The sequence below is a fragment of the Astatotilapia calliptera genome, chromosome 23 (genome assembly GCF_900246225.1).
Source record: "Astatotilapia calliptera chromosome 23, fAstCal1.2, whole genome shotgun sequence".
Lineage (NCBI taxonomy): Eukaryota > Metazoa > Chordata > Actinopteri > Cichliformes > Cichlidae > Astatotilapia > Astatotilapia calliptera.
In genome coordinates this window covers 3,794,961-4,930,129 of record NC_039323.1, presented here as the reverse complement: position 1 = coordinate 4,930,129, position 1,135,169 = coordinate 3,794,961, and the positions used below count along the sequence as shown (strand labels likewise).

General features: G+C 40.5%; 40 protein-coding genes, 1 long non-coding RNA gene and 1 other non-coding gene across 70 annotated transcripts; 27 read left to right on the top strand and 15 right to left on the bottom strand.

The window, feature by feature from the left end:
- Positions 1 to 16,733: 16,733 nt before the first annotated feature.
- Positions 16,734 to 26,162, bottom strand: atp5f1d (ATP synthase F1 subunit delta). Its single transcript, XM_026158764.1, has 5 exons — positions 25,910 to 26,162; positions 25,038 to 25,191; positions 24,056 to 24,144; positions 17,054 to 17,183; positions 16,734 to 16,866 (listed from the first exon to the last, which is right to left on the bottom strand). Exons 1-4 carry the CDS (start codon positions 26,024 to 26,026, stop codon positions 17,061 to 17,063), a joined length of 483 nt encoding a protein of 160 aa, XP_026014549.1. The 5' UTR covers positions 26,027 to 26,162; the 3' UTR covers positions 16,734 to 16,866; positions 17,054 to 17,060.
- Positions 26,163 to 27,495: 1,333 nt separating this feature from the next.
- On the top strand, positions 27,496 to 43,316 carry cbarpb (CACN subunit beta associated regulatory protein b). 6 transcript variants are annotated; one of them, XM_026159511.1, is made up of 11 exons: positions 27,496 to 27,745; positions 28,619 to 28,819; positions 29,661 to 29,733; positions 30,781 to 30,926; positions 34,460 to 34,521; positions 35,495 to 35,657; positions 36,118 to 36,289; positions 36,619 to 36,741; positions 37,212 to 37,446; positions 37,947 to 38,136; positions 39,088 to 43,316. In XM_026159511.1, exons 3-11 carry the CDS (start codon positions 29,686 to 29,688, stop codon positions 40,604 to 40,606), a joined length of 2,658 nt encoding a protein of 885 aa, XP_026015296.1. In that variant the 5' UTR covers positions 27,496 to 27,745; positions 28,619 to 28,819; positions 29,661 to 29,685; the 3' UTR covers positions 40,607 to 43,316. The 6 variants fall into 6 exon arrangements, with proteins under 6 accessions (XP_026015296.1, XP_026015295.1, XP_026015300.1 ...); XM_026159510.1 differs by having other exon boundaries at positions 27,496 to 27,749; XM_026159515.1 differs by lacking the exon at positions 28,619 to 28,819.
- Positions 43,317 to 65,158: 21,842 nt separating this feature from the next.
- Positions 65,159 to 68,856, top strand: fstl3 (follistatin-like 3 (secreted glycoprotein)). The gene is made up of 5 exons (XM_026159221.1): positions 65,159 to 65,586; positions 65,969 to 66,154; positions 67,776 to 67,991; positions 68,089 to 68,316; positions 68,427 to 68,856. The coding sequence occupies exons 1-5, from the start codon at positions 65,517 to 65,519 to the stop codon at positions 68,477 to 68,479; spliced, it is 753 nt and encodes a 250-aa protein (XP_026015006.1). The 5' UTR covers positions 65,159 to 65,516; the 3' UTR covers positions 68,480 to 68,856.
- A 9,461-nt stretch (positions 68,857 to 78,317) lies between these two features.
- LOC113016405 (E3 ubiquitin-protein ligase RNF126) lies at positions 78,318 to 86,041 on the top strand. Its single transcript, XM_026159220.1, has 9 exons — positions 78,318 to 78,455; positions 81,726 to 81,784; positions 82,457 to 82,517; positions 83,033 to 83,268; positions 83,398 to 83,466; positions 83,556 to 83,625; positions 83,746 to 83,839; positions 84,178 to 84,293; positions 84,407 to 86,041. Exons 1-9 carry the CDS (start codon positions 78,378 to 78,380, stop codon positions 84,584 to 84,586), a joined length of 963 nt encoding a protein of 320 aa, XP_026015005.1. The 5' UTR covers positions 78,318 to 78,377; the 3' UTR covers positions 84,587 to 86,041.
- Positions 86,042 to 87,072: 1,031 nt separating this feature from the next.
- Positions 87,073 to 102,197, top strand: bsg (basigin). 3 transcript variants are annotated; one of them, XM_026158543.1, is made up of 9 exons: positions 87,073 to 87,302; positions 94,706 to 95,056; positions 96,683 to 96,851; positions 97,608 to 97,696; positions 98,385 to 98,524; positions 98,802 to 99,075; positions 100,720 to 100,732; positions 100,860 to 100,932; positions 101,068 to 102,197. In XM_026158543.1, exons 1-8 carry the CDS (start codon positions 87,239 to 87,241, stop codon positions 100,918 to 100,920), a joined length of 1,161 nt encoding a protein of 386 aa, XP_026014328.1. In that variant the 5' UTR covers positions 87,073 to 87,238; the 3' UTR covers positions 100,921 to 100,932; positions 101,068 to 102,197. The 3 variants fall into 3 exon arrangements, with proteins under 3 accessions (XP_026014328.1, XP_026014327.1, XP_026014329.1); XM_026158542.1 differs by having other exon boundaries at positions 87,074 to 87,302; positions 100,708 to 100,732; XM_026158544.1 differs by lacking the exon at positions 94,706 to 95,056 and having other exon boundaries at positions 87,079 to 87,302; positions 100,708 to 100,732.
- Positions 102,198 to 109,619: 7,422 nt separating this feature from the next.
- Positions 109,620 to 153,931, top strand: hcn2b (hyperpolarization activated cyclic nucleotide-gated potassium channel 2b). Of its 2 annotated transcripts, XR_003271271.1 has the most exons (9): positions 109,620 to 110,804; positions 112,188 to 112,611; positions 116,891 to 117,052; positions 127,949 to 128,167; positions 138,519 to 138,665; positions 138,971 to 139,211; positions 142,377 to 142,541; positions 149,051 to 151,194; positions 151,356 to 153,931. XR_003271271.1 is itself a non-coding variant. In XM_026159549.1 (8 exons), the coding sequence occupies exons 1-8, from the start codon at positions 109,957 to 109,959 to the stop codon at positions 150,013 to 150,015; spliced, it is 3,171 nt and encodes a 1,056-aa protein (XP_026015334.1). In that variant the 5' UTR covers positions 109,620 to 109,956; the 3' UTR covers positions 150,016 to 151,300. The 2 variants fall into 2 exon arrangements, 1 of the variants encoding a protein (XP_026015334.1); XM_026159549.1 differs by lacking the exon at positions 151,356 to 153,931 and having other exon boundaries at positions 149,051 to 151,300.
- A 6,739-nt stretch (positions 153,932 to 160,670) lies between these two features.
- Positions 160,671 to 213,945, bottom strand: polrmt (polymerase (RNA) mitochondrial (DNA directed)). The gene is made up of 21 exons (XM_026159254.1): positions 213,744 to 213,945; positions 212,042 to 212,140; positions 211,049 to 211,905; positions 209,633 to 209,766; positions 203,625 to 203,811; positions 201,050 to 201,199; positions 199,280 to 199,447; positions 198,598 to 198,768; positions 196,446 to 196,685; positions 193,032 to 193,817; positions 192,483 to 192,605; positions 190,391 to 190,513; positions 189,128 to 189,307; positions 188,012 to 188,098; positions 185,819 to 185,932; positions 175,807 to 175,859; positions 168,545 to 168,643; positions 168,123 to 168,195; positions 165,461 to 165,552; positions 164,377 to 164,450; positions 160,671 to 161,567 (listed from the first exon to the last, which is right to left on the bottom strand). The coding sequence occupies exons 1-21, from the start codon at positions 213,883 to 213,885 to the stop codon at positions 161,518 to 161,520; spliced, it is 4,002 nt and encodes a 1,333-aa protein (XP_026015039.1). The 5' UTR covers positions 213,886 to 213,945; the 3' UTR covers positions 160,671 to 161,517.
- Positions 213,946 to 220,762: 6,817 nt separating this feature from the next.
- fgf22 (fibroblast growth factor 22) lies at positions 220,763 to 250,026 on the top strand. Its single transcript, XM_026159262.1, has 3 exons — positions 220,763 to 221,727; positions 246,525 to 246,628; positions 248,082 to 250,026. The coding sequence occupies exons 1-3, from the start codon at positions 221,352 to 221,354 to the stop codon at positions 248,274 to 248,276; spliced, it is 675 nt and encodes a 224-aa protein (XP_026015047.1). The 5' UTR covers positions 220,763 to 221,351; the 3' UTR covers positions 248,277 to 250,026.
- A 9,327-nt stretch (positions 250,027 to 259,353) lies between these two features.
- On the top strand, positions 259,354 to 261,162 carry LOC113016428 (granzyme-like protein 1). The gene is made up of 5 exons (XM_026159256.1): positions 259,354 to 259,466; positions 259,542 to 259,689; positions 259,768 to 259,909; positions 260,517 to 260,786; positions 260,877 to 261,162. Exons 1-5 carry the CDS (start codon positions 259,409 to 259,411, stop codon positions 261,042 to 261,044), a joined length of 786 nt encoding a protein of 261 aa, XP_026015041.1. The 5' UTR covers positions 259,354 to 259,408; the 3' UTR covers positions 261,045 to 261,162.
- A 6,774-nt stretch (positions 261,163 to 267,936) lies between these two features.
- On the top strand, positions 267,937 to 269,745 carry LOC113016429 (granzyme-like protein 1). Its single transcript, XM_026159257.1, has 5 exons — positions 267,937 to 267,994; positions 268,070 to 268,217; positions 268,299 to 268,440; positions 268,915 to 269,184; positions 269,276 to 269,745. Exons 1-5 carry the CDS (start codon positions 267,937 to 267,939, stop codon positions 269,441 to 269,443), a joined length of 786 nt encoding a protein of 261 aa, XP_026015042.1. The 3' UTR covers positions 269,444 to 269,745.
- A 4,780-nt stretch (positions 269,746 to 274,525) lies between these two features.
- Positions 274,526 to 275,797, top strand: LOC113016431 (duodenase-1-like). Its single transcript, XM_026159259.1, has 5 exons — positions 274,526 to 274,583; positions 274,761 to 274,908; positions 275,006 to 275,138; positions 275,268 to 275,522; positions 275,633 to 275,797. The coding sequence occupies exons 1-5, from the start codon at positions 274,526 to 274,528 to the stop codon at positions 275,795 to 275,797; spliced, it is 759 nt and encodes a 252-aa protein (XP_026015044.1).
- Positions 275,798 to 285,119: 9,322 nt separating this feature from the next.
- LOC113016434 (anionic trypsin-1-like) lies at positions 285,120 to 286,316 on the top strand. The gene is made up of 5 exons (XM_026159261.1): positions 285,120 to 285,180; positions 285,264 to 285,411; positions 285,501 to 285,627; positions 285,763 to 286,017; positions 286,128 to 286,316. Exons 1-5 carry the CDS (start codon positions 285,120 to 285,122, stop codon positions 286,290 to 286,292), a joined length of 756 nt encoding a protein of 251 aa, XP_026015046.1. The 3' UTR covers positions 286,293 to 286,316.
- A 3,116-nt stretch (positions 286,317 to 289,432) lies between these two features.
- Positions 289,433 to 290,801, top strand: LOC113016433 (mast cell protease 2-like). Its single transcript, XM_026159260.1, has 5 exons — positions 289,433 to 289,496; positions 289,586 to 289,733; positions 289,945 to 290,077; positions 290,168 to 290,422; positions 290,525 to 290,801. The coding sequence occupies exons 1-5, from the start codon at positions 289,439 to 289,441 to the stop codon at positions 290,684 to 290,686; spliced, it is 756 nt and encodes a 251-aa protein (XP_026015045.1). The 5' UTR covers positions 289,433 to 289,438; the 3' UTR covers positions 290,687 to 290,801.
- Positions 290,802 to 295,876: 5,075 nt separating this feature from the next.
- On the bottom strand, positions 295,877 to 298,432 carry LOC113016430 (granzyme K-like). Its single transcript, XM_026159258.1, has 5 exons — positions 298,340 to 298,432; positions 297,998 to 298,139; positions 296,977 to 297,115; positions 296,554 to 296,823; positions 295,877 to 296,477 (listed from the first exon to the last, which is right to left on the bottom strand). The coding sequence occupies exons 1-5, from the start codon at positions 298,392 to 298,394 to the stop codon at positions 296,313 to 296,315; spliced, it is 771 nt and encodes a 256-aa protein (XP_026015043.1). The 5' UTR covers positions 298,395 to 298,432; the 3' UTR covers positions 295,877 to 296,312.
- Positions 298,433 to 305,365: 6,933 nt separating this feature from the next.
- Positions 305,366 to 313,402, top strand: LOC113015830 (myosin-10-like). Its single transcript, XM_026158182.1, has 4 exons — positions 305,366 to 306,889; positions 308,919 to 310,196; positions 311,755 to 311,759; positions 311,937 to 313,402. Exons 1-4 carry the CDS (start codon positions 305,676 to 305,678, stop codon positions 313,343 to 313,345), a joined length of 3,906 nt encoding a protein of 1,301 aa, XP_026013967.1. The 5' UTR covers positions 305,366 to 305,675; the 3' UTR covers positions 313,346 to 313,402.
- Positions 308,572 to 310,307, top strand: LOC113016427 (myosin-13-like). The gene has a single exon (XM_026159255.1). It carries the CDS (start codon positions 308,983 to 308,985, stop codon positions 310,198 to 310,200), a length of 1,218 nt encoding a protein of 405 aa, XP_026015040.1. The 5' UTR covers positions 308,572 to 308,982; the 3' UTR covers positions 310,201 to 310,307.
- An 8,654-nt stretch (positions 313,403 to 322,056) lies between the features above and the next one.
- LOC113016436 (duodenase-1-like) lies at positions 322,057 to 324,410 on the top strand. The gene is made up of 5 exons (XM_026159263.1): positions 322,057 to 322,114; positions 322,192 to 322,339; positions 322,414 to 322,540; positions 322,652 to 322,915; positions 323,007 to 324,410. The coding sequence occupies exons 1-5, from the start codon at positions 322,057 to 322,059 to the stop codon at positions 323,169 to 323,171; spliced, it is 762 nt and encodes a 253-aa protein (XP_026015048.1). The 3' UTR covers positions 323,172 to 324,410.
- A 1,423-nt stretch (positions 324,411 to 325,833) lies between these two features.
- Positions 325,834 to 328,148, top strand: LOC113016182 (duodenase-1-like). Its single transcript, XM_026158800.1, has 5 exons — positions 325,834 to 325,891; positions 325,963 to 326,110; positions 326,190 to 326,319; positions 327,005 to 327,268; positions 327,363 to 328,148. Exons 1-5 carry the CDS (start codon positions 325,834 to 325,836, stop codon positions 327,525 to 327,527), a joined length of 765 nt encoding a protein of 254 aa, XP_026014585.1. The 3' UTR covers positions 327,528 to 328,148.
- A 5,165-nt stretch (positions 328,149 to 333,313) lies between these two features.
- LOC113016181 (mast cell protease 1A-like) lies at positions 333,314 to 334,635 on the top strand. Its single transcript, XM_026158799.1, has 5 exons — positions 333,314 to 333,401; positions 333,480 to 333,627; positions 333,717 to 333,846; positions 333,994 to 334,245; positions 334,345 to 334,635. Exons 1-5 carry the CDS (start codon positions 333,314 to 333,316, stop codon positions 334,501 to 334,503), a joined length of 777 nt encoding a protein of 258 aa, XP_026014584.1. The 3' UTR covers positions 334,504 to 334,635.
- A 3,203-nt stretch (positions 334,636 to 337,838) lies between these two features.
- LOC113017039 (5S ribosomal RNA) lies at positions 337,839 to 337,957 on the bottom strand. Its single transcript, XR_003271370.1, has one exon. It is a non-coding gene; the product is annotated as a 5S ribosomal RNA (ribosomal RNA).
- Positions 337,958 to 338,171: 214 nt separating this feature from the next.
- Positions 338,172 to 343,099, top strand: armh1 (armadillo like helical domain containing 1). The gene is made up of 11 exons (XM_026159388.1): positions 338,172 to 338,759; positions 339,149 to 339,217; positions 339,312 to 339,478; positions 339,597 to 339,793; positions 340,040 to 340,124; positions 340,283 to 340,399; positions 340,624 to 340,696; positions 341,574 to 341,703; positions 342,372 to 342,449; positions 342,524 to 342,605; positions 342,697 to 343,099. The coding sequence occupies exons 1-11, from the start codon at positions 338,554 to 338,556 to the stop codon at positions 342,723 to 342,725; spliced, it is 1,233 nt and encodes a 410-aa protein (XP_026015173.1). The 5' UTR covers positions 338,172 to 338,553; the 3' UTR covers positions 342,726 to 343,099.
- A 4,549-nt stretch (positions 343,100 to 347,648) lies between these two features.
- Positions 347,649 to 409,391, top strand: faf1 (Fas (TNFRSF6) associated factor 1). Its single transcript, XM_026157685.1, has 19 exons — positions 347,649 to 347,980; positions 350,289 to 350,357; positions 352,058 to 352,104; positions 356,410 to 356,675; positions 356,786 to 356,877; positions 357,155 to 357,246; positions 364,214 to 364,319; positions 369,924 to 370,010; positions 379,023 to 379,118; positions 379,224 to 379,347; positions 379,459 to 379,522; positions 379,702 to 379,783; positions 387,487 to 387,641; positions 391,867 to 392,003; positions 392,101 to 392,189; positions 395,762 to 395,842; positions 397,551 to 397,628; positions 400,789 to 401,004; positions 408,793 to 409,391. The coding sequence occupies exons 1-19, from the start codon at positions 347,921 to 347,923 to the stop codon at positions 408,874 to 408,876; spliced, it is 2,025 nt and encodes a 674-aa protein (XP_026013470.1). The 5' UTR covers positions 347,649 to 347,920; the 3' UTR covers positions 408,877 to 409,391.
- A 10,539-nt stretch (positions 409,392 to 419,930) lies between these two features.
- Positions 419,931 to 423,741, top strand: dmrta2 (DMRT-like family A2). The gene is made up of 2 exons (XM_026160117.1): positions 419,931 to 421,664; positions 422,039 to 423,741. Exons 1-2 carry the CDS (start codon positions 421,205 to 421,207, stop codon positions 422,923 to 422,925), a joined length of 1,347 nt encoding a protein of 448 aa, XP_026015902.1. The 5' UTR covers positions 419,931 to 421,204; the 3' UTR covers positions 422,926 to 423,741.
- An 82,708-nt stretch (positions 423,742 to 506,449) lies between these two features.
- On the bottom strand, positions 506,450 to 576,716 carry elavl4 (ELAV like neuron-specific RNA binding protein 4). 10 transcript variants are annotated; one of them, XM_026157616.1, is made up of 9 exons: positions 576,610 to 576,716; positions 575,782 to 575,922; positions 549,565 to 549,651; positions 545,161 to 545,407; positions 533,224 to 533,327; positions 527,919 to 528,072; positions 516,905 to 517,139; positions 510,446 to 510,484; positions 506,450 to 507,638 (listed from the first exon to the last, which is right to left on the bottom strand). In XM_026157616.1, the coding sequence occupies exons 1-9, from the start codon at positions 576,655 to 576,657 to the stop codon at positions 507,311 to 507,313; spliced, it is 1,383 nt and encodes a 460-aa protein (XP_026013401.1). In that variant the 5' UTR covers positions 576,658 to 576,716; the 3' UTR covers positions 506,450 to 507,310. The 10 variants fall into 10 exon arrangements, with proteins under 10 accessions (XP_026013401.1, XP_026013402.1, XP_026013403.1 ...); XM_026157617.1 differs by having other exon boundaries at positions 516,905 to 517,130; XM_026157618.1 differs by lacking the exon at positions 510,446 to 510,484.
- Positions 576,717 to 577,263: 547 nt separating this feature from the next.
- Positions 577,264 to 581,721, bottom strand: LOC113015732 (uncharacterized). The gene is made up of 3 exons (XR_003271151.1): positions 581,658 to 581,721; positions 577,771 to 577,913; positions 577,264 to 577,476 (listed from the first exon to the last, which is right to left on the bottom strand). It is a non-coding gene; the product is annotated as an uncharacterized LOC113015732 (long non-coding RNA).
- An 11-nt stretch (positions 581,722 to 581,732) lies between these two features.
- On the top strand, positions 581,733 to 932,891 carry agbl4 (AGBL carboxypeptidase 4). The gene is made up of 13 exons (XM_026157910.1): positions 581,733 to 581,838; positions 583,099 to 583,221; positions 622,059 to 622,183; positions 725,991 to 726,085; positions 778,162 to 778,378; positions 828,721 to 828,760; positions 895,722 to 895,811; positions 897,410 to 897,524; positions 899,580 to 899,691; positions 914,338 to 914,490; positions 919,330 to 919,492; positions 932,173 to 932,266; positions 932,400 to 932,891. The coding sequence occupies exons 1-13, from the start codon at positions 581,793 to 581,795 to the stop codon at positions 932,485 to 932,487; spliced, it is 1,461 nt and encodes a 486-aa protein (XP_026013695.1). The 5' UTR covers positions 581,733 to 581,792; the 3' UTR covers positions 932,488 to 932,891.
- bend5 (BEN domain containing 5) lies at positions 852,774 to 868,567 on the top strand. Of its 3 annotated transcripts, none has more exons than XM_026157913.1 (6): positions 852,774 to 853,972; positions 855,058 to 855,188; positions 856,217 to 856,694; positions 858,513 to 858,661; positions 861,558 to 861,771; positions 861,950 to 868,567. In XM_026157913.1, exons 1-6 carry the CDS (start codon positions 853,789 to 853,791, stop codon positions 862,144 to 862,146), a joined length of 1,353 nt encoding a protein of 450 aa, XP_026013698.1. In that variant the 5' UTR covers positions 852,774 to 853,788; the 3' UTR covers positions 862,147 to 868,567. The 3 variants fall into 3 exon arrangements, with proteins under 3 accessions (XP_026013698.1, XP_026013700.1, XP_026013701.1); XM_026157915.1 differs by lacking the exon at positions 852,774 to 853,972 and adding an exon at positions 854,000 to 854,211; XM_026157916.1 differs by lacking the exon at positions 852,774 to 853,972 and adding an exon at positions 854,237 to 854,674.
- A 54-nt stretch (positions 932,892 to 932,945) lies between the features above and the next one.
- Positions 932,946 to 950,199, top strand: spata6 (spermatogenesis associated 6). Of its 3 annotated transcripts, XR_003271150.1 has the most exons (12): positions 932,946 to 933,295; positions 936,321 to 936,458; positions 937,470 to 937,518; positions 937,651 to 937,692; positions 937,847 to 937,965; positions 940,364 to 940,444; positions 942,987 to 943,409; positions 944,574 to 944,676; positions 945,718 to 945,758; positions 946,466 to 946,629; positions 948,710 to 949,427; positions 949,559 to 950,199. XR_003271150.1 is itself a non-coding variant. In XM_026157911.1 (11 exons), the coding sequence occupies exons 1-11, from the start codon at positions 933,212 to 933,214 to the stop codon at positions 948,822 to 948,824; spliced, it is 1,359 nt and encodes a 452-aa protein (XP_026013696.1). In that variant the 5' UTR covers positions 932,946 to 933,211; the 3' UTR covers positions 948,825 to 950,199. The 3 variants fall into 3 exon arrangements, 2 of the variants coding, with proteins under 2 accessions (XP_026013696.1, XP_026013697.1); XM_026157911.1 differs by having other exon boundaries at positions 948,710 to 950,199; XM_026157912.1 differs by lacking the exon at positions 940,364 to 940,444 and having other exon boundaries at positions 948,710 to 950,199.
- dnttip2 (deoxynucleotidyltransferase, terminal, interacting protein 2) lies at positions 950,147 to 959,116 on the bottom strand. The gene is made up of 7 exons (XM_026157909.1): positions 958,956 to 959,116; positions 954,572 to 956,595; positions 952,303 to 952,441; positions 951,987 to 952,082; positions 951,672 to 951,836; positions 951,396 to 951,505; positions 950,147 to 950,374 (listed from the first exon to the last, which is right to left on the bottom strand). The coding sequence occupies exons 1-7, from the start codon at positions 959,028 to 959,030 to the stop codon at positions 950,278 to 950,280; spliced, it is 2,706 nt and encodes a 901-aa protein (XP_026013694.1). The 5' UTR covers positions 959,031 to 959,116; the 3' UTR covers positions 950,147 to 950,277.
- A 1,355-nt stretch (positions 959,117 to 960,471) lies between these two features.
- On the bottom strand, positions 960,472 to 966,654 carry gclm (glutamate-cysteine ligase, modifier subunit). The gene is made up of 7 exons (XM_026159854.1): positions 966,015 to 966,654; positions 964,140 to 964,202; positions 963,214 to 963,298; positions 962,815 to 962,871; positions 962,530 to 962,732; positions 962,272 to 962,386; positions 960,472 to 961,780 (listed from the first exon to the last, which is right to left on the bottom strand). Exons 1-7 carry the CDS (start codon positions 966,153 to 966,155, stop codon positions 961,611 to 961,613), a joined length of 834 nt encoding a protein of 277 aa, XP_026015639.1. The 5' UTR covers positions 966,156 to 966,654; the 3' UTR covers positions 960,472 to 961,610.
- A 5,626-nt stretch (positions 966,655 to 972,280) lies between these two features.
- LOC113016853 (C-C motif chemokine 20-like) lies at positions 972,281 to 974,819 on the top strand. The gene is made up of 4 exons (XM_026160009.1): positions 972,281 to 972,393; positions 973,868 to 973,979; positions 974,158 to 974,248; positions 974,336 to 974,819. The coding sequence occupies exons 1-3, from the start codon at positions 972,330 to 972,332 to the stop codon at positions 974,246 to 974,248; spliced, it is 267 nt and encodes an 88-aa protein (XP_026015794.1). The 5' UTR covers positions 972,281 to 972,329; the 3' UTR covers positions 974,336 to 974,819.
- Positions 974,820 to 982,328: 7,509 nt separating this feature from the next.
- LOC113016767 (serine/threonine-protein kinase NIM1) lies at positions 982,329 to 989,207 on the bottom strand. 3 transcript variants are annotated; one of them, XM_026159870.1, is made up of 6 exons: positions 989,104 to 989,207; positions 987,479 to 987,508; positions 987,248 to 987,350; positions 985,362 to 985,664; positions 984,754 to 985,022; positions 982,329 to 983,741 (listed from the first exon to the last, which is right to left on the bottom strand). In XM_026159870.1, exons 3-6 carry the CDS (start codon positions 987,267 to 987,269, stop codon positions 982,989 to 982,991), a joined length of 1,347 nt encoding a protein of 448 aa, XP_026015655.1. In that variant the 5' UTR covers positions 987,270 to 987,350; positions 987,479 to 987,508; positions 989,104 to 989,207; the 3' UTR covers positions 982,329 to 982,988. The 3 variants fall into 3 exon arrangements, with proteins under 3 accessions (XP_026015655.1, XP_026015654.1, XP_026015653.1); XM_026159869.1 differs by lacking the exon at positions 987,479 to 987,508; XM_026159868.1 differs by lacking the exons at positions 987,248 to 987,350; positions 987,479 to 987,508; positions 989,104 to 989,207 and having other exon boundaries at positions 985,362 to 986,935.
- A 95-nt stretch (positions 989,208 to 989,302) lies between these two features.
- pole4 (polymerase (DNA-directed), epsilon 4, accessory subunit) lies at positions 989,303 to 991,666 on the top strand. The gene is made up of 4 exons (XM_026159872.1): positions 989,303 to 989,689; positions 990,671 to 990,755; positions 991,184 to 991,225; positions 991,391 to 991,666. The coding sequence occupies exons 1-4, from the start codon at positions 989,441 to 989,443 to the stop codon at positions 991,402 to 991,404; spliced, it is 390 nt and encodes a 129-aa protein (XP_026015657.1). The 5' UTR covers positions 989,303 to 989,440; the 3' UTR covers positions 991,405 to 991,666.
- Positions 991,667 to 999,058: 7,392 nt separating this feature from the next.
- On the top strand, positions 999,059 to 1,002,421 carry ccl44 (chemokine (C-C motif) ligand 44). The gene is made up of 5 exons (XM_026159060.1): positions 999,059 to 999,338; positions 1,000,203 to 1,000,332; positions 1,001,017 to 1,001,161; positions 1,001,280 to 1,001,360; positions 1,001,477 to 1,002,421. Exons 1-4 carry the CDS (start codon positions 999,275 to 999,277, stop codon positions 1,001,316 to 1,001,318), a joined length of 378 nt encoding a protein of 125 aa, XP_026014845.1. The 5' UTR covers positions 999,059 to 999,274; the 3' UTR covers positions 1,001,319 to 1,001,360; positions 1,001,477 to 1,002,421.
- Positions 1,002,422 to 1,004,978: 2,557 nt separating this feature from the next.
- Positions 1,004,979 to 1,017,684, bottom strand: slc1a6 (solute carrier family 1 member 6). The gene is made up of 11 exons (XM_026159475.1): positions 1,017,131 to 1,017,684; positions 1,010,706 to 1,010,972; positions 1,010,467 to 1,010,604; positions 1,010,059 to 1,010,266; positions 1,009,326 to 1,009,368; positions 1,008,993 to 1,009,121; positions 1,008,702 to 1,008,886; positions 1,008,331 to 1,008,564; positions 1,007,981 to 1,008,175; positions 1,006,663 to 1,006,797; positions 1,004,979 to 1,006,416 (listed from the first exon to the last, which is right to left on the bottom strand). The coding sequence occupies exons 1-11, from the start codon at positions 1,017,135 to 1,017,137 to the stop codon at positions 1,006,218 to 1,006,220; spliced, it is 1,740 nt and encodes a 579-aa protein (XP_026015260.1). The 5' UTR covers positions 1,017,138 to 1,017,684; the 3' UTR covers positions 1,004,979 to 1,006,217.
- A 7,343-nt stretch (positions 1,017,685 to 1,025,027) lies between these two features.
- tax1bp3 (Tax1 (human T-cell leukemia virus type I) binding protein 3) lies at positions 1,025,028 to 1,031,664 on the bottom strand. The gene is made up of 4 exons (XM_026159920.1): positions 1,031,419 to 1,031,664; positions 1,027,530 to 1,027,649; positions 1,026,562 to 1,026,639; positions 1,025,028 to 1,026,419 (listed from the first exon to the last, which is right to left on the bottom strand). The coding sequence occupies exons 1-4, from the start codon at positions 1,031,455 to 1,031,457 to the stop codon at positions 1,026,270 to 1,026,272; spliced, it is 387 nt and encodes a 128-aa protein (XP_026015705.1). The 5' UTR covers positions 1,031,458 to 1,031,664; the 3' UTR covers positions 1,025,028 to 1,026,269.
- A 1,708-nt stretch (positions 1,031,665 to 1,033,372) lies between these two features.
- On the bottom strand, positions 1,033,373 to 1,037,832 carry hsh2d (hematopoietic SH2 domain containing). Its single transcript, XM_026159425.1, has 6 exons — positions 1,037,824 to 1,037,832; positions 1,037,202 to 1,037,392; positions 1,035,342 to 1,035,431; positions 1,035,070 to 1,035,235; positions 1,034,631 to 1,034,891; positions 1,033,373 to 1,034,183 (listed from the first exon to the last, which is right to left on the bottom strand). The coding sequence occupies exons 2-6, from the start codon at positions 1,037,324 to 1,037,326 to the stop codon at positions 1,033,719 to 1,033,721; spliced, it is 1,107 nt and encodes a 368-aa protein (XP_026015210.1). The 5' UTR covers positions 1,037,327 to 1,037,392; positions 1,037,824 to 1,037,832; the 3' UTR covers positions 1,033,373 to 1,033,718.
- Positions 1,037,833 to 1,042,049: 4,217 nt separating this feature from the next.
- On the bottom strand, positions 1,042,050 to 1,048,963 carry LOC113016409 (ras-related protein Rab-8A). Its single transcript, XM_026159227.1, has 8 exons — positions 1,048,512 to 1,048,963; positions 1,047,960 to 1,048,020; positions 1,047,044 to 1,047,104; positions 1,046,453 to 1,046,530; positions 1,045,534 to 1,045,623; positions 1,045,367 to 1,045,432; positions 1,043,278 to 1,043,328; positions 1,042,050 to 1,043,144 (listed from the first exon to the last, which is right to left on the bottom strand). The coding sequence occupies exons 1-8, from the start codon at positions 1,048,633 to 1,048,635 to the stop codon at positions 1,043,055 to 1,043,057; spliced, it is 621 nt and encodes a 206-aa protein (XP_026015012.1). The 5' UTR covers positions 1,048,636 to 1,048,963; the 3' UTR covers positions 1,042,050 to 1,043,054.
- Positions 1,048,964 to 1,049,158: 195 nt separating this feature from the next.
- Positions 1,049,159 to 1,050,804, top strand: LOC113016410 (40S ribosomal protein S27-like). Of its 2 annotated transcripts, none has more exons than XM_026159229.1 (4): positions 1,049,159 to 1,049,293; positions 1,049,988 to 1,050,096; positions 1,050,185 to 1,050,295; positions 1,050,388 to 1,050,804. In XM_026159229.1, exons 1-4 carry the CDS (start codon positions 1,049,288 to 1,049,290, stop codon positions 1,050,414 to 1,050,416), a joined length of 255 nt encoding a protein of 84 aa, XP_026015014.1. In that variant the 5' UTR covers positions 1,049,159 to 1,049,287; the 3' UTR covers positions 1,050,417 to 1,050,804. The 2 variants fall into 2 exon arrangements, with proteins under 2 accessions (XP_026015014.1, XP_026015013.1); XM_026159228.1 differs by lacking the exon at positions 1,049,159 to 1,049,293 and adding an exon at positions 1,049,457 to 1,049,870.
- Positions 1,050,805 to 1,051,682: 878 nt separating this feature from the next.
- On the bottom strand, positions 1,051,683 to 1,083,884 carry tpm4a (tropomyosin 4a). 5 transcript variants are annotated; one of them, XM_026158509.1, is made up of 10 exons: positions 1,083,869 to 1,083,884; positions 1,073,705 to 1,073,946; positions 1,069,961 to 1,070,086; positions 1,055,649 to 1,055,782; positions 1,055,397 to 1,055,514; positions 1,055,218 to 1,055,288; positions 1,055,031 to 1,055,106; positions 1,053,954 to 1,054,016; positions 1,053,650 to 1,053,719; positions 1,051,683 to 1,051,898 (listed from the first exon to the last, which is right to left on the bottom strand). In XM_026158509.1, exons 2-10 carry the CDS (start codon positions 1,073,816 to 1,073,818, stop codon positions 1,051,816 to 1,051,818), a joined length of 855 nt encoding a protein of 284 aa, XP_026014294.1. In that variant the 5' UTR covers positions 1,073,819 to 1,073,946; positions 1,083,869 to 1,083,884; the 3' UTR covers positions 1,051,683 to 1,051,815. The 5 variants fall into 5 exon arrangements, with proteins under 5 accessions (XP_026014294.1, XP_026014293.1, XP_026014297.1 ...); XM_026158508.1 differs by lacking the exon at positions 1,083,869 to 1,083,884 and having other exon boundaries at positions 1,073,705 to 1,073,987; XM_026158511.1 differs by lacking the exons at positions 1,051,683 to 1,051,898; positions 1,083,869 to 1,083,884 and adding an exon at positions 1,052,521 to 1,052,731 and having other exon boundaries at positions 1,073,705 to 1,073,990.
- Positions 1,083,885 to 1,096,229: 12,345 nt separating this feature from the next.
- On the top strand, positions 1,096,230 to 1,128,662 carry LOC113015907 (disintegrin and metalloproteinase domain-containing protein 10). Its single transcript, XM_026158280.1, has 15 exons — positions 1,096,230 to 1,096,417; positions 1,098,538 to 1,098,685; positions 1,098,933 to 1,099,051; positions 1,099,657 to 1,099,812; positions 1,106,147 to 1,106,232; positions 1,107,038 to 1,107,160; positions 1,111,476 to 1,111,568; positions 1,111,840 to 1,112,008; positions 1,118,080 to 1,118,243; positions 1,121,638 to 1,121,809; positions 1,121,937 to 1,122,081; positions 1,122,330 to 1,122,513; positions 1,125,244 to 1,125,343; positions 1,125,709 to 1,125,929; positions 1,127,572 to 1,128,662. The coding sequence occupies exons 1-15, from the start codon at positions 1,096,357 to 1,096,359 to the stop codon at positions 1,127,674 to 1,127,676; spliced, it is 2,046 nt and encodes a 681-aa protein (XP_026014065.1). The 5' UTR covers positions 1,096,230 to 1,096,356; the 3' UTR covers positions 1,127,677 to 1,128,662.
- A 337-nt stretch (positions 1,128,663 to 1,128,999) lies between these two features.
- Positions 1,129,000 to 1,134,298, bottom strand: lpl2a (lipoprotein lipase 2 a). Its single transcript, XM_026158281.1, has 10 exons — positions 1,133,993 to 1,134,298; positions 1,132,964 to 1,133,160; positions 1,132,515 to 1,132,694; positions 1,132,205 to 1,132,316; positions 1,131,877 to 1,132,110; positions 1,131,167 to 1,131,409; positions 1,130,806 to 1,130,926; positions 1,130,289 to 1,130,507; positions 1,129,929 to 1,130,036; positions 1,129,000 to 1,129,837 (listed from the first exon to the last, which is right to left on the bottom strand). The coding sequence occupies exons 1-10, from the start codon at positions 1,134,090 to 1,134,092 to the stop codon at positions 1,129,816 to 1,129,818; spliced, it is 1,536 nt and encodes a 511-aa protein (XP_026014066.1). The 5' UTR covers positions 1,134,093 to 1,134,298; the 3' UTR covers positions 1,129,000 to 1,129,815.
- Between the last annotated feature and the right edge of the window lie 871 nt (positions 1,134,299 to 1,135,169).

Below are 1,135,169 nucleotides of genomic sequence, written 5' to 3'. Positions count from 1 at the left end.
GGGGGTGCAAGGACGTAAATGTACACGACTTCTTGTGGGAGAAAATTGTAATAACTGGATTTGTTTTTAATAGCTGCTTATAATCACTTACAAGCATTTTTGAGCTCTTCTAGTTGACGATATTCGACTCAAAGAGGGAATTAGCAAGAACACAGCTGCACGTCATCTGGAAGCCTGGAAGTTAGTCTGAACTTATCCACATGAAAGCCGTGAAGTGTAATATCACTTCATTGTTTCCTTTTAACTGGAAATTACAATCAATACAATATTTGTATACTCTGGGCCACAATAGGAACTTAGTAACCTTAGTAACCATAGCTCATAAGTTTGAGCGGTTTCTGTCACTGGCCCAGTGAGTGCATTGCACGCACAAATAACGACCTTTGTGGGTCAAAAGACGTGTTAGACCTATAAAAAAAACCAACAAAAAAAGAAGCCAAGTACTTTGATATGAGAGGTAATTTATAACATGTTAGGGTTCACAAGTTTCAGTATTATTTTTAACTAAATGCATTATATTGAAAAAAAATGGATTCAGGTCAAGATACATTTGTGGGGTGGAATTTTTTGCAGTAATTAAAATGATAGTTTATCTGCAGAAAACACACTGAAATACACATTTCTAGTTGGACTTTGCTACAGATACTTTTTAGTACCTCTGGGATTACGCTACAAAAATAGCTAGATCACTCAAAGTAGTGGTTAAATGCATTGAGATTCTTGTTACACAAGTACTTCAGATATAGTGTGGGGTTAAAAAAAACAGAGGGGTTAGAAGTTGAGTGGGATGGGTTTTGGTGTGGACGGGGTCTCTGATCCCACACCTGCAGAAGAAGCCCTGTTTGAAGTGTTGCTCGCTCGCTCTCCCGGCTCACAGCGCAGATGATTGATGACACATCTTGAGCTCTGCTGCTTTCCACACATAAGCAGACAACATGCCAGAGAGAGTGTGAGGAGAAAAAATGAGAGTGAGAGAAAGAATTGTGCAAAACATGCAATGACAAGGGACAAGAAAAGAAAGTGTCACTTCAGACAGATTTACTCACAGCTTACAGTAACTTCTGAACAGCCAGGCCAAGGACAAAACAACCAGACATCCATTTCCAGAGTCACGACATTCCCGACTTTTGTCCAAAAAACTTTTTGTTGAAACTTTTCAGGAAGCTGATAGTTTGACTTGCAGACTCTCTCCTATCTTAGTCAGAAAGAAAAAAAACCAGATGAAAAGAACCACAATATCAACTTGGGTGTGTATTATCAAATATATAGCACTGCTGAGTGAGTGAGTAAGTGAGAAAGTGAGTAACAACTAAATGCAACATCTGTAGCCTGAACAGTGCCCAGAGGCAGACTGACTGGATAAAATCCAAACATTTCACAATCAAACTCACCGTATTCATTCTCTAAAGACAGCACATTAATCACAGAGAGGATGGAGTGCATGTATATGTGATGAGTAACATTCTGAACTCTTTGTGCTTAGCTTCTGTATATCATTAAGAGCACATTGGTCACCCCATAACGAGTCAGTGCATTCCCAAGTGAAACATAAAACGGATGAGGCATATTTTGTGTAGAAAGTAATGTAACCAGAATACTCTTCCTTAAATCTTGTCACGGGGACACTTTGATACTACAGTGGGTTGATCAGCATGATTTGGCAGACTATTTCATGTAATAAACAAGTGATAGTTAAGTGTAATTGTCTTCCTCATTCCTGTGGAGTCTGTTTGTACGGTTAATTCGGTGGCTTTGGTTCAAAAATAAAATTCTTTTTAACCTCAAAGTTAGAAAATCTCAACAGGAAGAGGTAATACTCATATGGGAGCACTGTCTGTGTTCTGTATCTGCAATTATTACGCAATATGCAACAATTCAAACCATTGCCTTGTAGTAGCATATTATTGTGAATCATATATCGCTGCGATCTGAGCCTCCACATGGATCCTGTGAGAGAATACGATGTACTGTTATGGCTTAGCCTATCAAGTTTGTAACAGGACACTTCACACCGCGTTCCATATTCTGTCTGTGTGCAGTGAAACATTAGTCTTGTTCACAGTCTGTCCTGTGTCGAGATGCTGCACGACTCACAGGACACTAGTGGTGCTGTACTGTACTTCCAAAGCCCAGATCTGGGCCTGTCAACCACTTACTGCACAACCTCATCCAAATGGTGTAACTTCAACACCCCCGCAAAGTAGACTTGATAATTGCTGCTTTTTACAGAGCTGGTCTGCTCACACTAAAAAGGCCCACAATAGGACAGGCTGGAACTGGGCTGAATGTGCTAAATAAGCTAATGAAATCCACCCACAGGACACAAGCCGGGCACGATAAGAACCTTTATAGTTGTGAAACTCGGCCAGGCTGGGAGGGTGTTAGTTGTATCTGTTTGTTTATTTGTCTGTTTGACAGCCTATGGCGTAGCGCTAGAGGGACTGGTGGTCCGACAAAGGTTATGTGTTAGCGTGGAGTGCAGAAAATAGAACAGAGCAGAACAAAGGAGGGAGAGCGACTGGAAAAAAACAAGAGTGAGAGTGAGTGTAGGAGAGAGAGACTCGGGGCAGGGATTGTGGGTGGTTGGGTAGGTGGTTTTGGCAATGCAGAACGGACTTCTTGCGTATTACTTCTGGTAAAACAAAGATATGACTTTTGCAAGAGCTCTATCCATTCACTGAGTAGTATCAGTTGTAAAAATTTCACCCTTTGAGGTCAGCGTGTGTAGAGGGGACACAAAATCAGTTTAAGAGCAACCTGTTATGATGTGCACTACTACTCCTAGCACTTTCACACAGAAAAAACCCCAGATAGGAGATAATAGCTGTGTGTGTTTGTGTGTGTGTGTGCGTGCGTGTGTGTGCGTGTGTGTACAGTACACACTGGTGATGAATACCAGATGCAGGCATTTCCTTTGTTGGTGCAAGCAAGTTCCGAACTTGCCAAATCGCCCTGCTCTCCTCCCACGTGGTTGAAAACTTCCACACACTCCCACACACTCTCTAGAATCCCAGCCCACTAATCCTCCTCCATCCTAGACTTAGGGGTAGCCAAAGCTGCAGGCTAATTCAATCTTGGCTGGCGCTGCATTGTTTTATATCTCTCCCGTTGTCTTTCTGTTCTCCACCCTTGGTCCTTCCACTCACACTCTTGCTAATTAGTTTTTCTCTCTCTTCTTCTGCTTTTACCCCCACGCCCCCCAACCCGACTTGTTTTATCATAAAAAGGACTTTTGTCTTCTTTCTTGTCTTTTCTTCTTTCTACTTTAGTTTTCTTTACTTTCTCCTGTTGTTTTCTACGCAGCAGCTACAGTGCCCCCTGAAGCTGGTTTTGCTTTGCAGTTGATACGCAGTAATTTAAGCACTGATAGCGAAGGTCATTAAGGGCCACATGATCGGGCTGGCAGGCTGCACAGAGAGTTGATCTCATCTGTGACGTCAGCCCAGAGATGTGCGCAGCAGCTTTCTCCCTATTACATTCTCAAAATAGCCCTCCAACCCCACTGACAACGTCATGTATTCCCGTCTCCCTCTGGCTCTACCGCCCCCTTCCCTCTCATCCCTTTCTGCAATTTTATCCCCCCCCCCCCCCTTTTTTTCCACAACTACGCCCCAGTTTTCCAGGCTTTGCCACCCCACCCACCTTGCCCCGTTTTCTTCCTCCTCTTGGCCGTCTCGCGCTCTCTCTCTTGCTCTCTTTCTCTTTGTATTTCACGATAACAGCACTAATTCCATAAAAGTAAGGTCACTGTACTTTGTCCCGATTGGTCTCTGTAAACTTAAGGCTAGAATTTTAAAACAGGTTCCAAACAATCTCAATGAAGGGAACCTCCATCCAGACTTTCTACTGAAAAATCATAAAATGAACATGCAAATAGACGCTACCATGACCTCCCACTTTCCCACCAGAAAAAATTCAAGCATACTTTGTTGAAATCAATGAAATGCCAGCATCATTTCGGAGAAGAGGTGCATTTGGACACTGACTGCAGAATGCCACCAATGACGTGTAGTTAAATATTTACTGTGTATGGGTGGAAAGCTGGAAGCTGAAATGAGTCACACAGGGAAGGTTGTTCTGACCCTTTGTATCCACAGTATATAACTAATGATCAAAGGCGAGGTTTCAGTTTAACCCTATACAGGACCGTGGCAGCATTTGTTCAGGCATGACAGCTCCACAACCCACGCACTGGCTATCCTGAGACTGTCATTATCATATACAGTGTATCCTGAATTTACAGAACCAGGAAGGTTCTTTTTCTTCAAACTTTGACAGTCTGTGGCCACTGACAGTTTCAATCCAAGGTACAATAACAGGAAGAGGAAATTGAAAGGCAGGTGAAAACTGCAGTTCTATTCAACAGTCATTCGACAGACAGACAGACAGACAGACAGACAGACAGACAGACAGACAGACAGACAGACAGACAGACAGACAGACAGACAGACAGATAGATAGATAGATAGATAGATAGATAGATAGATAGATAGATAGATAGATAGATAGATAGATAGATAGATAGATAGATAGATTAGAATTATGCACCCAAAAAAATACCATCAGATTTTGATACCTTATTCCAAAACAGTCTGATTGGCAAGTACTTCATTTTTCTGCATAAAAATGATTCCAAACACACTTGCCAATGCAGTAAAAGCATACCTGGATAGAAAAACAGTCATGAATCAGGTTCCCCAGAGCCCAGACCTCAACATTGCTGAAACAGTGTGGAATCATCTTGACAGGGTACGAAGGAGAAGAGTACAAAAGGCAGCCAACATCCAAAGAATAGCTTTGAATGTCCTTCAACAAGCCTGGAGAACTATTCATGAAGACTACTTAAATAAATTATAAGAAAGCTGACTAAGAGAGTTCAGGCTCTACCGAACAATAAAGAAGATCATACTTTCAAGCTTGTCGGACTTTAAAAGCCATCCTTTCACCTCATATACTGTATTTATATTTATATTTGCAGATGTTTTAAAGAGTGAATCAAGATGTTGCACAGTACCACATTACTGATATCACATTGAACTCTTGACTACTTATAAAAAGTTTCCAGCTTCACTTGAACATTGCTCCCACACTAACCGATTTCCACTTCACTCTGACAGGGGAGGAGATGCGATTTTCCCAAAGCGATCACTATTAACCAATCTATCTGCCTCAGTCTGATATCATTTTAAATCACATGCATCAGCAATGCTGTTATATTGGGTTTGTGGGAGTTTTAAGAGTGGAACATGTTCTTACATTTGCTGCTCAGTAGCCACAGCTTGTTGGTTGCCTAAAACAAGGGATCATAAATCACTGTCAAGACACAGCTAGACAATGCTTGGCAGTAGCATTAGTCCAGCCCATTGCACTAACTGACTGCTGCTGGTTCCATGACAGCAACCAGCAGCAGTCAGAAATAGCCATTTAGGACTAGGAATAAGCAGAGCAGACAGAATTCATTAGGTCATATACGAGCCCCGCTGTTTGCTATTGCAGTCTTGTCTCTCACCAGAGTCCTGAACTTATTTCATCAGCATATCTGATAAACCTAATGACAACTAGCCTCACCTCACTTGCTCCACCAGTCCTCATCCTTGTCTGTGTTTAGTCATGTCTATTCTTTCTCTTTGATACTACTTGATACAGCCAGTCAGCCAAATATGAGTTCACAGTTAATTAGTCAGTTGTATCTATTTATACTATACCAGCTGACGTGTCTAGTGTTGACTACTGCTTGTTAAAGATGTGTTTATTGAGCTTCCACGAGCGTTTGTGAAAAAATTATATAATCAGACACATTTCATAGTGGGTTGGCTGTGATATGCCAAGTTCAGTGGCATTTTAAAGGGCAATTTCAGACTACAAATGGGGGTGGAGGCAGGACTTGACTGGTACATAGTACATGCCTATGAAGATTTTTTTTTTTCTTCTTTTTTTTAATATAATCAGGATAGCAAGTTAGTTCAAGCCTCTGAATGTTCTGTTGGTTGTGAAATATTTGTCAAGTAGTATGAACAAAATTGTAAGCTGTTTCCACTCAAGTTACTCTGTGTGCTATTTAAAGAAAGAAATAAGTGGAAACTGTCTAAATCTAGATGTGACAAAGATAATCAGTATCATTAGTAGCCCTTTGAAAATAACCTTAATGACTATTCATAAATGTTTAACCTCTGTCACTGACAGAGCAACAACACATTTAGTAACTTCCTTTGCTCCAGCTTCCTGACTCTAACATTATTAGTGATTTTGATCTTTGAATTATAAGAATATCATAATCATTGACCATATTGTACAGTCTTGCCACATGCCTCATTTCTTTATAATATATTATTAATAATAGCCAGACTGTCTTGTGTAATGTATGTATTTAGAAGGTCTTTCAATGTTTTTCTTTTTTAGACATTTTTCTTCCAGTCAGAGTTTTGGGGGTTTTATTGTTAGTTTGTTGTTGTTGTTTCTCAAGCCACTTAACAATGAACTATGAATCATTCAAGAATAACTCAAGTGATGATAATGAAGATTGTGTGTTTAAGAAATAGGAAAGAAAATGCAGCAAACAACTGACACAGGACCCGAGAGATGTATCTGGACCTTCAGTTGATCCATCTACTGTGTACTGAAGTCTGAAGTGAAAGGGTGGCTGTCAAGAAGTAATGTGGAACAAAAGGCAGTCACTATCCAAAGACAAGCTTTATAATGTTCTTCAAGAAGCCAGAAGAACTATTCCTGAAGACTGCTGGACAAATTACAAGAAAGCTCGCCTAAAAGAATTCAGGTTATATTGAAGACTAAAGGTCATACCAAATAGTTACTTTGAAGTCATACAAACTCTGTTTTTGCCTTATAAATTCATGTTTGCACATAGATTAATAAATATCGGAACCAATTTCCCATTTCTAGCTGTAAGTCTCCAGTAAGGCACAGTAAATAAGTGTAAAACAAGTCTGTTGTAAATAAGCTTATCTCATAGTTTCTAATGAATGCTAGTTTGTTTTTTGACTGTTGTAAAGTGTATATTTTAATATGATGTTAAAATAAAAAATAATTTATTTTAGTGGTGTATGTGTTCACAACTAACAAGCTGGTGTTGCATTTAAACATAGATGTCAGAATGAACAGTAAACTAGAGGTTGATGAAAGTGCTTAAATATTTCAAGTACATGCAGCTGTAACCAAAAGTTTACATCTGCTTATGATAGGCATAAATGTTGTAGTAATTTGGGCCTTTTAATAACTTTAATGACTTGAGCTGTTGTTTTTCCTAGGTGGAATGATTGTACACCACACATCTTTAATGACTTTAAAAAGTGTTGGCTGGACAAGTTTACATTTATTTTGGATTTTCTCTAATCCACACAAGATCCAGAGTATACATACACACCCGATATTACTTGGTTAGCAAATTGAACCTCAGCCAGATGCTTTTGGTAGCCATCAGTAAGCTTCTGGGGTAATTTTAGTGGGATATTTGAGCACTCTGCTTGCCAGATATTAGAATAATTAGCTTCCTGGCACTTTGTGAAATGTACCAATACCACTAGCAGCAAAACAACCCCAGGGGATGATGCTACCACCACCATGCTTAACACTTGGTATAGTGTTGTAAGGTTTGAAAACCTCACCTTTAATTTTCCAAACATACCTCTTAACTGTATTGAAAATTTGTGGACTATGCATAAAAGCCAGCGCCATACCAGGAAACCAACCAGTTCAAATGAACTCCGCCAATTCTGCCAAAGGGAGTGGTAAAAACAAAGAAACAAAAAAACAGCCAGCATTTTTTATTACTGCCAAAAGGTATCACCAGATGATAATTAGCTTAGCTTAGACAAAAAACTGGAATTAACAGAAAAGAAGCAGAAAAATGTGGAGTTTACACATCAGATTAACATTTTTATGACTTCTGTTTTTGCAAAATTAAAGAAATTAAATATGACATGTTTGTAAATGAGCAATGAATGAACTAATACACGCACCAAACCAGAGAGCTTAGAGTGTTTCCACTCTAAGCTAACCAGTTGCTACCCATGGTCTAAGACCTGTAAAAGGGGATTAGTGTATTTTATCAAATGTCCAGCTATTCATTTAACATACTGGTAAATATGTGATATCAGGGTAAAAAATCTCTCTCTTTTCGTCAGACAAATATTAGGGGATGTTTTGTTAAATCATTCAAGGCTTTTTCATCAAACGTGGTATGTGCTTCTGCACTGTAAACCCTCTGACCTTTCCATAGTGATTCAAAAAGCACGTTGCCTATTTGGAGTCATGGAAAACCACACCTCCCAAGCCTCCACGTGTGGAATCAGTCACTAGCTACATTGAGAGCATGCCTGACCTGGGATGAATGCCTGTGGAACATGCTCATGCAGTAAGAGTTACATAGGCTGCAAGGTACAACACAGAAATCAAAAGCAGGATTACAATAAATTGGTTTTTGGTGACATTTAGAAAAGAGGATGTTGTGTTTTTGGATTTCTGCAGTCTACATTCTCAGTCATTGTTGTGCTGATCCAAATGCCTCTGGAAACGCAAACTTAGAAGGAACGATACTAGAGTTAAAGTGGGGAAAGGGTACAGGAAGGTAAAGCAGAAAGAGAACAGTAGCAGAGGGTCACAGGGAATTTACATGGACATCATTCGATTTGTAACAGTAACAGTACAATATATGTTGGGTCATACGTCAAAAATGACACGTCTTGTGCAAAAACTGTTCAAATATAAACTGTTTAAGCACTGTACTTTATAATCATGACACTGTTGTACTATCTCAGATACATTGTTTGTAGTCTGTGGTGTCATTACTCACTGACCATAAGAGGTTTTATAGTTGCATTCACCTCACAGGTCGTGCTGAGGGCCAAAGTTGGTCTGTGCATGTTAGGGGATTATTTCTAGCTTCTCTGGTTGTTCAAGGTGGAAACTAGCCTGCTGGCATATCTTCCTACAGTGACTCAGTGTACATGCTTGTGACCGTCACATTGGCTACAGAAGCGAGTGTCAACCGGCACTGATGGATTAGCTGATCTGGTCCAGGTTCGAGGAAGACGCACTCATCGTGTCATCTAAAAAAGCATTTGAGATGTTATCGAATTTCTATCAGTTGCATTCCTGCTTTTGTTGTGCAAAGCTTACAAGGACATGAAGCTTGTGATTTATCCAGATAGGTAAAAATAGTACATGTATGATGTGTGAAGACAACACAGATTGGAAAGTAGTATGTTATCATTCCAAAGTAATAAGAGAGCACCATATCTGAAGTGTTCATTCTTTAGGAAAAAAATGGTGGGGAATTTAACTCCAAACACATTTGACTATCCTCGCTGTGTGGCATCAGATCACAGGGCATGTAGACAAACTAGCTAAACTTTAAAAAAAATTAAAGTTTGTTTTTCCTTTTCAGCCTAACTTGCATATGACTCAATGGATTAGCCTTCTTTACATGTACATGGCACATGCTAGCTTCCTTGCCAGTGCAAGTTACCACTTGCTAAAATGACACAGCTTTTTTCATTAAATCTGCATATAGGAAATGTCACATCATGAGTGTAGTTTAAAGAAATACAGTGTTAGATGGAAACTTTCACAACAGCACAGGTGGCAGAGCAGATGCAATGACATGAAGGTTTCAACACAGCCCAAGAGGAAGGAAAGGCAACCCGGAGGTGCTCCTCTGGTGTTATTTACACTTTGCCTCATTTCCTCTTTTGGCATGTTGTGCAGCCTCGCACGCACACACATGCGTGCACACACACACACACATAATGCGCAAGAGTATAACTGTGCAGTTGAAAGGACAACAAATAACTAGCTGCACTTTCATGATGAGTGTGTGTGTGCTCATGTGCACCAGTGTGTGAATGCATCCTCACGTGCCCAGGCACATCCACTAGATGTTTTGGAAAAAGGCAACAGAGCAGTTTAAACCAGCTGAGGAGAGTCTGCAGGAAAATGTGCTTGAAAAATCCCCAGGAGGCACACGACAGGGCCTGGCGCACCACATGGGAGTAAGTGATCTTAAGAGAAGGGAAAGTGTGTGATTCTCTCTAAAAGGAAAATTGCAGTCACCAAAGAAGTGACCAACCATGGAAAAGGACAGTGGAGCGATCTGATGATATTTGCACTCAGGGATCAGTATTTGGTCCCATGTTTGGGAAGAACTGAGTGTCTAGGCTAGGATTGCGGCGTGTAACTGGTAGCTTGTTCATGGCTACTCCTGCCCTGTGGGGGTTTTAGGGTGTATCATTACTCTTACATGAAATGTAAAGGTGATCAGTGTGTCTGCTATGGCAATTACTGTGCAATAACTAGGCTTCCAGAACATGTAAAGTAATATTATCCAACAATTCTTGTTGTAGTAATGTGGTAATCTTTGCAATAATTATAATAGTGATAATGTTTAGCTAGATGAATGCTAATATTAGATATATGAGTTAAGGCATACCATAACTCAGACCTCTATAGACTAATACAAATTATGTACTGACATAAAGCTTTAGCTTAATAAATAATACAGTGGCCCAAAACTGAGGTGAGTCCTGTCAACGGCTAAAGTCTCAGTATCAGTGATACAACCAGACAATTTTGATGTGGTTAGCAGACTGAGAATATAATTTATATTGGTGTGGCAGAGAAACTGATGTCTCTTTGATTGACCAAGTAGTCATTTTTTTAAACTTACTCTTTTCTACTTTCATCTTTTATTCAGGTACGACAGACATGTACACCATGGAGTATACAACAGTAAGCTTTTCATGCAGTCCTACATTTAAAAAAAAAAAGATTATGTTTAATCAATTTTAAATAGAAGGCTTGCTATTAAGAGGTGTTCATGTGGATACAGCAGTTTTAAAGAAATTACAATAAAGCCAAGAGAAGTAGGAATTACTCTCTTTAACTTTGTAACAACATTATTTGTGTGGGGTGGTCAGATGGTGGGCACACATTAGTGCTGTCCATGGCCACTCCTTGGCTCAGTCACTGGCCTTGCAATATTTCCATCCTTCTTGCTGATACCGCTAACCATTTGTTTCCTCATGAAAGGCTCAAGTTTTTGGTTTGGCAGCTCATAAACTCAGCGTTCACGAGTCCATTTGTCATACATAAAATCAGAAAGAGAAAGAAGCAGCTTGACTAGAAAAGCATATTAGTTAATATTTTTGTTTCAATTTTGGTGACTTATATATGTACACTTACTGGGGTTCTTCCACAAACTTCCTCAAACAGCAGTCAGACATGCATCATGTGTACGTCTGGGTTTTGTCGGTGATTTAGATTGAGTCACGAGAAATGTAAAGCCAGACTGGACCTAAAATGGAGCTCTTTTTTTTTTGCCCCATGACTAACCGCTGAGATTTGTCTGTTTTCAGCAGAGGCACAAAAGGCCAGACTACTAGCATCATAGAAACAATATATATATGTCTGTGCGTGTGTGGTTTAACCTGGTCCAACCGTTCACTATGAGATTCTGAAATCTTTCGTTTTCATCTGCACAGGTATACACGTTCAGGCTGTACTGTTTGTATATACTGTACACACAAGATGGGTCCCACCCAGCTGATGCACTCCCTTGTAGCATGTGACACCTCGAGTTAGAATGCCAAACAGCCACGGTCCTCACTGTCAGCAGGAAGGCAGATATTTTACACATCTTTCCCAGCGAAAGTGAGCTTCACATTTTCTCGTACAGACACGCACAGATGTGCCGCCTTCACTTTTTTCTTTATTCTTCAAGGGAAGATTAAATTTGCATTGCCTTTTGTTGACAGCTATTGCATCTTTTAGTTTTTATTCATGCATACTGCTGTAAAATGTGCATGAAACCACTCAAATCTGCTAATTAGAGCCTTGAATTGACAAAAAGGAAAGAGTAAATGTCTCTTTTCAGTAATGAGTAATTCAGTGAAGATCATCAAAGCGATGCTAAACTCGAAACAGACTGGGGATATGGAAGAACTCCAAGCTCAATTTAAGCAAATCTACAGCATGTTTTTGCCTCTCATGTAAATGTGCCCCACCTGGTCTGCTTTTAGTAAGTGAGTGCAGTTCTGAGCACAACAGACTTTTTTGTGTCTTGTTGCATTGGTATGGCCCAGGATGTTTCACGGCTCCGCAAATACATCCTTGTTTTGAGTTATTTTTTGAATTCTTTAAAAAGAAAAAAGAAACCATAAGTGGCAGACCAGCGACCGTATCGTCCTTTTGTATACGCACTAATTAATCTTCTAGGTGCGTGTATGTGATACTTTTATACCTGCGTGTCTTTGAGTTGGCTGCTCATTTCTGTGTGAATATGCATAGATACATGCATGAGAACAGAAAAGCACTTTTTCCCTCTCCCACAGAAATACTCAGTGCAATGATTACCTGCCTTGCCACTCAGGGGGCCATTTGCTGTTACCACAAAGCTGATTATCTCACCTCTACAGCAGGCTGTGTTTGCAGCTTTGCAATTTTTCTCCCAAATGCCCACACTTCTATTTGTAGAAATGTTACCTAGCTGGCACAGGCAGAAATATATTTGTGTTTGTGTGGATGTTTGCGTCTGGGTGAGTGTTTGCGGCAGCGCTTGCCTGCGTGTGTGTTTTGTGGGTGGGTGGGTGTTTATGTGGAATGGAAGGCTGTAAGAATGGAGGAATGGATGACACAAACAGGGCAAAGTGGTGGGAGGCTGGTGTCAGGGCCCTACTCCCACTACCAGGCTGGATGCAGTATCTGACAGCTGACTGAGAGTCTGCAGGCCCCCTCTTTACACAGACCCACCAAAAGGTCAGCACTTCAATCAGCTCCACTCTCTGGATGCTTCTCTTTCTCTCTTAGTGCTGCGAAGCCTCAATCTGCCCCCTTGATACACACTTAGCCATGCTTGACCATATCTCACAGGTGGAAATTTTCAGGTTTCGCTTACAAGAATGTGTTTATGTATCTGTACCATTTAACAGCTACTGTATATTAAAGCTAGCTCCAGGGCCGATGATTATGCACACTAGATGATATGTGTAATTTTAGTGCACTTTGGTGTGTGGAAAATTGACATCCTCGTAGCTGGCTCATTGCTCAAAGCGTTTAAATTTTCCAGACCTTTAATTTCCTCTCGGTTCCTTCACAGGTCTCTCATTTGCCTCCACACATCAGGCGCTCTTAATATCCTGTATTCTGCTACCTGCTGCTGGGAAGGATCTACTTTCCAAGTTATCAAAATTGCAATTTAAGTACTAATTAATATAAGACTTCTGGTAACTATACAGCACAGGCAACATGAAAACAACTTATAAATAGCCTGTTGCAGTTTGTTTCTTCTGCTGAAGATGACTTCCTGTAAATGAATAATTCAAGCTGTGATGTGATACCTCTTGTATAAAGGCAACATTTGTGGGACTTTATCATAGTGTCTCAGTTGTCACTCCCCCTCTTACGCACATAACTCCCTTATTATTCACCTGATACATTGTTTTATTTTTTCATTATCGAGCCTGATAAATTAATATTTCTCCCAGCGCTGTCGGCTGCATGAATTATCATTAACACGATGAGTGAAATGTCAATGGTGGCGCATGTGAAGTGTGTCCCGTGATTTCATGAGGCTAATAAGAGCATCGATATAAAGAGAGATGAAGAGGGTTTGGGTTTGAGAGTCTCTCAACTCCGTTTCAAGTCTGATGAGGTTAAAGTCGCTCATGTCCCAATCCACAAAGCCGGGAACTAAGCCTGCAAGAAGTCATCAAGGAAAATCTCACACCGTGTCACAGCCAGTGTGTGTCATGCTGGAGCCTGTGCCAGTACATAAAGAAAATCTTGCGCTTCGACTCTTTCCATTTGCTTTGTGATTCACCCTATTAGCCGCATTACTACAATGACACATGCTTGGACACAAGCATAAGTATTCCATGCTTGTTTTATGGGGTGGCACATTCAAAAGTAATTATGTTATGTCATTGTTATTCAATCTTATATTTGTTCTGGGCTTCTTTAAAGCTGCTCTTTTAATTGTAGTATCCATGTGATCAAACAGCCAAAGGTCCAAAGCAACATTCTGATAGTGAATTTAGTCCATAACTCAGTTCAACAAAGCTAGTGACTTGTGGACACCACCTAAGAGAACATGATAACCAGATCCTGGATAAATCGTAGGCAATGAAGGACAAGTTACTAATACTGAGACTATGACTTTAATTTATAAAACTGCTACTTCAGCTGATCTTTAAATTTCAGTAGGGATGCATCCACGGGCTACATCGACACATTCTTTGTGAGGCATGTTTACTTTTTTGAGCCTGAGCCAAAAAAAAAAGAAAACTGGGACACTCGCTTCATTAGACGAGGGCAAGAGATAAAAATGCTGTGCAGTCTGACATAAAGTGTGACACCAGATCACTCGCAGCTACAGCATGTTAGCAGCTCTACAAAGCTGCATGTATCATTAACTGCTGAGAGCGGTTTGCTCAGCTAACATGCTCCAGGTAAAGTTTACAATGTTCTCCAACTAATCAGACTGCACGATAGCCTGCTAACGTTTGCAAATTAAAAGTAAACAGAGCTACCGGGTGATGGGAATTGCATTTGGTTTGTAGATATTACATTTTCCCAACGGCAATAGTTAGTTGCAGTGCAAGTTTTTTGAACAACCAAAAGTGAAGTAATTCCATTCAAAAGCCACATGAAGAGCAGCAGCCATTCTTTCCTGATAAATGGTCTTGATTATTTAAACAGATTGTTACACAGTAATTCTTTATGAATCAAGCTGACAATGCCGTATTTCCAAACAACACCACTGCATTGGCGCAAGCACTTTAGAAATTACATCATTGCTAAACACAATGATTCACATGGGCTGGTCCCTTTTATTGCCACTGTGGTTGACTCAGTAAACGCAGCCCAGTGAGTTCTCCCAAAGCTTCCAGCTGCTTTGTGTTCGAGTACCACTCAAACATGACACCGTGGACTGTCATAGTGTGTATCATGTTATTCGCTCCTGGGTGCAGACAGTGCAATCTTTTAATTACAGTACGTGGCGATCCATGGGAGATGTGCACTGACTTACTATCACAAACCTGATCTGCTCTGAAACACCACCAAATGGCTCGAGTAAGGGCTCTCACTGGATACTCGTCGTCCTTTGTCAGTGCGCTGCACTTTAATGTTTCTATACCACCAAGCAGCACTTAAACACTTGGGTCAGGCAGTTCATTTGTGAGATACTTCAGTAGTGTGTGTAGCTGAGGAAGAAGTGAATGTTGTGAAACTCAAAATATTTCACTACAAACTCATACAGTAGAAGTTTGAAGCAAAACTAAAACTGGAAGCACTATGAACCAAAAGAACTGGTTCCTCATTTATAGGGCACAGCTCTCCAGACACGACGGAACACCCAGCTGTTTTAGCTGCACGACAGCACACGTCAAGAGAAACGAGTTCGCTTGGAAAGCACACTGTCTTTTTCTGCTTCACTTTTCAGCACGAGCAGCCTTAAAATCTCAGAACACAGACATGATGGTGCAGCTCTTGGTTTCAACATCCTCTATTATAAATCTGGAATTAAGAAGTGGTGGTTTTGACATAACCAATTCATCTTGTTTGTCTGAAGTGTTACTCAGATGTCTCCAAGCCCTGAGGCTAACTGATGAGTTTGTATATTGTTCATGAGTGTGTGTGTGTGTGTGTGCAGCTGGGATGAGAAGGTTTTGATGAAAACAGCAGATTAGAAAGGAGAACAAAGAGCAGGATGTGTGAGGTTTTGTTGACTGTTTCTTTTCTAAAAAAAAAAATATCATAATTAATCAAGCCAAGTAAAGTCTTCACAGCCTACGTCAACTCTGCTAAAAACAAATATATGACAGTTTTGAAATAAAATTGTGTAATTTGCCTTTCCTCATTTTTATTCTGTACTGGAAATGATTTATAAAACTTCCTGTTCCTGCTTTTGAACCTTACGCAGCAGTTTCACCATGCACATTAGTAATTATTCGAACATTTCTGCGTAAATACTTTTACTTGCACCATACTCACACTTCTTGAGAGCCTGCAAGAGTTTTGACATTCAAAATAAACCGGTTGTGGTATATGCTCTGAAAGCCTTAAGTGGGCACGTGAGTGAGGTCAGCGCCTCCTGGAGTGAGTATGGTTATGAAACAAGAAAAAGGCCCAGTTTTCCAAAGAAGGGACAGCAAAAAAAAAAAAACAAAAAACAGACTTTTCCTGGCTTAGTCATGTAAGCCTGAAGTCATCACTCACAACAAAAAAGCCCTGCCAACACATTTAAATGAAGCAACAGAAGCTTCCAAATAACTCAAACCCACACATGGGCAATGCAACAGTAAAATGACTACACTTTCAAATCCAGGAGCTACCACAAATATTTCAAGAGACCCTTTCTTTTGAGGCTTTACGGTAAACAATTTCCTCCAGCCTTATATGAAAAATATGACAGTTCCTTCCCTGAAACTGTGGTTTGCTGGGAAGTAGAGGAAAAATTTGATTATCCAAAACACTGAACTACCTATGATGTCTGCTGCCCTCAAGTGGCAGAATACATTCATTACAGTCATCAGTCACTATAAAAATGAATTAGAAAACCCCCACACTACTTCTTTTGTGAAGCACTTTCCACAACACATGACAACTATTTAATAATAGCATGTAATTGCAACACACTGCTAACTTTGTCTTTGTGCACCAAAAATACTACACATGTGCATTTTTGCAGCATGAGAAACCACCACAAACTCCTCCAGCAAGTAATTCCAAATAAATTTATTTTTAATTTCATCCCCTGTACAAAGTAAGCATGGAGTCTTCTGGACGCCGACGTGACTGAGCTGGAAACACAGATGGGCTGTCGATTTCCATCCAAACAACAGAAAAGATTACCTAGGAGGGAAAATAAACAAGAGCTTGATGAAAATAAAACCTAATGCTGTTAGTGGTCAGTAATTACCTGTTAACGTTTCCACTTTTGATATTATTAATTGTATGCAGTCCTGCATAATTATCCTGTTAAACCAAACAAATTCCAGGACAATAAACAGCTCATGTTAGAGGAGTTGAAAGGTCGTACCACAAGTCTACTCCAGAGCCTTGACAATGGCTTCATTGGCCTCTATGCCGATCTGAACTTCTGCCCTCGCTGCCTCGTCAGTTGTTCCAGCCAAATCAGCCTGGGCCTTCTCTAGGTTGGCTCTGGCTGCCTGAAAATAGAAAAATAGAACGTGTGACTATTTAAAAAAAAAAAAAAAAAAAAAAGCAACACTATAAGATAACAACCAAAAGTCCAGCTGCATATTTTTAGAAACAGTTATAGATTATTTATTTTTCCATCTTATACCACATTATTACAGTAGTGTGCAATATCAAATACACCCTCATCATCTGTGACTATGAAAATACTTCAAGACAGGTCATCACCCTCAAAAAAAAGAAAAAAAACATAATAGAGTATGCAAAACTCTAAATCATCCAACAAACCCCTTTGAGGATGACTGGGATGTCAGGATATCAAGATGGGGAAAAAAAAGAGCTAGTCTTAAGTGAGGAGAAAGACAAGCAGGGAAAATCCCCACTGCCTCTTTGCTCTGAAAGCGCCATTTGTCACAGTCGCGATTAGAAACGAGAAATGCCAAACATAGCTGGAAGTTAAAGGTCTCCCAGCAGGGATTTGACACATCTGCTTTAACTCAACAGTGACTGACCTTTCCCTCCTTATTAACAGACCAGACCCATGTGCATTGTTACTCCAGAGTGGGAGGCGATGAGGAAAAATTAACTCATTTACTGCTATGAAGTCAACTTGACAGTGACTCTGGCACTGCCCAAGGTCAAAGACGCGACACCTTCGAGGCGAGTGCATGATAACGCAGCCTAGCATTAACAAGACTGACATTTAAAAGAGGACTCAACACTGACGTCCGACTGAAACGCCGATCTGATGGATAATCATCAGCTGGGAGGTGCCGAATGACCCAGCAGATCAAATCAGAAGAAAATAATGTAGCGTGGGATCAAAGGATGGTCTCTGCTGTCAAAGAGCACGATCTGGGTGGATAATTAGGAATGATACAAGCCTGAACAAATCGAATATATAGATACCCATCACACAAACCTCATTAAAGCATAAAAGAGACAAAGAACTGACAACCCACTTATGAATACCACTGTGTCAATACTGGTGACACTGTTAAAGAGTAAAGAGTGTGAAAAGAAAAGGAAACCTATTTTAAAACAAGGCTTTCAAAGCTTTCTCACTTGCACAGCTTTTGACAGCGTTTTAAGAACAAACGACTGGCTCCCACCATTTGAGCTCACAGTGTAACACCTGGTCTCCTGACTTGCAGCTGCAAACTTTATTCATACACAAAAGGAGAAGAAAAACAAAACAATCTTTTATTTATCCAGCTCCATAAAAAAAAAAAAAAAAAAAGTAAAAATCCAAATAGGGCTGGGCCATATTATACCGTTCACGGTAATACCGGTATAATGTTAGGCAACGATAGGAAAATGAAATATCGCGATAGAATGGGAGTAAAACGCGCATGCGCAGTGCCTTTGTTTTCATACGCACATGGCCGATTGTTGAGTGAAACAGATGAACCAGAATTGGTTTGTAAAAATGGTGCAACTTCAGTCATGTGGAACTGGTTTGGTGTTTGTCCGTCAGATACACGACAAAGCACATTTTTTTGCAGAACATGCAAGCGGCCGTTGTTATTGTCATATTTCTCGGACTAAGATGCTCTTAAATCTGGGAGTAATCTGGGTCCTAAACTCCGTGTGCGTCAGGTCAAACAACACTGCAGCATCACTTAGAGTTAAAAACTGTCTAAATTCTTTCATCTTTAATAAAACGATCAGCATTGCTGCTTTACCAGGTGTAACTATGAAGTTTAACTTCCAGGCATCCATGAAAACTAAAGTTATTACATTTAACGGAGTTAGACGTTAGCAGGAAGCTAGCGGAAGTTAGCTCGCTAGTTTCGCTAGTTACCTAAGCATGATATAGCATGTTCTGACTGAGAGATTTCTGAAAAAAATCAAACGTACAGTTCTGCTATCACTTCCAACATAAATGAAGACAGGAAACTAAACAGCAGTGACGTTTGTAGGGTTACTGAAGTTGGGCTAGCTGGTATATAATGATGTGCTACGTGATCGCTAGCGACACAGCTATGTTAGCATAACATAAACAGTGAAGCTGGAGGACGAACACTAACACTTTTCCACTTATAAAAGTTAACATGAAGGTTCTTCATGGTTAGAGACAAATGCAATCGCATGGCAGGATGTTGTAAACGGACCAAACTTCAGTCAGGAGAACAACTGAGATAATCCATCCACAATATGAGGTTAGTCATTAATAGACTGCAACAACATGGGAATAGAGCAGCTGCCAGAGAATTCAACATTAATGAATCAATGGTACAGAAGTGGAGGAAGCAAGAAGAATGAGTTTAATAAAGTTTGATTTATCTGACTGCTTTGTTTCGCTTAATGTGCCTTATAATCCCGTGCACCTTATGGTCCGAAAAATACATACTGCACACTGCAGTTTAATGTTGCAAAGCACTTCAGTGGATATTATACATGGTTATGCTCAGGATATGTCAGCCCATTTCTACTGGAAATGCCTTTTGGTTAAACTTTCAGCAAGGAATTTGCATTTGCACTGTTACATTTTTATAAAGCTTTAATGTACATAAAAACCAGCTTCTTGTTTAAGTGAAAATAAATGGAAGGTTGTCTTTTTGCGCTAGTAATGTTGTGGAGTTGTATTTTGTCTCGCATCAATTATATCATCGGTTATATCGTTATCGCAAATTTTCAAATATATATCGTGATAAATATTTTTGGCCATATCGCCCTGCTCTAAATCCAAAGTCAAACAGAAAAGAGCTGGTGAGGATTACAATGCTCAAATACAATTCAGGTACAAAAATAGCTGCTGCACAAAATCAGAAGCAAAACTCAAGAGTGCAAAAGCAATTCAGAGTGTAAAGAAATAGAAAAAACAGCAACCTGTTCATTTAAACAACTTATTTAAGTTCTAACATCTAAATAAACTGTTAGAGCAGGCACACATATTTGTCTTCAATGAAACCAATTTCAAAAAATACTGAGTGAATTAACACCAGAGCACAGAGTGATCATACAGTTCAAACATTGGGGGGGGGGGGGTTATATTGTGAATAGGGCTGCCACGATTTGTCGACTAGTCACGATTACGTCGACTATCAAAATCGTCGACGACTGATTTAATAGTCGACGTGTCGTTTGAAGCTTTGTAAGATCGCAAAAGACGCAGGAATAATAGCAGGATTTAAGAGTGTAATAACGGACTGAAACAGAAGATGGCAGCACTGCACGTACAAGGATTCCAGCTGCCGTTAAACCCCGAAGAAGAAGAAGTACCTGTGTCCCAGAATTCATAGCGCGGCCCAGCTTAGTTTCCAACAATGGCGGTAGCTAGTTAGTTTTAATATTACTCTTATTATTCTTTCTGGGTCACAAAATAAACGTTTAACATATTTTCAGGCGAGAAAGTAGCTGTGTAAACCTCAAATATCGGCTCAGTTTATCAGGACACCACATATTTTCAAAAGCGCTCCGACGTTTTCGGAGACGTCTGTTACCCACTAGCCGGGGGCTAGGTCACTAGCGCCGTGAGAACACCGGACTCCCGGCAAATTGTTTTCAAACCCACCGCCGTCTTTCGCGACTCAGGTTAAATATATATGAGTCACTTAGATAAATTAAAAATGTTGTTGTTTGGCTTTTTTTTTTTTTTTTTTTAGTATTTTATTTGTTCCTGAGTAAATCGGTTTGGCTGAGATTAAAGTTATAGTTTTTACACAGCTGAATAAACATCAAGCAGACAGCTGATTATCAGAAGTGTGAGATGCTGGAGAATTTACTCCGGTGTCCTGTTATATTTTAGATAGCAAGGAGTTTATTAAACTTTACCGAAACAATCTGCAAATTTCATTAAAATTGAATAAACTATCATCTTGTCTTTATTTTTAGTTAGCACCTTAAAAGCTTAAAGCTGTAAGCTAATGATAGTTATATAAACTGTAGTTTTACGTCCAGTGGATGATGATCTGATTAGTCGACTAATCGCAAAAATAATCGGTGACTAGTCGACTATCAAAATAATCGTTTGTGGCAGCCCTAATTGTGAAAAAGCTTGATGGGAAGGCAATTTAATGAATACCAATTATTTGTGTCGGACTGAATCTCAGTCCTTATACACAAAGGCTGACTTTATACTCATTACATGCCACAAACATTGATCATTTTTATTTATAACTTGTTAAAAGTCTGAGATATGAGGGGAGCAATGCACCTATTGGATAATTGGTCATTAAAGTAAATACAGAGCTGCGGATTGCAATTATAGGATCACCTGTGCAATGTCACACAATCAATCAATGAAGCTTCTTTAAATACTGACCTTTGGGAAATCTTGTGAAGCTCAATATGAGCTGGTTTGCAGTGGTGACAGTTTCATAATGACCCTTGCTTTTGTGGCATTTATTATTTCAAAGCACAACATTTACCCATTAAGCCACTGACTGACGTTTTCCCATTATAAAGACCACCTACGTGATACAACACATTACCTTTATCTGTTTCATTCTGCAGACTTCTTGGTGCACACAGAAGTATCCTCACTCAGCTTCCCAATCGAATTTCAAGTCAATTATTGCATTATCTTCTTCAAGTACCAAATCACAATGCGAGTCACCTCGAGGCACTTTACACAGCATAGTGAAGAGCTTACAGTGCTACAGCAGGAAACTCCCACAACACTCTGCTGAAACAGAGTAATGGAGGGCAGATACTCAGCTCAGTGGAATAGCACAAACCATACCCTTCAAGGCTTTTTCTTTGCACTGTGAATGAAATGTCACAGTGAAGGTCACATTTAACATGACGCTTTCTATCATACGCATTCTTGCATAAGTGTAATTTCTCTTGGGTACATTTGTGTACACTGTGTGCTAAAATAGTCATTCATTGATGTGCAGCTAGAGCTTGAGAGATGGGGATAAAAATGGTAACGGTATTCAGACTTGTTCAGTTTTGGAAAACTAGTGCATTATAGCATATTATATATAAGGAGAATTGAATCTGGCTTCATTAATCTGCACTCAGTAATGTAGAATACCAAAATATTCTAGGGTTTTTTCCCCCTTTCAAATTTATATATAATTAAAAAAAAATCAGGATGAGCCTTCTGTTGATTGGACAAAACTGTGTGTATGTAAGGCTCCCACAGCTTTAGTCCAGCATAAAAATCTAACACTAAGTGAGACCAAGTCAGATCGATATTAAAGTAGTCAAATATAGAGAGGCCCTTACAGAGAGCTAACAGAAACTGGTTCACCTATCAGGATGCAACTTACTCAAAAAAGTTGAGAGAAGAGTGGATTTAGGACAAGTGACTGAGAAGCCCAACCAAAGCTCATACTTGAACCTCATAAAAGATATGTGAAGAACCCCGAAAGTGACAGTTCATAGTAGCGTTTGGCCATCTGCTCCATGTTCCAATTGTCTTGGTATCACCCAGGGTGCCAGAGGAGGTTAACGTACCCATAATGCACATGTGGCATAAACACACGTACATATAGAACAAGTTTACATAGAGTGATGAATTATTTAGTATTACAGTAAACAGATAACATACATGGACTTAATACTATTGAAGCTGAGCAGCTGCAACAGTATCACATCTTAACATTTGCTGGTTCTTTGCCGTTTTTTCACCTTAGACCTGTAGTTCTACATCATCCAGTTCTTTTCCATGTATAAAAATCATCTCACCTGCACCTCTTCACGCTGCATCGTCCCCTCCCGACACACAAAAGAATTTTTCCAGAGGGGGAAAATTGAAGATGATCAGACTAACAACTAGGGATGGGTACCGGTATCGGTTCTGACATAAACGGTAGTAACCAGACCGAAAAGCAGCGCACATTTCGGTGCTTTATTTCAGTGCTTCTTTTTCCTGAGCTGTGATACACTTTAGATTCTAGCCAATCATTTTACGTTTCCGAGGATAGTAGGCGGGTCCAGGTACGTACGTTCTTTTAGAGCAGAGCTACAGATTAAAAATGCCCAAGGCGAAGCGGTCAAAAGTCTGGCTGTACTTCACAGCAAAAGATGCAAACTCAGCAACCTGCAACAAGTGCTTTAAGCTGATACTGTGATACTGTCAAAGGAGGTAACACCTTGAATCCGATGAAACACCCGGCGACGCATAGCGGTTTTTTTAAAAGCCGAAAAATGCGCTGTATTTGATAGCTTGCTGCGAGACCTCACACCGTGCACATCTACTGCGGGTGTGGTAACTGTTATCGGACCCGGAGTTAGCAACATCCCCCAAAAACCGGACGAGTACAGTCCTGGCCCCTAGTCCTGCCAGTGTAGCAGAAATGATGACGGATGATGACGGCAGCAGCAGCCATTCTTCTCTGCGTGAGTAGCTTAATGTTGTTCGTGTATAATTTACGTTGAGTAGGCTAACCACGTTATTAAATTAATGCATGTAAGGTGAACTAGCAAACATCATCATAGCTACATGCTGCGGTCTTCTTGTTTGATGGCAGATACTCCCTTCACCCTGGCCAAAAAGGCTAAAATGACCAAAGAAAAAGTGGAAAACATGAGAGGTTTTTGGACAAAGTTTGTGTTTTTTCCATTGTTTAAGCACTGCTTCCAGCCAAGAGTGATACCATATATGCCCTCTAGCTGCAGAAAAGGCTAACATTGTTATCTTTTTACAAAAAAAACTGCTGAACATGAGAGGTTTTTGGACCAATTTTGTGTTCTCCATTCTTTAAGCACCGGTTTGAGCACCGTTTAAGCACCGGCACCGTTTCAAAAGTACCGGTTTGGCACCGGTATCGGATAAAACCTAAACGATACCCATCCCTACTAACGACTATTATGCTCAAATTCAAACCACCAGTCAGGAATCTCCTCCTGTTTTCTCTCATTTGATAATAATGAGGGGTCAGTGTAGCAGCTCCACACACATTAATTTCAAAGTTCACATTATACTTACTGCAATGTCCAGCTGATCGAGGGGAAAAGCTTCCTCGGCAAGCAGTTGCACAGAAGAATCCGCATTGACCGTTACGGACCCACTGCTCACTGTGAATATATACACGCACACACACACACAGTGTAAGTATCCACATGGAATTTGTAGTCACCTCAACTACATATGTACCATTATACTCAATGCAGTGTGGAAGAGCCCCATAGCATCCCTGATTCTTACAATTTTCTCTCAACCAGTTTTAATCACCTCACCAGATTCTCAAATTTTTAATCCCATCATACAATTAGCTGGTTTATCTATAATTGTAACGTTCTCCTCAGGTGTAATGTCAGCCAAGTGCACTCCCACATTAATAGTATTTTGTTTAGATGTGATAAAACACTTTGTTGTTGTTTTTGGCATCAACAACGGCCAAAAAGGAAAAAAGGAAAGCAGATCTTTACCCCCCCCCCAAAAAAAAAGAAAGTGAACATGGTTGACTGTAGTGCGGCACAAGTTGCTTTCCCTTTATGCTGGACGCAGGCTACAAACCGCTTCATAGTAGACAGCCTGATAGTGTTTTGTTAAATGCTCACACTGTACAAAACAAGTGATCTGTGACCAGTGGGTAATCACAATAAAGCCTTCACTGTAGCAGTCATTAATAACATCATATTAATTCAATAAGATGGTAGTTCTTCCACCGAGAGATTCAGTGTTACTGGGTGCAATAGTGGAGATAAAACTGTTTTATTGCCGCAACGGTTTATTTAAAACCACTAAAGATTAAACAACGGTCATTATATCTGGGCATCTGTTAATTCTCTTAATTTTGTACTTTTGAGATAATTTTCTTTTCTGCTTCAAAAAATGAGACTAAAACCAAAATAATTTATTACTATGACTATAATCTCTCTCTCTTTGATTGGATAAGTAGGATCTTGATCCTTCTTTGTGGGTCTGTCTGCAGTCATTCACTCATTTTTCCAAAGGAAAATCTTACCGAAGTATTTGGCAGAAGAGCCATCATCATTAAAGACTGTGACAACACCAGGCCGGAGCACCTGCAGGGTGGGTACGTGGGCAGGGAGGATACCGAATGCACCGGTAAGCGTGGGGACATCCACCTGTTTCACACTGGCCTCTTTGAAATAAACCTGCAACACACAATAATAACACTTTTAAATTAAAAAAATAAATAAAATGAAACATTACACCACCACTTTAACAGAGAGCTTCAACCCACATTAACTGACAACAATTAAGTAAATATCCAGATGCAAAACTAAGAACCAGACTTTTGAAACGAACAGAGCATCACAATAACCACAAGTCTTTTTAATCCATATTAACGCATCATGATATAACAAATTTGTCTTTGCGCTTGACTTTACCTGTTGGATCAAAAACATTGTTTATTCACATTCAGAATGTGAAGTGAACTGCACTGACAAGCTCGTCCCACCGACATGCACTTCAAGGTTACAGTTTAGTATTTAAAACACAAGGGCTCCTTAATAGTGTCACTGAAACTTATTGCACTCCTAAAAAATGTAAATGTGTTTTTAAAAAATGGATCCGGAGTCTTAAGTAACCGTGAAGAGAGCAATGCTTTGTAAAGGACCACACACTGCTTGTCAAATACGGTGAATGACGGCTAGGCTAGGCTACACCAGCTTAACCTCCAAACACAAACGCTAATTTAAATGCAACCGTGCATGTACTGCTCGGGGACACAGCGAGGCCAAGGACCGGCACCAATCTGTTACACGACCCCAAAGGTGCCATTTAATTAAAAAAAAAAAAAAATTCATTCGGTGAGCCGATTAAGCTAGCTGGGCCTGAGAAGCCTAGCCGTTATCGTTAGCCTAGTACCTGTGTTGGTGAGGCGAACGTGAAGGACATCTGCGGGGCACCGGAGGCGGCCTCGGCGTAGCAGCGAGTCTGCCTCAGCACAGGCAGAGCACGGCGGAGAAATCTTGCTGCCATCATCCTTGAAAATGTTATTTTTGTGAAGCACGAGTGAATGACAGGGATCCCCAAGCCCTTGCGTGAAGGCAGTCAGTGTGCGCTTGGTAGGACAAGGACGTCGGGAGGCTACCCATCAGGCTTTGCTGCGACGTAGAGGATGCAGGGTAGTGTAGTCTTGGGGGGAAAAACAACAACAAAAAAAAAAAAAAAAAAACAATTGCGTTAACAAATAAAGGTCTCCCAGTTTATCCATCGTTTAAAAATACTTTGAATCACCTCCTTAGTCCCGTATGCTTTCAGTTCTAGTTGGGTAAGGTACCCTGTCTTTTACTATGCAGTAACACACAGTAAAACAGAATTATTCGGTTTGTTTTATTTGATTTTTTTGTAGTATATTTGTTTACTGTTGATTTAGCACAGTCAATATGGTGTATATTTAGCATAACATGTATAGAACTGGGATAAACTGAGGTTGTTTTGAATGTGCTAAATGTGTATTTCAGCCTTTCAGCTGGTATTCTTGCTGGAGTTACTCGGGGAAACATTTCGAGATTGATTGGGGAAGAGTGGTTAATGTGAGAAAAATAGTGTTTTCCATATTTACTCATTAATAAATATATTTATCGTTCAATATTGTTAAATATATGCATCTATCAGTATTTATTGACAAATAAATGTAATCCCCATTGCGTCAGGAGATGGCGCCAAACCCCTGTAAAAAGCCTGCAAACCGGTGTGTCGCCAGTAAACGCCTGCCAGTGTCTCTGTGTGTTTTTAATGTCAAACATATTTACATATATTGATATACAGAATGTAGTCAGTATGATTTATGAAGGGTTATACATAAAATTAAATAAAAATGGGTCGGTCGTTTTGTAAGTATCTTAATGATCCTGCATTAGTTTACCTCTGTGTCCTTGATTATAATATATCCAGTCCTTTTTGGCCACTATGATATCTTCATAGAACTGTTATGTTATATTTTTTGGAATTTGTGCTGCCCTCTTGACCAGGTAGTTCTAGAAAAAACATATTTGCAGTGTCAGTGAGACTTTTATCTGGATATATGAAAGTCCCTTTGCTATAAACTGATTGCAACTTCTGCCTTGTGAGAGGACAGTTCTTACTGACTCAAAATGAAAGATATGACTGTCTCAGCCACATGTTTGACGATTAAAGGCCAACGAGTCATTATTTGGCAAATACTGTAAATCACCGAAACCCACCGGTAGCTTGGCCGAGGGATAAAGTTTAGTTGTAGTATTCCACTCGCAGGGTTCCACAAACGCAAGCACACACACACACACACGCGGGCGCGAGTAAATGAGATCATATGAGCCTACTTATGCTTCAATAATTTTTCTCACTCTAGAGGTTCAGTGAGTGCATTTGCCAAAAAAGAAAAAAAAAAAGAATAAGTAAGCATAAGAGACACGTTTCCTTGACTGTGTGACATGGTTTATATTAGCACAGAGCAGAGACACTCGGGCTTCCCTGACTCCTCTAACGCAGCTGTGGAGACTAAACTGTGCTTCAGGATATTTCTGACATCCGTCACTTGGGCTTTACCTCACTCCTTTAGTCACGTGATGCGCCTCTGACTGGGTGGTGGGCGTGTGTTAAGCGGTGGGGTTTCATTCATAAATACTTTTAGCCTTAAAGTCCACATTAAAGTGATCACGGAAGAGTTCCGCGTTATTGACTTCGCCCCTCCACTCCCGCATGGACCAGGATAGTTGGGTAGGTGAGTGCTTACCGTCGCCGCGTGCCTACTTTTGTGTGTGCTCGTGCACCCAATTCAAAATCGTGAGCTGCCTTTCTCCTCTCTGTACACCAAGATCTATGTAAACGGCTTTGTTGTTTTCTAACCAGTTTTTAAGGGTGGGCTTCATTTCCTTCGATAATGTGATTACACTTAGAAAAAAAAGAGAGCGAGATTGTTATCGCTCAAACCTTCAGTAGGAAACATCTGCCAGAGAAAATCCCCATTAATTTGTTCCAGGGAAAAATATTGCCCTTTGTAGCTACAAGAGACAGCATTCTTTATGCTTTTTCTACTGCGGCAATCTATTTTAATAAACTACTTATTACATGATTTAAATAAAACGATATCCATGCTTTGTTCTATGGAGGACGGAAACGAGTTAATATTTTTTAAAGATTAAAAATATTAAAGTGAAAACGATGCACTGTATGATAGCAGTATTGCACTTGGTAATGCTTGAATTTTGTTAAGCATGACTGGATACTGACTGGTATTGCTGGGACACCTGTGTCTTGCCATCTGCTATGGGAATACTGCTATCATCGGGATTTGCAACAACGCAAAAGTAAGCAGTCCTCAGTAAAGTGTGAGGATGCACTGATTTTCAGCTTACCTTCATGGATTTCTTAATTTTTGAGTGCAGGTCAATAAAAGTAGTATATCTGTTGTTTACTTCCTGTTACCAAAGACGTGCTGGGAGAGGTTTTCATTGCATTTATTTTAAATTGTAACTAATTTTTGATGATGCTTAATGTTTTAGGAACATCCCAAGAAGATGTTTCATTAATACGAAATCCCTACTATTTGTGTCTTGAACAATGTGCATCATTCTGTGTGTTTGTTATCAGCCATGCAGCACTACCGTCCTGTTGCTCTGAGGCCAGTGGGTCGGCCCTGAGGGGGAACACCGCTGCTCAGGCTCAGTTGGCTGGGTGCGCTGTGGTGGCTGAGGATGCAGCAAGGGAGCTGAGGAGGAGACTCCTGAGCTACAGCCTGGCACACACATTCAGAGCTGCTACTGCTGCTGCTGCGTACTGCCCTCCACCAGGGTAAGATTACTGTCTGATAGGAAGCAGGATGTGGTACAGTACTGCAAAGGAAAGCATTCTGACCACAGACTGATGTGCTTTCTGTAAAACTATTCATGCTTGGACAGTGGACGCAGGGCTTTAGATGGGCTGGCAGAAAAGAGCTCGGCTATAGCTTACAGGTTGTGGTGCTGAAGTTGAGCACCGCAGTGACTGGCAGGCGAGCAAGGCGTGCTGATTGCTGCTGGCATGTTGCTTCTCCCTTGCTGGGTGAGTAGATCCATCCAGGGTTAGTGTGTGTGCGTATGCGTGGGCGTCTGGTGCAGCAGTAGCAGAATTAATGGCTGTGATCTGTAAGAGCAAGAGCCAGCAGCGGTAGTGGAACTCAGCTGCGGGAGCCAGTATTTAGTAAGAGTTGCTGTTTCTCTCTGTTCCCTGTGTGTGCGTGTGTGTCTGTGTGTGGGGGAGGTAGATAGAGTCTTTGGACTGATATGGAATTATGGGTGATGATTAACAGCCAAGATGCTAAAGCTTACATGTTCTGTCGGACTCGACGCATGCGTACAAGAACAACATACCCATTTGGTTTCTTCCTCTTCTTCCAGTCTTTCATGACTGTTTTGAAAATATTGTTATTTGCTGTCACTGGCTGTCACACAGATTACACATTACAATAATTTCCATGTTATTACACATCAGCCTGCATGGCTGTTTTAGGCTTATATGCTCAGTATTTCTGGATTTATTGACACAGATAGAAGGCAGCACATTTGGAGGCTGACTTTGTGATTTGATGCACATCTCCAGTTACAGTCATTTCCTTTGTGTATTTGTGTGTGTTTGTGCATGTGTTATCTCTCAGGGGGACTCTCTAGTTGGCCTGGACCATGAGCAATGAGTCTACCGTCTGGAACAGCCTACCAGAAAACTCCACAGTAAGTCTGCCTTTCACCAATGGCTTATTCTCAAACTTCCTGTATGTCCTACATGTGTGTGTGTGTGTGTCTGTGAGACGCCCAGCACCAGAACCATACTTTCCCCCCATATTCTCTTCTGGCTGGATGACCGGCTAATGGAGAACATCCTGACCTGGACCTGAAATAATTAAATCTCTGATCTAATCTCAGCTTTGATTTCCCCTTGCAGAGAAATTACAGTGTGACGTCAGAGTCTAATGCTCATTAACACTTGCAGAGTGTTCTCCATCGCAGAGCTCAGAACAATACTCCACCTATTCATCATGTTTCTGAAATCAAGTCTATTATCCTTGTATCATTTTGTCATCTATCACTTTATTAAAATACTTTAAAGTACCGTTATGCAGCTGACATGAGCCAAATCAAACTTACGACGGGAACACATTTTTGCTTTTAAAACAGAAGGAAAAAAGTAAAATTTAACTTCAGTGAAGTGTCTCCTAATGTACGCTTAATTCACTCAGCTGCAGTCCTTGCTGTGAGAGCTCTCCCATAGCTAAAGGTACACTGTAGACAGGTTAATAGCCCTGGCATGTATTGATTCATTGCACTGTCGTATTTATAGATTTACTTTATGCAGACCAACCAAACAGCAGGACTAAATCAATCCCGTGGACTCCACGGTGCGACTGCGAACGTAAAACGCCTGCAAATCTAGTCTACTACTGAGGTGTCAGGCTTTTCATGTTTCAATGTTTCAAACCAAAAGACTGTAAAGCATTCAAAGTAAACCTGCACGGTGCACACTTCTGCATGGCGTTGCATATTTGGTGCAATTTCTGCCATCAGGCATGATCTGTATGACTTTATTTTAGAAAGAGTAAAAATAAAAGGTGAAAAATCATAGTGAGAAGAGTGGAGGTGTGACTTTTTTTTCCCTTTGTACCTCTGTCTATCAGCCCAGAACGACACAGCATTAATCATCAGTGAGTGTTTCAGTGCCTACTTTGGCAACACAGGAAACTTCCCTTCTCTAATTTGCAACATGTTGCTCCCTCTTTTTAGACTCAGGAGATCCCACTCGAGGTTGAGGAGCAGCAGGATGGTTATGTGCTCCTCCTGGTGATCCTCTCCATCTTCTTGGTAGGAACACTGACATTCATCTCTGTCTTCCTCTTCGCTTGCCGCCGTGGAGGGAAATGCTGTGCCAGGTGGGACACAAAAATTATGTATGTCTTTTCTCGTAAAATAAAATAAAAAAATCTATCTATCTATCTATCTATCTATCTATCTATCTATCTATCTATCTATCTATCTATCTATCTATCTATCTATCTATCTATCTATCTATCTATCTATCTATCTATCTATCTATCTATCTATCTATCTATCTATCTATCTAAGAACTAATAACCTTATAAGGCTTGTGATGCCCACACTGTATCTCAGTGCGTTTGATTCACCTGTGGTTATTTTGAGTTTAAATTTTATTATAATATTTTAGGCTGTTGCTGTTGTCACTGTTAGCACCAAGCAACAATACCAAACTCTACATCCTTGAAAATTTCCAAAAACTTGAAATCAACAGAAAAAAGAAAAAAAGAAAAGAAAAGAAAAAAGATTCAGGTGCACAGGTGTTGTTTTACCGAGCAGCATAAAAGTATTTTGTTCACAGAGACTGCTCTCATGCTTTCATGCAACTGCTATTTCGAGACAAACCAGTTCTTCTATCAAATCTGTATACATGCATAATAGATAAAGCTTATTGCAAATGACGCTAACAGCATCCTGTAATATTATCCAGTTCTTCACTGTGACGTCATTAACAGGCAAAAAGTGAGCCATCAAACAAATGAAAGCATCTTTGTAACACAAAAAAGCTATATTGCAGTAGGTGGTAAGAAAATAAATGTTGCCCTACTGTGACATCTCAGCATGTTAAAGCAGAACAACTCATTATACGATGTCTTCCATTTGAGTGTTGAGACTCCCATGAGGCTGCTATGAGAACACCTTAGTGGAAAGACATTCAATATTCATGCTTATTTATTTGCGTGTTTATTGTACAGCAAGATGGCTGACCCTCGAGACTTTTTGTCCATCTCTACAGCAGCACACATTATCACGTATACTTGAATACATGAGTGCACAGCACCTAGATGCAGATAAACAAAGAGCTCAGAGGCTGAGGCGTGAAAAGCCTGGGAGAGAGCAAAAGGAGAATCGGACAGACCAGTACAAATGATGAGTGTAATAAGATTTCATAGCCGCCATCGGCAGTGATTAATCTTACGTTTCAAACGAGTGCTGTGTGTGCACCGCTGAGAATATGTACACACAAACTCACGGGCATACCCTGAACGGGAAAGGAGGAGCCACAGAGGAAATGAAAGACAAGGAGAAGCACAGATCTGAGTGGAAAGAAAATTCCCTTAAGTCACTTCACACCCACACAATGCACACCAACATACACCCACCAACATACACACACACACGCACACATACAACTTGTATCTCTGCACCACTCTGGAACAGCTTTCAGTTTCTTTTTTCTGCCTCATCAACTAGACCCTGTGTATGGGATTTAAGCAGCACTGTGGAGGATTATAAGCTACTAAAAACAAAAATTATAAGCTGTTAAAACAAAAAAGGGCTGCATAAAGATATGCTTATAGAGTAATAGACACTCTATCTGCTAAACAAAATGACCTTTATTGTGCATCTCCTCTGTGTCCTTAAAGATGAGTGTAAGTGTACAATCCAATAAAGCATCATGCTTTATCAGTTCAAGAAGTCCCCTGGCTCTGAAGGTTATCAAGTTACTGGCAATGATTTAGGCCTTCATTGATTACACACTCGAGCAGGCCATTTATAAAAAAAGCACAGTGGACTTTCAGTCCTAATAACTTATTCTGATAGTTCTTTGATCGCTGAATTTGTAAGCTGTTCACATGCAAGTGTATTAATAAAGCACAAGAACTCAATGTATAAATGTAACAGTGACTCAAGTGAGAGGCGTGACACTGAAAGAACTTTGCAACAGCAATGATGATGGAGTATAACTTCCAAGGAGAAAAACATTGTTAAAAAACATATTTTGGGACCAAAAAACACCATTTTAAGCAGCTTGCATCAGATTTGACTGGAATCGCAGTTTTTCTGTCCTCCACACAAAACCATGCGTACGCATCTTCCCACTCCAGCACTGTTATTTATAAAAGAAGTATATATGTATGTTTTTGAAACAGTATCAATCCTTTCATGGAAATGTGTAATATTTCCATGAAAGGGGCACTCTGTCAGTGCGCCCCAGGGCAGCTGTGGCTACAATGTAGCTTGCCATTGCCAGTGTGTGAATGTGTGTGTGAATGGGTGAATGACTGAATGTAGTGTAAAGCGCTTTGGGATCCTTAGGGACTGAGTAAAGCGCTATACAAATGCAGGCCATTTACCATTTACCATAAGGGAAGCAGAAAAAACCTATTATGCTAAATTCCCACTCAACATTTAAATTCTTGGACTCTTCTAGAGTAGTTCTCAATAGTCCTCATTTGTCTTATAATGTGTCTTGGAGCAGCTTCTTACTTGATCATCTGTCTGAAATCAGCTGCTTTAGCTTCCTCATCCCTTTGAGCTACCTTGTTTCTGATTGGATGACCCTTACAAACAGAGTGTTTCACTTCTGTAGTCACGGCCAGAGCTATGTGCTTTGGTTGACCATATTAAGTATATCTACTCTGACCAACATCACACAGAGCCAAGAAAGAGAAAACTGTCAGAAACAGAGGGGATGGAGCAGCCTGAGAATTTGGTGCACAGGGTTTACTTGCACATGAACAGATGCTTATTGCTTAATATGAGCAGCCATTGTAACAGCATAATTGTGACAAAATGAGGTAAGCCATAATATGTTACATTTAACATACACAGAGCATGCATTTTTAATTTACACCTGTTCAGACACATACCTCTATTTCAACAATTAAAATGTACCATTAACAAATGTTAATGTGAAGAATGCAGTATGTAATAAATTCTGTGAGGTTCTTATTTATTTATTTATTGGAGGGATAAACTGTACATATTTTAAATAGCTGCTTCTGTAGAAAATTGTTGAGCATAAGGATGAAGGATCTCTGTAGTCTCAGAAAAATTCCTTTTTTTTTCCTTTTTTTTGAACTTACTGAGTTGACAACTTGCATTACTTTTCTCCTTTCAGAATTTTGTTCTATTTGTGATAGCAGAACTGGGACCACCTAATATAATACAGGGACTTTTCTCTGAATTTTACATTTGGTGAAAATATGCTTCTTCTTTGCAGTTGTCTTATTAGCCTTCGTCTAATAATCTGCAGTGGAAACAGCGCTTTTACATCATGAGTGTTTACAACCTTCCATGGATAAGGACGGAGCGAGGCTTGTGCACACGTGACCATTTATGGTGATGGACTTGTATAAAGGAAGGCCACGCATAAGTGCAGTTTCATAAGTCTGACAAAAAAAATGCAACATTTCTGCTTTCGTGCAAAGACACAGTTTTAAGTGTATCACCACAGACTGCCACGCATGTGGCCCCAGGTGCATTATTTTGACTAAGCTGAAGGTCAGATAGTAACACTGATCATAAGGCCTTGTTCTGTGGTGTCCAGAGTGCCTGCCTGCATCAGCAGGGTACATCAGATGAAAGACAGACTTCAGGGGTAATCATGTCACTGCATTGATCTGAATGTTTTTGTGTGCCCCAGGGCCAGCAATGACCCTGAGAAAACCAACAACACCTACTTGGAGGAGTCTCAGCCCACCCATGGTAAGAGAAAAAAGAACTAAAAAAAAAGGAAGGAGAAATGTGAGGGAGGGCTAGAGAAGGAGACAGGAGAGAAAGAGGCGAGTAAGTGAGTGAGGGAGAAGTAATGGAGATGGGGAAGCTGTGAACTGGAGAGATGGGATGATGGCATGGATATTTCTATCATGTCAGCACAAATGTGTAATGTCTATTCCATTAAAATATTGTGATCTCATCCCAATTAGCTGAAATGGCTGTGCAATTCCAGGAACACATTTTGACATTGTGTTACCAGTGAATGCTATCTGTGTCAAGTGAACAAGATATATTAGAGGTAGCATGTGTTTTGTACCACACTACTTTTGCAGTGCATTTAGTTTTCCAGTATTTGGGGGGCATTTTATAGTTTTATTACACAGTGCAATAGAGGAAACGAGTAGGAAGAGAGGTACCCATGGGGACTTGAATCAGACACGTTTTCTTCAGCGCTGTAATATGCTGTGTATTCATCCTGATGTAATATTAAACACCGCTCGTTACATGAACCCAGCACACGAGTCTATGTAATTCATCCCAGGGAGGACATGAATGCTTTTGCAAAATTTGAAGGCAGTCCATTAAAATAACTGCTGAGACACAAAACCACACTGACACATTTCACAGAGGTCTAAAAAACAGGAGATGAAAGTGGGAACTTCCTCTGGGGAGCATGATTCTTACAAAGTTTGGCATCGGCCCATCTTAGGTAGAGAGCAATTTTCATTGAATGAATTAAAGCTGTATCCTGTTAGTCAGATTGGAGTAAAACACACCAAAGTCAGTGGGATCCATAAATGGTATTTCCATATTTCACTTTGTACTAGTGCAGTTTATTCACTGACTGACAGACCAGCATTACAGCTGAGCTCACACACTTACTTCTATTCTTCTATTGTTTTGTCCTTGTGCTCTTGCTATTTATGTAATTATCGTTCTCCTCTTCCTTCATTCTGGGCAGAAATCACCATCAGGGTGGATGAGTCAGACTGCCTGTCCATGGCCAGTTCTCATGACCAAGAAACAGAGCGTTTCCTCTCCACGGGCCCCACAGGCCGTCGCGTCTCCTTCAATGAGGCTGCGCTCTTCGACCACGGCAAGAAAACCCAGGAGAAAGGCCGCAGGTTAGAAAGCCAACACAAACAAAGCAGCCCACATTTGCAAATCTCTGTGTTGTTGAATCGGCATTCACCACTCACTGATGTAGGTTCACGCCAGTGCTTAATTCTTTGTGAGCTCAAAGTATCTAAACCTTTTACTGTGTCCCACATGCGTTTGTTACTTTAGAGTTCAGAATAAAATCAGTCTGCATTATGTATGCTTCGGACACAAAAAGCTCTCACCCTTTGTTATTACTTCACTGCCCTACTTTTCCCTTAAAGCTCCGACTCTAAAATACTAATTTTTCTTTAAGCCTAAATCTAGAAATCACGGTAGTTCTAATGGGTTTGAAGTCAAATATCTCCCCTTGGTCGTTTCCCTCTTATACAAAGATAAGCTTCATGATTCAACACTCATGAAGAATTCATGCAACTCATGTCAGCAATTTATAGTTTTTTAGTAACTCAGCGTTCTCCACCTCAGGTACACTCTGACGGAGGGTGACTTTCATCATCTGAAGAATGCCCGGCTCACAAACCTCCACATACCTCCTCCGGCCCTCAAGATAGTCACCATCCACGAGTGCGACTCTGCAGAGAACACCATCACGATGACAACGCGCCCTGTTGCTAAGTCAGCCCTTTCCATCTTCCAGGTGACAGCCTTGACCTGCCATTCGTACTGATGTAACAATAGTCATTAGTATTCACCAGGGCCAATTAAAACATCTTTTATTTGGGTCAGGTCAAGAAAATCCGGCAACCTAATGAGTCCAAACATAGGGTTCAGGGATCATTTCAACAGACCCAGCATTAATTTTCCATTTAGGTAAAGCTGGGATGACAGCCTAGAAGGAAATCTGTCCTTGAAATTAATTGATATTTGTTACTTTAACACAAAAAATAAACTTTTCTAAAAGAATGTAAATGCACAGCAGTTATGCATAAGATAACAAAGTCTAGTTTTATTTGTGCTTTCCTGCAGCCAATGCTGTGTCCCTTGCCACAAACAGCGTTGACCAGCCTAAGTGTCAGTCCAAGCTGTGCCCTCCCTGGAGATGCTCTCAACTCTGTGGTGGACAGCACCAAAGAGCCAAGCTCCACTTCTGTGAGTGAAATATATCAATATATATTATTCTACATCACCTTGTTAATATGTTTTTGTACAAAGGATGGTGTCACACAACATTTTTATTGCTGAGGAGCCACACAGTAAAGATACATAAATCCAAAGGCCTTCTAGATGCTGAGCATGCATATAAATGATTTGTAAGAGGTCGTGCGATGAAAAAAGTAAACAAGGCATTAGTTTAGAATCTAGGTCAACATGGAGTTTGTGGAATGAATATTTAGTCATTTGTAGAGTGATACATTTTCTTAAGTCAGTCAGTCTTTACACCCACAAGCCAGTCAACAAGTGAGTCATCCACACAGACGTTAGAGGGTCACGTAGCCTGAGGGAGGACCAGCAAGAATGATGGCTGATGGGTAAACAAGGAACATCACTGTCGGATAGGATTTTACACAGACTACTACTCTTGGCAGGTTTTCTCTTTGACTATGTTTTTCTCTGCTCAGATTGAAATGATGGGAGTGGGGCCTCGGGGCAGAGGCAGCAGTGTCAGTGTGGGAGAATCAGCAGTGCTGGGGAGCGGTGCCTCTCCTGCTGGTGGCGGTGCAGGCCAGAGGCCCGTGTTGCAGTTCCTTACTAAACTGCGGCGCCATGCTAGTCTAGAGGGGGCCAGTCCCTACTTCAAGATCAAGAAATGGAAGCTGGACAGCAGCCAGAGAGCATCGAGTCTGGACACCAGAGGTAATGGATGGTATCTCTGTGATATTCTTTTTGAGAAAAATCAGTACCAGTGCAGCAAGGAAGTACAAATAGTTCTTCCTGGTTCTGGACTTTTATTTTTTTGGTTTATTTGTGTGTGAAGTATTTGTGCCAGCTTTCTCTCTTGGTAAACATACAATGGTTAAGCAGCAGGCTTTAGCAACCAACTGTGAGCTGCCTTTTGACTGAGGTGGAGATGTACACACAAGCATAATAGACAGATGGCTCAGTGACGCAAAGATTGGTTGTTCCAAATCAATTTGAGCCCCTGAGTAAATCCTCCACACCGATCCTCCTTATTCTATATACACACTTGTCTGCACGCGCCTCTTCTGTCATACCAAGGTACCCAAAAACCCCCAAAACATCACAAAATCTTCTCCGCAGTTAATAGAAGCTTTCTGCTGAATTAAATGTTACTTCACTCCTGCTGTCATACACCTATAACTCACAGCTCTTTCTTCATGTGTGATGCGAGCCAGGCTCTCCAAAGAGGAGACAGTTCCAGCGCCAGCGGGCCGCCAGTGAGAGCATGGACCAGGATGACAACGATGCACATCATATAGACCTCATCCAATACATTGCCCGCACCCATGACGTCACCTATCGCCCTAGCCAGCCCACCACATGCCTCCTCTCGCCTCCTTCGACACCACCCCCCTCCCTCGGCAGGTATCTTTAATTCCCTTGCCATTCATCCCGTCCACTGCTTTGCTGCCTTGCACTCATTTCTTTATTTCAGCAAGAAAACCTGTGCTAACTACTTGTAGTAATTTACAACTCAAAGTCCTAATTCTCCACCACAGTGCGTTAACACAAAAGTTCCTAAACGAAATAAAACTGTAACTTATCATCTTGTCTTTTTTTAGACTAATTGTTTTTCTATGATCCTTAATTAGATGATATCAGACAATGCAGAGTTAAGTGTGAACACTCTGTAACCAAAGTCTGATCTGTCTTTTCAAACAATGCCATCAGTTTGAGCCACATGGAGAGGATTCCTTGCGGAGAATTGGGACGTGGGGTTTATAACAGGCACACGAAACCATTTCATTGCTGACTTGATAATGTAATGATGTTTTCAAAAGTACGATTATAATATAAGTTTGCAATTATAGCAGTGCAGGTTTTTTTTAGGGTTTTATGTTACGCAACAAAAACTGCTAATGCTCATACATATTTTCTTACATAACTATTTATTTTCTTACACTGAATATGAAACAAATCAATGTTTTTGGTGTACATTTGTTTTATTGCTGAAAATAAAATCCATTTCTGTGAACAAAGAAATGCAATGATTCTTATGCTCATTTCCTCAGGTCATGTTATGCTCCGTGCATTACGTTTATTAAAATTCCCTGCCCTAAGATGAAAGCACCTTTCCAGAGTTTAAGCAGTTTCAGCTGTTCAGCTAAGATCACTTTAGAGACATGCAGCTGCAACCATTGCAAGTCATGATAATCATTCTGTGCTCTGTGAACACGACCATGTCTCAGATTAACATCCTATTTAGGTAAATGCTCACTGACACTTGTGTTGCATGTCTCTTTGTTTCTCTTCTTCCTCGTCTCTTTATTTCTTTTCATTTTATCTCATCTCTCCATCCCTGTGTGGATACTGCAGGGTAGAGGTAGAGGTGATGGTGGAGCCCAGCTGCAGCCATGGAGGACCAGGGGTGATTGGCCTGTCCCCTGATCCCCAAGAGGAAGCGCTGTCCTTGGCTAGAAGGGAAAGTGCAAACCAATCCGACCCCATTGATCCCCAGGATTCCCAGTCACTTTACAGAGACATCTGGACATTACGTGCAACTCTCGAACAGTACGCAGCCTCTGACCAGAGCAGCAACAATGACAGGAACTCAGTCTGCAGTGATGCTGACAGTGTGTGTTCACTTGGTGGACGAACAGACACAGAAAGAGGTCTCCCCAGCTACCCATCCCAGGATTTAGGGGATGAGGGAGAGTGTGGGGAGGATGACAAGGACTTCTTTGTCTATATGGATGAGAAGATGGAGGTGAAGGAGTCAAAAAAGAAGAAACAGAAAAGCACAGACTCAGAGCGAGGGAGCAATGATGGAGAAACGGGGACTCGTAAATTACTGCAGATGGACAGCGGCTACGCGTCGATAGAGGCTCCGTCTCGAGGTCCGGAAGATCTGCGACTGTTTGGGAGCAGCAGCATCACCAGCAGCCCCAAAGACAGAACAGCCCACGAGAAAAGGCATCATTTCACCAATGCAGGGCGAACTGGCACGATAGGTGAGAGTTTTGAATCTCATCTCTTCGAGGAGGAGCCTGAAGATGAGTTGTTGTTGGGTGCCAGTGGAGGAGTTTCCACCGAAACAGGTGCTGGTTCACTGGGGTGGTTTCCATATGGTCATGTGCTCTCTCCTCGAGAAGCTGCGCAGCTTCCACCTCAGCATTTAACCCTGCACCGCCGAGACTACAGCATAGATGAGAAGACAGATGCGCTCTTCCATGAGTTTCTCCGCCATGACCCTCAGTTTGATCAGCAGGAGTCCCCACTAAGAAAGCACCGGTCCCGAATCCACCTACGCAAGCAGTGGCAGCGCCACAAGCAGTGGAGCGATCCTGGTGTCAGACACTTCCAGTCCTCCTTTGAGAGACAGCGGACGCCTCTACGGAGGGGTGACAGTGTAAACTATCCCCTGGACACAAGCTACCACAGTACGCTGCCCCGCATCGTCAGTGCTCCTGACGAGGAGACGAGCGATGGGACCAGCAGCACACCTGAAACTCCAAAGGTAGAGCTCACAACATCTGAGGATGGAGAAAAGGTGCAGGGCGCCCCTGTCAGAGACACTGAGGACCACACAACCTCTTCCCCTTCACCTCTTCATCCCTCCATTTCAGAGAAAGACGGAGGACTGACTGAGCTGCCTGACCCTCAGGATGACAGCAGACAGTCTAGCCACCCCTCTGAACCCCCAGATGAGCGTTCACGTCAGCTGCTCGACTCGTCGGGATACGGTCCACAAACCATCACAGCAGAGCTAACAGACAAACTGAGTGCTAACCTGGATGAGAGGTTGTACACGGGCCTTCGCAGGACCAAGGACACGGCTACAGAGTGTGTGACCGTGACAGCCACACACGCTTCTCCGGACCACAGCCCAGTGTAGCAGGGCTCCAATCGTCCTCCTCATCAACCTCCTGTCTGCTAATACACTCATTTCTTTCTGTTTGGTTTGTCTTGCTTCAGTTTCAATTAAACACCAATTCCCAGATAACCGTAGATACAGCTGATCCACCAGAAATGTATCCACTCTCTCCCTGCAAGTGTCAGCATTACAAAGCTGTTGAGTCTTCCCATTTTACAGCTCACTAACATCAACATATCAAAAATCATACAATTTTAGAAATAACTGCTTCCTCATTAAGTGTTTCTTTGTGTGTGTATTCTCTTTATGCCTCTTTTGCTGTCTTTCTGTCTCTGCTCTCCAGTAAAAGTAAATCAAGCTGAGAGCTGCTATGGCCTCTGTACTCCTTGATCCACTGTGAAACCAGGTGCTATTAGACAAGTAGAAGGCTAGTGAAGTGGACAAAACAGTTACCTACCAGTGCTGTGAGAGTAGATACTGTAGTAAAAACATAGTTGTGAATTCAAAGATTGCTTAGAACTATATGAATCATAAATTATCTTGATGTGGCCTATTGCAGGGCAACACAGACCCTTTAAAAAAGTTAAATTAGTTTAGTAGGCTTAGTTCCTTTAAAAAGATTGACCCAAATAAGGAAGACGCTACGCTACATGGAGTTATTCAGAGTGGTTGTTTAGATCAGTGGTGTCCAGCCTGTTGGTTGACCGGATGACAGAAAAGGTCAAATTGAGGACATCCTCTATCACCAACTGTGTGATTGAAAATGCTTCTCGGCTTTGTGACACATTTCTTGTTTACTTGTAACTTTTTGTTTAATGAGCAGTAATATATTTTTGTATGTCTAGCTTGCTTAGATGACAGCGAAAACTGACAGTGCGGCAGGTTTAAAAATGAGACGTCCTGCCTGCCAACAGGAAGAACTATCAGACTAGACAAGATCCAGCACTCTGGTGCAATGATTCTTCATCAGTCAAAGATCCATCAGCTATGACTTTTATTACTTTGGGCATCACTGCACTAAGAATGAGAACAGAGCCAGAGTTGTGTTTAAAGCCATGATAAGAGAAATTACATAAAAGCTATTAGATATCAAGCTACAACTGAATTAATCAGGCAGGCATGTTCTCTCATGCTTACAAAACAAGCTTTATTTGTCAACATATGACATTCTAATTTCTGCCCCCCCTCCTCTAATTTTCTTGAGAAAGTTGACAGTGCAGCAGATTCCTCCCTCGGGGGCTTTATGGCTTCCTGAAAGGTCATAAAACTATCAGAACAAAGTGTCTGTGTTTAAGTCGACTTTTTCTCTCTCTTATTTAGCTTTTTTTGCAATAAAAAACAAGCTGTAGTTGTGTCTAAATTAAACAAAAAAAAAACATCATCAGATTAAGCTTTTTAGGCAGAGAATTCAATGCAGAATATGCATAAAAGGGAACACTGTAGATGATGGTGTTGAATATTAATTGTACAAGGAAACGGGGAGTCCTCCTCGCGTGCCCCGTCTCCCTTTACTCCCTTCTTTGAGGTTGATGCCATGCAGGCAGTTGAAAGGACTGAAGTGAAATATCCGAGCAGACAACATTATCCTCCTCTGTTTGTTTGGGTGGATGATGATGATGATGCTCCTTTACAGTCTGCCCAAATTAGATCTTTCTCCTCTGTGTGACAGGAGTCTCCTAAGTGGACTCTGAGGCACAGGCTTAGTTTCCTATTACAAGAACAGTGACTGAGAATAAAGGAGATGAACTCAAATAAAGAATAGGGAGCCTAGTGCTTTTTTAATTGCTCTTGTCTTCCCCCCACCCAACCACCCACCCTACACACACACACACACACACACACACACACACACACTGAACAATTATGTCACAATTAAAACCACAATCCCCTGGAGCAATTTTGTGCCATCAATTATTGTTCTTCCTATGTTGGTGCTAGTTAGTAGGAAGGGAAGAAAATATCAACAAATCCCCCTTTCAGTTAGGATGGAAATGACACCTCCATGCTGATAATTATTCATCCCATCCTGACAGTTAATCTTAAAGAGGAAAACCGCTATGTTTTCCACAAAACGCCCCCCAAAAAGCCAAAATGTCTCAAACGTGAGTCAGTTTGAGACAACAGCAGCCACAAAAGAAAACGGCCATAAGGATTGAACTGAAATCAGTGCATCTGTACAAATATTACAGTTTGCTGTGTATACAAGCACAATATCACAATATCTAGACTGTATCAATATCCTTTATTAGGTTTAGGCAGATATTATATAACTGGGGACACTGTGGTAAATGGTGTTTGTATACTAACCAGTAGCCTGACAAATGCGTTGATGCATAGCAATGTGTTGGTCTGCATGAGTTCAAATTTTAGTGCAAATCTTCATGTTTTCTCAGACTAATGGTACCGATCCAGTCCATATTTAATGCTCAGTTGTTTAATGCAGAAGTCAAAACACTGGTGTGACTAGAGATTTTGTATTTTATGGGATTTAAGAGTCATTCTAGGATGCTGTAAACAACGAGATTTTGTGGAATTTATCTCTTTGAAAGTAGAAGTATTTCTGTATTTCTTGCTTGTTAGTAAACTGCTTATTTTCTCAAAGGAAAAAAGAAAAGATAAATTTTCTTAACAACTTTGCTTTTGATGATCTGAATCTATTGAGCCTTGAGGGACCAAATAATTTTCAAAAAGTGTTATTTTAGGCTTGTTTTCCAATCTGTGAATAAATGAATGAAGCAAAATTGGTTATAGCGTGCCTCATTTCTAGGGAATGGTTGTTAATCAAGGCATGGGAAAGGATTGCAGATAAGGTTCCCTCTCATGAATCTCATTTCATGTTTTTTTCCCTGTTGCTTAGGCTCATATTGATTTCTTGCCTCTTCTTATCACTTCCTCCAAATAATTGGGGAGTAAAGCCAAATCCTCTCTGTGATCTACAAAGGGAACTTTTCAAATGGCTGCCTTCCTCTTCACACCTTATAATCTGTCCTTCTGGTATACAACGTAGACTGGAAACGGATCAGTAAAATACAAAAAAAAATCTGTCCCACTGCTTGGTGGTTGGGTGGAAGACACAAAAGTTGATCACAACTCAACACGTAGCCCACACAGCATGTTAGAAACATACTGACGGTACAGAATAACAAAGTTGAGAGATCGCAATAGTTGATCTGTTACTGATATGTCCATTCAAAACCCTAAATGTCTACCTCATGGTGCAACAAAAGGAATGAGCAGAGTAGAGCTGCTTCCACACACGATTTCCAAACAGTGGAGAGGATCACTTCTGAATATTTTCAAGAGGTAGTTTCATTGATATGCATGATGACCGGTGGAAATATTCTGTGCAGACCATGTTGGAAGCAGGACAGATGAAAAACAAAGGGGCTACTAACTGCAATATTCTCACACTGGCCTGATCGGACATTAGTTAGATTATGGACCAGGAAACTGGCAGGTTAAAGGCCATTTCGTGTCCAATGCTTCTAAATTGCACCTTTGTGTTTACAAGTGCTGCTCTATTAAGTAAGTTCAGGCCAGAAGTGCATCTGTGATTCATCCACAACAGCACAGTAGAAGAATTCTCAAAAAAATAATCTAATAACTGTTGAGATGTTTCAGTCATGCTCACCAGATGACCTTTCATGGACTGACGCCACAAAAACAAAATAGTGGCATAATATTTTAATATTATAGTTTTGTTTTTTTCTGTTGCAATCTTAATTAAAACCACATGACAACTAACCATTGCAAGTACTGCTGGAGGAAAAGCATGGCTCTGTATACATTTTTGAGGTTGGGGTTAACTTTAAGGAAACCTCCGGTGAACTTATAAGACTGGGAAGTGATGAAAAAAGAGCGATCCAGATTAATGCAAAGTCTGTCTCATCCTGTACAAGCTGGTCAGAGCAGAAGTCACAAATTATCTTGTCAAAGTTTGGGATTCCGCCAACCCACCAATCAAACCATGTATCACAGTCAAAGTAAAGCAAACTGCAGAGTGTTGCTGGCTGAGGTGGAGGAAACTGCAGGGAGAAGAGCAAACAGGCTCCCAGTTCCCTGCTTCAGTAGGCATGCATCTTAAGAGGCATGAAGAAATAACAAGTCAGGGGCTATATGAGTGCAGACAGTCATATTCTCATGATTAAAATGTTCTACAAGTACTGCAGTAGATATAATGCCATCACTTTAAATAAACACAGAAGAAAATAACCAGTCAAAGCAATAATAAACTGAGAACCAGTGTGACTGTAGTCTGTGTTTTCCTCCCTTAAGCAAGATTTTTTCATGTCATTTGTCCTCGTGGAAAAATACAATTTTCATAATGTACTGTCCTTAGTCAAGTAACTGTCAGTGTGTTGATTTAATACACATCACTTTGTGCTTTATAGTGACAGACAGCAGGGAGAAAAGCACAGACTATAAAAAGTGACATTCATTCAGTAAAAAGTGGGAGGTGAATGTGAAGCTTTGGGGAGTCTGACATTAATCTGCTCTGAAAGAGGGAGACAGCTTTGGTCTCTGACTGCCACTCCTCTGTGCTTTTTTCACTCTTTTGCATCATCCTAAAGCTTACCACCACGGTCCCCCTTATATTTGAGCCATTCACTGAGCCAGACATCTCGGGGTTTCCTTCCGTAGGTGTAGACACTTCATCTTCGATGCAGTGTGGCTAATCCAATGAAACATCCTTTGAGGTTGTTCAAATGGAGTATCCATTTCCAAATCTATGCCAAGTCACCAGCCACCAAGGGAAAAAAACAAACAATTATGCATTTGTAGTGTCTTCATGTACTAAATGATTGTTTCACATTTTGCAGAATGAACAAAATTCATAATCAGCTAGGCAAAGTGGGACAGTTCATCCAAAGCAGTCTAAAAACTAATCGAGAAGTTCAGTGTTAGCTCTTTGACTTTGAAATGCACTACTATGCCATTTACTCTACACTCTACTTTTTACTTTGCCAATCACATAGTAGCAACTCAGTGCATTTAGGCATGTAGACATGGTCAAGACGACCTCCTGAAGCTCAAACCAAGCAGAATGGTGAAAAGAAGTGATCGTCAGTTCTCTGGGCAAAAAAGCCTTGTGATCAGAAAAGAATGGACAGACTGCTTCAAACCACTCATTATAACCAAGGTTTGCAAAAGAGCATCTCTGAAAGACCAGCACACAGAAAGCAGAAGAAGAACACACTGGGTGCCACTACATATAGGAAACTGAGACTACAATTTGCGTGACCTCATCAAAGTTGGACAATAGGAGATTGGGAAAACATCAGCTGGGCCCCTTAGTACCAACTGAGTGTTGTTTAAACACCACAGCATACCTGAGTTGACTGTGCCCTTTTATGACCACAGTGGGCTCATCGTGTGATGTATGCTACCAGCAGCATGACACATCAGAAGCCTATAATCATGCCAAACTGGTTTCCTGAACACAACAGTGAGTTCACAGTACTCAAATAGTCTTCGCATATCACCAGATCTCAATCCAGTAGAGCACCACTGGGATGTGATGGAACAGGAAATTTGCATCATGTGCTGCCAACAAATCTGCAGCAACTGTGTGATACTATCATGTCAACATGGACCAAAATCTCTGAGAAATCTTTCCAGCACTTTCTTGAATCTGTGCGACCAAGAATTAAGGCAGCCAGTCCGGTACCTGCAGGGGGTAACTAATAAAATGGCCAGTGGGTGTACACTGAACTTAAATACCTTCAGATAGACGCAGGCGCTGCTGTGGGGATATAACTCATGACCTTGTGTGCAGAGGACTGTGCCTCTTGCTTCTGTGACTTATTTTTCATTCTTGCTGTGTAAACACGAAGCTGGGTTTGATATTATCATGGAAACCTGTTGATTCTTTGTCACTGGGATGTCTAGCAGACTGACAGACTACAACATGTGAAAAAAGATGCTATGAGATGTTTCAGCTGTCACAGTTTGTTTCAAACTGGTGCAGTAACTTTTCGTCCACAAACACACAACTAAACACAACCATACCATCTAGAACCACAAATAGTGACAGCAAATAGCGTTCCTTACTTTGTGCCCTTGCTTCACACATCCACCCACTCGCTGCACAATTACCTTACACACATGAATGAACACATATTGGCCACCACAATTCCCTCAACCTCCCTGCCTGCTCTCTCACCAACATAAGAAGCCTGTCAGGGAGATGCTCAGTATTCAGGGATGGTGCTAAGAGGAAAACCCCGTCTCTTCCTCCCTCCCTCCTACCTCATCGCTCCCCTTCATCACCACCGCCACCATCACCTGCTCCTCTGTTCCCCCTCCACCCACGCTTTCACCCCGCCTTTCTCCCTCTCACCAGATTGCCTTTTAACAGAGCGGCTCCAGGCATCATTCGAATGTGCGAGCGATGCCGATGACTCATCGGGTTACTCTTTGCTCACGATTAGACGAGTCTTCTCCTTCTCACTTATTATATGTGGCTAAACAAATGTGATGCCAAAAGCTGATAAGTGTGAAATAATATTGCCTGAGCAGACCCTGGCGGTGTGTTAGACAGCCATGAAGCTGAAAAAACAGGTTTCATTACTACAGTGTTGTTTTGTGAATTACCCAGTGAAAAAAAACAAAAAAGGAACAGTGACATTATCAGTTTTATTGTAATAATTTCCTTTTTCTTGCAATTATACAAGAAAAAGGTGTTTCGATATGAATATAACCGCTCTCTGAAGAATATGAAGCACCTGCTTGAAAATACAAGCTTGGATGATTTATCTCTGAAGCTTAAGAAGAAGCACATACGCTTGTGCAACAAAATGAGACATTTGAGCGAAAATATTTTTTTAAAAAAGATAAAAGAAAACAAGAAACCAATAATAGCAAGAGAGCCAGGCAGACAGGGAGAAGGATGATGGGAACGAATAAGTCGGTCAAACCAAAAAAAGTGAAGAAAGTAAAGAGGAGAGCAGGAGAAAACCCTAGAAAGCTTATTATGCACCATCTCCGTCCCACGCATTCTGCCTACGCTCCCTCTCTCCACCGCCTCCTCTTCCTCCTCTCCTTGTTCAGGATTCTGCTCCATGCATCCCTCCCTTTCCTTTCTCAGCTGCGTCATCCAGCTCTTCATTGTGTGCACACCCCCACCCTCCTCCTACCTCTCTGGGGACGGAGCAGAACTCTCCACAGCTTAGCTTTGTTATTACATGCTGGCTGAAGCGTTTGGGCTTTTTGTTACAGCCGCTATGCTTCATGATGGGTTGAAAGACAAAAACACACCCACACACATGCAGACATTATTGCACACACTGGAGAGGCATTTATTTATCAACCGGCATGTAAAATCCGTTTAATTTAACAGTAGTCATGTGTTTCGATGCTTGGTGAAAGATCCCACGCGAGCATTTGGATGCATTTTTTTTATGTTTGTGTAAAATTCAATTTATTCCTGGAGGGCGGCTGAAAAAAAAAAAACCCTGAATGTTGATATTTTCATTAAATAGTTTGAATGAGAGGGTCTCATCATCTGTCCTCTTCATGTGATGATACAAACTCTTTTTTATACTGACCTTGAACCTGCATCTGCAGATTGAGCTGTTTTTCTCTCATGATTATGAGTTTGGGCTTGGTATATCAGCCTGTAGACTTCTGAGTAATCCTCACTATTTAAATATCACTGCTTGTATGCTGTCTTTGCCTCCTTTGTCTACACGACTGGTGCTTCCAAAACAGCTCTCACTTGTCACTTGTTGGGGCATGAATGAAGGGTCTCTCAGGGTGTCTGGCACAGGCTGTTGAAAACAAATTCTCTGGGTACCGTGGGTTGCAGAGTGGGACCCCACTGGGATGTGGGGAGGCTGGAGGCTTGGCTTTATTATGTTTCCTATTTTTAGCATAGCATGCATTTGGGTGAGTTATATATGTAAAAGCAACACCGACAATATGAATGCCAGGACCTAAAGATGTCCCATGAGAAAACTACATTATAATAGCACAATCAGTGCTATTTATTTAACCTATCACACAAGCCCCAAGGCACCGAGTATGATATGAAACCTGCCAATAAGAAATTTATTTTTCACTGCCCTCAAACAGACAAGCATACAAATGGTATTCTTACTATTTTTACATTTGGCCAGTGTAAAGATAATTAACATAATGATGGGTATACCTTTACAAACTGATCTGATGAAGGTTCGCTTGGTACCCAGTGTGAGCTGCTACCCAGTTTATTCCATGAATGTGCAGGTGTGAGTCTCACATGCAGAGCAAAATCTAGAGTTTCCGGTTCAAATAAGGTTGCTGTGGACATTCATTAGATGGCTTGAAAATGTTAGAATTCATCTACAGCAAAGTGAAATCCAAGGAAACCTGATGGAGTAAATGAGACTCACCACTGGTCTTTTACGCACCAGGTGAAAAGAAAAAGGAACTGACATCATTAATGACAGGCCACAACTAGATTTTCTGTTATATTTAAAGCACCAAGCAGTGATGTCATTTGGTGTTAGACCTGTAATGGGCAGGTGCCATGCTTAGGCTGGAACAGGCTTCAGCTGGATAAGTGGTTGGAAAAATGAATGGAAGGACACCTGTTATTGCTCTTAGATAGCAATAAAAATGCTAACAGTGTTCTGCTTCAAACAGGCCAAAGTTTAACCCAGCAACCACACTCCTATCTAATTTACATGAAGCTGATTTATGCCTAAGTACAAAATGTGCTATTATAATTTGTTGTATTCGCAAATCCGTTAAAAACACTTTTGCCACACAAACGTAAGCAAACAAGTCAAAAAGAATGGACCAAAACCAAAAGTAATTTTCTAACACCAGGTGCAAAGTATGAAACCAGACAGCATTTGTGAATCACCTCAGCTCTCACTATAAAAAGCTTTTTTCCAAAACAGCATGTCTTCACCCAAGCTCTGCGACAATGAAGTGACAATGAGGCGTTTGATGATTAATTTCTAAAGCAGGGGTGTAGTGTTAATATTCAGAGACGCAGCTGTAAACTTGCAAAGTCCTTTTATGGGAAAACAGGAAATAATTTCCGGTAATGGATATCAAACAAAGAAAATAAAAATCTCCTTTCCAAAAATCATCTTTATTCAATCAGAGATAACAAGTGTTCTTGGACTAAAATGAGTGTTAGGTGCCCCCTTCCTCTTTCTGACACCACCCGCCTCCTTCACAGTGTGCTTCTCAGCTGTGGGTTTACTGATTAGTCAGATCCATAAATAAATAATCAAAGAGTAAGCGGCGACATTCCGCTCGCCCTCATCATCAGCCTGTGCTATCAATCATGCACATCACAACACAAATGACACAGTGGCCTTTTTAGATCATAATTTTAAGTATATTAGAATACTGGTGACAACTGAGACATTTAGAGACATTTTTTTCCTTATCTGGTGAATTTTTAGAGTTGGAAGAACTCGAAAAGTGTGTCTCAGTGTACGTCCGTTGATGGCGGGAAGGCAGAGGGACAGTGGGATGAGGGGAAAAAAAGAAGACAGAGGAACATACAGTCGGTGTGAGTGTGACTAAACTGACTGCAGCAGAATGACTCACCCTGTTGCTATGGCAACCTAAAGACACGCTCTCCTCTAATGTGCGATTTCAACAACTGGTGGATCGACGGCTAACAGGGGCAGGGGGAATGTACATTTATGGAAATCACTGAGGGAAAAAGGGTTGCAAAGGGCAATGCATGGGTGCAAGGAGCAGACATAAAGCCTCTACTGCAAAAAAAAGCAAGCGATATTAACAAAACCAAAGGCAAAATGCCCGGCACCTCTCTCTCTCCCTCTCTCTGTGAGTCTCTCAGCACTGCAGTATGAAACCCAGCGGCTCCTTCTCCTCCACTGTAGTGGACTGCTGTGTGTGGGTGTTAAGCTTGAATGCCCTTGGTAAGTAAAAGTCATGTAGGATAAAGTCTGGCCTCCCACCACAAAACTAAAACCCCTTTAGATTTCATTTCCAGCCAGAATTTTCTGGTGATTTGTAACCACTGTAGCACTTCCTCTAATTCACATTCCGTCACCTCTGGTGATGCACAGACGTATTTAGCTCAGTAAAATAGCAAATATAAATATCCATAAACGTATTACTTAAAGAGAATGTAAAGAAAAACAATGGTTAAACATAATAAGTACTGAGCAGAGGATGTACTCCTGTCATTTCAGACACCAGACTTGCTCAGTTGACAGAGTGATAACAAATGACAAAGGTAGGAATGTAAATCCATTCTTATATCACGATGTTTTAAATTGCTCATCACTGACTTCCTGAATATTTTACATTTCCCCCACCATAAAAGCACAAAATAAAGCACACAATTAACAACAAAACAGGAATAAGATGATGGAATCTGATTTAAACAATTTCTAAACAGCTACCGGTGCACAAATATACCAAAATGTTTAACATAAATTATAATATGGCACAGCCTCTTGAAGCAAAGACTTTCTTCTTCTCTCGACTGCTCTGTTTAGGAGTCACCACATCATCTGTCTCCCCCCAATTTATCCAGGCTTTGGATCGACAGTAGCAATATGCTGGGTTATGGGCAGCCTCAAAAGATACTTTTATTTCTCAAAGATATAACCTTCTGGGCTATAATTGATGAAGTTTTCATGTTGCAGAGAAAGTTGAATGGAGAAATAAATAAAAGAATTTATTCCAGTGTGATGCGTGAAGCAAATCACAAAGTCCAGTTTTTGTCCTCAGATTCTTTGTTCTCTTCCTCTGCCCTCCCCTCAGCAGGAAAGAAGAAAACCATGATTACTCTTCCACCTTAACAACACACCCCTACCCCCAAATCATTTCTGTACAATCCCTAAATTGTGTTGAAATAATGTGTGCCCTCAGTTCAGACTGAAGAAGAAATAATCTAATTTCCTACCACCACATAAACAAGACTCCAGTCTGACATACTTAACCTGCAATTAATTGGCAATAGAAAATGAATCAGACCATGTCCCTCTTCACGTCCTACCATTCTGGAGATGGGGGCGAAAAGAATGATGGTCCTCATGTTTAATTTAATTGGTTCCTGTGTGCACACAGTCACATTTCCAGGCAGCTCATTAAGCTCTCCTATGGAAAAATAAATGTTCCAATTCAAAAACTAACACAATAAAACTAGACAAGATCATAAATAAATAGATATAATTTCCCATGTGACCCTCAAGACAGGTCTAACTTCAGCTGTATACTGTAATGCAGTGAGGCAAACATGTAATAACAGCAAATAAAAGGATTATTCTCTATGACTTCTGCCCGCCTACCACAAGAATACGCTGCCTGGATCTGTGATTGAGGACGCTTGATTATAAACGAATCTGAAGAGACTGTTGTAATGTAGCCTTTCATCACCACGTTTGACTCACCGCAATAAAGAGTCACTGCAATAAGAATGCTGAATCAGAACGCTCCTATAAAAGCATATTTGCATAAAATCAAATAAAGAACAGTGTTGAAGCTTTTTGATGGAGTATTCAGTCAGAGATGATTGATGGCTGTGTGTCTACACGTGCTTGAACGTGCGCTTGTGAGTTCGTGTTGGCTTGCTTGGAGGGCTGACACCGGCACCATGCTGTAATTAGCCAAACAAGAGACAATGACATATTGAGCACTGCTAGCACCTTCTGTTAGTCAGCCTACATATGTCTCTTCAGGCCATAGCTGCTGACACAACTACATTTAGAAAATAATTCAAATGTAACCCAGTGCATGCATCAAAGATGCTACGCATGACTGTGATCTTTTTCATTAATCTCCAAGTAGGTTTCCTAAAGAGAAGACTTTAGCAAAGACTTGGTTCCTTTCTTATTAGTTAAATCAAAATAGCTGCAATCATAAACTGAGCAGCATGCAAATGTCTGACTTCTTTTCTATAGGCAAGAATAAAAAAGTGTAATGACTTCAATGATTGAAGGGAAAAAACAATAAACAACATCTGCTTAATGTTAATCGATACATGATGGATTTTTGTAAGTAAACAGTGTTCACCTCTTTTGTTTAGAAGTGGTAAACTCCTGCAATCGTCCCAGCATGAGCTTATTTACTGCAAGCCCAAGCAGCTCCTTATTTCGAATTATCCACTCCTATTTAAGCCATTCCTAACAGCGCGTATAGCTATTATTAACCATTGTGGGTTGACGGTTATTTGCATACTGCTAATAATCAAACTACAGGCCTTAATCATTTCTTTTAAATGATCTTGAAGCCAGAATAGCCTGTAGACATACAGGTAATCAGAGACAAACACATCATGTCTCTTGTTTCTAGACACTGAAACAGATAATCATTACCAACTTGTCATTAGACGTGCTCCTGTGAACCTATCTCCTTCATGATGAAGTGTCTCATCACGAAGCGGTGGGGGTGTGGGGGTAGAGCCATTTTCCTACAAGAGCTCCTTCGTGTGATGAGAACAAAAGGTAGCTGCAAAAGCTAGGAAAGCATGGCGGAGAAAAGGTTAAAGGATTTAAGTACAGAGCAACAAAAGTGAGCCAAGGAGTCGGGAAACACTGAAAAGGGACTGAGAGGCTGCGTGTGCGACAACTGAGTGAAAGATGAATGAGACAGCTGAATACGTGTGGGGAGACACATTTGGAACAAGACTCAATTCACTGCATTTATCTGTGCAAAAAGGTCTGGCACAAACAGCAGGTCTAGACAGCTCTCTGCAAAAATCAGGTCATATTATGTAACGGTGACTGTTGATGTTGAGTTCATATATTTTCCTCAAAAAATGCTTTCAAATATTTTTTGAGCTCTTGTGGTTTTCCTGTTTGAGTTAAGTAATGCGCAAAAGAAAAACAAAAAGCTGAAAAAGGGGAAATTTTCTTCTATAGCATAAATAAAAACCAGCTACAACTCTTGTAGCCTAGACATGAAGTGGTTTGTATCAGTGTAAGTAATAATGAATAATAACCATAATAACGACCTATTATGCACAGTTTTGATTACAAGCTATGAGAGACAAGTTATGTAACAGTTCCTCTTGAAAATTTATTACAAATTAACATTACAGTGGTTCAGTGTTCAGCGCTGCCACCTCTCAAGAGGGTCCTAAGTTCGAATCCTATAGGGGCTTTTCTTTGTGGAAGTAGCGTGTGCTCTTCCTTTGTGTGGTCCGACTTGACCCCATCCAATCCACAGACATGCGTATTAGGTTAACTGGCAATTCTCTGATTCTATTTCTAATTCCATTTGCTGTGGGTGTGAATGTTAGCGTTTCTACATGTTAGACCTGTCCCATGATAGCTGGGATAAGCTACAGTGGCAGCAGTACTGTGGAACTATCCTCTTAAGATTCTCACCAAAGAACAGCTTCTTTTCTTCCACAAAATGATCAAAAGTATGAACAAAGACTTAGAACAAATAGATATTTTATTCAGTTTTAAGAACTCTGTGATTTTCACTTTTCTTTCAGAATTTTTTTTCACAAAGCAGTTTTATAAATAACACATCTGCAGCACCGACAGCACATCAACTCTTTGGCAGCTTGTTAGAAGATAAAAGTCAAACTTACAGGTCCATAAGGGCCATACAGACAAATACGTGCTCGTGTGTGTGTCATGCAGTCACCCCGTGACAAATAAAAGAAAGGTAGAAATGACTTTTTTTTTTTCAAACAAGGGTCGTGACTGGTGTCATCTCATCATGAAGTGTGCTCTTGCTCTTTTTTACACATTTCAGACTGTCCGCTCACGACGCACCGACATGAATGAAGCAATGAAGCTTCTGTGGTCTTAATGAGGGGCTTGGTAGAAACAATTGGGACCCATTCAGATTCCTCCCCCTCACTCATATGAATATTAACTTTGTCATTCATGATCATCAAAAATACATTTGAAATTCAGAACACAGCTGGAAGTGTACCAATAGATTCCCCACTTTATAAAAGAAAAGCAGACGCCTTACCACGACTTTGTGTAGACACTTAAATTATGAAACACTACATAACAGCTTGTGAATAGTTTTCTGCTGATGATGATTACATGGTGTGAAAATGTGGCATTAATTTGAGTTACATGTAACAAGGCACATAATCACTTCTACATAATGATAAATTACATAAAGGCAATTTTGAAGGACCTTCAAGTGTAAAAAGGCAGGGAATAGGGAGTGTGAATGATAGATGGTTTCACAATAGTTATATACGCTGTCACTATACGACACGTGTGCTCTGTAGGTGGCTTTCTCCTCTTATGTATCATTCAGTCAAAAAATGGCCTGCCTGTCCTTCCTCTTACCAGAAATATCGAATAAAGAAGACTACAACATGTAACACACAGCATCCTCTCAGTGCGAGCAGTGAGTAATGTTTGGCGATGGAGGGATGTAGACCTTTAGTTTTGTAACAGCTCAGAGAGCATGAGTGATGCCAGCTGAGCCACAGGGGCATAAGGTAGGTAGCTGCGAGTGACTGTGTGTGTGTGTGTGTGTGTGTGTGTGTGTGTGTGTGTGTGTGTGTGTGTGTGTGTGTGTGTGTGTGTGTGTGTGTGTGTGTAGAGAGAGCTTTTTTATAACAGTGTAAAGTAGTATGTGTGTATGCGTGGGCAAAAGCGTGGAAGGTGTAAGTGTAGTGAAGAGTGTTTGATGCGTGGGAGGAGCGTGTGTATGCTTTCATGTAATGTAGATAGTGATGTACACACCAAGCAACGTTGGCTTCTTTGTGCTGCTGTCACATGTACAGTCCATGTCTCCTTGCTTTGTTAGAGTCGCCGCTTTATTTCTTCCCTCAATTGTCAATACCTATTATTTCCAGAAATTCCTTTTTCTTCCTTTTTCCTGAGACTAAGAACTCTTCTTCCCACTCCCATTTCCAGAGTTAAACAACTTACTCCACCACCTCCACCACTGCAGTTATATAAAAACATTTAAAGGGGCAATTATGTGTGACTTTCAGCAAGTTCAACAATGAATTGAAAATATTTTCAGCAAAATGATTGTTGGGCTTATGTCATACTGTACCTGGCGCTTCAAGGTTTAGTTGGCTTTTTTCTCTTTCTCTCTTGTTAAAAAAGGATTTGAGAGACAAAGGCAAATTTTCACCCTTTCCATGTCCATTTCAGGATCTATATTCTGTGATGCCACCAATTGAGAGCTTTCAGATAGCCACGTGAGTCCTAGCACGCTATTTTTAGATTATGTTTTCACAAGCATGGATGCAATTTTTTGGAGGAAAATGAGATTTAGTCATACTGTACTGTTTTTAAAAGAAACACACAAAGAAAAAGATTGCTACCGTCATCAACAGCTATGGAAGTGGGGATGAGCAAATCTTTGCCAGGTGAAGCTCTGATTTGTCACAATCCTTCCACAATTTCACAGACATATGGTGGTTTGTGGTGGGGGTCAATCTTGAACAAAATTAAAATGCTTTTCACTAGAAAAAGCATGCTCTTTTATCCTAGAAATGTACATTTAAATGAAGCAATTCTTTAATGCTTTTGCTAAGTAAAGCAAGTCTTCTTATAGCTTCTGGTTAATAAGTTGCTGAGATAGATGGTGAACAAACTGACTGTAAGCAACCACTGCTGTTTTGAGCCACACCTCCACCATGACTAAAAATACCAATCCTCCATGGTCAACAAAATATGTTTGGCAACCACAACAACATCTTCAGTGTCTCACTGAACACTGTCTCGCTATGTAGTGGATGACCCACACATTGGTCCATGCAGTAAGCTATTATCAGTTTTAGAGGCTTTGTGCTACCCTGTCTCTACATGAAGTGACTCTACAATGGGTTGTGATCATTAGAAGGATTGTTATTTCCTGCTGAATCTTCCTTTACTAGAAAATACCAATTAAAATGACATTCCCTCTGATAGCAGTGTAACACTGAAGGCTTCTGTCTGTAGCCAGCAAACATTTTCCACTTTAAGAGGTGAAGGGCTTTTGCTGCCAGTCATTAATACTGCATAGACTCCAGCATGGAGCCTCTACTGATGAAGTCACCCCTAACATTCATATTTACACTGAATGGGGTAATTAATTCTAAAGACCCATCTGCCCTTTTGCTTGTTTAAATATTTATACAGCAGTCAGTAGTTTTTTTTTCACCTACAATTTATTCCCGTCCACTGTTGCTTGCTCTGCCTACGTCTGCAAAGAAACAGCTCCCATATATGGCAGACAAATTGATTTAATTCTCTGGAATAATTCATTGTTGTTAATGACCAGAGAAGTAGCCAAAGGAAGTTCATCGATCAGCTTGTCAAACATTATTCTGTAACCAAAAACAAGCTGCAAATATCAAGAGCTGTAAAATTAAATCATGCTGGCAGTGACGGTAACCACTGGTAATATCATTGTACACATACTTGACTAATGGATGTGTTTGTTTTCGTGACTTATTCGTGTTCAGACTGAATGCAGTGAATCAAAGTTTCCGAGCTGTCACATGGCTCTCAGTTCTGAAAGTAAGAATCAAAATCTTCCCTCCTCTGTTTCATTTTATTTATCTGTTTCTGACAGCTCTCAGCATAAGAGCAGCAATAGATACACTTCAGTCATTTGTTGCCATGGTAACTGCTGCCAGCATGAGCATCAGCTTTTGTGCAGTCAAGAGTCTTTAAAGGGATAGCTCGCAGACACGGGCTTGGAAGTTGGAAAATTACAATGTGAAAATGAATGTTTAGATGCAGTTGGACAAAATAATATCACCCTTCATGCCAGTGTTTGTTTGTTTGGAAAACTGATAAGTCCCTACAGCACCTGAAATAGTCTTACAAAAGCATTTATATGAAAAAAATAGCTAAACTATAATGTGTAATATTCCTTACTACAGCTTAGTTAGCAGTTTATAATCATGCAAAGCTTTTGGGAGAGATTTCAACATGTACTTAAATAACATAATAGGCTGATATTTCATATCTCCAACATCTCCAACACTGATTAACATTGACCAACAACTACAACGTTAAAATCACTAATGGGCGAGACGAATAGCATTGATTATCTCATTACAATGCAATAATCTGCTGGGAAACCTTAAGTCCTGCCTTTTATGGAGATGTTGCAGAGCAAGTACACCTCCAACAATAGTGAACTGCTCCAACAGGACAGTGCATCGCAGAATAGCCAAGAGTGGCTCAAAGAACTTAATAAAGAGCTTAAAGTTTTAACCTGGTTTTAACCAGGATGCACAATTGGACTAGGAGGTGGTAGGTTTGAGGGAGGGCCTCTGTGTATCAGGATTCACCCGCAAAACAACAAGGATCCACTTCCAACATCCCACTGCCAGACATTGTTTTAGCATGAGGGACCTTCCCAATATTAGGCATGTGGTTTTAATGAGATCCCTGATCGGGTTAATGAGTGTATACAGACTACAGATGCAACTTATGAGTGTTTTCACATTTGCACTGCTAGCGCCTTTGGAGCAGTGTGAAAACTGGCAAACGTGCATTCAGAGGCAGAGGGACGAGATTAGCACAAATCAAAAACAAGACAGCCACAAGACCTACGTTTACTGTTTGGTTAATTTAGGCACCTGAGGAAATTGGAAAGCTTTAGGAAAATAAGTTAAAATAGACCTCCATTTTTTTGTTATTATTACCACAGTGCAACCAATCCTTCCATGAAAAGGCGATGCATATTATATGTAAATACATGGATTTACATGACAATTACCTTCAAAAATCAGCCACTATTTTTTTCTCTGGTGAGATCAGGCTGAAAATTTATGTATTTTTTGGGGGGAAGCCAATAGTGTCATGCTTTCATGTTTGAGCCATGGGATCTTGCAGAGTCTGGCATAATTTGCAGCGTGTGATCTAACAAGTGGTTCCTGCTGTGATACCAATACACTCGATTTCAGCAGAAAACAAGCAACACAAAAAGACACCAAAAACTCCAATAAGCCCCTGTTTACAAAAGCACACACACACACAGAAATGTACCGAAGTCTGTGTCATTTTTGGAGCTTTTGACTCAGGCCTGCATGAGGCTGAGTGACATTGCTGCTTCAGAGGCAAACAGGAGAATGATTACTTACTTATGCTCTGTCTTTTCTTGAATCACGAACCTATCTGCAGGGTCATACTGGAGCATCCTAGAGCAAAGGAAAGAGGACACTATTTTATTTCTGTACAAAACCACACTTTGAGTTCTCTTTTAAGAAGTTTCCACATAAAGATGTTTTATTCTGGGTATATTATTATGGCTACTACATACTTTGTGAGAAATGTATTTCATAATGTGCAGGTATATTGCTCACTTATGTAGGAAAAACATGCAATGTGTGAGACTGAAGCCTTCACATTAAAGACCGCCAACAGTTCTGACTCATATCTAGCACCTAGTGATGACACTGATGGAAATGAATATATTCGCAGCTAAAATTAAAAACATTGATGAGTACTGAAATACCACCTAAATATCCACAAGTTATTTATGCTATAAAATGTCTGAGCACCTCCAGATGACTGGATCCTACACTCACAGAGGTATTGACTTCTGGTCCATGTTTGATCACCTGTGACTGATTAAAAAGGAGGACATTAGGGAGGTCAGAGAGCAATTTAGCTTAAATGACAGCGCTCCAGTCCTCAGGGATTTTATACTCTGCTTTAATTTGAACTAATGAATGTTACTATTTCAAAAGTATCCGATGCCATGGAAGAAACTCATATTGCACATCATTTCAACAGTGCTTTACTTTTAAAATCTGGTGAAGCTGAGAATATTATTATGACTGTTGATGCGCTGTTTTCATCAGGAACCTGAAGTATCTTTTTTATCAGTACTGGAAAACAGTTAATCCCCCTTTTTTTAATGTGTGCTTCCTGTTGTTCTTTCCTAATTCACTTCCTGTGTTTGGTATACATTGCAATGAGTTTTGAGACTTTACCCCTCTTCGCATTACATAATTCTTCACCAACAGTGCAGGAAGTGACTACAGTAAGTGGCAGTTAGCTGCCTACAGTAACTGAGTCATATTGAGTTGAATAGCAATTAGCTGGACTGAATGTGGCACCTTTAAATGAGCCCTGACAAACACTGTTTGTTTAAGTGAGCTCTCAGTGCAACATAAGGCAACTTGAAGTGTAAAGAAGGCAGATGGCTGCTAGCACATCAGTTGCAGTCACAATCAAGCAGGGTATGTAGATCAGCACGTTTGTGCTATAGCTGTGATCAGTACCGGGCTGGAATTTGACATGTGTAGTGCAAAAATTTACTTTGAAAGATTTTTTTCAAATAAAAACATTAAACTCTGTTCTATTATTCTTGTTGTTGTTATTTGGTTTATTATTTGATTCGTGCATACATTTTATTTATGCAAGGGTTTTTGATACACCAGGGGTTGAGTGATATAGTGTAAAAATGGATGCTTTAAACTCTGTTTCACTCCCTGTTCACACAATTACAAATCAAATTTAGGTCAAATAGAGGCCAAACAAAAGATAAAGGACCGGTTTGATTCTTTAAACATTTATGTGAAGGATATTCTTCACATACTAGAATCTTTTTCTTGCATGGACTAAAATAGTTTGCAGACACTTGCTTTTATTGATATCTAAATAAGAAGATATAAAAAAACAAATCAATCTTAATAAAGAGCAATATCTGATCAGCTGCAGCGTCATCTACCATTGTGCAAAGAGTGGAGGCCAGAATAATGTCTGGCTGTTACAGCATATGTTCTCCAATATATGCCGAAAACATATGCTGTTCTTTGCACTTTGTTATTCCAGATGGATTTGGCAATATACACTCCTGGAATAAAAATGATTCTGACACTTTATATAAACACACACACATATGTATATATAGATATAGATATAGATATATACACATATATACACATATATACACATATCATCCCCATGTAACACAGTTGAGGGGAGTTTTGCCTTAGCAGAAATACTCAATGACACTATCTAAGTTCCAGTAATCCAGTAAAACAGTACTCATTTTCATCACACCATGACAATAATTTGACACAAATTATATTGGTTGTCTAATATTTTGGATATATTGCTGATAATATACTGGCTAAATTAAGTATTCAGTATCAACGGTGGAAAAGGCACTCAGCTAAAATATTCTTCCAAAAATGTCTTTACATGACAGATCAATCTGAAATGTGATGTCAGGGGCATATAAGTCTGTTTTACAAGCTTTTATAAGTCCTTTTGAATACAGAAGCATATGACATCTATGGAGAGTATAAAGATTTCAGGTTATTAAAGCCCTCGGGGTAAAAGCAGAGCCATCCGGAGCTGCACAGAGTTAGAGCTAAACAACAGCTACTCTGACACCGAGGGAGATCCTTAGTCACGACTGCATCAGTCTCCGGTTCTTGCAGAGTGAGAGGGCAAAGAGAGGACTCAAGTGAGTGGAAAAGGTGACACGGGGGCAGGAGGGAGGCCAGGGGGGAGGGAAGGAGAAAGGTGAAGAGGGAGCGAGTGCAGTTTATATGAGCGGCGCGTGCACCACCATTAACTCGCCCCATTAATGAAACGCTGGAGGGACTTCTCATGGGCAGCACTGAACACAGGAAGGAAGCAGAGAAGGAGAGGGCTAGAGCGGGGTGGACGAGGAGGAGGAGGAAAGTTGTGCATGCAGACGGACACAAGGTTTGATTCTATCCAGCCTTGTCACTGTTCCTGGCCTCATTGCCGGTTCAATCAGTAACAAACATTAGGAGTAAATTGAGTGGATAGATGATGCAGCTGCTTTCAGCCAGTCTGGGGCGAACAGAGCAATTACCACTGCTGGGCTGTGTTTAGCTGTGTGACGTCCACACCAACACTGTATGACTGAAGACAGGGCAGCGGGTGGAAGGAAGAGTATTGGGTGCATTTCTTTCTACACATCTGATTCGATATGTGTAATGGCAAGAAACAACATGAGTGCCTTCATTTATCCACACAGGAAAGTGTTCTTCTCAGTGACTCAGGAGTGCATGCCCTTTCATATGTAACACGGTACAGTTGATAAGTTGGGATGCAGCTCACGCACTGACTGTAATAATGTCACTGAAGATCAAATCGTGGAATTTCTGGGGGGAGGGGGGCACAATTCAGAGACAAAGGCTTCTGAACCTTAGCCATAGTCCCCATGTAGAGAGTTATTTTACATGTCCCAACCATTAATTAATGACATGGATGTCAGCTGTCTTCCTCCAGGACAGAAACTGAAACTGTATGGTTGGGAAAGTCAGCATGTGGGACTTGACAAGAAAACCAATGAATTTAATGTAAGACTGCTTTAATTTCCCAAAACTGCTGCCTAACGGCCATTTTAATAGCCCAAGATGAGTGGTGAACCTTACAGGCAGAGACAGAGGCTGAAAATTTAAGACACATGTGAGAAGCGCCATCTTGTGGTACTTTTTATCAATTACCCCTGTAAATTACTGGCTAAAGGAAGAAAAATAGAAAAGACAGCAACAGCTTCATTTAATCATATACATATAATATAATAATACATATATTATAATAAATTTGGTCCTATAGTTGATCACAACTTGCATTTCAGCAGATAAGAGGAAAAGCTGTCTGCTTTCTTTACAATTTTCCTCATTTATCCCCACCTCAACCCCTTTACCTGAAGTCCTGTCCTGATTTTCTCATTGCTGATTGGTTCCTGAGTTTCTTTGTTCCTTAACTGAATTCACCACAGGCATTATATAAATAAGGAGTGCATCCCTTCCTGTTCCTTTTCACTCCTAGCTGGGGCAGCAACTGAGGTGTGTTTATATCCTTGGTTTCTTTAGTTAATTAAACCTGTTTTTGAAGAAAACAGGTCTCACTTTGTTTTCTCTTTCAGTCTAGCAGTCCATGTGTGACTTTCTCTTAACTTTGAAATAACTTCCTGATTAACACTACTAGTTAGTCATATTTCTCAAAAAGACTCATGTTTCAAATGCAATTTGTAATATATATTTTTGGGCATGTTGTCCGACACTGTCCTATCAAACATCGGCTAAGGCTGGAAAGCTGGGAGAAAAGCATAAAGAAGACTTGTAGAAAATGGCCTCAGGGTGGATTTGGAAGCAAGTTTCCATATTGGCCTTATGGAATAAGGGTTGTTCTCTTTGCAACCCAGTGAGCTAAAGTGGTATCAGTGGAATGCGTTTTTAATTACTTTGTTATTAGTTGGACATGGGGATACTTAGGCTTCCTCCTTTTTTAAATAGAAAGTTGTTACTTTGTTGCATATTGTTTGTTTTACAGCATAACACAATGTCATTGTTGCGTCAAGTGTAAAACAATATTGAGCAGAACTGAGTATATGCATCAGAAAATGGGATGTTTCTCATCTGGGGATGGAGGGACAGAGGAGGCTTACTCTGTGGTCATATATATATATATATATATGTGTGTGTGTGTGTGTGTGTGTGTGTGTGTGTGTGTGTGTGTGTGTGTGTGTGTGTGTGTGTGTGTGTGTGTGTGTATGCACACACATATACATATAGAACATCTATGTACACAAAGCACTTGAAACAGATGGGCTACAGCGGTAGAAGACTAGACTGGGTGCCACTAAGAACAAGGAAACTGAAGCTAACCCTTACCAAATTAGATACAATACAGTAGAAGATTGGGGTTGCCTTATCTGAGTCTGGATATCTGTTGACATTCAGATAGTAGCATCAGAATTTGGTATAAGCACAATCAATCCCAGTGTGGTGGTGTGGGTAGAATTGGCACATCTTGAGGCCCATTCTACCAACTGAGCATTCTTTAAACTCCACAGCCTGAGTATTGTTGGTGACAATGTACATATTTATGACATTAGTGCATCCATCTTCCTATTTACTGATTCTGCTTCCAGCAGGATAACGCACCATATCACAAAGCTCAAGTCATTGAACATTGTACTCAAACTGCCTCCAGTCACCAGATCTAAATCCTATAGAGCAGCTTTCAGATGTGGTGCATTGAGAGATTTCCCGAGAAATGCCTAGAAATCTGCATCTGTGCGATACTGTCTTGTCAATATGGATCAAAAACTCTGATGAATGTTTCCATTACCTTGTTGAATCTATGCCACAAAGAATTAAGGCAACTCTGAAAGCAAAAGGGGCTCCAGTGAATGCATATCCCTAGTTACAAGCTAAATGTGTGTGAGCAAAGATAAAACCCTGCTATATTATATACACCAAACCACTCCACTAGATGGCAGTGGTGTGTTTTTTTAAAAAAAAATTTTTTTGGTGATCTACAGAATGACACCGAACCCCACACCTGCCTTGTCGGGGATGTGCTGACAAGGCAGGTGTTGACTGTTCCACGATGGAAACAGTCTACGCTGGATTTTTTTCATGGTACTCCAAAGAGCCCTGCCACTTGAAAAAGACTAGAATCCCACAAAAATGGGACACATTAAATTCTCTAATAAAAATCATACAGCGGATGCTCCAAAATTCCCACCATCCTGTATTCATTGTATCACTCAGCAGTGATGATCCAAACCATATGAGGGGCTCAGTGGATCTGCAGAAACCCAGCAAGGAGGCAGGCCACCCACAGCCATTACTTGCTGCGCTCTTTTCGTCTTTCCTCCCCTCCTAGGTCACGCAGCATTCCTTCGTTGCCCTGGGGATCTCCGTTGAAGAAGCCAACATCATTCACCAAGACTCAGATACTGCAGCATATGCTACCTCCATTTCCCCCTCAACCATCAAAAGGGAACATTAAAAATAAAGCTGTGACAGACAGATGGGCAGACTCGCATAACTTTGTCATTACCTCTCAGTGTCAGGGGGTGAATGAGTGCAGGAAAGGAGGAAAAGCAGAGCAGATGTCCTGATCTGACACAGTATTAATATAGATTAGGCTCTACTCGCTCCTAGTGTGCCATTTCTAAAGACTGGGTGGTGTTACATGAACATTGTTGTCCCTGCGCTTGACAGATATTGTATATATGTCCACATTTTTAAAAAAAAATTTATTGAATGTTTTCAGTCTCGCTGCTTGTGGCTGTCTGTGTTTGATCGTAGATTAGCAATGAAAGGACAGACATGTATGTCATAGTTTTGTTTATTGAACTTGATATATTGCCCAAGGGCAGACCACCTTCACTCCCACTCTTTCCTTCGTCTCTCAGTATTATTCTAACCGCAGCTGTACAGCGAAACATAAGCATTCATTGATAAACCCAGACAGTCAACAAAATAAGGAATGACAGTGCTGGCGAGGCAAATTGCTTCATGTATTCGGATTTGCTAGATACATATAATTATAGGCACTGGATAATAATTTGTAGCTTTGTTGTGGGGAACTTTTGCCTTCTGCTGGATTTACACTACAGAAAGAACAGTTTAGGGTCACTTCAAAAGAACAATGAGATAAGAAATAAGTGTGTCATTTCAATGGGCCATGTCCCAAAACCACACAGAGCAGCCGATAGAAAGAAAAAGGAGAATAAGTATCTCCAAGCTGTGCCCCATTAAAGGCTAAATGAAATTATACAAAGTAAAACATATTGGACCCCAACGGGCAACAAAAAGGTTACATCCAAAGGTTCATCTTTTAATTAATAGTATATAAGGAAACACTGCTGTCTTTAGAAAAACTTAATGTTTTATAAAGAAAAGGCTATTAAAAAACAAGCGCTTTTCATGATTTTTATTATTTAGTGTGGTGTAAAAAGGTTTTGTGAGGTCATATAAGTGCCCTCCGTCTAGTGCTGCAGGGCATGGATCATTTCCCGACTCTGGAAATTGAGTCAGAGTCAAACTGTGTCCTGCCCTGGCTTATTACTGGCTGAGAGGATCGCCCATCCCAGCAGCATAAATATTTATACAGAGGGGGAACGACATCACTTATTCACAACACATTCATTCACTTAAGGCAGAGCTACTTGCAAAGTTAACTCAGAGTGATCAGCTCTATTTGCCAAAGGACCATCACCTTTTCTTCTAGGTGTTTGCTGAGACAACCTTTTGAGAAGAAGTTTTTAAACTAACTCAGAATACACAATGAACGTTTTGATTTCAGTTTTGGGGGTGATTCTCGCTTTCTGTCAGATTGGGAGGAATCCTGTTAGTGGTGAGTAGATGTTTTCCATTTTTTCCATATGTTGAACAAAATGTCCTATGCTTTAAAAATCATAGCAGAAATGTTGGTAAAATGATCACTGTGAAAGAAGGATTTTGACAAAACCCCAATCCATTTTTCTCCTGTTTTGCATGTACATTTTTGTAAATTTGAAATAAGCTATTTACTACTGATATGTGTTAAAAAACCCTGACATATGTAATATATAGTGTTCTAGATGGTATAATATTTTTAAAAAGACAAAGATTTGTGACAAGACTTATGAAGTGTGATTGACAATCGTTCATAATAACACGATACACTTCCTAAGTGTTTCTGTAACAAAGATAAATATTCCTATAATAATTAACATCTGTTATGGCACCATCTCCAGCTGGGATGTGCTGGCTGCAGCAGAGTCAAGATCAAAGGTGCGACATGGTGCTGATGAGAGGGGTGACCAGGGAGGAGTGCTGTGCCGGGGGACGCCTGGACACAGCGTGGTCCAACACCAGCCTGCCCATGAATGAAGTCAGCCTGCTGGGCTTCCTGGGTATTGTCTCCTGTAAACCATGCAAAGGTAAACAAACCATTAAGAAAGTAATGAGTTGCATCTGCCAAGTATAAGAAGCAAGTTGCATGTACTGCTCTTAGTCACTGCCATTAACTGTAAAAAGATGCTGCCTAATTCTTAACAGTCATATTCTTTCGAATATTTACTGCGCTTGGTCTGCTACTGTAGTTAGTTTAAGGTGAGTACATGGAATAACAGCTGATACCCTAGATATAATTTGCGCACTTAAAAACAAAGCTTAAATATCATTGGGTTTCGATTAATACACTGGGGATTCCATTGCATAATGTAACAATTGTGTCTCTTGGAGAGAGAAGGTCCATTTGAGTCATTTGTGAGATATTTACACAATGAGTTCCCAGTGCAGCTTTCTAACAAATTGCAGACGAGGATCAAGGAGAGGCATTATACAAAACTCCAGCTGTCCTGAGAAGCTTCCTGCCATGGAATTTCTGCAAGGTTCATTCAGGTTCGCTTGCAGATAAATTCTGTTTTCATAAGCAGAACTTGCATGTGAACAATGTTTTTTTCTTTTCTTTCCATGTTTAATAAGTTCCACTAAAAAGACAAGACTAGCTACTGGCATTTTTGGATACACTCAGCCCCATGTTTGCCTTGGTGTGTCACATGGGTCATCATGGAGAAGTTGAGATGTGAATTCTGTTTAGATAAATTTTAAATAAGCAGAAAGAACACAGTTAAAGCTTTGTTAAAATGCCTCTTGCATAAAAATAAACCGCTGTAACTCATGGGAAATTAATGAGGCTGGTGGAAACCAAAGCTAGTTAAAAAGGAGTCCTGTTTTCTTTCACAAACAGGAAAATGTTTTCCTGCATTCTGAAATTTGCCCAGACACCTGGGAATCATAATGTCCTGCGCTATTTTGATAGTTTGGATTTCTGTAGGAGGAAAACATCAATATTTTCAACCATGTTGTGTCATGCCAAATAAATAACAAGCAATAGCTAGCAACTCTGGACATTAGTGGCATATGCAGAGGACATGAAGAGAAGGTGTACAGACAGCAAGACAGAAAGGGAGAGATTGAAATCAACCATAGAAACAGACCAGGGGAGTCGAGCAATGAAAACACAGCTTTGAAATAAAACAGGATATTAAAGTACTGTTGGAGACAGGAAATAAGTTCCCGATTGTTTACAGAATCCTCGGGACTCGGAGCTCATCAGGAATCATCTCCACAGACTCAGAAACCCGGGAAGAGACCTGTATGCACTGTCTCATGTTGATTTTGCGCTAGGATTACAGATCGTCCTGTGCTTTGACATTATGAGGTGTCGGAATAGCCTGTAGCTTCCTCGTTTTTCAGCCCCTAAACTTTCCTGACAGCTTTTTGAACTCCTTCCTCACAGCCTCCGCACAGTCTGTGTGCAGCCATACACAGATCTGTTATGAAAACACGCCAGCCTCACATTCCATCGGGCGAGACACCTCTGTGTGTAACGGTCAATAAAGAGATGTGATTATTATAAATATTGTGCAAGGTGGGAATTGTGTTGTGATCTGGGAAAAAACCCAGGTTTCCAGCTTGTTTTGTATGAAAACGCAGGTGAATCACCTGATGTCTGCAGTCTTGTTAATACGGTAACATTACACTGTGCTTTTGTAGAGACATGTGAGGGAGTCAGATGTGGTCCCGGGAAAGTTTGCAAGATGAAGACAGGAAGGCCTCAGTGTGTTTGCTCTCCAGACTGCTCTCACATTACCCGGAGGCATCCTGTGTGTGGCAGCGATGGGAAGACATATAAGGATGAGTGTTCTCTGCTTATGGCGCGCTGTATGGGACACCCAGACCTTGAGGTCATGTACCACGGAGAGTGCAGAAGTAAGTTCATCCTTCCCTGGAAGCTAAGCTGTTTTGTTCTTAAGCATTCCAACAATTCTGTTGCCCTAATGCCTTTTATTTTTCTTTATTTCCCCAGAGTCGTGCTCCAGTGTTGTGTGTCCAGGAACTCACACCTGTGTGACCGACCAGACCAACAGTGCTCACTGCGTCATGTGCCGCACTGCACCTTGCCCAATACCCATGCCGTCTGAGCACCGTATCTGTGGTAATGACAACGTCACTTACCCAAGCGCCTGCCACCTCCGCCGGGCTACCTGCTTCCTCGGCCGCTCCATAGGAGTCCGCCACTATGGGCACTGCAACAGTAAGATTGCTCAAACACCTGCCAGCTTCTACTTTTTACCTGTCTTTACATTGCTGTGACATTGTTTGCTACAATAAAGTCATTTATGGCTCTTTTTTTGTTTGTTGCAGGTCCATCTCGGAAATTTCACATCTTGGATGGCAGTGAGGAAAACGCAGTCTAGATGGTCGATTCCTGACGCAGCCCCTTTTTGTAGGATATGACCCGATCAAAAAACATTTTTGCTCCACTAGCTTCCCATAAGGAACTTTTTTTTTGACAATCACTCCCCCCTCCCCCCTTTCTACATATTAATGGTAGATGTGATATGAGACACCTCTGTTGGAACACACACATGCCTCTAAAAAGCTATTTTTTGTTAACTATGTTTCAGTTTGGAAAGTGGAGGCAGATGAATGCGTTTGTCATGAGACAGATATATCTCATGAGCTCTTTGGGAGATGTGTGCATATTGTAAATAGAATACCAGTACTATTTATTGGAGAAGGTATTAAAACTCTATTTATGTTTTTTAGCCTGGTTAAAAAAAAAAAAAATGAAAGTAAAAGAAAAAACAAAAATAGTATACTCTATGAAAGCTCTTTGTGGCGGGGCGTGGCCTGCGATGCTGTGCAGGGAAGGTGGACACACCTGCATGGCATGGCAGGCCACGCCCTGCCACACTCGTGCAAAAAAAAAAAAGTATTTATTGTTTGTTTTTTAATGTACATATATATATATATATATATGAAGTCACTGGGTTTGGCATTTTACAAATATTTTACAGTTTTAAAGACTCCATTCCCCACAAACAAACATTTTCCCTCAAGTTAATGGAAAGCAAAGCTAATTTTTCGAAAGCTGATGCTATTTTGTCGTCTGTTGATGTGGGTTCAATTCACCACAAACAACAACGTGGCAACTACAAGTTCAGCTGCATATATTTCATTTAGGGTGGTGAGGACGGGGTTCAGTCTAAACAAATCTGTATAGTCTCTATTCCCCCCTACACATGTTTACTCTGAATCCCAGGCCAAACTCTTGGCCACCCGCTGATCACCGAAATTAACAGTTTTGTTGTGTTTCTGGGAGTCTCACAAGGCTGTTGGTACAACCCAGAGCCCTCTACAATACCTCCTCTGTTGAATGCTTTTTTTTGTTTTGTAAAATATTTTTTGTACGTCATGCAAGTTAGTTCTGATGCTGTTTTGCTGCTTTGATTTGTTTTGAATTTTTTTGTTTTTTGTTTAAATAACTTACAGGACAGACACATGTAATTAGCAGCACCTGACTTAAAGGAAAATTAAATTTGTCTGGGAATGAAGTACAATTTGGACCAATTGAAAATACCTGATTATATTGCCATCAGAGTCAATCTGCAGAGTCAAGTAGTCAAGTGATCCAATTCAACATATTAAACTCAAAGCAGATGCCTGGATACTCTAAACAGCCTTAATAGTGTACTTTGAAACATGTTAACTTTCCTTCTGTAAATAACAATCTCAAGTGTACCACCTACCCGTGTACCTACTGTGAACTTTGAATGACAAATGCATTAACATATTTTTGTACTGCCGTTGTAAAACAACTTAAAGTTTCATGTGTCACAGTGCGTCTTCTTTCTTTAAAAATCAAAATGTTCTTTTCCCAGCTGCCTTGTTATACCTTGTTATTGCCTCAATTGTAATTTAATAACAATACTTTACGCATGTGAAACAGCATCTGACATGTATTTGATGATATATAAATTTTTCTTAACTGTGTCACCGTCTTAATCACTTCAGCCAAATGAGATCATACTTGCACCCTTAAACAGAACTCATCAGCTGGGGTTTAGGGTGGTGGATCAGGCTCCAGCAGCCAGACAGAGGCTGTCAGTTTATGTGTGCTGTGGTTAGACCTCGTCTTCTGTGCGTGCAGTGGGTGAGTTGCCTTTCTGACATCCCTCGCAAGGCCACATGCGAGAGGAAAGACAATGAAATCCAGCCTGTCCAGCTTTCCTCCCGTCTCCTCAGGGATATCCCCCGTCCTAGAAAAGGCGGGACGGGTCAGGGGGATGAAGGGTAAAGGAGCTAAGGATTGAATGTTTCGAAGCGCTGAGGCCTTGATACTGACTCACTTTCCTGTATAAAGTACCTCCCTTGTTTTTCTGTTTCTAGCCTTCCTCTTCTGAATCCTGCACTCCGCCATGCAGCAGCATCTGGTTCAACTTTAGGCAGATGTTTATATTCCTGTCCAAGTACCCTTTTATTACACTGGGAATGGAATTAGATGTTTTGTTAGTCCAAACAGGGCAAATAATAATGCCACAGCAAAGCTGTTGCTGTGCCCACTCGTAAAATGTGTTGCTTTTTCAGAAATGTACATTTTAACATCGTTAGTATACTGTGTATAAAAAAGACCCAAACTAATTCAAATAATTTGACTCTGGCATTCTTGCATACACATATTGGTCAGCTTTTGTCATCGAGCAAACAGCCATGATCTCACTATGGTTTACTAGAGTTTTATAGACAAAAGAGGTAGCTAGTGTAGCTACTAAGCCAGTTTAGTTTTCCATTATTAATGTGGAATTCACGTTGCCGTAGCCAAAGTAAAGTAAAGTCTATCCCCAGCTCTGTATGGTGTCAAAAAATTAGAAAATATTCTTAATACTGTCATCCCAGGTGAAAAATTCTGCCTTCTACTTGCGAAGAAAGTTGGAGTGGAGCTGAAACAGCTTGCATTTTCTATATGTTAATATATTATAACTTTTAACCAACTAGTAACATATTTGTGTAATAAATATTTTTTTTAAATTCCCACACCTTTGCCATCTATATTATTTACCCCACCAAACTAGTCTCTTTTTTTAAAGTTTAAAATATGGCACCCCCACAAGAATTTGTAATGAATGTCTACCGCAATAAAGAATTTGCCACACTTTTGAGGTACATATGTTGACATACCTGTGGTCTCCCCGTAAAATACACAAGTGGAAAACACAGCGAGAGAGGAGTTTTGGTTCACGTGTGCTGACTAACTACGCTCATTTAGGTACATTTTGTTTAAAACAAATTTTAAAAAAATGTTGTTGTCATTATGACTGTGTAACATCTTCACCAGGAACAGCCTGGACATCATTACCACGTAGGCCTCCAGCTGATGTTGGATATGATGGGCCTGTGTCATAGCAGTGGTGGTAATAACATAACCACAGAGTAAACCTATGAGCCATTTCAGAGCAATTCTAATTACATCTACCGCTGACCTCAGGAATGCTGTGCCCACTTTGCTCCATATTTCATTCCTTTTACTACATGTTATGGTTTGTGGTATATCCAAAGAGGTGTTAGCCTTGCTTCCCCTGGAACACGGTTTTGTGTGTGTGTGGGTGGGTGTATGTTAGTGTGTGTGGGTGTGAGTATGGATTCATCTCTGCTGTTGAAGCTCACCTGTTATGACCAAGGGAAAAGTCATACACGTTACATCAGAGCCCCTTGGTGAGTTGTTTATATCCCTCCAAACACATGCGGCTATAATGTGACGCCCACACTGAAATTTGAAGGATGCGTCATTATCCTGTTCTGATATGTCGAGCTTCTTTCTCAACGACGTCCACATGGTATCATTTCCTCCAACTTGCATTACTACTTCCAGTAACAGCCAACATTTAGATCTGAAACAATGTTGTGATGAAACCCAGTGCTGTGGAGTGTTTTGGAGACCACCCACTCTCTGGATCGCACCACTGGATTGTAAACATCTCCATCCCACAGCTGAAACTAATAGATATCAGATCCATCACTCCATCAGAAAATATCTGCCTCACACATTATTTCCCAGAGTTGTTCTGTTACATGACGAGTCTTTCAAATTTCCACATGTGCGCAATATTTTACGTCTGACAATAGTTTATTATGCTGACACAATAGCCAGTGCATCAGCCTTTTAGTTTATACTTTTAAATTACAGATGATGTTTTATATATTTCTTGGGAAAGCTTTTTGCTTTTTATTGCTTATCTGGAGTAACATGTTCTTTAGAAGCAAAATAATCTATCTGTCAGGGAACATATCACTGCTGATTATAACTCACTAAAGAGCCTTTATAATAAACAGCAATTAATAATAATTAGGCAATGTTTAGAAGTTTTGTTTCATGCCGTAGAAGTGTTATTTCAAAGCTGATTTTCAGAGATTATTTGTGGATGTCAGGTAAAGACAATGATGTCCAGAAAAATTCCCCAAAAGTTCTGAGAAACGTCTGCGATCACCAAAGCCACTTTCTTTGAGTCATTTGAGGCAACAGTAATGTAAAACTGCAGGCAAGTGTAGTGCAAAACAACAGCGTTATCCAAGTACTGATCATCAACAACAAATCAGCAGAGTTAGGAAGTTGTGTAAATGCTAATTGTCCCAAATTATTCCTGGTGAATTGTTTCACTTCCTCATCATGACCTCTGGCTTCTCTGTGGGCTCTGCGTGTGGTCCGGCCCATATGTACTAGGAATCACAGGGAGAAACCGGACAAGCAAAATATACAGTAAGATTCTCTGCAAAATATAATTCCAGACATAATTATGAAATATTGATCCCTGATGAGTTCACTATTATATTCAAAAAACTATTGAGGGAATGTCTAGTCGTGGTTTTTAAAGTCTCTGGGAGCATTTATGCTGGGAAAATAGGCGCTTGTTGTTTCTCTGCCTTGACATTTGACAAGGTACGTAAATTAGCTCTGGTTTGGGTTTGTGCTGAAATATCACACTGCACAAGTGAAAAGTCAGTCAAGTGTGATAATGGGGCTCTATTACATTCCTAACCTTGACTCAAATGAAGTCCAATTGTGCTGTTTGAGGCTTGGAGAGCTACCAGACCACGGCCAGTTTCACATCAGCTTTTCAGGTGGCTCACTTACAGAAACAAGAGTGAAATACCTTTTTTTATTAGCTTTGGCCAGCTACCTGCTTGTTTATCATGGAAAGTTGGATAGTTATGATGGAAAATTGCTTGAGCATTAATGTGCTGTCGTGTGTTACAGCATACCATGTAAATTCAGTAAAGATGAGAATGGAAAAGTTACCTTTTAATTTCATTTCTCCTGCTCATTAGGAACTTCTGCAATAGCCACCAGGACACACCTAATTAAATCACCTGTTCAGAGAACCTTTGTTAGCTGAAGAAAAATGTACCAATGACAAGCTCAGGAGATTCATATGGCATCTATTCCCCAGAATGCTAAGCTTAACATCTTATAAACAAACAGATGGTTTAAATGAACTGACACCGTGTTTAGTGGACACTCTAGTGGTGTATAGCATACGCTTTTGCTGGTACGAGACACACAAACATTGTTGATGCTCTATGAGTATTATGGCACTCTGTAGTTTCATTCATGCAGACAGACATACAATACCTTTACACATCTATACAAAACATGTAAAAGCCATGGACTTTTCTACATAACAGAACAATATAGTGACCTTGATGTCACCCACTGGTTTGTGGACTCTGCATTTAAAGTTTGGGTTGTAGCATTATGGCTGACACCAGCGGCTACATTTGAGCGAGAAGTGAGGGTGCTATGTTTTCTATGCAATGGACTGGTTAGCAACATTTACTATGTATGGGTGAAAATGCACCTACTCAGATATTTTCCGATTAATACTAAGTAACACACAAATGAAATGCTTACATTTCCATCCTTCCTTTTTCTTCCAATTATTTAATTCAGGTCACGGTTGGGTTACAGCCTATCCCAGCTGTCATAGGGTGAGATGTAGGTTACGCCCTGCACGGCTCGCCAATCTGCTGCAGGGTTACTTGAATTTCACTCACCAGATTTCTTGGATGAAGAATCTGTGCAATCAGGCAGCACACTGGTATTTGCCAGCTAACTGCATTAAATAAGCTCTAGAAGCCATTAGCACCAATAACACTGTCAAGATATCCAGGTTAGCGGCTTCCAATAGCTGGGGTGACTATCAGACATAGGTTTTTTTGTTTGGTTTCTTTGTACCAAGTATTTTTAAAAAAGTTTTAAAAAGGTATAGTGATATTCTTTATTGTGGTGTGGGGGGATTAACTTGCTTTATGTCTCAATGTCTCAACTCTGGATTTCCCACTTTACCCAACTCAAAACATTTAGTCATTAAACTAGAACATCTAGATGATGTATTTGTACTGTCTCTTTGACAAACTTGTTAAACTCCAGCAGCTTGAGTGATTCACACATGGCTTATGTTGTCTTTGTAGCACATTCAGTGGTTCTGAGACTGTATTCAGCAACCTATTACTTACATGGTTTCTTTATTGTAAACTGTAACTGTAGCTTATTTCCTCACGGTATCAATACCCACTTAGATTTGAATATACTCTTCATTCCTCATGGAGAATGAGTGACTCAGTGACTCTTCCTTTCCAATCATAGGAGCAAACCCAAAATTTCTATGTTGAAGTTTATGCAGAAAATGATTACAGTTTTTTTTTCCTGTGGTAACACTGATGTTTGACCAGGCAAATGTATGACAGTTCAGCCAGTGGTTCTTAAACAGAAAAATAGAAATAAAAATGTAATGGTGGTTCTTGAGGAAAAAATCAGGAGGATCCAAAGTTAGATGGCACTGAAGCAAATACAAAAAGATACTGATTGGGTCAAGGGCATAAAAAACACACTCTTAGTGATCAGGACTGATTACCACGACTTAATGCAACAACTGCTTGATGAAACCAGACAAAATCAAAGTTTGCCAAAACATCTGCAGTTACCACAAACACTCCACTACAACAAGTCATTTGAAACTAAGTAGCTAATTGTACACATGTGTTCCTCTAGCAACATCTATATTTTGTTAGCTGCTCAGTGATGTAATCCTAAACACTTATGTACTAACGCTGTACCATGGAGGTTTATCCTGAAACATGCAGAGTGGAAAAACATCGCTGGGATGCCTGCTGTGATTCACATATGATTATAAGCTGTGCATATCTTCATGTTCTTAGACGTACAAGTTTTATTTTGTTAAAGAGAGCTTTGACCATCACTAATGTTTTGGCTGTATGTGTGTGTGTGTGTGTGTGTGTGTGTGTGTGTGTGTGTGTGTGTGTGTGTGTGTGTGTGTGTGTGTGTGTGTGTGTGTGTGTGTGTAATGCACAAGTTTTGTGACACATGGCATCAGACAGAGTATGTCTGGAGGAAGAGAGAGTCTTCGATGGGTGGGACTGAAAACAAGTGACGCATGACTAAGAGGCCCAGGAAGTTCCAGCAGGCGGCTGTTATTGCTGAGTGTCTGCATGTGTGTGTATTTATGTGTGTATGTTAGTGTGATTCTGGGGCCCCGGGGAACAGTGTGGGGCAATCCTGGCGGGAATGTCTGGAAAAACTTGATGGAGTGACAAAAGCAGCAGTGTCCCTTGCACCATATCTGTCTGCTCCCTTGGCTGCGACACTTTGCCGTCTTTTTGAGTTCAATATAAATTAAGCTATTAAAAGTAGGTCATGAAAATACCAAATATTGTATTTAGGAGTTACTTCATGTGAATGTAAGCGTGCAGATTAATCAGACTTAAAAAAAAAAAAGTCTTATTAATTAATTCATTAAAAGTCTGACTTAAAAAGGTAAAAGCTGCTTTATCGCAGCTCCATGAAAAAACAGACTAAATTATTTTCAACTATTGCAAAGTTTTAGGGTAAATATCCAGTGTTTAAAAGCAACTTTAAACTTCTATACCTAAAACTATGATGTAGAAGGTCTCTTGGTAGTTGTTTTCTGCTGCCCACATGACCTCATTCTGACCCACGGTCACTCAGTCCCCAGATTGCATTGCTACAATGAGCATTCAACTGCAATGGCAGTGACGCACTGGGTTCAGGGAGACAATAGCTTACCTCAGTCTGGCAGACATAGCAAACCTCGGTGCTATCAGACTCTCTCTAATCTCAGCCCATGGGACAGTCGTGTCTTTCCTGCTCCCACATGGCCAGATCAGACACAACATCAACCTAGAGAGCACATTAGGAACTAACTTGGTTACATTGTTAGCTTTGCTGTGTGGCAACATCCAGCATTTTTTTTCCAGTGATTCACTGTGCCATACCATACTTTAAGCTATTGATTGGTTTACTGACTTTTTTTTGCATAACACATTTACAGATATACATGGTTATTTGTTGTTTGTGCAAAATAGCAAACACTAAACACAAAAAAATACCCGAGGCTGGGTGCATATAGGCCTGTTGTTACCAAGAGCATGAAAGCAAATGTTTTCATGTAAAAATCAGGCCAGAAGGGTTTAGAAACCTGATTGGCCAATGGCTGGTCAGATGGGAACTCCTACTTGCTGTCAACATGTGATGTGACTCCAGACTTATGTGATATGTTTATAGCCATGAGTCTGCTGTTAAGGTAATCTCATTAAGGACACCTGTGTATAATAAAAATATTGCTTAGATTTTAGCTGACAACCTCAAAAATAAAAACAGACCTGAAAACAAAGTGTAATCAATCATTTTGCTCTCCAGCCCTTATGCAACTATGTGATGTCTGAGACCTTTCACTGCTATCTCAGGGCCACCAGATTGATGAAGAATTTAAAACAACACAACCTTTTTTCCTGTGTGAGTGACTACTTATTTTACTGTCTTCTGTCTCAGGTTTGACACTTGATGATATTCCAATAACTGCTGTCAAACACTGACACATGAAAAATACAAAATCCACATTTGATGAAATAGTTTTGTTCAAAAACAGATGCTACAAAACCTTTAAATACTTGGAGCATGCCTGTTGGCTCATAAGGTGGTTGACAGTAATCCAATGGAAAAGTAGCATGTGTCAAAATAAATCTAGTGTGCTGCCAAATTGCAAAAACACATCTCTGGTTGTCATGTGAAGACGGTGAGCAGGGGGGCAATGAACCTGCAGGGATAACACGAGTTCAGTGGAGACACTGTGTGGTGATACAGATTCACTGGGGGTAATTATATTGACCAGTCTCCAGTTCCTTAAGGCTTTTAAGCTAACATATTAGTATGAATCCTCATTTACAACAGGCAAAAACTAAACTGCATATTTATTATTTATCATGGGACAGAAATGAGAAACTTGTCAAGAGTGAGTAGTATCTTTAGTCACTGGCTACACTGTGAAATACCCTCAAGTCACCACTTGATACACAAAAGCACCACCATGTGGTGGCATTTTGTAAACCACATGTGTGAGTTTTTAAAGCACACATTCTAATTGTAATGCATATATATATATTTAATAACCAATAAGTGTCAGATCTATTCAACCCAACTGCCATAATGATATTTCAGGAGCTCATTCCTAGCATTCTTCATGAAACTATACAATAACTCTTTTTTTGTGTGACAGGCACAAGATTTCACACTCATATTTCTGTATCATACCTTCTTGTAGCTGTTTGTCATATTTATTGTGTACATACTATTTATTAATTCAAATTCTTTTTACTCTCTAACTTGTGTTTTTGTTTATTTTTTGTAATCATTTTTGTATATACAATTTTTTTAATACTTTATCCCACTGCTGTAATGCAATAATTTGCCTTGTGGTTGTGGAATCTATCTATCTATCTATCTATCTATCTATCTATCTATCTATCTATCTATCTATCCTTCCATCCTGTCAGTAAGGGAAACTGAATGTTGAGGTTTACCAAGGGCAACATTTATGGCACCATCCACAGTCACTATTAACTTAATTCTATCTATGTTATTTTTGTTTTTATTTTTGTATTTTTTATGGCAAAGTTTTTATATGACAGTGTCAGCAGTTCACTGTGATCTACAATGTTTACGTCTAATATCTTTTGGAATATCGAAGTCCAGTAACATGAATTGTCCCTGTTAAATAAATAAAACTTAACAAATCCATGTAATCTATTACAAAATATTAAACTGACTATAACATTTCATTGCATTCTATGTCGACAATAGCTTTATTAAAGCCTCACATTGTAATATTAAGTGTTTATGTTCACTCACAAGGTCAGCGTCATTTCTAGCAAGTTCGCGTGGTGTCCTGATTGTCCTTTTCGGGGCTCCGTAGTTTTTCCTCTTTACCTGTTTAGTAGCTAATGATGGCTGAAGCTCCTCCATGGCCCAGCCGGTTTTTCTGTCATAGATGCTCAGCAGAGATCAATCCTCGGCTTCCCGTAAGTGTAGTGGATAAAAATTGTAGAGAATAAAATTTGGACAAACTGAAAACGCGATGGGATCGGCGGTACTTTCTTATGTATTGTTTTAGTAAGAGGACAACAATTAGCATGCTAACGGTATTAGCAGATTCCTACGATGTAGCGTTTATCTCGCCAACCCTGCCCAGTTAGTTAGCTACTCCTCTAAATAGAGGATCGGCTGTTATACAACGTCAAACTGCGTAAGCCTCACTGACAGATGGATTTCTAATTTGTAATATCTTTTGAAAAAAATGCTGGTCCTTATTTGATGGGATTTCGATGGGTATTAGCCTGACCGCTAGCTACACTTACTAGCAGTAACTAACGGTAGAATTGGAATCTTTATAATTATAGACTTCGGGACTTTCATAATTATATCGGAAAATTCTTTTCAAACTGAACAGTTTTTTTTAATCGCTTGTGTGCATGTTTCTGTCAGTCCGGCTGAAAGGATCTGTCACAGGATGCTAAACATGCCGTTTAGAGTGTCAAATATCAGCTAACGGTTTGTGTAGGGTGGTGAAAATGACTTGGAATGTGCTGTTGTGTATGTCTCTAACATGTGAACAACTAGCGACTTTTTATTCTTGGCTTTTTTGAAGAACATAATTCAAGTGTAATTGGTTGCAGTTGTTATTCATTCCACTAGTGTTGGTTGATAATATCGAAATTGTACATATTTGTTTTGATATTACTGATATTATATAAATGTACATATTACGATGGATTATATGTAAGCTATATGTGATAAAATTTCATTTTGACCAGTCAGACTTCCACTTCTGTTTTTGATGTCTTCTCAGTTAACTGAGATAAAAACGGGGCACAAGGGACAGAAAATATCTTGAACAGTATTGGGTAATGCAAATTAAACTATACTGAAAATGTGTAGGGAATGACTTTATTCATAATTTTTCCTATTAGAAATAGATTTGTAAATGCGATTTTTTTGTAACAGATGTTATGAACTTCGTTTATCGTTTTTGTAAACCGTGACAAATGCATGTCAAAAACTTAAAGGGAACTCCGGCTATTAAGACATGTTTGCGCTAAAATATGTACTGTGCTTTCAATAAAACATGTGTGATATTAAAATACACCAAATGTTTTCCTTTTAAGCACATTTTATATAAAACCGATTTACCAGTAGGTCGCCATTGTTATTTACTTCTCAATGCACTCTGGGTAGTGATGTCATACGGTTGCACCGCATCCAGTTAGCAGCACACTGGAAATGGCTTCTGTTCAACCTTTCCAGTTTGAACCAGAGCAAACCGAGAGAGAGAATGAAAATAGTCAACCAGCACCTAGTTTAGATGAAGATGAAAACAATCCGCCACACGAGGACGAGAGAGTGAGGGAAAACTACTGGTGCCTATGCGGCTATTGCTTGCCAATGGCAACAGCGACTGAGAGCGTTTGTTGTAAAGCACCAAAACTTTTTGAAGCCGTATGTCTTAATCCACATGTTCTTTGGGCGGCCCTTGTTAGCCTCCATGACCGGTATCCGGTCTTTAAGTGATGACATTATGACAACACAACATTATGAATCGTGTTTCTGGGCCCAAAGTAGTCTGCATTTAATAAGACTGTTGTGTTTTTAACACGTTTCAATGCTTTGTATCTTATTCGATTTAATCTCAACAATCCCCTAAAAACAGTCAGTGATCACTGTCGGCTTCTCACGGTTTGTATTACCGCTAATCACTTTAAAGCTCGGTTTTTAAACCCTTACGATGTAACTAGCCCAGCCGATGCAGCAGCATTATATTAATGACTAACCTTATATTGTTGATGGATTATCTCGGTGGTTCTACCAAATCGTAACCAGGTCACTAATAGGCAAGTTAGTTAATACGGTTGCTACACTTTAAAAAACAAAACAGGTTAACTGAACGAAAGCACCTATACTACCGACAACCAATACACGTCATCGTCCCAGAATGCATTGTGTGCGAAAAAACATGGCTGCTCCCACGGCTCCAAAATAGTTTTAAATAACAAAGATTTAATGAATAACAAAAAAAAATGTAGTTATTCTCAAGTATGTTTTTATGTAGTGGAGATAATTTGTAACATATTTAGAGTAACTTGTAATAATAGTCGGGGTTCCCTTTAAAAAAATAACCCCCCATCCCAATAATTTTTAAACCATGGAACTAAACTGAAATGACCAAACCTACTCCAATTAAGTGAGAAAAAATCTATCTATCTATCTATCTATCTATCTATCTATCTATCTATCTATCTATCTATCTATCTATCTATCTATCTATCTATCTATCTATCTATCTATCTATCTATCTATCTATCTATCAATCAATCAATCAAAGAGACATCTTCTATTTTTTTTTTTAAGCTGACCTGAAACAGCTCACCTAGGAGGGATCCTACTGCGATGCTCATCTACCGTAGCTAGCTTGTTTTTGATATGGAGGAGTAGTGGCTCTGACCCCTACTTTAATGACTGAGCTCCTCATCCTGTCTCAAAGGCTGACCCAAGCCACCCTTCGAAAGAAGCTAATTTCCGCCTCTTGTACGCATGATCTTATTCTTTCAGGCTCTATACCCACGTGTAACCATACACAAGTTAATATATTTATTTATTTATTTTTCCTTTTAGAAACAACAGCAGCACATAGACTGCACTAACACGTCCCACCACATTAGAATAAAATACATTTAAACAACTGTTTTATTTACAGTCCATCACACTTTAAACAAAAGTAATCGGTGAAAATACTTGCAATTGATTTTCTTTTTTTTTAACCAAAACCCTGAAAGTAAGCTTTTCCAGTCTAGGGTATATGTTAAGCATAAGTTGCTTAACATATACCCTGATGTAGCCTGTGGAGTCACTTGCAAATATGTAAGATTTAAATGACAAGCAGTTATGTGATCATTTTTTGATTAAAGGTTAAAGTTGCCTTTTGTCTGTTTTCAGTCTTTTTTTTCTGGATAGCTTGAATGAAAAATAAATTGTATTAATCAATGCTGGCTGCAGATGCATTAACTCTTACAGTTAAAATAGTATGTAGCATTTGCAGATAAATCAATTTATCTCTTTGTAAATTGTGAGTGAGGAAGCAAAGAAAGTATTTTGTAGGGAATAATGTTACATGAATGGCAATAATTATTACACTTCGCAAAGAATGTACATCTTGTTATTAGAATTGAAAGGGTTTTTTTCCTCACAATCAGAGAACAACATTATGTGTTTGCTCATACTACTGTCTTGTTTTACAGGAGTATACATGTCCAAGATGTGAGTCAGGGTTTATTGAAGAACTGCTGGAAGAAAGAAGGTGTGTAAAAAGTGTATATTGAAAACAGTTTAACCCTGTGTAAAACAAATTTTGTAGTTTTTGTTGATATATGTCTGTATATTTCCTATTTCTCGAAAGGAACAAAGAAATAAATCACATCATTTCCTAAAGGGATTTTTAAAGTATTCTGATTCTGATTTTATACATATATATATATATATATATATATATATATATATATATATATATATATATATATATATATATATATATATTAGAAAATCAGTAGGATGAGCATTCCATAATTAGTTGTAGATGATGAAATTTAGGAAACCTCCAGTAGCAGAAATAGAAAGCAAACTAATTCACTTGCTTAAATATAAATGTTTCCGTATATGCTTTGCATATACTGTGAGATGGAAGATTGTGTTATTTTCTTCCATTAAAGGGTGGCCTAAAAAATCTAATAACTAATCTGATGTAATCAACATATGGCCATGAGTTTTTGTCCTTTTTTAGGTGTCTTTAATGATGTTATCCTCTAAGTTGTACATGGTAACAGTTTGCAAAAAGTAAATAATCTAGAAAACAAAGTGAAATGGCAGCAAAACATTACAAATATATAAAAGGATAAAAACGTTGACACATGGTCATTTCCTTTGATGTCACTGGGTCTAAACATAACACTCTCAATGATGTTCCCCTGTTTAGTGCTGACAATGGCTCCATGTCTACCATCTCCAGCGGGCCCCAGAATCAACAACCATTTGAGGTTTCTAACCCATTCTTTATTCAGACTCTGTCTTTATCATCTAACCTCCCCCTGTTTTGTACCGCTCTGCCTCTGTTATGCACACTATTGTGTAACAGAGTCAGCATTTCTTAAAACTGCTTCCAGTGACGTTTGTGCTAATATGTTATCATGCATGATGAACTTTGTCTTGGAGTTTGCACTTTAGCTTTTGAAGCTGCAGTTTTGAGCTTTACAGTGTATTTTATTGAATAATTTGTCTAGCTTTACTTTTCCCTGTTAAAAATAGGCATCAGTAATCTAAAGATTTTTTTAAAAGTGATAGTTACTCAGGCTTTAATGATCAGTAAACAGGGAAATGCTGCAAGTCAGCATTCTGTGACTGTACCATTGGTGAACCTTGACCTAATTATCAACCAAACCATTAACTTTCAAAGTGTTTTTGTATTGAATGTAAAAGTTTGGTGTTTGTACTCCAAAAGCTTCACTTGTTTGTACCAAGTCAGTGTGTTTGCTTTCATTTATTTGTGTCCCAGAATGCGGACCAGCACCTGTTTACATTCCCTTCAGGCTATGGCCAGTTTGCCCTGGGTGTCTTTGATGATAGCTTTGACTTTGGGGCTGGACTCACAACAGAGGATAACAGGGATGCTGAAAACCGTCGGGAAAGGGAAGCTGCATCTCGGCAACGATATGGTGCCAGGCAACCAAGAAGTCGCCATGGTTCAAGACGACAAGCAGGGAGACACGAGGGAGTTCCCACTTTAGAGGGGTAAAGAGTGCAGATTGTGAAGTGAAGCGGTTTTGTTTTGTTTCGTTTTGTTTTGTTTGTGCTTGCTGGGCAATTTATTAATATTCCTGCCTCCTACTCTGTCATATCTTTTTATGTTCTTTTTCATAGAATCATTCAGCAGCTAGTAAATGGAATAATTGCACCTACGGCAATGCCAAACATTGGTGTTGGACCCTGGTGAGTTTGTGAAATAGATGTGTTAAAATAGAGTGGGAGTTCACACCAAAATGTGCTTACTTTGTTCTAATGTCCCATTCTTTTTAAAGGGGTGTTCTTCACTCAAATCCTATGGACTATGCCTGGGGTGCTAATGGATTAGATGCTATTATAACACAGGTATTCTTTTAGAAACTTTGTTTTTTAAGTGATTGTATTAACATTGTAGATACTGATGCGAATGAAATGTGTCTTTCAATTTATCCTCCTTTCTAATATTCTCCTTTCTTTAATGTTTAGTTATTAAATCAGTTTGAGAATACAGGACCACCACCTGCTGATAGAGATAAAATAAAAAGTCTTCCTACAGTACAAATTACAGATGAGCATGTTGGTAAGTTAAAAAAAGTTACAACAGCTTTGCAGGCTATTGCAAGTATGTCATCAGATTTCAGTTGTTTGACTTATTCTTTTTAATCAAGTATGACTATTTATTTGTAGATTTAAGTAAATAACTTTAGGGTATTATAAGTCACTATTTTACTTTAAAAATACTAATAATGGGAATATACTTGCTCCTAACTTAACAAATGTTTCCACTGGATATTAAAGAATATGGAGCTTTTCCTGAAAAATAAGTCCTAATGCTATTTGCCTGTCAGTAAAAGTTTCATGCAGAACTAACTGTTGACCTATTTGCACCATATTTAACTATATTTTTTGACATTTCAGCTTCAGGACTGGAATGTCCAGTGTGTAAAGAAGATTACAGTGTTGGTGAAAATGTGAGGCAGCTCCCATGCAATCACATGTTTCACAATGATTGCATAGTCCCTTGGTTGGAACAGGTACTAGACATCATCTATTCAGTATTCTTTACCCTTACAGTAAATATTCAGTTGTTGCTGACTGAAACATTGGGCTAAATGGGACTCTAAAAAGGTTTTATATTTTTCTCCAGCATGACACTTGTCCAGTGTGCAGGAAAAGCTTGAGTGGACAGAACACAGCAACAAACCCTCCAGAACTATCAGGGATGAATTTTACCTCCTCCTCTTCCTCCTCCTCCTCATCATCATCCTCCTCAACACCCCAGTCCTCAAGTTCAACCAGCAATGAGAACTCCACAGATAATTCGTAGGAAGAACATGTGTCACCCCATGAGCTGTTTTTAGCTCTCAGGCTGCTGTACTTCAGAGCAGTGACCTCCATCCTCTCCCTGCCGAAGGGCCGAAACCTGAGTGCATCTCCCCAGGAGCACTCACGCTGATTCACGGATAAGTGATACATGAGGCCCATGTATTTCTGCCCATCCTGTTGCTCCCACCTTCATCAGGATTCTGAACAAAGGAAGGGCAGAGGCCTGGAGTGCACCTTCAGTCAGGGAGGATGCATAGAAGCATGGATACTTAAAGAGGCTTGATCTGCCTGAATCACCTCATACAAGAAGAGAAAAAAAGAATCCAAAGGTAGAAAACTAGAACAAGACAGTTGCTGTTCTTTTTTTTATTTCTCATTTTTCAATCTCTTGATTTGTTTGTTTTATGATGACCCACTTTTTTCAGTAAAGCAAGAGAATAATAAAGCTATCCCTTTTTAAGGAGCATTCATATCTCGCATATTAAATGACCCAAAATGCACTATAGTGCACTGCTTAAGCGTGCACTTTGAACTTACATTGAAACAATATTATATCTGACCCCTTTAGCTCTTTAAAAAAAAACTGACAATAGTTTCTATAATTATTTTATTGTCAACCTGTACTTGCTATTTTAAGATTACCTGAATCACACAGGTACCATTGTTTGCACTTGAAATGATCTGTTAAATTGCAGTAAATTTTTTATCAATTGCCACATACTTTATGATTTATATTTGCAACCATAAAAGATGTTTCCACATATGATACACGTGATACATTTTGAAACATTTCTGTGCATTTTAATTTAAACATAAATATTTTCAAAAGTTGCCAGTTGAATTCCTCTTGATTTGCAGTATGATCATGTACAGACAAAACTGTCTAACAGATGAAAATAAAGATGTTTGGGTGCTAGCACTCATTTCCTGTAAGTCATTCTTAGGGTGTGGTTACAATACTCTAAAGGCTTTCCAATAAGTCTTACAACAACAGTGTTTTACGTGTATTCATTTTTTTATACTCTGACTGTGGTGCTGTGGTTTAAAAACTAAATGGTAGTGCAGTAATCATAAAAACTGGGTCATTTTAAAAGAGGAGAGGTTAAAACATACCCTCTTGATACCCTTTTGTTCAAGTACCAAATAAAAAAAAAAACTAATGATATGGTGAACTTTTAAGTTGTTCTGGTTCCCAGTCTAAATTATTTGTTCCTGTCATGACGCCTTCAAAGCTGTCCAGAACAGCCAAGCATCAACCAAGGAACAATGACCCCATTAGTGAGCACTTCTGGACCTGTTTTCAATGCATAATAAGATTTTGTGATAATTTTGTACTTTCAAAGTAAGGCCTGGTCCAAAGGCATGCAGCTAGTAAACAGATTCTATATTAAATCCTTCACTGGTGTACTTGCCTGTCTAATGTTATCAAGAAGCCAATAAATTCTGTTTCCTTTAATTGTTTAGCCATATGGGTGTATTTCCTCTACATTGTACTGCACATCAGGGGTTTTATGTTCAAAGATGGCATTGTTATGGACAGAACACTGATCTTACTGGAAGATAGATGAATACATATAGCTCAGAGTTTGCTCTCACAAGGGGAAATTACAGATTCATAATCTTTCTTTAAAAAAAAAAAAACAAACGATACAAAACATTGTTGACCTTGTTGTTTTGCCTTCTAGCTGTGAAGCTGGAATATATCAGGCTTATTAAATATTTGGTTGCTGTAGATTCAGTGGTTCTGGTGCCGGTTAAAAGTCTAGACTTATGATTTTTTAAAAATACATAATGTGAATATGTATTGGCTTTATTTTTCTAGAGCTGCAGGTTTTGCAAATCTTTTAATAACAGAAACCTGAATAAAATGAAAATATTTAAATATTTCATGTTGGAGTATTTTTTATATTTCCAGAAGAATTATCTTATTTAACCCCCGCGACCCTGAAAAGGATAAGCAGAAGCGAATGGATGGATGGATTATCTTATTTAAATATTATTTAATATTCATTCCAAAACTCCATTTGTTTTCACTCTAGCCATTTACCTGTGAAGAACAGCCTACGTTTAGGTTGGATGTGTTTTCCCAAACAAAACTAGTTGAAATTTTTTATTCTTCTTCTAATGTCCTTTCCTCTGTGTTTTTTTATTTCCTGCTTTTGCTTTAAATTGCCTCATAGGCACCGCAGTTCTATTCATACTTCTTTTCTATTTTCTGCTATTGATTCCTTTCCTTACATTTAATTTATGTAAACATCTCCTTAAAAACACTGACATACTTTGAACGTTAATCTAGATGAGTTTCCGTTTCAGACTGCGATTCAGAATGGTGGCGTGATTAGCTTTGAGCTAAACTTCAAATGTATTAAGATATTGTGATGCTAAAACAAAAATAGAATTTTATTAAATGGAATATAAAAATGGAACAAGGTTTTACTTTGGGTTGCATGAATTATACAAAAAAGTAGCCACGCCTCTAAAAACGTCACGGTGTACGTGCTGATCAGGGCGTGTGCGTGAGGTGAAAACTGGAGGACAACCGCATCGGCTCAGCTCCGGGCATTCAGTCCGTACAATCAGCGGAGAGAACATTCAGCTAAACGCGGTTAACGTTGAGGTTATTCGACGACCTAGTAAATATTTATTATCAACAATGAAGTTATTGTGGGCTGTCACTGCCCTTCTGTTGAGCTGTTGGCGAGCCGATGCCTCCACAGGTAAGAATTCTGTGTCAGCCATGTTGTTCGAAGATGTAGACTTTGCATTGACTGCGAATATTATCGTTATTAATTTATTTGTTTAGATTTCAGTGTCCCTGCTTTGTAAAAGTAATGTTTGTCGCATTTGGTATTTTATTTTTCATTCTCGATGTTGAATACCGTTCTATATAAAAACCTAAAAGCTGTCCTTAAACGGTTAGAAACATGATGTCGAAAACATAGGCGTAGCATTGTTGCTAGCTAGCCGATTTGCTTCTGTGCGATACATAAAAACCCTTCCAACCGCTTCGTGACACATGGTATATATCGCTAGTATTACAAATCTCCTTCGCCTCGTTCTTTCTTGTTCATTTAGAACGCTCCTTGTGTCGAACAATTTCTGGGTGATGTTATTTTAAGATTTTCCAAACGTTAGCTAATAGTAAATGTGAGGTCACGTGGGACATGTTAATTTACAACAAATGGTGGAAAATAAGCTTGTTTCAAGTTGCTTCTAATCTTTTACGTTGCTCAAATGTAACTGGCAGTTGCGTAATGTTCTAAACATTTGCTAACAGTTCGTACTGTTCGTTATCTTGTGGGGTTTTTTTTAACGAACACAGGACTCGGTTTTCTCAATCTACTGAAGACTAAAATTGCCCTTTCTGTGTGTCCCTTAATGATCGGCCATGGCTTACAACATCAAAACTGCTCAGCTTGAATACCGATAGCATGTTCATACTAAATGTAGACGATCAGCCGGTTGACCCAGACAGTCTCCAGTATTGGAGGCGTCACAAGACTGTATTTATTCGATGTGTAGCATTGTCATTATGAGCTGGTAATTTTAGGTGAGGCTCTTTGGAAGACTGAACAACTCTGGTCTTGAAATTTCTTTAATGAACTATCTTAAATGTTGAATTTTGGCTCACACAAATTTGATCAGCTCTACTTAGTAGAGATGACTAATTTTCCGCTCAGAATTTCATCACAAAGGCAATCCAGAGAAATGAGGAACTCCGTGTACTGAGACCTTGTAAAATGTTAGTAATTTGATTACCAGTAGAGGATAAAACCACTGGAACCTTAAATTTTGTGGAGCTTGTACCGGTGCACAGTATGTTTGGTTGTTATGTGTACATGCACTTAAGCCAGAGCCAGAAGCCCTCATGCCTTTCATTGTTTTCTGCTTTGGAAAAAACAGTTCTGGAGCAGATCACGAGTAACACTAGACCTCCCATGAGTTTCACCTCCTTGTTAGTTGTTAGTTTAACTTTGGCATGAAAAGTAGGCTACAGAGTAGACGGGTAGATAAGACTGTTGTTGTTTTTGTGTGAGTGAGAAGGGGAGCAAGCAAGCATTAAAAAAGCAATTTTAACACATCAGTTGTTCAGTATTCAGTTCAAGTAATTTTGTGAATGGTGTTCAAAACACACCCATTTTGTTATTGGCCACCATTTTGAGTCTGCTTAACTTGCTCTCAGTAAAATTATGCTTTAATGATAAAAGCGTCTAAGCATTAGTGCTGAAGGTGGCAGATTTTTTTTCTCTCCTATCCATTTGAGTGTTCACGTTCATCCTTTATGGGTCTCCTGTAGCCAAATTATTAAAGAGGACAAAGTGTTCTATTTGATTAGTGCCCTCTAGATCCATAGTCCAAAATCTGGGTGGTGGGTGGGAGTGAGACCTATTTATGTAGGCATATGCTACAGAGGGCTATTTGTATTGAAATTATTTCCAAACAATTTTTTTTCTTTAATACATGCTTAAACAAAGACTTTAAATCACCTGTGTATTCATTGTAGCCGTTTAACAGTTTTGTGCCCATTTTTATTTTTAAATTATTGATGATAATAATAATAATAATAATATTAATATTAAAAAGATGTTACTAGAACCACCACCTTCTATACATAGTTATTACATCAAACCTCCAAGTAAAGTACAAAGCAAGGCTGGGTCTCCCTATTCTAAGCCAGTTAATAGGTCGAATAGCTATTCAGTTGGGACTAGCAACTCGTTTTGTTAACGACTACTAGCAAAATGTAGAGTATGACAACATTTCTGTGTGTTTAGTGGCTTTTTGCATTAGTCCCCATCTATCAATATATTACTGACTTTTCACAAGTACTCGGTAAAGCTGTTTTGATCCTGCAACTAATGATCCATTGACTCTTTGTTTGCTTTCATTCTGATGTATGGAAGGGGATTCTTCACATAAGTATCACCAAACTGGGATAGACTACTGGGAGGACTGTTATTTTTAGTTGTTGCAATACTTGGGTGAGAGCTTTCTTTAGATTGTAAAGAGTTTTTTTTTTTTTTTTCTTTTTTTGTAATATGTTCTGAGCTCTCTTTTCTTCAAACAGATGGAATATTAACCTGAGGTGCAGTACTATGGAGTGTTAAGTGATCACATGCTGGAATAATGTTGTGGCCTCAAGGTCTCCATGATGGTCACGTGACTAAAAAACATAAATTGGGATGAACAGTTCAGTGTAAAAGCGTCAATATATTTATGTGGCTATTGAAAATAGCCTAACAGGTTTTAGCTTATTGTCAAATAATCCTCCACATGTACTTTTTTTTTTTTTTTTTTTTTTTTTTGAGTACACAGAAATGTAGCACGTCAGACTGATTCTCATGTTATTAGTGCAGAGGGCTATTTGTAGTGAATTGGATTGACATTCATGTTGTCACTCTGAGGTTGAGGCCTAAACTATATTTAATTTTGAACTTTTAAAAAGCATGTGCTTTTAAGGTGACCTTTGGTAATCATGGAGAAGCCATTCTAAACTAGGAAACTGCAGCTCTTGTTACAGCGTCACAGATGTTCTTCTTCTGTCTGGTCTATATCTATTGTTAAATTGGAAATTTTGTAGTTTTAGTTGAAGAGAATGTAAGCCTAACTGCATCCAAGTGGTGTCTGGGTAATGATCACATTTAGAGTCCAGGGACACCCCTTTAGACATAGCACTTTTTGCAGGTGGCTAAACTCTGCCACTCTTGGCAGTGGACACTTGAAATATACCTGTTTGTAAAAAAAAAAAAAAAAAAAAAAAAATCTGTATTTCATTAATGTACAACGAAAGTTAAACATGTATAAGATCCAGCAGCTCTTGACACCATTAAGTAGGTCAGCGGCTATGCAAACCCATGCAGTTAATTAGTACTTCTAATGTTGAGATGAGCAGTTTCATACAAGTTGGTTGGGCATAAACTGACACATAACTTCAACCAGGGCAATGCATAACCACATTCTGTACAGGCTGGTGGACACTAACCTGCAAGAACAGCAGGCTCTGAGCGCTGTTAACATTAGCCAAACTCGGCAAACTGATTTAACATGTGGTATGTGCAGTGTTATATGAACATTTCTGTGACAAATGTGTTTATGACACCGGCAGGGGTCATGTAGTTGATATTTTCAAATTCCTGTGTTGGAGTGCTTTAATTGCACTCGAGTATGAATAGTAACACCACATGTCCATCTGCTTATCAATACTTTGGTACTCACCAGCCTGGCAGAAGCACCCATTTGAACTGTTGTTTGAACCTTGTGCAGCAGATGGGTTATATGCCCACAATTTAGTTTTTTCATTCATTCAAAAACATTTTCATTCAACCTCATCTGCTTTTTTTTTTTTTTTTTCTTCATGTTCTTTCATTCATTGTAAATTGTGTTAATTTCATCAAAAGCTTCTGCATGCTTCTTTTGTGTTTTTATTTTTATTTTTTATTTTTTTGTTTGTTTGTTGTTTTTGTTTTTTTTCCCACCTACCTTTAGGGATGACCTGGGAAAGCTTTGTTTTTTGTTTTTTAAAGACGAAACGTTCCAAGGTATTGTGTAACTGCTAATACTTAATGCTGGCATTTAGTCTATGTAATCCAGTGTACAACTGGATTACAAAGACTACACTTGATATTAACAGAGCAATGAATCCTATAAATTAGATTGATCAAAAACAAATGGAAAATACAAAAAGGACTCAAATTTTATTTCAACACATTTCGGCAGTCTTAGAGTCAAGACAATAATTAAAAAAAAAAAAAAAAAATTGACAGAAAATTTGTTTGGCTGTGGCTTGGCTTTACATCAGCTTGGTCATCCCTATTTGCCTTTAATTAGATCTTGGAGATATGGCTTAAAAAAAATCACATTTCAAAACTTTTCAAAAGTTTTTCCTTTGCAGTGGTGCAGTTTGACCCCCATTTCAAAAGCCTAAACATGGTCACAGTTAATTTCAGCTTCCACCAGAATGATGAAAACACAGCCTTTGGCCTGAAGGATTGAAGGATCATTAACGGTTGTCTGCACCTACCTTTGTCAGCCATTCTTGGCAGTCTGACTGAGAGATCACATACTTGGGAAAAGCATTCTTCCATAGCACAGTGGGGGTCATAATTTTATGCTTTTTGTAGCTTAATTAGATGTTTTTGAGAGCGGTGACACAGTGTCCCTCAAAGCATTATCAGAGATTTTTCTTTTTAATTAAATAATTTTCCTTAAATGTAGCTGAAGGAAGCATTAATGGTTAGCAATCATGCTGTAAATGGTAAATGGCCTGCATTTGTATAGCGCTTTTCTAGTCCCTAAGGACCCCAAAGCGCTTCACACTACATTCAGTCATTCACCCATTCACACACTGGCGATGGCAAGCTACACTGTAGCCACAGCTGCCCTGGGGCTCACTGACAGAGGCGAGGCTGCCGGACACTGGCGCCACCGGGCCCTCTGACCACCACCAGTAGGCAAACATGGGGTTAATATCTTGCCCAAGGATATTTGGCATGCAGCCAGGATGCAGCCTGGGATCGAACCACCGACCTTCTGATTAGTGGCTGACCTGCTCTGCCACCTGAGCTACAGCCACCCCATAAGTACAATGGCAGGGGTTACACTAATCAAACTGGACTTTGCTCATGCTCGACACAGAGCCTGTGTGAATACATACAAAGTTACTCAAATTGGTTAATAACCTACTGGGGCCCAGGGTGTAATTGGCTGTTTTTGACTACTTTTTATTTTACCTTTATATTTCACATTTAAAAACTATTTATCTTGCCTTACTTGATCTAAAAACCACAAAGTAGGAAATTTTATTTATTTTTACTTTTAATGCAAAATGTATAACAAATTTTAAAGACTTTTTTTTTTCTGTGTGTACAACCATTTAAAACTGTTACAGAAATTTAAATTGCAGAACAATTAGGCGTCATAATAAGATGCCACACAAATTATCTGTGATACTAGAGCAGGGCGATATGACCAAAAATAATTTATCATGATCCATCCATCCATTCGCTTCCGCTTATCCTTTTCAGGGTCGCGGGGGGCGCTGGAGCCTATCCCAGCTGTCATAGGGCGAGAGGCCTGGACAGGTCGCCAGTCTGTCGCAGGGCCAACACACAGGGACAGACAACCATTCGCACTCACATTCACTCGCACATTCACACCATTCACACAATGGCAATTTGGATTTTCCAATTAACCTATCCCCTCAAGCTGCATGTCTTTGGACGGTGGGAGGAAGCCGGAGTACCCGGAGGGAACCCACGCAAACACGGGGAGAACATGCAAACTCCACACAGAAAGGCCCCGGCCTGATGTTGGAATTGAACTCAGGACCTTCTTGCTGTGCGGCAACAGTGCTAGCCACCGTGCTGCCCTTTATCATGATATACATTTGAAAATTTACGATAACTATATAATTGACACTAGACAAAATACTTTGCAACTCCACAACTTTATTCGTGCAAAAAAATAAACGTATTTGATCAGCTGTTTTTTTTTATGTGCATTAAAGTTATATAAAAAGTTAACAGTGCACATTCCTCGCTGACAGTTTAACCAAAAGGCATTGCCAGTAGAAATTGGCCGACATATCCTCAGCATAACCATGTATAATATCCAAAAAACTTAAAAAGAGGTTATACACACAGAATACTGTAATACTATGCTGAAGCACAGTACGTATCACTCTGCGAGGCTCCGGCCTACGATAGCCGCAACGCTCCGACAATCCATCAAGCGGTGCAGGTTCGTAGCTTAGCAAAGTCGTACTAAAACATTTGACAGATTTTTGAGCGCTGTGTACCACATAAAATCGTTTCGGGGTCAGTAAACACAACCAGAGTTCATACATAAAGCACATGGGATTATAAGGAGCACTGATTTTCAGAAAATTCAGAGGATTGATTTCAAGTGTGCCGTATTTTCCAAAAAACACTGTAATAATGATGGCCCGCTAGCATGCTCTACCAAAAATAGTGTTTTGTTGTGTATCTGATGGACGAAAGCTAAACCAGTTCCACACCACTGAAGTTGCAGCATTTTTACAAACCAGTTCTGGTTCATCTGTTTCATTCAACAATCTGCTTTCGCCCTTTTCATTCTGTCGCCGCCATGTGCGTATGAAAACAAAGGCACTGCGCATGCACGTTTTACCCACATTCTATCGCAATATTTCATTTTCTTATCGTTGCCCGACATTATACCAGTATTACCGTGAACGGTATGATATGGCCCAGCCTTATGTGATACCCCCACAAGATATTTTTTTTGTCCACCACAAGCACAGGAACACATCACAGGCCAAAAACCTGCCAGCTTGACAACAGAAGGTGTTTCATTCATCCTGTTTTCTACCTGGAGACAGATTTGCATTGAAATCTGCCTTTATGGGGCTCTTTGGCATTCACTAGTGTCCTCTTTGTTTTGAGACAGAAAACAAAACAAACGAATAAACTACACTAACTATATACTGCAAACACACCAAATGTCACACATCTTTCACGTCTCAAAACTAGCTTTTTATACTGCTCTTTCACTTTATGTAGCCTATCAAGACAACTTAACAACTTGTATATAGTTTAAATGGAGACTCGGAGTGGCTGCATCTTGTTGCTTGTTCCTCATCTTAAATCGGTCATGTGTTTTGGACACGCCAGTGCGTCTGGGCACCCCAGAGGGTTAAATCTCTAGATGGACACAAGATTAAGTGTAACAGTTATCTAAAACTTGATTAGCTTAAGGGAGTGTTATACTCTATTTCCCCTAGAGCCAGCCCAGTCAATACAAGCTAGTCAGAACCTACAGACCTTATATTGGATATCAATGTTTTCATTAATCTACCCAGCATTAATAAGAGGACAAAATGATTACAAACATTTCTACAGAAATTGGGTGAACATGATGCTCTGATCTGTTTTATTTTTTTTTTCTCTTCTGAGTGTGTGTGCTTACTTTCATGTTTTTATTTCATTTGTGTATTAACTGTTTTTCTTTCTCTTTCCTGCTTTGTTGCTTTTTCACCATTGCACTCTACCATCAATTCATTAAATCATTTGGTTTGCTTTAACCCCATCACATTCAAAAATGTTCAATTTGTTTGCTGGGCTTACTTTAAAACTGTGCTCAGCGGGTTTTATCAAGTCCCCTTTGTCTCAGATGAAGCTAACCAATGACAGTGGAGAGCTGCATTGCGAGGTTGTAGGGAACCCTATTCCTGAGGTGCAGTGGTGGTTTGTAGAGGGCGAGGAGCCAAATGAGACTTTTACTCAGCTGTTTGATGGGGCACGGAACGACCGTGTGAAAATAAATGCCACATATATAGCACATGCCACTAGCACCATACACCTCACTAGCCTGACCCTTGAAGACTCTGGCACATATGAGTGCCGTGCTTCCAACGACCCTGACCGCAATGAACTGAAGAAGACGCCAAAAATCAAGTGGATCCGCTCGCAGGCAAACGTTATTGTGATTGAAAGTGAGTGGCAGAGTGAACCTGAGGAGACCCCCCAGTCAAAGTAGATGACTGTTACCTCCTCATTAGTTAAGTCCCGGACATTAATCTCCTGTTACATACCTCTGCCGTGTTTCCCGGACCAGAACTTTCCATCCTGCTTCACCCAGTAAACACACTCCTCCTCCTTTCCTGAGAAGGTCCAAGGTTGTTCCCTAGTAGAAAATGAACCTCGTCTTATGACATCCATAGCTCCCTAACCCTGTATTATCTGACACAGTACATATGTTCAATCTGATGCCTTTTTTCCCCTCTCGATTTAAGGCTTGGGTAGTATTATGGTAGGTTTTCTTGTATATAATACTGGTCATAAGGTTGGAAATATGCAAATGGCTCCTTCAGGATTATTATTGTACATGAACAAAGTAATATTTGATCGGTTTAACTATTTAGTCATAAAACCAAAAAAGGGGCGTCAGATTAGCTTTGCTTCTTGTTAGAAATTTAATTTGCTTGCATTTTCCTTAATTGGTACTAACACTGGCAATGCCCCTATTGTTCATGCTTGTAGACCATCCCTGTGGCTTATAGCCTACTGAACAGTAGGTACAGAAGATGGCAACTAACTGTAAAAATGGATTCTCAGCCATGGGGCATCTTTCTGCCTTGTGGCCCAGTATTAATTATTTATTTTCTTTTTTGTGAACTTGGAGTAATGTTGCTTTATCCAATTGGAGCTTCATTTTAAACATCTTTAGTTCACCATTATCACAATTGGCTGTTAAACTTACAGTTTTTATTGCTGTTGCTTCTTCTGCATGAATTAAATAATTTTTCCCCATGACCTTTCTGTAGCTCATTACCTTTCCAGTGTAATTCCCATTCTCCCTCCCACGAGGGGAGCTCTCCACCTTTTTCAGAAAGTTCTGTGCACCTGTATAGAACTTGTGCGTGTGTCACATTGTTTTCATGGTTTATTTGTCATCATGTTTTGTTTTATTTCTCCCATCTTATTAATCTTTAAACTTGTAAAGTAGTTTGAACATGTTAAAGCTTAGTTGGAAATCATTGGATTTTTCTTTGACCAATCAACACTCAACAATTGTCTTAGCAAAGCTGACACATAAATGTGTACCTGACAACATTGAGGCTAGTAGGCAAGTTGGATAGTTTGCCCCTACATTTAATTTTAAAGTTTTTTTTAATTTTTTTTATTTATATATTCTTTTTTTTTTTTTTTCCACTCCTTGCTCATTGGTGAATGAGCGCATAGGATTGTCATATACATGGAATTTCTACAACATCTTTATGTTGTAGCCTCTAAATTGAGATGTGGAGTTATTTGACTCGTTAGAATAATCCAACAGAACCACAGGGAATTTTTCACAGGATGTGTATAATTTTTTTCTTTCTTTTGAAGAGGTTTTCTATCATTTTTCCCTCCCTGTGATGTCATCGTGTCAAATAGAATTTCTTTTTTTCTTTTAAAGACAGCTGTTGAGTGTCAAGATCTAAATGTAAATTGTAACTGTATCTTATAAGCAATCAGTGGCAATGATGCATTTGAAGCCAATGCTGTTTGTTACTTGGTATATTTATAAATAATGTGTTATGTTCAATTTTTTTTTTCTTTTCTTTACTCAATTTAAGCACCAAACATCCACACTGAACCTTCTGAAGTCACCAACCAAACCTCTGCTGTGCTCAGCTGCAACCTCACAGATGCCGGCATGTCCAGTAAGGGCTCCCACTGGACTTTTAATGGCAAAATCATTGAAAGCTCCAAAAAGGATGGCAACACACATCACACTACCCACAAGTAAGCAAAAAAAAAAAAAGCATCCATGTGCCATGTAGGCAGGTCTGTCCTGCTGGTCTTGCAGAATATTATGCTGTTTACCATATGCTGGTAAAGCGAGAGACCTTTTCCAACAGAAGCCTTTTGTGGGCCAGACATATTTAACTAATTAGAAACACTGAGTGACTAAAATGATTGGCTAAGTATAATTGGCTTGTAAATATTTACCATTGCTGTGCCTTAAAAAAGTGCTATGTTTGGTATACATGCCTTTTGCTATCCTTCATTTTCTCGTCTTTGTCTACGATCTCCCCCTCTCACTACTTTCTCTTTGGCTTTAGCAGCAGAGCTAGGGGCACCATACAGGCATTTCACTGCTCTTGATTAGCAGAGAGATGGACTGCATAGACGTGCAGCTTTACTGGTAGTCTTGGCAGCCGTGAAAGCTGTGTGCTCACTTTGCTTGACCTTAATTCCCCATTGGAGATAGAATGCAGGATTGTACAGGATAGTAGCACCAAACAAAAGGTCGATTGTAATAAAGGGGGAAAATATGAAATATTTGCTGGGTGGATAAGCAGCTTTAGTTTTACCACGCTCTTGAGCATAAATGGAGATCTATTGTGAATTTTCTACTTGGCAGAGTGGAAAACTAATCGCCATCATTAAAGGGGTTTCAGCAGTGGTCCTAAGTCACTTGTTGGCTACTAATGTCTTAAAGAAAAAACAAAGCTTGTTAAACTATTCTCAAATAAATGATTCTTTTTCTTTCCATAGATTGGAGAAGATCACTCATGCCAATAGTGGAAAGTATGAATGCGTGTTCTTGACTGATCCAGAAGTGAAGCAGACCATTGAAGTCAGAAGTAAGTAGAGAGTTGCATATCAAAGATGTTTTCAGAGATAAGTTAACATTTTTTATTCAATTTCAAATAGTTTTTAAATAATACCCTGCAGATTAAAAATATAGACTTGTACTACATTGCAATATCTTGAACTATTGGTTTAGGTTACAGGAGTCATGTGGTGTTACGTTATGTTGTGCTCTGGTGAATGGTCAAAGGGTCTTTATCATGAATCCATGCTGTCATACTGAATGCTTGAAAATGTGAAATTGACATTAACTGTGTAGTGGTGGGTTTTTTTGTTTTGTTTTGTTTTTTCTCCTCCCTGACTTCTAGAGGAGCTTTGCAGGTTGGGGAGGGAATACACGTTTCCTGTTATTTCTGACTATTTCGATGATGTTTGTTGATGATTGTGCTTTGCTAATATTCACCATAATTAACACAATTATTTCAATTGTTTTTATAAAAAAAAAAAAATCTATATTGTTGGAGCTACAAACTGGGTGGATGTTACTTTCATGTGAGGGGAAAAAATCAGTTTCCACATAACAGAATTATTTGAAGAACTTAAATATGTCTGAGAGCATTTTAAATGATGTATTGCTTTCTGTTTTTAGGTGTCCTATAATAATTATGTGAAATAGGGTTATTTAATCTACTGTTTACTGTCATATTGTAGTTTAAATTAATGTACCATTTCTTGCTGTAGCACTTCCCCATGTCGCTGCCTACAAGCACTCTGAGCACGGCAATGAAAATGACAAAGTTGTGCTGGTCTGTGTGAGTCATGGATATCCACTACCTACTGATTGGCTCTGGTTCAAGCAGAACGACGAGGAAACCCAAGTTGTGAGTTTCTGTCACACTCAGAATGATATTAATGTTCACTAACACTTTAGTTAATATTGTCTCAAGTTGAAATTTCTACAAGCTCTCACAGTGCATACCTGAGCATTACGATTATATTTTTTTTAAAAAAACCTCATTATCATCAGCAGTCTTAATGTTTCACTGTAGATATGGTCTTATTCCAGTTCACTAAACTGTGCATAATTCTGGCTTAGTTTGCCAGTGAATGACAAACATGTTTTGGGTTTTAACCACTTTGTTATTCACTAACCCTCAGAGTATCACCAATGGAACTGAGAAATATGAGATCAAGAATACCCCCAACAAGACCAGTCTGACCATTAACAACCTGAACATCGACAGTGACCTCGGGCATTACATTTGCTCTGGAAGTAACGAACTCGGCGTAGCTACTGACAAAATCAACCTGCGTGTCCGCAGTCGCTTGGCTGCTCTCTGGCCCTTTCTTGGCATCGTGGCAGAGGTCATCATCCTTGTCACGATAATCTTTATCTATGAGAAGAGGAGAAAGCCTGATGAGGTCAATGACGGTATGTATGCTATGTCCCCTACACCACTCATTACATCCTTATTTATTTCATATTGAAATTGCAATTAGCACAATGATGCAACACTGCCTTCATCTTTGATTTTTAGCAATGAAGAAAATGCTGGGATTTCAACAGTTCCCTTGCAAATATCAGCATAAGCTGAAGTCATTATGTAGTGACTCCTCACAAGTATCTTTGCCGGTTGGCTGCAATAGTTGGTGACTTCCAAAACCTTTTGGGCCATTTTGATATTATTAGGAATTCTTAGTAGAAAAAACTACATACCATTTTATTATTCCATGGTTTTTGTGTAATACCAGCTACCGGCTGTTTGTCAACCTGCAGCTCCTCTTTTTGCGGGAAAGACTTGTTCTTTTTCATAAGTCATTTAACTACAATTAAAACCAGAACACTTCAAACTGTAGACCTAGTGTACTAAGCAATGAGATCAGAAAATTGAATGCCCTTTGAGACTATGAAAGCAACGTGTTGGTTTTTATGGAGAGATGCAGGATGTAGTTGAATTTTTTTTTTTTTTAATTAATTAATTAATTTATTTTTAACTATTATTTTTCATTTTGAAAATAAAGATCAGGAAATAGCTGCCACCACTGTGTAAAGAATCTGTGTTAGAAATTTTATTTTATTTTTTTATTATTTACATTTTTACTTCTCTGTTCGCTGCTGATTTTGCATTTTGGTAAGTGAACAAAACTGCATGTCAGACTGAAGTGGTTGAACTGAGATGACCGCGTGGAAAAGGCAGTGGGAGTCTGAATGAACTGCTTTCATAGTAACCACTTCTAAGAGGAATGCGCTCAAAGACTTGTTCACTCTTTCACTGGCCCTTAATCTTACAGCGCAAGCTTCAAATATTTCTTTCACTTTGTTTTGGTTTTTAAACACGTGTGTTTGAGCCAATGAAAGAGTCAAATGAGACACTTAAACTGCTCTAATGGTTTGACATGAATTTGGGTAGGTTGAAAAGAGGTCTCAACTATTTGTTTGCATGCTTTGTGCATCTTGTACTATATGCATGATACATAATAGGCAACCTTCTCAAGATCAGTATATCATATACCATTTGTGTCATTCATCATTTGGCTGCAGAGGTAGCCTACTTTTTGCCATACTGTGAATACATGCTGTTCGGGTGTGAATATGGCCAGAGGACATACAAGGATGTGTGTTAGCTCTGCCACTTTAAAGGTGTTTACTGTTGTTACCACAGCAGTGCACTGTAGTCTTCCTTTAGTCTTCCTTTGCTTGAATTGCATGAGCCTCTGTGATACAAAGGGGGGAATCAAGCCAGTGCAAAAAAAAAAATGTTCACGTTAAACATTATTACACGACATGCCAAAAGCCACATTATATGATATGACTAAGAACAAATGATTGTAATTGTTAAATGGGTTTTATGTAAATGTCAGAAATGCAACAGTTGGGCATGCTTCTATTTGTGTTTAGTTGGATTTAATCATAACACCATTGCAGTCATGTTACCGATTAAAACGTTTGCTACTATCATTGTGGGCTGGGGATGGCGTGGGTTTCTCACACCAATCAGAGAAAACATTTTAACTTTGTTTTTGTTTTTTTTCCATTTGTCATTGATCCTGTTTTGCTGTCCAGATGATGACTCAGGATCTGCTCCTCTGTAAGTGAAATCTTTGCTAATTACCTTGTGAAACACTTTGGTCAACTTTGTTGCTTTTAAATGTGCTATAGCAATAAAATTGACACAAACGCTGCTGTTGGAGCTCATTTTGTTCAATGTGTTTCAGGAAGAGCAATTCTAATGCTAACCACAAAGACAAGAATGTGAGGCAAAGGAACTCTAACTAAAAGCTGAAAGAGGTGAGTTAATATAATTGTTAAAATTAATAATGCATTTTGTGGGCTAGTCTGTGTCTGCAAATTTATTTGTAAGGAATGGGATATATATATTTATTTTTTTCAAAAAATAAAAGTTTCTTCCCCCCCCTTGCATAGATGGATGTCCAGACGACACTCCAGGATTCAGCTGCTGTGTGGCACAATATACTGTGCACCTTGCAATTTTAAGTACCTTTTTGTGCTTGGGTGTTTAATGTTTAAAAGAATATGATTTCCTCTTGGTTTGGTTTCTTCTATATCCCTCTCCATATTGTGCAGCCAGAGAACATAGTGTGAAATTTCTGCTTGAGACTATGGGGCAAATATTGCATGAGTTTTTAAATGCTGTTTTAGCCACGTGTGTTGTTGCAAAAATCATTAGTGTTCACATGAGGAATGCGTAGTTTGTGGTTATTTTCTGTTAATGCTGATGCTTCCTGCACTGACCTCAGTCATCAGTCATTGGTTTTATATTCTCCGATCTGAAATGGTGATCTATAAATCGAACCAAGATGCAATTAAAGGATCTGAGCAGTTGTTTTGATCCTAATGAATCACTGCCACTCTGAATAGAAAATAATGAAGGGCATTTGAATTCACATGTTCTGTCCCTTCACCACAAACCTCCCTTAGCAGAGTTTTACACTTTGCCTTAACAGCCACCATTTCTTGTCTTTTTTGCATTTTGTTACCTACCACTAAATTTTAATGTGTTGCTGCAGAAATAATAGCTAAGATTCAATGTGTGCTACCTTTATTACCACAAGAAACTAGTGTTTTGAATAGGATTTTTTTTTTTTTTTTTTTTTAAGCTTTTCCCTATTTAAATATTTTAGATTGCGTTTCTCATCGATGCTTTTGTTGCCGACTTCACATACACGGTTGAAGTTTAAGGACCAAGTGCAAGAGATGTTGCTTTTGTCAAATGCAACTTTTAATGCTACACACTTATACAGGCAAATTGCTGACAAATATTGGTTTTAGTTTTATTCGCTCAGTGTGATCAGAACTGGTTGTGTGCGACTGTTGGATCCTTGTCTCTTCCCCTTCATTGTATAGATGACTCAGAAGCCATATATTCCATTTAACCAAGAGTAGTGTTGTGATTGGATATTACCATTTCGGAATTGCACAGTTTGAGAGACCTAGTCAACCAGAATTGTGTCAATTGTTGTACTTTCCTTCTACATGGAACAACAACATCTCTGTACAACTTGCACAATATAAATTAAAGGTATTAAAATTTGTCTGGTCTTGTTACTCAACTACAGCTACTCAAGTGGTTTAGAAATGGTAAGCTACAATAGAAAGCAATCCTAAAGTGAAAATACTTGGTCTTGCAATTTAATGGAAACGTATTTAAGTATTTTATTATTGTCGTATCCAAGTTTTATTCTTTGGGGTTTGTAAATGAAATTAACAGCATTATAGCTTAATTGGTTACACTAAAATACATTGAGATTATTTTGGACGGTAAGGTTCATTGAACAAAAAACAGAAACAAATTTTGATATTTAAATGTCAACTTTTATAATCAATTTTGGCAGCAACTTCCCATTATAACAAAAAATAATCAGTTTCTTTCTAAACCAGCTCACTCACTGAAACAAAGTACCTGTTCTTAAGGCATTTACTCTTCACAGAATTCCAAGCTGTCCCCACCAGGGGGCAGCATTTCACTGTTGGGTGTGGAGGTTACTTGATTTTTTTTTTTTTAATTTTTTTTTTTTTTTCAATCATGATTTGAGTTTTCCTGTTGTTATAAAATAAAATGAAGGTATTTTCTTAAGAACTTGGGTTGAATGAAAATTGACTGACCCCTAGTTCAGCTTTACTTATTCCCTTCAACACTGACTTTAAAGTCAGGTTATAACCTGAACAACATGCTATTACTTTGCAGAAATGTACAAAGTCAGTTTGAATGTGCTTAAATTACCAACAAATTGAAACTTACAAAAAGGGGAACTCAGATATGGCAGATACATGAAGCAGATTGTCCACATGGTTGACCTCAAATTCCTGTTCCCAGCTTTTTTTTCTTTTCCATTTTTTTAAGGGTAGTCAAACACACTGGGTCTCCTACCTGCTGCATTTGTAACAAAACAGTAGTGCATAGACAGACACACACACACAATTGTCATGAGTGTCTGTGTTTAATCATTTGTCATGGGCTGTGTGCCAATTAAGAGACCGCACGCTTAAAGTACGCATACTACGTACGAGAAGTGCGGAAGTGAGAGGCTTGTGAAATGGGACGGTCTAGCCTTCGTCGCGTTACTCAGGTTGCCTAGGAACCATGATACTAACCGCGAGAAACGTTTCATACAGCTTTGTGTGACATAAATGAAGGAGAAAAAATGTTTGGGGTTTTTTTTTTTTTTTTGGTCAATCATTTTTGTCATGACATCACTTTGAATAGTTGAGCCAATATTATATTTACTGTCAGATTATGATAGATATAGATATATCTAGATGTGTATGGATGGATAGATAGCAGTGAGCTCGAACTCTGGGTCAAAGATTCAAGTTGCAGTTATTTATATTGCCTATCACCTTAAATCTTCACTCAAAGACAAGTATCTTTGACAGTGTGTGTGTATATATAGATGCATTATACACAAAAAATGTTCATTTAATATGTTGGCATTACATTACATTTGGCTTAATGCTTACATATGTGTAAAAAGAAAATGTATGAGCTGTGAAAACTGTTTCTGATAAAATGAAGAGTAGACTGATATGAAATATTCCTTTATTGGGTGAGAAAATCAGACCTTGTCATAACTGCTTTAAGTCACACAGAATAGATATCAGAGCCTTAAACAGGCTGACTTCTGCTAAATGGCAAAACTGAGCAGAAAGTATACAAACGCATAACATCCTTATAGAATATGATGTAACACTATAGATCAACTTACCTCAGAATGTATAAACAATTACAGCAATATGATGCAACAAACACAGCAGTTCTACTAATCCAAAATACTCAAAGCTTCATAGAACTGAAACATTTATTTTGAGGTCCATTCTGCTGCTGATACATACTTTAGGTTTCTGAATATTAAACATGTTGCTGCCTTTCATAGTGTGTAACAGAAAACACTGGAATGATAAAATTATTTGAACATTACCTAATAAGACTGATTCAGGACAGACAATGAGTTATTTTAAACTTTCCTAGCAGTCCTTCACAAACAGGGAAAAGTCTGTCTATTCTCTCCATCTGTCAGCTGCTGCTGGCTCTTCCTCCTCTTCCTCACACACTGCTGAGTTTGTCCTGGTGGATCATCAGGCGTGCAAAGCAGTCGGTCCTCACTCTGGACACTTGCACTTGGAAATCAAATGTGTGATAAGCTGCAGGATTCAAACATAAGTTTAACTTATAAATACATGTTCATACTTTTATTCCACAATCAGAGAGAAAGAAACAGAGAGAGTGCAGGACAGACAGACAGGTGACAGTCTCAGGTGTATACACTGCTACAAAATAGCACAAGAGAAGGAGGATTTAGTGTCTGTGTTATTACGAGTGCTAAACAAGAGTTCCCAGATTGTACAGTGGACACATGTGTGACTCCTGTGATTAAAGCATCTTTCTTTCTTTCAGCTTAACGAGTGAACCGTCAGCTCGTTCAAACACACGTTAAAGTCCGTTTGGCTCGACACCACCGAACAGAGACCGCGGTAAAGTGAGCCGTCATTTGTGAGCCGCGGTCAAGCCAGCCGCCTCTTATCCGCCGCATAAATTTCCTTGCGCTTTTACACCAGTCTTTACGGTAGCGCCTTTTCGCTTTATGTGCCGATTGAAAGCCTATACCCGCGCACACGTGCGCGCGCGCACACACAAATTACAATGAAACAGCCCGATACAGTCAATACAATTAAGGAAATGTCAGAAATTCATTAAAAATCATCCTGAGTAGTTGATGTCCAACTTTCAACACATCCCTCCTCTGGGAAACCTGCTGTACGTCTGGGCCAAGTTTCAGCCAGATTTACTGTAATATTCTTCAGAAATTGCAGGGAACTTATGTTCAGTTCAAGAAAGGCTGAAAGACGACCACCACTGAACAAGACACACAAGCTGAAACGTCAAGACTGGGCCAAGAAATATCTCAAGACTGGTTTTTCTAAGGTTTTATGGACTGATGAAATGAGAGTGAGTCTTGATGGGCCAGATGGATGGGCCCGTGGCTGGATTGGTAAAGGGCAGAGAGCTCCAGTCCGACTCAGACGCCAGCAAGGTGGAGGTGGAGTACTGGTTTGGGCTGGTATCATCAAAGATGAGCTTGTGGGGCCTTTTCGGGTTGAGGATGGAGTCAAGCTCAACTCCCAGTCCTACTGCCAGTTCCTGGAAGACACCTTCTTCAAGCAGTGGTACAGGAAGAAGTCTGCATCCTTCAAGAAAAACGTGATTTTCATGCAGGACAATGCTCCATCACACGCATCCAAGTACTCCACAGCGTGGCTGGCAAGAAAGGGTATAAAAGAAGAAAAACTAATGACATGGCCACCTTGTTCACCTGATCTGAACCCCATTGAGAACTTGTGGTCCATCATCAAATGTGAGATTTACAAGGAGGGAAAACAGTACACCTCTCTGAACAGTGTCTGGGAGGCTGTGGTTGCTGCTGCACGCAATGTTGATGGTGAACAGATCAAAACACTGACAGAATCCATGGATGGCAGGCTTTTGAGTGTCCTTGCAAAGAAAGGTGGCTATATTGGTCGCTGATCTGTTGTTGTTTTGTTTTTGAATGTCAGAGATGTATATTTGTGAATGTGGAGATGTTATATTGGTTTCACTGGTAAAAATAAATAATTGAAATGGGTATATATTTGTTTTTTGTTAAGTTGCCTAATAATTATGCACAGTAATAGTCACCTGCACACACAGATATCCCCCTAAAATAGCTAAAACTAAAAACAAACTAAACTACTTCCAAAAACATTCAGCTTTGATATTAATGAGTTTTTTGGGTTCATTGAGAACATGGTTGTTGTTCAATAATAAAATTATTCCTCAAAAATACAACTTGCCTAATAATTCTGCACTCCCTGTAGGTCTGTTGACAGAGCTCTGTACAGGTCTGCTCGAGCTGACCTGAAAAGGGGTCCCACCTGTCCAGCAACAACACATGGCATGGAATAACAGACATCATAAACCACAGAGGCAGAACTGTGAAAACAGAAAACCTGAGTGTGCAGCTAGCAGAGGAAATAAACAGCTTCTTCGCCCGCTTTGAAATACCACAACAGCAGCATTCATCTGCCTCAGCCCTGCTCCCATCCTCATCCTCACCTGGTTCCTGCACCGCTCCATTCACTGTAACGGAGCACGATGTCAGATGTGTGTTCCTAGCAGTGAACCCCAGGAAGGCGGCCGGTCCAGACGGAATACGTGGTAAAGTGCTAAGACCATGTGCCCACCAGCTCACCCTCATCTCCACCAGAAGCTTCAACCTCTCACTGGATGAAGCAGCCATCCCATCCTGTCTAAAATCAGCCACAATCATCCCAGTACCAACGAAGTCTCCCATCACCAGCCTGAACTATTATTGCCCTGTGGCCCTCACACCGGTAATCATGAAATGCTTTGAGAGACTAGTCCTTCAGCACACCAAGGATTACCTCCCCCCAGAATTCGACCCCCACCAGTTTGCATACCGTGCAAACAGATTCACAGAAGATGCCATCACCCTCCACTCGGTGCTGAGTCACCTAGAACAGCGGCAGAGCTACGCCAGAATGCTCTTTGTGGACTACAGCTCACCCTTCCACCACTCGCCCATTGAGAGCCTACTAACTTACTGCATCACAGTATGGTACAGCAGCTGCACTAAGGTGGATAGAGCCACCCTCCCAGCATGTTTGCAATGAGTAGGAGATGCTCTGTATCTCACTGTACAACTGTATAGTGACAAAGGTATTCGATTCTTTTCTAAAAATTGCTATAAACAGAGGAATCCAAACTGATGAAAAGTGGCAAATATTTTTTTTCAAATGACTATTTTTAGTGGATTTTTGATATAGAAGCAGAATGACAGAATGTTAAAAGAAGTTACTTTTAGTCATTCTAAGCTGGGCATTGTGTTCTCTGGCTGTTCAAAGCCATGGAACTTTAGACTTTCCAAGCAAATAATGATGGCCATACTGATGTTCTTTTCAGTACATTTTACTTTATGTTCATTTTCATTTTTATGATGTTTCTATTTTTACATAATTCCTCCCACATAGCAAAATTGGTATGGCCTGGATCTGTCCTACACAATGTGCTTACACATGGCCTGCGTACCGCAAAGAATGACGGCCCTATGGTGGCCCAGATCTGGTTTACCAGAGGTGGCCCACACATGAGCCAGCACAAGGCCAGTTGCAGACACACTGCTGGCCCTGTGCTGGCCCAGAACAGTTTCAGCTCTGGCCCCAGATGTCAGCCTAATGTGTACCTTAGCCATGTAAGCCATGTAATAACAACATGTGCTGGAACATAATAGTGCAAAAGTAACATGACGAAACTCTGTTCAGACAGTGAATGGACTGATTCTTATACAGCACTTTTTTACTCACCCATATTACTCAAAGTGCTCTATACAACATGTCACATTCACCCAATCAGGCCAAATGTGGCATGCCATCACATAAACAGTGCCATCTTACCATGCCAGAAGTCAGCCAGCAGTGCCGGCTTGACACCAGATCCAGGCAAGACCCGTCTGCTATGTGGGATGACTTGTTCTTTTGGCACTTTAGTTGTGGATTATGTTTGGACTGTGTCTCTTGCCCTTTCAGTATTGTTTTCTTGTGCTTCTAAGTGTCCCTTTGTTTCTTTTTAGGTTATGTAGTATGGGTTAGAGATATTTTGTATGTTGTTTTTGTTTAATAAATCCGCCTTTTGGATTATTCCCTGATGTGCCTGAGTTCTGTTATTTAGTGTCACTTTGAAAGGACACACATCCAGCATTGACATATAATTGTTCTTTCAATTTTTGATAAAGATTACAGTGAATTGAGATGTAACTTGGCCCAGAGGTACGGTAGTACGCCCAGAGTAAGAAAGTGTTGAAAGTTGGACCTCAACTATTATGGATGATTTTTAATGAATTTTTGAAAATTGACATAATTCTATTGTATTGACTGTATTGAATTGAATATAAGTTTCCTTTAATTTCTGAGGAATTCTACAGTAAATCTGGATGAAACTTGGCACACAGGTACAGTAGGTGTCCCAGAGGAGGGATGTGTTGAAAGTTGGACATCAACTACTCAGGATGACTTTTAATGAATTTTTGAAATAAACATAATTGTAGTGTTTTGACTGTATTGCACTGAATATGAGTTTACTGTGATTTCTGAGTAATATTACAGTAAATCTGGGTAAAACCTGCCCCAGAGGTAAAGTAGGTGTCCGAGAAGAGGATTGTGTTGAAAGCTTGGCATCAACTTTTAAGAATGATTTTTAATGAATTTTTGAATATGCAACCAGACTGTCACGATGGCTGTATTGGGCTGTTCCATCGTAATTTGTGCGCGCGCGCGCGAGTCTAGGCTTTCAATCAGGATATAAAGCGAAAAGGCGCTACCGTAAAGACTGGTGTAAAAGCGCAAGGAAATTTATGCGGCGGATAGGAGGCGGCTGGCTTGACCGCGGCTCACAAATGACGGCTCACTTTACCGCGGTGAACAGAGGCAGCAATATAACATAGCTAACATTAACAGTGCAGTGAATCCTGCTTGTGCTGTGATATTCAGGACTGCAAACCGAGCAGCATCACTGACTTTCAGCTTGTTGTGTTTGTGGATATATGACTGACTTTAATTATCCATAGAATCATCACATTCTCTGTAAGATTAAGGCCGACTATTGAACGGCGTATATTTCAAAGTAAAGGCTTTAAAACCAAGTTAACGCTGAAAGTACAAACATCACTAATGTCACATAACTTTGCCGACATGTGGCCAACAGTAATGTTTTTCACTATTAAACATTCGCACATAAATAAGTGACATGATATTGAGTACTTACTTTTGACAGTTCACTCTTCGGCCGCTCCCTTCTGCCGTATTTTGCGGTAAAATTATCCACACCCACCGCCGCGCTATGAGTTGAGGGATATATGGGACCACGAAGCGTGCACCGGACCACGCTTGATATTTGGGGAAATCGACGGCGCATTTGGAGTACACTTCGGATTGGGACAGCCGCTGTCGCGTCGCTGTGATGTAATAGGTCTCAAAATGCGTACTTCGAGCGTGCGGTCTCTTAATTGGGACACTAGGATTTAGTACAAAAAAGATAAGCTAGTAGCAAATATGATGGGGGTTTTTTCTAAATCTTCACACTGTTCGTGGGTGCCTTGGCCCTAGATTGTGCCTTTATCCACAAGGTGGAGTCATTTCACCATTAAAAACCCCACAACTTGGGAAGGCTGCCAGAAACCAAAGCAACAGGCAGACGCTGCTGCCAGACTCCGAGAAAGTCTAGATAGAATTGAGCTGATACTGGGTCAACTGAGCATGGCAGCATGGGATACTCGCTGATGATTCCTTTTGATGTAAAACTGCTCAGGCCATCACTGCATATTAAAAGTTTTTTTTTTTTTTTAAATCATCATAGTTTTCCATTCACACAAGTTTGAGTTATTCTAAAAATGTATTTGTGCGTTATTTAATTCGTTAGTAAGAATTCACTTTTAAAATCGCATTCACTGACTTTTTGTGTCCAGGTCTGACAAAACTGTTTTCTTCTGTGCGCACATTTTCTTCAGTAGGCTGAAAGCTACCTGTAGGTGGTTGAAGCCCCAGGGTAAAGCTGTTATCTCTCTCCCTCTCTCTACCACACACAAACACAATAACAACAGCCAGGTTGCAGCCATAGCAACGCCACCGGTACGCCGTTAAGTGATGTGAATGGAAAGCAGACGGAGGCTTTGAAGTCCACACTCCTTCCTCTGCCGCCGCCCAGTCTCGCCCGGTTTAAGGTACGGAAGTGTCTGTTTGCCTGTAATGGACGAGGCGGAGGACAGCGAGGAGGAGCCCAAATTCCAGAAGGCTCGACCCTTTCAAATAGCCAGCTCGGCTGGATGCGAGGATCATGGGAGTAGCAGGGGGACCAATATGAAGAAATTCTCGCCAGGAGGCGGAGCCGTCTCTCCTGTGCGAAAAAACTCCAACAACAATGAGCTCTTCCTCTTGCGAGGCGAGGACTCCACACCTTTTACTCCCAGCGGCAGCTGTGCATTTGCTCTGTTGTGCCAGAGGGATGCTGCTGGCGGCACAGAGTCAGACCACAGGAGTGCAGGGGACACAGTGTCTGAGGCGGGCGTGATAGGAGAGGGGGGCATCGGTATGATATGCAATAAAAACGGAGACTGTAGAAGAGACCCGGCCAGTTCAGGCAGTCTTTCTTCTCTCATCTCAAGACAGGAGAAGCAGGCAGATGGAGTAGTAGCAGCTGAAGACGATAAGGAGCTGGCTGCGAGCATGGACGGCTCTGTCACTTCAGCAGGGTCCCTGACACAGGGGCCTGGGGCCGAGGTCAAGACGACGGCAGCAACGGAGAAAAAGGACTCCAGAGTTTCCTTCTCCAACCCCCCGAGTAGTAAAGGACTGGCTCAGCAGCCAAGAAGTTCTGTCACGTTCAGCAAAGCAGAGGACGGCTCTCAGATAGTGCCGGATGATGGAGAGTCCAAGGGGAATCAGACATACATGCAGCGGCAGTTTAGTGCCATGCTTCAGCCTGGAGTTAATAAATTCTCCCTGCGCATGTTTGGCAGCCAGAAGGCAGTGGAGAAAGAACAAGAACGCGTAAAGTCAGCGGGTAATTGGATTATCCACCCATACAGCGACTTCAGGTATGGGTCAAATTGTGTTAGGTCAGTGAAAGTGTTGCTGTAAAGAAGCTAAAGGGGTGTTTTTGAATGTTGCCCAGCGCCCATTCTTTACGTCAAACAACATTATATGTGAAGATTGTGGGAATATGAACATAAGTATGCTATTTTTAAACATTCAATGGTTATCTGGGGGAAAAAGTTGAACCGTACCCTATCATAAACAGAGCTATTTCTCTATTCCTGAAGCACCGAATGATGACATATGGGAGATTTTGTGTTTACACAAAAGCTCCATATTCCAGAGGTGTCACAAAGTTGACTCTAAATGTGTCTTAAAGTGTGCTTGGTTTCAGCACCGAGGACAGCTCCTCTAATAAAATGTGGGGAAACCAGGTTTCTTGTCTTTCTTATTTGAGTACCATCAAATATGTAAAGCCTGCTGTTTATTAACAATACATGGCTTGATTGTGTTAACTTACGGACAAAGCTCAACAGCAGGATGCGCATAACAAGAGTTCAAGTCATGACTCAGCAGCCGCTTCCATTAGTTCCTCTAATATAAGTAGCCACAGTGTCTTCCTCTTATCCTGCAACACTAACAAACATCGTTCATAATTAATCTGCCAGTTAATAATAGGTAAGTTGAGTAAAGTTATATAAAAATACTTACACAATTTTCTTACTTTAATAAACAGAGGAATATTCATAGATGCCTCGCATGGTCAGTTCACCAGCTGAATTATCTTTAAAACACAGGTTCTCATAATTCAGCACCTAATGCTGTGGCGTGACTGGCTATTGTGTGAATGTTTGTTCAAACCAATAAATGTCACATTAACTAACTACTGGAAATAGGTGATGGTGCACAACACCACAGCCGTGAAGGCTGCTTTATTGATTTGGGCTCTGGTTGTTGTTTGTACTTGACTTGTTTGGAGGGTATTCTGCTGTTTTTGCTTTAGTTGTCTTTTCTTTGCATGGTTGTGGTTAATGGGGTAAAGTGAAGGAACTATCAGGCATTTCATAAAATTTGAAAGATTTATCAGTTTGGATTGGGTTAGTTTTCTGAGTGTGTTCAGCCTGTGAGAGTGCATTGCTTCATGACACAGAGAGGGCCGGAAATATGCTTACCCCGTATCATAAATCAAGCAGAATCAGCTTCTTTCCTGATATGTGATATCCATAACATGTAGCAACACTGTCAATGTCTGGACATCAGATTTTAGACATGGTTTCTCTTCTCATATGCATAGCATCAGATTTTTCTCCTTTATTACTTTATTATTACATCTTTTTCTCTATCAGATTTCAGAGTTGTACACATGGCCCTATACTGCCCTTTGTTTGCGTGTGTTGGGATTAAACAAGCGCCTTTAATCATCTTCTACTCTTTCGTCCTGACAGGTTCTACTGGGACTTCACCATGTTAATGTTCATGGTTGGCAACCTGATCATCATCCCTGTAGGCATCACCTTCTTTAAAGATGAGACCACCACACCCTGGATCATCTTCAATGTGGTCTCTGACACCTTCTTCCTCATGGACCTAGTACTCAACTTTAGGACTGGTATCGTGTTCGAGGACAACACCGAGATCATCCTCGACCCCAAGAAGATCAAGAAGAAGTACCTGAAGAGCTGGTTTGTGGTGGACTTCGTCTCCTCCATACCTGTGGATTATATCTTCCTCATCGTGGAGAAGGGGATTGACTCAGAGGTGTACAAAACTGCCCGGGCACTCCGCATTGTCCGCTTCACGAAGATCCTCAGTCTGCTGCGTCTGCTGAGGCTGTCTAGACTCATCCGTTACATCCATCAGTGGGAGGAGGTATGCTGAGTTACAGCATTTCTATACGAACAGGAAAGTTTTGTTCAGTATTGAAGTTTAGCTTGGATAAATACTGGATAAAGTAAGTATATGGGACCAGATGGGGTTCTAATGCACAGTTTATGTAACACTTTTATATAAACAGATAATACTGAAAGGAAACACATAACTTCCACACTGAACATCTCTATTTTAGATTTTTACTCCGTGGTTCTCAAACTTTGTAAGGCTAGGGGTCGCTCACAGGGAATCCACTTTTACAAGGACTATCTCATGATCCTGAAATAGATCAAGCATATGCTGACTACCATTTGGTCCTACCTACTTTTTAAACTGTTCAAATAAACCCTTAATCAATACTAAATACTTGATGCATGTGATGTGTCACATCTTGGGTTTCTACTGGTCCAAACATAATGTAGGTCAGTCTGTTTTTCATATAATTTTCTCATCATATGCATCCCCTGTGGTATAAGGTCTTTTTTTGTTACTGAAATCTTACAGAGGAAGACTTTTTTCCCAAAAGCATCAAAAGAAAATATTAAGTTTTTAACTTCTTCATACAATTATGTATGTTTTTTAATGAACTACTACTACTGCATAGCTTTAATGTCTAAAAAAAACTCATTAGCATCACGTTTGCTACACCTGACAGACACTACAGCTGCATTGATTATTGCTGTAATGCAGAAGTTAGTCAATTATGATCAGATGATCTGCTTACTATTACCCCTCCACTTTCAAATGTGCTCATTAATAATGAGAAACTAATCTAACTGGGCTCTAATTAAGAATTGTGCAGCAGTTTCCAGTGCAGTGGCTTGTTCTGTCAGTATAAGTCATTCTAGTATCACAGGAGAAGGCACAAAAAATTAGGTGTAGAGTTTTCTACTGCAGCAAGCCAAGATGAGTGGATTATAGGTCATCTTACTTGATCATCACATTGTTGATGCATTTAAAACTGTATGAAAGAAAAAAACTTTCCACATAGTAAAAAATGTTTTGTTGCAGCATTTCAACCAATTAAGGCATCAAACAGCTGCAACCACATGCTGAAAGACTTGCTAATGCAAACCCCCTTGCATCTCTAATTGCATCAGGAAATAATGTTCTAGAGAAAAGTGCATTATCATCCATCATATGGCCCCATTTTACATAAACACAGCATTCCACAGCTTGGACTGTGTGTGTGCTTCTTTGTGCTTCCTTATTTGGCCTAAACAAGCATCTTCCAATCAAATGAGTGTCCCCTCACTCTGAAAATAACCACTGCTCTTCTGATTACACAGTGGTAATTTGGGTTTGACGAAAACCCTAATTACTCATTCAAACACAGACGCGTACACACACACACAGAAACACACACACGCGAGTGCTCCTTTGCTTCAACTTGGCCCTGCCCTGATCCTCTTAGTTCAGCTGAGCTCTGCTCTGCTCTGCCTGATCCAAACGGGGGGAACTGTTTGCCTCTTCTGCCCAGCTCAGCTCAGCTCAGCTTAAGTCCGCTCGCTGCAGCACTGTTTCCTAAAAGCTTGTCTTAGTATTGTGATGATTTCACCATATAGATCTATTGAAGGCCAGTACAGAGGTGAGGTGAGCACTGGGTAACAGTCGTGCTAAAAAACCATTTATGTGGAATGATCTCAGAATAAATCGCTTATGCATCTATGTTGGTGATACAGAAGCAGAGAAAAACAATTTGCTGAAGCAGGAAGCTTGCGTTGATGCCTTTTTCATGAGCTCGACAATGATGGGGAATGGACAAGAGCAAATGCACAAGCGTCAGGGATGGAAGGATAAAAAGGTTCATATCCGTCATACGCACTAGTTTTACTCTAAAAGCATTTTAGCAGTCTGACAGAAAGAAGCAGCAAATAGTTTATCTGTGTTTTTCAGGCTGTGACTTGTAGTCACAGTACTATGCTTTGACCCAGATTGTGGTGTGACAGTGACACATGGCCAGGTGCTGTTCTGGTGTTGGGGGGAACATTAGTCCTAGCTCATTAATCATAATGGGAACGCTTTCTAATCACAGGGCAGGGCCTCACAGCATGTTTCCCTTTCTGCGTCTTATAAATGACCCAAGGCCATTAGCCAATACAGGATATACACAAAATGTGCAAAGAAAGTAGTTTCTTTTGTTGATTTTGATTTAATTACACATGGACCCAAAGCAGGCCTGGGGAAGGGATCAAAACTAAATTACTGTAAAGAGAAAAAATGAATATATATCAAAAGAGTGAAACAACCAGGTGCTGATGACATTTTAGAACTGGATAAGGAAAATGTGATGTGCAGCATACAGCTGAAATGCTACATATTTCTGAGGAAATTGTTTTGCACATTTTATAAATTACATTTAGGAGGAATTTAAATAAACTTTGATACAATTGCCATTATCCATCCAAACACAAATCATATGAAAAGTCCAAGAGCTATTTAAACTAGGATCATGCACATTAACAACTGGGGTATAACATGTGTCAGTTTTCCATATTCATGTGACTTGTATGTTTAGGACAGCAGGGCCTCTGAGGTGTAGAGATGTGTGACAGCATGCCCTGACCCTGCTGCTCCCAAACTGTAAATTCTAAACAGAAGCGGCTCCTTCATGTCATCACACGCACACACACATACACACACAAACACACACAAAGGCCTAGTTCACATTTAAGATGAATTTCTCAAGATCTAATCCCCACATACTTGTAAACCTACCCATACACAAACACACACAAAAACACACACGAACCACGATAATTTGGCCTGGCAGATAGCCAGCCAAGCCATAGTGAGTGGTGTTTACAAGGCTGTGACCACATCACCAGCTCCACGCAAATTAGCCTTCTTACCTGGGGTGAGCTTCTTAAGAAACAGCAGCGAGAGCCTGGCCTGGGCTGCTGATCAAAGCTTCATCAGCATCTAATGAGGTTTTATCATGAATGCACATTGCATGCCCTGTGGTCTCACACCTGGTTATAATGGAGAACCTCAGCCTGGGAATGCGAAGCACGTTTTTTGCTGTTTATAAGTTACTAAAAAACTGGTCAAAATTATACCACCTGTTATCATAGTTCATTAAATTGTTCAAATTTTATATAACAATAAATTTAGTTGTTAACAGACACGTTACCTATAAATAAACTGAGATATCAAATCCTAAAGTTCTTCCTCACAGGTCGTCATGTTACCTAAAGCTGCCCTAATAGATATTTGTATATTAGCAAGAGATGAATAACAACCTCTGGTGTGAAAGGTTCCTGTATGAGTGTGAAACTCACAAAAAACTTTCTCCAAACTTCCTTTCAGTTTGTGGATATTGTAGCAACCTCTCCATTGCAAGAACATGGGCAGCTTAACTAGACTTTGGGCTGCATGCCATGGAGGGAGAGAGAGAGCGAGAGAGAGCGATGTTTAATAACAGAGATGTTTCATTGTCAACCAACTTATCAACAGAAAATTTATAAATATAATGTTAATAATATTAATAACAATACAAATATCTGGCGAACGATTCCCTGCCAGACAGATATATTGAGTGATAGATAGCATGTGGTATGAAAGATTGCCTATATCCTTCCTTGTGGCAGCAGAGCTCAATCAGTTTGTTAGAGAAGTTGCTTTGCTACCTGCCTAGTAAGTGTTGCTCATAGTGGGCAGGATTGTCTGTGATGGAGAGCAGTTTGGTCAGTCACCTCTTCTCCATCACAGCTTCAGAAGTGTTATATTTTACTATAATAATTCACTCCCACTGCTCTCACATTACTGTGTTCAGGTAAACCTTTGAGGTTAGCACATAACTAGCATTTAAAACATGGCTAAATGTGAATATTAATTTGCCAGCGTCAACAAAAAAACTACATATGAAAACTATGTTTTCCTCATTTCTGGAAATTTTACAGCTTGTTAAGCTGTACCACGTGCCCAAAATGAATCTGCTAAATTTGCAAGAGTATGATTTATTTTCTTAAAAAAATATAATATAATAATTGTCCTACAGAGTGGATCAGGATTTGCAACTGTGCAAATTGTGCACAAGTTAAAGCTATTTTATATAGTCCCCACAGCATCACTGTTGCCAGTGCTATCAGCAGAATGATAACATGCTGGATGTGCTGTTTGTGAGAGCCGATAGAGTAGTGTTTACCATTGTTTTCAACTCTCGCTCAATCGCTATAAACACCAACTTTTCATTCTGCTCACACATCAGTTCTGGCTTCATTCTGGCCTCCTCTCCAAATCTGTAACCCTCACGTCCCATCTCTCCTCCTCCTGACAGATCTTCCACATGACCTATGACCTAGCCAGTGCCGTGGTGCGAATATTCAACCTGATTGGTATGATGCTACTGCTGTGCCACTGGGATGGCTGTCTCCAGTTTCTTGTTCCCATGCTGCAGGACTTTCCATCTGACTGCTGGGTCTCCCTCAACAAGATGGTGGTAAGAAAAAAATGCTCTGTGTGTATGTTTTTGTGTTCAGTGCGATCGTAAGTTAGACAATCACAGGAAAAGTGTTCACTGCACAACTAGCGTGGTGACACAGCTTATTTATTCAGACTGGAGTTGGGAGCTTTCGTTCAGCTTCAATTAACCCCCCACTAGTCAAACCCAGGAGACACGCCAGTGTACGGCAAGTAGGAGGTGGATGAAAGAAAACATGCTGCTGTCACTCAGTTCATATAGAAGCTCATGCAGTAATTTAGGTGTGCTCTTCTTTCTTTGTCCTGTCAAATGTCCTGTCCTCCTTCTGGGTGGCAGGTGGCTTCTAGCTGTCTGTTGGAAGACAGACCATTAGGAGAGGTTTTCACCAAAATTACTGCTGGCATGCATGAGAAAAAATAAATTAATAAAATGAATGCATACATAAATGTAAAAAGAAATTGATAGCTAGTATTGAAACACACTATCTTCTAATCCAACTGGATAATTAATGAAAAGTAATCATTAAAGTTTTGTTCATTTTGGAAAGCACTTATTGTCTAAGCTATAAAACAAAACCGTATAACATTGACTAAAGAACAGCCTCTGTTTGTCTCTATTTTATTTAAATTGCACGATTAATCACAAGTGTGGACAAATAAAGAGGAGAAACACCCAAAAAATACTGTTTGGGTTTTTATCATTTTGAACTTAATCCCTTTATCCAGTCTCACATGTCATTCTGCTTTGGAGATAACAGATTGGAAGGTGGTGAGTGGCAGTGGCCGGAGGCACAGACAAGTCAGAGGATACAAATACCTTTTATCATAAAACTGTATTTCACACATATATTCACTTTCACACATACAGTATGTTTGTTGGCAAACAGAAAAAGAATTGTGGTGGTTTCAAGGAAGCATTAGTGTCAGTGTCAATCCTGTTTGTCCCACAAAAAAAGAGAGAAACATTAGAATTGGTTTAAATATTTTGTATGAAGTACTCAAGGGATATTTTGGATACGGCAGCTGAGATGATAAGCTTAATGAATGGCTGTGACTCTGCGATTTGTACAGTGTGCGTGCAATGTTGTTAACAGAGAGGTGATGATTGGTTTGTGAGCAGCTGTAAGTAAACTGGTGAAGCAGATTGCATGCAAGCGCAGGAGGAAGAGATCTGCTCTAATGGGTGTAAATAGATTGAGTTATAGAGGACAGTTTGCATTGCAGGGGCTGACTACAGGAAGAAAACAGAAAAAATAGTCTTAATCTTAATTAATTGACAGCAATATCAACAGTCCTAGAAACCATCGAATTATCTGACAGAGCTAAAAGACGTCATTGGTTGGCTGCCGGATGCTTATTTCTCCACATAACTGTAACTGTCTTGAAACCATTTTTTATGGGGAACATTACATCTTTTGCTCCTTCTCCTAAGGAAGTTCAGCATACCGGATAATTCCTTCTTTATGCTTTTGTCAGGCACTGGCTGACTCTGCTGCAGCTGAGAAATGCTTGATATGCTGGAAGAAAACCTTCTAATTTTGGCACAGAGATTTTTGGCATTCAGTTCCCTGAAATACACTGTGTACTATGGTGCTATGGTGTTTACATGAATAGGTGTGTTCTGTTATGAGTGTGTGTGATCTCTAGGAACAGATGGATCTCACACCAATTGACCCTAGGGGAGATTGTTGTTACTTCTCTGTCACTCCATCCCTTTCTTTCTAGTTTCATCTCTGGCCATCCTATTTCCTCTATCTCTCTTTCTTGAATGTATGGATTTGTATGTATGGAAAATTGCTTTATATGTTGCTTTTTCAGTGACTCTTTTATCCTTCATGCCCCACTTCTTCTTTCGCTGATATCTCCTTCCTTATACATTCAGTTTTCCAGAGTGACGTGTGTTGTTTAGGGCTTGTGCCTTTTTCCAAGCTCGCTGCCATAATGCCAGCGAGCACACATGTGGGTGTGGCTGCCTGGTGTGCCCTGTCACTGCCATTTCAGGGTAATCAAGGTCACATCTTCTTCAGAGCTGCTTTGAGTAAGAGATCCAGCGTTAAATGATCCTCGTGCCTCCTCGGGCTGACAGGCTGCCTGCCTGCACTGGACATTTATTGGACTCCACCCTGTTTTGCTCTCTGCGTCATGCATGCACTTAGGGTTATGGAAATAGGGCAAGAAAGCCATTCCTGAGAAAAACATGGGACTCGTTTCTTCAGTAGCTATTCTTATGTGCATTTTTATGCATGTCCCTTTATATAGATGTGTTGTGTTTGGCTGAGATTTGTGTGCATGTGATATATAGTACAGTATAACTAAGTGATAGTCAAAATATCCTCCTTCAGACTGTTTTTTTTCTGCAGTGTATTCATCTCTGCCTCTTAACACTCAATAAGGGAAAAGATACTCTTGCAGCAGACAGTGGTGTTTATTGTAAGTCGACAATCAGGCTCCTGCTGCAGAGTGATCAAGAGACCGGATGATCGTGGTCTGTTATGTAAGTGACTCTCTGTTATGTGAAAGATGACAGGTGGTTTTGTCCCATCTCCCTTGGCCTGATTGGCTGTTATATCAATGGCATTAGAATAAAGACGCTCTTTTCCTCTCGACTTCTTTCTCTGCATCAAAAATGAACTGCGTTTCTTTATAACTGGAGAAGCAGAAGAGCTGCTGTAACTGCAACAGAACACCAATTTGTGAGAACCTATTTATGCATTTGCACTGTATTGAGGCACACAGAGATGCACTTCAAGAAACATTCATGCTTTGGAAGTTGATAACGAGGCCCTCCATTCATTCTGAAGTGACCGAACCGGCAAACAGGCCTGTCAGTGCATATAAAAATAATGGACAGTTACTGTGTGAGGTCTGTGTGTGGAAATGTTGCATATGTGTGTGAATAATAACTGCTGTGTATGACCTGACAGCCACTCTCAGTGCTAATTTGGTACAGATTTTTAAGAAAAGTTAAAGTGGGTGGTGCTATTTACAGCAGGCAATACAACAGAGAGACTTTAAGAAACCAATTGACAAAGTTTAGCTAATTAAATGCATTTTTAAGTCAGAGTGACTGTTGCAGCCCACAGACATGTATTTTTGTTGAAGAGGATTAAAAATTCTTGCAAGGTCAAGTCATGTTGTAGCTAGCTAAAAAAATAGAAAAGGAAAAAACAGCCTCATGGGCTGGTTGGGGCTGCAGTCTTTGTGGGCCAAGTTGCCCCGGTGAAACCAACCCCATTTTATGAAGAAAAGTTGTCTTGTCATTTTTAGCCGTGTAGTAAAAAGCAGTGAATGCTCTTTGCTGCTTTACTTTATAATGAAGGCAAACTTCAAAATAAATACATAAATACAAACCTCAGTGTAACCTGAAGTGTATCCCATAGTTGGTTAGAAATCTAAATGTGGGAGGAAAAGCTTTTGAAATATGCTTAGGATGAGCAATTGTTGGAATACTTATATTTTTCTGAAACCTATCTGCAAAAAGAGAGATGAATATAAGAAAATTGCACACCAAAATGAGACTGATTGCTCCTTTAATTCAGCTCAGTTTTTAAGATCAGTATAAATAAGTAGAATATGCCTTCTATAGCATCATATTGTACAATGCATGTCAGAGACTGAGAGCTGAGTTAACTAAGAAATCTCATAGGTTTGAGAATGTAGTTCCTTTTGTGGGGTGGGGAAGACAACTGTGGCCCAACCCATTTGTTAGAGTGACTAATCACATTGTCATCCACAGACTTGTGTTGCTACCAAGGCTAAAAAACAAAACAGCAAAGCAAATGTCTCTTAAAAATGTCTCGAAGCCCTGCAGAATTATTCTTCCTCTCCTTTTTATTGTCAGTGTTTAAACAACCGAACTTGAAACTTGTACTTGGTCGAGAACAGAATAGATGCTTTTGGGCTTGACTCATATGGCCACAGCTTGCATCATTAACTAGACAGAATCTCTGGATGCACATGGCTGCACACAAACAGCAGTTGTGAATACTACAGCTGCGTCTCACTTTAGAGACCGGATCCTCCAAATGATACAGCCCACGCAGGTGGGGTTTGTTAGAGGACCCGATGGTCTGACTGAACCCTTATTTCTTTTCAGCAAAGACTCCGTGCGAACTTAAAGTACTATCAATCACTGTAGTCCACCTGTAATTTGTAACCTCAGAAAACTTAGACTTGCATGGCAAGTTTTTCAGTTTTGCTGAATGCGCATAGATGGCAGCTGTGATCTTCTCCCGTCCACATACAATACAAACATTATATCAGTTTTATGTATATATATATATATATATATATATATATATATATATATATATATATAAATGGGAGATGTCCCCAAGGGTGGTGGAGAATGACCGAGCTAAGATCCTGTGGGACTTCCAGATACAGACGGACAAAATGGTGGTGTCTAACCAACCGGACATAGTGGTGGTAGACAAACAGAAGAAGACGGCCGTAGTGATCGATGTAGCGGTTCCGAATGACAGCAATATCAGGAAGAAGGAACACGAGAAGCTGGAGAAATACCAAGGGCTCAGAGAAGAGCTCGAGAGGATGTGGAGGGTGAAGGTAACGGTGGTCCCCGTGGTAATCGGAGCACTAGGTGCGGTGACTCCCAAGCTAGGCGAGTGGCTCCAGCAGATCCCGGGAACAACATCGGAGATCTCTGTCCAGAAGAGCGCAGTCCTGGGAACAGCTAAGATACTGCGCAGGACCCTCAAGCTCCCAGGCCTCTGGTAGAGGACCCGAGCTTGAAGGATAAACCGCCCGCAGGGGCGTGCTGGGTGTTTTTTTTTTATATATATAGGCAACATTGCAGACATAGAGGACAGTTACAAGTACTTGGGGATCCCGCAGGCGAATGGGAACCATGAAGAGGCCGCTAGAAAAGCTGCAACCACCAAGTACCTGCAGAGGGTCAGGCAAGTCCTGAGGAGTCAGCTGAATGGTAAGCACAAGATCCGGGCCATCAACACGTACGCCCTGCCCGTGATCAGGTACCCTGCTGGGGTAATAGGCTGGCCAAAGGAGGAGATAGAAGCCACTGACATAAAGACAAGAAAGCTCCTTACCATGCATGGAGGGTTTCACCCCAAGTCCAGCACCCTGAGGCTGTACGCTAAGCGGAAGGAAGGGGGCCGGGGACTGGTGAGTGTCAGCACCACAGTCCAGGATGAGACAACGAACATCCAAGAATACATTGGGAAGATGGCCCCAACTGACCGAGTGCTCAGTGAATACCTCAGGCAGCAGAAACCCAAGAAAGAGGAGGGAGACGAGGAACCATCATGGAAGGACAGGCCCCTGCACGGTATGTACCACCGGCAGATAGAGGAGGTGGCTGATATCCAGAAATCCTACCAGTGGCTGGACAAAGCTGGACTGAAAGACAGCACAGAGGCACTAATCATGGCAGCACAAGAACAAGCTCTGAGCACAAGATCCATAGAGGCTGGGGTCTATCACACCAGGCAAGACCCCAGGTGCAGGCTGTGTAAAGATGCCCCAGAGACAATCCAGCACATAACAGCAGGGTGCAAGATGCTAGCAGGCAAGGCATACATGGAACGCCATAACCAAGTGGCCGGCATAGTGTACAGGAACATCTGTGCCGAGTATAACCTGGAAGTCCCGAGGTCAAAATGGGAGATGCCCCCAAGGGTGGTGGAGAATGACCGAGCTAAGATCCTGTGGGACTTCCAGATACAGACGGACAAAATGGTGGTGGCTAACCAACCGGACATAGTGGTGGTAGACAAACAGAAGAAGACGGCCGTAGTGATCGATGTAGCGGTTCCGAATGACAGCAATATCAGGAAGAAGGAACACGAGAAGCTGGAGAAATACCAAGGGCTCAGAGAAGAGCTCGAGAGGATGTGGAGGGTGAAGGTAACGGTGGTCCCCGTGGTAATCGGAGCACTAGGTGCGGTGACTCCCAAGCTAGGCGAGTGGCTCCAGCAGATCCCGGGAATAACATCGGAGATCTCTGTCCAGAAGAGCGCAGTCCTGGGAACAGCTAAGATACTGCGCAGGACCCTCAAGCTCCCAGGCCTCTGGTAGAGGACCCGAGCTTGAAGGATAAACCGCCCGCAGGGGCGTGCTGGGTGTTTTTTATATATATATATATATATATATATATATATATATATATATATATATATATATATATATCGTTAGCTTCATAGCATAATTGCCTAAGTCATTTGACTAAGTCAATGACTTAGGCACTTATGCTATGAAGCTAACGATATATATATATATATATATATGTGTGTGTGTGTAGAGAGAGAGAGAGCTAAAGAGAAGAGATTAAATATTGCTTGCATAGCCAGCAAGTAAGTGGATCATTTTTATCTTTGTGGAGGGTTTTTCATTGTGAATATGATTCTGAATCTCTCCCTCCACATATTTGTCAAAGGAGAAATTCCACATAAAGGCTAATAAACCCAAAATCCAATAATAAGAGCTTATTGAGCAGGAAGCTTCGATCCACAGAGGCAAATTCTTCTTACAGATCATTTCAATTGGACATATAATTTACAGGCATTCATTTCACATTCAACAAAGTCAATTAAACAATACACAGGAGTATGACTTCAATAAACCAGACTGAAACATAAAATCTGAATTATTGACACATACATCACAAGCGTTCCTTTAATGGGCTATTCCTATAAATTGTAGCCGTACTAGTAGATGGCTAGTATGGCTTTGGGGGATGTCAGTCCCACCAGTTTGGTTTACACTGAAATATTTCAAGAATGTTCATATGGATTTTAAAAACATTAAAGATACTGAATCATATTTGCTGTGCTTGTCCGTCAGCTTTTTACATTTTTACAAAACAAAATTGGTGACGCCAGTTTAATTTTGTGGAATAGCTGCATTTCCCCCCAGAAACGTCAGGCTTTAATCGTGGAAAATCTCTGAATATTAAAGTAAAATCACAGCATGTAAGTGAAGCAAATAACAGAAAATAAAAAAATACTGCATTTGGTTCACCCTTAGGTGACTTGCCCCACACCTGATGCTGAATGAAAAGCTTGTAGTTTAATTAAGGAAAGAAATTAAATAGAATTAGAAATTAAAACCTGTGATTTAGCGTTCATCTGATCTGGCGTCTTCCTCGTTAGTCCATCATTTATCTCTGACACGCTGAAGCTACAGTAGCTTTATGCATGAACACTCTAATCAAACACATTACGCTGTGCTGTTACAGTCAGCGTTCTTAATTAATACTGTTACGTAATTCAAGCAGACACCAAAACATCTTGCAACTTTCTGGACTCATTTGCATTTGAATAATAAATACAAACATGGACCCACTGCTTCTAAATAATGAATCTTTACATTGCTAACAAGCACTTTCATGGAACTTTACATATTAAAGTTTTAAATGTAGGCTCTTTGAACCAAACCAAACTCCCTCTGTCACTTGTAGACTTTCAGAGAGAGGGACTGCAGTGTGTTTAAGAGATGTTCAGCACTCATACAGCTGAATAGATGCTGTGAGCCAAACACCTCGTACACCCAGCCGGGTGTGCCAGCATGCACGTACACCCACTATTCTATAATTACGCCATCGTGCATCATAGATGTCCCATACTCCCTTTGTGCTCTCCTCTAAATGTATTATGTACAATTAGCGATCATCGGCGTTGCTCAGTGAAGACTGATAGCGAATAAAATGAACACAAGCGCTAATTTAATTCGTCCCACCCATCTCACTCCCCACCCTCACATAGGGTGGTATCTCTGTAGAATTAGTTTATTGTGTTATTATGAAGGTTGTAATTTTCAATAGTAACAGACAGCTGTGCACTGTGTCAGTTTTAATCACTTGTTATCACAAACTTGAACACATGCTAACTGCTTGCAGCTGGTCAGTGTGTGTGTTGCTCTCGTCTCAGAGGGTTTTCTTGGTCATGCAGTCACATGCGAGCGAACAGTTCAACACTGAGGATGCCATGATTTTTCACTTTCTTTGTTCTCAAGACTGCAAAATAGCACGCATCACGAAATGCCACCTTTATCTCTAAAGCATCGTATGCCTCAGAATGAGGTTTGCTGTGTGTTTAGAGGACCCACGATGCTTCTCCTAATTTTCTGTTTTCACTGTTACCTAGGAGGATTGTCACGTGTCAGCATATGTACGAGTAAACCCTGTGAGCCAAAACCTCAGGCATACGTTTAACTTTCATAGATTTGTGATCAGGAGTTTACATCCACTCATGATGGGCATGAATGTCAGGGTAATGTTTGGGCTTTTAACGATTTCTTTGAAGTGTTCTTTTTCCAGGATGGAATAATTGAACAGCATTCATCTTTAATGACTAAAAAAAACCAATGAATCTGGTGCACAAGTCAGACAGTTTTGGTAGCCATCAACAAGTTCTGGCATAAATCTAGCTGGATATTTGAGCACCCCTCTTGACTGAATTGACAGGGTTCATTCTTTGGTCGGTTTCCTGGCACTGATCCGGGTTTTAAGGATAATCCACAAGTTTTCATTAGGGTTGAGTTCGGGGCTTTGGAGAGATCATTCCAGAAGGTGGATGAGCCATTTTTAAACAACTGCAGATTTCAACATCATCAGTTTACACACAGCAAAACTGTGTATTTTTTTGTTTACCTCCCTCTGTTTTGTCTTTCAGGTGTTGTCTGTCGTTACAAATGCAGCAGTCGGAGACACTGCATGTCTGATTGCTTCATCCCCGACTTTTTTCCCCACCCCCATACTTCTTCTTCTTCTGTTCCTCCACTTTCTTCTCCTATCTTTAGCCAATGTGGCCTTCACTTGTGTTGTTTACATATACCATTCTAATGTCACAGCAAACTCAGGGTCAGTTGTAGTCTCGAGTGGCACCTGGTGCGGTCTTCTGCTGCATTAGCCTCTCTGCTTCAAGGTTTGACATGTTTTTATAATGAGTGGTAATTTAAGTTACACTTACCTTCCTGTAATGTGGCCATTCTCCTCTGTCCTATGACATAAATAAGGGTTTTTGTTCAGCGACCCACTGCTCACTGTATAACTCATTTTTTTCAGATGATTCTGTATAAACCTTATTGTTGGTTATGATTGAAAAGACCGCTAAATCAGCGCTTTCTGAAATACTTCTGGTATTGCCTGTCTGGCACCAGTAGCCATGCCACATGTAAATTCCATTTGATGACTTAACGCAATATATTTATATTGCGGTGAAGCTCTGTCGGTTGAAATACAGTGTGTACTGTATATTAATGTACACATGTATTTGACTATAGGAGAATAAGCTGGAAACAGGCAGATACATGCAGCTGACTGAAAGAGGGTGTTTATTTCAACACCTTGGGGCTCCCTGCTCCTGCTGCTTATTTACCAGCAATGTGGCCCACATGCTGATGGCCACTCCACGTCTGTTCGCCACCTGTGGCAGTCAGGGAGACTTATGCTTAATTTATGCTAGCCTGGTTGTGTCCATTTGCAGAGATATTTGCCTATGAAGTGCTTACGAGAGGGGTTTTCAGCAACTGCAACCGAGCTCCTGTGCAGTCCTCCAAAATCCCTTGAAACGGATGATGCTGTGTTGCAGTCAAATGCTGATTGGTTGAGAAGGGAGCAGAGGGAAGGGAGCAAAAGGAGAAACCATTAAGGATGAAATTAAAAAATCTGTATTTACAGCACAGACAGTCGCTGCAGTGGACACTTTTTATTGTTCCCAACACTTGATTTCACTTTGATGGACCAACAGAACAAAACATAGCAGACAAGTTGTAGCATATATATCTGACACTGGGGGCAGTCACTGCAGGAAGATGACCAGTCTGCTCACAGACTGTCAATGGACTGCCTACACACTACCTCCATAATTTGTCAATTAGTCTCAAACTCTGCACTTTCATATATTCTCAGGGTTTGCAGATAATATTTGTTATTTTAATGTGCTTAATGATTAATGTTTACGAATTAAAGTAAAGGAAGTATTGTAGTTGGAAGGTGGTATTGTGTAGAAATAACAAAGCTGACATAGTGATGGTTCTTAGAACTGCTGCTTTTAGTATTTTGCATCAGATTATACAGCTCTGTTTATTTCCCTAAACAAAATCAGCAGGCCGAGTGACACAAGGGCACAAGAGTTTCTGGTAAACCCCATCCCTTGAGACCAAGTGCCTTTGAAATTTCATCTTCTTTATTTGCATTCCTCCAAATCACCTTTAAAATGCTAAATTATAAAGACCTGACAGCATTCCTTCTCCAGTACATCCTTTTTTACCTCTTCCAAAACTAGCAGAACTTGAATCTTAAATTTAATGCAAATGCCAGAGAAAAATATGTGTAGTCAATCAGTGGCTGACAGGTTGAGGAGCCGCAGAAGAAACACACATACACACACATACTGTGGTACATGTGTGTATGTGTGAGAATACAGCCATTTGAGGGGAGGATGTGAGGTTCAGTAGTGCCTGTGGAGGGCTTTCTAATGAACCCTAAGGTAGAATGAGTGTGCCAGAACCAATCAAAGACACACTGGAGTAGGTAGATGTATGAGCTCCTCATTAACCAAACACTGTGTTTCCATCTTCTTCTGCGTAGCCAAGGTGAGAGGATGTTTTTCAACGATGATGATTGGGCTAAACCTGAAACAATCACCACACACGGAACCACAGACCACAGGAATGTCTTACTCTTTAGATGGCTCATTCTTTAATTCACCCTCTCTTGCATCAGTCTAATGTGTATGAACAGTATATCTTCAGCAAAGAAGATAAGAAGAGTGTTTCAGGTGTCAAAGCCAAAGCATGAAACCAAAAATATGAAAGTGGAGGTTATTCTAGGATCTTGATTTCTCTTATTTCTTTCCAATCTCTTCAATATTTTTTTCTTTAACTTATATTTTGTTTACTAAACTGATTCTTACCCTCATATTTCTTTCTACAGAACGACACATGGAGCGAGCTGTACTCCTTTGCCCTCTTTAAAGCCATGAGCCACATGCTGTGCATTGGATATGGAAGACAAGCCCCAGAGAGCATGTCGGACATCTGGCTGACCATGCTCAGTATGATTGTAGGAGCCACCTGCTATGCCATGTTCATCGGCCATGCCACCGCGCTCATCCAGTCACTTGACTCATCTAGACGTCAGTACCAAGAAAAGGTAGGGCTCTGACTCACCGTTGGTGTATCACCATTTAAAAAAGGAAAATTTGGAATTCAGGTGAAGCAGACATGTTTGGGACAGTTAGTTAAAGCTGGTATTAATATTAATATTTTAACAAAAGTATTATTTTCTTGTTTGTAATGCCTCTGTTTAATTACTGCATGAAAGGTGAGACACTAGATTTTTTACTCATGTGTGGATGGAGACGCAAAAGTGAGATAAAAATGCATATTGTAGTCCTAGGATAGACAAATGTTTCCCAGGGCGTTTGCCAAATCAGCTTGGTGATGATATATAATGAAGATTCTGACCCCCTCAAAACAACTACTTTTTTGCGAGTTCACAAAATAATTGTTTTGCTTTTTATTTCCCTTGATATTCGATCGTATTTTCAGGACTTTAAAACATTTTATTTTATGTCTTTTAAAATCAATAATCCTCAAACCACACTATCTGCACTCATCTTTGGAACAGTTTCTCCCTTCTGAGGAAATAATCTGCCTGAGAACAGTGGACTGTGTTTTTGTGGATTATCCTGGATTACTGGGACCCCTTTTCTGGAAAGGATTGCTGATGATATTTTTTTCTTAAATTCAATTTATCCCAGGTGTTAGCAACACAAGCAAAATTTAATTTAGTTCCACTTTACCAGTGTGGTAAATCTAACAGCATAACTGAGTTAGCAAGTTGTACTGCAAGCGATACTGTAATTTTTAGTATTTTGTTGAAATAAACAACAAAAAATAAGGGGGTTGAGTTTATCACAGTCTATCTTTAGCTCACTGGTGGCATAGATCAGGGGGTCCCTCTGTTCCTTTCTGATCTCATAAGGAGACTCCAAAAAGAAATAAAAAGTCACAGTTTGTGCCTTACAGCAACATGGATAAGGTTATCACATACTAATGAACAGAGATGGGTCGCTCATTTGGCTCCAACCTATTTTGATAGGAACAGCTTCTGCTCTATCAGTTCGATATTCATGGGTTCAGCTCACTGGGCTTCAGCCAGTCTGTCGTCTCTGTACAACAGCAGATCAAAGCTTTAGGACTCTGCAGACCATGGAGGGGAGCTTGCTCCTGCTTTTTCTTAATGGTGACAGTGTTATTGGTGCTCTGTGTCTTGTTAGTTTCCTTAGATACTGGGTGATGTGAAGATGTCTCATGCTATCTGATCCCATACCGATCCATACAGATATGATAAACTGCAAACATTGCACGGTCACAGAATTGACCCTATTTAGTAAAATAGGGCGATCGTGGCTCAAAAGTTGGGAGGTTGCCTTGTAATTGGAAGGTTGCCGATTCAAGCCCCGGCTCGAACAGTCTCGGTCGTTGTGTCCTTGGGCAAGACGCTTCACCCGTTGCCTACTGGTGGTGGTCAGAGGGCCCGGTGGCGCCAGTGTCCGGCAGCCTCGCCTCTGTCAGTGCGCCCCAGGGTGGCTGTGGCTACAATGTAACTTGCCATTACTAGTGTGTGAATGTGTGTGTGAATGGGTGGATGACTGGATGTGTAAAGTGCTTTGGGGTCCTTAGGGACTAGTAAAGCGCGATACAAATACAGGCCATTTACCAAAAGTGAAACAATGAATTATAATAAAGAAATGATTTGAAATCAACAGTTTTATTCCTTTATAAAGTGTTTGGTAACTTTGTTAAGTGTATCAAATGAAATTAAATCATTTTCACTCACTTTATTAATTGATCATTAGCAAGTGCGAGGATCTCTATAAACACAGAGTTTTGGCTGTTCTGCAGAATTCAGACATGTTGACACAAAGTGATGGAGGAAAGATAATAATAATAATTTCAAAGAATCTGTTATCGCTGCTGCTGCTCATCAATATGGAAAGTGTTGCAAGGCCATTGCCAATTCTGAAGTTAATTACTCTACAATGGGAAAACATTCAACACAGCTGCCAGTCCTCCCAGGAGTAGACGCCCTAGGAAATTCAACCTACACCCAGGTAAAGTGCGAAAAGCCCAAGAGCTCGGAGTCTACAAGCCTTACTTAGCGTGTTTGAGTTGGCGTATAATGAAATATGTATTGCATGAATAAAATTGCCATTGCCAACAAGGCTGAAGAAGTATAAATGATTATTATTATTAGGAAGGGTTTCCAGGAGAAAGCACAGCTTATATTTGTAAAGCATCATCTGAACTAACCACAACACTTCTAGAACAACGTCGTTTGTACAGACAAGACTAAAGAGGCCATAACGCACACCTCTCTGTTTGGCAAAAACCAAACATAGCATATCATACATTAAAAAAACAAGTGCAGCTATGGCCTAGACCTCAGCCAGATTGAAATGCTGTGGTAGAGAGCTGCGCAAAAATGAATGCTCACAAACCTAGATATAAGTTGGGTACAATTCCTCCACAATGGTCCTGAGTCACGGCTGCTTCTGCATTTTAGCTCAGTGCTTTGTTAAATAAATAATGATATGGTGAAACGTATTGCATGTTTTTGTTCATCTCATTGATTTCCTTTTAAGACGTGGTAAGCACTGTCTGCACATTTATCTTTAGGAGACAAAAACATTAAAGCAACACTGCTATGAAACTGACCCTTAGTGATTTTGCCACTAGCTACATCTGGACTGCCCTGTACCTCCTATCAGCCCGAGCCAGTTGCAACATCAGCACAATGCCAACAATTGTTTTAAAGCTACTTACTGAAGCAAGCAGATATAGTTTGCTAAAAGTAGTGATAAAACATTTAAATACTTAAGAGAGAGGTTAGAACTTTAAAACAGGTAAACACTGCTCACATAATCCATAAAACTACTTATAGATATAAATATTGGTTGAAATACTGTTCATCTGACAGGGATATGCTGTAAAGAAAGAAAACATTGGGAAGCACTGATGACCACTTTCCCATTAACACAACATCCCCCTCTTATCTCACACATACTGTCTCTATTTATGATCCAAATTATAGACAGACCAATAATCAAACAATATATGTCAGCTCTGATAAAAGCAGAAAAATGCCAGCATGTCAAACTCCATCCCACAGTAAACAGATCCACATCTCTCTTTGGGCAGTGCATGCAAACAGGAGAAGATGCTTAGTGCGGAAGTTATGACATTTCTGTCTTGACACAGCATGCAAGCGCTAACTGTTGACTTTGTGTTATGTCAATACAAGTTAATGCTGTTGCTAGCATTTAGACTATCCTACAAAAAGAATCTGTTTTGTCAGCTTGGCGAGTTCCAGCTCATAGCTCTGTCTCCAGCCTGTTATCTGTTGGCAGGACGTATTATGAACCGCTGTGATGCACTGTTTAGTTCAGTGGTTAATGATGAACAAACAGTCACGAATGACTGGATGTTGGATAAGTTGGCTCGGTCCAGCCTTGCACTGTTTAGCTGTGCTGTTTATTATTTCACTGTTCTGCATCATGGAAGAATTGTGGATCTGAAAGACGGCAGGAATTGAAGCTACAGACGTCACAGCATTAATAAAACACAGAAACATATAACTGACACAAAGCAGACTGCAGCATGGAGTCAGACTCTCATTTCCCCTTTCTGTTTTTTTCCCCAGTATCTCTTGAGTTGCTGTTAGAGAAAGGGCTGTAATCTGTGTTTAATGCAAGATGGCCTTATTTAGATTTATGGCATTAATGAAAAAACAGCCCAACTGAAACCCAGTCACAATAAAGTAGCATGTATATGTCTACCAAATAAGCTCAGTAAAGGGTGAAAAAAGTTTAAGGTGGTCGAAGATGTGTTGAGGTACAAATGGGAGTGGTGTAGTACTGATTCCAATAAGGCAAAAAAAAATGCAAAGCAAATTCAATTGAAATCACCTTTCTGGCTTTTTGCTAACAGACAAACATGGGCAGAATCAACATAACCTCCTTTGAAGAGGTAGTATAATGACAACAAAAATGAGAAACGTTGAAAATAGCAATTGCCCAAATGTAGTTCACAAAATTCATAACAAGCAAGCAGAAAGGGCAAAAATTAAATAATGAAAAGACAAATGAATAAAGAATAAAATACAGCTGGGAAATAAAAATAGAAAACATGATCAAAAGGAAAAACAACTCTGTGAAATGAAATTAGATTTTTTTTTTTTTTTTAAATGCATGGGTAAGCATCGCAAGGTTAAAAGTTGGCAAGATCAAAAGGCAATCACATAAAAGCAAGTCTACGGGAGTGTATTTTGAGAAGTGGATTTAAAAGATGGTGCTGAATTAGTGATGGATTTCTTTGAGTGGGGCAGTCTACAGATCTAAGGTTGCTGGGTGCAAATGGCAACTACAAAGTACCTTTAATGATAACCGCTCACAGCAAAGACTATGGATCCAGAGAGCCATTGCTTCTGTCAGGATGTTTGAATTCAATTTTTAAAACATTAATTTTGGTTTAAATTTAGTGTATCTGCCTATTTCTTTTCATAACTTCACTGAGGTGAACTTCTGGCCACGTGATAGTCACATGATGATAGTCCGTCATGTGTTTGCAGTACGCAGTATGCAATACAAACTCCCCATTTAATCATTTTAACATAAAAAAGGATCTAACTCTTGGGATGAACCAATGTTGTGTCTACACATAACAGACAGCTTAGCAAAGAATTAACTAGATGCATCTGGAGGGCGAGGTCAGGGGAGAAGTACAACAGTCATCTGTAAAACACGGTGGAGGCCATATCATGTTTGGGGGCTGCATTTCAACTAGAGGCTTTAGAGATATTGTCAATGTAACTCTGAATGCGTAAATGTACCATCTTTCTTTGATCCACCATGCATTCCCATCTGGAATATGCCTACTGCACCTTCATTTTCTCAAACACACTACCAGTGTTGTAAAGTCATACACAATGGAACACTATCAGTCATGGACTGGCCTTCCAGGAGCCCAGACTTCAACTTTATAGAAATAACGTGGGATCATGACAGAGAACGGAACAAAAGGCAGCCAACATCCTAAGAGCTTTTAGACTGTGTTGAAGAATAAAGGTGGTCAAACCAAACATGGACTTTCATGTTTGTTATAAGAATTGCGCAAACCAAATACTGTATGCTTATATTTGCTTATATTTCAATGTATCACTGGACTCACTGACCATTGTTCTTGCAAAATATAACAATATGGGGGGTTGCTCAAGACCTCCGAACAATGGTGTCTCATTCTTTTACAGATATTTGCTGTTATTTTAGAGAGAAAATAGTAGAATATAAATATTTTAGAACATGTTTTAATTTTTTATTTAATTGTTAGATGATATTCTTTTGACTTTTACAGTGTCAAATATCATGAAGTGTTCTTTTGGTGCTTGGACCCTGGATCTTTGAAAACCCTCTTCCCGTCTTCATTCTTCCATCTCTCCCCTGTTTTATGTGTCCATTCGCCCTTGACTGTTGGGCAATACACCATCTGGTAGCGGACACCGCACATGGACAGAGGGCATTAGCCCTTATGTAACTGTACTCCCTCTCCTCCTACCCCATCACTTCCTCCCCTAAAGAGCCACGGAGCAGTGTGTCCAAACAGTGGTGAGAGGAGGAAGATGTGACCCCTGGGGACTCACATGATGAGCAGAGATGCACTTGGCCTTAACACATCAAACAGCGACTTCAAGAACTACTCACTTTATAACCTAGACAATCACTTGAGTCCTGACCTGGACAACTTGGGACCCATCTCTTGCATGTGATAGATCAGATCTACATCATCTGAAGTTTGACCCCCAAAAATATTTTTACTTAGCATCCACTTACTTGCCCTTTGTGGAGCTCACAGACACTTCTCAAGGCTTAAAGTGAGAAATGCCAGACTCTCCTTTGCAGTTGACGCTCATTATCGAATGTTTGGCTAAACAGCGACTTCTGCTGGTTCCGTGTTAAAGTCTTTCTGTAATCAATTAAACATTCATGAATACACCTAAACTTGTGTAAAAATCCATGAAGGCGGTGCGAATCTGTGTCAAAATGTAAATTATATCCTTTGATATAATCATGTGTAATCCTATTTTGTTAGTCTTATGTGCCATTAAGAAATCAGTGTTATCGGTGTAATTTTTGAAATATGTTAAAATCTATTATTATAGTAACAGTAATAATGATAATAACCCATGGGTCTGTCTCCACTCTTCAGTCAAAAGCTAAAAGGGTACAGCTGAAATTGACTTAGGTTTTATAGACTTAGAACAGCTCACACACAGACAGATATAAGACCGTCACATCTCATGCCATGACTCTCAGTGACATGGCCCATTAATACGAGCACCAATTCAATTTCTCCTTTCCCTCTGTGGCAGCTTACAGTGACAGCCATGCATCATGCTTGCAAGCCACCAACTAGGGCTTTATGGCCAATTAAAAAAATAGAAAATCTGTGCAACTTCTGCAGCTATGACCTCCAGACTCTCTGACTTAATTTTATAAAAAAAAAATACTTTGCTTCATACAAGTCCTACAGAAGAACCTGATTTCAGTGTCATCTTTCTCCTTGGGCACACTTTGTAAATTTAGAGTCCATTATTACTACAATTCAGAAGCATATCATCTGCACCTGACGTGGATGTATTTGTTTGTACAATCAAAGGCAATTACAATGATGAAAGAGCAATCTTTAAACAGATGCACAGATATATTTAGGGAAACTATAAATACACACAAGAAGTTGAATAAGGGATAAAAAAGAAAAAGAAAAAGGTAAAACTGACAGAGACATGCAAGGAAAGTGATTAATCCTTTATTTATCCAGGTAAAAAATCTCATTGAGATTAAAAATCTCATTTCCAAGAGAGACCTGGCATCAAAGTGATTAACAAAGTAAAATATACATCAGAGCACAGGTAGATAAACAGGGTAAAGAAAGCCGGGAAGCTATGTATTAACACAAAGAAACAAAGGAAGTGATCAGGCAAAATAAAACTGAAAAATTATGATGATCTTTGCTTGAGACTTGAAAACAAAACAAGCCCTGTTGTATTCAATTTTTTTAAAACTTGCTCTCTTAAGTGGCAAGTATTACATTTGTAAGTGTGCATTAACTGGATGTGGCTATGAACTTGGATTTTCATACACCTTCTATTGTCTCTGTTATCCAGCATGATTGACAGCATTAACCGAGTTCAAACAACAGCCACCGGCCATCTTTCCCCTTTGTTCTTTTGCATTTCCACAACATCATTTCCTAATATATCCTCATGAGAGACCATCAATTGTTTCTTGTTCACTTATAAACATCTTTTTCTTCAAGCATGAGGCCTTTTGAACATCACTCCTGTCCTGCTAACTTTGACTGACGTAGTCACTAATCTGAGTCTAATGCTGCGAAAATCAGAAAGGCAGTAAAGCTCGGCTTCTTCACCAACCAATTTCAAGTAGTAGGAGAACGAGGAAGCAAGCTCGCGAGAGAGTTGTCATTCTAGTTTAATTGAAGCTGTCACATACTGAATCACTGGGCAGGCAACACTTAATTGGAGCCTTCCCGTTTATCCCTGCGCTTGACTGAGTGAGTCAGATATTATGGAAGTTGGCGTAATCTTTATTGTTACTGACACATGGTGAACGGGAAGGAATTTGTCAAGTTAAACCGTTTTTTTAAATCAGGTACATTCATTTTGCAGGAATCCCCCTTCATTATGTATATACCATTTTATAGATACCATTTTGTCGTTGTTTGGATTATGTGTTGACTTTCAGCATATGCTCAAAATCTGAGCAGATGGCTGAGGAAGACAACCTGTAAGGTTTCATTTAGTACTGGCCTTTCATGCTAAATTAACCAAGACCCAAGGCAATTAATTAAGACTGAAAGAGATGGAGATTAAAATTAGTTTACATAAGAAAGAGGAGGAAGCATCAAATTGTTTTTGCAGGTGTAATTTCATTATGCTGTTCATTAAAGTGGGCGATCTACCTAAGACATGGCATATATTTTATCATGTACCTATGTAAGGTAATTCATTACTATATGTATGTACATGTATCTATTTGTGGAGTACCTGCATCGCAGAACAGTATAATACCAGACAGTTACAAGGAAAGAGAATGAAAGAGTATTAGGGAACTCTGAAATAATAAACAGAAATATTGTGAATGGATTATAGCAGATGGAGCGGATTTAGAACAGTCCAACTGCCTCGAGAACTTTATTATGTTTTCCTGAAAACAGGACCAAAGGTGACTCCTTTCTGCCATTGTTGCAATTCTTACATAAAGCCACGTTTTTTTTGTCGTTGTTGTTGTTTTTGTCAAATCCATTCACTTTATATTTGGAGAGAAAACAGTTAAATGATGTCATACTGCGACAGCTAGTACAGTAGGTGTTGCATAAAGTATCTTGTGATTTGCTGTGACACCCATGCCACCAGGGTCAAGCCTGCGTTTTAGTCACAAAGCCATATGTCACTTCACAATGTGGCAAAATGTAATTTCCTGGAGAGCAAGCCATCCTTCCCAATGCATGTGTCTTTGACCACTACAAGCAAGGTCACTGTGAGTGCTCCTGCTGCTGACCCTCCATACATGCTGTCCTTTAAATCTAACTGTGAGCGTCAGGCTAGAATCTACTACTCATTCCACTGACAGTTTATTCTATAGAGGTGTGACTCACAGTGTTTATTACACAAAGTTGGGAGGGAAAGAGAGAGGGGCCTTATGTAACATTAAGCAACCCCATCCACAGGGCCATACTCTCTTTAGCCAGTATTGATTACAGTTCTAGATTCATTAATATTATTCTCCACTTTTATGATTTTCTTTGAGTCTTTTTTTCTCCCTTTTTGTGTGTGCATGTTGCATCTTTATGCATCATTTTGTGTTGGTGTGCCTGCTGATATAACAGGAAGTGAAGTGCACTGCACTGGTTTCATGGGTAATCTTATCGGCTCATTTTTCAAAATCACATGGTCACATTTTCGCCCTCAGGGTGTTAATAGCGTGTGTAGTGTAGAGATTTACATATTTTTTATACAGCAAGGAGGGAAGAGAGATCTGTTATTAGATACATTTTTATATTTTTTTTATTTGCTAGATCAGTTAAACTTCAGAATAATGTGTATTCATGGGCTGGAGACACATTTCTTATCTTTTACATTTCAAATATGCAAACATATTCATTACTCAAGCTTCTCATTGATCATAGTATTAGACTTGTACTTTAGTTATATCTTTGATCAAGAGTAAAGATGATTTACTAGGAAAAGCACATATAGATAAACACTTTTAACATTTTTAACTGGATGTTTCGACTTTTTACCTTCTCTGATGTAATGAGTGCTAAGCTGGGGGGATGTAAGTTTCTTTCATTCCCACCATTCTCAACAGCTGGTATGTGAAACTCCATGGGATCATGGATATTTGTGATATAAATAAGTAAAGCCAATCCAAAAACTGTCTGTGTACAGTGAATAACATGCCTTTCAATTTCACATTATAGGAAAAGCTATGCAGTAGGTCCAGCAGCTTCTGTTTTCACAGGGAATCCAGGCATTAAATGTGTTACAGAGCAACAAAGTGGACATTCAGGCTGCATTTGTTTCAGACAAGCATTGCCGTGCCGAATACGCGATGGTGTGAATCAGTGGGTTCAATTTGACTCTACAGTGAACAAACACGATGTGCCAAAGCCAACCTCTGTTTTCACGTGATTATTTCTAGCCACATAATTACATATTAATCAAGCAAAGGTGACAAACATCTTCCTTTCTCTAAATAGAAACTCTTTCCACTCAAATGCCCAGTTCCACTTAATTATTTACCTATTTCCCCTCAGTCTTCACAGATCATGGAAGATTTGTTTCACGTTTTTTTTTTCTTCATGAAAAATGAAATGCACAACAACAAAACACGTTTCCTTGGTGAAAACCTTGATAGTATTTTCTGTAAATTTGTCATTTAAAAAAAAAAAGCATTTGTGAAAGCAGCATCACTAGACAGAGAGAGAGAGAGAGAGAAACTGGCTTTAGTTGGCATGTATGATCACAGCGTCCTTCTTCTCTGAACACATCAGAGCGGGAGGAATCCTCATGGGCTTTACAGAGCTGTCATGTTTCCTTAACTACTTCATCACAATTTTTTTCCCATGGCTACCAGGTATAAATAGGTCATAGGATCCCTGTGTGTGCAGCGCTGTACATCTCAGTTGCTTTATTGGTCATGCACACCTGAAGCTGATGGGGACAGTCAAAGAAACAGTCTTTTGAGAATTGTCTTTCCAGCTGCTGCAACTTCTGTATCAAGGCCGTGGTGATTCTTTAAAGTCGGACGTACTTTGCAAAGTGTCAAAATTAACAAGAAAGTTGCTGAATCCTCTTTTCATTGATTTATGCTTCTGTTCATTCTCATTAATATTCTCCTATGCCTCTCTCCATCTTCCAGTACAAACAAGTGGAGCAGTACATGTCATTCCACAAACTCCCAGCCGACTTCCGACAGAAAATCCATGACTACTATGAGCACCGATACCAGGGCAAGATGTTTGATGAAGAGAGCATCCTGGAGGAGCTTAATGAGCCTCTGCGCGAGGTATGAAAAAAAAAAATCCCATACATTTTCTGTGATGTACTCACTCACCCGTGAATACACACATGCCTCCACAGATGAAATAAGATGGAATAAATTCAATAAAATAGTCATTTATCCTTGTTTCATCTGAAAAATGTAACCCCGTGTTTAAAATCGATTACTTCCAGCCTTCTCTGTATGTATTTAGTTATAAAATGGTCTAATTCAGACAGCTATCACCAAACCCGTGTTTGTATCTTTAACTGTAAATCCCTGTGCTAAAAATCTGCGCAGATTAACCATTTGTATCTCCCGTTGCCATTTAGGAAATTGTCAACTTCAACTGCCGTAAGCTGGTGGCCTCCATGCCGCTGTTTGCCAACGCAGATCCCAACTTTGTGACAGCCATGCTGACCAAACTGAGATTTGAAGTATTTCAGCCTGGAGACTACATCATCAGAGAGGGGACAATTGGCAAGAAGATGTACTTCATTCAGCACGGGGTGGTGAGCGTCCTGACCAAAGGAAGCATTGGCATGAAGCTGATGGATGGCTCCTACTTTGGAGGTATGTAACTACTCAGTAATCTACTCAGTTCTATTCATTTCTGTTCTTCTATGGGTTATTTACACTTTACTTCCCACTAGAATCCACTGCAGCAGGGATGTAAAACTCATTTTACATCATGGTCCACCTAAAACTCACTTTGATCGTAAGTAGGCCAAAGCAGCAAAACTCCCCTTTCTGTCTGTGTAAAGATAATTCATTACAAATGTAATCTCATTTAATGTGCAATTTCAACAGTAAATCTCAGTTTTCCTACACGATAAAGAAATGCTGCTGTAGCAAATGACAGAAATCAGTCGGCACAAAAATTAAATATGTAAAATTACAGAGAATGTTTTGCCTAGAAAAGGCAGTGAGCTTTGTAGTTTAATTGGTATTGTTTATCTATTATTCAATTACTTTGGTGTAGTGTGAATAACAATGTCTTTATCAGTAGGAAATACTGTAAAACCTATGAAAATACAGTTAAAAGTCCAAAATCTCTGCTCTCTTTCACATTTTCCAAAGCTGTCCAATGGGCCTGATTGGCGTCTTTGTCAGGCCATTTCTGGTCCCTGGGCCTTGTGTTTGACAGCCCCACACTTCAGTAATATCACAGATGTGTGTGTTACTTTTGCAGTTTGCAGATAAACAAAAAACTACCCCAATGTTTTATTTGGACTTCTTGTTCAGCCTTACGGCGACTTCTGTCCCACTTTCCCGGGTTGTTGTTCCTCTGTGGCTGTTTAGAAGCATGTGGTGCTACTATTGCCACGCATAAACCCACACACACACCAACATACACTTTTTAGGTCCTGTAGCGTGACTCTTTGGGCTGCATTTTTAACATCCGATGCCCTCTGCAGAAGCTCTGTCCACTCACAGTTTCGTTGATGTGCCAGCTGCCCAGAGCACTGTTGTAGTGACATGACTGCACAGCACGCACATGCACACATCCATTCACACACTCACACACACACACACACACACACACACACACCTAATTAATAACACCTAATTAGCACAGCAGAATGAAGATGATGGGGCCATTTATAATGTCAGACATCGAGTGTTTGAAGTCATGCCTGCGACCAGGGAGGAAATCACAGGTCTCCATGCACACAGCTAGCAGTGAGCTAAGAACCGAGGGGACAACACGGTTAAACTTCCAGTGGGGTGTGTATGTGTGGTAAAATCTCTGAATAAGTCAGTAGCACTAAGTAGATGGTGATGTCACCATCACCAACAAGCTAATGCACAAAGTGTTTTTTGATTGGATTTACCTGCTTTTAAATTTTAGTATCCGACTTAACCTTAGCCACTGGTAGATTTTCTAACATTAAGGAACCTTTTCGTGGATTTTCTCCTTTCCACACCACACTACATTTTGTACAGTTATCACACACAGATGGGGTAGATTGCACTTTGAGGAACGGTTTTTCCTCTTTTACCCCTATGCCCTTTCCATAAAGTCCACAGTGAATACAGCCAAACATAACCTCATAATCATCATCTGTATTACACAGTGTGTGAGCAGATCCTGTGGACAAGCAGTTTGTTACTCAGATTCTTCTGGTGTCCCAACAAAATCCCAGGGGAACGGGTTAATTCCTGTCAACACATCAGAAAATGAAGCCGTAAATAAGAGAATTTGCAGATATTACATTAACTGAAACAGGAAACAGAGCTGGTTATGCCACAGAAACAGGTTACAATGATCATGATCCAAAATTGAAGCAAAGATCCAAATTGCCACAGTTCACATTAACCATCCAGCCTTTCTCTGTTCTTTCAGTATATTTAAGGATGGCAGTTTCCCCGTCTACAAGCCACAAATGGTCACCCAGTGGTTTGGAAACCCTTTTAATTCAGTGGCAGCAATTTCATTGGTATTATTATCCTCTGTCTGCACTTCCCAGTAGACACTATTGATGCTACCAGTATCTAAATGGCTGCGTTTTGTGTAAACAGGGATATTCCAATTTCAAGAGAGCTTTCTGAACATGATGCCTTTTCCTACAATTCTAACAAAAGTGGATTTCAAGCAACTGCTAGTGATTACCAGCAGTTGCTTTAATATGATGTCAGTGAATTAATATGAATGCACTCTATTGCACACTATAGGTCGCTTGTCTAGAAATGTGTAAGTGCATGTATGTGTAGCCTTACATCAGTACCTTTGTTTGGTGGAAAAACTTTCTTGCAGAGAGAGTCAGCCGGTATGAAAAGAAGCTTATGCTAACGGAGAATCTAATGGACTGTATATATTATAAAAATGTGTATATACACATATATGTGCTAATTAGTCCTCAATAACAAAGTATTAAAATACTTGAATTTCATTCAACTAGCAGACAGGTATCAGCTACAGCTACCTGTGTCTGCCACACCTGTTACTGTAAGCTTTAAGACTTCCCAAACTGACGGGTAACAAAAAATATATAATTTTTAAAAATTACTCATCGTAGACACCAAAACTATTTTTCTACAGGGGTGTAAACACAGATGTTATTGCTGTCTGGTAGTGGATTTAACAGATACACATGGAAATATAACTAACTTTGTGACATTAGAAAGTAGATAAAATAAAATAAAGTGCGACTTCCTTGGATTGCTCTGAGTTTGTGAGAAACCTCATATAAACAGACAGGAACAGTCCAGTGCAGTGCCTGCTCTTAATGGAGTATCCTGGTGCCCCCACATCCCCTTCCCCCTTCCCCAGAGAGTCAGAGGAGGTCAACCTTTCAGGGAACGGAAAAGGAGGGAATATGGTTGTCAAGACAACAGTCAGCTCCAGCCAATAAAAGGAAAAAGTAATAGAGAAGAAGATACTAAAGAAGGGAAGGGAAACAACTGAATGCAATGGAGCACATCTCTATATATGCTATACACTGCTGTCAGTGTAGTGCTAGTGAATGAGGAAATACCTAGGGTTACATTCAGCGGGTCATGCTGATGACACACAGCCTTTGTTCTGAGCACACATTTTCTTAAGCCCAGGAGTTTTCCACAGCCTGTGCGGAAACATAATAGAACATTTTAACATTTAATGTACTGTAACAGTGTTTTGGCTGAGCGTCGCACTGCTTAACAGACCTCTTCTCTTCTTTTCTCTATTGCTGTCTAACGCACTGAAATCTGTGGGTTTGCCATTTTCTGTTCTGACCGTATCTCTCACCCCTCCAGAGATCTGCCTGCTGACCCGTGGCAGACGGACAGCCAGTGTGCGTGCGGACACCTACTGTCGCCTGTATTCTCTCTCTGTGGACAATTTCAATGAGGTGCTGGAGGAGTACCCCATGATGAGGAGGGCTTTTGAGACAGTTGCCATTGACAGATTGGACAGGATAGGTAAGAAGACTGCCATTATGTTCAATATAGATTTGGGTAGTCTCCGGTAGGTGTTTTACTATGATGTGATTAAAAGTTTAGAAATTTAAAACAAAAGCCAAAAGATTAAAAAGATATTTAAGACCACAGCTTTCAGATACTATTCATCTGTTGTAGATAGCTTTTTAAGGCTTACCACTTCTTCCTTTTTTTGTCCTCCATTTGTCCACTTTTCTCAATTTTTTTAAGAACATACTGCACACCAATCAAAGCTTTCAGCTCATAGCTCTTGGGGAATCACCTTGTTAAGAATTTGGAACAAATTATGTGTTTTTGTGAACGGCTGCTGATAACACAATGTCTAAAGATATAATTTAAAACGGGTTCTTTGCTAAGCTGCTACTTGAGTTAGGAGGCCTTTTATGCTCGAATGATTCAGTGTTAAATGGTTCAGCAAACCAAAAAAGAACAATCCTCTGAAAATGGTCAGGTACATGGACAAGACTGAAAATGATAGAAAATGAAAAAGACCTTTAGAAACGGTAGAGAATAAGTATTCAAAGACCACTTTTAAAAATGCAAAAAGGTCAGTTTTTTGGAAGCAAAATTTAAATAAATTAAGGGTGTTGTAAGGCTTTTGTGCAGTACTGCAGCACTCAGGCTCCTCAGTCCAATATCGTCTCTTAAATTTATGCAGAAACATGCTAGGCTACAATAAAGAAAAGAGAAAAAATGTGCGAAAGAACAATAAACAGTAAAAATGTATTTATTCTGACATGATTTATGAACAGAGATATGAACAGAGATTTAGTTTTGGATAATTATGCCTCAGTGATAAAAGCCACGCGCATTGCTGTCTTCATAAGCTTATGAGTCATTCACAAGATGAAATGAAGCATAAGGAAAACATACTCATTCATTACTGTGATGTCTCTGTCAAAACACTGCACGGTCTGACAGCTGGGATGTAGTCTATGAATGATCCCAACAAGGGCTGTGTGTACGGCTCAGGAAAGAAATCAAAGGTGAATATGTATCTTTGTATGTTATTAGGTTCCTTAAGCTCAGTTGTTTTAGTGCAGTTTAACTCTTTTGGTAGATATTTGCCATTTTGGGAAGAAAAGCAAAGCCAGTTAAAACTTTTACTTTACTTGAAATGCATAATTCTGATTTTTTTTTCCAGCGATTGTTCAGTAGCCTCAGTCTGGAGTGAATGTATATAAAACAAATATTAAACAAAAACACACAAAGATGTGCTCATGAATGCTGATTGACAGTTTATATTTTCCTTCACATTAAAAACAACTTTCCGTCTCCCGTCATGCCCCCCAAGGTCAGCTAATGTTACATCCCTCATCACATGACCACACCTCATATGTTCACGAGGCCCTGAATCTGCCACCTGCCAGCTGTTGCCATAGCAGCCAGTTTCCACACATGAGCAGACTTCAGTCAGGCAACTCACATATTTAAAGAGAGGCTTGGATTGTCTGCTTCAAGACCAAACCTCCAATCAAACATTCCCACCGGGTTCCGTGCATACTTGATGCATACTAGTCACTAATGATGAGCTCTTTTAATTGGCTTTCTCAACAGTCTTTCTCAGAAGAAAACAAGTGGATCAAAGACACAGAGATCTATAAAAAGGTGCCTTAAGAACATAAGAGACTAAATAAAAAAGACATGCTTTGTTGGTTAAATAGCTTTCATGATTAAATAAATCTTTAAGCTTAATTGTCTTCAGTAGTTATGTATTGTTTTCTGTGCGGGCATTTATGACTAGAAGTTTGAATGAGGAATGCTGATTCAGCCATCCGTGCATTTTAATGACAACAGTGTTTGACCTGTGTAGGCCATTAATGGAGGCCATAGAGACACTTGTGTGACCTTCTTTGTATGTGTCATTATTCTCTACTAATCAATGGCTAGTAAAAGAAACTCTAGGTGTTACTTGGCAATGGTATTGCTTAGAGATGGCACGATACCACTTTTTTATGTCCGATACCGATACCGATATCATAAATTTGGATATCTGCCGATACCGATATGAATCCGATATAGTGTTTTTTAATCAACAAAACTGTTTTTTAAAATATCTTGCTGCATTTTGCAAGTCTGCAAGTTCATACTCAAGTTTAAAACAACAACTACACTAAAGCTATTCTGTTATACCTGTATACAAAAAAAATATTTCATAGTTCAGCAATACTGATCAATCTAATAAACTTAGACCTACACCATCCTCCCTATTCTGGTATTTTAAAGAGTACTTAGCGTAAATATTAAGCAACCTAACTAATAGGGTTCCAACTCCCAGCAACAACAAAATTAAATAAATAAAAAATAGGGAACCACCCCTCACGCGCCACCTCATGATGCTTAATCGACGTAATCAACCTTAATTTGATGCAGTGTGAAAAAAAAATGCACAGAAATCAATTATTTTTCAAGAAATATTAAATAGATTCAACATCTTTCTTCAACAAAATTGCAGACTGCACAGATGGTACCTTCCCAAAGTAAAAAGTACTATAGCTTACTAGGGTATATATATTAGACTTAATAGTCACTATGTACAGTAATTGACTTCTATTCATTTTACATCAAATTAAAACTTTGGGTGTCAGATAATTATTTATTAAAAGCTGGACATTTTAAATGAGAATAAGAAAGAAAAGTATGTCTTTGTGCCCCCTTTTCCCAGTTAATGCCCTATCGGCCCCCCTGGCTAAACTTTGCTAGATCCGCCCCTGCACAGTTACCAGCCGTCAGCTACGTAGAAAAAGATCCTCGAGTAGAAATTAATATTAAATAAATTCTAACAACAGCTTATCAAGCTTAAACGTGCTGCTGTTGTTCAGCCGCTGGTTTGCTCTTTCTGGCGCAAAGTGGACCAAAAACAAACAAGAGAGACTCAAGACAGAAAAGCCGATCAGCTGATTTAAGCAGTTTCACGATTGAAGTAGCAGCCGGAGAGCGAGAGGCAGTCGCTTGTTAAGCTTAACGTGGGAATGCTTTACAAACATTCAGAGATGGACTTACACACTTGCTTTACTTCTCTCGGGGATAACTTTGTCGGAGATGAAATGCCAGGTTGCTAGCGAAGCTCCACATGCTATCCAGACCACCCACAGGTCCTGCATGCCACAGCTGCTCTATCACGTGATGCATACGTTCTGAGGTGAGTTACAGCGTGTTGCAAGTTTTGTGAGGTGCTTTCGTGATATTTAATGGATCGGATTACATTTTTTATTTTTCTCCGATATCCGATCCAGTAATTTAGGTCAGTATCGGACCGATACCGATACGTAATATCGGATCGGTCCATCTCTAGTATTGCTGTGGAAACAGTGACGTATTATCCGTGCTTTATCTCTGAATTCTGCAGATGAGGGTGGTCCAACTTGCAGTGCCAACTTCTTCAAAAGCATGATAATCCCCAACCAAGTTTGCACTTTAGAGGATGCAATCAGATGGTTGTATGCCTTTTCCTCTTTTTATTGTCATCCATCGCTGCTATTTATGATGCACATTTGATGAGCAGAGCCTGGCACTACAGCATGGCCAGTTTACAAGCACCCAAGGAGGATGTATGACAAGAAACACCACCATATCTATGAGAAATTCCATCTCTCAATGGCTCAGTCACACTAGAGAAAAAACATGGTAGCAACCTCCTTGTGACTTAGACAAATTGGTGGTTCCCTGGTGAATCCATTGAATTTTTTTTTTTTTTGATTTGGCAACTGATTACAAGTACTGTGGAATACACAACTCTTCTATGGGTCTTTTTCCAATGTAATGTTGCACTTAAATTGCTGTCTTAGAATAAGTACATTACTGTCTGTGGAGGAATTCTACGATCTATGAGGTTCTGACTGGAATGTAAGTAGTTGATGTAAATGTACCTCTAATGTCAGTTCTCCAACTGCTGTTTTCCCTAAGAGAATTTCCAAGGATGCAAGCCAACAAATATGCATTCCTTTGTCTCCTCTTTCCAAGCCTCCAAACACCTCAGAGAGTAGCTCTGTGTTATCAGCAGATAAAATCCCCATAAAAGTCAGTGGGAGGAGGAGGAGTTCAACACAGAGCTGGAATGAAGCAACAGTACTTACCAGGAACACCCACACTTTTGATTAATTTTCTCCAAGCCTTCTGATTTTTTGTGTGTCTATATAAAAGCTAAATTGAATCATACATTTCCAGGGCCACACATGTTACAGCGTGTCCCCCTTTTCTGATTGTTGGCATTATCAGGAGAATCCCATCTGTGGGAAAATCTTGCTTGATACACAGAATCAAGCAAAACTGCTGACGTTTAAATATGATCAACCTGTATAGATGTGTTTGCACACTCTAGTGCAGATTTTCATAATCACACTGTAATTCCACTATTAAACTCCCAAGCTGTGAGTGTTTTTATTCCACACATGCAGCAAATGTATCATGCTGGTGAAGCACAAGTCACCAAATCATCATCAGCCTTCCCCTCATGTTCTCCTTCTGGCTTAGCAGCTGGTTGTGGTAGAATAATAATCTTTGTTTGTGATGTACAGTAGATCTCAGGCTTTGCACTTACAAATAACCTAGCTCTGAAGTCAGCTTTCCAGGCTGCCATCCGCACTGGTGAATCGAGCTGACAATACTACAGTTTCCATATGAACACACAAACCTCTCTACATGCTGTGCTCTGCTGTGAGTCCCTTTTTGTTACCAGGGCACAACAGATGTTGGGTCATCTGGATTTTGCTAGGAAGGCTGCCAACATCTTGTCTTTGGTCTCAACATGTCCAATCCCTGCAGCAACACATCACAGTGTCCATCTTTTTTTCTCATACTTCATTGCCTCCTGTTTTAAACAGTATCTAATGCTCACCTGCAATGAATCTTCTACTTTTCTCCTTGAAATCTGACATATTGAGGATTTGTTCACCTGATCTCACCGTTAGTTGCCTTCTCCTCACATGTAAGCCACTGGTTAGAGTGAATAGGTGTTAGTGTTAGAGAGAGAGAGCCTGTTTACTGACTATCAGCCTATCTGGGCCTCACATCAGAGGGAAGGCACTCAGCAGGTATCATACACAATAGTCTCTAACACAGTCATCTTACTTGCCTGACAGCAGTGGGTTTGAACTTGTGCGATCCCATTATTCTCTTCTCTGCAGTACTACTGTGACCCAGGATGGCCCTCAGCTGAAATGCACACCTGCTTTCACCTGAATTACTCTGTCTTAGTTTTATCTGTGCAGACAGTTTTTTCAGGACTAAGTGGGATTCTGCATTTCACTCCTCAGTGGCATACATCATAATGCCTCGTACAAATCTGCCTTTATAATCCCAGCTGGTTTACTGTTTTACTTTTGAGTGCTTTCAAGAGGTTTTGCTATAAGAAGCAGTGCATTTCTGTGAGTCATTTACAGTCTGAGATCACATAAACCAGCTTGATATTTTAAAGCATTATGACCACCACATGAATTTATAACACACAACTGAATTAAGGAATGAACTGGTGCATGCTGGGATGGTTTCTAACTCATTGATTCATGCCCTGTGCATTCCATGTTACTGTAGATCAGAGTGCATATACTGTATTTTTCTTTCCTTGGACAAATTGCAGTTTTTAGTGTCGGATTCATCACGTGACTGTTTTTTTACTTCACCAAGTGTATGCTTCTGCTAAGAAAATAGATCACACATCACTTGTTCAAGTGCGTGTTTTTGGCCACCGCACTCACAGCTGAGATGATGATGGGGAAAAGCCTCAAGTCGGCTGTGCAACTGCTTCTGAAATTGGGGCCACTCATCCAGCATTGGATCCAGCTGTGCTTTGAGCTGGCAAGGCTGGATTCAGTGCTTTGCTGGCAGCTCAGGTTCTCTCTTTTTTTTCACATAAAAATCAGAGGTTGGCTTCCTGATTTGGATGTGGTCTGTTAGCATCTGCCAGCAAACACAAGGCGAGACTCCCCATGCCATATAAACTGGGACACAGACCTTTTCCTCAGATGGTTTCACTAATCTCTCGTTTGCAGTTTATGATGCTTGCGATCATCAAATTTAGCAATAAAGGCATCAGTTGGTGCTGTTTACTGATAACCTGTTAAATTAGCAGTTGCAATAGCCGTCAATTAGCTGCACATATACGTTAGAAATACGTTGAAGTAAATAGTGTTTTCTCCTGTAGGGCTAATATATTGTCAGTGAAATGCTCCCTCTTACATCATATGCACTGAGGTCACTGCAGAAATAATGGTTGCCTGCACCTCTGCATTACCCTACAGTAGGCAGAGGGTGTTTCTGTGTCTGCGTGTCCATCAGTCTTGGATTGCTTGTTTGCAAAAAATGGATACAGGCAGTATATTTGTTTATATCAGTATATATGTGTAAATTAAGCTTTTTTCTGTTTAGCATATTATTAACAAATTGTAAGGTATGGAAATATAGCATTAAAGTCTGTTTTGTTTTTGCTTTAATTTTTTGCATTGTTTCTGTTTGCTATAGCAACACTTCTTCCTTTTTCCATGTCTTTACAGGCAAGAAGAACTCGATCCTGATGCACAAAGTTCAGCATGATCTCAACTCAGGTGTTTTCAACAATCGTGAGAACGAGATGATCCAGGAGATAGTTAAATATGATCGGGAGATGGTTCAACAGGTGGATCTGCCACGCCCACGGGCCATGTCCATGACGCCTCCACTGACCGGTGGGATCTTTACGCCTCCAAGTTCCTCTGCCCACAATTCAGCAGTTGCCACTCTCCAGCAGGCTGTAGCCATGAATTTTTGTGCCCCGATGCAAGGAAACTCTGTGGGATTGGGTAACCTGCAGTCTCCCAGGATGATGAGGAGATTTCAGGTGATGCAAAGTGTATCGAGCCCTGTCTCAGCCTCTCCACTTCAGTCTCAACTCCTTGTTTCTGGTGCCTTTCCTCCGGTCCTGTCCAGCCCCCCTGTCCAAAGCCCACTAGCAGTCGGTGGGCGATCATTCCAGTATGGATCCAGTGCCCTGGCTGGTCCCACCTCAGGCTCACAGCTTTCTCTAGTCCAGCAGCACATAGCCAGCCCCATGCACAGGCCCAGCACACATAAGAGCACCCATTCTTTGCAAATGGGAAGTCTGAGCCAAGATGCCAGGGCACTGTCAGCTTCTCAGCCTTCACTGCCTCACGAGATGGGACAACCAGCTGTCCCTAGTCCACCCCAATCTACACGAGTCTCTTCTACTTCCATCGAGCCCCCTCACACCCCACTGGGTCACACAGGCATCCGGAGCGGCATACCACACAGGGTGGTTCTCCCACACCAGATGTCTGTTGGGGCCTTTCCTGTAGCATCCCTCCCTGGTTCTGTTCATGGTTTTGCACCTGTTGCAGGGGTAGCAGTAGGAGGAGTGGGAACTGGTCTGGGAGAATCGGGACTCCCCAAGAAGGACTCTTTAGTGAGCCTTCCTGAGACAGACCACATCAAAGTCAAATCCAGGCTATCCTCAAACTTGTGAACCTGATTAAAAACACTTGGAGAGTGACTCAACAAGGATCTTCACTACAGGAACATGGGGAGATTTCTGTTATCTCTCCTACAGTTCCTCTTCTCTTTATTCCAGTTTGACTATCCGATCGTATGAATGTCGAATGAGATGCAGCAGGGAGGATCTGATAGGCGACCGTTCTAATATAATAAAGTCAGTATGGTGACTTTTAAAATTGCAGCACTCAGATGTTTCTACTCACAGAAGTACTAGTTGCACAGATTGGTAATGGTACAGTAGTGTTTTTAATTCACAACATAATCCACAACACATGGGAGATTTGCTTCACTACCACTTCCTTCACCTCATTTTATGCAAACTTGGGGTTGGATGAGAGTTAAAGAGATTCAGGGATGTGCTTAAAGTATCAGAAGTTGGCACTTTAGTGGGATCTTATTGCTATATTTGAGCAGATTTTCTCAGTAGGTTGGCTGCAAAAGGCCAAATTTATAAGAACAAGACTACACAATATTAATGATGATATTTCAAAGTATACAGTCTAAAAGCAGTCTACTTTGACTTTTTAAAATCAGACTAATAAGATCTGATAGCCCTTAACTCAGATAAATAAGTCCCAGATCACAGACAGTTAATATCCTCAATGCTGAAATTACGATTGTATTGTTTCTTCAAGCCAAGCCACTGATTTCTACAGTATATGTCTGCCTGTTTGTTTTATTTAAAGCTGCATTAATCACTATACTTTAAATTAGCACTGACTCTAATCAGGTGTTTTTTTAACACCTGCAAGTTTGTTGTACTGTTCAGTCTTTTTCCAGCAAATGATTAATATTGAAATGACCTGCACAGCAGCAACAACAGAGACAAATTCAGCAACAAGCTGTTGAATAATGTTTTAATGACCTTGTTGAGACCAAAACAGAGTTAACCAGCATCCCAGTAAAAAAGAACTGTGATGCAATAATATGTAGTGTAATACTGCTCATGTGAGCAACTTTCTAAGGTAAGTGACGTCAGACTTTTGCCCTCAAGTAGCTACAAACTGATTCATGCGGCTTTAAGTAGATCATAAAGACGTGTAAATATATAATTCCTTTTAATTACATATATATGGCCTCTGATGGAGGACCTGAGCTTGACGAACACACACATCATCCCCTGGAGTGCAGGTTTATGGACTAAAGTCATGTAAGTGGTAATATCCCACAATTGTGAAAATGTTCTGTTTAACCTTACAAATTGTAATTCACTGCCAGCCAAGTAAAATAAATTTTATAGTTAAAATGTAAATTCCCTCATCAAAATGTAAATTCATTCTTTTCCTAACCCCTAATCTCACTTTTCTTTAGTTGCAGTTTGGGCCATGTGTCACTACGCCAAAGTCAATTCACACCGATAATGAAACTCCCGCGAAGCTCAATGCCGCTGCTGATGCTACGGTTTTGGTCCACAGCCAAGGACCGTGCCGATACTTTGCAGGATGTATATTGCAGTGTGCCTCTGTCATTAAGGCTTCAATAAGAGGTCATGGAATACTGGCAATTTGTGTCCAAAAGCATTAGGAAGGGAACCTTTTCTCCTGGACCTGCTATTCTATTCACCTCATCTCACTAATGCCTGAACCATTACTGGGTAATGAGTGTGGAAATTGGAATCCCCCGGGTCTGTTTGGACTGTTATTGTTCTCGTTCAATTGGATTTCATTATACAGTGCCAATAATGAGTTCCTCTCCTATGATCATTTTGCATTTTCATTTTGTTTAGTTTCAGTTCAGGCGTTGTTATCCACCTTGAGAGTTCTGAATGGGACAAAGTTGAAGGTTTATAAGTATTTTTGTATCGTGTTTTTGAGGTCTGTTGTGCTTTTGTTTTATCCCCAAATTATGCCCTGTGGAACCTATTTAGCTACTCCAAAATAATTAATAGAGGCTTGTTATGAGAATGGTATTTTGCTGAACTTCACATTGTTTCCTGGAGGCACTCTGTTAGGACAGGAAATGCATTTGTGACTAAATTAGTTTCTAGATATTTTTACTCTAGTGGAAAGCACACAGTAAAGGATGATGGGGTAACAGAGAAAGAGAGTAAACCAGACTGAGTCAATACCTTTACTCATATCACAAGATATTACTAGCTCAGTTTTAATAATTATAAATAAACCCCATGTTTTAATTAAGTGTGGAAATAGTGAAACCAAAGTTCCAACGATTGCAATTCTTTTGTATGCAAACCTCACAGTGATTTAGCATAAAAATCAGACAACACTCATTCAGTCCTATTGTCTGAAAGTGATGTTTATCACATGAAGCAATAACTGTTTGAAATGGAGTGAATGACCACTGTATGCAGAAGATGTTCTGCCCTTGAGGTGTTAACGAAGATGCAATATTTCATATTTTAGACTGCGCTCCCAAACTTTACTGAGAATTTGTTGAACATCTGTCTTTGAAAACAGATACGTTTAAACCGCGCTTACTGTCCACTCAAACTAACTTGACAGACATGGTATTTCTATGTGTAAACATAGTGTGCATCATGTAAACCAGACTATTAATTAATGTAACTTAGTTTACTGTAAATGTAGATCTGCTATAAAAAAAAAAAAAAAACAGATGAAGAAAATGTTTGAAAAAAAAGAATCTCTTTGTAATCTCTGACAGAATGCATATTATCATCTGGTATGAACTGATATTACTTGAAAATAATAATTAAAGGAGAGAAAAGCTGTTTGTATTACAGAGGATGCATCGCTTGTTTTTCTACAGTTACCACACAGAGTTTGTATATACTCACGTGCCAGTTGCTGTGAGGTCTGCATGGTTTCTTCTACTGTTTGCGTTTTAAGTTAGTTTTGTAATGTCACACCCCAGTCAACTTGCAAAGCCTGGTTCTTTTACCAGCGCATTTTGGGGTTATTTTTTCCCCTGATGAGTCAATAGCGTGCTCCCCTCAATCCTGTAAATGCACTTTTTCTTCTTCTGCAACTTTACAAACATATTTAGTGTTATGTAAATGTTACAAAAACTCAGCTGTTCGGTTTTTTCAGTACACGCTCAAGGCTTTGGTAAGTCAGCTGTGCTTACACACACATGCACGCTCAGTCACGGCAGTGGAAACGGCAACAGAAGCATCTGTATTTGCTTCTTTTTGTGCTTTCTTCATAGAGCCTCGTTTTTCTTAGCTTCAGTGCTGCTCTGACGCTAAACTACAGTATCTACCATTCCAGTTTTTATTTCTCTGAGGTCATCAATAGGAGGAATGCGTGGGGATTCAGGGTGTTTAAAATGTTTACATACAAGGGCTGTTCATAACAACCGAGCGACGATATGATTTTGTGTCATCGACATTATCATAGATGTACAATTATGCGAACGAGTTTGGATTATTTCACTCTTACTGACCAATAAGCAACTAGAAGGTAAAAATATATGATGCAAATTTTATACTGGCTGTTTCTGTGTTTTATGGGATTTGGTGTGACATGATTCGGTTTCTATTTATTATTTCTTTCCTTGTTGTCAGATCCCTGACTTGTGAGTCTAACAACCTTCCATATTACAGTGACTCGGTACAAAGCCAATACTTACAGCCAATCAATACCTTAAATCTACAGACAAATGTAGACAACCTCTTTTCTGGGAAACTCCCTCGAAGCAAGCCGACAATCTCCAGCCGTCACTTTAAGAAAAATCAACAGTGCAGTGCAGGCGTTTCTGAGTCAGGGACCTGAATTTCTTTTATTGAGCCACTCTGCAGTTGTCATGTGTCCTAACATGTACTGTGCATACCTAGTGCCTAGCAAATATGGTAGTTTCCACATACATATACTATATTCTTTGGGTGTGGCTGTAAAAATGCGAGCTCCTCAGAATGCAAACGTCACTGTTACATATATCCCACTACAGAGTTAAACCAATAAATTGTATTTGACTACAGTATGATTCCACTGCCTCATGTTTAGGTGATTTATTTTAGATTAGCATGTTAGAAAAGCACAAACATGCAAAGAGTCAATAATTTTGCGTTATAATAGATTCAGAGCTTCTTAATACAGTAAAAGCAGATGATTGTCTCTGCTCGCTGTAGGTCTTGAAGGTATTTTTTCATTTATCAGAGCTGTTATTGATTTTTACATCTAAAACACTGCAATACTTTTTCTGCGAATTTAAACGCCTTTCTCTAGTTTCTCTCTCTCTGTAGCTTTTATTTTAAAAACACAACTGGTTAAGATTTCTCTTCAGAAATGTGATGTTTATTAGTCCTTTTTGCGCCACTCAACCTAGTCCTTTCCTTCTGAGCATTTGGGAAGTATCAATAATTTACATGAACCTTGGGGTTATTGATTCCTGCTGCACTTCCACCTACCTTGCTGGCTACATGTTGGTCTGAAAAATTCATGATGAATCCAGGTTGTATGTGGAAGTAGGCATGTACCAAATTACCACAGACGCATCTCGCATGTACAGGGATCTTAACGTTTTTACCAAGAAATCTGTCTAGAAGATCCTGTAACAAAAACTTTACGTTGAAAGTAAAGTTATTATTTACAATTCAAATAAAGGTTATCACCTACATATAGGGGTGTTTTAACAGATTTAATATCCATCTTATTCTGCTTTTCTAGCTGATTTAGCAGAAAACCTTCTAGAAAACAGAAAGCGATCATCAAAAATCTTTTGCTCAGTCATATAGTGAATATTAGACTTCAGCTTACTTGTGGTTTTGGTGGCATTCTGAGCGTTTTGACCATGGGCTGGAAGAGGCTCATTTACTTGTGCAAATATTTATTTAATTATGCAAGATATCATTCAGCATGAAGGATTTATTCCACACAATGCTTGTGCTGAGGTGTGCTCCCCTTTGGTAGTCTCGATTAAAAGGCAGATTCATTAACATCAATAAATGCTACCTGTCTAATATATTGTTTTTCCATCTACAGTGTTTGACTTCCACTGAACTACAAATGTGTTTCTGATACAAATATACATTAGAAGACTGTGTTTAATATAAATGCTCTCACAGCTCGTGTGGGGATCTCCTAAGAGGGACTTAAGCAGTTGGTAAGGAAAGCTTACCCAGCTGTTCTACGTGACCTTTCCCTGCAAGTCTCTGATCTAGATAAACACCTGGGACAGGAATAACAAGTCTCATTATGCAATGTAATTATTGTAATTAATCATAGACAACAATAATGTTAACAGGTCAATGTCAATTAGAGTTGAAGTCTCAGTTGTGTGCATTCTTGGTTCCACGAGCTAAAGGTTGCAAAGGATCAAGGGAGCGTGTAATGTAAGTAATCACTGGCAAACGTACTTGGACAAGATACTAACACAAAATGATTTCCCCATCACCACCAAAAAAATTACCCAAGCCTCCAACAACCAAAATTATAGAACATCATATAGTATCATTACTTTATGCTATGGTACCTAAATCCAAGCTATGGTATACACTCACTGGCTACTGTATTTGGTAGACTTTGCTGAGGCTGCACCCCTTTTTCTTTCAGAACTGCTTTCATTCTTCATGCACAGGTGTTCACAACATTCCTCAGTGATTTTGGTCCATATTGACGAACTAGCATCACACAGTTGCTGCAGATTTGTGAGCAACAAGTCAATGATGTGAATCTGCTGTCCCACCACACCCCAAAACGCTGTATTGGATTGAGATCCTGTGACTTTATAGACCATTTGAGTACAATGAACCTACTGTCAGGTTAAAGAAACCAGTTTGAGATGAGCTCTGGGACATGGTGAATTATACTAACAGGAGTGCTGCACAGTGTAGTCTTCTGCTGCTGTGGCCCATCAGCTTCAGAGTTTGATGTGTTGTTTGTTCAGGTATGCTCTTCTACATACTTTGGTTGTAGTGGGCACTTGAGTTATTTTTTTACTTCTTATGAAGCAGTTTGACCTTTTTCTTCTGAAATCTGGCATCAACAAGCCAATATTATCCAAATAAGTCTCATAAAGCACCTTTCTTCATCATTCTGTTGCTCACTTTGAACTGCAGCACATTATCCAATCCATGTCTATATGATTAAACACACTGAGTTTGTGCCATGTGATTCACTGATACATTTTCAATGTGATTGTATCATCAGTATGCCAATATGCCTCGTTTTGTTTTTGCTGCAGGATGAATTTTTACACACAGCGCTCCATAAAAACAGCAGGGAGCAAGGCCAAAAATGCAAAGTCAGCTGCAACAGACATCCAGCACATGGAAGGTGGAAATATATTTAAGTCAAATTGTATGATTAGTGGGCACAGAAGAGTTGTATGTGATCAAACTGAAGAATCATAAAATATTCAGTTGTTTAAAGTAAGTATGTAAATAAAATAATGAATTTGTGTCTTACTTTTTCATATTTTTTTGCAGACAAAATATTCTAAAATTCTAAATGAGTAATCTAAACCATTTTGAAAACCTTCAAAAACTCTCAAGCACAGAAATCACAAAAGTTTCCACTTCTTGACGTCCTTGCTCAGACATTTTTGGAGTGCCATTTCAAAAGCCACAGTTTTCCCTGCAGTGTTGAGACAGATGGTCTCCAAAGGGGGAATTGAATAGACTTCACACTTATTGTGTGAGTTTGCCACTTAGAGGTTGACATGCAGATGATTAAAGAAGCCTCGGAGGGTTTACTTCTTTCCATCTGAAATTTAAAGGAAAATTGATGTTTGTTAATCATGCATCAGCGCCAGTCAGCCAGACTAAAGGTCAGACCAACTAATACTAATATACCTGACACACACTTGCCAACACTGTACCACCCGTCTTCTAAACACCAGAGCACCCAGCCCCCGTCCCTGCAGTGCCTTCTGCTTCCTCTCCCCTGCTATCATAGAGTTACGACCCTGTTTGCTCCCACAAGGGTTGTCTGTACAGTGTGCTCCCCTGCCAGTGCTGCTGAGTGCTGGGAGATAGACGAGGAGAGCCCAGGAGCCTGGCAAGGAAATCAAAGTCCTCTCGGCAAAAGTGAGTGGTGCGGCTATCGAAGAGTGACTACCAGTTCTGGCATGTCTCACAGATAGCGACCAACACTTCTGTGGTGTCTCCTCTCTGATGATGCTGCAGCTAGAATAAAGAGCTTAGTAAAAGCCCTCCACTGATGTCTGATGGTGCTTCTACATTCAGTGACATACAGTACATTCAAGGTAGGCCGTGATAAATATTCGAAGTTTTTGGATTTAAGATTTTTTGAATAATTAATGTATTATTGCTTCTATGCATATATCTTAATTCTATTTCTGGCCATGGTGGGTTAGAGACTATGCCAGAATGCTTAGAGTGTGAGACAGGGGAACACCCCACATATGCCCTCACTTTATCACAGCTCTAATGTAGCCAGTCACTTTCACACTTATCACCAATTTAGAGTCCCCACTTAACTCTAATCTACTGTAGCTGGATTGCCAACAGAAAGCAGACCTCAGCGACTCCTTACATTCACAAATACCCTTCCCGTTTCCATAACATTTGTGAAACTGCCTAAAATATAATTAAAAACAGAATACAGTGATTTACACCTTTATGTAAATGAATGAAATAAGCATCCAGCATCTGGTTAAAGCATTATAACAAACCAGATTTGTATTAGATGGAGGTTCTGAGACTTGCTAGCGGAGGTTTGATTATTAAAAAGTGACTATAAAATAAGGCGCTTAAAGAATCTTGTTTCATGTACATTAAAAGAACATATGTGCAATCTTGAAGATTATGCTCTACCTTTTAATCTCTCTAGAGAGGCCTTCACGTGAAGGGTTTGTCAAACATCTGCCCCAACATCTGCTCGTAATACATATATTCTCTTATGCAGGCTTGTAATGGAAGCTACCTGACTATTTCTTGCTTCAAGCCTTGCTCCATTAGTGCAGGTTTGACCAGCGAAGCTCAAAGGATCTAACAGCAAACATCCAGGGAATCACCTCAGAGACAACACGACAGGCCCATCAAGCCACACGTCAGCTGTAATATCATCTTCAATATCCTGTGCACTCCCTTAGCCAAAGTCATCCACAGTTCTGGCAAACAGCACACCTCCTCCCAACAAAAACAGATGTCTGTTCCTTGACCTCCCCCCCTCTACAGTAACCTGCTAACAGGTTCCACCATTTTTAGTGTTGTAGAGTAATACTTTTAAAGCTTATACTATAGTCAGACATCCCACGCAGGCATCTGGTATGCGGCGCTCATTCATGACCACTCCTTGGTGCAAAGCTGAGGTCAAGTAACACTTTTTGTCAGGCAGTCGTGTTGTGAAACATGATACGTATTAAGTATGTGTGATCCTAAGAGCACTTTACAGGAGAGAGCTCCGTCCTTGAAGCCCAGTTGGGAAAAAAAAAAAAAATCAAAGGAAAGGAGAGGCAGCTCTGGGCTATTGTCTGCTGAATAGAGACCTTTGCTTGGTGTGCATCAGGTTAAGATTAAAGTCAAAATCATAGCTTTCTTTATTAATCAATAAAAAACATGACAGTTAAATCAGAATCACAGAATTGTGTAAAAGTCTTGAAGCAGTTCATTGAATACGTGTGCAAAAATGCTTGGAAATGCTGAGCATAAGTTAAGTTTGTACAAGCTTGAAAGCCAACATTTTGTATGACCATCAATTCTGACGAGTTCTCTAACGCCACTGAGTGAAATGCCAAAACCACGACAGAGCAGCCACATTGTTTTACAGATCGCTGCGGCACTCACTGTTGTGCATCTGTCCTTGCCTTCTTATACTCTGACAGACGTGTTGTCGCTGACTTTCAGTCCAGTTCTTTGGCATAGCTCAGCCTTTTCCCCCCAATTTCTCTTCCTTAAGAATGACTTCTTGACAGCCACTCTTGCACTGTGACTGAATCCTGTTGATGAGGCTTCAGTGAACAGTAGATGGATCAGCTGCACGTCCAGATGGATCTCTCAGCTTCTGTGTCAGGTCTTTGCTGACATTCTTTCCTATTTCTGAAAGACATGACTTTCAGATACTGTTCATTTGCTGTAGACAGACAAAATGAAATTTAAGGTGTGAAAAACTAACATTGTCCAGTTTACTCTTTTTTTTTAAGGACACAATGCACAACGTGCTGAGATATGCCAAGTTTTCATCTAATAGCTCTTTGGGAATCACCCAAAATACGATTCTATACCTGCCAAACTGTTAATTTTGGCATTTCTCATAGGTTGAACTAAATAAATGAGAATTAGTGATGTGTTTTTGTGAGAAACTACTAGTAACAGCACCCAAGGATCCATTTTACAACTGGTAAATTGCCAGATTACACTGCTTTATTCTTTGAGTTTGGGGTGTTTTTATGCTTGAATGAGTCATTGATGTTAAGTTTTGACTTTCAGTGCTCCTCATGGACAAGCACCAGCTTACAAGAGTGAACTTTTACATCCTTACGTCCCTAAATTTTCTCTGAGGTGATGTGATCAGGGTCTACTGATTGTGAATCATAACTAAAACTAAAGGAGACCGAGCGTTTACAACAGTCAGACTCTGGAACTCTCTACATCTGAGCGTCAGATCTGAGAGCTTAACTCAATTTTCTGTTCTGGTATTTTGCTGAGAAGCACTTTCTGACATTTATCTTGAAAGATGCTATAGAAATAACATTCAAATTACTCTTACTTAAGTAACTTAAGGACTGGACTGAAAATAAGTTAAAAAGCAACCAGTGTCCAAAGTAAAACTTTTAAAGACCCTGAAGTTTTTCTCAGAGCACTTTAAAAAGTTACAGAAAGTCTGGTGCCTTGGATGCAAAATCTAAAGATCTGAGGTGTGGCTCAACACTTTTGCACAGTACTGTAGATTTTACTTTTATTCTAAAGGTGTGCTGGCTATATATAATAAAAAAAAAAAAAAACTAACTGCACCAGGTTAGCTTACCTTAATGCCATTTACAAGACAGCAAACATGCTCATTTCTCAAAATGAAAGCCTTTTTTTGCCCTGGTCATACCAGGGGTTTTCAAACCTTTTATGAATTTTAGTAAATGAGGTTTAGCACATACAACCATCAAACTCATATTTGCCCTGAAAAATCATATTCAGCTTAGTTTTACTGATTATTTGATACACCTCACCTACAGTGGCTCTGCACCCACCAGTTTGAGAATAATTTCTAATAATATGGTAAATGGCCTGTATTTGTATAGTGCTTTACTTAGTCCCTAAGGACCCCAAAGCGCTTTACACTACAGTCATTCACCCATTCACACAAATTCACACATATATTTAAAAGACAAATGTTTAACTAACTTTTCTTATAGTACTCAGCATTAATTGTCATCCCCAAAAACCTGCAGTGCAATCAGCACACACTACTTATGCCCCCTCAAAGATCATTTCCATTTCATTACACTGCCACTCAGCCAGCTTTGTTTGGCTGAGCCTACATTTGCCTTTGAACATCAATGGCACCTTTTGTCTGAAACTGCTGTAACGTTTCCAGCAATGATCAGATAGCACTTCTGCTATTTTTATTTCTACATGTGGCACTGGCCCAGAAAAATAAGATCTGAGTTGATTAGTGAAGCCTGCAAACCCTTTGTGGTACATCTAAAAGGAGGCCTTCATCTAACAGTCTAAACAGCAGCACTGAAATATGCAGATACGATTAAATAACAGGCAGTCCGATTCATCCTGTTTAAGCACACTAAGAATACCAAATGTTTGACTGAAGCTTTGAATAAGTAAGGAGTCATTTTAAGAAGCATGTTTATTTTATTGCAACCGTCAAGTGTTTAGTTACTCCAAGAAGGTGAGAATATTATGGCTCCATCTCAGAGACCCCGACACGTCCGGACATGTCTTGGTTTCTGTGTCCTTTACACTCATTTTACAGTAAAACACATCTTTCAAATGTCTCTTCTTTAAACGTCTTCTGAAGAAGACAAAATGTTTCAGACACCACCCTGCCATTCAGAGGTAGGGGCTGCAGAGGCAGGTCAGTGCTCAGTGGAAATCTTTACATCATGATACCAGCAGACACGCGCACGCACACACACACACACACACACACACACACACACACACACGCACACTGTAGGTAGAATTTTTTTTGCTCGAGTAGCAAAAATATTAGAGTGATGAACAGACTGGCACAGTTCACATTGTATTCAGTATAGCGAATGAACACACTCACTCACTCCCACCCACACTCACACAAACCTGAATATGGCCAGGTAGAGTCTACTAACAGAGGTACTTTTCCGTAATTGAAGTCTTAGCATTTCCATCCAACGCTTATTCCCTCATTTTTCACTTGGATGAGTATCCCACAATCCACCATTTTCCCATCAGTCTAGAAGTCAGTTAATAAGGCGAGTTCGCTGTGTACGCCTCCAACAGCTCCAGCCAGGCTGAGGACCAGGAGGCAGGCAGGGTGCGGCTGGATCAATGTCCTCATGTCTGTGGAAGAAAAGCCGGTAGGGACCCTGGAGCCTGCAGCTTCCCTGCTGCACTCTGTCAATTCCACTCATCTCCTTCTACTGGTTCGCTCTCACGAAGCTCTCAGCTGAAGAAAAAAGTAGATTCTTTCACCCGCTGGAGATCAAAATCACCTGGAGAGGCAGGACGCAATGTGTCAGAGCACATTTAGTCACTGGACAGTAGTTATACAAATTATATGACCTACATAAAAACAAATAAATAAGTGCCACGCAGTATTGCTGCATTTGGTGGAAAAAAAAACAACTGCTGTGTAACACTGATTTCTTATATTATTTTAAAAAAAGTGCAGACATCTCCTCCAACTGAATCATTCTCACAGAGCTAGTTTCCACGGGAACACATTAAAGGCAGCGTGAGCTATCATGTTTACTTTATTAAAGGAACATTTGTGAGCTACTTTTGGATTGAAAATTAAAATAAATGCATGAAGAACAGCAACAATTAGCTAAAGTTAAGCTGCTGTTATATTTGCATGATAAGGGAAAAGTTTAGCATCACAGCATAGCATTTGGTAATAAACCAAAATATTAGGTGCAATCAAAAGGTTGGGGGATCGAGCATATATAAATGAAGACCAACTTTTTGTAAAAGTCTGAGTCGTTTTTAGAACAGGTACCATTTTTCGCTCACTCCATTCAAGGTCCATTATGCCTCTTTGTACTATCTGCTGGATCCTCTAGGGCAGGGGTGGGCAATCTCAGTCCACGAGGGCCGGTGTCCCTGCAGGCTATAGATGTGTCCTCGAACCAACACAGCTGATTTAAATGGCTAAATTAGTTCCTCAACATGTCCTGAAGTTCTCCAGAGGCCTGGTAACGAACTAATCATGTGATTCAGGTGTGTTGACCCAAGGTGAGATCTAAAACCTGCAGGGACACTGGCCCTCGTGGACTGAGATTACCCACCCCTGCTTTAGGGTGTCAAAACTTGAACTTGATTTTCATTTTCAGGAAGTGCTATGAAGTCAAGGAGGAGGAATGAGTGAACATTATGTTGGTGTGCCCACAAAACACAACCCATTTTCAGAGTGCTCTGTTCATGCTCTCAGTGGCATGCTGGCACACACCACAGTTTAGGTTGTTTCCACTAAATGTCTTCCCCCTGATGCCTCAGGATGTTACAGCATAACAGAGTCACCAAGTCAACTCGCATCCCAGAATCTGATTCACCATTGCAAATTTGGGTCTGTTTGAATGAGAACATTTATATTTGCTATCTGTAGGAGTTTGAAGACCATGGTGAAAACGCGACGAGAGCAAGTGCGGTCACTTCCTTCCAGTCAGCAACCAAGATGATCCTGAAGAGCAGATTGGCCAAATTTAAATCACATACTTTTTTAAAATTATTTTTAAGTGACTGCATAATACATTGCATAATCCAAATTATTAAAAATAATCTATGATTCATCCAAAATTGATTAAATCTGAGCAAACTGTTCTAAAAGACCAACTACAACCTTTATGCCACAGAAGAAGAGGAGAAAATTATTCTTTTAAGTGGGTTTTTTAAGTGAAACTTTAATGTTCAAATTGGAGGGCACAAGTAAATTTTCCATTACCACATGAATGCTAATTTTAGGTCTGAATGAGGTCCTGTCCTGCACTCTGTGCTTAGCCTTGTGTGCTCTGCCTCTCTGACAGTTAGGTACACCAGCAGGAGCTGCTGTATAAATTATTGAGGAAAGGACACAAAAAGTGAAGAGTGAAAAGGCTTATTATAGCTGGAACATGCTGACATCAAGTTAATATACTAACTAACTAACATAGATATCAATACAGTTTTTTGTTCCTTCATTCATGTTTGGATACTTGCTGCCCTCTTAGCAGGCATCCAAACTGCCCCATAAACTATGCATAATAATTTATTGTCTTTATTATGTTTTTCCTTCAATTATTGGCTCTGTCAGACTGATAATAAGACACTGCACCCACAACCGATTCATTGAATTGTATTCTTAACTCCAAGTCCAGCACACAAACAGAATAGCTGACAGCCATCATTATTCTCACAGACGGCCAATCAGTTATTCCCAAACTCAGACTCCAGCTGGTAAAACATTCACAGGTTATTGAGTTCTCTCTCCAGCCTTTTTTAAAACCCTAAATTTATAGTTGTAAATACACCTCATCAACTGATGCTCTTCATTACACACACGTTGAAACCGGATAATCATACGTTTCGGATCCTTTATAGTAAAGATTATACTCCACATTCAGTGGGGCCTTCTATTGAAATGAAAACTGCGGACATGCGGGAAAACAGACGCCCGAGGTGCACACCTGACCGGTCTCAGCCACATAAGCTGATTATGCAGAGGAGGGACACAATTAACAGCAATCAATTGGTATAACCCAGCTGTCAGTGCCAAGCAGATCATAAGTGTACAAATGGAGATGGAGCAAGAGGTTGCATAACAGAAAAGCCTGCATCCACCTGACAGAGAGACAGAGAGAGAGACTGCCTCTGTGCACCACATCCATTTAGGAGAACAATGGATAGAAACGCAAATTACATCAAAAGGTAAAGTGAGGAAGCTGGACCTGCAAGTGGCCATGCAGGTTACGAAACACAATGACACAAGCTTATTAGTTTTTACTTATTATTTTTAGTTATTTAGTTTTTGAAAATGTAGGATACTTTAATCTGGGACCAAATCAGGCTATTTGACCAAATCTGATATGTATGGACAATATTCAACACTAATCAGAATTATAAAGCAAGGAGGAAAATGCAGAATTGTGAATGGATCCAGTTCATACGGTCCACCAGTATTGCCCTTCTGCTAAGAGCTTTAAGGTATACCTGTACAAGTTCTCTTCTGCCCAATTAGGAACAAACCCCATCAGCCTGTACCTTGTCCTTGTAAACACTCCATCAAGTCCAGGTGTTTGGGAGCCACACAGCCTCATTCAAACTGACCTGTCTGGGGCACTTTGGCCAGCAGCATCATCAGCCTTCTATACTCCTGGTACTTTTTGCTCTTGGCTTCAGTCCTGCCACAAAGAGGAGAGTAATAAAGTTAACTCAGAGAAAAATGTGCTTTTGTCTCTATAGGAGTACAAAGTCAAAGGATTTTCAGCCCTCCTACAAACGCAGTTACCTGTTCTTTCTTCCTTATTAACAAAAATAAAACTAATTGAATATATAAATATGTTTTTTGGTTTAAAAATGTAACTACTGGGAAGAAGGTCTCATTGCCACCACTGTAAAGTCCGCTCTGTTTGTCTGTGCAGTTTTGTCATTCTGCAGATCAGTGTGAGAGCAACTTTATACTCTGCATAAAAACTCTACACAGCAAAGTACATTTGTGCACAGGTGAGCTGGGTTATTTTTTGATACTAGAAAAAAATTACTTTAACATTTTGATGAATAAAGAAACCCAAAATGCCTTTGTAGTTCCACATCTCCTCTTCTCTGACACATCCTAGAATGAAAAATGTGTTCGTGAAACTAGGCAGTAACAATGGTAAGAGAGACAAAGAAGGTGCAGTGGAAGTGGATGATGAGCATAACCCATCTTGAGGGGGAGGATAGTAAGACGGACATGGGGAGAGAGAATCATGTTGTATCTAATGTCATGTAGAAACTGTAGAAAATCTCAGTGCTTTACAAGGACACAAAGCCCTGAGATTAGTGGCTATAAAGCCCTCTTATGTTTGTCTAGCTTCTGTTTTATAACCTGTGCACATGTAGTAGCTGAATATGTTCAATCTGTGGTGGCACATATCACAAATATCATAAAAATCTCATTAAAGGTAATACAATCTAGCATAAACACAGACTCGTGAGAATGATGGCTTGTTATGTAAGAACAAGAGGGACAGACAGCAGATAGGTGCAACTAAGTATGAAAATATGAACTAGTAGCTATTACATAATATTTCACTGAAATGTTGATATTGTATGACAAATATTTTGCTGCCTGAGCAACCACAGTAGCGCTCCTGGGATCTGTGTGTATGAGCCCAGTCAAAAGTGCTCCTCCATGTGGGTGCAAACTCACAGGACTCCTGTGCAGTATTTGTAAAGCAGGAAGTTGGACAGCTCTTGAAGGATTGGCTGGCTGTGCAGGGCGACAAACTGTTCCCGACAAACCTGGCAGGAAGACGAGGCAGAGAGAAGTGCACTTTGAGTTAGTTCGGTTTAAACGTTTGACCGTTTGACTCTGGCTTGCTGACCAACTGAACAATGAATGGAGCACAGAAGAAGAAAAAAATCAAGGGATGCAACCAAATCTGGCAAATGGACCAGCTCCAAGAGCTGAAACAACTTTGCCTTGGCTGTATGTTTTCTCCATTTCTGCTTCAAAACCCATTTTTGTCAAATGTACTGAAAGAGAAGGTAGGGTGGAAAGAATTTATTAAAGACGATAACAGGAAAAGATGAGCTGTGTTGTAATATTATTGCGTTAGTATTTCCATATTTATGCAGGTCTGGATATCACGCAGGTCTAATTAAAATCAAATTATTTTCCATAACTTGAAAGAACCCCATGATACACATTTGCTGGCTCGAGGTGACTTAATTTAATAGCTAATTAACAGTCATTCATGAGAAGATCATAGATCATCCAGCACAATATCACACGGAATCAGAGACCCTAAAACCTTTGCACCCTTCTGTAAATGCTGATATCGTACTGTGCAAAAGTCTTGAGCCACTCGTCATTTCTTTAGATTTTGTTGCCAAGGAGCCAAACTCTGTAATTTTCTTAAAAAAAAAAAAAAAAAAAATAAGGTCTTTGACTTTCCTTTGGACTAATTTTCAGTTCAGTCATTGTGCCGAAACCTTTTTAGAGGAACTTGTTTTGTTTGTGTGCTGCACCTTAACTCTGACCTATGAATCATTTCAACATAAAAAAGGCACCAATACTCAAGGGACGAACCTGTGTTATGTTGTTACACATAAAAATGTAGCCAGTTTGTTACGAGCAGCCTGTCACAAAAACATTTCTTCCATTTCTTTGCTTGAACCTATGAAAATTTCCAAAGATAACACAATTTGACAACCATGACAGCATAAAGTTGCATTTTTGCACCAACATGGTGATTCCCAAAGAGCAGTTAGCTGAAAGCTAATATCGCAGCACACTGCACCATGCATCCTTAAAAAGATATCCAAGAAAACCAGAAAGTAGAAAACAAAGTGGAGGACAAAAACCAAACCAAAACATGTGTCAGGCCTAAACCTAGATCAAGCCTAGACCTTCAGCTTATTTATCTTCTCTAATGTTCAGTGAAAGCTAATCTGAAATCATCTCAGGGGAAGGGAGGCTGTCAAGAAGCCATTCTAAAGGAAGGGACATGGGGAGAAAAGACTGGTGTTTGCCAAATTACACAAGAACTGGACTGAAAATCAGCGATAACACATCTGATAGAGTCACGAATCCAGATTTGAAAGTTCATGGTTTAACTCCTCATCAGAACAAAATATATTAAAGTCAATATCAAATATTGACTTTCAAGCTTTTTAGGATTGTAAAAACTTTTTTTTGCCTTCTAAACTGTATTTGCATGTATGTTTGCAGATTAAGTGCTGTAACAATTTTCCTCACCATATATAAAGAAACGAAGAGTGGGTCAAGACTTTTGCACAGTACTGTAAATATACAGTAACATATACGGTTTTACTATCAGACTATTTCTCCCCCACATCTTGTTAAAAAAAATCCACACCACCTTTTTAAAGTTTATATGTCTGAACGTATCAGAAGAGCTAGAACTAAAGTTTCTTTCCTTTATGAGTTACCTTTATCAATTATGTTGTTTAAATCAGTTTCCTTAAACTTTTAATTATTGTTATCTGTGGGTGCATTTCACAGTGAATCAGAGGTGTACTCCACACCTCACCCAGCACTGATAGGATCCGTGCCCTTTTAATAGGATGCGCAGTCCAGAGAAATTGGCAGGTGAAGGAAGAATCAGTTGCCATTAAAACAAGGATCTACTTCGTGTGCTTAGGTGTTGACCAAGATATTTAATACCCTCCGTCTACTGCTGTGTTCCATTACCTGTGTAATGAGGAAGGCGTACACTCACACAGATGAGACGGAGAATATGCAAGGGAATAAATATAGTGAGAGGGAACTGCTTCATTGGTTCTAACTCCTCTGAGACTGGGTGAAGACATAAAATCCTGACTGCTCTGAAGCTACATCTACAGAAAATTGGGGCCTTATGGTAATTTGATCCATTTTATTCAATGCTGTGTCTCAGTCTGGGCCTGATGACTGAGTTTCAGCTGGCGGGGGCAGGCAGTCATTTATTCAGCACATCAGCCTGTCTGCTGGTGCTACCTGCAGCCTGTATATGTACAAAGCAGTGACAAAAGAAGTTTGTTTCACTGGCATCACCAAGCTGTTCTCCCAAAACTGAAGCACTAGTCATAGGTGCTGCACAAAATATTTTTATCACCTGCTTCGGCTGTAGAAATGCTAAAAGAAGCTCAGGTCTCAGTGATTTCAGAAACACAAAAACACTGCTCAGCTTCGACTAAAGAAAGCAAGACATAATCAGTGGTGTCATTTTTTAACTTTAATTAATCAGCAAAAGAAGGCAAGCACAAAACCCTGAATATACATGATCAAAACATGCTGGAAACAGCTGTGAAAAAATGAAGTAATCTGCACAGGCGGGAGCAAAAAAATGACTGCTTTAAAACATTACCTTGTTCATGGTGTCCACAGTGAGCGCATGCGTCCAGAAACAGTCATGAACTGAGACAAAAGTCAGACCAGAACTGAGAGAGGACAAGAAGAGAGGAGACAAAGGCATCATGACAGGTCACGTGCAGCAATTACATCACAGAAAAAGGACAAAAGAAAGAGTAGACAGTGGTCTATAAAAGGTAAGTGCACAGGACTTTATTAGAAACCTAGCAAGTCAACAGCAGTTATTCATTCAAAGCCAATTATAGTGTCATAAAGAGGGAATGAATTAACAGAATGATGAATGGACTTAATATGAGACTGCACTCCTATGGGATCATGCAAATACAGAGAGTGCCAATATCTGACTCTATAAAAATGATTCTGTAACACCAACAAAAAACGTAAAGAATCTTTTATTTCATGCTTTTGACACGTTACCTGTAGCAGTGGAGAGATGTCAGCATCATGTGTGTGGAGTCCAGAGAGTGAATGAAGTTTGGTGGAAAAGCATTCTTCTGTTTAACTGTGTCTGGTCTCCTGTGAAAAGACAGAGAACAAAGCGCAGACATATAATACCTTATATAGTTATTTTCTCTAATGGTTCCTGTACACAAGCTTGAAATGGCCTCATTATGAACCGTGCTCATAATTCCCCAGAGTGAGACAGTTACCAATCTATCATTTTTGTTTATGTTTAAGTCTTTGTAAAAATAAAACCTCATTTAAATCTTTCCACCATCCCCATCAATAGTGTCTCCTTGTGCACCTCAGGTTACTTCAGAAACTATGTGAGCTTTGCTTCATCGAAGATACGTTCCAATCACTTGCACGCACACATCTGCGAAGCAACAGGGGAAATTTGTGCAGACCCCAAACTCTGCATAAAACTTCACGTTAAGGATTTCACTGGTGTGGAGTAAGCGGAGACCCTGGCTACAGCTCAGAGACAAAAGTGGAGTTTTCCGTGGAATAGTCCTTCATGCCCAAGCCTGGAGGCAATACTCAAGTCAGGAGCATGACCCGGAGCAAGCCTTCTTGTTTTTTCCAACAGTCACAGGGTCAGAGTGTCCGTCCAGAGCTCTACTGTAACATCTTTAACTGTCTGACATATTAAGTGCCAAATGTCCCAGCCACTGTGGCCTTATCACATAACTACTTAACTATTGATAAAGTAAATGGGTACACATGGGTAGCCATGTAGGTCGAATATAGGTCGGTGTAATAGTCATTTACATTCTATACTAGTATAAGCTTCTTGTAAACAAGAATTTAATGTACAGTATATCAATAAAGACCAACTTTCCCACTGTAAAAAAACAACCTGTTTTATACTTTCTTCTGATAAAGAGAGTACACGCTATTTAACTTGAATGTTGACACATGCTGTCTGTGTGTCAAGGATCATTATTGAAGTGACTGCTGTTGCTTCAGGTGTGTAAATGTGAAACTAACTTTAGAGAGCAACAATGATCCTGCTGTTATATCAATGTGGAGGCATGCAGCTTGCTGCAGTTCACCAAATATGACACACACTGAAACTTTGTTTACAACAGCGTCTTTTATATTTAGATATCTATAAAAGTATAAGGTGCACAGTCTATATGCATGTGTCTAATCCTTGTGTGCACATTGTGTGGATATGTGGGGAAATGTTGGGCGTTCAGAGGTTTGAGGGAGAATATTTGGTGGAGATGTCATGGTATGACACGGTACACTTTAATGCAGCACACTGTAAAGACAGGAGGAGGAGGGGGAGTTTTTCAGGCCCAACTACAAAGTCTTTGATCTACAATACATGTCCTTGTCCCCAAAATGAAATTCACTTAAAACAGTTTTGAGCTCACTGAAGAAAATCCAGCATGTGGTCAGATGGAGACTAAAAATGAAAGCTGTGCTCAAAGTAATGCAGTGCTGTTCGATGAGACAGCCATTAAGGGGAGGTCTACCAGAATGAAATCACATATGGCTAATAGATTTGTAGGTGGAGTCACTGTACATTATAATGGCACCTTGTGCTAACCATTATGGACTGTTAGATCAGAGGCTGAAAGATAAGGAAGCCATAATGCCCATTAACAAGTTGACATTCTGATCCAAGAGTGTTCAGTGGTCTTTATTACATTAGTACTAATGACCAATGTTGGACCTCTATTTTGAACTACACATCTGTGGTTCACATGTTGACCAAATCTATCCGCATTCATACTGAATGAGTGATAAATAAAAACCTGCCACGGTACAGAAAGATGAAGGCTGTGTTGTCTTTAGGCCAGGCTTAACTTCCATTAACTTTATAGTTACTGAGATTATTTCTTCAGAAAACCTTATCAATGAAATGTCATATTATCTTTTTCGCCAGACACACGCACAGATTGGAGCTTAAGAACTGTGTTTTATTTAAACATGTCTTTAATTAGAGCAGGGCGATATGGCCAAAAATATTTATCACGATATATATTTGAAAAATTGCGATAACGATATAACCGACGATATAATTGATGCGAGACAAAATACAACTCCACAACATTACTAGCGCAAAAAGACAACCTTCCATTTATTTTCACTTAAACAAGAAGCTGGTTTTTATGTACATTAAAGCTTTATAAAAATGTAACAGTGCAAATGCAAATTCCTTGCTGAAAGTTTAACCAAAAGGCATTTCCAGTAGAAATGGGCTGACATATCCTGAGCATAACCATGTATAATATCCACTGAAGTTAAAAAGAGGTGCTTTGCAACATTAAACTGCAGTGTGCAGTACGCATTTTTCGGACCATAAGGTGCACGGGATTATAAGGCACATTAAGCGAAACAAAGCAGTCAGATAAATCAAACTTTATTAAACTCATTCTTCTTGCTTCCTCCACTTCTGTACCATTGATTGATTAATGTTGAATTCTCTGGCAGCTGCTCTATTCCCATGTTGTTGCAGTATATTAATGACTAACCTCGTATTGTGGATGGATTATCTCAGTTGTTCTCCTGACTGAAGTTTGGTCCGTTTACAGCATCCTGCCATGCGATTGCATTTGTCTCTAACCATGAAGAACCTTCACGTTAACTTTTATAAGTGGAAAAGTGTTAGTGTTCGTCCTCCAGCTTCACTGTTTATGTTATGCTAACATAGCTGTGTCGCTAGCGATCACGTAGCACATCATTATATACCAGCTAGCCCAACTTCAGTAACCCTACAAACGTCAATGCTGTTTAGTTTCCTGTCTTCATTTATGTTGGAAGTGATAGCAGAGCTGCACGTTTGATTTTTTTCAGAAATCTCTCCGTCAGAACATGCTATATCATGCTTAGGTAACTAGCGAAACTAGCGAGCTAACTTCCGCTAGCTTCCTGCTAACTTCTAACTCCGTTAAATGTAATAACTTTTGTTTTCATGGATGCCTGGAAGTTAAACTTTATAGTTACACCTGATAAAGCAGCAATGCTGATCGTTTTATTAAAGATGAAAGAATTTAGACAGTTTTTAACTCTAAGTGATGCTGCAGTGTTGTTTGACCTGAAGCATACAGAGTTTAGGACCCAGATTACTCCCAGATTTAAGAGCATCTTAGTCCGACAAATATGACAATAACAACGGCCGCTTGCATGTTCTGCAAAAAAATGTGCTTTGTCGTGTATCTGACGGACAAACACCAAACCAGTTCCACATCACTGAAGTTGCACCATTTTTACAAACCAATTCTGGTTCATCTGTTTCACTCAACAATCGGCCATGTGCGTATGAAAACAAAGGCACTGCGCATGCGCGTTTTACTCCCATTCTATCGCGATATTTCATTTTCCTATCGTTGCCTAACATTATACCGGTATTACCGTGAACGGTATAATATGGCCCAGCCCTATCTTTAATTGTCCACGTTTTTTTTTTTTTTTTTATAGGTCGAGAAGTCTAATAAACTTTATTTGATTATGGACAATAATGTCCAGCTAATAAAAATCAATGTAGGAGGAAGAGCACACATGAATTTATTACTGTTAATGGATGCATCGCTAAGATTATTAGTCATAATTGAGCTATAAAAGTCACACTGTGGAATAAAGCCCTGCTGTGTGGACGGATTTCAACATCAATATTTATTTTGTGCTATGTGATCTCCGGGGCGCAGCCTGCTTTATGCTTACAGAAGTAATACAAATGCAATGCTGGTGATTCTGATGATGAAATTGGTGGTTAAAAAACATCCTGCCAATCTGCATCCCCTGTGTTCCCATTACCCTGTGCCTGTGCCATTCAAATCCTCTGGGCTGCCACAGACGACAACATTCTAATGGGAATGCAGAAAGAGCACAGACAGCCTGAGCCAAAGCTAAATCAAACACACAGGCATAAACCATGACTGTCTCTGTCAGTCTTCTTTTCCGTCTGTCCATTTTTCTTTTGGCTTGGAAATGTAGACTTACCAAGTGCTTTCAGTTCTGCTGTTTGAGCTTTAAGCTCAGCAAAATCAAGATTTCTGGACATTTGTTTGCAAGCTCGCTTGCGTATCAGTGCACAGAAATTTTTTTTTCTTTTTCCTCACATGCACACATACACAAAAAACAAAAATGTCAGATTTAAATCACATAAGCCTAACAGAATGTAAAGGTAGACAGGGAGTACTCTGAGTCTCTGAGGTGAAACTGCTCTCTCTACAGAGCAAACAAGCAACTCTTATAGGGCTTGAATCAAAAAGACTGTATTTCACAGCACAGGCCTGGATTAACAACACCTGTTTTTTTAAAAGAAAAAAAGAAGACTAAAGGAAAAAGCAAGGGAACTGAGAAAAAGCCATCAGTACTCCCTTACTACTGCGCCTTCTTAAAAACGATACTGCTGGATCAGTTTACCTTAAGGAGATCATGCAAATATGTGTGGTTCTGTGTATCTGTGTGTGTGGAGTGAAAGGCCAAAGAAAATCACAATGGTTGTGTGGAGTCTGGCTCAGAATGTCAGCTTGCTTCCGCTGACAGCAAATCTCAAGTTTCGGACTGAACTCTTTCCTCCCTCTGACTTCTTCTAACCCTTGCCCTGTTTTGATATTCAAAGGACTGGATCTGTGGTGTACTGTAGATGTCAGACTGAGGAGGATGGCTGTCAGTCTTTGTCATCTGTGTCTCCAGTGCTCTCACTCTGTCATTCCTAGACTCCATTGCTGTCTCTCACTCTGTCTCCTTTTGTTCTCTGCTCACCTCTCTGTCTTTTCTTTAACCTCTCTATCCACACATTTCTAGCTCTTTGCAGTTTTGTAGATGGCAAAAAGAAATTTAGTGATAATTCATCTTTCAACATGTTGAATTCATTGGCATGTTATAGCTCAACCTCTCTTGGTAAATTCATCAGTACCAGAAGATGAATGTTTGGCTTTAAAGGAGTGAAGCCAATTTACATTTAAGAACTATTAAATTTCAACATTGAAATTCTAGTCATGAAGACAGTTATTTTGCTGTATGACAATTGTATAACTCAAATTTAACCCTTAAGTAAATTTTAAAAAGCATTTTTCAGGCTGTGTCACGCAATCTTTAATGTAGAGTACTATGCAAAAGTTCATTTTGCCTCCAAAAAAAAGAGACTTGTAACTTTTTTATAGTGGTATCGAGCAAAACTTCTCTAGGCTTTCTTTGGGTATCGGCTGCCTGACCATTTTCAGAGGAATATTTTATTCATTGTAGGGCTGCACGATTTTGCATAAAATGAGAATCACGATTTTTTGGCTTAGAATTGAGATCACGATTCTCTCACGATTTTCTTTTCCAGTATAAATATTTATTGCACTTATTAACTGCACATCAACTTCGTAACAGTTGAGACTGAACATAAAAACAATAAATAAACATAAAAACAACAAATGTCTCACGTTTTGTTGTTGCTGCAAAATGTTGTACTGCTTGAAATTCCGTCTCCACCGTTGCTCGACACTGCGTGTATAGAGCAGGTAGTGCAACAATAGAAAAATAGTTGCGGGACGGCACTGTGTAGCGTTTGTCTAGGGTGTTGATCATTTTGCACAGTGTTGATGGGAGCCATATCTTTGGTCAGGTGATAAGTGATAGCCTCCGTAATTTCTTTGTGCCTGCGGGAGTTCGACAGGTATAGGGAAGCGCTGTATAAGGTTCCCGTTATTGATGTTTGGGTGGTTGACCGGGACAGATTTTCTCCTGCCACTTTCTCGTCATCCCTGACGTGTTCTCCGTTGTTTTTTCCCTGCTAATGTTAGCATCACACGGCACAGCTTCTGTATCACGTTGTATAAGGCTCCGCCCTTGTCATTTGTTGAGCAGGAAGAGTGAGCGCTTGTTTTCATGCAGAGTACGTCCCGGATCAAAATGCGGTACAGTCGTCGTCGTCTTTTTTTTTTTTTTTTAAATCGTTGTCATTTGGAAATGAGATCGCACATAAGTATGAATCGAGATCGCGATTTTCTAACGATTAATCGTGCAGCCCTAATTCATTGTGAAGTCAGACTGGCCACTACAGGTCTTATGGAGTTATGAATTAAAATGTTAATTTTTTTTGTTCAAATCATTATCAATATTTACAAAGGAGAGCATGGGAGAGGTGCAACATCGAGTAAAACACTATGCAGGTCTTGTTGTGTTTTGGAGCTTTACAGCCAATTGTGTTGGGGTTGTTGTCAAATCTGACGTAATTATGATTTACTGATCCACCACACGATACCATGTGGAAAGCTTCTGATTGGCAACATTTGATTTTTCAGCGGGGTAACTATCATATACACACTGCCAATGTAGTAAAAGCATACCTTTAAGAAGAAAACACATGCTTACCTAAGGGAGTTCAAGCTGTGCTGGAGAATAAAGGTGCTAATACCAAATATTGATTTTCGAATTGTGCAAACTCCGTTTTTTCCTTATATACTGGATTTCCATGTATGTCTGAACATATTTCAAACAATTGCTGTACCCGCTTCCCATTTCTTAGAACAATATAAAGAAATTAGGTGTGGTTAAGAACCTTTGCACACTACTGTAAAAAGTGCCTCTTATTATAGAAAAATAAGTGGAATATATTTCACCATTTCTCACATGTTAATGCTTTCTTATCTTGACTGACAGATTTTGTAGCCTGTGCAGCCTCTTCTTATTGCATAATCCCATCTTCTTCAAGTTAATAAGGTATTGAGCCAGTTATTTGACTTTCATTACTAGATCTATAAATGAGGCTTTGTGGAAAGTGGCCTGAACTTATTTTTCAACTCATTTCGATCTCAGTTCCACTTATAATTGAAACAGACAGTGTGCTTTCAAACTATGCTTTCAAAGAGGTTCCTAAAAACCTCTGATGCCATTTTCCACTTTATGACAAATGCGAAGATATTTCAAAGTCTGAGTATGCAATTAGTGAAAACAGCTACAGGAGACAGTGTGGCTGAAGTGCCTCGAAGTGCAAGCTAACAGCCCCAAGGGAGCTCTAATTTCCACATTTCTTCACCTCTATAAGCTAACAAGAGATTTGTCGAGTAGTCTGAAGGTACATTTCTAAAATTTGTGACTACAAAAGTCAAAGGCAACCAAAAGAAAGAAAGAAAGAAACAAAGAGCCTGAAGTAATTACCCGCATTGTGTTTTTGTTCTAGGTCAATAATGGACCTTTCAGCTGAAGACATCAATGGGGTCACTTTACATATGCTGTGGGTCAAGGTTAACAACGCAAGAGGAGAAACTGACAGAAACAGGAGAACTTACTCTTTGGTGTCGTGGCTTATCTTGAGGTTTATGTGCTGCATGGTACTCTTCAGCTGGAGAGACAAAAGGAAAAGACAGAGTCAAACTCTTAAATGATACTGGAATTCTGCACAAGATGTTCCTCCTGTATTGGTCAGGCTCTCATTTAAATCTAGTTGTTTAATGGACATTTCAAAAACTGAGAAAAAAAATAAACAAAACAAGGTAAAGGGCTAATGATCATCCCTCTCTGAACTAAAATTGTTTATAGTAGACGCTAGAGCAGGGCGATATGACCAAAAATATTTATCACGATATACATTTGAAAATTTGCGATAACGATATAATTGACACTAGACAAAATACTTTACAACTCCACAACTTTATTAGTGCAAAAAACAAACCATCAATGTATTTTCACTTAAACAAGCAGCTGTTTTTATGTGCATTAAAGTTATATAAAAATTCAGTGCAAATGCAAATTTCTTGCTGACAGTTTAACCAAAAGGCATTTCCAGTGGAAACTGGCCGACATATCCTCAGCATAACCATGTAGAATATCCACAAAGCTTAAAAAGAGGTTATACACACACACACAATACAGTAATATTATGTTGAAGCGCAGTACGTATCACTCCGCGAGGCTCCTGCCAACGATAGCCGTAATGCTCCAACAATCCATCAAGCGGTGCGGCTTCGTAGCTTAGCAAAGTCGTACTAAAGCATTTGACAGATTTTCGAGCGCCGTGTAAACATAAAATCGTTTCGAGGTCAGTAAACACAACCAGAATTCATACATAAGACACACGGGATTATAAGGGGCACTGTCGATTTTCAGAAAAATCAAAGAATTGATTTTAAGTGTGCCGTATTTTCCAAAAAACACGGTAATAACGACGGCCCGCTAGCATGCGCTACCAAAAATAGTGCTTTGTTGTGTATCTGATGGGCGAAAGCTAAACCAGTTCCACACCACTGAAGTTGCAGCATTTTTACAAACCATAATAATAATAATAATAAACTTTATTTATAAAGCACACTTAAAAACCAAGGGTATGCCAAGGTGCTTAACAAGTAAAATAGAGTATAGGAGGAGGATAATAGAAATAGGACCAAAGCAAGTACTAAATATGCAAACAGATAACTGTCACTAATACATAGGAAAGCAACAGGTACAGAGCAAACAAGAATTTAAATGAGCATAGAAGTGCATGATATAAAATCATAAAAGAAATATTAACTAGAGGGAAAGGCAAGATTGAATAAGTGGGTTTTTAATCGTGATTTGAACAGTGCAATGGAGTCAGATGCGCGGAGGTCGAGAGGAAGGGTATTCCACAGTACCGGGGCAGCCAGAGCAAACGCACGGTCACCCCGGGACTTCAGTCGAGATCTGGGTTGGGTCAGAAGTAGTTGAGTGGCAGATCTGAGTGTTCTAGCAGGAGTATGTGGTTTGAGAAGTTCACTAAGATAACTTGGCGCTAATTTATTAATAGTTTTGAAAGTAAGGAGTAATATTTTAAATTGAATACGGTACTTTATGGGCAGCCAATGCAGGCTAGCTAGGACAGGGGTAATATGGCAAAATTTCCTGGTACCAGTCAAAAGGCGGGCTGCTGCATTTTGGACTGTTTGCAGTTTAAGAAGAAGAGAAGAGGGAAGACCATAGTACAAGGAGTTACAATAATCCAACCTGGAGGTCACAAAAGCGTGGTTCATCTGTTTCATTCAACGATCCGCTTTCGCCCTTCTCATTCTCCGCCATGCTTTTTCCGCCATGTGCGTATGAAAACAAAGGCACTGCGCATGCGCGTTTTACCCATATTCTATCGCGATATTTCATTTTCTTATCGTTGCCCAACATTATACCGGTATTACCGCCCAGCCCTAGTAGACGCCCAACACCCTGACCTGATTATAGGCTGAAAATGTCATTATTCGCCACCAAAGGGTTTAATAACACATAGAATAGTTTCAGACATTAACTGCTTATTTAGATCAATGAATACATGGAGCGGTACAGATACTCCACCAAGAAGAATTAAATTAAAATATCTGTGGTTTTTGTCTACAGTTAGGATTTTAGTGGTCCAACCCCACAATAAGATTGATTTTTAAAAAAACAAAAACAAAACAAAACAGGGATCGATTCCAGTGAATCCAGCATTCACTTACACACACAGGGACAGGGGGGGAACATCTAGAAGTTGCATTTGTATAAGAGATTGAAAAGAGAGCCATAGTAGAAAAAATGTAATTAAATTGAACTGTGCACTGTGGGTAATGTAGGCTTTGACTCCTTAGATATCCATCATGAGTCCAATACTCATGTATGAGCCACCAAGAAGTGGCTTCCATAGGGCTATTATCCACTTAACCCTAATAAATAACTAGCAAACCAAATTAAAAGGAAGGATAAATGAAATGCAGCATTACTCAGGCTTTTACTCATAGTTATTGCTGATAGAGAGAAGACTTGGTCCCTGTAAGATTGGAGTCCATCCATTTAGCTGTGCCAAACATGTATATCAGGTCAGTCTTTCCTTGACCCTTGGAATCATGCCTGGGTGGGAATGAAGGGTACTATCAAGAAAGAGATACTTCTAGGAACAGGCAACCACACTGATGAATTTGCTTGCCTTGCACTGAGCCTAAACTAATGTTATTTTATTCTTTCCACTGTTGGAATGGAGCGTTGATGCTGGTTGATGCCATTTATTACCTTCAGAGTGAAACACATTTATCTGTACTAAGAGTAGTCCAAGTGCTTTTAATGTCATCGCATATCATTTTCACTGTTCAGAACAAGTTGAACTCACAGCATTATGATTGAATGGAAAATGTGTTTGAGTTTGTTTGTTCCCAATAATTAATGAGCTCTCATTAAAACAAATTTGCATCCATTTCCTTGCTTTTTAGGTCAACACGTGGACTGCAACACAAACAGGCAAATAATAATCATCAAATCCATGTTGAGTAGCATGATGGCTGAGTGATGAGCCTTTCAGTTTGGGTGGCTTAGGTGTCCATTAGATGGATGCTTCTATCAGTCACCGGCTGTTTTTGACTCACCGTAAAATCTGTTTTGTCAAAATTTGTTTCTGGATTGGGTCAATCGTTTCATCCGTTTTACTCTTCATAAGATAACTTTTTCAAAGTGGTGGAAACACACTGTGTAAAATGTGACTCCAGTGATCTGCACATCAGTTACAACTAATTACGTTAACTGGCATCAGGCTAGTATAAACTGGGTGTAAAAATAGCATTTCAAGACATGAGTTTTATATAATAATAATAATACTAATATATAGAGTTCCTTTAGCATAAACGCTATGATCTGTGTGTCTTTTTCAGGCAAGGCCTTTTGTCACCAACACTACGCTAAACCAGATTCTACACTTACCACAACACCGTGGCATGAAGTAAGGGTTCAGATACAAAAACTGGAGTACCTGCACATTGAAACATTGAACACTGTAATATGAAAAATTAGCATGATGCTGCAATTGCAAAAAAGCGGAAAGTTCTGTGGCTCATCTACTAACAATATGCTAATTTATAAACAAGGACACGGTCAGTTAATTTCAACAACCACCAGAATTCCATCAAGAGCATTACAAATTAGTGAGCCAAAAATAAGCAGACCTGATTAGGTAAAGAATAGCCTAATAATTAAAATATTACAGAGTAAGTGTAGGTATTCTACATGTATTTCTCTCTGAAAACTCAGATGAATGAGAAGCAGCTGAAGGACAATCAATAAGCTTTTACGGACAAACTCTTGTGTTGGAAATTGCTGGGGGCTGAGTGTGGTGTTTATCTAAAGGATAGATACATTATTACAAACTTTTCCATCATATAAACCTGAAAGCTGTTTGTAACAGCTGACCTGGACAATATGTAGAAGAGCACAAAACATTATTGATAGTCAGATCCTAAGCCCTTGGTGTGTTAATGAAGATACTGTTACCATGCCGCATGCATAAATGCACAGATCGCCCCTATTTTCATTCACTCATTAAAAGTGGCATTTCAGTATAGTACATAATGGCTTCAATAGATAAATTACAGAAAAAAGAAACATGAAAAGTTGCTGTGTGTGTGCACACTGCTGAGAAAAGATTTTCTATGTCTGTGTGTGTACAGATCTCTCCTCGTGGTAAAAAGTAACCTGGCTGTCTGTGAAACAACACACGTCCTTGTAGGTGTTTTGTTTTGGGATACTCGTCCTCATTCCCGTTCATGCTATGTTAAGTTTAGTTCAATTCATATAAGTTCTCCTTCGGTTAACCAAAAAACAGTAATACTGAGGGCCAAGTATATGTGAGGATGATGGTGAGGACTCAGTGAAGAGGCACAGGGCTTACATCCAGGATGCACTTGTTCATCTTTCAAATATTTTTCCCCAACTTGCAGTAAATTGTGTGCTGTAAATAACCAGCCACAAAAATGCTTGTTGCAAAATTGATACTGCAAAGTAAATCCTGACAGAAGCTTTTCATAGGCAAAAGTGGGTTTCTTACTGGAACAGAACCTTAGTAAATCTGACCCATAGTGTGCTAATAACAAGAAAGCCCTAAACTGTTACGCAGCTGAAAAATGGGGGAACATTTTACTTTCAAAAACTACAACTGGTCTCCTCAGATGTTTTTAAAGGATGTGAGACACAACAAGTCCTTTTCTACCAAGCCACATTCATACAAATCTGCTTATTTTAAGCCTTCAAAGACTAAATATCACACCCATCTCTGATGGATGCATTTGGAACTTTGACGCCCCAGAGGAACTCGGGATTGAACTACTAGTTAACTTCTAGTTAACGCACAAGGTTGAATCACAACCGCACAGCATCCCAAGCTTGCACAAATGACTTCTAAAAGAACCACAGCATGACCACTGCCATTATGACACCCCTAGGAGACTTAAATAACCGCAAGTCAAGTGTTAATGGACAACTCCATTATCTGATGCAGCTTGCTTCTCTTCTCAATGAGCACTGAGGACTCACAGGGGTGCACATCTCTCTTTTAACTATTCCCAATTCAGCTGTTTGTTTTTTTTCCCCATGAGTCTATAATTACCTCCTGCAAAGCAAACATGTCATATGGTAAGCTCTCTAGGGTCTGGTGGAAAGGTGACGTGGTTTATATGCTTCAGTTAGTGGCTCTACTGCATTTAAGGATGGTGAGTAATGAATGACAGAATCAAACGATTATGAATGAAGGCTTGTGGAACAGATGTGCACTGCATCCCTTTACTTTCTGCAATGGTTGCCACATCATCAATCATCACTTTAGGGGGACTTGTGAGGGAACATGTTTAAGGAAAGGAAAGGAGAAACTGACATGGATGTGGCGAGAGAGAAAGAAATGGAGGTTACCATCGATGTGAGTAATGGACTGCCACGCTGTTAATGAGGTCACTACCAAAAGCCATAACCTTCATTTTAATGTATACGTGTGTGATTTGTGTACAGGACCCGACTGAAACCCTGGATGTGATTAATGAGATCTCGGCCAGTCCTGCTGTGTGTCTGTGGGGAATAAGGTCCTGTAGTCTAAATCACGTCAGGGTTGTGGTGCAGATGGTCATGGATACAAAAGCCATCAGTAACTACATAAAAGCCAAGAGGGGTATTCCTATTCATCACATGATGGTTTATAACACACACCTTATTTTTTAACACGCCACCTTTCTCTGCTGTTGTGTATCCTCTGGGCCTCTCCCTTCTCCTCCAGAAGACCGATGAAAACAGCTGGAGACTCACAATCTCACACCGCCCCCCTAAGCAACACTTTCACTGACCTTTTCCAAATCTTCTTTCTTACAAACTTTTTTTTTCTGCCTACCTCTGGGGGGTGTCTTTGATACTCAAACTGCATTTATGATTTCACCCCAAAATGCCACAAGATTCTGCACATTCAATGAAACATCATGCTTCTCCTGGGAACAGCATTTCTTCTGTTCCAAAGCATGAACAGGTATGGAGGGCATCACATCGACATTTAGAGATAGTTCACCAGAATCTGAATGAAAAGCCAACTTATTCTGTGCAGACCACGTGTTTTTCAACTTTTGAGAAAACGTGCTTATATCCAAAAGAAAAACAAGCTTCACAGACACAGCCTACCATCTTTTCATTACTAGACAAGTGAGAACAGAGAGGTAGAAGTGAGAACACATACCAAGCTCATAGAAATCTGGCGAGTAAATCAGGAAAAAAAAAAAAACTTAAGGCGAGCCAAAAGATGGCAAAGGCTTGCAAACAACCAACCAAACAAACAGAAAGCTATAAAAAAAATGACCACCAATGTGCATGTATCTCACTCTCATATCAGGGAGCAGGGAATCTTTTACATCTCTGTGCTCGGGGCCCACTGTCTCATAATCCATCCATGACCGATTTGCTAAAACTTTTATTCAAAGGGATTAGCTCCGAGGGTTTGTGACCCATTACATTTAGTTATTTATTAGCACTGCACTATTTCTGTATTGCTATAGGCCACCACCACTGTACTTTACTCTTTAGTACTGTACAAAAAAAGAAATTATGCACAGTGCCCATCAGCATTCACCACCAAAAACCAAAGTAACTGATTCTTTCCGCATAGAGGACATTAGATCACATGCTTTTAGTCACCCTATAAACTCAAAATCCAGTCAAATCCAGCCAATCCAGCTGATGATTCCCTCGTGTCACCATCCGCAGCGAGTGAGATTTCACTGTAGCTGTGTTGGGAGAGGGAATAAAAATAAACAGGGTATCTAAGCCAGAGTGACCTATGATCCGATTAGTATCTCCCAATCCTGTTAGGCTGCCTCCCTGATGTATGTTCATGCTTCATTCAGCTACTCTATCCTACTCCAATTTCCTCACCTTCCATCAGCCATGGAAAATCCTTGATTACAAAGGTCAGCATTTGTATCCCAACTCCGTATGCACAGGGAAAACCAACAGAAATGAAGCAATGCGCGCACGCGCACACACACACACACACACACACACACACACACACACACACACACACACACACACACTCTACTGATGTTATGCCACTGTAGCTACTGTCTCCCCAGTTATTGGTTTTCTCATTGTGCATTATACTTCATCTTTCCACTCTATCTAGAGTCTAATTACTAATGACCCTCAAAAACACAGTGGCCTTGGATTTAAGAGGCAGAGAGGAGACTGGGAGATTGAATTTAATCCAGCTATGCAGAGAAAAGGTGACCTTTCTGCAAGTTAGTTTCATTTTTGTTGCTCAGTGATGCAACTGGATTAGTGAGTTATTGTAGGGGGTGAAGAAAGCTATCTGTGAAACATAAGCTAAGACCTCAATCAGCCATGAAGTTATCTTTTCATTCATTTAGGCCTTGAAAAGAAGCACAGCTAATCATTTCCATTGTCCCTGTTGGACACTAAAAGAAGCAGATCAAATCAGGGGAACGTGTCCTACTACACCAACAGAGAGAAAGAGATGCACCCTCAGGGGACTAAACCATCTGTCACCCTCGCTCTCTTGCACCTGCTCATGAGGTGTCACTCCCTTTCTAAGCTAACCTTATGCTTGATGTCATACTAAAAGAGCAGGCTGCATGCTGGGCAAGCCCACAGCTAGCTCTCTGATTGTACTTGGCACACACTACATGTCTGTCTCCACCTTTCACTTGATTCATAAACAGGAATGTTAGCGGTCACAGCGGTTTTTATATAATCAACAGCACAACACCTATAAGTACACCGCATATGTGAGTGTTGTTGATTATATAAAAGCCACAGATATGTTCTCTTAGGGCTGGGCGATATATCGAGTTTTTTAAAAATATCGATATATTTTCATACGAGATATAAGATGTGACAATATCGTTTATATCGATATAGTCTATGTTACGTTATAATTATACTTGTGGAGCCGCAGGTTTGCCTCTCTTTCGTCCACTTATGTATGTCTCTACGCAACGTTACTCGGCCTCGCCTCTCCTTCACTGAACACAACTCCCCCTCCCCCATAGCTTTACCTGCAGGCAATGACGAGATGAAAGAAGAAAATCTCCGTTAGCGAGTTACCTCGGATCCCCCCCTGCGTGGGGCTGGACGGTGTCAACGTGTTAGCGAGCTAACCGCGCTAACGAGCTAACCGCGCTAACGACATGCAGCCAGGAGGGGCTGCACGGCCTAAAATCCTTTCATTTTCTCAAAAATCGACAGTGCGCCTTATGTATGAATTCTGGTTGTGCTTACTGACCGCGAACCGATTTTATGTGGTACACAGCGCTCAGCAATCTGTCAAAAAATGTTTTAATATGACTTTGCTAAGCTACGGAGCTGCACCGCTTGATGGAGCCGCCTCGCGGAGTGATACGTACTGTGCTTCAACGTAATATTACCGTACTGTGTGTGTAGAAGGACCACACATGGCACCTGTTCAGAGACGTGGTGCAGCTGTGAAATCTGTCTCTTTGTTATTACGCTCAGGGTCTATTAGTTTACATTTTGACTGCACAATTGTGAGCTTTTCGTTATGCACAAAAACAACATTGTTTTCTTTTATTTATGGACCATGATTATTTAATAAATGCTGATAATTTATTTTTGAGTAATTTCTACATCTACGCTGTATGTAAAGAAAATGCCCATTTGACATCTGGGACACAGTGTGACTAAGAACTCTCTTTTTGTTCTTAACTTATGGCTTTAAAAAAAAAATCGAGATATATATCTTATATCGCCATCCAGCTAAAAAATATCGAGATATGAATTTTGGGTAATATCGCCCAGCCCTATGTTCTCTGTATATGATACCGCCAGGATCTCCATAGTGATTCTGGGGAGCTCCATTAAAGTTTGTCCGCTCACAACAATTACAATATTCTATCAGCAGCATTATGATGGCCTGCTTCTCTAAACAAACAAACTAACAAACAAACGCTAACAAAATCCAGGTTGTTTAAAACCGGTTAAAAGCCAGGGTACCTTTAGTACAGGGTACTTACTATAAATACGTGTAAATGCTTATTCAGCTCATGTGTTAAGCCAATGACAAACCAGGTTCATTTGAAATTCCATAAAGTCCAACTAACCTAAAGACCTTTATACATCAATGAAATATTAGTCAGAGCAAAAATACAATGATGGATCAAAACTTACATGTGACAAACAAAATAGGACAGGTGGTTTCAATAAATGCTTGGTATGTCAGAGAAAAGTTAACACTTTGTTCTCTAACTCGTGTCAAAAGTTGTGTAAAGTATGTAAATGGCCTGCATTTGTATAGCGCTTTTCTAGTCCATAGGACCTCAAAGCGCTTTACACTACATTCAGTCATTCACCCATTCACACACACATTCACACACTGGCGATAGCAAGCTACATTGTAGCCACAGCTGCCCTGGGGCGCACTGACAGAGGCGAGGCTGCCGGACACAGGCGCCACCGGGCCCTCTGACCACCACCAGTAGGCAAACATGGGGTTAGTATCTTGCCCAAGGATATTTGGCATGCAGCCAGGATGCAGCCTGGGATCGAACCACCGACCTTCTGATTAGTGGCTGACCTGCTCTGCCACCTGAGCTACAGCCACCCCAAGTATGTGCTATTAAAGGTCAATTGTAGATGTGTGGAGAAACCAGCGAAAGCTGAGATAAAGAGAAGAAAGACAAACAAGCCAAGATACAAGAAAACAGCATAAAGGTCAGGTGGTGAAGTTCTCAAAACATAGTGAAATGAAGACTGGAAATGAATTGGCTCAGCTGTCGGAATAACCATGAAGAGAAGCGATACACAGTCATCAAGTAAGAAACAGATTAACATAACTAACCTTATGAAATTTCCCCTTGTGGGACTAATAAAGGTATATCAATCAATATCAAAACATACAAGGCCAACAGAGATAACAGGTATTGTCAGACACAAAGAAAACTGCCACTAATGTTACTACTTAAGCAACAGATATCATGTTAAAACTGCAATAGATTGGTGAGAGACAGAGAGGAGGTTAAAGAGCTTCCACGTTTGTCTTAAGGTGAGACTTACCACTTGGTTGCGTGTGCGGTGGTACGGTTGAATGATGGGTAATCCCAGGGGTGTCACCCATTGCACAGTGTGACCCGACTTAGAGATGAGCCTGGCGCTCTCAGTCAGCCAGTCCTGTAACAAATGGATTCAATCAGAGGTAACATGAAGGGACACAGTGATAGAAATATTTAATATTAGTCAAGAATGCGTGTGTGACATGCTTGTATGTTTAGAGCATGTTACTGACAAGAGTGCAACTAAATTTAAATCAGGTTAAATGAGGTTGATGGAGATTTCAGGTTCGGCTAGACAGGGCTAAGACACCAATGCTATCTCTGAGCCTCCAAGTAGGCACACCTGTGGTATCAATCCCAAAATCCAACGGAGCCTTGTTCTCAAGTTATCGCATTCACAAAATTAAACCGTAAAAAAACACTACGATGCAGGGAAAAAAATAGAGACTTCATTGCCTAGACTAGAGCATCAACAAAAGATTTATGCACTTACTGCTCATTCTACTTCTGCTGCTTTAAGGACCTACTAACAACTGTTGCAGGCTTGTTGCTGAACAGTGAAGTGTCGCTTAGTCTGGAATATCCGACAGCACTGTTTGCATGTGTGTCTGGAATAGTCTGCCTCCAAAAATGGAAGCCCTATTGATGTCCCATAAGGGTTTTGTCACACATACAAATGCACACTCAGTGAGCTGTAGGAAAGATAAATATGTCCTAGCAACTGGAGTTAGCAACCTGACCAGAAGCTGGTCCATTAAACATCACCTCGCCTCCTACAATCAAAGCACAAAATAAGAAAACCGCAAAAGCAAAGAAACCGACGTCAGAGATTAACAAGAAAAACATCTTGAAAAATTGACTGACTGGCAAACATACAGACAGAGGTGGGCACAGACAATGAACAAACAGTGGGAGCACAATTTGAAGTTAATGATCAGCAGTGTTGACAGGATAAATGGGAAATGTACAGAGAACGTAGGCGAGGTCAGGGATAACAGTGTCAAGGATTGATCAGCTGCCTCTCTTTCCCCTCATACTTCAGCTCTTCCCTGTGAAATGCAAGTGGATGTGACCTATAAAAGCAGCGGGGGATACACACACTTACGCACTCACGCTGGCAATAGCATCACATCGGCACCAAGGTATGTTAGGAAGGGTATTTATCATCTCAGACTGGGCTATCCCTGCGTGTTTCCCACAGGACACGCACACAAAAACAGTGGTTGGTGGTAATAATGGTTCGGCAGACTCCTCTCTGCCTCTAGAGATAATATACAATCCCCTACCAGGTGCACGTCCTAAATCTATTAATGGAATCTATGTGATGAATAGGTGCCATTGGCAGGGTAACAGTAAAGTAAACACGCCATTAATAAAATTCAAATAAGAGCCTATCTGCAGCAGTAGATCAGTAGGCAGAGCATGCTTTAGAGGTTTGTAATGTCCTAGCGACTTAAACAAACCTCATTTAAAAACAACGTAATTTAGTGCCGACTAAAACTTTTCCAGATTTATCTTTGCAAGACTATAATGAGTTGAGTTTAGTTGTATATGAAGCACAGAAATTTCTTTAAAAGTCTGTATGTCAAAGCAAATACTGATTAATTATTAGTCACATATGCTGAAATATATGCCTGTAGCTTGTTAATTAACCTACTGTACACTGAAAAAATAAAAAAATAAAACAAAAAAATATAGAGGTTACACACTAATTATAGGCATATTCTCTTTTATTTTCTTTGATAGTATCAAATAATAGATTTTTCTTGTGAAACATTTTAAAGAAACTCATCTAAAATAAAACGTTACCATAATAAATGGTATCTTCGTTATAAACACAGAGAAAAAGCTTGAATACTTTTATTTTAGTTGCAGTTTTTAATGAATACTTGTATTTTTTTGCTGTTTTTACTGCATGTGTTCTAGTGAAACTTGCATATATATCGAGAATACAACATTGCTATCCAGAATAGCAATAGTGCTCTCATCTCCAAAACTTTAAAGAACATACAGAGTGCCGAGTATAAAGAAAACAAAGGACACCAGCACTCCCTGGGAAAAAAAAAGTCATTATATCTCCCCAAATAATGTGTTTAACAATATTTCTAATCAAGTGCCACCACAGATTGATGATAATTTGTTGGATGAGATCATTTTATCATTTGCATATGTTGTAATGTACGTGTGATGAGCTCACCTGTATCTCTCTGGTCCCTGTAAACATCTCCTTTAAGGCATTGAACACCTGACGCACCAGGTAATGGGATGCATCCCACACAAACTCCTGGAAAAACAACAACACAGGAGTCTTTCATAGTTGGTCAAACTGTTTAATTTGTCCAATTTTAAAAATTAAAAACATGCATTTTAGCTTTTAATTGTGCTTCGAATGGTGGCTACATGTATGATGCAAATTAGTGTTACAAATCAGGGTATCTCATTTGCATCTCATTACACTGATATGATCTCTACAGAAGGCCTTGCCCTCTTTTCACCATCCATCCCACTGTAATCACTCACAATTACACTCCCCCCTAATTCCCTGTTTAAACAATTAGGAACATTATCCAGAAGTCATTTAGCAGAATGCCTGTGAGATAGTAGACAGCAGACAGAGTTATGCTGATCCCATCTACACAGACAATGAGATTAACTCTAACTGTTGTAAGGAATTGTGTAGCTATGGAACACTGGAGCGCTGTGAGAAGATTCAGTTCTTCCATTCTCCTTTCTTGGTGTCATGTAACAGAATGGGTGTGTCCATCAAAGGAGAATTCAGGCCCAACCAAATCAAAGTGCAGATAACTAAAAATAGACACGCAGTGGCTGTGCGTAGGATATCAAATATAGCTACTGTTGGATTGCATTCTCTGAAACGTCCATGCAATGTGATCATAAATAAATCTGATCAAAGTAAATATTAAAAGCATCGGTTCAGGCTCCATGCAGCTCATTTAGAGACAGTGTAGTATGACTCTTTACGTCAAGATCAAACTGACTGAAATACCTTTGGCTGCAGAAACAAATGTGATGATTGTACAATACAGTATGTGGCCGCTATTTGCAGTGCATTAAATCCTTTAAACCCTTTACACTCATGCAGAAGATAAAAGAGTAAGTATAAAAAAAGCTACTTAAAAATAGAGTTTAAAGCGTTTGCAAGAACATACACAAAGTGAGAGGAACCCCTCACACAGAGGAGGTCCTGTGTTAAGGGGCCGCTCTGTCATGCTGAGCTGACACCGTGCTAAAAATAGCGTAGCGTGTATGAAGGAACTCTTTCACTCGCCACCCTCTTTCACCGTTGCTATACCTTCGGAAACTCGTCAATCTCCTTCAGTCTTTTCTCTATCTGGAGGCGTCCACCATAGCGAGTGACTCCGTACACCACAGTCATCACTGTCTGTTTAACCACCTTCCTGCTGATGAAGCCCTCCAGCACCTGGGCGATCTTCAGTCCGCTCTCTGCATCCCGAGCTCGTAACTCCTCCACCTGGAACATGTAGACAACTTACATATGAATTTTCTTTTTTAAAAGGAGGTCTTTTGGAGGACAATTTAAAGCTTCCCCAAAAATGAACACAGATAAAATCTGCGTGACATTAATATAATATGTCACAACTGCTTTCACTTATAACAGAAGTGAGTCCTCACAGCTTTGAGACTAGAAGCAGAAAACTCATTTCATGATCAGCAAAGCTATTTTTCAGCTCTTGTTGTAAAGCAGTCTTAAGTAATGTGACTCTTGACAGTGTTACTTATTGTTTAACATAAAACAACAATATAGTGAGTCTGTAGGGAAGGTTTTACGATTTTTCCAAATTCTTTAGACTAATCATCTTTAAACAGGCTTTGGTTGTACGCAGGCAAAGAGTCCATGTGGAGAGCAGAAGAGGAGCAGAAGTGCAATTATTGCCTCGCAATTATTGTTCTTTTTAAAATGAATTTGAATTCATGAACGATGACTGGTCACTAGAAGAGGAAACCTTGGTCCAGGTATTCACTAATTTAACAGGGTCCCTACAGATTAGCAACTGTGCCTGGAGACAAGGTCAACAAACCAGCCAATGACAGTGGTTATTGTACAGTAAACCCCAAGACGACTTATTTATCCATGTAGCTTCTTACATCACAGCTAATGTCATCATGGTATCTAACAATAAACGCAATACTATGAGGCAAACATTACAATCACTGTGTGTGGACTTCTGAAATGGATGTTTTTGCTCTGTTCTTTCTGAATTTTCCGGTACTGAAATGTCAGCACATCACACTTATCTTCCAACTGTGCCTCCTAAAAGCACGCAGGCTCATGCTTCACCATTCAAGACTTTAGACATGAGACAGTCTCGTCTCTGCACTTTCATGCAAAGCAAGAGAAACCAAGCACTTCTGAAGACAAGGCCTAGACTAAAATATAATCTCAATGCCTCAGCTTGTCACTCACTGTTGGATCCACTGGGCCGTCCGAATACTAACAGGTGAAGATCTGCAACATGCTTTGCAACTGATATGTGCCATCATTAATCTGTGTAACCGTAAGTCTGCGCAGTTCAAAGAAAGTAACAGAGCAGACCTGTTGTGCAACTCCGCTGTAGACATCCTGGGGCACATCACAGGGCATGAGATTGACTGATGTAGCACCAATAACATCTCTGCCTAGAGCGGCGTAGTGCTGGAGACCATTACAGGAGCCGTCCTGGAGAAGAGGTGAAGAAAAAGATTAAAGCACGACTGTGGAGGCAGACAGCAGAGAAAGAATCACAAGGATCCGCACTGATTGGGTCAAGTCATCCAAGGAGCAAGGTTTAAAGGTCTGCCTTTCTGCCAATAAACAAATAATAAAGCACAAAAAAAGAATAAATAAGATGAATTGCATGAACGTGAGGATATGTTGGGAATATGTTATGTGGTTGAGGCTTTGTTGCACTTAATTCCAAAGACTAAACTTAATGTTTCACTCTATTCAAACCAAAATGTAACCTACAAGTGTATAAAATAATACAGTTTCATCTTTTTTTTCCTTTGGGTTTCACTTTATCATAATTACAGCTGTTAAACACCAAGCTAAGCAACGTAGATATATGTATCTGGGTATCAGGACAGATAAATCTTCATTCTTGTCCATCCTTCTTTGATCCTCGTCCCCTATGTAACACTAATATAGTGCTTGCATGTGTTGTTGTGGAGAGGCAACATTTAAGTTTCACAACTGTAAGTCTAAGCTCACCCAGCTTGACTCCTGGTCATCAACTTTATTTATCCATATATTTCAATATCTATCAAAGGCAGTAAACTCTAAATTACATCAATCAGATTTAAAATAAATAAAATTGAATTAAAGTAAATAAAATTGAGCCCTGAGGCTTACTTTTATATGCATTTAATTTCATTCAAACCCTAAGCCTCAATTTTATCTAAAGTAGTTTAGCTGAACTTCACCACTCAATTAAGTAATAATAATAATAATAATAATAATAATGGATTGCATTTATATAGCACTTTTTGAGACCCTCAAAGCGCTTTACAATTCCACTATTCATTCACTCTCACATTCACAATACTGGTGGAGGCAAGCTACAGTTGTAGCCACAGCTGCCCTGGGGCAGACTGACAGAAGCGCCATATCGCGCCATCGGCCCCACCATCGGCCCCACCATCGGCAACACCAGTAGGCAGTAGGTGAAGAGTCTTGCCCAAGGACACAACGACCGAGACTGTCCGGGGCTCGAACCGGCAACCTTCCGATTACAAGACGAACTCCCAACTCCTGAGCCACAATCGCCCCCGAAGTGAAGTATTGGAGATACTGTCTTTTTAACACATCTACAAAGAGGAAGTGCTAAATACTTTGTGAATTACACTCACTTTTGGTCTAATGGTCTAAAAAATAAAAAATAAATCCTCTTTTCAGCTTCTTTGTCTTATTCTTTGAAGGCATGGGAAAATGTTGCTCCTTACATTTCATGCATTATTATTAGTGTGCGTTCCAGCGATGTTGGGTATAATTAATCAGACAGACAATAGCTTGTAATCACTAATGGGATTAAAATGTTCTTTTGCAACAAAAATGAGACATTTTGAGAAGTGAAAATAAAATTAGAAAATTACATTATAACAACATTATAAGAACCTTATTAACAAAGGCCTGCGGTGCAGATGAGATGAGGCTTTACTCAGCCACATATTTCGGTTAATGGTCTAAATCAGGGAATTCTTGACAAAAAGATGCTCCACAGTTAATGTATATACACTGTTCTACAAATATAGCATGTCACTAAGAATAACAATCATTCATATGATTTTTCTGTTGCTTTTTTCCGTTGAGAAAACGCATTGGTTTAAATGTCAGATCCTCGTGCAGGATATGTCAAAAAGGCTTCTGGCTTGCAAGATAAGGTTGACAGGTTTATAGCAGATGACAAAACGGTGAACATCGCACAGGAGGTCTTGGTTTGTTAACTTTGATTTGCCATCTAAAATAGACCCACTGAATGATGCAACCTTTTTTTTTCTCGAAAGACATAAACCTGAACTACAATAAGAAGACGTAAGATGAGTAACTCTAACAAGCTTTCCATAATTCAAAAGGTTTTTACATTTTATTTGGACTTTTACATGACTGATATGCTACTCATTAAGCATGACTCTCTCAGTCTGTTACGTACCTGATGAACAGGAAAATGAGAGATGAACTGTGCTGGATCAGGAGATCTCACAGCATTGGCTATCTCCATGCAGCAGGCCAGAGCCTGCCATGGCTCATCTGCATTCATCCACCACTTTCTACCCTGAGAGAAAAAGTCACAAGCACATAGCACATTATACTGCATACATACCTTTCATAGGAATACAAAAAAAAAAATTGACATATTCTAATATTCAATGTTTAGACCGACAGTTAAACCATTGTGTCATTGGCATTGTCCCAGTAATTAAAAAATGCTTTATCCACTTTTATGAAATACATATACGTACAAACAAGTATAAAGAGAAAATAACCAAATATTAGTGAGTGTGTATGTATATATTTGAGTCTGTATGGATTAGAGAAAATCCAAAAACTCAATTCTTTTTTAATAAAGTCATTAAAGTTGCCCACAGCACAAACAAGTTCAAATAACTCATTAAAAACCCCAAATTACCAAGATTTCTATGACTGTGACGAGTGTACGTGGAACGTCTTACTATACAGTGAATGAGCAGCAAGTACTAACATTTAGAGGGTTGTCGGCAGAGTCCAGTATGTCCTCCATGATAGTGTTGGCATACTCAAGTCGGCCCTGTAGTGAGCTCCTCTTCTTTAATCCTGTAAGATTCACCAAGTGGATCTTTAGCCAGTCCAGGCCTTTGGGACCAAGCAGCTTCCCCTCCGCAAACACAAGGATTGCCCGTGTGACATCACTTCCCAGGTGATTAAAGTATGGAGGACATGGATAGGTACGTCCCCTGAAGTCCATGTTGTGAGGGAACCAGAAGATCTCGTCTCGCATGTGGTTGGCGATGGACAGTTTATAGAGAGCATCCATACGTAAGCTGTGCATCTCGCTGCATTTCTTTTTGGCATTGATCACCTGTCTTTTCATGTGGGCCTTCTCACTAGCTGTATAACTGTGGTCTTGAGGGTTAAAGTGGGGGATTTTGGGGGCTTCCGACAAAGGAGGTGGGATGTCTAGCTTATCGCTTCCACGATCATTAAAGATGGAGATAATAATGTCCAGCAAAGGTTTGTTGATCTTCCAGGCACAGTTGCCCAACTGGTTGAGAGAGTCATAGATGGCATGAAGATTTTGACATTTCTCCAACAACTCTTCGTGTTGGGTCGCCCCGTCCACTGTGCGCATCAGCTTCGTCGGCGTGAGCAGGTATGCTCCAAACTTGACTGATGTCCAGGGCACTGGAGGGCACAGCATCGGCATCACATAGGAGTCAAAAGTCAACTTGGTCTCCATGGCTTCCTGCTGCATCTGAGTAAGGATGGGGTGGGGCTTGATGAAGCCAACCTGGCGGGTAAAACATCACAAGAAAATCAGTCGCAAACTAAAAAAGAGCAGACACACCAGTGAACAGAGATTGCTGTTTCAATTACAACAACATGAAAGGGACTGCCTCAGCTTATTTCTAAAGCTTGGTTAATCATGACAGGATATGGTCAGCATCAAGTGCAAATTTGATTAATAAAGGTATAAAAGCAACACGCTTCGACTTCTGTTGAATCATAAGTTTGAATCATAACTGACATGTGAGAACATCTTATAATCTGAATCTTATCTTAAAAAAAAAACTAACAGCTGAGATTAAAAAAAATATATTAATATCAGTGCTGCCATTCATACTACTTGTGTTAAACAATTACTGAAAATCACAATAAAATGGGCAACTGTAGCTCCGCAAATGTGAAAAAAAACAAACAAGTGTAACATCTTTACTTGACTGTTATTATATTTGTTACATGCCAACCCCGCTCCGGAGCCAGAGGATTAGGCACGATAGTTTTTCCAAGAACAGGGCTTTGATGTTAAAGAGTTACCGCAGTGACAGGAAAAGAAGAAAAAAAAAAATCACTGTAACCTGACAGAAACACCTCAGCTTTGCACGAATGAGTCAGACTTTCATGCTGCGCAGTAAAATCATTAGGATGCCCCCCTGATGGGCTAACCTCCACCCAGGGAAAGAAGGGAGACGGGAAGAATAAGAGAAAAGAAGGTAGAATGGAACAAAGAGAGACAGAAAATTACACACGAATGAAATTCAGCAATAGGTATGCCCCGCTGCCAAAGTGCATCAAGTCCCAAAAATCCACAGTTCTCTCTCTCTCTTTGTACTCACCCCCCAACACATGCCTCACCCTCCTGCAGGGTCCTGTGGCAGTAAATCAGCGATCCAATTAAGGGGACACTAAAAAAGGGATTAGCGTGAGACCTATTCATCTCACTCAACTGTTCCCTTTGCCAATTCACACTGTGGGTAAATGGTTTTATAAAAGACACTCTTTTGAGCGTCACACTGGATAGGAGGTTGCTCAAGTGTTCAAGGTAACGGGCTTTAGAACAGTTCTCTTGTCCAAAGTGAAGGTTAGGCTTTTTAAGTTTTTTCCCGCTTTGTTTCTGCTTCTGCATGGCTTCTTTCTTTTAATGAAAAGTCTGCTATTCTTAAACTCTTTTGGGTCAATCATTTAATCAGACTAATTTTACACAATTAGCAAAAATTCACAATTAATTTGATTTGCCTGATCGAGAGTCCTTATAATCAACAGTTGTGTTTTGTTTTTCTAATCCATCATATAATTTTCCCTAGTTTCTAGGAGATCCCCTAATCTTTGGTCTTTTTTCCCCCATAAATCTCAATTGAAAGAATATTTTTCTTGGTCTGGGTTAATACTCAGACATCCTTTTATCAGATTATCAGAAGGTATTGGACTTCAACAGAAACTACTGTTTCTGTATTTACTCCCTCTTCTGCAACTTCTTAGCTCGATTACGGATATTTGGTATCATTGTTACGCAGATGATATTCAGCTATATATCTCTTTTAGGCCACCTGATGTTTCTAAGCTTCAAATCTTCCAGCCCTGCTTTGATTCCATTAGAGATTGGATGACTGAAATTATCTTAAACTAAATGCTGAGAAAACTGAAATCATTGTCTTTGCTCCTGAGAAATTTGTTCCCCTCGTGGTTAAAAATCTAGGCCCTCTTGCTTCTTATATTAAACCCTCTATTAAGAACCTTGGTGTTACACTTGACCCAGCTCTGACGCTGGACACACACGTTAAATCTTTGGTTCGCTCATGTTTTTACCAATTAAGAAATATTGCTGAGTCCCATTGTGTCACGCTCCGAAATGGAAATGATTATTCATGCTTTTGTTTCATCTCGCTTAGATTATTGTAATTCCTTGTTTACTTGCTTAAGTAATGCCTCCCTGGAACAACTGCAGGTTGTCCAGAATGCTGCTGCTAGGCTTCTGACAAAGTATCCCAAATACTCCCATGCCACTCCCCTGCCGATCCAACTGCATTGGCTCCCTGTCAAGTTCAGGGTCCATTTTAAGATTATAATCATGACCTACAGGGCCCTGCACGGTGTAGCCCCAACTTACATCAGTGATCTTCTTCTTCCTTATTGCCCCAGCAGGTCCCTGAGGTCTTGTGACCAGGACTTGCTGGTTGTCCAGCATACAAGGGTAAAAAGAAAAATGACAGAGCGTTTGTATCAGTGACTCCCAGACTCTGGAACTCGCTCCCTTTGAGATTGAGATCTGTGGACTCACTCATTTCTTTTAAAAAGCAGTTAAAAACGTATCTGTTTAAACTTGCTCTTGGTTGATTTTGTTTGTTTGAGGTTGTATGTCCGTTTCTGAAGAACTTTTATGATTTTTATGCAATTTTGTTTACCTTGAAAGGTGCTATATAAATAAAATTTTACTTTACTTTATGTCTCTCAGTCTGCAACGCAAAAAAAGGAACCTAATCAAGAGGATCTGTGTCAACCTTCTTATTTAGTCAGGAATCTGTAATAGGTGCTTCATTTAAAAAATGCTTTAATAGAGTCACCACCAACCCTAGGTTATCAAATCATGTGCTTCAATGATACCTCTGTGGAACAGACCAGGAGAGAACTTCCACCGTACCTGCCGGGTGCTGCGAAAGGTGTACATGTGGTAGAGGATGGGGATGAGTTTCCTGTCATAGGCTGGGTTCAGGATGTCGCTATTAATTTTAAGATTTTTAACCATCATATCCACCATGTACGTGCCAAGCTCCAGAGTTACTATGTATGGCCAGCTTGTCTCGCCCCCCTGCAGCGTAGGTCCTGAACTCTGCTCCATCTCCAGCTTCCACCACTGCTCCCTTGGAAGGACGTCATACACCTGCATGGATAAAAGGTTGGCTGTTTTAATTTTGTGAGGAAAGTGTGTTATTTTGTAAATACCTCAAAGACATAAAGATTCAGAGTTACAACCACTTTCTAGTATTTTCTCTTTTATGAAAATTAGCATGAGCAAGCTTTATATTTGCTGGTTTTATTTGGTCTGCACGTATATCCTTGGTATTAAGTCCTGGATCCTCCAGATCACCACGACTGATGGAACGGGTACCCCACATGCCTGTCTCTGCATTTCTTGTTTCCGCTGTATCTAGTTGCTAGTGATTATAATTTCCACTGGCTCCGAGTTATTTCAGCTCGTTCTGTTATTTCTGCTTATTCAGTGGCTAAAAGAGGAGAAGACTCAAGCAAAGAACGCCAGAGGGAAGAGAAAATCTAAATCTTTTTACCAGGCTCTTAAAAAGTTTGGAAAACTGAAATACAAAAATATACAAGAAAACTTTACAAAAAAACCCCCCAAAACTGGTGAAATGACTGAATATTAAGAAATTAAGTTTTAAATCACTACTAGTCAGCACTCATAAATGCAAGCTACATCGGTCGGTTGACTTTCCCAGAGCTTGGTTATAGACCAAGACTACATTCACACTCCTCCTAAGCCATATGAGATATTACATCAGATAAATGAACAAATTTTTCTATTTATTCTGGCTATTTTTTAATTAAAACTGCTTTATGGTTATTTTGAATTTAACTCAAATGGCAACCCCAGGGCTGACAAACAATTAAGGTTATTAGAATAGCTGCTTTGATCATTAGATGTGCAAACACAGGAAGCTGTAGCTTATTACTGCCTGCCAGGTCTCACGTCCACTGACTGCAATCACCGATTGGACCCCTTGACTACGTTTGTGCTTCTGGTGCCTTTTGGAGCACTTTAGTTGAATTATCTGACAAATAATATGGCTTCACTGTGTGCTACAGTCCAGAAAAGAAATTTGTGCTTTAGTTCTGAAAAGTCTAATTCTTGTCTTTTGTTTATTTGTTACTGATTAGCATAAATGTGCCTGTCTGCTGCAGCTTACTAACCCCGCTAATGTCAGTTAATACCATAGCAGTCCACCCTCTCCCCGAAATATGAGGAGTCCCGGTGCCCAATTTTTAATTTTACGTAGACGTTTAATAATAAATACTCTACATAAACACTACTAGCCTTCAGTAACAGGGAGCGTTGCCTATTGTTTCTGACATTTATCTTCAAAATTGATCCTTGAACACGTAAATATGTAAAGTGAGAACTTTGACAAGGGAGAATTTAAAGTAACACTCGCTGTCAAAACAACAATGAAAAACATTTTAATAGGCAGCATTTTAACTACAAAGGCTGCATATAAAGTGCCTTTCATAAAACACCTTAACTAACATCGAGTCTAACTAACTGGTGGACTATAATGAGCTCTTGCTCATTATAGTCTTGATGACATACGCATTTTCCCTGAGTGCTCCAGAACCATCAAAACAGTGAGTCAGTGATCCTGCCTGTACAGTCCCATTGAGGAAACACAGTCCTTCATTTTACTAAAAAGGAGTAAACAGCATTTCAATGAGTTTGAGAACAAGGTCGCAAACAAAGTTTACAGAAGTCTATAACATTTGGCTTCATAACATGAAAATATTGTAGTTTAATTGGTCAAACAAATTCGGTCTGGCTTCTGGGAAGTAAAATATGATAAAAAAAAGAAAAAAGAATGCAGCGCTGAGAAATGAAAGCCGATAGTCCACACTGGATGATAAAACAGAAGATTAAACTTTAGAAATCTGTATTGTGCTTTCAAATCAGTAGTAGCTACATCATACTTCAGCCATAATATTGCAGATTTTATAACAACTGCCATGCAGTACAGCATGCAAAGCATATCTCTTGCTAACAAGTATGAGGAGTTTTTTCTTTTTACCTTAGTATCTTTGGCCAGTAGGTCTGTGTAGGCGTTATAAATGCTGCCCAGCTTTTCCACCGTCTGATTCTGGTGCTTCTGACGCACGCAGTACTTGGTGAAGACCCTATTGCCGAGATCTCGAGCTAAAATCTTTAGCGACTCTCCGCTAGGAGGCAAGTTGGCAACACTCTGGACAAAGGAACACAGTTAAAAGATATCTTACATTAAAAAACAATATATAAATAAATAAAAAACAGCAAATGACTGTTCAGGGCTTTTGTAAAGTCTTATTAGTCTAATGGAAAAAAAAGGGGTTTGGGGGGATCAGAGGGAAAGATTATAATGCAAACTGTGTTCTAGAATTGGTTCTCATAACCCTGCATATTTCTCCTGTACTGGAAGCAAAGATATCTGATGAAAGCATGTCCTGCTTAACTCTTACAATGTGATGTTTTGATGGACATTGCCACTGTTAGCTACTTGATTTGTGTTCTATGGTTTTTCCCATATTGGTTGTGTCAAATTACACAAACGCAACGACAAAAAAAACAAAAGACAGAACATCAGTACAGACCACTTTGTAATGCTGTAGTAAAATAAAATTGATCTCAACTTTATCAAAACAGAGACAAGTCTTTGTAATATCTTAAAATTCTGGCTTTTCATTGATCGGTAGGCTGGGCTAGGTGGCTTGTATTACCTGTATCATGATGTCAACATACTCTTTATCTTCCAGGAGACACAGATACGGATAAAGGTTAAGTCTGTAGTCCCTGGTGTTGCTTTTTGCCAGGATCATTTTGCTCTCCCTTAAGGCCTGGAGAAGGATCTTCTGCCACTGAATCCGCTGCTCTGCCAACAGCTCTCTCTGAAAGGACAACACAACGGGATCAATTTCATGAAAGTGACCGATAGCATAAAAACCATAAAGGGTGAATTTGTTGAAGTTGTTAGGGGGAAAAAGAAAATCAAAAAACAAACAAAAAAACCCAATCCAGAAGCCTTTATCAGAAACTACATGATCCAAATGGAAGATCATTTGAAATATGCAGTAGAAATGGTCATATCACACTGGACGGAAGCCTTGTGTCTAACATGGCCATGAATTTCATTAGTTGTTTAAGCTTGTTCGGCCCAGATATATTCAAATGACAGTGAGAAGCGAGACTAGCCTTCTGAGACAACACAACTGGGTCAGCACTTGTTTTTCTAAGGCTAAAACAGAAAGGAAGAGTCTGCTCTGTGTTTTCAAAGTCTAGCCTGTTAGAAATTTCAATTTGAATGCATCAAACTAATTAATGATTGATTAGTTCAAGTGATTACCAAGACACACTACTCTAGAAGGACCTATAAAAAACAAGCTTTATGAAGAGAAGCGTGGACCAGGCTGGCCCTTTTCACCTCCAAAGCTGATCAACTGCCAACTAAGAATTAGCAGATGTATGGCTGCTATGAACCTGAGCAACATTTGACTCTTACATTACTTGCACTCAAGTTAAATGTCTGCGTGTGCATGTGTTAATGTTTTCTCTTTAGTTTGACTGAAACAGAGACCCAGTCTGGATTGTGAATAGAGGGGTGACTCCGCATTCTCCCCAGCGGCCTCCATTACAATACATTATTATTCTGCCCTGCCTGTCTGTAAATGCTTCCTGACCACCAGGGACTCTCTGCCTGCTTGCTTCCCACATAGCCCATCTGCACAGACAGACGGCCCAGCCAAGACTGTAAATGCCAGAGTTCGTAAAAAAGCACACCGCAGGAATACAATGTTTCTTCATCTAACCTGTCGAGCCTGCATGCATATCGTTTTAAATTTTACATCAGAGAAAAATAATTATATCTCAGTAAAACATTATAAATATTATCATAATTATACCAAAAAAAAGCAGATTACTGCCAAGACGATAAACATCCTCTACAGTCTGAATATTACACTGGGTGCCAGTATGCTGTGTTTTGCTGGAGATCTGTAGGCTTTTTTGTGGTTCAAAAGGATAAACTGTCAGCACAAAACAGCAAGAATGCAATGTTCTTCCAGCAAAAATGAAACTTTTTTTCATTCCAACAACCAAAGAAAGAGAAGAGAAGAAAAAGTTACCGTGAAACGTATCTTTCTTTAAAAGACATATACCACCACATGCTCACGAATCAGAACACTACTGTGGGTGTGGGCAACAAAACACATAATGTTTGCATTGAGTTTAGATCACCTGCATGCAATCTATCCCAAATTATAATAATTAATTACCCATAACTAACATTAACAGAGCAAAGGCAACGCTTCACCACCACTGACCTGATCTGTGTCATTTAAGACAGCTGTTGTTTCTAAAACAAAACAACTAGCCGTGTGTCATTAATACCTGAATCCTTTTCATTACACAATCCATTCTCATGAGCATCAGAGCAACAGTCAACATAAAGGACAAGCTGAAGACGAAAAGGGGAACCGAGTCGGTTGATTTACCATTTTCGCCATGTTTTCAGTGACGGGCTTGGCAGCTTCCACAGAGTCTATGGTGATCGTGCAGGCCTGCTCCACACTCAGCTGACGTTTAAAACGCTCCTGGAGATCCTCCTGTGTGAAGTCCAATTTTGGGTAGATGTGGTCCGCCCTCTAAAACATAACACGTAACCAAACATCAGACAGACACAAACGATATCTTGTACAGTGCAGATCTTTCTTGGCCTGAGCCTAACCTTCAAAACCGAAAACCCTAACGGAACAAACTCGACTCAACCCAGGCACCTGTCCAACCACCAACATAGCCACTTATCTAATTCTGCTTCCATTTAAAACTCGGAGCTTCACCTGTGGCGAATAGCTCTTTAGGTAATGGCTCAATGGTATTGGCTACTAATTTTTGTAGTGGTTTTATCTGAACGGAGAGAGACAGAATATAAACCAAAAATCCAGAACAAAAAAATACATAAAAGATATAAATATCCAAATATATTCACATCTCATTCTGTGAAATAAGTATTTGATCCCCAAAGAAAACAGTACTTGGTGGAGAAACCTTCGTCACCAGGTCGACCCACTCCTCTTTACAAGAACTGTCTAAATGTTTCAGGTTTCTTGTTTGCCGCTTTGGAGACTGGTGAGGCCACTCCGTGATCATTTGGGCTGTTTGATATAACGATATATATCGGATGACGATATAAAAACGTCTATCGTTTCATTTTACGCTATCGTTTGTTTTGTGGTGTCGCAAAATAAACTGTTTACGGCAATATTTTTTCATCGTTTTGATGGTCACTGTAGTGGCTATATTAATTTCTTAAAGTTCTCTCTTTCTCTTATATTTTATATAACCACACTATGGACGGACAAGCGCCTGTTTTTATGCGTTGTGGTTAGCAACAACGATGGTAACAGCATCGCGTGTCCGCTTGTTTATGTTCCACATAAACCTTTCACAATAAAGCTCAAGATCCTGTTGAGACTTTTCAAAATAAACTGAATCACGTGAAAGAGCAGATTATTTAAAAAAAAGAGCCGCCAGGTGCTAAAAAATAAACCTTAGACTCAAACGCTAGAACAGGCTTTTCCCCGCAGCACGCTGTGTAATAAATACTCACAAAGAAAACAGTGGCCTTTACAACTTATGTCTAAAAATGTATAGTTTCATGCATCTGTAAAAACACTTGACTCCAGCTACATGACGCGCAGCTGGAAACACTACACGCAAGTCGAGCTGCCCGAGATTCACAGAATTTACAGAAAATGTTACATTTTTGTGATTTATATCGAGACGATAGAATTCTTATATTGGGATATGAGATTTTGGTCATATCGCACAGCCCTAGTGATCATAATGTACTTTTTGGAATAGGTCTGAGCAGGAAAAGTGAGCTGTATTTAATACAGCAAGATGAGCAATATTAAAAGCATGGTTTTAAAAAAAGTATGCAAATATAGGACACTTTCCCAATGAAACAGATAATTAAATGAGAGAATAATACACTCTCCAAAGACAAGTAGAAACTAGATCAAACTGCATTTTGTACGATCTGAAGCTTTAATCAAAATCTCTTCTCACAGCAGCAAACAGTATTTTAATTAGTCTGTGCTTGTGCTGCTCAAACTGATTGAAAACCCTCCAGAGATCATTCATTGTGTCACTCTGTTATCAAATGGGCCAGTTATTTGAACAGCCTTTAAGCCCCTACGACCTGCCAAAAAAAAGCCAGAGTCAGATAAATTACAAACTACCTTTATAAATGCATTAAAAGCCAGCAGGAAAGATCTGGTCACATTTGACCTTTTTGGCATATCATGAAGTGGCACAGTCCCACATTCACACTCATAGAATAAGACCTGCTGACCTTGCTACCATCCCTCTATTAAACACACACACACACTAACAATAAGACTGAGAGGTCTAAAAGTGAATATGCTGCATGGACTGAGGCTAAAAATACTACAATGGCACGAGAAGCTGTTAACGAATTGTGTGAGAATCACGAGGAGTAGGAAGGTGGGAAGGAGGAGGAGAGGTGAGAGGAGGAGAGGCAACTAAAGCAGAGGACCCATTAGAAAGCAGACGTGGCTCACTATAAATAGAACAGTGCCTGTCTGGCTGTGAAGGGTTGACAATCAAATCTTTCGTAGTCAAGCTGGAGCCTTGTGACAGCTTCCCCAGCTCTGACGGTTTGACTGGCGAAACATGCAAAACAGTGAGCCTTAAAAATAATTCCTGTGTTAAGTCACATTTAGTTTCTAAATAAATTCTTTACATAATGCTTTTAAAGATTTTTGTGAACGCCAACTAAAGTAAATGCTAATGGTTAATTAATACAAAGATGCAGATTCTGTCATCCGACCATAAAAGAAAAATGCAGCGGTCACCATGATTTCCAATGATTTCAGTTTAAGATAATGTCAAGATCAAAGACCAGATGAACATGTGCATATGTGGATTAATTATTTAACTTCCACTATCTTGACATCAGCAGAAAAGATGGGCATCTAATTTTCCCATGTGCCAGCTTGTCAGTAAATAAGTTCGCTGATAACAAAAGACCTGACTCTGTAATACCTCTGAGTAGAAGTCTTGAACCAGCAATGAAGAACACTTGCTTGTGTGCATGTTGAGCCTGGGCTGATACTCTGGCTTTACGATGCGTATGGCTTTTAGCAGCATGTCCCTCTCATCTTGCCGGAAAACACATTGGTTGAACAGATCATCCACAGAGAGGCCATCCTCCTCCATCTGGCTCAGACACCTGGAAATGCAGAAACGTACAGTCTTTGTGCCACATGTATATTATCTCTTAAAACAGGGTTTTACTTATGTAATGTCAGTAGAAAGCTAAAGATACTAGTCAGTGGGACAAGCTGTGACAGTATTAAAAAAAATGTAAAAAAGCCAGAATGCAATCATTTGCAATGAATTTCAACCCTGTTTTAATTTGAAAAAAAAAATAAAAAATACAGCATATAAGCCAAAACAGAGTTTTTACAATTCTACTGAGCTTGAATGTTCTTCAGTATGACCAATTTTAACATTCCTCATTCTTTTCCCCCCAATTTCCCTCTTTAAAAAGGGCTTCTTCACAGCCACCCATTTCTGATGAGGCTTCAGCAAACAGAGTGGGAGTCGCAAGTTTGATTCCCACTTGGTATCCAGTAAGAGTCCTGGCTAGACTCCCACATGCTAAAACCAAGCCCTGGAATGGCGCGGCTCAGACACAAGCATTTCACTACAAGTTGTACTCTGTATGATTGTAAGTGACAAATAAAGGTTGTTGTTTGTTTAAATGGGTCGACTCAGGTCCAGCGTCAGGTCTTTGCTGAATTTTGTTTCACGACTTTCTGATACTGCTCATCAGCTGTAATTAGGCTTTTTAACTGTTTAGTTTCCTCAATTTTTTAAGGACACACTGCACACCATGCTGACATACAAGTGTTTGGTCAATAGCTCTTAACTCACCTCGTTGGTGCAAAAATACTATTTTACATCTACCAAACTGTGATGTCTTTGGCATTTTTCATAGATTCGACTAACAAAAAGGAAACATAATGTCTTTGTGACAGGCTGATACAACAAAGTGGAAAAAAAGAAACTATGAAATTTAATTTAATTAAATTAGCAGAACTTCTGGCTCTGTGGAAGTAAAACATCAAGAAATGATGGGTAGCTCAAGACTTTGCACAGTACAGTATAGGCTTCTCCCATCCCGCAAAGAGTCATCACAGCGGGTAGCTCTGCATGTCAACTTTTACATCCAAGGCCCTTCCTGACGCAACACCAACAGGGATTTGTGTCTCTGGCTGGAATCACACCAATGACCTTTCACTTGCCAAATGAATGTGCTGGAAGCAAAGCATAGTACTGTATATTTAAAAAATGTTCCTCAAACTCGTCGCAGAAGGTATTAGCACCTCTTCATTCCATCAGATTAGCCAGGGAGCACTCACAAAGCTAGCTGGAATGCCACTAAGAGGACACAAGAGGTAGATTTTCATTTTCAAAGGAGATTATGGTTATTATGATGGATCAGACCACAGAGTATGATCACAAGTCGAGTTTATAACATCTGACCTGCCTGCTGATGTGGGAAGAGGATAACTTAATTATATAACTTCCTGGCTCTCTGATTAATAAAAAACACAAACCTCTCTCTGGCATCATTGTATATGTTTCTTCTGCCCTGATCAAGAGTTGCAGAATATCAATTGAAGTATTTGCATTGACAAGCCTTCTGTCAGTCTCAAAAATATGAGTTTAATCAAGAGGCAGATGGCCACTGATGACACCAGTGAAATGTTTATTTAAACAGAATCTCCTAGAGAGAGCGCAGACTCCATGACTGGACTACAGAATGCAGAAAACTCCAGTGTTGTTGGAATATAAATGAGAAGTGTAATGTAATGAGTAGTCCATAACTCAGTTTGATATACGATGCCTAAAAAGGTCTGTGAATTAATATTTTTTCCATCTGCTGCAGCTTTATTCCTTTATGACTAGTGCGACTCAGGGGTTAAAAGGTCTGAGTACATTATTATGGATATGCAGTCCTATTAGATGTAATATTTAATTCAGAATCTGCATATGCAAACTATGAAATACATATTATAAAGTATTTTAAGCCTTGGATTCAGGAGAAACACAGCTACTATAAACTGTACAAATAAAAAACAAAATAACAGACTATCAGTCCTGTGCATGCAGCATCTTTGAGATACTATTAGCTAGACAAAAAGTGATAATATTATTAAAAAATAATGTACATATAAAATGTAGGTAGCATGTTTGGCACCAGTGCTCCTTTAAAGTTAACAACAGAACTACATGACAAAGCCAAGAGAGGAGTGAGGAAAACCCATTTATCACTGACAACACGGATAACAGAGCTCTGCTTCACCCAGCACACCTTTTACTCAAGACAATTATAAATAACAGCACGTTAATTAGCAACTGGAGAAAACCCTGGCTCAGCAGTTTCCACCTATTGAGGTCCATCAGAAGTGCACTGTTCTGAAGTCACTGATTAACAAACAAAAGAGGGACTGTAATATTACTCAAAAGTTTGGGAATATTTTAAACGAGGCCAAAGAGGTAAGAAAAAAAAAAAAGCATTTTCACTCATGCCTCAGAGTCTCTTGTGATGCAAGATGCAATTTTGTCCTGGGTAAATGAGAGAGCCCTGAACAAAGACAGGATTAGTCTGGGTGCTGGCAATGTGGTCCAAAGGAACAAAGAGGGCAGAGAGGTTGAAAGACAGAGCACAATCAGCCCTGTGACCGCTCGGCTGCACCTTAGGGAATATAGCGCTCTGGAGGATACAGGACTTATAAAGGCAAAATATAAAGGGATGAGAGTGTGTGTTTCAGAATGTTGCTGTGCATGTGAGAAAAAGAGAGAAGAAGCACACTGTTACACTGAGGGCAAGGATGCTGCAGGAGAGACTTTGGGGATTTCAGTATTAGAAGAGTATAGCAGTTGGACTAATAAAAAAAGAAAAAAAGGGAGGGAGGGCATAGGGAAAACAGGGATTTAATGACAACAACAAAAAGTAGTGAAAGATAATGAATAAGGTAAGGGAAAGAAGAAGCTGCTTAGCCAGAGACAGAGCGGGAGGGCAGCACTGCTGAACAACAATGTCATATGAGCATCAGCTTACAGTGATCGATGGACCAACCAGATACCCACCGCCAACCCTAATGCCCTGCCACCTGTATCGCCACTGGAGCACACTGCCTAAGGTGATGTCCTCAGAGTCAAAGACTTAAGTGTCCGTGTTGTTCTGTACACGTTTTCAGCAAAAGCACGTGACATGACTAAGCAGATGAAATCTGGAAAAGTACTGATTACAGCCAGAAGTGACGTGAGGGTTGTCGGTCTTGCGTGCTGCTCAGTAACATTCAATATTCATTATTTACTGTTAGTTATGCTTATGTTGGTTGTTGCTGTGGTTTCCCTACTGTGTTGTTCTCTTTTTGCTTGTTCTTTTTTCCCAGCAGGTGATCAAGCAGATTTTGTGTTTCTTTTCTCTCTGTCTTTCTTCCCCCTGTTTTTCTTTCCTGCTCCTTTTCTTGAGCTTTTTCCCCAATTGTACTTGTCTTTCCTATCCCCCGGTCCTGTCTGTTACCACTGTAATAACTTAAAAGTAAAAAAAATAATAAATAATAAACATCAATTAAGTGGACCAGGATGACAAAGCCGTAATGATCCACCTGGGAAAATAATTTTCTGGGCATTTTTCTTGGCCTTTAGACAATAATTCTGATTGCTACAGTGCCGAACGAGACAGGCAAAAACAAACAAAGTTTGCATGGTTGGAACAGAAACGGATGTTTATGACCTCAGAGAATTCTTAAAAGCCTTAAGAGGAAGTTTGAGCAGGACATTTTAAAAGTCAATCTTTTCTGTATAAAGAATGATACCTGTATTCATTTATCATCCATGTTTCTCAGCTGCTGTCAGAATAACTTCTGTAGTCAGACAGCATTCTCATCAAGGACGCAGCATTTATGTAGCTGTGTTCAAACAGGGGCTGCATATTATAAAAGAGAGATAATAAAAAAACACAACCCCTGTGCTCTGTAGTTTTTCATCTGCTATAAGACTAATGTTAGATTTATCAGAAAGGAAAAAAGAAAATTAAATATGAGCCCCGCCTCTGCCTCGGCAGCAGGCCAGCTGCCTGCATTTTCTCCTAGTTGCTATCAAACAGGCACCGGTGCTGTGACAACATACAGGCTTCTCCTGAAACTGTGAGCTTTGCTTAGCAAGTTTATATTTTCTGAGTCTCATGCAATTCAGAAATTAAATTAATATAACTCTTTCCAGAAAGTTTTTTAAAGTGTTTTAGAAACCACATTTTTATTTGAACATAACAAAGACATGCTGAAAGGTTGGAACTTGCTTATTCAAACATATACAGACATTTTGAATGGGATGCCAGCAGCATCTGTTAAAATATTTGGGATAAGAATGACAAAGGAAAAATTAAATAGGGGATTACTGCTTAAAAATTCTACAATTTATTAAATCTTGTGAAAACAAATGGTGCATTTATAATCTACCAGGTAAAATATTTTGGAATGATTCAAAGCAGCTAAAATTGACACAATTTAAAAGATAATATCTAACTTAAAAAAAAAATTCAATGGGCTCAGAAACACTTAAGTGAAAAAGGTTTTTAGCGGGATCCACAAATGTAGTTAAAACAGCTGACTTTTGGTCCAAACTTTTTTAAGATGAAGTGGAATAACTTCCTACAGTGTAATGAATCAAAATTATAAAATGTTATTTGAAATCATGGATTCCACTTTCTCTTTGCTACAAAGAGCAATACTCAGGTTGGTTATTAGGATACCCTTCAAAAGCACACCTCTATACAAAAATGTATAGAGGTGTGCAGTAGTGCATAAGGCACATCTGTGAAGGAGCGACATATGCTGACATCAAGAGGACATTTTAAAGAAAGGCTGGTTGCAGGCTAGTATCAATATATTCCACCAGGGCTCCGCAGTAAAAGACTCCGGGTGCTAAGCTGACCTCCCTGAAGTCCTGGTGTGACCTCCAATATTAGCATTTAGCTGCATAAAATTTTTAAAAGGCATGCATTTTTGAAAAAATACATTTTTTAGGGTTAGAGGTTTTAAATTATTTGCAAATAATTGCACATTGGTTTTATTTATATTTTAAATAGCATCCAAACCCAGCTTGCAGCGATCTGTCAGGATGACCCAGTTATTGCTGAGATGGAACTGGGCTACACACTGTCAAGATTGTCCTTGATTAATACATTTGCAAAATCCAAGAAGAAATTAACTACACTACAGTTATTATCTGTATGGTTCAGCTGCCTTGTAGAAATTTAATTAGTCCTCACCCAGTCTCATTAAGACTGTGTCAAAATGCTGCCACAACCAAAACAAATTCAAGCGACCTTGTGAGAGCAGCACTAATTAATAGAGAGATTTACAACTGACAAAAAGTTGAGGAAATAATAATAATGCCATGCTGGATTTCCATGGAAACCACAAAAGTGATTAGTACAAGTAGAAGGAATACTGGTAGGTGTCAGCTTAATACACAGTTTTATAAAAAAAAAGCATTCCTTAATTCTCCAGTGACACAAAAGACGACCAAACTGCAAAACAGACTTATAAAACAATAACAGACCACAATTCTTAGATGTGCATGGTATTAAGGAGCTCACCTTTGTAAAAACATATTAAGAGAATATAGGACATGCAGCTAGAAATCAAATTTTTTCAGCCCTGCAGGCTAAAGGAAAATGATTCCTTGAACACTACACGAAAAACATTCAATTGATGCTCTTAAAATGAGCAAGTATGTTACTATCACATCAGCAGAAACCTTAAGATAAATGCACTTTCACAGAAATTTCACCCAAAAGTAAAAAGCCTGAGCTGATTATGACCCCTGCTGGTAAATCTTGATGTTGCTACACAGTGTCAGCTCTCTTCTGAAATGTCACATGTGCTGAAATACATGTGATGCAATGTGAAACACGTTGGTATAAACACACCTCTTTATGATCCCTGTGCGTGTGTATCTTTGCAACATACCTTGAAACAACCTTTGGGGAGCAGTTTGGGTTGCGACCCATACACTCCAAAGCAGCAAAGTAGGAACCACGATTTGGCTTCAGACCAGCCTCTTCTAAAAGAATAAACATGCGGCCAATCTGATTTAATGTACCCTACAAATGAAAGAGATATAAGGGAGAGCAGTGAGCCTAATTATCCTGAGTCCATGATACCAAGCAAACAAGTGAAAATTAAAGTCAACAGAATTAGTGACCAAAGATGAGGCGTAGTTTAGTTTCTTCGGATCATTATTAAAGGGCAGAGAGAATAAGAGCATGTTCAACTGCATGTTTGCCCACAGATATTTGAAAAGGGCCCTAAACAATTAAGTACCAGTGGGCCCATGTAGAGCTGTTCGATATAACGATATGAATCGTCGTTTCATTTTGTTTCGTGGTGTCGCAAAATAAACTGTTTACGGCAATATTTTTTCATCGTTTTGATGGTCACTGTAGTGGATATATTAATTTCTTAAAGTTCTCTCTTTCTCTTAGATTTTATATAACCACACTAAGGACGGACAAGCGCCTGATTTTATGCGTTTTGGTTAGCAACAACGACGGTAACAGCATCGCGTGTCCGCTTGTTTATATTCCACGTAAACCTTTCACAATAAAGCTCAATATCCTGTTGAGACTTTTCAAAATAAACTGAATCACGTGAAAGAGCAGATTATTTACGGGTGAGAATTTAAAAAAGAGCCGCCAGGTGCTAAAAATAAACCTTAGACTCAAACGTTAGAACAGGCTTTTCCCCGCAGCACACCGTGTAACAAATACTCACAAAGAAAACAGCGGCCTTTACAACTTCCATCCAGCCATCCATTCGCTTATCCTTTTTTTCAGGGTCGCGGGGGGCGCTGGAGCCTATCCCAGCTGTCATAGGGCGAGAGGCGGGGTACACCCTGGACAGGTCGCCAGTCTGTCGCAGGGCCAACACACAGGGACAGACAACCATTCGCACTCACTTTCATTCGCACATTCACACCTAGTGACAATTTGGGTTATCCAATTAACCTATCCCCACTAAGTGCATGTCTTTGGACACCTTTACAACTTATGTCTAAAAATGTATAGTTTCATGCATCGGTTAAAACACTCGACTCCAGCTACATGACGCGCAGCTGGAAACACTTCCCGCAAGACGAGCTGCCCGAGATTCACAGAATTTACAGAAAATGTTACATTTTTGTGATTTATATCGTTATCAGGACGATAGAATTCTTATATCGGGATATGAGATTTTGGTCATATCGCACAGCCCTAGGTCCATGGATGTTTGTCACAGAACATATTTTGACGCATTACACTTAAAAAAAAGCACAAGCAATAAAAGTCATGTCTGAATTTCCTTTAGCTGCTTTGCTCATCTCCTGAATTTTATTTCTGAACTCACCTTTTTGGCCCACACCCTCATCATGATGTTGTAAACGCCTGTGTTGAGATGTTTTCGTCGACTCATAACTCTGTGCTGACTGAGCAGGAAATTATGTGCCCGCTCGATGTCCCCAACAAATATACAGGCCTCCAAGTATGAGCAGATGCTAAGACTGATGTCCTGACACGCATTTCCCACACTGCCCTCCTGCATGCGTTCTGGTTTACTTGACAATGTCCAATGGCTTACTTGTTGATTGAGTCTCTTTTCCAGCTCCTCCACCTCAGCCAACTCCTCGGCTGTGCCCTGAGGGTCAGTACCAGTCAGTTCAGTTCCCTTTTTTTCAAGAGCATGTGTTTTAGAGTCTTTTCGTTTCTTTTTAGATGCTTTTTGTGGCACGGTGGCTGCTCCTGCCATGGCAGTGGCAGCAGCTGCTGTAGCTGTCGAAGAAACTGCAGCTCGTATTTCATCTGACAGTTTTGAATGACCTCTGCTCTTTTTAACTCCAGTAGATATTGTTTTATGTGTTGTACCGGTGGACATCAAGCTGCTTTTGGTACCTTTAGATGATGATGTTTGTAGTTTCTCTTTGACACATATTTGCATTTTTTGCTGGAGGTGCTGCTGTTTTTTAAGTTTGTTCTTCTTCTCTTGAGTTAGTTTTTCTATCCAGCGGCGGGGCTGAGATTTAAAGGAGCCTTTATCGCCAGTCTGTCCAGATTTAGGAATATCAGTTTTCTCCTGGGGTGTGCTTCTGTGGCCCTTACCAGATGAAGTACCTCTTCCATGAGAAGGCGCCTTCATAAACTGCACCTTTGCATGTTGGACATCTAGAACGACGTCAGATTGTAGTTGCTGGATTCTGGCCTCAAGCACTGAGAGGGAACATAACAAAAATGTTACTAAAGGAGTAATACAGAAAGCACCACAGTCTACATTAGCCTGTAAAATACTATAATAACATATCACAAACAACACAAAGATCTAGAACTGCCATCTGCAGTCACATACCGTCTAACAGCTGAAACTGTCTCAGTGCGCGTTTCTTTGCTTCATCTGTCTTTGGAATTCTAGATGAAACATTTATGTTTTGAAGCTGCAAAGATGTTCCTATAAAACAAACAAACAAATGATGAGATATTATTTTGGATCTTAGGCCTGGCTTTTCACTTTTGAAGGCATTTTGTTTATTGTTTAAAGATACAGACAACTACAATGCAAACATTTAGGTTACTTGTGTAACCCTGGTTCTCAGAGCAGCATCAGTGAGATGTCTAACTATGGAATGTGCCTTCCTGCGTATTCCTCAGAAGCATTTATCTCACATCTCACCCCTGCCCACCCACCTCACTAATCTGAGCCATGGTCTGAGTAACCGCCATCACTTAGGCCACTCACACACGGACTCAATTCAATTTAGGCTACACTGGAAACATCAAGCCTGTAAAACCGGAAAGATGTGAGAGGTGAAGACCAGCTTGCTGCTGCTCATATGTTCTGAATTGACACCTCTCTGAAAAGGGCCACAAACGCTGCCAGACCACAAGTGGAGTGAGCCTCCAGGCCCTCTGGTGCCTGCTGCCCTAAACCTACCCAAGAGCAATCACCTACACAATCCATTGTGAGAGCCGCTGCTTAGTGATAGACGTGCCCTTATAGGCCCTGCCCATGAAAATAAAACGCTGGTATTGGTATGGCATGGCTGGTATGACATTGTCTGTCCTCACAAGAACGTGATTTGGGCCTCTCGCTTTTGGAGAAGCCCAAAAGCGAGAGGCCCCAGATAATTTATGTGCAATTGCTGGAGAGTGCTGCTTCAGAGACCTCTCACAGTTTGCCCTTCGTGAACACCCTCCGAACCAAACAGGCCTGGATAGGTAATGACCACATGCCGACTGCACAGTGCCCATAGACACCACCTGAGTCAGAAAAGCTGCATTTTTTTTTTCTTCTCTCCTCCTCTCCCTTAGCTTCCCTGCTTAGCCTCTTATGTCCTTGTCTAGTCTCGTGGGTTTTTTTGTATTACTTTTCCCTGGAACACTCTCTCACAGTCTGTTCTCTAAAACCTAAAAGAGGAATTATGGATTTGGATTTGATCAACTGGTCTCTGAATGCAATTGACACCCCTTCTCAACGAGAAGTCTGGGCTCGGGTGAGCCTGACTGCTGAAGATATCTACCTATTCGGAACCATGGTAACAGGGTTCTTGCTGATCGGAGCTGGCTTGACCCTGACTTATCGAAGAATTAAGGAAGCGGAACCGGCTGTTCAAACCCCCACACTGCTGCTAATAGAGGTTCTACAAGCTGCTTTTGGCTCGATTTCTGTTAAACAAATAATGACACGTGTGGTGTGTCATGTGTTGCGCCTCATTTCAACTTTCATTTACCTCATTTTAAAACCTGGTACGGATCAAATGCTTTATAATTATATCCTGATATGTGAAACCTTAAAATTTAGTTTACTTTAGTTTTACCATTACTGCACAGAGGAGTAGGTTCAACGTTTTCCTCAAGGACGAGGAGAGCAAAGCACCGCCAAGCTTCCGACTGAGCCCACGCATCACCAGCAATATCTGAATTACTAACACGAAATCCGACAGGGAATCCCTGCGTTCAGTCAGCATACAAAGGCAATGATATACAACAAAGAGTCCCAAAAGAAAGTCGCCAAATGTGCCCCTCACATTGCAGTTACACTGTTGTTTTCTCACCTGATATCCATCTAACTGTGCCACCTCTCACCGACGCACACAGCTGACAGCAGTCCGCAAAAGACACGCGGACAGCGCATTTTTCAATTACGCTCCGACGACTCAGAAGTTTGGCAAAGGCACAAACTCTAAGAAGAGACATGTTGACATGTAATAACCGCGTTACTTCAGAACACTAGGCAGCCATCTTAAATGAGACCAAGCTAATCGCAAGGAGCGATATTCGATGTTAAAGGCTCGATGAGTCGAGTGCAGACTAATCGAGTTAAGCGTTGTTGTTTAACGTATTTGAATGACCAACACTAATTAGACAACAACAACTTCTTCCCAAGTGATGTGTATTCATTTATTTCTCCCTTGAATATTTTAGAATTTTAAAATTTTATTCAAATTTATACTTTTTTCTTTCTGTTTAACGATTAATAGATGGACTTTTCATAGTGCTAGCCGGTTGAGTTCTGATATCATGACTCTTTTGACTGTCAAACAGTGGAGCAAAGAGGCCCATACAAAGATAAATGTACACTGCCTACAGTCAACATAAAGGAGTGACTTTTCTGGCATGTTGGTATACATGTACAAGATAGCAGCAAGGTCAGGCCGTAGAACTTTACTTTTGGACTGTGCATCTCAAACCACTGGCTTGTATATAAGAGAGACTGTTCGCTATTGAACAAGAAATATCTTAAAAGCTTTTGGCTGCAGTTGTCCATAATCTAAAGCAAGTCAAGATCCCAGCATCTAGCTGACTGACCATCCTCCTCCTCTCAAACACATGTTGCTCCGGGAGGACACTTCGGTACTTCCCGAGAACCTCACAACCACTACCAGATGTGTGTTGGGAGAGATACCGACATCTGCCACTTCAATGGGATGGTGCTACCTCTGTGTGTGTTAATGTGGAAATCCCAGAAATACAGTATGTCGGCTTGCATGAACAGCAGCAGTGTTTTGCAAAAGACCTTCAGAAATATAGGAATTCCAACTCCCAAAAACCTGCCTTTGTAGTGGTTCTGTTACACTAACACACATTTGAGGAAGGTCTATGACTTTTGCTGAGAAATTTTAAGAGAGTCCAAAATTTTCGTTCGATTTTCACTAATTTGGTTATGTAAGTTTTACCATCAGAGAAAATGTTTAAAAAATGTCATTTATATGACACTAAAAAAATTTTAACTACTTAATTTTCTGTGTTTTCAGCAGCATCGGTGAAATATTTATCTGCTGCACAGTGTGGTGTACTAAAAGATGAATTACGTTTGGCCTGTAGGTGGCAGTCTCACCACAGCCATTCAAGATGGGGCCTGAAGTCAAATTGGTGGCAAAGGTGAAAATGACTGTCTTACACGATTATTGAGTAATAAGCAGTAATGTGGCCGAATTCTCTATGTACTAGTTATATATACTAAAATCTGCTTGGATTTCTTGGATTTTCATTATTGTAGTATCAGTCATCTGTGTGCAGATCTAAATACTGAATATTAAGCGGGTAATGTAACAAATTTGCATAAGATCTTTTATTGTGTAAATGTTAATTAAAATGCACATTTGGTTTAACGTTCTCTTTAAGGAACTTAAAGCTTCTACACTGAATGCCATCAAATTCAGTCAGGTGAGTATGACTTTTAAAGTACAGTAGTACAGTATTTACACTCCTGCAGTTATTCTGGCAGTTACTTGATCTAAACTTCCAGGAAATATTGCATTCTATCTTACCTTTATTGCCAGTGAAGTAATCTGAGGCTCGTAGTGAAACACGTAACATGCTCTCCTGCTGTCTAAGCCCAGAGTACTCGTTATGGCCTGTTGGAAATTATTGTCTTCTTTTTCTAGACAGCTTTTGAAGTTCAACTTTCATATATTTTAAATTAAGTGTGACACAACTTCAAATTGAAAGTAAAACTGAATTTATTTCATTCACATCCTGTATACTTTCTGACCCCCAGCAGTGTCAGCCTCCCCTTGTCATGCGTCCATAAAGCATTCTTAAACACTTTAGCAGCTCTTTGTGTCTCGGCAGGCTGCAGGTTAACACAAGCACTACTTGACAGAGAGAAAGAGAGAAGGGAGGGGGGCCAAAGAGGGAAATGAGGTCCGGGCAGTACATCTTTTCTCAGTGGAGGCAGCGGCTGAGAGCACAGCGGTGGGTGTCTGCTACTGAGCTGTAGGTGAGGATCAGGAGGTGTTTGTTGCAACGGTTCACGAGCAGGGCCCCTTGACAGCCTCGTTTGATGTGGTTTGGCCCCTGTCGGCGGCTGGCTCTTTGCACTGGTGTGACAGTCATTGCCGGGTGAGTGACTGTCAATGCCCCGACCGACAAAAGAGGAGAAGACAGGCATTCATGGGGCCTGATAATGGCCAGGCCAGGACAAGGCTGCCATTCTCATACACTTTGATCATGTGGATTCTTTTGCACACCTTTGTAGGGGCTCCCTATTTGTTTAACACATTGAAGACGGCGGTTTTTGAAACTGCTTCACCTGGTTAGGGAAACTTGATGGAGAGATGTGTGTATTGCTAAATGCCTTTGGCATGTTTTTGTGTGTGCTTGTTAACCTCTCCTTGGTGTGCACTCTACATCACTTACATTGTAAAAATGTGGTAGCTTGTGTGTGGAAAGCAGGCTTCTTCACCCAGCTTCTCTATAGAACTTCCATACATGAACCTCGGAATTCATTTTTTAAAATATATATTCTACTCCAAGACCATACATTACAAAAACTGCTCATCCCATATCCATTAATGTCCATTACAGGGAGACTGACCTCAGAAGAATCTTGTGGTCTTATTTAAGGGCTTTTAATGGACTGATGTACTCACACTACTCTTACAGATTTTCCACACTCGTCCTTCTTAAGATCGACTGAGATGTGAAGATGTTAAAATGTCCTGTCACGTTTCGTGCCACGCATTTACATGTTTATCTTTTTGGAATAATTTAGGAGAACCATGGTGTTGGGCCAATCTCCATATCAAGATTTTATTTCATCTGTGTCTTTTTTTATATGCCTCTGATAGATCAGATTATCTGTCTACAGAGGTTTAATCATTCCTAACAACAACTTGTGAAGAACTGTGAGTCTGCATCTCTCAGAACTTTTGACACCATCAGATATACAATCCAGTTATCATAACATTGCTGACAATAGACAGTAGTCACGAAGCAGGACATGCAAATGTCCTCAGTGGACAGCATCCGTACATTTGTCAGCCAGCTACATCTCACAGATAGCGAGCACACCTGTGCTAGCTCTAGAACAACAACTCTTGGACGCTCTGAAATGATAAGCAATTACTGCCACTGAGTGACATGTATGATACAACTTCCTTAGGTGAGTGTTTTAATATTTTATGCTTTGGAATAAGAGGAAGCAAGGTATTTTATCTGTGACGATTCTTATCTAAAACAACGATAACAAACACACCAAAGTTTTAAACTAGCACAATGTGAGGCTGCTTAAAAGCACTATTTCAAGGGTAAGTAGCTACAGGAGAAAGAGCGAGACAAGGATTTAGCAGGAAGGCAAAACAATTAATAATAGGGAGCTATTACTGAGGGTTTGTCAGTTCTAGGAAGGGGGTCATATTTCAGACCCTTTTGAAGACTTTGATGGTACAAAACAGGCCTCATTATAGAGATATTATCTCTATTCATACACTTACAGAGCCGCTTGGATCCCTGCTGGGAGAGATTAGGTTCCTCTACTTGGGAACATCCTCCATGGGTGCCGGCTCTCACTGTTTTCAGTTCATGGCACACCCACGCTGCATGGCTCAACTCCGTTAAGGGGGAAACTAATCCAGGATCTTTTTAGCCATTACTCTTTGGATGACATTGCTAGTCTTACGGTTGGTCTTTCTACCATGTTTTTTTGAAAAAAAAACAAAAAAAACAACAACCTCAAGCACTATTAGATGGAATACGTTGACATTTTGTGCAGAGATACATGGTCCCCAGGGGGCACATCTCACTGACTTTCTCAGTCACCTGATATTTCCCCTTTCCAGGCATGGCATTTGTGGTGTTCTCAACCACTACCGGATGGATTGCCATCATATTCTGCTCAGATATTCTTGCCCACACACATTAGTATGAATTGAGATCAATTCTTTAACCTTTCTGCTACTGCCATCATTAAAATTGTAATTTTTTCCACTGCTTCTTAAATGTCTAATTAATGGTATTCCTTTATGCAGGGTCTGTATTTGGAAATGATAGCATGCTCGTGCAATGATGCTTAGAGCAAAGGTCTAAGAACTACTACTATAGCCTCAAAAAGCCATTAGCACCAGTCCCGCATTTTTTCAACGCTCCACTTGTGCTCGTTTCTGCGCTATAAAATTAGAAATTATGCATCCCTACATGCTGACTGGATTACAAATTGAAAACATAAACTAGACTCTGAACAAAACTAGCTTAAATGGAAATTTAATCAATTCTTATCTGTTATAATTGTGAATCACAAATTGCTGTAGTTTTTGACATCAAACATTCACACTATAAAACATCAAGACATTGCATGCTAAGATATTAAAACAAAGAGACACGTTATGCTTGTGTGTGTGCTCTGGCACTGAGCTCAGACTCCAAAAATGTACTTCTAAGACGCCACAAAGCAATCTGCTGCCACATCTGATTTTCACATGATGACTGAGCTTTGTTGTTGACCTCAGGAGGCGCTCAGATTTTTGACAAGTTCTGCTCTACATTGGAATGATTGTATGATTTTAATTACAGGAAATTTCAGAATAGGAAGGACAACTGGGACTTCCTTGGGACTCTTTTTGCCCATTTTGCTGTCCATGGCTTTATGTCTTTGTATTGTTGTGTTTTGGCAGTGACACAAACATAATTATTTGTATTTAATTATTCTTTACTTTAAGTGGGCTTCTCTTCTTGACTAAAATACTTTTTAAAAAATTGTATTGCACATTTTGGGAGTGTCTGACGTTGTTTTGAGCATCATTAGTGAAATATTGTAAAAGTACATGTTGAGGCCAATGAAGAGCTTAGAGTAAATAACATGTGCAGCAACCTGGGAGCTTCCTTTGTCCAAGAATAGTAAGCAGAGGGAATTCAGCAAAGGGAAAAAAAGGGGGCTTTTGTTCATGATGAAGCAAAGACCTTACGTCAATTTCATAACAAAGACCTTCTTCCGACCGGGCAAAGACAGAATGTTAGGTTGGCTGGTGTTTCTAAATTGTCTGTAGGTGTGAATGGGAGAGTGACTGGTTTTAGCCTTGTGATAGACCTCTTCAGGATGTACCCTGGCTCTCTCCATATGGCAGCTGGGATAGGCTCTAGCCCAATCACGACCCTGAATTGGATAAGCGGACAAAAATAGATGGAGAGATGCTTCTCTTCGTCTGCATGTTCCTCTTACTATTTTAAGTGATGCTGATAAGCTCGTTTAAAGCTCCTTTAAATTCTGATAAGCTGAAGAGAAATGGAAGCAACGTTTTTAGATTTATGCTGAAACTAGTCTTTACATGGAGGCTGGCAGGCACCAAGTTCAAGATCACAATGGCATGTATAGGAATGGTTTGAGCGATCTGGGATTAAAAGTTGAGCGTAATTAGTATGTGACAGAACGCTACAACAAAGGTGGACATCCAGGCAATGATATACCTGCTGCTCGGTCTGTGGCTTCTTGTCAGACTCGGGGACCACAACATTGTTTTTTGTAGACATTTCCCTCATTACTGGGTTTCAAAAATGTCGGTTTACTATTTTAGTACCTGGTCAGTACCAGGTACTATGACCTAATATGAAACCCTGAAAGCTGGGGCAAACTGTGGCCATGCAAAAAGGGCTCAAGTCTCTAGCGGCAGTCAAAAAGCCCACAGAGTGTGAAGTGACTGTCCCACTTGTGAACGTGAAGCCCTCGGAAACACCTCCAGCACTGGACAAGTGTGGCCTCAGGTCAGGGTGCTAATTGAAACGAGGACCCAAATAAAGAAAAGGAGATGAGTGGCAAAGCTAATTGGTAATTTTTTTCATCTTGTGTTCTACGCTCTTACGCATACTTTTGAATCGCATTAGTTGTTCCTGGCTGCTGGCTCTATGTTATATTCACCATAAAGATTAAAGAAAAGAAGAAAGGAAGTGAATCTTTTTACCAAAATGACAAAATTTTCCATAAATTTCAAAACTATTCAAGAGGTTTTTGTTAGTTTTCTTTATATTGTTAAAAATTTTAATAAAATAACGCATTGACTGTGCTCGTTTACCTTGATCTAATCAGGCTTATTACACAGCCTCTAAAAACAGACAAGTGGGTGAACTCACAAAAAAAAGGTGTTCTTCATTTCCATCCTGCTCTGCCAAATTAAATGGTAAAGATCAGAGACGCCGTTCCATTGAAATATTAACAAAGGTGATCAGAAAGACTCTCAGACTTCATCTGGACTAGGTCTACCAACACTCACAACCTGCTCTGTGTTTCTGACTGCTTGATGATTCAAACCAGCAACCATTAAAAAAAGGGGGGAAGGCTCCCTTAATTTGCCCCATGTGCAGAGTGAAAGTGTCAAAAAAGGTTTAACTGGACAGCAATCGAGCTGATTTGACTCTCACCGTTCACATCTTGAAAGACAGTTTGAACCTCTCCAGGTGTCTGTAACCACAAAAAGCAGAAAAAATCCTCAAGTTTAAAGGCAAACTACCTATTTCTCACAGAGCAAAGTTTTCTGTAAGAGATTAAAATGAGGATGGTGTTTGATGTAAGGCTTCTCATTTGTTTGAAATGGTTATGAATGAGTGCAGTGGCCCCATCCCCCCACCCTTCTCCTGGCCCTGCCCAGGATAAAATGCAGGACAACTGAGCCGCTGCCTTCACAGAAGAGAGGACTGACTGACTGCACACAGCAGAGCGTGGCTTCGCTTGCCTCACTGCTTCGCTGCCCTGTGCTCGCAGACTCTGACACACACAGACACACTCTCGCTGCCTCTCTCTGTCACAAACACCTCCCATACTCACTCCCTCTCTTTCTCACTCACTCTTTCTCTCTCAGTATCACATACACACACGCACACACACACACACACACACACACACACACTAGAAGTAGTCAACTCTTTCTCTGCCACGGGTCAGCAATTCAGACAGGCAACTTGTTCCTACCCAGCTGGAAACAGCAGAGCATTGCAAGGTGCACGCACACATGCTTAAACTGGCACAGAAACACACTTGTACATTTACACTCACTCATTCAAACACACGTATGTGAATCCTCATAGAGCCCAGGACTTTAATTATGGACCAGTGAAGAAGACTTCAGTCAAAGGAAGAGACGACAAACAAGCAAGGAGCAGCATCAAGGAGGAACTTCAAAAAACTGGATTTGTTAAATTGCGACACTTTGTTAAAGGAGGAGAAAAAAAGAATAAAAAAAACACAACTGAAGATGACAACTGGAGGAACTCTGGCAAAACTGATTCTGTAGGAAGGAAGGCCCGCTTTCAGCTCAAAGTGGAGACTGGCTGTGACATCCAGAGGATTTGCTGTAAGTGCCGCTTCCCTTCCTTCTCTCCCTCCACAGGGACTTCTCCTGATCATCAGCATGCCTACAGCTTGCACAAGGTGCACCTTGGGAGTCTGACCCACCATGTGCAGATGGACGGCGTCCGCAGTTAATTTCTGTCCTGAAGCTGCCCTCAGCACCACCGCTACAACTGCAGCCTCTGCCGGTCCACATTTCCCCCTGCCTAGTGCAGCCTCACTCTGCCTGGCATGCTTCACCGTGCTCTTGGTCACCGCTGGTACTGTCACGGGGGCCTGTCCTCCTCGAGTAGGGCATGAACCCCTTCAGGTGCTCGCAAGCGGAATCAACTGTTCATGGACACTGGAAAGGCACACGCGCAGTTATAATCACTTAGAGGGTGACGTCCGACTTCGGCGACTTTACTCTGCCAACAAGTTCTTCCTCTGCATTGACAAAACCGGCAAGGTGGACGGCACTCGACGTAAAAACTACGCTGACAGTAAGTAAAGTGAGAAAAAGTTGCATATCTGAAATTTGTGTCAGAGGGAGGATGCCCTGTGACGTTTTCGGATTTATTTTTATGGCTGAACTTTCTTATCTGTTCACTTTTACAGCTGTTTATGGGGATATCCCTTAGTCATATCACTGCTGAGCAATTTGTGTTGCGTTGTTTAGAGCAGGGCGGAAGCGTTGCTAGGTAGGAAGGGAATAACCTAGAGATGGTTTAGACCCCTCGTGGGACAGCAGGCACTGAGGAAAGACAAAGTGGTCTTGGAAAAAAAAAAGTTTCCCTTTCACTGGGAATTAACCTGTCAAAACTGTGGTGAAAATGCATCAGTCATACTGAAACACATTTCTGAAACACTTTTTTCCAACACAGACCAATTTGTAATCTTCACAGTTCATCTGCTCTGTTGGTAAATGGTAAATGGACTGGTCCTTATATAGCGCTTTTCTACTCTATCTGAGCACTCAAAGCGCTTTATTGTGATTTTATATGGCTTTCTGTGGGTGTGCATGCAAGTAGGAATTTCATGTAAAATTCTCTAGCAGTGTGGCTTTGCCCCGAAACCCACATTATGTCTGACGAGTTAAACAAGATAAACTCAACTGGACGGGCATATTCAGACAGATCTGTGTCGTTCAGTTTGTAATCTGTCGGACAATCTATGCTTTGTGGACACTTGAGAAAACCTTGTTCATGCAGTGATGGTTTCTTAACCACCATTACTTGACCAGGTCAGATGAACTGATTCTGGTCATGATCTGACCTTCCTCTCCATTAGTCACTGGCTGACTGACTTATTGGACAGCTCTTAGAGACATTTTTGCCTTTGACTGTAATATTTATGTGTTTGGTTCTTAATGCCTTTTTATACAAGGGGGTGAGTCAGAGTTTTTCCATACAGCTACTGGGGGAGAACAGCTGCTGCGTCCAGCTAACAAGCCAGTCAGTCTGTTGCCACCATTTCAGTGATCTCCAAGCGGCAGACTGGATGACATTTGTTAACCTGTCGGGATTAGTCACCTGGCAGAACCTTTAAAAGCCACACACACTGGTATAAATTCAAATTGAGATGAATTATTACTGTGTTAAATTTGGACCCGTGGGCATATCCAAGTTGGGACATTATTCTTTCACATTAGTGGTAATAAATGTCAGCTACCATAACAAAATACTACTCCCAAACTTTGCTTGTATTTGACAGTTTGACAGAAGTCATGCCGAAGGACTGAAAGACATTTGGCAAAAAGAAGAAATTGACATTTAAAATGTCTTAAAACAGCAAAATTGATTGTGAAATGTATGCTTTTTTACTTTTTGCCAATTGGGTCATTTACTCTTAGGAGGCTGTAGTAGCCATTAATGAAAAAGTACAGTCCCCTTAGATGTAATGTCCTCATACACTTTAGCCATCATCCTCTCATTTCCTTTGGTGGAAAGAACGGTTCTTTCGGCACTCACACAGAATGAGGGTGTGTTCTGCACCCTGAGCTGAGCACCGTGCCAAACCAGCGGTCATGTAGGCTTTGCCTTAGATTTAACAAAATGAACCTTGTGGTCAGCCTGTGGTTGCAACTCACACTGGGACAGATCTGGTTTAAGACCATTTTGAGATCTCCTTTTCTGTTTAAGAGCACTGTTACTCTTGCAGAGACCTTGAAATTAAACTGTAAGTGTCCTGAGCAAGAGAATTTCACTATGCTATAGACTGGAGGCAGAACAAGTAGAAAGTTATACATGGTAAATGACGTAAATCAGGTACTAGACATGAAAGACAATGCATTAGTAATCTTTTTTTAAGATTTCTAATAAATTGAGATATATTTTTTCCATCTGATTTAAAAATAGTGTAATATATATGATGTAGCTTGTGGGAATCTACTTGCAAAAACACATAGATCCTTACAGAGACCAATACCGAGAGACCCAGTACTAATTCTGCCTTTAATATACTTGTGTAACCTATAGCGTTTTCTAGTGCTAGTCTTAGCCCCATCCTCCACCTGCTCCGCACTCTGTCCTCTGGTTTGCCCTTACACTCTTGTCGACACAGCTCTGCTGCCCCGACAGCTTTGCCTGCTACACCCAAGCACCGTCCCTCACCTCCGCCTCACCAACCTCAGTTTTTCCAGCCCCAGCTCACAACTCTCAGGTGCAAAAACAGTTGGAATTAGTCAACAGACTCGCTGCTAATTGAGGCTGGAAAATATTGTATCAATCCCAGTGGAGTAGGGGCATGGAACAGCAGAGGGAAGGGGCAAGTGGGAGACATGCAAACTTAAAGGGCTCGAGGATTTAAAGGATGAGACAGCTGGACGGGGCTGAAGGGAGATAAAGAATACAAAACACGTATGTGGCAAATAAACCTGTTTTTATTTTACAGTCTTCAGTTTTAATTCATGATGAACGACTTATGAGTGTGACATAAAGAGCCTAAAGTCAATTATCAAGTCATTAAAACAGCCTTGTAGTTGAAGGACAGTTTTAATTCTCTTTTTGTACGACTATGTAGAAGCAGACTAAACAGCCTGAATATATATCAGTTATGAGCCCCCCCCCCAAAAATAAAATCAAAATCAAAAAGAATTATTTCATGTGAGTATGAGTGTGGAAATACACAGAAAAATCACACTAAAACAAAAACAGTAGACTCCATCCACGAAATTTCCTCAAGTTTTTTTTTTTTTTTCAGTCAGGGAAGTTGTAAATTATTCGGCTATATTTGTTAATCAAACTAGAGACAAATCAAGATAAATTATCTTGCTATGATCTGAGTACATCCTGTCAACCTACATGCTCCAATTATAGTTCCACATATAATAAAAAAAGATTATAAGTGTTACTAAAAATAACTTGAAACAGCCGCACGAAGAGTCAAAGTGCAGTCCTTTGAGAGACCAGAAGGGAGGGTGACAACATGTTTTTCTTTTGAACTATGGTAAAGCAGAAAATGATCTAGAGGGAAAAACACACCCAAGTGTTTACAAAAGATTCAGAGGCAGGTACACATCATATCCTGTCATGGGCTACTGATCGTAGCCTGCAAATTAGACTGTCCTGAAGCACAACAGCTGCGCAGACACACCCGGCAACTGGTTTGTGATCAATTACAATAGTTATAGGCGCCTAGTGTATTAATACAGCATATATAATTATTAAAATCCAGTTTAATTAACAAATGAAGGCTACTTGTAATTGTAATTGTCAAGTCTGTGATCTATTTACAAAATCTTTTTTGGCAAACCACCCTGTGTATATTTTATTGCATGTTTTAATTTTTTCCTCATATTTTAAATAGATGGACTAAATGTGTGTGGCTACAATCATCAAACACTTGGTCGGCCTCCAGTAGCATCAGCCAGTTCATAAAGTGACACCGCTACAACTGCAAAAAGTCACTGTGGCCAGACTAGCTTAATTTTGCCTCTATAGCCTCTCAGCTCTCGCAGCCGGGGTGTGATGTATTTACTAAATTTCCCTTGGTGTGCAACATGTTACTGTTTGATGTGAAAGTTTTCCAAGTTCATGGGTGTATTTGACTTGGAGCAAAACCATGGGGTGAAAACCTTCCACCCAACTGAAATATGTTGTGGAAATTATTAAAAGTTTTCATACACAGGGGAAACTGTCACTCACAAAAGAGAGACTGACTTGAATTTTAAAATCATAAAAGGACAAGACAAGTGTGGCGGACAGTCTTGCAAAGACAATATTTTTGTTTTTTTGTTTTTTTAAGATGGACAATGTCAAAAAAGGATGTGGAGTAGGAGCAAAAAAAATTTTATCTTTATTTTTTAACTGTAAAACTCAATTTATTGCATTTTACAGAGAAGTAGTTTGTGAAACAACATTTATTTTTATTTACATTGTCATGCACGTCTTAGCACAGATATTTTCACATACACAAATTTTAATTGTTTAAGTCTCACTTGTATATAGTCATGTGCTATACTGCTACTCATTTGTGACATACTAAAGCCCTAGTTGACTACGCATGCATAGCGCTTTAAAGCAATGGCAAAACAAAGCATCAGGCAATTTAAAAATACCAATGTTCATCATCGACCCACGTTTTACTTTGGGGACAATGTCACTAAACAACAGATTTTACAAAATGTCTGTTCTGTGCTGTCTGCCATTTTAAAGGTGGAAAGAGGGTTATTCTACCCTGGCCTTTTTTTTAACCTCACCATGACTCACCATTAATTCTGCTATAGCTCAGACGGGGATGTGTGACTGGATCAACAGCACCAAGGCTGGAGGGGCCAAAGGGGGAAGCACCTGGCTGAAGGAAGTACTTTGGTGTTTTGAATTGGAAGAATACACATGTTAATGAGGCTAGGAGAAGGGCTGGGGCGTGCTCTGCTTAGTATTGAGGTGGAAATTAAAGGCTAGAAGAGTGCTGGAGCGCTTCCCGTTGCTCATTAGGCATTAAGGTTTCCTCTGGGTTGTCTCAACTGAGAAGGGATTCGTGGACATTTTGGATGCCAATAGGAGGGTAAAATCCCACGAATCATGCATTAACCCCCCAGTCTTCACTGTAAAGGCACGTCCACAGCTTGTCTGAGAAAAAAAAATGAAATCAGTACTTAAATTGTGGTTTGTGTTATTAAGAGACAAAAAACCCCCACATAAAACATCACAGATACACGTTTATGTTTAACAGGCATGTTAAAATCCTTCATACAAATTTACAGACTATCACTGTCCTGGGAACATTGGAGGACAAGAGTGTCAGTGTCAGGCTAATTAGCAGAGCATCCCTGGTTTCTGCCACATGGGTTTGATGTCTTGAATGGGCCCTAGAAATGTAGCAATTAGTAGCTAACAACCTTTAGTAGTCTGGCTCCAGCTCCTCTCTGGGGTTTACGGGGTTCATCAGCAGGTTTATAGAGTCTGACTTTGGCACTGACAACCGAGTCCTTTATAACATCGCACAGCTATGGACATCCTGTGGGTGTGAAGGTAACACAAAAGGGAAGACTTCACAGTTCCAGCAACCAACAGCTTGAACCTTGACACCATTGACTGAAGACGTGCTCCTTAAGTTTGTAAAAAGCAGAGAATGACTTGATAGCAAGATAGAAATACATCAATATCCAAATGGTTTTACCAGAAAAGTATTAAGGTCCATAGTAGACCAAGACTACCTATTCTATAAATATTAATTGGGCCATGGAGGATGAGTAGTTTTTGCATTACTTTTCATCCCCTTCGCATAAGGAGACTTGTTGCTTTCCAAAAGCTACACTATGATTTAGGTGCTTTAAACATCAGTGTAACGAGCAACAATTATTGCCAGTAGAGCAACGCAAATCTGAACATGTTCACAGCCAAGCTCTTCATTTTTAGAGTGAAAAATATGGCCTTTTCCTCAATGTGAGCACATTAGTGCTCTTATTACAGTAAGAGCTTTTTGTGGAAGGTGTAAAACATATTAATGAAATCAGCTGGGAACAGACGACTAGCTAGCCTTACTCATGCAGCACCACATGTTTGAAATCATTCACCAAAGGAAATATTCATGAAGGAGCAGCTGCCACTTACATCTCGAATCGTACACATGCACACACACGTGCACTGACGTAATCAGCCCACTGAGACAGAGGAAAGCGGTCTTGCCTCAACCTTAGATAGACCAAGACATTTTGACCCTTCCAATAAAGCCTCTCACCTCGCCGCTTGAACTGAGCCAGACATCATGTCTTGGACGGCGTTTAACCACTGGCCCAGGAATAAAGAAGCTGAAAGAGAACCCCTGCTGTAGATGGGGGGGAAAAGAAACAACTTGGCATCCCTAAATACAGTCATGGCTGACTGACTACAGCTACAAGAGTTTAAAGGTGTTTGAATTTAACCTAAAATTACTGGAAGAATTGCACTAGGAATGCAATGCACCTGTTACCCTTAAAGCACATATGCCTCTCTGTAAAGTTTTATCATAAGAGAGCGCAATAGGAGGCTATAAAACCAGAGGCTATTCTCTGAGGTGACTTTCAGGTGAATCTGGGGCTTCTCTACCATATAAGTTACAAGAACACGTGGAAGCTCTAGCGCGTGCAGATTTTAATCTCTCTCACAAACATAAACAGATCAACCAAAGCCTGCCTATCAGCCTGTGTGGCAAAATATTGACATGCTGTTAGGCAATTAAGTCATAACGTGTGTGATTTTGTGTACGACTGCAGAATGACAATCACACACCTTGCGTCTACTACGGGCTAATCGCAGTTACATCAGTGCTAAAAGTTATTAGAAAGTCAACATTAATAAGTCAACATTCTTTATCATGATGTTGTGTCATGTTTTCTGGGCAATTTAAGATTATGTTAAGAAACTTTATGCCTGACTAAAAGTCTACAGTCAGGCAAAGAACTCTTAAAAATGTAATGCTTATTTAAATAAAATCGCACTGTTAAAACTGGCTTTGGATGGTGAATGTTAAGGGGATTACCAAATTTGGAACCAAATGTAGAAATGCATATAATATAACTTGCAGCTGGATTGGACCTTAAAGGAGAAAAATCTATAAAATCAAAAAGGTTTTACTGCATTTTAACGATATTTGGTTCAAAATAATGCAATAATATGTAAGATATATTCAAAAAACTGAGGCAAAGAGGTTACCTTAGGGCTATTTTCACCATACTTACAATCAGTGTTGGTCAAGTTACTTGAAAAAGTAATCAGTAACTAATTACTAATTACTTCCCCAAAAAAGTAATCCCATTACTTTACTGATTACTTATTTTCAAAAGTAATTAATTACTTAGTTACTTTTTAAAAACACAATTTACAACCTGAATAGGTGATAAAGCGATAGATCTTTCAGCCCAATTCTACTTTTTCTGCATAATCCATCATACAAAATGTAATCAAATGGAAAAGTCCCTTTTTAAAACTTGTTTTATCAGTTTTAATCTTTTAACTTTATGCATCAAGCAAAAATTTAATTATATGCAACATTCTCTGACTGGAATAAATTAGTTTAACATTTAAACCTATTTTCTGCACATTCCAGCACATAAAATATTTTTTTGTGTGTGTTTACACTCACTCTTTCAAATAGATGCAAGTAAAACACAGCAGAAAATAAATAAAGTCACAGACTAGCGGTCCTGTTGCTCTATTTTTACCTGTAAAGCAGGAGTACGGTAGGCGGAGGTTTACCCTGGTGCAGGTGTCCCGCAGCGGTCAGTGGAAGGATACAGCAGTTTCTCTGTGAGTTTCCCATTACGTCATAGCGCACTAGGTGCTTGCTTGGAAGTTTAGGGTTTTTTTCGCTGTAAAAAGAAGTTTTCTTCCCACGCACAACGGATGCTAATGTTTTTGTCACTTTTTACGGAATCAAACTCAAAGTAAGGTCAGTACTTCCACGCTTTAAACGCTGCACCTCATACTCTCTCCCACACTCGATATATGATCCATTGTTGATCTGCACACAGCTGTTGCCACGAACATCGCACTTGCTTATGTCACTGTCATGAGACATTCTTGCAAAAAAAATCACGGTTTTAGTAACGCAGTAACGCAGCGTTCCTACGGGAAAGTAATGGTAATCTAATTACCGTTTTTGCATTAGTAATCCCTTACTTTACTTGTTACTTGAAAAAAGTAATCGGATTACATGCCCATCTCTGCTTACAATATACTTACAATACAGCACATATTGAGGCAGTTGTTGTTGTTATTTGGCCCAAATAAAACTGAATTGAACTGAATTAGATTCAACTAGCTGGACTGAATAATTGTGTTCTAAGTTTGTTTCCTGAAAGTAGTAGCAGGATAATTAATGTAAATGTGAGAGACTAAAAACAGCAACTCTGGTTCAGTCTGTGCATTCCAACATCCTGAGACCATGCAGTCTTGTCTGAACTGCATTACAAACAACCCATACCTGCTTTTTATCTCTGAGGCCATTTCACTAAATGAACATGGGCAGGATGTGAATATCATGTCAGCTCCTTGAATGTGCGTGTACGTTCCCAACGCATGTGCCTGTGTTTATACGTGTGCCACTGCAGGAGCATGAAGTGGACCCTAAGCTGAAAAAGATGTGCGTTTCCGTTCCCTAATGGTTAATATGAACCAGACCTTACCTTGTACTCAGTTCAGACGCATGCATGTTTCTGTGTTTGCATGCACACTGACATGTGCGAGCTTGCGTGCACGTGGGTGTTTTTCTCATCTGAAAGGCCACGTCCTCATTAGAACACAGAAGGTGGTACAAAGCATTGCAGTGCTATAGCTGAAACAGCATAGTCAACATCATGCATCACACCGCTTTTCTATAGCTCTTGGATCTTTGCACCATCGTTCTCCTTGCCTTGTTATTTTAGACCTACTTTTAAAAAACAGGGACGAATGGGCTGAATTTTCAGAGCTCAATGTTTTTTATTTTTTTGTTCTGCAGTTGTCCAAAGCTGAGCAAAAATATCCATATGCATGTGAAACTCAATACATATGAATGTCAGTCTGTACATATCGATAAAAGCATACTTTCACTATTCTTTTTTTGACTGCCGGCCTTTCCTACCTGTCACCGTCTCTCTCCAGCTGTATCCATTTCCACCTTTCCTCCCCTGCAACGGATAGGATTGAGGTCAGGGCCCTTTGGCCAGTGGAGCAAGTGACAGCTCTGACAGGTTGCCTGATTTCACTCTTGTGCCTTTTGTCACCTCCTGTATGCCCTTCTCATTTTAATAATATAAATATGGGGCAAGCTCAGGCCACAGAGAATATTCTGTGTCCTGGTGCTCAGTCACTGGAAACTCACTGCACACCTGAATTGCATATGCACATACCTAAAACTGGCAGTACTCTCCAAACTAAATCAGGTTTCTTTATTTTTTAGCCTACTACTGAACAAATGCACTGGACTGGAAAACTGCAAAAACTATGTAGGATTTAAATGACAGTTATTTAAAAATAATACTGATAATATAGTACTGCCATATACACATGCCAGCCAACGATGTATCACGATTCGCGTTATCTTGGATTGATTGTTGAGATTAAAAAGGTTTCTCGGTTTTAAACTTTGTAAGTACTGTTCTCATTTTATTAGACTTGCTGCAGCAGAGGACAAGACATTTGTTTCTGTTGTTAGTATGTGTTAAGCACCAAAAACATGCACTGGCCACTGGCCAGCGTTCAGTGGACCTGTTTAATCTCCCACTTTGCTTTTCTTTTAACATGATCAAGTTTCTGGTCCATCCTGAGAAGCTATTTTTGAAATTAGGAAGGCTTGCTTGATGGAGATTATTACTGTATTCAGTTGCACATTCAGGGTGCACAGTTCTTCTCATGGCCAGATGTGTATAAGTAGCCAAGTGTTCCCCCTTTATGAAGTATTGTGCATTCACAATGAAAAATACTATAAAAACTTCAGGATGTTTGTTTGTTTTTTATACTTTAATTAATTTCTAAGCTTCAAAAATGAAGAAATATACAGAAAAGGTCTTCTAATTGTATTTATTTCCTAGATTTTGAATTGAAATTGGGAAATTTGTTGTTACTGACTTCAACCTGGCATTAATATCGAATGCATGCATTTTTTGAATAAGTTTAAGCAATTAAGCTGCATTTATCATACCTGCCTGCACACACATTTTTAGCTCAGGGTTTTTATTTATTTTGTTGAAGAAACTTTTTCACTCAAATTCAAAGGTTAAATCTATTTGAAAGTGACTGCCGCTGCTTGGTTGGTTCCACTATCAGTGATCTTTATATATCTTTTTTCACCAGAGCATCCTAAAGATGAGGGTAGAAACCAGCAAAAACAATGTCTTTCCCTGAGTATGCTTACACCCACTGAATCCAATCTGAACAACCAACCATATAAGACACAGATGCAATTCACCTGCTTAGTGTTATTTATTAAGTAGCAGGGTAGATGACCTCAGTTTAACGTGGATCCCGCCATCCCTGCTGCGCTCCTGGGGTATCTTAAAGTTCAGGAAAATTCAGAAGCTGTGAGTCACAAACCTCTGGCAGATCAGCTCATAACTATCTGTGAAGCCTTTGATAGTCTGCCGTCCGCTTGTTACGGATGTGATGCATGATTTGGAGGCAGTTTGCTCTCCCTGGTCTCCCTCCCTGATTAAAGAGAATGCCTCCTGGTCGGAGATTACAGCCACTTGGTACCACACAGGCACAGACGAACAGGAGTGGTGCACACTGTGGGCTTCGTTAACCTTTTTCACCTCTCCAATCCCTCAGTTTGACTACAGCAGGCCTCCACCCCCACTAACCTAAACCTTCCCAGTCGTCCTCTAGTATACCCTCTTCTGGATAGCTTGCCTCCCCATCTGCTCTTATAAATTTAGGGTTTGGTAGGGTCTGATTCGGCATCCTGGGGGTCCCTAATGAACTGATTGAAGTTCCATTACATACAATCAAAGCTTTGCTTGGCCAAGGAAGCTTGTGTTCAGTGATATAACAACCATGGATGACATGCTGACAGAACCTCTAGACACACTAATGACTCGGAAGTATGTGGTAAAGAAGAGCCCAGTGTTTTATTAAGAGTAGAAGCAATGTTTATGAGGAGTGAAATTGTTCACATGCACACACATACAGCTGCCTCCCGTGACACACGCACAACGTATCCAGATGTGGATGGTGATTTTGGAGTATTGGGTCAGTCTGTCTGGGGATAAATCAGACAGGCTAATCTGTCCTGTGAGGGGATGGAGGGTAATTGGTCACATTTGACCCCCCAACCTTGCGGACTGTGGGAACGCAGGCTTTATCTACCAGCGGTAATTGGCTAATGAAACACTTCCGCAGCTCTTCCACTAGATTGTCATCCACCGGTTGGGATAGGGTGAGGCATATGTGTGTATGTGTATGTGAGTGTGGCCGGCAAAAGAGGCCAAAAGGCATGTATGTGTGGGTGAGAGTGTGTGTCTGTGTGTAGTCTAGAGAAAATGGCAGGATGCGGAACTCCCTTTGGCCATCTCTACAACTTTATCAACAGAATCAGTCTCACGACGCCTGCAGCATACTGATACATTGACAGACCACACATTAATGGTTGTGTGGTTGCCATTACAAGTTAAATTTAGTTTTCAAGTGGAAATAGTTAATGTTATTCAAATTCAATTTCAACTGATGCCAGGTCTTTTTGTAATGCACATACCAATTTGTGTTTGCAGCATACAGGTTATATCCTTTCTACCACAGTAGATAAGGTGAGTATCAACTAACCCACCGTGGTTCAAGTCATGTAGATTTTGCGTTTTGTAGTCATTTTGTGTGATCATTTATCTGGGCAAACTCATGCCCACATCAATTTAAAGATGGGAAACTCAACAGGGAGAGAGTGAGATGTGGGGGTAGAGGGTACTAAGAAAAAAAAGGCTAAAGTTACGGTCGTGAGACAATGTCTCTGAGGTCCCATCAAGTGAGCCATTCATAGATGCAGGTCTACCAGTTTGTGGAGCCAAGGAGACACTCCGATAGAGTGGGGCCCAGGGTGGCCTTGTCTTTTTGTCCCAAGCTGACCCCTGCACTCCTGCTTGGCCTCTACGCCCCTCACCTGGCCTGTCCCAGCGCACTGGTAAGAAGATACCTGTAATTTGCTCTAATGGCCTTTGAAAGACCTGACTAGGCTAATCCCTGGAGTACTTCTCCTAGCACAACCGTATGAAAAGGTGGGGGTAACTGGGCCGAGTGTGAGTCCTGAAAGAGGACCGGTCTCTGGATTGTGTGTGAGAGAATGTCACCCCTTGCGGCCGGGGCTGGGGCAGAGGGAGTGTGGGAGTCAGCTTTCAGCAGATCACCACCATGCGGCTTGTTCACAGGCTCCGAAAACCTGCGCACTGGCTTGCACAGAGGTAGATCGGCTCGGCTTTACACCTCCCTCAGTAGCCAGTGTGACAGGGAGGTAGAGTGGCCTGAAAACCTGCCTGAACACAACAACATCAGGTTATACACAACTTTGAAAGACTGCACTTCAAATAATTTTGGAATTTTCTCTGTAACCTGCTCTAATGTTTGTCGTCGTGGATGAAATCAGCAAAATTAGCAATATACACAAACTGATTCATTTATTGCTGCAGGGCTGTGAAAAGCTAAGAAAAAAGCAATAACAATAATAATAATGATAATAAGAATAATAGGAATAGAAGTTCAATTCAATTCAATTTTATTTATATAGTGCCAAATCGCAACAACAGTCACCTCAAGGCGCTTTATATTGCACAGTAGATCGTACAATAATAGATACAGAGAAAAACCCAACAATCACATGACCCCCTATGAGCAAGCACTTTGACGACAGTGGGAAGGAAAAACTCCCTTTTAACAGGAAGAAACCTCCAGCAGAACCAGGCTCAGGGAGGGGCGGGGCCATCTGCTGCGACCGGTTGGGGTGAGACAAGGAAGAGAGGATGAAAGACATGCTGTGGAAGAGAGACAGAGATTAATAACAGATATGATTCAATGCAGAGAAGTATATTAACACACAGTGAGTGAGAAAGGTGACTGGAAAAGAAAAAACTCAATGCATCATGGGAATCCCCCGGCAGCCTACGTCTATTGCAGCATAACTAAGGGAGGATTCAGGGTCACCTGGTCCAGCCCTAACTATATGCTTTAGCAAAAAGGAAAGTTTTAAGCCTAATCTTAAAAGTAGAGATAGTGTCTGTCTCCTGAATCCAAACTGGAAGCTGGTTCCACAGAAGAGGGGCCTGAAAACTGAAGGCTCTGCCTCCCATTCTACTGTTAAATACTCTAAGAACAACAAGTAGGGCTGCAGTGCGAGAGCGAAGTGCTCTAATAGGGTGATATGGTACTACAAGGTCATAAAGATAAGATGGGGCCTGATTATTTAAGACCTTGTATGTGAGGAGCAGGATTTTGAATTCAATTCTGGATTTAACAGGAAGCCAATGAAGGGAAGCCAAAACAGGAGAAATATGCTCTCTCTTTCTAGTCTCTGTCAGGACTCTTGCTGCAGCATTTTGGATTAACTGAAGGCATTTCAGGGAGTTTTTAGGACTTCCTGATAATAATGAATTGCAGTCGTCCAGCCTGGAAGTAATAAATGCATGAACTAGTTTTTCAGCGTCACTCTGAGACAGGATATTTCTAATTTTAGAGATGTTGCACAAATGGAAGAAAGCAGTCTTACATATTTGTTTAATATGTGCGTTGAAGGACATGTCCTGGTCAAAAATGACTCCAAGGTTCCTCACAGCATTACTGGAAGCCAAGGTAATGCCATCCAGAGTAAGAATCTGGTTAGATACCATATTTCTAAGATTTTCAGGGCCGAGTACAATAACCTCAGTTTTATCTGAATTAAGAAGCAGAAAGTTAGCGGCCATCCAGGTCTTTATGTCTTTAAGACATTCCTGCAGTTTAACTAATTGGTGTGTGTTATCTGGCTTCATGGACAGATAGAGCTGGGTGTCATCAGCATAGCAGTGAAAATGTCTTCTAATGATGCTGCCTAGGGGAAGCATGTATAGCGTAAACAGAATTGGTCCTAGCACTGAACCCTGTGGAACACCATAATTGACCTTAGTGTGTGAAGAGGACTCTCCATTTACATGCACAAATTGGATAGAAATGATATAAACCACTGCAGTGCAGTACCTGTAATACCTACAACGTGCTCTAATCTCGCTAAGAGAATATTATGGTCGACGGTATCAAACGCTGCACTAAGGTCTAGCAGGACAAGCACAGAGATGAGTCCACTGTCAGAGGCCATAAGAAGATCATTTCTAACCTTAATTAAAGCTGTTTCTGTGCTGTGATGAGCTCTGAAACCTGACTGAAACTCTTCAAATAAACCATTCCTCTGCAGATGATCTGTTAGCTGTTTGACAACTACTCTTTCAAGGATTTTTGATATGAAAGGAAGGTTGGAGATTGGCCAATAATTAGCTAAGACTGCTGGGTCTAGAGATGCTTTTTGAGTAAAGGTTTAACTACAGCCAGCTTGAAGGCCTGTGGTACATAGCCGATTATTAGAGATAGGTTGATCATATTTAAGATTGAAGCATTAATTAATGGCAGGACTTCTTTGAGCAGTTTTGTAGGAATGGGGTCTAAAAGACACGTTGATGGTTTGGAGGAAGCAATTATTGAAGTTAACTGAGAAAGATCAATTGGAAAAAAAGAGTCTAAATGAACATCAATGGTACTAAGAGTAGCTGTAGATAATATTACATCTGTGGGGTGATTATTGGTAATTTTTTCTCTAATGATTAAAATTTTATTTGTGAAGAAGTTCATGAAGTCATTACTAGCTAACATTAAAGGCATGGTTGGCTCAACAGTGCTGATCCATTTAAACGAACATAATCATCCGGCTGCAACCAGGTTTCTGTAAGGCAAAGTAAATCGATTTGTCGATCAATTATTAAGTCATGTACTAACAGAGACTTGGAGGAGAGAGACCTAATATTTAATAATCCACATTTCACTGTTTTACTCTTTGGTTCAGATGTGGATACTGTATTGTTCTTAGCAGTAGTAGTAGTAGTAGAAAAATCACGGCTGAAAATAAGATCCAGGCACTGAATATGGACTGAAATTTTTTTTAAAAGACAGAATCTTATCAGTCTCATCTTAACCCTCATCTCTCCTGAGAGTTTAATGGAATTTGGGAAAGCAAGTGATACATGGGCAGGGAAGAGCAACCCTCTGCAAGTCTTTTCTCTCCTTTCTTCCTGTTCTTTCTATCCACCGTCCTTTTTCTTTCTTTTGACAGGATGGGCCACATACAAGGGAATGTATTTGGACAGAAAGCACACATGCAAACCAGTTTCGCTGTGTCCTACTTCCCTGAGTTAGTGGCCTTTGTATACAGTTATATTTAAATGACAGCACACATGCATACGTGTGTGCTGAGTAATTAAGAGACTGACAGCATGTTTACGTCTGCAGAAGTTCAAGTGCGTAAGAAAAAGGGTGCAAACGTAACCCTGTTTCTTATTTCCTTTGCTGTTATCTTAGTTGTGTATTTTTTTCAATTTGGTTTGATCAAAGCCTTCATGACTTCATCTGACTGAATTCAAAGCTAAACTAAGCAAGAGAAACACTGTTCAGGCTTCCAGACAGTCTGAGCTCATTCAAGGAACAGAATCAGATCTCAGGCCAAGGTTTTCAGCATACTGGATGCGCTTCTTTGACTAACATGTGGTGGATGATATGACTGAGGGTTGGCTAATTCATCTACTCAGTATGTTAGAGATTTTTTTTAGGGTTTTTATTTACTTTCTAGCCCTTGTCGGGGGGAAAAAACACTAAAAACCTACAAACTCAGTGTTTGTGTGTCACTGCCTTTCATGTTTACTGTGCGTGCGAATAGCCCAACCCCACTCGGCTTAGCTCAGGGCAGACATATCTTATAGCTGCCGGTAAAAGGATGAAATAAATCATCCCAACCCTGTAAGAGTTAATAGGTATGATGCATGTCCGGAGACCCATTGCAAAGGGGCCAGCAAGGAGGGAGAGGAAGACCTAGTCAGGGAAATAACTAGAATGAAACAGCAAAACCACAAAGGACAGTGAAAATCAGGCTGACTATTTAAAGACATTGAGAAAAGGTGTGACAGTGATACTTTCATATACAACACACACAATATCCATAAATCCTGAAACAGCAGTCTCAGAGAGGCAGCTCCTTTTAAAGAGACTGTAAATTTTCTATTGCTGTCCAGAACTGGTTGGTCTATTAAGCCACAGCGGGATTGCATCATTTGTATTTTAAACCTGATCACCCTCATTCAAACAAAAATAAATGTCACCATGATGAAACATAGTCAACACTGACTCAACTAAAGGTGTGTATGTATTAATGAAAATGAATATAAAGTTCCACTGGATTAAATGCCCCCAGAAATGAGGTCAGCTGACTTCCTAAATATACAGAATGACCACATTTTCCATCGCTGGGAGTTTCTTCTTGCCTTATGGCATGGCTGTAAGATGACAGCGCTAGGATTGTGAAAGAACGCTTCAAATGGATTGGCCAGCACAGATTCCAGACTTTAATATCACTGAGAATATGGGGATGTGCTGGAGAAGAGGTTAGTGGTCTGACTATCCAGGTCATCATTACATGGATGTTGCATGAGCCTATTGAAATAAGCATAGCATAGCATTTAACTGTGAGGCTTTCTTTTTGGGCATTGTAATAAGAATAAGAATAATAGTACCCATTATAGTAGTTAAAAACATGAGATTATTATGTTACTTAAAGCAGGAGATAGCAATTATTATGGCATATAACTCACAGAACTATGACCAAGAGTGCTACAGGAGTTTCAGACAACACATCAATGACATTACAATGTTAATTAACGCATATTTTTCCTTGGATATCTGTTGATAATGTTTGGATTTCAGGAATTTTGAACATAAAGCAACTGTGAAATACACACATGAACATTTATCTTTTTCTTTTTGCTCTTTTGTTTCTCCTTGGAGGAATCGTTTGTTTGAAGTTTCACTGGATTTCATACAAATCTGTGTTGTTGCCATTTGGTGGCAAAAAATACACTGAATCAAAGTTGTGTGATGGGCAGATGATGAATAATTAAACCTCATAAACTCACATGAAGCTGATGAAAGCTTTGTAAGCTCTTTATTTAAATGTAAATATTGTTAGTAATTCACTTCACATCATATTAAAGCATTGTTTATAGCCACTTTAACATTATTACTACTGGCTTGTGCTATAATTGACCCACAATATAATTCCATTACTTTTAAAAAATACAGTCTATTGTGGACAAAGAAGCACATAGCTGATTGTATTTACTTCACTTTGGAGATAACTGTAATACTCGTCATCCTGAGGAGGACCGGGTTAAGTGGCTTAGCGCAGCGCACTGGACAAAGAAAGCAAACTGGTTGTCCTTGAGAATGCACTCTGTGAGTGGTTTCCAGATGTAGAAGTAGGCATGTTAATCTGTAAGCATGTGATTAATATTGGAAACCAAGAAGGAAAAAAACCCTTTGCCACATGAAAACAAGGACTACCTTGGAATGGAAGACAATCCGGCAACTGAGAAACGTGATGAAATTGTCCCAATTCCACAATTTGGTTGATAAAGTAAAATTCACTGGAAGAAACCTTAAGTCACAGTTCATGTTTAATATATTTGGCTTAGTGTGCTTGAACGCAGGTTTTCAGCTTGTGCTTCACCCCCATCTAGAGATCCCAGAGTCTCGGTCTGCAGGCTGAAATAGACGTAAATGACTAAGCGAATGTCAAGTCAACCTTCAAAGTTATGTGGTTATTCAGAGAAATTAGTTTAACTAAACCATACCTTAGACATAACATACTGATAATCTGAAGTCTCCTTTGAAAGGGATTGGTATACATATTCATATTGCAAACCATTTAAAACCAACTGCTCACTATAAATATTTTTTTTCTTATCTCTGCAGCCCTGTCAAAATCTACAAATAAAATAGAAGATCAGCTATCATAGTAGCTTCTCATTGCAATGAGATCATCACTGCACTGGTATCACTTGTGTTCCAGCAGTGATATCAGACTTCTAATATATGAGCCTTATAAATAGACTGTCCTTCCCCTACCGATCAATACGATCGATAGGAAGTGTTTAAATTTCAGAAGCTAGCAAGCTATTGTTTGCCTCTTTACTATTTGATTACACTGCTTTAGCAATGCTATTTGGTCATATAATCAGTCTTTGCATATAATTATTGGGGTTGTCTTGTCAAGATATCAGCTTTGACCTCTGGTCTATTATTTCCCATTACTTATTAAATGAATGAGAAATATGGAATTGTGGCCTGAGTTTGTTTGGTTTCCTTCACATTGCAGGTAATGTTGGCCCAAAGTGCATTAGATTTCAGGTTAAACTGTTCCCTTTATTTATACAGTTAAAAGAGCTAACATGCAGAGAAGAGAAAGTTTCCCATCTGAACCATGAGCCATGAACCATGCATGTTTTGTCATGCACCATTACCATTGGAATAATCACAAGTCTGTTCTAATTACAGCTTTTTCAGGAAGATGACATATAAACCAATCCAATGGTTTGTAGCACAATTATATGACTATGTTTGTTAAATTTAAGCCACCTTATCAGAACTGTTATCACCAACACAGATTTTGCGTGTCTTTTGTCTTTTTCTTGACATAATGAACTCCACAAAACGAGATAAAGATGCATACTTTGGAACAGGATATTCCTGTTAGCATTCATGGTGTCATGCTCAGTTGACTACATGAAAAGTGATTAAGTGATGAATGAATAAAAAGGCCTCAAAAGAGCAGTTCATATTGTGTCTAATTTGAGTTTCAAAAATAGCTGGATAAAGCCATCAAAGAGGCATTCTGGATTTACTATAAACGAAAGGTTTGATTTTGTTCCACGCATAATAAATGTGCAAATTTCACCCTGAGTTATTTGTGTTTATTTACATTTTTTTTCCATCTTTTTTTCCGATGGTGTCCAAAAACCCAAGGTTACTTAAAATTGCTGGAGCATATTTGTATTTTGGCAGGTGCATGTTAAATATTTAAATCTGGGATTAGCCAAGCAAAACTTTGCTTACCGAGAAGACCCTCCAAATTATTTACTGTACATTCAGGCCTCAACGTGCAAGTTTCCATATCACTGCACCTGTCAAGGCCTCCACTAGAAAGCTGGTTCTCATGGTAATCTCTCAAGGTGTTTAAAGGAATAGTGAGTGATGTAGCCTTTGTCTGTGCCGATACACACAGACGGCTGCTTTGCCCAGTACCAGACCCTTTGAGGGGGTCATGGCAGATCAAAGGTGCTGGTCACAGCCATTAGGCCTGGCAGCCCGAACCCGACATGAAAAGCTTGTTTTGAAAAGAAGGGCAGAAGGAAAAAAACAACAGGGCCCTCTTCGTTTAAAAAGCAAGCAAACTGTGAAATAATTGAAAAGGTATGTCAATCAAGACCAGGAGCACAGCGGGAACTCCAAGATTCCCAGGCTCTGCTCTGGTCGAGCACTGAGCCATGGAGGGCGGCTCAAGGGGGCAACCCAAGAAATTAAAGACCTGGGAAAAGGAACAAAAAGAAGACAGGAGGAAAGGAGTAGAAAAATATCTTTTTTTGCTCCGTCTTTCACTCTTTTCTACTCTAAATTTGTGATGGAAGGAACTATTTTGCCACAGTTTGCATAGCCCTATTCAAAATGCTCGGTCATTAATAAGATCTTGTCTAGCTCTTCACCTCTCAGGTGAGTAACAAAGACTTGTAGGGGAGTAGGGTGGAGGGGCTCAGGAGGCTTCTGCCCCCACCACCATCTCATAACCAGCACCTTCATCCTGTACTCCCTCCTTCCTCTTCCCCCATACCATGAGTCTGACAAAAGGGAACGCTGTGAGTGTCTCTCTCTTTCCTTTCTGCTTTTTTTCCAAGGTCAGAGAAGGCTTGAATGATCTGACGATGGGCTAACGTCCAAAAAATGGGGGACGGAAAGAAAAGAAAGAGTAAAAAGAGACTGAGTTAAAGACTTTTTCTATGCTTTTAAAAAAAACCCATGGAGAAGAAGTAAATGGCAAGTCCACAGTTGACTAGACATGTATAGTGCAGGATTTGCTTGTAATGGCAGCTTGAGCTTATTGACAGTCCCAGCCAAAACATGTCAAAGGTTAAGAGATCGTGCCAGTTGCAAGTGGGAAGCCAAAAGTGCCTTTTTCATGAGCTCAATGGGGCCATCAGTTGATACTTGTTTAGCAGAACGAGGCGAAGAAGTGACCTTCAGTTTCCAGTGCAACTCACTGACAAAGAGTTAATTTGTCTTCATTGTGTTTCTCCCTCTTCCATCAAACTGGGATTTTGTTCGACATTTGAAGCAGATTTTTGAATAAGAAATTACTCACAACTATATATATTTATATATATCATTATCTCAAAGTGTAGTGATCAATCAAAACAAGTTTTATGAAGTACTGAATCACTGCCTTACTGAATTTCAAAATGTTAGACACATCCAGAAACAGGGGCAATTTGTCAAACGGAATTTAATCTGATTTGCAGAGGCCATATCCTCATGACTATCTAATTTTAGCAAACTGACTTCAATCAATACAACAGTTACAGATAAAAACGCGTAGTGCCTGTAAACCTATGTCAACATTATTCTTTCTGTGAGCGTAGAGCACTCCACCAAACTGACCTTTGGATTTCAGCAGTTAGAATAAGCTCTCTAATAGCTTGAAATACCTCACTCTGGTTTCTCAGGCTTTGAACACAATGGAGTGACTTTTCAAAGGGGGGACTGTGAGTTATATGGATCTAACTGGTCTTTATAGATGTGTGGTCAAGCGTCCAGAGCCCAAGTGATTCTTCTAGACAATGTGAAATCCCCATTCCATATCCTCAGATCTTTTGTGTCTACCGGCTACAACAATGAGTACGAATAAACTGAATAAAGTGTAGCGCATGAGACCTGGAGTAGGCCAGGAGAATATTTAAGGTGTTCCTTAATAAATTCCTTCTAGAGAACGCCCAAACCCATTGCAAGATCTATTAAAATAAGAAAAAAATACAATGAGTTCTTCAATATATATAGTTTCTTTTTTATGTCCCAACATTAAAATTCAATTTAACTTTATTTCTATAGCGGCAAATTGCCCCAAGGCCCTTTATAATTATGCTCCTTACCCATATTTGCTTTAAACCTGATATGTTAAACCTGAGCAAACGTAGCTCTTTACATTCAGGTCCCTGCATTGTCTCCGACGTGACAAACATGCTTCCATCACACCTACTGTGCCTGGAACTCAAGCCAGCAAATAACGACAATTACTGCTGGCACCACTTTCAGGCACCAACGGTTTTCACTAATCCCCCATAAACCCTTGCAGTGCAACAATCACCAGCAGAGGCTCAGCTAATTGCTGATGAGTCCCTTGCACGCTCCAGGTGCCACCATAGCACACCCGGTGTTTGTAAACAGCACTCATAAAAAGGAGGCTACCATCAAAGTGGCAATGTTTTCTTGGAGGATCAGAGACAATGAGGAATGATGCGGGTACAGCTGGGCAGCTGATACCTGGATGGACTCCTTGCCTACAGCTTTGCACGAGCAGAGAGAGGGTTTAATTTATGTGTTCCAGTCAGAGAAGAAAAACACTCAACAGGGGTTTGTGTACTTTACCCCCCCCCCCCCCCCTTTTTTTTTTTTTTTTTTTTTTACTCTGTACTTCTTTGTATCACCTCATATAGACTATGACTTCACTTGGTAAACATGACTAGTGATGTTCAGGGCAAAAAATCCCTGATGTCAGATATTTCTGTGCAATACAAATACAGGCCATTTACCATTTCTGTGCTTAAAGTTTTTACAGCTCTGCAGATGTTCTGTGTTAGAGCAGCAACATTAGTCTGATGGCACTGATAGCCGCCTGGGGGCATAATCTATATGCAATTTTGTATTGTGCTGTCATTTGTATATGATTACCCAGAGATGCTATCATTTTGTCTTTAATACTGAAATGCACAAATGTGCACAGACAGAAAGATTTTGGTTACTATCAATGGTGAGCGTTGGGGTGCCTCTGTACTGACCTCCTTAGTACAAATTGGAGCCAAAAATTTCAAATTTGGATACTTCACTCCAACATTCCTATTGGAACTGAATTTCAGTCAGGTTCTTGGGTAATTTGGCGTACCTCAGCTTTTTCCCCAAGAATGACTTCTTGACAGACATCTTCCACTGAGACCATTTCTGATGAAGCTTCAGTAAACAGTAGATGGATCAACTGAAGAGCCAGATGCATCTCTTAGGCCATATCTCAGGTCTTTGCTAGATTTTTTTTCCTGTTTCATAAGTACGTGACTTTCAGATACAGTTCATCTGATAGTTTTATAAGGCCTAACATTCATGTATTGTCCTCAATTTGTTTTTTATTTTTTATTAGTCTAGTTTCCTCAAATCTTTTAAAAATGTGATGCACACCATGGTGAAATGTATCAAGTTTTAGACTAATAGCTGTTTAGCAAAACTCGTTGGCGCAAAAAATACTATTTTATGTCTGTCAAACTGTAAATACAAATACAGAAATGAGAACAAATAATGTTTTTGACAGGCTCCTAGTAACAGAGTGGCTAAAGATATCAGTTACAAACGGTTCTTTGCTAAGTTGTCAATTATGTATAGACAAAACACTGGCTCATCCCTTGAATATGGAGCCTTTTTTAATGTTTGAAATATTCATAGGCCAGTGTTAGGTAGATTAATGAATAAAATAATTCCCATGAAAATGGTCAAATACGAGGACTGTATGAAAATGAGTGAAAAAGCAGTGAACAAAATTGAAAGACTCTTAGAAAGCATGGAGAACTATTAAACAAGACGATTAGTCTTGGGTTCGCTCACCTCCTTGAGAAAAAATTGGCTTCTTGGAAACAAAATATAATAAAATTATAGGTGGCTCAAGAATTTTTCCTATTAGTTTATGTTTAGAAAGAAGTATAGTTCCATTATTAGTGAACAATTTAGGTAGAGGTATACTAAGCAGGAACCAAAGGTCTGAAAAATCAAGGAGATGCATTATTATTATTATTATTTATACAACTCATATTATTCAGTCTAAATGTTAAGATTAGCATTTGCACTTAGTATCTGAACCGTCCTGTACAAATAACTGCACAAATAAACAGACTTTAAAAACACACTACAGTGCAGCACCTGCAAAGCCACTGTTATTCTGTTATTTGCATTTCTTTTTCATCAGAACTATTCAGGAACTTTGTTCGGTCACTGCCCTGTACAAGACTTGTGGTTCTACCAAAACAGAAGAGGATTGGTCAGTTGGGAGACCTGTGGCCCAACGCTGCTTTTATGACTCATCACCATCACTCATTTCCTACCAGCTTGCCTCATGCAGAACTTCAGCACCTTGATCTAGTGTTGTGTATACCCACTTCTGTCCAAAGCTAAGAAATCTTTCTTTTTCTTACAAATATCCAACTGTGGCCTTTTAGCAACAGAAAAGAAAGCATCTTTTCTGCTTCTCTGGTTTACAAGGCATAAGAAAAAAGGATTTGCACCCAACAAACCAAGACATCAAAGTGCTTTTGAGATTATTTGCAGGTAAAGTAAGGAAGAAAAATCAAAAGAAGCATTAATCTCTATTAATTAGCTCATATTAAGGATGCTGTGGTAAGACAGGACATCTCTAAAAACAACTAGGTAGAAACCTTCACCTTGGAGGTTTTCGCAGGGTGACATAAGTTACCACCAGAGACAGTAAACAACAGCAGCATGACCAAAGCATGATTGTGAGGGCTGCTTCTGGAGAGTTGCATGGATGCAATTCGGCAGGATGATTATGTTCACATTTAAGTATGACTGATAGTAGGGCTGCAATGATTCATCAAGTAATTCAAATAACTCAATCATAAAAAATCTTTTACATAAATGTTTTGCTTTGATGCTTTGTTTAACGAACCTGCTCTGTAGCACTCAGTCATCACCATATGTTTCACCCGTATGTTTGTTTTCCCAACATATGGGTGAAACATTGCTTAATTAAACTTCTATGAAAATATAATTATAACCAAATTCAAATTCAAATTTTATTTGTCACATACACAGTCATACACAGTACGATATGCAGTGAAATGCTTAGACAACTGCTCGTGACCTAAAGAAAAGAAGACTATGAATAGGATAGGAAATAAATATGAAAATTAAAATGAAGGGTAAATTTAACTAGGAAGGAATAAAATAAAATCTAAAAATTAAAGTTAAAAATAAAATAACTGCACAACAAAATACACAATACACAAATACACAGTATAGAAATATATAAGAATATATGAAGAAATATAGAACAATAACAGCAGCTGTACAAGTACTAAATGGTAATGAAGAAATATAATGTCCAGGGTTGTGCAATCCACATGTGTAAGTGACTGGTGCAGTGCAAATATGCTTAAAGTGATTTGTTTAAGTGACTTGTGATAAAGTGATTCGATTTGATGACCACACAGTGTAGTTGTGCAGTGGCCACTAGTGTAAACAAATGTCCAGAATGTTCAGTGTGTGTGTAAGAACCATATGTGTGGGTCAGTACTGTGTGGTGGTGTGATTGAGAGACCGTATCGCCTGCGGGAAGAAGCTCCTCCTCAGTCTCTGTGTTGGTCTTCAGGGAGCGGAATCGCTTTCCTGACCTCAACAGAGAGAACAGTCTGTTGTTGGGATGGCTGAGGTCCTTCACGATCTTCCTGGCCTTGGTCCAGCACCGCCTGCTGTAGACTGAGTGCAGGTCAGGGAGCTCGAAGCGGATGGTGCGCTCAGCCGATCGCACAACCCTCTGTAGAGCTCGTCTGTCCTGCATGGTGCTGTTCCTGAACCAGGTTGAGATGTTTCCCGTCAGGATGCTCTCTATGGTGCACGAGTAAAAGTTCCTGAGCACCTTGGAGGGCAGTCGGAAGTCTCTCAAGCGTCTGAGGTGATCTGATAGGATTGCAATTTTTTGTGAGACTCTTGTACATGTCCTGCCTGTATGTGAGCTTTTTGTCCTGGACTCTGAAATCCATGTGTTGTAGATTGGCTATAATCTAATCTTTTATAAACCCCCATCTCCCTCTGGATGCAGTTAATAGTTTAATATTACTAATTTTTTTCCTTTTCCTTTTAAACATATATTTTGAAATGAAACCTTTATGAGTGTCCTGGACTCTCTCTCCTCAGAGCATATGGCCGTCTGATAAACTAATCACTAATGATAGAATGACTTTTGATGGAAGAAGTTCCCAAATCTGGATCTTTCTAACCTTGCCCCTTGTTCTCCTTTTATTTTCCAGGCTTGATGGAAATCCGATCTGTCAGTGTGGGAGTTGTTGCCATCAAATCTGTCAGCACCGGGCTGTACTTAGCTATGTCCAAGAAAGGCACGCTCTTTGGATCGGTGCGTATACAACCTGGCAACATTTTTCTGGAGGTCAAGACTTCTGGACAGGGAAGGAAAGTTGTTGGGGTTGCAGGATATATATGAGTCCCAAATGAATGCCACCCTATGTTTGATGTTCCCGAAGAGAGGGAAAATCTGAGAAATCTTCTGATGGAAAGTTCAGAGAGATGTCAGACTGTTATAATCAATCATGGCTGTACACCTGCACCTTGTCTGACTATACAGAAGCTTGAGCTGGCTTGCTCCACCATCAAAACAGACAGCAGAAAAAAGAAACCTAAGCAGCAATGACAAATAGCCAGCTGGGTTCATGTAAGTCCTTGCGTGCCATCTGCCAATTGTTGTTTTGTAAAGCAGCTTTCAAAAGTAATCACCACTCATTGTTAAACTCAAGCACAGTTCAGAACTGAGGTGTGTGGTGTCTAGCTCGTGTACTTAAAGCTTGAAGACGAAAACATCAGGGATGAGTGATAAGACAAGTGCCTCCGACCATCTAACACACAAAATAGGACATAAATAGACCCGATGGAGGACTTTACAAAATGGCAGATGAATCACGGCATGCTCACTTTATCCCGATGCTATCACAGAGAAGGCCTCGTTACAGGAGCCTGATAACAATCTGGAAAAGGGAATGCAGCAGAGCCTCTTGTAACTGCAACATCTTTTGAGACCCTTACTGATAAGAAGCTGTAACCACCCGTGGAAAAGTGGCTTTGCTGAAGGTTGAATTTTTAAGTGCCTTTAAGAAAAAAAACTTTGTTTTATTGTTATAATGTGATTAATTTGAGAACACTCAAGGTTCAGTTAACCCAAATCACAAATAAAGACACACACCAGCCACCCGCTTCGTCACAGTCACGTCTTTTCACATTTGTAAGTGTTTTAAGCTCTCATGTCTAAGGTTTCAATTCGACGTAAGCGAACAGAAATGAATATGTCCTTCCAATAATAATGTCCCAGTTAACCAAGATATTTCACAGAACTCACCATCATGTGTCTCTGTCAAAGATCACTTTTTAGAAAATGGTCCCAAAGAAAATGAAAATGTCAGGTGTAAACATATCTCAAATAACCAGAATATTGTTTCTGGAATGCAAAGCCTGTTCCTATCCTCTAAAATAAACTGCACAGAAATGATGGAAAAGATATTTAAGAGGTGAATGTCTTCTAAAGGGTGAGGATTGGGAAATTCTTTTCAAATTTGGGTTAACCGACCATTTAATTCTTACTTCCACTGTCTGAGAAAAACAACCCAGATCACTACAGTGGATAAACTCACTGTATATACTGCAAACACCTGGAAATCTTTTACTACAGCAACTGTCATTAACCTTTGTACACTTGAAAGCTGGCCTTGTACAGAGAAGGAACAGCAGTCAGCTGTTAGCAGTAGGTTAATTGCTCACACCTTCTTTAATGTCTCTTCTCTTTCTTCCTGCAATCACAGGTGAAGTACAACCCGAGCTGCAAGTTTAAAGAACGCATTGAGGAGAACGGCTACAATACATATGCTTCGCTTCGCTGGAAACACAGCGGCAGGCAAATGTTTGTTTCGCTGAATGGGCGCGGTAAACCGAGGCGGGGTCACAAGGCTAGACGTAGACACCCATCTACTCATTTCCTGCCTATGCTCCCCTCGTAGCAGTCCAAGTCTGAACTCTGACCAACAACTGGATGGCTCACCTCCTTCCGAGGACTAGTGTTGATGTGGCTGTGACACAATGTGTATTTTTATTATTCCATCCTCTTGTCACATAAATGTACATTTGCTGAGGTCTGTAACATTTGTAGAGCTAGTATAATATCTACTCTTAAGTTATTTTCTGCATTTTCTAATGATGTTCAGTAATACAGCACAATACAGTAGAACTACGTTACGTTCAGACATCCGTCTTGCCACCAAACCAGCTGTGTTTGTAGCACACATTTGAGGTGAGAGGACAGAAGGGGAGATAGCGAGACAGGGGCTTCCAAATGATAAAATTTGGATTTGTGAAGAAAACACATCACTATTAAAAGAGACCCTTATAAGTCAGTGGGCAGGATCAAATTCTACTATTAAAAACATCTGCACAGTAGCTCTGTTCCAACAGCTTGGCTTCATTTTGCTGTATATTTAGCCTCACAAAAAAGCACATGTGAATTTATCATTACATTGCATCATGTGCAGGTCTACCTGAAAAGACATTTTTTTATGTATTCGCACTGCATCCAGCACTGTTTTCAATGCAGTGTGTGAAATAACATTTTTGTAAGGCTAAGTATGACTACATTTATGCAACAAACCCTGACGAGGATTAGTGGAAGAGAGCTGACGGATGGATATGCAATATTTTTTTAAATAGGGATAAAGTATCATAATGAATGGGTTAATAAACGCAATGAGAAAACTCCAAAGAATCAAAAAAAGGGGGAACCTCTACTCAGCAAAGTCCATGGTACAAATTTTATACATGTTCACTGTTGCTTGGGAAAAAACTGACACCACTAGAAAAAAGATAATGACGTGCAGTTGAATTGTACTGACTCAAACACAACGATAGTTGTACTGTTCTGTGTGTATATGTTGATATATGTCAAGAACACGACAGGAACTAAGCTAACTACTGGGATAACATGCTGGATTTCTTGACATGCCCTTTCAACGTCTGTGCATGCTTCTGTCACTCCGCTTCTCTCATTCAACCTACAGTTAGTAGATTAGAAATCAGATAACAGAGAACTTTAATTTTTAATTTTGGTCTTTAATTCTGTCGTGAAATCGCTGACATCTGCTTTGACTCATTTAACGCTTTCTAGCAGCAGTAGGCAAACACCGCGTTGCATAGCAGCAGCTCCATTAATTTTGTACGCCATAGTAAATGGTTTTTACAATCTGCTTCTTTCAAGTCTTTCTAACGTTTTCTCGACAACAAGGCTAATAGAACATTTAATATATTTAAAACTTTTATACTCTTTAACTGTTTGAAGTTGATGTTTATTGTTATTGTTGACTTTTTTGTTGGATTGTAGTCCTACTGTTTAAAATAAGGGGAAAAAAATAATATTCAGTCCATATTCAGCTCAATTTGTATTACTACTGGATGTTGGTACGTTTGTGATCCATTTATCATAAGCAGTTTTCCACAATAGAAATTAAAAGCCGTGTGTGTATATATATAACAACAGATTCTCAGAACAAACAGTCCCTGGATCCATTTCAGTTGAGTAAAGTAATTTGAGTGCCTTGGTTCATGGTAATCTTCAATAAAGAAAAATGTGGATACGTCAGCAGTCACAGCTCACGTGCTTACAAGCCTTATTTAAATAGTTTTTTTTAGTCATGAAGAGCCACAATGGCATTTTTATCTGCTATGGCGCTGATTGTTAAGAGTTGGTAACATCTCCATCACAGCACTTCGACATAATCCCCCTCTCATCATAATCATGAAGAAACTCACAGCGGGAGAGGCGTTGATGTGGAGGACCTCCCCGTGTCTAATGAAAGCTCTGTGGTTATGAACTATGCAGCCGAGCATCAAGATCATTTACACACAGACGAGACCTTCGGTGGCACAGGAGGCCACTCGGTCTTTTCAGTGAACAGAAAGGAGAGTCGGGCATGAATAGTGGGTGTTTGGGGTGAATAAAGGCCAACCTTTCAGCCTGTCATAATGTGAGATTACTGTGACGGGGTACATGTCTGGTCAGAATGGCGTGAAGTCACACTGTAGTTCAGCTCTGACGGTCTGGGTGCGACGCAGAATATCGGTATGGGGGGTCTGGCGGTACTGTTGCCATGTAAATGTCTTTGTCCTCTGCTGTGCACACCAGAGGTGCACTTATATTTTTGAGAAGTAAATAATATTTGCAATTCTTGCTGATGTGGGTAAAACTTTCACTTAAAAGAACGTTACCTTAACTCTGGAGAGTACTAGATGAACTTTTTACTCCATTTCTAGTCTGTTCTCAGATTATCTAACTCTCTGCTGACATAAAATTTAGAAAGTAAATAAGAGGAGGGTCATGAATGTTAATAAGCTATTGAAGCTTTATTAATATGCTATTATACTTTATAAAGTCCATTCAAAAATAGGGTTGCACAGGACAGAGAAATCCCATTTTCTGACTGATCTCCTGATTGACTCGCTTCTTTGTCAGTGTCCTCCATCTCCTGTGCTCTACCTCTCCTCTTTCTTCCTTAAACCGTCCAAGAATCTCTTTCTCCTTGGCCTGAGGGTGCGACTGGCTGTTGGTGCCAGTTCCACGGACAGCAAATGGGAGCTGTAATTATCATTGCTCCACCACTGTCCTGTCAGTGTGCTCGCCAGCAAAACAAGAGGGGAGCCTTTGGAAGTCCTGATCAAAAGCTTTGGCCTTTGATCATGAAGCAAAAGGAAAAACCTAAACACTGTGCAAAATCAACAAGGAATGTCCCAAAGAGAAAGACCTCAGGAGAATGCAAATGACAGCCATCCAGAACGCATCCTCAGCTCCTCCTCTGCAGTGACGTGCTGATGTCACTAACACAGGTGTTTGGGCTGTGTTTGATCTAACCCGCATAAGCAGAGGACTGAGGGAGTGAGTCACGCACTGATGTTGTTGCACAAGTATCTAAAGACAGCACATGGTAAGCTGCACAGCAGGTAATGTGTTCATGTTTTTGGAAAGGCCTCAGAAGGTTCACATTTTGAATTTGATGGAAATATCTGTATACTTATATCATAGTAGGGTATGTCTTCACATCAGTAAAAACATAAAAAATAGATGGGATTCTGCATGACCCAACACAATTAATGTTCATAGAGAAGGTAACTTTGTAGGCAACAAAATAAATTTGCAGCTGACTGACAGAAAAAAAGTAATAATAGAAGCCCATTTTGAGGGCCTCAGCCAAAATCTACAGGGGCACAAGTCATGCTGCTTCAGCGACAACAAACCACAGCCTCTAGAACCTTTGAAACCCTGTGTGGTCATTTTCTCTCACAGTGACTGAAAAGAACTGTGGTGGGTGGGAAAGAGAAAAAAAAAAGAGCCCTTCTTAATACCAATCTTATGTATGTAGACGAAAATGGGAGAAGTGGGAGGGGTTGGGGGGTGGCAGACAGACTAAGGCACAATTTTAAAGCGCTTATTGAATTGCCATTACAGCTCCTGAGACTAATTGTGGCTGTTGTGTGTCTCTCGGTGGCCTAGGGGGCTCTGGAGTGGCCCTGTATGCTCTTACTCAGTGGGGTTTTCAAACCGAGTGGCCCTGAAAGAGAACAGGACCACCGTAGATCAATGGCAAACCTTTCACTCTTTCACAGGCCCTCACTAATCCTTCTCATTTGTCTGCCATTTGTTGAGGCACATTCACAGCTCCCTGAATTTAGGATTAGGGCTTGTTTTGTTACAAAAACAGCCCAAGTTATAAAGCTGAATAGATGGACTGAAGGGTGGACGACAGATGAGTGTGCATGTGAGTTTTTGAACATGTTTGCATGTGTGTATGGTTATTATGTATACACTGTTTGTATGAACAAATTTATGAGATCACAGTGCCTAGTCATCTATATGCACATGATTTGTGGCCACGACACACATGTAAAAACATATGGACATTTCAAGGTGAATTCTAGCATTAAAGATCAATAAAGAGATGTAAAGGGGCAGAAATAGAGGCAGTCACACTTAGAGAAAGTGTATAGATAGATAGCTAGCAGAGATCAACACTCTTTGACAGCTGCAGTTGGTCCTTCCATTTTTAACCAGCTCACATCTGCACAATACGTATATGCGAAAATCCTCCTTCACCTAAAATTTCAACACTCTGGAAATACTAAATATGTCGCAGTGCTGCTGTTGCTATTATATCCAAGACAGGACGTGGAGAACTTTCTTCATATTTCTGCAAAGGCCTTTTGCTCTTTTCAAAATGTTAATTCAGTTTTGTATACATGTTTCATGTTTCTCAATGTAGTACTTTAGGTATGAGTGCATGGATTAGCAATGCACATATCTATATATCTGTAAATACATCTATATTAGTATCTGCATCTCTCTCTCTCTTGCTGTGTACATGTGTAGTCACATTTATTTGCACAAAGAGAGAGCAAAGACAGAGTTCTCTGTCCTGAATCACCTTTTGGAAATAAACTTTTCATAAAAAGGAGGAAAAGCAAGAACAAATTGATTCATCACACAAATACCTGCAAAGGAAATACAGTTTCATTAAAGCTGCTGCAATTCCCTTTGAACTTCAGAGTTTTTCTCCATTGTGTTCTGTTTGAACCTGAGAGTGTGCTTTGACAGACTTGGCAGTCTGCTACACGACTATCAGACTGAGGCCTTCTCATCACTGACTGGATTAGTGTTCATGTTTGAAGCCACTTAGTAGACTTTAGACAGGGCTGCTGAGTGGCATATGCGCCACATTTCCCCTTAAGCCCTGCCATGCCATCCAAAGGTATGTGGTGCTGACTGGCCAAACGCCATGTCAGGCATTCTTTGAATATCTGCAGCCCTGCCAGACACCAGGGGATGTTGTGAGGAGATGGATGGTAAGACGATTGTGTGACAGCAAAGTTGATCCCTGAAAAAGAACATATTAAAGGCTAGAAATACCAGTAACAGTAGTGATTTCTTGCTGAGAGCTACACAGAAGTGACAACAACACTTTGCCACTTATTCAGTGAGGGGATCAGGTGGCTCTGTTTTGCTCTAGGGAGACATTTCTCATATGTTTTAGGTTCACTATTCCCCTTGAAAGGAAATGTCTCTGCAAATCACTACAAACCTTTTCGGTGTTATCAACATTTGCCTATGATGAAATAGCTCCATCCTGTTGGGAGTAATATCTTTCTGGATAATAGTTCCACCATCCATGGGGCAAATGGGGGTCACAGATTTTTTAGGTGAGTATAAAAATAACATAAATTATGCACAGGCAGCAGTCTGAGCAAGACAAGTTGTTCCCAAGCCAGCTGAGAGATATGATCTCTGCAGCAAGTCCTGGTTCTTCCCTGGGGCCTGCTCCCAGTAGCACATGCTCGAAACACCTTGCCTAGGAGGCAACCAGCAGGAACCTCGTCAGTCACCTCAACTGGCTTCTTTCGATGGGAAGGAATAGCAGCTCTGCTCAGAACCTCTCAAATAACCAAGCACCTCATCCTGTCTCTGAGGGAGAGCCCAGAGACAGGATGATCAAAAAAAATTACCACCACTTGTATACACATACTTATTCTTTTGGTCACTATCTAGAACTCACGACCACGAAATGGGAACAAGAAATGACAGGTAAATCGAAAACTTCGCTTTCATGCTTAGCTCTCTTCACCACAACCGATCAGTACAGCTTTTGTATTACTGCAGAGGCTGCCAAGCACAAATAAAAAATTAAAATGAAAAAATATGTTTATTAATTTGCGATCTTTTCTTACTGACAAGTATCTTTTAAATCACAGATTCTAGCTACGTGTTTCCAGCGCAACAGGTTTTTATGGCAGCTTTAACTAATTATCTGCTTGTTGCTATTAATATTATTTACTTCTCAAAGGTTTATGAGGGTAAAAAGAATGTATACCTGCTTTAAATTTTGACTGCTAATCAATTAACTGATCATCTGTAGCCTGACCACTTCTATAAAAGCATGAATTTTGAGCTTTGGCAGATTGCTGAACTGTTGCAAAATTAAAGAAGCTACTGTTGCTGCCATTCAGTCAATTTCCAGGCTATTTAAAGGCCACGGTTCCACAGTGATAATGATTATTCACAAATGCAAAACATTCAAGATGGATGCCAGTCTTCCCAGGAGTGGATGTCCTAGCAAATTCATTCCAAGTTCAGACTGTGCAATGCTCACAGAAACTGCAAACAAACAAACAAATAAACAAGAGTACAAGAGAAACCTCTTAGACTCACGAGCCTCAGTTAGCATGTCAATACGATAATGTTCAAGTTCTGTCTGAACAAACCGCGAGATTTTTTGGAACAGTGTGGAAATCTGGCCATAATGCACACTGCACAGATAATCAGCACAACACCAATACCAGCTGTCATCCACGGTGCTGGAGGGCTGATGAGTTTGGTTTGTTTTGCAGCCACAGGACTTTGACACCTTGCAGTTATTGTGCTCCTCTTGATACCAAAGTATTCTAAATCAAATGTGAAGCCATCTGCGTGACAGGTTTGGCCAAAACAATGATGCAGACCACAGCAGCAAAACTCTACAACATAATGGCTAAAAAAGAAAAGAATCAAGATGCTGCAGCGGTCCATATATTTGACCTTAATCTCACCTGTCCAGACCTCAAGATATGGTAGCTGTGCATCTGAGATTTGCAACGAAATCCTGCAAACCACAATGAAATGAAGCAACATAGTGAAAAACAGCGGCCCAAAATGCCTCCACTATGGTGTGAACGACTTATAAAGTCATATAGAAAATAATTAATTCAAGTTATTGTCGCTAAAGGTTGTTCCAAGACATTGAATAATGGAGTCTACTTAGTTTTTCTGCTTTTTGACATAGTTTTTGTTAAATAAATAATGCCTAAATAATTATGTATTATGATGTTGTTTATATGAAGTTGTATTTAAATAATTTTAAGGCCTTATAAGAACTAGATCTGTACCTTAAGCCTTAAATAGCTCTCATAGCTTTACCAAGCTTTTAACTGTAAGCAGCAGTGATACTGTATATTTGCAGTAGACATTCTAAAAGACTAAAAAAAAAAAGCAGTGCACTCAGCAATCATGCTATTGGGTAAACCTGTTTAGTCTAATGCAATCCAACATGTCAGCTCCCTTTGTTTATATGCTCATAGTCTGTACTTTGTAATAATTTTGTCCTGGACTGCATTACACTGAAAGTCTAGCTAATGTTCTGGATATTTACAAACATAAAAAGAATATCAGAAATACATTTCACAATAACACAGTCCAGTAGAACTTCACTCTTTGTATACACGTTTTAGCATCTGTCTTTCCTTTGCGTTCCTCAACAGCTGATCTTGGAAGTACAGTGTCCAGTTGTTTGGATGAATGGTTCTCATATTTTGGCTATTGTTGTGCACTGAATGACTGTACACAAACTTCTCCTGTATAGACATTTAGTAACACTGGGTGGATTTTTATTTGCTTAAAGAACATAAGTTGTACCATTATTAGAGAAAGATCACAAATGAAAAGGTGATAATAAACAAGAAAAAAAGGCTAAAGGGGAACCTTCTACATAGTTTGGTCTGCTTAGGCAGGCCACATGTTGGGTTGAGTCCCAGTCAACATCATGAGGTTGTCTTTGGCTGTTAGTAAAGGGAAAAGACCAAAGTCAGTCACTTCATGCAAAGTTTGCGCTGTGCCAAACCTATCCACCCTACTGCTCAATTCGTGCCGTGTGTGAAGAAATTCTTCATGCCAGTGAAGCTAGACAGCCTCTGTGTTTTGTCACTGTACGCATGGTGATATTTCTTCAGCACTGTGTTTTTTTTTTCCAACTTCAAAGATTAACAGGCATTTATGCACAATATCAAAATGTCGTTGCTTTCTGCAGCTGAGGTTAGTGTTGGATTAAAAACTCACATGTTGTGTCACGCAGCAATCGTGATGTGTAAAGGTCTTTAATCATTATAGTTGCGGAGAGAATTTGACACTGGCTGGAACAACCTAAGGATGCTGCATCCAACATCTGCAGAGAAACAATCTTCCAGTCAAATCTTACTAAGGATTAATACAAAAAAATGACATTTTTTCTGTATCCTGTAGTATGAATGTTTATTAGACTATAATACAAATAGAGCCAGAAGTGACATTAAGAGGTTTTTGGACACGGAATTAGCAGAGACAGGCCGCTGGGACACCTATCAATCAAAGCTACCACGGCTCTTACTTCCAAAATGTAAAAAAAGACTCTCCATACTACTTTTTTATAAAGAGATAAATTGGCTTAGAGGCCATTTTTTTGCATCGAAATGAGAGTAAATGGGGACTCTGACTTTTTGGACAACTGGGAGTTTCAACCGGCATGTCTGAAAATACCAAAGACAACGACAAATCAGTCCCGCTCTGTTAAGCTTTGAACATTGCATAAAAGAAACCAGTGCATCTCATAATGATTTTTTTTTTTTTTAGCATATGACTATGTGTCCCTTTCTACATTCTTGTGCCTATTCATAATACAGTTGGTTTAATAGCTAGTGAGGACAGACACCTTCCACTATCGAAGTGCCAGTAAGAGACATACACACACATCCAAAAACGAGCCATTCAGGATTATAATATTAATAATATAAATGGAGAGGAGTAAGTAAATCTAGATATCCTCAGTTATTTAATGTTTCAGTGTCAGAGCTGTCTCATATTTTCTGGCAAACGTTGAATAATGACATTTAAAATCAAAATAAATGAAATAAAGATTAACATTTGTTCATAACTGCAATGGAATAACTTGATTACTGCTTTTTTCCATAAAAGACAGACAAACACAGCTTGTGTTAAGAAGAGCGTCTCCATTTGTGACTTTACATCCATCACTTTTATAGTGATGGATGTATGGCTCCCTCTGATGGTCAGAGAGCAGAGCAGCTCAAAAGCTTAGTGACCTATGAACTTTTTTATGCTCAAAATTATGATGTATTTAGCAACAGTTGAGCTGTACACATGTAGAATATGACATTTGATGGTTTGCAGATATTGGAAGAACAATATCTGCAAACCAAGTATATGTAATAAGACTGATTTGTGATGTATATTGATTGATTGATAAGGTGCAGTGTAAATATTTCAGTGTGTGTATATAATATATCTCTGTATGTGTATTTGCTTGACAGCCCTACAAATGAATGAAATTGCAGTAAACTTTACTGACTTTTACTTACTGACTTTTACTTACTGTACTTACTTTTATTTGAATTTTGCACCACGTTTTGAAAAGACAGACTAGTTTAACTAGTTTAATATCTGTGCAAAGGTGTGGCTGGAAACTGTGACTTTAGTGACTCATTTAGTTTTCACAGTTTTTCAAAGTGTGATGTTTCTCACAGCTACAGAAAACAAGAAAAAAGGCGAGCAGTTGCACTTTTAAACCTCATTAAACATGAGTTCACTTGGTAGTGAGAGGTCCAGAGTTCCCTTTAAACTGCAAAATAAAACTATAAAAAGAGTCATAAATAAATGAATGTGTAAAGAAAAGAAATAGAAAAGAAGTCCTGTTGATGAAAACCCCGAGGATTGAGCCAGCAACCTTCTGATGGTTGCTCTATCTGTCCACTTTTACAGTTCCCTATAAGCCTCTCTAAAAGCCTTATAGAGAACTCTGCTGCCCTCTGCAACATATCATGACGTATTGAACAACAACACTATGGAAAGAGGAAAAATGTAATAAAACATCTGACATAAAATGTAAAAATGTGTGACATATTTATTAATATACATTTTTAGCAACTGAAAGCACTCTATCAAGTGCAGTGTGCATGTGTTTGCATTAAGTCTGCATCACTCACAATAGTAATCAGCATAATTAGAATCACTTATTTGAATCAAACCAAACAGTAACATTTTAAACAGCTAGACCTCTTCAACTCCTGTAATTGCAAAGCTGCTGCTGGAAAAGAAAAAAACGTCAACAGCTCGTGTACGTTTTACAGTTTTAAAGGTGTGATGTTTCTCGTTGCTAGAGAAAATGACAAAGAGAAAATGGGAATACTTTTCGATTAATTTAATGTAAGTTCATTTAATAATGAGGGTACAGGACTTTAAAGATCAAAATAAAAACCACAAAAAGAATCTTAAAAAAGACTGCCGTGATAAATGTCTGACAAAAGTTTCAGAAGAGAAATACACCGGATGTGTTGTTAATGAAAACCACAGACAGACTGCAAGGTGATGCATAATGACTGCACCTCACAGGCACAATGCACACTCTGCAACTGTTTTTGCTCTTCCTACCAATTAGTTGTCTCAAACAAAATGGTAAAAATTTAGTATCTTATCTTTTTTTCAAAGAATGTGAGATAATTGTTATTCTTTTTCTTTTTTTTCATTTCTTTGCAGCAAGAAGAGTTCAATGCTGTATATGGCATCAATGCAACACAGGATAAGGCACGTATGTGGAGGATTCCTTGTCAGTGAAGACTTTGTATTGACTGCTGCACACTGTGATGATTGGAAAGTTACTAAGATCCTACAAGGAATCTGTTCATCACCTAAATATGAATATTTCTGCAGACTTCTTAATTATTATCAATGCAGGAAATGTTGTTCTGGGCACCCACAATCTCAAGAAAGCTGAGAAGACCATTATATATCAAATAAAAAAGAAGTGCAAGCATCCTTCTTACAAGAATGCTAAATCTGGAAATGATATCATGCTTCTCAAAGTGTTCATCAACTCATTTATTACAATATTATATGTTGATATGATATGTATGATATATTTGAAGATCTCAATTCATAAAATTTCAAGACTGTGATTTTATGTATTTTTGTCGTTGTTATTGTTGTCTCCAGCAAAATCAAATAAAGATATTTTTTTCACACAGGGTGATTCTGGGGGTCCTCTGGTATTTGACAAGAAGATGGCACCCATATACAAATGCACACACACACATGCACACACATACACACACATGTGTGCATTTACACTACTTTAACATCTGACATGTGACCGTGAAGGTGTAGCTGGAAAATGTGGTTTCATTGACTCACAGACTCAACATATACGTGTTGATGAAAAGCCACAGAAACATTGCAAGGTGATGCATAAAGCAGACAAACTGTCCCCCTAAACAACGACATTTTACTTGACTTCCACGCATCATGCATGCTCTACAGAAGTGTCTTCTATTCACAGCTGTGACATGCCTCATACAAAATGGTAAGATTGTAAAATATTTTTCTTAAAGTTATGCAAAAACTATATTTCTCTCAGTTTTTCTTCATTTATTTTCAGCACTGGGAAGTGAAATCATAAATGGCAAAAAGGCTGATGAAAAGTTCATGCAGTATATGGCATCAGTACAAAACAACAAAATACACACATGTGGAGGATTCCTTGTCAGTGAAGACTTTGTAATGACTGCTGCGCATTGTGCTGTTAAGTGAGTAACCACCAAAAGCGTGTCACATTCATCTAAATATAAATAATTATTTTGGTTTCTCATTCATTATTCACGTAGGAAGCTTAAATCCTTAAGTGTTGTTCTGGGTACCCATGATCTCAAGAAGGCAAATAAGAAAATGAGATATGGAGTAAAAATGATGTGCAGACACCCTGCCTTCAAGGAAGTTGCAAATGGGAATGACATCATGCTCCTTAAAGTAAGTATTCATCTATTCAGCCTCGGCTTCACAAAGGATATCAGACGTTCTTATGAATCAATCAATAATAAAAATAGTTAATACAGGGAGGAAAGTATAAAATAAAAATAAAAGAATAAATAAAAGAAACATAATTAAAAGAACAACAAAAAACCTAAACATTTTCTGGCACTTTCGGCCAGCATTTACTGTCAAACCACATGATCAATCACCAATTACATGATTTTGTTTAAGCTTCAACCAATCAAAGCACATTTGATTGTAGTATAGGTAAAACCAACAGCAACAATAATAATACATGAAATTACTTCTTGTTCCACAACAAAACAAACAAGCACCTTTTCTTATTTTTGCTGTAACAATAATATACATGTCACGCATTATTAGATATATTAATACATCTAAATACAAAGACGATAATAATAGTATTTTAGAATAATTTGCCTTATGCAAGTCGCTACCCACATTTGTGCAAGTGCACTATCTGTTTGAGAGACATGCAAAGACAAATATTGGAGAACTTTAAATACACACAAATTTGACATCTTCATAACTGATTTCAATTTTAATCATTTATTTTCTGAGGTTTTTGATTTTATCTTTCCAGCTGTCTAAGAAAGTTTCCCTGGGTGGCAAAAAACCAATTAAGCTAATTCCACTTCCAATTCAACAACTAAACCTGAAGGAAAAGAAGATCTGCAGTGTAGCTGGATGGGGGCCCACAGAACCTCGTAAACATCGATCTGGTTATGTTAATGAGCTGCAAGTGTTGGATGTTCCCATCATTAACAAGGACGAGTGTCAGAAGGTGTGGGGACAAATTCCCAAAAATGTTATTTGCGCCGGTGGATACAAAGCAAAGAGTGGAATCTGTCAGGTCTTTTTTTCATGTTTTCTTATCAAAATAGTATAAACATCAAAATTATTGAAAAACAACAAATTAATATTTGATATTTCTTCCTCACAGGGTGATTCTGGTGGGCCTCTCATATGTAACAAGTTGGCTGTTGGCATTGTTTCCTTTAACAACGACAATGGCTGTAACTATCCAGATGTCCCAAACGTCTATACAGACATATCACAATTTCTTCCTTGGATCACAGATATTCTCAAGAAAAAAAAATGCAAAGGGTAAAAAATATTTTAAATTGTGTTATGGGTGTATTGTAAGACTGTTGGGCAAGTGATATGTGAGCTGTGTAAACTGCTTAAATTCAGCAATATCTAACATTAAAGGGCCTTTCAAAAAACTGCTGATGACTCTTTTCAATGTCAAGCTTACACTAGAACATCAGTAACATAGTAGCTTTGAAGTGCGCAAGTTAGTATGATGTAAAAAAAACAAACAAAGGTTTGTCATTAGTTGTATTACACAAACTAATTTGTCAGAAAAAGAATAAAGATCCATTGAGAATTCAAAAAGGCTCATAAACAGTAATATCCAGCGCAAATTAATCTCATTTCATTACAATCTGACCGATACTGTAGGAGGAGTGATTCTTATGAAACATGGCCAGACACTTCACCATGGCTAAAACTCCTCAATCCACATCAATCAGAAAAAAGAAAGAAAGAAAAGTGTATAGTTTTGTTTGACATCACAATTGTACATGGCTATTGAGAGGTCGAATGACTTCACAAAGAAATTTGATAATTCATGAATTAATTTCCTGTATTTAGTAGACTTTTTGCACATTTTATTTTACATCAGTTTATACTGTGCATGCTGTTATTTATGAAAAAGAAACCAAAATCCAAATCCAATTTATTTATATAGCACATTTAAAAACAAAGAGTTTGCCCAAAGTGCTGTACAGAGACAAAGGGGTAAAACACAAGATAAAACCACTGACACCCACATAAACACATAATAACACATAACAAACATATCAACTCACACCAGTCTAAATGCTATCAAGAAAAGGTGTTTTTTCAAAAGAGACATAAAAATAGGAAATGAATATGCCTGTCTGATATTTAAGGGGACTTATTCCAAAGTTTGGGAGTCATAATTGAAGACGCTTGTTGTCCTCTACGCTTTAGCCTAGATTTTGGAACAACCAAAAGCAGCAGGTTGGCTGATCTAAGGGCCCGTGAAGGAATATAAGGCTGAAGTATCTCGGAAAGGTAAGGGGGAGCATTTAGGCATTTATAAACCAGCGTTAGGACTTTGAAATTAGCCAAGCCAACCACAATTCCCAAGCGGGTTGCATGAAATATTATTAGGCCTAAATGCAATCACTTCCATTTTATCCTCATTGAAGCTCAAAAAGTTCAGAGCCATCCAAGCTCTGACATCTTCAAGGCAGTTCAGAAAGATTTGAATCGAGCCTGGGCCGTTTGGCGCTAAAGGCAAATAAATTTGGCAGTCGTCTGCATAGCAGTGAAAGGATATTTTGTGTTTTCTAAAATAGACCCCAAAGGGAGCACGTACAGTGAAAAAAGAAGAGGGCCAAGGATTGAGCCCTGTGGCACCCCACAAGAAAGAGGGGCTGAGGTGGATTCAAATTTTCAACATTAACACTAAACGTTCTGCCACTCAAATAACGAAGTTATTGAACGAAGCCAATCCAGTGTTACACCTTTGATGCCAACCAGGCGTTCCAAACAAGAGATAAGAATACTGTCGCCAACAGTATTAAACGCTGTAGTTAGATCTAAAAGCACAAGGCTCACGGTACTTCGACAATCATTGGCTAAACAGATATCGTTACAAAACCCATAAAAGTGCTGTTTCAGTGGAGTGTAGATGTTTAAACCAAACCGAAAAACTTCCAGGATACCATTAGTACGTAAAAACGTATTCAGTTGGGTAAAAACATTTTTTTTCCAATAACTTTGAATGGAAAATATAGTAAAGAATGGAAATTTTGAAATAGGTCAAAAATTTGAGCAAACTGAAGGGTCACGGCCAGGATTTTTAAATAAAGGGTTTACAATTGCATGTTTTAAACCATCAGGAAGTACACTGGAAGTAATATTGATATTTATAATGGCAAGGACTAAGGTTCCAATCAAGGGAAAAACCTCTTTAAAAACCATGCAGGGATAACATCCACGGGAGAACCAGAAGGTTTAATTTGACTAATCATCTCGTTAAGAAGTGTAATTGAGACAGGTTTAAACTGGCAGCTGAACAGGGACTAAACATGGACGGATCACATGTAGGAGGTACTATTGCTGACTCGACCTTGTTTACAAAAAGAGAAAGAAACTGATTACATCTGTCAACAGAGCCTTTTACCAAAACTAAAATCCAGACACTAATTAAATTTCAAATAAAATATAATGTGTGAATGAGAATATGTGGCTATAATGTGTCAATAGTGAGCCTCATATTAAACAAAAGTCTTTTTGTTTTTTTGTTTTTCCTTTTTTTGTGTCCTGTCTGGCACTGTAGCAATCAGAATTATTGTCTGAAGGCCAACAAAAGTCATTTTGTATACAAATATTTTTACGGCCCGCGGTCCATTTTTAATTGGCCCGCAAGTAATTTTATAAATAGAATAGAATATGGCCCACACTTCAACTTTTGCTTGAGTGTATTGCACCTCTTAGTTTTAACACCAGGGGGAGCTGCTGTTGATCAAGGCAGTTGCTCCACCAAAATGGACAATCACAGAAGAAATTTACCCCAAGTTACTAAACATGGCAGAACCAAAGAAGCGAAAGGTAGAAAAGTGAGTGCAGAAAATTTCAGACACGGTGGGAGAGTGAATATTTCTTCAAATAATTCAAGGGGAAGTGTATCTGTTTGATCTGCACTGAAACTGTGGCAATTATGAAATAATGCACCACGTCATTATGAAACCAAACATCAGGCCTATGCATCCTACACTGGTGCTGAGCGAGAGCAGCAAAGGGTAGCTCTCCTGCGGGGTCAGCAACAGTATTTTTTTTCGTGCTCAAATTGTCCAGGAAAAGGCTCCAATAGCCAGCTATGAGGTCGCCCAACTCATCGCAAGACATGGCAAGGCTTTTTCAGATGGAGACCTCATAAAACACGGCTTCGTTAAAGTCACCGAAATAATGTGCCGCAGCTGGATGGCCCGATTTACATACCCAGCGCAGCTGATACTCACCAGAATAATTTACTAAAATTATATGGACTCCTGTTATTAAGTCCAGTTCAGTCTGTTAATGTTGATAATCGTTTCAAACGGACGTTAATAGATGTTTTGCTAAGCCTAATAACTTAAATAACAAACTTGAAATGTACCGTCCCATTTTCCCCTTTATTGTTTTAAATGGATGCAAAATAACTTTGTTGTTTGCAAAACTTGTGCATAGGATTTTAAAATCGACAATTTATATTTGCTGTAAATCCTCTGTCTAAGAAGAAATCTGAGGCTGCTGTTCTGAGAATGAGCTACCAAAGCTTTTTCTGAATAAATCAATAAACATCCATTTATGGAAAGCTGTGATGAAGGCAGTTTTGTCTTTAATTATATTCAACAATATAACACATTTGACCACTTTTAAGTGATTTTTCTAACTTTAATACAGTAAAGTTAAGGTTATATACCTAATTTATACCTAATTGGCCCTCAGTGAAAAAAGTTTGGACACCCCTGCTTAGCTTTCAAGGGCAATAAGATGACTGCTTCATTATTGTAAGGTGACCACCACCAAAATGAAGCAAGATTGTTTTTGTTTTTTTCACAGTTTACAACCTTTAACATAAAGCTACTGTTAACATCTTGTTAGTCTACTGTTGCTAATAATTAGATAAATAATTATGACCTCCACACACTCTCTTGCTTATAGAAATGTGCAACGCCATAAAATTCAAAATGACTTTTTTTTTTCTCAAACTGGTGCATTTTCTCAGTTGAAACATTTTGTATATTTTTGTGCTCTATTGTGAATAAAATACGGATTTATGAGGGCCTCTCTGCTTGCCTTTCTGCTTTTTTGGTTATGTAAAACTGTGGTTGTATATCACATATCTGCAAATAACAATGCTTTTTTGGGTTTTTGTTTTTTTGTTTTTTTGGTGCAACTGCACATGTAGTAGCATGCATAAAAACCAGTGATGGGAATAACGGCGTTACTTTTTTCAGTAACGAAATAATCTAACTAATTACTATTCCTATCGTTACAATGTCGTTACAGTTACTAACAAGAAAATGCGGTCCGTTACTATTTTTCAACAAACAGACGGTTGAAGCTGTGTTCAGTTTACTGCATCTTATATCAGTTGCACGGACGTAGCTGCCTACGGACGCTACAGCTTTAAGCAGCTGCGCGCACTCCCGCGCTAGAAAGTGTTCATGATCACTTTCTAGCACAACACCTGGAGCTAAGGGGGCAAAACAATGGCAGGAGTGCTGCTGCTTGACTGAGGAAAAATAAAGTAGTCGTGGTAAGCCAATCACATGACCGCTTAAAGACAAAGCAACAAGGTGATTTATACCAGTTTATAAATTGTGTTGATAGGGTCATGATAAACAATGTATACGCAGCGTTTTTTCCTCAATAGTTTTGTCACGTTTACTGTCTAAGGACAGCGCTAGCAAGCACTCTGCTTATGATCAAAAAAACAAAAACAAAACAGAGGACGTTTTAGGAGTGATGGCGAGAGAGAGAGAGAGAGAGAGAGAAAGAGCAGAAAAAGAGAGAGAGCGAGTTTTGAGATGTTTTTGGAGTGTGTAGTTAATGTGTTGTCTTGTGTAGTTAGAGTGTAGTGTTGTGGATAGTTTTGTGTTGTGTGTCAGAACAATGAGGCGGCTGCTGTCTCCAGGTAGAAACAGGAGTGATACACCTGCTGCTGTCAGACCTGCAGGCTGTGATGTTCTCCTTTATAGTGGACAGAAATTATTTTGTGTGGCATCTTATTGAATGCAGAACAGATGATTGTTCTGTAAATAGTTTGAAATGGTTATTTAAAAAAATCAAGGTAAAAGGTAAATGGATGCAAATAACTTTGTTGTTTGCAAAACTTGTGGATAGGATTTTAAAATTGACAATTTATATTTGCATTTATGTATGTGTAATGTGTATATATAGACACGTGTGTGTGTGTGTGATTTACATTGCTGTGCTTTAGAGCCACCATCTACCGGAACCAAATTCCTTGTATGTGTCTGCACATATACTTGGCCAATAAACAAGATTCTGATTCTGATTCTGATTCTGATTTAAAGTTATGAAATATGATTCATTAAACATGTCTGTGGTTGTTGCAGTTAAAGATATAACTTTTTCTACTCTGATTTTATGTTTTTTGTCTGATTTTAGATCAATTGTGTTAATACAGTATGTTAAAATGAAAACATAACTGTAAATTCAGACATGTGAGGTTGTACTGAAAAGAATGATACAAGACAAAGTAAATATTTTTTAAGGTAAAATGTGGAGAGAAAATCGAAAGTAGTTAAAAATGGCCAATTATACCCTGGACCCCAGAGGATTAAACGTTTTTTTAAAGTAACGCAATAGTTACTTTTCAAATAATTAATTACTTTTAGAATATTGTAACTCAGTTGCTAACTCAGTTACTTTTTTTGAAGAAGTAACTAGTAACTATAATTAATTACTTTTTCAAAGTAACTTGCCCAACACTGATAAAAACTTAAAGGAGACCTAACAAGGTTTAAAATTAATTAAAACAATGCAGTAAAAGTATCAGAGAACAAAAATCATATAAATAGAGAATTAAATAACTAATAAAATAGAGATAATAGATTAAGTATATGTCAGTTGCATCACATTTACTATATTACTATGGTAAATAACATACCGATAGACTGACAACTGTACAATAAATATATAATATAAATATATAATATATATCTTTGTGCATATCGTGTGGAAATTATCTGTTTGTTAATGACTTTTTAGGATTTCTTAACCTGGAAGATTGAGTACGCATCAAGACAGCAACCTATATATATTTTTTATTTTAGAAAACATAGTTTAGAATTCAACTTTATTGTCATTGCACATTGTTTCTTCATGCTGGTCAAATTCAACAGTAAGATACTGTCACTACACTAACATCTTCGCTTGTAAAAATGATGATAATTTTTGATGCTAAGACATGTTTCACACCTTCAACAAACACACACATGCAGACATGTGTGCATTTAGAGGAGATAAATGTGCAACAAAATTTTGAGAGGAGAGAAAGATAGGAAGTGTTAAATGAAAACCGCTTACAGATTGCAAAGTGATGCATAAAACAGGCAAACTGCCCCCCTTAAAACGATTACATTTTACTTGACTTCTATGCGTCATGCACAGTCTGAGGAAGTTTCTGCTCTTCTCTTCTTCTCTTCAGGCTATGACATGCCTCATAAAAAAATGTAAGATTTCAAAATATGTTGTGAAAATATTCTCTCTCAAATTTTCTACATTTCTTCTTGGGCACTAGGAAGTGAAATAAATAAATAATAAATGAATAAATCTCTAATATGTGTACTTACTGCACTATGTGTCCATTTTTGAAGTTCATCTCAAACTTCTAGAAGCAACTACACATTCAAATGTAATATACTAGCAGGAAATAACAGGAAAGAGGCTTGATAGAGAGAGCATACTGTAGTGATGTTAAAAGACTTATTTAATCAACTGTCACTGTTGCACTTTTCTGTTGCACTGTTGTGTCTGCACCCTCTTGTGTCTTCTGTTCTGTCTTTCTTTGTTTTTTGCATCTGACATGTGACTGTGAAGGTGTAGCTGGAAAAGTGGTTTCAATGACTCACAGTTTTTCACAGGTTTTGGTACTCTTTGGTGTTTCATACCTTTGCTTGGTTTTACAATATATATATATATATAAATTAAAAATTCATTACATTTATAATTCATTACATTTAAACTAATTTGGTTCAATTAGTTAATTAGTTAGTTCAAGTTTATTTAAGAGAAAAAATAAAATCACATGTTTAGTGGAGATAGATGATTGATGTGGGAGGAGTGACTGATGGGAAGTGTTGATGAAAAGCCACAGAAACATTGCAAGGTGATGCATAAAGCAGACAAACTGTCCCCCTAAACAACGACATTCTAGTTGACTTCCACGCATCATGCACGCTCTACAGAAGTGTCTTCTAGTCACAGCTGTGACATGCCTCATTCAAAATGGTAAGATTGTAAAATATTTTTCTTAAAGTTATGCAAAAACTATATTTCTCTCAGTTTTTCTTCATTTATTTTCAGCACTGGGAAGTGAAATCATAAATGGCAAAAAGGCTGAGGAAAAGTCCATGCAGTATATGGCATCAGTACAAAACAACAAAAAACACACATGTGGAGGATTCCTTGTCAGTAAAGACTTTGTAATGACTGCTGCGCACTGTCGTTTTGAGTGAGTAGCCACCGATACTTCAAGCAATGTCACATTCATCTAAACATAAATAATTATTTTGTTTTTCAATCATTCCTGCAGGAATCCTAAATCCTTAAGTGTTGTTCTGGGCACCCATGATCTCAGGAAGGAAAATAAGAAAATGAGATATGGAGTAAAAATGATCTGCAGACACCCTGCCTTCAACAAAGTTGAAAATGGAAGTGACATCATGCTTCTCAAAGTAAGTATTCATCTATTCAGCCTCGACTTCATAAAAGATATCAGACGTTCTTATGAATCAATCAATCATTAAAAAGGTTAATACAGGGAGGAAAATATAAAAGAAATAAAATTAAAAGAACAGCAAAAAAACCCTAAATCATTCAGAGAAACATTTTCTGGCACTTTCTGCCAGCATTTATAATCAAACCATTCAAAAATTATATGATTTTCTTTAAGTGTCAACCAATCAAAACACATTTGGGCGAACGTGGCTCAAGAGTTGGGCGTTCGCCGCGTAATCGGAAGGTTGCCGGTTCGAGCCCCGGCTCGGACAGTCTCGGTCGTTGTGTCCTTGGGCAAGACTCTTCACCTACCGCCTACTGGTGATGGCCAGAGGGGCCGATGGCGCGATATGGCAGCCTCATATATAAATAATCATTTTTATTTTCTGTGGGGTTTTTTTTTTTTGTTTGTTTGTTTTTTATCTTTCCAGCTGTCTAAGAAAGTTCCCCTGGGTAACAAAAAACCAATTAAGCTAATTCCACTTCCAATTCAAAAACTAAACCTGGAGGAAAACAAGATCTGCAGTGTAGCTGGATGGGGGCCCACAGAACCTGGTAAACATCGATCTGATTATGTTAATGAGCTGCAAGTGCTAAATGTTCCCATCATTAACAAGGACAAGTGTCAGAAGGTGTGGAGAAGAACTTTAAAAAATGTTATTTGCGCCGGTGGATACAAAGCAAAGATTGGAATCTGTCAGGTAATTTTTTTCATATGAATTATCAAACATAGTTTAAACATCAAAATTATCAAACAAAAACAAATTAATATTTGATATTTCTTCCTCACAGGGTGATTCTGGTGGGCCTCTCGTATGTAACGAGTTGGCTGTTGGCATTGTTTCCTTTAACAACAACAATGGCTGTAAATATCCAGATGTCCCAAACGTCTATACAGACATATCACAATTTCTTCCTTGGATCACAGATATTCTCAAGAAAAAAAAATGCAAAGGGTAAAAAATATTTTCCATGTTATTGTGGGTGTATTGTAAGACTGTTGGGCAAGTGATATGTGAGCTGTGTAAACTGCTTAAATTCTGCAATATCTAACATTAACTGTATCTAACAAAATATCTAACAATATCTAAGCAATATCTAACAAAAACTGCTGATGACTCTTTCATTGTCAAGCTTACAAATAGATCAGTGACATAGTAGCTTTGAAGTGCACAAGTTAGTATCACGTATGAAAAAAGTCAAAGGAGGTTTTCCTGTGGTTCGTTGGTTGTATTACATAAACTGACGAGAACTAATATCCACTGACAAGTCAGAAAGCTCATAAACCCTTCACTCAAGCACAATGCTACCCTTAAATGGAACAGGTATGGCATGGTGTAATGAAGTTCAGCTCTAAGGTGTGAACAATAACATCTGATGTTGCTTCCTTAAACAGCTAATTTAAGTGACTTCCTAGATGGATCAGTTACCCATTGCTTGAAGAAATATCAGTGCAATGGAGGAAAACACAGTAATAATGAATGAAAACACTGAAAATTGAAACAAAGACATTTTATGGCACCACGATGGCATCCGTTTGCTCTTGCAGTGAGATTTTGGACAATTTAACTCCCATTTTCACCACTAGGGGACAGTGTTTTACCAGAAAGTTTGAGTGATAAACAAGACGTGTGTATTTGGTCTGAGATCAGGGTGGTAAGAGGTTACAGAAGAGCTTACAGAAAGAAGTTTCTGGGTATAAACTGGGGCTTCTCTGTACTGTTTTGTGTTTTTACACAGCCCAGTGATAAACTGCAGGTGTAGATTGATTTCTTCCTCTTAACTAAAGACAGTTACAACAGCATGCATTTAATAAGAAGAAAATAGCTTTATACCTTTCAAGGGCAATAAGATGACTGCTTCATTATTGTAAGATGACCACCACCAAAATGAAGCACCTAGATTGTTTTTCTTTCACAGACAATTTACAGCCTTTTATATAAAGGTACTGTTAACATCTTGTTAGTCTACTGTTGCTAATAATTAGATAATTAATTATGACCTCCACACACTCTCTTGCTAATGAAAATATTTGCCATAAAATTCTCAAACTGGTGCATTTTCTCAGTTGAAATGTTTTGTATATTTTTGTGCTCTATTGTGAATAAAATATGGGTAAAATATGAGGTCCTCTCTGCTTGCCTTTCTGCTTTTTTGATTATGTACAACTGTGGTTGTACATCATATATCTGCATTAAAGAACAATGCTTTTTTGTTTTGGGTTTTTTGGTGCAACTGCACATGTAGTAGCATGCATAAAAACCTAGAGAAGGAGACCTAACATGGATTAAAATTAATTAAACAATGCAGTAAAAGTATCAGAGAACAAAAAATCATATAAATGGAGAATTAAATAACTAATAAAATAGAGATAATAGATTAAGTATCTGTCAGTTGCATCACATTTACCATATTACTATGGTAAATAACATACTGATAGACTGACAACTTTACAATAAATATATAAAATAATAGATAGTTATTATTTTTTCGGGCTTCCAAAATCTGTCTTCTTTGTGCATATCGTGTGGAAATTATATACAAATCTCTGATTCACAAATTTCATTTAGCCTCTTTTAATATTCCTTTCCCATTTAACAAACAACCACACTAACATCTTCACACCAGTCAAAAGTATCACCAGTTAGTCAGGTGTATGCATTTTTCAAATACACACACACACACACACACACACACACACACACACACACACACACACACACACACACACACACTGCTGGCAGTCAGGAATTAAGAAATTACTTGCACATGCCACCATAACACATGCAAAAGCAAAGGTGGTAAAACCTGAAGACTGACGCTGTGGTTTCTCTTAGTCATCTAGTTGTAGCAGTGTAAAAGGGAACCAAAAAAAAAGTGGAGCAAAAAAGAAAAACAACAGCTTTGATCTAACAACATTTGCTGAACTCATCACATTCTTGTCAGATAATGCTATGAAAGTGTTTCAAGCTTTGCAGACCATGGTATAAGACACCTTATCTTATATCACGCAATCATCACCATGCTCTTCCTGCCTGAAGCAGTTCATCCAGGTCACCAAACAAACAAAGTATTTCCAGAATGTTTGTCTTGGCCCATCACATTAGAGGCCCATAATACAAGGTTTATAATGTGAGGTAGTGTAAAACTTCATTAACCAGAACATCAAACTAAGGTTTCTCTGACAGATTACTAGAAATCTAGGACATAGTTGGAGTGGTGACATCCATCTAGAGCGCTTTCTCTCACAATGTCACCAATATCATCTGGCTGAGAGTGAGAGTGCTACAGCATGTAAATAATGCCATCATCCACCCCCTACAAGAGCCTGGTAAGCAAACTGAAGGGGGTCATGAACATTTTCCACTTGTGAACTGATGAGAGCCAATCTCTCCAGTGGCTTTGTGACATGTGAGGTCAACACAAAGTCACTCTGAAGTCAGTAAAGTCAGAAGAGGTGGCTCTCTTTCATACTAGCACCAACTACTGGAGTAAGAAATGTTAAATCTTTAAATTTACTTAGAACATAACATATAAACATGTAAATATATTACAGTTTTTCTCAAATGTTAAAACACAAAAGCCAATCCTGTAACCCAAATGACCAGTAGTCTAAACACATTTACTAAATGTAGCCACCATATTCCAGTACCATAAACACATGTCACATGAAGACACAAGTCACAAAACACAACCCTCTGTACTCATAAATCTAAACACATTTTTCCTTGCTAAAACACATGTTGCAAAACAACTCTGCTCATATCCTCAAATGAAAGCCCATGTGATGCAAAATGCTTGCCACAGTCACCAATCTTTGAACACAGGGAACACACCTGGCGTCATTCACTACACACAATGACTCAAAATTGTAGACACTTGTTGCTAATGCTGTACCCACATGTAAAAGCAAGTTCAGAGTGCACAGTATGCTGAAGATTCCAAACAAACACAATGGATGAAGGCAGAGTCAGGGGAAGAGGAATTTGATGCAGAGGAGGGAGAAGAGCTGGCCCTGGAAGAAGAGGAGCAGGCCAATGAGGAAGAGGAGTTCAAATGAGAGGAGGAAGAGGAGCGACCAACGAGGAAGAGGAGAAGGCCAACATGGGAGAGGAGAAGGTCCAGGAGGGAGAGCAAGACAACCTCGCACCATCATTACGGACGAGATGCGAGCAACAGCTCAGCGACATGATGCCGCACAGTGATTGTGGTGTGTGTGTGGTGTGAATAACGTAAATAAAAAAACTTCACACCCTGTTCATGTTTTCAAGATTACTGTTGTGTGCAATAGGTTCTGTTTTTGCATTGAGTTGTGTTACAGTAGTGTACGTACATGCAGGATTTTCTATAGATTTATACTACTCATATGAAACTCACAAATCTAAATGCCTAATCCTCTGCAGAGATCTACGACGATCCGTTACTGTATAGTTTCTAAAATATGCATTGGCAGTTATGAAACAAAGAACCTTCTCACAAATTGAGCATTGTGTTTTCAATTGTTTTGCTGTAGTGTGTAATGCTGTGTATAGTGTTTACAGTTTTGACAGCTTCGAGCTGCTCTCTTGGTGTGGGAGTTTGAGTTTTGCAGTGGGAAGGTGTGGTTGTGTTTATGTAGCTTTAGAGAAGGGTGTTGTGTTTGGACATTGGGGGAACCTGGTGGTAACGTTTGTGACATGTGTTTTAGCATTTGAGAAAAACTGTAAGGTGTGCCCCCTTACTACTATTTAGTAGTAAGCTTATATTTTAATATTTCACTTTCATCACTGTGATATTGAGAACATTGACGTTCTACATGAAATTTGTTATCTGTGGTTTCTGTAGTTCAGTTATACTTCGTCACAGTGAATGTAAAGTTTTTCAGTGACCTTTGAGCTACATAAAAAAAATAGCTATGTGCCCTTTGTGTTATTCATTTATGAATTGTTGATCAGCAGTATCCAAAAGGGTATAAGGTTTCGAAAACAGTGTTCAAAAGCTGAGATTAAAAAAATAGAACTGCAGCTGTACCGCTCTTATATCTGTGGGTTTAAAACTGTCACCATCTAATCTGATATCTAAGTTTGCCTGGAAAAGAGGGCACGAAAAGCTTGTCTTACAAGAAGTGATACTACAGGTGTAGTCACCTCAGAATAGCTTTACTGTGATTGCAGTGCAAGTGTGCATTAAAAAAAAGATATCTTTCCATTTGACATTCATGCCCGTGAGTTCAGAATCTTTGCAATGCCAGAACTTACATCATTGTAACAGTAATGTGATTACTGAATTTAGTGAATTACTGAATTTAATATAATAGCACGCTGCATGCCAAATACGCTTGGGCAAGTTACTAGACCCAAGTTACTCTCAGATGTATGCAGAGTGTAAACAGCACTTGAGCATAGAAAAAAAAGTGCCTGTATGAATGAATGGGTGAATGTGGTATGTTGTTTAAAGTGCTGTGAGTGCTTCAAACAACATACCTCAAGTAGAGGAGAAAAGTGCCGCGTGAGAACCAGTCCAGGAACTATTCAACATTTACATTAGTGCGTTGCTTAAAAATGTTATGTGATTAACCGTAACTTACTTTGGGGAACACATTACATTCAGCAATATCAATGACATATAAACCACTCATAAAACACTTACTTACAAACAGTGAAGAGAAGCAGGTCTACAGTAGCCTAGTAAGAACAAAGTAAGGCAAGAAAAGGAAAGAAAGTAATTCAGAGAGAACAACCAATCGATCATTCTGACAGACTTTGGTTTTTATAAAAGAATTAAAATGTCTGTTTTTACTGATTAAATCGATCTGACTTGATTAGTGATTATAGAAGAAGAGGAGGTCTAAAAAGACACAGAATGTGGTTAAGACTGGCGAGGTACTGTGCAGTTATGATAAGCACGATAACACCAAGGTTCCAAATGAAGGGCACACATACACCGAATAAAGGATGTGGTTATAAGTCAAAATAAGAACGATGATAATCATACTTGACAACACAGCAAACTGCTGTATAAAAGGGTCTCCTTGACACCCCCGGAGGCTGTTTCAGTGGCAACATGGAAAGTCTGCATGCATTTCTGCTGGTCTATGTTCTGACATGTCTGGGACAACTAGGTAAGAATGACATTAATATTATTCTCTGCCCATTATCACTATCCCTGCTATTGACAAAATATGTGAAAGAGAAACTATGTATATACACAGAGAAAGTGTGTCATTTGAGAGTCATAAGAGCGTGTTAATGTGACATTTACAGTGTTTTGGCTTACTTTATTTTCCATTTTTTTGCAGGATATGGAACTGACATCATACATGGTAAAAAAGCGCCAGATAAATCAATGTTGTATATGGCTTCTGTACAGAGCAGCAAGGGTCATGTATGTGGAGGATTTCTTGTCACTGAGGACTTTGTTGTAACCGCTGCACACTGTGACACTGTGTAAGTAATATGTTTTCTTGTGAGGCAGTCTCTGATGCGCGCCATTAAAATAGTTTTCTTAAACATATTCACCACATCTCAATGATTACTTGTTCAGGAACATCACACATGTTGTTATTGGCAACCACAATCTCCAGCAGGGCAGTGATATAAAAATAATCGTCGAAAGGAAATTCAAACCCAGCAATTTTAATGATGTTTGGCTGGGTGAGGACATCATGCTCCTTAAAGTAAGTATATATTTACACAAACAACCATTACAGGTGATGTAATTTATGGTTTATTTATTTAGATTACATAAATACTACAAATGTACTAGACATCGACATTTCTAATTCAATGCTGTTGTGTGTCTACAGCTGTCTAGGAAAGCTCAACTAGGCTGCAAAGTACAAATAATTCAACTTCCATGTGCTGAAATAACCTTGGAAGAAAATCAAATTTGTCAAGTGGCTGGATGGGGAAAAACTAAAAATGGTGGCTCAGTTGTCGATGACCTGAGAGTGGTGAACGTGTCCGTCATTAACCCAGAAGTCTGTAGGGAACAATGGCCCGGTCTTCCTGTTAATGTTATCTGTGCAGGTGGATACGGCACAGACAAAGGATTCTGTCAGGTATGGCTTCTGTCCTTTCATTGTCTATGTCTACTTGTTTCCTGTTGACAAATAGCTGAACAACCTAAATTAAATATGAAATGAAAACTGAAAATCCTCCTTCCTCACAGGGTGATTCTGGTGGTCCTCTGGTGTGCAACGGTTTAGCTGTTGGTATTGTTTCTTTCAACAAATATCACAACTGTAACTACCCAGATGTGCCCAATGTCTATACGGACATCTCAAAATATCTTCAATGGATCAACAAAGTTCTGGCAACTACAAAACCTTCCTAAAAATGTATTTTTGCATTACTACAGTAGAAGCAAAAATAAACATTTTGCTCTCTGTCATGATCTCTGGGTTTTTAGCTTTGTTTTTTATTTCTATTTACTCGTGTTCTAGAGTCGTTAGCCCTTGAATTGTTGTATTTTAGATCTGTTTTGTTTCATATTTATTGTACCGCCAGTGTTTCCTCAGTCTTAACCACCCTGCTTTACTCTAATTTAGTAGAAATTTTAGGGATCTATACTTTATTTATTTATTTCTCTGGCAACATTTTACTCTTTATTGTGCATTTTTACACACATTTCTGTACTTTCTTCTTTCTATTCCATACAGGCTTGTTACTTTATGTTTAAGATATTTGAGGGGAGTTTTTATTTCACATCGCTATCCTCCTTTCAACATCAAACTGATCTGAGATTATCCAATAACACATAAAGGACAATCCTACTGGTGCTTATCGCATACAAAGATGAAAGGTGCAAAAGCATCATTTATGTGTCATTCATAGCACTATACTCAGGGGTTAAAGAAGGCATTGACAGTGAAACTGGTGCTTCAGCCGTTTCTAGGTCATAGCAGGGTTAAGTCTGGCTGGTTCATGATTAGTATTTAATATTCTAACCAATTTCCTGTTTCCTGAGGGCTTGGAAGATGTTTGGGTCTTCCTCTGGACCTTGCCAAAGTGGTGACATACCAGAGTAAATTGTACTAATTTGTTTAAACTGATAATCTGCTTGTTTAGAAATGGCTCAATTAGTTTCTTGGACATTGTTATGAGGACCTAGCAAGAATAGCTCTGCACCTTGTCAAATTAAGACATTGTAGAGCCTTCACCACCACTTATTAAAAGATTTAAGTGAGGGTATGTATATATTTAAGCCTCTATATAACAATTTCACTCTAAGTGGATTAGAGAAACTCCACAATGCATTCAAAATTGTACACCAAAATCTGGTTTCCAAAATTCATAAAAGTTGTACAATCATTTCACCTTAAAAAGAAAAAAAAAGAAAGAAAGTTCAAAGAAATTATTAAAAGCCCAAAATTACTATGGCATTCATACCCATGATGATTATATGCAAACTAATGATCACAACTTCATTTCCAGCTCAGCTGTCACATGAACAATCTGCAAAGATTTCGTTTACCCCACTTGCAGACTTTCAACACTTCACATGGGTGGCTTGATCTGGAAAGATGGAACCGCGGTGTGATATATGCAGACATTTCAGTTTCAGAACTGTTACAAACCTAAATTCATACTGTGTGAACTGACAACTTATTTCAAATTGTTTCTGAATCTTTACTTGAAGGGAACTTGTAACTATTAATAAAGATGTAACAATTCATTTTATTCGTAATTGATTTTTGGAGACAGCTGAAGCTAAGTATGTGTGTGTCTCCTCAGCTTTATCAGATAACAGCTAATAACAGGCCTTCTATAGTATTGGTGTGTAAAAAGAGTGAGATAATCTAAGGAACTTGGAAAGACATCCAGTACTTCTTTTTCCATTTCTTGAAGATGTTTCAGCTTTCATCCAAGAGCCTTCTTCAGTTCCTTCTTAAATTCAGAAGAAGACTCTTGGATAAAAGGTGAATCAGAAATCTAAAGAAGTTCAGTCACTTTCTTTCCAAGTTCCTCAAACTACCATGACCTGGGTGACTGAGATCCTTCCCAGTTTGATAGTACTCTCTCTTCAGCTTTAAAATTAAATTAACTACCCAAGCGTTCTATAATATTGCATTATTAAGATAAGATTATTCAGTCCCAGATTTGGAAAATATATGGTTAAAAATTAATTTAAACACATTTATATGGCACATTTATATTTATATTTTTATATTTTAAAAAATAGCTTAAGTAAATACAATGGTGTGTAGTTCAATAAAATAGAATGCTGGCAAAAATGAATGGAAGATATATCCACAGTACATTCATAGAAATGTTTGCAGTGGATGAAACCACGGTGATGATGAATATCAAGCTGTTTTAGAATTATAACATTTGCAGCATTTTTAGAACATATTTTGATTGCTGATGTTTTATAATCGTAAGTAATCATTGTATATCACTGTTTGCCTGCTGAAGGCAGTTGTTTGTAATCAGATTTGTAAAAATCAACTAAACTATTCACCAGTAGAGGACAGTGTCTTACCAGAACATTTTACTACAGCTGTGCGTACAGTAAAAAAACAAACAAGAAAATTCAGCATTTTGGTCGGACATCATGGTGGCGTAGTGTTTAGCATTACTGTCTTACTAAAAGAAGCTTCTTTTTTTTTCTTTTTTTTTTGCGCCTGTCCCGTTTGGCTCTTTTGCCATCAGAATTGTTGTCTAAAGGCAAAGAAAGATGCCCAACGGATTTACTTTACCAAACTGACCATCCCAGCCTTGCCGTAATGGTCCATTTGATTCACCTTTTATTGTTTATTTTATTTTCACTTACTGAATACGGGACAGACTTGACTGGGGGAAAGAAGGGGAGAAAGAAAGAGGGAAAGAGAAACAGCTGAGAAGAGGGACGGGGGAGAAGGGCAAAAAACAAAAACCAACAGAACGGGCAGAGAAAAAAAAATGCATATATCAATCACCTGGATCACCTGCTGAGAAAGAAAAAAGAAAGCAAGCAGAAGAGAACAAGAGTAATAGAATAAACAACATCACAATGATATATGGGAATATGACAGTAAATACTAAATATTAAACATTATTGTGCAGCACATAAGATCAACAGAACACAGTGTGCTTTGAGGTAGGAACCAAAAAGGGTGTAGTTTGTGGGTGTGATCACCCGTGTGTACACCTGTGAGCATGGACGCGCTTGTTTTTTTTTTTGTTTTTTTTTTAAAGGTTCCTTCATGTAATAATCTGCTAGAGGGCGTGGGGGGGCACAGCCCCGTCCTCCAGGGCATGAAGCAGGTATGGAGGAGATCAAAACTCCAGACATCCAGAGGCCCCCAGAACACAAGAGACCAAGGAAGACCAACAGAGGGGCAGCCGCGCCACTGTCCCAGTAAGAGCTGAGGAGAGTCCCAGATGAGGGCTCACTCAGCAGCCGCGGAGCAGAAGCCAGGGGGAGTTGCAGTGACGCGCCCGTGAGCTCCGCCGGCAGCCAGCCGTGCCTGAGTGACCGAGCCCCAGGCCGAGAGGCCGTGGGCACCCCACCTCCGAAGTGGCCCGAGCGAGCCCCAGGCTCCAGGCCCCGATAAGCGGCCGCCAAGGAGTGAGCCGGTATGTACCTGGACGCCCATCCCCAGACACAAAGAACCACCAACGCACCGATGTCTGAGGGAGTCTGCCACTGGCAGGGGAAGTGGTGGTAGGGGGAGATAGGCCTCCAAACTTTGGAGGGCCTGAGATGTCCCCAGAGAGGTGGCGTCTGATACCCAACCTGACATATAGACACAGACATACAGGCACACACATATACAAACATCCATTCCCACCCTCATGCTCTCATATGCACTTACTCCACACTCAACCAACGTGGAGACAGACATAAAGAGACGCTGTACACACAATCACACTCCCCAAGCGTACTCTACAAACCGGGTCTAGGTACCCTTGCCCCTGGAGGGGGAACTGCACCCAGACCCAGGTGGTGTTACCCTTTTCCCTGCGGTGGGGGGAGGCAGACCGCCCCGACTCCGCAGCAGCAGGAAGGCCCCACACTCCAGACCGCAGTCGGACGGCCAACTCCTCCTCCTAGCCCCCCCGCTCCAGCAGGTCGCAGAGAATGGGGGTGAGAGAAGAAGCTTTATTTTTTAAGGTTCCTGGTTGGCTGGGGTCTTTCTTTGCAGTTTTGCATGTTCTCCCACAGTTCAGAGACACGGTTATTAGGTTAAGTAACAAACTGTAGCTGTACAGTAAGCAAACAGTCTCTCTGCCAGCCTTGCAAGAGACTGATGACCTGTTCAGGGTATCTTGTCTATCAACCTCTAACAGACATGACAGGCTACAGCCATGTAACTCTTGATAAAGTTTGATAAACTTTTAAGAAAAAACTTATCTTTTCAACATTTTACCAATTTTACTTGCAATTTCAAAGATATTGCATCCAGTACAAAGTTGCAGACGTAACATTATAGAGTCTCAAGTCAAACAATAGTTTTACAATTTCTATTACTTGAAGTTTATATTAATTTTCTACTTATCTTTTTTTTGCATAAAAAGACAAATAAATAATACTGAAATTAAAATTGGGAAACAACTCCTTTGTATTGCTAACACAATATCAGCTCTTGAAAAGCAGCTCCAACAATGGTATTACTAGCCAAGAACCCAGAGTGATGTTAAATCCCAATATACCCTCATGTGACCCGACTAAATAAACAGAAATGGATGAAATTATCCCACAGAGGTGATATACCAAAAGTATCTGATCTTGTCTAAAACCCGAGTCTTCTTTAAGCATCATTTCTTAAGCTGTTAAACACAGTTTAGACTTTTGTCAATCGTTAAATAAACACATAGAAGATAATGTTTGAATGTTACCTGTTATTTACAGTTTTTTACAGACGCTAGGACACATGTCTCAATACTTAGGTCACGTTTGCAAAACTCCTCACACAGTGAGCACAACAGAAGTCTATGTGGGCCAAACTGAGGACCAGTTATCATTGTTTTGGCACAAAATGCATTCAATGACTACATCTCTCAAATTTCATGAATTATTTTCTCACTCAGACACAACAACTGCCAAAAATCTTTGTACGTACAGGACATTTTGCATGTGCTTACATACTGTTTTCAAAATTGTTAAACTTATGGCCAAAACAATAACACAATGCAAAACTTAAAAAGACAGCAAAATGCAACAGCAATATTTTATTGAAACATATTTTACAGTTTTTTACAGCCGCTAGGACACATGTCCCAATACTTAGGTCACTTTTGCAAAACTCTTCACACAATCCTCCTAACTGACCGTCAGCTTGGCAAAGCAGTTCATTTCACATTCAAAATGCACTACAACTACCAAAACACTTCATTCAGGTCTCAAATAACCTCATTCTTCCAGAACACTAGCAAAGGTTGACAGCCGACAAACACACTTTGTCACCCACAAAACAATGACCTAAAAAACACTAACAACATGTAGCATTACAGTGTTTTCTTGTGTAAAACAAGGACACATCTCTGTTTATAATTTCAATATATGTTACTGGAATGAATCAGACATCATGCAGAATTCGTTAATATTTGTTTATGTATTTTTTTATTTTTTTGCACTAAGTAATCGCAAAATACAAGAATTTGTATACACACCATCCACTGATACACATACAATAGTAATGCTAATCTACTCGGTCTTCTCCATTTGGCCACAGGTTCTCATCCACATCACATCTCATGTCATCTAGGGCAATACACCTAGGAAAGAATCTTCTGGCATGCCAGAATTGAAGGAGTTGAACAATTGAAGGAGTAACACCTGTGTAGATGTTCATCTACAATGAGAATAAGCTGTGGCTGGTTAAACTGCATTTTTAGATTTAAAATATGTTTCAATAAAATATTGCTGTTGCATTTTGCTGTCTTTTCAAGTTTTGCATTGTGTTATTGTTTTGGCCATAAGTTTAACAGTTTTGAAAACAGTATGTAAGCACATGCAAAATGTCCTGTACGTACAAAGATTTTTGGCAGTTGTTGTGTCTGAGTGAGAAGATAATTCATGAAATTTGAGAGATGTAGTCATTGAATGCATTTTGTGCCAAAACAATGATAACTGATCCTCAGTTTAGCCCACATAGACTTCTGTTGTGCTCACTGTGTGAGGAGTTTTGCAAACGTGACCTAAGTATTGAGAAATGTGTCCTAGCGTCTGTAAAAAACTGTAAATCTAAAAATGCAGTTTAACCAGCCACAGCTGATTCTCATTGTAGATGAACATCTACACAGGTGTTACTCCTTCAATTGTTCAACTCCTTCAATTCTGGCAGCCAGGAGATTCTTTCCTAGGTGTATTGCCCTAGATGACATGAGATGTGATGTGGATGAGAACCTGTGGCCAAATGGAGAAGACCGAGTAGATTAGCATTACTATTGTATGTGTATCAGTGGATGGTGTGTATACAAATTCTTGTATTTTGGGATTTCTTAGTGCAAAAAAATAAAAATACAGAAACAAATATTAACGAATTCTGCATGATGTCTGATTCATTCCAGTAACATATATTGAAATTATAAACAGAGATGTGTCCTTGTTTTACACAAGAAAACACTGTAATGCTACATGTTGTTAGTGTTTTTTAGGTCATTGTTTTGTGGGTGACAAAGTGTGTTTGTCGGCTGTCAACCTTTGCTAGTGTTCTGGAAGAATGAGTTTATTTGAGACCTGAATGAAGTGTTTTGGTAGTTGTAGTGCATTTTGAATGTGAAATGAACTGCTTTGCCAAGCTGACGGTCAGTTAGGAGGATTGTGTGAAGAGTTTTGCAAAAGTGACCTAAGTATTGGGACATGTGTCCTAGCGGCTGTAAAAAACTGTAATGGAAAAATGTAATGGCAGTAGTTATGAGTAACCTACTATTTGTTCATTTTTGTTCAGCCAATGTAAATGCACTAATTCTATACTTTGAGAATACTGATTGCTCTAACAGAATCTGGTAACTGTGAGATGTGTTTCTGTGGTTTAGTCATAGTGTATCAGAAGTGACAAAACTGTTTCAGTGAGCTCATAAGTATCCGTGATCTAAGAATGATAGAATTTCTTTTCTATTATGCATTAGAAAAGTCATCTTCAATTGATGCTTTACTGTAGTGTTCGTCAAGGTGAAGGATGGGTTGTAAAAGAAATGTTAAAAAGACAAGAGATGTTTTTTTAAAAACGTTTTTTGGTTGTACTGCTACTCTATTTCTGAGTTTTTAACTTTCAGTTTCTTATATATATATATATATATATATAGTGTTAGTTTCAGTGACTGTGACAAATTTATAACATTTGTGGTATGTCAGGAGGTCTCGGTATGTAGAAAAAAAAGCCATATAACAGAAACTCTTTTTGCCATTAGGCTGACTGTTAATATGAAACCAATGACGTGCAGTAATGAGTGGAAATAGCTTTTCAGTTAGCAGCTGTTAGAAGTGACCTTAATAGTAAATAAAATAATGATAACTGGCATACTCTGCTGGTGCCATTGCTTCTAAGTTTGTGGAACTGGATGACGTTTGCTTTTAGTTTATGAATTACTCAATGTAGCTACACTAACCACTGACTTTTTAAAGCAGGAAATGTGTCACTTTAGATTGCATTGGGTTTTTTTTTTTTTTACTTTGACTGGAAGACCACTGATTCTGATACCCACGCTGAAGATGAAAACTGGTTTCTGTGGTTCATTAAGGAATTTGAAGAAATGCTGTTGCACTACCAAAACTCTAAATAACAGAAAGATGACAAATGATATAGAGCAAGGTTTTACTTGCTTAACTTGTTTAACTTCACAAACAGTGAGGATGAACATATTCATAAGAGCTTGAAAGATGAGTCCACTTCTTAATCATTTTATATTGATTAGGAAGTAGATGGTGCTCAACTAAGTGATAGAAAATCTCCATCATGTTGCTGCACATATCAAAGAGTTCATCTCCCTCAGAAAATAGAGCTTGCTCATCTTCTCTATTGCAGTCTGCATTTTTCTTGGATCAACCTCTTGTCCCGGTAAGGATGCGGGTCATGTTGTTGTCCTCTTCTGTCGAAATTGAAACACCATCTATGTTCTTATACACATTTAAAATGAGATTCTTTTTAGACCATTCCACAAGACTACTTGAATCATGTCATTACGCAGTGAATAATTTTACTTGAATGGCATTACCTTGGCCAGCTGTGAGAAATATTGGAGTAATATATCAACACACCACACACAACAAGCGTACTTTTTGTCAATTTTTGACTAATAAACCATTAATTTGGCCTTGAAGACCTTGGGGGACCTAAGTCAAATTTTAATGTGTCGCTAAGATGACCCCACTCTACACCAGTATTGGCGGCAGCATACTGCAATATTCTGGCAAAAATAGAACGAATCCTTTTTTCATGAGAACGTGTCAATATTTGTGTATGCACATGTTCTTCTACTAACTTTTGCAACAGTTCCATAATCATGACTATAGGCACAGTTTAAATTATAATCTTATCTCCGGTTCTTGCAGTTCATAGTTTGATGCAAAATATCACTGTGTCAAGTGTTCCTACGGCAAAGAAGCCTTGCATCTGCCTTCTTTACTTGTTAGATTAAATAAACTACAACTCTCGCAATGTGTGTGAACCATTTTCATAAAAATCTGAGACATTATAGTCCAAATAAACTGAAATTAAAAACAAATAAATATAACTATTTCTGAATTCAGTTAACCAATTATATTAGTATTCAACTCTAAGGTGAATTGGACCTGACAGTCCTTGAGGAAGATGGGAATAATTGAGTCCTAACTGTCAAGTATTACTGGAATTAAGCCAGAAGCCAAATGATACAAACTGTGTTTACAAACCAGGCCTTAAGTCTAACAAATACAGAATATGGACATGATAGGTCAGTGAGCTACAGCCATAACTATAAAAGAAATACTGATACTGATCTGGTAATAATGTTGCTTCTGTCTAAAATAGAAATAGATATTTGCTACAGCAGTAGCTTATTAATTACTTGGTCTATTTATTATATTGACATTATCCAAATAATGTCAACATTACAAGTTGAGTGTTAATTACAAGCAATTAGTCGCATCTTACAACACAAGGCTAACAGACTGTGGGGTGGCTGTGGCTCACTAGGTAGAGCAGGTCACCTGCTAATTGGAAGGTTAGTGGTTCAACCCCTGTATGATCCAGTCTACTTACCAAATATCCTGGGCAAGATACTAACTTGATACAGCCACTCGTGAGTGAATGTTAGATAGAAAGCACGAAAAGCATGGGGGAAAAAAATGTCCTTGCATAGAACAAAAGCTATTTGATTTGTATCTACAGAAGAGCAGAAGGTCCGTATAATAATACTGAAAGCACCAAATCAAGTGTCAAATCCCAAACTCATACTAAAAGTGAATGCAAAACGGTGTCATAAGTAAGAAAATAAAGAATAAATAATGTCAGAATTATAAACCTTCTCATAACACTCATAATACAATCTGTTTCAGACTGCTGAGGTAAAGTAATTAGGACGAACTAGATCATGCAAGGATAATACAAATGCAGAACTTGCACGCTTACTTGAGCAAAGGATGTGGTTAGAAGTCAAAACACAAAAGATTGTGCTGATACATGCCAACAGTGGAAACTAGCCGTATAAAAGGGTCATCTTGACACACCTACAATTACAAATTAACTGCCATGATGCAAGGTCTGCAAAACATTCTGCTCATCTATGTTCTGAGATGTCTCGGACAAATTGGTAAGAATCACAATCCTTGGTTGTTTTTCAGTGATCATTTAATGGAGCATCAGCCTAATTTTGACGTTTTTTTTTTGTTGTAGTACATGGTAGTGACATCATAAATGGGAAAAAGGCCCCAGAGAACTCAATGCAGTATGTGGTCTCAGTGCAGAACACTGATGGCCATATATGTGGAGGTTTTCTTGTCACTGAAGACTTTGTGGTAACTGCTGCACACTGTGATGTTGAGTAAGTAATCAGTCTTCTCGTGATGACCTCTTTGACTCGTGTAACTACATCAATTTAATTGATGGCTCTTAATGATTGTCTTCCTTCAGAAACCCCACACATGTTGTCCTTGGCAGCCACAATATCAAGAAGGGTTATCAAATAAATATTGAAAAAAAATTTAAGCCCCCCTCTTACTCTAACATTTGGTGGGGTAATGACATCATGCTCCTTAAAGTAAGTATGTATTCATACAATCAACACTTTCAAATGCCATAATTGTTGATTTAATGATTTCAATTCTAATAACACTGCTAATATGTTATGGAATTAAGAATTTGGGATTTTTTTCTTTCTAATGTGTTTCTCCAGCTGTCTAGGAAAGCTCGGCTCGGATGCAAAGTACAAATAATTCAACTTCCGTGTGCTGAAATGAACGTAAAAGCAGATCAAGTGTGCCAGGTGGCTGGTTGGGGAAGAAATAGAACTGGGGGTGAAAATATTGATGACCTGAGAGTGGTGAGCGTGTCCGTCATCAACCGATATGTATGTAGGGAACAATGGCCCGGTCTTTCTGCCAGTGTTATCTGTGCAGGTGGATACGGCACAGACAAAGGATTCTGTCAGGTATGGCTTCTGTTCTTTCATTGAATGTGTATGCTTGTTTCTTGTTGACAATTACCCAAACAACCTAAATTAAATATGAAATGGATATTTTCCCTATTTCTTCCTGACAGGGTGATTCTGGTGGTCCTCTGGTGTGCAACGGGTTAGTTGTTGGTCTTGCTTCTTTCAACAAAAATTACAACTGTGCTTATCCAGATGTACCCAATATCTACACAGACATCTCCAAACACCTTAAGTGGATCAATTGGATTCTGCTAACTGCAACATCTTCCTAAAAATGTGTTTTTGTGTTGCTACTGTAGAAGCAAAAGATAAATGAATAAAAATATAATGGCTGTCTGTCATTACCAGTGTGACAAAATATCAATAAAAATCTATCCCAAATTTTCTGTCTAATTTCCTTTTGTAATAGTCTTAGTTTACAAAACAATAAGAAACAAGAATACTGTAGAGGTCATTTTTGTCTCAGATGAAGTCCAACTAACGTCTTTTTTATATCTTCTTTGAGATCTAAAAAAATACAAAATGCTAACTGAATACTCTGAGAAAGCTTACTTCAAACATTTTTTTTTCTCCTGTACTGATACTCGCTGATGCACACAGGGGCAAACAAAAGCTACGTGAGCTACGTGTTTTGACTGCCATGATTAATCGTTAATACAATTATCATAGTTTTTAAGATATTTATGTAAACTTTAACAAAATTTGGTTAAAAATGACAAATTTGGATCTAATGAGAAAGATGTAAGAAACAAAAGATGGAAGAGTGACTAGTCCAACACTTAACAAAGCAGTGTTGGATAGGTCTTCTACCCTAATTATTTGATTGAAGAAAAGTTTAACCCACCTATTTTATCACCCACAGGCTTGACTTTGCCTCAGAGGACTTGCTGCAGTTTGGGGTCCACAAATTTAATTCAGTTCACAAATTTTCTTTCACTTTGACTCTGTCTTTGGCTCAGTTTTACAAGGGACTTTTTTTATTTGGCTAAATCTGGCAAATACTTTTTTTGATTGCAAGCGCAAATATGCTAACACTATCTTGTAAAATACTGCCACCTACTGGTGAAAGACAAGTCACAAGTTTGTCACATGGCTACCACAGACAGCCATGCATTCACAAAGTCAGACGTATGGCCAATTGAGAATTACCAAGTAACCTAACAAGCATGCGTCTAGACTGTGGGGGGTAACAGGAGAGAACCTGTGTATAGGGGAGAACATGCAAACTTTATACACTAACTTTATACAGAAAAGCCTCAGCCTGTGGATTCAAACTAAGTAAAAAATCTCACCTGCCTGGCTTATCACACTTGTTCTGTTTAATTCAGTTTTGTTTATATAGCACCACCTCACAAAAACAGTTGCTGCAAACAGTTGCGCTTTGTATTGTAGGGAAAGACCATATAATAATAGAAAGAAAACCTCAACTATCAGATGTACCCTTATGAGCAAGCGCTTGCAGACAGTGCGAAAGAAAAACTCCCTTTTAAGAGGAAGAAAAGTTCAACAGAACTAGTCTAATGAAGTCTGCCTTGTTGGGGTTGGGGAGAAAGAGAAGATAGTGTGTAATCACACTGAGAATGTTAAGAGGTGAGCGGAAAAAAAATATTCAGTGCATTAGATGACTTAGACTATTAGCATAACTGAAGTATGGTTCAAGATCACCTGATCCAGCCCTAACTGTAAGCTTTATTCAGTAATGCAGTAGGAGACACAAAAGTGGCAACACTTTTGACACACAATTCTGCATTAGTAAAGTATTACTAAGTGCTTAATTTATCATTATTTAAAGCATTACTACTCCTTAGTATGTAATTTACAAATACAGATGGTTGGATCTGCGCTTTCACAGGCCCCAGTTCAGAAACGTATTCCCGTTAACAAAGCAAGACAAACAGCTCAACCAGTTTTTCACATGCTAGCAAGGGAAGGATCTCAGAGCAGCCCTTCTGCCCTCGGTGTCAGACCACTTTGAAGAACCATCTCCCCCTGCAGCCTTTTATTTCTGTGACACACAGTTTACACAAACACCCACTGTAAAACCCCCCTATGGTTATAAAAGACAAGGCACTAGGTGTGTGTGTGTGTGTGTGTGTGTGTGTGTGTGTGTGTGTGTGTGTGTGTGTGTGTGTGTGTGTGTGTGTGTGTGTGTGTGTGTTTGGGGATGCGTTTGTGTGACCTCCTGCTCACCAAAAGGGTCAAAAGGGCAGGAAGCTTACTAAACAAGAAAACAGAGCCCTCACATAGGATGTGTCTCTATAATAAACACTACAGCCTCCCCCTCCATTCAACAGGCTGGGGAGGGGGACAGAAAAAAAGGAATGTCTTGGATCATACAGTTTGAACCAAGACTTACAAATTTAAGTACAACAATGGCAACATTTAACCATTTGACTCCAACACAGATATAAATATTTCGTTTGGTTTATAAGCTTAAATACAGCATGTTTTTGGTATGTGTTTTTTGATGACCTTAGCCATATTTTATTTTAAACGAAGAAGCCTTAGTATAATTATGTTAAAGTACCCTATAGCTCTAACGACTTCATGTATCTTTCTCTCGTAAGCCCCTTTTTTCAAACTTCGACTGTGGGCCTAGCTACATTTGTTCTTCAAATCTCAGGTGTGCTATGTTTGCATCTAGCAATACATTTGTATGTTGTGTATCTCTTTGTGCTTTGTCTGTATCACTTTTCTGTTGTGAAGATAGCTGAGACTTGTTCAACTCTTGAGGTACTTTCATTTACTTTTATAAATGCTTTATAAGGCAAAAATAGTCCTCACTTTAGATGAGGTCACAAAATACTTAACAACTAGTAACTGTCTCCGATTACTGTTTGTGATGCAATGAACATATTACTTATCTGTTCTCATAAACTGCATACTAAAAAACTGCATACGATGACCTGGATGACTGAGAACCTTCACATGCATACTAATGCTTTATAAATAATGAATTAAAATGGCCTGCATTTGTATAGCGCTTTACTCAGCCCCTAAGGACCCCAAAGCGCTTCACACTACATTCACACACTGGTGATGGCAAGCTACATTGTAGCCACAGCCACCCTGGGGCGCACTGACAGAGGCGAGGCTGCCGGACACTGGCGCCACCGGGCCCTCTGACCACCACCAGTATTAAGTACTTACTGATACCTTACTAATGCTTAAGAGTCATTATGTGTGTGTTACCAAAAAGTGTCATGCTGAAGGACCTTTACTGAGAAAGAGGTATACATTTAATAACTAGTTTTGAACAGTGCTGATAACTGGAAGTGTTTGTTTTGGAAAGTTACCACATTTACCAAAGGAAGTCACTGCAGCTGCGATAAAATGGATAGGGATCAGTCAGTGCAAACCACATAAAAGGGTTTGCTACACAGTTCCATAGTGACAGAACGAATATCTTTCTGCCAAGATGTATGCTTTGCACCAATTTATGCTAATTCATGTTTTGACGTGCCTTGGACAAAATGGTAAGCCACACTATACAAATACTTTTAGCCATCTGCAAGCTGAATATTGACACTTTTAACTCATTTTGATCATCTTCTGATGTCTTTAGCACTTGGAAGTGAAATTATAAATGGGGAAAAAGCTCCCGAGAACTCACTGTTGTATATGGCCTCGGTGCAGAACAACTATGGCCACAGTTGTGGAGGTTTTCTTGTAAGTGAGGACTTTGTGGTCACTGCTGCACACTGTGATGAAGGGTAAGTAATCAATCCTGCAGGTAATTTGTGGGTCATGTGATAAGAAATCATTTCAGAAGTTCCTATTAATATTAATATGCAACACTTTTCACCTGCTGCACAATGTATGTCACAATTTCTCCCTTAAAATTATACACACACGCACACAAACACAGATAACCATTACCGTTTAGAAAGCCTACTGATTATCTCTGACTTGCAACTTATTTAGGAATCCAAGGAGAATAGTTCTTGGCACCCACGATCTCAGCAAGCCTGCTGACACCGTGAAAGATGTAATCATGAAATGCATACACCCATATTATATAGGTGTTGGAAATGGGAATGACATCATGCTACTCAAAGTAAGTCGATTTTTTTTTCACTTAATATACAGAAGACATATTTGTGATCTCTAGAACATTTGCATATACAATCTCTTAATCTGTTCCCAGCTTTCTAGTGAAGTCCAACCAAGCAAAAGCATCCAAATTATTAAACTTCCCTCTTCTGAAATAAAGCTAAAGGAAAATGAAAGATGCCTTGTGGCTGGGTGGGGTTTGACAAAAACTGGCGGTCCATTAGTTCACCAGTTGAGAGTAGTGGATGTGTCTGTTATCAGCCCAGAGGTCTGTAGGGAGAACTGGCCGGGTCTTCCGGATGGTCTTATTTGTGCTGGTGGTTATGGCACAAACAAAGGGTTCTGTCAGGTATGTTTTTTTTTTATTTGTTTGATTTTTAAGATTAACTGCTAACTCATGTGTACTTGAAACAGTGTATAAAAAATGTTTTCTCTTGAATAACCCTCAAAGGGTGATTCTGGTGGCCCTCTGATCTGTAATGGTACAGCTGTTGGAGTTGTTTCTTTCAACAAATGGGGCAGATGTGACTACCCGGATGCACCCAATATTTATGTGGATATCGCAAAACACCTTGACTGGATCAACGAGATTCTCAAGAAAAAGCATTGTTAAGTCTTACATAAATCTTTGCTTTGACACACTGTTATTGTAGTTGTGCGTTTAAATCGCTTTGTGTTTTATGTAGATGCAGAATAAATAAATGTTTCAAATATTTCTCAGCAGACATGTAATTGTAGCAAACTTGCTGTAGTGACAATATTATTGTGATGTCATTTAGCTCATTTTAACGCAATAAATCACCGGTAAATGATTTAGGGGACAGTAAAAAGGTTCCCCTGGAGTCAGAAACAAAAAAATGCAGTCTTCGCTCAGCATGATGCAGTTATTAGATGAGATGAGATCAGGTTTCAAGGTTGGCTGGGTAGTTTTAAGAGTGCACCCTGGTGCGCACCCTATGACGGCTAGGATAGGCTTGAGCTCTGTAACCCTGGGTTTAACAAGAAAATGTAATTGCTCTGAGCGGTTTTTGATATGGGCGACATGGGTGGTTGCCCAGGGCACCCAACAGGCCAGGACATGCTAATGCTAGCTGTGTTTCCATAGATCCTAACTGATCTCAGAGCGGTGAGAGCAGACCAACGGTACTTTGGCTTGTGAGCTGCTCTCCATTCAGCTTACAAACACCAGCGGTTTAGCCACAATTCGCATGCACAAATCACCAGAAAAAGCAAAAAAAAAACTGCTGGACTCTCAGCTTGTCCAGCTCCAGTCATTGTTAAAAGGAGACAGACACACCCAGACACTGTGAGACTGACCCATGCATTTGTGCTTGAAGCGTCACTTATGTCTACGCGGTCATGACATCGCATCATGTGTTGATTGAAGGAAGTGCAGCTTTCAGCAACAATACCTGATTGCGGCCACAGTGGCAGTAATGTAAAGACTGGATGCATACATAATATATGATATATATATATATAATTGACTGGCAAGGAGCTTTAGTAAAGTGCTGTGTGAAATGAAAGGAGAGTGAAGCCTTAATGTGTTTATTTTTAGACCAGATCTTTTTTTTTACTATTTTGTTCTGATATGTAAAACCTTTGAAAGGAAAGGAGATTTAATTTCTTTTTATCATGAAGATGGATATATGTTTGTTGTCTAATTACAGTAAATCTTAATCTGGGAAAATGTTATTTCTGTGGTTAATCTAGTTGGCTGTAGAGCTCGGAGATAGTGTCATTAGGCTGTATCAAGAGTAAAAAAAAATCAGCAAAAAATCTCAGGTCATTCATCACTTTTTTTGGTTGTTTTTTTCTTTTTGTATAAAATCTAAATTTAAATAAACACACAAAATTAGAGATTATATGTATTTATAAAGGTATAAACCTCCAAAATAATCCACCAACAAGAACAGAATTACACAAGAAGGTGCAATGAGCCTGTCATATATCAAACTGACAAGATAAAGTAAATATTAAACATTGTGTAAATTATTATCCAACAGGGTGTGGGGGGCATGTAAGTGAAGCCAGCTCAGACATTGCTGGTATTAGGACTGTTCGAGTCAAGTTTTGAGGATATACTGACGAGAACTGGGGTACTGGAAAAAGGCTGATAATGTTGAATTAATTCAGTGTTACTGTGCCAACCAACCTGGTAAAAGGAGTTATATGCAATGCATCTGGGAACTATGGTTGAGGAAAAAGCCAACACATTGACCAAGAAACACCACCAGTAGTAGCTCAGTGCATTAACATTAATAGGAGATACCTGCTGTGTGCTTGCCTACCCCTGGGTCACAGCACAATAGGAACAATATTGAGCAATACTGAAATAATGAGCCAACCCTAGTAGAAGAGAGTAGAGGAAATGAACCAGATGAACTTGGCACATGCAATGACAGATGAATATACCGAGCTGAGGATGAAGATTGTGGCCAGGTTAAAGGTAACCACCCAGCCAAGATGATGACGTATAAGAATGTCTGCTGCCCTCTGCTGGCTATAATGAAGAATTAGACAAAGGCAACAGTTGAGCTGTACAAATACAGAAAATTGCATTTGATGGTATATTGATATGGCAAGAGAAAACATAATGTAGTATTTTACAAAACAAAAAAATCTAAGCAACCACATCTTTACTGACTACTGGGAGTAGCACATGCTCTGCAAAGTTTCTTCTTTCCAAAGCTTTGATCGTCTCTTAATTTATTTCTTGTGAATTCTTGTGAATCAACAAATTCATTTAAAAAGCAAAGTACACTTAAACAAAAACAGCTACAGTGAAATACTTCAACATCATCATCATTATTGTCGTCATCGCCATTGCTGTTGTTGTTGGTGTTGATCAAAATATTAACATCATATTTGGTGCTAATAAAGAAGACGGTGGGCGAGATGGACACAGTGACCAGTCCAGTACCTGACAACTGAAAAGTGACCGTGTGTTTATCAGTGCCTTAGTTCAGCAGTCTGTGGTATGGTACAGTAGACACTAAATTGAATTCACTTCAGTTTAAAAAGAAACAAACAGTACTGATGGGTTTTTTTTTTTTAACCAGTGAAATTGGTCTACATCATGTAGACAACAAATAAACAATTAACTAATTAATTAGTAAATAAAAATATAAATTTATTAAGTTAATGTAAAACACTATTCACTTGCAATAAACAGAAGTATGGAAGAAATACAGATTAATGTGACAAACTGTGTTGCAATGCAGGCACTGCAAAAGATCTGGAACCACAAAAGATAGCATGATTGACCAAGATATCACAAGCTGCATATTCACACTATAAAAAGGATGTGGTCATAAAGGTCAAGATAAGAATAAAGGTGACAGTGTTCTAGACATGCAAGCAAATGATGACAAATCTAGGATGTAGTGAAAAGAAGTGACGTTGTTATTTTACATTCTGTCAGTGGTCTGCAAGCATTCACTGAATTTAGCTGCTTCATAAAATAACGCATAAAGACATGCTAGAATTAAAGCCTGTATGCTAGCTTTGGTTTTCAAGTCAATAATATTTACTATTTTTGAAATTTTAATTGCATTTTATTCACACTTACCTACAATTAAAGACCAAATTTATGATGGAAGAGGTCAATCTGAAAAATTGCAAATGGTATCCACCCTTATGCAGTATACCGAGTTACAAAAGTCCTTCTAACGTCTTCATGTCTGGGAAACTTACAAAATTACATTTATCATTTTCTTTTTTTTTTCTTTTTTCTTTTTTTTTCTCTTTTGTCTTTTTCCTTCCAGTGTTTAACCTGACAAATAATAAAGGCTTAGAAACTCTGATTAAAAAAACAAACAAAGCAAAACAAACAAAAATAGTCATTATATCCCCTAACCCAATAAAGATAAAGCCTCTGCTTCTACTGACTCTTAATGCTGTCACAGTGTTATTCAATATCTTAGAGAAGTTAAGGTCAGACTCAGTGTAGCCAACTTTATTAACATTTATCAATTTTCTACTAAATACAGCCAAAATGTCATAACTGTGAGTTTGGGAAAGCACATTGAAGTTCAAATCTTATCTGGTTTGTGGTTTTTGTGGTTCATCTAGTTTGCTGCTGAAGATTATGCAAAAGTTGTCAAAAGTTTCCAAAGCAAAGTATCATGGTTTTACATCAGCCTTCTTGAACTTTAGCTCACTAAATGAATCTAAATCTGTTATTGCAAGTAAGATATTCTCACAAAATGCGTGTGGGTTCGTTTATTACAACAAGCCTGGAGTAAACACCTGAAAAAAATAAGAGTGAGAGCTAAACAGCTTTTAAAATTCACTGGGGTTTGTACATTGCTTATTTAAGTGTCCAATAAAGTGCAAAATTTAATTACCAACTGGATTACTAGTTATGAGCTGAAAATAAGTGAGAAGTGTCTGATATGACACCAAGTGTTTACTGGATAAAAATGTTTTTCTCATTCGGTTGGCAGTAAATAATAAAGAAATAAGATTTATTGAGTGAAAATAGCTTTTCACTTCACAGCAGTTGACTCTAATAATAAATTAAATACTAGTTCAAACAAATTGCTGTCTAAATATATTTCATTTATGATGCTGTTTTTACCTTTATGGAACCGGATGATATTTGCTGTTAATCTACTAATTGTTTTAAGTAGTGCATCTTTCTGTAACTGAATTAGTTGATATAACATGTAATGGTCCTAAAGATCTTTGAAGATAGATAACGTATTAAGACATAAATTCAAACTGAGTCTACTATTTAACTTTAATGGCCCAACTCGTTACAACTTATATGGTACTCTTGGAATCCTAGAGTATACAATGAATGAACAAACGCATTCAAGTTGAGCCAGCTATTTATCTACAAGCAGTCATCTGGTTTTATTTTGTAAAACCAAGAGGAAGACACATTTGGTAAGTAAATACTACAAAAAGTTTCTTTTAAATACACGTAGCAGTTTTAATCCTCTAGTTTTATCAACGTTATCAGATTGCCAGGCAGCCTGAAAGACTTTTTAATTAAAACATTAACACAGAATCGATTCATTTTCTTTTACTTTCTGAATAATATCAATGCTACTTTTCATGAAATATTTTCCAGCTCTCTTTGTTTTAGTAATATGCAATGTTCAAACCTACAAATGTCTTTCATCAGAGTTTTCATATGATTTCAAAGGGATGTCAATTTCACCATGCTTTCTATTCTATATAATAAGAAAATGGCAATAGTTAATGTACAGTTAAAGTACAGACATATAAGGCTACAAAATTCTTTAACCTGCTTGTATCTGTGAAATTGTTACAATTCAATTTTAAAACAATCACAACGTCTTATCTGTCTGTTAAAAATAAATAAGGCAATATTTTTCTTTTCCCTCCAATAATCTCCGAACGATGATGAATATCAGACTTTTTTTTAATCGTACTTCAGGAAAACATCTTGATAAGATTCAAGAATAATTACTTTTTGCCATCTGGTAGCTTGTTTACAGAAATTACAATAAATAATATTAGGAATAAAATGCCTTTAACTTGAACACTAAAGGACTGAAAGACTGAAACATAAATTTTACAAAGATGACTTAGGAGACTTAGGAATTACTGTAAGGCGATGACACAATTAAGGAAATGCACTAAAAAGAAGAAAAGAAAAGAACACGAAAATGACAGATGTGTTGTTGTTTTTGTCATGCCACAAGCTTTATTAGAAAGTAGAAAAGCTAGAAAGTTAATTACACAATATTGTTGTTTTTGGCCTTTTCAAGCAAAATACTTAAAATGAGAAATGAAATAAACATTAAAGCATACTCAAAAAATTTTTTTTGTCATTTTTGTCAAAACGTCTGCTTACAGATTTATTTATTTTCAGCTTAAGTTTGCAATACATGCCATGGTGAGTCTCTTTGGCTAATCTCGCTTTGTTTTTTCACTTTCATTTATCTATTTATTTTTTGTATACATTAAAAAGATCCTTTTCCTGTTTGCATTGTAGCTGTCTGCAACAAACAAGAGCATTCACATTTGGAGGTACTTTGAGTTATATGATATTTGGAAAAAGTTCATGTTTGTGCCAAATTTACCTAACAGACTAACTATGGGCGGCTATCATGTGGACAGTCTGTAAAAACTAAAATATCATAAAGAAGAGGAAGAATGAAATAAAATGGATAATGTTCAAGTAAGTGGTTAACAGTGACAGCAGCTGCCAGATTTAAAAAGCATCAAATATGCCCGTCTTGCTTAGCTGGTACGGCTCGATTTCACTGATTTTTGGTTTCAGATGACTTCATTGTTTTTTTGATCCACTTTAGTTGTTTCTTTGAGAGAAACGAGTAGACCGCAGGTTTTGTCATGCACCCATGAGATCCAAAAGAAGTGACTCCAACCAACATTCCGTAGCACAGCAGTGGTCCTCCTGAATCCCCCTACATCAGCAAGATCAAATATATGATTAAATATATGAACAAAAAAATAAAAAGAACATGCATCTGTCATACTTACATAACAGCTAGAATCGTTTCTTTTGCCAAATGTACCAGCGCAAATCATGTCCCTGGTGATAGAAGGGTTGTGGTTGTAATAATCGCAAGAGTTGCACTTCTGTCTGCTGATCACAGCTACATGGCCACCCTTGAGGACATCTGATGTTTCATTGTTTTCAGTTTGTCCCCATCCAGCCACCAGACACCTTCTCCCATCTGCAGGCCTTTTGACTATTTTCCCCAACTGTAAGTATTTCACGGTTTTGGTTATCTCTGCTGGTTTCTTAAGCTAAAAAAAGAGAAATAAAAAGAAATATTACATATCGATAATGGCTGTCTATACATTACCTTCACAGAGTTTGTCTTAAAGTAAGTCTGTTTGCAGCATTGTTCAAAAGTCATGAACCACCTATTGCTATGAGACACTCAATTATCACCTTACCTTAATCAGCATGAGGTCGTTGCCCTGGAGATAGTGGTAATAGTCAGGATGAGGGAAGAGTTCCTCAACCTCTCGGACCTGCTTGGAACCTTTTTCCTCTTCGTTTATGGAGTGTGCACCTAGGATAACCCACCTCATTCTGACAAATAAAAAAAACAAAACTTTAGTGATGACAGTTCACATTGAACTTTTTTTAAGATTTCCTTCCTCTTCGGGGCTAAAAAAGGCCATTCAAACACACGAGATATCAATAGAGAGCCCTGGATGTCCTCTATTTAGGACTTAGGACTAAATATTACAGGAATTAGTAGGATAGCTCAAATAAATATATAGACTAAAAGCAAATGTCCATTACAATCACTGCCACATTTTATTACCTACTTTCTTGTTCCAGTTCTAGAGCAGGTGTAACACGAAATAATTTTGATATTTACTTTTTAAAAGGCATTATTCTTTGCATGTTTGTGGCTGAAGCCTGGAAGGAGTGTGATCAACTTTTTTTTCAGTAATGTACCAAACAGTCAAATCTACTCAAAGCGGGAGGAGAGAGTCAGAAATGAATAATAACAAATAAATGCAGATTGGTGTATAAATACATAAACACAGTGCATCATGGGATGCCCCCCAGCAGCCTAGGCCCATTGCAGTATATGTTTTTTCAAAAAAGCCTATTCTTAAAAGTAGAGCGGTGTCTTTCTCATGAATCCTGAAAAGGCCCAAAAGTTAAAGGCTCTTTCTCCTGTTCTTTTCTTAAGACCCTTAGGAACCACGCGTAAGTCAGCAGTCTGAGAAAGAAGTTTTGTATTGGTAAGTTTTCATAGTAATACTACTATGAGGTCTTTAAAATAATAGACTTGTAAAGCTGCAAAAAGGTTTACACAGACCATATCAGTGATCAGTGTTTACAGACATAATCTGTTTTTTAACCAATATCATTATAATGCACTCACTGTTTCAAAAAAAAAAATAATACTGCAATATTTTGATTTGAAATTTCAAGAAAAGTAACTCGGGTTCATACTTGGTGCAGTGTGCGGCCGTCAGGACCCATTGTGGATGGATTAATGTCCCGCCACAGAAACTGTTTTTACTTAACAAATAAGTCATAAAAGGGAGTGAGTGTGGCCTGACTTCTCTTCCTCCAATAATCTCAGAACCATGACCTAAAACAAAAAGAAAATATCCAGTCGCATAACAAAATCAGCACATTAAGTCAAGAACAAGTGAGAGAAACAAACACCCGGCATTAATGGCTTTCTAAGACTAAAAAGATATCAGTAATGGAACTTTGTATTCTGTTTATTTACATGAAGGAGACAATTATCAGTAAGTAAATGAAAGTAAAATATAAAACATTACTCACCTGACTGGACGAGGAAGAGAATGCCACATGAGATGAAAACGATGAGGCGCAACATTTCTTGTTATCTGTCTTTAATGTTCACAGTTTTCAAATCTACTGGGATGCACAGCTTAATATTTTGAGCTGAAAGGATGTGGTCTGGACACAGTAATTAATGAGTCAACAAAATGGACACAGCCAATCAAATCCTAAAAACTGTTGGTGTAAATTATTCCTTCTCCACCCCCCAACCCCCCCACCATCACTACAGTTACACCCAATCGACGCACATATACACACACACACACACACACACACACACACACACACACACCCTTTTGCTATATAGGGGAGGGTTAGTGCAACTCACATTGTCATGAGCAGCAGTCCGGTCACTTAAACTTTCAGCTATACTTTTAAGGGTTTCTGAAAGCTGCTGTGTACTTCAGAAAAAAATAAAGGAAACCGTATGTGCAGAGGTAAATGATAACAAAGACGCAATATTTACTGAGAATAGTTGTAGATGCAGTAGTTTCACCAGAGGAATGAAAAGTAATCGCGCAGACAATGTTTAACACTTTTTGTCATTTGTTATTAAGTTACATGCTAGATATTATATGTGTCATATTTGCCAAAAGTGCTATAAATGTGCACTAGTATGTCTTTGTGAATTTGTTTACATGTTTACATGTTAATGTGCTTTTTAATATTGATGCTTGGTTTTATAGTTTTACCTGGATTACAGTGAACTGCGATGAAGACACAAGTGCCAACAAAATATAGTAGAGAACGCCACCTTGTGGTTTAGTATGAAAACTGCGAGGGTCATAAAAGTGTCCCTGTTTTACATTGAAATGTAACATGAGACCTAAAGTAATTTAAATTTAATGTCACCAAGAGGTTAATTCGGCTGTTATCAGCTAACAGGGATGAAGGAACAGCATCACTTAAGAAAAAATGTTTGTCACTTTTTTGCACTCTTCCTAAGATCCCATTATTCTTTGTTTGTTGATTTCTGTGTTGAGATTACTGTACTTGACTTTTGCAGGAAACCTTTTTATAATAATGTACAACAGACAGAAAGAGAAGGTAGAAAACAAATGAACAAATATTGGTTCCTTGGCATTGTGGTCAGAGGTCAAATTTTCTAATACATCTTGTGAACATGATAACTCGAGAAACATATCACCTTGGTATTCAAATTGATACCATAGGCCAGGGGTAGGCAACTCCAGGCCTCTAGGGACAGTGTCCTGCAGGTTTTACATGGGTCCTTGATCCAACACAGCTGATTCAAATGGCTAAATTATCTCCTCAACATGTCTTGAAGTTCTGGTAATGAACTAATCATTTGATTCAGGTATTTTGACCCAGGGTGATATCTAAAACCTGCAGGACACCGGCACTCAAGGCCTGGAGTTGTCTACCCCTGCCATTGGCTCATCTGGGACAAATCCCACATGAGTTCAAATCTTAATAATGGTGTCAAGGCTGAGGTCAGAGGTCGGGTTTTCCAAAAATCTCGGGAATGCGATAACTCAAGTAGGTGACCAAAGATTTTCAAATTTATACATAGATGCATCTATTAGGAAACTGAGCAGCCATCAGTATTTTTTATTTCACTTGTTTCATTCTATATGAATGACAAACAAACTCATGAACAGAAACATACAACTGTTACGATCCTGGGTCATTTGACCCAGCGTTTTGAGTTTTAATATATTTTGATGTTTATGGTTTATGTTGAAGTTCATTACGTTATCTAAGTTCATTTGTATTTTGTCTATGTTTCCCTGTTATAGTTCATTGTTTATTAGCTTCCCCTTGTGTCTGCACCCATATGTTTCAGTCTCCCTCGCTCTTCGCATGTTTCATGTCTGCGTGTCCTATGTTGTCACTCTTGTGTTTTGTCTGCATCTCATTATGTTTCCTGTTTTATTTTGAAGAGGTCTGGTGTCCTATGTTCATTGTGTTTAGTTTTACTTCCAGTGTGGCATCATTATATTCATTTTAATCAGCTGTTTCCCCATGTGTTTACACTTGACCTGATCACCTCCTGTGTGTCTGCATGTTTTCATTCATTCCTTATCAGGTTGTCTGTGGTTTCTTTTCATGTTTCCAAGTCTTCAGGTTTCAGGGTTTTCTATGTTTAACCTTAGTTTACCCAGTTTAGGTTAGTGTTTAATTTTCCCGTTGCCCCTTGTTTTGTATGTACAAAACCAGCCATTAATCAATGGCTCGTTTTCAGTTAATATTAATTTTGTTTCCACGTTTTGCTTTGCTGCATTTGGGTCCTTTATTGTCCACTCCACCCAATCTGCTTCTGCACACTGTGACAACAACAGTAAATTCATCATGCAAGATCAAATAACATGCCATTTTCTGGGAGTGCCTTATAAGTAATATTAAGATTCTGTTATTACTAACAACTAAACACTAATATTTGCCCTAACATGAGTTAGGTGGAGTTTGTGTTTATCTGTGTGTAACACATTTTGAAATACGTGGCTGTCCCAGCGTCACACAAGTCATAACTGGTGAAACTATTGAAAAAGCCATATGATTCCATACTCGTGTTCACTGGTGGACAGTTTAATGACATAACACATAATGTTTAATGATTTGTGAGTAATCCAGTAATGTCTACGGTCATTTCTGATGAATGCATAAAACTTACATGCATAGTGGTATTCCAAAAGTTCCTTATTGTCATCCCTTGTCTACTTATGCCTTCTTGTTCTAATAGCTGACTTTTCATCAGTGTGTCCTGGTTCCTCAACCCCTGATGAAGACCATGTCAGGTGAAGGGAAGTGGACTCAGAGGCATGGCTCGCTGTAGATGTGTAGAATATTTATTTACTGACAAAGTGAGTAATTAAGTAACGTAATGACTCCAACACTGGCTGCAACCATACCCTAGAATGTGATCGCTGATGTTAGGGTAAATGAATCCTGAAAACAGAAAGTAAAAGTTGAACTAGGCTCCTAGTACAGGGCCTGTCATTAGGCCCTGCTCATTTTATGGGATGCTCAGTCTTGTAATTATTGTTTTGTTTTGTCTTTTTATGTGGTCGCTGTTTATTATGCCTTTATGGACTTTTTTGTACTTAATGTTACACACATGTTAACAATCTAAACAGTGATATATGCTGCTTTAAAAAAAACATATCCCCATTCCACATTCCAAAATGTCATGTGACAATCTGATTGGCTTAGGAGTGATGATGTCACAAGGATGTCACAAGGATGTCACAAGGATCCTTTGAAGTTTTTCTATAAATAGGGGTGAGAAACAGCAATTTTCAGTTCGTTTCGTCGCAGCCTTTGTGTTTGCAGCCTTCAAACGTTCACTACAGAAAAATTTGGAAACCTCTCAGAGTCATCGGATACAAACGCCAACATGTATCCAAGATTACGGCAACCAAGACAAAAAGATTTCGCCGCCTCTCCTTCCACGCGTGGCCGGCCAATTTCTCCAAATGGCCTCTTATCCATCCAAAGGGCATTACAGGAGAGTAGGAATGAAAACAACCATCTCCAGAACAAAATTCGACAAATTGAAGAAGAAAAACGTCACCTGGAGAAGAAGTGCTTACAAATGGAAGCACAAAACAAACACCTGGAAGAAACACTACAGCGCCAGCCCGACATCAACATTATTAATGAGGGCTGGGGGATCAAGTTTGCTCAAGCCAGAGAGCAGATTGTATTCCTCATCAAAGAAAACAAGAAAAAGAGCGCTGAAGTTAAAGAAATGTCCGAGCAGCTTCAAGGCAGGAAAGCGACGATTGATAAAATAGAGTGGGATCTGCAATACATGGACCAAATCAATCACCTGCTCCAAAGAAAGCTTGATGAAGCTGAAGAAAAAAATAAAGAAGTCCTCCAACAGAAGGAACAACAGGACACAAAGCAAAAAGACCTGCAGCGCGAACTCCAAGGCATGCAGGAAAAGTACAGAATGGTGAAGGCAAAGTTGGATCAAACACTGGTCCAAAATAAAGACCTCCTTCAAGAGAAAGAGCAAAAGCAAGAAAGACTGACAGAAGAAAAGTGCATTATCAAGGACTTTGAGAGTAAAAATCAAAAAATGCAAGAAGTCTGTAATGAACTGAAGGTCAAAACAAGTGAGCTGGAGGGAGAAAAGGAAACACTGGCAAAACGATGCTCACACATGCAGAAAAAGATTGATCACATGGCGAAAAACAACTCGGAGCTCATTAAGGGGATATTGTTGGAATTCAACAACTTGAAGCGGGAAAACACAGAAATGCAGGCCCAAAAGCAAAAACAAGACAAAACGCATGAAGACCTGCAGTGTACGCTCCGCGACATCCAGAAAAGAAATGAGCAGCTAGAAGGCCTGCACAAAGAAGATCAAGTGAGAAATGCAGACCTGCAGAAGGCAAAGCTGACACAGGAGGCAACATCCAAAGACCTCAAAGAAAAGCTTGAAGAAACACAAGCAACATTAGAACAGGTGGAACAAACATGCAAGAAACTTGAGAGGCAAAACACAGAAACCATCGATGAGTTGAGAACCCTCATCCTGGACAAAAAGGCGCTCGTGGAAAAGTCCATGAAAAAGAAGAAAAGATTCTTCAGCTTTTTCCGGTAGAGGGACAATACTGCTTCTTCAACTGATGTAGCCTCGTCTTGCTCCACCTCTGTTCACCCCCCAACCAGTCCCGGCAGTTGACTGCCCCCTCCTGAGCCTGGTTCTGCCGGAGGTTTCTGCCCGTTTTAAGGCAGTTTTTCCTCCCCACTGTCGCCTAGTGCTTGCTCAGAGGGGATTGTTGGGGTTTTCTCTCCTCTACCTTCTTTCTTTATTTACTTGTTAACTTTTTGCTCTTACCTCATTTAACCTTGCTTCGTTATTTACTTGTTAACTTTTTGAACTTACCTCATTTAACCTTGTTTCGTTATTTACTTGTTAACTTTTATGAACTTACCTCATTTAACCTTGTTTCGTTATTTACTTGTTAACTTTTTGCTCTTACCTCATTTAACCTTGTTTCGTTATTTACTTGTTAACTTTTTGCTCTTACCTCATTTAACCTTGCTTCGTTATTTACTTGTTAACTTTTTGAACTTACCTCATTTAACCTTGTTTCGTTATTTACTTGTTAACTTTTTGAACTTACCTCATTTAACCTTGTTTCGTTATTTACTTGTTAACTTTTTGCTCTTACTTCGTTTTACCTTGTTTCTTTATTTACTTGCTTGTTTAACTTTTTTTCAACTTATCTAACAAAATAAAACAGTTGAATTTATCCTTTGAGTATTGTTCATCTAATCTTTACAGAGTTTTTCCAAAACACTTTCAAACATTCAGATCTGTCTTTCATTTTCTTCTTGAAACCGCATGAACGGTGAACTAAAAACTCTGGAACATGGTTTGAAACACTGAAATTGTTTCAGCTGAAACTGGCAAAGTCATACGTGTGTGTGTGTGTGTGTGTGTGTGTGTGTGAGTGTCACAGGTGATATGGTGTCACTAGTCCGGTCATCATGTTTAGGCTCATTCACTCCAGAATTATTTAGGCCAAATCTTTAAAACAGTGTCACTGCACACACATTTCAATCACACAAACGCAGGATTAATTCTTTGCAGTATTTTATCTGATTTATTATGAGAATGTCATGCCTGATCATTTGCACCCACAACATCAAAAATGGGGGCAAAAGGGAGGAGACCACGTTTAATCGATTATAACACGAGGTCAGAAATATAAGTGCTGACATGAGTAGTGTCCACAGAAACCTCTGAATCTCAGCTAAAAGCTCATGTAAACCATGTCTACAAACACCAAACAAAGCAAAGACACCAGACAGTTAAAAGAGCAGTTACGTCACCATGAATCTGTGGACAGCTAATATCCATATTTTGATTTATGATTTTCTGGAGTTAAATGTGAACCGAAACATATTTTCAAACGTGTTATATGCTATAAAATACTTTTAAAAATTAGGTGAGGGAAATAAAAAATCATTTTTTCTATGTTTGAGTCACAGTAACTTTGACATAGTAACATCTGCAGTAATATTTAAAGCTCTGATGACATCTCACCAGTGTTAGCTTTATTTTGACACCAAGACTGTTTACACAGAGTTTGTAATTGCAGAGAAATACATTTATTTTGGTCATTTCCTTTTCGAGCAGGAAGCTCACCCTTCTTGTTATACCCTTTAGATGAATACAGAGTTTTTAATTAAATACATATTCTTTAAATAATGTTCCCTTTTAGAAAAAGTAGGATAATTAAAAAAAACAAAACATTTATTATAGCTCTGTCACGTAGAAAAAAAACCTGTCTCTTTTCTGTGGTCTGTTATATAACATTAGGGGTGTTCGTGGCAATTAACTTTTTAATCGACTAAGCGCCATCTCTAATTATAACACGAGGTCAAAAATATAAGTGCTGACATGAGTAGTGTCCACAGAAACCTCTGAATCTCAGCTAAAAGCTCATGTAAACCATGTCTACAAACACCAAACAAAGCAAAGACACCAGACAGTTAAAAGAGCAGTTACTGCACCATGAATCTGTGGACAGGTAATATCCATATTTTGATTTATGATTTTCTGGAGTTAAATGTGAACCGAAGCATATTTTCAAACGTGTTATATGCTATAAAATACTTTTAAAAATTAGGTGAGGGAAATAAAAAATCATTTTTTCTATGTTTGAGTCACAGTAACTTTGACATAGTAACATCTGCAGTAATATTTACAGCTCTGATGACATCTCACCAGTGTTAGCTTTATTTTGACACCAAGACTGTTTACACAGAGTTTGTAATTGCAGAGAAATACATTTATTTTGGTCATTTCCTTTTCAAGCAGGAAGCTCACCCTTCTTGGTATACCCTTTAGATGAATACAGAGTTTTTAATTAAATACATATTCTTTAAATAATGTTCCCTTTTAGAAAAAGTAGGATCATTAAAAAAACAAAACATTTATTATAGCTCTGTCACGCAGAAAAAAGCTGTCTTTTTCTGTGGTCTGTTATATAACATTAGGGGTGTTCGTGGCAATTAACTTTTTAATCGACTAAGCAGGTCAAGTAAGAAACACTTAAATATTAAGTTACATTTGAAAACTGTTTAAAAAAAAACATATCCCCATTCCACATTCCAAAATGTCATGTGACAATCTGATTGGCTTAGGAGTGATGATGTCACAAGGATGTCACAAGGATGTCACAAGGATCCTTTGAAGTTTTTCTATAAATAGGGGTGAGAAACAGCAATTTTCAGTTCGTTTCTTCGCAGCCTTTGTGTTTGCAGCCTTCAAACGTTCACTACAGAAAAATTTGGAAACCTCTCAGAGTCATCGGATACAAACGCCAACATGTATCCAAGATTACGGCAACCAAGACAAAAAGATTTCGCCGCCTCTCCTTCCACGCGTGGCCGGCCAATTTCTCCAAATGGCCTCTTATCCATCCAAAGGGCATTACAGGAGAGTAGGAATGAAAACAACCATCTCCAGAACAAAATTCGACAAATTGAAGAAGAAAAACGTCACCTGGAGAAGAAGTGCTTACAGATGGAAGCACAAAACAAACACCTGGAAGAAACACTACAGCGCCAGCCCGACATCAACATTATTAATGAGGGCTGGGGGATCAAGTTTGCTCAAGCCAGAGAGCAGATTGTATCCCTCATCAAAGAAAACAAGAAAAAGAGCGCTGAAGTTAAAGAAATGTCCGAGCAGCTTCAAGGCAGGAAAGCGACGATTGATAAAATGGAGTGGGATCTGCAATACATGGACCAAATGAATCACCTGCTCCAAAGAAAGCTTGATGAAGCTGAAGAAAAAAATAAAGAAGTCCTCCAACAGAAGGAACAACAGGACACAAAGCAAAAAGACCTGCAGCGCGAGCTCCAAGGCATGCAGGAAAAGTACAGAATGGTGAAGGCAGAGTTGGAACAAACATTGGTCCAAAATAAAGACCTCCTTCAAGAGAAAGAGCAACAGAAAGAAAGACTGCCAGAAGAAAAGTGCATTATCAAGGACTTTGAGAGTAAAAATCAAAAGTTGCAAGGATTCTGTGATGAACTGAAGGTCAAAACAAGTGAGCTGGAGGGAGAAAAGGAAACACTAGAAAAACGATGCTCACACATGCAGAAAAAGATTGATCACATGGCCAAAAACAACTCAGAGCTCATTAAGGGGATATTGTTGGAATTCAACAACTTGAAGCGGGAAAACACAGAAATGCAGGCCCAAAAGCAAAAACAAGACAAAACGCATGAGGACCTGCAGTGTACGCTCCGCGATATCCAGAAAAGAAATGAGCAGCTAGAAGGCCTGCACAAAGAAGATCAAGTGAGAAATGCAGACCTGCAGAAGGCAAAGCTGACACAGGAGGCAACATCCAAAGACCTCAAAGAAAAGCTTGAAGAAACACAAGCAACATTAGAACAGGTGGAACAAACATGCAAGAAACTAGAGAGGCAAAACACAGAAACCATCGATGAGTTGAGAACCCTCATCCTGGACAAAAAGGCGCTCGTGGAAAAGTCCATGAAAAAGAAGAAAAGATTCTTCAGCTTTTTCCGGTAGAGGGACAATACTGCTTCTTCAACTGATGTAGCCTCGTCTTGCTCCACCTCTGTTCACCCCCCCAACCAGTCCCGGCAGTTGACTGCCCCCTCCTGAGCCTGGTTCTGCCGGAGGTTTCTGCCCGTTTAAAGGCAGTTTTTCCTCCCCACTGTCGCCTAGTGCTTGCTCAGAGGGGATTGTTGGGGTTTTCTCTCCTCTACCTTGTTTCGTTATTTACTTGTTAACTTTTTGCTCTTACTTCATTTAACCTTGTTTCGTTATTTACTTGTTAACTTTTTGCTCTTACTTCATTTAACCTTGTTTCGTTATTTACTTGTTAACTTTTTGAACTTACTTCATTTAACCTTGTTTCGTTATTTACTTGTTAACTTTTTTGCTCTTACTTCATTTAACCTTGTTTCGTTATTTACTTGTTAACTTTTTGCTCTTACCTCATTTAACCTTGTTTCGTTATTTACTTGTTAACTTTTTGCTCTTACTTCGTTTTACCTTGTTTCGTTATTTACTTGTTAACTTTTTGCTCTTACTTCATTTAACCTTGTTTCGTTATTTACTTGTTAACTTTTTGCTCTTACCTCATTTAACCTTGTTTCGTTATTTACTTGTTAACTTTTTGCTCTTACTTCATTTAACCTTGTTTCGTTATTTACTTGCTTGTTTAACTTTTTTTTCAACTTATCTAACAAAATAAAACAGTTGAATTTATCCTTTGAGTATTGTTCATCTATTCTTTACAGAGTTTTTCCAAAACACTTTCAAACATTCAGATCTGTCTTTCATTTTCTTCTTGAAACCTCATGAACGGTGAACTAAAAACTCTGGAACATGGTTCTAAACACTGAAATTGTTTCAGCTGAAACTGGCAAAGTCATACGTGCGTGTGTGTGTGTCACAGGTGATATGGTGTCACTAGTCCGCTCATCATGTTTAGGCCTCATTCACTCCAGAATTATTTAGGCCAAATCTTTAAAACAGTGTCACTGCACACACATTTCAATCACACAAATGCAGGATTAATTCTTTGCAGTATCTTATCTGATTTATTATGAGAATGTCACGCCTGATCATTTGCGCCCACAACATCAAAAATGGGGGCAAAAGGGAGGAGATCACGTTTAATCGATTATAACACGAGGTCAGAAATATAAGTGCTGACATGAGTAGTGTCCACAGAAACCTCTGAAGTCTCAGCTAAAAACTCATGTAAACCATGTCTACAAACACCAAACAAAGCAAAGACACCAGACAGTTAAAAGAGCAGTTACTGCACCATGAATCTGTGGACAGGTAATATCCATATTTTGATTTATGATTTTCTGGAGTTAAATGTGAACCGAAGCATATTTTCAAACGTGTTATATGCTATAAAATACTTTTAAAAATTAGGTGAGGGAAATAAAAAATCATTTTTTCTATGTTTGAGTCACAGTAACTTTGACATAGTAACATCTGCAGTAATATTTACAGCTCTGATGACATCTCACCAGTGTTAGCTTTATTTTGACACCAAGACTGTTTACACAGAGTTTGTAATTGCAGAGAAATACATTTATTTTGGTCATTTCCTTTTCGAGCAGGAAGCTCACCCTTCTTGTTATACCCTTTAGATGAATACAGAGTTTTTAATTAAATACATATTCTTTAAATAATGTTCCCTTTTAGAAAAAGTAGGATAATTAAAAAAACAAAACATTTATTATAGCTCTGTCACGTAGAAAAAAACCTGTCTTTTTTCTGTGGTCTGTTATATAACATTAGGGGTGTTCGTGGCAATTAACTTTTTAATCGACTAAGCGGGTCAAGTAAGAAACACTTAAATATTAAGTTACATTTGAAAACTGTTTAAAAAAAAACATATCCCCATTCCACATTCCAAAATGTCATGTGACAATCTGATTGGCTTAGGAGTGATGATGTCACAAGGATGTCACAAGGATGTCACAAGGATCCTTTGAAGTTTTTCTATAAATAGGGGTGAGAAACAGCAATTTTCAGTTCGTTTCTTCGCAGCCTTTGTGTTTGCAGCCTTCAAACGTTCACTACAGAAAAATTTGGAAACCTCTCAGAGTCATCGGATACAAACGCCAACATGTATCCAAGATTACGGCAACCAAGACAAAAAGATTTCGCCGCCTCTCCTTCCACGCGTGGCCGGCCAATTTCTCCAAATGGCCTCTTATCCATCCAAAGGGCATTACAGGAGAGTAGGAATGAAAACAACCATCTCCAGAACAAAATTCGACAAATTGAAGAAGAAAAACGTCACCTGGAGAAGAAGTGCTTACAGATGGAAGCACAAAACAAACACCTGGAAGAAACACTACAGCGCCAGCCCGACATCAACATTATTAATGAGGGCTGGGGGATCAAGTTTGCTCAAGCCAGAGAGCAGATTGTATCCCTCATCAAAGAAAACAAGAAAAAGAGCGCTGAAGTTAAAGAAATGTCCGAGCAGCTTCAAGGCAGGAAAGCGACGATTGATAAAATGGAGTGGGATCTGCAATACATGGACCAAATGAATCACCTGCTCCAAAGAAAGCTTGATGAAGCTGAAGAAAAAAATAAAGAAGTCCTCCAACAGAAGGAACAACAGGACACAAAGCAAAAAGACCTGCAGCGCGAGCTCCAAGGCATGCAGGAAAAGTACAGAATGGTGAAGGCAGAGTTGGAACAAACATTGGTCCAAAATAAAGACCTCCTTCAAGAGAAAGAGCAACAGAAAGAAAGACTGCCAGAAGAAAAGTGCATTATCAAGGACTTTGAGAGTAAAAATCAAAAGTTGCAAGGATTCTGTAATGAACTGAAGGTCAAAACAAGTGAGCTGCAGGGAGAAAAGGAAACTCTGGAAAAACGATGCTCACAGATGCAGAAAAGGATCGATCAAATGGCCAAAAACAACTCAGAGCTCATTAAGGGGATATTGTTGGAATTCAACAACTTGAAGCGGGAAAACACAGAAATGCAGGCCCAAAAGCAAAAACAAGACAAAACGCATGAAGACCTGCAGTGTACGCTCCGCGACATCCAGAAAAGAAATGAGCAGCTAGAAGGCCTGCACAAAGAAGATCAAGTGAGAAATGCAGACCTGCAGAAGGCAAAGCTGACACAGGAGGCAACATCCAAAGACCTCAAAGAAAAGCTTGAAGAAACACAAGCAACATTAGAACAGGTGGAACAAACATGCAAGAAACTAGAGGAGCAAAACACCGAAACCATCCATGAGTTGAGAACCCTCATCCTGGACAAAAAGGCGCTCGTGGAAAAGTCCATGAAAAAGAAGAAAAGATTCTTCAGCTTTTTCCGGTAGAGGGACAATACTGCTTCTTCAACTGATGTAGCCTCGTCTTGCTCCACCTCTGTTCACCCCCCCAACCAGTCCCGGCAGTTGACTGCCCCCTCCTGAGCCTGGTTCTGCCGGAGGTTTCTGCCCGTTTAAAGGCAGTTTTTCCTCCCCACTGTCGCCTAGTGCTTGCTCAGAGGGGATTGTTGGGGTTTTCTCTCCTCTACCTTGTTTCGTTATTTACTTGTTAACTTTTTGCTCTTACCTCATTTAACCTTGTTTCGTTATTTACTTGTTAACTTTTTGCTCTTACCTCATTTAACCTTGTTTCGTTATTTACTTGTTAACTTTTTGAACTTACCTCATTTAACCTTGTTTCTTTATTTACTTGTTAACTTTTTGAACTTACTTCGTTTTACCTTGTTTCGTTATTTACTTGCTCGTTTACCTCTTTTTTCAACTTATCTAACAAAATAAAACAGTTGAATTTATCCTTTGAGTATTGTTCATCTAATCTTTACAGAGTTTTTCCAAAACACTTTCAAACATTCAGATCTGTCTTTCATTTTCTTCTTGAAACCTCATGAACGGTGACCTAAAAACTCTGGAACATGGTTTGAAACACTGAAATTGTTTCAGCTGAAACTGGCAAAGTCATACGTGCGTGTGTGTGTGTCACAGGTGATATGGTGTCACTAGTCCGCTCATCATGTTTAGGCTCATTCACGCCAAAATGATTTAGGCTAAATCTTTAAAACAGTGTCATTGCACACACTTTTCAATCACACAAATGCAGGATTAACTATTTGCAGTATCTTATCTGATTTATTATGAGAATGTCATGCCTGATCATTTGTACCCACACCATCAAAAATGGGGGCAAAAGGGAGGAGATCGCGTTTAATCGATTATAACACGAGGTCAGAAATATAAGTGCTGACATGAGTAGTGTCCACAGAAACCTCTGAGTCTCAGCTAAAAGCTCATGTAAACCATTTCTACAAACACCAAACAAAGCAAAGACACCAAACAGTTAAAAGAGCAGTTACGTCACCATGAATCTGTGGACAGGTAATATCCATATTTTGATTTATGATGTTCTGGAGTTAAATGGGAACCAAAGCATATTTTCAAAGGTGTTATATGCTATAAAATACTTTGAAAAATTAGGTGAGGGAAATGAAAAAGACATTTTTCTATGTTTGAGTCACAGTAACTTTGACATAGTAACATCTGCAGTAATATTTACAGCTCTGATGACATCTCACCAGCGTTAGCTTTATTTTGACACCAAGACTGTTTACACAGAGTTTGTAATTGCAGAGAAATACATTTATTTTGGTCATTTCATTTTGGAGCAGGAAGCTCACCCTTCTTGTTATACCCTTTAGATGAATACAGAGTTTTTTAATTAAATACATATTCTTTAAATAATGTTCCCTTTTATAAAAAGTAGGATCATTAAAAAAACAAAACATTTATTATAGCTCTGTCACGCAGAAAAAAGCTGTCTTTTTTCTGTGGTCTGTTATATAACATTAGGGGTGTTCGTGGCAATTAACTTTTTAATCGACTAAGCAGGTCAAGTAAGAAACACTTAAATATTAAGTTAAATTTGAAAACTGTTTAAAAAAAAACATATCCCCATTCCACATTCCAAAATGTCATGTGACAATCTGATTGGCTTAGGAGTGATGATGTCACAAGGATGTCACAAGGATGTCACAAGGATCCTTTGAAGTTTTTCTATAAATAGGGGTGAGAAACAGCAATTTTCAGTTCGTTTCTTCGCAGCCTTTGTGTTTGCAGCCTTCAAACGTTCACTACAGAAAAATTTGGAAACCTCTCAGAGTCATCGGATACAAACGCCAGCATGTATCCAAGATTACGGCAACCGAGACAAAACGATTACGCCGCCTCTCCTTCCTTGCGTGGCCGGCCAACTTCTCCAAATGGCCTCTTATCCACCCAAAGGGCATTACAGGAGAGTAGGAGTGAAAACAACCATCTCCAGAACAAAATTCAACAACTTGAAGAAGAAAAAGTTCACCTGGAGAAGAAGTGCTTACAAATGGAAGCACAAAACAAACACCTGGAAGAAACACTACAGCGCCAGCCCGACATCAACATTATTAATGAGGGCTGGGGGATCAAGTTTGCTCAAGCCAGAGAGCAGATTGTATTCCTCATCAAAGAAAACAAGCAAAAGAGCGCTGAAGTGAAAGAAATGTCCGAGCAGCTTCAAGGCAGGAAAGCCACGATTGATAAGCTAGAGTGGGATCTCCAATACATGGACCAAATGAATCACCTGCTCCAAAGAAAGCTTGATGAAGCTGAAGAAAAAAATAAAGAAGTCCTCCAACAGAAGGAACAACAGGACACAAAGCAAAAAGACCTGCAGCGCGAGCTCCAAGGCATGCAGGAAAAGTACAGAATGGTGAAGGCAGAGTTGGAACAAACATTGGTCAAAAATAAAGACCTTCTTCAAGAGAAGGAGCAACAGCAAGAAAGACTGTCAGAAGAAAAGTGCACTATCAAGGACTTTGAGAGTAAAAATCAAAAGTTGCAAGGATTCTGTAATGAACTGAAGGTCAAAACAAGTGAGCTGCAGGGAGAAAAGGAAACTCTGGAAAAACGATGCTCACAGATGCAGAAAAGGATCGATCAAATGGCCAAAAACAACTCAGAGCTCATTAAGGGGATATTGTTGGAATTCAACAACTTGAAGCGGGAAAACACAGAAATGCAGGCGCAAAAGCAAAAGCAAGACAAAATGCATGAAGACCTGCAGTGTACGCTCCGCGACACCCAGAAAAGAAATGAGCAGCTAGAAGGCCTGCACAAAGAAGATCAAGTGAGAAATGCAGACCTGCAGAAGGCAAAGCTGACACAGGAGGCAACATCCAAAGAGCTCAAAGAACAGCTTGAAGAAACACGAGCAACATTAGAACAGGTGGAACAAACATGCAAGAAACTTGAGGAGCAAAACACCGAAACCATCCATGAGTTGAGAACCCTCATCCTGGAGAAAAAGGGGCTCGTGGAAAAGTCCATGAAAAAGAAGAAAAGATTCTTCAGCTTTTTCCGGAAGAGGGACAATACTGCTTCTTCAACTGATGTAGCCTCGTCTTGCTCCACCTCTGTTCACCCCCCAACCAGTCCCGGCAGTTGACTGCCCCCTCCTGAGCCTGGTTCTGCCGGAGGTTTCTGCCCGTTTAAAGGCAGTTTTTCCTCCCCACTGTCGCCTAGTGCTTGCTCAGAGGGGATTGTTGGGGTTTTCTCTCCTCTACCTTGTTTCTTTATTTACTTGCTTACTCATTTAACCTTTTTTTTATTGTCTTTGCTTACCTCATTTAACCTTGTTTCGTTATTTACTTGTTAACTTTTTGCTCTTACCTCATTTAACCTTGTTTCGTTATTTACTTGTTAACTTTTTGCTCTTACTTCATTTAACCTTGTTTCGTTATTTACTTGTTAACTTTTTGAACTTACCTCATTTAACCTTGTTTCGTTATTTACTTGTTAACTTTTTGCTCTTACTTCGTTTTACCTTGTTTCGTTATTTACTTGCTTGTTTAACTTTTTTTTTCAACTTATCTAACAAAATAAAACAGTTGAATTTATCCTTTGAGTATTGTTCATCTAATCTTTACAGAGTTTTTCCAAAACACTTTCAAACATTCAGATCTGTCTTTCATTTTCTTCTTGAAACCTCATGAACGGTGAACTAAAAACTCTGGAACATGGTTTGAAACACTGAAATTGTTTCAGCTGAAACTGGCAAAGTCATACGTGCGTGTGTGTGTGTCACAGGTGATATGGTGTCACTAGTCCGGTCATCATGTTTAGCCTCATTCACCCCAGAATTATTTAGGCCAAATCTTTAAAACAGTGTCACTGCACACACATTTCAATCACACAAATGCAGGATTAATTCTTTGCAGTATTTTATCTGTTTTATTATGAGAATGTCATGCCTGATCATTTGCACCCACAACATCAAAAATGGGGGCAAAAGGGAGGAGATCACGTTTAATCGATTATAACACGAGGTCAGAAATATAAGTGCTGACATGAGTAGTGTCCACAGAAACCTCTGAAGTCTCAGCTAAAAGCTCATGTAAACCATTTCTACAAACACCAAACAAAGCAAAGACACCAAACAGTTAAAAGAGCAGTTACGTCACCATGAATCTGTGGACAGGTAATATCCATATTTTGATTTATGATTTTCTGGAGTTAAATGTGAACCGAAGCATATTTTCAAACGTGTTATATGCTATAAAATACTTTTAAAAATTAGGTGAGGGAAATAAAAAATCATTTTTTCTATGTTTGAGTCACAGTAACTTTGACATAGTAACATCTGCAGTAATATTTACAGCTCTGATGACATCTCACCAGTGTTAGCTTTATTTTGACACCAAGACTGTTTACACAGAGTTTGTAATTGCAGAGAAATACATTTATTTTGGTCATTTCCTTTTCGAGCAGGAAGCTCACCCTTCTTGTTATACGCTTTAGATGAATACAGAGTTTTTAATTAAATACATATTCTTTAAATAATGTTCCCTTTTAGAAAAAGTAGGATAATTTAAAAAAACAAAACATTTATTATAGCTCTGTCACGTAGAAAAAAACCTGTCCCTTTTCTGTGGTCTGTTATATAACATTAGGGGTGTTCGTGGCAATTAACTTTTTAATCGACTAAGCGGGTCAAGTAAGAAACACTTAAATATTGAGTTACATTTGAAAACTGTTTAAAAAAAAACATATCCCCATTCCACATTCCAAAATGTCATGTGACAATCTGATTGGCTTAGGAGTGATGATGTCACAAGGATGTCACAAGGATGTCACAAGGATCCTTTGAAGTTTTTCTATAAATAGGGGTGAGAAACAGCAATTTTCAGTTCGTTACTTCGCAGCCTTCGTGTTCGCAGCTTTCAAACGTTCACTACAGAAACATTCGGAAACCTCTCAGAGTCATCGGATACAAACGCCAGCATGTATCCAAGATTACGGCAACCAAGACAAAAAGATTTCGCCGCCTCTCCTTCCACGCGTGGCCGGCCAATTTCTCCAAATGGCCTCTTATCCATCCAAAGGGCATTACCGGAGAGTAGGAATGAAAACAACCATCTCCAGAACAAAATTCGACAAATTGAAGAAGAAAAACGTCACCTGGAGAAGAAGTGCTTACAAATGGAAGCACAAAACAAACACCTGGAAGAAACACTACAGCGCCAGCCCGACATCAACATTATTAATGAGGGCTGGGGGATCAAGTTTGCTCAAGCCAGAGAGCAGATTGTATTCCTCATCAAAGAAAACAAGAAAAAGAGCGCTGAAGTTAAAGAAATGTCCGAGCAGCTTCAAGGCAGGAAAGCGACGATTGATAAAATAGAGTGGGATCTGCAATACATGGACCAAATGAATCACCTGCTCCAAAGAAAGCTTGATGAAGCTGAAGAAAAAAATAAAGAAGTCCTCCAACAGAAGGAACAACAGGACACAAAGCAAAAAGACCTGCAGCGCGAGCTCCAAGGCATGCAGGAAAAGTACAGAATGGTGAAGGCAGAGTTGGAACAAACATTGGTCCAAAATAAAGACCTCCTTCAAGAGAAAGAGCAACAGAAAGAAAGACTGCCAGAAGAAAAGTGCATTATCAAGGACTTTGAGAGTAAAAATCAAAAGTTGCAAGGATTCTGTGATGAACTGAAGGTCAAAACAAGTGAGCTGGAGGGAGAAAAGGAAACACTAGAAAAACGATGCTCACACATGCAGAAAAAGATTGATCACATGGCCAAAAACAACTCAGAGCTCATTAAGGGGATATTGTTGGAATTCAACAACTTGAAGCGGGAAAACACAGAAATGCAGGCCCAAAAGCAAAAACAAGACAAAACGCATGAGGACCTGCAGTGTACGCTCCGCGATATCCAGAAAAGAAATGAGCAGCTAGAAGGCCTGCACAAAGAAGATCAAGTGAGAAATGCAGACCTGCAGAAGGCAAAGCTGACACAGGAGGCAACATCCAAAGAGCTCAAAGAACAGCTTGAAGAAACACGAGCAACATTAGAACAGGTGGAACAAACATGCAAGAAACTTGAGGAGCAAAACACCGAAACCATCCATGAGTTGAGAACCCTCATCCTGGAGAAAAAGGGGCTCGTGGAAAAGTCCATGAAAAAGAAGAAAAGATTCTTCAGCTTTTTCCGGAAGAGGGACAATACTGCTTCTTCAACTGATGTAGCCTCGTCTTGCTCCACCTCTGTTCACCCCCCCAACCAGTCCCGGCAGTTGACTGCCCCCTCCTGAGCCTGGTTCTGCCGGAGGTTTCTGCCCGTTTAAAGGCAGTTTTTCCTCCCCACTGTCGCCTAGTGCTTGCTCAGAGGGGATTGTTGGGGTTTTCTCTCCTCTGCCTTCTTTCTTTATTTACTTGTTAACTTTTTGCTCTTACCTCATTTAACCTTGTTTCGTTATTTACTTGTTAACTTTTTGCTCTTACCTCATTTAACCTTGCTTCGTTATTTACTTGTTAACTTTTTGAACTTACCTCATTTAACCTTGTTTCGTTATTTACTTGTTAACTTTTTGCTCTTACCTCATTTAACCTTGCTTCGTTATTTACTTGTTAACTTTTTGAACTTACCTCATTTAACCTTGTTTCATTATTTACTTGTTAACTTTTTGCTCTTACTTCGTTTTACCTTGTTTCTTTATTTACTTGCTTGTTTAACTTTTTTTCAACTTATCTAACAAAATAAAACAGTTGAATTTATCCTTTGAGTATTGTTCATCTAATCTTTACAGAGTTTTTCCAAAACACTTTCAAACATTCAGATCTGTCTTTCATTTTCTTCTTGAAACCTCATGAACGGTGAACTAAAAACTCTGGAACATGGTTTGAAACACTGAAATTGTTTCAGCTGAAACTGGCAAAGTCATACGTGTGTGTGTGTGTGTGTGTCACAGGTGATATGGTGTCACTAGTCCGGTCATCATGTTTAGGCTCATTCACTCCAGAATTATTTAGGCCAAATCTTTAAAACAGTGTCACTGCACACACATTTCAATCACACAAATGCAGGATTAATTCTTTGCAGTATCTTATCTGATTTATTATGAGAATGTCATGCCTGATCATTTGCACCCACAACATCAAAAATGGGGGCAAAAGGGAGGAGACCACGTTTAATCGATTATAACACGAGGTCAGAAATATAAGTGCTGACATGAGTAGTGTCCACAGAAACCTCTGAGTCTCAGCTAAAAGCTCATGTAAACCATTTCTACAAACACCAAACAAAGCAAAGACACCAAACAGTTAAAAGAGCAGTTACGTCACCATGAATCTGTGGACAGGTAATATCCATATTTTGATTTATGATGTTCTGGAGTTAAATGGGAACCAAAGCATATTTTCAAAGGTGTTATATGCTATAAAATACTTTGAAAAATTAGGTGAGGGAAATGAAAAAGACATTTTTCTATGTTTGAGTCACAGTAACTTTGACATAGTAACATCTGCAGTAATATTTACAGCTCTGATGACATCTCACCAGCGTTAGCTTTATTTTGACACCAAGACTGTTTACACAGAGTTTGTAATTGCAGAGAAATACATTTATTTTGGTCATTTCATTTTGGAGCAGGAAGCTCACCCTTCTTGTTATACCCTTTAGATGAATACAGAGTTTTTAATTAAATACATATTCTTTAAATAATGTTCCCTTTTATAAAAAGTAGGATCATTAAAAAAACAAAACATTTATTATAGCTCTGTCACGTAGAAAAAAACCTGTCTCTTTTCTGTGGTCTGTTATATAACATTAGGGGTGTTCGTGGCAATTAACTTTTTAATCGACTAAGCGGGTCAAGTAAGAAACACTTAAATATTGAGTTACATTTGAAAACTGTTTAAAAAAAAACATATCCCCATTCCACATTCCAAAATGTCATGTGACAATCTGATTGGCTTAGGAGTGATGATGTCACAAGGATGTCACAAGGATGTCACAAGGATCCTTTGAAGTTTTTCTATAAATAGGGGTGAGAAACAGCAATTTTCAGTTCGTTTCGTCGCAGCCTTTGTGTTTGCAGCCTTCAAACGTTCACTACAGAAAAATTTGGAAACCTCTCAGAGTCATCGGATACAAACGCCAACATGTATCCAAGATTACGGCAACCAAGACAAAAAGATTTCGCCGCCTCTCCTTCCACGCGTGGCCGGCCAATTTCTCCAAATGGCCTCTTATCCATCCAAAGGGCATTACCGGAGAGTAGGAATGAAAACAACCATCTCCAGAACAAAATTCGACAAATTGAAGAAGAAAAACGTCACCTGGAGAAGAAGTGCTTACAAATGGAAGCACAAAACAAACACCTGGAAGAAACACTACAGCGCCAGCCCGACATCAACATTATTAATGAGGGCTGGGGGATCAAGTTTGCTCAAGCCAGAGAGCAGATTGTATCCCTCATCAAAGAAAACAAGAAAAAGAGCGCTGAAGTTAAAGAAATGTCCGAGCAGCTTCAAGGCAGGAAAGCGACGATTGATAAAATAGAGTGGGATCTGCAATACATGGACCAAATCAATCACCTGCTCCAAAGAAAGCTTGATGAAGCTGAAGAAAAAAATAAAGAAGTCCTCCAACAGAAGGAACAACAGGACACAAAGCAAAAAGACCTGCAGCGCGAACTCCAAGGCATGCAGGAAAAGTACAGAATGGTGAAGGCAAAGTTGGATCAAACATTGGTCCAAAATAAAGACCTCCTTCAAGAGAAAGAGCAAAAGCAAGAAAGACTGACAGAAGAAAAGTGCATTATCAAGGACTTTGAGAGTAAAAATCAAAAATGCAAGAAGTCTGTAATGAACTGAAGGTCAAAACAAGTGAGCTGGAGGGAGAAAAGGAAACACTGGCAAAACGATGCTCACACATGCAGAAAAAGATTGATCACATGGCCAAAAACAACTCAGAGCTCATTAAGGGGATATTGTTGGAATTCAACAACTTGAAGCGGGAAAACACAGAAATGCAGGCCCAAAAGCAAAAACAAGACAAAACGCATGAAGACCTGCAGTGTACGCTCCGCGACATCCAGAAAAGAAATGAGCAGCTAGAAGGCCTGCACAAAGAAGATCAAGTGAGAAATGCAGACCTGCAGAAGGCAAAGCTGACACAGGAGGCAACATCCAAAGACCTCAAAGAAAAGCTTGAAGAAACACAAGCAACATTAGAACAGGTGGAACAAACATGCAAGAAACTTGAGAGGCAAAACACAGAAACCATCGATGAGTTGAGAACCCTCATCCTGGACAAAAAGGCGCTCGTGGAAAAGTCCATGAAAAAGAAGAAAAGATTCTTCAGCTTTTTCCGGTAGAGGGACAATACTGCTTCTTCAACTGATGTAGCCTCGTCTTGCTCCACCTCTGTTCACCCCCCCAACCAGTCCCGGCAGTTGACTGCCCCCTCCTGAGCCTGGTTCTGCCGGAGGTTTCTGCCCGTTTTAAGGCAGTTTTTCCTCCCCACTGTCGCCTAGTGCTTGCTCAGAGGGGATTGTTGGGGTTTTCTCTCCTCTACCTTCTTTCTTTATTTACTTGTTAACTTTTTGCTCTTACCTCATTTAACCTTGCTTCGTTATTTACTTGTTAACTTTTTGAACTTACCTCATTTAACCTTGTTTCGTTATTTACTTGTTAACTTTTTGAACTTACCTCATTTAACCTTGTTTCGTTATTTACTTGTTAACTTTTTGCTCTTACCTCATTTAACCTTGCTTCGTTATTTACTTGTTAACTTTTTGAACTTACCTCATTTAACCTTGCTTCGTTATTTACTTGTTAACTTTTTGCTCTTACTTCGTTTTACCTTGTTTCTTTATTTACTTGCTTGTTTAACTTTTTTTCAACTTATCTAACAAAATAAAACAGTTGAATTTATCCTTTGAGTATTGTTCATCTAATCTTTACAGAGTTTTTCCAAAACACTTTCAAACATTCAGATCTGTCTTTCATTTTCTTCTTGAAACCTCATGAACGGTGAACTAAAAACTCTGGAACATGGTTTGAAACACTGAAATTGTTTCAGCTGAAACTGGCAAAGTCATACGTGTGTGTGTGTGTGTGTGTCACAGGTGATATGGTGTCACTAGTCCGGTCATCATGTTTAGGCTCATTCACTCCAGAATTATTTAGGCCAAATCTTTAAAACAGTGTCACTGCACACACATTTCAATCACACAAATGCAGGATTAATTCTTTGCAGTATTTTATCTGATTTATTATGAGAATGTCATGCCTGATCATTTGCACCCACAACATCAAAAATGGGGGCAAAAGGGAGGAGACCACGTTTAATCGATTATAACACGAGGTCAGAAATATAAGTGCTGACATGAGTAGTGTCCACAGAAACCTCTGAATCTCAGCTAAAAGCTCATGTAAACCATGTCTACAAACACCAAACAAAGCAAAGACACCAGACAGTTAAAAGAGCAGTTACGTCACCATGAATCTGTGGACAGCTAATATCCATATTTTGATTTATGATTTTCTGGAGTTAAATGTGAACCGAAACATATTTTCAAACGTGTTATATGCTATAAAATACTTTTAAAAATTAGGTGAGGGAAATAAAAAATCATTTTTTCTATGTTTGAGTCACAGTAACTTTGACATAGTAACATCTGCAGTAATATTTAAAGCTCTGATGACATCTCACCAGTGTTAGCTTTATTTTGACACCAAGACTGTTTACACAGAGTTTGTAATTGCAGAGAAATACATTTATTTTGGTCATTTCCTTTTCGAGCAGGAAGCTCACCCTTCTTGTTATACCCTTTAGATGAATACAGAGTTTTTAATTAAATACATATTCTTTAAATAATGTTCCCTTTTAGAAAAAGTAGGATAATTAAAAAAAACAAAACATTTATTATAGCTCTGTCACGTAGAAAAAAACCTGTCTCTTTTCTGTGGTCTGTTATATAACATTAGGGGTGTTCGTGGCAATTAACTTTTTAATCGACTAAGCGGGTCAAGTAAGAAACACTTAAATATTGAGTTACATTTGAAAACTGTTTAACATCTGTGAAACTGGAAACTGGTTTCATTGTTTCACGTTTGGCTGTCAATCCAAGGTGTGAGTTTTCACACCCCTAGAAGCAAACAACAACACCCACAAAAAAGTGCTTTGATATTCTCTGAAAGAAAACTTTCAGAGGAGAAACAGATAAAAGTGTTGATGAAACCACAGACAGCAAGGTGATGCACAAAGTGTTTGATTAGTTGTTACTCTTTTTCTGTATCTAATTACTCATCTTACATCTCTTACATCAAAACTGTATTGTTTTTCTTTTCAGTTTACAATGTAAATTCATTTGATTATTTATAACATCCAAAACCCAATTTAAAATAAAGTTAAATATAATGCATATGTCTTTAGTTATCAGTGTTTGCTCCACAATGAGAGCTGTTTCCTTACTGAAACCAGGTTCTGGGTTCAAACTTCCTGGTCGGTTGGGGTCTTTGTTTGCAGTTTTTATGTTTATTTCATATGTTTGTTAGTTTATTTTGTGGCTTCAGCCCTGCCATGATCCTGGCATATTAATTAAATTCTTTCACCCAATTACCCATTCAATTTAAAACACAACACAACAATTTACATTTAGGAATGATAAAAATGAATTAATTAATTTGTATAACATACTTAAATAAATTTATACACATAGCATAATCGATGTGTTTCACATAGCAAATCAGTTATCTTTGCATTAACAAACTTTTCAGAATTATCTTGAATAAAGGATGTGGTTAGAAGCACTATAAATGTGTCTGCTTGACACGCCTACAATGAAGTGAACCGTTTTCCTGGCATCATGCACGGTCTGCAAATAATTCTGCTACTCAATGTTTTGACATGTCTCAAACAAGCTGGTAAGAATTGCAGTTTTTAGTCATTATTCTCCAAACATTTCATATGGGCATTAGCATGTTTTTTTTTTTCTTTGAAGCACGTGGAAGTGACATCATTGGTGGGGAGAAAGTCCCAAGGAAGTCAATGTTGTATATGGTCTCAGTGCAAAACAAAAGTGGTCATATATGTGGAGGATTTCTGATCACCGAAGACTTTGTTGTCACTGCTGCACACTGTGATAATGAGTAAGTATCAGTCTTCGTGTCATTTAACAGGTTTAGGAAATGTATTGAGTGCCACTCAATAATCTTTGCTTCAGATACCCCACGCACGTTGTTCTCGGTAACCACAATCTCAACAAAGGCCAAAAAATAAGTATCAATAAAAAATTCAAGCCTAGATTCTATCTAAATGTTTTACTGGGTGACGACATCATGCTGCTTAAAGTAAGTACAACAGTTTGAAGTGACATAGTTGAGTGATCTAATTATCTACGTTACATTACAGCATAAGAATTTTGAATGTTAACTTTGTGATTTGATTTTGTATCTCTTCAGCTTTCTAGAAAAGCTCAGCTAAGCGACATAGTAAAAATAATTCGACTTCCAACTGCTAAAATAAACCTAAAAGAAAATGAAGTGTGCAAAGTGGCTGGATGGGGAATTACGGAAAATGGTACTCTAACCAATATACTGAGGGTGGTGGATGTGCCTGTCATTAACAAGAAAGTCTGTAAGAAGCAATATTCTGTCATAAATATACGTCTTCCCGCCAACGTTATCTGTGCAGGTGGCTACCCCACACACAAGGGATTCTGCCAGGTATGTTTTCTTCTTCTTCCTTTCACTGAAATTAATAACTGGTCTCTCGTTGTCAAATGTATAAACACCTTAAAATTCTTTCTTTTCACAGGGTGATTCAGGTGGTCCTCTGGTGTGCGCAGGATTAGCTGTTGGTATTGTTTCTTTTAACAAAGGCAAGTGTAACTACCCTAAAGCACCCAATGTTTATACAGACATCTCAAAATACCTCCTGTGGATCAATGCAATTCTTAAAAACCCAAATAGTTATTTGTAAAACTACAATTGTTTTTCTGCTGTATTGCTTCATTTTGCTGTCATTTTCTTTGTGTGACCAAAAACAGAAATAAAAATTGTATCTGCTAGTCCACGGTCTGCAGACCGTGACTGATATTGTTACTAATAAAACCATGGTTTTATTAGTAACAATATCAGAAGGGAAATATTTCATTAAAACAATAACAAGGGAGTCCAGAAAATAATTTGGTGTCACATGAAGAATAAGCAACATATAGTAGTATTAAGGTTATCACCATTACCATTTCAAGATGTTGCTGTTTTTCCATAAGATTAAAGTGACATCTTTTAGAGACCAGTATGTGTCACCACAGTAGTGAAAGTACATCTACACTGCTACACTGACTGGAACTATTTCACAGAGTGAGAGTGAGATGTCAAATAATCAATAGTGAAAGCATTATTTTTGCAATATATTTGGCAGCTAATGAGAAACAAACTAAATACTAACGAATATTCAATGTGTACATGACTGCTGAGTGAGCAACAGCAATAACCGTAAAAGAGACACTCATGTAAACAAACTGTAATCTGCAATGCTAGTGATGGGTAGATAAGGTCAAAATGTTATTAGTATTGATGCCATCTAGTGGTGTACAGATTGATACCAATTTTCCTATATAAAATACGTTCTAGAATCAATTCTCATATTAAAATATTGATATTAAAATAATTTGTGGTAAATTAGAAGTTTATGTTTGACAGGTAAACAGTGGAAATTAGCTATATTATTGAGATTGTCTAAATGATTGATAGGAACTACTATTTCTGCTTGTCATGGTGATATGAGAAATAAATGCATCACGGCTCACATAGTAATCAAATCTGGCAGTCATTTAATCTCTTATGCATATCACTAAAATAGTTCAGAAAAAGTACCGACTGCATCTTAAGGATGTAATTTTGCTGAAGGAGTAATGTGTTTTTTAAAATTTGTTCACAACAGTGCTCTAACTGTACATCACCAAGTTGATTAAAAGAATGTATAGAGCATTGTTGTAATCTAATTTTGTACTGTGGTAATTTGTACATCCACATGCTTTTAGAATGTTTATAGATATGGATGGTCCAGTTTTGGATCACTGGGTGGTTGTCATACTCCGAGAGCAGGCAGGACTCAAACGCCGACTCCGAATGCAGTTCTGTGAATTTATATACAATGATAGTAAGCCCCAGGGCAGACCCAGGACACCCAGGACCAGAGATTATATCTCTCGGCTGGCCTTAGAACATCTGGGAAGGCCTTGGTGTTCCCCTGGACAAGCTGGAGGAGGTGGGCTTCTCTGCTAAGGCCGCTGCCCCCGCAACCCGGCCCCAGATAAGCGGAAGAAGATAAATGAATGAATGAATGAATGAATAACCAGAGTAAACATAAAATGCTCTTTGTAAATGATTATTTTATTAAATAAAGAAGAATTGTTATCCAAATCTACCTGGTCCTGTGTGAAAATGAAAATGCCCCTTTTGTTAAAAATAAATTAACTGTGATTAACCACATTTTTTAGTTTAGTTTCACTAAACACACTCAGGCCCAATTACTGGCAGACTGGGTAAATCAAGAACTCAGTTCAATAGAACCCATGTGACAAATCAAAGCAGGCTAAAAGAACTCAATAAACAACACTTCATACAGCAATCTAAAGAAACACTTGAGAAACAAAGTCACTGATAACTCTGTGACCGGCCTACCAAAATTACTCCAAGCGCACATCCATGAATTATCCAGGTCACAAAAGTACCCAGAACAACATTAAAGAACCTCAGGCTTCACGTGTCTCAGTCATGCTCAGTTCATGATTAAACAATAAAAAAGACTGGGCAAAAATGGCATCCATGGGACAGTTCAGGAGAAAACCATTGCTGACCAAAGAGGCATTTGCTAAAACATATCTTGATGATCCCCAAGACTTGAAAGACTGGACAAATACTTTGTGGAATAATGAGACAAAAGTTTAACTTTTTGGAAGGTGTGTGCACCATTACTCTCTGGCATAAAACAGCATTTCAAAAAAGAAAAATAATACAGAAAGTAAAATATGTTGTGGTTGTGTGACGATCTGGTTTGGCCTGCTTTGCACAAACATCAATATACACGTGCATAATACAAATAGGACCATGAAAATAGGTCATTACACAACTACAAAAACTGCCATGTTTGCTAACCGTACTGCTCTTCTGGATATCTTGATTCCTGCATTCCTGTTTTTCAGCCTGTTAGAAATGATCATGGAGCTTCTGCATGTGCGCTCCAACAAAACAGTGCTTTTAATTATATTTTGTGAGTTAGATGTATCAGGGATCCTGCACAAAGTACTTCTGTGTGTGTTGATTGTATACATATATCTCCATGTACACGTGATAGCATTTAGTTTACATCACTCTGTTAATTAAGCTGGAGCTCGGAAAGAAAAGCGTCTGGACTTCCAGTTTCTTGAAGACGTTTCACCTCTCATCCAAAAAGCTTTTTCAGTTCTAAGAGCATAAAGAGTGATTCAAATGTTCTGTGAAGATATGAAATGAACGTTGAGAAGACAGGAAGTGAAAACAACCCCAAAAACCACAAACCACAGACAGAGTGCAAGGTAAAGCATAAAGTGGTCGACTATCTCCCTGAAAGATTTTTCACCCGACTTCCATGCATCATGCACGCTCTGCGAGGGTTTCTGCTCTTTCAAACTTTGACGCTTCTTAGACATAATGGTAAGATTTTATCCATTTCTTACAGATGTGCAAAAGTGTGTTGCTTTTAAATTTTGCACATTTGCTTTCAGCACTGGGGAGTCAAATCATAAAAGGTAGAAAGGCTGAGAAAAAGCAGATGATGTATATGGCATCAGTGCAAGACAACAATGGACATATATGTGGAGGTTTCCTTGTCAGTGAATATTTTGTAATGACTGCAGCGCACTGTGCTCCCAAGTAAGTAATCAAAACTCTTCATGCAACCTCAAATTCATCAAAACATAAACGTTCAATTTCTGTATTATCATTAATGTAGGAATCCTACAAGTGTTGTTCTGGGCACTCACAATCTCAAAAAGGTTGATGACACAATGAGATATGATGTGAAGATGTGCAAACATTCTTTTAAGGATGTTCTATCTGGAAATGATATCATGCTTCTCAAAGTAAGTAGATAACTCCTGAATCTCATAGACATGCATCTCTTAGGTCCTGTATCAGGTTTTTGCTGCATATGTTATGTTGATGCTATATAGATAGATTTTGTCTTTTGTTTTTGTTTTAGCCAAGTGTTTGGCTAGTAGCTGTTTGACAGTCACCATGTTGGTGCACAAATACCATTTTATGCCTGTCAAACTGCATTATTCTCGTCACTGTTCAAAAAGAACTCTAAAAACCTGAAATGTTCTGAAAATGATGAGGTATAAGAACTGGATATGAAATGAATTTTATGCATTTCAGCAAGCCATGTGTGAAGCCTGGCTCCTTGGAAGCAAACTATAAAGAAATAAGTGGTGCCTCAACACTTTTACACAATACTGTAGTTTATTTTAAGTAACTGGCCCTGGATGTATTACTCATGGGAAAGCACATGAAAGAAAGAAAGTTCCTTATTGCTTGCCTTTTGCAATATATGTGATACAAAACAAACATGTTTTTATTTAGTTTAACAATGTGTTGCACATTAATAGGTATACTAAATGTTAGTGATGATTATGTATTGTAGTACATATTGGTTATTCAACTGACCAGCTACACATGTGGACACTCTGTTATGGTTTGGATTTAAACCCTATTAAATTTGCCTTAAGTATTCTCTTTTCTATCTCATTCCTTATTTTCTGCCACTAGCTGTCCAGGAAAGCTCGCCTGGAAGGAAACAAAGTTATTAAGCCAATTAAACTTCCACATCCAAAAATTAATCTAAAGGAAAACAAAACCTGCAGTGTAGCTGGATGGGGGGCCATAAAAAGTAACGGTGAAAGTGTTGACGAGCTGCAAGTGGTGGATGTCCCCATCATTAACAAGGACAGGTGTCAGAGTGTTTGGCAGAATAGGCTTCCAGCTAAAGTTATTTGTGCAGGTGGATACTTTAAAAACAAAGGAATCTGTCAGGTAACTTTTTTTCTATCTACAACCTATGATAACGGTATTAACAAAAGATTGATGATTGATGGGCAAATCAAATAATAATATTTCCTCCTCACAGGGTGACTCTGGTGGCCCTCTGGTGTGTGACAATTTGGCAGTTGGTGTCGTTTCCTTTAACAACTACAAAATCTGTGACTATCCGAATGTCCCCAACGTTTATACAGACATATCAAAATTCCTTTCTTGGATCAAACCCATTCTTAAGAAAAAGAAATGCTACTAATCTCTGGCTCTCTTCCACAGTGCATCTTTTGTCCTACCTTCCTTCCCTGGGCTCCAACCAGTCATGATCATTTTGTTAGATCTCAATGAGAGTTTTTGCTGTAATCAGAGCTAGATTTTCACCATTAGGGGGCAGCGTTCAATTAACTTTTCACATCTGTCAGAAACAAGAAAATGGAGAGTTTGGTGTGAGATCAGAATAGTGTGTGTGGTGAGAACCATTTACTTACTGAAAGAAGGTTCTGGGTTTAAAGTTCCTTGTTGGCCAAGGTTTTCTCTCATAGTTTACCGACACACTTGTTTGCTTAATTGATGCTTTTAGATTTTACAGTGAATGGTTTTCTGTCTCCTTGTGTTACGCCTGCAACCAACTTGCAGGCTGTCCAGGATGTACCTTCCCTCTCACACTATGATAGCCAACTCTTCCTTCTTGACACCAACCAACAGCACCTCCTCTGTGAGATTACTGCAGTATTTCATGTTTCAATATGAATATCATTTACATTCATTTCATGCAGAGAAATGTAATCCTGAGTCAAGATGTTCTGTTACACTGTCAGGTGTCAGGAATGATTAAATCTCTTTAAGCATTTTGGCATTACAGTGAGTCCAAAAGCAAAAAATAAAACCTGAAGCTTGAAACTGTATTTTCTCTTACTCATGTCATTTTCAAAACTTTTTTGGGGAACTTTGCTGTGGGAACATCCAAGGAACAGGCCAAAGGCTTTAGTTTTTTTCACTTTAAAAAGCAAAACATTGCTATAGATACAAAAAGAAAATTGCTTCAACCTAAGACCCGTGACGATAGCCAAAAAAAGTCTCAGAAAACATGGATCACATATGAGCCAAAATATAAAATGCCCTAATACTAAAACCATGCATATATGAATTCGGTATCTCAGTAATGTTTTAGTTCTGCACGCAGAACATGCAATATGTCTAACACCTTGTGAATATGCATGTATCTGCATTTGCTGCTGTACTTGTGGCTGTTTGTCTAAAGCAAGTTTTTTTAGTCAGCAACATTTTCTAGGCATTTATACATGTTCAATCAGATTGAAAGATGGGAGATAATATGACTCTTATCTGCTATATGCTATGGAGTAAATGTAACTGCACTAGTTATTAGCAAGCCATTGTTGTTTTAGTCATTAGCCAGTGTGAATGCAGTGTTTTCATCTCCGTGAGAATGCTGACATTATGACCGGTATCTGGTGACTGTGGTTTCTTTGATTCAAAAACAGTTTATTACACTAATCACATGTGTTTTGGTAGCTTTGGCCTATGCAAATGAATAATGTTGTTTCTTCTTATGCTCTTCATTTGAAAAAGTTTTCCATTTAAAATTAAGTTGTGATAGTAAACAATTTCTTTGAAGGTAAAAGGCGAGGTAAGAACTAAGAACATTCACTTTCTGATCTGATATCCAAGCTAGCCTGAAAATGTCTCTTCTGAGAAGTGATGTAAAAAAGAGAAGGCTCGTTAAAAACAACTTTTTTTACACCAATGTGTAAAAAGAAAAGCCAAAAACATCTTCTTCTGTTCCGCTATCGGTTTCTCTACTTAATCAATCTGCTGATTAACTCATCTGCTTAACAAAGGAACAGAAGCTGATTTTTTAAGACTGAAGAACACACTTAGATGTGGGCAGATCTTCGTGTCAGCCGGATAATGTACTCAGCCTCAATCTCACCATATCACCGACAGTGCCATTCTGTTTTATTCACAGCTTGTAAATAAACGTATTAAACCTTTCCCAATGCTCAGGGTGTGGGTCCATCCTTATGACAAAGTTACAGTGTGTAAAAACTTCACCTCTGGATGTCTGTTTACTTAATCTCTCGAAATTCCAGTGCATAATTTTATCTATGGTGGTTGCTGTAGGACAAACGTTTTAAACAGTCAAGAAAGAACAAAAACATTTAATATAGGATACATTCCAGAAATCCTTCCCATTGTCTTTTCCTGACCTCTTGTCCTTGAGCTGGGTATGAGAAGTAATAAGAACTTAGGAAAAGAGAAGAACGGTGAGCTGAGAATCTGAATGACCTTACACTAGTCTCCTTAACAACGTGGCAAAGTACAAGGGATACAGCCTTAAGAGATTCAGCATGTGGACAAGGGTGACAAGAGTGAAATCAGTTCTTATCTAAGAATGACAATTATGGATGACATTTGGATGAGGTAAGGTAATGACTTAGCATTTGACATGGACTTTTTAAATTCAGAAATACAGACCTCTGCTGAAAGCTTTATCAGACATTTCAGTGAGCTAAATTGTTGAATAGCATCTTCTAATGGCTGAACGGCAGACACTCTGTCCACAGGCCAATGAGATTTGAACTATACAGCAATAGATTATATGCATCATGTACTACAGCTAAAGATTTTATAGGAAAACAAATGCAAAATAATAATATAGTCAGACTAGTAGTACAAAGACTAAATGCATGAGAAATCAGCAAATGTGTGTGCAAAGGACAGTTTACGTACATGTTCTACAAGCAATAGCTTATCTGGATCCTGTAGTGTCTGCGGTTCATCTAGTTTGCTGCAGATCTCAAAGATAATGCCATTCAGCTGTGTCAAGCCTGGCATCTGCCTTCTTTACTTGTGAGTATAGTTAAACTACAGGTCAATCAATGTATGTGAAAAACCAGAGGAAAGAAAAGCCAAAAATCTTGGAATAAACAAATTTTAAACACATTGTAGTTTGCTTCCACATATGTCTATATGTTGCCAGTACACACTATACTATAAGGCTTTTTGTCAGTTTTCAACCATTACATAACTAAGATAACCTTGAAGACCTTGGTGGATGCAAAATTTATTGTTGACTTGACTCCAATGACGTGCATTGCTTCCGTTAAGTCATATCTTAGCCATTTATGTGTAAATGGAAAACCAATGAGTCTGATGATAGAACTGAAGCAGGAAACTGGTTTCTGTGCTTCGTCATTGAAAGATGCAGAGAATAAGAGAAAAAAGCAAAGAAGAAAGTCACAAAAGTCACTGGCAATGATGTATAATCCAAAATAGCCACTTAATCATACTGACAAAGTTTGATTTCCACAGTAAAGTCTTTACATCTGAGTTTCCACTCATTAAAAGTATCCATAGTCACTTGATTTGTACCTACAGTTGACCAGGAGGCCAAAAAGGATATTGAATGAAACAAATCGGGAGGCCTAAAGTGTCTTAAATTTCAAAAGTTCAACTAAAGATGAGCAGCAAATTGTGTTAGCATAATGATGGATGAGCATGTCTGTCCTTCAGACTGATGTGGCACTATGATTATGATCATGCAACACAAGTGTGCAAAATTACCTTGAACAAAGGATGTGGTTAGAAATCAAAATATTGTAGATAATAATCATACTTACCAGCAAAACAGACTGTTTCGCAAAAGGTTCATCTTTTGTGTTTCGAGTGAACACAAAGAGAAAAACAGGAGCATTAGAGACCAAAACAAAGAACTAACAGTTCAGGAGGCCAAAGGTGTGGTCACTGGCGAAGACAGAGCAATTTTGGAAGCTGACCAGGAGGCCAGCAATGAAGGCGGAGCGGATCTGGGTCTGGAGGCTGACAATGATGACAAAAACCATCGGGCAACAGGACTGGAGGCCGATGGTGGCCGCAAAGATTGCACCCCCCAGGAGGTCAACGGAGACCCTTGAGTGAAGCAGGTCCAGACTGTGCAGTGACCACTGACTCGAGAGGAGTCCAGACCACTGGCTTGGGCGAAGCAGGACCAGACAGTACGGAAACCTATGACGCAACAGGACCAGACGGTGCAGGCTGGGGGTGTGTGTGGCACAAAGCAGGTTCAGGCTGCCCTTCAGACTTGTGCTGAAAGGGAACCAGTGGCTTGAGTTCAGGTTCTGTTGATGTGAAGCAGTGCAGAGTCCGATGCCAAAAGATGTCAAAAGTCTTAGAAACTTTGGACAGAATATGAGCCAAAATAAAATAATGAAAAATAATGCAAACAATAAATAAATATCAATAGAGTGTTGCAGTTTTAACCCACATGCAATATGTATAAAACTTTGTATATATATGTGAGTATCTGTATTATTATTATTAGGCACAGTGGTTAGCACTGTTGCCGCACAGCAAGAAGGTCCTGAGTTCAATTCCACCATCAGGCCAGGGTCTTTCTGTGTGGAGTTTGCATGTTCTCCCCATGTTTGCGTGGGTTCTCTCCGGGTACTCTGGCTTCCTCCCACTGTCCAAAGACATGCACTTAGTGGGGATAGGTTAATTGGTTAATCCAAATTGCCCATAGCTGTGAATGTGAGTGCAAATGGTTGTCTGTCTCTGTGTGTTGGCCCTGCGACAGACTGGCGACCTGTCCAGGGTGTACCCCGCCTCTCGCCCTATGACAGCTGGGATAGGCTCCAGCACCCCCCGCGACCCTGAAAAGGATAAGCGGACGCGAATGGATGGATGGATGGATGTATTATTATTAATATTATTTTTTATTATGCTGTATTTCTTTGATGTGCATGTGGTTGTTTGTTGAAAGTCAGACTTATCAGCAACATTTTATAGCCAGTTAAACTTGATGTGTTCAGTTAGCATGTTAACAGATGAGCGATAATGCTCGACTCTTATCTATATGTATCAGTTGCTGTTTTACTTATTAATAGCGTGAATGCAGTAGTTTTATTGCTGTAACTGACAACAATGAAATTCATAAATCTGGTAATTGTGATTTCCCTGATTGAAAAACAATTCATCACAGAATTCAAATGTGGTTCAGCAGCTTTGATCTATTCCAGCGAATAATGGTGGGTTTTTTTTTAGTTATTTGTTTAGGAAAATCCTCAATATAAATACCAGTTGTGATTGAATTGAAAGTCCTTATTGTCATTATACAAATTATAACAAGATTTAAAACAGCTCCATAGTGCACATGTGCTTAGCGCATTCTAAAAAACTATACAATAATATAACAATAAATATAATATAAATACACAGCACCAAGTAACAGAAACAGACCGCCAGAGAACGATGATACAGTCAGTGCAGATACTGAAGTGCAAATTACGTTTGTGCAAGTTTTAGTTGAGTATGGTGATATCTTTGGGGAAGAAGCTATCCCTGAGTCTGTTTGTTCTGGCCTGTAAGGATCTGAAGCGCCTGCCAGAGGGTAGTAGGTTAAAAAGATGGTAGCCGGGGTGGGTATTGCCCTTCAAGATGTTTCTGGCCCTGCTGAGACAACGGGAGTTATAGATGGCAGACAAGGATGATTTTTTGCGCTGTGTTTACCACCCTCTGCAGTCTCTTCCTGTCTGCAGCTGGCATGCCACACTGTCACTGCATAGGTGAGCAGGCTCTCGATGGTGGATCTGTAGAAGGTCACCAGCAGCAGGGTGTTTAGTTGCTCTTGTGATGGTGTAGTATCCACAAAGTTAAAACTCAGTTAAAAAATATTGTTTTGCAAAGGTGAGACTTTAAAAAGGTATCGTAATTACACTGTTTCTGTATTGTGTTACACTTTCACTTTCTGAGCTGATATGTAAGCTTGCCTGGGAAAGAAAGCACACAAAATTTGGCTCCTTAAAAAAGTTGTTTGATCAGCATTTGGTCATCGGATGTAAGGTTTTTTTTCTTGGTTTTATGCATCCATAATAAAACACAAAAAAGACATTCGCAACATTTCTCACATTTCTCAAAGTGGGGGTGGCTTGGGTGGGTGAAAAGGATGTGGTTCAAAGTCAAAATGAGAGTGATTATTATCATACTTATCAACAAGGCAAAACACCCTATAAAAAGGTCTCCTTGATGCTCCTACCAGAAACAGTTCACCGTTTGGCTAACATCATGCACGGTCTGCAAAAACTTCTACTGTTCCATCTTCTTGCATGCCTCGGTAAGAACTGCAAGTCTTTGTTATCAATTTCCAACCATTTGTTGGGACATTAACTTAATTTTGGTTTTACTTTTTTAGGGCATGGAAGTGATATTATACATGGGGAAAAGGCAGCAAAGAACTCAATGCTTTATATGGCCTCAGTGCAGAACAAACATGGTCATATATGCGGAGGATTTCTCATCGCTGAAGACTTTGTGGTCACTGCTGCACACTGTGACAATGAGTAAGTAAGTTGTAAGTAATCCAACGTCTTTTGTGGTCAGTACGCTTTTATAAAATGTACTGACCAAGTCTCATTGATTACTTCTTCAGGAACCTTACACACGTTGTTCTTGGAAGCCACAATCTCAACGACCATCATGAAAAAATAGAGATTAAAAAATCCATCAAGTTTGAAAATTATAGAAATGTTCAATATGGTGATGACATCATGCTCCTTAAAGTATGTACATATTCATAGTTGTAACAGTTTCACATGAATTATAAGACCCTATATTTGTGGCGTTATAATTCAAATTTCATCACAGCAAAAGGGTTACTGTATGAAAACAGACATTTCAAATTTTCATTTCATGTTGTGTGTCTTCAGTTATCTAGGAAAGTTCAACTAGACCGCACAGCAAGGATAATTCAGCTTCCACATGCTGAAATAAAACTACAAGAAAATGAAGTGTGCCAGGTGGCTGGATGGGGTTTCACTGAAAATTACACTCTACCTAATGAGCTGAGAGTGGTGAACGTTCCTGTCATTCAACATCAAATCTGTAAGAAAAACTGGCCTGATCTTCCTAACAAAGTTATCTGTGCAGGTGGCTATGGAACAAATAAAGGATTCTGTCAGGTATGTTTTCTGTCTCTTCAATATATACTAATTAGATTTTGCAAAATATATAAAACACTTAATATAAACTGACAAAATTAAAATATGTCCTCCTCACAGGGAGATTCCGGTGGTCCTCTGGTCTGCAATGGGTTCGCAGTTGGTGTTGTTTCTTTCAACAAAAATTTAAACTGCAAATACCCAGATGTACCCAATGTCTATACGGACATCTCAAAATACCGTCAATGGATCGACAAGATTCTCAGAGGTGTAATTTAAGCATTCCTGATTGCTCTGTCGATGTAACCAAAAGTGAAAATTAAAAAGATTCTGCTACTTCGCTCTGTCAAGCTGACCTAATTGAATTCAAAGCTCCTTATCACTTTATTCTGTCACCATGGATTCTTTCAATTACAGCAAGTGTTGATGTTCAAGTTATCTTTTATTACAATGTTCTAAATGTATTTTATGACCATGGGATGTAGATAACTTGTAACTTTATATGTTTCTGTGCTTGTAATTCTGCTGGCGTGCTGTCTGTACTGTTGTTTGACCCCCAAAGTTAAATAAGCAAATGAAAACAGCATGGTTGTGTGCACCTCATTTTATTTCAGATTTCCACAACAAACTTGGTGTCAAAAATAGAATCCCATGCCTGTTTGTATTCAGGGTCTATAGGAGACTTGAGCATGCTAGATAAAATTAGACAATTGTGAGCATGGCTAACACATCTGGTAAAGAAACCCCCAGTGAACAGGAAGCTTTCATGTTTACGAATGGGGTTTATGGGAAAAATATGGAAATTGAGCTATCAGCGTTTGGGTAAAACATTTCCACAAAGAGGAACATTGAGCTTGATGCAGCTAATAGATCATAAATCATAAAGTAAAAGAAAAAAAGCCAAGAAATAATTAAAAGAGTAATAAATAAACAAAAGTGTAATCACAAGTTGTGAAACACAAAAAGGGGAAATGACACCTGATTTAATTTTTTTCACTATCAATTGGGAAGCACTCAAGTACTCCTGTTAATTCCAGTGCTCCTCCTACATCTGAATAATTCCCTGAAGGTGTACAAACGAGTATTAGGGCCACAATAAGAAAAAATAATTGAGAAAAAAGTTGAAATAGTATTTCAAGAAAAAAGTTTAAATGTGGAGACTACAGATTACAAACTGCCATGGTTGCTATATCCTCTGAGTGAAATTGTACTTCAGAATCGGTTTTGGTAACAGGAAGGAAATGATTTCTCTATTAGCATGTAAACACAATGTGGTGATCAGTATAAGAACATTGATAAGATGGTGCAGAAAACTGCATCTGGATGGAAAAACACACAATTGTTGAAGAATGAATTTGCACACAAGAAAATGGCTTGTAATGGACAGACAGAAAGGTTATCGATAGTTACATCTATAAATGCAAGGGGATGTATGCTGTATGACAAAACGGCTGATCAATTTGTTTCAATAACTCGCCTAAACAAGGCATTTTATAGAGGGTATAGCAGCCGTAGCAGTATGTCTTTGGACAACAAGGGTAATCCTCACATTTCAACCTTTTTTTTCGAAATACATTTTTGACTCTAATCTCAAAATTCTGACTTTATTCTCAAAATAATCAAAGGCATTTTTTCTTAATGTTGTTCTAATATCTAGTGAAAATGTGCATAGTAATGAGGCCTAAACAACACAGACTGTATCTATATAACATAGAGACCATCTATGCTCACAGTCATCCTCTCTGAATTCAAACCTCCAAGCTTTGCATCCAGACCTCAGTCATTTGCACACTCATGTGTCATCTGATTGCAGTCAACATGTCAAGATATTTATCAGGTAAAAAAAAAAAAAAACTAAAGATTTCTTCCCATTTGTGTAAACCTATGGCTCTCCAAAAATTACTTTTCACTGACTTGCTGTATGAATCTTTCCTCTGAGTCTAAAATAATATCTTTCCAATCAAATGTTTGCATTTCCAATACGTCTATACAAGGAAGATTAAAATCACTTTCACCTCTCCCCACTGCATTCTCAAAATGGCTTCTGGCTAGTGTCTGTCTTATTATATTGAAATTGCAAATCTTTTCATACAATTTCCAGAAAACCATCCCACTTTCCAAAGTGAAAACTCTTTTTATAAGTATGCAGTTCACAGAATTGATGAAGCCATGTAAGAACTATGTCTTTGCTACCTGGTTTGGGACTGTGAGCTGCTGATTCGATTTCAATTCAATTTCATTTAAGCAGCACCAAACAACAACAACAGTTGCCTCAAGGCGCTTTATATTGTAAGGTAGACCCTACAATAATGCATGAGGGCCAGCCATCTGCCGTGACCTTGGGGTGAGGGGAGGAAGACAGGATGAAAGACATGCTGTGGAAGAGGGACACAGATTGATAACAAGTGTGATTCAATGCAGAGAGGTCTATTAATACATAGTGAGTGAGAAAGGTGACTGAAGAAGAAATACTCATGCATCATGGGAATTCCCCAGCAGCCTACACCTATTGCAGCATAGCTAAGGGAGGATTCAGGGTCACCCCTGAATCCTCAAATGGACTGATTACACTCTTATGTTCGAACTTGCTTTTCCACATGGCTAGACTGTGGCTTGCACAGAAGTCTAAAAACAAAACACTGCTCAGATCAGATCCGGGAGGCCATTCCTGCCGATCACACCCCTCCAGGTCTCACTGTCATTGCCCACATGAGCATTGATGTCTGCCAGCAGGACAACAGAGTCCCCAGGTGGATCACCCTCCAGCACGCCACACAGGGACTCCAAGAAGGCTGGGTACTCTGGACCTCCATTCAGTGCACAAGCGCAGATGACAGTCAGGGCCTGTTCCCCAACCTGAAGGCCCAGGGAACAAACCCTCTCGTCCACTGGGAGAAACCCCAACGTACAGGCAGCAAGCCGAGGGGATAATAGGATACCCACCCCAGCCCGCCGCCTTTCACCAGGGGCAACTCCAGACTGAGACAGAGTCCACCCTCTATCCAGGAGACTGGCTAGAGAGCCCAAGCCGTGGTTTGAGGTGAGTGCTCTCTGTTTCAGGAAATAACTGCCATCCTTAATCAACACAGGATTTTTTGAATGGGAATTCTTCATGTGTGCAGGAAATTTAGGGAACACTTATAGTTGATGTCTTAATTATGCAAATAGCTACTATGAAGTTGATGCTTCCTGTTCTGTCAGACAGAAAACAACTATTTGTATCAAGTTACATCACATTGTCTGAAATAAAATCATTATAATAAAGTTAAATACGTATATTTTTAGATAAAATCTTTAAGTATAATATATAAGATAATATTTCGAAGTCACAAAGGTAAAACTCTTTAAAATGTCATACCAAATGTAGGTCAAATGAATAAACTATAGATCTAAAAAAGAAAAATACATTTGTTCAATGTTCTCTAGGAAAAAATGAGGATCCTTTTTGTCGCTGGACTTTCACAACCAGAGAACCGGCCTGAAGAAACCTGTTACGAAGCTTTTAAAAGTCAGCATTTTCCAAGTTTTAGAAATGTTATCAGTGAGTATTTACTGAAGCTGTCTCCACTGATTGAGCAGCAGCGCCCTCTGCGGTTTGTGTGTAGAAGCGAAAAAGCTTACAGCACCTGGTATTCCCAGGCGGTCTCCCATCCAAGTACTGACCAGGCCCGACCCTGCTTAGCTTCCGAGATCAGACGAGATCGGGCGTGTTCAGGGTGGTATGGCCGTAAGCGACGGAGACACTATATAAAAGACCTTTAATAGGTGGCAAATACACAGTTCAATAAACGTTATTGTGATACATTTCATATGTTACAGCGAAAAGATGCAAACCTTCGTTATTAACTGTAGCTTCAACATTGATCTGCGAAAAAATGCTTTTCCTGCAGTAACATTTGGATAATAACACATGTTAGTTTATTAATTACAGCACAGTACAAGTGATAGAATGCATGTCTGACGATCATAGCAGGAGCTCCGTCGGTAGTCAGCGATACCAGCTTTTCCAAAGGTACCTTTTTCTCCGCGAAAAACTCCTTCACCATGTTAAAGATGTCAACTCCACTCCTAGTTGTCTTTAGCGGCAGTAGTGTCAGAAGTTCTTCTGATTTTCCTCCCACCAAGTTTCCGGGTGCCAGTGTGTGGCCGTTACTAAGCAACCGCGAGTTAGCAGCAGCAAACCAGAGATAGAGGAAGAAAGCTACCAAAATCAAGCCTCTGAATTTAAGATGTTATTCTGTATCTCTGGATAATTATTCAGATTTCTGGCTCTGCTTCTTCACTGTTGCTTAATTTCGGTTTACCAGCGATAAGCAAGGCAACAAAACGATGTCAACACAAGAGCAACAAGCTAACATCGGCAAAGTTCTCAGCTTTCTTCGGGAATGGGACCGCGGTGACATGAGGGTCCGCGGTCGCATGTTGAGCACCTTTGTGACTCAAAACACGGGGAAGACGTTTTATGAGCTGGAGCTGGAGTTTGCGCAGGTCGCCAGTCTCTTCCTAGCTCGACTTACCACATGGATGAAGCTCACGTATCCTTTATTCAGCCGTGGTCTAGGAAAACTGTTAGTTTTGGACATATATTTTTTGTACAGCTCAAAAAACGTGTCCTGGGTGGGGTGTAAATATTTCCAAATAGTAGTGGGATTCGTGTTTCCTTGCGTAAGTCCTGCAGGATTTATTTTGAAGACTTAAATGAGGCTTAATTTAAGTCTACTGCTGGTTAAACCTGCACGGGTTTGGGACTATCTTGATTTTGAGGGGCCTGCATAACATGTGAAAACAACACATTTAAATCATAAAACATATTTTTTGTTATACACATACAGCCAAATGGTGCTGAATATATTCTAGCATAAAATATCAGAATAAAGTTTTCAGAATGTGCCTCCAACTGGACAACCCTTTACTAATACTTCAGTTACATGTTAGGCACCTTCCTGGGACTTCAGCTGAAAGCACTTGGGATTTTCCTGTCTGCTTCTTGTCAGTAAGTGACCCAAAATGCGGGACTGTAATCTGCAAAAATATCTTTAGGCCAACAGATGTTTTCTTTCAATAAACCATCTTTCTGATTTGATCAGTGATCAGTATCTGATTAACTTCCTGGAGGATGGGGGAGCTCTCACTCTGCTGGACATTTTGAGCCACTCTCAGAGCAAAGATGATGACAAGGCCGGAGCCATCAAACTTCTACTCACTGTCTCAAAAGCAGGTCGCAAGTACAAGGAGATCATCTGTGAAAGTCACGGTAAATTTCACATTTGTCTGTGGCATATGTAAATTTATTTTAGATTTTAGATCAGATTTTAAAACAGCCTACAATATAGTTTATTTTATCAGTAATGCTTCTTTTGCTTTGTTTCCAGGTGTTAAAGTCATAGGCGAGTGCCTGTCCACATCAAACAGAGATGAAACCAAAGAGGCAGCGTCGGTCCTTTTGGAGTCCCTGTCCCACGGAAATCCCAGATATCAGGACCAAGTCTACAAATATCTGATTACCTGCATGACTTGTAGCTCACCTAAATCCCTGCAGCTTATTCTGCACACCTTATGTATCATCCAGGTGAAGCCAGCCACCTGTCAGTGTGCCCCAGAATGGCTGTGGCTACAATGTAGCTTGCCATCACCAGTGTGTGAATGTGTGTGTGAATGGGTGGATGACTGGTTGTGTAAAGCGCTTTGGAGTCCTTAGGGACTAGTAAAGTGCTATACAAATACAGGCCATTTTACAGAGTATGCACAAAGCTGTATGTTACTGCAGTCAGTCTGTATGTTGCAGAACTGATTTTTAACATTTTTTCTTTTGCAGCGAAAAATGAAAACAGCCCATTACAGCATTGTAGAGCCTCTGCTTAACACACTCAGATCCCTACACCTGGAAGTTCAGGATGAAGGTAAGCTGACACGCTAATTTTTAAATTTATCCTGAAATTTCTTTGTATCCTGTGAAATAACAAATCATTCCATTAGCCATTGTGATTGTGGATGAAAAATTGCGATCCTGTTATTATTAATCAGCTTTTCTGGTTTTGTCTCTTTATATCTTTGACAGCCATTAAACTCATCTTAGACCTGAAGCATTATGATGTGAAGGCAGTTCTACTGACTGGTTTGGTGGCTCTACTGAGGCCTATTAAAGAAAAAGAACACCAGCATCAAATCAGCAAAGGTGACATTAGAGTTTGGTTGTGCGCTGTGAAAGCCTTTAATATACACCTCTTTCTTTTGACCAATTATGGCCGCCTTTTCATATTTTAATTGGTGCCTTTCTGCAGTTTGTGATACAGTTACACAACCCATCAGTGAATGTGTTATAATTTTGTAAATGAGCCCTAACTTGTCACAGTCATTTTCATAAAATGTTTTATTGACAACCTTATACAATCTTGTCAGAATCAGAGATGACTGAGATGACTGGATCTTTCCCTGTACTTGTACAGCAAGCTGCTGCAGCTAAAACAATACGGTATGGAGTCCAAATAACCTCCTCAATCACAGTATAACACAAACTCAGTTAAACTTCTGGGATATCTCTCTGTCCAGTTAGCAAACAGAACATAATGTGAATTGTTCAAAACCATGATGGCTTTGCAGGTGGTTGCCAAAGACCATTGCTATCATGCCGTGCTCATGGAGCGTCATGTGGATGTTATGACCAAACCTTTAGAAACAAATCACACACTCATTTACATACATACATACTTATATCTTCTCTAACATTTGCATTACACACCCACAGAAACTCAATGAGGACAGTATAAACAAAAATCCTGAGTTGTTCACGATAGATGCAAGGGGAACAACTCAAGGTTTGGTATCTTGCCCAAGGATACTTTGACTGTAGTAGCCAGGTGCTCAAACCATTAACCTTTGAATTAGTAGACAACCTGCTCTACCTCCTAAACCCCAGCTGCAGTGACAAAGTCATAAGCTAAAAGAAAAACTAGAGAAAAATCTGTCAGGAGGGATAAGAAGAGAACAATGGTTTATAGTCACCACCTGCAAAACTATTTCCTTTTTGGCAGGTGTCGTGTTGTTGCCTTGTTACCACTTTCTTTGGTAGCAAAAAGGGTGATTTAGAGTGACAGTGGTTTATACTTCTCAGTAAATAGATTGAGATGCATGAAGCTAAACTGACTTTTTAGGCCATGGTTTGATAAAACCATGACATAACATTTTATTCATGGCAGTGTGATAGCTTTATATGTTGTAATAAAGTAGCTATCTTTAGCTGCTCCCATGTCACAAGGGTTCACAATAGCCAGTAGCTCCCCATGTTTGATTTGGCAGTTTTATGCCCGATGTCCTTTCTGCATTTTAATGATGTTCAATATTTGTTAAAGGCTGCTGGCTGAGGAAGATCAAGAGCTTTCTCGTGAGCTGCTCTCTCTTGGAGTGATCCAGCATCTTCTGCACACTATGGGCAACAGAGAACATCCTGATGGCCAAATACAAGCCAGTCTAACGTTAGAGGTACTTCAGTGTGTGTGTGTCTTCTCAAAAAAGCAGGCTGATGACACCTATGATGATTTCTCACAACCATTTGGTACAAATAAAAAAAAAATACTATAAAGCGCTTCAGCCTTCTATTTTAAGACTTCACTTTTTTTTGTTCTTTACTTTTTCTTTTCAGCAGAATAGGACATATTCACAGTTGTAACCCAACTGCTTTTTGAGAGCTTCATTACCTCATGCTTGAATGTGGTCCTGTCAGCAATCTACTAATGCATGTCTACAAAGCAGGACAGTTAAAGTCATTATGTCTTGCCCAATTTTCAACTGTTTTTAGATGGTTTGAGTTTCTGTTACTGTTCTGATAGAATTTTCTGATTACTTATGGGTTTTCTTATCACTGCTTCTTGGTCCCCACTGCCTCCACCCTCTTTAAGAAAAATGTGTAAGCAGTAATTTGCAATTATTGTGTTCCAGTTTTTTTTCTTTTGCATTAAATTAGAACCAGAAAGTGCCAGCCTTGTAATTAAGTGGAAACAGAGGCTGCTTTTCTTGAAGTTGGGCTGTTTGTAAAAATGTGTTTGGTTCATCTCCGTTTCTCATTTGTTTTGGTTTTGCATCTGTAGAAAGAAACATTAATTCAGACATATGAATATCAGCTTCTGGTGTCTGCTTTCATCTCTGTGTAGTACTTTGTCGTCTCCTTCCCTGTTGTTGAGGACCAAGTGCAGAGAGTGATGGGCAGCGCTCTGTTTGCAGAGTTCAAAGTAAGCGATAACCTAAGTTAAAGGTGCATTGCTCCAAGTCAGTACCAACAAATATAATCACAATCTTTCTACAGAACAAAGCTGACACTGTATACATGAACATGAATGAAACAGAAGCAGAAATGCTGCTAACAAATCAGATTAACATGTCACAAGGTAATGATTTTACTGTTTTATTTGACAGCTGATTATTTTCCTATATTTCCTGTACTATGTGAAACTAATTGTATTCTTTTTCTTTTTTCAGTTTTAAATGGTAACAAGTCTGACAGCTGACCAGAGGAAAAATCGTTTCATAAACGGATATAAATAAGGTTTTTAGAAATGTTTGTATTAATACCTATAACCTGTTCTACCATTTGTTTTTGTATTAAGAAAAAATATTCTATCTATCACTAGAAAAATGGGAAGTTCAGTCATTTATATTAATATAGCGAGAAATGGCTCGGACAATGGAAGCTCTGTCATAGTTTTGGGGCTTCTTCTCAAATAAATACAAATAAATAAATAAATTTGCAATTTATATGTGTTTGAGGTGTGTGCGCACACACACACACACGCGTGTGTATACTCGCTTGAGTCAAATTTGAGGTCGCACTTTTTAACTCCCACCCTTTGGGGACACCGGTTTCTGTTTGGTTTAGAAGCAGGCTGACAACTGAATTTTACACCTCCAAATCCACAGAAATAAAATAAATCACTTGAGATTTTCATTTCATTAAGCAATATTTCTTCATACAGTATTTTTACCTTCCTATTGGGGACTGGGAATGTTTAATGTCCCCTTTGGTGTCTTCAGTGATAAACCAACACAGATAAACCATTTTGTGCCACTTTTGAGGACCGTACTTCCCTTTGGGGTCTTAAGCAATACACAGATACACTAACTATTTTACTTCAGTTTGGGGGATATTACTTCCCTAAAGGCAAGTCCTTCAAAGTAAGTACAATAAAATGTAAGGTTACAATTTAACTACCCAATCTAAAAATAATCATTTTGCAATTAAGTATGTTAATTTGACAACATCCAAGGGATTTGAAAGAACTTAAAATATAGGTGTCTGTGAAGATTCTCAGTCATCCAAAGAAAAGCGTCTGGACTTCTTTGAGTTGCTTGAAGACGTTTCACCTTTCATCCGAGAAGCTTCTTCAGTTCTAAGGGTCAAATGGTGGAGAGTCATTGTGAAACCTGGCCCCACCCTATCATGTGATTTCCTGAGGTCAGACGGCCCAGGATGTGAGCGTTAAGGCGTCTGGGAAGGGATCTCAAAACTGGATTATAGATGGCAGACAGTTGGTGTTGTAAACCAACGCACACACACACACACACATGCAGACGCACGAAACACCTACACTGATACGCCCTCACTATCACCCTCCCTACCCCGGATCCAACGCCTCCTCCCTTGCTTACCTCCCATCCGATGTGGACACCAGATCAGCTGGAGGCGCAATCGAAGATTGCAGCAGTGATGTTTGTGTATTGTATGTACGGTTGGCAAGGTCTGTCATCTCGGTTGTGGGCAACTGCAACTGACAAATAAAGGCTATCTCATCATCATCATCATCTTTGATGTTTGATTGAGTCCAGCATCGAGTTTCCACACTGTGTAATAAACACTGGATTTCCTGCACGTTTCAGTAGTTGTTCTGAAGAGGTGAAAATTTCCATGTGTTGTTCAAAGACAGGAAAGCTGTTTTGTCTTGTTTCTTGTGCAATATTAAACACAAGATTTGCCCGAGCTCATATTTCATTACACATTAAACTCATGACCAATGTCCTGTGGTGATCAAATGAAAGTTAAGGCTGCTAGTGTCAGGGTTGGTTGATGGAGGACCCAAATGCAGAACGTTCTAAACACAGAAAGTGTGTTTATTTACAAAAAGCTATGAAACAGTGCCAACAATCCACAGTGTGTTCCCAATTCCCAGGCCTTGATTCCTTTCCTTGATATGTGGTAAAGTTTTGTCCTCCTTGGTGCCTATGTACACAGTGTGCTGCTCCCGTCACATGTTTCTACATTTAACCTAGAAACGAGAGATGCCACATTTAGTACAGTCCTATCCACCGTCCACTACTCTCTTAAGTAGGGCTCCTTGATAGACACACACACAAACACACACACACTCACTCCAACTCGTGCACAGGGAAGCAAGGGACCAGGAGCAGATCACACCAACAAACAACCATAAGCATTCGAGAAGACAAATGAAAGTAATAAATATTCATCAAACCCAAAAATAACAGACCCAGGCCCATGACAGTTCGAAATCTTAGCATACAGTGTTTATATGATGCATACTGTTATTTTAATATCTATTGTAAACTAGGGCAATGAGAACTTTTTTCCTTATCTGCTGCAGTGGCTGATTAAGAAGCGTGGGACAATACTATCAACTACTGCCTGAGATTGAGATAATTACTTTACAGCATGGCTGGGATGACAGATTGCACTGGATACTGTGAGGATTTCAGTCCCATTTGTTGAACTACTTCTTGAAAACAATAATTAACTAATGTGGTTTCAACTGTAAGAAAGGCCTCTCCAGATGTTGTCCTGGTGGTGGAAGAGGCCAAGGAACTCTTCTGGGAATCGATCAAAGAGTGCAGGGAGATTTCTAAATACCAAGTATGCATATTGAGAAACAGCCAAGCGTAGCCAACGCCTGTTGCTTTGGCGTGGTTTAAACAATGCCTAAGATAAAATGTTATAATAATAATAATAATAATAATAATAATAACTTTTTATTTTATTATCATTTAAAATATTTAGGAGCTTTAGTAAGAGTATAATCGAGCACATTTCATTTAGTTTTCCTGGGAAGGCCAACTAATTTGATTTGTAAGTTTCAGACTTAATAACTGGGACCACTTTAGTTTTACTTTGTAAAGCACGTGGACACAACTTTTTTTAAAAAGTACGAGTCGTTTTCGTATTTATGTACAAACAATTAAATAAGGTACTGAATTACAGTTTGAACATTTCGGTAGCCTATCCTTTTTAAATTAAAAGGCCTCGATGCTTCACAATGCTTCTGTTAGACATCTGGAGAAACGTCTTGTGTGTTAGCCACAGAGTTTTCCACTGGTTACGTACTACAGCGGGGACTGTATTACAGTTTTTTACAGTCGCTAACAAGCGCCTACCCATACTTCAGATACTTTTTCTAAACTCTTAACACAGACCCACACCTACAAAACACAATTGGCCAAATGGATAATATCCTTCCCAAAAATACACTTTGTTAAATATATACTAACTCCTCATTTCAAAATTAGAACACATCTTTCTCTGCACACACTAACTGTACAAAAACACTATAAATCTGACTCAAAATGAAATTAGTCTGTCAAAGAATAACACTTGTTTTCACTTCACAAGGTACATGCAGTCAATCAAAGTACACCAGGTTTCAAAATACTGGCTATTATTGACATTAGAAAAACTGCATAGACTTTTATGTTTCAGTTTTACAGGTATTTGCATGCGAAACATGCAATCCACCATATTGACACCAGAAATGTCTTGGTTGGTAACTGTATGTCCACATGTACAGTAATGTTCACATTCAAAAGCATTCCAGTAAAAAGCAAACAAGTTTTTGTTTCTTTACTGTTTACTACAGGAGGTACAGTAGAAACACGGTATGATAGGACAGAGAAAGTTTTACAGTATTGCTTACAGTGAACAAAATATCCATGAAACACACAAGAGCATTCTGAACAAAAAAACAACAGCAAAAAGCCAAGATAAAAAGGGGGGGAGGGGGAGGGGGGCTATAAAAAGGCACAAGATTTGCATCTAATCTCTGCGATCTTCAGGGTTAGGCCACATGTTTTCATCAACATCACATCTGATGTTATCCAAGTCGATGCACCTGGGATAAAACCGCCTGGTATGTCGGATCCACCGACATATCATTGCAGAAGCAGAGGTTTTTATACTGTATCTAAGGTTTGGGATATTGTTTTTGCTATTGTGGGATGTTGTGTGTTAACATTCGTAGATACTACAAAAACAGTTCATGATTTTGCTAGGAGGTATAGCTTGTCTGTTAAGAAAATGTAAGCATTGTGGAAATGTGTTCACTGACTGCATATTGGGTGAACACGACATGAAATGTGTGACTGGTATGGCCACAACAGACCGATGCTGTGCTAATTGTGTTTAGAGTTTTGCAAATGTGACAACTGTTTGGACAAACGCTTGTTAGCGACTGTAAAAAACTGTAACAAGGACTGAGGACTGTGTTATTGGCCATATTATTTCAGTAGGATAAATGATGTATGGGTCCCCTCTAGTGTCCAAGAAACATATTACTCGTATAGATGACCAAAATTTTCTTTGAAACTGTGCATGCGGAAAGAGGAAAAATAATAACAATACCACTGATGTGAAAATATATTTAAAATATTTATTTGAATAAAAGTTAAGATCTCTACTTGTTTGTGAAACCACCCAACGCACCGGACAGTGCACTAAAGATGTGAAGAAGAGCGTGCAGATAGGGTGGAGTGGGTTTAGACGAGGATAGCAGCAAGAGAGAAAAAGTCTCACAAGTGAGACCTGCGATGATGTTTGGTTTGGAGACTGTGGCACTAACAGAAAGACTGGAGGCGGAGCTGGAGGTGACAGTATGAAGGTACCAGGCAGGAGCTAAAGAGGGAAACCTGGGATTGCAGTAGGAGATTCATGGATGCAGTGAAGGAGGATTGCTGTGACAGAGGATGCTAGGGATAGGGTGAGATAATCCGCTGTGGCGAAACCCTAAAGGGAGAAGGTTTGCTCATGAAAGAGCCTCACATCGGTGGCTTGGTTTAATCTGTTTCAAAAAGCATATCATGAACCAGACAGCAGGCGGAGTTGCTGACCTGGAGGAGGAGCCTGTTACTGCATGGGCTGGCTGTGTGAACTCTTCACCTATGTCACATTTACAAGACTGGTCTATAAAATCTAAATGACCTTACAACTCTGTAATAACACTTGGACAAAGTCATATAATTTCTGATGTCGTGTTACTCCTAAAGCTTAGGCATGTGGAAGCCCTGGCTAATAGAATATTAAATATGTATGACTTCAGTCTGTAGATATGTGCATAGTAAACATATTTATAGTGGTACAGTTATTAAGGAGAGAAGTGCTGATTTCATGCAGCTACATGAAAGTTAACCTCCCTTTATCGCGTTTGGGGTTTTTTACGACAATCTGCGACAAAATCTCCGGTTTACGTCAGCCGTAAAGCTGACAATAGTGATATGAGATAACTGAACACTGTAACGTTACTTTACAGCATTTTGTCTATTTGAAGCAGTTAAAAATCAAAGAAAGTTCAGCATTTCCCAATTTGACAGCTCGTTCACTCGCCGCCACGCCTAAGCAAACAGTTTTACCAGCACTCAGCGTCCCTGTGTGAGTACAGAAAGCAGCGAGAGCCAGTGGAACAAGAACTGCTTTTAGCCAGTCATTGCCATGGCCTCCGAAAGCGGCGATAGCAACATGGATAGAGAAATGATTCTGGCCGATTTTCAGGTGAGTGTCATTTTTTCTTAGCCCCTCATATTGTACGAGGTGGGCATTAATGTGCCCGTTGTTGTTGAAACGCCTCGGACTGGCGTGGTAAACAGCAGACCTGAGCTGGTGTTTCTGTGGTTAGCACGCTGTGCTAACACACTGACAACTTGCTACCTGATTATGAAGAAGCCTGTTATCTGTGTGACCAATAACTACATAACAGAAAAGATGACCCAGACAGATGACAACAGTCATCTAATCTTTTGAATCGTTTACATATAACGATCCAACTACTACTGAGAGGGAATTTTCGGGGCTAGCCGCTGCTGTCAGCTTGTTTACACATTGTTTTGCCAGCGTTTCAAATCCTTATCAGAAACTGTGTCATCCATAAAGACTCTAAATGTTAAGCCCAGTTTGCCGTGAACATTGCGATAATGGCGATAAACCTTTGCAAACTGGCAGTAATTTATGATTCTGTTTATCTGACGGTCTTTACTAGAACAGCATATAATCGTCATCTTCTGTTTGTGTTTAGCTAACTGTACGCAAGCTCCCCGGTGAAGAGCTTGTTACTGTAGTTTTGTTTGCAAGTTTACTTTAGTATACTGTTAGGGAAGTAAGTGATTTTTATTTTTATAGCTCTTTTCGAGACAAAGGACCGTCAAAAAGTGCTTTAAAAAGGTGAATGGGTAAAAACTAGCCCGCACTATTCGCAAAGTTGACACACATTAACCAAGCAAAACAACCCAAAATCACAACCACTACTTAAATACTTATCTAAACAATTTAGTTGTTTTTTCTAAACAGTGGTAACCTCTTCCATATTTTGGAGCTAAGGTTTGGAGGCAGAATTCCCTTTTGTTTTCAAATGGGTATGCAGAATCAAAAGAAGGCCCCAATCTGAGGACCTGAGGGATGCAGTGGGCCATAAAAGTCAGAACCAAGATTTGAAACCGAAATCTAAACCTGGTAGGAAGGCAATGCAAAACCCTTAAAAGTGGGGTGAAATGTAAGAACTTAAAAGAATGAGAATAAAAGCAATCCAAGCAAGAGGAGGCAAAATCTTAAACAAGCATCACCAATTGACTTTTAGAGTTTAGTAATATTTCTCAAATGGAAAACAAAACAAAACAAAACACCAGCATATCAGAGACTTAATGTGAGCATTAAATGTCAAAGACTGAAAAGCAGACAAAATATCCCATGATTTAGCATGTCAGGTTTTAGATTGGATAAAGGGACCCCAGTTCCTGTCTGATTTGGCAGTAATGCTCTGAGGAGCAATAATTAGATGTGCTGTCTTTGTCTGCATTTAACTGTAAAAAATTATTCAACCAGATCCAGTTCACAAGGTTTAAAAGAGAGGGAGACTATACAATGAAAGCACCAGAGGACTTAAACCAGATCGTTGTACGAAGCTGGATGATGAGAGCAGATCTGAGCAAACATCTTGCCCACTGAAACCAAAAGCATTCTATCAGCAACATATGAAGTAAACTAATCCAAGACAGGGCTTTGACTTGTGAATCAAGATCAGTGGTATCAAAGGCTGGGCTAAAGTCCAGGTTATGTCTAGCCAGCATGATAATATACTTTATATACACACACAACTAGTTTGCTTTGGATTTTATTCTTGATATGTAGTACTGGGCTGTTGGTTTCAACACCGCATCGCACTTTGTTCTGAATTCATTTCTTGCTGTTAACACCAAATTTTCCTGGTATCAGCAGACAGCAGGGACATGCCAGTGTTACTTTGCTTTTTTGTAGATACTTGAAGAGCGCTTCATCATCAAGTAAAAACTTTATGAATTCTATAGAGGGTCATTTTAAATAGGCATAAAATGTTCCTTAATGTTGGCATAAATATTGTTTTAAGTATTAACTGCTCCTATTATAAAGAAAATAGACATTTCTTACACATGTCTAATAGGTTGAAATGTCATGCTGGTTTAAAGACCAAAATGCTCAGTACATGTTTTACTGTTTTACTATCTGAGTCTGTTTCTATTTATTTATTAAGGTTTTACATTTAAACTAGACCTACTAATTTATTTCAATGGTACTGACATTAAAGCCCATGTTTGTTGTCATGCTGAATATGTATTACTGAGATTCTGAGAAACTGGCAACCTTGTTTTGATCAAGACATCACTGAATGTTCATAATCGTTCTTAAGACTGTTACCATTTCACGTTGCTTTTATGGGTAATAGAGTAGTAGTTAAACTGTAACTGTTATTGTTCTTTTCACAATTAGAATTTGATCTCATACGATGCATTAGTCTGCTGAATTCATTTTTTGTTTTGCTTTCCCCTCACAGGCTTGCACTGGAATTGACAACATTGCAGAGGCAATCACTCTGTTAGAGCTTAATAACTGGGATTTAGTGGTAAGTTCATTATCTGCAGGCTCTATTGGGCTTTACTCTTGGACACACGGACTTAGTCTGTCTACAGGGCAGGTTCAAGAGGGCAGTTAACATCCAGTAGCGCACACTGTGTAACGGGCAAATGATTTCCTCATGTAATCCCGTCAGGTTTGTATTAATTCATGATGCACCTCTCAGCATGAAGTGCATATTGGAAGAGGTCAGTCTATATTTAGATAGATGCTGGCAGGAGCTCAAAGCAGGCAGCGAGATAGACAGTGGGGGCTGGACTCACTGCGGCTGTAAATCTGATGGCTCGCAGTTCTTCTGCAGTAGGTGTTAGTTTTTGTAAAAACAAATGTGTTTGCTAAGTGTGAGTGTGGAGTTTCACCCCAATACCTTAGTACTGCATCTGCCAGCAAGTTGGAGTTTGTGGTGTGAAATATTGCCATTGCTCTTATGTGCTTACTGTCCATTTTATTTTATTTTTAAATTTACAGTAATAAAAGCAGACGTGATTTTTTATTTTTTAGGAAGGGTGACCCATTTGCAGCTGTTTTTAGTGTTAGGAAAGATAAAATAAATGGATCATTACAATGCTGCTAAACTTTTTATAGCCTGAGCATGTTTGTATTGAGTAAGAATGCACTGTTGCTTTTAAAAGTCTTCTTTTTTTTTTTTTGACTTCTCAACGCACCTAAAGCTACCTGCAATGCCAGGATCTGACACTTAACTATCAGTGATTCATTTTATTATTTCTTCGAGCTTCTTCCCACTGTGACATTTTAAAATGTGACAGAAACTGTTTAAACACAAATTAATAGCTCAGAAAAGAGAAACAAAGTTGTGACTTTAAGTTGAAACCGAAGCCGGTGGAAGCTTCAGTCAAGAGACAAAGAGTCGTGTTCATAAGTGCTGAGGTTATGTTTGTTCGTGATAACTGCCCACCGAGTTTCTGGCAGTTCACCAGCCAGTAATGTGTGGCATTTGATAAACGGCAAAGACAGTTATAAGACCTAAAGATAATGACTGTATACTCCAATGAAGGCCAACTATAGCATGTTTGATGATGGGGCTGGGTGTTTTTTTGCCATTATTTCACAGTTCCTTATACCTTTTCTTTGCAAGAAAATTCTAGTATTGCTTTTCATACAAACAATGAATAGTGGATATGATTATAACAGCGCTTACCAGCTTTACTTTGCCTGTTTGGCAGTGTAGAATAGTGAGTGTTCGAGAGGAATCCAAACAATTGTCGATTCAAACAAAAGCAAACTGCAAAGCAGACAGTGGCTATATTTGGCCTTTCATTTCCCTTTGTTCTGATCTTTCACTCTCCTTCAGTGTTTTTTCTTCTTTTAAGTAACAGAATTTGTAAACTTTCAGAACGCACAGGTCGGACTCTACCTGTCAGCCTGACAGAGTTTGCAAGTCAGTCAGTATAAAATGTGTAAATTTTATTGAAAGATATTTAATTTTTCATATATATACATATATATGAAAATAGACCTAAGACCATAGAGGCCTAAATGAAGTTTGTTTGCCAAAAGTAGTTTATTACAGTAATTACAGTTAAAACCTGTTTGGTGATCCATGCTGCATCTGCCAGCCTCTTTGAAATTAGTTCAGTTTACATTGGTTGCATATTTTGTCATGGTGTTATTTGGTGTTTGAAGGCAAAAGGACAACAACTGAAATTTTGACTTCTGCATTTATTACAGGCAGCCATCAATGGGGTCATACCACAGGAAAACGGGATCTTACAAAGGTAATAACCACATTCTCAAAAATCTGCTCTAAATAAGAGAAAACGTACCAGCTCACCTTTTAATTCCAAGGGAATGCTGCATAAGTTCAGAACACTTTTGTATTTTTGTCAAACCGTAACCGTAAAGTTAAAGGTTAGACGTAATCACAGGCAGATGTGCAAACACATAAATGAGTTTGGGGATTCCCAAAAAACTCTCAGTGAAATATGTGCCTCTGATGTACATCACCTGCATACGCGAGTCAGAAAATAAATAAGGAAATCTTAACCAAAATCTGACTGTGTTTGGAGGAACATGAAGTCCTCATCTCAGTGTTGACAAGGCGTTGTGAACTTTATCACGGTTATAGTGGATACAGAAGTGTAGCTCAATAAAAACAGTCACACGCAGCAACATCCAGGAAATGACAACCTAGAGTCTACTGAGCTGCAGGGTATTGCTTCTGCTATGATTTTTCTATTCTGCTTTTTAATGGAGGATTGATATTAAAAAAAACTTCCTGCAAGGAAGCTTTCTGCTAAGAATCAAGTTGAACACAGTTTCTGATTAGAACGGGTTTCTTTTAAGAGGGTTTGTGCCATTCACTTTCCTTCAACAGTTAGTTGTTACTCATGAGCTGATGCATACACATGCACACAATGCATGTGTGTATGCGAACATGCACACATGCATGCATGTGCACGAGTGACCTATTGTCAGCTCTTGGGCCATGAATGCAATTAGTTAATCTAGACCCTCCCACTGGAGGCATCCCCTTAACCGTTTTATTTTGCAAGTCACTTGTGCGCACGTGTGCACATGCATGTGCTGTAGTTTGTTTTCAGCTCTTGCGCCATGTGGATATTGCCAGTCTTTTTTGAAGGCACACACTGTCACGAACACATTCACTCAGTGGCTGGCATTGGTATGAGTAGGCCAGAGTTGTCCTGTAAACAGACTCTGATGACGTGACCTGATCTGGGGCCAGTTGGAGGGTACTCCAGCACTGCTGTCTAAACAGTGTTTCTGTCTTTAATCGTGTCTTTATAACTAAGCAATTTAAGAATCATAAGCAGCTTGTTAAGAGCGTTAAATATGATTTTCTCATGAGACTCCGCTCCGTCATCTGTTGAAATCATGAGTCCTGTTATAGGTGAAGGCCTCAGTAGTTTGGTTTAGATGGAGAAGAATGCCATCTACTTGTAGTAAAGGATAAAAGTACGCCCAGAACACTATAAGAGATATTTTAAATGCCTTTTCAATAGGGATCTTTTTTTCTATTCATTTTGACAGCTCTTGAAATCAGCCTTATTTCCCCTCGACACTTTCAGCATTAAAAAAAAGATGATCTTGGCAGGATCTCTCATATTTGTTCTTTAATATTTGTTGCAAAATCTCTTCTTTTTTTTTTGCATCATCTGTCTCAAATGTAAACCATCTCTGATTTTAGAGCAAATGTACAGTTAGCACCTTCAATTATTAACATGATATGCTTTTTATTGTAGTTTTCACACATGCATTGCAGCCCTAAACTTTTCTAGTCACTGCCTTATGAATGTGCCTGTCACAGTTGGATTGGCAATTATGTGATATTTAATCTGCCAACATTTCAGTACAAAGTCTAGGTGTGATATCTGATCTTTGACAGTCGCACAGTTAATGAGTTCAGTAAATTCAAAGCTAACGAGTGGTTGTCCTGTGTCCTTGCTGCGTGCTCTACTCAGGTATTGCCTAAGTCAAACCGAGTATTTGCAGTATTGGAAATGGTGAGAAAGGAGAACTTCCAACTACAGTGGGGCAAAAAAGTATTTAGTCAGCCACCGATTGTGCAAGTTCCCCCACTTAAAATGATGACAGAGGTCAGTAATTTGCATCAGAGGTTCACTTCAACTGTGAGAGACAGAATGTGAAAAAAAAATCCATGAATCCACATGGTAGGATTTGTAAAGAATTTATTCGTAAATCAGGGTGGAAAATAAGTATTTGGTCAATAACAAAAATACAACTCAATACTTTGTAACATAACCTTTGTTTGCAATAATAGAGGTCAAACGTTTACTATAGGTCTTTACCAGGTTTGCACACACAGTAGCTGGTATTTTGGCCCATTCCTCCATGCAGATCTTCTCGAGAGCAGTGATGTTTTGGGGCTGTCGCCGAGCAACACGGACTTTCAACTCCCGCCACAGATTTTCTATGGGGTTGAGGTCTGGAGACTGGCTAGGCCACTCCAGGACTTTCAAATGCTTCTTACGGAGCCACTCCTTTGTTGCCCGGGCGGTGTGTTTTGGATCATTGTCATGTTGGAAGACCCAGCCTCGTTTCATCTTCAAAGTTCTCACTGATGGAAGGAGGTTTTGGCTCAAAATCTCACGATACATGGCCCCATTCATTCTGTCCTTAACACGGATCAGTCGTCCTGTCCCCTTGGCAGAAAAACAGCCCCATAGCATGATGTTTCCACCCCCATGCTTCACAGTAGGTATGGTGTTCTTGGGATGCAACTCAGTATTCTTCTTCCTCCAAACACGATGAGTTGAGTTTATACCAAAAAGTTCTACTTTGGTTTCATCTGACCACATGACATTCTCCCAATCCTCTGCTGTATCATCCATGTGCTCTCTGGCAAACTTCAGACGGGCCTGGACATGCACTGGCTTCAGCAGCGGAACACGTCTGGCACTGCGGGATTTGATTCCCTGCCGTTGTAGTGTGTTACTGATGGTGACCTTTGTTACTTTGGTCCCAGCTCTCTGCAGGTCATTCACCAGGTCCCCCCGTGTGGTTCTGGGATCTTTGCTCACCGTTCTCATGATCATTTTGACCCCACGGGATGAGATCTTGTGTGGAGCCCCAGATCGAGGGAGATTATCAGTGGTCTTGTATGTCTTCCATTTTCTGATGATTGCTCCCACAGTTGATTTTTTCACACCAAGCTGCTTGCCTATTGTAGATTCACTCTTCCCAGTCTGGTGCAGGTCTACAATACTTTTCCTGCTGTCCTTCGAAAGCTCTTTGGTCTTGGCCATGGCGGAGTTTGGAGTCTGACTGTTTGAGGCTGTGGACAGGTGTCTTTTATACAGATGATGAGTTCAAACAGGTGCCATTCATACAGGTAACGAGTGGGGGACAGAAAAGCTTCTTACAGAAGACGTTACAGGTCTGTGAGAGCCAGAGATTTTCCTTGTTTGAGGTGACCAAATACTTATTTTCCACCCTGATTTACGAATAAATTCTTTACAAATCCTACCATGTGAATTCATGGATTTTTTTTTCACATTCTGTCTCTCACAGTTGAAGTGTACCTCTGGTGCAAATTACTGACCTCTGTCATCATTTTAAGTGGAGGAACTTGCACAATCGGTGGCTGACTAAATACTTTTTTGCCCCACTGTATGTCCTGACTTGGATTTCCCACCACTTTTCTGCAGTTCATGGCACATGTGTTATCTCTGTTCCTTTGTTGGTATATTTCACAACAGCCTGATGTTGATTGCATATACACTATAAAACATCAAGAGCCATTATGTGAACCCGTTGTTTTAGTTGATTTCCTGCATCGATTACACGTAAAATGTTATCTTATTTTCATCTAAGTTACAAGTTTATATCTATAAAATACAATTTCATTAATAACACAAACAATGAAAGTCATTAATTTATCAGCGCACGTGTGAGGAGCTGTCTTTGAGTGTGCAGTATTTGTAACTCAGTACATGACATTCTGATTTTAGGAAAAAAAATGCTAATTTTTAATTTATTGGTGGATTAATTTTATTTCTCACTGAGTTGATGAGCAGGGGTGCAGTTAGATTAAGATTATTCTAACATGGTTGGATCTAGTCCTTTTCCTGTTGCTCAGGTTTGTTGTGGAGGTTTTTATGGCGGACAACATACGGCTCAGGCCAGTGACTTCTCCACTGTTGTTAAACTGATAAAATGTTTAAGCATGGCTTTTGCGCTTGCGCAAGCCTGTTATGCCTGAAAGTTTCACACAAATTTCTGATAGGATAAACTGATGACATTAGGTATCCAAACAGTCAAAGGTCAGCTTTATTGCAGCATCATAATGTTTGCCAAAAGCAGTTTTTCAGTCATTATTCAGCACCATAACTGAGGGGCACGAGGGGAGATTGTGACCATATATGTCTTTTATTGAATTGGTTATACCTGCTTTTGCTGCCTAACATTTAAAGTAAATATTCTGTATGAGTTTACACAGACATGGAGCTGCACTATAACTTGAATAATTTGAAGCAGCATACAACCACAAGGAAGTCATTTTAGTTCTATTTTGAATTTCTTTTCTGACCGTCTTCCTGTAGTAACTTTTCCAGTGAGGCGAGTCAGGCCACAGTGTACGGACCTCCTAGCCTCTCAGAAGCAGCTGACGCAGCAGCAGGAAGCGCAGTTCCTCCCCCCTCTTCTTCATCTTCGTCTTCTTCACCTCCATCGTCCTCAGCTTCAGCTTTTTGCCCAATCAACCCTTCTTCCCGACACATCGTAGAGCGTCAGTCCCGGATGCTCAACTTCAGGGTCGAGTACCGGCAACGCTCTGTAGAGCTGGTGGTTGAGGAGGGCAGCACAGTTGGTGAGCACCGCAAACTCGCACAGATGTACCGTGTCCATATTTAACGCTTTCACACTGACTTTTGCAAACAAAAGGTCAATTTTCCTTTCTTTGTCTAATTCAATCCATAGGAGAAATCAAACAGATCCTTGAAACAGAGCTTGGTGTTCCGGTGTCCAAAATGCAGTTGAAAGGGTGGAAGAGCGGAGATGTGTCTGATAGTGTGAGTTTAAAGCTTTAATTTTTATAAAGCACCTTGAGGTGACTACTGTTGTGAATTGGTGCTGTATAAATAAAGCTGAATTGTATTGAATTGAATTAACACATTAAGACACTAAGAAAAATGGCGATATAACACAAGTCTGCTCCTTCTGTTAATTGTTTTACATTACCAGACAGGTGTTGCATTTAGGAGCCGATCTAATTTATATTGTCTCTACAGCTATAACTCATTCACAGGACCTTTTTACAGTTGTGTATGTTTATGTGTGTGTACTCAGATGGTGCTGAGAAGTTTACACCTGCCCAAGAACAACAGCCTGTATGTCCTGACCCCCGACATTGCCCCTACTGCCAGCACCAGCAAAAACAGGTACTCTCTAACTCCCATCCTTATTATGGGGATAAATCCTTTCTTGTCATTCTGCTGCGTATACACTATAAATCATTATAGGTAGTGGCATGAGTGCAGTTCAAACACCAGGTGGTGCTATATCTCCACTTATAAAGAGGAGAGGGAGCCAACGCTGCTTTCATAGCTTTATTAGGAGTCATTTGACCTGGCAGTGCACATTCGCTTTTCACATCCTTTGTGACATTTTGAGAAGATGAGAGGAACGTCTGGTGCCACACTCTTTGTGTGTTATGCAAATAATAATTTTGTCGTCCGTCTTTGTCATCTTCGCTATGATATTGTTGCTTGCCAAAGGTTTTCCTTTGCATCTTTCTCTTCAGAAGTTGTGTATGTGACAGCCACACTTCATATCTATTATTTATACCTTGCTTGAAAGATCACACATTAACACGCAGTAACAATAGAGATTTTCTGGGAAAGCCTGTGAAGTCGGTGTTCTTCATCCAGAGGTTTCTCGGGTTGTCTTAGTGAATGCGTGACAGCATTAGCAACCTTTTTCTCTGAAATGTCAGGCAGCTCAGGATAAAGTCGTAGCCGTAATACAGTCATAGTTGGCAGCTGAGCATGTGATTGGTCTTTCATCAGTATCAGGTAAACATCATCCAAAGAAATAATATATCTGCTTTATTCTACTTGGTTATCACAGGATGACAAAGATCATTTTTATTTTTTATTTTGAGGGGATTGGACGGATAATGATAGATATGAAGGGTACACATTTTTTTGTTTGTGGGAATATGTCTTTAAAATATTACCTTGCACTATTTGTATGGTTGCAGTATTTGAGTTCTTTGTTTGTATGAGTGTTTGCTGTCTGTCATTGTCCCCGCCGTGTAATTTTGTGTGCGCTGTAATTTGAAGACACATCCAGGCAGAATGATTGAGGATCTACAGTGCCACTTCTGTGATTAATAACGGAATTGGTTTTCTTTTTTGAAGCTAATGTCCCCGAGGACATGGTCTGTGAGCTAAAAACAAAACGGGAAAGAAATGATTTAATGGAAATTTACCAGCAGTGGTTAGTGTTTTATGTGTTCTTCAGAATATTTTTAAAATTAATGGTTGAGCAGTGTAGTTTCAGATCCAGTACCGTTATCAGCATTTATCAATTTAACATTGCATTAAAAAAGCAGCTGTAAGGTCTTCTTGAGTGCATAATTATGTAATTGTGGAACCTAATAAGTTGTGACGTAGTCTGGGACATTTTGAAGTATAACATTTTGTGAGCAGAGTTTCCCGTGTCTCTATGAATCATCTTCAAATCATCATCAAAAGCTCTGTGGCTAGTACGGGGCATGTATCTGCAATGAGCATTAGTTCGTTTGTTAGAAGATCAAGAGGGTTTTTGTTTAGGTTTTTTTTTTTTTTTTTTTTTTTTATTGGCGTGTCATACATTGACCTCCAATTCTTTTTAATCTTTTCTTTTTTCAGCTGTGAATTAAAAAAACAAAAATTGTACTGTAGCTCTCCCCTGAGAAAGCATCCACATGTCAGCAGAATACGTGTGGAGGAAGTAATTTGGCAGTTTGCTGCTTTCCGTGCTAGTTAGGCTAAGTGGTAGTTATACGGTGTTGTCAGTTAATGACCCTCCGTTGCTCTCTCTCTTCCCTGCCTCTCCTCATCTTCTCACTCGTACACCGACTGCTGTGTCTTTTTAGCAGCACCGTTGCCTTTCCTCCAAGTGTTATCGATATCATTTTGGGTGTCAGGAGCTCGTTATTCTGTGTCAGCTATTTTAGCGGCGGACAGTTGGGGCTGAAAGGAGTGGGTGGGCTCTTGTGTATATGCACATGCAATTGTCTATTAACGTGTGCCTGCGTGCGTATGGTGACCATGTTGGCATACTGGGAGCGGATAGGTGACAAATCACAGAATGTGAAGGGAGCAGTCCCCTGTAGCGAGACCAAACAGGCTGTTGGCTTGTAGTAAAAATAAACTGTGGTCACACCATATACACACAGTTCATGTGAAGTGTCTGCAGATTTGTTGTAGCAGAGAGATCTCAGTGCAAGAATTAGTGTCATACCATCTCAAAGTATTCATGTCTTATGAATGAACTGATTTGGTATCAAATGACCATAAATGACCAGTTCTTGTGTTATTTGTGTTTTAAATATCTTATAATATTTGATTTACTGATGAAAGTGGCAGTCTTCTCATTTTACTCATGCAACATAATTAGAGGAATTAAGGATGAATCAAATGAGTATTACAATGTATGAGGGAAAATGAGAAAGAGCTTGATTTTCATGAGAAAATCATGAAAAACGACGTGTGTGTCTTTATAAAATCTGAAACTTCACTATGGAAGGAAATCTGTAATTCTTATAGTGTGTATATATCTTAATGATTATTTTTTACTGTTGATTATATTGTATCCCTGCCTTTGAGAAGCTTTAACCACGGCCCTGATTTCAGTTTCACTTCTAATAAGCAAAACTGAGTGCAGCACTTTACGGGTTAACATTAAGACAAAGGTCTACTTTTATTTGTTTTTGACCTACTGTCCCACAAGTTTCTAATAAAATGTAGCCTCCCAGCATGTAATTATTATCTAATTAACCATAATTAATCCAAATATAGCAGAATATCTAATTAGTAACATTAAAAAAAACTATGTATCTCATTTCCCTCTAAGTAATCTATTTGTTTGTCTCAACTTGGATGGATGTTGCACACACTAAAGCCATTTTCAAACAGGCATCCGGCAACAGTGTTTGCTTCAAAAATCCACACACGGAGTTGCCTCTTTATTAGTTGCACTTGTAGTCTGCCACAATTCGGTACAAGAGCTCTGCTATAAAACCTATTTTTATTGTGTTTAACCTTTTGTGGAGTGTATAATGTTGTTGTGTATGTATATTTAGAGTGAAAGTGGTGTTGTGCACTAATAATGCACTGACAAGTGGTTCTTGTCATTTATGAGAATATTTGAAAAGCCTTTGAATATAATACAAGCCAGAAGATAACTGCAGCTAAACCTCAGTGCTAAAACATCTTATTTAAAACCATCGCAGTGGTGTCAACAGAAACATTTTAGGTATCCCAAAGTCGGCTTTATGGCAGAGCAGTTTTATGGGATTTCTTTAGGTTACATGGTGCATGTAATAGGATGACCACAAAGTGTAAAAATGGGTGGTTCGTGGCACTCGGGCAATATCTTTTTGACATCTAGGAAGAAAATAGCGGTCATACAGACTGTGTTATCGAAGTTTGAGCTTCTTTTAATTTGGCTGGTAGCTATGTTCCATATTACAGACTGCAATATGGCGTGCACTGAAAATGTTTATATATTAAACATTATGATTTTGCATGATTGATATTCAGTATCAAAGCCAAAAAGGGGGGAAAAAACGGTGTAAGTACATTTTTCAGACACATTTTCTAACAGGATTGTTTTGCTTGTTGAGACATATTCATTTTTAGCTTTTGTTGGTTTCAGAGAAGCCTGTATAACACACAGCAGGTATGACAGGAGTATAACGTGCAGAGACGTAAAGTTGCTTGATAATATTTTAAAACTGGTATATATGAATAACCTTAACTTAACTTAATAGTATAGTTATGAAAGCAGGAAAAAACATCTCTTAGTGAAAGTTTTCTTCTAGCTGCTAATGATTTTTTCCAAACAAAAAGCAAAAAGGAACCACTACCATCTAAATAAAATGGCTTGTAACACACATTTTGAATGAGAGTAATGAACCTCTCACTGTCTCCCGAACTATATTTGCTAGTTTGTATTTTTTTTTTTAATCTGAAAAGACAGTTATCCACCCAAATGTAATTTCTCAGTGCTCATAGTGAAAATTCAAATCTCCCGTAAATGGTAATATCCAAAGCAATTACTTTGTCGAGCTTGGCTCATGCTGTACACAGACCTCCACCAAAACCGACTGATTAAATAGTGCTGCACTGTCATTATGATCCCGCTGAGCAAACTCCTTTTGGTTGTCTTGTTTGATTAGAAATAAATCTCGAGGCTTCGGGAGGTATTCCTTTGAGCACCGATTCATTTAGATAGTTATTTAGTTAGTGAAGTGATGTGCAGTTAGTAATGGTCTGAAGTTTTTCTGTGGCCATGTTGATGACCGCATGTGAATACAAGATGGTGTTAAGGAGGAGCTAATCTCGTGCATAAATGATGAAGGGCTGATGAATATTTCAATGGAGCCTGTTTCCTTTATTGTTTATTCTCTGCTCCAGCTCTGAGCAGGCACGTGTTTGCCGAGGAAAGGTTATTTTAATTTGAACTCTGGAAAGGAATTTGAAATTAAAAAAGCGATTCATGAGGTTTTTTTATGTATTCTTGTTTTATTGAGCTTTGCCTGTCGGCTTACGCTTCACCTCCGCGTGTCAGCTGTCCAGTCTCAGATACACAGATACTTCAGGGAGATAGCTAACTGGTCAGCTAAAGCAGTGATGCGAAGGATTGTGCGAGTAGCACAATAATAACCTTTTGGAAACAATGGCAGATCAAAATAGAGCAGAACCTGAATGGTTTCACATTTTTCTGCTTTGTTGTGGATGCAAAATATGGAGGAGGTAAGCAGACTCTCGTGTGCGCCTCAGAACCTCCTTTGTACCTGTTAGGGGCATAAGATGAGCTGGCGTGTATTCTGCTGGTTGGTGTGTTTTTTCAAGCATTTAAAGCAGCAGCTGAAACACGCGTTATGGTAGTTCGTAAATACCAGTGAGCAGTTTTGGTGAATGTTTATGGGACAGCGTATGCGTGTATGGGTATTGGTGTTTTGTAGGCACATGTCACATTGTGTGCATGTGTGCGTGCGTGTGCGTCTCTGTGTCTGGCAGTGCTAGTTTAATAAGGTCTAGAGTCTGCTCTGTGCCGCGGGGACTCACAGCTTAGGCGACAGGCTTACCTCAGAATGAAACCAATCTGTTTAGCCTGCTCTTCTCCCCCTGCAGAACGCTCCATTTTTGCTGTCCATAAAGTTAAATGACATTTTCCTCACGGCACCCTTATGCCATGTCAAGTGCCTCCGGAGATGTTCCGGGCCGACCTAGATGTCAACGAGTGTGTGTGTGTGTTGAGTGAGAAAGGGACCTCTGAAGGCAGAAGCAAACACTGCGACATCCACATTTCAACCCTGCACTGCTTGAAGGGCCTGCTTCCCCGAGAAGACAGCCGCTTTGAAAACACAGGTGGTGAAAGCGGTCCAGACAAAGGGATGTTAGATTTGAAACATGGTTGTTCTGTTTATATGTGAACCAGCAGGCCTTCCTTAGACAGATGGGAAATGACAAGGAGATGACTCATCATGAGTGGCAGTTTGTTTCCGGTCTGAATGCATTTGATATTTTAAGTAGCTATATTTGTACTATAGAGCATGATGAGTGATATATTTTTCAAAGTAAATCTCAAACAGAACCTCCACCCACACACACACCAAATGGCTCATCGGCCTGCCATAAATGACTGATAAGATGTTCCTTCTTTGCTTGGAAGGACAGAGTAACACTTCCACTCAGTTTACCCTCTATCTCTGCCTATTTAGGAGTCTAGCCGCTTGCCAGCAGCAGCTCGGGACTGTGTCCAAACATAATCGTGATATTAGCTAGATCCTTATTTATATGTCCCTACCCCTTCCATCTCTCCTCTCTCTCACACACACGCACACACATCGCTCTCATCCGTCTGCTCGGGCCTATTACATATGCATCCATCCTTCCCACTTCACACATTTCCAATCTTCTCCAGTTAGCTACAACAAACATTACATTTACATATTGATTTCGTAGTTTTAGTCAATGTAAATATGCTGTCATTACAGTAAATTTGAGCTTCTGTTAACATAAGCTCGTCCAGATCTGCGCAGATTAAGGGTGTGATTGCATAATTAATGTGTGCGCTACATATTAATTCCCCCATCCCTCTCTTTCTCTCAACTCTTCCTCCTCTTCTTGGGTTCTGAGCCCTGATTAAGTGCCTGTTTCGGCCTTTAAGCCTCCCATTGCTATTCAGCCTCACAGACCCAGCGTTTGCTCAAAACGCTACTTAACCTCACAGCTTATTGTAAATTAAGCTTCCAAAAGTTGATTCCCCCACCTCTTCTTCTCTAACACTGCTGTAAGTTAGTAAGTGAGCTACGGGTGTCGGTCCAGAGGCAACATCTTAGAGCAGCGGTTGTCTGTAAATACCGCTTTCACAGATTAATATGAAAGTTTCTTAGTAAATGTCTGCTGGACTTATTTGCAGAATTACTCTGAAACTTTTTCACATTCAGTTTTAGTTTTGTATTATTGTTATTTTTCACTTTTAAGTTGGTGAAAAGAATTTCACGCTGAAGGGAATGCAAATGGAGATAACTATAGCATAGTCAGTCAATACATACTTTATGACCTGCCTACAACAACATTAACAGCTTTCTAGATACATCTATTGTAACTGTAACTGGACTAGGTTTAGGCTATTTCAGATTTTTGACTGTGTTCAGCTAGTTCAGGATATGCCACAGCAAAATGTTGCTTTTTATTTATATTTATTTTTTAGTTCTGAAAGTACTGTAGGCCTTTTCTCCTGTTTTGTTAGCGTTAAGGCAGATTGATCGACTCCCCGCTGTTAATGTGCAGGTGGTCATAGCTGTTGGAGCCTGCTGTGCTGAACATAGCTCTGGACAGGCTTGTTAAGACATAACCAGAAAAGAGAACGACTTACCCCCTGAGGAAGCACCCACCTCCCCACAGGCCAGCAGGCTACCACTAGTCGACAAGTTTCAGCTTGCCCTTTACTCAACTCGAGTCACTGTTAGCAATTATGTATGTTTGTCTTTGCCCTCTTCTTTCTCTTGTGTCATTGTTCTGTCACCTCATTTAGGTGTTTTCTCTCTGCATCAATCTGTGTTTTCATTTCCTTTATAGCATTTATCCCTATTTCTTACGGTTTCCAATGTTCCCTCTTCTCGTTTAGTGCTCTTCAGGATTCATTAAACCAAAACTTCCTGCTGGTCATTAGCCACCGTGAGGCTCAGAGGGACTACAACCTCAACTTTCCCGGCTCCAGAACCATACAGGAGGTATGGACACACACACCACATTAGATATCACAGTGTCACTTTCTATGCACACATACGCACAAAGTCTCTGTAATGCACCCACATCATGCACTCACATAATATTATTGTGCCTTATTCTGGCTTCTCATAATACAACTTTCATTCCATTTGCCAAACATTGCTAGTCTATCTCAGCCATCGATTCATTATTCATCACAAATGATCACATTTCAGAGCACATAATTACTCTCACAGCTGCGCTCTGGTACAGCCCCCTCGTTTTTTCTGGACTCCCCCAGCTCTGCGTCTTTCTCTCTCTCTCTCGCTGCAGTGTCAGCAGTCTAGAAAGCCATTTAAATGACTAAACATTGTTTGATCTAGGCATGTGGGTGCAGTGGAAAAAGACAGTGCGTTCGCTTACTCCATCTGAAACTAAACAGTAGCCTTTGCAGCCTATGAAATATTTATGGTTACTCAGCTAGGACCCAGTGTGAGTCCAGTGCATGTCTTTATCCGTTGGTTATTGCTATCACAGCTGCAAATTGATTAGATGTTAAGGAACATGGGAAAGTAAGTGTATGCTTGCTTGAATGCGAAGACGAGTGAGTGTGTCTTGCTGTATCGGTTTTTAGGTCCTACTTGTGTTGAAATCTGAACTTGCCTGCATATAGAAACATGTCTTTTAGGCTGCATCCACACCAAGGCCAGATTTAGACACAGGCAATCTTAGAGAGCTTACGACGTAACCTATGAAAGTGGCCGACGGAATTTATGCTTGTGCTGGTGCATTATGTGTTAATTACCGTGTGGTCACATCCCAGTGTTTTCACCACTAAAGCATATATCTGACCACACTACTGTGTCCTTTTAGGTCCCCTGAAGTCAAGTATTTTGAAAACTCTACCAAGCTAAGATTTAGTTTTAGTAAGGACGGGTTGATCATAAATTGATCATGCAGGCACCAACATCCAACTGCTGACTGATTGAATCTCATCAGTCACTATCTGTCCTTCCGTGAGTCATCACACCCCATCACATGACCCTTTTGTGGGAGAAAACAAAAGCATTGGTCTTGGCAACCAGTGGTTAATTCAATGAGGAAAACAAATTACAGGTGTTGCTGAGCCTGGTGTTTATGCTCTTAGCTGTTCTACAGCTAAACTGTGCATTTTATTAAGCTACAACTTCCTACCACAGACTGTCCAGGTGTAGGTCAGTGGACATGTAAAATACATTTTTAGGTGAATGGACAGATATTGCTTCAGTTTGTTTATTAATGGTGCAGAAACTCTGTTTAATATGAAAACATATTAGAGTGGATATAGCCATACACAGCTGCCCTGTGCTGTCCTGCTCTGCTCTGGCAGGGAGAGACCTGAGCAGGAAACATTTATTAGTCAGTGTTTGCTAGCCAGCTGCTAGAAGTAAGAACTTTAACTCTGTCTTACAGTACCTCCTTGAAAGTTTAGGTAATTTAAACTCAATTTAAATGATTTGATCTCAGTGTATCAGGATGTTTAATGTCTGTGGATTCTTTACATGCCTATGACTAGTTGTTTGTCAGTTTAGATGTGCTGAATGCTTCTGTGTTTTACATCCAGACCAACTGTTTTCTCAAAAGCAAAAGTGAAAGGTGTTTATTCTTCCTTGTTCTCTACAACCACTGCTGTTCTGGCCTAGGTCCTCGTTGCAGTTCAAGATTACACTAATAATAATCAGGCTGCACGCAGGGCCTGTAATGGTGCTAATTGAACAGATTAGTATAACCAGCATCTGAACTGGAGGCAGCTCGCCTCCCTGGACTTCTCTCTCTTCTCCATTTGCGCTCTCATTTTTTTCTCCTCCTTCATCATCTCCCCTTTTTTTTTCCTCACTCTCTTCTCAGGCAGATGGTTTTGATGAGCACCCACTGTGAACCTTAAGTGTTTCTGCTGGGATTACAAACACTGGGGAGGGGTCCCTGTGGTGTGGGAGGGGGGAACTGTGGACACAGAAAGGAGGCAAAGGACTGTTGGCTTGGTGGGGGTGCTGTAAGAGGCCACGGGGGATAGAGAAGGGACCATGTGGGCTTAAACAGGCCTCCACGTTGCGGTCCTTTCCTTACAAATGCTTGTCTTTAGGCATCTCAAGGCCCCCTGCGGGGAAAATGAGACCCAGAACTTTAACCTGAATATATCATGTGTATACATCATGTAAGGGCTGGCTCAGAAACGTTTTCGGAGTCAGAGTGAATGTGAAAGAGTAGTTGTGGAGTGGAGTTGCTTTAGTATGGCTTGCCTGTGGGAGAGATGAGGAAATAGACTGAAAAAAATATACAATAAGAAGAATAATTAAAGACACCAGCAAGAAGGGAAATGCTGTTCTGTCAACAGAAATATCTTGGGACGCAACAAAGTGGTAACAACACATATTCAGCCTGACTGACACTCTTTTCTGGTATACTGTGTCCAATCTCACATATGGACACCACTACAGAGCACCTTTCTTTCCCCATTCTCCCTTTTGTCTTTACTGAAGACTAACCGATGGTCCCTGCTTGTGCATATCAATAAGGATGGAGTCTTGTCTTCTTGTTTGTCTTTGCCAAAGACTGTGGCTTTGCCTTGTGGCTCTCAGGGAACTGCCCTTACCCCTCCCTTTCTATTCCTTCATTCTCCATCTCTCTCCCAGTGTCCCCTTTCCACTTTCTTTCTTCTCCATCTCTAGAGCTCAAGGCGGTGTAGACTCTGATTGGCATTACCAGACTATACTGTGGGGGTAAGTTGCTGGCTAGCTTCTGAGCTAAGCTGGAGAGCAAATGTTTGCCAGGGAAGTAGAGGGTAGAATAGGCATGGCTGCCGGGTCCTGAGTTGTCCGTGACCAGACCAGTTGTCCTGGGGATTTCCCTTGTCTGCTGCCCCCCCACGCCCCCACCCCGCCCACCCCAGGGCTTGTGGATGGGCCCCATCCTTGCTCCGCAGCTGGGCGACATATAGGAACCGAATGCAGACAGAGGCTAGAGAGCTGAGAAAAGGAGGGTTGGATCGAAAAGGAATGAAAGAAAGGCATCTGGTGCTTAGGGGAGATGAAGAAAGAGAGAGGGAGCTTGTGACTGTTTAACGGAAACCTTTCCTTTTCTTTGATTTGCTTCCAGGCAAGGATTACAGGCAATTGGCATTTACAATGATTGGATCATTAATTTTGCCGTGAGGCATATTGCCCAGCAGCTCAGCACCACTGCCAGTTTAGCTAATGTTGTGTATAACTGGCTCATACACCCTTGCCTCATCTCAACATGAACAGCCGCACACAATTTGCAGCACTGTGTTAGACTTTGATATAAATCCCTTTATGCTCCCTTAAAGGCATTTTCTTTACATTTTATCTTCTCTGTGTAGAAGTCAGGTTGATCAATACCTTTCACAAGCCGCCGAATCGTTCGACCACCAATGCCATGTTTTGCTTAATACCCCATGCAATGACGTTCCAAATGTAGGCCCCTTGTTTAGAGACAAACAAGTCTGAATTATTTGTAAGTAGGAATTTGCTATGGAAGTGTTACTGAGAGGCAACTATTAAACGTAATTGTTTTAGTTTGTTTCAGTCTCACTTATCAGTCAGATGGCTGTTGCGGTAGACAGGGGGCAGCATTAGACAGTATTGCTCCATGTGTGGTTGGATTGCAGCCCTCAGTAACAATGCTCTGTAACCGAGGGCTGCAACAAGAAATTCAGCTAGCTGGGTTAAGGCCAGGCATTCTGTCAAGCTAGTCTTGGGTTCTTATCTGTCCTTAATTTTATTAATAATTAGTTTTCTTTCAGTCGTTTTTCACAATATTTCATATGTCAGGAAAAGATTGAGTGACTCCCTTCAGATTTTGACAGTGTAGTTTCAGGTGGACACGCTTGCTGTATAGATGTGGGTGGGGGTTTTTTTTGTGGTGAGATCAGATTGTCCTTTGCCAGGTGTCTTTCACTCTCTGTCTCCACTCTCCTCCTCCACCTCTCACCTTCACTCTCTCTGTGGTGGGCGTAAGTTTGTTGTTTCTCTGATGCTGCTTTAACCTCTGACTGCAGTCTCTTCATTACTAGTGTTTATGCCTCTCCTTTCCTCCCTTTTCCCCTCTATTCATCGGCCGGCCAGCCGGTCAGTCAAATCCCTGTAGTCTGGCTGGTCAAACATAGATATTACACTCTGTAATAACACTGGCCACCCGCTTTGACCCCAGCCTGCTGTCCTGATCATAGCCTCTTCATAAGGATAGGCACCGAGCCGTGTGGTGTGGGATTTACGACGGAAAGGCAAAGGATGGACTGTGCCACTCATTTATTATTGTTCTTTTATACTTCTCCCTCCATGTTTGTACTCTGAATTGCTTTGCCGTGCTTTGCCCATCCACAGTGAAATAAAATTATGTTTGTGACTGATAATGTGTAGGAAAAAAATATTCTGCTCAAAAACTATTTTAGCTTTGATTTTTGCTTTTGTTTTAAGAGGGTTGATGATTTGTGTTTCCACAGGTTTGTTTTTGTTTGTTGTCGTTTTGTTTTTGTTTTGTTTTTTACCTCATTTATGCCAGTAAAGATTTTCAACTTTAATATTTGGGACAAAAGTGTTCCTTACTTTGTTTTATTTAATTTTTTTTGAGCATTTCTTTTATAAAAGATAACAAGAGTCATTCTGATTGTGCTCCCAGACAGTTTTTAAACTACATATAAATGCAAAGTGCGGTAATAAGTAGTATTATGGGACAAGCAGCCGAGCATTGTCTATCTTCATAATCTTTACAGTTCAGTGTGCTGCACAGGCTTTCCTGCTTTCCCCGAGATTGGCTTTGACTTTGTGTTTGTAGCGTTCTTTAAGTTTCCACCTCCATGACCAGCAGCCCTGAATATGCTCAAGGATCCATCTCTTCTCAGTGCTTGTTACATAGACAGGATTTGCCCTGTGTGTGTGGAGGGATCTTAGCTCCACAATAGATAGTTTTCTCAGCATCAGTGTTCAGCCCTGCGGGCCTGAACGGCAGAATCCTGCAGAACAAACGCACTAGAATCCACGGCCGCCAGCGTTCAGACACCGACAGGGCTTTGATCAGGGTTGACTGGCGCACATCAGGCTGGCGTTAGGGCTTTAAACCAACAACCCAGCAGCCGGTGTAACGCAACGCTTGACGGGACAGGCGCTTGCTGGCTGCTAACTGTTTAAAAGCAAGGAGTGTTATTAAGTGATGCAGATACAGCGTCCGCACATGAATGGGAGAAGAGAAATACTGTTCATTTCAGAGCGTGGGGCTGTTGTCGCTGGGAATTAGCAGTGGCATCTGAAGAATGCTGATAACACTGGCTGTCTCTTTTCTGTCCTTCTCTCTCCTTTGACTTCTGAAGCCCTTTATTCTCTGCCTCTTCTGTTCTTCCGAGCGGAGGATGCCTCCTAAAATTTACAGCGTTGTATGCAACGTAATGAGGCAATCATGTTGACGCTAAAACTGACCCACCCGCTGGCTAGAATATAGAGAAATATCAAAGCTCTTTGTGTAGAGTCAGAGAGGCAGGGCATGCTGTTGTCATTACGGATGTTACATGAGTTTTGTGTATTGCAAGTATACAGTAATATTCAATAAGATACAATCATTTCCTCTGTTTGCAGGTGAAGAGAAACATTTCAGACTTGACCAACATCCCAGTCCGGCATCAGCAGTGGGAGGGATGGCCTGCATCAGCGTCTGATGATTCTGTAAGACACACACACACACACACACACACACACACACACACACATACACAAATGCAAAAAGTCAGTCAAACTATTCATCGGGGAACATTTTCTGTGGGTGTTTGAATCAGTAAAGGTATGCAATGACGATACGAGCATCTAAGCAGTGATAGTGAAAAATAGATTTTTGCTTATTGCAGTGCTCCCCAGGGACGGTTTTTTTCCCTGTTTATTTGTTTTGGTTTGTTTTGTTTTTTAGTTAAATAATCCAGAGTGTTCTCATTTTTGACTGACTGGAACCTAAGTTGGATTTCTGCAGATGAGTCTATTACTTGAAACATGGTCTCACAAATTGGTCTTAAAACATATTTTAAATCTTGGGAGGAAGTCCTAAAATTGTCTGTGGTTTCTCAAAATGGTGTCATTGCTCCATGAAATAAGTTTGATTTTGATACAGCAAGACATTGCTTAGATGTGATTCATGATTTAGCGGCGTTTCTGTTGATTCCAGCTGGATGAGATGGTCAAATAAACAAAATTCCTTAGGATTTTTCTGAGGATTGGTCTAAGGTCAATCTAGGCAAGCAAAAAAATGTTAAAAATTTATTTTTTTTCCCCAAGAAATCCACTCATACTGTGCTTTTACAAATCTGTCACATGGTTCAAAATCTGTGTCTTTGAGAAAAAAAAGAATAAACACCCTTCCGGTTTCTGTCCATTGGTTTTGCTAGAGTACCCGAGGCACAGAAAATTGTTCCAATCTCTAAACTGCGCCAAAACAGCTGTCAGAAGTATGAGAGTAAGATGTTAAAGGTAATTAAGACGTCAAAGATGGTTCCCATTCTGTGTCCTCTGTCTGTGGACATTAAAGCTCACATCATTCGGTCCCGCTGACCTCTCTTGTCTCAGGGTTGCCCTTCCCAACCATTCACCCTACACACAGTCAAGCTGATCAGAGGCGGCCCTCATACAGAACCTCGAAGAACCTCTGACCCCTTTTGCCTCACCCCTTCTTTGGCAGCATATGTGTTCCCATGCTAATTGTTTGGGATGTTTTCATGCCTACATTGAGAATCTGTTGTGCACACATTCTTCCAGCTAACAATTTTCATTTTGGTCTTTGTAATTGTTTGGTTTGGTGTATTTTTTTTCTCTCCATGCATTATCATATGTGTCTTGTGCAAGAATTAACTGTAAAAGCGATACATACTTGTGATTCATATGGATAAACTTGTTACTTTGTACAGTGTTATGTGGGAAGAGTGTTACATTTGTTACCTGTTAGTCATATTACTCAAAGTGGATAAACAATGACTGAACTGTTTTTTTTTTTGACTCAAAGTAAAGCTTTTAGTACTGACAGTGGAAGCAAATACAACACACCAATTAACCTACATAAAAAGGATAAAAGGTTACAGTTTTACACTACCCAAGACTGTTTGCTGTATTTTGTTCCATGACAGCTCAGAGCAGCCAATTGTAAATCCAGTAACCACCAAACAAACCATAGGGCTACGATGCAGATTTTCCATTGTTAGCATTATCTTTGGAGACTTGAAATTATGCGATCAGTAAACAGCCCGGGATTGCAAAGGAAATACAAATCTTACTGCAAATCTGAAAGCACATTTTGGACATGTGGCGCAATGACTGACCTCAGTCTTGAGTGGAAATGTTTGGTATTATTCCACCAAATTATTTACTTTTCAGAGTCGGAGCCACATTATGCACTAATAGGAAGAGTGCTGACATTTTCCAAAATCAAAGTTTTTTTTAAAACAAGGAAGGAGGGCATTTTGTAAAATGTAAATAAAAAAAACAGTGCAGTAATTTATAAATAATTAAAACTGTAAAACTCATTGAAAATAATACAGAAGCAACATATCAGTGTTTTGAGGGAAATTATGCGTTTTTGTTTTCAAATTTATACCAGCAAACTTTCAAATAATTCACAACTTACTGGAAATGTACATTTGTCTATGTACTGTATATTCAGCCAACCACAAAAAAAAGGAATCACTATTTTTCATCTATTAAAATTAGATTATTATTTTCTTGGGTAAATTGGTAAAAAGTTGGGAAATATAGGGAAAGAGCAGAGGGAAATGACATGCAGGAATCATCACAGTAAGGACTCCTCTCATGGTATGTTCCATAGCAATTAATCATTTGAAAATACTTAGACGGGCTCTGAACATTTTAAAGTATAATCATTGCATTTCATGCACTATTGACCTAACTACTACTATCTAGCCATGCGCACTCATTTTCCAATTCCAAACCAGTAAGCTGTACCTACTAATTTCAGTTTAAATGTAAGATATGTAAGAAAAACACTTGATAATTGTGTTTTTTATATTTGCACTTTTGTTCTCCGTATTCTGGTTTTCAGCGGGCCTCAGCTTGTCACACTCAGCTGTATATATAACGGCCAGCGATTGCGAATAGATTATCATAGGCCCGGTTAGCCTTTGACTAGCACACATCCGCAGTGTCTGTGTTTCCTTGGATGAAGTGATATTAAAAAGTATAGAGAAGAGACAGAAGTGCAATAATGGCCTCTGCACTAGCTATAGCCCTCTTATTGAAACGTCTGAAGGTATTAACAGAGAAAGCCAAGGGCTTGGCTGGCCTAGCAGTCGGGTAGGGAGCCAGTGTTAGTGTCTAGCTCATTAGCCCAGTCTCATCTCCCGGGGCTTGGGCCAATAAAGATGGCAGTCAGAGGCCCAGGATTGCATTTAGCTCCACGCACTATCCTGCTTGCAGTGGAATCGATTGCTACTCAACTCTTCTGTCTTGTGCGATACCAATGCATTCACCTGTGCAGTTATTATTTGTGTGTGCATATTTGCATTTGTGTATTTGCAAATGTGCCTTTCTTGTTGTACACACTGTGTCTTGGGCTATCGAACCCCAATACTGATCCAACCGAACTGTGTCTTTAGAAAAAACATTTCCTTTGGCTTTGAAAATTCATATTTTTCACTTGAATTCTTGGTCAAATTATTAGTACTTTTTACTTGTTTTTTTGTCTTTTGTTTGTTTGGTTTTTTTCCCAATATTGCAAATTTTGTTTTATTTAAATAAACTGTTGATTGAAGTACTAAAATAATTCTACATTGTTTAAGAAAAGGTATAACATATTTAGTACTGATACAGAAAATTTGTAATTGGATTAGCAGGAATTCACATGCTGACTGTGACAGTGTTGGGGAAATTGCCTTTGCTTTAGCTGTATAGTTGCTTTCATAGTCATCTAGAGCACATTTATGTTTATATATATATCATAGTTCATCTAGCTGATCAACTGCTCAGAATATCAGTTTCTTCTCTCAGTTATTCTTGTGCTGTGAGAAAGTTATTTGAGTTGGTGTAATGTTAGTGTAATTATGTCATGTATTGTTGGAGTATAGGAGATGGTTTGTTAGAAAGAAATTCTCACCTTTCCAGAAAACTAGTGGTTACGTGATGTGTCAGCTCCTGATATTGTTCACTCAGCACGTTTCATTGAAATTCAAGGTCTGATGGTCATCGGAAATTGGATCAGGATGCATAATGGTTTCATGGCAATGAATCACAGATTAGTTTATTCAGTCTATTGTTATTGTTTTTGCTATGGGCTCTTAGAATAAAGGAATTTAGTAGGGCTGTGCGATATGACCAAAATCTCATATCCCGATATAAGAATTCTATCGTCCGATAACGATATAAATCACAAAAATGTAACATTTTCTGTAAATTCTGTGAATCTCAGGCAGCTCAACTTGCGGGAAGTTTTTCCAGCTGCGCGTCATGTAGCTGGAGTCGAGTGTTTTAACCGATGCATGAAACTATACATTTTTAGACATAAGTTGTAACGGCCGCCGTTTTCTTTGTAAGTATTTATTACACTGCGTGCTGCGGGGAAAAGCCTGTTCTAACGTTTGAGTCTAAGGTTTATTTTTTAGCACCTGGCGGCTCTTTTTTTAATTCTCATCTGTAAATAATCTGCTCTTTCACGTGATTCAGTTTATTTTGAAAAGTCTCAACAGGATCTTGAGCTTTATTGTGAAAGGTTTATGTGGAACATAAATAAGCGGACACGCGATGCCGTTACCGTCGTTGTTGCTAACCAAAACGCATAAAAACAGGCGCTTGTCCGTCCATAGTGTGGTTATATTAAATATAAGAGAAAGAGAGAACTTTAAGAAATTAATATAGCCACTACAGTGACCATCAAAACGATGAAAAAATATTGTCGTAAACAGTTTATTTTGCGACATCACGAAACAAACGATAGCGTAAAATGAAACGATAGACGTTTTTATATCGTCATAAATTCAGTATTAAATGTAGTAAATGGGACATAGTAGCAGTAATATATCTATAAAGAAATATCTATCTATATATAAATAAATAAATAAATATCTCTATCTGTCTGTCTGTCTAGATATGTATAGATAGATAGATAAGGTAGTAAAAGTCACATTGCTTTAACTGCTGTACATTTTATTCCTAAGTAATTCAAATTCACCATCAAACACGACTGCCAATGTGAACACATTGCTATTCAAAGCATATAAAACATTTTCCCAGTCTTCTGTATCGCTTCTTAATATTCCATAAATAATTTAATGTCCCCAGTGTGACATTTACCCAGAGCACATTTGGTTGACAAATGTGCAGCTGTTCATGATGAGCAATTTAAATGTTTGTTTCTTGAACATTGTTTTGGGTGCCATGATTACAATGTTCTTATAGATTCATTAGAATCCAGTTTGTAATATTTACTAGTAGTAGAGATCCATGTGGGCAAAACAAATGGTTTTTGTGACTGTTTATTTTAGCATTTGCTTGAATTTTCTTTGGGTTTACTGCATCACAGACATCTTGACGGAACTGGAAAAAGTTCTCAGTCAGAGAAAAAGTGTGTTGGACTTTGCTATAGTTTAAATTTGATTAAAAAAAATTATTTTCTCCAAGTAGAGCAAAACGCTTACTCTGGCATCATTTGGAAATATTATGGTCGTACTGCCTTTCAATTTTTTCTCGCTTGTGTGGCATTGACAAAGCTGTTCTGAATATAATACTGATGATGGAAATTAACTTGCTTTGCTATTGCAAATATAACGGTTGAACCTCTGTCCTCGCCTTCTCTGAGACTTTGCCCTTAGCATTTCAGCACAGAGAGTCTCTGCACAGGCTTCATCTCATTGGAGCAGCTCTGATTGGCCGTCCTTCCTCCCATACCTGTTGGAGTGATTGACAGCCAGTGGGACATCCTTATTACGTCCCCCCCATCTCTGCACCCCTCCACCACCACCCGCCCTTTCTTCTAGCCTGTAATTGCTGACATTTATGCAGTGTTTCATGGTGTTTGCTAATGTATTAATGCCACAGAGCCTCTGAGGTGCCGTGGCTTGTAGGGCAGCACCTCCCTCCATTTCCCAGCTGGCATTACTGGAATCTTCCTCTACCTGATTGGGGCCTATGAAACCAGTTATTGACAGGTGGGGGGACAGCTTGTGGTTTCCATAGCATCAGGGCTCAGCAGTAAAGTCAGGCAGAGCCACCCCCCCTTCGTCATGAAATTGGCCTTCTTCAGGTGAAATTCAGTGCTGACTTAGTCTGTCTGTATCTGTTTTCTTTTTGTTTCTTGGTGTTATGCTCCCATCTCACTGAACCTTTTATTTGAAGAATAGGATCCTTTTGTCCTGACCATGGTCACGCTGTATATCTTCCTATTGCATCTCAGCCTAGAAACAATGTCATTTATTAAATATCTTAATAAATCTTAAAGGTGGAGTTTAAGTCTTCTATCTCCTTTCTTTTTAAACTTCCTCTTTTCTTTCTCTCTGTTCTTCTCTTGCTCTAAAAATGACATAGTAGAGTAAGGTGGTATGATGAGGTTTTGGTTGCCTTCAGTGCAGCTGTCAGTGGTAATTATCTCATACTCACAGCCAGACACCTAATCCAAACACTGCCTACACTGGAAAAGAAAAAAAAATGAAACACAGAAAGAATGAAGGGAGGAAAAAGGAGGATAGAGTAGAGGGACAAAAAAAAGGTTGACTGGGAAAGCAAAAGGAGGGAGGGGGGGTGTGAGGGAAAGAGAAAATTCTTCCCCTGTATCAGCCCCTGAATGCTTAGAGCCTCAATGAAAGTGTTAATTAAAAGAATCCAAAAAAGAGGAGCCAGTTCCTTTTGTGTGGAGATGTGGGAGAGGGTCATTTTGGGGGTTAACCTCATCCCCTCAGACCCTGTGCCCTGCGGCGCTTCAACCTTGTTTCCACGTTTCACCACTGAGCCGTCAAGCTGCACTTGTGTACCTCAACATCGGGAGAAGCCATTGGGTCAATGTGAGGAAGAGGACTGAGAGGCACTCATCTCTCTCTTTTTTTCTCCTTTCCCCCCCTTTTCACCTCCCCTGGTTGCATCCATGTCAGCCCAAACCCTCCAGGCTGTCTTTGACAGGGGAAGTGATCAACTTTATTTATACACTTATTAGGTGCTCAGACAAAACCCTCTCATTGTGAGTGGCGGGGGTAAAGGGTTTATGGGGCTCTGCTTGCCAGTCTGTGTTAAAATTCTCACGTTTGATTGCCACTCATAGGCAGCGAAGAGACGGGGCCATTCCTTCACGTCCTTAAAGTTCAGAACCTGTGCATCTTTAGCTCAATAACGTCAGTGTTAATTCAGCTCACAGACCTGGCACCCATAACGTCTTCAGTGGTCGTAGCTTTTCATTAAGCGTGTTGCTGGTTTTGAAAAAGCAAATTGCGTTTCTACATCGCTTAATTTTTTTTCCCACTTTTTCAGTAAATTCTTTTGTGATGTTCTGGTTTCTGATTAGAATGACTGATAGATCTAATGAAATAAAAGAAGTAAATAAGTTAGAGTTGAGTTACTTGAGCACAGACGAGGCAATTCAGTTAAGTGTTCTTCGTAGGTGTTCCTTATGTTAGGGTTGGCTGGCTCAGCTGTCCTTGCTGTGACACTTGTGTGCTTTTTATTGACAATAGTACACTTGCTACTAATTGGTAATGTGCAGGAAGTACAGTCGGTCTCTTCTCTCGTCTGTATGCGCTTGGCTGTTTGGTTTTCTTTTTGTCTGGGAACATTCATCTGTTCTTGGCCCCAAAGGGAAAAAAACATAAATTCACAAAGAAAAGGACAGTCAAATATTTTTGCCCCAAAACATTTAGCCTTTTTAGTTAGTGTTATATGATGTGCTCTTGCAAACAAAGCTCCACGGTGGATTTGTCCCTTTAGAGGTGATGTCATTCTTGGTTTGTTTTGTTTCAATATTGCGTGAGAGTCTAGCCACTGCTTTTTGGAGCAGATTTCTGCGCTTAAGACAACACAGAGGAGGAATACTCATCAAGATGTTATTCTTTCTCATATTGTCAGGGGAGATACTCGGTGAAATATCCCTTCAGTCAATCGTTGCTCGACTGGTGGGAATTTGAAACGCCAATATTATAGCCAGTTTTAGTATATCCTCTGTCAACTATTTGAAATGGTGCAATAAATGTTTTTTCAGCTCCCAAGAGTGAGACTGAGTTCACTTGCTCTTTTTAGGAGGACAAAAACCCCAATATGTAAATAAATGCTATCATTTTATTTCTGTATATGTTGTAAATGTGATTGCAAAGGGACAAAGAGTATAGTTGTGGTAGATTTGGGGGATATGGACACAGCTTCTCATGATTTCTTGATCAGTATCTATGCAAATTTTTCTTAAATAATAATTTCTACCTTGTTCTTTTTTGTAGAAAATAATTTGGTTATTTTGTGTAATTGCTAACAAAAAAGCCCTTTTGTTGATTTGTTATATGGTGAAGCACTGTGGATTCTACGTAAAATACAAAACCGCAGCATAAAAAGCAATTAAAATGTTCAAACTAATCTCAGGATGAGTATCGCAATACTGCCCAACCCCAGCAGCGCCTACACTGACTCAACTAGTCCACAACTGTGCAAATAGTTTTGTATAAATATTTGGTTCTTTTGTGTGCAGCGCACTTACTTTCTAACAGTCAAAAGATAATTAAGTGCGACGTGACGGCACAGTTCTTATCAGTGCCAGGCAAACAGAGATACACTTATAAGTCCGTGTTTGTGATAAGGTCTACTGGTTACACTGCTCTCTCCTGCTCTAGAGAGCTGACACCAGCACGAGGAAGTACTTTTAATTTAGGAGAGACACAGAGAGGAAAACTCCATTCAGCCCGTGTAGCTCTTTTCAGACTCAATTGGTGTTGCGTGTAAGCGTCTCTTGATTCAGCCATGTCCAGCTGCTCTTTGTGTGTCTCAGCACTCGACAATGGAGCAGATAAGAGGACCTCTGCAGGGGATGAGCAGCTCCTCTGGCTCTTATCACACCAAGCTTACCTACCCTGCCTCAGTGCTGTTGTTCTCTCTACCAGAACAGTATTTGCATGTGGGTTTTCAGTTCAGGTGCCACTGAATATAATGTTGTGTTATTATTAAGTCTCAGTATATTCAGATTGGAAGATCTAAGATCTAAAAGCAAGACAACTTTAGTTTCATTCTGCAACAGCCTTGTCTCTATTGCTGATATCCCTTGGGGTCTGAGCCAGGAGACTCCTGTAATGAGTCCCTGCTGAATGCTCACATTTTCAGTCCTGGTTTTGGATTTGGGAGCTCATTAGTCAGGTTACCTTCTACTATAGACCACCACTGCACTTATGGATCCTGCAGGTGTACAGAAACCTCATTGTGGTCACGCCTCATTAGAGAGATGATCAAGCCTTTGTTTGAAAATACAAAGTATGTCATGATACAGGTTATGCTTCTGCTGCCTGGGGAAAAAGGCAAACAAATGTAAGGCACAACTACAGAATCAGTGGTGAAGTTTGCCTTGTTTTGGTTTAGGCATCAGTTTTAGGCAAGTCATAAGCAGTAGATACCAACACATACTTAAACTTGATGACATTATTATATTGTGTTGAGTAAACGCACACGGTCGGCAGTCATTCTTAATTGTTGGCTTCATTCTTTTGTTCTGTTTCCTTTGTTTGTTTGTTTTAGATGACACTAGCTCTTTCTGGAATCAGCTATCCCTGCCATCACCTGAGTGTTTGTCGAAGGTCCTCGCCAGCTAATGCCCAGGAACCCACAGAAGAGGTAAATTGACCTACGTATGCCACCGCACGCTTCTGAGTTATGCATTTCATCCCCTAGGCAACTTTCAAGCATCAGACATGCTCATGAAATGCTTCTTATTTACAGTGTGCGGATGTCCATATGATCAGCGACAGTGAGGGTGATGATTATGAAGACGCATCAGAATTTGGTGTGGATGATTCAGAGATGTTTGGAGTGGGCTCCTCGAGCTGTAGGAAATCACCTATGAGTACGTAATGTGAACCACTTGTAGAACTCAGTTATAGCAGCCACTGTAGTATTAACCTCCAGATACAGCATGTAAAGCCTGACCATATAATTATTTTTGTCCCTTTTGCAGTGCCAGAGAATAGTGAAAATGAAACTGATGCCTTAATTCACTTTACTTCTGAATTTTCTTCGAGGTGAGTGGTTGTTATGCTCAATTTAAAATGGCTTTGAAACCTGACAAAGCTGGATAGTAACAATGTTTTAAATAAGAGTCGTGTGTGTGTGTGTGTGTGTGTGTGTGTGTGTGTGTGTGTGTGTGTGTGTGTGTGTGTGTGTGTGTGTGTGTGTGTGTGTGTGTGTGTGCGTCCTGTAGATATGGAGAGACCCATCCAATGTTCTTTATTGGGTCTTTGGAGGCAGCATCTCAAGAGGCCTTCCATGGCAAAGCCAGAGATGTAAGTAACCTTTTGGACTATTTTGGGTCTCACAGGAACATTTTTAATATACTCTGAAAAACTTGTGTTTTTCTTTGAAGCTTCATATTCTTATCCCTTTTAATTTGGGCTGTGCAAGTGATACGAGGTACTGATGTTACAAATGATGGCCTGTCCTTTATCACTGATGTCATTTCTCCTTCATGGAAGAGTCGCTTTTTTCAGGTTTGAGTTTTCTTTGCTTAAGATAACATGACAAAGGAACACAAACAGAGAAGGATATTATTAATTCTGTCAAGGGAGATACTTTATTTCTCATAACTTCTCTTTTGTTACTGGGCTGGGGGAAATTTAAAACGCTAATATAATCAGGAACTTTATTCACCTGGCCTACATTTTTTACATTTGGGTTAGAGTTCATTGTTAAGTTGGGGAAAGCTAGATGAATCTGGTTACCATTATAGATGGATGCATAGGGTAATCAGAGATCACTGACGCCGTGCTGCTGGTCTGTTGCACACATAATTCAGTCCGCTTATGTAGAATGATATCTATGGAGATCTCATGAGACACAACTTTAAATATAAGTCATTTAGTTTTAGGCTTAATGCCAGTAAAACCAATCCAATCCAACCCAACTTTATTTATATAGCACTTTAAAACAACACAGTTGACCAGAGTGCTTTCCAATAATAAAACAGATAAAAGTTAAAAACCATACACTAAGCAGACAAAGAAATAAATATAAATAACAGTAAAATAAATACATAAATGAAAATGATAAAAATAAATCAGTATATATATATTAAATATTAAAACATGAGTAAAATAGACAATAAAATATACAATGAATAAAATTAACAAAATAAAAAAGATTAAGAGCAACAGCTGACTACAAACTGACTCTGGTACTACTCCTAAAAAGCCTTTGAAAAAAAGTGCGTTTTTAAAAGTGATTTAAACATTTCAAGTGTTGGGGCCAACTTAATATAGAGGGGCAGTTTATTCCATATTTTGGGGGCCACAACAGCAAAAGCTCAGTCCCCCCAGTGTTTCAGTCATCTATAATAGAGGTAATGGAGACCTGGTAATATTTTCATCTCTAATTATTTCCTCTCTTTATATTTTGTTTCCAAGAAGTCAGACTTCATCATAATTCTTTAAAGTGGTCTTGACCAATAGTTCCCCAGGTCCTCTTAAGGTCTCCTCGGTTTTTCTTTGGCCATTGTCTCGTTTTCAGTCCAGTCCTTATACTTGACCATTTATAGAGAAATGTTTTTGGTTTTGTTTTTTTTGTTTTTTGTTAAACTGCTCAACAGTGACCTAGAAATCATTCAACCACAAAAGGCACCCAACTTAAGGGATGAACCAGTGATGTGTCTACACATAACGGACAACTGGGCAAATAACCAATATGAAATTATGCTTTTAAGCACTTTGTTACTAGCAGCTTGTTGCAAAAAGCATGTAATGTGTTCCCATTTGTTTAGCTGAATTTATGAAACATGTCAAAAGTACCACAATTTGATGAGCATAAACAGCATCTTTACACTAACAAGGTGTTTCCCAACTGGCTTTTGGGCCTGGACAAGTGGAGGCCAATAGACAAAGCGGTAAGCCTGAAAATAACTATCTATACGAGGGATGTATCTGGAACTTCAGTTGATCCATATGCTGAAGCCTTATCAGAAATGGTCTCGGTGGATGTGTGGCTGTTAAAAAGCCATTCTTAAGGAATGGAAACAGAGAAAAAACCCTGAGGTGTGCCAAGAACTGGATGAATATTCAGTGGCAAGAGGTCTTATAGGGATGAATCCAAATTTTACATTTGGTTTAAATAATCGTTAATCTGTCTGGAGGTGGTCAGAGAGAGATAAAACAATGAGTCTCTATAGCTCGCTGGGAGCTCTGTCGTGGTTTGCAGCTGCATTTCAGTCCGTCGTGTTAGGGATCGTTCCTTGTCCACCATGCAGTACCATCTGGAAAGCGTCTGATTGGCAACGGCATGACAATGATCCCAAACACACTGCCAATGCAGTAACAGCAAACCTTGATGAAAAAGAAAAATGCATAGTGGAACACTATCAAACATGGATTGGCCTCCCCAGAGCCCAGACCACAACAATTATCAAAGCAGCGTGGGATCATCTTGACAGAGAACGGAACAAAAGGCAAAGCCTGTAGAACTATTACTGAGCATTACATTCCAAACAAGATTTATTAGGAGAGTGCATTTTGTTATACACTGTATTTTTGCACATTTTGACATATTGCCAGACAGATTTCACATTTTCCTACCAAAGTATAAAGAAATAAAAAGTGGCTCAAGACTTTTATTGAGTATTTCTTGAAACTTGAACAATTGGAATATCAGCATGAACAAAACTTGTTAGACACAGTGTGCTAAGAGTAACTGAGTAAATGATTAGTGTGTGCAGAAGGCATGACGATAATCTATGCCTTACTTTCCATAAACCGTAAAATTACATTTCTTTCTAAAAAAAAAGTCATTGATGATGGTGATGTTTAATGTATGTACCGTGGATGTGGCTTGATAGCGACACTGATATTAGTTATCAAAACCATCATCAAATTTTCACCCCGACAGCTGAGGCTTTATTTTTAGCTGTCCACTTTCCCCCTTGTTTTTCAGCTTTTGTCCTTTTAAGGATGCTTGTATCAACGGACAGCTTGTGTGGATTACAGCCTTATTAGACTGTGAGGACACAGCAAGATGTTCTGGGGGTTCAGATCACCAGGCACACAAAGAGGGAGGGTGAAAAAGATGATAGCAGGGCCACAAAATGAAGGACATGGTCTTAAAAAGCAGCGTGGAGCACAAGAGAAAGTTGGACGAAAAAAGGCTGTGCGGGAAGAAAGAGAAAAATAAGCAAATGTGATTTTGGGGGATAAAAGAAAGGGAAGGAGAGAGTGTGAAATAAACAGAGATGTAGAAAAAAATCTAAAGAGAAGCTTGGCATTTTGCCTGTTTCCCAGCTGATCTCCTCTCCTAAGCCAGCACAATATGGCTGATGTCTCTCTGGTGTTCACACACAGTACTGTACCACTGTGCTCTAAACAGCATGAGGGCAGAATAGTATTCATTTCCACTGTATTTTGTTTTATTCTGGGTGAGCTTGATTTAGCCTGCCAACTGTGCTGTGGTTAAAATGGCTTTGGAGAAGCTGGATATGTGCAAAGATGTTGCACGAAAGCAGAAGCTATTTGATCTGTTCTGTGTTTGTCCTGTTTTGTCACAAACATCCGAGATGACAGGCCAAAACAAGCTGCTTTTCACGGTTTCATTACACAGTAGCATATGTGCACAATTACACCGTCCCCTCTTCCATCTATCCGACAATCCCATCCCTTGCTCTTTCGCTTCCATTTGAAAAGCAATCTAGTATTTGTGTCCTCGTAGTAGAAAAAGCCTACTTCATTAAGGGTATATTAGAGTAGGGCAGGTTTGACTGAAGGGGTTTTTAAACAGAGGAATCAGTCTCACTCTCTCATAGCCTGGGAGAGGCTAATCACTAAGCAAAACACTACATTTGATGAAGTGTTTCTGAAGGTGTGTGTTGGGGGAATGTTGAGATAGACTCAATCCATCCTTAATGAAAATGCTTTGGGCTGCTGAGCTGAGCTGAGCTGAGCTGAACCCTCTTGGGGATCAGTGGTTAGTCAGAGCGTACAGAGAGATAGGCCACCCATCACTAACCACGATCCTCACTAAATCCCCATCAACGCACTGGTTAATCACTCTAACCCCACGCTTTTTCGCTCTCCACTCTGCTCTCATGTCTGCCACACACAAAGACACATCAAAATTCATAGCCTTGCTGAAGAGCGGAGTTGAGGGATTTATCGCTGCCAAGTATCTGCTTTAAAACCCAGCAATAGCCTCGCAGAGTCAAGAGGAAAAAGCAGCGGTCAGTCAGAATGGCATATGGCGCGTAGATGTACATGTATCTCTGTCAGCTTGTGAAATGTTGATCACAAGTGGCTTTGATTAGTTATTGACTGCACCTGAAATGATTACTGTCAGGTGTAAATGGATAGATTAGGGGCTACATCAGTGTAAAGTTTTAGATATTGATATATTTATTCTACATTCTCTTAATCCATCAGAATCATCGATGATCAGGAGCTTGGATAACCATAAGACAGCTCCATCCCTCATGTGTCAGAACAGTTAGATATACATGTGTGGCCATTACAGTTAAACGTTAAATGTGGTGTGCAAACTCAAACTTGTCCATATTCTTATAGTGTGGACTTTAACTACTTAACTTCAGTTGCGGACTTCATATTATTTCAGTGCTTTCATAATTGTTTGGAAAGACTCTAAAATGTGCCTCATGGCTGCCCATCGATCACAATGAGTTTTCCCACCGTGTAGGTCATTTGAGCTCTTCAATTTGAAGTATTTGCTTTTCCAGACTGAGCCGGTCATCTAAAGAACAATCACCATCTGGATTTCTCTGTCCTTCCTTTCATCTGTACATGTCTGTATCTCATTAACTAGTCTCTCCTGGCTTTGTTCAACACGCTGTATTTGTGATTAAGCCTCTTCTTGGTGTTGCAAAAATGTCATCCACAGAAAAAGGGCCCTAATTAAACTAAAAGCTGTTGATCGACTTCAGTTCCACTACACGGTTTCCCTAAAGAGGCTTAAAATAAAATAAAAACAAACAAACAAAAGAAATTGGCAGTGTCACGTTTATTTCTGTTATTGCTCTAAAATTCTGATGGTGGCAAAATAATGTAACATGGATGAATCGTGGCACAAGTTATTTTCTCCTTGACTGCAAAGGCCCCTAACACCAGAGACTGTGGCTTCATGTGGACTAAGACTTTGTGTTTATGGGTGTGCCGTGAGATTTTTAGCAGCAAGTTGTATCTCTTCATTCATGTTTAAAAAGGGCAAAATCATGAAGCTAATTCTGGAGTGATATCAGACACAGCCTGTAATATTGCAAGCTTGCTTGGTTTATTTCATTCACCAACAGAAACTTGGCTATTTGGGTCTTCCCTTCGTAGCCATAGAGACGACCTGATCATGACAGAAACCGATGACATTGTTTTTGATTGTTTCTCTTTATGAATAACTAACTGTAAACTGGCTATATTAAATGTTTTTGAAAGTATAAATGTTTGGGCATAAAGGCACATTTTCTTTTTTTTATTTTAACCCCTGTGCAGACACTTTTTGCAGAAAAGGTGAATTGAAGCTGGACTAAAAATGAAAGTAATAACTGTACAGTGTCCGTAAATCACAGAGCGCTCTGCACACACCTTGGTGTCTGTTGCTCGCAGTTTCAGTCGCCTGAGCTGACAACTTCATTATCTCCACGTGTAAATTATATAAATTAGTCTGCAAATAAAGCCTTTTTAATATGTGACAGATCACATGTTAAATTCACTTTTTATCCTCATAATGAAGGACGAGTCCACCTTTAATAGAACTTGAGTAAATTAATAAATTGTGTTCATCTGTCAGCCCAGACCACATATTATATTATTTACATCCCAGGGTAGGAGATGCTGCTCATTATTAAAAAAACATTTTGGAAGTCCAGTTTATGTAAACCTATAAATACTCCTGTGACTGGCTTAGTTAGAGTACTACATGAATAGAGGAAGCAGCATTCTTGAGGTGCTTATAATTGGTCATCGGTCATTTATAATACGGGCAGATTTGGAGTGGGATATGAGCCTGATCCGCTTACACCCCTTTTCAGGTGATTTCTAACAGTAAATGGGTTTTATTATTAACATCATTGTGTTTTATCAGAATTTTTTTTTTCTTTTTGCATACATGCACTTTTATCTCAAGAATCTGAAATAAATAATCCCTTTATTTCAAACAACTAAAAAATAAAACAGAAAAACCTGCTCTTCATATTCACACATGGTAATCCGCATCCCTAAAAGGAAAAAAAAAAGGCAAGTGGAGCAATTAATTAAAAAGGAAAAGTGAAACAAAAGACCTGCATGTTTTATGATAAAAAAAAAAAATGTTTTTGTTTTAAAACGATGGTTAAAAAGTGCCTCATTCAAAGGACCGCCTCATTACGAGAACACATGCTTTTTTTCATATTTATAGACGCACATATTTCATATTTTCAAACTTTCTGCTGGGCCGTCTTCCAAGAAAGAGGTGCACTGATTAAACAGCAAATGAAGCGCAACGCTATTCTACAGTGTGTGAACTCTTTTGTTTCTCTCACAGCCTCAAAGCAAGCTTAGCTTTAGGTGAACAGGTGTGAGGAAGGGCTATGGGGTCACTATCTAGCTCAGGTTGGACCTAGTAATTTAGCTGAACTGAGGGATTTGCTCCTCCCCGCTAAGACAGGCAATACAAAAGATCTGAGTTGAAAGCGGAGAGGGAACAGAGGGGTACGGACAGTTTAACTAAGATGAAGGAGTTCAGTTTGCCAAAATGCCCACTTTGATTAGTCTTTACACTTGCTCTAATTGAGCATGCATGTGTGCGAGCATGAGTCCCGTTACTCGCGGGCAGCGGAGTTAAGTTTGCGCATCTGTGCGTGTGTGTCGGGGACGTCGGCGTTCGAGTGTGTATCGGGGTTTTGTTTTTTTGTTGGTTTTTTTTTCACGCTGTAAAACTCTCCCTCTCCTCACACTCATTCCTCTCTCAAGACTGAATTTGCTTGTCTTCTCAGCATGAGTGTTTAATCTTTTCAGGCTGTTGAATCGGCCTAGTGAATGAGTCCCCAGCTCCTTCTCTCTAGGAGCCCTGGAGATTATTCTAAAGCACTAATCGTTGAGCAAACACAGCAGTGCTCTCCCATTCCTATTCTACACAGGCCACAGTATAGCACAACTTCTTCTTTCCCTTCTCCTCACGTTTTACGCCCTGTGTAGATTTTTCGCTTTTTGGCGCACGTAGCCTAGATTACTGTTCCCGAGGAACAGACCCCTTAACTCCCCTTTCACAGCCGTGGGTAAAAATGAACTAAGCAGAGAGTGCGAGTTTTTCTTATTTGTTCTTTTATAGCAAGAGAAGTGACATGTAATTTAAAGAGCATTATTTCCAACATTGTCCCCTGGAACCTTTTATGTTTGTGGGTGTGTTTGTTTTTTAATTAGATTGTCAGTAGGGAGAATCTACCAGGCTTATATGATGGTGTCAATATCCTTGGATTTGGAGCTTCGTCAATATTGTCTGGCCCTGCCGCTACTAACCTGAACAGGCTGCTGGCATTTGGTGTAAAATAAATAGAGTGATTTGTCTGTTTTGTTTTCTCCATATCTTTGTCGCCTCCAAGCAAAGTTTTATTTACACCGCTCTCCATTTTATTTTGCGTGGTATTTGCTTTTTTGCCAGTTGTGGTCCTACCGTGGTCTTTAGAAGTCCTGCTAGCTCTGCGCCCAGTCCTCTCTGCCGGTGGTCATGTTATGTTCATGTAATATGGACATGTCTCTCCAATAATGAGACGCCTAGTGCATGGCTGACAGAGCAGCACCGATCACAGATATGACATTTATTATATTGGGGAGTGATGAGTTTTAGCTAGTCAAACTTCTTCCACAAAGTCAACTGTATACTTTGGTGTTTGGTTCCACCTATTAGCCACTGAACAACTGATTGAAGACAAAAATAAAGGATCAGCTGCAGTGACCCTTTGCCTTACCAAATGTCCTAGCACAGTAAGAGGTGCAGTTTGCTCCCACTCTGATTTTCAAACTGTTTCTCTCCACAGAGAAAGCTGCTGGCTATCTACCTCCACAATGATGACAGTGTTCTCAGCAACGTCTTCTGCTCCCAAATGATGTGCGCTGACTCTATCGTCTCTTACCTGAGCCAGAACTTCATCACATGGGCATGGGATGTCACTAAAGAAGCTAACAAATCCAGGTACAATGTTAGTCAACCAGCACGCTTGGAGTGCGATTGAAGACGTATCTTATTCCAAGAATCCTATTGTTTAATGAGTCCATTTTTGCGTAATTCATTTGTGTAAATAAAGTTTTAAGCTCATCTTGCGATGTTTGAGTTGTCGGATCAAATATTTAAATTGTAGAAACTGCAGCTACTCGTGAATTCTGTTGCAAAGCTAAATCTGGCTGTGTTTTCTGGTTGCCAAATCTGACTGTGATGCTATAGCTAGGGGAGAAAACAGTTTGGTCAGTGAGTATGATGGCTAAACGGTAATAAAAAAAAAAACCTAAGGTTTTAAACACTGAATTAATTCTCTGGAGATCCGGTAGTCTATCAGACTCATGCTGTATTTAGAATTGCTTTAGCCAGCTGTAAAGTTTAGTAATGCAATAAGAGAACCTTTAAGCCCTGACTGCATCCTTAATCCTTATGTTTTATTTATATGTGACTTACTGTCCGCAGGAGCCGACTGTCTGCATAAATACTGAGGTGTATCTAATAAAGAGGATATTGAATGTATTTCAGCGGGAGAGAAGCTTGATCATGAGCTGAGGGCTTTGTGAGCTGTCAGAGTCCTCTGGTTGGGAAGCAGTCTGTTGCATGCTACTATCTTGTCCCCGCATTATTGTTCTGAATAGTTTTCTTAGAGAAAGTAAATTTAGTTTTCAGTCGTGCCTTCATCCTGCTGTTGTATTTTTTTTTTGTGTGTGAAGCAAGAAAATCTTGGACTTTAGAGAGTGAATCCTGCATATTTTGGGTGGCGTTTAGATAATAATCCAGAAATGCTAGTGTAGGTGGAATCCTATCTGGCAAATGAACAGTGTTTAAAAATCGGTTTGACACATCCGTAATTGCTGGCATTCATCTTTCACTCCATTACTCGTACTCTGTATCTCTTTCTTCTCATTCTCTCTTCAGCCTCATTCTCTTTTTGAAGCTTGGAGGTTGCATGCTAACAAAAGGCGTTGTGTTTGCACGGTGAGGCCCCTGATTGGGCAATCTTGACCAAACTGTCTGAATAGAGGGTCAGTGGGAGATGAAGGACTCCGTTGGAGTCCAAACATCTCTATCTCTCCAATTTATCCTGAAAGTCCTAGCTTAGCTCCAGCACCCTGTGTTGGTATTTTACAACAACACCTGTTTATTACATTGGTTCAGTGAGTGAGATATATATTTTTAACAGACTATTAGATCTCTTGCAGGTTCAAGTGTTGAACAGAGGACAGGTTTAGGTAAATTTGAACCTTTGTTTCACATTGTAAACAAGGAATGCTTCATGTATTTCATCCTTCCCTTCATCTTTAATACTACATATTTTACTTGTTTCCTTTCTGATATTTCTTTATTTCTCTTCTATTTAATCAGCTACCTCAGCTCTCTCACTCTACCCTGAACCTCCAGAGTTAAGCCTGCCCTCTGGTAGCAGTCATTGAGAAAGACTCGCACCCTGACCTCAGCTCTCCATTATTTCTTTTAAGGAAACTCCCTCCTTTCCTCATTCCGCACTCCTTTCTCTCCCATTGGCCTCCTTTGCTTTTTGCCCCAGCTGGGCCTTTTTATTGCACGTTAAAAAGGAGGCAACATCTGGAGCTTTTCATCACACACAGCTAGTCGCAGCTTTGCTGCTAACGCATGCATGCACATGTGCGCACTAACTCGCTCACACATCCAACTGCTGCTCGGCATTCTCACGCTCTTTAGCTGATCTAAAGTGACTGGTGATTGGCATCAGTCACACAAGCTGTTAGAAAGGTATCCTGATTATGTGTGCGTGCATTTGTGTGTGTCTGTGAGCGAGTGATAAACCTGCTGATATTGGAATGTGCCTGTTGCTTAGCTTAATCTATTCTCACAGGCCTACCAGTTAAATGATTAATTATGCATAAATGCAGTGCTGCTGATTGGATGCCAGTGTAATTGTCACTCGTGGGAAATGAATCTGATATATCGCCGAGGCAGTATACTGTCATTGCACATGTAAGTAAATAAACACATTGAAAGTCGATTATTTGTGTTGTGTGCGCATTCTCATAATACATTACACTGTAAGAATATGCACTAAGGTGACCTTATGTTGACACTAGATTTAGTGTTTTAAACATTATACAGACCTGGCAGTCTAATGTGATTACCCGTTTGGTCTATAGCAATACAGGTGATCTTATTAGAGAATAAAATAAAAAAGAATAATCCTTTAATTGTCCCACAAGGGGAAATTTGGTTGTAACAGCAGCCAAAAAGACACATATACAAACAAACAGTACACAGGACACAGAACAGAAACATACAGAAACAATTTTTCTTACAAATTTCATATTTACTAGCCTTTAAGTGTAAACTTGTGTCTTAACTGCTCAAGGCAGGAACAGACCGTTGTGCGAACCTGTTCTGTACACTCGACTTCTTCTCTTGACATAGTCTTCCCTGAAAACATAACTCGTTTGGTGGGAGAACAAAATGTCATTTTCAAATCAAAACATGTCCATGTTCACTCTGAAACAAAGTGTGTATGACACAGTGAGCTATCGGAGCATCCGGTTCCCATACTGCACACGTACAGGTGGCTGGCAAAAATATTCCCTGCAGTGCTACTGTACTACCCTGACTCATCAGCTGCTCAGTGGAGCAGACGCCAGGTCTAACCGGTCTACTCGCATCATAGTGCATCAGTTTGATTTGAAGAAGTGCAAGCTGACAGTCCAGGAAAACATTTACTGTTATAGCTGTCGGGATCCGCAGTGAGAAAATAAGCTGGGATGGGCAACAAATTAGAATCTGTCAGTCACATTAGCCACCGAAGCATTTAATGGTAGTTGCAAATTCCATTCAGGTGTTTCTTCTGCATTTAGTTAGCCATAAAGGTTTTTAAAGGCCGCAGGTTACTATGTTATATTAGGGCTAGATGAGACAGGCCGAACTGTGCAGCTCATTTCCTGGAGTGACTTCCTCCTGACATTAAGTGTTGTGGCCATACTTATTCTTCTTTACGTAATTCCATAAGGGCTTCGTAGTTCTTCCTGTTTCCTAGTTTCGGTGTCCGTCTTACCCTAAACGATAGTGGTTACAAAGTACATGTAAGTTGTGTTTTGAGATTGTGCTGTTTTTATGTTGTTGTGATTATGATCATCATTGTGCTGAACTGACTTCCTTAGTTTAGAGTTAGAAACCAAAGCAGGTTAGCCTGTGCTTGATTAGAGGTTTAAGATTGGGTTACCCTTCAAGTTAGTGTCTATTGTTCCCTGGCCTTTCATTACAGGTTAGAGTTTCCCTGTGAGCTTTTGTTATATTGTGGCTGGGTTGAGGTCTGAACAGGGACAAATGTCAGAACAAAATGATCTAAGATTTAGGGTACCCACGTTTTTCATTGCAAGGTGTGGGTCACACAAAGTTCAACATTTGGAAAAAGTTTTTGTCTGCATTGTATTCCAAAGCTCATTTCATTCATCTTTCAGTCCAACGTCCACACTTTAGCTGGTTTTGGCATGATTATTACTACTACTGCTATTGTCCTATTGACTGGAAGTACTCGATTTCACCGTTTGGAAAGTCTGCAAGTAGCTCCCGCAGCTTTGGCTTCATCTTTTAATGAGTTACACCCCCTCTCAGACAGCATCCGCTCTATCTATCTTCTTCCTCTGACCCGCTGTCCCACCATCCATTCCATTACCTCTCTATTTTACCAGGCAGTTATTAAAGTAGATCTTATTAAAAGGCAGGAGAAAAAGCTAATCTATATTTGCATTCAGTCTATAGCAATTCATTAATATTATGACATTTACAGGGAGCTTGGCGGGGCTCCGACTGCCTGCTACCCTTTTCCCTCTCTGAAATGTTAATTTAAAAAGTTCTGTCTTTGTAATGGAATAAGAAATCCTCTCTTGCCCTATCAATTCTGGGTGTCTGGTGAGGAATACTAATTCATCTGTGGTTCCAATTGAGATAGCATGTCGCCCTGATGGAATAAGAAAATGCAGAATTGGTTTTAAAGTCTTTAATGCCACAAGTTGTGTGTATTTCTCTTTTGTGCTGCAATCTGAAAAGCACGCACCTCCCAGTGAAAATATGTGCACGAATACTTTATCGCTCTTTAAAATTGTTTTTATTGCAGGCTTAAATATATGCTTATTACCAAAGGAACAAGCAGGTAAAGTAAATAAATTGGGGGGGGAAAGTGAATTAGATAAATTTCTTTGTCTTCCAGACTACTCACTATGTGTACGAGGCACTTTGGCAGTGTGGTGACACAGACCATACGGACATACACGACAGACCAGTTCCCCCTGCTCCTCATAGTCATGGGGAAACGCACATCCAATGAAGTTCTAAATGTTATTCAAGGTAATTCTCATTTTATTCATCGTACAATTAACTCTGTTTTCTGTAATTATCATGAAAACAAACTCTTTTATTGCCCTGATTTTCTTTTCTAATTCAGGCAATACAACAGTGGATGAGCTGATGATGAGGTTAATGGGAGCAATGGAGATCTTCACAGCACAACAGCAAGAGGACATTAAAGACGAGGTAAAGCTTGAGCGGAATCAGACAGTCTGTTCGCAGGAAACAAAAACATCAGCCTCTGATCCTTAAAGATGGAGAAAAGACTTTATTTCTTTGTTCTTTCAATAACTACTTGGTTCATTATGGACCATTTGCTCTTTCAAATGGAAACATATGCTCGTGTTTCCTTGTAATGCTGTTTAACAGTAGCTAGGAAAGTTGTACAAAACTGCTGTTGACTAAACTAACCAGTTTGCTACTATCTATAGTTTCCACTGTATATAGATGACTTCATATTTTTACTTAAAGGAGGTACTGTGGCCTGGGGAGCACTTCCAAGTATACCAACCGAATTCTCAAATGTACAGTTTTTTGTGAGAGTCACGCTTTTGACATTAATGACATCGTTTCAAGCTAAAGCCGTGCTTTATTGGTTGGGATAAGTTGCAGACTGCCAGAGGTTTCTTCCTGTTAAAAGGGAGTTTTTTTTTCTTCCCACTGTCACCAAAGTGCTTGCTCATAGAGGGTCATATGATTGTTGGGTTTTTCTCTGTATGTATTATTGTAGGGTCTACCTTACAATAAAAAGGGCCTTGAGGCGACTGTTGTTGTGATTTGGCGCTGTATAAATAAAATTGAATTGAACTTCTACCATTTATCTTATTTTAGTTGGCTAATCTCAGTGGCTCCAGTAACTGGACCAACTTTTAACATTGTGCAATAAATTGCAACAGCACATCAGAAGGCACTGTTAAAATATGGCTTTTGTTATAATGACTCGAGAACCATTCAGCCATTTCATCCCCTTTAGTTATCAACTAGAGTCTGGCTACTGCTAACGTATCTGTTGACCTCCTTTTACCCAAAGAGAAAATGTAACTAAAACATGATTAAAACATTCCTTCCATAGAAATGATAAGGTGGAGCTAGCATTTTGTGTCCTTCCCACGAATCTTAACAATATGAGACAATGCATCAGTCACTTACAACGAACTTAACTAATTTATTAACTATCATCTCATATGTTCACTCAAATCCTTTTGACATGAAAAACACTGTAGTTACTTTTAACTTAATGGTCCTCATAGCTTAGTTTAGACATTCCCAAACCATGTGAGTGCCATGGTAACTGTTGTAAAGGATATGTGAATATTACTATGGTTAAGTCTATAATTGAAAACTGACCTGTGTGACTTGAAGCTGACTTGTTCAGATTAATAAAAAACAATAACACATTACTAAGCTTTAGAGTAATTTAATCAGCACTGGTGTTTAGTCTCTTAGTATGTCGCAGAAGTTTTGGTTGTGTGAAATCTTTCGTAGCTGCCCTTTCCACTTTTATGCGCGTTTTCCACGGATTTTTGTCAGCCCTGACTACACTGTGCCTCTTTTTTGACTACTGTATCTATAGATGACAGATGTCAAGCTGTGTTAGGTTCAGCCATTATGTTAAGTCAACCAAACAGCCTTTTTAGCAATTCGCAGCGCTATTGTGGGAGTCATAGCATCTCAGTTATGGGAATCGTGGCTGAGGAATGAGTTGAGTTTCACACACACCCTGAGGGTCAGACTTGCTCAGGTGAGCTGTGCCCTGCTGAGTGACAGCTACTCTCTCTGTGTTGTTATAACGTCTGTAATGCTCTGGCTTTGTTGTGGATTTGTCACTCTTAGTCGCTCGTCAAATAATCATTAATGATAGGATTTAAAACAAGAAATATTCAGAGTTTGTACATAAAGTGTTGGATCCTGGGGTTCTTTTCTTTTACAGGATTAGTGCCGGTGCTCTGTGTGTGTGTGTGTGTGTGTGGTTGTGTGTGTGTGTATGTGTGTGTGCCAAAAGAATAGTACTATTACCAAAATTAAACACTATAAAAATGAAGTAATATATGACTATTTATTCATTATTAGTACCATCAACCTCAAGATTTTCACTGACAAACCTCATTTTCACGGTACCTGCTTTTGGGTGCTGGTGTATATGATTCTTTCCCTGTGTCTCGTCCTTCTTCTTCCATTTTTCTCCTTTCCAAAGACAAACTCAGACATGAACACAGACATCCAGACATTCCTCTTTGACAGCGACTTTTGTGTCAGTCTGGAATCGGAGCAGCTGGAAGGCCACATTGTGATTTCTACCAGCCGTACTGACTCGCCAGTCATTTGTATGGTTTTCTGTGTTTTAGCTTAGTAGTTAGTAATCAAATGACTACTCGATGCAATTTTGTGGTCTACATCTGTCAGCATTTCAGGGTTGTTGTTTTTTAAAGGTCGTTTTCGGGTCATTAAGCATGGATTTCATAGGAAAACTAGCCAAAAACTAACCATTGTGCAGTTTTTGCTGATTTGGTTGAAGAGTTTTATATAAAAAGAGTATACATTTGAGTCGAGTTTCATGGTTAGGTGAACTAGTGTCCACAGAAAGGATCTGATTTAAGCCAGGGCCCTCTGTTTGTTAAGTGACAGTGCGCATAAAGGCTGATATTGCGGTCCAAAAGGAAATAATTGGATATAAAATTTGCCCTCTGGCAAGTAGAGCTCAGCCACTTGGTTCCAAAATTAAATTGCAAAAAAACCCAACCCAAAAACCGCCATATAAAGCGTCTTTCACTAGTTGTTATTTGTGAGCAAACATTAAATATGTGACAGCTTGCTTTTCTGAACACCAAGTGTATCATCACGACTAAAAGACGGCACACGTCTTGCCAACTTGAACAGTAGCCAAGATATAGTTGTGGAAAATCTGTTTCTTTTTTCCTCCAAAGTTAAGGCCCTGAAAATCACATGGTGTTTGAGCATGTCAGATAAACATTTCCCTTCATGCCTCCTCACTTTAGGTTATTCAAAGTGTTTGAAAACATTCAACAGCAGGTCAAATGAATGTAAAAATGAATATCAAACATGAACTACTGTGCGACTTGTTTGCGTGACTCGGGGGCAATCTATTGAAAGTAGCCACTTTTGATGCTTTTGTCCCTCTGTGCCATTCTTTTACAGTTTCCTTTCAAAGTTCATCTATTATGTAGCCCAAAAGCACAAATGTATATTTGCATTTTCCAATTCAGTGCAACAATACACACTGTCATTTTGCTTAGCCGCTGCCTGGTTTCACAGTAGCCCTCTGATCATCACAATAAGCTTACTTTGCCATATCCGGGCTGACACACAGCGTGGGCCTTCAGAAAATAGAAAACTAATGGCTGTGCGCTGTTAACACAATGGACACTTGTATTTAGTCCCAGTCTTTATAAAACACTTTGTAGCCACAGCAGGTAGAAAGAGAAAGGCCGCCTGTCCCTTTCCCTCTGTACAAACAGGAAGAGAGGCAGCGTGAATAAAAGAAAAAGGGAGGGTGAAACTGAGATGAGGAAACATAAAAGGGGCTCGGGGTCTGGTAAATGACAGCCCAGTCAGAATGAATTCCCTTCTGTTGCTACTCTTTCATACCTGGTGTTTGTATGTAGCCGCACTTGACATGCTGTTTTCTGCTGCTAGCTTCCACAGCCGGCACTTCTGCTTAGATGTTTTGTCCTCGTGTATCCTTTATTATGCTGCTAGTTAATGGGACCGACTTTCTTTCTTCCCCTCTCTCCACTCAGGACGAGCGCGAGGCAAGGGAGATGGTGAAGAGAGAACAGGACGAGGCCTATCGTCTGTCTTTAGAGGCTGATCGTAAGAAGGTACTTTCAGAATAATGCAGTTGTGATCAGAAGTTGACGCACACTTATCATGGGCATGAATGTCATGTAGGTTTGTGCTTTTAATGATTCCTACGAGTTGGTCCTCTTCCAGGGTAGAATGATGGCACAGCATACATCTGTAGTGACTTTCACAAACAAGAACTGGGTGCACAACTTTGAATTTAATTTGTATTTTCTCTAATCCACATGGGGTAAAATGTCTGTGTGTATATAGGCTCAAATATATACACCATGTCCACTAGCAACTTTGACCAGACACTAAAAAACAAACTTTTGGCACAGTTATGGATGGATATTTGACCACCCTTCTTAGCAGAATTGAAGAAGTTCATTTAAGTTGGTTGGTTTTCTTGGTACAGCCAAGCCCCACCTTTTAGTCCACGAATTTTAAATAGGGTTGAGATCGGGGCTTTGCAAAAGCCATCCTAGCAGCTTAATGTTAGCCTGTTTTATCCGTTTCAAAACCAGGGATCATTGTCCTACTGGAACACCCAATTGCTTCCCAGTTTGAATTGTCCAGCTGTTGATTTGAGGTGAAGTTGAAGAATTTGAAGGTAGTACTCTTCCTTCATTATTCCATCCACTTTGTGCAGTGTATCAGTAACACTGGTAACAAAACAGCCCCAGAGCAGAATGCTACCATCACCATGCTTGATAGTTGATACAGTTCTTAGGTTTAGGCCTCAGCTTTATTCATCCAAACATACCTCTTGCTATTTTGGTGGAATAGTCAGTCTTTTTCTTGTCTGACCATAAAGGTTTGCGTCATAATACAGCTGGGTTGTCCATATGTGCAGCTACAAACTGTGGACAGTGATCCTAGTGATGCTTCCAGACCATGAGAAAGTAAAAACTTGTATTTATATACAGGTGTTTAAACTCCTCTAGTGATCTTGGCAGTTGTTTAGAAATGGCCGATTAAGCTTCTGGTAGGATGTACTCAAAGCCCTGACCTCAGCCCTATTCGAAATTTGTGAACTATGCTTAAAAGTCGGGTCTGTGCCAGCAAACCGGCTAATTTAAATGAACTCTGTTGTTCTGCCAAGAAGACAGAATTATGCCAGGAGCTTGTTGATGGCTACTAAAAGCATCTGGTCGAGTTTCAACTTGCTAAGAGACATTTAACTAAATATCATCGGGGATGTATGTATATATTTGACCGTGTGTGGATTAGAGATAATCCAAAGTATGTTCAAACGTGTGCCCAGTTCTTGCTTTCGAAAGGCATTAAAGATGTACAGCGTACAGTCATTCCAGCCTGGAAAAAGGATAGTTCAAATCCGTTCATGCCCCTGATGAGTGTACGTAAACTTCTGACCACAAGTGCACCAGTTATCTTTGTGTATCACTGTCAGTTCTTAAGTGTTGTTTTTGAAGCATAGTATTAAAATCAAAATGAACCTCAAACATCAGGTTTAGAGTACAATCTACTCCTACTGTGTTACTCGGTTTAGTTGAGGTGTCGTAAATAATAAGAAATGCCTTATTGTTGTTCAGTGAGATCATAATGAGCCAGTGTGTGTACAGAGCAGCTCATTTTAACTTTAAATTATGCTGTGCTTGTGCAGACTACAACTTGCGTGTCTAGAACAAAGTTTTTGTTGATCAGTCAGTTAGTTTGTCAAAGCAAAGTAACAGAAATGAATCCAATTAATGATTTGTTTATGTTTTTGGGGGGGTTTTTCAGAGAGAAGCCCAGGAGAGAGAAGAGGCCGAACAGTTTCGCTTGGAACAGATGAGAAAGGAGCAGGAGGAGGAGAAGGAGGTGAGTACGACAGCCATAATTATACTAATTATACAGCAAACATAGGTAGCCAAAAGTGTCAGTTAGTTACTAGTTAATTCGTACCGAACAAGTTTGCTATTATTCCACAACAGCAGCTCATAATTCGGTTGAATTAAAAGAGAATTTTGGACTCGAGCACATTTCAAAATGATCACATGAAAATCTACTATTAGCTAACGCACTAGTAGTATGATTTAGCAGGGCTGTACCATTGTGCTGTTGTTTATGTCCCTTTTCTGCTTACTCAATAGTAACTCAATTAAATTGTGGTTTTGGTGGAATCTGCCAGTCAGTGAAGCCTGTGTTGTGTCAGTATACAAGCACACAGCCATTTCAGAGAAATTAAATATCCTAATTACAGCAAGGCCGATCCCCATTAATGTCACCTTCAGTGTACACAGTTATTGTCCTGGTTAGCTTTTTTTATGCTGATATAGCACACAGCCTCATATTCAAACCCGAGTGAATAAAAGAGGCAATTCATGTACACAGACCTATGCACAAACATACACCTAAGTAAACACACATATTCTCTGGAAAACAATTATTGTCTGCAAAGACGGGGCAAGCGCACACACACGCGGCGGACACAATGTCACGCACACAGGAAAACAATAATTGTCGGTGAGGATGGCACCAGCGTCGTGATTGTCTATTGTAATACAGTGTAGTCCTCGCTGATTGCTGTTTGCTCTGCAGGTCAGAGCCCGAGGGCAGCGAGAGGTATTGGGTGACCCGTCTTGCTCAAATGATTTGTCACTTAAGTTAAACAGACGACAACAAAAGAGCCCTGAACCTGGCCTTCTTAATTATATCACTGTAGTCCACGAATCAAACAGTGCATACATGCTTGTGTATTTTCGACAACAATAGCCGGGATGGCGTTGTGTTTCCTACTTATATTAATTTTCTCTGCTCGAGCTCAAAGGTTTCCATGGCGTCTCCTGTGCTGACGCGCTGTGCTGTGCTACTGTCTAGATATCCATAAATATGAGAAGCAGCAGCAGCTGGTGTACCGAGACAATGGCAACTTAAGTTTCCCAAACTGTTAAAGGATAACTTTATCATAACGTGATCCTGTTTTGTGTACCAGTAGTTCTGATGGACGTCGGTTCAAATACACTACAAAAACCAAATTAACAAACAAACAAAACTGGGAATTCGCTTTCCTTTTATTTAATCACTATTACTAGTTGTGAATTCTTCTCCTAACTGGAGACAAACATGTGAAAACTGATTATACAGCAAACCTAGGTAGCCAAAAAAGTGTCAGTTAGTTACTAGTTAATTCGTACCGAACAAATTTGCTATTATTCCACAACAGCAGCTCATAATTCGGTTGAATTAAAAGAGAATTTTGGACTTGAGCGCGTTTGAAACGAGTAACTTGGATTTTAGCATTTACATCACACATGCTGCTCTTTATTTAAACAGTCTATGGCGGCAACTGGTTCTTTTATCACTCCTCGCTGTGCTGGTGCCAACTTAGTTATCCGTCTCCTTAAGGAAGGCGCGGCGTTGCCTACCACGTGAGCCGTTTTAATTGGAATAATTTATTGTTTGTTTGTTAGTGCTTGTTTACAGTTTTTGGTTGAGTTTACAGTAGAAACTGCAGACACACCAAAAACACCAGTCACCACCGGAGAGGGAACAATGCTAGTGGGAATGCTTTCTCTGTGATTTTATGCCTTTGTGCGAAGAAACGGGAGATGAATATGGGAGCCAGTGAACTGGGGGTTGGGGGGGGGGGGGGTGGAGGGCATGTGTGTTTCATGCGCCTGTGTGGACTGGCATTATTATTTACCTCCGTCAGGGGGTCATAGCATAAAGTTGTGCGGCTGTCAGGTGCACCTATTTCTCCTGCTCATCATCTGTTTGCTTTCTGTGGTTAGCCGAGCGGAGCTGGAGAGGCAGGTAAATGGACGGAGAGATGCTCCCGATTATTTGCGCGGCGCTTCCTGGGCCCGAAGCTCGAGCAGACGTGTGCCTCGTGGTTGCTTTGGGGACGCTACCTCTAACTCGCGTGGGCGTTTGTGCTTGTGTCTGTGGTTGACTAGCTGTCTGCATTTGTATGTCCATCACCTCATGCGCTCCTGTCTGTTATTTGTGTGTGCGTATGTGTTAGCTTTGTCCCCAGGGACAGCTTTAACTCAGTCAGCTTCAGTTCTTGTACCTGAGGGAGCTGATGGCGGAGCAGCACGCGCTCCACCCTGCCCACCCAACACCAGAAGCTGCTAATGAGCTACTGTTGTACACTCTTATGAAATATAATTGCATTATGGTGTGTAAATAAAGCCGGGGCGTGTTGTCACAGCATATGCTCCCCGGCTGGCCAAACAGGAACAACAAGCCAGGGGAGGAGGAGGTGAGGGGTAGGAGTAGAAAGGAGACGAAGGCTCCAGGGAGCAGTTGAAACATGGTTTTTGGAGCTCAGGAGGCTTGATTTGCTTTTCTGTGGAAGATGACGGTCAGTCGTCACTCATGAACCCTGCCCTTTAGCGCAGACCCCGTTAGCATCTGTAAAATAAGTGATAGCTTCACATGAAGAAGATCTTCAAAGATCTTCCTCTTACTAGTGAGGGTTTTCCACTATCTGCAGGGGTATTTGACAGTTTTTTTCAGAGAGTGACAGAGCAAACAGCAAGGCAGCATGAAAGAATGAAGCACTTGGCTGCTCTTAGCATACTGATATGCTACTTGGCAACCTTCTGAGCTACAACAGGCTTTAGGGAACAGGGTGAGACACAGGGCAGCTAATTTAATAACATTCTTAGGGCAAGAAGATTGTTTAATTAATGTGAAATAATAGTGCTGCAGTAAGACTCTGAGAGCAACTTCTTGGCTTGCCTTTCATATATGCTTGGAAAGCGTGTCATCATCTTTATCGCTGCCAACGTTACTGTTGATACTCCGGTTTAAGTTCACTGTAAACACAGAGAGAACGAGATGCGTATTTTTACTGAAGTCACTGGAATAATCAGGCTGACTTTGCTGTTTAAATGAAGGGAAGGCAAATAAACGCTTGCAGCAGCAGTGCTGACTGCTGCATCTCACCAACACCTGTATGCAAATCTGTGTTTTCAAATTCATTAATGCATTTAACTGACAAAAACAAAAACGCTGGCTTTTCTTGTTTCAGGCAATCCGCTTGTCATTGGAGCAGGCCCTGCCTCCAGAGCCCGATGAAGAGTCAGGCGAGCAAATCAGCAAGCTGAGAATCCGCACACCAAGTGGCGAGTTTCTGGAAAGGCGTTTCCTGGGCAGCTGTAAGCTCCAGGTTCTCTTTGACTTTGTGGCCTCCAAGGGATACCCCTTTGAAGAATTCAAGCTCCTCACGACCTTCCCTCGAAGAAATGTGAGTGGTTTGCCTCCTCTCTTACAGACACGTCAGAGCCGAAATCGCTTCTCTGCTCCTGTTTTACTGCAAAGTGAGGACGCAGAATAGAAAAACGGCTTTTTCTTTCAAGAGTTTGTTTGATCTTAAAGAACAGGCCACAGTTCCTCTGTGGATTTAGCCATTTCACAGTATTCCTCAGGTAATTAGCTCCAAAAGTTTTGAATGCATTCTTATGTTTTTTTTGTTTTTTAATTGCCCGTATTTATGTCGAGAACATACAGGCAAATAGGGAATGATTTATCGGGATTCTAAATATAGAGCTCCGACCTCTTCTTCAAGGTCAAATAAGGTCAAACATCCATTAAAAGTCTTTTATCTTTAAAAACGTGCCTAAAATTCTAATTTCTTGGCCATATTTTGCATGTCAAATTTAACCCCTGATGTCACTTTAACATTTCATATTTGCAGTTTGTTTAAGTGGACCCAACAAAGTGTTGTGTCTGATGTCTTAAAGTACCAAGAGAGAGAAATATAGAGAAATATACTGCAGTATATTATACAAGAAGCTGAAATCATCCAGTTGTCTTTCATTCAACTGTTCTTTGAGGATCTTTATCTTTTTTAAGAATGACTTTGTATCCTTCAGATGACTCAAATCAGCATCTCCGCTTGTGACACCCACAGCCCTAATTGGCTTTTCCATTTGGGCCTCAGCCCAACCTCAGGCAGCAGCTGTGTATGAAGTGCAGCAGGGACAATAGTTCAGATAATCTCTTGTCACTGTTTGGCGATTTTGTTTTCTTGTTCTTTCTTTTTTCCCTCCGTTATTGCTTCGTATTTGTTTTACTGTTTGTGTGCTGCAGCAGTAGCCCCGCGTCGGCGCCTTTGTTTACTCGCACCTGTGACGGGGAAAGTTAAGCCGACTGTTTATCCGTCCACCTGCGCACACGTATTATTCAGTGAATATTAATTAGTATCAGTCCACTGTGAATACAGTACACTCTGACTGTGTTAGGATACAGTTGTCAGCACTAAGAGTAGTATTCTCTGTGGCTCTTCTGCTGACACCCTGCATCACTCAGCTATCTACAACCAGCCATTTGAGGGCTCGGTCGCTACGCTGTGTGGTAGCGAGCTAATGAGCACTGTTTTAACTACCAGTTTAATTAGCCCTGCTGCTGGAAACAAAATGGGATTTCCATTAATCAAGAGTGGAGTGCATGTGGAGGGGTGGTGATTGTATAGAGGTGTGTGTGTGTGTGTGTGTGTGTGTGTGTGTGTGTGTGTGTGTGTGTGTGTGTGTGTGTGTAGGCTTGCCCAGGCAGTGTGCCATCGTAGTCTGTAGAGACCGCCAGGGCACAAACACCTCAAAACAACACACACATTATCGCGCAGCTCACACTCTCCATTTCATCACGATCGCACACTTCAACACATGCACAAATATTTTCAAGCAAACACATGCCCCGCTCACAACTTTGTCACTTAAAGGATTCACAGTTGTCTCTTTATAATCAAGAGTAAACATGTGTTTGAGACAGAGATAAAGATGTGTCTGCATCGCAGATGAAATTCCGGCAAAAACAGGATGGCAGGATTAGAGGGGGAGAGAAGCGAGAAGAGGATGGTGACTGCAGAACTAGTCGGAAAAGAGAACAGAGAAGACAAAAGCTTGAACAAAGAAAAGATTTAATCAGAGAAACAGTCTGAAAGAGAAAAGGATAGAGAAGACAAGTGGAGAAGATATTAAAAAGAAGAAGATGGGAGATTATTCCAGAAAACAGAAAGGCGAGAGATTTGGAGAAAGAGAGGAGGGAAGTGGCTCAGTGGTAGTGCCAGTATAAGGCTGTGAACACAGGCCCCTGTCTAATCCTGCAGCTCTGTGTTGTAATTAAATGAGAGAGAGCATAGAAAGCCTCCATCCCGTCCAGACGCTCTCACTGTTGCTTTGCCAGGATCAGAGGATAGAGGATAGACCACTATTGCATTTGTAATACTGCACAACTGTTGAAACCTTTTTTTTCTCCTCCCTTTTTTTTTTAGTTTTCAGCAGCTTTGTGCAGTGTCACTCTTTCTTTTGCTATTACCCTCCTCGTCAGTCTTCTTCGCGTCACGTCCACTCATTAAGCTGCAGCACAAATTAGTAGATCTGCTCAGCCCATGTTTAGAAAATTAAGCAAAGCTGGATGTCGTGTTTAGTTTTGGGGCGGGGAGCGGGAAATGCGTACAACTTTGTTAACCAGGAGCAAGAACGGTGTTGTGTTAACACGGGTTTTGCAAACTTCATCCTAAATCACACGGACGTTCGGATATGTCTGAATCATGCTTTTGCCACCTTCCTTTGGCTTAGCCAATAAATGTCTATTAGTCTCCACTTTTTGGACTCAGTCTCATCCTCAACATTTGGTATCAGTGGCTTATCTCTTCAGCACTACAGCAGGCCTTACACTGGCATCATTTGTACTAGGCTTAGCCGTGCTCAGGGAACTAACCCTTTCTCTGTTTCTATGACTGTCAGCGAGTTTGAGGAAGAGGAGGGGGGCTTTTAGTGTTTCAGTTTTCAGCTTTTCATTCAAGAATTTCCTCCGTTTTCTTTGATACTTGTTGAGCACAAACCTCTGCTGAAAGGCCCGAGGTCTTCCTTCAGCGTGCGGCGAATATGTTTAGACTGCCGTTATAATAATTTGCAATAGGCTCTTCCTGGCCGGCTGCTCGTGGATACCAAAACGCTGTCAAAGCGGCGTATTACTTTTCCCATTGTGATACTGTACTCTCTTTCACCTTTGCTAATCCTTCTTCCAGCTCCATCGGCGAATTTGCCCGAATGATTCTTAGACAAAACCTGAGATGCAGTAAAAATAAACAATGGCACAGAAGAAGCTTTGCTCTGCGCTGTAATAGGTTTTACATCTGTTGTACTGGTATGTTTTGTTTTTCTTGTCCTCCTATCTGAACAAGTCGTAGGAAGACTCACAGGAAGTTGAGCAGCAGTTTATTTTTAAAGTGTTTTTTTTTTATAAAACACATTTTTATAACATGCAACATGGGTTCATGGTGCTGTGTGGGGCTTCATCCTTGAGTACAAATCTAAAGTGTGGAGACGAGTATCCGTCCAATCTCTATAAGTTCCTCTTGACTGAAAGAGGCGTCTGATTGGTTTCAGATACATTTTGCTGTGCTGCAACAGATGTAACGGCCCCCACAGAGTCCTGATCTCAAATTCATCAACTCAGTCTGGGATTAAATGAAGAGACAGAAGAAAGTGAGGCAGCCAAAAGCTGCAGGAGGAATGTGGCAAGTTCCCTAAGACACGCTGGGAAAGTGTACTTCAAAAAAAAAGCGATCATACCAAATGATGTGTTTTGGCATTATTTTTAAAAGCATCGACAGTTTAGTTTAAGGTCCTAAAATGTTTGGAAAGTTCTGGAAATGTAAGATGCACATCGTGCACTTTCAGTGAGACTTTTCAGAGATGATGGTTTAGCTTTCGGAGATTGATTTTTAAATATAAAAATTATACAACAAGCTAGAAACCTTGAAATGTTTTATTGTGGAAAAGAAAAACACATTTCTGCTGGGAGTAGTATTAAAGCTGGGCTTTACCCTAGGGATCTCAGCCCCCTCTTTACCTTAACCTTCTCCTCCTACTCTTCCTTCCAGCTTTCCCTCCCTCTGCCTCTCTGTTCCCTCCTCTTTCCTTCGCCTGCTGTCTGTACACCTCCCTCTCTTCTGCTCCATCTTTTGTATTTTTACTTTTTGGTCTCCTGCCACCCTGCGTTTTTACCCAAATCCCCCTTTCTTAAAAAATCCTTTAGATAACTTAAAATATACCTTTAAAAAACAGACGAGTGGAAAATTAAAGGAAAAAAACTAAAGTCCTTAATCCTACACCGAGGGTCTCGGCTGTGCTCGGATAGTTTGTTCCGTCACAGGAAAGCGACACCTCAAATTCATACAAAGTCGCTCTGAATGAAACATTGTTGACTGCAGTCATCTCTTCAGTCAGCGGATCTCACACCTGCACATAATTTTGCACTGACATGTTAGACGTCGTTATTCTGTTATGACTTCCAGAGACGTTGGAAATCAACGAAAAGCCAAATTGAAGGTTTTGTGGTGGAACGTGGTGGCGAACCAACACGTTACACAAAATCTTTGTTTGTTCTTGCTTTGGTTTGTCGCTCGTCTTTATATCTATAAGTGCTGTAGTCTGTCTTTAATTTTCCTCACTTTCTTCTTCCCCATAGCTCTTTTTTTCAGCTTTTTCCTTCCCCTTCAGTCCCCCCCCCTCCCTCGCAGTCTGTGCGGTGCATTTGTCCTTTGAAGTGCCGTATTCTGGTCTGTTCTTTTCTGTTCACGCCCCAGCACTACGTGCTGTCAACGCTCCTGGCAGCAGATAATGATCTCCCACTGCTTTTGTAATTGGCCAAATAAACACTTGACAACACTAGTTTAAAACAGACAAGTTATTTGGTTTTAATTAACATAGCAGGGCCTGTAATGGATTCATTAAAAATGCGTTATTTCAGCTGCACGTTTGATTATGTTGGAAACGGACATCTTGAGGGCCTGTGTTTATTTTCCCTTTCTTTTCTTTCATGGCTGAGCGTTGCTTAGTGTCGCCTCCTCTGTTATCAGTGTTGTTTTATTCATTTGAATTAAGTGACTTACAATTGTGCTATTTATTTAAAACTTCACATTAAGTGCTAATTATTTTTTTAACTGTGTTGAGATTTGCTTTTCGATAAGGACAAAAAAAGGGGGGGTGGGGGGGTTTATGGGTTTATGTTAGCCGATCATTTTACGTCATATAATTTTTCATAAGAAAAAAGAGATAAAATAGCAAAGATTGCAGAAAAACACCATCTGTCTTTTTGTTCGGATCCTGGGTTTTTAAATGCGAGGATCCCCAGTTATTATATTTCCTCTTTAGATTTCGCTTCTGCACAAACACCGCTTATTTCAGTTTTTTTATTGTGTTAATTTCAGTATTTCTAATTAACAACTGGAAAATCTTTTTGCGGGCGGTTAATTAGTTCTGTTTTTTTAATTTTTTTTCCCTAAATTGCTATTTAGTCAGATGAAAATAATATAATATTTTAAATTAGGCAGACAGTTTCCCTTTTATTTCCCTGAATGATTTCTGAAGTGGATGATTAAAATTTATATTGACTCAAGGTTAAAAACAAACTGCAAAAAAGGGAAATAGATTGTGTCTGTCTTATGTATGTATGTATGAATGTATGTATGTATGGCTGTGTAGGCACAGGAGAAGAGAATATGGCTTAGGCATAGCAGAGGAAAAACAACAGCTTTGTTTGTTGACAGATGCCTCCATGCTTATGGTCTGTTAATTGGATAACAATGTAAACAATCACCGATGGTGCCCGTCTCCTGTGTCAGTGTGGCATCTTGTTTCCCTACTTTTCCTTTTCCGAGTCAGATGCTGCTCTCCTCCCGCTTGCCTCTCCCCCGGCGCTCGGCGAGCACAAACTCTCTTCCCGATTTTGCTCGGAACACATACACTCACACATTCGCACGTAACCCACAGACGCACGTCTTCACGCGCACCTGCTCCACCCCGAAGCCTCATTTACTCCTACCTGATGCTGCGGTGTCATAACAGCCTGTCGGGTTCATTAGCATGGCAGCCATTTGTGAGGCGCTGCTCCCGAGGTGGGAAAAGGAATCCAGCAGCTTCTTTTTGATCGTTTTCCCCCACCGTCGGGATGGAATATGCTTGCTGAGAATGCACGGGTGGAAACAAACATATAATCTCTTCCTATCGTCTCGCTCTGTGCTGCGAGGCTGTCGACGGGGTGAGGGGCATAAAGTTGATGTGGCAGCCCCTCCCTGCCCGCACCGGGCTCTGAAGGATCCCGCTGAGAAGTCAAGATGCTAAATGACACCTTGAAATGAGGATAAAGAGATGAAAGGGAGTCCAAGGCCTTCTAGATCTAGTGTGACATTTCCAAACACCCATGGGAGATCGAGGACGTAGTATCTGATGCGGATTTGTCCACCTTGTCTAATTTAATTGCCTTGAATACTTTTTTAGTTTTGCGAAATTGGCGCCTAACAAAGATTTGAACGTGCCAATTGAAAATATAAAAATGTGTTTATTTAATTAGACTTATAATACATTTATTATATGCTCAGAAGGTGAGCACAGGTGATGCCGTGGTTCAATTAATGGTCAGAGTTCACATTTCATTGCCTACAAAAGTCTGTTTTAAATCTGTTGCTTTGCTTGTTGTGAGGCCGACCTTTACTGTGCTCGGCTTGCCCTCTGACCTTCTAGAGCAGGTACAGGGAGCTGGCTAATTATCCCACCGTGAGTTTAGAATAGGATCTCTAATCAGAGGGGCTGATGCAGCAGTGACCAGATAAGCCTCGGACACATCTCGGTGTCACACCGCCTCGCCCATTCAGCCCAGGTGTTAGATTGGCCCGATGTAACACAACCCCGCCAGTGATTAGCTCACATAAGCTAAGAGGCCCACAGGGGTGGTGGGTGTCAGAGGGAGAGAGTCGGGTTGTCCTGTTTTTAAAAACAGAGGTCAGATCTCCTTCATGTCGGCTAACTCGATCAGCTCCGCGGTGGGTGGTACTGCGTCGTGTGGAGTTTTCAGAGCAGATAAATGTTTTTTGCATTATGAGAAATGTTTCTGTTAAAGAAGAAATTACTCACATAAAATTCTTCTCTGGCTTCCCACTGCACTCAGTCTGTGTCTCACACACAGACACACACTCCTGTCCTGTAACCTTCATCAGTTTGTTCTGGATTGGAACCTTTTTAAGAAAACAAACCTAATGGTCCGCTTAGGGAAGCAAATCTCTCAATTCTCAGGTTACTGCTTAGGATTTTTAAAAACACGATGTTAGAATAATACACAACGTACACACTCTCTTGCAAACACACACACACATTAAATGAATTTAGCACTAAAACCACACTGTTTTAAAGCCTGACTCTTGGGAATAGATGGTGAGACAGTCACACAGGGACTTCAGTGAATGACCGAGGCCATGGTGACACTAGTGTAGATAAATCTGAGAAGGTATTTTAAATAGTTTGATAAAATTAAAAACAGGGTTGACAGATTTGATCATTTTGTTGGTATTTTGGCTCATTGAGTTGATTGTACATTAGGAGAGAAACCTTTAACAGCAATGATTCAGAAATGTCGTCTTTAAGAAGTAATAGTAAACAATTGCACGTTCCACAGTGTTACACTCCTCTGACACCCCTATTGGCTTTGCCAGTCACAGTGCAAGAGTCATGTGGGAGGCGCATGGCCTGAACGTCCATATTGTTCACGCTTGAAGACGTGTTCATAAAACCATTTGGGGGTTCACCGCTTTTGGCTGCTACAACTCAAGCTAGAGCTCATCATGCCCTCCTTGTTTGTGCTGCAGTCTTCAGTACTGTACTGGGCCTGGGGTAACTTTAAACTAAATTCACTAATGACCAAAAAGGCCAGAGTGCACCCCCTCACTCAGGTTAAGCTCTCCGCACAATAAACAGAAACCGTGGAGCAAAATAACAAACAAGTGAGGGCAAAACAGCCACCTAGCTAAACTCCAAATCAAATGAAACCACATTGAGGAGAGCTTTACGAGTGCCTGCAGCAGAAATTGGCTTCAAGTTAACGTCTTTGTTTTATGCTGCCGATCGTAATCGAGCAATCTGAGGATTGTATTTTGGGGAAGCTGTGATTAGTTTCTGTATTTGCAGCAATCTTTTGCTCAGTCTAATGTTGTCTCCCCCCCCCCCCCCCAAAACACCACCTTGTCTCTTCTCAGATCACCCAGCTTGATCCAGGGTCGACCCTGTTAGAGGCCAAGTTGTTTCCACAGGAGACGCTCTTCCTGGAGGCTAAAGAATAAGAACAGGCCCTCCGATCCCCGAGAGGTCCGACTGACTGACTGATGAACTGGCTGGATGCACACTCGTCACCGAGCATGGCCCCCACACATCAGTCTGGGCCTCAACTAGACACACACACACAGACACATACACAAACTACCATCTCAGACACACATAAACACACTGGCATGCAGATCCAGTGACACACAAGTTGAAGTAAGCTTCTCTGCCCTCAGCCTGGTCGTCGTACATGAATGCCTGATGTACACGTGTTGCACAGAGGAGCAAAGACAGTACCACAAGCACACAGCCAAAACATTCACCTCTACAACCCCCCCCCCCCCCCCCCCAAAAAAACCCCCTCCCCTCACACTCTTCTCGACTTCACGTTCCCAAACTGCTGTGTCATTGTTTTCTCTCACAACACAAACACCGTACAAATAACAGCATTCAGAGACTGAGTAGACAAATCTTTGTCACACACAAAAAAAACAAATAAAAAAAACAAGGACTTGTTTCCCGTTTCCTCATTGAAGACACCGAGGCTGCTTTTTTTAAGACATGTTTTTTGTGTGTTTGAAATTAAAATAGAAAAGGCTAAAAAATGTAATTAAATAAACTTCGAGAAGAGGCGTAGCTCCGCGAAGCCCGGGCCGTCTCATCTCCATTTGTGTTTACCCACTGAACCTTTTCCCCAAACCGCCCTTCTAGAGCTGCACACCTCCGTCTGCTGTCCAGGTGGGGTTGGGACGCGACACGTCGGCCCCATCAAGCTCCGTTCTTCCTGGTTTCCGCATCCACTGCCCCAAAAGCCAATAGATTGCTCAGTTTTTAGTTTGTTTTTTTTCTCCTTTGAATCCTTTTTAAGTTTGATGCTGTATTAGTTTTAGTTTGATATACATTATATAAAATATATGAATATGAACATCAATTTGTCTCAGGCGAAAATCTGTTGAACCTTATCGCACGCATACACACATCTTCTTTCGTCATGTGAGAGGATATTTTATAAACTGGAGATCTGATTTTCTTCAATTTGTGTCACAACTCTGGGGTAATACCGAAAGAGGGAAACAAAGCCAAGGAAAAATGTGCGGCATTTCTATGCTTTTATTAAGTGTGTGTGTGTGTCTGTGTCTGAACGGGATTCCAGTCCTGCTCTGATTGTGCATCTTCACTTCTTGCAGATACCAAAGTTTAGATTTGCACACTCACTCGTAGGCCTTTTACTTCTCCTATTATTCTCATTCTTACATGACCTGCTGAAATCAGCCAAACTGCGACTAATTTCCTGCCTTCAGCGAGGGGAGATCACACGGGCTTAGCCCTCCATCTGTAGCGGGGCTCCTCTGTCAACTAAAGGCAAAGTTTAAGAACCCCATCAGAGTCATAAATGCCATAAACAAACTACTTCAGGCGAAATGCTGCTCCCTCGTGAATAAGCGCTCAGACTTGGATTATACTCACACATATGTAATAAGACAGGACTAAAGCAGACTTGGCAAAAGGATTGCTGTTTAAATTGCAGTTTCACTGATTATATTACAGACTTTTGTTTTGTACTTAACAGTGGACACTGATGGGAACACATTTTGTGTTCCCACCAAACACCGCCTGTTCATATTATTTTTAAAAAAAACTGATGTGCTTTTGGAAGCTGTACCTCTACAGTTAATCTTTTGATCGATGCTTATTTGAAGTGTGGACTCTGGTCTCAGTAGCACAGTTTGTTGTTTTTCTTTCTCTTTCAGACAATTATAGGACCTTGTGTCTGACTTTGACTATTTTTGGAGTGTGCATTAGTCTTCAGAATAACTGGCACCATTTCATCCAAATGGAGACCTTGGAGTAATATTATATATTTTTATTTCTTTGGATCAGAAGAGAATGTATTCCTTTGAGAGACTAGGGACCTGTCTGAGGTGTACCCTAGAACGGCTGGGAGAGGCTCCAGCAGTCCCCAAGATCCTCAAATGGATGAGCAGAAATGTAACATTTCTTTTCAAAGAGTAGTTATTACAATAAGAATATTAAAATTATCCAAAAGTTATAACATGTTACATCAGTCAAAGTGAAACTTACTGATTTAAACTACTTTTAGAGGAACTCTGTCTCTCTGAGGTGCACTGCAGACCTAGAGTAGTTTAAACCAACTTTAAGTGCTGGGTTAGATTAAACTATTATAAATAAGTGGAGGAAGCAACGTCTGTTTAAGCTATTTAGAGGTAGTCTTACTTCTGTAGGCTTCAACTTTATCCTCTTCAGTGAATGAGACAGTTACCGCTATGGGTGCTGTCTTTAAATCTTGTGCTGTTCGTGGTTGAGTAATACATGTCTCAAAGAATTATGTGTCACCAGCAACAATTTATAGTCATCTCTTTTTGCTTCGGTAAATCTGGACTACTGGTGTGTTACGCACGGTGAATATATCACACAAGCATCCTGTGTGTGTTTGTTTGCCTCTCTGTGGCTGCCTTGTTTCTCACGCGAGGAATGAGTCGACCTAATGTGCTCAGCAAGCCGCACTTCCAAAGGTTCGACCCGACAGGAGCTCCTCGCTGAAGGCAGCTTGAAAGCGGGATTGGGAAAGATGCGCTGCAGGGCAAATCCTCCTGACTTTGCTGTTTCTTTCTGCATGCCAGAGAAGTGTAATATTTGTCATCCAACACTGGGGGAAAAAAGACACAACAAACGCACCTGTATTTAAAGTAAATAGCTGCTATTAGAGTGGGAGAGCTAATAGCAGAATCCATTTCAAGCCAAACTTGTTGAGCCAAAGTTGTGGCGCTGACTCTTGTGGCCAAGTCAGTAATGTTGGCATTTACTGCATTTGCAGCGCTGGGATATACTAGTTGAGAGAGAAGTAGTAATTATTATATATTTGGTTTTCCTTCTCCATATCCATGAACTCAACAACCTCTCAGTCCTGGGCCTTACACTGCATCCTGCCTAAACATGTGTTTAAAGCTTCATATGATTGGTCGGGACCATCCTGGTTGGCTTCCATTCATACCCAAATCTTGTCACGATGTGTTGTTGTAGCTGAAATGTTTCCGTTTAAACGTGAGGAGCTCGGTTCAGTTCAGGAAAAATGCTGAACTTTGCTGAAGCTCTAAGGGCAGAAGTTAAATGTCTATGGCTGACATTTGTGTTACTCAGATTTCACTGTACCGAGATAAGAGTTGAGTGCGCTGGCTGTACCAACACGTGCAGCTTGGGGCGAGGGTGAGCTCAGGGCGGGGCGAGGAGCTCAGTGACCGTGAAGCTGAACGTGTTTATGAAAGAGGCAGATGCACCTCTGCTCGTCTGTCAGAGAGCCTCTGCCTCAGAGAGGGGCGCACATAGTGCAGCTCCTCTCGACTGTGAGATTACAGTTTCTATCGTGCAGCTTTTTGAACGTCATGTACATAAGCATGTTCATTTGTACCGCTGTGGCTAATGAGGCTGCGAGGGTTGGAAATGCCAGTGAGGCCTAATGATATTTCTCTCTGGTACCTGACCAAACTTGTCTTAAGTTAATGGGCAAAAGTCACCAGGTTTAACTGGGGAGAGACAGCTGTATGAAAGGGTTTGTCAGCAGTTGAATGAGTCAAAAAAAAATTAATTAGGCCTCTGTTGACTGGCCATTTCTAACAGGAGGACAAGTTTATAAGGAGCTCTGTCAAAGGTTTTTGTGACTGTTTTTCTCAAGTCCTGAATTTTTTCCACAGGTGCTGCATCTCGTGTTTTACCCTTACATATTGTTCATATTCCATTCCTTCACAGTATGGTTCGTGTCTGTTTGACCAATGCCAAGAATTCCTTCCAAATTAGTGTCTACAACAAACTTTCAACTAGAGATCTGTCACTAATCAAAAAGACAGGAAGCAAAGCTGAAGATGCTAAAAGGTCTTCACTGCTAGTGACCAGGAGGGGCAGTATTAGAAAGAAGTGTATTAGAAACAAGTCGATCACAGGGAGAGCTCAGTTTGAGTCCTTTGGAGACAAAGTTAGAGAGACGAGACTGAAGTGTGTGGACATGTGCAGATGTAGTGGATATACTGCCATGCGGGAAGAAAAGATGAACACCACAAAAACATTTCAACTCTCAATGCAGAGAGTTGGCGTGACAGAGGAGGAAGATGGAGGCAGATGTCCTGCTGTGGCGACCTCTAAATGAAGCGGCCAAAAGAAGAAGAAACTTCCCATCTAACATTAATAAAAGGGCGAATAATCGTTAATTAATGTTTTTGAGAGCTGGCGGAGTGTAAGTGAAAATGGTAAGAATATTCTGAAACTGTTGGGATTTATTATATAACCACGTTTCAGTACTATAGCCATTCATTTCAATAATGGTTAACACTAAGAGCACAAAACCTTCCAACTGCAAACTGTGGGTTCAAAGCAGTGATGAGAAACTTTGCATGTGTTCCTGCACTCGATGATATACCAGCTCAGGTGCTTTTATAATCTCATGACCCTGATCTGAGTTTGCTCAGATTAAATGCAGTCTAATGAATTTTTGTTGCGTAATTTTCAAAGCACGAGCACCAACAGATGGGAATCTAATGTACTCACATTTATGCATCACTTATTTAGTCTCGCTGCTCACACTGATTTTTAATTACACATTCAAACAGCCCTTGGTTCTGTGCACTTCAAGCACTTCATCGACCTCACATCCACAGCCAATTTAGAATCGCCAATTAATCTGATGTGCATGTAAGAGGAAGCTGGAGAAAACCTGCAGGTACTTGGGAGCAAACTCCACACAGAAAGGCCCCAGCTGGGATTTAAACCAGGAACCTTCTTTTTGCAAGTTGACAGTGGTAATGACTCCACTATTATGCTGCTGTATTTCAGATCTAATGTCTGTATCACAGCACCATCTCGTAAAGCATCCTCTGACCTCTGTAGGACCTCTGTTCCTCCCTATTTTACCTTTTGTTGATTTGATCCTTCAAAGACCAGCAGGTGCTTTTCTCTGTGGGAACACAAACAGTTCTCGTGACATTGTCAAGGTTTCACTTTAACTCTGCATTTTTTTTTTTATGGGACAGTGGTGACAGACATGACAGGTGCAGTTTCACCGTTTTAAGATTCCCTAAAACTACAATTTTCCTTTATTCGACCAACGCTGGGAGAGCCAGCTCAGTAGACACAGGTCACATTTGACCAGCCTCAATGTACAGAAATTTGTAGCTACTGCACAAAATATAAAACTTTTAAATATTTTCATTTTTATATATTTAGGGTCTCTTGAAATGTCAGACGTTCCTTTGGTTCAGCTTCTCCAATCTGATCTTTATCACGTGACAGAAAATTGAACATCTTTAGGTCTCAGACCATGTTGAAGTTGTTCTTTCTCTTTTTTTAAGCATTACAGGCAACAATTTTTTTGTTAAAATAATCAGTAATCTAAATAATTCTATGTTGTTGCCCTGAAACACCTCTCACTGGGTTTTTGGGGGGCTACATTTTAGGCAAACTTTGGCTGGATGTCTTAATCAGTGTCTGTCTAGGCAACACCCCTTAAATCTGACACCAGCGGGACAAGAAAGTGTCTGTGTGGTAATGAGCTTACGCTGCCGTCCTACGCCGCCACAAAATCAGTGGTGGCAACATCAGGTTTCTGTCTTGATTCTCTGACCACAAAAGAGGAAAGCGTCCATGATGTTTAACCAGCTCCTTTGGGGTCAAGAATGCAGCCCACTGGCGAGGGAACAAAATTCCTGACACAAGTGATCCCTCCTCCCTCCTTTTGAAGTAGGACCCAATGAGATCTCAGAGCATGGCAGCTCCTTGAATCACAGGATCTTTGCCCATATCCCAGACTGGCCTAACCTGGAAGGTCACTCCGAGTTTACTTTCTCAGAGTTGCGGGCCCTGCCCAAAGAAACAGAATCTATGCAGCTTAAACTGTTGGGTGGGCACAAAAGGAGGGTCATCTCTCCCTCGCTGTCTCCCTCTGTTTGCAGCTCTGTTTGGAAATGACACAATGGACATGTAAAGACTGTAGTTTTTATCTTGATTAAACAAAAACTTAAAATAAATTAATGTAACTAATCTAATGTAAAAACATGAGGCTTTAAAGTGCTCTAAATTCTCAAAAACAAAAATGAATGTGTGGGCACAGATCCTTCTTCAGGGTTTCAGCTTGTATGCTTCAATTCAGAGAGCTGTTTTTTCCCCTCTATGCCAAGTTAAATTCCAGATAATCTGATATAGAAAAGAAGAAGAGTATACTTACATTGATTTAAATATGTCTTCTCTGTGTTTCTTCTTATTCTAATACACCGTCCGGGGTGTTAGTGTGAGCAAAACCGCAGCAGATGCCACCTTGTTAGTTTGACACAAGCTCTAAGTCAATAAAGATTATTCAGTTTTATTGGGTTAATATCTTGAAATAAGAGAAGCGAGCCTTCATTAAAATAATTTAAGGTTTTCTGGGTTGGCAGGCAGTTAAATCCCCATGCTGTCTATAAGGAGTTTTTATTTATCATTTAAGGATTTAGTATGACTGTTCTCCAGCACTCATCCATCCTGCTTTTTTATTTTTATTTTTTTTACTAATATTTTTCCACCCCACGTGTCACATTTTTATGCGCATGTACAGGCCCCGAAACAATCCCACATGGGTCAGTAAGTAGTTTCATTTACTTGCATAATAGGACAAAAATGAATCTTCATCTAGGATAATGAAAATTAATTTATAGCCTGTTATGAAGAGTGTCGATGGGCCTTGGAAAATTATATGTAAACCTTATGCTGCCTTGTGAGGAAAGCAAGAATGTCTCGATTTATGTCACATTTACAGCAATCAGGCAGCATTCTTGCTCCTCAGTGCCAAAGGGAGTGATTCCTTATCGCAATGCAGAATTGTAGCCTTTTTTTTTTCTATTTTCAGTAGCATTGGTAACTTCATTTTATTGCTCGGATGTTGAGTGAAATCGTTACAAAATCTCAAAAATTATGTTTTTATTCTTTAGTGCCGTTTTATTTCCAAATATTTTAAATATTCCTTTCCTTAGCAGTCGCATCCACCGCAGAGCTGACGGTAGCAGGGGGCGCTCTCTGGTCTAATTAAACGTGTTTAAATGTACAACCGCTTGAAAAACAAAAAACGGAACGTCCCTTAACAAAAAAAATTTATCCTCCAAAACCAAAAATAACTAAATTTACCAACATATCCTTCTTATTAGATTTTTTTTTAAAGAACAGTTACATATTTTTACGCCTGAATGTGAAAATGTCAAATAGAAATCTTGTGAATACAGATGCAGTTTTATATAAAAGGTTAATAAAGCATCTCGTAAATAATTGGTGAAGATCTGTTTTTTTTTTAATGGCATTGAATTCCCGCACATACCTACAGACCATTGCGCTAATAGATTTATTTTAAATATTAATTGAATAATTAAATGTGCGTCAACCATCCCTCGGCCGCTGCTGTGCGCTCTTGTCGCTCAGTTTTCTGAGGACTGCATCCCTCGCTCATACCTCCAGATCTGTCTCCTTAAAACACCACAGAGGCCTTATAAAAACCTGTGGTATTCGGATTATCAGCCACATGGGATAAAGCAATAAATGGACCAGTGGGGTCCTGAATGGGTGCAGTGGCGTGAAGGGGAGTAATTACAGCTTCATATTAATTGTGTTTTCTCTCTCTCTCTTCTGGGCGCACATAGACACACACACTCTCACACACTGAAGCGAAGCGACGGTGACATCTAGGAGGGCCAAGTCTTTGTGCTGAACACTTCAAGTTTCAAAAACAAGGCCAATTGAAGCGGCGGAGCTCAAAGCCGACACCATTGTAGGCGAACACATTGAGTTTTGATTGGGGACAATGGTGTTTCTCAAATTTCTAGCAAAAAGAAAGCCATACTCCATCTGTGATCTCAATGAGCGCCTATTCATGAGCTTCCTTCTTTTCTGCGCCATTCGTTGGTGGAGAAAAGGAGGCAGATGTGGAGGGATAGAGCAGGGGAGAGTGCGTTTTAATTGGCTGCAGTGTGTAGGTCTGTCTCTGTCCTCTTTTTCTCTCGCTCACACTCACACACACACGCTGGAGTTATATGCGACTATAGGCTGTGCAATAATCTCGCCGTGTTGATGAATACTTGTAGCCCATTCATTAAACAAAGATAATCCCTGCCAACCTACCTCGGGGGCAGAAAAACGTATTTTGTGAGAGTGTGTGTGTGTGTGTAAGAGAGAGAGAGATTGCCTGAGTGCTGGCCAACAGTTTTGGCACAGAGGGACCCTTCAAATCTTTGAAATATTCATACGCCATGGCAGGGTTATCCCCCATTTACAAATAAGTGTTATTCTAGCGGGTGAAGAGTGATGCTTGACAGACCTCTGTCTGCCTCTTTAGCTCAAGTGCCTCTTCACCGTCTGGCCTCACTCAGCCAGGCCTGCGTAAATTTAGCCTATATGTTTGACTTTTGCAGGGCTTGGCGAGTAACCGGTGTCACTTTAGTCGCTTTGTTTGTTTCCTTTTCACACTGCGCTATTTATTCTGCAGCACTGCTTTACTGCAGGTTGGTTTTTGGCAAATGAAGCCCACATTTTCACCAGCCGAAAACCTAAATAAAACGCTGCTTACAAGGAATCATTGGTACTTCTCTGTGTGAGCGCAGAGCCTTTCTAAATCATGAATACAGCCAGAGTCCGCTTTTATGACATCATAACTACTACAGATATGGCAAATTTTAGTTATCTTGTAAAGGCATTTCCTTCTTATGTAGAAAACTATAGATATCACACACACAGAGCCAAATAAAGTGCATTTGTTCAAATATTTGGCCTTGAAATAATCATTATCGAGGCTGTTCATGCTTAATGAATTTGCCTGGTGTGCGTGTGTGCGTATATGAGCGCACGGCAGTTTTAAACTCCCACAGCATTGTGTTCTGTGGCTCTCTAATCTTCACTGCTCTCCTGACTTTGCCTTTAAGGGAATGCATTTAGACCGATCCATTTCCCCAGCTCAGCAGAACTGGTGTGAAGTGGCAGGTTAACAACCTCTTGTCTATAAACCCGGAGTATTCCTCGGTGTGCCCGTCAAGCGTGTAAATACTTCAGCTGAAAGAAGAAAAAAAAACTCCAGTGCGTTTCTTTTCTCCGCGGGCCCTTGTCTAACTGCTACTCTAACCTCTGCCTCTGTGTGACAGAGCCGGCTGCTGCAGCGGGAGAGCGCGGGAGGGGATCCGGGCCCAGCCGGGCTGCAGGCGGGGCAGCGGCAGTGGGAGAGGCCGCTAGAAAGCCGCACCGGGGTGCGGGGGCAGCGGAAACATGCTGCTACATATGTTGGGTCAAGCATGGCCTTTGTTGTGATCTTAAAAGGGTGTTAAAAACCCATTCGTCTGTAGCCTTCCTGAAAGAAATGAAAGCATCGCATAGTTTTTGATGCACAGGCCTAATGAAGTGGTTAAAAGAATGTCGGATTTTTTTTTTTTCGAAAGTGCCCACAGTCACTTTTAATTGCGCGGGGGGGCATTTTTAATTGGACCAGTGGGAATACCGGTGAAGCTAATCCCCTAATCATAATACATATTTTTCCACAAATGAACTTAAACCAAACTTGACGTGGACGAGAAATGAGCGGTAACTTCAACCAGAGGCGGAAATGACGTAATTAAAAGTCTTGCGACGATATTAAAACAGCAGAGAAGCCTTATGAGCTCCTCCTGGATAAATATAGCTCAGCAAACACGTGTCAAGTCCAAGTAATTGTCACTTTATTTCTACTGTTATTAAGAGTGAAAATTGCGCGTAATAAGAGAAGCTGATGTGGAAACCTTCCTGTTTGCCTGGCTGTACTCTGAATGCGCAGTTTTAAATCAGCCATCCTGAGGTGAGGCTGTAGGCCCATAATCTCTCCTGTGAGCATCAGGCCCTTTCTGCTGTGTGCAACTTTCACTTGCGTGCAGGACGGGCAATTTTTTATCCGAGTAAGATCGTCGCCCATGCAGATAATTACTTTGAATGTCAAAAAGATGTAGTTTTAATATCGTCTCTATTAGCCTGTTGGCTAGGTAATTAAGGTGCAGATGACAGCGGCGAGGGAAACAGATGGCATTTGCTTACAGTGATTCAGAAAGTAAACAATGAGCCTGGGAGGGGAGAGAGAGGAAGGGCTGCACACACTCGCTGCTGCACACCGAGCAACCATTTCTTCCAGCTAAAGATGTTGTTGTGGATCACAAAGACTGTTGTCGGCCTCTAAGGTGCAAGCAATTGTTGATGAAAGAAAAGGGGGGAAAAAAGCAGAACTAAACCATCAGAGCTATAACTTTCAAAAAATCCGAGTTCCAGTAGCTGCACGAATCATCAGTGAACAGGTGAGGGAGCAGGTGGCTTGCGCGCGATGCCCTTTTTGTAGCTCTGTGCGCGGCGGACTTCTTAAATCTCAGGAAGCATTAGAGCGTTATCGCTTTTCAGGTAATGGAGGGTGACTGGAGGACAAAGCAGAACCCAAAGGAGAGCGCTTATTTTATGGAGGACAACAGAGGAGGGCGGAAGCAATTTGTTAATCCAGTTTTTATTTTATTTTATTTTTCCCCGGTTCATAGAAGGAGCAGAGCAAAGAATTAAAACGGAAAGCCGCTCTTCTGTCTTTAAGCGTTATCAATACTACTGTCATTATTATTATTATTATTATTATTATTATTATTATTATTATTATTATTATTATTATATCCGTTCAGGTAGTATTTTATTTTTAAAACTCGCCGAGCTATGAATGATAAACTAATGTTAAAATTTTTACCCAGCGATTACTTACTTTTTATTATCTAATCAAAATGCTTTTGCAATAAATAAACAACTACTTTTTTTAAATGCAATTTTTTTTTTTTTAAATGCTGAAATAAACGAAAACAATTTTTTATATATGAGGTGAACAAAATCAGAGCAAACGAAATTGTGGAACCTAAAAAAAGAAAACACTATTTAAAAATTATTATTATAATAATATTATTATTATTATTATTATTATTATTTCAATAACTAAAAGAGAAACACCTAATATAGAACCAAAGTCGTCATTAATAATTTATGTTACCGTTTCAAGCTTCAAATGTGGAGGAAAAAAAGACAAAAAACGAAATTCGGATGAAAACTGGTCTAACTCGCGTGTTTAAATCACCAAGCAGAGAACAACATATTCATGCAGTCCGCAGTATATGGATGAAACAAAAAGTGGCACATTTTCTGTACTTTTTAACTTTTAAACGGATCATGTGCGAAACAAATATTTAAAGCTTGGCGTTGACATTAATGTGAACGCTCTGGTTTTCCCGCGACATTTAGCAGCATCGACAGCTTCTTCCACTTTCTGTAGCAAATATATTACGAAAAAATATATATTGTGTGTCGACAGAGAAAAATCTTGCCTCTTTTTGAACCAATGAAATAAATGATACTTACCTTTACGGATGAGATTACAGTCACGCATCATCTTTTATTTTGAGTATTTTAAGTCTTAAAAATATTCTGCGATTGGATGTAGATGCAGGAATAGCGATTTCATATCCTAACAATCATGTCGCCAAGTTAAACTAGTTTTTAAAATCGAGATATATACAGAAACTTCCTGGAACGTTTGAAAATTTCCTTCATTTTAAGTTTTTTTTTTCATTACATTTCTAATTGTCCTGTTTGGCATCGCACCGGAAGTCTGGTTTACCACAATAATGGAAAAAAACACGGGCTATTGTTTTAAATCTATGAAATTCTGTTTTGGGGGTAATACACTGCATCGATTTGAGCTTTCCGGGAACTCCCTTCAGATTCTTAACACTTGATATTTGGAAAAAAGAACTCAGGTGGACACAGTTGAAAAAAGAGGCAAGCCAATCAGATTGCTCCTTCCCCCTTTGGCCAATGACAGACGCCACATTGTTGTCAAATTTGTCTAATGAAAACGTAGGAGCAACAATAGAGAGAGGAGAGAGGGATCTGTATCCACTGACAATCTCTGGAGGAAGTTAGTGTCTCAGGCTGCGGCGAGTAACAACCTCAGCTCCTCCTGGACAGTTTGAACTTTCTGTCGGGGAGGAATGATCGCTCCTCTCTGCTCAGACTCTTGTCGGATTTAAAGTTGACTTTAAAGTCAGATTTTTGCTTCTTCGGCAGAGAACACTTGGACAGTTTCCACCAGACTTTCGATCATAAATTGTTATTTTTTTCCCCTCCTGTTTCTGTCTGACAGCAGAAATCGGTGGCTTCACCTGTTGCCCGGAGGTGCTAAGAACCGCCGGACAGATGTGATCAGTCCAACGTCGGTTTAACTAAAGCAGATCGTTCAAACGTCGCCGATTTCTCGTTAAAACGTTAGTTTTGCTGGTGAGGAACGCGGGCATGGATCTGAGACCGGAGCTCCCCACAGCCTCCTCCGCCTCACAAATCCACCCCGGAGCGGCGGCAGCGGCCGCGGCAGCCTCCATTCCGGTGTCCATGGCCGGTAACCTGCTGCGAGGGCCCCCGATCCTCCTGCGGGCCGCAGACAAGTACCCGCGCACTCCGAAGTGCGCCCGCTGCAGGAACCACGGCGTGGTGTCCGCGCTGAAGGGCCACAAGCGCTACTGCCGCTGGAAGGACTGCATGTGCGCCAAGTGCACCTTGATCGCAGAGAGGCAGCGGGTGATGGCGGCTCAGGTGGCGCTCCGGCGGCAGCAGGCGCAGGAGGAGAACGAAGCCCGGGAGCTGCAGCTGCTCTATGGCACGGCGGAAGGACTCGCTATCGCCGCCGCCAACGGCATCATCCCACCCCGGCCGAACTACGAAGTGTTTGGTTCCGTCAGCAGCGAAAGCAACTCAGGTGAGCGGATCAAGCTTCGCTGTAATGTTTAAGAAGCGCGTGAGAAGGTAGCAAATCAGTGTGTTAAACTAAAAGGCTTTATCTGTCATCAAACTGCGACTCTGTTAAACGCAGAATCATTTAACCCTAAACATTGAGCCTAATCAGCTGTCACAGCATACATGCTGATGATGTTTGTTTAACCTTTACAGATTAAATTCTGATATTTGAGCTCACGTGTTAAATCTGCTGTTTGAATACTGGTATGTCTGTCGCTTTACTGCCTCTTTATTGATGTGATTGTTGTACTGATTATGACTCTGTGCTGATACGCTTTTGATGGCCTTCTGTTTTATGCTTTCATTCAATCTTACACACTCTGGTTCTGTCAGCAGATTCAAGCATCCAGAAGTATGAGCTGTTTCCTAAGAACCAGCTCTCCGGGTCCGCCACACCTCAACCATCTGCGGGGAAACCGGCTTCCACCGAAGGTGACTCAGCCCCCGGCATCTCGTCCCCGGACGGCCGCCACGGAGGCTCTGGTTCGGAGAACGGGGATAGCGAGTCTTTCATCAGCTCACCGGTATCCAAGCCTTTGAAAGACGGAGAAGAAACTCCAGGGTCCGTCAGCTCCATCGGCTCGGATTCGGGTTCTGAGACCGACAAAGACGAGCAGGAGCCTTCCCCTTCCTCTGCGGCCTCTCGGCACATGAACGCCATCGACATCCTCACCCGAGTATTTCCCAGCCACAAGCGAAGCGTCCTGGAGCTCGTCCTGCAGGGCTGTGGCAAAGATGTGGTGCAGGCCATCGAGCAGATCCTCAACAACAGCGGCGCTCAGGGCCCCAACAAGGCCGGGCCAGACGAGACGTGGACGGCAGAGAGGATGCTCCAAAATGCGCAGCAGCCTCCGGCGGCATCCGCAACCACAACAGCCCCGACGAGGCCCATGCTCCCCGGGGCTATGACGCTCAGCAACCGCTCTGCGTTTTCTCCTCTGCAGCCAAACGCACCGCACTTTGGCGCAGACCCTAGCACCTACCCGCTGGGCACACACTTGGGACTGAACCCGCTGCGGCTGGCCTACTCGGCGCACAGCCGGGGACTGGCTTTCATGACACCTTACTCCACCACCGGGCTCATGCCCACTTTGGGCTTCAGACCTCCAATGGACTATGCATTTAGCGACCTGATAAGAGACAGGACAATGCTGCACAAGGAGCAAGGCTATGCCAGCGGCCTGTATGGGCCTTTGGTCAACAACACGCCGGAGAAACAGTGAAGCCGGTGGACTGATCATAGAGACACATTCCATTGTATTTGTAGCCACAAGTGTTGAAAATGTGTGATGTGTTCTGGCTACGGGCTGCTGTACATAATAGGATTATCTGGCTTGTAGTCAAATGATCTGAGAGGGATTTAAAAAAAAAAAAAGAAAAAAAAGAAGAAAAGAAACTAAACCACGTAACTCTCCAAAATAATTTTATATGTTAGACCACAAAAGTTTGAATGGCAACCCCTATGTTTGAACTTTACTACGCCATCAGTAAAATGACGTAAAACCGAATGTATTTATAGACTGCAGAATGAAATGAATCCCGATCAGGCTGGAAGAGTAAAAACTAAACTGACACACAAAAGCAAAAGTACGAAGTACGAAGAAATTATTTATCAAAGAGTTCTGACTTTTTAGAGCCTATCAAATTTTACCACATACACGCGCGCGCGCACACACGCACGAGTAAAATAAGTTATTAAAACACGTAGTTTACTTGTTAACCCCGTTCCCTGCTGTAAAAGTTGATCTATAACGTGTAAATGCCATTCATGTTTCTTTTTCTTATGTATTATTTCAGTTATCTCACCTTTGTATTTCATTTTGTCTTTAGTTTATGTCCAACTGCCTGTATTATATATTGCATTTGGTAATATGAAATCACTATGCCTATATTTGACTTTTCATTTATCCATTAGTCAGCGCAAATATTTTGTGACAAAGTGTTGGATTCAGTTAGTTCCTCCTCAGATGTTACACGCTGTGCTGTCACAATGTATCAAAACGCTGGAAAAAAATAAATGTTATTTTAAACAAGTGGAACATCACACTTATTAATGATGCTTTCACGGATAAACCTTTCCTGCGTAAAATCTATTTATTCTGCAAAGGTCACCCCAGATATTCTGATATGGAAAGGACACAGAATGCTATCAATTTACAGCAAATCCAAGGCATTTCATCTGGATAGATAGCAGGGTTAAAAATGACAAATATAACAGTACATTCTACTTCTTTTTTTTAACAAGAAAAAAAGGACATTTTCTACAGAATCTTACAAAGCAGACAGAATATTTTATATTTATAATCCAGTCAGTGCCAATCTGGCTCACAACACGCACACATCTGACTTGACACAAATAGCCAATATTCCCACTATAATAAAACATTTAATAAACTAACTCCTTTGGGGTTTTGACTCTTCTGGTTCACTCAGGGTCAGACACAGATGTTTTTTCTTCTCGCTCTTATATAGTTTGCCCGATATTACTACAGCCACCAGCATAGTTTCAAGTACATGTAGAGCGAAGCTTTGATCAATAAGTAGCTGTACAGGAGAACAAAAAGTATTATTGTTACTGGTATGAGATTATATGCTTCTGTAACGCGCCAGCAGGTCAGATTCAGCTGGTGGACACCCGAAGGTTCCTATAGTTGGTTTACAGTAACGTTCCCTTCATTAAATCAGCGTGTTGTATAAAATAGTGACAGTTACATTTTCCAAACTACATTTGTTAAGGTGACTATGCAGATTAACTCTGTAGGTGAAACAGTTGCATGACTGCGTAACGTCACAATTGCCGTGAAATCGCACACAAGAAGAAAAAAGTGTAAAGTTTATGACTGTAACTGGAGAAGAAGGTGAAACAAATTAAACGTTTATGAACAAGTAATGCTTTCTTTACTCTTATATTATTATTATTATTATTATTATTTTTTGAAACAGTATGACTTTGCATAATTTAATATCCAAATCCTCTCATGATGAGCCTCTCATTCATGGTTATAATAATAATAATAATAATAATAATAATAACCATTTTTTTTTTTTTTATTATTTTTTTTTAGCAGTGCACGTATCAATTCTAAATCCTTCCCCCAGCTGTTAAAATAACGTTATCATGCAGAGCGGCGGGCCTTCGTTTGTCTGTGGTTGGAATGGATCGCGCCTCAGTGGACAATTACTTCACTCATTCAGGGATTTCACTGCCGCCACAGAGAAGAAGAATTTTCAAACAGCAATGGCGCCATCTACCGGCCACCATGTGTTAGTAGCAAGCCCCGTCCCCCCAACTTTTGTTGCAGACCAGAGCCGGTGAAATGCGTGATGCTCATTGGCTGAGCACTGGTAAGATCCCATCGTGTGCCTGACAGTGCTGCAGGTGAGAGGGAAGGTAAGGACTGGTTCTGGGAACAGTAAAAATGCTAAACTGGAAGTTGTTCTCAGCCCGTATTAACATTATTTTTGTGACATGTTGGAGAGGCTTAAAATCGGGCGCTTCTGTCATTTTTTACACATCGTGTGAGTGATGCGATGTTTTGGGTGTAATCACCTGAGACAACAGGACCAGTAAAAGTCATTTCAGACAGCAGGGAAGCAAATGTGGAAGAAATTCCCAAAGATGAAAACAAGTAAAAGCTTGTTTTTATTCCAAGAGTCTGAAGAAATCAAATAGAGTTGTAATAGTTTCAAACAGATCAATGAAACCTCACCATCAAACAGGCCGTCGTGCTGTCAAGGCTTTTGAATGGTGGATGAGCACTTAAATCATTTCACATCAAAGCTGGTGTGTATAACACAGACAGCACCACTAGATGACAGGATTGTCTAACAAATAGCTTCTGCAGTGCCGCTATAACAGACTGCTCCTGACAGGCAGTCTATAAAGTCCAATATTTCGCAGCCCTACACCTGCATGCTTTAATGCAGGGGTGGGGAACTCCAGGCCTCAAGGGCCGGTGTCCTGAAGGTTTTAGATATTACCCTGGGTCAACACACCTGAATCAAATGATTAGTTCATTACCAGGCCTCTGGAGAACCTCAACACATGTTGGAGAGGTCATTTAGCCATTTGAATCAGCTGTGTTGGATTAAAGGCACATCTAAAACCTGCAGGACACCGGGCCTCGAGGCCTGGAGTTCCCCTGCCCCCGCTTTAATGGGATGTTGCTTCAAAATCTAGAACAGGGGTAGGCAACTCCAGGCCTCAAGTGCTGGTGTCCTGCAGGTTTTAGATGTGCCTTTAATCCAACACAGCTGATTCAAATGGCTAAATGACCTCTTCAACATGTGTTGAGGTTCTCCAGAGGCCTGGTAATGAACTAATCATTTGATTCAGGTGTGTTGACCCGGGGTGAGATCTAAAACCTGCAGGACAACAGCCCTCGACACCTGGAGTTACCTACCCCTGATCTAGAATATTAAAGAGATGATTTTATTTTCCAGTGCTCTTTTCATGCTTTTTTTCTTCTTTTTGGACTTAAACAAATCCTGACACGTGTATTTGCGCATGTGTATGTTTATATGTAACACAAGTTATGTAGTGGCTTTGATTTTCTTCTCTTTCTTGGAACGCTACAGCGTCCTCTGCTGCCCATTTGTGCAATGCATTGAGTAAAAACATTTTAATTCTGCAAAATCTGAATATATGACTTTTTGTAGCTTATTTTGTGAGTTATAAAAAGTGCCAAAGTGGTACAAATATTATTCACAGAGAAAACAGTAGTAGGATGGTCATACTGAGTGATAGTTCATGGTTGATTTTATTACAGAGCCCTGCATCTGTTCTTCATCTGCAACATGGAGATTTGCTGTAGTTTTTAGATGCACGGCCACAGCGTATGAAAATTCAGCTCAAATGGACACCAAGAAGTTGGAGATGGATGAAAAACAGAAAGCGGGAGCATCAGTTTGTAGAGAAAGCTGGTTTGCTACACTGAGCGCACAACTATATTTTCTGTGCTTTGTTCTGTGTTCACTAATGAATAATTAGACACAGGCAGATAAATAGCCACAGGCTCCCGGAGCGGTGCAGAGAAAGAGACAGACAGAGAGAGGGAGAGAGGGAAATCCATTTAGGTTATTACTCCATACATAAAACCCATTTTCATTTTCTGAGACACAGTTTGGTTTACTGTCAGAATAACAAATAGATAACAGGAAAACAAACCAACACAAAGACAAAAACAATTGCGCACATTCAGTTCTGAATTTAGTGGCTCGACTCCTACAGCTCAGTAAACCCGCAGCAAAATGGGGAAATAAATAAACTAAATAAGAAATAAAATTGGGCTCCAGGATGCGTTTTACATCTTTTGCCTGTTCACTAATAATGCTGAGTCACAAGCTGCCACTGATAAAATAAGTAAAAGCTTTGATTTTGTGCAAACTAATTGTGGAATGTTCAGCATTCAGTCTTAACTTGGTTTTTCTTTATAAAAGACTGCATTAGCTTTTATTAGGATCTCTGCCATCTTGGGCCCCACTTTGTATGCAAACCTCTCTTAGATGATATTGATTCAAGAAACCTTTTTCCCATTTCTCCTTCAGAGGTTTCCTTCATCATTGCGCCCCAGGGAGCGCCAATCAACAACCTAACACCAATCGCCCCTCCCACACAGACTCTTCTCTCTGCCATTACATTTTGCCCCCTTTGACTCTTTCTTAATAAAGCTTCCTTACATCAAAAAGTGACAAGTCATTTGGGGAAAGTGAACCACAGGGCCACCTATTGGCAGTAAGATAAAGTGATGCTTTAGTGGTACGCTGGCTGTGGGGGCTAGTTCCACACCTTCAATATTAGGTGCCTCAAGTGTGGGTAAACAACACATATGACCAAATTTTCAGGCAGCGAAAGCTGGTGGCACAAATCTAATGTGTGAGGTTCACTGCCTGATGCAGCGCTCCAGTTTTACTGGCTATCTGCAGAGTGCTGTTGTTATCATTTCACTTGGTGGTTTCAGGCAGAAGTTAGCAATTCTTTAAATGAGAAGAGCATCTGCAATCAGCATAAATCAAGTGGACTACTTACTTACTTTCCACAGCCGAGACTGAAAATGTGGATTTTGAGCAAAAACCTGGAGATTAATGCCCTTGGTTCATATCAGCTGCTTGATAACCAAACCACTAGCTTGCGGTTGTGCATGTGCATTATTCATTGCATTGCAGCTGGTAAATCTTCTTTAAAGATACATAGGGGAAGTGACCTATTCATGAAACACTAAAAGGCACATGGGATCAGTCAGGTCAAAGGGATGCGTCGCACCGTGTACATATTCAGAGTTAGATTTTGCAGCTGCAAAATGCTACAACTTTACTGTGTATACACTCACTGCCAACTTTTTTTAGGTGCATGCTTGTTGAAACAAAGGAGTGATCTGCCAACTCAGTGGGAACAACTTAGTGCATTTAGGCATACGTAAATGGTCAAGATGACCTGCTGAAGTTCAAACCGAGCATCGTAATGGGGAAGAAAGATCCATGAATGTGGCGTGGTTGTTGGTCCCAGGCAAGCTGGTCTGAGTGCTTCAGAAAAGGCTGATCTACTGGGACTTTCCTGCACAGCCGTCTCTGAAAGGTCTGAAAAAGAGCTAGTATCCAGTAATCGACAGTTCATTGGATGAAAATGCCTTGTTGCTGCCAGAGGTCAGAGGAGAATGGCTACACTGCTCTGAACTGATGGGAAGGCGACAGACAACTCCAACAACCAAGCAAAGCAGAAGAGGATCGCTAAACGCTTGTCGAACCTTGAAGCAGATGGGCTACAGCAGCACAAGAACACATCAGTGGCGCTCCTGTTAGCTAATAACAGGAAATTGGGGCTACAGAAGATTGGAAAACATTAGATGTCTTAGTATCAACGGAGCATATCAGCTTGCTGACCATGTCCAGCAGGATAATAAGTTTGCTCCATTAAAGCGCCTCCTGTTAATATCAGAACTTTCTATAATTATCCCTTCAGACTGTAAAATGGTTTAAAAGAAAAAGAAGAAGAAATTATATTACAATAAGGTTAACAGGCTTTTAGAGAGACCATCAGCTGCTGTTTGAAAGTTATCTGTACACTGCAAATACCCAGCTGGCTTGTGTGTATTATTAGTGTGTTGGTTAAATCTGCTGCTGTTTTAACTACAAACGCTGCCGGCTTCGTCGCTCTATGTGGCAATTAAGCCTCAGAAAACTGACGCTGGTTGAAACGCACATATCTAAAAGTGTTCTTAAGAGCACATAAAAGAATTCTCATTTTCTAAGAATCTACATCAGGGTTTTTTCCCCCCAGTTTCACAGTCCCACTGGTCTCAAATTCAACTTAGCTCACAGATGACCCTTTAAACTGTTTCCTCCAATGACAGCAGTGATAATAAAGTAGTCGGTGTGTATGAGGAAATTGAGGAGCGTGCTGGATGATGTGTGCACGTCGCTGGCAGGGAGCTCACTGAGACGCTTCATATGAGTTTTAAGACTAAATGGACGTCAAGCTGTGCCGACACAGCTTGAGCACACTTAATCTCCTCAAGTGGAGAGTGTCAGTCAACACTGCTGGGGCAGATAAGGAGTGCTGGAATGTAACAGTGTGTCTGTGTGTTTGTGTGCTTCGTGATTTCTGCTTGCATGTTGTACGTGTATAAAAGTCTGCAGGAAATGCAGTTTGTTTCTTTTCAAGCTATCACGGCTTATGGTAGGATTCCTGTGTTTTCCTCCCCCTCCCCTTATTTCTCTGTTTGTGTCACCTGTGGGTGTGGCTGCACAGATCACCACCTTTCTGCTCTTGAGCTGTCAACACTGCTGATTATCATTCCCGGCCTTCCATTCAGTTATTGCTGGGTTGTTTCGATCACTATAGTCGTATGAATATTACTTTAATCGATTTAAGAACATTACTCCTTAAAAAGTAAATTTCTTTGACTACCTTTTCCTTTCTTGCCTGCCAGTCAGATGCCACACTCAACTTCTCTTCACTACAACTTTTCTGTCCACTGCCAACCTACCACACAACTATCTGGTCCTTTTTAAATTCCACCCGTATTTCCATCCAGCCTCTTCTTCAACTTTCTATTAAAATTTCTGCAAACTCTATTCTCAGTTTGCGTGTCCCGCATTTGGGTTGGTTTCTGCAAAGCTTTCAGACAAGAACCTTCACAAACTTTATCAAGAAAAACTATTTCTTACATTCGTGTTACTGGTAATTTAACCCAACCTCCCCACCTCAGGGACAGTTCCAGGATATTTTAAATTGGGTGTTATGGGGGGAACAAGAACAAAGCTTGCCTGTGTGTGTGGGTATATGTGTAAATTTACACTTTTTACTTAAGGAAAAGTTACAATCCTACTAAGTAGTTTATTAGTGCAAAAGCACCTAAAGTAAACGTGTCCATTATGTAGAACGGCACTTTTCAGATTGTATACAGTACTATATATATACTACTAGATCATAATTTTAATCTGTTGATGTGTGTACATCCAGCTGTTGGTGATTTTAAGTGCTTATATATTGCTGGGTAGTTTGAGCAATAATAATGCAGTTAATCTGCAAAATAATTAGGAATTAAAGCTTTAAAATAAAGTGTACAAAGAGAATACTTGCATTCAAAATATAATGGTGTAAAAGAAGAAAGCAGCTTAACATAGAAATACTTAAATGAAGTAGAAGTACATTAAACTTATACTTGAGTCAAGTAATTTAGTAAATTTACTCGGTTACATTCCTGTTGTTCTTACTCCTACTCTAATCCAATGATCCCACCCCCTGACATGCCCATGTGCCACTTACCCTAATCCTAAAATCAGGTCTAGGAAGTTTAGGAAGGGGGTCACCACCAGGGCCAGACTGGTAATCTGACATACCGGGGATTTTCCCGGTGGGTCAACACACTTTTGGGCCGATAGACCGGACTGAAGGGCCTCTTCCCACCAGCCATACAAGCACTGACAGCAGCCCATTGGTTCATTTTTATTACTCACGCTGGATTGTCCAATCAAATCTCTCAATGTGACCGGCCCCTCCTCTACCTTTGCTGCGAGCTCTCAAAGTAGCGAAAAGGTGAAGCTGGAAAGCTAAGAGAAAACAATAAAGACACCAATAATAGATGCAGCAAAATGTGTGAACAGTAGGACCAGCAACAACTGGTAACCAGGCCTCACAGTCACCACAGGCTGCTGACAGCACGAGCTGAAGTGAGGAAGAGGAAATTCATGTGGTAAGAAAATAGGAGGAGGAACATAATTGGAAGGGAGAGATTCAAGGATTCAAGTAAAATGCATAAGTTGCTAAAGAGTAGCTAACACAAATCCAGAAGGAAACACTAAAAGATGAAGACACTTGCACTGCAGATATGTACTCAGTTGAAGGATGGTGTATACTTTAAAAAATATTTTTAAAAATGTATGTGTGCTGTATGACATTCAGCAGCGTATCTACATCGCTGTATATGCAGATTGAAAACGAATGTGTGCAAAAAAACTTTGACCTATAGGTCTCCCAACGTGGCCGCCGTAACTAACAAAATACACTCTTGTCATTCCACCCCATGCCCCCATATGGAATATACATGCAGTGTACTGTATGTGATATGTTAATAAATTCTGAACACACGCTAAAAAGATGCATGCCTCTCCCAAAGCTCCCATTCTCGCTGTTCCTCATCAATGCTTTCTGCTGAAACGTACGATTTGCAAAATGCAGTTAATGAGTTGTTGAAGGCTGAGAATGAATCCCATTCTAGCCGTAATTGTGTAAGGTTTCCCGAGGGGGCAAGTGTGTGTGTGTGTGTGCTCATACTAGATGTTTTTTGCATGTGCACTTCAGTGTGTGTGTATGTGTGCTCACGTGCTTGTGTTCCTGATGCCTTTGTGCATGTACTTGTGTGTGTTTGTGGGAGTCATGTGAGCTTGTTAGTGAAAACAGAAGCATCTTTAATCTTCATTTGATGATTCTCACTTAGTGCAGGAAGCGGAAAACACTGTAAGAATGAACACAGAGAGAGGGAGAGGAGTGAAAATGTTCTTGATTGTGAGGAAGAAGATGCTGAGGAGGAGAACTCACCAGAAAGAGAGCCAGACAGGGAAGAGCTGTTTTCACGCAGACCTACTTCTGTCACTCAGTCTCTAAATTTAGCACGTGCACTTTAACATCTATGTACAACATTTGTGTGCGCACACTCTTAAATAGTCCCTGTGTTTGTTTATTTAACTAATAGTATGAAGGACTAAAATGTGACACAAACGCCCTTACTCACTCTCCGCTGATGACTCACAGAGCCTAATATTAGCACATCCTTTCCTACTGGAGTAATGACTGTAGATGGGACATTTGATAGGTTATCAGCACTGTTAGTGCAAGGGCATTTCCAGGATTTTATTTCTCATCCAGATGGCATGGAGGCAGGGACCAATAATAAGGATGAAGGTGGAGGAAATCACATTTGATCAGGAATGAATACAGTGCAAAAAGAAGGTCATGTTCGGCCCTCTGCACAAAAGTTTAAACACTGTCTTTTGTACTGAATATTGAAAAGTGGCAAAAGACAAATAATTCTGTTTAGCCTAAAAGCATGAAAATATACTCACTATGTAGAGCAGCTCTTTTCAGAATGACATACACCATATTACTGCAACTTTAAGGTGGCGCTGGGATGCAATTTTATCTACTTAAGTACGTACTCATGTAGTATTTAAAAAAAAAAAAAAAAAAAGTTACCATAGTTCCTCTTTTTCTCCAGCACTGATCTTTTTCTTTATGTGGTTCACCTTTGTGTTCATCTCTTTTGGTGCGTTTTCATTTCCTGTGGTCCGAATCAGCTGATGAGTTTGTAAACTTGCAGCTTTTTCTTGTGGTTTATTTTTCCAATTTAACAAAAATGTAGAGACAGGCAAAGCGAGGCTTTCTGAAATAACATGGTTCTGTGAAACAGGCACAGACGAGCACTGCACAAAATACCAAGTGTACCATATATGATATGTGCATTTTTGAGACATCCTCAAATTCCTTAAATGAAAAAATGAGAGTTTTCTGGCAAATTGTTTACAGTTCAGGCTTTATGGGGCTGAAAAAAAGGTTACGCATTATACCAGGCTGCCAATAATTATGATCGACATGTTGTGGATAAATTCAGACGCAACAAGCAAGAAAAATTTGAAATTGTTGATGACAATGAGCTGTGAGATTTTAATGAAAAGTCTCCCTGTTGTGTTAATATGCGTGAGGCGGTTTCAGTTGCTCAGTAATTCACAGCAACGCACAACAAACCACTTTATAAAATAGAATATATCCAGTAAAGGCCACCGTGTTTATTGCTATAACCACATAATTTTATGTGGATTTGCTGGTAGGCTTCCACATCTTTCACATCTCTGTGGAAAATGTTTCATCTAAAGTTGAAAGAAGTGAAAATAGAATAGATAGATGGATGGGGAAATCAAGTAACAATGTCCAAATTTGTCAAATCTAAAAAATTTTATTCAAAAATATTTTGTTTTCTTTTGTTTTGGACTGAAGTGCTTTTCTGATACTATCAGTCAGACCTAGAAGCAAAAAGAAAGTCACCTTTTGAGATTGGGATGAAATGCACCAAAACCTCAATTAACAGCCATGGCTGTTTTGAGCAGGATTTATAAAAAGCTTTGAAAATGCCAGAATTTGAAAATCACAAGAAAACGTTCAGTCAGCGTATCGGTCAGATGTGTCTTGGGTGGGAGCAACAAAAGTAAATACAGGAAGGAGCTGATAAATGTAGTCATCTGACTAAATATCAATAAAACGATGCACCGTGCTCTTTGTCTTGCAACAGTTATCGTACTTTACACATCTGTGGTGCTCTGCTGCATCCCAGAATGCAAACCATAGCTAGCTATGGGAATACCTTTAAACTGGGATAGACTGAGGTCAGATCACATTCTCACAAGTTTATTTGGAAGTGGACTGAGACCACCTCCTCTAATGTGTTTTGGTTCATACTGAAGTGTGTGATCCATGTTTACATCTGCACAAATGGATCACACCAACATTGAAGACTGCACTAGGGTTTGCATTAATCAGTTCCACTAAGATCAGCCAGCTTTCACCCGTGGATCTGTGGCGTGGAAGAACTTTTGTCTGCGGTGATGTCTGGCCACCTCTTTGTTCCAGCACTGCTGCAATGCAGTGACTTGGTGATCTCTTCACTTTTCATTCAGCACAATGAAATCCAGTTAGCTTTAGCTGTGTGCAACTTTGTGTTTGGTGTTAATTAGCGGCTCTTAGCACATTAACGTGCTAAAATAACACAGTGAACACAGCAAATGAAAATGCTTATTGGCAACATCTTAGGATGTTGTGCAGCAGCACAGAGATGTTGTCAAACATTAGGCCCGAGGGCCAGAATTAGCCCTGCAAAGTCTCCAATCCAGCCCACTGGAAAATATAAAGGACATAAATTTGGGACTTTTAAATGTATTTTAATCATTTTACAGCATTTTCCCTGCTGATAAATACCTCCCCCGAGACAATTCATGCTATACCAAAGTAATTATGTAACAGTAAATGAACAGAAACTTTCTGTTTTGTAATTACAGCACAGTTTGTGGAATGAGCTAACAAAACCTTTTTCTGTAATTGTTTACATTTATTTCATTTGCAACAGCAGCATTTTCTTTGTCATGTTTAAAAACTGATGAATATTGTTAAAGTTGCACAAGTTTTTTATATTTAATCATCTCAGGGATTAAATGTGTAGTTAAACTTCTTTTTACTGACAGAAATGTCAGTTACTTTTTTTTTTTTTTACCCATTTAAAATCAAAATGGCCTAGGACATAAAATTAGTTCAACATCCTTGATTTCGAGTCTTGTCAGTGTGTGAGAATCTGCTTCACGTTATTCACAAATGAGGTAAGTTGTTTGGAAAGAAATAAGTCAAACATATGGATCTGTTGTCTTAATTAGCACAGGATCAAACCGTTTGCTTCTAGCACATTGCAGCAGATACACTTCTTCTGCGCTCCTCGGACATGTTTTGAGTTTCTCAGGTATGGTGGTTTCAAATTGTTATTATTTGGGCAAGCTTACTGTGACATGAGAATCATTTTTCCACAGCAGGTGCTCCATGGTATATCATTATCAGAGCACAGTGATGCTCCTGTGACACATTAACACTCATGTGCATGTCAAGTGCAGCAGAAACACTGAGAGTAGGGGTCGTCGGTGCCTCTTCTACAGGATTAGAGTGGAAAAACAAACTTCAGGCGTGCAAACCACAAAGAAATCCACACTCACGGAGACACACAAACATGGACCAGAAGAGTGATGAATTATGTTGCTGGGGTCTGTGGTTCTCTGTAAGTAGAAGTGAGAAAAGTGAAGATAGCAGGAGAAGTAAGAAAAGACAGACAGGAAGAGATGAAGAGGAGAAAAAGAAGGAAACTGGGTCAGGCAGGAGAGTGGAGAGGTGGGGCAGGGGGGAGGACTTGACTGTAGAAACATTATTGACACCTCCTTTCCTTCTCCCCTCCTGCCCCCTTTAGCGTTCACCCCCAGTCTCTGACCAGCAATTACACCTCTCCAAATTATGATCTATACCGGTAGAGTGGACCTGACCGTGGATGGAGATAGATGAAGATGGATTGAACTCTATCTCCTCCCTCTTTCTCGATCTCTCTCACACTTTCCTCTCACACTCTCCCCCAGGTTTGCCGATGGAGACAGATGGCGCAGGGCCCCTGGCCTTGCCTGCTGCAGATTGATTATTGATCAGGGGGACAGAGATGGATCGAGGGGTGGAGAGGACACGGAGGTGCGGGGTGGGAGCAGTGGAGTTTAAGCAGAGGTGGAAAAGTGAGAGTATTTCAAAGAATTTATGTTTTAAGAATATAGCTGAAGCACCGCTGGAGAGGGAGAGAGGAAGAAGAAGTGGAGAGGAGGGGGGAGCAGGGTAAAGATGTGGGTGCAGAAAAGATTTTCTTTGGCTCAGCTATCAACCTTGAGAGGGAGCTATTGACTAAGCTCCAGATTTGTAGCCCGACTCTAAAGGGTTTTGGTTCTTTACAGGATTTCTAAGTTTATAGCTCTTTTTTTGTCAATGAATGTCCCACTCTCACTTTAAATAGATGCTAATCATTGCTATGTGTGCGCACGCTGCATATCTGAAAAGCAAACTTTGTATGAACGAAGAAAAATAGCTTTATGTGGAAACTTGTCGGCATGCTGTTTTCATTTTTAAGGGTCACTGGATTCATTCTGACGATAAGGAATTATCGAAGTTTTCATTCCACTTAGATAAAAATATGACAGCACCAAAGTAACTCTGGAAATATAATTTTTACATTGTGTACTTATCATCAGTGTTTGTGTGGATACTTGCCTTTGTGTTTATGTTTGTTTGTTTATGGGATGAGCGTGCTGATGTGCTGGGAAGGTGAAGCTGTCTCTCCTTGCCAGACAGATGGCTATCAGCAAGGCTCCTGAGAGTGAGTGCTGCTTTACAGCAGAGCCAAGAGGTTAAGCTGCAATCTCCACTGTCTCTCTTTCTTATTTTTTCTCTCAGTCGCTGTACCTTTCATCTTCTCTGTGTGCATTTATGTGTGTGCGTGCGTGCTCATTTATTCCCTTTGCACTCCTATGTGTGAATATCAGTGTGTGTGATAAAGGAACAGAAGGAGCCTGTTGGCTGGTACGCGTGAGTGTGCTGGAGGCAGATACTGGAGGAAATAAACGATATGCAGGCAGCTGCCCAGCTCAGAGTTTACACTGGGTGCCATCACTGATGGCCATTCCTGACTGTGTGTCCTCACAAAGTCATTACTTAACTTAAAACGAGGGGAAAAAAATCACTTCTGTAATCACAGAAGTGCTCACGTAGCCAGTTTTCTAAATATAGACAATATATTTTACTGTCTTCCTTTCTTCTCCCTTTTAACTCCTTCGCGCTTGACATTCCACATCACTTCCATATGTGCTCCAGCCCCTAGGCAGAGTGGGAGTAATATCCCGTGAGGAAGCATCCTTGCAGGCTTCAGGGAGTGGGAGGATGGACAGGATGGATGCAGGATGGCTGAGTTTGTCCCTGAAGGCTTTATTTAGCCTCTTACAGCCTGAAGCAATATTGCTAAATTAACAGCTGTGTTTGTATGTGCATGTCTATTTTTGTATAAGGGGTTTTGATAACCAATCACCTACACAGTGTACGCTGGAAGCATTTTGTAGGTGCTACAATCCAAAGTTTGTGCAATACAAAAATATAGAGAGTCCTCAGTGGTGTTTTATTTGATTTTTTGCTATTCAGGGTGGACCAAACAACTAAATGTAGCTTGGAAAGGTTGAAATGTAATTATGGAAAAAGCATGAAGAATTTTGCTTTTTATGTTATATAAATAATACACAACACAAGAGACAAATACCTACATTGCATGATTTGCATTTCTTCAACAAACCTGAATTCTCTAAGGGAAACTTGTCATTTCCTTTAGTAGTCTTCACGAATAGTTCTCCAGGCTTCTTGAAGGACATTTAAAGCTCTTCTTTGGATGTTGGCTGCCTTTTGTTCTGTTCTCTGTCAAGATGATCCCACGCTGCTTCAATAATGTTGAGGTCTGGGTTCTGGGGAGGCCGATCCATGACTGATAGTGTTTCATTGCATGTTTTTCTAGCCAGGTGTGCCTTTGCGGCATTTGCAGTGTGTTTGGGCTCATTGTCATGCTGAAAAATGATTGTTCATAGTTCCATCAATTCTCTATCTCTATCAAACACCACTGGCTGAAATGCAGTCTCAAACCATGACAGAGCTTCCACAGTGTTTTACAGATGGCTGTAGACACTTTCTGTTGTACCTCTCTCCTAAACTCTCCTGTAAACTCTGATGATTTGGATTTATCATTCCATAAAACCTGTCAAGTGTACTTGATCCAACACTGCATATTTAAATGGCTAAATTGCTTCATCTACATGTTCTGAAGTTTTCCAGAGGCCTGGTAATGAACTAATCATTTGATTCAGGTGTGTTGACCCAGGGTGATATCTAAAACTTGCAGGACACCGGCCCTTGAAGTCTGGCGTTCCCCACCCCTGCACTAAAGGGACAGATGCATTTCTTAGGTCTTGTGTCTGGTCTTTGTTGAAGTTCTTCTCCTTACTTAAAGACATAATTTGCTTCATCTAGTGTAGATCTTTTTTTTTTTTTTTTTAAGACCTTCCACATCTTTTTTTGTGCTCCACTTGTTCAGTGTTCTCAAAATTTTAGGGACACACTGCACACCACACGTCATGGTCCTGGACCTTTTTGGACTTTAAATCTGGACTTTAAATTAAATGAAAAAATTTCGGTTGGATTACTAGTTTGCATATTGTGTATCTTCTCATCTTCATGTTATTCCTAGCATTTTCTGTCTTGAGTGTTTAGCTCTAGTTGCTATTTATGTTAGTTTATTTGATTTCCTCTGTGTTTCCCATCTTATCTTTCTCTGTCTATTCCCCGATGTTAAGATATTTCATGTGCCTTTATTTCCCTGTTTAATTATAGTTCTAACATTCTGTTTTACTTTGGTAGTTACCTGTGTCTTGTATTTAGATTTACTTCCCCTTGTTGCATTACCTTGATTATTTACAGCTGTCTGTTTTCCCCAGGTGTGCCTATACTTCTTGTAATTAGTCCTTTTCGCATATAAAGCTTCGGTCCCTCCTTTGACCTTGTGATGATATCTGTCATACCCTGTATTAGTCCTTCCAGTTCAGTTAGTGTTTCTCTGGATTTTTGTGTTTCAGACTGCTTGCTATTCACCATTAAAGGATATACTTTAAATTTAAGCCTGCCTGTTTGCCTGTCTGCTTTCAGCTGTTGAAATATGCCAAGTTTTTGGCTAATAGCTCCTCTGGAATCACCTTGTTGGTCCAAAAATAGTATTTTGTGCCTTTTTCATAGATTCAACTAAAGTAATGGGAACAAATTATGTGCTTCTGTGACAGGCTGCTACTAGCAAAGTGCCTAAAGATACAACTTAAAAATGGTTGTCTGTTACGAGTAGACACAACACTGACTCATCCCTTGAGTTGGGTGCCATCTTTATGCTTTTTATGTTTGGATGATTCATAGGTCAGTGGTTCAACAATCAACATAAAACAAAACAGACAAAAACAAAAAAAACATCCCTCTGAAAATGGTCAGGCACAAGGACTGGACTGATAGTGAATTAAAGAAAGAAGCCAAGATCCAAAGAAAAATTCTGAAAGACATTCAGGCAGCCTGCCCCTAACCCTAAATATTGCTCAAGAATACTTTGAAAATATATTACAGGAAAGTGTTGCTACTGGGAGGAAGATGTATAGAAATGAGGGATGGGGCAAGACTTTTTCAAAGTAAAACAATTAAATCTGAAGGGCCTAAAGCAAGAGTGATTACTTGACTTCACATAATAGCCATAAACGTGTCTCTAAAATAACGATAATAGTATAGTGCAATAATAAATTATAATGTCGTTCAGTGTTTGTCTGATCCCCCGCTTACAAGCTCACTCTTTCAACTTACAAAAGCTGCTTGTTGTTATTTGTATTCAGGGCTTATCTCTGCTGTGCTGCCCCCAGGTGGCTAAAGAATCACTTTAAGCTGGTTAAAAACAGATTTTAAAGCTAAATTATACTGACAAGACAAAGCAAGTCCCGGGTTTACAAGATGATAACAGTAATGCATATAGTCTTAACTTTCACTCTCGTTCTTGATGCAGGGTCTCAGCGCTGGCATGGTTGTAAAGTGTCAACATCAACATAAATTAAATATACAAGTGCTTCCTGGGACCATGTAATGTGAGTGCATTGTTGCTGAAACTACAAATCTACATTCATATAATATTTATTACACAATATTTAGACTTATCCACAGTCCACAAAACACAAGCTGGTAGACCAGCTTTTGATAATTTAGCTGAAGTGTGTAATACATCCTGACGTTTAGCAAGTTAGTGTTTACAGCGTTAAAAGGCTGCTTTCAGCCACATTACACATGCACATCTCCAGGACTGACTGTGCACTGAAAAAAAGGGACTGGCCATCTCTTGGATTTATGTAAGCATCTTGCATGTATTTAACACAATTGCCTCATGTTTTAAAGTTAAATGTAACTATATAGTGTAAAAACTACATGATATGCAGAAAGGGTGTATTAAATTGTTCATATCATGTTCAGGTGAAGTAAGTTAATAAGATAGCAACGTTAAATCTCGTGAAACCACGCGTGATTTCATCTCGCGGGCTTTGGATCGTGGTTTAAAAAAGGCATCCATCTCAGTCAAGTCGAGCAGCCAACTCTACGTTTTTGGTATGTCTTGATTTTTTGAATTAATTTTTACCATATTTCAGCCAAATGTAGTTAAACGTCTAGAGTGTCGCCATGTAACATGCTAAAAAAGAGCCGTTAGCTTATTTGCTGTTTTATCTGTTGTCAAAGAATTGGCGCTTTTTCATTTGAATTTGTCTTTGGCACAAGAGCCGTAATATCACATTAAACCTAATTACGAGGCACTCATAACATAATTTGGTTTTCTGTGTGAATAGATTTGCCAACTGACTCTTCAGTTACATTGTGTATTTACTGCACCGTGGTGTTAGTGAGATTTTGGACATTGAACAGCTTTAGCTAATATCATCAGCGGCATTATGCTAGCTTACATCCCTACCCCTCCTGCCCTCACCTGCTGTCCTTTTCTTTTTGTTTTTGTTTTTTTTGCTGCACATTGAGAGACGACCTCTATTCTGCATTTCACCAGGAGTCAGCTGATGGATTGTGGGTTCAAGGTGTTATGGTAAGAAAGTATATTCTATTTTCGTTTCTGTAACTTAATTATAATAGGTTTTTTATAATTATTAGGTGCATGCATACTCACCCTATTAATACAACTGAGAAATCCAAAATCTGCCATAGGTTTATCTTATACCTGTATGTATTGCCAGAAAGGTGATTACTGGACTCGCATTAATGCACACTTGAACTGAAATGAGGTTGTAACTTGTGGGTTGTTGGGTTGCAAATCAGAAACAAACATCTTTGAATTTTTTTAATCCCATAAGATCTGGAAACACAGTTTTTATTCAACAAAACATTACTGATTAACCAAGCACAGTGCCTGCTGTTATTTCAAAATAATTTTATGTCATTTCAGATGAAATGCAGCATTCCAGTGCATCCCAACCATGCATACAGTCAAGGTTTCTGACGGAGCTGAGTTTCTCTCTGGCAGTCTGCTGAAAGTGTTTGCAAAGTGATCGGGGGAACAGGGCACAAAGCTAATGGATGTAGCTGCCATTATGACAGTAAGAACTTTAAAATTCTTTAACTACAAAGTGTATATGTATTGCATTAGGTCAGTAAAAGATTTTTATGCTACATCCATTGAAACCGTCAACTATTACCTGTGAGTACTGATTCCACTAAAAGGATGCCATAATTTTCGTCATGCATTTACTGGCCCACTGAGAAAAATTTATCTTTTTTAAAAAATAAATGTTCTGGAAACTATATATCCATAAAGTTGATGTCAAACAGGAACTTTTGATATTGCTTTGTAGATGCTGGTGTTGCATGTTGACTGGTTTAAAAAGTCAAGAGTTTTTGTCTGGGATCATTTTCTTCTGTGCTACTGAAAAGTTCACAAATCTCTGTTTTCTTTGTTATAATACTTTAGGATGACATTAATGCTCGGAGTCCCTCATCAAAGTGCTCCACATCTGTGTGAAAGACAATTGCAACATCTTGGTCCAGGAGTTCATGGTGAGTGTTTTATGAGTAGATTGTGGCTTTGCAACATTTAAAAATGCATTTAGTTATCCACTTGATCCTCATTGGACTGGTTAGGACCAGTAGTCCTCTTTAATAATTTGAAGTTCACATGAGGCCTGGTAGTGAACTCGGCCGCCGGCCCTTGAGGCCCCACCCCCACCCCTGTATTAGGGGTCACATCAGTGTGAAAAAACTTTAAATTTGTCATTCTAATTAACAAAGGAAAATCCCACCAGTATTTACTTTAGCTTTTGTTTGAAAAAAAAAAAAAAAGACCAACTGACCAACAGCTAACCAAATTGTGGGGCTGAAAGTCTAAATTCTAACATCTTCTGAGTGACATAACCTGGATTTCTAACAAAAACTAATGTAAAGCATTTGAAATTATTATGTTTTTCACCCTCTCTTAGAAACTCTGTTAGACCATGAATGGCAGCATGGCAGGCCACTCTTTGGCTATAGCTATTTACTATGTTGCTTGCATTGGTTTAAATTACTCTAACATTAGAACTGGTAGATTCAAAAGAGATGAGTTTAAAAAGGAATCTTAAAGAAATGTTTTGTGTTTAACCAGGACTTGACTGAGGCCACTGCACAGATTGAGAAAACCACAATGAACATCTGTCTCCAGAGATGCGCCAGGCAATGACTTTTCTGATGTTGTTCTTCAAGATCTGGATAACGTGACCTTTGCAGTAGCCATGCTGTTTGGACCTTTTTTATTCCTTCAACATGAGTTACCCATCACAACTCTGCTACACTTTTGAGGTGATTCAAAGGGTGGTAATGGAGTTGGATGCAACTCAGCTCTCAAGAAAAGCTCACAACTAAGACAAAACTGCTCCTGCAACGAAGCTCACTGTTATGCATGTGAGGTGACCAGCTCTAGGTGAGAGGACATTTAAATCTCACACTTGTTCTGCTGCATTTTTGAAGCTCAATTCCAGGAACGGATCGCAGGGTTCATTTTTATATACTCTGCAACTGCCATGAGGACAAGCCGTTTTTTTTGTTGTTTGTTTTTCCTTTTGCTCTGTACAAGTTCTGTTTGTCTGTTTGGCAGCATTTTTAAATTTGTCTTTGTATTTTTTCTTTCTTTTACTAGTGAAGAGATGTAGCGTGAACAGTTATGCAGTCTAAATATCCCATATGGGTCGTGTGAAATGGTATTTTCAGTTTCATTCAGTTGAAGTAAAGAACGTTGAATATTTCTAAGTGTGCTGTTTTGAACCAAGATGTCACAGTATGATCAGTGCTGTAATTTTTGACAGTCACTGTATCAATGTTATTTTTGCGTCTCTTGAATAAAGGTTTTGACCTGCAAGTGCTAATTTCTTTAGTTATTGGGGTAAAATGGGAGGTGTTAATAGGAAGGTGTTTGCCAATTCAGTAACCTAATTTAATGTTAATGGAAACTAACATTACCTCAAATTGTTTAGTTATAATTGTTGTTTAACTGAATCTTGATGTCAGAGGCCTTAAATAGAATGTTTTGATTTGTTCTTTCCCAACATTTTTCAAAAGAAACAGTCTAATTTCTTTACTGTGATTGATTCCAGAGAACACGGAAGAACTGACATTATTTAACTGTTGATTTATATAGATTCAGTGGAGGAGTAATGTCAGTTTAATTCTTTACCTACTGTCAATGCAGTGAAATTAGACATTTTGTTTTGAAAGGTTACTGGTGGATGCCAGCAACCATCTTGGAAGAGAACAATACAATCTGTTATAAGGCCTCCATTTGAAAATTGTGTATTTGATACTAGAATATAATAGCAAAATGTAATTTGAAGATAACATGTAGTATTTAAGTGACCAAGTAGTATTGGGTAAAAGTTATTGAATCGTGTTGGGATAACGTGAGAAAATTGTGAAGGATTAAAATATTCCAAGAGCTCAAATTACTTCATCAAAACATGTTTAAGTCACATTTTATCAACACAAATTGCACAGGTTTATTGAACATGAATAAATTGTGTTAATTTAACTCAATTGTTTAAGTTGCTGCCGAAGCAAAACATCTGTGTGCAACAAATGTCCACCATTGAATTAAGTAAATCCAACAACATATTTTTTTCAGTGTGTGGCAGTGGGGTTAATGAAGTTTCTCTCTGCTACACCACAGAGGAGAATTATCTAGTGAAGCGGGAGATGGCTGGCTCTCTTTCCAAGTGTCAACAAACAGTGGGGGAGTCCTCCATAAACGACAAGACGGAGCTGGTCACATTAAGCCGCATTATGCTGCCGTCTCACAAGTATTTGGTGAAAATGTAATCAGTCTCGCCACACAAGCAAATGAGAGCAGAAAATGAGCGGGGATGTGCAAACGCACTCCCCTATGTGAATACCAGTAAAAGTAGCTTCACTAGTATACTGGATCTACATCTGATGTACTAACACACTCATGAATGCAGACAAATACATATAAGCTGACCAGCCATCCCTTAGATCACAGCTGGGGGCGCATAAATTCTCCCCAAGTCAGTGAAGGATCTATGGAAATTGTGCAAATTAGGTGGAGAGGAGAAAGTGCACTGAAGAAAAGAAGCATAAAAGGAGTGTAAAATACCCTCAAGGCCTGCTTGTGTATCAAAGAGCATGGCCAGCTGTGTGTTTAGCAGCATATGAGCATCAACAAAAACACACACACATATGCAAAACCATCAGTTAATCACTAAAGAAATCTCTCCACCATCTTTCATTGAAAATGAACTGAAATTGTGTTGAATAAATATATAAATTTCATAATGTTCATGGAAGGAAATTCGGGAATATGTGGACAGACACAGTGAGGACGGATACTCTTCCACCAATGTTCATGTATATGTATGTGTGGATATGAATATGTAAGTATGTCTATGTGCATGCTCTCAAAGGGTTTTGCTGTGAAAGAAATGTTTTATTCACGTTTCCTTTCCTGATGTCCTTTCCTGAGAATCTACTTTTTCTGTTTACCGAGAGACAACGAGCCTGACCTGAATGAGACAAGCGGAGAGAGAGAGAGCGAGAGAGGCACAGTAAACATCTGAAACCAAGCCAATCATGAGAGACAATGCAGAAGCACTACAGGTGCAGATTTGTATGTGTGAGGCTCTGCTTTGGTGATGCGTGTATGTGTGTGTGTAAGTGTGTAAGACTGCTGTTGTGCATCCAAAGTGACACATCCCTATAAAGTCCTCACACTGGTTTGATAGTGGAGTTTGTAAGGTTGTGTTTTGCGTGTGTGTGTGTGCACATCAAGCTAGAGGAGAGACAAATTTCTCACCTTGGTTTTGATGTCTATTGTTGTGTGATGTGTTATATATCAATAACATATTCCTGTAACTGCCTTTCTGAAAAATGCTTTTTCTCTTTTTGAAAAAAATCTAAGGGGTGGAGGCCGGGGACAGTTTCTCACAAACAGGCATACCAGGGCGCGCCGTGAGGAATAGTGATTCACAAATAAATTCTCAACAAGTGCTGAGCTTTGATGCAAAACTGAGAGCTTCCATTTAAAAAAAGAAAGAAAGAAAAAGCTCACCCCATACTTCATCATCTCAAAAAAAATATGCCTTCAGTTAAAGTGTTTTTGTTTTCTTGAACCATGGACTCGGGTTAACATTTCTGACCGTACCATAATTTGTTAGCGTCAACAGTAAACAACAAACGCAGCTGGATATATAATAATGGATTGGATTTATATAGTGCTTTTCAAGGCACCCAAAGCGCTTTACAATACCACTATTCATTCACTCTCACATTCATACACTGGTGGAGGCAAGCTACGGTTGTAGCCACAGCTGCCCTGGGGCAGACTGACAGAAGCAAGGCTGCCATATCGCGCCATCGGCCCCTCTGGCCAACACCAGTAGACAAGTAGGGTAAAGTGTCTTGCCCAGGGACACAACGACCAGGACAGAGAGCCCAGGGATCGAACCGGCGACCTTCCGGTTACAGATGCGATTCCCAACCCCCTGAGCCACGGTCGCCCAGTATATGAAGATCTATTACATTGTAAAAATAGGTGTAAAAACATATTTCTAAGACCAAGGGTCCCTTTTTGCAGTCTTTAATGAATATTTGAGTAGTACATAACCTTTCTTGTTATTGCTAAAGTGTTGCTACTCATCTGCACCAAAGATAAAATGATTATATTGGCATGAGAGCAATTTACATAAATGCTGCACACTGTATCTAAAAGATGAATATAGTAACAACGTCCTACTGGTTCTATTATTTGGGTTTGCCTGGCTGTTTTCACATTTGCTAGCTTGCTGTTTTGAAATTGCATGAGACAAGTGAGGGGCAGATCTGACACCGCTTGGCGACAACACCCCATCAGCCTTTTATGGCTGAGGGGTAAAATAACAAAAATTGAATTGAAAGCACCATGTGACATGGCTAACTGTCAACAGAGGGATTAAAAATGTTACTGAAAAATGCGTTGGCTGCTTAGCGTTTATACATGCATTCAACAAAAATATTTCTGTGCTAATGTGAAAGTGCTGTTGGAAACTACATCTGTGCAGTTTGCTTATTTTATTATACCAGACATGGTGGGAGCTGGCCGTCAATGATTCTGGCCTTCTTTGCTAACGAAATGAAAAATTTCTTCCCATGGTGCTCACACATGGTAACTGATCTCAAAGAAGTGAAAACAGAGCCAACAAATGCTTCATAGCATGCTGGTCTCCGATCAGTCTCCCATCAAAGACCAGAGGCTTGTGAACAATGTACAAACAAGCAGAAAAAGTTGGTTAAACTTACGCCAGTGTTAATGGGACATGGATATGTCCTCAACATGCTGGTTCTGTATATTTAAGCGGAAATTGAATCGAGTAGAGTTAAACCTGTTTCCTGACTACAAACTGGAAAAGACAGAAGCTTAAGAGAGAGGTAGCTTTTACTGATTTTAATTGATGTCTGTCTTTTGATTTCACTGGACAAGCAGTGCTTGCCTTGCTTGACACTGTTAGAGACTTTTGAATGGTCTGCCATAAATGTGCTTTATTCATCTTCTAAACTTCAATGAGGTCTATTATTTGCAAATTGAACATTGCATTCAATAGGACTTGAAAAGTAGTCACTAATATTAGTCATTAAGAGAGCCAAGTGCTATTTTTTTTATAGACATCTATGCAATCTGACTTCTTTTTGCAACTAGAAGAGTTGGCCCATGCTGTCTCTTAGAAAGAATTAGAAAAGTCACTTTTGCCTCAAAATGGTTACATTTTCAGACCCAGAAGCTTCACATATCTATTATGTAGATATGTGAAGCTTAGATGTGTAGGCTATGACGCTACACAATGCATAACAGACTAGTTAATGTTGACAAGCATGTGTGTTTTCAGGTTATATTATGCAAATGTTAGTGTTAAATATGGCACTGCTGCTCTTATTGCCACATTTCCCCCCTCAACTCTTAAAATGTGACAGTGACGAATGTCCTTGATAGAAATATGAATTGTCTCACACTGTGTCAATAGCAAAACAGGAGATGACAAGTCTATCCTCTCAGTCAGGGCATCTGTTGTCTCCCTTTTTCTTTTTATCACTGTTTCTTTGACTCCTGCTCTTTTCCCTCTCTCTTTTTTTTTTGCCTGTCTACATGCTGATACTATGAAGGGGGAGAGGGGTGAAATGGGAGGTGCAGATGCTCCTCTGAATGAGAGTTTAGGACCTCCATATTGTCTGCGAGGTTGATGAAAGGACAGAGAAGAAAGACAGGGAATAACGAAGAGGGTGAATGGAATAGAAGAAAGGGGGTAAAAATAAATAGTGAATAATGTATATTGCTGGCCTCCTAATGCTTTGCCGTTTAATACAGGCCTAAATCCCTCAACTTCTCGTAAAAACTTCAACAATTTCGCAGTCGAGTAATCTTTCGATTTAATAACCTTAAGCTTCCCTAGCTCCATAAATCTGACGTTCTTACGCCTTCCCTCCCCAACCTCGCCTTCCCCTCCTCGTCTTCCCTCCTTCCTCCCTCATTCCAAGCCTCTGTGCATTTTATCTCCATAATAGCACAAAGCGGAGCGAGCTGCCTCGGTGGGAGAGATAAGGGAAATTCCCGCCCGTATTTTAATAGCTTCGCTCAGCTATCTCTTCCTACCAACTCCTCAGGAGCTGCCAGCCAGCGCACTCACCTTGGACACAGCACCCAGAGGAGAATCCTACAGAAAGGCATGACTGCCGAACGCCTGGTGTGTGAGAGAGAGAGAGAGAGTGTGTGTGTGTGTGTGTGTGTGTGTGTGTGTGCATGTGACAAAGAGTGCGTTGGTATTTGTGTGCTCAAGTGTTTGGGAAGATATACTTGTGTGTGCATGCAATTTGTGTCAATAAATCTTTTTTGTCATATGAATATCTGTGTTGTTTAGAATGCAAGCGACAAGGAAACAATCTGCAAGATTCAGCTGAAACATTTGGTTGCAGTTGGGTTAAGACATTAATTTCAGTCAGAGATCAAACTTGCACTCTGATACTCAAATATGTGGTTTACACAGATGTCTTTCATATATGGATTCCACATGAACACCTGCTTTTGTAGCACACTTTCACAAAAGCAGCTGTTATTAAAAAATTGAATACAAATCAAAATTTACACGTGATTCACACAGAGCCAGATCAGCCTTTGTACTGATGTTCTGTGAAATAAATAGCCTGTGCTGTCTTTGATGTTCATCAGATTCAAAATGCTGTCTTACTGTTTTTGGTGTCACTATTATCAGTTTTTGTGCTGATGAAAACACAGCACCTATTTACAGATGGAGTAATACAGGATGCAACTAATAAAAACAATTAATTTTATCAACAACCTTAATAGGAGTGCAATTTACATTCTCCCTATTTAGTTTTTTACTGTAACTAAATAATTTAAATTTTGAATAAAAGGAGTTAGCTCTTACTTATGTAAACCTTTGCTGTTACTAATGTCTCTAGGGTGTCCAGGTCAAGAACTACATATCCATGATACAATCTAGTTACCATTCTATACCAACTTATGGCTTATAAACAGCCAAAGGCCTCATCTGATAGATATGTCTCCAGCTGCTTTTTTCTCACTCACAGATGGTGTTACAGCATAGTACAGTGTGGAGATCTTAGCGCCTGCTGCACAGGTGCCCCATGCAAATAGCAGAGTCTCTAGTGACTGCAGAGAGAAGAAAATTATTCCTCCGTGGCTTCACACCTACGCCTGATCCCAATCTTCACACTCACAGGCTCACAGACTTTGAGGCACATTTCATTGAGAGCCTCTGTGTCCCATTGTTAAACAGTCAAGAGCACGAGGGCTCTTACACAGACATTTTGAGCTCTTCATGCATACTTATGCAGATCACAGGACTGTGACGTTAAACACAGGTTTACAAGGGGAAATCCAAAGGCAAGGACAAGAACAAACAAGGAGGGAAGAAGCAACAAGCCTCAGTGTTACAATGTTTTGCTTAATGATGCCATCTTAACAAAATTAGTAAATTCATTAATTGCCCTGCTACGAACTGCAGATTTGTCCAGAGTGTAACCTACCTCTCACCCTATGGCAGCAGTCCTTTAAGACATAGATGCATATGCAAAACTGTGACATCAACATAGCGCTATAACATTAATATTTTGGCTCTAGATACACAGCTGACTTGCTGTGGTCTTCTCCGAAATAACAGGTGTTGCTATTAAGAAGACTGCTGGAATAAAAAAAACTTAATGGAAAAATTTGTATGGCATTCAAACAACAACACAATCAAATCTTTTTTAGAGTCCTCTGCAGGAAATCTCGTCTTTTCTAACTATTGTAGCGAGGGCGTAGATTTGGCATGGATGGAAGGGACATGTCCCCACCAATATCCAGCGATTATTGAATTGTCCCCACCAATAATTTGATTTCGTCGAGTAAAGAAAAACAAACCTGATAGAAAGAAAAAAAAAAACGATCTGTCAACGTCTCGTTCACCCAGCGGTGCAGAAAGAGTTAAATTACCTTCTCTACTGGAGTCCTACGTCATGTGAAAAATATGGCCAATGTGATTGGCTGTGCCTTTCAGGGAGCTCTGTTTAGTTTTAGCAGCGGCAATTTAGCAGTGCTATGAGGACCTGCAAGGAGGAGAGGGTGGCAGCACAAAGGAAGAACCTGGATATAAGAAAGTATTTTTCAAAGAAACCTGTAAGTCACTTAAAGCCAAGTAAACTCATAAAATGTGTCCGTCATAATAACGTTACAGGCAATGTTCCCTCTAAGATGTGCGCGTGCGCAATTGCGCACTGCTGGATTAGATCGATGCCACTTTATCCCATAGTCCAGCCAATCACGCGATTCACATTCACGTATATGCGCAGCTAATCAACGTGGTTGACAGGTTATGACACCGGTGTTTTAGCGAGCAAAGCCGCGTGGCTGATGTGGAGTGAAGCCACGTTAATGACAACGTGTACAACCATTGGAGACACTAGCAGGACAGACGGAACAACTGACGGGAAAAGTGTGGACTTTATACCAGTTTTTAAATTATGTTGATAGGTCACGTAAAACCAGAGTTGTGCTAAAAATATCTGCAATGTTTGTTTGTTTTTTTCCTGAATACTGTCCTTGTTTATTTTTACTGCGGGAAGAAACGTTAAAAACGGCCTTTGATAAGGAAAACCTCGAAAGCACTCTCCGCCTGTGAGCAAAAACAAAACCCCCACCCTTTCCCATTGGTCGAAAAATGTACCATGTCGACCAATCAAAAATTATATGGCAGCATGGCATTTAAGTGTTTAGGAAGGGGGGAAGTTTTAGGAGTGACAGTGGTGTTTTGAGATGTGAGAGATTTGCCACGTTTAGCGCAAATCTTGTGTAGTTGGTGTGTAGTGTAGTCAATAGTTTTGTTGTGTGTGTCAGAACAATGAGGCGACTGCTGAATGTTACAGGAGTGATACATCTCCTGTTGTTCTCCTTTATCTCATAGTGGACAGAAATTATTTTTTGGAGTGGCACAAATAATTTGTGTGCTGATTGTTCTGTAAATAGTTTGAAATGTTTATTTAAAAAAAAAAAACCCTTGCCTGCATTTTTAGGTAAACAGCTGCAAAAAACTTTGTTGTTTGCAAAGCTCAGTTACTTTTTTGAAGAAGTAACTATATAATTAATTACCCAACATTGGTCTCTATATACTGTATTTTGCAGACAGAGAGTTACAGGACAAAAAAAAGAAAGAAAGTTGTGTTTTCAAAATTGGTTAAAAGTTATTTTTACTTCCAATAGTGTTAAGATACTACACAGGTCATTAACAAGATTTCTTTACATTTTCATTGTAAGTGGGCTAAAGCACTTAATTAAAAGTAGTCTAACATAAATGTAAATGCTGTAATTTTATTATTTTAATAAACCATGTGACTTGGATGGATTCTATGCTGGCGTGACCACAGTGCACACGTCTGCTGTTGCTCACAGTGGTCCAAGGGATCGCTCAGGGAGTTTGTGTGTTCGCGCAGACACATGAAAAATTAGAAGGAACATTGGTCACAGGTGACTGACTGATGTTTTGGTGCTAGATTAACTAGTATTTATTATCATGACAATTGTTAGGCTGCTGATGTAAATTGTTTCATTAGTGTATATTTGACAAAGAATCTAAATTGACATGTCTCACTTTTTATATGGCACGAATCAATGTGTTATTTTATCATGTGGCAATATGTCCTAGTGCAGTCAGAGGGGAAGAGCCAGGGCCAAAGGTGAGGCACATCAAGCACATAATAATAATTTTAATCTGAGGATAAAACGCATGTACTGAGGATGAAAGAAGCTTCAGTGCTCTCAGAAGACTAAAAACATGGCTAAGGTCAACAATGACTCAAGTGAGATTAAACAATGCTGCTGTATGTCCACCAGGAGAGACTGGACAGTATAGATGGCAAACCAGTATGCCAGCAGTTTATCTCAGTTAACGAGAGGAGAAGGCATGTGTTTGGCTCCTTCACATAGCGGACATTGAGTTGTTGTGTAGGGCACCAGTCGTCCATGTCTGTTGCTGTAACAGTAGTTCATGTTTAGAATAAAAAAGTCCCAGCTCACTGATTTGATCGGGGCAATAGTGCCCAAAATGTTGCATAATTTTGCTGGGAGATCTTTTACTTTGTGGTAATCTTAGACGAGTTGTTTTATGGACAAAAAACCACCAGGTCATTCTGTGTTCCCTTAGTGCTAATGTATCAGAGATGTTGGTGTATTATAACTGAAGTAATGTTGTTAAGTCCTTAAAGTCATATTCTTTTATTGTCATGACTCTATTTTTATTTTTGTATGATACCTGATTTATATGGAACATGGCTGAAGGAAACTAAAGCCTAAAATACTTAAGTAATTTAACATTATATAATTCACATATAAAAATATGAATTGTAATTTTAAATGGTTTAAAAGCATGTAGAATAGCATATGTAGGGTAGTATATTTCTCCTTTTTTAAAAAATTTATTTATTTTTTTATCAAGAAGCAAAGACAAAAAGGAAAAAAAAGAAACAGGGCAGGGTTCGATGGTTGAATCATCCGTCCCCACCAATGCCAAAACCAAATCTACGCCCTTGTATTGTAGCCACGTGGAAATGGATTGCAAAGATGCCTGTAGAGACATGCCTGCACACAGATGTACAACCAGCTGAAACAACGCCAAAGTCCTGGTACACGAGCTATAATGGCATCACTTTGCTGAGAGGGCAAAAATAGCAACCCTACACTCATTTTAAGGGTGGAGATTTGAATTGGGCCCTTCAGTGCTAACTGTTTTGACTGAGTGCCCAGCCGAGCCGGAGGCACCAGGGGGGGATAACTTTTAAGAGGAAAAAAATAATGTTCCTTATTTTTTTGGTTTTAGAGGCAGAACTAGAATGAAGGTAAACAGTATTTTGTCCCAGAAGAATCAGTCACTAATGGCATTGTCTCCTTCAGGGACCACTTACCATAACAAAAAAAGCACCTGTTTTGGAGTTCAGGAACTTCATTCATTTTAATCTCTTGCACTGAGAAATTAATGAAATCATCAGAGGCACAACTGTGTTTTCCATTTAAGCTGCTGCAGCTGATGTTATTATCTAGAGTGCTTTACAGTATGTGGGAACAAAGTGACCCGGTGGAGGAGACTTAGGACTTGACAAACAACCGATACCTGTGGGAATCAAACCTGTAACTGCTGGCGTACCCCACTATCCATTACCATCCATTAAATATAAAGACCTTTTTCTTGAGAGACCTGATCCAAAATCTACGTTGAATCCAACAACAGTCAGGAATGTCCTACGAAATACTAACTGACTGATAGACCGTGCCTGTTTATAACTGCTATAGCATTATTTACTGTAGGTGATGTGGATTCCATTTACCTATACTAATTAACACTTCAAAGGGAGATTTTAAATTTGCATTCCACTGTCAGGAAATCCTATTACATTGTTTTGATGTGTGCCTGCCAAAATCGAGCTTGACGTACAAAAGCCCACATGTTCTAATAACTTTTAATCCATCTGAGTCAATAGACATCAAGGTGTTTATGAATATTAGCATCCTCTGTCAGAAAAATTCCTGACACAACTATTCCTGACAACAACTGCTGGATCTTTTAGCAAAAAAAAAAAAGGAAAAAAATTAGGAACAGGCTCAATTCCATCACACCAGGACGTGTGGGCTGCTGCGTTATGATAGGCTGCTTGCCAGCGAGGCAGAGTGACAGAGTGTGGCGCTCACACACTGCGATAATACTGTATTCCTGCCAGAGATGCTGTGGGATCACTGACATAGTGTGTGTGTGTGTGTGTGTGTTTGCATGTTCTTGTAAAGCACTTTTGTCTGTATAGGAGCGTAAAAGGAGTGTTTATGTAACACAGTATGGTGAATGTGCATTTTTGTGTATTTGCATTTGTTTGTTACAGTGAAGCAAACACACACACAGAACCTTGGTTTTGTTTTCACTATATTAATGAAAGCAATTGTAAGCAAGTGCACACAATATTAATAATATTTTCATCCTCATAAAATTCTAGCTCAAACTTCATGCTTAAATGCAGAACCTCTCTTTGCCAAGAACAACACAGAAGCTAAAGACACAAACACATTTGGTGCCTGTTGAGAATCCAGATTTTCACTACATGCACACAGGAGCACACACACCTTTTATGCCATGTTTAATAGCATCCTTACTTCATGGGAAGGGATGAAACATACACAGTTGTTTGTTTTCCATTTTTGTGCAAAGACGGAACGAAACATTGTGTTCATAATGCCTCCTCACGTCCTTTTTAGTGTGTGTGTGGTTGTGTGGCGAGAGTTTCTGTGGGTGTGGCAAGGGTGAGGAGGTGGCGGTGATGTCTGAAGAGTGAAAAAGAAGAGAAGTGAGTGGAAATAATGGGGAGCTGAGTTTGGATTAAATGCTGACATTCTGCAGTTCTTAGTGCCCAAAAATACACCATCACGCTCTCTCTCTCCCCCACTTTTTCTTCAGTTTGGCAGAATACTCTGGCACTGTTGGGGTAGAAAGGATTTGCCTGTAATTCACTCAGCTTTTATGTAATAGTCATTTGCAGCATTCCAGAAAGGCGTTTGTGGAAAAGTGACCGAGTCAAGGCACGAGCTGGGTAACTTGGACAGCTGCAGCAGGAAGAAGCTCCTGGTGTGTGGAAGATATGTAGAAAAAAAGTATCAGGAAGTGAGAGATGATGGTGAAAAGAAAAGGCAAAAGCCAAAATTTCCAAGGGGAGGACACATATGGGACTCATGTCCTCGCTGCAGGCTCAGACTGTAGCCTTAATGCATGCTAGATTGGGGTTTTCCACTGTGTCTTGCCTCCTATCTAGTCAGCAGTGCTGCTCTAAACCAATCTTAATGGCTGAATGTATGCCCATTTCTTTCTTTGTGCAACCTATTGCAGATATGATATAATCAGTGGCGCATTCACTCCCACTAACCAGAACAGAACATCTTTCGGCTGTAGGTTAGTTAATGTGAAACCGCTGTTCACTAAGATAAGGTTTTGCACATCACGCAGCAGTATTTTAAAATTTAGCAGAGAAATGTCTCTATCCCGGAGGCTACTAAATTATTATTTTTGTAGACTTTACTTGAATCCTTGTCACAGTATGTTTTTTGGAAAATGTCAAGCCTGGTCATACCCTCCCCTCCCTTCTCCACTCATTATCTTGGTGTATGTTTAGGTGTATGTTGCTGGAAATTGGGCAACACGCACTCATCAAACAAAGAAAAGTACCTCAAAAGTACCTCATTAATACTGTTTCAAGAAAGTATGTATGAACATGTTCTTGAGCCGCTCTTTGTGCTTGAACTCCTGTTTGCAGTCGCTCCAAAATCTTTTTCCCTTCCTCAGATTGCTTTGTCATGCTGTTTCTGAAGCTTTTTTTTTTTTTTTTTTTAATTTCTAGGATCCTAATTTTCCTCCTGTTCTTGGATTTATCCTGGATTTTATAAATCACAACAACAGTCACCTAAAGGCACTTTATATTGTAAGGCAGACCCTACAATAATACACACAGAGAAAAACACAATAATCATATGACCCCCTATGAGCAAGCACTTTGGTGACAGTGGGAAGGAAAAACTCCCTTTTAACAGGAAGAAACCTCCGGCAGAACCAGGCTCAGGGAGGGGCGGGGCCATCTGCTGCGACCGGTTGGGATGAAAGTTAATGTAATTATCAGTGGTAATTTCAAGTAAAGATAACCATTTCCATATTTTGGATTACACATATTCATCCATTATTTGTCACTAACACAAGACTTTAACAAGTTAATAAGTTTAAAACTTCTTTTCATTTTCTCTTTGACTACATGGAGGTAATTCCATCTCATCTTGTAGGTCTCCAAAAGTGGTCTTTCATACACAGAAAGCAATTGCAGGCTTACTGTTTCGTAACTGTGACACATTTATATTAAGATGCCAATTTCGTGCTAAATTATTCTATACTCATACATGGTTTTTTGGGTAAAGGTCAGTTACCAAAAATATTTCTGCAACTGTTCCCAAAATGAGCATAGAAGCCAATCTGTCTTCGATGTCAGGACATTGTGCTACAAACTCTACTTATGTTTCTTCTATGTTTTTGCAGTGTTTGTCTTAAGCACAAATCATATTAGACCGTGAAGAGAGAATATTAAAACTTTCTATTCAACAGAAAAGCCGTCATATAATCCACCGCCTGTCTTTCCAGTGAAAGCATTGAAATTTAAAGACGTTCGTTTAAAACTGATATGTTCTTCTGTCGTATTTCTTCTGACCCTGAATATGAACACAATCAGCCTGAACTCCAGATTCCCCCTGACTTATGTAAACTTGATGTGAACTCAATCATGAGGGATTCTGACTCTTGGCCTGGTTAACTACTGGTTAATTACATCCTCAGACACAGGTCATAGTCAGAGCGTGAGCCAAACGTTAGCCACCGCTGACAGAAGTTGAACCCAGCCATGCCTTTAGCTTCTTTATTGCACCTCATCAAAAAGTATGAGTTGATTTGAGTTCAATTTTTTTGAGTTGCATGCTGTGTTTTTATGTTATTAGCCATAATGTCAGCCTTGGTGCTTTTCCTGACCTAAAGTATCCTCAGATTATCCTTTCTTTCACTTACCATCCAGTCTGGACTTAAAAACGACATCTGTTCTCTCTGTTCCCACAATTTAACATTACAGCTTTACAGTCTTCTGATCTCCTCTCCTTTTCTACACAATCAGAGCTTTAAAATGTCAACTGAAGCTTCTGTTAAACCAAAGGCCATCCCTCTTTAAAGAAAAGAACTCCATACACACTGGAAATATTTTTGTTGAACAGGAAGTGACATCTTAGTTGCTAAAAGTGTCATTTTATAAGTTGCAATTAAAGATTTTAGCGATCCAGTCTATAAAAATAATGATAAATTTCTCCAATTTGCAATTCAGGGTTGTATCCTTATACTCGTCTTCAACTTCTGTCACTTTTCTTAGATCAAAATGGGGCCCTTCATATTTACATGATCATTCTTGGAATTAGCCATAATTAGTCCTATGATGATATACATTGCTGTTTCTTGTCAGAAATATAAAGGTTGTAAAATATCTTTTCTTTTCTGTATAACAACATCCCACTTCTGCACAAACCTACAGTAGGAATCTACACACAAGGATGAATGCAGGATGCACCGGTCAATGTTTCTCTTTGTTAACCACCTATTGGTTGAGACAGTTTGTGTGACATCAAATGTAGCTTCTGCAATCGGAGTTTTTATGTTCAAGTTGGTAATTTTACTTTAGTATCTGGTTGTTAATGGTGACTAGCCAGTTTAGTTTTCTATCTAAACAAGCTAATATTTTGTAATTACCCTAACAAAGGGCCAAAACCCATTGGTTTTGGCCTTTGTTAATTAAGTAATTAATCATAGTTACTAGTTACTTCTTCAAAAAAGTAACTGAGTTTCAAGATTCTTAAATTACTTGAAAAGTAACTATTGCGTTACTTTAAAAAAAAAAAGTTGAACCCTTTTGGGGTCCAGGGTATATTTTGCCATTTTTCATTACTTTTGATTCTCCCTCTACATTTCACCTTTTTACAAGGCAAACTATTTACTTTCCTTGTTTGGTATCATCCTTTTCAGCACAACCTCATGTGTCTGAATTTACAGTTATGTTTTCATTTTGACATACTGTATTAACACAATTGATCTAAAATCATTCCACGCAATGCTAACCTCTAACTCTGCTAAACCTTGTAATGCCTCTTTTCATGGGTGCCTAGATGTTTAACTTTGGAGAAAAACCACTCTGATCATTTTATTTGCTCTTAGAGTATTTGGATATGTTTTAACCGTCAGTGGATCATCTGTGTTGTTTGATCTTGGGAACTAAGGAGTCTTTGGACCCAGAATTGGCTAATGACATCAGATTTAACCAGTGGATAGAACTAGGAATATAATCAGTGATCTGTAATCGCCTCTAAAAGCTTCTGATTTTCTCAGAGACTCAGTGGAGTCAGCTTAGTTTGACGATTTAATCCTAAAATTTTATTTACCGCTAGCCTGCCCACCTGAATGGCTAACCTGGTAGTCCCAGCAGTGTTGTGATGTTTTGTCAAATTGATTTGTTTAAAGTTGAACACGAGTGAACAAGATGCAGTAAAAAGCGTGGAAAATATTTTTCTTGGTGGTTTGGGCACATATTAGAAAATTTTTCTTTTACAAAATAACATGAAGGACACAGTCCAGCTGTCATGACAGTCACGTTAGCATGGCCTGTGACCTGTCAGTCTAAATAAGATGGATGGCCCGAGGAGAAACGGGAAAAGAATACATATGAAAGCTTATTGTGCACATATGGTCCATTAAGCACTTTCCTGCGTGTTTTTATGGCTGGTTTAATCTTTTTTAATCTGTCAGAAAATCAATTTGTTAACGTCGCTGCCATGTTGCAGACTGGAGCACTCCATCACACATCCATAGACCTTGTCCGCCTGAGCAAGGCATTGTGCTCGATCCTCGTCATCAGAAACTGCAATACGGAGATAAATTAATGTCTTGATGGATGGATAGAGGAGGAAAAGACAAAAAAGCAGCAAAAACACAAGCAAGTTTATGTGAAAGTGAACAGAAAGATATATAGACGGATAAAAGGCAGATAAAGTATCATATTTAAGTCATTTAGATATTAATAAAGTCAAAACAATGAATCGGTGTAAATATGATTTAATTCTTGTATAAAAGTACATTAAATGTGTAAAAACAGAATACAGATGTTTATATGAAAATGTGTAAATAATGTAAAAAAATTAATAATCATCATCATCATCATCATCATACACAACATCATACTCCAATACATATAACACGGCTTTTCTTCAATAAATTATTTATTAAAATGCACATGCTTAAAAATAAAACTGTATTAAATTTAACTGGATGCATAATTTAGCAGAATCTCTTGTAGCCTTTGGTCAAAATGGTCGACTTTGCTTTCTGTGACATAGACAGCAAAAGAAAAGAAAGGAGATAAATTGAGCTTCATTTTTTAAAACCGCCAGTCTAAAACCCCACAGTTGAACCAGTGATTATCCTGCGTTCAGCAGAAACCAAATAAGTCCTGTAATTCCTCCAAAGGGCCGGGATGCTAAAAGAGCTAATTTGACAGAACAAGTATAAGAGAGAAAAAGTATTTTCTGTAATAATCTGTGGATTTAGTGGGAGAAAAGGAGGATACCTGGGATAAAGCAGGGGTTTGGCTGAATCCATTACACCAGTGCTGTGGGATTATTAACACAGCCAGGAGTCACTGGGGCTGATAAATACCCATATGAAGACATTGCAGGGGCAGCGAAATGTGTCATTTCCACTCCCAACAGCATGGAAAGGAAGAAAACCCATTAAAATTGCATGCAATTTATTTGTCAGCTTAGAAGAAAAAAAAGTCTGTATCTCGTAAAAGTCTTTTTTTTTTCAAAGCAGGAAGGCTATTTTCCCCTTGAGCTGCTCGGAAAAGGAATACGCCTTATTAGCCTCTGCGACACACAGAGCGTTATTTGGTTATGCAGCGAAGCCTAAAACAGAGTTAGCGTTTAAAGCTGCTTCGTCCCTCCATCTCGCTGAGTGATTACCTCTGTCAGACCTTCAGCGGACCACGCGAGACACACACAAATGCACATAAACAGGCAGACACACATACGCAGCCTTCAACAAACTTGTGAGCTCCCACATGCACACACAGAGCATAAAACACCTGCCCCCTAAAACGCCTGAGAGCTCTCATCCTGCTTCTCTGCCACACCTCAATGTGCAGTAATTCTAGAAAAGGGCCTCTTTAAAACTTGCGACCATAAAAGTCAGACACAGTCGGAGCCATTAAACGCCTGGTGTGGATGCTGGGATGCATATGCAGCTCAAAGCAAGGGAAGCATTCCTAGACCATTAGTCTAACACTCAGATCAGTAGACAACAGAAAATGAGCTGCCTATGAAAATGTGTTTTACGCTTTGTGATGCAAATGCGGTAAATGAAAAAAGGGCGTTGGTGAGAGACACTCAAGCAAAGTTATTTCTGAGATGAATGCAAGAAAAGGACAAAAACTGAAATAACTAACATGGCATCGTTAATGGGTTTTTGTTCAGAAGTAGAAAGCAGTTGGCTCGCAGTAAATCTCCAGCCAGTCTCTTCCTTCCCTCTCCTTGAACGTGATAAAACTCAGGAGGAGGACGAGGAAATGCAAGCCAGCGCTGGTGGACGCTGATCTTCTGTTTAGCCCCGTCTTAATTAAAAACGAGAAAAAGAAAAAGCAGAAAACCTGAGGATATGCTACTTTACTCTTCTCCCTGAGCCCTTTCCAAGGACTCCCACTAAATGTTTAATTTCAATGCAGACAGTGACATTTATCAGTGGGTTTCCAGCTCATAAACAGCCTGCTCCCTGGATAAAGGCATCTTGGCCTGAGGTGGGGGGAGAGACGGACGTTTACAGAGATGGAGGGAGACAGAAGAGACAGAGCATCATGGCTTTCTGACTGAAAGAGAGTGAAACAAAAAGAGAGACAAGGAGAAAGGCAGACAAGAGACAAGATTTCCAATTTGATGAAGACCGTTTTCTCTTTGTCAGTGTCGGTTTGATGAACAAGAGAGAGGTGGCAGTAGCCTTTCACAGAAACACTCCTAAGAAATAAAGCTGCAAACATGGAACGCTACATTTGCTGGTTGAGATAGCTCAACCTGCTATTGCTGTAGCTAAATAGCTGCAGAGTTTTTAGGCCGGATACTGCACTCTGTGCACTATTGCCCACTGATAAAGTAAGTATAATGTTCAGACTTGGCACCTGATGAGTTGTTGCCAGACAGATCCCAAGGGTTGTTTCATTTCACTTTTAAAGTGAGTCCCAGAGACGCACGTGACATGAAATGGATCCAGTTCACAGCTCACGAATTCAAAGATGATAAAATGATGATATCAGGCTTGGCATCATAGCAGTGAAAGAGGAAGTAAATCGTTTCTACACCAGACTACCTCCCTGGCCTTTCATAGTCAGCTCCTCCCTGAAGTTCTGTCTCAGCTGTTTCTGTACCAGTATTATTTTATCACTGTTTTCCTTTTTCATTCTTCTTTTGTACTGTCCACAATATGTAAAACCTTCAAAGTGAAAGAAGGTTTACTTTCTATTTACCATGACTGAGCTGAGCAGGCTGAAATCTTATAAACAAATATATCAGCTGCACGTAAGAGAACTGTGGAAGACTTAATTTTCATTAAATCTCATTTAAAATTTGAGAACAGTTTCCTTTCTGGTTTCAGGACTTGCCAGTGAGGTAACTTGAAAAGTTCCCCTCACCTATTCAGCACATTGTCGTTTGACCTCGCACAAAAGCTTCGTTGGATCCATTTGTAGTCAGGTCTGGTTAGACACAAGAAACAAATGGAGAGCAAAAGTGTCCCAGGTGAGAGGGAAGTATGCTGAAAGCAGTGCTATCATTACCTGTCAGATGGAAGAGATTGTTCCTTTGAAACAGGGAAGACTACTTCAAATGACTTATGCTTATTTGCACCCTCATACTCCCTCAATTCATCCATCTCGCTCTCTCTCTCTCTCCTGTCTACTTCCTCAAGGCATACATTTTCTCCTCTCCATTCACATGTCAGTTCCTCCCTCCACAATCCTTCCCCTGCAGATTTATTCAGGAATACGAAATGAAATCCTCTTGCACTTTTGACTTGTATTAAATGCCTTCATTCAGACTGAGGCTTGTGAAAACGACTTCCACTGAGGAGAAGTCAGAGCACACAGTCTGTTAAACATGCAGACTGTATACGCTCAACTTAGACGCGCTCCCTAACATGTGTGATATGAACTGACCTGTCAGATGGTGGAGTAAACAAAACGAAGGGGCGTCAGGAGGTTACAGACTAAAGAGGCCTATTCTAATACTCAAGATGAGCCATTAATAGCCCCCCCCGTGTCTCTTGCAATCCACTAGTATGGGTCACATTCACCCTCTCTAGTTCCACACACTGCATCAGTGTTAACTTGGAGCACGTTTAAGTTTGATGAGTGTTGAGACACTAAAATGAAATGTCTGCAATTTGTTCCCCCTCGTGGGAGAACTTAGAGCCTGAACTGAATATCCTTCAAAGCAGTCCTTCAATAGTAGTAAAGGCAAATCACGATAAAGGTAATGTCATCAGTTCAGCTGTGTGAGAACTACAAAATCTTTTCTCCTTTCCATTTCCTAACATACCTTTTTCATCGTTTGGCTTTCTGATTGGTTTATCCATTAGTGTGAGTGCTTTTGCCGTATGATTGACATCGTTTTAAACTCACTCCCGAGTGCATTTCTGAAACAGCTGACTGCGACTTTAAGACAAGGTGTGTTTGCGAGACTGATGAATCAGCGTTGCATTCAGCAGCCAAACAGATGTTGTTTCCCTCCTGTTAGCCGAGAAATGCCTACGGTGTCCTGCACGGGACATTTGGCACCCTGATGTCTGTCATTATTCATCGTGAGAGGGTTTCCAATAACAAGGGCAGGCAGGGGGCATTTTTGAGCACACTGTCCACAGAGAAATGCGTACATAATGCATGGTGCTGCCACGGGGCATGCGAGGCACAAAGTGGTCCCTGCACAGTGTGATCTCGCCTCCGTAGCTGAGCCAAGGCACCAAAGAAATAGTGTGAGATTGAATCCTTGGAACGAAAAAGGGCTTCGATGCTAATACATAACTTTGAGCAAGACCTAGAGGTAGTGGATGTCATGTTGATATACAAAGCTCTGAAACCTGGGGGTTTTATATTAGGTCTGCAAGGCCTTGGAGAAAGATCTTTTTTTTTTTTTTTAAATCATGCAAAATAAACGTTTTTTTGTTCTTTTTTTCTCTTTAGTGGTTGGGTACTTAAAGAGCAGAAAGTATCAGCCTGTGTTGTCTCCACAGCTGCACTCTGCAGCAGAAGCAGCAGGCATTCACTGCAAAGTGTGCAGCAATTATTTACCTCATTCTTTTTCATAAGACATCCAGGAGAGCTGTATCAATGGAGGGAAAATGGAGCGATGGGCAAATAGAAAGGATGGATAGACAGAATGAAAGCATCAGCTCTTTAACAGAGTCGTCCTGTGGGAAAATGTAAATAATTTCACTTGAGTGCTTGAACTAAAAGAGAAAAAAAATCTAAAAGACAGTTAAAGTGCTGTTAACGGGGGAATAGGTGGGAACTGCATCTGACTGTAGATTCTCTGCATAAACTTCATCTCTGACAGATGAAGTTAATACCAAAAAATATGTTATCAAAAAGTGAACAAAACTTTCAAGAAGAAATTTTCAAAATCATGAAGTTACTTTGAATTTAATTAATGTCCTGCCTGGATGCATTATGTTGTTATGGAGGTAATTTTGTGTGGGTCTAGTAAACGCATGAGATGGATTAGAGATGGGACGCATACTAACATGTAGAAGTTCTCTTTAAACTGAACTTTGCAGCATCTCGTTATTATTCTCAGCTGATGATTGTCCTAATTGTTCCGACAGGGTCATGATTCCGCTCTGCATGCAAGGCTTCCTGGTGTTGTCCAATAAAACACCTAAAAAACAGAAGGCACTTTCAGGTGTTTCATTAGGAAACACCCAGTCTTTGTCTCCACACCTCCTGTACCTAATGTTTTGCTCTCTTATGTTGGTCTCTCCCACTGAATCATTCACTTTATATAGTGAGATCTACACGGTTAAACATATATATGTATATAGTGGAGCCTCCCACCTCTCTTGCCTCCTAATTGTCTTATTTGAACTACTGCAGGTGTTTTCTGGACAGAAGCAGGATTTTTTTCTGTCAGTTATCACCCTAAGTAGAGAATGTCCATCTCTTTTCATACATCTGCCCCTTCTGCTGAATTTTTAAAGACTTACAGGAGTTTTCAAGTTTTTCCAAATGTCTTGAGGAAAGTCTTCATTTCACGAGTTTTCCTCTGTCAGAGCAGTCAAGGCTTTCCCCCTACCTTGACTAACAGCTTTCTTTTTTTTAAAAGCAGTATGTCCATCAATACACTACATATACTACTTTACTGATCAATAGCTATGAATCATCGGGATTCATTGTTTCATTGTTTGTTATTCTCATCTAAAATAAACACACCTTCCTTCCATTCAAGGCCAAAATCTAACACTCTGCTGTTCTCTTTGCTTGCTCTCCATTTGAAATTATATAGCTAATTTACCAATTATTTACCTTGTTAAACTTCACTGTACTGAACTCTTGAGTTATTTATGCAGGGTATAAATATTTTGTCCTGGTTAATAGCTGTTTCATTCTGTGGGCCACATTCTGTCGGCATTCACCACATTAACACAAAGCACATAGTCTCCAACGTATACTTCTCCTGTTATTGAAGTAATTATTGGGCCCCAGGAAGGTCAACAGCGTAGCTTATTAGCTTTCACTCCAACTCCAAGACTTTCTGTCCAGCTGCCTTTAATGTTATGCATGCAAAGCTAAATGTAGCATTAGTGGAGCCCGGGAGAGCAAGGTTTGACATTGATGACTTTGTTAAGGGGAACATATGTTTGAACAGATCGCCCCCTCTATTAATATAGCCTGTATGCAATCCCCACGGCCTGAAGGCTGGGGGCAATGTATGTCTGCATGACATTATACAGAAAGCGAGCGAGAGGGGTGGTCAGCCTGAGTGCGGGAGAGGGAAAGACAGAATGGGGGAGAGAGGGCATGCATTGTCAGCATTTTAATCGAGTGGAAAACTACAATTTTTAACTTGTGCTTTGCACTTCTTCAAACCTTTTGTAGACTGAACTGACACACAAAAGAACAGATTTACATTTAAAACTGGTTGATTTAAAAGCAAACAATGGGCCAATGCAATACTCAAAAACATTAGTACTGGATGTAACAAATTACAGAGTAACTGTAAGTAGTCTGAGTGCTTTCTAGTTACAAGTAACATTAAAGGTTGACTTTGTAGTTCAAATGCTCCATACTCTCACTTTGTGTTGGTGCAAAGAAAACCCCCAAAAAACAAAGTTTAAAATCTCCGATGCATCATTTTCAGTCTCTCCTACTTCATGACAGATAGACCACCAGAATATGAGGTTAAGTCTGTATTCTGAAATCTAGAAACCATCTTTAAAGGTGTAAAGACCGATGGAGCAGCCAAAGCCCATGTAAAATAACTATTACAAAGGTCTCTTCTATATTTTAAATATATTGCTATACTGCTATATGTACAGCAGTATGATAAAGTAAAAGCGTTTTAAGTCATTGTTCTATCGACGTTTATCGAGTCAAAGAAACATAACTTTCTAGACTAAAAAAAGAGGATGGACAGATGAGAGTAGGATGAGTGTACCACCAGGAGTTTGGATTTCAGTAGTGATGTTGACGACTTTGAGCACACTGAAAGATTTTTCTGATGGGTGAGTAGTTTGTGTTTTTTAAACGACTGGAACATTGTTACCACTATATTGAAACTATAGACTCATACACTAATATCTAGTAGTTAATCCACCAGAAACAATTGTTGGGTACCTGTGGTTAGGTGGTTCCTCTCTACTGTTCCATGCTTACAAACATGACAGTTGCCTTTATGTTACTTCAGCAAGGCTAAATCTGTTTTGGGCTTGTGGTAGCCTGGTTGAAGAAGATGGTGTGAGTTTGTAGCTTGAGCTTAAATAGATGTGTCCACCGACCTGATCTCTGACTGTGGTTGTTGTCCATGGTGCTGATTTTAAAAACTGAAATGATCAATAATCATCAGTAAATGTTGCTGCTTGTCTGTGGGTCTCTCTGCATTCAGTTTTCAGAAGCTGCAAAGCTGAAACCGGTCACCAAGTTCCTGGGATATAAACTTGGTGACTGGTTTCAACACAATAGAGCACGCTTTGCAGCTTGCTGAAGTGTTGGGTTGCTTTTGCAGAATGCTTAGCGTTATCCAACTGCACTGTGAAACTCTGATCAGTTTTACAGCATTTAGGTGAACATGAGCAGAGAGTATAACAAGACTGTTAGCCCTGCACTAGCCTGCGACCTGTCCAGAGTGCGCCCTGCGTCTTGGCCTTAAACTGAATCAGTGGTTAAGAAAATGGATAGTGAAAAAGTAGTCTAAAAATTATGTTCATTGCTTGAAGGTTAACTCTTTAATATCAGTAATCTTTTATAATCTACTATAACTAGTTTGTCATTACCAAACATTGCTAAGTAGAACAAGCTATTCAGTAGTGTGGCTGAACACATTTACACAACACCCACAAACACAACACAATTGTACACAATACAGTTCTCACCACCATCTCTTACTCACACGCTCACAAAAATGCAAATACAGTGATATAGTGCTTGTAGGCTTTAAAAAAAAAAAAAAGGCTACTGCTCCGAGTAGCATCAGGCAGTTATATCGTATTTTAATCAACACTAAACCCCCCACCCCCACGTCTCCCTTCCTCCCCCTCCTTGTGAGTGTAGTGTTGGCTTGTGGGTAAATGAAGACCGTTTTGCAGCGTGAGCAGATGGTGAGCATTGAAGTGCCTGTTGACAGGTAGCCTATAGCTTGTTGTCTGAGTTGGCGTTATCACACACGCAGCGAGACACACACACACACACACACACACACACACACACAAAAACACCTATGCGCACACACTGCAGCAGCTCTGAGCTTTAATTGGTACCCAGAAGGGTTTGATGGAGAGAGATGGAGAGAGAAAGAGGCAGATATGAAAGAGGAAATGAACATCAAAAACGAAGACCAGCTGGTCAACTATTTACCTCCAAAGCAGTGAAGGGAAGAATTTACATTTAATGCTGAAATTTTACTGGAAGGGGAAAAAAATGAAATAAGCAAACATGTGAATTGCTGTGTGAAGTATTAGTTTGCACCCCTGAGATATTAAGACAACAACAACAACAAAGGCCTTGCTGTCGATGACAGCTGTCATGGAATCACAGATATCTATCTGCGTGTTGGTCTGTCAAACAGCTTTTCTAAAAGGCTTTCTTCAAAGCGATAACTCACAAATTCATCGTTAATTTCATTTTGTGACATTTGTGGTATTAACTGAATATCATTATGTTGTTGCTGTAGTGCCTGCCTGTGGGAGTGTTTCTCAATCAGACAGTAGGGGTGGTATTTTTCCCCTCGTATTTCAGTAGGAATTGCTCTTTTCTGTGCCTCTTTATGTTGGCTTTTGCTGCTGGAGCTAACTATCTCCTTCTCTCCTACACTCAAAGATGACTCATAATTACTCCTTCACGCAGCAGCTGGATAGTTGACTGCTCAGGAAAAATTATGTTCGGTAGTGCCAGAGGCTGTGTTGCATATGTAGTAGTCTGCTATAACAGCGTAGACTGTTGTCCTCAGCATAAGAATGGTCTAAGTTCATGTTTTTGATAATAATTGAGCGTTTAACCTCATTCAAAGTTCATGCACAAGCCTGAATTAGAATCAGAAATAAAGAAGCAAGAAAAGTGGGATAAGAGTGGACCTTGGATCAGATCGACGTACACTATACTGCCAAAAGTATTTGCTCGTTTACCTTCACACACACGAACCACTCTTAATCCATAGTGTTTTAATATGATGTTGGCCCACCCTTTGCATCTATAGCAGCTTCAGCTCTTCTGGGAAGGCTTTCCACAAGATTTAGGAATGTGTTCATGGGAATTTTTGGGAATCATTCTTCCGAAAGCGGATTCATGAGGTCAGACATTGATGTTGGATGAGAAGGCCTGACTCAGTCTCACTTCTAATTAATCCGAAAGGTTGAGGTCAGACTCAGTGGAGGCCAGTCAAGTTCGTCCACACCGCACTCACTCATCCATGTTTTTATGGGCCTTAGTTTGTGCACTGGTGGGCAGTCATGTTGGAAAAGGAAGGGGTAGTCCCCAAACTGGTTCCACAAAGTTGTGAGCATGACATTTTGCAAAATATCTTGGTTTACTGAAGCATTAAGGATTTAACGTCTAGAAAACAACCCTGCACCATAATTCCCCCTCCACCAAATGGTCAAGGTAACTTTATTTATACCCATAGGCAAGGTAAATTTGCTTTACAGAAAAAATGACAGCATTTGGCATCCCTTTAAAAACACACATACCTAGTAAAGATATAAACCTCACTGTGGCACATATATAGTAATTTTAATATTTTGAATCAAAAACAGTTCTTATTTAATTCAGTGACAGCAATGGGGACAAAGCTATTTTTATAACGCTTTGTCCTGCATCTCGGAAATAGAAACCTCCGTCCTGAGGGAAGAAGCTGAAATTCACCCCTTAGAGGATGGGAACCATTTTTAAGGATTGATAAAGCCATCCTCTGTACCTGCTTAGAGTACAGGGAGGCTAAACAAGACTGTGGCTCACCTATCAAACGACTGGACCATCTCACTATCTGATTTAGAGTTTTTCTCTGTGACAGAGGTCTGACCAAACCATGCCACCAAACAAAAGGATAAAACAGACTCAATAAAAGAATGATAAAACAAAGTTAAAAAATTTTTGGTCAATGTGGAAATGAGCAAGTTTCCTAAGACAATAAAGGTGCTGGTGACCCTTTTTACAAACTGATTTGCAATTTTGATTAAAGTTCAGTTTTTCATTGATTATGGTCCCAAGATATTTATATGATTGTACTTGCTCTATTTTCTGACCTTTAATTAAAGTGACTGCATGCCCATTTTGTTGTTTCCTAAAATCAATCACCATATCTTTTGTTTTAGATATGTTCAGCTGGAGATAAGACTCCTCACACCACTGAACAAAGTCATCAATGACTGGACCATGGTTATGTTACATGACCCTGCATTTAATCATTAGTTATTATTAATCTCTGGCTCTCTTCCACAGCTTGTCTTTGTCCTGTCTTTCTCCCTCACCCAGAACCTGTCACGGAAGATGGCCACCCATCGCATTGCCTGGTTCTGCTGGAGATTCTTCCTGTTGTAGCGGGTCAACTAATTTCTGATTGTTGGGGTTTTCTCTGTATTACTGTAGACTCTTCATCTTACAATATAAAGTGCTTTGAGGCAACTTTTGTTGTGATTTGGCATTATAAAATTGAATTGAATTGAACTGAGTCAGACAACTACAGTTCTCCTGGCAACTGCCAAACCCAGACTCATCCATCAGATTGCCAGACAGAGAACAGTGATTTGTTCACTTCAGAGAATGCATGTCTACTGCTCTGGAGTCCAGGGATGGCATGTTTTATACCACTACATCTGACTCTTTGCATTGGGCTTGGACGAAAGTCTTGGATGGAGCTGCTTGGCCATTAAGCTCTCTACCCATCTGGTCTTGAGCTAATCTCAAGGCGACATCAAGTTTGCAGGTCTGTGGGAACTGATCTTGTATAAACTTGGCAACCTGTGCGCACTATGCACAGCAGCATCCACTGACCCCGCTCTGTAATTTTAGTGAGGAAATGCTGGAGCTGCTGGAATTCCTTGAGCTCCTGAGAATGACCCATTATATGTGAATTCTATGATTTGGATGGGTGAGTGAATAATTTTAGCAGTATAGTGTAGGTACTACTGGACAGATGACTGAATAGAGAAGCAGGATTACCAAAGTGGATATTTTAGACTCTGAATTTGCATTATATAACTGACTTCAAAATACAATGGTATGTAGATGTAACAATTGCACATGACTTCATGGTGTAGTGGAGTGAAAGAACCCTAGTTTAATCCCAGGAGGAGACACAAATCCAATTGGGAATTAAATCAGGAAGGGGACCCCGTGTAAAAAAAAAAAAAAAAAAAAAAAAAAAAAAAACACATGCAGAACCACCCAATGCTTTTTTCCCATATTAATAAAGGGGCTATGAAAGTAGCTTCTTTATGTTGCAATTGTACCAGAGATATTAAAAGATAGAGGATTTTTTGAGTACCATGTCTCTATGGTTGATGACCTGCCTGTCCTACCATAAAGCCGGCAATATCCAGCTTCCTGGAGACATATGAGCTAGTTGTCGTGTTGCACTGATTCTTGCGCATAATTGAAGTTCAGGACTATTTCAGCTGTGCGATGGCAAGCAAACAGTTGGAAAAATGTCATTAAGCATACTTATTGTTTGTCTTACTGCATCCATATTGTGAATTTGGCTTGAACATTGCTGAAGTGCTCTGCTGCAATGAACCTTAGAGGGTGATCATGCTGACACTCTGGACTGAGACATAAATTATGGCTATGAATATCCTCCCATTCATTTAGATAGGTGCTTAGCCTTATTAACCGCAAAAAGTGTCCAGAGGTTGCCGAAATCTGTCATTATTTCAGCAGTGAGCATATTAATTTTATCCTGTTTTGGATAGGTTGTTCTTGGAGTACACAGTCATGCAGGAAACAGTATTAGTCTGCTTTTAATTAAGCTCATCTGAGAAGGGCAAATAAGGTTTCCTAATGTGCTTGACTCACCAGTAATCATAGCTTGAGGTGTTAGCAACAGGCCAACCAGCTTATGTGCTAACACCTCCAGTGACTCATCTGACAAGGACCAATATCTCCACAGCTCTCTTTTTGTTTCCTGTTGACCCGACCTCAAGTCTTTTTTCAGATTTCAGGATTTTATTTTATAACTCAGCTTTTTTTTACTTTTCTCAGACATGGAAAAGGTAGAAAATGTTTATTTTTGCATCAACAACATGCCCAGCATGAATCTTGTGTGATCTTGCAGTGTGAGTGATACACACTGAGTGTGCGTTTTTGTGTGTTGTGAGCCTCGCACAATCCAAGCAGTGGTCGCTGGCCAAATGGCGCATGGAGAAGCTTCATTTGTGTAAGTGGCCACTGGGGGCGGTGTTAAGTGTCCTGGAGGGTCTCCAAGGTTATTTTACACACACATACACACACACTCTCACACACACTCACACACACACTCAGAAATGAGCGTGTGTCCTGGAGGGACTGCGGGGTCGTTACCCTACTAATGGGGCCATATGGTCACAAAACAAACACAAACTGTTCCTCCTCTCCGCCTGTAATAAGGTCATGAAAATGCTGGTCTCAATCTGATGGAGAAACCAGCTGAAGAAAATGTGCCAGAGGATGTGGACTGAAGTCACCATGAGGAAGGTCAATAACCCACAGCATCTCTTTTCCACGTATGTCTCAATATGGAGTTTCTGTGAGACTTCGAGTTCTTTGATACAGATGAGGACATAATTATTACTATTTCCTGTTAAATAGTGCTGTTAATTTTCCAAGCATCCTAGTTTTATTATGAATGCTTACATTACTTTACTTTGCATGCAGAAATAAAAGGATTTCACACAAACCACAAACTACTAGGGACAAAATTATTAGCCTGATATGCAGCAGTTTCACAGTCTCACACACGTCTCCTGAGCAATCCCAGCCCATCTTTCTTTGGCTAATCTTAATTTTCCACAGATTTGATGATTATGTGGCATGGACCTTGGTCTCAATTTTACCCCACAGTGGGATTCAGTGGGCTTTGGGCAGACCAGTCAAAAACATTCACTTTGGTCTTCTGGAGATAGTTCCAAATATTAATGGGCTGTTGTCATGTTGGAAAACAAAACGACAGTTCAGACACAGTTTTGCTGCTCACTGCTTGAGGTTTTCTTTAAAACTCTTTATGATTCCTTCTACCCTGATGAGATTCCCAGTTCCAGGCTCACTGAAGCATCTCCAAAGCATAATACTCCCACCACCATGTTTCACTGTGGGCACGGTGCTCTTTGGATCATATGCTTCTCCCTTCTTTCTGCAAAAATAAGCAGCGCAGGGCTATGCTAACTTTACATATCCATCTCCTGCTTTATGATCATTAGGAAATCTTTTTCTCAAGTTTGAACTGATTTTGTTTTTGGCATGATGCAAGTGACAGCATAAATCCTGTTCAAGCTTTTGTGGAAATTGGAAAAATACCACTCAGCTTTGACTTGATTTTACAAGTGTTACAAAATTAAAGCCCATCATTGCACAGCTGTTGCTAAGGTTCAATAAAAAGGTTGTTTTTGTCACGGTGCTTGTGTTTCAGTTCTTGGTTTAATATTCTTTGATGATTGCTATTCCTGGTTTTGGTTATCTTTCGTTAGTTATCTTAGTTCTTCTTCCCTTTATATGTTTCTTAGCCTGTTTTCTCATGTTTTCTCTGTGCCTGTCCTGGTCCAACATCTCATTCCCAAATCAGTCATGTTTCAGTGTGAAGCCCGTGTCTTTGCATATGTGTTGTATTTCCTGTTTTACTTTGATAGTCCATGTCCTATGTCAGTGTATCCTGCTCTGCTTCCTGTGTCTCTTTATGTCAGATTAGCTCCAGCTGTGCTTCCCTCCTGTTTTTCTCTATTAGTTGTCACATACTCCGCATTACCTGTGTGGTCCTCACCTGTCATGTTTTGCCAGGTTAGATTATGTCATGTACTCCCAGTTTAAGTTTTTGTTTTATTTCTAGTGCTCATGTATTTTGTTTCTTAGTTTGCTTTTGCTAGCAAATAAAAGCTGCCGCCTCTAAGTTAAATACACAGAGTCCTGAGTTTGGGTCAATCCACTGCCTGCCACACAGCTAACCTTGACATATTTCAGGGGGCTAATAATATTTTTGGTATTTTCTAAGCTAATTTTGTTATTTTGTGCTAATGGTCCAACAGGATTGTGTTAGGGCTTTCCCACGATGGTCATCATATACTTTAAATGGTGCAATAAATGGTATTTTAAAAAGCCCTTTAAGGGTTCTGCTGACATGCACAAGCGTCCCATACTGCAATCATCACTGCTCACACCTGGAAAAAGTTTGAAGTGGATTAAAAGATAGCCTGTACACCAGAAAGACAGTAAACTAAATATTAGCTCATTACAGCTGCAGCACAGGGAACCACAGAGGGACTTGGCGTACTGAAGAACTTTGGAGGGAAAGTGACTTTTCATCACAACCCTGTCGCCTCTCACAACAACGCACTGAAATTTGTGAGACCAACAAGCTGACTTATCCAGTCATCTGCAGCAGTCTTGCCTCCTTAACAAGAGAATATTCTGTTTACTTACCATCATTAGCTTTGCCAGCATGTAGCGCCCATCACAATGCAGCTTAATAGACCTGGAAAAGGAGCCTTGTGAACAAGAATCTCTGCTTTGTCACGGTTGTTCACCACGTCCCACCAAATACAGCTGATAGACTTGGAGTTGATTGACTTGATTGATCTGTCTGCTCACAAAAGGTCAGAAAAGAAGCTTTAAAGATGTTTCATTATTGCAACTGTGTGGTGTAATGTTGCTTGTTCGAAGTGTCTGTTGTTTGACCTTTTGTGCCCTTTGTGATGGCTTTTTCTGCTGTACATGTACCTATTTTATGCGATAGTATTTTCATAAATTTTACCATCAGCATCACCTTTAATTGTTGTACCTGGTGGCTGTTGAGATTGGCAGTGTGTTATATTTGAGATGTTGAGTGAACTTATTCTGTTCAAGTTGTTGAAGCTAGGGGAGGACTGTGGTTTCAACTCCCAACCAGTGCCTGTGTGTACAATGGCAGTGGGAAATATGTGGAAAAAGTGTCTTTTTGATAAAATGTGACCAGCTTTCAGAAAAAATGCAAAAACTTCCTTTACTAGTAGAAGCTAATGCCACAACGAACATTTGTTAGACTGCAAATGTTTGACCATTAAAACAAATGCACATTTCTATGTTTCAATGGTAAATGTTTTGCTTCTTGATTGATTGATTGATTCAACAGTGAGCTACATGTACTTCACACAGTTCTGGTACAGTTCAAGGTACGGCACAGTCCTAAAGACAATTATACATTCATGTCTTGATGCATTCTCAATCATCCAGGAAAGTAAATCTCCAAAAGTTGATTCTGTTCATCTGGGCGTAGCGTTTTGTGGGAGAAACGTTTCGTCACTCATCCAGGTGACTTCTTCAGTCTCAGCTGACTGCAGGTTTCCCCAATCTTATGAACAGTACATTTGCATAATGACTGAAACCAGCCCATGAGTACCATTCAGAGAGTTGGGGAATGGCTGCAATCACAGCATGTATGAATATACATTCATACATTTATTCTGGAGTAAACGTAGTTGACGTTTCAAATTTAAAACTTTTTTTTGTACGAATTACATTGAGTCTAAATTTTATATCATTGTCAAGACAAATACTGTAACTCGTCATTTGGTCATCAAGGCTATCTCTGTTATTCAATTCATGTCAAGTTGTAAATGTAGATTTTTAGTCTGATTTTTTTTTTTTTTTTAAACCATTGGTTGTGTTAAGTAGATGTTAGGCATTGCTAGCAAGCTTTTCAACACGTTAACAGTCCAGTCTCTTTTTCCCCCAACTTTCGTTTACTTTCAAATTACTGAGGACACAACTCTACACTGAGCTAAACCCCTTGTAAGTAGTAAACCCACTGTGGACTGTTACCATCATGACATGGCAGACAGGATTTGGGCCCCAATGCAAGACACAGGGAACAGGAAATAAACTCAAAAGGCAGCTCTATGCTAAACTCTAACAAAACACAAAACAAAGGCTGTCCAGGAACAAGGAATTCAACAACTAGGGAAATACAGAGCTGAGACACGCACAACCTCAAAGAATCAGCGATGACGCAATAAAGACCTGAGGTAAGCTGAGGGAATAAATACACAAAGTGATGAGGGCAAACAGGAAGACAGTTGAACCTCACAGATGTAAAACTCGAAATAAAGCACCAGAGACTAAAGACTAAAATAAAACAGGAAGTACCTGAACTTGGGAACAAAAACGTGGTTTTGAAAGGGCAGGAAAAACATCTTGGGGAATTTCAAATTGCAGAATCAGAATAAAATCACAAAGAGAAAATGAGCGAGAGCTCCAAACTCACAATAGCAAAGCAAACAAAGCAGAAAGATACAAAGAAAACTAAGAAACAGACTGAAGATATTTAGCAATAACAGAACTCGAGATGCAAAACACTGAGTAAAAGACCCCGAACCATAACACTGCAACTTTTGACTATATCGTCAGCTGTCCTCACAGTGCAGGAAACAAAAGTTAAGTATTAAACTTATAGCAGTGCTCAATCTCAATCAATGACAATGGTATTAAGTTAACAGTGGAGACTTTCATATTGTAAAAGTTGTTTTCTGCTTCTTTGATTTACAGTTTTCTGCTTAAATATGTCATTTTTTGAGAGGTGCAGTGAACAGTAAATGCTATTCTTTTTTTTATTTCTGCTTTTTAAGGCATTGCAGATGTTGTTATGCATCTGTGCATATTATTTACAGCTCATCCAATTCATGGTCACTGGAAGCTCGGAGATTTGAGAGGTGGGGCATAGACTGGACAGGTCGCACCAACCATTTCGTATTACCTGAGATTAACCTTTGCTATATGAAGCTACAATCTCTGCTGAATAGTTAACTTTTACATGTTTAAAGCACTCCGGAGTCCAGATTCTGATGATGCATGGCACCAATTTCAAGTGTTTTCATGCAGACATGTAGACATATTCTTCTCCATATGTGGGCATAATTTTCTTAAATATTCCACAAACCAGCAAAAAGAAGATCTATTACTCTTTGTATGAGAAGATATGAGAGATTAAAATGGAAATGGGATAATGGGGAATATAGTCTTCCTTTCCCTAAGGACTGGAAATATGGAGCTTCTGTCATTCATATCATAGTTCTAATACTTGTAAGCTCATTTGCAAACTTTATGATGGATTTGCAGGTGTAATGTAAGTTTTTCTTATGTTATTCATTAGCATGACACACAAAACAGTAGTAGGTCCATACCGCTCATATAAATCGGGCTAATACAACTCATATTATGCCATTTTTAATAGTTTTAATATATTAAGACTTGCTGGTTTTTACAAAGCCATCCATCAGTGCCTGCTAAATGAGAACAGAGTGCTTTTGTCTACTTCAAGTTTCCTGAGGTTTATCTACATTATTAATCACTAATACGTATGACTTGTTGATTTATTGGGAGAATAAATGAGGCATGAGCAGATGTTAGAAAATAGATGTGGCACACCTGACCACTTGGTGGGGTTGTTAGTCCAGCTATCTTGCGTCAGGTGAAAGGGCAATGTGGAGACTGTGGATATGCCTACAGACAGTTGTAGAGCACTTGTGAATATGTATAAATGTGTCATGTTTACAGAGTCACAGCTGTTGTTAAAGTGCAACAGTGAAAGCTTATGCAATCGTACAGTCCCTTTCCTCCAGGTGGAGTCTCTCACCCTGAGCCGAAAAAGGCAGAATTTCCTCGTTTAATTATTTCGTTATTGCAAATCCCCAGACATGCGCGCCAAATGACACCAGTTCATGTATATTAGGGGTTTTGGATCAAAGAAGCAACTGCGACATCCTCCTAGGAATAATTATTTAACAGCGTCTGATACCATCTGTTTCTAAAAAAACAAGGTGAGGACGTCCAAAAAGGCCACATGAATATATTTAATATCAGTCGTGAAGATTAGTAGTGATTAATGTGTGTTGACAGTAGATAATAATGTCAATATTTCTGTATTCATATTCAGATTTTGTACTGTCCCAGCCCTGGAAAAACAAAGTGACTAATCATAATAATGTCATCTGGAGACTTTAATAGATGCATTAGGATTGATATATCCCTGGGGTGAATAGGTTATTGCTCATAAAGCAAAATCACGAGCGCTGGCAATTAAATCAGATAGCATTACAGATTCATTTAAGAGACTTCTAGATAATGGAGACATACGGAAAATGGTCCAGTACGTCGTAATTGCAAAAAATGTAAAAGTTTGAGCAAGAATACTTTAAAGAGATTATGATAGTAGTGTTAGGTGTCTGGAACGGGGAGAACCGGAGCCCCGTTACTTCGGTGCCATTTCACCTGTTTTAATTACTTTCATTTTTTTCACAGAACCCGTGAGCGTGAGGAATTTGAGTTAAAACAAAGCAAAGTACACAGATCCACTGTGTAGGTGTTTTATTGTGTTTTTTCTCTAATAAAAAGGTCCATATTTTACTCTGAATTGTCTTTAGTCCATGACGGGTTTGGCTGTTTTATTTTTTATTTAAAGAAAAAAAGGTTAAATATATTTCCATTTTTAAAAAACAATTTCCTAAGACACTTGGCACCTTGGTTTGTGGCAAACAGCAGTCAAATAGAAGTAAACTAACTATTTTCTGTGGCAAATTAATACACATCAGAGTATTACAGGCTGCAGAACAATGTGCATTGTTGGGGGAGCAAGCAGCAACCCCTGGAGATAAAAAAAATCAAGTCAGTGTGCAAGTGCTAAAAACTGCAGTTCTTTGAATTGCCCCTTGAGCCTGGCTCCAGCAGCAAATCAATCCTATAGGTTACATTACACAACTTTAGAGCAAAACAATCATGTTCACAGTCTAAAAGTTGTTTTTTAATGACTTTTCTATTTGTTTGTAAGTTTAAATAGTGTTGAGGCCTCAGTTTATTCACCCTGACAAAGATGGCTGTAGCAGGTAGTCATCAGAGCTTTTAGATTGTGCTTGTGACAACTAGTGCATCTTAAAATGTGGTTGTTTAATGCACTTATATTGTATTTATGAGCCACTCTTTCCTTTTCTGTTTTGGTATTTGTTTTGGTGTAATACATATTTGGACACTGGGGGGCAATCACCTCATTGCATTCGGGCCTTTATATTTTTTTCAATTACCACCAGATGGCGATACCTGTGGCTGCAAAACGACTATAGATTTTCTCATGTTTTATGATTCTGACATTGCTTAAGAGTTAAGAGTTGTAGATGTAAAAACCATCTTTGGTTACTAGCAGTTTGCCACTTGTCTGCAAACAGTTGCTAACTATTTGTGGGCGAACACCGAAATCTGCTAGCGACCAAAGCAATCATAAAGAGGTTTTTTCCAACCAGAAAATGAATTCACATTTTCCCCTAGTGGACGGTGGTTGTAATGAGTCACACAGTAGGTCTGTGTCACTGAGGTTTTAGCAATCGACTTGCAGCAACTACCACCGACCATAAGTAACCACTCACTAACCAGTCAGTAAATGCACATTTTTGTCTCCACGACAGGTGATTGCCAAATGGTCAAAGACGGGTCTTTAGGCCAGTGTGACTGGGGGTTTTTTTGTTTTTTTTTACTTGACCCTATATTAAAAGATAAAGATTTCTTTATTGTCACTGTACTTAGGCATCGTAAAGTGAATTGTATCGTGTCGCATCGTATTATCTCCATGATTGTCACAAGTCCAAAACTGTCACATGATTAAGAGTCAAGTGACTTAGGAGTCACTTGACTTCTGAAAACATGTTCCCGCTGAGCTTATGAGCTCTTTCATTCACTTTGGGACATGTTCAATAAAAAAAAAAAGTCTGTTTTGTAAATGGTGGTCATACTTGTTTCAGAAAGAAAGATTATTCCCAGGTATGTTCACAGGCTTACCATCTGTGAATGTCTCGTATTATTAGTATCATTACTATCTTAAAATAGTAACCTTCAATTCACTCATTACATCCCATTGTCATTACACCTGTATGAATACAGAGTAACAAAATACAGTTTGCATCTAATCAGAATTGCAAGAGTGGTAAGTGCAATAAGAGCAATTATATACAGATCAAGTAGCAAATATACAGGTGTACTACTGGCAAATGCACGTATATGCTGATATATACAGATAAGGGTAGTATAAATGGTGGAATAGTTATGAACAGAATTATGTACAGAGAGACCAAATATACAGATGAACTACAGTAAATGTACAGATGTACTGTTGTATACATTTGTACAGCATACAGATGTTTTATATTGCTATACAGACGGGCAGATATACAGATGTACTATGAACAAATATACAGATGTGCTAAATATAAACAGGTGTGCTACATATATGCAGATGTACCGGTGTGTGGTAAACAGATCTACAGAGTGCTATGAATATATTCACAGTAGTGGAAGCATAGCTCTCTGAACAGACTATAGTGAACAGTGTACGTAAAACGGGGACGGTTTTGCTCATCGTAGGACTTCAGAGACCAGTAGGTTACATCACAGCAGCTACGCCCATTGTTTATACTATCTGTGGTGGACAGCCACTATATTGTGTACAGAGGCAGCTTGCTAACCAAGGTAGTGTCAGCAATCCACTTCTCATTCAAATCCACATCTGTCCCTAAAAAACTCCATAATGTCTTTCACAGTGCTGAACTTGAGGAAATCTATGAACCACTTACATTCAGGTTTGAGTTAAGGAAAATATTCAAAATCACCTTCTACAACCAAATCACCTGGCATCTTGACACATATTGGCAGTTATTCGTGCAGTTATTTTGAACATAAACCTTTACACTGACTTTGCAGCAAAAATAATGTTTTTAAAATCATTTTTCCCCTGAGAGGCATCTTTCTACATCGATCGCCGCTGCTGCTGAAGTTTTGCATAGATTTGAATTCAGGTCTTTTTGGGCATCATCTCTCTTCCTTATGATGTCTCTTATATCACTAACCACATTCTCTTTGGGGCAAAATAGATGTTAGAGTACAAACTAGACTTTAAACTGAAATATTTAACGTGTCAGGGCTTTTTAACAGGGACACACACACACACACACACTCTAAAGGTAACTCTTGTGGTCCTGGGAGACGTTTCTCTATCTCACCTAGGAAAACTCTGTATTTTGCTTGGCAGAAGATAGCTGTTTTCACACTTAGTGTGACTGTGTTCATCTTAGGATGAGACAAAGGTGACAGTTTGCATTTAAATGTGTTTATCATTGGGGAGAGTAAATGTTAAAATACACTACTGGCATGTGTGTATGTATGCGCTCCAGCTGCTGTTTCACGGCAGATTAAAGCCTCCTGTGGTCAATTTGCTCTCCCTAATGTCAGGTCCCCTCCAAAGACTTGAATCACTTGTAGCCTAGCAACCGTGGCCACAGCTAAGGGAAGCGCAGCCATGCATGCAAAATTCCACCTGCTTAGGTGTCTGTGCGCGCCTATATATTCTGTATGAGTGTACGCCTGTGTGCTTCCATCCTATGTTGTGTGAAGTGAACACTTAAGACTATTTTCAGATGACTAGCAAGAAGAACAGTTACACATGACCAAAAGCAGCCACCCCACCCCTTCACAGTTGTCTTTTAACGTTGGTTTTTTCCACGTAAACCTCAATATTCATTTCTACAGTTCATCCCTCCATCCCAAACTCTTTCCCATCGTGGAGGGTGGCTCTCCAGGGAAACCAGCCAGAGCTGCTAAGAGCCTGGGCTCGGTGCTTTGTGGTTGGGCAGCAGCAGATGCTCTCTGGCCTCTCTGGTTAGAATCTCCGTTTTCTGGGACCTACCCTGAGTAGCTTCAGGTATAAATGGTTGTAAATATTCTCCAGATAGCACAATCAACCAGGAATGAAAGAGTACAGGATTCAAAACCAGCTGATCACCCACTTAAAAATAAAGCAGATGGTATGCCTTATTTTGGGCAGGATTCGCTCAAACACTGGGCAGCTTGCTGCAGCTCTTTTATCATTAAGAAATACAGAGAAAGAAAAGAAAATTGTACATGTGTTAAATAATAAAAGCAGCTCGTTTCCGTGTCTTCCTGAAACACGGACAAAACTCTGCAGCGTTCAGACAAAACAAACAAAGCACAGAAACAAGGACATGTGTAAGTGTTGTGTGTGGGATGATACACTTCAGTCAAGCTTGGATGGCAGCTGAATTGGTTATTTGTTGTGCTTTGAACACAAAATCTGGCTTATTTGTTGACCAGAACATCGAAGCGAAATAAAAAGCTTAATAGCTGAAATTTTTATGTAGGCAAAACACACACGGTGGGTTGTGTTTGGACAAGATATGAGAATTTTGCATTCATCTTAAAATAGTAACCTTCATCTGATTGGATGGATTGGACTAGGTTGGCCCACAAGCACTGACGAACTCGGCCTTCGGTTTCATTTCAGTTGCAAAACTGTTAACTTCTCTTGTAGGGCTACAGCTCTTTCTCCTCACATGCCTTTCACCTCTCCTCTACCTTTTTCTCAGCCATTAATAGCACAGTTTCCACTGGCACCCGCTGGGCCAACAGCACTGGAGGCCGATGTTGTTGACCTGGGCCCTGACTCATCCAGTATGGAAATATCATTTTTTATGAGCCAAACTTGCCTTTTTGGTAATATAGTGCTCTCCAGGATAACATTTTGCCACGATGACACACACAACTGATACTGTGCAAATGATGTCAGCTCCATAATCACAGCTGTCAATAAAAGGATTTTGTGGAGCCTTCATTTCAAAAACGTTTCTAGAGCAAAAAGGATCTTTTTGATTAATCACTTAACACACAATCTGAGACCAGGATAGCATTTGCAGGTGTGTATGACTGCGTGTGTATGACTGCGTGTGTTTGGCTGCGCTTATGTGAGAAGAAAACAGGGGGAAAAGAGAGAGAGAGGGAGCTGTAGGCAGAGCGACATGAGCCAGCATCAGCACTAGATTACATTAGCAAGGCATGAGGCAGCGAGAAGGTCAGCGAATCAGATACCGGTTCAATATAGCAGCATGCAGCTCTGAGGGCAGGAGCTGAGCTGGTCCGCTATCCAAGCGGATTGCTGAGGAAGCCTTGTCGTTGCAAATGCGTTTAAGAAATTTGACCATGTTGAGAGCGGACGGAAGAGCTGACTTCTGAAAATGGCAGCAAGTCCATGTCTATTTCTGAGGGCGTACAGGAACTTTGTTGCCAAATAGATGTATGAATTAAGAATACGGAGGAGCTGTTTCGGTGTTTTTGTTGTTTTACATAAAACAAATTACACCTGAATACCGTTAACTTTGTGCTTCCACCTGTTTGCGAACATCTATACATGCTGTAGTGTTTTGCTGATCTTGTAAGATGCTTGTGGCCTTTGTAGAAAACCGATGAACGACTCAAATTTGATAGATTACATTATCAAAGTGAAGTGATGCCCACACTACATCCTGCACAATTTTGGCTGCACTACAATTTGTAAAAATCAATTACAGCTACATCTAGCTACGAGCCGTGCTGTGAATGAATCTAGGTTTTGAGTGGCTATTAAGTCTCTCATAGATCATATTGACTTAGATATGGTCCCTCTAACTTTTAATGGCCAGCACTTACAGTAGATGGGTAGTTCAGCACTCTTAGCCCATTATACTGTTAGTGGACACACACTGCAATCAGGAGGGTCAAAGATTTTAGTGTGCTCCATCAGTGAAGTGCACTACTCGGTTGGATTCTAATTGACCTGCTGTAAAAGGAGTGGACGAGCTAGACCTCTCCCAGTGGAAAAGTAATAATCGCTAATTGTCAAATCTGCCAGTAGGGGAAACCACATTACATCTATGATTACAGAAGTCCAGATCATTCACAGATAAATTCACAGAATCGCTCACATTTTATTCGCATAAAATAAAATAAGTGTAGATAAAAATATCTGATTAGGACTGCATAGCTTAAATAATTGAAAGACAAAATGGGGACTTTACATTTCTATTAGAGAGACTGTGTAAACAAAATAAGATTGTTCTGAGGGTGGGGGCATCCAACCACAACATCCAACGGCATTTTACAATGCACTGCTGCAAAATGTGCCAGTTAGCATTTGGAGGTGTACGAGTTCAAGAAAAAGAGCGAGGTGAAAATGCCTTCAAATGACCAACTGATCACATTGACAATATAGAAGGGTTGTATTTACACAAATATACAGATGGCAAATATTCCAATGCATCCATGCACACACGCTGATGAAAATTAAAGTATTGTTTATCTCACAAACAGTATGTCCAGTTATTTGCAGTGTTTGAAATCTGTTTCGTGATAACAAAGGACAACGCACAGACTGTGCAATCATAGTGAAATCTAATATGTGTGACATTTCAGAGGCAAGACTCAAGGATATTGTTCCTGAGATTATTGACTGTCGTGAAGAAAAAAACATTTCAGGAAATCACAACTATGTAAATGTTTAAAGTTTAAAAGCTCCGTTTTAGTGTTGGCCATTGAACCGTTAATCAATATATTTGTTTTTTTGCTAGCAAACAAAATCCCAATCTGTGAATCAAGCGCTGTGTCCTCAATCGATTCAGTTCAATCCAGAGGTGCTTCGTTGGCATGACAGTTTGCAAGCATCAAAATACAATTTGCGACAGAATGAGCTCAATAAGCAACTGTACGTCACGCATGTGTACAACAATCAAAGGACTCCCTTTGAGTAAGCATTTGGTGATAGTAGAAAGGAAAAACTCCCTTTTAACAGGACGAAGCCTCTGACTGAACCAGGCTCAGTTTGGGGTAAGAGGAATTATATCTCACCTGACAAACAGGTTACCGTGACTTTTTGTTTCTCTTGTTCGATTGGCTGTTTGTAGTTACTCAGGATGTGAACACTGGGTCCACACTGGGATCTGTTTGCTCATCACTCGTTACTTTGAAGCTGACGATTGGTCCTTATATTCCACTACAAGCAAGAGTGGCCTGCAGACTGGCTGTACCACATACTTTTGCCCCATTTGACAAGAGACACTCTGCAGGTAGAAGGGCCAAAGCTGCCAATGGACTGCCAACATACTACTATCGTCAAAACTGAGAAAACTTTATTCCGCTTCACGTTGACGGTGTTTTGTCATCACCCGACTTTCTATGTCACCTCATCACTGCGCTTCCTGTGTGATGCAATTTAAGAGATATTTTGGCAATTCATACTTGGGCCATGCCAAAGTATATAAAAGTACTGTACAGGCGACTCCAGCAAAGCATTTTGCCATGATGACAAACACACACACAAGACTGAAATTGTGCAAATGATGTCAGCTACATGATCACAGCTGGCAATGAAAGGATTTGGTAGGGAAATGCTTTCTTGTCTTAATTTCTCAAATTAAGCTGGAGAAAAAAGGATCTTCTTGATTAATTGGTTAACACATAATCTGAGACCAAGATAGGAAACAAGATAACAATCTTGTCTGCTTTGGTTTCGTTGATTTGTGTTATAATTTGGTTTATCCTGATTGGCGTTTGGAAACCAGTGTCGTTGTGAGGTGCCTGTGTGGAGGCACAAAAATCACCATCCCAGCACCAAATGACGCTGGGGACTCTTTTCTTGGCTCATCTCGGTTTTGGAGGGTTTTGGAATTGAGGCTGTTTTGGCGGCTGGATTTAAGGTTATTTAAAAATGGGGCGCTGTCTTTTGGATGCTGATTATCACTGGACATCTGCCTAATTCTGCTCCACAGGAATTTGTTGGTGTTTTCCTGGTTTGTTTATATTGTGTCCTGTTGCTGCTTTGATAAAACATATATGAAAATATCAATCAAATTTGCTCATTTCAATGTGCATATCCACTAAAATGCTGTGAGACAGTTGGCAGGTGTATATGAAGTTCTAATGTATGGTGTATTGTTTTCAGGAGTATTGCATTGTTTCGAGTGGAGAGTTGGCCTGGATGTTTTCTGAGTAGATTGTGCCGTTATGGACTTTTGTTTAAAGATTTCCCCCAGTGCGCTTTTCATTTATGTTTTATCTCTTTCTTTTGGACACTTGTGGTAGTGTGTATTTAGTGTATGCAAGTCTTATATCCACTGTTATTCAGTACTGTTTTTAAATGCAAAATGTATTTTCCATCATTTTCATTTAGAGGTACATGCCCTGACCACTTTCTCTTTTATTTATTTAATTTTAATGTGTAATGAATCCTCTGTAGTGTTTTTTGTTTTGACGAGTCGTGTGTGATCGGAAAACATATTTGGTTTTGATGCAAATAAAACTGTTTTGAGGATAGGAGCCAGAAAAGTTCATCATTTTGTGGATGCGGTTTGAAAATTACATTTTGTGTTTACAGTTCTAAAAAAAAATAGCGAAAGGGTTCAAGAAGTGTGTCTTGGCTATTTTGGCAAAATTGTTGCAAGAATCCTCTCCTAGCAATTTTAGTTTAATTACCCAGAAAGTCACCGCATTAATGTGGAATTCACTGAGCTGTATTTACTGTTAGATGCCTTTTTATGGGCAAAATTTTGCAGGATGATCATATCCTCATAATCTGATTCCATCAAAAGAGCATATTTGAGAGCATGTCTTTTGTAGATGGGAAACTCACATAAGCTATAAATCCTAACACCAAACTGACAAATGTTATGGATGTCAGTTCTTGCAAAAGACACCAGATACATACATATTGTTTGTTCTATGCACATCGCAAATCCATTGCAATAAGGTTTAGCAGTACATGTAAACATGCATGGTATAAGATCAATGCAGGGAAAAGTATTTTTCCTTAAACTGTTATTTAAACAACAAATGTGCAGTAAGATAGTACAAAACAAATTAGACTCAGTCTTGCCTTCGGTGTGTCAACGTTCGTAAGACATTCGCATCATACTCAACGTTGTCTTGAGCTTGAACCCGGCAGCCTGGAAATGTGCAAAGCAGGGCGTTGTATTCACAGCTTTGCAAAAAGTCTGTACAGCAGAGCACTTGCACTTGCGATTCACAGGAAATGCACTGGCTACAAGTTTTAACAACTTCATAGATGGTGCTTCAACAAGCTTTGTGAGTGTTTAAACAGTTAAAAAAAAACCCTGAATCACTGCTTAGGCTTCATAATATAAATGATATACTGTAACTTCCTTATGAAGAATAAATGCTTTATCATGCCTACGTAGATTGTAAAGAGTCTGAACTTTTCAAATCTCTTAGGGAAGATAATACTCTTAAAACTACTGAGTGAGCACTCAAGTGCTACAGAATGGAGCGCTGTAACAGCTGCAGTTGGTTTTGTGTTTAGTCACAGTTTTTGTCTTTTAAGCAGAGGTGTGGGCCCAAATGACTGCAAGGAAAATGCACCTTATCCCAATTTTCTGCTTGTTTAGTATAGACTAAAGGATGATCACAGAAGGGGTACATGGCCAAGTTGTTTGGGCTCAGATTATACTTTGGTAAAATAAAGAATAGTTGTTGGCTTTTTGGCATAAAACTCATTGAAAGATTTTGTCTGTTGTACACTCAGATTTAAATACAAAGTTTTGCTGTGCTTTAGTACTGTTTTTCAACAGTATAATTATAATAATAATAATAATAATAACAACACAAAGATTACTTACAACCTCAAGGAGACTTTCCAACAGCGACACAAATATAAGAGTATACTTTGAATAAGCAACAGGTTCACATCCTGTTGCCATTAGATAATTTTAGATTAAATATGATCAAATTGAATTTGAAGCTACTTGATTTTTGTTATATCTTTACTTCTTTAAGCATGACCGTCACTTCAGGTCATGAAGAAATCATATAAAATCGTTAGAGAAATACAAGAGGGTGACAAGTTAAAGAAAAATCTGAATGTGTCATATTAAAATTTACATTTTGAGCCACCGCATGGTGCCAGAACAGCTTTAATGCATCTTGACACTGATTTCAAAAGTTTCTTTAACTATACTAATTAACAATCATAATTCATTGTTTTGTTTTGTTTTTCATTTTTTTATTGTGGTGATGTAGAGTGTTATCTAACATGAAGATGGCAGGAGTACTCTGAGGAGCTGATAAATTAAACAAATGAAAGAGAGAGGATGGATGGAGGAAAGGATCAGGAAGTAAGGGAAAGCTGTGAAGTGGAAAGGCGACTGGCTCAGATGACATACCTGTGGAGGCAGGGAGTTGTCTATGAGAGAGGACAATTGATTTTGCAACTAGATTGGAGGATGACACAATTCCTGAGGAATGCAAACGGTAGCTACTGATTTTCAAGAACAAGGATGATGTGTAGAGCTGTAGCAGCTACAGAGGGATAAAGCTGATGAGTCATACCATGGAGATATGGGAAAGAGTCGGGGAAGCTTGAGGTGATGATATGGCCTCATGCTGAGGAAGAGTACTACAGATGTGATGTTTGCTTTGACAGTTTTGGTGGAGAAGTATAGAGAAGGCCAGAAGGAACCCAGATCTGGTACTGCCTGAGGAACGCAGGAGTGGCAGAGAAGTATGCAAGTGTGGTGCAGGACATGTATGAGGACAGTGGTGAGGTGTGCAGTGGGAGTGACAGATGGGTTTAAGGCTCTGAGCCTTGTTTGCGATCGTCTCAAGCTACATTCACACTAATGCGTTTTTGTTTGAAAACGCATCGTTTTCTCTCCGTTTTGACCTCCCGTCCACACTGAGACGGCGTTTTCCCCCGAAGGAAAACGCAGCATTTTAGAAACGTTATCAAAAAGGAATACATTTGAAGGCGGTGCGTTTGTGTCGCAGTGTGGACAGCAAAAACGGAGACTTTCGAAAACGATGACGCGTGTTAGTCATGTGATGCAGTCATGTGACCAATTAAACAAAGATAGCCGAGGGCATTATACAGCAGTTGTGTTCTTTGCTGTCAATTTTGACAGGCCTATTAAAGATTAATATCAGTTTGTACAAGCTCCAGCTAGCTTTTCTTCAGATTCTTTAATTCTCACTCACTTTTGCAACTTTGTACTTTTGTGTTACTCGTAGCAACAACTCCACCTCATTGTTAGTCCATTTAAAAAACTCTGTGCTTTTCTTCAACCTTTTGCCGCCACGTTTCAAAGAACCGCAAAATAAATAAACGGCAGACAGAAATGAGGCAGGCCGAATCTTCTTGCGCTTCACGCATGCACTGTACTGGAACGTAAGCGTTTTGGCCATTTCAATGTGGACGCACAATTCTGTGAAAACGACTGAAAATGCCAGTGTGGATGCGGAGCATTTTCAGACGCCATTTTCAAATCTGTCCGGGCTAGTGTGGACGTAGCCTCAGAGTCTCTGAACAGAGCCTGGAGACGTGGAGGCATGCTCTGGAGAGAAGAGGATTGAAAGCACAGTAGATACAGTAGGTGAAGGTGGGTAACTTCAAATACCTGCAAAGCAACAGACAGAGCGCAAGTCAGGTGAAGAAGAAAGTGCAGGCAGGCTGGAAACGAGTGCCAGAGGTGATTTGCAACAGGCTGTGCAGTTTGGAGACAAAGTTAGAGAGCCAAGGTTGTGATGTTTGGACATGTGCAGAGGAGAGATAGTGGATATACTGGACAAAACACATTGAATACAGAGCTGCCAGCTAGGCGAAAAAAGACCACGGAGAAGATTCATGGATGTAGTGGGGGAGGACATGCAGAGTGTTGTGGTGACCCCTAAAGAGAGCAGCCAAAAGGAGAAGAAGACGATAAACGTGTTACCCCAGACGCAAGTCCAAAGATCTTCAGTTAGGTTTACATCTAGTAAATATGAAAGGCATAACATATGGTGGTGGCACTGACCTCTCTTATTTGAATAGAAAGACAATCTAAAAACACTGTTGATTTGCAGTCACCGTTCCCTCTAGGAGAACAAATGAGCCAAAACTATATACAGTAGGTGTGTGTGTGTGTGTGTATTAGAATCCAAAGTGCTGACTTCAGAATGATAATTATAGCATAAAGTTTAGCATGTTAAGTAATCCGTTAGCTCCTCTGAAAAAATTGTCAGAAATTGTCAGTCTGAACTACTGAACAAGCAGCTACTTGGATCTGAGATGAAAGTCATATTTTCTCCACGAAGGGAAAGGATCTTAACAGTTTTCAAGGCAAGCATCTCTGTAATTGTTAAGTTTGTGTGCGTGTGTGTGTGTGTCCCTGCTGATAGGAGCATGTGGCAGACGTTGTCATTGTTTGTGTGTGAATGTGTATTTGGCGTGCTGGGCCATCGTTGGAAAGCAGAGCGAGAATCCTAGAAGCTGTTGGAAGGAGATGATTGGCTTCAGAACGTGGTGGGCCCTTTGTGACAGATGGTTGGGTGCTGGGCTCGCAGAGCCGAAATCACCCACTCACACATATGTGGACTAGCACAAGCCTACACACACACACACACATATTCAGGACAGCGTTTAAAATGCCCACACATACATGTTTGCATGTGAAGCTCTGCGAAAAAGGTGTGTGGTCTTTATGTATGTACATCTGCCGTAATAAGAACACTGAAACCAACCTGGAACATTTCATATGCATAAAAGGTCTAAAAAAAATGCATATTCATAGAGCGATGTTACTCAACAGAGAGGGAAATGAGTAGACACACACAGCCTGACAGTAAGACAGATGCACAGACAAACATTCAGGCAGACGGGCATGAATTTGGGAAATGGCATGAAAACAATATATGCTCCAACCAGTGCCAGTGTTTTGGTTTTGCTGGGGGTTTGCAGCCTTGGGTTGAACACAATAAAGCTTTGCTGTGTGTCTCTCTGAACAAACAGGAGGGGATCTGGTGCCTGCTGCTTCTGCTAGCCAATACTGCTCTCACTGTCACCGCCACCGTCATCACAGCCATCAGCGTCGTAGCAACAAATAACACCACTCTGCTTGCCATAGGAGTGCACACCATTACTAATGCCAAAATCAAGCATCCAGGCAGCGCTTGTGAAACAGTCAGAAAGAGAAAAAAGGGAACTACAGGTATGTTTGGTCATGGCCAGTGCATAATGTACTGTACATAGAACCTGGGGCAGGGATACTGAGGAGGAGCAGCTCAATTAGGAACAAAAACACAAATAGTGTATGCAAGCTCTATGAATTTTTTATATCAAGATGTGAGCAGTTTGGCTCAGATCCTTGAGTGAAATATTTCTTACTAGAAGACCAAACTATAACCATAGACAAAAAAGAGGAATTCATTCAGATGCACTAATAATAATAACTAAAAACAAAAGGCACATGATCCAGATGGTACACCTCACCTCTCATCATCAGCCTATATATAGGTTGTTGAGGTGGGTGGAAGTTCAGTATGTAACCCTCTGAGTTGTGTTAAATTAACTATTTCTTTGAAAATGAAAAGATATACCTTAAACATGCACTTGGAAAAATGTCATCTGATTCATGACATAAATCTTGACATACTGCTCTCCTCTATAAGCTGCCTTTATAAGTGAAAAGTATCGCTATCTGCATTGGCAATACTGGGCCGGTATTTGCTTGTTATTGGAGCTATACCAAAACTTGATTGGCTCTTAATTCACACATGCCAATAAACCTACAAACCAACTTGAACATCTGAGGATTATGTAACACTCACTGACCTATCACTGGCTCATTTACATGGCTAAACTGCTCAAGACAAATACTCTTGACAAATTATTCCTACAAAATGGAAAAACCCTCTGCTTGTTATAGCCCAGTAAAGTCAAACCAGCACTATAACAATCAGGACACACTGGACAGACCCAGTCCATATATTTGACCTGTGTGGAGGCTCAGAACCCGTTCATAGATAGAGCCTGCTCAGTCCTCTGCGTATGATTTATTTAGCACAGATTAAAAGGTTTACAGTTTTCCCACTGTCTTGTTTGATTACGATGGTCCAACTTTCATAGTTGGAAATCAGACTTGAGGGGGCTTTCAATTTGAAAATAATATTCAAGCCTGTAAAATAATAAAAGCGACTCTAACAACGTATGACTCTGTATTTGCTTTAACCCACTCAACTGCTTTGATGTTGACTGCATCATAATGCTAGCATAAACAAACAAACCCAGGATAGCAGGTGAAGCGACGTTACCTTAGCGATGGCAAATCATAGCAAATAAGCACCTGCAGAAAAACAGTTTAATGTAGTGTGTAAAGTGGTGAGTATGAAAGTGGTCCTCACCCACATTGTCGCAGGTACATCTAATTACAATTGTGATTCTATTAAATGAATGTGTTGCAGTCATGGTAGTGTAGCACTTTTTCCTGTTTAATGTTTTTCATTTTCACAAGTAAAAGTTGGATTTATTCTGAAATAAACAAACCAGCACCTTTTAAAAAACAAACAAAACGGATCTGCTTAGCTCCTTAAATACAACAATTACAACAATAACGTACAATCAGCCCTCCATCATCAGGACCTTTAAAGAAAAATTGGCTGCAAGTTAATAGAGGTGTCATCTTTTTTTCGCTAAGCCACTTCAATAAGATGTTCTTCTTTGAAGGATAAGTGAAATAGAGTGGAATGGAGTAAATCCAATAGGGGGCCCCTAAAATAAGGTAGTTTCCATTTCTGATAATATATAAGACCAGCATCTTTGCAGTTTACGATGTGACCAAAGATAATAATTTAAGGTAAGTCAGTCTAGACATTTTAAAAAAGCACACATTTACAAAATGCTTTGTATTGGAGATAAAAAGGGGTTGGGTCTGTGTCCCAGCATTTTGAGTTCATTTTGTGATTTCTTATATTATATTGAATGTATGCTTAGTTCTTGTGATGCCGTTATTAGTTAGGGTTTGGTTGAGTTTCATTCTGGTTTTGTTTCCTCTATAATTCTTGATTCATTCCTCATTCATTAGTAGTTTCTTGTCTTCTGTGTCAATATGTCATCATGTGTTCCTTGTCTGCATGCGTCATGTTGTAAAGTTTGTGTGCCGTATCGAAGTCTCTCGTTGTTTCCTGTTTTATTTTGAAAGTCTGCTGTTTCCATCTTTGGTGTGCGTAGTTTTACTCTTCCCCTGTGGTGTCATTATATTGATTTGTCAGTTGTTTCCACATGTGTTTCCACTTCCCCTGATCACCTCCTGTGTGTATTTAGTCTGCCATGTTCCCAGGTCTTCGTGTATTCATGCCAAGTAGCCACATTTAAGGGTTTTTCATGTTTAGGGTGTGTCATGTTTTCTTTCTAGTTTTCTGAGTTTGGGTTATTGTTTAACTTTGCCTTTGACTTTTTTCTGTAATGTTTTACCAGCCTTAATAAACGTCTCATCTTCTATTAAGTTTGAGTTTTGTTTTAGAGTGTCTGCGCTTAGGTCCACCTCCTCTCCCCACACAGTCAGCCAGACTGTGCCATCTTGGCATGAAAAATATCCCAAACTGAAGGAAGATGTTTAAAACAAATTCAGAGAGCTGATCCACTGCAGAGGGCTGTTTAACAGTGTAGAAGCTACATCATCAAGTGCTGCTGCCTCTGAGTTTAAAACAAATTGACCTAAGGTCAACAAGTATCCTGGAAAACTTTCAGTGTTTTACGGTTATGTGTATATAACTATAGAGACATTAAATGGCTTTGAAATAGATTTCAGCCAGAAAGTAAAAAATTAAACAAGGAATAAAGTCTCTGATGATGCTCATTACAGAAAGCCAGAGAGTTGGTCTCAGAGATGGTTTTACTATCTGCACTCTGAGGTCAAAGCCCTGTTGGAAGGATGTCTGCTGATCTTTGAAAGCGCTTGCTGTTATACAGCTGATTAGTCAGATGGCTGGTATCTCAAAAAAAACGGTGGAAGAGGAAATTTGCTGTTGCAAAGTAGTAGAATATAAATACATTAGGAGACATGCACAAACCACATGTACAATGGATGCACAGATTCCTATGAGTCTCCCAGATTTCTTGGAAATGAAAATGAGCATTGATGGCATCAGTTTAGTTTCCAAGCATCATGCCATAAACCTTATCTTGGTGGAAAATTTTGTACAAATGTACTACATCTAATAGAAAAGTATTTGTTTGTTTGTTTTTTAATAGAAACTAAAAACTCTCATATCTTGACCTAAATGCAACCCAAGAGAGCCCAACAGTGTCTTGATTATAAACCTTATTTCCTTTTCCTGTGACAGCTAATAAGAAAAACGTTAAATCCAAGCTGATAAACCATATGCCGATGACAAGAAAAGTACAAAAACCAGGATAACAGAAAAGAACTGGGCAACAAAGGCAAGAAACACCTTCAACACACACGAGGGAAAACAGATAAAGTGAGCGAGGGAAAAAAAGGCTTTTTTCTTATTTCTAAAATTTGTGTCTCCTCAACTCCTCCGTCTTCCGTCCTCAGACAAACGAGAGAGGGGAGGACTACGGGATGAGTTAAAATCAAGGATGCACAGGTGTATCCTCTGTGCATGGATACACAAAGAATACACTTTTTTACCTCCGGCATATAACAGAGGCATGGCAGGCAGCTGGAAAACAGGAGGACTCTTTAAACAACTATTTGTTTTAATTTTTTAAAGATGGTGAAACTTTCAAACCTTCTGCCTTTCACTGTCGTTGTGTACGTGATTTAAAGAAGGTCACGCTGGACTATGCTGTAAATTTAATTAAAAGCATCCATAAATTTAAAAAAGTGTCATGGGCGCTGATGCACCTGAGATCGTGAAATACGACCGGAGCTGGGCTATAATCCAAAGAATTACGAGGCATTTTTGTCAAACATCATATTTAATTGAACTAAATTTAAAATGAGTCTGCAAAGTAAGGATGCCTCATTTTGTTAAATGCCTGCTTCCTCAACTCCTCTGTCCTAGAGTTTCTTCCTCACACAGGACGACAGGAGTTAGGGAGAAGAGAAACAGAGGGATGATTGGACAGGTTTGAACAATGAAGGTAGAGCTTGCTTTTAATAAATGTACCTAAAAGCTGACAGAGTACTTTTAAGCATCAGAGTTCCTTGTCACATCACTCAGTTACACAACTAAAAGCTCACAATGTAGATGATTACACTGGCGCTAGTTCAGTGGGCCTGTACATTATGGGAACGTCAGCTGCAAAAATAACACATTTAGCATTAATTATGACGCTAATTGGGCCAAAGAAGAACTTCAGCCAAAGACTGCATAGGGACAGCAGCTTGGGCTTATAAAATCCACATGAATCATAGTATCAATTGCACCTTGTTGTTGTTCTTATTGCACTTTAGCTCTTGATGCCTCTTCTGTCTACTTTACAGTCAGTAAGCCTATTATCAAGTGTCATTTTAGCCCGTTTGCTAATCACCATCTCTGCGAAGACAATACGGCTCCCGTTGCCACGGAAAAGTGGCCAGTGTGTCATCGTCTAATCTTTGCATCCACTGCCATTGCTGACATTATCACAGCCATCACCGTTACAGCAAAAACAACACTTCATTTGCCAGAACAATAAAAAAAAAAACCACCATGCAAATAGTACCTTCATTTTTGCACTCTTGCCAGCAGTCACAATCATCATTACTGATCTGGAACTGACGGGGTTTTTTTTGGGGGGGGGGGGTTTCCTCCATAACAATCGAAGCCATAAAAGCTGCTTTTCGTTGTCATTGCGAAAGCTTTTTAAAAGGGTGGTGGGATTTTCAACTCCACACAAGCTTTGGCCAAGGTCAAGCATCTACTGCAGCAGCGGTCTGCAGTGAGCTCCCGATGTCTAGTTGCTGACAGAGAGAGAGAACACGAGCGAGAAACAGTCGAGGGTGTCATTGGTGCTTCCACTATCTGTCCTGGCAGTTTTCTTTATTGGGAAACCACACTGTGACTGGAGAATGCCCTCATGATGACAAGAATCTTCCCAGATGAAGTGCCCTTGAGAAAGACATTGAATCCCCACCGGCTCCAGGCAGCAGGAGTGCCGTTCTGCAACTGTGAGCCTGTTTCCTGAGTTCCCTTTGAGAGCTGAGCAAGTGAAAGGGAGATTTTTCTTTCTTCTTGCCAGGTGTTTTCATGTAAATAAAACAAGTATTTTTGAAAAGCTCAAATATCAAATACTTTAAAAAAGCCTATAGCTTTATATGCAAAAAGAAATAATGTGTGTGAAGTGTGTTCCCTTTTACTGCAGCATGCATGCAGGTTAAAACAAACACGGGGCAGAGATGGTTCTGTGCACTGACTGCTAAGTCATTTGTAATCTTGTACTTGTGCAGATCAGATTCTGTGCACCCTGTTTGTTTATCATTTAAATAGTTATATCTGTGTCCTTGTATTAAATGAACATTATGGAATAGTCATCATTATTAGGGTCACTTTGTGACAGGCTTGGTACATCAAACCAAAACTGAGACAGACTCAGATGTTCCCATGGGACTGCGTACATTATTTACACACCATCTGCTGGTCCAGTCATCAGCAGATGAAGTCCTGTCCTGTTTGTCTCTGTTGTATAATATACAAAACAGCTTAGTTAATTTTAAATTACAGTTTTTTTGCATGCAAATGAGCAGACTAAGATATTTAAATCTTCATCTGCTTTGATGAACTCTTCAGGTAACCTGTCTGGTTCACCATGTAACTGGATGAAAAACTGATACTGTTATATACCCCTCAAAAATTCGGATCCATCATAAGATAAAATGTGTTTGAATTAATTGCTGGTACTTGTTGCAGCTGTCAGCTAGCTGTTGCTTTTAAAATAAGCCCTTCCTAGATGGCTGCTTAGCTCTTTGTAACTCATTTATCTTCAGAGGGCACTGTAAACGGAGCAGAGGTCAGTATATGCTTAATGTATACAATAATGCTGCATTAGTCAGCACAGTCAGTTCATCTTTAATGCTGTAGGATAAATGCTATCTTTAGTTCTGTGTCATGAAAACACATTTACAGTTTCTGTAGTTTTCTATAGCTAAGGTGGTGAAGACACGTTGCATATAATGAGTTACAGTAATTGTTTTCTCACATTGTTGTGTAGGGATTTTGGCCCACTCTTGTTTATGACGTTTCAGTTCACCAAGGTTTGTAGCCATTCATTTATACACGGCTTTCTTAGGGTCTGGCTACAGCATTTCATTGAGATACTGTATGGAACTGTTATTGTCATTGTCCTGTTACGTGACCAAATTTCATCCAAGCTGTCAGAAAGATCACCTTGACTATAAAATACTTTGGTAAACTGAGGAGTTTGATGACTGCATGATGCCGAGGTTCTCTCAAATCATCACCTTTCCACCACCATGCTTGATATGGTATGTGTTGCTTTTGATACTGTGCATCATGGACATTAAAGTCTTGGGTTTGTTCAAATGCAACTTTGAAACATGGCAGCACCGTTTTCAAGCAAACAGCACTTGCTCAGTTATACTTGTACAGTCTGCCCTTGGGGTGAATTTGCTGAGATACCCACACCTGAAGGTTCAGACCAAAACTGCCAAAACTTCTGCTTTATAGAGGTGCTCCCACTCACTGATGATCAAATGTCTATCAGAGATCAATGTGCATTTGTTTACCAGCACTTGGCTTCACATGTCTTCAAATGTGCATTACATATATTATTCTGTTTCAAACCTACGCCCAATTTTGAATCACCAGTTAACTTAATCTGCATGTCTTTGGGCTGAGCACCCAGAGAAGACCAACACAGCCACGGGACACCTTCGGAGAAATGTGTACATGCAAATAGCTAAGACAGATTTTTATTTTTATTTTTTGACCTGATCTACTTAGATAATTCATCGGCTTTTCACAGATCTCTGTGGTGGCCCTGAGAGGCCAAACGGACTGCAACTTAAGAAAACACCAGCAATAAGAAAAACGCTGCAAAAGCACACAAAATACAACGGAAATAGGAAAAACAGAAATAGAAAAAACAGATTTCCAAAAGCACAAGGGAAGTGTTTCTGGGGAAACAATAACTAAAATATGCTAAGAATTGTGCTGGGATCTATCGGTTTTGTGAGGAAAGAAAAGATGAGAGGCAAGTTAACCTAACTATTAGCCTTAAAATCAGTCATCAGTATTATATGAATCATGATAAAACACACCTAGCATGTTTTGGGTTCCTGCAACTGGTCCGTCGGGTTATTGTTTCCCCAGAAACACTTCCCTTGTGCTTTTGGAAGTCTGTTTTCGTTTTTCCTATTTCCGTTGTTTTTTGTGTGCTTTTGCAGTGTTTTTCTTATTGCTGGTGTTTTCTTAAGTTGCAGTCCGTATGGCCTATCAGGGCCACCGTAGATCTCCTATAACACTTCAGAACATTTTAAAATGATTTACAGTGAAAGAATATTACCAACAACATGTTTTTGTTTCCAAGATGCTGAAATTCAGTTTAGCTTTCATTTGTCTTTATAGCAGGATAGAAAACAGCACGGGGGCCTTCTATACGATGACACAGTCGCTCTAACTTAGCTTAAAGTTTAGCAATCCCTCTGCTGAAGGCTTCAACAGCACTCACGCTGAGAACATGGAGAGGAAGGAGTTGCTCTGCTTCAGAGCAGCTACAAGATGAGCAGAAGACAGCTGCATTAAGAAAACATTAAATAAACATCTCTCGGCACATTTGCCATCAGAAATTGGGCTCTGTTTATAAGATTTGTGTCGCAGCGCATTCCCTGCGTTGCATATTGCTCCACTATAGCATTGCATTGGTGAGCTTTACATTGCTGTGATGCCACGACACACTGTTCATCATAACCTTGTAGCAGATTGTGTGCAGAAGAAAAATGCTGCCTCTGAGCAAGTACGGTATGATCCCATGGTGCTCTGGAAATATTACACTGAAATTAAGAGACTTCACAGGAGAGCATATTGCAAGTAAAGCCCTCAGGGGCTGAAACTTCCTGAATAAGATCAAGTGCTTTATTAGACCCTGTGATTGTCACTTGCTTTCCAAGGAAGTACGGCACTGACAGTTCCACTTTTCACACATTTCATTTTAAAAAGTATTATATATGGAGCGATACAAATCTACCAGTGAATCTTTTTACCATTCAAACACAGCCTCAAGTAGAAACCGCTTAAGTGGGCGACAAAATATTTGACGTTAGAAGAAGGACAGTCTGTGGGTTTGTTTTCAGCAAGTGCTGCCCAGAAAGTTCACTCACCTTCACTGAAACAGCAGGCTCTTGCTCGTTGTCACCTCTGTTAATTAATTTTCTCGTTACTCATCGGGGCAGAATTTTTCCAAGATAGTTTGTTAGTTGATGATGATAATAAAAAGTGCCACTCAAACGACAGCAGAGACGATTAGGAAGTAAGGAAGAGGTGTCGAGGCGAGCTGTGAAATCGGCTCATTTACACCAACAGACAAGAAAAGCCATTCAGAGAAATTACGGCTAGAGCTATTTCTAATTTCACTTAATGGCATACAGATTTCTTGAGATGCTGATATCCAGGAGGGAGCCTTGCAAAAAAACAAAAAATCATTATCAGGAACATAAAAAGGTGTGACATATCACACAACAACTATGAAAACTACAGCTGAAGTTTTTAAAAAATAGCATCCTATAGTGACTGATGGCAAGAATGCATTTTCAAAGCTAGGCATCATTACGGGGATTGTCATAACACTGTCGCGGCTCCATTTTCAGGCACAGAGGAAGTGGCACTTTAAGGAAGGTGTTAAGAATGGTGGGGGGTGGGGTAAAAGTGAAAAAGGAGGTAAAAGATGCCTGCAATCTAGATGTCTAAACTGCTGGCAGGAAAAATGCCTCTTAAAGTGCAGCAATCAGTCGTCAGAAGACTTAACACGATGCTCTTCGTTGCAGAAGGAGATGTTTTCAAAACTAACTTAACACACGATGAGGATTGCGTGCTTCAAAGTAACAGGCTAACTTTGTGATTAAACGGACAGTCCAATCAGTCTGATCAGTGCGTTAATGCCAAGGCACAAAGCGAAGTGGGCCACAATCATCCGAGTGCGGCTCAGTTAATAAATACCATATACCGAAGCGGCGCTCTCTTTTGATTAAGCTGCGTGAAATCTCCAAAGTGGACGAAGAGGTGACGAGAGGTATCCCATTAATGTCAGAGTGACTTCCAAGGAGGGCTGGAGGGCAACAACGGCTCCCACAGGACAAAAAATTAGACTACGGAAGATTTGTCAAAGACAAGTAGCTCTTTATGAAATAATATGCTTCCGACTGCGAGGCTCATGCTCGTCATTTGGCAGAACTGCCTTCTACATCACAGCACTGCAGGATGCTGACATTCACACCATGGAGTGAGTGTGATCAGCTCTCACCCAGGAAGATGAAAAGTGGTTTATATAGAAACTGAGAGGCAGTATCATATGGTTGCACCTGGTGACAGAAGATGGTGAGAACTGAGCCATTTTAAACCCAGCAGCTCTCTTTAACGAGAGCACTTTCACTTCCTTTGCAATTTAAACATCTTGTTTGCATCAGATATTCTCAGTCATGCTGATTTCTGTTTTATCCACATCTGAGTAACGCAGCTGACTCCTCCGCCGAAACGGCACCGAAGCTGAAATCATCAACAGTTGTTTATCGAGCTGGCTATGCTTTTAAACTCCGAACAAGTCAGGTCAGGGGGAACTTAAGAGCAAACGCTGACTCATGCTGTCCCCATCTACTTTGGCCTTGATGACAGTGGAGGATCATTAAGTTGCTAACAGCAGGAGAGGGAAGACAAGCGTGGCTGAACACATCGCCGTCTAACAGCCATCATCTCCTCTGCCAGTGCTGTAAAGCTCTTTGGTGTGATTTTGATTATAAACCTGTAATGTTGGGTTGATCTACTGGGCATTAAAGCTAAACACAGACACAAAGTTTTGTTTCAAGGTTATTTCAATATCCACTTCCGTTGCTTCTCCGGTTCTGTTGATTTTATGTATTGGACTAAAATTGTGAAATACTTCAGTTGAGGTTCCCAGTTAATTACAGGGACAAATCGTCCTTTCCTTTAGTTTGACTCTTGAAGATACCCTATGCCCTATGGCCCTTAAAGCCATTATTTTTAAGACCCACCTCCCCGTACTCCTGTTCCCAAATTATCTTCTGGCATTAATGAACCAAATTATGACTACTGACAGATCAGGTGAATAACTTTGATTAGCTCGTAACATCAGTGCATGTTGGGGTCGTTGGGATAAGTTACGTTAGACAGTAACAGAAAGTTCTTATAGTGAACCCTGATGTTGATGAACCTGCATGTTGCGTTTAATAATTAATTATTGTATCTTTCCAAAAATTTCAATCTGATATTTCTCACCCAAAAAATTGACCATTACAAGAAAAAAAAATCCAAGTTACTGTTAGGGTCCCTGGGTCGTTGACCCAGTGTTTTGTGTTTTTGGTTCTTTGATTTTGTTATTTCATTATATTCTAGCTTTGCTTTATGGGTTTTAGGATCATTCTTAGTTTAGGTTCTCTGGGTGGGGTTGGTTAGAGTTTTAGTGTTCTGGTTTTCTGTCTGTGTTCCATAGTTGCTGTCTTCCCTGTCTGCTGTATCCCCACATCCAGTCAGTGTTTGTGTCTGCCCTGGTCCCACGTCTCTGTTCCCTCTGTAGTGCCTGCATGTGAGTCTGTGTTATGTGTTTCCTGTTTTACTTTGAAGGTCTCTGTCTTATCTCAGTGTGTTCAGTTTACGCTTCTTTGGTCTCGTCAGTTCTGATTTGTCCCAGCTGTGTTTCCCTCCTGTTACTCATTCCCTGATTGCTCCCTCTGTGTATTTAAGCCCTGTGTTTCTCTGTGTCTGTGTTGCGATCTACCGTTTATTTTGCTGTGTGTTTTGCCAGTCCACCGGTGTTAGTTTATTTTCAGTTTTTCCCAGTTATGTTATGTTTGCGTTCAGCATTAAAGCTGTTTTGGTTTAAGTTTGTCTCCGGAGTCTGCATCTTGGGTCCTATTCCTGTTTGCACACAGCCGTCACCTAACAGTTACGGTTTTTCTTGATTGCTTTCACCTGCCTAAAGAAACTGAAACCCACTCAGTTTTCATCATGACTATCTCAGCAGAGCAGAAGATACTGCTTGGAAATGTGTTAACCCTTTCTCATTGGATTGACACATTTTCCACACCCTTTAGCAAAACAGTTAACAAAAATGTCATTCAAGCAGTCCAAACCCCATTGTTTTAGCTATGGTAACCAAACAGAAATCACCTATTCCTAACTATTAGAAACTACCTAGATCGGTATGAAATCAATGCGCAGCTGTTTGACACTCCTTCACACAAATCTTCACTGAGCAATCAGTCTGCAGGCCTTCAAAGGTGCCACATCTGTATTGTTCTTTACCAGCATGTAAAGCATGGCATATTAAAGTGAGTCTCAAAAGTGGCAATTTCTCCTTCTGTAATAGATTTTATTTTGGTTTACATGTATTTTCTGTAATATTTCCAGTATTTCAGTTTTCAGTCACAGTCATGCTGTGATGCAGCAGTCAACTTAATCAAGAAAAACTGTAAAATCTTCTAAATGACTCACAAGGCTTATCTCGTACTTTCTAGCTTGAGTGCTGGTCATGGATTTTGCATTATTTAAAATAGATTTTATTTTGTTCATTTCACCTCTCAAATGTTTTTAATCCCAGTTCGAACCATGTAAAGCACTTAAAACTTTAAAGCATCTCCATCCAGTAAGAGATTGCTCGAGGTCTCTGTGTTTTATTACTACATTTTCTTTGTAAATTACACAGTATGCTGACTATGTGAGGAGGAGCACAGTGCCACAAAGGCACTCTAGTGGAGATACAGGGGGCAGTATAATCTCACTGATGTGGCTACACCTCATTCCTCCCTCTTGTCCTATAGCTGCACCTTACAGGCCTGACTGAGATCAGCACTGCGTTTTATGTGTGCAGTGTTACTACCTCATAGTTGTGACTGTCCCTGAGTAGCTGAAAGGTCACAGTGAACGCAGATTAAATCTGTGATTTACTGTTGCCGGTCTGTTGTGTGGTAAAACTACTTTTAGCTCTTTGAATCATGTTAGAGGGGATAAAAGAAGAATAAAACACCAGGGCTTCAACTAATGTTTCTGATAATTTTAAGAGCGGTCTTATAAGTAATTACTTGTTCATGATGCATGATCAATCATCCAGGTAAGGAAATCCCAGAAAATTTATTCTGTTCATCTCGATGTAGCGTTTTCAGTGGGAGAAACGTTTCGTCACACATCCGACTGACATCAGCTGACTGCAGGTTTCTCCAACCTTATAAACAGTACATTTGCACAATAAGTGAAACTAGCACCACTGATGAACAATGGGCTGGGATATCAGTTTCCTGATCATTAACATGCAAATTGTCAAATCAAAGACCACTGATCAATGGCCATGAGTACCATTCACAGAGTTGAGGAATGGCTGCAATCACGGCATTGTAAGATGGTGAAAGATGTACCCTTAGGCCCCCTCCTCAATTCAGAGATGGTCTTTCGCTTTTCACGTAAATGACCTCCTTGACTCCACGCTCAAACCAGCGTTCCTCCCTGTCCAGGATATGTACATCCTCATCATTGAAAGAGTGTCCACTGGCCTGTAGGTGTAAATAGACTGCAGAGTCCTGGCCTGACGAGGTAGCTCTTCTGTGTTGTGCCAGCCGCTTCACCAGAGGTTGTTTGGTTTCCCCGATGTATAAATCCTGGCAATCCTCCTGGCACTTAACAGCGTACACTATGTTACTCTGTGTCGCGGGACCCGATCCTTGGGATGGACCATTTTTTGGTGCAGGGTGTTTTGGGGTTTAAAACCACAGAGACGTGGCGTTTAGAAAAAATGCGTCTCTCCCGGATCGCCTGGAGCTTTCTTTAGACGCCTTCCCAGCTTTGACAAATGTCCAGCTGGGATAACCACATTTACTCAAGAGCCTTCTTGATGTGACGTTCTTCCGCTTCCCTGGCCGTTGTGTCTGTGGGGATAGTGTTCGCTCTATGTTATAGAGTCCTGATGACATTCAGTTTATGCTTCAGTGGATGATGAGAGTCAAACCTTAAATTCTGATCCGTATGTGTAGGTTTCCAGTACACATCAGCTTTTAGATGTCCCCCATTACTGATGGAAATCTCACAGTCTAAGAAGGCTAACTTGACACTTTTCATATCCTCCCTGGTGAATTTGATGTGTTGGCCCATCGAGTTAATGTGATCAGTGAATTGTGGTACATCCTGAGATTTCACTTTCACCCAGGTGTCATCTGCAAACCTGAACCAATGACTTAGTGGTGTTCCAGGGTAGGATAGAAAAGAGAGATGTTATAGGTGACTGAGTTGATCATACAGACATTTGGTCTTAAACGTTGGCCGTGTTTATATCTTTGGTAAACCATATAGACTTGGTGTAGATTCCCCTGGGTGTATAGCCTGTGGTATGAAGTCTGGTCAGTATTGTCCTGTTCTAACTGCTTCAGACGATCTATCACCCTCTTCCCTCTTCCTGTTACCACTTCTGTTTCAGGGGCTCATAAGTATTGGGTTTGGAATTGCTGTTTCTGTGATCAGTTACACTACTAGGATTTGTCTCAGTTGTCATAGATCAGTGGTTGTTGATCAATGATATGACAATTTACATATTAATGATCAAGAAACTGACCTCACGTTGTTTGCCAGTGGTGCTAGTTTCAGTCATTGTGTAAAGGTGCTGTTTATAAGGCTGGAGAAACCTGCAGTCAGCAGAGACTAATGAGTGATGAAACATTTCTCCCACTGAACATGCTACGTCCACATGGACAGAAACAATCTTTTTGGGAGTTACTTATTCAGTTAAAGAAAATGCAAATGGCCTCAAGTTTCCCTGAACCCAAGATAAAAATTAGTTTTCAAGGATAAAGAGCTGTTCAAAGCAGCAAATTGGTACATTTAAAAACTTCACTGTCAGGCTAAGCAATGCAAAGTAGATTTTGCCAAAAGATCTACATTACACACTAATTTAAATGTTTGAATAAGAACACTGACTATTAAAATGCATAATAAATGTAGCTCTAACCACAAAAACAAAGGTTGATCAACAGATACAAACAATTGAAACGAGTAAATTATTTTTTACATTTAAGATGATATAGGATGATGAACTTTATACACTGTGACAGATGGAGGAGGCCTAGTAAAAAGAGCAACAAAGGACTTTCACGCAGAAGACTGGGGTTTGAGTCCTGCATGAAAGCTAGAGTTGATTTGACCTAGCTCACTTATTCGTTTTTAACGATTATTTCTAGTTTTTAGTCACAGATGACACTTGGACATCTCATCCTCAAGTTAGACCCTTTCACAGTGTTAATCACAAAAAGATTTCCTACCTTGAAGGGATGTGAGGAAAAATGAAACATCAGAGCTCTTAACACCTCATTTTATTGTCCCAACATTCAAAAGTACAAATAATTCAAACACAACAGTTTTATGAAAAAGAAAAAACAAACATTTACAGCAAGATTTTTATTTTGTTTCCAGTTTCAGAAATGACCTAAACTAGCAAGGATAACATGAAGTCATTCATCGCAGTAATTGGATTAATAATAAGAATAAGAATACTAAGAATAATAGCAATAATAATCATAATAATCATCATTGATAATTGTTAAGTAATAACATAAGCAGGAGAGAGTAGAGAGAGCCGCGGTCATGGGGCCCCGTGAACATTTTTTCGTCTTTTTTGTCTTTAAAGATTTCATTTATAGATTTTTCAGATAGTAAACAAACACGTCTCAGGAGGAAAATGAAAACTGACAAGAAGAGCCTAGTTCCTCTGTTCACCTTCCCTCCTCCACTACTGGCTGCGTTGTTCCTACTGGCAGGCTGCCACTATAAGGCGCTACAGGGGATGGTGTGAGCCATAGGGGTTGGGCATAGAGCGAGGTGACGCAGCCCCATGTTTCAAACACCCTGACATGCACACACATTCGCACACACATTCTGAGCTGTCTCAGTCACTTGCGCGCGCAGGTGCACTCAGGGACACACACATCTGTATATATGTGCCAAGAAATTAATTAAAAAACAAAAAAAACAAAGAGGAAAGCACAGACACTGAACATATGTATATACTGTACATACACACATGGATGTACTCCACACTAACAAACGCATGTGGACAAACACACAACACGCACACAGTTACTTAAAGGAACATGCATACAAACATGCACAAATGCGCGCGCACGCACACACACACACACACACACACACACACGTGCATACAGGGTTTAGGCGGAACACAGGCACGCATCGTAAGAGTTCAAAAGTCATACAGTGTAGGAAATAAGTTCACACATCAGAACATTCTACTGGGGTCGTTGCATAATTCAAGCTCCCGACTGCAGCGGGGAGCATGAAGGGGTCTGGTTGGTTGGTTGGTTTGTTGCTGTCATGACATTTTCGAACATTAAGCAACAGGATGGCAAAGATGACGGTTGGATAATGGTAATGATATTAAATGACCCAGCTTGTCAGATGAGTGAGGTGTGAGAGAGGAGGATGTACTATGCGAGCATGCGTCTGAGTGTTTCAAATGCTCTCCGCACACCTCCTTCATGTTTTCAAGTCTTAACAACAAACAAAAAAAATCCAATTTCTTATATTTATACTTCTGGAACCATTCCCCCTACCTTTCACCTTTCAAAATATATAATATATATCATATTAGAGTATATAAAATATAGAATCGGTACAATCCCTTTTTATACCTCCAGAGTACTTCTTATGTATAGCAACAACTGCTGGAAAGAACAGTTGGTGTGCAATGGTAACAATTTCTCAAAGCTTTGTTGGTACGTCATTTGAAAACATGATGAACATTCTTAAAAATAAGTTCTGACTCTTTGACCGATTTAGTCCAGTGCAATGAATGACCCTCGAACAACAATTTTTAATGTCTGTCTGCCCGAGCCTCCGAGAGCTGAATGTCATACAAAATGCTAACCGAAACGGAAAACTATGCTTTCAGACCCACATTTTTGCATAAGGTTTCATCACAAAGCGGTAGTAAGTGGAGGGAGGGTGTGGACGGAGTGGCTTATTAGAACTACACAAACTTATCACAGGTTATATTGAACCAGAACGACTGTTTATAACATTCTATTAAGACTAAACTTTATTGAAAAAGATCTAAAGATTTCATTTTAACAAGACAAGAAAAAAGCAATAGCAAATTGAACTATTAACTAGGTTATGCATAGCGAGTAACTGTTTCTAGTAATAAGGGAAGAGCGTCCCCCGACCCTCCAGACATTTTTTTCAGTTTTCTTGACTTTTAGATTTTTTTTATATTGTAATTTTGATATATTGGTACAAAGCACAAACGTACTAAAAGTTCTCTCAGTGCAGTGGACTACTGGAAGAGCCTCTCCACTAGTCGCTTTGTTCCCTTTTGCTCAGAAACGCCCCCCTCCCTGTACCAGAATCACGCAAATACACAGACAATGAAACAAACAAATAAATACATAAATACACAGATAAATTAATGAATCATAAATATAGAATAAATACAAATAAATAGAAAAATAAATAGTTTCAAAAATAGATAAGGAAACAAACCGTTAAACCAACACGTTTATACTCTAAGCTTTTGTTCGGTTTCTTTTGCCGCGGTAGTTAACTAAAAGTTAATCCAATTTTTTTTCTCCACAAGCAACATGACAACAATTGAACAGTTTCCTCACAAGTTTTTCTAAGTAACTGAACCACCACTTCATAATAAATTGTCATATGAAAAAGACAAGCTCAAACGAACAAAAGAACAGTGACAACTCAGATAGTACAGTAGATATTGTAAAACAAATGTAGACTATATATATATTTATATATATCATCTATTTGTACACAGCAAATAAAGACACAGTTGTCATAGATCCTTTTTAAGGAAACAAATATCTAGACTAACGGAACTAGCTAATCATCATTAAGTTTTGACAAACGTTTCACGCTCAGCAAGTAACCTAAAAGTCAGCAAACCAACAAAAAAAACCCCCAAAAACAAATAAAAAATTTGTTCAGTGATTCTTACAAGGCCCGATTTAGTCAAATCTGATTATTCAGTAAAGAAATAGTCTCACCAGATTTCTGGGCCAACATTAAACAAATATTAAACAAAGAACAGCAGCTCAATTCAATGCCAACATCAAAGTAGTTTTTTTTCTTTAAACAACACATAGAACAACAAACTTGGATATTTAAGATATGTGAATAATGTAGTATAGCACCTACTGTTGATCGCTAAAAGGAAGTTCTTCTCAAATGTAAGAGCGAAGAAAATGATATAGATAATGTATAGTATGCTTCTAAATGGATAGATGTGTATATATCTATTTACTGAGATCCCATATCGACTGATGACAAAAACAGGAAAACAAGCGGACAAAGGGTCTTCTTGCTTTGGGCTCTGGACTGTGAGGATGGTTAGGCCTCGGAAAGACCCCTCTCCCTTCCCTTTTGGGTATCGCTGAATAATTATGCACTAGTACATGTGTGAAAAATTACCAAAATCACCTGCCTCAGATTGCATCCTTTGTTCACAAAACCTTCCATCTACAAAATCGCTACCAACTTGGATTCCCCAAAAAACAACCTCCGATCCTATAAAGTACCACGGCAGAACGACAAGACAAGGTGGTGCCCCCTCCCACCCGCCCCGGCCCCCCCTAGTTAGCCAGTCAAAATATTTTTCTCTTTTTTTCAAATCCAGATTCTTGTAAAAATTCTTCAATAATTATTATTTTAATTATCATTTATAAAAATAGATCTTTCTATTTATTTTTATCTTTTTCTAAACGTGTTTTTTTTTCCAAGCAAAGAGATCTTCTCTTTGGCAACAGTGATATTTTTTTTTCTTAAATTACTGAACGTGTCATCAGCAAAGCTAACCCATCCCCTCCCTTGCCCCATCTCCCTGAACCCCAAGTGAGGAAAGACATTATGTTTTGTTTGCGATACAAAACAAAAACAATGTTAGAAATTCATTTTTTTTCTACATCAGAGTTACCGGGATCCCGTGGAATCCCGTTTGTAATCGGTAAGGGGACGCTTTGAAATACACGCTAAAAATGAATGAATGGTTCACCAATTTAAAAAAGAGCCGCCTCCCGTTTACTAGACGGGGAGGTATATAATACTACCGACAGTGGATCCGGATTTACAAAAGAAAAACAAATCCTGAATCAAGACAGAGAAAAGGCTCCAATCGAAAGAGGACGTTCTCTTCTCTGAAATAAGGGGATACAGGGATTTGCTACTGTTTTACACAGAAGAGAAAAAACATTATAACAACCACAAGAAACAGAAAGAATATACAACAAAGAGAAGCCTGCATTATCGCAGGAGCTTCCCAAAACTTGTGAACGTTTTCATCATTTCATTTTTGTAATACTTAGGCAACGTTGGCTTATAGGTCCAAAGTTATAATATAAGCCATTTCTAGTTCAATTTGCTTGATGGTTTGTTGGTTGCTTTATGTTCCGGTTGGAGTTTGCTGTGTTGGATGGCTGTAGTAGGGTGGTAGTGGTAGTGACTGAAGGGGCTAAGGGATGGGTGGAGGTGGGGGTAGGGGGGGTTGGGGGCAATTTTGGAGCAGACAAAGTCGCGGGGCAACTGCTTCTACCTGGTAAAGTTCAGGACTTGTGTGTCTTGTTAGTCTTGAAGGAGACTTGCAAGACGCGGTCGCCCAACCTGTAGCCGTTGAGACTGGCGATGGCCATTGCCGCCTCGTCGTAATTTGTCATGGTGACGAAGCCGAAGCCTTTGCACTTGTTGGTGTTGAAGTCACGGATCACCTTGACGTTGTTGACTGCGCCGAATGGCCCAAACAGCTGCCAGAGCACGCTTTCGTCTGAATCTGGGGACAGGTTGTACACAAAGATGCACCAACCGGTGCCCGTGTGCCCGGGGATGTTCATGCCAACCAGGCTGGTCATGCTGTCAATAGTGATAGGTGAAAACCTGAGAGGAGAGGCACAGTTGGGAGGAAGAAGAGAAAACGGCAAGCGTTAACTGGGCAAGTTGAGGCACACAGAGAAACAGTGTCTGCATCTGCTGTACATGAAATCGCCCTAACCAGTGAAAAACAAAAAGGTCCTGCCATGATCCTCGCCTGAATCGCACGCTACTCTCTACAGCCAAATAGTCTGGTCAAGCCACTGATCTCAAAGCCAAACCACACCATATCAGATAAACATGCAAGTACTCCGTACGAACGTATGTGCAAATATGTCAGGGCAGTCTGCATTCGTTTGCTAAGCTGCCACTAAATCCTGCAAGAACTCTTTGGCTCTGAAAAGTCTCCTGTCTGGAATGATGACGGCGCTGTGTGCGCTATGCTGTATTTCTGCTGAAGGAGATGCAGATGAAGGTTTTCTCTTTGTGCCCCTGAGTGGCTCCTTTAGGTGTTAAATTGCAGGAAGTCGCTGAATTAAACTGTTGCTAGAAATTCATGAAAGATCATGCACCAGCCTGCTAAATCTGTTCTCATTCGCCTCATAATCTTCTCCTTTTTCTTGTGATGCAAGAGATTTGAATCCTCAGTTGACTTCACTTAATTGCCTTTCCGCTCAAAGGAAAGAGAGAGGAGAAAAAAATACCCCCACCTTTAAATAAAAGGTAAATGAGATAAAAAGGTTCATTTCTTATGCCACCTCTCTTCAAGAAACGACTATAGGCATTATTGGGAGTGCTTTAATTGAGATTTCCGCTTTGCTGCAGCTGTCTCAGAGATGGCTGCTTTCTTAAGGAAAAGGAGGGAGGGAAGAGGGAGCAAACTAAATGGAAAATGGAAGCACTTTACAGCCCAGTGGCATTAAGGTACAAAGTGTATTCCTCCCCCCTTCTCCCCTCCTGCAGAGCGTTCTGATCTGTTCTACTCCAGAGCTCGTGGCACTGATCGATAGCGTTGCTTGCTGCTCGGGGCCCAGAGCCTCCTGTTTCCAGTGACTATATGTGGTCAATCACTACGACCTTCCTGCATGACTTTGGTCATACAGAGTTTGCTTGCAGTTGTTTTGGATGCTAATACTTGCCTCAGGTTAGCAAGATCATCAACCGTAAGGAGCTCTTTGCAGCAATTACACTTTTGTGATTTAGATCAAATTAGTGTGTATAATTAAGATGACATGGACTCATAGTTATAAATCTGCAATATTTTGATCTATTTTTTTTAAAAATTACCTACCACCACAAGACTCTTGCAACAAGAAACTAGGTTATAATATCATGTGGCCTCCCTTTCTTGTTGAGAGGATCCTTTAGGATGAATCGTAAAAGGCCTCACTGTCTGACATGCTCAGCCACACTCAGGCCTCTCTTATGTTTAAAAAAACTTCATGCCAATTGTAAATTTAAGCTGGACAACGTCAGGTTTCTGGCTAAATGAAGGCTAGCTTACACTGGATTTGTGAAGGTGGAAATGAGTGTGCCTGTATGTATGTGTGCGTATGGGTGTAAGCGTGTATGCAAGCATACCCACCAGAGTGGGACCGAGCACTAACCAATGTTACAGACCAGACCACGGGTTGCATAGCAACTGTGTAGCTGACCAGATATCTATTCTGTCCTTTCTAAAGCTAAACCATTTCCAGCTCTTAACACTTTCCTTCTTCTCTTTCCTTTCAAAAAATAGCCCCAGATCACTGAAAAACACTTGCAACTTGATGACATGCTTTGCAATCAGGACCGCTAAATCAGACACCTATTTTCACCTTTTAATAAAATGATGTAAGGACTCGGGTTGAGGGTAAAGTGCTTACTGGAGAGCGTTAAACCTTTGAATGTCATATTGCATCACTATGAGAGTGTTATTCTGCAAAAACATGATCTTGTTTGGCAAAATTACAGGTTTTTAGAGGAACTTGCAAAGAGAAAATATCTCTCGAGCTAAACCTTGGGTTCTGTTTGAGTTTCTAAGCTGACTGACTGATGATGCCCCCTGTGCTTGCAACATGCAAGGTGCCACCGTCAGCACATGGAACATCTATCACCACAGTGGCTGCTGCTCTGGGTTATGTAACACCTATGCTGGTGAGAAAGCAAAATGAAACATGGAGGCGAAGGAAAGGAGTTTGAGCAGAGCAGTGCTGAGCAAAGCTGGAACTGTCTGCAGTGAAACAGCATTTCCTGTTTCCAGCAGGGATCCAGGTTCATCTAGCCTTATCAGAAGTCCTAGCTAAACTTTTCTTGAATTCTATTAGCACTACCAAGAATGTGTGCAAAATTTTTATTTTGTCATAGGTTGTATCTGACTGACAAAATGTTTGATTCTAACATACATTCACAGTGACAAATTTAAAATTTGACCCTAAAGGGAGACCAAGCTCTAGATTTATGGCGACAAGGCAGGAGAACCTGAATCCAGTAGAAATAAAACCAACACACCTAGAAATGAGAAGTTTTACACCAGAGAACAAAATCTGTTGAAACAACCCAAAACAATCCAAACAACACCAGCACTTTCATAATCAAAACAAAGCAAATTCATCACCACTGAAAACAAGGCTGATTGGGTTTTTTTTTTTTTACACTTTGAGTGGTTGGGAAGGTTTTAAAGCCAACTGAAGCTGACGGGGGAAAAACATACAAACAAATCAAAGAACCAAGAATGCAGTTGACCTTGAACAAATTTGCAAATGCAAAGTGATTGCAAAAATGCAAGGAAAAAAATAATAAATAATAAATAATAAAAACAAACAGGAAAAAAGGATATTGAAAAATCACTGAGTCAACATGGACATCTGGCATTGGGTGAAGTTTTTAATTACCTCTTTACGCCATAGGCCATATTAAGCAAATTGTCCAGCCTGTAAAGAGAAGGAGGGTTCTGGGGTTAATGGTGGGCAGATGGTCGACTCACTCAATGGAACTAATGTTAAGTCCCTGCAGGAACTGCATGGCCCTCCTCACTCAAGAACAAACAAACCCATCTATAGTTGGTCCATTACACTGAGGAGCCCCACCAGAAAATGCTATCATCAGTTAATCAGTGAATCTACAGTACAATCAGTATGCTCTGCACTCGCTCAGTCGCCCACTGAGCTTCTTCGTAGGCCTCATCGTAGCCCTGCAATCGGGCACGTTAATATTACTGTAGGTGCGACCATTTAATTCTTACACAGCAGTTGACTGGTCACAGTTCAGGATTACAGTTGCACACATAACACTAAGGGCAGGCAGTGTGTTAGCACAGCATTGCTCTAGGCCATACTAGTATGATAGCCTAGCCGCAATGCTACACAATTGCAAATCGTAATCTTGCATGTGGGTATCCATACAATTTATGACACCACATCGATGGTTTATTACGATGGAGGTAAATGAGAATTTATTTTCAGGTTCTACGCTCCTGAATTTGTGTTAACTCGATTAAGAGAACACTTGAGATGGCAGGAAATGATCAAGAGTTCTGTCAGTGTAATGGTTTGGCATTTGAACGATGGTGAGCGAGAGAGGTGACGATGATTAGTCGTGTTTCTATGCGATGGGAAAACACAAAAGCACAACTGAATGTTAAACTAGGCGTGAAATTGTGAATGCTGTCTTTGTGGCTGGGGTCAACCTGTTAAGTGCTAACAGGTCGGGTGGAATGGCAGCGTGTTAGTCAGAGGGTGTGCTCTGTCTAAAAGGGTTAGATTTGGGGAGATGTTCTGCTTTCGTAATAATTTCTGCCTGCGAGCTACAGCCATTGCAGTCATCTGGGGTGAACTACTATTTGTGTGTTGTTTAAGAACCAGGCAGGCTTTGTGTGTCTGTCTGTGAGCTGGGCTTCGGAAACCTGTGGGCTGTATGAAACGTTGGCCCTCTTGGATGGATGCAGCCTGCTTAGTGACTCAATGACCTTCATTCCTCACTTGGGTCTGGCCTGTCTCATGTCTTATTAACTCCTCTGGCCTAATGGACAGAGGCAACGGCTTATTGAGCAACAGCTGGCCAGCGACGCCTCGTTCCTCTTGAAAACACTACAAACTCTCTGACTTTGACTCGACTGTCAGGGTTGTTTCTCCTTTTCTCTTGCTTCCTTGCAAAAACAGGAACTCACACAGGCACACAATCTTCTATGCGGTGCACATTTTAAAGAATGTTAAATTTCAATAATCTATATTTCAAGGCAACGTTATCACTGCCTTGAAATATAGCCTATATCACACACACACATCCTGATTATTTAAGCAGTTGTGCAGCCTTGTAGTAAATATCTTGCATATTAATAATAATAATCACAGTACTATTTATATTAATCAGGTTAAATGAAATTTACTCTGCCTGTTAGAGATAACAGATTAGTAATCTTCTAATCAGGGACAATTTAACACCAGGATGCCAGGTAATTGTAGCTAATTCTCTTATAAATGAAAAACACTGCAACATTGTACTAACCTGTGTTCAAAAATATTAATTTCACAAATTAATTTCAAGACATAATCTTCTGAGGGAACTGCTCAATTTTGTAAATAAATTGATAATGTGGTGACCTACATTGAAACCCCTCATTGGAGGTAAATTACATAACCTTTTCACAGTTTACATAAACCTTCTGGGTAAATGATAGACCTGCTTATTGCTTGGCTTCATGGTGTGTCTGCACTGTAGCACTGTTCTCACTTAAAATTACCAAGCAGTACAAAAGCAGCCCTAAAACAAAGAACAAAAGTGGAGAAAAGGATATACGGAATCATTAAAACAGTAATTAGCTCATTACGTGGGGAGGGAACGAGCAGCCTGCTTTGTGGGTAAATGAGTCAATTGGAGAGGATGCTCAGAGGAGAGGCGCTCCAGGCTCGGGAGCATGAAGACATCTGCTGGCCGATGGGCCGTTGGGCCACAACAAAACAACCTGCTGCTAACACACTCTCTCGCTCTCCTTTCTCTCAAACATGTACGAATCCACGCTGATGCAAGCTCGCCACGCAAACACTCTGCCAGCTTTTCACGCTGCCTCTCCAAGCTGGATGCAAACAATAGGGCTTTTGTGCTGTCTGTCAATGCATGTTAATGGTGGAATGGGCGTTTTTGTCTTTTCCTTTTTGAAACAAAAATCTGTTCAATTAAAATTGGCTCCTGCCCTGGATATAATAAGGCTAATTTGCTAATTAGTACCATTAGTTAACGACAGAGGATTGGAAGCAAGCGGGGATCTAGGGCTTCGCGTATTGTGCTTGAGTCGATTATGTTTGCCGTCTTGGAGAGGGACCGTACGAGCACATTATACATTAGCTTGCGTTACGGCAGGCCCACATGATTTACTCACACAGGACAGATGTAATTATCGCTGCAGCAGGATTATACTGTGCCAAGACGATTTATTAAAAACTTGGGTCTCCTAAACAACATTCTTACTATCTAAAACAACTTTAGCATCTATGGTGGATTTTATTTCCAGTACTCGTTGCTAGGTGCACATAAAATGTGTCTAACTTCAAAAATAGTTGGAAGTAAGCAAAACAAGAGATCGGTTCTGAATAAATGCAGTTTTTCATCCTTAGTCCTTCTTAAATTTTGTTAAAAAATTGGAAACCACACATATCAACCCCATTTATAACTTTTAAGTGTTAAGGATTTTAGCAAAGGGCTCGGGAGCAGAGAGCAGGAACACAGGGACACGGTAAGGAAGTGTACTGTGGTTGTGAGTTGTGATGAGAAGCGACAGCTCTCCTGCAGAGCCTGTAAATTGGCTTGGCGTATCACAGACACACAGCCACGCTACATCGCTCAGGTGTCACACCAGGGAAGCTGCTCCAGAAGAAAAATACCTTCCAAGCTCTGACTTTGATGGAGAGTAAACAGCACGACCGGCTTAGTGTTATTGAAAGAGAGGAAATTGTGTAAGCACATATTCTGTCTTCAGTTCTAAAACATTCTTGTTGGATAATATGATAGTGTGCTGTTTCTGTTTTCTTATTGGTTACTCAGGTGAAAGGTAACTTGAGCTTAAGGAGTACGCTCAAACTACCTCTAGGTGCCATAATATGATGATGTTTGGGTCTTTAATGACAGCATATGACTGGGTAGGATGCCACACAGTGTACGAACTACTGTATATTAACTTGGTGTTAAGATTACTGACCTGGGCAAAAACATTTTTTAAAGACATGAAGATAACATTAATTTTGGGAAGCTGAAATGGGGTTAAAATTTAAATCCTGATATTCATTTTGTAATGATTTGTTTTAACTGGCCCTCTGCTGACTGGATTTAAGGCCTCAGTCTCTTGAATAATGTCAGCTTGTAATGCAGTCACAGACTCATGCAGTATTTATAGTATTTCATGTCTTTCATGTCTGGTAGGGGTGATAGCTTTCGGTCCAAAACAGTGGACAACATCGTGCAGAATGAGTGTAAAATTAAAGGACAATACCTAACAGTAAAAATGTATCTTTTTGTTTTGCAAAAATTATGGGAAAAAAAAAAGATATTCCTAATATGTGTTTTTGCCCAGGCCTGAATATGCCTGGAAGCATCGACACGATGGCAGCATGATGAAATGAGGGGAAACATGTAGTTGTGAATGACAGAACCCCACAGTCTCTTATGAACAGTTCCTCTCTGATCTGGGTGGACCCACGCAGAGCTCTCGCTGACTTACGGACACCTGCACCAGGTGCAATGCTCACACCTGTTGTTCAGAGGATGCTTTTGCCAAATGACTGTTCACAGGAGAGAAAGTGCAGCATTGTTGTAACACAGACACTGGGGTGACTCATGCTCTCTGAATATAAGTGTTACCATAGATATAGAAACACAGATATTGTGTTTGTGATTTGATGTGTGTCTGGGTAGTTCTCATGCTGGACCAGTCAGGATCTGCTAGTAAACAAACTATAGAAATGACTTAATTCTGAACCCGTTTTCATAAAATCTGCTTCGTTAAAGGTGTGAGAAATTAAACATGATACTCGATACTGAATCGCATTCAACATGTCCAACTGTTACTCAAGCGTGTGTAAAGTTGAAAAGAATGAAGCTTATCAAAGACAGGAAACCTCTGACTCTTTCTCATCTTCTTCCACTTATTCAACTCAAGGTCGAAGGGAGCTAGAGCCAGTCCATCAGTTTAGTTCAGTTTTATTTATATAGTGAGAAATTCACAACAACAGTTGCCTCAAAGTGCTTTACATGGTAAAAACCCAGCAATATTCGAAACACCTTGTCTAACCCATGCATGTCGTTGGAATGTGGGAGGAAGCTAAAGGACCTGGAGACAGCATTCAAACTTTATTATTAATCTCTGCCTCTCTTCTACAGTGTGTTTTTTGTCCTGTTTTCCACCCGCCACACCCAACTGGTCATGGAAGATGACCGCCCCTCCCTGAGCTTGGTTGTGTCGGAGGTTACATCCTGTTAAAAGGGAGTTTTTCATTCCCACTGTTGCCAGGTGCTTGCTCAAAGGGGGTCGGCTAATTTTTGGTGCATCCCCAGTAGGGATTTGACCCTCTGGCAACAGTGCTAACCACGGCATCACAATGCTATAGAGCCCAAGTGTTCACAATTCTTTAGCATATATGTTACTGCAACAACATACTCATATTCTATTCTAATTTAAGATTAACAATATCTGCAGTATGGTTTGTTTAATGGTAACTGTCCAGCCTGTGGACATGGAGGAAGTGACTTGATGTACTTATCATGACTTAAGTGTGTAGAACAAAAAAATACCTTCCTACTTCATTAATAAAACAATTAAAGAAATACAATTTTAAAAACAGAGCAGAGCAGTCGGCCTTATAGCACTTGCAAAAGCTGAGCAGACTGATATGAATAAGAGCATCTGGAAAGTTAATTTTTGCTTGCTGCATGGCAAACTGAATTTCACGAAATGAAATTCATGCCCTTTCAGACATGTCAAACCACAAATATGACACCTAAATTTCTAAATGTAGGGTAACACCTGATCCAGAGAGCACGAATAATTATAACACCTGATTGCATTGCAAACAATCATTTTGGCAAAAGGCTGCAGTCCTCGGACACACGGACATATAACGGCTACATAAAGCAATGGCCAATGAGGTATCTAACTTTGTATAATGATGGACACTTGGTGCGTGTTTTCCAAATCAGGCCTGTTGTTTGGAGTAGACATGTTTCCTAAATTGAATGCACTGAGTTTCACGTTGACCAAGAAAAATCTGTATGAAGTTTAAGACTGATAGCTGATCAGTAAACATTAAATCAAATTATTTTAGTTTCAGATTGTGCGATACACAAAGCATGGCTGTTTGTGAAGCTTTCTAGTAAATACTTTACTTGTTTTCCTTAATTTCTACATAAGCAGATGACATTCAACTTGAGATTCCCAACCTTGTGAGCAGATGGCCCAATCATGTTGTTGATTATCTTATGTCTACACTTTGTTTTCAATTTGCTACTTTAAAACATCTCTGAAAAAGAGCCTGGAAGGAGGAGGTGCCACTGGTTCTAGGAAGTATGTTTCAGTCTCTGAAATCCTGTTATTTTATTATTACTTTTTCTTTTAATGCATTTTTTTGGTCAAATTAGATACAAAAGACTCTGCAACAAGATCATGATGCTGTTATGTTATAGCTATCACTTTAAATTAGCTTTCTTTCTAAGAAATTGTGCTTTTCATCACTTTATAGCAGATGCCCGCTGTCTCAGGCTTCCAATTGTTTCAAAAATTTACCTGAAGTTTAACTGAAAGTGAATTAATTTGAGTTCATACAAGGTTGTAGATAACATCAAACTTGCGTTCTTATGTGGACACATTTGGATCCTTTCGGATTTTCATTAAAAAGGTCTTTTATAATGCTGCTGTTGCTCTTTTGTACTTTGGAGCATCTTGCGTCCGTCCTTAATAGTGCTCCAACAGTGACTCATGTAACATAATCACGTTAATTAAATGAGACTGGGAAATGGTCTGAGAAAGACTTTTACTTTTGGAACCAGGCGCACCCCAAATGGCTCATCACGCGATGTCTCTGACAAAAAAATCAGGCTGCTCATACTGGCTGTTCAAGGACAACCTACTGTCTGCAAGGCTGCTTTCAAAATTACTGAACAGTGGACCAGCCACTCCACTTCAACTGGAAATTTCCTGGGCTCGTCAAATTAATAGTAAAGATTTAATACTGGGTCAGCGCCAAAGGTTTGGAAACTCTGCATTAGACACATCACATATAGAGATATAAGTAACGATTGTGTCGAAACTGCCTAAAAGCCTCCCCTCCCCACCTTCTCCTCTGTCGTCCTCCTGCCCCTGTACTCACCTGAACCTCTGAGCCTGGTGGTGAAGGGGGCCAGGGTATCGGCGATTAGGTGACTGGTAGAGTTGTGACAGAAGAGCTTGGCTGGTCTTCTGGCTGGGGTTGTTGGCGAATTTGACCGTTATAGGCTCGGCAGCGCCCGATGGCTTCTGGCCATTCAGGCCCTTGATGGCCTCCTCAGCCTCTATCCTCTTATCAAAGCGGATAAAGCCAACACCTCTGGAGCCACCTGCGGGGCCAGCAGATCAGAAACAAACAGGGGCCCCTTTTACTTTACAGGTATCAGACAAAGGTTTACTGTCTATATATTTAAAAGATGTCTGTGCTGCTGAGTAGCACTCTTACTTTTGCACATGATTACTCCTATTTAAAGATCCCACACAAATAAACAATGACATCATGCTCCACAGTGTAAAAGAAGCAAAAAAAGTAATAAATTGTAAAGTATTTTTAATGCAAATGGCTTTGTACTCTAACAGTAACACAAATACAGCCATACCCACACATACACACCAGCTACACACACTGTGGCACTGACCCAGAGGGTGTTTAAAGCCACAAAGTCACGTCTTTTCTTACGCTCATTCCAGTCGCAGTCACCCCTGCACGCCCTCCTCATGCACCGCTCTCCGTGACATTTGAGCTGTTTCCGTGGCGATATTTTTGACTGCCACCTGAGAGGAACATTTAGGGAAGCTCCCCTGGTGGGTCCTTTACTGGTGCATTGTGCGTATTAAGAAGTGTGCATCTCTATACGTGTACATGTACATGCGTATATGTGTACATATGTGTATCTATTAACGGATGCTGTGCCTTGTTTTAATGAGGCTGCCTGCATGGCCCAGAGGATGCTCGCGCAGTGACAGCAGCACTCTGCCGAAGAGACTATTTACATAATACTGTGTGCACACAGGCATGTCTATGTGACTGAGGCTGAATAAAAGAGAGGAAGTAAGGAAGAGGGGAATGTTGTGTATGAGCATCATTGTGTGCAGTCTCTCTCACACACTTAAAAGGCACTCCTTATTGTTATTCCACATTTTGTTCATGCCAGCCCGCTACTTCCTGTTGGCTCGTCTCATGGTACTCGCTACCCTGAATTCTCATTCTGTTAAGCACCTTGACCATCTCACTCCTTTTGTTCTTTTCTTTTCTCCAAAGACGAGCACCAGAAGGTTATTTACTTTCCAGCCAAGCAGAAAGATAAAAACGCTCTACGAAACCAAACCATTCATTAAAAATTACTTATCTTTTAATAAGGTGAAATCCAGTTTAAACATTTAAACCAATACATAAATGTGACTGTACTCTGGATTTACAGCATTGTGCTTTTCCCTCTCTCTCTGTCTCTTTCTCTATTTTTATTTTTCTTCAGGTAACTGATTTGCATATTCTCTGCAATTTTCTTGCCTCTTTCAAATACCGTGCTGGAAGTATTTTCTTAACTGTCACCACAACAAAAGGAGCTCAATTACTGCAAACTGTGGTGATCAGTGTCCTTTTGCAGCAGCAGAAACATGACTTGTGAAAGAATGGCAATATAAAAATAATTTTCAAAACTAATTTGCTCTCTGTAGTCTAACATAATTTGTTTACTTTTTCTGAAAAGTTTTTTTTTTTAACTATATAAGCAACAACTTTCTGACTTTAGAACTTATACACAAAGAAACCTCTTACCTCAGAGTCTTTACCGATTTGAACCACAGCATTTTCTTTATGTCTGGTGGTTGAACTCATTAACTCTTACTTCATAAAAATGTTTTTTTAAATTCTCATTTTTTAACCTTTCTACCTCCCTCTCCCCAGACAGCCTTTCACAAATTCTCTTCCCTTATTTCCATTTGTGCCAACTCTGTACCTGCACATTTTAATTAGCTTGATAGAAGCAGGAAAACGAGCAATTCTAATGGGATGTACATAGTGTAAACAACAGCCTCTGTTGTTCCTACAGCTTTCTTTACATATTACAGTTGTTTTCATGCATATGTTGTGTGAAAAGTGGGGAACAGTGCGTTTGTTTCTGAGGTATAGTAAATAACAGTTTTTCGCTAATGGACGCTGGGCATTTAAATATCCCCAATGCCTTAGTTTACTTTGATAACTGCAATAACCCTACTTTTCTATAAGGCGCTTGGCAACTCCGAGAGCCTTGCTCAAGGGCACCTCAGCAGTAGTTAAGAAAGACGAGAGCACTGCTCATTCACTTCCTCCACTGAGATGAGTGCAGAAGAGAGGACTCTATTCGTCCTTTAATCCTCACACTTGTTTGGCCTTGAGCTCCTTCTAAGCCGGTTCTTGCTGGAGGGCCTCCAGACAAACGCTTGGCATACAGATGAAGGCCCGACACAAACACACAAACACCCATTCACGTGTGCACGCACATACTTATGTGATGACTTGAAGAGGTGCTATTAAGAATGAAGTGCGGAAAGAGGACTGGAGGTGTCCATGACCATTTTCGATGGAGCGTGACCAAACCGCAGTGTTTATATGAGAGCGAGACAGAGAAAAGATTTGTGTGTGTGTGTGTGTGTATTCTGTTTGTTTTATGTATGCACCAGCTTCTCTTGTCCTTGAGGTTGCACAGTAGCATTGTAAGTAGGTGAGAAAGGTTGGTTGGCAGGAAACCTCATCACCCATAATTCTACTGAGCAAAATGTGTGCACATGCTGTACTTGTGCCTGTTGGCTCTGTTCAGTCAAGAATGCTCACAGATCATGTAATGAAACAGAATGAATGGGTTTTGCGACATTCACAGCAAAAATATTGACAAGCCTTAAAATTTAGAGTTCTCATAATTCCTCAGTGCGTCTAATAGTGATAGTACTGCCGCGTCACGAAGTTCACCCAACATCCCATTGGGGTGTCAATATGTGAAATGCGTTCTGAATCCAATTACTGTTGCAGTGAGACCGCCTTCACTTCAACATCTGTTAGATCTCCACCGCCTCGTGAAATGATAAAGATTACATTTCTCTGATTTCCTTATTTCAGAAAATTTAATTAAAAAATACCCAAAGTCTCTTGTAGCTTTCAACCTTCCCACCCCGACTGTGACACAGAGCCCCAAGCCCATTTCTTCCAGGGTTTGCGTCACAAATATATAATAAAGCACTGAGCATTTTCCTAAAACAGCAGAGCTCTGCAGTTTTTAGAAAGTGTTACTAAGAGAGGACTAAAAGATTGTAATTGTTGGGGATTATATTCAGCAATTGATTAATACATGCTGGAAAGCTAGTTAGTACTTACTGCAGCAGTATGGCACATTTAGGATTTGGTCAAAATAAAATACAATGCCCGTGTTTATGATGGGAAAGAAAGACGATCCAATCAAATAGCACGGATCGTTAAAATGTTAACTTTTGTAGAGAATACTGGCGAACAAGCTGCAGATAATACGTAGCAGCATTGCTTCTTTACCGGTTTTGCTCCTTGGTGAAAATTGGTAGAATATAACGAGCCTTGAAAAACAATGCAGGTATTTTTAAGAAAGATAAAAACAGCTTCTTAAATCCATGCACCTGTTCTGTTTTTACCACTCTGTCATGCCATATTAATGTAATAAACCTTGAGAAAGGTTTATTTGTCTCCGGTTAAACAGAGTAACAAAAACAAACTCGCAATCTATGAAGCAAGCTGCCAGTCTACGAAGTCCAACCTAATGACTGTCCTTTCAACCAGCCCCAGAAGCCTAGGCCTACTTATCACCCACCAGCCAGCCATACAGGCAACATTAGAGCACAATGTACTTACTAAGGTATACCAATCGGTCTTTCTCACTCTCTCTCACCTCTTACTCTCTTTTTTTGCTTTCCCTCTCCTCCACAGTAATCAACAGAGGCTTATGTAACTCTCTCTACCTGTGCTTATCTCTCTCTAACACACACCGACAGGCACATTGGCTGCCTTACTAATAACACGCTGCCTCAGTCCGGGGAGGGGGAAACAGAAGGAGTGAGGATGGGGGATGAGAAGCGAGCGCTTGGCGTGGGGATGGGCAAGACCGGAATGAAAAGGAGAAAGGGAAAGAGGGGGGGATGAGAAGTAAGGAAGGAAAGGACAAAAGGAGAAAAGGTAATAGAGGAGAATGTTAGGAGGTGACAGAAAAAGGATGATGATGAAAGGAAACAGTGCTATTCTTGCTTGCTCCTTCCCAAACAAAGCCGCTCTTTCTCTAAAACCCACTATCATTTCCCCAAACACTGACTGACTGACAGAGAGAAATGACTGCTCCTCTGAGGGACCAGAAAAAAGTGAGGTGAGAAACCTGGCTGCTGGATAATGAAACACACACACACACATACAGAATTTCTCTCTCTTTCTCTAGCTCTCTGTCTCTCACACACATCCATCTAGCACAATGTATTCTTGTAAGCAGGCCCACTCTGGCAGATGCATGCACCAGTGCTCGCATGCATACGCAAAATCTTGTTGTTTTCCAGTGTTCTGTTTTCCCATCTCCCCTCCTTTTATTTTTATTTGACGTACAATTGTGTGCCAAGAGTATCAAATTATTAGACTTGCCTTTCCAAGAGATTTTTAATATGGCAGAGACAGAAAGAAACTTCCTACTGGCTTCTAATTAGAGGCAGGGAAAAAAAATGCAATGTCCTTGTTTTAAGTAGCATTAGTTTGCCTGGGTACAGATGGCATTTAAAAAAGCAGTGAGAAGAGAGGCTCAGAGACTTTGAAGAGTGGAGGTGCCCTGTGCTTTGGCCTCTGTCAGAGCAGAGCTCCAACCATCTGTCTGGTGTGTGCGTACGCATGTATTGATGTGCATATCTATATGTGGTTTTGTGTGCGTGTGTATCGACTATCACAGAGATGGAACGCACTCGAAAGATTACAGGAAAAACAAACTCGAGGCAGAGAGATGTGAGATGATAGCGTGAGTCAAGGCTGCAGTCATCCCATCTACAGGAAGAAGCTCTCTGCTCATATCACCTTGACCGTTCTGTTCTCTGCTATTGGACAGACAGAGAACAGGGAATCAGTGTGGTGTCAGTCTGTAGAGGAACATTCATTATTCAAGTCAGTAGAGGAGAGAACATACTAACTGTGCAGAGAAAGGGCAGTTCCTTTGAGGAAAAAAGGTATTGTTGTAATGCACAAGTACTATATTTACTTGTGCATTACAACAGGTATGAGAAGAACGGATCAAAAATGGGAACTAAGCAGTCGTCCTCCTCGCAAATGAGGCACTGACTGGAAAGACAAGCAAAGCTGAAGTTTAGGCTGTAACTGTAAACTACAGAATAAAGCTGAAGACCACAAATTAATATTTACATTTAAATCAAGACCAAAATTACAAGTTCAATCTAACTGCAGAGATGACGCCAGTGTAAAGCAAGTTTGTACTCTAGGTTACTTGATGGCTTTTATCACTCCCCACATCAACAACAGCTCTAAAAGCTTTTCTCCAGTTGACTAAATGCTTACAGCGATCTAATGGCAGCAGGGGAAATATATTATGTGTTCGGTCTGCAGCTTCTAAATAGAAATGGGCTGCGCTAAAGCGTTTTAAGCATATGCACCGCGAGTACTGTGTTTATATCATGAGCAACCAACTCCAGACTGCTGCAGAGTAATTCCACGCATCACATCTATGCATCTGAAAACATAAAAACGTTCGGTTATGACCTTCTGGGAGCGCATTTTCAAAACGGTTGAGCCCGTCTGATCACAAATTGTGAGACAATAAAATTAAATCTTTCTTGTTTCTCTTGTTGTTGTTTTTTCTCTCTTTTTCTGATCTAAAAATGTCACCTTACAGGGGGCAACAACTGCACTCTTTGTGGCTTCCTTTCCAAAGTCACCGGCAAAAAGGGTGTTTCAGGTAAAACGAAAATAGCTCTGATTAAAATATAATTTTGGCTAAACAGGTCCTGTTCTGTGCAGCATTATGCACACTGAACGTGGTCAGACTTTTAATACCTCCATAAACCTAATTTCAACTCTAGCATTGCATATTTGTGATGCTGCCTGTCGAAAAAAGCTTTTATACATTCTCAGTTTAATGCTTCTTTTTGCTGCCTATCATACAACTTTCACTAAATATTACATATAATTTCATTGTGCGTGCAAGATGCACCTATTAGCATCACAGGCAATCCCCATCACGAGTTATATGACAGAATTAATGCTTGCTACTTGTTACCATGGGAATCTTTTCTCCATTACCTCCTTCCATCCCACACAAAGGGAAATGTGGCATCAGCCTTTTTACAGTCGGTCCTTACACACAAAGAGCAGCAATTTAGTTTCACATTAGGGCTGTCATTTGAAAAAGCTGTGTCTCCGGATCAATTGTATTTGCAGTCATTGATCAGGTAAGCATTGACCTCTGTGTGCATATGAGATGAAGACCTAAGAATAGCCAGCTATTGAACCAAAGAGGTCTCCGATATTGCATGTGTTTCAGATTGGTGTGTTTGAGGCTAGCTCAAATCAGCTGTCAGAACATAAAATCACAGCCTGACCGCCTTCCCCGAAGGTTAGACAGAAAGGCGGGAGGGGGAATCTGGCGCTATGCGGGCTGATAAAGAGACAATATGCTTATCCATTCAGAAGAAATCGATAGACAGAGGAAGGGGGAGAGATGGAGAGATACCCTTGTCGAGTCAATGTTGCGTTCGCGCCCTGAGTCTTTGGGGCAATTTGCCAGTTTTGGTGAATTTTGCTTCAGCCATCTCTGTCCACGAATGATGCTAACAGTGTTAAAGTTCCTTCATGTCTTCAAGAACAGAAGAGTGACTGCAGGGTGCATCCTGTTGATGAGGAGGGTCATTTACAGAACAGACTTCATGTTCCCAATTTAGCTGAGCAGGAGCTGGAGATCATCAGCCCATCTGCCGATGGTCACTGCAGAACATTCGTTACTTCAGCAGCTCTATGCAGCATCTCTCTGATTTGCTCCTGTATAAAGCCTATGTAGTTTACATCAGCAGGGTAAGGGTGTGTTTGAAATCCATCCCCGGTTTAGCAGAAAGAGTGAATCACTGAGTGAATTGAATTTTAGAAAAACGCTGATAATTCACTGTCGACCTGCACCGAGACTTCAAGGTGCTGCACTGTAACGACGCTCTATCAATATGCCCCTAAAGCCAGGAAGACTAAAGTTTTGAGGACTTTTTTTTGAGGTGTCACCGTGACAAAACCGACATCAGGACATCCTGCGGCTGGCTAACAGGACAGCGATCCACTCATTGAACCAAAAAGCAGTCTGACACCAAGCACAAATCTCTATCCCTCTCGCTCCTTCGCTGCCTTTCTGAGTCTCTCCTCTTTCTTGTTCTGTACTTACATTTTGGCAGTCACAGGAGAGTTTTAATTTGCAGCCCATTTCTCTCTTTAATGGCAGTGAGTGTGTGGGTGGGTGTATGCGTATGCCTGTACAGTAACAGAGAGAAGAAAAAGATGAGTCAATGATGCCAGCATACTAGTCTCAGGGCCCTTCTAAAGTCCTCCATGTTTTTAATCACCAGCAACTCTAACATCTAATTAATCATTAACATTTCTCCTGCTGATCCTTAACCCTCTGGGGCCACCTTGAAGAACATCTCTCTCACACATAATCTTTGTGTCTGTGTGTGCATATATAGTACGTGTCTATTTCAATTGTGAGGCAGGTGGCCAGGGCAGTAGTTAGGATAGCAATTATTGTAAGTGAGGGTGTTCACAGACTAAAAAAACCCACCTCCTGCTCTCTGTGTGTGCTGACCAATATAACTTTTACACGAGTGCATGTGAGGATTGTTTTCCCAGTCTTCATTTACTGTACTATATTCATCTTGTACACGATGCGGATAAGCATAGCTTGTTTGCCTTAAATTGTCCGATTAGCTCTGATATTCTTTTCCAGACGAGTGATGTCAGCGTCGCCTTCTGTCAAACACAACAGCCAGTTTTCCAGGCATCATTAAAAAAAGATCCAGTCTGGGGTCTAATTAGATTTTTTCATCCAATGTGTGAAAAAAGGGACTGTGCAGGAGAGAGGAATGGGATATTCCTCAAACTACTGTACTGAACAAACATGCAAAAAAGAACGAACTTTACAGGACATAATAAAACATCGAGATCTCATCAGGACTTAGAGACTTAGGCAAATACAACCTCAGCTGAACAAAAACACATGACATATTACACCGTGTCATTAATTGCTGAACAAAAATGCAGAAGAAGTATGCAGCATGGTTCAAGTTTTAAAATCCTTCTCTGTATGACGTTCTCAGTCTCTCACATTGTTGTGGAGAACTTATTTGCAGGCATTTGTTCATGCACAGCTCTCTTAAAGTCCCGCCACAGCATTTCAATCAGGCTGGGACCTAGTGCAGGTCTCACTAGGTGAGACCTGCGCCACTGGCACACCTTGATTCTTTTTTCTGGTGCAGATTTGCTTTTGTTTTGGGGATCACTGCCCTGTTGCATTACTCAATTTTGGCTGAGCTTTAGCTGTTAGAATGATGGCCTCACATTTGACTCTAGAATACTTTGTATACAGAGGAATACACAGTCAGCGACTGGAAAACAAACCCTAATCATTCCCCCTTTGAGCTAATTATTAAGGCCAAACATCTCCATGTTGCTCTTGTCTGTCTGAAGCACATTGTTCCAGTCTTTAGAGAGGAGATGCTTTCTCCCGCCAACAACTTCAAACAACCCATACTTGTTCAGTCTTTTCAAATTTCACTGCCATGGACATTGAACATTTAACATGCTAACTGAGGTCTGTAAAGTCTGAGATGTGGCTCTTGGGTTTGTGCAGAGCATTGCATGCCCTGACCATGGTGTGAATTTGCTGGAACATCCACACCCGAACAGATCGGCAACTGTCTTGAATGTTTTCCACTTATGAATAATCATTCTCACTTTATAATGATGGACTTTGGCTGGTTTGACTTTGGTTTTGGAAAAGCTCTAAGAACCCTTTGCAGATGGTCAGCAACAATCACTTCTCTAAGATCATTGCTAATGTGTTTCCTTCTTGGCATCCTTCTCCAGACCAGCAAACTGCCCAAACTGCTGCTTTTATAGAGGTGCTCACACTTGCTGATGATAGATTAATCAAGTGCATTTGATTAGCAGCACCTGTCTGTTACTTACCCTCTAAGTGTGGACTTAGTTTTTCACTCTGCTATTACATCTAGTCTTTGTTAACTAAATGGATGACTAAATGTAATATCCCATATTTTGTTGTTAATCTGATGTTGTATTTATTTTATTTTAGGTACAGCTAATGACTGCAAGGTTTTATTATGCCCTGATATGTAAAACCTTAGATTTTAAAGAGGCTGTACTTTCCTTTTTGACTGTTGCAGCATTACATTTGAACATGCTAAGCGGTCAACTTTTAAACTGATCCTGTGCTAGACAAGAGTGATTACAATAATTAATTTAGCCTCTTGTGAACCTAGCCTTCAGCGAATGCACTGAGAGTTGTTTTAACGATGGCATGTGTCCTGAGCAAACACACATTTGGCTGTTACTAAGCAGATGTCGCCTTGCTGTGCAGCCGTGTGGTGTTTTACAGGGACTCCCCTAGCTTTAAAGTGGACGGTGGTGTGACAGGTCTGTTAGTTAAGAGATGGCCAAGAAATTTGCCCCATCATCTGAGTGTTTATGGATGAGGCGGTGTATCTCTTCCACCTTTAACTTCCGTTTCCATCCTCATAGTGTTCTCTCTGCTCCCTCTCACTTCACATTCCTTTTCCTTCCCCGTCTCTGCTCATCCTCTTTTTTTCTACCTCCTCCGTCCTCATCTGCACTTTCTCATTCTCCTTTTCTCCGATCCTTTGTGTTCACTTCCTCTGCTTTCCCCTCTCCTCCTGTGCTCAGTGCATACAGACAGGCGTGGACTTCACTGCCAGCAGTGATTTATTCTGCTTAGGCAAATGAGTGTGGCTTACAGCATGCTGCTCCTTTTCTGCTTCATCAGTACACATTGCAAATAACACTGGAGCAGGTTGGAGCCCGTAGGCACACACACACATCCTGAAATGGATCTAAGAGAAATGCTGGAGGGGTTCTTCTGCAATACAATGGGGTGATGTGATTCATTCCTGCGTTCTGGATGTAGTGGAATGTGTAACTGAGCATGAGACTATGCAATTCATGCCCTCATGTAATTACTATTTTCGCAGTGGCATCCCAAGCAGGGGTCACACGCAGAAAAATTACCTCTTATGGTCACTTACTCACTAGAGCTGGAAGTACGACCGAAATCAAAATATTTTTCGCACATTTGCACAGCATAACATGACTCACATTACTTTAATTAACAGTTTCTTACTAATTTGAGCTGCATGAGAACATTTTTCACTTGTACTAAAAAATTATCTTATAAAGTCCTGTAGTTGGAATTTTTGTTGAATTTGCTGAATTTAAAAAAAGTTATGACACATGTCATCGTGTTTGGGAACAGCTGTAGAAAAAGATTCTTCTTTCAAGACTTTATTTTGATTAATTGATTCAGATTTCTGTGACTCTTTCACAAGTTCAAAAGGGTTTTGGGTATCTGCACAACATTTTTTTATGAACGTAAAGAAGCGCAAAATGCAAATTAATAAATGCTCTCTTCGGTCACATCGATGCTGTCATTGCACTGGTGTGCCAATCATAGGAAAACATGACAACACCAGCTTAAATGGCATGAAGCTTCCTCTGGAAATTACATTATTATCTGAACGGTGCAGACTGACTGCACAGCACCTCATAACTGCAACCACAGGACTTTTATTTGATTTGTCCACTGGTGACTGAAATAAATAATGAAAAACATCGAGCTATGCTGTTTCAGTATTCCTGAATCTGGTCACACTGTCGAGTGAAATGTGACACAAAAATGTTTTTAGAATAAAGCACGAACGGTTGCTATTTTCCCTAAAAATAGAGAAGGCAATGACGAGGCAATGGGGAAATTCTGTAAACTTCCACATAAACAAGAGAGTATCAATTTATAATGGGTTCATGTGCCTCGGTGTTAAAGTGAAAGGGAGAGGAGGTGCTGCCCCATGGATACCTGTGACCTGGTCGACAAGGATACGGGAGGTGATGATGCGTCCGTACTGGGAGAAGAGCTGCTCCAGCTCCTTCTGGGTCATGGTCTTGGGCAGGCCGCTCACATAGAGGTTAGCGTCACGGATGGAGGCTGAGCTGGGTCGCGCATATGACACCTTTGGGGAAAAGAACACAGTGTAAGGGCTTTTATAAATAAATTAGAGCTTTGCTGCTTTATTACGCATAAAAATCATAAACAAGATTATAGCGTTAGAGGTGCGAGGCTTTTATGTGCGTGTGTTGTGGATGGGCAAGGATGCGGATCACTGGATCCACAGGGAGGAAAATGTGACTGCGTTTTCTGAGTACACCTTGCCTTAGGGATTATCATTGTTAGGAAAAGATTTAGCTGCTTAGAACACTGGAGAGATAACACATCATGCCTCCCCCAGTCTTTGCAGAAGGAGATGGAAACTTTGCTCCCCAGAGTAGAAACCACAGGTGTTTTACTTTGAAAAGGCAGCTCAGGCAACCAGGAGAAGAGGATTCTGACTTTGTCCAATACAAGACAAAACCACGCTGCTGATGCTGTTCTGGGTGAAAATATGAATGAATAAAAAAGGCTAGAGCCAACATGTTTTGGTGGCAGGCATCAGTTTTCATTAGACTTTTTAGTGAATGCAATAGCATTCCCTAAAGATGCTATTTGTAAATGTTATATCTAATTCCTGGAATTGAATAACTGTGCTGCGCAGCTCACGCCACAAGTTCTCCACCAGTGAACTTCAACACCATCTTCATTTGTCGACCCGCAGCGGTGAAAGTTGTGTAAATCCCATTACTACCGCTGCTGACTGGAGCAGCTTTCCCTTGCAGTACTTTCATTACCTCTGACATGTGGAGACATAAGTCATCAAATAAGGTTAAAGTCAGGCAAATATTGTGGATATATGCAGTCATATCCTTGAGCAACAGCACGGAAATCCTTCTGAACTCTTACAGTGAGAGAATAAGATTGGGAACAGCTGGCTTTCCCCGTGTCTCACTTCTTAAAAACCTGCCGCACATCTTCGTCTTTAGCCTCTCCTCTGTCTTCCTCTCTCCGTCTGCATCTCTCTCCTTTCCGCTGCTTGAATATTTTCAGTCTGCTTCCTTCCTCTTTCTCTCTCTTCCAGATTCTGCCTCTTTTTTTCTGCTCCTCTTTTTCTCCTCTGTACAGCTCTCCCTCATTTTCTCTCCTTGTCAGCCAACTCCAGATGTCTTATCCATCAACACCTCCTCAAGCTGTAAGCGGTATTGTGTACAAGTGTGGTGCGCTGCGTGTCTGACGCAGAAGTGGGTACGCGTGTGCAAGAAAGTTAGAAAAACTGTAAGTGTGAAGATTAAAGTGAGTATAAATGTGTCTCAGATTATGTGCATGCATGTCACTGTCAGCTCCTTTCACCTTTGGCTTTCTGCTTCCCCTCACACCTCGCTAGGAAAGCTGTGTCGCAGCCATTGCTGACAAATCTGAGGTGTCATGGTGAAGGAAACAGCGGCAGCGAAACCAACTCGAAGACGCTTCGCAGAGACATGTCACCCGAGACCATGTGAATCTCTGGGCCAAGCGTTTCCTTAGTAGTGTAGTGGCAGAGAGTGGGAAGGGTGTGACATGAAAGAGCGACAAACTTAATTTTAGAATTACCGCGCTGCCTTTTAATTTACCTTGTTACCTTTAGGGTTTTTCAGTCTGTTGTGGAGAGAGAAAGCAGGGAAAGAGAGTAGTGGGAGGGAGGAAATGAAGTGTGAAAAAGAGATAGCGCTAGACAGAGATGCAGGGTTGTCTTCTGTCATTATGAAGGCCGCCTTTATCTCACGAACCACTTGAGGCAACCTCTTGTGTCGTGAGAGTGTGAGAGTGAAAATCTGTGAACTCAAACTGCTATAATAAAAGACTTCACAAAATGCACACTGTGTAAACAAAATTCAACTTCTACCCATTTTTTAAAATTGGGAAAAAGCTTGTTTTTACTTAAAAGCACGACGCACTGTGTGAGATTCAAAAAGCATCTCTGATGAACAAACAGGCACGTTAGTCAGATTCAAATACACGACTGTGGTTCATGAGTCTACCTGGCAAACTGTCTGTTGTAGTATTAATAATCAAAATCATATTATATATTTTCAGCTTTCCTCGATGTTCTATTGTATAACTGCATTTCTCAATTTGGAAAAAAAAGCCTCTATCTATGAGAATATTATGAATGTTGTGAAAACACAATATTCAGCTTGCAGTATTTTTAATACTAGCAAACTGTAACTTGATTCATCAGTTCGTCTTGTAAATCGTAGACACAAGATGGTATATGCATGCATTTTTTAAAAGGCATGCAAATTCCTTTTAAAAATCTTTAAAAGTCTTTAAAGATCCTCTTACTTAACAAATGATTTGAATATTTATTACTACTTTTACAAAACAGCGCTGGAGGAACCTTAAAAAGAGCTAATACGCAACAAAGCTAGGGAGGAAAAAAGTGAAAGAAATAAGGGATTTACAATAAAGTAACAACTGTTTGGACTAGCTGATAGCGAAAGCCACTTTGAAGGGCGGTGCTCCTCTGATGGGGATTTGTGCAGTCGCACACACAAGCTTGCACTCTGGTTTTTAGGTAGTCATGTCTCTCAGAGAGCCCTGCTACGAGCGCAGCTCATGTGGAACACACGCAAAAATACAGACGTGGACACATCAACCCGTAAACATTAGGGGTGCAACGATATTCGTATCGATATTGAACCGTTCGATACAGTGCTTTCGGTTCGGTACGCATATGTATCGAACAATACAACATTTGTAATTTATTTTATCAACTTTCCTTCTGACGATGCTGTCTGTGTTGAGCGCTCAGTGAATCTGCGTTCGACTACTCCGCCTAGGCTGCACTGTCGAGCGCAGATCCACTGAGCGCTCAACACAGACAGCATAGTCAGAAGGAAGAGCGCGGGGCAAGCTAGCAAGACAGAAGTTAAGCTCTCCTTGCAACATGGACCTCCCCCACCCTCATTCAGATCTGGCGTTTGGAATTATTTTGGTTTTCATGTGACGTATGACCCTGAAGGTAAGCGAGTCATGGACTAAAGTAAAACAGTATGTTGGATGTGCCATGCAATGCTCAATTACATGGGTGGGAACTAGTGTGTTAGCGCAGTTAGCTCGTTAACGTGTTGGCCGTCTAGCCCCATGCACGGGGCGATCGGCGGTAGCTCGTTAACGGAGATTTGTCGTGTTGTGGTGTTAAGGTCATTTCAACGAGATTAACCTGAAAGCACTAGTGGGAACACAACGAATATGACTGCACATTTACGCCGACATCATCCTAGTGCAAAGACAAAAACAACAAGCATGCTACTAACTTTAGCCGAGTCATTTAGACAGCTGTTAGCACATGATTCTCCTTATGCTGCTGAGAATATAGCCCAGAAGAAGCGGATAGTATAGCTTTTATTTTGGTAAGAGACATTTCTCTGTAATAAACTCTCTTTTCCAAAGATGAGTGATTCCTCAATCAGATACAGCGCTCGCAAAATCGCTAGCCCGACGTCCTGGGGCTAGCGATTTTTTTCAGACGGGCTACCCTGCCTGTCGGGCTATTGTAGGAAGGAAAAATATATGTCAATGCTTTTGCATTCTTTCAGAAATGTAGCTGGGTAATTATGTCATTGGCATCGGTGAGCCACTGTCAATATGTGACATATTGAAATCGCGTTTGAATTTGCGCTTGTTTTTTGCTTTCACTTTGCAATCGTGCGAACTGTGTATAGAGAGCGACAGCACTGATCTGTGAGTGATGATAATTTGTGCACCAATTCCTCTGACATCGTCTTATTAATCGTTAGCTTACTATGCAAACATGACAAGTGAAATCTCCCGCAGCTTAAACATGTGAGAGGTTGATCGCGCAGAGAATCGCTGAGCTTATGTGAGTGCGTGTGTAAAAGCAGCAGGATATATATATATTTTACTTCTGCTGAGCCAAATAAGACAGGTCAGGGTGAAGAAGTGACAGCCAAAGAAAAGCTTACCACAAAACGGAGAAGTTATGACAAATCAGACTATAAGGCAAAAAGAAAGTGTAGCTTTATGGTTTCATGGACAAAATAATTTCTGTGGCTGCAATATGACGAGCTAAATAACCAGGGCTGCACATAAGTGGTCCGCAGGTGCGCATTCGCTGTCAAAATAAAAAACACGCACAAGGGTTAGGGTTAAATTTAAAAACTGTACTTTTGAGTTAAAATATATATTTATAATTTTAATAAATGACAAATTAAAAAGGCATGAACATTTTTTTGTATCGAAAAAATATCGAACCGTGACACCAAAGTATCGAACCGTGAATTTTGTGTATCGTTGCACCCCTAGTAAACATCTCATCTTTACATATATATTCACTAATACAACACATTTACTCTATAAAATCCACATTTTAGACATCACGCACAAAATATATATGAGGCTCTTATTTTTTAAATTCGATACCAAGCCAGACAGTTTATGCTGTCCAGGGAATGGAGGGATTCCCCGTGGGATTCCCTATTTGCAAACAGGCTAATCCCATCCTATTAGATTAGATTAGACTAGATTAGATCGGATGACAGAAAGAAAGAATCCAGGGATTACCACAGAGCAACAGATTACGGCCCAGCTTAAAACAACATATCAGCAGGCACAGAGCACAGAGGATGACAGCAGAGAATACGAGGGGAGAAAATTAGATTAACAGGAGGATTGATACACTGTAAAACATCTGCTCAAACTATTACTTGTGAGGGTTCTTTAAAATGTGTTTGGAGGAAGGACAGCGCAGTACTGAGGCTGATATTACTGCTGTGACAACCACCATCGAGCCTGCAGATTAGTCTTGCCATTTAGAATGCAATAACAGAGCCCTCAATTATTTTGGACAATATGATGATTGATGTGTTTCTTCCCTTTTATTCAGAGATAACTATAATTTCACCTTTACATTCTGACATTTAAAGAGCAATTAGCATATCAACCATAGTCACAAGCTTTTTTTTAATGTGTCTCTTTGATTTAGATGGTCTTTTTCATTTCTGACGCTCATTGATGTTAATCCCATCTCACCCTCCAGCACATCCGCTAACAGCATCACTATCTAAAAGGGCTCTCAGAAATTAGAAGGAAGTCTTATAATTTAAGTTTAACACGACCTCCACAACTTTAAATTACTGAAATCTTTTTGTCCAAAGAACACTTTTCTTACTTTAATTGCTTGTCTGGTCGTTATGTAACAGACTGCGTCATAGGCATGCACGGTGTGATTTACCTTGATTGTTTTGGTCTGAAGTCTGAGTCCATTTAACGTGTTGATGGCTTTCTCTGCATCCTTTGGATCAATGTAGTTGACAAAACCGTAGCCCAGACTCTGTCCTGAAATGCCAAAAAGAAAGGAAGCATTTTAAAATGTGTTCACAATCCAGGTGTTTATGTTTCAGGTAAGGCCTTGCCTTTTCAGCAAGACAATGCCAAACTGCAGGATGGTCATACTAATGATATGAGTTCAGGTGCTATACAGTTTTATATGTAAGGCAATTCTTGGATTGCTGCCGTCCTATATAGGTTCCCTGCTTGCAGTGAAACATGCTGGTTGTTATTCTCTTCGACCGCAAGGTTACTTGTTATTTTCTGTTCCATTTGCCTGAACTGAATTTGGCAAAAGAGCTTTTGTCCATTTAGCACCTTCGGCTTGGAACGAACTGCAGAACGACTGGAAAATGACAGAATTCATTTCATTAAGTGCTTTTAAAATTAAACTGAGAATCCTTGAGGCCAAGTCCATAACATGCAACTGTTTCAATTAGATTGTTTGTCATTTTAACAGAATTTTATTTTGTATTTTTCATTTATTTTTACATGTGTGTTGCTGCTGCCTGTATTTAATTGAGTAATTTTTGTAACTGCGAGGCACTTGCTGCTGCCTATCTTGGCCAGGTCTCCCTTGAAAAAGAGGTTTTTAATCTCAATGGGATCTTCCTGGTTAAATAAAGGTTAAATACAAAAATTAAATAACAAAATAAACAGGCCTCAGCATCTGAGAAAGGTAGAAGTGATGTCAACACAGTTGCCCAAACTGACAAATTAATTAAAAGGGGTTAAATGACCTGTAACTGTTTAATTTTTAAAATTTAGGGGTTTTTTTTTTGTTTGTTTGTTTGGTTTTTTTTAGAAACAAAGTTGTTTTAAAAATTAACTTTATTTTGATTGTGCATTAAAAAAACAGCCTTACCACAACACCCAATTATTGTGGTGCTTTTCTTTGGAACAAGCCGCCTGCTAACCTGAGACAACATGCATGTGTGCCTGGAAAATCCTTCACAACATACATGTGCCGTCGTTACTGCCGACAAGATCAAAGCGACTCCTGCCTGGAGCACCGCGAGTTTTGATGTGACTTTTTTTGTCATGTGAAGGCTGCTTTGTTGCCACGGCTGTTCAGATTTGTGCTCTAAAACATTTAATGAGTGAGACATTGTCTTTCCAGGTCTCTCTATATGAAAATAAAGGCATAATAAACACACTCAATACCCCCCAAAAACTGCTAGTTAATTATGGTGTAATAATGCACATAAACAAACAAGAAAGAACCTATGTGTTACTTCATGCCTGAACAGCCTTACTTGGTGTGTTACGCTCTTATTGTTGCACTTCTCATTATTATTTTTTATTGTACTTGTGTTCTTGAGCTCGAGGGAATTTAAGGTGCCGGAGCATCCAGTTGAAGTTACTCAAAATATATGTGTCAACTAGTGAATGCCTAAAATATAATGCGATAAATGTTACTCAAATTCTGTCTGAATTATGACAGCGAAACTCAGCCTAAGCAAATAAAGTATCATAGAAGGTACAAACAACATATTTGTTACTGTCTTTTCAGCTGTGCAAAACGAGAGGAAAAATACCACCCCCACTTCCCTCCAAGCTCAAAGTGTCTTAGACAGCAGACTCCCTTTGAGAGTGAAGCGGGCCTGACATCTCCCAGTGTTTCCCCAACAGATCAAGCCTTTCAACGCGCTTAGACTTTAAGCGGACGCCTCTAGCCGTCGGGGCGTTCAGTCGGCTAGTTTTCCACAAACAGCCCCCATCCACTAACGCCACACACAAGCACAAAGAATCCCAGGCAGTTTAAGAAGAGCGGCATGCACATATTCATGCTAATGGGAACAGACAGCGGTTAGTCAGAGACAAAGTGAATCACAAAATATGGAGCATGGCTGTTTCACAAAATAAATACATTTGGGCTATGGATATCACGGCGCAGAACAGCTCAGAAGCAAGCAGTGTAAGGGCCAGGAGGGACTTGTAGTCCTAACATCAAACAGCTGATGATTTTCTCTTCTTCTCCCCTCTCCTCCCTCTTCTCCTCTGGATTAACTGTGGATTATCAGACACTCTATTGTTAATTAAAAACCTGCCATCCTGGGGAGACTACTGCTATTTATAACTAACCATCCTCTTCTCGCTCTCTTCTTCCTCTCTGACTCTCAGCTGACATCAGGTGGCAAGTTAAGAAAATTAAGCATAGCTGGGAAATTATTTCTGGGGCTTCTAATGTTTTATTAAATAGTGTACACAAGAGACTATGAATAATGAAGTGAAAGAGAACATTTGGCAAAAGTAATTAACTGAATGAATTAAAATAAAGCATAGCAAAATTGCCCATAAACTGTATTCTAAATAACCCAGTAGTGTCTCTAATAACGACTGCTCATATGTGCATCAATTGAATTTACAGTGAAATTCCAGATGGGTACAGTTAAGCGCCTGCTACGGAGATCACTCTTCTTTGGTGTTTGCTACCTCTCTCGCTCACTTTCCCAGCACCTTCCTCACCCCTCTTCTTCATATTCAACAAGAAATGTTGAGGTTCGACAAGCACAGCCACCAGAAGGTTCTGGCAAAGAGCACTTGTGCAGCGCCATTGAGATGGGCCGGCTGTTTGAGTCATCCAGTCAGACAAATGGGGCCAAACTGGCAAGCATGTATGCTACTGCTGCGAGGGGGGGGGGGGTAGTCACAGTGTGGGAGGTGCGCATGCATGCGTGTGTGCACAAGTTGGTATGGAAATATGGGTAAGCACACATGTGAGTGAGTAATAGATGACACTTTTACAACAAACCCACCACTATATTTACTTTGATTACACCTCTGAAGACTGTGGTTTTCAGCAGCTGCTACTATATGTAAATGATATTTGCGTGTGTTTGCATTTTAATTGGGTGTGTATGTTGTATACGAGCTCAGGCTGGTGTTGGCATATCCTCCCGCCCCCACTTGCGTCTTCACTCCTTCTTTGGCAAGGTTAAGGGCCTCTGGGGCCGGAAGGAAGAGGGTGGGAACGAGGCTTACTGGCTGGCATCTTTCCCCAGGTGAACAAGGAAAGGAGGGTAAACAGAGGGAGACATCTGCCTGCAGCATCAGAAAATCTCCAGGAGGGGATTCCACCCACCGTTTCCAGCTTGCTAAGGAGCAGCTAACAGCAGGGAGCTGCCGGCAAACTGCCTGGCTGCCTGGAATTTGCACGGATTGGCAGAAGATGCACCACACTGGCAGATGTACATACATGTGCACACATCTAAACGTATAATCGCTCAATCACCACAAACAAACGCAGGTAGTAAAGTACGACTTCATGCCAGGACAGTAATACGTGGAGTGGTGGGTGGCTAGCGAGTAAGCACGCCATTGTTGTTGCATTTTCTTAGTTTTTCAAGTAATGTTAGCAATGAAAAAATCTCAATCCTCTGCAGTGAATATGCACGCAGAAGCATGCAATAAATAAAAAAGTGTGAGCAGTTCTATCTGTAACCTGCAGTACGATACACAGAAACAGAAGCAACGCACCGTACAGCTGGTTTTCAGCCTGTCACAGCACCTACCGTGTACACCTCAACACTGCTCAGCAGATCAGGACCACATTTGGATCACAGCATCAAAGTTCTCCCTCAACGTTCTGGCATTAAAAATGGCTGAGGACCAGTTAACTTACTGGAATGCAAGGTCAGCCGAGAGTAAACCAAAGTAAGCCAAATACAAAGATGATTCTTCTAATTCTCTAGCCACATATTTCCAAAGATTGTGTCTATTGCCACTTTTCTTCTAGTTATGTCATCAAAGTTCTTCTTCACAGCTGCTAAACACCAATAAAAAATTCAGCTTAATGTTATAAAATGTGTTTGAACAGTTTAGAATAAACATATGAGACATTTAAATTATTTTCGTGTAACAACTTCCAGAGAAAAGTCTGAAAACTTAAAGAGATATTTGATAGACACAAACTTTTTATACTGCTGGAAAATGACATAATCAGTGCATCTAAAGGGAAAATAGAGAAGCTATTAAAATGGCATGATGAATAGCCTCTATCATGGTTGTAGCTAACAGGAAAATCTGCCTTCTGTTGATCAATTTGCTTAATAGATGCACTGACTTATATATTTTAAATGTCAATTAAAACCAAGAACCCAAATGATGCATTGGTCTTCATAATGGCCTTTTAATGAGGTAAGATATATACTCGCCTTTGATTTGTCAGCTGCTCACACTGCCATTTGTGCAAATTCTCCAGCACTTCTAACGGCTTAAGAAAATGCTTAGCAGCAATAAAAAGAGGCTTCTTAATAAAAATTATGTAAATTTAATAATGGCAAGTCCCAGAATAACACATATGTAATATATAAAATCAAGGAATCTAAGCTGTTAACGGTATTTATTGTGCATTTGCCAAAAGCTGTCATTACATACTGTATAAGCTCAGGTGCCCGTGCAGTGCTTTATCATTTTGTGCCACGCGTCCACTTTCGCTAACAGCCTAACCACATAGGATGGCAGAGTGAAGGAGAGGGGGCTAATTTGAACCCACCTCCACTCTTTTGGTAGACCTTTTTGTGCAATCTGACATAAATTGTATAGGAAGGTGGGCATGTTTTTCAGTGGTAAAAAATCACTGCTATTTCTAGTGAGGAGCTCTTTGGTGTGTTGGCGAGGAGTTATGACTAAGCCATTATTTGTTTCCTGAGGAGCAGCAGGTTGCCCAACGTGTGAGATGAGAAAATGAGTGTGCTTCGAGCCGGTGTCCTGCCTGCTGGCACTGCTATGTAATTTCACCTCTCCTTTCCCCTGTTCGTGCACATACATATGTACACACCAGAAGATGCAAGTGTGAAAGCACACTACCTATGCAAAATGACATACAAGTACCTAGATATAGTACATAATGGACACACACCAAAGACAAGTAGATGTTTCAGTGAATGTAGAGCTATATAATCAAGTTGGACAAAAAGGTATTCACCAATGACACTGTGAGATACACCGCATGGTGCACAATTATTTGCTGTGAGATACACACAGAAACAAACTCCTGTTATTATTTTCTGCCTTTTGTTCTATTATGTGACTAAAAGCCCTGAACTGCAGACATGAAAGCATCTTCATCACCATCTCCTGCTATCATCAGGCAAACGCACTATACTCTTTGATGTGAAGTGGACGCTACCGAAGGAAACGCACAGCTGTATGATCTTTCTGTTTTACAGTGTATCTGTGGTCTATTGTTCCCCACAAAATTCACTGGAATAGTGCAGTTATTAATCAAAAAGTTCATTTGAACTGCTGTGTTGTCAAAACAGACGTAAGCTGGAGCCGAACCAATTTGTAGAGCCGACGTGTTCAAATCCTATTTAATTCTTTATTTTTGGCTTTAGTTCTTTTGCAGTTTGTGACTTTCAGTGAAAATATTTTATGAAAACATCTATCTAATCTAAATATTTTTACTGCATCTATGTGAAGGAAACTTTACAGCCTTTCTATAAAAACACTGTTCCCACAGTTCCACTTGTGGACTGCAGCTGAGTCATTGCAGGACAGAAGAATGAAAGAGGGTGAGGGGGGTTTGCAGTGTGCAGGAATCATCAGAACTATGACGTTAACACACCTTGAGAGGACCTCTCCACAGAAACTGGCAAATCTGCTCGGTCAGTCTTAAATTTCAAGACGTTTTAAGATGAGGCCAAAGGACGAAAAAAAACCCATTTCAATTTGTCAAACTAAATGTGTCACATTCGCTGCTTGTGTCGTCTCTCATCCCTGACGTTTTGACCCTCGCTGCTGCAGCAACTTGAGGTAGTGCTATTTTTGATAGGCCAGCATTCCCCAACATTTTAAAATGTGCCCTGTCACCAGCTTCATGTCAAAATACACCTTAGAGACTCTCAACCGCATAGGGCATGGGCAGGGGTTTGCAGAGAATGATCACAAAGGGAACAAACGGCTGCCTTAGAGCTGTACAGTAAGTGTATATCATGTGGCAACAGCCCATTTAAATAACTAAATTCATAAACAGAGCCACATCCCCCCCACGCACGTATCTACTGTAGATCCCTCTCCCACTCACTCATTCAACACATCTTTTCCTCCTGGGTTGCCAAGGTAGCAGCCACTGTTGCAGTCAGGAAGCTCCCACTCTTAGTTCCCAAGGCCCTGCTTACACCAACACACACACAAACACACACATATACAGACACACGTAAACCACCCCCTCATGGTGGCTCCCAGAGCCTTGGGGCCAATGGACTGAAGCCTGAAGTGTGTGGGCTGGTTGGCTAGCTGCACAGCTGAGAAACAGGAGACGAGAAGCCCCCTTTAAGACTCGGATAACCCTGTTATGTCAGGAATGTAGAGCCCACCCTGCTGTACCTGCTCTGATACTGAGCAGAGTCACACCCTACCAACAGTTTTGTGGCTCACATTTGTGGGGACGAAACGATTGTCTGGGTATATCTCCTGCCTAGGCATAGTGCACTCAAGAGCGGAGGATTGGAGGGCAGGTTAACCAGCCTTGAGGCGCATTCAGCCTCCGGATCCGAAGTCGGCATAAGGGACAGTCACAACCTCTTTGTTCCATGTAAAGGGCACTCAAAGCGAAATTGGGAGGGACAGAGGCTGTCTGATGTGAGGGTCACAAGAGGAGTGGTGCAGCCAGGCAAACTCAGGATGTCCAATTCTGGGTCCCGAGCAGGGGGCGGGAGGAGATTGAATGAGGGAGGGTGCTACGACGGGGGAGACAGGACATTCTGGGACCTGGGACTCTGAAACTTTAATGTGTGTCTGCCTGCGTATGCACCTCTGAGCCTGGCAGGTCTCTTAATACCTGGCTTTGGAGATGTCAAATCCTTTTTTCATCTCTTTCCTTGTCAGCTTTGTTCACGCTATCTTCAGCCTTCAGCCCGGTTCAGGTTCAGATAAATGAAACCTGCATGTGGGATATAAACACCACACCAGATCTCCCACAACATGGTTTCAGTAAGCATTTGAAAAAGTGCGTAATGGTTTTTCACCACACGGAAAAACCTGCGCTTGTGTGATTTAAGTTTTCTGGAAGGTATAAACGTCAAACAAAGAAATAGCAGGTGTTTTATTCTATCACTCTTGTAATAATGTAGAAAAATAGCTTAAATATGAAAACGATTAGCTTTGCCTCCCAGTATGTCATAAATGTATCTATTTAAATATATAACCTGATGTTTATAAACTGAATATCTAATTTGCCCCCTTATGCAAGTGCAACCATTACGTCCTTGCAGATCGTGGTTAAAATGTATGTAACTAATGGAAATGTGCTCCCCGGCTTCTGCATACAAAGCAAGCCAAATCCAACTAACCTTAAGTGGGTTTTGTTGGGCTTTTTAGCAACTACAGTTCATAAAATGTATGCATCCTTATGTAAGAATAGATTTCAGTGCATAGTTCTCGAGCTGCTGTCTGTCAGAGGTGCTCCAGCTTGAACTACTCCACATCTGACATCACAGTCCATCTATTTTTCATGGCCAACATCTGCTTGGCTTGCTACATTGTCACTACGATTTGCATCAGCTCCCCCGATTCCATGTATAAAACCAACACATGGAAGGTGACTAGAGTAGTGTGCACAAAAGGCTTCAGTCAGTGTGCTTTAGGGATGTCTTTACAGGATGCGATGTATTTCATCTGCACAAACACAAAGAAGCATATTAAAGGTGAGAGGTTTACTGCGAAAACCTGAAAAATTCTGTGGCCGCATGGGAAAATAAAAACGGCACCACAGGCAGCCAGAACGGGGCCAACGACTATTTAAAGTAAAAGTAAAATATTTAATCTGTCCCCACAAAATAAGACTTCCGAGCTCTTGGCTAGTGTAATAATTGGCACGAAATGAGGATGCAAAAAAATGGCTGCCTATAAAAGTATAACCCCACTGCAAACCCTACTCCCCTCCCTAATGCAATCAATTCTTGTTCCAGCATGAAAAGCTATTTTCTTCTTCTCCATGTCATTATGAAAACAAATGCATTCAGTTCTCCGCCAGAAATGCAGCTGATGCAGAAAAATGATCCAGAACAATGCCTTACTGACAAGGATCAGTCAATTCCATTTCTTTCTGTGTGCATATGGCCGTGTGTAGATATTCGAGAGTGCTGATTCAGTGCAGTGCAAGGTCCGCATGGGTCTTTTCAAGCTATCCATAAAGGACCGTGTATCATTTTTTCTTATGTCTAAGAGGCAGAGCTTTCAGACGGTGAATAGATTTTCAATAAAAAGAAGAAACACACAGTGGAAACATTTATAGTGCAGAGTCTGAAAGCCATTGTGGATTTGATGTAAGCATTTCTATACGTTTCTACTGCACAGAATTAACTGTAACAAGAACAACACGTTATATCTTTAAGAGCACTGGAGCTATGTGCGTGTAAGCTAGACTTAAATAAAAGATTAACCTGCATATCCCCTGTGTGTTACGAGAGCACCAGGTAGTTGTGCAAGCAGGCAAGCAGGTAGGCGTGCGGGGAGCAACAAAGACACCCAGAGGTGGCTTTTCTACCAGCTGAAGTCAGCCGGGGTGACAGACGGAGCTGAAGTGTCTACGCCTGCCTGAGCCTCACACCGTCCTGCCGTCATTGGAGCTGACAGGAGCGAGTCCACAGGAAGCTGAGGTGACGCCGAGGACCTGTCTGTCTCATACCTCTGAGAGGTCCGAGTGCTCACACCTTGTCAGCGAGCACTCACAGGTTAGCTGAAATGCAAACACTGGTGGTGGGAAGCAGATGACACAAATGCTGATTAATCAAGTAAAAAGGAAACCAAAGAAAGACTTGTGGAAATCCTTAGTATCGGATGAGACTCGAGAAAAAATCTAAAGCGCTGTGATTTTAAAAATTCTTTATTAATTCATGGATAAGTCAGTCCTCATCAGCCTATAAGCATTATAGCCTGATCAAGACACACTTATCCATGAATTATGGTATAAGGTCTTAATACCTTATAGCCAGATGGAGACTGGTTTATCTATTAATTAATACAAGGATTTTTTTTACATTTAATTTCTTTGGACTGGCAACAACAATACTGGCGGTTTTCATTAATAATAATAATAATCAGGAAGTCTTTTTATTTTGTTTACTCTCTACTTGACCACTGAGCCTACCCTTTAAGAGCTTCTGACTGTTTAACATTTTCTTCCTTTTCTACCAGGACTATAGCAATCTGCCTTTTTCTGAGAAATGTTTGCTTAAAGTGAATTTGAAATAGCTGATACAAATGTACCAGGGAATCTAACCACTCCTTCTTGTGTTATGAACACCAAATACACTGGAGGAATATTTCAATCTTGTAAGGATTAAATTTTTAAACTGTTATCCAAGTGCATTTCTGAATAGTTCTGTGAATTTATTTAAATTCTTACACTTTGTTCTAGACTCGTGTTCCACATACTGAATATTAGAATATGAAGGCAGCGATGCCTCGTAAGAGCCAAACTCTCATCAAGATAGACCGCTCTCACGTTTCAGTCAGAAGTTTATCTTTTTTTTTTCCTTAAAAGTATATGGAGATATTTATGACAGCTGAGAAAGGAGGGGTGCAGGGTACAGGTGTATGTAAACCTAAAAAAGTGGTCTCTTAACTCTCCCACCCTCCCTCTTGAAAACCTGGCGTAGTCTGTTAATGATTTGGATGACTGTGAGAGAGCATGAAGCCTCTTGGCATTCCCTGCTGGAAGGGATCTGTACTTTGTTAGCCTAAAAGTTTGCACAAGAAAATTGCACCCATGGGAGAGCAAAACAGGCATCCACCGTGGGGGGGATATGGAGGGGAGGGCAGGATTTATTTATAGCTTTTTTTTGCGTTGATGCTAAGTCATCAGACAGATATTGTACTGCAGAGAAGAGAAGCAGAGCAAATGGTTTAGAAGTGAGCAAACAAACATTTCTACCTCTCTCACAGTCCTGCATTTAGGGCCCGAGTAGGTTTACGGCAATTTGGTTCGTTTTTAAACTCCCTGCAAATATCTGTTGTTAGCTCGGTTCCTCGCTGCTGCTCGGAAAATCACACTTAAGGGAAAAATCAGGTGGAGAGAGAATATGGCGATAGTGATGATGACAGCTTGTGGTATTCCGGCGTTATTTTTGTACACACCATCCTCCATTATCCTGGAGTATCTGACTCTCAGGCTCCATTTTGTGGCCATTACGGCAGAAGAGGAAGATGGTCCTAAAGAGGAATCGTACTTCAAAGGACGGGCAAGGAAGCGGCAGCGGTCGGGTCAGCGGCTGTCGTCGGTTCACTGTCAAAGCTGTCATTTCGACTGGCCTTTCAGTTGTACTTAATCTGTTATGGGGAGTCTAATTCTATGATTATATTTGCATATGTATCCGTGTATGTGTGTGTTTACTCTCTTCCCTTTAGCTGCCGGCTTGCTATCCGAGAATGGCTTGGTGATCTCGACTGCCTGCCTAGTGCTCTTTAATGAGATTATCAGGAGAAGAGTGTCAGTAAGTAGGATCTAAAATGAAAGCCATTATGGAGCATTATCACAGAGCTCCACCACCCCGGCCCCCCCCGATCCATCTGCTGTACGGCCACCCACACAGCCACTACACCCAGATTACAGCCGTGATTAGCACCGCAAAGTGCTGCTTAATTTAAACACCTCTGGAGAACATGTGGCACTTTGCTGCATTGCTGATTCGCTGCGCTTGAACACACACACACATGTGTGCGCACGGAGGGCAAAGATGGATTTCTCCTTATACACAACGCATTCTCTCAAGTGCTCGAGTTATTTCGAGTGACGCCGGACCGAAGGCTTGTGTGCAACTCTGAAGTGTTCGTGTCATATTTGATTTCTTACAGGTGTATACATTCAACACACAACTGACTGTTGCGTCTTCACCTACCTTTGATCTCGCAGCGTGCGAGCAGTGATGTAAGCTTTGTAATGTTTGTCTTTCTTAACAGCTACTATTGTTGTCACACTTTCTTGACAACAGCAAATATGAGGAAAGATTAAAGGAGCATATATGAAAACTTGATAGAAAGTGAGAATTGACAGATGTGTGCAGAGGCCGGACTTCTTTCTCACTGACGCGTCCAGTTTAAATTTTCAGAAGAGAAAGCAAAGCCTCTTCAGCTCAGTCAGATTGTAGTGATTCACCTTGTATTTCCCCTTTTCTTTGGACAAACATCGAGTGTGTTTACATGGACATGAATATGCCCATTATGACGCTTATCCTAGTTTTTAAAATGCATATTCAGAAACTGACATTTACTTGGTTATGCAGGTATATACCTGCATATGTGCAAAATAAACATACTATCCCAGTTGTTAATACAGGCTGTCGTTTACATGTTAGTGACATTTACATGCAACGAACTTTAGTTTTGATACCTGTGATCACACTTTACAATAACTTCACTGTGATTATTAACCTGACTTGCTCCACTATAGAAATTGGAAAACCTGCATCCTGTAGCCTGACTACGTCAAACTTGAAAAGTGCAGAATTTCAGATACTTTCGGTGTTGCCATTGATTGTGTTTCTATTTACTTGGGATCACTCGGCTGAAGCATCACAGGCATGGGTAGTCAGCAGTATGAAGATGCAAAGATAATCATATTCACATGCACTGACAAAAAAAAGGACTATTTAAATAACCAGGATACTTACGTCCATATAAACACACTCATTGAACTGCAAAATGTCCTGATTTTTACTTCGACTATATCACATATGTATTTTTATTTTGGTGAAACCCACTTTTAAGACTCACTAGGCACACCTCAAATTATAGTCCAAATTAGCGGGATCTTTTCCTAGTTTCTAAAAAGTTAATATTTGCGAAGTACAGCATCAGTATCCCAGTGCACCACAAAGAAGTCTCAGTTTTGTACCTGTGATCTTATCGCGAACCAGCTTGCAGGACTCGATCTCGCCGATGCTACCGAAGAGGCTGCGGAACTCTTCCTGGGTCATGTTCTGGGGCAGGTAGTTGACAATGAGGTTTGTCTTGCTGTCGTCGTTTGTTGGGCCGGTCTGCATTGGTGAGGGGCAGCCACGGCTGTTGTTGGTTGGCCCATTGGCTGTGGTTCCTCCTCCACTGGGGCCATTTGTCACTGGAGCCTCCATGTTACTGATGATCTGGAGAAGGGCGGAAAAAGGGACACACCAGGAAAGGAACCACACAGAGAAAGGGTAGGAAGAGACAAAGAGATGTGGCCATCATTAACAACATTTTCTTATTAAGTAGCTGCAACACTGTATGTGTAGTAAGCCTTACAAGACTCTGATGATTTTCCAAAATGTTATTTTGAAAAATTATATTAAAAGTCTCAATGAAAAGAAGAGAATCAAGCTGTGCACCCTACAGCCTTTGCTGTCTGCAGGATGCACAGCTTGATTCTCTTTGAAACAATGAGACATTTCAACATTAAACAACTGCAATGAAAACTATATTTTACAGTAAATATTAGTTAGTTAATATTCTTCTGTGGAAAAAGTAATTACACCCTTGGCTTTAAAAAATCGTATTAATAGTAGTGACTTTTTTTAAAATATCATTGCCTATAAGACATTCACTAGACTAGCTCAGTAGGTAGATGGTGGCCCCGTGACTGGAGGGTCGGGGGTTTAAATCCGCTGAACGGCTACCCTGAGGTACCCCTGAGCAAGGTACTGTCCCTACACACTGCTCCCCGGGTGCCCAATGGCTGCCCACTGCTTCACTGAGTGAATGGGTTAAATGCAGAGAGGAATTTCCCCACGGAGATCAATAAAGTATACATTAAAATTCGTGATGGCACTTTCATCAGTTTTTCTCCCTACATGTTCCAGATGTTTGAAATCTCTCCAAAGAATTTCAGAAAGATTCAAATCTGAGTTTTATTCTTAAATCCTCTTTTTTTATAACTTTCATTCTTTTGTAACTTAATTTCTTCTTTTCGATTTGCTGCATTTGATTCTCTATTTCATATTTTTACCATGTTGGAAGGTCTACTTCCAGTTCAATTTCAAATTTCGGACGGATGGTCTCAAATTATCTTAAAGTGATGTGATTCATAGTTGGATCAATACCTGTGAGCACTGTTTAAAGACAAATTTTGTTAGATTTTTCTTTGTGACTAATGTGTTTGTCTTCTTAAAATATGAACACGATTAAAATTTAGGTTTTACATGTCATATGTCCAGGTACTACTTTTTCCCTTTTATTCCTGCCTTTATAACTGATGGTTAGGTGATGAATATATACATTACAGATAAGGGTGAAAAATTTGTCCTATATAATTAATGTTCTTTTCAGACCTAAAAAATGTGACATTAGCCTTGATCAGCGAAAAAAGGCCTGTGTGTGAGCAGTAATGCTGTCAACAAGTAATTAAAATGCATGATCAACATAAGTAAACCCTTGCACAGAGTCACAAACTAAATATGCAGTGAAAACAGTGCACACACTACATTCACCGTATCTAAACACTGAGAAATAAAACAAACGGCAGACACAAAGAGGATAAACAACTTAATATTCACGAAGGCAGTAAAGCCTCTCTGAAACGTTCTCTGATAGCTACTGAGGTTTGTGGGAGGGGGCAGCAACAGGGGCAGCCCTTCAGCTAACGATCTGACTGCTGATGCTGCTGCTGTGACAGAGAGAAGTTTGCATTTTCAAATCTGGCTTTTGCAAAGCATCTCAGGATCAAAGTGTTCAAAGAGGAACTGTGAGCCTGGTGTAAGTGTGAGAAAACAGGGGGAAAAGGGTGAGAAGGAGTAAGAGCCAGAGGGGGAGGTATTGCACTTTGCTTCTCTAACACTAAGAACACATTTATATTTATCAAATGCTTATCCTAGTGAATATTCCAACAAAATGCACAGGGAGCTTATGTAAACATTTGCATAAAGATAGTTATTTATCAAATTAATAGCATAAAAAAACTAATTTGAGATGGAGACAATCCTGATGAGTTTCCCTTGGCTCTGTCTCACACGTAAGCACTTCAGCGTTTTACTTTTAGAAACAATAATGATGTTGATGCTGCAAAAAGAGTCACGAAATCTACTGCAAGACTCTTGAAATCATAAAATTGGGCAAAAGCACCGCAAATGACCTAACATGCTGAAACCCAAATTAAGATGCAAATATTCTTTAATCTCATTCAATCAAATTTTTAAAGTCATCACTCAGATCTCTTCTTTCCCCTGCTAAGCTATTCAGCTTCCAGGCTATTTTTAACTATTCTTAAGTACACGCAGACAGCCTGCACTTGGAAGCAGGGCTAGTATTAGCAAAGGAGAGACGACACTCAAGCCGTATTTCGCTCTATTTCTGGATTATCAAAAGGCCGGACCTGTGTTCTAATAATATATCTCAAAGCAGAATTTAAAAATTTCCCAGTTTGTCCAGAAATAGTTTACGATGCGTGTACTTTAATCGCTCTGCTTTTATCTGTCGACGTGTGGTAATAAATGAAATGGCAGATGAAACCGTTAACTGTTGAGTTACCGTACAAACACCATATTATAATTAAGCATGCATAAAATTGGGCTCGTTTGGAGGCTGAATTGGTAAGTGAATTCAAAACAGATGACCTAGAAAAGTCAACAGTACATTTTAATGAGAAGTAGAGAACAACTAGAGTACAATGAGCCTGTGGTTTTTATTTGAATCTGTAAAACTGTGAGTATTTCTACCTCCTACCAACTAGACCAATAAAATCTTAAGGGATAGGACACGGCTGCTTGGATGGGTTAAAGCATCCATTTCTTCCCTGACCTTTAATATTCCTTTTATCATTCAGTATCCTTCTTTTCCTCTGTCTAGTGTTTAGTAGCAGCTCCAAAAACACATCAGCCTTAAATCTGCTTCCATCTTCTTATTTTTAACACACACACGCGCCAGCACACGCTTTCATGTATTCGCAGTCTGTGGCATCTGCAGTGAGTGGAAGAGGCACGCACTCAAAGGCACACACAATCACACATACAAAGAGAGAACAATGGCTCAAGCCCACAGCAGAAAACAAACAGACAGGGAGATGTCTAAAAGCTCTCAAGATGAGAGCTGCATGCAAATTGTTCTTTTGACAGTATCCTTCCCTACTCACTCACCACTCTACCACAACACAGATACAGAGACAGACTGAGAAAGACGGGGGGAGAGAGGGAGACTGAAGAGGAAGGAGAGAATAGCATCTAGCCATAACAGAGTTGATTGGAGAGAGCCTTATTAAATCTGTTTACATTCCCTGCTGGGCTCCATTCTGTCAGAGAGACTTTCAACTCCATGGGACGTTTTCTGAGGAGGTTTTTACACCAAAATGGCTGCCTCTAATTAACAGGGACCTGCCGAGTACCAGTAGCCAATTATATTCCTCTCCTTGTCCCTGCCTACCAGCATTTGTGCTGCTCAGCAGTCCACTTCATGTTGGTTGTGAACACTCTGGCTGTCCCTGCTCTCCCACTGTGGAGCCTAGTGCTGAGAACAGACTCGCTGCATGTCCTGCTGACTGGGTACAACACATAGCCAGCACTCATAGGCTCTCAGGCTCGAGATGCGGCTTCTTTTACTCACAAGTTATCCTGCTCCTTGTGTAGGAGGCCGAGCCAGCACCAGCGCTTCTGGCTAAAAGTAATGCATCTAAACTGCGTGCAGCTGTTGAAAGCATATGAAACGGATGTGAGAGCGCGTTAGAAAAGATCTGATATAAGCTGTTGCCATTAGGATGAAAAATATCAATACCCATTCGCTGTATCGAATAGATTGGCTGGACTACACCAGTGACTTATAGTCATCGTTTAGTTAAAGCAAAGCGCAGGCTGAGGGACGTATCGCTTTTACTTTTAACGGCTGCTCGAATCCTCGACGCAAGAGAGAAAATCAAATTAAAAGCCGGATATAAGAAGGAGCAAATTGAGTAAGACTTTCGGAAAGCAGATGTCTTTTAGAATTGCCCACATTTGCAGCTTTGCATGTTAATGGAATGGTAAATAACTGTTTTTAAGTACTAAAACATAAATGGTTCCATATAAACAGAGAAAATATGAGACATCAAAGTGCAACACTCGTTAACGGCTTCCTAAATTATATGCACACGATGAACGTGTCAGCTTTTCACTCTTCTGTGCATAGCCCCCTCTACCCTCGCAACCCCGTCCATCAATCTCTGCTCAAGTTCCAACTGTCTCAGTCAGCAGCATCACCGACCAGTGTGCATTAATGTGAACACAGTGCAACATCAGATCATATTACTTCATGGGTGTGTAAAATGGCTGGGCCATCCATTTGGCAGCAGTAGTCTCCTTACCATCTTTGGCTGTGTCAGCAATCCCTTCTCTGCCCAGCCCTGGAGCTGTGGGAGCTCTGCCTGACGCCACTGTGTCTCTGTCGACCCCTATGGAGCGGAGCACAGGGAGGGAGGGATGCACAGCCCACCGTCAACATCATACACTCACTTTACAAGGTTAGGGTTGTAGTGGGACTTGGGGAGTGGAGGGGTTGAGGATGTTGAGAAAATGGCAGCTCACTAGAAAAACACAGTTGCACCTTTGCAGTCCCCATCAGCCGTAATAAAACAAAGACAGGTGGCTCAGGGGTTTTCGTATTTGTCTCTCCGTTTATTTTCTCGTTTGTCGTAAAGTAAACGAATTCAAATGCTAACACTGGATTTGGTGAGACAGAAATGTGGCCGAATCTATTATTTCTTTCATTTATTAAAACTGACGCGAGCACCTTCGGAGCCGGCAGAATAAAACCGAATGTGTGTTGATGTTGGCAGATTGGTGTGGGGACTGCAATGACCTTGGCAGGGTTTATAATGAGGGTTTCCCTCTTGCTCTCTGTGGGTAAACAAGCCTGTGGTTGAAGAGACAGAAAATGCCACAAATGAGCAGGAAGTCTGTTCGCTGGCTCTCCAGAGCAGGGGGCTTAAATGCCTGCAGCTATCTACAGATGCTACAACAGCCAATTTAGCAGGAGAAGAGGAAGAGAGGAGGTATGACCTCTGCCTTCATTTACTCCTTCAGAGGGATGAAGAGCGGGAGTGAGGGATCAGATGGGAGGAGGTAGAAAAGGCAAGGGCTGAGTAATGGGGAAGACATTTCCAATACTTCAAAGAAAAGGAGAGACAGTGGTGGGGGAGGAGGAAGAGAGTCTGTACATGTTCTGTTGTCAATGTGTCTTGTAAACTTAGGCAGGAATGCATAATGGAGGTCTAAATGAGAGTGAACTGTCAGCTTCAAAAGAGAAAAAGAAGATACAGAGGGGCAGAGAGGTCAGGGTGGAAAGGAGGACAAGAAATATAGCTTCTCCTTGCCGACTGACAGAAGCAAAAAATGCAGATTTTTTGGGATCGTATGGGGGGAAAATCAGTTGAGCCACCTTTTGTTTTAATATGGCGAGGACCAAAGGGTTGCTATTGAATAGTCTGCAAATCTGACTGGTACAATTTAATGACAAACATTTTTTTTTGTGTTTCAGGCTTTTAGTTATGCTAATGTCAGTGTCATGCAGGTGTACCAAAGCCAGTAAGCGTGTATTTAAAATCATTTAAGAGAGTCAAGAGTGGGCAGTTGGAGGGATAGCAACTCCCCACATTAGTCACAACTTAAAACCACCACATACAGTGTCGTGGACCAGCATTCATCTCATTAGGAGGGCAGAGGGCAACATACTCTACAGTCAATTTAAAACAAATGTCCCAATAAATGTAAAGTTAAGTGGCTACCCTGAAAAAAGGAAACGTTAGGCAGAGGTGAAACATCCAAATCTTTTTCACCCATTCTGCAAAGCTTTTTATTTACATTGCCGTGTGCCGCAGCAAGCAGACAATGCAGCGTTATCATAGCATGTACAAATGTGGTGATAAAAATGTAAGAAGCAGCAAGCAGATGTACATGAGTCAATTTAAACAGCTAACGCATAGTGGAAGGGTGCATAATGCTGGCAAAAGGAATATTACATTTTCTTAGAAGTGCATCTCATTTCGGAGACACTGCTCAGTGCTCAACCATTCGATAAAACAAAGAAAGTCTCTCTCACTCACACACACACACTTTCATCTTTCTTCGTAGTCTCACTGTCCTTGCGTTTATCACATGAACACACGTGTGCGTCTTCTGATAAAATCTCAAATAACACTGGAATAACAGCGCAATGCAATTACATTCACCAACCATTGAGATGAAAAACTGCTCATGGATACATTTTCAATTATTCAGGGAATACATTTCAGTCTGTGCTCAGATGCTGGGAAAGGTTATTATATAATCAATACACTCTATAACGCCATTAATATTTTATGCCACAAAAGTGCTTCCTGTCTCCTTGGGCTCCCAACCAGTGGTATCTGGGCACTGCATTTGAATAGGACGAGCCTTTTCCACCTCTAGCAGGGAAGACGTGTATACATTTGCTTTCCTCTATCACTGGGAAATACACTAGGCCCACACGCAGCTGCCATCCGTTTTAGTCTACCTTTTCCTCCATATTATGCACAAGACAAGCTCACATTTCTTTTCTCCACGTGCCTAAGACACCAGTGGTACAGTTTTACCAGAATTTAGATGACAAAGTCGTTTTAACTTCCGTTTCACGTTTATCCCTCCTGTTCCGCTTTTAGCCAATAAAGCTACCACTTTATTTTTCTGGCCTGGTGCAGCCCCCCCCCCCCTTCTCTTACAGAGCTTAGACAATCAATTTACCCTGACTTGGCCAGGATAGATGGAGGCTGTAGAGACTGTGGAGCAGACAGTATGCTGCAGGATCTCTCCACTGATAGACACACTGCCTGGCAGCTACAAAATGGAGCCAGCATGCAACCATCTGACTTTGCCTCATCATCTTGCTTTATATAATTTGCCATTTCCTTATGCCTTTTCCAACTTGTTTTATTCTTTAAAATTCTGACCAGTTTTTAAAATGAGAAACGAATGGATCAGGTCAAATTCTGGATTTGCTGTCAGCTACAGACGCACTGCTAATTACGTGCCCGCCTCTTGCCACCACAAAGCAAACTTCAATTCTCTCTCAGTCTGACAAACTGAAACGGAATTGGAGTTCTTACCAAACTGACTTAGACACAAAGAGATTAATACGACTTTACTATCTCAGTTTCTCGGCCAGTCGAGTTCCGTGTAATGCTCTCTGCGCTATTGATTTTTATTTTTCTCTCCTCTCCTTTTCTTCCTGGAGATCTCTCTCTCCATCTCTCCACCTCCACCATCCTCTTCCGAGCTCTGAAATGTCCTGCAGGTCAGACGGATGCTGGGCCGGATCAATCAGGGAAAGTAATCTGGGACGCCTCATGCACGCAAGCACACACACAGACACATCACAGATACTCACCAACCCACACACACACACACCCTTCCTCTGTTGCACTCTGGCCTGCCTGCCTCCAGTCTCATTGATCTGCATCTACTTTACCAAATGGATTCTTCTCTTCTTCTATCCTCCTCCACCTCTTTTCTCTCTGTGTGACTCAGAATAATAAATGTTCCAGACCGCGCGAGACGTGTACGTAAGCAATTTTTCATTTAACTTTGGCTTGACTTTTTTTTCCCTCTCGCTTCTTTTTTGTGATGTTTCAGTCTTCCAGTGAGATCGATGCAGCTTTCCCACACACTTCCTCGCAGCCCCTGGGTAATCAGCACATACTTGTGTAAGGTCAGAGGTCAGGAGATGATAGGATAGGGCCAATTGCTGTGGGTTATCTCAAGAGCTCAAGATTTCACAGACAATTATAGGACGACCCAGTGTTCTTATTTTCAGATGATGAAGCTCTGATGTATTCCTCAGTATCACTTGTTTCTGAGAGTCTGGCTGAACGTAAATACTGACACACTTTGCATTTGAATGTATATGAAGGAGTCATATAACTTTCTCCACTCTATTCAGATTTATCTGGTCCAATCACTTATATGTAATTTTTAAATGCATATTTTCCATACAGAGAGCATCCTTTAAGCACAGAGACTCTGAGGACCTGCATTGCTCTATACATACGTACAGTCGTTCTCATTCACACACACAGACACACACGCCAAAGTCTCCTTTGCTCAACCAAACTGTAGGCGGAACTGAAGCCATTTGTCCACTGGCTGAATCCCAACTCTGCACCAACGCATGCAGAAAATTGGTGAGCATCTTGACTCTGGAGATGACACTTCAATTTGTTGAGCTCCAGTGACTGGTGCTCTGCAGTTCATCCCTTGTGGGCGCATGAGATCAGCTGGACACCTGCCTAGCTGTTTGGCTGAAGCCTGGAGCACAGGGGACCGGGCCTTGGAATTGAAGGCCTGGCCTTGCCTGTCAGTCCAAGTCCCTGTCCCTTAGCCCCAGCCCTGGCCTCGCCTCTCAGGTCCTCATCACAGTTCCTCTAGTTTCACACCCGTGCCAGGGCTAGTCCCTTGCCCGATGCCTTTGACCCCTATTTCTCAGCCCTGAGCTGCAAGTCACTGCAGTGCCATCTTCCCAACAGCGGTCTTCCCCTGAAGGGCATCAAATCCCATGAACAGCTTCCCAGCCTTTGTTCCACTTCTAGCTAGTGTGGCCAGCACCTCAGCTTCCAGCTCAGTCAAATCAGCAAGATGTCTCTGCTGTGCATCACTGTCTGTCCTGCTGTAATCCCTGTGACTGATGGGAGTGATCATTGTCGAGGCCCTAAGCTAGAACATTTTGGTGGATTAAAGAGGCTAAATCATGGTCTCAGCTGCTACATTTCCATTTCCATCCTTAATTAAATGTAAATGTGGTTAAAGGTTTTAGTGGAGATGGTATCTATCTAACATGTGGGGTTTATTCACAAAGTAATTACCTCGTTTCCATGGATGGTGGAGAATAGGTTTGTGTTTGTGATCCCTGATATAGCTGTGATTTAACATGACACAAAATGTGTCCATCCATTTTTAGAATACGAAAATCCTGTTTGCAATGGCTCGGTTAACATTTGGTTACTTTTACAGACTGCGGCTCTTGTGACACTGCAACAGAACCTACAGTAGCGCCATGACAAAGACTTGCACTACTCTGAGTTGCATTTCAGGGAAAAGCTTATGTTTCTGTACAACACTCATTTCCGTGTTGAGCTGAAGCTGCTTTTCGCCGGGTGGGAACGGGGACAGAGGACGCAAAAACCGACAACAAGGCAGGCAGAGCAGGCGGGCTCATCTGACTGAATCAGCACCATGTGTCATGAGCGAGGACACCACCTCCACAAGTAGCTGGCAGGTGAACGCGGCCACGCACCTGTGCAGGCAACCAGCCATTTTAGTGAGATTGCCTCCTATCTTTAGCAAAACACACTAAGGAAAACTAGTGCATACATAAACAAACATATGGCATCATGCACAAATACACAAGATTCACTCAACCTCTCAAACATTCTCCCTGTTTCTGTGCCCACCTGCACATGTTGGGTCAAAAATAAGCAATTCAGCAATGCTACGGTATCGCAACCTAACGCGTATTACTTGCTTGCACTACCTTATAGCCATGCTAAAAGTAACCTCCCCATAAGGGGAGACCAACAGAATAAGAAACTTGTACACTCCTCTGACTGAACTCAATTTTCAGCATAATTCACAGTAGTGGGTCTAATTAAAACTGGTTTGAGGCTGGAAGTGGTAATATTGGCTTTGTTTAACAGGTATTTAAAAAGCTATAAACAGCCTGGGGGTATACGATAAGAACAAAACCTACAGCACAGCACTTACAGAGAGAACAAGGGAGAGACAGGAACACTTGCCTGGCTGCTAAGCAGAGGCAGTGCTCGTCCTAATCTAATCACTGTTTCCCCCATCAGCGGCATCTCAGACACGGCCTGCCTGTGTGCGTATGTGTGCACGTACGTGCGCGTGCGTCTGCCTTGCAGCAAAGGCATAGAGCTAAATCACATAGACACCGAATGACCGTTGTACTGGAGAATTCATTCCACAGCCCTGGGTACTATGTGAGTGTATGCTGGTGTGTATATGCGTGCTCTGAACTAATCTGGTTATTGATTCGACTCTGAACCGGAGCTCATATAATCAAATAGCTGCAAGGGAAAAGGACAGCCGTCCGTCATCTGTCTTAATGAGTAAACATTTTGATGAAGGCAAAGAATAACTCAAAGCTACGTGTAGAGGCAGAGGAGGTTACAGCTTCACTGATAGAGTGACAAGCTGAAACTTTACAGCAATCCAGTGGCGGCTGCTCGGTAATCGTCGTCCTATGCTAAGCGATATTGAAATAGCAAACTATTTCATGCCTATTTCACGCATATGTACTTTGCTCTTTTGAGTCTTTGGTACAGATAGAATCTTGGCATCATTTAAAGCTTTTGTTACATTAACTACCATATAAACCTAAAAAAATAGCCGTCTTTTGAATATGCCTCGAGTCTGATACCTTAATATTTCAGTCACTTTTCTAAAACTATAAAGTTTCCCCATACTAGTAGCTACACAATCAGTCTGGAGTTTGACTTGTCATCTGTGAAAGTCTAATCTCAGTTTAACTCGATGTGAGAGTGGTGCAATCATAAATGGCTTCTACTGCAGCACGAAGATAGGAGAGCGAGACACACAAGCCTACATGTATACCAGCACAGCTAACAGACGAGGCCCGCGGCACACCAGCTAAACCATTAAGTGTGGCGTGCATTCAAACGAACAGATTAATCCCCCCTACTGCTACGTAGTGCAGAGTAATTGAAAATGTCTACAGGAGACTATCTCTGTTCATATACTGTGGCGTATGCTTAGGAGACAATGTATAGAGGGAGGTGGCTGATTGCCACGGAAAATTCAGCAGCAGCGCTTTTTAGTCTGACAGAATGTGCCGGAGAGCCGTGCATCTACAAGATAGCACAAATCTACCTTCCTACCGTTCCAATTTTCTCTCCCCTTTTCTTTTCTCTCTCTGTACCTCCAGTATCGACTTGACAGGTGCTGATCATGACTAATCCTGACGTTTGTTGGTTACGATAAGGATCTGATGTACCATATTCTTCATTTCCATCAAGGTGTACTGTTTAGGAGGGATGACATTCCTCTCAATTGTTAAGGGAAAATGCGTTTACTGTAATCATCCGTATTCCTTTCGGGACAAACAAATCTATTATCAGAGACGCCATCCCAGATCTGCGTAGTTAGCTCGCACTGCTGAACCTATGCTGGGTAAGTATGGTTGATCTCGGGGAAAATAGCCTTTTTATCAACCTCTTCTTCCTGTGTTTATTGTATGTATACATATACATATATATATATATATATGAGAAGATGCTGTAGTTTCGTGTGTTAGTTTTAGCATACACAGTGGCCCCTAGCTTTATGAGTTTATGAGATTTCCTGGTGTCTTGGTTTATTCCATATGGCAACACTGGTCTTTTTCCTCCTTGTGTTCGCATTGCTACTGAAGATAACTCTAAATGACGCTGTGTGGGATTCTGTTTTTGTAGGCCTTAATGTGTCTATTACCAGCAACAATGGTGCCATTTTGTAGCATGTTCAGTTGCATGTTCAATCTATAATTCATCTGGCTACAGAAATATATAAATGTTTAATATGTCAGAGGCGGTGAGGCCTGTCGAAAGCATGACCTTGAAACGTCCTTTAAACATCACACGGCTACAGCACTGGGGCCAGTTAAGCTGCCAAAGCCAAAAAATAGGAAAAAAAAACATGCAACGTGTACACACACACACGCTCTCACTCTTACACATTCACACAGCCCGTCTGCCTGCTGACGCTTTCCACTGCTTTCTGTTCCCTTTTTTCCTGGGATGCAAAATGCAGATGAGACGAGTCAGCCGCTTGTGCACAGTCTCAGGAGAAACTGCCAGTCAAATCCAAACATCTGTATGAATACCAAAACACACAGGGTACAGTGGAGGATGAGAGAAAGAGAAGGAGGGGCGAGGGACATAGAGAAGATGAGGGAGAGAGTGGATCGAGTAGAACGAGCAGTAAAGTAGCTAGGAAAGCCAGTGTTCCTCTCTCTTTCTGTATTTTTGACTGAACAAAGAGCCATATACACATGAATACCTCTTTCCTCCCACTGTATTTTCCATCGGGATATTTATTCTGAAAAGCAGCAATGCACAACAAGGGCTCGGTCCTGTGTTTGCTAGTGGGCTGAGGCGCTAACACTCCCCAGCTGATTATGTGTCTGTCTGTAGCAGTTTGAGCTGCTGCCAAAGGAATTAGGTCTAGTATTTGTGAATGCTGTTCCCCTCACAGCAGAATGCCTCACCATGCCTCTCAAATTTCTAGCTTTTTTAAAAAGGAGAGGGAAAAAAAACATTTTAAATAAATGAAGGAAATCACTGTGGAAGCCTATTAAATTTTCAACGTGACCGTTTTGTGAGTCTTCATGTGTGTTTAGGCTTCGCACAAAAGGAATATTTAAAAACCAAAGCGTGCTAATTGGGACAGAGATTGTTACAGCAGCTTCTTATTCAAACAGGCTTTTGGCTCATTAACTGCTTCCATCCAGCTTTTGTTTAAAGAAAAGTGGAAAAGACATTTAAAGACAACAAAATATTTTTCGATGTACCACCAAAAAGCTGATAGATTGCATAATGTCGTCACGCAAAATACGCTGCAGCAGTGGCACAAGCTCTTGGCTCAAAGTAAGCGCAAACCCAAATATCCTGGCATCTTAGTACTGTTATGTCACATGCAAATCAAATCTTTACTTTTGAAATGTCAGCCAGCTACATATTTATACATAAATGGGATGTGTTAGTCTCAAGGGATAATAAATATTTTGTCTGGGGTAATTCTGATTTCATTTTTTTGTGTTTGTGTAGGGGAGGGTAATTGTATCTTTTCAGGTGTACGACCTGTTTGGTCATCACCTTCTTAAAATATTTAACTATCAGATTTTAATCAGGAATATTAATTCCTGCAGAATCTGCACAGATGCATACATAGTTAAACTCCTTTTCTCTGGTTCACACATCACTATCACATCTATCTAAAAGTCTCCTGAGAAAACTCTCTATAGGATGTTTTTATTGGACTCGCTGCACTAAAGTTGCCATTATCCTTGCTGACTTCTCTCTACATGTCTCAGCTTTGATAAATCCTTTTTAATGTGCCTGAATGGGTCTGGTCATTTACACCTACAGCTAGAGAGGCGGCACACACAGTATGAGACACAGTAACACCTACATACTGTATATAAACAACACCACGCAACGCACACAATGTGACCATTTGACATTTCATCTAATTACTGTGGATGTGAAAAACCTCTGCCTGTAAAAACTGAATCAACAACAGTAACAGCAGCACAGCCATAACTGTGCTCTCTTAACACGACAAACAGAAGACCGCCATAGGCCTTCTGCTTATTTTGCATTTGTCCTTGTCTAAAGTAAACTTTATAAAACTTGGTGAGAAATTAGTGCTGACAAGCAATGCATAACCAGGGACAATACAAATGTTTCACTTAAACCTAAAAGTCTATTTTTTATCTTCAGTATAAATTACAAGCTGCTAGTTTTGATAAATCCTCTTAAAAGCAAACAGCAAATCAGCACTGACCCAGGAGAGGAGTTTAAAGGAAGTCAAAGGAGGCTGTTTTTGGGGGATTTTGTTATTCTGTGACAAACATCAGAGGTCCGAGTGTTCTGCCTCAGTTTGTCAGCTTTGTAATAAGAGGCAACTTTCAGTATAGAAGCAAATTATTTCACCGAGTTGAAATATGAAAACATATAAGTTTGAAAATAAAAAGAAGAAGAAGTTTATTTTTTTTTGCTATCACTATTATTAATATCTGTAATTAAATATAGTTACAAAGGCAAAATATCTGTGGATCTGGTAATAGTGTAAGACTAAGTTTAAACCCCGCTATGATCATGATAACACCAGGAACAGTTAAAGGTCTGGTCAACAGTAAATAATGCAACGCAAACATTCACATTAAATCGGTCAGAGCGGATGTTTGTGTAAAGACAACTGGAAAGAAGATTAAGAGGCAGCTGTTCCTCTGTCCGAACCACTTCACCCCTCTTGCTTTATGTATTTGCTTGGTCTCTAATGAGGCTCTACTTAACAATGTCACTCTCCATCTGTACACGTGTCAGTCGGCCCTCTGATGCACACACGCAATCAAACACAAACACACAGAACCAGTCGTGCAGAAGCGCATGCTAACCTGTCACTGAACTGATGAAGCAGTGTTTCTTTATTGTCTGTGTAGCTCTAGTTCTGTATTTGTGAACTTATCATCCACATATTTTTCCTCTGTGTCTGCAAATCACTTTTATTGTTCCTTCAAAAACCTTACATGCTACATACTCGTACACCCATCTGTTCGTGTCTCAGGTCTTTGATCTTCAGTTACATTTAAATCCCGAGCACATGGTCAGTGCACTGTAGCTAATAAATTCCTCATACACCCCGCCCTATTAGCATTGATGTGTAACCTTCGAGCTTGTGGTGTTCTGCCTCGGGGTAATAGAGCCACTGCGCATTTGTGTGTATCTGTGTGTATTTTTGTAAAATGATGGCCTGTCTCTAGAGCAGGTCCCCCACTGGTTCGCATCAGGAGGCTTCATGGATGCACACTCATCTAATACCTCCAATACTAATGAATATTCCACTTTGTCACCCGCTCTCTCACTGGTCCTTGTCATTCACATTGTGCGTCCACCTCTTCCAAACTAAGTTGTGTCTGTATCTACAAATTTAATGCTGCACACGCTTTCTCTCACACCCCTACGTTTGTCTTCTTACGTCACCACTCTATCTGTGATACAGGCCTCTACACCCATGCTACACTACGGCTGCCAGCATGCCAGCTAGTGCCCGTAGCTGCAGCACCCAAGGAAGAGTCGCCTTCCTTTCAATTAGCATTTTGATTACATTCCGAAGGAAAACTAGCCGGTGAACGCAAATAAAAAATGTACTTGCTGACAAATGCTTCTGTTGTTCCTAGTGGAAATGCCCAAGTGAGTCAGTCCACTTTGATGATGGCAAGTGAACCATTTTGAAAAAAGATAGATGCTAAATAATAATAATGACTCTGCAGTCATAGCATTGATGAATCGGCAACGAGGCTCAACTTTGTCTTTCTGTTTCTGACAGGTAAAAAAACAACTGGGAATAAAATGGCTGCTAGTTTTATTAGTCTACCTCTCACTCTGTCGCTTGAATGTGATGGATGAATGGGTAAATGGATGCAATGTTAAAGTGAAATTCAGCGAGAGCAGGCAAAGCAGAATACTTTAACAGCTTGTAATCATCACTCCTGTGCTGACAAGTGAGCTCGCGCACGCACTTACACATAGCCGTAAGGGGCATAAAACTTGAGAATGAGGGAAAGAATGCACGACATTATAATCTATTGTAATCCAGTCATGCGCGTAACTCACACACCTACTCCCATCTTTTCTTCAGCTCTGGCACAATACATGGACAGCACACCCTCGGACTGTCTATACAAGCGGCGTGACAGATAACATGGCTACTCATTTAACTTACATGCAGTACTTTGCATAAATGAATGGCAAATCCACAAAAAAGTCCAGTTTCCTTACCATGTAAAAAGACATTTAACCCTCAACCATGTGCGATCCACCTCTGCAGCACTATACACAGGTAAATATTTCAGAGTGGTGCAAAGGCTGGAAAAACAGGGGACACCTACACAGCCCTGACTTCAACATAAAATGGGTGCTGTTCCCCTCTTTTAACCCTTCCTTCCCTATTTCCTTACTTCTTTTCCTTCCTCCGCACGTTTCTCATTAGCCCGATATCCGTCTCCGTCCCTCCATCTGCCTCCCTCATTTTTTCATTCTGCCCACGAACCTACAGTGTAACCCCCCGCTGTAGCCCTCGTCCCCGTAAGAAGGAACTTAACATTCTGCACAACAATAGTTCAACAGTATCGCAGCAAGAAGAATAATTCTGACTGACTGTGGGTGGACAGTATATCTACAACTACAAGCTACTCAGCTCACTATAGGATACTCAAAATTAACCAGCAGTTATCATCGCACATTCAAGTATAGTGGCAGGCTGCCCGTAGCCTTCCTTACCATCTTAAACCCATTCCACTCCATTTGGGAGATGCTGGCCGTTGTCTCACGTTCTCTCTCTCCTCACACAACAGCTACAGCAACGCCTCAGAAAAGAAAAATCCCCTACTCTTTTTAAAACTCTTATTCTCCTCTGACACAGTCTCCTTATTTTTCCTCTCCTCTGCACTCTTCCTCTCTGCCTGATTCTGAGTCTTAGCAGCGAGCAGAGAGCAGCGTGCTGGAGGTGTACGGAGCAAACATCGCCTTCTTCCACAGATGCTGAGAGCAGAATGGATGTGAGTGCTGGGCTGCAGTAAGGCTCTCCCTCCTACCACCCTCCCTCCTTGCCCCCCCCCCCTCTCCCCACCAACCCTCCCCTCCTTCCCACAACCACCTGCCCATTCGCCTGCTCAGCTGGAAGGTCAGAGCCCGCCCACGCCCACTCACTTTCTTTTAGAGTCTCTGATTGGCTTCTCGGCTTGCCCGTCAGCCCTCGGCCTCCCCTCCCCTCCATCAGTGTTAACACCTTCGCTCTCTGGCTGGCTCCGAGCCCTCCTCGGCACACGCCAGCCGCAGCCCGGTTTGGCAGAGAAAAGGCTCTCTGAATCCCAGCAAAGCAATCAATCGCTGCTGAGGTCTGTCTGTGCTTGAGTGAGCAGCGCGGAGCAGAGCGCTTACAGCCTCGGGCGCTATGGTAATAGGATGCCTGCGCAGCACTGTGTATATAAATTAGCTATTACTGGGTTGCATGTTAAAATCCCCCGTACATTTATACGACTGTGTGTGCATACAGGCCATCGCTGTCTCCCTCACTCCCTGCCTCCCTACTTCACACGCAGACACTTACGCACACGCAAAAGTAAAGTTTACGTTTTAAATAATGTTCGATTACTTTAATGCCGATTTAGACCCTTTAAACCTACGACGGCTTCAAATATAACAGAACGAAACCACGAACACGAACTCGCGGGAAGTCTGCACACACCTGTCCAAGCAGGTGCATCCCAAAGAAATGCAAGAGAAAAAACGTCTTTAAACGGGGTAACTGTTGTAATTTTGTTAATTTTTTTAAAGTAAGAAGCTCAAAGAAATGTTGTCCCAACATTTTATTATTGTTATTGTTATTATTTATTTATTTATCTTACCGCTGCGATAGGCTACATGGTCACAGTGAAATAAAGCTCATGTGGCACAATAAAGACACAAGCGAGTACTACGACATCTACTCACCATGACCATTCTTGTGACGGGCTGTCGGTGTCGGTGTTCTCGGTACTATAAAAGCCGGCGAAGTCAGGGAGGAGAGTCGGACAGAGGAGCAGCGGCTTGTTTTTTAAAGGGGATAAATGAACCGGGGTCGTGGTGTAGTGAGTCTACAGGAAAAAAAGGAATCCCCAAAACAAAACAGAAGCAAAACCGCGCGCGCGCCTGTGTGTGCGGAAGCCCCCGGAAGCCCTCGGCCAGCGCAAAAACACAAAAAGGCACTCCCCTTAAAACAAACACCGCGTCAAGAGGAAGGAAAGCAAAAGATTCGCGGCGAGCAAACACCGTCTACCTTTCCCCCAAAAGCCATTTACGGATTGTCCAGTCATCTCGCGCGTCTTCTCCCATTGGCTGCGGAGGTGAGGACGGGGCGGTGCGCTCGCGGATGAGAGCCTGGGAGGCAGGCTCTTGTGGTCCACGACGCGGGATGGCATTGAAGCATCGCGCGGGAAGACAGGTGCCAGGGAAGCTTTTTTAAGGAGGTTTCGTGTTCGCATATATGCACTACTTCACTGTTGATAATTATGCGCGAGCTGCACGCTCTCTAACACGTGCACGGAGGAGTGTGTTAGTACGAGCGCGCCTGCAAGGTTATTTGCATGATTGCCGCAGTCGTCAAGCCATGTGTACACCTCTCCCCCTCCTCCTCAGAAGCCGTTCTTCTACAGTTATTTTACTGCAGCCTCATCAACCCCCCCACCCCCAAAAAACAAAAAAACTTCCAAATTACTCTTCTTAGAAAAAAAACCCCTACAAACTACAATCAAACTACAATCTAACCATTAAGCAGCAGGGCACACATCCCTGGTTTACTGTGTTGAAGAGCGAGCATATTTAATCAAAATGCTGCTATCATATCAAATTCATAATTACTGATACTGCCAATTACTCTGACAATTATGGTAATATTCATTACAGTTTAGTAATAATGAATATTAATGGGTGGGGGCAGCTAGCTTAAACTGTCTTTGTCAAGCCCCAAACCTGCCTCAGGTTGATTTTGTCCACCTGGCCTCTAACTCGGGCAGACAAGAAGAGGGAGCTCTTGCTTCCCTTTAACACAGTTACCTTGCAGGCAGAAATTCTTGGCTGAAGCTTCAAACCAGGCTACATACAAACACACACATACACACGAATGCGTACAATCAGAATGCAAATACGGAAACACATGTTGCTTGACACCCTACTATACCTATTAGCACACATAATATATTCGCATGCACACATATTCTGGCTCCCGCTCTATAACACATTCAAACACCTTATGCTGTAGATGAACATAAAGCCTCATTTGATATCGCAGTGGCTATATCCTCGGGTTGCCAAGAGATCAAAACATCATCAGTTTCGCAGCACATTATCATATTGTTTTTCCTCGTGTTCTATGCAGCAATAAGAGGCTGTCAACTCTTAATCTCCTGCTGTTTTGTTTCAACTAGCCTTCAGCTATGCGAGGCCCAGCAAACCTAATGGAACTAGTGGACATCCATTAAGCTAAGAGAGGTATCTCCTCATCTTGCAGCTCAAAATATATCCTGATACAAGACTCCAGTATAATATAGATATTTAATCTGAAAAGTTTGAAAGCAAATTGCTTTTATTGATTGTGTTTAGTATTAAAAAATGGTAATGGTTAGTTACAAGTCTCTAGCCACTGATTAAATACAACGTTTATTCGAAAAATAGTGGTAAGCAGTTGTTTAATCAACAAGGGACCTACAGTCCCACTGGACCACCTGGCACTACTTTTTGACATGTCAAAGCATTTGAGAATAACAGCACGGGTTATTATTTTCAGGTCTTAAAGCTAACCATCTACTGAAAATCACTTGAGTGTGAGTTTTTTGTGTCTGAAACTAAATTACAACCTCTGCAACACATGAAAGGGCCATATTCTACATATATAATCTACTGTAAAAACACAGGGGACGCACTGTACACACAATAACTACCTTGACACCTGAAATAACACTATGTGTATTTATACAATTTTAAATTGGGATTTTCAACCATACACTCAAGTAGGTTGACAAATTAGCTCCCAAATGAACACAGTGGGAAAAAAAAAACACTGTTAAAAAAACAGGGGGAAAAAATGTGTTAGGACTGAACTAAAGCTTCCCAGTTTCTCTGCTTCTTCCCTAACGTCCACCTGTCTGTTTAGCTACAACTAGCTAGCTAACCAAGCCATGTGGCTGACATACTAATGAGAAACCTTACTACGCCTTCCATTAGGTCGGAGCAGTAGACATGCACGTGCACAAGGGGGAAAGATGGGCTGAACAAGCTCGCTATTGTTTCAGATAGAATAAAAAAATATGCTGGCACTTGCAGTCTGGAGATTTGTACTGATCACACGGTACATAACATAAGAGAGGCAGAGTAATGTAGAATGAAGCACAATGAAAATGGATTAAAATAGAAGTGCATCTCTGTCTCTCTTCCTTTGTGATGTGCTTTTTATCTTTTCTGCCACAGAGCAGAGAGAAGCAAAATTTGCAGCTGAATAGTACAGGCAACAAACCCTCCGTCTTCTATCCATCTTTTATCCTCCTGCGCTGACCTTTGAGTTTAATAAAGGCTTTGGGTAGGACCCAGGAAAAGACATTCTCCACCCAACAGCCTTTAATATTCTTGACCAAACTGTGTTTTTATTGTTGCATTTTAATTCCCTACTGTAAGGAGTAGAAAGTCAAATCTATGGCAGTGACTTGCATACAAATCACGCCTATTTTTTTTTTTTTTAAATTTTGTCTATGTGTTTTGTCAACTTTTAACTGCCAGTGTGTAGAAGCAGTAAAATAAAGTGGGTGATAATTTTCTTATTTCATAATAGACAGTGTTTGGAGGTTGTTTTTCTCTCCACTGTAATATAAACCAAATAACCTTTTCTCTAAATGAGAATATGATTTGAAAGTGAAAATAGTCCCTCGCAGTTGTCTTGCTTTGTGTGTCATTTTGCTAGATTGCGCTACAGGACAATGATTTTAAAAGGCAATGAAAGTGACTACCAGCTATAAACACAATCTGTTCTTTCCCGTGCGCGGTGTTATGGAGTGCGTGCAGGTTCTGTACACAGACGCATATCAAAGACGGAGCCATGTTGCTGCCATACTTAAGGACATACACTGAGCATTATAATATTGTGCGTGGACAGATGGGGGGAGTGGTTAAGATACTCTATCAAGGGCATTCATGTTGAGATACTCTCCAGATTGTATATTACAGTACAGCTCATTATCTCGTGGATCTGGCCTGTCTTTATGTACAGTTTATGTCTAGCGCACATAAACTGCAATGCAGCACTGGATAAATTTAAAAAAGCAATTAATGCTAATAACTAAACGGGCTACTCTTCTTAATTGCATTTTCATTTTGTCATACTTTGCACAAAAAGTGCCTAGTTTTGATTGGATGCATTATTTGGCCTTTTAGATGATGACTGATCGCTAAATCGTTTTTAAGCAGATAAATGATATTTCTTTCCTTTTGCAACATTTTGAAAGTTAAAAAGCTTTTGTGGCTATAACCCAGCAGGACCAGCCACACTGTCAGCAATGTGAAGCCCCATCTCGCTTATTGGCTCTGGCTCTTATCCATAAACACACACAAAAAGGACAGCTGATTCTAGGCATACACAAAAATTTTATTCATGGAGCGTGTCACACTCTCACACAGTCTCTGTTGTACAGCTGGAGATGTAAGGCCTGCACCTCAGAAGTATTTTCATCCTGTGCTTCCAACCTGCTAATTCTGAAAGCAGAGAGCTGGCTAATTGTCATGAACTCTTCCTGCCCTCTCTTCAGCCCAGCTTCTCCTCCCTAAACCCCTCCTAGTCACAGACCTTAATGGATTAACTGCAGACTGCGTAGTTCCACTTACTCTTTTACTCATTCTGATTTTCCTGCACAAACTCAGGATGCTACATCTCTGCCACACCCAGAAGGATCTGTTTGTGTACGCGCAATGGGAGAGGTTTGCACAATTACACATACTAAAGCTGTGCTTACACATTATACTCTGGAAGCAGCCAACACGTAGCGTTCTGGTAACAAGTGCGAAAGAGCAGGTGAAGAATAGCGTACGCCGTATAGCAGGTTCGGTTTGAGTATGCAGTGTGCAGACAGTGATAATTGTGGGTGCTCTCGGTTTGAGTCTTGTTAACTGTCACACGCAGTGTTTCAACACCTGTCCTATGTTTCACTCTGCATAATAAGGCTTCTATTTAAAGGGAGAGAAGTGAAGCTGCCAGTTGAGGTGTTACCTCAAAGTGCTGGAAGAAAATACCTTGATAATTAACAAGAGAAGGAAAACTTGTGTTTGGAAGGAAAAACTCGTCTTCCGACAGAAAACAGTACGAACCTGAATTATCGCAGTATGGCAAAACACAGTAATTGAGGACAAAACGGTATTTTAACAGACCCGTGGAGAATAATAAAATACTTATCAGGCCTTGTTAATTTCGGTTTAAAAACATCCCATAATTCACAGCAGTCGACACAGTAAAACAGCCTAATACATTTAATAGCTCAGCGCACCCTCCTCGGTGTGCCGTGGTTCACTTAGGATCTTTTTGATTTGCCCTTGAAGGATAGATTTAGTTGCTCTATTGAAGTTCTGGCAGTAGAAGCATCTTGCTGTGCTACTCAGACTGATGACTGCCTCTTTCCTGGCAGGTGTCCACCCTCTGCCGGTAACAATCAACAAATGAGAATCACAGCCTTCAGCTTGCCTATCTCCAGTGACAAAATCAGCATCGCCGGGTCTAGCTGCCAGACAGCTATTAACACGATAACATGTCTGTTTCTGGACAACAATGGGCAGTTTGGACTCTGCTGACTTTTGTTGCTTGGTTTCATTTTTAAGACAAGAAGGTTTACTTTCATGAAGAAATCGTACACACTATTTGGCTGATGCTTGGTAAGTCACAGATGCGCGGTGTGCCTACATCATCAGTCAAATCACCTCTTTTCTTTCTCCTCAAAAGCAGGCCCCACTGGGCTACAGTGCTCTGGCAGTTTAGTAATGGATTACAGCAGCTGGACATAGTCCTACCACAAAACCCGTGTCTATAAGCAGGACAAACAGAATCAACACAATGGCATCTTATTTAAGTGACCAAGGGCACATGATGTTAAATTATTTTGGAAGAAAAGGGATAAATGTACAAGAGTACAAAGTGAACAAATATTACAAATCTCAAACCTGCTGTAAAAATCAAGCACTTATCCTGCGTTCCAATGTAACCAAATCGAAACGAGTTACAGCCCTGTGCTCTGAATGCCTTGTTTCTGATGTTGCTCGTGTAAATTTTCATTTTGAATGATCTTTTTCCTTAGAAAAACTAATGAGTAAATCCCACACTGGCCTGCCATTTACAAATCTGTTAACTCACGGTAACCTGAGACAGAAAGAGGATCCCTCGAATGGCGGATGTTAACTAAATGTACATCACATTAAAGGCTTTTTTTCCCCTCTTTGGTGAAATTGAGCTAATCTAGTTGGTGCTTTCCTCCTACATCCTCTTCTCTCCGTGTCACTGGGCATGATACGCAGTCAGCTTAACCCCTGCCTGTGTCACTCTCCCTCGTAGAAACTCCTTAGATCAGAAATGAATTCTTCACGCTGATCCCGGAACAAGGCTGTGCTGCATTTGTCACAGCCACTTTCTTCAACTTTAACTCAAAGCTGTTTGGTATGGCTGGAGCTTTGCAAGCTGCAGAGATGTGACAGGGGGCTGTTTGAAAGCGCTGTCTCTATCTGAGGGTGTGTGCTTGTTCAGCCACTATGTAAACTCTGCACTCTTACAGTCCTCGTTTGTTGTTTTAATTCAAAATCCCTGCTGTTTTTCTACTTCTTCTTTTTTCTAATGCGTGAAAATATCAGGAAATATATATAAATACACCAAATCTACACATGAATGCATATAAACCGAACCTATTAAGCCAGCACTGTGATCGCCCCTCCCTTTTATATGAAAGAGATGATGGTCATAATGGTCTTTGAGGTTGTAACGGAACACAAATGAGAGATGGCTTGTGTAGGTGCCCAGAAAGGCTTAGCTATGCATTTGCTGTTGAGTCTGGCATGTGTTCTGGCACCGAGAGTGTATTCTCAACAGGACTCTGGTGGATTAGTGTCCATTTGGACAACAGAGTGGTCCACAGCTTGGGGTGACATTCAACTTCAGCAGGCCAACAGCTCTCTCAGTAATCATAAAGTTTCCGCTAGCTGTAGATGTATAGATAATGTAAAGATCCGTATTTGCATATAGTTGAAGTAAAAGATGAGGGGCAATCATTAGGACGCCGAGCTGCACTCTTTCTGTTGATGTTGTGCTCTCTAGTATAAACTGTATGTGTAAAATGAAGCCGTAGTGTGGTGGGTCAGTGGATCATGGGGATTTATTGGTGGGCTCTGGGGCTGTGAGGATGGCAGCCCGTTTTGCGTTTGATCCTGGTCGGGGTACAGCCATGCTCACAGGGCGACCGCTGTGGTCCATCTGGTGGAGGCTTTAATCACAACTCCCCCCACTTACACACACACACACACACCCTACAGCAACACAGAACGCGCAGTGTTTCCCACTTGAGGTTCTTTAATTGCCGCTGCTCACTCTACGAGCATTTTATGTACAATATTTACTTTTTGTCGTTTCTGCAGTCATCTTTCTGCAGAAACGAGTCCCCTTTTTTGTTAGAAACTCTGCGGTGTTTAAAACCTCATCAAAAACCCTACGCTATCAGATCCGCATAATTTACACCACTGTGGCTTTTGATAAGAAATAACCTTTCAGAAATTAGACACATCCACGGTCCTTCGTTGAGCTGGCCATCGGCACTGTGCACCAAAACATGCCCACGCCGCACAAATCCAGCTCTCCAAATGTCACTTCATGCTTAACCGCCCTTTCTCATGCTTGAAGAAAAGCGAGTGGGTAATGCACAAGAAAAACCCCACTGGATTTCAGTTTAAATGCCTACATGCTTAGAGACATGTTTCGGTTATTTTGCGTCGTTGGAGCATTTAGCCGATTAAAGAGAAAAAAGTCATTAGAAGCAAACAGTCAAGAAATTATTTTCCCCTGTGAAAATACCAAGACGTTTTGTACAAAAGGCACCAGGCACATTCTGTAGTAAATCTTCGCTTTGTAACATTAAGTCAGGATAAATAAATGTAATTCTGCGAGAAAAGATGTTAAAAGAACGTTTTGAGAGAGCTGGTTTTCAAATGTAATAAGGTACAGATTATTAAAAAAGCAACACCTAATGTAAATATTTTAAAGTCCTGAAAGGAAAGCAACATATAAAATGTATGTTTCCAAAAAGATATAAATATTATATTACAAAAGATTTCTACAGGTTCTAGATAAATCCCCATGATGTTGACAGCATTTCTGCCACTGGTAAATAGTCTGTCCAGTAATATTACCGTCGCTTTCTAATTTTAGAAGGAAAATATTGTTCAATTTCTGGTCCCGAAAGCCGTTCCTGTCCAACGACTTGGCAACCCGCCCTGGTATTCGAGTTTCAGGATAGAGCAATGTGCACTGACTGGCAGCCAAGAGGTGGTGCAAATTCAAACAAGAGAATCGATCAAAAGCAACACTCAAAATTTAAATTCATACTGCCAAATGATCGGAGCCTCCTGAGTAGTAGAGATAACTTGTTGTAAGCCATCCTGCTGTTGAAATTTGGCATGCAAATTTATCACGGTGGCTCTGCTGACCCAAGTTATCAGCGAATATCCCAAATGAAGTAAATTTTGCAATAACATGCAAAAAAACCCAGATTTTATATTCCCCATATAACCCTTTATATCCGCCAGTATGTTTATTAGTAACTGTGATTTAATTGCATAATTTTCCCAGATAGCAATTACATTTATTTTGTAACTCTCTAACATCTACCCAGTTACTTCACAAATAATCATACATATTAAGATTATACAAGAAACACTGCATATGCTATGCTATTAGGGTACATTTATAATTAATGGAGGGTTTAGCAGATAAAGATGCTGCTGCTGTTAGTTGTTAGCCTTACCGCAGACAAAATATATTTGTAGGAGTTTTTTCAGTATAGCTGGATTTTGGTTGCATTTTATGCAAGCTAATCAATGGGGGAACCCCCCCCCCCATCATTTTTTATACATTAAGTCAAGCCAACATATGCTCCAACTGTTAGAAACCAGTGAGCTGCTTTAACGTCACCGGTCATTCTTCATTTGCGTTATTGCACGAGTCAGCCATTCATCATTTGTGACAACGGATACTTTGCCTCATCCCCGGCAATTAACGAATCGATAAAAACGTGTTGGCTTTGAAACCATCAATTTTGAGAGAGTAAAAAACAGTGTTGTTCATCAAAATGCCAGCATCTCAAACGCAGACAATCGCTCAAGTATCGGCACCATTTGTCAGCTCAGCATCAACAGGCGTCTGGCTGTCAACAATGAGGCCCATTTCCTCACATCGCCGATCTTAAAATGAGTTCTCACCTACAAAATGGGCAAAAAAAGAGACTATCTAATGTTCTTTTTGTAAAGGGGATTTTGTTTGCATTATAAATTTGTGTCTATTGTAAAGGAGAAGACTGAGCTTAAACCATCTGATGAGATTATCATCAGAGATGGAGGCAGCGCAGTAAAGGTCTCACACTGGCTAATGCGTCTTTTGTCAAGGTTTATAAGGTTGACATATCCGTAGTACATTGACTGTCAGTTTTATAATAAATTCACTAACCCTGAATAATTCAACACACACAGCATAAACTGCTTTTTAAATGGAGAAATATGTTGACCTAAAATTACATTTTAGCCTCTGCCTTGGACTTCACTTCTGAATAGCATCTGAAGAAAGTTTCTATTTTTACATATTTATTGTTTGCAAACAGCAAAACACGAAGAACTCGCAACATTCGGGAACACAATAGCTCTTTCTCTCCAGTCTTGCCTGTCGCATTATTCTTTCTGTATTTATCCTCTTAAGCCAAATGAAATAACAGCAGCTGGATGTGAAAACATTGTCCAAGAGAGGGAACAAATTTGTTTCTGAAATTAAATGTTATATATTGCCAGGCAAAAGGGCAGCCCTGGGATTTTTTTAAATATTTTTTTGGAATTAAGGAAGAAAACTGAACAGCAAGAAGTGAGATTATTTCATTCAGTGTGCTGAACTGCATAAATGTGGCCACAGACGTGACGTAAAATCCGCACTACAATTTACAAGCCCACTACGGAATTATAATCCCCTACAACGTAAACTGTGATAATTGTGATGACTATGACTAAGTTAATCCATGTATTAAAAGGCTTGTGAGTCAGTGTGGGAATAACAGCAGGTTCTGCTTTACTTTCTGGTGGTGGGTGTGACCTTTTTTGTTTACATTTGGATTAGAGGACTACACGCTTCGAAGATGTCTGATCTGAGCCCTACTACTGCCGTTACATAAGTGGAGTCACAGGTGACCTTTGGCTGGGCGTGGACACATGACACTGCAGCGGCCTATTGGTGGGGTACTCTATTGTTTGTGTTTAGTATACAGAGTGGATAAGCATGAAAAAAAGGTGACAGTCAATGACGGTATGCTGCACACATTAACAGGCTTTCGAATGTGCTATGCTGTACAAAATAAAAAAGACTCCAAGAGAGAAAAAAATACAGTAAGGAAAAAAGCAAACAAGAGAAAATACACGTGTGTGTGTGTGTGTGTGTGTGTGTGTGTGTGTGTGTGTGTGTGTGTGTGTGTGTGTGTGTGTGTGTGTGTGTGTGTGTGTGCATGAGCCTGCAGACACCTGCTCCATTCTGCAGTGATGGCTCCCAGCGGGACACAGGCTCAGCTGCTGATCACTAGGCCCTCCCTGCAGCACTGGTGGTCACTATACGTGCATACACACACAACAAATCTGAACCCTGCAGGCCCCCCTTGCATTGCCCCTCTCTGTGCTCCCCGTAACTGACACACCACATGTGCTCATATCAAGTGCAAACATGACATGATGCACACACACACACATGCGCGCACACACATATACGTGTAAGCTCTACAGTTTCTGTTCCTGCGATGTTGCGTGTAAATTCTCTAGCATATTTCCGTCATAATGTGCTTTAGCCCCCCCCCCCCCCCCCCCCCTCCTCTTATAGCCCCCTATAGCTAAACAAGCTTGGCTAAAACAAGCACGGCTTCAAACCATATTATTGTGCTACAGTTATAAAGAGAATATTACTGGCCTTCTCGCTTTAGCACCTTTTTCCTTACACTTTTCATTCTCAGCTGCTTGGCAGATAAATTAATGGTTCAAAATATTATAAACCAGCAGCATTTGCTTTTGTCAGATCTCAATGTTAATTAACTGCCATCGTACTTGTTTCGCGATTATTTCGGTCGATTCTTGCTTTTGCACATATCTCCATCTCCGTTTCCCTTCCTGTGAACGTTGTTTTCCCTCTGTGGCGTCGCTCAGTCTGCTGCACCTGTTTGTGCCTCAGTGACAGCAGGGTTGTGGAGCACAAATGAACTAATTTCCTGGATACAGAGAACACTGCAATCAAGTAGAGGGGAAATGCAGTGAGCGGCAGATGGAAGAAGCTAATCATTGTTATGAAATAGAGATGACCTCTAACTATCTGCTGGCTGTTAATATACCGTGGCTACACACGTTTGCCAACAGCTATGGTAGCCCCCTTTCTCTTCTTTGTCCCTCTTTGCTTTTCGTTGCTGCGTTGTTGATGAACGGCTTTAGGCAGCTTCTTTTTTTTTTTTTTTTCAAATGTTGAAACATTAAAGATTGGAGTTGTCAAACAAAGCCTTGTGTCACATAGAGAACAGCAGCTGCCTGCAGTGGGTAATCAGTGGAGCTTTCTACAAATTAACAGCATTCAGCTCTGAAGCACGGTGCACTGCAGGTTTTTAGATGTGGGCTTTTGAAAATTAGATTCCAGTGACTGAAAAATTGAATCATTTACAATTAAGTTTTTCTACACGTTATCTACATTTTACCCCCTTTGCCCAAGGTGGTCAACCAGGTCATTCTAGTGCTGTAAACCGATGTGGTGGGTGTGCTTACTCCAGCGTAAGATTTGCATTTGAGCTTCATTAATTTTATGCTCCTCTGTCTGCTGCGTGTGTTCTAATAGATTCAGAATTTAATTTTTTGGATGCTCTCTTAAACACGTTGTCCTAGAGCTTAAAACGCGAGACGTAAGACCGTGAACATGCGCACACACAGGCAGAAACGTTTAGCACAAACACGCACGTGAATGCTCTAAACAAACTGAAGCTAAACAAGATATTTATCCATTTATCAAAGTAGTAATTTACACCAATAGAAGATCAATCCAGTGTCTTAATTTTAAATTGTAACAATATTAAACTGTTGGATTGATTAAATGACAAAGAATTTTGCTAAATAATGAATTTGCCTCTTTTTAAAAGGTAAAGCAATGTTTGGCTGCCGCTGCACAATTAAAAAGACAAAACAAATAAAAAAGCACCAAGGTAGAGGTTGCTGCTTTTGAGGCTCTACACACCAAAGCCACCAGAATCTTCCAGCACATTCATCTAATGTATGCAAATGATCTTGCTGTGCTTAATGAAGGCACCATTAATCACTTTAACGATGGTCTTTTTTAACCAGGGTAATCATGCGCAGGCATACACGCGCACGTTGTCAAACAAATACACAAGTGTATGCGCCTACCTAGGCGCTTGATCGCTCACACACAGACACACACACAGGGATGTGGCTCATTGCTAGAAACACACTGATGGCGAATGTGCAAAATGCCCAAAAAGAACCATTTTACTAGAAATGAAGCTATTTGTGATGAGGACCCGACTGTCACTCAGTTAATAATAAAAATGTGTTGAATTAAAAAAAATTGTTATGCTGTTTGTAAATTTTAATGCAATGTGCAATTAGTCATCTGCTCATCATGCTCCACCCTGCGACCGACTGGTTATTTCTTTAAAATTCCATCTAATAAGATGCTGATAACAGTCAAAAAAATGTTTACATGTCAATCCCATTCACATAATAAACTGAAGTAATTAGTTCCGTTGGTTTCAGGAAAAAATTCATGGTCTGGCAGCTTTATGCAAAGAGCTGATAACACTGTTGTGAGTCTGAACGGGCAGTGGGAAACACATGCTTTGTGCTGTGTATAATAACTAAGCACTGGACAGATGTCTTTGAACTGGCGTAAGAATTCAAAGCAAAAAGGCAAAGTGGAAAAACAGTTTTGAAGCTCAGCTCCTTGCGGACGCATTTCAATGCTTATCCTCGCCGTGTATTTGCATACACTTGACGGAAACCCCTGGATACAGTCAGCAGCATGACAGTGGGTTATGATGGCTTCCGGGAGGCTCTGGGGTGTGGATCTGAGCCAGTTTGAAGGGGAGCCGAACCAATGAAGAGCCCACAGCAGATTAGACACCCACAGCTTCATGTCGCTTTAATGCGGCGAGTCAGGGATTTTCTTACAGCTCTTTTGCCTAAACGCTCAGGGTTTTCTCATGCCCCTTTTTCTCTCTCGTTCCCGTTCCCCTGAAGTAATCGTTTCTATGTAAATTGCAGAGTAATGTTGACTCCGGCGCAAAATATCCCGACTATTTACAGTCTCTCTGCCTCCGCTTGCTAACGTGGCTTTCTCAGACGTTAACTGAAATCTAACTGATTTGACCGGTCTTCTAAAATCACACACGGGCTCCTCAGGGTGTTCAAATGCATTCGTTGAATGTCGAGGTTGTCGTAAAAAGTCTGGAATTTTAACAGCTGCGCTTGTGGCCCTCTTTTTAATTTACTACACATCAATTAATTCATCGTCAGGCAGTAAGCAGATAAATGAATATTTTAGATTCCTAACAACATTGACAAAATTCAACAAACAGGAAATATATTACACTCACAAATGCACACATACACACATGCACGCACACACAAACACCTCAAATTCCCTTGATAACAGTCTGACTGGCAGAGGCTAAAGACAGAGTAGGCGTCCATAATTGAACAAACATAACAATGTAAATATTTACTAATACTATCCATTGGGGATACAGGCAGAATTCCACAATTGATTTGCTCTCTTTCTGCCCTTTTGTTCTTTTCCTCAACACACACACACACACAATTATCACACACACTTACTACTACCACTACCATCGCTTCTCCCTGATTCACTTCTTGTTCCTATGCCATCATTCATTAAAAGGATGGAGATAAATATTGGTCTGTCTATCCTCTTACCAGGGGTGACCTGTAGCCCATCTGGGCTGGCGATGACAGGAGATCCCTGGGAAATAGCGGCGAGTGCGTCTCAGGGACGGAGCCCACGCCACTGGCTGCTAGTCCCGAGAGCTGCCCGTACCTCGCCATCATCTTGAGATGCTGCTCACAGAACACACACACTCATACAGAGACACGGGAGGAGAAGGGAGGACAGAGACAGAAACAGGGGGGGGGGGATAAAAAAGAGAGAGAGAGAATAGGTGTGAGAGAAAGGGAAGGAGAGCAGATAACAGCAGGTAGGAAGGACGATGGTAAAGGACAGAAGAGGGAGTGTGGGGGGTGGGGGACATGAAGAAAGAGGGAGGCAGAGGGGCATTACAGAACCCTTTGCTTTCACACAAATGCACGTGTGAGCATACGCACAGCCATACGCACTCGCGCTAACAGACATACCGTAGGCGCACATGAAGGCACACAAGCAATTTTAGCCCCAGGTGGACAATTTCACAAGCAAGCCTATGTTTGATGGGTTTAAAGGCTACCTTAGTTTTGTTACAATAGGAGGATATAAAGTCTAGACACTGGCTCGCCATTTATTATTACAAGGCGGGATGAGTGAGGGTGAGAAGCGTTGCGGTCCCCTTTTCTGCACCAAGCATCGTGCTGGGAAATATAATAAACAGCTGCTGTTATCAATCATCCCCTCTGTCTTCTAGCTACGAGCATATAGAAGTGTAAAGACTCGCGCACACACACTGACATACGATAACACACATGACAGAATGGTTGGCAGCAGACACACACAGGTGAGGTGCGGAGGGAATAAGCAAATCCAAATGTCTTTACCTCATTGCTCAACAAAGCAGCGTTGAGTGTTCGGCTTATTTCGAACATGTTCAGATTCGGTGCTTTTTTTTTTTCGTTCTGTCCTTTTATTTTCAGATTTTCTTCAGTTTTTTTGTTGTTGTTGTTGTTGTTGTTTTTGCTCCTACCTCCTCTTTTTTTTTCTACAGTTGGGAGTCAGTCCCAGGAACACAAAAAAAGAAAGAAAGAAAAAAATCAAATCAATTTAAAAAGAGGGGGATAAAAAAATCCTCTTTAATTTTCTGATTCTGGAGTTGTGATATTTCAGTCCTCTAGTTTTTGTCTCTTTCTCCCCTGTCTGCTGATGCACTTCTGCTCGTTGTGGCTGTAGTGGTGGCGTTTGTGCCCAGGGTCTCCGCACACGTCTAAGCAGTCAATATGCTGTCTTTTAAAATCTCCCCAGAGTCAGCACATTAAAACAAGCAGTCAGGCAGTCGGTGGGTCGGTGGGTCGGGCTGGCGGGCTGGCTGGCTCCCTTATCTGTCCCCCGCACACTGGCTCACACAATACGCTCCGATCCTCACACTGCTCACTAACAGATTAGCCTGTCCCAAAACATTGCACTTAGTTTAAACTCCCCTCCCTTTTTTCTCTCTCTCTCTCTTTCTCGCTCTCTCTGTGTATCGCTCCCTCTGGCTCTCTCCTATGCTCTCGCTCTATCTCTCTCACTCCATCTCTCTCTCATCCCCCATTGCTCATGCACTGAGGCAGCTACAGTTCTCCGTGCTACCACAAGGTGGGAAGACTGTTCTAGCAGCAGCGACACCATCGCCGCCACATCCCTTCCTCTCCGTGCCACTCCTATCTTTCCTTTCATATTATCCTCTTCTCTCCTCTTTTTGGGTGTGTCTATAACACACAGATGCAGATTGTAAAGGAACATTTATACTTAGACTGGCTCTCGCTTCATCGTCAGATCGAACATTCAACCGGCATTAACTAATATTCTAGGAAGTGCGAAAACTCATATTGTTTGGGTCTAATTATGATGTAGATTACATTTGAAAAAGGGCTATCAAGGCTTTCCGGAAAGAAGGAAGCATTTAGTGCTTTCTTTCATGTGGCTAAAAAATAAAGTAATGGAATGTAGTCAAATCTGCACCTTCTGAGGAGGAACCACAAGGGAGTGGAAATTAAGGGTACCTCTTATTAATATCTACCAGCGATGGAAAAAGTGAGGGTTGAGCAGATGCAAGCCTCAAGGTCAGGCAGTTGTCCTTTTCCTCAGCAGGGTGTGGCACAGAGATGACGAAGCAGCTAGTCACAGACATGGCAGGAGATCCGAACTATGGAAGAGAAAAGCAAAATAAATAAATATTAAGGGGATGTGAGCCAAGAATATGAGTCACTAGATCCTTGAACTCAGTCAACAATACATAAAAAAAATACCACACCTGCATCTGATGTGGTAAACATGCAATTTGTGCTTATTTCTGAGAAACTAACAGAAAAAAAAGTAGCTTATGAGGGTGACGGTTTTAAAGTAAATGGGCTCGTCGTCGTCTGCGCTAATCAAATCTTAGCTTCATGAGTGTGGCACAGCATTTATTCCCAGTGCTTTAAATGTGCTTTTTGCTGTCTTGGATCAGAGCAGGGAGAGCGGCCAGTTAATAGCAGCCTATTGACACTGAACCATCTGTTTAGGTGGATGCTGTCCAGCACAGTGGAGAGAGGGAGGAACAGACAGAGAAAGTGTCAGATAAAGGGAGAGGAGTGGGTGATGATGAATGGATGATAGAAGGGGTAATGGTAAGGTGTAAAGCAGTGTGTTAGCAAATTGCTACTTTTAACCGATGTTTATGTCAACAGGGGAGGGAAATATATGTAGAGAGACTCACACTCACATCAAGGATGCGGCACGTAATATTGTTTACATGTTTTAAATTAGCACATTTTCCTTTTCTTTAAAAGAAAATTGCTCGCTGTAGCAAGTTAAGTGATGGTGTCATTAACAGCATTACTATGTTATGGCACTGTTGCGCCGTCTTGGCTCCAATTCCACTTATTTTATTTATTTTTTCCTTAGAAAAGGACTGCTAGCCGCATCCCTGTTCCGTAAAGCCGCGGTCTCTGGGGACGGCTGGTCCGGCACAGCCCTGGGGGGAGCTGTCAGTTGAATCATTCAGAGTGAGAGCTGATTCCTCAGTCAGCTGCCTCTCAAGCCTTCCTCTCTGACCCAGCCTCACTCCCCTGAGCCCCCTGATTGCTGTCACCATAGTGATTCTCTATGTACTGCCGGATGGTCTCTACTTCCCTACTAAGCCCTCCGCACCCGGCCTCACACAACTGCCCATCTCCAACTCTGAGCCTCTTGTGCCCTGTGTTTTTTATTTTTGCATGACTTGTTTCTTCATCGATGATGGACTATATGCGTGGATGTCCTCAGCTGGCTGGAGTAAAAAGGATTTCCCTGTAGTTGCTGGAATACAAATGTAGAAAAACACAGATTTCGTCCTCTTGAATACACATATGCCGGGATAAAAAAAGAAAGAAAAGAAATTCTTTGTGTCAGTGTTTTTTTTGTGGCACAAAGCTACAAATGCTGACTCATTTGATCAGTTTGCGATTCAGAAGAAAGACTATCTTTCTGAAAGAATGAAAAAATATATTTTTTGTATATTTTTTCCACTGATTTAAATGATGAGGTGTGTAATCCAGTCACTACCAAGCCACACTAACCATGACAGGACTGTCTACATGTGAAGCACGATCGTATGTTCAGAGGGGTCAAATATATTTTTATAGGCGTGTGAAAATACACTGTCATGAGAGATAATTAAAATTTGAGAGTCAACATGTGTGGAACCTCTCTTGTGTGTTATTCTGGTTTCGGTGATCCACTGAGCAGACACCAGTAAGTAGAAGTAAAGCACACATGCAACTTGGGGAGAAAGAAAGATTTCAACTTCTTCAGGCATTTTTTAAGAGGACACACTATTGTTGAATGTAAAGCTTTAAAAGAAGAGGAAAGCCATAAAAAGATTTCATGCACCTTTTCGTTCTCCTGTAATATCGCTAATGTGCATAGGCATTTAAATGATAAAACAAGTTTTATGTCCTGTCCTAACTTTCACTGCAGGATACCATTATTTCACAGGTACTGTTATAATGTCAGGTAAGTTTTTGGAATAAAATTTTGTCTTTCACAAACTGATGTGAGTTTCAGCCATGAGATGTAGTTACACCGAGTATCCATAGCCAGGATCTTATGGAACATCCGAACACTCCCATGCAGCCTCTCTATTTGATAAGAGCTGAGAAACAAGGGAACATGTAGCGTGTCTAATTCATTCTTCTCATGCTCCATAATTTAATTTCAATCTCTCTCTTGAAAATGAATGATTGTACCACCGTACAGCTCTTTAATTGGCATAGTGTTAAAGGAATGACATGGCATGGCGGACAGCTATTCAATTTTCAATTTTAACAAAATATTACACAGGAGCCCAGTATTCTCTTCCTGTCATCTGAGAAATAATCAGTCCGACCTATCTACTCAGTGGCCTGTTGATGCTCGACATCAAATACAGATCACACATGCACATGGGGAAAAAAAACCCATTGCCCTCTCTCTTGTCTTATTCATTTAGTCCTGTTACACACAGCTTATAACCTGAAAATTTGCAGCAGCCTGTATGCTCTTGCTCCAGGAGTTGTGCCGCTGCTCATTTGATGTACTTAATCAGGTGCAGCCTTTGTAATGGGAAAGGAATAGGGCCAGGCTTGATTGGCCTTGATGACATCTCTGCTCCAATTGTCTAGAAAATCTCCAGCTTTAATCAATCTGCAGGATAATTCAGAATCTCTGGCTGCTGCTTGCATTGATTGGCTTTTTCTCTGAAAATACCTTCAAAATGAGGTTTATTTCAGGTATGACTGCAATAAAACTGAGGAGGGTGCAGTATACAGATTACTATTTAATTTGCAATGGGAGTCTTGTCTAGTTTACTGATTCCTGTAGAATGTAAATGTCGCCAGTGTACATTGTTGGTGTACTTGTATGGCTTGTGCATGGGGCAACACCACAGGGCTTTGCAGTGGGTGATAAAAACTGCCAAATTCTAACCATCTATTGGCATCCAGCTAGGAAGCATCAGTGAACAGCTTAATGGACACTTTAGAAAGAATACTCACTACAGCCATAGCCTGTACATCATCCTGAAAAGCAGGACAAACTTATCCAGTGCCATGAATCCAACATAAAACTAGGTTTTTAAAAAATATTTATTTATTTATTCTTTTGAATGTATATTTGTGTGTGTGTGTGTGTGTGTGTGTGTGTGTGTGTGTGTGTGTGTGTGTGTGTTAGAAGAAGAATTACAAGATATCAAATCTTGAACCATAAAGGTTTTCCACCATTTTATTTAATTACTCTTAGCCTTGATGTTAATTCAGTATACGTTTGAAATGCATGTGTAATAAGAAGGAAGGCTTACTCCCGATGTTTTCCAGGGACTTCGACCTTCTGGGTGACACCAGTTGTGTCTTATTTACACTCCTCTGGCTCCTCTTAAACTTTAGAGTTCAGTTTAAGATATTAGTGACCACTTTCAGAGCTCCTCATGGTCAGATGCCTCCCTAGATTAGTAAACTACTTCATCCAAACTTCATATAGTAGATCAGCTGATTAATACTTGTTGGCTATACCTAGATCCAGGTGCTGGAGATTGTGCTTTTCATGGTGTGCTTCCAAGTTCCAATGGATTTAAGATCGGTCGACCCTGCTGATAACTTTAAAAAGAAGCTTTGGACCCACCTGTGCATGTTTGGTTTTATCCATGTATTTTAGTTTATATTGTAAAACACTTTGCGTATACAGTCCTTCTCAAGAACAAAAGTCACAAACTTCACTTCCTTTCTTACTAACTTGAAATTCTGTGAGTGACCTTTTCAGAGTTGCAGTTTTTTGTTTGTCCTGAACCAACCATGCTTTGATAAATCACAGCTTACTTTCAATATTTAATATTTAATATTTAATGATTTTTGTAACCACTAAACAAACATAATCAAACACCGGGTTTATTACTTACTCATTGCCCGGGAGAACCGATTTCTTGGGTGTCTTCTGTGCAGCGGCTCCCTGATGAAGGTTGCAGCGCCTCTCCTGCTTCCTTTTGCTCCGTTGCCGTGGTAACTCCCAGAGAGCGTCGGCTGCTTTGTAGCAGATGGAGAGGAAGATGGAGGAGAACACTGTTAGCGATGTCGACGCTGGTGTGTAAATATGAGCTTTAACACGGCAACCTGTTCATTGCTATACAAACAGAGGGACGCGCGTGATAGCCCGTTATCTCACAATAATATGCGCGCGTGACTGGCTCGCTAGGTCTCTTTTTATGGACGCTAACGTTAAGCGTGTTAACCTCCTAGCTAGCAGGTGCAAAAATGTAAACACAGTCCTGTCACCAGCAAGCGTGAGCTAGCTGTGCTGCTGTTGACTTTATTCAACCATATTATGAGCTACATGTGCGTTTAGGTAATTGCTCCCATGACAAGTTAACCGCTGCATAGCCGAGCAGACTGTTTGTTAAATTGTGTTAGCTAGCTTTGTTACTCAGACTGCAGTGAGCTGGTGTGGAGCTAATTAGCTTTCCGTTGTATCTGAAGTTTTCTCTTGGTGATTAAAACCGGTGTTTGTCTCTTATCCTTCTAAATGAAAGCTACCGTAAATGAGCAGTTCTTAACAAATGGTACACGCCACTGTAATGGGGGGAGGATTAAACAAACAAAACGCACATTTAAACCAATAATAATATTTGTTGTGGCAGGGGTTTTATCATGTTTATCATAGTTCACTTATGCTTTTTTTTTTTAATTTTATCTTATTAATTACCATCATTGGACTCCACAGTTGTGAAAAAAACCTCTTTGCCACCTTCCTGATTATTGTTGTTTGCATATTTGTACAAAACGCAGCTTTATTTATTGTTTTAATTTTAAAGATCTAAACTAAATATACTACTATTTTATTAACGAGCAACGGCGTAAGAAATGGAAATGAGTTACGGTATTAACTTATTAAAAGTCCAGTTGTACTTCACTTGTTCAAGGAAAAGTAACCATGTGTTGAAATTGTCTGTTGAAATGAACAGCCTAATTACCACTTAGTGCTAATTACTAATACCAATAAAATATATAAAATCAACACTTCTTATACTGTTGATGTTGTGGCGCTTCACATTTAACAACAACATTATGTGAATTAGTTATCCCTATCCTTATATCTTGTATTTTTTATAGACTTGGTGTGTGTGTCTCCTTTTTCATTCTAATAAAAGTCAACATGACAACAACATAAGAAAAGGAACCATTTCTTTTTTCTATTGGAGTAAATACCTGTCCTTACTTTAATAACAACAACTGTATTATATTATATGAAATTTTCATATACACCTGGGAACTAAGGGTTTACACACAGTGGTCGGAGACTCCTTTGAGTAAAGTTAAACTCTACATTTTGCACTTGTTCTTTAGGCCGTGAAGCTGGGGGAGAGGATGCCTTGGTGGGCAACGTAAACAAGCTGATGGTGAGCCCACCAGGATACTCAGGAACTCCACGAAAAGGACATCTGGTTTTTGATGCATGCTTTGAAAGTGGTGAGTAACTGCAAAACACAATATTTAACCTTTAGACATAATTACAGGGTGCACACTTGGATGGAAAAGCAAGACTTTCTCATGCTGGCTGACACTTTTTTTAAGCAGATTTGTTTAGCAGAAAAGTCAGATAATTGATAATTGTTAGATCAGATGCTGTACTGACAGCTACCCACATCCTGCAAGCACAGTGACCAAATCACAACAATCCCTTCTTCTCCATGCAACCCAGGTTCCCAGTGAAGGGTGGGTATATATGCTGACATTTGAAAAAAATCTATTGTTAGATAACACAGGCTATCTAACACAGGTCTTATGTACTGTCATAAGACCTGTGTTGAAGCCGAATATTATTGGTTGTCACTGCTGCCCTAGCACACTGACTGTAGTTACCCAAAAGCAATCAGTGGGTCAGCTTTAGCTAGATGCTGTTTGAACATTTGTACAATTCTTTTGTTATGTGATCTTAATATTTGTAGTTTAAAACAATTTTAAATCTGACATGCCTCTGTCCATTGTTAGCTAGCATCTTGTATATTTGCCCTCGCTTTGTATTTCCATGGCTGAATCTAAATTTTTTAAACAATAATTTAAAAAAACTCGATAGACAAAGTGGCAACCTATGACATCTGTTATTTATGTTCCTGGGCTGGAGCGTGGTTGTGGTCAGAATACAGTATTTGCTACCTTTTTAATTGAGCTTGCAAGTTTTAACAAAAAGTTTGTATTTGTTACATCACCTAGATTGTCTGCAATGTGGCTTTGCTCCCTTAGTGTCTCCATGTGTGTGTCAGCGAGAGCATAAACTAAACCTGCGATCTCTACATCATCCTGTCTGTTATCTTCCATTTCGTTTGTCTGAAATTGTTTTCTAAAACTTTTTATCCATACACAGGGTCCTCACAGTTCAGAAATTTTTTTTGTTGTTGTTGTGAAAGTGGATGAGATGCTGGTACTATTGATCCCTGAAATCTTTTCACAGTAAACTGGGCAACAACCCTGTTGCACTCTGTTTTTTTCCCCCTGCCTTGTTTTTCCTTATCTAGCAGTTGAGAATCAATTTGATTTGCGTGTTTGACTGCAATCTCCTGATGAAGCTGTGATTTCTGCTTGCCCTAGCACTAATTTGGAAGACTTAAAGAAGTTCCAAGATGCAATAATAACTACAGACTCGTGTTGTTAACAGTAGTAAGTGTTACCTTAATTTTATGGGAGACAGTCACATTTTTAGTTTTTACCGAGGCTGCATTAAAGCAGCATATTCAGCACAGCAGTCTCTTTGTTTAAGCAGTCAAACACACCACAGAGCTTTAGACACAAAAGATGCTCCACTTTTAATTTTTTTTTTCAGAAGTTGCTGGCGTTTCCCTTTTTATACACAACTACTATGTATGCACATTATATTGCATTTAGCTGCATTTTTATTTCATTTTCTAAATTGAACCCACATATTTGAACAATCTGGTCATTGCTGACAGAGGCATGACCAGAGAGCACAGAATGTAAAAACAGATCTCTGGACACCATCCGCACCATTAATAGGGACAAGTCCTCATTCTTACACTTTTATATAAAAGTTTCTGGGATTTTAAAATATTTACTAGGCAAAAATAGTAGTTAGCCCAGGAATTTTAAAATAGAGGCCGTTGTGCTGTTACATTCTAGATAACGTGTATAGCTCATGCTTAAATGTGGATATATATGCACGTAGTATGTAGGCTTGTAAAAAATATAGTGCTGTTGTTCAAACATTTACTCATTCTCTATATACACGATAAAATACAAATGTTTTACAATGCACATTTTGCGGAATACTTCATTGGCTCTTGTTCAAATTTGATTATTCGTTCAAACCTCTGCCCACACAGGACCGAACCATTTATATATTGCGTTACATCCACAAGAGGGCAAACCGATACCTGGACAGACATACTTATAAAGGCATATCAACTTAAAGATCTCTCTTAAAAGATTTGCATTCCAACACATCACAAAACTAAACTAAACAAATTAATTAGGTTGTATTTAATAGGGATTTGACAACCTATTCGAGCTCTGCTGTGAAAAGCGTGGAACAATAATGATCTTTTCCCTAGCATGAAATGGAAAGTAACAAACCACCAGGGAGCTGCAGGAAGCTTTTATCAGTATATTATTTTCTCTGAATCTGAGGTAGTTAACGAACTCTCTGCTATGATTACCGCAGGAATATTGTTTATTATTTTGGGTCTTAATTGACTCATGTTGGGCCAAAACGCCATTAAATTTAGCGTTTTTTAAGATTCTTGTTTTTTAGACACAAGATACAACTGCTTAGTTAGCTAACGTATGCTAATGTACCTGCTGTTATCATTTACTGTGAATTGCAAATATAAAAAGAAGGTAAAAAAGTTGGTATAACAAAAACCCAACAAATCATAAAAACATAATAGACAAATGTTAAATTTAACTCTGTTTACCTTTAGTTGCTTAACTGATATTGGTTCATTGGTTCAAATCATTTTCATTTTCTTCTTGTGTCAACAGCGATGTATCTGAAGTCTGAAGCTGGACTTAGGAGCACGCCATGTAGTTTTTTCTGACATTGACTCACATATGGTACAGCTATGTGGTATTGTGGTGGTACTGTGATAGCAGTCTGTTTGCTTCCCCTCAGCAGTGTCGCATTTGTTGTGGAGGAAATCCAGCTAGGTATTTTGTGTAGGTCAGAAGAAAGATAGCCACTTGTAGTGTTGATTATTTTCCACAATTAATTTTCATTGTTTGATTGAAAAAAAAAAAATCAATTATATAATTGAATTGAGGCTGCTGTACGCATAAAGTAAGATGAAGTTAAATATGCTCCAGATTCCTTTGTTAATGGCCTTGCTTTCTGCTAGTGGAGTGGCATTAAAACGAAAATGAAGAACTGCATGTTTTCAGCACCGACAAGGTCGGCTGGTTAGACCCACAAGCAGGCTAACACTCAAGCACCAAGTAGGCAGAATAAATCAGGGAACCAGCAGGCTCTCTTTGGGACTGAATCGCTGTGTGGAGATTAGGTTCAGATGGTGCTCAGATTTCATATTTCCACAGATAAGCCCATTTTGGTTTCTGCAGACTCAGATGAGCTTTAACTTCTCCCTGTTTACTTTCTGTTGTCTGACTTTGGTGTCAGTGTCAGTGTTGTTCTCCAGTGCTGATTCTCTGATGCACTTTTTCAACAACCTGGAAGTCAGTGGATTACTACTAACAATTAAGTTGGGTTAGGCTTATTCACAAGAGGAAAGACAATCTTTTATAGACATATAGTGGGATAGATAAACCTTATCAGACTCATATGTGAAGGAAAGTACAAATGTGTAGTAGTAGAGGGTTATATTAGGAGGATTTTTCTGCAATATCAGTGTGGTAATTGCCCTTTTTATAAATTTGCCTTTTTTTCCCCCAGATGACATGGCCAGAGGAGCTCAGACATTGATTAATGGGTGCTGAGCTCCCTCACAGGGATCAGCTAACATATACATGTCTGTGGCTCCGGATTTATCTCCTGAATGGTTTATGGAATTGATATTAATCTCTTTCCAGTAAATGCTTAACTAAAGTTAGAATATGGAATAAATTGATATTTGCCAGATATTCTCAAATTAATGCCCTGTTGCTGTTTCATTTAAACACTACTGGTTTTAACAGCATTGCTTTAAAGTTCCACTTCACAGTTTGTAATTTTGCTTTTTACAGAATTCTTTACATGTGCTTATTTTTCTACAAGTTATACTCCATCTGAAATCTATGTATTTGTCTACAATAGCACTTCTTGCTGTTCATATGTTTGTTGTCATCATTTACCATAGTAAAAATAAATGTGCTGCAAACAAAGTACCACTCTCTTTACTAAAGATAATATTACTTCTTAATTCTAAATTCTTAATTAAAATTTAACAAAATAAAAAGCAGAAATTTTGGCATTTTCTTAATTTATTTTTGTTTGTTTAACTTGTTCTGAGTTTCCTGAGGACAAAATTAAACATGAGGTAAGAAATACAAATGGAAATTTCTATAAATTTATCAGAGGAAGAGTTCTCTTTGCCCCTCTCTTAATCAGATAAATAATACTAACACTAATTACCCAGAATTACCCTAAGTTACTTTGTTTTTTAATGTATTTTTATTAAGTGGAAACTTGCATTAGGAGAAGTTCTTATTTATAATATTTCTGAACATAAGACTGCACAGATTAACTTTAAAAAAACAATCCTTGGATAAAAATGTAAATGTTGTGGTAAAGAAAATACATGCAGTTAAATTGTGAAAGAGCAAAATTTGTTCCCTCATTCTTTAATTGTATTAAAGATGTTGAACAGCAGCACAAGTGTAGGTTCATCTAACCTGAGAATACCTGCCATATTGTGTTTACAGTAAATGTTGTACCTCTGCTCAAACTTTATAAGACAGGTTGCATAAGTCAAGAATGTAAAATGAGCTTCTGGTTTCATATATTCAGTCTGATATTTGTGATACGAGTGAGGGAGAGGAAATTGGAGACAAATATGTAAGCTCCTGCCACACATGTTCATTTCTCAAGGCAATTGAATGGGCCTTTTATGACAGTCTGTGTCTGTTTTACTTCTCTCAGACTAGATTGAATAGTCAGTATTTCAAGCACATGTTTTCATGTGAAAATGATGCATACCTATAGGAAGGATCTTTGCCCGACTCCTGATGCTATCTGCATCCCGTGTACATTTCCATAAAGCACAGCTTTTATTTTCTCGTCTTCATATAGCATAGAATAAAATCTAATTGGTTTATTAAAACAGACACTGGTTATGTAAGCTGTTTGCCAAAGGTATAAAACCTAATTTACATTTAGATGAGGCTTAATTCACTTTGTTGTCTGTGCTGTGCTGATCAAGTCAGTGATGGCCTACAGATTTACATACAGTGTGTCTCAGTCAACAGGCCCTTTGACACAGAGTCATTATAAACCATTAAATGCCTTTTACTGTACTATGCCTAAAAAATGAGCATGACAGTTCTCTCAGTGTTTGGTACAGTACAGCTTGAACACTGTGGCTATTTTCATTCTCACTGGTTTTGTTGAACATTTTGGATTGTATAATTTGCCCAGTGTTATTAACACCCATGTAAACTTAGAGTTTTACTTACTGAGATCTTTTTTTTATGTAGTACAGTAGGAAATAGAAGATTTTGCTAATCTGTAAACATTTAAGCTCTGGCCTATTGTTGTGTATTGTGTCAAATGGCAGAGATTCGTGAAAGTGATAAAAGAAGTCTAATTGTTTTTAGAGTGAAATCCAAATGACATTCTTATCTTGTCTTGTCACACGCTCCAACTGTTGACATTTTTAGCCCAAAAATTCTTTTGTGAATGCATCCTCACAATGTCGCTGACTAAAGAGCCATCTGTCTGTACAAAGAACGACACTGACAGCGCAGGCCTATTGTTTTACTGCACCTCTGGACCATGCACCAGATATAATTAAGCACTCATTGATTAGACCGACCGCTCTCTGCTGACAATGGCTTGCATGATCAAAGAAATTCCCCAGCGGTGACAAGTGTTTAATGGGGTCTATTGATAAAGACAACTCATAGACTTTACAGTCAATTCACTCAATACAATCCAACTTATATTGCAGACTGGAGAACAGATATTGTCGAACTGCTATGTCCATATCGTACTACAACCAAAATAGTCAAGGCTGTCAGATACTGTTTGAAGTCATAGTGTTTCCTGAGCCTGAGTAATTAACCTGATTCGTAAATAATGTAACAGCTTGTTAGACTATGAAAGTAAAAAATTACACACTGACTCATGGTAATAATTTTCTCTATGACTTTATCGGTGTGTCACCTCGTTGCGAAGGGATTTCGGCCCACCCTTTGCTACAATGTTCAGTTTTTTTTAAGTTTGCAGGCACAGCTCTCTTAATGTCCCACCAAAGCATTTAAACTGGACTGAGGTCTGAACTGTGACATCACCACTGAATCACCACCTGGATTATTTTCTTTTTCAGCCATGGTTGTAGATTTGCTGAAGTGCTTGGAATCTTTGGCTGTGTCCAAATTCAGGTGCTGTATCCTTCGAAGGACCTGGCCTACCCGGTCTACGCAGGTCTTGTTGGATGACCTGCTGGTGGCCGAGCTGTTGAACAAATTTCTCTGGTGGCACGACAGTGCTAATAGCTGGTATGAGGTGTTTGTGCCTATATGTGTGGTTGTGCATTATGACCAAACGTCTCCATTTTTGTCTCATCTGTCCAGAGGAAATTGTTCCAGAATCCTTGTGGTTTGTTCAGATGCAACTCTTGTGTTTTTGTTTTTGTTGTTTTTCTTTGTTAGAGAGAAGACTTTTCTTTTGGCAGTCCTTCCATACAAGACATACTTGTTCAGTCTTCTTCTTATTGTGCTGTCATGAACCTTAACATGCTAACTGATGCCTGTAGGGTCTGAGATGTAGCTCGTGTGTTTTTTTATTGCAGTTTCCCTAAGGATTACATGGTCTGACCTTGGGCTGACTTTGATGGGATGTGTTCTCTTAGGGAGATTGTGTTGCTGTGTTAAGACACACCTGAATGCACCAGACAAAACAAAAATGTCCAAAACTTCTACTTTTACAGAGCTGATCACACTTTCTGATGATCCGTTAAAGTGCATTTGATTAGTTGCGCCTGGGTGCTACTTACCCTCTTAATTCATGTGAAAGCAGTAAGCGTGTCCTTAGTTTTTTACAAACAACAAGTCTTTTTCACATGACTGTGTATTAACTTCCAGTTAGATAAATAATGAATATCTTATCGAACTCTCGTGCACCACTTTGTACAGAAAAGCTACAGATAGATATTCATTACGTTCATATCATCCAGCATTTAAAAAAAAAGAAGTGTTCCTGTGCCTCAGGTCGACTGCATATGTTGCTTATGTAGCTCTAATAGTGACTTTTGAAGACTAAATAGGAGATTTAGAACAAAGATTTTTAAAAGATGTTAGAAATATGAGTGTTTAAAACAAGCTTCTGATCATTAAAACCCAATTACAATGCTGATTTCTACTCGTAGTGGTTCGGTTATACGTATTATATCCCTAATACTTGAATTAAAAGAAAGCAATTCAATGTGCTATTCAAAATTCACTTTTGACTAAAGATATGGCCACCATTATTAACAGATACTGGCGCGTTTTTACCTCGGGAACTATAAATGCAATGATGGTCAGCAATGTCATTTTACTTGTAAAACAAAGATTTTATATCATCCGGACACAAGCAAGACTTTTCCAATTAAGGGAATAATTTAATGTAAAACCAGTAATGTGATAAAAATGCTTAAATGTCCTTGTGGGTTGGCATATATCGGTAAAACATCCAGACCTCTGAAAAATATTATTTCCGAACATAGATGTGTTATTGGAAATCGTGATCAGAAAAGTCCGGTTTCCCACCACTTTAAGCGTATGAATCACAATGTGTCTTGTCTTAGTTATATTGGCATTGAGCATGTACAGCTTGCAAAAAGAGAAGCGGGCATTAATACTTAACTTTTACAGCGTGAACTTTATTGGATTTTCACTCTAGAGATTTAGCTACAAAAAGTCTTAACGAAGAAATGGACTTTGTCCTTTTTTATGACTCCTTGTATTTCAGTGTTATATTATATGTTCAGTTTTTCAGTGTATTTCTTATGGATTCATGTGTTTTCAGTTGAGGGTCATATTGTATTTACTGCATCTAATAATGCAAGTGCCCCTTTAGACTTGATGACGGGAATACCGGACGGCAGTGTAGTGTCTTATTAAGAGCTTTGATATTGTATTTTGTGTATATATTTCTTAATAATAATGTTTTACTTGACAGACACTATATAAGATGATATAGCAATTTTTTAATTTGTCTGATCAACTGCATTCATTTCAAATGTTAGATATTACTTGTTTTGAACTTCAGCATGTTATGGATTATGTTTTGTTTTTTGTTTATTTATTTATTTATTTTTTTGTGGAGACATATTTTTATGTTTCTGTCGCAAATTTTTTGTCCTATAAAAGATCTGGTTCCTGATTGGATGTTATGACATGTTGTGGTCATGTGACTGTCCACAGGGGATTTAAGATGGTCCTGCCTTGTGTTTCAACGTCTGATAAAGAGCAGGTAGGGATGGGAATTGATAAGAATTTGTGATTCTGATTCATTATCGATTCTTATCAGCTCCATTCTTGCAAATTAACTACATGCTGCGTCGTCAAATGTTTGTGCACATTGGAGGTATTCCCCCTCTTTGGTGTGATCAGTGTTGGGTCATTACTCAAAAAAGTAAAGTAAAAAAGTTATTACATATATTACACAGAACACTTTTCTTAAAAGTAATATAGTACATTACAAGACATTTGTTATACGACTCGTATACTTATGTTGTACTATGCGTTACTTTCACGTTACTCTGCAAAATGATCTGAAACACACTGTTTCATAATAACCGATTAGCAATATAATTTAGAGTGGTGCAGTGTGCGGATCGTTAATTACCGACACAGATTCTTAATAATAATTATCTTGTTAATTCTACTTCAAATCAAATCAAATTCAAATCAAATTCAAATCAAATTCAAATTTTATTTGTCACACACAAATGCTTGGGGGTGAAATGCTTGTAGCTGTACAATGCCCGACCATTAAATGACAGAAGAAAAGTTTTACAATATTTACAATTTACTACAAAAATTTACAAATTAACTTAGGAATTTACAGTAAAGAATGTGCAAATAGCAGAAGAGATTATAAAGATAAGGATTATAAATTATACTTAGGTATAAAACAATGTTAGTAGTCGTTAGAATTAGTTTTGACACCATATCAGTTTCAAGGTAAACATGGTAAGCATTAATGTTTACCATGAAACATTGAGCAGAGGTGATGAGTAAGTAATAGTAATAGCAATAATCTTCAACAGTTTTAAGTCTGAGCAATACAAAATGTGGTATTTATATTTTCCAGGAGAGCTCACGCCAAATTAATATTTAGGGTGTTGCTATTCTTCTGGGCACACATTAGGTTAATTTGGCTCATGTGCAGTGATGGATAATAAGTAATTTTCCCTTATTTTCCAATGCAGAGCGGGTTGGATTGATACACTGACATAAAAAAGTCTAGTCTGAGCTGAAATTATATTTTGTTATATTTTTACACATTCATTAGCTGTTAGTCATCAGCAATAAATATTTACTGCCCAGATGATCATTACTGTATAAATTAAGGTTTCCAACCCTGACATTACTGCTTTGATGAAATATCTACAACCTCTTCATGGATTTACTCTAGATTATAAATAACCCATTATTAATAATTGATAAACAAAGACTTTCTCTTATTTGTTTTAAATTAGAAAACAATAGTAAATAAATAAATGTCTGTAAGGAGATCGGTAGTAAGATAACATGGAAAAAACAGTCCCTTTAGTCACTGCTTATGTAGGTTGGCTTATCTCATTTTGCTTCAAGTGTATTTTTCTTTTCTTCCAGCACTCAGCAGTGAGTTTAATTTGTCTGGCCTTATCTTCTCCCAGAAACTGTCATGTCACAGTTGCAGCGACCCTCTGAAAAGTGATTGATTAGAGTCCCGACTAAAGCAAAATTCAGAAGACAGAGATCAAAAAGAGATGGTCGGAAAAAGCTTGAGAAATAAGGTACTACAGAAGGAAAGAAAAATATGAACACTTGGGGGTGGGGTGGCTGGGGGTCTGTAGCCAGTCAAGGGGGAATGCAGTCAAGCTTGTCAGAAGATATTTATATACTCCAGAGTGCCCCATGAATCAGGATAGTTGAGTTTCCATTGATTAAAGAAGAGGGAAACGTTTTTACAATCAAGCCAGATGCTCAGAACGAGTGGTTTGGAGAGGCCTGAGTTTGCTGCAGTATGCAGCTCTCTCCTTCACCTCTTCTGCCTCTCTGATGAAACAATCCGGAGGGAGAAGCAGCCCAGGGGGGAACAAAGATATATAATTTTTGTTAATGCCTTTTTACTTGTAATCAGCATGAACATAATTCAGAATTTGTTTGACACTTAACTCCCCACACATGAGCTTTGTGCTGTCATATGGCCTTTTAATGGCTAGATTTTTTTTACTTTTCTATATCTCGCCGACCTTAGAATGCTCTCTCTTATGGGCTTTCCAAAAGAAGATCTATTTGTCTGAGTAGGAGGGAGCACTCCTGACATCTGATGCATTGAGAGGCACTCCCAGTCTCTCTGTCTCTCTTACATGTCCTTGGCAGCGGAGAAGCTTCACTGCTCAAATCACTAAATGGCCTCTCCAGTTTTCCCTTTTAGCAGTTCTCTCTCCTCTCTCTTTCTTTTAAGTCAGGCGCAGAGTATGGAGATAAATTTGAGTTGTCTTGGGACTGTTGGCAAGACCATTGCTTTTGATTTATGCTATTTATTGGCCATTTGTATCCCTAAGAAATTACTCTTTATTGTTACTTCTTGTTTTATTGTCATATTCTGAGATTTTCTTCAGGTATATATAATACCTTTTATTTCTCTTTTTGAAAAACTTCATGGAATATGAATTGGGGTTGGGTTACATTGGCTTGACCCTGTGTTAAGTGTCCACGATGTATCAAATAATACACTTTCTTCATTTGGTACACCTGTTCAGCTGCTTGTTAATTCAAATGACTAATCGGACAGTCATGTTGCAGCAAGACATGTAGACATGGTCAAGATGACCTGCTGAAGTTCAAACCAATTTCTTCCTCATCAGAATGAGGAAGAATGTAAAATGACTTTGAATGTATTTCTTTGTATTTCAGAAATGACTGTGATTTTCCCACACAACCATTTCTAGGGTTTATAGAGAATTTTCAGAAAAAGAGAAAATATCCACTGAAAAGCAGTTCTCTTTGTGGAAATGCCTTGTTGTTGCCAGAGGTCAGATGAGAATGGCCAGACTGCTTCAGGCTGATGGGAAGGCAAAGGTAACTCAAATAACCACTCGTTACAACCAAGAGATGAAGAAGAGCATCTCTGTATGCGCAACATGCCAAAGTTTGAAGCAGATAGGCTACAACAGCAGAAGACTACAAGAGGTGCCACTCCTGCCAGCTAAGAACAGGAAAGTGGGGCTGCAGTTCATAGAGGTGCACCACAAATGGACGGTTGAAGGTTCGAAAAACATTGCTCAATCTGATGAGTATCGATTTCTGCTGCCAAATTTGGATAGTAGAGTCCAGAATTTGGCGTACACTACATGAACATGGATCTGTCCTCCCTTATATGATACCAGCTGCTGGTGTGTAATAGTGTGCACTCTCTTTGCATATTTTAGGCCCCTTAGTTATAACTGAGCATTGTTTGAATGACCACAGTATATCCATCCATTCTTTTGATGGCTGCCCCTTGCAGGATAATGTGCTGTGTCACAAAGCTCAGATCATCTCAAACCGATTTCATATACATGGCAATGAGTTCACAATATTTAAATGGCCTTCACACCCACTGGATCTTCATCCAGTAGAGCACCTTTGGGATGTACTGGAGCGCAATAAGATATTTGCATCATGGGTATGCAGGTGAAAAATCTGCAGCAACTTGTGTGATGCTATCAGACCAGAACCATGTTGAGTCTATGCCACAAAGAACTTAGACAGTTATAAAAGCAAAGGTCGAACTCGGTACTGGCCCAGCGTATCTAATAAAGTAGCCGGTCTTTATAGTTCAGTCTGAATGATTCACTTGTAAAGATAACCCCATATATAACCTGTATGATCATTCTCTGTAGTACCTCCCAGCTTTATCTTGTTGTTTTCGTTTTGTCATCTGTATTTGGCTCCTTCAGGTTATTCTCATGGCTCTCTGTTGTTTTTAGAGTTAGCAGGCAGCTATTTTAATCAGAAACAGTGCCAAAATCCTACTCTAAGCACCTAACAGCAGACAAAGTAAGGTTCTAGTTTGAGTAGAGGCAACAGTAGATTTAAACAGATGGACACACACACACACAGATAACTCCACTATAATGCAGCTGTGACTGGCTGTCTTTTATATATGGAAACAACAACTCCTTGCATATTAATTTAAAGGTGATAACATGCCAGTGTTCTGCTGTATTTTATTTTTTCTAAGCAGAACAAATGCTAATAATCTAAAAATCTGCCTTGAACACATGGCTTCATTGAGGCTTGAGTTTTTGCAATGCAAAGTGGTATCAGTAGCACTGAATGAATTGCAGAGTGATAAGCCCGTCTGACATTTGGGCCTGTTGCATATGGCCACGTCTAATCACTAAGTGAACACATTGGCTCAGTTTTGCTGCTCAGGAAGTACTACAAACAACCTCAGCGTTTTGTGAGTTAATTGTTGATGGCTCTGATTTGTGCAGCACATAGGAGAGCCCACCCCTTGCACATCTATTCAAAATGTCACCAAATGCTAGCAGCAGTAGGATACTTGTAAAGGTTTGAGTCACAAAAGGATTTGATTATCAACTGTATTCACGGTGTGGCTGTGAGATTTGAAAAGTCTGAAGGGAAGAATATTCAGACATTTGATATTATATAAAGTTTTTTCTTTTTAACATTAAAAATTGCATCGTTGTTACTTCATCTGCATTGAAGGAAGTGGTGTGACCCAAACAGGTTTCACTTTGTGGTTGTTTTTAAAATCCAGCTCTAGGCTATTTTGTGTTATAAACATATTTGGAACATCACTATTCATTGGCTCAGGGCCTGCCTCTAGCGTCGTGATACAAGTGTGTCGTAAGTAAACATTACTGCAACCAGATTTCTGCATTGCACAAGTGGTTCTCGCGCACAAGGCCCCGGTGATTCATCCAGTAATTCATTTCCAAGCAATTCCTAACGCCATAAACACAGTTTCAGAGCAGGCGTCTCATTTTTCATCCAAGGCAAGACGGTACAGTTTGGGAAAATGGCAAGGATTTGTAATGCTTTACCACTTCATGTTTTTCAAGCTGCCTGTATTTATTCTGCTGATTTATTTAGAAAACCTCTCTCTGAGATGAGCTTCATTGATGTGCCAGGGTTTGTTTGATAACACAAATTCATGTTCAGAATATAGTTATACAGTGGAAGGATGAAATACTCACATGAGCAGCATTCTGAAAGAATACATTTTGGTTTAAATCCAGGCTGCTATCTCATAGGTCTGCTGCTCAAAGTAACAGTATAGAAAATGCACTCCTTGTGGCCAGTGTTGTTTGGCCAAATGCTCTTATCAGGATTGTTTCCCCCATGGACGTTTCAAATACCTCTTATTAGTGAACGCACTGGAATCTCTAAAAAATATGATGTTTTTGGTCATTATAAAACAGCTAGTGTCGATCCCTCACTTGTAGTGGTTCTGAATAAAGATTATGATGAAAGTATCATTAGCAAGCATTTATACATTTGTTTGGATCTGAACTTTGAATTTGACTGCTCTATATTTATCTTTTTCACTTGGTCGAGGGATGTAGGGCTGTTGCCACTTTGATTTATAGGTATCGCGGCACAGCCATCTGTAGCCAGTTGCTGTCTTCAAGAAGCTCCTCTGCTAATTGGAGTCAGTAATCTGGCAATCTCTCTGTAGGTGCCTTTTTAAGACAGTCAAATTTTTGAGTAGAATTATTGTACTATTATGGCTTGCTGTGTGGCACAGACCCTCCAAAAATTGTGTTTTGGTTTTAATTCAATTACATTTTTTGTATATAGCACCAAATTACAACAGTAGTTACCTCAAGGTGCTTAGCAATAATAATAATAATGATAATAATAATAATAATAATAATAGAGAGAAAACCCTAACAATCAGCTGACACTTTATGAGCAATGAATAGGTGACAGTTTGTCCCGTTTGGATCTTTAGCCATCAGAATTGTTGTCTCAAGGCCAAGAAAGATGCCAAGTGGATTTACTTTACCAAGTGGATCATCATGGCCTTGCCATATTGGTCCATTTGATTGACCTTTATTATAATTATGTATTTATTTATTTTTTTTTTCGGTTGCTACAGACGGGACAGACTTGACTGGGGGATAGGACAGGAAGAAAGAATGAAAGAAAGAGAGGGAGAGAAAGAAAAACAGAGGGGAGAAGAGACGGTGAGAAAGGGGGGAAGAAAGAAAGAAAAACACCCACAAAACACCTGGATCACCTGTATGGAGAAAAAAAAACAGAAGAGAAAACAAACAAAAAAGAGCAACATAATAAAAACAGCACCATCACAATAAACTAGCTAGCAGTAGATAACAGTAGATGCTAAGTATTAAACGCTATTGTGCAGCACCCAAGATAGACAGCGCACAATGTGCTTTGAGGCAGCAGCCAAGAAAGGTGTAGTCCGCGTCTGTGAACACCCGTGTGTACACCTGTGTGGATCAGCAGGCTTGTATTCCAAAGGTTTCTCCATGTAACGATCTGCTAGGGAGTGTGGGGAGCCATAGCCCCGTCCCCCAGGGCATGAAGCAGGTATGGAGGAGATCCAGGCCCCAGACATCCAGAGGCCCCAGAGTATGAGGACCCAAGGAGGACCACCAAAGGGGGGGAACCGTGCCACCCTCCTGGGAAGAGCTGAGTAGAGCCCCAAATGAGAGGTCACCCAGCAGCCACGGAGCAGAGGCCAGAGGAGGTTGCAGTGGCGTGTAACTCCCTTTTAAGAGGAAGACACATCTGGCAGAAGAGGCTCACACAACTCACACGACCAGTTGGGCGTGAGGAGAGGGAAACGTGGCAAAAGACACAATGTGGAAGAGAGCAAGGGATTAATAATACTTAATGACTAATGCAAATGCTTGGTGTATAAACACACAGAAGATGAACTTCTAGTATATATTTATGGGATGTTACTCTTGCATTAATTTGCAGTGTAGTTTATGGATGGAGCATTCTAAGCTAACCAGCATTAGCTGGTAAGTTAGGCAATCTTGTTCAGATTAGGCTTACTTTTGCTCCAAACACCAACATGATGCCTTCAAAAGGCTAATGTTGAAGCTTCAATATGCATAGTCCAAAACATCAGTGTCATTGTCCAAACAGGGGGTCTTCTCATGTAGTGAATGCAAATCAAGTACTGTGATCTTTACCATACTGTGAAGGAAAATATTTTTGGCGTGCTAAATCCTTCCAATTCACCAGTCACTCACTAATAATAAAGTTGTAATAAAGCTGCAGGCTGTAAAACCAAAACAGTGATCTGTAAGACACTAACACACACACTTATAAAGGTACAGGGAACTGCAGCCTCGTGATAAGTGGCTCCTGTAACTTTAAGTATAGAAATTTGACCCATTGTTCACATAAAAATAATTGAGTGTACTTTTAAGAGGCATCTGTCTGTACTAGTGTATTTTTAAATCTCTTTAAATTGTGTTGGATGTCATTAGCTATATCAAAATCAGCTTAAGGGTATAGGAGAGGATTATAAGAGAAGAACACATTTACATGTTTGAAATTAAGCAGTACTTGGAGACACTTCTGAAGTTATTGGGTCTGTTGTAATTATTAGAATTGTTCTCTTTTTTTTATACAATGTGATGGTAAGTATACAAAAAAAACGAACTGAAATAGCTTTAATCATTACTTGAATCTGATTTTAATAACTGCGACCCAATCAGCATGTTACTAGACGATTTCCAAGTGCTTCAGTTCTCGAGGCTTCTGTCCAATTCTGCTCGTTTTGACTGTAACCACCCTTGAGTGCTGAGAAGCAAATATGTTTCTGAGTCCTCCCTTTCTACATCAGCTCACTCCAGTTATCATATCTGAATCATGAAGTTGGCATCATCCAGAGCCTCCTGCTGTGATGGAGAAACTTCATCCCAAAAAAGCTCCCTGCGCTCTTCTCTTCTCATGAATTATGTCTAAATGAAATTACCTAATTATGTCTTGTAATCTCCCATATCCGATGCTATGAAAAGGGATTAGGTTGTCACTGGATGGATTTGCTTTTATGGTATAGTCTAGAAAAAATGTATTTAGATGATTTTCTTATATATTTATTTTTCAATATCTGACTAATTTAGATATATTCATTAATTTCTTGTAATTGCTTGATAGTTAAATACAGTGCCTGAAAAATTCCTTGGTCTTCATCCAAGCCTTTTGAATGGTATTCACCACTGCCTTTCCTGCTTCTTCAGTCTTTCATTTTCTGTCCTTTTTGACAGTAGCTGCACTTAGTCTAATTCTTAGACTGAAATGCTGGCCCATAATGAGAGATTTCATTTGACTTTCAGTGTAGTGTAGAAGTGTAGAAAAACCCACTCACACACCACCGGAGACATCCTCTTTCCTGAAATGGCCAACCCCTGGGTTAACTCTCCCCACTTTGCCTTTCAACCTGTTAAATATGGACCTATATGATTAGCACACATAACAGTGGCATGATCTGGCAAGTAAAACAGAAAAACCCCAGCCCTGGCGAAGGACATTACAGATAGAAACTGACTATTTCAAGTCAGTGAGCGGTCCTTTCTTAGAGCGATGCAATCAACTTAAGGTCAAGATCCATTTACTGCCATTTACTGGAAGAAAACTCTGTTTTTGGAGGCAGGCACACTTTTTTTGGCCTGCATTTTCAATGACCATGGTTCTCTGTTCATACTTGATTTTTTGCTGACCTATTGGTTTTTGGCAAGTGATTTCTTGCCTCTCTTGTTTCCCTTCTTTTCTTTCATCGGCTCCCTGTGTTCCTTAACTCATTACAGAGCAATCAGCCCCAGGCGTTGAAGTGTGTACCCAGAGGGAGCAATAACTGTAAATAAACACTACTGCAGGCTCTCCGATAACATGTTACCAAGATGATAACAGCCCTTCTTAGCAGGCCTATTGACCTTCTCCTTGCCTTAGGCTTGCAAAGGACTCCTCAGTTCCCAGTGCTTTTTATCTCAAAACCCTCCTCCACCACTAGAGCTATTACTAACGAAGAGGAAAAGAAGGAGGAGGCTACAATAAGAAAAGAAAGAAGAGAGAAAAGAGGAGAGGGAGAGTGCTTTGAGACACAAAACATGATAGAACAACAAAGAGATGACCTGGGCAGTTATCCCTTTGCCATTGCTGCCACCCCCTCTGTCTGCCTTCAGTCTTTGTAGGGCTCAAAATAATTAACTTGTTAAAAGATAGCATGAAATTGGAACGGACTTGCGTTTACTCACTACACACCATATGGGAAAGATAAATACAGAGAAGGCAAAAGTGACATAGTGACGGTTAGACAGAGGGAACGTGACAGTAAGGGAACCCAAGAAGGGCAGTGGCCATATTCTGATAAAAACATCATTCAACTAGCTAACTTACTCTTTTAGCCTGAGAAACAGATGAAAGTTAAGATTTTGCTTCTTCATGGTTCACTTCCCAATACTAATGCAGAGAGTTTGACAGTAGCATGTCCAGAGCTGTGGGGCTGAAGCACTGTCTGGATGAGATTGATAATACAATTAAGCCAGTCTCAGTATGAATGCATCACTATGACCCATTACTACACCAACCGCTTCAGATGGAGCATATGAGTCTAGCTCTAGGCCCTTTTGGAAGGGAAAAAATACAATTATAAAAGGCTAGCTCGAAAATGTGTTCTCTTTAGAATGTGCAGGCAGGCCTGTACATCATCAGATATGTGTGGGCTGCCTGCATATCTCACTGCTGTCCTCAGGCCCAGCTTTCTTCATCTATATTGAAACGAGGAGCTCACTGGAGCATAGATGGACCCATAACAATATGAATTTTTTTTTTTCGCTTATTGTCCTTTCTTATTGTCTGCTCTTATCCTGGTGTTGTTGTATCTTCTGATTATATTCAAAATAATTTCCAATAATGTTTACAAAAACCCTGCCTGTGTGGTTGTGCGTTTGTGTGTGTTGCTGTAGAAGACATCAAGCTCATCAAATCTTTTATAATTTAAAGTTAAATGACAATAATCCATGTATTCAGTTCATTATTGTATTAAATAAAACACACTTAAGCCTGTAATTGTAGGCAAGCAGTACCTGAAGACTCAAAGTGGACACAACAGATAGTGAAATATAACTATTTATTGCAAGATGCAAATAGCATCCACTGGGGGGTTATAGAATGGAAGATATGTAAGTCCAGTTTTTAAGTTAGTAGTAGGGTTTGAAGAGAGAAAGACACTTGCTGAACAGCTGAACCACGGGATACTTTCAGCATTAATAAAATTAGCGTCATAAATATTTGTGAAGATGCGATTGAAGTGCAAACTTTCAGTTTTAAAAACTATTGCTTTGTAACTATTTAGTTGTTTAAAATAGTCATTTTTTACATAGTTCCTTATTTTCAGAAGTTTAAAGTTAATTGGACAAACTAACCAACTAACATAATATTAAGACTTGGAAAACTCATGGACATCATCAAACGCTGCCTTTCCTCTCTTAAGATGCTCTGCGAGGCTTGTGCTGCCGCCACATTTAATTGCTGCTTGTCTGTGGTTCTCTCTGCATTCAGTTGTGTCTTCAGTAACTGAAAAGCTGCTCTGTTGGATTGAGATCAGTTTACTGACTCAGCCATTGAAGAATATTCTCAGTGTCCTTTTGCTCATTATCTATTTGCACATCATCAATAAATACTAGTAACCCTGTTCCACTGGCAGCCATACATGCCATAACGTTACCTCCTTCAGGTTGGTCAGATAAGGTGGCATGCTTTGGTGAGCTGTTCTTTTCCTTCTCCGTGCTTTTCTCCTCCTTGCTGTTCTGGTACAAGTTAAACTCGTTTTCGTCTGTTCAATTATTTTCTCCAAACCTCTACAGACTGTTTTAGATATTTTCTGCTAAAGTTGGTAAATTTGGCCTTCCTGTTCTTCAGTGTATCCTGTACAGTAGTTTGCACCTTGCTGAAAATGTGATTGATTGATTGATTCTTGTTTGTTGGCTTTGGTCATTGTATGTCGACCTCTTAAAGATTGCTCTTGATCTGTCTAGATGTTCTAAAGGGTTTTTCTTAACAAATGAATAAACAAAGAAAGAAACAAAGAATTCTGCAATCATCTGGTTCAGTTGTCTTTAGTGGTCTTTCAGGCCTTTTGCTGAGCTGGTGAGTGAATTTCAGATGGCTTTTAGTTTTTCAATGCTGGCCTCCTTCATTTGTACCAACATCTGTTTGGGCCACATTATTGAGACTAGAGATGGACCGATCCGATATTACGTATCGGTATCGGTCCGATACTGACCTAAATGACTGGATCGGATATCGGAGAAAAATAAAAAATGTAATCCGATCCATTAAATATCACGAAAGCACCTCACAAAACTTGCAACACGCCGTAACTCACCTCAGAACGTTAGCATGTCGGAGCAGTATGCATCACGTGATAGAGCGGCTGTGGCATGCGGGACCTGTGGTCTGGATAGCATTTGGAGCTTCGCTAGCAACCTGGCATTTCATCTCCGACAAAGTTATCCCCGAGAGAAGTAAAGCAAGTGTGTAAGTCCATCTCTGAATGTTTGTAAAGCATTCCTGCGTTAAGCTTAACGAGCGACTGCCTCTCGCTCTCCGGCTGCTACTTCAATCGTGAAACTGCTTAAATGATCAGCTGATCGGCTTTTCTGTCGCGAGTCCGTCTTTGTTTTTGGCCCACTTTGCACCAGAAAGAGGAAACCAGCGGCTGAACAACAGCAGCACGTTTAAGCTTGATAAGCTGTTGTTAGAATTTATTTAATATTACTTTCTACACCAGGATCTTTTTCTACGTAGCTGACGCTGGTAACTGTGCAGGGGCGGATCTAGCAAAGTTTAGCCAGGGGGGCCGATAGGGCATTAACTGGGAAAAGGGGGCACAAAGACATACTTTTCTTTCTTATTCTCATTTAAAATGTCTAGCTTTTAATAAATAATTATCTGACACACAAAGTTTTAATTTGATGTAAAATGAATAGAAGTCAATTACTGTATATAGTGACTATTAAGTCTAATATATATACCCTAGTAAGCTATAGTACTTTTTCCTTTGGGAAGGTACCATCTGTGCAGTCTGCAATTTTGTTGAAGAAAGATGTTGAATCTATTTAATATTTCTTGAAAAATAATTGATTTCTGTGCATTTTTTTTCACACTGCATCAAATTAAGGTTGATTACGTCGATTAAGCATCATGAGGTGGCGCGTGAGGGGTGGTTCCCTATTTTTTATTTATTTATTTTTGTTGTTGCTGGGAGTTGGAACCCTATTAGTTAGGTTGCTTAATATTTACGCTAAGTACTCTTTAAAATACCAGAATAGGGAGGATGGTGTAGGTCTAAGTTTATTAGATTGATCAGTATTGCTGAACTATAAAATATTTTTTTTGTATACAGGTATAACAGAATAGCTTTAGTGTAGTTGTTGTTTTAAACTTGAGTATGAACTTGCAGACTTGCAAAATGCAGCAAGATATTTTAAAAAACTGTTTTGTTGATTAAAAAACACTATATCGGATTCATATCGGTATCGGCAGATATCCAAATTTATGATATCGGTATCGGTATCGGACATAAAAAAGTGGTATCGTGCCATCTCTAATTGAGACTTCCAGTGAAAAGCAACCAAATGCAAGTTCCACACTTGAAGTCAACTCCAGATACAAACAAAAACATTATATTGGCCTAATTTGTCATGGAATACTAGGGCCTTACTTGACAATGAAAGGTCAGTCAATTGGCCTGTATTTGTATAGCGCTTTACTAGTCCCTAAGGACCCCAAAGTGCTTTACACATTCAGTCATCCACCCATTCACACACACATTCACACACTGGTGATGGCAAGCTACATTGTAGCCACAGCTGCCCTGGGGCGCACTGACAGAGGCGAGGCTGCCGGACACTGGCACCACCGGGCCCTCTGACCACCACCAGTAGGCAACAGGTGAAGTGTCTTGCCCAAGGACACAACGACCGAGACTGTCCGAGCCGGGACTTGAACCGGCAACCTTCCGATTGCAAGGTTGCCAAACTGCCAACTCTTGAGCCACGATCGCCCATGTCCAATTATTACTGAGTGTCTGAAAAAAGACAATATGAATGAGTTTACAAACCATAGTGACTATTTCACAGAGCTAACTTTATGTAGATAAGTCACATTAAAAGAGGAAGTGAAGTTATTCATTGTCTTAGCACACAGGTGAACTCAGATGACGCAAATGAAGAAGGATGGTCTCCTCCTTGGGCACAATGCAAACTCAAAGCAACTCCTTGGGGTAAGGAGGACGTGATCTGGTTCTACTCTACCTTAGTCAAGGAGAATCTGAAATCAATGGGCATTTCCATGGAACTTCAAAAACCCAGTCTGTATAACACTGAGCTGTTCTGGCATTTAATCAAGAAATACCAATCCTCTATTGCCATAATGAATATCTCTCAAAATGCTACTATGACAGATTTGTAAATAAAAGAATTTGCTCTTTTTACCTTTAAGAAGAAAATAAAAAAGCAACAAAATGAGTTTGAAAATGACTTTCATGAGTTGCCATGAACTTGACATGTGTATTTAGCTTTTAATCATGAACTGAATGCAATTATATCATCATACATCCCACGCACTTTGATTCTTGCAGCTAGGGTTATAATTTTAAATTCACATTTTCATTAGTTGTAGTATTATCATGTGTATGTGGTTTAATACCAAGATGGGACAAATGTAACTGAATGCAGCATCAAAAGAGAAAAAAAACAGCTATGATTCATATTTAAAATTTTCTGTTTATTGCAAAAGAAATAAGCTGCATTAAGTACAGGACAGGACTGTAATGCTATGGGCACCAGCAGACAGTATAGCTGCAAGGCTAGTAGGCTGCACTAAGATAAATAAGTCACAGTTCTGTAGCAGTGATTTCTGGGTCTCCTATTTCAAACTGTACAAGTATTTTCTCGAGCTATAGTTATTTAAAGCAAACACCAATTTGTCACTTGTGTGTATTCTCTTACTAGGGAAGGTCAAACAGCTGGCTACAAAGGGGGACAGGAAGTATGACTTCCTGGACCACACTTTAGATAAGGTAATACTAACAACAGCATATTAACCCTTTAAAGCCGGTCGGAGCGGGCACGCTCCGTTTTGCGTAACTATTTTTAAATCCCGGTAGCACTGCAACCAAGTAAGCTAGCGCAATAATTTTTTTTGCATATGAAACCGGAGGATTTGTACTTACATCTTATGCCATCAGCTTGCCCTAGGTCACAGTTTCCTTCCACATATGGCTTTGCAAAAATTGCATAAAAAGCACTTGCAGCAACAAAAACATAATATTCTAGAATCAGCTTTTGCTGATCGGCTGTTCGTAACACTTTCTCCGTCCATCAGCGCGAACTATCGCATGTCCGCCATGACCTGTCCGAAACCGGAAGTGATGTCATTTTGCGGAAAAGTAGTTTTTTACCATCAGGGCCTTATGAGCCTATACTGGTGTTTTGAAAAGTTATGTTTGACTTTATGAATTTCTGTATTGTTTCTGGGATGCTTAGGACTCAAATTGCACTGTCCATAAAAATTATGACCAGAATCGGTGACAAAGGGCAGCCCTGGCGGAGCCCATCATCCGGCAGGAATGAGTCCGACTTATTGCCGGCAATGCGAACCAAGCTATTGCAACGGTTGTATAGGGATCGAATGACCCGTAGCAATGGCCCAGACACCCCATACTCCCATAGCACCTCCCACAGGGCACCCCGAGGGACACGGTCGAATGCCTTCTCCAAGTCCACAAAACACATGTAGACTGGTTGGGCAAACTCCCAAGTATCCTTGAGAGGATAAAGAGCTGGTCCAGTGTTCCGCGACCAGGACGAAAACCGCATTGTTCCTAGACCCTTATGAGGAAAACATCAAGGGAACAGTTTACCCTGCCCGGGATAGGGTCCCGCCCTGGAGCTAGGCCCGGGGAGGGTGCCTGAGGGCGAGCATCTGGTGGACGGGCCTTAGTCCATGGGGCCCGGCTGGGCACAGCCCAGGAGCGGAGGCCCTGGCGGACTGATCCCCGGCTACCAAGACTGGCAATTGTAGTTGTTATGATTCCTAATTTAGAAATGGTAATTCCTTAATTTATAAAGTGTAAAAATGCTGTCATTAAACAAGTTATATGTGAGCTTATTAATGAAGAGAAAAGCATTTGTATATGTATGTATTAATTTAGAAGTAATACTTTAAAAATGATGAATTCGCTACACACTACTAGCTTACATATGCTTTATAATGTGTAGTTTTTATACTTTGTTATTGTGAAGTTTGAAGTTTTAATGTTGGCTTTTGACAAGTCCGGACTGTGTCTTTTCTCTCTGCATTTAGACAATGATAAGATAACTGGCTGCTTGCTGTAGCCTCATATTTACTATATGGACAAATATGTTTAAAGATGCGTTAGTTATGTCAATGTTTATACCGCAAAAGCTTGAACTTGTCCTTTAACTTAAAAAAATCCCAACAAAACAAAACAGAAAGCATCCTTTTAAAGTTATACGATAGGCTGCAGTTTATTATACGTGTTAGTTAGTTAGATTGTGGAAACTTAGAGGTGACCTCTTTAATCTTGCCTGAAGATGAAGTGATAAGGCAGCAGGGGAGAAGGCATGCTTTGAGAAGTCATGAAGCAGGGAGATTGATGTTGCCTCAGTGACGATTTGCCTTTAGACTGGAAGAAGAGAGAGAGACAGAGCAAAACCAGACGTTTTGCTGCAGGTCTTAACTGAGCCCCTTACACTGTGGCTGTCGCCGCTGCTGGCTGGAATCAATTCTATCTTTATCGGTCCCCCTCTTCTGTGTCCAGGAATCTTCCTCACACCACAGAGCAGCTGGGGGGAAAAGCTGATGTGTTTTCCAATAATGAAATGGAACTCAGTAAAAAATAAGTTTAAATAGGTGCCTGGCTGGTCTCCCTCAGCAGTTCAGACCTGTTGTAATCTATAGTCTGATTTTTAAACACAGTTGCTGCCTTGTCTGTGCCTGGCAAAAGAAACTGAATGAATTATCTGAAGTTGTTCTATTATAAGACAGTCTTTGTTTCTGATATATGTATATATCTATATCTATATATATGTATATATATATATATATATATGTTAGAGCTGGGCGATATGAGATTTTTTCATATCACGATATGTTTTTTTCATTTCAGGCGATAACGATATCTATCACGATATAAGCCAAATAACTATATTTGTAAGATTTAAATGTGCCGTTGCTCACAAGTAAAATGTGAAATAATCAGCAGCTTGTTTTTATTTAAATATTTATTTCCCATAATAAATCAAATCAAATCAAAATTTATTTATATAGCACATTTTTAAGACCGAAGTACACCAAAGTGCTTTCCAGTAAAATCACAATACAGATAAAATCACAATAAAATATAAATTACAAATATATAAAATATAAGATGATTACATAATCTAAATACAGAGCCAGATGTAAATTACCCTAATTCGCCTTAAATGCCAGATCAAACAAATACGTTTTTAAACGTGATTTAAAAGACTGAATGGAATCTGACGTGCGAATATGAAGAGGGAGAGTATTCCATAGCCTGGGTGCAGCAACGGAAAAGGCACGGTCTCCTCTGGTCTTCAGCCGAGACCTAGGTTGCACTAAGAGCAGTTGGTCCGATGATCTTAGTGCTCTCTGAGGGCTGTACAGACAGAGGAGATCAGCTAAATAGTCAGGTGCCATATTGTTTAAAACTTTATAAGTAAACAATAAAATTTTAAAATCAATTCGATATTTGATAGGAAGCCAGTGTAAATTTTTCAGAACAGGGGTGATAGAGTCAAACTTTCTAGTGCCGGTCAAGAGACATGCTGCGGCATTCTGGACCAGCTGCAAACGCTGCAGAAGAGAAGATTGTAGACCCAAGTAGAGTGAGTTACAATAGTCCAGTCTTGACGTAATGAAAGCATGGATGAGTTTCTCCATATCTTTGTGTGGTATGTAGGGTTTAGCCTTAGAAATTAGGCGTAGTTGATGAAAGCTAGTTTTCACCACAGTAGAGACCTGTTTGTCAAGTTTGAAGGAACTGTCCATGAAAACTCCAAGATTCCTGGCAGTATCAGTAAGGTAGTTAGCAACAGGCCCAAATGTGCCAGTCAATTGTCCCAGAGGCATATTTCGGTCAAAAACAATAATTTCTGTCTTCTTTCCATTTAAAGTAAGAAAGTTACGTGATAACCAGTCTTTGACATCACTCAGACAGTCAAACAGAGGATGTGGTGAGGATAGAGCATCCCCAGTCAGGTGAAGGTAGATTTGAATATCATCAGTATAACAGTGAAAAGAGACATTGTGTTTTTCAAAAATGGAGCTCAAGGGCAACATATACAGAGAAAACAACACAGGACCCAGTACCGAGCCCTGGGGCACACCACAGCGAAAACGGGCAGAAGAAGAGGAATATTTTCCCATCGTGACGGAGAACGACCTCTCAGAAAAATATGATTTAAACCAAGATAAAACATTTCCTTTGAGGCCTACTACTTGTTCCAATCGTGCCAAAAGGATATCATGATCAACCGTATCAAAGGCTGAGGTCAAATCCAATAGTACTAAGACCGCAGAGCGCCCAGAGTCAGCAATTAAGAGAAGGTCATTAAAGACTTTTAGTAGGGCAGTTTCAGTGCTGTGACGCGGTCTAAATCCAGACTGGAATTTATCACTTATACCGTTTCTCTCTAAATAAGTCTGTAGTTGCCGAAGCACTATTTTCTCTAAGACTTTTGACATAAAAGGAAGTTTAGAAATCGGCCTGTAATTAGCTAGGATGTTTTCTTGATAACAGGTTGCACGACTGCATGTTTAAAGACAGTCGGAACATGGCCAGATGATAGTGAGAAGTTCATTAGAAATAAAATACAAGACCCGATTGTATACAGTGCATCCTTAATGATACGAGAGGGAATAATGTCTTGCAAAGAATTTGAGCTTCTCAGATTATTGACTATTTCCTTTAAAGTCAAAAATGACACAGGTTCGAATTGTTGGAAAACCGTTGAACATTCAGAAGCTGGGGCTTGATTTACTACCAGAGAATGTGTGGCCCTTAGCAATGAGATTTTATCTATAAAATAATTTAGAAATTTTTCGCAGAGGGCCGGGGAGGCACCCATTGAAACATCCGAACAGGGATTAACCACTGAATTAAAGATTTTAAACAGGACTCGAGGATTATGGCTGTTATTCGCTATAATGTTTGATAAAAAAGAGGTTTTTGCCATTTTGGCAGCCTTCTGAAATTTAGACCGGCTCATATGCAGGATGTCAAGGGACACCTGAAGTTGATCTTTTTTCCATCTTCTCTCAGCTCGACGACATTCACGTCTAAGAGCGAGGATGGATTCATTTAGCCAAGGTTGGCGTGAGGTTCTACGGCGTCGAATCTTTACTGGAGCCACAGTATCCAAAATAGAAGTACATATAGAGATGAAAGAGTTGACTACGCCATCAACCGAGAGAGGTGCATTACTGATGTCTTCATAACAAAAAGAATTGGCAAAGGCCGCAGAAAAAAGAGCAACAGCCTCAGAATTAATCGAACGTGATAGGCTCAGTGGACCCTCAGAGTTCAGTTCCATATTGCATGACTGAACATCAAACATAACTGGGAAATGATCCGAAATCCCAGCATCATTGATGTCTGTGATGCAAATGTCCAGTCCATACGACAATACCAAGTCCAGCATATGCCCTTTAATGTGGGTTGATTTCCTCACCCACTGAGTGATATTAAAAGAGTCAATAAGGGCAAGAAAGTCCTTAGCCAATAGGTCCTCCTCACAGCATATATGAATATTAAAATCACCACAAATAAGTACACGATCATAACTTAAGAAAATAATTCCTAGAAGATCAGCAAATTCACGGATAAAATCCTTGTTGTGCTTCGGAGGTCGATACACCACTGCACAGAGGGTCCGGGGGGAACCGGACAACTCCAGTAGTTGTACTTCGAAGCTGGAATGCGAGGCGGGAGGCAGTTGCCGCACTTGGAATTTACTTCTAAAAACCGAGGCTAGCCCTCCACCCCTGCCCGCAGTCCTAGGAGAGTTAAAGAAAGCACAGTCCAGTGGAAGAAGTTCCGAAAAGGAAGAGGACTCACCAGGGCGAATCCAGGTCTCTGTTAGAAACAGGACATCCAGCCGTGATGCAAGAAAAAAGTCGTTTACAACGAAGGACTTGTTCACCAGAGACCTAGTGTTTAGCAGGGCCATACGGAGCGTAGCCCCGTTGACGCTACTAGGAGCACGTCCCAGCCGACGAAGATTACTGTAATCCACACCTCTTCCAGAGACCCGCTTCCAGCTCCATACAGGTGGACACTCAGCTGGTAGAACCGAGTGGGCTTGCTGGCCAGCATAGCGAATCCGTCGATGACGACACAATCTGAAGGTATGCTGGGAGGGCCGCAGGTTGTCAATAATGGAGCGGTAACCAATCACTCCATGTGCTTTTAGGTAAGCTTTAATACGAACGCGAAAACCACTCCGCTTACCCCGTTTCCTATATCGTTTCTTGTGCGGTGTAAAAAGAGGCAGTTAATCCGTGCAGGTGGAAGAATGTGGTCGAGACTGGGAAAAATTCCCTAAGTTCCAATATAGGTCCGGCTTTTGGTAACTCAAGGGTCGAAGATTTAAAAGAGTTTGTCGATCATAGGCAATCAGGGCAGTAACATCCGGAAAGCATATAGAAAGTAATAAAACAAAGAGAAAACAACACTCAGGAAGACGGACCCAGAGACGGCTTGCCGTACACACTGGCGCCATCTTGAGATAAGTTCAACAGGGTAGATGTACTTAAGGAACATGAGACTTTTTCAGATAGATAAAGGCAAATATTGCAAACTACACAAAAGGCAGCCGCTAAAGCGTCTAAGTTTCAAAATAGAACAAACGAAACAGACTACTAAATTGTCAATTCCACTTAGAAACAAAATATTAATTCTAAAAATAAATCTTAGTTTGTTTTACAGAAGAACAGACAAAACTGACTAACTTTTGTCAATATCCAATAAACTGAGAACTAAAAGGAAATTCTCAATCTCTCCTTGTTGTATAGCTGAGCTTTTCAAACAGTTTTAACAGTTACTTTAGTCTGACAAAAGCCGAATGACGAATTAGCGCTTCCAGTCAGAGACTGAGGCTACGTCCACACGTACACGGGTATTTTTGAAAACTGAGATTTTCCGTTTTCGTTTTAAAAAATAATCCCGTCCACACATAAAGGGAGAAATGAAAGAAAACGCTGCTATGAACATGCCAAAGCAGCAGGTGGCGCTAGATTCCTAACCGTGCAGAAATGTTGGCCAATCAGAAGTCTAGAAGCCTCGGTGGGAAAAAGTAAACAAAGCTGGGGCATAGAAGCAGAACCGAGTCGTATGTGTGGAGGGACAGTAACTGTGTGTATATGTAAGCATTTAAACACTGCAGAGAGTACAATTAACAGTAACAGTATTGTAGAAGTTAATTTCACCGAAACAATAACGTGGCGCACAGTGTGACGCATGCACCAGTTTATTGTATTTCCAGACTTGCTTTCGGCACAATTTACAGTGCACGCTACTCTGTTTTTTGTCAGACTTGAAATAGCCGAAATACCTTCACACTACGGAACTTCTTTGGCTCTTCCGTTCGACAATCTCTCCGGCGTTGGAACCATCATCTGTTTTCTCTTCAGTCACGCTCGGTTGATTTTTCTAGTCGGCACACTCATTTCCTCCATTAGGCGCTGGCTCCATTACCCGCTGGCTGCTTCCCAAACAAACACACGTGCGGCTTGGCACTTGTGCTGTACGTAACAAGTCACGCGACGTGACGCTGCGGCTGTGATTGGTTCGGCTCTGCGCTACTTAATTTGGATTGGCTGACCTTTTTTTTTTTTTTTTTTTTTTTTAACACTGGCAGTCCCAGGCTTCTACCTTTCTACCTTTAAAACCCGCCACCAGCCAAATGGCTGGTAGGCTTTTAGCTAAGCTTTAGCTTCAGGCAAGTGGAAGCTAAATTGGCTAGTCATTCATATGTAAATTGGGTTGTTACCTGGGAATTCTGGAGGGAGGGGAGTGGGGGTGTGTGGATGAGGGGGTGGGGGAGCTGCTAAAAGCGGTGAGCTTCCTTTTGTGTTTCATCTTGATGCATTCTCAATCATCCAGGGAAACAAATCTCCAAAAGTCACCAACTTGGAGTGTTTCAGTTTGCCATCTTAGGGAGAAATCAACACACATGGGTGTATGTCCTTTGTTGCTGAGATTTATTGATAAAAACAGTACAAAAAATCAACCATTTGTACACATTTTTACAAATAATTATAAAAAGTGAGTGAGTACATTTCAACATTTTCAGCAATCACTCACAATCCTGGCACTGCCATGGTATCTGTAGTCTGCATTTACCTTGGCTTGGCTTCCTGATCAATTGTCCACTACCAAAAGGAAGCCAAGCCCTGTGATCACACCTTGTTTTGTTGTAAAGGGTGGCAGGGCTTGGCTTCCTTTTGGTAGTGGAGCATTGATCAGTCGTCCATTGTGGCATCAATGTGATCACACCTTGTTTTGTTGTAAAGGGTGGCAGGGCTTGGCTTCCTTTTGGTAGTGGAGCATTGATCAGGAAGCCAAGCCCTATATATATGATACAATCTCACTACACTTAGCCTAATCCTTCATTGCCCTGAAGAATTCTGTGGTGTACGGACCTCCTCTCCAAGGAAAGAAAATGCAGAGAAGACTCACCACTCAGCAGGCCTTGGAAATGATCCTGAGGGAAGTCGACCCTTGTGACTCGGATGGAGAAGACCTACAAGTTCAGCCGGATTCGGACTCAGAGCTGTCTGATCAGTCTTCCGGTTAGTTGCATTTCATGTTATTTCCTATTTCATTTCAAATAAGTAAGTGGATGTAGTTTGTAAGTAAGATATTTCAGACATTATTCTGATACAGAGGAGGAGATACTGGACCTTCCCATTGCTCACAATTTGAATTTGTTCACACTGCAGATGAGGAGACTGCTTCTGCACCTAAAAAGAGAGCTTGTTTGGGGACTGAGACAGCGAAAGATGGCACAGTGTGGCGTGAAGAACAGGTGGGGACCTGTCTCCCTTTCACCCCAATAGAAGCGTACGCTGCAGATGGAGAGCCAACGGCTAAGGCCAGGAGAAATATCACGAGTCGCCTTCGGAGCTTCCTGTGTTTCATCACTCTTCACATGCTTCGTAGCATTCAAGAATGGACTGTTCAACATGCACAGCAAACGGAGCATGTTCATTGGTTCATGGACCTCCCTGAACTAATGGCATTTATTGCAATTGTCATCTTGCGGGGGGTTACCAGGGTTCCATCTCTAAATGACTGCTGGTCAGCAAACCTGGGAAACCCACAGATAATTGGAACTATGGCACGAAACCGCTTCCAAGAAATCATGCAACACCTACGCTTTGATGACAAGTCCACCCGCAGTGATCGAGCAAAGACTGATAAGTTCGCTGCAATTTCCAGTTTGTGGGGATCATTTGTCACCAACTGCATCACGTGCTACAACCCTGGTCTACATATCACCGTTGATGAACAGCTTTTCCCATCAAAGACTCGGTGCAGTTTCCTGCAGTATATTGCAAGTAAGCCGGACAAGAGCGGCGAGGTCTATCGCGATAGCTTAATTTCTCTATCGAGTAAAAGTTATATCGCGATACATATCGTTATCGTTCTATCGCCCAGCTCTAATATATGTATACATATATATATATATATGTGTATGTATATATATGTGTATATATATATATATCAAGACTGGCTACGGATACCGACTACGGAACGGAGCAGTTGTCAGCCACCTCCTGTACATGGATGACATCAAGCTGTATGCCAAGAGTGAACGAGACATCGATTCACTGATCCACACTACCAGGCTATACAGCAATGACATTGGAATGTCGTTCGGACTGGAGAAGTGTAGTCGGATGGTAACAAAGAGAGGGAAGGTAGTCAGAACTGAGGGGATTGAACTACCAGAAGGCAACATTGCAGACATAGAGGACAGTTACAAGTACTTGGGGATCCCGCAGGCGAATGGGAACCATGAAGAGGCCGCTAGAAAAGCTGCAACCACCAAGTACCTGCAGAGGGTCAGGCAAGTCCTGAGGAGTCAGCTGAATGGTAAGAACAAGATCCGGGCCATCAACACGTACGCCCTGCCCGTGATCAGGTACCCTGCTGGGGTAATAGGCTGGCCAAAGGAGGAGATAGAAGCCACTGACATAAAGACAAGAAAGCTCCTTACCATGCATGGAGGGTTTCACCCCAAGTCCAGCACCCTGAGGCTGTACGCTAAGCGGAAGGAAGGGGGCCGGGGACTGGTGAGTGTCAGCACCACAGTCCAGGATGAGACAACGAACATCCAAGAATACATTGGGAAGATGGCCCCAACTGACCGAGTGCTCAGTGAATACCTCAGGCAGCAGAAACCCAAGAAAGAGGAGGGAGACGAGGAACCATCATGGAAGGACAGAGCCCTGCACGGTATGTACCACCGGCAGATAGAGGAGGTGGCTGATATCCAGAAATCCTACCAGTGGCTGGACAAAGCTGGACTGAAAGACAGCACAGAGGCACTAATCATGGCAGCACAAGAACAAGCTCTGAGCACAAGATCCATAGAGGCTGGGGTCTATCACACCAGGCAAGACCCCAGGTGCAGGCTGTGTAAAGATGCCCCAGAGACAATCCAGCACATAACAGCAGGGTGCAAGATGCTAGCAGGCAAAGCATACATGGAACGCCATAACCAAGTGGCCGGCATAGTGTACAGGAACATCTGTGCCGAGTATAACCTGGAAGTCCCGAGGTCAAAATGGGAGATGCCCCCAAGGGTGGTGGAGAATGACCGAGCTAAGATCCTGTGGGACTTCCAGATACAGACGGACAAAATGGTGGTGGCTAACCAACCGGACATAGTGGTGGTAGACAAACAGAAGAAGACGGCCGTAGTGATCGATGTAGCGGTTCCGAATGACAGCAATATCAGGAAGAAGGAACACGAGAAGCTGGAGAAATACCAAGGGCTCAGAGAAGAGCTCGAGAGGATGTGGAGGGTGAAGGTAACGGTGGTCCCCGTGGTAATCGGAGCACTAGGTGCGGTGACTCCCAAGATAGGCGAGTGGCTCCAGCAGATCCCGGGAACAACATCGGAGATCTCTGTCCAGAAGAGCGCAGTCCTGGGAACAGCTAAGATACTGCGCAGGACCCTCAAGCTCCCAGGCCTCTGGTAGAGGACCCGAGCTTGAAGGATAAACCGCCCGCAGGGGCGTGCTGGGTGTTTTTTTATATATATATATATATATATATATATATATATATATATATATATGTGTATGTATATATATGTGTATATATATATATATATATATATATATACCCTACCCCCGGACCTCAGAAATATTAGTTCATTCTCTCTTTTTAAGTCCACCCTCAAAACTCATCTGTTTAAAATTGCCTATCCTTAAATTTCTGTATGCTTTAACTTTTATCTTCTATTTTTATTATTGTGTATATTTCCAGTTTTTATCTGTTGTACAGTGTCCTTGGGTGCTTTGAAAGGCGCTATTTAAATAAAATGTATTATTATTATTATTATTATATATATGTATATGTTTATATAGATATATGTGTGTATATGTATATATATATATGTATATATATATGTGTGTATATGTATATATATATATATATATGTGTGTGTGTATGTGTGTGTGTGTAATTCACGTAGCTAAACTAACATATAGGACATGGCAGTCCTTACATCTGCTAAGGAGGATACACTGTAACTACACAGTCTATTTCATTTTGAAACAACTGCTTATTACTATTCTAATGGCTGGCTGTGTGAGTGAGTTCCACCTCAGGCCTGAGGCGGGCAGGCCTGCTGCTGCTGTATGATGATCCATCTGCATGGCAGAAACCATCCATCCAGTGGATAGCTACAGGCTGCAGGCCGGCCCATTGTGTGGGCTGAGCACTGTGACTGCTCCCTCTTGTACCTCTGTAATGGGATTACATTAGCCAGGTTCTTCTGCTCCCTCTCCAGCTCCCTCTTTTTCTGTCTCTCTCTCTGTCTCACTCACACACACACACACACACACACACACACACACACACACACACACACACACACACACACACACACACACACACACACACACACACACACACTCTGTGAGCCCATGTGTGAATGACTGACTGTCCACTTGGCCAAGTCATGCTTGCACCCTGTTTACTTGCCTATGGCCCTGTGTAATGATGCAGGTTTCATACCCATTTCACTGATACTTTTGTTTGCAACATATAGTGTCTGGTCATTTACACCCTTGCTGAAAAATATGTCAGATTTTTCTGTTTTTCTTATTTATTTTTCCTGTTTGTGTGAGACATTGAGAGACACAGAAGGCGAAGAGAATCGGGGGGAAAACATACAAGTATAGAGAAAGACTGAGGGTTTTGTTCAGGGTTTTCCTCAAGGAGAAACTGTCATGTGTAAAATCTTGTTGAGAACCAGCAATTGTGTTTTGTTGGGCTGCACCAGCAGGGCTAAGCTGTTCATTGAAAACCAATTTGTTAATGTCTAAACGCTGCGCTAGTTTTCCCTCAAGGACGAAGATTGATATTCAACATAACCTGCCAAGACACCAATGAAAAAGAATATAGAAAGAGATGATACTCAAGAGGAATTATGCAAGAGATCTCAAGGACTAGAAATTGTTTCATTTTTTTCACCCTTCTCATCTTCTCGCAGTCTGGAGTTCATTAGCTTCTCTTACACTTAAACAATCTGTCTGCTTCATAAAGAAGCTAAAATAATTTTTGACAAATCTGGTGTACTTGGAATCTCTTTAGAACATCATACGTGATCCGCATAACCTATTTTAGATTTATCTGGTTTATCTTTAATGCTTTCCGTGGGCATTTCAGAAAAATCAGCTAGCCGTTAATGCTGGTTAAACACAAAATGATATAGGATTGATTAAAAGGGTCAGACTACCAGCCTACCAAAGCGTTTGAATCTGGAGGTAGCCACCATAAAATTAAAACGGGGATCAATGGCGTGTCATATCCCTACTGCTCTGCGAGCTGAACATGTAATTCTAAACTTCATGCTGCAGCCATCTCTCACGTCAGGCCTTCGAGCATTAGGCTCAATAACCCAGCCGCCCAGGGCTACTGTTGCTAACTATGATACTGTATTCATAAACAGCAGTGGACCACGTTTAGTTTAGTATCTGTTTCCTGTGCAGAAGTTTAGCTATTGCATAGTGTGTTTGGGTTTTGATGGCTTTCATCAACTAGAAATGTTAATACTTATTGTTAGCAAACGAATACACGGGGAAAAATCCTGGGATACCTGTGCAAATGGTGTGCTACAAATCTATATATAGATATATAGATATATTATAGCCTGGTTTGTAATAAACAATGTCTTAGATAAAGAAAGAACATATATATTTATATATATAGTCATGTTCTTTCTTTATCTAAGACAATGTTTATTTTGAGCCAGACTACAATCCACCTACTATAATCCACTTCATTTTCAGTGCAGTGTTTTGTAAAAATTTGTCCATAATAAGGAATTATAGTGGAGCCTCTGAATCCTGAGAAAGCAAATGAAATTGTGGTCACGGCCATTAAGCCACCTATTTAAATTTTAAACGCTTTAAAGGAAAAATCTCTGCATCATTTTTAGTTTATTTCCAATTAACTGTTCGGTTAAGTAATGTTGGTAGTAAGTAATGATCTAATCACAACAGAGAGGAAAAAAAATCAACCTATTGATCCCTCATATAATGGTTTAAAAGCACTTACTAAGTCTAAAATCTTAAAAGAGTAATGACCCCAAATAAATAATTAAAATGCCCTCAGAGAATGGTTGGGTTTTCAATATTGAATAACATTATTAAGAGTCTGATAGAAGGGATGACCTTTGGAGGCCATTATTAACTTGTTCTAATAGGCTGTATTTGGCAGCATTGCCTCTATGAATAGCTGTGATGTTGGTATGACAGACGATCGATTTAATGTCACATTTGTTTGGAGATGGCGCTGCGTTGCTGTCTATCTAATGTGTCTATGTTACTGATTTCTACCTGCAGCCAGCTCTGGTTTAACCCTCAGCTTGTAATAGCTTAGTGTGAGAAACCTAGTGCATGCTTGCCTACCCCCCAAACAGCTGTGCTTTTCATGTGATGAATTTAGGGGTTTTTTTCTGGAATATTTCATTCCATATTGCTACAGGTCACTGTTGTCATGAACACGTGATAAATGTGCCAGGATGTACAGTAAACTTTTTCCCCCTTTGGTTAAATACTTTAAAAAAAATGTACAAAAGACTAATGGAAAATATTTTCCCTCAAAGAATATGTTGACAATAATTTGGGGATCACAAGAAAAGGTCATCTTAGAAACACTTGTTTGTCTTTCTTTTAATTGTTCCACCTTTTTGTTGTGACAGTATTTCTATAATCTTTCCTCCTAAACTGGCTGAACAGAGCTGGTGCATGTAGTTCTCTTTATACATGCACAGCTAAATACACACCTTCTGACTTTCTTTGCAATCCTTCTTTTAGCACCTGTAAGTTGGACACGATAAAGGTCATGAATCGACACTCTTTGCCTCTCTCTCCTTTCCGCAGACTGCACGTCTACATTTATTATTGTCTCTCTTGCCTTACTTTCTTGGGATTTATACTCTATGAATTCGACTCAGCACATTTCAGTTGAATAAGCAGATGAAGTACAAGACTTATATACTGTGTCATAGCTTTTCCCAGACACTCCCTAATCAGACTAGTGGTCTACAAAGACAGATTTTCGTTCCTGCACTGGTGTGTTGGAATGAGATGCCACTCACCATTAGTGGAAGCTGTTATTGGATGCCAGGCTTTAAATGTAAATACGAATCAGTCATCAGCTTATTGTTTCACAATAACACCAGGCAGTTTGCTTCTTACTGCTTGTGCATTTCCATTATGTGCTGTATGAATTGAAATAAAACTTTACATTTATAGCTGTGACATGAGCGAATGTTTTGCTTGTGCTCAATTTTGCTATTACAGGAATGCTGCATTCACTTTCACTTCCCTTTCTTCACTGATTCTTTTTGCCGCACATCTTGTGTCATCAGACATAACTTAAAAATACTTGCCTCGTTGACTATAGGTCATGAGAGCCAATGAGGCTGAACATAAAGGCCTAAAACAAAGACCTAGTGTAATGAGACGCACCATAAATGGAGAACAGAATCAAATGAATTGTATCCCAAAAAGTCACTTTTTTTCCCCCATCACGAAACAAAGTTTCAGAGGAAGCATTAATGTTTATTTGTCAGTGCACCTGGTGATTTTCTGCAGTCCTATATAACTTAATGATGGCACGTCTGTGTATAGTTTCAGTGGAGCAGAGCAAAGTGGGTGTGTGGTCTCTGTATGCATGTGTGTGTGTGTCACAAGCTGACTGGTGGATTAGCTGTCCGATGGCAGAAGGAGAGGGATCTGCTTTGACAGTGTGGTAGTTAGCCCATCTGTCTATAATCTGCTGTGTCAGTGTGTGCGTGCTGCTGCTTTGGTACTACCTGCCACCAGGTGGTCAGCAGTACCCCAACGCCCTGAAATAAAGCTGCGAGGGAGGTGGAGCCTAGTGGTCGGGACACGTTCCCAACAAACTTGATCAGCTGTTGCTCGTATGCTGCACTACATTCTAATACTTAAAATCACAGAGATGATTGGTCACATTTATTGAGTTAAGAATAAACTGTTATATAGTCATTATTATTATTGAGAAGACTAACAGACTTTTAGCTCTTTTTTTAGCTTTTACACTGGCAGCCAATAATTTGTGCATAAGGGTTTCCAATTAATGTGTGCAGATATGAATTAGAATAGAAACATGAGCCCTATATTTAGAAAGCCTGTCTTATAATCAGCTACTACCCACCCAGCTTAAAGACAGCTGTGAGAATTGGAATATGGAACATATTTCCCAGTGGATTAATTATATTTCACTGATCATATGGATGTATTTTATTCTTATTAATTTTGCTGTGAATAGTATATTGTGTGTCAAATATGGATTGCTTGAACACCCTGTGGTCTTTCTGTTTCTCATACCTATGGCAGTAAATGTCTGAGAGTAATTCTACTTGAGCATTAAGTTGGTTTGGCTGCAGAAAAATACGGAGCGTAGTCCGACCTGCTGCTTTGTCAGGCAGAGTGGATTCCAGTGATATTTACTTTTATTCAGCAGGAGAGAGAGAGAACTTTCATAAGAAACATTCAGAATTAAACTTAACCAGATGAACAAGCAGTTGATTTCATAATTCATCTGTACTCTAACATTAACTCATAGTTACGTCATAGTATAGCTGCTGTTGAGTCTCTGATGCTGAGAGGGTTTTGTTAAGACCATAGACTACCTTGTGATTAGAGCAGGGTGATATGACCAAAGATATTTATCACGATATACATTTGAAAATTTGCGATAACGGACAATATAATTGACACTAGACAAAATACTTTACAACTCTACAACTTTGTTAGTGCAAAAAAACCCATCAACGTATTTTCACGTAAACAAGCAGCTGTTTTTTATGTGCATTAGTTATATAAAAACTTAACAGTGCAAATGCAAATTCCTTGCTGACAGTTTAACCGAAAGGCATTTCCAGTGGAAACTGGCCAACATATCCTCAGCATAACCATGTTTAATATCCACAAAACTTAAAAAGAGGTTATACACACACAATACGGTAATATTATGTTGAAGCACAGTACGTTTCACTCCGCGAGGCTCCTGCCAACGATAGCCGTAATGCTCCGACAATCCATCAAGCAGTGCGGGTTCATAGCTTAGCAATCGTTTCGAGGTCAGTAAACACAACCAGAATTCATACATAAGGCACACGGGATTATAAGGGGCACTGTCGATTTTCAGAAAAAAGGATTGATTTTAAGTGTGCCGTATTTTCCAAAAAACACGGTAATAACGACGGCCCGCTAGCATGCCCTACCAAAAATAGTGCTTTGTTGTGTATCTGACAGACAAAAGCTAAACCAGTTCCACACCACTGAAGTTGCAGCATTTTTACAAACCAGTTCTGGTTCACCTGTTTCATTCAACAATTCGCCCTTCTCATTCTCCGTCGCCGCCATGCTTTTTAGGCCATATGCATATGAAAACAAAAGCACTGCACATGCACATTTTACCCATATTCTATCGCGATATTTCATTTTCTTATCGTTGCCCAACATTATACCGGTATTACCGTGAACGGTATGATATGGCCCAGCCCTACTTGTGATTGTCAATTTCAGTGCATCAGTTTTGTAAAAATTGTTGCCGAGGTGTTTATGATACAGAGCCAGCTGTTTTCTCAGCACAAGAAGAGCCTACGACACTCCTTCCTTCCACAATTGATCACTTCTTTGATCCAGATGCTGTGAATGTTTCAAGCAGCTCTACACTGAGAAAAGATTTCACTCACTCTGCTATTGTACAGTAGCAGAACAAATAGAACGTCAATATATGATGGTCAGTGTTGCTATTGTGCTGCCATAAATTCACTGAGGAATAGGAAACCTTGACTTGGTCACATAATATGCATATTTGGGTGGCTGTTAATAAAACAGGTTGGCCTGTGTGTCTGCATGACATTTAATGTGAACACGTGTCTTTAAAAGCACGTCTTAGATTTAAAAGGAGCTGTTCTACAGCATTATCTTGTCTTGGGATTGCCTGCCTGTCTTTCTGTAAAGTTTTGTGTATATCGAATGAGAGGATTTAGCAATACTGAAGAAGCGAATCACTGATCAGTTCTACAACATGCCAATTTAAGTTGTTTTTTTCTTCCCCTCAGGGAACCTGGGTCGTGTTGACTACATCAGTGAGTTTGAATTTGATCTCTTCATCCGGCCTGACACCTGCAACCCCCGATTCAGAGTGTGGTTTAACTTCACTGTGGAGAATGTCCGAGAGACACAGGTTAGCGTGCTTTGGCCTTTTAGTGTGTTTGCTGGCTGTCTCTGTATGTACCCACGTCTTCACTTATTAATTAATTTAGAATAGACAGTGCTATCTAACTTATCCCTTTCACACATAGTGGTCATTATAGTGGACAGCTATTCAAAGGCTGTTTTCTTGTATTTGTGTCAGTGTTGATGGTATACTTGCACATATTGGACACTGATGTGCCACTCCATACTGTCAAAACGTGTGTTGTCCACCTGTAAAAAACTCTTTAAATAGTACACGTTTTTAAAAAAAAGTTCAAAAATCTTTTTTTATGCCTAAAGATGAATAAATATATGAGGAAAAAAATCCTGATTGAGGTTGTCATAAATCATGCATGAAAGGGTTAATGTAGATTTTTTTTTTAGGTGTATACTCAAACAACTATAAACTTACAGCAATGTTTGCATCACTATCAACTTCTCTTCTTACTTTAATATTACATATATCTAGGGCTGCTCGATTATGGCAAAAATGATAATCACGATTATTTTCACTGAAATTGAGATCTCGATTATTTGGCGATATTTATTTAACAATAACAATGTATTGGATAATGACTTTAAAGATTGTCAAAAAATAATATAAAATAGTGTGCAAATACTGATAACAGTGCAAATGTTTGCAATATAAAAAATAAATGAAAAATGTAAACATCTATGTTTAGTGAACTTTGCAGTGTTGCTCTGTGGTGCAGCTACGACACTGTAGCAAAGTTTACACACTATGTCTACTTGATCTATGTCTGACTCCGCGAACCCATTATGTTTCCACACCACTGAAGTTTTTTTTTACCTCTCTTTTCAACCAACGGCAGTCACTCTCCTCTCCAAATAACTTCTGCTTAGCTTTCCGAGCTTCCCTCGGGTCCTCTTAATTGTTGTGACACGTGTTCGAAATGCAGAGAGGTGCGCTCGATTTGCCACACGGAGCAGCGCGAGAGTAAAGCACGAGGGAGGGTTCCTAATAGTTGAGTGAATGCTGACCGGCCCAGCAGCCAGACCCTAAACTTTAACAGGTAACAAAGGCAGTGATGAAGCTGCAGCCTCGATTCTACTTGTTCATGTTTCTAAAGTAGAATTGCTGTGGCGATCCCTTTAAAGTCTTTGTGGGCCGGATTTCACCTTTGCTTGGCGCTGGCGGCTTTTTGTTCCTACCTAAATACTAAGATTAAGATCATATATGTACTCTTATTAGGATAGGGATTTGTGATGGTGTGTGGGGCTGTAGACTGCAGGTTTACAGTGTAATAGTATAACAAATTACTTTCCCCTGGGAGTAATTGAGTAAAGTACTGCATTACTTTTAAAAAAAGTATTCTGTGTAATATGTGTAATACATTACACATTACACTGATCACAACAAAGAGGGAAAATACCTCCAGCATTCAGAAACATTTGACCATACAGCATGCAGTTAGTTTACACAGATGTAATGTCTTTGATATGCTGCTTAGTGATGGCGGTGACTCTCAAAGCCGAGCGAATGAGAGACCAATGAGAATCGATAAGGAACTGAATTGATAGGTGATATTGATAATGCAGTCTGAAATGCTAAATTCTTATCAGTTTCCATCCACAATTATATGTCATATTCTATCATTTGTCCACACCTAAACATGTGCAGCGTAATCTGTCGCAATACTTCCCTGAATCTTACATACTTCATTTTTCATTTGAAAGTTGAAACTTTTCCCCCCTCAGAGCTAGTGGTAGAGGTAATGTTCAATTTACTACCTCACTTCTTGTCACAGCCTCCAAACTTCCTGCCGCTGGCAAGCTTGGAGCTGGTGATTGGCTGACAGACGTGGTCACATGGCAAAGAGATACACCACGTGTGTGTGCATCGTGTGTGGCTTAAGGGGATGAAGGCTTGTTGTATCATTTGAATATAACATTGCAGAATAAAAAGAAGGAAAAACTGACAATATTGGCATTCAAGTTTGACTGCTGCAGTGTAATTTGTGCACAGCACAGCAGTACTTGTCAGGTGTAGAAAAAAATGAGATAAAGTAAAGAAACAGACAGTCTGGAGACAGCTAGATATAAAGACAGAGTTGATTAGATAGAAAGAAGCAAAGAGACTGGCAAAACGATAGTGAGGAAAAAGCAAATGTAAAGTGACAATGGAAGGAAAAAAGGAAAGTAAAACATAGAGAATGGCAAGGAGGGATCCACAGCGTGCTGCTGTCTTCCTGTAGCTTGTCCAGCCCAGTCTATCTGAGGCTATCAGGCCTATCAGCCCATCTCCCCGCAGTGCTGTAGTCAGCACTAATCACATTTTATGGCACTGAGATGAATGGGAGGCCTCGGCTTGGAGCCGGATCGATCCCAGGACCAGATAGACCAGCACCTGCAGCCTGGGCCAATAGGATATTTGCTGTTGTGGCCAAATGACAGAAAATGTGTGAGACAGTGACAGAGAGAAAGGGACAGGGAAGGGAAATGTGACACTGTAATGACTGGAGATTTATAAATATCATAGATAATAATATGCTGTATATTGTGGTGCATGCATGCAGCAGGCACAGAGGTGACAAAAACAGGTGAACATCTATCCCTATTGCACCTCCCTGCTCGATCTTTCTTTATAGACCCCCTCAAAAGCGTTTTTTCATTAAAAAACGGTTTCTTATCTGTCCAATTTCCTTCTTCAAAAAAGGTCTTGTGTGAATTTAATCTACTCCAGTGGAAGGTGTTGTGGTTAAGTGCTGCCTGTGCATTTTGTCAGAGTGTGCGTATGTATACACAGGCAGTGTGATTAGATTGTGTCTGTGTGCCTGGAATCATCAGAATTCACATAAATCTTTACTTTATATACTAATGACTGCAATATTGTTGTGACATGAAGCAAAAAAAAAAAATAAAGCTGAGAAATTTAATAGAGAAAGAATAATAGCATGAGTAAATAAACCAGCTAAGTGCAGCTATAGTATGGGGGAGAGGCTGTGCTATAGAGATATCAGTGGGTTCCAGGGAAGAACTGGGCTGTTGGAGTGTTTCATCCAGCTAAGCCTTGCTAACTCTCAGCCTGAGCCAAGGGAATGGGGAACAGTAAAAGCCCGTGATATTGGAAGTGAGATGGCCATTTTGAAGGAATGTAAGCTGGTGAAACAGATTTGGTCTGCCTCAATCAGCTTAGCAGCTTTGTGGAAATTGGCTTCACCGTAGCACCGGTTATGATGGATGGCCGGATGGATGAATGTCTCTTTTTTTGTATGTCCTTCCTTTTTGTGTGGTTATCGAACCACTCACTTACCTCTGAAAGTTAAGACCAATTCTGGTTATGTTGGTGGCAATGAGTGGGCCATGTGACTGTTTGAAGCGGTGTTAATTTTTCAGGAGAGGTGCACAAAAATTGTTTTCTTCTCAAAGCAAAAAGTACAAAGTTTGTGTATTACTGAAACACATGAAACGACACGAGCCCTTACTTACTATGACCTGTATGAAAGCTTCACGTGATTTAAATTAAGTTTTAATTTCCTGCTTATATTAAAATGAGCACCCACAAAAGAGGCTTTAACCTTACCCTTATTCTAAAATGAAATTTAATTTACTTTAACATACAAGATCAGAGACTAGTAACTGCTGTCTTTGTTTTCACTAATAATAAGCAAGTAAGGGGGAAAAGGAGAAAAGAAATTATACAATACATATGGAATTAAGTAAACTGAGTTAAAATCAAAGTTGTCTGATGTATGGAGTCTTCTTCAAGTAAAAATTGCAAGAAGCCAGTGAGATAGGACCTTTGAAAAAAGTTTCATACTGAGTGAATTTCTACCTGATATGTAACTTCTAGCTACCACGATTTCATTCCAGTTTCTGCCTATGTTACCATCAGAAACCAGTGGGTGAGTTGATATGAAACTCCATTGACTAAGTTGATATGCTTTCCCATTCAGCTGTAGGGGTGTACTTGATGTCAGGTTCCGTGAAGGGCACGGCTGTGAGCTATTATCATAGGAGCCTTAAGGGAGCCATTCATAGAAGACAGGCAGTAAAACCTTGCACCGAGCGCCTTCAACTCCTCCAACTGCTGCAGGGGTGATTTGTAAGCCTCACTTGTCCCAGGAAAGCACAGTGTAGAGCAGTTACTCTCCATAATCAGGAAAGAGGATGAACAGAAGAAGAATAGGCCATGTGTTATATAGACTCCCCAAAGAGCCATCATTACTTTACTTTTTCAGACAATGCTCACCTGTTCAAATTAGTGATGTTATGCAATTTGTCACGGGAGAAGTAAAAAGTTAAATAGGATGTTAAAACTCTCACCACGCCATTAATGACTTTGTTTCGCTAATGCTTATTTACCAGTGCTACGTTTCTGTCCCTGCTGTACTGTATTTTATTAATAAGCTTACATTATTGAAACATTTCTTCAGTGGTTCAGAAGTCCTTGTTCAAAGTCTCACTTTAAGGACCTCCTCCTGGATACATTGCTTGTGTTTTCACTTTGACTGGTGTATAAGCTATTTTACTGATCATAGAAGTTGTTGTTCCAGTGATAACTTGATTTGTTATGTAGCTATGTTGTCGTACGAGGGCAATCCCAAAAGTAAGGCCTCCTATTGTTTTAGAAATACAAACAACCGCTTATTTTCCATGATATTTACATCATTTTAAAGCTTGAAGTAGAGCTGGTCGATATAAGATTTTTTCATATCACGATATGCTTTTTTCATTTCAGGCGATAACGATATATATCACGATATAAGCCAAATAACTATATTTGTAAGATTTAAATGTGCCGTTGCTCACAAGTAAAATGTGAAATAATCAGCTGCTTGTTTTGATTTAAATATTTATTTCCCATAATAAATTCAACAGGGTAGATGTACTTAAAATGAGGCTTCAGTTTAAGCAAAATAAAGGCAAATATTACTAACTACACAAAAGGTAGCTGCTAAAGCATTTAAGTTTCAAAATAGAACAAACAAAACAGACTACTAAAGTGTCAGTTCCACTTAGAAACAAAATATTAATTCTAAAAATAAATCTTAGTTTATTTTACAGTAGAAGAGACAAAATTGACTTAACTTATTTAATATTGCTTTGGAAGCGCTGTCTGAGAGAAATGTTTATGTCCAAGGAGTTGGTAATGAGGATCCATTACTTTAATTAGCTGCTTGAATCCTTCATTGTCGACCGTGTTTATTAGTAGCATGTCTTTAGCAAGAGAGTAAGCTATGGCATTCGTTATGTTGCTATGTCTCTTAGCTTTTTTGTCATATGGTAAGACGCTGGAGCACTCGTCCGGAAGGCGATTCTGCGACAGCAGCAAGCGGCTATGACATGGGCATTGTAAAACTGCCACAGCATCTACAAAAATGCACCAACCTAAATGGTGATTATGTAGGAAAATAGATAAGTCTTCAAGCTTTAAAATGGTGTAAATATTATGGAAAATAAACAGTTGTTTGTATTTCTAAAACAACAGGAGACCTTACTTTTGGGATTGCCCTCGTATAAGCTAGTTCAGATCCAAACTAAAAGCCACACAAACTGACCAGCATCTCTCAATCTCTGTGAGGTGAAAGTTTCTTTTTGTGAATGAACTCCAGTGGTTCTGAAAAGAGCATTTCCTTTCCACAAGTCAGGGATTTTTTTTTTTACTATTGTCAAACATAAAATATGAACATTAAATTAACATTCACCTCACTGTTGGACCGGTGCTGTGTCCTTTCTTGCTGGAGTAGAGCTGCAGGCTTTAGTGAGCTTGAAAAACATTTGATGTGCTGTGCTCTTGGCTGAGATATTTTAGATTTAGCAGCAGCTCAGGCAAGTAAGTAAAAATGGCAGACTAACAATATGAAAATGTGTTAAGAGTAGAAAAGCCCAGACTCCCAACAAAACCTACACGAAGGAAAACCCTGAGGAGCATAATATGGCCTCTTTAAGACTCAAGTAGAAGGAATGAAAGAGAAACACTAGAATGTAAGGAGAGAGTAGACACCGGCAGGCTAATGGATATGATGAACTTTAATTGTTTTTTTAAATCATTATTATTATTTCCCATACAGAAGAAACAGAAGCAGCATTAGGAGTGGTGTATTTCTGAGAAGTAATAGTTCTGTAAAGTCAGCTGCTGGTTGTTGTTTATAACATCAGTGCCAGTCTGGATAATAGATTTTTTAACGACGCTCGCTCCTCCATCAGCTGCTGACAGTGTCCTGCTTTAGGCCTGTCGCTGCAATTTCTGTGTTGATGAACACATTGAACTTCACCTGTGCTTCCCCCTGTCTTCTCAGGTTTGCAGAGGTGTTCAGGGACCCTCCAGCTCCCATGTCTATTCTGCTTCTGTCTCATTCTCTGCAGTTCTTGCATCTCCCCACTGTCATGTCTAAGTTGTGATGTCCTTCAGCAGTGACAGTGGAACAAGGGCATAGACAGGTCTCTGGTGAGCACATCGGACGAACATGGGCTAATCGCTGCTGGCGTAGCGTGTCCATGAGCATGCACTGCAGACAGCTGGTTGGTGGCAGCTTCTTGTGGCAGGACCACTTTGGGTCTGTTTATGGGAGGGTTTGGTGGATACACAGCCGTAGGATTAAACTTCCAAACGCTGCTTGTCAACAGGTCTGCTTGTCTTTTTCCCCCCTTCATTTGTATGCCTTTGCATTGCCTTTTCTTTTTGCAGCATATGGCACTAGGTAGATAGGCATGCGTCCTGTGGTTGTGGTCCTCTTCTTTGAAAGTTCATTTTTAAGCTTCTCCTCTTTACATTCTCCAAAGGAGAGACATTGGCTTCTATTTGACTCTGCCAAAGGGATTATTTCACTTCAAACACATCACATGGGCCTAGAAAGTTTAGGATCCTACTTTCACACCCAATAAGGAAGTTATGGAAAGACTTGTGTGGTTTTGAAAGACATGCAAGGCATCAGACGTTTGTGTCAGAGAGTGTAGGGTTTTGTGAGCGACCTTTTTCTGTTAAGGCATGCTTCCTTATTGTCAAAGCTGATGCTCCCCAGATCACTTCATAATGACATGGACAAAAGGATATGACAACAGCAGAAAATGAATTTTCAAATTGTCTTCCTGATAGCAAAATGAGTTTTCCCTGGGTTATCTCTGCTGACGCAAGGTTCCTTATCAAAATTCATTGCCTTATTTTTTAGCTTGATTCACTTTAAAAAGGAGGTACAAAGCTTAAGGGCATGTTTTGAAATAAAGCAGACACATTTTTTTATTAGGCGTTTAGATTCTCTTTATTCAAACAGCAGAGACTTATGCATTGCTCTTAGCTCATAGTTTCCAAAGACTTAAAAAAAACCTTTAAAAACTGGATTACTGGATTTATGTGCCCAATACTTCCGTTTCAACTGTGAGCCTACTCATTTAGGGCTTCCTTTCAAAAATATATTAATTAATGGCAGTAAACGTAATATTTTTTGGAAAACCTCAGTTTTCATGTTTGTCAGCTATTTTAGTGGCATAGGGGAATTTGTAGATGGGGTGATTCATCAGGATAATCATCAGTTGGCCAACCCAGGATTACAACAGTGTGAGATGCTGCCAAAAATGTGTTTTTGGTATTTTATTTGCAGCAGGTGGATCCGCAGCTTCTTTGAATTGCCATGTGAAGCCTTGAAGCTTTATAGCCTGGTTAAAAAAAAAGGTTTGTTAATAACTAATATCTCACTCTATGTTACATGTATAAAGGGGAGAAAATGTCATAAGTAAGGTGTTTAAATTGTATTAGGGTTTAGTGTTTGCATTACTACGTGTTGATGGGCCTGAGTGACTGCTAGGCTTTACTGAATTAGTTGAGATGAAGCCTAGCAGATATCTAGCATGGGTCATAATCTAAAACTGCAGTTCTTCACTATATGGACAGTGAAACTACATTTAACTCACCACAATACAGAATAAATAAAAACGGTAAAAAAAATATCTCTATGCTCCCTGGAGTAGTTTCCCTTGCCATGATTGCAATATACATGTCTCCTACTGCCTCTGGTTCACACAGCCTGTTTAAATGAGGTGAACGCATTAAGATGTATATACTAAAGGACTGAATAAATTAACCACCAATAGTACATATACACCCATTTGTGTGTACCCATGTATGTACACCCGCTAAATAAAGAGCACAGATATGGTGCAGTTTAAAATGCTGCCTGTGTTTCGAAAGGTTCGACTTAGAGGCTTGTTGCAGCAGGGAGCCAGCAGGTCTTTGCAGTCCTTGAATGGAGAGAAAATGTTGCAAAGCACAGCATGGAATTAAAAGCAAAAGGGGAAGGCATGGAAGGAACAGAACGAGAAATGAGAGCAGTGAGATGCTGTAAACTGCTTCTGGAGGGGCTTGTAATAATGTTGTTAATATATGAACTTTTTTTTCTTTACCTGCTATATTGGCACAGTTAAATGCAATGTTCTGAAAAGTAATTGCATTCCACTTTTGTATAAATTTGCAGTGTTTATTGATTTTATACTGCTCATTTATGCAAATCGGTGGCAGTTTCCAACACAGTGCTATTTACTGTAAATATTAGCAAAGTTTTTGTAAATATAAAACTTGCCAACCAATCCTCTATTCATCCCAGCTTTGCTCATCTCAGTCCAAGAAGTAATCAGAGAAAGATAATAAGCCTGAATTGAGAAAAGAGGAAAAGAGGGAAGAGATGGAAAGTAAGCGAGAGGATCGTTGTCGAGGTTTCAGCAGGAGGCATTTTATGGGGACTCAGTAAGGGCCTTGTGGAGCTGCTGTGCATCTGCATGAAATGATGAGCCTGGTGTCAGGACATGGATCATCCTTTTACACCGAGTAATGAATACAGATTGCACACCGGATAGAGAGGCTCTGCAATCTGCTGCACCACAAATGAAACAACTGCCGTTCTAATCAAATAGTCTTTTCATGCCAGCGCAGCCCTCAACTTGGGCTAAATTCAATTCCAGATTCACAGATTTGCGGGTTGGGGGTTGGGGAGACTTGCGAGGCAAGAGGGAGTTATAAATGTTGTAATTAGAGTATTGTTTAATGTGTACGTGTGTAGACGTGTGTGATGTGTGCGTCTGTTGCTGTGGGGGAGGGGTGGCGGTAGGAGGGTCCCTGGCATCGTGTTGTTGTTAACCGCTTGGTTATTTTAGATAGCAGTTGGAGGAATGGGTCCAATCACAGCAAACACATACACACTAACACACACCTGTGCACAAACGCACACATTTAGCTAATTATGCCAACTAGTGGCTTGGGAGAAGACGTTCTCTGTATTCTGTATTTAGGGAACAGCGAGGAGCTTTGAAGGAGAGCCGCAGTGCCTCTTTGATGCTGCTTTTGTTTTTTGTTTGTGGTTTAATAATTTAATCAAGCCAAACGTCCTCCTTCTCTCTGTAACTGTCTGTTGGTGGAGGCTAATTACTCTGCAGATTGTTCTCCTGGTGCTAGAGATGAGAGTTTAGATCCAGAGGGGGAGGGGGGTGCTGATGGCTGTAATTTAACAGTGTACTGATGGGCTAAGCTGTCTGTCGACTGCTGTTTTATTGTTTCGGGATGCTGCTGACGAGTTACTATTCTAATATGCACCATCTGATGAGAGTGCCTGCAATGTTGTGCATTGCATTAGTATTCTTTGTCTCCACCATCCATCCATCCATCCATCCATCAATCCATCCATCCATCCATCCATCCATCCATCAATCCATCCATCACCAGGATCTTCCTCTCTGTATGCACACTGTGTGTCCGCAACTGTCTGGTGAGTGGTACCTGGCTGGAGGTTGCTTGCAGTTGCTAGGTGAAATTGGATACAAAGAGGTATATGTTACTGCGCGAAAAAAACGCTTTGTAATTGCACTGGTCTCAAACAGATCGATAGTTTGCATGGAAGATGCCAACTTGTCTGCAAACACTCAGAATCAGATGACAGAAATTTTATTAATCAAAATTAATGAAAATCCAAATTGAGTTGTCATAGCAGCATACCTACAACAGACAACAAAGCAGCTGTATAAAAATGAAGTGTGGAAATAGAGATATAAATAGAAGGGAAAAAAAACGTGACAAACATAGAGAGCTGCTGCAACAGGCTGCCACCAGGACGGTGCTACAGTTGTTTTTATGCAGTGCGCTCTTTGTGACAGGTAGAAACCACCAGCAACCATTTGCCAACCGTTTTTCCTGAGCAACCAGGTGTGATTGTGTGACTGAGGCAAAGAGATTGAACAAACAATACATTTTTACAAGTAAAAGTGACTTGTTTAGCTGTTGTGCTACGTTTTTTTTTAATAACCAGAGCCTTTCATCACAGAAGAATGGAATCCAGCCGATCCTGTCAAGGACCAGCCTAAGTGAAATGGACCTTTAGGCTGAAGTGATTGATTTTGTATCTAGGCAGCCACATCCACAGCTAGTCATACGATTTTGAGCTTACAGAAATCTTTGGGGAGGATTGTGATTCGAGATTGTGGATTTTGATTTAACCTCTTTTGATCTTTTGCCCAAAACACCAACCTCTAATAAGATTACAAGTTCACAGGGAGCAACCACTTCTCCACAAAATATTTTGTTTATAAGTTTCATAAACGTGATTGATGTACCTGAATGATATAAGAATAATAGGCTTTGAGCAGAGAATATAATCTATATTGCTGTCAGGTTAGCATCAGTTGTCACACACTATTGGTGTGCTTACAGCATCATAGTAGCTATCGTTTAAGCAAGCAAGATGAAGGCCCATTTCAGTGTACTGCACAGTGAGTGACACACCACATAACTGGAACGATCAGAGCTTCAGCTTTCGTTACATTTCTACATCATCCACTTCAATTTCTGCTAAAATTTTAATAAGAATAAATATTGACCTGGGATTGATGGGCTTAAACCCATTAAACACGTGCTGTATCAAGCTATATCTTTATCTTTCTCTCCCTGCTTGCTAGCTTATTTGTGTCTCTGTTGTTAATCTGGAATAATAGTTTAAGATGTTTATTTTCGATGTACAGCAGTTTATAAACTTATTTCCCTTATTTAATATAGAATACAGCACAACACGGTTGCTGTCTTTAGTCAGCATTAACAACAACTGACTGTTCTGCCATCGCATGAAAATTTCATTCCTCATCCTTAGCTAGGCCGAATCATTTAACTGATTTGATTTTAATGCTGCTGGCTCGAATTAGTGCTCATGTTATTAAATCAACAGTAAGACTAGATTAGTACATACAAAACAACTGCATAATGTTAGACCCACTACAGTGGACAAATACATCCTTGGCAAAAGCGACATTTGTGTGAATGTTACAGTGAAAGGGATCCGAAGAGCTGAGAATGCTGGAGAAGATACTCAGCCTTTGGATTTCTTTGGAATTTAGTATGATATTTTTCACTACATAAGATAAAATGATACAAATAAAAAGTTAAATATGTTAGCAGTGCACTCGTGTTAAACATCAGTGTTTTTATTAATGCAAACAGACACCCTACTAATTTGACTTCTTTACCTCCTGTGATGGTCCTTATCAGACAACGAAGGTATAGCGATCTTAAGTAAGGAAAGCAAATCAGCAAGCTTCTTAATTAAACCGATGCATTATTACCATGTGTAACGGAGCTTCTTCAGGACCACCCCCTAAATGTTGATTTGTGACTACAGAGTAAAGTGCATCACAGTCAGTGTCTTGTTCAGTCTTGTCGTTGGTTGTCAAGTAGTTACCCATGGGTGGATGGGGTGCCTTGGTTATTATGCAGTTGCACTGTGAGTCTTTGCAAAATTGTAAAATAGAGGTTAAAAGAGAGGGTTTTTATCTTTCTCTATTTCTTTCTGGGGGGGGGGGTTATATTAGTTTATCTCACCTTCTTGTTTTTGTGTAGCTAGAAGACAAAAATGTGAGTGAGAGAGACAGGTAATGCTGCAGAATTTGGAGGACAGATACTCAGACTGCTCTCACACCCCATGTGGTTAGGTCAGACTAGTTGCACTAATTTACTCCAACCCACTGTCAGTGACACTGGGTTAGCTAGCTAGCTGCATGTTGCTTGCTCACCCAAAGAGCAAGCTTTGAGGAAAGACATTTATGGTCTCTCTAGTGGCAAGAGCATGCATACTTAGTCACTAATACACTGATCTAGAAAGATATAATGTGTTTCCTGAGAACAGGGGTATAGTGCCTGTGTTTCCATGTGTATGTGTGATAGCCAGTGGCTCATGAAGAATTCTGTCTCTTGCCAGCGCCTTTGGGTAGATGTTGTCAACATTGTGCAACTCTGTAAATCAAGACTGAGGTCTCAAATGTGTGTTTTTGTTCTGTCCATCTTAGGAGTCTGCAGGTATGTATTCACAAGCCAAATGTCAATAAAACAAAACAGTGATTATTCAGTCTGGTAGGCACTGGCTGTGTGTGTGTGTGTGTGTGTGTGTGTGTGTGTGTGTGTGTGTGTGTGTGTGTGTGTGTGTGTGTGTGTCAGAGCCTCCAGGGATTACAACTTCCTGTTCTGAGATGCTTTGGTCACATCTGCTATGAATCTTTCATGTGTCAGTGGTGGTAACCTGCTATGGGTGGGCACATCAACAAAAACACACACAGTTGTATTTCATGTATTTAACTGCAAGAGACTGTCAGGGTATTCTCTGTGATGCAATGCGTTTATTTCACACTGGTGCATTTCCAAAAAAATGTGGCTGTTGTAGTTGTTAGTGTCAAACTAGCTATAGGTACTTTCATTCAGGAATCTCTCAAAGAAACAAACAATTTATCAGAGCAATTATCAGGAGCTTTCTGCAGGAGTGAAAAGTAAAAATATTTTTTTCAAGATTAGTTGTTTACTTTTCATATCATGGATATTTTAGGATCAAGAAAGTATAAAAGAGTGTAAGGTCTTATGGATTTGGTCTTTTCCTTCTCTACCACCTCCAAAATGTGTGCTGTCAAGTTCTTAACGCGTTCAGCAAAACTGATGTTTGATATGAAGCCGGTAAAAATCTGTTTTGTCTTTTGTCCTTTGTTTCTTGCTTCGTTCAGGCCTCAGGGACCTTCCGGAGAGCTTGAGGCAGCATTCATATGTTGGTTTATGTGACGTTTTTTGTTTTCTGAAACAAGCTCGCTTTCTGATTTCTTAGTTTTTTGCATATTTGCGAAACTTACGTTTCAGATCACAAAAAAATCAATTTTAAATGATGATTTGATTTTTTATCTTTGTCTAATAATAACATTTGTTGCTCTGAAATATGCACGCCTGACAACTGTGCAGAACACTAAGAAATCAGGAGGTGATGAGTGTAAAATTATCATAACCTGGGGAGCTACAATAACTACATTCATTTGAAATCTGCCAGGTTCTAAATAAACATCAGTGTTTCTCTCACACACCCGGACTCTCTTCTTCTTCCACCTTTTCAGCAAAAGAAATTTTATGGTCAGAACTTTTGTCCAACAGCAAGCATCCTCAAGTTGCAAAGCTTGGCTCTACTCTCACAAAGGACCGTCACTTTCATAGATTCTAAGCAAAGCAAACCTTATAGGGCCTCTCTGTAAAACACGATTTAGATTGGCGATCACTGTGTGATACAGACACCTCACTGCTTTGTTCAGCCTGCATGTGTGATATCTCCACCATGGCAGCAGCTCTGCTACAGAGTGTTTTGAGAGTAAACAGATGTTGTTTGTCTTTGTGATGCTGCGTTTTAGCATCTCCTGGGATGTAGTGGACCTCTGCTTTCCTGTAAGCTCACAAAGGATGAAAATAGCTCAAACAGATGAACAATGTTTCACAACAAAAGTAGGGCTAGACTTTCTTTTACACCACAATGCTCATGGTCAACATGGATTGTGGTGGTATTGCTAAAATAAATATAGTTAAAACCATGACCTTTCCTCGTGAGAGGGATTTAACTGCATTTTCACATGCAAGTATAAATTCTTTGTCAAAGTGTCAGTAAAAGACTCTACATTGAACACTAATTTGCACAGATTAGTAAGAAATAACCAACTAATTGGTGTCTTCCCACCCAGCAAAAGCTCTGTGAAAAGATGTTGAAAAGACAGCTTTGCATCTAGCAAAGTTGATATTTGCTTAAACAGGGAAAGGTGAAAAGTTGTCTGATGAAAGTTTCATCAAAAGATGTCTCGAAAGTGAATTCCTTTTATGTCAAATCTTTTGGTTGAAAAGTGGAGGACATCTTTCTTCTCGGTTTCTCTCCAAACTCCAAACTCCTCAGACAGCCAGCAGATTTGAGCCCAGAATCTTCTTGCTGTGAGGCGGCACTGCTAATCAGCGGGCTGTTGTTGCTCACCATGCAATGCAAAATGGGACACAACCCCAAGAGGAAGACAAATTATATGTATATAGTAAGGGTGCAACGATACACAAAATTCACGGTTCGGTTCGGTTCGATACTTTGGTGTCACGGTTCGATATTTTTTCGATACAAAAAAAATGTTCATGCCTTTTTAATTTGTCATTTATTAAAATTATAAATATATATTTTAACTGAAAAGTACAGTTTTTAAATTTAATGTTGCTGAAACAACAAAGTAATAAAAAAGATAAATATATCTGATTGAGGAATCACTCATCTTTGGAAAAGAGAGTTTATTACAGAGAAATGGCTCTTTCCAAAATAAAAGCTATACTATACGCTTCTTCTGGGCTATATTCTCAGCAGCATATTAAACATATCAGGTCCCCATAAGGAGAATCATGTGCTAACGGCTGTCTAAATGACTCGGGTAAAGTTTGTAGCATGCGTGCTTGTTGTTTTTGTCTGCTTCCACTTGTCTTTGCACTAGGATGATGTCGGAGTAAATGTGCAGTCATATTCGTTGTGTTCCCACTCGTGCTGTTAGCGTTAATCTCGTTGAAATGACATTAACGCCACAACACGGCAAGTTAACGAGCTACTGCGGATCGCCCCGTGCCTGGGGGTGGACGGCCAACACGTTAACGAGCTAACTGCGCTAACGCACTAGTTCCCACCAATGTAATTGAGCATTGCCTGGCACATCCAACATACTGTTTTACTTTTGTCCATGACGCGCTTACCTTCAGGGTCATACTTCACATGAAAACCAAAATAGTTCCAAACGCCACATCTGAATTAGGGTGGGGGAGGTTCACTTTGCCATGTTGCAAGGAGAGCTTAACTTCTGTCTCGCTAGTTTGCCCTGCGCTCAGTGAATCTGCGTTCGCATACTCCGCCTAGGCTGCACTGTCGAACGCAGATCCACTGAGCGCTCAACACAGACAGCATCGTCAGAAGGAAAGTTGTTCAAATAAATTAAAAATGTTGTATTGTTCGATACATATGCGTACCGAACCGAAAGCACTGTATCGAACGGTTCAATATCGATACGAGTATCGTTGCACCCCTAGTATATAGATATCAGCATCAGTGTCTAACCTCACAAATGCGCTTCTGTAAGAATGGGTATAGTGTATCTTATGGGGGCACTGTTACCATTAACATTTTATTATTCATTTTTAAAATTGCACTCACTTTATTAGTTCAACTGCTCTTTGGCGCATATATCTGATCAACCAATCACATTTTAGCAAGTCAGAACATGTTGGAATGCAGTTGTGGTCAGTATGACCTGCTAAAATTCAAATGAAGGAAGAGAGTTGATTTAAGTGACTTTTGAATGTAGTATGGTTGTTTGTGCGAGGTGAGCTGGTGTATGTGTGTTTTGAACTGCTGAGATTTTTCCACACAACCATGTTTAGGGTTTACAGAGAATGACCTGAAAAACAGAAAATGTCCAGTGAGCAGCAGCGGGGTGAAAATGCCTTGTTGAATCAGAGGTCAGAGGAGAATGGCCAGACTGCTTTGAGCTGATAGGAAGGCAGCAGTAACTCAAATGAGCAGCAGGTCCCTGAGGTCATGTGATCAGGGCCTGCTGGCAATACATCATACAAGGTTGAGAACTAAGGGCGACAGAGTTCTTCCAAGCGTCTGGGACTCTCTCCCTTTGAGACCGAGATCTGTGGACTTGGTGATCTGTTTTTTAAAAAGCAGCTAAAAACTTGTTGTAAAGCACTTTGTAAAATTTGTATGCGGCCTTTCATAATAAAGGCGTGGCTGTGGCTGAGGAGGCAGAGTAAGTCATCAACCAATCGAAATCAGATCGGTTGGTGTTTCAGTCCCTACATGCTAAAGACTGAGTTTCATCAGAGTGTGAGTGTTGGATAGAAAGCATTTAGACATAATAAAAGTGCTTGTGTGAATAAGACATGTCTATTTACTGTTTCTAAATAAAATTTGACTTTACTTTAACCACTCATTACAAGCTAGCTATGCAGACAAACATCTCACAACAACATCGGACCTTGAAGCTGCTGGACGACCACAACAGATTCTTCTATTGTCAGATAAGAACATGAAACCGATGTTACCATTTGCACAGGCTCATGAAAATCAGTAAACAAGATTGGAAAAAACATTGCCTGGTGTGATGAGTCTTGATTTCTCCTGGGACATTCAGATTGTAGGGTCAGAATTGGTGTAAACAACACAAAAGCATGGATCCATTCGTGGTAGTGTAATGGTGTGTGGGGTTTATTTTAGTACCAAATGAGCATCATTTAAATGCCACAGCCCAACCCATCTTCTGATTGCTACTTCCAGCATGATCTTAGTTTGGTATCTTGAATATGACAATGAGTTCACTGTTCTCAAGTATCCTCAAAGGTCACCAGATCTCAATCCAGCAGAGCACCTTTGGCATGTTGTGTAAGGGTAGATTGGATGTGGAGCTGACTAATCTGCAGCAACTGCGTGATACTGTTATGAACCAAACTCTCTGAGGATCGTTTCCAGTTCCTTCTTAGATCTGCGCCACAAAGAATTAAGACAAAATTGGTATGAGAAAGCCGAACCTAATAAAGTGGCCAGCCAGTGTGTCGCTTCAGAGTAGATCCAGCCAAAACTCAGTATGTAAAGATTTTATATGAGAAATTTGATTCTTTCTAATACATCAGGGACGTTTGTATAGAAGATCAGAATCAGAATCAGAAGATGATAGCTGGAGAGCTACATAAATGGCAAGAAACCGATTGTTCCTCTCCACTCTAATTGTCCTATCATCATTAGCCAGCAGTGAACACTGACAGGCTATGTGTGCTGTCAAACCCTGAGTCCCCAAGGAGAAGCTTGCCTCTGTGGCTACTGGATCTGGCAAGCATACATCAGTACACTAAAATGAAGAGCCTGAAAAATGTCAAGAACCAAAGGAATGAAGGAAGAAAATGAAATGGGGGAAGACATAGATTAAAAAAAGACAGTGAAGAGTGGAAGTTTGGTGTATAATGAGCAGTTGGAATGTGAGGATAGCTGAATTAATCAGACTGCTAGAGCTCATACAAAGTAGGCAGAATGCTTTTCATGTGACAAATGTGTAATTAAGAATGATTTTAACCCCCCCTCCCAAACACACACACGTATACACACATGCACACCCCTTGATGGACTTGAAGTGGGCGGGAGGAACAAAGCATTTTTGTGATTCCCTGCATGTCTGCGCGAGTGTGTGCTTGTGTGCATGTGTTTTCAGACAGAGTGCGCACAAGTGAGATGAGATGGAAGCTTTAATTACAGTCCTATTAGAATAACACCAGCCCCCATTGCTCACTGATAGTGAGCGATAGGATGGGATGTTTTCATTTTGGCGCCTAGCCCTTTTTTGTCTTTTAGATTTGACACCATATTTTGTCAGCCAGAACGTGGAATTTAAAGTTTTTTTTGAGCCCACACACAAGATATTTATTTTGACTTCTCATTTTGTCAGTGACAGCAAAGATGTTTGATCGCTGGCTATGGAAAGCCTGTCTACAGATTTTGTGTTATCCACTGTGTTCTGGCACTGTTAGCTGGCATGGATTTAGTTTTCACCTACTGTAACAGGGCGTGGACCAAATCAACTCGGGGGGGGGGGGGGGGGGGTGGATCACTGTGACTGTCCTGTTAGAACGACATATGTTTAAAACTTTGAGGTTGAAGATAAGAAGCCTTAAAGTTGATATAGAAATAAAGGGTTTTTATCAATAAATGGAAAACAGTCTAAAAAACTAAATATATTCATATATTTGTGTGTACTTATACTTAGTGCAATACTACTATAATCAGTACAATAGTTGCATTTAAGTCAAGGATTTTAACATTAATATTAATATGTATTCACTAAATGTTTCACCCTCCAGTTTACAAATACACTTTAATGCCAAAAGTATTTTCTTAACTAGCTTCACAAGCATATGAATCTAAGTGACATACCATTCTTAAACACTAGGGTTTAAATGATGTCTGTCCACCCTTTGTATCTATAACAGCTTAAATTCTTCTGGAGAGGCTTTCCACAATGTTTAGGAGTGTGTCAGAAGTGCATTTGTGAGGCCTTGCTCTAATTAAAGGTGTTCTGTTGGGTTAAGGTTAGGACTTCCAGACTCACTTATCCGTGTCTTTATGGACCTTGCTTTGTGCACTGGTGCACAGCCATGTTGGAACAGGAAGGGACATTCCCAAACTTTTCTCACAAAGCTGGGAGCAACAAATTGTCCATAATGTCTTGGTATACTGAAGCATGAAGAGTTCCTTTTGCTGGAACTAAGGAGTTGAGCCCAACTCCTGAAAAACAACCTCCCCCAAACTTTACACTTGGCACAGTGCAGTCAGACAAGTACAGTTCTCCTGGCAACTGCCAACCCCAGACATGTCCATTGGATTGCCAGATGAAAAAGTAGGAATCATTACTCCAAAGATCACGGGTCCACTGCTCTAGAGTCCAGTGGCAGGTGCTTTACACCAGCGGCCCCCAACCCCGGGCCACGGGCCGTTTGGTACCAGGCCACAAGAGTTCAGGCTCGGATGTGAAATTTAGGGTTTTCAGGGCTTTTATTGGTTTTTATCGTTATTTGTTTTAATCGTTTTTATCGTTAACTTGGTTTCCCTGGCTCTTTTCCTGAGTGTTCTGAATAAATCTTCTTTTATTTGGTACCGGTACTGGTTTTATTTTGTTGTATTTATCCGCGACACCTCAAAGGCCGGTCCGTGAATATATTGTCAGACATAAACCGGTCCGTGGCGCAAAAAAAAGGTTGAGGACCACTGCTTTACACCACTTCATCCGACACTTTGCATTTTGCTTGGTGATGCAAGGCTTGCATACAGCTGATTAGTCATGGCAACCCATTCAATGAAGCTAATCTGAAGACCACATAAAGTTTGGAGGTTTGTAGCGACTGACTCTTCAGAAAGTTGGTGACCTCTCCGCATTATGTGCCTCAGCATGCGCTGACCTCACTCTGTGTTTTTAGGTGGCCTACCACTTGACTGAGTTGCTGTCATCCCAATCACTTCCACTTTGTTATACAGTAATACCACCAACAGTTGAATATTTGGTAGCAAGAAAATGTCACGAGTGGACTTGTTGCACAGGTGGCATCCTATCACTGGGCTCCTGACAGTGACCCATTTTTTCCACCAATTTTGTAGAAGCAGTCTGCATGACTAGCTTCTTGGTTTTAGCGATTGGAACACCCTTATTAATTTGGATGGGTGAGTAAGTAAATTTGGCAATATAATGCAAATATAAGCATATCTTTGATAAGTGCTCTTTAGATATGGATATTTTAACATGTTAGGCTTCTCATTCAATTCATCAACATGATATCACATCCAAGGTAACAGGTATGAGGGAACAATAATGAATGAGACTCTGACATGCCCTGCAGCTACACTCAAAAAAATATTTATGCCCAATATGCTGACTTAATGTAATTTGATTACATGTAAATTTTCCATGTAATTTTGTTACATAAGTACAACATAAACCATATTAAATTGAATGGAATCTGTTTGAATGAAATGTACTTGATTGGTATGTATTCAGTTAATACAAAGTATAAACCTTTGATTTTATATATTTAAGTTGCCTTATTACTCAAAATAACTGATACATGTAGTCAGAACATTTTTAAAAGAGGGAAAATTGGTGATGGATTTAACAAACAAAGATTGTTTGTTTTTTTTTACCCCCCAGCAAAACATGTATTGATATGCTTTTTTTGTGTAACCACTGTAGAGAGAACATCACAACACATTTTACCAACACAAAAGCTACTAGACAGAAATGTGGCACAGCACGTGAAAAGCTGTAGACTGAGAGTTCCAGCTGCGCACACAAACAGCCCAGAACAACCAGACCTTCCGATAATTTCAGTGCTTGTTGTCTTAACTTCACTGTCTACAATGAATCTCTCAGAACTATGTCTGAAAATGTCATTTGTTGAACTGATGCATAACCTGCAAACAAACAGCCCATCTTTATCTGGCAAAGCTCTCGTCTTTGAGCGGAAAACCCCGGCTTTCACTTTTGCTGGGGACTTTACCATCTGTATCCTGTGCTTGTTGCTTGTCAAGCTTTTTTTGCATACTTTGTCACAAATTTAGAAGTTATGGTAGAGAATAAAAGTAACATAAAAAAAACATGCACACTCATCTACATGATATATATAGTCCATGTGCTTTACTTGTTGCCTTGCCTTGAGTTTGGAGTTCAACAGCTTGGCATGCAAGGGTTTCGCTTCTTTGAACTGTTGCTTCACTGAGGAATCTGAGTATTAGTGATGACATCAGCTCCACTCGTTTTGCGGTTTGCGTTTGATTTTAGCTTTAGCTAGCAGTCCATGTCTGCATGCTTTCACGTTTAGGTATCCTCAGTAAAATCCACGACCATGAGATGGCTCAAATTTAAATACGTTAAAGCGTTTAACACCTCGTTCCCTGAGCACAGCAGCCCCACCCATCTGAGTATGATTGGTCCCCATTAAGCTATTTTCTTAGCCATTTTAGCAACTCAGTTTTCCCGCAAGAAAAGTGCTAAAGCCCTTTAATTTTATCCAATAATAAAGGGTTTGTTTTTTAAGGTTTAAAAATGAATTTCCATAAATAAAATGATAAAGATGCCTTTAAGAGTTTTAGAATATTTAGAATCTAAATATAAAAACGCCCAGGGCAAGTTTTTGTTAAAAAAAACTTCATAATATTTTAGAAAGAATTAGGCTTAATCCCCATTTATTCACTTGGAGCTGCAAACCAAGAATGGTTAGATTTCACCACAGATGGAAACGGGTGTGTTCAGCTGCTGATACGTGTTGTGTTAAAAGTCATTCCTGTTGCGTTCACAGCATAGTTACTTGTTATTTTCTGAATGCATTTGGCCATTTTGTACTTACAATTCATTGCATCATCGTTTCATTCAGGTTGACATTTGCCAATATTAAAACTCATTTATATTCTCTTGCATCTGATTTCCTGTGACTAAACTGGAAGATCGCTGTGGGATTAAAAATTAATGTAATTATAATCCAGCATAAACTAGTGGGATCGGCTTCATCTTCATTGTTACGTATAACAGTGTATATTTTACATTTTTATTCCTTGTTCAGGATGATGAAAAACAGTGAACATACTAATCCACATTGGAGGATTTGAAGAAAGCCTCTTTAAAAAAAAAAGAAAAGAAATCACAGTATCGAGTCTCTTTCTGCATATATGATGTCATATTTTTGACATACAGTACTGTGCAAGTCTCAAGCCACCTCTCATTACCTCCACCAACAAGGTTATGTTTTTGGTATTGTTTGCGTGCGTGTCATCATTCTGTTTGTAAACACGACAGCTTGAAAAGTTGGAGTAAAGTTTGAATATATTGGGATTAAACTTTGTAGGAATGTAGAGCTGGGTCATGTTAACAAAATTTGACCCACTTCCACCGAGGTCTTCGAGATCAGCTTAATGATTTATTGATTAAATATTGATAAAAAGCGTTACAAGTTAGAAACTCAGATTATTACAAGTGTGGAGTGCATGGTCAACATATCATCATTAATTTAGCATTTAAGGATTAAAAATATCATGTCATATTTGACCTCTGACCTCTCCTTCAAGACCAATAGATTGATCTGAAGATCAAAGTGATGATAATGCTACATAGATCTTTTTAAAACTATGTTTACTACTGTTTGAGTTGACAATATAGGAATTCTAAATATCACGTTACTTCGGACCTCAGATCTCTTATTCAAGCTCAGATACGGTAAACTATCATAAAATGTATTTTATCTTTAAACTTAATTAAAATTTTGTTACGTTTGTTTGTATTGGCAACATTTAGGAAATGATACTGGTATATAGAGGGTGTCTAAATATTACATTATAGTGTGCATCTTAATATATCTGATGTCACTTTTACATTTCACATCTACATTTCTTTAACGTTGACTTGATAAAGTGTTATATCTTCAAACAAACTTTGAGAAAGAGAATGATCTGCTTAGTTACATTGAAATATACTGTAATATATTATTATATAATAATCTAATAAGTCATTAATGCCAAATCAATACCGTCTATCCATTACCTACTCTTATCTGCCATGCTACCCTTATCTGATTTTTACTGCACTACAAACTTTTTAAAATACATTTAAAAAGAACAAAGAAAATACAGCAGTATTCTGTTTAAAGTAAATGCTGTCCAGAGAGTGAGCTGTCTTGGTGTTTGCACTCTTGCAGTGCTTCTTGTTTATATTTTGCTTGAAAAGTGGGAAATCCATAGATGCAGCAGTTTACTGCAAAATGCAAACATACGTGGGATTACAGTGCATAAGGCAAAAACAGCCAAGAAGATCTGTCAAGAATGTTGAGGTTTGGACTCTGGGGGGCCAATCCATGACTGATGGTGTTCCACTGTGTGTTTTTCTATCCAGGTTTGCTTTTACTGCATTGGCGGTGTGTTTGGGATCACTGTTATATTGAAAAATGAAGTTGTTGCAACCACTGGCTGAAATTCAGCCCCAAACCATGACGGAGCCTCCACCATGGGTGTACCACTCTCCTGACATCGTCCATACAGGTTGACAATTTGAACCAAAGATTTCAAATTTGGATCCATCCAGACCTGCTGCTACTGATTTTAAATACAGCCTTTTCTTTGTGCTTCCCTTCCGGGAGAATAGCTTCTTGACAGCCACCCTTCGATTAATATCATTTTTGATGAGGCTTCGGTGAACAGTAGATGGATGACTGGAAGGGTCAGCTGCATCTCTCAGGTCCTGTGTCAGGTCTCTGCTGGATTTTTTTCCTACTGCTTAAGGACATCTTTAGATAGTTTTTTAGGCCTGCCACTTGTTCCTCTGTTCTTCATTTTCCATTTTTTTAAGGACACATTGCACACCATCCTGAGATGTGCAAAGTTTTTGTCTAAAACTCTTTCGGAATCACCTTGATGGTGTAAGAATACTTCTGCCTGTCAAACTGTGTTATCTTTAATAAATTATTTGTTTTTGAAACAGTAACAAAGTACCTAAAGATTCAGTTTAAAATTGTTTTTTTGCTAAGCTGTCTGTTATGTGTAGACACAACGCTGGTTTGTCCCTTGAGTTATCAGTTTTTATCCTTGAGTGATTCATAGGTCAGTGTTAATTATTAATCATTGAGGATAACCTTCTAATTTAGATTACCAGCATTTAATTATATAGTCACTTATGTCCTATTTTTCCTAAATGATATAGACACATAGCGGTACTGTGATACTACATAGGTGTGTGCAAGTGTTTGTGGGTTAGTTGACTGCACAGAGGAACCTCTGCTGCCTGTCGTCAACCCAGCTGCATTAACCTCAGCCTCTCTGCCTGCAGGGCCCACCACTTCTATTTCTATGCAACAAATACAGGTCCTGGCACAGGGCACCCTGGCAGCCAGCATAGGTAATGACTTATTTACTGTTTAATGGCTGTATACTGCACCACAACAACAATTAATGTGAAAAAGCCACACCACCAGGTGGTGGAGGTTATTTTCTCCTTCTAGTTTTATCTGAGCTCTGCCTTCTGCTCTACCCTGATAAACTCCCTCACACCTTACCTGGAGACAGACAGACTGACAGCTACTTTTACAGACTCTGGCATAAAAAATACACATCTTATCTTGACCTTACTTTCAACTAAAATTCTATTTGATTCTATTCTAATTTGAAATGAGCTACTCCTCTGTGTGTGTACCACTTTGTTTTCTGACTTGGTTAAATATGCCTCCTCTTTTTAATCTCCAAGACACAATCGTATGCCCATGTGTGTGTGTGTTTTGATTTTATGCACCTCCCTTTCTTTCCGCCGTCTTCTGCCTTTTATGTCGTCCTCTGTTGTTCTTCCCAGCTCTCCTTAGCTTTCTGAATACATCACTCAAGCAGTGAGATGTTGCAGGCACTTTGTTGCTGACCATGGTGCTGAAAGCCTCCTGCCTTCCAATTGTCAGAGTGTTCATTTCATGGTTCATATACTCTGTTCTCCATTTGTCAGAGTGCCATTAGCCCCCACGCTTATTTCTTTAACCCCTTCCCATACAAATAATAACAAATCAAAGGCACATTTGTTTTACCTCACAGTAACATCTCTCCTGCTGCTGTTGGGCTTTCAATTAAGGCGTGGCATGTGTCAGGTGTTATTTGAGTTGGGTGCAGAACATTTAGCTCGGAGTCTTCGTGTGTGAGCTTCTGCTCTCTCATTCTGTGCTGCTGTGTTGATTTCAGAGGCCTAATTATGTTGAACTCAGTGCCCGCTTGTTTGCGGTTTGTGAGTAATTAAAAAAGGCAGACAATACAAGGCAGTGCGTATTTAAGTCTTCCTTCTTGCGAGCAGGCTTGTTCAGTCATTTTCCATTCTGAATCACAACAGTCATCACGACTTGTGCAAGCCTGTGTGCTGCCTCCATGTGGCCACGGTAGGTTTCCAGTTTCAGTGGGAACCTTTTCTACATGGCCAAGAAACATGCACATGCACACACTCTTGTGTTAAGGAGTCTTGACTGTTTGCCATTAAGCTTTTGATGGCCCCTTTAAATGTACGCGATAACATGGTAGCAATAGACCTGCCAATTGAGCTTTTCATTTGGTTGTTCAAGCAGCAGTCTGTACAGATACACGATTAGACATTTACATTTTTAATGAAGATGTGTTTGTCACCGATATTGAAATGTATAAGCAAAGGAGACGAGGATCAGAAACACCTTCTGTCTGTGGATCAGATGGCTTCAGACGATTTTTAATAGGGCTGTTTCATCACGATGTAAAATCACACGTAATTTGGTAAATGTACAGCATGCTATATTTCAAGTCTTATGTAAATACTCTTTCACCTTACACCCTAACAGCTGGGTAATTCTTTCTCTATTTCACTCCCTTGGATGTCCTGTTTTTCTTCCAAATTGTCCTTCATGCCAAACTGGATTTGTGAGCAGTGCTATGCCAGTTGCTAAGTAAATGTGTTTTTCAATCTATCAGCTCTCCAACCACCCCTCTCTTGTACTTTTCCCTCGGTCTCTGGACTCCCTCCAGTCCCCTGTGTTTTTAGGGCAATCTCCACGTTGTCGCATCTTTTGCTTGCCTTCGTGCCTTCCTACCTAGCTGCCCATTGCCCCTGCCATCACTCCTCGCAGGTCTCAATAAATAACCCTGCACCTCTCTGGCCCTCAGCTCTACTGGCTTTTGCAGGAGCACATTTGTTAAAATATCACCTGCTGTAGAGGGGAAATTGATACCGCTGCAATGTGCTCAGAGCGATAGAGTGTTGTGTTGAGTTAAAATGCCACAACACAGACAGATGTAAGAAAGTTCAGAATTTCAGCAGAAAAGAAAAACATCTCAGTAGGTCTTTCTATCAAATGTGTTTTTCAAAGGCTACAGTTGTTGAACAGTTAAAGTAACAGAATGCGGGGGTCATGCAGTTTCCTGCATGACAGAGAGAGCAAGAAAGACGAAGAAAAATGACATCTAAACATATATGAAAAGATGCCGCATCAACTTTTAAATGTGAAAAAATGGTTTTGTTCTCTTTGGTTCTACCCCATTTCTCCAAAAACAGGCCAATGATCAAATGAGACATCCCCAGATGACCAAGTAAGAGGAAGAAGCAAAAGTTCCTCTCTGAAATCTGCTATTATCCAGATGGCACCATTAGCGATTAAGCCAGAACATTTCTCCCCTCTTATAATTGACTCCATAGGCTATTAGGCAGGTTGGCACTAGGCTAGGTCCACTGGTGCACACTCCAGATGTTCTCTTTGTGTGTAGGTGTGCGTGCGTGTGTGTATGCAAAGTGACAGGAGGAAAGAGAGTTTGGCTGATGTTGTGGGTGCTTGCGGTAGGTCCAAAGCTGCCTACAGATGGACATAGGGTTGGGTGGGTGCTGGGAATAAGTCACATTCAATTATATCAACGTCTCTATCAGTCTGTCTGTTTGCAGTCTCTCCATCTCTCTCTCACCCTGTCTGTCTCTCTTCTATAGCCTTGGGGGAAGAAAGATTAAAGTGTTCTGTTTTCTGTGCAAGATCTTTGTCTCTGCTTTTTGGGTTTATCTGAAGATTATATTATCTCACATCCGTTGTCTGTCTTTTAGTGTATGCAAGCAAAGTGATGTTCGGCAGACTCTATTAAGTGCTGGTACTATTATTAAATCGGAAATAAAGCTGAGAGATGTAATTTCAGAGTTATTTGTTTGCATTAAGTTTCGTGAAACTGGCTTAACGTTTGTTGTACAAAGCATTCTGCTTGTTTTAGTAGTAAAAATATCCACACAGAATGTACGCATCCTTCAGTGAACGTGGAGAACAGCCATATTAATTGTGTAGATTAACACGCCGATGTACCATTAACAGCTCCCCCAGTCACTGTCTTATCATAATCAAAACTAAAGGTTTTCACAGGTTTCCAGCTTTAACCGTTTGAAAAGGCTTTTTAAAGAGTTTGTATTACATTACTGATTGGACTTCCAGTAATCTTTTTGAAACTAAAAAAAGAGCTAAAAAGCTATTAATTATTCATCTCCCGGCGGCTGGTGGTAAAGACGAGAGGCACTCTAGGGTTTCCATCAGCTATTAGTAAACAAATCAATGCTGCAGGCTGAGCTCCTTGTCAGTACAGAGCTATCTGCCCTTTACCATGACTTTCAAGTGAAGGCCAGAAAAGGACCTACATCAAAAACTGCCTTTTGAGCAAAAACAGGAGCATGCAAGGGGAAAAATGAAAGTTTATTCATTAAGCCGTCAAGTTTGGTAAACTTATGCATGAATCTTACATGCACAAACTGCACATTTAATTTATTCACGGCAATAATCTACAGTAATTTGTGAGAAGAGTTGTAGTTAGATTACCACTTCAGCTGGGTTGGTTCAGCACATTATGTCTCTGTGAGCAGTCTCTCACGAATTTGTCATGACCCACCCAACAATAGGTATTTGATGTAATCAAAGAACACAGTTTGAAGCCCCTAATCCAATTTCTTTGGCAAGATACATTGTAATTTGGTATCGTTATAATTATGAACTGAATTGTGAACTGTCTGTAAGGGAATTGAATTAGCTGGCAGAAGAGGAGTAATATGATTGGGAACTGGGAGAAATCAATACAGCACTGCTCGTCATCTCAAAGTTGACCTGAATCCTGCCTGAATGTGTATCTTTGGGGGATTCAGCTTAATTCAATCTGGTGGAGCTAACACGCTCCCTGTCCCCTCCACATGGCTGACAACAGCTCTGTCTTGATTTAGACTGCTGGGTAGGAACCCTGCTGGGGGAAGCAGAGCTGCGAGGAAAGTAGCTGCTGCTTGATGTTCTCCAGCTGATTATATAAAATGCAGTATATGTAGACATGTAAGCCCGCGTGCCACGCCTCAGACTAACTGCACAGCGCTACATCTCTGCATTTGACAAATAGCCCTTCCATACATCCTCAGCTGCTTTGACGAATGATTCTACAGTATAGAGATTCTCATTCTCCTGGGTGAAGCCCACAGTAATAGCTCCACCCTGATGGAGGTAGTTGCCTGACGGGAGATGGTGAATGCGGCAACTGCTGCTGCCACGACCACAGCGGTTTGCTCTGATGGATGAGGCAAGAAAACCTAAAGTGCACAAGTTGTGTATGTGAATCTGCCTTAAAAAAAAAAAAATCCAGGTAACTACAGAATCATGCACATTTTATTTCCACGTTTCTTCATATTTACTTCTTACTCTGCAGGCAGTGGTGTACTATAGGTTTATTTGTCTTTCTCTCAGTATTTTTAAATGCCCATATTAACTTAAGGGATACATATATCACGAGTAAAAAGGTCACAATTCAGTTGTTTCGTTTAAGGGAAAAGGGCTGTGCCGTGTGGAGCTTGACATTCCAATACAACCTGCAGCACTCACTATAGACCCTGATAAGAACTTGATAGGTAGCTAGAGATGCTCTCCAATAACAGGAGCAGATGGTTTCTTGCCATTATTTTATCTTTAAAGATAAGAGTAAAGAACCTAGGTTGTGCTGTAACTATGTAATCAGAGCCAAGAGGAAAAAACACCTCTAATGCCAAGGAGAGCCCAATGTCAAGAAAATCAATATATCCACCCCCTCCCAAAATCAAAGCCTTTTTCTCCTCCCTGCACTCTGATAAAAGCTTTGTCTGTTGCGTAAAAATCAAAGCAAACAAAAGCCGGCATCAAACGCGTACAAAATGCTTAATTATTTTGTTTTATTTATGAAATCTGTCCGTTCTGTCTAGACTCGGCTGCACTGTTACGCACAAGCAGACCGTTCTTTCAATTGGGAAGTGTCTTTTATTTGAGTGAGTCTGATTTGATTGCGCACATTGTGTTGTTTGTGAGAGAGGCTCGTAAAGGTTATACAGTCCGGTGAAATGCTATCTCATTTGCGAGCAGCAGAGGAGCATGTCGCTGGAGCCAGGTATAGAATGGACTCGGGAATCAAATAACTCCTCCTGTCTTGTTATTGGGGATGCGCTGATAAGATGGGCTAGGGGAATGGTGAAGCAAGATTACTAGGCTGTCTTTTAACAGACTTCCTCGTGACGATCAGCCATTATACTTATGCATACTCATTGTACTGCATCAGCTTTGTGAAAAGCACCTCAGCCTTTTGCTACATTACCTATACTGCGCCCTGATTCACTGAGCTCTGTCTGTTTTGACACCCACTTAATTCCCATGAGTTTACTGCAGATCCTTCTCTTCTACGCTTAAGTGTGTGTATGTGTGTGCAGAAGGAAAGCAAAGGGAAATCATTGCTAGCCTGGGAGAAGTGAAAAAGCTATTCAACAGGGGCGCCCACGGTGGCAAAGCCATTTCCAATAATGTCCCCTTTCTGCAACAACAATTGTGTTTAACCCCAATGGCTTCAGCTGCCCACTATTTGTCATCCCACCTCTTCTTCCCTCACCTCCTTCTGTGGCTTTACATACAGAGGCAAAAGCAATGAAAATATAGTTTATGACTGCATGGCTCATACATTGTCTGACTCATACTGCTGTTCTATTTTTCTTTTTTTGAGAAAACAGCAGGAAACTGGTCAAAACAACGCACTAGGAGCTGGTTTTACAGTATGTAAAGCATACTGTAAAGCAATATGGAGAATCACGGTTACTTTTGATTCTTTACAAACTTGAATTACCTTCGTTTCTGTAATTTGTACTATTTCCTTACTAATAGTAATACTATGCTAATGAAAATGTTCATCCTCTTATGTGTACCTCTATTTTTTTAACCACATTGCTTCTTTTTGCAATCTCTCTTCCACCCCCGCGCTCTCTGTAACTTTGCCGGCAAGTTGTCTGTAGAGGTGATTTATCTCTCACTAAGGTCCCCTTGCATTCACACACACACAGACACACACACACACACATACTCAAAGACGCATGCAACAACATGTGCACAGACATGAGAAACACACACATGCACACACAGGTAAGGGTGCATCCTTTAATTACAGTTTCAGTCAGAAGTAATTAAAGTTTTATTTCTAGTGGGACAGCTCAATACCCATCCCCCAACACAGAGACACCAACACAGATGCTGAACCTGCTTTTGTCCAAGTCGCTGGATATCACTTTTGCAAAACACTATATCTGCATTTATTACAGATATGTCTTTGATAGCTCAATGTAAACATTTTTCCCTCTGTTTTTAATTAATACGAGTAGAATTTTCTTTGCAATATCAGAAAAGAAAACACAAATACACAAGACTGAAAATATGTCCAGGCAGTCCAGATTTGTTTGGCTCAAAATCATTAAGTTAAGTGCTGCTGCTTGGATAGCAGAATTCACAGTCTACTACTGAAAGTTTTTCCCTATTTTCTCTGCCCGCTGGGGGTTGTGAATAAGATATGTAGGATTGAAGGAACCATGGTGAGAAGGAGGAGACCTTGCAAAAGGATGAGACGATGATTTGTGGAGGAACAGATAGGCTTTGCACTGTAAGCTGGGTTGAAGAGCAGATTTGGAAGCGGTAAGACTTTTGTGTTGTCATAGAGTGCTGACAGGGGCAGCGAGCTGAGAGTTTGTGCGTATTTATATGTATGGCTGTTTGAGCATATTCAGGGTATGTGTTTATATGTTTGAGTGTGTATGTATGGCACAGATGGAAAGACTTCTCAGGGATTATTGTGTAACTGGAGGAGAGAGGTGGTAATTGCATTTTAATTACAGTGTTGATGGTTTTCTGCTCTGCCAGATGGAAGGTTCTTTAGATATAAGCCCAAAATAAATCAGCCCTTAGGTGACTAGTTACCTGCTGAACTGAGTCTCTACCCTTGCCTCGTGTCACAGGTGACGATGATTAGTTTATGCTAGTTAGGATTCACACAGGACTCTGTGCCCTTATTTAGTTGCTGCAACCAATATATATCCAAGGTCATATTACTTCCCATCACTTCACTTTAAATAAATATCACCAGAAATCCAAGGTAGTTTTGGATACATAACCAGAATAATGCCCATATTATATATTTCTTATCATAATTGAATCTATTTTTCCCTCGTTCTGCAAAATTTGGGACCCCATGCAAAAGGCACCTGGGCAGAAACAGTCCACACACCATCTCAGTGTGGCAGCCGACATCCTGAAAGGGAAACTTAAACAGAAAATTAATGAAGCTGAAGCTACACAAAGGTGTGTGTGTGTGTGTGTGTGTGTGTGTGTGTGTGTGTGTGTGCGTGTGCGTGTGCGTGTGTGTGTGTGTGTGTGTGTGTGTGTGTGTGTGTGTGTGTGTGTGTGTGTGTGCGCCACCCATGTTTTCCTAAATACACATTTAAAAGATGCTGTCTCTCCACTGAGTGTTTCATTACTTGGACGGTCCCAGACTCTATTGTCTTTGACTGGAGTTTGTGGGTTTCAGTGGGATAAGACTGTAGCAGCACCAGCTTCAGGTTCCAGATGAAGTGACCCTCCAGCTCACAAAGTACCAAAGAGAGCGTACCATCAGCAGCTGCAGTCACAGATGGTGGATTTAATATGTTAAAGTAAGGCATAATTCTTACAGCAGCATCCTGATGGGCCTTAAAGTAGGGGAAACAGGAGACAGGAAGAGTCAGTGCAAAGTGGTAAGGGGTGACTGGATTCTCAGAATAAGAGCGTAGAGATTGCTTGATGGTTTAATGATCCCGTTGTTTCATATGGATGTAAAAAATTATTGTAATTTATCCTGGCTACTAAAAGTCATGGATTTCAATGGATCGTTATATTTAGTTGTTCAATCTAGTTGCTGTCAGTTTGTCAGTGTGGCCACAGAAAAAAAACGTTGTGACATTGAAACTCTTTTAAACTCTGCTATCTATGAAAATCCGTTTTTGTTTGGTTTAGATTAGTTTTTTTCTTTTAATTCTCTGTGCTTAAAAGAGCACAGGGACAGTCCCTTAAAAAAAAAAAAGGTTTTCAGCACATTTCAAATCTATACAAAAAAGTAAATTCATCAGTATCAGTATTTGACATGTTATCTGTTATTTTTAAATAAATATCGCAAAGATATTCTAAAATGTGTCAACTGTGGGAACTGTTATTTTTAAAACAGGCTCTTTTTTCCCCCCGGTGCTCTTTGTGTATATCTAATGGTAGTGGCAAGACATTTTGCTTTACTAGCACAATAGCAACTTTATGAGAGTGACCTTTGGCAGCTTGCTCATTGAGATCAGTGTGCCAGTCCTGAACTCAAGATCTCACCTTCTCAGCTTAATGAAGCAAATATGTCTGCAGTATAAAAGCCAGAGTCAGCGATTTTAGAAGTCGCTGTTACTGTCAGGGTCATTTGTTTTTATAATCTTGACTTTTCATCATAAAGTCACACTTCATTTTCATTATTGCATAATAGCCCATTATAGTCATCTCCAGTTGAATTTTATTACTAATTCAGAAGTGGATTGTGTGCGATTTTAAAATGTGCCAGTAGATATTTCTGTGTGAAATGTGAACAAAATGTGAAGCAAAAAAAGTCAACACTTCTCAGAGGTGCAGCTTTGAGGGTATAGTTTAAGGTCAGGTGAAAGAATTTAAGGTCACCAATCAAGGTGAGTCCCCCAGCTGTGTGCTTTGTGACAGGATGACCCTCACTGAGCTGTATATGTGGCACGACCAACAGTCCTCTTGTCCTGTAACTTATTTTGACCTGTGGCTGTTTTTCGCTCCCCATCTCTCTCCTTTGCTCCATTTTCTTTTTTTTCCTGTACTACTTCCTCTCTCTCACTCTCTCTCTCTCACTTCTTTTCTCTTTACAAACTGTCTGGGGAAGATAAAGCTGGCTTGATAAGCTGACTTCCATCAAAAATTTTCCCCCCTCTAAGGTGCAGACCCGTACCTCAGAGGAGAAAATGTATTTATATACCATTTCCTCACATGCCTGCTCCCTGTATGGCAGCGACCTAATGAGTTTTTGATACAGTAACAGAAAACACCTGCTCTCTTTACCTTTTTTACGGTTGTATTGCAAATTTCAGCAATGGCTAGGACATGTAAAGAGTGGTATGGTTGTATAAGGAGCCACTGAGATGCTTTTACCACCTCTTACAGCAGTGATACACATTTATTCTGGCTCAATAATGTCATTTTATTCTCAACAGTAGGGTTTATCAAAGATTTTTGCTTATGCTTTAAACCTGCAACTACTTTTAACCTTTCAATTAAGATTACTCAGAAGCACCTTTGCTGTTTGGCGTGACTGTGGACCATGTGTATGTGTATGCACGGACATTAAAGGTAGCACTAAGGTTGTAGACTTAATGGTATCCGCACGTGGGTCATTTTAATAAATTTGCCAATTATAGCAGGATTTATTTTTATCTAGCCTCCAGCCAAAATCATTGCTGTTGTGATATTTTAAGCACATTATTGGCTTTGGCTTCACCCAGTGTGGAAACCATCCTGTGTCATTTGCAGAGATATTACCTGTGTGGCTTGTAGTGTGGTAAAAACACAATGGCACCTCTGACAAAATGTTCCCAGAATTAGATCCACTGACTGTACTGATTTTCAAAGCCTAAAAAAGGCAATAATAAGCTGGCACATAATTATTTTCTCTGAACGTTGATCCATTTATTCCTCACTGTTACGTGTTAGTTCCAACGTGATTGTTGCAAAATGCATTTTAGACCCAATAAATTAACATGGGAAATATATAACTTTGCATTCAAAGTATTATGTTATTTGAGATCTGCATTCCTTTTCGTTTCAGCCTCAACAGATAATCTGTATGTGTTCGTATTAGTAGCCAATAATAAGCCAGTTTATTAGGTATATCTTGCTGCTACTGGTTTGGCCCCTCTTTGCCTTCAGGACTGGAAATATTCCTCACAGATTTTGGCCAGTATTGACATGTTAGCTTCATACAGTTGCTCTAGATTTGGAGCATCGTCCGACTGGAAAAAGCCACCAGAGGATGGGTACACTGTGGTCATAAAGGGATGGACATGGTCAGCTACAACACTCAGGTAGGCTGTGGCTGGATTGGTGCTAAGGTGCTCAAAGTGTACCTGAAAAATATCACCCACACCAAACATCAGTGTTCTTAGCTAACAGGAGTGGCTGCTGGTGTCCCCTTCTGCTGCTGAAGACCGTCTGCTTCAAGGTTAGGCGTTGTTGTTCAGAGGTGCATACGTACCTTGGTTGTAACAAGTGGTTATTCAATTTACTGTTTTCTTCCTATCAGCTTGAAGCGGTTTGGCCATTCACCTCTGACCTCTGATTTGCATCAATAAGGCCTTTTTTTTTTATTGAGATCTTCTGCGAGCTGAATATTTTCTCTTTTTAACAATTCTCTGTATTTTCTATTCTCTGATCAGTCTCACCTTTCTTTCCCATTTTGATGTTCAATTTGAACTTCAGCAGGTCATTTTGACCATGTCTGCATGGATAAATGCACTGAGTTGCTGCCATGTCATTGGCGGATAAGATACTCCCAGGTGTACCTTACAAAGTGCCTGGTGAGCATATATAGTGAGGGTATTTTACTCAGTTTGGAGTACAGAGTTGTGAATGAAAAGTCTTACTTCTGTTCTATTTGAGGGAGTGTGCATATTTAGTTGGATTAAAGCTGCTGGCCTGTTTGTGTGATGTCTGCTAACGCATAGCTCAGTCTGATCTGCTTACTATTGACTAAAAGTCTAGTAATCCGTTGACGGTGGAGATGAAGCATTACATGAAATCCTGCTGCCTCAGGAGTTGAACTAACCAGTTACCTAGTCTTCCAGTGAGTAACACTGTGCAAGATGCTGGGCCAGCTCTAATTACCTTAACACAGAAAATAAGTTAGTTTATAATAATTAGATTTAAATTAGGGATTCATGAAATGTAGCTGCTGTGTGGTAGAGCTGCCCTTTAAAGTCAGTGCTTCAAATCATCAGTTGAAAGTCTGTGTTTCCACTCAGATTCTTTCAAATGAGCATTATCCATATGACCATTGTCTTTAACTGAGAGATGGCACAGACAATACTCCTCTCACTTGTCCCTTGATTCTAGTTGTGAACAAACTGGCGATGGGTTTGATTCAATAACTGTTTGGTATTTCTGACTAAGCCACGCTGGTGAAAATAGCTGGAAGGCAGATTGTTTTGCCCTCTGTGTGATGCAACGTAAAACCTATGAATACTAGGACTCAGTAAAGGTGCTTTTTCACAGAACAATAAGTTGTTTGTCTGCTGACATCAGGAGGAAACATCTCTACCAGTATATGGCACAGTTTCTATTTTTCTCAGTCCCATCTTGGTTTGAGATTAGATTTTTAGAGTTACAAAAATTTTGCGTCAGACAGTCATTATCAGTGGGAGATTTCATGTGACCAAAGTGCAAATCATTTAAAAACCTTAATTATTTTTCTAGGCTGTTATTAGTGTGATGGTCTGCTATGGTTTGGATAACTGTCGCACTTTTTACCAGTTATTACTTTAACTATTAAGGTAGCAAACAAGAAAAGAAGAGCACAGTAGAGGAACGATGATGGGATATTGTTGATAACTCAAGAATGAGGCAATGTAGGATTTTCAAAGTGATACCAAAGTGATACCTCTACAAAAAATCTCAGTGTCCTCGATCTCAAAGTCAGAGGTCAGACGTCACATTTTCTGAAAATCTTGCAAATAACCATAATAATAAAATAACGAGGCAACGTAGGATTTTGAAAGTGATGCCATAGCTGCATCTACTACTACTAGGAGGCTGAGGGGTAGCACTGGCAGCCACCGGTGTTTTTCCTACTTGAGAAGAGTTTAGGTTGACAGAGAGACAACAAAACACTGCATTTTCCCCCTGCTATGTGTGACCTGCGTTTGCACAGTACGGTGGGTTGGCTGCATATAAAGCTTAACTATTTGCTAGTAGGATCTTTGAGACTGAGCAGCATTCATCATGAGTCAAATGGCTCCTTGCGGACATGTTAGTATTTGAGATTATACAAAATGATGGACTCTTGTGTGAACAGGCTCTTTCCCTCTTCGTCTTTTGCCTTCTTTGTATCACTTTCTACGTTCTACACATGAACACACTCTTTTGTGTGCGCACATATGCACAAATGCATTTGCATCCCTCGCCTGTGATGTGCCAGTGGTTGTTGATAATGAGATTCCTACAGGATGGGAAACTCCGGGGAGACTGACGGCCCACTTTAAACACTGCAGTCTCCCTTTTCACTCCCGTGAGACGCAGAGGATGAAAGGACAATGGGAAGAAGAGTAAAGACAGACTCTGTCACATACATAGACACACATACACACATTTAAAAAAATAAATAAATGTGGGCCCTGTGGTTTTACTGAAAAAATAACACAAGCGATTGTTGGCTGCTAAACAAAAGAGCAATTTGTTAGTCTTTTGAGTAAATCATAAATAAAGAATGTCTCTTTAAAGTTACAATAAATGCAGGAAGAAGTGCAGAAGAAAATTCACTGTATTGTCAAAGTACGCATGTTAATTGATGTGCACTGTCCCCTTTTAATCAATAAATGGTAGCTAAAGTGATAATCTGTTTTTGTCCTTATGAAATGTCTGTATTTTTCAGTTGAGGCATTTTTATCTGTATATCTGATCACACATATATATAGAGAGAGTGAGAGATCTGACTGGATGTGTTTCATCTATTTTGTCTCTGCCCCGTCAGAAAGAGGATAATTACACTCCTTTTGCTGCCGTGTCTGGTTGTCTACTCATAGTTATGCACGCGTTTCCAGAGTGCTCAGAGCCCCTGTAACATATACAATATATCTCACATACACAGGTTTGATGAAGTACCTGGTGCCACAGAGGACAAACAGAACTCATTTCCTGTGACTGCCTTTGGACCTCATCTCTATTCTCATATCCTCCCTTTGCTCAGAATACAATAAAGCCACTTTATGGTGCATCCAGAGAAGCATGTTGTTGCTTAATGCATTTTGCTCACAGTTCTTTTCAGACTGTGACACTCATCTAGCCTTTAACAAGACAGACACGTTTCTGGCAGCAGACTGTTTGGAGCTGTACATAATTTGTACTGTAAACAGTAGGTCTGCCATGGATTTAGTCTGTATGAGCACCACAGGTTTGTTATTCCATTAATATTATGGCAGTACTTATAGACCACCTTTTGGCAGATGAATGTACTGTACAGTATTTTGGAGTATATAGAAACCATTAATACATGCAGTTTAAAAATGTATGCAGTTGAAGTTGTTTAATTTTGATGCTGTTGGTAGATGCCAAAGTTTTCTGTCAGTTCAGACATCGTAAGACAAGGGAGCTAGAAGTAACGTAAGACGATTGGCTGATTGGTGTTTTCCTCAGTTTTAAGTCATATTCCCATTACGAGGTGTGCAGTCTGAGGTAATAATCCTGTCTAAATGGAAAACATGGCTTGGTCATAATCCAGCTGCCTCTCAGTTCCCTTAGTGTCTTCGTTAAACAATCTACCATGGTAATGAAGTGCTAATCTGCTCAGCTCTTTACACAAAGCATCTGCGTGTCTCCTAGAGGCAGAACAGGTACACAGCAGAGTTGCCTTTTCTTTGTTTGCCTGTTGCATTTCAAGTGAAAATGCACTCTAATGCACAGAGCAGGCATAAAAGTAGCTGTAATCACTAGGGTTGGAACAACGGACGATGCCATCGTCCAAAATGACAGGGATGTGCCCCCTTGATACACACCCTCACATGACTAATATAGAAAAATATATTTATTACTGACTTCCTGTTGATTACTTGCTGGGATTCCTCAGAGATCCAGTTGAGCTGTAGAACTGATGAATATGTTTTTTTAAAGAGTGTCAGCCAGAGAGTTTTAAAGGGCAGACTGGGTTTATTGTAATTGCAGGGTTTTTCCTGCTATAGAAAGGCTTAATGGCTGCACTCAAGTGTTTTTGCAGAGTACCTTAAGCCAAGTAAACACAAAAGGTGATTTTAAGAAGGTAAATTCTCGATGGGAATGGCCTAAAAATCAACAGTCACTGCTGTAAACAGTGTTTGCGTGATTAGTCCTGAAATTCTCCAAATTACACATCCTAGACAGGATCTGGACCTGCTACATCATCACAAAAGCTGGCCTCTCCAAAGGGGAAGATTTCAAACGTTCAGTTAATCCATGTATACTTTCAGTAAATCTCAAACATATTTAATAAGATGAATGATTGAAGAGTTAACTTGGTTCACCACTCTTTGAAAGACTGAGCAGGCAAGTATTTAAACAACTTAAGAATAACATTTGTCTACATGTCATTTTGAAATATATTTCACACATTGTTATCAAACGATTCATCCAAATACCTTTTGGTACACAGGGGACAAGACACAAGAGATCCAATGCTAAACTGCCAACTGCTTCAGGCACTAGGTGGAACTCCACAAAGGAAAAAATAAATCAGGAAAACGTATTTTAAAAATTGCTGCTTGGCCTTAAGAAAGAAAGTGCCAGTGCTAGTGAATACCTTCAGCGAGCTGAAACTCTACTATGCAAAGAAAAAATATTTAAACAAGTTCCTGAAATGTTGCCATTTCCTCAGGGCCCAGGCCCTCTTTAAAATGGACTAAAGAAAAGCAGAAAACTTTCCTGTGGTCTGATAAATCAAAATTTAGCAGGGTACATCTGGACAATAACAGATAAGCACCATACAACGTGTTATCAAAATAAGCATTTGTGACAGTCTGTGGGTGTATTATTGCACATAGTGTGGGTCAACAACTTTCTGTACATAGAGTCACAGCGTGACCCTGCAGCAAGACTTGGGCCTCTTGTGGTCCTGATGATGGCATTAAAAACCAGCTCTGGCTGGATGAAGATGTTGAGCTGTGTGATTTTGCAAAAGTTCGACCACTTATTAATGGCACCCACAAAAGTGGTTTTTCGCTCCACCAAATCAAAAATACAGGACAAGTTTATTACAAGGTGAGGTTTAATTTACTTGGGAATGAACTAGTTTGTTGTTTTTGTTTATCAAATGGACAAAAATAATAGCAAACTAGACTGCGGGTATGGTTAGAGTCGGTGAGGTGACACAAACTCAATGTCTTATCTGGAAGCAGACCAATCATACTTGCATGTGTACTCACCCCCAAAGCCCCATTTTAAGCAAGAAAAAAACGGAAAAATATAACAAATGAAGCCCCAAACTGTTAAGTAGCTAAAATCCTCAAAGAAAATGGAGTAAAATAATTGCTTTCAGCCATTTGTCTCCTCGGCTCCCTACTGCTCACAAAGTGTTCTTAAAAGACGAGGCGATGACACGCAGTGGTAAACATGCTCCTGTCAACACTGGGCTGCTGGTATCAAATTCCAAATGAATTTATTTGCAAATAGTGCAATTTTTTAGTTTCAACATTGTGTTATTTTTAGTTAAACATCCATTCATAAACATTTCTCCTGCTGAATTGGGTTCAGCGCTCCAAAACAACAGTCTAACCACAAACATAATTTCTCCTATATGTCCTGCACGTGTCATGGAGCCTCCAACCAGTAGGACATCCCCAAAATACCTCACCTAGGAGGGTTCCAGCACGTATACATGTCAGATGTCTGTAGGTGACATGGGTGATGGGGTAGTCACAACCCTCGTCCCCAGACTCGTTCCATTACAGGATGGCTGTAGTTAAGGAGGTAGAGCAGTTGTTAATCGACAAGGTTGGTGGTTCTGCTCTGCATGCCAAATATCCTTGGGCAAGATGCTAACATGCATCCATTGGAGTGTCAATGTTAGATGGAAAGTGCTGGTGAGAATGGGTAACTGACACACGTTGTATAAAGTGCTTTTAGTTTATACAACATGGGTTTTCTACTCAGGTAGAGTATAAAAGCTCAATATAAAAAACAGGCCATTTACCATTTACAGAAGGTGTGTCAGTGGGATTGAGGAGATTCCTTCCATTGCCTGGCTGTGTCCTCATTTGAGGTGAGCAGCACACTGTCCCCACTGTGTGCTGTGTGAACAGGAAGCCGCTTCCCCCAACTGAGATGCCACAGTTGCCCCAAGGACACTTGAAATTGTGGCCTAACCAAACTCCTCCAACACCCAGGTTTTTGCTTCAGTTACTATCCCCAGCCTTCCTCAGGGTACTTTCAAGACTCTACTGGAGGTGAGAAATGTAGGTCTTGCAGTCTGGGGCCTTCTGTCTGGGGGACAACAGCATCCAATGTAATCTCACTACATGTTTGGGTCCAGCATACTCCACCATTACCTGTTCCAGTTTACTACCAGGTGGTGATCAGCCAACTCTTTGAGCTCTTCTCCCCTTTTTCCTGGAGTGTTCAAGACAAACACCTGGAGGTCTGATAATACAGTCACAAAATTGACTGTATTATCCTTTTGCCTGAACGTGGTGTTTGTTGTGGACAAACTGTGGTCAACACAGAAATCCAACAACTAGCTGTGACCCTGACCCTACCAGGGGCAGGCTGCCCTTGACAATGAAGCTACTGGGCTAACTAACCCCCTCACCACTACGACAGTGGTCAATTAGGTTTTTTTCTCAGTCAAACAACTTTTAAATTATTTGAATACATGGCTTTTTGTTTTCATGTTTTAATTCACATGTTATACAGTAGTCTTGATTTTTGAAACCCCCAACCAAGCGCTAAGATCCAAACCTCAGACACCACCAAGCCCTCCAAAGAAAACCTTGATTACATTAGGCCCACGTGCTTGGTTAACTAAAAGAAAAAGGTGTCTTACTGTGGAAAAAAGGTAACTCTGTTTTTGACAGTTGTGCACAGTGAATAAGCTAATTCAAAGAATGACCTGCTACCCTCACCATGTCTGGTGGAGTCATATTTTAGACCAGTGTCAGATTCTAAATCCTGATAGCATTGCCTGATTTTTAATAGAACATTCTATCTATCAACAGCTTTTCCAATCATTTTCCTGGAGCAACACATACATTTCATATTAGGCTGCTGTGCACCGTAATCTGTGGCATTAGCCGTCTAACTATATTAATCCATTTGCACTTTCCCCTGTTGATTAGAGCACATGTGAAATGTGACGGTGGTTGGCTGGTATAGGGCAGCAGTTGCCTGAGGTGGCAGCAAGAGCGTGAGGTTTCATACCCAGCCATGTCCACATTCAGATCATGATTTATTACCCTCTTACCACACACGCACACACACACACTTGTGCATAAGCCTACCTTTAGCTATAAAGATATCGACAAAAGCACAAACACACACGTGTACAATGTCTGGCATTTAACAGTGCTCACAAAAACAAGAATAGAACAACAACAACGATACACGTGCAGCACATGAATCCATACAGTATGCTCAAATGCAAAGTGTCACGTGTCGGCATTTACGTTTGCACTATAATTAATCATACTCCCAATGTGTGCCTTCATGTGCAAGTGTACAGCAGAATGCCAGAAAGCTTCTGTTATATTTTAAACTTCCGAGTCTAGAGAAAGTGCTAGCACGTGTGTGTGCAGTATAGCGCCATTGCATCAGAGTCAGTTTCTATGTGTTTGTAAGCTCATCTGTGGTAAGCAGTAAGTGTTCGTGAGTGTGCCAGTGTCACTGTGCACACTTTAATATCCCAGCAGAAAAATAGAAGTTGGCTGATAAGAGAGCAAAGAGAACGGCAGAGAGAGATCAGAAATCCCATACAGTTGAGAGCACTAGTCCATTGCAAGTGTGGCAGAGGTCATAGTCAATTTCAAAAGGAGCAGGTCTTGTATATTAGAGTCTGGAGAGATGGGAGACCCTCCTGCTCTCTATCATAAAGGGCCTGCGCCAGAGCAGGGCCAGATGTGATCAACATGGACCTTGTGGAAATCCCTACTGAACTGAACTATCTTATTGAGGGTCTGCAAGAACAATAGCAGCAGAACATGTAGTCTAAGCCTTGCGTTTCTAATCATTATCCACAAACCCACAGGAATCGCTCTCGAAAGCTTAGAATAGAAACGCTGCTCTGTGAAAACGTACACATAAAACATACCGCGTTGCTAAAGCGGTATAAGCACACAAAACTGTCTGCGAGCATGGTCAGTGATGTCTGCCTAAACCTTACCCATCAATGTAATTAAAGTTACACCGTCCATGTTCAGTGTAATGAATTCGTGTTTTTCCTTATTAGTCAGTAGGGTTTCTTTTTGAGGTTAAAGGAGCTTAAGCTATGTTAGTTTTTCACTATTCAGATAATACTCGGCATAGTCAGAAGCTTTCACTGTTTGGTTTGTTCTCACATGGAGACACAAAGATAAAATAACACTTGGCACATATTTTAACATTAACATTATTAAATACTTACTCTGTTAACAGCAATGTTAATTTAACACCTAATCCTTGACTTGTGGTAATATCGACAACTAACCAGTGGGTTGGATCTGACTGTGTTAATGACATCTGACAGTCCCTAAATTAGGAGGCTGAAATCTGTCCACTCTAGCCGGTTGGACTGATGTCAGTTTCACTGACAAGCTACTTCAGAGGCATACATCAGAGAATAGACAGTGCATAATGAATGGCACTTGGAAAAATCTGATACTTTTCTTTGAGTTATAATTTCAACAATGTGCAGGCGCAGTACGAAAACAGTTTGACTGAACAAAAGTTGTAGGTTCAAGACAGACGAGTGTGGCATATCCAAACACCACTCCTACACTTCTTTTGTCAAAACCGCTACAAGAAGTTAGAAGTTGAGTCATAAGACTATGTTGAGCACTTGATTTTTTAACAACTGTGCTGTGTTGGTTTTGTTTTGTGTTTTACATATGAAACAGATGCTCGCTAGTTTCTTCTCTGTATCTACAAATGCTGCCATATGGGTAATTCAGTAATTAGTGCAACTGGAAATACCAAGCTAATGGGCAAACTTGGGTTTGTTTTAATTAATTCGCTACGATGCTATTGTATTCTGTTAAGTTACACTGAGTTGATCAGTAAACTAATTTTTTCATTTAGTGAAATTATGAGTTTACTGCCAGTGTGTCTATGAGTGTGTGTTCTGCCTTTCAGCAGACTTCGCTGTTGGTTTTCTCTGATGGTGTTTTCCCTTTGCTCTCTGAATTAGAATAGTGACCTCACCAACCAGTTAAATGTTTTAATAAATGAATATGAAGCACAGCTCAGCTCGAGTCATATTGAAACTTTGCTCAGTACTGCGGTAACTGTTGGAAAGAGCTTGTTTTCTTCTATCTATTCTCGAGCATCATTGTGGTGCGATGGGTAGGTGGCTCTGTATTGTAGGGGTTTATGTTTTTGTTTGGTAAGCAAAAAGTTGCCGGTTGAATGCCAGCTGGAGATTCCGATGGCATTGAGCCTGGTTCTGCTGGAGGTTTCTTTCTGTTAAAAGGGAGTTTTTCCTTCCCACTGTCGCCAAAGTGATTCCTCATAGGGGGTCATATGATTGTTGAGTTTTTCTCTGTATTATTGTAGCATCTACCCTACAATATAAAGCGCCTTGAGGCAACTGTTGTTGTGATTTGCTGCTGTATAAATAAAATTGAAAATAAAAATTGAATTGAAACTCTGACAAATCAAATCTGCGGCGCTACCTGCTGTAGTGACCCCTTGTGATTAAGTAGTGCTGATCAGTTATGGCAAAAATCACAACCCTCATTGTTTTGGTTAATATATGCACTCATTAGGTGTGCCTTACTAGCTCCGGGTTGGACCCCCTTTTGCTTTCACAATGGTATAATTTTTGTGACGTTGTAAGTTGTTGCTGGATACATTACTCAGAGGTCTGGGTCCATATTGACATGATAGCGTCACACAGTTGCTGCTAATTTTTTTGGCAGCAAATCCACAATAAGAGTCTCCCGTATACAGGTATTCAACACTGTCTCTCTCCAATTTTTTCCTCCCACCTCATATTTGTTTCATGGTAAAATCACAAGTCCAGCTCCCTGACTCTGTAACCTCATCATTTTTTGTTCCCCCCTTACATCTTACCTACAGTTAAGAAGCTCTGGAGAATCACCTCGTAACCTGAGTGGCTACTTGACACATGTGGGAGCAGGTGTTTGACATTGTGACGTCCGCAAGCCTAAATCCAAAGTCACCATAGCTCACAGTAGCGAGAGTGCTATCTAGCTGTCAGTCAGTGCTGTGGTGCAGGCAGGCACACAGTCAGTGGTAATTGATGTGAGTGGAGTTGACATCCTGGGCAGAGCGCTTCAGGTTGGTCTCTGACTGGGGCCGAGCAGCCCATCATTGCCAGTTATTAAGCAGCTTGCGCTCTGCTGCACTCACTCAGAGGGGAACAGCCTGTCTCTTGCTGTTTACATATGAATGTGTGTATGTGAGAGGAGTGCGGGACGTTGGGGTGGTTGTGTGTGTGGGTGTATGGGTGTCTGAGTGCGTGTTAGCAGAGAAGAGGGAGCCAGAACACCAGACCCTAATAGGTTCCTGAATCAACTGAGTTCATACAAGAACACAGGGCAGTCAGTGGTCCTTAAATAAACTCTTAAGTCAAATCCAGTTTTCTTCTAGAGGGATCAATAGTTTGTAACTGCTACACTTCGCTTTTTTATCTTTGTGATACTTGACTGACGGTTGGCCATGGTGAAGTTGTAGGGTCACGCCAAAGGAAGCCGCTCCCGAGTTCAGGCTTGATTGGCTCTCTCCGCTGTCTGTGCTTTTCTGGCTGGCTTGTTGGCCAGTTGGCCCACTTGTTAGCTGACTTGATATTGTTGGCTTGTGTGCTTTACGCTGCTCTGTTAATGTCCTGATAAAGCTATCTGTGTTGTGCAATGTGCTGGGACATCTGCCCTCTGCTGAGCCTGTGTTGCTGCTGCTGCACTTTGAGTTCTTTTATTTTCTAGTTTGTAAAACTGCTTCATACACTCAGAAGAAAGGCGCGTCTCTGGATGTTTGCATTTGTGTTGGTGAGGGACGTGCTGTGGTCATTGTAAGTGCACGAGTACCAACCTTGTTTTAGTTGTACTGTTTCAAAGTTTAACTTTCTGCTTAATTTTATGATTCACGTGCACTTCAAGTCTTCTAGTGTCAGTCAAGTTTTTTTTTGACTACTTGTGTTACACAGTGTATTAGTACAGCATAGTTTAACTCCATCTGATTTTATTTTGCACGCGATGGCCTAGTTTAATTGATTTATAATTTCCTCTTAGTGTGTTCTTTCATTTATTGTTTCTGGGAAGCACATTATAACGCTCATTTTGGAAACTGCAAATAACAAATAAACTTTATAGTTATTATATTGGGTTTTTTGGGGGGTTGCATTTCTAGTTTTTAGCACAGTCTTTAAAGAAAAAGGGTTTGAGTTTTCTCCACCCGAGCCATATCTGGTGCTCCTCTTACGCGTCAGTAATTTCCCACCAGTGTTTTAATTCTAATCACTGCACTTTGGTGACATTTTACAACAGAATAGTCGTACAAACAGCTGTCTAGTTTTGCGAACACTAATTACCACACACACACTCCCAGATGCCCCATAATCCAAGTTCACATTTGTGTCTCTCCAAAGCAGCGCATAACTCTGTGAATGCTATCATAAATAGTGAGTTATTACAACAGCTGCAAATAAATTTTCTTATTTGACAGAGTGGTTCATTTTTGTGCAAACCATAGCTTCAGTTCAAAGACAGTTGTTAGACGTTAACTTAGTGGTTGTGGCATTTCTGCAGAAAATGAGGACTGAGGTTCCACTAATGGATTGAAAGGTTGGAAATTTTTAATGGGTTGGGATTTGTACCTTGCACCTTGACCAGCTGCTAGAATCTGGTAAAAAATGTTTTTGCTTTCACCTTTCTAAATCAGCTTTATTATTAGATTTATTAGATTTTCCCCCCTAACATTCTGTGATTTGCAGTCATTTTTTCCCTTTACGCCCAAACAGAGCTGTCCATGGTCCTGAAACATTTTTGTCAACGCTTAGGGTTACTCTAAGTTGCTCTCCACACTCAGATAATGATCCTAACCTTATGAATATTAACACAGACTTTGCCGTACTGGAGGAAAGCCCAGGATTCCTTCATGAATATTAATGAAGGGTCCCGCAGGATCGTCTGAAATCTCCTCACTGGTTTGGTGCCCTATATTCAAAACTACCTGCTGTGTCAGGGGTCTGCACAAACATTGCATAACAGAGATGTGTTCACAGTGTTTATAGCAGCAAGTGGGAGAAGGCATATAGGGCTATGTCTTTATAGTAGGCGGTGTAGTGGGTAGTTTAATACTTTAGTTTGATCCTGGCCACTGTGTGCCCTTTAAACTGTCCAGGGTGCTGAAATGCAGGCCCTAGCTTGGCTGCCAAGGGAACAGTGAGCACCCCCTGATGAATACCGCGATGGTCTTTCCCATTGTAAATCACAGCACACTCGGTGAATATTAATGCTGGCACCGCGATTAGCTTGAGGAAATATTCATGGCTGTTCCAGTGCTCTGAGGCACCCCAAAGAGTCAGTGAGTAATATGATCCGCTCCAAACACCTTTCCACATGGTTCCTCAGTTTATGTGGTGAGAGTATAATCAAGTTGTGTGTAGCCAAATCTGCATCAGTTATGCATGGGAAATATGTCATTAGATTTACAATGATAAAAGTGGTATAGACCAGAAAACCAAATGCACTTTTAAAGGGCAAGCACACCCACATACACCAGCACACATTTACGTAAACTGTGCATCTGGTGATGACAGATTCGGTGGCTCATCTGGGCCCGGTGGAGTGTGAAGAGCCACCTCTCCCTTGCTCTCTTTTTCAGAGACGCACTGACTGCTGTGGTCTGGGTCTTGGCTGCAGATCTCAGACACTGCTCCAAATCCTGTCAGTCAGCCTCTGCTGTCCTCCATGGTTGAGAGAGGCAGGACAGCAGAGCAGATTTCTCTGTGTTTTTCTACACTGGTGAAAGCAGTGCCTGCCAACACACATCAGCACAGCAGCACCTGAAGGCAGTTGACTCCCTTTTCATTACTGCAAGCCGAACAGCTTGTTTTGGGAAGGATATGTTTTGTGCGAGCCTGTGTTCGCATGATTGGATAACAGGCTGTTATCAAAGGAGACAAATTCAGATAGATGATCTATGGTTTTGCAAAATATCTTACAAAGCAGAACAATTGCTTTTTGTTATAGGAGCTTATATTTTGAAACTCTGCAGAGGTGTAATCATGCTATAAATTTGTTGTATAGCAAAGGCAAAAGCTACATATTATACGTTAAATGAGTTGCTGTGCACACCATGAAAACTAAAACAAAGAAAGCGCCGACGTAACTCTTGTTTGTAATAACACTGAAAGGTGACATCGTTATTGAATGGCTATCTTCTTATGAATTCAGCATCAATTTCTGTTTTCACCAAAATGTTCTCATAAGATGATAAGCATTCAGACATGAATGGTGAGTGTTTCTTATTAGCTTTAATGGCAGCAACTGGCCTACTGATGATTCTTTTTTTTCTTTTTTGGTACACAATCTGGTTTCTCCCCATGCCCAATTATTCTTCTTCTCCACAGGAGGCCTGGAGGAAGAATTCAGGACTCTCTCCATGATACATTTCTTTCTATTTCTGGCAGCTGATACCTTTTGTTTTGCACGCTGTCGTTCTCTGTGTCTGTGTGACTCTCTCTAGTCTCTCCATCTCTCTCACACTCCTCCTTTTGCTGCTGCGAGGAGCCTGACACTCTAAGGAAATCAACTTTTCTGTCAGAGTTTAGATAAATATAAAACTACACGGAGAGCCAACAAAAGGAGAGACTCCTTTTAATGGTACCTCTGTGGTCTTTATTCTCACTCTCGCTCCCTCCATCGCTTTTCTCCTCAATGTCCTTTCGATCCATAATTGGAAATTTCCTCTGCCTAGCCCTGTCGGAGTGAGGGACAATGTGGCATCCATGTTCTGTGGAGCATGGACGAAAGAAATAGAGCATTGTCTCATGTAGACGAGACAACTAGGGTCTGGGGACTTATCTAAATTGAATATCTGTCTTGTTTTTTAGGCTTATAATGAGAGTGACACACAGAGCACGGGGGTCTTTCGCACCACTGACAGCCATGCTCTCTTTGAAACGTTGACAGATAACATGGAATAAGATACATGAAAGTACACCCACTGTGGGAATATTTCCATCCAACTGTGTATTATTACCCAAAACAATGTTTACACCCAATTACAGACGGGTTTATCATGTGTCTGTGTTAGTTAACCCTTCAAAGCCGGTCGGAGCGGGCACGCTCCATTTTGTGTAACTATTTTTAAATCCCTGTAGAACCGGAACCACGTAAGCTAGCTCAATAATTTTTTTTGCATATGAAACCGGAGGAGTTGTACTTACATCTTATGCCATCAGCTTGCCCTAGGTCACGGTTTCCTTCCACATATAGCTTTGCAAAAATTGCATAAAAACCACTTGCAGCAACAAAAACATAATATTCCAGAAACACGGTTTGCCGATCCGATCAGCTGTTCGTAACACTTCCTAGGTTGGAATAGACGTCAGCGCGGACTATCATATGTCCGCCATTACCTGCCCGAAACCGGAAGTGACCTAATTTTCGCGGAAAATGTAGTTTTTTACTTATAGGCCTTATAAGCCTATACTGGTGTTTTTAAAAGTCATGTTTGACTTCATGCTCTTCTAAATAGTTTCTGGGATGCTTAGAACTCAAATTGCACTGCTTTAAATAGTTTATTTTGATGCACATGCTGTTTTCTTTGCAAATTTGCATTATATGATTTATTTTCGTTTTTTCTGCAGTATATAAAAATTGGTGTATCTCAAAAATAAAACTATGAAGACACTCAAAATAAATTTCCTGTTGTTGAAAACTATTTTTTGCAACTTTTTAGTATTTAAAGTTTTGAGGGATAAACCTCTTTAATTTCTCTAAGTAGAAATATAAATACAGAAACAAAAATGATTTTCAATTTTTTTGTAGTTTATTGCACTTTTTTGCAATTTATGTAGTTACTATGGACTTAATGCATACATATTATTAAAATTTGGGCTATAACAGTTGTATTGATGTATAGCAACTTGAAATGCTCCCAAAAATGGCACTACAGCATGTAAAGTAAGCTCTGGCGACCTTGGTTCTATGGTAGGTCTTAATAATCCAGTTATGTATAGGCAGCAGTGTTTATTTTTACTGCTGACACTGTAAGTTCTGAAATTCTTACTTCAAGAAGGTCTTTTACGGCTTCTTTTACCATTTTGCTTTCACTTCACCCGTTGCCTACTGGTGGTGGTCAGAGGGCCCGGTGGCGCCAGTGTCCGGCAGCCTCGCCTCTGTCAGTGCGCCCCAGGGTGGCTGTGGCTACAATGTAGCTTGCCATCACCAGTGTGTGAATGTGTGTGTGAATGGGTGGATGACTGGATATGTAAAGCGCTTTGGGGTCCTTAGGGACTAGTAAAGCGCTATATAAATACAGGCCATTTACCATTTACTTTCACGCTTCCTTTCTCCACTCCCAGCATACTCTTTCTTCAATTGTAATATCATATTTTCACCAGCAATGACCTCTTCTTATTTGTGGTATTTTCTTTTGCCTGTGCATCTCTCTCACTCCCCATAACTCACCAAAGACACAGTGACACTGCGCTTCTAATAGCACTTTTTCTTGATCTTGTTTTGGCTGGCTGCTTCATCCTCCAGTCGGTAAGATAGCACAGCTAAGATCGTTATTAAATGGGCTCGTTCCTTTAACCTTGGCTTCTGATAATGTCGTCTTTTAGAGGAAATTAAAGTTGGTTGGGAAAGCAATTGAGATATGAGAAGAATGGGCCCGGCTTCCAGGTAGAGCTGTTACTGCATCGGCCCTTTTTTTAGGCACAGTGATAAAACACGCTGTGGTCATTCGTTTTCTTTGTCCGTATCATATCGCGGCATCATTCAGGATAAAGAAAGTTTCTTATGAAATATTATTCCATCGCAGAGCATGCCTCATGGGCAGGATTACTGCCCTCCCCTTCTTCGGGGGAAAGGGGACGTTTTAGCTGCAATGAAAATGTCGATGTAAAGAAAACATGTCAGTCCAGAACAAGAGTCTGTGTATAATGAGCAGGCAGATGGTCTTAAGGAGAATACTAAGCAATGGTGATGACAGACAGGCTGACAGGCTGGCACAGACCCTGCCACTCAGGAGACTGGGGGAGAGGCCAGGGCAGTTTCTATCACTGTCAGTGCCCTCACTCACTCTCTGTGTTTGTCTGTTCTTCTCTCACATCTCTCGCTCACACTAAAACTCCTTCTTGCTTTATTGCGGAACTTTAAAGAAGTGTTAGTATTTGATATCTATGATATACCTGGCACAAATTCCATCTAGACTTCATCTCACGTCTGTGGAGCATCCTGAAGCTGAAAGGATTCTGCGAGCAGGGTCACAGTTGATTACTTTTCTTTCTCTGTTAGTTTAAAACATTTAGGGGGGATAGTTTTCATTTATTTTCCTCCCAGCTATGACTCGGTTAATCTTTCCCCTCAAGAATATGGAAACTGGTGGAAGACAAATGCACAACGCATCTTCATATGACTTCTTGCTAATGAATTTGCAAATTAACACTAGCTGGAGTAAAGAAGGTGAGAAGCTCTGGCTCGGAATAGATGTGCAAGGTCTTGCGAGTTTCTCTGTTTGTTTTTTTTGCCATGCTGCAAATTAAAGTGGTTACTTAACTTAAAATAATTATTTTAACAACCAAGTACCGATACAGTTGCACACAAGCAGAAGCAAGCCCAACTTGCTTGTTTTGCACTTTTTAATGCCAATGCCTTGTCAGTGTGGTTGGAAGAGAGAATAAAAAAGAGGCCGTCTGTCCTTATAACTCAAACGGTGGACTAATATGATGGAGCAGAGCAATACAGAGTAAAGCAGAGCAAAGCTATATATAGGACACGTTAGGGCTGGGCGATATGACCCAAAATTCATATCTCGATATTTTTTAGCTGGATGGCGATATAAGATATATATCTCGATTTTTTTTTTAAAGCCATAAGTTAAGAACAAAAAGAGAGTTCTTAGTCACACTGTGTCCCAGATGTCACACGGGCACTTTTATTTACATACAGCGTAGATGTATATGAAGAAATTACTCAAAAATAAATTATCAGCATTTATTAAATAATCATGGTCCATAAATAAAAGAAAATGTTGTTTTTGTGCATAACAAAAAGCTCACAATTGTGCAGTCAAAATGTAAACTAATAGACGCTGAGCGTAATAACAAAGAGACAGATTTCACAGCTGCACCACGTCTCTGAACAAGTGCCATTTGTGGTCCTTATACACACACAGTACGTATCACTCCGCGAGGCTCCTCCCCGGTAGCCGTAATCCTCCGACATCAAGCCGTGCAGCTCCGTAGCTTAGCAAAGTCATATTAAAACATTTTTTGACAGATTGCTGAGCGCTGTGTACCACATAAAATCGGTTCGCGGTCAGTAAGCACAACCAGAATTCATACATAAGGCGCACTGTCGAGTTTTGAGAAAATGAAAGGATTTTAGGCCGTGCAGCCCCTCCGGGCTGCATGTCGTTAGCGCGGTTAGCTCGTTAGCGCGGTTAGCTCGCTAACACGTTGACGCCGTCCAGCCCCACGCACGGGGCCATCCGCGGTAACTCGCTAACGGAGATTTTCCGCTTTCATCTTGTCATTGCCTGCAGGTGAAGCTATGGGGGAGGCGGAGTTGTGTTCAGTGAAGGAGAGGCGAGGCAGAGTAACGTCGCGTAGAGACAAAAGTGGACGAAAGAGAGGCAAACCTGCGGCTCCACAAGTATAATTATAACGTAACATAGACTATATCGATATAAACGATATTGCCACATCTTATATCTCGTATGAAAATATATCGATATTTTTTAAAAAACTCGATATATCGCCCAGCCCTAGGACACGTTGGTTCCAGTGACCATGGCTCTTGGATCCACTACAGACCTTGAGAGCTTTCACTTTTGTTCAGCCTCCAGAGGTACACAAGCTTACTGTTACCCTTCAGGGAGGTATTAAACTGATGAATACTGCATTTCAATGAGAAACGGAAACTCCTACTCCTAAATTTATTTGACAGAACACGGTAACCATGTACACCTTTCTATTTTGGTGGCCTGGCTTTGCTGCCTCCCTTTAATTCTGTTTGCGCCCGAGCCCCATTGAATTATTCTGCTCATTTAACCTTTTTTAAAAAAATTCATTTCTGTCCCTTCCACTCGAAAGTGAATTTCCTCTTACTTGGCTGTTTTCTTTTTTGTATAGAATTTTCTGTACGCGCTCTGAAGCCTTTCTGACATTACCTGATAATGTCTGCTTGATGAATATATGCAGCTTTGTGTTCACAAATGCCTTTATGTGTGCACTCTCCTATAGGTTTGTCCTTCATTTTACTTCCTCCTGAGTTCGAGTGTCTGCCAACCAGTCCTCTGTGAAGGTCATCAGTAGAATTGGAAAGTGCACTTTGCAGAGTCAAACAGATGCAGGGTGCAGATAGTGCATTGTTTATCTAATCTTGTATCAGCACTGTAACGAAGTACAAACAAAGTCCTTACACAATCAGATGAGAGCTCAGAAGCTTTTTAGACTGTCAAGGACTTGATGTATCTGCCCTGGAAGTTGCGATTTGGCACTTGCAGAGAGTGGTCACAGTTTCCAGTATTTTGGATATATCTACCTACAGATCTTAAAACACATACTCTCCTTTAAATATAGAGCCTCTCTTCTCCTTTGCCCTCCTTTCTTCTGCTCTGGTCTGGTCTCCTCTCCTCTCCTCTTTTCTCCGCCTCAGCTCTCTCTGATTTCCCCCTTGTTAAGCAAATGAGTGCTCCAGAAATTGACTGCGATTTCCCCCTGCTTGCAGAGGCCCTGAGTGATTGTGTGCTAGTCCAGAGCTGGAGCTGTGGCCCAGGCGCTCTGTGGGCTGAATAATGATGGCAGCACATTGACTGAGGTCTTAAATTAAGGGTACTTATCTTAATTGAACATCTGAAATAATGTTTTATTTACAACAAAGGGAAGGTGCCGGAGAAATGAAGCGGCTTGCTCGGCACGATTTCTGCCTCCGCCTCACTTGCTCTCTCTGCCGCCGTGGTTGGTTGAACTCCAGTTGCTGCAGTATACATTTGTGATGAGCTTTGCGTGAATTTGATCTGGTACTCAGGAATGTGACGGCTGGAAAGCCATTTTGCCATCTCATCACCTGCCTTAAAACAAACAAAAACAGTCTGAAATTTCTTCTTTGGACAAATATGATTCCTATTATTTCATTATGTTTTTTTAGTCAGGTTTGTGGGCTGTGATGTAACTCATTTAAATTAATCTCAGAAACAGATAATAAGTAAATTCCCAGCTGTAACAAAGACTAAATGTACAAATGGCTTTTAGTTAAATAATCCATTTTCTCTGCTTGTTATCAATACATTAATGTGTCTGGGATAGCTTTTAAATTAACTATTTTAATAAAGTAGACCGAGCTTGGCAGGCCTACAGTAATATGGCAGTGCAACACATGATTAGCTCAGACTTCACAGTGGGTGTTCATGGGGAGAAGGGTATGTGTGTGTGTGTGTCTGGACTAAAAACAGAAAGTACAGTAGCTCTCAGAAACTTGATTATAATGATGAGGTTTTTCCCACAGCATTAATCAGTTGTATTGTTGCCGCAATTGCCGTGATTGGCTCCCCATCAGAGCGATTATGCTAATTTCAGCCAACCAAATGTCACGTCCAGCCTCCAGGCACACCTTTCGTGCTCTCCCAGAGGCAAAGCGGCTGCCATCATTGAGATAGCTGATATTTGACTGAGCACTGGCATACCTTCTACTGATCACTTCAGTGATTACATGAAATTACTAGTTCTGAGGAAGAATGGCTGAAGATAGCAGTTAGCCGCCAGGAGTGAATGAGAAACAGGCTGGGAGAATTGATTGAGATTTTCAGCAATTACACTTCATTCTCTGTGCAAAACATAGACCATATTGGATTTTTCTATCGTGTCTCTCCCCAAGTATGGTGGTGCATTAGAATAAGACTATTGATAACTTGCCTAACAGCAAATTTAGGGTAACATTAATGCTTTGTATAAAATGATATGGGAACCTACTTAAACTTTAACTTTGGGACCTTATGAAATTCTTTGTGAAGGCAGAACTGAGTGCAAGAAAGACTAAATGAGAGCACAGGGTGGTAGTAATAAAGACCCCCAGAGGCACAGAGGGAGAGTGTGAGTTGAGGTTGAGGGCGAACGTCTAATGCCTTTTTACAGGGACAGTGCATTTGTTGATCCATATAAACACATTAGTAGTTTGTGAGTATGTTAAACAGTTTTCTTTGTCTTTTTATGCACGTAAACCTGAGCATGCACAGTCCATGTTTTTATAATGCACATGTTGGGGGGCGTTCACTGCAAAAAGGAATTTTGCATGTGTAATTTGCATGCATGCATTTGTGTGTGTGTGTGTGTGTGTGTGTGTGTGTGTGTGTGTGTGTGTGTGTGTGTGTGTGCGTGCGCGCGCGAGTATGTCGCTCCTCTCCAGTCATGTGTGCCATCTGCTACCTCTGCAGGTGGCACCACCCAGGGCTGATGTTGTTGATGCATCATCACACCCTGCTCCATCACCTGTCCCACACTATTACCACACAACACACTGACTAATGAACCTACTGGATACAGCTTCCCTCGTGAGCCCAACGTGCGTGTGTGCGTAAATGTGCAAGTACAGTAAACGATTCTGTGCAGTAGCCACTATGTCTGAAGAGTTCATTTACCTTTATTTATCGTTCATACTAACACAGTTCATGACCTCTAAATGTCATTATTGTTCCTTTATTGGCAGTGGTCTTCTTTCCATTGTCTGCATCTGAAACTATAATTTTAAGTGCTTGTAGCCAATGTTCCCTTTTATCTTCAGGACTACAGTATATGAAGAGTAATCCTCCACAGGGAGTGATCATATGTAATGGATGGCTTCACTGTCACCACCATTTAGCCTTGAGAACCTAAATCCCACGTCTAACTGGAAGATCAGTGGTGGACTCTGTGTGCTGTCAGTCTAACGGTGGCCTTCCTGAGTGAGGGTTATGCTATGGAATGACAAGCTGCTTATCAGACCAGTTTGTCATTAGGAAGCTGTTACCTGAGGAGTTAAACCACCCGGGGACTTTTGAAAGGCCTGACTTCTTGCTGTCTTATTCCTTTTTGTGACTTTGCTCGATACTGAACCTTGCTTTCAGTGTCTCAAATTATCCACTTTCCTCAAGTCTCTCTATGAGCTGCTTGCTTTTTTCTCTTAATAGTCATTCCCTCTGTTGAGATTATCGCGTCACGCACTGACCTTGCTCAAGGGCACCTTGACAGCAGTTGTTGAAGGAGACAACAGCGTCCCTCATTTTCTCTTTTTCCAAGCCGCTTGCCATTTCTGAACCGGTGACCTGCTCATATCGCAACCTTAGCCGCGTCTGCACACGTCATTAAAAGAGACTGTAAAAAACTCTAAGGGGCAGTTTTGGCTTCAGTAAGATTTAAATTCCAACCTCAGGGCCATTCAGCAGGCACTCACTGCTTCAGAGTGCTTAACACCAGGAAGTTAGTTCCAAACCACTTCTCCTAATTAACCTTAAATAAGTCCAGTGTTAATGTTGCAGAGATGCTCGCTTTTTGTGGTTGTGTGGGCAGAGGAGTTGGTTTGTGTGCGTGGTGCTTCTGTCAGTGGAGAAAATAAGAGCGTCCTGTCAGGCGTAAACGCAGTGTAGATTTGAGTACGTTCTCTGTCCTTGTCCTGCTCTTTCTCCTCTTCTGTATATGTCCTTTTCTCTTTTCCTATCTTTCCGCAGTTGTGCTTTCCATCATGTTAATCCCCGTTCTGCCATTTTCTTCTAACTGACAAGTCTTATGTCAGGCTTCTAGAGAATATTTGTCCTATCTTTTGGCAGCTCAGTTGGAAAACGGTCTTTTTTAGCTGATGGACTAGCAACTATAATTAGTACATATATGTTTGAAATTATAGTAATCTAACTATTGAAGTTTTTCTGGTTTGTCTTATGTTTTTTTGTCGAACAAGTATAAAACCCTAAGAAAATATGATCCAGTGAAGCATATCTGAATAGATGTTTTCTTAGTAGCTGATCCTGTTTCTGTCGCAACTGTAACCACACTAAATGCAATGTCACGGTGTACAGAAGAACTCTTATGAATCACTGCAGCAGGGTGAGATGGTTATTCACTGAAGGTCAGCAAAAAACCACAACAATAACAACAACAACAAAAATGATCTTTCTTCAAGGTTCAAGGTTCTTTATTCGTCACATGCATAGTCATACAAGTATAACACAGAGTGAAATGTAACCTTTCTTGTTGTCTAAATAGATTTTTCCACCTTTTGACTAATTTATTTTTGGTTATTTAAGTTATTGCTGCCTACCTCTCAGCTTGAAGAAGTCTAGCCATTCTCCTGTGTCCTCTGACATCAACCACAGAACTGCTACTCACTTCATATTTTCTCTATTTCACTCGATTCTGTCATCACATGAAGTGGTTGTGTGGCGAACATCTTCTTAAAAATACTCAGATCAGCTTTCCTGGCAACAAAAACACATTTAAAGCCACTAAATCACCTTTTTTTTTTTTGTCTGTATTGAGTTACATTGATTGGCTGATTTGATTTTCGCATTAATGACTACTTGGAACAGGTGCACCTAGTGGCTCGTGGATGTGGATCACAATAATAGTTGCTTGTGGTATCATTATAAGTTCACAGATCTTCCAGTGATTTTAATGATCGCTAGCAACAGAAAGATAAACAACCTCAAACATTGACCTCACCAGCAATACATCTGTCTGATCAGATGAAGAGAAGACAAGCGCACAGATACTTCTATTTCTTACTAGTTCCCAAATTAGCACATTGATGCTAATAGCATTAGTCTTAAAGCAAAGGCTCGACAAGTACCCTTTCAGCTCATGCCTCAGTCCTATGGGTACAATGAACTGAGTGAGTGGACCTACAGCTCAACGATAGTCACAATAAAAATATCAAGAACAAGGTAGAGTGCAAACGGGTACAGATAAAGGACAAACAGTGTTATTTTCCTAGATGTTGATTTATTTGTTTTCCATTTCATCTCTCTACCTGCTGTGCTTCCAGCCACTTTACATAATCTTTATTTCTATGGTTCAAATAGTCTGCTATGATGGATTTCTCCGGGCTTTTATTTGCCTTTGATGAATAACATACAACAGAGAAGGGAAAAATTTCTTTTCTTTTTCTTTTTTATTTACCTTTTCCTCATTTTTTTGTCCGTTTATTCTAACACTGACCCTTAAATCTAATAGCCTGTTGTGCAGTTACTCAAGCTGCTTTCAGACGTGAACTTTGGTGAACAGTCAGGTCCAAGTGTTGCCTGGGGTTGCCTTTTTTCACAACAGGACTTTTTGTGTGTTCCTGGAATTACTCACCTTCATTTTTGGATATGTTGACACATGCAGCATGCAGGAGGCAGGACATATGATTGCCATTCACTTAATTCCCCAGACAGTTACTCGCTCTATTCACACATGGGCTCAATCAAACATTACATGACTTTGTACTAGGGAACTGTCAGGGTAAAAGCCATTTAACATCCAACTCGGATGGATTTAGACATTTTTTCCTCTCACATACAGCACCACTGGGTAATATCTGGAAAACTTATGTCGCAGTGCATGTGTGAAAATGGCTTCATGGCGTTACGGCCTCGTGCCTGTGTGTGCTGCCTTCAGCACTTTTGGAGCCTGGGATACTCCTGGCAGGCTTAGCGCTGGACCACTGCCTCACATCATCGGGATTTCCTTCGACCCCCCATAATGTTAATTATCTTATCGAGCAGAAAAAATCTCCCTATGATTAATGTAAGATATGTGCTTCACTAAGGGTTGAGGGTGTGGAGCGGAGCGGAGGGAGGGAGGGATGGAGAAGTGGGAGGAAGGATATAATTATTACTGATAAGTATCGATCGGCCATCTCTGCCCCTCTGTTTGCCCTCCTCGCCCTACCTGCCCTTCCCTGCTATTGAGTTACGGGTCTGCAGTGCCTAAGTAATTTGTAATGGGCATTCACTGTGGCAGTGCAGAAATTCTATTTTGTGATGGCTAGCTAATGTGATCAGGACCATTTTAAGCTGTTTTTTTGGTGCTCTGAAATTACATCTGTTCCTCTGAGGGCTCTCTCTCTCTCTTTGTCTCCCTCACTTTCTCTTTCTCCCTCCGTCCCTCTCTGACTGATGTGATTAGATGGGCAAACTGCACCGGCTGTTTGGGCTTCCTTCCTGTATAACACCCACCCACTCACACTCTCCGTCTCTCACACACATACACGCACAGACGCACGCACCAACCTTGATACGGCCGCCTTGTCCCAAATGTTCCATGACCCATCTGCCATCTCCGCCCCTCTTTCCATCTCTGTGTCTCGCTATCTTTCAGCCTATCTCGCTCCCAGTGAGTCACCCTGGATTGGAGAAATTAGCAGACTCAGTCAAACTGCTCATCTCCACCACTCTCCAGCAACGAGAACAGACTGCTATGCCAAGACAAAAGTAAACATTAAAGCACTGAGATTATCTTCTTCTTCTCTGGCAAATGTTGTCAGTCACGTTGTTCAGCTACCATAAATGGCCATGTGCTAAATTAATGTTCGGCATTGTAACATGTGGAAAGAGGCTTTTGTCAAACTCATAAATATCATAATGAAGTTTAGCTTAAAGAATAAGAGAAATTTTCTTCTTTGGAGGCTCAGATATTCAGCAAAGATTTGGAAAATAATTAAAAGTGCAGTTTGTTAGTCAAATGTCACTTGCTGATTGGTGGTCAGGCTCTGCAGGCATCTGTGGGATCCCTTTAGTGTAATTTTTCAATGTGCTGGGGAGTCTCTGTAAAGTGTCCCATAGACCAGCGGTCCCCAACCTTTTTTGCGCCACGGACCGGTTCAATGTCAGACAATATTTCCACAGACCAGCCTTTAAGGTGTCGCGGATAAATACAACAAAATAAAATGATACGACCAAGACAAAAACTGTGGTATTTTGTAAATATAATAACAAATGCAAATTCACTGTGGAATTGTGTAACTTTATTAGCAGCGTCCTCCTGAAATGCGCCAACAACATTGAGAGTAACGTCCTCCCCTCTGCTCCTTAATGCTCTCTGGTCGCTATGGTAACGTGTAAATATTTATTTTAAAATAAGACACACAAATACAACATGGGAAAAGACCCAGGGAAACCGAGTTAACGAAAAAAAACAGAAAACCATAAATTTCACACCCAAGCCTCAATTCTCATGGCCCCGTACCAAATGACTCATGGAGTGCTACCGGCCCTTGTCCCGGGGGTTGGGGACCGCTGCCATAGACAACTAACTAACATCTCTGCATGCCATTAAATCAAACTCCTGCACACTGTCTTGAATAAAGATATGTCTGATGAAGATCTCCTAAGTGAATCTTTGATCCTGCATCCAGCTTCGCCATCCTGAACTGCAACTGATGACATTAGCTCTCGTGCTAGTCCAGAGCTGACTAATGCAGTCTACTAATGAACCCTGAGTTGCTTCCGATGTGTTCATCAGAGTGTGAGAGTCAGATAGAAAGCTCTTGGACACAGAAAAATGTGCTTGTATGAATGGTTAAATGAGACATCTTGCATAAACCGAGTAGGGTAGAAGTGCTCTGTAAGAACCAGTCCACTTACCAACTTTGGGATAGCATCCTTTTTGGAGAAGCGCGGGGCTAGCTGGCTTGCTAATAGATTAGTTACTTCATCACAATCGACAGGGCAGTAGTAGATTAGTAGTAGTAGTAGAAAAAATGTTCTACTCGGCTCCTTTTTTATTATTATCATTATCAAAATGTATCTGTAGTGAATAAAAATCTACCTTTGAATGCATGCACTGGTTCCATATTTGTGTGTACGCCCTGGAGATATTGTAAATGGTAATGAATCTGTTTATCAGTGGTTCCAAAGCCAGAGGATACTTCTCTGAAGGCAAAGAGAAGGCCCTAATGATGCACAAACATTAAAACGTCCCAGCTTGGTCCCAGTTAGTTAGAACAAACATCCACTTACAGCTCACGCTTCCCTCAGCCTGCATCGAAGCACAGCAGCCCAGCCCAGTGCCAAAGTGCTGTCAGAAAACTGTGCTGTCGTCAAGAAACATATTTATTTCCTTTCTGCCCGCCTGCCCGCCAATCCCCACGGAGCTGTTTAGTGTGAAGGCAGAGATTTGACAGAGTGGAGGCAGAGAGGGAGACTGAGGGCTTTTGCACATTTATGTGTTAGAATCAAAGTGCTTTGTGTGAAATGGGGAGTTGGTGAGTTTGTGTGTTAGAGGCTGTGTGTTCATGTGCCTCTGTACATGCGTATGTGTGTTATAGCTGCGGCAGTGATAGTTGGCAGCAGGTCTGTGTCTTGCTGTGCGGTGGCTCAGGGGTGCGGCTCACACGAGGGGTGGAGGGAGTGATGAGAGGAGGAAGTGGGGGAGGGTGACAGCCGAACGCTCGCCCTTGGGCTCCCCAGACGCCTCACCACTGAGGAGGAGGGTTCAATACTGCGTGTGTGTGTGTGTACATGTGGGTGGGAGGATGTGTGCAAGAGAGACCGAGAAAGTGGGTGCACACACATACACATATGTGTGTCTCTAAACACTCAGATTCTGCTGATCCAGCAGCCTCCACTCAGCTCCCCTTCCTCGCCTCTCTCTTCCTCCTCCTCCCCCACTTCTCTCTCCTCCGCTCCCCTGCTCTTTATGGCAGAGCACGCAGGTCACCTTCTCAGTTGCTGAATTTAATACTCAGCTGGAGAGAGGCAGGAATAAGGGAATAGAGGACTGGCAGAAAAGTGAGCAGTGGAATTTTTCCCTCCTTTTAGAAAGGATTTTTGAGATCATTTCAGAGACGGATTGTAAAGAGCTGCACGCTGCAGAACCTATGAGCATCTACAAATACACATGAAGGGGCACATGCACACACACGTGGTGGCACACCGAGGCTCTAGTGGTTGATTAGCAGTCGGGTCACCTTTCTCCAGCTGTGAGTGTGGTTCTTTTAGATGAAAGTGATAAAATAGGGAACACACTGTAGCTGCGGGCACACGGCAGATAGCAGTGGCCACCGCACAGGGAACACATCACTGGCTGCTCAACACAACACACTTTCTGGGCAACCCGTGTATGTCATTGTCCAGTATTGTATGAAATCCTGAGAAAAAAGTGATTTACTACTAGGTAGTTTTGTTAGTTGAGATGATAAGCTGCAGGTTTTTAGCATATAAAATCTTTGCATCCCACAAGATAAGAGAGAAGTACAACATTTTCTAGCAGCAGCAGCAGCACACGAGGCTTCTCTTATAGTAACAAATAATGATCTGACTAGTCAGGACAGTAACGGCGGTGAAAAGTTCATATTCTTGGAACTCAGTAATAAAAGTGCCTCTTTCTGCCTGCCGCTGCATATGTAAGGAGCTCATTTATGCCATAATGCTGTGATAGTACTCCCGCTGGACCTGCCTGAAGTACAGGCCAGGAGGCATAGCTGTGTACATATCAATGCACAGTTTCTATGAAACCTTGAAAAGCTTTAGTTCTTTTAAATGTTTTTCAGATATGTTTTTTGAAAAAGGCTTATAAAAGTTTTAGTTTTCAGTGGTTTTGACAGCTTTTATTTTTTACTTCAGCATATTTATTTCCTTTATTTCTTTTTTCTGATGTGTTAGTGATGTTTATGATTATGTTACCGTTTTGAAGCGTCTACTCGTACATGTTTCTATCCATTTTGCTCTGCATTTGGCCCTCACTACTCATTAAGGTTAAGTGAGAGAACTTGTGTGTGTGTGTGTGTGTGTGTGTGTGTGTGTGTGTGTGTGTGTGTGTGTCTGTGTGTGTGTGTGTGTGTGTGTGTGTGTGTGTGTGTGTGTGTGTGTGTGGACTTTGTCTTCACCTGGATGGCAGAATGCCTCCTGTTCAATCTCAGCTCTGTCAAACTCACTTACCTTCCACCACTAACAACAGATGTCTAGCCATCACATCCTGCACCTTAGGTTGTTGTTTGTGCCCTTAGGTTTTACACACACACACACACACACACACACACACACACACACACACACACACACACACACACACACACGCACGCACGCACACGCACAGAACGTCAGTCAACATCAGTAGCTAGCACCTTTATTACTGCAGGCAATAAGTCAGTGTAGGGGTGTGAACTGAGGAAGATTTTGATGGAGTCTAAGACGAGGACAAAACAATCCTCACAAGAAAACAGAGGTGCAAAGAGCTGATGTTCAGCCTTATTTGTTTCAGACTACTGTATAAATGACAGGAACTGAATCATTTAAGTATACAGTTACTGTAAAAGTAAAGTGCACGCTCATCTGTTTTACATATCAAGACACAATAAAAATAATCTGCTCCTTAGCAGGTCTTAAAATGATTAAAATAGAAACTCAGGTAATAACTGCATCATATATACATGCATAAATACACCATTACCTGCACCTATATAGGAATTAAAAGGGTAAGTCAGTTAATACTGGTGCCACTATAGTTTCTTTGATTAGTAGCTAGCATAGAGCTGTCCTTTAGTATTGACACAAACATTATATTCCTCTTAAGTTTTTTTCTTCTGGCAGCTTGTTCACCTACATTGGTGGTTTTATGTGTTACCACTTTCTCTTTAACCTGTAGCTCTGAATGTGATGCAGTCCAAATGTCTGATTTTGTCTGAGTTCTGTTGTGGCATTCTGCCCTCAACTCCATTAGCATTGAGAATGAGTGTTATGTGATGCTTCTGTTTCTCCTTTGCTTGTCTACTACGCTTATTTTCGGCGAGTCAGCTCACAATATGTTACTGCACTGCAGTTGGTTGTAGATCTTGGATGGTTCTTTGGAGAACGGGACATTTATTCTTTTGGCTTCTGCGTCTTATTAGTTCGTTTGCCAGCAATGCGAGCCTTTGTTTAGTCATCTCCAGGGTCTCCATTAAGCACAGCCCATTGTATTTCCTCAATATTCTCTGCCCTATCCTTGATTTTTACATCAGTCTGTGTGGTAGACAGCCAGAAAAAAACTGTGTGAGTCTTGGTTTTGTTAACTTTTAAGTTTGTCTGTAGAGTTGCATTCAGGACACATCCCTGGTATAGTAACAGGGGATGACAGATATATTTTTTTCTAAAGTCTGGGCCTTCAGACAGCACAGTGTCTTTCTCAGTTACGATGGTCTCTGTGTCAGATTAGGTGACTATAGAGTCATAATCTCTGTCATTCTTGCCATCTATTACAAAGTGTATGATGTCATCTGAAGGAGGTGGCAGCACGTGAAAATAGATGATACCAACCAAAATGCTGTGCATGATACTGGCTATGTTCTTCCATTCACCGGTTCCACCCCCCTATGTCTCTGTTTTAGTTTTTCAAGTTTACAATCGTAAACATTTGGCAGAGCATTTATGGCCATATTGGTCAGCCGCACAAATGAATCCAAAGAGGGCAAAAAAAGAAAAGCCATAATTGTACTGTTGTAGGCTCATTCTTTCAATTACTAGTGGTTACTGTTACTGGTTACTTCTAAATCAATATCTCAAATCTAATCAAACACGGATTAATTTAGTCCCTACATATTTTTGATTTGTCTGTGCTATCTATATCGTTAAGCCTAAAATAGTCTATTTTAATTATAACTGTCACTGTGTCAGTTATAAGTGATTATAACGAATGCTTTTGGCTTCTGGTAATGTACATTTAATATTTTTTATGTACAAACAAATAGTAAAGAAAGTTGTTGAAACTACATTTAAGATACATTGAGAAATGTGCATAGGAAGCTGTCTTTGCCAAATTCAAAAAGGGATTAACTGACTTACTGATGTGTGTTGCATTTAACTCTAACCACCCATACGTGTCCTCATTTCACCCTCTTATTGAGTTTTCAGTTTAGTTGCATTTGTAGCCATTATGCTGATGAAAGTTGAAGTACGCTGGATCATTTGCAGTTTGACTGTTTCGAGATCTTCTGTTTAAAATGGGTAGACTGAGTAGCATGCTCCCGTTAAACAGTAAAAAACAAAGTGCATATTGCTGTTTTTGCCAAATAACCTCTGGCTAACATCTCTGGCTGAGGACCAGAACACACAAATACACATCCACACTCACTAACTCACAGTCCTCCTGTTCCTCTCTCTCACTCACTCACACACACACACACAGAGCTATTATAATACTGTACAATGAGTAGCCTTCTAAAACATCAATAGCTCCCCCTGTGGCAACTGAAGCTGCTGCTGTTTGACTTTGAGCTAAAATGCAGTGCAGCTAAAACTGTAGTGTCACTACTGCTTAACTACACACACACACACACACACACACACACACACACACACACACACACACACACACACACACACACACACACACACAAACACACACACACACACACACACACACATATATGTATTTCACACACACACATATATATGTATGTATATATATATATATATATATATATATATATATCAGGCCTAAAATAAAAATAGATTTACATTATTAAGATTGATCCAATTTTTGATTTTTAGCTTTAAATTTCAACTTACATATTGTTGTGGTGACTCGGACGCCATGGATTCATTCAGTGCTGATGATTACAGCTTGGCTTTGTCTTTCACAGAAGAAGATAACCGTACTTTCAAATCTAGCTTTGTTTTTTTGGCTGACTATTATGAGGTTCTTTCCCCACATCTCCACTTATTAATTCAGTATTATTTTAAGACAGACAGCTATTTTGTGAAATGGATAAAAACTGCAGTGTGTTTTACGGCTACCTTCCCATCAGGCCGAATTTATTGGCCTAGCTATTGCTTCATTCTTTGTGATGACCTTTATCTGCCCCTCTTCTCTCACTGGACCCTCTGATTACTTCTGAGTGCTTTTATAATGCGAAGGTATATGCAACCATAATGTGTTAGTAGCTGTTTAAGCCCAAACGAAGGTTATATCAGTACTAGGTGAAACATTAAATGCAAAAATGAATGAAATTACAGCCAATGAAACTGCATACATTTCCTGTGGCGCATCTTCAATGTATAGGAGGTAAATAGATGACTATGTGCAGATGAGCCGTGTGAATGTCTGCGTGTGTCGTTTCATTTGGAATTGGTTTCTGGGACGGTGAGACCGAGATGACCAAATATATATTGCGGTCATTTCCTTTTAAACAAATCATTTGTGTGTGTTAGCATGTCCATTAACCCCGGCTGGAAAAATCATTAATTTTTCCTGAGTGAACACATTAGTCATCAAGTCGCTTTGCCGCTGTCTGTTGGTCCCGCAGCTTCTTGGATACAGGCTCTGAGACAGAGACAGGGCTCTAAATCACTTAACCGGAACGGCGATGCTGCAGCAGACGCAGTCAAAACGAAACATCAGACACGTGAGCCCACACAGATATGCACACAGGGAGAAAACTGCACATAGAGGCATGGGCACAAATGCATATACATCTGTACACACAACGACAGGGCTGCAACGATTCGTCGACATAATCGATGATATTGACTATACAAATTAGTCGATAGTGTCGATGTGTGATACACTATATAATGTAAAGGTGTTTTGGTAATTGCAATACACCACAGGAAGATATGGGGGCAGTATCGCCTACATCATCTGCCACAACAGCAGGGGCATCACAGCCTGGCTAGCTCAGTCGGTAGAGCATGAGATGCTTAATCTCGAAGTTGTGAGTTCAAGCCCCACGTTGGGCACTATTCTCTCACAATTTCAGTGTATTTGTACATTAAAGGGATATTCTCATAGCGAGGGTTGTAAAAACAATTAAAATATAACTGTCAAAGTGACTTTTAAATATCCTTTCTTTTTCCATTTAAAAACTCGTTGACATCAAAAATGTGTTCTTCGTTGGTATGAAGGTAAAGACATTACACATAAAAAACACTAAACATTAGAAATCACACAGTTAAGTTCCTTGCGTGTTTACATTAATGTTTGTACAGTAATGTTTATGTTAGCTTACATGTCAGAAACTGCGCAGCATGATGCTAGCTAAGCGAGCACCATTTCAGTTTTGTTAGCTGAAATGCAAAACATTAAACTGGAGAAGCGACACTGTCTCTTAGTTTTTCCCCTCACACATAAATATCATAGTAAACCTCTTCTACCTAATGTTACAGTTAATCTGTGGGTCGGCCCATATCAATAATTGATTATTTATATAATCAGCTAAACAGTTTAATTGGCATTGAACACTACACCATCTGAGAAACTATTAATTATATATAACCAAATTTGTGATTAGTAACCATCTTTTCTATTTCTTTTTTGTTTTGCTAGTAAAACTAGTACTAGTAGTTTGAAATCTTGTAAAGCAGACTTCAAATGGCTTCAAATGGCTAAAGTCGTGACAGAGAGCATCTTTAGCAGGGTTATCAGCAGCTGGGAACATCATCTCAGAGCATGTCTACTGAAATCATGAAATCATGAATTCATGAACTCAATTATTTGTAAACTTTGGAAACTTGTTATTTTGGATTCAAAAATCCAGTTAAAATCCAGTTATTTTGGATTGTATTTGAATTTATTATTGAACTTATTATTTTTTATTTTTCGTTTAAATACTAGTAGCACTTAAATTTGTATTACTTTGTATTGTCTTTATTTCATTTTTATTCTGATTTTTATTAGGACATTTGATTATTTACAAATTCATACGTTTCCCGGTTAATTATTTTAATTTGCTGTAGGACGAGACAACAGGGTGATATTCACAGGTGGGCAGACTGGAACAGGTGAGGTAGTGGAGCCTAAAACAGGAGGTTTGCCCACAGGAAGCGGAGATAGCTGTTATTGAAATAATCGTTGACTAATCGACAAAAAATTGGCAGATTATTCGACTACCAAAATAATCTTTAGTTGCAGCCCTAATACTAACACACACACACATAGCTTGTCCTGTTGCCAGGCTTATCAAGACTTTTATTATGCCTCACAATACTGGGTAATTAGGTGTCCTCTGCTCTGCCTGTCTCTCTCACTAACGGTGGAGAAATAGACCTGTCACTGTTTGGGCACTCAAAGATTCAACAAATGCTAAGCAGTAATGGCTTGCTTTGTATCCTGTAATCCATTGCATTGACAGCAGGGACACTTAAAAAGAAGAGACCCCCCCACACACACACTTCTCCTCTTTCTCTCTTTCATTTGACTTCTACCTCTGGCACCTGGCTGAAACTTAAGAATTGCAGTTTCAGAACAGTGCATGATGAGCTTTGTCTTCATTTAGATGTTGGTGAACCACACTGTGATGATATTCAGTATGCCGAGACCACCTATAGCTGCACAACAGATATATGCCTAAGAAAATAAGACTTACTCAACACTTTTTTTGTTTAAGTAGATAAAATTCAGTGCTTTTATCTAAACACCCACTAGCAGTCTTAGGTGGTGTCTACTGTGGGTCACTTTGTGAAAGAGGAGAATAAGGGGAGAGGCTGTGGAGGGCAGAGTGAACTGCATTACAAAGGAGAAAAGATGAGAGGCAACACCAAAGGAGAAATGTGGAAAGACAAGGACATAAAGTGGGAAAAATACTGTGTATGAGATGAGGATAGAGGAGGTTAAACCGAAGAGAGAGTTTGTGGTGTGTGGTTAATTCCTGTTTTACTGATCTGGCAGTTATATGGCAGCTGAGACCCGCATACTGCCAGAACCATGCCTCCAGTCTCCTCCCCTTACCCCCAGTCTTCACTCAATCATTGTCTTGACCTGCTTACTCCAGTTCATGGGCTCTGGGGTAACTGGACTGGAGCCTATCCCAGCATAAGGCGGACCAGTCCTTCACATGGCCACCAAACAAGCTTTCGCACCAAAGCTGTTCTTGTAATGTGATTAAACTGCCTAAATAACTCTTCATGTAATATGTTCTCATTAACATTGGCAGCGGTCAAGGAGAGTGCATCGACATTGGGGGTAAAATGTATGTGACTCAAACAGGAGAGAACGGAGGATTTGCAGTTAAGTAGCTGGGCTGTAAATGGACTGGCTGCCAATTGCATAAGGGAGCTCATTCCACAGGCAGCATACTGCATGATAGCGTAGGGTCATAGTGAGCTGTCATGGACCAATGATCTATTTCTCTACCTGTCAACCCCTCAGAGGGAATGAGACAAGAGAGAGTAGCCTTTCCCTCACCTCTCCCCCTCTCTTTCTGTCTCTCTCTTTTCCTGCATCTGCGAGCTCCACAGTGAATGTTGTGACAAGAGGCAAACTGCTGCCTTTAGCAAAGATGTGGTTGCACAAACAACCAACTCAAATTCAGTGAGACATGTTATTATTTTTAAGGTGTATTGTATTGTATAGTATAAATAAAATTGTATGTGATAGTTGGCAAAAACAAAATCCCAAATCTGCCAGCAGGTCTCCCAAATTAAATGACAAAATATGTCGTTTGTAGCTGTCATCAAGAATGACAAGTATTATTTGTCCTGACCTTCAGCTGAACAGCATCATTTGTCAGTGTCTTCTAAAGCTGTTAATGAGTTCTCTGCATAAATGGCAAAATAACAAAACAAAAATAAATAGAAAGCTAATGTTTTGGGTTAGAGTAAGTTCTTTGTTAGGTTTATCTAAAGTATTTGTTTAGAGCCTCCGAACACTTGAGTTTTTAACATTTCTGCAGAGAGTCTGATATCTCTGTTTTTCCAAATCTACCCATCTTAGGTTGACATAACGATCACAATCCAAGGTCCCCCTACAAGGTTTTTCCTTGACCTTTTCACTCTTTGCACAGCCTTCATCAGCGGATAGTAATTTGATTACATATATATTTTCTGTGTAATTTCACAATGCAACATGTTAAATTGAATGACATCTGGAACCTCAACAATGAACTGTTCAAATAAAAAACCTTTGATTTTAAACATTTCATTTACTCAGGCTTTTTTTTTTATTGTGATATATTGTAGAAATGCAAAATTTTGCCTAATTTTCAGTAAATAATATAATCGATGAAACATGGTGCAGCTTAAAGCATAAAAGGAAGTTGGATGTTTATTTTTGATTTCTTTTAAAACAGTGGAAGCACAAATAAATGCTAATAAATCAAATGAGGCATTAAAGTGAAAGAAGCAATGAGTAAATTAGGTAAACAGGTGTCTGGTCTTTTTCTCCTCAGACAGATCACTACACTATATTTTTACCTCTGCTTGGATGTGTTTGTAGTGTTACTTACCTGTTGTTTTTCTCATGAAAATATTGCATGATGCATGTTCTTCCAAATGAATTGGACAGCACATCCTAATCAATAATCAAATATCCCAAAGAAATAATGTTTCTCACAGATACCAGGTTGAAAAGCAAATCCATTTGGAGTATTGCAGCTGTGCTCAGGATGATTCCGAGAGCCTCATTTATCAGCCTTTTGTAAGCAAAGTAGTGTATTTAATTTGCGTGCATGAGCATTTTTACACATAGAATGTGATTTATCAGTATTATCTTGTGCATTAGAGTGCGCATATATTTAGAAGCACTCCTGAGCAAGTGTATGCAGATGTCTCTCACAGAGAAGAGAATTCCAATGAGATGTACAAAACTCTCAGTCCAATCAGAGGAACTGCTGAAATCGTATCAGTACACAGGTGTTAAAGCCTACAACTGAGAAGTGGCTCAGGCTCAGGCAAATGAATGTCAGTCTAACGTGTCCAAATAGGAGATATTTAAACTTCTCCTTGTTTTGAGCTCTAATGCTCAGTTTCAGTGTTTGTAGCTTGAAATGGAGCTGCTGGTGCACCTACCCCTTTCAGGAAGAGGTCTGTGAGTGACAGAGAAAAGCAGCCAATGGAAGCAGTATGTGGGTCATTCAGTTAACAGCAAGGCACCAGATACAGATCGAGTAGCAATGTTACTTTTAGTCTTCTCTCGGAGCAATCGTCTCACGTTCAGGTATAGCTAAATATACAGGTGACAACAACAACAACAAAAGATTCGCACGAGAACAGCCTTAACTGGAATTCAGCTTTATTTCAGACTGCTGTAAAGGAGCTAACAGAAAGCTAGCTTACATTAGTTTGTACTGAAGCACAAAAATAAACACGAGAACACAGTAGCCCACAGCTGCTTGTCATGTATTGGTGTAAAATTGACCTTAAAGTTTACACAGTTCCCTCAGCGGTATATTTTATACTTATCTTTGGCCTGTTGGTTTGTTTTGCAGCGGCACGTAAAGCGACCAATGCATACACTTCATTATATTACTGCAGCTCAAGTATTACAGCAAGTGTGCTAGACTTCCAAAATAAAAGTTTCTAAGACGTATATTTGGGGCTGTAACTGATGCTGAATGTAAAAATAAAATGACCCTTCAACAGATGTTTCAACAATTGTCTCTTTTAAGAAGCAACTTGGTGGCGAACACATTTATCTACATTTTGTTTGACCTTCAGAATAAAAGCTCACAAATACTGAAGTCACAAGGCTTATAAAAGATTAGGAACTATTCTGCGTGTGCCTTATTGGTTCCTACTATGAGTACTATTGTGTTAATAGGCTGTGTTTACACTTAGTGACTAACAACCAGTGCATACATGTTACTTCACCTTTTAAATAACTTTAACCAAATTATAATTGACCGTCAACATAAAATCCTTGAGAATTTTAAAGCTTTGGTGGCTTCTCACACATCCTGTTAGTTCCTTTTGGCTGCTGACAACACAAACAGCAGCTGGTGCTGTGGCACACTCAAAAAAATTTCTGAAAATGTTTTTGCTCTTTTTATCCTTGTACAATATTTTCATCTGGTTAGAAAAGCAGCTGAAAAACCATAATGAAACAAAATTAGCAAGCACTTTGAGGAGATAATGTTGATCAGCACTGTCAGTTACTGTTCGTGCATGCACAGAAAGTTATGAAGTTGCTACGTTTTTTGTATTAATATTATTCAGTTCTTCTTCTTCTCTCTGTTATTATTATTTATTTATATATTGATTTATTTTCAGTATCTTTTAAATTTTGCGAAAGGCGTAATTGTTCTTTCACAACACTGCTTTGGTCTGTCATACTTGTATTTACACAGTAGCCTACTTGTGTATAAAATATATACAGCACTGCTGTTGCCCCGCTAAGCTTTTTGACCTATCATTAATTGATAATTAGCATTAGCGTTTTATTTTAAAATCCAGTTTTTACAGTTTGTCTGCATGAAACATTTGATTCCTGCTGCTGATTTCAGTGCTGGTACAAATCCTACAGACGGTTGTTCAGAAGCTTCCATCACTTGAGTTTAGTTCCATCAGTGAGAGAGAGAGAGAGAGAGGGGGGGCAGTTCGAATGCGCCAAGGCCTCTGCCTGCTGGATAAATAGGGCTGTTCTGTAGTAGATAATGGCTGAGTCACATATTATATTTATCCGACTCAATAAAGCAGGAGCAGGCAGGCAGATTACTCTGCCCTGAGTCAAGGAGATAATGATATCTGGCTGCTAGCTGGCCCAAAACAGGCTCCAGACAGACCAACAGACAGGGATGCAGGCAGAAAGTGCTGCTAAAGGAGTTGTACATAGATGCTGTTAGCATGAGACTTCTGTGGCCTTCATAAGCCGAGGACTGCTTGTGTCAGCCCTCTGCTGGTCCGTGTCACCTCTCCTCTTACCTCGCACCTGTATGTTGCTTCTTCCACGTTCAAGGATTCAAGCTGCATGTGTGTTGACACTGTACATCTGCTACTCCATATCTACGCAACACATAATTTCTACACAGGCTGCGTAGCCAAAGCATCCTCTGCAGAGTGTGCTGATTAGAATAGCAGCATCTGTTCTGTCAGACGCACAGGGACAGCTGGAAAACATAGCTGAAACGCCTTCTTTGTAAGCACTCCTGTAGCATTTTTTAAGTGCAATAGTTTTTATAGTTTTACTATTTTGTTTTTGATTTATCTATTTGTTTCATTCCAAAAGTTTGATAATTGGATTTGTTACTTTTGTTGTGTGTAGTGATAAAAACCAGAGGCAGTGAGTACCTGGTACTTTTATTTTGAAGTTTTCGACAGAAACAGATGTGCAGATGTGCTGTTTCCCAGCGGTTTTGTGCTACGCTATTGTAGTCTCACAGTAGCTATGACACAAACACTTGAGGATGGTGAACACCATTAAATTAGATCAATAGCCTCTATGTAAGAGGGTGACATATCAGAGGGCACCCCAGAATACCTTTATTATTATGTTTTCGAATAAGAACATAAAAATATTTTTCATAATAATAGAGTTGTCTGAATTGAGGTCAGAAGTTCTGGACCGTAATTAAACATGGGCGCCACAAACCCTGGTGGCGTGGGCATTGTGGCGCTTTTATAATCTTGCTAACATAGTGATAATGAAAACTCTTCTGGTGTTGGCAAAACAGTTGCTTATTCCTCCAGTATACAGCAGACCTTAGATAGATAAATAGATTAAACTGTAAACAAAGTCTTCTTTGCTTAATATTTTTGTCAGTGCTGAGTAATCAGCATTTCTCTTGTGATTACTTCAGTATTTTACTCTGAATAAAAGCTCAACAGAGGAAGCCTAATTTGCAACAAAGCAGCACAAATAGCCTCCGAGGTACAAGCTCTGCGAAGACAGCTCGCTCTGCCAGGGAGAGAAGACACTTGAAGCTCACTTTGTTTCACTTTGTGTCCTGTGCGCCTCTCCTTGCTCATAAAGCTCTACATTTAGCCAACTCTGTCCCAGAGTCCTTTCCAATTTCTACCTCTTTGAACGTGACGAGTGATAAGGATGGATTATCGCGAGAGCCGAGAATTCCTTAGGATAATCCTTCACAGACAAAACACTGGGACATCTCTGCTCTCTTTCTTTCTTTCTGTCTTTTTTTCTTGGTTATAGCAGACCACAGTACTCAAAGTGCTGTGATCTGTTGTAGCATGACTGTTTGACTTTCTAAATTTGTTTTAATCAAGGCTTTATAGAGACATGATTTGAGTATCTTGGGTTCAGAGACACCAGTTTCTCTGCTCTCTCTGAATCCACTTTTACTCTGCGTGATTGCTACAAAAATGTCTGTGAGATTACACGAGCGCTGATTGAGATGTCGAGGCTCTCGAAATGTCTTTGGAGAACAACGCAACAGGACAATTTACTTTGCTTTTAATAAGAGTTATCGCTGACTGTTCCTGCTACTAGTACTATCCCCAAGATGAAACAGCCAAGTTATTAATGAGAACAAAAGAGTTTGCATGAAATTTGCATTAAAACAAACTGTGAACAGTAGTAGTGAGACTCAAAACGTAATTACTAAATGATTTCAAAAGCAATTTAATTCACACATAATTTCTTAGTCCAAATGGTAAATTATGTGATTTGTTTCTGTATAAATGCTAAAACAGATCAATTCGTAGTGTGTAAAGCATTAATATCTACTGTTGAATTTGAACAGTTTTTTTATTTGGAAACTTCTGCGGTGGATTTAGATGTCTGGGCAGAAAAATAGGACACTTGTGTGGTATAATCAAACAACTAATACTTTTGTGTTGCATAATTGTATTTTATGGGCTGTCTCTGCATTGTTTTGCACTGATTGCTTCATTCTTTTCTACTGGAATATAAATATGAACTGTGTTAAGCTCCATAACAACATTTGCAGAGTGAGATTGCTACTGCTGTGAGATTAGTAAATGAATGTTACTGTAGTAATGAGAAAGCCTCCCCTACATGCCTCTCGCAGTCGGTGATAAACCAAGGTAAGAAAAGGGAGCAGGGAGCAGGAGCACAGCGAAATGGAATAATCTAATGTAATTTTTATGCTTGGCTGTCATGTGTTGCATATAATTGAAGTAAGATAGGAAAATTTGTTGATTTGTGTCTTTGAGTTTATTCTTGTGAAACTTTGGTCTAACTGAAATAGTTGAACTTTTTCTTCTCACACATACAAAGAGCAGTTTTTACGATAGACTTCAGAGGGCAGTTTTCTTTAACTTGGCCAAAGTAGTAAATGAACTGTGGCCAAAACCTACTCTGACCCTTTTCAGATTTTGGTCCATATGTACATGACAGCATCACACAGTTACTGTAGGTTTGTTGGCTGCATTTCTCATTTGGCCACATCCCAAAGGTCCACTGTGAGCTATTGACGCTGGGCAGGATGGTGCTTTCATGTTCTTTGCACTGTATTCTGACCCTTCCATCTAAAAGTCTCAGCAGAAACGCAACACTCAGACTTGGCTACATTTTTCCAATTTTAGTAGGTTTGGCCTCTGCTCCCTGTTCTTATCTAACAGGAATGGCATTTGGTGTGGTCTTCTGCTGCTTTAGGCCATCTCCCTTATGGTCCAACATGTTGTTCTTCTGCATACCTTGGTTATGGTTACCAGTAACTAATTACTATTGCCTTCCTATTAATTCATTTTCAATTTAGTTTTATTTATACAGCACCAACAGTCGCCTCAAGACGCTTTATATTCTAAGGCAGACCTTAAAATAATACAGAGAAAAACACAACTCCTATGAGAAAGCACTTCGGCGACAGTGGGAAGGAAAAACTGACTTTTAACAGGAAGAAACCTCTGGCAGAACCAGGCTCAGGGAGGGGCGACAATCTGCTGTGACCAGTTGAGGTGAGAGAAGGAAGCTTGAATACTTGACTTGACAGGACTATTAACCTGAAGCAGTCTTGCCTCCTGTGACCTCTGCTGCTCACTCTATATTTTCTCTTTTCAAACCATTCTCTGTAAACCCTAGAGATGGTTATGAGGGAAAGTCCCAGGAAATCAGCGGTTTCTAAAATGCTCAGATCAGCCCGACTGGTACCAACAATCACGCCAAGTTTAAAGTCACTTAAATCACCTTTTAACCCCATTCTGATGACATCTTGTGTCCAAAGTATTAAAAATGGTTCTCTTTGCTGACGATACAAACATTTTTTGCTCTGGTGATGATCTGCAGAATTTATTGGAGGATATGACTAATGAAATAAGTAAAGTGAAGTTCTGGCTTGATAAAAACAAATTATCATTAAATTTGAATAAATCTAAACTGATGTTATTTGGAAATAGTAGTTTAAATACAAATGCAAAGATTCAAATAAATGGTGTTGATATTGAAAGAGTCAGTGAAAATAAATTTCTGGGGGTAATAATAGATGAAAAACTTAACTGGAGAGCTCATGTAAGATATATTCATTCCAAAGTATCACGAAGCATTGCAGTACTAAACAAGGCAAAACAGGTATTCGACAGAACATCACTTCATATTCTCTACTGTTCACTGGTTTCACCATACTTAAGCTATTGTGCAGAGGTCTGGGGCAATAACTATAAAACCACATTACATTCACTTTTTACTCTTCAAAAGAAAGCAATTCGAATCATCCACAATGCAGGTTATAGGGAACATACAAACTCACTATTTTTGCAGTCTGAAATATTGAAAATTGACGATATAGTGAAATTCCAAACAGCACAAATTCTATTCAAAGCAAAAAATAAAGAACTGCCAGGTAATATTCAGAGTATGTTTTTTTTTTGAAAGAAGGAAGTTATAATTTAAGGGGTTTTTGTAACTTCAAAACAATGAAGGTATGTACTACAAGAAAAGGCTTTTGTGTTTCTGTTCAAGGAGTGAAACTATGGAACAAACTGAATATGGAATTAAAGCAATGTCCAAACATAAAACTGTTCAAAAAGAGTTATAAAAATATGATCTTCTCGATCTATAAAGAAAAGGAAAATATTTAAATTAAGTGAATGTCTCTATTTAAAAACAAACAAACAAAAAATTCATGATGTGATATTATAGTATATAGTATATCAGAAATCTGTTCACTATTTTTATTACAAATTATATCAGTAAGGAAGCTGACTAAATATTCACTGATAATTTATGGGACAGGGGTGGGATTAAATAAGTGTATACTTCTTCCCACTCCCCTTCAACATGTAAATTAATCAGAATGTTTTTTTGTATGTAATTTGTATAGTATATTTTTTTCTCTCTTATTTCTTTTCTAAATGTACTTGTATATTGTTCACATGTTGAAATAAATTACCAATCAATCAATCATCTTTAAACTCCAGCAGGTCATCTTGACTATGTCTCCACTCATAATGATAATTTTCCCATGTGACTGACTGAAAACAATTTGTCATATGCATACAAATGCTCATTTAAATTTGACTGACAAATGTAAATAAAAAAACCCAATGTGTATACATACAAAACAGTGGGTTAATATATATTCAAAGCAGATTAAGTTTATTCCATTGTTTATGTTAATAATATTTAATCCAAATAGGGGCAAAATGTATAACAGCCCTTTGTGAGTGTATAAATCTCTAATCGCTAATCCTTAAATTTCTGATTACAGGTAAATGAACTTCAGGTGGAAGATGTTTGTTCTTACTCAGAGCATATTACTCTAACACTAACCCTAGTTTATAATAATGTTACTAGATTAAAATATTGTGTTATTTTCTATTTTCTAGAAAATAACACAAAAACAAAAGAAAAGTAATTTGCATAAAATGAATGATTGCAATAACCTAAGTCTCCATGTTGTCAATCAAGTCAACTGCGTCACAGTCATTCCCACTGGCAGTAAACACGGATTAAAACATTCTCTCTGGTCTTAGAGTAGTTTCACCTTTCAGGTCTCCAACAAGCACGGTAAGCACAAACATAGGACACTAGTAATAAGAGTGACACAAAGACAGAAGAGAGAAGACAAAAACTCACATGATAGAGCCTCAAAACTGTGTGAACAAACGTTAACTTTGCCACAGATCCAAACCACATTGGAAAGTAAAGTGAAAGTTTTCTTCTCAGGATGCTGAAATTATATCAAAGCACTAAAGATCCATGCCCCATAAAGGACAAGCAGGTCATTTGTGAATTAAGAGATGCTGAGTGTAACTCACTCTTGCACTCTAAACTGTTCAGGAAGTTTCTTCAGTAGATTTTTGGGTGACCCAAATAGTGTATATGTAATTATATACTAAGATGTATTTTTTTTAAATTTGGGTTTTTTTAGTAAGTAAGTTTGCAACCAAGCTTTATTAGAGTACCAACTAGTGCTGCAGATTATTTTAGTAATCGATTAATCTATTGATTATTCCATCGATCAATCAATCAATCAATCAATCAATCAATCAATCAATCAATCGAGTATCGGATAAGAAATACTTTTATATCATTCATGCACAATAATAAATATTCAAAAGTGAGAAAACACAAGTCTTTCAAAGTGAACTTTACATTGTTTCCATTTTAGAAATTGCAATGTTTTAAAGTTTAACTGCATATAACATCTATCAAAAAACAAAAAAAGCAACTAAACCCTTTGAATGCATGTACGTGTAATGTTAAAATGTTATTTTTAAAGGAAACATTTTCTTAAATACAAAATATATAAATAACCTCAAATACAGTCAAAGGTGAAAGTCAAATAAAATAAGACATGCAATCTAAATTGAGCCATAAATCTTTACTCTGTCTTCTTGGAAGACTTTCTAACATTAATAGGAGGCAAGTTTTTGTACTGCTGAAAACAGATGTTATGATGGTGTAGGTGTTAATACTTTATGTTAATAATATGTCCTACATAACAACCCTCAGGTCAGTGGCTCAGACCCACTGAGCAAAGTGACATCGGTGTGACGTCTTTTATAAGTCATTTTTGGACGTACAATTTTGGTCCACTGAAGCGGTTGTTTTCTAACACCCAACGACATCTTTTTTTGATGTCTATTAAACTTCTAGTGTTGGTGTCCATAGGACCTCTGCGTACGGGCTATTTATAGTCCAGATGTCGTCGTTGTGAACGTCTTTTCAATGTCAAACTCAGATGTCGTTTTTATAATCCTTCTACATGTATCAGGTCTGTAGTATCATGTTTCCAGAGGGCATGATTACTGTACAGAGACAGTTATGTGACTTCTCCAAGATGGCAAAGATGAAATGAACCATATACAATGCAAATGCTCTTTTAAACTTATTAAACACATTGTACTCTTTTTAAAAGGAACTCCAAAAAATTGTTTAACATTTTAAAATGGATTTCAATGTTTTTAAGATTTGAACACATTTTAGTAATTGATAGTTACAAACAAACAAGTTGGCTAATTAAAATAAAATAAACCCTTTAAAGAAAAACAAGAAAATGTAAAATAACAAACAAAACCAAAAATACTACATGAACTGAATAAATCAAAAAGCTAACACGTCATAAATCCTGTTTGTATAATAAAGCTTCCACAGTGAAAGCACTTATAAAATCAAAAATATTTGTGTTTGTTCATGTATTTTTTTTAACACTTTTTACATTTAACTGCATGTATACAAAATATTTCACACATTCAGATATGGTGTCTGATAGCTGCAATATTTAGATACTGGTTTGTTTCCATATTAGCACGTAGAGTATACTTGGCAACAGAAACAACAACACCCCCCAAAAACACACAGACTCCGAAAGGTTGAAGGATAACTAACATTCACCTGGTTCTGTAACCATTTTGTAGCACACAGGTGTTCAGAGGTCACACGTTAGTCGTTTTATAGCCTATCTAATATCTAATGACTTGCCTGTGAAGATGTCACCATAGTTATTTGGCTGCTGCCTCAATCTAACGCGGCAGAAAGCTCACTGAGTGCTTCTTGGAAGACCTCCCTGATTCTCTCTGAGGATTTCCCAGCAGCTCTCAATGGTCCTTTCTCTTTAATTCAATTTCAGAAATGCTCCTTCCCCTGAGAAGCCCTCTGAAACCTTCCTTCAAATTATTTTAAAAGAAGGGAGACTAAAGGATGTAAGGAATCAAAGTCGCCTGAGGCAACATGGTGTTTCCCTAAGGTTGTGTGCTTTGGGAGAGGTGTGGCAGGTATAAAGATACTAGCAGGAGCGCTTTTATCATCCTTGAATGTCATCACATTTAGGTTGGGTGCAGTTAAAAATCCAGACATTTTGCTTTGACGTTCAGACGTCTGGGGTCAACACCCATCTGTAGTATTAAATGGATTAACATGCACAGTATTTCATCAACTTCATAAACATTACCTTGTTTTAATGTTTCTCCACTCTGTGCGGGGTGGGTACAAACAAACGCAACACAAATGTGGTGAAACAGAAAGCAGAGGAGAGAAGCTAAATTAAAGGCACAGATCAGTGTAGCTGCTCCAGACAATTCATTTCAGACGCCCAGTGTGCGTCTGTGGCGATGCACAAGTGTTGGTTTACGTGCCGGGAATGTCAGTGTGAAGCTATAGCAGGGCCAAATATAGTTAATAATAATTGAATGAGAATCTGCTACAATAATGGGGAACCCTGCCAAAATAATCTTGTTTAGTAAACTATGGGCAATCATTCTGAATATCTGTCCCCAAAAATCATTGGCACAGCTCAGCTGGTCCTGAATCATTCTCTTTAACGTGTCTCTTTGTTGCACTCTTTCTCATCTGTCTTTTTCTTAGTTCAGAGCAGATGGTTATTAGATCTGAGCCCACTTGTACCCCTCTCTCAAACCTATTTCCCCCTCCTTCAGTGTTTGTGCTAAGTGGAGACCTTGCACCCTCCGACCAGTTCATCCGCTTCGCTGCGGTCCCTCCAGACTCCTTTTAAAGGTGCTTTCATTTAATCATTTCTTTAAAAAAGCTTTTTTTTTCTAGGGCAGTATGAGGTCACAGATCACATCAGAGCTGCTTTCCAACTCAGTGACCATTTAATCAAGCCGAGGTCCATTTCGAAGCCACTCTTTTCAGACCACCTTTTCTTCCTGGGGCTCAGGGGTGAAGTCTGTGGCCCCAGTCGTCCGAATCCCATTCCTACCAAAGCTTTAGAGGGGACTGGGTGACTTACACCAATTCTCCAGGATTTACAGCTTGACTGAGTGTCCCATATAGCTACATAGACTCACCTGAAATGTTTCTGCTTACCTCTGACCCGAGCAGATGCGGTCCTACACAAAAAAAATTGTTCAGAGTGACTTCAATGTTTCTGAAGTATTTAAGTTAGAAGTTCATTGATTTACAGTTCTGTTCAAAAAGGTTTGAGCTGTAAAATTTAGGTGAGGATTTTTTTTAAGAATTTTAGCCATCATAGTTTTAATATACAGTATTAAATAATTTAAATTATATCATATAATGTAATGCCGTGTCAGTTGAATACCACTTAATCACTTTTTTACAGGATGCTGAAGCTCATCTTAAATATATTGAACATGGAATACAACAAGCTAGACAGAGTGTGTTTTAGTTATTCTATGGGTGTTTTGTAGAAATATTATTTTTATACAGGAAGCCACTTTATTCTGAGGTTACACATTATTAATTGGCTCCACACAGTGGTGTCACATCAGGATTTTAGTCCTGGGAAATGGCACTAGACAGTCGGCAGAGTTGGCTCTGTGGAAGTCGCACCATCCAACATTTAGATGATGACTTGACAGTTCTGGATTTGTGACTAAGTGGCCTATTTTTTGTGCTGGGTTGTACTGAACAAAATCTTGATGGGTATTGTAGAAGAAATCTCACATTGCCTGAACAGCTGACATAATTTCTATGAATTAGAAATCAGAAAGAAAACCGATAAAAAGCTGAGGGAAAACATGTTTTGTTAAAAATGTAGGTTATAAAATGCTCAGAATGGGTTGTTTTTCAAATGTAGTGCATTTTTTTGTATTGTAATGGTGATATTTAATGAAAAGGCGTTAAATGTAATTTGTGTAATTGATTGTGAATAACATATCAGTGTTCTGCTTCCCAGCTTTAGTTTGTGAAATTGTATTCAGAAATAAAATATTTGTCTAAGAAATTTTCAAATAGGAGATCATTCCTATTTTCATAGTATCATCGTTCTTATTATGCCATGGAGCAAGAGCATTCGTAAGTGTACATTCAATTCAGTTAAGTTTGTTTGCTTTCCTAGTTTCATAATCCCTGGTGAGATATATGTATGTGCTATTCTCAGTGAATGTTTTAAAGAGCAGTTCTTTTGCTACATTGATATTCCTTCACATCAGTGCAGGACTAGATTGGCTTTGATTGGGTTGTCTGCAGGCAAGATGTGGGTGATTATAATTTTTCCATAGCTTTAAATGTAGGAAGGTCTCCCCAGTAAAACACCAGCAGGTCCACGGTGGAGTGTAAATGTACACTAAATTATCGTTTCTACATAGTCTTAAATAACAGATACCACTAATGTTTAATTTCAAAAACTGTACCAGTACCGTATTTTCCGCACTATAAGGCACACTTACAATCCTTTAATTTTCTCAAAAATTGACAGTGCGCCTAATAATGCGGTGTGCCTTATGTATGAATTCTGGTTGTGCTTACTGACCTCGAACCGATTTTATGTGGTACACGGCGCTCAAAAGTCTGTCAAAAAATGTTTTAGTACGACTTTGGTAAGCTACGAAGCCGCACCGCTGGATTGTCGGAGCATTACGGCTACCGTAGTCAGGAGCCTTGCGGACTCGGAGTAATCTGGGTCCAAAACTCTGTCTGCTTCCGGTCCCAAGTCAAACAAACACTGCGGCATCACTGAGAGTTAAAAACTGTCTAAATTCTTTCATCTTCAATAAAATGATCAGTGTTGCTTTTTTAACAGCTGTAACAATTATGTTTAACATCCAGGCATCCATGAAAACAGAATTTATGAAATTTAACAGAGTTACAGAAGTTAGCAGGAAGTTAGCTCACTAGCTTCGCTAGTTACCTAAACTTAATATTACATGTTCTGAAAAATATAAAAGGTGCAGCTCTGCTATCACTTCCAACATAAATGAAGATAAGAAACTAAACAGCACTGACATTTGTAGAGTTACTGAAGTTGGACTAGCTGGTATATAATGCTGTGCTATGTGATCGTAGCGACACAGCTGCTATGTTAGCATAACATAAAGCATAACACAGTGAAGCTGGAAGATGAACGCTAACTTTTTTCCACTCTATAAAACTTAACGTGAGAGTCCCCAATGGTTTTTGACAAATGCAATCGCATGGCAGGATGCTGTAAACAGACTAAACTTCAGTCAGGAGAACAACTGAGATAATCCATCCACAATACAAGGTTAGTCATTAATATACTGCAATAACACGGGAATAGAGCAGCTGTGAGAGAAGTCAACATTAATGAATCAATAGTACGGAAGTGGAGGAAGCAAGAAGAATGAGTTGAGTAAAGTTTGACTTATCTGACTGTTTTGTTTCACTTAATGTGCCTTGTGGTCCGAAAAATACGGTTAGTGATAAGATTTCAGTTTTTTCATCTTCTTGTTGCTGTTTATTCATGATATAGACAAAAGCAGATAGTTATCCTATGACCAGCAGCTTAACCACAAAGTAGCACACTGCTGCATAAAAGTTGCCAATATTCTGCTGACTCGATGAGGGCAGTTTTGAACCTCCTCTGTCATTAACATCAGCACAGAACTGTACACCGGGAGCTTCAATGCATGGGTTTCTTTGGCCGAGCAGCTCCTGTTGTAGCCCAGTACTTTTGTCCATATGATTCATATTATATTTCTGGACTTGTTATTCTGAAATTTGAAGGACCGCCATAACCCTTTCTGTGATATTTGTTTTATTTACGTTACAGATTTTCAGTGATTATCGTCTTATGCAGTCACGGAGCTTCTTATTAGCTAGTCCAGGGGTGGGGAACTCCACCAGTCTGCTTTAAGTACACGAATCTGACTTTTTTTTTTACTATTTTATGTATGCTTGGTTGATTTTATAAAGACATTTCCAAAATTATCTTTTAACTAAATTGATGGGACCGACTCAGCAGCAAAATTATTTGAAATCTCAGACAAACATTGTCGAAAGGTTCTTCATCCCTTAAGTCTTTATTTTAACAATTGATTGGGGCAGCCACTGTTTAAACATCAAGCCCTCTTCCCCATTCTGACTTGCCTGTCTCACAGTCTTATTTAAAAAATGCATACTCAGTGCTGTAATCCTGAGGATAGTTGATTAGCAGAATGAAGATTTGCCTGTTAATTTTTATACTGACGGCATACTTTTTAAGAGTACTGTGTTCTTTATTATTTTAAGCTGTGTTAGTCTATCTGCCATGTGTGCTGGTGGTTCTTCATTGATCTGTTTTGCTGCCGATCGATGATGGGTGGGGTATTTTCCATGCCTATCAGACTGTAATCAGTCAACTGAAGGAAAACTATCACTTTTTGTTACGCGTGATGTTTCAAAGGTTACTCCGTGCATTAATTCCATCATCCATTCAATAAATATTGGACACATTTTTTTGTCTTTTGCTTTCTTTTTTTCACCCCTCCATATCCTTGAGTGATGATGCATTTCCTTGTAGAAATAGCTACAGCACTGTTCCACTGAACCATTAGGAGGCTTAAGTCATTGTTCATCCTCCGACTCTGTGCCGTCATTCAGCAACTTCTTCTTTGTTGTCTTTTCTTTTTGCTTATCCAAGGTGCAGTGAAGCAGCAGATGCTGCACTGTTGTCCATTATGATGCTTTTTCATCATTTGCAGACAAAGGAACCCCTAAAATAACGTGCTTTGTTACATTTAAACAACTTTCCTTGGAGGGAGATATATAAGTATGTGGATTTGTGTCTTTGTGTATATATGTTTGCCCATGTTGATAATCTTGAGGTAGAGATGATGGCTTTTTTACAGCCTCTCTATCCCACATGAGAAGACATCTGTATACGTAGACTTACAGTTGAGACTGCCATGCCACCAGTGGCTGAAGGTGGACTGATTGGCATAAAATATCAAAATGATTTTACAGTGATAAAAGAAACAATGACACGAGTTGTGAAATACTTAAAACCCAACAGAGGACGTGTCATCCAATCAGACCAGCATCAGCATCAGTGCCAGTATTTTCAGACATTCAGCAATAGACCTGGTTTAGGTCTACTGCTGGCTTACAGGTGCAGACTTGTAAACGGTGCCACCCATTTACATTTTTTCCCGTTATACACTAAAAAACACAATGAATGTTGGGTCTCATAGCTTTACTTTCCTCTCTCAATGGATTCTCGTTGGCCTCAAATTACAGCCCACCCTTTTGCTGATCAGATCATCAAGGGTTGCAATGAGAAGACCTGTTCAAAGTGAACGACTGCTGCATGAACTGCTGAACAATGTGCTGAATGAATTTGCAGTATTATTCTCATATTTATTTCAGCTTTATTCTTTTGGTTAGCTTTTAATTCCCCCACCATATCAAAATATTATAGATTATTGGGTATTTTTCTTGGCATCAAAGTGTGAAATTCTAGTATCATGACAATGCTGTATCTAAACAACTAGACCTTGTGTATTGCAGTGATGGTTGTTTTTCAGAAATTGGAGGAAACAGAAGAGGAGTGCCTGATATTCTACGGGGGCAACAGCCATTCACAATATTTATACTGAATTTAGTTTCTCAGCAGTCTGTGCGTATCAGCTGGGCTGTAGGGTTAGTAGCCTCACAGACCCACCTCCACATTCTCAACAGTGACCTGTGACATCACTTCCTGCTGATGCAGCGCAACTGTCAGAGTTGAGCCGCGGTGTCCTTCAGCCTCCATCCTCTCCCAGTCATGTAACTGCTGTGAAAACAGATGCAAACACAGACACACTCAACACACTCGTTTGCAGCCTTTGACCTCTGTTTTGTTCGCTGTTTTCAACAAGCCTTCAAATTAGTCTAAATGTGTTATATCAGAGCGAGTCAGAGTGAAGGCCTTTGGCAGCAGTGCAGAAAGATGAGACTGAGAATACGGGCTGCCAGTAGGACTGGACTCTCATTAACCTCCCTACCTCCTGTCTCTTCACCAAGTCTCCTTCATCAGCTCATCCAGGCCTGAAGTGACACATGGGCCTCTGGAGTGTCAGTAGCGATAAAGATGCCGCCCCTTCAGTGTTTTAATTGGAACTTCTGCTGTTGATGTGTGAACAGCTGTAGGACAGCGAAGGGCAGATCTATCATCCCTGCCCTCCGCAGACCGCCTGAGGTCAAAAGGCAGCAGTTAGTGTGGCAGGAAAACCCCCAAAGCTCCTGTTTATTTATGATTTTATTGCTACACTCCTGCCTGCACGCCGTCCCGTTCTCTCATCTGCATATTCACGTCGTCGTGAAATGACTAAGGAAAAGTAAGGAGGAATTTGGGGTGGCTGAGCGAAATAGCCAGCGAGGATATATTTATAGACCCAACGAGGGGCTCACACACACACTCACACTAGTTGACACACACACACACACACACACACACACACACACACACACACACACGCAGTCAAACACTCACACTTCTGTGAATCCTCTGCTCTCCCTGCAGACACAAATCCATTATTCATTTCAAAATGACTCATTTTTCGCCCCGTGGCTCCTGGCAGTAGTGTGGTGCCTGACCAAGGGGGGTGCTTTTTCTAATTAATGCAGATTGTGGAAGAAAACAAAAAAAAACATATTTACTCTGATGCCTGATATTACAGCAGTGCAGGCGTGAAACAGTGCTGGTGGCGAAATCGAGTTTTTGACCTATTATAACCTTGCACACTCAGGGCTATAGCTTGTTTTCAGAGGATAGATCAGCTGCGCTCTCCCTGCTTTATTCTAGGGTAGCCCATCTATTCGTGTCGCGGTCTTTTTCATGTTTATAATAAAAGTAAATCCAAATGCAGTACATAAGGTTCATGGATTTCTGTATCAGATGCCAGTCCAGCCTTTCAATCAGCACAAATAAAGACCTGATAGGTAAAAAGCTAAGAACGCCACTATGCAATATAAAACAAAAGCTAAGCGTCATACTCTATGCACAGGGAACAGGAACTCTTCTCAGGCTGTCCCCTCGAGATGTGATCCAATTTTAATGAGCCCGCCAAATGTCAATAAAAGCATCGTATGTGTGTTTACTTCTTACACTATCAGCTATGTAGTGCGTTGACAGATAGGACCAGAGATCATCATGGAGTACAGAGCCCACTGAGGCATGCACACTCACATGCATACAAACAGACACGCTCAGAGGTACGACTGCTATAAACAGGCCAAGCTTGAGGTGGGGCCAATTTATTTTAATTCAAATATTTGATAAGGTAAGACTCGGTGCAGCTTTGCATGCTATTAGATAGCAATCTAAATAACATTTACATGTCATTTACGTTCATTACTTTTTTCTTTTTTTTTTAAAGAGTGGTGTCAGCACCGTGTGCATATTAAAGCTCATATTTATTCCGCTAGCCAGCATGGTTCCTTTGCAGAATTTGCAAATGAATGCAAATATGGGTTTCCTCCCTAGACAGCTTTTGAAAGGTAGTGGTTACAGGAAATGGTTTTCAGTTTCGCAGACAGACATAATTTTGGAGGAATGATGTCTTAGTTGATTTCAGTTTTTGGTCGAATAAATATCTGACCTCGGCTTGCTCTCGTGAGATTTGAGGTACTTTTCTGATATATTATTGTAGCGATTGCAGTACACGTTACTTGCAGCAGGTCAGTTTTGTTGTTTGAGTACATTCATCACAACCCAACCTGTAGCTTTCTGAGCAGGTGGCGAAATGGTTTACAAAAGTTTACTCCATCTATGACTTTATTCTTCCGCTCTGTGCTCATTGCAGGAGTTTTTCAATACAACTTTATTTAGGGATCCAGCCTCGGAAGTACTGTCAATTAGTGCTAGCAAGAATAATAATGAAACCATTTAATTGCATTAACATAATGCCTTTGAACGATCATTACCAAAAATGGTTGCGATAATAAAGCAATTACTATTTTGAGACAGCAATTAGCCTGGCACCTTTCTCCGATGCTATAATTACTAACAGCAAGAAGAATGTGGATGGATGTATGTGCTGTAAGTTTGTGAAGGAGCTGGAAGCAATGGGGAAGATGAAGATGAAGATGGGCAAGATAGGCTGTCAAAGACCGAGCGTATCATTCTGAACATGCTATTCCCCTCTGACACATCCACAATAACCCTCAAGAGAAGCAATCGCTTGCCTGTGTCCGCACACAAATTTCAATGTTGTTTAGCGCACATCTCTCCATTACGAAAGATTTTTTTTTTGTTTTTTTGTAACGGACGAGATGTTGAAACGGAGGGTGTGAGACGGAAGGAGCGAGGCAGGCATGGATGGAGGAAGGGAGGGAAGAATGAGAAAGAGAGATTGGTTTTCATGCCTGGTAGTCAGCGAGCCTGTAAATCTCCCAGGAGCGTAGTGGAAGACAGCAGAAGGTTGATAGTCATCCATCACTCCTGACAACCCCGCTGCTCTGGAAGGGCCTGACAGCACAGCCCTGCCTGAGAGAGAGAGGGGGGAAACACAAGAAGAAAGATAAATAGAATGAGATGCTGCTTGCAGAATGAGCAAATTAACTCTTCCATGTTTAAAGCAGAAGGCGAAGTGGAAAAAGAAGGTGAGAAGATAAATGTCTTGAGGGAACGGAAGGAGAAAAGGGGAGAAGTGCAGCAGTTGGCTTTTACAGCTCCTGCGTTCATCCCTCACTGAGTGCCTATGGCAGCGGCAGTGATGCTACTGAGGGAGTGGAGGTCGACAGTCTGGAACTAGCTCTGTCCTCGTCGCAGCAATAGAGCAAGAACATGAGGCTCTATCTGGGAAAAAACGTGGTAACTTGTTTTCTGCAAGTCGCCTTTTTAATATCATGGTATGGAATTAGTAATAAATTAGATTATTTACTTTCTATTGTTGCCTTGGAAGCTACTGTTATCTTTCTAAGGCAGGGTTTAACCATGGCAATGGAGCCTTTATTAATGTTAGTTTAGATCTGTTTCATGTTTGCGTGCGTACTGAAAAAAATACACCAATATTCATGAGTAACTTCTTTCATATAAGGTGTGAAACAGACAAAATCCTCATTTTGCAGATGATAAATGGTTTTACAATGAATATGAAAAAGGGTGATGACATTTGATTTTATTCTATTTCTTACTCTAAATTGGCTCTTAAAGTAAGATATATCTGCTGGAACTAAGTACAAAAAGAAAGTACTGCTCTGTTGTCACGAGGAGTGGCCACAGTGATTAGCTCTGCGTGTTTGACAGGGTTTTATTTCGGACGCCCTTCCTGACTCAAGGAAGATATGATGGAACAAAGAAAATAACAGAAATGTTCCACGTCATGCTCATATACAACTTTTGCACTGTTTGAATTTACACAGTTCATTAAACGTTGAAATGAAACCACAATTTTCCAGAGTTGACTGAGTCATCTAGCATCATTACACAACACACAGTACATCATCCACCCGTCTTTTGTACCACTCAGGGTCACATCACATCTATTTACCCATTTTTGCTCTGCCCTAATCTCCTTGGATCAGAAGGGTTGTTCCAAACACGTGTTGCCAACAGGGAAGTTATCCTATGGCAAAGTCAACACTCATTAGATGATATAATTACATTTCTCCCTTCACTTTTCTTCTTTACTTTTTAAATTTTCAGATTTTCAGATAATATCGGGCTCTGGAGAGTCAGAGAACTTGCTTGACTTAAAAGAAAGTTCACAGATTTGCCAACTATTAGCCTATCAGCACAATGGGCAGGATTAACACACAATATCATGTTGTTGAAGCTGCATGCCGCAACATGTATCTTTTAAACATCCGGTTGTGAATGGGGTGGAAGGATGAACTGTTTTTACGAGCTGACAGTTTTCTCTGATATCAGGCTAACAATTTCGTCTTTAGAAGACACGTACAGAGTCGTGTCAAATGGAAATAAAGGATACTTTCATACTTGGTGTGTTCATGACTTTGATGCTAGGCATCGGCAGGATGGTGATAATAGGGGAACTGGATGGAGCCTTATTATAAGAGAGAGGCCAAACAGCCTGTCAATTAAACAGACATAAAGTCTCCACATATCTGACAATCTCTGGCTATCTGACCATGACGCGTTCTAGACATATCGACTTCAAAATGAGCACTCGTGTGTGCACGCACGCACACACTATTATTATAAAAGCACAACATGGATGTGCCATCCTTTAGTTGACTACCTATAGTCCTCTTAAGCTTGTGCACTGTGCGGTTTGGTAGCTAAATAAGAGCAATAAAAGGTGTTTATCTGTTTCTCATTGTTTGTGCGGGCTGCAAAATATGCATTCATAACACAAAGAGCTACCGTTTTTCAGTTCTGCTGTTTGTTAATCTGCGTGTATGTATGTGCCATATGTGGCTGCGTGCTTGTGTCTGTGCGTGTGTGTGTGACCTCCATCAGTGTCTGGAGGGTATTGGCTGTTGCTGTCACTCAGTACGATAGAAGCCCTAATTAAAGAAGTTCCAGTTGTACATCGCTTTACAATGGAAGGGGGAGATTGCCTTTCAACTCTTTGCCCAATGCAGAAACTTCCTCCTCCTCTGGCTGAATAAAAGAGTCTGATACAAAAAGCCATGAATGCCTAAACCAAACAAAAGCTCTTTAAAAGACTGTCACCATGCTATCTGATATCTCCTGGAACAGCACTGCTTTGAATAAATCTTTTTCAGTGAAGGAGGGAGAAGGAAATTAAAAGCTGACATTTAAAAGGCTGCTGCTGGGACTCGTGGCCCCCAGGATCAATAGCTAGGTATCTCACAACTTCCCCCGCATATTAGCTCACTTTTCCACAGGGCATCTCAGACTGAGTACAAACACACCAAAACTACTTTAGGAATATTACTGTGTTGTTTTGCCGGTTTGCATGTGAAGGTTGGCTGAGAAGCAGAAGGTGGCAGGGCACAGCCTCTTGCTCTGCGTCTCTGTGTTTGTGTACCTGTATTGCGTTTATGGGGTCCCATCTTCCTCCTCATCCTTGTGTCAGCACCTTGGGTTGACATTGGTCATTGGGGACTGAAACTGTCAGCAACAACATTACACTGTGGTAAAGAAGAAAAGGCGGGAAGGTAAGAAGGATCAGGAATAGCAAAGTGTGTGTATGTGTGTGTGTGTCTGACTACTGCCTGTGTAAGTGACATTGCTGACATTTAGTTGCACTGGGTGACATTGTCGTCACACGACTTTCTGAACAATGTGTCAAGTTATGTATAGCAGACTTACTGAAGGTCATGCATGTGCTCCCGAAGGAGTCATGCCTGTCTGTCTCGTTCCTAACATGTAAATGTGCGCGCACTCAAACAAACACACACACACGCACAAACAAGTCCCGCCTGTGACCTCCGTCCTCTCCCACAGGCGCTCAAACTGTCCCTTAGTGTTCCCCTGTCATACTGTTATCCCCACCTATCCCCACCTGCCTTCCAACCTTCCTCACTGTAACCAGGCTTTGCAGCAGCTTAGCCACAGCTGAGCTGCCCTGCTTGAGCAGGCCTCCGACACAATGTCACCCCGGGGAATCACCCCAAAAGCAATGAAAAGGTCTTCCTGTTCTTCTGTAAGTGCTGGAATAAGAAAGTAGAAACATTTTAGATAGATTCAACTGCCTTTTTCTTTTACAGTTGTTACCTGTGTCTCATATACATTCAGCTGAGTGGCCTTGCTAGTTTGTGGACCATGTTAGGCTGAAATGAAAACTACAGTTTATTAAAACTTTGGGATTTATTTTCAGAGCTTTAACCACACACTCTTTTGGTTATTGTAACAATGTGCTCACTGAAGTAGAGGCAGATGAGAAAGTAGCTAATTAAAAATGTATAACTGGGTCCAACAATATGGACAGTCAGTCACTGAGAATGAAAGTGTTCTTACATTATCTAAGCTACTTTATTTGGACTAGAAACCTATTTTAATTAGACAGGAAACTGCAAGTATATAATCTTTTAGGCTGTCTGTACCCTGTGCTTTTCCTCTAAACAATTTGGGTTTGTTTACAGCCTGTTCGTTGCCTCATTGTGCCTATTTATAGCCATATAGTCTTTACAGTGTTAGCAACTACTTAGGAAAGTGTGTTATCATGTTGTATTAAATTGTAGAAAGCTTATTTTAGGTGCATCTTCATTCACAAAGGCTCACCGCAGTGGATGGCTCGGCATATCTGATTTGCTAGATTTGAATTTTTATCTATATCTTTACCACAGATACCCTTCCTGACGTAACCTCCGAGGGATTTGTGTCTCCTCCCAGTCTTGAAAATCTGACATTTCACGTGTTAGACGAATGTGTAATTGTTGTTTTTCCACACAACCTACACAGTGGAGCCACTATAATCTGTTAAATTGTATTGTCATGTACTATTATAGAAGTGATGGCAGAGCGTGTAAAACTGAAAACTTTCATAGAGCTACGGCTAGCACAGCTTCTTTCCAGAGGTGTTAACCCAAGTGACAGGTGCTAAATTTCGTTATCTGTCCATATCGTATCAGTTTTAAATGGCACCTGCCAGGAAGTGACATCGGTTACTGAAACACACTGAATATTCGGGTAACTTGCATAATGTTCTCACAGTAAAGCAGAGCAACTGTGACATGCACTAGTACTGCCTTAATTGTCACTGATACAAGAGTAAAAAGTTCTGCAGTATTCAGAATGGCCCAGACTACATTCCTCATTTGCACTTACATCTTTTCATTTATATTAAAGATGCTCTTACTCTTTGGGAAATGTTTACATGTTTTCAGTTCTTCTAGCTAATTTAGTTAATAAGTAAATAAATAACACAGTTCCAGATTATCATACTAATCAGTTGCCGGTTGCACACTGTCAGTTCCAGTGGTTTTTCTTGTTCAACACAAATCATTACATCAGGTGTCTGCAAACATTTTCTTTAACATTGTTGTTATGATGAGCTACAGTCAGCCGTTATCAGTCATCATTTCACTGCTTGGTTTCTACTTCCAACGACATGTGCAGCAAATTTCTTTACACAAATATGAAATATGCTATAAAAATGTTTTTTTTTATAATGAAATAAAATCCAACTCCTCACATTAATGCATTAGGATCAGTGCAATGCATCTATAGTTTATATTAGAGTTGTTTTATACCTCCGTTCAGTAGACATTTTCACATTCTTGCCATTGGTGATCTTTTTAATTGTAACTGATTAATTTAGACTCATTCAGTTCGTCTGATATTATTTAAAAATTGTTCTTTTTTGTATCAAATGGAATCTGTTTTAACCATAATAATCTGCACTATACGGTTTTTGCATTTATGATTGGTTGGGTGGAACTCCAGGTGTGTGTGTGTGTATTGTCCTCCTAGTGATGTCAGTTAGTCCCACCACTGTGAGTAGCTGGCGTGCTGTGCGTCACTGATCAGACTGATCAAAGACAACAAGAGGGGAACAGGCAGAGCTGCCAGCAGCTATCAGCCTGCCTATCTCTGATGGCTACGGACAGGCCTCACAGATCTGCTCGCTCGTGTTACGCTGTGACGAAATCACAATGCAGCCAAGGTGATTCAGTGAACCACAGTTTGGCGAGGGTTGCAGGTAAACTTCGCCTAATGTCTGATGTTGTCTTAGCCGAATTGCTGTTTGGTTTGTTTAGACCAGCAGACAGAATTTCGTGTGCAGTACTGTGGGAGTAACAATGTTTCTGCGATTCAAAGTAAAACATCTCAATTTGCTCCAGTGTGAGATTCCTTGGAGCAGTTTCAGTTTTCAGTTTCTTGCACATAGACCCATCAGCACAATGGATTCCTGCCAAAATTATAATAGCACCGTCTCCCTAAGCTGAAAGCCTCCTGCAGTAACAACATAGACACTCTGCACATTAAAATCTTCACTTATATCTTTATTTCTTTGTGCATAAAACAAAACAAAGAAAAATCAGTCTAACAGGTATTCTCACCTGGTTTCTATAGAGCTGCAAAAACATTTCAGTGGGGATGCTTAGTCATGCACCTGTTAAGTTATCACAGGTTTATTTAAACCATTATGTTAGTATACATCAGTAAAAAGCCCTTCTTTTCTTGGAAGCACTCATTCTGTTTTCTTTAAAATGAAATAAAATCCAACTCGTCGTATTAATACATTTTGATCAATGCAATGCATCAGTAATTGAAGTTAATAAACCTACAGGTGTTTAATTAGAGTGCTTTTAAAAGTCTGTTCAGTAGCGATTTTCACATTTTTGCTCCATTATTATGTTTCTCCTCAACCAACACCGCCCAGAGGACAAAGTGCTCACGCTCTCTGCAGAGGTCTTGATCTACACATTTAGAACGATTTCTTTAATAATTCATCCAAACTCCTTCCAGGAAGGAATGCTATCCGGCCACACGCTGGATCAATGGAGATAAAAAACAGCATTTGGTCCTAAATGCAATCCTATCCCAAAGCGGCTCCAACGGGGCTATTTTAGTGCCAAGTCCTGTGGCCGACCGACTGCTAGTGGTCTCCATTTAAAGGTTAACAACGAGGTTGCTAGAAATCAGCTTTTTAGACATGTATTTAAAGCCAGTTGAATGAGATGTCTGTTCTTTCTTTAACACTGATGCACAGCTCACACTCAAACACCTGCGACACTGTGCTCAGATGAATCAGTTTCAGAAGAAGTGCTGAATTCAAGATTCAATTTTTTTTTCTTTTTGGCTTAGCAGGGAAGCATTTCTTGAGTCATTGGTTTTGATTAACTACCTCATTAAGTCCCTGCAGATACATTATAGTTATTTGCTGCTGTGAGAGAGTGAAAATCTTACTTATTGCACCATTAAGGTTCATTTAAGTTTTGCATGTCGCATGATTCTGTTAGCCAAATGAGGTTCAACTGGTATAATCCAGACAAAAATGCCTTCATGCCAGGTTTGTAAATATTTCTTCTCATGACAACATTTCATGTAGAACGGTCGTTTGCAGAAATCTTATTAGTCTGATTCTCGCATCCCACGCTTAAGGATGTCTGCTGTCATATCTATAGGGTGTCTCTGCGATGTTTGTGTGTGTGTGTGTGAGAGAGACACCGCAGAGACACCTGTTCCAGCTTGCCGTTCATCAGTGATGAGGACGGTGCAGGGTTTTGACACGCTCTGTGGACATGACAGCTCAGACAGGATGGATGTTAATCTCTTCTAACTGCTCCCAGCCTAATTAAATCTTCCAGGGTAGCACACATGTGCAGACGGTTGCGCGATCACCAATACTCAACACACGTGGTGACTTCTAAATTAGTCTTGGTTGTGAGTAAGTTTTAACGATCGGGAGAATTGGCCCCGCAGCACTTTGTTTGATTCTAATTCTATGAAATTCTGTGTGTGTGTGTGTGTGTGTGTGTGTGTGTGTGTGTTAGACAGAGAGTGTGAAAGGGAGAGACAGAATCTGAATTATAGTTACTGTTACACTATACTCATAAACACACAGAATTTTACTGCTTTTTTCGGTAGTTTGCAACGTTTAAATATGCAGCGCTAATTGAGACACATGCAGGGTAGCAGTAGCACTCTTCTTTTTGCTGTGACTTATATAAACCAAACTGGGATGGTTACAGATGCACCAATCTGACTCCTTCAGTTTTTTAATTTTTATTTTGCATATTTGCATGTGTTAGTTACTAGCTCCTTTATTTATTCATTCATTTATTCTTAACTTTATTAGAAATTAATATTGTTTTGTAGTGTGATGTTGTGTCTGTGTGGAAGCTGCAATTGAAATGTAATTTCCTGCAAAGGATTAATAAAGGATCTCTATCTACATTGATCACAATAATCTTGGCTTTGTCTATCCATCAAAACTCAGTACTGATCGATTAGCAGTGTTAATTTATTAACCCGTGTTTTTTTACTCAAAGGAAAAAAGAACAGGAATTAATCTCTTTCATTTTTTTATGGCAACGCAGCACCGGGCTCGACTTAAATATTGCTTTTCCTAACTTTGTAAAATGCGATCTAACAACAAAAAAATACAAAATTAACTGGTGTTTATTACTAAAATCATAGATAACAAATGGACAAGGAGAAATAAAATAAAAAATATTTCAGTATGCTCATTGTGTGTGCAGTGGAAAGGTGAAGTGGACAATATATTGAAAATGATAGTGTGTTATGTGTACACCACAAGTGTTACACTAAACTTAATGAAAGTAAGCATGAGTGAGTAGGAGAGAACAAAAGCATCGTCATTTCAGCTTCTTCAGCCATGTAAACATTATCGCAAACATACAAGAGAGAAGTCGTTTGTGTAGCCAGCGTGAAATACCTCACAACTGCTGACCTCTTGCTTTTAACTATGTTAGCTCTCCTGATGCACTGTTGCTGACATGTGGCATGTTCAACACTGATCAACATGGAATTGAATTGAATTGATTGGCACCATAGATGAGCATTGTTCAACAATCAGTTGACCAGTCTAACCTGTTGAGCCAGATTTGGATGGAGATCAGATCTAAGTGTAGGATTGGTGGATATCTGTCCACTGACATGACTTAGTAAACAGAGAAATTCCTATATGGTCATATCATATCACTCACGTTTCTCTGCAATGACTCCAGGTTTTCCTTGTTATTAATTTATATACCTTATTTAAAGGGTACCCATCAGTCTTACCTAGAGCATACTGTGAGTAACTCGGACCCCACACAGTTGTTTATGGCTTTATTTGTGACCAATGTCCCAGCGTGGTGAGCTCTCCAGCTGTCCTCACACACACCTCCTCTTCTGGTCTCCGACCTCGCTATAAAAAGGGAAAGACCTTGTTAGATGAATCACCTTCACCTGTTCCTCCAACCTCCATGGCACCGCCCGTTGAGCTCACTGCACCACCCCTCATGCAGCTGAGCCAGGGACCACACCTCTGCCACACATACAGTGCTCTGCATTTTTGTAGTCTTTACCTTACAATATTAAGCACCTTGATGATACTATATCGACAAAATAATTTAATCATCATTTAAAAACTGCACTTTGCATTTACTCTGGTTATCTTTGCCTAATGTTAAAATTTGTTTAACAATTTGAAACATGTAAGTCTGACAAACGTGCAAAAAAGGAAACACAGCAATGCTCAGATGTGCTCAGGCTTCGCTCGAAAGTTCACATCCACACTCAGATATCATGCTACTTGCACATACTTACTGTGCTGTGTTGTTTGTGTTTGCTGGTGAAATGGGTGTTTCTCTGGTACAGGTGTCGGCAACTCTGGGCACACGTTCCACAGCTGGCACACGAAGGGTTAACTGATGGCACGACCATAGCTGGGCTGGTTATCCAGCTATGGTGATTTTTCGTTTTTATGGGCCGATCGGGGTTTTTTGTTAATTTCTAATTAATATTAATTTCTAGCATCAGCTGATGTTTGCTGGAGCCACAGCTGTAAAAGCTGCTGGTCATGATGTCGATCTGGATATGTGGTGAGAGGGAAACATGAAGATGAAACCAGGAGATGTCCTTACTGAATCATCAGAGCTGAACAGGTGATGGAGAAACAGGTTTACCTTTTAGTTAACATTAATGAGTTGAAGGGAAGTTATGAACTGTTTCTGAGAGACAAATAACACCAGGATCCTTTTCTAAGTAGCTGACAGCTGGTAACTGTGCAGGGGCGGGTCTAGCAAAGCTTTTGCCAGGGGGGCAGGTAGGGCATTAACAGGGAAAGGGGGGCACAAAGAAATACTTTTCTTTCTTATTCTCATTTAAAATATCTCGCTTTTAATAAATAATTATCTGAAGCTTACAACCAAAGTTTTTATCTGATGTAAAATGTATAGAAATCATACATATACCAACAAGACAGACATCACTGTCACAACAGCGTTTGTTTTCATTCAAAGGCTTTATGGCTTTTCTTATAATACTTGGTGGGCCAGTCTCTAGTCAAAATGCCCGGGACGATTTTTGTCGGCCCGGGCATGCGCCTTATTATGCGGTGCGACTTATGTATGAATTCCGGTTGTGCTTACTGACCTCGAAACAATTTTATGTTGTATATGGCGCTCAAAAATCTGTCAAAAATGATTTGGTATGACTTTGGTAAGCTATGCAGCCGCTTCGCTTGATGGATTGTCGGAGCATTACGGCTACCGTAGTCAGGAGCCTCGCGGAGAAATACGTACTGTGTTTCAACATAATATTACCGTATTGTGTGTGTATAAGGACCCCAAAATTGCACCTGTTAAGAGACATGCGTATGAAGCAGATTTTAAACTCAAGGCTATCAATCGCACAGTAGAACATAGAGCAGCTGCGAGCGAATTCAGCATTTTTGAATCAATGGTACAGAAGTGGAGGAAGCAAGACAAATGAGTTGAGTAAAGTTTGACTTATCTGACTGTTTTGTTTCATTTAATGCGCCTTATAATCCAGTGCACCTTATGGTCCGAAAAATACATCTAACTTTTGTGGATATTATACATGGTTATGCTCAGTATATGTCAGCCCATTCCCACTGGAAATGCCTTTTGGCTAAACTGTCAGCAAGGAATTTGTATTTGCACTGTTAAATTTTTATATAGCTTTAATGCACATAAAAAAACAGCTGCTTGTTTAAGTGAAAATAAATTGATGGGGTTTTTTTGCAGCACGGTGGCACGGTGGTTAGCACTGTTGCCGCACAGCAAGAAGGTCCTGAGTTCAATTCCAACATCAGGCCGGGGTCTTTCTGTGTGGAGTTTGCATGTTCTCCCCGTGTTTGCGTGGGTTTTCTCCGGGTACTCCGGCTTCCTCCCACCGTCCAAAGACATGCAGCTTGTGGGGATAGGTTAATTGGATAATCCAAATTGTCACTAGGTGTGAATGTGCGAGTGAATGTGAGTGCGAATGGTTGTCTGTCCCTGTGTGTTGGCCCTGCGACAGACTGGCGACCTGTCCAGGGTGTACCCCGCCTCTCGCTCTATGACAGCTGGGATAGGCTCCAGCGCCCCCCGCGACCCTGAAAAGGATAAGCGGAAGCGAATGGATGGATGGATGGATGGTTTTTTTTGCACTAATAAAATTGTGGGTAAAGTATTTTGTCTCACACCAATTATATCGTCAGTTATATCGTTATCGCAAATTTTCAAATGTATATCGTGATAAATATTGCCCCATTGGACAGTGATTACTGGAAGTGTTTCTGAGCTCATGCAGTGACTTTACCTGCCAGAATCATACGTTTTTTTAATGTAGTGTTGCCTGAGTACCTGAAGATCAAAAGCATCCTGTGTTGATTTTCAGCCTTGATCCTTGCAAACAGAGATTTCTCTAGACGCCTGGAATCTTTAGATGATATTATTGTGCTGTAGATGATGGCATATTCAAAGTCTTTGCTGCAGCGCAATTATGTGGTTTTTTTGCAGATTTGTCACTCTGCCCACTAGTACCACGTCTTTTGTTACCCCCATCCCAACATTTTTGACATGTTTTGTTGACATCAAATCAAAAATAAGCTCAGTTTAAACATTAGATGTGTTTTCAGTGCTCTACCATGAATAAACTATGGGTTTATAAGATTTGCAGATGACTGCGTTCTGTTTTTATTCACATTATACAGCGTCCACAAGATTCTTAGAATTTAGGGTATATTGTTGTTTTCTGTCCAACACTTCTAATTTGTAATGAAGCGTTCCAGCTTGATTTCATATATCTCATAGTAGTTACACTTGTTCCTCAGTTTTTCTGTCTCATGTATGATCTTTTGGCTTTTGCCTCTTTCTGGACCATTTTGCTCGTCTCTTGCTGCAATTCTTTGCTCCTACCGACTGCACTTCCATGTATGAACTAGGCCTGGATTAAAGGATTTGGATTTTACTCTCTCTGCCTCTGGTGTGTCCTGCATTTTTGTTCTCTCTCCTGTGGAGTTGTTACAATATTAAAGTCATGAAAGGTGTTAGCGGATGAACCCTGTTAAAGGCGGTACTGAAAAGATGCATTGAAAAGTACTGCAAACATACTTTTAAAGCACCAGGAAAGGAGTCATTTCTTTACCATCACATCTGTCAGTAATTTGATAGGGTTTTCACACAATTTGTTTAAGTTGATTTTGTTTTTCATTGGATTTTTTATTTTATTTTTTTTTACATTTTTTGGATAGCACAAAGAGATGACATGACATGCAGTGAACGTTTGGTCACCTGAGAAACAAACCAGTTCATGTTACTCACAGCATCTGAAAGCTGAGCTCTCAGATCACACATTTTTTGAACAAACAGAAGCATCTTGAATCCAAGAAGGAACATCGGTTAAGTTGAAGCTCAGGAAATCTGTGCAAGGAGCATGCGTTTGAGGGCAGACGTGCAGTTTTGAACATGAGCAGAGTTTTAAAGGAGAGCAGTGCAACATTAAAACAAGAAATCACTCTCTTCATTAAGCAGGATATTGTAATCCCATGGGTAAAAAAAAAAAGTGAAATAGGAAACAGAATCTGTCATCCAAAACCACAAGAATTATCTTTGTGCTTGCACATGTGATAAGAAGATGGAAACACAAACACCTTTCCTTCTTAGGAAAGGAACACCAAAATGGAACTGGTCCTTTGAGTGTGCTTAAACAAAACCTCATAAAACTGCATTCAAGTTTGTTTAGACTCTTAAATTTACACTTGAGGAGAAAATTACTCTCAGGTCTAAATAAGTGCAATCTTTTCTGTTCAAAGTTTGTTTGTTTTTTTACTGGATATTTTCACAGTATAGAATATATAAACAGTGTCCTGCATCTGTTGTAATCTCAACTGTCCGCTTAGCCCATTTATAGATGCATCACACAACCACTTACCCACCAAACCAGACTTTAAGACTTTTTTAAGTAAAAAAAACAAAACAGAAACGATAAGCGCTCCAAGAGTGCAAACCTTCACCATGGTAGCTCAATCTCTGAGCAGTACTTACTTTTAAGGGAATAGTATTAAGTATTAAACATCCAACAGTCAAAATTTTTAAGAAGTTAGTTTTAAAGATAAAAGACATTTTATGAAAGTTTGATTTTGTCGAAAAGGTCAGTAGTTGAAAGTAATGTGATATTTAGAATCACCACATATCCCCCGCTATGTAGTCAGTACAATTTATTGACCTTGAAGAAGTCAAATGTGAAAAGCACATCACGACTGAACAGTTCAGGAGTTACATGTTACAACTGCTTCTGTTCTGCACATGTCAAAAAATCGTCAAGGAGAATGCGTGCTGGATTTTAAAAGATTGCATCGTGTTTGAGTTTTTTGTAATCCAGTGAGAAAATGTTAAAGGGAGACAGTCCTTCCAGTTGAGTTGCATGGCCAGTGAAAGTGCAGAAGGATAGCATGTTACGATTGTGAAATGATGTGCGCCTTGTAGTGCAAGACCAGATGTAGGAGTGGAGGGTTTCATTGCTTCTTTTAGTATTTAAGAGAACATATTGTAAATTGACTGCCAGAATTGATGCAGTCTTGGATAAGTCCACAACATCTGTAATGACTTCTCTGCTGTAGTGATCTTTCTTTTGTTATGTTCTTGTCTTTACTCTGTATAGTAGTTTATAGTAGTAGAAGGCATACCTTCAAATGATTTTAATACTAAAATATCGTCAAGCCTCTACCAAACATCTGTTGTTACGCTACAATAGCAGATAGAGATCCAATGGAATAATGTAACCCCGAATGTTGAACGTGGTAATACACATCTTCTTTCATTTGTCTGGTACGTAAGTGGTCCAGTGATACCCTGCTTTTAACCATTCCTCGTGTTTAATAGATTACACACTGACTTTCTAATCCAATTTCACAAATCAAAAAGAGCTGGAGACTTGTATTCCTCCCTGTCTACCTACATACCAGTCCACCTGTAACCATGAGTCCATGCAGCAAAGGTAGTTTCCATTCCTATCCACGATAGCTTTCTTTCACCCCTGTTTATCTCAGTTGTGCAATTATCTTCCTGTCACTTTGTCTTTCTGTGTGTTCTGGTGTATCTACCTGGCTACTTTTTTTCTCCTCGCCTGTCTCTCACTCTCGTTTTGTGTATCACTGTGCCTGTGATTAAGTCGTCTATTTCTTCCTTATGCCCATGTCTCTGTCATCTGTCCAGTCTTAGCTCCCTCTGAGTTAAACAGGCCGAACAAATAGATTACAAACAGTGGGTAGAGTGAATCTAAGGAGGAAGACAATCTGAATTTGTTGTGGATAAAGAATGAGGAAAGAGGCTGTGCAGTCAAAGAAAGCCAGTGGAGTCAGAGTAAGGCTGTATTTGCCTGAGGGGAAAAGGCTGAAAAGTAGCTCTCGCAACAGATGTGCGGGGCAGTAAAGTGTAATTGAAATGCCAGCAGCAATGGTCTTATCTCCCTGCTACAGGAGCCTGCTGCCAGTCTCAACATCAGTTAGATGTCATTTTACCTAAGTCTGAATCAGCCTGCCACAATCCGCAATCCCCATTCCTCTGATGCTAGACAGGAAAAAAAGGGGAGAAATGAGGGGGAGGGAGAGGAGAAAGAAGAGAAGGGAGAGAAGGGTGGGGAGTCTGTAATAGGATTTCAGTAGCATCCAGTTAACTTCCACCACCTGGACTTAGTTGGTAATTTGATATGCCCCATCAATAGGATTCATTTAGCTCACCGCAGCATTACCATTGCCATTCATTTAATTTGACTTTTTCAAAAATATATTGATTTATTTCTCCCTCCACATTTTCCCACTCGTCCTGATCCTAATCACAGTGGAGGAATGAGGGAAGGGGTGTTCCAAAATATTCTAGCTGTAAAAAGTAGACCAGACCAGAGGAGGTGAAACGCCAGACACCATGACTTTCCTCTGCGCTCCAGGCAGAGCTTAATGTTTTGGACCTGGCAGCATCCCTATGGGGAGAACCATAATGTCCTCCCAGATTAGAGGCTGGCACTCCTCGGAGCTGCTGCCTTTTATCGGGAACTTTGTTACCACAACATGGGATCATCTGCAGGATATTAAAGCTGCCTTATTTCCTAACTGTAATGTTAATCTTTTGTGATTTTGTTTGTTATCTGTGTTGCTCTGACAACCTCCATCTGAGATTTTTCTTCAGTTACAGGTTTATATTTTTCAGTCTTTTTCATGCAACATGTGGCAGAAATGATTGGAAAGGGGTTGTTTTTATTGCTTTAAACGTCACGTCTAGCTGGATTCTAATAATTATAATCACATACAAACCCAGGCTTGTGATGGTTTTGTGTTGAAAAAAGGTTTTTTGTAAAATTGTATTCTGCCATTCTTGAAGGCCGGACAGGGTGTTAAGTTCCTTTTTCTTAATCAAAATGCAAATAATTTTTTTTTCTGTGTATTTGAACGTCTCATATCTTTACAGCTGCTGATTTTCTCATTGTCTTCTTCCAACCATCGTTTTTGCATTATATTTTTTCACTTCGGTGATATGTTGCACTACTACAAACAAAAAACCCGAAAGGGTATTTTAGATAAACTAAAATAAAAACGAACCTTTATGCTACAGGTACGTTAGGGAAAACAGTGGTTAAAGACTGTGGCAAGACCAAAATTATTGCAATCAAGCAATAATCTTACACTCTCATTGCCTTTGAAATGGTTGCTTCCAAGACAGGGACAGGGCTGCAACCACCGCTTCCTTGGTGCAAGCGTTGGCAGTTCGTCTTGTAATTGGAAGGTTGCCGGTTCGAGCCCCGGCTCCAAGAGTCTCGGTCGTTGTGTCCTTGGGCAAGACACTTCACCCGTTGCCTACTGGTGGTGCTCAGAGGGCCCAGTGGTGCCAGTGTCCGGCAGCCTCGCCTCTGCCAGTGCGCCCCAGGGGGCACTGACAGAGGCGCACTGTGGCTACAATGTAGCTGCCATCACCAGTGTGTGAATGGGTGAATGACTGAATGTAGTGTAAAGCGCTTTGGGGTCAATAGGGACTAAGTAAAGTGCTATACAAATACAGGCCATTTACCATTCGCTTTAAGACGTTTCACCTGTCATCTGAGAAGCTTCTTCAGTTCAAGGGTCAAATGGTGGAGAGTCCCAGATTTAAGCCCTATGGGAGTGTCTCCCCAAGAGGGACATGGACCCCCTATTGATCCTCTACCTAATCACACGAGCTGAGGTGTGAAAACGGGCGTAGGGCACAATCAGCTAAGGTTTCAGGTGAACTTATTGTGAAACCTAGCCCCACCCTATCATGTGACTTAGTGAGGTCAAATGGCCCAGGATGTGAGTGGGAGTTAAGGCGTCTGGGAAGGGATCTCTAAACTGGATTATAGATGGCAGACAGTTGGTGTCGTAAGTCAGCGGTGGCTTACCTTACTCCTGGAGGGAAGATGAAGGGAGCATCCCAACCATCTTTTAATCAAATTTTGAATTTGGGATCTCAGCTTGACAGAAAGGTTGCCAAACCATGTACTGATACATGTAACAGATAACAGAGTCAACAGCTGCTGTAAAAGTAGTATAAAAAATATAGTTCAATCACTGATATAGTTTGCGATTGAATGGGCCAAGTTGTCAGTTACATACAATCAGTTTTTTCTAATATTATAATTATATAATAATAAGTGTGATAAAAAAAAAAACACATCTGATACCATCTGTTACAAATCTGTTTCCATTTTCATACAGAGAAATTCACGTTAAGCAGAACGGAACATCGACTGCTTCCACTCAAATCCCAGCCGAATTTCACAGATCTGAAACTGAAATTCAGAATTTCCTCCACAAACAGTGACATGCATCGCAGATGAGTTGCATTCATCCGTGCAAACTAATTCGTATTGATTCCAACATGTTGGCGATCTTTCTGCATTTAAAAATTAGATGGCAGTTATTTGCAAACTTTCTCCAGTCAATCTAAGAGTGACTGAAGTTTGTCCAAGTTGGTTCCAATTGCTTGGAGACAGGTTGAAGTTGCTGAATGCTTATCCTCTGGGCAACCAGGTGGTCCCTGTAATTACTTCCAATCAGTCACCAAACACAAAAAATAAATCCTTGCATCACTGGAAACTAGACATTTTATTCATTTGTGACTAAGCCATAAAACTCATCAGAATTACTGCAATTATATTTTTTTAACGTACAAAACGAATTAAAGTTAATCTCTACACAAGCACACAGAGGCTCCGTGTTCGTTAAGTTAGGGAAGTGTGTCTGACGTTGTTTGATTTATATACCGCATTATTCTACTGTTATAAGACAGACTAGAACACTGAGAGTAACAGAAAAAAAATAGTTAAAATTATACACTCTTTGAAACTGAAGCTAAACTGATTTGAAAACCAGAATTTAAAAACTAAAAAACACCCCTTTAAAACGCTTATGATTACTCTGTCAGGAACCCACTTGTCTTTATGCTGCTACTAGCTTTGAGAATTTTTTATGTTTTTTCTTTCAGAGGGTGATTTTCAATGTGGTCAACTTCTCCAAGACAAAGAGCCTGTACAGAGACGGCATGTCCCCTGTAGTGAAGTCTACCAGCAGGCCAAAATGGTAAGTTTGCAACGACATAAGCAGCATTTCTAGAAGCAATATGTTAAATAATTAGTGCTCCGATTGTTGTTTAATATTGTCCTACTAGAACAGAGTATTTATAGACTTTCTGCAACTTTGAAATACTTTTCTTCTCCACCTGGCAGCTGACCCACACATTCCTAAGCACATAGACAGACACACACACACCCTAAAGACTGATACTTTAGATTTCCAGAGTGGATGCGTCTGGGTGCATTAGCATGTGATCCATTGGTTGCCAGTATGATGGCTGTCTGATGTAATAACGCTTGACTGATGGATGCAGAAATGTGTGTGTATGGTTGCATGCATATATATATATATATATGTGTGTGTGTGTGTGTGTGTGTGTGCGTGCGTGTGAATGGATAGGTATGGCAGGAGGGAACAGGGAGGGTGCGGTGGGGTTGGGCGTAGCGTCTGCCAAGCAGACTGGTGTATCCAGTGGGGCGAAGAACAGGATAGCGTGATGAAGTGTTGCCATCCAAGAAAAGCCCTGACATCTGTCATCAGTTGATGGAGGGCATCCGCAGAAACGCCAGGCATCTGCCACCCTGAGCTGTGTGCGTCTGCTAGCCTAGCGCTCGCACCGACCATGCCGTAGCATGCCGGTCGCAGGCTAATGGGAAGAGACAATGGGCACGACACCAGAGAAGTGGAAAGATGAACTGCTGTCTGCAGTACAGTACAGAACAACACGATGCAGCTTAGCTCGGCCTCCTGGCTCCTTCTGTTTTGATTTTATGTAGTAGTTGCAAGTTTGTCTGTTGTGCGTGTAGGGGTATGGCTTTATCACAGCGCACCAGCCTCTCCCATTGTCTCCTCCTGCCACTGACTGATTTACAAGTGAAGCTAGCAGCCGTTTGCTTTAAAAGCTGTGGGGTTTTTTTTCAGGTAAGTTTATTTATACTGCCAAATAGGCTACTGTGACGACAGTTTAAATCCGCAGTAATTTATATGATAATTTCAGGTAATTAATGTCCCAGGTGACGAAAACCTGGTTCTGCATAGCCTTAACTTCTCATTTGACATAATCTTGAATTGCTGAGGAGTTAATCTGCGCAGAGCCCTCATTGGGTCATTTAGTTCCCAAAGCTTTTCTAAATACACTAATCATGCAACCTTGCCCATGTTTATGTTCCAATCAGCGCTCATAAAAAAGTGTTTAAGTGACAGACGCAGCAGGAGGTGATGTTACTGAGGCCTGACTCCATTTACCTCCTCAGGCTAATACTGTTTTAACCACTCCTCTCAGCACTGTGGCGTCTAAGGGGGCATAATGTCTCCTGCACTCGTAGAGATATTTTCCACTGTCAGGGGCGTCCAGGACCACAGCTGACATTGTTTGTGTCCCCACAAAGTGGTCAAGATGCTTTTAACACAACCTCCTCTATTTGACTTTCCATGAGCACAACAAAGCGCAGACAGCTCCTAAAGTAGCAATCTTCTTTTTGACAGCTACAGATATGGAATAAATAAAAAGGCAGAGCATGGAGAGCTTCGCCTGTCTGATCCAAACTCACACAAGACAGGATGAAGAAGGTACGAGAGAGAGAAAGAGAGAGAGATGGAAAGAGAGAGGCAGACTTGCAGAAAAAGACAGAAAGGATAGAGGAAGAAAAACACAAAGTACAAGAAAGAGATTACTGAGACAGGTAGACGGGGGAGGGGAGCGGGGAAAGGTTGCCCTCCGACTCCCACCGCCCACCACCCAATGTCTGTATTTATCAAAAGAATCGTCAGTATTAGCTCAGGAGTTGAAGCCTTTATCTCCCTGTGCAGGTGCCTTATGTCCTGGGGCCCCAGCATCGCTTGGTGCTAGAGGCTGCAGGGCTCAGCTGGCTTCGGCTAAGCTGGGCATTTCAGAGAGAGACAACTGGCAGATTACAGTCCAGCAGGACGTTTGTTGCTACAGGTGGAAGGATCTGTCCTCCATCCCTTACTCCATCCCTTTTTCGTCCATGACTCCTCCAGCTGTGAGCTGACAGGGGTCACTGTATTTTATCACATTGAAACAGAGCTATAGGTTGCAAATATGTTGTTGAATAAACTAATTTAAAATGACTACAGTTTACATTAATCCTTATATGATTGCCAAGGAAGTTTTTCAAGATTGAGTTGACCGTCAGCTTTAGCAAAGAGGTTCCTTTTGTCTTATCATTTGTGCTTTATTTGGTACTGCGATTTGGCTCGTGGAATTACAAATCGATTTCAAGTTCAGTGTTTGCAAGTCAAAGGAAATAGAGTGAGCCATATTTTCTCATACTAGTCTGTCGAGCACAACAGCCCCCTTGGTGACACTAGGTGCCAACCGCACTCCCTGCGGTCTGCTAGTTGTTAGACTGCTAGAGCAAAGAATTGCTCAGCATCCTTATTTTCTGGGATAAGCTAATTAGAAAGTCAAAGAGCGTGGTGTAATGCAGCTGCTGGAGGCCAGAATGCCGTGGGGTGGGGTAATGGCCAAGACGGTTGCATGAGACTGACTGCATCAACCGGCAGATGCCTCATGCAGAGTCTCGTGTGGGAGTGGGGTAAGACTAGAGAGCACAGGACGACGGCACAGAAAGTGGAAGATATTTTCAGCCTTGCATGAGAGGGCTACTGCTAGCAGTTATTTTTGTTTCATTTAACATGCAGATTTTAAAAAAAGTTTACATGTTAATAATAAGTCACGGAGTCCAGCGCAACCACTTCAGATGTCTTGTTTTATTTATCCAACAGTCCAGCCCCCAAACATCAGTTTGTAGTGTAAATTCTCACATTTATGAACCCCAGAGTGGAGACTGTTTGGTTGATAAGTGATCGATTAACTTTATGATCAATAACTCTGATCTGGGCTACGATACAGCAATTAGTCTAGCAACTGAGTGGCTTTATAACCAGCCAGCATCATAAATAAAGTTTGGTTTTACAAATTCTTTAAGCTTTACACTGTACAGCAGATAATTTAGATTTTACATTTGTTTTGGATATTATTGGGAATTTGAATTCCCCCCAAAAAGATCTGCAGTGTGCCTTTTAATTAACTTTCCAGTTTTTCGACACTCAGTAGGTATATGGATAAAAATAGCTACACCTCTAACTGAGCCAGCAGATGAACAGTCAGAGTTGGAGGAAATAGGTTGCCAAATATTGCTTCTAAAGTTAGAACCAGTCAACCTTGGGCAAGGGTAAATGCTTTTTTCCCCTTTTCTTTATAGGAGTCAACAATAAAACAGAAGCCTGCTTTTCAAGCAATTGTGCTCAGCTCCAAGAGACAGACAGAGTTAGTCAGTCGATGAGTCAGTCAGCGTCGTTTTGCTTCTCAGCCACAATCCTTCCTGTAAGCGTGTGATGCAATAGCTTAGTGAAATTCTATTTGGAGATGTCTGTCTCTCCATCCGGGTGAGTGTTAGCAGTAATTGTTCTGTCAATCAGCAATGCTGCTTCTCGCTTGTTTTCCTCACCACCTGGTATGTCCTGGCAGAGGGTGAGGGGCAAGGAGAGGTGAGACACGGGGAATAAAGGAGAAAGGATACCTCCATCGCTCTATGTGCCGCTCCCTGCTCACCTTTGGATGTCTTTACAGTGTTATATTTGTCCTCTTGTGCGTCCGTTCTCACCTCCCTCTTATGTCCCATGTTTTCCTTGGTTTGTCTTACTTCTGCTTACTTTAATTCAGTTTTTCTTTTATGTTCATTTTTCCCCGTTGTCTTGTCATCTCAACTTTTTGCATAACTTTAATGTACCGTATTTTTCGGACCATAAGGCGCATTAAGCGAAACAAAACAGTCAGATAAGTCAAACTTTTCTCAACTCATTCTTCTTGCTTCCTCCACTTCTGTACCATTGATTCATTAATGTTGAATTCTCTCACAGCTGCTCTATTCCTATGTTGTTGCAGTCTATTAATGACTAACCTCGTATTGTGGATGGATTATCTCAGTTGTTCTCCTGACTGAAGTTTGGTCCGTTTACAGCATCGTGACATGCAATTGCATTTGTCCCTAACCATCGGGAACCCTCTCTTTAACTTTTATAGAGTGGAAAAAAGGTTAGCGTTCATCCTCCAGCTTCACTGCGTGTGTGTTATGCTAACATAGCAGCTGTGTCACTAGCGATCATGAAGCACATCATTATATACCAGCTAGCCCAACTTTAGTAAACCTACAAACCTCACTGCTGTTTAGTTTTCTGTCTTGATTTATGTTGGAAGTGATAGCAGAGCTATAGGTTTTAATTTATTCAAAAATCTCTCAGTCAGAACATGCTATATCATGGTCAAAGGAGCTTGCAAAGAAAGCTCCTTTGACTACGATGACCTGGATGACTGAGAACCTTCACAGAGACATGCTATATCATGTTTAGGTGGAAACTAGCAAGCTAACTTCCTGCTAACTTCTAACTGTGTTAAATTTCATAAATTCTGTTTTCATGGATGCCTGGATGTTAAACTTAATTGTTACACCTGGTAAAGCAGCAATGCTGATCTTTTTTTTTTTTAAAAGATGAAAGAATTTAGACCGTTTTTAACTCTTAGTGATGCCGCAGTGTTCGTTTGACTTTGGGACATGAAGCGGACTTTTGGACTCAGATTACTCTGCGAGGCTCCTGACTACGGCAGGTGTAATGCTCCGACAATCCATCAAGTGGTGCGGCTTCATAGCTTACCAAAGTCGTACTAAAACATTTTTTGACAGATTTTTGAGTGCCGTGTACCACATAAAATTGGTTCGAGGTCAGTAAGCACAACCTGAATTCATACATAAGGCACACCGGATTATAAGGCACAAAATTTTAGTTTTAAGTGCGCCTTATAGCCCGAAAAATACGGTGCACGTCTTCCTTCCCTCAGCTGCATTTCAGGTATTGGGATTTTCAATGGCTCTGTAAACTGCGTTGTCATAATGTCTTAGTAAGAACTCATAAATAGCCTCACTGTTTATGTTTCATATGCTTGAAAGGGAAAAAAGTATCAGCCACTATAACTGCTATTTAAATCCCCAAATATCGGTACTGGTATTGTTCTTAAAAGCACCTGTTTACCCATCCAGAAGATATGGAGTAACAGTAATTTTGGTTTACCACCTACCAAGTATATTAATTTTTAATTTTTTTAACAGCTGAAAACTTGACAGCAGCTCATCCAAGACCTTGTCTCTCTGCTGCAGCTTGAAGACACTGTGAGAGTGAAGTAAAATTATAGTGCTGAGGACTGGAAGTGAGTTGAAAGTCTTACTGTAGGGTGACAGTTTTCTGGGGTTTTTCCAGTAAAAATGTCCCCTTTCACATACAAATAGCTACGTAATGCACAGTTAATCTTTAATACCTGGTTATAAATGCAATAATATTGACTGGATTTGAGAGGATTTGTAGCAACAAATATCCAAGTCAGGCGCTCCCATTTCACTCGAACCAACAGTTTTATTGTTTATTGTGTTTTAAAATTACAATTAAGTTTATTAGAAATGTAGAAAAATAAAATCACAGAAAAAAATCAGCACCAAACTGGGAGAACTAGCCCTTCTTAGAGTTTGTACTTGTAAGGCCTGCAGTACGAAGGAAATTGCACCTGTCAAGCTCATAAAGAAACCTCTCATCCAGCACCTGACACACATCCCAGACCTCTAACTGCCGTAGCGCTGAACTGAGCCATTTGGGTCTGAAAATGTGTAATAGTAGCGAGGGAGATGGTCCCTCTATCGAGGACAGAGTGTCAGGCAATGAATTGAAGACAGACAGACTGTAAAGCTTGTGCCAGAACCACAGCAGAAAGGCCTGACTCCTCTTTACATTCAGTGTGTCCGCACTTCCCTCTCCTCTTGCCGCTCCTCCCCAGCCACTGAGCCACTTGCACAATTAACCATGTGGCATGCCTTTTTAATAATAGACCTTTTAATTGTCGGCGAATGAAGAGTGATGTAAAATAGCTAATAGCTTGTGCTAATTAATGGGGGAATTGAACGCTTGTTAATTAAGGGCAAACAGGACAAGGACCGGCTCGGGTAATTTGAGCAATAAAACCGAGACTAACGATTGATTTCCAAACAGACTCACTTCATAAAAACATCAAGCGACCCCGGCTTTGCTGTTTGAAAACACTCGCCCCACCGTATCCTCCAACCACAGTCACACGCATATAAGTATACACTGAGGAAATATAAACAGACATGTCCTGGCTTCCTACATATGACTCCCAGTAGATGTGATATAACAAGACAAATAGTGTCTTCAGAATGCAATATAAAGATTATTAGCCATAACAAGTGTCTCGGCGGTATTATACAATGTCCGATTTGCTTGTTTCATACTAAAACTCACTATGTTAAATCGAGTAATTCCACGTCTAGTTATGATATTTAGTACTTGCCCAGTTCTCAGTTTGCACATGTCCCTATGGTCATACTTAGACATGAGCCATGGCGATCACATCCACTATCTTCCTCAAGAGACCCGAGGAGCTTTACTGTCTTTTCACATCCATATTTCTCAATTTCAGATCTTTACTGCATTGTTCTACTGTACCATCATTTTTATTACACCTACAGTATACTGTGCCTGCAGCTACTATCTCGATGTTGCTGGCCTGTGTGTTTAATTTAAAATACAGACTGAGTTCGGTGCTGTTTCTCTACTCTCAGGTCCGTTTTGGAAAGGTGAACCGTAGCAATCATTTGACCGTCTGTGGGTTTTCATATAAGAATTTTAAATTAAAAAAATGCTTTTTATGATGTTTCTCTCTGTCAACATTGTCCGCGATAAGGGAGATGGACACAATCTTTTAATAAAAACCTGAAAAAGTGAAACGCACACACTTGTAATTATCTGTGACTGGATCATCTGAAAAGAGGAAATTGACTGATCTTTGAGTCAGAGTGAATATTTGGAAAGAGAAGAAGAGAATACCTGATATACCGGCAAACTTACTCTTGACTCTTACCGAAGTATAGAGTGACGTTCTGGCCACTTGTGCCTTTCCAGTTGTCTTCAAAGAATTGAGAGAGGAAAGTGATCACAAAGCTCTGTTTTATTAGAGGAAATGGCATCGCTCTCATTTTCCTCTTTTAGTTTCCATCTGGGAGCCTTTATTCTTTTTCGGTAGGACCAACTGCGAGACAGAGGGGGAGCAGCTCCAATCAAAACAATCAACAGCACGTGCAGCTTCCTTGTTCACAGAAACTCATTAGTATGCTGCCAGAGGTGGTGAAAGAGGATTAAGTGGGAGAAATAATGGGACAAAATGTAGCAAATAGATTAATAATCTTTTGCATGAGGATAAGGATGTGCACAAGAGTTTGTGTATCTGTGGGTGTGTGCACAATAGCGCAAATGCAGTTTTGGGAGAAAGTGTGTATAGTGGCAGAGAGGCAACTTGCTTCTGACTCTCCATTCAACCCACAAAATGACTTACCTGGACAGTTTTATGTTTGCCTGGAGGAGAATTAAAAAGGCACTTCATTTCCCCTTTTACAGGCTGGGTACGCATGTCAGCGCAGCCCTCCCTGAAAGCGCTCTAATCTAAATGCTTTTGTCAGGGGAGATTTGGTAGATTGCACTAGGCAGAGGTACAAATTGGTTGTGTCATCTTATAATGAACTAGGTGAGGCGTTGCAGTTTTTCTGCAGCCAACAGTCCCCTGATTACTGTATTGTGAGTCACTGCTGCTTTTAGTATTGTAGGCAGAATAGCTCACCTTCACCTCTCTTTGTTCAGGAAACTTGATCTCATGAACATTGCAAAATGTTTTGTCGTAGTAAGCCCAGTGTGACAAAAGACGAATTGTTCAACAGCTTGTCCAAGAGAAATATTATATACATGCAGCTGGCTTTACATTGCATATGTAGCAGTCCGTCGTGCATGGTGTGCAGAATACTTTGAGATGTTTTGAGGTGTTGATGCTTGGCTATAAGTTGTTTGAAGCTTATTGAGTGTGCTCAGCACGTCAGCGCATTGACCCCCTGACTTCAACACAAGCATTATGGATATCTCAGCAGTTTCACAAAGCCATGCTGTCAGGTGTTTACGGGACATATTAGGACACTCCTGGTTGGTATCTGCATTCTGCCATAGACAGGAATGTGTGAGTGGGAGTGAGTGTATGTTTGTGTGTGTGTAGCAGGCACTGTGATGAATTCAAATGGATCAGCTAAGTCAACAGCGGTGTGGCAGAGGTTCCAGTTTCACTGATGTTTCAGCACGGCCAGATAAAACCAGTCTTCTCGCTCCTTTGGAAAAGGATTTTGATGGAAATCCTCCTGGTTCCCCTAATTGCATTCTTGATGACAAGACTTCTCTCTCTTAGCTCATTTGAGAATTTCTTTGCTTTGTCCACATTTAAATCTGTGCTTAAACTTTTTTTTGTGGCTAGTCACCTTTGTATTATTTATATAAGTTATTGAAATGAGTATCCTCTCTGTGCTGCTCACTGTGTCTTGATGTCAAAGAAGTGAGCGGCGAAATTAAGTGTGAAGTCGGGGGATTCGCCTGTCTCAAAACTCATGACTGGGATTTAATTACTCCGTCTGAGTTAAAGTTACAAAAGGAAAATTATGTAGGGAGCGAGGTGGAAACTGGACAATTTAACATGTGAAAGATGTATTTATTTAGTCTCCCTCCCCTAATTATGTAATATACAACAGTCAGACACAAGTTATGTTTATTTTTCAACAGTCTTTGATTTTTTCCGTCTTCTTGCTGTCACTATCTCGTCACTGTCCCCTGTTGCTCCTGTGGTTTTCTTATGCTTGCAATGATGATCACATATATCACAGTTTCTATCGACCACTCAAACAGCAGTTTGCCGGTGAAGAGTATGTGCATGCAAGCCTGAAGGTAGTGTTTCAAATCAGAGACACAGCTACATGTAGGAGCATGCTCAGTGTTCACAGGGTTGTACACAGTGAATTTGTTCCCCAAGGTCAGACTGTCGACATGGAGTTCTGCTTTAATGTCTTTAGGCTTCTGAGGGAGAACATTCAGTACTTGTGTTAGATCCACAGACAGATGGAGTCACCATGACATCACTTATTGGTTAGTGAAGACCTGCTTATGAAGCCTCAAGCTGAGCGCTTTCCACATTTGCAACTTAACTTTTTGAAATCTGAAATCAGACTGAAGACTGAAACTGGTCTAGTGTAAAAAAAAAAAGGGGTGGAAAGCACCAAAAGCCAATATAGTTATGGTAAGACAAGCTGCACCATGAAAAGGAAATTACCCCGTCTCTCTCTCTCAGGTGTGCCTGTCAGGGTTCATTAGTGAAATTTCTTGCCTTCTTAATGGGGTTGGGAACATCAGTTGTGTTGTGCAGGAGTCAGGTTAGTTCACAGCTGACAGCCCTATTTGACAGCTGTTAGAATTCATATTATGGCAAGAACCAATCAGCTAAGTAAAGAGAAACAACAACACATCATTACTTTAAGAACTGAAGGTCAGTCACTCTGGAAAATTACTATAACTTTGAATGTGGCCCCAAGTGCAGTTGCAAAAACCATCAAGCGCTACCAGGAAACTGGCTCACACATGGACCGGCCGTAAAATGAAACGATAGATGTTTTTATATCGTCATCCGATATATATCGTTATATCGAACAGCCCTAGAGTCGACATTAGATCAGTGGGAATCTGTGCTTTGGTCTGATTAGTCCAATTTTGAGATCTTTGGTTCCTCAAGGCCTGGGAGCTTGAGGGTCCTGTGCAGTATCTTAGCTGTTCCTAGGACTGCGCTTTTCTGCACAGACATCTCCAATGTTGTTCCTGGGATCTGCTGGAGCCACTCGCCTAGTTTGGGAGTCACCGCACTTAGTGCTCCGATTACCACTGGGACCACCGTTACCTTCACCCTCCACATCCTCTCGAGCTCTTCTCTGAGCCCTTGGTATTTCTCCAGCTTCTCGTGTTCCTTCTTCCTGATATTGCTGTCATTCGGAACTGCTACATCGATCACTACGGCCGTCTTCTTCTGTTTGTCTACCACCACTATGTCCGGTTGGTTAGCCACCACCATTTTGTCCGTCTGTATCTGGAAGTCCCACAGGATCTTAGCTCGGTCATTCTCCACCACCCTTGGGGGCATCTCCCATTTTGACCTCGGGACTTCCAGGTTATACTCGGCACAGATGTTCCTGTACACTATGCCGGCCACTTGGTTATGGCGTTCCATGTATGCCTTGCCTGCTAGCATCTTGCACCCTGCTGGATTGTCTCTGGAGCATCTTTACACAGCCTGCACCTGGGGTCTTGCCTTGTGTGATAGACCCCAGCCTAAATGGATCTTGTGCTTAGTTCTTTCTTCCGTGCTGTCTTTCAGTCCAGCTTTGTCAAGCCACTGGTAGGATTTCTGGATATCAGCCACCTCCTCTATCTGCCGGTGGTACATACCATGCAGGGGCCTGTCCTTCCATGATGGTTCCTCGCCTTCTTCCTTTCTTGGGTTTCTGCTGCCTGAGGTATTCACTGAGCACTCGGTCAGTTGGGGCCATCTTTGTGATGTATTCGTGGATGTTCGTTGTCTCATCCTGGACTGTGGTGCTGACACTCACCAGTTCCCGGCCCCCTTCCTTCCGCTTAGCATACAGCCTCAGGGTGCTGGACCTGGGGTGAAGCCCTCCATGCATGGTCAGGAGCTTTCTTGTCTTGATGTCAGTGGCCTCTATCTCCTCCTTTGGCCAGCCTATTACCCCAGCAGGGTACCTGATCACGGGCAGGGCGTAGGTGTTGATAGCCCGGATCTTGATATATATATATATATATGTGTATATATATATATATATATATATATATATATATAATCCCCACTCGCCCCTGCCGGCGGTCTATCCTCTACCACAGGCCTGGGAGCTTGAGGGTCCTGCACAGTATCTTTGCTGTTCCTAAGACTGCACTCTTGCACCCTGCTGTTATGTGCTGGATTGTCTCAGGGGCATCTTTACACAGCCTGCAGCTGGGGTCTTGCCTGGTGTGATAGACCCCAGCCTCTATGGATCTTGTGCTCAGAGCTTGTTCCTGTGCTGCCATAACTAGTGCCTCCGTGCTGTCTTTCAGTCCAGCTTTGTCAAGCCACTGGTAGGATTTCTGGATGTCAGCCACTTCCTCTATCTGCCGGTGGTACATACAGTTCAGGGGCCTGTCCTTCCATGATGGTTCCTCCCCTTCCTTGTCATTCTTGGGTTTCTGCTGCCTGAGGTATTTACCGAGCACGTGGTCTGTTGGGACAATCTTCCTGATGTATTCGTGGACGTTTGTTGTCTCATTCTGGATTGTGGTACTGACACTCACCAGTCGCCAGCCTCCTTTCTTCCTTCAGCATACAGCCTCAGGATGCTGTACTTGGGGTGAAACCCTCCATGCATGGTCAGGAGCTTCCTGGTCTTGATGTCAGTGGCTTTATCTCCTCCTTATTCCAAATGTTCGAACACTGAGCTACTAATTGTTTCGCCGTAAATCTCGATGCTGGGTTTCGAAGATTCCATAGGTCCCTCATTGTATTCATGTAAACTCTTCATCTGGGGTTACACGCATTGTAGCAACGGCGCCCTATTTTAATCTCTTGCTCACCGATGCCGTCTTGTTCCAGTAGCCCACTTCTCATCAGGTTGTCCTGGTTCCTTAACACCTAAAAGGAACCAACACCTGATGCGGACCTTGTTAATCCGTGTGTGTGTGTGTGTGTGTGTGTGTGTGAGTATACATTGATGATCAGAAATCATCCGTGAGTTGTTTTTCACAAACACTGTAATAAAAGTGGCCTGTAATTGACGTATATGTGCTCAAATATAAACATAATATTCAAGCATCAATCTAGCTGTATCTTTTGAGTGAAGTGGCTGGCTGTTTTGTAATGTCAAATAAATGGCTCAAACTGGAGTACACCAGCAAAGCCATTGTTTTCCTATAGAGAGAGCACTAGAGCAGTGCAGACCAGCCAAGTGGCTTGTGTGGTATGTGTGCTCCTGCCTGGGTGGCCCTGAGTGTGTGCACAACATGTGCACATGGCTTCCTCTGAATGTGTGCATCTGTTTGTACTTGCTTGTGTTTGTGTTTGTCAGCAAGTTTGTTGACAACACTGTAGGACATCAGGGTGGGATTGCTCTGAATGTGAGGAAACAGCTCATCTGAATATAGATGGGTCCCATCTGGAGGCGGTTGGCTTCGGCCCTTCATAATTTTGTAAGCAGCTAAGCATCTGGGGCCCGCTAATGAAACTAAAGGCATAGCAAAAGGCCCTGGGCTACCACCGGCTGCCTGTAGCTGTCAGGAATGGAGGAAGGACCCCATTAACTGCTCCTTCCATAATTCTTCCTCTGCCCCACTGCAATCCGGAAATATTAAATATTTAGGTATTAATGTCTCTCCTAAGCTTTCAGACTTAACTAAACTAAACCACATCCCACTTCTAAAGAAAGTAGAAGGCGATCTGACTAGATGGAAATCTTTACCCATATCACTCATGGGAAGGGTCGCCACTATAAAAATGATGATCTTGCCAAAAATAAATTACTTATTTTTGATGATCCCTAACAAACCATCACAAGATTGGTTCAGATCTCTGGATTCATATATTTCCAAATTCCTTTGGAAAGATAAACCCCCGCGTATCAGCTTAAAAACGCTACAAAGAACCAAGGATAGAGGAGGATTAGATCTGCCTAATTTTCACCAATACTTCTTAGCCAACAGGCTTCAGTTCATCTCAGAATGGTTAAAACATACCTTCTTAGTTGAGCCCTGGCTAGATGTTGAACAGGCACTATGCAAGGATCTAGAGATTTCAGACCTACCATTTATTAGCTCAAACATCAAAAGACATGAATGCTTTAAAAGTATCAACATCAGCTTTTCTCTGACAGCATGGTGGGAGTTTCTAAAAATAACGGAGTCTTCATTAATCCCATGCAAACGTACACCTATCTGGAATAACCCTGACATATTACAAAACAATAATATGATTAATTTCCCAGAATGGAGTTGTAAAGGAATTAAATACTTAGAACATATATTAGAGGTAACAGAATTTATTCCATTTGACAGACTAGTTGCACAATATGGGATCAACAAGACAAGATTTTTAGAATATCAACAAATTAAATCCATAGTAAAAAAGAAATTTAACCTCAGTCAAGTTGAATTACAAACACCACTAAGTGCGGCACATTTTCTTACTCTTAAATCCCCCAAATTATTATCTAAAATATACAGAACACTTTCTAAATTAGATGAATCAATATCCCTTCCTATTGCAAAGTGGGAAGCAGATTTATCAGTCAGCTTAGACCAAAACTTCTGGTCTCAGATTTGCTTAAAAACCTTTAAATTAATTAAAAATCCCAGTCTGCAATTAATACAATACAAAATACTACATAGAGTGCACTATACAGGTCATCGGATGTTCAAGATGGGCTTTACATCTTCCAACAACTGCTCACACTGTCAAGGCAATACACCAGACAATTACATCCACGCTCTTTGGTTCTGTCCACCAGTGCAAAAGTTTTGGCGCGAGATATGTGAAGACTTATCAAAGTGTCTGAAATGTAACATTCCAACTTCCCCCTTAGTGTGTTTACTGGGCAGCTTAGATAATGTCACTTCAGAAAAGAATATAGCCCATATGGTTTTCACTGCCCTATGCATAGCCAAGAAAACAGTCCTCATGAACTGGAAAAATAAAAATAATCTTAATTCTAACCAATATAGAAATTATCTATTAGATTACATTAGTCTTGATACAGCCTCTGCCACCACATCAGATCAATTGCTCTGGACTCCTTTTATCAGCTCCATCACCTAGTGGGGGTGGGGGGTCATAGTTTGGTCCCGCCTTCACTGTTGTGATTGGTGTGGGGGTAGGGACAGGCTTAGGGCGTCGGGGGGTTCCCCGGAGGCATCTTCCTTGGGGGGCTCAACCCGGGGTAGCGGTCATGTCCGGTTGGGGGCTCTGTTGGCTCTCAGGTGACTGTTTCCTCGCGGCTGCGTGCAGCGGGGCTAGGGGAGGGTCTGTGCTGACGGACGTGGGTTACTGACCTGGTAGCCTGGCTGGCCCTGGGTGGGTCCGGGATGGGCGTGAGGTTCTGGGGGCGCTCCATCTCTGGGCTGGGGCCCGGGCCGGGCCTCGGGGGCTTGGATCCTGGTTGGTGTGTTGCCGGGGTTGTGGGCGGGTGGGTGCATGGGGGCCCGGCCCTGGAGCAGGGTGCCGCCGGTGTGGGGCCTCCCTGCTGCTACGGAGTCGGGGTGGTCTGCCTCTCCCCACCGCAGGGAAAAGGGTAACACCACCTGGATCTGGGTGCAGTTCCCCCCTCCGGGGGCAAGGGTACCTAGACCCGGTTTGTAGAGTACGCTTGGGGAGTGTGATCGTGTGTACAGCGTCTCTTTATGTCTGTCTCCACGTTGGTTGAGTGTGGAGTAAGTGCATATGAGAGCATAAGGGGGGGAATGGATGTTTGTGTCTGTGTGTGCCTGTATGTCTGTGTCTATATGTCAGGCTGGGTATCAGACGCCACCTCTCTGGGGACACCTCAGGCCCTCCAAGGTTTGGAGGCCTATCTCCACCTACCACCACTTCCCCTGCCGGTGGTGGACTCCCTCAGGTGTCGGTGCGTTGGTGGTTCTTTGTGTCTGGGGTGGGCGTCCAGGTACACACCGGCTCACTCCTTGGCGGCCGCTTATCGGGGCCTGGAGCCTGGGGCTCGCTCGGGCCCCTTCGGGGGTGGGGTGCCCCCGGCCTCTCGGCCTGGGGCTCGGTCACTCAGGCACAGCTGGCGGCCGGCGGAGCTCATGGGCGCGTCACTGCAACTCCCCCTGGCTTCTGCTCCGCGGCTGCTGAGTGAACCCTCATCTGGGACTCTCCTCAGCTCTTACTGGAACAGTGGCGCGGCTGCCCCTCTGTTGGTCTTCCTTGGTCTCTTGTGTTCTGGGGGCCTCTGGATGTCTGGAGTTTTGATCTCCTCCATACCTGCTTCACACCCTGGAGGACGGGGCTGTGGCCCCCCCACACTCCCTAGCAGATCGTTACATGGAGAAACCTTTGGAATACAAGCGCGCTGATCCACACAGGTATGCACACGGGTGTTCACTGCTCGTAGACCCAAATTACACCTTTCTTGGCTGCTACTTCGAAGCACATCTGTCCTGCGTGCTGCACAACAACATTGAATATTTAGTATTTACTGCTGTTTACACTTAGCTAGATTAATGCGATGGTGTTGTGTTTAGTATGTTGCTTTGTTTTTTTTTTTGTCTTTTTTTGCTTGTTTTCTATTCTTCTCTCAACAGGTGATCCAGGAGATTTTTATTTTTTTTTCTCCCCCCCTTTCTCACTGTCCCTCTCCCCTTCTGTTTTTCCTTTCCTTCCTCTTTCTTTCTCCCTTTCCTATCCCTCACTCATGTCTGTCCCGTCTGTAACATCTGAAAATAAAATATAATAAATAATAAAAACAAAGATCGACCAAATGGACCAATACGGCAATGCCACGATGATCCATTTGGCAAAGTAAATCCATTGGGTATCCTTGTTGGTCTTCAGACAACAATTCTGATGGCTAAAGAACCAAATGGGACAGGCGAAAAAAAAAAAAAAAAGGAATGGAGGGAGGACGATAGGAATGAGGACGAGTGGAAATATGGATGGAGGGAGACACGAGCCAGGAGGAAAGAGTGTGTTGAGAATATTGGAGGTCTTAAAGAGACCTAGATGGCTCCTTTGAGACAACAAGCAAGAAAGCCAAGTAGGCCATTAGAAAACTGAGCCATAAAATGAAGACAGTGGTGTCTTTATTGTGGCCCATTAACTCGCATGTTCATGTGGAGATAGCTGCACTGTGTGCCACCGTAATGAGCAATATAACGATGCCCCAGCATAGAATGATGCAGTGTTAAAAAAAACACTAGTTAAGTAGAATCATGTTAACTACTAACATCAGCTTTTGTGTGTGGCTTTGGACTCCAGTAGCTTACCTGAATTGTGTGTCTGTCTTACAAGTAAATCCCAACAGGATATTCTCTTTTTATTATCTGTTACTTTGTATCACTTCAGCTTTCATTTCTTTTCCTAAAACTAAAACACTTTTCCATGAAATACTTCTCGAAATTCCTGTGTAGCCTGAAGTATATATATTTTTCCCTCTGCTTGCTTCACATCCTTGCCTTCCCTCCATTAATGTGAATGACCCTGAGCAGCTGTGCTGTCCACAGTGGCTGCTACTTGTGGTTTGCTTAGGGAATGGAAAGCCATAGGCCCTTTTCTTAAACTTTATTATTATTGGTCCTTTATTCCTGTGTCAGTCTGATTTCCCAGTGGAAATGAAATGAAAAAGCAATTGGTTCTCCTTTTTATTACTGTCATCTGTGTTTTCTGGTCCAGAGAGTAAAATTGCTTGATCTCAGAGAGTTGCACTTTTACCCCCCCACCCACCCCTGTACGAAGTCACCGTAAAGAAAAACAATAACAGGGAAAACAACAATAAGCATCAAAAAAAAAAATTACCTGTCAAAATGAGCGTGTCTGAAACTGGAGGGCCGCCAACATGCTGACACCCACCAGTTGTTTATGACGGGATGAGTCAGTTATCTGCCAGCTCCCACAGTTCAGGAAAAGATGTTTAGGAGAGATTAGGATCATAGACGATGAAGGACAGACATGCAGAATGCAGAGGTGGAGGGGGCAGTAAGTCGAGAAAGACAAAAGGCGGAGAGTGAGGAAAAAGTGTTAAAAGATATTTTGTGGACAAAAAGAAAGACAAAGGATTCCCTTGAGGTTGTGGCTAACCCTAAAGAGGCATCCCGATGGGGGCTCCTCATCTCAGCACCTCAAATCATTTATTCATTGGCTTCATTAAGAAATAAATTCCAAGACTGCTTAAAGATCGATCTCCAGGTCACTTTCTGTCATCGCTATTCCTAATGAAAGCCCCAGTGTGTATTCATTCTCAGCTGCTTATGCGGCGTTTGTGGAACAGTTACTGTTAGCTAAACAGTTAATAGTAATTTCTTGTCATGTCATTTTACAGACTTCATTAGTACCGCAGCAGACGATCAAAATGAATGACACTCGATAATTTGCGTAAATACTGCATTGCTCTTTGATAAAGCAGACAGTACCCTTCACTGCCAGCCGGTGTCTCAGCAGCATCGTGGGTTTATTTAACTTCATCTAACTTCACATGCAGCACTAGACAATACAACAGAAGAGTGACTGTTCCCTGGACCTTCACACGTGTAATTACAATCGAGGAAGATAATTAAAGAGGCGGAAAGGAAGACAGATCTTGTCATTTAGGGAACAATGCCGTCCAATCTACTCATATGTATTCTACTTCCTGAATTATCAGCTGACATGATGGCACAATCAGGAAGAACGCCCCCCCCCCCCTTTTTTTTGTTGATATTTCTCACCTACTGGTCATCAGTTACACAAGGAGCTGTTTGATTGAAGCGCCTTCTGTGTGTTTGAGATAATGATATGATAGGTATAAGTTAGAATAGAAAACAAATGTCCAGCTCCACCGGGTAAAAAGAGCTATGCCAGTAAAATGTTTGTTTTTAACCATTTTAAAACGCCTCCAGACACATTTCTAGCACATATTTTGAGGCGTTACCTAAATTAACTTTAACTTCAGTGATTGCTTAATAACCCACATCTATTGCTTGCAAATAGGTAGACATTGCTGCAAATAAAATCTGGTTAGCTGGAGAAGTAATTGATTCATTTACTTCTGGGTGGTACGTCACCAGCTACGTTCAGTAGGGTTCATGTTTTAAACCCAGAAGCCATCTCTATCTTTTATATACAGTCTAAGGGGCAGGGATAGCTCAGTAGGTAGAGTGGCGGCCCCATGATCGGAAGGTCGGGGGTTCGATTCCCCTGAACAGCTACCCTGAGGTACCCCTGAGCAAGGTACCGTCCCCACACACTGCTCCCCGGGCGCCCAATGGCTGCCCACTGCTTCACTGAGTGAATGGGTTAAATGCAGAGAGGGATTTTCCCCACGGGGACCAATAAAGTACACTTTCTTCTTCTTCTTTCTATGGTCAAAATGGGACTTGCAGGGAGCATTTATGTATAAGAAACATGCTGAAAGCGTTGCCACACTACCCAAGGACATTCTCTTGAAGGCAAATGTAGGAATTCTGTAAGTGATGCTAATTTTTTGGATATGCAGCTAATAATTAGCTCCAAAACAAAATTATAGCTAAGAATAATGACTGACAGAATGTTTGTTGTCAGTAGTTTTAATCGTTGAAGGTACCAAAAAGCACTCATGGCAGAAGTTTAGTCTTAACAAATTTACTCTGGAGGGAATTGTGCCTGTTTACATGAACTCCCATATAATTTCTGTCTTGACCAGCAGGCCCAGGAACATTATTTTTACTAGAGAAACACCAGTAGCATAGCTCAAAACTCAAACCTGTGCAGTTAAAAGTTCTGAGTAAATAACTGGTGCATCACAAACACATTTTTTTTTTCAATTTTAAATGGCGTTTTGTTAAATATGTGCATTTTCCTGAGTGCACATATTTTCCACTAAGAGCTTGAAGGAGTATTTACGAGGACCGGCAGTCTCTAGACTGTGGATGCTGCGCACGTGTGTCCGCAGAGTTGGATCGTAGAATAGACAGAGATAGAAACAGAGATTGAGAGTCTATAGAGTAAAGGCATAGGGAACCAGTCATGCATTCTGTTCAGCCGCCTGTAAAAATGACTGAATATATAAATGAAAATATTTTTGATGCATTCAGCGGGAAGGTCAAGGTTCAAATGAAGTTTTTGATGTGGGGCCGAGACTAAAATATTGAAATACATATTGTGCAAAGTTTAGACACTATTTAAAATGTAAATAAAAACTGAATGCAATGATTTGCATAGCATTAAAATGATATATTAATATAATATTAATATTATCTATGCATGCTAATTTTAATTTTTTTAAAGAGCGTTCTATAGGTTTCATGAGATTAGTGTCTGTATACAATACTAGTAAAACTCTTGAGTCACCCCCCATTTCTCCATCTTTTGCTGCCAAGAAGCCAGACTTTCTTGTAATATTTTTTAAAGTGGTCTTAAACAGTAGTTCTCTGGGCTCTCTGAAGGTCTTTCAGAGGTTTTCTTTGAACACTGACTGCTTTTCACTCATTTTTAGTCCAGTCCTAGTATCTTTTCCAGAGGACTGCTGTTTTCTTTATTCATACTGACCTCTGAATCATTCTAGACATGTTCTCATTTATGTTGTGGAAATACTTAAATACACCCAGGAGTAACAGTAACATAAAAAGTAACTTGTTTCCAAATGACAGAATGCCTTCACTTATCTCAGATTGATGAACCTGGCAATACTAAGTGTCCCATGTCTGAAGGGGCTCAAATCTATACGTATATAAGTCTGGTCAATGACCAATTGTAGGAATGGACCTAACATATGTTGTCGCTGTCTAAATAACAGAGGGGATCGTGCCAGCATACATTCATGTGCCCCTACATCTGTATATGTGTGTGTTTTTGTTTGTATGGAGTGGGTCTTCACTCACTCTGGCACCTTCCCAGCTCCCCATGGCCAGACCAGCAGCTGGCAGGCAGAGATTGCCCACTCATCAAGCCACTTTATCACTAGGCCCGTGGAGTTCAAGGGGCCTGTCAAAGACCAAGCGGAGGAGGCTCCTCACTCCTTTTATACCAGCACACTTTTATACCACCGGTGTTAATTTGCAAAACTTGGCCAATGAGCTCTCGAAAAGAGCGGCTATGAGCAAAGTATCGCAGATAGTTTGACAAAGGCTTAAATAAAGAACAACAGCTAATGTCTTTGGCAGTAAGGCACGCTTACTTACATTTGGGATTTCTTGCCTTCTTGGGAAGGTGCTCGCTTCCAGTTGAAACAATATAATGTTTGGGAATTTTGCTGCTGACAGACACAAACACAGCTAACTCGCACGCTTTCTTGCCGAGAGCAGCCTTCAATCCTCGCTAAATTATTAACCAACAAAAAATACTGGCTGTCACCTTCTTGTAGTGGTTGGTTGACAGGCATAGCATAGAGACTGTACCGCTGCTGCTCGAGACCTTACGCTTTCACGACGAGGTATCGAGAACTTGAAGCTGAGCTTTAAGCCTTTACTTCTGCGCCTCCACACTGCAAATAAGAAACTTTAAGATTGCTCTGACTGTTGGTCCTAGTAGTTTTCACTCCTGATCTCCTTTGTCTGTCTCACCCTCCCTAACACACTCCCTCCCTCCTTTGTCCTACTTAGCCAGCAACTGCAAAATCACTTATCTTCACCTTGCTTCCTCTGTCTCCTGCTAATACACATTAGCAGCCAGCAGCCATATGTAATAGGACTGTGTGTGCCCCTGCTGGTATAATGGCTTCTCTGACACTTCTCCCATTAAATGTGGTCAGGCAGTGCTACACAGGAACCCTCTGCGCACGCTAAAATATTGTTATGTAACTACCATAAACAAGCTGGCCGGTGTCAGTGACTTTGGGAATATGTGGGGGCTATTTTTGGTTTATTGGACCTTACCTTTTTTTCTCCTTGTCTTTATTTCCTCTGACTCTCCTTCCAGCCTCGCCTGCCTTGGGTTATAAAAACCTTTTATCATAATAAGGTACACGCAGCTGCATTAGGAAACTCATCAGATTACAGTGTGACTAAGTGGACATGTCTGCTATATCTAATGGGCTTTTTTATCTTAAAAACCGTGTCTGTACAGTACCACATACAGTACAGTAACTAGATAGCATCTGCTGCTCCATGGGCTGTGTGTGGTGAAGCCCGGGCTAAGTCTCGGATAACGTGATCATCGGCAGCATCCTTAACTGTTACCGTGACAAACGAGAGCTCTGATTCTGCCTGATAAGCGACATATTCATTTGTTTAATTAAAACAGCTTGTCTCATCGTAGTGAGGGGTCAGTTTAGAGAATGTTAGAATTAAAGCAGGTAATTAAGTAAAGCTCCAGATAAGAAACCCCACAGAGGTAGCTGCTTCTGCCAGTAGGGAAGGCAAACCTAATCTATCCCCTCTGCAATCCCACAAGGTCGTTCACTTTATTAAAGTCTGATGCCACTACCGCTGCCCAGCAGCCCAACATGATGAAATATTTTATATACTTGTTGGGAAGGAGGGAAAGAGGGAGGAAGAGGTAGCACGGACTAAAGTCTATAATACTACTACACAAAATTAAGGTAATTAAAGACTGCTTGTTATCTTGTCTATGAGAACAGGAAAAGAACTTGTACAGCAACGAGCACCTTGACAAAGATATTTGTTTGGCCAATGGAGTGTGGCGTTAATTATCACAGGCTGATTAAAGGCACCGAGCAGGAATGGATGTCGTTTGTCTTGCCAGCCGTAGACTCTACGGCAGCTAGCCAGGTCATTATTTTAGGGACCTTTTGGGGCAATTTTAAAGTCGGGGGATGGTTTCTCTAATGTTGAGTGAGTCAGTAGTGTAATGGAATAGCGGGATAATTAGTCAAAAGGTGTGTTACAGTGATGAAAATAGATGCTACTGTAGCAGAGGATAGTTCAGATATAAGCTTGCACTCCATGCTTTGCAGTAAAAAAATTTACAATTTCTAATCAACGAATGCAGGTGGAAATGTCGCTCTGCAAGCCCAGCTAGATCTGTGGCGAACCAGGGCTTTCTCTCCAATTCACTCAAGCTCTGAGCTCCCTGGTATTTCTTAAACGATTAGGTCTCGGAGTCCAAATGTCACAAAGTGTTGTAGGTCTCAAAACACCATTGTGTTTTACTGCAGAGTGATAAAAAAAGCCTGTTCCTATCAGGTTATTTCATCGGTTACATGTGTGCAGCAGTAATTTCTTTGATATATAAGGAGGTAGATCGCCAATGAAGATCTACCTGAACCTACTGATTCACTTCTTTAGAGAGTTTTGATGTCTGACCATTCAAAAGAATAACCAGAACCTAACATACCATCTCAGATGATAGATTTGCAGGTTTTTGAGGCTGCGAGTTTGGCGTTTTGGGTGTTACAGTAGCACCTGGGTTTTGGGGGGGGTTAGCAGTGATTGTGTTTGGATGAGATGGTGTAATGCCAAATTTGTGCAGATTAAATACGAAATTCCTTGCAAAGATTCCTTGGATGATCTTTTGTTCAGTTAAACAGACGACAATCCATAATATTAATAAAATAATTGCATCAAAATTGATAAAAAATGAGAAAACCACTTAACTGGCTCGTATTAGCTGAAGTACTTGCAGGCAGAGAGTCACTGCCAGTGTGTCATACATAATTTTAGCCTCAACACAATTAAAATACATTGAGATTGAGACATATCAGTATTTTCCATACCTTCCTTTTGCATAGTGGAGATACAAGAAGAGTGTCTCACCTTAAGTGGCCATGTGAGAAACAGTTTTTGGTACTCCTGCGTTACTTAATATTTCAAAATCTAAAGTAATGATATGAAGGAGATTCATATCAGTTAATAAACTTAAGGGGTTTCTTTGTATCTACCTTTCATGTTTAAGCAGATTGAGTTTAGCATGTTATTGAGACAAAATAGATTAAAGTATCCAGTCTCAGTTATAATGTGAAAAGGTTTACCAATACGCTTCATAATGGGCAGCCATAAATTCCTATTCCCATACACGTCCATTATCGCTCTCAGGTTTTGTAAACTAATGCGCTGACTTATAAACTGGCAATTTATGTAGGTGTAAAGATAAATGCCAGTCAACATTTTTCCCGAAATGTTGTGAAATTTATAGTTAAGAAGTAGAATAAAATGAGTACGAGGCTACTAATCAAATATGCCTGATTCATTGATCATCCGCAAACGTGACAATGAGGGTTTAGCAGGTTGCTGGTCTATAGCATCCAGGTGTGTTAACATAATGCAACATGCTTCATGGGATTGCATGTGCAATGCTCAGAGTCTACTAGCCTCATGGAGCGGTGTTAAATTTTAAAGTTTAATGCAGTATGTTAGAAAAAGACAGAACAAATTTGGCTTGTTTAGCGTTGAGCGGAGAAAGCCTCTTACACCTGAAAAGAAAATGCCAACAGCTTAGGATTACAAAATTCAATCTGAACAAATCAAAAAACCTCTGGAATGATGTCCTGTGGACAGACAAGACCAAAGCAGAGATGTTTGGCAATCGTGCCACATTTGGAGATAATCCTCGTACCAACTGTCTGCACGGTGGTGGAGGGGCAATGATTTGGGCTTGTTTTGCAGCCACAGGACCTGGGCACCTTACAGTCATTGAACTCCTCTGTTCACAAAGGTATTTTAGAGCTGAATGTGAGCCATCTGTCCAACAGCTAAACCTTGGCCAAAATTAGGTAAAGTAGCAGGAATATGATCCCAAATACAGCAGCAGATCTACACGAGTCCTCAAACTGAGTAAAAGCTGTGGCAGGACCTTAAGAGAACTGCGCATGTGGAAATACAAACAAACCTCAATGAACCAAATCAACATTGTAAAGAAGAGTTGTCCACAATTTCTCCACAGATGTGTTAGAGACTAAAGTCAGAAAACAATTACCCCAAGTTTTTTCTGCTAAAGTTTTGAATTGTGGGTCGTACATGCAACTTGAATTGAACTTAAAAAACATTATGAACATCATTATTGTTATTTTACCTTAAAATAACTTGAAAATTCTTTTAAGGCTGCACAATTTTAAAAGCAAAAATCGTGTGACAGCATGTTTCCAACATCTGGCTCAACCTGCTTTTGCTTCTTTCTTCACTGCTCGGGTTCCCGTTGATGTTGATCTTCTTTTTGCAGTTGCCAAATCCTTCAGCTTATCTACAAATACATGCAGAGGGGTTTGTAATTATGAAAGTGAGGTAAAAGTTGCCAACAATACAGGGAGTGCAGAATTATTAGGCAAGTTGTATTTCTGAGGAATAATTTTATTATTGAACAACAACCATGTTCTCAGTGAACCCAAAAAACTCATTAATATCAAAGCTGAATGTTTTTGGAAGTAGTTTTTAGTTTGTTTTTAGTTTTAGCTATTTTAGGGGGATATCAGTGTGCGCAGGTGACTATTACTGTGCATAATTATTAGGCAACTTAACAAAAAACAAATATATTCCCATTTCAATTATTTATTTTTACCAGTGAAACCAATATAACATCTCCACATTCACAAATGTACATTTCTGACATTTAAAAACAAAACAACAACAAATCAGCGACCAATATAGCCACCTTTCTTTGCAAGGACACTCAAAAGCCTGCCATCCATGGATTCTGTCAGTGTTTTGATCTGTTCACCATCAACATTGCGTGCAACAGCAACCACAGCCTCCCAGACACTGTTCAGAGAGGTGTACTGTTTTCCCTCCTTGTAAATCTCACATTTGATGATGGACCACAAGTTCTCAATGGGGTCCAGATCAGGTGAACAAGGTGGCCATGTCATTAGTTTTTCTTCTTTTATACCCTTTCTTGCCAGCCACGCTGTGGAGTACTTGGACGCGTGTGATGGAGCATTGTCCTGCATGAAAATCATGTTTTTCTTGAAGGATGCAGACTTCTTCCTGTACCACTGCTTGAAGAAGGTGTCTTCCAGAAACTGGCAGTAGGACTGGGAGTTGAGCTTGACTCCATCCTCAACCCGAAAAGGCCCCACAAGCTCATCTTTGATGATACCAGCCCAAACCAGTACTCCACCTCCACCTTGCTGGCGTCTGAGTCGGACTGGAGCTCTCTGCCCTTTACCAATCCAGCCACGGGCCCATCCATCTGGCCCATCAAGACTCACTCTCATTTCATCAGTCCATAAAACCTTAGAAAAACCAGTCTTGAGATATTTCTTGGCCCAGTCTTGACGTTTCAGCTTGTGTGTCTTGTTCAGTGGTGGTCGTCTTTCAGCCTTTCTTACCTTGGCCATGTCTCTGAGTATTGCACACCTTGTGCTTTTGGGCACTCCAGTGATGTTGCAGCTCTGAAATATGGCCAAACTGGTGGCAAGTGGCATCTTGGCAGCTGCACGCTTGACTTTTCTCAGTTCATGGGCAGTTATTGTGCGCCTTGGTTTTTCCACACGCTTCTTGCGACCCTGTTGACTATTTTGAATGAAACGCTTGATTGTTCGATGATCACGCTTCAGAAGCTTTGCAATTTTGAGACTGCTGCATCCCTCTGCAAGATATCTCACTATTTTTGACTTTTCTGAGCCTGTCAAGTCCTTCTTTTGACCCATTTTGCCAAAGGAAAGGACGTTGCCTAATAATTATGCACACCTGATATAGGGTGTTGATGTCATTAGACCACACCCCTTCTCATTACAGAGATGCACATCACCTAATATGCTTAATTGGTAGTAGGCTTTCGAGCCTATACAGCTTGGAGTAAGACAACATGCATGAAGAGGTTGATGTGGACAAAATACTCATTTGCCTAATAATTCTGCACTCCCTGTAGACATGTGTAGATGTGCAGTCAGAAAAATGCCCTTTCTTATACGTGATATCGCTTTAAGAATTCTACATCATGTTGTTTGGTTGTGTGTGTTGGTGTCCGATGGTTCCACGGTGTCAAATATTTTGTTGCTTTTCAAGATTTTCTTTCTTAACAGCTAAAAAGTCAGCCATGGTTGCTTTGAATTTATCAGGTCTATTAGCCTTTTCTCTTGTTCTTTCTTTCTGTCCCTCGCCTACTCACACAAAAATGCACCCAACACACACACTGGAACATAAAAATACAGCCCACCGCACAAGCCCTCTCAAGGCCAGAAAAACAAATATGCCCATTTTCCTATTTGATTGGGTGTCAGCGTGGGGAGGAAGGGGGACAGGTGTGATGCATAAAATGACCCTGCGACTCCATCACGCGCACGACAGTTTTATGGTGAGGAGGTGTTTCAATCACGCTGCTGCCCTCGAAGGCATCAATCAATACAGACACACACACACACACAAACGCACATGCCACAGTCACACCAACACACATTCACCTCATGATACCGGCGAAAAGGGCAGCCGAGTTGTTGAAGTACGCTCATTTGCACAGGCATGAAATGAAGTAAACATTAATTTAGATATAGTGTTTTACTGTTTACTTGCTCATTTATTGGATTGCATATTGAATCTTCAAGTATTCTTGAAACAACGTGGAAATTTACCATCAGGAAAACTAAATTAACTGATTTTAAACATCGCCTTTTTAACCTTCCCCAACCTTTATAATTTTCTCAACAGAAAAGGTGCACAATGCAAAATTAAACTTCATCAAGTTACAACATCAAGGTGCAAATGATTAAATAACTAGTATATCATTATTCTGTCGGTAACCCTGCAATTAGCAGTCTAATTCATTCCTTTGTCCCTGCAAACCTTTTCGCTGTACATGTTTTAGTAGTTAGCGGCATAGTATGCAATGAATCTATAAGGAAAAATAATTATTCTGATAGCGGATCTCCACATGTCTTCTGCATTATACGTAATCTGCAACATTGTCGGGGTTGTTTGTATCTCTTAAACTATTAAATCAATCAAATAATTGCAAACAAGTCCTTCTATAAATGTTGGCACACGAGAGGTAAATGCTGCGGAAACAAACTTTCAAGTTATTTTAGAAAAACCCAATATTTGTTTAGTGAGGTGCTTTTCGACGATGGCTTAAAAATCTGTCAGTGCTTTATTTGACCCAGGTAATCACATAATAATTGATTGGATTTATATAGCGCTTTTCTAGGCACCCAAAGCGCTTTACAATACCACTATTCATTCACTCTCACATTCATACACTGGTGGAGGCAAGCTACAGTTGTAACAAGTGGCTATAAATGTTACTCACGTTGCATTATGTGCACATTGCTCAAAGATTGTCCGCCATATTGGATGTGACACAACCACAGTTAGTGGGGGAAGAGTGTCTGTGCCATGACAGCTTAGCAGGTGGATGGCGTAGGCTGTCGCCAGGGGAAAATATGTCTGGAAGAAGTTGTTGAACCAAAAACCCTGGTTGCAAACAGATTGCTTCAGCGACTTTGTGTGGAAGATTACAACTAGGGCTGGGTATCGTCACTGAATCGATATTGAACCGTTTGATACAGTGCTTTCGGTTCGGTACGCATATGTATCGAAGAATACAATTTTTTTAAATTTATTTTATCAACTTTTCTTCTGACGATGCTGTCTGTGTTGAGCGCTCAGTGGATCTGCTTTCGACTACTCCGCCTAGGCTGCACTGTCGAGTGCAGATCCACTGAGCGCAGCACAAGCTAGCAAGACAGAAGAACTGTCTTTTCCAAAGATGAGTGATTTCTCAATCAGATTTATTTTTTTATTATCTTGTTGTTTCAGCAACATTACATTTAAAAACTGTACTTTTGAGTTAAAATGTATATTTATAATTTTAATAAATGACAAAAAGACACGAACATTTTTTTGTATCGAAAAAATATCGAACCGTGACACCAAAGTATCGAACCGAACCGTGAATTTTGTGTATCGTTGCACCCCTAATATCTATAGATATCTGCAAAATGTCGATCTCTGTCTTGAGAGCGTCAGGTAATATGTGTGGTAGAGAGCCACTCCACAAATATAAAAATAAACTTTTAATCGTTTTAGATTTTATGTGCGAGGAGTGGAGGGATCTTTAACATAGAAATGCTTCATAAAATGTCCATGGGTTTGTTTTTCAGTAAAGTACCAATAAATAGGAAATTATACTGGCATCTGCACTTATTTTACCAATACCAGCTGGTGGTTGCTTAGTAACTTTACACAGTCTGTTGTAGTATGTAGATATTTATGTGTCCATGTTACACAAACTCAGTGAAAAACCTGAAGTTTCACAATGCTGTGCTGGGTCCAAAAGCCAAAGACGTAACACAATCCCAGAAGGAAACCTCACTGACTCATTTCACCTGTCACTCACACAGCTCTCCTTAGAACATGAGCTGCAAGTAGAAAAATGTATTCTGTTGCACAGCTGCTCAGGCGTACACTGCAGATCCACGGGATAAGGGCTTCTGTCATCATGCTTCAGTCCTTAGAGCTACAACAGTAGCACAGTGTCACTAGATAGGCCTAATTCTGTTAACCACATTAATCATGTTAGTTTAGGAAGTTAATATGCAAAATTGAGTCTGATGTATACGTCATTAGTTTATCTGGTATTTGGGCTCAAACAGCCGTGTAGAGTGAAGGAAAGTTGTTAAAGATCTTCCTGATGGGGAGACATGCAGGTTTTAAATTTAAAATCCATCCAAGTGTTTTAAAAAACCTGGATTGTTAAACATATTGCTGTCACTAGGTGAAAAAAAAGTATCAATTAATTCTGGTTGGTGTCATTGATGCTGTGAGAACACAAAATGTATCAAAATTTAGATTAAAAAGTTTTTTCCTTAAGTTTTGGCTGACCGCCACCCTTGAGTATTCAACATTGGAAGTACATGATTTTGGATTGGCAGCACAGATGGATATACTGGCAAACTGCAACCTCTTTTGGAGATTGAACTATAAATTACTCTAGCCTTCGTCCAATCCATTTAGTAGATGTATTAATAAGAAATATTTTACTAAAAAAAGTGACAACTTTGACCTGCTTGTAGCACCAGAGGAGATGGGAGGATATAACCAAACCCAGATTCATTGTCTGAGTGTCGTGAATGACTTTACAGAATTTCATCCAGCAGAATTCAGCCTGGGAAAAGTAGTGGAGCAACCGAGAAACAAAAAGCCAAGAAAATTAAGTTAAACAACGGATGTCCAAATATACAGAGAACAAGATAACCGAGTTAGAGCGTAAAGTGTTAAGGCAGGAAGACGGGTGGGGTTTTAAGTGTGTCTGTCTTTTGCAGCACGCCTAAATGGATATCCAGTATGTGTAGCATTTATAGCAGCAGTAATTTCCAGCATGTAGGGAGATCTTCAGGTGGGATGCTTAGACTCTGTGTCTTCTGGTAATTCTTTACCATCTCAGTTGATTTGACTTCTACCGTATGTGTGACACTATTATATCTCAGAGCCAAAAAAAGAAAAATTCACAGTAGCTGTAGTGTGTGGCTCCAGCGATGGGGGACACGCCTCACTGTCTTTTAGCCACTGCAATGAAACACGGAGTGCAGGAAGAAGCTGTTTGTGTATGGGTGTGTGTTTTAACCAGTGAGAAGGAACGAGACAAAGGCAGGAAGGAGGGGTTGGCATCATGCATACATGTGAGTGTGTGCTTGTGCGTGTGTTGTGAGGGGTTAAATGAAAGTCAGTGCGCACACATGGGGCATCATAAGCAGACAATGAAAAATGAGAGTGGAGAAGCTGTACTGCGAGTTTCCCTGTGGGAACAGCTACAAACAGGAGTACGTACCTTTGGCGATAATCGCTTTGTGTGTGTGTGTCTGTGTGTGAGCTAAATGAAAACTGAGGAATGAATGTAACAAACTTGGTTCTGACCGTGTGTGTGTGTGTGTGTGTGTGTGTGTGTGTGTGTGTGTGTGTGTGTTCACATTAACCCTTTTTAGTTCTCTGAGGTGGGCATTTGATTAAAGTAGGAACTGATTTCCTGGGAATTTCATCTTCTGAGGGCATTAGTTCACCATCCCTGTGTAGTTTGTTTAATAAGCCACCTGTAAGAGAGGTGCCGAAATGAGTGTTAAAGTGATGCTGATGTTGAACATCATTTGGTTTCATATGTGGTTCAGAATTGAAATATTTTTTTCATATTTCTGATGACTGTTTTGGATAAGGATGTTTTTATAGTTGTGCTTTTTTTATTCAAAAGAAAGTGCTTTTAACTCTAGATGTAATATGTAGTATTAGGGAACAGGCTAATTAAGACTGAATGAAATGTTTGCATAGTTGCTGAGTACTTTACTAATGTTACTTCAGGTGTAAGGTTCGTTAGCTGAAGCATTTATATGATGTTAGCCATTGTAAACATTTAAGCCTATGCCAGCTGTCTCAAAAATAAATAAAATAACAAACAAAATAAACAAAAAACAAAAGGAACAAAAAAAAGTTTTATTGCAGTCGAAGGCAAAAAGTCCAAAAAACAAAATACTCTCCTCCAGGGCAAAAGCACAAGATACAGAAAGGTAAGTCCAGAGCTGAAGCACATAAGGAGGACAAGCAGGATAAACAGACAAATAACACAGAAGAGACAGAACTCTGTGACAGCGAGACAAAATAAATCAGACAAAGTAAAAGCAGCAACTGATAAACACTAGACAAGAAGACAGGACACGCTGGGGAGGCTTGACTAATAAATACCGAATCATGAATGAACTGTAAACAGCATAATCTCTCTAACCAAAATTCAGAATGCTAAAATAATAAAACTCAGTCTGCTATAAGTAATGATAGATAAGGCTCTAAAGTAACGATGAAAAGCAAACTAAAACTTTTGAATAACAACCACAAAAGTCAAAGTAACCCAACAAAACACACAGACCATGACATCCCGCCTTCCTTATCAATGAGTTGGGGTGGAGCTATCGCAGCAGCTGCACTAATTGCCATCTTCTATGTTTAGCTTTTCCTGTGCTTGTAAATGTCCTCAGTCTACTTCTTCTTTAGTATTTAAGGATAGACAAGAACACTTGCTAAAACTCGCTAAAACATTTCAAAAAAATCCAAAATGGCTTTTTGCTTTATCTTCTTTTTTAATCAAACCATAATATTTTTTTGAAACTTTCTTAAAAGAGATTCAATATTTTGTTGTTGTTGTTTTGAAAGGCGGTTGCTCTTTTGCCTCTGAGAGGAAATGAAAGGTGGGCAGTCAACAATTACTCTCTCTCTCTATCTTCTCTTTTTACCTCCGTTTCCTCACACATGAGTTCAGAGTGCTACACAACTCCTTGTCTAGACAACAACCATGTACTGAAAGCAGCACATCAGTGACACGGTAGCAGCAATTGTAGTCCTTTGTCAGTGTCTACAGTGGAGCGGTCCTGGCCCTTCACTGCTGTGGGTTCAGAAGCAGTTCAACAATGCTTAAAGCCCGTATACAACCATGTAGTTAATAGGCTTAAAATGATTCTTTGGGTCTCGCTGTTACACAGCCAGAATAGACAACTGCTTGATTAAAATTTAAAGTGGATGCGGTATATGTGGTGTACAAGTAGAGGAAGTGGCGAAGGCATTAAAGGTCATTTGGGTTCTTGCCACATGCCTTCAGGTCTGTCCACGCTGGGTGTTGATTACATATCAGATACCGTGTTCAGCATTTTGATCTGATCCCTCGCCTAAATTAAAGATGCACTCATGTGGCTCATTGCCCTGCTGTTTATATGGGTAACCTGCCTATAAAGGCTGCACTCCCTGTTTCTGAGAAAGACTTGAGAGAGTTGAAAGTAGAGTTTTTGTTTATTTCTTTTTTGTCATCACTCTGCGTTCATGAGCTACGCTCCTAATTCTTAAAAAGTCGGAAAACACTGTGTAAAATGTGAATAAAAATTAATAAATAAGTGATTTGGAAATCTCCCGAGCTCACATTTTGTTTATAATACAACACAAAAAACACATCCGATGCTTAAACTGAGACATTTTAGTGTTTCGTAAAAAATATTAGCTCATTTTGATTTTGATGGGTGGAACAAATGTCAAAAACTTTGGGACGGGAACAACAAAAAGCTGAGAAAGGAAGTGGTAATAAAAAGAAATGGCTAATTAGGTTAAGTCTAATACAGCTGAATCTACAAATTGTTAAACAATTTAAGAATAATGGTCATCAGTGCAAAAGACTGTAAATATCTATACAGTAGATAATATCATACTATCAGCACTTCATTAAAAACATGCATGTCTCTGCCATGGGAACAGTTCACCGTCCATGACTGCAGGTTAAACCTCTATCTGGCAAAGAAGAAGCCATATGTGAACATGATCCAGAAATGCCAGCTCCGGACCAAAGTTCCTTTACAACAGACTGAAAAAAGTGGAAAACTGTGCTGTGGTCAGGAGAATTAGTTGTCTGGACGCCGTCTTTTTAAGTGAAGGACTTGCATATTTCAGCAAGTCAGTTCTAAACGGCATACTGCATGTATTATAACAGCATGGCTTCGTAGTACAAGAGTCTGAGTGCTGAACAGTTTCACCAACTAAAGAAATAAAATGAAAAATACGACAAAGGAGACCCAGGACTGTTGAGCTGTCAGAAAGGCAAGTATGAGACCACGTCCAGCAGTTAGTCCCCTCAGTTTCCAGAGGTTTATGAACTGCTGTTAAAAAAAGAGGGGATGCTACACAGTGGTAAATATGACCAACTTTTTGGAGATGTTTCACTCCCATCAAATCATTTTAAAAATGGTGCATTTTCTTAATTTCAAAATTTGCTGCATTTTCTAGAGTGAATAAAATATGAATTTTTATTCACATTTTACAAATCATCCCAACTTTTTTTTTTACCTTCATTGCACATGAAATTCATTTCCTACAGTTATTGAATATTTTAGCTACCTGTCTGCATTAGTGTATTTCAGTGTATCTCCTAGTCCTTTTTACTTAAACCGTTTTCTTTTACACAACTGAATGTCTTTTTGCGTGTAAGTCTTTTACCCAGTAAGTTTTCTGGGCCGCTCTAAGGACAGGCATTAATCCCACTTACAAAATAACTTAAACAAGCAAATTTAAGCTTTTTTGATTCTGATTTTCAAGTGAAAGGTTGGAGGTGGTTTGAGTGCCTGTGGTTAGCTATTTGTACCAAACCACAGTCATGTCTCAAAGATTTTTCACGTGCAAGGTTAGTGTGATCTGACACACATTAGATGAAACAGTGATGCAATAGCAGAAATACAGCACTCTACCCATTCTGCATCATTTTGAATGTCGAGTTTCCTGTAATCCCCTATTAATGACAGTTGCAGAAGTGTGACTTTTTTGTTGAGGACGTAAATGTTTATCCACACCTGAAAGCCTATTGAACCTCAACTCAAGGCATAGATAAAATCAGAACATCATTTCACTGACAGAATAAAAATTTAGATTTTCATAGCAATATAGTTGTTTTTGCTGTTTAAGTCGGAACTGGTGGACAAACCATTTGAGTCACATTGCTTTAGACAACACTGATGGTCTAGTCCAGGGGTCGGCAACCCTGGGCTCGCATGCCACAGGGTTAAGTGATGGCACGTCCATAGCTGGACTGGCAATCGGGCATACCGGGCATTTGCCCAGTGGACCGATGGTGATTTTTCGTTTTTATGGGCTGATGTTTTTTGTTGCTGTTGTTTTTGTAACGGTATAAACAATGAAAGGTGGTGGATTGGACAAATGCTGGCCAATGTGTAAAAATAACTCAGTTGTTTGGTGGTGACTATGGCGGAGTTTCCACAGAGGCCAGCAGGTGGATGAGGAAAAGGGGAGGCTGGAGGAGGAGAGACCCGAGGTGGCCGCCGGTCCAAGTGTCAGGTGAACTGAACTTCAGGTAAGAAGTTATGACCTGCAGTCTATCTGGGTCAGATAAAGGAACACAGTTTGTCCCGTACTTCAGCTAGAATGGAAAAAGACACAAAGCTGGAGTTATTCTGCATCTTTACGCTGCTTGAATGAGTTGAAGGGAAGTTATGAACTGTTTCTGAGAGACAGATAACACCAGGATCCTTTTTTTTTCTGTAGCTGACAGCTGGTAACTGTGCAGGAGCGAGTCTAGCAAAGTTTTGCCAGGGGGGCAGGTAGGGCATTAACAGGGAAAGGGGGGCACAAAGAAATACTTTTCTTTCTTATTCTCATTTAAAATGTCTCGCTTTTAATAAATAATTATCTGAATCTTACAACCAAAGTTTTCATCCAATGTAAAATGTATAGAAATCATACATATATCAACAAGACAGACATCACTGTCACAACAGCGTTTGTTTTCATTCAAAGGCTTTATGGCTTTTCCTATAATACCTGGTGGGCCGGTCTCTAGTCAAAATGCACGGGCTGATTTTTTTGTCCCAGTCCAGCCCTGGGCACGACACACAGTGAGTTAATCTGAGAAGGTGCATTAAAAAATAAATGGCCGGACCAGCGGTGCATATCACAAATTAGCTCGCATAGACACATTAGTTGTGCCGCTTCTTAATGACGGTATCTTAGCTAACACCCCCAACTACCAGATTCAACTTGTAATTGGCTAAAAATAACTTAGCCTATGTGTTTTTGGGACTTTCAGGTCTATGGACCAATGGTTTCTTTTCTGATCAAACCAGAAAGCTTTAATGAGCTGCTGGATTTGTCTCGCATTAACTGGTTGGACACAGAGGACATTGAAATGCAGCTGATTGAACTGAAAAGCTCGACTTTGTGGGGGTCAAAGTTTGCAGAACTGTGAACACAGCTGGAATCCACAGCTATGCGTGTTCATGGAGCTGCATTTTCACCTGCTGGACATCACTACCTGACAAGTTTAACTGTCTTCAGAACATTGCAGAGGCCTTATTGACAGTATTTGGCTCTACACATCTGTGTGAGCAGATTTTCTCTCACATGAGTGTCCTCAGGTAGACGTCTGAATGCTGGACACTCAGAGACCTTATTTTTCGTATCATTGTTGTGAGGAGACCATTAATAGCATTTGCATTTTCTGTTGTACAGTTCATTTGCTGTTATGGCGTTCTTGTTATGGATAAAAAGTATTTTTTTTGTTTCAAAATAGCTGATAACTAATCGCTGATAGCTGCCAACATCTACAAACAAATATAATTCTATAAAGTTGTTATATATAGTGTGTAACTGTTCATGTAGAGCGTTATTAAATTTATTGCTAATGCAATCATATGGCACATTGACTTCTGAGGAAATTTTAGATGGCACTCATCATCAGAAAGGTTGCCGACCCCTGGTCTAGTCAAAATAGGAGGCAACCACCTTAGGACTAGGAAAAGTCTGTAGTTTTCAGGTGATTGTATTTAAGTTTTTTGGTTCCGTTGACCAGCAGCAACCAGTGGGTTTCCCAGAGGTCCAGTAGCTTCACTGTTGTGCATTCATTTATATTATCTTATAACAAATTCAATTCAAAAAAAGACTCAAGGAGTTGGATATTTTGCAGGTTGCTCTATAACAGTGGCATTTTTACATGTTCCTGATTGAATCTGCTCCACATTATGCTAAGACATGCAGTCTGTGTGATGTAGTTTTTCACTACAGTCGAATTGTTGAGGATGCGGGTAAGGCTTGCAGAACAAACACCATTATTAGTGTGGGAGTCGTTATTCTTTAAGTACAGTTTGGTGTTCACCTCAGCACACAGCTCAGCTGCAGTGAACTCCGCCCAGCTTCAAAGTGGAAAACAGCTAAACTGTAGATGAGGAAGGATACAGAAACACCTTATCTGAATTAGCGCTTATGATATTAACAACAACTAGATTCTGACATATAATGTGAGGAGCTACATACGTATATACCAAGTTATCCACTCGTTTGGTGTCTGGAGTAGTTCTGTTAGTCTGCACTATAGGCCTCCGTGTTATTATTGCCCCTGGTCCAGGCAATACTTGTACATCAAAGTCTCATTCCAGAGAGCAGCAACAGGAATAACATATAACTGTCTAGTTGGTCTGTTCTTATCTCATGTCAGTCCAAACAGCACTCTCCTGACAAGTGGTATTTGACTCAGTCAGTAACTGACACGCACAGAAAGAGAGCGAGAGAGAGAAAGAGACAGACAGACAAACAGGGAGGATGTAGAAAGAGGAGAAATGAGAGAGAAGGAAAGACAGGCCATTCCACAGCACCATGTGAACCTCTGCCAATCTTTTCATCGCGTATGGAACTCTTTTTGTCTGATAGAATAATCAGCATGCACTCGACAGGAGAGTGAAAATTGCCATTCACGCACAAAAACATGGCAAGGATCGTCAATTATCTGCTGGGTTTGTTTTTCTGTCTCTGCCATCCATTTGCATACGGTTCCTATGAGAAGGTGCTTTTGATGTAGTTAGCCGATTCTGGTCAGTATGATATTATGTGAATGTGTCTTATTAGCGCGCAGTGTGTGCAGACAGGGAAAAGGTCATAATGTTTCTTTGTTCCCATAGCGCTTTTTCCTCAATTAAGGCTAATCACCAGAGCCCAACATTGATCCAGCCTCTCAGCTTTTCTCATGCTTGGATTCTGATGATCAGCGTGTGTGTGTGTGTGTGTGTGTGTGTGTGTGTGTGTGTGTGTGTGTGTGTGTGTGTGTGTGTGTGTGTGTGTGTGTGTGTGTGTGTGTGTGTGTGTGTGTGGGTGTGTGTGAAACAGGGAGAGAGTGCAAGTACAGCAACACCAACAGAAATCCTGTATGCACACGTGACCGTGTGAACATGTGTGTAAGTGTAAATGGCATTCTGTGATCTCTAGCACATCGAATGATTTACCTCTGTGGTGTAATGGAGCAATTTCTCTTTTTTTCTCCTTTTCCCGTCTCTCCTTTTCCGATCCGTGCTAAAATATTCTCCCGTTTAGCTCCATGACACGTCATCTGTCACTCAGAACAGTGAGGGAATGGGCTCATCTGACAGACTGTGTTTGTGTGTGTTTTTGTGAATTGATCATGGTCAAACAGATGTAATCATGAGATTCTGATGCACACTTTCATTTCTGATAATTATAATTAGGTAGTTTTCTCATGATGACAAAATAATTCACAGTAGGCGGAGGGAGAATGATCTGTTCATTGTTAGTTTTACTCTTTTCAGATGTTTTGTTGACAGTAAGAAAATATGGGCTACTTTAGACTTATCCTTTAAGGCATTCAGGGTTTGTCCTCTTAATGTGGCTTATGTGGTCTATGAGATTGTAGAACGTAGTAATTTGTCCCGTGTAAATGGCGGACTCCGAGCCTGCAGGCAAATGCCAAGCTCAGTTTGTGTTTTTTCAAGCCAAATGTGGCATACTTTGTTTTCAAATGAAACTGTAAAATACGAGTACTATATCATTGTGTAGATTCATGCTTGTTTTATATATTTATGTCTTTGACATTCAGCAGGCAGCTGTGTGCTGTGGTGGGAATAATAGGCTGGCTTTTTGAGAGCCATAAGCCTTTAAGGGTAATACAGCTCTGGCTGCTCCAGCCACAGGCTCTCGTCTGTAATAGCCTGTAATTCCTTCTGTCTGTTATAATCACCTACATAGCCTGACAGCATGCACTCACTTGGACAAATATGCACACAAATAGAAGTGTGCAAAAGTTTGACCACTTTAGATGTTTAGATTCCAACCCATCTGTCGTATTCTGATATTTCATATTACATATGAATTTGAAAGTAATCAAATGTATTTAAACATTATTCAACAGGACCATCAGAATTAAAATGAAATAAATAAAATTTAAAGTAATACAAATTAAAGTGCTAGTGTTTAAACAAAAAATCTTTTGCAAATAGGAAAGTAAAAATGTTTTCTGTCCATAAGTTCAAATAATCCAATTAAATCGAAAAGATTTTTTTTTTCAAGTCCAAAATTTACAGGCGGTTAATGAATTCACGATTGCAGCAGTGGACTTGGACTGGAGTGAGGTTTGTTCTTATCTTTGAGATGAGCTGTTCCCAGCTGCTGATAACTAACGTTAATATTAATGCGAGAAAACAAGTATCGCATTTCACTCCAGTTTGCAGGTGTTTTAAATTCTTGTGCACTGTAGTATGCTGTTGTGGAAGGGAGCTCATATTTGTTCTTCTTCATTATTATCAGAATAGAAAATCCCCTTGTTATCATCATATATTTTTGTTGCGCCCAACATGGGGCTCAAACCCATGACCCTGAGGGTTAAGAGTCTCATGCGCTACCGACTGGGCTAGCTGGGCTTTGGCTTATGTGCTGTTTTGGCAGCTCGTCTTGGCGATACTGGTATAGCATGGCGCGTCAGCAATAAAATTCCAAGTCAACGAAGTGTTTCTAGTCTATGTCATCGATTATGTGGATGAATTGTTGCAGGCCTGGGGGATAGTTTCTCTTTTGCAGACCATTCAAACCCTTGAGGTGAAAATCCCAGCACATCAGCAGTTTCTAAAATATTTAGATCAACCTTTTTGACACCAACAACTATCTCTGTATTCTGTATGAATGCAAAAAGTGGAATATGACACATATGTTTATCAAAATAGAAAATAGAGTAGCAGCTGTTTTCTGAGTCAGGAACCATGGCTTTTATTATTATTATCATCATTATTATTATTATTATTATTTGGGAAGAAAACATTAACAGCATTCTGTTGTTTAAGATAAAGCCCATGCACTATTTTCACTCATTCAGTAATATATCAGTTTCCTGTGAGGTTCTGATCCACATTCAATGTTACAGGCTGTATACTATCTACTTACAATAAATGGCAGTAAGCACACCTCCAGGCAGTCAGAAGCACCTTCTACAGAAATGCAATCAGCAGCAAATATATTTTAACCCCCTAATTATTTAAAATATTTCTCTCCTTTGTTGTCAGACTCTTGTCAAAGCCACTAGACTCCACTGACAAAAACAGGAATCTTACCTCACAAAACACAGGAGTTGCTGGTCTTTTAGAGCCTCAGTCCATTAGTTTGATAGTGTTACTGTTAGTGTGTGACTTTTCAGTCTCAGCCGGTTTGTTTAGATCCAAACTAACATTTAAACTCAAGTCACACAGCAGACTCACAACTCCTGTTTTCTGTGAAGTGATGTTTTTATCCAGTGGTTTGAAAAGATCGATTTCTTTCTTTGTGCAGTTTCCACAAATCAGTGAACTTCGTCAACTGTTGCCGTACAAGCAATCTTAACGTTAAGCTGATGTGTACATTTAAGCCTCAGCGGTGCTGTTTATAGATGGGATTTGAACCCAATGAGAATCGATAAGAGGATGGATAAGGAGTTGAATTGATAATCGATAATGGTATCGGAATTGCTACATTGTTATTAATTCTCATCCCGACTCCATAGTGTTGAACTTTGAGCGCAAGCGTGGGCTGGGGCTTCATGAGCGTGGGGACTTTATCTCTTTTGAAAATATACCAATACATATTTTTTAAACTTGGTATATAGCCTATAGCTAAATTGTAGGACTCAGACAGATCGTTGATTTCAGTGTCAAGCAGTTAGTCTGTGATAACGTAGAGAGAATACATCCATGTGCAACCTACCTGCTTAATATATCAGAAAACTAGATATATCACATATCCATGCGCACACAAATGCACACTCATGTGCATGCAGACATGGTTGCCTGAATCGCCAGTTCGCCTTTTCATCTGCCCACCTGTTGAGAAGAGAAGCGAAGAGAAGAGAAAAGAAGAGAAGAGTTCAGCAGTTACTGTAGACCAGGTGTATGTGTTTATTGGCTCCAAAGCTCTGAGGACATATGTGGCCCTCATCTCGTCTCCCACACAAGGCACACAGAGTGTTGCTGCTACCATAAGCCAACAGAAAATGTGTGTTTGGGCGGATGGGGACTGAATGGTATGGGTGCCAGACTCTCTCCCTGCAGCCCTGCGGTGGCCGGAGAAGTTAATTGGCAGCATCTGGCTGTCTGTAAGCCCAATCGCCCATCCATGCACCCCCTCCCTTCCACCACACCCCGTTCCTTCTCCTCCATTTTTTCCTCCAGCTCTCCCCTCCTGTGGGTTCTGCTACCCCCGGCACTCACATGATGACACCAGTCTGCCTGCAAGCTGTGAACGTAAACTGTGTGTGTGTGTGTGTGTGTGTGTGTGTGTGTGTGTGTGTGTGTGTGTGTGTGTGTGTGTGCGCGATATAGCGGGGAGTATGGAGTCAGACAGGGCAGCCAGGCCCCCAGCTGTCACCGTCGTGCCAAGGGAAATGCAGCCAGACAGGTTGGCATCTTTGTGCCAAGACCAGCAGGGCCCCGAGGGAGGATGAGGAGGGAGAGAAGGACGCAGAGGGAGTAAGGAGGGGGCAGAAGACAGAAAGAGCTTTTGGATGAGTACAGTTTTACTGATCTTGTGACAGACACAACATGGGGTTTGTGCACTGATCACGCTATGAGCAACTGTGGAAGGTGTTACTAGCATGACCTCAGAGTTACCTCATGTGTCAGGCTTTCTTCTTTAAAAAAATGACCTACTGTGGTGTAATTGCTTACTTAGATTGTTTTCTGTGAACATCAAAAGTGATATTACTCAGAGCTGGAACAGCAGTACAATAAGACTTACAGTGGGGTAAATAGTTATTTGACCCCCTGCTGAATTTGTAAGTTTGCTCTAATTTTTATGGTAGTTTTATTTTGATGGAGGGAGGAGAAAAAAAAACACAAAACAAAAAACGTTTGACATAAAAATTATAAATTGATTTGCATCTCAATTATTGAAATAAGTATTTGATCCCTTACACCCTAGCCTGATCGGCTGATCTCAACTCATTATGTGCACATCTTTTCACCATCTTGGCCAAGACCAAAGAGCTGTGACAGGACATCAGGGACAAGATTGCAGACCTGCACAAGGGTGGAATGGGCTACAAGTCCATCAGCACGAAGCTTAGAGAGCTTATTTGTAAATGGAACAAATATAAGATGATATTAATGAGTCACTCTCGGTCTGGAGCTCCATTCGAGATCTTGTTCATGGGGTGAGGATGATCATGAGAAAGGAAGTGGATCAGAACAAAACTACACAGGAGGAGCTTGTTAATGATCTGAAGGCAGTTGAGACCACAGTCACTAAGAACACCATTGGTAACACACTACGGCGAAATGGATTTAAATTTTCCAGCACCTGCAGGGTCCCCATGCTAAAGAAGGACATCTAAATGCTTTAGAGAAACTTGGGAGCAAGTGCTGTGGTCAGATGAAACCAAAATCGAGCTCTTTGGTGACTTGACTGCATTGAGGGGCCAATGAATGGGGTCATATACAGTAAAATCGTGGTTGAGAGAACCTCCTTTCCTTGGGTTGTGGATGGGTCTTCCAGCATGACAGTGACCCAAAAGCTACCACGAAGGCAACAAAGGATTGGCTAAACCATAAGCACATTATCGTCATAGAGTAGCCTTGCCAGTATCCAGACCTCCATTTGGAGGTAGAAGGTCTATAGAGGGAGCCAAGAAACCCAAAGAATTTTGAAAGTGGGACAAGATCTCCCCTGAGATATGTGCAAATATGTGCTAGCTAAAAGGGTTTCTCCACCATACTTATTTCACTCAGTGGAATGCAATTTAATGCATAACTTTTAAGTAATGTGATTTGTTTCTGGGTTTTCACTCTCCATTAAAATTAAACTACCAAGAAAAATACTTAATTTCTTTGAAAGTGAGCAAATGTACAAATTCAGCAGGAGATCAAATAATTAGCTCCCCCAGTGCTCAAGTACATCTGTTTCAAGAGGTAGCCTTTAGCATCATGTAGCTTGTTGATTTATAACTCATTTTTCTAAAGGTGTCCTAATTTTCCATCTTCTTTGATTATTTGTATATCTTTTTTTTTTTTCTTCAGTTATTTTTCTCTTACGAAAAGTGTTTTTACTGCTGTCACTCAGATATTTAACGTGCCCATAACCTTGGCAAATGTCTCTGTCAAAAATACTCTATCAGGAAGTCGTAGCACCTTTGACTAAAAATGTAAAGTTTGCTATTTACAAGCCCGAGGTCGACAGTCTTATTGCAAAATCACCATATTTTTTTTCTTATTTATGTTGGTCATCATTGCATTATTCATTGTGATCACTGGAAAGAGCTGCAGAGCTGTGAGCTCATCTCTGTCCGGAATAAAAAGTGATTTCAGACGGTGTCACAGAGTATTTGCTGCGTTGCCTTTCACTGAGTAATTCTCCAGAAAGAATGATCTCATCACTCTCACACCTTATTTCAAATACACACACACACACACACACATAAAGCAAGTACACGTTGCTCGCAGGAGCGGAGATGTTGCAGCTCGAGCTCATATTGCCTGACTCATTCTGACATCAGAGGGTAGTTTCAGTTTTACAAACAGCAAAAACTGCTTAAATTCAGTAAAAGGACTAGATGTTGTAGTCCCTGATAATGCATTGCTTTAAAGAAAATCCATGAAAGTGTATGATTCAAACTGCTGCTTGTGTAGGATACTAGAAGACAGCAGACCACCACCAATTTGGAGAAAGTGGCACAGTTTTAATTAATTGTTCCAGGTCAACACTAACATTTAATGCCTTGTGGGCACTGTAGAGCTCACCTGTTTGAGCCGGTGACCCAAAGGTGCAACAGCTGGATGTGGGTTGGGTTCCACCTTATTCTCTGTAGTGTCCTGTCAAAATAAAGGTGCAAATGTCATTAAAAAATCCAAAACAAAACACTAGTTCGTGCATTTTTGACTGATAATTTTTGACAGTTGAATCATTGAACTGTATCAAAATTAAAAATACACATGTCACTGCTGCAAGTGTTTTTGGATGGAAAGATCTCCCTCATGCAAAACTTAGCACGACAGAAAAATGTTTTTGAGTTTAGTGAACAAACTTTTACTAATGAAAAATGCTTTGAGCACAAATGACATTTACTGATTGTGTAACAAATTATGAGACAACAGATACTGAAATTATCATTTAAATGAAGTAACAGGTGTTTCTAACAACACGTATATACTCAAATCTTTCAATTTAGAGGTGCTCATTAAACCTACTGCTGTATAAAGCTACAGGTGTTTTTTGTTTTTTATGAAACTCCTAAAAAAAAGCTTGAAGCTTTCTCAAAACTGGGATTTTAAAGTCGCCCTTTTGAGTTTTGCTAATCTGATCTCGTGCTTTGAATTTTTACTGGCATTTCAGTTTGCAGTAGATGTTTGGATTATGGAGCAACTTTGAAAGAAACTGCACGTCCCTTCATCCACTACAGGGACACGAGTTGGGTTTTTTGTGCTGTGATTTCTGTGGACAGCCTAATGTTTAGTGGGCAGAACAGGAACTTATTTCACAGGATAGAATGACCACAAGATTCTGGCCATTGTTCTTAAACAGTGAACAGTAAGTACCTACTTTATACACACAACTAGAAATCGAAGAGTCAGGTTTAATATGTGGATAGAGCTTGTTCCGTTCACCAAACTATATGTGCATCCTGCAGGTGGTCTGCAGTGAACCTGAACCACTTGACAGTTAGAATATATGCACCTTATATACCCTAAAAATGTCTGTGTGTGTATCTGATGTCTGTTGTTCACATGTCTGGTCTTGTTATTATTACGACTTTGTCTGGCGCCCGTCTGTCTGTTCCATTACACACACACACACACACACACACACACACACACACACACACACACACACACACACACACACACACACACATACTGATAATGTAATGGGAGTATAATGTTGCACTCTGGGAAATGCTGCATCACACAGTTATTGGCGGATGGTCTCGTCTCTCTCCTCTCTAAAACACACACACACACACATGCATAAGCCCACTGCCAGCCTGTCTCCTCCCACTCCCACTAGCTTACACACCACCACTCACCAGGGGCTGAACGCTGACATCATCACATTGTTAGATTAGTGTGTGTGTGTGTTTGTGTGTGTGTGTATGACTTCTTTATGGTTCCTTGCTAGTATTTTTCCTGTACCCACCATTATTCCAGACGAATGTGCACCTGCCCTGTTGCACCATGGGAGACCAGTGGCGCCACAGTGGTGAGGGCACAGTGATCATCTGCTTTCTGCTAATTGCCCTGCTGCCCCAAAAGGCGCAGGGGAGCTAGCCACCAGCAGACATAGCACGCTTAATCTGGCTGAGACCCCCGTGGGATATATTTTGGGAATGTTTTACTTTATTTTTTAATCAGACTTACATGCAGGGGCACTGCAAACGTAAAGTATGTGTCATTTATTAATATTAAGTACTGTCCAAAAGTCTCAAGATACTCCTTGTTTGTTTGTTTTTCGCTGGAAAAATGGGAAATAGGTGCAGCAGTTTTTAGGGAAACGTGCAAAAGTACACAAAAACACAAGTTTCTACAATTTTAAGGAGCTGGAAACTCTTTCAGACATTTTTTCTTCTAATTTAGTCGTCTTAAAAGTAGACTTCACATATATTTCCCCTGGCTTCTTAAATGGCGTTCAAAGTTCTGCTTTGGGTGGTGGCAGGTTTTTGTTCCATTCTTTGTTAGGATGATCCCACACTGCTTCAACAATGCTGAGGTTTTGGCTCCGGGGAGGCCAGCCCATAACTGATTGTTTTTTTTTAATTGTGTTTTTCTATCCGGGTATGCTTTTACTGCACTGGCAATGTGTTTGTGATCACTGACATGCTGAAAATGAAATGTTTTCCAAGATTACTGGATGGTGGATCAAAATCTAAGTCGATCTATTGTGATGGAATAATTTGCTGCCCCAAACCATGACAGAGACTCCATCATATTTTCAGATGGATCTAGACACAAATTTCCAGCACCACACCAAATACCTGTTGTCACTAAAGTAAAGTAATTTGGCTCCCTGTTTCCCTTCCTTAAGTGAAACAGCCCTTCAGACCATTTTGATGAGGCTTCAGTGATCAGTAGATGGATCAACCAAAACCGGTCTCACGACATGTCTTTCAGATGCTGTTAATCCAAAGTTGACAGCTTTTTAGGCCTGCCAGGTCTTCTTTTTTAGTTTTTAAAAAAATAAACTGCACACCGTGATCAGATATGTCGATTTGTCCACTTACATCTCGTTGGAACTCAGCTTGGTGGACCAGTAATATAATCAGCCAAAGAAAATGTAAATAGTCAGATACACAGACTTAAAATGAGTGAAAAAGCAGCCAATGTCTAAGAAAAGCTTAGACATTTTTAGATGAACCTTAGACAAAACTGAGAAAATTGCAATAAAATTTAAAATATGAGGGGTGCCTCAAGACACTTGCACAGACCTCTGCACATATTATATTTCCTGTATTCCTTGAATTACTTTTAAGTATTTCTTCCTCAGTTTTTCCTCAACTAACCTGCACAACCTTCAAAGCAGCTGTCTTTTCCTCTTAGATCTGTTTTAGCACAGCAAAGTGGGTAGTGTGCGGTGCAATTTTGCTTTGTATTAACCTTGAGAAATGGACAGCTCTTCCTATTTCTGAAGATTTCATCTCTCACTCAACAGTGTGGCCCTCTGCTGGTCCATCCAGGCACTGTTACAGTGCTCATTAGTTAAGTTGCACAGTATATTAAGTCATACTATATATTAGTTTAATCAAACCTTGAAAAAAATTGATTTGATTTGATTTGACTGTACTAACGTAGCTTTCTCACACTAATGAATAAAAAAAAGTACTCGAGACTGAATGATGAAATTTCAAATAAAGGAAAAAAAAAGGATGAAATGAAATGAAAATAATATTTATTTATACACCACATATTTTCCTCATCGCCACTATTTCAGGGTACATCAGTTACAGCAGCTACTGCAAATCCTCCAACACTTTCATCTCTTTGTGCCGACTCACAGGTGATAAGTATCCCATGCATGAGTGCTGTGCATCTCTCACATTTTTTTAAATTTAGAGTGGAACAGACTATAAGTTTGAGGTAAAGGCTCAAGGTAAAGAATTGATCATTTAAAAGAAAAAAGATCAAGTATTTAAGAATAAAATCACAGTCTCACAGTTGAAGTCTTCTTTTTTTGTTTCATCTGGAAAGTAAAGTCGACTGAGGTTTGGAAGACAGCATGGGGAAGATCGTGATGTGAAAAAAAGATGAATTGCTGGATGAAATGAATTTTAACACACTCAAAGTGAGAGACACTCAAACAGACATGCACAGATAAAAACATACTTAGACACGACCCCTCCCTGTGCATTTAGCATATCAGCAGAATAAACAGGATTCCTATAAACGGCAAAGGTGTTTTATTTAGATGAGGCTTCGAGATTTATGACTGCTTTCAGTGTTTCATGGAAATAACTTCACATTTAATGTCTGCTGCATAATCTGAACTCGGGATTCGGCTAACTCACCTTAAAATTCAGCTAGGTTTAAAAAGCTGCCAATCCTGTGACGGGTCATCCAATTAAATACAGTGGTAATACGTAAATATCGGTGCTAATATTGGTGACTAGAGAGATTTTTACAGTGCCCCTAACAAGAAGCGTGTAAAAAAGCCATCTGATGGATGTTCACCTCTGAGGTGTTTGGATGCAGCCATCGGGTGAAAGTGTCGTATTTTTTTATATTGCATTCTCATCAGGGGACTGTTTCTGACCTGAGATAGCTGCTAACGGCCCGTTGTCTCCACAGGTGAGCACGGCTCAGCTCTCTCGTTACTGGAAAGTCTATAATTCACGAGCGTTATTGCTTCCTGCAAAACCTTATTGCTGCTAGCCAGAGTACTCTACCAGTAGCACTAATCCCGAGTTATTTCACCTCATCAGCACAGACTGTAATGTGCATCTTCTCTATTTTATGCCCACACACACACAAAGACACTGCAGCAGAAAATTAACCTCTGAAATCAGTGGAAGCAAATGTTACACCAGGTCTCTCCTCAGCGCTGCCGCACTTAAGACACCAAATCACAATCGATGACTCCCTTCTCTACATCTGATTTTCACTCCTCACTGGCTGTCGAAGTTAGTCCCAATCTAAAAACACATTCTCGCGAAGCTGCAGTCAAATAAATATACAGTACCGCCACATACAATATACAGCAGGCCAATCAAATTACAAAGCAAGCCCAGGTTGCCTAGTAACAGTGTCTCCAGAAAGCTTTGTTGCAACTTGATTTGCATCCAAAAAAGATAGATGGATGCTCAAGGAATATATATATGCCATCATGTTTGCAAACACGTGCACACTCACTTCCTCACACATGAAAACGCACACCTACATGGGCGACACTCCTGAGACGATTCGGAGGCTGTTTTCTGCTTGACTCGGTATGCAAAACGAAAACACGGAGCCTTGCTTTAAAAACAACGAGCCTATCTAACATCTGGCATCATTTTAGAGTGCCAAGAAATATTGCCTCTTCAATTATTGGCACAGTAACACAGAGGGAATAAAGAAATATATCATTCGGTGTGAGATATTTGCCAAACGGACTAACTATTTGCTTTAAATAAGCTGGTGGGGATCCGTGGAGCTTGACAGCTGCACGGGCATATTGGAAGACATTTAACCTTCCTAACAGTTGACAGGATAAACGTTTGACAAGCTGAAAGTGACAACAGTGATGGAGAAAATAAAAGGGAGTGGATGAGAGTGTGTGCTTGTGTGCCCGGGCCTTGTGTGTTTTGTCCTGTATGTTTTTTTGCCTTTGTGAGAGTGCTCAGAGCAGCAGTGATTGGCGTGTCCTCTACGCTTGATTGATTTGAAAATATAGACAAGATGTCGCCCGTATGAAAGCTACCAATTTATAAGCCTTCATCTCAAAACTTCAGAGAGACGCCGGCGCCATCAAAATCAGAGCAGGAGTTTGTAGCTACCAATGGTTCAGAAGTAGAAAAGCCCTGGCAAGCAAAGTGACACCTCGCTAAAGGCTGCCTGCTAGCTCTATAAATCCTCTCCCTTTGTATTCTCCTCCTGCCTCTTTCTTTTTTGTCCCTTTCTCTCTGACTTTGTCTCTTTCTCTGTTTGTCATCCACTTTCTGCCTTTGTCTAATGTTTCAGTCTCTCTATTCCCCTTTGCTGCGCGTCCCTCTTTATTCCGTGAGGCTGTGATGAGACACCCTGGAAGTTAACTTGTCCCACAGCTCGCTCCGAAAGGAATGACCTTGATGTAGCTCGCGCGCAGTTCGAGTTTGTGGTGTTTTTCTCGCCGTGTGACTCTTTGCATATTCTTGTTTGTGTTTGAGTTTCTGTGTCTCTGTAATCACTGAATTGTAAAACTATGTGTGAGAGCCTTATCGTGCGCAGGGAGCTTCTCAATTTTTTCCCCCCCTCATTCCGTGCAGTGATAATTCTGTTTGGGAACTGTACCACGTCAAGAGATGGGCAGGGGAGAGGCACATGGAGGTACCATTTAGATAAAACAAATTGCCAGCTGCTGAGCAGGAGCAGTCACCTTTCAGATAAAAAAACCAAAGGGACTGCTGTGAGCAGCGGTGTGCATGTGCCCAAGATTTTGTGCATTTTCACATTTGTGTGTGACTGTGGTATCTAAAGGAGGTGTAGCTCCGTCCTTAGCCAGTAATCCAGGCTTTCCAGGCAGTCTTTTTCCATAACAAGTCACATAGCCATTTTCTCTGGCCTATAACTATAATGCTGTGATGGGACAAGCAGCAGTAATTAAAATCAATAGCCAGGACTTTTCCAGTCTCCGGCAAGGTCACGCGCTGCCCAGTAGAGAGAGAGCGAAGGAGAAACAGAAAGAAGTGGGATTGCATGAATGGGCAGAGCCAAATGGGGAAATATGTGGAGAGGTGAGGTGTCATCTTATTTTAATTAACCTGCACCTTGGAGGGCTGGCACTACTTTAATGCACTAGTGTGGGCACTAGGGGGTTGTACGAGTGTGCATGTGTCTGTCAGTGTGTCTAGTTTGTCCTTGCCAGCCATTACTTCGAGCCCATGTTACCACGCATGAATCAGGTTCCTTCGGGGGGTGGTGGTGGAGTAAAATAGTATATTTTTCTCCATGTTTTTTCAAGATTTACCATTTTCCTTTGTCCAGCTTTAAAGGCTGTAACATGACCCTGTGAGCCTGCTCCAGTAGGCAGAGTGGGTGTGGAGTAGCTAGCCACTAGCTGCATTTGTATTCTGCTGAGGACGCTGCATGCAGAGACATTTTCCTTTCGCCTCCTCTAAAGGAATAATCAGCCTTGCCTTTCACTCCCTTCTGCCTGAAAGAGGCTGAGTGATTTAGCTGGTTTTGTTTCAGTAGGTACCTGCAGGGACATCTTCAAGTGGTTGCATGTATGTGTGTTCACTGTAGCTTTCTGTGTAGGAACTTTGCCGAACCGGGTATATTAGGGGTTTGCACAAACATATGCATTTCTTGTTTGTCCTTCCTGCCCTCACTTTTCAGGCCTGAGTCAGAAAGAAAAGTCTTTTCTGTTAGAGTCAGCACAGAGCAGTCTGTCCTGTTTGTTGATTATCAGGTCCTGTTCCTATCGCAGCCCTGATAGCATCTCCATCTGATCTGTTGCCAGACTCGCTAGCTCACTAGCCAGCCCTGCCATCTCACAGCCGCTCCGCTGTTAGCCGCCACCCCTTCCTGTATATCGCCGTATCAGTCTCAGATCTGCCATCACCCTGCTCTCTCATCTTCTCCTTATCTCCTTATTCCACCTTTCTCCCTGCTCCCACTACCCCAAACCCACCAATCACTCATCGCCCTCATATTTTTCTTCTTTTTATCCTCCACTCTCAGAGCCTCTGCCAAAGCTCCTACGGCAGCACCGTTGTTCCCCATGCTTGGTCGTCTTTACAGAAACTGTCAAGGCAGAGTCAGTGAGTGACAGGACAAGACATGTGAGACTGGTACAAAGATGGAAAAAATGAAAGAGAAGAGAAGAAGAGGGAAACTTGCATGCTAAATTCTCCTCACCAAGTCTTAATAGTGAATACTAAACAAAAGAAAGAGAGGAAGACAAAGACAGACAGATGAAGAGCAGTAAAGGAAAACATGTTGAGTAGGCAGAGAAGTTTTGTGGACTGCAGCAGTGCTGTCCCGGACCCCATCGATCATCCTTAAGGTGCCAGGATCAGTCAGCTTTATTTAGCTCTAAGCCCAACATACACAGTGCACAAGCACAACACACAAACAACTGCACTTAGTATCACACGCGACGCCCAAACGAGATGCTTACATGTTTCTAATGCCATTTTACTCTTCTAGCTTCTCACAAGCTCAAATCATAACTACAGACATAAAATATAAAAACCCGAAAACCATTGAAAAAAAAAAAGATATATTACAATAAGGTCTTAGTCCTTTGTGGTCACAGAATGTCATTTTAATTACAGAGTTGGAACATGAGTTGGCCACATTTGAAAGTCACAGACATCATCTGTAGAAATTCTCAACTGACCCGACATCAAAATTAAGCTGTCTTGTTTTTGGCATATGTCATTTTTTCTTAATTTAGCAGGAGCGTCGGTGATGATTACCCTTCATTTTATACTCATGCTATAAAAGTGTCACTCAGGCTGATTATTGTTTTGAGTGAAATATCTTTATCTGCTGATTTTACCACAAATCTTTTTTTTGTTTGCTTGCACTGGTTGATGCAGAATCTGCTTATATTTGCCTCTTTTAAAATGCTACGTCAGGAATGCAGATTTAAAGCAAGTCTGAAAGAGAGACATAGTCGAATGTATCCAGTTAGTTTATAATTCATCAGTCTTTGTATTTATTTGCATTATATTGCTGGTGGCTTTTTATTGAATACCAAGTCTATGAGTTTTGTTACATTTTGTTATGTATGTAATTTTGCATTAAATCGCTGTGTTAACTAATTACCACAACCAGTTCTCTTTGTATTTTTTCACTGTTGGCTCTTAATTTTGTAGCTTCAATTATACAGTATCATGCAAAAGTCTTGCCACTCCCGTGTCTTCATATCTGCTGTGTGTTCTTAAATATTTGAGGAAAATTGACACGTGGGGAACAAAAGACAACGTGGCAGGCCTAAAAAAACATCCACAGGAGATAAAAAGGGTCTGAAAGTCACAGAAATAGGAAAGAAACCCAGCAAATAGAAAAAGAAATCAAGAAAAGTACCGTCAGATTTTGATCCACCGTGCAATGACATCTGGAAAGAGTCTGATTGGCAACGGCTTCATTTTTCAGCACAACTACTCCAAAGACACTGGCAGTGCAGTTAAAGCATACCTGGATAGAAAAACACACTGAACGGTCTCATACATGGATTGGCCTCCTGTTGTTTACAGTTCTCGTTAGACTCTGTTTCTGTCCTATATGCACGCATGTATGTTTCAATAAATTGCTGCACCTATTTCTTATTTTCCTAGAAAAATATAAAGATATGACTTTTGCACATTACTGTATATTATAAAATTCTAGAGTTTGCCATAAACAAAACAGAAAAGTAATGCATTTCCAAGCAGATAATTACCAGCTGATATCCTCCTCATTCCTTCAGTTGTGTTCCTCCTTACCAGCTGAACTCTATTTCTCTGGAAGAAGACACGATGGCACATTGATGCAATTTCTGCATTATGATTTCTAAGTGCTCTGTATCCATTACTATACATGTCTCTGTTTTCTTGGAAAAGTGCTTTGGTCTCAGTGCTCCTCATATTTTTGCTTGCGGTTGAAATTGTCCAACAAGTTTTAATATTAGTCAAAGATAACCTGACTAAATACAAAATTCATTTTTTTAAATTATGATTTCATTAATTAATAAAGAAAAGTTATCCAGATCTACTTCGTCCTGTGTTAAGTCATGAATTAACTATGATTAACCACCTTTAAAAAAAAGTTTCTCTGAACACACTGGCACTGGATTACTGGCAGACCTGTTAAATCAAGAAATAAAAGCCATTTTCCACCTGCGGAGAAAACTTGGAGCAGTGGTGAACCTTCCCAGGAGTGGCGGGCCGACCAAAATTACTCCAGGAACACGTCGACGACTCCCCCAAGAGTTCACAAAAGAGCCCAGAACAACATTAAAGAACTGCACTGTAAAATATGGTGGTGGTAGTTTGATGGTCTGGGACTGTTGTGCTGCCTTGGGACATGGAAGACTTGCTGTGGTAAATGGAACCATGAATTCTCCCGTCTACCAAAACATTCCGAAGGAGATGTTCGCCCATCGCTTTGTGATCTCAAGCTGAGGCGCACTTGGGTTCTGTAGCAGGTCAATGATCTAAAACACACCTGCAAGTCCACCTCTGAATGGCTTAAGAACGTGTGGCCTAGTCAAAGTCCTGACCTAAATCTGATTGACATGCTGTGGCATGACCTTAAAAATGCTGTAAATGCTCGAAAACCCTCTGATGTGGCTGAATTACAACAATTCTGCAAAGATGAGTGGGACAAAATTCCTCCACAATGCCATAAAAGACTGATTGCCAGTTATCGCAAATGCTTGATCGCAGCTGTTGCTGTTAAGGGTAGACCCTCAGTGATTCGGTTTAGGGAGGCAATACCCTTTCTCATGTAGGTTTGGTTTTTTTTTCCACTTATTAATGAAACACACCTTCTTTTAGAAACGGCAGTTTTTGTTTACATGTGTTATCTATCTGATCTGAAACATTTAAGTGTGACAAACATTCAAAAAATAGGAAATCAGCACTGTAAATGACCTTTCTGATTTCTCTGTATTGGGTTTATCTTTTGTCGTTGCAGGCAAAGGCTTCCTGCCAAAAATGTGTACTACTACCGCTGCCCTGACCACCGACGCAACTATGTCATGTCTTTTGCTTTTTGCTTTGACCGAGAGGACGACGTGTATCAGTTTGCCTACTGCTACCCCTACACCTACTCGAGACTGCAGCATTACCTGGCCAGCTTGGAGCGCAGGAACCTGCCTTACCTGCAGAGGGAACAACTGGGACTCAGTGTGGTAAGAGTTAGGAGCTGGAAAGTGCCGTGAGCAGCTGGAGGACAAAGTGTGTGAGGGGTGCTTGTGGTTATGGCTTGAGCAGAGAAGTCGAGTAGTGGTGAAAATTAGAGATGGAAGGGTTATAAGGCATCTTTTTTATGTGTGTTCAGATTAAAGAGGTCCAGATTGGTAACTCGGGTGTGCCTGCCGGTCATAACTTCAGCCTCTTGTGTTATTATTAGGATTGTTGCACTCTGAGATGACAGACTGTAAGCCTCTGGGTGTGTGTGTGTAAATGGCTGTGTGTGTAATCAGCAGAGCTCTCACCTCAGCAGTAGCAGCTAGTGTATCATAGATGCTGCCTCAAGTCTTGTCTGCTCTTATCAAATAATTGTAGGAGAAAAACTCATTAGAAATGCTTGAGAGATTACGACTTTTTCTTCTGTCCTCCAACATTTGTCAGGGAAAGCTTGCTGCAAGGGGTTACTATGAAAGTACAGGTATTTATAAGGAGCACCTGACCATGAAATGCAGAAAGGACTTTGAAAATTAGAAACCATGGCATGAAACAGCTGATAGTATGGTAAAAAAAAAAAAAAAAAAGCAGCAGTAATATCTCTATAAACTAAAGATCTCTTGACCTACAATGATAATAACAGTGTGAAACTGGGTGTTTCATATTCTGATTATGGTAACATTTGTGGTAAGATCCTTCTGTTTAATTCCAGCGTTGACTTGGTGAGGTTATTCGGTGTAAAAGCTTACACTGATGTCAAAGAGAAACTTGCTGCTTTGATGTACGACTGTCAGCAATAGTGGGAAATAGTGAGACACTTTTGGGCCGTCGTTTCAGAATATGATTAATGATTGAGTCGTGATGATTCTAAAATAGATGACATAAATCTAGTGGGTTTCTTTTAACAGACTGGCACGGTTTAATCAAGCATTTATAACTGCATATGGCTGACTAGCATCAACGTCAACATTTAGCTAATTAGCCTGTCATTACATAATACAAGTTAGCAAAGCAGCTGTTCTACTTATCCTATATTTATACTAGTGCTGTTTACACAACACAAAACTTTTTCTAAATAAAACACAATTAAATAGACGCACAGTTAACATTGTGTTAACACGGAGTCCCTGCAGTTTGCTGCTGTGATCTTTGCATTTCTTTCCCATGTCACATAACCCTCCTCGTATGTCTGTGTTTTCTTGCATTGTTACGTAGATGCTTCACTCTGCGTAGTCAGTATCTCTTTGGTCGGTTTGCAGCGGCTCTGGGTCAGGTTATCACAAGGCGGTACGCTCGAATCATCACACAACACCTTGTGATTGCAGCTCTAAATGGAGACCCATGTTTATAGCCCATTGCTGCCATGTCTAAATATAAGGACGTTTTTCATTGTTTGGAAAAAAAAATTTTTCCCCCAAACTGGAGTCTTTCCACTATTAAGAAGTACTTTAGGTGCCTAAAGTGATGCAAACATCAAGTGACATGGAAGGTAAACATGTAGTCATGTAAATAAGAACATTTTTCTATGCAGTCCTTTGAAAAACTTACTGTTTCCGTATGAATTTAGAGGGTAAGTAGCAGCCCGGAGAAAACCTTTTCTCTCTAAAAGAAACACCACAAATTTTGGACAGGCAAGTAAACAAAAGTGGAAATACCTGGCTGTGTTGGATGAAAACCAAACACAAAACACCTCACACCAAGTGTCACACGGTGGTGGATGGGTTGTTGTGCTGCCACAGAACCTGGAGACCTTGGAGTCACTGATTCAACCATGAAATCTTCTTCTAATGTGAGGCCACTGTTACGGCTGAGAGGGCCAGGCTGTGGGTGTGGACTCAAATGCAGACACAGAGGGAGGCAAAACGGGCGTGAACACAGTGCTTTATTTACAGTGCCTAGTTAGGGGGTTGGGAAGCGCATCTGTAACCGGAAGGTCGCCGGTTCGATCCCCGGGCTCTCTGTCCTGGTCGTTGTGTCCTTGGGCAAGACACTTTACCCTACTGCCTACTGGTGTTGGCCAGAGGGGCCAACGGCGCGATATGGTAGCCTCGCCTCTGTCAGTCTGCCCCAGGGCAGCTGTGGCTACAACCGTAGCTTGCCTCCACCAGCGTGTGAATGCGAGAGTGAATGAATAGTGGTATTGTAAAGCGCTTTGGGTGCCTTGAAAAGCGCTATATAAATCCATTATTATTATTATTATTGTTAAATTACAGAGCAGGAAACTATGAATGCTATGAACTGTGGAAGCTATGAACTGAGAACTATGAGGCCAAACTATGAACATGAAACTCTGACTGAATGCTATGACTAGGTGCAAGATTTCATAGACGGATCCTGGGAATGGAAAAAGGGGCAGCGGCTTGGGTGGAGGTACACAGTCACTATAATGAGAAGAGACAGGCAGTCAGTGGCAGTCTAGTGAATCATAGCCGAAGGATTAGACTGTGGTGGTTAGGGCGTAGGTGTAGATACTGTAGGTTCAGTGAATGCTTAAATTGCATTGATTAGAATATACTGGACATTCAAAGCTAAGATTCAGCGCACTGTGTTAGAGGCTGGGATTTGATGAATTCATCATATATACAACCTTTGATCATCATTTATGTCCAGTTGAGAATGAATCTGTGCACTCACATATTAAATGAACTGAAATCAGTAGTGTGATCTCCAGTCTTGATATAATGAATGAGAGAACTGACAGCTGTTATTTTAATCAGCCTGTCTCAGTTGATTTAACTCTTAAGTATCACAAAGTAATGTGGTAACATCTGGACTGACGAGTTTACTGTCAGCATTTTAATCGCTAGTTTAAAGGCTGTAGGCTGCAGCCATTGCTCTAACACTGTATAAATGTAACAGGCCTCAGTGCTGGTTCTAATAGTCTGAGCTGCTTCCAGCTTTATTTGTGAAGAGCACAGCAGCTTACAACACACGTAGCTAGCTCGTACAGCGGCGACGTAAAATGTTCATAAGCTAAGATGACCTTAAAATAACGGGGCTACGTGCGGTGATGCTAGCGTTAGCCATGTTAGCACGTTATCTTCAACAGGTGGTCAGACTGCGTAAACAGGCACTCAGTCAGAGGTTGCGCTGCAGGGTCCCTTCATTCTTCACATATCCGTGTCGAGCCGAGTGTAAATCCCGAGGCTGAACGGCCTTTGTACAAGCACACACGCTTCTTAGCAGGCCGAAGCTATGAGCTAGCAAAATCCAGGCAGACAACCTGTGTCTGTCCAACCAATCAGAGAGCTCCTTACATCCGGTGTGGCTAATTTGAATAGCAGCAGGATTTTTAAAATGAAGTTACAATTCAGCCTGTGCGCTTCACTGTTTTCGCTTCATTTTTAAGCGACTTGTTCTGCGAGCAAAACTGCAGGGAACAGAAAGAGGGCAGGCTTGGTAGATTTGGCTCACAGGATCAGTATTAGTATTCATAGTCATTGAGACGTTTTATGACCATATTTTTCTCTTTATGTTCTCCGGTCCTGGGTGGCAGACAGCCTAGCCCCGCCCTCTCATACCCTTTTTTCTCCTGCCATTACCTGCCCTTGTCTCTCACAGACACATATGCTACTCCACACATACAGGTCAGGGAGAAAGGGATGAGAAGGGATGAGGAGAGCTTTCTGGCTGCATCAAAGTTTAAAGACGGATTGCTGTAATTTCCAAGGCAGAGTCTATGGAAACGACAGGGACACCACAATAGCTTTAACCTTCTAATGGGTACAGTTATCTCATAAGGATGGAAATAAGAGCCAGGGCCATTTGCACTGGCATTCTTCTATCTTGCTGACTAATTTGTTTTATGTAATGTATTCCTCTGAATAAAATCTCTGCCATCCAGCCGGCACTGGGAGCGTCAGATACTGTACCAAAAAAGCAGAAAAATTGTAGTTGTCTTCTTTCTTTTCCTTCTTTTTTTTTTTTTTTTTTTTACCTCCAGCTCTTTTCATTATTAAGTGTTTACTGATTTATAAGACAGGTTGTTCTTCTTTTCTTTTCTTTTTTTTAACCCAAATCAGGTTTCACTAAAGCAGAGTGATTTGAATTTAATGTGTAAATTACATTGAACCAGACAGAATGTATTCCAGTTGAGGTGCACTGGAAAAGACAATTAAGAGAGAAAGCGAGAGATTGAAATAGAGGGACAGAGACTGACAGAGAGATGTGGGATGAATGAAAAGGGCAAGCCTGGAGGATGTGAATATAACTTTGAGATACTCAGTTCTGAATTATTTTCACTTTCACCTAGTTTTTCGCCTGCTAATTAAGACCTTACAGTAATACTGGGATTCACCTAACTTTCCTTACTGCATATAATAGTGAATAGAAACTCCCTACACCTCCCGCGAGAAATTTCTTTACTGCACATCACCTGACATGATAAAAAAAAAACAATCCTATCATCTTGTTTCTTTTTATCATCATTAAAAGCAAAAGAGAACGCGAACAGTTATTATCTTAACATTGGAGTCTGGAAAATCCCTTAAAGTCTCCCTAATCGACTTTAAACGGTAGATATTTACTACATGTTGTCATGGTCCTGGGCCATGTGTGCCCAGTATTCTTAGTTTTCATGTATTTTTGTATTTTGTTCTTTATTTAGGCCATGCTTCCTGGGTTGATCTGTTACGTTGTTCCTTATGTGTTTTCCCTTCGTGACTCTTACCCCCTGTGTGCCCCTCTGTGTATTTATGAGCCCTCGTCTCTCTTTGTGCTTTATTCTATGTTTTCCCCAGCCCGTTATGTCTGCGTTCTCCCCGTGCTCTCTCTCCTCCTGTTTGAACCTCTGTGTACTTCCTGCTTTACTTTGCCCGTCTCCCATCAGTGTTACGTTCACTCCTGCCGTGTCTTGTTATGATTATCAGTGTCACCTGTGTTCCCCGTGTGCATCCACTTCCCCTGATCTTCCCTCATGTGTATTTAGTCTCTGTGTTTCGTACAGTCTGTGTCGCGTCGTCTGTGTTCCCACCCTCCATGTTTCCGTGCCCGGTCTGTTGTATTCATAGTCTTACCTCAGTTCATTCCCAGTTTAGGTTTCTGTTTAGTTATTGCTTTTGAGCTGCCCTCATTCTTGTTTGTTTCTCTTGCGTTACCAGCCACAATAAAAGGCTCGCTTTTGTTTAAAGTTTACTCCCGTGTCACTCGTGTCTGCACCTGAGTCCTCCACGCACTCTCCACACGGTCTGTCACAGCGGACCGTGACAGTACGACGCGACCATGTCGGACTCAGCGGACATTTCAGAGGAGGTAGGGGAGGAGCTGAACCGGCTCTGCCGCATTATGGATCGCATCATCGGATGCGCGGATCCAAGTGTGGTTTCCACAGGATTGGCGGCCGTGGACGCCGTTTTGTTGCGGGAGCCACGGTTGCGACAGCTCCCCCACCTCGTCGAGGCGTTTGACTCCCTGGGCCCCCTTAAGGAGGAGCTTCGTGCCCGTGCGCTGGCCCAGAGGGTCCTGAATGCCGCCTCAGCACCCACACCTCCGTCCCGTGAACGGGTGTCATCGCCGCTGCCTCATGAGCCAGAGGCTGTGAGAGGTGGGACGCTGAGGTCCACTTCCACTCAGCCATCACCTCACCGTGGATCGGCTTCCTCGTTTCCGCCACAGTCAAGCTGCACTGACCAGCACACGGAGGCGATGGAGGCCATAGATTTAGGTGACGATGAGCGTCAGCAGGTGTTGCGGGCTTATCGGGAGGAGGAGCTCCGTTGGAAGCCCTGGCTCATCCCCGAGGAGGAGTTCTCGCCAACTGCCCCGCCTCGCACCTGCCGCCCGCCCTCGCCGCCCCGATCGGACTACTCGTCCCCTGCTGTCTTTCTAGCACGGATGTGGTTGGAGGACGAGGAGCCGGTCGCCAGGGACAGTCAGGTTTTGTCCACAGCTGCTTCAAGGGGAAAGCGGCGTTCTCGCCGCCGTCGCGCACTGCTACGTCCTGTCTCGCCCTCCACGAAGCATCCCGCGGACGCTGTGGGGGTCCTGGATGTCGATCACGTGGGGCAGCAGCACGCCGCAGACGCACAGCTAGTGGAAGAGTTCGGGAGGGAGCCGTGGCTCGCTCCTGATCGTGACGAGCGCTCTTTCCGGGGAACTCGACTGGCTCTTGGGGGTCCCCGGAGCTGCCAGGGACTTCCACCGCTCGCCCCGCCCGCTTCCACGGATAGAAAGAAGCGGCACTCTCGCCGCCGGCGCTCTGAGCCTCAGCCCAAGGAGGTCCCTCAGTTATTGCCATCTGAGGCTTTGACTTCCATCAGCCATCCAGTCGTGAGTACCACTGCCTCAGTTTCTGACATTGTATCTAGCCCCATAGCCAAAGACCTTAAGTCAAAGGAGAGTGTTTCAGGGGCTGCTGTGAATAAAGACTTCTTGTCTGACTGTGACCCGGCTGATTCGGCAGGTTACAGCATCCATGAACCAGTTAACAATCCTAACAGCAATAAAGATGACTGTGTCCTCAGCGTCATGACTTCTGAACCTAAATGTTGTGCTGATGCAAACAATAACTGTATTGTTCTTGAGTTGTTTAACCCTGGTACTATGAGCAACAGTTCAAATGTTGCCGTTAATGAAGATGTGTCTGTGCCCGCCGGCACTAACCTAGCACCTAGCTCTACACAGGTTTTTAGCGCAGTACAGGACAGATCGTCTGTAAAGTGCAACGCTGTAATAACCAACCCACCGTTGTTTACAGCCACCAACCATTGTACTTCTGTGTTATGTCTTCCTACCACGTCAGAGGGGTTTACTGAGTTAACTAGTGATGAGGACGTTAAGTCCCACACAGTGAACCTGCAGTCGGTGGATTTCTCTGAAATAATGTCGGATGCTGGGAGTAAAGGTTCAGACTCGAAGTATTCTGTGTCATGTGACTTTCGAATTAATGTGTTGAAACCATCAGCGAGCAGCCCTAGTTGTGTGGGTGATCGAGAAGTAACTTCTGTTACCTCTGACAATTTAACAAATGCTACGCCACCTCATGCCAGGTTTGAAACGTTGTGTGAACAAGTTACCGGGTCTGAAGAGAGACTGCCTAGCTTTCCTCAGGGAGCGACTAGGGACTGTCTGTACTGCGCTGAGGTCTCTGGAGAGGAGGGGGCAGCAGCTGTCCAGTCCGCACCCGTCCTAGTTCTGTCCCAGACTCCTCCTATGACGGAGGTGAGTGACTGTGCTTTCTCATCTCATGAGCCTGTCATAGTGGAGTGTACTGGGTTGCCCTTTTGTGGGCCCAGCTATGAAGAAACTGGTGCCAAAGACTGCTCTACCATTAATCATGATTTCATAGACACCCATGCTGTGACTGACCTAACTCTAGTTACGAATGAGGGCCAGTCAGAGCAGTGTTGTGATAATGAAAGGACTGTGTGTAACTGTTTTGAAAAACCACACAACGAAACCACAGACAACGTTCTTGGCCCTGTAGAATCCAGGACTTTTTCTAGTGTTGCTCCCATAGCCGCACCACATGGAGCAAAGGTTCATGAGACAGCGAAAGGGATTCACACGTCGACTGTACAGTCTGCTTCTGAGCCTGCTAGGAATGGCGTGAGCTTTCTCTCCGCCTCAGACTGTCATCTACTGCAGCAAACTCGTACAGCCGAGACGGAGTGTTACCCCCGCGTGCAGATCGTAGTGGAGTCTAGTTCCGTATTCCCTGATGGTGGGATTGCAGACAGGGCTCAAGACCAAATGCACAGGAACGTGAGCTCTGATGCTACTGCTTCTCAGTCGCAGACTGTTAGGCCAGCCATAAGCATGCCTGCCTCTTTATGTGACTCTGAATCCAGCTACGGACTTATGTGCAATCCTACCATGAACTATTGTGTTGACAATACCGACAGGGAGTTGGCATCTACTACTCGAGTTACCGAAAGTGTTCATGACCTGAGAAATTATGTTTTCAAAGCTTGTCATGCTAACAGTGTTCTATGTGCTGCCTCACCAGTCGCTTCTGAGCTTAAGACTCTCCCCAGGGCCTCCTCAGATGCCACGTCAGCTGGGGGGCCCGAGGAGCCCGTCCAGTCCCACGCCACGTCAGCTGGAGGGTCCGAGGGGCCCGTTCAGCCGCCTGTCTCCGCTGGAGGGTCCGAGGGGCCCGTTCAGCCGCCTGTCTCCGCTGGAGGGTCCGAGGGGCCCGTTCAGCCGCCTGTCTCCGCTGGAGGGTCCGAGGGGCCCGTTCAGCCTCAAGCCTCGTCAGCTGGAGGGCCCGAGGAGCCTGTTCGGCCACCTGTCTCCGCTGGAGGGTCCGAGGGGCCCGTTCAGCCTCAAGCCTCGTCAGCTGGAGGGCCCGAGGAGCCTGTTCAGCCACCTGTCTCCGCTGGAGGGTCCGAGGGGCCCGTTCAGCCTCAAGCCTCGTCAGCTGGAGGATCCGAGGGGCCCGTTCAGCCTTCTGTCTCCGCTGGAGGGTCCGAGGGGCCCGTTCAGCAACCTTCCTCATCAGCTGGGGGTTCTGGAGAACCGCACCAGCCTCATGCCACGTCAGCTGGGGGGTCCGAGGGGCCCGTTCAGCCTTCTGTCTCCGCTGGAGGGTCCGATGGGCCCGTTCAGCCTCCTGTCTCCGCTGGAGGGTCCGAGGGGCCCGTTCAGCAACCTTCCTCGTCAGCTGGGGGTTCTGGAGAACCGCACCAGCCTCATGCCACGTCAGCTGGAGGGTCCGAGGGGCCCGTTCAGCCTTCTGTCTCCGCTGGAGGGTCCGAGGAGCCCGTCCAGCCTCACGCCTCGTCTGCTGGAGGGCCCGAGGAGCCCATCCAGCCACCTTCTGCTACGCCAGCTCCAGCCTGTGCTTCGCCTGCTGCAGCTCCAGCCTGTGCTTCGCCTGCTGTGGCTTCATCAGAGTCTTCGTCAGCCGCAGCTCCAGAGCCTTCGTCAGCCGCAGCTCCAGAGCCTTCGTCAGCCGCAGCTCCAGAGCCTTCGTCAGCGTCAGCCGCAGCTCCAGAGCCTTCGTCAGCGTCAGCCGCAGCTCCAGAGCCTTCGTCAGCGTCAGCCGCAGCTCCAGAGCCTTCGTCAGCGTCAGCCGCAGCTCCAGAGCCTTCGTCAGCGTCAGCCGCAGCTCCAGAGCCTTCGTCAGCGTCAGCCGCAGCTCCAGAGCCTTCGTCAGCGTCAGCCGCAGCTCCAGAGCCTTCGTCAGCGTCAGCCGCAGCTCCAGAGCCTTCGTCAGCGTCAGCCGCAGCTCCAGAGAGCCTTCGCCAGCCGCAGCCGCCTCAGAGCCTTCGCCAGCCGCAGCCGCCTCAGAGCCTTCGCCAGCCGCAGCCGCCTCAGAGCCTTCGCCAGCCGCAGCAGCCTCAGAGCCTTCGCCAGCCGCAGCAGCCTCAGAGCCTTCGCCAGCCGCAGCAGCCTCAGAGCCTTCGCCAGCCTTCGCCAGCCGCAGCAGCCTCAGAGCCTTCGCCAGCCGCAGCAGCCTCAGAGCCTTCGCCAGCCGCAGCAGCCTCAGAGCCTTCGCCTGGTCCGGCCTCCGAGTCTTCAGCCTCGTCTGCCGCGGCTTCGGCCTGTGCTTCGTCTGGTCCTGTGCCCACCGGGCCATGGCCGGCACGCCTGACACTGGAGAGCCGCCGCTGCCTTCCGCGCGGCCGGCCCCCTGAACTGCTCCGTCGTCTCCTCCGCCGCCGCCGCTGCCTTCCGCGCGGCCGGCCCCCTGAACTGCTCCGCCGCCGCCGCTGCCTTCCGCGCGGCCGGCCTCCGGATCTGTTCTGTCACCATGGCCACCTTTCCCGTGGCCGGCCTCCGGAACGGTTGGACTGGACTTTTGTGTTGTCGCCTCTCGGGTTGGCCTTCGGGCCTCTTTGGACATTCGCCTTCCTGTTCTGGACTCTTTTGTGTATTTGTGGACTCAGTTTTGTTCTCGTGCTCCTTGTTTTTGGTTCGTTTTGTTCCCTCCGTCCTGGTCCCCCGCCTCCCGCCCTGGGTGGGGTGTTTTCTGTTTCGCTTGTGTTTTGTTTCTCGGGTTTGGGCTGTCGGGAGCCAGCCCTTTAGGGGGGGGGTGGTGTCATGGTCCTGGGCCATGTGTGCCCAGTATTCTTAGTTTTCATGTATTTTTGTATTTTGTTCTTTATTTAGGCCATGCTTCCTGGGTTGATCTGTTACGTTGTTCCTTATGTGTTTTCCCTTCGTGACTCTTACCCCCTGTGTGCCCCTCTGTGTATTTATGAGCCCTCGTCTCTCTTTGTGCTTTATTCTATGTTTTCCCCAGCCCGTTATGTCTGCGTTCTCCCCGTGCTCTCTCTCCTCCTGTTTGAACCTCTGTGTACTTCCTGCTTTACTTTGCCCGTCTCCCATCAGTGTTACGTTCACTCCTGCCGTGTCTTGTTATGATTATCAGTGTCACCTGTGTTCCCCGTGTGCATCCACTTCCCCTGATCTTCCCTCATGTGTATTTAGTCTCTGTGTTTCGTACAGTCTGTGTCGCGTCGTCTGTGTTCCCACCCTCCATGTTTCCGTGCCCGGTCTGTTGTATTCATAGTCTTACCTCAGTTCATTCCCAGTTTAGGTTTCTGTTTAGTTATTGCTTTTGAGCTGCCCTCATTCTTGTTTGTTTCTCTTGCGTTACCAGCCACAATAAAAGGCTCGCTTTTGTTTAAAGTTTACTCCCGTGTCACTCGTGTCTGCACCTGAGTCCTCCACGCACTCTCCACACGGTCTGTCACAGCGGACCGTGACACATGTATTTAGCTACATTGTAATAAAATATAATACAGCTTTGTTTTGGTTTTTTTGCAAGCATGTTTGTCAGAATCTCTTGTTTGTGCTTCCTTCCTACCGTATCTTACATATTAGCAAAGCCGTTCAATCTTGTTTTTTTCCATCTAAGAAATACTGATAAATGTGTTCATTTTTCAGCTTCTGAGACACCAAATCATCATATATGCTTTCATTTCCTCACGCATAGATTAAAGTATTGTATCACCTCACCAGCTGGAAGCTATCAGAAAATAACACTGACTTCAAACTGTACTTAAAAAAAAAACCCTGAGCAACAAATACACAACACGTTCAAGCTTTTATTTTGGCTACTTTATTATAGATTTAGCATGATTTCTGTCCTCTGACTCTTCTCTTCTCATATAATCTCTTACAAGAGATGTCCTTTCTCACATGTTGCTCACAGCAGTAGAAATCTGTTTGATGTCCACCGATGCATTGCATCATGGATATTTTGTCCTCACCTCTTGAAACAGCTGCAAGCACTGCAAAGAAAAAACTTTTGCAAATCTCTGATTAGAGACCCTGTGTGTAAATAACAAAGGATGTCTCTGTTATCTCCAGTCACACAGTAGTAGGAAGCTGGCTGGTTACAGACCATTTAATGTCCAGCCACATTGGACATTTATGTTCTCAGATGATCCCCACAAAGCCCGAGTTTTGGGGCTGCAGTGCTTGTAAAAATGTCTCTCTAAAGGCCAGAACTTGGTTAGCTTAGCTTTGCTTAAAAGCTGACAATGGGAGGACATAAAATCCTTTACAAGCAAATGAAAGCTCACAATTGGATCTTTGCTAAATTTGTTTAACACCAAAGTGTAAAAGCAACAATCTTATGGTTCGTAATTGTTTATTGAGACCAAGCAAACAATTGAGACTCCAGAAAATTACTGCTAGACAAGAAATAGTGTTATACTTAAATCCATGTAAAGCAGCTAGGCTAAGCAAAGGCTTTATGCAACATACTGTATTAACAACACGCACACCTTGATGTGATTTGGCGCTACGTAAATCGAACTGAATTGAATATTTAATGTACAGATATCACATTGGTCTTAATCTTTTCATCTCTCAGCAGGAAAGTCTATCACTATGTTCCCAAAATATCAAACTGCTATTTCCAAGCATATTTTGTATTTTTGTTAAAACATTTCTTTTAGGTTATTTAATATCAGTTGTATATATACATTGGTGTAAAGTTATCTGGAAGGGAAATTTGTCCACAAGCAAGCTTGAAGACAGGATTGTCAAGAAAAGTCAGGCTAAGAAGCCTCATAAGGATTGGTCTGAGCGTGGTGTAGGTCCACTGCGCACAGACGTCTTCAGGAAAGGGAATAATTTTGAATTTCAAGACATTCCCGAACAGGAGACAATGTCAGAGGTATCTTACCTGGACTAAGGAGAAAAAGCACCGGGCTGATGCTCAGCCTTCTAGTTAAAAGTAAAATTTGCATTTCATTCGAAAGTCCTAGAGTCTGGAGGAAGAGTGGAGAGGCACAGAAGCCAGCGTGTTTGAAGTCCAGTGTGACGTTTCCACAGCCTGTGATGATTCAGAGTGCCATGTCATTTGCTGCTGTTGGCAGCGGCTGATCCTCTCTATTTTATCAATTCCAAATCCAAAGCTTTATGGAGATGCTCATTTCTTTTTCCAGCAGGACTTAGTGCCTGCCCACAATGCCAAAACTTGGACCAAATAGTTTGCTGACAATGTTCCTTCCGCCAATTCGCCTGACCTGAACCACCGGTCGAGAGGGAGCCGAGAGACAACCGACCCAATAATAGAGGCAAGCTAACGAATGCTATCAAAACGTCTTACCTGTATGACAAGCCTGCTACAGTGCACTGCATTCACTCAGTAATTTATCGCAAACGTCCCAGACAAATTCAGTACGCAAACTAACAACGTTTCTGTATTGTAAGTCATTTTGAGTCCCCAAAGCATCAAAACTAAAGCCACAAGTGCAATATTCCACTTCATGTATAATTAACTTTTTGATGAGATTCTAATTGTTTGAGAGCGGTATATATCAAGCATGTAGGTCTGTGTGTATAAACTGATTCATTGATTATTTGCTCAAAGTGAATTTCCCAGCATTCATTCAACACTCATGCCCTTTAAAGCCTCTACACAGACATCCATAAAAACACACACACAAAGACAAATACCAGAAGAATTTATTTTACTCCCTAGAGGAGAGGGTTTTGGATTCTTCCCATTCCTTCTCTGTCGGGCTCACGGCCCTGCATCTGCTCCTCTGGTTCTTGTCTGTCTGAGCTTTTCCTTTTGTCGACTGTCCTGACAGCATGTGAGTAAAACTCTCTCTCTTTCTCCCCCTGAGGCATCTATGTCCACGGAGACACAGAGGAAGAGACAACATGCTATTGACCTTCTACTAAAAAGCCTCTTTGAAAAGATGCCTACCATCTCCTCATTTTTTTACAGTCTTCAGGTGTCCCCCAGCCATGCTGAATTGATGGCACCTTATTTGCCCACCTTGGGTGTTTTTCTTCTTATCTCATCAGTAAGCGGTGTCTGCCCAGGAGTTGCAGAGGCAGCGTTTTCAGGTTTTTCTTGTATTGGGAGGGCAGAGCTATGACACTGTTAGTCACCTCTGACACAGCACAGCCTCCGCCTGTAGACCAGATGGGAAGAAAGTGTAAAAGAGCAACCTCGGGGTGGGAGGGGGAGAAGAGGCCGCTGACCAACATAAAGCCTCCGTGCGACTTACCAGGCCTGTCCTTGCTCACTGTTACACTGTGATTCAGCTCACATACACACATCAAGTGAAACTATTGATCTGAGAATCACAGTCCAGAGATGTCACATCCACTCAGTTCCATTTTTCTTTTTTAAATCTCACAAATCAAAGCGAGATTATGATTGATCACCTGTGCTGTGTTGATGAAAAGCTGTGGTCACTGTCAGCTGCAGTGACTTAACATTACTTAGACTGTTGTGATTGAATTTTAGACCTAATCCTGTCTGCTATCAGTGTTCAGGTACCATGTCTGGGTGTCTGCTCGGTGGGAGTGGAGTCTCACAGAGCTTTTTTCTTCTTTTTTTTTCTCATCCCCCTGCATCTGGAGCATGAGGAGTGGAGTGGAGTGGGCAGTGCAGCTATATCTGCCTGGCTGCCTCCCTCTCTCTCTCCTTATCTCTGTGTTTGTACACCGTGTGCCAAGATCCAATCAATAGCCACTCCAGCCGTGGAGAGAAGAGAAGGTCAGCAGCCACACCGGAGGAGCCGGGTTAGGCAAACTGATGGAAACACAGGAAGCAAACCACGGGCTTGGCATCATAGACTGCCACTGTGCTGATAAGAGCTCCTATTACATGGACATTTCATAATTACGTTGTGTATTTCACAAGTGATCTCGACTTCCTGTTTTAAACCTGCAGAATCTGTATTAGAAAACAATAATAAAGATATATTATGAGTAATAACTGAGCCATCAGACACAGCAGGAGCTGCACTTGTGTCTTCACTACTGAACATAGTGATTGGCGTTCATATTTTTCCAGCGAGGCTTTTTCCACACATCATACATTGTCATCAACTAATAGAACAGCACCATTGTGACAGAGTGCCAGTTTTAATTACAGTAACTAATTCATGCCAACTTTCTGTGAAAGCAGGCTCTGATATCTGAGTTCTTGACACTGGAGCTATTCTGTGAATGGCTCTGTGATTGGGTTGTAATGAAGAGAGCCCTCAAACAAGTGACTGTCTCGTTCAAAGGCCAGCCCCTGAATAGCCAATCAGGACTTCATCAGCATGATGTGGTGAGGTGAGGTGATGCAGTTTCAGTGGTTAAAGTCCAGGCTGTCTTTGTTTTGAAAGCCATCACGACACAAATAGATTTGACCATATATTAGTATGCGAGCGACACATTCTGCCGCATTCATCACGCTGTCGTTATTTTTCCCTTCTCGTTACAGTACCTACAAGTCAGACAGATGGGTCGAGAGGCAATCGGAAATATTAGCTATATTTCCCCCCAAAAATACATTTGTGGTTAGCATATATTCAAAACAGACACGAGCACTTCACCAGCCAAGCAAGCTGGCGCCACTCGAGTAAGTAAACTGCTTTTCCCCGAGCTGAGAGGTAAACAGCACAAGATAACAGACTTTTTTCCCTTTAGTGGCAGACTGTTCATGAATGCATTAGCTGTGGCCTTAACATCAAACAGGAGAAAAATGTATTTTAAAGAGGAAAATGCAAACGCAAAGGACGAGGCGTACACTTCTATCAGCGGGTGGAAATTTAATTTTCCCTATACTTTTTTCTCCCTCCACTAAGTTCTGATGAAGTCTTTCTTTTGTTTTTCTTTTTTCTTTCCCTGCCGTTAACTTTACAGGTCCTCGCGTTACCTCTTTGCCATTTCCTTTCCTTGTTTTTGCATTTGTCATAAATTGTTCTCCGTTGGCCTCGGGAAGTTTTCCGTTTTCTTCTGGCAGCAGCTATTAGATATCTGGATGAAAGAGCTAGACTCTTTATCGTCTAATAATATGTTAATCACTGCCTACAGTGGCCCGGCATCACAACTGTAGGGAAATTCCTCAAAGATGGAAAGGTCGTCGTCGTATCGTTGTGGGTTTCTTGGCAACGGCTCTTGTTTTTATTCTGCTTTTCTATTTTGCTTCATTAGCGAGTGACCCTTAATATATGAGACGCTTCTGAATATCATGTAGGCTGGCGCAAGAATCTGAGAAAAAAGCTTAAGCCCTGGCTGTCCTTTAGCCTCGGATGCTTGTCTAAGGAGGCCGATCCAGAGGGAGCAGAAGATAAGCAGGTTTATGATCTATGTCCTTATGTTATAGTGCTGTATGGCCTCATATCTTCAACCAATGGTTCCCCCAGGATACTAGATGCTTTATTACGCATCTCCACCCTTGCATCTCTTCCATCTCTCTGGTGATCAAGAACGCAGTAATGAGGGAGAGGTGCCGAGGACCATGGGGAGGATGGGGGGAGCGCACGATGCACGGCTGTTAATGTGTAGCCTGCTGTGAAAGCGAGGGCGTCTGTGTCTGCGGTGTGTTTAACTTTACAGTTTAACACAGTCCAGCAGCACTGTGTGTCGGAAAAACAGGAGGGATAAATAGATTAAAGTGTCACAGGTGAACCTTTGCGAGTTGGATGTGTGATGTTCACGCAATGCTGACCCCTTGTTGATCCTTATTATAAAGCTGGCACAAAAGCACACAGATTTCGGGTTACCAGACAGAGATAATATTTATTTTGGAAATTGGAACTTATTCACACCTTAATGGCTTAGGCCTCCGTCTCTCTTTCTCTGTTCTCTCACCCTCTTTCTCTAGCCTCCTTTGCTTTTGCATAAATAGGAATTAAGCTAATGAGAGGTGATGTCTACTGGTGTGCGGTGCACTGAAAAGGAGAATGCGGTTTGTGAAATGAAAGATGACAAATTTTTAAAGCGATTCATTGTAGTAGTCTCTCTCCTTCTCCTTCTCTTTGTCTTTTCACGTCTCCCATTTCTTGGTCTTCACAGGCAAATCTATTCCCATCCTCTCAGCTGCGTTACAGCCATCTATCTGTCCTCCTCTGCCAATGGATATTTACTCCGTCGCTTTCTAGATGACTCTCAGGATGGAGCGTTGAGCAGCGAGCGCTCACTCTGTCTCATTTGGGTGTCAGGACTCAGTTCCCCAGAGGGGACACAAAGAGGAACAAAACAGATAGCATTCAAGGCTTTTAATAAATCAGAATACACCTTTCTGACAGTGTAATTGCTTTCCATTGCCCAAATTCACCAGCAAGCAGGAAAAGGAAGGTAAAGAGGGGAGAAAACAAGAGAACAAAAAAAGACAGGGAGAGGAGAGTAACGCCGAGCGGGCTGTACAGTAGATCATTTGTTGGAGGGAAAGAATGAAAATTAATGAAAAGAGAGTTGCTCGCCCTCCAAAGGCAGCCAAGCTTGAAATTCACTTTGAGGGAAACTTAATTTGTTGTAAATGGGCAAAAAACATATTACTGCACAGCGCGAGGGGCTGCACGGTGTGTCCGTCTGCTGCGTCTGTCTGTCGGCATGTGTTTGTGGCAGATGAGGAACGCTATGCTCTGAATAGCTCAGCTGAGAGGGGGGAAACACAGGAGCCTGTTAATAACTCCAGTAACAGCATTCTCTTTCTACATGACTGCTCTCCAGCACTCGCTTCTTGCACGTCTAAATACAACTCCAGGATGTGGAAGCGAACTTGTCAAAAGTTGCTTGCGAGGAATAAAGTTTGGCCCGCTCATATATGTCCTTCTGTGTGCGTGCGTGCATGTAAGCATGTACGCAGATGCATGCATGGTTTTGTGTTTGCTTTGCCTGGCAGGTATGAGTCACTAATTGAATCAGCTGATTCAATGGCCAAATTAATTATGTAGAGACGGCGTCTTAAAGCGACGGCGTACTGAAATCGTCGTTCTTTTCAGTGTAAGCAGAGTTTACTTGCTGAGATGTGGCATGAACAAGAAAATTCACTCTACAAAGGCTTTAAAACTGGAAGATATCCACTTGGTTTGGCTTACTCAGACTGCTGAAGCTTCATATTACCTTTTTGCTGAACTATGGGAAATTATCTTTGCATGAGCGCTGTGGATTATGTCTCCTGTCATTTACATTGAAATCGCTTCAGGAAGGGATTTTGTTGCAGCCAGAACGGACATTGTGAACAATTACAGCAACGAAAAAAATCAGATTAATGTAAATATGTGAATGGAAAATGGGGAGCTTATTCTATGAAGAGCAATTTTTAGTATTGAATTACACTTACATCAAGCATAAAAAATGGATGTGGTATTATGTAAGGGAATGCAGTCCAGCTAGGTCAAGATTAACAGCGATGAATATCCTGGATATTGGATTGGAAACAGATATTTATATGCATATAGTGGCACCTTCGTCCTGGGTTAATATCCGCCATTTGGCTGGGGCCTTTCTGTGTAAAGTTTGCATGGTCTGCGCTAGCCTTGGGACAGCCTGACGACCTATCCAGGGTGTACATAGCCCTATGTTAGCCCTATGTTAGCTGGGTCCCCCGTGACCCTAAACTGGATAAGCAGCAGAAAATAAATGGATAGCAGACAATAGCCTCCAAGAAAAAAGGAGCATCCGTGGTGAGGAAATTGGGTTGTGGATTATAAGTAGGGCTGGTTTACCTTCACATCTAAGACCTTTTTGTATATGTGAGATTTTTGGCTTCTTCTGCCTGTTAAAGTGAAGGTTTTCAGTCATTCAAAACAGCGATGGAAATACTACTGTGCAGGCTCGATATTTGCCACATGTCAGGATATTCTCACTACAATGTGATGGATGAACATGAATACTGTGCAACTTTTAGCAACAAACTAGTTTTAAATTGTATTTTTAGGCACTTTGTTACTAGCAGTCTGTCACAAAAATGCATAATTTGTTCCCATTTTTTGTTGACTCTACTAAAATGTCAAATATAACGCAGTTTGACAGGCATGAAATATGATTTTGCATCAACAGGGGATTCCCAAAGAGTCGTTGACCAAAAAAAGCACGATGTGCAGTGTGTACTTAAAAATTTGACAATACTGGACAAGTGGAGGAGAAAAGAAGAAATTGGAGTCTCTGTCAATGTGATTTTCTTAAAAAATGAATAAATAAATAAAAAATCCAGCAAAGACCTGATGCAGGACACGAGAGCTGCATCAGACCCTTCAGTGGATAATCTACTATTGGCTAAGTGTCATCAGAAATGATCTCAGTTGAAGGGTGGCTGTCAAGAAGCCATTCTTAAGGAAGGCAGACTAAAGCCTGAGGTGTGCCAAATTACACAAATCAGTGGCAACAGGTTTTCAGGATGGATCTGAAAATTTTGACTCGGATTATCTTCAATATTTACAGAGGTGGTGAGGAGAGAAGTACAACAGTGAGTGTTGTGGTGTTCGGGATCTTGCAAAATTGGTTAATTATCAAGTGTCAGATCTGTCAGATTTTGATCCACTGTGTAATAGCACCTGGAAAGTGTGTGATTCCTGTCCACTACCTAAACTTACCGTAGAGCAGGGGTCTTGAACTCCAGTCCTCGAGGGCCGAAGTCCTGAAACCATGTGTCCCTGGTGCAACACACCTGAACAAAACTAGTAGGTCATTAGCAAGAATATAGAACCTGACTGCATGCTGAATTGGCAACCCCTAACCCTACTCAAGTAAATGTATGTAATACAAGTGTTTGGAAAAATGTACTTCTAAAAGTAAATTTATTGCACCATGTTCATTCACTCATGAGCTGCTGTAACAGCAGCAGGGACACATGGAAAAGTTTCAGGACACCGGCCCTCGAGGACTGGAGTTCGAGACCCCTACCTTAGAGACTTGAAGAATGAATTTTGACTTTCAACCTCCTTAGGATTGTGCAAACTCTGTTTTTGCCTGATATACTGTATTTCCATTTATATTTGCAGCTTTTTCCAATATCCCCAGCAAATTATAAACAACTAAGGGTGGCTTTCACAGTACTGTGTGTTCCTGGGGAATTAATTTCTTATGTTGTTTCCTATGTATGAGAGTGGTGGCATTAGTATCACTTAATGTGACTCCATATAGTTCATATGTACCAGATTTGATTTTATTGAACTCCCTTTCGACGCAGACACGTAACTTCTGTTATCTTTCAGCACTGTGATCCATTTGGACTTCCTCGTGTGCAGTTTGTTTGTTTAATAGCAGCAAGGGCAAACAGAACTGTTCAAACAATTTAAGTGTAGTGTAGGCAGCATGTGAGGTGGAAGGTATGATGTTGAATCTCTGTTTGTTGGTAATTAAACAGCAGCAGGTGGTGAAGAAGCTGTGGCAAACTTTTATTTCATCTTTTTGCTTTTTAATGTTGGCAGAGTCAGTGGAATCCAAATTGGATTCAACAAATGAAAGTGATTTAAAGTGTGTTCCTGTTCATTTTTATTGTTTATGATGTTGCCAGTATATGCTGAATGAATATGCAGCATTTTTGTGCTGGCACGGTGATTGTCGTGCTTTGGAGCCTGATCGTTGTTGAAAACACCTACTTGATTTTCACCATTATTAAAACTTCAAAGAATGAGTTTCTGCAAAATACTGTAGCCCACAATCTGTTTGCTGCATCCATGCTAGTTAGTATTTTTGCTGTATTAGGCTATTTTTAAGTCTTAGACTCGGATGATTCAGTGTTTAGTGATAAGCTGGAGCCAAAGCTGAGCATAACTGACAGGTCATGGTTAAACTACACAATTGCAGACTTTCTGGGGTTTTATCCTTGCCTCCAGTTATAGACCTCACAATTCAACACTGTGTGGCTGTTAAGAATTGTGTATGAAGCAGATCAGATGTCACATATTATCAAACTGTTGACCTAAGCCTGTACTATAAGCTCTGAGCTTCCATTTCCCCAGCGTTCGTACAGCACAGGCCCTCAAGTGGATGAAAGGGTATGAATGCTTTATGTTCTTACAAGTCAAGTGTGTACCACAAGTCCTCAATCTCCGTGTGCAGCACTCAGTGATGTACTCTATGGAGCCTGGAAGAGTCAACATTTAGATGCTGTGAAGTATATTGGCTACACGGCTTGGTTACAGCACTTGGGTACTAGACGTTTAATTACACTCCAGGCAGGAAATGGCAATATGCTGAATATTTTTAGGAGAAATCAGATTTTTCATGTGGAATGTGAAACCCTCTCCAGCCCATTGGCCTCTCATCTCTCCCCGGGCAAGGGCTCTGGCTCTTCACCCTCCCCCAGGCTCAGCCCCTCTTGGGCCTGGAGACCCCCGATAACAAACAGCTCTAGCCAAGCCACTGGCCTCCCCCGCATCTACAGAGGCATTTAGTCACCACAAACAAACACCTTGCTCTCATTCCAGACAGGTCCTTTTCCTTCCCCTCTTCTTTGCCATACCACTCGCCACAAAATACATTTTCTCTTTCAGACTGTCCTTTTTTTTTTTTAACCTGAAGTGAGAAGGAGAAAAAAATGAAGGAAGTGATAGGTCCCATTTTTCCTCCACTTTTCTATTCTCTCTCGCCTCTCGTGTTTTTGCTCCCCCACTGCAGCATGGCCACAGCCTGTGTGTGTGTGTGTGTATTTCTCCCCCATGGTTGAGTGTCAGCCTAAGTGCGAGAGAGATGGATGCCAGAGTCCCTTTCTCTCTCCTAAGGTGCCATGTGTCCCCTCTCTCTTCTGCCGGGCTCGTCTGCACCTGCATATTATGATATAGTGCCTCTGTTCAGCCAGTCGATTGCCTTTAACAGGACTGGGGCTCACTGGCCAAATTGAAAGGGATTGCAGCCTCCTTTTCATCAGAGTCACAGGAGAGCAGGGTGCTGGGTCTACGGGGCACAAGGGGGCATGGAGGAGTTATCCAGGGTCTCTTTTTTCTCTTGCACCCACTGTCACAAAACATTCTCCCTCCTTCCTTCTCTCTGTTTTTCTGTCTCGTTGTGTGATGCCATCTGATGTCTGTGGAAACATTTTATGGGAAATGAGTATTCTGTTTCCCATCAATCCATTTCTCCATTTCTATACAAGGAGTTCGTATTGATAGCGAGGAGGGGGGAAGAAAATCAACAATAGTCTCAGAGAAAAATGTCTTCATTTTCCATTTGTTTGCCTCATACTTTAGAGACATGTCATATACGTGTGTCTTCTCTTTTCAAGTTTGCCTTTTCAAATCTTTTGTGGAAGACAGAGCTTGAAAGGACCCATCTCTCTAATGAAAAAAAAAATCTTACTGTGCTTTAATGAGTAAGCAACACTTATACATACTTTCAGCTTGTTATGTCTGTGGAGCGGCAGGCAGACAAGCCAAAACAAGTCAGTGAAAGAATACTTGAGAAACTAATTCCACTACATTAGTAATGATATTGATTAAATGCTAATTGTGTCAAAAGGAATGAACTGTATCCCACTGATACCATTGAGGCGCTGTTCATTAGTCCCAAAAGAATCAATAAGTCAAGTAAAGTTCCCAGTGATGTTTTCTTCAGCTCGGTGCATTATGCATATGCTCAGTTTTGCAAACTTTTCATTAATATAAAAGTGTTTTGTCAGTTTAATTACGCTCCATAATTTTGGTTATTATTTCCCTTTCTTATGTAGCTTTGTCCTGTTACAACCTGCTGCTAATATGGCTCAGTGTTAGTGATGTGCGATACCACTGATTTCCTTTCCGATCCGATACCAAGTAAAATTCGATACCGATACTTTGTACAAAAACGTATTTTATTTATTGTATCTTTTATTGTATCTCAAATTATAGCGTCATAATGATTACAGGACATCAGATTACTTGTTCTTATCACTTAATGATGCAGAATTCATCATATAGAAATAAAAAACCTGAAGTTGTGCGCTATTTGAACACCTTGCCTGCCTGCAGCACTAAAGGACTCCGTGAGAGACGTCTGTCTCGCCCTAGCAGCACCTGTCCATATCCACTCTTCTTCTTCAGTTCGCCTCAACATACGCTCGTCATATTCTCTGATATGATTTACTCTGAGGTGTTTGACAAATTTGTGGTGTTGCCACAACACCTCACTTTCTTGCCACATGTATCGCAAACCACGTCTCGGCTGTTTGTGGATTTAAAATACGTCCCTACGCTCAGCCATTGTTTTGAGTGCGCACGCCAAGGGGCTGCGACACATTTATACAGCCATATTTCGCACATGACTATGAAAGGCGGAAGAGGAAGTAGTTCCTTCCAATGTAGACAATCCGAATGATATAGTTTCTTTCCACTGTGTTCTTGTTAATGATAAACTACAAATTTACCCTAAATTACTAAAATATCGATATTTTAATGTGAGAATCAATTCTAGAACATAAATGACTGGTATCGAAGGAATCGATATTTCAATATCAATCCGCACATCACTACTCAGTGTCACTTTCACCTAATCAAATCAGTTTCGTCTAAATTGATCTGTTTAAATTAGCGTCACAGTTGCTCGTTCCTTTCGGCTTTAAAAGTTAGCTGTAGCCAGAATCACGTTTTTGCATCAACATAATCTATCGTTTCTGTCTCATCGTTTGAAGTTTTCCCCAGCCCAGTTGTCCATTACGAAGGACAGAAAATGAATGCATTCAACACACTGCTTTGGATAATAGATTGACAATATATCCAGACAGATTACCGGTGCCAGTTACACAGATTTCTCCCTGCATGCTAAGTTTCAAGGGAAAGACTTGACTACGGTGACTGATGGCTTCAAATAGCAGCGGATGTGTGCATGAGTGATGGAGAGAAGACTTGTTTCCCCCTTCCTCGCATCCCCACCCTTTTCCCCGTCTTTGCTTGGTTGCTGTGGAAACGAGCGGGCAGATTTGAGGCTCCTGTCACCTATTGTTCCGGTAAAGTTGCTAAACTTTAGTACCCACATGACAATCTCGCAGGGACGTGTGAGAGCACGCAAAAGAAAGGTTGCGCGCACGCACAGCCACGCTCACAGGAACTCACGCTTTCAAATCAAGACCTACACTTGTACACCGGGCAGACACACTCACTGGTCTTGAGAGAAATCTGCTATCTATTTAGTGTATTGACCTCAGGGTTGAGTTGTTTCTCTCTATTGACTTTCAGAATGGTTACGGAAAAAGAAGGACCAGGCTGGGAGAGGACAATAGAGAGGACACCTTAAAAGGAGTACCTTTTTTTTCTGCTTGGTGTGTGTTTGATAGAGATTCCCAATAGTATGCTATTGTGGAGCTGTCAAGCAGCCTCCCCATGAATGCAGAGTGACGTTCAAGAGGTACATAACGCCTTGTCTGGGGCTCCTTCAATGTCCATCTTCTTTCATTCATGGATCAATAGTTGTCTTTATTTTGGATTCCTTCTTCTTCTTCTCTCTCTTCCTCCCTCCATTCATCTTTGACAGAGCAGCCCTAAATGTCTGCTTTAACTAGCTGCTCACAGCCCTCCTCAAAACACATTTACATACACATCAATCACGCTGTCAAAGGTAACGGCATGACGCCGTGTAAAAACCAGAATTGGATTATGGCCTTGTCTCATCTCTGACACTGACTGCTTGGCTGGCTGGCTGACTAGACTGCTGATGTGCAAGTTAAGCAGCCTGAATTGTTATTGTCTGGTGGTTTTCCCATAGTGCTTAGTGTTTACTGCGTGCATGTTTCAGTGGACTGAACGAGAACTACAACACCGAAAGAAGTATCTATATCTCTCTTGCCTTTATATACATGTATTTAACTTTGCTTTTAAAGCTAGTTCTCCAGCATCATCGGAGAAACATAACTTTTCACTCACATAAGGAGGTGATTGGCATGAGTGGAAATTTATGAATAAATCTGATCGATCAATACCTGTGCCTTGCTCCTCGGCTGAATTAATGCTATGCCACTGGATAGCTGAAGTTGTGCAGACTGTCTAAATATTAGCAATAACTCAGTGTTGCCTGATATCTTAGCACTAGCATAGATCAAATCAAATCAAAATCAAATCAAATCACTTTTATTGTCACATCACATGTGCAGGTACATTGCTACAGTACATGTGAGTGAAATTCTTGTGTGCGAGCTTCACAAAATACAATAACGTAAAACAAGCAAAATATAAGAATGGCTAAATCTGAAACTAATAAATATATGTACAATATATATATATATGCATACAGTATATGCATTTCTGGATGTGTATACTAAATATGTTTTTCTGCGTGTGTGTGTGTGTGTGTGTGTGTGTGTGTGTGTATACATATTTTACAAATTAAATAGATTAAACAATAAAATAAAATATATAAAAATATACAGAGTTGAGACATGTGCAAAACAGTGGCATTACTGTACAGTATGGAGTGCATAATGTTAAAGTTCCAGTAGTGAAGCTGAGGTGTCTATGAAGTGTTCAGCAGTCTGATGGCCTGGTGGAAGAAGCTGTCTCTCAGTCTGCTGGTACGGGACAGGATGCTGCAGAACCTCCTTCCTGAGGGAAGTAGTCTGAACAGTTTATGGCTGGGGTGACTGGAGTCCTTGATGATCCTCCCCGCTTTCCTCAGGCACCGCTTCCTGTAGATGTCTTGGAGGGAGGGAAGCTCACCTCCAATTATCCGTTCAGAGCATCGCACTACTCTCGGGAGATCTTTGCGGTTGTAAGCGGTGCTGTTGCCATACCAGGTGGTGATGCATCCAGTGAGGATGCTCTCAATGGCACAGCGATAGAATAGGTAGAATAGATTATTAAGTACCTCTTAATAATAACACAAATCAGCGAATCATGTGGCAGCAACTAAAAAAAATGTAGGCGTGGCCAAGACGAGCCGCTGAAGTCCAAACTGAGGATCAGAGTGAGAAAGAAAGCTGATTTAAGTGACTTTGAACATTGGGCGTAGTTGTTGGTGCCAGACGAGCTGGTCTGCTTTCAGAATCTGCTGATATACTTGGATTTTCCCACACAACGATATTTGGGGTTTAACCTCCTAAGACCCGAACTCTTCCACGGCATGCATTTTTAAATTCTCTTTAATATTTGGTCACATTGGGGCCCGATGAATGTAAAAACAAAGAATTACCAGATTTTTTTTTACCTTATTTTTGTTTTTAAGAAAAATGAGAGCCACATATGAGGATATTCGTTTAAAATTTCGATAGAACAGTAGCAGTATAATGTCCTCATAAGTGGATATCAGGCTCTTGTAGAGCAAAATTCAGTATTTTGGTCTATAATAACCCAAAATGTGATGTCCATACAGTGGGGCAAAAAAGTATTTAGTCAGCCACCAATTGTGCAAGTTCCCCCACTTAAAATGATGACAGAGGTCAGTAATTTGCACCAGAGGTACACTTCAACTGTGAGAGACAGAATGTGAAAAAAAAATCCATGAATTCACATGGTAGGATTTGTAAAGAATTTATTCGTAAATTAGGGTGGAAAATAAGTATTTGGTCACCTCAAACAAGGAAAATCTCTGGCTCTCACAGACCTGTAACATCTTCTGTAAGAAGCTTTTCTGTCCCCCACTCGTTACCTGTATGAATGGCACCTGCTTGAACTCATCATCTGTATAAAAGACACCTGTCCACAGCCTCAAACAGTCAGACTCCAAACTCCGCCATGGCCAAGACCAAAGAGCTTTCGAAGGACACCAGGAAAAGTATTGTAGACCTGCACCAGACTGGGAAGAGTGAATCTACAATAGGCAAGCAGCTTGGTGTGAAAAAAATCAACTGTGGGAGCAATCATCAGAAAATGGAAGACATACAAGACCGCTGATAATCTCCCTCGATCTGGGGCTCCACGCAAGATCTCATCCCGTGGGGTCAAAATGATCATGAGAACGGTGAGCAAAGATCCCAGAACCACACGGGGGGACCTGGTGAATGACCTGCAGAGAGCTGGGACCAAAGTAACAAAGGTCACCATCAGTAACACACTACAACGGCAGGGAATCAAATCCCGCAGTGCCAGACGTGTTCCGCTGCTGAAGCCAGTGCATGTCCAGGCCCGCCTGAAGTTTGCCAGAGAGCACATGGATGATACAGCAGAGGATTGGGAGAATGTCATGTGGTCAGATGAAACCAAAGTAGAACTTTTTGGTATAAACTCAACTCGTCGTGTTTGGAGGACGAAGAATACTGAGTTGCATCCCAAGAACACCATACCTACTGTGAAGCATGGGGGTGGAAACATCATGCTATGGGGCTGTTTTTCTGCCAAGGGGACAGGACGACTGATCCGTGTTAAGGACAGAATGAATGGGGCCATGTATCGTGAGATTTTGAGCCAAAACCTCCTTCCATCAGTGAGAACTTTGAAGATGAAACGAGGCTGGGTCTTCCAACATGACAATGATCCAAAACACACCGCCCGGGCAACAAAGGAGTGGCTCCGTAAGAAGCATTTGAAAGTCCTGGAGTGGCCTAGCCAGTCTCCAGACCTCAACCCCATAGAAAATCTGTGGCGGGAGTTGAAAGTCCGTGTTGCTCGGCGACAGCCCCAAAACATCACTGCTCTCGAGAAGATCTGCATGGAGGAATGGGCCAAAATACCAGCTACTGTGTGTGCAAACCTGGTAAAGACCTATAGTAAACGTTTGACCTCTGTTATTGCCAAAAAAGGTTATGTTACAAAGTATAGAGTTGTATTTTTGTTATTGACCAAATACTTATTTTCCACCCTGATTTACAAATAAATTCTTTACAAATCCTACCATGTGGATTCATGGATTTTTTTTTTTCACATTCTGTCTCTCACAGTTGAAGTGTTCCTCTGGTGCAAATTACTGACCTCTGTCATCATTTTAGGTGGGGGAACTTGCACAATCGGTGGCTGACTAAATACTTTTTTGCCCCACTGTATGTGGACGCCAGGTCCTAGGAGGTTAAAGAGAATGGTCTACCAAACAGGAAATATCCACTAAGTGGGAGTTTTCTGAGCAGTGGATATGCCAGTGTTGATGCCAGAGATCAGAGGAGAATAGCGAGACTGCTTCAAGGTGACAGGAAAGCAAGAGTAAAACAAATAGCCATATGTTACTATAGAGGTAAGCAGAAGAGCATCTCTGAATCCCTTCAAGCAGATGAATTACGCAGCAGAAGACCGGTGACAGGTGCCACTCCTGGCAGCTAACAGCAGGCATTGAGGCTATACTTTCCACGTATTCACCAAAATTAGACAATAAAAAACCAGAAAATGTTGCTTGTTTTGATGAGTCTCAATGTTTGCTTCAACATTCAGATGGTAAAGTCAGAATTTAGTGAACGTAACTTGAAAGCATGAATTCATCCTGCCTTCTGTGAAGAGTTCAGGCTGGTTTCTTTGCACACTTCGGGCTTCTTACTGCCAAATGAGCATCGTTTAAATGCCACAGTCCATCCTTTTTTGACCACAGTGTGCTGCCAGCAGGATAACACTCAGTGTCACAAAGCTCAAGTCATTTCAAACTGGTTTTCTGAAATGACAAATCTGCAGCAACTGTGTGATGCTGTCACATCAATACGGATGTTTCCAGCACCTTGTTGAATATGTGCCCTGACAAATTAAGGCAGTTCTAAGGAAATAAGTACTGCCGAGGTATACCTAATAAAGTGCCCAGCGAGTGTATATTAGGGTTTGGATTGCATTTAGACATTAAAAAAACCCATGTTTAACTGTGAAAGGGTTGGGGTCTGAGTTAAAGAAACGACTCGACAAAAGGTCAGTGTGATAAGAAGCATTTTTGATGTTTTGATGTTGGTAGGAAGCGGGGAAACAAACAAGCATATCAAAGTCACACAGTTTCAGCTAACTATCCACTCAGTCCTCATCCCTAAAAGCTTTTGCAGCTAATAGCAGTACTCACATTGTTTTTCAGAGACAACAGTCATAATTCACACAGCCACAAGAGTGAAGAACTTTATTTATATAACTGCTGCTGTTTTTTTCCCCACATGAAAACGCTTTGCCACAACCAGACATTACAACAGACCCACAGCACATCAGTCAAAAATATAAAAGTACCAATTAACCTAGTAGCATGTGGTCCACTGAAAATCTTTAATAAAAAAATGTAAAAGTCTTCTGAAGTAAGTTCAAAACGTTCAAGCCTGAGGTTAAGGGCAACGAATGTGAGGAGAAGAAGGGATGGGCTGATGCAGAAAGCCCTCTGTGGCCGAAGCTCGGAGACAGCAACATGTATCACCAGGCTCATCATCACGGCTCATTTGAGTGTTTGATCCTAGCAAAGGCACTCACTCCTTGATGCAGAGTTCATATCACCCAAGGGTGGCGTCTCCGCAGTTTATATTGGCAAACACAGTATGTCGAGAAAGAAGAAGTTCAACCCCTGAGGTATTACCATCTGCTGGTATAGCCCCCTTATTCCCGCTTTCATATGCTGGTAATTAAGAAAAACTACACTGTACTGTAAATGCTATTTTTGCAATAAGTGTGAGCGGGTTGAAAGACTTCACAGGAGCTTCAGCTTGTTAATTAGAGTATATTTATGGCAATTTAAGGTGCTTGGAAGAGACTAACAGAAAGAATTCTTAATGTCTGACCCTGAGAAATTTATCATCACTCCCGCTACTGTGAATACCAACACCATCGCCCGTCCAACCGTGTCTTAAGCTGTTGCTGTTTAATGTGAGCAAATTCTCCGTGTTCTCATTCTGAAAGCAAGTTCATTCACAAGTGGACGCTAGCTATGTATGGTGTCATATAAGGTTGGCAGATTTTTCACCATTGTGACAGTTAAATGTGATGATCTGCCCTGTTTTCACTCTCTTCCCTGCTACTGTCTCATGGCGGGGAGTTTGACCACAAATATTTCACTATCCAATTACCAGGTGAAATTGGCTGTTTAATTTTACAGCCTCAATGAAGGCGCTCTATCAGAGTGATGGCTATTCAGTTAGCCCCCTAACACTACCCCCGGCAGCCTGCTCATCTGAGAAAATGCTCTGTGTGTCTGTGTGTGTACGTCTCTCTGTATTTTCGTAGGTGTGTGTTCGTAATGTGCGCAGGGGAGAGAAAAAAAAAGCGCCAAAGAAGTATAATCAAGCAAGGTGATGATAACTTTGGCGTTGTCACAGTGATCCATTGTCTTGCCTCCTTCAGTAATGAGCTGGAAAAAAAGGACAGAGGAAAGGGGAAAAGCAAGAGGAAAGGCTCAGAGTGACTATTAGATTGTGGAGGAAAAAAATGATTGTACTTCAGTAAACACAAGTAACAAAAGAAGTTACTATCTGAAATCACGCATCAGCATGCGCCTGTCTGTCCGTGATCTAACTTTAAATCGGTGGACTGGAAAATTTCTACAACTTTGAGCAATTCAATTTTATTTATACAGCGCCAAATCACAACAACAGTCACGTCAAGGCGCCTTTTATTGTAAGGTAGACCCTACAATAATACATACAGAGAAAAACCCAACAATCACATGACCTCCTATGAGCAAGCACTTTGGCGACAGTGGGAAGGAAAAACTCCCTTTTAACAGCAACAAAACTCCGGCAGAACCAGGCTCAGGGAGGGGCGGGGCCATCTGCTGCAACCGGTTGGTATGAGAGAATCTTATTGCATCATGGGAATCCCCCAGCAGCCTGCACCTATTGCAGCATAACTAAGGGAGTATCTAGGGTCACCTGGTCCAGCCCTAACTATATGCTTTAGCAAAAAGGAAAGTTTTAAGCCTAATCTTAAAAGTAGAGATAGTGTCTGTCTCCTGAATCCAAACTGTAAGCTGGTTCCACAGAAGAGGGGCCTGAAAACTGAAGGCTCTGCCTCCCATTCTACTTTTAAATACTCTAGGAACAACAAGTAGGCCTGCAGTGCGAGAGCGAAGTGCTCTAATAGGGTGATATGGTACTACAAGGTCATTAAGATAAGATGGGGCCTGATTATTTAAGACCTTGTATGTGAGGAGCAGGATTTTGAATTCAATTCTGGATTTAACAGGAAGCCAATGAAGGGAAGCCAAAACAGGAGAAATCTGCTCTCTCTTTCTAGTCCCTGTCAGTACTCTTGCTGCAGCATTTTGGATTAACTGAAGGCTTTTCAGCGAGTTTTTAGGACATCCTGATAATAATTAATTACAGTAGTCCAGCCTAGAAGTAAGAAGTGCATGAACTAATGTTTCAGCGCATGAAAATCAAAACTCATATGTTATTTGAATTTGTTAAATCACCTTTTATAGGTAGTGTCCTTAGTGCTCCTGTTATTTTTAGATCTCCCAGTGAAAGTACCATCATAAATACTTGGACTTCTTTACTAAGTCGAAGCAGAAATCTTCCAACTTGTGTTCCACGTTAGGGGAATGGATAAAGTTGTAGGATGAGCAAAGGTTATGTTTTGGCCAAAAAAGATAAGCCCGCTCCTGGTTATGCTCCTGCACTGATATGCTGCATTTGAACCCCCTCACATAAATGCTGGTTCACTTTCACACTACCGCAAAGTTCACTTTCACACTAAAGGTTCAAAGACATCTAAACGGTCCATAATGAAATGTATGCAAGCAGTGAGAATGGGAAGCTGTCCAGAGGTCCACGAGGTCACAGTTTTTAAGGGAAAACTGGCCAAATTCAAATCAGGCCCATTCATCCATTTATTAGCTTTTTCCTGCTCATCTGGCTCAAAGCTGCCCAGACTTTACTTCCCCCTATGACTGCCACCTGCTCTTCTGGGGGAAACCTTCCCAGGCTAACCAAGAAACATAATTTCTCTATCACCTCCTGGTCCTGTCCCAGGCTCTCTCTGCACTTAGAAAAGCTCAAAACAGGTCAGGTATGAGGCATCCTGGAGGCATCACATTTAGATGTCTGAACCAGGTCAATTGGCTCGTTTGAGTGTGAAACAGCAGTTAGTCCATGCCTTAGGCTGGGCCCAGACTCCTTTAGAGGAAGCCCACTTCTATCAAAGATGTAGCATAATAATACAAATGGAAATTCATGTATGCAGAATGATATTTATTTATTTTTTTAATTGTAAGAATATTAAATAGCCACTCTAGTTTAAAAAATATGATTTTTGGGACAGTTATTTCAAGATTCTAGTGTTATTCTTATAAAAATAACTGAATAGCAAGTAGCTCTAGTGTGCAGGTAATTCACTGTTGCACTGATCTGTGTCTGATCGGTGGGGCAATAATTGTATGTCAGTTGGCTCCACCCAGGATTACAGTAGGTTGTGTTCAGGTGTGATCTGCTTTTGTTACCTGCAGCTAATAATTGCTTTTTTATTTAAATCATTAATTGTCAGATTTTGCCATATTTCTTTTGAAAATAATCACTGATTAATGAACACTGATTTGTCTTTACACCAGCTGTCTACTGATATAACAGCTAAAACACTGAAGAAGCATTAGCACTGACAAATTCCTGTCAGACCATAAATTCACTGTCGGCCGAGTCGCGAGTTTCTTTTGATTAATTTATCTCCAAACTCAAGAATAACAAAATGAGTTTGTGACTGAATTTTCCTAATTGTTTTGTAACTTACCATAACTGTGCTTAAACTGGCACTTTTGCAGCTGTCTGCAGATCTTCCTCATCTCCACATTTTTAAATGTGAATATTACTCTGAAGAATTGATTTTTTTTTTTTTTTTTGTAAATTAGATCGCTCCAACATGACTTTGAGGGCTACCAAGGGCACGATAGAATTACCAGGTTGGGCAGATAACATTGATTTTGATCAAGACTACGGAAAAGAGAAATACGGGGAAGAGAGGAACAGCAAGAGAAGGAACAGAAGCAGTCTGTCTGCAAGACATCAAACTTTCCTCTCTTTCTCAGATCAAAATTACCACCTTAGATTGGAAAGAGAATTTTAATTAGAACTCGGGGCTATCTCATCTCAGAGTGTGTGTGGAACTAAAAGACTAATTCCCACCACACACTCCCATATCCCCCACCCCTACCTTCACAGGCCACTTTGTCCATTATTTAATAGGCTCTTTGTTATCTATCTACTTGGCTTTGCCAGGTACTTAGAGCCCCCTCCATTGGAATATTAGGTATTCTGATGAGGCAGGCAGCTGTGGGCTCCACGCAGATGGTGCCTGCTGTAATCAGCCCTCTCAAAAGAACGGCTCTCGTATCTCTTCCAAACGTATCCGTTTTATGATTACAAAACACAGACCTGCAAATTGTTATGAACAAGATAGATATATTTACTGGCAGCATAAAATACAGTGGTGTCCCACAATTCAATCCCTTTCAGGTTGATTCGTATTGCTGAGTGCACTCTCTAAAACGAGGACGTTTAGTAATAGGGACTGTGAAAAGCATTCAGATTCACCCTCTCCAAATGGGTTATTATGTGTTAGAATTGGTAGAAATAGGAATGCTGTACAGGGTATTTAATTTGTTTGGCAGAGTGGTCAAGGAGAGCTCCGTAACCTTAGGACAGGCTGTGCTTTTGGTGGATAAAACTAGTTGGTTAAGTCGGAAATGGCAAATATCCGTCCACACTCAACAACAAAAGCACTTAACTGTGCTAATAAGCAGTCCAAAACAATCAGAGAGGAGAGGAAAAGAGGTCCTGTTAGTTATGCAACAAGATTAGCCTGCATGTTCTGTCTAGACTTAATTCAGGCTTAACTTACACTTGTGGCTTTGCAAATGTGTGAACAATTCAGCAACAAATTACTGGACTGGGCTATAATTTTCCAAACAATGCACTCATCTCCACATTAACTCTTCTTCAACAATAAATACGCCGCATTCATGCAATTCTTCATATTGATAATTCACCAATGACAGACACTAAAATCTGTTACCTATTGCATACGTAATGACTTAAATCCTTTCCCTCTTCCTGAGACGGTGCAGATGGCACCAGTGTGAAGAGATGAAAAGGTTAGAAGCTAATACTGAGACCTCGTTATGTTTTCTGACGAAATGCGTCATCTCATATTTCACTACTAAACTCTTTTTAACAACTAAGACCTGCTTTAGCTAAGCTAGCTAACTGTTAGCTTAAACCTTCCAGCCAACTGTTAGCTAGCTGGAAAGTTCAAGTTTAAAATCAGCCACTCAGCTAACTTGTGTGGTTTTATAATTTCCTGGCCGTAGCATAAATAATGCATGTGCATATTTAAATAGTGTAGATCAGAAAGAAATTCCCTTTTAATGTAATTTAAAAATGATCAATGCATATCAATAATTCATACTAAAATTCTCTCCTTTTTTAAGATGTAGCGTAGACTACTATTTCTATGTTAGATATGAAGGAGAGTGCACTTAGAGAAAGGTCGCATTGCCATTAGTGGGTTATATTCATAACAAACACACACACACACACACACACCCTGCTTTGAATATTTTCATCATAACAGACTAGAGCGGTAAGAATTGTCAGGTGTTGGCTGGGACCTTATCAATGAAGCGGCTCAGATTGTAATTAGTGCTATAATCACCTCTGTAATTCAACCACTGCTCTGTATCTCACCCAACTTGCTGCTCATCTCCCACTCCTGTTCCCTCTTCCTTCCTTTCCTTTCCCCCTTAATTCCAAATAACTCTCTCCAATCTTTTAGACTATTTCTTTTCTAATCTTACTTTTTTTGTCATTCCTGTCCTTATTTCATCCCATTCCTCCTCTCATTCTGTCCTCTTCCCAACCCAACTCTGTCCTTCAAGTCAAATGAGTGAATTCTTCTCATTAGTAGTGCACTGGGCCAGTGTAGCCAGAGGGAGATGAGCGGTATTAGAACTGAACAGCTCAGCAGAGCTCTGAAGGGTCAATGAGCTGGTTAAGAAGTAATGTTTAATACTAGGCAGTTAGGCAGTTGGGTTGGAGGATTTGCAGTTCGTCTCATTTCTGCAAAGGTGATTTTCTCTATAGCTGCAGTATCTGTTTTGGGGATGGTTCAGCATTGTTAACACCAGTGGCACTTAATGTGTCAGTGGTAGCTAAAAAACCACACGCTCAGCCACAGCGCTCCCAGTTGTTGGAATAATGCCGGCTGCCCTCTGGTATTGTTTGGCATGCCTTTTTTTCCTCCTCCTGTTTGATAGTGTAACATGTTTCTTCAGTAGCCTCAGCCTGGACAATCTGCTGAGTGCCAGAGCTTCAAGACGGTCGGTGTTTACATTCCAACACTTCAGGAGGTCTTTGGTCCTTTCCCACCAACGGTGAGCAGTATGGCCCTGCTGAGACATGATGGAAACTGCAGAAGAAAGACACTACTCTATCTGCTGAGGAGACACCCTCCTCCATGTATATGTGCATGTGTATGTGCATGCTTTGGTTAGGCACTCCCAGGGATGAAAGGAGAACATGTGGTTTGGCAGTCTTTACTACCACCATCTTCACTCCATCAGACAAACCTCCGCTGCCATGAAAGCCTATGGCAAGCCTTAGCTGGACTACTTAAACTCCCATTACCTGGACTTCACGTGAAGAGTAGGGCTGCCACAAACGATTATTTTGATTGTTGATTAGTCACCGATTATTTTTGCGATTAGTTGACTAATCGGATTATGCATCCACTTCTGGCTTTTTAATAACCACCCAAAACTTGCACATGTGAGTTTGGGCTGTATAAGTATGTATGTACCTTAAAGGAGTGTAGTGAGCGCATCTAGTAATGTTAATGGCTTAACTTTGGCAGAACTTTTGTAAACAAACAGTTTCTTAACAGGAATGATAATGTTTATTAAAACAAAAATAGACCCGGGGGTTGGGGACCGCTGATTAAGAGGACCCGAGGGAAGCTCGGAAAGCTAAGCAGAAGTTATTTGGAGAGGAGAGTGACTGCCGTTGGTTGAAAAGAGAGGTAAAAAAAAAAACTTCAATGGTGTGGAAACATTATGGGTTCGCGGAGTCAGACGTGGATCAGTATAACCACCAAAAATGCTCACCACCTCAGAACAGTCTGTACTTACAGTAAACATGGACAGACAAATGCTGGCATTTAAAAATGAACCGGGCACATTTCAGAGTGGAGATTGGCATTGTTCGCCATTAATGCTCGTGCCAAGACTCACCAGCCTGCAGACTGAGTTCACTGAGTGTAAATGGGGAAAAAATGGGTGGAGGGTGTGTTTGACTAATGAGCATATAAATCCCCTTGATCTACTCAGACCCTGTGGCTTTAAAGAGTGAGCTGCAACATCGCCGAATCAGCAGTCATGACAAATAGAAATAAATATGCAGAGCTGCAACAAAAGACTAGGTTTTGTGCAATGATATGAACAGCTTTCACAGCCATAACTTCTCTCACAACGTCTTAATGTGTCTAATTAAATGCAGTTTGCACTTAGGTGTACCCATTAAAAAAGATTTTTAAGATTTAAAAAAAAATTTAAATCATACCTTAGTTTTATTTTCTTGAGAGGTGATGAACAACAACAACTATGTTGAAAAAATCCTTTTACCACAAGTCATGGATCATGAATTAAAAATAAAAATACCCATTCTATTCCAACTGCAGTGCAATCATTGCCGTTCAGTGTTGTGGATGTTTGCAATGTCATTTCGTTTTTGCTTTCAGAATTGTTAAATCCCAAAGTGCAGATAATAACAGGTCTCTCATATAGTTGTGTTGGTAAAGGTCTGAAGCAGGATTTGTGATATCTTCTGAAATGTAAAGCTTATTCAGATTCCTATATATTTGTTTAAAATGTGCAGTGCTGTAATGTATTTGCTCTTCTGAATCCTGCATCCCCTACACAAATCCATCACACTGCTATGAGGATAAGCCAGAATGGGCCTTCCTTTCAGCACAACGCATGCATCAGGTTTGGCATTGTGCTGCTTTTAAGAGGAAAAGCAGCAAATTTGATTTACAAATATCGAAGCTAGCCGCTGCACACATACTCCAGCTTATTTCTGAGGTTGAGACACACGTTAGAGGATTGTGACTGAATTTTGCCACTTTTGTACTTTTGTTGTATAAAGTTGCAGATGGAGAAGCGCAAAGCTGATAATGGTATTGGTTATTCTCACATAATTTTGATTGTTACTATGGAACTGTTATGTAGATTTGGCCAACAGTAAGAAAAGCAGTGAGTGCTCCTGGTAGGCTGTGGAGTAAAAAATATCATACACTGCTGTTTGACAGGTTGTGTGAACACACCTGCCTAAACAAAGGGTTGTATTTACTCGTGTTTGAAAGAAATCAGGAGGAACTACAACCGTCTGCCCTCCCAAAAACTGAGCTTTATTGTGCGTGCACACACACCTACACACAGATCATAATGGAGCCGCCACAGGGCCACTTGGCATGTAGCCTTTCTGCGCTGTTCTGTAATGTGATTTGTCCTGACTATTGATACCCCAAAATGCCCCGCTCTCCTCCCTCAGCCCTCTCGTTAGCCTCCACCCACCCCACTTCACCCCCACTTCCAATTTCCACACTAACCCAATTAGCATCTCGTCAATAATGCTCAGCATTTCATTTTGCTGCTTTAATTAACAAATTCAATTTGCTCGAAACTGCTGTGAAAACAAATTAAAAGCACGGCAAATTAAAAGCCCTCAGTTCCAGCGGATATAACTAAGGTGATTACAGATGCGTCAAACGACTGTTTTCTTGTTTGTTTTATCTCAGGGGGCGGGAAAGAGGCTCCTGAGAGGAGGGGAGACCTTGACTGGGGTTCCTGGGGCAGTAAAAGGTCTAGAAATGCAAGAGAGAAAAGATAGGCCAGGTTAAAAAAGAAGCTTTGCAGGGGCTGGGGCCAGAGCTGGTGGAGGCAGGTGCAGCTTTACAGTGAAGCAGTGCTGCTCATTAGCAACACAGATTCTGTAGGTGTAGACAAATACACACATGTGAGGCTTTAAAATAACCAAAACTAAGAGTAGTGTTTTTGCAGATGATGTTATAAACATGTTAATATAATGCAATTATGGATGAGGATAGAGAAAGATTAGTTTAGCTGAAAAAATATCTCTGGATGTCAGGCTCAGTCAGTGATGTGTCATGTAATTGGTTATGTAATTTCCATACACACTCAATAAATAGCCAAAGTATCAAGACTTTACTTTTAAGTAGAAGTACAGATACTACTGCTACAAAATCCTCAAGTGAAAGTGAAAAAGAACAGGCTCTAAAATCTACTCAAAGTTAGAAAATAAAAAGTAGCTCTTTGGAGGACGTTTCTACAAGCATTTTTTTTGCAAAGCTAACTGAACCTCAGGAGTTCAGTCTAAATTTTAATTCTAACAAATGTGCTCAGTTTGAATCAGTCATGTTGAACATGAGCAGAGAAAAAGAAGGAACATTTAAAAAAAATCTCCATTTCTCTACATTGTAGAGAATGACTTTGTCTCTAAACAGGAAAATGAGCAGGGAATATGTTAAAGTGGAACTCAGCAGGTTTGGGAACCCTAAAATCAGCTGTAATGGCTCAGTGTGGAGAAATGAATCACAACTGACAATAATTTCTAATGTAAGCTCCAGTAGATTTTCTTAATACACAGGCTGTGATCAGCTGACCTGCTCCTCTTTGTGGATGTACACAACTGAATTCAACAAGATGTAAGCAGATGTTTCCTGCATGTCCTGCCTGATTTCCATCCTACAATGACGGTATACCATTTATGCTGTCTTTTTATTAGACTGTATGAAGTTGCAGTTCAGTCAAACATAATCAGCTTAACTTCAAATGCATCTCTGCTTCACTTGATCTAACTTAACTCGCACCATAAGCACCACAGCCACTGTGCACCAGTCACGCACTGTTCTTTACTTTAAATCCATCACAGTACAGCAAACTAACCTGTTTATCCTGCACTAACCTGCAGAGTATTGTCATGCAAACTTTAAATAACACAGTCTACCTGAGTTTGTTTTGCAGCACGTTTTACATATGAAAAAAATATGTTCTGGTTCACGTGTCTTCATTCCTACCTTCGTACCAAAACAAAATTCCCAGCAGTCAACAGAAAGGCAACAACACATATTAGCTCTCATTCTGTTATTACCCCTGCCGTGCTGCATTCCTGCACAGGCAGGTTACACAGGAGTACCCCAGACCGGCCCAGTTCGCACACACACACACACATGCACATAAACTCACACAGCTATTAGAAGTGGCTGTAAGCCAGGTACCTGCGACGGCCAACACAGCTTTGTTTGCGTTAAATTGATTTTTAGGTTCCAAGTCACATGACACTAGCAGGAAGTTGAAGCTTTCTTGACAGAGTGAGACAGAGAGCAGGAAGGAGACTACTGTACAGCATAACTTTCTCTCGTCCCTTTCCTGATACACCCACTGCTGCTCATCAAACAAGTGTCCTTTGAACACCACCCCGTCATCTTTTCTAGCCCCCCTCTCATTCCAGACTGTGATTAGAAGTTACCAGACACCAAACAGTGCATCCATCTGCTCCACACATCAACATCTGGAGAGTGCGTTGGCTGTTTTGACATGGGGAAAAGATACACACATCTCTTAAGTCTCGTAGTTTGATTTCATGTGTGTGTGTTGTTTTTGTTTGCTTGAAATCGTGTTTCAATGCCTCTCCCCCAAACTCTCCCCCCACCTGCTTCTCTCTACACTGCTAGCAGCTAATTATTGTCCCGCTTAATTACCAGTAACACAGCGGCCCAGCCTGCTCCAGCTTTAAAGAACTATTCAGCACTCCACTCCGATACCTGATTGAACTCAACTAAATGGGAAAGTTGTGCCGGAGAAAACGCTTTAGTCACACAACATTTTGTTTCATTTCTTTTCTAATATGTCTCCCACTGTCTGGTTACTTGAAGATAACAGACATTTGAATTTGTTGTGTAGGATATCATGAAAAATAAAAATAACAGGTTTTGAAATGGAAAATGGCAGCAAGAAACAAGAGAGTAGCACAACACACGTGCACGGGCACGTTCACCACTGTTGTTGGATCCATAAAGGCAATAAACCAATAGAAAAGTACACTTCCCCTGACCTTCAGCTCCAATTAGGCCCCTGAGAACAGATGGGTGAACTTTTCAACCTTACAACTTGTCTATTGATACTCCAGTAGGGCAGGCCTGAAGACAGGGAGAACGGCAATCGATATTCAAGTTCAGTGTTCTGAGAAGAAGAAGAAGAAGAAGAAGAAGCACAACTATAAGTTTCAGTCGCAAAAACTTAACACCTTTGAAGGATTGAGACCCCGTGTGGAATAATCTCAGTCCCGTTTTTCAATCTCTCACAGTTGATTGATGACTGCTCACATAAAATGACTATAAAACCAAGGTGGATTTTCCAATATACCACTGGCATTGGAGTGCTTCCCAAAGATAAAACTTTTTACCACACAGTAGAAGACATAGCATGCTGTCATATAAATGAAAACCTGCTCTCTAGGACTTGTTAATGAGGGATACAGTGGCATTTTTTTACTGTGTGTTGAGCTAGTGAGCTAGATAGACCAGTATTCATTTCAGCCATTTGTTCCACTGACATGACCAAAGAGGCATCATTTAATGGGAAATAGTCTTCATACATTTAGTGTATAGTAGATTAAGTCTTGGAGAAGCTGGTCCAAGATTATTTTTATGTATTTATACATACCGTTAATAAAACTAATTTAGTTCTAAACTAGATATGTCAACAATGATTTATGATTTAAATGATTAATGTTCTTCCTTACTAATGGTAGGACAGCAAGGCATTTATCTGTGCTCAGTAGTGATGTAGCGTTGTCCTGAGCGAGTGCCTGCGACCGACGGGGCATTGATTCAGCGTTCTCTAGTAAATACCAGGTCACTACACCTGCACTCCATCAGGCAGGGGTCAATCACAGCCCAATGGGGAAATGATGATAGGACAGAGTCCATCTGAGTGGGTGTGTCTTTATGAGGGTAGTTGTGTGTATGCTATCAGTGTCCTCAAGTCATTGATTCGTCCCCAGTGTCAAGAGTCTGTCATCGATTCTATGCCGGGTCAAAGTGGAAACTCTTGGCTCAGCAGGGGCTCTTAAGTTACCCATTTGTGCAGGCATGTGCACTCATATCAAGGACATGCGTAACACAGACACACAGACACACTGTATACGGCTGCCCTGTGAATGCATGATCCATGGAGAAAAGATAAACTCAGTTTTGGATCACAACATGACAGAAACTAAGTCTTGAACAGAAAAGTTGATCTGATTTTTCACATGTCATTACCTGGGCAACCAAACACCGTGGCAGGTATGACCAGACTCCTTTTCTGGAGTTGAACAGGTGAGAGGGACTGGGAGCAAGTTTTGTGGAGACACTGTAAAGGACTCACAGTTTGACTGCGTAAGGAGTAGGGATGGGTATCATTTAGGTTTTATCCGATACCGGTGCCAAACCGGTACTTTTGAAACGGTGCCGGTGCTTAAACGGTGCTCGAACCGGTGCTTAAACAATGGAGAACACAAACTTTGTCCAAAAACCTCTTATGTTTTTATTTTTAGCAGTCTCTTTTTTTCTGCAAAATGATAACCAAGTTAGCCTTTTCTTTTGATACAACATACCTACTTTGTTTGGAACCGGTGCTTAAACAATGGAAAACACAAACTTTGTCCTAAAACCGCTCATGTTTAGCTGTTTGTTTTTTTTGTAAAAAGATAACGGTGTTAGCTTTTTCTGCAGCTACAGGGCATGTATGGTATCACTCTATCAAACAAGAAGACAGCCACATGTAACTACGACGATGTTTGCTAGTGCACCTTACATGCATTAATTTAATAACGTGGTTAGCCTACTCAATGTAAATTACACACGAACAACATTAAGATACTCACCCAGAGAAGAACGGCTGCTGCTGCCATCATCATCCGTCACACTGGCAGGGCTAGGGGCCAGGACTCTCCTCTCCGGGTTCTTGGGGTATGTTGCTAACTCCGGGTCCGATAACAGGCACCACTCCCGCAGTAGATGTGCTTGGTGTGGGGTCTTGCAGCAAGCTATCAAATACGGTGCATTTCTCAGCTTTTAAAAAAACGCTATGCATCGGCAGGTGTTTTGAGATTCGAGGTGTTACCTCCTTTGCGCATTATCACCTTAAAGCACTTGTTGCAGGTTGCTGAGTTTGCATCTTTTGCTGTGAAGTACAGCAAGACTTTTGACCGCTTTGCCTTGGGCATTTTTAATCTGTAGCTCTGCTCTAAAAGAACGTACGTACCTGGTATCAAGAAAAAAAAGCACCGAAATGTGCGCTGCTTTTCAGTCTGGTTACTACCGTTTCCCTAGTAAGGAGTCTCCAAGGCAGCTTATCTGGTCTTCATCAGGTGGCAGTGCCTCTAAACTTTGGACCACTTGACGCCATAGTTCAAACCAATCCCCCATGTAACTGTACTTTTAGTTGCAAAGACTAGGATTAAAGTAGGAGCTCTCACTTGATCAGCATAATGCTGAATACAGGGCAGTTTTGAACTGGGAAATCTGGAGTCCTCTGAGAGGCACTGTGAAAGTTTCACAGTGCTGTGATATGCAGCAGATAAAAGAAGACAAAGACAGTTCCCTGAGGAGCTCTTGAGCTACAGATATCATTCCTGTACTCTCTTATTGGAGTCATTTTTTGAGATAGCCATTCCTGGTGTTCCAGCTCTTCTTTTTTTGTATTTCCTTTGTTTGGGACTACCACAAACAGCACACACTTGTCTTCTTGCCTGAATGTTTGCAGTGCAGAGAGCAGAGATCTAAGCAGGTGATGTTTGGAATCTGTGCAAGCAAGCTCAGTCAGTCTGTTGAAGAACAAATGTAGCTCATTGGCCGACATCCACCTCAGACATCTTACTATTGCTACTGAATGTCTTACATTCATAGCTTCAGTTCTAAAATGGTTAGCCTGTGTTTTCAAAAGACGCATCAACATGTAGCACTGCATGTTTTTTTCTTGATATTTTAAATAGCGTCCCAACTTTTTTTTTTTTAACACACTTGTACATCTTGTCCAAAGCTTCTTTAAATAAAAGGGAGCAGATTAGTTTTGCCGTTGGCTGTCACAGCCAGCAGTGCCCTTGTCAAACTTGCACACTGCCAGTCAAACTTGGATAACACACCCACATAAGTGATGTCACATCCAAGGCCACTCAAAGTATGGTGTTGAGGGAACATTTTGTTACCATCTGGCTGGCGGAGCCAGTATCGGCCAACTGAATCAAGTTATTGCCTTTAAACTGACAGTTTGAGGATTTGAAAAAAGATAAGTGGGCCACCATGGTCATATAGTCTGCACCCATGGGGTCCTTGATCAAAAAACAGGAAATCTGACAGACTGCCTCGGACAGAAATATGGAGGAAAGGGTCCTTACAGCCACCCTAGCTGCTCTTTTAATTGGTCTTCATGAATATTTAATGATCAAGATGGAATTGAATCATGTTTTTTAACTGCTATGAGAAAAGGCAGTGGTGTGCATGCCTCTATAACCTGTACAACATATGAACATTCTTTACATCGTGCATGTGTTTGACTGAATGCTTGTATGCATCTGCATGTATTATTTGTACGCGCCAGCTGTTGTGCATGTTATCAGATAGCATACTACAGTCCATAGTGTTAGAGGCACCGCTGTAATGGCAGCAGAGAGCTGTGTGCCATATGCAGGTGGCAACGGCTGTCCTTTCTTCCGCTCAGGAGGAAGCTGCTCTCAGAAGGAATAAATCTTTTATTTGGTTTGTTGTATTTTTAACTGAGGGCTCCTGGTCACGCAACAAAGGCCTGCTTTCCATCCCCTACGCTCCCATGCTTTTTTTTTTTTTTACCTTTTTGAAGGACCACGACATGTATTAATTGAAACTGCCATAGACATGGAGGCATGATCCCATTTTGAATGATAAGAAACCAGTAGAGAAACAACATCTTGGGGGGGGGGGGGGATCCTTTGATATATTTATCTGATGCCTGAGATTATAATCTTTATGTTTTATTTTTTAAAGTCTCGTGTTCATTTGTAAATTTTACCCACTAAGTTTGCAGCTTACGAAACCTCATGTCCTGAAAACCTGTATTCCTCTGACGTTATGATGTACTTGAATTTAGTGGGGCAGACAGCCACACCCAAACATAACCTAAAAAGCTCATCCCATTAGCTCATTCTTACCTCATCTCCCCTCTTTGTTACCAAGGGACTATGAGTAAGATGCAGCTCGACACACAGAGACAGGCAAATGCAGCAGGTTCCTTTTTTGCCTCTAGAGTGCTACAGATCATTTCAGTCCTCGTGTTTGTGTGGCGGTGGTGGGGCTTAACTCTATAAGCGTCCACAGAAGTCAAAATAGTGACTCACACAAGGTGATTGGACAGTTTTACCAGATGAGGTAGACAGAGCGAAGACAGGATGAGAGGACCAGAAAACAATGGAAGATTAGTCAGGCTGCTGAAACAAAGATGCTCTTACTCAAAATCCCATCAACCATCGACCTTCACAGTGACCCTGGATATATGATAGGAAGCTGTTTGTGAGCGTGTTTGTGTACGTGCGAGTGTGTGTGCATTTCTGGGACTCGGGGGACAGCAGTGAGACTGGATGCAGATGTCTGTTTCCTGCAATCTGACACCATCGACAGAGCGACAGAGCTGGGGGTAAAACCAGGATTGGTACAAATATGCACAATTTTATGCACAGTAACAACTGATGCATAACAAGCTGCCAACACTTAGACAAAATGCCTGTAACTTAGCATACTCATATCAAATTATATGCAATGTATGCGATCAGAAAGTTCCAGGAATCAAAAACCATCCTGATTTAAATTTGTCTGATCGCTCCATCAAGATGATCTTTTCTTATACCTCCAAGTGAGGCTATGTTTAGATCACTTCTTGGAAGTTATGACTATTTGCACTGTGCAAAAGCTGAGATCATTAATAGACATTACAAAAGAAATTGCAACCAAACAAATATCATTCACATTTGATGATGACATGATGAATATCAGAGCAATCATGACTGTTTGCTTCTCTCCATGAATGACATGACATAAATGCAGTGGTTACTTTGTGTGTACTTTCCTCAAAAAGTAACTACTCCTTTTATTTACCTGAACTGCAGAAGGTGTCTGTCCCCTTTTTTATTTTTATCCACTTATCCAGTTGTTGAAGTGCAGTGCTAACCACTGCACCACCACACCACCCCAGACTGGTTTCCATGGTTGAGAAAAATAATTTCACAACACATAACCCAGTCAAAAACACTCAAGGAGGTAGTGTATATCATTGTCAAGGTCTACAGTCAAGAGACTACTTTGTGATGATTACATTCAAGAACAGGAAGGTCACTTTGTTAGAAAACATCAAAAAGAGCCAGCACCACTGTGAAAACATGATGAAAACTGAGATGAACTTGTACTGGAATGATGAGAAGAGTAAAGCATAGAGAGTTCATGATCTGCAGCATGCTACATCATCTGTCGAACACAGTGGAGGTAATGTCATTGCATGGATTTGTATGGCCGCCAGTAAGACCATGACGCGAGTGTTTACTGATGCCGGGACTTCTGATAGAAGTAGCAGGATAAATTGTGAACAGCTATACTCTCTGCTCATGTACAGACAAATATTGGAGATAAGACAGTTTCACATTTTAAATGGAAAGTGACCCAAAGCATGCTGCAAAAACAACCCAAGAGTTTCTCAGGAAAGGGAAATTCTCCAGATATTGTTTGATTGTCCACATATATACAAACCTACCTGTATATGCCACTATACACACAACTGGAGATAAGTTATCTGAATTTCCAAATGTGATCTCCCAGTTCTACAAGCTGGTCGTTCTCATTTTCGTGCCCCACCCTCCCTCCTTTTTTAAAATTCCTGCACTTCTCATTAGTACAGGGGGATCTGCCTCTGAGACCTTCCCCAATCTGCAGTTCAATTCACGTTTAAGCCATTCACCTTTATCTACTGAAAAACGCAGCCAAACCTAAAATGAGGACGTGGGCCCAGCTAGTGAATGGGATATACACTTGGTGGCCGTAGCGCAGGCTATCTACTAATCGAAAGACTGGTGGTTTGATCCTCGGCTGCTCTAGTCTCCCTGACAAAGTGCCCATGCCTTGAGCAAGATACTGAATCTCAAGTTGTTCTCCAATGTGTTCATCAGAGTGTGAATGTTAGATAGAAAGCAGATGTAGAAAAAAGTGCTTGAATGACTAATTGTTAATGGATGAATGAGGCAAGGTATAAAATGAGGTATAAAATGCTTTGAGTGCTCGAGTAGAAAAACGCTATATAAGAACCAGTCCACTCCAGTCCTATGAACTTTTGCTACTACTGTTAATAAAAAAAAAATAATAATTATAATAATTATAATTATAATAATAATGCTATTATAATTGCTATTATATAATTGCTAATAATGCTATTATAAATTACCAAAAAACATCCCTATACAACATGCTGTAATATTTCCCAGTTCACAGAGGTACACTTTAGTGTCCTTCAACGGCATCAAATTCATTTTTAAAAATTGAAAACTGTGAAAGTAGTTGGGTGGTGGCTTTAGCAGTGTAATTTAGCCATATTGACTTTAAATTAATTTGAAATGAGCTACAAATTGATGGCTGGGATTTTAGCTACTCATCCCTCCCACCCCTGCCAGGCGGGGCCTCTGCCTCCTCTGTCCGTTGACTCTCTCAGCCTTTCGTTTCTGTGTGATAACAATCAGCAAATATGAAAAGTAAATTCTGGAGGAAATGTTGGCAAATGGGTTTTGGGTAGATTGTGAATGAATATTTAATTTACTCATAAAGCAGGGGTTTAGTACATTAATGGCTTTTCCACTGCTGTCACTCGATTTGACTCCTTCCTCCTCCTCCTTTTCCCACCCAGATTAGGATGGTGACACCGTCTGCTATCTGGCCTGCTGATTGGTTCTCTTAATGAACTTATTTATACTGATCAGAATATTGTAGATTTGGTTTTTTTATTGGGAGGAGGGGGTACATTGTTGGAGTAATATTATAAGCCTGTTTATTACACACACACATATGTGTATATATATATATATATATATATATATATATATATATATATATATATATATATATATGTGTGTAATATTCAAGAGAGACTAATCGAAACTAATAAAAAGAGAATCTAATAAAGGCATTTATATAGAAACGCAGCGGTTCATCTTTTAGTCAGAATATCAATTTTACATTTTGTTTGAAGTCTTTGCAAAATTGCTTCTTTCCACTTATGGGCGTAAAGATCGAATATTGAAGAACAGAAGCACTGACCCAGGCTTACTGCTAAAGTTGCCTATAAAAATAAAAAGTTAATTATGGTCTCCTATAACACAGTTTTAAGTCAATGTGTGACTCTGGTCTCTTGGTCTGTCTCTGTGTTGTTTACTGTGCTGCTGGCCACAGAGCCCCAGAGTCCACAATGGCTGGCTGGACATGATGACAGCTGGAGTGGCCGTCACCTCTGGCTCCCAACTGTTTTCTTGTTTTCTGACCTAATAACACTTAAACTGGCATTCAGTCTGGATTCACCTGCGGTAAACAATGTGTGGATTTGAGGCTGACGGGTTTCTTTCCAAATAATAATTTCTCCTTCTTGGATTTTTATTCAAACGTGCACTCCATCAGTCATCAGGTCGGTGTAATTAGTATCTGTTAAGCTGTCAGCCATAAAAGGTATAATTTCATTGCAGTCAAATATCAAAAGATTTTTTTTTAAGGATGAAATCAATCAGAATTAGTCAGAAACAAATATTTAATGTATTTGATTCATCAGACATTATGGCAGTGAGGGGGCAGTGAGGCTGGGATGGCTTCAGCCAGGGTGTGATCCCCCAGCTCTTGGCTATGTTTGATGAAGATTAATTCAATCCTATTTTCTGCCTTGAAATGCTTTTGCTAATGTGATTCTGTCTGTCTTGCTCCCTTTTCACTGTGCGTATGTTTGTGTGTGTGTGTGTGTGTGTCTCCTAAGCACGTTATTCATGTTGAGGACTAACAAAAGCAGCAGGAAGATAAAGCAGTGGTAGTGTGTTGTAATTCTCTACCACAGATTCAGTATCTGTATATACGTACTGGCAGGCTGAACGGCGCTTACACTTTGAATTTGGTGGTTACAGATTGAGTAAGAGTGTGTGTGTGTGTGTGTGTGTGTGTGTGTGTGTGTGTGTGTGTGTGTGTGTGTGTGTGTGTGTGTGTGTGTGTGTGTGTGTGTGTGTGTGTGTTCGTAGGAGAGTATAAGAATGGATGGGCTGAGTATGAGAATAGATTTTAAAATGTTATCAGGGTTTAAAGTGCCTCGGCACTCTGCATGTTGTGCGCACATATGTCTGATTTTCTACAGCTGTACCATAATCTTAATAAAATCTGAAACATTTTTTAAATGCCACTTCAGCAGTCACTCCACCACAGTTTCACTTGCAGGGATTTCTAGGGCCAGTAGAGGGTGCTACACAATCCCAGTGATAATTGAATCAACCTCTCTGCTAATGCATAAACTTCCGTTTTAAGAAACTTAAGACGAGACATTTCTGCATTTGTTTTTTTACTTCCTGGTAATTCAACTTCTACATGCGTGTCTGTTTCACATTTGCGTGTCTATTTCACACGTGTCCATGGACGTCATAATGCAGAGCTTGATCTGGACCGTGTAAATCTAACAATATACGTCCAAGCAGACAAAATAAGAAAGAAAAATATATAATTTTTTAAAAAGAGAAAAAAAGAAATAAAAATAATGTGGTCTGTTGCTGTCCAGCAGCAATTTTAAGAATAAGAGGTGTCAGTGTTTCTCTGTGATCTCTTAAGGTGGTAGCAACAGCCCTGTGCATGTGGATGTCTGTAGACGGTAGGGGCTCTGTGTGTGTGTGTGCGTGTGTGTGTGTGTGCGCGTGTGTGCGTGTGTTTGTGATCTCAGCTTGTCTATGACTCATGATGTCACAGTGACCTCTACCGCATACGTGGTCTCCCATCACAACAACTGTACCTCTTTCACACAGCACTACAGCCACATGTGCATTCACATGTAACATGAATATTTACACTGCTCCATGTTCTGTATGGGAATGTGAGTGTGGCATGAGTGACATTTTACTCAAGGCTTCATAAGTAAATAAATCTACCTGTAAAACAACCTGCATGCCTCCACCCTCTCATATTATCACATTTCAGCATCTTTTTTTGTCAGACCACTAAGAAAATACTTCTCAGCTTTCTCGCGATGGTTCAGTCTCACTAAAGTAAATAGAGGACTGTAACCTCCTTGCAACTAGGAAATATCTGTGTATCTGCAAGTTGCAGAGACCAGCTGATTTCCATCTACTGCTTTTGTCATCTTTTGATTACAAGGCAGTTGCACGGGCAAACTGTCTCCAAACAATCACAGTCTGATCTGGACTGCAGTCACGCTCAGGCTGATTTGTGAAAGTTTGCAATTAATTACTGTCTGATTTATAAATGCAGAGTGTCGACATGTTGGCTCTGAGTAGGTCTGTGCCAGTGAGCATAACTCATCTGCAGCGTGTCTTTCTGTAATGAGGGACTCGACGCAACTGGTTGCCAACTGTCTGTACTGTGGTTATACTCCGATTTAAAAGCAAGATTGTTAAGCACCTGTTTTATGTTGCAGTTAAATAACCGTCATGCAGTAACTACATCAATACTTATGGAGGTTCTGAATGTAATTGGTTAATATGAATGTCAATTTCTGCCTATGCAGATGGCACTAGATTTGCGATTTTCACTTATTTATCAGTTAATTGCAGCGTTATCACAAACCGATTGTATGAAATTGCTGTTTGACCCCATTCAGTTGCAGACTGACTCGGTCTTATTGCTGTTTTATTGTCATCTCAATGCATCAAAGTTGCTTTGAAAATGAAACTGGCTGCGAGTGGTCACAGATCTGGTCCCCGTCTTCAACGCAATCATGAGGAAATGAGATTGCAACTTCACTCTACACAGTTGCAGGAATTTTAGTCATGTCACCATCTCCATCCTCCGTCTTCCCTGTTTTTTTTTTTCCTTTAATATTTTTTTTTAGCACAACCTTATTACAAACCACTGATACCCACATTTTGTCTACATAAAATTTCTCAAAGCACATTCTCATCGTTATCTTCATCCCACCACTTGTATCGAACATTTTGGGTAAATTTTATAGAATTAAAAAACTGAGTAGTGTGACTCACTGCGTTCTTGATTGTCAATACAGTGGCAGATGAAATGCACTCAGTGGACCTCTTTCCACTTGTATTGTATATTATAAGTCACTCTGAGTAAGAACATCTGCTAAATACTAAAATAAGTGTTTAGTAGGCCTATCAGAGAGTTCCACTCCAGGCAGTGCTGTATTTGAAGAGAGAAGGACTCCAAGTATGTTGAGAGTCTCTTTGCTTATCCCTCTCAGCAACTGGTTAGTGTGGTGCTTGAATATTAATGATGTCTAAACCCAAAAGCTTGCGTTGACTGTGACCTAGCCATACCGTCTCTCTCACTCTCTCATGCACATTTATGCATACACACGAATGCGTTGTGTGTGTGTGTGTGTGTGTGTGTGTGTGTGTGTGTGTGTGTGTGTGTGTGTGTGTGTGTGTGTGTGTGTGTGTGTGTGTGCATACTTTCCTAAAATGTGAAGATCTTTCCCGTGGGGACTAGTGGATGAGGAGGGCTGAGGTGTTGATTACTGCAGTGCTTGACAGTCAAGTGTACATGTCTGTGATTTTGTGTGTGTGTGTGTGTGTGTGTGTGTGTGTGTGTGTGTGTGTGTGTGTGTGTGTGTGTGTGTGTGTGGGCAGGCCAGCAGGTTAAAGAGAGGGGTAGCCAGCTAGCACCCCCCTAATACTCCTTCTCAGCTGCCGAAGTCGTCAAGTGTAAAATTGCGCACTCTTTCAAACGCACTCCATTGAAACCGAGGAGATCACACTTCCACGTGCACCCACTCACACACATGCACACGCTGCTTTGGGAAACAAGTTTGAAAAAAAGACAAGTTTGGTTTTGCAAACTTGTAGATTGCAAATAGACTGCAAACTCAACAATGGTTTGAGTAGTGTCTCAAACCATTTTTGAGACATCACAGTACTCTTAAAATACAACTACAAACACAGCCGCGCCACACATGTTAACAAACGTCGATACAGAATTACCCACAGAGCATCAAAAAATGACAAATAATAACTTTAGTAAATAATCTTATTTTACCATCAACTGTGAAAGCTGTTAAACTCAGCAAACTAATTTGGCAAATTTGAGCATCTCTGCAGGGTTTATAAATGAGAACTGTGATTGATTATTTCATGACATTTGACTTCTTTTATTCTCTCCTTTTCTTCCAGCAACAAAGGCGTCTAGACCTGTTAACCATCACCAACTCTGGTAGGTGCCTGAATTTCTGTGCTTGGATTTCATTGTCACCCACAATCCAACCACCGCAGGACAAAAAACACAACACTAAAAGCATTCTCTGATGCACACTCAGTATTTTATCTGTTTCATAATCTGGTTTGATATTGACTTTTCCAAAAAACATAATAAAGCAAAAATATTTCGCTCATACCCCACTATAACTGCTTAAATGGTTACTGCTTGAACAGCTGGGCAGTTGAAATGCAGCGATAAAACTGTTTGTGTTGTCAAAAACTGTGTTGCAGAACCACTGCTGATTTGATGGCTGCTTGTCAGTTATTTGAGCGTGTGTTAAGGGATCCTGTCTCATGGTGTGATGATTTAAATGTCCAGTAACTAAAGCTTTCCACCTTGGGATTAAATGGAAGTCATGATTTCAGCTGTAGTGAGAGCAGTCACAAGTGCAAGCATGTTCCCTAAACAGATTTTCAGAGTATATAGAAGCATGTTTGTGTGTGTGTGTGTGTTTTGTCATTTTGAATGTCTAGCAGAATCGTTTAACATGTTTTATTGTTCAAAAAGTATATTCTCTCTCTCTCTCTATCTAAAATGCTGCATTTCATGCCCTATCTCTTTAAAGCCCCCATCATGAAAAGCACCGTCTGCTTTGATTTTTCAGCTTGCACAGAGAAAACAAGACCAAAAAAACACTGGTTATGCACCACAACCCAAGGTCCTGAATATAATGACAGCCTTAGAAAAGATGCCAGTTACTAACATTTGAAGCACAATCAGATCCAGAGCCACAGACTTCTGCAGAAGTTTCTACATAGTTACAACTTATATTTGGATGTGTAATGTCAAAAAATTAAAAACTCAGGTAAGTTATGTTGCACTGAAGCATAAAATGTGACCCACACCCATTCCTTCTTTACTGGTCTCTTCTCCAAGTTTATACAGTTTCTGTATGCCACCCAGTATTATGACATTTATTAGTAATAATAATGTAACAGGAAACAAATCTAAGCAGGATATGAGTCATACAAATCCATCCTTCCATTCTCTTCCAATTATCTTTATCAGGGTAGCAGGGGGCCTGGAACTTATCCCAGTTACGATGGGGTGAGACGTGGGGTACACGCTGGACAGGTCACCAGTCAGAGGCAGGGCTAAAACAGAGAGACAGACAACCATTCGCACTCACAATCACACCTATGGGTAATTTAGAGTTATCTTAACTCCATTAATTAGTGGAGTCTGTCAATCCTATCTCCTGACTTGCATACAAGACCCACTCCACCCTTCTCCAGCTGAGAATCACTGTATAACAAATGTATATGTAATAAACTAAAATCCTAATTCTGATGAGTGAAAACAGTGTCCATCAAAATGCTGCAGAAATAGACAGTTTGCAGAAATCTTGCCTGCTCACTTTTCACCTTGCTTCTTTACAACTTTCTGTCTTGTGTTCACACTTCTGCTTTGCTCATACCTGAGACATTTTAAACATAGAGTTAGTAGAAACAGCTCTGAGTAAATAAAAGTGGCAGACTGAGAGGCAGTGGGAAATACTCTGTGTATGTTGCATGTTTAGGTTGTCTTGTATATCCCTGTAACTCTGGTTAACGTCTAAAATCCTTGCAGAAGCACAACTACAATGATTTGTGCTCATTCTCATGCACTCCTCCTCCTCCTCCTCAGTCCACATCACTGAACCAAATATGCACAAATCCTGCTACAACATCGTAGATTGTATTGGCGCTGATAATAAACAGACAACCAGGAGCAAGCAACTTTAAAATACAAATGATTTTAATATATTCATTATGTAAATGCTGATTTTCATTCAATAGTAGCTTTTAAAACTGAGTAGGTGAAAAACAGGATTTTTGTTGTTCATCTGAAAATTTCAGCATCTTATAAGAATTTAACATTTTCTGTCAGTTTCTCTTTGAGAGGATAATTTGTTTGTGAACAGTTTGTTGGTGGATTTCGTCTCCTTTTGAGCTGACACGAGGCACATAATGTGCGTACGTTTTCTGCAAACTAGTTGGAATTACATCCACCATGTAGCTAAAACTCATAACATGTGGTTATGCACACATATGGTGCTCCAAGTTTGACTCGATGTGGAAACGTATCACGAAGTAGTTGCGATGTTAGAAATCTATGCCAGTCTCTCAGAAAAGCAGCTGTGTGAACAAGGGATTTACTCAGATGGAGAGCAACGGGGGAAAAAAATTCAAAAAACAGGGGAGGAGAAACAGATGGTGACGGCATGAGAATACAGAGACCCATATGTCTAAGGTATCTGGATGATCTAATATGCTTTGATTAGAATAATGCATATGTGAAGCTCATGGAGACCCGGTTAATTTAGCAGGTTTGCTTTGCAGCTGTTGCTCAGGCCTTGAGTTTAGGCGCAACCCACCCATGGCTTCCACAGGTTGACAGAGAGCAGCCGCACAGAAAGAAAAGGTGGGGAAGTTGAGGAAGAGTGTAAGAAAGATTTTCGAGCGTCACTTTGCGTGGTCGAGTGAGAGAGAAAGGCATCACGCGCCGTCCGGACATCGAATGTTTAGAGCTGAGATGTGATATAGCACATCAAAAACACATTTGATTAAATGCAGTGCTAGACGTTGTCAGCGTATTTACAAATGCATTTCTTCATCCCACTATTGCGTCTCAAAAGGATGTATACATTTCCATGTACATTAGTTTGTAGTGAATGAATGTAGCCCGCTTTGAAGAATATCAGAGCAAGGTAGGTAAGGAAAACAATCTGTCTTGGAATATATTTTTTATGGATGGTTTATGATTTACCTCAGTTTGTGCAAAAAAGAGAGAAGCACTGATTCTTCAACATTGTCGTCCTCTTTCGTCTTCAGTAAACGCTGGTCATTGCAGGTCTTGTTCTTGTCTCTTCTGCCTTTTGAGCACAGCTATTGTCAGGCCCCTGAAAGAATTCTGGTTAACTGTTTTGTTTGTGTACGCTTTTGGTCAGAGGTGAAAAGGATCTTCAGCTTGTGTTGTTATGAAACATAGAACAGCTCCTTGAAGCATGTTGTTACCTTCAAATATCACCTCTAAGAATGGGAAGATGTTTGCACAGTGGCTTTCTCTCTGTCTTTTTGTCCTAATGATAACAGTGTTTGTGTTACTACCGTGGGTGCAAGTGAGCAAAAACAACAGCGTTTTTAAAGGGAAGCACTGCTCAGCAAGACGTTTGATAGCTAAATCTTTAATCCTCAGGTGTGATGTCCTTATGTTAATTGCGGTGGATCTTATCTGGTTAACCGGGTATCTGGTGTCAAAAAACAAAATTGTAGTACAATCATTGTAATCATTCTAATAGTATGACAATGATAGGCTGTTTAGTGTAAGCTATACTTGTTATTTAGCACTATTGTTGTCCAGTTTGAGTCCATGTTGGACTGGTGCAGAGCAGGCAGTGGTCTTCATGGCCACTCTCAGGGCCCCAGTATAACCGCTGCTTTGATTGCTTCGCCCTCACCACAGATCTTGTATTAGCGCCTACGGCACAAGAAGAAGTCACAACAGGAGGGTTTTTCGTTTTCCAGAAAGTCTCATCTTTCCAAACTGTTGGAACGCCTTCCACTGTATAATCTTTGAATCTCTGACTTCCTGTACTGATATGTCATTGAAATGGTGAAAAAAACCGAGTCAGTTGTACACTTGTGTCTTAAACTTGGATGTGGCTACAGCATGTGTGCTTCTCGAGAGGTGCGCAACCTGATGAACTGCCACCAGAGCGATGTCACTTTGTCGTGTTGTGCTATTCACCATGGGGAGAACGTTGAGCATAATGGGGCCTTTGGATTATCAAACTGTAGTGCAGGCCGTGGTGATGAGGGGGGGAATAACCATGTGAAAAATGTGAAAAAAACAAGAGTTAATTAGTGAAATTGAATTGATGATATGCACCTTTTTTTTTTGTTAATAGTTAAATTCAACACAGATTCTTTTTTTATTGTTAATGTTTGATAAAAACTGTCAACGTTTTTTCTTCTTCTGGAGTTGGACATGTCAGAAAAAGTGTGAAAACCACTGAGTGAGATCAACGGTAGCAGCTGTCAGTTTAAATTTAGGCTGATGATGCTGTTTAGTTTCCTGCATTCACACTGGCTAAGGCCAGGAACACAGTTATGATAGCACACATGCAGTAACATCTGTTTACATCTCGTTACATTAAATGGTCTAAATCAACAAAGAGTAGTAAACCTAAGAAACACAAAGAAAATAACTTTACTACATGATTTATTTTGAAGTGTTTCTTTTCACCGTGCTGCACTGCCACGCCCGTTCTTAGAGTTCTCCCACGTGTTAAGTCCCACTTTTACACCTGATTAATACTCTAATGACTCTGTAATTGTCTTACATTATGCCAAGTAGATTTATGGCCTCTTTCTGTTTCACATTCTGAGATCTGTTCAGAGATTTGTATCATCGTTCTTGCAATGATCACCGTCAGTAACCCTATTTGTGCTTGGGTATGACTCAGCAGACCTTTGTATCATAAATAGATATGAGTGAGTCACAGCACTCTCATGACCAAACATTTCCTACCTGTTTGGGTAATTGTGCTATCATAGCTCTTAGCTTCTGATAGTCAAAATGGAAACTTAGGTAACACTGATTTCTATTCCATAGAAGCGTAATGGAAATGTCCATTAGTGATTTTTTTAGGGCTTGGATATTGCTGATTACTCATGTCTGAAATCGGGGACAAATTTTGGTCTTTATATTCTTTGGTTCCTTCAGAGGTTGACCTAAATGGAGAGCAGAACAGCTTTCTACTGTCTCGGAAGTGCAAACATTAACAAAGCATAAAAAAAGAGAAATCCCAAAATTAATACAAAGCACAAGAATAAATTCAGATGAACAGAGGAGCACAACAGACGAAGGAAAAGAGGAAGACGCTAAGTAATCAAGATGCTCAGCAAGACAGGAAGTAAGAACATCAAGTAAATACCAAAACAAGAAGATCCACACTAACTAAACATGATACAGGGACAGTAGGAAACAGGAGCACAAAGAAGAAATGCAAACATGGAAACACTGGGGAGACTAGAGTAATAATGAAATCAAGAAGGCAAAGTCATGAACCAAAAGTCCAGGACTGTGACAATTTTTTTCTTCTTCTGATCTGTTGCAATCTAATTCAGTTACTGCATCAAGGCGCTATCAGTTAACAGGCAGAGTTGTGAACTACTACACTTTGGAGCCGGTATGTGACACAAATCCCTTTGGGGTTGGATTAGGAAGCGCATCCAGAGTAAAAGTCTGACATGTCAAACATGTGGCTCCACATATTTGAATGCTTTAACACAATTTCATTTTTTTTGATTTGTTTACCACTATGCAGCTTAAAGTTTTAGTTCTACATGACGACCTAAAGGTTTGCACCAGATAGCACTGCCTAATAACTGCTGGGCAACGTGTTTTTTTTTTTTACAGCTATAAAATGTTTTCTGTTGCTACATAGTTAATCTAAGGCGATAACGAGGTGTCCTGTTAAAATGACACTTGCTTATTTAATTTACATTAAAGCTGCTTGAAACTCGCCACCTCCTTCTTAGCTCTAGCTTACAGTAATGTGCACAGCAGGAGTGCCTTCCTTCAGGGTTTAGTCTACACCCACAGAGGGACCCTCTACAGACTGAAATAGCTTTCAATTATTTCTTACTGAAAGGATTCCTTCTCTGACCAGTGTAGAGCTCAGTGTGCTGTGCAAATTAATGCAGGTCATTATTCAGGTTGTTGTTATGAGTGGCCTTGAAGGGAAGTCTATTATATCCTTAACTTGGCAGACATATTTTATCATGCCCTGCTGCTTATTACTATTCACAGTAGGTGAGCAGATGTGCACATTTACACACACAGACACACACACCGTGGATGTGTGAAGGTTATTATGATGGCTGTATGAAGAGCAAGTGAAGCTTTCAGATGAGTGATTCTGATAGGGAAACACAGGCAGGACACTCTCTCCTTCCCCCTGCAGATTAAAGGAGTTTCCGCTCCTTTGCTCCTTTTCTCCTCGTCCACCAACCACCTGCCTCCCTGTTTGCCGTTGACGCTTCGTCCTCTGCTCGTTTGACTTAACGGCACTCGTTATCTGCAGCGATTTATTAGTAATCTTATTTTATCACAGTGGCATTGTTGTGAAACATTTGCCCGTTCTTTCTGCATCCTTTTCCTCCTTTCCTTGTGGTTTTATTTACTTTGCCTCATCTTGCTTCATAGCGTGAAGAGGAGGAATCACAGGGTATAAATAAACTAATAGTCTCAAGTGGCTTCATAACGTACTGTGTGTAAAGGAAAAGAAAAAAGAAAAGAAAAGATTTGATGAGGATTCTGCCCCTGCCGCTCTGTTAGCTTCTGTCTCTAATGATGTTCATTAGCCACTCTGAAGAGTGACTCACACTAAAACACATATTCACACATAATAAATAAATCTAACTGAGAGCTAAAGTGACACCGCAGCTTCCAGGTTTTGTCCCGAAAGTAAGAAAATCTCATTCAAAGCGCCTCTGACGGCATGTTCATATATTTACATGAATAATAGATTTTTTTTAAATGATCTAATATAGTATATTCAATATTTATGTCTGCACTGGGCTTCAATAAACACTCCTTCCTATTCTGGAAGCCCCCAAACTGATGTTAGCATACTACACGTCACAGCCCGACAGAGCGGAGGAGTTGCAGCCTTTCTTTGTAGACCCTGGAGATTAACATCCAAAAGTTTTAGTAATCAAAGTACCTTCTCTACCGCTCTTTTAGTGGAGCTTTATGTCTTTCTGTGCTCACAAAGAAATCCTCCTTAACTTGTGGATGACATGGCGTCTTAGACTGTAAACCCCGGGACTTCAGAAAGACCACTGCAAGAAATGCTGACTGAGAGATTGTATTGATTAGTGAATAGCTCGTTAGTCGTTTCTGAGGCTACCCTGACAAAAGCCTGCTCGAGTGTGTATATATATATATATATATATACACTTTATATATACTTTATATGGTATATTCAGGTCCTATATACAGATATTTAGGAAAGCCAAAACAAAACACTCAATATCTGATCCCTCCATCTTTCTCATTTCACACACACTCCCACACACAGACCCACTCAAACCTCACTCGGCCTTCTTTAATTGGACACTTGAGCGGCGCACGACTGCATCTGGCTCCTGTTGAACACAGCCTGACATTTCAGACTGCTGACCTTTCCAGCCCCGCCACAACTAAATAATGATTAGTCCTGGCAACTGTTCCACCACAGCAGCAGCCAGGTACGTACACACACATTAACGCATAATGCACGCACACACGAACAGGCACAAGAGCGAACAACAGCAGCAACACCTGCATTAAAGGCTTTGTCTTTTAACAGTGAGAAAATGGGGTGCAGGCATTGATTTGAGAGGCCATTGTCATTCTTTTGGCTTATCGATTAGATTGTCCTTTTCCATATCTGCAGTCAGCACCCAATAATGTGTTGTTCTAAATTAACTCTGCTTGCCTCTGTTTAGTTTCTCCTTTCCCCTTTATGCACTCTCAGCATTACAGTGGAAAAAAGGTCAATCATATTCATGAGATCTGGGCCGATTTGAGAGGAGGGTGTCTGAGTGCGTGCGTGTTCTCATGCGCACACTTTTGGGTTTGTGCACAGAAGCGTGCAGCGTGTGTGTCTAACGCAATGAGGCAGCGTGGAGATAATAGGCAGTTCTCAGATCTCTCTTCTGACTTTCTTTTCTTTCAGTCTATCACTTCTCCCTTTGTATCTCCATTTTCCTGCTGTTTCTGTCAGAACAGAATAGAAATGTTCTTCATTAGAGTCCGTCTTTTTACAGATATTCTTTGTGTTCTGTGCTTTGCTTTCACCAGACGAAACCACAGTATATATCTCTTAGGTCAAAGGTCACATTTTGAACACTGAGTGTGTGAATCTTTCATTACAGATATGTATAGCTACAGGTCGACTATTGTAGCGTGGGAAGCATTTTAAAGCAGTGGTATGCATATGGTGCGTAGTATTAAAATTCTAAATATTATTGCATCTTGGTTAAAGAGGCACATCATTTTTTACCCTTCGGTCGTAAAAGGCTGATGGGGTACCGTCGCCACCCCGCCGGGCGGACGCCATCCAAACAAGGCGGCGTAGGAGCTTCAAATTGGTACCACAGATGTGTCTGCTAAAAATCTCGGAAAAGTTTGAATATCAGTGACCTCGACCTAAAGGTCAGGGTCAAAGGTCAAGTTTTATGAAAATCTTGTCAATGCGATAACTCGAGAAGGAAGTGACCCAGGATTCTCAAATTGATACCGTAGTTGTGTCTATTAAAAATCTCAGACAAGTTTGAATCTCGGTGACCTCGACCTGAAGGTCAGAGTAAGTTTTCTGAAAATGCTGTGAATGTAATGACTTGATTTTGAAATTGATACGATGGGTGTGTTTATTAGGAGGCTGACGAGTAGCGCTGGCGGTTGCTAGTATTAACTTTGTTGTTTAGATAATATGTAAAGGATCTAGAGCACGGAGGTCAAACTCATTTGATTATCTTGCTCTTAAGTAGACCAGTGAAACTCATCTTTCTGTCAATAATGTCTTAACAACATAACATAAGAGCTGAGTGAACATTATGTCTCTGTTTTTATACATAATAAATAATTAAATGCTGCTGTAATAACTCATATTATGAGAAAGAAATTACACAAAATGTCATTTTTTAAAAAAAATTTTTGCTTGTTTGTTTGTTTTTGTTTTTTAACTGTTGACTTACTTTTAAAAAATCCAACATTAGTGAAAAAACAGCTCATTTAATTATTTTACTATTACTTAATTATGTTGATGTAGTATAAATATCCATGTGGGAGATTTTTGTCAGTAGGAAAATGCTGTAAAATGTATTAAAAATACAGTTTATGTCCTCCTTCACATTTCCCAAAGCTGTCCAGTGGGCTGGATTGTAGTCCGTGCTCGGCTGATTCAGGCCCCCGGCCCTTATGTTTGACACCCCTAACTTAGAGGATTCAAACTAATTCATCTTATACCAATTTCAGACACAAAGCTGCTGCTTTTTCCTACATGTCAAGTTATACAGCCCTGAAGATTGCACATAACAAAAACAAGTTGATTCTGTTACTTACTGTTAATGTAGGTTATCCTGCTGTGAACTGCAGAATAAGAATTATATCCTTTAAACAGGAGGAAATGAATGAATGAATGAGAACTTCAGGTCTTTGAATTATATGTATAAAGTATTTAATATTACAGAGACGTAGGAAAAAAATGCTGAATGTTGACAAACTGTTAATTGTTGCCATCGTTGACTTGGTTGACGTTGGTCCTCTAGTGTTTCATGGATGTCTGTCTTTTTAAATATTATTTTAAAAATTCTCCTCTGTACTCTACAGTTCTAAGGTGGAAATGCTCAGCCATGTAACTCACTGCTTCTTATGCTTACAAAAACATGAACAGGTTAAAAACGTAACCTATAAATTCCCTGTATTGTTTTCCACAGACACGTACAGTCTCTACAGTGTCTCAGTATTTCAGAAAACACCAGAACACGTTGTCGGTTTCTTTGAACTGAACGGTCTCCTGCATGAGTTTGGGGTCAGCAAAGTATTTTTTCTCTCATTTGTACCATACAGCAGCCTGACTTTCTTCTTTATTGAACAGATAAAAGTCTCTGACCAAAACAATGCAGTGATGTATTGTGAAGTCATGCCCTTGTTGAGGTGGTTCATTTAGTTTGAATCTGATGTACTTTTCATGGCCTTCATGAAAATTGCATCTGTTAAGTTGAGCCACAGTATTAGTGTCCAAAGACTGTCTCTAAAACGTGACATCCTTGCTTTGTGAAATACAAAGAGATTATTATTTTAAGTTTATGTTGGTACAATTTCTGATTTACTTTAATGAAAAGATGTTTGTGCCAGAACAGTAATCTTTCCGTCTCTTGCAGGAAAAAAAATAATTAAAGTTAACCCGCTGGTGTGTACCAGTTTCTTTTCGCTCGGCTGTAGACTTTCATCAGCTGATCTTTATCTGTCAGACCAAATTCCCCTTTGAGTTGGGCTCAAACATAAGAAATCTGCATTTTTTTATGACGTTTTTCTTTTCTACTTCCATCTTTTCATAGCCACACATCCTGGAGCTTAGAAGCAACAAAGCAATTACACTTTTGTCTTTAGCACCTTTTAGCCAAGCTCACTCTGTTTCTCTGAAATGTTAATTAGGTCTCCTTTTTTTTTCTCCAGTTGGTAACACTGTTACACTGCAAAGCTATTATGCTGTATGATGTGTTGGTCTAAGTACTTCTGAGCTACTTACACATTGCTGCCCTATCACCTGGTCCACCTACTGTAGTCTGTAGCAGCTTCGGCACTGAGAATAGTCTTTTTTGCTGACTTCAGAGGAGGAAGAAGCATTTCCAGCCAGCCTGGGTTTATTGAGAAAAGGTGAAAAAAGAACTGTGGAACAACCTGCGTGTGACCTCCTGGTTCCTGGTGTACAAACCTGAGCTGATCAAGTGTCTCGATGAGTGCAAGCTTGGCTGACTTTCAGAATGTCAAGCTGCAGAGATTTTGTTTTCAGTGGATTGGAAGTATGATTTTACACCTAGAGGGAAAAAAGGAGGAAAGAAAAAGTAGGAAAAAAGGAACCAGATTATTTATATTAAAAATACTATCTGGCTTTTGTGTAAATGAGCAGCTGTGAAAACAACACCTCCTATTACTGCCCTGATTTTATTCTTTCTCTGTGAATTTGCATATTTTATCTCCCTCCTCTTTATTATGGGGGACCTATGCTTCCATTTTGATGTGGTTTAAGAAACAAACAGTGAAAGAGATGAAGGGCGGGTGGGAGGAAAGAAGAGGGCTGCGCTGGCCGCATCATATTGAGTATTTTCCAGTTGATTTTGTTGAAGGCTTCTCAGCAGCGTACCTAAATAAGCAGCAGCATGCTAATGAATGGAGAACGAGTGTGATAATTTACCAGACAAAGAATGGAGGACTGTGAGAGAGAGGAGCCAGAGGCAGAGACAGAGGCAGGGAGAGAGTTAGGGGCAGCACGATATTGAAAATATTTTGAAATTGTTTGTCATCAAACAATTATTTAACACCTGTTTCTATATAGCCCATATGCCGGGAGGTTCTTTTTCTCAAGCTTATCCTGATAATGCTTAGAATAAATATTCGCTGTGTTACAAATACAGTAATTTCATGCACTGTTCCCACAGCCAACCATGTGTTTCATGTTTTTGCATACAGAAAAGGGGAGAGAGATGGGGGGGGGGGGGGGGGGGGTGTAGGGGCTAAACTCAGAGGACACTAAAATGACAACATAGAAGCACAGACTCTGTCCTCTTTCTAAAAGGACGATGTGACGAAGGCAGTAAACAGTCTGTGAACAGGCTGTGGGCTCTGAGATTATTTCTTTGTCACCAGCAGAGCCACCAGTGTTGCTGAGCACTGCTGTGGAGCAAATCCTCCTAGAGAGGACTGATTGGATTTTTGTTCCAGGGAGCCTTTTGTGTTAGCAGCATAGGGACTAGATAATAGAGGTTGATGCCATTCTGTCTCTGTGTTATGGCTGGTGGAGTGAGTTTTTGCACTGTGTGTGTGTGTGTGTGTGTGTGTGTGTGTGTGTGTGTGTGTGTGTGTGTGTGTGTGTGTGTGTGTGTGTGTGTGTCTTTAAACAACTACTATATTACTTTTTCCAACTTATTGCAGTTCTCCTTGCTTTAGAGCTTTCAGGATGATAAGTATTCATTTATTTAAGTTACTTTACTTTCTCTTTTAATCTATAGTTTTGACTATGACGAGGCATTAAAAGTACCGCACTGTTAAAGCAGGACATACTGCTGGTATACATACAGTAAACTGCCAAGAGACTCAATGTCTGGTTGAAGGTCATTTTCAGCCTGAGTCCTTCTGTCAGATCTATGTTTGGAGCATGTGGCACAACGGGTGTGTATGTTGAGTCCTGAATGTATAAATAAAAAAATATACATAATTTATTTATGTAGGGGAGATTCTTTTTTTTAATTGCCGCTCCAGACGCTGAAGTCTTTTCAATCTAGAAAGTTCCTCAGCTCATTATGTCTTTCTGCTGTTCTGTTTGTGTGTGTGTGTGTGTGTGTGTGTGTGTGTGTGTGTGTGTGTGTGTGTGTGACTTTGTACTGACCTCTGTTGGAGACCAAGGAACTATACAGATAGAGCTTTACTGGCCAATCATAGTCAACAAACCGCTTATAGCAGACATTCAGGAAGGGAATGGTTATGTTTAGGTTTCTCGATAATTCTGCTTAACTCTGTGTTTCTTTTTTAAAAACATGTTATTTGGAGACTGAATGGTTTTTGTTACAGGAAACATTTTACCATTTGTACCTGACCTGGTTCCTGCTCGGTGGGCTGACTGCAGTGTGCCTGTGTGTTTCAGGCCTTTCAGCGGGTGATTGCCAGATTTGTGGTGACTGTTTTCTCATCCATAAAACTAAATGTGTCTCTCAGCACCGGGAGACAAACAGTGTTTCCCATTGTCACATCAGCTGGCATCCTGCATCTGGACAGCATGACATCTGGCTTTCTTTTTTACACTGAAAGCAAGAATCTCAGGAAGTGTGTGTGTGTGTGTGTGTGTCCTGGCTGAAGAACAGAGAAAATGCAATGTTATGCTGTTTGTGTTGTCTTTTTGATGTAGAGGAAAGAATTTTTTGGGAAATATCTGACAGGTAGTGACAGGTAGGCATAAAGTAGGGCCAACGTAAATGGACACCACTGCATATATGTACACAGATTTAAATGTGTTTTGTCACCATTATTTTTTTAACTGAAACAGGTCCATTTGCATTGCAGATTTAGATATAAATTAAGATGTTAATGGAAGCATAGAAGATAAACTCTGCTGTCCTTTAGAGACTCACAACTCTTTCAGCGGAAATTAGTGCAAGAAAATAAAGTAATGTGGGGAAAAAATAAGCAGATTGTTGGCTTTTTATATCCTTTTTCAAACACAGCAGCTGCACAACATTAAGCTCAGATTCAGTATTAACCTGCCCAGGTGTACAGTAAGCTGTAGTGGAGAGATTTGAGGTCAGTGACCTTGCCTGTCCTTGACTACTGTGTGTGGGCGTGGGTCTGTGGATGGCCAGTTGGTGGTTAAATAAAGGCCGTTAGTTGTCAAAGCTCTTTGGCCCTCATCATGCCCCTGCAACCTCGATCTGATCCCCCACCCATCACCACGGGCCTTCCATCCCCCAGTGAGGAGTGGGCTGCTGGTTGGCCCAGGTTTTATCTGCTATTATCTGTCAGATGTTATGCACCCATGAGCCTGGCTGCCCCTCTGCATGACGGGCGGCTTTGGTCGCTCGTCCAATCCCAGCGGCTCCCCGCTGTCTGTTACAGCTGCAATGAAAAGTTCTCTGGCTGCCTCCGTCTCTGTCTGACAGCTGCCCTGGAGGAAAGGGTAAGAGAAGCACAGGGAAGAGGAGGAAAAGGGGGGAAAATACCATTAAGATGAGCTGTATTCCCACAGACCAAAGCCTGCCCACCAGCCATGTGCTGCAGCTCACCTGGCTGCCAGATAAGTGGAGATTAGAGGAGAGGAGAAGGTGGAAAAGGTATTAGAGGCATAAGAAAAATTCTCTCTGAAACCCGGGGACAGCCTTGATACTTTTAGGATTTCTTGTGTCGTGCCTGACATTTGATGCCGACGCAGAAAGGGCACAGAGGCAGACAGCCCATGCTGCTATTACACAGATAGGCCAATCTGCACTCTTTCATATATTTCTGCTTGTTTGTTCCCTGTAGTCTATTGTTCGACTTGTTGCTGCAACTGTATAAATTACAGTTTAGCGAGTTTCCTATCTAGTTAGCAGAGAATAACAGTCTGGTGACACTGGCAGGATCAATGCAGGTCCACAGCAGGAGGCAGAGTGGCCCTAATGAACTGAATTGACTGGTGCTGAAATATGATCAGTATTTCTCTGGTGGTCATTATGTTCCTCGTGAAGAAGATCAATGTCTCCTGGGTGAATCACTGAGTATGCACAGCATGAAGTCAAGGCCTGCACTGATACCATTCTAAATACTTAATGAAGTATTTATTCACAATAAGCTTTGCCACCGCATGTGTTTGTGCTCCACACACGTCTTTCTTATTTCTGTCTCGCTTTCAGTCAAAGGTCTGTTTTTCAGGCCCCGCAGCATTAGTAACTGATGTCCTTGTATGAGACTGCGCTGTTCATTTCATGGGCTATCACTTTTTAAATTGGTGAATGCCTTCTTCATGGTTGATTAGTAATTCATGCAGAGCTAATTAAGAGGCATAATAAGAGAAAGCCTGGTGAGATGATTCAAACCAAAATAGGAAAATGGTTTTACCCCGGACAGTAAACAGTTGTGATTGATTGTAGCAGAGCGTTGACCATAAAAGACGTTTATGCCTCTCTGAACCCGTCATCGTGGAACCGCACATCCATATCTTCATTTTGCTCGGGGCTACCCCCATCTTGGAGTTTATTTCCAGAAAGTTGCCTTAATGATCCCTGGCTGCCTAATGCCTGGCATTGTCACTTTGCTGATTGTGGTGTCTGCATGCTGTGGCTGCCCTGCCAACAATCATCACGCACACACCTGTACCAGCATCTGTCCAACCTGCAGACAGGCACAGGTGTTGCCTTTAGATTGGCTGTCGACGTGCACTAAAGTTACTGCGCACACTTTCTTTCCATCTTCTGCTCTTTTTCTCTGTGCATTTGTGTGTCGCACATACAAACGCACACACGCGGGGCTGTAAACTTTAACTGTCCGTCCATCTGTCCGTTCGTCTTTGGGAGCTCTTTATGATTCCAGGCGCAACACTTCATTCATGACGTGTGTGCCCACAGTCTAATTCCATCATCAGCATCATTACTGCTATTATCCCGTGTCTCCCTTTAATGCAGGCTAATGGATGACCAATAAAGATAGATGAGCCTGGCAGTGTGGAGCTAATAGGCAGGACATGATGTCTGGCTTCTGTCCTGACTCGAGTCTTTAGCCGATCAAATTCCCCCACAGATAAAATATTGCTAAAATATTATCTTGAGTTATTCCTCCGCTTTAATGAATCGCTGTAGCTCCAGCTAATTAGCGTGCCAATAGTTTAGGATAAATCAGAACAGACTTTGTGGGCTTGACTAATTGTTAAAAAAAAGGAGCATTATCGATTTATTAAATAAATAGCAGCTGTGAATTTATTTTCTAACGGTTAAAACTCAACACACAACAATGAGCACAGAGCATTTCACTTTAAACTGTTTTTGTTTAACAGCATTTTCGGTGTGCAGAGGTCATTTCAGACCTAGATTTGAAGGCTCCTCGGTGGCAATAACTTGCAGATATCCTCGGCCCATGTATTTCTGTTTATACATAGAAAGAGAAGTTGCATAATCACATAATTATATATGCTAGAGTTTGTTTATTTTGATAAATATCCCAGTCCCGCTCTTTGTCCTTTGTAGTGATAATTTAAACATATTATTTTGTCCCTCTCCAGTCCTCTTACTCTAATAAATTAGAATATTTAAAATTATACAATATTAACTGCTTGGGTGGCTTTGATTTTTTTTTTCTTTTGTTCCATATTGTTGCAAAATCCAATAGAAATCGTAGAAAAACAGATCATATGTTAAGTAGTAATCAATACTGAAGAAACTTCATAATCAGTCAGCGGTTCATTGGGGTAAAAAAGTGGATTTAGTTTGTAGGTTTTATATAAATTGCACACGCCATCCTTACAGACTAAACTTATGGTATAAATACTATGTTATCATATTTAGTTTTGAATAAAATATTTGTACATAAAAATGCATTATAGCAAGCAGTTTAATGTTTTCAAGGAGCTAAAAAATCTGTAAAGCTGATTAGAGATACCACAGATAATTCAACAATGCAGAGCAATGATAGTGAAGTGGAAGACCAGTGAACATAAAAGAGAATATATTCCTTCAATTTCACTGTCTTCATAGGTGCAGTGCAGTAAAGTGAAAAATATTTATCTTTGTGCATATTTGTCACACTTATGCTTATTATATTTAATATTGTTGAATCATGAACGCTGACATTAACTGAGGCAAGCAAGGACCTGCAGTTCTTTAGATGTAGTTCTGGGTTCTTTTGTGACCTCATGGATGAGTCGTCGAGTAATTTTCATTCACCACTGTTTCGAATGTCCTCGATTTGTCGGTAACTGCTTTCACCGTGGTTCTCTGAATTCCCAAAACCCTAGAAATGTCTTCGTAACCCCTTCCAGACTGATGGATTTCAGTGACTTTGTTTCTCATCTCTTCTTCAGTTTCTTTAGCTCCTGGCACGATTTCTTTCTGATCTTTTAGTCAAGTTCATTTTGTCAGACAGGTTATATTTAAGGGATTTCTTGATTCAACATGTCTGGCAGTAATCAGACTATCGAAGGTGAAATCAGCTTTCAAAAACGTGTGGTTAATCACAGTTGGTAAATGGCCTGTAGTTGTATAGTCCCTAAGGACCCCAAAGCGCTTTACACTACATTCAGTCATTCACACACAGGTGATGGCAGCTACATTGTAGCCACAGCTGCCCTGGGGCGCACTGACAGAGGCGAGGCTGCCAGACACTGTCCTCTGACCACCACCAGTAGGCAACGGGTGAAGTGTCTTGCCCAAGGACACAACGACCGAGACTGTCGGAGCCGGGGCTCGAACCGGCAACCTTCCGATTACAAGGCGGACAGCCAACTCTTGAGCCACGATCGCCCAGTTAATCCTCGATTTAATAAATGGTGGGGGTGGAATGGGTGGTTTATTATGGCCAGGTAGGTTTGGATAACTTGTTTTCCTTAATGAATGAAATAGTCATTTAAAAACTGCATTTTACATTTACTCAGGTTATCTTTGTCTAATATCAACATTGCCCATGTCCACATGCAGATACTGTCGTGGTTGACCCAGCATCTAGTTTTAGGATGTTTCGAGTTTTCTTTGAGATGTGGTTCATGTCCTGTCACTGTATCTAGTCCTCAGTATAATATTGTTTCTTGTGCTTCTGAGTTTCCCTTTGTTTCCAGCCTGTGATCTTTTGTGTGTCTTTTCTGTCTCCCCCAGTCGGTCATGCCTTCATGTTTGTTAATGTCCTGTCACTGTATCAAGTTCTCATATCTTAGTCCTTATCTCAGTGTTTGTTACTTCCTATTTTATTTTGAAACTCCCTGGTCTTGTGCGTGTTGTGCTTAGTTTTGCTTCCCTATGTCTTGCTAGTCTGATTCCGTTCAGCTGTGTTTCCTGCTGTTTCCAGTCTCCTTAATTACCTGGTGTGTATATGTTGTCAGAGTCTCTTTTTGTTCTTTGTCACCTTATCCGCTGTGGTTTTGTCCTCCTTCGGGAGTACGTTCTCCTTATTGAGTTGGAGGTTTGGTTTTCCTTGTTTTGTTACCCTTGTTATTTTGCACTATTAGTTTAATAAAGCCATATTTCAGTTTACCCCTATGTTTGGGTTCTATCTCGGTCGGCCACACAACCAGACTTGACAGATACAATTTCTTTACAAAATGTTGCCAATTTAGACTGTAAAGTACTATCTTTAGCATGACTTCACCATTTCATAAGCATTTGATATTAACCTAAAGTATACAGGCACATAGTCTTGTCTTTGAAGCATAAACTAACAAATAAATGATGATACTCCTCTCCAAGCTACAAAGCATGTATAAACAATTAATATATTTAACTTTACAAAATCTGGAGTTTCAGTTCCAACTGAAAAGTTGTTTTTTCACTCTTAAATTTTCTATAGTTTGTACACAGGCTATTGTTAAACGTGTCAGAGTTCCAACTTTGCCTCAGGATATCAGATATCCTCATCTCAGCTGCTGCTTTTATGTATCTGTCATTCACCACTCCGGTATGTCCCGGTAAATATGGAAATCCTGTATACATGTGTCCATCATTACTGATAAACAGCTTTATCATATTTATTATGATTGTAGTTGCTTATTATTATACTGATAAGGAACTTACCAGATGGACTCCAACTAAACTTTCTTATTCTTCACTAAATACTAATTTAAAGGCGGTTTTGAGTTTGCCGCTTGCGTGCAGTGTTTTCTCACCACGCAGTGCACGAAGGAAGCAGAGGAGATTCTCACAGCTGGTAATAATGAAAACAAATTCAAGTTGTTTATCGTCACTGATATCTTCAAATCAAGGTTGTGGTAACAGAGCACTACATAAACGCAAACAGTTACATTTTGCTCCCTATCAGAGAGGTGCCACTCTCCCCATTACAAGTTAGAGTACAATAAGAGATGATTTTCAAGATGTTATTTCAACCCAGAGCAAAGGAAGATTTAAAGTAAGATCTCATCTTAGTTGAGTATATTTCTCCTAGTCAAAAGTGAGCTCAATAGAATATCAGAATTAGATTTTCACCACTTTCTCGAGCTTCTTAATTTCAACTCCTGAGAAACGGCTTTCCTCTCATCTCAGGCTTATCCCAGTGTAAGATCCTGAAATACTTTTTTCCCTCCCTCATTGCACTGATCTGTCTGATCTGTATTTGTCTGAAATAATCAACTTTTAAGATAACAGTACAATCCAAAAGCATACTGGATAGACTTATAAATGAGCTTCCATAGTAACAGAAATTTGTCACAGTGATCAAATTCAAGTCTCGTAGTATGTTTTATCTGTTCACACTTCTAAGACCTATATATAAAAAACATTTTGTTATTGATGTATCAGAAATCTAATTATGCTTGTGTGTCATTTAAAATACACATCTGCTGGTATGGTTTTAATAATATTTATTTTCAATTTAAATCAAAGATGTAAAACTTCAGTTTTCATTTATCATTCTCACATTTTTTTCAGCAGTATTGACACCAAACAGTTCATCAACCATACATACATTATGGAAGCCTTTGCTGAAAAGAAAAGAACAAGGGACAATGTTTCCCTGCCTGTAACAGAGTTACTGGGGCCTCTCCCTGGAGCCAGCAAGCAGGGGTGCGAATACTTGTTTCCCCTTTGTTTGATGCACGTACATTTGCCTGCTGGGCAAGAGGGTTGTTTCCCTGTTCCTTAAGGTGGGGAACTAGTCCTATTATTTGCAGGTATGATCACATGGGCAATGACAGTGAAACCTTGTGGGGTGTGATCTTAGGAATGGCCTGTCAGATCTGAATCTGAGTGGTGTTACATTGCTGGATTTCTGTGATAATCATAGTTTGTCCAAAACAAACACATTCACTTGGCACTAAGCTCTGTGGCAGGTCAATGATCAGTTTTGTGTTGATATAACTGGAGCTGTAGCAGCACATCTTAGACACTGCGATGTACAGAGTAGCGAAACTGTCAACTGACCACCACCTGGTGGTGAGTTGGGTCAGGGAGTAGGGGAAGATCCTGGACAGGCCTGGTGCTCCAATACATAAAGTGAGGGTACATGAGGTCCCGGTCCTTGAGTTCTTCAACTCCCACCTACAGCAGAACATCAACAGCATTCTGCAAGAGGCTGGGGGGACTGAATACAAATGAACCGTGCACCTCCACTGCTGAGCCACCTGACCATAAGGTGGTTGGTGCAGGTGGTGGACTCTTGAAGTGAAGGGAGTCAAGATTAAGAAGGAATCCTATCAGACTTGGTTAACCTGTGGGATAGTAGATGCAGCTGAAGGGAATCAACAGAATGCCACATTGACAATACCTGAATCAAAAACTTAGGTATGGAAGGTATTCAGAGAGGTCATGCAACAAGACATCAGGAGAAGAAAGCAGTGAGAATCAGAATCAGAGAGACTTTATTTATCCCCAAGGGGCAATTAAGAGAATGTAGTGCTGTTGACTTGAAATGAGGACAGGCCAGGCAGTGGAAGCAATACTTTGAGGATCACCTCAATCCCACTGACGTGCCTTACATAGAGGAAGCAGAGTCTGGTGATGAGGGGATGACTTGAGGTTACCGAGGTAGCTAAACAACTCCTCAGTGGCAGAGCTTCTTGTCGTGGAACTCTGTTAATTATGCTAACAGTCCGTCCAAGAAATCTGTGCTAGAGACTTAGTAAGGGAAATGCTAGAATTTTATTTGTGTTCCTTAACACTAATTAGCAGGTATCTGTCCCTGTGCAGCACACTCATAGAGAACATGGATGCACCTCGTTAATGTGCAACTTCCCAGAATAAGTTACTAATTTAGCTGCCACCTTATTTTACAAATATCAACATTTCTGGCTACAAAAAAAAACCCCAAGATGACAATGTTTTTATTTGTAAAATTTCAGTTTCGGAACAGCACATACGATGGCTGTCACTCTGACTTCAATCAACAATGAGTTATGGGGCTTTAACACAGGATGTACAGTGGGGCAAAAAAGTATTTAGTCAGCCACCGATTGTGCAAGTTCCCCCACCTAAAATGATGACAGAGGTCAGTAATTTGCACCAGAGGTACACTTCAACTGTGAGAGACAGAATGTGAAAAAAAAAATCCATGAATCCACATGGTAGGATTTGTAAAGAATTTATTCGTAAATCAGGGTGGAAAATAAGTATTTGGTCAATAACAAAAATACAACTCAATACTTTGTAACATAACCTTTGTTGGCAATAACAGAGGTCAAACGTTTACTATAGGTCTTTACCAGGTTTGCACACACAGTAGCTGGTATTTTGGCCCATTCCTCCATGCAGATCTTCTCGAGAGCAGTGATGTTTTGGGGCTGTCGCCGAGCAACACGGACTTTCAACTCCCGCCACAGATTTTCTATGGGGTTGCGGTCTGGAGACTGGCTAGGCCACTCCAGGACTTTCAAATGCTTCTTACGGAGCCACTCCTTTGTTGCCCGGGTGGTGTGTTTTGGATCATTGTCATGTTGGAAGACCCAGCCTCGTTTCATCTTCAAAGTTCTCACTGATGGAAGGAGGTTTTGGCTCAAAATCTCACGATACATGGCCCCATTCATTCTGTCCTTAACACGGATCAGTCGTCCTGTCCCCTTGGCAGAAAAACAGCCCCATAGCATGATGTTTCCACCCCCATGCTTCACAGTAGGTATGGTGTTCTTGGGATGCAACTCAGTATTCTTCTTCCTCCAAACACGACGAGTTGAGTTTATACCAAAAAGTTCTACTTTGGTTTCATCTGACCACATGACATTCTCCCAATCCTCTGCTGTATCATCCATGTGCTCTCTGGCAAACTTCAGACGGGCCTGGACATGCACTGGCTTCAGCAGCGGAACACGTCTGGCACTGCGGGATTTGATTCCCTGCCGTTGTAGTGTGTTACTGATGGTGACCTTTGTTACTTTGGTCCCAGCTCTCTGCAGGTCATTCACCAGGTCCCCCCGTGTGGTTCTGGGATCTTTGCTCACCGTTCTCATGATCATTTTGACCCCACAGGATGAGATCTTGCGTGGAGCCCCAGATCGAGGGAGATTATCAGTGGTCTTGTATGTCTTCCATTTTCTGATGATTGCTCCCACAGTTGATTTTTTCACACCAAGCTGCTTGCCTATTGTAGATTCACTCTTCCCAGTCTGGTGCAGGTCTACAACACTTTTCCTGGTGTCCATCGAAAGCTCTTTGGTCTTGGCCATGGCGGAGTTTGGAGTCTGACTGTTTGAGGCTGTGGACAGGTGTCTTTTATACAGATGATGAGTTCAAGCAGGTGCCATTCATACAGGTAATGAGTGGGGGACAGAAAAGCTTCTTACAGAAGATGTTACAGGTCTGTGAGAGCCAGAGATTTTCCTTGTTTGAGGTGACCAAATACTTATTTTCCACCCTAATTTACGAATAAATTCTTTACAAATCCTACCATGTAGATTCATGGATTTTTTTTTCACATTCTGTCTCTCACAGTTGAAGTGTACCTCTGGTGCAAATTACTGACCTCTGTCATCATTTTAGGTGGGGGAACTTGCACAATCGGTGGCTGACTAAATACTTTTTTGCCCCACTGTAGCACTTTAACGCTTGCTGCTGGGTCCAGCACACAGTTCAGTCCCAGATTACCCCAGAGCAGAAGGTGGAGGTGAAGCATAGCTGCAGTTTCCAAAACTTTCAGTGGGTATCTGTGTTTTCTATGCATTGCTCTTTACCTCAAGAGTTTTAAAAGATTCATAAAGCTATTAGCACACAAGAAATCTAAGGTGCACTTAAACAGGGCGCCAATTTACAATAAGCTATGTAACTGTCAAAAACAGAGTTATTATAGTTTTTTTAGGTTTTGTTTTTATTTGCTTTTAAATTTCATTTTCAGTTTAGTTTAATTTTAGTTTCAAGTGTGGGTACGCTCACTTCAGTTTCCTAAATATAATTCTGTTCATGTGGATGAAGCGTTTTCAGTGGGAGAAACGTCTCATTTAAGTGACTTCTTCAGTTTTTTGGGATTTCCTTATCTGGATGATTGAGTTTTTGTTTGTGAATTTGATAACTGGAGTTTGAAATTGATACCGTGGGTGTTTCTCCCCTAAATCTCTGATGCATTTGAATCTGTTCCCTTCATCACGCGGGGTCACCACAGCGGGCAGCTCCACGTTTGATTTGGTGAATTTTTACACTGACACATCCCCAAAAGGAATTTTTGTCTCCTCCAAGGATGTTTTGCTTGTTAGGCAAATATGTAATCACTACGATATAATTTATTTACTTTAGGCACAAGATATAAACCTTTCCTGCATTTTACCATCCTGCCTGCTGACCAGCTGAATGGATCCTTTCTGTTGCCTGCACAGGCAGTCACTGCAGTACACAGCGGTCAACATTCACATTTGTTGACCCTTTGAACCCTAGTTGCAATATATATATATAATCAATAAGCTAAATAATTACGCACACCCCACTTTTCAGTTATTTATTTGTAAAAAATGTTTGGAATCATGTATGATTTTCATTCCACTTCTCACGTGTACAACACTTTGTGTTGGTCTTTCACATGGAATTCCAATCAAATTGATTCATGTTTGTGGCTGTAATGTGACAAAATGTGGGAAAGTTCAAGGGGGCCGAATACTTTTGCAAGACACTGTATCTGTTTACCAGGCTTTACAGTTGTGTTTCTTTTGTTATTCCTAAACCAGACAAGAACATTTGTCTTAAATTAGTTTATGAAAGACAGAATTCAGAATCTAATAAGCTTCAGATGTGAAAAGGATTATCGGGTGGGGTGGGGGGCCGGGGGGAGTACTGTAGGCAGCAATTTTTCTTTCTTCTAGAAAGGAAAAAATATTTGGATGATGTAGCTGTTGTTGCTGATGATGATTGCTTGTCCTTTTACATCCAGCTGGTTATCAGAAGGTGAAAAAAGTAAAAACACCTGTGTAGGTTGACCGTGGTAGTTTGTGCTTTTATATATTTAGAACTAAATCAATACGGTGTTGTACATTTATTGGGTCTGCAATATATTGGTAATTGAGACTGGCAACAGTTACAATAAATCTTATTACACCAGTCAGAAACATGACACACATACCGCAAATTCTCAATTATTGATCTCATGTTTTAAACCACAGTCTTTAGTGGATTGCTGCATTTGTGTCCTGTTTTATTACTGCTGCACATCTATTTCTTGTGTTTACAGTATTTAAGGTATGCTCATCGTTTCTCTGAACGTACTGCAATCTCTGGGGCACCTTTGTTGAAAAAATTGTTTACATTTTCATTTAGCTTCTCCAGGCAGCAGGAATGATATCGTGAGGTTTTAAACACTGGTGATGCTCCAGAAACTGACCCGCCTTATGCTGAAGGGCCCAGCTTTAAGGACGGGAGAGCCACTGAACAGAAGCTCAGATTAACAATAATCCCTTGTTCAACTTGTTGAGAACTTGCTCAAATCTCTCGTCTATCACTCCCATTCCTGTTTTATTTTGCCGGGTGTGCCAGACTGCTCCACTTAGTGTAGACACGCAAGATACCTCTGCCTCAGCCTCAGCCTTCTAAATAACTGTCGGTCCATTCGCTTTAAAATGTGGAAGAATTCAGCTTTTGTAAATGTATAAGGAATGTGTTCAGCTTTGACAGTTCAGCTTATGGATTCTTCACAGAAAAGTGAAACGAGCTGGTCTCTCAAATCAATAACTGGCAGATGTAACTCTGCACTGAAAAGAGTTTCAAGTGCTGCTCCAATAACTGCAACAAAATGAGAGGCGACGTAATATGTTTTTCAGAGTTATTGTCGTTTCTTTGTTTGTTTGGAAATGTTCTTGTATACATCAACAGACTCAGGGACGGGTCACACAGGAGAGTGAACAAACATCACGGGGAAGCTGGCATTTGAAAGAGGCCTAATCACAACTAAACTAAATGCCTGAAACTATGAAATGAAATATCAGACGTGTGTGTGTGTGAGGGGGGGGGGAGCCTCTATATAGTTCTGCATCAGTTACTTTTCAATTACAGCAGCCCAAGCAGAACGAAATTGTTAGTGTCATTTATCGACTGTGGTGCCCTCCATTAGAGTACCAACTGAGAGAAATCCATCCTGTTGTATAACCACCTGGCTGTCTTACAATAACAAAGAGTTCATTTCTGTCAGCTGGCCTTAAGTGTTTTGGGTGTTATACAAGGAACAGATGAGAAGTATACACCAGGAAACGCAGGAAAGCACACAGAGACCAATAAAGTCTAACCAAGCAGGTAATCATCTTGATGGCTTTTCTGAAACAGTTAGAAGACAGAGTGAAATACCAGAGGTGCCTAAATGAATGAGATGACAAATCATAAAAAGTTACAAATATTTTAAATATAAATATTTATTTGAGCAATTTTAAAATTAATAAAAAAAAATTGTTGCTTTTGAATACCTTCGCACCCGAGCACTTTCTAACAGCACAGTTAAAATCATGTCTATTACTTATGCCTTGATGATCTACCCTGGTGATGTGGACCAGGCAAGAGTAGCCGAGCGCAGACAACATCCCCAACCCCCCTATGTGTATATTTTTTTAATACTTTGTGAGGAAAAACTGTCAACCATATCCAAAGTGCAGGACCAAAGAGAAGTAAATAATGTATGCTTTTATTAGATTCTTTGAAGACGATATGTGCTACGCGTTACCCGTTTCAAATGTGGAAGATTTCAGACCTCTGCACAAAACAGATTTTGATAATCAGAAGGTGTATCTGGTTCACAGAACTGAAGAGAATGGCAGCGCAGGCCAGCCGTGCGAAGCACAGATCCTTGCCCTTGCAGGTAAGTTGTCCTCCTAACGCAGGAGATTTTGTCTTTTTTAACGCTTCTTTTCGCCGTCTGACCAAGTAACGCTGATGTGCGCGAAACTCAGGAATGTGTCAAACCAAGTGTTTTCTTTTTCCTTTTTTTGACCCGATCTGTCAGGACGTGATCAGCTGGAATCTGACACCGATAGCAACAACAACGTCCTCGGCTGTGGCTAGCTAGATATGCTAGTTAGATATGCTAAGATAAGTTTGGTATGTAGTCATACCTTGTTGTCGGTGTTTTATATGTTCTTTACACTTACTGCGCCGTGTCTCTTAAGTTACCCCTCTTGTTTGGGTTGGGTAGTATTGGTTGTGTCGCTAAATACGTGGCATGTAACGTTAGCGACTCACAACGGTTGTTTACAACACGAAGCTAACGCTTGCTAGCTTGCTTGGTTTGTATTCGTTCCGTGTTAGCATGCTACTGCCGACGTACAGACGCAAGGCTGTCACCGTATTATAAACATATTTGACAGCCGGTGACTGATCTGTCATTATTTTTGAGGCTCTCAAATGTAGTTGAGATGCCAATCCGGCGGCTTTGGTGGGCTGCAGTCTGCATGTTAGCTTTCTTATCGGCAGATTCGTGCCACAGAGGGGTTGCGGTGCTGCAGTCGTTGCAGACTACATACAGCAACCTGTCAGTAACATGTCAGCATCGCAGCCGTTTCATGTAGGTTTATCGTGCAAATGTGATGAAGTGTGCAGGTGAAATGCTTTTGCTCGTGTTTATTTGGAGTTGTAGAAATGTTTGCTCACGGTCGTTTTCTATGCACGATCTTTAGCTACATCACTAATCCCCGAGTCTGATCTGTCTGAGCTGGGAGATCGGTACAATGTCGCCAGCCCAGGACCATTTGTACCGCAGTCCTCTGACATGCTTACATTCCTACCTCATTTAATGCTAAAGTCGCCTTGATGAGGCAGAATGGAGAGGCTAACCAATACAGATGAGAGCACTTCCGTAGATACTTTGAAAAGCATACTTTGAAAATTCATGCAACTTTTTAGGGACTTTTACGAGTTTATTCTTGCTTCTATTTCCGGGGCTCACAGATACAGTAGAAGAATTTGAAGACAGTATAACACAAAAGAAGATGAAAATTCCCAAGATGTCCACGAAGAATTCAGGAAACTCCATCGAGAACAATTTTGGAGAGGAAAGAATGCCACTCAGGCATAAAAAGGTAGGAAGATCAGAGGTACACTGTGGTTGTTGGGCATTGCAGCAAACATATGTGTCTGCTGCAATGCACACATATTGCATCATTTATACCGTCAATCATGTATAAATGATCTAAATCAAAAGGTGTTTAGACTTGTTTATGTTAGTAGTATCATGATAGTCTATCACACTGGGTCCGTGACATGCATTTGAGTATACTTTACATTAAAACTAATTGCATTAAATGTCATCTTTCAAATAGAAAAATTACTCAAGCTTTGCCTTTTACTGTGTCAGAGAAAACCCAAAAAAGTTAAGTAGTGAAAAAAGGCCACATCAACACTCCAAGTATGGGAGCATGTATAACTTCACATGTAAATTTTTTGCAGCGATGCTCTGATATCTAAATATATCTATCAATGATACCTCACATTTTCATAAACTTGGCTGACACCCCAAATCCCCCACACTATTTTTACCATATGCTGGATTAACACAAATTCAGCACTCTGGACAGCTGCCCTTTCACAGACAAATCCTCTGAGCGGCTCATCAAAGAACTCTGTGACTCCTGTCCTCCCATTTCCTATTGAGATTCGCATGTCAAAACAAACAGTTTGAAGTCTGCCTGTCGTGTCATTTCAGACAGATTTGTGGTTTTACGTAATATTTTTCTTCTGTTTTGAGTGGCGTCAGTCATATATTTAGTCAGAGTCACAGCAAAGGATTTTACACAATACTATCTTGATGCATGCTCAATCGTCTGGGTAAGAAAATCCCAGAAAATAAATTATGTTCTTCTGGATGCAGCGTTTTCAAAGTTGAGACTGAAGAAGTTGATTGGATGATTGATGAAGTGTGTCTCCTAATGGCAACACTATGTCCGGATGAACAGAATCGACTTTGTGGGAATACTTGTACATATGAATAAATATTTTAACAGGCCTAACACCAGAGTTCTCAATGTCCATGACATATTTTTTTAAATATAGGTCAGATTTCATTTTGCCCACCTATGTCGTCTCCAAATTGAGTTCTTACTCTCCTCAGGCCCTGTCACAGGACCATGGACGCCCCCTTTCTAACTCATCCAAAAGCCTAGCGGCGGTAGTGGCTCGCCTAGAGAGAAATGCAGCCAGCTCTTGTATGGAGGGCGAGGAGGACCTGGATGAGGACCGGCTGGCTGAGGTGGGAGAGGATGCAGATGACGAAGATGATGATATGGAGGCAGAGCATCAGCGACATCATCACCAGCAGCAACAGCAGCATTTGGCGGTGGACACGGATTGTGTGCCTGAGGTGGCTGCCGCTGTTGTTCCCAGAGTTCTGTACGAGGAGCTGGTTCACAGCTATAGGCAGCAGGAGGAGGAGATGAGGAGGCTACAGCAGGAGTTGGAGAGAACCCGCAGACAGTTGGTGCAGCAAGCCAAGAAGCTCAAGGAATATGGCAGCTTGCTGACAGAAGTCAAAGAACTGAGGGACTTCAACAGGAGACTGCAAGACGTACTTCTCATGAGACTGGGCAGCGGTGAGAGACCAGTAGCACCCACACACAAGCCAACAAACCAGTTACCAGTACCACAAAGTTGATTAGTGAACTTTAACCTCGTCAGTTGTTAAAGAAAACGTTTATATTTAAAATGAATACATATATAGTAAGGAAACTGACAAGTGAAGTGTTTCTTATACAGAAACATCTGAACAGCAATAAAGTCACAATTTCAGTGGAAGGAGTTTAGCAGCAAGCGTGAGGATAGATATTAAGTTTAGTGTTCACTTTATGTCCACACAGCACAGTAATTGTACCATCTCTCTCCTGACAAGGTCTGGATGACAAATGCAGACAATAATTATTTTTTTTTGCAATTATGTGCAAAAAAACAAAAAAAGTGTAAAGATGAATGTCTGTGAAGGTTCTCAGGTTCTCTCATCCGGGAAGCTTCTTCAGTTCAGAACTAAAGAAGCTTCTTGGATGGTGATGATGATGATGGCTGAGTGTCAGTCAGTTAATCTGCTTAAGAACTGATTCTTTTATAAAACGAGAGTCCTACCTACTTTATAGGTGTCTTTAAGTTTGATTTTTGTTACTGTATATGGGTGCCATAAATGTGCACATTCTATTATTGTCGCTGTTGCTGCTAGATAAGCCCTTACAATATTAGAGAAAGAACCAGACGATCCTCTTTGAGCAAGAAATTGGTGAGGGCGGGAAGGAAGAACACTCTTTTAACTGGAAGAGAGCTCTGGTTCAGGGAGGGGCAGCTGTCTATTGCGAACAGTTGGATGTGAGGAAAGAGGAAAAGAGAGACGAGGACAAAGCACCGGTGGGAAAACTACGTTTTGATTTCACACAAGGCTTGAACCCCAGTCTGTTGGGTGAGGCTCATGTGACCCATTCATCCAACAGTACCTTGTCCCTCTTTTGCTTCTCCCACCACCCACTAAGTATTTATTATGTCTTTCTCTCACAGTACAAAAGTTCTAAAGTCCAAACAAAGTGATGGTCCTGGACTAATGTTATTTTGATTTAGGAATATTAGACACGCAATTATATCAGATAAGCCTAAAGAAAAGCACTAAGCTTACATTTAAATCAGATACAGTTTGTATAACCCAGTGTCCCATACAGATTGATCATAATTACCATAACAGGACTGGTTTCTGCCAGAATCAGGATAAGATAAAAACTGAAGAAACCTTTGGGGAATGATGTATACATGTGGAGAGAGATTATAATCCAAAGGGATTTTAACAGGTCTATTGCTGAAGTGGTAAATCCAGTACTGGAAGTTGAATAAAATGCACTTTGGTTGTGTGATTAAAAGTGGTGTCATTGCAGTGCACAGTGCTGTACATACTCGAGCTCTGCCAGATGCTGGTCTTAACCTCAGACCCCCTGCAGATCTGAACAGAGGCGCCCAGCTACTGGCTAGACCATCTAATGGACAGGCTAAAGATTAAAGCACCCTGGGGTGCTGTCAGGCAGTGGATGGAGTGCGCTGACCGATATTAAAACTCATCAGCTACATTGGAGCTTAGCGTGGCCAGCCACCAAGCCAGCTTAGTTACTGGGCTAAAATAACTGCCTGTCACAAGGCACAGGCAAGCCTGTGCCCAAGGCGCATAGCAAGCAAACAAGCAGGTGGGCACTGCTCCAGCGGTGAAGGCAAAAAAACCCTCACTACTGTAAGAATTCAGGTGCTAGTAGCTGTTTACACCTAGCATTTTTTCCCTCGTTTCTGCTGTATTTTAGCATGTTTTAGTTTCGCCAAGTTGCGTTAAGTGAAAACAGAGGTTTGTCGTTGCTTTTATCTCCATAATTGTTAACGTCTCCTTTATCTCCTAGAGCCTATGCATGACAATGGCACCCAGACAATCAAGGCTGAAGTGGTTGAACCTATTGTTGAGGCCCAGGAGACGTGCAGAGAAGAAGCCAACACCAGTTCCAGCTACTCACCCTCACCTAGAACAGTATACACCTGCAACGACGGCAAGGTACGTTTCTCCGAACTAAGAATTGCTGCGTATTTAATTGCATTTCCAGTTTTCCATTTTCGCTCCAACTAGTACACGAAGAAAACTTTTATTATTAATTTGTGTAATTTCTTGTCTGTGCTGTTTCATGGCTGCATAAATCTGTCTTTTCGTGCTGACATTAATTCTTTAAAGCAAAGTGAAAACAAGAGGATCTTGTGCACGAAAATTCAAACTGATGTCATAAAAGTGATTGCAAGGCTGTTAGCATAGTCCAGTTAATTTCATATTTTCTAATGTAGGAAAAAGAATTGTTCTTGAAGTTCACTCAGTAGTCAACAGGCCTGTTTTTTCAATTATGTTTGCATATATTTAAGTGAACTTCTAATTTATAGAGTAGAAAGGGCACTAAAACTCTGACTATGATGGTATCTTAATAACCAATTTTGAGAGCTTCGAATCATTTGGTCACCTTTCATTTTTCCTTGTGGGTGGCTGTGAACAGTATCCTGATTTTACAGGAAGTGCTGCGTTTCCTCTTAACACCCGTGAATCTGGGAACATGCTGTCATTGTTGATCAGTCCTTTCCCCTAGCTGCCTTACCCTTGCAGGTAAACAAGGTTGAGAAGATTATTATTGTTCCTGCAAGCGCAGCCAGCATCGTCGGTGTTTATTAGCCTGTTAGGGTTCTTTACTGCCCCCACTGCTGTAACTCAACCAGCGTCCTGTCGCTGATGACAGGGGGGGAATTGGTAGTACAAGCTCTGGGGCCTGCAGCCACTTCAAGCGTGAAGAACACTTGCAAATTAGAACTGTCCTACATGAGGGACCCCATATTAATTATTTGCACGAGAGGAATTTAAAGTGACTGACAGGTTAACCCTACTGAGAGTGCGCTGGAAAGGGTGGGGAGGGGTCGTGGAAAAAGAAGAAAAAGAAGAGGCTTTTTCTACCTCGAGGGCAGTAAAAAGCTTGTCTGCTGGCCGGGGGCCTAAAGCACATTAGCTGCACAGGGAAAAGCCTTTTGGATGCTAGCCTAAAGACTTTACGGTGATAAGAGAGTAGGGAAGGGAACGAGAGTCAAATATGCAGCCCCTCCGGTACAGTAGCTCACCTAGAAGACCAGGGCAGTCTGCCATGGCTGGCAATCAGCTTGAAGTGTTTGGTCCAGGCTTACGCAATGTACAGTGACTGTGTAAAGAGCCACAGCCTAAGTTTGTAATGAAGGTAATCCGTGCTACAAGAAGATAGTGGCCAGAGCTTGTTTACGTATCCTAGAGGGTGAAAGTGACCCTTCTTGGAAAGTTTGATTTAGTCTAAGCGGGAGGTGAAAGCTGAATGTGTCCTGCTATAATTAGCATGTACTCTGTTTGTCTTCACACTACCAGAATTTTACTAGTCTGTACAAAATCGCTGAGATTACACCACAAGACACAAGAAAAAGTAAAGCACCATCAAGCTGCAAACACACACACACATCTTCTTCATTATATTTTGAAAATATTTTGGGGAAATGATTAAGGAAAATCTTACGTTTTAAAAGTAAGCAGTCATTTAAAATCAGTGAAAGGTTGAAGAAAGCTGTTCCAAAGTTTTTGGACTACAAACTCAAAACAGCAGTCCCCTCTGGATTTAAAATAAGAGCACAGAACAGTTAGGAGACCCTGATCAGATGATCGCAGAGGCCTACTGCTGTCAGTAGCTCAGATATATATGCAGAAGCTTTGCCACGTCGGACTTTATATCATATTAAATTTAAAAAAGGGGTGATGTGTAAGGGCCTGCTAATTTTTGTAAGCAGCCTAGCTACTGCATTTGGGATCAGTTGAAAACAGGCTGAGGAGGATGTATGTTTGTACTAAAAGTTCCAAATCATTGGATGGCAGTAAAGGTTTGATTTTTCTAATGTTTCTTGGATGGAAGAAACACGAGTAGATGAGCTCTGAGATGTGAGGTTTCAAACGCTGGTAAAAATAATAGCAGGTCTTTAGCAGAGGGTTTGATATTGCCGGCGAGCGGCCCGATGTAATGACTGACCTCCTTAGAGAAGTTTTCAGGGCTGAATACAAGAGCCTGATGTCATGATGTTGCCTAGCAACCACCTACCAACGGTCTAAAATAACCAATTTGTAGCATTTATTCACCTATATCACATTATAAAAGCATTGTGTGATTTTTGACTTCATGACAATAGCTTATCATCATATTATATCCACTGTCCACTAATATTATGCATGATATATTATTACATCATGTTGCTTAGCGATGAACCTACCAGTGGGCTAAAAGGACCCATTTATAGCATTTATGCACCTAAAATACATTAGGGACACCTTTCATTTCACAACAATAATATGTAACTTTTATATTTTTATAATAGTTTTACAAATTTCACAGCTATGGGAAATTTGGGTGAGTTCAATTATACATGCAAGTTTGTTATTTTTACAGAAAAATTATTTTTCTGCCCCAAATCATGAAAGACAGATGTTTCTTTTTTTAAGTTGTCTTCATGCTTTCCCGTTTGTCTTGTTTTTCCTCTTTTGGTCAAGAGCTATGAACATTTCTGTTCAACCATATCTGACTCAAAATCCAATTGCTGTGTCTTCCAAATTCGACCTGTAAAGAGTCACAGTGTAACTGACGTTTGATCCTCGAAGATCTGGGTTATTCCCACTTTTTTCCCCCACAAACAAACAGTTGAATAGATGTGAAGCTGTAATGTTCTTTATCTAAAACACGGATATCTACTTTGTCTTCTGTTGACTAAAAATTAATAAAACTAGTTGAGTGTCACAACAATAAATCCTGACACCGTGCCGGTGACAACATACTGTTTGTTGTATAATGAGCCGTAGATGGAGAAGAAGAAGTTTCCAGTTGTGCTTTTCACAAACCTTTGTTTTACGTCTCTAGGTACACCTTGGTGGTGGGATCTGGGTGGAAGAAGAGAAATGGCACCAGCTGCAGCGGACCCAGGGAGATTCTAAGTTCACAAAGAACCTGGCTGTAATGATCTGGGGCACAGAAACCCTCAAAAACCGCAGTGTCACTGGAGTGGCCACTAAAAAGAAAAAAGATGCCTTGCCTAAACCTCCACTGTCACCCAGCAAGCTGAAGATTGTCAGAGGTAAGACAAACTTTTCCTTTTTCTTTAAAATGTATATTTCAAACGTTTGACAAACCCTTCTTTGGACGAGTTGCAAAAATGTTTTAGTAAAGGTAAATTCTTTAGCCTTAAGGCGAGGCCAAAATGAGCGGCTTTTAATTTGATGTGGTCTGATTACTCACACTCGCTCCTTCCCCAGAGTGTCTCTACGACAGAGTGTCTCAAGAGACAGCCGACAGTGCAGAGATAACGCAGAGATTGTCCAAAGTGAACAAATACATTTGTGAAAAGATAATGGACATCAACAAGTCCATCAAGAATGAGGAGCGGCGGGAGTCCAAGCTGCTCATCAGACAGACAGTCAAGATGGAGAACTTCACCTACGATGGCATATAGTGATCAACTGTCACGCCAGCGCCTTCTGCCCCGCGTGGTCTGCAGGATATTGAGGGGACTTGATATGGGTTGTCGGGGGATGCTGTAACCATTTCAGGAGCGGTCGTATTACTTTGGCACATCGGATTGGTTGTTATTTGAAATGTTAAAACAAAGAGGCCCCTTCGCCCGCCCCTTCGTAAAGAACCATCATCACATTTCTGTGAGCCCGCTTTTCTAATTGGCCAACAGACAGCTTTACCCAGTGGTTAGAAACTGAACATGTGAGCTAGCTTGACATAGGCTGGTGTGAGTGTTTTTATAAGCTTTACAGTGGCATTGGTACAGAGATGCAGATTCTTAAGGTTTGTGCATGTGTGTCAAAAGAGAAATTAGGTGTGATTATTACTTTATTGTTCTGTGTCAGAACATAATTGTTGAGTCCTTGAACTTTTAAAAAGTAAGAGATTATTTCCCTGGGCGAACGAATGATGCTAGTTTGCATTAGAGCTTAGATGCGTGAGAGGTTGACTGTTATGGTGACTACTCAATAACTGCTGGGAGTTGGTGCGGTTGGTACTTACTGCATAGAATGGGACATGAGGGTCTCAAATGCACAAGTCTTAATTAGTAACAGCCATATTTCATTTTGCAGCAGAGATTCTGTTGCTCCTAAAGAGATTAATTATGGGCGTGTGCTCCCACTTAACCGTATAACTTTATTATAAAGACAGCTTACTGAGATTTAATGGGACTCTGTCGAGTCTCTAGAATGCTGTATTTGTTTTTTATGTTTTTTTAATGTTAATCTTTATGAATATTTGCCATCCACGAGGGAGCACAGGAGACGTTTTGATCGGATATCTGTGTGTTACTTTAAGGAAACTTGACTGTTGAGTTGCAGTGGTACAGGCATGTTGAGACCTAGAAAGGCCTTAAATGGATCTGGCAATCACCAGGCACTGATAAGCTCCTGGGTTTTCTAGTATGCTGTGATTGTAAATGTATTGTAAGCTGAAGTCACGACGCTTCATCTGCACTTTGCTGTGAGAATGTACGAGGTGGCCAGGTACTATTTTCTGTGTAGTTCACACCATTAAGTTTGGCTGAGCCGGACCGCTACCCGGATGAAAATCGAGGCACAGCTCTGGTCATCGTCTTGTGGAAGCGGTGTTAGCTACGGGTAAAGCTGTCTGGGATACTATTTTGCTGCTGAAGCTGTCTGGCCCTGCTGAACCCCATAATAACCCCCTCTTGTTTAAGGCACGCCACTGGGGAATTAGAGTAAGGTTGCTCCAGCGACAACTTTCCCTGAGCTATGCCATCAGAACTTTTAAAATTTAGTCTCTTTCTTGTTCTTTCATGTTTTTATTCTCCTCTTCTGTTCTGTGTGTGTGTGTATATCTATGTATACACACACACACTTTCTTTTTTCTTTTTGATCCAAAATGGCTTGGGTGGCAATCTGCAGGCTGGAACTAAACGCTGCAGATTGAAATCTCAACTGTGACCTAGCTGTGGCTAACTGTGAATCTACTGCAGAGCTGCTCATCAAGCCTTTCTCCTCCTCACAGTCTAGATTCTCGTTTGTCTGTTGATTTATTTTTCTGTATCATATCGTCCGTCTCGGTTTTTTGTTATTTCAAAAGTTCAGATCAGCCTTTTCTTAAGCTACTTTATTTCAGTGTACATAAGCAACTCTTTATTATTATTATTATTTTCCACCAAACATTGATATTTCAGTTTGTAGTCTCGTTACAGTTTCAAGCTTCTGGACAAGTTTGGTTTAGCAAATTGATGTTGTAATTCCACGTTACCTATCAATTTCTTGTGTTTCTTTGTACACTTTTTAAATTTTTTTATATGAATTGTTGGCTTTAAGCTTGACGTTGTAATCGAACTTAGATCAGCTGAGTCTACAAACATATGTTTTAAAAAGAAAACAAAAAGTATCCCTCTCTCTTAGCCAAAGCAATCTCTGGAAAATGAGACGAGGCTTTTCTTAACACCCGATTTCAGCCGAGCCTGTACGTTATATTTACTATATCTGTTATTTGGCAAACCTCACTTAGGATCTACCTGATGATCACGCCATAGTATAAAATTCTGTATTGTTAAACCATTGCGCTCCAACGGTTGAGATGCAGTAGTTAGATCAACACAAATCATTTACATTGAATGCACTTTAAATGGGCAAATTCTTCGATCTTAAAGAAATGTTTTTGTGGTATTTGTCCTTTATTTTTATTTTTTTTTAATTAAAAAAAAACAAACAAACAAACATGTCCTCATAGATTAAGGCCTAACAATCATTGTATTATCATGAAGCACCTTAAGACATTTTTTTATGGTTTATTATGGCAAGAATGAGTTTTGGTACATTTTGATTCATTTGTCAGATTTGCCGCTAACATGCTTGATAGACTTTAGGGCTGCCCCACCCCCCACCCCTCCAGGAGTCGGAACATTCTTGGTCGACCTGAAAAGGAAACACTCACTTTACAGGAAGTGTCAGTCACTCATGGAAACTTTTTTTTTTTCTCGCTTTTTTTCACACACAAAATCCAAAGCGTAGGAAGGTGACAGATAAATATTTGTCTGTCAGTCATCAACCTCAAACATTGGTTTTTGTTTCAAATATGCAAGTAGGCGAATGTTGGCCGCTTGGCATGGCTGCCGTCTTTAGACAGCCTGCTTACTGGTGATTGCAGCACAATCAGAATAATTACCTCTTTTGCTGCTGTCTGTAACAGGCAGAACGCTTCGTCCATGAGTTTGTATAATTTTTTTTCTCTGGTATGTAGCACGGTGGTAATGGTGTTACTTACAATGTTCTGTCTCAGCTTTCAAACCACTTTGTCGTGCTTGACAAAACACATTAGAAAATATGTTAAAATATATTTTGGATTAATTAGATCACAGTCACAAAAACTGTTCAGCTAGGAAGATCTTTGGTCAGGGGCAGCCCTAATAGATTTAACAGGTTTCTTTAAAAAAAACTGCATTTCAGTAAGTTAAATTATCTCAATAGTTTAATCTGCAACTCCGTCATGGTCTCGAAAAGGAACGGTTTAAAAGAAAAAAACTTAGTTAGAAAATTGATAACTACTACTATCTGCAAAATGTGATTCGCCAGTATAAAAACTGACCAATGAAATGTGCAAGCTGACTGGAATATGCGCTTTAAACTGATGCTGGTAATGTATAAATATGACTCCTATAGAGATAATAGTGTATTTTTTACAAATGAGTGGTAATTGTGAGCCAAAGTATTGAATGCTGAGATCGAGCTAAAGACGGGGTTTAGAATCAGCAGGGTTTGCACAAACAAAACAAATTTTTAAAAAATGGCCCCGGCCACAGTAACCGAGCGTAAAGCGCCACCTTATAACGGCGATGTGTTATTGATATACTGTTTGAGGGGGTTCCCTAGAAACGTCCCTTTTTCGGTGCCCTCTGATTTCTCGTTTTGTTTTTCCCTGTACAAAGGTTTATGTGCGCTAGGCTGTGCATTTTAAAAGAAAAGATTTCTGCTGTGCAAAGTACCTTTGCTAAAATTCTAAGACATTGTTGTGTATTGTATTTGTGTTTGTTTCTTTGTTGTTTATGCCAAAATGGGAGGGGTGTGGTTAAAATGATGCTTAAAGAAAGACCATTAATAGAGCTATTACATCATCAAAAATGTTAAGGCCTGTTTCCTGGATGGCCATTAAGCCTAATCCTTTAACTAAAACCACCTTCAAAGGATGAAAGCTGTATGGAAGGACTGTATGTTTTTAACCCAGATTTGGCTTAATCTGTAAAGGCAAGGCCGTTCTTTATCAAATGTACCGAGTCACTTGCAGAAGAGCGGTTTGGGTTTTTAGCAGCATATCAGTAACATACTGTACCGTTTTATTCACAAGCAGAGCCACTAATTTTGGCTTTGCGTCACGACACCAGACCAGTCGGTGCTTTCACCGTTACACTTAAGTAGTGATAGGCAGGAAACGTAACCGTGGCGGCTTTGCGATCGTCTTTTTATGCCACCTTTAGTTCTTTTCTCTCCTGACTTTCATGTGGACGATCCTGTCCTCCTCGCTGTTGTTTTGGCTTATGTTGTAAACACCTGTTTAAGCTGCAGAAGGGAAGGAGCTTTGGGTTGCTTTTTGACAGTTTGATTAAGGAAAAAGCGATCTGGTTTTAGCTTCACTGTGCGAAACAAGATAAATGGCTCTGTGCCACTGTTTTCGGAGCTAGGTGTACACGAGACACACGTTTGAGCCACAGATACAGTGTCAGACTTGGTTTAAAATGAGAAAACGGAGAGGAACACATAGTTAGGCCTATATTTTTATTACAGTTATCAGAAAATTTGTATACAATCCACAAACCGGTTCTACTTCATCTAACTTCACCGTCCTACCTCATTGTTACTCTGGTGTTTGTTTGTCAGTGACTGTAAACTATGTGTGTATATTAAAAAAAAAAATCTATAGGAAAAGGTATACCTGGTTACTCTCAACATGTACAGCATATTAAAAACTTGTAAAACACCTCAGTACACAAATATCATTCTTAGGAGGAAATCAGTTTTATTACCTGCTTAAAGATGCTGCTGTAAAGGGGTGTCTGTGTGAGGGGTCGTCTCCGAATATATATCTTCGCTCTTTGCTATGTTGTGCAGTTGATCAGTGGTTGTGTTCTGTCTCTGTATTGCATTCTGAGATTTTTACTGGTTGACGGTGCTACCAGCAAACAGTTCGAAAACTGATCTATCGGACCTCAAATGGTGCTGTTTTTCTATGTTTTTATCGTCATACGGCTATGTTTTATTCAGGTGTGTCAACCGCCACTATCCCCTCAGCTTACTCGAATTCTAAAGCCAAAATATTTCACAAAAATCGATAACCCTGCTTTTACTGTATCAACTATATGCTATCCATCCAAATATTGTAGATAGTGATTATATCCTCAGCTGTGAGTTTCAGAAGTACCTCAGAAGTTGCCGATTTCAAATGGATGCATCTGCTTTTAGCACCTGTTGTCTATCAATTTACATTGTTGCAGTGTATTTTCGGAAATATGCATTTTTACTGATTAGATCAGGTTACACTATAGATAATAGATGATTATTAGCTCACACTCAGATGTCGACGATGTGAAAGTTAGAGGAAGCCACTGTTCACTGGTCGCATGCCACGCAGGAAATCTCAGTCAGACTGGGACGATGGAGTAGAAGAGGTCCTCAGCAAAAAACAAAACCACACGTTAAGTTTGAGTCCATGTTAACCTCAGATTGTGTTCTAGAAGAGGGATGAAATGACAAAATACCCACGTAGAGGAATGTGTCAACTTCTAAAATTTGGACCATGCCAAAAATGCGATCAGGGTATATTCACGAAGACTGTTTTTTGTCGACGTTCCTGTCCTCTTGAATAATTATCTGTGATTCCCCTGTTGCATCGCTTTTTCCCTCACCGTCACTTAAATGTAATTTAAATGTTAAAATTATGCATTTAGTGTAAGAAAGTACTAACGATTGACTTACTGTGAGTAATTATACAAAGTGCATTATATTTTCTTTTACCCTGTACCAATGGAATCTTTTCTGCACCAAAGTGTTTTTCTGTTGTTTTGTTTTTGTTTCTTTTATTGAGAGAAAAGGGTTGTGTCCCTTTTCAGTATGTTTCTATGTTCTTACTGATGGTTATTGTTTTCATTTCCAACCGTGCTGGTGAACATGAAATGTGCTGGTACCTCTCTACTGTGGGAAGAGCGTGTGTTCAGATACACAGCAGTCGTTTTCACGGAAGCACTTAAGCCATTCGTTGGACTGTTTTAATAATAGTTCAATTGTAAGCTTTGCTCTGGTCCAGGGTATTGACCCAGGGAGTTTGTGTGTAATTGAATTCCTATGCAGGTGTTGAGTTACTTACCTGGTACCACATCACTGTCGGGTAGAGGGCCAACTGCGGAGATGGAAAACTGGGCCTCGAGATTGAGTTAAAGGGGACAACGGCGACATGACAAATCCATACAGACCTATTAATGACATTTTCATACTTGTATTAAGTGAGCTATACAGGGCTGCTTGGATATCTACCTGTCTGTATTAGGTATAAACGCATTGCAGTGATCATTAGGGAAAGACAGGGTTATTACTGTATGGAGTATTTCCAGTTGGTATGATAATGTGAAAAGAATTTCAAGACTTTTGGAGTTGACACTCCCTCATTATTATAGCCTCCCAGAGGCAACCCTACATTTTCAGAAAATGTTATAAGTATATGCGATAGAGAGTGTACATGTCTTTGCTAAACCGGCCACACCTCTGCTATGCGAGCAAGTCTTTGACGCTTAGCATCCTGTTCTGTGTTTTCTCTTGCTGCATTCAGGAACACCTGTTTTAATGTATAGATAAACAGAAATAAAATTGAGACTTTTATTCTATCAGCACAAACCTTGTGTCTGTGGTTTTTTGTTTGTTTGTTTGTTTGGTTGGCTGGGTTTTTGTTTGTTTTGTTTTTTTTTGCTCATCTTCCTTTGGGGGAAACTGTTAGATAAGACTGAAGAAATGCATCCCCATCCTTGTTACAGCCCTTTCTTCATTTTATATTTATTAATTTTTTTATTTTTTGATGTGAAGAGTTTGTTTTTATGCATGCTAGCAGCATCGCTAAACCAGTTTGGTCCATGCACCCACATAAAATCTGGAAAACTGGAAAGCTCCTTGAGAGGCAGGCCACCTAGACCAAACAAGTTCAAGTATCTTGGGGTGTTATACACAAGCGATGGAAAGGTGGAGCGTGAGCTGGTGAATCATCGGCAGCAATGTGGGCATTATACTGGACTGTTGAGATGGTGATGAGCCAAAAAACCAAAGTTTTCAATTTACCCACTGATTTGGTAAATGGCCTGTATTTGTATAGCGCTTATTTATGTTGCATCCCTCACCTATGGTCATGAAATCTGGGTGGTGACTGAAGGAGTCGGCCGAAATGAGTTTCCTCTGAAGGGTGGTTGGGCTCAAACCTCCGGAGGAATCTTGGAGTAGAGCTGCTGCTCCTGCTCATCAAAAGGAGCTAGTTGAGGTGGTTCAGGCATCTGGTTAAGATCCTTCCTGGGGCGACTACCCTTGTAAGTGTTTTGGGTGAGCCAAGAAACTGCTGGAGAGATATTTCCAGTCTGGCCTGGAAATGCCTCAGAATCCCTCGGCAGGATCTGGAAAGTTTGGTTGGGAAGAAGGATGTGGTGAATACCCTGTGATCCCACTTCGTAGAAGAGAAATGGGGAGAGAGATAGATGTACTACAGGGTTGGTCCACCGTTGAACCTCAGAACTGCCTTACTTTTCGTGGCATGGATTCAGTTAGATGCTGGAGGGATTCCTCAGAAGCTTTGGTCCATATTGACATGATCGCAGCCTGTCTACAGATTGGTTGGCGGCACATCCCTAATACGAGTCTCCCGCTCCACTACATGCCAAAGGTGCTCTATTCGATTGAGATCTGGTGACTGAGGAGGCCATATGAGTACAAGTGTCATATTCTCGAAACCAGTTTGAGATGAGCTGAGTTTGTGACATGGTGCTTTATCCTGCTGGAAGCAGATGGGTTCTTCGTTTTAGGTTTTTGGGGGGATTTTTTGCATGCATCTTTCAGAACCTACAGCAAAGAAACTGCAGTGAAACCCCCCTCCTTCTTCTTTTTCTTCTTTCAACTGACCCTTTTAGGGGTCGCTACAATGGATCATCTGCCTCCATCTCTTCCTAGCATACTCCTCTGTCACATCAACCATCTGCATGTCCAATTTAACTACATCCATAAACCTCTGAAATCTTGATGTAGCCACTTTGATGTCACCCATCAATTTTGAGCTTCACAGTTGGAGTTTCAGTGTTGGTATTATGTTTCCAGATAAAAGAAACTCCAATAGAGAAACATGTCAGTCGTAAAGTCACCCCAGTCAAAATTATTGACTGAGCCCAAACCTTTTGGGTTTCAATGGTGGGAAGTTGGAAATTTTAACATGGAAGTCTGTAGGAATTAACTTTCATTTGCAGCCATCCTCTAGCGACACCTGCAGTTGATGTCACTTCCACATTGGATTCATTTTTCACCTCTGGAAGTTGCCTCTTGACTACCGTGTTGTTCACTGGCACATTTTCAGAGGTTGGAGGTAAACTAAACTGAATCAAGGTTAAAAATTTCCCATATCTTGAGGTGTAAACTTAGTTTGAGTCTTAAAGGTGTTATTTTTACGCTGCAGCAGCACATAATTGATGTCAAAAGAGTTTCTCCATTTTCAAATTGGGGGCTGTGTGTGCGGAGTGATTCCCATAAAACCTGAATGACCCTTAGGCTAATGCAAATTCTTCAGCACACAGAAACCTAACCAACTTTTAATTTAAATGGAAAAAGAGACATTTTTAAATTTAAGTTGGTCATACAATACCAGAGATTTACGTTTGCAACATGTCACCCACGAGTTTAACACAACTAAGACTGAGAGATTTCCAGACCGAGGCGGAGGATGAAAGTGTGATGTGTAGCTTCACAGAGGTGTGTAACCGTTTAAGTTCTTTGTGCCTTTTCACATCTTACCTTACATTAGTTTTCCATCGTCACAGGCTGTGTAATGGACTTCTGTCACCACACAGATCAATCCACTCGCCTGTACGTTTTGCACTTTTATTCTAAGTTTAGTGCGTGTGGGGTTAACGCACAATGTTTTCAATATCATAAACGACATAACAGGGTGATTCAAGCTGCACTGTGCCACATGACATGCCGATGATTGGCAGCTCTGTCTCTAACGTGTCACTTGTACAAACCCTATTGCATTAACAGCTGAGATGTATAGACCGAGATAACACAGAAATGGGGTGTTGACACATCAGACTGATTGTAAGATAGCTCTTTTTTTTTTTTTTTTTTTTTTGCAAATGAATCTAAAACGAACATTGTCTCTGAATGTCCTCCTTTTTGTATAGTCCACAATAGAAACTGATGGGAAGAGTGCCTCCTTTCTTTATATACAGACTGCACCTCCTTCATTTCTCCCTGTCCCTCTCTCTTGTCTTGCACACTGAAGCATTTCCATACATTATTGCCTCTGTAAGCAAGTGTGTCACGCGCCCAGGCTTTTCCTACAGCCCAAGAGGACTTCTCAATGTCATTATCGCTAAAGCCTGCCACATGTCTATAATGTATTGCTGCCTTTCTTTATTGGCAGCGTGATGATTCAGTAGTGGTGATGATGGATTAGTGCTGGCTGGGTCGAGCTGGGCTGGGCTGAGTCCGTCCAGACTGGGCTGGGCTCTGCAGCCTGGCTCTCTGTCGCATAAACACCATGTACTCCTCACACACTGCAGTATAGAGGGAGACATATTGTATTTATGTCACACACACAGTCTAATGAATATGGTCATTTCGGTGCTTTTATGGAGCTTCTTGGAACATTGTCTGATTCATCGTGTTCACCTTTTGAATTTAATGCAGACATGGCGCACGCAGCAGCTCTGCATAATAGGTGGCAGTAATGCATTCTCTTTATGACATTGTTAGTGTTTTGAATGGGGAAATATAACCGCATTTGCCTCGTGGAAGGGGAAGTTCAGAGTGGGTGCGCCGTGTGCATATGTTACCTCAGAGTAACAAGGTTTGTTTCCACGATCATAAACACGTACACACTGGGTTTAGAGGAAGGACGAATAGTGGCATGTTTTATTGCTGAATATGAAACACAGTCCACAAAGCACATCCACCCAGACTGAACTAGATTTAACGGCACACTGGCCACCAACTAAAAGTCTAAACCCAATGCTCAGGACTTGATTATAGGATTTTGAGTCTCTCCACGCCAGCTTCTTGTTGTTCGCTGTCATGGCGGTTTGGCTTCAGCCGCAGCACGAGAAAATAAATGGACATTAGTCTTAATTTCTTATCGCTTGCAGCAGTATCTGACCATCACCGCTGCTGCTGTAAATCTTTCCCGCGCCGGCAGACAGAAGAAATACATCCCGATCCTTGTTGCAGCTCGTCACAAGCACGATGGAAATTTGAGCACACATGCAGCAGTTAACATTTTCAGTATTGTTGATCAGGCCCTATATTAATTTTGTCCATCACCGACTGATGCGATATATTGACTTTAATTCCCTTTGCACTAAACCGAGTTATTTCGCTTATCCTGCAATATTTTCTCCCCAAAGGCAGGGAAGGTTTTTCTCATTATGGGAAACAATTAACTAAGTAACAAAAGAGTTGAGCTTATGCTTTTCTAATCGATTCTCGTTCGTGCTGTTGTTGTGACTGTAGGTGAAGGAGTTATTTGTGTTTTTCATTTAGAGCAGTTTGGTAGTTTTATCTGTGTACCACCTATTTACACCATGCAGAGTATTTATATATATATAGTCAAGTAAAATATGCAAGAGCCTTCATTGCCATCTCTGCTGCTTTGTTCATTTCAAAAGTTATTGCAGGTGTGACATCAACTTGGTACTTTAGCAATTCTGCCTTTGGTCTTTGCACACATTGATGAAGCACCACCCATACCTTCACCCATCTGGGTGTTCATACATTGTCAGTTAGCTGTACGATAAGATACGCTGGTAGGTCTTGACTGTTAAATTCCTTGCTGCCAGCGATGTTCGGAGGTCCTTATCGTTTTTAAGGAGCTTATTTTGCTGCTTCAATGATAAAAACTGGAAAAGTTTCGAGTCCATCAGCCCCTCCAGTAAGTGGATGCAAAACTCTGCTCGTCTACCCTACACACATTCGTGCACATGCATACATACCTGTGAATGCACGCACACACTGGCGCATGCATACTTAAATACGGAGCATCCAAATGGCCTCTATTAATGCAGATGGCTCTCCCAATTAACAAGATTCAAAGCGATGATGAATTTTTCACTCTCTGAACAGTTAAGCTAATTATGGCCCAAATGAAGCAGGTTCCAGTGAATCGCCATGGCAGAGGCTGCCAATGGCAGACAATGTCACTGTCACAGTGCCACTCTGCAGCACCACCCTAATCACTACGGGTGCTTAATATTCATCTCCCACTGCTCTCTCGTCGCCTCCATCCTTCCTGTCTCACCTCTCGTCTCGTGTATCCTCTCTTCATTTCTCCTCCCTCCTCTCATCTCTCCTCCCGCTTTCCTCCACTGCCCTCCTTACACGAGTCCCAACCATAACCCCTCTGCACCCACCCACCGACCCACCCACCACTTTGTGCCTCTCTCACCATAGATGTGTTGTTCATAATGGAAATCAACTAAGTGCGCTAATAGCATTTTAATGATAATTTAATGTAGTAAATAAAACTTGTTACAAGCTAAGCAATTTTGCTGGATTTCAAGGGCAATCAATCTGTGTCCAATACAATCTGCTCTCTCATGCAAGCTACAGATCAAACTACACTTGTCTCGGCAGCTACAGATGCGCAAAATTCAGCGGAAAAGCACAAAAAGGGAGCCGTGTGTTAAAATGATCGGTAAAGTTAGTATAACAGCGTGTTCGTATTATTTCATACTTCAAAGGCTTAGGGTTGTGTTAATGTTTTAAAAGTTGTGCTTAAATCAGTACAGATATTACACATATCCTTTAAACTAGTGGCTCTAAAAACGATCTGATAACTGCTACGAGATAACTTCCACATACAGTATGGACCCCAGAGGTCTTTCCCCCCCTCTGTTGCACTTTGTGTATCATTTGACATTATCCCTTTTCATCATAAGGTCTTTTTTTGAAGCAAACTTAATGCCCGGTGGTTATTCGTGCCATTTTCTTATTTGTTGTTGATTCAGATTATAATAATCAATTCTCCTCAAGAAATTAACATACCTGAGTCATTTCAAGTCTGCTTAGCTTTGTGAGTCATTGTTTTCCATTAAAAGAGATTAGATTTGCCTTGTAATCAAAGATGAATGCTTCGTTTTGCATTTGGATTCTTCTGCATATTATTTTATCAAGCATACCCCCCAGACCAAACAAATTAAAAATGATGAGGAGCTTGAGCTAGAAAGAGAAAAGAATAAAGTGAGAAAGAAAAACAATTTATTTTCTCTTTTAATGTTCTACCAGTGGTCATTTAGCTAGCCTCTTTATTTAAATGGTAATGTGAAGCCGACTAAACAGGCACGACGAATCAGCCCGAGAAGAGAAGGAGACTTCAAAAAAAGAAAAAGAAAAGAAAGCTGTGCTCTTTTCAGGCTCCAGGAGTTTATCTGGGTCTTTCCTCCTGTCGTCTGACTGAATGAGGAGCCGATTGAGCGACAAGTATAACTCTTCTCAGTGCTGGACTATAATTAATTAGGTGGGATAAATTATAGCATCTCTAGCGAACCCTGGTACACATGCACACGGAAGCACACTCGCAGCAAATGCACTCTGTGCACTCCGTCGTGCAAACACGCATACATGCTTAACCAAACGCGTTAGTATCGATGAACATTGGAAGTGAAAAAAATGAAAGTGAAAATAAACACATGTGACAGTTATGATTAATTTCTATTCTCATCACGCCTACGGTTGTGTAGCATACTCCCTTTATGCTACTTTAAAAAATAATTATATATGGATGAATATGTAATTTAGTCATAGAATGAAGCTATTACTCATAGCAAAGTGTGGAGGATGAGTTCAGCAGTCTCACAGCCTAAGGAAAGAAACTGTTTGGAAGTCTGGTGGTAGTGCTTGCCAGATGGTAGCAGGTTAAACAGGCTGTGGTTGAGGTGGGTATTCTGTTTTGGTGTATTTCAGGCTGTGCCTCACCTTATCTAATCTGTCAAAAGAAAGCACGTTCTATCACTTTAATAAAGATGAAATACACATGCTGCGAGTGCTCAGTGTACAAAAGCCCCATTTAAGCAATATTATCGACCAATTTCTGAAACAATAACTTGATGTAATAAAAAGATAATCCCTCAACTTTCATACTAAATGTGGATTGTTATGTCTAATTATTATTAAATGTGTTATTTTCATTAGAAGCAACAGTATTGTTGGTCTCTTGTTTCCAGACAATGAATCTAAGTGTGCCCTCTTTACCACCTGCACACCCTAAAAGCCCTTCGATGGCAAAGAAGCTTTTATTTATGTCTGTTATGGTAAAAGTAGAAGAAGTTCAGGCTCTGCTTTAGCAGCATCACCACATAACTCCTGCAGATAGATTGAACAACCGTCGCTGCTGCTGTAAAATGTCTCCACTCGTCCATCAGTCTCTAACATCTCACATCGGTGCTTTGCGCAGCGCTGCTGTCTGATGGGATATGTGGCTGAAGAACAAACTGACACTTGTCTTCTCTGCTCACCGTCAACCCGGACCCCAAATTCGTGGCTATGAATTACAAACACACACCACGCAGACACGCGCAAACGCCCTGCCAGCAGGTGCTTTTAATGGCCTAGTGTTAATGAGAGTCTTGTTTAGAGCTGTCAGATGACCCTAGGCCACGCAGGCTGACACTGACTCCATGTTCACAGCTCTGGAGGTCACCGCACAGTTTACGCAAGAGTGTGCACGGATCAGCGCGCGTGTGTTAGTGCTACACAGGAAATCATTTATCAAACCTAATTGCTTTTCGAATCAGTATAATAAAGTTATATTAAAATACCTTCGTTCTTTAAGTTTAATATTGAGTCATTACTGTTGATGTAATCATTTAAATCTTATCTATGGAGTCCGTTCTCATTGTTTGATTGAAGCTAACAAGAACAATCAAGACACAGGCTCAAAAAATAAAGAATAAATGATAAGAGTAAGAATAATATTTGGCAGCGTAAGTTTATAAAATGATTTGATCAAATAAAATTATACACTTTATATAATCAGTTCATTTTCTCAGACTTTAACAGTAATTTCATCCAGTATATTTATAACAGCCACAAAACAAAGTTGTAATGGTGCCTTTATGAATCCTCAAACAATGTTTTTCTGAAAAATACAAGAAAAAATTCTCATTGGTAAGTATTCAGATCCTTTGCTTAAGCGGTGTCATAGAAATAATCTGTCTGTGAAGGTTCTCAGTCATCCAGGTCATCGTAGTCAAAGGAGCTTGCAAAGAAAAGCGTCTGGACTTCTTTAAGTTACTTGAAGACGTTTCACCTCTCATCCGAGAAGCTTCTTCAGTTCTAAGGTCAAATGGTGGAGAGTCCCAGATATGATAAAAGAGCATCACCAGTAAAACTGACTAATTATGAGTACAAAGGTAATAACTATCAAAAGTAAAGGCTCTCGTTATACAGCAAATGGCTGCTTTTCTACTATTACTATTATTATTGAGGCATGAATGCTTAAGTAGGTTTTTTATGTTAAGGCTGGTTGACGGTACACAAAGCTCCTTATGTAACTTATTTATGTTATACAATAAATGAACTTATAGCAACATGTTGCATTTTATGAGCTCATTGCAGTCTTTTGTCTCACTTCATCTTTAAGTTACAAGTAACTACATCTGTTTAATGAATCTAGTGGCGCACGTGAAGTCAAAATGCACAAAAAGTGGCATCTGCTCAGAAATTCCTAAATAAAGATCTATGATAAAAATTAAATATATATTCAATTCATTGTAAAATTGGTTTGTAAAACTATTTTTTGTACTGTCTCTGCTGTCTTTTTAAGCATTAATTCAACTTCATTAATATATTTTTAAAAAATCAATGGAAAACAATCATGAAGAAGTAAAATGTGACGGGATGAAGGTAAATACTACCCTCTGTTTTTGTGACTTTATGTATATGTATGTATCTGCACTAAAGATAATATCAGTGTGGCTGAAGCACATGAATGCATGAAGATTTTAAAACGCTCTTTTTTGCAGTTGCAGTGCTTTTTGAAGTTTCACCCTGATATAATCAATTTTCTCCTTTTTTTCTTTCTCTGTGATATTTTCCTTCTGCATCTCCAGCCTGTGTTTTCCAACCTTTAGCACACTTGCTGTTATTCTTCCTTTATGTGTTGACAGTGAAAGTGTAATCTAGCTCTCTGTGTGGAGACCAATTCACAGAGTGGGAAGCGCCTGTGTGGAAGCCAAGCTGCGTGTGTGTGTCTGTGTGTGCATATATGTGTGTGTGTTTAAGTAAAGGAGACTCAAGCTGACAGTTTGCCAGCAGCCTTGCACCTGCACACAGCTAGGTGTTGATCTCAGATGGGGGGGTGAAGCGGGAAAGTAGGAGGGGAAGACAGGCGAAGGGAAAAGGAGAGGCGGGGATCCAGCGCGAGGTGTTGGGGATGGATTAGAAAAGACTAGTGAAGAACACAGGATAGGAACTGTGAGAGGTGGCGTAGCTGTGACATGTAATTCCTGTTTTTATGTCTCTTCTCTGTACACGAGCGTGCACATGCCACAAGTGGAGGGAAAATGTGTGGCTGTGACAGGCGGGGCAGGAAAGCCAATTGGATTGATGCATTCTTTCATAGGAAACTGCCAAGTACCGAGTGCAGTCAGGGCCTCATTTGTCAGACTCAAAGAAATAGCATTACTGCGTGATGTTTCACTCTGTCTTTGGCACACACATCAACAAACCTCTGTTTCAGGATTGAAGAACTGATGTTACCGAAACCCGCCGCAAAATTTAATTGTGGGTTAAAGTGGCAGCGATGGGATGTAAGCGTCTATATGTCATCTCACTCACTGCTGCGTGGTACTCAAGTGGCGCACTTGGAAGATCTTCGGCTTCTGTGATAGGTTTCTCTGTTTTACATTCACTGACTTGTTAACCTTTCAGCAGCGGCGGTGAGTTTGCCGCTGCCCACAGAGCAGATAAACTTAGACAAGCTCTCTGGAAGATGCTCGGGAGGAAGACAGGGCGGCTCAGTGACGCTGTCAGCGTGACGCACTGTTGGATAACCTAAACAGGAAGTCTGTGTCACTGATAAATCAACCCACTAGATCTTTTTTTTTCTCACAGGGGATTACAAAATCAAAATCAAAAATTAAAAGTGCAAAGTGGAAAAAAATTTACGTTTTTCAGGTACAGAGTGATTTAATCCGGCGTCCTGTTCTGTTCCTACTGTAGTCAAGATCCTGCTGGTTACAGGAAGTGTGACAGAAATACAAAGAGGGTTAATTTGAGCTGACATGTGTCCAGTGTTTGTGTGTACCCATATGCTTGTGTTGCCTTGTTTGCTCCCTCCATCATCACTGCTATCAAAAACCGCTTGTTGCTTTAGTGTAAAATAATAAATGCAGACTTGTTTCTTGTCTTTAACGGTTTGTTTTCTTCTTCTCGTTTAGTGCATTGTGTTTCCCATGTGTCTGCATCGGGGGTGGGTGAACTGTTAAAAAGTAATCAGTAACCTCTTTCCAAGTACAAAGTATCATGCCGTACAATTGGACAGCGTCATAAAGTTTTATTCAACCAGAGAGATTACATTCATTCTCTCTGTCTTGCTCACTGTGTCATTCTGTCTGTCTGGTCGTTGGGGTGTGTCCCAGCAGGCTTGCCGTAGACTGGCAGAGTGTTGATCTGAGTGTCAGTGGGACTGGGGGTCTCCTTTCCCAGCACTCTTCTCTTCCACCAGCTGACAGACAAGGTCAGGGACTCATCCCGCCTGTCTTTCTTGGCTCCTGACAGCCTTTCCTCGGGGAGACAAACCCCAGACAACCCTGCACAGCCTGGCACGCACCATCACCAATTAATATTGCATCACCATTTTCCAGCCCGCTCCCTTTAAGATCCGCTTCTCTGGGTGCGATTGGGCCACCTGACTCGCTTGTTTCTTGACCTCACTCAGCCTCCATGAATAATGGGGAAAAAGCAGATTGGTCCACATGTTTTACTCATCTTTGTCGTTGTTGACGATGTTAGAGCTAATGAATATTTATGTATGTTTTAAATTAAAATTGACTTATTTTCACACAAAGTAGATTTATTTTATCCTCACCTATTTCAGAGATGAAGGGTTTACTGTACCGATGCCCTTTACATTTTTCTTTCAACTTTCTAGCAGCATTGCTCGAGGGATGGTAATGTCACACAGCGGTCAGTCCACCACTTTAGATCAGAGCAAAATAGCTCAACAGCTCTTCATTAGAGTGCCAAGACATTTTATTCTGACGACACTGTGGCCAGCCAATGAACTTTACCAGTTTTGGTGATCCCCTGTTTTTTTTCCTCAAGCACCAGCAAAAGGTTCACAAAAAATATCTCGAAAAGTTTTGAATGATTTCCCATTAAAAGCTTTGATCTAGGTGAATCCAGGTGAGGGGCGATGGATTGGGGGGATCAAGAGAAAGAGAAAAGAGGGCACAGGGAGACAGAGATCTGATGACATGCTGTAGTGGTATATAAAATTGTGAAAGGAGATGAGTGGAGAAGAAGTGATGAGGGCATCACATGAGTCTATAACAGCATAACTAAGGTGTGGTTCAAGGTCACCTGATCCAGCCTTACCTGTAAGGTTTACCAAGAAGGAAAGTTTAGCACATCTTCAAAGAGCCACAAGCTGTAGCTTACTGTAGACTCTTACTGTCCCAGTACCTGTTTAACTATATCCTTTTTTACTATGTACGTTACTTGTAGTGAATTTTTACTTTTAAATGCTACATAAGAGAAATTGCAGAAATCTGTATCTACTGTTAATATACAGTAAGGGTTGAAGCATTCTAATCAAAAAATGTGTAAAAACTAGTTAATTGTTTCATCTTATAAAAAAAAAAAAGTTACAACCTCAGGATTGAAAAATGTTTGTAAAAGTCATATCAGAAGAAATACCCTTTCATCTCCAGGGGGACAATAAGGTTGTTTTTTTCAATAAATGTTCTCTCAAACAGTACACAGTCTGTACTGTTAGTAAAATATAGCACCGTATCCATCTTTGTCTGGCGTGTGATGCCTCGGACAGACCCATCAGAGGGAGATTATTTTATGGATTTCTTCACCGCGTTGCCACGTTTTATCATTCTGATTGTGGAGCTGCTGTTTCGGCCTTGTAGCTCCATTCTTCAAACTCTGAACTACTTGCGGTGAGAGACATAACGCCTCCTGCGACCTTAGCGGATGACTTATCCTCCTACCTTGGGGACTGAGTAATGTGCTTGTGGCTCTGAGAATAGCTACAGTGCTGTCCATCTGGGCAGGGGTCGGGAGCGGCGCGGCGTATTTGTCTGAATCACAGCTCCTGGCTCGCCTGTTTGACTTATCCTCTCATGCGTAGACACACATGCAGTTAGCTGACATACGGGCACACATGCTACTGATCAGTATAGCGTGATAGAAGAGCGCGGGGCCCATGTATGACACCTTGGCTGCTAAAGCACTCACCTGGCTTCTCCTCGATACTGATTTATACTGGCCCTGCAGGGGTGGCAAAAGCACACGTGCACAGATTGTGCTCTAGATCACTTCTTCTGGGCGTGTTTCTTGAAAAACTTCAGCCACGAGTGTGTGAAGGAGAGGGAAAGAACAGGAAAGGAAAGTCAGCCTGAAGTTACGGCTACTTCTCGTATCCCGTCACAGGAGTCAGCGGGAAAGATTTTCAGCAGAGGAGCTGTCTGTGTGTTTCTGATTTTATTCACAAAGCTGACTTCTTCTTCTTCTTCTTCTCAGCTCGTGTCTGTGTATTTGTGCGTACGCACGTGTGAGCGTTGCACAGATCGCTGATCTCTCTGAAGTCCTGTTTGTTCTCCAGGTTTGCCCCCACTACAAACATTTCCCTGATCAAAGCTGCTGAAAAGGCCTGCCACTTCAAACAAAGTACACACACACGCACGCACGCACGCAAACACACGCATCCATCCCAACGCAGCCCTGCACGTTGTCATGGCAACCTCGTTAACTCTACACCGACCGTCACGCAGTTATTGCATCAGGCGAGCCAATCGGGAGTGGGAGGAGAAAGACGCAAAAGGGCGTCAGGAGCGCAGTTACAGTTTCAGCTGGTTTCATTTCACATGTGCCGTGGGTATGAAGGCGGCCACGCAGCTGCTCTGAGCTGCACACGTGTGTCGCGGGTTTCATTGAAAAAATTCACTTCCACTATTCGGTTTCACCGCAGCAGCTTTTTTACCCTTTCGGCAGTTACACAACAGTCCAATTTTTCAAGACATTCTGTAAGACATTTAATTTCCAGAGATAAGCAGCGATGTTATCTGAGACATTTGATGTCAGCTTTATCGGGGAGTTGTATTAACAGCAGGTGATACGCTGCGTTTAAATCCTTTCAAGTTAACTTACAGAGAGATTAGTGAAACGGATAACTGTTAGATTTTTTTTCTAAATCCTACAAACAAAACCAAAACTTGTCAATTTGTCCTGTGGATAAAATTAAATCTGTTCTTTTATTTTTACTACGCTGATATTTGGACTAGAATGCAGAGTTTACCATCAGTGTAATTCAAGTATGCTAATATATTCAGCCTGGGAAAGAAATTGGCTACTACTGTACAATCATGTTGTTTTGATTATTCTGTTTCAAATTGTTTATCTATGGACTGGATTCCCGCATTAATGGAGGAGGCTGAATGCATTCGTTATCCATTTGCCATTAAAGGAAAGCAAATGAATAAAGGATTTTTTCCAGGCCCCTCCCGACCTGGATTGGAACACACTCAGTCCAGCTTGGATCATATTTTCTTTTAAAGATTTTGCTAAGCCTAAAAATGATCCATTGCGCGTCTTTATCCTGTCAGCAGGGATTCACGATCACGAATCTTCTCATATGAGACTTTTACCACATTTTCCTGCATCAGCATCAGACTCCATCAGATTATGTTTGAACAAGTGTCACATTTTTTGGAAAAACTTTAACGTTATTGCACGTTAACCGCAGCCGTGTTGAATTCATTTGGCAGCTACTGGATTGACAGACATGCCATCGCACCACATTGATTTTTCTCCCCTCCTTTTCATTAAACAACAGTGGCTTTTAAAGTAATTTGCGCTAAGGGCAACCAGTGGGAATGTTGATGCCAAATCAGGATCACAGCGATCAATGAGCCAGACTCATCAAACAACTGGCAAGATGGCAAATCCCAAACGACAGCTTTAAAAATGTTAAAGATTCATGCAAAATCTTTCCAACATCCAAAAACGGGCCGCTTTCAAGAGGCTGACAGGAGCGCGTGCGAGTATCTGTCTGAAAAGCGGAATGAAGAAATGCCTCTAACTGGAGCTGATATTCAGCTGAAAGCTTTGGAAATCACTAAAGAGCTGAACATACCCACAACCGAGTTCAAAGTCTGTGTAACCGATTGATGCGCCGAAATGGACTGTGCCTCCGTTGCGAGACTTCTTGCCCAGAACTTCCTCTAAGACTTCAGAGAGAAGCTACTGATTCTGATAGAAAGATGATTCTCTTTGAGATGTTAAAATGGAATTAGAAAAGCCTGCAGGCTATAGTTTGGCAAGTTTGCTGTTTTTATTTAAATAACTCGGTTGGAAAAATGCGATTATTATTATTATATATCAAGCAATATTTACTCATTTTGATTTATATGTTATGCTTTTTTCTTCTTACAATGAAGTATATCTTGTTTTACACTTTACCTTCAGATTGTTCGGGGCAGCGGCATAAACTGAACCTTTTTAAAAACATAGATTACAGTTTAAACTGAGCAAACTCTGAGTAAACTGCTTTTTCTCCAGTGTTTTGGTGCCTTTGCCATCCAAGCTGTCTTTACAAGCTGCAGATGTAACAATAGCCCGTTTGTCTGTGTGGACAGCTCGCTGCTTAAACCAGTGCAGCAGAGTGCATGGCACACAGTTTGTTTTTTATATGAGAGGAGTTCAGCCAACTAAGAAGAGCAGACTGCAGCTGTTAAAATGGAACACACAACTAACTGTCAAGGATAAAAAATGCCAGAAAGTGTACAAGCGGAAACAAAATACTGCTGTTGGGAACAAACGGAACATATTTATTTTTGCTCTCTTTTTTATTTTTGTGTGTGTGTGTGTGTGTGTGTGTGTGTGTGTGTGTGTGTGTGTTACTCATGTTGTGGGGACATCAATCTTTTTACTAAGTCAAACCCCGGGGAGCTGCCTCTGTCATGTGGACAAAAAACAACTCCCACAATGCAAATCATTAAATTTTAAAATGAACGCTTGGTTTAAAGGGACAGCGAGCCCAAGAATCACACACACACACACACACACACACACACACACACACACACACACACACACACACACACACACATATATATATATATATATATATATATATATATATATATATATATATATATACCAGTACCAGTACCTGGGGATCCCTGGCCAAATGGGAACCATTGAGAGGCTGCTAGGAAAGCAGCAACCACCAAGTACCTGCAGAGGGTCAGGCAAGTCCTGAGGAGTCAGCTGAACGGTAAGAACAAGATGTGGGCTATCAACACCTATGCCCTGCTCTTGATCAGGTAGACTGCTGGGATAATAGGCTGGCCAAAGGAGGAGATAGAAGCCACTGACATAAAGACAAGAAAGCTCCTTACCATGCATGGAGGGTTTCACCCCAAGTCCAGCACCCTGAGGCTGTACGCTAAGCAGAAGGAAGGGGGCCGGGGACTAGTGAGTGTCAGCACCACAGTCCAGGATGAGACAACGAACATCCACAAATACATCAGGAAGATGGCCCCAACTGACAACAGAAATGTTGCTCAGTGAATACCTCAGGCAGCAGAAACCCAAGAATGACGAGGAAGAGGAGAAACCATCATGGAGGATAGGCCTCTGCACAGTATGTACCACCAGCGGAGGTGGAGATGTACCAGATAACGGAGGTGGCTGACATCCAGAAATCCTACCAGTGGCTGGACAAAGCCGGACTGAAGAGCAGCACAGAGGCACTAATCATGGCAGCACAGGAACAAGCTCTGAGCACAAGATCCATAGAGGCTGGGGTCTCTCAAACCAGGCAAGACCCCAGATGAAGGATAGACCACCCGCAGGGGCACGAGGGGAATTTTTATGTGGAAGTCAGGAACATTAAATGCACAAATATGTATATGTTTAACTATCTCTGGTCAATATGTAAACATCCCTAACAGGGTGGAACACATTCAGAGGCAATGTTTCATAAAACTACCTGTAATTACTATTTTATCCATCCCTGAGCTTGACCGTAATGGATTTCATATAGTTAAACATGTCAGTATTGAAACAAATGATAACAAAATCTATAAAAAATAAATCTTTTTTTATTTTCCAAAAGTTATGAAGCTAAAATGTTGCCGCAAAAAGAGAATCACCCAAAGGTTTGTGAATAAGTGTGGTCTAATTCATAAATGCAGACAGATTAACAACACTGAAAAAAGTGAAACGTCTAAACGTCATTTAGTTGAATTTAAATTTTATATTGTCGCAATCGAAAGTTCAGTTTTCTGGTTTGAAACTGTTTTGTTTTTTTTCACTTTACCTAAATTTAAAACTCACTTACCCTAGAAAAACCAACAGAAACAGTTTGCCCTTAAGTAAATATCTTTAAGTCAAAGGTGATTGTGTCATGTGACTCACATTCCTGTGTCCCCCCATTACCTCACTTCAGCAGTGAACATACGCTGAACAGTTCCAGACAGATCTACACTCTTAAACACACCTTTGATGCACTGCAGAAACTGTTTGTGGAGATAGAAACAAAAACAACGACACGTAGAATCTGTAGTCTCAGTGTCAAGCATTGGATTAGCCAGAGAGACATGTGGACACTGCATTTTTTTGTTTGTAATCAGAAACACTCGAAAGAAGTATAAAGAATTTCTGTTAGATGTTATTGTGATGGAACAGATTTAATTTGATTTGAGAGAAATTAGAACCACAGCATCTGATTTTTTCCCCTCGATTGTTCAAAGGGTTCTGTGTGTTATCTTCATTTTATTTAGGAAGCAATGAGAACACACGGTGTTAGAAATGCTGTTCATGTTAAAGGCTGTTACATTACCAATTTAAAGGTGAGCTGCTCAATTTGGCATATTTTTGTTAAAAAAGAGGGGTTTGGTGGGGGTTGGGATGGGGAATCATTTTTTTTTCAATTTTGTCTGGTTTATTTTTGTTTGCTTGTCTTTTCGCCCTACGCAACTGTTGTGTTGCTAAAAAAAAAAGATAACATAAAAATTTAGTCCTTCAAAGGAGAATTTATATTCATTTCTAACAAGTTGATTTTAACTTCAAGAAATCAGCTTTTTTTGTAAAACCACAGCTTTTGTTTTATTATATTTTAAGGAATAACATAGATTTTTGTGAAGCTTTATTAAGTAAGTTGAATGAGGACATAATAAACCAATTTTCAATTACGTATAAGTAGAAATGGTATTTCATTACACTGACTAAAAAGTATAAGTTGAATGAACTTAAAAGATTGCATGTTTCAAAATTAGAGTCAGGTTTTACCAAAGCAGTTAGTTTGTTTCAATTTACATTCATGATTCTGGAAAAATAAAGATTTTTTTAAATACAAATTTACATTTTCAGTCAAATCAAACTTGTAGTCTTAGTAAAAATAATAAATTTAGCTGTAACAAATTAGACTGATTTTTTAAAAGTTGGTTCAAAAGAACATTTTTTTCATTGAACATATTTCTCCACCAATAACCGTAGCTTTCATGCTACATGTCTCTTTGCACTAGGGGACTCAATACAGCTGGTTGCTAACTGGTTGTATTCTGGTTACATGCTTATATAACAGCAAAGCTGCCAAACACCTGTGTCAGTTAAAACCTGTCCTGCAGCAACTGCGTCACTTTTTGTGGAGGAATTTCTGAACTTGACTTTCAGATCAATTCTCGCTGCACTTTGAATGTAATTAGTTATCATAGATCGCATTTAATTGCCAATTTGATTCAGTCACAAAAGGATAGCAGACTGACTTTATCTTATCATCATTTTATTGTGGTTTTGATCCACCAAAGTCATTTTGAAGACAGCATCTGTGGTGCCCCCTTCAGATCTACATGGATAAAGGTGCAGACTAAAGGCATGATATTTTTTTATAGGCCATGTCTGTCATGTTTGGGTAAGGTTTAGGTTACAGCATGGTGGTAGAGTATTTAGCACTGTCACCTCACCTCAAATTCAGTCTGGGGCCTTTCTGTGTAGAGTTTGCATGCTCCCACATCCTTCCACAGCCCACAAACATGCATGAAGGTTAGGTTACCTGGTGATACGAAACTGAATGTGAATGTTTGTTTTTCTCTATGGGTGTACCCCACCTCTCGCCTCTATGCTAGCTGGGATAGGCTCCCCCACGATCCTGAGAAGGATAAGTGAAAGAGAATGGATTGATGGTTGTCAGCCTCTGTGTGTTAGCCCTGCGACAGACTGGCGGCCTGTCCAGGGTGAACCTCTGGGATAGATTAGGTGGGGTGGGAGACTTACCCCTATTTACTTTTTCGGTGAGTTAGATGGCACATTTACTGCAATATTACAGACAGATAGCTAAGGATCTCCTTACAAAGAGATTAGCTTAGCACAGAGGCTGGGAATAGGGTGGGGGGGGGGAGGGAGACATTTGTGCAGGCCTTGTCCAAAGCTCAAAAACACACTTGTCAGCACCTCTCATGTGACACACTTTGTTTTACAAGCATCAGTCACTCACAGTCTGATCATCAGAGTGAAGTTGGCAGGCTACCAGCAGAAATGTGGCACATAAGTATTTGGGGAAAGATAAACTCTTGTTAAACTTTCAAATGCAAACCAAGCAAAAGAACAAATGGAATGCAGTTTGCAAATATCTGGCTTTTGGAGTCCCAGCGGTAGTACTAAAAAGACTAACTGCAAGCTGGTACTACTTTTAAATCTATGTGTTTGTGTATTTTCATGTTCCAACACAACCATTCCAGCGTTAACATGCTAAAATATTAGCCTCCTAAAAGAACCGAGCAGCAGTAGCAGCAAAATAAAAGTGCATCTAAATATTATGATCATATGCACAAATTGGTTTAATCTTAGACGTTTGCTGCATGAAGTGGAGTCTCTTTGTGCTCTTTCCTTTCATCTTTGCAACTGTGTCCTTTAAATTGTTGACGCGAATTATGATAGAATATGGTTTTAATAAAGAAAAAGGGCATATTATCTCTTTGTCTCTGTTATTTTGTTATTGTTTTTTGCGTGTCCCAATGGCCTGTTGATTTGAGACAAGCACTAAGTGGCTGTTAATGGCACAAACATGGCTGTGCTTTTAAAATAGCAGACCGCCCATTAGACTGGTATTAACAAGGTAATGGCCTGTTACTAAACTGCTGAATGACATTGTCGCTGCCGCCAAGCCGAGCTGATGGCCGCAATGCACACATGATCACACACACACAAAGCCTGCATATATTTCTTCCATAAACAAAAAAGAAATGCGAGTGATTTGCATGCTGCGTATGTGTGTAAGCAAAGTTGGAGAGGAGTGAAAGTGATTTACAGTAACTTTGTGTTGCTGTCGAGACGTGAGGAGAAAAAGATGAGAGACAAGAAGACAGAATCTAAAAGAAAGCGAAGGAAAAAGACAAAAAGAATGAAAGACATAGCTGGAAGGTGTTATGGTAGTTATTAAAGCTGGGATGCACTACGGTTGTTTACCTCAGCCTGACTGTATTGTTGTGGCTCAGAAATTATTGATAGGTACGAAGAGACGGAGTAATAAAGAACTACACATCAGTCCTGTCTGTACATCTGACTGCCTGTCTGTTCTGCTTGTCGGATCGGTTTTAGTAACCGTTTCTCTTAAAAGCAACAGTGGCCCGAATGACATTTAAGAACAAACTCTGTCCTCGTCGTCTCTTTAGAGCTCGAAAACAGGCGGAGATGTGTTGCACGTATTGCACGTTGGCTTGCACGTCGTATGTTGCATTCTTCGAATACACGGTTGTGTACAGTACACACACACTCTTACACTGCGGTGCAGCGATAGGGCAGCGCAGTAGGGGGTATATCCCTGGGAAATCATTTCTCCCTCTCCTTTCTTCCTATTTGTAACTTGTCCTTTCAAGCAAGACGGCCCTTAAAGTTCAGTGGCGCATTCTTCAAAAAAGGCTATTACTGGCTGCCTCTGATTCTGTATCATGCCGTGCACAGACCAGCCATCCCTCCTTTTTATGTTCCTCTCCTCCTGTCATCATTTTCTGAAGCCAAGAGAGGAGAAGTCAGAGTTTCAGAAAGGCCCGCAACCAGTGCCTTTAAACCCTAAGCAGTCCCGCCTCTGACTTTGCGCCAGACGGCCATATCCTATCACCAAAAGGGCCTATTGCTTTTGATACATGAAAGAGCTCCCTCTTTGTCTCTCTCTTAGTGGATCTTTGTCTTGTCCTCTGTGACAAGTGCCTATCGCACCCATGCTCAACACTTAGGGGCTTTCATAAAGCCGCATGTGACTGCAAAGAGATACGGGCTGCTTCTAAACGGCATGAGAGAACCACGCTGTTGTTGGCCCTGAAGACCAGACAAAGAGTAAAATAGATCAAGGCGAAAGCAAACAGTGGTCGCGAGGAAGGCTTTCTCAACCCTTTCTGGCCTATAACTGAGTTTGTTTTATCCTAGGATTTAAAAATAAGGATGTCCTGTGTTTTAAAGGACATGAATTTGGAAAAAACAAATAGATTTCAAGCCAACAGATGCCATCAAATCTCCAGTGCAACACGGCACACACGTTAAAACCTCCAAATGCTGCCAGAAATTTTTACAGTGCATAAAATAGAAGAGTCATAGAGCTTCCACTTGAGTGCTCATTTGTTGGCAGAATGTGACCAGAGCTCGCACTGGTGGCTCTCTGCTCTGTGGTCAATGATGACCAAAGGCCTGCATTTCACCACCACCTCTCAGTTAACATAATTAGAAAGCCCTTCAGCTCAGGCTTGAATACTGATGGCTGGCTAGCACCTTGTTTAGGACCGCACGTTTCCCCTCCGACGCTCGTCTCCTCCCGTCAGCGTGTCTCACTCTGTCACTCCCATCGTCTGTGACCTCCACTGTCATCACGACTGCCCTTGAAGAGCAGAAATCTCTCCATTTCACAGGGACCAGCCATAAGGGGGCTTGATTGCGGCAAATTGATCCATAATCACACAGTGCTCAGTGCTTTTTATCCTGCCGCCTCTTCATCTCCACTTAAGAGGCCCGCCGTTGGCATATTTACATGCTGTCTTCTCGAGGGTTTCCTCTGCTGCCACCACTCTGTCTCCCTCCACCCTTCATCCCTTTTATGACTCTCCCAATTTTCTTGTCTCTCCTTCACTTTTTCCCTCCCCCTTTCCCGTCTGGATGCGATGCCAGTCGGACTGACCGTTCCCGAGGCCCGTGCTGTCTCTCTGTAAAAGGCACACACACACATTCAGACACACCTCTGACCAATGCATCTCTGCTTTTGATTGCGATCGTCAGCTTCACACACACCCAAGGTGGTCAAGAGGATGAAGGAAACAGAGAGGGAAACGAGTGCAGAGACGAGCAGACGACAGGATGAGTTTGTAAAGGGAGAATTCAGAGGTAGAGGCGGTTTAATCTAGCACATACTCTATCATACCATATGTCTTCGTGTCCCCTTTTACCTTTGGCTCACTTGCCTTTGTCTTTCTGTCCCCCTCGTCCAATTCAAAATTACTTTTCTCCAATTTACAGAGGGCTTTCAAACAGCAATTACGCTGTCATGTTGAGTAATACAATTTACAAGACGTAGCCCATAATTGAACAGTGAGCTCAATAAATAAAGCCAAAGGCAGCAATTAAAATTTTTGACCCACCATTGTAAATTTTCAGATAACACAGCAAAATAACATGTACGACAGTGGGACAGTTGAGCTTTTATGGAGGCAGCTAAGCTTTTGCTTCTCCCTTTCAGCTCAGGCTTGAGGGAGAAAAGCAAACCATTATGAACCCTGAGAAGGGCTCCCTACCTAGTAAGCAGTAACAGAGTTACATTGATATTATGTACTTTTTCAATGCTGCGCCACTCAGTTCTTGCTATGACTTCTTCACAAGCTTCTGACTCAGAGCCATCATATCGGTTGTGACATGAATCAGGTGCGAAAGAATTTCAGATCCGCTCTTCTGTACAAGACTTGGACTGAATGCCAACGAAGCCGTAGAGACGAACCCCGACAAAGAACCTGCCGGGCGACTTTTGACACATTTAGTGATTTGGAATATATCCAAGTTGTTGTTATCGTTATGACCGCAGTTATCTTGAGCTGAGGGTGAAGAACGATGTATTTTGGCTTTGTTTACAGATCATTAAGTCATCCCACTGTAACAGTTTTTAGGATCCCTCCCATAAGATGTCAGAGTGCAGCATGACTTTGACATATTTTCTGTCTTTAACTTTCCTGCTTTTGATTTCTTCTTTAGTGGCATCATTAAGCGTAAGAGTGGATTCGGGAGTTTGCGCTTTCACAGATTACAAATAGCTTCGTATCGCTGCAGCCTAGCTACACTGGTAAACTAACTTGGGCAATCAGGAATTAATGCGAGTGTGTTTTTATGCAGCAGTTTATAGGCGATGCCCTTATGCAACGATCTTATTCACTCGCTAAGCAAATTATAAAGTAGCTGAGTAAAGTTTCTTGTGTTTGTTTTTCTGGTTTTTGGCTTCTCTTTGTTTTCCTCTTCGCCTCTTGTCTGTTTGCTTCTCTGTCTCCCCCTCACCGTCCTTTCTCCTTTTATCTTTCCAGTCGTCCTCTGTGTTTCCGTCCTCACACCTGTCTGTGTAAATATCCTCCACTCTGTAGATTTCATTTCTTTGTCTGTTCAGAGAAAACACCAGGATTCCTATTTTCATGACAATTAGTAACGTTCATACTGTTTTCCTCCTTTAGGCGTCTCTCCTCCGCTCCCTCTCCCACCCCTTCTCACCTCTCTGAGAGTTTAGCTGTGTAATGTGTGGTGTGTGAAGCGACAGGGGATGCTTTATTAATGTGTGGGGAGGCCTTGCCGGTACCCCTGCCTCCCCACAATAATATGAGATGAATAAATCTGAGACACGCCACAGGCTCTCGAGCACCTACAGGCGCAAACACACCCACATGCACATACACAGAACTTAAGTCGCGGACCTGGTCAATTCCTGGGGAAGAAAACAGCATCATAAAACTCTTATCACTTTAGAGCCCTCTGCTCTTCAGCACACACCGCCATCTCTCTCTGTCTCCGCTTTTTCTTTTTCTTCCTCTCTCTGTCTCTCCGGTTGTCCTTGAGGTGGCAGAGGGGTGGTGTCAGCAGGTGGAGTGGGCTGGGGGTGAAGAAGCACAAAGCTTTGATGCTTGTTGGGTCTCACTCAGCTGGGCAGTATACAGCACCGCAGCTCATCCCAAGGCTCTGTATAAATTCAACGCCAGTGACAATTTACAGCTCGCGCCCATCCTCAACATGACACACCAAGCAGAGCTTCAAGCGTGTCTTGTTGCCATCTTACCAAAGAGAGGCTAATTTATTACAGTGTAAAATCCACAGAGCAGAGTTAGGGGGGGAGGCAGAGAAATAGGGAGGCCTTGGTCTGGAGACTTGGTGTATAATATGCTTTTTTAAAAACTGTGTATATGGAAAAGGGCTGCAGTATATGCAGGAGCACATTATCCCTCCCCGCAGTGTGCCAAAGTGTTTAGATATTCCATATTTCATCTGCTTTAATATAAAACCAAAGATGCTATTTAGGGTCCAGTAAAGTGAGGATAGTCACAGTTTAGTGCCTTTTACGTCAGAAAGTTTGGACATCAATAATATTAAAGCACAAGCTAAGTCTACCTCTATCTCCCTGAATCAAATTTAGTCTTAAAAAAGGGTAAATGTATTTAAATATATGCCATGTCTTCCAGAAGGTCTTGACGGGGCTTCCTTTGTACCCGCCGAAGAAGAACGATGAAGAAGATCTCAGTTAATTACATCACGTCACAACTTATGAGACTGAACCCCAAGTTCCCGAGCCTGCTGTCACAGAAAGAGCTGACCAGCACAATCAGGGCTGACCTTCAGAATCCATTAGATTTATGTTGTTTTTCACTGGCACTTTCCTTCTCGCTGGTAATTTCCATATTTATCAGAGCTGATCATAGTTTGACATCCTTTAATTTTTTATTTCCTCCTGGCGAGCTGCGAGAGAATGAGCGGTAATGTGCAGTTAGTGCGGCTCGTGACTTTGGCAGGTGAGAAATATGCTGAGGGAGCTCTTTGATTTGGTAGCGTGGGCATAAATTTTGCCTCCGCTGCCTTCACTCACTCATTGTCAACTCCCCCTCCGCCCCCTGCTCAGCCGCCTCCCTCTCACTGTAGCGTACGCCTCCATTCTCGTTCTCACCTAACTCTTAGATTTTTTTTAGTCATGTTCTGAGCTGTTGTGACAGGCCAGTGGAGCCGTAAAGTTAAAATTAAAGAGATTCGTAATTGAGAAACATAACCTTTCACGTGTAGGCACTCGACCACGTCTCCATGGCGGGATGAAGAATTTACATCACAAAAACGGCGCCTGATGGATCGCTAACATATGTAGGTGCTGTATTTTGATAGATCACAATTACAGCACTTCACATAAATCACAACAGTGATGTACAAATACAATTATATAATAAGTAGAGTCAATATGATACTAAATTTAATACACTTAAATAGATACTATATATAAAGAAATATACGCATTAAAAAGGCCAAATAAATAACTATGGTTAAACTAGTTGCAGGTAATTGATGTAATCCAATTCAGTTGTATTTATATTGTGCCAAATCAAAGCAACGGTCACTTCAAGGCGCTATATAGCAGATATGAAACCCCAACCACTATGAAGAAGCACTTGGCGACAGTGGGAAGGAAAAACTCCCTTTTAACAGGAAGATGCCTGCAGCAGAAGCAGGCTCAGGGAGGGGCGGCCGTCTGCCACGACCAGCTGGGGTGAATAACAATAGTAACAACAATAATAAAACCACTCGTGACATAATATGTAAAATAATTGTTTACTTTTTCTTCTTCTTTGGGCTGCTCCTGTTAGGGGACAGAATCATCCTCCTTACGTCACACCGACCCCCTGCATGCCTTCCTTCATCATATGTCCAAATCATCTCAACTTTGCCTCTCTAATGGTTTGTCCAAACCCTCCGACATATTCATTTCTAACCAATGCATAATGGAAACATCTCTCATGCTGAAGACGCACCAGCCGTCTCATCCTAACACATGCTTATGTTTCTTATTTCCAGCACTGTGTGGTCATTTGCTATGGCTATGTATATTTTGGTTTGGCAAATTAGCAAACCCCCTCTTTTTTCCCCCCTGCATGTGGCTGATCTGTGAGTGCCAACATGAGACACAGAGGACAAAACTATCCGTGTGTTTATATAGTATCACCATTTTTGGCCATGATTTTGAATTCAACCCAGAATAGTTATGAAATGTTTACTAAATCGGTCAATCAGCTGTCAGTTTTTACAGATATTTGCACTCATTAATCCTTAAGTTAATGAGTTATGGCAAAATATAATGTCACCTGCTGGTTCCAACTTGTCATGTCTATATTATTTGATGATTTATATTTCTTTTATATCAGCTTTGTAATAAAACTATAGTTTCAAAAAAACCATTTTGGCTTGTCAAACAACTGAAGTGAGAGTGATGCTAGTTTGACGTTTCCTACTCTTGAGGAAAAGCATTCATTGGTGGAGGAATGTTCTCTGTTTGTACTTTGATTCCTGAGAACTGTCAGCAAAGACAAACAAAAAGATTTTTCCAGAAAGGCGAATGAGATCATTTGTGACGCCTTGAGAAAGCTACCTTTCTTTCTCTTTCTCTTTTCCTCGTGTCTTCCAAGCTGCTCTTCCAGTCTCGCTCCACAGCCACCCGGCTGCTGATCTCTACTGACACCTTGAGGTCAGGAGACGCTTCTGCACAACTATGCTCGACACTCAAACGAAACTTGACCCTAACCTTTGTGTTACCTTTGTGCGACACACACCTCGGCCCGATTTCCTTTTATGTATAACCTAGCTGTGGTGCTTGTATCCTCCAGGTTCCCTGCGGGTGTCAGTGTGCCTATGGAATAGTGGGACTTAATTTTGTGCTACAGTGCTTGGCTGCGCACAGTCAGATACAGAGGAATGCAGAGATACAGACACATAAACACAACAACTACTTGGGGAGCATTTGTGAGAGCCCTGAGGAGACATAGTCTCACACACACACACGAGCAAACACACGCATACACACAGATACTCACAGAACGATGTGGGATAAACAGTACATCCATTGTAAGCTCCAGGAGCCTGCTGGAAGAGATTGTTTTGATGAAGCAGCAAGGGCACACTAGCACTGAGACTAAATGTAGCATGGCTATGATGGTTGAATTCCCAGACAGTCGGGACCTTGGCAGCTGCCTCCAGTTTGGCTCACAACTTTCTGGGTTCTTGGTTTTACTGTAGGGAAAATGGCTGTGTGCCTTTTTCCCTTTTCTGATTGCAGCTTTGCACTGTACAGTGAGTGTGTGTATCTGAGTGTGTGCGATGGCTGTGCTCTTGGTTCTGGAGCCTACACGGTGGCCCGGGGTCGAGGCCAAAGTAGAATTTGTAAGTGATGGAATTTCACAGACACCGAGCACCCAGCGGCCAGCGAAACCGCAAGCACTCACATTTACAACAAACGCCCTGCCCCGCTCCGCGGAGACTCCTGAATGGCAAAGCCATTTGTCTCTGTGAAGGGCAGAGGGAGGAAAAAGCGAAATAAAATCAGAGGCAGAGTGCTTAAATGGAACAATGCTTTTTTTGTTTATGACTCCAAACTCCTCAGACAGACACGCGTGTGCTCCCACACGCAGAGAAGCACACACTCATTGCTCTGAGGTTAAATTGGAATTAAAGAGAAGGAAAGGTGCATACCCTGTTGCTAATTAGCATTTTCTGTGCTCAGCAGAAGAGGTGGAAGAATCGATAAGATATTAAGTTTGTGTATCGCAATGAAGCTCGCAATCACTTTCATCCATTAGCAACAGCAGATTAGAAGAGAAACACGAGCCAAGAAAACAGCGAAACTTTAACCTTTGTGGTTTGAATGAATAAATCCTGTTTGGCTTTTTTATGTTATTTAGCTTTATGTTGCTTAGTTTTCAATATTAGTAATGCAATCATGCTTGAGATGATTAGAATATAGTCATTCACACTGGTATGAAGAAATATGATGTTGATGTTTAACCTCAAAAGGTTTAGTGGTCCTTGTGTGTGCAAAAATACACCAGTAAAGCGGAAAAGCTCAAGAAAAGTCAAACACATCTGTGCAACAACATCTCCAAGGAGTATGTGTGGAGCGTCGAGCCACAGAGAATTCCTTAGCAAGCCTGAAGTCTTAACTCAAAGAAGACCTCTATCAGGTCACACCTGTTGCAAGCAGAGCCTGACCCTATAGATGTATAATTCACCTTATCTATTGAATATTCTGTGGCGTGTGTTGGTTTGATGATTGATTCATGTGTATCTGGCTGAAAATAGACTGTGAGGTCAGCCTGTGTTTTGACCCAACCTCTCACACCGGACTTTTATGGGTTACATGTATATCTAAGTTTAATACCAACTCTCAATTGTTATTTTGTGTCCGAGAATACGTTTTTGGAGTTGCTCTAAAGGTCTGCTAGAATTTTATGCATTAACAGCACCACCTCTTTCTCCCTCTGGTACCCTGTCTTTACCTTTCTTCTCCTCCTCGCCAACTCCTCTCACTACCCCTGTTTAGACCACATGAGTGCAGAACGGGAGAAGAAGCTGGTCTTTCTCACCGCCCGCGTTCACCCCGGAGAGTCTCCCGCCTCGTTTATTTGTCAAGGTAAAGTTTTAATGGGAGGTCATTGATTCAAATGCAGAACCACTCACCTGTGTGCACAGCAGCGTATGTCAGCATGCACTGCACAATGCGGTACGTATACATTTTGCTGTTAGTAACCAGGATGTTTATTGATACTGTTGACTCATGTTTTACATCACTTTTTCAAAAATTCAAAATCATCGTTGCACGCCCTGAAAATGAAATGAAAAAAATGAAGATTTATTTTATAATCCGTGGTTTCTCCAGATGATGTAACGGCTCAAAATCCTTGTTTAAAGATCTTTCGTTTTTTAATTTTTTTAAAACTTTTTATTTCTATTAAAGAGCCCGTTTACCAAATTATCACAAGCCTCAGAAAAACAAATATCAAGAGTACCAAAATGTCTGATCTCCAGCTGAGATTACATTATTATTACATTATACCTCATTAGCCTTTTTCAAACTGGAAAATTCTTTCCAAACATGTTAAATGTAGCACAATCACATTTGCAAAAAAAAGTTGAGACACAGTGTAAAATGTAAACATTTAAATAAAGGTGCAACGTAAACATGTCAAATGTTGGAAATGAGAAATGCTGTTGTTATCATCTCAATGGTCTTGTCTGCTCCTCTTGTTGTATTTTTCATTTCATAAAACACTAAATGCTTCCAGACAGATCTGGACTGCACACAGGCTGCCTGTGCTGTGGATAGAGGCAAAACAAACCATTAAACCAGACTAATTAACAGACTAGCTCATCGTACTAAAAAAAAAGCTCAACATGTGATCAGTAATAACACATCTCTGATATTGTCTGGAAACTATATGTAATGAAAAGGGATGAGCAGTCAGTCCTTTCACACTTACAAAGGAATTATAATTCTGACCTTGCACCTGAGTATAATATGCTTGAAACTTAACAGAAGAGATACCTGAGCCTATATTTCTCTATAACAACTCGAACTATAGTCCTGAAATACAGTGGCGTTGTGGTGTCTTTGCTCCTGAGCTCTGGTAACTCAAAACTAATAAAGCATCTTGAAAAACTAGGAACCTTTGGGAAATTGTCTTTTAGCAAGATTTAATGGCTCTGTTGCTCCTTTCCATCGGCTCAGAGTGGTCAGGTTAGCTCCTGCTGGGTTCCTTTGTTTATAGGTAATGGGACTGAAAAGGAAAGGTAAAGTGTGCTCTATCTATCTATCTATCTATCTATCTATCTATCTATCTATCTATCTATCTATCTATCTATCTATCTATCTATCTATCTATCTATCTATCTATCTATCTATCTATCTATCTATCTATCTATCTATCTATCTATCTATCTATCTATCTATCTATCTATCTATCTCTCTATCTCTCTCAGTGTGCATATGCATTATCATGGATCAGATGAGCTGGCTTTTAGTCCGCCGTGTGTCTGTTTTTCCAGCGCCGTCAGCTCCATTCCATTTGTATCGATTTAGGCTTGACGTCTCCTATTCCTCCCTCGATTCTGATGATGCCCCTCGCTGTCCTTCCTTCTCCTTTTGTTTCTCAAAACTCAATTAACTGCCAGCCTGCCTTTGGTTTTCTTTTCAAGTCTATTTTCCTCCGTGTGTGTGCCTGTGTTTCATAGGTGTGATTGACTTCCTGGTGAGCCACCACCCTGTTGCTCAGATCCTGAGAGATCATGTGATCTTCAAGATAGTCCCCATGCTAAATCCCGACGGAGTCTACCTGGGCAATTACAGGTACACAAATGTGCATGTTTTAATTCTTAATTTTAAACCGTCCCTACACTAAGTAGAACTCACACATTACATGGTTTTGTATCACACTCTGTGGGGTTATATCCTCTTAACTCCACCTTTAGAGAGCTTAATGAATTCATATAGCTCACAGCAGTGCATTTGTTAGAAGATAGTATTTGGCTGTAGGGCTGTTCTCTTTGCCAGTCTCTCTGTCCATCCTCTCCTCCACTCTGTCTTTAACACTGCTGCTGCAGCTCTGTGGGCATCCTCCTCTCCTCTGTTTTCCTCTCCTCTCATTCCCTTCTTCATAATTGCCTTTTACTTAATAGGCTCAGCCCTCAGAATACTAATGCTCACCAAGATATGCAACACACTCCCACTGTGTTTGTGAACGCCATCTAGTGGTGGTGCCTTGCCCCTGTCCCCAAAATACATGTGCAGGGATTCTTTAGTTGCTTCCCACAGTGACAATCTCAGTAATACCATTCAGTGCGACTGGTGATGGTTCAGGCTATTGTCATTGGCTTGTTTTTGCACTGAGTGGTGATAACCAGCATATTGACAGTAGGTGAATAGTTATAGTCCTCATCCGTGGACACAGACACACAGAACGCATACACAGAAACCACACAGCTACCTCAGCAGGACACAGTGGAGAGCAGACTGAAATGGATACATGCAGAGCAAATAATCAATTGCAGTTAACCTGGGATGAGTATTTTGTTCATGGCTGGCTGCGTTGCTCAGTTGCCCTGCAGTATCAGTAACTCCTGTGTCATTATCACTGGCTTTAGCAAATGTCAAAGATCGACATGTCACAAAGCACAGCAGATTAGGGCGCATATTTAGATGTAAGCATCCCATTATGGCAATTTGACACTCCTGGTAACACTATAAGGTTGGGCGCCACAGCAGCCTAATGTTTGGGGCACGTGCCACATCATCCGTGGTTCAGCTGCCGGTCAGCCGGACTTTGATTACAAGTTCAGGCACTTCCCTCATTCCCAGTCTGCTTCTAATGCGTCTACTGTTTCTTACCAATAATGCATCATGTGTATTTGTTGCAAGGATTTTTTTCCTCTCTTCAAACACTTGCCGAGCTGAATCGAGTAAGAATTTGTGGCCTACATTTTATTTTTCTGTCCTGAATCAATCTCAGTTTACTATGTAGGGCATCATATTTAGCAGCTGCCCTTTTATTAGAGGATTTGAATTTCGAGTGTGCAATAAATGCTAGTATACTCGTAGTAGAAAGATAGCCATCGTGACGCCACCCACTGGTTACAGAGCCCTCAAGCTGAGCGTTGGTGTTTTGCAACCATACAGTGAAACCGAGGACACCACAAGCTGATATGCTAATGAATTGTGACTGATAAATAGTTAGTTAGAGAATGCACTTTACGATCCTCCTTTATAACTTTAATAGTTTTATTCAGTAAAAAGTGAAAAAGCCCTTAAAGTCATCAGAAATGTATTTACTGAGGTCACAGAGGCAAGGAGTCGAGGGCTGTTTTGTGTACAGTCAAAACCTATTTGCAAACAGTGAAGTCGCCCCCTGCTGTCCATTAAAAAGAATGCATGTTTACACATTTTACAATTTACACTGATGCTGCTTCCATCTTTTATTCCGTGTTTGTATATTTGGAGCTTTTTACAAAGAAACCAAAGTGCTGAAAAAAAGAAAAAAGATGACAATTTACAAACCTGATATCCTGAATGTTTTAAAGAAATTACTCAGTCATTTAAGTAAGGAAGTGATTTCAGGCACAGGGATGCATTTTTTTTTTTATATCATTCTTATAACGCGGCAGTCTCAGCATGTGATACTAAAACCATCTTTTAATTAGTGAAGAACTGTATAAAAAAGACAAGAGGTCACTTTTAAACTTAAGCTTTGAGCAAGTGCAACTTTGCACCGTTTGTGGCCACAAGGTGCCTTTAGTCATTTGTAAGGCAAACCGCATTTGATTTTCCATTATCTGTGTGTGTGTGTGTGTGTGTGTGTGTGTGTGTGTGTGTGTGTGTGTGCGTGCACGCGCATGCTTGTGTGTACAGGTGTTCTCTGATGGGCTTCGACCTGAATCGACACTGGCAGGATCCCTCTCCGTGGGCCCACCCCACACTGCACGCTGTGAAACAACTCATAGTGCAGATGAACCAAGACCCGGTGAGTGTGTTCTCACACACACACACATGCACGCGAACAGACACAGTCCTCTGTTATGTGCTCAACATTCCTTCTCCACAGTAGCGTCTACTGAGCCCAAGAACAGTTTTCTTTCTCCCTGCTTGGTTCAGCATGTTTCTCCAGTCTGTGTTTAGGGTGTGTGCGCTGGGGAGCATGAGGAGGCCAGTCAGCACCTCTAGAATGTCAGCTAGGCTCTCCTGGCCATTCAAAACATATTACTGAAGCAAGACTGTGTGCTTTCAGTCTTTAAATCTACTGTAACTTTTTCCTTCTCTACTTTGAGACTTTCAGTTGGAGGAACGCTACACAGGGAGGCTAGGGATTTTTCATCTTTGTTCCTGATGTTAATTATAAGCAGAGCGGCAGGTTGGTGGGATTACTGAAGGTCAGCGTGTGTCCTGGGAATACTCTGCCCTTTTGTACACTCCTCTAATCCTGATAAGAGAGGGAGCAGGCTGGGGCGGGATGCAGGGCAGGCCAGAGATGGGGTGAGGCGCGGGGCTGGCATCGGGCAGATTAACCTTTTCCCTCGACGCTGACACGCTGATCGATAGACTCTGTCATGGCAGGGTGATCCACTCATGCCTGTCATTCACACACACTCACACACATACTCACACATACTCGCCTGAGCAAACAGACACAGAATGTACACAAACAAACAGCCACAAAACTGCAGCACTGCTTAGAAACATGGATGAGTGAATGTAATGTGTTTTCATCCTGAAACGCGCGTTCTTATTCTCTGTCAGATGCATTTCGTTTTTAAAAAGATACTATACCGAGTCTTTTTCAGCACATTTGCACACATTCATTCTCAAGCAGATACAATTAATGGAAGATTGTTTTACAATAAAATATGCTAATTGTAGCAGTACTGCTGGGTAAATGAAGAGCCCAGTCGATATCACAGAATTAGACCATATGTTTCCCGAGTCCACTCCTGCGGGTCAGAAGACTTGAATTCCTTCTCCTTTTCTATTGATAACCATCCACCAGCACTTGTCGTGCTGTAGCCCCCTTCTCCCCGATGATTGCCTTCAGTCTTGCAGAGTTAATTTGGAAGCTTGGGCAACCTCTCCTGTTCTGTCTCTCTTTCGCCACAGCCAGTTAATCCCATCAGACACACTACTCATGTCTGGGGCTCCCAGATGCCAGTTTCGATGCCAACTCTGCAGCCAGGAGGCCCTGTGCTGCTGCCCTCCATTCATGCTCGTCTCACTCAGCGGGCATAGAGTCTAATGAGGCTACCATGGTTGGAGGGCTCTGCTGGAGGACTCCATTAACAGGAGAGCAGCAGCAGCCACAGCAGAACAGTTGGGCTAAGCTAGCATACTGTATGTGGTCCATTTACTAGCTGGTAACTCTGCGTGGTTATTTGTTTAAAATACAAAAGCTAGAATAAGCTTGAAGACCTGGGAATCTGGATTATTCATAACACTACCAAACAATTAAGCATTGATAACACTTAAACCATATTAAGGAAGCAGTTGAGAGACTGTTGAATTAATCAGTGACTGTTTGAGCCGCCGCTAAAGGAGCAATCGCTAAAATATAACTGATTGCCCCTCTTAACATTACACAATCTTTGCTTGCTGTAAAGTATAAATTAAACATAAATATCCTGACCCACGCTCGCCCGTTCTGTAGAATATTCATCATCGTATAGCTTTAAAATATCCAACTGGCACATTAGGCACTGCAGTACAGTTCCCCCAAATTCAGCACGTCAGTCAAACAGGTGGGTGGCAGCTTTCAGGGACTGCAGAGTCACAGCAAGTAAACTAAAAACAGTTTGAACAGCAGCCCCGGTTTGCCATTTTAATGTCGCTGCTTCATGTTAGCTGTCTAAAAAGGTGTTAAGAGTGCAGGTTTTCATAATGATGCCTTCACAGGGCAATTGCAGTAATGTTAACAGTGTCTGCTGGCTACAGATGACCTTTTAAATGGTAACGAGTTTTCCAACTCATAACAACAAACTCCAACATCAAAATTCAAAGAACTTAGGTTTGCTGGAATTGCAGCTTCAACTTTTGACATGACATGAGAACATATAGTGAGCCCTATGAAAAAGAAGTATTCCATTACCATAGGACTTGAGGTAAGGCGCAACCAAGCGCTGCTAATGCTCTTGATTAAGTGATCAGCAGAGAGTGTAAGCACCGCGATAAAACCAGGAGTTTTAGCAGTTTGCAGGTCTGGAGTATTCAAGTGTGTGTTAACATAAACCCAGGACTAGACATCACAGTAAAGCTATATCAGACTCTACAGGCTTCAGGCTTCAGTTAGCATGTTAAATGTTAAGTTTTAATGTTTAGAAAGATTGCCAGGAAAAAGCTCTTAAAAAACAACAACAAAAAAAAAACCATGTGCAGCTTAGCTTTAGAAAGTTGCATCTGAACAAATCACAAGAACTCCTTCGTATGGACCTGACCAAACTGTAGATATTTGGAGATAATGCACAGCGATTAAGAGCAAAAAGCAAACACAGCATGTCAGCACGAACACCTAATACCAGCTGTCAAGCACGGTGGTGGAGGAATGGTGGACCCAGGCATCTTAAAGACATAGAGTCAGCCGTGAACACCTCTCTATACCAAAATATTCAAGTCAAATGTGCATCTGGCATTCAGTGTCAGATGTATGCTGCCATGCAATATGAAAAAGTTCCCAAACACAGCAGCAGATCTACAACAGAATGGCTAAAAAAGCAACTAATGAAGGTGTTGCAACGGTGCAGTCAAACCCAGGCCCAAACGAAATACTGTGACACGATGACTTACTTACAGAACTTACAGAAAAAAATTCCCTAAGATTTTTTTTTAGACAGACTTTTTTCTCTTTTTTTTCTTTTGAAATGGCAGCAGATACATGTAAGTCGACTTTTGTTTTGTTTTTTCTGTGTGCACATCTCTGTTTGCATTTTGCCTAATTTGGGTGGTTTGCTAATACAGCTCTAACATCATGTAGATAATTTGTTGACCTCTTCTTATATTCAAAAGTCCAATATGTGTCTCAAACCTGGATTTCAAGATCAAATCCAGATATGCCAGTGGCAATAAGTCACCACTTCAGGGCGTAGTTTATCATAAACAGTTTATGCATTTAAATGAGCATCATGACATAAAAAGTAACGATTAGCCAATAAATGTTGCGATGGAAGATCGAAATGTCGTGTAACAAGTTAACAGTTCTATCTCATCTCAGGTTGAAGTTGCTGTGAGCCATTATGAACATAAATCTGACCCCAAGGCCGTGTCACCACGACTTCTTTACTTCTTTAAACACCCACATTTCTATGCATAAGGCATCATAATTCAAAGTCACAAAGGAGCCTACCAGCATTCAGCTTCAAACTCCATCTACCGTTCTTGAGACGCATACCTTAGTCACTCCAAAGTGATTCCCAGTCATTGTGAATGCAGCAACACTTGCTTTCTGTTGGTAAAATAACTTCCTTGTTCTGTTCAGGCAATGACTTCAATAACTGTAAGGAGCTTTCCAGACAAGTGCCATTTAAAATCAAAGCTTGTAGCAGAAGCAATATACACTGCATTACCACTGATGGCTGAAAACTTTTATTTGACTAATATTTATGGAGAAATTCAACACTTTTCGGAGCGCACCCGTGTTTATGCAGAATCTGACCTAAACAAGAACTGATGTTTTGAAAATCAGAGACTTAGGTCCCATCAACCAGCTCACAGTTTCTGGTAACTGTTTTTATTGATCTATAAATGCAGAAAAACTGAACAGCAACAGTTTGGCGGGAGGGAAATAAATTAATTGCACCCAAAGAAATAGTGCCCGCATAAAAATGATGATTAAATATTCCTCCTGTGGAGGAAACTAAATCAAAGTGTACAGGTGTTTGCAGATATAGCGAAGCAGTGAATGTTTCATTTTAAAATAATCTATTCATCAAACATAAACAAATACACTGTTTACCCCAGTTTGTAATTCCTCAGCATTTAAAAAACAACTAATGGTTGTCAGCCGATTTTTTCTGTATGATCTCCAGGAGATGTGTGTTTACTGACATCATTTTTACTATGCTCCAGTCACAGAAAACAGTGCTTGGAGACAGCAGCACCAACACAATTTGAAGCTGCTTCGAAGACGGGGACCAGGTCTGCGATTGCTCGCAGTCACTTATCACTTAAAGACAATTACAGTAGCATGCAGTAAAAGATTCAATTCATTCAATTTTATTTATATAGCGCCAAATCACAACAACAGTTGCCTCAGGGTGCTTTATATTGTACAGTAGATCGTACAACAATAGATACAGAGAAAAACCCAACAATCATATGACCCCTTATGAGCAAGCACTTTGGCGACAGTGGGAAGGAAAAACTCCCTTTTAACAGGAAGAAACCTCCAGCAGAACCAGGCTCAGGAAGGGGCGGGGCCATCTGCTGCAAACATTTGGGGATGGAGTCTGCTATCACTTTGCAATTAAATGGGATCAAGTTGACAATTTTTATGCATTTTTTTTGCAATACCCCAGTGATGAACTTTTGTCAAGAACAGAAATATCTTCCCAAAATACAGGCAGAGTTGCTGAAGGATGGCAATTTAGCTGCAAAATGACATGCATACTCACCAACCTCGGCTTCATATAGGAATATAAGGAGAGCTGACTTCCCTATTGCAAAAACACACATTACACACGACTGACTCAAATTAACTGTTATAAACGAGATGGTTATTATTTGAAAACGTTCACTAATCTGTCTGAGAGTGACTGCAGACAGTCCCAGTCAGACCACAGTTATTTGGAGACAGGTTGCCTTGCACCAGGCGACTTGTGCAATCGCATAACGAGTAATGTGGTTGCCTCCATGTTAAGGGTGTTGCACGGTCAACCTCTGGGCGACCGGTTGTTTACTGCAGCTGTTAGCAACAGGTATTAGCAACCACTGATTTTTCGTTGTTTCAAGGAGGTTGCTGTTTAATTTTCGCTCTAGTGTGACTGAGCCATTTGTGACCAAGAAATGTAGGCAACATCTCGACCCTGCACGTGACTAATGTTACTCTGTATATTATATCAAACAGTGTAAGAGTGTGAACTATATTCAAGATTTGAGGTATTTTTCCAGCGCTATTTGCGTGCTCAATTGGCTTAAGTAGATAAAATGTAACCTTTCTGTAAGGAGCCAGTTGCTTGTTGATATTAGAAGCTAGCGTTGCACACTGAGGCTCTATTCACACATTGGCAATAAAAATGTGACACATTATTTTCAGTTAATTTGTTGACAGGTGATTAATTAGAAACCAATCTCTCTCTCCATTGTAGAGGATTGTAATAAGATAGTTTAGCTTTCTGCCCAAAGGTTCTCAAAGGCTTTGCTCAGTTTTTTTTTTTTTTTTTTTGGTTTGGTTGTTGTTGTTTTGTTTTTTTTAGTTCAGTATTGATTTAAATTACTGCCTGAGATTTTAAATGTCACTACTGATCACACTGAGAATCAGACACCTGCACTTCTTTGGCGCACTTTACATGATTGAATCAAAATAAGTCTCACCAGATTCCTGAAGTAAAATCAAAGGGATGAGGTCTCACAAGCTGGATGTACCTGACTGGTTGTTACTGGGGTAAAACTCAAACCTTACATCAGTAAATTTAAGCCAACAATAAACGTCGATCATAATCACTCCAAAAAGTGCACGTCGTCCTTCACTGTCATCACCGCTGTGCTCTTGTTTATGCTGCTTTGCTAATTTCAAACTGTCTCGCTGGGCATAATGATGGAGTTTCACACAGTGCAGTGGAGACAGTGTGGATCTTTTGTGTGCTCGCCGTGTCTTTGGGAAGTGCCCTTTATTGTAGCACAGGGAATATTGTTGCCAATTAATCAGTCAAAGACTCCCATTTGTTTTAGGAGTTTGTGTGGTTAATATTTATAAGGTAGCAGGAAAGAGGTCCCTACTTAGACGCGGAGAGTGTACTCAATTGCCTGTTTTATTTTCCATCCATCCATCCATTTTCTTCCGCTTATCCGGGGCCGGGTCGTGGGGGCAGCAGCCCAAGCAGAGAAGCCCAGACCTCCCTCCCCCCAGCCACCTATCCAGCTTATCCGGGGAAACACCAAGGCGTTCCCAGGCCAGCCGAGAGATGTAATCTCTCCAGCGTTTCCTGGGTCTGCCCCGGGGCCTCCTCCCGGTTGGACATGCCCAGAAAACGTCGCCCAGGAGGCACCCAGGAGGCATCCTTGTCAGATGCTCGAACCACCTCAACTGGCTCCTTTCGATGTGGAGGAGCAGCGGCTCTACTCTGAGCCCCTCCCGAATGGCCGAACTTCTCACCCTATCTCTAAGGGAGAGGCCAGCCACCCTTCAGAGGAAACCCATTTCCACCGCCTGTATTTGTGATCTCGTTATTTCGGTCACTACCCACAGCTTGTAACCATAGGTGAGGGTAGGGGTGTAGATCGACCAGTAGACCGGTACAGCGTCCACATCACTGCAGCCGCTGCACCAATCCGTCTGTTGATCTCTCGCTCCCTTCTCCCATCACTCGTGAACAAGACCCCGAGATACTTAAACTCCTCCACTTGGGGCAGGGTCTCGTCCCTGACCCGGAGTGGGCACTCCACCCTTTACCTACTCTGGGCAAAGGGTGGAGTGAGACCTGTTTTATTTTTATTTTTTCAAAGTTCACTTGGCATCAGCTTGAAACGTGCGTACATAGGTGGAGGACTGTAGTGTGGTGGGGTGCCAGGAGCCTCGGGTTCACCCTCTGGTGATAAAATTTGCATCGCTCAAACACAAGCAAACCCTCGCATACTCGTGGGTGCAGAATGTGTAGGACCACATTAAGATGCTCATTTTGTATTCTTATAATAGTGTAAGGGTTTGTTCCTATTAAAGCCACAGGAGCAGATGATGAGCTGGTGATACATCACTGCTTCCAGTCGTAATTGTTCATATGCATCTGTGCGTGTGTGTTTTGTGTTTTTTGACGTAGTAAATGTAATCGAGTAAAGCCCATGTGCGAATGAGACCTAAGCATTTGCTTATAAGCTGCTTGTAAACTTTCCCTCCATCCATCTCAAGGCATATTTGCTCAGACTGTTTCAGAAAATTCCATCATTTACCATCTGCAGCTGAACATTGGTCAGCAGGGAAAATGGCTGAAAGAGTCAGTGATGCAAGGAGCTATAATCTGTTCCCAAGCTACCCTGTTGTTTGTTTTGAAAATAGAGAAATGGAGAGGGAGGGGGGGAAAGAGAAGAGACCAAAGAAACAAATGGACCCATCTCCTTCCTAAAGCGTTGCTTTTCCAGCTCATTTATCAAAAGCAGGAGAAGAATTCTTTTTGATTGGCTGATTACCAGAAGCATTCATCACTGGCCGATGTATCCCCACCAATCTGACGTTGCCATTTTGGATAATTTGTTAAGGATGACAAAGAGGTCATTGTTGCTTTGGCTTATTTTTGACCTTTTTAATATTAGAAAATTAATTTTCTCCCCGAAACAAACGTATTAGGTCCTGTCACAGCATCCAGATTGATTTTGCACCTTGAAATCCTCCCTAATGCCCTACTTCTTCTACACTGACTGCTCCACACTCTCTTTTTCCACATCTGTCTCTTTTGTTCAACGGTCAGAATCGCCTTATGTGTGAAGTTAGCGACCTGTGTGTGCGGTTTGCACATCTATTTGTCTTTTTCTTCGCCTCTCTGTCTTCTCCCTCCCCTCTCTCTGTGTGTGTTAAAACGTCCTCTGGTGTCAGCCAACCATTTCTGATCCATTTCTGAGATTTACGGCCAATTTTTCCCAATCATCCCTGCGTCGTTTCTATTCCTCCAACATCCCACTCTTTATTCTCCCTCCGTTGGAAGCTGAATTGTCTGCTTTTCACAGGAAGATACAGATGAAGCTCTCATACTCTGGCGATTTTTATGCGATTTTTCGCAACTTAGTTCAAAGGATTTTACCTTATCTTAATTTTTAACATAATATTTCAGATTATTTTTTCTGCGGCTCCCCTCTTGCTCTCTTTTCTTATCACATTTTCCTCTCTGTACCTATTACGCTCCTTCGCTTCCCCTTCCTGTGCTTTCCTGGCAAGCCCTCCCAACAGATGTGACAGCTTATGTGACACTAAAAGGGCTGAAGCAGAGAGCTGCCTGTGCCCGTTCAGCCTGATTACAAGTCACCTCTGTGTTCATAAACAGACAAATACCACCATCAATTTGAGAGCATGATGCAGACTGAGAGGGCGAAGGAGAGAGGAGAAAATCAGATAGATGGAGACAGACGGTGGCAGAGTTTTGTGTCATTTACTCTCATCCATGAAGCAGGTCATGCCATCTGCCATGTTCTGTCACTTCTACATCATTAGTGGGTCACTAACCATGTGCCCCTGTGACCTGAATCAGCTCCTCTAACTAATGAAATAAGGGTTAGACTTTTACACTGTTTAAGTGTCATTATGTTGAATCCTTTCATGCGGGAAACTTTCCCCGGCAAGAATATTTAACGCTAACTTGGTTCCATAATAGAACAGTGCCTTCTTCATAGAAAATATGCTGTTAGGAATTGATTTTGCCACCTGACTTGGGTTTGGAAGTGACCATTTTCTGGAAAGACCTATCAAGTAAACTGGTTTATTCGATAAGGTCCTGTGTTGGAATCCAGGATCTAGCTGACCCCGTGTCTGCGTGGTTTCTCTCTCGTTCACAGTTGAAAGACATGTAGTTTGTGGGGTTAGGTTAGCTGATGATTCGACATCGCCCATAGGTCTGAATGGTTGTCTGTGTTAACCCTGTGGCAGACTGACCATCTTTCCAGACTTCCCTCGCTTGGATAAGCGGAAAAGAATGGATGGGTGGACGTATCCAGATATATGTAAGCACAGGAGGCCTCTACATTTTGAAGAAGTATGCAATACACCGCAAACAGAGACTGCTGGTGATTGTTTCCTATAGTGGTTTTTTGAAACATCTCTCATTGGTTTGTGGACCCCATTTTACATAAAACAGACGCAGCCAATAGGTGTTTCTAGATGACACCTAGCAGAAAGTTAGCAGTCTGGTCAGAATCCAACTAACAATCAAAGTATCCAAGCTCCTGATAAATCCGCGGTTTGTTTAAATCTCTGAAGATGGAAATTAGGCTTCAGTCACAGAGGCCTAGAGGTTGGTTGTTGACCCCCTAGCAACCTCCAGGAAAAATGTGTATTCCTAGACCATTTGAGGAAAGGTTGCTGGAGGCTGCTGGCTGTCATTGAGTGAAATTGGTGGCAAAGAAGATGCTGCATCACAGATCTCCTCGTGATTGCTAGCAGATTACAGCGGCTGTCTGTAGCCTGCATGGAGGATGCCGACTTGTCAACACTTGCAAACTTCCTTACAAGTGGTGGTGAAAATGCCGCACAAGTCAGAACCAGAGACGTGATGCCTTCAAACTGAGCTGTGGCTTTTGAAAAAAGCTGGTTGCAGCGCTAAGACTCAACTTTTACTTTGAAAGCAAATCATCTGTTTCTGCTCAGAGAGCGATTAGCATCTTCCATCCAAACTACAGGCAACTCGGCAATCTGTTATCAACAAGACCAATCTCAAAGAGGTTTTCAGTGCTGTGCTACATACTCGTTTGTGACCAATTTCTCACAGCGACAACTACTAGCAACTTGCTAACGGTTTGGCTAGAACAAAATCTTTTTTTGCACCATTTTATTTAAGGTATTTATTTCACTCGCTGGGCCCACGTCCTCATTTGAGGCTTGACAGGGTTTTAGTAGGTAAAGGTGAATGGCTTGGACATGAACTGTGGTTTGGGGAAGGCCTCGAAGGGGACTGGCAGCGGCTCCCGGGCCTGGCAGATCCCCATGTACTAAGTAGAAGTGAAGACGTTAAAGAATTGAAAATGGGAGGGAGGAAACGAGAACAAACAGCTTGTAGAACTGGGGGAACATATATAGATGAGAACCGGGAGGAGCGTGTTTGGAGGCGTGGTCCTGCTCCTGAAATTCAGATACTTTATCTCCAGTTGCTTGCATCACGCTTACTTGTGCTGTATAGTTTAACAGGAGGAGTGGCTTCTGTTGGAGCCAGACTCAGGTCTCTTCTTTAGCTTTATTTTTCCGCCCCTGAGCTCACGTTTAAAGTCCCTTCATTGTTTTTGAATGAATCAGCTGTGAACTTGTCAAAGGGGCTAGCAACGTCCCTTTCTTTGTAACTGCCAGTGCTTCATATACTGCCATATTGCAGACAGAAAAATGCACAACAGTCCTCCCACAGGTGTTATACTGGATAATTAATGTGGGATAAAATGCATTATGCTAGTAGACTTAACTTTTTTTCTCCTGAACAAGCAGCAGTTCCCCTTCTCCCCAAAAGGTATGCTGCTGATGCCAAGAGCTTTATTCAGGAGCTTGTAATCCTGCTTCAATCAGCTCCTTTTTCCTTTCCGTGTAAAGATAAGCCCAGCATTTACGGCCCTCATCGCACCCCCGCACCCTGCTCTAATTAATATGCAGCAGATAAGTACTTGTCTGACAAAATTCATTCATTTGACCTTCTAGGTTTTACACTAAACTGTTTTCCGCCACTGCAAGTTCACCGCAAGTTGAGAGTTCCCTGGAGTTTCTGCGGCTTTTGTTTCTCTCTGAGAGGTTTCATTTGGACACTCGCTCACTCTCTGTTTCTCTCTCTCGCACTCTCAAATTGTCTTCTGACTTTCTTTCAGTAGTCTCTGTTTCTTAATTGCCCCTAATTGCTTAATTACAATTTCAAATGAACAATTTTGGAGGTCAGAGCGGGTTGTTAATTGAAGCATCAATCACACTGGTGGGGCCTTCAGAACCGTCTCAGTTTGATTGGCAGGGCATTAGCTGAACATTGTATTAAGCATGGACATGACATTGTGGGGGTGCCATGGCTGTTACTGCCTCTTTTTTAGTGTCCTTCACAATATAGTGCGAAGGAGACCTTTGTAGCATGTGGCAACCATGTGGGTTTAGATTAGAGCATTGAAATGATAGAACTGAAGGTGATAGATCAATAGACAAGATAACTAACTCCCCCTGCTAACAAACAAACAGAAAGACAGACAAACAGAACCGATTACAGCTTCCTTCCTTTTGGGGAGAATAATATGTACACTATAAATCTAAGGAAAACAACGGCATGAAGGTATAATACAAAAATATGTGTGGGATCATATGCCTGACAGGTGTGTTCACCTGTCACAGAATGAAGAGTTATTACACAGCTTTATAGCGCTTATAGATTTATCAGGATTATCTGGTTGTCTCACTTTGTGAACATGAATATGTGAGTCAGGTAACTCAACTTCTCTCTTTACAGTGTTCCTGAAGCTCAGCTTTTTCTTCCATGAGTCTGTGGGCTCGCTTTCAGTCTCCAGAATAAATTGGCAAAAGGAATCTAGAAAAGGCAGTCAGTATACTTTGTGTACTTTGGGGCATGGTTTGTTTTTTACTCTAAAATTAAGTTGCTGCAGATTAATAATCTCTACATGCATTACGTTATGTTGTTGAGGTCATGGGGGGAAAGGAGCCATCGCAGCTAGAGTGAGCCAATTCATCGCAAGGTTAACACACAGAAACGGACATCAATCCACACCCATGTCGATGTTTATACAGCCAGCTGTCAGATAAACTAACGTGTATGTGTTTGGGGTTTGGGAAGAGGCAGGATAACAATAACCCAACAACATTTAAGATGAATTCTTAGTTGATAAGATATTATTTTGTCTTCTGGCCTCAAGAGACATTGCCTAGAGTCAGCTGGCAGGCTGTTCACAGTGTTATTTATAATAGTTTTTGCATTTCTACATACATTTGATTAAAGTGTACACACACCTAAGGCTCACTGTTATTCCACACAGCCATGTAACACCCGTTTAACCTCTAATCTGCACCCAATCTACCATTTACCTGCTTGCCCGCCCTCCTCCAATCTAGCCGTTTCTACCTTCTCCTCCTCTTATTCCTCTCACTCCTCCCCCTCCACATATGGGGAGAGCCAGGAGATTATTAGGCTGGTTTCCCCGGCTTTGCCTGGCACACCTTGAGCTTCCTTTCCTGCTCTCTCCCTTTCTGTACTTTCTCCATCTTCCTCCTGATTTGCTTTTGAATTCTTTGCCCTCGCTCTTTTATTTTTACCTTTTATTTTACTTTAAACATACATATGCATGTACATATACTTAATACACGTCTCCCTCCGCCTCCCTCCCACCACCACCACCGCTGCTCAGTTGGCTGCATTTACCTTCGTTCCATCTTGCTCTTTTTTTTGTTTGTTTTGTTTTTCTCTTGTTTCTCCCTTCCTCTCCCCACGCTCCCCCTACCCCACCCAACCCTACCCTCTCCTGCTGCTGTTCCTCTCCTCTGGGGCTCCATCCATCAGGTTGTCGGGGGCTGCTAGCGGCCGACTCCCAGCCACCATATTTCACCGCCAGCCAGCCAAGCAGCTGACAGCACAGCCACCGCCAGGAAATTGCTTTGGCTGTGAGCGGAATTTCAAACACAGGCACACTGCGTCGCTTGGGCCGCCCAAGCACTGCTTCCCTCTCTCTCTCTCTAGTCTCTCTCCTGCCAATCTCCCTACACACATCTCTATGTCTCTCTCTATCTCTTTCTGTCTTTCTCTCATTTTCGCCCTCTCTCTGTTCATCTTTATATACTTATTCTCTCCTTTTCTCTCTCTTTCCACCCCCATCTCTGTGCTTTTCTGTTTTCCCACCGCTGCCCGACTGTCTCTCCACACACTCACACATACGCACAGCCATGCGCATTGTTTTCCTTATATGCCTTTTGTCCATCTTTGCTGTTCCCTTCTCCTTTTGGGTTTTCCTACCTCCATCCTTCCCTTCTTCGACCCCTCATTCACTCCATACCCTCTTCTCTCCTTTTCCATCCTTTCATTCTTCCATCCCTCCTCCTCTTTACGACCCACAGGCGAACAAGGTGTGGTAGGGAATCGTTAATGAGCCGAGTGGGAAGGAGGGAGGGGAAGAGATAAAGAAGGAAAAGAAGCAGAATGAAAGGATAAAAGTAGGAAAAGGGGAACAATGTGATAAGATAGAGGAGGGAGAGAGGAGGGATGGCGCTGGCGGGTGTTGCTCTGGAGTTAAGGGTCTGGAGGTGTGTGTGTGTGTGGGGGTGGGGGGGGGTTGTGTGAGGGCTTGTGTGCTTGCCCTTGTCAGAACCAGTGTAAGACTGCTGAAGTGAGAAGGTTTTAGCCAAGTGAGGTCATATTTGCCAGTCCTCTCACCACACCTTGTTTCGCTTTAGGATTCCAGTTCAGGAATTATAATCTCAGTGTGAGATAAAAGCAGGTCTGTGTTTATTTTGAATTGTATATAGTTAAATTACGCAGCATGTTGTCATTTATTGAGAGAAATGCAAAAACCAGATAAACCGCTACTGCCAGATAATACTATAAATACTACCATCCACATTTTGAGTGATGCTTTGACAATTAGTGTGTACTAGTGTGTCTTAATAACTTGAAATGGCACAAGAAAGAAAATCTGCAAGTCAGTCACAGCTGTAGAAAACAAAGGTTTGAATGTGGAAAGAAGAAAAAATCGAATACTTTTACAATAATTATATACTTTAATGTTTCCAGGAGCCATCTAACTATTGTTCTCAGTTTGTAGACAATCACACCCATTAGCAGTGCTTTCAGAAATAGAGTGAATTTACTCTTTGTGTCACACTCAATTATTTTTCTGTGTGAACTTCATGTTGTCACGTGTTTTAATTAAACGCCATTTGAATTAGTGTGACTGCACTTCTTTAAATTGGCTGTTCTGATCTGCACTCTGATTGTTGACTCAAAAAAAAATCAAATCTTGTGACGTTGCACAAATCATGTTAAATCTTTCAAACTGGAATGTTGTGATTCTCACAGCTGGTAGGTAGAGTCGGTGTTTGTGGGAGGCATCTGGAGTAATACTCATGTATGATGATGGTCCTGCATCTTGTCATATTATAGCAAAGGTTGTAGCTGGAGGTCAGAAAAATATGTCATTTATTTGTATCATAAGATAAAAGTCTCTCTCTCTCAAACTCTGTGTGTGTGTGTGTGTGTGTGTGTGTGTGTGTGTGTGTGTGTGTGTGTGTGTGTGTGTGTGTGTGTGTGTGTGGACTGAGTGATAGCAGAGTCAAGCTGGAGAAACAGATCTTATCAAATCCATTTTACACAGAGTGTACTAGAGAGAAAAGACATTACACTCTCAATATGAAGTCGGTATTAACCTGATAAATACATTTGGTGTGCGTGATGAATCTGCGACGTCCACCTGAGCGTGTGTATTTTCACGATATTGCTCTTGGCTCACCCGACCATGTACGTACTGAAACCGTGCCCTTCAGAAGGACAGCCTGATGGAAGTTATGTGTGGGTGGTTGGCTCCTTTTAGGTATCAGCGTATTTTCGGTGTCTGGAGGGTTTTGTTGTCATCCCATGGGTGAAAGCCTCTCTCCGGCGAAGTATCCCCAGAGCCGAGAGAGGACTTTCCTTACTCCCAGTGGAGAATCTCTGATGTGGAGTGTTGCTCACTGACAGAAAAGTATCCCGGCTAACCTGATGTTTTTTATCATCTGTCTGTTTCCCTGTCCCTCTGTTCTCTTTCTCTTTTCCTCCATCAGAGAGTCAGTTTGGAGTTCTACATTGATGTTCATGCCCACTCCACTATGCTGAACGGCTTTATGTATGGCAACGTGTTTGAGGACGAGGAGCGCGTCCAGAGACAGGCTGTCTTCCCCCGACTGCTGTGCCAAAACGCGCCAGACTTCTCCTTTGTAAGTGATACAGACAGACAAGTGGGCTCGGGACCAAAATTACACCAACTTCGGCCTTCGGGTTAGCTTGAAATGAGAACATGAAATAGTCATATCTCAGCAAATTCTGGCAATGCTGTGTTCACCGAGGCACTTAATTGCCAACTGCTGCAACCTTAGTGGCAGTCAGTTGAGAACTTACGTAGCTTGCAATGGGTACCTTTCCGTTTTTACTGCATGCCTTTGAGGTAAGATGTTGATTTTAAATAAAAACACTTGCTTGGTTTTAGGTGAGAGGAAAATACAGACTACACACATATTAATTAAGAGTGTGCTTTGTGCCCAGCAGTCACGAGCAAAAATATGAAAATATCCTCTGTATTTTCGCCTGCGTAGAGGATTTACTGGCAGGGGAAATCCACAAGAATTGCAGTAATTTTTTTAAATGTTGTGTTATACGAGGTTTCAGTGCCTCAAGCAAAACAGACTTTCGTTTTAATCAGAAACGGTCAGAAATCTATTTAGATTTCAGTCAAATGGGATAATGCAAATTTGCTGCCTTTACTGAACAGAGTCGTACGCAGACCCACTCTGAGCATAGATCGTACAAATGCATGCATTCCAGAAACGATTTTCACCTTGTCCAAGGATTAGAGGAAGGGTGAAGGGAAGGGGAGCAAAAAGAGGGAACGCTGAAGCATAAGGATTACGAGAACAACAGCTGGAATGCTTTTTTGCATAGCGTTCGGGTTTCCTGGAGTCCTAAAGAAGTAAAATCTAAAAAGGATTCTCAATTGTGTAAAAATGCATATACTCATAATGGTGAATGTGCATTTATGTTGTATCCAAGCACAGAAAACAAGCAGAAGGTCATGACGAAGCACAGGACTGTAAGTAGGCCAGGAGACTCTGTGTGAGTGACGCAGGTGTTCTGCTAAAGCGCCCTCCTAGGTGGCTAAAACTGAGTTTATTTTGGACGGGAAGGATTGTGCAAACCGAAGGGGGTGAGGAGGAGAAACAAAGGACAACAGCAAAAAAGAACAGAAGGGCACGTGGGTGGAAATATTCACTCAGTGACTGTGACGCTCCTCCACCCTGCTACACGTGCAGAACCTTATAACACCTTTTCATACAGATACATTATCCGCCAAGCTGGTTCGTCTCAGCCCCGGGTCCCTTCCACTGACCTTCGTTCTCTCGGTGACAGTGACATTTCATAGCAGATCCACTTACACACATCATAAAGAATAACCTTTATTGCCCATTGACACATAGGGAAGCCAGACAGGCAGATGTTCAGCCACACACATATGGAAATGTCACTTATTGTCAGCGTCTATACTCTATGCCGCATTACGAAGGACAAGTACGACGCTATTTCTGGAGAACTTCTCTCGTTTCTCTGTATTGCTTGTGTGACAGCTGGCCCAGGGGTCATCTCCCTCACTGTGCTTTTGTCCCTGTGCCCATTCAGCACTACCTAAAACCCAGTGCAGCAGCAGCAGCAGCAGAACACAATCATTGCAAACTCCCACTGGTGGCAGCCAAGTCTGCATTTCAGCAAGGCAACTCTCAGTGCACCAGAGTGGAGTGACAGTGAATGGAAACTTTTTTTTTCTATGCACTCCTCCCAAGACGGCATCATAGCCGTGTAGTATAGCTGACAAGCTCAGAACTAAAAATAAATGTAATTTTTTCCCCTGCTTTAGCCATTTACAGCCAATCTTTGAAATGACATTGTACAAAACTACTTCAAAGAACTTCCGAGGCACAAACACGTTTTCACTGAAGATACTAATCACAGCAGCTTTTTAAAAAAAATTTCTTTCATTGGTTACTTTAGAGTAGATATGACTCAATCAAGATCTATATCTATGTAAGAAGTGGACTAACCCAACTTCTGTTCTACAAGGACATACCGCATTCACTAAGTAAAGAAATCACTAATAATAAAAGTAGTGATATCAGTGAGACCTCCACTAGCTGGAATGGTATCCAGTATAAAAATCTGACAAATCAGACATCTACCCACTGTGGCGACCCCTTGTAGCAAGGGAGCAGCTGAACGTAGGAATATCATTGTCCAGTAGACACGTTCCTTTGGATGTTTGGATAGCTGAATGAATAACAGAATGCCAGCCTGAAAGTGATCCACCCATCATCTCACATTTGCGGAACTGCGACCTGGCCAGCCAATGGAGGCGCTGGCCCAAATGGTGGCACGCAGAGGGAGCAGGCGGCAGTGTTTCGGCCCGAGTGCCGGATGCAGCTAATACAAAATCTGGCAGCTCGGCTCGGGTCCTGGTCGATACCGTCACAGCCGCCCCCACTGACGTTCCTCGACTTCATGAGAGTAGCTGATGTCCGGTTTGCTCCGTGCTGACTCCTGGGGTGAGGCCAGCCAGGACACAGCCTACCTCCACACCCATACCCACTCTGCAGGTGGGAGCAGCTGGTGCCAGAATCCCACCCCCAACCCCTCCCGGAAATTACGCCCCTGTCGTGCTCAGCCACCTGCTCTGCCGGAGCTGGGGGTCGTGGCGCCGGAGGGGCATGCTCTGTCTGAGCCGGCGGACAGCGAGCCAGGGATTCTGCACAGCTGGAGACAGGGGAAAGTGCGGAAGGGACCTGCCCTGGCCGAGTCGAGGGTCTGCGCACCAGCTGGACCTGCCTCGCTTCCACCAGAGGCCAACGCCGGCTGCCTGCCAAGTCGCCTGTAAGCCTTGGCTCACGTCCGCATCTGCTGCACCACCACCGCTTGCCACGCGGTCAGCCTGCAGACCAGTTCCGTTGCCTCCGCTGGAAACGCGGTCGGCACCCGGGTCTAACACATCCCTGCCGCTAGACCATGGGCCGAAGATGCCGACAGTCGTGGCTGATTCCCTCTCCTACTCGCAGTAGGTTCGGCCGGATGGCTCCCCGGCCTCAGTCGGGTGATGGGGGTATGTGGCGGGGCGTGGTCTGTGGCGCCGCTGCGGTGAGGCTGACACCGACTAAAGCGGCATCAGCAATTACACCTCACCTGCATTGAAGAAGAATGAACTAGCTCCTGTTGTTGTTGGTGGTGTTTGTATGGGGCTGACAGCTGAAAAGCAGCAGCCGTGAGTTGTAGAGACATCAACCGGGAAATAAAGTGTTTGAAAGTGCGAATATGTGGTTGGGTCTGTCATGGGTTTGTTACAGCCATTCAACCACTTCACATGATTTTTATTTGATTTTCATTTATGGAAGGCTAACCTAAGGTGTTAGTAATACTTTTTATGTAGCCGGAAAAGTTGCAATGTGCCACAGTTCAGGCTGTTTGCGCTGAATGTCCTCCCTCAGACTTCTGTTAGTATTATTAACACTCTGTAGGAGATTTAATGCGCACTGTTGGGAAACAAAGCACACTCCTCTGCTCCTGACCTGATGCCCTGCCTCGTTTTTGCACTCTTCAGCATTGAGCTGCTGAAATCAGTTTTAACTGGAAACCAGCTTTCACCACCAGAGATGATCTTCGACATGAAGGTGTCATGGTCCTGGGTCTATTTTCGGGTTTTTGGACTTTCCAGTTTAGTTTATATCAGTATTACGAGATTCCAGGTGTGCTTAGTGTTTGTGTTACTTCTTGTATTTGTTCCTGTTATTGAATTTAGTCTTGTTCTTTGTGCTTTGCTTTTAGTTTTGCTTCCTGCGTCTTGTTTCCCGTGATTTAGTTCACCTGTGTCTCGTTCTCCCCAGCTCTTCCACTCCCATAATCCCTCTTCTGTGTAAATATAGTTCCCGTCTTCCCCTTTGTCTTTGTCAGAGTGTCACTTCACTTTCTTCTCATGTATTCCAGCTCCTGGACGCTAGATTTACTTCTCACTTGAGGTTTGCTCTTGTACCCCATTTAGTATTTTCACCACCACTTTAATAAACGGCTTGATTTTAGTTAAACACACTCTGCCTCTTCGTGTCTGCAAGAGAAGTTTGCATTCATGTTTTGTGGACATTTAGGAACTGAGGTGAAATTTAAGATGTAGAAATAGTTAACTTGCAAGCACAAGCTTATTTCTACATAAAGCAGACTTGGTAAAACATTAGTGTTTATTTTCTGATTCATTAAAGGTTTGGGGTGTGCGATTCTTCAACAGAATGTAAGGAATTAACTGTGATGAAGTTATGCCAGAGATGTCCGATATGTTTTGTGCTGCAGAGCTATCTACTGAATTACGCTAACCAGCTAGCCTCATCTCATCTTCTCATCTCATACCACTTTGAGATAATGTTGAGATGGTAAACCACTAACATCCAGTTTGTCCTCGCTCCAAGAGAGGAAGAAATTGTGCTGCCCAGAGAGTTGCATAACTAGGATTGTTTTTAGCCTAACACTAGTTGCGTGCTTCAAACACTTCCTGAAACAGTCACACCAGGCAATGCAGGGAACTTGAATCCTCTGCATGGTTTCTCTAGCCAGTCATTGTGCTGTGTGTTGTGATTTTCTTTTGATAATTTCTAAGCTGTAGCCGTGTTTGGTTAAAACAGAACCTCTAAGGATCCATCAGAAACAACAGAGATGTACTCCACTTTTCAGAAACTGGTGACAGCAAACCAAAAACCAGCACATTGGACTGGAAGAAGGTGTCTGTCCATTCAGGCTTTTGAAAATAGTGTGACTACTTGGTCTCATGTCATACACCTCTTCTTTCCAGATTAGGTTTTCTGGGACTTTGGGAAACATATTGTAGTAGAATTCTGTAGTTTTTATACTATTTGTTGCATTACAGACTTAATGCAACAAATGCTATAACATTCTCCAGACTCCAGCATCTCTGCCGACATAAAGACTTGAATCTAAACCTTTAATGTATCTCAGTTTTTTTCCATCTGTTTCTCTAGTCCAACACTTCCTTTAACCGTGACGTGGTGAAGGCCGGTACCGGTAGGCGTTTCCTTGGCGGTCTTCTCGACGACACGTCCTACTGCTACACTCTCGAGGTGTCCTTCTACAGCTACATGACAGCTGGCAGCACTGCTCCTGTTCCCTACACTGAGGAGACCTGTATCCTTCACTGTGTGTGATCTCTCCATCTTTAAAGTGAAGAGACCAGCAGTAATGTTCTCTCTTCATTTCTCCTCTTCCAAAACACACCAAACAAGCACTGTTTCCGCAGCAACAATCTCCCACTGAAATCAAGCCAACTGATCTTGTAATCACTGGAGTCATTATTTTAATGTTTGTGTTTTGAGCGTTAGCGCATGTGTGTGTGTGTGTGTGTGTCAGGTCATGTGTACTCACTAGAAAAGCATGTTGATCTTTTGTTGCCTCTTGTTGCGACAGATGTGCAGTGACAGAATAGGGATGTGATAGCTGTGTCTATTGATTTCATTTACAAAAGAGAGAGGAGAAAAAGGGGCTTGTGTTGGCATATTTAGCGCTGCGCTTGTGTGTGCGCAGACGGAGCGACGGTTTCTGTAAAACAGCGAAACAAACGGGATCTCTGTCGGCTACAATCATGAGCGCAGCCTTACATTTATCACGGAGACTGAAGGTCACAGGTGTCTTAATGGAGGCGGACGGGAGGAAGTTTTCCTTCGGCTGACCTTCTCAGGGCTGAAGAGCTCCTGAAAGCTGGCCGATGGGGGTTTGATCTTACCGATAGAGTGAGTGAGAAGAGGGAGAAAGAGAGATTTAGAGAGTGAGATAAGGACCCTACATATGAAAAGTATGTGCTCCCCTACACATACTCCACAGGCGAAGGGGTGGGTGGATATAGATGCAGCCCTAGTGCCCTCTAGTGCCAATAACTAGCAAAATCTGCCTCGCCAAAAGAAGAGGCAAGTCACGATTCATTAACACATGGAAAGTTAGATATAGGAAGATCAGTTTTACATATGCATCACTACTAGTCTTTATGGTAATGTTGTTTTTTGGTTTTTAAGTGACAGACGAGAGGCTGAATAAAAACAAGTCTTCTCTTCCTGCTTATAGAGGCTAAAAAAATGCATATTGTGATGTTGCATGTGTGTTTTCCACAAAGGTTTATGACTTTAATGCTTTTGATAGAAACATCTCAGCTCGTTGCATTGCACACATGGAAGAACCAGCATGTGTACGCACATAGAGCAGCCACAGAAAAAAATATGGTAATACACGGAAGAGACAAGTGTCTGGCTGTTATGCTAAACAAAATGCACATAACAAATTCCACTCTGTGTTTTCGTTTGAGGTGGCGGCGGCGCTGGGTTCAGAGCCTGTTCTGTTTGTGTGTGTCTGTGTGCATTTATTCTGAAGGTCAATTTATGAGAGAACCCACGTCTGTTGGGAGGACTTTTTTCTTTGTTTTCCAAATGTGTGTGTGTGTGTGTGTGTGTGTGTGATGTAGGTTGTGAAAAGTGAGGGTTCCGAAGAGGAGGAGCTCCACAGGGTGGGTACGCAGCACAGGGACCTGGTGTAGAGTGGAGATTGAGGTCAGGCAGGTTGAAGAAACCGACCATGTAAGTTTTTATGCCCCAGCAGTCAGCTCGATGGAGCGTGCAAATCATCAACAGAGACCTTTAGCATCTGCCCCCCCACCCACCCACCACTCCTCCCCTTTCTTGTTTCTCACCTGACACAAACACACACACACACACACATGCACAATCCACTAAACTAATACATGACAAATAAATAATAACCTAGGCCCCTAACTCCTACCACCTTCCAAAAATGCTGCCCTCGCCCTTTCATTTTTCCTGACTCTCCTCCACTGCTGTGACTTGTAGCCACCAAAATTGAAATCTTAACCTTTCACACAGCCGAGGCTTTTGTCACAGTTTGAAGGTGCTCAGAAAACAGCGTAATTCAATGTGTGTGTCTGTCTGAGTTTGTTTTTTGATTCCTCCTCTCCTTTCGTGCGTCTCCTCTATTCTGTCCTTTCCTCTCATCTCATCACCCAGAACATAACAGCTCATTATATCATCTAGTCAAGCTGAGAATCCTCTTCTCTGAAACAGCAGGGACAACCTCTATTGTGTGTCTGTCTTCTCTTTGTCCTCTAATCATTTAACACCTGTGAGCCGGTTTCCATGTGTGCATGCTCATACCTCCTCTAGCACCTATATTTTCTTTATGCTTGCATGCTCTTCTTGCAGCCACTTCCATCAAAGTAAATACCACACAGCAAACTCACAGTAAAAATATTTTAGCCTTGTTTATTGTCTGCACTTTCTTCTTTCTTTTTAAAAAAAAGTAAAACTGCATTTTTTGCAGTTTTTCTGAGGGACCTTCTGGTTCACACCGTGGAAGTTCAGCTGGAAGGGAAAGGGGATGAAGGTTGAGATAAACTGGGATCTTGTTCAAAACTCTGCGTGATGCTTTCTGTTGTGGGTTTGTGTGCGTGTGTAACATAGCCAGTGTGTTTTTCTTTTTGTGTAAGCTTTGGGAGCCTACTTACCTTGTGTGTGCGTGTGTTCTTTTTCCTGTTTTATCTGAGCAACAGTGATCTCTTTGACTTTGAAGAACTAGTTCAAAATTTCTAAAGCCATTAAGAATTTGCTTCCCTGGAAGATTTTGCACTTGTTTTTCCTGTTTTGAAGGGAGCGTCGTTGCTTCTTCTGTCATAATAGAGTCAGGGTTTTTTTTTAATTGTTGTTGTTGTTTTTTAAAGGAGCAATGCACTTTTCTTTTGTGTTCTCTTTCTGCAAGTTTTTTTTCCTTCAGTGGCGAGATATATACAAAGAAAATGGCATTCTTCTCATCAAAGGTGGTCACTCCTGATTTAATCAAGCAACAATGTTTGGGTCTTTATTCACAGCAGTAGGTTAGATGCACTGATACAGCATGGATTGACAGCCAAGACAGTTGGCTTTGACATAAATAAAGCTACATATCTGCACACTCTCAAACACATGTGCATACGCACATAGACAAATAGGTGCTCCTCTTTATCTTCATGCGTATGTGATGTCTGTCTGCCAAAGCAACAGCACTCGACAGGCACCTCACCATAACAGTGGGACTCCATGAATACCAGAGCTGCCAATGGAACACAGTATGCATCAGTGAACCTGACACCCAATGGACAGGCTGTGACAAGTATGCAAATGATATAGCTTGGAGGCAAATATGCTTCACTACCACACATCATCCACATCACATCACACAGATACGCGCAAATGGATAGGTGCTCACATATGCAAGCCAGCGCACATAGACACCCGCATCTACACACACAGTTGATTGCACAAATCTGGTTGCCATGCTCAGATGAACAGGTGTCCTCATATGAGTACTCACAAAGATGCACAAACACATATGTACATCACCTGTGTTTTTTTTCTTTTTTCTTTTACATATGTTGATAAGGCTGGAAAGCCTAAGAAAGTTTGCAGATATTATTCGCTCTAGAAAATGCAACATTTCTGCTTTAAAAAAAGTGGTGCTGCAAATGTGCAGTTGAAAACTTTTGAAGTACTAAAAGAAGTTCAATTTCAGTTCAGGTTCAAATACTGAGAGGAATCAAGAGCTTCAAAATACAGTGGAGCTGGAAAAGTCAGCTGACGTGCAGCTAAAGTGCTGGAGATAAAGGCACTGACATTAAATTTCAAATGTAAGAGCAACAGAAATCAGTCGAAATGAACTGAGAAGCCACAGAATCCACTGTTAACATGTGTTTGAAAATTTCTTAAGCCTTTGATTTAAGTCCTGAAAGTAAATAAGGAGAATGCTAAAGAAAGGAGACAGAGAATAATGGACTTGGCCATATATTTGTTTTGGAAAATAATTAAGTGTTTAACAAGGAGTGTCAAAAAACATGACCTTTTACTTTATTTAGTAGCCCAACACGCTGTCATCCCAAAACGTTGGCCACCCAACCCGTCGGAAACATTGGAAAACAATATCTAATACCAGGAGCGTCATTCTATTGAATTCCATCCACACTCCGGCGCATATCATAGGGACCTTTTGGGTTACTATGAGATGCCTCAGGACGTGACAAATTGTCGGTATGTTACGCATTGGGAATGAGAGCGTTTAGCTTGTGCTCTGAAAGTTGCAGCTGAACTTTCCTCCACACTGACTAGAAGAAATCTTAGTCTTTTCCACTATTGAAAACATGAAGTGCTGAGTTTGGGTCAGAAGGTTAACATGACCAGTCCAAAGCCTCTTAAGCTTTAATTACTCTTGAACCATTCTGACCTTTTCTGTCTTCAATTCAATTCAATTTTATTTATATAGCGCCAAATCACAACAAAAGTCGCCTCAAGGCGCTTTATATTGTACAGGAGATACAGAGAAAAACCCAACAATCATATGACCCCCTATGAGCACTTTGGCAACAGTGGGAAGAAAAAACTCCCTTTTAACAGGAAGAAACCTCCGGCAGAACCAGGCTCAGGGAGGGGCGGGGCCATCTGCTTGACAATTCACTGTTAGAATTCACAGGCCCAAACATAGCTACTACCACCACCGTCTTTCATGCGATTCCTACGCTGGAATGCTGTGTTTTCCTTCCTCGTAACAAAATGCTTCTCATTTAAGCCACAAAGTTGTATTTTGGTTTCCACCCATCCACATATTGTTTAAGCAGTTTTTGAACTATTCATGTGACCTGTAGCAAGCTGCAAATGTCCTTTTTCACAGAATTGTGGCATTCACCTTTCAGCCCTCTCATACACACGATTGTTGTGTAGCGCTCTCCTAACGGTGGACCTATACACATGAACATCGACCAGTATGAAAGGCCCCTTTAAACACTTACAGATCACCCATAGTGACCTCACAGACCGCTACAGACCGTGTTCTTCGGGTGTTTTTTATGCACTGATCAGAATGTCTTGAATTTGCTCCATTTGTACAAAATCTATCCAGCTGTGGATTTGTGGTGTCCAAGCTATATAGATATGGAGATATGGTTCAGTGCTGAGTCGAGCAAAGTCTCATTTTTTTACGCAGTGTTTCACTTCCATAAACCTGTGCTGTAAATGTCACAGCTGATTGTCAAACCTTTAAATGAAAACAATTGATTTTAATTTCAAATTGAAACTAACCACTAATCCACATACATTTCCACCCAACAGATAAATCATATTTTCCTCAATAAATAAATTGCCAAGTCCAATATATTTTATCTCTTCTGTTCAGTCGGGCCCCTTTTTTATGTAGCTTTTGTGAGCACTTGTGTGAGCATCACTATATCTAGTTGTTTTTATTGTTTTTATTTTTATTTATTATCAGTTCTGTCATAAGATTGTACCACTATAAAAACAAATACATAAAGGATTAATGACAGCAATAAGAAAGAACATAAAGACACACTTTGAGCTATAAACCACAGGTACCAGATGAGATATGTGTGGATATTTTTAGTCACATTTTGTTTTTATAGTACTTTTCTTTTATGAACTTTGAAAACAGAAGCAGTCTTTCTTAACTAACAAAAAAACTGAAAAAATAATAATAACTGGCTCATAGAAATAGCATCCATTATCTCGTTTCAGCGATGATTCAAAAGATTTTGATATTAGTGAATACTTTGGGAAAACAGGAGCCTTTTTTCACACTCATTTCGTTACTCGGGCTTCGGCGCTTGTCTCCTTGGCAGTGTCAGGTCCTCCTGTCAGGGATTTAAATCAGCTCCTGTTTGTCCCTTTGGGTAACAGGACGTGAGGTCTTTCAGCCTACTGATTTGCTACTGGGGACAAAAATGTCCCTTTCTGTATTGCTGTTGTTGACCACCCTCCTGATTAGCATTGATAATTAGCTCTCTACGTGTCAGTGCAGTGACAGGACCTGTCAGTGGCCCGTATTGATGACTTGAATGTCCCCTTGCTTGTCTCCTCGTTAACTCCCGTCCAATCTCGACAGCATTCTCCACGTGTCTTGTTCATTTTACCACTAGGGGCTTTGCTGTCTGCTCATCACCTTGTCTGTCTGTCTGGCAGGACCAGGCACGAGAGACATAGCAGTGAAAGCCGCTAAATGCGGTGCTGACAGCAAACAGCTGCAGTAAACAAGTCATGACGCTCCCCATCCCCTTTGTCTCATGCGTCCCATATCTCATCAGCGTCTTTGCCGGCATGCCCTTCAGCCATGACAGTGACCGCCTATTGATTAGACAAGACCGTTATGTGTACCAAGATGTTAAAGAATACACACACCTCAGCAACAGATCCTGACAGGCTGCACACACACTCGGACACCCTCTCTATGTCCTTCCCAATAATGGATAATGATTATCCAATGATAATGATAATGTCCTGCGCTCCAGTTAATGAGACAATATTAATAATATTTTGAGTATTAGTCCTTGTGTTATTCAACAGAGACTCCCTCAGAGTGCACCGAAGCAGCTAAAGCAGCTTTTCTAAATATTTCCACCACCATCCACCACTTTAATCCTTGCTACAGCCCGCCGACTGTTTCCTGGCTCGCACATGCATCACTTCCTGCTGGAGCAGCAGTCTCATTCCAGACCCTACGGTTTCCCCCGGCAAAGTGCCAGGCAACAGTCAGGGCATCCTCTCGGTCTCCGACCATTTACCCTGTGGAAGAAGTTCTCCTTCAGAGGCTGACCGTCCATCACAAAACCTCCTGTAATAGACCGTGAGTCGTGACAAGCCAAGCTGAGAGGCCATCTGTGCACGGTGGGGTCCGAGTGATATTTTTGTCGCCGAGCGTGCTTGGCCAGAGAGCTCAGGACTGGCACCAAGCTCTGCTGAGGAAAGAGAACTGAGGAAAACACCGAAAACTTTCCAGAGGTCAGAGGGAATACGCAGAGTGGGTTTTGCACTTGTTTATCAGTATCTGTTTACATCTTTGACTAAGGGCGTGTTTGTGTGCAGATTAATAACTACATATTTACATATCTGCTATTCTTAGTCACAATATAAGCTTGAAATATTAGTCTGCGGGTTTGCTGGTAAGCTCATAACTTTGGTCCAACCAAGAGAGTGTATATAGTAGCTGACATAGTCAGTGGGATGTCCACCTTTGCTCTGTGGTCTTACAGGCATCAGCATCTTGGTTTTTTGAATTTGGAAGATCAAGGGGTTGATTTGGCTGAGAAACCCATTACACTGCACAAATAAGTAGACACACACTGCTCTGTCATTGGTCTAAATTATATCATCATTTAAAAAATAAAACAGTGCTATATTTCGATTAACTTAAAAGTAGAGACAAAGTACATAAACTCATCACAAAAGTGCTTACAGAAGCTGTAATCAAGCAGTTGGTAGGGCTGTTTTTCAACAGACTACACAATTGCTCTTCTTTTTTGCCGCTCCTTGCCGTTAGAAGTTTTTATATCTACATGATGAATTTATTCCAGATGGTTTCTTGGCTTTACCGAGGCCCAGTTTAAGATGAATAAGCATTATTTAAACTACAGGGTGGGCCATTGATATGGATAAACCGTAATAACATGGGAATGGTTGGTGATATTAAAGTCCTGTTTGTGGCACATGAGTATATGTGAGGGGGCAAACTCCTCAAGATGCGTGGTAACCATGGTGGCCATTTAGAAGTCGGCCATCTTGGATACAACTTTTGGTTTTTCAATAGGAAGAGGGCCATGTGACACATCAAACTTATTGGTAATGTCACAAGAAAAACAATGGTGTGCTTGGTCTCAACGTAACTTTATTCTTTCATCAGTTATTTACAAGTTTCTGACCACTAAAATGTGTTCAATGTGCTGCCCATTGTGTTGGATTGTCAATGCCACCCTCTTCTCCCACTCTTCACACACTGATAGCAACACCGCAGGAGAAATGCCAGCACAGGCATCCAGTATCCGTAGTTTCAGGTGCCAACCATTCCCATGTTATTACGGTTTATCCATATAAATGGCCCACCCTGTATTAATCCTACAAAGGTAATCATGAAGGGTTATTACATCTCAAATGCTAAAATGTTTTAAACATTTTCTGCTCGATCATGCCCAATTTGCTTAAGATTTTTATCACAGAAGGTCTGGGTTAAATAATGGTTGCTGAGAAATTTTAACTTCATATATGAAGTACTTTTTAGAGTCTGTCGTTTTTTTAATGGTTGGTTAGCCCACGCCCAGCATGGTGAAATTTGAAGCCATGTTTGATCTTGAATATCTAGAAAACTATTAAAGATAAAAGCCTGAAATTTTGACCTTTCTCACCATCAAAACGAATCAGGATTTCTTATTTGGACAGGTACAGGTACTGGCTAGGTAAAATATGAAAATAGTTCCAAAGTTCCATATTTGAGCACACACAAATAAAAACACTTCATATTGAAAAAGACAATTAGTGACAATTTCTTAATGGCATATAGTTGATTTCATAATAATGAAAATAAAAAATGCAGAATTCTTTTGAATGTTAAATTCAGAGGAAAATGCTATTTTCATCCCAATTTCATGCTGGATTGAGCAAACATGACAAGCTGTACAACAAAAACCTAAATGTCAATAGATAGTCTAATCTCAATACAACACTTTTCAGATGGTACTCTTAATTAAATATTTCATTTAGTTAAATATATTTATATTATTCATTTTCAAGACTAGCTCTACCTAGACTTAGTTGAGACCTACTGCCTTGGAGCAGGCATATAATTCAGGTCAAGTTTAAAATATACAATAATATTTTCAAAAAGATATATCTTGATAAGTCTGCTTATCCTCTTCAGGGTCGCGGTGGGGGTTACACCCTGGAGAGGTTGCCAGTCTGTTGCAGGGATACACTCAACCATTCGCACTCACATTCACAATTATAGGCAATTTAGAGTTTCCAGTTAACCTGTCCCCACTAACTGCATGTCTTTGGACTGTGGGAGGAAGCCAGAGTACCCAGGGAGAACCCACGTAAACACAGAGAGAACATGCAAACTCCACACAGAAAGACCCCGGCCTGAAGGTGGAATTGAACTCAGGACGGGGTCTTTCTGTGAGGCAACAGTGCTAACCACCGTGCACCATGCTGCCTTATCTTGAAAACTATTTGATATATTACACATATATTTGCAGTAATTGTTATGTATGTCCAAACTTTGGATCATAGATTTTTTAAGGAAATCAGAGATGGTCGAGAAGAAGCCCCATGGTGATTTGAGATGTTAAGACCGAGAAGAGACTAAACTTTCAAAAGGAAAATTTGCCATTTTTCTCAGATATGTGTTTCACCCCAGAATGAATCACAGATTAACTCTTAATTTGTGCCATCGTCATGTCAAAATGATACTCTCTTGATATTACTACAAACTGACAAAACAACATAACCTCTTTCGTCCATCTGTAGTTTCATTTCAACCTAATCAGTATCATCAGGTAGCAGCACCGAGACAGACTGCCAGGCCCCTGCCCACACACATGCACACACACATTCACAGCAAGTCTGGCCTGATGCAGGACTCACAGACAAACAGCCAGATGGGGTATTAACATAGAGTGTGGAGTCGTGTGGAGAGTGTTGCCATGAGCCTGCCGGGTGAAGAATGAAGTCGTGTGCAAACTCCTCAACACTCACATCAATGCATCATCAAAGGCCAAGGTGACGGGCTCTTTCCGTATTTACAGGCCTAACTCACCAGGTATACCGCTGGGATTTTGTGTCTTTGTGTTGCTTGAAGTATGGTAAATGGTAAATGGCCTGTATTTATATAGCGCTTTACTAGTCCCTAAGGACCCCAAAGCGCTTTACATATCCAGTCATCCACCCATTCACACACACAGTCACACACAAGTATGACAAACTACAAAGCCAGAAGGGTACACCAAGACAGCCTGTTCAAACCGTGGATGGATAGTTTACAAGTTAACAGCTTTGGCCAACTATTTGTCACTTTTATAACGATCATAATTTATGTGGCTTAAAAAGTTCGATGGGAAAAATAAAAATGACCAAATCATCCATCCCATTTTTCCCCTCATCATGCTAAAGCTCTTTCTTCTTTTTTTTTTTTTTTTTGTATGCCAGTGGTTTCAATCACATAAATAGATAGTCTCGCAGATGACAGGTCATATCTGAGTATCTACAAGGTAATGACAAGGAAAAGTGACAGATTACGTCTCTGTGTTGTTCCATCATGCACGAGCCTTTTGAAGAATGGAGCTAGGTAGAAGTGAGTGCCACATGATAGGAAAAACCCTCATAAATATGTTTTGTTCCAAGTTCTGCATGGATGGATGTCTCGTAAGGATGAATATGTTTATATATAGTGTGACAGGGTGGCTAGATTGATAGGCAGCTGGCACTGATTTTGGTGTTTTTACAGTTCACTCCCTTCAGTGACTACATGAAATGTACGTCTGTTAGTAACATTGTTCTTATTTATCTGAATTTACTCTGTCCGCACTCTTGGTGATTGGGGACGTTGTTGGCATTCGGTCGTTCACTATTTCTCCATTATCTGAACCTGATTGACATCATTACTTGTCTTCCTAGCCTAATGATCACAGGCTTAGCAACAGCACACATGGACGCCTAGCTATCTTATAAAAGCAGTCGAGTTATTGATATTGTTCCTAATGTAGTGAGAGACAATTAAGCGAGGGAATGATGTGTGCAGTCACCTCTGAATTTAAATGAGGCTTCAGTGTAAATGTAATTGCTTTTGTGTGAGTCATACCACCATCATGCGTTTGGCTGGGACAGTTCTGCAGTGTGTTGTAACCTGAGGACTAGATGCTTCTCACCAGTTATGTACTGTACCTCAGTGGGTGTGTTAGTGATGACAAATGGGATTCTAATCTAAAATTTGAATGCGCCGTGCAAGAATTAATTAAATCACAAATATATCTAGGTCTTAAAATGTATCCATCCATCTTGTTTTTTGATGCATATCTGGGTCCAAGTTCTGGGAAGCGCACGGATGCCCAGACCTTGGTCTTCCTGACCACCTCGTTCAGCTCTTCTGGTGGACCACCAAGGCGAGCCCAACCAAGTCAATCCACATCACCTCTCGAGCTGCTCCTGGGTCTGCCCTGGGTCCTCCCCCTAAGTGGACATACCTGAAACACCTCACCTATTAGGTGTCCATGCCCAAATCAGCTCCTCACACCATCTCTATGGGGAAGTTAATTACTTATTTATTCATTCTTTCTGTCCCTACCCGAAAGATAGGATAGCAAAGATAGGAAGTTGTTGGCTGGTTGTGCAGTCTTGCAATTGTCCTCGAATGTCCTTGAAAGGTCATTACTTCAGCTTAAACTTGTTCTCAACGCAGACAAAACAAAACTCATGTTGTTTTCTAAATCAAGGAGACGAGCCCAAACAATCCCATCAGTAACCACTCTTGAAGGTAATAAAATTGAGTTGGTTCACACCTATAAATATCTGGGAATCTTAATTGATGACTTGCTTACCTTCAAACCACATGTAGAGAATCTTGTGAAAAACCTGAAGTTAAAATTGAGATTTTATTTTCAAAATAAGTTGTGTTTCTCTTTTAATACAAAGAAGCGGCTTGTTGCTGCAACATTCTTGCCTGTGCTGGATTATGGTGATATTCTATATATGAATGCTTCTGCTCAATGTCTTCGAATGGTTGATTCTGTGTATCGTGCTTCTCTGAGGTTCATCACTAACTGTAAATTTCAGACTCACCACTGTGAGTTATACTCTCAGGTAGGATGGCCTGCTTTGGTAAGTTGGAGGAACTCTCATTTATACAGTTTTATATATAAGGCGATACTTGGGTTGCTGCCTTCTTATCTATGTTCCCTGCTTGTAATGAAACATGCTGGTCGGTATTCTCTTCGTCCGCATGGCTACTTGTTGCTTTCTGTTCCATTTGCCCGAACTGAACTTGGTAAAAGAGCTTTTGTCCATTTAGCACCCTTGGCCTGGAACAAACTGCAGAAGGAATGGAAAATGACTGAATTCATTTCATTAAGTGCTTTTAAATCTAAACTACAAATCCTTGAGGCCAAGTCCATAACATGTAACTGTTTCAATTAGATTGATTGTCATTTTAACTGACTTTTTTATTTTTGTTAGAATTTTATTGAATTTTATTTTTTATTTTATTTGTATTCTTTCACTTATTGTTGCATGTGTGTTGTTGCTGCCTGGGTTTGAGTAATTTCTGTAACTGTGAGACATCTGCTGCTGCCTATCTTGGCCAGGTCTCCCTTGAAAAAGAGGTTTTTAATCTCAATGGGATCTTCCTGGTTAAATAAAGGTTAATAAATAAATAAATAAATAAATAGCAGCTTCAGTGTTTGATGACCAGGACGAAAACCACTCTAATGGATCTGAGTCTCAATCACCCAGGCATAAACCTTCTCGGGGTGATTGGAAAGGTTTAGGTAACTGTGACCTCATAAAGCATGACCATGGCATTCATATGCCAAGGTTAACAGTGAAGTCTGGACAGAAATATGATTTATGCTTGACTTGTTCATAAAACATACAGTTGTATGTGGCGTGTGGAAGCTTCTGTTTGATGCTTTGCATGCATGTTGCAGTATCATAATGTTAAAATGAAGTGAGAGAAAATCAAAATATAAAGCTTCAGAGACCATAAAATAAAAACAATCAGAACACAGTTGCTGTAATCATTCACTGAGCTGAGGGCAATGGCACAATTAGCTAATGATTCTTGTCAGTTTCATATTACATATACCCATTTGACCCATTTTATTCATAAAAATGAGGATATTTCCAGCTTTATGCCTCACTCCACACTTTCCTCTTGGTCATTTGCACCCTTCCTATAATGATTCATTGTTTCTAAGGCTCATTCAAAGGCACTTTGCTTTAACGCCATGTCCTCAGACATGAAGTTGGGCAGGAATGTGGCTCGAACCTTCCTGGATTACTACAAACTCAATAACTTCGTTAAGGACAACAGACCAACTCCTATTCAAAGGTAAAACTGTATGGCACTAGAATTAGATATTCATGAAAGCAAATCTATCTGTGACTATTGTCAAATCTACTTTTGTTTTTCCTCTTCTCTGAATTTCACGCTGTCACTGATGTTCGTCTGTTTTTGTCTCCAGTTCTGGGGTGATGTCCCAGACAGGCAGTGGTGTTGGCAGAGACACAGCAGACAGAGAGAAGGAGAAGAGCGAAAGTTTCGGGCACTAGACAGCCAGCCAGACGGACACAGGCTGAGCATGTATAAAATGCAGAGCACTGTGGCAGGAGAATCCTTCACACTTCATTGTGTTTATAAGCTCCACATCTCCATGGCTATAAAGACTTATTTTCACAGATTTGTAACAGTGGGATGACTGGTACTTGTAGGACTAAACCCAGAAGAGGCTTCCTCCTGGGTTATAAAGCATGGACTGTTGAATACCAAGAGGAGACAGACTGGTTATTCATCTATGTTTCCATCCAAGGCCTTCATTTGGCAGCTCATTTTTTTGTTGAGAAGAAAAAAGTGCATGCGCTCCTGTTGTCCCCCCCCCCCCTTTTTTTCCCCCCAATTTAAATTTTTATCTCTGATTGTATTATAATTAGTCATTAAACATTAAAGCAGTTAATTATTATTTGTACTTGTTGCTCTATTATAACAATAATATTGAGGAGAGCTTTACAGTATATGAAGAATAACTTCAAAGCTTTTTAAAAATTTTTATCTGTGTTCATAGTGCTAAAAAAGAGCATTTTTACATGGTGACTTGAGGTTTTAGGAAACACGAACACAAATCCAGGCTAAAGTGCGGCGATGTGAGCACACGTGCTGTGATTGTGTGTGCGAGACAACACGCTTTTGATTCGCCACTTCTCTGTCACGTGACCCCACATCCGCTCCGTGACTGTTGCTGTTTGGCAGCTATGACAACGAACTTTGAAAGTTAGATGAATGGCCTCGGTGAAGAAGAAGTTTTCCTCCTCTATAGGGTATCAACATTGTCTGAAATGCACGGTGTACTTGGACATTCAGGCAGTAAGTGCGTCTTTATGCTGCTGCTTTGGTACGAAATTCAAAATGTGACCTGATGCCGTAGCTTATTAACGTTTTCTAGCTAGCGAGCTTACGTCCTCTTTCAGCAAACCTTCCGTTACGGTTCCGTAAATACACAGTTAGCTTACCAGCTAACCCTAACTGATACACCAGGGTTATCCTGACATGTCTCATTAACTTACTAATTCCTCCTTGTCGTTACCAGTAACGTTAATACTGATGCTGCCGTAATTATTCTAATTGAGTCACTGCAATTAGTGCAAACAGTTAGAGGTGATACGAAAGGCATGAACGTAGCATTGGTTCTTTTACGTATTAATATTTATGTCTGAGTCACTTCAGTATTAATCTGTTTATACATAAACCATTAATAGAAATATTGATGTCCACTAATGACCCCGAGGTTCTGCTGTAAAAGTTGATTGTAGTGGTTTGATGTCCATTAGGTGTTTTTAAGTAACTGAAAGTAATTCGTTTTTTCATAATTTATCTGTGTACGATAAGCGTCATTTCCTGTTTCAGTAAACTTTGGGTTGACCTTAAAGCCCACTTTATGCGTGAGGATGATTTCCGTCCCGTTTATTGCTTCAAGTTCATAAAAGTCAACACAACTGACTGTCACAAAAGTAGGTGTCAATATGAAATACTTACCATAGAATACGAAATTGGGAAAATGAAACGGAAGGTTTACAAGACAAGAGGCCGAGATGGAGGTTGCAGAGTTGAAGATGCTAAAAGATCTTCACGACGAGGGACAGCATTAGAAATGAGTACATCAGAGGGACAGCTAGTGTTGGACGATGTAGAGACAGAGTTAGAGAGTCAAGGCTGAGATGGTCTGGACATACAGTGGGGCAAAAAAGTATTTAGTCAGCCACCGATTGTGCAAGTTCCCCCACTTAAAATGATGACAGAGGTCAGTAATTTGCACCAGAGGTACACTTCAACTGTGAGAGACAGAATGTGAAAAAAAAATCCATGAATTCACATGGTAGGATTTGTAAAGAATTTATTCGTAAATTAGGGTGGAAAATAAGTATTTGGTCACCTCAAACAAGGAAAATCTCTGGCTCTCACAGACCTGTAACGTCTTCTGTAAGAAGCTTTTCTGTCCCCCACTCGTTACCTGTATGAATGGCACCTGTTTGAACTCATCATCTGTATAAAAGACACCTGTCCACAGCCTCAAACAGTCAGACTCCAAACTCCGCCATGGCCAAGACCAAAGAGCTTTCGAAGGACACCAGGAAAAGTATTGTAGACCTGCACCAGACTGGGAAGAGTGAATCTACAATAGGCAAGCAGCTTGGTGTGAAAAAATCAACTGTGGGAGCAATCATCAGAAAATGGAAGACATACAAGACCACTGATAATCTCCCTCGATCTGGGGCTCCACGCAAGATCTCATCCTGTGGGGTCAAAATGATCATGAGAACGGTGAGCAAAGATCCCAGAACCACACGGGGGGACCTGGTGAATGACCTGCAGAGAGCTGGGACCAAAGTAACAAAGGTCACCATCAGTAACACACTACAACGGCAGGGAATCAAATCCCGCAGTGCCAGACGTGTTCCGCTGCTGAAGCCGGTGCATGTCCAGGCCCGTCTGAAGTTTGCCAGAGAGCACATGGATGATACAGCAGAGGATTGGGAGAATGTCATGTGGTCAGATGAAACCAAAGTAGAACTTTTTGGTATAAACTCAACTCGTCGTGTTTGGAGGAAGAAGAATACTGAGTTGCATCCCAAGAACACCATACCTACTGTGAAGCATGGGGGTGGAAACATCATGCTATGGGGCTGTTTTTCTGCCAAGGGGACAGGACGACTGATCCGTGTTAAGGACAGAATGAATGGGGCCATGTATCGTGAGATTTTGAGCCAAAACCTCCTTCCATCAGTGAGAACTTTGAAGATGAAACGAGGCTGGGTCTTCCAACATGACAATGATCCAAAACACACCGCCCGGGCAACAAAGGAGTGGCTCCGTAAGAAGCATTTGAAAGTCCTGGAGTGGCCTAGCCAGTCTCCAGACCTCAACCCCATAGAAAATCTGTGGCGGGAGTTGAAAGTCCGTGTTGCTCGGCGACAGCCCCAAAACATCACTGCTCTCGAGAAGATCTGCATGGAGGAATGGGCCAAAATACCAGCTACTGTGTGTGCAAACCTGGTAAAGACCTATAGTAAACGTTTGACCTCTGTTATTGCCAAAAAAGGTTATGTTACAAAGTATAGAGTTGTATTTTTGTTATTGACCAAATACTTATTTTCCACCCTGATTTACGAATAAATTCTTTACAAATCCTACCATGTGGATTCATGGATTTTTTTTTTTCACATTCTGTCTCTCACAGTTGAAGTGTACCTCTGGTGCAAATTACTGACCTCTGTCATCATTTTAGGTGGGGGAACTTGCACAATCGGTGGCTGACTAAATACTTTTTTGCCCCACTGTATGGAGTGGAGCAATAGTGGCTATAATGGACAAAGTATGTTGAATATGAAGCTGCCAGCCAGCAGGAAAAGGGGGGAAAGACCACAAAGAGGAGGAGAATTAAAGGAGGACATGCAGAGGGTTGGTGTGACAGAGAAGGATGCTGCAGATAGGGTGAGATGGAGGCAGATGATCTGTTGTGGCGACCCCGAAACGAAATAAGCTGTAGAAGAAGATATGATAGGATATAGGCCGAACCTTGAACCTGCATAGTTTCTGTGTATCTATTAAGTTAGATATAGCAAAATTTGACACTAATGTTTTCCACATTGTTCCACAAAAACATTTTCTTTGACCTTAAATTACCAAGATTGTGTTACCCTAACAGCAGTAACAGTAGGAAGTCTTGATTGCACATGGATTGCGTATTTTAGTAATTGTTTATTAACTGCTGTTGTCTTTGGGATATTTGCAAGTGTGCTTCTCTTGATGAATGCACTCTTCCAAACACGTTTGAAAACCATAATAAACGAACACAGTAGAATTTGTGCCCTGTTATACTGTTCATAACCAGGTCACATGCCCGGGAGTGCTACTGTCTAAGAAGTATGATATCTACCTCCATGTCTGCATCATGGGCCAGTACAGGAAGACTGCCTGTGTGCCTCCGGACTTCCCTTTGCTTTTCCAGCACAAAATGGTTTTTGTCAAGGTGAGAATAAAGCAATTTATTATAGAAATAAAGGACGGCTCCTTGATTTGGGCACAAGATTTCCATCTGCCTGTGGGAGTTTTAGACTTGGCAATAAAAGTGTACATATGATCATTAAAGTAAAAGGAAATTCAGACAGACATAGATTTACCCTACATTAGTTATAGTGTACATTAACAAAAATATGAAAACATACAGTATTAAAGCCTTATCATACAGTTTTTGCTCTTAAGACTGTCAGAATCATCTTATCATTATAACTTTGCATTAAATCTTAATAAAGTTTGTGCTGAGCTAAATTTGCGTTTTTAATGCACAGCTTAACCTGTGATAATTAACACATGCGGGTGACATGGGCGGAGTACATAAGTTCTTATTGCTAAGTGGTTTTCACACATTAACTCCAAGGATGGAAGGCAGGACGGCATACAAAATGTGTCCTTGCTCACATGTAGCATACACCTGTTTACCTGCTCTTATCTTTGCTCTGCCACCACACAATGTGTTTTATTTTTTATTTTTTTTGTCAAGGTCAGGGTAAAGCTATTTGCTACAGAAATAAAGGATGCCTCCCTGTGTGAGACACAGGATTTCCATCTGTCTGTGGCTGTTTTGTTTAGACAGGATGCAGGAATTCTAGTGGCTTTATGTCTATATAAGCTTTACTTTTATCTACATTTGATTCATCTTAAGAGGTGTCCATAAGTGTTTTAGGTGCTTTTTAAAAAAAAAACTTTTTTCTTAATAAAAGTGTTACCTATATGTTTAAGCCTTTTGTTCTTTCTTATGTGGGCCAGCATTCATCCATAGTTAGTATTCAGGTGGTGAAGGATTATGAGCCCACTGTGCCTAATAACCAGCAACCCTCCAGTATGAACATTAGTGTCCTAACTCTTAGTGAGAGGGACCTTGTTTTCCCTGGGGAGACTGGTACGCTTAGATACTGGCCTGTCCGCCAGATCTTGTTATAAGTATTGATTTGCTTTGTCTGTACTCTTTGTGTTTTCCCAGATATTCCCCGGCGTTGTTGACCCTGCTGATGTAGCTGACCTCCTCGAAGGTAAACGGCCTACTGGGATTTGCTTCCTCATCTCTTAGTCCCGAATCCTATCCTATGAAAGCTTATTGGCTATTAGCTGAGATACCGATCATTAGCTCACAGTCTGTTTATACTTTCCTTCCTTCCTCTTAGCTGACACAACATCTTTTGAGCTGATTCAGTTGGTGCCTCCAGGTATGCTTTCTGATGATACCAAATGGGCCTCTTAAGTCCCCACTGTATCCAGTCATTACACTGCAAAACAGGATATTTAACTTGGACTGTGTGTGTGCATGATCCTGGGTTTTTTTTGTGTGTGTGTGTGTGTGTGTGTGTATATGGGTTATAGAAGGTGAGGTACTTGCCACAATGGAGGAAAGCAGCAGAGATTTCCTGTATCCAGGTCCCAGGTGGAGCTCAAGAGTCGCAGAGCGAGAAATACTGATGAAAAGATCATCCTCATTTCCTGTAAGCGTTTTCTGTTTATGCCAACATCCTAACATTTATCACAATTATGTGTTAGAAAGCTCTAAAGAGGCCATATAGGTGGTTTTTTGTTTTTTAAAGTTATACGTTGAGTGTGAGCATTAAGGCCCGTTTATAAGTGACTTACTGCTACTTATGCAAAAATCAAAACATAACTTTAAAAGTGTCTTTACAGCAATTTTATGATCGATCTCATATATAGTCAGTGAAAGAAAATAGTCAAAGGTTTTTTCTGTGTTGTACACTAACAAAAAAGATGTTTGAATTCTTTACATGCATGCATATTTTAATCCCTTATCATACACTTTGCCCTTTTTTGTTTTCTGTTTAATGATTAAAATCATCTTAACTTTTCATTAAGTCTTCAGGACATTGAATTAGCGCTAATATGAAGCCATTTTCGCACACGCTAGCACACAACAGGATGCATTCCACAGCAAACACAGTTAGGAATACTGTGCCTGCTGTAGGGGAAGGTGCAGGAAATGATGCCCTCCCGCTCACTGTAAATTTAACGGACAGTTATATGCCAGCAAATCAGAGATTCCTCAGAGTTTGGACCTGGAAACTGGCAGGTTCAGTGTCCGGTCTGACTACATCAGTCATTTGCATTCTGACATGCACCTTTGTCAGGTAATGTTTAGAAAAGTTCAGGGCTGCAGTGTATTTGTGAAAACTGCTTAATAAAAGTCAACAGCACGCCAAGTATGGACAATAAAGGTGCAAGAAAAGTAAATGCAAACACAAGAGAATCCAATTGGAGGCATCCCAAATAAATCAAAGATAAGAAATAAAGGTTGTTTAATATCCTGTCAGTGCATAAATGTACATGTCAGATAAACACAAGCCACGGACACTGGTAAGTTTCAAGTTATTTTACAGCAGGCTGGTAGTGAGCCTTTACTATTAAATACTCAAATGCCAATAAACGGGATAAATGTTCTCTTTAGGCATACAGCTTTATCTAACCTTGTTTTTCATCTTTGGTGAAGAAGCAGGAAGCAGAGTTTTTCTTCAAACAGAGTTTCACAACCCAAAAGTCTCCAAAAGAGCTTGTATGCTGTGCAAAATGTAAATAAAAACCAGGCTGCAATATTTTGGACGTGATTTAGACACAATTCTGTGGTGGAAATCGCTGTGTGGGCCTGAGAAAACTTTAAAAGAGCACAGTTTGTCACCATATCAGCAAATGCAAATGCAAAAAATCCACCATGCAAAGAAAAAAACAGATGCAAACGAGATCCAGGAACGCTGCTGCTGCATCTGGGTTCGAGCTCGTTTAAGATGGACTGAGGTTAAATTTAAAAAGCATCTCACGGTCTGATGAATAAAAATGTAAAATTCCTTTTGCAAACGTGGACGCTGTGACCTCTGAGCTTGAAAAGAGAGGACGTCTTTTTTTTTTTTTGTGGACATGTGTGAAGTTTGTTACATAACATCCATTCTTAAATTTTCAAGTAGTAGTCAAAGTCAAGGATTTAAACTTTAGTCTCTCACTGAAGTTCGAAATGTTCCATTTGGCAGTTAAATGCACGAGTGTATATTTCATGCCTGTGAAGGGTCCTGATAGTAATTTCAAATAGCACAATACTGAATTAGTTAAAGGAAGGAGGATATTCCTGTCAACATAATCCACGTGTCACAAAGACCGCACGCCGCGTTCACCACGGGATCCAGTTTGAGTGGCACCAATATTGCTCGTGTCATTCATTGTTGCTCACTCTAAGTGAGTCTCCTCCTAATCTCAGTGGCTCTCGCGTCGGTGCACTTGACAGGCAGCTACACCACCAAGATAACCAGTTCAAAAGAACTGTCTTGTCTTAAACTGAAGTATTGTCTTCAGAAAATATGGCATTTTCCTCGTGCAGCTGTTGACTGTCTTTGCTATACAGACATGAAAAAGGAGCTGAGAACTTCCTGTCTTTTCAGTCATTTTTCATCTTTTTTCTTCTTTTTTTTTTTTTTTTTTTTTTGCTCCCCCCTCTTTCCTTTTTATATCATCCAAGTGTTCTCTATACCTCTTTCCTGCCATACTTCATCTCTCCATGTCTGCGGGTTGCTTTTCTATCCTCCCCTTGTCCTCCAAGGCACTAACTGGCAATATTTAAATGTCTTTAAACACCTCCCCCCCCTCACCATTGCTTTTATGTGTTTGTGTTTGAGGTCCTACATAGCAATTTAGATGTCTTTCTCCAAATGCCGTATTATTTAAACATCACTGGAGCCTTTCTCTTCTGTGAGATTTGTTTTTCTCAACCCAGGCGCAGATTGAAGATTTGCAGTTGTAAATTGGTGTTCCAGGCAGCTCTGTTATTTGTCTTTTTGTCTTCATCTCCCTGTAAAAACCCCTGTGTTTCGTCTATTGTCCCTCTCCCTCTAGGGAATCTCCCCTAAAGTAGTGTTTTCCACGACATCAGTCATAGAAGACAGTGATGGGAGAGACAACCGGACAGCCTCACCTGTAAGCGTCTTTTTATTTATTACATCTTTGAGGTGTTTGCAAACCCGCAGTCGCACACTGTGTGTCCAGTTTTAAATTAATTGTACTTTTGCTGCGTGCTCGGCATCGCCGTGCCAGCGTTGACCACAACTCGAACAGCGAACATTGATCTGTGGAGGGCTCTAATAGGAGGTATCGCTTGCCGCCACATACGACCGTTTCCACTATACATATCCAACTTCTATTGTTGCCATGGCTACTGCATTTATCCATCCATACTGGCAGTGTTTCAAGGGTATCTGTTCTCTGAATGTAATTACAGGGAGGCAGATTGGTGATGCTGATAATGAGGCTTGTCTCACATGTCCGAGTGCAGGGAGTTAGAACAGAATCAGCCGGTTAGGTTTGTTTTTGGGTTTTTTTTACTGTAATCATGCAGATGATGGGTCACCTATAAATCTTCTTTGTGGATTTTTAAGGTTTACTGTGCTTAGGTCGGTGCAATGACATTTTAAAATCTTTTTTCCCCTGTTAATCATCAAAAAAGGAAACTAGGAATGAAGTTTGCCACGGTTTTCTCATCTTAACTTTACAGCGGTTTGATTTCTTTGCATGTGGGGATTCGATGGGTTGTTACTGACATCTGAAGAGAATTTAATACCACTAGGACCTGGCGTCGTTGTTGATGTGTTCAGTTCTTATTTTGTTATGTAGGACAATAAGTTATATATCGAATCATTCTAAAAACTAGTACTAGCCTTAAGCTGCAGCCACAGGTATAACAGCTGATTCGTGGTCCTGTATGATTCTGCGTACATGTGCAGAGTGTTTGCGCAGGTTATTTCAGGAGATGAACGCCGAGAGGGTGGAATAATGATGAAAAAGGTATTAGCAAAATATTTCACCAGCTTTCTAGTTACGAACATGTTATCCATCACACAGAGGCTCACATTCCTCCTCTTCCCCCCTTCCCCCCAAAAAAGAAGAAAGAAATGCTACGGTGAATTTCCCCGGTGCGGTAACCTAAGCTAAGCTATTTGTTTAAATGGGATGTCGGTGACAGTGAAGCAGATTGTCAGCGTGTTCCTCCTGGCCCCTCGGGGTGGATGTCTGGATCAGAGCACCACTGTGGCTGTCAGACAGTAGAATTTCTCCATTTTCTCTCTCCTAATGACTCTTCAGCATCTAGGCAGCTCCCTGACTACCTGCCCACCCAGCTGACAAATCATGTCTTGTTCTAACAGAGATCTGGAAAAATTGTGACTTTCAAAAAAATCTCTAAAAGTGTTCTGATGAATACGCTTTTTGTGTGTTTTCTCATGCTGTGTCCTGAATCCTCTTTAAACCCTTTTATCTGACTTACAGATGTTATGCTAATGTCAGTTTGTGACTTTGGGTCACACCAGAAAATAATTTAGCCACTTCTGCAGTTTGTGTGAGTGAAATGTTGTTAAATTTGGTACACACATGAAAGTGAGGATGAATAGCTTTTGCAGATATGTCCTATAACGTTCCAACTAGCACCATCACACCGTCACACTATAGTTGGTGAAACTCCCCCAAAAACCCAACTTTTTGTTTAGTTCACTTAATGTTGACATGAATTGTGCTTTTATTTAGCGCAGCATGCTGAAATGACGATTGTCAGTATTAAATCTTGCTTATTGCCATTGTTGGATTTGCAGTATGTAGTCATCTCAGCTTGATGAGTGCATTGATAATTAGCTCGATGTGCCACTGTGCAGCTTTACAAAGCCTCTTGCATGTTTTCTGTGGACTGTATCCCGAGCTTTGTTGAACTGTGTCTTTATCACACAAACCCAGATAAGACTTCTCCACTCAGCCGGCCACAGGAAAAAAAATGATTCGCTCTCGGTGACCATCCACCAGTGAAGACGAAGAAGAAAAGAGGAGCCAAAGGAAGTCAGAGATGGTGGGGGATTAGAGGACGAGGGCATACTTGTCTTAATTCTGTTAAATCCGATCATTCTCAAATGGCACCAGCCACAATGAGAATTTATTCATCATTCGGTTTCTCTTAAAAATAGTTTTAATGTTGTGTGATTTCCCTAATTAGCATTTAGATTATCTTTGTTTTACAGCCAGGTAGTGCCTCTTTATCATATTAGACTGGAGATGGCCATCAAATGCAATTAACATTTTATCTTAACTTATTTATCCCCGGCTGGCATTACCTGCAGGAAGTGGGATATTGCATGGGAGAATGATGTTAGTGGCCATTAGAGTTATTGAAGTAATTCTGCAGAGGTTGTCTCCATGGCAGTGCTGACTGCGAGAGCTGTTGTTGTAACACTTAAGCTGAATGATTTAGCTAATGGTTTAATGGTTTTGTCCAGGGAGAGCAAGTCTGTGTCAAGAGTGAGAGCAGCTGCCTTAATGGCTAAAATGGCCGATGCGTCTGCGAAGGAACAAACTGTGCGGTTTGCAGAGAAACCGCTCAAATCCTGTGTGTCTCCTTAAAATTCAAATGTGAAGCTAGTTCAAAATGTTACAGCAGCATAACATTTTTTTTCCTCTCTCATGTTCTGTCACTTCACCCCAGTTTGGCTGTGTTTCTCCAGCGAGGCCATCCTTAACCCTTTCCAGACGGAGTTCAGCAAAAAAGCCTACCAGCGGGCATTTTTCCAAAGCAGATGGTGGGAAGTGTGTCTCTTTGAAAAGTGGGAAGGACAAGCTGAGTGTTGATGCTAAAATTACAAACTCTGCACCGTCATCAACATCCAGGCAATCCCCGCCAGGCCGCAGTCCTCCAAAAAACAAGAAGGGAAAAAAATGCGCCCTATCCGGAGTTTCTGCCGAGCGCGGCTACCAGCAGCCCACCGTTTCCTCAAGGACGCGAGCCCTGTCTCCTTACACCCACCGAAGGATGTGCCAGCTGTCCGAGGATGCCAGGCAGAGGCTCAGCCACCTCCAGCTGGGGCCTCACTACTTTAGGAAAGAAACCGAGAGCCCGACGCCCTTCTTGGTTTGTAGCATTAAGGGAAGAATAAAAAACAACAACTTAGCATAATGGTTCATTTAATGCCAAAAATACACATGTTCAGTGCAGAGGGGTTATAAGATTAATGGATTCCTCTGCTGATGTAGTTCAAACCTCAGTGGGAGCGCCCAAAATTTTGCTTAATCTAGTGAGCGGATTAAGTGGAGGGCATATTAAGAGAGCATCTTAATCTTTTTACCTGAGCCGTTAATGGATTTTGACGTCACGTACATGTTTCACTGTGTATGCGTGTAATATGGCCTATTATCCTCACCGAGGGGCTCGAGCACACTTTTAATAGCGCGCGTCCTGCATTTAGGTCGGGACGCTTTTATTTGTTAACACTTTAATTATTGCCGTATCGCTGCTGTTGGAGGTTTTCGCTTGAAAGGGAGTGATTTTTGTGATCGCGCAGCCTTAGGGGAGTGCGTGCGATCGATGGACAAGAACAACACAGCCTTTAGTCCTCCGCCCCTCCCCTCTGTTATTTCTGCTTCTTCATTTACATCAAATCTAATCCCGAGATATGAATATCAGACTCCACTCGCACGCTGTCATTAAAGAAATTATTAGGTGCTGCGTTTGTTTTTGTCACACACATGAATGGAATTAACTAGAATACAATGGGCGTTTTATTAAGGACAGGAGCGTGCTTTTGCGCCTCTGAATTTCCTGGGGGAATCTCCTTTCGACAATTAACTCTGGTAATTGAGAGTCAAGCTGCAATTAACAAATAGATACCTAATGAAGTAGCCCCATTAGCCCCATGGTGAATGCATTATCAGTGCACATTTCAGAGCCTCAGCTCCTGGGTTGTGTGCAAAGGGAAGCTCAGCCCTACAAAGAATCAGATGTGTTTTTCTGCGTAGGTTTTTCTTTTGGATTTTTAGTCGGAGAATGACTAGGAGATAACAGTGGGAAGAAACAAGTGATTGTGGTTAATGTACACTGATGTTTATTTCATTTATCCGCTGTGACAGGAGAGACGCGTCTGGATTTGTTGTGCAAAGTGTTGCGGTTAAGGTTTTAAAAAGGGGTAAAAACTCCCCAAAGTCCTCATTGTTCACTGGCGTTGTTTTACTGCACATGCAAAGTAAGTTAATTACGTTGTATAAAAGGAAATGAGCTTTTATTGTTGTTTGGTGCCAGGTTTCTCGCTGCAGCGACGTCTCTGAGATGGGAACGTTTTCCTCCTGTGCACTAAATACTAGCGTTCATCGGCGCTCCGTGAGCTTCTCGGCTGACCCCACAGGTAAACCTTCTAAACACATAAACTCAGTCCATGTATTGTAACACATTCATAGCTATCACATAGTGTATTTGCTGCAGGGTTTGTTTGTTTTCAAGCGTTTTTGGACAAAGCCCTGAGTGTGCTGAGTGCTTTGTCCAAATGCAGCCATCTGGATTTGGTCTCATAAAAAAATGTGTTTACTTTCTTTTTTGGTCTGATGCCTTTAATAACATCCGAACGATAACATCGTGTAACAGTCTTGCAGATTGATTTCTGCTTTGGTTTGTTGAGCTCGTTAGGGGATATCAGTAAGTATGACGATCACTGATCAAATGCTCCCAGAATTCTTATTTCCTTCAGTCCTTTCAAATGAAAGCTACTACAAGTAGACACAGATGTAAATGCTCATCAGGCCCAACATTAAATCCTGCTGCCCAAACAGCTTTTACCTGTCGGGTTATGAACACAGCACCTCTTGAAGTGTCCCAGTGGGGTTAGGGTTGTTATTCAGGTCTGCATATTATGACCGGGCCTGTGCCACTGCATCCCGTGGGAGTGATTGGTATTTCTGGAGTTTCGATGCCATCACTCTGAGTCACATTCCTCTTGCTCTTCCTGGCCAGCTTTTGTGTAATGGTGGGGCCATAAACAGTGTAAGTAATGGATGTAGCTTCTGATCCTGAAAAATGAAGCCATCATCATGGTTCCACCCATCTTTTCCCATCTTTTTCATAAATAAGTGGGATCCAAAATCCTGCCGAGGATGGCCGTTGCCACCTGGACTCCAGTTATTTTGTCCGTGTTACAGTAGCACCCATATGAATGCTTGGACTCAACGTTTCCCAACATTGCATATGAGCAAAGCTATTCTCTTCAGCTTCAGTGGTTTGATTTGATTGGCTCGTGTGTGCATATGCCTGTTTGTACAGCTGTTCTGTGCTGGAAAAGTTTCATTTATACTTGTTTGTGTTGAAGAAATAAGCGGTGCTTCTTATTTAAAGGAAATACTGTAGGCTTACTCCGAATTGTATATTTTCCTAAAAACTTGCCTTTTCCTTTCAGATTCTTCTCTGCTTGGGAGTTACAGGCCAAGAACAGCGAGAGTAAGTCCAATTATAATATCAGTAACTGTAAAATACAATGAGTCAGGAATACTTCTGGTGCTACAGGACATCAGCACAACACTGTTCTGTAGTCTTCTCATTCTGCAGGTTAGGTTTGGCGGTCCATGCAGCTCTGATTTTAGTCATTTTATGAGTATCAGCGACAGATAAACACATTTTATTTATATTTTATTTATATTTAATATTCATTGTTTATACATATAAATTAGCCCTGATGTTTTGACACTGTGGTCAATTTCAAATCTAAACAATCATCATAGAAATTATATCGATGAAGTTGTCAGCCTGTAAAGTGGTCTGATTTTTAGATTTGAATAAAAAATGATCAATAAATAATGTAGATTTAATTCCTGAGATGTGCGGTTTGAATTCCTTGGTTGGGAAATGTTTCAGAACACGCGATTAAGGTTTGGTCACCAATAGCTTCTAAAAATGGCCTGTATTTGTATAGCGCCTTACTAGTCCTTAAGGACTCCAAAGTGCTTTACACTACATTCAGTCATCCACACACATTGGTGATGGCAGCTACATTGTAGCCACAGCTGCCTGGGGCGCACTGACAGAGGCGAGGCTGCCGGACACTGGAGCCGGGGCTCGAACCGGGCAACCTTCCGATTACAAGACGAACTGCCAACTCTTGAGCCACGATCGCCCTCTAAACCCTTTTGCCCTCTGAAATCTTCTAGGTGGAATCGGGATTTGTGAGGGAGGACTCTCCTCCAAAGACTCCATCCCGACATGAACCCCAAATTAAAGGCCTGCTTAGAAGTTCTGCCTCAGCTCCCTCCAACCTGACTGTACAAAACTCCAGAAATCCTTTGAGTCGCAGCAGCCATTCCCTCAGAGAAAGGTAATCCTCTTTTCTTAAAAATATTTAAAATGACTGGATGTGTCAAAATTAAAACCATTTATTCCTCATTTTAAAAGAATCTAATGGCCAGAGAACAACAAAATCTGATTTAATTTCTCGTCATTATTCTCTGGACAAACTGAAGGCAGGTGTCATGTCTTCATTCATTACCAAAAAGTCAAATAAAAGCTGTCAGAAACTATTTGAATGGCATATCTGAGAAATGAGTAGGGGTTCATTCACGCTAAAGCTGACTGTATATAAGTGTAGTCTACTTTGAAGCACACAGACAGGTTAGAAAGCTTCCAGCATCACCAACCTCTGCAGTTTTTTGTTGATTCACATGCTGATGACAGAAAAAAGCAAATACGCAGTTAATGCGGTGCATGTTTGTAACCCGGCGAAGCATGAAATCTTAAGGTGTTTATCAGGAAAACACTGTGAGGATCACCTCTGAGCCCCAGAGTTAAGTTTTTCTGGCCACAAAAAACAAATCTGATTGTGTTCATACTCGAGGTACACACAGGAGTGAACATAATCCTCCTTTTTTTGTGATGTTTGCCATGAATTTATCCTGATCCATCTGTGTAAATCATTTGTTTGCTCAAAAGATCTTAAAAGCAAAACATGCACCTGTAGGAGTCTCATTACAGTGTACAGCAAATATATGGAAATCCCGTGAGATGTTAGTCATACGCTGCTGCTGCTGGTGCTGGTCTGTGAGGTGTGAGTGTCTGTGTGTTTGTACACGCACATCCAATCTTTAATTTTGATCACACTCGACAGGCAGGATGAATTCCCCTCCACCTTTTAAATTACAGAAGCTGATGTCTTGTCATGTTTGTTCATTACTGAGAGAGGAGGCAGAGAGAAGGGAAAACAAAGAGGAAAATGGTATTGATTTGTGTTTCAGCTCGAGACTGATGCATTTGACCCGATGCACACTTTAATACATTCAGAGAGACCTTGTCATCGATCACAGCAGCTGCGAGTTGACAACGCCGATGGGACCGATGCTCCGTTTTGTTTGTTTGTTTGTTTGTTTCTGCTTCCCTTTTCCGTCCGCTCAGTCCATAAGTAAACAGTGGAATCAATGGACAATCTTAAACTGCAAAGTAAATTGCAGGAAATGAATGATACTTTTCCCTCAATTGGAAACGCGACAGGATTTGCTGGGTGGGAGATTAGAGTGGGCCTTTGTAGATTCCCCGCGACAGGGAGAGGGGCACGTCTTACCACGAATCTTTGATCTATAAAGAAAATGACAGATGCCAGTGGCAGCGTTTGCCCCCTAAGCCCCGGAGTCTCAGTCTATTCATGTCTCTGGATGATTTGTCCTTGATGACTTTTTGAAGCAGGTAGTGTGTTTATCTGATTACAGATGAAAAGCTTCCTTTCCGACACGAGCCGGGCCGAGACACCAGTCAGTCTGTCAGTCATCACCCCTCCGCCACCGACAAATGAACGTGGATGAGAGGCGATGCCGGAATTTATTTTTGTTAGTGGGATCTCCAGTTTCGTAACTGTCCGCGGTCAACACGCAGACACATTTACACTGGGCCGATGGAGTCCGTTTATGCCGCCAGTTTAACGCGTAGCTGGTCGAGGCCCCACAAAAATGTAAATGCGGAGGAATGAAAGTCAAAATGAGGGTTTAGGTGGAGTTTTAAATGTTGTTTATGAAGGTTATGCACTACCAGGGTGTTGGCCCTGTCAGCCACTCGTCTTACCTTGGGTTACAGCACAGACTAGTGGACAAAAGAAGGTCTTGTAAGGAGAACAGTGTTTTTGTTAATGTATTTATTAATGAAGAGTCTGTGTTGATCACACACACACACAATGTTAATTAAGGATTTATTAGAATAAAATTTTTATCTTGGGGACCCTTAAAACAAAGTCTATATCTATGCTTAGCTCTGAGGAATAAACTTTGAGGGTTGAAGACAAAGATCAAATTAAGACGAAGCTGTTGCAGCAATTTTTCTGTCTGTTTTTTGTTCAGTAAGGCCTGATGATAACCTGACACAACGACCAAGATACCTGTTAGTGAAAGTTTTCCATCTGCCTCTTTGTGTTCCAGACTCAGAGCCAGTCAGACCAGTCCTCCACACTGGGAGCAAATCCATAGCCGAGTCCAGAGGATTCTTCAGACTCACAAAACAAACCTGGACCAAAGAGCAAGCTTTGGCCTTTAACCCTCTGATCTGACTTAGAAGAGACCAAATTATGGAAGTTGCCGTACTCAGAGTTTTAATTATTAGAGCAGTAACTGATAATGCACATATCACAGTCATATTTAAAAACAGAGGTTCTGCAGGCTACCAGTTTTGTACATACAGACACTAACACGTTAGCCTGTCACAGATATGCACATGTATCTTAATTAAGCTCTATTTCTTGTTCATTTAAATTGCAAACCTTCCCAGCACGTGCTGATTTGCTTTTGTTGGTGCAGAGGTTACGTTCAAAAGCATCGAGGCACCACTTCACTCCCATCTCTCAGCTGGGCTCTTTTTTTTTTTTTTTTTTTTAAAGGAAAAACCTGATGCTGTAACCAAAGTGAGACATCGCCTAATTTCGCTAAAGCTGTGTGTGAAATTGGCTCAGGTATAAAGAAGCTACAGTTTATGTGCGTGTGCGCGCGTAGGAAGTGACATAGTGGATGTAAGCTGCAGCTGTTAAGGGCTCATCTCTTGCAACACAAAGAAGAGACAAGACGGTAGCCAAGAGCCACTGTTGGGATCCAAGAGCTACAAGAGACTGCAGAGATTTGAGAGGGAGAGTGAGGAGGAACAAAGGTAATCCTGAATGAAAGCACAGCAGACACAGAGCTTTAGCTTTAATGAAAAAAAATTAAGGCATTCGCTTTCACAGCCTTACACCGAAACATCTGAAGTGTGTGTAATGTTTCTGTGCTACTGACACACAGGTCGTGTGACACAGAGGTATTTTATTCTGCTGTCAGAGTGGAGGCTCGTTTCACCTTGAATTGGAACTACAGCAGATAACGACGCAGTTTTGGTTCTTCGGCAGCTGTTTTTGTGAGTGGTTGTTGTTAACATAATGCAACATACAGCTGCACGACTTTACAGAGACTTGTAAGTGGAGGGATTTAACCATGCTAAGGTAACTTCAGGGTTAACCCTGATTTTTCAGTATTACAGGAGCAATAAGTTTAACACCAAAATTTCAGCAAAGAACATTTTGACAACCCCAAAGTTTTTGTTTCAGATCACGAGCTCTTAGAAAATTAATGAATTGCACCATGATTTTTAAATTTTTTTTAATTGTTCATGCTGTGTATTTTAGTGGGACTGATTGCTGTGCAGCAAAGCATTTACACTTGAATTGATAAAACTAAAAGTTCAGATGTAAATATGAGCATGTACACCATATTTAATGAGGACTATACAAGGATGTTTTAAAATATTGTTCTTACTGAATCAACTTGTCTGGGACTGTGTGTTTTATACAGCCAGCCTCTTGATGTACACACATGTAAACAGTCTATCCGAAGTGTCATGAATGAGTGTTTAATTTTCAAAACATTAAAAATGCTTCAAAAAGCCATTTTGTATTGATGAGCTTCATTTCTAAATGAGAGAAACGCCCCTCAGAGTCACTGTTCATCACATCAAGTCTTCAGATTTACTTCTTATGGAATTTCTTCTTCTTCCTGTTCTTCTTGCCAGCTTCCTGTGCTGCTTTCTCTGCCATAACATGCTGGTACCTCTTTTTGTTTTTCCTGGGAAGAGAAGGAAAGTGTGTATTTAATGTTTGTCTTTTTGTATCCAGTAACTGTGGCTTGTAAATTAGTTTTATTTCTCTGCCGTAGCAAAGGTAAAGATCACTAAATGTACGAGTCAGATAATTCTACGCCTCAGAAATGAAGAACTGGAACAGACACGTGTTGTAAATGTCTGTAATTATTTGTGACGGACAGAAATATTTAGTCCTGTGTTTCATGCTTATCTTGGTAAGCGTGAATAAGAAGTCACCTCGTTCAAAAAAAGCATTTCACCTGTGAGGTTCTAACAGCTAATGGAAGCGCTACGAATTTAACTGGTAGTGTGGTTCCCCTGAAGGTGGACACTGCCCCACCCTGACATCATGTGTCATTCAGGTAGGTCAAGGTGTGAGTGGGAGTTAAATTGCCTGGGAAGGGATCTCAATACTGCGTTACACGTAGCTTAGGCCTCCACATTAGTTCAGCGATGGCTGTTCCAGGCGGATGTAAATGACCTTTGCTCCTCAACAATTCACATGCAAAAATTCACATGCTGTCTCATCATGTGACTAACGACTCCGATGACGACGGGGTGGGTTAACGACTCAGGACTATCTGGAACATGACAACCTCACTAAAAGTGAAATATTTCATCACCTGTCAGAAGCGAAGAGCCTTTTGGATGACGTGAAACATCTAGAAACTTAAAAAGAAGTCTAGTTGCCGTTAAGCTCAAGTGGTTAAAACTACCGTGATGTGAATGCAGACCCACACGGACAAACCCATTTAAATTTTACTTTTCCAACTACACCTGAGGATGCACAAACTAAATGTCTACAATAATTTGTCGGCTGACATAGTGGTGGCATTGTGGTTCCTTTTATGCTCTTAACCATATATAATTTAAAGTGACTGAAAAATATATAATTTCTGTTCATTTTTGAGTGAGTATTTCCAAGTCTACATGCCCAGTGGAGGTAGAGGGTGGAAGGGGAGATGTCTCATAATAAAACCACACCCACTGCAGGTGCCCACTTACTGTCTGAACTCTGCGTCAGCGAGCAGCTCCTCCACAATGGTTCTCTTCCTCTCCTTCTTAGGGATACGGGAATGATAGAAGTCAGCAGCGTTGTCCACCACTGTACCAACCTGCAACACACACAGGAAAACATCACACTCAGCACACGCACTGATATTGATAGAGTAGTCCCTGAGTGCTCTGGACTATAAAAACAAAGTTAACCAACTTTTACAAAATCAATATTGATAACCACGAGTGTAAAGAACTAAGAAGCAGGAGGACAGTTCCACCGACCTGAAAGTATTTGGGAAAGCCATCTCTGTCGTTCTTCTTGTAGAACCTCTTAGGATCCAAGGATGCTCTCATCTTCAGCACTTGGAGGTCTCCTTTCAGCTCCTGAGTGATCTCCGGGGCCTTCATGTTAAACCAACCATCCCCTGTTGACTTCTCCCTCTCTGCCTGGGGAAAGAAAAGTGATGCAGACTGCTAAGAAACAACGTTTGTGATGACTACCGTTTACTCTTTTAGGTATGTGTCACAGGTGACTGCACAAATGCAGAGAATAAAACTAGAATCGACCAATCAAAGCAATTTTTTTTTCAAACTTACTCTGCGTTTCAGCTTTAGGGCATGTTTGGATTCACTGTATGGCGGCACAGCATCCTTCTTTTCAAAGTCTGGTCCAATCACACTCTTCTTCATCACCTGTGGACATCAACACAAACCACAACTCTCAAAAACAACTGAACTGTCAGAACACTCCACTGCTCCAAGATAAAAAGGTCAAAGTCAGTGAGAACTGTAGAGAAACCTTTAATAGCGCCACCTCATCGCCCTTGCATAGCTTTGGAGTTCATTATTCATTCTACACCACAGATCACCTTCAAGAAGAGGGGGGAAAGAAAGAAATCAATCGCTTATTTACCTCATCTTGGATCTTCTTTTCCTTTAGTTTTTGCAGTGAACTGGAGACAGGCTTTGATTTGCTGCCATCAAAACTGATGTATAAACCCCCGAGCTCCTTCACTTTGAGGCCGGGGTCAATACGGCTGGACAACTCTTTCCTGAAATTAATAGGCACAGGAAAAAAAATTCCTCAGGAGGAGCAGTCGTGTCTCATTTCTCACCTCTGCACAGGTATAATAAAATCTAACGATGTGTCTGAACACCGTGGCTCCACCGTCTGCATGCTAACCTCACAAAAAGATTAAACCCAAAATGAGCTGATGCAAACATATTCAGCTGTGCTGCAGATACACTGCTGTCCTCAAATAATAAAACACCTAAAAGTGCCGCCCCGTCGTACAATACATGATTGTTTATAATAAATGTTATATATTTACAGTCCCACATACACAGTGCATGCTGCCAGATAGCATATAACACCAAATGTGTCTCAATGCGCAGCTGCAAATAGTCCCTAACATTATTGTACCTAAAAGTTTTTAAACACCACAGAGCTCTGAGCTCTGGCTCCTTTCGATGTGGAGCAGCAGCGGCTCTACTCTGAGCCCCTCCCGGATGGCCGAACTTCTCACCCTATCTCTAAGGGAGAGGCCAGCCACCCTTCGGAGGAAGCTCATTTCTGCCGCTTGTATCCGCGATCTCGTTCTTTCGGTCACTACCCACAGCTCGTGGCCATAGGTGAGGGTAGGGACGTAGATCGACCGGTAAATTGAGAGCTTCGCTTTTACACTCAGCTCCCTCTTCACCACGACGGACCGGTGCAGCGTCCGCATTACTGCAGCTGCAGCCCCAATCCGTCTGTCGATCTCTGGCTCCCTTCTCCCATCACTCGCGAACAAGACCCCGAGATACTTGAACTCCTCCACTTGTGGCAGGAACTCATCCCCGACCCGGAGTGGGCACGCCACCCTTTTCCGGCTGAGAACCATGGCCTCAGATTTGGAGGTGCTGATCCTCATTCCCGCTGCTTCACACTCGGCTGCGAACCGTTCCAGTGCGAGCTGGAGGCCCTCACCCGATGAAGCCAACAGAACCACATCATCTGCAAAAATCAGAGATGAGATTCTGAGGCCACCAAAGCGAAAGCCCTCCGCCACTTGGCTGCGCCTAGAAATCCTGTCCATAAAAATTATGAACAGAACCGGAGACAAAGGGCAGCCCTGGCGGAACCCATCACCCACCGGGAACGAGTCCGACTTATTGCCGGCAATGCGAACCAAGCTCTTGCAACGGTTGTATAGGGATCGAATGGCCCGTAGCAATGGGCCAGACACCCCATATTCCCGCAACACCTCCCACAGGACACCCCGAGGGACACGGTCGAATGCCTTCTCCAAGTCCACAAAACACATGTAGACTGGTTGGGCAAACTCCCATGCACCCTCAAGTATCCTGGAGAGGATAAAGAGCTGGTCCAGTGTTCCGCGACCAGGACGAAAACCGCATTGTTCCTCCTGTATCCGAGGTTCGACTAACGGACGAACTCTCCTTTCCAGCACCCTGGCATAGACTTTCCTAGGGAGGCTGAGGAGTGTGATCCCCCTGTAGTTGGAACACACCCTCCGGTCCCCTTTCTTAAAGATGGGGACCACCACCCCGGTCTGCCAGTCCACAGGTACTGCCCCTGATCTCCACGCAACATTGCAGAGGCGTGTCAACCAGGACAGCCCTACAACTTTCAAACCATTTAATGAAATAAAGTGTACCTACACATCTAAATTTTTTTAATCTGATAATCATCTACATCGGGGTGTCCAACTCCAGGCCTTAGGGCTGGTATCCTGCAGGCATTAGATGCGTCCTTAATCCAACACAGCTGATTTAAATGGCTAAATGACCTCCTCAACATGTCTTGAAGTTCTCGAGAGGCCTGGTAATGAACTAATCATTTGATTCAGGTGTGTTGACCCAGGGTGAGATCTAAAACCTGCAGGACACCGGCCCTGAGGCCTGGAGTTGGAAACCCCTGAGCTAAATAGTTACCAAAATATTCTAATGTATTTGGTATTTTGATTATTATCAAACTATGAAATGACCCCTCTTGCTCTGTAGATGGAGGTATTGCTTTCCTTGAATAGACCACTCCCATCTGGATAAAAATGTTTCATTACAGGATAAAGATGAGCACTACAAAACCATTTGCCTTGATTCAAGTGACCATTGCGCCCAAACCACAGATTCCAAAGGTTCAGGTTTTTCCTTTAATCTAATTCCTCTAATGTACTTACACATGAGAGTTTCTGCTCGAGAACAGGACTTTAGCATCGTTGTCATCATCCTCGTCCTCGTCGCCAGCCTCATCCACAAACTCCTCGTCTTGCTCCTCCTCCTCAGTTCCTTTCTGCGTGCTTGCCTCTTCATCCCATCGCTCCTCTTTGTAGTACAGCTCATCTGCGTCTTCTCCCGGCCGCTTGTCAATCATAAACAGTCCCTCAATTGATGCAGCTCCAGCTTCTGACTTTCTGCAAATTCCCCCTCTCCTCTCCTTCCCCATGTATCCCGAATCCTCCTCTTCAGAAACTTCCCTCTCCTCCTCATCCTCCTCCTCCTCCTCCTCATCACTGCTGTCCAGCAGACTGACTGCTGTCCTCTTCTCCACGATGACGTCTTTGGGTTCAGAGTCAGAACCTGCTGTAACCTTGTGCTGCTGATATGATGTTACCTGAATGGACTCAACCACCTGCTGAGATGTGCTGACTTCCATTTCCTCCCCCACACTAGGCCGGTTTTCTACGATGACATCATCATCCACAGACTCATCTGGCAGAGGTGGGAGGAGGTCCACAGCTTTCTGCGTCTCCTTGGCCTCCTCTGTGGTTTCCAAGGCCCTCTCACATGTTGTTTCTGTAACTGATTGGCAAGGCTCTAACCGCTCTGGTGATGGGACTGTTTCCTGCATCACTTCCATCTCTAAAGTGTCCTCGTCTTTATTTCCAGCAGACGGCTCCTCCTGCTGGTTTTTGCTGACCACTGCAGGCTCGCTCACAGGTTCTGAGGGAGATGCATGGGAATCTTCTTTAGAGGCGAAATCCGTTTCCTTTTTTCTACCCGCTTTCGTGGACGACAGTTCGGTACTATTCACACCCTCGTGATCTTCTACCGTTTGGCTCTCATCTTCCTCCACCACCGTTTCATCTGCACCCTCAGCAATCAGTGTGCTTTCTAATTTAGAATCGTTTAATGTGCTGCCCTCCTCGGCAGATTCTGATACATTTTCTACAACGATGCTGCAGTCCTTGGCTGAGCGCCTGGAGGCCGGAGCACCCCGGCTGCTGTTCCCCGAGCCTGTGCGGCTGCTGCAGGGGGTCCCTCTGGCTCGCGTGGAGCTGGGGGTCCCCACTTGGGAATGCACATCCATAGCGTCTGAGTCTGAATCCATGGCTCTGAGAGTTGCCGACCTGGTCCTCCCACTTCTGCGACTGGTCAAACTGTAAGTAGGCCCGGACTCAAATCCTTCAGAGTCACAAGACGGAGGTTCACTAAGCTCTGCAGGGGCTGCAGCCTTTCCTCTCACTGCCCTGGTCTGTCGACGTGTTGGAGCCGGAGACTGAGAGCTTCCTGACAGCTCGTCTAGATGCATAGGAATGGGACTAGTTTTTCTTCTGGATCTCGTAGCTCTGCGAGTAGTGGACTTGGACACATCAGCTCCTGACACACTGGAAATGCAGCTGTCAGCGTCGGAGAGCTCAGACTCCCCAGTTTGGGGTTTGGCAGACGATCTGGTACGAGCTTTTCTCTGACTTCTGGTGGCTCTCTGGGAATCGGACACCACGGAGCTGCAGGACCCGGTGTCCAGCTCCAGGACAGCTTTTACATCTTCCACCTTGACACAAGCAGCGTCTGAGCTTTCAGCCTTCTTTCTCGCACTCCTTAGACCACGTTTTGATGCAGACACTGCAGATGAGCACGACTCCACCTCAGATATCTCCTCCTCTTCCTTGTTAACTTTGCGGGTCTGTCTCCTCCCCCTGGTACGCGTCACTGGCAATTCAATGTCGGACACCACTGAGCAGCAGGACTCCGCCTCTGACACATCCGCCTCATGGATGGAGCCCACCGGGGTGGAGGGCTGCTCTGGACTGTGAAGCCTTGAAGCTCTGCTGCATCTCTTTTTTGTGGTGGTCGAGGGAGAATCTGAATTTTGTGCAGCACTTTGCTCAAGCTGACTGCAGGACTCCAGAACGCCATCGTGGGTAGGACTTTCTGCTTGCTTAGTAGTCCTCCTGGTTCTCCGAGCAGTGGAAGGAGTGGCCTGTGTGAAAGAAGCAAGGCACAGTTAGTGGTAAGGCTAGTTTACAGCAACATGGCTGAGACGATAAGCAGAAGATAAGTCTGGTGACATTTTACTGTCAAGAACTCAGACAGAGAGCTTGATATCCTGCAACAAATGCACTAGTTTCCAATACTAATGTGTCACAAAAAATCCTGTCTAATGAACGGCATGTACAATTTACACCTGGAGAGGCTTTTAATGGCTTCCCTCTACATCTGATCGCTTGGTCTGTAACAGGCCAGTACGTAGCCTGAGATCCTCAGACAGAAACCTTTCATCTGTTTCCGAGGCATGGCTGAAAATGCCTCACAGTCAAAGCCCTGAAGCTTTGGAACGAGCTGCCCAAAAAAATCCAAGTATGCAGAGTCCATAACCTTCTTTAAATCCACTCCAAACACTTTATGCTAGATTAAAATCGTAGCTTTGGTACTTCTTGTTCAGGTGTTTCATGCATTTCCTTTTTCCAAACATAACGCTTCTCTTTTCACCCAGAAAGTCCTGGTCAGCAGGGAGCACTTCAACAGGAAATCGAACCTCATTCAGGCTTCTAGCTTGTTCATCTGATCTTTAGCGGACTGCAGGTGGGGGAAGAGCTGTCCTTTTTACAGAGCCGTGGTTTTCACCTTGCAGCCTTGCCCCCCCCACACAGAGGCTTTTAATTGCTCAGTTGCCAATACAAGTTCCTTTCTGCCCTCACGGACTGCAAGCCCTGCTCTTACAGCAATCTCTGTTGATCAATCACTCCCGAGCAGCGCAGCAGTGAATAGTCTCCTTATGCTTGCCTTCCTGATCAGAATTATCATCCTTTAACTTTTATTTTTAGTCTGACATTTTTGTTTTCAATTTGAGTTTCAGTTTCCAGACTAATTTTATGAATGATATTTTCAGATTGTCATCCTCCTCCTTTTGTCTGCTTCCTTCAACACATGTGTCACTAGGTCTATAACACTACACTATTGGGCCAAATATGTGTTTTAGGTTATTTAATAATAAAGGATGCTTTACTCATAAATATACACTGATTAGTGAGTTATTAATTTTTTTTAAAGAAATTGATGAGTTTCCATAAACTTAGAATTAATCAATCAAAAATATGCATAACGAGGTGCTGGTTAGTGAAAGCCGCCATGTTTGACTGAGCTGTACAGTGACATCACCCTTCAGGCGTCTAACACACGAAAACATGTATAAAAATGTTGCGTTACTCCTAATGTTGTTACAATTACTTATTGTCAGTAGATTAGACACGTGACCCTGGTGTTTTAAGACAATAACAGCTAAATTATGCAAGTTAATGTTGGGCTCCAGTGTCACGTTTCCCTCTGACAAACAGTTTGTTACAGTCTCACACTGTGTGACAGTTTATTCGCTAAGTGTCCAAGTCCAACGGAGTTAGGTCCACTCTAACGAAAGTTTCATAGTCCTACAGCCTCCTCTACATAAAACAGACACGGACACCAGTCGAGGTAAACAGCAGACTGACAGCCTACACGCCAGAGCTGTTTGTCCTACAGCGGCCACCGTAGACGGGATTATTGCACACTTAAACTGGGAGGGATAAATAAAAACGTAATTCGGCTGATCGAACGCCTCGGTCTACTGACATCTAGTGGTGAAACCGTGCACACTAAACCTTTAAAAATTTCACAGCAAAATAGTAAAAACAATACAAACACACTTGCAATAAACATATACAACCATGGCTAAAACTGAATTTTTAAAATTCGTTTTAGTTTTTAGCCTAACAGTTAACTAAAAAGGTTTTTACACCTACTTTTTAAATTCTCTACAATAAACTTGGCCCAATGTATTTGTGCATTAACTCATCTCCACCATTATGTGGCGTTAGAAATCCTAATAGCTATATTAAGCTAACAGCTAATAAATAAACAGTTAATAGCTTCTCATTACCACCTTTTTCTTGAGGTTCGCGTAGTTTTGTTATACAGAAATATAACTGGAGTCGAATATATTAATGTGGGCCTTCTCGTGATCTACTTTTAGCACTTTATGTGGAAATCTGTTGATTTTTAGGTCATATTTACACAATAACATGAGATGTTTACTCAAGCAGCACTTTATGAGAGTTAGACAGAAAACACGAGTAGGAGAAGAAACTAAAACTAAGAGATGCTGTTACTTAGTCCGCATGTTTCTGTTTTCTGCGCGGATCCCTCACAACATGAACACAAGCTGGTACAGGGTGAAGTCCACGTGAAGCTGGGGCAGATCCACACATCAGCTCTCACACACGTGCCAGGCGTATAACTCACTACCTGGACCTCCAGGTGACACCTGAACATCTGCAGCTTCCAATAATCTCCCTCTGTGACACGTACCTGGACCTCAGAGCGCTGCTCCGGGTCTGTTTTAGCTGGGGAGCTCACACGCACTCCTCTCCTGGTGGCCACCATCTTGCTCTCTCGCAACTCTACTCACTTCCGGCATGAAGGCTAGACCCGACTAGTCAAATGAACGGAAATGAGACACAGGCCTAACAGCAGATCACAGAGCAGCCGACTAACTCTCGAGTTGTAGTTTATTTATTATAATTATTATAACTATTGTAATTGTTGTATTGGAAGAATTACTCAGTGAGAGTTAACTAGGGTGACCAAGAGGACACTTGGCCCAGTCATGAAGAACTTTAATAATACAGTTTGCTTAAAGAAAACTTCAACATATTTAAACGATGCCTTCTCTGTGAGGTTAATGAATGGTGGAATAAAAAATGTCATGTAGGCTTTTACAAGTCAACAAATGCAAAAATAGAGGACGGTTGGTCACACTAAGTTAACATACAATCCCTAATTTTAATATATCCTTTGATAAACTGCTAAGAATCACTAATTGGGCCCATCTGTGTCAGTTTTAAGCAACTATTAACGTTTCCAGTTGGGTTTAGACCGCAAAGAGACGGTTAATTATTAGATATAAAAGCCTAATGCTCAAAATCAGGAGCAAAACAACCTAAATTGCATGCTCTGTTTTGATAAAGGAGCACAAAATGACAAAATAACCAAAATTGTGTCATAAAGCATAAAAAAAATTGGGGTGGGGGATACTATCTACTACTATGTTCTTTATTAAAACAACACAAGCTTGCATATTAAGCCAGGGGTGTCAAAAATAAAGCCCGGAGGTCAAAATCGGCCCGACAAAGACTCAAATCCAGCCAGCTGGACAAATTCTTAATAATTCTTATAAATAAATAACATATTGCTTCATATTTTCTGTGAATTAGTGAAACTTTGTTTTATACTTACAGCAGTCAGGCAAATAAGCTGCCAAAGTTTTTCTGCAATTTTACACCGATATTTCTTGCTTGTTTCTTTCTTTACTACAGCAGCTGAAATTCTTATGTTTAGACATTTCAGCTAAATGTTTAGCTAAACTTCTCACTGACGCAAAGGCTAATTTAACCACTTTAGATCCCTCTATTAAGTCTTGTATCAGCAAAGGAGGTCTAGCTGCATAGGACTTAGGAAAGTATACACTTGGTACACCTTGCTAGTGGCTTAGACCCCATTTAGCCTTCAGAGATGCTGGCTGCACATCCATGATGCTGATCTCCTGTTCCCACAAAGGGGCTCTGTTGTATTGGACCATGGAGATCATTTCAGTTCACTGATTATCACATAGAAGAAAGCAGCTTGAAGTTGAGTTTTGTGACATCAGAGGGTGGGTGGACCGAGGCCATAAAGGGATGTACGCGGTCAGCAACAACGCAGGCAGGCTGTGGTGTTTAAACCATGCTAACTGAATCATAAACTTGCTGGCGTAACATTACAAAAAGCCTGTTTTTTAATCGAATCAATTCAAATGAAGACTGACCCCAAATACTCTGCAGGAGGAAATTATTCACCAGTGTTAATTATTTTATTTCATTAACATTTACACAAGCCCAATCTTTTTAAACCCCTCACCCCACCGTCGATTCCAGGTCTTCATTTTATCAACACCCAATTCATGATATACTTACAGGAGACACTTAATGTTAAACATGTTTTACAGTACGAGTAAATTCCGAGGAGCTCCTGGACCCTGTCTGCGATTCACAAATACAAACGTATTCCTCAAAAGTTTTTTCACATCTCCTCGGCACGGAGATTCCAGTGCTTTTAAACGACACATTTAAAAGTCATTTACTTTTAAAATACTCTCCCTCTGATTAATCTCATGAGCAAGATTGGGAGGTGAGGGTAAAATTTTTGATGTCATCTTAAAAAAAAAGTACATGGTTAAAAAAAAAAGAAATGAAAAAAAAAGAGCATAACAGAACAGAGTTATATGAGCTCACATGTCTGTCTGCTTTACAGGTTAAAGTCTAATTCAGACTCCCATCATACCACCACCCGAGTACCCAACCGTCACACGCATGTTAACGGTTTTATAACCGAAGGAATGTAAATATTATATAGCATGAAAAATCCCGCTCCCCACAAGTTATAATTTCCCTCTTTCCACATACGCTTCTCTTGCTTTAGCACTTATTTCACTCAGACTGGTATTTAAAGCATGATTCACACAGACGCGGGGAAGACAAAGCAGGGTTGATAACAGGAGGAGCAGATGCGAGGCACTTCATATCAGAGTATGGTTGAGAGACCTTCGTCATGGAGGTTTAACGAGCAGCACCTTTAAAGCGGCCTCTGGTGCGCTGATTTACACCAGATCTGTTACCTTACTAGTCACGGTGAGTCACCATGTGTTAATCTCAATTTATCAGTCTTTTCTCTCAAAGCTGACAGTGGAGTTGATCTTTGCACGTTCATGTCCGACTTTAAATCTCATGGAGACAGTGGTAAAGAACACCCGCGTGTCTTTAACCGAATGAATCACAGATGAGGAAGATGCAACCCGTCCGTACAGTTAAACAATGACTTCATGATTCATAATGATTGGCAGCACCCATTATTCAGAGCTGTAACTTTGCATGTGTGTGAATAAAAACGGAGGAAAATGGCTTCATCCCGCTCTCTCTAGTTTGGGTGCTAGGTGCTTGTCTTCTTTGCACTGACGAGGTAGCCCTTAGACTTGATGATGCCCCTGCTCTTGACAATAACGTTGTAGCGCAGGACCCACTCCAGCCTCCAGTCACCGATGTTCAGGTCCTGCGCTCCCGCCCGCACCGCCTCCTGAAACGTGTCTGCAGATATCAGCTCTGGAAAAAACAGAAATCAGTGCAAAGAAGGAGCAGTTTAAAACTCAATAAATAAATAACAGTCACAGTTTACTGTAAACTACAGAATGCAACTTATACTACACAAAGTGGGAAGTCACAAGCATCCCACTAAAGCCACTGAGCAGCCCAAGGACAAAGGACATGGAGAGGAGACAGCAAAGCAGGGAGACAGAGCAGGGGGAAGACATGCAATAAATGGCCTGAGACTGGGTTAAACAGCCAGGCCTCTGATTACCGGGTCACCTTATCAACCCTGCAGGTATACCTGCATCCCTGGTATGCGTTTTTAATCTTACAGGAATGATTTAGCTGCTCAGAAAATTTTCAGTGTTCTATTTTGTTTGAATATTTGAATTAGGACAAAACTTGAATTGGAATAAATGTTGCATTTATAGAAACATTAGCTGCATTCCAGTTTTACTTAGTAACAATTTAAAAACAACTATATGTCCAGCCGTCAACATCTTTACCTTTGGGATCATTGTGCGTCAGCAGCTGGATATCAAACTCCTTAGCAAACGCTGTCAGGTCTGGAGGCATCACGCAGCAGGAGGCCAGGTTGACCTGGTTACTGCTGGGCTTTATCTGCTCCGAGAAAAGGAAGGTGATGAGGGAATCGTAGCAGATAACAGATCGTTGTTCTCATGTGCTATCCTAATCAGAAGTCAGCATCACTTTTGACTGGCGATGACAGATTAAAGCTCGCATATACAAAGCTTCCCACTGACCTGAGCCCACTTATAGAGCTGTTCCAGCAGATCTTTGTCCAGGTCAGAGGTGCCAATAGCGGCGATCTGCTTGCTTCTAACCAGAGCCTCCAGCTCCTCCCAGGCTGGCTGAAGGTGGGCCAAACTTTGGCTGTCGCCGTCTGAGGGCCCGGGTGGAGCAATGATAACAGAGTCAAGCTGGGACACTGCCAGCGTCTGGCAGGCTACGGATAACAGACAAATAAGGCTGTAGGTTTTAAGAAGCTTTTTGTTTTTTTACTTTTGTTGAAGAAATTTAAAGCTCACCCATCTCCACTGCGTCTTTGATGGAAGACTGACCAGACTCATGCAGGAACAGCTTGACTGTGAAAACAACAAAGCATGAATAGCTGGTTCCTCTGGTGACTGCCACTTCTATCACTACCAACTCTATTCTGCAGTCAGCCAGATATTAGGTGGAGATGCTCTGAATTAATCCATTAGTTATCTGAATCAGGAATTTAATTTGGATATTATCTGATCGACAGGAGGACGTGTTGATTAAAAAAAAAAAAAAAAAAAGGTGTGGTGACATCAAAGTTCATGTCGACTAAAACGTCAACCATGACCCTTGGCTTAAATCGCCAAGCTGGGTGATGAGGTACCTACAGGTCAGCGAGTAACTGGCTGATCCAGCTCTCTGCTGGGACAGCAACCAACACTGACCTGAAACCTTCAACTCCTCTCTCTCTTCAGGTGTGATTGCGTCTGTTGCCTCTGGTATGGAGAACTCCAGTGTGTCAGTCAAGTCCTGCATTAGACAGTAAAGAAAAGCGGTCTGATCACCGCCCTCATCCGACATGAGAAATGTGGCACGGCCAGTCTCACCTGGTTTTTACTATATGTGTATGTTGTACATATGTACAAATATACCATTCAGGCCATAAATATGACAGAGGGACAGGTGACACTGGTGAGGAGCTTTCTCACGTGCTGAACCGTGAACTTGAAAGATTTTATTGGTGGCCATAAGCGAGAAGAGACTTGCATTTGGATATATTTAAGGCCTCTTACTTCAGCTCTTTCAAACCTCCCACTGAGTCCGGTGGGCCTCGTGATATAAGCCGAGGCAGATTAGCTGATCCAAGCAAAAAAATACCCACAGTGGGAGTGAGTTCAGCAGGAGAGCTGGTTGACTACAACAGTTCCTAAAGCCTCCTTTATTTCATTTCAGTATTTTGAGACCATGATAAAAGGGTAAAAACACTGCATCCAATGCCCTCCAATTTATTTTAAAGTTAATGGGGAAAAAACTCCTCCATAAAAGGTTACGTCCCCCCCCCCCCAGTCCCTTAAGCTAACAGACAGATGCACATTTGGTATGGCGCCTTTGGCAGGCAGCACTGCATGAACATTCACCATGACAGCCTAGAGCCTAGAGAATTTCTTTGATGTCCATCTACATCTATTGCGTTATTTTACTTTCCCAAGCACTGGACTCCATCTGACTGACAGTGAGACATTCACCTACTGCAGGTCTGACTATCGCAGCTGTGTATTACCCAAAGGCACAAACTCTCTGACAAACTGGTTTATATATTGGAGTTAATTACTACGGCTGAAACATTAGAAAGCTGAAATAGTTTTCCCACCTTGGATGACAGCTTTGTTGTGGAAATCCATTCGCTCAGCGAGGCTTGAATGCAGTCTCGAAGCTGAAACATCAAAACGGACTTACGGTTAGGCCAACGACCATGAGACATGCAGACAGCTGGAGCTCATCAGCAGACTCCCAAACAGCTGGAATATGCTGCTCCGAAAACATGACAAGTAATGACATCAGCTGGACCGACTTTAAAGGTATCCAATATCGGTCCAGTTTAAGGTGAACTGAATGCTTTGTTTATATAAAGAAAAGTCAACCTATTAACCTATGAACACAAAGATATTTGTGACATTTGCTGCATCAGTTGTTTTGAATTGAACGAGTGAGACAGGTTCATTAGTGTTGTGAGACTTTGAAAGACAAACTGTGACTGGTTTAACAGGATTTGTAGCTGCTGAAAAATGTCTTTAATAACCTTAGCTTTGACACCTCGCTCATATCAGTCAGATATCACAAATGGCAAAAGGCTCACAACTTATTTAAGGTGGTCACATGATTGCAAAGTTGGCCACACATGAACACACATGTAGTAATTTGTCCTACAGAAGTAAATTACATAACTGAACACTGCCCATAGTTTGTGCAAGGCAAGGGCTGCAAAAGACTGTGTCGAAAAAATTACTTCCTAAAGCTCGATTTTGCTCCCTATAGCATTTTGTGAGAAGTTAGCCACATGTGTCGTGTTCCAAAACAGATTTTCAGTAATGACCTTAAAAGCCTACCCTGTGATAACTCATTTTTTCCCCTGTTGTGGCAGTAAAAGTTGTCTTTGATTGCAGATCTTATATAGAGAGAGCCACCAAACCACCTTAAACACAATTCTGACTACAGAAGACAAACGCAGGATCACACTTCATGAAGAAACACACATACAGGACGGAGAAAGTCTTATTACACTATTCAACATGCACTGCTCTGCACACCATTTGCAAAAAAACAAAAAAACAACAACAACAACAACAACCTGTCCACTATGCTATGGCTGATAAAAAAAAGACTACAAGTGCCACTTTAGGGTAAGTTACACCCAAAATGTAGCCAAGAAAACTGCAAGCCATGTCTTTATTTTTGAGGATTTAATGAATGAATGCTGTGCTGAATCAGGAACAAGTCGAAACCAAACCCTCCCAGCAGTCCTGCCTTTATATAACACTGTAAACAATTCAGTTCACCAACTATTCAACTTTCAACTACTAAATCAAAATGCTGACAAAGGATTTTATTAAACGAAATGTTTAAACAGTTACAGCTTCAACAAAAGTGAAGATTAGTAGTTTATGTTTAGACAGTTATGTAACTATTAGGCTCTGGAGCTCTGACATGTTCTGTTCATTGTTTAGCCGTGAATGACTCATAAACCAATCAACCGCTGTATCAATATGTTTATTACTGACACATGAGCATTTTATGAGAGTAGAGCACACTGTAAGTGCTGGTTTTGTTGTCACATTTCAGGCTGTCAGTTAATCATATCACCTGCGGGTAATACACCTGTTTGAAGCTCTCGGGTCTGTATTTACAGTGGTTTTCACAGCCTCGTGTCTGTAAACTTTTACCTTAGGCCGGATCGTAAAGTTGGTTACACTACGAACCTTTAACACACTAGTAAAATTAAAGTGAAACTGATGAGCTACACCACTTTAGCCCACATATGCGTCTAAATATGGACGGATGGGATATGAAATGCATATTTTCGAATGTATTTCAGTCATATTTCTCTTCATATAAGCTCTATGTGTAACCTTACCCAGGCCTATCAGTTACCACTCGTCGGTATCAATATCAGGTTGAATAATTAGCTAGGCGCTAAGCTAACGGGCTACATGCCACTGCCGTTTCCAACCGTCTTGTTATGTTTTACCTCCTCGCTGGGAGAGCCCGGACACTTCTTTTTCAGGCGACTTCGGTTGACCAGATTCCCGGTGTGGAGCCTGAAGGTCTTCGCGTGACTCAGCAGCATCTTCGCCTCAGTGTTGGTGTTGGTAGTGTTTTGAGAATCCATGTGCTCTCGGACGCTAGGCTAACAAGCTGCTAAACTGTTTAGTTGGCTGCGGTGAAATGTGACATCAGTAGTGTTGTCACTCCGTCACTGACTGCTGGACAAGCACACTGCAACACAGACCCCCACCGGCACTGTCAAAATGATGTGGTCAGGATGACTTGCACTCCGCGCTGACTAGCTGGTTTGGTTGTTACTCGTAAGCCGGTGTGTCACGCCCACATAGCGGCGGCGGTGGAATGAGAGAGCTGGTCCGGATAACAACATGGAGTGACATCCAGCGCACCGCACTGGATTCATGGAGCGGATTCTTGCACCGAACAAGTCCCACCACTGGATGGCGGTGTCTAAACATTACTAACAAGGCATTTACTCATTTGCCTTCAGTGCCCGGCTTAATTCTTTGTGGCGTGAATTCAGCAAGGTCCTGAAAATAGTTCTAAGACATTCTGGTGCATATTCACATGATAACATCACACAGTTGCTGCAGATTTGTTGGCTGAACATCCACAGTGAAAATCTCCTGTTCCACCAAATCCCAAACGTGCTCTATTGGATTGAGATGTAATGACTGTGGAGTTCATGTGAGTCATTGCCATGTTAAAGAAACCAGTTTGAGGTGACCTAAACTTTGTAACATGGACTGTTATCATTCTGGAGGCAGCCATCAGATGATGGGTTCACTGCAGTCATGAAGGGATGGACATTCTCAGCAACAACACTCAGGTAGGCTGTGGTGTATAAACAATGCACCAACAAAAGAGTGCCAATATGCACAGGTGAGCCTGTGCAAACTGTAGCCTCAGTTTCTTGTTCTTAGGTGACAGTGGTGGAACCTGTTGTGATCTTCTGCTCATGTTGCCTATCTGCTTCCAGGTTTGACATGCCGTGCATTCAGAGATGCTCTTCTGCATACCTTCGTTTTAATGAGTGGTTATCTGAGTTGCTTTCCCATCAGCCCAAAGCGGTCTAGTCATTCTCCTTTGACCTCTTGCATCAAGAAAGCATCTTCCCCCAGAGAACTTTACTTGATATTTTCTATTTTGGGGATCATTCTCTGTAAAACCCTAGAGATGGTTGTGTGGAAAAATCCCATTAGTTTAATAAATACTCATAAAACAACGATGCCAAAGTCACTTAAATCATCTTGGTTCCCAATTCTCATGCTCAGTTTAGCAGGTCATCTCATCAACATTCTTAAATGTACTGGTTTGCTGTCATCTGATTGACTGATTATATATGTGCATTAAAGAGATGTACCTAATTAACTGACACTACTGTGTATAATGTCGCTAATGCTTTATTTAAACTTGCATGCATTTTCAAATTTTCAAATTCAAATTTAATTCCAATTTATTTTCTAATACTTTTGACTTTTTATAGGTAACAGCTTTAGTTAATAGTTTCTATGATTTTGTATTTTCTAATTAGTTTTTAATTAAGTTTAGTTTAGATTTGTTGTTTTCACTTGTTTTTTGTTTTATTTATCCTTTATTTAACCAGGAAACTATGATTCTTTAAAGATTTAAAAGTCTCTTTCTCAAGAACGCCCTGACCAAGAAAGACAGAAGTACAGCCAACAGAGTTGCACAACCTAGAACATACAGACCCACACACACACAGGCAACAAAAAAATATGCAAAGTAACAACACTAAAATACAGCCGATAAGCAAATACAACACAAAAACAACCAAAGTTTGTGAACCTCAGTGGCTATGAACTCTGAAACATCAATAAACATCATCGCATTGGGCCAAAGAAATAAGTGAATCACGTTCAGACAAAACCTCTACAGTCAAATCATTCACAATCACCTTGAATTCATTTACTGAGATCAGTCCCTTAAGTGTTTTGTTAACTTTGGAGCTGTTTCCAGAGGGAAACAGTTGCAATTGCATTCGAATTCTCCTAATGCTTTTTCTAAATTCATTGTGAATCTTTGGAACAGACAGAAGGTATAGGTCTGGGGACCTAAGACAATAACTTCCCACATTTTTCTGTAATTAGGATGCGATCTAGCAAGAATAGCTTTATAAATAAGAACACAGCAGTGGTTGAGAGAGTCTATGAAATGACAAAGCAAACCATCGACCTAAGCATACAACATACAGTGGTGCGTCAGAGTTTTAAGGTTTGTAATAAATCTCCGTGCTCCATGATAGACAGAATGTAAACATTCTGAAGATGCATGCAAATACATGTAAATAACATGACCATAATCCAGGACTGACACAACGGTGGAAGCAACGGTCTGGTTCTTGCCTCAAAAGACTGTTCGTGCATCAACTATAGTGATGCACGAACAGTTCAGCGGCTCGGTTTTGTCAGCATTTGAAGCAAATATTAAATCACCCAGGCTTTGTTTCCAGCTAGCAGTTTTCTCATTTTGTGTTTATTTTTCTTTAGCTTAACTGTGAGTCTGTTTAGCATGTTTTAATATAAAGGGTTTTTGTCAGGGAAGAGTTCTCAAGAGTGCAGAAATAGGTGTTACACAACACTTTGTGAAAACAGTCAACTTACTGTCATGTAGACAGTTCAAGCCTCAGTAAACATTTGCCTCAACAAGCAGTTTGTGCTGTCACTTTTAACCGAACTGCCAAAGACTGTTTTCATTTTGGTAGCTTTGAAAGTACACTTTATCTCTTCAGTTATTTTATTTTCACAAGTCTTTTTTCCCCCAGTTAACGAAAGTAACAACTATAATAACATTGTTCCCAATTGGCTGTATCATTTCTTGTACTTCTTGGCACGGGAGAGCATTATTACACAAGAAGGTTGTCCTGTCTTTATCATACATGAAGATTGGCACTATATGAGTCTGGACTGCTTTTGCTTTGCGTGTTAAGATTTAAGTTAGAAACCGTATAAACAAAATGTAAAAACAAATTAGCTCCACTTTATTCGCTGCTGAATAACGTCCATGCATTTGTTCCATCTAGTCCAGACTCTTGTCATCGATTATCAGGTTGTTCTAAAAGCTTAGCTTAGTTATGCTGCTTTAGGTTCGGGCTGCTGGAGGGAATTCCCATGATGCACTGAGCATTTCTTCTCCTCTCAACTCTTTTCACCTGTGATACGTTTGTGCCAAATCTGCACATCGTTGCTTTCTGTATGCTTTCTCCTGTAGTTTGAATTATCCAATCCTCGATGAGGTTCTGCTGGACACCTCTTCCTGCTGAAATGCAGTTCTTCTTCCCCACACTTGAAAAGTGTGCTACATTTGCTACATTTGGCACATTTGGTAGGTTTCCTGTTAATACTTTTTTTTACTTCGGTCTTTTACTATGACAGCCAGCGATAAAATCCTAAGAATGGGAAATGCAATACTGTGAGACATGGTATAAATATGCAACAGTTAGAATAAAACTTAATTAAATAAGAATCTGCACCATAGTCCTACACTGTCAAACTCCTAAAATCCCAGCAATGAGAAGGGCCACTGTGCAGTTTGTGCTTTTAGTTATGATATTCTGTCACATTGCAGATCATTTATCTGCACTTTACTCAAGAAGTACTTTGAATGCAGCACCCAGAGTAAAAAAACGAAGTTCTGTAAATCCTCGCTTCTGCCCCCGTGTTTTCACTCCGAGGCTGTTTTTCGTGGCATGGTTTGTTCTGGTAAGCCTTTTCTTCGTTACAGACATGCCGACATGTCACAGAAGGAAAAGCCTAAGGCTAAAAAATAACATTGAGTTCCACTTTGGCCCTTGACATTCGTAGTCCTTGAAAAGAACACAGCAATTTTTAGAAATGTGAGTGTTGGCCTCTCGAGTAAAGTACAAGCATTTACTTTACTGTGATATACAGGAAATTAGAAAGTGTGTGTTTGCTTATTTTTAAGAAGTCAAGAGAAAGCCCTGTTTCCTGTTGGAAATGACACAGCCCTCAAGCACAAAGCGAGGTCAATGAAGCTAAATCCTTTTTCCAGTTTTGGTGTAGAAGTCTGGCCAGAGTGTAGACACTAATATCATCTAACTCTGACTGCGAGCCAAGCGTTTTCAGACCTTTTTAACCTGGTATCCACGCCTGACCTCATAAATGTTCTTGATGAAAGCCAGGAAATTCCCATGAACAGGGTTCCAGGGCCCACGAAACGCGAGGGCTTTTATAGCTGCATATTTGGAGGTGACTGTTTCACAATCAGATATTTGCTGAATACAGATATATGGTATCTAAGAAAGCAGCCCCCGGGTTTCTCCCACTGTCCAAAGGCATGTTTGTTAGGTTTAGGTTAGGTGTGAATAACTGTCTGGCTCTCTGGACTGAGGACCTGTCCAGGCTTCAGCGCCCCTGCAATCCTGACTTGGATATGCAGCTAAGAAAGTGGATAGACTCAGAAGTAAAATTTATAAAGTAGCCACATGTTGCAGCCACAGACCTGCAGGACGTTCGCCATCTGATAGATGCATATTGAGAATCTTGTTTGTATCAGCGTGTTTCAGAGGATGCAAGAGGGACTCATTCTTCAACAGTGTGTACTAAAAAATGGACAGTGTGTTCGTATCTTCTTTGTTTGTGCTGGGAACTCCCATGTTTTAGCCACTCGGTGGTATTTACATGATTGCTTCTTGGCTCCAACATTTAAACCAAGAGCACAAATATTTACCACTAGAATATTATCCCTGGCAGTGTGATCTAGGCCTTCCTGGAAAGTAATATAAAGATTGACAAAAAGCAGAAAAGTTCAATGTATCAAAGGGAACCTGCCATGCTCTTCGTCTTTTGTTTTGTTTTTGCATGTATATACTAGTTTAGTAGCGGATGCTTATGTTATACTTGGCCAAAGTTTCATATAATCAAGTCAACTTGTGTACAAGTAATCACTGTGAGCCTGGAGCTCCAGTTAGAAGGGTTTTCTGATCTTGGCTCTCTGTGTTGTTGTTTAGAATAGATTTCTGTAGTATGGTCATGTATGAAACAGTGAGAGCACAGGAGCCCCAACACCTGCTGTTCAAATCGTCTGTTTGCAAGGAGCAGCCAATCAGAAGTACGGTGGCTTAAAGGGACACAGGTGGTAAAATGGCTTTAGACAGAAAAGCCCAGCATGAGATAAAGGATCTGGACTGGATGGGTAAAATTTATGACAACTTCTCATGTAGCACCAAAAAGAATCTCTTCTCAGGAGTGGTATAAACAGTAAATGGTTGCAGCTGGTATTAGAAAACACACAGTAAACCAACTTTGGCCGCTGTCATACATCTGGAAAGCTTTAGTGCTGTGAGACTGGATCAGTGTTTGTGTGAAGAACTGTAAATCCCAAAGCCAAACCTCTCTCCTTGGTCTTGTTCTCTAAACATATAATTTTGAAGGCGATCATTTTCATGCAAGACCCCCTGCATGACTCCGTCCTAAACATGCGGTGCAGCCAGTGTGAGACTGAAATAGATAAACTCCAATTTTATCTTCATTTTTGTCAGGCACACCTTGTCTGCGAGGAAGTTTGGCGATTCGCGAGATGCATTATCATGAAAGGCATTGTTGTACATGGGGTGTGAGTCAGTTGCTTAACACCAACTGTCATTGGGTGGTACTGACATGTGTGTTGACGAGCGTGAGATTCCCTTTGCCCACTCCAAAACAAGTGGCATTCAGGGATGAAGTTGGAGCGCTGACAATTCTGAGTGGGTGTGGCACAAGATAATTTGGGGGAGGGCACAGCATGATGTGCAATATAAGAGTGCTGCTCTTATATGGACCAACATTTTTCCTTCTAGGACATCTTTTGAAAGACTGGATGTGATCAGGTACGTTTCTCTGAAGGCTGATAAAACAAGCAGCTTGTGCTGATCTTTCACAATCTGGATTTTATAGAAATGTTTTTATGTGTTCCACATGTATTGAGGTTAAGCCAGTCTGAGCGATAACAAAAGAGTAGGGGTTCTAGCTGTAACTCCTGCTTTTTTGCAAAACATCACTCAGAGTGCTTGAAGAGGAACAGCTGTCAGCAGCTGGAAGCCTGACAGGGGTCAAAGACACGACTGTATTCTTTCACAAGAGCTTGAGGGGAGGGATATGCTTTGGAAAACAATTGAATGTTTGCCCAACATTTTCAAAGCAGTGGGAGTGATAGAGTCTAGCTCCAACTTTCAGTTTGACTTTGCTCTTTGTCTCCTTGTGTTTGTGCAGTGAACAACACATCAAGAACAGCAGCAACAGCAGGAAGAACAACGGCAGCCATGAAGTTTCACGCTCTTGTCTTGATTTTGCTCTTCGCCTGCATGTACCTGAGTCTCGCACAAGGTAAGTGCAACAAAAATGGTCTGGTTTCACGTCACAAACTGCAACATTTTCGTTTAAATTTGGAATGTTTACAGAATGCACCGAAACGCAACCATGCAGATTTTTACAGTAGCTGATAAGCACTATCTGTGATAAGTGGATCAGTAAAAATATGCACCCATAGTTGGTTTGAAGTGAGCATTACTATGTGCTGTCTTGTTTTAATCATTTCCCCATGCCACATTTCTTTAAAACGTTTTAGTGAACGAGATAAATGCTTCCGCTCTGAGCCCTTTATCACAACGCTTTAAGCGCAATCTGTCATCTTGACTTCATGTGGCGACTTTGCTTCAGATTTAAGCAGCAACAGAATAAGTAAAGTTAAAGATAAAACAAATTCATAAAATAATGGATGTTTATGTCTAAGAAACTGTCGTTTTTGGACGCAGCTGTAACATTAGAGGAATACAGACATTAAATAATCAATACTTTTGATCCATTTTTATGTGTAGATCTTTTTAGTAGTTGTGTACTGTAAGAATCTAAAAGGATCCTAATACTTTTTTAGCCAAAATATAAAAGCAGTCATTGAATTTCCAGTATTTTTAGACTTTAGCGCAGCTCTGTTTTTCATGTAAGACCACCGCTGTCAGGTTTTAGGGCATTTGCAGTCTTTTCTCAACCAATTTTCAATGCTGTGTTTTTTCTGAAATCACTGAATGCCCGTTTTTCCCCCTTGATGGGTTCTTGGACCCCAATTTGCCACTGCATTTAACAAATCCTGGAAGGACTCCTCGTCTTAACAAAAGCTGGCGTTTTCTTTCTTTTTTTTCTTAGTGCATGCTGTGAAATCAGTTGCAGCCTCTGCCAAATATGACAGTTCGTTTTACATCAAAAAAGTAGCTTTACTGAAATGTAATAAAAATTAAATATATATAAATTACAGTATAAGCATTTTGGCTTGGCGTTTACACAAGGCTGCTTCATCCAGCGGAAAATACATTCAGCGATGGTAAAGATAAGGTGATAAGACCGTGAAAGGCAGTTAGATGGCATGCACTCGCTGATGCCAAAAACTCTGTTTCTGTTCCCGAAATAGATCTGTGCTACTTTTATTGGGCAACATGGAAATTCTCCCGGACACTGCTGGCCGAGGTCCAGATCTGTTAAAATCCTCAAAAGGCCCAGTTATATAAATTCTTTATCGTGGATGTATGGATTCTTAGACATTATATTTTCCTTTTTTGATCTAGTAAATAGTCCAAAAAAATAACACAGGACTAAATCGGAACTAAAAAGAGAAAGTTACGTTTGTTTTCATAGGCTTTGGGCAACGAAAGCTACACACACACACACACACACACACACACACACACACACACACACACACACACACACACACACACACACACACACACACACAGTGATTGCTCAACTTCCCCAAGAGCGACATTTTTAAGTGCGATGGTTTATAAATCTCTAACTTACTTTACAGGCTCGTACGGGAACTGCTGCCTCGGCTACGCCAAAGAAATTAGAAGGAAGGCAAACATCATCAGTTACACCAAGCAGGAATCAGATGGTGATTGCAACATCAAAGCAATTTTGTGAGTATCAATTTTTAAGTCCTTAACCTTTGACGCTTGCTGACCATTTGCTGTTCGCACATCGTTAAATTCCACCATAATAAATTAGCAAAAGTCCTGTTTACTGAGGAAGTGACTGATCCACATGTGTGTCCACGACTTGACATCTCTAAATAATGACGTCCATGTGTATGTTTAGGTTTACGATGAAGAGAAGGCCAAAACCTGTGTGCGCCAACCCAAATGACGAATGGGTCAAGAAGGAGATGGGGAGGCTAAATCCGCAATAGGTAAAAAGATACAAAACATACTCTCACAATGACATACACTCTCAGTGACAATGCACATTAATCATCATAAACCCTGTGTCTTTGTAGGCCACCAAAAGGAACAAAAACAGAAGGAGAGAGAGAACAGCGGTCTCTTCAGGCCTCTGTCAGGCATCGTATATCATCTTTAACGAGATGGATTGTGTTTCAGTAGATTAGGCATTTCCTGTTGCTGATGGTGAATGTAAATCATGTACACGGTTCTCTGATACAGAAACAAACTGTATTCTTAAAGTTATATCCAGTATAACGAAAAGTCTTTTATATGAACAGTCTATGATAGTGTTCCCTTCTCTGTGATGTGTAGCGCCTGCTAGGAATGAGCCACTCTTTGGCAGCTTTGAAATGTGAATAAATGTATTCTGTATGTGAGAAAAGAACGTGTGCAAAAAAACACTTTAAGACTAAGCTGAGTTTGTTTTGTTTTTATATATACGTATATATCTACGACAGAGTTCCTAATTTTTGTATCAGCACTCTAATTGTACTCTGTGTTTTTCTATTGCAAATAAAGTCCAAATGCAAACAAAAACTCTGGTTTCCATAAAAGTGAATAATTAATTAGAAATGCATCCAGCTGCTTTAAATCATTTTGCTTTGTTCTAGTGTTTTCCGGAAGATTCCAGTAAAAGGAGGCCAACTCGCCTTTGGTCCAGTAATCTCGAACATATTTTTTTACCCTCAGCTTCAGCTGATAATTGACTACATGAGCCATCTGTCAAAGCTATAAAAGAAGCTATTTGTTCTACTGTACACTAAATCCAGTATTCACTAGCTTGATGAGAACATCATTAAGATAAAAGTGAATGCGTTATCTCAACCGTTCAATCCAGATGGGATTAAAGCACAAACTTAACATACTTCACGTCTGTCTTAAAACAGCAGTACATGCTGCCAATGAAAAGCTCGAGTGTGTTTCCATTCTTAGTGAGATGTCCGTATTACTCACAGTCATCCCATGAGGATGTATTTAATTACCAGTCACAACTCAAGGAAACCTGCTGAAATTCACTTGGGAAAAATAGCGATAGTTTTTGGTTTTAACTACAAGTCCTTAAGTGAAAAACTCAAAACTAGACTTGATTAAAAGCGATTTAGTAAATACAAAACTATAAAAATCAAATGAAGCATAGCTTTTATATATGTATTAAACGTCAAATGTAATAGAAATAAAAGTATCAGAAAATGCAGAAAAGTGCATTATTATATATGATAGCAGGTCACCTTATTAGGTACAGCTCCTAATGCATATAATAATCATGTATTTAGGCATATAAATGTGGTCAGATGACCCAAAATTCATACTGAGCATCAGAATGAGGAAGACTTAAGTGATTTTGAGTGTGGCATTGTTGTTGGTGCTGCTCATGCTGGTTTGAGTATTTCAGAAATTGCTAATGTGCTGGGATTTTCCCACACAACTGTGCGTGTGGTTTACGGAAAATGATCTGAACAAGAGAAAAATATCCAGCATGCAGCAGTTCTCCTGGGAAAAATGTCTTGCTGATACCAGAGGTCAGAGGAGAATGGTTAGACTGCTTCAAATGGAGAGAAAGGTAACAGCAACTTTTTCTTTTTCTTTTTTTTGCCTGTCCCGTTTGGCTCTTTTGCCATCAGAATTATTGTCTAAAGGCGAAGAAAGATGCCCAACGGATTTACTTTACCAAATGGACCATCCGAGCCTTGCGGTATTGGTCTATTTGATTCACCTTTTATTACTTATTTTATTTTCACTTGCTAAATATGGGACAGACTTGACTGGGGAAAAGAAAGGGGAGAAAGAAAGAGGGAATGAAAAACAGGGACGGGGATAAAGGGCAAAAAACAAAAAACAAACAAAATAAGCAGACAGAAAATACATATATCAATCACCTGGATCACCTGTGGAGAAAGGAAAAAGAGAAAACAAGCAGAAGAAAAAAAAAAGAGCAACATAATAAACAACATCACGATGATCTATGGGAATATCACAGTAAATACTAAAAATTATTGTGCAGCACGTAAGATCGACAGCGCACAGTGTGCTTTGAGGTAGGAGCCAAAAAGGGTGTAGTTTGTGTGTGTGATCACCCGTGTGTACACCTGTGAGCATGAGCACGCTTGTATTTAAAAGGTTCCTTCATGTAATGATCTGCTAGAGGGTGTGGGGGGGGGGCCACAGCCCCGTCCTCCAGGGCATGAAGCAGGTATGGAGGAGATCAAAACTCCAGACATCCAGAGGCCCCCAGAACACAAGAGACCAAGGAAGACCAACAGAGGGGCAGCCGCGCCACTGTCCCAGAAAGAGCTGAGGAGAGCCCCAGATGAGGGGTCACTCAGCAGCCGCGGAGCAGAAGCCAGGGGGGGTTGCAGTGACGCGCCCGTGAGCTCTGCCGGCAGCCAGCTGTGCCTGAGTGACCGAGCCCCAGGCCGAGAGGCTGAGGGCACCCCACCCCTGAAGTGGCCCGAGCGAGCCCCAGGCTCCAGGCTCCTACAAGCAGCCACCAAGGAGTGAGCCGGTGTGTACCTGGACCCCCATCCCCGGACGCAAAGAACCACCAATGCACCGATGTCTGAGGGAGTCCGCCACTGGCAGGGGAAGTGGTGGTAGGGGGAGATAGGCCTCCATACCTTGGAGGGCCTGAGATGTCCCCAGAGAGGTGGCGTCTGATACCCAACCTGACATATAGACACAGAAATACAGGCACACACAGATACAAACATCCATTCCCCCCCTCATGCTCTCATATGCACTTACTCCACACTCAACCAACGTGGAGACAGACATAAAGAGACGCTGTACACCCGATCACACTCCCCAAGCGTACTCTACAAACCGGGTCTAGGTACCCTTGCCCCTGGAGCAGGAAACTGCACCCAGACCCAGGTGGTGTTACCCTTTTCCCTGCGGTGGGGAGAAGCAGACCGCCCCGACTCGGCAGCAGCAGGGAGGCCCCACATTCCAGACCCCAGTTGGACGGCAAACTCCTCCTCCTAGCCCCCCACTCCAGCAGGCCGCAGAGAACGGGGGTGAGAGAAGACTCCAAACCTCCCTCCGCCCGCTCATATGTAGTGTTTATGCATGTGTGTTCTAAGGTGCATTTAAAACCTAGGAGGGCTTGGAGCTACCTGCCAGAGAGCAGCAGGTAAGCGCATAGTCCCTCCTGATAGCCCTCAGTGTCTACGTGTATTTAAAATTGAGAGGTGGGCAACGACGCCAGGGGTGAGGTGTACACCCTGATGGTAATTTGGATTCCGTGTAGCGTGCCCACCCCCAAGATCCTATATGTATGTGTAATGAGAGTGTGAGTAATGTGAATGTCTAAATTGTGGGATAAAATTGAGGCACAGGCAGCCAGAAGGGGACAGAGGGGGGGGGATGCCTCCCCTGCACCCTGGTGACACACCTTTACCCGAAGGCCCTGCATGTGTGGGTGATTGTGGTGGAGCGGGAAGGGGGAGGCAGCTGGAGATGGAAGGAAGGGAGGGGCAAGTGACCCCTCCCTGAGGCCAGCTCCCACACTGACCCCAGTAGGCACCCCCATACTCTGCAACCCGCCAGGGAAAGGGGTCCCAGGCCCATCCTGACCGGGGCCCAGTTCAGCAGCGCCGCCTGGCCCCGCAGAGCCCAGGACAGCCTACACGACCCCACCTCAGAGAAAACTGCACCCACCCCTTCATCCACTCATCTTCCAGACTACACAAGACAATAGACACCCAGGCTGAGATCTTCCTCCACCTCTCCTATATCTCCTCCTCCTGCAGAGTGAGTTCCTGAAGAGAGGAGAGCTCCTGCAAGATGTAACAGCCTCCCCCACCAGTTGAAGAGCCCCCCAGGTGGCTCAATGCACTGGCAGCACCCCGCGCCAGGGCTGGGCCCCCATACACCCAGCCGCCCACAACCCGGCAACACACCAAACAGGACCCAAGCCCCAAGGCCCAGCCAGGGCCCCAGCCCAGAGATGGAGCACCCCCAGAACCCCACGCCCGTCCCGGACCCACCCAGGGGCAGCCAGGCTACCAGGTCAGTAACACACATCCGTCAGCACAGACCCTCCCCCAGCCCCGCTGCACACAGCCACGAGGAAACAGTCACCTAAGAGCCAACAGAGCCCTTAATAGGCCATGACAGCAACCCCGGGTTGAGCCCTCCAAGGAAGGTGACAGCAACTTATTAAATAACCCCTTGTTACTGCCAAGGTGTGCAGAAGAGCAGTTCTGAATGCACAGCATGTCTAACCTTGAAGCCAATAGACTAATCCTGCTGGTGGTGCTACTGTAATGGTAGGGGGGATGTTTTCTTTCTATCGGCCGTGTAGTACCAGTGCTGTGGTGTTGGTACCATTGGGCTTACCTGAGTTTTGTTGTAGACCATGTCCATCCTTTTATGACCACAGTGTACCCATCTTCTGATCGCAGCTTCGAGTAGGATAAACCTCCATGTCACAAATCTCAAATCGTGTCAAACGGGTTTCTTTAACATGACAATGAGTCTGTTGTACTCAAAGGAACACCACAGACACCACACCTCAGTCCAATAAAGCTTCTTTAGGATGTTTTGAAATGGAAGATTTGCGTCATTGAGGTTAAGCCGATAAATCTGAAGCAACTCTGCGATGCTATCATGTCAATATGGGCTAAAATCTCTGAGGCATGCTTCCACCACTTTGTTGAATCTGTGCAGTATAGAAAGGAGGCCTAACCTGGTACTAACAAGGTGTACTTAATAAAGTGACAAGTGAGTTTAGCATGTTAGGAAAGAATATATTCAAGACCTCCTTAAAAGGAGAAACTATTATATCACCAAAACTGGCCTCATTGTGCATTTTATCACCTCATTTTGTTTTACAGCAGCCTTTTAATTTATTTAGGACAAGCTTTCCTTTTTGGAGGAATGTTGCGTTAAGGTTTATAGATAAAACACCCACACAGAAGTCTACAGATTGAAACTTCTTTACATTTTTACGCACCATGTGTGAACAATAAAGTTTACACAAAATGTATTTGAATAAAATTCTGGCACAGGTCTCTTCAGCATCAAAGGATCACAACATGTGTTAATGGAAGCCCCAGTCGACAGCGAATCTGATTAATTAATCTTGCAGTACAACCAAAAAGCAGAAAGTGGTCTTTTGAGGGTCCAGGAGGTCTGGGGCCAACTGTTTTCCAACAGTTTATGATCCAGCCTTGCAGCTCCTGCAACATCTGGCAGCCGGGGACAACGTTCATCCCTCACACATCGAGACGTCAGTCATTTCGAAGAACGTGATGGATGTATTGGGAAATGTCTCCAGACGTCAGCACCAATTTCAGGGTATCATGGTCTATCTAAACCACATGTCCCTGAGTGAAAACACAGCCAAGTATCTTTTTAATCAGGTCCTTAATCCTCCCACACCCGCACCCCAAATCCTCAACTCACATTTTTTTCCCTTTCCTTTTATTCAACTGTTTACTTTCAAGCTTGTGCAATAGTGTGTGTAGACATGTTCGACATGAGGACATGACATTAGCCTCCATAAAACAGGAAGACTGATCAATAAACTACACGAGCAGGCAGAAACATTTTTCTTCAAAAACGTAATACTCACTCGTTTGTTTGTTCTCTAAGTATTTCTGGGGCTGATTCGCAGAGTCAACAGTTTAGTTAGTTAGTTTAATTTCTTCAAGCTGGAACAAAATCCTTCCTCTTCTTTGTTCACTCAAATGTAGGACACAAAAAATGGAAAACTTTGTCTTTAATTTTCCCAGCATGGAAGGATAGTCGGCTTCATCAGTGAGTTGCTCAACAAATTTTGTCATAATTTAGAGCTTAACTTGACCTCTTAATACCAGTGCTTGGTGAAGAGAAGCAGAGGTCTCTATATTTGGCACTGTGTTGATAAGACCACTGAGAAATGAAGATATCTGAAGCTGGAAAATTCTCTTTGAATATGAGTATATGCTCTGCTAACACTCACAGGTCAGTGCCCACTGGGGTGACTGGTTTTAACTGCTGATCCCAGTAGATCAGAAATTATTATGTCTTTAACGCTGAAATCCTTTCAATGAGATAATAATTTAGCTCTCACATGAATCACCAAGTTCAGATAAGGATGCATACTTTAGTGTTGGTGTAATCAACAACGGTTGAGTACAGGAAACAGACAAACTTCATTACTCGTCCTCATAAAGCTGCCAGAGTTTCACAATCGATTGTCTTCTCGGTTCAAATCATATTTCTGTGAGAAAAGTAAACTAGTTAATGTTCAAAGAGCCGCAGCTAAACTCTGAAGGTGAATGTTGCTCATCCTCCTCAGTTTTTACGTGACAGACTTTAAACAGCTGTCTGTGCTGCAGGTAACAAAAGTGCTGAACATTTGTTGTAGTTTTAAGAAATTAAACCCTGAGACGTGTTACGTCTTGCTCCTATTTGACAGACACTTAACTTTCTCTTCTTTCCTTGGAAGAGCGCTCACATTCAATGGCTTCAAACAAACAAGCAGCTGCATACTGAAACCAATCAGTGCAGATAAAAGCAGCTGGCTATGCAATAATAAATATAAATTAAGGGTCTTTGTTCATGCTGATATCAAACTAAAACTAAACCATTTATCATGTCTTAAAGTGAGGTGGTTTAAAAGGTAACGACTTTGGGGAACTTTTATTTCTCTGGTGGAGAGATTAGGAAAGAGAATAAGCAGGGAGGTGCACATACATATGTTTAGCATGCAGTCCACTATAATTGCAGTTTTCTTTGTTTTCTTTTGCAAAAAACCTCATAGTTAGTACAAATTGCCCATATTAGGAATGTACTGTTTACTATTTCACAACCATCTCTGCTCTGATTTGTCATTCATTCGGAGCTCAGGGGTTCTCTTTTACTGCCAAGTACCATTTCCAACAAATGCAAACTTGCTTACGAAGACAAAAACTTGGCTCTTTGTGATAATCCCAGAGGATGAGTAAAGGTAAAAGCAGAACATTAATAATGTGAAAGTAACAAGTGTAAGAGAAGAGGGAGAAAAGCAAAAAGAAAAAAAGACTAAGACTTTGATTATTATGTGATCATATGAGCAAATTCATAGATTTGTCCTTCTGGTCTCCGGCTTTACATCGCACAGAAAAATCTTCTGCTTTTGTTTGGTGAAGCTGAGTGATATGTCACGCTCATTTATCTTTGAATGTAAACTCTGGTGGAAAACAAGCAGCTTACTTTGCAGCCATGCCCGTGTAGCCTTTTGAACCCCTTTTTTCTCAATGTTAAGTTCACAAAGAAAATTAGCGATTAGATCTGTGAGCAGTTTAATGAATGACTCTGCTGAGACTTGATGATAAGAGCTTTCTCAGGTGGAAATGATAACAGACACTTATTGCCCACTGGTACTGAACAAGAGCAGAGTCATAAATAAACAGCGAGTCAGGACTAATTCTTGGCACTTGTTCGGATCTTTGTGATCTCTCTATATGTCTGCGCTTGCCCGCGCAATGTGTTCACATTCTTGTGCGAACAGGCTGCGGGTTGAGGGCTAAATATTTTATTGCAAAATATAAAGCTTATGATAGTGCCAAATACCCATCAGAAACAGAGCAGGTGTGTGCAGTCATTGACAGGACTGACGTCAAGTTGTAATGTTACTGGTCCCAGAGCTATACCTGGTTTAGAGAGACTGCTGTACCCTCAGGGAGAAGTGCAAGTGATGGGAAAATGAACCATCATTAACTGGAGAGAGAGCCAATTCGTTTTTATATGCACTTGGGATGAAATGACACGTTATGTTCGCAGTGCACACTTTCATTTTTCATAAACTCCTTTTACCGAAAGGGCTTGAATTGACTCCAAAGTCAGTTCCTGAGAACTGGCTCGAGAGTCGAGGATTTATCGAATTTCAAGGCTTACAAATAAAGAAGATCTCATTTTGCATCCCAGTAGAAATTGCAGTTTTTAACAATATAAATCTGGAGTCTTGCATGCAGCAGAACGAGACGATCACATTGTCCTGTGATAACATGCCTCCTGCTGGAAGGAAAGAATCGGGGGAGGATGTCCAGATGAGGAGATTAGAGGGGAAACAGTTTTAAATTACTGTTTGAAAATAACTTTATTCTGTTTAATGAATCTGGCCTTAATCTTTGCTAGAATTACTGATACAGCGTGGCTTGAAGCTCAGGGCAGCATCCCTGGAGGATTTATGAAAACATTGCTTTAAAATGTGAGCAAACATGAGAATAATTTACAAAGATATGAAAAAGATAGATATAATAACACCAAGGTATACTCTCAACATTCATTGTGCGCTTGACTCTCCTCCTTAGTGAACAACGTGAACTGCATTTATAATCACTTTTACGTCACATGCATACCCAATGAAGGCATTTGAGGCATTTGCTGTAATGCAAATGCGGTAGGCTAATTTTACAATTTATTTTTTGTTTTCTCTCTTTTTCTTATATTTCCTCCTGATACACATTTTCTTTTTTACTTTCTGTTGGGCCAAGCATGTTCCCTTGTGGCTGTCTCATTAGGCTTACCTGGATTAGGTCAGATTTATGTCCTGACTAAGAAGGATTGGAAGATGCTGATAGCCATTTAGTGATTGATAGGTGTTTTGCGTCAGTAATCTTGCCGTTGGTGATGTAATCACAGGCATGTAACATAATACCTGGACTGCATGAGAGCGCACACATGTGATAAAGTCGCTTTGGTGCCACAAATGAAGGAGTCCGGTGCAGCTCTTTGTCGTTATAGTATTGCACATACAGTGGAAGGATTGTGTTTGTCAACTGATGCTGCAGACCACTTGCTCGGACTCTCGTACTCATCTGGTTGGAGCACAGAGTAACCCACAGCCTCGACCAACCTCCTCTTCTGGACTCGATGGAGGAGGATCCGATAGGCCCCTGTCAGTGGATTCCTGCAGTCCAAGCAGGGGTTATTCTGGAAATGAAGCGCCACGACCCCGAGATCCGACAGCAAACTCTTTACCTCTTGCTCTTCCACGCACAGAGTCTGATTTGTCTGTGCAAAGTGAGCAGGAGACAGTGGCAACGGCGTATAGGGACGAGGGAACTCAATCCCCTTCAGCCAAGCACTGTCTGAAATCTGCGTTAAAGAGGAGCGATCAACAGGCACAATCCGCAGCATGCCTTTGATGACCAGCTGGCACGGATCTGGCACATAAGAGGGGATACGGTAAGCCCCCTGGAGGATGCAGCGCTTCAGCCTGCCCAGATTTTCCCCATAAAAGGGTAAAGTTGCTGTTGTCATGAAGTACAAGAGAATACCTAAAGCCCAAATGTCTGAGTAACGTCCGGAGTATCCCTTTTCCTTAAAAAGTTCAGGAGCAGCGTAGGGCGGAGAGCCACAGAAGGTGGTGAGAAGCTCAGCAGGGCTGCTCTCTGTGCTGAAGCCAAAATCCCCAACTTTGATGCAAAAGCTGGTGGTGTAGAAGATGTTCTCCGGTTTCAGGTCTCGGTGGATGATGTTGCAGTCGTGCTGAAATGTGACACACACATGGACAATTTTAGAAAGAGTTCTCCTTTAATGCTCACAGAGAACGCCAGCGCACTGGTTTATTTCTGCACTGTGGGGCAAAACACTGATATAGCAACATTTCTTTGCTTCATCTTATGATAAGTTATTAATGCATTTGTGTTGGATATCTACATTTTGATTTAAAGAGGATCGATTTTTCACTCTGCTCATTTTGATTTTTGGACCCTATCAGAATAGCTTTGCAGTCAGTGTCAGAAGTCAGTTTGTGTCCGATTGACTGAGGCCACTCTGACATTTAATATGAGCAGCTGCTAGCACTTAGCTGATCCCATTATTTGAAACTTTGCCCACTATAACAGCTTAACTAACCTATTGTGAAGAAAATGAGACGCTCAGAGGGGATAAAGACGGACAGGGAACTAATTAACTATTATTATTATTATAACACCCACATGCACTGATGAAGCATTGTTTGGCCTGGCCATTCCAGGATACATTTTCCTTCTGCTACACAGATGTGGCTCATGTATCGAAATCTCCCGAATCAATAATTTTTACAAAGAAAAACGTTATTGGGAGCAGATATTGTGAGTTACTCATGACTCAGACACCTAAATTACATGCTTATCATCTGTCTACACTGCAACTATCTATAATACACTTTAACTAATATTTATTTATAATGCATCTTCTGGTTTTAGTTTATTTTAACTGAATTAGTGACTCTTAAACTGTTCTCTTTGTTTACTCATCGAGTGGTCAGTGGCGCGGTCTCTGTGCTCTACCCTGCATGTCAAAGTATCCTTTAACACGATACTCAGATTTGACCCAGTTTCACATTCTCATCTCTACTTATTGTTAGAGGCCTTAAGGTTTCAATCTGATCACGTAAGTCTGGCACATTTTGAGTCAAGCTGGGATTTTTTAATTCATTCCATGCCTTCTCTCCACATTTCAATCAGCGAACATATCACAGACTCATGCTGTGACCAAGGGTGAAACCGAAGCTCACCATGTGCTTAACAGCAGAGATGATTTGTGCGAAGACCAGCTTGGCTTCCAGGTCGTTAAGCTTCCCCCTCGTGGTGATTCGAGAGAACAAGTCTCCACCGCTGCCGTACTCCATGACCAGATACAGCTTCCGGCTCGTCTCCATCACCTCATAAAGGCGCACTATGTTGGGGTGGCACAGCTTCTCCATGCAGCTGATCTCTGAGGAAGTCAGAGGCTGTTTCTTCTTATCCAGATGCAGCTTGTCCATGATTTTAACAGCTACTCTCTCTGAGACAGGAGAAGGGGAGGGAGAAGGCTTAGCTGTCAGTGACAGATTTAAAGAAGGTCTGGTGAGGTTAAGGACTGAAATAAGGACGGATGTACATTTAGGAGATTTAAAACAAGAACAGACGAGACGCATCTGATCAAAAGGAGGGGAATTAGCTTTTAATAGGATGATTGTTGCAGCGTTTTTTAAAGTCTGCACTGATTTATGGTGCTCTTGAACACTTATTCAGAACACTGGAATGTGAGTGAAGCAGGAATGAGTTTGAAACACATAAAAAAGATGACTAACGGTGACTGAATAACTGGGACGAACATCCTAAATAACTGACGGTTCTTTACCTTTCGTCAAGGCATGGATGCCCAGCCTAACTGTAGAGAAGTTGCCTTGCCCGATTTCTCCACGCAGCTCGTAAAAGCCGATCCTTCGACCGAGCACGAGGTCATTGACGATCTTCTCGTTGTGGGTCATGTCATAGACGATCCTCTCAAACGGAGACTGCGCTCTCCTCTCTGCGTCAGTCAGCTGCGGGGTGGCACACGTGGCAGCAGAAGCCAGGGGCTTGGCTGGTTTTTGCGTCTTCGGAGAGTCATCTTTGGATTTTTTGCTCGTTTTCTCTTTCGGCCATAGACGCATTTTGACGGCTTGGAAGTAAAAGCAAAAAAAGTGTGAAAACGTTGCAGCAGTGCTGCGTGAAATAGCAGAAATATTAGGATTTCCTTTAGATTTGGACCGAGACGACATCGCTTCTTAGACAAACACCTTTGTGTGTGCAAGTAGAGCTGTATGGGACATGGATAATAAGGTTGACCTCCATGCTAACTTACCTGGTATGTAACTGTACATCCCACATAAGTCAAAACATCAGGTCTGTATTCTGCCTAAATTTAACCCGAGTTTCTATCTGCACTTTTAAGCTGTCAGTGGATATTATTGAAAATGATGCTATGATAGACAAGAATGTGGCAAACTGGGTTTTAATTTATTTTGCTATCACTCATCTGCTTATGTTATATTCTTTTGCTTTAGGAGAACAAAAACAAAGTATAATCTGAAATGAATAAAACTGAATCTCTTCTCCTGGTTAGAGCTTCCACTCACACCGTTTCTGAAAATACTAACATTGCACCTCTGCGGTGTTAGTGTTGTGACCACTATGCAGGAAACAAGATTTCTGGATCACGGTAAATGGATTTCAATATGTGTGTTTTCATTTTTAATGGACAAAAGCAGGATGTTGACCGTTTTTTCTGCTCTGGGAATTGAAGTTTTCATTTTTTTTGGACACAGTTCTTAAGAATCAGCACGTTAATTACAATTTTTTTTTTTGATAGTGTACAAATTTCTCTCAAACAGAACAATGCTTTGGCTCGAACGATTGCCTCGTACGGCGTTTCTTTTGTTTTTACAGGAAATTGTGCAGTACAGTCTGAGCATTGCATAGAGTCTCAAATCTGACCCAACAGTCAGGTCAGGTGCCAGACCGGCTACTTGAATCCTGTGTGGGCGTCTTGGAGAGCACGCATAACCTCTCAAAAACGACTGTGAGCAAAATGAACCAGCCAGTCAAGTATTACCAATAATAATAAACAAATATTAAACATTACAGTGTGATTATGTTCTTCCTCCTCTTGGACTTTGTCGATCAAATATAGCCGAGGATTACTTGGGTTTTTTAGATGGAGAATTAGTGCCATTTAGCTTGCAGACAGCTATTTATAGGATGCTAATGAAGACTAGACTGGCAAAACAAGAATGAACAGAGTTGCCAAATTAGGATTACACTTCCACGCTGCGTATGAAACTGAGCAGGCAGATGATTATTATCAGCATTTGGATCCATGTGAAACTGCTTTTCTATTATTCTTGTTAAATCTACCTGTAAATGTAACAGCTTGTATGACTGTAGCGATGTAGTCACTGTGAAAAATAATAGCAATGAATGAGATTTAATGAGTAGCTTTGAATCATCTTTTGTGGAAAATTCACATATAAGAGTGGAGATATATTCAGTTGCCAATCTGGCGCTTCTGAAATAAAATACAATTTTAAATCATCCAAATATGGGTTTTCTAAATCTAATCACCAAGGCTACAGTTGATAAGAGATTTTATACAGATGATTTAAAGTACTTTTTAAAAAAGTACATCTAATTTTAAAAACAACATGAAAAAGAAACGAATCACATTAGCTGATCAATAACAGTAATAAAACTAAAATATTTTACCTGTGAGCTGCGAGTCCTTCATATCTCTTCCTCAGAGTGTAACACCTGACTGTGGCTGAACATGTGAATGGAGCTTCAGTGGACTAAAGCAGTCCTCACAATCCTATTAACAGAGTGTATTAGTGGAGTGCTGACATGACCTGACACAATGGAAATGATGCAAAGATACTTTCAATGAATAAAAATAAGCATGCCTGCTTTCATAATGATGATAATGCTCATGTAACTTACACATGAAAGCAAGTTCGTGGGCGTCAAGCTCTGACAAAAAATATATAAAAATATTATAAATAAATAAAAACTAAAAAGTGTTTTAATAACTTTCTGGAATAAAATAAAGTGCTAATGAAAACAGCTTCATACATTAAAATATTCAGGTAAGAAGAGTTTAATGTGCTATTTAGATACTCTATTGCAGGTGGACTGGAGCCTATCCCAGCTACTATAGGGTGAGAGGCAGGGTACACCCTGGACAGGTTGCCAATCTGACACAAGGCTAACACAGAGAGACGAAAAACTATTCACATTCATCCCTGTGGGCAATTTTGAATCACAAATTAATCTTTGGACTGTGATAGAGCCAGACTACCTGAAGAAAACCCACGCAAACACGTAGAGAAACATAAAAGAACTAGCAGATTACTAAAAGCCCAGCTTTAAGCTTTAATAGCTCTTTAAGCTCTTTAACACTTTAAAGCCTGAACCATATTAAGCATATTAATATAGTGATTTTCTCAAATAACTGCCAGAAAATTATTTTGTTTTGCAAATATAGCGTTTAGGGAACTTTCTGATGAAATAAGAATAAATTAATTAATATTAATTAATTTAATATTAATATCTTATTTGCTACATCTGGCTTTTTTGCCATTTATTCCTTAAAAATGCATATAAGGGAAGATGTTTTTATTTATATAGGCAGAAGAAGAAGGTTTGTGGGTCTAACACTGTACTCATCGGCGAAAGTGACAAGTTACCAGAGAGTCATAAGCATTGCAGATTTTGGTGATTATGAGGGAAACTATCACAAGGAAAATAAAGCGGCAGTATATTCTGAAATAGAGGTTTTGTAGACTTTTGATTTTTTTTTTTCCAGTTTTACACAGGAGAAAATATGATGTGAAGAGACACAGACATATATGTCTGTCATAATTGGCTAAAAAATGCTAATATTGTCAGATATGGATGAAAAGAAGGTTTGAGAATCTATGAATTCATTCAATTGAAACTCAAACACTGCTGTCAGATAAAACAGCAGCTGAAATAACAGAGAATTAGTTAATAGAGACTATCACATGAGACCATAAGAGCAAACTTCAGCTTCCCATTAATCATGCTGTATTCACATAACAAGAGAGAGCTTAAAAAGATTGCAGGTGTTGTGATATTAGATGGTAAAGTGTTCAGCCATAGCCATACACCACATCCACACTTGGATGACCTCTGTGTCAGCTGATGAAGGAACCCACACAGTGCGTTGAATCTAACAGCAACAATAATCATTAAAAATAGAGCTAATACTGGACACCAGAGACAAACAAAACTTCAAATGAATACAATTTTACTGACTTGTCATTAAAGTCTTTATAAGCCATTTATATTTCACAATAGAGTTCACAATAAGTTCACAATAGCGTATACTGATGCACATTACTATGCAGTTGTTTTTAATAGTTTGTTCCCACTGCCCCCTAGTGGAAATATTGAGGAGTACAGTTGAGTTTTCCCACTTTTTGGTAAATGTCACAAAAAAAATAACATTTAGCGCATACACAAAGTAATGTAAAATTACAAAGTTATAAAAACGATATATTTTAACCATACAATAGCAAAGTGTTATTTGTGGCCAACTTCACCTGCGACTTCGTGTCTACACTCGGACCCCTTGGTTAGTAGGGCTCCGGCTACACCCCGCTATCTAGGCGGCAATGTGCGGTGAATGACGTTTAACTTTAGCCAATAGTGAGGCCTGGATTCACAATCTGTCCAATCACCGAAGAGGATTAGTTGGCGGGGCCTGCACTCACTGACGAATCAGCGCAGGCCTTATCACGAAAGCCCGGAACCACATGCTGGCGCGCGCCCGCTGCTGTTGTTGATGTTATTATCTGTGACATGTAGCTATTAAACTATAGTCGTTTCTACGTGTGTGTTTATTTCTTAAGTCATATAATTAGCGCAAAATATCAGAAAATGGCAGCAACAGTGACGACGAGTCTTGTGACCGCAACGGAGCACGACCCTGACCGGTGTGAGAGTGAGGAGGAGACCCGCGGGGCCGAGGCGGAGGACAGCGGCCAGCAGCAGCAGACGGGCCCAGTCACGGTGAGCCACAGCCGGCTGTCCAAACTCCCGCTGTCCCGCATCAAGGCTCTGATGAAGACCGACCCAGACGTGGCCCTCGCCAGCCAGGAGTCTGTGTTCATCATCGCTAAAGCCACGGTGAGACCACTGATATCCTAACCGGTCCTGGTAACACGAGTGCTGACTCTATATGACGCTAACAAACTTAAGTGCAGATAGTAAATAATCTATTTTCTATATGTTTCTAATTCATTTTAGTTTATTTATCAAATTACTGAAATTACTGAAGTATATTTAAACTTTAGTGTAGGTTAACCTTTGGAATAAACGCAGAGTTTACTCATGTTAATGTCTAACTAAAATGTTAGAGTCAAACTGAACAATCATCATGCTAGATAGGGAATGAAAGCTAGTAGAAGCAAGATGGGATACATGTGTGAATGAGAGGGAGACAGGTGTAACAGTAAAGCTGCAAGGAGCAGAGGTAGTGAAGGTAGATGAGTTTAAATACCTGGGACAAACCGTGTTCAAGAGAGGTCAAGAAGAGAGTGCAGGCAGGGTGGAAGTGAGTGTTGGGAGACTGTGTGACAGAAGGATAGCAGGGAAAGGGAAGGTTTACAAGGCCTGGTGTCAGTGAGATGTACGGTTTGGAGATGGTGGCGGCAGGAACAGAGCTGGAGGTGCTCAGGTTTTCGTTGGGAGAGACCAAGAGGGACAGGATTAGAAATAGAGTGTTTTAGAAGGACAGCTCAGGTTGAGTGCTTTGGGGTTAAAGACAGACTTCAGAGACAATGGTTTGGACATGTTCAGAGAAGAGATGGTGGATATACTGGATGCTGACTGTGGAGCTGCCAGGCAAGAAGAAAAGAGGAAAGATCTTAGTGGAGGTTCATTGATGCGGTGAAGGAGGACATGCAGAAGAGCATGCTAGCAATAGGGTGGCATGGAGGCAGATGATCTGCTGTGGTGACTGTTTAGGGAGCAGCCAGTTGTGCAAAAACAGTTGCATTTCAGCACAAATATATTTTATCAGTGGCTTATGTTAATAAAAAAAAATCTATTTCTGATCGTTTCTCTGGTTCATTTTGAATGATTTCTTTTTGGTTTCTTTTTGTACAGGAATTGTTTGTTGAGATGATCGCCAAAGATGCTCTAGTGTATGCACAGCAAGGGAAGAGGAAAACTTTGCAAAGAAAAGACTTGGGTAAGTGGATTAAACATGTGCTTAATTCCATTTAAAGTCTACTTGCATAAATAGAAAAATGGCTGATGCTTGTATAGCATTTTCCTGTTCTATCAAAGAACATCAAAGCACTTGTGCCTGTGTGCTTCTAACCTAACCGGGGCACAGTCATCCTCCAGCGGTGATCAGTGTCTTACCCAAAGATAATTATACAACCTGCTTCATAAGCCTGAATTTGACAGTTGTACATATTTCTCAGAATAACAACTACATCACGCTGAGATTTGACTTGAAGAAACAGGACGTGCTTTAATTTTAGGCCCCTGTTCCTTTTCTGTGACTGTCATTGCAATACTCAGCATTTTGCAAAATGTTGCAAATTCACAATTATATGACACCATGAGTAAAATATTGTGATAATATGGTATCATTTGTTTTCTTTTCCGCAGACAATGCAATAGAAGCCATAGATGAGTTTGCATTTCTTGAAGGTAAGCCATACAAAGACAAAAGTAGAAAACAACTTTTAAAGTTGTCTGGATTACGATGCTGATTGAATTCGTCACATGCACAAAATTCAGTATTCCACTTAATATTGAATTTATTGGCTCTGTTTTGAACCAGAATATGTTTTACTGACTTTATTTTTTCTGCAGGCACACTGGATTAAAGACTGCTTCAGGAGACTGGTCAAAACTGTTTGCAACCATCCAAGTTTTTATTACAGGGTCATAATTCACTGTTGGAAACTTTCTGCTACTTTTCTAAGTCAAAATCTGAAATTCAACATTTATTAATGCTTTTATACGATGGTTCCTCAAGATTTTTCATGCTTAACTTTGAAGACTTGTGATGGAAATGTGTACATTTTTTGTATATACTTGTGAAATACTATTCACTGTACAAGAAATAAAAGTATGTAAACAACAGAATGAAGTCTGTGCAGGTGTGTGTCACACTCAGCATTACTGGTAAAGCTGTAAGAGTAATAATATCAGGCTTCAGTGGAGTTTTCCAATTTAAAATCTGCAGAGTGACATTAAAAGCAAAAAGATTCGTGCACTGCAAACTTGACCCCAATTTTAACTAGTTTTTCAGATCTCCCAGAGGTAAACAAGAGATTAAGCATCTTCTGAATAAGGTTCAACATAAGAAAAATGAATGACAAGCACTGTGAGCAACACTCACAGCTGAGAAACTGAAGTGCATACTTTAAATTCCTTTTTTACTCCTGCACAGTTCAGGGGGATGTATTTTTGTTTGTTTGTTTGTTTTTAAAGCAGCCTGCTCTAAAGTAAATGTGCTCATCCAGTGATGTCAGAGCTATCCAGGGTCCTGCCCTTGCTAACACATTTGTAGAATTTCCTCCTTGTATTTAAATAATAGAATAACATCTTGAAGTTTTTGGAGACAAATCAGATCACCAATTTTTTTTTGTCTGTATAAATGTCTTGAGCCGTCTCTTGTCTCTTTATGTTTCACTTCTAAGAAATCAGACTTGTAATAATTTTAGTGGTTTTGAGAGCAGTTCTGCAGGCTTTCCTTTCATATTGACTGCTTTTTCACTCATTTTCAATCCAGTCCTTGGACGTGAGCTTTTTCAGAAGAATGTTTTTTTATTAAGCCAGTTAACACTGAGCTATGAATCATTCAAACATAACAAAGGCACCCAACTCAAGCAACAAACTGGTGTTGTGTATAAATATAAAAGAACACTTGGCAAAGAACCACTTTTAAATAGTATGTTTTTGCACTTTGTTACACAATCTGTTCCCTTTTCTCATGTTCAATCTATGAAAAATACCACAGTTTCACCAGCATAAAATAGTATTTATAAAACTTATGTCAGGATGGTTTGCTGTGTGTCCTTAAAACATTTCAGGAAATTGGTTCTGTGAAATTCAAAAGAAATTGCAGGCTTAAAAACTATCCGATCAACAGCACTTGAAATTCATGTCCTTAAGTAAATGTGGCCCATCAGCTGCTCCATCTACTGTTCACTGAAGCAGGCAGAAAAGGCTGAGGTATGCCAAATTACATAAGAGCTGGGCTGAAAAGTGATGAATCCCAATTTGACATTTTATCAGTGTGTTTGGAGATTTTAAGGAGAGAGGTACACTACTGTCGTCAGCCATCTGTAAAACAATGGTGTCTCTTTCATGGTTTGGGGCTCCATTTCTGCCAGTGGTGCTGGAAATCTGGTCAAACTGATGGAATTATGAACACAGAAAAGTACTACACCATACAATACCATCTGGAAAGTGTCTGATTGGCTTCATTTTTCAGCACGACCGTGATCCCAAACACACTGCCTATGCAGTAAAAGCATCAGTCATAAATCTGTCTCCCCAGAGCCTGTTAACTGTTTTTAAAGGACTTTAAGGGATTTCTAAATGTCTTTGTTGTTTACCCTTCCCTTGAATCCTTGTCTGTTATCTCCCAGTGGGGACATAACTGCAGTAAACTAATTTGTAGTAAAGAACGTACTGAATTAATTTTGTTTGATATTTTAAATTTGTGGTGGAAAAAAGGCTACTCTCAGCAGAACGGCCTTTACTGATGTTTACTGATGCCCCGGGGTATTTTGGCTCTACAGCAGCCTCAAGGTCAGCCTAGTTTTTAGAGTTTTCGACTGCATCTCCTGAACAATTATTTCTGCAAACTTGTTCTTGTCAAACTTTTCATAACAAATAAAACTGCAGGTGACACATGAAAGATGCTCTGCATTTAAGACGATGGCGTATTATGTGAGATGTTTATTTTTTCAAATATTACTAAGATAATTCTCTTGGAATAAATATTATGTCATTACCATTGCTGGAACATTGAGTTTTGGACTCTTACAGAGCGCACCGCAGCCAGTGGTGAAATGTTGAAGGTCAGATTTCTTGTGCAACACAGCGACCCTCGAGTTTGCATTAGGAATGTGTCTGGATCTCTGTGGACATAAGATGTGTGCTTTTCTTCTTGGCAGCAATTTTTAAACATATCCAGAGTGTCCAGTTTCTCACTCCAGGCTCAATCAAGACCTTTTGAGTTTTGGTAGTGCGGATTTTCAAAATAAATGCTCGAGTGTGTTTAAGCAGATTTTCTAGGTTTAGTGTTTCGGGTGTGGGGAGGGGGGGTAATGAAACAGAGCTGTGTGAAGCACAGATATTTGGGTCCCGTCAACTCCCTGCAGAGGAATGCCTGACTGGCACAGGGGAGCATGCGGTGCTCTATTCTAATAAAATATAATCGCATGTTGAAGCATAATTTTATTTCCACAGTCGATTAAGACATTCCATGAAGGAAATCTCATGTGAAGATAAAATGCAGAGCTTTCCCGTGTCCAAAGCAGAACATGAAATATGAATCCAGGGCCGGTTGGCCTAATGATTCGCTTTTATAATAATGGGGGGAAATGGCATGCTGGGATAAGCTTTAACCCCTTGGCTTTTTAAAGCTTAGTTATTTATAACAAACTAGTAAAATTAAAGTGGCATTTAATACAGCCAAGACCTCTTTTCAATTTTAAGAATTTTAATTGCACTTATTTGCATTCTTTTTATTTAGATATGCAATGATTACCATAAAATGGACACAATAGCTCTATCACAAGGTTAAGCATAGGATTTTGCAATGCTCTCCACATGCTGGCATTGACAACATGATTTTTAGCTGCTGCGGGGGAAATAAGTATTTCTCTCCCTTTTTAAGTCATAATTTTAAACACTTATGAAAAAATGAAGGAAAGAAGTATCCCCTTGGAAAATATGATTTATTACTTGGATTAATTCTTGTTGGCAAGCGGAGCTGTCAAATGTTTCTTGTAGTTGGTCACCGGGTTCGTGTGCACTCAGTGGGGATTTTTGGCCACTGCTCTTCATAGATCTTTCACAAATCCTTAAGTTTTCTAGATTATCACTTAGCTACACAAAGCTTCAGCTCTCTCTATAGGTTTCATACCACTCACATTACTGATGTCACCAAAACAGTCCATTTGTCAATATCCTGCCCCAGTCTTCCCTCACTTATGAAGGACACCTTGAGATTCTTGAAGTTCTCCATTGGGGGCAGTAACTTGTCTCTGGATTGGAGTGAACACTCCACCCTTTTCCAACTGAGTACCATGGCCTCAGATTTGGAGGTTAAGCTGCAGGTGCTGCACAATCCTGTACCCTTTGCAGATTTACATCCCCAATGCACAATGCTGCCAATCGCCTCTTTGGGCCATAGTCAACAGTCATTTCTTTCTAAATGTTCAGAGCCCAATTTTGGTCTCATCTAACAACCTTGAAACGTTTCTCCGAATGGGCCTTCTTGAGCAAGTTTTCAAACCACAACCTGGCAACTTGTCACCATTGGTTTTCTTGGTGAGCGGGGTCCTGCTTTGCATTCCTAGGGTTATCCCTTGTTGTTCCCATGATCACTGATGATGCACATCTTGGGGTACCAGCCTGAGGGCGATTGACAGTTACTCTGTCTTTCCTTCATTTATTAATATGCACTCTGCAATCATGTCTCCTATGTCCTTAGACAGCTCTTTGGTCTCTCCTATGGTGGTGAGGTTTAAAAAGGAATTGCAGGTTATAACTTGTCCTTGAATTTTGTGCACTCATTTCATTGGAACTTTTTGCTCAGTATTTTAAGCACAAAAAACAATGAAAAAAAATGTGCTGTGCTTAATTCAGTTTTCAAAATTGCATTCCACGCCGCTTGTTGTCTGTTTTGTACACCTCCCAGTTTGCTGCCTTGCAAAGATTATATCAAGCATTTGCCCCCCTGCATCTTATCCCTTACAAATCCCTTTTTGGGAGCACAGTCCGATCTGTTAAGACCGTGTGTCCAGTTCAGTGGGTTGAGCCCTCCATCATCTTTTGGAGGTCAAACTATGCCTCTGTACAACTCCAGCTCTTAACATTACTCTGGTCACCCCGATCGCTCACTGCTGTTATTTTTATTTTTGATTTCCCTCGTGTTTCTGGGTCGCCACACCTTGACAGGAGATATTTAATCACTGCAGAGATATCCGTAAAGTGTAGGGCTAACAGGCAGACCTGTAGTCATGTGGAAGGTATGTTTTTACAGCTGAGATTCCAACCTGATTTCTTGGGTCAAATTCTTGAATCCCCCTCTCTTTTACATGCGCACGCACACACACACACGTACACAGCTTTACCCCAAACACACCCCTCAGTCAACAGTCTGCATATTTTCATATCCAGGGTTCCATAGGAGACATTTTGTTGCCATGTTGTCTGAATATTTCTTGGTATGTTGCAGTAGCCAAAGGATAATTTGTTCCTTCTTAAGATCTGTTGAGCCACAGGAACTTAGACAGCCCCACATCAATAAAATCCAACAAAATGTGTCCATTATATGTGCTACATTAGTGTCTAAAGCAATATTTCTCTACATGAAATGCAACTCATTGTTCCAGCACTGCCCTGCCAGCATATTGAAAGTTTGTCTAATGCATTCTTTTCTAAAGTACAGTAAATCCAGAGTATTTATAGTAATGAAGTTTGGTGGGTTTGAATTTGCAAGCTTAATTTGTGTGACAAGAAGGGAAAATATCACCTTTACCCCCTTAAAATATCCATATAATTATTTAACGGCTCTTTTCTACCAGATTCACCCAAACAGTTTTTTAAGCCTTGTCAGCGCAGAATGAGAACAATGTACATTACATTCCTGTGTCAGCTTTGTTTGATGATACTTCATGTTTCTCCCTGCAGATACATGGCCAAACCTAAATAGCAAGGCACCATGTCAACTGAAGTCCTTTCATCTTCCCAAACCATCAACTATGAATGTCAGGCATTGGTGTCAATCCAACACGAATAACTTGCCACAGCGGATCAGAGTAAAGCACAGTCATGAGACCCCGCTACATTTCTCTTTGACATACGCGCTCCATGTTAGTTGTCAGCCTGGGTATGACGTGATAGCTTTTGAACAAACAGGTGATATTTCCTTAACGGTGTAACAGAGTAACTCCACACACACCTAGAAATGATCACTACAATTTATTTTCACATAAATTTTCACACAGCAGATGATGCCAACTATGAATTTCAATTTCTAGGCTTGCACGAGTCCAAAAACATTCTTTAAATATGATAGCTGTGATATATTGTCTGTGTATTATCACTTATTGTGTACCACACCTATAAGAGCTATAATTCTTCTTAATAAGTTATTAGTTTTCCAGACACGTTAAGTGCCTTCAGCCCTATGATGTGGGAATATTTGTGCATCTGTCACACTTAATCCAGCCTTTGATTGATCACTTTATACAATGTTGCTGGCAGCCTAATCAGACTTTGACAAAGTGTGTTTGTCATTTTTCTCGATCATAGGGCCAGTTCAAAGGAATACCTTCCTGAGACAGATGCAGGCCTACATCAGTTTCTCTAGTTCCTGTCTGTATAATTAGATCCTGATGTTGTTTTCTGTTGAAGTCTCCCTGTAATGGATGTGAGTGTGCTAATATAGTGCCTCCAGCGTATTCGTGTGGTGTTTGGTTAATGAAACAAAATAAATGAAACAATGTTTTATAATGATTTATGGTTAGAAAAGGAGAGACTACAAAAACATTTAGGACATATTTTCAAACATCTGAGTTACTTTATTAGGTAAATTTATAACATTTACTTGGTGACAAGTTTGCATCAGCATGAGCCAAGGCATGCAAACGAAATTATAGTAAGAAAACCAGACTAGAATTAAAAGGCCTCAGATTGGTTTCACATTGTTGCCAGATTTTCTACGAAGGTCTGGACTTTGACTGAGCCACTGCAACGTTCTTTTGTTTTTCAGTTGTAAATTTGCTGCTGTGCTCGGGATCATTGTCCTGCTTGCGTGACCCGACTTTGGGCCAAGCTTTAGCTGTTGAACAGATGGCCTTACATGTAACTCTGGGTTGCTTTGGTATACAGAGGAGTTTGGAGTCAACTCAATGACCGTAAGGTGTTCAGGTCCTGTGGCTGCAAAACAAGCTGAAAGTATGAGGTGTTCATGCTGACAGCCTGTGTTTGGTTTGGGCTAAATATGGCACTATGGCCAAAACCGTGTCCTCATCTGTGGAAAGAACACTGTTTCAGAAGTCTTGTGGTTTGTTTAGATGTAATTTCACAAAAATTAAGCTGTGCTGCTATGTTCGTTTTGAATGGAGGAGACTGTTTCCTAGCAACCCTTAGAAACAAGCTATGGTTGTTTAGTGTTTTTCTAATTGTACTACCATAAAGTTTAACATCTAACATGCTTAATGAGGTCTGTAGAGTCTGAGATGTAGCTCTTGGGATTTTTGCACATCTGACTCCAAACAGAACCTCTAAAGCTTCAGCTTTTATAAAGGTGCTCACACTTTCTGATAATCAGTTAGCAAGTGCATTTGACAAGCAGCATGGCTGCCACTTACCATCTGTATTCCACCAACAAAGGTGCTAGCCCTTTGTTTACTTTTTGAATGACTGCTTACAGCGGTGCATCATTAGCATAGAAACGTAACGTTAACATGAAAATTAACAGTGTAAGAGGCCAAGGAGCTCAAAATGAGCAGATAAAGGGATATTAAGCATGTTAAATGAGAAAACTTTTTTCTTTTATGTAGCAGTTTAAGCCTTTAAAGCCTGAACCATGAAATATCATAATGTTTTGTGTTTAATGAACCTTCTGATGGCAAAAAAGTAATAAGATATTTGTATCAGATTTGCTACATCAGACATTTTTTTGTATTTCAGTTTTTGAAGGAAAAAAATCACACTGATGATATCTGAATAACTCACAAAAACTTGGCTTTAAAGAGTTAAAGGAGCATAAAATGTATCTAAAAAAAATAGATTTCATGAATCTGTCTCAGACTTTTTGATCTATTGTAAAATGTTACATGAATAACATTTATTGCCATTTAAAATGACAACTGAAAGAGACATTTTTAAAGCAATCACTCATATTAACATCAGGATAAAGATATACTAAAGGAGGCAGACAGAAAACTCTGTGGTAAGAATGATCCAGATAAAGTTCAGATACTACCGCTTCCCCTACAGCCCGTACAGCTGCAAACCATTTTACATTCATTTTGTTATTTGGAAATGAAAAAAAGCCAAATAACTGGATTTATCATGGGAATTAACATAAATGCTGCATGTTGAATACTTCTTGATAACTCGCCTTTTATCTATTTTGGTTCTCAATGAGAAAAATGCAGGAAAGCAAAGGAAAAAAGAATGAAGGAGTAATTTAACACCCTAAATGAAATAAATCAGGCCTGGCATCTTGAGTGAGGAGACTGAAAGGGAGAAATGAGGGAGAGGTGAGATGAATGTGAAAGAAAAAGAAGGAGGGAGTTAGTTGAGCATAAGAATGAAAATGGATAAACAGACGGTGGGAGGGAAAGACAGTAAGACAAAAAAGAGAGGTGGTAAAAGTGAGTGAGAGATGGGCAGGGAGGTATAAAGAGAGGGAGGGAGTAGTATAAGAGAGGCAGCCATAGAGGGAGAGGTGACAGAGTAGATTATCCTCCTCTCCTCTCCTCCTCTGCCAGCCTCATCATGTTCATGCTGCAGATGTTGACTGTTATCTCTCTGACTGTTATCCTCTTGGCATCTGTAGAAGGTAGGACATAACCATACTTTCTATGTGTGTGTGTGTTGCATGGCTTGCATGCACCCTGCAGGTGGACACTCTAGCATAGACGGTGATGGCGAAGACAGAAAAGGAAAGAAGAGGGAAAGAGGAATAGCAGCAGCAGGAGCAGCAGGGAGGGAGGCATGGATGTAAACAGAGGAGCAGAAATCACATCACACACACACACACATGGAGAAAAGACAGCAACTGTGTCAGGGCTCAGTTCGCGTGATCGTGTAGTCTTGTCTGTTTTCTGAAATGTAGTCAAAGCGCTGGAAGTGCACTGATGTGGCTGAGGATGGCTTCAAAATCATTTGTGGCATTACAAAGCAGCACTGTCCTATTTTGCTCCTGCTGCCTCACATCACACTTTCAGTTGTTTACAGATTTGGATGAAGGGACATCATGGCATTCCTTACACACAAACACCTCGCTTTTTCTACCACTTTCTCCCGTTTCACTGGCATGCTCGTATGTTTCTCAGCACAACGGGATGCCATTATAATTCCTCTGGCATTCTAGTGTGTGTCCATATGTGACTCTGCGTATATGTGGGGCATGTGCAAAATACTCTGCTTCGGTCTTTGCTAATATCAGAACAGGGACTTGACAGTGCTGAAAAACTATAAATATGAACACTCAGATTTAGGGTCTGATAATCTGCAATAATTTCTATTATTTGAAACTTTTCTGCCTGGCGTGATGCTGCATTAGCATCCCGTTTTCACAAAAAAGTAATTGAATGTGAAATCTATTCAATGATGTGAAACACCTGAAAGTTCAGCATCATTCTGGCAGTCTGCTTTCGTTTCAGTGACTCATTTGTCTTCCTTTGTCCGTGTTATTTCCTAGCCATAGGTGTGCAGATGAAGAACGATGTCCAGTGCTGCATGCTATACTCCCACGGCAAGGTGCGTACCAAAGATGTGTTGCGGTTTGAGGTGCAGACCGAGGGGCCCGACTGCAGTATACAAGCCATCATGCAAGTATTTCAACTATCCACTCCTGGAGCTAAAGAGCACACAGCAATCTGCAGGAATGGAAAATATGCCTCTCGTTAGAGGAGGGCAGAGCTTGGGCTGAGAGGCATTGTCATCTTTCCAGGTCATGTTGTTATGGCAGGGCTTAGAGCTGTAATTGCCAGGGAAGTGAAAAAGGAAATATGTGGGAATAACAAGCCATCTGAAAATACCTTCTGAGCCAGCTGAGCCCTGCTGCAGCCAGTCAGTCAGTCAGAACAGCAGGGTTTATTTAAGTAAACTACATTGTGATACCTATTGTTTCCAGCAGGTCAGGGAAATCTGATGAAGCTGGGGAATGAAGAGCTTGCTTATTCATGTGGCCCAGTTAACAAAAGCACTGAATTCTCATCCGTTGGATACGAGGCATTATTTTCGTTACCTGTTTTAGTTTGATCGCAATTTGTTCTTCGTTATACTAGAGGGGGAAATACAAAATTCCCTCTTTATCATCTTATAGTATATAAATATTCATTTTAATTTGGGCTATAGCTGGCAAATACCTTTGTAGATCTCAGCATGATCTTCTCCTTCTTACTGCAGCACATTCAAATCGGTGTGTTTCCATCCTTTGTCTCGAGTCTTCAGCACATCCTTGTACTGTCATCCTGCAACTTCTGCACATAATTTGCATTTGTCTTTCAAAGACTGTACACGAAGAAGGCGGTGAAGTGTGCAGACCCCAGAGACCGAAAGGTAAAGAGGTTGCTAAGAAAGCTCATCCAGAGACAGAGAGACAAGGCCCGCCAAACCAAATGGTTCCTTTCTGACAACCTTCCTGTCATGTCAGAGGTGAGACGCAGTCTGTTACACGGCTACTTTACTGTATTCTACACCTGAGATGTAATAAAGGCAGCTTGATGAAGTGAAACTGAGGAGTGTTGCAAAGTCATAATTTCCATGTCTTCAGGTCAAGAAGGACCACTTGGTGGTTCTCAGTGTGGAGTGATGGAGCGATGGAGGAAATATGGAGGAAAAGTTGTAGTCATAAGTAAGGCTCTTTTCCGTATGTTATTACTCATATAAACTTGGTATGTAGGCTATATGTAAAGTAAATCTCTAAAAGTCTCATCTGGGATTTTGAGCTGTCTTCCTGTGTTTCTGCAGGCCAAGTAAACTTTCAGCAGCTTGTCATCTTTACATGTCAAAGCTCGCTGACTCTCCAATCATCGTGTCTCTCTCTCTATCTACACTATCCGTCTCCCTGGGACTGGACCTGGGCAGCAATACATATTTAGATATTTAAGAATGAACTCTGCTTGAAATATTCCCAGTATGTGGCTGGAACATTCTCAACAAAGGGGGTGTTATTTGTAAGATATGTTGCAAAGATTTTTTTTAAAATGGCTTATACTGTTATTTGCCAGAGACTGCCTGAAAGTGTCTCCCTCTATAAAAAAGCATAACCACTCCTGGCTGATGTGAAATCAGTGAAACAGATGTAATGAAATGAGCAGTGATATGAATATTGTATATCACCAAGATACTCTTATGGTTATTTGTGACTTGTATACCTTAAATGTGTAATGACACTTCATACAGTAAAGTAGATGGGGTTTGGTTACGGTACACTGAGCGTGCAGAATATTGAGATAACATGTCTCCAGTGGTATGGTTTACAACTCCTTTTTCAGGCTATATTTGACTGTTTATAAAAAAAAAATCACAGTTGACTCAGAGTGAATGTTTCACCTGGATGCAACCTTCACTATAGCTCAAGAGCAAATGTTCCTAATATTTTGTCCATTTTGTATATTGCGTGTTTGTAAAGTCCTGTATGAAATGTGACTCTAACACTAGGCCCTCAGGCATCAGCGACAGATTTAAGTATCTATTTGGAGTTTACATTTCTACGTTTAAACAATAGTTTGTCACTAAACTATGCCAAAGTGTTCATGATTCAGTTCACCACATGGCCAGGCTGTTAAAACTTAGAGGGCTCGACTGTGTGCGAAACACACAAGCATTGCATCGTAGGAGAATGCACTATATGTTAAAACACAGCATCTCGAGTGAACAATTTTATAAATAAATCTGAAATAATAACTAGAAGGGCTGCAGCGTCTTTTTTCAATCTTGAGATGTTTGCGTATCGCTTTCTACAGCGTGCTACTGATGTAGCTCAAAGTCAAACAAAAAAGAGTAAAATCTCTCACAACTGCACAGACATTCACTTTTATTTATATAACATCAAGTGTTTTAAAGGTAAAGACCCTACAGTAATACAGAGAAAACAATCAAATGACTCCCTATGAGCAGTGTTGGGAAGGTTACTTTTAAAATGTATTCCATTACAGATTACAGAATACATGCCCCAAAATGTATTCTGTAACGTATTCCGTTACGTTACTCGATGAGAGTAACGTATTCTTAATACGCTGGATTACTTAATATATTATCATGCTGTTTACAACTACGTGAATGTACTATTGCTGTGATTTATTACTGTTACTGAAGGCTCCGCGGCTCCGAACCGTAGTAAAGGACCTCTGGCTAATACAGTGGGTTCCGTGTCGGGCTCGTAGCCGAAAAATAGCTTTACTTTGTTGTCTGGGTCAACTTTGCTTGCGAGAGACAGAGAGAGGCGTTGAAAGGCTGCTCCAACGGAACTTATTGTTTCGGAGGAAAACACCAACACAGCGTACAGTCGAGTCTCAAGAGCGTACTTACACCTGGGCTCGTCAGGCACTCTTCTTGGCTGCAGTGGTTATTATTTTATTTACATGCTTCCAGCTCCCGTTTTTGCTTGATGACAACTCCTACTTTTCCTTTTTCTCCCTCCCTCGCTCACAGACACATAACGGGTACGGCAGTCCATTCTCCCTGCAGCACGGACTACACTGCCCATGATGCTACATCCTGTAGCATTCTGCCTATTAGCTTAGCACAACAACAACAAAAAGGCGCTCTCTCACCCAGGAAACACAGAGAGAGCGTCGCCCTGTAACCATGGCAACCGTAACGCTGCCGCCTGGAACAACAGAACATAGCTGTCAAACAAAACCCAAACAGTCCTGACCCGCCACAATATGAAACAGGGAAGTACCGCCGTGTAATCCATTTATTTCAACAAAGTTACTGTATTCTGAATACCACCTTTTTAAACGCTACCTGTAACGGAATACAGTTACTCATATTTTGTATTTTAAATACGTAACCGCGGTACATGTATCCCGTTACTCCCCAACACTGCCTATGAGTAACAGAAGTAATTATCATAAACAGCTACAACATTAAAGCTACAGCAAGTCGTTTTTGAGGTTTTATTTAATTGGAAAAAGGAGATTATGATTGAAAAATGATAGAAAGATAAGTATGTGTAATTACATCTCCCAACAAATTGCATTTTCATAAACTTAGAATTAATCCGTTAAATATAGAAGTTGGCAACAGTTTTAATTTGCGCCTGTACAAGTGTTAATTTTGCAGACCAATAACTTTTGTCATAGTTTTTGCCCACAATCTCTTTTTTCAGACAAAAGCAAGATAAAAACTAAGGCATGAGGACAAAACTATGATAAAATGTACTGACACCAATAAAACGAATGACAATGACATGAAAATATTCGGGAGATCCAATCAGAGGTAATCTCCTTATAAGATTAGATCCACACATTTGAGCTGCCATCAAGAAACAGTACCACTACCTCTCATGAAAACGCAACAAAAAGGAAAACAGGAAAAGGAAATATAAGAGCCTTTGTAAAACATGTGAAGCAACTCTCACCAGATTTAGTCTAACAACACTAAAACTAACAGAACAGGCAAGAGTTAAGAATATCCTCAAAATCTCTCCTTGGTATTGTTGCCATTGGTCAGAAGTGAGTTTACCTGACTCACTGACTCATATTGGACTCCTCCAAAGTTTTACAGCCTCCTCAAGAGTGAAATAACATGGACGCATATTGACAGCTGCGGTAAACAATGGACTGAAACCCTACAGTCACTACATATAAACAGGAGCCACCGTAGGTAGGATTGTACACTTGGGATCGCTAAGAAAACAGAATACATTTGACTGCAATCTGCAATCTACTGACATCTAGTGGTGAGATTTTACACAATGTAACTTTAAAATAAGATAATAATGAATTGCTGTTTCATTATGTTTATGACTCTGAAAAGTCATTATACATAATGAGAATATTTATTTTAGGTACTTTAGATATACTTTAGATATATATATACTTATGTATATACTTTTATACAACTTGTCCTATATTAAACTATGTAAATAGTGCTGTTATTATTTGTACTAAAGAAAAAGCAGTAAATTGTGTGTTGTGTTTTGTAAACAGTTTTCTAAACTGATTTTATTTCTGATTAAATATTCTGGTTTCCCTATCACATCCAGCAGTGACATATCTGTAGTGCTTACAGCAGCACAGCCTGGGTTAACTTAACTATTAGCTTTTATATAAAAGGATTTCAAACTTAGATGAAATGTTCGTAATAAAAAAGAAGAATTCACCTCATCCATATGTGAAATTTGTTTTTCATATAACATTTGACCCACTGTTTTCTCTAAGAGAGCAGCTGAGAGTGTCTGGAGGGGAGAATATCTTCCACAAGGGGTAGCCACAATCACAATAATGAGAATCACAGTTCATTTCAGTTCCTGAGACATTTATTTATCATGTTTTTTCACACGCTGTCCATCAACATGTTGAGCTGCTCCTTCATCAGAAATAACAATTCTACTGAAATAACTTAAAGCAACAAAACTCTAACCTGCAAACAAAAACTCGAGACCTCTTAATGGGCATGAACTGGTACAAAATCAGACACGTGTATTCACACCATCACTTTTATAATTATGCACAACACTGAAACAACTGTGTAGGTTCTCAAAAGCATTCACCAAGTTTCTTCACTGCACTTTTTCACAAAACCATCAACTGTAAAGTAACCAGCAACACTTCAATCAAAATATACCAAAAATCCAATTACATGTTGAGTAGATAATAACATATAATGCAGAAAACACAGACCGATTGGTGTAATAGTGTACTAATGTTTAAAAACACTGTTGCTATCAACAGGAGGAAAAAAGAAACCGAGAATATGAACACCTTCAGTATTGCAGCTATTTCTGTTTAATTACTCCTGCAGTACATTGCAGTACTGTGCCCATATAGCACCAAATAAATACAAGAAATACACACCAATATCCATAAGAAAGCACTGGGGGTGGGGAACAGTCTATAAAGTCATTTAAAATATATCAACTAAATAAAACAAAGGAGTAAAAGTTTTCTTTTTCACTTGTATCCAGTGTTTAACAGTCACAGTTTTACGATTAAATCGTGTAAGCACACTTAAAAGAGGAAGGAAACAATACTGCTGCTCGTGTATTTACATCCAGCTTTATTTTTGTGTAGTGCTGTGGAAATCCCACATCTAAGTCCTATTAGAGGTAGTCATTATTAGAATGACAAAAATGGGTGTTTGCAGTGGACAATGTTTAGTCATGCAGAAGAACTGGGCAAAGTCTAAAGAATAAATTCACAAGACTGAAAAAATAAGCTGGTTTACATTATGAATGGTGTTGTTTCTCTAATAATGCTGTGTTTTCAAGCTTGAAAGTGAGATTATTTGATGGCTTTGAACTGCATTTCAAAAAAAATAAAATAAAAAAAAAATCACAGGATGCTCCTAAACAACACGTGAACATTAGTTTCTGTCATCAAGCTGTCCCAGGACAGGCGTCACTGTGTCGTATTTCCCAGATAAGATTTTGTATTTGAGGGAAAGATGTGAACCTCAAGCATTGGCTATCATGTTCTCCATCACTGCATCATGCTAATGCTTCTGTATGTTCATGCCGTTTCATGTGATTCCCTCGCCTTCACATTGTGGTCTCGCTGTTGAGATGATTGACTATGTCATTGTCCTGGCAAATGAGCTGATAGGGTTTCTCGTTCTCCTCGATTACAGAGTTGCGCACCTCGGCGTCCTGATTCTGCAGCTCTTTGCGGGAAAGGTGCTCCACAATGCCGGCCCCGAGGGAGTCGCCGAGAACATTCGTGGTAGTACGCAAACGGTCCCTGGAGTCACGAGAGAGAGAGAATAAGTGAGAAAGACTAAAAAATGACTGCATATATAAGTGGAAGAAAATGGATGGATGGATGCTATGAAAACAGTTGCAGGCTCTCTTATCCATCACTCTGCATTATGCATCGATAACCTTTGTAGTTGTGGGACCTCTGGGCTCTCTGAAGCTTTACAATGACATTTAAGCTGGCACAATCCCAGACCAATCCCCATCAAGCTGACATTTAGTGGGAACTCACAGGAACCAATCCACAGCGATGATCAGCGTTATGTCCTCCGTGGGCAGTCCCACCGATGTCAATACAATCACCATGGTAACCAGGCCAGCCTGAGGAATGCCTGCTGCTCCGATGCTGGCAGCCGTTGCTGTGATACTGAGTGGGCGGTGGGAGGGATGGAGAGGCGAGTGAATGCATTTAATAAAAGGAAACAAACAAACAGCACATGTGCACTGCTGGTGGGTGTAGTAGAGTGTGATAAAAGCACACGAGGAATACTGTCTCTACCATATGTTCTTTAAAATGTATTACACATTTTTGTTTAATAATAGTAATAGCAGAAACACACTTTTAATATATGTTTACATGTTTATTAACCTCTCATTTCCCTATCTAGTAATAAAAAGTGTGATCAGAAAGAGGAGTAAGCTGGAGCAAATCCCTATCTCACGCGTTTACCTTGTTCTGTATTTGTGTATGTGTTGTATATAGGGGACAGCATGGAAGTGCCAGAAACTGCAGTTCCTTAAATGGACACTAGAGGTTTGATGCAAAATATTTCCATAGGCTACTATGTTAAAATGACCAACTTAGCAGCAGAATTAAGCATGTTTACACACATAGTCTATAGATTAGCACCTCCTTCGTAAACACCGTATGGATATTCTTGCATACCAGTTATAATTTTTAAAATTGTATTGAAGCTAAAATCTCAGCAATTTCAAGTGACTGAACTCGATCTAAAGACTTTATTTTCTCATTTTGCTGAGTGAACTTTGAGTATTTTATTTGTAATAGTGTGGCAGTTTACACACCGGAGCCCTGATTTGATCCCAGGGCAGACACAAAGCCCTTGGTGGGTTGCAGTAGGAAGGCCATCCTCAGTAAATATTTGCTAGTTTAAATATACAGAGCTGCCCGTTATGGCAACCTCTCGTGAAAAATGGAACAGCCAAAAGCAGTAGGAGGTATTTAAACCTACTGGCCACTTTATTAGATACACTTGTTCAATGGCTTTTAAAGCAAGTATCTAATCGGCCAGTCACATGGCAGCAACCCTGTGTGTTTAGGAATGTAGAAATGGTCTACAGCAGCAACACACCACACACACCTATGCCACCTCTGACAGCTAGGAGCAGGAAACTGTGGCTACAAGTTGTAGCACCAATGTTGGACAATAGAAGATTGGAAAAATGTTGCCTGGTCTGATCAGTCTTAGTTTCTGCTGTGACAGTCAGAGAGTAGAGAGAGCGATCATCTCTTTATGACCACAGGTTGCCCATCTTCTGGGAGGAAAGAGAGGGCTCAGCTGAGTACTAGCAAACCAAAGTACTGTTACCTGATGGTGAGAATCTGACCAAAGTTTAGCTCCATGCCATTGACTTGAGCAATAAAGATAGCTGCCACTGCCTCGTAGAGGGCGGTGCCATCCATGTTAATGGTGGCTCCAACGGGAAGGACAAAACGCGTCACTCGTTTATCCACGTGGTTGTTTTCTTCGAGGCAGCGGAAGGTGATGGGCAGGGTAGCAGAGCTTGAAGCAGACAGGATGAGACATGTTAGCATTACCATAAACACGAGCAGAGACTGGCCTTTAATGCTGCTAAACACAAAGGAAGTAATGCAGTGCTTCTTATGATGAGATTCAGAATGAATGAATAACAATGTTTGAATTATGCAGAAGCTAACCTGGAGGAGGTTCCCAGAGCAGTGATCAGTGCCTGCAGCAGGCCGCCAATGAAGCTGTAAGGATTCTTCCTGGTTACCAGGAAATAAAGCATTGGCAGGACAAAGAGGCCGTGGATGAGAAGACCCACGATGACCGACACAGTGTACATCCCAAGCTGACTGCCCACTTCTGCCAGATCCTTCATCTCCACAATCTTCCCAGCAATCAGAAACAGGATACCTACTGGAGCATACCTGCAAGTTTGGAAACATTGTTTTACTATAATGGTAATTTTATTGGGTTAGTTGCTTTTATAGACTAAAGGAAGAGTTTTCTTCAGTTAAGTCTACTCAGAATCTTCATATGGTGTGGATGCTGGGTTTTTACTAACCAGATGATGATGGCCACCAGCCTCATGATGGCTTCATTCAGGCAGTCAAAGAACTCTCTAAGAGCCTGGCCCTGCTGTTTCATGTTGCCAATGACCAGACCGAAGCACATGGAAAACACCACCAGACCCAGAGCGTTTACTCCGCTCGAGGAGCCAGACACAGGGACGACCTCCTCCACAGTCTCCTGTGGTTGAAAACGTTTTACACACAAATCAATACGCACTGTAGTTTTCTTTTTCATAGTGATTAAAGTATTGCACTTATACCTGAAGATGCTTGTAGACACCCACCTGTATGGTGTGCAGCACCGTGCTGAGGTTCATGCTCAAGGCAGAATCGGTCACATTGAGCGAGTCGGTGAGGTTCAGGGTTACGGTCACATTTCTGGTGTAAACAGTCTTCTTGTACACTGTTTTATACTGCAACAGACATGAAATGTTTTTAAGGTAGTTACATAGCAATACATGCAATGTAATAGAGATTAGGAAAATAAAACTATATGTTTATCAAATTTTTGTTGATCAAGATTTAGAGATAAAGGAGATTTTCTTTCTTTAAATGAAATGAAGTGTTCCATAATGAAGAAGATATGAACCATGGCTGGGATGAAAACAAAGGCTTACCTGCTTGAAACAGGCTTCTACCAGATTAGGAGGAAACATGTTCCTAGAATAGAAAAAAGCAAAGATCAAATGAGCCACATATACATAAATAAATATGCCTAAAACCTAAATTATTTTAATAACCAGCAGGGGGCGACTCCTGGGGTAGTCTATGGGAAAACAGCACTCAGTTGCTTCACTCTGACCTCAGTAAACACGTTCCTGCTAACTTTATGGGCTCAGTCCAAGTTTCAGGTCTCACTGAAAATAAGATTGAGTCATTTTTGTAAATCACTGTCATTCTAAAAGTCAGAAAGATGCTTGTGATGTGCTGTGGTTTCTCAGTTTCAAACAAACTTCACTAACTGATCAGTGACATCATGGTGGCTGTGCCCATCTTTTACACTGTCTGTGGCTAAGTATAGCTCTGCAGCCATTTAGCATCGTTCAGAACAAATAAGGGAAGCAATGGAAAGAGCCTGACTCCATCCAATTGTTATGTCTGCCATCCAAACATGTTAGGTTACAGCTTGTACCTTATAAAGACAGAGGTGTGAACACCATTGGGTGTTTTGGAAGTTATCCTGAGCTAAGTAATTTGATTACTGGCAGTAGCTTCATATAAAAAATAGTGGTATCAATCTATTAATCCATCTCTTAACATTCTTGTTAGACTGCTCTCGTAATATGAACTGCGACTGTCTGTGGAAACACTGTGTAACCTAACACATGAGTCAAGTTTCTGAGTCGTTACCTGATGAGATCCAGAAAAGCATCAGTAGCCTGAACAGGTTCGATATTCCCACCGTTGGCCACGGGGCTGTCCCTGTTCCCTTTCCCCGGCTGGATGATGACGACGATGACAATGCCGATAAACACAGCAATCAGCGTGGTCACCATGTAGTAGACCACTGCGTGCAAACCCATCTTACCAGATGCTTTACTGTCCAAGGAGGAAATGCCTGAGGCAGAGAACATTATTTTCTCAGTGGACTGATGAAAGTTTGAATTTGATGTTAAATTAATCATAGAAACAGCTTGCTGGTAAATACTGAAGACTACGATAGGATATCTGCTCTCTTTCCGGATCTAGACAGTACTGTGCTGAAGCAGTGTGGGAAAATAAAACATATTTGCTTTTAAGTGCTCATTAGAAGCTAACCTGTGATCAGACTGGAGACAATTAGAGGTAGCACCAGCATCTTCAGCATTCTCATTAGGAGCTCCCCAGGAAAGGAAAAGTACTTGATTTCCCTCAGGGACAGATTGTAGGGGCGTAGAGCAAAGCCCAGGATTATACCTGGCAAATAAATAAATAAACTAATAAATAAGCATCGAAATGCACAAATATAAAAGCACAAGCGGAAAAAAAACCTCCATTTGTTGTTCCTTTCCACTCACCCAGAGCCACGGCAGCGATGGTGAACAAAACGAACAAGTTCCTCTTCAGGAAACCCTTCACACTGGCCTTGCTGACGGAGCTCATCCTCTCCTTCATGCTGCTTGCTCTCCTCTCCATGGCCCTGCGTAAGCGCCTCCTCAGGTCTACTCTGTCTGGTAAGGGTGGTTTTTCTGTGTCCTCGTTTAGGAAAAGGCTGGCACTGGTGGGGGGCTTCTCGTTCATAATAAGCTCCAGCACCTGGTCCAGGAGGCAGGTCTCGTGTGAAACTAAGAAAAAAATAATAAAAATTATTTGGTAAGTGTGAAGTTTTTGTCACGTGTAGTTTCTGGAGGGACGGCACGCTTTAAGACATTCACAGAATATCCACACACATCGCATGTTGCTCAATTGCTCGGGGTGAAAAAAAAAAATAGAAAACAGGATGAAACAGCTACTGCTGTGTGAAACACTGAAGCACCTGTTTAGGATTACAAATCAAAACCTGACCTAGCTGTGGCACAGTAACTAAAAAGCCTGAACCATGTAACCTACCAGTGCCAACTGAGATGGAGAAGATTACCAAGCTGAAATAGTTTTATGAATACACAGTTTTCTTTTTTAGTGTTCAGAGAATAAACATCCCCTTTTTGTGTATAATTTGGTTCAGTTTAGTGGTAAAACAGTTGGTGGACAAAACATTAATTGGCCACAGTTTGGATTAATCTGTTCTTCAGCATCTCACCTGCCACTTTGTTAGGTACACCTTCAACTTTAACTGTTCATTAATGCAAATAAACCAGTCGTATGGCAGCACCTCAAAGCATTTAGGCATGTGGAAATGGTCAAAGGGGCGTGATGAAATTCAAACTGAGCATCAGAATGGGGAAGAAATGGGAATCATGTGACTTCTGATGTGGCATTGTTGTTGGTGTCAGATAGGCAGAAACTGAGGTCTGCTGGGATTTTCCATCGCTAGAGTTTACAGAGAATGGTTTGAAAAAGAGAAAAAAAAAAAAGTTCTCTGGGTGAAAATACCATGTAGAGGTCAGAGGTCACAGGAGAATGTCCAGACTCGAGCCGATAGGATAGCAGAAATGACTCAAATAAGGACTCGTTATGCTCACATCGTTTTATTTTACTGTGCTCAACAATCACCAGATCTCAGTCAAACACAGCACCTTTGAAATATCGTGGAGCAGCAGAGTCGCATCACAGGTGTGCAGGGGCAAAATCTGCAGCAGCCGTGTGATGCTATCATGACAATATGAACCAAAATCTGCGAGAAATGTTTACAGCATCTTGTTAAATCTAAGGCACGAACAACTAACTAGCAAGGCATTCCTAACAAAAATATGTATGAGCACTTCAATATGACCTCATAGTGTACAATAGCTTGTTTACCTAATTTGTCAAAAAAACAATAAAGACACGTTCAAGAGCATGAACTCTAAAATACACACTGTCACTATGACAAAAAGCAGACTGCAAGCATAGTTCTGGTTTTGCAGTTACAAGCAAAGCTGGACTATGTGCTGGTTTAGTCTTGAACCGAGTAAGCAAACATGAGCCGTGTCTTTTTCAAGCCTTGCTTTGCAGTTTTTTCTATGCTTAAAGCTATAAAGTAGACTTCTTGATGCGTGTTCAATCATTCAGGTAATAAATCTCCAAAAGTTGATTCTGTTCATCTGGACGTAGCGCTTTGTGGGAGAAACGTTTCGTCACTCATCCAACTGACTGCAGGTTTCCCCAATCTTACAAACAGTACATTTGCATAATGACTGAAACCAGCCCAGTGAAGGAACGCTACGTCTAGATGAACAGAATCAACTTTTAGAGATATAAAATAGACTAAAACCTAACATGAATAACGAGCTTTTTCAGTCTTACCGTGTTTCCCTTCTCTCTCTCGGTGTGTGTGTAACACATGGACGCTGCTCGCACTTCCTCCTATCTAAGTAGGCTACATTGTTTCCTCTTAGCCAACCACTGCAAACAAACTTGAAGTCCCACAGAGCGGGTAATAAACAGGCAGTGTCCTCATCTGCTTATTCTTCACATCTACTATAATCACTGACCTCACACAAAAATCATTTTTTCATTCTTCCCCAGAGATAAACACTTTATTTTGAAAACCAAAAACCGAATCTACTCAAATCATTTTATAAGGTTTGCATCAATCTATACATAATCTACATGTAGTAAAAAAGAAAAAGTTAACCACGCAAAGAGATGGACGTCTTCTTAGTTCTCTCACAGCACGATTCAGACCTGCTGTCTATAAATGTCTGAACGAATGTGTAGCGCGGTCACAATGTTCTACTATCTGGAGGACTGGAGTGGACTGATAACCAGAGGTGGGACCAAGTCATTGTTTTGCAAGTCTCAAGTAAGTCTCAAGTCTTTATCCTCAAGTCTCAAGTCAAGTCTCAAGTAATGTCAGGCAAGTCAGAGTCGAGTCTCAAGTCACTGGTGTAAAAGTCCAAGTAAAGTCACAAGTCTGAAATTTTGAATTTCAAGTCCTTTCAAGTCTTTAAAAAAAAAAAAGAAAAAATAATGTTGCAGTTATGCTAAATGTAAATATTAGACCATGTAATTTTTAAATCTGTGTTTTTCTCAACACATGACAAAATAGTGAACTTAGAAAATATACACAAATTGTGAAATTGCACCTCTTTAAAAATGCAGCTCAATTAAACCTAGCTCCAAGAATAATTTTCACCGACAGTTCTGAGATAAGCTGCATGTTATTCTTGGATGCGGTTGTAGGACCTGTTGTGCCAAAAAGTGATTGTCTGCCAAAAACTGATTTCCAGTGTTTCTGTGTATTTTTTATGTGTAATATCTTTACGTATGTTCGTAAATAGACTTCGGTGAACAGGGGATACAAAGGGGTTACATAAAGAATTAAAAAAATATCTGTTTTTTAAGTATCTTTACAACTTGTACTTACATTATAACCAATCCGGTCCTTTATCCCCACTTAAAATATTTTTACAGAACTATTGTAATATTTGCTGCCATTTCTGCTGTCCTGTTGGGCAATTTACTCTTACAAAATACATTTTTAATGTTAATGAGATTTTTTTTACTGCATAAATAAAGGTTATATAAAAGTCGCTGCCAAAAACTGATTGCGGCTTGTATCTTGCTACACGAATGTTGTTTGTGGCTCAAGATGACTTTATGTCATCCATAAGGGATGCATTTGACATATGTTTAACATATTATAGCCCAACAAGTTACTTATAGCACTTTAAATATGAGCAATCGCTTTTTGGCAAATACCGGAAATCAGTTTTTGGCAGACAATCACTTTTTGGCACAACACCGGCTTTAAAATGGCATGACAAAAATATCATACACATTAAAAAAAACTGTATCACCAACGTAGCCTGGAAAACATTTGCTAGTTAGATGAAGTCAGCTATCTCATCTTAGCATATTTATATGCATATTTATAATTATACGGTTCTTGGAGTGAGTGCACACACTCATGAAGTTTAGTAACTTCAGGTCACTGCAACAAGCCCAGGTACAGTTTACCGACGGATGGGTGCAGGACCTTGAAATGCACCGTGTAGAAAGTAAAGACCATCGTAAGTATCATAAGTTTACCAGTCTCACAAATCGTCGTCATAAATACACATTCCTTAACCGTTTATTAATATAACCTTTGAGCTCAACGGTAATTAATTAGCAGTGGAAATCATTTCTGGTAGCATCACAGAAATGTAGCAGTGACAATAATACTGTATGCTGTAATCGCACTGGACAATTAGTGATACAAAAAACCTGTTTTATCCTGTGAATAAAAGTATATGTTTTTGTCAATGTACCATAATAACAGAAGCGAAACGCAATATTGTGTCAGGACAATTCACTATTTATGCACAATAAACAAAGGAGCATAGCGCGACAATTTCTGTTCAGCGCCAGACTTGCTTGTAACCTATATCACCAATTATGTTATGAAAATGACGTATTAACTACTAAAAAACACTGACCTTCGTGTAAATGCTTGGAGCAGACTAACCTGTGAGCTGGAGTGTTCTGGGACGTTATAATTGGTCTTTGAATGGCTGCAATCCAGGCCATCCGTCGCGTCTTTGTTACTTCGGAAACATGGCTCGAACAATTTCTCTTCAACGACGTAATCCGATAACAACCGATCTCTTTACCCGTCGGCTAGTATGTCCAGGCAATTCAAGTCCGGTCTCAAGTCACTGGTGTAAAAGTCCAAGTCAAGTCACAAGTCTTAGAACATTTTTTCAAGTCAAGTCTAAAGTCATAAAATTAATGACTCGAGTCTGACTCGAGTCCAAGTCATGTGACTCGAGTCCACACCTCTGCTGATAACCCCATTCTAGTGTGTAATGGATAAGAGTGGATGAAGCTGCCAGTTTCTACAGCGTCACACTAGAGTAGGAATGAAAACAAAATGTTCAGTCGTGAAGCTCAGTAAAGGCAAGACTAATGAAAAAGGAAGTCTCAAGGAAGGAAAGGCACTACAGCGAAGGGCTGAACATTAAGGCAGTTCACAGGTTATAATATAACAGCATTACTACATAAATCTTGTGATGAACACAATTAAATGATCAAAATGTTCCTTTCTGCCTCAATACAAGTCAAGCAGTGAGAGAGCGGTTTGATCGTAAGCTGCACCGCATGAGCTAATTTTGTCAGGCTGGAGCTGACCAGAAACTTTCAGCTGTGAGTCAGCTTAATGTTTCTTTTTTTAAAAACTTCTCTGTGCTTCATTAGTATTCACATGCAAAAACCTAATTCCCAAAATATCCAGATGCTGATCAGGCTGCAAATGAACAGAAAGACTGCAGAGTTTCTGTTTTAAATCCCTGTTTCATTCACAGTTTCAGTAAAAAAGCTGCAGTTCCAGCTGCCTTAATTTTTTTTTGACAAATAAACACTGAAACCTTAACTCAACAACCAGGAAATATACCATAATAAAAGGGGCATTGACCCCAGATAATCATCAGGCGTTTATTATAATGAAGAGATAATATTAAACTCTGAAATCCAAGTGAATACTGACTAACAATAAATCTGTCAAAACATGTGAACTCATGGTGGATATATGGCTGGCAAAAGTCAAGCAGCTTGTAATGCAGGACATAATTCATGAATACTAAACAGGAAACCCCCAGCATGTAAAAAAAAAAATTTAAAATTAGTCCGTGTTCCAATGCTTTATTATTATTATCACTTATTATACAACACAGTCTCAATCTGTGGTAGTTTTTGAAATGCTCAAAACCTTTAATGCACTGATTGTCACCAAGTACAAAAGACGACTGTTAGGTATTTTAGTACCATGGTAGCATTTACTGGATATTGTTTTATAGTGACATTATGCAGGAAAACTCTGTCATTCAATAAGGCCCCTTTGTTTTAGTTATTTTTCTCTTTGACCCAAGAATTGATGTGTGAGAATCACAGGCTGGTACAAGGTTGAAATACCACAGAGATCACTCCCTCAGCTACATTAGTTTCTTAATCTTTTAGACGCCTGTTGAAGGCCAAATGGTTTGTTTCAGATTTCACTAATGAAAGAACTCTTCGTTTTGTGCCTTGAAAATATGTCGCTGAGATAATCACAATTGTAGCTGAACTAATAAACTACACAAAGGATGCTTCTTCACCCAAGGGCAGGAAGACGCTGCCTTATCTTGGTCTGTACTGGTTTAAACTGATAAATCTGCTGTCTCATGAATTTTACCCTCTATATAAACTGTTGTACTTGTGAATAAAGTTGAGTCACTTTGGGAAGACAATCTAAAGCAGTCTCTGTTTTCTTGTTCTCCCAAGCTGCTCCCGAGCTCGTACTAACACGCTGAATGGCATGCTTGAATATTACTTGAGAATATATTTGACTGTGTTACAGACTAAGGGACATTCTCTGCTGATAGGTGAAGGTACATTCTCTGCTGATAGACGTCCACGCCTCGAAGGAAGTCGATCCACGGATTAGGCCCTGGAAACCGTTTCCTTCAACGACGTTTTGGGTTAAAAATGCAGATTTTTCCACCTTTTTTAACGCTTTCTTGGTTGCCATGGTGAGGTCTCCCCACACTTTCTGCTTCTGACATGAAATACAATGCTTCCTAATTAAATATATTACTTACAACGTTACTCTCACTCACACAAAAAAGGTGGAAATTCATGTCCATGAGCGCAAAACACAGTTTGCCTGGTTATATTACAGTTGTCATATTTTGTAAACTACATTGATACTATTCAAAACACTGATTAATTTATGCCGATGAAACACGACAGCTTTCTTTAGAATCAGACCAGGTGCAGGTCTTATTCTGTCGTGGTTACAATCCCAGCAATTTCTCTGTGAAATTGAGAAATAAAGGCAAGTATTTTTCTCGTGATCGCACAAAGTAGCGATTGGAAAAAGCCTTTAAGCTGTCTGACTACTCACCACTCATGTTTTAGACTTTGAGTCAAGCAGTCCAGTTAAAATCAGGTAACCGTCAGAGCTTCACCGCTGTGGACGAGAGGGTCAGGATGTCGCGTGTGTGAACCTCCGGAGGTGAGTGGAGAGTTTGTCTCAGCTCAGCTTTCATAACAAGACAGACATGAAAGACCTCTCATATGGCCTGACCTTCTCATACACACACACACACACACAGCCAATATTTTGTGGCGTGTGACAAATCAAAGTCAGACAAATATGCCTACATTCCTATTTCTAATCGTCAACACTCCACACAATAACCTTTCCATGTCAAACAGCATTCAGTAGAAAATGACACAGTGATGTACATGATAAATGTCCAGATCACAGCGATTCAAAGGGGACTATTGATTTTTCCCATGAAGGTTGAATTATTTCAAACTCTTCACAGCCCGAGACAATAAACTGTCAGTGTAGAACAACGTGTAGACAGGAAAGACAACAATAAAGAAGTTGAATCTTCTCTTTGACAGTAGCTGGATCCCCTTTTGCCTTCCGGACTGCTTTAATCCTTCGTGGCAGAGATTAAAGAAGATGCTGGAAGCATTTCTCTGAGATCTCCATATTGACATGATAGCATCACACAGCCGATGCCACCACATCCCAAAAGTGGTCTGTTGGACTGACTATGGAGGCCATTTGAGTACAGTGAAGTTCCCTTCTTATCTGTCGAGAGTCCCACCCAGTGTGGTCTTCAGCGGCTGTATTCCATCTGCTTCAGGGTTTAACGTGCTGCACATTCAAAGATGCTCATATGCACACCAACAACAAGCACCCCAGTTTTTTTCTCTGTAAACTTCATGGTTGTGAAGGAAAATCCCAGCAGATTATCAGTTTCTGAAATACTCAGACCAGCCTGTCAGGCACCAGCAACCATGACACTTTCAGAGTCACCTTTCTTTCCCATTGTGATGCTCAGTTTGAACATCAGCAGGTCGTCTTGACCATGTCTACATGCCCAAATGCACTGAGTTGCTGCCATGTGATCGGATGATTAGATATTTGCATTAATGAGCAGCTGAACAGGTGAACCTAATAAAGTGAGCAGCTAAGATAACAAACAAACAAACCCATCTGCACTGCATACGTCTTTGTTTACAGTTTTTCTCAGTCGCTTTGGTGCGTTTCTCAGAACACCATTAACATTTGCACAGCAGTTAGTGCATTTCCCAAAACAATTAGTGCAAACTGCAAAACCTAGTGGATAGCCTGAAAAAGCACGTCACATGCACAGAATTGATTATCCATACCTCAAAAGCAAGTATCCATGTCAATGAAACTGTCAGTGCCATCAAAATGAAAAGTCTTGACACCATCTTTATGAACAAGATAGTCAAATGGCATTGTCATGTTTCCACTATGACAGTTTATAATTTCAGTGTTTCCCATTGCAAAAACAATTGGTGACACCTGAAAATGCTGACGACAGCACTATGGCCTACCTGTACAGCCATCTGAAATGTGCAGTAAAGTCACTGTAGATGTTATGGGAGTCTTGGGAGTAACTGAGACACTGAATACGTACGTTTCACATTTCCATTGTGTAGAAGTGTTTGTAATCCTACAGAATTGTGCAAAAGAAAAATATGCTACAGTCACTTGTTCACTGTAGAATACATGTAAACATAAAATCACCAATTTGGTAGAGCCTCCTCATGAGTGACAGCTGTAATTCACCTGAGATCAATTGTTCAATTTCGGAGACATTTCCAGGAAAAATGATACAGAAAGGTATAGGATTTGCTTGACAGATGGCCAATATTTGGCATGTGATAACTAGTTCAACAATTTTGTGTGTGATGACTTAAGCAATGGATGTATGACTATTAGTTTTATTGGGAATGACTATTCAGCATCCATAGGTATGATTACTTTTGACTGACATGACATAAGCAAATGGAAATGTCAGAAAGCAGCAGGGAAATGTATGGAAGCAACTGATTCATGTCCAAAATCATTTGCAGTTTGTTCAGAGAGAGGAGAAATTGCTACTATGATGTGCACAAATGACTGAGTGTTGTGGAGGTTGAACTAATAGTTATGAGAATTTCAATTCTGATCTGAGAAACGCACCAAAGCGACTGAGAAAAACTGTAATACAATCTGCTTTCTCTATTACAGCAAACAAATTATGTTACCAGTCGAGAAAATACAACTTTAGTGCAAAAGTCTTTTGGATGCAAAGAAGCCAAAAGGTGGCAAACATGTACCAACCCTTCAGGAAACAGAAATATAGAGCTTCGTTTCCACTCCACTACATCTTTGTTTCCAAATTATTTGTTAAAAATTGAGAAAGGTGAGAATTAGTATAGCAGTATAGCAACAGGAGAAAATTCAATCCAATCAGACACACACATACATTCAGGCAAGAAATGTGTGAACAGTGGTCTAGATAGATAGATAGATAGATAGATAGATAGATAGATAGATAGATAGATAGATAGATAGATAGATAGATAGATAGATAGATAGATAGATAGATAGATAGATAGATAGATAGATAGATAGATAGATAGATAGATAGATAGATAGATAGATAGATAGATAGATAGATATTTACCCTGTTTCTGTTTCTAGATGTGCTGAGCTGTCATAGATCCTTCCTGCTTTCAGTTGTCCTCCTTCAAGTCGCTGCAAGACACAAATTAAAACTTGACACAATCTTGCTACAACTTTGAATCTGACGGTTTTATCTACGATGCCTCCTGTAATTACAGATTAACTTGCTCCAAAAACGATTGGAAATAAACTCTCACACACCTCTTTCTGTCCAAGACGTTCCTCACACAGTCATGTAGATGCTTTCCTCTCCACTAAGCAGTCGGTAATGAACAAGTGTCGCCCACCCACTGTACCCCCCCCCCCCCCCCTTTCATCTTTACTGTTAACTCCTGTTTTACTGTGTGTCGGTTTCTGTTTGTGCGTGAAGCCTCCAGCCAAGCTGAGCACCTGGGAGGTCTGCGTGGGAGGAGGAGGTTAAGGACTCTTCGGGAGAGAAAAATAACGATGAAGATAAGCCGCCTGCTGCCCATTCACGAGCACCAAAACTGTGCGAAATGCTTCATCGCAAATCAGCTATCTCGGTGGGTTTCATGATCACGTCACATGCCCTGGTGGATAACCGGTTTATGTGTGTAAAACAGCACAACAGATCCACAATAAATCTCACGTGTAACTACACGGCACTTATTGCTATGACAACATGCATGTGCTAGTTAGACTCTGGGGGGCTCGTGTATGCGTAACCCCGATGCCATCCAGCTGACCGGCTTTTTACTCGCACTCCCACGCATCATATCCACGTTCACAAACGATGGATTAATATGCATGAGCACATACAGTGGGGAGAAAAGTAGCTTTAACATGCAGTCATATAATATACACAACTGTGTGGCACGAACAAAGAAACAACAAGCCAACAAACTGCGCAGGATTTGGAGACGAGTTGAAACATTTTCTATTTGTTTCTTTACTCGTTTTATTGTTATAAAATAACAATAAAACGCCTCTTTCTTGGTCAAGTCACTGTCGAAAAGGAGACTTTAATCTCAACGAGATAAATAGAGGATAATTAAAAATACATAAGTAGATAAATAAAAGCCATTGAAAAAAGCCATTAAACATAACAGTGGATGAACTTTTATTTTTCAGAGTGAAACTATTCAACAAACAGAATCAAGATGTTGTAGAGGTATTTTAATTTTATTTTATTGGGCACCACCAAATGTGACTGCTGAGACTGGAGACTTTGGAAGCTGTTCTGGAGCTTTTAATTGACAGTTTGGTTAAGTTTGATGTTCAGAGACAAGAAGACTAGAAATTTAAAACTTATTAAAACTTTTGCTATGTTGAGTTTTTGTCAACTGTTCCAGAAAGATTTAAGAAAGATTAGAGATAAAGAACAGTCTCAATCTTCACACCACGGACAAAAGGCAGCTCTAGAACCAACTTCTTCTCCTTCTTCTTCTTCAATTTTGATTCCTTTATGATTTTTGCTTATTATGTTTTATTGTAAAATGCATGTTATTGTAATCTAGCATTGTCAGAAGCTAAATAGAACAGCTAAATAGACAGGACTGTACATAGGACAGGACATTCCTGTGAAAAAAACTAAACATACCCTGACTGCTTACATGAGAATTAAAAGGGTAAATACTTCTAATCAAATGCATGCAGTGAACTTTACCATCCTTCATGAATACTGAAGTTTGGGGGTTTTATTGTGTCTGTGTTAATGCCACAATCTTCCCAGGAGTAGAAATCACAGCAAGTTCACCCCAAAATCAGACCACGCAGTGCTAAAATAAATGAAAAAAAAAACAAAAGTTACCATACTAAATGTTAATCTTCATGACAGTACAGTTAAAGAAAGACTGAACAAAATCAGTCTTTAGAAAGCTTGTCAGGTGAAAGCCTCCTCTCTCTAAAAAGAACATGGCAGCATAGCTTAGCTCTGCAAAGTTATATCTGAAAGAACCACAAGGCTCCTGGAACTGTGACCTTTCCACAGATTAAACTGAAGCAGACATGTTTGGCTATAATTCACAGTCTGACAAAAGCAAAACACAACATATCAGCACAAACACCTTTTACCAGCTGTTAAGCACTTTTGGTGGATGGATTTTGTGAAAAACAAAAGATTCAACATGCTGCAACGGCCCAGTCAAAGTCCAGTCCTTAACTAAGTGCTGTGAACTGCAACATTATAAAGAAGAATAAAAAAGAATGGGTCAAAACTCCTTACAGTGTTGGTTTCACAAGCTGTTGAATCATGGATGTATTTAGATTGTCACAGGACTGCACAGAGTCCTTTGGAAACTTTCTTTTTTACATGACTGTATATAGAATTCAGCTTTAAATATATATTTAAATATTTTAATTTTAAATTTAGGAGCATCATTCCTAAACTGATGAACTGTCACAGAATGGTAAGCTCTGTAACATTTCATTTTTGAGAGACTCTTTAGGATTCTCCTTTATTGTCAATGTCTCCAACATTCAGCTTTCAATTCAGCCTTATTTATGTTGCGCAACATTTCAGACTGAAAGGTAAATCTTTACAATGTTCTAAAGAGAAACCCAACAATATCCTCGGATCACCAAACCCCCCTCCCTTTTAACAGGAAGACATCTCTGGCAGATCCAGGCTCAGGGAGGTTGACCATCTGCTTTGATCAGTTGGGGTGAGTGGAAAGCGAAGACAAAAGAGAGATGATAAACAATTTAGTTTTTAATGGCGGTAGCAGCAGATCAGTAACGTGCAGCACTTGAGCTAGAAAAAAAATGCAGAAAGAGTGAAAACACAGAAGGTTACAGAAATAGTGCAACATACTAATAAATGCATGGTGGATGAGAGAGGAAAGCAGAGAAGATGCACAATATAGCATCTACCCCAGCATTTTGAGCCTATATCACTGAACAACAGATCCAACCTTAAATATAAGATTTATAAAAAGGACTTTAGGCCTAATTTTTTAAGTAGACGTGGTGTCTGAGTCCAAACCGGGAGCTGATTCTACAGAACAGGGTCCTGAAAGTTGAAGGCTCTACCTCCTACTATACTTTTTAGAACTCCAAGAACCACGGGGATATTATGAGTCCCACAGGCAGCCAGTGATAAGTGGCTAACAATTAGATATAAATATGGTTTTGTCAGGTAGTAGAGCTATTAAACAGCCTCGCAATAAGGAATTACAACAGTCCAGCCTAGGATCGGGATACCTCTGTAGGCTTCCTTCAAGTTCCAATCTGGCGTATGACCACAGTGATAGGAGCAGTCCGCATTACCATGGCAACCCAATTATCCTGCCATAACGTGGGAGGCATGGATCATGTATGATCCATGTTTAGATAGTGTAATTATTCACCCGCTTGCAGGAAGAAACATTTGTCTTAGTGTTATCTTTCAGCAGCAAGAAGCTGCATTCTTACTCATGTCATTATAGGTGGTTCGTTTAGTCCGATGGGAAAGTGTGCTGGGTTTTGATGAGTTTAATAAGTGTATTAATTGATACATACTAACCACCATGTTATCAAACAAATTAAGTAAGTTTGACAATTACTGCATTAAAATAATACAGAATAACTACTGCTGACTGGTAAATGCTGATTAAATAATCACACTGGAATCAAATTAGGGGCTCGCTGTTACCCACTTAATAGCTGTCCATTAGTTACCTAGCAACACACAAGGTATTAATGTTGCGGTATTAGGGAAAGCCAACCTAGATAGCGAGTCTGAGCTTTAGCTGGTGTTTGCACAATCGCATTCTTGTCTCACAACATGGTGCAATAGTATTATGAAGCCCAGGTAAGTGGAATGGAGCATGCTTCCTCTGTCCTGATAAACATAACAAGCGCACACACACGGCTCGCTCATAAATTATTTCTCAAAGGGGGGATTTTAGCTAAGCGGTGCCCTAAATCGACCCTCTCCCATTATGTGTCCAGATGTTATTTTAAGACTTTAAACATTACACAGCACATTCAGTTCAGGTGTTTGGTCCTCAGAGCACAAATAATTCACTGGCAGTGCATTACACAACACCAAAAACAGCTTTTCCAAAACAATTTAAAATCACAGTAGCCCTGATCTATTCGAAATTAATAAAATACAAATAAAAACAACATTTCCTTTTTTTAAATTTTCCCCTTAAATAGCTTTAATATTTCACCTTAAAATCTAGAAGTACTGGTGCGAATGTTTACTTTTTATTGCCCTGGAACATAAGTGTACCCCAAAAAAGGGTTTACAATTATGTAGCTTGCAGGCAGAGAAATGCACTTCCAGTGTTATTTTGAACACATTTGTCACTGCGCAAAGTGGAAAATGAAATATTAGAGGCATATGCAGTTATAGCAACACAATGGAAAGGTTCCTTTCTATGAATTATCTGAGACCTCTGTTCAAAGGTATGCTTTGAATAGCTGATAGCGGACACATTTAAGAGATAAAAGAAGAGGTCACTATCAAAAAGCCTTGCTAAACACGGAAAGGTCAGGGAATAGATTCTTTGCTTTGAAATGTCAGCTGATTACTCTTTAACTGGCATGACGAAGCTATCTGAAGGTCCTGCAACATAAAAAAGAGGGGTAAAGTAATCAGTTACTGTATGTCTGTTATTCGCAGATTTTAGCACGTTTCACACATGCGGTCCTTTCTATTAACATGACATTATCTGAATCTGTTGGTTTCGTGTTCGAGCACCCTGACAACGTTTGGATCAGACCCAATGACATTAACATATCAAGATAGTACAACTCTAAACAGCGTTCAGTCGGCCATTGTTGAAAAAGCAGAACTCCTTTTATATCTGACAAACATTCCCTTTTCAAATGTTCTACAATGAAACAAACAACAAAAATACCAAAACAAACTTTGTAAACTGCCAGATGAGCACAAAGTCTTTAGCAAAATGTTTGAAACATAAAATTTTGCAGGCTAAACTTTTATAAAAATACCGCTATACTGACATTTTCTGAAGCAGTGGTTTCCAACAGAGCAGTTCGTCAAAAACTCTTAGAGAATCTAAGATGACATGAATTTAAAATACTGGGAGGCCCACATGTGCCTGTAAATCGACTCTACAGTACAGTATGAAACAATAAATGACCAGCAGCATGTTTGTTTGGTTTTTTTTACAGTTATACAGTTATTTTATTTGAGCAAACCATTTATTTTACAAACTTGATTATTGCTTGTATAATATTGTAAAAAGTTTAATATTTTATAAGCAACTTACATATGGGAAAAAAAAAAAAAAAAAAAGTAAGTTCACCCAAAAGTAAAAGAAATGTAGCAGAATATCGGTTTCAGTACGAAAAGGTTTCATAGCAAACATACTTATTAGAAGTAAACCAGTCATCTCCAGTGTCATTTATTACATGTTGCAGGAAAGATGCACTAATGAGATCATACCACACTGGTAAATTGGAAATGAATTATTAAAACTTAGTGTTAATACATTTAAGGCTCCTGTGCACATTTTCAAGTTAACAAACAACATTCACTCCTTCTTGGCTGATTTACAGTTTCAAACTGGACTTTTGTTCAGTGACAAGAAACAAAACTATTTAAACCTCGAAACAGTCTCAGTGGAGCTAACTGCTGAATATCATCTCCTCCAGGAAAAACAAACAAACAAACAAAAAAGCATCGTTCTCTTTCTGAAGCCGATAAAAGGTAACTGGAAGCAAATATGCCGAAAATGAGAAAGCTGATTTGACAAGTGTGCATCCAGAAACATCCAACATGTGAAGTAATGTTCATATGAAACACCTTTACTGTAATTCTGGCTGTGTAGTTACTTTAACAGATGAGAGGATGTTACACTGAATGCAACTTGAAAAAATGTGATGCATCAGTAGAATTATCATTAGGAAAAAAAAAAAAAACACATTGGAAATTGGCTCTATTGACATTTTTTGCATAGATTTTATACAATACACTGTACCATTATTTAAAGAAAAAGAAAACTGGAAATACTAAATTACAAAAACTTTGATTTTACTTTGGCATTTGTTGCTGTGTTAGTGGCAGAAAAATATTGGTTCTTTAACTGAGATGAATAAACAACAGTGAATTTTTCTGGGTGTATCCAGTGTGTCCAGTTTAACTTTGGTCAGCTGCTGGAAAACAAATTAAACTCGGATTGTTCCCAAATAACCTTGTGGACAAATTACAAATTACTTAACAAATAAATTCTAAATGTGTGAATGACTTAACACTCCTTGCAGAAGAACCGGTCTATAAAATGTTCTCCAAATGCTAATTTAAATTGCTTTAAGTACAAATGAAGATGATAATCGCTACAAATATCTCAAATGCTGTTATTCAAGCAGCGTCATTTCACATAATTTACTGAGATCAGTTATAATTGGATATGCCACAAATGAGAGAAAAAAACAAAACAGATAACAGTCTCATTTTCTACAGACTGATCTGAATGAACAAACTGATTTGTCTCAGTTTGTTTACTTATCTATTTTTGCATTACTGGAGTATAAAGGCCACGGTGCAACTATTTGGGGTAGTATGTGTTCTCCAAGTGAGTCTTCATTCCTTGGCTATGGCATTAGTCTGTGTAAAAGTAGAGCCACCACACTAGTGTTTGGGATAAGAGCACTTAGAGTGTTTGACAGCCTCCTCAAGCGACTTCCTGGTTACTAGCAGTCGTACCACATCCTCTCTCTTCTTTGTTAGTTTTTTACGAGCCTGATCATGAGTCACCATGGTCATGTCCCAACCGTTCACCTGGAAAGAAGGAAGGAACTTAGTTTGAAATAAAAAGAATCAAATACCAAAAGTAAAAGTCATCACAGCACTGCTCCTGAGGTACACAGTGCCATCTTGTGGATCAACTATTCCAAAAGAAAAACTTCATTTCACTAAATACCTGCATTATTTTGTCTCCCATCTTCAAGCCGGCCAAGTCTGCTGGGCCTTTAGGTGATATCCTGGTCACATAAATGCCCTGTGAAAACAAAGAACTCATCATTTCATTTTTTTGCCACAATTGGAGAGCAGGTCTGGTTTAAAATGGGTAGTCCAAAATAATACAGAATATCCCTGAAGGCTTTTGCCTTCAATACTGCCAGTCTGGCAGTACAGGAGGAGGATCCCAGGGGGAAAGCATCAAGTGCTTAAAGTGTAAAGGATACACTAGCATAAGAAATTATTTTTGTCCCATTAAAGTAAAACTAGGATTAAAATAAAGAGAAAAATGGACAGAGGCCTGATCTGTTGTTAATTTAAGGGCACAGAGGACATCTCTCACAACAAAGTTCCTGTAATGCTCAAAAATATGTTAATAAAGGAAACAGTAAAAGTGTAGAAGCCAGTATCTAAGTCTTATTCCTCTCTAACAAATCAGCTGGTACATTTCTGTGCAGTCAGCATGACTTAATGTAAACCTGAAGTCTTCCTCTCTGTAGCTCTGCTGAGTTTGTTTAGTCACCACCCGAGGCCATGAGTAACGTGTTCAGGCCTTTAGTTAACCAAAACGATAAGTACTTTGTGGATACTTGTACCACTAGGCTTTAGCGCAATTGCAACTTGTGGGTGGATATTCAGCGTCTTGCCAAATTAAGAATAAAATCCACATAACCAAAACGAGTGACCCGAAGACAGAGCACCTCATCATCTTAAACTTTGATCACATTTATACTAAAATCCACCGCTGTATATGTATAACCATGACAGAAAACATGGAAAATATATAATTTCACTTTTGATAGGGTCATTTGTGGGTTTATTCCTTTCGGCTACATCACTATTGTCTACAAATATTCTATTAAGAACAAAGGGAGAGAATCAAGATGAAAAAACTGCACGTAAAGAGATGATAGCTGCAGATAAACTCACTTTGTCAGACTTGTCCTCAGAGAAGGGATTCTGCCCGGGGTCCTGGTCTATCCCTCCTCCGATGCTGAAGCCAAGGATGAGATTCTCTCCTTGCCGCAGCTTCTGAATCTCAACTCGTTCCTGTTTAACAAAAGAAAACAAATTTAAAAACATTAAATACTGTTGAGGAAAATATTGGGTAGGCTTATCACCAAGCTTTCTCGCGTGCTGCTCAGTCACGTTTGCTGAAATGTTCTTGTTTCCATCACTGCTAATGTTAATACGATAAACTCCAGTTAAATTAGGTTGACCACGGAAAGAACGCAATTGCTTCCCTTCACATTTCACTACGATCGGATTAAAAACTCTTCACTATGAAGGTAGAAAAACGAAACACTTCCATACCCATAAATAATCAGTGTTGGGCAAGTTATTTTGAAAAATTTATTAATTATAGTTACTTGTTACTTCTTCAAAAAAATTAACCGAGTTAATAACTGAGTTACAAGATTCTAAAAATAATTAATTACTTGAAAAGTAACTATTGCGTTACTTGTTGTTTAACCCTCTGGGGTCCAGGCTATAATTGGCCATTTTGACTACTTTTGATGTTTCCTGGTTTAGCTTTCGTCCGTCAGATACACAACAAAGCACTATTTTTGGTAGAGCATGCTAGCAGGCCGTCGTTATTACCATGTTGTTTGGAAAATATGGCACTTAAAATCAATCCTTTGATTTTTCTGAAAATCGACAGTGCCCCTTATAATCCCGTGTGTCTTACTGTATGAACTCTGGTTGTGTTTACTGACCTCGAAATGATTTTATGTACACGGCGCTCGAAAATCTGTCAAATGTTTTAGTACGACTTTGCTAAGCTACGAACCCGCACCGCTTGATGGATTGTCGGAGCATTACGGCTATTGTTGGCAGGCGCCTCGCGGAGTGATACGTACTGTGCTTCAACATAATATTACCGTATTGTGTGTGTATAACCTCTTTTTAAGTTTTGTGGATATTATACATGGTTATGCTGAGGATGTGTCGGCCAGTTTCCACTGGAAACGCCTTTTGGTTAAACTGTCAGCAAGGAATTTGCATTGTTACATTTTTATATAACTTTAATGCACATAAAAAAAACAAAAACAAAAAACAGCTGCTTCTTTAAGTGAAAATACATTGATGGGTTTTTTTAAACTAATAAAGTTGTGGAGTTGTAAAGTATTTTGTCTAGTGTCAATTATATCGTCAGTTATATCGTTATCGCAAATTTTCAAATGTATATCGTGATAAATATTTTTGGTCATATCGCCCTGCTCTACTCCCAACTGACATACACATCGCAGTAATTACCGAAAGATGGACAACTTATCTTCCCGTCAGGTAGTGAAGCACCGACTTATCACCACAGACTCATTTTCTAGATTTCAGTGCAGGCAAACGATGGATCTCAGAGGCTGTTTTTTCTTAACTCGAGTCCAGAGAGACGGGCCCTACCCTTGACACTGACAAGCAGCTGCAGTTTCACTACATCGCAGAGACAGATGACTCAGAGAGACTCTTCAAAACACAAAGACTGGCTCTGTGTGCGCGACAGTGAATAATCAGACAGCCTCTCAGTAGTGTGGCTGATCCAAAGTCTGACAATGACTTGAGCTGCTTTTCTCAATGTGCCGGATTCACACAGTCTGCGTAATCACAAGGACCCTACAGGCAGACTTAAAAGTCAGCATGTGTATGCTACAGTATTTTTGACGTGTTCATGCTGTTGGCAAACCGATATACTCAATCACAGTGAGAAGTCTTTCTTTATATGCTAACAAATGGGCAATTTCAGCTTGTTGCTAGGTGGTTGCTAGGGATGTATAATTTTATAGACATGAATTGAAAATCACACAACATTTTTAATAGCTGTTATTTGTGCATTAAAAGGCGTACACCAGTCTATTATGACTCCTCATAACATCTGATATAGATTAGAGCTTTCAGGGGGCTGAGGTGTACCTGCACGCCAACACAGGTGATTTAGTTGTTCGAGACTTGATGAAAAAAACAAACAAACAAACATCTAGTAAGTTTGTGTATTACAGTAAACCTGCTTCAAAGGTATTTTTGTGTAGACCTGTGACATAATACTTATATGTACTGTATAAATTTTATTTCAAATTATGTAACTCTAACAGCTAAAGCAAGAAAAATACATTCCCACCTTTCGAATCCACTGACTTTTTAATGCATAATAAATGTAATATATTTACTGAATTCATGCGAATGATGTTGTGCTGTAAAAACTTTTCAAGTTACAAATTCTCAAAGTTAAAAAAGTAGGTCAAAATTTTGCAATTTAAAATTTGCCACATTTCTTTCCGGCATTTTTGATTCCTCATAACTTTATAAGCGCAAGAAGGAGCCACAAGAAACTTCCAGGCAGAAACAAATTTGACATTACCTGTAAAAATTTATTCAAGTTACATATTTTAACATTTTCTTAGCTGAATTATCAGGGGGAAAAGCTCAAACATGGAGTGTCTGTTATGCTGCCGTTATGTTAAATTGGTCATGCAGTTTTACTATTGGTCCTATGATATATCAAAAACAAAAACATTATTCTGAAAATAAAACAAACTTTTGGATTTATGTCTTTAGGTTTTGGCCCCTGGAGAGGGTGTGTGTGTGTGTGTGTGTGTGTGTGTGTGTGTGTGTGTGTGTGTGTGTGTGGTACAATGTTATGCAACTACCTCCTGTATGAGAGAATTCATGACTCAAAAAATGTCTGAAAAGTTAACGGGAATTTAAACACACCCACACGTCCTTTGAGGGCATTGAACAAAAAACAATGATAGTAGAGTAGCGCAATTATTGCGTAAGTCAGGACTTCTATCTTATAGTATTTCATTATAGGAGGTGGCTTGATCTGAAGTGTGTGTCAACCAGCAGGGGCACAACTGAGTGATCATTAAAAAAATATTATATTAAAGAATTAAAAATGTATTTTAGAAGACATTACAGAAACTGATTCTTACACACAACTGACTAGACTATGATTGGGATAAACAACCTCCCTGCCCGTGCACACTCTCTGATGCTAGGGGACACAGGCAACAAGGTGGATGTATTGGGTGGGCATGGATCCACCCTCATCCAATCCCCACAAATCACTGACTGCTGTTTTATTTGATCAGGAAAAATTAAACGCAATGCCTCTTTTACGTCAATATTTCAGTCTATTTATACAAAAGGGACTCTGGGGGGACAAATGTTGAGCTGCAAAGGTCAAATAAAAGCAAAATAAGATCGAACAACAGTGATTTATGAAAATATATAAAGTTAAACAAAGATTTGACTCTGAAAAACTTGACTTATCAGTTAGCTCAAATCACAGCAATTGCTCAGATTTCCTAGTATTGATAATTTAGTGCTTGTCACACACTCTGCTCTACAACACAGGCCTGCTAAAATCCCAGCTGTCCATCTCCAGCTAGATCTTCAGCTTTGGAGAAGACCAGGAAGCCTGATTTACAAAGGTGGCGACGCCCATTTTCATTAACAGCAGTTTTCTGACGATAAACTCAGTTGTCTTTTAATTAACGGTCAACTTCATGTCACCCTTTGTGTCCCGCGTTAGTGCCCACTTCTTTGCTGCAGTGATTTAATGAGTTATTCGGTTAAATTTAACATTACTGGGTACATAAAGTGCTCATATCTGTTCAGCTGCTCTCACTCAACTGCTTTTAGCTAAACAAAGAAAGTCGCTCTGCTGTTAGCAAAAACTCCAGTTAGCTGGTTAGCGCGTGTAGTTACCCAACATTAGTTAATTCAGAGTTTGCACCGAAACGGTTTGGTGCTAAAGTCGGGTGAGAAGCTGAACAATAGAGTGCGGTTAAATGTGGAGAGCCACAGCCCTCAAACTTACCACAACAGCAGTCACCGGCTGACCTGGGACGAAAGACATACTCTCGCTGAGATTTTTGGCTTATATAGAGAAGAAACTTTCCGCTTCTGCTGTTTTAAAAACTAAAGACACGTCGATTCAGATAGCGGGACTACTTCCTAGATCCTTACATGAAACAGCGCAGGAAGATCCCGAGCTGGAATCCAAAGGCTTTAGGGATGATGTCACGTCGCCCCCAGGCGTTCGGGTTCGCGTGTTTTGTCTCACCTTTGTAGCCAGGGAGGGCGGTGTTTAAATGCTGGCAGTCGTCCCGTTGTGACTCTAAACAGAAATGAAAACAAATCGAACTCATTAAGGGGTTTTTGCTCCTCCTTTGCTCAGGCGAACACCGACAGCTGTTTTCCTTATATCGAGTTGGCTAACAGCGACATCTCGGTCGATTCTGTTTTCTTGATCGCACTTAGTCGACAGGATATTCGAAAATTAATTATACTTTGATCATGGATTTTGTACGACTTTACTTTACTTTTCACTTTATTTTTGCGCTCAATCACATAGATGACAATTTCCTCTAGAAAACAATATAACAAAAAATATTTAGAAAAACCCTCCTTATCGAGGCAAAACCCCCCAACGATTTTTATAAATATTTATGAGTGTTATATAGATGTTGATATTTGAGATTTATTGCTTTTGTTAAGCTGATTTTTTTTCTCTTACACAAGCTCATAATAATCATATAATAGCTACAGCACTCATACAGTAGCTGGTGAGTATATACGTGTTTAAAATAGTCTCAGCTATTAGTAACTGTTTCCTTCTGATTTAAAGTAATAAAGTAAAACACGAAAATAGTAACCATTTAAAGCCAGACACCTTGACGCTGTTGTACTATTCATTGTGCAAGCATCCTGTGTCTTTTGCTGCCACTAGATGGTAGTCCGTAATGATACAAGACTTTTCTGTCAGTACAGTGTGGAGGGATGAATAAAGCATGAATCTCCCAAAGTTGATTCTGTTCATCTGGACGTAGCGTTTTGTGGGAGAAACGTTTCGTCACTCATCCAGGTAACTTCTTCAGTCTCAGCTGACTGCAGGTTTCCCCAATCTTATAAACAGTACATTTGCATAATGACTGAAACCAGCCCACTGAAGGAACAATGAGCTGGGAGGTCAGTTTCTTAATCTTAATTATGCAAATTCTCATGACCATTGATCAACAACCACTGACCAAAACCCACTGATTGAGCATACATCAAGAAATAAAGAATGAACATTAGAAGTGCTTTTTTCTAGCTCTGTATTCTTTTAGCTATCTAGCTATAATTTTATTTGCCATAAAATCAAAATAATGTTTTTAAGAGCGCACTGCTGTATGTTTCCACCTGTAAAAAATGTACCAGTTTGGGTGTTCTCTCTCTCTTTCATCATCTCTATCACACTTCTGATCAGAGATCTGCATGTGATGCAGCAGCATGCCACCTTTACTCAAAGCAGCTGTTATTTCTTATTTGCATATGCTACGCAAAAATTCCCCTGAGCATGTTTAGACTTTAATATCCTATCAAATAAGTGTATGAAAAACTTTAACCTCAATTTGAAAGCATGTATGCAAAGATGGCAGGAGATTGGCTTCAGGTAGACATCTATGTAACAAATTTATTGCATTATTCATTTTAATGTGACACCTTTTGTCTGAATAGAGTTTTGATGTATGGAACATTTTAAAAAAATAATAATATATAATTTGGCACTAAATACATTTGCATGAAGGAGGCAGTTTAATCTATCCTATAATTTTATGCATAATAAATATTCCTTGTGACCTAAATGTTAAAGGAATAGGAATATTATGAGGCTGTGGCAGCTGTTGGCTTAGCTTAGCTTAACTTAGCATAAAGACAGAAAACAGGATGAGGCATCTATCCCGCCTCTGTTATCTTATACAACAGGGAAAAAAAGAAAACACACGGAATGATTTAATTAGTAAACTTTAAAGAAACCGATAGGCACATTTTGTGTCTAGTCTAGCTGTTTCACTGTGTTTCAGTGTCTGCATTAGCCAGTTGTAGACACATCCTAAGAATGAAAGACTGGTGCAATGCTTTGACATTAAGCCTCTCTTTAGGTGAACAAAGGTCATAAAGATAAAGGATCATAAAGGTTGGACGAATGCAGTATTTTCCACTTCCTCTCCTTTGCCCAGATGAGGATACATGTACACATTAACCTCTTCCTTGACTTGACACACTTGTTTATTATAGTTTCAGGTGATCACTGTGACCTGTCCATATTCACTATATTTTATGCACTCTATTTTCTCATGTGGGTCCGTAGCCTGGAGCAAAAGGTGGAGGTGGCATATATTCTAAGGGTAACATGTCATCAGTCAGCTTCACAGGAGTGCAGCTGGAGGAAAGTGGTGGTTCACAAAAGGTCAGATCCCTCGTGATCTCCTGGTACTCGTGCTCATCATTTTCACCCCTGTCAGTGTTAATCTCTTCGTATGAATTATCCTGCAACGGGCCCCTCTTCTTTTGGAATTTCTTCTTGAAGTTCTTTAGGTTGGTGACGACTGACGGCTTTACTTCTTGATTCCTCACTTGCTGGTTGTTGGTAGTGGGCGGTTGTTCGGAGCCTGCAAACGTGGGCAGATTCTCAGGAGCAGAGACTGTTCTGACAGCCTGATTCTGCTTCAGAGCCATGCAGTCTCGAGAAGGGACTTCGGGAGGCTGGTTGGATGGAGGATTATCACCTGTATATTTCTTCCTGGGTGTTGGGACAGGCTGCAGATGAACATAAAGACAAACTTAATTTTTTTTTTAATTTTTAGATCTCTTTACTTCTTATTTTGAAAGTTAATGAAAACCTCATCTCAAATGTGCATCACCACAAATCCATCAACACTCAGGGTTACATTTACTTCTAATTTGTCAAAAATCTAGACTTCTCAGTCACTCACAGCAAGTAGCTCATTGATAACATGTTTTCAGGACCTGTCTTCAGTTTTTAGAAAGTATTCATGCTACTATTTCAGTTTAAATCAAACCTGATCATCATAAGCAAATATCCTTTTACATGAAGATTTAGAGCCATACTTATTCTTTAGATTCGTATAAAAGGATGCTAACTGCAAAGAAAAGCTTTTTAGATGAAAATCTTTTAACCATAACTTTATCAGACAATGTACGGAGATCTTTAGCTTGAACAATAGTTTTCAAGGTCATTTTTACCAGTGCTGGGGGTGGAGAGGTATTGTGCTGAAACTCATCTTCCAAAGAAGGGTAGAGTCTATTTGTTTGGCTTTTTGGAGGCAAAATTGGTGAGTTTCCCAAATAATTTGGGCGGTGAGGAAGGGCAGGTGGGATATCCTCTCTTGACCCTGGTGGATTTATGCTGGGAACCTGGAAGTTGTTTGGTGGCAAACTGGCCCTAGAGTCTGGACCTCTTGAGCAAAACAGTAGTTCTGCATAGTCAGTCTTGTCATTAGAAGCCTGAAAAGATGTAGAAAAGTTACAGCACAGATGTTTTATTGTAGTTTACACAATTAATCTTACTTAGCTTAGCTTGATTAGCTTATGCTGAGCTTATTTAATGTACTAAAAAGTAAACCTGTAATTTACAATAACATAAAAAAGCATGAATGCAGTTGAGACAAGCACATTTTCTCACCTGTCCACAAGGAACAGTCAGCACTTGAGTGAAAGGCATGATGGGAGTTCTACGATGAAAGTCCACCAGGTCATGCAGAAACCGGTGATACCTGTTTTCCCCCACTATGATGTAAGAGCCATGTTCCAGTGCATCAATCATAAAGTGTCTGCAGCGGTCCTCGGCACTGATTGGTCAGTACATTAGAGTGAACAGAGTGGAGTGTCAGGGTCACTAAGTGTGTGAGCACATTACTTTAAAAATAAGGTTTCCGTCATGCTGAAAACACTCACCGATACGAGAGAGTGTAGCCGATCCTGCTCTCACTGACTCTGATGAGGAAGTAACCCGGCGGCTTAGCCATTAGCAGTTCCTCTGCTGTCCTACACAAAGGACCACAAACAAAGGCCTCTTTCATGCATGCACTTCAATCTTTACATTTTATGGTTTGGGGTTATTTATAAACCGTAGCTGTCACTAAAATGTGAATCACATCATAGTGGGAATCAGCCTGGCCTTTGGGCATATTCTACAAATAGTTTTTGTATATCATATGACATAGTGAAAGAGTTCACACCTACAGCCAATTTAGAATCACCAGCTAGTCTAACATGCATGTCTTTGAACTGCTGAAGGAAGCCAGAGTACCCGGACAGAACCAGCACAGTCAAAGGAAGAACATGCAGACCAGCTGGTGGAGTCAAACCTGTGACTGTCTTCCTGTGCAACAGTGCTAACTGCTCTGTCACCATAATTAAAGATACTAAACTATCAAAAGTATACCAGTCCTTTTTCCAGCTATATTTAATAACTGATCTACAGCTTTAAAACATGGTAATTGTGCAATACATCCCATATAATCATCTCTCATAGTGCAATTGTACAGCACAGGTTTGGTCTCATATTAAGTGAAGTAAGCTACTTTCAGCTGTTCCCTTATTCACAAGACGTCAGGACGTCAGGTATCTTTGTTTAACGCTGTATCCCTAAAGGGATTTGAGTCTCCTTCCAGGATGGAACCATCTTTCACATGCTAGCTGAGTGCATCAACCATTACTCTATGGAATTACTGTGTAGTGACCAAAGTAAACCGGCAGAGTGAAAGATTAGTTTCAGTCTCACCGCCTAAAAATAGAGTAAAAAAAAAACCTATAGGAAAAGTAAATGCAAATCTCTGCTGACACATATTTGTGCCTAGATGTTCAAAGGCTATTAGATGGGCGGTTGAGAGAAAAAGAGTCTAACCCTGTGCTTTCCCAGAAATATCGGAATACCGTGGCATGTGAATGATTTAACAGTTTAATAAACATTAATAAAGAAATGTAGCATTTACAAAATGTTCAGTCAGTTAGACAATCACATCAGGTCATGAAAACTGATATCTTTCAGTCTTAGCTCCTCATATTTTGGACTGTTTGCCTTCCACTGGAGTAGATGGAAGGTAATGATATAGGTATGATATGATATGAGGTGAAGACGTGCGGCCTTCATCAGGGTCATTACAAAATACCAAACAGTGTGTGTTTAAATAAAACAGTATACTGCAGAAAAAAAGTCAAATGAACCAATCACACATTCACTCATATATTAAAAAAAAAACATCAGTATTAGAAAATCTAATTAAAAACATAAAAACAAAATAGATTCTTATTCATACCTGCAGGAAATAAACTCTTTAAACAAAATATCCAGAATGCTTCTGTCTTTTCCCTGATAAAGTTCATATTACCGACTCTTTAATGGTTTCAATGCCTATAAAAAAATAAAGGCAAGCTGCAATGTTTTTCATAAAATGTCTTGCAACAGGACTGGTTAAATGATTCCTCTTTGTACAACTTAAATGTTCATTAATTTTCTCTTTCAGGGATGTTTCTCCTATAGATGTTGCATTACATAGGCACTATGTCATATAGACCACATTTTTAGTTTTATAAGCGATGAAGCCTTTAACATTGATGATGTTGCCACTAATGGTTTTACATTTTTATTGTACTAGCAATTTATGCAAGACCCACATTTAGAATGACCTTGTAGTTTATGAGTTATCAGGGTTGTTTCTGGGGTTGAAGGGTCCTGGAAAGCTGGAATAACCTAATGTTCTTCCCTCTTTTATAATGATAATGCGAGCACAATTATATATCTCATAAACTTACTTTCTGGAAATGATCCCATGAAACCACTCCGGGACTACACCGTTCCTGATGACAGACTGGAGCTGAGACTCTGTGAACCAGGTGTAAGGATCACGTTGTCCCTGAAACGTCTGACTTCCCTCCATCCTCCTGCGTAATGGTTCATTTAATCGACAGTTATGGCTAATGGAAAAGTCACTGAGCACAAAGACCTGCAAATGAAGAAGTTAGTATATTTAGTCTGTACATTAACTACGCACCTACAGTAGAGACCACATACAGGTGTGAAAGCTGGGTGTTAATATGCATTTTAAATATTCATTGTTCCTGTTGCAGGTGAAGTGCTCTGTGATGTCTATCAACAGTTCCTCAGGTGAATTATTATTAGTTCCCGTGCATTTTAACAATCTCAAACATAATGCAGTTTTCCTTTAAAATGACAAAGAGCTAAAGGATGGAGTCTACTCACTAATACCTTTGTTTACAGCAGTACCTGTTGTAAGACTTTATCAATTATATTTGTGAATTCATCTTAAATTTGCAATATGAACACATAATTCATTACAGAATACTGATTTTGTGAATAAAACTCAATAATGTTGCTTCTGGCGTCAAATACAAACTCATAGGAAAAGTTACTCACCCTGTCTGGCAGCTCCGAGATAGAATGACACGGCTGAGCTCGCGCACCTGAAAAAACCTGTCTGGGGGCGGGGGCGGGGCCAAAACCCTACTCGATCCAAGTAGAATACAGTAAATTTTTAAGTACAGTAGAATAGTTTTTTTAAGAGACACATAGAAAACACTGAATAGCATCACTAAATAAGAAATTAAATTATTCAGATACTCCACATACGTTAAGGCTGAAGTTGCATGTCTTGATTGTATCTGTGGCTGTATGCACACAAGCACACATGCGCAAAGCTGTGGAGAAAATGACCTTCAAGTGATTGTTCTGACTTAACAGATTGGAGATAAAACACAAGTGAAAGGAGAGGCTACAGTCTGAGTGATTTTAAGCAACAACAACAAAAAACCTCAAAAGACTTTATCAGTACTTTCCAGCTCTCCCACGTTACTCCAGGGCCAGATTTTTACAGAGTGCCGAAAAACAATTTACATCTGGGAAACTTCCTAGACGTCACTGACGACATGCAGTACGTTCGCATCCCACAGCATTTTATGTAACTTATCATTAGTAAAAACATATTTTTTTTATATGCAGTGCATGATATACAGGTGAGCATCTTTTAAAGAAAAATAGATCCTGCTTTGAGGCATAATAGGTGACTTATTGACTGATTTATGATTCAATAAAAAAAAAATTCCTGTAATATCGACATCCGCTTCAGAGAAAATCCACCGCCCACCTGACAATTGTTAAAAAGAAAAAAGTCAGAGCAAAGGTCAAAGTCTTTCTGGTGTGAAGCAGAAGTGTTGCGCTCCAGTGCAAATCTTTCTGCAGGGCTCTTCTCCATTTATACACAAAGTGCCCCCACCTACACACTCCACCTCCTCCACAATTTTATGAAAAATACGTTTTTGGGGTTGTTGTTTTTTTTCAAACCTTGGTGAAGAAAGTTATCAGGGAACCACTAATGCTCATATGTCTTCTCCTCAAGCAAACAGGCCCCTATTGTACACCTTAAAGCTTCCTTAAACTGCCAACTACTGATAGAGAAGAAAATAAACCAGTGCCACATCAGAGAGGAGAACGTGGCAGGGAGAAGTAGCCTCAGTCTAATCATGGTTCCATCAGCTGACTAAAGTGAAAGCTGCAGCTCAGACTGCGGGCATATTCTTTCCCTGTTTGTAAGGCTGAGAAGGAAGTGCACGAGTACAATACGCTTGCTTACAGAGGGTGTGGAATAGATGGCATGCTGACTCCACAAATCTCCTCATTTGTACAGAAATAATCAAGTCTCTCAAGATCCCCGTGATAATATGAGGCGATAGACTGCTCCGCAGTTTTTGCGCCACTTCGATGCCATAGGCTACACATTTGCATATTACCATGTGGTAGAGTGGCAGATTCATTTGCAACGCAAAACTCTACATCACGGATGGGAAAACATCAATAAATAGATTTCAGAGAAACTGGATTATAGGAACCAAAATTTTCAATTTGTACTGGTGTCATGGTGCAACCAGTTAACCAATTGATGATATATAATGACATATACAGTGTATATATATTAATTCTGTTTATGGGACTGTGCTCTGGATCTGTTCGAGCCACTTACCTAGTTTGGGGTCAATGCTGAGGTATTTACTTCAGTGTACTCATGGATGTTTGCTGTTTCATCCTGGATGGTGGTTCTGATACTCACTAGTCCTCGGCCGTCCTTCTTAGCAGACAGTCTCAGGGTGCTGGAATTCCATCTCATCCTTTAGCCAGCTGATTATCCGAGTCAGGCATCTGACTGCTCAGGACTTGCTTACTTTCTGCAGGTGTTTGGTGGTTGCGGCTTTCCTAGCGGCCTCTTCGTGATTCCCACTTGCCTGTGGGATTCCCAGGTACTTGTAGCTGTCCTCGGTGTCGTCTTCTGGTTGTGCAATCCTCTCAGTTCTAACCATCTTCCCTCTCTTTGTTACACTTTTCCAGCCTGAATGACATTGCAATATGTCTCATTTACTCCTGGCATACAGCTTGATGTAGAGGATAACAATTGTGCCATCCTGTAGTCGGTATCCGTAGCAAGTCATGTTAATGATCTAGCCTGGGTGGTTCAGGCCTATGCAGAACAGCAGTGGGGACAGCATCTGTCAGTTTGAACAGGTCATCTTGACCTTGACTACATGCCTAAATGCACTGAGGTGCTGCCATGTGATTGGTTAGATGCATCAACAACCAGCTGAACAGGTGTACCTACACAATTAAAGAAAAACATCAAGAGTACTTGTCCTGCAAATGTTTTGTGTTTTTGCACAGAAAAACATACTGGACACATTTAAGAATCTCATTTTTAATAAATCATCAAAAGTACACATATCTACAAAAAGTGTAGATCAATAAGATTTACGAAACTACAGTACAATCATTGTAGATCTTATTTACAATTGCTGAATTATTTACTTTATTCCACATGAAGCCCATCAGTAATCAGCAAAGAAAGCCAATTGTAGTTCAGGAATGCTTAAGATATGTGAACACAGAACTGTCACATTTGCAAAAGGGAGAGAACTGATTTTAACTGAGAGTGATTTTAAGAAACAGCCGAAACAAATTTAAACCAGCAAAGCTGACATTTCCTTAAATCCACAGGAAAACCGTTTTGTTACAGGTTTGATTGGATGACTCTTCAGCACCACTTCAAAGGACCAGCTTATCTGGCCTTTGACGTGATTTGCTCAATTTCCTATTTTTTGTCCTCTGATGAGCTCTCAATGTAATTGCATGGAGTGACAGCAGAAAATAATAAAACAAGATCAAGGATCCTCTGCACAATTCTAATCTCAAATAAAGCTCATTAAGTCAACTGTGCAAAGCCTTTTGAGGTTTCCTACGCACCAAGAATGCATAGATTAGATGGTCATAATACTGGACCAAAACAACACAGGAGGAGAGGTGGAAGAAGGTGGTTTCCAAAAGCATCAGAATCTACGCAAATGCATAACAAAAAAAAAAAAAAAAAAGTTCAATCACTAAGTGGGAATGTTGTGAAAACAAAAAGAAAATGTCTAGATTTCTGGTTTCAGTGCTCAGATGTTTTAAAGAAGCCCAGAGAGGCTCTGTGGAAATCTTGTGCATGCAAATTCTTTGCTTTCAGTTAAGACTTGCAATAAACACAGACAATAAATGTTAAGAAATCTTTTTTTTCCCCAAAACAGAAAGAAAAAGGAAGAAAAGTGCATAATCAAGAAGAACATAAAAGGGCACTTTGTCATTTTGGTGCTATGATTTCTTTCACTCCATAAATACTGCTACAGCACAGCACATATCCAAGGCCCAGGAAACAGTTGTGTTTATGTTCCCCCATTGGAACAGACAACCGGAACAAGTACAAATGCATAAAACCACACTTTCACCATTGCTGTGACTCTTTCTGCTGTGTAGCTGAAGTTGCCTCCAGGTGGTCAGTGTAGGTATTGCTAAAACAGTGTGGAAAGCAACATGAAAAAGGAGCATGTGTGTGCCCTTAAATTACCCCCCTTTCTAAAAACCCAACCCTACTGCAGACATGTGAACACAAGAGAAAAATCAGGGCTCTTTCATACATTACATTGCACATTAAAGAGGACTGGAATGTTTTAGCAGAAGACGCGAGAAGAAAGGACACGTAAACCCCACTGTGGATATGATGAGTGACATGTGCTGGCATTACTCTGTAATACGGTGAATCATAATCAATTTTTTTATTTATATATATATATATATATATATATATATATATATATATATATATATATATATATATATATATATATATATATATATATATATATATATATATATATATATATATATATATATATATATATATATATATATATATATATATATATATATATATATATTTTTTTTTATTTTTTTTTTTTATATATTTACACGATGCATTTACATAGATGTGGACATTAAGGAAAGAGCTAGACCACCCTGTCAGGACAAATATCTAGCATAATATCTTGTGTGTGTGTGTGTGGGGGGGGGATTGTACGCATCACTTTGGAAGCACAGGTGACAATCGAAATATTATAAAAACACATGAGTGTAATACATGTATTCTTTAAGTATAATCTGGTCTTTTGTTGGTCATAAGGATCAAATACAGCGCTGCCTAAAGGTTTGTGGTGACTGGGGACCGTCCTTAAGGAAAAGGATATTTGTTTTTATGTAATAGCGCATTAAATTAATGATAAATGGAATTATTCATCAGGAACCATCACTGAGCTTTAATGGAAGATCAAGCATACATACCCTGTTTTCAGCAACCATCGCCTCTGGCTTCGAATGTTGCATCGTGTCACCTAACGCAAGTTTATCATGTAAGAAGCTGAAGAATGCTGTGCTGACTAAAGAAGCAAACGATGCGGCTAGTTCAGCGTCTGGAGAATCAGCCTTTGTGTGTTGGATTAAAGGCTCAAAACGCACCTGAAAAAGTTATATTCTTGATCAAAGAAATGCAACAGCACTTCCTACTCACTTCAAAACTAGTCTAGACAAATACATTCTTTTAAAAAGCTGCCAGATGAGGAACTGTGAGGCGTTTCTGTGTATTTCTCAGACTTGTCCTATTGTTGTTCAGCTGGGCACTGGGGTCTCCCACTTCTCTTTCTCCTCTGGTTAGTGCTCTTCTGTGCACAGAGTTTTGGCAATGTTGTACATGCAACGTCCTTAATCTCTAAGAAGAAGAATACTTTTTCTTTTTTTTGTATCCAATCCATATGGTATTTAGCTGTGCACAATCAGCTTTTGAACATGATAAACTCAGGAAATGGCTGCTTAAAAAATTAGCCTCTCTAGTTACGTAGATATTAAAACTCTCTCAAATTTGATGAACGAATCCCTTAATTATTATCCGTCACTGCCGAAAGGTTGGATCTTTCTTAGTATTTAAGGACGTGACCGTTAAGAATCTTTCACTCTTGTGCCTACACTGAAAATATTAATTAATGGGGGGTGGGGGAGAAAAAAAAGAAATGAGATTAAATATGTAACAGAGCCCACAGCAGTTAGATCCACAGGTATTAAAGGAAGACTGGTAAACCAAGGCGGGGGGGTAGACTTTTCCTAATTACATAATGACGGGACAAATCAGAAGGAGGAGGAAGACAAATGAAGAAGGATAAAACAGATCAGCGTGTGCTCTGTCCAGTTATGTCCAGTGGGGGGACACGGTTAAGGCGATGGTGGTTGCCGACGCACTCGTCTTCTCACAGCAGCGTGCAGCGGAAGAAACTGCTCTTCTTGGGTTGTTCTGTAATCTTTACTCCTTGATTGCTGCCCTGTGGGTTGTTTCCCTCCTAAAATGCACAAATGTTAAAGCCCATTAATTAGAAAAACATCCAAGACACCAGAAAACACCATTAACACCATACCTACTGAAACTACTGTGGGTAAGCTATTAATAGAGTTTTCACTTCTCTACTTTCTTACCAGCTTCTTGTCCATTTTTGCCTTAATGTCTCTGGCAAGCGTTAAGAAGGCCTGCAGACCAAAAAAAACCCAGAACATATAAGATCATTACACCGCATCGAAGCAATAATTCAGTACAATTATCACTAAGAAATAAATAATAAACAACAAGACGATGTAATCCCAAACAAGTGTTCCAGCAATTATCACAGGGAATCTAAAGTGTTTGGACAATAACTCGTTTTTTTATTTTGTTTGGCTTTTAACTCAGAGTGGTTTCTTATTACCCTCTATTTATTATTAGAATAATGAAAACATCAAAAATAATCAATGTTTCATTGGATGTGTTGTTTTGGTGCCTTCTATGGCAAACATGTGCTATTAAAAAGTGCTCTATTAATAATTCATTTTCCTCTTAGGGTGGTTTGTTTGTGCGGTTTTGAATACGATGATTAGATTCAGGCACAGCTCAGAACAACCACACCGAGACTCTTTGGAGGAGGTCGTTTGACCCAACTACAACGTGTAGGCTGCAAGTTTGAGAGTACCACACATGTGCCGAGGGCAAAAACTGTAGTCATTAACCACGAAATGAAGTGAGGGCTAACTAAACTCTCCCTGTAATCCACTGTCAGTGCGTCCCAGGGCGGCTGTGGCTACAATGTAGCTGCCATCACCAGTGTGTGAATGTGTGTGTGAATGGGTGGATGACTGGATGTGTAAAGCGCTTTGGGGTCCTTAGGGACTAGTAAAGCGCTATACAAATACAGGCCATTTACCTTCATACTGTATTTGTTTTCAAGATTGTTTATTGTCCAGATGTGTCTGTGGCGCAAACTGATAATTCTTGTGTCTTTTATAGTTCCACATTTGGTTTGGTTGGAGTTTTCTCCATGTGAAAAGAAACCGAATACAAAAAAAACAAGGAAAAGCTACGAGTTTACAACAAAGTGCATGTGCATGTGAAAACGCCCCAAGACCAGAGGAAACCCAGTGAGGGCAGTTTGGTGTGCTGCACTCAGACTTCCTTGCCTCTGGCTTTAGGACTTTGGGGGAGACAGGGATATTAATCTGAGCAGTAAGAAGATATGTGGAGGGATTACACTTATTACGATTGAAAATTGGGGAAATCCCAGTCGTGTCAAAGCTCAGAAACATTCCTGCGGCCTGAATACTGAATTACTAGCTGCTGGAATGCGACCATATTACTCGATGAAGGAATTCATCTTTGCTATATCTCTTTGTATCCACTTTGAAGGAGCAAAAGGTGTGGATTCTGTGGCTGCGCATGATTAATGGATTCTGACCACACTGCAGCTGGAAACTTTCTCTAATGTGTTTAAAGACACAGAAACTCTTAACCATGTCATGCCATAATAGCCACATTCATTTCAGATAAAATTATCTCCTTCTTTTTTACATTATTAATTGTAGTTATATTCATGGTGTATTTTGGTTTTCATGTAATTGAATGTTGTAACTTTGTGTATTATGAATGTAAGCCCAACAAGGGACAATAGTTAGAAATTAGCAATAGCTATAAACTTATGTGCAGTACATCAGTTTCATGCTTTATATTTGGACTATGTTAAACTGCACTGTCCCTTTTAAACAAAGAATAAAAAGAAAGATTTAAGATCATTATTTGATCATATTAAAAGTTTTGATTTATTGGATCTGTAGTACTTTACCTTTCAAAGTTATTTTGAACTGTTATATTCTACCTATATATTTAGTCACGTCGTTTATGCTTCAAAGAAAAACTTAGCTAAGAGTATCAAAGTCATTTCCCAACCTTTGGGATAAATAAATATTATTATTAATAATAATAATAATAATAATAATTCTTTTTCTTATAACGTATAAATATTTGGTTTTAGGTATGCTTGTAATATTCTGATAGAGCTGCTTGAACCTGCTTCCTGCTAATAGGAAGTACAATTGTGTCGTTGTCCGGTGTGGATTTCAAGAGTTAAAAATGATTTAACATCTGAGCTGTCGCACATGTGCTGTCCCCTAGTTTTACAGAGTAAAAACATAAATTAAGCTGGCCATCTTCCACAACACCACTTTCAACAACTAGCAAATAATTACTGAAAACTGAACTCACATTCTCCACGTTGATGTTCGCCTTCGCACTGGTCTCCATAAATTTGATACCGTACTCCAGCGCCAGCTAACAGCAGAAGAAAAGAGTCATTAGTGGGACTATTCAGACACTACTTTTATTTTGCAGGGACCTCAGAGTAACATTATCACCGACAAATCAATTCCCACCTTCTCTCCTCTTTCTTTGGACACTTGACGCTTGTCATTAACGTCACACTTATTCCCAAGGACCATCCTTTCCACGTCTGCTGATGCATGCTGTGAAAAAGAAACTCATGGTGAACAGGTAGGAAAGCTACCTCATATATACTAAGAATATACTGGTATGTTTTCACCTTGTTCAATGCCACCAGCTCACCAGTAAATAAGAACATTGTTACTAAAGGTAACTGATGTTGATGTTTATCTGCTGTGTATTTTACACTCATTAAATACTGTGTTGGTTATTTATAAGGCTGACGAAGAAGGCCTCTGGATTTTTTTTAGTTATTTATTTTTTCACCAAAAAAAATCTTTATCGTGAATGATTAAAACTTTTGCATGAATCTGTATGTTTACATTTAATGTAGTAACATTAAAATAGTTCTGCTATTACGTTATAATTATAATTTTGCTTCTCTGGTACAACAGGGAGAATGAATAACAAATAACAATGCAAAACATGGGCATAAACATCAGCTATTGTCCAAATTGATATTCTAAGCACAAGAAATTCAGATTTGATACCAATTGTTGAGCCCTAACACAAAAATTATAATTACAACTATTCTGTAAAACCCAAATAGATTAAGCTGCTTAAATAAACCTAGCCCTGCAGGAGGATTTGGACTTTTATTTGTTGACAAAATTACAAGGAAAAGGATGTGCAGAAGGCAAAACAAGAGGGTTCCTGCAAAACAGGGCCTAGCACAATAACTGCTTTATCTTAATTATCTGGGTATAATAATTTTAATCGTAACAGAAACTGAATCAAAACTACAGCGTTACTCTATAGCACTTTGTAGAAGATCAAAATCAATAATTAACCAAAGAGGAAGAAATCTGAACAGAAAGAACTAGAAAAGTACGAGTAATGCAAGGTTTTTACCTCTTCTATATTCCGTATCCAGTTCTTGATGTTTTCAAAGGACTTCTCATTGGTAATGTCAAACACTAACATGATGCCCTGCAGAGGTCATAGAGCAGAAGACATAAGAAAACACAGTAACCTAAGATCAGTGCTGTCATCGCGTACTTCTTGAATCTATCTGATCCACAGAAACAGAGCTGAGAATCAACTCTAATGAAAATATGCAGCTCATGTAACCACTGTGAGATAACCACTTGTTATTAATTAGCACTATGTCAATAAAACGAAACTGAGATGAAACATCGTCGACCGGTGATGAGTCATGTTGTGCTGGAGCAAAGTAAAAGGACTTTGATCAAAGGTAAGAAGGTCCAATTAGGTTTACAAATACAAGCATACTAACTGTATGCTTGTAGGAGGGACTAGCAAAAACTGCCAAGGTGCTGTAGTGAGCACACCTGATTTTTCAGGTGTACATGGCATTAACAACAATGTGGGGTGTGGTTCTAGTAGAGGTTTATGCTGCAGTACATACATCATTTCACCTACTCCATTCCCAGAGATTATCTCAGCTAATGTATCATCTGAAAGGCTAACGATGCAACTTACCATGGCTCCTCTGTAGTAGGCTGTTGTGATAGTCCTGAACCTCTCCTGTCCTGCTGTATCCCTACACAGAAGATACATCTGTTAACTGTCCTCACAGAACACATTAAGGGTATAACAGCTTTTTTAGAGATTTTTTTAAAAGCATACAAAATAGGGAGCAGGACCAAGTTTCCGAGTGTTCCATACAAGTGTTGGTGACTTTCCTCGCTTGACACAATCCTATTCTGGTCAGTTACAGTAGTAGATACTGTCCAGCAGTTATACAATAACTTGTTCAGCTAACACCAACAATGTGAGGTCATTACCGTTTGTGACGCTAGGTACCCAAGCCAAGGCTGTGTGGTATTTTGCTTTTGAATTTATCTCAAGTCTTATGAATAGGGGGACAAAGAAAATAATTCTAAGAATATCAAGTACTTCTTGTCTTTCTCTAAAATATACAGGATTAGATTTAGGGTAAGACTTAACATTAACCCCAAGAAGGGTTAGACCAATGGTGGCCAGACCAAATGTGGGGAGTACAAAGAGTCTGTTTGATTGGGAACTTTCCATCTGTAAGTTAATAAATACACACAGAAAATACAGGTATGGCAGTGATCATGTAGATAAGTAAATACAAGTAAATACCTGTTTTTAACGATAACATTGTTATGAAACATTCTTTCTGATTTAAATAATTTAAATAATAAATTTCTGATTTAAATTAGTTTGTGTTGCTGTCAAATTGCATTGCATCATACTGAAATGCTTCTTCATCAGAAATGCTTCTCATTTTAGAACAATTATTCTAAACAGTAAAGAGTGCAGGCATGCTGAATTATGCTGCTGACTTTCAGTTTGAAGGCAGCTTAATATCACTGTCATCCATCACCAAACCCTGTCAGATGAAGACAATTTATGGACTTGTCTATCTTACCATATCTGTAGCTTGATCTTCTTTCCATCTAATTCTATTGTTCTGATTTTGAAGTCAATACCTGAAGAAAATAAAAGTCACATCAATTGTCTTTTAGAAGCACCACAAACTTTGCCTGACCACCCCACAGACAGTAACAATATCTGTTTTTAATGCACGAGATAATTCACACTTTTGTAACGTTGGCAGCATGAGTGCGAAGTACAGGGCAGTCTGTCATAAGGGAAATGACAGTGCCAACTATCACTGTTAGCTTTGAAGCATGCTAGCTCAGTTTACCCCTGTTAAAGTATTTATTACGATAAAAATGTCAGGTGGGGTGCACTCTCATGGAAATCACATATATTTGAGGTTGCCAAATATTCAGGCCGGTTACAACGTCTGTGAGGTTTCTGGAAAGCCCCTCTAACTAGCCGGTTGAAAGCTTCCTGACTAGCCTGTAGTACAATATGAATGCTAGCCAGAAAAGTTAGCAGAATTAGCCTGTCGGGATGGGCTACTCCTATGTCTCTTTTCGTCCAAAACCACACCGATAATTCGGCTTTTACCCACCTATCGTGGAGATAAACGTTGAGTTGAAGGCATCTTCTGAAAATCTGAAAAGCACGCAGGTCTTCCCAACGCCGGAATCGCCGATTAAAAGTAGTTTAAACAAGTAATCGTAAGTCTTCGCCATGTTATTAGTTAGCTTACTACTGCGGATATCCCGCCCGTCGCGTACAGGGAGGCGTCACTTCCTGCGAGTTTCTTTTGGACAAATCAAACGTCACTCCCCACTGTCGTCGTGGCTGCTCTCCCGAGGGGGTTTGCTCGTTTTGATGCCTGTGTCCACCCGGGAGAGTGTTGTTAATTAATCGCTTAACTAACCACTGCTCGTAAGAACACAATACTAAGCCGCTGGTTATGTGTAGTCCGAAGGAAACTGGAAACTGCACACAATTGTTTAACCCTGAGAGTTTCTAAGAGTTTTCTACTGTAGCTTTTAATTTATTGTTGCTTCTTATCTTTTTTTTATTTATTCATTTTTACAACAGGTGTTTTTAAGACCTGTTTAGATTTTGTTTTAAAAAATAAATAACTAAAAGGCTAAATTAAAGCAGACCTTTTCCAGTACACTTTCCATTCTCTTACAGCTGTGCTGTTTGTTAAACACGTAGTGTGCATTCAGCACGGACCTACTTAGGCCCCTCCCTTACACGAAGCCTCCGCCTACTCGATTCTTATAACTCAGACCTACACCAAACTACAGGTAGTGACGAGCATAGCGGGCTTAGTTTGCTATATCATTTATTTACATTTGACGAGAAAACCGGACGATCTGAGCAAAAATGTCTGTAAGTGAAAATCTTATTATAATTTTTAGATTTGACTGTTTTTGTTAGAAATATTAGAAAGTAGAACAGTTCTGACTGAGAGAAAGATGCTTTAATAGTATTTTGTGAACTAAGAAATACAACATTGTACTGAATTTTAAAAAGAGTAGCAATAAAGTGAGTAATATTTTTTTTAACTCTTGTAATATTGAACTTGTAGCAACATGTTATATACTGTTATCTGCCCATTGTTCTTGTACTGTACGAATGATGCTTGGGCTTGTCTGGACATGTTGCTCCTCTAACTAGCAATTCATTCTTCAGACTGTAGGGGGCATACGGCTATAAAACATATTGCGGTACATCTCTTAAGACAATCCTGTCTTCTTCTTTCACCTCAGCGGATCATCTGTCTTCATCTCACCCTATCCCCATCATCTTCCACTGTCACCTTTATCCAGTATATCCAATATTCAGCCTCTTCTCTAATTTCCAAACCAGTTAACCTGAGCTGTACAAATTCCTGTCAGCTATGCCTCCTGTCGTTTTGTTAGTGCTGTCTCCAAACCATACATCACAGCAGTTTTACCATGATCTTGTAAATAATCATTTTCATATTCTTATCCCTCCATTAACCCCATCCTGTCAGTAGCAGAACAATTGAATAGCTCATGTTTAAAAAAATAAATAAAAAATGCTCTGCCTTTTCTTGCAGCTGGCTAAGGATCTGATGCACCCAAGTTTTGCCGAGGAGAGGAGGCAGCATAAGAAGAAGAGGCTGGTGCAGAATCCAAACTCTTACTTCATGGATGTTAAATGCATGGGTAGGAATTTTGGCTCATGGTGCAAAGTTTTAGGATTTATTTTTAGTTATGTGTGGCAAGCTCTAATTGATCTGCAAATGCTCATCAGGGTGTTACAGGATCACCACCATCTTCAGCCATGCCCAGACAGTGGTGCCCTGTGCAGGCTGCTCTATAATCCTTTGTAGGCCACGAGGGGGGAAATGCAGACTGACAGCAGGTAAGTACAATGCCAAAAACAGTAGCTTTGAATAAGATCCTCCTAATTTGCTTGCAAGACCTTGCTGAAATGTTTGACATTTCTCCCTCTAGGCTGCGCCTTCAGAAAGAAACAGACATGAACAGTAACGAACCTGGAACCATGCAGCAGAAATACCCAAGGATAATCGAGGCTGAGCGATGCCATGTTGCAAATCCTCAGCAAATAGAGAAATTGCCTCTATTTATCTAAATGAGTACGATTTGACCCCCATGTGGGGCTGAATGAGACAGAATCATCTGAATGCATGTACACTCCAAAGCAGATTGACATAATGAAGCACTTTCCTGTAAAGACATTGTCATTACTTCTTCTGCATGAGTAAAATGCAACAATCAAATTTGCAAAAAACTTCAGACAATTCATGATTTCTGTAAAACATTTTAATAGGTTGACATGGGTGGGGTGGGGGTGGGTGAATGAAGTATTTCATAACAGTCTCAACCAAATGTGAGGCACTCTCAGTGGCTCTGACATGAGATGAAACCACGATGACCATCACAAAAAAAATAAAAACATTTCATGAATTGTCTGTGTTGTGTGTGTTCTTTGGTTTTGAGAGTTCCTCTGGCAAAAAGGAGTGGTGTAAATGAAACAAAACCCAAGGAAAAAAAAAATATAACTTCTCACATTACCTAACATTATTCTACTATATACAATAAGTATCCATGGTTGATAAAACTTGACTGAGCTTCCAGTGGTTTGGGGTTTAGCTCACTCATATTGTAAATATTGGCTACACAATGGCATATTGTTGGTAATGATGCATTAGGTATCAGTGGTCAGGACGTCCGCATCAGGTTCAACACCTTGGCCAAAGAGGCATTACGTTATAATTAAATGTAAAGAAGTCTTAATCACTGAGCCTTGTTATCAGGTCATCTGTTCACGTGACTGTTGTGCTGTTCTAACACAAAAAGAGACTGAGACGAGCACAGATCTGTCAAATATCTGTTAATTTGCAGCCACTGGAGATAAAATGGAATAATAATAAGAAAAAAAAATGTTGACTAACTTCAAATCACCAGTAGGTGGCGCTTAAAAGCCACACAAGACTGAGCAAACCCCTATGCCATATGTAGCCTATGTATTAAAAATAATCAGAAGTGTAATGTATGTGCACATAATGTGTAAAATTAAGTCTGTTTAAGTGGTTGAGTGACCAAATCTGAGGTTTCTTTGGACAAATTTAGTGCCAGTTCTTTGTAAGTGGTCAAAAACGAATTTCTACAAGAACATCTGTAGGTTTAAAAAAAATAAAGTAGCAGTGGATTCAAAAAATCTTTATAAAAAAAAAAAAAAAAAAAAAAAAAAAAAGTTGTGCTTGAAAAAAAAAAAAAAAAAAAAAAGGGGACAAGCATTAAGTTAATCCCCCTTTAGGTGGGGAATAAAGATTTTACAGCTCGAAAGGCGGAATGGAGTCGAACGTTTAATGGAATGTTAATGACGACCTCATCCTCTCCAGCTTCCTCTGTGTGTGTTTATAAGCTGTTCAGCTCCTGCAGGGTCTGGTCCAGGACTTGGTGCATGCCCAGATTCTCCTCTTTGGCATGTGATAGTTTCTCTGGGGAGAAGAAGAAGAAGAAATATGACACTGTGAACCCTCAATCACCAGTTAGCAGTGCTCGCTCATTTCATGCCACTGTAATCTCTTCGTGAGGTTTGTCACACAGCACCCCTTTTTTTAAAGACTGCACAAAGGTCGGTGTTACTGGGCAGATGTTTTGCATAACTGGTTTGGTTAAGTTGTGCCACATGCAAAAAATAAAAATCAACCACTACAGAGTACCTTTCATGCATAAACTGCTGGAAGACTGTTAGTGGGATCATACAGGATGGACTTTTTAAAGGACTCGTTTGCTGCACAGTGAAGTCATTCGTATATCCCACCTTGTGGAAATGGCATTAAGATCTATGCAAACTTTATGGACATAGAAATCAGAAACTACCAAAGCGTGTAGATTAAAACCCTGGTGACTGCAAACTATTAATCCACACTAAAACCAGAAATGCTCACCTTTGTAAAACTGATATTCAGATGAACGCGTAGAGTAACAACTAATCATAAAATACACTGTTAATAAGAAAATCATAGTAACCTATATAGTTAGCTCAGACTTTGCATCAAACAGTTCATAATTTCCTTACACACTGGCAACAAACAAACAAAAAACAGACAAAAGCTGCAAACTAGGAAAGAAAACGAGCTTTAATGAATTATGTTTTGCATAGTAAGATGAGCAGAGGCACATACGATCAGAGGAGATGAACATTTAGAGGCACAGCAGACAGAGAGAAAGAGCGAAACATGTCTCTACAGAGATGTCATGTCATTGAGGGCATGGTCCAGCTCCTCGCTAATGGCCTTGTACTTCAGCTTCTGAGCATACAATTCATCTGGACGCCAGAGGTCGACAAGAAGCAGAGGCAGGTGCCAACGACAGCAGCGACACAAGCAAGCCGAAAGCAGGACGAGAGCGAGAGACAGATGGAGGCAAAGAGCAGAGGGAGAAAGGAAGAGACAAAAAAATAGGTCAGCCTTTTTAAAGATGCAGAAATGCTTGGAAGAAAGAATGATGAATACCTAATTATGCTCAAAGCTCTTCACGTTTGTTTTTTGTTGCTGGGGGAGCTTTGAGCATTTAAGACTTTTGTGAAAGTCTCATAAAACTGATCCAATAAATCCATGAACTCAGCTGCCTGTGGTTCAACAACTGAACGATCCTGACCTAAAAAAAAAATATGAGTACATTCTGTCCTCTTTGCTGCCGCTGCAGCTTCGTGGCTGACATGGAATACTTGTCCTTCAGTAACAAGGGTCTTTTATTAGCCTGTCTTAGTGAAATAGTTTCCATACATTTGGTTCCTGTGGAAAATCCTCTTTTCCACAGGAAAAAAATTCCAGTGATGCTGAAATAGGACACCTCTTCTAGAACTCAGGCCAAAACTCAGGTAAGTGATTTTGCAACTGTGTATGAAGATGTGCTCGTAGTTCATCAGCAAATAAATCACCATTTAATGAAACTGAACGCATCTTTGCAGGTTCACTTAAAGCTAGCAGACAAAATGATTTGGGCTCTGGGTGGCTGTGGCTACAATGTAGCTTGCCATCACCAGTGTGTGAATGTGTGTGTGAATGGGTGGATGACTGGATATGTAAAGCGCTTTGGGGTCCTTAGGGACTAGTAAAGCGCTATATAAATACAGGCCATTTACCATTTACCATTTATATGTTCTGTTAAAAAAAGAAAAAGATTTTGGGCCACAGATGCTGCAAATCCCCCAAAAACCTCAATATGAATGTGACTCTCGTACCTTCCAGGTCATCAATGCTCTTTTCCAGTTTGGCAACTGTCCTCTCGGCAAACTCTGCACGGGTTTCAGCCTGGGAGGAATTCAGACAAAGCATGTCAAAACAAACTGATGAGCGCCAACAAACACATCCATCATGAAAGACTGCAACAGGAGAGCTTTTCAGCCAGCCTTGCTAAGCTTATGGAAATGTCACATTTAACATTTTAGTGATGGGGGGGAAAATGCTACAAATGTCTCTGAATGACTGGATTATTCTCACTATTATAATTTTATTCTTAATTCTGTGAAAACACCATCATCTCACCTCCTTCAGTTTGTCAGTCAGAACTTTGATCTCCTCTTCGTACTTGTCTTCTTTTTCTGAGTACTGGTGACAGACAGAGAGGCAAAGAAACAGCATTAGCTCACACTTAGCTTTCAGCAGCAAACGTGCACACAATGGGAGCACAAAACGGCACCATCCCAGGATTATTATTGCTTTGAGAGCTCATGGCGCCACTCCCTCGCTGGCACGTAACAGGAAAGGTGTTGGCTTGTCCTGGGAACAAGTTCTGCTGTTACGCTAACCACTGCAGGTCGGTTTCAAAGACAAGCCATGCCATATTTGCTAAAGAAAAGTTGTCATGAGGTAAACCTGGCATGAGGTAAACCTGGCATGCCGTTGCACTGCATGCCTGTGCACGGGCGGGAATGAAGCAGACACATTTCTGAGTGCGGCAGGTTTCTACTGGCTGCTTATATACACACACCTGAAACACCTTACGTAGCCAGTAACACCACTCATACACACATGAAAAAGACAAAAAAAAGCCTCAGTGGCTAATTTGTCATGCGGTAGATAAGTTGGTGTGCAAACATATATTTAAACAGCTGCATATCAAAGGAGTTCAGGTGCCGAGCTCCCTTATATAATAGCTTGAGTGCAAAATAAATGGTTTTAAGGAGGGCCTGATGATACACAGTTATAATGGAGGTAGTATGAAACAGTCCTTTGCCATGTGGTCTCTCTCTCTCTCTCTGAGGACAGCTCACCCAAATTACGGTGCACCGAGCCATGAGTAAAGCCCTAATGATAGGATTCGTGTGTGCATGGTGCCAGACTTGGTGTTCAGTATATATATTTAGTTTTTCTGTTTGTGTTTGTGAAAGACAATGAAAGCAACTGCCTAAAGTTTTAGTTTGTTTTGTCATATTATTAGATGTTCACAAATCACATTGATGCATTTTGACAGGAAACCTTTTTTTCCCTCCTTTACTGGATAAAATCAGATTTTTTTTTTTCTATATTTGGAAGATTCTTGTTTGGAAAAACATCACCAATCTCCAGAAAGCCAAAGCAGAATTATTACTTCTTAAAGTGTCAATGCATTTCGTCTTGTACCTTCTCAGACTGGGCTTCTAAGGACTTCAGGTTGTTGGTCACATTTTTCAGCTCCTCCTCTAGGTCACTGGCTTTACTGTAAGGAGAATCCCACACATACTTTGTTTTAATCTGCGAGCCGCACAAGAGACCATGCATCTGTATGAGAGTCAATGGATTTATACATTTGTGCGCTTATTGCATTTACCATTCTGAGAGCTCGGCCCTCTCCTCAGCTCTCTCCAGCTCGCCCTCCAAGATCACCAGTTTACGAGCCACCTGAGAAAGAAAAAGAGAAATATTTTAAACTCAAAAAACTAAGAGGCTATTAACGATCTGAATAAGGGAATTTCTCTCTTGCACTTAAGCCGTCACTGTCAGAATCACCTCCTCGTATTTGCGGTCGGCCTCCTCTGCGATGTGTTTGGCCTCCTTCAGCTGCATCTCCTGAATCTCCATCTTCTCCTCATCCTTCATCGCTCGGTTCTCAATCACCTTCATTCCTCTGGGATGACAGGACACAGCGTGAGGAGAGGACAGACTTTCTTTTGTGAAAGTCAGGTGAACTAGATAACACATGTTCTCCCGCGCAAGGCAGACTTTTTCTCCACTTGTGTCTAATGCGAATAAGAAACTGACCTCTCGCTCTCATCTGCAGCCTTCTCTGCCTCCTCCAGTTTCTGCAGCGCTGTGGCCAGTCTCTCCTGGGCACGGTCCAGCTCCTCCTCCACCAGCTGGATCCTACGGTTAAGAGCTGCTACCTCACCCTCTGCCTGCAAAGGAAAAAAAAAAAAAAAAAAAAAATAGGAAGAACTTTAGTCATGCATTTATTCAACTTTAAGTCACCCGAAGTTGTCTGTCGTCCTCCACCATAAAACAGGAAGAGAAGGAAATGACACAATGACAGAAGTCGGGGGAAAGAACTTTTCACCCTGTTTTCAGCAATTGTTGCAACAAAAATCAGTGAATGTCCAAACCAACCAGAAGGACGTAATTTTAAAAGTAAAAGGGAATAAAAATTAACATCTTGTAGATTTAAGCAAGGCCTGTGTGGACAGGATATGGTGATGTCCTGTCTACACTTCCCTAACAACTACTGTTATCAGGAGGTTGAATCTCTGTCTTTTTTCAAACTTAGTTCCTCATCCAACAAATTGATGCATCACTTTAAAACCAAACCACATCTATTATGAACAAAAGTCCAAAAATGAACTCAAGTGTTGCATATTTCACCACATGAAACACTTTTTTTTTTTTAAAGCTGTCAATGGAAGAGCAGCTATACAGTCACACAGTACAATGCCTACCCAGAACTCTGATAAAAATATTTAAATACAGCCACCTGAATATAATCATGGTGCTATGACGACAGGGAAATATTCACCCTTATCATTCATATCCTAATCCTCACTAACAAAGTGAATCCAAACAAAGGCTGCAAGTGAGTGAGTGAGTGAGTGAGTGAGTGAGTGAGGGGGAGACAGTGTAATCTACTCTGTGTGCTCTCTGGGGTCACTCGGGTTTCTCAAATCAAAATGTGACGGTTAAAATGTGAAATGGAGGCAGCTGGAGGTCGTTGGGAGATTCGTCCATAAAAGCAGGGCCCAACTCTAACCGTCTTTAATGAGAACATGCTGCATCTGGCTGGAAAGTGTAATTCCTTACAATGTAGCAGGACGTCTGAGCGAAACATTTAGACAAACTCAATTTCCGGTGATGCTCAAGCCACAACTGGGCAAAGGAGGGAGAACGAATGGGCTTCTGCTCGTCTGCCCTCGATAAACAAAAAGCCAGAAAGAGGAAAAAAGAAAGCAAACAGACAACTACACAAGAATTTCCTCTGTTGGTCGGGGAGTTTATCCAACAATCATCTCCTTGGGAGTTGCATTCAAAGTAAAAACTGACCTCAGTCTTAGCATAACACAAAGAACCTGCTGTTAAAATGAAAGTTCACAACCAGACCGATAAGTTGCTGAACCATTCACTGAAACCCGGAGTACTCACACAAGTTTATTATGTTTACAACCTCGCAGGCTGTATTCTCTGCTCTGATGAGGGCAGCAGTTAGTAGGTCAGTGACTCATTAGCCAGTTTTTCAGTCCAGCAATCGCTCTGATCAACCGTCAGTGTCTCCACCATTCAGCTTACAGGCAGAGGAGTCATTCTGCGCAGAAACTGGTGACCGAAAGTCACAAATAGAAAATGAGATGACTGATAAGAAGGACCAATGCAAAGAAAAGAAAAAACAGAGAGCTTAAATATACTGAGACTTCCATTCTGTCATAGACTCGATATGTTCAGGAAATCCAAGCATGATGGCACAGGCTTCATTCTCATTTTTAGTATTTTCTCCATCTTGCATCCATCTAATCTAATCTTGGCCTGGTGACCCGCCACTCCCACCGCCGGTCGTCTGTGTGTTTTTTTTTTTCCACCCTCTTCTTCATCCTCTCCCAGGTCCTCCCCTGCTGCACAGAAAGCTCACAGGGGAGGCCACCCATACGAGACAGGAAATGTCTGCCTAACTATCGCTGATGTGTCTCAAAACCGCTGGCACTTGACAGACGTTGAAAACCGAACCGGACACAGAATGAATGAAAAATCATAAATCGCTCAGAACATCTTGAAATCTCATCAGCAGTGTCGCTCGCACAGGTCTGCATCCATCAACGCCACATCTGGCTGCCCAGAAACGTTACCTAGTATTCAACTGCAACCTGAAATAACAGATATTGGTACTTCCTGTGTCCTGAATGGAGCAATATCCAGCACGCAAACAAACATGCTATTCATCTGTTTTAGGTCAGCTACGTTAGCGCACCAGCTGCTGTAATGTGCTTCCAGACACGCACACGCTCTGCAAACATGCAAACAGACACTCTTATTGCACCAATCTCTGCCTCTCTCAAACATACATACACACACACACATAATTACCAGCTATCCAGTCTCCTACCCAGTAAACTGCGTTCAAGTATCAAAACAGACAAACATAAAAACCTCAGCTAACACCGGTATGGTGGCAGTGACAGAAATGTGTGCAACCTGGTGCCTTATCTGCCATCTGCTCATAGCAAAAAAGGCAGGGAGTGGGGGAGCCCCATACAGACAGAGACACCCTTGTGTCAGGTTTAAAAGGAAAAAAAAAAATGAATGTATTTACAGGTTATCTCATGCTTCTAATTGACTGAGCTGTGAACAAAGAAGAGCCTTTCCTGTAAATCCTGAATGCACAGTTTTAGCCACAGACTCTTCTGCAGCTTTAGAAAATCATTTAACCTTGGCCGGTGCAGCCACAAGCCCAGCAGCAAAAGCGGACTGAAAAGTATTCAGAGCCTTTGTGCGAACACGATGTCAAAACAATGTTACCATAAATGCCAAGAAACAAGAAGTAAGGTTAACGATGAGCTTTCACTACTCATCATATAGCAAATGAGGATCTTGAAAAAAGGTGACAGGAAGTACGCTGCCCAACATCCTTTCATTTCCTCCCTTTGATTGTTCTTTCTTTCACTGCTCCGTCTGTCTCTCTGGCCATGCCCCTTCCTTTAGCACCCACTTTTCATTCTTTGGCTGCCAGGGAGGCACCCTGCCTTATATGGTAAAACAAACTATGGAGAATGTTTGTGGTGCAGTATCAGGAAGACTGAGGCAACAACCACGCAGACTTTAAAAGATACTGGGACACAAGTAGCTGCTCTGTTGTCACCGTAAGTTAATATGTCACCAGCTTTCTAAGTCAGGAATGGAGCTTTACTACTCAGTGCAACCAGCAGGCTGTGTGGCTATTAGAGCCACAAGATTCCTAAAGCTTTAGCTCAACATTTCGGGAACTAAATTCTAGTGTGAGATTTAAAAAAAATAAAAATAAAAACCACTGTTAACAATCTCAAAACACAAAACTTTGGGCTGACAAAATAGTTCCCAGCTACAGTGGAGACTATGGATAAGCTGCGGATTTAAAGAGCCTAACTGCCATCATTCCCAGCCAATAAATAGTGTTAATTAGTGAGCTTAGATGGGCTGATTTCAGCAGATTACACTGACTGACTGCCATAGTTTCATTTTATTGTGCAGCAAGAAAGCAGTGCAAGATGTTCCATGACATTAAGCTACCTTTTTAACAGACACTGCATTAGTAAGTGGCACAGACTACGGTACTACTGATGGCATGGAGTGATTCATCTGTCTTAGTTGAAGTTAGAGCACTCGAAGTGAGGCTGCAGACTGCTGGGAGTGACTTAAGAAATACCTGAGTGTATTACATATGTTAGAGACAGCATCAAGGACAAGTGAAAGAGGAATCTAATTACTGGCTGATTTCAGGGCAGTGGGCTAATGAGCGGCACAATGCTGTTGGGGTTCAGTGCAAGTTATTCCTGACTGCCTGCTGCTCTTAAAGTTACTCTGTGTTGGTTCGTGACAGAAAGAAAGTGTGTAATCATTTCCCACAAAGATCTGGCATGCAAAGAAAGCTGCATAAAGTAGAAGCCAGTCTGTCATGAAGTATGTAAAAGACGGTTGTTAAACATTCAGACAAGCATCACAATGAGCTCCTTCAGCGCTAAACAATTTGTCGCCATTTAAAAGCATGTACTCAGACTTTTAGGAGGATCTCGACTCTGGTCTGAGTCTTCAGCTCAGTGTGTCTAATCCTAATCAGAGGCTGATTGCAACCCATTTGTGAACCGCACCACCAGGAATCCACAAACCATAAGAAAAACCAAATTTTTCCAGCGTTGATGCAATCTAACTTTCCAGATAAATATTAACAGGGTGATTTTTACCTGCAGGTCAAATATGAATCCCGGTAATCCGAGTTTCCTTCAGGTTACCATTTCCACTCTGCATTCACAAGCAAACAGACTCGCTGAAGTGACTCACTTTCATGGACTCTAAAAGCAGTTCAAACAACTTGGTGCTGTATACATGCTATTTAACGACATTACAGCAAATTCGCCTGTGCTAGGACTAACCGAACAAATATAACCCACTCCTCGTTTGAATGAGAACCCTCAGCCTTGGCCTGCATAATCAGCAAAGCCACAAGCCACTTACATGGGAGTGTTCCCCAGGATGCCAGCGACTGCCAAAAAGTATCAACATGTGGCAGTTATATTTGGAAAGTTGAGCTATTCCCAGGGAGAAAGTCCAAAGAAAACAGTGAAATCAGGAAGTAATTCTTTCCACAGAATCTGCTGGAGACTCCTAGAGGCCCAGCAGAAAGCCTTAGCTGACCGCACAAAGCAACAAACGAACACCTTTAGCTCAGCAGATGAGTGTGGGGACGTCGTTTTTCACGATAAGCATTTTTTTGAATGGCTTCCTGCAATTTACTCTCGATATGAGATGCAAGTAAACAAATACAGTTGCCATAAGTGTAGGATGCAACTTCAGTGCGTCTAATTAAATGTTGTAGTGCAAAAAAAGACTGCAGACTTCTGCTCTACATGGAGAGAATAGTGTTAGTAACTATAAGAACATAACAGGACACTAAAGATGAAGTGGCACATCAATGTAGAAATACCAACTTCACCGAGCACAGTAATCTTCCTGTTGATCAGGGCTGGAGCCAGGGGACAGGAAGTGTTGGGAGTAGAAGCGCAGGAAGTACTGGACCAGGGTCGGCAGCCGACATCCTGGGAGGGTCAGTCGGAGGGAGGGCGTGCGTGGGGATTCCTCAGTAAGAATTCCACTTCCCTTTTTATATTTATTTCTGTATTTCAACTTGCGTGTGGTGAAACACTGATGCTCACCATGGCAACTGTAAGTTGTCCTCACAACAGCCTCAATTTCAGAAAAGGAAGCAGATATTTTTTCCCCGTCTCTTTTTCTTATTTTGGTCATGACTGATTGTTTAAACTAATCTTGTCATTATTAAGTGCCTGACAGAAGGAGAAGCACTCAAATTTGCTTCCATGTTCCAAAAACAACTAATCTGCTTCATCTGTGCTCTTTACAGGACTCCGAACACAGTCAAAACGATCACCTCTGACCCGACTCTGCTGCGAAAACTGAACGAATTCATGTAGAGAAATAGTGGCTATAAACAAAAAGCATCACAAGCCTTTGACTACAACCTTAAATCATTACAGAGAGGTTAAGAAACATCCCCAGAAGCGTCAAAACCACAATAACATGAAGCAATTTTCTTTATCAGCGAGAGACGTAGCCAACGTTTTTGTACTCCCTCACACATTTTTGAAGAATGATTCATTACACGCAGCAAGGTTCTTGTTTTGATCTCCCCGCACTCAGAAGGATTTTCTGTGCCAAGGAATAACTCCAGGTTGTCCTAATTATTCACACATGGGACCACACCAGCCTCGCCACACAGTTGCACCCCTGTGTTCGACTTTGAATGGAGGGACATGTGGGACATCAAACTGCTTGTGCACGTTAATCCTGACAGGAATGAAAAAATTTTTTTAAATGCAGCATCCACTCTGAAGATAAGAGTTTAACCACACCCTCCCATTTCAGTGTAAACACACTATACAAGACATACTTATAAGTACTGGTCAACAACTATAAGTCCACCTCTGAAACCTGGTTCATCAGTTTTGAAATGCTGGACCAAACTGACCAGCCAGTCTGTCTCATATGCAATAAAAAATTTTCTAACAATTAATTTCTTAAAAAAAACACAACCCTTTCAGCTCTTCATTGATGTGAGACCACACATGCACCCTGACAGCAGATGTAGTTATACGGGGCATCCCCATATCATTCATTCATTCAGTTACCATTCCTGTGTCAGTGTTTTGAAGTTCATGCTGCAGTTTGCACAAACATTGAACAGAAACACTTGTAAAGTACACAAAGCACCCACTGAACAACCACAAACTGCAACACAAACAAGCCAACTATGAAGCCAAACTTCTTAAACCGATACGGTATGTGAGTCCATACCAAAATAATTACCCACACGCCCATTGGCCAAATTAAAAAGGTGGCCTGTTACCTAATAGCCATCCTGTAACAAAGGGCTTTGCCTTGCAGCAGGCCCAACTCCTTTCATCAGTTCAGCTGCCATATCTTTACTGCCACACCTTCCCCTCCCACCCTCCTGAAGTCTTTCTCATTGTCCTATCATTAAAATAACTCCTATGCAAAAAGTATGGCACCGTGTGCCATAAAGCAGCACGTGAAACGAGTCAAAAACTGTTGCCTAACTGTGCTGCTACTAAGCGTTTCTCTCTCTCTCCCCTCCAGCCACTACCTTTTCTGCATGTGAAGCCATAAAATTCGGATGTGGGCACAGTCAAGAGACAGGCAGGTGACAGACCCGCCAATTACTCAATATATGAGTCACATCTGACACATTGAAGGCAATGGTTAAAGACGCTCAATTTGTGGAACTTTAGCAATGACTAATTTCAGCCCAAGCTGAGCAAATAACCCAAACTTTACAGTTTAATGTAAAGAGGTGTGGAAAACAGCTTTCAGTTGTTTCATTGTTCAACTTCACCAATTTACAGTTTTATAATAAAAAACTTAAAGGTGATCTCAACTGTTACTGACTGTTGATTGACTGATCAATGAAGCAGCTGATCTTTTGCTTCTAGCTGAAAACAGCAACATTTTTAGAGCTACTCCTTTGTGTCCCTAATAACAGAGGAGACACTCTTTAACTGTGGCCTGTATTTTCCGATCATCTGTGGAGGCCCGAGGGTCAGCCCTTCAACCAGACAGCTGCCGAGGGAAAACAGCCACCCTTGCCGAAGTGCCTTTGAGCAAATCAGTGTTAAAAAGTGAATTCCATTGAAATTCCAAGTCCAAAACATTGTCCCATTAACCCGCAAACCAAATGGAATCTGACTGAAAATATAGTCACAATTATGATACAATTAACACAAGAATTGTTTGACTTTAAAAGAAATAAACTGGTCAGGCTAATAGATTCGCCACAATTTGCACAATCACTTCAACGCTGTCTACGTGGTCTAATCACTGTAGTTTCACAGCGGCCTTCAAGTCACACGGAGCATGCGCGAAGAGCTGTAGGAATCCAAACTTTTTTTTTCGTTGCAGACCAACGCCTTGCATTGTGGCACATTCACGCCCGCCACCAGTGAATCAATGACATGAGACTAATAAGACTTTCTAGAGCCCGAGAGGCGAATACGAACAATTCAGTCCGTGTTTAATGATTATAATACATGGGAAATGGCGACAATAGAAAAAGCTAGAACAATAGAGGAGTTGATTGTCTCACTTTTTCCCGGAGCTCCCGTTCACTGTCCAGCTCTCTCTGTAGGACCTGAGCCCGATCTTCTGCGTCGTCGGCCTGCTGCTGCAAACACTGAATCTTTCTCTTCACAGCATCCAGAGAGTTCACACCTGCCATTGTTTACTGTTTCCTTACTTAACTTAAGACTAAACGTAAAAAAATAAAACAGTTATGACTATGTATATGTTGTGCAAAAACGAGGCCACTGATTCCTGCTTATTTGGTCTATTCAGAGTAGTTGAGTAACAGAAAAATAAGACTTTTGTTCGTTGATTTAAAAAAAAAAAAAAAAAAGAAAGAAAGGAAAAACGAGAAAAATAGGCGTGAGTCCGGAGATAAAGTATGAGGAATGTAAAGGAGTCACTCAAGTGCAGCAAAAAGTTATATAACTAGGAAGCGTGAGTGTCCAGGTGTTCCCCGAGTGTTTCTTCTGGATTGTAGGAATGAAAAGTTCATGAGCGGCGCAGAAAGTGGTCCTCGGGAATGTAGGTAGCCGTTTTGGTCCGGACTCAGCTTCAGTTAGAGTTTGAGGAGCATACAGAATAAGCTGCGCGGTGAGAAGAGCGCCAGACTGTGGCGGAGGAGGAGAGTGAGTGATTGGGTCGATGACGCCGAAGAGGGCGGGGCTTGAGAGTGAGTGAGTGTGTGTAAAAAGCTGATCCCTGTGACTGATGTGAGCACTGCTGCGAGACTTTGAAAAGAAAAAGGAGAGCCAGGATGAATTACTTTCAGTCATTGTGAAGGCGCAGTGTCCATTGTTTAGTTGTCTCACACAAACTTGATGTGACAGTTAAATTTCCCCTGAGTTTGTACTGCCTCCAGTGAAGTGTGAATAATTTGAGTATTTCCTCTTTTAAAAACCCCCACACAATTATATTTCATTCTGTCATCGTGGACTACTGGTTAAAGTGCCACTCTGCATATACCATTCTAACTTCATGGTGGAAATCCAAACCTAAGCAGCAGCGATTAATGTGTTTTGGATGGCAACAGGTTATTTAACCTTAAACGACCACGTGGTCACAGAGAAGCTGTTGCTCCATTTCAGAGGGGTCATACAACTGGCCTGCATCAAGCACAGAATACAGCTAAGGAGAATGATTAAAACTAGTGAGGAAGAAACACTTATCAGTGAGGCTCAATGGAAAAAAAAAAGGCTTGTGTTTGCTATGGGGCATAAAGATAGGACAAAGGTCACGTGGTCTGATGAGTCCAGATTTGTCTTCTTCCAGAATGATCAGTGGATCAGGCAGATAAAGTGATGCATCCACATGCATCTACTGTACAAGCCTGTGCTGTGGGGGCAACACTAATGATCCGAGGCAGCTTTACCTGACCGGATCCAGGTTCAGTTAACATGCCCCCCAAAAACTGAGGTCACCTGACTACCTGAATACACTGAATGACCCGGACTTTCTATCAATTGATTTTTTTTCTTCTCTGATGGCACATGCATATTTCAAAATGGCATGCTAGGGTTAGTTGGGCTCAGACTGTGCAAGTATCCTTATTATTCTTGACATGAATATAGAGCAGGGGTAGACAACTCCAGGCCTCGAGTGCTGGTGTCCTGCAGGTTTTAGATATCACCCTGGGTCAGCACACCTGAATCAAATGATTAGTTCGTTACCAGGCCTCTGGAGGACTTCATGAGATTTTGAGGAGGTAATTTAGCAATTTGAATCAGCTGTGTTGAATCAAGGACACATCTAAAACCTGCAGGACACCGGCACTCGAGGCCTGGAGTTGCCTACCCTGATGTAGAGCAAGGGGCAACCTCTAGAGGTGAAGCTAGCAGTAAAGTACCAAAAACGGCAATACCTTAAATTGCCACTTTTTTTTTGTTTGTTTGTTTTTTCCTTTTATGACCCATTTTAATTAACTAAAGTGATGCACAACTAGGCCCATGGTCACACTGAGCAAACATATGCCAGCTAGGTTGCTATACTATCTGCTAAATCCGATCTTACCTAATATGAGGAGGTCTCTGAAATAGACCTCTCGGCCATATTTGAGATGTTGGTGTGTTTTTTCAGCAATTTTAATGCAGTAATCAGACAAATAATATGGCAGTCTACAGATACACGCAGCTAACCCAGGTTGCTACTGTTAGCTGATAACCTATCTCTAGATCTTCTCGTCCATATACGGTCACTTCAAGCTCTAAAAAAAGGGAAAAAATGGTGAGACTTCTCACCAGGTCTGCACAAACCAACGGGTAAGGTCACGATGGCTATATCCATCTTTTATTTACAGCATCTGGTCTCAAGTGACCACTTGTGTAATAGAATGTCATGCCCCTGCTCAATATGACAATAAACACCTAGATTATTTCAGTGGGCAAAGAGCAGAAATTGTGACTGGTGTGCTGGAATTTAAAAGAAGACGTCAGAATAAGTATTCCTTGGTGTGTTGCAGGCCATTTAAACAGCCCAAGATGATTAGTGAACCTCTAATATATTTCTAAATCCTTTTCAAAATTTTCATTATGTCGAATAAGACACCACCGGTGCCCAAAGGAGTACACACACTGTTTTTGCTGAGGACACGTGATTACTTGTATGCTGCTTAAAGAATGTGGCCATATGTGGCCCCGGCACCCTCCAGATGTAGTCAGTTATCTTGGGTTGACACCCACACTAACCAGTAACCTAAGCCACTAAGCCAAAAAGAAAAAAAGGGGGTAGCTAATGTAGGAGTGCAAAAAAGTGCTGCTGGTTCCAAAAACAAGACTCCATGTTCAAATACCGAGCTTTCAGAGCATTAAGAAACATGTCTACAGCCTCATGCAAAAAAATAAGATTTCCCCATCTAATATCAACTCATGGGAGTCTAGTCTTTTTTGTAACATCCTCATGGGTACTGGAGTTAGGGGTGTAACTTCTTTGATAGACAGGCATCCAGACACAGGCATCTCTAGCTGATATCTCTGGTTGGCCTCACATTCACTAACTGCAGTCACTGAGCTCGACCCCTCCACTGTGTTTATGCTGTTGGTGCCATTTGGTGTATTATATTACAGCTTACTTGTGCTTACAGTATTTTATTACTTAGTTACCATTAATTAGCTGATATCTAGATTGTACAGAACAGTTTATGGACAGAAATTGATAGCCAAGCCTTAGCTGATAACTCAGCACTGCCCTTACATTAATGATGTGTATATATATATATCCATCCATCCATCCATCCATCCATCCATTCGCTACCACTGATCCTTTTCAGGGTCGCGGGGGGTGCTGGAGCCAATCCCAGCTGTCATAGGGCGAGAGGCGGGGTACACCATGGACAGGTCGCCAGTCTGTCGCAGGGCTAACACACAAGGACAGACAACCATTCATACTCACATTCACACCTAGTGGCAATTTGGATTTTCCAATTAACCTATCCCCACAAACTGCATGTCTTTGGACGGTGGGAGGAAGCCGGAGTACCCGGAGGGAACCCACGCAGACACGGGGAGAACATGCAAACTCCACACAGAAAGACCCCGGCCTGATGGTGGAATTGAACTCAGGACCTTCTTGCTGTGCGGCAACAGTGCTAACCACCGTGCCACCGTGCTGCCCTATATATATATATATATATGCCCTATATATATATATATATATATATATATATATATATATATATATAATAATAATAATAATATAATAATATAATAAAAATAATATAATATAAAAAATAATATAATAATAATTCCAACTTCTGACCTCTCAGTAAACCCGCAACTCTCTAAATAGAAATGTGTTAGTGTTTGTCTTGAAGCAGAGAGCAAATACAGAATACATGAACCACTTCCCTGCTGACTGATGATGTGCATTGTGTGGGTGTAAATCAAATTTATTCTTCATTTTTCATGTTTCACTGCTTGCCCTGCCTGTGTTTACCCCCCATCGGCTCCTATTCACACGATCAGCCTGGGAGCTTGAATATGTCGGGCGGACGGGCAAGTAGGCCAGCAGATTTCAGCCGAGGCTCATCTCAGATTCAGTCCTGCTGTTCTCAACAAGAAGAACATGTCTCACAGTCAGTCTCATGTGTTGATTGAGCTGCTCTCTCTCTGATTTGGCCCTTGCACCAGAAAAGCTGGAAGCATTGATTTCATTAGACACAGGAGTGTGGGCCTTTCTGTTTGCCTTAGCTACATTCCTCACATACCAGAGCCCCCCCCTGCCTGTTCTCTGCTCTCTCCGCCCGGCTGACCAGCTTTGCCCTAAAACTGCGACTGTTGCTGCTGTGATTGGTGTAATCAATGCCTGTACCAAGACCACATGCGCTAACTTTACTTTTCACTGCACTGTGTTTAAGTACTTAGATCTATAAGGATAGACTCTTCGTCTGGTGGCTTGAGCTAGCAATAAACAGTGATGACCTAAATATCAGCACGTCTGCTCTGGTGCCCTTTTTCATGAATCATAAACGGTTTGCTTGCAGGAGCTGCTGGCTCATTCCTCTGTTTTCCCAGTCGTTTTCAGGTTTCCAATTTTGGTCGGTGTGAATTCAGATGCGTAATGACTTGACTGCTTCCTCTAATAAGTGACATGTGGAGGGGAATTCATGGAAGTGGAGCAGAGCAGACTTCATAATTTGATGTCACTCTGTACTCTGTGGTAAATCTAAAAAAATGCCATAGTGGATATCTATTTTTTAACACAACTCGCACTGCTTGAGTTCTCTTTCCAAACACTATAGGACACCCAAGAGTGATAGCTACAGGTCATGCTCTGGGTTTTCAAGGGGCCCACTTGACCCAGTTTATATGTGAGGCTTCTCAGAACCATCCTGAGTTTATTTAATCACTGCGTGAGGATAAACCAGCATGTCTCAGCCCCTAGGTCTATGTCTATATAGCAGGCACTTCCCTTCTCTTTGTGTTTAGTGCAACATCACATTTCCCTGGGATATCCTCCATGAGACTAAAACAATACCACATCTTAGTGGAAGGTGGGGGAGGTTTGTGCATGACTCTTCTCTCTCTGTGCTCACTTTGCTTCGTAATGCTGTGGTACTGCTTTCCCCTACTTTTTATTAAAATGCCATTTAACTGATAAACAGGTATACTGTAAACAGTATTGTATGTTTGTGATATATGTGATTCCCCCTTCCACCCATACAAACACACAGTAACGGACACAAGCAAGCAAACACACAGCTGTGCTGCATGAATCACCACTGACAGATATACAACCATGTGGTTTGTGGTGATGCCAATCTAAAATATGACCGCCTTTCCCAGATTGCAGCTGATTAGGCTCAGGAGAACTGCCAATTCCAATGTTCTGCTACATTTACTCAATTAACTGTTTCTGTCCACAAACAAGATCCATATAGGATTTCTCAGTGGTGGTTACATTTATTTACATCTTTACATGAGAAAAAGTAAATACTCCAGAGCCAAAAAATGTTGCCATTGCAAGTTTGAGTTTAGTTAAAGGGGAAGTCTGTTTACAGCTTTTGGTCCAGCTGTGTCTCCATCATTTGGCTCTGACTGCAAGACTGCGAGTTTGACAATAAAGTAATTTGGTGGTGTGAAGTTAGAAATAAAAAAAGCTTATCAGACTTCTTTCACCGCCTCCTTAGTCATGCCTGAAGTTTGTGGGTTAAGCTACCTGAAGCTACAGCTAGAGGTTGAAATGCATTGTTGGATATGTAGGCAGTGTGCTTCTTAACGAAGAATTAAAAAAACATAATAGCTTCCAAATGTTCAAATTAGTCAGCTTGGACATGAAATGCTATTAAACCTGCTAAGTCGTTAGAACAAAGTCTGTTTGATGTGGGACTGCACTGATTTCCACTGATGTAAGAACAGCCCAAGTAATAGTGCTGCATTCACAGCGAGTGAGTGGTCGTCTTGTTCCCTGTCTCTTGTAAGTGCAATGCAGTGAGCTTACAAGAGGCAGGTTATTGACTAATTATCTCCCCTTGTGTCCTAGATGTGCCCATAACTTGCACATTCATGTATCAAACTGACTTTTAAATGCTACATAATTTATTTAGTTAAAGTCCAAAAGCATCATAAATACTTAAAATATTTAAAAATCCTTAAAGTACCAAAAGTGAATTTAGGCATATAAACTGTTTTGTGTTGTTTGTTTTAATTTTAGTTATCACCTTTAGTAAATTGTATTAGAACATGTGAAGTGGCACAAAATGAAAAACTCTTATATTTTTTGCATGTTTGTCCCTTTGCTATCATGATTGCAACATCTGCATGCAATTTGTTGTAAATGTCCCTCCTCATGTTTGTGTAACTGTAAATGTCAGAACATATGTCATGATGAGGCTTACAGTGTGTGTGTGTGTGTGTGTGTGTGTGTGTGTGTGTGTGTGTGTGTGTGTGTTTGGGTGAAGGGATTATAGTTTAACCGTGTGCTCATCTTTCAGGAGTGGCTGCACAGGAATGTAACTGTCTCTGAAGTGCTCCAAATCGTTCACCGAGGATCAAAGCAAAGCCACAGCTGGTGCCGGCTTAGAAAGAGTCCAGCTGTGGAAGAATGGTCCCTAGTTTTCAGTAGTGCCACAGTAATGTGTGCATGCCAGAGTCAGATGAAACAAGTATTAACATCCTTTGTTCTTCTTTACGGGATTCAAGGATTCAGTGACTGTAATGGTCATGGTTATTTGGTAGTTTGATTTCTAGTTTAACTTTGAGTAAAGTGTCCTGAAAATGAAGTGACACCGAACCCTCCTGTGTGTGTGCGTGCCGTTCACTCACATCTGCAGCTTTCTTCTCAGACAGTTCCAGTTTCTCCTGAGCATCTTTCAGGCCCTCAGAGAATTTGTCCAGTTCATCTTCCGTCTGCTTCATCTTCTTCTGCAGATCCAGTAACTCCTCCTCCAACTAAAACAAAGGATACTGTTAGTGCTGTTTTTTTCATTTTAACTCAGTTTAGCATGAAAACCTTAGATGAACCTCTATTCTATTCTAGTCTATTCTAGTGTAGTGTAGTCTGGCCTGGTGTTGTATTGGATTGGATTCTATTCTGGTCTGGCCTGGTCCATTCTAGTCTCTGTTTTTTTCTGTTCTTAGATTCGATTTGATTCGATTCAATTCTATTCTAGTATAGTGTGGTCTGGTCTGTTATGTTCTCTTGTGTTCTGTTCTATTCCCTTCTGGTCTGGTCTATTCTAGTCTCTGTTCTGTTTCGGTGATTTGGTATTCTATTCTATTACTTATTCTATTCTGATGGATGTCTGGTGTGGTCCGTTCTTCTTATTCTATTCTTTTCTATTCTATTTCTGGGTGTAGTCTTTTCTATTGTATTCGATGGGTCTGGTGTAGTCGGTTCTTCTATTCTATTATGTATTCTTGTTAGTTTTTTTTTTTTTTTTTTTTCTTTAATCATTGAACCAGTTGCTATTCTGGAGAGCTGGTCATCCGGTTTCTTCTATTTTTTTTTTTTTCTATTCTGATGAGAGAGAGAGGGGGAGAGAAAGAAAGAAAACCAAAGGGGAGAAGAGACGGTGAGAAGGGGGGGGAAGAGAGACAAAAAAAAAAAAAAAAAACTCCTGGGTCACCTGTATGGAGAAAAACAAACAAACAAACAAACAAACAAAAACAAACAGAGGAGACAGCAAACAACAAAGAGCAACATAATAATAGAGAAAACAAAGCACCATCACAATAAACTAGCTAGTCATAGATATCAGTATTTACTAAGTAATAAACGATATTGTGCAGCACGCAAGATAGACAGCGCACAGTGTGCTTTGAGGCAGCAGCCAAGAAAGCTTTAGTCCGCGTCTGTGAATACCCATGTGTGCATACCTGTGTGGATCAGCATGCTTGCATTCCAAAGGTTTCTCCATGTAATGATCTGCTAGGGAGTGTGGGGGGGCCACAGCCCCGTCCTCCAGGGTGTGAAGCGGGTATGGAGGAGATCAAAACTCCAGACATCCAGAGGCCCCCAGAACACAAGAGACCATGGAAGACCAACAGAGGGGCAGCCGCGCCACTGTCCCAGTAAGAGCTGAGGAGAGTCCCAGATGAGGGCTCGCCCAGCAGCCGCGGAGCAGAAGTCAGGGGGAGTTGCAGTGACGCGCCCGTGAGCTCCGCCGGCCCCCAGCTGCGCCTGAGTGACCGAGCCCTAGGCCGAGAGGCCGGGGGCACCCCACCTCCAAAGGGGCCCGAGCGAGCCCCAGGCTCCAGGCCCCGACAAGCGGCCGCCAAGGAGTGAGCCGGTGTGTACCCGGACGCCCACCCCCAGACACAAAGAACCACCAACACACCGACACCTGAGGGAGTCCGCCACCGGCAGGGGAAGTGGTGGTGGGTGGAGATAGGCCTCCAAACCTATCTATTGTATTCTGATGGAGTCTGGTATGGTCGGTTCTTCTATTCTATTCTTTTCTATTCTATTCTATTCTGGTGTAGTCTTTTCTATTCTATTCTATGGTGATGGAGTCTGGTGTGGTCGGTTCTTCTATTCTATTCTTTTCTATTCTATTCTATTCTGATGGAGTCTGGTATGGTCGGTTCTTCTATTCTATTCTTTTCTATTCTATTCTATTCTGGTGTAGTCTTTTCTATTCTATTCTATGGTGATGGAGTCTGGTGTGGTCGGTTCTTCTATTCTATTCTTTTCTATTCTATTCTATGGTGATGGAGTCTGGTGTGGTCGGTTCTTCTATTCTATTCTATTCTATTCTATTCTATTCTGATGGAGTCTGGTGTGGTCGGTTCTTCTATTCTATTCTTTTCTATTCTATTCTGGTGTAGTCTTTTCTATTGTATTCTGATGGAGTCTGGTGTAGTCGGTTCTTCTATTCTATTCTATTGTATTCTGATGGAGTCTGGTATGGTCGGTTCTTCTATTCTATTCTTTTCTATTCTATTCTATTCTGGTGTAGTCTTTTCTATTCTATTCTATGGTGATGGAGTCTGGTGTGGTCGGTTCTTCTATTCTATTCTTTTCTATTCTATTCTATGGTGATGGAGTCTGGTGTGGTCGGTTCTTCTATTCTATTCTATTCTATTCTATGGTGATGGAGTCTTGTGTGGTCGGTTCTTCTATTCTATTCTTTTCTATTCTATTCTATTCTATTCTGGTGTAGTCTTTTCTATTCTATTCTGATGGAGTCTGGTATGGTCGGTTCTTCTATTCTATTCTATTCTATTCTATTCTATTCTATTTGCATTCATCTGAGCACTGAGACCATCATATCTATTCTCACAGATGAATGAACCTTTGCAAAGATATAATGATGAAACTTTTATCGAGTTAACAACTGCTGAGCAAAATGATGGTTGAAAGGAAACCAAGTTAAGCAACTGATAAAGCTGCGGTGGCTAATTTGCAAGCAGAACTGTGTTTATGATGTTTGGAGAACATTTATTTAAATGGCATCACCCTCTCATGACAAGAACTCTGGTATGCGGTCTAATCTCTTTTCTCTTTCTCCCTTTTCTTCTCTCTCTCTCTCTCTCTCTCTCTCAGGGTTAGCTGTTCCCCCTAATCAGTGTTCCCCTCTGAGTCCATGAAGTACATCTGATAACCCTGCTGTGTCCCACACTGCCGATCTCTTCTGGGCTCTAAAAATACAGCTGTTATCAGCGAGAACACACAGACGCCTGGAACCATAAGTTGTGTGTGTGTGTGTGTGCACGCATGCACGTGTGTCTAATCCTCCATTTGTGTGTCTATGCATGTCCATTTGCATGCTTATTAAGGGTCACACAGTCTCCATAATGGCTGTTCTTTTAAATAGGTTCTCTCTATAAAGCGGTTGAGGTGGACTTGTTTTCTTTCCCCAAAGACCAAATCCTGGTCCTGGGTGGTCTCATCACTTGTGTACCGGTGGTGCTGACCAGTTCAAGTGAAGAGAAGTTCAAACTACTGTTTTCCTGCAGATCTCATTTAGTACAGCTTTGTTTAAAGAATAAAAAAGTAACGAGTGGAAACTGAAAGCAACGATTTGCACCTCATTTGATCCAAAGTCAGCAATTTAATAACTTCCAAACTTTCCTGGACCTGTGGTTGGATCATCTGTACTATGAGGCATTCCTCAGAAAAGAAAAAGAAAAAAAAGTTAAACTACTTCCTAAAATATTTCCCAGCAAAGTAAACCAGTAAATTAACTGTGAAGAATGTAGAATAAATAAATGTAAGAACTGTTTACACACCGTGTCCTTGTAGGTATGTCTGGTATGGTTTGAATGTCGTGATTAGTTTAAGAACTGGATAGAAAGAAAAGTCTTCAGAGAAAAGCACATTTACTGGGTGTGGACATTTCTTTTTTCATGAAAAACTGTTTTGAAATAAATTTCGCTTCAGAAGTTGCAACTAATCAGTAAATCTATAAGTAAACTATAAACTTAATCTATACATTTTTGCTTAATATACAGTTCTAGTTGCGTATTTCCAAAATCAGATCAATATCCCTAAAAAATATCTAAAATTTTTTCTATATGCGCTGGAATCCCTTGTGATCCATCTCTTTCTTGCTCTGTCTTTCCCACCTGCTTGCATTTGTCCTCTGCCGCCTTCTTGTCTGTCTCTGCCTGCTCGGCCCGGTCGATGGCATTCTCCTTATCCAGTTTCAGCATTTGCATCTTCTTCTTGATGGCCTCCATGGTGGCTGCTCGGCTGGATTTTCTCCCTCTGAGATGTTCAAACGCACCGTTAAAAGTTTGGGCTCTCGCTGAGATGTAGGAGATTCAGCCTTGCTTGCAGTGCAGGAGAAAGCTCGAGCTGAACAAAGCTGCAGAGAAAGCGAGAAAGCAAGAGAGGCAGAGACAGAAAAGGAGAGACAGATGGAAGGAGACAGAAAGAGCTGTGAACAGAGATGGAGAGTCAAGCCCTATAAGGATGGTTATTTAAACTTCAACAGAACCTGCCTCCAGTCTCCACTCACCACCCCTATTGCCATCCTCCTCCCATGTTTCCCCCTCCCTCCCTACATCCATCACTTTTCTCCATCCTCTCACTCTCTGTCCATTCCTCTCTTCATTCAGCCACTCACCACTCTGCGTCCACTCCATCCTTACTCCCTGGCTATCACTCTCTTAGACACACACTCCACCCTATCAAACCCATCCAAGCTCGCTCTCAGGAATGGTCTGGCTGCTCCGCTCTTCAGCCGTGGACGATCTCCTTATTTGGGTTGCTATGTTTTCACAAAGAGACGGAGATCAGACGCGCAGGTCCTGTTTCCACATTTAACCCCCTGTCAATGGCTACAAGTCCTGCTGGCACACAGCATCTCGCACTCAAAGCCTTAGAGAGTGCGTATATAAGACAAACAGAGATAGACGGGCAAAGTAGAAGGAGACAGGTAGAAAGGAGACTATAGAAAGGAAGTTTCCATGATGTGATCGCTCTATTGTGACTTTTAAGCCATTTAAAGTGAGGGTGTTGGCTTATCCCAATTCATTACTGTGTCAAGAAGACTAAAACAGAATAGAGGCATTGATGTGGTCTGAAAGGAGACATAAAGGAAACTCGTATGGAAGACAGATGCAAAGATACTTTTTTCGGAGATTAGTTTGTGCCACAGTAGTACAGGGTAGTTTGATGATTCAGCCTTCACATGTTGCCTTTGTCAGAGTATCATAAAGCTGTTTTGGTTTTATAACTCTATGATAATTTCCCTGCTGCACTTCTTCAAGTGTGATCATCTGCGTGACGATGGATTACGGCATGCTTTCTGAAACTTGAGCTCTGCATTCTGTGTACCTGATACTTCAGTTTGATGACTGAGGGACGAAATCAGACTGAGAGATTGTGCAAAGAATGGAGACCAGTGTCCACATTCGCCTACACAGAGAGAGAAATATGCAGAAAGATGGATGGCCCTGAAGAGAAAAGACCTGCATGAGTTTGTATTTGCATGGACACATGCGCATATATTACCCAGGACTGGTTGGCTAATGTTAAACTAGTGGTTCAGTAAGACTCGTTACACCAATAAAAGCTTTATTTTCATGTATTCTGTAGATTTGTTTTTAATTATTTTCTTCATATTTGTCTGAACGATCCTGTGGCTGCTTGTAAGTTCGGGTCCTCTTTTGGGGCCTTTACTGTTTCTGTTACATCTGCTCTCTTTTCAGCACTATATGTTTTGTTTTCTAAGTTATAGATCTTCCATAGGCGCTTGGACTGTATCAAAAATCAGATATTTGACAATTTTCTCCAACTTAATAAAGAGAAGGTAGTGCTTGTGCCCTCAACAGATTTGTGGTAATGGAAACTCTAGGTTCTCCTTGACGCTTTTGCAAAATCTTCTATCTGTCATGGCTTAATATTTGAGTCAGCCTTCCCCTTGGAGGCTCATGTTGACTCACTCTTGCTTTTATCACTTTCAAGTTGCCAATGTGAGTTCTTTCGTACCACGCTGTTAATTGGAAATTGTTATTCATGCCTTTATTTCATCAGAATGGACATGAGGGAATGTACAAAGAACTGGAAAGATTTGAGGGACAGATTTGTTTGATTTTAAAGGTGCTCTTTGTAAAATATCACAGCTAGACATCAGCAGATCGCAGACGTTGCAGTCAACTGAATTCTGTTTTATGCCTCCTCTCAATTAAAGTGCAAAATCCTATCTATGGTGGCCACTGTAAGACAAACAACTCTGGCCACCTTTCATCTATAGTGAGTCATTTCCTTGTTCATCTCAGCAGGTTTCCAAGTCTATTTTCTCTGGAGACTTTGTGAAAGGAGTCTGATATGAGCCGATGAGTCTGTGAAGCTCACTTGTTGTTGTGGATATCCTGAGTTTTTCTGTTGCTAAGCTCTGCTGTTTTTGCCACTGTTAGCTGCTAGCCAGCATTAGTGGGTCTTTCTTTGAAGTGGATCTAAGGTTGATCAATAAATCAGTAAATACCAAGCTGCAACTTTCAAGGCAAAAAACAAATTCAAAGTTAAATTTCCTTTCAGTTTAGTTCCATTTTATCTTATCTATATAGCACCAAATCATCCCAAAAGTTGCTTCAGTGTGGTTTATAATGAAAGGTCAAGACTCTAATAATAGAGAGATAAGAATTGCGCTGGGAGACACTTAAAATAAGTGGAGGATCTATCGGTTTTGTGAGGAAAGAAAAGATGAGAGGTAAGCGTGTAGGCTAACTATTAGCCTACACGCTTACCTAGCATAATTTGGTTCCTGCAACTGGTCCGTCGGGTTATTGTCTCCCCAGAAACACTTTTGCTTTTGTAAATCTGTTATTCCTATTTCTGTTTTCGTTTTCATTTTTCCAATTTCCGTTGTGTTTTGTGTGCTTTTGCAGCGTTTTTCTGGTGTTTTCAGTTTCAGTCTGTTTGGCCTCTCAGGGCCACCATACAAAAAGACCAATCTCCAGGGTTAAAAACAGTCCCCATTAGTCACAGTGGTTATGTCAATATTTTATGGATAATTTGTGGTAAAAAAACTTAAAATTTAACTAAACATTAGAGTCTGAACTGAACACCTGAAGCCGGTCCAATTGGCTGGAACTGAACAATGTTGATGTACAGATCCACTCAGAGACAAATTGTACTAGAAGTCTGTGTGACCAACTTGACAAATTCTCATCCAGCAGCTCATCTGTACAGAACAATTTTGTTCATTATAAGTTGTCGCTTAGCATCTGGCAACATTTCAAGGTGACTGCAGCTAAGAAGTGAACACAGCTGGAGCAGTTTAAAGTTGTGTGTTCTCCTGTCTAAAATTAATCTTGTCTAGATTACCTGTCGTGTGCTTCACCTTCATGTCATCTTTTTGTGAAGCGGTCAGTTTGCTTGTATTAGTGAAACAGCAGAGTAGCTTTTCTTGACATTAGTTTAGGTCTCAGGACAAAGACTAAACCAGATTTATGTGAAGCCAGCTGGATTTCAAATCTCTGCTGCATGTTTGCTGTCTTTAAAAAACTGAATTCTGGAGGACAATCATCTATAGAGATTAAATGACTCTCTACAGACATTCTATGTCAGGGTTTTTCAACATATGAGAATATTTTCTCTTAATAAAGAGCCTTTAAATTCATGTCTTAATTACAACAGTTACCAAGATAATCACATAAAACCTGAAAGCACTGACTCTGGACATCTATGCGTGTAAATACAGCAGCAGCAGAAGTTGCTCTGGTTTGAGAAGCAGCAGCTTTAAGTCTCTTACACATACTGTGTGAATGTAGCCCTGCTCCACCCGACTGCTCAGCCAGTAATTCAAGAGTATAATTTAGTGTCTTCAATATTTTCTCCCGATGTTCCAAGTATGCTTTCTCTTTCTGCAGCTTAGCCACAGAAATGCTGTGGAGGGGCCCAGACTAAACATGAAGATATTTTGCAAATGCAAGCAGAGCAGCCAATGAAAGTGAATGTTTTTTATCATTATTTTTGATGGAGAACAGAATACCGGAGAGGATAAAGCAGCCAAAAGGCAGGACTTTCTGCACTGGAGTTCCTAATGCAAAGCTAAACAAAACGGCATCAAAGCTATTGCACAACTGAACCTCCAGTCCCTTCAGCAGAACAAGAGGTACTCTTTGTACATGTGCGTAAGTGAACTCCTGTGGCCTTGGGGTGGAAACAAAGCTCATGACTCTGCTAGACAGGACACCACCTGGACTCTGGTGATACGCACACACAGACACACATGCACAGATGGTGAGGCACATTCCCTTTGTAACTCAGAGTCTGTACGGGCGGAGGCATGTTTCCTGTATGACGACGAGGTTAAATGACGTCAGAAGCCTCCCATCCACCTCTCCTAACCCACTCACACAGACACATACGTGCAGTTATTTCAAAAAATATTCTAATGACTTACATTTTCTTGACTTGTGCTTTAACCATAACCATACTTTTAACCAACCTCAAATATAAACCTGCCCTAAACTGATTATTTACTTTGAGGGGACTTAAAAAAAATTAATGCATGTCCCCATGTATAGATCCCCTCAAGGTGATTAGTACTTACACACTCTTTCTCCACAGGCATTTCAGAAATGTTTGACTCACAGCTAGCCAATCAGAATTAACCTGGCATGTCTCAACTTCTCTTTGCTTTGGGGTAAGTAAACACATTGTTACGGGCACCGATTAAGGTGAAATCGCAGACGCAGCTGCATGTTGTGACCTCATTTCACGTTTTAGTGTTTTACAAATTCTACCTTTGTTCGAACATCTTGAATTCAGAAGCTGCCCAACCCAAATGTCCTGATGAACGTGTTGCAATGAATGGAGTAAGTCTCAGTCAAGTCAATCAGCTTTTAAATTAATCCCAATTATTTCCAACGCCTTTGCAATAATACTTAAGCTCAGTAACTCTGTAATCACAGCACAATGAGTCACTGTGTAATGAAGAATTGTTGTCAGGTCACCTAGAGACTAAACCTGCCACTCAGGTTCAGGTGGTGAGCATAAGCGTGAAAATGACTGCTCATATGTGAAGTGGTGCGATCTGGGAGTGAGGTGACTTTACTTTCTCCGGTTCAGCTCTTCCACTGTGACCTACTACACCAGAGTGTTTGCTCAGTTTTCAGGAATACACTAATATTAGCACTGAAAAAAACTATCCTGGAGTGTGAATACCTCTGAGCTACTGAAAAAGACACAACAGAGACTGTACTTTCTGAGAGTGCTTAGGAAGAACAACATCACACAGAGACTGCTGGTGTCTTTCTACAGAGCCTCCATCAAAAGCATACTAACGTACTGCATAGGCATATGGTACGCTAGCTGCACAGTGGCTCAGAGGAAAGCACTCCAGGGAGTAATCAACGCTGCCCAAAGGACAATCGGCTGCCCTCTCCTCAAACTGAAAGACCTACACAGTTCCCGCTGCCTCAAAAGAGCCCATAACATCATAAAGGACACCTCACACCCTGGACACTCCATGTTCAAACTGCTGCCTTCAGGTAAACGGTATAGAACAACATACACAAGGACTAACAGACTCAAACACAGTTTCTACCCAATTGCAATATCATGTCTCAATGCTACTAAAAGTAGATGACTTTCATTGCCCCTGTTGTCATTTGTGCCCTTGATGTTGGAATGCTTTCAGACATGTTTTGTTGGATGCGCTAACAAATTGACTGAGTGATTGATTGTTTGAGTGATATATCAACTAGGTCGTATGTTGAGTGTCTGTATGGGGCCTTAGGCCTGGATTGCTTGGGTGTATTTACTGTATGAGAATACTGTATCTTATATGTATTTCTATCTTTTATATCCTATTTATTATAGTTTTTAAGTATTTATCTTTCGTGATGTTGCACTGACCGGAGACATCTTTCAATTTCATTGTACTTGTGACAATGACAATAAAGAATATTCATTCAAAAAATATCCTGATATAAACAAGAAACTTGGGTTGGGCTCAAACGAGCTGCCATTATTATGAAATATCGACGATTATGACTGATGATCATTCAAGCAATTACACCATTACCCACTCACTGTCTGTGACTTTTTCATTATGCAACAACTTCCTGTGTATAAAACAAGACAGAACATTCCCGACTAATGAGCCGTATACCTTTCGAGGAAGAACAGGACATGCAAAGGCAGAAAGAGTCACAGACTACGCAGAAAAATTAGAGGCTTAAAAGAAAGTTATGACAAATATATCTAAAATAAATATTAAAGCAATTAAACGGTGGTGTTTGGTGTTTTATTAGAACATTATCAGTACTTCAATCTGTTCAATATTCCCTGAGTAAAGAGAAAAAATCCAGGGAAACATCGTAGAGTTTCCATTGACCAGCTGCAATTTAATGATGCAACCAATAATCCTTACAGTCACCCTCTATGTTTTACAGCTCACAATAATCCTTATATTTCCTTATTGTAGGCCCTGGTGCATTTTCTGTCTAAAACAAGCTAAATTTTGGGCTCTTCCTCCTTTATCACTCTCCCTTTAAGCCTACTTTCTTCTTCACAAGCTTCCTCCCAAGCAGAAGCTGGTGAGTGGGACTTCTGTGCTGATATGACCATATTACACATATCCACTCTCACTGACATGTCTAGAAAAAAAATACTGTAACTGATTGTTAAAGATGAACCCTGAGCTAGCTGCTCTGGATCAACTTTACTTGTGTTTGTTTAGAACATCCATATAAATGACTTCAGGTGAACAGAAAAATCCAACATCCGAGCTTATGACACATATAGAACAAGGTACTTTTTATTAATTCCCATGGGTGCACAATTGTGGATGGAGCCACATGTTAATTTGGCACAGATAACAGGCCACAGACTCTTCGTGAGCTAACGCTCGCGTTTATCCGGGCGTGCAACCGGAACTAGGAGTACAACAGCACGTGACTCCCCCAGCATGTGGCTCCTCCTGGCCTTGAACCAGGGACCTGTCACATATGACGTGAATGTGTTAACCATGCACCACGGAGCCACTTTATATGGCATACAGAAGCCACAAATATATTAGGTGAAGTCACAAATAAAATGTATTTAAAAGTATGAAGTGATGATAGCTAAAGCCCTAAGTAAAACTGACTGAACTGGGATAAACTGAGATACGCTGCAGAAACTGAAACATAATAAAACCACAATAACTCCTGTAGATCATAATCATAAGCGCTGACAAAAAGACAGGAAGTCAGACAGGGGCACAGTAGTAATGACCTCATAGTGATGACACACCAGCTGCTGTGCCAGGAGCACTGCAGTCAGATCTTCAGCACAGGCCTTATAAGGACAATATATTTGACTCATTCTGTGCTGTGTGAATGACTGACAGACTAACTGAAAAGGGGATGACAAGAGTAGTGTTCATTATCACCACACCACACATCTTCCCTCTTCTTAATCCCTCTCATTTATTTCCTGTCTCCTCCCACACTCCAATCCAATTCTTTCCTGCTTCCTTCTCTCTCCTGCTGTCTTTACTTGGTTCCTCTCTCATTTCCCAGCTTTTAACCGTGTTTTCACCTTCTGTTAAGTAGGAAGGTCAGCATGAGTCCTACACAGACACACATGAACACTGTCACATACACACACATCTGGCTGTAGCTGGATCTCACCACTTTGCTGGGAGTGCAAAAATGGAAGGAGGAGTGCTTTAAACAGGCAGGGCCGAGAGAGGATGAGGATGGGCTGGGCCTCCAGCTCCAGAGTTAGAGAGAGGAAACCCCTCCCACAGGAAACCAGCGCTCCACTCCACATGGCCTTTTAAGGTAAAAAACTTCCCAAAACTCTTCTCGCTTGGGAAAAGGGCTAAGATATAGTCATATTTAAAGCTACAGAGAGAGAGAGAGAGCTGCTAAAGGCAGGGAAGAAGACCCAATGAAAAGCAAGCAGAGGAAAATTCATGTGCTTGGAATTTATTGTGTTATTTTTTAAGTAGCACACCTCATTTGTCAAGAGCCGAGTCAGTTTCCTCAAGTGTTGCTAGTTTAAAGTCATATTTTCATAACATTTCACTATCAGGGCTTTTATGACTGAAAGCCTTCATTAGCTCTGGTTGTGATTGTATCTTTATGACCGAGTCTTTGACCTGCTGCATAGTCAACATTCATGTCAATTATCTCGTGTCTGAGTCATATCACGAGGGGAGGGGTGTGGGAAACAGACCCCATGCATTTCTTACACATGGGAAAACTATCTGCAATTTAAAGGAGATACAAACAAAAGATGCGTCCGCAAAGTGAGCCATTATGAGAAATTGGTATTGTCGAGAGACTTGCAAAGAATTCCTAATGTTTCTGTCGGATGTCCTCTTTGTGAGCAGTTACTGGATAACAGCCAGAGAGAAGTTTACTGTCAGCGTGGATGTTTCAAAGTCTTGCACACAAACAACTATTTGGCATTTTGGCCAAAATGCAGTTGTTGTTTTTTAAAATTTCTTTAGCAATGTAAAAGAATAAGGGAGAGCTTTAATATATGATATTTGGAATTTTGTGTGTATCAACATTTTACCTGTTTAACAGACTCACTGTAAGGAACCAACTTCCTTTGGGAGGAAAAAGCAAATTCACATAATTTAGAGTAGAATGAATTTTATTGTAGTTAAACAAGCGCAACAAAATTTAGACTGGCATCCCTCCTATAGCCGTGATGGAGGCCGTACCTCAGGGAAAAAGACATTGCCCAGTCTGTTTGTGTGTACCATTTGCCTAATGGCAAAACAAATGCATGTATAATACTTTGCTTAAGCTTAAGGTTAGAGGCTAATGTTATGTGGTGAGTCTCTAACGGTCTCTGAGTACTTCTGTGTCTTACAGACGGTCTCTTGGATGCACTGCCCTTGCATTTAAACCCCATGGTTTCATTTACTACTTTCACCAGCACACCTTATTGTATGTGTGTGTGCATTTCTATGCACGGCCCTATTTTTGATGGGCGCTGCCTTGTCTTGCCCTATGTTATCTGACTGTTTAACATTGCTCACAGCAAATGTGCAAATAAAGATCGTTGTCTCGAATGCCTGTCTTGCACCAGTTATTCACAGTTTTATCGCCTCATCGCGCTCATTTATCAGAAGACGGGCTGACAGGGAAGTTATATTACCTCCCTGTCAGAGGTGAGATGACACACATTTTGTCATGAATGGCTAACAGTGTGAATGAATGCAGCATGGATCATAAATTCATCTAATTTCACACTTACATTATAATCTCTTATAGTCCTGACTAAATGATCTAATATGATCTCCACCTGCAGGAGCTGCCAGCTTTGCCTGTCTGCAGTTTGGTGCTGGATGGCTGAAAATAGCTCCTGCTGCTGGAAATGAGGTTGATGAGAGCGGTGAGAGTGAACCAAAACAGTAAAAATGTAGGTTGTAAAACCAAGCCCAAAACGATGGCCCATAAACCTCCACAGAGCTGAGGGTATAAAATGAATCTCTGTGGGTTCATTCCAGCAAGAGATCTACACATTAGACATAAGAACCATTGTTCATATAAAAACACTGATTAGAACATCTTTAAGAGTAAATTATTTGCCTCATATACCACAAAATCGCACACATATAACAAACTTCTGCGGCTTTTCCTTCATTATTGTATGTTTAAGCAGCATTTGTACAGACTTTATCCTTCTTAAAGGTATTCTAGGACAAAGTTTTCACCATATAAACAAAGGCGTGTTGCAGAGGTTATCAAGGCTCTCCAGTTAAGAAGCCATACCGGAAAATGCATGACGTTAGCCTGATAGGCTGCAGATAGCTGCCAGCATATCCCAGTTAATTAAAACCTGAAGTGCTGCCACTGCCAGCTCGGTCACAGGAGGTCAAAGGTCACCGTATGAGTGATCGTTAGTCTTCCTGGATTAGAAATGAAACAAGGAGGTGTGGCGAATGCATGAAGACTGTGAGAAAATCACGACTGTAAACACTGCAGCCAAATCTAACAGATGTTACACATTTACTTTTTGAGTCAAGCTCTCTATTTAGACTGTAGCTTTTAGTGTAACTCCTCACTGGATGAACTTCATACTCTGCAGTTCGTCCAGAACGCTGCTGCCTGTGATGGCCAAACCCGTGGCCACACTCTAAAGTCGGTAACTTTTGTATTTTCATTCTTCATTTTGAATATAGTAATACATTTTAGTTTCCAATAACTTTATTGATTGGTTTGGATACATTTGTTCTATTTGTAAGCGCGCACATTTAGTTTACTTATGTATTCATACTACTTCATTTCTTTGCTTTCTGACTAACCTTTGTCTTTTTATTTTCTTACCTGCCATCATCACTGGGAGTTGCTGGACAAAAGATGGTAGCCAGGGTTTGAAACCATTAAATACAAGGGAAGATAATTGGACCACACCACCACTTCCTGCTGAAGGGGGGGAATGTGTGTTTTCTTTACTTTAAAAACAAAGTATTTGTATTTAATTAAATATTTGAGTTTAGGGTTTAATGGGGTTTTTGGTTTTCTTCTTTAGTGTTTAGTTTATTAACAAACTAGATTGTACTGCATCGTTTGTGATTTATGATTGTGTTTTGTTTGTTACTCCTCATGTGTCACAATGGTCTGATCAGCCATTATATATACCCTTGTATGTCATTTCATGTTTAGGTCAATTATGTACGTTTGGGGCAGTCATTTGGTTTGTTAAGGTTGCAGTCTTTGCCTGAGTTCAGTTTTGTTTCTTTGACCTCTTTTATGAGCTCAACATTTATTAGTCTTGTAAATATAATTTTTGGGGGTTAAATAAATGGAAATTATATTTTTCTAATAATTCCTGGGCTCCTCCTGTTTTTCAACTCGGTCCATCACATGTGGTGTCAGAAGTGGGATCCTTCAGTCGAGGAGACAGGATTTTTTTTTGCATTTTTCTGCCCTTTTTCCTCCCCTGACAAACTTTTTGAGCCATGCAGAATGCTGTGCGCCCAAAGAGAGGAAATAAAATGGAGGCCAGAGAGGCCTTGCAGCAGCCAGAGAGGGAGAAGGAGATGGAAGAAGGAATTTCAGTTGTGGCTGGAGACACTGAAGGAGAGGATACCAGGGAGCCAACTCTCCTTGATATTGCTGGGATTCTTCAGGCTTTCATGGGACAACAGGAAGTTCGAGATAAAAAGCAGAGAGAGGATGCTATACTGCAAGAACAGCGTTTTAAGAGTTTGCAACACCAGTTTCGGCTTTTGCAAATGGAAGTGCAGGCCAGAACCACCCCACTTCCAGAGCCCACATCAACTGATCCAGAGTCTGTTGAAACTCCAGCTGATTATCAGACACAAGCAACATCTCAGCATGAGGGTTCTGGCTCAGCCTCCATATTAACAGGTCAGTCTGTGCATATTCATCATCCTAAACTGGAGAAACTAGCTGTTGAAGATGATGTTGAACATTTTCTGACCACTTTTGAGAGAATTGCAGCTGCTTGTCGTTGGCCAGAGTCAGACTGGATTTTTCACCTCATTCCTCTTCTCACTGGTAAGGCTCGAAGTGCCTATGTTAATATGGATGTGGACGATTCACTGCAATATGAGAAGGTAAAAGCTGCCATTTTGCAAAAATACGATATAAACCCAGAAACATACAGGCAAAGATTTCGCTGTCTTGAAGTTTTTGATGAGAGTCCCAAGGAACTGTATGCGAGACTGAAAGAACTTTATGAAAAATGGATTCAGCCGAAAAACAGAACTGTAAAAGAAGTTGGTGAAATTATCATCTTGGAGCAGTTTTTAAGAATGCTGTGTCCTGAGCTTCAGGTCTGGATTAAGGAGCATAATCCAAAGTCTGCTGCAGAGGCCGCCACCCTGGCTGATGTGTTTGTAGCTGCCCGAAGTAAGAGTCAGCCATGGAGCAACAGTGCATGGAAGGCTGCCAGAGATTCACGTCGGTCGCAACCCCCTCAGCATCCTCAGAGGTCAGCGACGGGTGTGGGTAAGCCCTTTACAAGGGAAACGCAGCCTTTGAATACCTCGAAGCCAGGTAAAAGGCCACCAGTGTGCTACCTTTGTGGACAGGAAGGTCACACTAAGCCCATGTGTCCTAATAATCAAAGCAAATTATCTCAGATGTGTTTTGTGCCTCACCGGAATGTGGATATTAAATCTGAGAGAAAGCAGTCAAATAAAATCACCACAGTTAAGATTAATGGACAAGAAATTAATGCTTTAATAGACACTGGCAGCACACAGACTCTGGTACACAGGAAATATGTGTCAAAAGACTACACATGCCCCTCTGAAACCATATCAGTTTGCTGTATACATGGTGATGAAAGACCATACCCTACTGCTGATCTGTTTATTGAAGTGCAGGGGACACCCTATCTGTTAAAGGTTGGTGTAGCTGATAATCTGCCCTATCCTGTAGTTCTTGGGGAGGATCTGCCAGTCATCTATGATTTGTTGAGAGAAGTGCAAGAGTGCAATGTTGCTATAACAAGGGCTCAAACTAAAAATCAGGATGAGCATCATCCAACCCTCAGTGCTTTACCCTTCTTTGAGGCTGAACTAGAGACAGATCCCGGGAAGTCTCGGAAGCCACGCAGTCAAAGAAGACGTGAAAAATTTCAACACACTGTTGGAAAGACATCAGTTCAGGCTGCTCCAGATATGCCTTTAGGTTTTTCAGTACCTACGAACATCAGACAAATGCAGCAGGCTGATCCAACTTTGTCTGCCATGTTGCTGAGGGCTAAGGAAAAGGACTCTGTTGAATCTGACACAAATAAAGAGCTGTACATTCTGCAAGATGGCATTTTATACCACCAGCACGGCCAGGTTAAACAGTTAGTGGTCCCTAAAGTAGCCCGTGAAACAGTGCTTACTTTGGGGCACTCCATTCCCTGGGCTGGCCACCTGGGGAAGCATAAGACCACCGCTCGCATCAAGCGATACTTTTTCTGGCCTGGTTTACACTCAGATGTTGCTATGTTTTGCAGGAGTTGTCCTCAATGTCAGAAGACTTCAATTAGAGTCCCCACCAAAGCACCACTCCAACCTCTCCCAATCATTGGTATACCATTTCAGCGTCTTGGCATGGACGTAGTTGGTCCTGTAGAAAAAAGTAAATCTGGAAATCGCTTTATGCTAGTCATTACAGACTATGCTACGAGGTATCCTGAAGTCTTTCCATTAAAAACTGTTAAAGCAAAAACTGTAGCTTCCTCATTGATTCAACTGTTCTCAAGGGTTGGATTCCCACAGGAGATTTTAACTGACCAGGGCACTAATTTTATGTCCACACTGTTGAAAGAGGTCTATAAGCTGTTAGGTATCAGGAGTATGCGGACAACCCCTTATCACCCACAGACAGATGGACTGACGGAGCGCTTCAACCAAACTCTCAAACAAATGCTCCGAAGGTTTGTCAATGATACAGGGTCTGATTGGGACCAGTGGCTGCCATACCTCCTTTTTGCCTACAGGGAAGTTCCTCAAGCCTCCACTGGCTTCTCCCCGTTTGAGCTTCTTTATGGCCATGAGGTGAGAGGCCCATTGACCCTGCTAAAGGACTCATGGGAGGGAGAGCAAGGTAAAGAGGAATCGGTCAATGTTATTTCATATGTCATTCATATGAGAGAAAAGCTTCAGCAGATGAGTGAACTGGCTCAGAGTCATATGGAAGCTGCTCAGAGGCAACAAAAGACTTTGTTTGATAAAAAAGCTCGCCACAGGAGTTTTGTCCCTGGCCAGAAGGTTTTGGTAATGTTGCCAACTTCTGACAGCAAGTTGCTGGCAAAGTGGCAGGGACCCTTTGAAGTACAGAAGAAACTTGGACCTACTACCTACAAAGTTTCTACACCAGGTCTTCAGCGAGGGAATAGAGTGCTCCATGTTAACCTTCTTAAGGAATGGATTCCACGCACTGAGAATAAAACAGAGGGTTTGCTTATTCACAGCGTGGATGAGGAGGAAGAAGTTAATGACTACTTGCCTTCAGTAACAGTCTCTGTCCTGGACCTGAGCCATCTCACCAGTGAGCAACAGTCTCAGGTAACACCTCTGATTAATTCAGACATATTTCAAAAGTACCCAGGTCGCACGAGTCTGGTGGAGCATGACATTGTTTTAAAACCTGATGCAGCTGTGAAGCGTATGAGTTACAGGATACCGGAACGCTTCCTGGTGGAGTTAAAGGAGGAGGTGGACCTCATGCTGTCTCTGGGAATCATCCAACCTTCAACAAGTGAGTGGTGCAACCCTGTTCTGTTGGCTCCGAAAAAGGATAGCTCGATACGTTTTTGCATCGACTTCAGGTATCTCAATTCCATATCAAAATTTGACTCTTACCCGATGCCACGCATTGACGATCTCATTGAGCGTTTGGGGAAGGCAAAATATCTAACGACCATTGATCTCTCCAAGGGATACTGGCAAGTACCTCTCACTAAACGGTCTCAAGAGTTGACAGCATTCCGTACTCCGTGGGGATTGTTCGAGTTCACAGTCTTACCATTTGGTCTGCATGGGGCCCCAGCAACATTTCAAAGGCTAATGGATAAGGTACTCTGTGGGCTCTCAGCATTCACTTGTGCGTACCTTGATGATGTTGTTGTTTTCAGTGGAACTTGGGAAGAGCATGTGGATCACCTAAGGATCGTGCTGGATCGGCTGTGTTCCGCAGGCCTTACCATCAATCCAGCAAAGTGTGCTCTTGCTAGGACTGAAGTCCAGTACCTCGGGTTTACTGTTGGAGGTGGGACAATTAAACCACAGGTTGACAAAATTAATGCAATTGCATCATGTCCTCTTCCACAAACCAGGAAACAGCTGCGATCCTTCCTCGGCATGGCTGCGTTCTACAACAGATTCATTCCCAACTTCTCAGCTAGAGCAGCCCCACTGACGGACAGGATTGGCTCAAGATGTCCCAATAAGATTCGGTGGACAGCTGAAGCTGTTGCAGCTTTCAAAGACCTTCGCCAGTCCCTGAGTAAGGACCCCGTTCTGCACTCACCAGATTTCACAAAAGACTTTACATTGCAGACTGATGCTTCTGAAAGGGGTTTGGGAGCAGTGCTTCTGCAGGGACCACCAGAGGATCGACATCCTGTCGCCTACATCAGCCGTAAGCTGCTACCAAGGGAGAGCCGCTACGCAACGGTTGAGAAGGAAACCTTGGCCATTAAATGGGCACTTGACTCTTTCAAGTATTATTTGCTGGGAAGAGAATTCATCCTTCAAACTGACCACAAAGCCCTGCAGTGGCTGGAGAGAATGAAAGACACTAATGGGAGAATCACCAGGTGGTATCTGGCTATGCAGCCATACCGGTTTAAGATTCACTATATCCCTGGTAAAGACAACACCATTGCTGATTACCTCTCTCGCTGCCTGATGGAAGATCCAGAAGTGGGGGGGTGTGTGATGGCCAAACCCGTGGCCACACTCTAAAGTCGGTAACTTTTGTATTTTCATTCTTCATTTTGAATATAGTAATACATTTTAGTTTCCAATAACTTTATTGATTGGTTTGGATACATTTGTTCTATTTGTAAGCGCGCACATTTAGTTTACTTATGTATTCATACTACTTCATTTCTTTGCTTTCTGACTAACCTTTGTCTTTTTATTTTCTTACCTGCCATCATCACTGGGAGTTGCTGGACAAAAGATGGTAGCCAGGGTTTGAAACCATTAAATACAAGGGAAGATAATTGGACCACACCACCACTTCCTGCTGAAGGGGGGGAATGTGTGTTTTCTTTACTTTAAAAACAAAGTATTTGTATTTAATTAAATATTTGAGTTTAGGGTTTAATGGGGTTTTTGGTTTTCTTCTTTAGTGTTTAGTTTATTAACAAACTAGATTGTACTGCATCGTTTGTGATTTATGATTGTGTTTTGTTTGTTACCCCTCATGTGTCACAATGGTCTGATCAGCCATTATATATACCCTTGTATGTCATTTCATGTTTAGGTCAATTATGTACGTTTGGGGCAGTCATTTGGTTTGTTAAGGTTGCAGTCTTTGCCTGAGTTCAGTTTTGTTTCTTTGACCTCTTTTATGAGCTCAACATTTATTAGTCTTGTAAATATAATTTTTGGGGGTTAAATAAATGGAAATTATATTTTTCTAATAATTCCTGGGCTCCTCCTGTTTTTCAACTCGGTCCATCACACTGCCAAAGCCTCTTTTCTCACCCGTCTCCTGTGAAGCCTCCACTGGCTCCTCACATAAAGTCGAAATCCCATTGTGGAGGAACTCCTGAAGCTCGTAGACCATTTCCAGCCTTCCTCATCTGCACGGTTTGGGCTCAGTTTGTGACGGTGGGCTCTTCCTGTCCTTCAGCAACCTGGAGTTCACCTCCCCACAGCCTGACCTGAAATGTTCTCCCTCCTGATTTCGCAATGTGGAACTTCTTTGGTAAACTTTTGCCCCTCTCTCTGTCAGCATCTTTGTTTTTCAGTCAAATCATTCCAGTATTGTTCTCAACACTGATTATCTCTCTCTGCCTCATTAAGCTACATTAGCTTTTGTACCTCTGTTTGACAAAGTTGTAAAACAAAGCAATAAGCATCATGATGTAAACCAGAGACCGTGCGTGCGCGTGTCTTTTTGCCTTACCCACATATATTTGAACACATGGCTTCATTTAAAGACTAATGGCTGGGGTCATTTGTCATCAGCAGTACAAACAAAAGAGGTCTCACGCACACTAATGCACACATATTAGTTTATGAGATGTGTATTTTCCCCTGCAGCTTTTCAAAATCAGCTCATTTTATGATGTTTCAGTGTAGCCACACTCCATTTCTTTCAGTGCTGCCACAGAGAAGTACGACAAAATTTATGCTTATATTTTTGCTGAGTCGCACCCATTCTCCCTCTGTCCCTTGTTGGGAATATTGCTGTTTTCCATTTGTGGAGGTGTCCCCTCCTTTTCCCACTGCCTCCTCACCAAGCGTAATCACATTTTTTTGAAGGTTTGTCAACAGCTCCCTCTTCTGGGCTTGAAGAATATGACGTAACGTGTGCTGATTACTCTCATTTCTTTGTCGCAAGTGAGACCAATAGGAAAAACACTCACTGGCCACCTCGTTAAGTACATCTGTTCGACTAATTGTTAACACAAACATCTGATCAGTCAGTCAAACAGCAGCAGCTCTTTTAGGCGTGTAGACATGGTCAAGATGAGTTAATGAACTCAAGCTGAGCATCAGAATGGGGAAGAAAGGTGATTTAAGTGACTTTGAACGTGGCATGGTTGCTGGTGTCAGACAGGGTTTTCCAGAGATTTTCCCACATCAACTAACTGTTTACAGAGAATGGTGCGAAAAACAGAGAACATCCAGTTCTCTGGGTTAAAAAAATGCCTCACATCAAGGATGTAGCGCCAGCAATTCTGCTGCAGACGTGTGATGCTATCGTGTGATTATGAACCGAAATCTCTAAGAAATGTTTCCAATACCTTGTTGACTCAATGCCTCAAAGAATTAAGACAGGCCTGTAGAGAAAAAGGCTACTACTTCAGGGTTGTCAGGAGGCAGGCAACCCCTGACACGTAAATCCCCACCTGCAGCCATTTAAAGTCAACATGCATGTCTTTGAGGCATGTAAGGTTATACGACACGCATCGACTCAGTGAGAACATGGAAATTCCAAAATCCAAAAGCCCGAGAGCCAGGGTACATCTTGGACAGGTCGCCAGTCTGTCACAGAGCTAACACAGAGAGACCGACAACCATTCACCCCTATGGGTAACTTAGAATTAACCCCACTACAGGCAGCACATTGGAGTGGTGTTTAGCACTGGTGCCTCACAGCAAGAAGATTCTGCGATCAAATATGCAGGCTGGCCAGGATCTTTCTGTGTGGGGTTTGCATGTTGTCCCCTTGTTTGCGTGGGTTCTTGCTCAGTACTCTAGCTTCCTCCCACAGTCCAAAGACGTGCATTTAGTAAGGCTGCACAAAACTATCATGTAACGTAAATCTTTTAACTGTAAAATCCTGGCTGGGCTTGCTTTCACTCATTTCAAACTGCAACATTTCAACATGATGCTGACTGTACTTCCCAAATATGTCAAGGTTATTGAATGTGTTTTGGCATCAGAGCTATTAGAGCCATATCAAACAAAGTTTATCAAAATGTTAGTTTAACGGGCAGAGACTGCTCCAATCTCTGCTGTCGGAAGACCTCGTCTGCCCGTTTGTATTTTGGGTAACAGTTCGTGACATGACCTGACATGACAAGGCCTTCAAAATCTATTAACGATTCTTAGTTTTATGAAATATTGAGAGATTTGAATGAACAGCATTTGAAATGTGTTTTGCCACAGTGCACAGCGCCACACCTGTCTCCAAAAAAAAAAAAAAAAAACCCTCACAAAACTACAAACATATCCTAATGTTACTTTTTTAGTCATATGAAAAAAGAGATTAAAGGTTTATAAAGATTTCAACAAAAGAAAAAGGGGAATCACACCTACAGCCTTACAAGGAATATGAACAAAAACTGCATATGACGTGTTTACTGTAGGGGGAGGCATTGCATTGCAAGTGGACAGCCATGTGTAGTGTTTTTCTCTTTCTGGATGTACAATGTGAGTCCACACTGAAATACAACTACAGTGCGCTCTTCAAGAACTCCATTATTTTATACTGATTGTGATCAGTGTAAAAGAAGCCACTGCAAACAAACACGATCCTGCAGATAAACTTCTAAATGTTTTGCCAGCGGCGATATCAGATGTTACACAGACAGCGTAGGATGCCAACTCATCTATCTGTTTAGCTCAAATTGTGGACACAATGCTGTCATTATGGAGTCTAACACAGACTGGATATTGTGCGCTGCATGTTATAAAGAAAGGGAAAGCCGTGGCCCTTTGTGAACTGGGTCATGTCGGTAAAGAGGTTCACACTTGTCTCTGTCAGCAGAATGATGTGATTTGATAATTCCCATAACCTATGAACCCCCCTGAGTACCAAAGAAACCGTGATCCTTTGTCTCAAACTAACTATGTAGACATTTGTAGGGTCACACTGGATGTCAGGAATAGTGTTGGTTTGAATTAGCCTTGAAGGCCACCAGAAACTCCCATGAAAAACACTTCAGCGAGTTAGAGACAAAAAACCTCATGAGACCACCTCCTGCAACTCGAAAAAGGAGAAACCGACAGGATCGGTTACAGTAGCGTGGCCTTAAAAAAAGAAGAAGAAACTTTAGGATACTTGTGACATATGCAACAAGTGATGAGATCCATGCGAGCAGGAAACCTTTGGAAAGGATTGATTTGAAACCTGAATTCTTTTGTTTCAAGAATGTGGCATTGTAGCGCTTTAAAATGTTCCAAATAAAGCAAACTTTGGGCTATAAAATGTTAAGTCATGGTTACATTTCATAAGAAAAACGCTGAGATAGTGTGTGAGTTAACCCTCTGTCTAAAGCCAACATCCTTGAGTAACCTCTACACTTCATAAAGGTAATGATAGGAAGCATAAAGGTTATGGGGCCTCTCCGAGAGCTGTAAAAGTTGCTTGTTTTCAACAGACAACTTCTGATTTTGTATTTTTATTCACTATATTTGATGTCATTTAAGCCGTTTCCATTTTAAAATAATAAAAAGCTCACTCTGACAACCCAAAGGACACATGAACACACCACGCATGTGTTTAGTTGCACTTTGTTTTATTGATAATACAACCACAAGCAGACTTCTTGATGATATGTGTGTGTGGCCAAAGTTGTGTGAGCCTGGTGGGTGTGTCTTCGAATCCGGGTGATTCCTTTTCAGCCAATCACCGGAACCCTGGAGACCTTTCGGGAAGCCTGCTGGTGAATGATTAAGGGATGGGGGAGGGGAAGCTCTAAACCAGGCTGTAAAAACAGACCTGTTGGAGTAAACTGATAGTAATATGTTCATCTGTAGTAGCTTATCCGGCCAAGAACCCGTCTGCAGGCCAAGTTTGAAATCTGTGGCTGGATGTGACCCAGCTGAAACATCCATCCAGTATTAGTAAATTTCAATATTAGCTGTATTAAGTGAGGACGTTATCCCACTGTCTCTTAGAAAGGCAGATCTTATGTGTCCACGTGTGCACAGACATACTATAAAACTTCAAAAATAAAGCGGTCTGATGCATAAGACTTAACTGGACAAATTTCTACTACTACACCATGAGAACACAACATAAGGACAACTTTGCATGATCGCAAAACCGGGCCGACTGATTTAGTCCTTCATAAACAATAAATATTAAAACAGGAAGGATGAGTGCAAATTAGGTTTACAGGAACAAAAAGGAATCAAAGTTAAACATGCAATAAAATCTGCTGTGGATTCATAAAAAAACAAAAAAACAAACAAACATGGCTGCTAAACTCTAACAATATGGAAACCATTTTAATCCGGTCTGATTCACTTGGCTCCAGTTCCCACTGAGAGCTCCAGGATGTCGATAACTAGAAATCCTTCTCCGGGACAATGTGAGGAAGTCCCGTAAGACGTTTTTATCAATGCAAATATCATCAACACAATGTGATATGTCAATAAAACCTCTCAGATCATTTGTACCTGTTATTTACTTAAGACTGAAACTGTTTAAATATAGAAAATAAATAAAATAAAGTTGCTTCCAACCTGCGTTCATTTTATGTTGTCAAGAAAGCAAATTAGGACATCTGCTGACATACATTTGACAAAAAACAAACAACAAAACAAAACAAAAGCTCTAAATGTAAAAATAGATCAAACTTATATTACATCCTCTTAAAATTCTAAGATTTTACTTATCACGGCAAAATATCAAACATCTGGTGCTCAGCAGGTCTTAAAATCAGGTAAATATGAGCTGAGATGAACAACAAAACGTGTCGGGGAGATGGCCTCACATTTGTCAGGTGTCCAGATCCCAAAGCTGCAAAACAAGCTCAAATGATCACCCTTCCTCCCCCGTGGTTGACAGGTGGTATGAGACGCTTGTGTTGATATGCCGTGTTTTGGTTTTCTCCAACATGGAGTTGTGTGTCTGCGTTAAGGCCAAACCATTTTGGCCCCATCTGCACAAAGGACATTGTTCCAGCAGTCTTGTGGTTTGCACAGTTGCAACTTAAACCTTAACTGTGCTGCGTGAATAATCCTTCTCACCGTATAATGTCGACTTCAAATTCTTTAGAAACTGCAAACCTCTGCTTTTATTGAGATGCTCAGATTTGCTGTTGTTCAGTTAATGAAGTGCTTTTGACCCGACTCCCATTTTCCCTTTTAATTCCTATGGAAGTAGCAAGGGTGCACTTATTGTTTTTCCACACAGCTTCGTCATTTTGGCTTTGTTATGGTTAAATAGATAATGCCACAAGTAAAATGTAAAAACTATTTACCGGTTTTTAGCACCTGCTAAGGACTAGGTGATTGTTATTAGTTTCTGATATGAAACAAAAAAAATTAAGCCATTTAAACAGTTTTTACCATGACTGTATAAATGCACAACTCTAAGCCATAAATATCCACACATTAATTTAGTAGCACTTCCCACATCCAATCTACGCTGATTATGACTGCTTTCTTTACCATTACATAATCCCTGATTCCCGAGATCTCTAATTATGTGGCAAACTGTTGTAAACATGTTGCTTTTCTTGTTGCAGAAGTGACACAGGTGGCTTTTATTTTAAGCAGTAAAACCTTTGTTTTATTTGCATCACTTCCAGGTCGACTGATGTCCTGGTTCTGCTATTGTTCTAAAATCTTAAACTGTCACCTCTTTGCTCAGGATGAGGACACAAAATACCCTTCACACAGTGTTAGTCATGCATATGATTACTTCCTTCTCGTATTTATTATGAGAAGGAACCATTTCAGCACTTTCTTTTCTACACAAGGGTCAATAATTAGACCTGTGGGAGACATCTTCCTTTTTCAGAATCATTTCTGAATCACTGCAACACTAAAAACTGCAACATGATCAAGCAACTTATTTACAGCTTGTATGCTTTCTTTTACCAAACAACTACTGTGTTATTCTGTTGACTTTTAATCAGAAAATGTGCCTCTTTGAATTTGATTCCTTTATTTATATATCTATCCAAACCTAGTCTCTATATGTGGAAGAAGTAATTGGTCCCTAAATATAAGAACTGGTCGTGCAGCCCTTGGCAGCTATTACTTTTACAGGGCAAGTTTAGTGAGGTTTTTTTTTTTCCATTAACAAATGAAATCATCATTTAAAAAATGCATTTTGTATTTAATCTGGTTATTTTGGCTACTAAAAAAATAGTTTGATGATCAATAACCTAAAAAAGGAAGAAATCTGAGGGCGAAGGGGCGAATACTTTTTTCACAGCAGTTCTATGACTTTTGATTCTGTCACATTTAATCTTGCCCACCAGGAGCTCTCTAACTCTGGGGAAATTTCATCTTGAGGACCTTTAGTTCCTTTAAATTCAACTTTTATCCTTTTTTATTAGTAGTAATTGATCTCCCCCCCAGAATATGCTGGTTGTGAGGGCTGATCTTTTGGACATACCAGAAAAAAAAAAAGTGAGAATCTCTGCGCTATGCTAACTATTTGAGAAACATATCTCACAACTTCATTTGAAAAACTTCCTGCAACTGCGCAGGTATCTGTTAGCAAACAAGTCTGAATGTGCCTCTCCAGTGTGTCAGTGTTCATATCTTCCTGTGTCATGGCTTGAATTTTATAAGTAGTCACATTCCAGTGTGGGAAACCACAGGTACGAGATAAGCCGAAGAGAAAGGTAAGGAGAAATGAGATGAGAAAGACAGAGAGAGGTGAGGAAAGGAGAAGAGCGCCCCAATAAGGAGACGATGGGGGTCCAACACTGCTGTTTGCTGCTTTTGCTTGTGGGCTGCCATGAATGGATTACAGGTAGATTCTAAATACTGTCTGAATAAGAGGTCTTAGGACTGCACCTAAAATAAGCAGGGCTGTTTGTAGTCACATGTGCGTATGTGAGCGTCAGTCTGCCTGAGTGTCTGTGTGTGTATGAAATGGCTGTGTTTTGGTGGACTGGTCTGTCCTGGGCGAGACATGCCTCAACCTGTCCCCTCAGGAATGCTGTACAGAAGTGTGCTCTTGCAAAGTGTTATCAGCAGTGGAGAAAAATGTTTTGCTCACTTAGTCTTGCTTATTGGAGTGCATTATAGTGTATTTATGCGGGAGTCACTCATGATGGGCAACTAAAAATGGCTGCAAGCTACAGGGAATTATAATTTTCTTCCCTCAAGGGTTTCTGCAGTTAGCCAGAAAACACTCAGTAGATGGCAGATTAGTTTTAGGCAGACAGACAGTTAAAATTGTTGTGATTGTGCCAAGAGGATATTGTCTGGAAAGATTATTTAGGATAAATTTGGGTTTATTGCTGGATTTATTTTTTCCCCTTGGAGCATGAATGTGCTTAGCAAAGTTTGTGTCATTATAATCTTGATCGGAAGTCATGTTGAAGTCCAACAAGTTATGTATATTCAAAATGTTTAATATTTATTTGCTTTAACAATGAAACTAATTAAAAAATCTTCCAAAAAGAATAAAGATATTTTTGAGAATTTAGAAGCAGCTACTTTTGATGCTCTCATTCAAGAGGGGGAGCCCCACATATCTGATTTAGCAAATTTTTACACCAGATGCTTCCTGGCACATCCTCCAAGGAATATGTATCTATTTGTCATTGAACTGTGGATGTTTTTCTTGCTATGCCCATGTGTAAACCACTGCACTATAAAGCTACTAATAGAATGAATAGCAGACTTGGATTCATGTCTAATTTTAAAGTAACTTTTTACAAACCATTGCTTACTGAGAGAGTGAATGTTGACACTTAGTAACAATCACATTTCTGGTTTAGGTTTACATTAATAAAGCACAGCAACATTTATTTCAAAACCTTAGCATCTTAGAATGGCCCTAGATAACAAGGCTCAACTCCAAAACAACTCCCCTGCTGTTTAACCTCCAACAGCTGCAAACACAACTTGCTGGAAAACAAAACAGAGTAAAGATTGTGTTTAAAAAACCGAATATGTTTCCTGTAATAAACAAGGATTTTTTAAGATTAGGAATGTGTCATCTGCATCAGGATTGACTTTGTGGTGTAGTGTGCCAAGTACAAATCACTCTGTAAAGGCTGCTTACAGTCATGACCAAGTTTTGGCAGTGGTGCAAATTCGGGACCTTCAGATTTTGTTCATCTGATCTTTTTGAACATGTTTCTATTATATTTCGAACCACAATGTGATATCAGCTTCTGGACTGTTATCTTTATTTATGGCATACTATTCCTGCCTTATCAGTGCTTGAAGCTGGTCAAGTGTTTCCGTTTGATCCCCTGCTTTATAAGGACCGACCAAAGGTTCTCAGTCGGATAAGGTTTAGTGAGCTTCTCAGTTGGCTAGCATGGTGGCGTTGTGCTTATAGCATTGGTGCCTTACAACAAGAAGGTTTGGGGTTCAAATACACCATCTGGGTAAGACTTTTCTGTGTGGATTCTCTCTTACTCTGGCTTTTTCCCACAGTCCAAATACATGCGGTTTAATTAGTTATCCTAAATTGCCTGTAGGTGCGAATGGTTGTCTGTCTCTGTGTTGGCCTTGCAACAGACTTGAGACCCCACTATGACCACTAATTAGATAAGTTGAAACGGGTGACTGGAACTTCTCAGCAATAGGAACATAATGTTAATTTGATTTATTGTAAGCCTTTAGTTATCACTTTTGCTTTGTGAAATGGTGCTCTATCATTTTGAAAACGGTACAGATTATCACCAAACTGTTCCTGCATCAAGCAGATGCCCACAAACTGTAATCAACTACAAGTGCGGATAAGGCAGGAATAGATCACTATCAATCAGGATTTGGCTCAGATGCTGATATCCAGCCATAGAGAATTGCAGTCACAAGCTGTTAAAATCAGAGTTACCTGAAAATTAGAAACAAAAATACTTTCAAAATGTTGCTTTTCCTCAGTAATAGGAACATCTTCCTTTCCAACAGGTGCCGTGAGTAGCATCAGTCCTTACATAAAGTATTACGAGGGCTTGTCTTACGACAGGGAAGATCTTCACAGGAGGCACTTGAGAGCCAAGAGAGCCACACAATCTCAGGACTATACACTGCATTTGAATTTTACTGCTTTTCACAGGTAAATTCATATTTCCGTCTGAGCGACTGGTTGAAAATGTCTGTCTATATGCAACTCTTTGGTTAAACTATTAGGAAATACCTGATTGTGCAAACTCTTTGTTGTTGCTCCTAAACCTGTAACACATGTCAGACATTAGTCACTCATTAGTCCATATATCTCAGGAGATTATAGATCTGCATACTTCCCACAACACTACAAAGCTTTGACCACATCTGTAAGCTGTTTGTGTTTTTCTTCCCTTCAGGACTTTCCACCTGCTTTTGAGGCAAAACAGTGCAGTATTTTCCAAAGACTTTACACTGGTCAGTGAAAATGATTCAACGTATGTTGATCTTTTCCACATCTACTCAGGAATACTAGAAGGTTGGTATCAGAGAGATATCCTGTCATCCTGTGGGACTCCAAACAATTTGTCTACATTTGCAAAAAAAGAAAAAGGAAAAATCTATTTAACCAATTTCACTACAATCAGAATTTAACCTCGGCTTGATCTGGAAAGTTCCACCTGAAGAAACATCTTTAGTAATAGCTCCACATTGATTAGGCCAAAATAAACCGTGCTGGGCACAAGGATAAAAGATCCTCTGAAGAATTTCAAAAGTCCTCATTCAAGTCTCAGGTTTCAAGGTTTATTTTCATATGCAATGGAAAGAAACAGATTTCCCTGTACAATGAAATTCTTTCTTTGCTGTCCACAGATGCCAAACAGAATAGATAAATAAAGTGAATTATAATTTAGAAACCATTATGAAGAACTACGCAATGTACAACAAAAGGAATACAACAGAATATGCAAAATATATAAAAAGATTTTAAAAAGTAATCTGAGCTGCAAAAGGCTGATTTCTCTCTTACCCCATACCTCACCTTGTGTGTGCAGTTGCTGCCTCCTGTATTCAGGTTTCTGTCAGTATCATATATAATCTCACCTCTCTCTAATCCCCGTCTCTCCTGCCCTGGTCATGCAGGTGAACCTGCCTCCGCCTGCCATGGCTCTGTGTTACAGGGACAGTTTGAGGGAACTATCCATACAGAAAATGGGACTTATCACATAGAGCCATCTGACAGATACACCAGCAGTCCAGCAGACCACCACTCGATAATCTACCGTGAGGACGACATGGGTAAGACTGCTTCGACTTCAATGAAAAGGTTGTCCTGCACTCAAACTTCTAGTGCCTCTGGAGTAAGGGTCCCAGTAATGCTCACTGTGCAGGATATTTGTGCATTTGCAATCCAAATGATACACCATGACCTGAATTTCCTGGTCTTTGGCATAAACATATCAATAGCTTGATTAATGGCCCTTTTGGCAGTTTTACAGCAACACGTCTTTCCCACTATTTTTCATCCTCAGTGCTCCTCGCTTGTGTAGTATCTGCAGCCTGTAGTTCTCAAACTAATGTTACTACAGGTCAGTGTAGTACCCGGGGACCTTATAATGTAACAGAAAAGCCCTTTAAGAGGGGGTGTAGGGGCCCTCACTGCCTGGGCACTGGCCAAAGAAAAGATAAACCAAAGATGGTGTGACTCTTGAAACAGGAGGGGTGGGTGAGGCTTGGGCCTAAATCAGGAGGAAGAGGAGTGAGAGAAGGAGGTAGGTTTCTAAAATAAGGAGAAGAAGAAAGAAAGGCAATATGTGGCGACTTCTTCAGGGTTTGAGGGCTTTGGAGACAATTTCTACAACAACAGATTAAGATGAATTTGGGTTTGGCTAAGGATCATATGATCTATCCAGATGGGGTACATCAGACAACCGTCAAAGAGTATATGAATCAATGTGGATGCCAAAGTGTGATTCCCTTGCTGAAGGTGCACATTTGCAATAGTATCTGAATTTTTCCAAGAAAGCTTTTTACTGGAAACATAATTCACATTGTGCAAGAAACCCCGTCTCCCCCCACCGTTTCTCCAGAAGTCTGCACAGACTCCGCGGCTGCCTTTCCTCCCTAATCCTCCTGCCGTTCCTTCAGCGTCTTTCAAAGCTGTATCCAAACTTTGCATGCGATAGCATCGCAGCTGTTAACATCCTGCTCTTTCATTCACAAGGCCAGCATATCTGCAGGAAGCTGTGAAAGATTTTGCAGATGATAAATAAACAATCAATGCTTCTAAACAAAGTGGTAAATTAGACCACGAGATGGGTGACATAATGCGTCTGCTCTTGTGTATATTTCCACTTCCCGTGGGTGTCGTGTGGAGGCAACAAGGGACGCATGAGGAACTTTCAGTCCCTGATGCCATAACATGTTTCAGATCTGGGGGACAGGTCAAGCCAGGAGCGGACATATTGCAGCAAATCATCATAGTGCAGTGTGGTAACATTAAGGAACATATGAACAATGTGCCAAGTCATTTTGTCTGCACTGTGGGAACCCTTCAGCTAGTCTTCCACCCATAGATGATGGTCAGTATTGTCCTGGTCATTTAAAAATTTGAATAAAAACTCAAATTATCAGTATCTGTTTTGGCTAATGCAATCATACCATTAAAGGTCATTAAACTACATGCAAAAAAGTTAAAATGCATAGACATATCTTAGGGACATACCCACGTACTAAACACTAAGTTATGCATGTAAATACTATCAAAAAGGCAATAAGAAACAAATTTGTTTAATTTCAGGGCTGCATAAATAAAGATAGAGGAAGCTGGTTGCCCCCTAGATGTGTAAAAAAAAACAATTATGTTGCAAAAATGCAGTTTATAACTATCAGTGTAACAAATTAACAATACCAAAAAGGAAGGAAATTTTTTAGTTTTACATTTTTATATATCTTTTAAGTTTACCTAAACATATCACTGACTTTCCATTGTGATTATGAGAATTCACTTTTTTAACATTTCTATTTATTATGAATCTTTTTAGCCATCTAAGACATCTTAAGTACTTTGGAAGTAAATGGTAAATGGCCTGCATTTGTATAGCGCTTTACTCAGTCCCTAAGGACCCCAAAGCGCTTTACACTACATTCAGTCATTCACCCATTCACACACACTGGTGACGGCAAGCTACATTGTAGCCACAGCTGCCCTGGGGCGCACTGACAGAGGCGAGGCTGCCGGACACTGGCGCCACCGGGCCCTCTGACCACCACCAGTAGGCAAACACGGGGTTAGTATCTTGCCCAAGGATATTTGGCATGCAGCCAGGAGGCAGCCTGGGATCGAACCACCGACCTTCTGGTTAGTGACTGACCTGCTCTGCCACCTGAGCTACAGCCACCCCAGTACATACAGTGTTTCAGGGAATGTGTACTCATTGCCCCTGAGATCGTGCATAGGGAGTTACCGTATTTCCCGGACTACAAAGCGCACCTAAATATTAGCCGCACAAGCTAAAATCAGGGGAAAATCCTGTTTTGTACATACATTAGCCGCACCTGACTAAAAGCCGCAGGTGTTTCAATGTTGACTTATCATATGTAAGAGAATATGCACAAAGGGAATTGTCAGGAAAGAGATGGCTGTTTGGAGACATCACTTTTATTAATATTTTGAAAAACAAGTTATGGGTACATATTTGCACATGTAGTACATAACAATAACCTACAGCACACCAGAACAATAGATTCGGCCTACCTTTTAGGCTCAGGTGCAGTGACACAGCTTTAACAAGAAGAAAAGTCAGTCATTCACCACCATCTTTCTCTTCTTCCGCACTAAAACCACCAAAGTCCTCTTCTCCAGTGTCGGATACAAACAGGCTCATGATGGCTTCGTCATCCACTCTTCTTCTCTCCTTCGTTATCACTTTCAAAACCAAAGAAATCCTCATTGTCAGTGTCAGAGTCGAACACCCTCAGAAGGGCCGTGGCGGTGTCCTCCTCTCCATCATGCAGCAGTCCAGCCCTTCAAAATCCGTTGGTGATCGTGGATGTTTTCACACTTTTCCACGCTGTCAGAATCCACCGGTAGAGTTGGGCATAACTTGCTTTTTGGGCATAACTTGCAAGTTTATCGCCGCTCATCATCCACGACTCCCGCTGAACGCGTAGCGCTACTTTGAAGTTTGTTTTTCGCGCTACTTCGTACGGCACTACGTTGCCTGGCGGACGGACATGTGACTAACATACCACTCTTGAACCCCGATCCTTCCAAAAAGTAGCGGCTTATAGCCCGACATTTACGGTACTTGCAGTTACTTCCTACTGCTAGGGAGTAGCCTAGGAATGATGGGTAATTATTAACCTCAAATTCCTTTTGGTTAAATGAAAAGTAATACATATCCACATTTATTAGAACTTTTAATGTTTAACTGCTGGGTCCGTAATTGCTCAAACTGAAAGTGCCTTTACAATCAGGAAGTAGTCGTTGCCCACAATATATATCCTCTTCAGAACATCTACTGAGGATTTATTTTACATTTTGTAATCTTACAATGACATAAATGGACCTTCAAACATCTACTTTTTTGTATTTACTGATCTATTACATGCAAGCTTGGAGAATTTGAGAAATAACTCTCACCCCGGCTGAACTCCTGATATTCCAGCAATACAAGAAAGTCATTAAACATTTGAGTCGGTGCTAAAGTCGCTTCAGTTGTTGCATGCAGGTGATGCTCTGGATGGAAAATGTAAGAGTTCTTAGCTCTTGAAAATGATAGTTGTCCTTTTTGGCATGTAGCACACAAAGGGAGGTATTTTGTCTGAGTTTTGTTCTCACTGCTTAAAATCCAGGTGAGGGTGCTTCCTAATCCGAGTTTCCAGGAGGCAAGTCTCACATTGGGTAAATCTGCACAACAGGACCCCACACAGACTTTGCATTTTGCTGTTTTAATACCATTTAATCTGTTCCAACGTGGCTAGACACTTCAGTCTTGATTAATTCAGAAAGGTTCAGTGCATTTGTGAAAATGGCTGAAGATGCATCAAAATGTTCTTACATTATTTCAAACAAATACTCAGCAAGTGTCATTCATAGTGGGAAGTACCTTTAGCTGTATTTAAGTTTCATAAATTGCATAAATAGAGAAGACGTGGGTTGATGAGAAATATCTGAAGTAGGATCGCCAAGCAACTTCCCAGTTAGTGTGCAAATGACATCATCGGGCAAACTGTGACTCCACTGAATAACTGTTAGATCAAAGATCTAATTTGGGCAACGACCATGTGTTCATGAGTAATGTTCACCCCCTGGAAACAGTTTATCTGATACTACTGTATCACAGATGATGCTTGTGACACTTATAATTTTGTTAAATTAATATTTTGACAACAATAAAAGCGAGTACAATAAGAGACAGAGGCTATGGGATAAAAGAAAGAGAGATCTAATGTCCAACATGGGCCCGGGAAGGACAAACGACCTGCCCACTGTGTACAGCTGGGATAGGCTCCAGCCCCCCAGAAAATAGAAGGGGGGTCCAACAAGCTCATCTGGCCCCTAAAACAGTAACTTTAGGCCAAAAACGGAGCTCTCCTATGCGCACATATTTTATTCATTTCCATCCTCAGTACCTGTTCTGGACCTGCTCCCAAACAACCCAAATCTCTTCACCACAATGCAACAATTTATGCACAGGAAGAGCATCCATTAAAGATTTAACTGTTCTGTGATTGTGTGGCAGGATTGTAATTTTTGTTTTGTGTGTAAATAATGTAACTGTTACACTAAAAAGCTGGAATAAGACTTTGACTCTGGATTGGATTATCTACATTTTTCTTCACGGTAGAAGTGGCTTCCAGCATCTGTTGGAAATGAGGGTCTTGGCTGAAATGTGACACTGATGGTTTTTTTCATCTGGGAAAATCCCTTTCTGTTTGCCCTGACTGTACAAGAGGCCATTCCAATTAAATCCATTTAGTTGCTGTCTTTGGTTTCCAGTTGGAAAAAGGTGTTTATTTCTTAACAAATATTATAAAGAAGAAACTATTTGCTTGCAAGTTTGACTACACAAAGATTTGTCTTCTGCTGTGAGACTCTTCAACAGACTAAGGAAGAGAACATGGACATGTGGTCTGGAAATAATTCAGTCTGTGGGTAGTCGACACCCAGCATTTAGGCCTCCGCATCTATACCCACCCCCACTTGTGCCATGTATAGGATGAATTACGGGGTTCTGATTGGCTGAAGGACTTTGGTATAATGGTGTGATCCAATCATGTGTTCTCTCACTGTAGGTTCATGCCTGAGTGTCTCTCACACACAAACTTTGCATTACCCCTTAAAGTCACTTATCATCATGTCATGTGACTCTACTGTAACTGTGGATTTCAATAATATTTGGTCAACATTAATGCAGAGTGGATTACATTACTTTCCATTTGCACTGGTTTCCTGACTATAAACCTTGTACTCTTTCAGTGTGAGCACCCTTTGACTTCTTGCACTTTTGTGAAATTCTGCGGCTTTTTCAATGCAACATGATGCGCCAAAACATGCAAAAGCAATACCCCCCGTGGCTGCAGACCCATCATTATTGCATCAGATTGAATGAGACAGCCTTCCCAGAGGTGTTGCAAATCATGGACAATGGTTTAATGAAATCAGAGCAGCAGTTATAACATCATTTCCACATGTGGCTCCATTGCTCTCACTCCAGACCAGTGTGCTGGTTTCCAAATGCAGGCCTATTTACAAATTGTGTGAGGGTGCTTCTGCCCATGATTGCTGCACGAATGGTCGCTCGTGCAACAAGGATCCAATCCCCAGCTTTTGCTATCGTTAGCAAATTCAAGAGTGGAACCACATGACTGATCTGCATCATGTGATTTGATTTTCGTGTAAGTTTCCAGTTTGAGGGCCTTTCACTTGATATTTTAAATATTCTGTTGCTCTTTTTTCTAATTGCTGATATTAACTTCCATTTGGAAATGACTAAAAATAAATAAAATGAAGTACAGCAGGAACAGGTCTAAAAGAGAGAATTTCAAAATTTCCCAGCAAAATCCAGAAACAGCTGTAGATTTTTTCTTATTAGAGGAGTAAAGTCTTTATTGTGACCTCATGCAACTATTTAGTAGAGAATAAGGATTGCACAGGGTTGTGGTTGGGGTACAGGGTTGGGGTTGGGGTTAGTTCTAGCAATCAGTACAGGCAGGAAATTTTTCTGTGCAGTCCAGTTCTTACATGCATATATTCAGTATTTGTTCACTGATCATTGCCCCTAGAGAAACAAACATGCAGAGCAAGTTATTTACCATTATCATGTCAGCACAAATATATTCCAAAGATCACACTGTGGCCGACGAGTACATCACATCATGTGTTTATTTTGATCTTTCTAAATTGTTCCAGTAAATTTGAATAGTTGCAGGTGGAGCAAGCCTTTGATCTCTGCTCAGTTATTTAGCATGACTGAAGAGAAAGCAACGTGAATAAACGTGCTCAAGGACAAGCGTCACTCATTGGCTTGGCAATCTGCAACTTTCTGTGTATTTGGCTAAAGGCGAGGTAGAAGAACAGTGCAGATTCTGTATTTTTGTGACTGTAAATATCTGTGTTTGTTACTAGCTCTGTCATACATGACGTCTGCCCTCGATGGATTCTGTGCTGCAAAAACTCTAAACGTCTTCGCCCAAAACCTCAGATCCAGTCAGGTATGATCATCCAGACATAAACTGAATGAAGAATCTACTGTATCCACTTTCCTCCTCTTTCCTCCTTTGTAATCTTTATTTATAGCCAATCCTATAACTGTTTTTGGAAGAAATTCACTCGTGTGTCTGATTCATCTTTTATAACTGACCATTCATTCACTTTTATTGGGCCTCGTGAGTCACCGGGTAAGTTGCTGTTTATAACTCCAGAAGGCTGTTATCACATCGCCGGTAGCGTGGTGACCAGCAGGGAGCTGAGCGGCCGCCTCACAGGCGACCTTGGCTGTAAAATGATAAGAACAGCTGTTATAAACATCTGCTGTATCAATTAATCTAATATTCCCCATGGGCACGTGGAAAATTGTTAACCTATGACCAAGTGGGTGGTGCTCTCAAAGTCTATTGTCAACAGTGAATGTTGGGACATTAGTATGAATCCATTTTTAACAACATACCTCCTGTCAGACATCACTTCCACTGTTTGGTCATGAGATGTTCTCAACAGATGTTTTTCCCATTTAAGCATCCAAGTTGTGTTCCTGCCACTACCTGTCCCCGCTCCCACTAGGTCATGAGTACGAGCTCTGTGTCAACATTTACTTTGAGAAAGTCTCACTTTCATCTGCTTTCATTTTCTTAAACTCTTGTATGTGCAGTTTTTGCCACTTCATGACATCTTTCTCCCTGAATCAGATCTGTAATTTCAGTACATTCTGTTGAATATTTGCTATGGAGAATAACAAACTTCAAATCGGTCTCCCATCGGTTTTTCTTTTGCATCACGTCCTTGCATTTTTATCCACAGGAGGCACCAGTGAGCCGGGCGAGGAGAACTCTGGATGAGTCAAAGACCACCTGCCTCCTCCACCTTCGTGCTGACTACCTCTACTACAAAAGATTCAAGTCTGTCGAAGCTGTTGTGGCTCAGGTGAGAAGTTCAAAACTGCTTTATTTGCCACTTAAGAAGTTTGGCTTCAGATATTCAGGATTGCTGCAAAGGTTAGAAAGATTCACAAAAATCTAAATAGAAACATGTAAAAAAAAAAAAAAAAACAGAGCTAAGAATAGTTCTGATTCTTTGTGCTTTTTTGACATCACAAACAAAAGATCCCCTGCCTTTAGGGCCACAGGGCGCTCGTTTAAGAGCACAGTGTTTCTCTATTGGGACATCCTGCAGGAGCATCAAATCACAGCACATTTCCCCTCCTGTTGGCAGAACTCTCCACGCTTTGTTTACACACTCTTAACTGCATTTGGTGTCCTGGATTTTGGGTACACGGGTCACTTAATGTCATTCGTCGATAGTAAAAGCCTTATCCTAATGAAACAAGTGCAATCATTAGTCAGACTTTAAGTTATCATTCAAGCCTCTTGTTTCAAAATACAGGCAGACAAAAAAAAACTATACTAAATCTATGTTTGTTTACTGCTTATCATCCTTTTTGTAAATGTACCAGCTAGTAGTTCAGTACACGGCGTCAGGCTTTACCTGCTATCATATTATTTAAATATCAAAGGAGCATTATGCTGGGCTAAGGTTGGATTTTGGTCACGACTTAAACTTTTGTCTGATTTTGTATCGACCAACATCAAAGGATTGAGTGGACAACAATTTGTGCTGCATTATTTACCTTTGAGATAGTCAACAATAAAAGTGTTTGCTACCTTGACGCCGAACGAAGATGCAAATGCCAGGTCCCGCTCTGACGCACACAGCAGCCGTGGCGCAATGCACTGCAGGGACATTATGTTGCACTGGCTGCAACCATGGCTAAATGAGGCTCTGTCAGGTGCAAAGACCTGCGCCAGAATTGTTATCATTTTTCTAAATAGTTTCTTCAGTATGCTCTTTAAAACATATAACTGACAGCTATAAAACTGCCATGCTGAGAACAAGGTGAAGTTTAGATGTTAAATGCATGGTAAATGGTGAACTGTCCATGCTTACATTGCTTTATCTTGCCTTCCCTTTTTCACCAACTCTTTGAAAACTGAAGCCAAGCAGATAATAACTATGGCTGGCTCTGCCTACCCAAACACGGTCTTTCACATCAGAATCAAAGTTTTAGAAAATCATTGATAAAAATGTGATGAATGGTAAACAGACTGGTTCTTCTATAGTGCTTTTCTGGTCTAACTGAGAACTCAAAGCGCTTTATGCTTTGACATAGGCGATTTTTCTCCAAGCACGACATCCCAGTACACTTCAGACCCAGCCACACCCTCAGACAAAAACTGGTTCATCCCAAGGACAAAACTCTAAAACGCAAGCTAAATATGTAGTGCAGTGCAGCGAGGAGTGCTCAGACCCCTACACTGGAGAAACCAAACAGCCACTCCATAAACACAAGGCACAACATGGAAGAGCCACCTGGACATGACAAGATTCAGCTGTGCGTCTGCATCTAAAGGTCAAAGGTCACTCTTTGGAGTATGCCAAAGTTCATATTTTGGACAGAGAAGACAGATGGTTTGAAAGAGGAGTAAGAGAAGCCATCTATATCCGCTGTAAACCACCATCTTTGAACAGAGGCAGTGGGTTACAACTCCAACTGTCTGCCACCTACAGTGCAGTTTTGAGATCCCTTCCCAGGCACCTCAACACCCGCTTCACATCTTGCGTCAGATGATCTCAAAGGATCACTTGAAAGGGTTGGGCAAGGTCACACAATGGTTTTACCCGAAACCTCTGCTGATAATGACTCACACCCTTTTTCAGACTTTGGCTCACGTGGTTGGGCACATGATCAATGCACAATCTGATATCGTCATGTTGGTGTTGTTCCCAGATCAACATAGTAAAAGTTGTTCCAGGATCAACATTGCAAGTGACCAATCAGAATGTTGTGACGTCATACTTTTGCGACTTCGGGAAAAACCGCGTAAAACAAAAAACTGTACTTAAGCTGCGAGAAACCACCTTTATCCGCCGATCAACGGACCCTGACCCTAACCCTTTAATAAACGCTGAGCAGAATTGATATTGTCCTTGCAACATTGGAATTTCATAAATGCACGACTGGCTTGGCGCGCCAAAGAATAACGTCACAACAATGTGATTGGTCACTTGCAATGTTGATCCTGGAACAACATTTACTATGTTGTTCCAGGAACAACACCAACACGACGATATCAGATCATCCCATGATCAATAGTGGGTCAATGACGCACTGAAGGGACAACTCCCACTACGGATTAAATACCTGGGACTCTCCATTTGGTTTTAGAACTGAAGAAGCTTCTCTGACCAGAGGTGAAACAAGTCCAGTCACTTTCTTCCCAAACTCCTCAGACTACCATGACCTGGAGGACTGAGAACCTGCACAGACATATTTATGTATCATTCATCCATTCACACCGATTTATACAAGCACTGCTTTCTATGCTTAAATGCTTTCTAGGCCAAGCTGGAGGTGGCAGAGATGATGTTTGGATTTTCACTGGGAATGACAAAGGAGAGGATTAGTAATAAATATATCAGAGGTACAGCTCAGGTTGAGCAGTTTAGAGAAAGAGTTAAAGTGAAGGCTGAGATGGTTTGGATATGTGCCGAGGAGGGACTGTGGATATACTGGACAAAGAATGTTGAATATGGAGCTGCCAGTTAAGAGGAAAAGAGGAAGATCAGAAAGAAGATTCGTGGATGTAGTGAAGGAGGAAGGTTGATGTGAGAGAGGAGGATGCGATGGAGACAGATGATCTGCTGTGGTGTCTCTTGAAGAGAGCAGCTGAATGAAGAAGAAGAAGGCGACAGTGCACAGTGCATCCGCTCTTTTCTTTATTTTTAAACAACACATAAAGCTTAAAGCATGAAAATCCCTCCTTTGTAATGTTGTACAACTGTTGCAGCTGTAGTAAAAGCCAACTCTGAGCTTACAGATGCAAGCTAAAAACATTTTTAATACTTTCCAGTTGAGCAGGCATTGAATTTAAAGGACATGCTGGGCTAAAATTCAATATCAATTCAATTTTATTCAATTTTATTTATACAGAACCAAATCACAAAAAAAGTCACCTCAAGGCTCTTTATATGGTAAGGTAGACCCTATAATAATAAAACATACAGCGAAAAAGCCAACAATCATGTGATCCTCTTTGAGCAAGCACTTTGGCGACAGTGGGACGGAAAAACTCCCTTTTAACAGGAAGAAACCTCCGACAGCACCAGGCTCAGGGAGGGGCGGGGCCATCTGCCACGACATCAGCAGACAAGCAGCTAAAAGCTTACTTTCTGCCGATGTCCCCGCATTGCCTCAATGCAGTCAGAAACATAATCAGACAGAGAGGTCACATGATGCATTACTTTAAATTGAGTTTAGTTACAAGATGATACGATAATGCAAAAACCCACTTCAGTATGATTATCTTTCTGATTCCTCCGAATTAAAAACCAATAAAGAGTCATTATTTTTGTGATAAAACAAGATAAGTGCACAGATGTGAGTTCATGCTCCCACGAATCTCTTTCTTGACTAATTAAATCTCTTATTAGTCAAAGTCAAGTCAGTTAATGAGTAAGTCAGTTTGTCCTTAGTTTACTTGTTATTCTCTCTGGAGTTTCTTGTGCTGTCCACCCTTTCAGCACCTCTTTGACCCGCCTCAGATTCTTTCCACCTTAAACAAGCACATTTGTTGTCTCTGGTTCAGCGCCAGACCTTTGTTGCACAGAGTGAGAAAATATATCGTTGAGTGTAAATAAGCAAAACCTTGTTGTCAGAGGCTCCTGTCCCAGTTTGAATGTCTCCTACATCCAAGCTGTCAATATTTACATTCATGAGCATTTCCCCACAGGCGCTTTTGTACGTTTGTCTCCTGCTGTGCAGAATCAAACCTGCGCATGTGACCGGTGTGCACATGCTTTGCTGAAACTGTTACAATCTGTGCCAACCACAACAAAAACACCCAGTGCTTTATATAATACCTGACGCGACACATTTACATATATAACAGTCACATTGTTGTCAACAGATTTCTATTGTTCAATCTTTTCAAATCAGCAGGAGAAGGTTATCTTCAAGAAGAAAATATCAGTTATAGCACTGAAAGGATAAAATGCTAAACCTTCTGAAAATCTTGTTTTTATTTATAAATGAGATAGAATAAGTTATTATGATATATCACTTAATGTTTTCATTTTTCCTTTTCTTGTCTTATTGTGACTTGTTAAAGGCAAAAAAGCTAATTTTTTTTAGCTTAATTCCAGAGAGATTCCTGTTGTTCTCGCATTAACTGTGGTTTCTCAGGTCGCCTCGTACATCCGGGCTGTGAATGACATCTACGACAAGGTGGACTTCAGTGGAATCCAGTTGATCAACTTTAAAGTCAAGTCCCTCAGAGTAAGCTTCAGAACAGTGCACAAACTCCACAAACCTTTGAGCAATGTTCTTCAGTTGCTGATCGCTGATAACACAGTGAAGCTTTTACACATTCAAAATCATGTCATGAACAAGCTTTTTATTGAGATACTTGGGTTCATGCATCAGTCGGTGATGGTGCCCATGTGTCTTCTTCTGGGAGTGGAAGTGAGTCACAGCAGCAAAATAAGCTGAAATACAGGACCTCAGAACTGTGGTTTGTTTGAGTGTTCCTGTGTTTGTCTGTCTCCAGGTGATGACAGAAGAGGATAAAAATGACCCGCTGTCTCCTCTGTACATCGGCCCCGAGAAGCTGCTAAGTCTGTACTCGGAGAACAACTGGGGCAACTTCTGCCTGTCCTACCTGCTCACTGACAGAGACTACAGTGGAGTGCTGGGGCTTGCCTGGGAAGGCAAAGCCGGTGAGTCAGAATCACTTTGGCACTTTTACAAAAATCATAAACAAATGACTTCTTCATGTAACTAATGCATATGCAGCATGGTGGAAACACTGGTTTCCACAGGTACCGTAAATGTAATATTGTGTTTGGTTTCCTCACAAAAGAAGCACACAAAGAATTTGGAACACTTGTTAGGCTACGAATGAACCTTTACTCATTCACTAAATAATGCACAGAGCGAGTCAGGCTCCTGGAAATACGTCCACTGTTTAATAGACTACAAAATCATCGTGTAGCTCTCCCTACAGAAGTTTTACGAACCATCTATTGACCGAGACCATCATGCGTTGGACCAGTCAGTGTTAGCGTTGCAACTTTGCCACCCCAGTACAATGATTTAATTAACCGCTATTAAAACATCAGTATAAGCTGTGTTTTGGCTCCTGAATACGAATACGAGCTAAACTCTGGACTTGGAGGAACAACTCAACATTTTTCAAGAATTGGACAAAATAAACTCATTGTTTTTCCACGACACAGAGAGAATCAGTTCTCTTTCTCACAGGTAGCAGACATCATGATGCTATCTTCATATCTTCATCTGAAAGCAGTTTTACAAAGACCAAAAAATGTCATTATTTATTAAAAATCCAAACTTTTAGCATTGGTAAGCATTTTCCAGCAGTTAATAGAGACTAAAATATTTGCTGGAGCATTTCTATACTGAAAAATTAAAAAGGATGCATTGAGAACATAAGCCAGGCTCAGCGTTATGCAAATACATTATACAGAATTATACAGAATGTGTGGATATGAGCCAGACAGTGTTAAAAAGTTTGTAACCTGGAAAAGGAATATTTAAATAAGAATGTGCATTAAATGAGGTATCGTAGTGGGTGTAAGAACTATATACAGTGGAGCCCCGACTTACGAAATTAGTTCTTCCCGAGGGTCTTTCGTAAGTCGAAAATTTTTCGTAAGTTGAAGCACCCATTGCGCGTTTTGAGTGAGGCGATGCTGAATGATAGGCTATAGGCTAAATGCTAACTAGGACAACAATATGTCGTTCAAGTGGAACAGCGAAGCGAAAGTACGGAAGCCAAGGGGTTGTCACCCGGAAGGCATTGTGGGCATTGTAGGCTCAGCCAATCAGAGCCAACGGATTTCGTTACTCGGGCATTTTGCCGTAACACGGGCAGAAATATTGCTGTTCAGTGCCTTTGTAACTTGAATTTTTCGTGAAACGGGGTATTCGTAAGTTGGGGTTCCACTGTATATAGAAACACATATGTTTTATTATGTGCTGGTTGCCCTAAAATGCATCCAAGCATAGTTTTCCTTGTTCAAATGACAATGTTGCACAGTTACAGGAATTAGACAGCTCCCATTTCAAGGCTTTCATACATGCAGTGTTCGGGTCTGAGACATTGAAGTAATAATCCTCAGTTATTCACATACAAACCTGCATGTTGCACAAAGCATTTCTTTTGAAAACATGATGAATTTATTATTTGCATGTAAAATAATAATAAATAAACTCCCATCCCACTTTGCCACAGTATACCTGGATTAGTTCGTACGGTTCAAGCATTAGTCAGCTCCCGTAGATGTGCAGTATCATTGGTGTGCTGGAAGGACTTGACCACATGTATGAGAACTGTTGCAGTAGGAGGTTCTTGCTTGGGTCTATGTCTCACATTCAGCATTTGATTGGTTAAACTCAGGGGCGTGAGAGCAGACCACCAGAATGACATACGATTAGGGTGCGCTGAACCTTTGACACACACACACACACACAGCCGCTCCTAGACGACTTAGAGAGGATTGGAGCTGCATTCCACCACATGATTGCCATGGTGACATCTCACATAAGTAACACACACGCACACACACACAGTTACACTGTTAGGACTTTTCAGGCTCATGTGATCTCCCATAGACACAGCAGAGAGGTTTGACCTCCACAGGCTGATACACTCGACCTCCGTATGACCAGTTTCTTAGTGGTTTCACCACTGGCCCTTAAACTCAAAGACCCCGTTTCCATCTGCAGCCTCAGCAAAGTGCTGCATTCACACACATGCGGACACACACAACCCCCATCCACCACACCAAACTCCTCCTCTAACCCCTCCAAGTTGCGTTTTTCTACGTTAGTGGAAGATGGGGGGTTGGGCTCAGCTCAGAGTTTCGAACCACACCAAGACATTAATTTACCAGACATTACGTTTAGCGTTAATGAATCTTTACAATGGCCTCGAACATACGTATACATACACAAAGGAGGGGATATTCACCAGCTATATTAGACATGGAGAAACTTTAAAGGAAATGCTGCAAAGAAAACTTGAGAAAGCACGGGGTTTTTTTTCCATTACCATGGTTTGCTTTGAAAATGTAGCTTGTATCTGTAAAATAATTGCTGTATGAAAAGCTAGACAGAGCACAGCTGCTCTCCTTTAGATCCGACTCTTATTTGTGGTTAATCACCTTTCAGCTGGTGCCGGGGCATTCAGTGTAGGACGTTTAGATCTTTGTCACATGTCACCCACCCCCACCCACTCCCTTTGCCTGTACGCCTCTCTGTCAGCTTTCAAACACGGACAAAATGTCAAAGTGCAGTAAAATACAATGCAATGCATGGCATGCAGTTTGGAAAGCAGCGAAAGTATCTAATTACTATTAGGCCAGTTATTTGCTCTGTAACTGTCAGTAGACCAATTAAAGGCTTTATGTGTGTTGTACCAAAAAAAAGTCTTATTCAGATCAGGTGCATAAAATCTCAGCTATAACAAGCTGTTTAATAACCTTATTCTGTACTGGAGGCATGCAGGGCTCATAACTTGTGACTGAACTTCAAATTAGTCGTCATTCTGTCAGTGATTTTTCACACTGTAATCTGGAGAAATATGTGTGTAGTGAGTGGTAAGAACTAATAATATATAATATATCCACATATATATGTCCATATAGCCATATATATCCATAATATATATAATAACAAGAATAATATAATTTCTTTGGTTTCTTCCTCAAACTTTAATCATCTAGGGTCTCTCCTGACACAATTAACTAGAAAAAAAAAAGTACTTTCTTAAGATTCAATGATTTTTTTGTTGTTATTGTCAATTTCCTGCATGTCCAGTACATGCAGGAGAATCAAAATACTGTTGCTCTCTCTCCTTATTATAGAGAAGAATTAGGAAAGATGAAGGACACATAAAAATCAAACCTATGTACAATGGTAACAGCAGTAATAAAATGAATGTGTGCAAATAAACAGCAGTGGCAGCCTTTTCAATGAAATAGTTTCATTTTGTTATACTGACATTATTGGAGCTGAAAAACATACAAAGCGTAAGACCCCGGCTGATTAACAGCTGTGCTACACACCCGTCAGATTAAGTCTTTAGTCTTTGACCAATAAAAATGCTTGAAACAGCCTCATAACACAGCAAATAAACACACACAACTGCAAGGTCATTGAACTCTGGAGACAAAGACAGCCTTGAGCGGAAGCCTGTATAGACGTACATTATTTACAGTACTTTTGGTTGCCTTCCTGAGTAGTACCAGCGTATTATCTGGGAACTAGTTGTTGTTTTTGGAACGCAAAATGTTCACTGCATCTGCTTTTGCTGTTAAAGGTCTTATTTGGGTACTCCGACTCCCCCAGATGTGTTTAGGTCTAAGGAAAGACCCTTTCCGTCGTTGTAGCGTTTGCTCATATAAACCATATAAACTTTTTTTCTACCGTTAGTGTATGTATACAATATATACACGCATGTTTCCTGCTGATGGTGAGTGCGTGTGTGTGTGTGTCGGTGTGTACATTAGATTTAAGCGAGCCAGATGATTGTTTGCTCATGCAGACTGTGTTTATCCAGCAGGCTAATAATAGGACTCTTTCAGTACGCGTCCTTTGTGTGTCAGAGACGAGAAGGAGAAAAGGAGAGGAACAGAGTGCAGGCTGACTCTGCGATCGCTTGCACGCTTGCTGCCAAAACCCACAGTGGGGACCTCTAAAGTAACACTCTTTCTAGGAAATGCAGCCCCTTGAATTAGGGGGACCATTTCAGGTCAAAAGGAGGGAATGGAGGAAAGAAGCAGCCAGCATTCTTCATCAATGTGACTGGAAAAGCCGTGCTCGGCAGTTTGACTTTTAACTATGCGGAGGATTTATAGTAATGGCAGTCTATCGTAATTCTTTTTGTGTTTTTATCTAAAGCTTAAAAGCCTCAAAGTTTCAATTCCCAAAAGATAAAATAGCCTCAAACCTCCTTCGCTTATCTAGAAGACATTTTATTTGCTACTGCTTCCAGCCTGGTGTCATAGGGTACGCTTCTGTTTTTGCTTTCTGACCTCTGATTGTCCCTGACCCTTCCTGTCACACTTACACCCACTGCGTAACAAAGACATGCAGGTGGGAGATCCAGATGCCAGCGACATTTTCCCACAGTCCGCGATGACACCTGGTGTGCTCGGTTTTCTCAGAAACGGACACGTACCTTGCAAGCTTTTCCCGCCAAAATGGTGGCGCTGATAACATTATGTAAGAGGATGTTACATAAAAGTCACGAGACTGCCAAGACCTGCAACCTCAACCGACACACGGGTGCACGGGAACCAATGAAAAGATGGGGAAGTAACTCCCCAGCTGTGCTTTGAAAACGCGGGTTAGACTCCTCCAATGTTCGGTGTGTTGTTGACAATGAGAAGAACTGAACCTATAAGACTGAAAATTTAGTTAGATAATGTCAAACTACTGGTATTCACATCATACTTTATCCAATGAACAGTCTTTCTGACCTATAGGTGTGCAGCCTGACCAATCAGACTGGTTTCTGTAAAGCTAGCTCTGTGGCTGGCCAGCTGCAACATGACATCACTTCCCAGATATCCCTCCATGTGATTGTGGACAGCTGTTTGTAATTGTAAGAATGGCTTTCAATGGATATTATGTAAAGTGAAAGGCAATGATGACCACCACAGGCTTTGGTGTAAAAAAAGGAGAGCTCACCTGACTCTAGCCACACCTCAAACTGGAGCCACAGTAGCAGAGCACTGTTGGTTTTAAAGTATTTCCAGTAGCACAAGGTCACTTATGCAATCTTATCACCCTGTAAAGTAACAGGTGCCAGGCTTTAATTAGATCTGCAGCTCGTTTCTGCTGTGATTGTAAGATCTTCCTTATCAACTCAGGAGGCATTCATGAGGTTACAGCTTTGCAGTGACCTGTATTTCTACCTTCCTCAGCTGCTTCAGTGGTTTTTAAAATCCTATGTGGATCATTTGGTTGCAGCACTCAGAAGCTCCCTTCACTCACAAAGTTGCAACAGACGGTCGCCCCTCCCACAGCCTGGTTCTGCCACAGGTTTCTTCCTGTTAAAAGGGAGTTTTTCCTTCCCACTGTCACCAAAGTGCTTGTTCATAGAAGATTGTTTGATTGTTGGGGTTTTTTGGATTATTGTCAATTATTTACCTTACACTATTAAGCACCTTGAAGGCATTAGTGTTGTGATTTGCTTCTATATAAATAAACAGAAATGTATTAAATCGACAGCTATACAAAGATATGAACTAATTACAGTTGCATATAACATAACAAAACCCTCTGAGACCTCTATCTCATCAACATGATCAATACCTGCCATCATTTCAACATGTTATGGACAAAACTCTTTTTTTGTATAAAATTAACAGTGTTGTTAACAAAAAGTTGCCAAAAATGGCCAATGCATCAAATGCAATACAAAAAAAAAAAAGATATATCATCAAAATATATCATACAAAAAATGATACAGCAAAAAAAAAAAATGTGGATTTTGTTCTAAGGGTTAATAAACATCTGAGTTCCCAAAAAATCTGAATTCTCTGGCTATTTTTGATGGGTTGGGTCGTACAGGATTGAGATGAATTCATAAATGTTACATAAATATATGTAAAGGTTTTTCAGGAGAACGCTGAGATAAATCGGAATGTTCAGAAGTTTCAGCTTTTAAACTATATTTACTTTAAGTATTAACTTTAAGTGTCACATACTCAGTGAACCTCACAATCTCAGATATTGTCTTTTATTTTCTTTATCTAAGGAAACTGGGGAGGAGTGTGTTCAAAGCCTGCGACCCTCAAAAACGGTGTTAACTGCACCCTGAACACAGGTCTGGTCACAATTCAGAACTACGGACAGTTTCTGCCTCCTCGACGAGTCCAGCTGACTTTGGCACACGAGCTCGGCCACAGCCTTGGATCTCCGGTCAGTCACCACGAAAAACACCAGCAAAAAAAACAAAACAAAACATGATTACAATTCAACCATACAACTTATATAAAGATTTTTTCATATATGTCGGAACTTGTTGATGTCAGTTGTGGTTTAAATTATATCTAGAAGGTCGAACAGGAGGCCTTTTGTAGATATTGCAGCTGCAGACAGAGCAAGTTGTATTCAGTTGTATTTATTAAGTTGTATTTATCTGAGTGTACTGATAGCATTTCAACATCTTACCTTTAAAAAGTACATCTCAATCTTCTGTGTTGCTATATCTCCATGGTGCAGCTAGCGTATGTTGCTAATTTCCAGAACTACTGCAAGGCTCCACGACCACAATTTCATGTTCATGTAAATCAAATTGTGGGTTATTAGACAGATGGTGCTTTTGTTGAGAGACAGTAATGACTTAGCATTAGCCTAGCTTTAGTGACAACAGTGCTCCATGCACCAAAATAAGGCCAGGTGATTTCTGACTGAAGGATTACCTGTATTGGAATCAGTCTTACTCATGGTTAAAAACTCTATTGAAATGAAAGCCAGATTGCTCAGCACCAAGAAAACAAAATCAAATATATCATGCCTTTTCTTTTCTTTTTTTTAGTGCAGCCAAATCTGCTGCTGTTTCTGTTTGTTGTACTAATGAGTGACGGTAAAACGTGAGGAGACTTTTCATTCGATTTGCACGTTTCATGGGTTCAGTGTATCCTGGATGTCTGTTTGCTAGTTTCAACCTGAATCATTTCCATCTTTTATTTAAACATAAAACGTCGTTGGCTGTTTGCTGAACGTGACGAGTCCCAGAGATTCAAAGTGTTGTGTCGCATATTCTCACACGGTTGTTTGCACTGGAACAAATTGTCTGTGAATGATTCACTTCTGTGGGCGTTGGAGACCTTGTCCTTTATTGACTGGTTTGTTTTTATAGGGACCCCTCTCTCAGTCTCACTGGTACATCTCAAAAAAGGGAACGGGAGGAGCTCTGATGTCAGTCACTTGTGTCCTATGGTTACTCTCTGTTTGTGTCCATAAGCAGAGCCTGGCAGTCTCTTCCGCCACCTCAATAACAGCACACATGTTATATAAGCACACAAATGCCTGCACCTCAGTATGTGTGACAGCTGCTAACACCTCCAACCTTTCTCCTGCTGCCCAAAACGCCAGCAGCACTCCACACTCTCTTTTCACCCTGCTCTCTATTATTCATATTACCACACACTAAAGAGCCCTCCGAGGCATTCCTGAGCAGATTAGCTCTGCTATGTCAGACCCTGCTGCCTTTTTATAAATTAAACTACTGTAAGCACACCTCGGCCCCTCTAATATCTTTGCTCCTGTGACAGCCATGTTTCCAGGCTGCATAGGATTGAGGAAGACATAAAGACATGTGACTGAAGGTCTCTCCTGCAACTTCATGGTGGAAAAAGCACAGGGGTGCACTGTGATGGGGAGAAACTTTGATTAAAAAGACGCTTTGGCTTTCAGAATATTTCTCTTCCAAACTGTGTATCTCTACACTGATTTTTAAAAATGAATTCATCAGGTGAAAGATAAATTGAAATATAAAGAGGACATCATTGATGGGTTGGAAACAAGACCAAAGTTTGCAAAGGCGACCTTCACTATCTAAACCATTACACCTTGCAACTGTAAGTCAGCAACAACAAAATGAATTTTTGAAGGTCATTTATCAGACTGGCTTCCAGGTTAATATCTGAAAAGTTATATCTTTTCTTTGCTTTACCTCTAATATAATGGATAAAAAGAAAATAACTATCAAAACCATCAAAGCAGATTTAGGCAGCAAGTCTTAATTTGCATTAAGTTGAAACGTCTTTTTTCAGGTGTAAAATGTAAATAAAAACAAAATGCAATGATTGGCAAATAAACTGATCTGCAAGGCCAGTAACATTGTGGGGATGGAGCTGGACTCCCTTAAGGTGGTGTCGTAGAGGCGGATGTTGTCCAAGATAAGGACAATGTTGGATAATACCTCCCACCCACTCTATGACATGCTGGCTAGCCACAGGAGCACGTTCAGTGAGAGACTGAAAAGCACCACTGAACGACACAGGAAATCATTCCTGCCCGTGGCCTTTACAACTGTAAACACTGCAACAGTTACACCCTTTTTGCACACGCTCTTTTCTACTCAGTAATGTTGTTGTCAATATTCTAGATATATATTTATAATCACCTCTGTCAATCCTTGATATTTATTATTGAGTGGTTTGTATTGTTGTATTTGTACTGTGCTATTTCTTACATCTGTAAATCTGTAACATATTGTATTGTTAAATAGTCTAGCCTGTTTCTGTTACTGTTATTCATATTCATATAGGAGCACTTTTAAGTTTTTCCCCTGTCCCCATATTTGTTTACAGGTGTTGCTGCTCCATAAATCATATTTAGTTAAACTGTATAGTCATTGATTGCTTTATCCTTTGTGAATATTTTGTTGTCCCGCTCCTTATTTTCTCATTGTATTCTGGGGGGTGTAGTGCATAGAGCTTATGTATATTTGTATAAGAAGAAACATTCAGTACCTCATAAAATACAAGGAAATAGCACACCAGGTTTTTCCTGAATTGGAAAAGCTTTCTAGTATAAACACTTATCTTTGTTTTTGGTTATGTTTAACCTAAAATCACATCGTGTCTGTGAAAACAGCATCTGTAGACTGCTACAGGTGCTCAAAAAGTAAACAGGAAGTGCTGTTATATACATTTCTGCAGAGGTATTGAACACAGCTTTGCTTTTCTTCCTGTTTTTCAGCTTTAAAGAAAGCGTAGTTCTGGTATACACTAGAAGCGAATACAAGGTTTGGTGTAAAGTCTGAAGCCCCCACAAAAGAAACTGAGGCATGAGAGTGGAAACACAATTCAAGTTAGTTTTATGCATGCTGAAAGAAAGAGTTCCAACATCTGCTGTGTTGCAGTGCCCTGGCAAACCCAGAGCTGCAGATAGTGACAGATAAAGTGACGACTGTATAATCACCAGTGTCTTTCAACCTAATCTTAAACATATGCAAAAATATCCACATCAATGCCGTTTCCCTCAACATGTTTGCATGTTCACTTCAAGTCTCTGCATTAGACTAATAATTCATCAGAGACTTTGACATGCTAAGAGTATGAGCTCCAGAAAAAGAGGAAGCTCTAGTTTTATTGCACATGTGGAACACATCATTAGATGGACAGGGGATTCAAGATATGTCTTTTTGCTCTTAAAAGTAAAACTGCCCTTTCAGCTGAGGCCTGCTGATGGACATGACTGGAAAAGCTCCTCATCGTGATCAGTGAAGGAAGTTGATTCCCCGATCTATATTTAAGAGGTGGAAGCAAATATCTTCATGCTTGCCGTTTTGTCTGTGTTTCAGCACGATGAGGGCGCTAACTGCGGGAACCTCGACTCCGATGTCGGTAAAGGCAGGTACCTGATGTTTCCTTACGCCACAGACGGGGCGCGTGAAAACAACGATAAATTCTCACCCTGCAGCATCAAACACGTTAGCAACATCCTGAAGCTGAAGAAAGATGACTGCTTCACGGGTGAGGAAGAAATATCAGTGTCCTGCATCCTGTTTACATTGTGCACTAGTTGCTGCAGCCTTCAGGCTATATCTGTATTTGTGTATCTGCTCATGTGTTTATCTGCTTGTCTGTTCATTTTGGGCAGTCAGTGATCAGCCCATCTGTGGAAACCAGATCATAGAGGAAGGTGAGGAGTGTGATGTCGGTAACAAAGATACAGATCTCTGCTGCTACAGTGCTAAAGAGCCTGTAGGAATCCAGTGTCACCTCAAGCCTGGTAAAATCTGCAGGTACTCCACATGTACACAACATCAAAGTGTGCGAAAATGATTTCCAAAACTGTAATTAGCTGTTCAGGTCTTTCTGAATATTTGTAGTTCAATCATGTATGGGTTTGAGGTTAATAAATTTAAATATTCATCATCAGTCTTTCATCTAAACTATTTATATTCTAGTTTCGAGATGCGGCTTTGTTTAGTTTAGATGTAGCTCTCATGTGCAGCCATGTTTGTGGTGTTTTTTCTCTTCCATTCATCAGTCCAAGTCAGGGCCTGTGTTGTGGTCAGAAGTGCGAGTTTAAGCCAGAGGGTCAGAGGTGCGACGAGGAGACAGACTGCCAGAAAGCGAGTGTGTGCTCAGGACTCTCCCCGCTCTGCCCCAAGCCAGCTGCCAAGGAAAACCTCACTGTGTGCAGTCAGGGCACGCGTGTCTGCCTGAATGGGGTGAGGCGGGCACATCCACCACACCAGAGCGTTACTTAACACACTCCGTTACCCAATGAGGGAAAGTGTGCAAGTGTGCAGCAATGTTGCAAAGCATGTGAATCTTGACCTTGAAAGCAGCACATGGCAATAGACTTTCAGTATAAGGTTCATTTAGTAGCTTTTCCAGAGATTTCTTTTTCATCATGTCCACTCGCCAGACACCTTATAAGGTGAAGATGGGCACAGTGTGGTCATAAGGACATGGTCATAGTTGGCAAAAATACTCAGGTAGGCTGTGGAATTTGTCAAAGCCAAATTCTGACTCTACCATTAGAATGTCGCAGAACTTCAAAGAGACTCATCAGACCAGACAACAGTTTTCCAGTCTTCTAAGGTTCAATTTTAACAATCCCGTACACGCGGTTTCTTGTTATGAGCTAATAAGAGTGCCACCTGGAGTGGTCTTTTGCTACTCTGGTTCATCTTTCAGAGACATGAAAAAGAGTTCTTCATATGTTGACACAACCTCTGACATCAACAAGGCATTTTCATCCATGAGACCTGCCAGTGAGTGGATATTTTTTCTTTATTAAGACCACTCTCTGTAAACCCTCGACATGGTGGTGTGGTAAAATCCCAGCAGATCAGCAGTTTCGGATATACTCAGACCAGCCTGTCTGGCAACAACTCTGCCACATGATTGGTTCATTAGATATTTACATTGTTCAGTTGAGCAGCGGTTCCTAACAAAGTGTTCAGTGAGTGAGTTTGTTGTGTTGTGTGTCAGCTCTGTCTACACCTAATATCGTGATCATACAAAAATATCAGTGTCAATGATATTTGTTGTATTTGGCACAACAAGCAACCTTTTTTTTGATAAAACCGTGTCGCCTGCATACGCAGAAATTCACATTACAATTCAGCCAGAGTCTCACTTATTTTAAATAAAAGTTAAGAAATTTCTTCACTTGAAATCGTTGCTGCAGAAAGGTGATTTAACTGCAAACTAGCCTTGCTTTTATATAGTAGTTCTCTATTGCAAAGAGACGTGTTACAGATGAGTTGCAATCATCAGTGCAGACTGACTCAGACTGATTGCATATTGCAGACAGAATGCTAACATATAAGCAGTCTGTCTACTTTTATAGAAGAGAGCACAATTATTTGCAAACACTCACCAGTGTGTCTGAGAGTGCAGAGAGTGCAAGTTGCCTCCCATCAGCTGACTTGTGCATTTGCCTTCTGATTAAAAGTGATTGAGGGCGTTGCACACAAATAAGTTCGGCTGTTTCCAGTTTCTCATTTAAAATACAATCAAGTGCTTCCTGTTTTTGTTTTAGGTAGCACGAAATGAAAATTATCTTGAAATAATCAGAACATTTAAAACCCACTGTCTGTGCTTACTGGCAGGTATTACAGGTGTAAACAAAGGTGCCATTTTAACACAGCATTTCTGAAAAAAGAAGAGAAAAATCCTTTTTAACCAGCAGGATAACAACAGGATCTCCCTCCAAAATTAAACACAGACGTTACTCTGTCCTCTCAGCAGGAGAGCATTTATTCCAGCTGTGACTGTGGTTTTCTGGATATATTATTCTCCAGATGTTCTAACCTCATCTAACCTGGATGACCTGATCCGGGAACATAAAATATATAATCCCAAACGTAAAACATGATAAAAGGCTTTTAAGAAGATGTAAGTAATAGTGTAAACCAAGAAAGGTAAAACTTATCTTTAGTTAAAATTCTCAAATTCATCTCTTTTTTTTCACTGACACTGATATATTATTTCCAACGAAACACAAAAGAGAAAAAAAAAACTTCAAACAAACATATTCGGTTCATCAAAACATGTCAAACATAAATTTACTTCAGGCTTAAAAAACAACAACAGTGAAACACATCTGTGATGCAGATCCCCACATTACAAAGTCTCAGAAAGTAAGAGGCAGTTTCTAAACTCTGTCGAACACTATATAAGTGTCTGTAAGTGTTATATATACTGAAAAAGTTAATGCAACACAAGCGCCCCAGTACCTCTTACCTGTCTGTTTCCCCAGTTTTCTTATGAGACATTAGCCAGGAGTGGTTATGAATGGCTAAATCTGATGTATTAACATGAAATGAAAAACACTCCCTAAACTAGCTCATGTCTTTTTGTGTGCGTACGTATTTGAGTATTTGAACTAGTGTTGTTTGAATTGAACCTGGTATACTTTTCTGTATTTTTTCTTGACTTCAGATCGTTCTTTAATGCCCTAGGCTCTGTATGACATCAAAGAGAGCACATATGTCTAATATGGTGCATAGGCACATGGCTTGGGCTGTGAGGAAAGAAGCCCCGCCCACCTTTAGTTCAAATCTCCTGTTTGTGGGAGGTAGCCAATGAGATATAAGAATGCTTAAATCGAGGGTCCAGTGTACGATAAATAAGGACCTTTATGAGCTCTGGTAGAGTCCTGTAATAAAAACATGGATCTGGAAACTAACATAATAGGTCCTCTTTAAAACATAAATATAGATATATAAATTTTAATTCAATGCTAATTCGCATGACTGACATAAACTGTAAGGTAGTGAAATAATCCAATTACCTACCAATCGAGTCAATATTTTGATCATCAACAATAGACGTACTGATATTGATGAACTTGAACTGGCTCTTATTTGTCTTAATTTCTTACATCATAGTTCTCCCAGCTTCTTCTGACTCTACATCCTAACTGTAGTATCTGTTTGTCTCTGAAGGTCTGCACTGGCTCGGTTTGTGTGAAGCACCACCTGGAGAAGTGCGACTGTCCCGGAGACTCCATGAGGGAGAAATGCCACATGTGCTGCCAGAAGCCCGGTAACCACGGGAACATGTGTCCTCTGCTACAGAGGAATGTGTTTACACGCTGTGTCTCAACAACTCAGGCTGTGTTAATTAGTGCTGAGGTTACATTTCTAAATGATTGTGTTCTTTTAGACCAATCTGTGTTCACAGATCGTAGTTATTAAAGGTCAACTGTTTCTCAAACTCCGGTTTCCATTTCATATTGTCAAGTTTTGAGTAAGTGGCATATCTCTTTATGATATACACACACAGGCTGGTATGCGGCTCAAAAAACTTGCTTTTGTAAAGTATAAACAGTATTTATACTCTCTCTCTCTATGTGTGTGTGTAATGTTTCTGTAACTTGATTTGATTTCCTTTGTTTGTATTTCTTGCAGATCAGCCTGAGACTTGTGCAAGCACCACATCGTCTGTTCTGTCCGATCACTTCCACAAAAAAGTGTTGCCCCTGGTGGGTGGTGCGCCGTGCTCTGGAAACCGTGGATACTGCGACAAATTTCACGTATGCCGCATCCTCGATGCAGACGGCCCCATCGCGAGACTGAAGAACTCCTTTCTTCATTTGGATGACTTCGACGACGTGGGAGAGTGGATGAAGGTGGAATCTACATTAGTGCGATAACATCAGAATAAGATAAATACATTGATTGTCAGGTTTCGCTGCATAGCAGGCACAGTTGGACCCGAGCGCAGGACCCAAAAAATGGCTTTATTTCTGAAGGTAATAGGGCAGAGTGGACACACCTGAGGAACACAGCTGAACAGAATCCGACTGACGAGACAGGGGAAGCAAAACTGAACATGATACATAGGAGACCTTAGACTATTAAAATAAAACAGGAAGAAACACTGAGACTAAGACATGAGGGATAGCTGGGTCTAAATAAATATAAATCTGCCTACACCTCAAAAATGTATTCGATCTACACATGGCTATAAAACATGCAGCTTGTCTACTAGAAGCTCCTCTACTCTACTTGTTGAAGTATACTTGCTCATCTGTATGAGTCTGTGAACTTTAGGTTAAAAGCTCTTAGGTATAAGAAAAGGTGCTTGTGAGAAAGATGGTTGTAGTAAGAAAGTACTTTTTGTGCTCAAATACAGAAGAAAAGTCCTCTTTCCTTCAGATTAGGTATGATCCAAAAAAGAGGTTTACGACTGACGGCCTGTAGATCCACGTGATGAGCCCATCCCATTATTTGGCTGATATGCATTTGGCAGCTGGAGAACATTTGTTTTCTCTATCGGGGCCATATGTTGTTCATATCTGGGTGTTCAGTGTTCAGTCTTAAAACAAAGTAGAGTCTTTTCTACAGTTTCTGGGTTGAAATGGTGTGGAAAGCACGTGCAGCTGGCCTTGAAGCATGTTTTCTTTCAGCCAGTGGATGCGTCAGAAGTGTTACTCAATCGGTAGAGTTACCCAAAAGATCAGCTACCATATGTGCTCCCTGTGTAACAAACAGGATGTTTAGCCATTGTGTTCATTTGAATAAAACAAGTAATTCAAAATAATATAGACCTTTTTTTTAATCCCTCTTGGTATCCTATTGGTCACTGGGAGAAACTGTGCATTTCCCAACCAGTAGGCGAGTAGTTGCAGGAGGTTGTTGGCTGTCACTGTGTGACATCAGTCACAAAAGTCACAACCAGTGGAATACTCCCTTTTCCCTAGCAACTAGTGGTTGCTAGGTAGTCATCAGCCAGTATATAGGTTATTGTGACTGGGACCTAACCAGTATGAAACCACAAAGCATTATAGACTGAAACTTTTGAAAGAAGAAACTGCACATGTAGTGTTTTTGTATCTGCTTCATAAACAAAAAGAGACACGATTGCAAAAGAAAAGGTAGATTAATACTCAGTGATAACATGGTAATAGCACAGTAATAACATTATAATGGCCTGTAATGATATTTAATTATAACATTATTACTAAATAATAGCTTTGTATCAGTGATGGGTTCTAGCTGAGTGATATTAGACTGATTTATGTAATGGGGGGGTAATAACTGAGGGAATAATATGAAAGTGAACAATAATGAACAATAAGGCAAAATCAGTGAGGTAATATTTTTGGTAAATAAAACCTTTGAACAATAAAATTATTGTTTCTGCTCAACATTTTAAATTAAAGATTAAATTAAAGATTTTTATTCTAGTGATCTTAATCTTAATCTTAAACCAAACGACACCAATGCTTCCAGCTTATTCGAAATCATGTTTCTGTTTATTCTCCTCAGGCTCACTGGTGGGCCATCCTGCTGGCTATCCTGACGCTGTCTGGAGTCATGGGCTGCACCGTCTGCCTCTGCAGCATTAAACTGGACACACGTAACTTGGAGTGACTTTTTATCCCTGAAGACTCTTGAATAAACGTCCTTTACCTGAGATCTTCAGGTGCCACGTCGAGGAGGATTCATCAGCTTTGTTCAACTGCCCAAAAACTCAGCCATGTTCACCGATGTCTTTGTGTAACTCTTCACATTTAGGAAAGACGCAAGAGTCTCCTGTGATGTATGTGTTGTGGAAAATGTTGCTTCTTCTGCTGCCAAATGTGGGTCAGTCAGCTGCCCCTCAGAAAGCTGAAGCTGCAATGTAAAGCCATCTGTCACTACAAAGCCTTAAATGCACGGAGCATGTTTAAGACACTAATTTCAGCTATGAGGAGCATCCAGCTTTCCATCTCAACCATAGCAACACCTGCAACTGAAGGGTCTGCGTGTACATAGAGTTTGACGGTACTTTCTTTCAGTAGATACTATTTTGCAAATCTTTGGGCAAATACTGTGTTTTACTCTGCTACATTTATCTTCAATCTTCTTAACAACCTACATAACAGTTTAGAATAAGATATAAAACAAACTTATCTACGAGGTCAAACCAGCAAGTTCCAACCTTTGTGGTCCTGTAAGGAACCAAAGTGTGGTTAAACTAAAGCTGACGCTGCAGTTTACGGTGTCCTTACTCAGCATATCTTTGGGGTCACCTTGACACATGTAGCCAAACACGTGTCACAACACCACAATTACAAGGACTTGCAGAAACAACACCGCTCGCTGGGCTGAATCCAGGACTGCTTGCACTTTTATATCAGAAACAGTTGTGAGTGTTTAAATTGTTAAAACTGTTTAGATCAAACACACTTTGATAATATTTTTTAACGGAACAAACAGCCTTGAGATGGTAAATAGGACTGATAATTATATTTTTTTTTATACTGAGCGAGCAAGGAAGAAAAGTTGAGCATTTCTCTCGACCTTTAAAAAAAATGCAAGCTCAAGATGACCTCTCAGGCGACACGCTGGTTTTATTAAAGAATTTATACAATACAGAGACGTATTTACAGCTATGTACAGTGATTACATGAACACACTTTTTATAGATCAAATTCACAGAGAGGTGAAAATATATAACTAGCAGCGCTCCATATAAGAGACTCCAGTATCTATATTATAGTATTTACATTTATTGTACAGGTGAGTTGTTTTCTCTTTCCCTGTTTTAAGTGCAAAATACCTTTTTATAAAAGTCACAATTATTACAGTACAATACCTCTGAAGAACTGAGGTTCAAGTATTGCTTACTAACTGGAAATGCATAATTGAATGAGCATGAGCCAAAAAATAAAATCTTATCCACAGCAGACATTGCACTTTACAAAGACCACACATCACAAACATTAATAGAAGCTTTGCTTTCGAGCTCACACCGAATATTACATACTCGTTAAAAGAAGGAAGCCATTTTTAGAAGAGTATCCAGCACTTCTTTGAGGTGACAGCTTCAAAGTAACGTCTTCTTGCAGGAGTGAAGCAGTAAAACATGCAAAAGCATTTAAAATAACACCTTTTTCAGCTTTGAGTACTTCAGTATAAGTTCATACAGTAAGAACAACGGACGCCGAGTTGGAAGGCAACAATAAAAAGCCGAAAAGCTTCTGCTGCTTGTTTACAGTAAGGCACACTGATACAGGTCCCACAGTCACATACAGCGCTGAGAGTCACAGTGGTGAATGCTTGGTGACTCAGGTAACTTAGTACTTACTTAGGTAACACAAAAAGGTAACTAAACTGTAACCTACTGCTTAAAACACACAAAAAATACACCTTTAATATTATTTTTCCTCATTTTCAGAGGTGTCACTCTATTATATTTCACAGTGGTTCCTTTATATGAAATATTATTATTGTACTACACATCAGGGCATTAGTACCTCTACAACCAAACTTTGTTGATCTGGCCTGTAAGATTTACTAGTAGTACAACAATCAAGCAAAAGTCATTAAATTACTTTTTTTTTTTTTTACAAAGTATGACATAGTATTCACATACATATTGTTTTAAACATTATACCTATTTGGATATATACAAGGTGATAAAGGCTTTCAGATATTTACTGGTGTATAAAAGTTACTAGTGTATAAATTATCTGCTAAGTGCTGAAATGGACAAAGGGGATGGTGGAGAGCGTCTTGTCTTCACGATCAGTGGTTCTCCAGAGTTACTCTACAGACAGAAGCAGCAAATGTATTGTTATTTATCAGCGTTAGCAGTAATGCAATGGTAAAGAGTAGGGTTAACACAGAGGCAAGCTCACCTTCTTAGAGTTCGCTTTCTGTTCGTCCTCCACGGATCCTTACATTTAACAAACGTGAGCTCCTGTGTCAGCTTCTGAGCGTCAGGATCTTTTATGCAGAACACCATCCTGTGGGAGAAATTCATGAAATACTGCTTAACTGTGCGTGTTCAAGTAGCTCCCTGAGATTCTGCTTAAGCCTGTGCTTTAAGCTTGATATATTTTAGCCATAAATCCCAGTAATAGACACATTTCTATGAGGTCCATCATGGAAACTCCAACACTGGCATTTCAGGAAAACTCAAGGGAAGCCTCGAGTTTTTTGTCTTCTGGCAGACAGACATTATTTGGTAACTACACCTTTAATGTTCTGCAACTCACTTTTGTTGCGTCTCGCCCGCTCTAATGCGGATTTTGTGAACCGCCACGTTAGCGCCATCTGAGCTGCCAGACCACCAAGAGGAAACCATCTTCAGCATGCTTGACGCAGACCAGCCGTTTGTCTCCTCCCATTTAAACTTCAGCATCAGCAGGTCACCGATGTCTTTCTCCGTCACCAGCAGGAACGAATGTGTCTTATTTGTGACAATTTTCTCCTTTCTGCCAGACACAGGCGGAAAGAAATGTTGATCTCCACGCATACACATAGCCAGCATGTTTTATTTAACTGAGGCTTGTAAAGTATGTGCCATAAAAGATGATAAAATGGCGATGAAAGCACGCTGTAAAGGCCCAGCAGTGAAATGTGTTTGTGTGTGGTTGCCTCTTTCTGTTTATGGTTTCTGTCTCGTGCTGTTTTCTTTGATTACTGTGCAAGTGTTAAAAACAACTCGTAACTTGAAAAATGCAAGTCACTGTGCAGTAATTCTTCTTCATAAGGGTTCAAACCCTCACTCACAGTTTAAGCTGCAGGTTTTCAGCTTCTCCTCTGGTTCCATACAGCGAGACAGTAAGCGAGGGCTCCATAGCTGAGCTATTCACCTTACTGGAGAAGTGGATCTTCAGCTGATAGTGGTAAACTGCAAAACAAAGCAACAATTTGCACCATTTAAGGACCTGAAAGCATGCGTGTAAATTAACGTAATAAAACTTCTCCAGATTTAATGGGTTTAAGTTTCAGCCGAAGCAACTAGAATCTCAAAAGTCAACAATCCCAGAAAGTATGAGATGTTTTTTAGATTATTCTTTGCTTTTTGTTTCTGCAAATATATCAGCTTTCATGTGATAACAGCGATGATATTAAAGAGCATGCCGCTGACCTCTGAAAGGCATGGAGGATCGTGTCTTGGTGTACATCTGAACGCTGCGAGGCTTGCGGACCTTGTTGATGTCGTAGCCCACCGTGTTGCAGCGGCTTTTCCGGCAGCTCAGGCACATCCCGCGGTCGAACATGTCGTTGCTGCCACATCTGTACGCCATGGCCGCTTCCTGCTCGTTCAGCAGGGAGTCGATGAAGAGGTGAACCGAACGCTCGTGTTCACACTTGACGGCGTCCGACACAGCTGAGGAGGAAAGAAATGGATGCAATTTATTATCTGCTCTAATTCTCTACATTGCATACACATTACTTTTCCATTCAGTAGCTGACCGTGCTCCGGGTAAATTTACTTATTTTTAATCTGACCTTTCCTCAGCCATGTTTGGGACCCTCTGTTTATTTTCACACTGGTGTGAATGACGTCATTGTGCAGCTGTCATTAACAATGTCCACTGCTAAGATATTAATGACAGCAGCAAGCAGTTACAAGCTTCTAAGCGGCACACTCTGTGTATAGGCACTTATGTGTTTCTAAAAAATGTGCTTAATTTTGTTTTATTGTGGCTGAACCTCTGATCTGATTGCTTCATAATAAAGTTCATTAACGCTTTAACTAACTTTACCTGTTTCTTACTCTCTTCGTAAAAGAATACAACAATCACTGTGCAGATACAGTAAAATCAGGGCTGCAGTCATTTTAGTTATTTTTACCAAATATTCCAAAGTTGGCGATCTTCTCCAGCGCTCCCCTGAGGTTGCAGCCCGGCTGGTAGCTGCCTCCGTTGGGGTAAATGTCCACGTGGCCGACGGGCTGCTGGATTCCGATGCTGAGACCCAAAGAGCCGCGTGTGAAGGTGTGAAGGACATCCACGAAGTGAGCATCATCTGGGGAGAGGCGCCTGTGGGCGTGTTCGCCCTCGAAGTCGGGACCAGCGGGATCCAAACCTTCAGACAGAGACGAGGAGGACCAACATTACACGACTTTATTGTTGTGGTAATAGCTTTAAAACAAACATCTGAAATCTTCTGTCTTGTTTACCGGTGATTCTTCCGACTTTATTGGTTGCATGGCTGCCAGCAAATCCGGCCACGTGGGCCCCGAGGCTGTAGCCAATCAGGTGAATGTTCTCAAGAGGCATGTTGGTGGTCTCCTTGAAAATCAAAAGTAATTAAGTTAAGGAGAGTGTAAGAAATACTCCACATTACCTTTGGGTTTAATTTCATTCGCTTTTTCTTTGTTACTCATATAAACACATCGTTTAAATACTTGAGGTTAAATAACACTAACTCATCGATATTTTAATGAAAGGGCATTTAATGAGACCTGTGAAATCAAGAGCTTAACTAACCTCGATCCAATCGATGAACTGAGCGATCTCCTGCCCCACTGCTTTGGTTTTCTGAGCTGCGACCACATAGTGATTCTGAGCCGAGTTGAGCCAGTCCACCACGATGACGTTGGCCGTCTGCTCTCTCTCATACAGTGCCGATACCAGTTTAGGGATCCAGCTTTCAAACATACCACTCAGCTGTTGAAAAGACAAACAAACATCAATCCTGACAAGTGAAACTAGTGTACGCGTGTAATTTAAGCCACCTCCAGATCAACATGTCAGGAAATACTTTGGCTGGTTGTCAGTCAATATGATTTTTTTATTTTAGTGAGATGCCACCTCACCAGAATTTGGTGAAAGGTATTCCCGGTCTTTTATTCTCCTTTCGATTCAAAAGGAAACAAAGCTCTGGATATTTTGGAAAATAGGGGCAGGTTAAAACAAGCTGAAGCATCTCTGCTTACCGTCCAGCCATGGATTATGAGAAAGGTTTTGGAAGTGCCGTTGAAGGTGCAGGTTGCCAGGGAGTCGGGTTTTCCTGGAATGATGTAGCAGAGGTCATCATCGGGATGGGATGGCTTGCGCAGCGAGAATTTGGCAACAGTGGCATTGCTCTCAGCCTTGTGGTCAAAAAAGCCTTTCACAGGATCGAGGAAGTTACCTGACAGAGAAGATTATCCAGTTAGCTGGATGGTTTAAGAGAACTTTATACTCTTAAAAAAATAAAGAAGGGGAAACAAATCCTCTGGCTTCCTGGTGTTTTGATCAGATATACAAATCTTATCTAATAGTCTGGCTGGAAAGTCTGAGAAGTCTGACCAGCTAGCTGAGTTGCTGGTGGCAATAAGGTCCGCCCCCAGGGCCCCTCAGAAAATGAGCTTCCACCTTAGAGGAGATCAAAGCTCAGGGGTTTAAGGAGTTCACTTGGTCAGGACTGAGCTCCACAGAGGCTCATAAGGGTTTCTCAGCTTTGTTCCTGCCACCTCACCGAATATAATCTGCCCAAGTTTCTGTGGTCCTGCTGGCACAGTCAGCTGACTGGGCCTTGTACTGATTTTCAAAGTGTGGGGAGGCGGAGACCAGACCCTTGCAAACAATTACCAAAATAAAGGCTCCAATAGTTTGAGGATCATATTGTGAAAATAAATAGACATGATGACACCCGGATAAATCAGTTTGTTGGGATAATTTGACAGTCTGACACATTTCAGTTTATTTCTCTAATTTCCAGCGTTAGCTTCAATTTCAGAGCGTCTCTTCCAGGGAATAGTAAGTGAGGAGAGTATCAGAGATGAGTTTAGTCATAGACACGTGACCTAAAGTATGTCCTATAGCGCGTTGATATCACTGGCAAGGTAGAAACTACTGTACACACACACAAGCACTGCGCTTGGTTTTCACCAAGTTACAGTTACACGGGAATTTTCACCTCACGTACCTGCAGAACTACAAACATACAGACCTAAATGTGGATGAAGTAACTGACAACTCACCAAAAATAGAATCGGCGAGCTCTTCCTCCAAGGACGTCACATTTTGCACAGCTGCATTCAACACCACGAAGCACAGAAACCGCACCTTCCACGCTCTCATTTCTTTTGCACTTTATTCCTTTTGGAGAAAATATCTTTAAGGACGAAATCAGTCAATGAAACGCCGCAGCCCGGGAGTGTACGCAGTCCTGTAGTAAGGAATAAGCCCGCGCGTCCTGTTGCGAGGAGTGCGCTGATATCTGAACCACCTTGAACTGTCTGCGTCTTAAATAGCGCTTCTGAAGTTCTGACAAGCCATTGGCTGCTGGCCTCGGGCGGGGAATGGAAAGTAAATGTGTAAACTAAACCATTAAGCCTGCTTTATGAGGAGCGATAGCAACAGTGTTTGGCAGTGTAGCGACTCATTGAACCCCGAGAAAGCGCTATTTATTTTTTAAATGCATTCAGTGTATGTTTCTACCTCACGACCACGGCCAGATCAGCAGGAGACACTGATTAGCATAAACGTTTGCATTGTTGCAGTGCTTCCTGTGTGATTAACTAAATCTGTAAAGAAATGCACTTTCATATTTAAATAGTGTAACTAGGCTGAATTGTATACATACATGGCTTTAAACCGATTTTTATAAGTCAAAGGTTCCACATCATTCAGATCATTCATCGTCATGTTTGCAGGGCTCCACTACTCAGAAACAGTTCTTATTCAATATTATATTATTTTTTTAAACTGGAAAGATAAGACTGAAACCTAACTGAGCAATCAGTGAGGTTCTTGCAGTAAAGTTAGCCGCCATTGCTTTAAAACTCTGACCTTTGACCTATTACATGTGATAGGTCAATACCTAACCTATTTACTTACCAAATAGGCTAGGTATTGCTGATACAAGTTCAAGATTATGGACACATATTCATGCAAGAGTAGCTGGCTTTACAGCTGCTGAGTTGTTGCCCAAAACGTCAGGACAAGACACTAAGAAAAACTGGGAAGGAGGCCGATGAAGTGATGGTTGAAGAGTCAGAAGCTTGTTAAAGTCAACTGCACCATTTGCAAGATATAAAAAAATTACTGGTGCAGTGACTGATATATACTATGTATGTTTGTCATGGTCGGACGGTCCTTCCCGGAGCGACCTGTCTGTGTGTGTATGTGTGTGCTTCTCTCTCTCTCCTCCTCCAC

Excerpts from the sequence above, each read along its gene's own strand:
- LOC113015830 (XM_026158182.1), top strand. The coding sequence starts at position 305,676 with ATGTATCCAAGATTACGGCAACCAAGACAAAAAGATTTCGCCGCCTCT. Across the intron at positions 306,890-308,918 it reads AGATTCTTCAGCTTTTTCCG|CCTTCAAACGTTCACTACAG; the intron begins GTAGAGGGACAA and ends TTGTGTTTGCAG.
- dnttip2 (XM_026157909.1), bottom strand. The coding sequence starts at position 959,030 with ATGGTGGCCACCAGGAGAGGAGTGCGTGTGAGCTCCCCAGCTAAAACA. Across the intron at positions 952,083-952,302 it reads AAAAGAAGATCCAAGATGAG|GTGATGAAGAAGAGTGTGAT; the intron begins GTAAATAAGCGA and ends TGATGTCCACAG. Across the intron at positions 950,375-951,395 it reads GCTGACGCAGAGTTCAGACA|GAAAAACAAAAAGAGGTACC; the intron begins GTAAGTGGGCAC and ends TTCTCTTCCCAG.
- LOC113016182 (XM_026158800.1), top strand. The coding sequence starts at position 325,834 with ATGCACGCTCTGCGAGGGTTTCTGCTCTTTCAAACTTTGACGCTTCTT. Across the intron at positions 326,320-327,004 it reads ATGATATCATGCTTCTCAAA|CTGTCCAGGAAAGCTCGCCT; the intron begins GTAAGTAGATAA and ends TTCTGCCACTAG. Across the intron at positions 327,269-327,362 it reads AAAACAAAGGAATCTGTCAG|GGTGACTCTGGTGGCCCTCT; the intron begins GTAACTTTTTTT and ends TCCTCCTCACAG.
- tax1bp3 (XM_026159920.1), bottom strand. The coding sequence starts at position 1,031,457 with ATGTCTTTCGTCCCAGGTCAGCCGGTGACTGCTGTTGTG. Across the intron at positions 1,026,640-1,027,529 it reads CTGAGGACAAGTCTGACAAA|GGCATTTATGTGACCAGGAT; the intron begins GTGAGTTTATCT and ends TTGTTTTCACAG. Across the intron at positions 1,026,420-1,026,561 it reads TGGGAGACAAAATAATGCAG|GTGAACGGTTGGGACATGAC; the intron begins GTATTTAGTGAA and ends CCTTCTTTCCAG.
- LOC113016853 (XM_026160009.1), top strand. The coding sequence starts at position 972,330 with ATGAAGTTTCACGCTCTTGTCTTGATTTTGCTCTTCGCCTGCATGTAC. Across the intron at positions 972,394-973,867 it reads GTACCTGAGTCTCGCACAAG|GCTCGTACGGGAACTGCTGC; the intron begins GTAAGTGCAACA and ends CTTACTTTACAG. Across the intron at positions 973,980-974,157 it reads TGCAACATCAAAGCAATTTT|GTTTACGATGAAGAGAAGGC; the intron begins GTGAGTATCAAT and ends GTGTATGTTTAG.
- ccl44 (XM_026159060.1), top strand. The coding sequence starts at position 999,275 with ATGTTCATGCTGCAGATGTTGACTGTTATCTCTCTGACTGTTATCCTC. Across the intron at positions 999,339-1,000,202 it reads CCTCTTGGCATCTGTAGAAG|CCATAGGTGTGCAGATGAAG; the intron begins GTAGGACATAAC and ends GTTATTTCCTAG. Across the intron at positions 1,001,162-1,001,279 it reads ACCTTCCTGTCATGTCAGAG|GTCAAGAAGGACCACTTGGT; the intron begins GTGAGACGCAGT and ends CCATGTCTTCAG.
- LOC113016410 (XM_026159228.1), top strand. The coding sequence starts at position 1,049,805 with ATGCCTCCTGTCGTTTTGTTAGTGCTGTCTCCAAACCATACATCACAG. Across the intron at positions 1,049,871-1,049,987 it reads AGCAGTTTTACCATGATCTT|CTGGCTAAGGATCTGATGCA; the intron begins GTAAATAATCAT and ends CTTTTCTTGCAG. Across the intron at positions 1,050,296-1,050,387 it reads GAAATGCAGACTGACAGCAG|GCTGCGCCTTCAGAAAGAAA; the intron begins GTAAGTACAATG and ends TTCTCCCTCTAG.
- LOC113016433 (XM_026159260.1), top strand. The coding sequence starts at position 289,439 with ATGTATGCTTTGCACCAATTTATGCTAATTCATGTTTTGACGTGCCTT. Across the intron at positions 290,078-290,167 it reads ATGACATCATGCTACTCAAA|CTTTCTAGTGAAGTCCAACC; the intron begins GTAAGTCGATTT and ends ATCTGTTCCCAG. Across the intron at positions 290,423-290,524 it reads CAAACAAAGGGTTCTGTCAG|GGTGATTCTGGTGGCCCTCT; the intron begins GTATGTTTTTTT and ends TAACCCTCAAAG.
- fgf22 (XM_026159262.1), top strand. The coding sequence starts at position 221,352 with ATGTGCAGATGGACGGCGTCCGCAGTTAATTTCTGTCCTGAAGCTGCC. Across the intron at positions 221,728-246,524 it reads ACGTAAAAACTACGCTGACA|GCTTGATGGAAATCCGATCT; the intron begins GTAAGTAAAGTG and ends TTTATTTTCCAG. Across the intron at positions 246,629-248,081 it reads AAGGCACGCTCTTTGGATCG|GTGAAGTACAACCCGAGCTG; the intron begins GTGCGTATACAA and ends CTGCAATCACAG.
- atp5f1d (XM_026158764.1), bottom strand. The coding sequence starts at position 26,026 with ATGATGGCAGCAAGATTTCTCCGCCGTGCTCTGCCTGTGCTGAGGCAG. Across the intron at positions 25,192-25,909 it reads CGTTCGCCTCACCAACACAG|GTTTATTTCAAAGAGGCCAG; the intron begins GTACTAGGCTAA and ends TGTGTGTTGCAG. Across the intron at positions 17,184-24,055 it reads TCGATCAGCTGGACATTGCA|GCAGCCAGAGCCAACCTAGA; the intron begins GTAAGTATAATG and ends TTCTATTTTCAG.
- hcn2b (XM_026159549.1), top strand. The coding sequence starts at position 109,957 with ATGGACGAGGCGGAGGACAGCGAGGAGGAGCCCAAATTCCAGAAGGCT. Across the intron at positions 138,666-138,970 it reads TTAATGAGCCTCTGCGCGAG|GAAATTGTCAACTTCAACTG; the intron begins GTATGAAAAAAA and ends GTTGCCATTTAG. Across the intron at positions 139,212-142,376 it reads GGATGGCTCCTACTTTGGAG|AGATCTGCCTGCTGACCCGT; the intron begins GTATGTAACTAC and ends TCACCCCTCCAG.
- elavl4 (XM_026157616.1), bottom strand. The coding sequence starts at position 576,657 with ATGTTCGAAATAAGCCGAACACTCAACGCTGCTTTGTTGAGCAATGAG. Across the intron at positions 575,923-576,609 it reads CTGCTTTGTTGAGCAATGAG|CATCTCAAGATGATGGCGAG; the intron begins GTAAAGACATTT and ends TTCTGTGAGCAG. Across the intron at positions 517,140-527,918 it reads CCTTGTCGACCAGGTCACAG|GCCCCGCAGGTGGCTCCAGA; the intron begins GTATCCATGGGG and ends TCTGATCTGCTG.
- spata6 (XM_026157911.1), top strand. The coding sequence starts at position 933,212 with ATGGCCTCGGTGAAGAAGAAGTTTTCCTCCTCTATAGGGTATCAACAT. Across the intron at positions 933,296-936,320 it reads TGTACTTGGACATTCAGGCA|GTCACATGCCCGGGAGTGCT; the intron begins GTAAGTGCGTCT and ends GTTCATAACCAG. Across the intron at positions 937,519-937,650 it reads TGTAGCTGACCTCCTCGAAG|CTGACACAACATCTTTTGAG; the intron begins GTAAACGGCCTA and ends CCTTCCTCTTAG.
- LOC113016405 (XM_026159220.1), top strand. The coding sequence starts at position 78,378 with ATGATGGCTGAAGCTCCTCCATGGCCCAGCCGGTTTTTCTGTCATAGA. Across the intron at positions 78,456-81,725 it reads AGATCAATCCTCGGCTTCCC|GAGTATACATGTCCAAGATG; the intron begins GTAAGTGTAGTG and ends CTTGTTTTACAG. Across the intron at positions 83,840-84,177 it reads AATTACAGATGAGCATGTTG|CTTCAGGACTGGAATGTCCA; the intron begins GTAAGTTAAAAA and ends TTGACATTTCAG.
- polrmt (XM_026159254.1), bottom strand. The coding sequence starts at position 213,885 with ATGTCTCTTCTTAGAGTTTGTGCCTTTGCCAAACTTCTGAGTCGTCGG. Across the intron at positions 199,448-201,049 it reads CTGAAAACATGGCGAAAATG|AGAGAGCTGTTGGCAGAGCA; the intron begins GTAAATCAACCG and ends TTGTCCTTTCAG. Across the intron at positions 168,644-175,806 it reads ATAAGCCACGACACCAAAGA|GAGACCAGACACAGTTAAAC; the intron begins GTAAGTTCTCCT and ends GTCTTTTCACAG.
- gclm (XM_026159854.1), bottom strand. The coding sequence starts at position 966,155 with ATGGATTCTCAAAACACTACCAACACCAACACTGAGGCGAAGATGCTG. Across the intron at positions 964,203-966,014 it reads CGGGCTCTCCCAGCGAGGAG|CTTCGAGACTGCATTCAAGC; the intron begins GTAAAACATAAC and ends TTGATGTTTCAG. Across the intron at positions 962,872-963,213 it reads AGAGGAGTTGAAGGTTTCAG|TCAAGCTGTTCCTGCATGAG; the intron begins GTCAGTGTTGGT and ends TTGTTTTCACAG.
- LOC113016427 (XM_026159255.1), top strand. The coding sequence starts at position 308,983 with ATGTATCCAAGATTACGGCAACCAAGACAAAAAGATTTCGCCGCCTCT.
- agbl4 (XM_026157910.1), top strand. The coding sequence starts at position 581,793 with ATGGAGAGGAAGATGGAGGAGAACACTGTTAGCGATGTCGACGCTG. Across the intron at positions 778,379-828,720 it reads AACAACTGGGACTCAGTGTG|CAACAAAGGCGTCTAGACCT; the intron begins GTAAGAGTTAGG and ends CTTTTCTTCCAG. Across the intron at positions 897,525-899,579 it reads GTCTACCTGGGCAATTACAG|GTGTTCTCTGATGGGCTTCG; the intron begins GTACACAAATGT and ends TTGTGTGTACAG.
- lpl2a (XM_026158281.1), bottom strand. The coding sequence starts at position 1,134,092 with ATGAGAGCGTGGAAGGTGCGGTTTCTGTGCTTCGTGGTGTTGAATGCA. Across the intron at positions 1,133,161-1,133,992 it reads GCTCGCCGATTCTATTTTTG|GTAACTTCCTCGATCCTGTG; the intron begins GTGAGTTGTCAG and ends CTTCTCTGTCAG. Across the intron at positions 1,131,410-1,131,876 it reads CGCCAACTTTGGAATATTTG|CTGTGTCGGACGCCGTCAAG; the intron begins GTAAAAATAACT and ends TTTCCTCCTCAG.
- LOC113016428 (XM_026159256.1), top strand. The coding sequence starts at position 259,409 with ATGCATGCTCTACAGAAGTGTCTTCTATTCACAGCTGTGACATGCCTC. Across the intron at positions 259,690-259,767 it reads GCTGCGCATTGTGCTGTTAA|GAAGCTTAAATCCTTAAGTG; the intron begins GTGAGTAACCAC and ends TTATTCACGTAG. Across the intron at positions 259,910-260,516 it reads ATGACATCATGCTCCTTAAA|CTGTCTAAGAAAGTTTCCCT; the intron begins GTAAGTATTCAT and ends TTATCTTTCCAG.
- LOC113016436 (XM_026159263.1), top strand. The coding sequence starts at position 322,057 with ATGCACGGTCTGCAAATAATTCTGCTACTCAATGTTTTGACATGTCTC. Across the intron at positions 322,115-322,191 it reads GACATGTCTCAAACAAGCTG|CACGTGGAAGTGACATCATT; the intron begins GTAAGAATTGCA and ends TTTTCTTTGAAG. Across the intron at positions 322,340-322,413 it reads GCTGCACACTGTGATAATGA|ATACCCCACGCACGTTGTTC; the intron begins GTAAGTATCAGT and ends TCTTTGCTTCAG.
- LOC113015907 (XM_026158280.1), top strand. The coding sequence starts at position 1,096,357 with ATGGGGGTCCAACACTGCTGTTTGCTGCTTTTGCTTGTGGGCTGCCAT. Across the intron at positions 1,099,052-1,099,656 it reads CTACTCAGGAATACTAGAAG|GTGAACCTGCCTCCGCCTGC; the intron begins GTTGGTATCAGA and ends CTGGTCATGCAG. Across the intron at positions 1,121,810-1,121,936 it reads GAAAGATGACTGCTTCACGG|TCAGTGATCAGCCCATCTGT; the intron begins GTGAGGAAGAAA and ends CATTTTGGGCAG.
- dmrta2 (XM_026160117.1), top strand. The coding sequence starts at position 421,205 with ATGGATCTGAGACCGGAGCTCCCCACAGCCTCCTCCGCCTCACAAATC. Across the intron at positions 421,665-422,038 it reads CAGCAGCGAAAGCAACTCAG|ATTCAAGCATCCAGAAGTAT; the intron begins GTGAGCGGATCA and ends TTCTGTCAGCAG.
- LOC113016431 (XM_026159259.1), top strand. The coding sequence starts at position 274,526 with ATGGAAAGTCTGCATGCATTTCTGCTGGTCTATGTTCTGACATGTCTG. Across the intron at positions 274,584-274,760 it reads GACATGTCTGGGACAACTAG|GATATGGAACTGACATCATA; the intron begins GTAAGAATGACA and ends ATTTTTTTGCAG. Across the intron at positions 274,909-275,005 it reads GCTGCACACTGTGACACTGT|GAACATCACACATGTTGTTA; the intron begins GTAAGTAATATG and ends TTACTTGTTCAG.
- pole4 (XM_026159872.1), top strand. The coding sequence starts at position 989,441 with ATGGCAGCAACAGTGACGACGAGTCTTGTGACCGCAACGGAGCACGAC. Across the intron at positions 989,690-990,670 it reads TCATCATCGCTAAAGCCACG|GAATTGTTTGTTGAGATGAT; the intron begins GTGAGACCACTG and ends CTTTTTGTACAG. Across the intron at positions 990,756-991,183 it reads TTTGCAAAGAAAAGACTTGG|ACAATGCAATAGAAGCCATA; the intron begins GTAAGTGGATTA and ends TCTTTTCCGCAG.
- LOC113016181 (XM_026158799.1), top strand. The coding sequence starts at position 333,314 with ATGCTCCTACCAGAAACAGTTCACCGTTTGGCTAACATCATGCACGGT. Across the intron at positions 333,628-333,716 it reads GCTGCACACTGTGACAATGA|GAACCTTACACACGTTGTTC; the intron begins GTAAGTAAGTTG and ends TTACTTCTTCAG. Across the intron at positions 334,246-334,344 it reads CAAATAAAGGATTCTGTCAG|GGAGATTCCGGTGGTCCTCT; the intron begins GTATGTTTTCTG and ends TCCTCCTCACAG.
- LOC113016409 (XM_026159227.1), bottom strand. The coding sequence starts at position 1,048,635 with ATGGCGAAGACTTACGATTACTTGTTTAAACTACTTTTAATCGGCGAT. Across the intron at positions 1,046,531-1,047,043 it reads CCTACTACAGAGGAGCCATG|GGCATCATGTTAGTGTTTGA; the intron begins GTAAGTTGCATC and ends TGACCTCTGCAG. Across the intron at positions 1,043,145-1,043,277 it reads CAAAAATGGACAAGAAGCTG|GAGGGAAACAACCCACAGGG; the intron begins GTAAGAAAGTAG and ends TGTGCATTTTAG.
- tpm4a (XM_026158509.1), bottom strand. The coding sequence starts at position 1,073,818 with ATGGAGGCCATCAAGAAGAAGATGCAAATGCTGAAACTGGATAAGGAG. Across the intron at positions 1,070,087-1,073,704 it reads CAGAGGACAAATGCAAGCAG|TTGGAGGAGGAGTTACTGGA; the intron begins GTGGGAAAGACA and ends CCTTTGTTTTAG. Across the intron at positions 1,051,899-1,053,649 it reads GAGCATTGATGACCTGGAAG|AGAAACTATCACATGCCAAA; the intron begins GTACGAGAGTCA and ends TCTTCTCCCCAG.
- slc1a6 (XM_026159475.1), bottom strand. Across the intron at positions 1,009,122-1,009,325 it reads TAGAAGCCTGTTTCAAGCAG|TATAAAACAGTGTACAAGAA; the intron begins GTAAGCCTTTGT and ends TGTCTGTTGCAG. Across the intron at positions 1,006,798-1,007,980 it reads GGTCAGATTCTCACCATCAG|TATCACAGCAACGGCTGCCA; the intron begins GTAACAGTACTT and ends CCGCCCACTCAG.
- LOC113016767 (XM_026159868.1), bottom strand. The coding sequence starts at position 985,764 with ATGTCGTCTCGGTCCAAATCTAAAGGAAATCCTAATATTTCTGCTATT. Across the intron at positions 985,023-985,361 it reads CATCCATGCCTTGACGAAAG|AGAGAGTAGCTGTTAAAATC; the intron begins GTAAAGAACCGT and ends CTCCTGTCTCAG. Across the intron at positions 983,742-984,753 it reads TCTCTGCTGTTAAGCACATG|CACGACTGCAACATCATCCA; the intron begins GTGAGCTTCGGT and ends GTCACATTTCAG.
- LOC113016430 (XM_026159258.1), bottom strand. The coding sequence starts at position 298,394 with ATGTTGCGCCTCATCGTTTTCATCTCATGTGGCATTCTCTTCCTCGTC. Across the intron at positions 298,140-298,339 it reads TCTCTTCCTCGTCCAGTCAG|GTCATGGTTCTGAGATTATT; the intron begins GTGAGTAATGTT and ends TTTTTGTTTTAG. Across the intron at positions 296,478-296,553 it reads GAAACGATTCTAGCTGTTAT|GGGGATTCAGGAGGACCACT; the intron begins GTAAGTATGACA and ends TTGCTGATGTAG.
- fstl3 (XM_026159221.1), top strand. The coding sequence starts at position 65,517 with ATGAACGTTTTGATTTCAGTTTTGGGGGTGATTCTCGCTTTCTGTCAG. Across the intron at positions 65,587-65,968 it reads TGGGAGGAATCCTGTTAGTG|CTGGGATGTGCTGGCTGCAG; the intron begins GTGAGTAGATGT and ends CACCATCTCCAG. Across the intron at positions 68,317-68,426 it reads CCACTATGGGCACTGCAACA|GTCCATCTCGGAAATTTCAC; the intron begins GTAAGATTGCTC and ends TGTTTGTTGCAG.
- armh1 (XM_026159388.1), top strand. The coding sequence starts at position 338,554 with ATGTCAACACAAGAGCAACAAGCTAACATCGGCAAAGTTCTCAGCTTT. Across the intron at positions 340,400-340,623 it reads CCAGCATCAAATCAGCAAAG|AATCAGAGATGACTGAGATG; the intron begins GTGACATTAGAG and ends CAATCTTGTCAG. Across the intron at positions 340,697-341,573 it reads GCTGCAGCTAAAACAATACG|GCTGCTGGCTGAGGAAGATC; the intron begins GTATGGAGTCCA and ends TATTTGTTAAAG.
- cbarpb (XM_026159515.1), top strand. The coding sequence starts at position 29,686 with ATGAGCAATGAGTCTACCGTCTGGAACAGCCTACCAGAAAACTCCACA. Across the intron at positions 36,290-36,618 it reads CAGCCCTTTCCATCTTCCAG|CCAATGCTGTGTCCCTTGCC; the intron begins GTGACAGCCTTG and ends GCTTTCCTGCAG. Across the intron at positions 37,447-37,946 it reads ATCGAGTCTGGACACCAGAG|GCTCTCCAAAGAGGAGACAG; the intron begins GTAATGGATGGT and ends GATGCGAGCCAG.
- LOC113016429 (XM_026159257.1), top strand. The coding sequence starts at position 267,937 with ATGCACGCTCTACAGAAGTGTCTTCTAGTCACAGCTGTGACATGCCTC. Across the intron at positions 267,995-268,069 it reads GACATGCCTCATTCAAAATG|CACTGGGAAGTGAAATCATA; the intron begins GTAAGATTGTAA and ends ATTTATTTTCAG. Across the intron at positions 269,185-269,275 it reads CAAAGATTGGAATCTGTCAG|GGTGATTCTGGTGGGCCTCT; the intron begins GTAATTTTTTTC and ends TCTTCCTCACAG.
- hsh2d (XM_026159425.1), bottom strand. The coding sequence starts at position 1,037,326 with ATGGAGGGAAGTCAGACGTTTCAGGGACAACGTGATCCTTACACCTGG. Across the intron at positions 1,035,236-1,035,341 it reads GGCTACACTCTCTCGTATCG|TGCCGAGGACCGCTGCAGAC; the intron begins GTGAGTGTTTTC and ends CTGACCAATCAG. Across the intron at positions 1,034,184-1,034,630 it reads CCTCTCCACCCCCAGCACTG|CCTGTCCCAACACCCAGGAA; the intron begins GTAAAAATGACC and ends GTTCATCTGCAG.
- bend5 (XM_026157913.1), top strand. The coding sequence starts at position 853,789 with ATGTATGCTTTTATTAGATTCTTTGAAGACGATATGTGCTACGCGTTA. Across the intron at positions 853,973-855,057 it reads ACAGATCCTTGCCCTTGCAG|ATACAGTAGAAGAATTTGAA; the intron begins GTAAGTTGTCCT and ends CGGGGCTCACAG. Across the intron at positions 856,695-858,512 it reads TCTCATGAGACTGGGCAGCG|AGCCTATGCATGACAATGGC; the intron begins GTGAGAGACCAG and ends TTTATCTCCTAG.
- LOC113016434 (XM_026159261.1), top strand. The coding sequence starts at position 285,120 with ATGATGCAAGGTCTGCAAAACATTCTGCTCATCTATGTTCTGAGATGT. Across the intron at positions 285,412-285,500 it reads GCTGCACACTGTGATGTTGA|AAACCCCACACATGTTGTCC; the intron begins GTAAGTAATCAG and ends GTCTTCCTTCAG. Across the intron at positions 286,018-286,127 it reads CAGACAAAGGATTCTGTCAG|GGTGATTCTGGTGGTCCTCT; the intron begins GTATGGCTTCTG and ends TCTTCCTGACAG.
- faf1 (XM_026157685.1), top strand. The coding sequence starts at position 347,921 with ATGGCCTCCGAAAGCGGCGATAGCAACATGGATAGAGAAATGATTCTG. Across the intron at positions 379,523-379,701 it reads ACTTCTGAATTTTCTTCGAG|ATATGGAGAGACCCATCCAA; the intron begins GTGAGTGGTTGT and ends TGCGTCCTGTAG. Across the intron at positions 397,629-400,788 it reads AGCAGGAGGAGGAGAAGGAG|GCAATCCGCTTGTCATTGGA; the intron begins GTGAGTACGACA and ends TTCTTGTTTCAG.
- bsg (XM_026158542.1), top strand. The coding sequence starts at position 87,239 with ATGAAGTTATTGTGGGCTGTCACTGCCCTTCTGTTGAGCTGTTGGCGA. Across the intron at positions 95,057-96,682 it reads AAACGTTATTGTGATTGAAA|CACCAAACATCCACACTGAA; the intron begins GTGAGTGGCAGA and ends ACTCAATTTAAG. Across the intron at positions 100,733-100,859 it reads GACTCAGGATCTGCTCCTCT|GAAGAGCAATTCTAATGCTA; the intron begins GTAAGTGAAATC and ends AATGTGTTTCAG.